This window comes from Schistocerca nitens, chromosome 2 (genome assembly GCF_023898315.1).
Source record: "Schistocerca nitens isolate TAMUIC-IGC-003100 chromosome 2, iqSchNite1.1, whole genome shotgun sequence".
Lineage (NCBI taxonomy): Eukaryota > Metazoa > Arthropoda > Insecta > Orthoptera > Acrididae > Schistocerca > Schistocerca nitens.
In genome coordinates, this window is record NC_064615.1 from 257016143 (window position 1) to 258169575 (window position 1153433).

At 40.4% G+C, this 1153433-nt stretch overlaps 5 protein-coding genes and 1 pseudogene across 11 annotated transcripts; 3 read left to right on the top strand and 3 right to left on the bottom strand.

The window, feature by feature from the left end:
* Positions 1 to 442: 442 nt before the first annotated feature.
* LOC126235980 (uncharacterized) lies at positions 443 to 160067 on the bottom strand. 4 transcript variants are annotated; one of them, XR_007544854.1, is made up of 8 exons: positions 159951 to 160067; positions 150888 to 150981; positions 118764 to 118872; positions 98461 to 98605; positions 64557 to 64620; positions 54172 to 54267; positions 24334 to 24488; positions 443 to 740 (listed from the first exon to the last, which is right to left on the bottom strand). XR_007544854.1 is itself a non-coding variant. In XM_049944959.1 (7 exons), exons 2-7 carry the CDS (start codon positions 150963 to 150965, stop codon positions 611 to 613), a joined length of 681 nt encoding a protein of 226 aa, XP_049800916.1. In that variant the 5' UTR covers positions 150966 to 150981; positions 159951 to 160067; the 3' UTR covers positions 443 to 610. The 4 variants fall into 4 exon arrangements, 1 of the variants encoding a protein (XP_049800916.1); XR_007544855.1 differs by lacking the exon at positions 64557 to 64620; XM_049944959.1 differs by lacking the exon at positions 54172 to 54267.
* Positions 160068 to 161434: 1367 nt separating this feature from the next.
* On the bottom strand, positions 161435 to 162092 carry LOC126234965 (uncharacterized). Its single transcript, XM_049943703.1, has 2 exons — positions 161976 to 162092; positions 161435 to 161929 (listed from the first exon to the last, which is right to left on the bottom strand). The coding sequence occupies exons 1-2, from the start codon at positions 162090 to 162092 to the stop codon at positions 161435 to 161437; spliced, it is 612 nt and encodes a 203-aa protein (XP_049799660.1).
* A 43560-nt stretch (positions 162093 to 205652) lies between these two features.
* Positions 205653 to 298558, top strand: LOC126234966 (ferredoxin-2, mitochondrial). Its single transcript, XM_049943704.1, has 9 exons — positions 205653 to 205719; positions 205839 to 205965; positions 213538 to 213604; positions 213699 to 213812; positions 227936 to 228248; positions 242497 to 242548; positions 246392 to 246498; positions 278578 to 278718; positions 298195 to 298558. The coding sequence occupies exons 1-9, from the start codon at positions 205653 to 205655 to the stop codon at positions 298296 to 298298; spliced, it is 1092 nt and encodes a 363-aa protein (XP_049799661.1). The 3' UTR covers positions 298299 to 298558.
* Positions 298559 to 322709: 24151 nt separating this feature from the next.
* LOC126235981 (integrin beta-PS-like) lies at positions 322710 to 574635 on the top strand. 3 transcript variants are annotated; one of them, XM_049944961.1, is made up of 16 exons: positions 322710 to 322911; positions 343421 to 343616; positions 352967 to 353195; positions 389756 to 389855; positions 412973 to 413143; positions 413621 to 413716; positions 434576 to 434740; positions 476342 to 476509; positions 485075 to 485200; positions 505082 to 505306; positions 516586 to 516861; positions 534469 to 534589; positions 538562 to 538717; positions 551278 to 551417; positions 560842 to 560945; positions 574295 to 574635. In XM_049944961.1, the coding sequence occupies exons 1-15, from the start codon at positions 322756 to 322758 to the stop codon at positions 560905 to 560907; spliced, it is 2391 nt and encodes a 796-aa protein (XP_049800918.1). In that variant the 5' UTR covers positions 322710 to 322755; the 3' UTR covers positions 560908 to 560945; positions 574295 to 574635. The 3 variants fall into 3 exon arrangements, with proteins under 3 accessions (XP_049800918.1, XP_049800917.1, XP_049800920.1); XM_049944960.1 differs by lacking the exon at positions 574295 to 574635 and having other exon boundaries at positions 560842 to 561192; XM_049944963.1 differs by lacking the exon at positions 574295 to 574635 and having other exon boundaries at positions 538565 to 538717; positions 560842 to 561192.
* A 6000-nt stretch (positions 574636 to 580635) lies between these two features.
* On the bottom strand, positions 580636 to 862519 carry LOC126235982 (solute carrier family 23 member 2). Of its 2 annotated transcripts, none has more exons than XM_049944964.1 (14): positions 862380 to 862519; positions 682679 to 682822; positions 676120 to 676277; positions 651892 to 652097; positions 631279 to 631405; positions 627725 to 627845; positions 622461 to 622602; positions 612473 to 612586; positions 608903 to 609042; positions 608668 to 608815; positions 596008 to 596087; positions 595229 to 595370; positions 595017 to 595137; positions 580636 to 580954 (listed from the first exon to the last, which is right to left on the bottom strand). In XM_049944964.1, exons 1-14 carry the CDS (start codon positions 862482 to 862484, stop codon positions 580870 to 580872), a joined length of 1833 nt encoding a protein of 610 aa, XP_049800921.1. In that variant the 5' UTR covers positions 862485 to 862519; the 3' UTR covers positions 580636 to 580869. The 2 variants fall into 2 exon arrangements, with proteins under 2 accessions (XP_049800921.1, XP_049800922.1); XM_049944965.1 differs by lacking the exon at positions 862380 to 862519 and adding an exon at positions 697150 to 697318.
* On the top strand, positions 743132 to 743249 carry LOC126238077 (5S ribosomal RNA; annotated as a pseudogene).
* Positions 862520 to 1153433: the final 290914 nt, after the last annotated feature.

Here is a 1153433-nt window from a genome sequence, read left to right on the forward strand (position 1 = left end):
GGAACCCATTGTGGATGGTTGTCAATGCTCTCAAAACATGCTTGGGATTTTTTAGCCTGTATGGGCATTGACAAGCAGATGTGCTGAAGTCTGCCTTCACAAGAATAGTGGTCATATGGAACAGTTGTTGTAATGTGTTTGTCCTAAAGTGCACATCAGCAGTTTGGATTCTTGGTGATTGTTATAAAGTGTTCACAATCAGTCTTCATACATCACATTGGAGAAACCATTGGTTTCTGGATTTATGTTTATCAGGACTATTTCTTTCTTTCATTGTTCTGTGTTTGCCCTTTCCATTTGTACCTATAATAGTCAAACACCCTGTATAAGAATAGATGGAGGAAAGAATCACAAAACTGGCATTATTCAAATGCTTCTTTTTATTACTTTATATCTGTGACATTTCATTACATTGTTTTCCCAACTAGTAATATTTAATCTCTCTTGTCAAAAATTCTTTAATCATTTCCACATGAAACACTAAAGAGAAAGTTCACCAACTAAAATTAATCAATTTCAAATATTCAGTAGACATGTTTTTATTAATCCTTTGGTGTCATTCCTAAGCAAATACACATGACTCACTTAATATGATCAGAAATCAAAGTTCTTAATTTCTTCTTTGCAAGATTTCAAGTTCTGAGTCTTGTTCTTTTTCTTCTTCCATAAGTTCCCCAAGCTGTTTTTCAAGCCTTTCAGTCTCTGTTTGAATCGCTTGTGTATCCTTGGTTAAGAATGAGCTAAATAAAATTGGAAACAGATTGTTTTACACATAAAACATGAGTTGATATTTATTCAATATGCAAATACCTGACACTTATATTCACTTTTATTACAATACTTCATAAAAATAATGTTCAACCATAAAAACTAAAATGAACTACAATTGAATATCAATATGCTAGAGCATTTATTTTGCACCAGTTTCACTCAGCTGAATTTTGCCCTGTGTTGCTGTGTTCATAACAGAGCATCTCAACACACTTCACCTAAACAATTTACTTTCCAGAGACAGACACTACGTGAACACAGTCGAAGAATACTCACAACTTCTTCACTGTGTCACTGGAGGTCAGACTATGAATGTGATGAATAGGGCCCGGATTTTAATTACCTAAAAAACAGTGAAATATGCAAGCATTTATGACCTAAAACTAACATAAATATGACCTTAAAAAATAAAATATCACTTAATAGAAGTTTATTTAAAGCATTCTTGTTTGTTTATTTAATTTTTTATCCACCATACAGTAATACAAAATTCACTTATCAAAATATTGTAAGTATAGTTCTTTCTTTCTGTAGGGTTTGTGGCTAATTTGCACCTATTTTCTGAATGGCTGAATGTTTTATTTTCTAAACACAAAGTACAGTGAAAAGATCATCTATCGAAACAGTAAAACAATGTTTCTATTTCTACATAGTACTTAAAGCGTTTCACATTATTTAATACCATATGTCAATTTTCAGTATCTGCAAAGTTGCACTGGATCGCAAGGTGCATTTTCAGGTTTTCCATTGTCAAAGATCTATGGTTGTCGCTGAGGATAGTTTTGTACCTGGGAAAGCTCCTCTCCACTTCACAAGACGTCACTGGAGCGTATTTGAAGGCAACCAGGTCACTGTAATTCAGCTTTGTTTCAGTATCTTCAAATGTTGCGGCATTCCCTGCAAGATTGTCACTAATTTTGAACAGTGTAGAATATCCAGGATTCCGTTGGAGAGCACTTTGCAATTTGATTTTCACTTTGTCAGCCACATGACCATGAGCTCGACCCAACTCACTCTGCACATGTTGCACAACACTCAGGGCCTCACATAGCTGAGTGCCAACAGCTTCCAGTCATTTGACGGCTTTTGGTATCACTGAAAAATTGGCGTTGACATATGCCAAGTTTCGAGGCAATGTATCTGTAAAAACTTATTTCACAATTTTGATAGCACTTGATTTGTCGCTACCAAGCTCACAGAAGATTGTCTTTATTTGGGTGTAGTTGGTGCAGTAATACTCAGCAGCATTAAGCCAAGAACCCCATCGTGTAAGAACAGGTTTAGGTGGGAGGGGCGTTGAAGGTGCTTGTTCCTTGAATTTCTGCACCCGTAGCGAAGCCTTCACATAGATTTTCTTGCCACAGGAAATTAATTTGTCCATGTCAGGGTAATTTGATCGCACCTCTTCGGCAACTCTGTGCAACACATGTGCAAGGCAAGTAGCGTACACCATACTGGGGTAGAGAATCTGAAGCCCTTTGGCTACTTTAGCCATATATGAAGCACCATCTGTTACAAGCAGCAAAATGTTGTCTCTTTCCACACCATCTGGCCACAGTAGCTTCAGAGAGTTGTCAAACAAAATAGCAATCGTCAAATTGTTTACTCTGTCGAGAGCTTCACATGTTAGTAGGAACACATCTCCAGGGCCATAAACTTTTAGAACACCAACAACAGCATTTGCAATATATCACCCACTAACATCCGTAGTTTCATCTATTGACAGCCAGATCTTTTGCTCAGCAATAGTAATTTGTATTTTGTTGAGCACATCATTGTAGCATACGGATAAATAGTTCTTTCTCGGTGTAGATTCATCTGGAACTGGATGTGTTGTGTACTTCTCCAAGAACCGTCTGAAGCGTGGATTCTTCAGCTTTTGCTGTCTGTTCAAATAACAGCATTTGCCTGCTGTTATTTTCAGCACTTTGTTTCACACAGCTGCTGTGGTTAGCAGTATTACAGAGTTGTTGCACATTAAAGCGCTTTTCTGCACTAACTTTAACTTCACACAGTTTACAAAATAATATTTTCCCATCAGTACTAAAGAACTTCTCTCCAAATTCTCGAACATATCTTTGCAACTTCACGCTGTCGGAGCACTTTGCCTTAGGCATGTTGAACAAGGCAAAGGCTGTATTCAAACTGGTTACTGGGAACACCTGTGCCACTGCAATGATTATTATGGCAGAAGCTGCCTTTGTTGGCTCTCAAAGTGTACTGTCGGCTCTGCACAACAATGTTTTATGTTCGCGAAACAACTGTTGTGGTACACCGATTTTCTGCTACAGTACTGAGAAATAAAGCTGTGTACTAATTTATCTGTTTATCTTTCATAATAGCATGTTAAATATTGTCTTGTGAGCAACATATTCATTTTCTTATTTGTGTGTCCCATAAGATACGAGAAAAGCAGTATATGCATTTTTGGCAAAGTTGACGGACATATGACCTATTATATTAAAAGCTAGCCACAATATGAACTATTACTAAAATTTGTTGAAATGTGACTTTATATGCACAATCAAAATACATTTTTCGACACTAAAATGCCTAGATTTGCGTATAAATTGTTCTAAAATTTACCCTATAATTCAGAAAAAATATGACTTGTCATTAAAATCCGGGCCCTAGTGATGAAGGATACAGAAATCTTTACAAATAAAAGAAATTCTCTGCAGACTATCCTTAATTAACTGACAGAGCTGTTTACGTAAGCTATAGAAGTTACTTTCAAACTCTATTATTTTAAACATATTTGTATTTCATCACTAAAACTATCCCATTCTGTAAATATGTAAATTAGTCTGAGTCACAGATAGGCACAACAAAAAGACTGTCACAAATAAATGAAGCTTTCGGCCATTAAGGCCTTCGTCAATAGTAGCCTGAGACTATGGTCGTGTGTTTGAGTTGTGTTTGAATGTGTGCGTGTTTGTGTGTGTGTGTGTCTATGTCTATTGTTGACAAAGCCCTTAATGGCCGAAAGCTTCATTTATCTGTGACAGTCTTTTTGTTGCGCCTATCTGTGACTCAGCCTTTTCACTATATGGTGAGTAGCAACTTCCCTTTTCATAATATTGTTACATTCCATCCTAGATTTTCCACTGTTTGATAAAATTAAAAGTCTGCCACTGTGGTTCCTGTCTGTATATGTGGGCTTATCTCAGAAATACTGTAGGGATTTTGATACAGTATTCACTAACCCACAGACTCATTCATGAGGAAAGTTTGTGTACAGTTTAAAAAACTACATACAAATTAGTTGAACTATAATGAATTAAAGTTCCCTGTCGCTATGGGAAAAAAAATGCCATTGGCATCTAGCTGAGAATCATAGAACTTGTTGGAATCATCCACTGCAGCACTAGCCCACGAGCTACTGCTACTGGGAGGTGGGTGCAAGCCACCTCCAACTTCCTAAACAAAATTTTAAGGTGTGTCCATACTGCACACCAGGCAGAATGTGCTGGGCCAGGTTGTGATACACTGGGATACCAAACCCATTATTTTGCATTGCAGTTTTCACACTGACGTATGGGATGCGATGGCATGGCGAGAGCTAGGGCACAATGGTGAATGTTTAATATACCTGGTGTGAACAGGTGGCCAGCATGAGCCAATATAGCTATGCTCCAGCTTCTGCAGTACATGAATCAGACGCCTCCTGCCTGCTTTTATCAGAAGCGTCATTGCACAAGGTTTCTTTCTTTTTTTTTCTTTTTTTTTCTTTTCTTTTTTCCTTCTTAAAGAAGTTCCTTCACATTTCACAATCAGGGAGGAAAAATTACATGTAATGTAATGATGCAAACTTATTAGTCCATACACATTTACTTGGTCCACCTATTTTTATACATCTGCAACAATAGGGAATAAAGAGCCATATGTTGATACCTTTTTAATATTCTTCAAATTAAAATAGTGAAACTAAAATGGAAACAGCTTAAGGATAGTTAAAGAGAGAACTTGAAAATCTGGGTTAAATCCAGTGGGGTGAAACAGGGAAAAGTCCATCCAAATGTAGTTCCACTTGGCCTTTGTTTCACCACAATTTCTTAAAATCCATCTTAATTCCAAGAGCTATGCACAGTTCTTTGTCAGTGTAAGTGGAACCAGTAAGCCAAAAGGCATTATGCAAAGAAGTTTTGCCTATCATTCTGTCTGTGTCACAGAACACAGAATATCATTCTGAGAGGCCATCTCTGGCTCCAATTGGGTAGCCATCACCACTGCCAACTATGACATCATTAACAAATAAGAAAAAAAGACTACTGGGAAAAATACTGAAGAATTTTTGCAATTCCAAACAGACAAAATACCTGTAATAGAGATAGAGCACGATATTACCAAAGATGACGATGCTAATTACATCCTGATGTGTCTCTGGTCTTGAATGTTCTGCAGCACATACTGAAATGTATTATGATTCATTCCTTAATACAAATAAAATTGTTCAGGGAAGTTTTTACTTCTGTATATAAAGTAAAAATTCTCCTAAGTGTCTTTTGCTATCCATGGGATGAGTCCATAACCCCCTAGTTCTTCTGTGCTTAAAAACTCAATGAGTCACAAGACTGTCAGAACAGTATCAATAAAGTAATTAAGTCATTGTTCTATACCACAGCACAGATTGGCTGGCAGTGAAAAACTGATGGCTGCACCTCTGTTATCTATGACTCATATGTAGCTGTTGAAGAATGGGGATTTCCTTGCTGGTGCAGTTCAGCCCACCAAGGAAGGGATGGGCAATGGGGGGAAAGGGGTGGGGATGGGGTAGGAGGGGGCGGGCGATTTTATGCCCGCATTGACTGATAAATTAAACTCTGTCCAATCAGGCCTTGCAAGGCCCAATGGTACCGACCGGCCACCATGTCATCCTCAGACCACAGGCATCACTGGATGCAGATATGGAGGGGCATGTGGTCAGCACACCCCTTTCCCCGCCGTATGTCAGTTTACGAGACCAGAGCCACTACTTTTCAGTCAAGCGGGTCATTTGATTTAGAAATCTTGCAGTGAAAAGTTTTGATAGTGGGTAGCTAAGATATGAGACTGGAGGTGCTACTTTTCAGTCAGGTAGCTCCTCTGTTTGCCTCACAATGGCTGAGTGCACCCTGTTTGCCAACAGCGCTCATCAGACCGGATGGTCACCCATCTAAGTGCTAGCCCAGACCAACAGCACTTACCTTCGATGATCTGAGGGGAATTGGTGTTACCACTGCAGCAAGGTCATTGGTTTGCTTTGATGGATAGTATTTCATTTACCTCCCCTGCACTATTTGAGTGTATGCTGAACCTGCCAATTATTCTTTTTATTAATCATCTCTAATGAACCTGGTATTGACAGGACATTAAATCCTAATCTTTCTTCCTTCAGTTAAAATAGAAAAATCGAAACTCCCTGGGAAAGGAGATGAAAAGTAATTATTTATAACTTGTGGTACTACACTTTCACAGAAATACGAAAGTGAAAATTTCAAAACAGAGCACCTTGTGCATTAGTCAACTTAAGACACAGAAATGTCTAGAAATATAATTCTATTTTTTGGCCTGTGCCATTTTTCATCTCCAACAAGAAGGTAATTAAAAAGAATACTGCACACTTTTATTACAGTCTATCCACAACAAAGTCTCATCTTAGATTAATTTATTCTTCTCTTCTACTTCCATATACAAAATGTACATTCACTAAATGCAAGATGTTGACAAGAAATAATTGATTACCTTTTATAGTGTCAAAGTGGCCTATAGTAAAACCATAACCAGAGTAAGCAGTCATTGCCGAGGGAAAAATTCATATATATTTGGATATTTCTGGACATGGATCACTGAAATAAAATGAGAGATCAACACTAGGCCTGCATTGGTCACTACAATTTGTTTTTCCTGTCCTGCAGTATTTGACAGTACGCTATACCTGCACAAACTCTATAGGTCTGTGATCGTGGCATTAAGACCACTCAATAACTCATGTTTACTTGTGAATGGAGACAGATATCAATGTCCATACCATTTTAAAAACTGTTTTGTACTTTTAGCTACATTTCACTCGCAACAATGTATGGTGTAAAACATATGTAACAGATACCTACCCACTATCAAAACATTTCACTGCAAGATTTTTAAATCAAATGTACCCACTTCAGAAGTAGCGTCATTATAAAAATGACCATTACGGATTATGAAAAGGTATGACTGTTACGAATTATGAAGCTAAGATACTACAAAACAACATGTACAAAAACCAGATTTTTTTAACCACATACTTTCTTCAAAATCAATTGAGAAACATTATGGAACTACAACAACATGCAAAACAAAAAGTTAGCATTTTTTCAATAAAGCTTTTAAAGGAAAAATAAGTTCATAAAACAATGTAGCCTAGTCTTATATAAAGGCAAGAGTTTTTACAATGTGAAAGTTGCAGAAGTAGATTTTCCCCTTTTCCTTGAGCCAGTCTGGCACACAGTGGGAACGCACTGGATGGTGGCTTGTGCACACAGTGTGAACACAATGGATGGCGGCTTGTGCAGCTAGGCTCGGACCAGGCCAGCACATCAAATCTCGGCCCAGCTTGCAATGCAAATGCAGCTTTATGCAGGATGTATCGGGTATTGAGCTGGTAAGTACAGAGTTTTTGAGTCAGTGTTTAAGAGGTGTGAAAGGAAATGCGGGAATAGGTTACATGAAAAATGTTGCTCGTGCTGGACTGACACTGGAGTCAGCCAGCAAGTGGCCATACTGACTCTGTTGTGGTTGGATGGACCATGCTGTGCTGGCAGAATTCCTTGTAAGCACTGACTGCAGCACCAGGCTGGTGCAAGCTCCTGCTTCAAGGAGGCCAGCGCAAACTATGGCAAGCGGTCGTAGCTCGGTCTGAATTGCTGCTGCAGTCAGGTGGAGAGGGCAGTGCTGTAGCTCACAGCTCTCATCCTTGGCATGAGATGTCACTTGAAGTGACAATTAAATATGTAACTGATTATTCATGCTTCCTAAGAACTTTTATAGTACAATGATATTCAGTTACTTAATGTTATTCTGACTTTTAATAATAACTACATTGTGATGTGTTAACAAAATTATTGCTATGCCACACAAATTATCCAGCAGCAGATACTTAGTGATACCCGTGTGAAGCCAGGGTGGGTCACTAGTAAATATTATTTTAATCCTTAGCAGCCCTAACATAACACTCAACCCATTATCTGGTATGAGTTAGAGTCAGAACAAGTACATTAAATTCATAAAAAAAGAACTTGAAGAAACCCTTAAAATTTCAACAAAGTTACTCTAAATACACCTGAAATCAAAATACAACATTAAAAAACACTAGCATATGCCCTAGGGGAAGAGTGAATAGAGCAGAATCAAAAAACATGGGGAATGAGTGAGGTGGTAATGAAAACAATAGAAGATGTGCTGGGACTGGAAACTAGACACAGCTCAATGCTGAGTGTGAGGCAGCAACCAAAGAAAAGATTAATTAATTTTTGAAAATATAATGTAATTGGCAATTTGATGAGTAAATTTCTTTCATCTATCCAATTACATCATATTTTCAAACAAAAGAATAACACATACAATCATACATTACAAAGAAACTTTATGAGTAATGTAAAGCAAGATAACAAATAAAAAGGGAGATTTGTGTAGCTGTTAGGCCAAAGTGCATGCAAAGGTCCAGAGGGAGCCCTCAGACAGCACTGATTTTCAAATGGATGACTATTCAGAATCAGAATTACACTGTCTCTTCACATGGAAATGTACAAGAGACTAGTGAGCTTAAAACTGTAATAGATTATTTCCTTTTTTTTCCCCTCTCTCTCTCTCTCTCTCTCTCTCTCTCTCTCTCTCTGTGTGTGTGTGTGTGTGTGTGTGTGTGTGTGTGTGTGTGTGTGTGTGATTGGGGGGGGAGGGGGGGGGCACATGTGCCTTGTGCACACGCATGCATATGTGAGGAGAGGGAGTTGCATTGGCTAAAATTCACATAGCATATGCAAGGCTGTTTTATTTTATTTTTATGAGCTTGTATTTATGAGCACCTTCATAGATTTGTGCAGCTGCATCCCCAAGAATTTAATATGTTTTGCTTTGTTTGGTTCTTGACTTCCATGCATAATCTGAATACCATTTATTTTAGACTATCTTCTCTTAAACTGCATCAGCTGTGTTTTTCAATACATAATTTTAGGCCACTTAGATGGAACCATACATATAGGTTTTCAAGAGTGTTTAGGATATTTCAGGAATTTCTTCTGCATTTTATTTTCTATCAATACTGATGTGTCATTGGTAAATAAAACTGAATGACAATTCATATTTGAGAGTAAGTCGTTTATATAAAAAAGAAACAGGATTGTGCCTAGGACTCCTTGTGGTAGCCCATGTGAAATAGCACTCCACTTTGAGGAGTACTTTCTTTTGCTTGATGTTAGGACATCCCTTTGCTTTATCTCTGTCAGAAATGACTTTAATCACTGTAAGGAACAACCTATAATTTCAGTTTTCTTCATTTTATATTATAATTAGGGGTAAAAGTGCCCTTATAGTATCAGCAGCTTTCCTTTTGTATGCTGCAGCTGGTAACTGTGGGGTGAATGGCAGAAGTGAACATTATGGATTACAGAAGATGCCATAACCAATGAGAAAATAGTGTTTGATAAACTCAATATCGATGTCGAGTGTATGAATTTACATGGCGGCATAATGGAATATATGATGCAGAATGCTTTCATATAATACAGAATATTAAGTAAAATGTACTCTTAGGTCCATACCTAACCATCACCTTGGAAATCAGGGCATTCTGTAAGCACACCACAAAGTTTTTGAAATGATCACTGTGCTATGCTACAGACCAGTCCATCACCACAGTTTTCCCTCAGTTGCATTTGTTGGCTTTGTGCACTCAGCTCCCAACCAAACTGCAAAATTTCAACCAAACATAGAACTTGGGCTATGCTTCAGAGCAGTGCGTCACCCCCATCAGTTTTCTCACACACAGCCAAACACATATTTCAAACTAACCTAGACCTCACGCTACCTACCTCTACATCTACATCATGCTCCACAAGCCACCTAACAATGTGTGGCAGGGGGTACTTTCAGTACTTCTATCTGATTCCTCCAACCCTCTCCCACTCATGAATAGTGCTTGGCAAGAATGACTGTCGGTAAATCTCTGTATTGGCTCTAATTTCTCCAATTTCCTCCTCATGGTCAATATGCAAGATGTATGTGTGTGTGTGTGTGGGGGGGGGGGGGGGGTAATATGTTTTCCGACAGCTCCTGAAAAGTGGTATCCCAAAATTTCAATAGTAAATCTCTCCTTGGTGCACAACGCCTGTCTTGTAACGTCTGCCAGTGGAGTTTAGCATCTCCGTAACACACTCTCGCCAGCTAAACAATCCCATGACAGAATGTGCCGCTCTTTGTTGGATCTTCTCTATCTCCTCTGTCAGCCCCACCTGATAGGGGTCCCAGACAGATGAACAATATTCAAGAATAAGGCGAACAAGCGCCTTATAAGCCACTTCTGTCATGGATGAATTGCGTTTCCTTAAGATTCTTCTGGTGAATCTAATCTGAGTCTGGTGTCTGCTTTTCTCACTATCTGTTTTATGTGGTCATTCCACTTACAGTCGCTCTGGACAGTTATGCCTGGATATTTTACAGCAGATGCTGTCTCCTGCTGTTTGTCATCAATAGTGTAGCTGTACAGTAGTGGATTTCTTTTCTGTGTGTGCACAATATTACGATTTTATTTACATTCAGGGTCAACTGACAGAGCCTGGACCATTCATCAATTCTCTGCAGGTCGTTCTGCAAATTCTTTCTATCTTCTGGCATTGCTACTTTGGTATAGACAACTACATCATCTGTGAATAGCCTTAAAGAGCATCCGGCACTTTCTACTAGATCATTTATATATATTGTAAACAGCAATGGTTCCATAACACTTCCCTACAGTACTCCAGATACTACCTTTACATCCGTCAATTTTCTTCTGTGAGTGATGTGTTGACTTCTATCTGCAAGAAAGTCTTGAATCCAGTTGCAAGTCTGCTCCGATACTCCGTAAGCTTGTATGTTTATCATTAAATGGCAATGCGGGACGGTGTCAAATGCCTTACTGAAATCAAGGAACAAGGCATCAACCTCAGCACCGTTGTCCACTGCACTGTGGATCTCGTGGAGGAACAGAGTGAGCTGAGTTTCACAGGATCTCTGTTTGCAGAATCCATGTTGATTTTTATAGAGGACATGTTCATTTTCCAAAAACATCATAATTCTTGAGCATAAAACAGGTTCCATAATTCTACACCAGACTGACATCAAAGTATAGGTCTATAATTGTGTGGATCTGTCTTATGGCCTTTCTTAAAAACGGGAATGACCTGCACCTTTTTTCCAGTCGTTGCGTACCTTTTGTTGCTCAAGTGATCTACAACAAATTACTACTAGAAGGGGAGCAAGTTCTTTCACATAATCTCTATAGAATCTTATAGGTATCTCATCTGGCCCTGAAGCCTTTCCACTACTAAGTAATTGTAGCTGCTTTTCAATTCCGCAATCGGTCATCTCAATATCTGCCATGAAGGAGGGACAGTGTTACGATCTTCCTCGGTGAAATAACTTCGGAAGACCGAATTCCGTATTTCGGCCTTCTCTCTGTTATCTTCGTTTTGGGTGCCGGTGTGATCGCTGAGAGAATGAAAAGATGATTTTGATCCACTTACTTTCAAAATCACTGAACGCTTCTCTCACTGCTCTCCTTATGCTCATTTTCGCTTCATTCAGTTTTTGTTCATCATCTAGGTTTTTACTTCTCTTTGTTTACATATCGCTTTTCTAACATGGCTATTAAACCATGGTGGATCCATCCCATCCCTTAAAACCTTACTTGGAACATACTTGTCTACGGCATACTGAACAATGCGTTTGAATTTTTTCCATTTGTACTCCACATCTTCATCCACATCACCGAATATTTGATGCTGAGTGCTTAAGATATTCTCAAATTTGTATCCTGTCACCCTTGCTAAGCAAATATATCTTCCCACCTTTCTTAACATTCCTTGTAGGACCCGTCATCATAGATGCTGTCACAGCCTTATGATCACTGATATGTTAACTAATTTGATAAGTTCAGGTCTGTTTGTTGCCAGGAGGTCTAAGACGATACCCTCAAGAGTTAGTTCTCTAACTATCTGCTCAAGGTAATTTTCGGACAAGACATCCAGAATAATGAAACACCAATCCCTGTCTCTGGCACTAGTTTTGATGGCACAACACTCCCAATCTATACCTAGCAAGTTGAAGTCACCCCCTATTACAACGGGATGATCAGGAAAATTACTAATGATATTCTGCAAGTTCTGTCTGAAGTGCTCTACAACTACAGATCCTAACCCAGATGGTCTACAAAAGCATCTGATCACCATTCTTGACCATTCTATGATACTCAGTTTTACCCAGATTAATTCACATTCGGAATCCGTGATAACCTCGCTAGATTTTATCAAATTTCTTACTGCAATAAACACGCCGCCACCATTGGCGGTTAACCTATCGTTACGATAAACATTCCAGTCTGAACTTAGGATTTTGTTGTCTCTGACGTCTGGTTTCAACCAGCTTTCTGTTCCCAATACTATCTGTGCATTGGATGCTCCTGCAGTTTACTAAAATCATATTAATCTTTTCTATCTCTGATCTGCGAGGATCAAGCAATGCTACAGATCAGTCCTGTAATCATCACAGCCAGTCTCCCTTCAGTCACACTGGTTGGATTCACCATCTCAAAAGCAAATTATGACACTGGAATATGAAACAATATCTCCAAGATATCCTATCACATTCTGAGAAACAAATAATACATGAAATAAATACAAAAACCAGTAAATAACCTTATAATCCATAATAGCCACAGTCAATAATCAACAATCTCATGTTTTCCATGTTAAAAACGAACTACTGACACCATAAGTACACTTTGGCCTAGTAAGGAGTGTTTCACAAAGTTGTTTAATTGAATAAGTCACAAAAGATTCTGTTTCTTTTTGAAGTGGAGCTAACTTTATTCACAAATTGATCATATAAATTGGACTTTTGCATTTTTGGAAGCCAAATTCATTTTTGAAACTATTTCAAATTTTTTACAGAAACTCTGAATTTGAACTGCAATGATCATTTCAAATATTTCAGAAAACACTGAAAGACAGGAAATTGGATGATAATTTCCCCCACCTTACTTTGAGCCTTTTCCAAATACTTGTTTCACTCTGAAAAGTGGCCTTCTTCCAATGATTGATTGGAGAGGGGATGTGGTATTATATTTGAAGCTTCTTTAAGAACTTTAGCCTACACCACAAAATCTGTATTTCTGTAGGTTTAATATAGTTTTTCTATAATTTTTGCTGTTACTTTGTCAAATTTAATTAGGTTCCCTGTCTTGCTCCGACTTGAGCCAAATAAATGTACATTATCTCAATAGGATATAAACTGATTTTGATGCAGATATAAAGAATTACAGTAGTTTCCTGCTATTCCGAAACCTGCTATTCCAAACAGAGTTCAGAAAAAATACCCTTTTGTAAACTTAAAAACAGGGGACATTAAAAATATGTTCGTGGAAAAATGTACATTTGTTATTATGCAAAGAAGTTAAATAAAGACATACATAGGGTCTAAGATTGGTGAAAACACCTGAAACCATGTTATAGTGAACATTGGTTACTTACCATACAGTACATGTCCACTCCATTTATACAATTCTGTAAAATTATTTTTAATCACTGCTAACCACAAAAAAGAACCAATTTACACGTACTTAAGAAGTAAAGTCAGTCACTTTTTTTCTGACAAAGAGCACTGAACTGACTTGAGGATGCAATGTTCTGCCATCGTCGCAAGAACATGACAACATTTGGTGTTGATGAAGCAGACTGTTTCACATGGCGTAATGTGAGGCGAAGAGCATTTCATGTGCCTGTATGCGATATGAGTTCAGTTTGAGCATTCACCTCCTCCTTGCTTTCCTCTGAATCGATCTGAGCTAATGAGCCCTGCACCATTGCTACGATGTCTTCTTCTCCATACCCCTGGTGGCCATTGTCATCAACAGCAGTCCACTCCTCAACAAAGCTTTGTTCTGTGTCTTCACAGCCAGGGATTTTCTTGACTACTGGAGGAAGGTCACAGTCTTTAACTGGTATAAAAGTTGTTTCAACAAATTTTAATGCAAGCCAGAGATTTTTCCATGATTTTTGTAAAGTCTTTAGTGGTGTCATTCCATGCTTCAGCCAACCAGTAAATCACGTCTTTTATAGTAATTTTCTTAAGTTTTTGCAGGATTGTGATATCATTTTCATCCTCTTCAAGTAAGGTGCGAAGCAGCATTTTTCTGTAATTTTGTTTAATGGCCTGCAACACACCCTGGTCCATAGGGTGAAGAATTAAAGTTACATTCTGTGACAGAAAAACTGCTCTGAAGTCTCCACAAACAAGTTTCCTTTCTTCTGGATGGGACAGAGCATTGTCTATTAACAGCAAAGCATGATTAGCTAACCCAGTTTCTCTTCTGAACACAGTCACTTCAGCGACAAATTGGTGCTCGAACCATTCCTTGAACAAGTCACGTTCCATCCAAGCATTTTTTTATTCATATAATACATAGGAAGCGAGTTGATGTTAATGTTTTTGAACGCTCACGGTTTCACCATTTGCCTATTACCATCAACGGAAGTTTGTTTGTTGCCGAGGCGTTACTGCAAGCTAAGACAGTTTGATGTTATTTGTCCATTTTAAACCATGGGGCAGATTTATCTTGTTGCAAAGCAAGACTTTTGGTAGGCAAAGACTTAAAATTCAGTCCAGTTTCACCCGTGTTGCCACCTGTTTACTTGCCATGTTTAATGTTTAACAGTTGACATCAAAAACTACAAACATAAATAAGAAAGGCACAGTGACCTAGTAAAGTAACTCAACACTCACAGAACAAAGCTCAACAATAAATTTTCAATAATGTGTTGTGAATGTGGGAGGGAGAGGGATAGGTAGGGCATCTGCACTATGAGTCGTCGAAGGTCACTAGCAGGTGTCCCCGCACTTAATTTACACCTTAACAAGTCAATACGTTGACACTTCTCATGAAATCTACCTATTCTGAATTCCCACTAAACCGAACAGTGTTCAGTCCCAATTAGTTCGGAATAGAGGAACTCTACTGTAATTAAAATTTTCCGGTGTCTGGACAATTTACAATTATTTTGTTTCATTTATTTATTTTAGAGATTTCTTGGTTGCTAGGTTTGATTCCAAGCAAGGATTTGGCAACTGTCCACATGGCCTAAGATTTATTTATGTGCTTTCTAATGAAATTAGTGTTTGCAATTTCTTCCTCCCACCCTCTAAAAAAAGTGGCCAAGTCAATAAATAATCACAATATAACACACAAAACTGAAATCAATATTTCTTATTAATGAAAGGTTCATTTAACTGTTTCTAAATGTTCCATAGACATCTGGCAACACTGTATCTGTGCCTAAGCCAAAACGTGCGAAGCTGATGTGGTGCAGATGACCAAAGAGTGAGCATTCCAAGTTAAGTGTCACAATCACCAGAATATTATTAAAAGTGTTTTCAGAGAAAAGTCTTATCTGTAACTGTTGAACTGTTACATGTTTCTGAAATGAAGTTCAGTGCTGTGATGTTCGTTAATTAACTGACTTCTTCTAGAGGTGGAAAGTTTGTTTCCATCTAAAAGAAAGAAATCACTAATGTGAATCTACTGATGTTATTTTCACAAACAGAAAGTTCAGAATTTTGGACTTATGGGAGAGAAATTACTGAATGATTGTTTTAATGGACAGATAGTAACAAGTCATGTGGTGGCTCTCAAAGCAGCAGCAGCAACAGTGCATAAAAGTACTTTGACCTGACACAGTTCTCATAAGAAGACATTTATTTTAAAGTTCATCAATGTTCTTTTGCTTCATTTACTACATTTTGTGCATGCTGGTGTATTTATCAGGAACAGTTCTGTGCTCAACTAACAGTGTAGTGCATAGAACCACAGTTTGCTTTGTGCCAGGCATTTGTTTGTTTTTCAAGAATTGCTCGTAATACTCAGATTCCTCAGTCAACTAGTACATTTACATCTACATCTGTAATGCTGATCTGCAAATACACTTAAGTGCCTGGCAGAGGGTTCAATGAACCACATTCACAATAATTCTCTATTATTCCACTCTCGAACAGCACATGGAAAAAAAATGAACACCTATATCTTCCCATATGAGCTCTGATTTCTCTTATTTTATTATGATGATCATATCTCGCTATGTAGTTTGCCGTCAACAAAATATTATCGCATTGAAGGCAAAAGATGATGATTGAAATTTGCAGTCTTTAGACGTGATTGATTTATTGTGTAACCAAAGTTTTAACAGATTCCTTGTAGCACACATGTGAATGACCTCACAATTTTCATTATTTAGGGTCGCACTTTCCATTATTTAGGGTCATCGCCAATTTTCGCACCATATTGATATCTTTTCTAAATCGTTTTGCAATTTCTTTTGATCTTATGATTTTACTAGATGATAAACAACAGCATAATCTGCAAACAACCTAAGACAGCTGCTCAGATTGTCTCCTAAATCGTTTATATAGAAAAGGAACCACATTACCTTTGAAAACATCAGAAATCACTTCTGTTTTATGCCATGACTTTCCACCATTTTCTACGAACTGTCACCTCTCTGACAGAAAATCAAGAATCCAGTAGCATAACTGGAACGATATTCCATAAGCATGCACTTTGATTATAAGACACTTGTGAGGTCCTGTGTCGAAAGTCTTCTGAAAAGCTAGAAATATGGAATCAATTTTAAATCCCTTGTCGACGTTTTTTAAATCCATGTTGAATATGCGTCATTAGACCATTCTGTTTGAGATGATTCATATGTTCGAACACAATATACATTCGAAAATCCTGCTTCATATTGGCATTAATGATATGGGCCTGTAATTTAGTGGATTACTCCTATTGCCCTTCTTGAATATTTAAGTGACCTGTGCAACTTTCGTCTTTGGGTACAGATATTTCATTGAGCAAGTGGTTGTATACACTTGTTAAGTATGGAGCTATTGTACCAGCATACTCTGAAAGGAACCTTATTGGTATACAGTCTGGATCGGAAGACTTGCTTTTATTACAAGATTTACATTACTTCACTACTCCAAGGATATCACTTCTAAGTGTTTGCTAAGTGGCAGCTCTCATAGCAGCAGCAGTGGATTAAGAGTACTGTGAGCTGACACAGTGCTCATAAGAAGAGGCTTATTTTAAATTTTGTCAGTGTTCTTTAGCTCCAGCTCCTATAATTCATGTGAGTTTGTCTATTTATCAGGCTGTCTTTAGTTCGGATAGGAACTGTGATTGCTGCATTCAGATATGAGCTGAGTTGCTGACTCTCTGCTCACAAGCCGTGTTTGGCTTCAGTCACACAGCTTTAGGCTGTTGCCTATGGGCATCACCTTGGGGGGCCAAACAGGGCGACCCGAAGGACATCATCCTTGTCCCCCAATTGGCCCAATTCTGTGGCTACTCCGTGTACTCCATGCACTGAAGTTGACCCCTTCCCGTGGCCGCATGGAAGGTCACTCCAAGGGGTGGCCGTCAGAAAAAGGCTTTCTGGGGGCCAACAGAAGGACCTCCCTGGATCATCTGACAAACATGTTTCAGGCGCTATCTATGGATGACGAAGTTCCTGAGGTAAATGAAGTAGACGCCCTGTTCCAGAGGAAGCATCTAGGCCCACAAGGTCTGGTCACTCACAGAGGCTGGGTTTACTGATGGTTGGAAGCTCCAGCATGAGGCACATAATGAGGTCTCTTGGGGATATGGCTGCAAAGGAGGGGAAGGAATCTAGTGTACACTCTGTGTGCAAACTGGGAGTAGTCATTTCAGAACTGAGTCTGGTCCTTTAGTACAGATCCCGGTGGATGGTCTGAATCAGAGGTACAGATGGTTCTGCAACCATGAAGATTTCAGATTCCTCAACTTCCGCCATAGGATGGTGGGTTTCCTGGTTCTGCTAAATAGGTCAGGGGTCCACTACACACTGGAATCGACAACATGGGTCACTGGGGCTGTGCGGAGGAGTGCGGGCAGTGTTTTTTTTTTTTTTTTTTTTTTTTTTTTTTTTTTTTTTTTTTTTTTTTTTTTTCTTGTAGTGTCTCGGGAAAGTACAGAGAGGGCTTCAGTTTCAAAGTGTGCAGCACAGGAAGAGGGTAGACATAGTAACAATCAATACTGTAGCTGTAAACTATCATAGCTGTAATGGGAAAGAGGCAGAGCTCCAAGCACTAATGAAAAGCACTGAATCTCGAAACTGTTATAGGTACGGAATGCTGGCTAAGCTGGAAATAAGTTCAGTCAAAATTTTTACAAAGGACCTAACAGTGTCCAGAAAGTACAGATTGAATACAGTGGGTGGTGGAGTGTTTATTTCTGTCAGAAGTGCTTTACATTGTAATGAAATTAAGTTCCTGTGAGTTAGTAGAGGTTATACTGGACAACCAGAATAAACTAATAATTGGTTTCTTTTACCGATCCCCTGACTAAGATGATGCAGTTGCTAAACAGTTCAAAGAAAACTTGAGTCTCATTTCAGATAGTTACCCCAATCCTACAATTATAGTTGGTGGTGACTTTAATATACCCTCGATATGATGGTGAAAATACATGTTTAAAGTTGGTAGAACACATAAAATGTCATCTGAAATTGTACTGAATGCTTTCTCACAAAATCATTATGAACAATTAGTTCAGGAGCCCACTCAAAGTGTAAATGGTTGCACAAACATATTTGACTCTTAGCAGCGAATAATCCTGACCAAACAGGGAGCATCATTACAGATGCACGGATTAGCGACCACGAGGTTGTTATAGCTAGAATAAATACTCCAACATCCAAACCCACCAAAAATAAATGCAAATTACATCTAGTTCAAAAAACAGATATAAATTTGCTTGACACCTTCCTAAGAGACAGTTTCCACTGCCTATGTGGTTTGAATTCAAAGGAACAGTATCAACGGCAATTGAGAGATACATACCAACTGAATTAATAAGAGATGGCACTGATCTCTCATGGTACAGAAAACAGGTCAGAACACTATCACATAGGCAACAAAAAAAAAGCATGCATAATTTAAAAGAACGCTAAGTCTGCAAGATCAGCAAAGTTTTACAGACGCTTGAAATTAGCACAAACTTCAATGCGAGATGCATTTAATAGCTTCCACAATGAAACTCCCTCTCAAAACCTGGTTGAAAACCCAATGAGATTCTGGTCATATGTAATGTACACCAGCAGCAAGACGCAATCAATGCCTTCACTGCACAGTAACAACGGTGATGTTACTGGGTGATCTTACTGATGACGGTGTCAATAAAGCAGAGTTACTAAACATGTTCTCCCAAAATTCCTTCACAAAATAAGACAAAGTAAATACTGCAGAAGTTGCATCAAGAACAACTGCCAATACAAATAACTTAGAAGAAATAGATATCCTCAGTGTAGCAAAGCAGTTTCAGATACTTAGTAAAGGGAAGGCCTCTGGTCCAGACTGTATACCAATCAGGTTCCTTTCAGGGTATGCTGATACAATAACTCCATATTTAGCAGTCACATACAACAGCTCGCTCGTACAAAAATCTGTACTCAAAGACTGGAAAGCTACACAAGTCACACCAATAGCCAAGAAAGGAAATTACAGACCCATATCACTAACATTGATTTTGCAGTAGGATTCTGGAACATACACTACGCTTGAACAATATGAATTATCTCAAAGAAAACTATTTACTGACAAACAGCCAACATGGATTCAGAAAATACTGTTCTTGTGAAACACAACTACCTCTTTATTTTCATGAAATAATGAGTGTTACTGACACCAACCACAAAACTGTTTCCATGTTTTAGATTTCCAAAAGGCTTTTGACACAATCCCCCACAAGCAGCTTCTAATCAAATTGCGTGTCCATGGAGTATCGTCATGATTTCCTGTCAAAAAGGTTACAGTCTGAAATAATTGAAGGAAAGTCAGTGAGTAAAACAGAAGTAATATCTGGCATTCCTCAGGGAAGTGTTACAGCCCTCTGCTGTTACTGATCTACATGAACAATTTAGGAGACAATCTAAGCAGTGGATTCCTTTCAGTACACATGTGGATGACTTCACACTTTTCATTATTTGGAGTCAGTTGCCACTTTTTGTCCCGCACTTAACATCTTGTCTAAATCATTTTGCAAGTCATTTCGATCATCTGATGACTTTAAAAGATGGTAAATTACAGCACCATCTGTAAACAATAGATTGTTAGCAGATGATTCTGTCATTTACCATCTCCTTAAGTCGTCAGATGGCGAAAACGATTTGAAAAATGATTTAGACATCTGTATGGTGCAAATGGCAATTGACTCTACATAATGAAAAGTGTGAAGTCTACCACAAGAGTACTAAAAGGAATCCACTAAATTTTCATTACATGATAAATCACACAGATTTGAAGGCTGTAAACTCAACTAAATATTTGTTGTTGTTGTTTGGTCTTCAGTCCTGAGATTGGTTTGATGCAGCTCTCCATGCTATTCTATCCTGTGCAAGCTTCTTCATCTCCCAGTACTTACTGCAACCTACAACCTTCTGAATCTGCTTAGTGTATTCATCTCTTGGTCTCCCTCTACGATTTTTACCCTCCACGCTGCCCTATAATGCTAAATTTGTGAGCCCTTGAGGTCTCAGAACATGTCCTACCAACCGGTCCTCTCTACTTCAACCATCATCAGTTATTTTGCTCCCCAAATAGCAAAACTCATTTACTACTTTCAGTGTCTCATTTCCTAATCTAATTCCCTCAGCATCACCCAACTTAATTCGACTACATTCCATTATCCTTGTTTTGCTTTTGTTGATGTTCATCTTATATCCTCCTTTCAAGACACTGTCCATTCCGTTCAACTGCTCTTCCAAGTCCTTTGCTGTCTCTGACAGAATTACAATGTCATTGGTGAACCTCAAAGTTTTTATTTCTTCTCCATGAATTTTAATGCCAACTCCAAATTTTTCTTTTGTTTCCTTTACTGCTTGCTCAATATACAGATTGAATAACATTGGGGAGAGGCTACAACCCTGTCTCACTCCTTTCCCAACCACTGCTTCCCTTTCATGCCCCTCGACTCTTATAACTGCCATCTGGTTTCTGTACAAATTGTAAATAGACTTTCGCTCCCTGGATTTTACCCCTGCCACCTTTAGAATTTGAAAGACAGTATTCCAGTCAACATTGTCAAAAGCTTTCTCTAAGTCTACAAATGCTAGAAACGTAAGTTTGCCTTTCCTTAATCTTTCTTTTAAGATAAGTCGTAAGGTCAGTATTGCCTCATGTGTTCCAATATTTCTATGGAATCCAAACTGAATTTCCCCGAGGTCGGCTTCTACCAGTTTTTCCATTTGTCTGTAAAGAATTCGTGTTAGTACTTTGCAGCTGTGACTTATTAAACTGATAGTTCAGTAATTTTCACATCTGTCAACACCTGCTTGCTTTGGGATTGGAATTATTATATTCTTCTTGAAGTCTGAGGGTATTCCGCCTGTCTCATACGTCTTGCTCACCAGATGGTAGAGTTTTGTCAGGACTGGCTCTCCCAAAGCCGTCAGTAGTTCTAATGGAATGTTGTCTACTCCCGGGGCCTTGTTTCGACTCAGGTCTTTCAGTGCTCTGTCAAACTCTTCACGCAGTATCAAATCTCCCCTTTCATCTTCAACTACATCCTCTTCCATTTCCATAATATTGTCCTCAAGTGCATCACCCTTGTATAGACCCTCTATATACTCCTTCCACCTTTCTGCTTTCCCTTCTTTGCTTAGAACTGGGCTTCCATCTGAGCTCTTGATATTCAAACAGATGGTTCTCTTTTCTCCAAAGGTCTCTTTAATTTTCCTGTAGGCAGTATCTATCTTACCCCTAGTGAGATAAGCCTCTACATCCTTACATTTGTCCTCTAACCATCCCTGCTTAGCCATTTTGTACTTCCTTTCTATCTCATTTTTGAGACGTTTGTATTCCTTTTTGCCTGCTTCATTTACTGCATTTTTATATTTTCTCCTTTCATCAATTAAATTCAATATTTCTTTTGTTACCCAAGGATTTCTATTAGCCCTCGTCTTTTTACCTACTCGATTCTCTGCTGCCTTCACTACTTCATAGTACTACTAATTACTTAGGAATTACAATTACAAATAACTTAAAGCGGTATGATCACATGGATGATGTTGTGGAGAAATCAAACCAAAGACTGTCTACCAAAAAGACTGCTTACACGATGCTTGTCCTCTCTCATCTGGTGTAATGCTGTGTGGTGAGGGATCCGTATTGAATGGGATTGATGGAGATCATTGAAAAAGTTCAAAGAAGGGCAGCTCATTTTGTAATATCAAGAAATTTGGGAGACAGTATCACAGATATGATACATGATATGGGATGGCTGTCATTTAAAAAAAAGGTGTTTCTCACTGTGGCAGGACCTTCTCTGAAATAGCAATCACCAACTTTCTCCTCGGAGTGAGAAAATATTTTGTTGGCTCCCACCTACATAGGAACAAATGATTGTGATTATAAAATAAGAGAAACCACAGCTCACAGTGAAAGATTTAATGTTCATTTTTTCTGCACACTGTTCAAAAGTAGAATGGTACAGAAGTAGCTTGAGGACGGTTTGATGACCCCTCTACAATGCACTTAAATGTGAATTGCAGAGTAATCAAGCCAATGTAGAGTGAGATTTGTTCAGTTAGAATGTGTAATCAACAAGAACTAGAACCAAAATGTGTAAATAAACTGTCAAATGTGCCATACACTGAACTACCTTCAGTTCAGCACCAGCTTAAGGTATAGTAATCTGGATTATTCTCTTGGATAACATACAAGGTCTGTTCACAGAATTCTAGAACATTAGTAATTTCATGCCAAAGGTGTGTTGGAGCAAAATGCAGTTGGCGTCTCTGCACACGCCTGTATCTCACATATAACTACTGGAAGTTTCATTGTTGTACATCTACTAGTTACTGTTCAGTGCTGTATTGAGTAGAATGTAGTCTCGCATAATTTGCGAATTTCAAGATGACAGAGTTAGAGAAGCAATGCATCTTCATTAAATTTCGTATGAAACTCAAGAAACCTTTACAGAGACACGCCAAATGATGCAGGAAGCCTATGGTGAATAGTGCTTAAGCCATAATTGGTGTTACGAATGGTTCACACAGTTTAAATATAATCAGACAGAAGTTAACGATGACCTTTTTTCACGACACACTTCGACATCTACCAATGAATCTCATGTCAGGAACGTCAACGAAACTATGCATGCCAATGAAAGCCTGACTGTCTGAGAGATTGCAGAAGAATGTAACATTTCAATTGGATCACGTCATGAAACTGTTAGAAGCAAATGATCGGAAATGTGCTGAAACAATTCAAGGCTCCTGCATCATGATACTGCACTCATACATTTGTCCCTGTTGGTGCATGACTACTGCACAAAAAATTAAATCAGTGCTGCCTCATCCTCTGTATTCTCCAGACCTGGCCACTGCGGACTTTTATTTTTTATTTCCAAAGTAGAAAACTCCATTGAAAGGATGTATATTTGCAATGACAGATGAGATAAAATAAAATTCGCAGATGGCTCTTTGTGTGATTCTCCAAAAGATGTACCAAGACGGCTTCTGGAAATGGAAATGGTATCGGGAGTGGTGTATCAATTGTGAAGCAGAGTATTTCGAAGCAGACCATCCACAATAAGTAAAGGTAAGTGTAGAAAAATTTTGTTGACAATGTTCCAGAATTTTTTGAACAGACCCCATACGAGTTCTACAGCTGATATTTTCTCTTAGATATACTTCAAATTCCTTACTAAGATTTGACCACTTCTGTCACAATGTTTTCATCTCAATTGTTTATGGGTATTATTCTGCAAAAAGAAACTTGGTGTAGAAATATTCAAACTCTTTCTTTCCTTACAGACGTTTTCTGAGATATTTTGTATCCATTTAACAGCCCCTCACCACATGCTATGACTCTTCTACAACTTTGTAAAGCCTGATCTTGTTTTAATGGGTTAGAGTATTTATTTATTTTCAATGGTCATCTTCCCACATTCCAATATATCCTATTACCCTTGCATAATTATTTCACCCTTTCTGTTTACTCTGATTAAACCAAATGTTAAGTGTAGACACATTAAGCAGCTGTTAAACAGTTACAAAATATCTCAGAAAAAAGTCTGCAAAGAAAGAAAGATTTTCAATATTTCTACACAGTTTCTTTTCGCAAAATAAAACCCATAAACGATGGAGATGAAAACATTGTGATCATCCTCATGCTCAAGGGTTATTTTTAAGCCTACAACAACCACAGTTTTCCATTGTGCAAATTAAGCAATACTGCAGTGTTACTATTTTCATTGTATCTGTGTAGAAAACAAACCTGACATTTTCTAAAGCAGAAAGGTTTCTGTCACCAGACAAAGCCCAGTTTTCTTTCAAGGCATGTATCTCTCCTAGTATGTTTTGAATTCCATCTTTCAGCTCAGTCTCTCTCATTTCCATAATTTCTACTTCTTTGGAGATAACATCACGGTCCTAAAAATAAAAGAAGAAGGAAGAAACACAGTTGGTTGGAAACTGATTTCTACATCAAAATGCATGGTGGAGGGTACATCATAACAATACTGTCGATTTTTAATTATAAAATTATACGAACAGTTCCTCCTTTGTAGAGGAGGGATTTACATGCTGGTGCCTTTTGTGTCTCAAGAACTGATTTTATAGTGACTTTTTTTTTTATTAATTGTACCATAATTTCCTGTTGAATTGTCCTCATTTTAGACTCTGAATATATTGCTTCCTTTAATGCAGGGTATAACATCATGTGCAGTGTGATCTCTAAGGTTTTTTATCTCACCCACTCCCCCAGTATAATGTTCAAGGGGTGGCATGAAACATGTTCTTACGGGTTCTGATTTATACCATAGGAGTTGCAACAATAAAAACTATGGGGAATGTCTCTGTAACATATTGGCAGTTGTACTATAAGTGGTATGATATCATAGCTACCGTAACTCAAATTTAGAAGTGGGGTTGCTGACACCAAGCAGCAAGACAGACTACAGAGCAAACCAGAAGAAAAGTCTAAGAGACTGGAAGGCGTCAATAGTTGTTGTGCATAGCAGAACCAGACTGCCAGTGAATGGCTGTAGAGAGTAGTAGTGAGGGATATATCCTTGTCTGTAGCTTCTTTTCATGAGGGATACAGTACACTGTGCCAGCAAATTTCGCTCCCACATCCTCAATAGTAAAAGCAACATGGCATACAGGCATTGCAGTTTGAACGGGTGTAAGAGGAAAAATGTGTCCACAATGCATTAAAACTAGCTCAGTCCAACTAAGGTATGGTGTATAGGAAGAGACACCCTGTGAATTTCAGAACAAAATAACTGAAAAGAAAAGAAGATATACAGTTTTTGGTTTACAACTTAAGACGAGGAAAGATGCACATCTGCAATAGGCTTGCCTCTTTCATACACATCGTGAAAATAAAAAAATCCAAGCAAAGTACCAGTAATAAAGCATACACGAATGGGCAAACAGGCAAAAACAGCTGCCCTAAAGTTAAAGAACCAAACAAGAACAAACAAATAATTATGAAACAGTATTTGAGCAGAAACAAGCAAAAACGAAGAAACAGCAACACACTTGGCAAATGTCAAACCTACAAGTACAATAACAAGGCTGTCATTAATGAATAGATACGTAACAAAAATACTGTAATAATGAGAAAGTGCCAAAACTGAGTGACAGTATAATCCTACAAACAACTATGGAGCAGTATGTGAACATGCACTAGAAAGAAGAAAGAAAGAGGAACACTAATGCTGATCTGAATTTAAATTAAATGTATGTGATACTGTAAATATGGCACACTACTGCCAAGCCATGAATGAACCCAATTTAAATATTTATCACCATTATGTCCAATCACTGCATAATAATATTGATGCAGTTAATGTGTTACAACAGACAAGCTAAAGATAGCTTAGTGATATGTATTTCTTAGAAAAGGCTTAACCCTGAATTAATTCAACATAAAAAAACGACATTTATTTTATCTTCCTACAATTTCAGAAATAACAGCAATCAGGATGGCATAGCAATTTATGTAAAGGAAAACATAAATTTTACTACCCTACATGAATTAACTTAAACAAATGTCAGAAAGTACCATGAGTCTGAAGCTACAAAAATTACAAAGTCCAGCAAGGTTACTGCTACAGTTTACCGATCACCATCTGGATATTTGGAGCTTTACTTAAATAAAATGGAATCATTGCTAAAGAAGTAAATGGAATGTGATGTGAAATTTGTCAAAACTTCAACAATAATTTTATCACAGAAAGTAGAAACACGAGAGCCCCTTTCGAGCCTTGCTAAATTCTACAGTTTAAATGATGAAGTAAATGCTTCTACAAGAGTAACAGACACTTTCAGAACAGCTTTAGACCAGAGTCAAGAAGAGTTTTATGGCACTTCACCAAGATTTTTCAATGCAGGCTTTAGTGAACATTGTGCTCAAATATTAAGCTTTAAAGTAAAAGGTAGTACTGGGAACAACATGTCTATGAGAACCACATATAGCTGCTATAAAAGGGTAACACAAAATACTTCAAAGTAAAAGTTAGTATTGGGAACAACATGTCTGTGAGAACCACATGTAGATGCTATAATTAGGATAATATAAAATATTCCAGCAGTTTAATAAACAAAGAAAAACGGCCACAGCTTTATAAAATTAATGACATAAATAAAATTTAATACCGTTATTGATTTATTTATTAACTCATTGCTTTCAGATTGCATTTCCACAGAAAACTGTAACCATAAGGAGCAATTTTAGAGCACAAGGGAAATAAGGGTTTCATGCCAGAAGAGACTACTACATAAAATGTGTAATCTGAATAATTCTTCACTTGAATTACACAAATATTATATAAAAAAATATTCCAAACTACTAAGAAAAGTACAAAGAGGAGCAAAAATAATACATAATGATAACTACATATGTAATTCAAGAAATAAAGCAAGGCCACACAGTGTGTTACATACAATGAAACTGGTGAAAATAGAGCATCATGTAATATTGTATTTTATGGACTACAAGACGCTCCGGACTACAAGTCTTACCTTAATTTTAAAGCATTTATTTTTAGAAAATAACATTTTTATCATCTTTATGATTAGTTTGAAAGTCCAGACTAAAAAAATTCTTACTTTATAAAATCAAATAGACCTCTAAAATCTCTGAAAATCGTCATATGACCTTTCTTCTTCCTTCTTTTATTCATCACTTTGTCCTCTTCGTATGTAAGATGATCTTCACTGCCATCGAGTGTTACTTATGCCGCACTTCTCAAAAGATTTAATAATAATGTCTTCTCTCACTCTAGACCATGACTGTTTTATCCACTGACACACTTATTTCATTGTAGATCGTTTTAAAGCTCCTTTTGACATGAATTCATGTTGGGTTCCATTGATCATCCATTTGTTCCATTCCTCTCTCATATAAACTTTGAATGGTTTATTTATCAAAACATCAAGAGGTCGAAATTGTAAAGTAAGTCCACCCAGAACAACAGCAAGCTCTGAATTTCCTTGTCTCAATTTCTCTTTCATAAGAAGAGAGCTCTTCTTCAATAAAGCACCTTTCCTTCTCTACCACACTCTGTCAGTCAGTAATTTCATTTCCGCCTCGTCCATCCAACCCTTGTCATGTATGTGAACAACACATGGAAGTATTTTAGAAGATTTTGGAATTATTTTACAGTTGAACATGATCATTGGATTTAGTACTTTCAGCACAACATGAAAGAACAACACTGTTGTGTATTTTTTCATGGCCACTTGTTTTTATAATTACATTTTTAGCATCTTTCATGGCAGTAGTTCTATTATTTGCCAGAACAAATGTCAGCAGAGTTTCATCCAAATTCGCAATTTGGCTTAGCTCCACACTTGTTTTCTTTCGTTGCTGAATAATAAAGCAACGAAAAGATAATATTTTCTCTTCATACTCGTTACATTTTCTGAGATATTTTGAATTTGTTGATTGGCGACTCCATGGAGTGTCCTGTGCACCACGACCAGATAATGGATATACTTAGAAGGAGAGACAGCATTGGTCGTATTTTTTTGTCTCTCCTTCTAAGTATTTTGAATTTGGTTCAAAAGCTAAGTCCATGACAGTTCATAAACCTGTAGTGTGATGGTGGCATGGGAAGGAGAAAGTGTTAACAAACTTGTGAATCCCCGCACCTCATGTTCGTCACGTTGGTGCACTGCTGCTGCCAGTTGAATCCAATGTTGCCAAATAGAGATAGGTTTCCTGCAGCACGGAATATACGGCCATTTTTAAGACTGGTGGAAATTTTAAATCAAACACTGGACATTTTTTAATTAATTTCAAATATATAATGCACTTGAATTTTGGAGGCAATTTTCCAAAGAAAAAAGTGCATCTTATAATTCATAAAATATGGTAACACCAGAAGAAAATAAAAAGGTAATGAACCTCTTAGAAGTAGCCAACACATGGCAACTTTTTCACAGGTGTTGCAGATAATAAAATGAAACATAAATAAGACTGTCCAGTCTAACAAGTACAAAATAAGTGCATCTGCTAGGCCAATGAACATCCGCACTATCACACAAGAAGAAGCAATAAAATCAATAACAGAAATTACAAATACAAACTCCGAGGGCATCAATAATATCCCTGAAACAATCTTGAAGAAGAAGAGTGCTGAATTACTTACACACTAATATGACTGCTCAATTCAAGCAGGTACTTCCTCTGATGTATTGAAAACATCTATGATAATTCCATCATATAAAAAAGATAATGTAGATAACTACAAGTCCATCACAACTTCTTCTTGCACTTCAAAAATATTATAAAAAGTTAAATATGACACACTAATGGAATCAACAGGAGTATTTATTGATCTATCAAAAGCTTTTTAAATGGCAAATCATAACATTCTGCTGTCAAAACTGGAAAAGTATGGAATTTAACGTCAGTCCAACAGCTCAATCGGCTCCCTTCTGAGCGATCACAAAAAAGCAATGAGCATCAAACACATTAACGTCGGCCTTAAAACTATTTCTGAACACTTATTAAAATATAATCTAATTAAATTCAGTGTACATCAAGGATCACTGTTTCTTTTGTACTTTGACAATATAAATATAAGCAAGGAACAAGACAGATTGCTTCTCCTCTTTGTGTTGCAGATAGGCACAACAAAAAGATTGTTGCACATCTAGCTTTTGGACACAGCCATCTTCAGAAAGGGAAACACATTCCGGTCCAAGTGTCAGGGACAGTGGTCTTGTGTGCTTGCTTATATGAATGTGTGTGTGTGTGTGTGTGTGTGTGTGTGTGTGTGTGTGTGTGTGTGTGTGTGTGGGTATGGGTATGAGTATGTGGGTGTGTGTGTGTTTTCTTTTCTGAAGAAGGCTTTAGTCAAAAACTGAATGTGTAACAGTCTTTTTGATGTGTCTGTCTGCAACTCAGTGTACCATCTTTATGGTAAGTAGCAATATGTCTTTTTCCTAATATGGTTAATATTCCAATCTGTGGTTTCCAGTGTTTAAATTTAAACATGGATGATTATAAAATTATCATATCTGCAGACATCACGATTCTGTTAAATGGGGAAAGCATGGAAGAATTACAGAAAACAGTATACACTGTCACCAAACAACTTATGAACTGTGCACAGAATAACCATCTTATAATAAATAGTAAAAAAAAAAGACTATTGCAGAAAAATTTCACAATGCTCTGAACAAAGAAACGCACATTCCCTTTCTCTCTAACAATGATGAACCAGTTGGTAATAGAACATACAACAAATTCTTAGAATTATGGCTGCAAAGCAATGTGCAACAGAATAAGCATAAATAGAATATCTTAACGCAAATTTGAGTGAGACCTGCTAATTTCTGTGCTCACTTAAATCTTGCTATAGTGAGGAAACAGTAATGAGTGTATTCGATGTCTACCTCCATTCTCACCTTAAAAATGACATAATAAAAGCAGCTTTCAGGAACACAGACCTAGAGATTCATGTGATGCACTGTTTAAGATCTGTGGTATCTCTCCTTTACCTTGTACCTACATCAAGAAAACTCTTACACTCTTTAAAATAAATGTAATAGGTAAGAACAGCAGATTGTAAAAAACTATGATAATACCACTTTCACTTTACCAGATGAAACAAAAACTTACGTATGACCCCACAAAAAATCCCTATACCAAAACTGTCCTTTCCACTTGGGAGTTAAACTTCATAACAAAGTTCTGAAAAAATAAAAGCAAATACGGAACTCAATACCTTTGGGAAATCTTCAAAGTTGTGTTACAATGGTAACACTGACAGCAGAGCCCTGGGATGTTTGGCTGGTTAACTTTAAAACTAACAACAATGCAGGAAAAGAAAGATTGCTGCTTACCGTAAAGATAGCACGTTAAGTTGCAGACATGCACAAATAAATGACACTTACACAAAGCTTGCAGTCACTGCCTTCATCAGAAAAAGAAAGAGAAGCACTCACCATTCATTCACACTATCAAACACACCTCACACACACATGAGTACCAACTCTCCAGCAGCTCAGACCAGAATTAAAAAACTAACGGTAATTCAGGTGCCACGGGCCTGCAGAATAATAAATAGTTGTGAGAAGGAATAATGAAATAATTAAATAATTTAAGTTTGGTCAATATAATAGCTGACATGGGATTTGTAGGTGAAATTATGTTGTGTCTTTCTGACACAATAAAAGATTGTAAGCAGAAGAATACCATATCTACAGCTGTAGAAAGGATAGACTGCTACAAACCATAAAGATGACATGCTTCGAGTTGCAGACAGGCACAACGTAATAGACCGTTACATATTACGCTTTCAGCCAAAGCCTTCACCAGAAAAGAAAAGCATGCATGCATCCACATAAACAAGCACACCTCACACATACATGGCCAATGTCACTGATCTTTGTGTGTGTGTGTGTGTGTGTGTGTGTGTGTGACAGTGAAACGTGGCCAATGTCACTGATCTTTGTGTGTGTGTGTGTGTGTGTGTGTGTGTGTGTGTGTGTGTGACAGTGAATAGCAATCTACCCTTCCTGTAATTTCAGAAAATCATATCTGACAATGCAACGCAAATATTTGTTCATCACCTGTGTCAAACGTCATGCTCCAACCTAGAATAAGAATGAAAACAAGTCACAAGTAAGGCTGGAATGCTACATAGCACAGACTAATTTTAAGTAGATAGGTAGAGTATTTTAGGACTCTGTGAGGAAACAAATAAATCTGAATTAGTCTCATAGCATTTTCCAATCTTCATGAGAACTGCTCGAAAGTAACGTGCTCCTAAAATAGCGTCAACATCTCAGATTTATTTTATAAGCATAACATGATGTCATAGGAGCAATGATGTACATGACATAATCTACTATTAAAAAATCATCCATAAAATACTTGAAAATGGCCTAAGGCCAAAATTGTACAATAGTACGTGAAATAAAGAGAATGGTAGCTGAAGGCTTCAAGAAATCTTTCAAAAAATTCATCACAGCTGCATGCCCTATCGCATTGAAAATTAAGCACAAAGTAGATGCAAAGGGTCAAATTCCCATTAAGGGATTGAATTATGATGAGGGCTTCTTTGCAGGAAATTTATTTTTGTACCTTGGTTAAGAAGATCTAATCCACTAATATTTTATTACGCTCACAAATGCATGAATCCAAGGAATCTAAGCAGTGGCACAGCATACATGGATTGTTTCTTTTTTTTGTAACACTTTGTAGTCTATAACAAAAAGTGTTATTAGTTTCCTTTTGTTTTAATTAACCTGTTTTATGTGTGGAATAAGCAGTTTAATCAATAAACACCAGTTCTTGTATGAATTTTTAAGTGAAACAGGGTGTATACGTGGACAAGGAAAAAAAAATTCCAACTTTTTCTGTGTTAAGTGACAGTATATGTTCCCTCGAATGGTAAAACTTATCAACTGTTAGAAAGGTTAAGGTTTTATACACAGGCGTAGAACTTCCCAGCACTTTAGAAAATGAAACCCAGAAAAAAAATGTATTTTTGAAAGACCTTTGTTGTGCAGCAATAGGTACACTGCATATTACAAAAGTATATATTCGAATTCTACCAAACACAGAATGTAGTTTCCAAAGCACTGAAATCAAGACTGAAATGCACTTTTGTAAGCCAATCATAGCTTATGTCACGTGATCGCGCCAGCCAATGTTAGCAGATTTTCAGAGCACAGAACACAGGATGTAGTCAGCCTTCACCAACATCACTGTTAAGTAGCACAAACACACAAACAGGAAAAGTTATTGGTTTAAATTAATATACATATTGTACCACAAGAAAAACTAAGCTTTCACATATAAAATTGGCCTTTTTTTGCATGTGTTACACTTTGATACATCACACAAATGTGCCAGTAAAATTTTAAGTAATGACGTAAATGTGTGGTCTTCTGGGCTCAAAATTCTTCTAAGTATCTGGCCTCAAAGCATTAAGCTTTCAATTGGAATCATATGCTCTGCGATTTGAGAAATTCTGAGCACATTCACACACATAACATAATTAATGTTGTGTAAAATGAAATTTACTTTGAAAGTAATGCTTTTCTAACCACCATTTGCAATATTTTCCCATGACCATGAATTCATTTCAGGAGTTGTCAGAGAGCGTGTTACTGTGCCTGCGCAGCTATGATATGCAGGAAACCTGTACATTCGTTTATACGAAGGCTGGAACTTAAATAGTGGCAACTATTTATTCACAACCGATACAAAAGAGCTACATGTTTGCACCTGTTACTGTCCTTCAAAGTAGTCACCAGCGTTGTGCAGAACCCGTTGCCAGCGATGCGGAAGGCGTAGTATACCATTAGCAGAGCCTGTTCTGTTGATGGTGCGAAGTGAGCGGTCTACTGCCAGTCAAATCTCTGGAACAGTTCTGAAGCAAATGCCATGAAGTGGTCCCTACATTTTCAGAATCAAATCAAAGTCACATGGACCTAAGTCCGGGGAGTATGGTGGATGCTACAGTACTTTCCAGTCCCATCGACCGAACAGAGCATCCACAGCTTGCGCTGTATGCGCCTGCACATTGTCGTGCAGAGTGATGGGTGGGTTGCACAGAAAGTGTCGCCACTTCTTTTGCAAAGCTGGTCGCAGGTGATGCTCCAAAAACGAACAGTAATACTGTGCATTGACGGTCTGCCCTGGAGGAACATAATGCTTTAGAATAACACCATCACAGTCATACACGAGAATCACCATAACTTTCACCATACTGGGACTCTGACGCACTTTCACTTTCACGGCGACTCATAATGACGCCATTTGTTGGATTGGCATTTCAGTTTTGGCTCGTATGATGTGGCCCATGCCTGATCCAGTGTTACGATATGGTGTAACAAAGCCTCTCCTTCGCACTCATAGCGCTCCAAGTACGTCAGAGCAGTGTCGTAATGCACCCACTTCTGCATTTCCGTCAACTCATGCTGAACCCATCATGATGAAATTTTTTGCATGCCTGGCATCGATCACCAGTAATGCGGCAACAGCATTCACTTCTTCTACAGAGACGCTAGGGCGACCTGCCCGATGCATGTCTGCCATAGTTTGGCCGACCATGGTTGAGGGCTTTTACCCAAAGTGCCACTGTTCAGTGCAGTAATGCCGATTCCCCGCATGCCTCTTGAAGCCCTCGATGACACTGTTGTGCTGTACAACCTCTGGCACATTCAATCTTGATCCAACTCCATTGTTCCTGTTTCGAAAACATAGTGACACCATTACGTTAGACCACCCGCTCACAAGTGACTGTGTTTCCCTCGATTGTGCACACGCCGGTGATGTGGGATGGGCAAGTCCATTTGCTCGGAGGTAAGGTCGGTATGTCAACAACGTGTGCTATCAACGACAATAGTAGATTCCATTGCACAGTGTGTCCACAGCAGTGTTGCCACTATTTAAGTTCCAATCTACGTATATAGCATTAAGAGATCTTACATTAAGCCGTGTTCACACATGCAATAAAAGCGTCGCCATGTGTAGTGACATACTGCAGTTGCATTGGAGATGCACGCGTGAACTCCCAGTTTTTAGTGGCACAACTTAAGAGATGCAACTTTTGTCACGTCACTAAAAGTTCACCTTGGTTGTACCTTGTTGCACCACTCTGCTATCACCACTGCTTTGTTAGTGGCAGTATTTCAACACTCGAGCATTCTGTCAAGTTACCGTGCTGTAATTGCTGCTTTATGCCATTCAATTTCATGGTTGGCACTTGCACTTCTGCAGCTTCTAGAACTACAAGTACAGCAGCCTATGTTTGATTTTCTGCAGTGTGTGTGTGTGTGTGTGTGTGTGTGTGTGTGTGTGTGTGTGTGTGCACACGCACAAAACAATGACGTATCCCACAGTCTTAAAAGATTGTTGGATGAATAATGAAACTTAATATACTTAATCAATAAAAGTATATCATATAAATTTTGTAATCTGTGAGACCAAAAAATGTATAAATGGTGGATTATACACATGAAATAATTCCAGAGGGTCATGTGGCAGCTGTTAAACTAAAAACAGTTATTTGAAATGCCAGTGTCAATTAATATAGTAAGAGTCTAAAATCTTGGAAGAAGGTGATCTGCCAATGATATTTACATCCAGCTGTTTGTTAGTTTGCCACTGCAGACAGCATTTCGTCTCTGGGTGTTATTGCTTTCATAAACGTGTTTGTTTTGCCTGATTTATCCCTGTGCAAAATCAATTTTTGGATCCAACATTTGTGTTTCATCTTCCTTGTATTTAACTTTTATCACAGCTCTAAATGTGTTTGTTTCCCCTGATTTATCCCTGTGCGCTCTATTTTCGGATCTAACATTTGGGTTTCATCTTCCTTGTATTCAACTTTTGTCACAACTCCAAAGCCATAATTTGCGCTTCATACCCACCATATGTTTTCAATTGATGCCATATTGAAAGCTGTGACATCCTATGTGGACGGTAGCTCACGATACAACTACAGGAAGCCACAAGCTGTGGCGCAACATTAGATGCATCTGTGAACCCGGTGTTATGTCATAAATGAAACAGGACATCATAGCAATGGAATTTTGTAAACCGCACTAAATTCATAATTCGGCTTAAAGGGCACATTTATATCCAGATTCACAAAGAAGTATGCCCCAACCTGATATCAAACTCTTCTCTTTGGTTTTCAGGAAGCAAATTTTCTGGGAGTGGCAGTACTGTATTATCTCATGTTTAGTTCTTTATTATGGCATAATGCCATACATCCCAGAAGATAAAAATGTGCACTTGAAATTCCGGAAACAGTTGGCACTAGCCAATAGTGTTTCAAATAAACTGACTGCCTCTACGGAAAAGATTAACAAACGCCAATTTTTTTAGCAAATTGACAAAAATAACTTTGTTGTTCTGCAGGGCAATTAATGCCTGACTGCCAAAAACCTGGAGATACAATAAAGTCAGAAAACTGAAACTAATAACACATTTTAGCCTGCCATAAATATGTGAACGTATTTTAATTCACTCGATACCTCCGGGCCACAGACATTTGTTTTGTTTTCGTTTGACTTGATGAGAGTTGTAAACGAAGAGGAAACAGCAAAATCACTAAAATGCAACTCAATTGCACATGCTCACCAAGGTACCAACTGCTCAAATGAACCTAATGTAAACCGTTGTGACATCACGCTCATTGGAAGCAGTTTTTTGTTATTAAGTACTGCTTAGTCTTCATTCTAGATCCTTTGTCACATATTGCTATTGGCTGACACTTGTGTGTGCACTGTCTTTTGTTGCTGTAAATGGCGCATTTCATTTGCAACTTAAAATTTTATTTTGGCTTCTTCCTTCGTTTATGTTTTACTGCTGCAGTATTATTTTGTCATAGCAGGCTAAAGTAAAATTCTTTGTCAGAGTAATCAGTTCTTACCAGTCAAAACTACAAAAATTTAACTGAAAATTCCTGGAATTCTAAAAAATCCCAGGTTTTTCCCAGTTTTCTCCCAGATGAAAAAATTCCCAGGTTTTTACCGTTGTCCTGAGGCGTCTGCAACCTGTGAAAGATTATAATTACAAAATATCTGAATTCATCAAATACATTACATGTATGTGACAATCCCACAGGTCAGGAGCTTGCTAAACCCCTCCAGCTAAAATGCCGTTCCAACTGGTTTTGATGTAACAGACCTTCAATGAAAATGGTAGACACTGGTTTAAATGGATGTAAAACATTAGTGTTATCTAGAAGAGTGATGGTTCCCTCACACAGAACCATTAAATACATCAATCTATAAAGCAACATTATACAAAAATCTGGGAGGATACTCAGAAATCTTCAATTGTCAAGAAATTGGACTGCAAGATTTGGATCCAATTTTAAAGATTTTTAGTAAATTATGGTAGTATCCTCACTAGCAGATGTCCTGATGGAGGCCGATGAGCTGGTACGGGTAGAACAGTTCAGAAACCTGCCATGAAGTGCACACACATGTCGTACGCTCAGTTGTTAGCCATCTGTACCAGCTGCGTGCTCAGGATACTTGTATTGTCGTGTGGCTTTGGACACTCTGCTTCCCGTCGTTCAACTCATATAGCAATTTCATTCCACTCAAAAGATACCAGTAGCTTGTGAAGTATCCGCACTGACTGTTTCGAGTGGTGGCATTGCCATGCCTTCTTCACATACTAAAGTGACAAGGGCAACGAAGGATGTTCTTACACATGTGTTGCCTCTATCTTCCCCCCCCCCCCTCATTTTCATATTGTTCACTTTGGCCAACCATGGGCTCAGAGTTTCTACAATGCTGGCAGGACCAATTGCACCTACAGGAGCAGCAGCAGCAACAATAAGAGCAGATGCAGGTGTTGATAACACAGAATGCGGACTTGCTTCACACTTTTGTCTCACTGGTGGAGGGGCCACCCACCCCTGGGGCAGTTTTCTTCTCTGCCCTGCCACCATTTTTCCAAAAATCAGTCTACGGAAAGGTGGTAGAATTATCTGTGCCAGTTCTTGCTGCACTGTCAGGTAAGGCATATTGTCGATCTGGTTGATAAGGCCCCTTGTTTTTGTACATCAGCACGGGTTTATATGAAGTAGACCAAAATTTGAAGCCTTCCACTGAGCCTGAGAAGCTTTCCTTTGATGAGCTTTGTTGATTGCTTACACACTATTTTTGCCATCAAACCCATGTGGTAGCACCACATTTGCAGTTTAACCAGAACTGGGAGGTCGTATGCGGCCTGGATCACTGATTTGCAAGGTCTCTTACATAAGTATCTTATTGAGTGGCCCTATTGCGCTACCTCTTAAGGCAGACTCGCTAATTCAGGATGTTATTGTCCGGTTAGCTCCTGATCCCATGGTTCAAGTAGGTCATTGACTTGTGCAGCCCTCCTTCAGTCGACTTTTCCCAAATTGCAAAATCACATGAGCTTGGGCTGGGGATGTCCTTTCTAACAACTGGCAGCCACCATTGGCATATTGTGCAACAGCATATCACCTAAGTGAAGCTTGACAGGATTGAATCACATGCAGCATTGTAATTTCCGTCCATGGAGATTCTTGGTCCCTCAGCATCGTCCTGGTTGTTGAGCGAGTCAACAGACTGGCTCCAATTGTCATCTGGTGTGTGTTTGCCAAGACTGCCTGCAAGTGGAGGCCACGTGTGGGGTACGTCTTCAGATAGAGCATTCGAAAACTATGTGACAGTCAGCAAGCCCCAAGTGACTCACTGGATGTCGCAGTGTTTTCCCTGGATTCTGAGACTGCCTCTGACACCTCATGTGTGTTTCCCCAGCGTATTTTGCTGACATTGGTTGTGGATGGGTGGCAAGTCGAATTTCAGATAGACCTGGGGGCATCATCAACCTCGTGAATTTGGATACGTACAGGACTCTGACATGCCCAGATTTGCAACAGCCACTCTGTCAGGTTGTCTTATAGTAAACGGAGCATTCCTTTGCGAGGCCAGTTCTATGTCTCTGTGCATTATAAGAATGTGGAATGGCAACTTAACATTGTTAGTGGTCAATTCACTGTTGGAGAAAAATATCTTTTGCCATTACGCCTTTCCTGTTCAGCTTTCAGATTGTGGATGAAGTGCATTTAGTGTCTCAATCCATTCCTTTTCACAATTCGAACTCCTCACTGCAGTCCTACAGCCTGCTGTTTGAGAATACCTCAGGCTGGGGAGAAAATTTCAAGGCACATTCAGGCACATTCAGCAATCCCAAAATTTTGTCACCTCTGCCCCATTCCCTTTGCCATGTGCACCAATGTAAAGGCTGAGTTGCAGCATTGGTAGGAGCAGGGTCTTGTTTATTCTATTTCATCAAGACAGTGGGCAACTTCTTTGATTGAAATTCTGAAGCCCGAGGGCATCATGTGCCTTTGCAGCAATTTAAAACAGACAGTCAACGTACAATGTGTCATGGATTTGTAGCCCATTCTGCTGCAAGCAGAGTTGTTGGCGAAGATCTCAGAGGCGGCATTTTTCCTGCATCAACTTATGTGATGCTTACTTGTAGTTGCCGCTGGATGCAGTTTCTTGGACTACCCTGGTCCTCAGCATGCAGTTTGGCCTTTACCTGTTTAACTGCTTGCCTTCTGAAATCTCATCTCCGTCAGGATTTTACCAATGGTATTTAGAGAAGTTGATTCAAGACATTCCCTGACTGCCAATTACCTCGATGACATCTAGGTCATGGACCCTACTCGGTAAAATTATTTACAGAACTTTCACTCCGTTTTCCAATGCCTCCTGGAGAATGGTCTTGGTTGTAAGCTGGAAAAGTGCAGTTTTTTCTCCCTGAAGGTGTGGTTTTTGAATCATTTGATTAGTAAAGATGGTCTTGTCACCACAGATGAACACATCAAGGCCACTGTCAAACTACTAGTGCTCAAGAGGCTGAAGGAACTCCAGTCTCTTTTGGGTAAGTTTTTGTATTATGCTCAGTTCATTCTCCACTTTGTGCCCCTCTGCCAGCCTTTCAACTGGCTTCGCCAGAAAGGCATTAAGTTTGTCTGGTCTGCAGATTGTCAACAGGTCTTTCAGTCTTCCAAGCAGTGTTTGTGCTCTGCTCCCTCTCTGGCTTCCTCTACACCAGGTAAACCTCTGATCCTCACCTGCGAAGCATCCCAGTATGGCATTGGTGCTCTCTTGTCCCATTGTAACCCGGCTGGCTTCAAACAGTCCATTGCTTACGCATCAAAGACGCTTTCTGCTGCCCAATGGAACTACCCACAGATGTAAAAGAAGATGCTAGCTATTATTTTTGGGATTAAAAAGTTTCACGCCTTTCTGTACGGGGTGAGGTTCCTCTTCATCACTGACTGCAAGCCTTATCTGGCTCTCAATCCAAGCTGCATGATAGTCCTGTCCATTGATTCCAGTGGTGGGCCTTCTTTCTCTGTAACTACCCTTAAGACATTGTTTACTGTTCCTCCACCTAGCTTGCCAATGCTATTGCACTTTTGCTGCTATGGGTGGTGGTCAATCAAGTTTAACTGGCAAAACACTCCAGTTTTCAAGCTGGATGATGCCTTGCAGCAAACCGTGTCGGATTTTCTGTTCACTGCACGAGACATTGTGACCGCCATTGGTGCTGACCCACATTTCTGGAAAACCATTTCAGCAATCCAGATGGGATGGCTGAGGCGTGTCTCTTCAGATGCGGATCCAGCATGGCATATGTCTTTTCTCCTAAGTGCTTGGCTCAATTTTGTCCAAGAGGGTCCTCATTCTTGCCACAGAGGAGCAATGCTGTCGTGCAATTGTTCCTCCTCATTGTTGCCTCCTCTTAATCTTAGTTGGTCCATGCAATGCACTGGGGTATGACTCGGATGAAGGCATAGGCCCGACATCTAATTGACTGGCCGGCGATCGATCGTGATGTCAAACATCTCATACAGGGTTGAGGAGAACATCTGGTACAGACTTGAGGAGCTTGTGCACAGAACGAGGCCATACCGCCACGCCATTTCTCTCCTTGGCCAGTCCTGGAACATCCTTAGAACAGAGTGCACACCAATTTCGCAAGTCAATTTCGTTGCTGGTTGATGCGACGAATTCTTTGCATGTAGCTGCCATCGACTGTCAGCATTAGGGTGTTTCAGTTATTTTTGCCATTGAGGGATGCCCTAGGACCCTCGCATCCAATAGTGGTAGGCAATTTGCATCATAGGAGTATGAAGACTTTTGCATCCACAATGGCATTCAGCATCTGACTACCAACCCGCTTCACCTAGCTTCTCTCTGGGAAATGTAGCATTTTGTGCGCACATTCAAAACTCGGATGAAGTAGTCAATGTCCACCCCTTCCCATGATGATGCATTGTTGAGCTTTCTGGCTACATACCAGGCAAAACGTTTGCGCAGGTGTCAGCCACAGGGTCGCCTGGCACTTTTGCAGCCTGGGTTGCATGCCAAGGACCACCATGGCCAGTCACATTTTCCTCCTGAAGCTGCTGTTTGGGGCCTGTTCTTCAGCTCATGACTGTGGTGGCTCCTGTGTGTTGTGGTCAGCCACAAGGGTTGGCAGTTGTTTGTGGTGATGTCAGTGAGGAGCAGCTGACTCATCTTGCCAATCAGTTTTGCCCATACCTTGTTGGACCATCGCAGCTGTGGCCTTCCAGTCAGCTGAGTGGCAGGGTTGATCACAACACTGTTCTCGGAGAGGGCTCCTACATGAAGCAGCATGTGTCACCGTTGGCATCCCATCCATGCCCTCCACCATCCTTCTGTAGCCTGCAGCCCAGGCCCCTGAGCAGCTTGCACCTCCACCTGCCATCATGGAGCCCATGGATTTTGAACTGCTCCCTTCCCCTTCAGCCCCCTCTCCCACTTTTTCAGTGGACGTGGCCTCGTCCCCACTACCACCAGTGGTATTGTCATCATCATAGCCCTTGTGTCCTTCCACCCTTCTGGTGAGCTGACGGCATTGTTTTTGCCTCCTTCAGTGGTCAGTCTACTGCCAAGTTCTCTAGCACTCTCTCCGGTTCTACGCTGGAGATCATAGTCCAAGCCTGTCCATTTTCAGTCCTATATTGCCTTTTAAAGTGGGCAGGGATTTAGTGCTCCCATCAGCGGACATCCCAATGGAGGCAGATGAGTTGGCATGGGTGGAACAGCAGACTAGTTCAGAAACCTGCCATGAAGCACACACGTCCCATCATGTGGGCAGACCCACTGATGGAAATGTTTACTTGCGAGCAGTAGTAAGTGGATCAGGCAAGTGTTCCCGTGGAGTTAAACCACCAAAGACCTAGTCTTGTACTCACGCTGAGAGCTGTCGCGTGCTCAGTCATTAGCTGCCTGCGACCAACTGTATGCTAGATATATTGGCATGCACGTATCTCTGTGGGTTCGGACACACCACTTCCTGTAGTTCAGTTCACACCGCAAGTTTGTTCCACTCTCGAGCTTCTGGTCCCTGTTTTACCGAGTCACCATCGGATTGTGAAGTACCTGTGTCAACTGGTATGAGTAGCGATATTGTCATGCCTTCTAAGAATACTAAAACAGTCACTGTAAGAAAATTTCTAAGGAAACAGAGGTTACTGCATAAAATGTGTGTAAAACAAAGCATAGGGCTAGAGATAAAGTTGTGATGAATGATACGCATTTTGCTGTCAAATGACCAATGCTTGAAGCCTTAAATGGCTACTGTGGCAGGATAGTGTCAAATGGTCTTTCACCAAACCCAAAGAAATTCTGGTCATATGTAAAGGCTGATATTGGCACTTAAGTGTTCAGTCACTCACAGATGATACAGGAAACAAAACTGAGGATAGCAAAGTGAAAGCTTAGCTAACTCAATTTTCAAATGTTCCTTAACAAAGGAAAACCCATAAGAATTGCCCCCACTGAATCTTTGTGCCTCTGAAAAAATTACTTAAATAGGTATTAATGTCATTGGGTAAAAGAAAGGAAAGGTAACAACTCTACTATTGTGGACTGATGCATGGAGCACAGAAACATGTAACAGAAAACTGCCTTTTTCTCATTAGAAAAAGAGCTATTGCGCGAGAGATAGTGTGAATGCTGTTTCCTGTTACATGTTTCTGTGCTCCATGCATTGCTTCACTGCAGGTGAGTGTTTACCTTCCCTTATTTTATGTATTACTACTTCCAGGAATTTCCATTATTGTTATGCACATCAGTGCCACTTGCACTGATAAAAAGCTGAAATCATTGCCCAATGGAATCCCTATCAGATTCTATACTGAATTTTAGGCTGAGTTAATCTATCACACATCCCTCCAACAAAAAAGTGTGCCCAGTAATTGGAAAAAAGCAAAGGTCACACCTGTCTACAAGAAGGGTAGTATAAGTGGTCTACAGAACTGTCATCCAATATCCTTGACATCCATTTGTTTTAGAATCTTAGAACATAATGTGAACTTGAAGAGGTATCTCGAACAGGATGACCTCCTCCATGTCAACCAGCATGGATTCTGAAAATATATAGACCATGTGAAACCCAACTCACATTTTTCTCATGTGATATACTGAAAGCCTTGGGTTAAGGCGGTCAGGTAGGTGAAGTATTTCGCAATTTCCAAAAAGCATTTGGCTCAATATCACATCTATGCTTATTATCAGAAGTACAGCTGTATGGTATATCAAATGAAATGTGCAACTGAATTGAGGATATTCTGGTAGGAAGGATGCAGCAACTTACATAGGATGGAGAGCTATTGACAGGTGTAGAAGCAACTTTGAGTGTGTCCCAGGAAAGTGTGTTGAGACCCTTGCTGTTCATGTTGTATAATAATAACACTGCAGATAATATCAGTAGCACCCTCAGAATTTTTGAATATGACGCAGCTATCTATAATGAAGTACTGTCTGAAAGAAGCTGCACAAATATTCAGTCATATCTTGATAAAATGTCAAAGTGAAGCAAAGATTGGGAACTTGTTTTAAATGTTCAAAAATAATGTAAAATTCTGAATTTCACATTATGACTAAAATATAAATGAATCACAGTCGGAATCAGTCAGCTCATACAAAAACCTGGGTGTAGCACTTTGTAGGGCCATGAAATGGAATGATCCACACAAGCTCAGTCGTAAGTGAAGCAGGTGACAGACTTTGGGTTATTGGTACAACACTAGGAAAATGTAATCAGACTACAAAAGAGATTGCTTACAAATCACTCAAGTGACCCATCTTAGAATATAACTCAAGTGAGTGGGAGTGGTAAAGGTAGGACTAACAGAGGATACTGAACATACACAGAGGGGGTTGCACGGATGATTACAGGTTTGTCTGAGTCTCAGATGTGCTGAAGAAACTTAACTGACAGCTTCTTTAAGACAGAGGTAAGTGTCAAGACCACCATTAAATGCTGACTCTTGGGATACATAACAACTCTTAAGTACCACTTGCAGAGGAATTGTAAGAACAAGATTAGATAAATTACAGTGTACCTTGAGGCAAGACTGTTTAAGTCTTGCTATCTGCACTCCATATGGAAAGGGAACGGGAAAATTACCTAAAATCTAGTATGATGGCATGTACCCTATGCCACGCACTTCACAGTAGTTTGCAGAGAGTAAATGTAAATATAGAATTAGTGCAGCATTACAACCGCCTGAGCAACTACAAACATTAGCTACAATGCTGTAATGATACCGACTGTTAAAGTGAGAGCACGCAGGTGTTCCATGTGGGCAAGGTAAGCTACTCTGCCATCTCTAGCTCACAATAAGGGTTGTCCAATCAGCAGTACATAGCACTCCAGTTGTGCAAAGTACAACAAGCTATTTGTTTATCTACAAGCTGAACAAGCTCAGCCCCTTCAATGGCTATAGAAGCTGTGATGTGACTTTCAGGATAGTGACAGTAACTAGAAAGTGAAAACGTTCTGATGAATCTAATAAGGAACCCTTGTGTAGTAAAATGTGAGCCCGTATACAGGATTTTGGACCTGTATTGTCATTTAGCTTTGTTCAACTATAATTACTCCTTTCAAATTGTACAATGAACAAATATTCCACACATAAAATAGACACAACTGCATATAGTGAAGTTCAGCATGATCATGGTCTGACACTTCAGTCACCTGTAGCCAAGAGCCAGTGACCCCTGGTATTTTGTTGTGCACTGGTTCTGGCCGACACTTTGTACGCATCAACAAGTCTGTAACCATCACTAGTCTGTAATCATTCTGTATGCTGTCACTCTGAGACCTGATAACTGTTACGTTGTCGCTCGTAACCGTGTGCACCACTACTGAATCATCGTAATTCTACAGCAACAGCAACTTTGTACGACTTCTGACCAACAGTTCTGCCAAATTATTGTCACATTTCAGGTAATGGACTTGGACGCTTGTCCCATTTTGTTTTTGTCATGGCTTCTTCCTCACTTGTTCTAATTATTCTGTTAGTTGGTCTCCTCCTTTTCAATAATGGCCTCCCTCTCTTCATTGTTCTGTTATTTGGCTTCCTGTTTGCGAATGGCCTTCCTCTATTCATGGTTCTGTTAATTGGCCTTCTGTTCAGAACCTGGCCTACCTCTTTTCATTGTTGTGTCCGTTGGCCCCCTCTTTTCATTGTTGTGTCACTTTGCCACCTTTACAGGACCAGCTTCGCTTTCCCTTGCTGTCATGCGTAATGTCAATTAATAAAATGTTTTGAGCAGTTATGCCATTGTTGAATGAATTTCACATTTAAACCTGACATTTCATCACCATCTCTATGACGGACATCCTTATCTGTGGAGGACATATTCAAGGAGGATTGTAACTTCTTTGAGTGTCAAATTCACACCCTAGCTCGCTACTGGTAGTGCAACATTTCTGGTCGTGAAAGTTCACATTTTACAACATGTGTAGTTTGTTGTTTTCTTCACCTCACTTGCACACAATTGTCTTGCCACTCGTGTTGACCTTTTCTAGTGCTTGTATCAGTCTCAATGCCATTGTGTTTCCCAAAACCCCTTTTCACTGTATGCAATCTTCCTGGTTTGGATGTGATCCTCAGGCTAGCACCTGACAAACCTGTTTGTCAGCACATCCTTTATTGTAGAGATCTGTAAAGGACTGCTGGTTTCCACTTTCGCAGGGGGAGAGTGTGGTGGTGGTGGGGACACACAGGAATGTGTTCATGGAACACATCGGTGCATAACAACGAGCCTGCTGGGCACAGAGGAAGCCACTGCAGTCCCAACCAGGAAATCTTGCCACAATGGACGACTCCATCGACAACAACAACAAGGGCATCACACAACATTTCTGTCTTCCTATCCTGCTTCGTGCAACACGTGAGAGCTGCAGGTGGACACCAGAGCAGCTCTTCACTCCTCAACTCGCAACTGTACACATGGCTGAGCTCTCTATCATTGCCTCCCATCAAACACCATCTGGTCAGCTACAATACACACCAATTTCCTGCTCTTTGTTCCACTCTACCTCAGCACAAAATTCTTATTGTCTTTGCCGACCTTTCTTAGGCACTTTTGGTTGTTTGTCATTTGATGCTCTTCATGTTTTCTTATGTTGTTTGTTGTCCATCCGCTGCAGCAGACGCGACTTTCACGGCACTGTAATATGTTTTTTCTGTCAAAGACCTCCCTTGTACAATGATTATTTGGCTCACCTACTTTTATGATTTTTGCTTTCGCAGTGGCATCCACCAGCATCACAGTTTGCTGTGGCAGCATACCGCCTCGGCTGTGTCCACCCACCTTCCCGCTGACTACAAACCCCACAAGGACGACATGGTTCGGCCTCTCGATGCATTCTGGCTGCACATGCACACATCTGATGAAGGACTTTGTCCAATAGCTAAATAATATCTTTTAGTCTTTTTTTCAGTGTCCCTGTCTGCCACTCACACCTCCTCTCTCTGATGAGTGAGCAGTCTATCATTTTCATATTCCTTACTTTAAACAGACATAACTGTATAATATGAAGTTGGGCATAAATAATGTTATTTTCATTATTTATAAAGGAACACTGAAGTCTATTTTGTAACATCAGGATACTAAATTCAAAATGTCCTAACTATTATATCAAACTTCAAATAATCTAATGAAAGATGTCACCATATTTAGCATAGTTTGTCAAACTAAGTTTGTAAAAGCATGAATGTGTAGTAAAGGTTGGAGCAAAACAACAAGAATTAAAAATTATTTGTTATAAAGTGAAAGTATGATTTATTAAGACCCTGTAAATCAACCAATAGTATCAGTTCTGTTTTGGCACTAAGGTTGTTGAGGCACCACAGTTGAGGCATGGATGTCACAGCATGAGGTTGAGCCAGGAAGTTGAATGTTTAATATTTTGGGGATTTTGTGAAACACCTGTACTCTCAGCAGTTGGTTTATCTGAGTAATCATTCATCATGGCATTCAGCTAAGTTTAAGCTATGTTGTTATTGTTAGTTAAGGTACTGAGACGTTTTTCAATTTGTTAGGGTTGGATTTTTATGTCTGAGGTGCTCCTGGGAAGTCTTGCAGCAGTAAAAGACATCCTTTTGATGAGTTTCAATCATCGCAAGTAGTCGCTCATAGTGTGCAGTGCCACGCATCACGCCATGGAGCTCCACCCTGGCAAAGTTACACGGTTTTTGTCAACACAGTCCTAAGAATATAGAACAAAGAAAGGAGAAGAATCTGACGACAGAAATCTGTCAGACAATATGTTCTTGTGAAACAAGTCAGTAGTAATCTGAGTTGAAAACTGTGTTTTAATTGTAGTCTGGTCAATAAACCAGACTGTTTCTAGAGTACATAGCCTGTCCTTCTTCATGGTAAAAGTAGCTTTATACAGAATAACAGCTGAAAGAAGTGGAGGTTCTATCTGGTTTAACGTAAAGATATCAGAAGCCCTCACACGAGGCGACTGTGTTTTTGGAAACTGCAAAATAGTGTATAAAAAAAACTTGAAATTACAGTAACAAAGTTCCATGGCTAATGACATATTGAGACAAAAGCACTGCAATAAGAAAACACAAGAGGATCATGTGGCGGCAGCCCTCCAAGAGGCAATCACATTGGTGAAGAAACTGTACAGGTAATGACAAACGGAAACAAAATTATGAGCAGAAGATATGTACACATGAACAAATATGACATGATCCAGTGATAACTACAGTGCAGTGTTAGTAATTGTGCAACATAAACCCTCAAAATTGAGACGGCTGTATCTAATAAATAGCAGTGTGCTTTATTAACAAAATCAATGAAGTGAAGTCAACCAGCTGAAACTAATTTAACACCTAATAGAAAAATTGAGATTGGCAATGGTAATAACCACTGGGTAGCAACTCCAATAATCAAGTATAAACAAGCTTTCACAATGACATATCAAGGAGATTTCATTAAAAATAACTACCTCAATGAGACCAAGAAGTCTTTCAGAAGGTAATTTATCAATTACAATGTAATTGTTGCAGTCAATATTAAGAGTGACTTCTATTGAGAATATCTGGAGACCATGGGTATGTCCACTCGCCGCCACCATATGCACTTGCCTCAACAACAGTTTCTAACCTAACCTAACCTAACCTAACCTATGAGCCATCCCTCCATAGCGCAGCATTACATTGCAGTGCACCGCTCCAACAACTGGGGTGCGACCATATGCAACAGCAGTGGCAACCACCGATCATTTTTGATTGTGTAAATCATGAAATTCTGCTAGACAAGCTCAAGTATTGTGGCATGAGTGGGACAGTGCACAAATGGTTTAATTCGTACCTAACTGGAAGAGTGCAGAAAGTTGAAATAAGTAGTTCTCGTAACATGCAAAGATCAGCACATTCCTCAAACTGGGGAACTATCAAGAATGGGGTTTCCACAAGGGTCAGTCTTGGGTCCTTTGTTGTTCTTATTATATATTAATGACTTGCCATTCTATATTCATGAAGAGGCAAAGTTAGTTATCTTTGCTGATGATACAAGTATAGTAATCACACCTGACAAACAAGAATTAACTGATGAAATTGTCAATACTGTCTTTCAGAAAATTACTAAGTGGTTCCTTGTAAACGGACTCTCACTGAATTTTGATAAGACACAGTACATACAGTTCCGTACAGTGAATGGTATGACGCCATTAATAAATATAGACCTTAATCAGAAGCATATAGCTAAGGTAGAATATTGCAAATTTTTAGGTGTGTCCATTGATGAGAGATTAAATTGGAAGAAACACATTGATGATCTGCTGAAACGTTTGAGTTCAGCTACTTATGCAATAAGGGTCATTGCAAATTTTGGTGATAAACATCTTAGTAAATTAGCTTACTACGCCTATTTTCACTCATTGCTTTCATATGGCATCATATTTTGGGGTAATTCATCACTGAGGAATAAAGTATTTATTGCACAAAAGCGTGTAATCAGAATAATAGCTGGAGTCCACCCAAGATCATCCTGCAGACATTTATTTAAGGATCTAGGGATATGCACAGTAGCTTCTCAGTATATATACTCTCTTACGAAATTTGTTATTAACAACCAAACCCAATTCAAAAGTAATAGCAGTGTGCATAACTACAATACTAGGAGAAAGGATGATCTTCACTATTCAAGATTAAATCTAACTTTGGCACAGAAAGGGGTGAATTATACTGGCACTAAAGTCTTTGGTCACTTACCAAATAGTATCAAAAGTCTGACAGATAACCAACAAGTATTTAAGAAGAAATTAAAAGAATTTCTGAATGACAACTCCTTCTACTCCATAGAGGAATTTTTAGATATAAATTAAGAAAAAAAAACAAAAAAATATTAAAAAAATAAAAAAAATAAAAAATAAAGAAAAACAAAAAAACACAATAAAATAAAGTTGTTATATTAACTTAAGTATGTTGTTAAATTAACCTAATTATGTCATGTATTGGAAAATTCGACTCGTTCCACATCATTACGAAATATCGTATTCATGATCCATGGAACTAGTATTAATCTAATCTAATCTAATCTAATCTAACTGACTATTCGATAGGTTACACACAGTTATACACTGTAGTGACAAAAGTAATGGGATGCTATTTAATATTGTGTCAGATCTCCTTTTGCCCAGCATAGTGCAGCAACTAGACGTGGCATGGACTCAAAACGTTATTGGAAGCCCCTGCAGAAATACTGAGCCATCTTTCCTCTATAGCCATCAATAACTGTGAAAGTGCTACCATTGCGGAATTTTGTGCATGAACTGGCCTCTCGACTAAGTCAAATAAACGCTCGATGGGATTCATGTCGCATGATCTGGATGGCCAAATCATTCGCGCGAATTGTCCAGAATGTTCTTCAAATCAATCAAAAACAACTGAGACCCGGTAACATGGTGCATTGTCATTCATAAAAATTCCATCATTGTTTGGGAACATGAAGGTCATGAATGACTGTAGAAAACAAAAAGCAACTGAGAGAGAATGATGCTCAGGCTCATAATTAAGTCTTCATTGAGAGACAATCCCATTTCATCATTTACTACAGTACCATTAGCAGCATCTTCAATGTTAAATAGTATGGAACACACAAGTAATCCCCATTAGTAACAGTGCACTATGTGTATACTACACAGGTCATAATGAAACGGATGCACAGGGTCAAGAGTCAACTAAAATCAAATTAAATTACAATTCAAATGATTTTACAGCTACATTTAGCAAAGATATGTCCTCTATATTCACACCATCTGGTGATTTATATCCTCTTTTATTCCTGAAAGCATTTAACAATATGCTAACAGACAACTGGGCTGACTATCATAAAACTACATTTGTAGTAAATCATCTAAGACGAGCAGCAGCACAATAGGTTATGTTCAAAGTGGGTGACTTTAAAATGTACCATTATTCTGAGATCAAATTTAAATCAAAATACTGTTACCAAGGAGCCCAGAAGAAACTTCATTGGCGATATTAGGAGCAAAGCCTTACGACAACAATGATGGATGGGTTACAGGGATTTTGTCGAGTACCAGCTAAATAAAGCTAAGTACTTAGACTTAGACAACCCAATTCGAGAGGAACATATCTAAGATGTAATTATAAGTTGTCCACCATGAAGTGTTTGGGATAAACTAGTAGGAAAGAACAGGGGAAATATACATAACCTATTAGAATACCTTGATCAGACAGATATAATATATTGCCAGTCAGATAGGTGGAATTCCAGCTACAATGTAATGTACAATAACAACATGAATAGAAATAACAATAATGGAAATACAGGACCGAGGAATACCAGAAGTGACAACAGTGAGCAGTGCAGTAATAGGGTAAGACGAAGGTGGAAGAGACCAGTTTAATCAGACTTTGGACAATAATACCAATACTACAGAGAGGGAAAACTAGTAAGCTTCCAGGGAAGGTGTCAGTCCCAGAAGCATATGAAAATGAGTCGCATCATATAGACTCACACCTATTAATGTACAGAAATGGGATTATTATGGCTGATGTCTTGTTAGAGGAAACTGAACAACCAATTAGGGAATATATTCAACCAAAACTAAAGGGCACAATACAAAATGTACCAGTAAACATAATTTTAGATTCACGTAGCGATGTGTGCATAACAAACCCAAACTGTCTAGAATAGAATAACATACTGGAGTATTTTCCAGCATTTCCAGTATGCAGAGTCAAGATAATAGGAGTCACAGGAACTAATGGCAAAAACCAATACAATTAGAAGTGTTAGTGAGACACAGTCTTGATAAATATAGATTTTAATACCCCATGTTACTTATATTTTAGGATTAAACCCTATAATTCTAGGTATGGACTGGAGGATTAAATCCTACAATTCTAGGTATGGACTGGGTGTCTGAGCAAGTAATTGTATTAGATTTCATAAAAGGGTTTACAATATTCACTTATGGAAACAATGTTGAATTAGTGACAATCCCTTTTGAAACAGTTATGTTACAGAAATCTAAAATAACACTGTGTTCATAGTACGTAACTGCAAACGTTTTGTAGAAGACCCACTGTAATTGCTATATGATGATTAAGATGCCACGTATCGTGCCATGCAGACTACTTTTAGCAAATAAAAGCAAATAATCCACGACCCAGAATCAAATGCTCAACCTATTGCCTGCTAATCCAAAATGCTATCCACTGCACCAACTACACAGCACTGCTGCTATATCCTGATAGAGATAGTTACCGTACACGTGATTACAATGTTGCCAGATTGCCAATCTATAACATCTATTTACTGCCCAAAAATATGTAGAGGACAAAATTTTGTGAGAGACATTTTTGTATTGCCAGTATGCGAGGAATCGCACTGCAAAGTCCGAATGTGCAGATTTTTCTCCACCCTGTATGTTGGTTGATATTTCAGGGGCTTTGTGTAACGCATATACCCTTATCAGTTAGTATAATTGGGTAATGATTCATAATTGGCGTTCAGCTAAGTTTAAGCGTGTTATTATTGTTAGTAGAGGTATTGAGATGTTTCTGGGTTATTTAGAGTTGGATTTTGATGTTTTTTTAGGTGCTCCTGGGGAGATGTATAGCAGCGAGACACCCTTTCTGTGAGTTTCAATCATTGCAAGTAGCCATTCAGAGTCTGCAACACCATGTGTCACATCTCGGAGCACCTCCCTGGCGAAGTTTCATGGCTTATGTCAACACAGATCTGAGAATGTAGAACGAAGAAAACAGAAGAATCTGATAACAGAAATGTGTCAGATGATATGATCTTGTGAAGTAACTAAGTCGCAATCTGAGTTTTAAAGTGAGTTTGAGTAGTAGGCTGGTCAATAAACCCCTACTGTGTTCAGAGTACACAGACTCTTTTTAGTTAAAGTAGCTTTACAGGAAGAGATTGCCACTCATCATATAGTGGAGATGTTGATTTACAAGTAGCCACAACAAAAAGGTAGCTGCACATTTTAGCTTTGAGCCAAAAGGCCTTACTCTGAAGTAGAAAAAACACACACATTCATATAAGCACAACTCTCGTACACATGAGCTGTCAGAGACTCAGTCTGGCTACAGCAACCAGAGACAGTATTCATGCATGTGTGAGTTGCGCTTGTGTGAATGTGTGTTTGTTTTCCACTTTAGAAGAAGGTCCTTTGGCCAAAAGCTAAAATGTGTAACAGTCCTTCCATTACACCTGACTGCAACTCAACATCTCTTCTATACGGTAATGAATAAATATAAAATATATCAACTAACATGTCAATCAATGTCAGTGAAAAATATACCCAGTTGAGACCATATGCTATTCTTAAAAACCTAATGACAAGATTCCTTTCAGACTAGCAACATATTAATTCCTAAATGTGCAACCATGGGGACAGAATGACAAGACAGTAGATGGGGGGTTCACCAATTATGTTGTGACAGATTTGAATAAAACACAAGCTTGGAGAAACGAAAACTACGATGGAATCTTATAATTATTATGTTAATCCCGCTAAAAACATGAATCTGAATGTACGGAAGACCCGTGGACCATAAATTACTGTATAATGAACAGGTACAACAATGATTTGACAGCACTGAGAACAAAGGTACGTTACACTCACCAGACACAATTATAGTCCCTCCCAGCCTCACCTGTTGGTTGATTTGGAGTGCTTTAGATGGTGTAGAACTGATACCAGGTATCATGTGAGCTTCCACCAATGACAGTAAGTCATGGTAATGATGTGGTACCCTGTATATATATGCCAGTTGGTTGTATAGAAGTAGCGCAGTAAGATGGTTCGGTTGGCCCTCAGTTTTAAAGAATATAACACCAGATCTAATTTTGTGCTTAGTTTTATGTATGTAATTGTTTTTCTAATTTATTTTGACAACTACCAGTTAGTATATTTTATTATAGGGCGAAATCAGTAATTGTTTCATAACTTAAATTCTACTGTTGACATATAAATTCTGTACTAATTATACGAGGTGTGGCTAGAAAAAAACCGGACTAGTACTGGTGAAACAATAAAACGAATGCAATAAGGCTGAAAGTCACGTGGCCTGTCACATGACTCTCGCTCCGCCTACTGCTCGAGTTTCATCTGCCTCCTGCACTCAGTCTGCCCGTGGCGTCAGTTTTAAGTAGTTGACGTTTTGTCTCTGTGTTGGAAAATGTTGAGTGTACAGAAAGAACAGCGTGTTAACATCAAATTTTGTTGCAAACTAGGAAAATCTGCAAGTGAAACGTTTGTAATGTTACAACAAGTGTACGGCGATGATTGTTTATCGCAAACACAAGTGTTTGAGTGGTTTAAACGATTTAAAGATGGCCACGAAGACACCAGTGATGACACTCGCACTGGCAGACCATTGTCAGCAAAAACTGATGCAAACATTGAAAAAATCGGTAAACTTGTTCGACAAGATCGCCGTTTAACAATCAGAGCAGTGTCTGAGTTAACAGGAGTTGACAAGGAAAGTGTCGAACAAGTTTACCGATTTTTTTCAATGTTTGCATCAGTTTCTGCTGACAATGGTCTGCCAGAGCGAGTGTCATCACTGGTGTCTTCGCGGCCATCTTTAAATTGTTTAAACCACTCAAACACTTGTGTTCGCGATAAACAATCATCGCCGTACACTTGTTGTAACATTACAAACGTTTCACTTGCAGATTTTCCTAGTTTGAAACAAAATTTGATGTTAACACGCTGTTCTTTCTGTACACTCAACATTTTCCGACGCACAGACAAAACGTCAACTACTTAAAACAGACGCCACGGGCAAACTGAGTGCAGGAGGCAGATGAAACTTGAGCAGTAGGCGGAGCGAGAGTCACGTGACAGGCCACGCGACTTTCAGCCTTATTGCATTCGTTTTATTGTTTCACCAGTACTAGTCCGGTTTTTTTCTAGCCATACCTCGTAAACATTTGGAGGAACAACTAATTGTATTCTTAAAGTATCTATTTGGCTCTATTCGAAAACATGTTAGCAAAGCAAGCCCTTGATTAATTTCAAAGTAATTAACAGTTCTGTCAAAAGTATTTTTTGCATAACTATATTTTTTAATTTCACAATTTAAACAAATAATTCAGTCTAGCTCTGGTAGTAGAAGTAACTGTTACAGTTAATTTAATGAGTTCAGCTTTAGTTGTAATTTCTGTAAATTAAACATTGAATAGTGTTACACTAATAGGCCATGTGTTAAAGCAATGACAGTGTCTGTTCCATACATACCTGATTATTCCGAAAGAACCGTGAATTATGTGGTTATGTTTTTACTGCTCATAGATGTTCAACAGTAAACTTTTGTAGCAGTATGTGGATGTTCACCTGCAAAATATTAATGAGGCTTACGGGAAGTTAGAACAATAGTGCACAGGCCATATATAACTGTGTATTATTGGAGGGTAGTGAAAAGTCAAAGTAAAATACTGTGAAATGCAACTGTGCATCTGTTAGCTACATTATTTACAGTATTCAGTGTTGGAATTACAAACCCTATTTTTCAGCCAGCATAGCAATGCAGTACACCAATACCAAGGACAATCAACGAAGAAATAAAGAAGGCAAACCATCACATATTGTGTCCTAATGTGAGGACATTGTATGTGGGCACAATAAACTAGAACTCAAGAAATTTGACAGTGAAGTGTCAACTTGAGCTGTTTACAGGGATTTAAATGGAAGAGATGCTACAGCCAATCAGCACTGGGGTTTCATGGCCACAGCAGCCAATCAGTGATCGGGTTCTATGGAAGCAGCCACTGAGTACAGGAGCAGCCAAGCAGTACAAAGGTGGACATAGCTGACCGAGATAAACAAGACGCCTCACCGAGAGAATTACAACTTGCAGTAGAAAACGAGTCGAGATAACCACAGCAGAGCAGCAGCCGACGAGTGATTAAAAACAAGGTAATTCATTGCAAAAGCTGTTTTATATTAATTGATACATACTGAGTGACCTTAATGAACAAGACAGTGTGATGGGAGACACAGGGCAACAGGAGACGTTCTGTAGAAGATTATAAATCAGACATGAATGTAACTTTGAATGATGGGGACAAAAGTCCTATTGTAGATGAAATGATAAAAGCGTCATCTACATTGTGTGGTGATGTGAGTGAAATGGACGAAAACAGTACTGAAGTGGGTGAGATCGTTAAGGTTAAGGAGGAGGCATCTAGTAGCGAACATCAGCAAGGGCAACAGTTTATGGCAGACGGAAATTTGGAAGTGATGTTAAGGCAAATTATGAGTAGTTTGAGTTGTTTGAGTAATATGAACATGAAAGAAGACATTAGTAGTATGAAAAAAGACATTAGTAGTATGAAAAAAGGCATTAGTAGGGTGGTAAAGAAAACTGATAGCATTAGAACTGACATAGTTAGCTTAAAGGATGAACTGTAGAAAGAAATTAAAAAGAAGATTAAGGTAGTCAGCTCTAATCTTTCAGAATTAAATAAGAAGGTTGAGGCAGTAGTGAAAGATTGTGATGAAAAGATAAAGAAAGTAGAACAGAATACTAATGAGAAATTAACATTAATGAGTAGTAAATGTGTAGGAGAGAGAAAGAAGCTTTGTGATGACTATAGTGGGAGGGTGGAGGAGCCTGAAAAACAGTGTAAAGATGAAGTCAAAGCAGCCAGGAAATTTTATGCCGAAAACAGGGTTTAACTTGAGAACCAAATAGATCAGATTAAAAGTGATTTTGAAACGGAGGTAGAAACCAAGTGTGCAGTAGTGGTAGAGGAAAACTGGAAAAAGTAAACGACAATGTAGATTCAAAATTGACTGAAATAGGGGGAAAAGTGGAAGAGGTACAAAGTCTAAAGCATAGCATAAGTGACAGGGTGTCTGATTCTGACAGTAGTTGTAATGATGATAGCAGTGAAGAATCCAGTAGTGATGAGGACGAAGTATTTGAATTTACTATTGATAATGAGGGCAATGAGTTAAGTAAAGAAAGAATTAATGAGGATTTGTTGTATGAAGAACACATGGTAAACAAAAAGGAAGTGTGGCACCCTGTAATGACAGCGAGGGTACAAGGGATACATGTTTTTGAATCTATTAAGAACACAGAGGGTATAGTAGCGATGCATGTTTGTGGAATAAAAATTATTGGTACTACTGGTAAACTAGCAAAGAGTGTGAAACTGTGGAATTGGCAGGACAGCTGTTGGAATGTAATTTCTTGGTGATTCAAAATATCAGCACTGATGTAATATTTGAGACTAATTTCTTGTGCAAATAGCAAGTAGGGGATTCAGCAGTCTGCATTGGATTCATTACGTGGCAATAATGCTTACCCCTGCTGTCGGTCTCAATTTTCATGTTTCCTGAGACAGTCAAACCCCTCTCCTAGCCTATCTGTAGTTAATAAGTAAATCAGAAACATTCTTTCTTCGACTTTCATGTAATTTTGTACAGTAGGATGCTTTAGTGTAGGAATACTTTCGAAAACGTTTCTCCAGAATTATTTATGTATATTATGTTGTATTAGTTATAAGTAAGGGAATCATAATCGGACGGAATAAAGTAAATTGGTACAGTGGTGAAAGAATTTCTGTCAAACAAATGGCAGGTAAACTGAAAATGAAAGGTGTCAGCATATGTGGAGGATAATGAACATCTGAAGTAATCAGCTCATTGGTGCAGCAGCAGAGGCAATATGCAGTAAAAACCATCTTAAATATGAGATCTTAATGTTCATTGTTGTATAATAGAAGTGTATGTGTTCGATGCAATCAGTATATTATCTACCTATAGAACTGTGTCATGCTACAGCCTTTTCTAACATTAAGGAATTCCAACTTTGTACATAGTTGCCTGGAGTAATGTGTGTGGAAAGAATAAGCAAGATTTGTATGTATATCACCCTTCCAGCTAGAATACAGTGAAATAATAGTTTTTCTGAATGGTAATTTTATGTGATCAGTAATGAGAGTTAAGTTTGTCTTAGCATAAGGATCTGTTATTGTGGAGTGGTTTTCAGTAGAGTTAATTTTGCATTAGATAAGCAGAGCAGGTGTTTATTTATTATATAATGAAGCAATAATGAAATAATAAAATAATGAATAATGTTAGGGTCTTAATGGTTAGGGAGTGTGTCTCTCCAGTAGGGATATTTTTTGAGAATGCTCTCCACTAGCTAACGAGGTAAGAAATGTTAAGTAAAATAATGGAGCTGACAGACATGAATACAAACAAATGTGGTATAACTCTACTGATGATCTATTTCTGAACTATGCAACATTGGGTAGTGTTTTATTGTGCGAGAGCTTAACAAAAAGAACAATATTTTAGCGAGTCACAAGTAATATAATGCTGCATCATTGGATCTATACATTATCTGAAAACTTCTATTTGTGTTCTGAGGAATTATGAGCTTTAAGTGGTAATGCTGGAACAATGAAAATTAATTTTGCTGATTAGCTGATAACTGTGGTGCTAGACTAGTGTATTTCTGACAGGTCAACTATCTGGTAGCATTTTGGGAGGATTTAATTTTCTGTTTGAATGAGAGCAGTACTCGGAGTGGAGAAACAGGGCAATGATTTTATACAACTTCCATCCCCTTAATTCTGATTTGAATATTAATTAAGCTATGTAATGGTGACTCTATTCTTTTTTCATAACGTAATGATTAGTGAATCTATGCTACTGCACATCATGAGTTTTTGCTATTTTGCAATGGGAAAGAAACCAAAATCTTTCAAGTTTAACCAGTTTCAGACAGTTATGACTTAGAGTAAGGTGTTGTAGTGTAACATGCACTTGGTTTTAAAATTTTTTCTAGTCCACACCTTTCATACTATAGTCAAATTTGGTGCTAATTATTGTAATGTTTTCCATGTGCAGGGTGTCCCACTCAAAGACCCAGGAAAAAAAGAAAAGAAAAACAAAACCACACAGTAGATACAACAATGAAAAATGCACCACACTGTAGAGCATCTCAAAGTATTTATTTATCATCAATACACCTCTACATGTGAACCATTTGCAGCATGAAGAATATTGAGTTTATATTCAATTTCTTGCCAAGGTCTTTGTAACATTTCCTCTGTTATTGTTGCAATCGCATTACTGATACAATGTCACAACGTAGGAATATCGTCCACTTTGGTCACATACACAATGGTCCTTCACGAATCTCCACATGAAGAAACCAAGTGGCATAATCTCGGGTGAATGTGGTGGGTAGGCAATGAGACCTCCGCGTCTGATCCAACGACTGGGAAATTTCCTCTCCAGGAACTTGCGAACAACTGTTGACCAATGTGGCAGAGCTCCATCTTGTTGAAAAATGATGTTGGGTTGCAAGTCTTGTATCTGAGGGTACACAAACTGCTCCAACATGTGCAGATACACTAACCTATTCACTGTTTGTTCTGAAAAGAGGAAAGGTCCAACAATCCTGTCATGCATTAGCTCGCACCAGATGTTTAGTTTAGGGCTATCAGGAACATGTTCAATGACAACGTGCGGATTTTGCGAACCCCAAATCCGAACATTATGCCTATTAACCCTTCCTGATAGATGAAAGGTTGCCTAATCTGAGAATAAACATCTTTCCTGGAAGCTGGCATCCTTATCAATACGCTGCAGCATATCCACAGCAAATTGTTGTCGGCATGGTTTGTCGTTCAGCGTCAGATGTTGCAGAATTTGCACTTTGTAAGCACACATATGAAGACGCTGGTGAACTACACAATGCATTGTTGATCGAGGTACATCATGTTGCCTAGACGCTTGACAAATTGACTTACGTGCGTTTCTGGGAAACGTTTGTCTGATGTCCTCCACTGTCTCTTATGAAACTCAGTAACACGCACCACCAGAATGTTTCAGAACACTTCCTGTTGCCAGAAACTCACTACACCATTCCTTAATTGTTTTCACATCAGGTGGATCACATTCATACACACGACGACAATTCTTTGCACAGTAATGGGCGATTTTGTTTCCGAAAACCACACTACTGCTTGCGCGTGCTGCTGTGGAGTCGCCATTTTCACTTCATATGACCATGCTGCACTTGTGCGAGGGTACTTGGCACTTCTGACGTTGGGATATAAATTCTTTGAGATGCTCTACAATGTGGTGCATTTTTCATTGTCGTATCTCCTGTGGTTTTTCTCTCCTGGGTCCTTGAAATCAGGGAGGTTTGAGTGGGACACCCTGTACTGTGGCAGAGGAGAATTACAAACCCCATTTTTCAATCATTGTAACAATGCAGTATGTCGACATCGAGGACAATTAACGAAGAAATAAAGAAGAAAAACTGTCACAAAGTTGCAGTTCTATCAATGGAGAACTTTCCAACATGTCATCAAGAAATGATGTATCACTCGCAACCATATGGCACAGTATAGAAACAGTGGTCGTAAAAAGATCCTAACACATGTCACACCTTGTCAATGACAATCAGTTTCAAATGCGACAGATATTTCTGCAGCCATTTAATACAGGTCCATCTCAACCAGCTGCCAAGGGAACATTGCAAAAGGAACAGTTTGCAATGGCCATTTGCATCTGAATACCTAGTAAAAGGCCATTGCTCACAGCGGCACACAAAGCTGCATATCTCCAATGGACCAAACAACAAAGTTCGCACTGTACTTGACTGAAGACATGTAATATAGTCTGATGACTTTTTGGACCCACTCATTCACTTTCTGTGAATCAGAATATTTCTTTCAAACAATGGAAAATCCAAGTTGGAATACCAATACCGATATCCAGTCTGAGATACTGTGGCTGGCAAGGACAAAGGACAAAGTTTCTCACAGTTCCACAAATGGTGCAAGCCAAGAATATGTGGCGACTAAGGCGGTCATATGGCTGGCAGCCGTGAGCAGCTGACGGAACGCAAGTGTCAACGAGGTTCGTGTGCCGGCCGTGAGGAGCGCTGACATGTACTAACTACTTGCTGCGGCGCACGAGCGTTCCGTGACTTTTAAACGATGTGCTACATTATAATTGTTCCATTGTTGATTTCACAGAACGTTTCTGGGGAGTTCTACCCAAGTTTTCTGTAACGTTCCATTGGTTATTATTGTGTAATCACTGCCTATGTGGTATGTTCTTTCCTCAGTGATCTTCAATATAAAGATGATAAACATAGAAGACATACTTCTTCCATAATAATAACGCAATAGTTAGTCACGAGTCTAACGCACAGTGGAAACGCGACATCCGGTGGCCCCAACATGATTGTGGCTAAGAAGACGATTCATCAGGACCAAGAAAGTGACATTTGTTGGTCGAAACATGACAGATACACTAGAAACTCCCACGATTTCAAGACTGGCAGTACGACTACCACCATTCTGGCCTCACAACCCTGCATTATGGTTTGCACAAGTCGAGGCGAGTTTTCCTTGTGCACGTGTGATGTCAGATTCCACTAAGTTTGCATTGGTAGTGAGCCAATTAGACCATTGATATGCTGCCGAAGTACAGGATATTATAACTTCGCCGCCCAACACGGAGGCCTACACGAAACTCAAGACCGAGTTAATTCGAGATCTAACCGACCAAATTCAAGACGCAATTGTGCCTGTTTCCTATTCCGATCTGTCGACGGTGTGTTCCAATGCTTCAATGGGAACTTAACCAGACTACAATAATCTCGCGAATAAAGCAGAAACACTTAACAAACAGCTGAATGAGAACTTATTAAGAAGGTCAACACCCTCAGTAGACAAATGAATTAATTGCTCACCGACTGGAACGTTAAAGGACAGTTCCGACGGAGATCCCGAAGCCGCTCTTCATCGAACGCACATGCCTCTGCTGACGCGCCACCTACCAATGTATGTTGGTACCAGCAGCGATATGGAGAACAGGCACATAAATGTAATCTGCTTGGGCATATACTAGCAACAAACATCACACAGAAATAAGTGCACCGAGCAGATCTTCTGTACGTCTATTCGTAATGGACCACAAAACAGGTCGAAAGTTTTTGATCGACACTGGATCCGACCTCAGCATTCTACCATGCGATAAGCTACATAAATACCATCCGGCTGCAGCATTTCAACTGTCAGCTGCTATAATTCTGCAATCATGACTTACGGAGTACAGCATTTGGAACTAGACCTCAGACTGAGACGTTCTTTGGTTTGGAACTTCATAGTCACAGACGTGATGGAGCCTATCACCGGCGCAGACCTCTTGGCGCACTGCAACTTAGGACGCCCAGACGATGCAGGCTGCGGACAACAGGTACTCTAAGCTGCTAGCGCAGTTCCCTGTACTCACGAAGCATCCAGGGGCCCCACTAAAGGTACGTCATGATACAGTACACTACACTAATATGACGGCTGGCCTCCCGATTTCATGCAGACCCAGACGATTAGCTCCCGATCGCTAAGGCAGAGTTTGATGCTATTCTGGCCGAGGGCATTATCCACCCGTCTAGTGGGGAGAGGTCGTCACCCTTGCATTTGGTGCCTAAAAAGAACAGCACGTGGCGGCCGTGCGGTGACTACAGAGCCTTAAAGGCAAGCTCAATTCCAGACCGCTATCTAATGCCTCTCCTAAAAGACTACAATCACGCATTGTGGGGCAAACAGGTGTTTAGTGTGTTGGATTGTGCCAAAGCATACACAGAAATTCTGGTTGCTGAGAAAGGTATCCCGATGACAGCCATTCCACCGCCTTTTGGCTTGTTCAAGAGTTTATTTATGACGTTTGGCCTGAGAAACTCCACACAAACATGGCAACAATTCACTGATTCTGTATTACGAAGGTTACCATGTTGTTTTGCCTACCTAGACGACATACTCGTCTTCTCAGAGACGCCAGATGAACATGAACAGCATCTCACTGAAGTTTTTGAGCGCCTTAACAACCAGAGATAATGTTTTTGGGTCACCCAATTTCTTCTGCGGGATCATGCCCTTTGCTAGAGAAAGTTAAAGCAATTTTGAATATTCCTCGTCCAGAGACAGCCAAAGAATTCCTCAGAATCCTCAATTTCTATCGCTGCCATCAGCCACATGCAGCAGAACTTCAAGAACCACTTATAGTGGCCCTGGCTGGCCCAAAAACAAAAGGCAAAGCACCTGTGCAGTGATCACAGACAATGATAGACATTTTCAAAACAGCCAAGAAAAGCATAGCTGAGGCAACACTTCTTGCTCACCCTGCTTTAGACGTACCTCACGTGGTCAATGCTAGCCAGGTGGCCATAGGTGCAGCATTGCAGCAATATGTGGACGAAGCCTGGCAGCCCCTCTCTTTTTTCTCTCGGAAATTATCGCCCGCTCAGCAACAATGGAGCATTCACTACCGGGAATTGTTGGCCATCTAAGCTTCTGTGAAACATTTCCAAACACAGCTGGAGGTGAGAGTATTTACAATTTATATGGACCATAAACCTCTGACATTCGCCTTCCACCAGAATAACAACAAATGCTCATCGAGGTAGTTTAATCAGTTGGAATTTATTGCTCAATTTTCCACCAACATAAAACACATCTCTGGTTTGAACAATGTAGTGGCAGACTGTTTGTCACACGTCAATGCAATCGTGGAGACTATAGACCTTGCACACCTGGCCCAAGCACAAAAATCAGATCAAGAACTTGAAAATTGCCTAAACAATGACACAGCAGGCCTGCAGCTCAAGCTCATTGACGTACCAGGATCAGACACTAAGATATATTTCAAGATCTCCAACAACAAAGCGCGCCCATTCATCCCGGCAGACCTGAATAAGGAAATATTTAATAACCTCCATGATTTGTCATTCAGGGGTAAAGGCGATGACGAAGCTCGTATCTAGTCGTTACGTGTGGCCAGGGATACAAAAAGATTGCCTCAGTGGGCTCGCACATGCGTCAATTGTCAACACAGCAAAATTTCACGTCATTTTCGCGCGCCCGTAGGCAAATTCCCAGACATGACTGAGAGGTTCGCCCACGTCCACTTGGACATTGTGGGACCTTAACGCCCTCAGAGGGTCAACACTATTTGCTAACCATCATTGATAGATTCACTCACTGGACAGAAGCTATTCCGATTAACAACATTTCTGCTGAAACGCTGGCTACAGGATTTATGTCCAACTGGGTCGCTCGTTTCGGCTGACAGAGGACTCCAGTTCGAGTCTGAATTGTTTACTCAGCTGAGCAAGTTTTGCGGTGCGTCACATCATGTAACAACGAGTTATCATCCAGCCAGCAACAGCATGGTTGAACGGTTGCACCAGTCCCTCAAAGCCGCCATAATGTGTCACGAATCGAAGTGGACCATGGCTCTTCCTTTAGTGCAACTTGGCCTCCACAGCATCACTAAGCCAGACCTCGACACATCCCCTGCTGAGTTGGTCTACGGGGAATTCCTGTGGCTACCAAGCAAGTTTATTGATCCAGGTGCCTCACCGGGGAACTTATCGCAGTCGCCCCAGTTAATAATCCAATTGTGGGATCGGATTTCACACATGCAATCACATCCGGCATCGCAACATGGGACACCGCATACATTTGTACATAAAGAAATAAAGCATTGCACTCACATCATGCTACGCAAAGACAGCATTAAAACAGCGCTCACGCCACCTTACACTGGACCACACCACGTAATAACAACACGGGACAAAACGACGGACATTATGGTGAATGGAGAAAGGAACACAGTGTCGGTTGACCGAATTAAACCTGCTTTTGTCTTGGAGGAATCTTTAGATTTAGATGCGTACAGTTCCCTCCACCAACCAGCGTTTTCACCAGCTGATAATCCAGCACCTCACGCAGCTCCTTCGATGCAGACACAACGTACAACGTGGTCCAGACGTCGTGTGTACTTTCCGGCCCGATTAAAGGACAGCGTCTGAGGCAGTTACCAACAACAACGGCACTCCGCTCTCCCATAGGGGGCTGTGTGGCGACTAAGGCAGCCACGATCAGCTGACGGAACGCAAGTGTCAACAAGGTTCGCGTGCCGGCCGCGAGGAGGGCTGACATGTACTTATTCCTTGTCCCTTAAACAATGTGCTACATTATAATTGTTCCGTTGTTGATTTCACAGAACATTTCTGGAGAGTCCCAACCAAGTTTTCAGTAATGTTCCATTGGTTATTACTGTGTAATCACTGCCTATGTTGTGCGTCCTTTCCTGAATGATCTTCAATATAAACATGATAAACATAGAAGATGTACTTCTTCCAAAATAAGAGCAGTTTCCTGTAGTAAGATGTATTTAGAAGGAGTGGGTACAGGTGACTTCACTCTTGTAGTAGGCAATGACAGTAACATTCACATTAATCTCAAGATTTTGCATTTCATTTTGAACTGCTATCAGTTTAATTATGTATATTATTTCACCAAGTCGAAACATTATAACTATGATGTTTTTATACACTCTTTTTGATTATCTCTACCTTATTTATTACTGTTTATATGCAAAAAGTTTTCTTCCATACATTTACTAAATGCACATTTAGACAGAAATTTCCTACAGCAAATGCCAACTTAATCACCATAAAATTTACAAATCTTCCTGATTTAGCTATGTTACATTTTTTTTATGGCAAAGCCAAATCAACTACCCAAAGGCTGTGAAAGACATGTCATCAAAAACGTCAATCCTGAAACAGGGAAACTTACAAAGGTTTCAGGGGCGCCAGTAAGTAAGTTTGACAGATGTGCCATTTTTTTCTCGTAACATTTCCTGAAACAGAAAATATTGAAAATGTACTCGAGAAGGAAATATTAGTTAATGGTAGAAAATGGCAAAAGAGTTATGTGTTACAGTAATTAAAACAAAAACATAAAAAAGCTTTTTTCCATTACTTAAAACCTGGAGTACCTCCCATATATTATTATTATTATTATTATTATTATTATTATTATGTGCAATTAGACTCTGTTGGATCACGCGAACTTCCTGATTCTTTTTCCTTCTTTTCCACACTGCTCTCATTCTTTCTGCATGGGCTCTCTCCTTTTGTCTGTCCATTCTGTTCCTGCTTCATTCAGAGCTTCATTTCTGACTTAGCTTCCCATCTGTCAACTCTCTGCTTTAATACTTTTCTGTCCAGAATATCAGAATAATTTACTTGAGCTTTTTGACGGTCCTGTTTGACCTCTTGTGCACAAGGTATAGTTGTAAATCCTTACAAATTTTGTGTGTAAGTCTTGTTTTGGGAAGCCTAGAGACATGCCCATAAAATTTTAATTTCCTTTTTCTAATGTCTGCTGCAAGGTTGACAATTTCTCAGTTGTTTGACGAGATGGTAGTCTATAGCCCTCTTCTGTTTTCTTTGACACTAATATCTTTATGGTGATTTTATGTTCTTCCTTTAATAAGTTTTCTAGGTCACCTTTTATGTGGACTGTTAAGGTTTCACTGGCATACAGGACTTCAGGTTTTAATACTGTATTACAGTGCCTAATTTTAGTATTTTTGGACAAGAATTTTTTATTGTACACCTTGTAGGTTCTTGCATAGGCATTCTTTAGTTTTTGGAGGTAAATGTTTTGTGCTATTTTCTCTTGCCCTATAGGTTCAAGGACTTCACCTAAGTATTTAAATTGGACTTTATTGATATGACCGTATTATGTAGTCACGTTTTGGGTGTCAGTTTTTGTGATGATGAACTCAGACTTTAGGAAAGATATTTGCAGACCAACTTTCCCTGCACATACACTAGTAAGCAGCAAGTAGTAAGTCGGCAGCAAAACCTAAACATGACATTCTTGCCCCATCTGTATAGGTTTCCAGCAGTTTTTATTCTTCAATTCCTGTTCCCATTTGCAGGTGATCTTGTCCATCAAAAGGTTGAACAGGAGATGAGACAGACCATCACCTTGTTGGACGCCAGTTTTGATCATGAATGGCTCGGATATTTCACACGTGAATTTCACCTTGGAATTAGTACGGGTCAATGTTTCTTTGATGAGGTTAAGGGTTTTTAGATCCAACCCTTGTTCTTCAAGGATATCAAAAAGTCCTTGTCGGTCAACTGAGTCATATGCCTTTTTAAAGTCAAGAAACATACAAATTATTGGTCTGTTTCTGACCGCTTTGGATTTTAGCGCGGTCTTTAGATTGAAAATTTCTTCTGTGCAGTATCTACTGGGGCGAAAGCCACCTTGGTATTCACCAATTTTGTTTTCCAATTGCTCTTGTGCTCTTTGAAGAAGACAGCCTGATAGAACTTTGTATGTGACCTGAAGTAGGGATATGCCTCGATAATTATTTACAACAGATTTGTCTCCTTTTTTTGTGTAATGGATGAATAAGTGCACATTTCCATTCCTGGGGTAATTTTTCTGACTCCCAAATATCTGCAATTATTTGGGTTAACTCTCTGAGAGATCTTGCTCCTAGAGTTTTCAGTAGCTCAGCCATAACCCCATCTTCACCAGATGTTCTATTGTTCTTTAATTTAATAACATGTTTGTGGATTTCTTCTTGTGTTGGTGTGGATGATTCAGGGGACCTCGAAGATGGTTCTGGACAATTAAGGAGTGTTGAAAAATAATGTGACAGTTCCTTACAGTTTTTCTGGTTAGTGGCCGGCCGGTGTGGCCGAGCGGTTCTAGGCGCTTCAGTCTGGAACCGCGCGACCGCTACGGTCGCAGGTTCGAATCCTGCCTCAGGCATGGGTGTGTGTGATGTCCTTAGGTTAGTTAGGTACGTAGTTCTAAGTTCTAGGGGACGGATGACCTTAGATGTTAAGTCCCATAGTGCTCAGAGCCATTTGAACCATTTTTTCTGGTTAGTGAGTGAAAGTTTTCCGTCAGATTTCTTGAAACATAAATTTTGTGGGCTGTATCCGCGAATTTTTTCTGCAAAAGTTCTGTAAAAATCTCATGTATTGTAGTTGCAGTTCTTCAATTAAGCTCAGTTGGTTTTTCAGGTATTTTCTTTTCGTCTGCTTAATGGTTTTCGCTACTTGTTTCCTGACTTCATAACAGTATTGGAGATTTTCCATTGTTTTCTCCCTGTCTTAGTTAAGAAAATAATTATATAAAGTAGCTAAGTTCTTCTATGTACCCTTATAACATTAAAATTTATTATTCACAGGATAGTTGTCACACTAGTAATGATAACAGTACATTTGGCTACGATGGAAATATTTACAATATATACATGAAAGACGAAGCTAAGATTTTCAATAAGCAAATAGTCATTTACTGCCAAATTTGCATGGCTCATTTGAAAGCCACTGCTCTCCTCTTTTCATTAAATGTTTTACTTTATGTTTCAAAACTTATTCATATTCAAAGATTTCATAGTCTAGAAAAGTCCAATCTTAAAAATGGTTATCCATAAAGGTTTGTACCATAGTTTTGTAAACCGATTTTTCTGATTCCAAAGCTATTATCACTAGAATAACTTGTTAGTTTATTAATTAGTAAATTTGGAAAAATCAACTTTCTCAGAACTTTATGGCAGTCTATGGGAATTCCAAGGGCATAGAAAGCATGCTTATAAAATTTTACCATTTTCTAGTTCAAGGTTAACCAGAATTGCTCCTTTGCTTATTGTATCTGTATGGCTTTCAGTTTTCCTAATTTTTACATTAATACTCAAAATGTAAAAGCTCTGCATTTCAGCATTTAGTGATCTATGACAGTACATCATGGGTTGTCAAGAATTCAGCTCGTGAGCCGTTCCCTGCCACAGCACTCAGCCTCACAGTACACTTCCCCCAGCACCATGTCATGCTGTCTGAATGTGAGGTGAGTAAGAGGGGAAACCACGAACACACTGCATTTAAATAGCAGTGCAGTCACACTGATTACGACATGATTTTATATTTCACATTTCTCAACAACACAGATCACAAACAAAACTAATTTTCAGTTTTGTTTAATTATTTTTGGCATGCAGAAGTCATAATATAAATTTTTATCTGGTACAAACAGACAGAGACAGACAGTTTCACTCAGGTTGCCATGTAATTGTGACTTATTTAGTTTCATAATTACAAAAGGTCTTTCACACAAATATGTCAATCGAAATATTGTAGCACTTTTGCAACCTCATTATGGAGGTTTGGAAAATCTACCTGATGAAAGCAATGTAGATGTCCTGAACAGTTTCAATGTGAAAGGATTTGTCATTAAAACAGGAGTTACCTTGCAAGTCAATCCAGTTACAGCTGCACATGCACAGAAGCGGTTTCAACTGAAAAGGCAAATGGTCTGGAAAATAGATGTAAGATTGACAGTGTCCTCAAAACGTTCAGGAAACAATCCTTGTAAGATGACAATGAACTCTTCAAACCTTGTTTTCTTTACTGACAGTGAGCTCAGGAAATTGGACTGTGTTTGTCAGAATGTGTGCCTTCTATAACACGATCCTATTTTTAAATGCGTCCCCATCAGAACAGAAAAAAGTTGTTTCTCATCTTGCAATGTCTTACTGTGGGCAATGTGCTTTCAAGTCCACTTAAAATGCAAGGTCTGCAATCCATTTCAGATGTTCTATTTTTCATTCTTGCACTCCTTTTTCCTTCATAAATTCAACAGCAGCGAGTTTTAAATTGTGAAATGATTCCAGGCATGGCACCTGATTTAACCAATTTGCTTTGCAGTAATACATAAAAAGTCTCCATACTCTTGTGTTTCCGTCTTAACTTGTAGCATGTGACAGTGGAATAATGTGTGCAACTCCAGAAATTTTACTATCCATACCACCAATTTCTTCACATCCTGCAAGCTTGAAAATTTAACACAAAGTACTTCTTGATGTACAGAACCATGAATCTGCTGACTATTGTAATTTTTTGTGCTTTGATTGTCAACTAAATCTTTAAATTATTTCTGCATGGTTTTGCAATATTGCTTAATAGCAAATTTTCAATGCTCATCATTTATGTGACTCCATAATATATGGAGTGGTCCACTTAAAACGTTTCAGCGCAAATATCTCTGGAACAACAATAGATATTGAAGAACAACTTCCACAGGTATGACTGTGGGTCAGTAGGTCATGAAAGTAAATACTGCCAGATATTCTAAAACGTAATCAAATATTATTTTCACCACAAACTTATTTTCTTAAATGGACATGCCATATTATTTCTTAAGCAATTAATAACATGAAAAAATCACAAAAAGAATGGTGTTGACTGCATTGCAATACGTCAATTACATCCCGAGAAATTGCAGAGCAAAGATGACGCTTGAAATAAACTAAATGCGCCTCTATTGCACATCCTGAGATGCAAGCATGAACCCCACATTCCTCGTAATTGTGATGTGATTGGCATACTACTATGCAACAAACGTTGGTGTCTGTATATGTGTGGATGGATATGTGTGTGTGTGCGCGAGTGTATACCCGTCCTTTTTTCCCCCTAAGGTAAGTCTTTCTGCTCCCGGGATTGGAATGACTCCTTACCCTCTCCCCTAAAACCCACATCCTTTCGTCTTTCCCTCTCCTTCCCTCTTTCCTGATGAGGCAACAGTTTGTTGCGAAAGCTTGAATTTTGTGTGTGTGTTTGTGTTAGTTTGTGTGTCTATCGACCTGCCAGCGCTTTCGTTCAGTAAGTCACATCATCTTTGTTTTTAGATATATTTTTCCCATGTGGAATGTTTCCCTCTATTAAACTTTATACTTACTGCTATTAACACTGTCATTAAGTATACTGGAAACAATACAGATGTTCAATAAAGCACAAATGAGTAAACCATTACCTTATTTTTCATTGTGTATGATTGGATATCTGTATTGTTTTCAGTCCACTTAATAACAGTGTAAACTTTTATAAGTACAACATTTGTTGCATCATAGTATATCAATCACATTGCGATTACAAGCAGCGTGGGTTTCATGCTTGCATCTCGGATGTGCTATATTGGCACATTTTGTTACCTCAGGTGTCAACTTCACTCTGCAACTTCTCAGGATGTAACTGACATATTGTGATGCAACAAATGCCATTCTTTTTGTGATTTTTCATGTTATCAATTGCTTAAGAAATAATATGGGGTGTCCATTTAAAAAACATAAGTTTGTGTTGAACATAATATCTGCTTATGTTTAGAATGTCTCATAGTATTTATTTTCATGACCCCTGCCTTATTTTCATATCAGTGAAAGCCATTTTTCAATATCTACTGTTGTTCCAGAGATATTTGAACTGAAACGTTTGAGTGGGTTACCCTGTATACTGAAAATTATCATCCCACTATTCCATCACTCCCGTTCATTTTGAAGGCTTGTGACAATTCATCGCCAGAGTGCCTCTTTTTGTGCAAACAGCCACTGGACTTGTGAACATCCTTCAAACCACTAACAAACAGCGAAGGTTAAGCAGCACTAAGACCACCTTCTGCAGAACTTAAGAGAATTGTGCTGACTGAAAAATGTCACACCACAATACTACATGGTATGTCACACTGTGCTGAAAACTTCTGGGGAGGAATGAGCAACAGAATGATAGGCTGAGTCTTGTTCAGTACATGCCCCAGACACTGGGGCTGCAAGAAATTTGGTACACTGTGGCCAGCCCTGCATTACACTCATCTACAAATAGGAAAGGAGCACAGCGCCACAAGTATTTCATGCTCAGCTATAAAAATGTAAACTTTGTGTGAATCATTCAGAGGATACCTTTCATTATGCGAACATCATATAGCCAGTTAAACTGTTTATCTACTTTGAGACACTCTGTGAACAGAGATCAAAATGTAGAAATACTGTATTATTTGGCAATCAATACAGGACTGTGTAATTTGTGAACCCACTCAGCCTAAAAGAGTTGTGAACATTATTGTGTCAGTTTGTCACCAGAGAACTTTGCGAAATACTGCCAATTAATGTAGTTTGCCTACTTTGAACATTTAGAATACTCATTGTGACAAAGCTGATCATCAGACGAGGGAACACTGATTTTAAATAAACATGAGGAGAATGAACAGTGAACTATGTGTAAACAGTGTGTACTAAGGAAAAGTGGCAGCATACACAAATGATTTTGGGAAACTTCAGTCAATGTAAACAAACTCACCTGGTGGAAGGACATGAAAAAATGGCAACACGACAACAGGGAACTATACAGGAGAGTAAGTAAATGTGTCCAGTGAAAACAAAATTGAGAGCAACTGTGATGAGCAGATGATAGTAGTTGTCGACATATGGCAGGCTAATTCGGAAGTAACAACTGAGTCATGTTCTGATGATAACAATGAAATAATTTCACAAGAGAGCAAATAAATACTGTTGATGTAAAGAATGTGAAGGCAGTTGAGGAAATTGTTAATGATTCGTTAACACGCTTAATAACAATACGACAGAATTCCTGGGTATGCAAGAATGTAAGACTTTTTAAATGTGGTACATGAAATGCAAATAGTTAAGCCTGATGTAAGTATAACTGAGACATAATATATGCAGACATGGAGGGAAAAGAATAGAAAAGCAGACTTTGATAAAGTAAATAAAACTGTCATGTAATCCCCAGTAATACATATATCAAATATTTTCCAAGTTGACTACAAAGCAAATCCTGGGCAGAAGATAGCTTTCAATGTGTATGACATGTTTAAAGAAATTGTATTTGTAAACTATAACATGTTCAACAATTTTTAGGGTTACAGTAATGTACTTCCTACGCTAATCAGTAGTAATTGTGGGATTTCACCCAATGCTTTAAGATCAGGCTGGAAAAGAGGGAGTCAAGAAGAATTTTGAGAAATGTGTAAGAAGGAAGGGGAGGCATGGAGGGTGTTCCTTGGCCGTAAGTGAGCACACTGCTTGGCTACTAGTGCATAACCAGCTGTCTGACTCCCATTAACAGCTGTGTCTCTGGACTATTCCAATGAGGTAGCCATCATAATACTGTGTGGAAAATCAATCCAGGTCACATAACATTTAAATACACCTTGGCCCACAATACATCAAAAAACACATTATACGTACCCAGTTAAAATTTTGCTTCCACGCCCGTCCCTCTGGTAAATTCTTCAATGTTAAAACCATTCATGAGTTCTACAAAGTTTTCTTTGGGTAGACTGTCACCAACTCCATGTTTTGACGAATGTATGTGTTAATGTTTTTGTTTACTTTTTCTGATTTTTTAATGAACCTATATAAGTCACAATTACATGGCATTCTTAGTGATGAAAATAGGCACAACTGTCCGTGTCTGCACATTAGCTGGCAGTCTGTGAATGATATAAATTTTATTATGCCCTAATCAAATCAAAGATAATTCAACAATAGTGAAATTTGACTGATGTGCCATCTATGATGTTGACAAGTGTATCCTTTGCACAGTCAGTACAGTGGTTCTACACAAGATGAAATTTGTTTCTAACTACATGCGAAAGAAACCTTTACTCCATCGCTAAGGGTGTGCTATAGAGAGTATTTCCTTCTGCCTCTCTTACACTTAAATCGTGTAAGAATTTTACACAGAGAAAATGGTGTGTACAACACTGCTGGCATAATGCAGTTGGCCCCCCACCCTCTAGAGTTTTCTCTTGTGCCAACACTCAGTAACAATACAGTATTACTCTTCATGATGAGTTGTAAAAGTTTCAGCCTTTCAAATTTCCTAATAGAACATAACAATCAAACCAAGCTGCACACAAATTGTTAAATGCTCCTAGTGTGACTGTATTGTCATCTAAAATGCGGCTCGTTCACAGTTTCCCCATCTTTCCACACAGACAGCGTGTCATGGTCATATGGGGAGTGTGCACACAAGCAGTGTTCTTGGCCATCCCTGATCCAGATCATCCTTATATTATCATTAACAAAATTGCATAGAACTTTATTCAACTATTTAGACAGGTTGAATATACTATTCAACTACTTAAACAGGTTGAATATACAAGTAAAACTACTCAGGAGAGAGTTATAAATTTAGTTTGTAAGATAATAAACAGTTATTCTACAGCAACAATTACCTCTCATAACAAAGACAGGAAGGCCTACAACATAAATAAAGAGAGCTCTTGCAACCACTGAAAACAGTGTATGATGAATTAAAACTCTGCCTCAGTTAAAGTAATTGTGCCGTGCGCCAGCAATCCTTGCTACTTTTCCTCGAGTATTGATCCTTCTTAGCTTAAGCCCTCTGGCCACTTCTGCTGTAACAAACTTCTCCAATCTTAAGTGGTGGTGACCACTCTGTAACGAGTTTTTAAGGAACAGCACAGGCAGTAAATGAAGAGTTTCCTGGACAAGTAAGTGCAAGTGCGGTATGGGGATCATGTGTGCAGTCCTAAAGCATTGACTGCATACTGACCAGTGCAGCGTCAAAAAATGGCGCGCTGATCTGCATGCCAATTGGAAAGAGCAGGCATCGCCACACCTCCAGGAAGACAGAGTTCAACATCCCCTGTCAATGCAGATTTAACCAGCCACCCATCACAAGTCAGATCCAGTTCAATTACAGACTTCGAGAGCATCAGTACTGAGTAGTAGGAAGACGATATTTAGCTTTTGTTCTGCAAGTAGTAATAGATTGTCCAAATATTTGCAAATAGGAGGTACAACTTTCTAGGAATGAAGTGTTATATTTATGTTAAAGTTTAATGTACTGATCATTTTTGATTCCTGCCACCTACACTTCCAGCTGCTGCTGGCTATGATCAAATGCAGTTTATTCAGTTTCAGAATCAACAAATGTCGCAGTTGATGACAGCAGTCCAGCAGCTCATTCACGCATACGCCGCTGCTGCATCAACTCCGCCACAGCTTCTAGCCACATCTACACCACTGTTTCCATGCATTCCAGAGTTCTGAGCGTTCAGTGAACACCAAGAGGACTGGAACAAGTACTAAGCTCAGTTCAACACTCATTATGCTTCACATCAAGTGCAAGGTACTGTGAAACTTCCCCCCCCCCCCCCCCCCCCAACAGCTGGCACTGGAATTTACTGCCTCACTCAGAAGTTATCCCCAACTAGTAGGCCGGAGTTGCTAGTTTTTGAAGATTTAGTTTCTTCCATCACTAACAAGTATTACGAGAATCACGTACAGGTTTCTGCAACTCATTATAAGTTCTCTGGCTTGCAGAAAAAGCCAGAACTGACATACTGTCTGTGGGTCACTGAACTTCAGGGTTTGACATGACAGTGGCATTATCAATGTAACTGTGACACAATAATTCGTGATGCAATTAAGTACAATGCGCCAGACAGTAGGATTCATGAACAAACTCTCAAACATTCTGATCCTACATTGAAACAAGTGTTACTTATTATTGAACATCAGGACGCATGTGATTGTGTTATGGAAAACTTTGAGGTAGTTCCCATCTGCAGTGTAACATGTAAGGGGTCCGCAGGCCCTTACTATTAAAACTTGCGCTCACACAGGTCGACAGGGCAAATATCGAGTAGTGTGTGCAGGACGCGCGAGCTAGAGGGGATTCCCCGGAGTGCCGAGTGGACGGCTTGGGTAGATTCCCGCGAGGCGGGAATAACTGGGCGGACAGCAGTGCGAAGTTAGTTGGGTGAGTGCCGAGTCAAGGTGTGGTAGGTTCCCGCGAGGCGGGAATAGCTGTGCAAAAGCCAGCAGAAATTAATACAAATTACCGGCAAAGGGAGTGGCCAACGCCGTGGTTTAACCCATTAGTATCAGTATTATGCGGACAAGTGAGAAAGTTTTATTATAAAGTGATTTCAGTGAGATTGAGTGCCGCTGTTATACTTCCGCGTCTACCGCGCCGGCATTAATTGGATTACAGTGATTGGATATTGCATGTGAAGATTAACGATAATTAAAGAGACCTGTGATGAGATTAGCCGTCATTAACAGTGTATTGACGAAGGCAGTGGCTGTCTCCTTATTTTTGTGCTTTACGAAGAATATAGGCTTTGTTTGTGAAACTGTGTTTGCTGTCCTCATTACCACCAAACCATGCTTATTACTATATTTATGAGGACAATACGGAATGTAACACCTCCTGAGCAGTCCAATCCGATTGCTAGCCCATTAGGTACATGGTCACATTAATCAATTATCTAATTTTGGGCTGCTAACCAGATCCGCGAACGAGCGGATAAAAAAAATATATAAAAGGACGTGTTACAAACACAAAGTGACAAACAGGTCCAGCCTTGTGACTAACTGCCACGTGTACGCAGGCCACCATGCCATAGCCAGAGTAAGTGTCAACCTGTATGACTGCTGTGAAATCATGTCCCTGCTCCTTTTCCACACGCAAAAGACAAAACTGCTCTTTTTGGAATGCGACTTGCTTTGCTTGTGGAAAGCCAGGCCATGTAAAGTCTGTATGTTTGCAACAGAAAAAGAATTCTACTCACGTTCACTCTCGTAAGCCAGAAACACCTTCTGACTCAGTGAATGTAGTTTTATCTTAACTGGCTACCAATTCTAGTAATGACCACATTCAGGAAGTGCCTTCACCCCACCCAAGTGCAATACAACGATAGTCAAACAAACTGTTTGCGAAAAGGATAGTTGCTACTCACCATATAGCCGAGATGCTGAGTCGCAAATAGGCACAACAAAAGGACTGTCAGAAACGGAGCTTTTGGCCAACAAGGCCCTTGTAGAAAATAGACAACAAACACAAGCGCGCGCACGCACACACACACACACACACACACACACACACACACACACACACACACACACGCAAATGCAGCTCACACACACATGACCACAGTCTCCGGCGGCTGAAGCCAAAAAGCCCATCCTGGCTTTTCCATTGTTGTATTTAAACTTACTGTGAATTTAGTCATTGCCGGTCACTGTGTGCAACTTCAGTTAGACACTGGCACTTCCATAACATTGCTTAATCGTACACTTATGAAAAGTTGGGCTCATCACAGTTGACAAAATCTCACACACAACTTCCTGCACATAATGGTCAGGACATTTCCGTGCTTGGTACATGTAGTTTGCCTGCCACATTCCAGTCTCAGACCAGAACAGTGACATTTAAAATTTTATGTTCGCAAGACTGAGAAAATATTTTTTGGTTCATTCTTTTGATCTGTTTGGTCTTCATATCCAGGACGATGTGCTTCTGTTTCTTGTTTCAATCCAAAAGACAGCATTACTCGATTGATTGCACAGTTTCCTGATATATTTTCTGAAGGAGTTGTCAGAGCAAATAACTTAGTGGCGCACGTTACAATGAATGACAATGCGCAGCCTAAGTTTTTTCCAATGTGTCCTGTCCCTCATGCACTTAAAGACAAAGTTGCAAGTGAACTTTAAGAATGGCAAGACAATGGTGTTATTGCTCCTATTCACGATAATCAATGGGTTCTCCCTCTTAAAAAAGCCTTCTGGAAGACCTCATCTTTGTGTTGACTTTAAATCCACTGTGAATCCAAAAACAATAATTAATAGTTATCTGTTTCCTCACCCTGAGGAATTAATGAAAAACTTGGTGCAGGTGCTATTTTTCAAAAACTGACTTACACAATGTGTATTTGCAAATTCCACTAGGTGAGAGTCTCAGAAAGTGTCTATGGTCAACACACATTTAGGGTTCTTCAAATTTTTGCACTTACCATTTCGCAGCTCCTCCACGTGCCTGCCATATTCCAACACTACTGTGAACAGCTTACTGCAATAGTTCCCTTCTGCTCATGTTACCTGGCAGACACTGTGGTGTTAGGACATACATCTGAGAACATATCAGTAACCTTCGTATGCTTTTTCAAGTACTTTGAGCTGCAGGTTTGGAGTGTCACCCGGACAAATGTGCCTTTCTTCACATTGAAGTTAATTATTTAGGTCATGTTCTTAATAGCCAGGGTGTTCATCCCCTTCACTCACATTTGCTGGCCATCTGGGACCTCTATACCATGCGCAACATTGCAGAACTGCGGTCAGTTCTCAGGAATGTGAAGTATTATATCTCATATATAACTAATGCTGCCCAGTTCACGGCTCCATTGCATCATCTACACTGGAAGAATGTGCGTTTTGTTTGGTCGAAAGAGTGTCAGTAGGCAATCCAAGCAATTAAAAATGCCTTGTTGAGTGCCAGATGCCTCGTTCATTTTGATCCCACTAAGCCTGTGGTTTTGGCAGTGAATACTTCTTCGTATGGAGTCGGAGCTGTGCTTTTGCACTGATTTGGTTCACAGGACAGGCTGATTGCTTTTGCTTTCAAGTTATTTACCATGACTCAATGTAACTATTTACAAATCGAAAAGGAAGCGCTCACTATTATCTACAGCATACAAAGTTTCACCGTTATCTGTTTGGTCAGAAGTTTTACCTAGTGATCGACCATAAGCCACTTCAGTCTTTGTTTCATCTGTCCAGATCTGCTCCCAAGCACAATTCAGAAGCTGCAACATTGGGCTCTGTTACTGTCATAGTACCATAGTACAAGTACGAAATATTGTACTGGCCCACATCTAAGCACGCAAATGCTGAAGCCCTTACTCACCTTCCTGTTGGCCCTAATTCTGAATTCGATACTACTGCCACATCTCATTGTTAGATCAATACAGAGAACACTGAACTTTTACAGACTTTTTCCCTGCATTATAGAAAATTGCACAGGCCATAGAAGCAGACCCTGACTTGGACCTTTTGTTGCACTACATTCATACTGTTTGGCCTTTTTCAGTGAAAAACATTCCAAATTCTTTAGTGCACCAGTATTTTGCTCTTCAGCATAGCCTCTCCACCCAGCACAGCATGATTTTATTGCAAATTGACTCCACCCAGCACAGCATGATTTTATTGCAAATTGACTCTGGACAATTGTATGTGCTTATTCCCAAAGTGCTGCAAAAAGATGTGTTGTGATTTCTCCACCAAGGACATTGGGGGATTGTATGCACAAAACAGTTAGCACATTGGTACTGTACTTGGTCAGGCATGGATGCCCACATTGAACAGATAACGTCACATGTGTTGCACTTGTGCTGAAAATCTATCAGCCCCACTGCAAACATTTTCAGCTTGGCAAAAGTCATAATCGCCGTGGCAACAAGTGCATATTGACTTTGCTGGTCCCTTTGGAACACTTATTGGCTTGTTGTCGTGGACTCTTTTAGCAAATATCCTTTTGCAGCGCCCATGAATTTCGACTACGTCAGGTATTACCATTCATGCTTTGTCATATATTTTTTGCTTGGAAGGTTTGCCTCAAGTGTTGGTTACAGACAACGGATGACAGTCTACAGCTCAGGACTTTGAACAGTGTCATGCAGCTGCAGGTATCACTAATCCTACCAGTGCTCCATTTCATCCTCAGTCAAACAGAGAAGCTCAACAATTTGTGCATACATTCAAGCAACAGATGAACACACTATATGCCTCCCACACATGGGAAGAAGCACTGCTGTTCTTTCTCACAATGTACCGCTCCAGTGTAATGCACGGCTCTCCCATGCTCTGCAAGTATAGCTTTTCACCTAATGCTTCTATTCTTTTCAGAATTTTTGGTCACACCACGGGCTGGGAGAGGGGCTTGATTCTTTTAAATTTGAGTACTTGCATGTGTTTAATTCAAGGTCCTGCTGGGTTGCTGCACTGCCATCAGAATTAAATTCGTGTGTGTCGATTGTGAGATTTTTCTACAGATTTTCTGTCCTCAAATTTGAATCCTACCAGGACCCTGCGGCCACCACAGTTGTCCACGGGTGCCTCTTTCACACCACCTGTGGAACCGATGGAGCTGGACCAATTGCCTTCACCACCACAGCAGCTTGACTTCCCAGAGCTCATCCTGGCACCCGCCATGGACCTGGTGTTGTCGTACTGTCATCATCACAGTTGTTATCATTGCCGCCCTCTCCGTTTTTTTGTTAGACTACCTCAGGAAGAGAATGGGCATCTTTCTCGGGGTTTTCCAACTGATATTCCCTTCAGTGTGCAGGACAGATGACGGGGCAGGGACGAGGTCTCGGCGTCAGTACCAGTTGTGGCTTCCAGCTCTTTGTGCCACCCAGCTTTCTCCCTTCCCCCTCCCCCCCCCCACCCCCTTGTCTAAGACGGCTCCCTACAAAACAGTGTGGTATTTGGTGAGGGGGGGGGGAGGAGGGGGGAGGAATGTGCAGTCCTAAAGCATCAAAAGCATCAATTGAACAGCAACCAGCACTGCCCCATGAAATGGCATCAAGAAGGTTCTGACCCTTGTGCCAATGGAATGAGCGGCCAGGCAGTGCCACACCTCCAGGAAGACAGATTTCAGCACCCCTGTCAATGCTGATTTAACCAGCTGCCCATCGCTGGTTGGCACAGTTCAGTCAGAGTATCAGTACTGAGTAATAGGAAGATGCTACTCAGCCTGCATTCTGCGAGTAGAGTAGTACTAAACTGCCAAAGTACTTGCACATAGGAGGCACAACAAGTTAAGTAATGGGTCTCTTCTTTGTAGACATAAAGTGTTACATTAATCTCAAAGTTTAATATACTGATCATATTGGATTCCTGCTACCAGCCATAGCAATATCTCTCCTTCCTTGTTTGTGTCAGTGCTGACTCCCACAATAGATGGCACATCATCTTGGCTGTCCACAGCTTTTTGATATTGGCAATGAGCCTGTGACTGTGATGTAAGAAGCAGCTGTCAGCCACCCAGTCTGCCCTGTGGTCTCTGTTCTGTTATATGGTGCTGGACAGACCTTCATAGGAAAGCCAACAATGGAACAACTTCACTGCAGAATAGAGGACTGTAAGGGTGAGCAATTTCTTGGTTCCATTTCACCATTCTGCTTCTGTGTTTTGTAGACTCTGCACATTACGTGATGACTGCTGCACACCCACTCTGTCTCACTCCACCCACTTTCTGTACTGGCAATATGTGCTGATATATGTTTTTTTTTATTATTATTATTATTATTATTGGTAGAATAAATGCAAGTACAGTCAGTCTCGCTGATAGTCAGTTGCAGCTCTGCAAGAGCAATTAGCTTATTTGTATTTTGCTTCCCCTCTCTGTGTTATATGTTGAAACTTATTTGTATTTTGCCTCCCCTCTCTGTGTTATTTCTTGAATAAATGTATTTCTCTCTGTACCTAGTTTTCTAATTGTGTTGTATGGTCTTTAATGGAACCTACTGAGCCACTGCTGACAAATTAGCCTAATGTACTGAGCTCAACAAATACAGCTCATACTAGCATGTAACTGGTCGATGCTCAGAAAGTTGCATGATTGTGGGTTTTGCAACTGCTGCCATATGTCAAACTTAAGCTAGTTAGTTAGTTTTCATGTTCCATGCTTTAACATGGAGATAGGAGTTAGTAGTGTCTAGTTGTTATTAAAATATCAAAAAGATACAAACTACAAATAGTCCAAGTATACACTCCTACAGCAAGCTATTCGGGTGATGAAGTAGAAGCATTTTAAGAAGAAATAAAAAATGCACATAGCGAATCACGAGACTGCCACTTTAAAATGGTTATTGGGGACTTAAATGCCAAGGTTGGTATCAAAAAACAGGGTGATGTCTCAGTAGGCTGCCAAGAAATCTAAGAGATAAACAAAAAGGGGTGAAAGGTTAGTTCAATTTGCGGAGGAAAATAAATCATTCATCATGAACACCTTTTTTTTTTAGAGCCCCAAATCATGAGTCCCACAATGAAATAGATTTTCTCATCTCACATCACACCAAAATAATCAAAGATGTTTCAATTTCAAATCAATTTAATACTGGTAGTGACCACAGACTGGTAAGAGCGAAAATAAACATTAATACTAAACAAGAACAAAGAAAACTAATATCACAGAAAAAAGTAATTATAGGTATGGATAAATTAAATGAAAGGAAAAAGGATTTTCAATATGCCCTTCGAGTGAGATTAGAACAGAAGAAAATCTAACTGAAACAACAATGGAAACTGCAAAACAAGTAGGTGGACTAACAACAATTACTAAACAACCAGGAAAGTTAAGGACGGAAACCAAAGCTTTACTTGTAAAAAGACGAGAAATTAAAATTAAAACTTCTTATGACAAGATAGAATACTCAGAATTGTATAAGTGTATAAGGAGGAATATGAAAGCCAACATACAAAAAGACAATGAAAACACCATGAAATTAGCATCAGAGAATAAAAGGAGCTTCAAGAAAGCTAAACAAAAGCTTATGATTGGTAAAAACGAAATCATAGCAATTAATGGTGATAATGGGAACATAACAGAACAGGAAGAAATTCTACAGCATATAAAGAATTTCTATAGTAAATTATATGAAAGAACACATGAACCACTAGGAAAACCTTACGCAGCTGATGATGAATCCCCAATATCCTCCCTGAAGAAATAAGAAAACCTAAAAGAGATGCAGAATGGCAAAGCAGGGGGTCATGATGGTCTGACAATTGAAATGCTCAAGATTACAGGGGAGGAAACAGAGAATCATCTGGCTAATGTCTTTACTTCATGTATACAGAATGGCAGCATCCCCATTTGCTGGAACAAAGCAAACACACTCTTACAACATACGAAGGGAAGTAGTTACAGTCTTATGTTGAAACCTGAAATTTTTTGTTGAATTAAACTGGGTTGGAGGGTTTACAGAAGGAATGCAACAGTTTCCAAATCTAACATGCCAGTCTACTTAAAGAAGACAGCTTTTGATCAGTGTGTCCTACTGGTTTTAACATACGGGTGTGAAACTTGGACTTTAACTGAACTTTTCAAAAGGGAACTTAGAACTGCTCGGAGAGCTATGGAAAGGTCAATGTTAGGTCCCACTAAGAAAGATTGACAGAAAAGTGAAGACATACAAGCAATAACAGGAGTAAAATATATTATACAATGGGTTAAGACTCTAAAATCAGGTTTAGAGTGGAGTCCAGGAGAAAAACAAAGACCACGAAAAACGAAGATGACCAGGGAGACCACCTGATCACTGAGATAAGGAACTCAGGAAAGTTGCAGGCTTCAACTGGCAGAAGACAACAGCGGACAGAGATGCATAGTAACACCTCTTAAAAATGTATTTAAGAACTTAAAGAGGCTACATCTTGTGTAGGCTGCATTAGCTGAACAATAAATAAATAAAATGCCTACCCACCACCTTTTAAAAATTATAACAACAGAAATTCTTCTACAGAATAGAAAGACTTGTCATGGAGAAACTTTTTCAGTTTGTTTTCAAATTTTACTTTGTTCTCTGTCAAACATTTCATATCAATGGGTAAGTAATCAAAAATTTTAGTTGCACCATTGTGCACTTTTTTTGCTGAAATCAATCTTAACGTAGAGCAATGAATGTCATTTTTCCTTCTGATACTGTAATTATGTACATCATTGTTCATTTTGAACTGTAACGCATTATTTATGACAAACTTCATGAGGGAATACATGTAATGTGAAGCAGTAGTAAGAGTTGTTGTTGTTGTTGTTGTGGTCTTCAGTCCTGACACTGGTTTGATGCAGCTCTCCATGCTACTCTATCCTGTGCAAGCTGCTTCATCGCTTAGTACGTACTGCAGCCTACATCCTTCTGAATCTGCTTAGTGTATTTATCTCTTGGTCTCCCTCTACGATTTTTACCCTCCACGCTGCCCTCCCAAATCCTTAAACAGATATCTACAAGATGACCATGGGTGAGCACTACATATTATTCTCATAGCACATTTTTGAGCAATGAGGACTATCTTCCTTGAAGATTAGTTACCTCAGAACATTATTCCACATGATGTTGTTGAATTAAAATATGCAGAATATTTTGACTTACTGATTTGTTTCTCTCCAAGATTTGCAATTGGTCTAAGTGCAAAACAGGCTGAACTATCTTGTTTTAGCAGTTCCAAAACATGCTTTTTCCAGTTTAAATTCTCATTAATATGGTCACCTAAAAATTTTCAAGCTTTCACCCTATTTATTGTTTCCTTACCGAGTATTACACTTAAAATTGGTGGCACCTTTAGATGTGCAGAACTGAATATGTTTGTCTTTCTAAAATCAAGGGTGATACCATCAGTAAAAAATCAGTTGAAGATAATTTTAAGAACACTTTACATTTATTGTGCTCCTGTATGTATGCCTGTACTGATTACAATACTAGTGTCATCTGCAAAAAGAACTAATTCTGCTTGTTGTGTGTTAGACGGAAGATCGTTTACATATGATCATTTACATATATGAGGAACAATAGAGGACCTAAGATTGAAACTCAGGGAATGCCATAAGGTGATTACTCAGTCAGAATTACATGCCCAGACTAAACTGATTGAATTACTAATTACTACTGTCTGCGTTTTTAACAAGCTTACTATACTGTAAAAAATAACTATTATTATTATTATTATTATTATATTTATGGCACACTAATTAAACTACCAAGTCACTTGAACTGTTTGCTGTATTAAAATCTCTGTCCATGTCATAAATTGCAAGTTAAATTTAGCAAATATTTTCACAACTGTGGAAAGTCTCACCTGTGCCAATTGATCACGTAATTATATATGTCAGTAAAACTGCCTTAGAGTATAGGACTGTGCCTTTTTAATTTTGAGTATGCTACTTTTTAATGTCATACGTAGTTGTGGGCTAACTTGGCTGGTACACCATGATTAAAAATTATTCTGTCCAAAAGATGGTTAACCAAAAGATAGAGAATTTTTAAACTGTTTCTAGAATAATATTTTGGGCCTTTTTTTGTCAGACCAAAACTGTTGCTTTCTTGGAATGAAAATTTGTAATTCTGTATTAATTTAAACAACTAGAATAATTTTTAAAGATTTTTTATAAATTTCCTGTTCTATTCTCTAGTCTTACAGCTGCTCTGGCAGCATTCTACATTTAGTGTCTTGGTAAAAGTCATCAATACTGTTTATTTCGTGTATCCAAAGGAGCTTCATCCGAAATGTAAAGCATCTTGCTTACTACAAAATATTTGGGGCTGTCTGCCGTTAGGAACCATTTGTAGCATTTCGAACATAGACTCTTTTGAAGAATACAAGTAACATAAATTTAAAACTGTTTTCACATCAGCCCCACGCATACAGATATTAAGAGTCATTCAGTGTAATTTCAAGGTAAATATATTTAAATATAGATATTGCTTAATCATGTTTATTGCAGATGTAATCATATTACCATTTAATTGAGTGAGGAACGTGTTTATTAACGTCTGTGTTTTTTTAATTGTATATTTCCTGATTGTGTCCATGTTGCACACTGGCTCTGAAAAAATGTTAAATATTTGTTAATTTAACCATTTTGCTGCTACAAATGTTGACTCTGCAATTCGGGCTGAGGTTGTACTGCTTGCCAAATGCTGGTGCTTGTATTGGGAGATGGCGTTCCAGCCAATATGAAATACTTATCATCCAATTTTTTTCAAAAATACAAAGTGAAAAAATTTGGTTTTTGCCTCTCTTACAGTCTGATATCTTCTTTTGATAAAGGAATGACTTTCTTTCCGTTATATGCCATGGTTACTGGACTGCATCGAATTAAGTAACACATTGTGCAAAATTTTAAAGATTCTGCAAAACTAAAAACCCACTGCATAAATATTGTGTATCATTACTTTTAGCTCATACATTGCAGTGAATGAAATGTAGATAAGATATCAAAATTTTATTTAAAATCAAGAGCAGAATGATGTCTCATTTCATTCCCAAGTTATTGGATTTTACATCCAAAGGACGGTCGCGGATCACATGGTCATAACAATTGTCGTATCTCATAAACAATTCAAGATATCGAAATGAGGTTTTTTTTGCAGATGATAGCCCACACTGAGACACATAAGTTGTATGAAAATACTCAGAACTTTCTTATTCACCAAGACATGAAAGTAACTCACCCGCAGTAGTGGAAGGTCAGCAGCTCTTGACGTGTTATAGGAAAAATCAATCGGCACATATATACAAATTCACAACACCAGGGGAACAGCCTATCAGGAAGTGTATACACACCCACAGCAGCAAAAGGGTACCGAAGGGACAGTTACAATGTGGAGCTTTCAATACATGAGGTGGACGGTGAGGACAGTGTCCCTGAATTGAATCACCGTTTGTGAGACACACTGAACCAATATTATGGCTGAAAGCATCAGCGAGATAAGTGATGCTTTGCTGAGTGTGTAGTTGCCTCATTACATGAGTCCAAGCCAATCTAAAATTCCTGTAGGGTACTGCTCAAACATGTGTCCAGGTCTTAAGAATTCCAAGATAATTAAACCACTTGCTTAACCGTATGCAGCATATAAGCTTAGTTTGATCCAATCCTAAGTTGAAACTAGTAATTGAAGAGTTGCATAATAAAGTTATTCATGTACAACTAGACAGTAATATGATAAGCTAAATTAGCAAGAAGGTTCAGAAAGGGGTGGAAATTCACTGATTACTCAGGGTAGACATCAACAAGACATTGCAGTCTCGGGAAGAGGTTGTCATAGGGTCATGGCAGTTGTTTAGCAAGCCTCAGAATCCACTGTTGTCCGTGGTGCGAAATATTTCAAGTCTATCTACTGACGCCAATGAACAGGTCATGGATTTGTTGTGCTTAATGATCCAGCTGGAAAACCAAACCATGGTGTTACAGGTCAATGCTTCAGTAGTTTTCAATTGATATATCCTTTATCTTGGAGCAAACTGAGAAAAGTTATTACAGAAGCTATTGAGATGAATAAATCCTTAATTGGATTCTGTAAAAGGTTGCTTGAGGCGTACTTGTTAAGGTGGTGTTGGGAGCGACCTAATTAGCTGGTACTTTTATCAAGTGCAGGGGTGCAAAGAAAGACAGCATCCTATACTGAAGATAAATGCCTTTCAATGCTCACCTCATGTATCGAAGTTTCTGGAATCAAAGGTACAAGTAATATCTTGGAAGGGATGTTCACAGTAAACCAATTGTGTATTTCGTTTTCCAAGAAGCCTGAGAGTTTTCACGAACTAGAAGGATTAGTCTATGGAGTTGAAAAGGTGTGATTTGGAGCTCAAGTGCATAAATCTAGACTCAATAACTTTAACTCATGGGTAGACAAATGGACACTTCCAAATAATTGGTCGAATGTCAGAGCTTCAGAGGCATGCTTCCGATGTAATCAGGTTGAATACCTCCTGCGCCCCATGAGAAGGGGAAGCAAAGCTGACAGTCAAGACACCATGAGTGGCTGTGCACTTTAATTGCTAGCTGTAAGAAATTCAAGACCCTGTGATAAGTGAATTTCCTTTAGTTTTGTGGCAGTCTTTTTATGGTGCCTATCTGTGACTCAGAATCTATGCTATATGATGAGTAGCAAGTATCCTTTTCATAATACTGTTACATTGCATCCTGGATTTTCTATTGTTAGAATTTCATTTCATTTGTGCCTTTGTAAATAAGGACCTGGTTTGTGCCATAACTGATTCTGGTAGCAATGTCTCTCTTAAGGACTTGGGATGGTATAAGATTTATTTTTGTATTTCTAAACTGTCTAGGTTGTAAGGTGTCAGATGCACTGTCACAGTGATAATGGAAATGACTTGCCAGTCAAGGTATTAAGATCATGAATTATCCTGGCCTCTGGAGTTTATTATTATAGAGGACTTGTGTAACAGTATGTTGTTGGTAAGCATTTTTTTTTTTAACGCATGGACTATGTGTTGAATTATATATAAAAGGTGGTTACTCGTAAGTTTTGGCCTAAAGTCCACTATCCTTTGCATAAGGTCGCACCTTTTTGCAGCTCCTGAGCAAATATCCTGAGCTGCTGACCAATGAACTGGCAGTAACCAATAAGATTCACTACAAGATTCAACAAATGAATCTATTCCAACAAGTCAGTGTCACTATCGCTTACCACCTCCCAAAATGAAAGAACTGTGTCAGATGTAATATCATTACAAGCTTCTGGCCAATGCGGTTGTAAGACTGTCAATATCCCCTAAGCCTTACTTATGTTTTCTGGTGTCAAAACCTACAGGGGGAATAGTATCGGCTGGTAGTCGATTATTGTGTGCTGAAGCAGAAAGTAGTTTTGGAGTCAGTACCATTGCGAGATCTGCATAAATGTTTCACATGTTCTCCAGGCTCCTTATTTTACTGTATTAGATCTAAATCAGGTTTAAAATCATGTGCCCCTTGATCATTAGTCCAAGTCAGTGACAGCTTTTTACACTGACTGGAATTTATTTTAATGCAATTGTGTACCGTATGGGGTGGCCACTGGAGCTGCCGTATCATTTAGACTGTTGAATACCATGTTGGGAGACCTAAAGTTTAAATTTGCTTACAATTACTTAGCCGACATGGTCATTTATAGTAAAACTTCTCAGCAACATTTAATTTACATCGGGTTAGTTCTCAGCTGTCTGTGGGAAGGGTGACACAGTGAAACTCTCAATGGTCAGTTGGCACGTAGGGAAATTACCTTCATAGGTCACATTGTCTCAGACAGAGGGTGTAAACTGATCATGATCAAACCAAAGACACTCATGCATTTCCTCTGCCAAAAGACATAAAAGGTGTCACCAGCTTTATTGGCATGGTCAATTTCTTTCAGAAGTTTATCTCTAATTTCACTCAATAAGCGATACCCATTAACCTTATGCGTAAGAAAGGTTAATAATTTCAGTGGGGTCCTATGCAACAAGCATCCTTTGGCGCTCTTAAAGCCTCAGTGGCTACTGCTCCAATTCTGGTTGTATCTAACTTTGATGAAGAGTTCATCTTGCAAACCGAAGTATGCAGTTCAGGTATCACTGCTGTACTGCTGTCGTAAAGTCATACAGAGAGAAGACAAGGGGGGTATGTCTCATAATCTTGTCAAGTGCAGAAGTCAAATACTCCATCTATGAGTCAGAAGCATGGGAGATATTATTTGGTTTGGTGAGGTTTAAGTTCTACTTTGAACGTAAACATTTCATCCTGGAAATGGACAACAAAGCATTTGAGCTGGGTGTTGGGGAGACCACTAAAAAACGAGTAGAATAGCTAGGTGGGCTGTCAAATATCGACACTATGCTCTGAGGTAAGAAACATATAGGGCACTGACAACCAAGTAGCCGATGTGGTTAATTGCATGTTTGAGCAAGAGGAGATGTACAACAAATTGGCTTGTGACACTGAAGAACCAATGTCTGAGGGTGCAGTCTTAGGTGAGATACCTGGGCTAATTATTGATTTAGTTCACACAGAGGAAGCCGAGACGTAGATACTACACATTAAGTGTCAGTTGAAGGATGGCCAGGAAGTACCTGGCTATTCCTTGATTGAAGATAGAATATGGTATCGGATGTGCTAAGACAACAAATCTATCTTCTGAAACAATTAGTTCTTGCAGTATTTAACTATGCCCACAATTCCTCGTGTGGAAGACAGTTAAGAATACATAAAACTGTGGAGAAGATAAGGAACATCTTACTTGGCCCAGTCTGCATAAGGATGTCAGAGAATTAGGGAAGCAACGTGAAATATGTATCAAAGCTAAACCTAACCATAACACTCAAGTGGTGAACTTAGGTCAGGTAGGGGGGAACACTCCATCGATAAGATTTACAGGTATGTACGTTACCTACATCCCCTCCCACACACCAAACGGGGGGGAATAAGTATACTGTGGTTGTTGCTGACACTTTCACAAGGTTCCTATGGTTACTACCAAGTAAAGCGAGCACAGCTGATACCACTGTTAAACTTTTAAGTAATATATTTGCCATGTTGGGGGCACTGAAACTGCTGGATATCGATAAAGTGCCAGGGTTCATTTCTTGCAAGTTTAAGAGGCTATATCCTACATCCGGAGGTAAAATAGTCCCCCATTTGGATCTCCAGGCAGGAACTACTTAGGAGGATGTCATTGTCAGGATAAAGAAAACTGGTGTTCTATGCATCGCAGCATGGAATGTCAGATCCTTTAATGGGGTAGGTAGATTGGAAAATTTAAAAAGGGAAATCAATAGGTTAAAGTTAAATATAGGGGGAATCGGTGAAGATCAGTGACAAGAGGAACAAGACTTCCGGTCAGGTGAATACAGAGTTATAAATACAAAATCAAAAAGGGGTAATGCAGGAGTAGGTTTACTAATGAATAAAAAAATAGGAGTGTGGTTAAACTACAACGTACAGCATAGTCGATGCATTATTGTAGCCAAGATAGACACGAAGACGGGATTGGAATGACTCCTTACCCTCTCCCTTAAAACCCACATCCTTTCGTCTTGCCCTCTCCTTCCCTCTTTCCTGATGAAGCAACCGTTGGTTGCGAAAGCTTGAATTTTGTGTGTATGTTTGTGTGTCTATCAACCTGCCAGCGTACCAAATGAAAGTGCTGGCAGGTCGACAGACACACAAACAAACACAAACATACACACAGAATTCAAGCTTTCGCAACAAACTGTTGCCTCATCAGGAAAGAGGGAAGGAGAGGGAAAGACGAAAGGATGTGGGTTTTAGGGGAGAGGGTAAGGAGTCATTCCAATCCCGGGAGCGGAAAGACTTACCTTAGGGGCAAAAAGGACGGGTATACACTCGCACACACACACATATCCATCCACACATATACAGACACAAGCAGACATATTTAAAGACAAAGAGACATATTTAAAGACAAGAGTATGGGCAGAGATGTCAGTCGAGGCAGAAGTGAAGAGGCAAAGATGATGTTGAATGACAGGTGAGATACGAGTGGCGGCAACTTGAAATTAGCGGAGATTGAGGCCTGGTGGGTAACGGGAAGAGAGGATATATTGAAGAGCAAGTTCCCATCTCCGGAGTTCGGATAGGTTGGTGTTGGTGGGAAGTATCCAGATAACCAGGACGGTGTAACACTGTGCCAAGATGTGCTGGCCGTGCACCATGGCATGTTTAGCCACAGGGTGATCCTCATTACCAACAAACACTGTCTGCCTGTGTCCATTCATGCGAATGGACAGTTTGTTGCTGGTCATTCCCACATAGAATGCATCACAGTGTAGGCAGGTCAGTTGGTAAATCACGTGGGTGCTTTTACACGTGGCTCTGCCTTTGATCGTGTACACCTTCCGGGTTACAGGACTGGAGTAGGTGGTGGTGGGAGGGTGCATGGGACAGGTTTTACACCGGGGGCGGTTACAAGGATAGGAGCCAGAGGGTAGGGAAGGTGGTTTGGGGATTTCATAGGGATGAACTAACAGGTTACGAAGGTTAGGTGGACGGCGGAAAGACACTCTTGGTGGAGTGGGGAGGATTTCATGAAGGATGGATCTCATTTCAGGGCAGGATTTGAGGAAGTCGTATCCCTGCTGGAGAGCCACATTCAGAGTCTGGTCCAGTCCCGGAAAGTATCCTGTCACAAGTGGGGCACTTTTGTGGTTCTTCTGTGGGAGGTTCTGGGTTTGAGGGGATGAGGAAGTGGCTCTGGTTATTTGCTTCTGTACCAGGTCGGGAGGGTAGTTACGGGATGCGGAAAGCTGTTGTCAGGTTGTTGGTGTAATGGTTCAGGGATTCCGGACTGGAGCAGATTCATTTGCCACGAAAACCTAGGCTGTAGGGAAGGGACCGTTTGATGTGGAATGGGTGGCAGCTGTCATAATGGAGGTACTGTTGCTTGTTGGTGGGTTTGATGTAGACGGACGTGTGAAGCTGGCCATTGGACAGATTGAGGTCAACGTCAAGGAAAGTGGCGTGGGATTTGGAGTAGGACCAGGTGAATCTGATGGAACCAAAGGAGTTGAGGTTGGAGAGGAAATTCTGGAGTTCTTCTTCACTGTGAGTCCAGATCATGAAGATGTCATCAATAAATCTGTACCAAACTTTGGGTTGGCAGGATTGGGTAACCAAGAAGGCTTCCTCTAGGCGACCCATGAATAGGTTGGCGTACGAGGGGGCCATCCTGGTACCCATGGCTGTTCCCTTTAATTGTTGGTATGTCTGGCCTTCAAAAGTGAAGAAGTTGTGGGTCAGGATGAAGCTGGCTAAGGTAATGAGGAAAGAGGTTTTAGGTAGAGTGGCAGGTGATCGGCGTGAAAGGAAATGCTCCGTCGCAGCGAGGCCCTGGATGTGCGTAATATTTGTGTATAAGGAAGTGGCATCAATGGTTACAAGGATGGTTTCCGGGGGTAACAGATTGGGTAAGGATTCCAGGCGTTCGAGAAAGTGGTTGGTGTCTTTGATGAAGGATGGGAGACTGCATGTAATGGGTTGAAGGTGTTGATCTACATAGGCAGAGATACGTTCTGTGGGGGCTTGCTAACCAGCTACAATGGGGCGGCCGGGATGACTGGGTTTCTGAATTTTAGGAAGAAGGTAGAAGGTACGGGTGCGGGGTGTCGGTGGGGTCAGGAGGTTGATGGAGTCAGGTGAAAGGTTTTGTAGGGGGCCTAAGGTTCTGAGGACTCCTTGAAGCTCCGCTTGGACATCAGGAATGGGATTACCTTGGCAAACTTTGTATGTGGTGTTTTCTGAAAGCTGACGCAGTCCCTCAGCCACATACTTCCGACGATCAAGTACCACGGTCGTGGAACCCTTGTCCGCCGGAAGAATGACGATGGATCGGTCAGCCTTCAGATCACGGACAGCCTGGGCTTCAGCAGTGGTGATGTTGGGAGTAGGATTTAGGTTTTTTAAGAAGGATTGAAATGCAAGGCTGGAAGTCAGAAATTCCTGGAAGGTTTGGAGAGGGTGATTTTGAGGAAGAGGAGGTGGGTCCCGCTGCGACAGAGGACGGAACTGTTCCAGGCAGGGTTCAATTTGGATAGTGTCCTGGGGAGTTGGATCATTAGGAGTACGATTAGGATCATTTTTCTTCGTGGCAAAGTGATATTTCCAGCAGAGAGTACGAGAGTAGGACAGTAAATCTCTGACGAGGGCTGTTTGGTTTAATCTGGGAGTGGGGCTGAAGGTGAGGCCTTTGGATAGGTCAGGGATTTTGGATTGGGAGAGAGGTTTGGAGGAAAGGTTAACTGCTGAATTAGGTTGTTGTGGTTCCAGATTGTGTTGATTGGAATTTTGAGGTTTTGGAGGGAGTGGAGCTGGAAGTGGGAGATTGAGTAGATGGGAGAGACTGGGTTTGTGTGCAATGAGAGGAGGTTGAGGTTTGCTGGAAAGGTTGTGAAGGGTGAGTGAGTTGCCCTTCCGGAGGTGGGAAACCAGGAGATTGGATAGTTTTTTGAGTTGGAGGGTGGCATGCTGTTCTAATTTGCGGTTGGCCTGTAGGAGGATGCTCTGAACAGCCGGTGTGGATGTGGGAGAGAAAAGATTAAGGACTTTTATTAAGGATAGGAGTTGACGGGTGTGTTCATTGGCTAAGTTGATGTGTAGGTGAAGGATTAGGTGGGTGAGGGCAATGGATTGTTCAGTTTGGAACTGGTATAGGGACTGATGGAAAGAAGGGTTGCAGCAAGAGATGGGAACTTTAAGTGTGAGGCCTTTGGGGGTAATGCCAAATGTTAGACAAGCCTTAAATTGTCGGACAAAGCCGTTAGATAGTGCTATTAAAGAAACAGCTGAAGATAAATTATTAGCAAGTAACCTTATAAATGGAGATGGAAGTGTTCGTTTAAATTCTGCGTGAAACCCTGCTCTCCCCCCTGTCAAAAAACAGAGGGACGGAGTTGATGCTATCTCACCTGCTGCTAATTAATTTTCACTATCGATAACTTCTGATGGCGGTCATTTTTGGTTGTGTGATGTTGCTAGTCCTTACAGACAGAGAGTGTGTGTGTGTGTGTGTGTGTGTGTGAGAGAGAGAGAGAGAGAGAGAGAGAGAGAGAGAGAGAGAGAGAGAGAGAAGTATATCTTCCCAGAATTGCTCTGCAAACCGAGGTTTTAAATTCCTTTTCATAGCACTTTCATGCTGCAGTTTTGTCTTGAAAATAACAGGGTGTCCTGTCAAAAGATCGGCAGTTGTCAGTAACGTCATCCAGCTGCATTTCTGTTAAGTTATTTGAACACTGTATAACTCAGGAGAAACTTGAGTCTCATAATGAACTGAATTATCATTATAATTTTCCAGCATCAATTACATATAAAAAAGGAACATTTATTTCATTATTGTTCATAGGTGATTTCATGTAGCCCATTAGCTGTCTCACTTTTTATATATTCTGGTGTAGACGGAAAATAAAATGCTTGCTGTGTTCGGCGTTAATTCACCCTGTTTTTTCACCCTTACAGATGCCACTATTGTAGGAGTATGTATGTGTGTGTCATTAATTATCACTAATTATTATTCTCTGTTTTTATTTGAAAAATTGTCACCATCCCCTAACTAATATAAGCTAGCATAAGACCTGAGACTGAATAATCATCAGTAATTTAATGAATGTTGACTTATTTTTGCATACAACTCCGATTGATTTGAACAGCTGATATAGACTTGATTTTTTTCAGTCGCTCATTTATTAGATAACTTAGTATTTAATGTTTATTCTTCACAAGTGATGATTTCAAAGAAAAACAGAGAATCTAATCATTTACTGATATGTGCATTTGTAAGGACACCAGACAGTATGAATACATCCAGGCTATAATACTTCATCTAAGTTTGGTTCCTAAACTGTAGTAATACCAGTAACAAACATATACAGCCATCTATTACAAACAAGAATTCACTCAAGTATATCCTAGAACTATATATGTGTGTGTTTTATAGACCTTGTATAGGAATTTGACAGTTTGGCTTGGAATAAGCTCACAGCTACAATGAGGGAAAAAAGAGGGGACTGGAAAACTAGATGACATACACTCATTATCACTAAAGCATCAGTGAGAGGAGCAAAGTACCAACTGCGAAAAGGTAAGCAGAAAATATGATTGACCAAAGGCCACCAGGTGACGAGGAGGTAAAACCTAAAGGAAGACGAATATGATGTTTGAGGTTAGCAGACAAATCGGTCCTTCTAGCAAGAAATGAAAAAGAATTACAGCACGTAGTGTATATCACTGAAGCTAAAGGAAAGATTTATGGAATCAACATCAATACAAAGAAACAGAAGTTTCTGAACTACAAGGAAATAAAAGGACAAAGATAATACAGACCAGAGAAATATTAGAATGCGTGCAATGCTTTACTTACCTAGGAAGAGGTATTTTATAAGAATAGGATAATTTTATGCAGCAATATGGACAAAGATTTGAAGAAAAGTAATAAAATATTTTCTGTACAGATTGTCCCGCTGTATGGTGCTGAAACATGGACACTGAGGAAGAAAGATGCAGAAAGAGTGACGGTTTCTGATACGTAGACACAATAAGAGGATGGAAAAAGTATTTTGGATGGACAAAGTGAAAAATGCTGAGGGACTAAGGAGAGTGGGAGAGCAAAGGCAATTACTTAATGTAAATAAAAAGAAGGAAAAGAAACTTGACGGGACGTATATTAAAAAAGAAGAGGGTCTTATAAAAATAGACTTAGATGTATATGCAGAACGGAAGATTGGGTGAGGAAGGAAGACTTTTCAGATCCTGAATGACGCAACAGTTGGCTGCATACACAGGATGTAGTGTAACATATCACTTTGGTGAAGTGATGTGTGCACAATATTTTTCAAACCAACAAATGATGATCAGCACAATAAAGAGTTTATATACATAATGAATTAGATAATCACTGTTTGGATGTATGTATGTTTTTTTATGCGCACGAATCATGAAATGGATGGACACAGTAGATCTGCAAGCCGGGATGGTGAGAAACAATATACCTCATTTGTGGTACCTGCTGACAGGTCAGTTTATTCGGCCCCTTAGGATCCTGTCTTGAGATATGGTGCACGCCTCAGAGGAAGAGTGGTCAACAGAATGCTTGTGGTGTTACAAGGGCAAGAGAAAACTTGTTATACACTCACTCAATTGGAATCCATCAAATAAGACAGATATTCTGTGGACTGAGTTCTTATAGTGTAATTCTGATGTTCCAAATATTGAAACAACTTTGTAAATAATAGTCACTGTACACAATAGTACAATTATGGTACATTGATTATCAGACACATAGTATATATTTCGAGAACAGGGTGTTAGATTTGTACTCTTAACAGAGAAACAAAGTTCAATTGAAGAAGTTGGCAAGTGTCTCAATATGTAACACTGTATCCCATTGCATAGCAAATACAACTACCATAATCAACTGCCTAAGAGATTACTTCGCTAATGTGAGCAAGCCAAATCGCTTGTTCTCCCATAATGGAACTCTTATTTAAAAGGAGTACTTTCAAAGAATTTTTAGCACGGAAAGATGTAATCCATGTCCTACTTCAAAGGACCACCCACAATCCAACGCCTCTGGAAGAATAACGAAAAAAATAGAGAGATCATGTGGTACGTATTGTTCTAACAAACAGACAACCTGGGCATAGATGATTCTGTAGTTTCACGTAATCTGTAGTGAATTACCTTACTTGTCAATGGGACTTTCCCCACTGGAAGTGTTGAATAAGAATTTCATAAGGAGAATAATTGAAAAAAAAAATTCTTGGCCTGGAACAAAAGAGGTAGCAGCCAATGATTTGCAAGAAAAGGTAGAGAGGAATTTAAATAAATACACACAATGTCGAATTCAAGATCATAATTTAAAAGTAAGTGTACCAAATTTTAAACTCCGTGACATGGTAGTAGTGACAGTCTTTCACCACAGTTCACAATTACAGAAGGAAATGAGAAAGTTTTGCCATAATTATGAAGGTGCATACAAAATTATTGACATTCCACATCTGACGACTGTTTTCTTAGTAGAGATTTGAGAAGAAAAAGGTCTCTATAATACAAATATGATAAAAGATATGTTTCATAAGAAAGACCCATTTACAACTAACATAGTTTTATATTAGGGTTGGGCAAACAATAGAAGTTAACAAACTTTAACCAGCAAATTGAATGCAGGACCTAGATGAGGTATTTCTTTTTCTAAGAGAAGCTGGATGTTCGTCCCATCACTTTGGATGGAGGGAATCAAGGAGGATATACCCTTACCTATGAAATGTAAGAATGACAGGCTAACATCCAGGAATGATTGTTGTGCCACACAATAGAGGGGCATTTACTCAAACATACAACAGGAGGGCTTTCAGAGTTACAGTAGTGAGTGAGTATGGAGAGAGGAGTTAAGAAGACAGATTAAAACCCAGATAAGAATATGGGCTGTGGTAGGGGTAGGTTACCCACAAGTCAACTGTAACTGGCCTTTCGTACCTGGACATGCGTGAACATTATCTAACATTTCAATTACAGCAGGATATGGGCACAGAATTTATTTTCCAGAAAGATGGTGCACTACCACATTATCATCATGAAGTTATTGCATATCTCTATGGGATTGTCCCAACTTGAATTGGACTTGGTGGAACCTGGCCATCAGTATCATTTGATTTAACCCCAATGAACTTCTGTGTATGGGTTTACATTTAAGACAGAGTGTTTATCCCTCCACTTCTTGGAAATGTCGACAAGATGCAACAACAGATAACATAAGCAGTTGCAACTATACATCAAGACTTCCTTCATAGGAATTGGCAAGAAAGTGATTACAGATGGGACATTTGTTTTGTTACACAAGGTATCTGCACTGAATATTTTTAAATAAACCTTGAAGATATACTACATTCAGTGCTGTATTAAACATTTCTGTGAATTATGTTACTTTCTCACAATTAAAGGTTCCTTTCACATTACTAAATTATAAACAACCTGTATATGTGAAGGTAGATTTGTAAATGCAATTAACAGGATATTGTACCCTAACCTGTATGTACATACGATGTGATGGAAACAATATGTGGCTCCAGAGAAAAGGGATGACCTATGCTGGTGAAAAAAAGGAGGACACATAAACAGGGACACTATCACTGTGGATAATTAAATGACTGTGTGGAGGTAATCTTTCTGTGGAAAGAGGTGTTGACCATTACTACATAAGTTGGTACCTTTATAGTTTTGAGGTTCCACCAAAATAGCAAAGCAGATGAATTTACCCGAGTTTGTTAATCTGTTCCATATGCTAATTTAAAGACGACATAATAAAGAGACAAGCATCTGAGTCTTGTATGCTACTGGCCAGGTTTGGAAAGATAGGTAACTGATTGCGGAATGTTCCACAACACATACTTGGTCCCTGTTCAAAACATGTAACTCCCCTTGTTTGGTGGCAGTTTATGAATGCTGAAGATGTTTAATGAGGAAACTGGCCTCATAATAATGAATGTGGTGTTCTCTGTAACAACTATATATTTTTTGAGACATTTAGTAATACAGTTGGGTTTATAAAAATTTTCTATGGGACATTTTGGATAATTTAGTACATGAAATTTGTTAAATTTGAATGTGATATAACACATGTCCAGTGAGTTCCAAAAGTTTTGTAAGTATGGCTATAAAAGCCTGAATTCTGGAATAAATATACTCAATTAGATGAAATATGGATGATTAAACTAAATGGCTACTAGACTGTAGGTCCTAGGAATGAGTGGTGCATGAAAGAAAACAAAGATATATAGTAAAACTGCTTAATGATCCATATGGACAATAAATATTTGTTATCGGAGGTCCAATATCCATTGTAACTAAGTGAGTACCTCGTAGAAACCTTAAAAAACTTAATCAAAGTGAAGCTGATGCAGTTCATGTCTTGACTGATAGTCTACAATTCACCGTGGAGCATTCCACATGTAATAAACATGAATAAGTATACTGTATTTATTACAAAACGAGATACAAGCACAGCTGTGATTGTATATCAAATAGTTACAAGATATTAATACTTGTAGTGAAAAGGTTAAAACTAGTTTTGAACTTTGAATATTTATGGTTTGGTTAACGTTTCACATTAGTGACGACATCATTTGCCTAAGATGAGGAATCTATAGTGTAACATATCCCTCTGGTGAAGTGATATGTTCTAGGAGTTTTTTGAATGACAAATGACGTACATTTTTGTAATGAATTAGATAATCTGCTGTTCAGGTGTGTTTCATTTACACGTACATACCATGTCAGGTCCTGCCTTACACATACAACGTGAGCCATAAGAGAAGAGATGCTGGGACAATGCCTATGATACCACGCAGAGAAGAGAAAACTTGTTAAACATTCACTCAATTGGAATCTGTTAAATAAGACAGATCATTTTCAATGTAATTGTGATGTTCCAAATGTTGAAACAACTTCATAATTAATGGTCACTATTCACAAGAGTACAATATATGACACATTATCAGAAGTATGATATTTGTTTTGAGAACTAGAAAGATTTATACTCTTAACTTCCAGCAGTAACTGCAGCACTTCGATAAACAAAGTTCAATCAGAAGATGTCAGTGAGTGTACTGAACTAATCAGGTGAGCAAGATTGAATAATAGGAAGTCTTAGATCCTGATCAGACCATACTTCACCACATGATATCACGGTAAAGAACCATCGCAGCATTGCAAGTAACATACTAAGAAGGAAGCACTGGATCACATGAAATAGAAACATGAAAGATATGCTAACTTAGTAAAAATCTGATAATGATGGCTGACTGGTCATGCAATTATGTGATGATCATAAGGTATTTAGTCATAAACGGAAGTATGTGCTTACAGGAAAATATGTATGACCTTAATGTAGTGCAGTAATGTGTATGATATAAATTAAAAGAAATTGATGCTGTTAGAAATTAAAGCAACACTTAAATGTAATAGTATGAAATCCAATAACATATACTGTCATACAAAAACCAAGTTTATTATGTACTCACAATTTTTCAATTTGTAAAGCCCTCTCAGTTTTCATTCGTACACGCAGTTCCTGTGCTTCAGCTCTAGATTGCTGCAGTGATTTTTCTCCGCTCACTTGTTGTCTTTCAAGTTCAGAAAGACGCATCTGTTGATACTGCAGATCACCTTCACATAAAAACATTCCATATTAATGAAATGTTAGGATGGAGTGCAGAACTATGACAGGATTGTTTGGTCCATACATATTATATCATTTAGTTACAGCTAGAGTGGCTCTTTCAATGAAATCCTGCTCAGAATGATTAAAGAGAAATGTGTGGTCTTCTCCTACAGTTAATCCTTTATATACACCAAGCACTTGCACTGTATGAGAACTGTCTTTTTCCCTGTGAAAGTATGATGCCAGAGCAATGCCATGGAAGAATCAAACTCCTCAGAGTGTTCAGTAGAAAATGTGATTGTTCACAGCTCCTGAGTAAAAGGAAATTTGAATGATTACTTTGGTGACCTTTCAAGAAACTTCATGACATGTCTGTCATGGAATTTGAAGTAAAGTTATAGAATCATTAGCCTAATGGACTGTTGGAAGTCACTGAGTATACATCTCAATATTTGGTAATGGCAGTCTGGAGCATTTGACGTAATAAATTTTTAAAAATGAATATGATAATGGGAAGTCCTATGAGGAATACAAATAAGTAAGGAATAAAGACAGTCAATCATTGTGTAGACAAAGATTTGAGGGGTCAACAAGTGCATAAACAAAATTCAAATTGTTGTTGAGCTTTCAGACAATGTTCCTCAGACCTACCTAACAAAAACACACTACACAGCTATTTTGTCCCAGTGTTGTAGTCTGAAAGGAGTTAAGAAGAAATTAATATGGTGTACTTACATTAACTCCATTTGAACTGTAACAAATTCCATGTTAGAATATATAAGGAAGTATACTACAATTTATGCATTACTATTTATTTGAGTGTGATGACATGACTGCAAATTTACAAGGCTTTCATAAGTACGCAGAATAATTTGAAATTGTATCCTGCAACTTTTGATCTGGTCTACATTATGAGGAGACGGTACAGTATCAATGGTTACGTTCTGGGTATTCATCCAAGGTGTAGTTTCCATTTTATTCACAATATTTCAACGACCAACTCTGTCTTCTTCTCCAAGTGCTGCAAGTTTTGCTGATATGCATACTCATCGCCTGGACTCCAACCAGAATGTGAACTATTGTTGATCTTGTGCCGCAATTTATAGCCGAGTTCAACTCCCAAAGCCTCCACCACCTTTGATACTCCTTGGTTTTCAATGGCCACACTATTATTCTTCGAAACGCAAATTCTCTCAGTGTTTCCCAGCTGTGATGGACATGAAGGCTGATGAGATCTTAACAAACTGAGTACCAGGTCCCAAGCCTTGTTTAAACTAAAACCTCTGCCCCTGTTTATATGTTTCCTGACTTAGTTACTTTGATAAGACTTCATAATTACGCTGTCCTAGAAAAGTGATGCTTGCACCAGGATACCTGTCTCATCATATTTCGTTTCATGATTATATCTGAGGCAATACTCAATGTCACCTGATACGCTTGATTGTTTTAGATGAGTGTGTCACTGATGCTTCTAGCATCTCTCCTCAGCTGTTCTAATAGTACACCCCACATAAGACATGTCTCACCCAACTTTTGGAGGTCTAGATCATCTTTAACACTACAGAGCAAATAATGTGTGTGTCATGGAATTATTGGCGTAAGCTTTGAAAATCAAAAGAGCATCAGAGGTGTAGTGGGTGTTGGGAGTAAAACTCTGCTACAAACAGTGGCACAAGATAAACACTAGTTCACATTCTGGTTAGACTCCAGGATGCGAGCACACTAACCACAAAACTCACAGCACCTGAAGTTGACTGGGTCTGTCCTCGAAATATTGTGCACAAAATGGAAACCATCATTAATCAATCACACCAAGAAAACCTGAGAGATCACTGGTACAGTATTCTTTGGACTTTTAAAGGTTTGATTGCAGATTACATCAGGTATTAAAACTAAATGATGAAAAAAATTAAAAGAAAACACTCATACATACAGGCCTTGGATAAAATACACTGGTTTTGTTGAGATCCTTTCCTTGTGTTACAGGGGTGCGATAACAGCATTGTCAAGAACAAAAACAACAGAATTGTACTCAACAAATGGAAACCACTCAAATATCCAGAATAAAATAACTAATTAACTAACATTAAATAAGAAAGTAATGAGATTTAAAAGTGATTGTACGCTAAAGCTGAATAAGCAGCAGTAACGGGATGCCAGATCGGTTGAAGTATGACAGTACTAAAAAAAAGCAAAATATTGCAGGGTGAGTGTATGCTTTGAACCAGACCTGTTTGTCAAGAGATTCAATTAAAGTCATTTGGAATCTGTGCAGATTATAACAGGGTCAATTGATGAGATGGATTACATGTAGCAGATTGGTGGCCTTTTCTCAAGAATTACAACTACTGACACCAGAAACCAAGGTTTTAACATCAATACCACACAGCACCAACAGTGCACAATAGCAGAGTTACAAGTACTATCAGGTGCACAGACATAACACTAACAGACAGCCATAGCACTAACAAGATACAAGTCAGCACATTTTGTGCAATGTGCTTGGGGTTAGGCATTACACACATGCAAGATATTTTGAGTACTTAGCATCTGGTGTAAGACGAGAAAATAGAGCAGCTGCACAGAGCAATCAAACAGGGGTCAATAATAATGTACAGAGAGTACTAGTTGATGATTAAAAATTATTTAAGAATAAAGGAGATGATTCACCAAAAGGCAAGGAGCTGCATCATTGATAGGTACACAAACAAAAGGTACAGAGCTTGGATAGCTTTTGGGATGAAGTTCCTTTTTCAAGCTTGTAGGAAACACACACACACACACACACACACACACACACACACACACACACACACACACATTCACACACCTGTCTCCCTACATTATGCTCAGTCCACTGCCAGCTCTACACACACACACACACACACACACACACACACACACACACACACACACACACGCGCGCGCGCGCGCGCACTATTTGGCGGTGGGGGGGGGGGGGGGGGGCAGCAAGTTACCCTAGGTTTAGACCAGGAAGGTTACAGGAGCAAAGGATATTCTGTATGGATAGCTCCCATCTGCACAGCTCAGAGAAGCAGGTGGTGGTGGGGAGGACCCAGATATGCATGGGCTGTGAAGCAGCCATTAAAATCTTGCATGCTGTGCTCTGCTGCACGTTGTACCACTGGGTGGTCCAGTTTCTGGCACAGCCATATTGACGGTAGTTGTCATGAAGCATGTGCAGGAACTAATAACAGGGCAGTGTGTGACACCATGCAACAAGTTAATTTCCCAGTGACCAACAGGTAAGGATTACCAAGACTATAGCAGTGTTCCAACAAAGTCTTGGGTCAGTAGAAGAAGACAAAATAAAAGAAAGTCACACCATATGGAGGTAACATTAGAATGACGCATGTCAGTCACACGAGCAAGGTGTCATTCGACAGCTTCACAGAAGAATGGTCAAATGACATTATCATATAAATGGTGCTTGAACTGATTAATTACATGTCAAAATCTACTAAATTATGGTAACCAATTAATTATGTCCATGGTTATGTTTCTTTTTATTTATTTAATTCACAACTGTGGTATGGCTTTTATGTTAATTAATTTCACATAAAATATTACAACATTCTTATGTTGTTAAGATCACTTCTACCCCTGTCAGAAACCACATCTTGGAATAATTGACACTAAATCAAGTCTTCCACTAAAAGTTAAGAATAACTACTTGTAAGTCAGCTTTAATCTTTGGCAATTGTCTTGGTGAGTGAGAAAACACAGAATCCGTGTTGGTTTGTGTTGTGAGTAAAACGTAGACATAAAGATGGATAATTTTCAGTCATTTAAGCTTCTGATACAAAGAAAAATTTCATATGTGAGTTATAGGAACTATAACTTCTCATATGTAATTGGTTTTGGGATTAAGCAATATTTTGGCAGTCAGTATTGGTGACAGCTGAGACTGCTTAAGCGATGGACTCTTAGAAGAGTTTTTCACAGCAAACTTTTGTGTGTGATCTAGAGCTGCACAGTCAATGGATGCTTTACTTTTGAGGGTAGTTTCTATTACTCTCTGTAATAAGAGTGACATCGGAGCAATAAATAGGTTTAAGTAAAAATATATTTCTGAAGCTTCAACTAATTAATTTCATCAAAAAATTCAACCCAGAAGTTTAACTTTATTTGATATGTGTATTTATAATACAATATCATGTGACAAACGGTAACACTCTAGAGACTTAAATTTGTCAAACATCATTGTCAACATTTTAAGAGCAGTTAGAAATTACATTAAATCAAAGCAACATCCTTTTTGTGGTGGAAGGGACAGTTGAAATACTATGATCATTTTTAGGTAGCCTTACTCTCCTTTTCTAACAGCCCATGAAGAGAATCCAGGGTGGAATGTAACAATATTATGAAAATGATAGTTGCTACTCACCACATAGCAGAGATGCTGAGTCAAATATTGTGCCTATCTGCAACTCAGCATCTCCACTATATGGTGAGTAGCAACTATCCTTTTCATAATACTGTAACTGCCCATGAAGAGATGTTGCCCAGCCACAATTAACATAAAATGAAATAGTATACTGCAATCAACAGTTGCAATTGTACGTGGTGAGCAAGCAGACAGAGTGGAAAGGTTTTTTGAAAGGATTAGTTCACAGTTGAACTACTGCTGGACCTGGGATGGTACAGTACTGAATGTCTCTAGATACTGCACCTAATGGCACTCAGTCCGCATTAACAGTTTTCCCACACCAGGTACTTTGGATTAGATTAGTTTTTCGTTCCATAGATCCGTGCTGAGGAGATCTTCGTGGATGTGGAACATGTCAATTTATTTTTTTTTAAGCTGAAATAACAATACTAATAGTATGAATATATACATCATTTGTTTCTATTAAAAAACTCGTCAATGGAGTAGGAGTTGGCCACTAGTAAGTCTTTCAGGCTCCTTTTAAACTGATCTTTATTTGTAACTAAATTTATTATGTTTACTGGCAAATTATTGAAGATGTGTGTTCCTGAGTAGTGGACCCCTTTTTGAACTAAAGTAAGTGCTTTTAAGTCCTTGTGCAGATCATTTTTGTTCCTGGTATTGTATGTATGAACTGAGCTGTTTGTTGGAAAAAGAGATATATTATTTAAGACAAATTTCATTAATGAGTAAATATACTGAGAGGCAGTAGTTAGTATACCCAGTTCTTTGAAGAGGTTTCTACAGGACGTCCGTAAATTTACTCCACAAATAATACGTATTACACGCTTTTGGACTCTGAAAACTTTTGCTTGACTTGAAGAGTTACCCCAAAATATTATACCATATGACATTATGGAATGAAAGTAGGCAAAGTATGCAAGCTTTTTCATTTTTATGTCGCCTATGTCTGCTAACACTCGAATTGCAAGTACAGATTTGTTAAGGCGTTTCTGCAGTTTTGTGGTGTGCTCTTCCCAACTGAATTTATTATCAAGGTACTGCTGACATGAGGTGCTATTACAAAGCGTTGCTGACAGAGGGATGCTTCCTAAGTACCCTCTCTGCCAGCCAATCAGAGGACTTGGGAATGGCCACGCGAGTGATGCAGAGTATGTTGGTGATAGAGCACTGGTACCATTGGGTCACTCTCTTGCCCACCAGCTCTCATCCTGACCCGACATGTTCTACTTCTCTTTCTGGCCAATGAGGACCTCAGTCTGTCTGCAGCAGCCTCCTGCCACACAGCTATTTTTATTTTCCTGTATCCCTTAATAGTAGGAGATAAGAAACAAACTCTAGGAGATAAGAAAAAAACTCAAGTCAGTGACCTAAACACTTCGTATCTTGACTCTTCAACTAATTTACTGATCCTCCCAGATGCCCAAAGCCCGCCATAGTCCTAATCTCAGTATATCCATGTACAACTAGTGCCAGAAGTGGGATTAGAATTCATGTTCAGCCCATATTATTGGCACAGTCCTTTGTAGATAGTTGCTGCACATTAATTCCATGGGAGAGATCTGGCTGCACACTATTAGCCCATAGCTTGGTTACACTGGACTCGGATATGTAACAGCCTGAATTCCTTTGGCATTCAGATGCGCCTACATAACTCCACACCACTTGAGAACACGTCAGTTGTACCACTGTATTCAGCTATGCATGGCCCTTTTCACTGCATGAGCACTTTCTATAGGCCACCTTGCTGCCATGCTGCCTTCACACCAATGTGACTGCCAGATGATGTGTTTCTGATCCTCTTCTTATGTGTTTGGAGCTGAGTCGAAACATTCACATTCGTCACTGTTAATTTTCTTCTTTAGGTTGTGCAAAGCAGTATGTCCGTAGAACCATGCAGAGCCCTGGAAAGACTTGAACTCCTCTCTTTTGGAGGTGTTATTGGTGGAAGAAAAAACAATATCTAATCTAATTACAAAACGATGTTAACATTTCATCATTGACTGACTTGTATTTGTTTCAATGGGTGTACAGTTCACAATTATCTTATAAATTAAAGCGGATACAATTTACTTCAAACAGAACATCAGCTTTGAAGGCTCAATGAAAAGTAGTTTGTAAGTAAGTAATTTCATTTTAGAGTTTCCTTTGTTCGTTGCTGTTTACATTGCTGGAGAGGATGTTTGCTCCTTGAGTCAAGAAACAGCCAAGACATGACTTGAAAGCATAAAAGGCCTTGCCCACAGCAGGTAAAGACGTTTACTCGCTGTCACCCCGTGCTGATTACTCGAACTACACATCTCTCCGTTCAACTCTGGACAAATGTGAAACAAAACGACTGCCAGTTATGTTTCGCAACTTATTCTCTGCCTAATTCTACTTTACTATTTTGTCACAGTCACCTTTCCTTGTAATAAATAGGAAGTAGGAAATGTCATTTGCCTAAACAGCATGTAACACCACAGATTCGCCCCACTTAAAGGAAAGATGTCGGGACAACTCTTTACTCTGCTAGTCAGTAATGAATTCTCATAATATTAAACTATAAAAAACACAATTATTTCATGATAACTGACCTTTTGTTAAGGAGAAAATCCTCCACTTTTTAATAACAGGGCACAAGTCTTGCATAGTCACATCCATTTCCAGTTTTCAACATTATTTTTAATATCATCCTTTCAGTTTTAACTATTTAAGAAAATGATATGTCTTTTATTTGTTTTCAGGCAGACTCTGTTATGCAGTGTTATGAGTATTTGTCTTCCATACTTCCACATTCTGTTTATATAATTCAGTAAACTGTTATGTAATGATCAATATTTCTACAGAGATAGATGTATCATTTTAATATGTGAGTTTGAACATACTTTCCAACACTTTCTTATGTTTTTGCTATGTGATGAGTAGCCCAATAGGTATATTTCCATTACATGATCTCTAGAGCAAATCTCAGTACACGTCAGTACATGCTCTTGTGAACTTCTGTGAAATGTCTCTGCTCCCAATTATCCTTCGCACTGTCTATCCAAACATATTCAAAACCATCCACTGTCTCAGCTATCAAGTAAATCTATTCAACTTTATAACCAATTTGGAGAAAACTTCCATATTGTGACCATCAATCACTATACAACTCCATACTTAATAACTCTACTTACACTCATTCTAGGGACAGACACTGTGTCAAACCTCAATACCACTACAGAAGTGGGTGTCCCTCTTTTCCCCCTCACACACAAAAAAATATGCTACAGGTCATTCCTCCAATGAATTCATCTGATCAAGGTACAGACCATTCCTCCCACAGATTCTCCTGACCAAGGCATAGGCCATTACTCCCAGGGATTCACCTATCCTTTTCTTCTCCTACACCTATTTTGCGATTTTGGGTGTGTATCATCGTAACTTAATCAGTAAACACAGCTAATAACCCTTTTCTACAATCTTTTCTCAATTTAGATGAAAAGTTTCTCCATAATTAGTTTACACTGACCCTACCTGATTACTCTCTACCTCTGCATTTGAACTCTTTGTTTAACATTTCTTTTTCTTTTTTTACTTGTTACTTTTGTTTATAATGAGTATGACACCACATACATGTAGTTCTCACACTTATGTATGTTCTAACTCCCATTCCGCATGACATTCTGCTGAAAATAAGTTAGCACACCATCTTGTTAGACTGTTGACTCTTTAGCATATTATCTCTTGCTCTTTACACATGTTAGCATGTCATCAATTTTTCTAGCCTTCTACATCCTCCATCAACTCTCCTCCACTACATCACACGATGTGCCAAACATGTGTCACTTAATGGCCACTCCAAAAAATTATGTTAGTCTATTGTCATCATCGTATGTGAAATACCCTCCAGTGCAATTCTACAGTTGTAGGTTGTAACATCAATCATGTGGACTAAAAAGAGAAGGGGAACTTTTTCATGTGTTTACAGAGGGAGGACAGATTTGGTACTGCTAAGGGAGAAGTAAGAAAAGGAAACAAAGAGACACGTATGTTAGGATCAAAGAAGAAAAGAAGTACTACCCCTTAGATAAGATTCCCTTACCACGGACCCTATCTGCTAAGTTACTTCATCACGACGTCAGAGGAAGAAGGTGTTTGGCATTTCCTACACATTGGCTTTGCCACGGTTTCGCCATTGCAGAATATCCAAACATTCACTGTAATGAACCCCTACGAAATGCAGTAGTAAGCGAAGTACTTTCAAGTAAGTCATCGTCAAATTCTCACAATAAACATTAAAGTCAGTTTCATCTGTCACACTCTACCATGACTAACCTCCCCTAAGAAAATGAAATATAAACCCAGCCATACTATCCTTCTTCATTCAGTTTTATAACATATGTAAAACAAATAACATTTTACTCATAATTCGTAAATAATCATTTTACTAAATTTGTAATTTAGTGAAAGCACATTGTCATTGCTATTTCACTTTTCTATATATTTTGTAGTACTATATATTCTTCCAACTCCTAATGCTATCATATGAGAATAAAACTAAAATTGTTCTTATACTTAGTTTCTCCTGTATCACATGTACATGGTAACATGTAATTAAATAAAAGACGTGGAAATATTAACTGTCCTATATTCATGATAAATTTAATCTACGTACAGTTAAGTTTACAGATTAATAGATTTCTATTATCTAAATGTAGCGGTTCAATAGTCACAAAAAAGTGCTAGTAAGACACTACATTTCCAGCTGTTGTAGACACAACAGGGGCCTACCTGACAATTCTCAAGTCGAGCATAGTCCCCTTATATTTTTTTACAGTTACTTTTACAGAAAAGGGGTAGTAGAAGATATTACTTTATTGAAGAAGAAAGAAACGGTCTCCAGGAAAACTAAAAAGAGAAATATGGTAAGTAATTTAACTGGGGCAGTCGGTGGTTGTCAAGCCACCAAAGTCACAAAGGATGTACACTACCCCGTGGCCTTGAATCCTGTAAGCATGTCAGTATTGTACCATCCTTTATTTTGTCCTGTATCAGGGTTTACTAACTGATGTGGTATGTCTTCAACTTTGAATGGTCCCTTGCAAGGAGGGAAAAATTTGTCTCCTCCTTTACGTTTAAGCTACGACAAAAATCACACACTAATGCCCGACTGTCTATTTGAAAACTAGGTATAATAGTTTTATCATTAAAGGTCTTGATTCTTTGCTGTGCCTGTATATATAGATTCTTCTGCACCCTCTCTTGCAATTTTACCAAGTCAATCTGGTGGTGATAATGGTCAGGTACACATTTTCAATAAGGGTTGTCCTATAAATGATTTATTCATAATCTCTACCAGAGCTCCTGAAATTCTGAACTACTTGTCCCATTTAGTATGTTTCATTGCCCAGTAGGTACTACACAATCGTCCTAATTCCTTTTGTTGGTGCAACATCTTCCTTAGAATTAGAGCTACTTTCTCTTGTAATGTATGACTTGCAAATTCCAGTACATTTCTCCAAATTAGATAAAGGCTTCAGTGTTATACTTATTTCCCCAAATTCTTTGCATTTTTCTAATGCCAATCACTATCTTTTGTCTCAGAAATTTGATCCTTAACCTGTTTAATTTTGCATAAGTTTTTTCACAATATATGTGTAAATATTATTTGTCCTTTTCATACCTATCCCTCCATGTGAATATAATTAAATGGAAAAATTAATTATTGCTAGAATTCAAGTTCTTCATTTGCCATCTGCCATTCTTTTTGTCATAATGGTGCACTGGCACCCATTATGTGAATTAATCACATGATTTTTTGGGATTCACACAAGAGATAACAAGAAAAAGTACTTTAAACCTTTTTCTATCAGGAAAAGAATATATATAAAAACAAAGATGATGTGACTTACCAAACGAAACTGCTGGCATGCTGATAGATACACAAACATACACACAAAATTCAAGCTTTCGCAACCAACATTTGCTTCATCAGGAAAGAGGGAAGGAGAGGGAAAGACGAAAGGATGTGGGTTTTAAGGGAGAGGGTAAGGAATCACTCCAATCCCGGGAGCGGAAAGACTTACCTTAGGGGGAAAAAAGGACAGGTATACACTCGCGCACACACACACATATCCATCAGCACATACACAGACACAAGCAGACAACCATACGAAAGCGCTGGCAGGTCGACAGACAGACAAACACAAACATACACACCAAATTCAAGCTTTCGCAACCAACGGTCGCTTCATCAGGAAAGAGAGAAGGAGAGGGAAAGACGAAAGGATGTGGGTTTTACCTTAGGGGGAAAAAAGGGCAGGTATACACTCGCACACACACACATATCCATCCGCATATATATATATATATATATATATATATATATATATATATATATATATATATATATATATATATATATATAAAGGCAAAGAGTTTGGGCAGAGATGTCAGTCGAGGTGGAAGTACAGAGGCAAAGATGTTGTTGAAAGACAGGTGAAGTATGAGCGGCGCCAACTTGAAATTAGCGGAGGTTGAGGCCTGGCGGATAACGAGAAGAGAGGATATACTGAAGGGCAAGTTCCCATCTCCGGAGTTCTGACACGTTGGTGTTAGTGGGAAGTAGCCAGATAACCCGGACGGTGTAACACTGTGCCAAGATGTGCCGGCCATGCACCAAGGCATGTTTAGCCACAGGGTGATCCTCATTACCAACAAACACTGTCTGCCTGTGTCCATTCATGCGAAAGGACAGTTTGTTGCTGTCCCATGCACCCTCCCACCACCACCTACTCCAGTCCTGTAACCCGGAAGGTGTACACGATCAAAGGCAGAGCCACGTGTGAAAGCACCCACGTGATTTACCAACTGACCTGCCTACACTGTGAAGCTTTCTATGTGGGAATGACCAGCAACAAACTGTCCATTCGAAAGCGCTGGCAGGTCAATAGACACACAAACAAACACAAATATACACACAAAATTCTAGCTTTCGCAACCAACGGTTGCTTCGTCAGGAAAGAGGGAAGGAGAGGGAAAGACGAAAGGATGTGGGTTTTCATTAAATACACACAACAGACCCAAAGATAATAAATAATAATACGAGGCTCAGGATTGCTTATAAGTAAATTGCTGACTGGTAAAAATCTTTTTTTCACTGCCACAGACAATGTTTAGCAAAGAGTGTACATAACACTGAGAATAGTAGTGCAGCTACATAAGTGATTATATCTTGTCTCTCTCTGCAACAATATTTATTTATTAGGCATTAACTACTATAGTTTTAAACAAGCTGTAGTGCCTCGAGAATTTCAACGCAAATTCTAGAGACCTTCGGCTTTCCACCATCTCGAACACCCAATATTTTACGTACGAGAGAGAGAGACGGGACAGTGTCTACCTCGTGTCGGTTTCCTGTGTGCACAGGGCGGACGTGTATCAAGAGAATGCTACAATGTGGGCGGTTGATCGACGCAGGCAACTGGTTGCTGCACTCGCCACAGAAGCTACATGCCCAGCACAAGGAGCAAGCGCGCCTTACTCCGTGACGGTGCTGCATAAGTCATTATTGTGAAAAGTTGAATTATGTTATAAGAAAAGAAAAAGACCCTTACTTACTTACTGACTCTCTAGAGATGCTGATGGTGGACTTGCGAGAACTCTTGAGAGATTTCTGGAACTGTATTTATTCTAAAAGTACTTAATAGTTTCTGTAGCTTATGAAATATGATTCATTTGAAAACTGTTATGTGGAGTTCTGTTTGTGGAAGAGAAAATACAGTAGGATTGATTTAAAAGTATCTTGAGTGTACGGAATCATTTTAAGAGTAGAGAAAATTCCTCCAAACAGCATCATATCTTCAGAGAAGAAGTTGGGGAGATCGATGCAGCGAGCTACCCTGAAATGATCGGCAAAGCACCTCCAAGTCAATCCAATGATGAACGGGACGTGTGAGTCTTGCACACCAGCACCACACTGCTTCCTCTAGTCGCCAGAAACCGCCAGAAAACCATGTGTATTTTTGAGCTATCCATGTGTGCTGACAATATAAGTAAATCGTCACAACCCAACCTAGTACCTTTAGTCAGAATTATTTGCCTATGTAGCAACACCAAGTGTGCAAAATATACGTGACATCATGACTTATAAATATTTTCATCCACAATTCCAAACATAAGAAACCAATACCTCGTATACATCTACATACGTACACTGCAAGCCACCGTATGGTGCGTGGCAGAGGGTACCTTATACCAAAACTAGTCTTTTCCTTTCCCATTCCACTTGCAGATAGAGCAAGGGAAAAACAACTGTCTATGTGCCTCTGCATGAGCCCTAATTTCTCATATTTTATCTTCATGGTCCCTACACGAAACATATGATGTGGCAATAGGCTTGTTTCGCAGTCAGCTTCAAATGCAGGTTCTCTGAACTTTCTCAGTAGCATTCTTCAAAATGGATGTCTTCTTCTCTCCAGGGATTCCCACTTAGGCTCCCGAAGCATACCCATAACACTTACATGCTGACTGAACCTATTGACAACAAATCTAGCACCTCACCTCTGAATTGCTTCCGTGTTTTCTTTCAATCCAACTTGGTGCAGATCCCAAGCACTTGAGCAGTGCTCAAGAATAGGTCACACTAGTGTCCTATATGCTGTCTCCTTTACAGATGACCTACACTTTCCTACAATTCTCCCAATCTACCAAAGTCGACCATTCGCCTTCCGCAACACAATCCTCACATGATCGTTCCATTTCATATCACTTTGCAACGTTATGCCCAGCTGTTTCAATGATGTGACTGTGTCAAGCAGGTCACTACTAATGCTGTATCCGAACATTATGGCCTTGTTTTTTTCTACTTATCTGTATTAACTTACATTTTACTGCATTAAGAGCCAGCTGCCATTCATTACACCAACTTGAAATTTTGTTTACATCATCTTGTATCAACCTACAGTCACTTATCTTTAGCACCTTCCTGTTCACCACAGCATCAACTGTGAACAACCGCAGATTGCTGCCTACCCTATCTGCCAGATTATTTATGTATACAGAAAACAGCAACAATCCTATCCCTGGGACACTCTCAATGTTACCTCTGTCTCCAATGAACACTCGCCGTCGAGGACAACATACTGGGTTCTATTACTTAAGAAGTCTTCAAGCTAGTCATATACCTAGGAGCCTACTCCATATGCACACACCTTCATTAACAGTCTGCAGGGGGTACCGTGTTGAATGCTTTTCGGAAATCTAGAAATATCAAATCTGCCTACTGCCCTTCATCCATAGCTAGCAGTATATCATGTGAGAAAAACACAAGCTGTGTTTTGCACGATCAATGCTCTCTAAAGCTGTGATGATTCATGGACATGAGCTTCTCGGCCTCTAAGAAATTTATTATATTTTAACTCGGAATATCCTCTAGAATTCTGCAGCAAACTGATGTTAAGGATATTGGTCTGTAATTTTGCAGGTCCAATCTTTTACCCTTCTTATATACAGGAGTCACTTGCGCCTTTTCCAGTTGCTTGGCACTTTGCACTGGTTGAGAGATTTGAGATAAACACAAACTATGTAAGGGGTCAATGACATAAAGTACTCTTTGTAAAACCAAATTGGGATTCCATTCAGACCTGGCAGCTTATTTCTTTTCAATTCTTTCAGTTGTTGCTCTACGCCAGGGATGCTTATTACTATGTCATCCATACAGGACTCTGTGCAATGGTCAAACGATGTACATTTGTACGATTCCCCTCCCCTGTGTGAACGATTCATTAAATGTGGAATTTATAATTTTGGCCTTTCTTTTGCCATCTTCTACTGTTAAACCAGATTGGTCAGCGAGCGACTGGATGGAAGCCTTAGACCTGGTTAGCTATGTTACATAGGACCAGAATTTTTCGTGTTCTCTGCCAGATCTTTAGCCAAGGTATGATGGTGGTAGCTGTTGTATACTTAGCACATAAATTTTTTTACAGACGCATGAATCTCTACTAGGCTTTGCCTGTTGTCAGTTACACTGCCCCTTTTGAACTGAGAGTGCAACAGCCTTTGCTTCCTCAGCATTTTCCAAATTTCAGTATTAAACTATGGTGGGTCTTTTCTGTCCTTAAATCCACTTACTAGTCCAGAGCACGATTTACAATCTGTTTGAACTTGGCCCATATTCCATCATTCTAGAACTAAATGACTGCAGCTCATTGTCTAAGTGAGATGCTAACTGCTTATCTGCTCTTTCTAGCAGAAACACTCTCCTAGCCCTCTTGACTGATTTATTAACTTTTGTAACCATAGTTGCTATGATGACATCATGATCACTAATCCCCATCTCTACACTGACACCATCGGTAAGGTGCAGCCTGTTTGTAGACGCAAGGTTCAAGACACTTCCATTGCATGTGGACTGCTGAACTATCTAACCAAGACAGTTTTCAGTAAACATGTTAAAAAGTACTTTACAAGACTGTCTATCTGTACCCCCTCCAATGAATCCATACACTACCCTATACTCAGCAAGTTAAAGCGACCACCAATTAGTATTGCACAATCTGGGTATTTATGTGCAACTGACCACAGACTTTCTTTGACCGACTCTAGAACAGTCACAGCAGAGTCGGGTGGTCAGTAAAAATAACTTGTTTTCACCTAGACTTGTTACACAACCAGACAATTTCACTATCTCACTCAATTCCAACCTCAATAGAGAATATTTTTGTCGACTGCAGTGAATGCTCCCAAACAAACCACTTTGAATAAAATACTGTTAACAATATTTTGGTTTTTTCTCAAGCAGAGCTATGATTTTAAATAATCATTATGAATAAACATTGTAGCTTTCCAGAAATAGGTAAAAAGTAAATTTTCAATAATATGTAGTGCAACATGACTTCACAGTTCATATCATGAAATTCAAAGTTGGATTATTAACAAACGGTTTACTCCCGTTAGTTGCTAATATAAACTGGGTAGCATATTAATGTGAAATTTAATCTGAGATAGTATACTCATTTGTACTATTTTTTTTTAAGAGAAGTTAACTACTGGAACTTAGTATAGAAATAACACTATAAAGTCCAGAAAGCCAAAAATTCGAGCTAAAATGATCTCTTCAGAGAATGTTGACATGAGGAAGGAATTTCAGATAATGACGAGAACCTAGTCCCATTTCAACATTCACTAAAAATTGTCAACCAAGAAGTGGCCACTACAGCTTCATGAAATCAGCTGATAATTCTTCTAAAGATGTTTATTTAAAATGAGTATATTTCCTTAGAACATCACCGAAACAAAATACATAAACTTACTGACCTGTTATCTACTTAGATTTGCAATAATGTGAATTGTCTGAACTGAGTAAATTAAGAATCTCAACATGTCTTTTTTCCTCTTTCAATTATTGTTAATAATTAAACAGAAAAATTTTGAACATTATGCCTCAGTCTAAAGAAGGCCCCTGGAGTAGACCAGATTCTCTCAAAATTACTGAGATTCTTGGGTGTGACAACCATGACAAAACCATTCCACCTGGTGCGTCGGATATGTGAGACATGCAAAATAACACCAGACTTCAAGAAGAATGTAACAATACCAATGCCGCTTCCATAAGATTGGGAGAACAATCTATGATGCATCTCTTTACATTAAAAAGAGACTAGTTGTATAAAAACAGTTGATAATACCATTGAAGAAATTATTTACTATTCTTCCAAATGGTTCAAATGGCTCTAAGCACTATGGGACTTAACATCTGAGGTCATCAGTCCCCTAGACTTAGAACTAATTAAACCTAACTAACCTAAGGACATCACACACAACCATGCCCGAGGCAGGATTCGACCCTGCTACCGTAGCAGCAGCGCGGTTCCGGACTGAAGTGCCTAGAACTGCTCGGCCAACAATTCTTCTATTATGCTGAATTGATAGCCATTTCATTCACGAAAGAACCTATTCTACTTGTGTATAACATTGAAAGGCTAACACATATGAGTAACAATAGTGGACCCAAGACTGGACTTAAGTGACTTTTTTTCTGATAAGAATCTGGTTATTTACAATGGTTGAATTGCCTATTGTCGTGCAATGTGTCCATTATGTAGAATAACATGTTCCACTTCTAACCACTCAAGCAGATGAAAGATGTTCATGGGAACTGAAAACATTGTTTAGGTAGTTGTTAAGTGTGGAACAGTCCCTTGTGCACATTCTGGTTCGCCACATGTGCAGATGGTGTGTAAAAGACCTGCTTATGCTTTGTCGTCGCAGCCTGGCAAAGCTTTGGAAGACATGGAGCAATAGGCACGAGCGATAATGTCAATGCCAGAACAACTGAAGATTATACGAGATATGTCATTCCATAATGTAATATCAGTAATAAATACATGTTGTGATCTATTTTGGATTAAAGGTTAAGAAAGATTGTTCACCCACAAATGTAAATGAAGTTGTGCATTGGAGAGATTGTGTTCACAATACAGAATAGTTATTGCAACAGGGACCACATAATTTTTTAGTAGCTTGGATATTCAGTGCTCTCTTTAGCATCAGCCCCTGTGAAAGGTGAAGAAGTCCATTGTCATGTGGACATATCATGTTCTAATGGCACTACAAGCAGGTCCACTACAATGAATAACATCGAGAATATTTGTAAGGCAAAACATGGCATACATATCAGCAGGGTGAAAGATCATGCATGGAGTGAAACATTTCATACCAAAACCCCAGTTGTTTCACTCCGATCTCACAACCTACTGTACACTTTTTGCCCTCTACAATCTGAGCTATCACTTAACTACCCCTTTTATTCCGTAAACCACAGATGTTCTCTCTCTCTCTCTCTCTCTCTCTCTCTCTCTCTCTCTCTTTAAAACCAGGCTGTGATTTGCAAAGCATGTATCATTTACATACTGAAAAAAAGAATGGAAAATAGTTCTCCTTTGATATTTAATGCTTGTAAGTGAATGTGTGAATGCTTCTCTCACAAGGAATGTGCTTGACCTTGAACACTCAGAACTCCATAAAAACGTGCTTAAAATATTAATTGCTCATCCCATAAACATTGTTATGAGCTATACACGTGTAAAACTGTGTGTCTTATCATGAGAACTATTTCAAGGAACAGCTACTCTGAGTCTAAGAAAGAAACCTTGGCAACACGAAGAAACAAAACACTGATATAATATAATCAAAAACACACATATCTCAAATGTCGTGACTTATTGCTATTATTTCCCTCTGCTTATAATAATTACACTCTCTGAACAACAAACTTTTTCTACTGTCAATATTAAGTGTTCCATGGTTATTCAGTTATCAAGGTGCAGGCGCATTATTTCAATGAAGTGGTCAAAGCAAAGTGGAACAGAATAACATGCGCATCTGACTAAAGCCTCTTTTTCGCATCCAATATTACTTCTGAATTCATGGATTCCAATGTCAAACACCACATTAATTACATTTTTAAATGGTGATGTTGGACTGCTTGAATGCAGAAGTGATGTTGAATGCGAAAAAGTGGCTTTAGGGAGACATGCATGTTGTTCCACTTTGCTTTGACCACTTAAACACCTTGAAAACTGAATAGCCATGGGACACTTACATCAATAGAAAAAGTTTATTGTTCAGATAGTGTAATTATTTTAATCAGAGGGAAATATAGCAATAAATCACAACACTGAAATATTTGTGTGTCTGGTTCTGTTTTTTCATCTTACCAAGGATAGTCTCTTATTAGACCTTCAATAGGTCATCATTCAAATGACTCTTAGAGTAAGATGTGCAGCTTTGTATGCAAGTGGCTCATACCACTGTTTTTGGGATGAATGATTTACATTACTGTTTGTGAAAATTGTAGCACCACAAAGGGCACAAGGGATTATAATGAAATTTACTTCACTGATTAGGGACATTACAATACACAAATGATTAGAATTATAAAACTGTACATTCACTCTCACAGTGAGAATTCAGTGCTCTGTGGAGCCACCACATGCTGCAATGACATCCTCTAGATATCATAGCATGGAATGAAAGAGGGTCTGGATGTGTTACGGGGAACACACTGCCACATTGTTTGTGGCCACATCCACTAATCATCAACCATGGTTGCAGAAAGATCAGAATGAACAAGATGTCCATTGACCATATCCCAGGCATGTTTGATGGGTAACATGTCACGTGAACATGTGGGCTGGCGAAGCAGTAGTGCTCATTGTTCTTCGAAGAAGGCTTGCACATTCCTCACCACATGCAATTGAACGATGTCCTGCTGAAATATGACACAAGGAGATGCCCGCAGGATGGGCAGTGCCTTGGCCTCTAAAGTCTCCCTGATTAGCAGTTACTGTTCAGACTGCACTCTGTATGTAGGAGGTGAGATTGCACATTATTACCAATGACATCCCAAACCATAACACTCAACATTTATCAGTTGTGCCACTCAACAATGTAGTCTCCACGATTGCTGATGCCATGGTAGTGTTTAACACACACATGGTCATCACTATGAAAAAATGAAATGAAATGATCATATGGCACTGTTGACCAGGAGGTGCCATTTGGGTTCGGCCGCCAAGTGCAAGTCTTATTTCAGTCGGCGCCACTTGCGGTCAATGATGAGGATGAATTGACGATGAGGACAACACAACACCCAGTCCACGAGTGGAGAAAATCTCCAATCTGGCCAGGAATTGAACCTGGGCCCACTGCATGGGAGGCAAGCATGTTACCACCCAGCTAAGCAGGCGGATGGTCATCGCTATAGGACAAGTTGAAACATGATGCCTGGGAACACTAAGTTCTGCCACCCAGCACATCTGTTACAGTTGGTCATATGCTCATTGCAGTCTGAGGCAGTGGTAGTTTCTGGTCAATGGAAGCTGATGCAATGGTATGCGTGTCACCAGTCCAGTTTTCGAAGAAGGCATCGGGTCATCAACACAGGCCTGTCCACACACTTTGCAGCGATCCAACATCAAGGTAACATTGTGGACAAAGCTGTTACATTGGTTATGGTCATGTGGACAATGTGTTGGTTATTCCACACTGTGGTTGCATTGTGTGGTCCAGCACCTACTCGTCACTGTCTACAATCCTCTTCAATTCACTAGTTCCACATAGTAATCCTTGTTGTACCTGCGCGCCCTGTACGAACATCGATGTCACAGAATGACAAACCTATCTCCTGGAGGCCAATCATCCTGCCTCATTTGACTTCACTTACACTTTGATACTGAGCCCTTTGATGTCGACGAGGCACACCAGTACTGCTTGCATGTTTACACTACATTTGCAGGCTTTACAAAGAGTGAGCGTGGTGTAATGAGTAATTCCAACCATTACATCTGGGTGTTTCAATTTCTACAAACAGTAGTGAAAATTTCCATGCAGTTCTAGTGTTCATGGTCACATACCTCCCTTGTCACCTGAGAAACCCTTCTGAAATCAAAGCTGTGATTTGATCAGCAGTATAATTATGCCTCCATAGGGAAGAAGTTGAGATTAAATTAGTTTTTCATACCAAATTCAGAAAATTAGAATAACTGCACTGATCAGAAATTAATAACAGTTTCACTTTTTTATGGCAAAGTTCAAGAAGGGCAAATTCTAATCTTTACGGAAAAATACTCTAAGTTAGAGCAGCAATATATAATTCTAAAAGACTAGCACATACTATGTTGTAACGATTGCATATTATTCAATGAAATAAAATTATGAATCTAGTTAATTCAAACAAATACATTGATAATGGAACAGCTTAATACCAGAAAATGTTTTTTTACCTTCTAATGTCAATTTCATTTGCTTGGTTTTTTGCAGTTCTGCACCCACTTTCTCTAACTCTGCCTGAAGGTTGTTATTCTCATGCCTCAGTTGAATAAGGTTTGTGTGCTTCAGCCACCAAAAAAAGATGAAAAGCGGAAGAGTCAGATAGAATAGAAGTCCAACACTTTATTTAAAAATGATGTGCATTTGCACACATAAGTAAAAGCTATAAAAAAGGTAAATAGTAATTGTATATTTATTGTGTTATGAACAACACTCTTATTACAACATGATTCTGTGATCTGAGTATCCATACAGAATAGTAAAGATGGCCCACACCAATCCTACTCCACACAACATGTTCTGCAGAGCCAGCATTAAGGAGAACCTACAGGAATTTGGTTACAGATAACGAAGGACATTCTCTGAGAGAACTATTTGTTACATATTATTTCTTGTAATTTCCTCTTCCAGGCAGCAACTGCAATGAAGAACAGTATGCAGACACCTTGTATTAATACTGATAGTTCCCATCTCTCTTCTTATTTACTACATCCATTATGATCACATTTAAGTTGGGAGGTGAAGACTTCCATCTACTCATCATTCTTTCAACATGCCTATAAAGCAATATGTAAGGGAAGACTGATGTCTGTAGGATCTCCTCTGCTTATCATCCTACAAGTAGCATCATTTCTCTGTTCTAGTCCTAATATCTTTCTAAAGGTATGCTCCTATAGCTCCCCATTCAGTATGTGGTATTCCTTCTGGCAGTGCCCAATTACATATTTATCCCTGTATTACATCAGCCAGGAAAAGCACTAAGTTACAAAAACAAATAAATTTATTTATGTGACCTTAAAATGTAAGGAAAGTATAAAAATTATAACGTAAACTATTTTACAAACTTGCCATAACTATTTTATCACAAAACTAGATTATACAAGTTTTTAGTTACTTACCGTTCCAGGAGCAAAAATACATAAATTCCTGTGTGAATTATACATGAGAGAAATGTGGTGATCTCAAATTCACTATGCAGAATTTAAAGCCTGCCGCTGTGACTTATCTGTGCCACTGGAAATTGCAATTGTTTAAACTTAATATGGAGATGTTTTGGAATAACTGAAATCGGTGGGATTAAATTTTACTTCCTTTCTCTTTCCTGTTAACACAATCACTTCACTAAACATAGCCTTGTGATATTGAAAAGTTGTTGTTGACTGAGATTGTGTAGAAAAATAATTGCAGAATGTAATCTAACCAAAAGATAGCGTGGTTGTAATTAAGGCTTATGAAATCAGTTTAGGAACTCTGTTGTATATCCGATGACTTTAATGGAATCTACCACAACATCAATAAACATTAATTCAGTGTATGATTTTACGAGCTGTTGTTCGCTATGCAACTGTACTCAAAAAACAGGTGTTGTGTTGAGCGACATGTGGCTGGCAAGTTGCCATGTAGTGGCTGGGCTAGTAGGTGAGCAGACGCTTAGCAGTGTTCAAGAGTTATTGAAGCGAACTGCGAAAGGAACTGGGTAGCTGTGTGGCTGGCCGCAATATGCTCACACTTGAAAATCCTGTGGGAATCGGGGTAAACTGTGCTGCTGCATGCTTATGGATGCAAATGTTCTGACTGGCCATGTTCTGATTGTGCTAAAACTGAGCTTTGAATATTCACTAAAATACACATATACCCCTCCCACACATGCTTCAGAAAAATCTAAAGACAATGTTGAAATCACAATAAAGAGAGAGACTCATTAGAATTATTATCATATAAACAGATCAATAAATGGGGAAATATAATGATAACCCACATTAGCTATGAATGGAGATATTCAATTGGAAAAGTTTAAAAAAATATTTCATACATAAGTTATAAATACTTTATTATTTTTACAACTGGTAGTCACTGTACAACACCTGAAGCACACAAATCAATTGAAATAAATACAAACTTTGAGTTAATAATGTCCAAAGCTCTTATCTTTTCCTAGCTGTGGTGAGCATATTACGTGGCATACAATTGTTTTCCTGCATCAAACACAGAACTGCTGAAAATTCTCACATTTCGTCTGCAGATGCGTATACATACTCATTCTCATTTGTAGATGTCTTCTTATTTTTTACTGCTTTGTAGAATTTGTGATAAATATGTGGTATCCACTTCAGTGCAGATATAGGTCTTGTTTCTTCTTCAAGTCAATTGGAACTGACCCACAATACTTCTTTTGAAGACTGATTCCTTCTGAGGTTGTATGGCGACCTCATTTGTGTAAACTGACTTTCTGTCAGTCTTCCCAACGAAATGTATTTGATACGAACAAGATTCTTGGGTCATCGGCATCGAGGAGGAGCCATACAGCATCTCACAATGACACCTTGTGCCCTTCTACTGAGATATTCTTTTGACTAAATGTAGATTTCATGTCACTGATGCACACAAAATCTTTTGATGACATAACATGGACACAAAATGGTCATTATTGGCCACACTTCTTCAAGAATCCACCCAGTCTTGAGGGGCATAACAAACTGCATATGTCGGAAAACACACTTCTCCACAACAGCAAAATCACGATTGCTTGGCAACATGGAAATGTCCACAAAGTAGGAAGTGGTACTCAATGGTGGAAAATCTTCCTTTGCTACAAGCAGCATCCAAACAACACAATGTTTCAGTTTTTGTTTTGTCTAGAGCAGTTGCCTGAAACTGCAATCAACTTATTCCCTTGTATAATGTGATCTTCAAAATACTTCAGTAAGCAACTGCCTATTTCCTCTGAACCACCTGATGCTACCGTTTCATCCCAAACAAAGAAATTACCTGTGACGAATTACAGGGATGAATGCTGAAATTATATGTCCACCGTTTCCTCTTGTAGAACACTGTACCCGGAGAGAGTTTAGGAGGGGGCAATGCCTGTTGCAAATTGAAAGTTATTACACGAATGTCTTTATCAAAAACTGCCTTCTCTGTTTGCACTTTTATATTATCTTGACCTGCCTGCGCTTTTCTGAGAGGTAACTTCTTCTGTATATTTACTTCTCTTAATTTTTCCAGGTCGGTTTTTGCTTCTATCAGTTGAATTTCATTTGAATCGCATGTTGGGCAAATATCTGATTTTGGCAGTTGGAATGAAATATTGAAATCTTGAATGAAAATGCGATGATACTTATCAAAAAATACAGGCTTCGCTTTGATATCAGGACAGTACTCATCTTTATAATGGTTATAGGAACTTTGTATGGAATATTCCATCGACACATACAATTTTTCACCATTATCTTTTCTACTGTTAACAACTTTTGTATTTTGGAATATCTTCTATATGTTTTTTGACTAATTGCATGTCTTCCTCTGAGTAGCCATGTGGTCTATTGTTGTTTGTTTGATTGACTGATTGATTTCTTTATTAATCCATGTAACAATTTTCATTGTGTGGATTTTGTCAGCAAAATCATATACAACATACCTACAATTTATACACATAAAATTAATATTTACACACATTTTTAAACTATCTTAAATTAGTTTTATATCCTTATGTAATTTTCTTATAGTACTGTACAATTCTGGATTTCATATTATTATTATTTCCTCATGTATTACAATGCAGGCTACTTTATTACACTACATGTTTTAATTCAGATAGTCCGTTACTGCGGAATAACTTTTATTCGATAAAAATTTTTTTAGTTTTGTTTTGAACTGTCCAATTGTGTCAATATCTTTTATATTTTGGGGTAATTTATAATTTAACGACACTGTACAACAAGCTCTGCTGAGTTTTAACATTATTTTTCCTCTCTAGATGCAGATTGTATTGGTTTCTAGTTTCATAGCTGTGTACTAAAGAATTTTTAACATAGCAGTCAATATTTTTTTTACATACATAATACTTTGAAAAATGTATTCACAGGGGACAGTTAGGATTTCCAGCTTTTGGAAATGTTCAAGGCAGTGAGCCCTACTGCCACTCTTGGTTATTATACGAATTGCTCTTTTCTGTAATTTGAAAATTATTTGAATATTTTTACTGTGGACTCCCCAAAATATTATTCCATAGGTAAGAGTGAATATAAGAAAAATTATACAGATCTGACACATGTAGTATCACACCCTGTCCAACTGTTTTTGCCTCTTCTATCTCCCAGTGGAGTAGTAGCCCTGTTCGCATTATGGATTGTATGTTTTCTACTCTACCTCCGTTGTGCTGCAAACCATGAATGCTTAAAAATGCAACTTTACAGACATCAGTGCTTCTGCAATCTTTTATAACACTGTATCGTACAATGTTGTCACGCCCGCTAATTTCATTGCCTGTATATCTTCTTTTTATGGGTTCTAGCTGCACAGAACCAAACAAATAAGCATTTTGTCTATTGAAGTCCACAATGTTTCAGAATGACTTGTTTATACTCTGTATAAGCTTCTCTCCAATCCATTCAAAACACTTTTTAGAACATTTATAAGAAGATCCAACTAAATTTCTCGCCTGGATCACTGTATCTTCTTTTGCAGTAGATTCAAGTCCACTATTCCATGCAAGTTTCTTCTGTTGTTGTTTGTTCACTAGCTTTTTTCTTTTTCTCGTTGTTTTCATTGTGACATCTTTATTCCCAGGGACAGTTCTGTTGCGATCCTCTTCATTCTATTAAAAAAAAATTGTATGGATAGTCTAATATTGAAAAAGTGCTGTTAACCAACAAAATGGTAACCTCATCAATGATAAGATAAATACAATGGTAAGCCACAAATACAAGAATCAGGGTGTATACGTGGACAAGGAAAAAAAATTCCCGAATTTCCCGGTTAAACTTTCTCCCAGATGACAGTATATTTTCCCTTATCAATCCTTTGAATGGTTATGGTTTTATACACGGGCGTACAATTTCCCGGCACTTTAGAAAACGAAACTCAGGGAAAAAGACACGTTTTGGAAATATCTTTGAGGTGAAGCAACATGTACGCTGCGTATTTTCGTATTACGAAAGCATACATTGGAATTCCACCAAACACCGCATGTTACTTTCCAAATCATTGAAATCGTGATTTCGATGTGCTTGTGTAAGCCGTTCGTAGCTCATGTCACGTGATCTCGCCAGCCGATGACAGCGGTATTCGGAGCATAGGACACGTGATGTGAGCCAACAGCAACATCACTGTTAAGTAGCACGAACTCACAAACAGGGAAAGTTAATAGTGTAATATACATAGTTTTGCTACAAGAAACGCAAAGCTTTCGCATATAATATTGGTCTCAAGCTGCAAGAGAAGCTAGGCTTTCGCATATACTGTTGATCTTTTTTACGCGTGTTACACTTTAAGATATATCACACAAATGTGCCAGTAAAATTTTTAATAATGGCATAAATGTCTGATCTTCAGGGTTCGAAAGTCTTCTTGTCATCAAAGAATTGATTTTTAATTGAGAGTCAAACGCTCTGTGATGGTACATTCTTGCACATAACTCAATTTACGTAAAAGGATATTTACTTTGAAAGTAACGCTTTTTAAACCACTATTTGCAATATTTTCGCGCGACCTGTTAGAAATAGGTTTGTTTCAGCAGTTGCCAGGGAGCGCCAGATAATAGATGACGTAGGAGGCCCGTATGCTCGTACGTGTAAAATATTAAAAGATCTTACATCATGTCATAAAAGAAACAAGGCATCAGAGGATGCTGCAAGAGCATCGGAATTCCGTGAACCATATTAAAATGTGCACATTTAAAGTGCATACTTAAAGGGCATTCGTATGTCCAGATACCCAATGAAGTAGACCTCGACCTGATATTAAAGCTTTTCAGTGTGGTTTCGGGATGTAAATTTTCTTGGAGCACCAATACTGTATTATATCATGTTTGGTTCTTTATTATAGCATAATACCGTACGTGCTAGAAAATGAAAACGTGCACTTGAAATACAGCGAACAGTTGAAACTAGCCAGTACTGTGGATTTAAACGTTTCGTTTCAAATACATTGACTGCCTCTGCCGAAAAGGTTAACAAAAGTCAAATTTCTTTAGTCAAACAGACAAAAATAACTTGACTGCCAGAAAGGTGGAAATAAAATAAAATCTGAAACTAATGACATATTTCAGCCTTCCGTAATTATGTTTATGTGTTTTAATTCACTTGATAGCTCGCGGCACAGATATCCGTTTTGTTTTCATTTGACGTGAGCGTAAACGAAGGAGAAACAGTAAAATCACAAAATGTAAACACGGCTCACGTGGAGGCTACCCACTGTAACTCAGACTGTTCTGCGCATCAGCCCCGGATCTACATTTGCGAACCGGGTCAATACTAAAAAAAATCGAATTTTCAAAATATGTTTATCTTGTAGCGCACATATTTCTGAAAAGTCTGAAACATAAAACATGTATATTCGAGGAAATGTAAGACATATTATTTGGTCTTAAGTATGCCAAAGTGCAGTGCCACGCCTCTTCCTAAAGCATTTTTCTACCCCATGTCCAAACTATGTTCAGGAGAGTGGACACTGAAATGTCCTGTGGTGTCTCTCCTGCTCCCAGTCGACCGGTTTGACAGCCTGCCCCTCTTTAAAAAAAAAATCTCGCAATTAATAGCGGATGGGATTATCTGTAATCGAGAGAGCAAGAACTCTTCAGAAAACCTGAACTCTTTCTCTTTATTGCCTATTAGTTAATAACTTGCTGTTTTGTGTGACATAAAATTAAATATAGGATATATAAAACAAATACTGACAAGAGATAAGCAAGAAATTACACATTTCTTCAAACCTTAGCTACTAGCATTTTTTTTCTCTCTAATTTTGCTACAGCTTTACATGGCATGCTTTCCTTTCTGCGAAAGAATCTATTACATCATCAAAGTTCGTCAAACGTTTTGCTACATGAAAAATCGAAATGTCGTTATCTAATACTGAAAAATCTGTTAATACAAATAATACCTAAGACCGGTGTGGTTTCTCGAGCTGATTACGTCTATTTTGTCACTTTCTGCTAGATACAACAAAATAGGCCTTTCTAATACGGCAGCAATTTTGTTTCATAAAACGACAGATAATAATCCAATAATTACCAATATCAAATGCATATTAGGCCTACTACAAGAAAAAAGCTTTATGTTAGGGAATAGTTTCACATTTCATTCATACGCACCAGGTTCTCAAGTATGATATCGAAAAGTAGTATTACGAGATTTTTATATAAATTTGGAATCGTCTTATTCTTCCATAATTTGTGTGATGTCCCCGTTTCTTCTCCTTCCTCATTCTAACAAACAATCTTGTCATCACCAATTCTGTGGCTATTTCTGCCACTGTCAAAATTTGTTCACCGATTAACTTCACTAACCCTGCCAGAATCACAGGTTTAGTTATCCCACGATTATTCTCCCCCCATGAACCATGGACCTTGCCATTGGTGGGGAGGCTTGCGTGCCTCAGCGATACAGATGGCCGTACCGTAGGTGCAACCACAACGGAGGGGTATCTGTTGAGAGGCCAGACAAACATGTGGTTCCTGAAGAGGGGCAGCAGCCTTTTCAGTAGTTGCAGAGGCAACAGTCTGGATGATTGACTGATCTGGCCTTGTAACATTAACCAAAACGGCCTTGCTGTGCTGGTACTGCGAACGGCTGAAAGCAAGGGGAAACTACAGCCGTAATTTTTCCCGAGGACATGCAGCTTTACTGTATGATTAAATGATGATGGCGTCCTCTTGGGTAAAATATTCCGGAGGTAAAATAGTCCCCCATTCGGATCTCCGGGCGGGGACTACTCAAGAGGACGTCGTTATCAGGAGAAAGAAAACTGGCATTCTACGGATCGGAGAGTGGAATGTCAGATCCCTTAATCGGGCAGGTAGGTTAGAAAATTTAAAAAGGGAAATGGATAGGTTAAAGTTAGATTTAGTGGGAATTAGTGAAGTTCGGTGGCAGGAGGAACAAGACTTTTGGTCAGGTGATTACAGGGTTATAAATACAAAATCAAATAGGGGTACTGGAGGAGTAGGTTTAATAATGAATAAAAAAATAGGAGTGCGGGTTAGCTACTACAAACAGCATAGTGAACGCATTATTGTGGCCAAGATAGACACAAAGCCCATGCCTACTACAGTAGTACAAGTTTATATGCCAACTAGCTCTGCAGATGATGAAGAAATAGATGAAATGTATGACGAGATAAAAGAAATTATTCAGGTAGTGAAGGGAGACGAAAAGTTAATAGTCATGGGTGACTGGAATTCGAGAGTAGGAAAAGGGAGAGAAGGAAACATAGTAGGTGAATATGGATTGGGGGGAAGAAATGAAAGAGGAAGCCGCCTTGTAGAATTTTGCACAGAGCATAACTTAATCATAGCTAACACTCGGTTCAAGAATCATAAAAGAAGGTTGTATACCTGGAAGAATCCTGGAGATACTAAAAGGTATCAGATAGATTATATAATGGTAAGACAGAGATTTAGGAACCAGGTTTTAAATTGTAAGACATTTCCAGGGGCAGATGTGGATTCTGACCACCATCTATTGGTTATGAACTGCAGATTGAAACTGAAGAAACTGCAAAAAGGTGGGAATTTAAGGAGATGGGACCTGGATAAACTGAAAGAACCAGAGGTTGCAGAGAGTTTCAGGGAGAGCATAAGGGAACAATTGACAGGAATGGGGGAAAGAAATACAGTAGAAGAAGAATGGGTAGCTCTGAGGGATGAAGTAGTGAAGGCAGCACAGGATCAAGTAGGTAAAAAGACGAGGGCTAATAGAAATCCTTGGGTAACAGAAGAAATATTGAATTTAATTGATGAAAGGAGAAAATTTAAAAATGCAGTAAATGAAGCAGGCAAAAAGGAATACAAACGTCTCAAAAATGAGATCGACAGGAAGTGCAAAATGGCTAAGCAGGGATGGCTAGAGGAAAAATGTAAGGATGTAGAGGCTTGTCTCACTAGGGGCAAGATAGATACTGCCTACAGGAAAATTAAAGAGACCTTTGGAGAGAAGAGAACCACTTGTATGAATATCAAGAGCTCAGATGGCAACCCAGTCCTAAGCAAAGAAGGGAGGCAGAAAGGTGGAAGGAGTATATAGAGGGTTTATACAAGGGCGATTTACTTGAGGACAATATTATGGAAATGGAAGAGGATGTAGATGATGATGAAATGGGAGATATGATACTGCGTGAAGAGTTTGACAGAGCAATGAAAGACCCGAGTCGAAACAAGGCTCCTGGAGTAGACAACATTCCATTAGAACTACTGACAGTCCTGACAAAACTCTACCATCTGGTGAGCAAGATGTATGAGACAGGCGAAATACCCTCAGACTTCAAGAAGAATATAATAATTCCAATCCCAAAGAAAGCAGGTGTTGACAGATGTGAAAATTACCGAACTATCAGTTTAATAAGTCACAGCTACAAAATACTAACGCGAATTCTTTACAGACGAATGGAAAAACTGGTAGAAGTGGACCTCAGGGAAGATCAGTTTGGATTCCGTAGAAATGTTGGAACACGTGAGGCAATACTAACCTTACGACTTATCTTAGAAGAAAGATTGAGAAAAGGCAAACCTACGTTTCTAGCATTTGTAGACTTAGAGAAAGCTTTTGACAACGTTAACTGGAATACTCTCTTTCAAATTCTGAAGGTGGCAGGGGTAAAATACAGGGAGCGAAAGGGTATTTACAATTTGTACAGAAACCAGATGGCGGTTATAAGAGTCGAGGGGCATGAAAGGGAAGCAGTGGTTGGGAAGGGAGTAAGACAGGGTTGTAGCCTCTCCCCGATGTTATTCAATCTGTATATTGAGCAAGCAGTAAAGGAAACAAAAGAAAAATTCGGAGTCAGTATTAAAATCCATGGAGAAGAAATAAAAACTTTGAGGTTCGCCGATGACATTGTAATTCTGTCAGAGACAGCAAAGGACTTGGAAGAGCAGTTGAACGGAATGGACAGTGTCTTGATAGGAGGATATAAGATGAACATCAACAAAAGCAAAACGAGGATAATGGAATGTAGTCAAATTAAATCGGGTGATGCTGAGGGGATTAGATTAGGAAATGATACACTTAAAGTAGTAAAGGAGTTTTGCTATTTAGGGAGCAAAATAACTGATGATGGTCGAAGTAGAGAGGATATAAAATGTAGACTGGCAATGGCAAGGAAATCGTTTCTGAAGAAGAGAAATTTGTTAACATCGAGTATAGATTTAAGTGTCAGGAACTCGTTTCTGAAAGTATTTGTATGGAGTGTAGCCATGTATGGAAGTGAAACGTGGACGATAACCAGTTTGGACAAGAAGAGAATAGAAGCTTTCGAAATGTGGTGCTACAGAAGAATGCTGAAGATAAGGTGGGTAGATCACGTAACTAATGAGGCGGTATTGAATAGGATTGGGGAGAAGAGAAGTTTGTGGCACAACTTGACTAGAAGAAGGGATCGGTTGGTAGGACATGTTTTGAGGCATCAAGGGATCACAAATTTAGCACTGGAGGGCAGCGTGGAGGGTAAAAATCGTAGAGGGAGACCAAGAGATCAATACACTAAGCAGATTCAGAAGGATGTAGGTTGCAGTAGGTACTGGGAGATGAAGAAGCTTGCACAGGATAGAGCAGCACGGAGAGCTGCATCAAACCAGTCTTAGGACTGAAGACCACAACAACAACAACAACAACGATTATTCTCCAGTTAGGCGTTGTTACATGTTGTTCGTACAACACGTTACTTCTAGAACAGAACTTAGCGACTGCTAGCTGGGGACTGTACTACTGGTCCTTACTAGTGTAGTGATCTGGCCAAAAACTTTCTGTCAAAATTTAATTTTCTTGGATACACTGATAAGATAATATGTAATCTTTCTCACCTGTTATTCCTGTCAGTCGCTTATTTCCATTCTGGTAGTCTGAATCCATGGATGCTGATCTTTCGCAAACCCAATCAACCACATAATCAGACAGCGATTGGCATTCATCCGTTCGGCTTTACTCCCTCAGTTCGTATTGCCCCGTCCCCTTTTTTGTCTGCGGAAAGTTTATTTCTAGATGCGACGAGGATTCTCTTGACAGAGGCATCAACGTACATTATGCATGCATTCAAAAGTCAACTTATGATTCATTCAGAAATCAACTTAAAATGTGTTCAAAAATCTTCAAAAACCAACAGGGAAGCGTTTAAAAATCATATGAATAATTGATAGGCAAACTTGCGCTGGATGCTAGGAACTTTGTGAAACAAGTTTTTTTCCTCAAGAATATGAATTTGGCGCCCCCTTTTCCCGGTAGCATCTAGCTGCTTGCTGCGACTGCTTGCACAGCCAACAGCCACATTCCTGTTGCCAGAAGCGAGAGAATCTACTACTCAAACGTGACTCAACTGCGCATGTGCATGAGCCCGCGCATAACTGCTAAAACAAATCGAATGTAAAAAGTTGCGACTTCACGCTCATTGGAGGCAATTTGTTGTTATGAAGCACTGCATAGTACTCCTAAAGCCTTTGACACATTTTAAATTGGCAGACGCTTGCATGAGCAACGTGTGTCATTGTTGTATATGGCGCACTTCCTTTGCAATTTAAGTTATTTTCGTTTTTTTCTCTCGTTTATGTTTTATTGTTGAAGTATTATTCTGCAGTAGCGGCCTACAGTAATATCCTTTGTTAGAGTATCGGTACTTACCAGTCAAAATTACAAAAATTTAACTAAAAACTAACACAACGAAAATTTCCCGGAATTCTAAAAATATCCCGGGTTTTTCCCGGTTTTCTCCCGGATGAAAAAATTCCCGGGTTTTTCCCGAATCTCCCGGCTGTCCCGGGTCGTATACACCCTGAAGAATATTTATTTTTGTAAACATCCCATGATTTACAGAGGACAATGTAGTTGCATTAAAAGATGTGTTGACTCTATCTTCGTATCAAGATCTTGTAAAAAAGTTGAATATGGAAATAAAATACATAGCCTAACTAGCTAGCACAAAGATAGTGGTAACCAGGAAACATGATGTGGAAAATAAAACTTACTTGACTTGCAGTAGAATTAATATAAGTAGAATCTTCGATCTCCTTGTTTAAATTTAAATCTGGATCATTAATGTCATCATCAAAACAGTCAGAATCACTGGAATCACCACACAATTCACTTTAAATTACAAAAATATCACAACTTCCCTCACTGCAATCTGCTGCTGCCTCCATTTTGAATTTGTGGGTTACCATTTTTTCTCACCAGCATATGTGGGTTCCCACAGAAACAAATCAACATTGTGCTGCATCTGTCATCAATAAGATGAACTCGTCACACCCCTTGCGTAGTTCAGGATTACCATTGTCTTACTGTACTTAGTTTAAAAATTCAAATTTGAGGGTTACCATTGTCTTTCCCCATACCCTTCAATTATTAATAAATTATTAACATTTACAACAAAAATTGTTTATAAAATTAATAGCAGATGGTACAGGCACACAAACTGTGATTACAACACACAGTTGGATACGGTTTATGTCAGCTAAAGAATGGTCATGGTTTTATTATTGTTGAACAAATACACAAATTATTATAAATATTTTACTGATTAATCCTCGAAGTGGTGCCAAAGCCAAGATTTTGCCACATATACACTGAATGTTAGCTTCAGCATGGGTCGTTTACTGCATTATCCCAAGTTTTTCATGTTTATTCAATGAGTATTTAGTAAGTTAATGTTTACAATACCAGGAAAAGGATAGATTGCTACTCAACATAAAGATGACCCACTGAGCTGCACACAAGCGCAATAAAAAGCCTGAGGCTGTTACACATTATGGCTTTCAGCCAAAGTCTTCTTCAACAAAGTAAACACATACAGATTCACATAAGCAAACACACCTCATGCACACTAGGTCGTTACCAATGGCGGCTTTGACCAGAATGCGACTGTCACATGAATAGCAATCTGGAGTGGGATGGAAAAGTGGGAGTGATAGCAGGGGAATGAGTTGGGAGGGGGGGGGGGGTGAGCATTGTCTGGCAGGGTGTGTACGGACTAGAGACTGCCAACAAAGCGTTGGGAGGTGGGGTGTGGTAAAAACAATGGGGAGCAGAAAAGGACACATGTCCGGAAAGGAGAGGAGCAAGGAAGGAGAAAGGACAGGCAGGTGCATTGGCAGAGGGCAGCACACAAAGAGGGTTAGGGAATATGAAGAGGGAGGAAGTGACACAATGAAGAAGCAGAAACTGTTGTGTGGAGGTTGTGAAGATAGTAGGTTACAGTGGGTTGAGGCTGGGATAACTTCAGGAGCACAGAATGTGTTGTAAGGGGAACTCCAAGCTGCACAGGTCAGAAAAGCTGGTGATGGAGGGAAGGATCCAGACGGCTCAGGTTGTGAAGCAGCCATTGAAATCAAGCATGCTATGTTCAGTAGTGGCAGGTTCTGCCACAGATTGATCTACTTCGCTCTTGGCCACAGTTTTGAGGTGGCCATTCATACTGGTGGACAGCTAGTTGGTAGTCATACCGATTTAAAAAGCTATGCAGTGGTTGCAGATATGATCCCTGTGAGAAGGGTTTGAGATTGGGAGTTGCATAGGGACAGGCTAGGATGTTGTGGAGGTTGGATGGGCGACGGAACACCACTTTAGGATGCTCCTCTGTGACTAGACAGTGGGACTTTTGGAGGTGATGGTTACTGGAGGGATAAAGCATCGGTGATCTGTTTCTGTATAAGATTCAGAGGGTAATTTCAATCTGTGAAGGCCTCAGATATGACAGCCACACGTTAGCCAGGCTGTGTGGAAGGGACTTCTTGGTGTGGAATGGGTGGCAGCTGTCAAAGTGGAGTGCTGGTGGTTGGTAGGTTTGATATGGAAGGAGGTACTGACATAACCATCTCTGAGGTGGAGGTCAGCATCGAGGAAGGTGGCTTGTTGGGTTGAAGAAGACCAGGTGATGTGAATGGGAGAGAAGATGTTGAGGTTCTGGAGAAGATAAGATGTTGAAGTCCTGGAGGAATATGGAAAGAGTGCCCTCACCTTCAACCAAGATCATGAAGATTTCATCAAAGAATCTGAACCACGAGAGATGTTTAGGATTCTGGTTGGTTCAAAAATGGCTCTGAGCACTATGGGACTCAACTGCTGAGGCTATTAGTCCCCTAGAACTTAGAACTAGTTAAACCTAACTAACCTAAGGACATCACAAACATCCATGCCCGAGGCAGGATTCGAACCTGCGACCGTAGCGGTCTTGCGGTTCCAGACTGCAGCGCCTTTAACCGCACGGCCACTTCGGCCGGCTTAGGATTCTGGGTGCCCACTGCTGTACCACTGACTTGTTTGTAGGTGATGCCTTCAAAAGTGAAAGAACTGCAGGTGAGGATACAGTCAGTCATGGTGACCAGGAAAGTGGTTGTACATTTGGAATCTGACGGGATTGGGTAAGTTAGTGTTCAATAGTGGCAAGGTCATGGCGATTGAGGATGTTAGTATAAGGGACGTGGCATCAACAGTGTGATGAGCAGAGAGGGCACTGTGTGGTAAAGGAACAGGAACTGTGGAGAGTTAGTTGGGGAAATGGTTGGTGTCTTTTACGTAAGAAGGTATGTTGCAGGACGTAGTAGGCTGGAGGTGTTGGTCTGGGGGACCCCAGTAACCGGCCATAATGAGGTGTCTTGCATGATGGCTTTTATGGACTGTAAGGACATCCATTTTGTGGTTTTTTCCTATGTATTTTGGCGTGTTTTTGCATATTTTTCACACATATTTCTATGTTATTTATGTATTTTTATGTGTTTTTATGCTCTACCATGGATCTTTACCCCTTCCGTCTGCACCAATACAGAACAATTCCCTTATCCCTAGCCAGAACCCAGTCCCCTCTGTTCCTGTGTTGTTGCCTGGCTCAAGGAATTCCCCCCCCCCCTCCTCCCCCCAAATGCCCTTCCCATACAATTACTCATCTTCAGCGGCAACCCTTCCTTTCACAATGATTTCCATCTGTGTCCTTAATCTTCACCAATCCAGTCCTGCAAAACCACGTAAATCTGGCCAAAACCTCCTTGCAATACCTCTTATCCATCCATAAAATTCTCATGCTGTGCAGTCCCAAATTCCTGTACCCCATCTCTCACACTGAAACTTTTTCCCTCCAAGAACTAAAGCAGCACATGCAGTGTCACCTCAAAAGCACAACGTCATCCCAAAAGCTCTCCAACCTGTTCACCTTCTACTCCCAGCCTGGACTAACACTATTCACTATCTCTACAACAGCCTCCAAATCTCCTCCACATCCCCTCCTCATACCTAACAAACCCTGCCTCACAGACCTACACATTTACTGCCCCTTCAAAAACTCCCTCCCACCACCATACAGAACCCAGAACCTAAACAGACCTGAAATGCAGTCACGACCCTTTCCTTCAAAAGCCTTAGTCCAACAGAAGTATCAGTTTTCTCCAAAGGTCTTACCTTTTGTCCCAATTCTAAATTCTACCACACTGGACTTGTTAAAAACCTTCTCTCCTTCTCCTGGTACCTACAGTGGAAACACTTTCTCACCACCAATCCTACCAATCAGATTCAATCCCAAACCAATGATGAACCCTACCTGACTCAGTTCACTCCCCCATCCAGCCGTGATCCACCCCCATGCCCGCAAAATCATCTCCTGTTAACTTCCTTGAATTTTTTAACCTCAAACTTTGCCTCACCATCATTCCCCAAACCCCCCAAAATCCAAGCTAACCTTACATCTGCACAAAGAACTGCAGTCCACCACATAAAAAAGAATCCTGACCTTAGAATCCTACCTCCCAACAAAGGCTCCACCACTGTAGTTTTGAATGGCAAGGATTGACCATCAGAAGAACTCTGCCAGCTGTCAGATTCATCCACCTACAAACCAAGCCACAGTGACCCCATTCCAAAAATCCAACAAGATCTCCAGATTCTCCTCAAATCCTTAGGCCCATTCCAGAATCTCTACCCAGAGGTTATATCTCTCCTCACCTGTACCATTCTCCACTTCCCTATCTTCTACATGCTGTCTAAAGTCCACAAACACAACCACCCAGGATGCTCCATTGTGGCTGGTTACTGTGCTTCCACTGAGAGAATCTCTGTTCTTACACACAAACACTTTCATAGGGTTCATAATTACAAAATAAAAATTAAGAACTTTTAAGCACTTTTTCTTTAACGATAACAGCTGCATCCACTCAATCTTGTAGTGACATCAAGAATAAAATAAACATGCAGAAATAGATGAGAACTTCAATGTAGTAGCACTATAATAAAATTCAACATTATTAACTAAACAGAAACAAGGCAAATTCTTTAAAAACTTACCAATAGTATCCTTCACGGTATGTCTGCTTGATCTATGGCAAATGTTTTTCATATTAAAGCAGTTAAAGTACATATGTCACATTTTGTAGCCCTCTCTGCAGTTTCTATGATACAATAATGAATAAAAGTAATTCTAAATATGTGAATTTTAATGAAAATGAGAATACATATGGCACATTGAATTTGAACAATTTGGTCTATAATTCACACTTTTAAGCTGAAATCATCTTACTAAGAGAATTCTACATCTTCATGTTACCTATATGTTGAAAGCGCTCACAAAATTATGAGTCTTGTGATATTATTTGTAGCTGTGGCATGCCATTAAGTGCAGTGCCCAAGTGATTTGCCTTTATCTTTGTTACTTCTATTGTTACTATTTGATTGTACAGGAAATCATCTTTCCAAATTTTCACAATTTCAAGCAATCGTGATTGCACACTAATCTTTTACTGTTTGTTTTATCATTAATCATTTGTTTCATTAATACCTCGGCTTTCCAATAAATTTTAACGCTCACTCCCTCAAATACTAAACGTCAGTTATTATCCAAGTAGGTACAGATGAAGTGTATTACCATTTAAGCAAGTCAAGTTATTCTAATCAAGTTACATATAACATGAAATAACGCTTACCTTTCAAATGGAACTTTAATGCCAATTCTCCCATCGTCGCTGTATCATCTTGTCGCAGACACAGGTGGCTAAACACACATTTTCCGAGCATTTTAATCACAATTTTACTCTGCAGTATTTCTACCAAAGCAGTGTTTCTACCAAACAAGCAGGAATGGGCGATAAGTCGCAGATTGATACTTTGCCCCAGATATTTTCTTGTCACAGGCATACTATTTGGTTAAGGTTTCTGCACCTCTTGCCATTGCTGCCAACATACAGTATCTCCCACTGCCGTCACTGCAGTAATGAGTTTATATGCAGCAAACAGTGTCAGTTGCCAGTAGTGTGTGCAATCATACCACCACCACCCCCACACACCACCCCCGACCACCCATTCTCCATGCCTGAGGCAGGAATAGCTTCACCCATCCCACCCTACACATCATGCAGCTGAGCAAGCCTCATAACTGCTTTGGCCTTCGACATATACACACAGCCTTTTTTTTTTTTCACCTTTTTAGCTTTGACAAGTTAATTAATTTTTAAGTTTGAATTTAACTGCAAAGACAAAAATAAGGACCTGGAAGGATTGCAAGTTTAAAAGCCCTTTTAAGGACTTTTATTGCACAGTATAAAAAGTAAGTAAGTACTTTTAAGCACTTTTAAGAAATGTATGAACCCTGTTTCAGCCTATTACCCACAACCTGTCCTCCTACATCAAAGACACCAACCATTTCCTCCACCAGCTCTCCACAATTCCTGTTCCTTTACCACACAGTGCCCTGCTCGTCACTATTACCTTTACACTAACATCCCAATCACGATGGCTCCGCTGCTACTGATCACTGCCTTTCCCAATGCCAAACAGGGTGTATACGCGGACAAGAAAAAAATACCCAGATTTCCCAGGTAAAAATACACTTTTCTCAGGTGAAAACACACTTCTTCATAGGTGAAAATACAATATACCCTTAGTGATAGCACACTTCTTCCATGACAAGTGACAATATACTTTCTCTTAGGGCTGTAAAACTTGTCAATCATTGATTGCTGAAGGTTTTATACACCGGCGTAGAACATCCCAGCACTTCAGGAAAAGAAACGCAGCTAAAAGCAACACATTTTGAAAACAACTTTGATGGACAGAAACATTTTTATACTGCAAAATTTCATATTACAAAAGTATAAAGACCAATGCCATCAAATACAGCATGGCAGATTCCGAAGCACTGAAATCAAGATCGCGACGCATTTCTGTCAGCCAATCATATCACATGATCTCGCCAGCCAGTGACAACAGATATTCAGAGCACAGGACAAGTGATGTAGTCAGCCAATAGCAGCATCATTGTTAAGCAGCACGAACACACAAATAAGAAAAGTTAATGGTTTAAATTAATATACATCAGTATAGCTTCACGAAAAGCTAAGCTTTCACATATAACATTGACCGTCAAAAATACTTTGCTGTTTCGTTCCAATGGTGCGGTTAGGCAGGATCCTAAGAGCACAGCTTAAATTGCAGCAGCTGGATATTTCTGACAAGCACTATTACAAATTTCAATGCTGTGAACCGAACATTTCTTGGGTTACCTGGCTGTACACAAGTTCCATCCAGCACTTCAACTGTTCCACAGAAAAGCCAATTACATGTGAAATTGCTCAAGAATTCATCTAGCACTTTTCTTTTAAGGATAATTATACTTTCTGCCATCATTACTGCATAATTTGTAATCTATGAAAAGACTAACACAAACATGAAAATCTAACACTGGAACTTGGTCTTTTTAGAGTGTGTTACCCTTTAAGATATGTCAAATGCAAATGTGCCAGTAAAATTTTAAGTAATGGCATAAATGGCTGGTGATCTGGGCCCAATTTTTTTTCAAGTGGCTGGTTCTCAGTGTTAAATTTTGAAGAGTCTAATGCACCATGACTTAAGAAATTCATCGCACATTCTCACACATAACATAATTAATCTTGTGTAAAACAATATTTACTTTGGAAGTAACGCTCCTCAAAACACCATTCGCATTATTTACCCATGACCTGTTACAAATGTAAACAGTTGTATCATCGCTCTCATCAAAACAAGGCCCACGAGAAAAATGCATTGAAAGCATATTGTTGCTGTTACCAAGTATTGTATAGTCTTCGACACATTTAGCTGTCAGCAGATGCTTGTGTGTGCACTGTGTTTTGTTGTTGTAAATGGCGTATTTTCTTTGCAACTACAGTTTTATTTTGGTGTCATTCTCTCGTTTTATGTTTTATTGCTGCAGTATTGTTCAGCATATGGCCTAAAGTAAAATTCTCTGATAGAGTATCAGTTATTAAAAGTCAAATTTCAAACATTTAACCAAAAATAAAACAACGAAAAATTCCTGGAATTCTACAAAATTCCCAAAGTTTTCCTGGATTTCTCCCTGATGAAAAAATTCCCGAGTTTTTCATAGATTTTTCAGCTATCCCAGGATATATACAACCTGTACAACCTCCTTCCTGGTCACCATGACCAACTATATCCTCACCCACAATTACTTCACCTTTGAGGGCATCACCCACAAAAAAAATCCGTGGTATGGCAATGGGTACCTGCATGCACCATCCTACACCAACTCATTCATGGGCCATCTAGGGGAATCCTTCCTCACCACCCAGAATCCCAAACCTCCCACCAGGTTCAGTTTCACTGATGATATCTTCGTGATCTGGATTGAGGGTGAGGATACACTATTCACATTCCTTCAGTATCTTAACATCTTCTCTCCCATTTGCTTCACCTGGTCCTCCTCAACCCAACAAGTAACCTTGCTCCACCACAAAGATGGCTACATCAGAACCTCCATCCATATCAAATTTACCAACCACCAGCAATACCTCCACTTTAACATCTGCCACCCATTCCAGAAGTCTCTTCCATACATCGTACCCACCCGTGGCTGTCACATCTGTAGTGATGGGCAGTCCCTCCTGAAATATACTGAGACCTTAACAGACCAAAATTACCCTCCCAATCTTGTACAGAAAAAGATCTCCCACACCTTATCTCTCCAGTCACCCACCAATGCCCAAAGTCTCATTATCCGGACAATGAGGAGCATTCCCCTTGTGACTCAGTACCACCCAGGACTGTAAAAACTGAATCACATTCTCCACCACAGTTTCAACTACCTCTCATTGTGCCCTGAAATGAGAAACGCCCTGCCCACTATCCTTCCCATCCCTCTCACAGTGGTATTCCACCACCCACCAAACCTACACAATATCCTCTTCTATCCGTATTCCAAGCCTCCCCCCTACCCTTTGTCTCATGGCTCATATCCCTCCAACAGGTCTACATATAAGACCTGTCTGGAACATCCTCCCATTACCACCACAGACTCCAGTCCAGTCGCAAGCATCACCTATCCCATCAGAGGAAGAGCTACCTGTGAAAGCAGTCATGATCTACAAGCCAAGCTGCAAACATTGTGTTGCGTTCTATTTGAGCATGATAACCAACAAGCTGCCTGTTACCACGAATGGCCACCAACAAACTGTGGCCAAGGAACAGCTGGACCACTCAATTGCATGCTGCCCATCAGAACATTCTTCACTTTAATGACTGCTTCACAACCTGTGCATCTGGATCATTCCCATCAACATCAGCTTTTCTGAAGTATGCAGGTGGGAACTCTCCCTGCAATAAATCCTACATTCCCATAACAACCCTGACCTCAACCTTCATCAGTCACTGTCCTTCACCCACCTACCCCCTCTTCCTTTCCCACTCCAGCATTACACAGCCTTCTGTTCCATCAATGCACCCACAATTTTTACTTCTCTCCTCTTCTGTTATCTCTATCTACTCTAGAAGGTGACAGGATAAGGCTGCCAGATGCAGCGTTAGGAAGCTGTGGCAGAGGGAATAGGGGGGGGGGGGGGCTGGGAGGGTGTAACAGGGACCAGAAAACGAGAGGAGCAGAGTAGAAAAAAAGACCAGTGGTTGCATTGGTACAGAATGCGGCACAATGAGGGTGAGGGGATGTGAAACGGGAGAAGGTGACAGGACAGCAGGGGTGGAAGCTGTAGGGTGGAGAGTGTGGGGACAGTATTTTTGTAGTTCATAGCAGAGAACATGTTATAAGGATAACTTCCATCTGAACACATCAGAAAAGCTTTTGGTGGAGGGGAGGATGCAGATAGCTCAGGCTGTGAAGCAGTCATTGAAATCAAGCATTTTATGCCCAGCTGCATGTTGTGCCACAGGGTTGACCACTCTGCTCTTGGCCACAGTTTAGTGGTGGCCATTCATCCTGGTGGACAGCTGGTTGGTAGTAATACCAATATAAAAAGCTGTGTTGTGATTGTAGCAGAGCTGGTATATGACTTAGCTGCTTTTACAGGTTTCTGATGCAGTAGGATAAGCCTTTGACAGGACTGGAATCAGAACTGCTGGATGGTAAGATTAGGTAGGTCTTGCAACTGGGACTTCCATAGGCATATAATATGTTGTAGAGGTTGGGTCGGCGATGAAACACTACTGTAGGAGGGATGGCAAGAATCCTGTGCAGGATGTCCCTCATTTCAGGGCATAATGATGGATAATTAAAGTCCTGACAAAGGATGTGATCAAGTTGTTCTAGACCAGGTAGGAACTGAGCGATGAAGGGGGATTTCCTTCATAGCTGGTTTTTGGAAGTGGTGGGAGGATTGAGAGTGTATAGGGATATGACATGGGAAATTAACAGCCAAAACAAACCCGGAACACTGTTTATAACCTTTCCACCAAAATCTTCAGCCCCAAAGAAGTTTCAGTCCTATCAAAAGCCTCGCCTTCAGCCCTATACTCAAATTTAACCATGTTGGATTTGTCAAAGACCTACTCTCCTGCTCTCGATCCCTCCAATAGAAACACTTCTTTGCCATCAATCCCTCCAACCAAGGCTAACCTTATAGTCATTGAACCATGCCTCTCCCAGTGCACCATCCAACTGTGATCCTCTCCCCTCCCCATATAACCACCCTCTGGACACCTTCCAGGAATTTCTTACCTCCAACGTGGCCTCACCAACCTTCCCCAAGTCCTCTCCTAAGAACACCAACCTTTTGGCAGAAGAAAGAACAGCCATACACAGCCTCCAAACAGATCCTCACCTGATCATCCCACCTGTGGAGAACGGTTCCTCCACTGTCATTATAAATCATACTGACTACCTGGCTGAAGGCCTCTGCCAATTGTTTGACTCCTCCAGCTATAAACTTGGCCACAGTGATCCCATCCCAGACCTCCAACATAACCTCCAGTCCCTGCTTAAAGCCTTATGTCCTTCCCAGTATCTCTCCCCTGAATCAATTTCCCTTCTTACCTCTATGTTGTGTGACTCCTCCAGCTATAAACTTGGCCAGAGTGATCCCATCCCAGACCTCCAACATAACCTCCAGTCCCTGCTTAAAGCCTTATGTCCTTCCCAGTACCTCTCCCATGAATCAATTTCCCTTCTTACCTCTATGACACCCCAAACACCCAACTTCTACATGCTCCCCAAAATCCACAAATAAAACAATCCTGGGTGCCCCCCATAGTTGGTAATTGTGCCCCTAATGAAGGAATTCTGGCCCTCATTGACCGACACCTCCTACCAATTACCCAAAATCTAGCCTCCCACATCAAAGATACCAACCACTTCCTTCACTGACTCTCCACCATCCCCATACCTCCTGGATCCCTACTCATCATTGTTGATGACACTTCCCTACGCACCAACATGCCTCATTCCCACGGTCTTGCCCCTATTGAACACTACCTCTCCCAACATCCTTCAGATTCCAAGCCCACAACCTCATTCCTCATACATCTTGTTAAATTTATCCTAACACACAACTACTTCCCCATTGAAGGGAAAGTATACAAACAAATAAACAGCCATGGACACCTGCATGGCATCCTTCTGTGCCAACCTGTTTATGGGCCATCTAAAGGAAGTCTTCCTAAGCTCTCTAAACCCCAAATTCCTGGTTTCGTTCAGGTTCATATATGATATCTTCATGATCTGGACTCAGGGCAAGGACATCCTATTGTCATTCCTCCAAAACCTCAATACCTTCTCTTCCATTCATGTGCCACCTTCCTGGATGTTGACCTCCTCCTCTCTGATGGCGCCATCAACACATCTGACCACATTAAATCAACCAACAACCAACAGTACCTGCTTTTTGACAGCTGCCACCCCTTCAACATCAAACTATCTATCCCATCTGGGGACAGTGCATCTGCAGTGACAAGAACTCTCTTGTCCAGTACGCTGAAGGTCTCACAAAGGCTTTCACAGACAGCCACTACCCTCCCCCTCCCCCTAAGACCCAGGTTCAGACAGTACAAAAATTATAAAACTTCTGTGAAAAAGATATAACAAAAGTGCTTTTTTTTAATTATACAATAAATATATTGCCCTGTAGTATCACCTTAAAATTAATATGCTATTAGGTACAGTCAACATTAATAAGAAAGCAGCAAATAAGCACTGTCAAATGTATAAAGTTCTCCCTTCAGAGTAGCTACTCAAACTTGAAAAAAAAAAGGGGCAAGGACTTTTTTCTGACCTGACAGAACTTGTTACCACTTCAACAATATGTAAACAAAGACAACATTATATTTGGAGTCTAAAGTTGAACTATGTCACACAAAAAATTTAGTATGAGGAATGTTTTACTTCATCCCTGTTGTCCCCCTTACTTAGATAGCAAAGATCAACTGTTATACATTGTACCCTACATACAGAACAGCCTAAATAATCCTCCAACAGCTCACACAAAAATGGCTGTGGTTGGTGCAGAATGAAGTAGAGGTTGCAGCTTCTGAACCCATAACCAAATTCTCAAGTAACATTATTGGTACTCTGAGATTAGGTGTACCTGTAGAAGTGATGCATAACGCGACATATTCTGGAAGTCAGAAAAACTGAACAAATATCCTCAGATGAATACAAGCTATTATTACACTACGAGGGCAGTTCAATAAGTAATGCAACACATTTTTTTTCTCGGCCAATTTTGGTTGAAAAAACCGGAAATTTCTTGTGGAATATTTTCAAACATTCCCGCTTCGTCTCGTATAGTTTCATTGACTTCCGACAGGTGGCAGCGCTGTACGGAGCTGTTAAAATGGCGTCTGTAACGGATGTGCGTTGCAAACAACGGGCAGTGATCGAGTTTCTTTTGGCGGAAAACCAGGGCATCTCAGATATTCATAGGCGCTTGCAGAATGTCTACGGTGATCTGGCAGTGGACAAAAGCACGGTGAGTCGTTGGGCAAAGCGTGTGTCATCACCGCCGCAAGGTCAAGCAAGACTGTCTGATCTCCCGCGTGCGGGCCAGCCGTGCACAGCTGTGACTCCTGCAATGGCGGAGCGTGCGAACACACTCATTCAAGATGATCGACGGATCACCATCAAACAACTCAATGCTCAACTTGACATCTCTGTTGGTAGTGCTGTCACAATTGTTCACCAGTTGGGATATTCAAAGGTTTGTTCCCGCTGGGTCCCTCGTTGTCTAACCGAACACCATACAGAGCAAAGGAGAACCATCTGTGCGGAATTGCTTGCTCGTCATGTGGCTAAGGGTGACAATTTCTTGTCAAAGATTGTTACAGGCGATGAAACATGGGTTCATCACTTCGAACCTGAAACAAAACGGCAATCAATGGAGTGGCGCCACACCCACTCCCCTACCAAGAAAAAGTTTAAAGCCATACCCTCAGCCTGTAAAGTCATGGTTACAGTCTTCTGGGACGCTGAAGGGGTTATTCTGTTCGATGTCCTTCCCCATGGTCAAACGATCAACTCTGAAGTGTATTGTGCTACTCTTCAGAAATTGAAGAAACGACTTCAGCGTGTTCGTAGGCACAAAAATCAGAACGAACTTCTCCTTCTTCATGACAACGCAAGACCTCACACAAGTCTTCGCACCCGAGAGGAGCTCACAAAACTTCAGTGGACTGTTCTTCCTCATGCACCCTACAGCCCCGATCTCGCACCGTCGGATTTCCATATGTTTGGCCCAATGAAGGACGCAATCCGTGGGATGCACTACGCGGATGATGAAGAAGTTATTGATGCAGTACGACGTTGGCTCCGACATCAACCAGTGGAATGGTACCGTGCAGGCATACAGGCCCTCATTTCAAGGTGGCGTAAGGCCGTAGCATTGAATGGAGATTACATTGAAAAATAGTGTTGTGTAGCTAAAAGATTGGGGAATAACCTGGTGTATTTCAATGCTGAATAAAACAACCCCTGTTTCAGAAAAAAAATGTGTTGCATTACTTATTGAACTGCCCTCGTATTTCGGCATAATACGAAGGGCGTTCAAAAAGATTTGCACAGTTGTCTCTAATTTGTTTTTATTTTTTGCAGGAGGAGAATGAAATTTTTTGTGAACATACTTGGAACATTTAGCTTTAAGTTGGTATATAAAAGTATTTTCTTTTATTTACAGGCGAGCCATAATGAACTGTGAAATAGATGACAGGTTGCAACAGCAGTTGGTAATGGAGTTCCTCTTCAAGACTGGCGATGACTCCCTGTTATGGGGAGAACACAGTGGATCACAGCAGTATCCAGTGGTGGTTGTAGACATTTAAAGAAGGTGATTTCTCTCTACTTGACAATCCACGATGCGGTACACCATCGACGGCAGTGAGTGATGTGAATAAGGAGACCATTGATCAAAACATCCAAAATGACAGATGTGTGATGACACGACAGCTTGCTGAAATGACTCATTTGTCATTGAGTAGTGTGGTGTCACTGGTACAGTCACTATGGTACAGAAAAATCTGTGCACATTGGGTGCCTACATTATTGAGAAGAGAAATGAAAAAGATGAGGAAGAATGCATGCGAGGGTCTCATGAAGACCTTTACTGAAGAGTGGAAACAGTGTTTTGACAGTGTCATTACCCAGGATGAAACATGGTTGCTTTTGTCCAAACCTGAGAGCAAAACCCAATCCATGAAGTGGCCTCATCCGGGTTCCCCTCGGAAGAAGAAACCAAGACTTTCAAGAACAGCAGGCTGAAAGGTGATGGCCTCCTTCTTCTGGGATCAATGTGGTGTCATTTTCATTGACTTTTGGAACCTGGCTCCACAATTAACCGGGACCGTTCCTGTTTGTCACTGGACAAGCTGCGGCATGCTGTCAAGACCCACAGACCCCAACTTCAGGGTCAGCTCATCAGACTACACCATGACGATGCCAAACCCCTTACAGCCCTTAAGATGCAGGAGAAAATCAGGAAAATTGTTCATCCTCCCTACAGTCCGGGCTTGGCTCCGTCTGATATTTACCTCTCTGGTCATCTGAAGGCCCACCTGCGCGGAAAACATTTGATAGTGAGAAAGACCTTATTCCTGTGTCAAGCGATGGTGTAAAAATCAATCCCCATAATTTTACCAAAGTGCATTTACATTATGGAAAGAACGTTGGGCCAGATGCATCACAGCTGATGTAGGCAACATCGAGTAGGCTCAATGTATAGCTAAATGTTCCAAGTATGTTCATAAAAAATTTCATTCTCCTCCTGCAAAAATAAAAAAAATAGAGATGACTGTGCAAAACTTTTTGAACACCTTTTGTATAAAGAAATGGGAGCGACTATATCCACACAAAAATAGAAATAAAATCATAGAGGAAAGATTTATTGTACATATTCTTTGAGGGCTGCACCTCAGTAAGAGATTTAGAAACATATGTGATAGTGATTCTGGCAATATATGCCGCCCCCCCATTTCCACTTCCCTCCCCACAAGAGTGAATGTTTTCAGTTTTGTTAAAGAATAGATTCCATGGTCTACAAGTAGCATCTTTGACTACTAATCTAAATGTCCTGAATTCACTTCCAGTCACTGCTTAAATTTTAAATAAAAATCATCCACCAATGACTTTGTCAAAAATGGAAGAGAAGTAGACAGTGGTTCTGGGCACCTGCTTGCACTTGGCATGGGAATATACACCTAAATGTGAAAGAATCAGCAATGAACAACAGCATGAAGATACAGAATGCAGTGGAATCGAAATCATTCAATTAAAGATATGTAATTTGTATCCAGAGGCCTTGTGGCCTTTAGCTGAAAAAATGTATCATGATGACCTCTCTACTGGCAACAGATTCCACATTAAGACCTCTGGAAGGACCTGTCAAGAGGGAGGTGACAATGACAAACAGCCTGAATAAGAAGTGCAAGGGTAATATTCAATGAGTCAGCCCCAGGAATGTCAGAAGTCTGAATGTCAACAATATTACGAAAGGATAAATTGCTACTCACCTAAAGATGACATGCCGAGTTGCAGATGGGCACAACGCAAAGACTGTTAAACAACGAGCTATTGGCCAAAGTCTTCTTAAGAAAAGAAAGGAAAACACACACACATACACACAAGCAGACATGGGAAAAAATATTCTGCCCATAGTGATGTTTCTGAAGAAGGTTTTGGCTAAAAGCTTTGTGTGTAACAGTCTTTTCCTTGTGCTTGTCTGCAACTCAATGTGTCATCTTTATGGTGGGTAGCAATCTCTACGTTTTGTAATATTCTTGATATTCCAACCTGGACTTTTCCATTTGTAGATGCCTGAATGTGGTAGGGAAGGTAGAAAATCTGAAATGGGAAATGCAAAGGTTCAGTCTTAGATACAATGTGGGGCAACAAAATGAAGTGGAAAGAAAATAAGGATTTCTGGCCACATGAATAAAGGGTAACATTAACAGCAGTGACGAATGGTATGATGATTTTTAATGAATAGGAAGGTATGGCAGTGAGACTTACAAATAACATACGAATAATAAGATTATTCTCTCCAGAATCAACAAAAGAATGATTGCTCAGGCATACATGCCAATGACATGATCAGAAAGTGAAGAGACAGAGAAAGGAAATAAGGACATTCGACACATAACTCAGTATGGGGAGGATTGTAATACTGTAGTAGGGGAAGGAATGGGAGACAAAAGTTATGGGCTCAATAGCAGAAATAAGAGAGGAGAATGATTTCTTAAGTTCTGCATTACATTACAGCGAGTAACAACAAAAACATTGTTCAATAAACATGAGGTAAGAAGATTTACTTGGGAAAATCTTGGAGACATGGGAAGATATCAACTGGATTATATCGTGATGAGACAGCTATTCCAAAATCAGATAATGGATTGTGGGCATACACAGAAGCAGAGAAAGATTCAGATCACAATTTAGTAATAACAAAGGGTAGGCTAGAGCATAAAAGAATTGCCAGGAAGAATCAAAGTGAAAAGAAGTGGAATACTGAAGTACTGAGGGATGCTGAAATGGATTTGACATTCACTGAGGCGGTAGATACTGCAATAATGAGTACTACAGTAGGCAGTTCAGTTAAAGAGGAACTGACAACTCTGGAAAGAGCTGTCGCAGAAGTTTGATGGACAAATACAGGTACAAGGATGGTTAACTGCAAAGAAATGTTGGGCAACAGAACAAACACTTCAACTGATCAACAAAAGAAGGTAGTAAAAAATGTCCAGGAAAGACAGGAATACAGCAACATAAGTCACTTGGGAATAAAATTAACAAGAAGTTCAAGGAAGCTAAAGCAAAATGCCTGCAGGAATAAGTGAAGAAATGGAAAAACAAGTGGTCATCAGAAAAACAGATTCAGCATATAGCAAATTAAAATCAATCTTCAGTGAAATTAAAAAGAAATGCATCCACATTACTGAATGCAAAAGGGATTACACTGTTAAACACAGATTAGAGAGAGTAAACAAGTGGAAACAAGCACACTGACAATCTCTATGAGGGAGAGGAACTGTCTGTTGATGTGATAGATGATGAAACAGGAGTTGATCTGGGAGACATAGTGGGGGTCTGGTATTAGACTCAGAGTTTGACAGAGCCTTAGAAGACTTGCAATCACCTCGCCTGGCTCTTACGGGCAGAAGCAGGGTATGCTTTCAGCCCTCTTCAGATGAACTTAAGAGCCCACATCACCAACCAGCCAACAGAGAGGCATGAGAAAGGAGTCATGTGGTTGCTACTGGTTCTGTTCTGGGGAGCAGAGGACAGTGAAGTCTCTCTCTTTGTTTTCAGTTTTGACACAGAGCAGACACACTCTTGGTGTACATGGTTTACAGCAGCAGAGCAGAGAGCCTTCTGCCTTCTGTCTCTGTTCCTGCCTTCCCCAGCCTGCCATCACTCCAGCAATTTAAATAAATCTGCAGCACAGCCATGGGCACCTACATGGCACCCTCTTATGTCAACCTTTTTATGGGCTGTCTAGAGGAAGTCTATCTAGCCTCCTTAAACCCAAAACTGCTGGTCTGGTTCTGATTCACTGACGAATCTTCATGATCTGGTCTCAGGGCTACAAAGATGGGAGGTGTCCTTACAACACATTCTCTGGTTTCAAAATTATCCCAGCCTGAATCTATGATAACCTACTGCCCCATCCTCCACTCAACACTTTCCGCTCCCTCGGTCCTATAACCTCCTCCCAATTCAAACCCCCTCACCCTCATTGTGTGCCACTTTCTGCCAATGCATTTACCATTCTTTTCTCCTCTCTGCTCCTCTCCTTTTCTACTCCCCCACCTCCACCCTCACAGCTTCACAACACTGCCCCTGGTAGCCTTGTTCTATTGCCTTCTATTCCCTGCAAGTTCTGCCAGACAGGGTGCTTCTATCCCCTCACCCGCACTCTGCTATCCCTCTCCCTTTGCTACCCCACTCTGGATTGCTGCTTTTGTTCAATGCAATAGTTGCAGTCTGGCTAGAGCAGCCAGAGATAGCAGTCATGTCTATGCGATGTGTGCCATCTTGCGTGAATATGTGTGTGTGTGTGTGTGTTTTCCTTTCTTTTCTGAAAAAAGGCTTTGGCCGAAAGCTTAGTGTGTAACAATCTCTCCTGTGTTTCTGTCTGCAACTCAATGTGTCTTCTTTACAGTGAGTAGCAATTTATCCTTCTTCATAATTGCTGATATTCCAACCTGGACTTTCCTTTGTTTAACCATATCTTAGTTTGCAGCACTTCTACTACTTATCATTATGCCCAGAAATGAGAAACATCCTACCCACAACCTTTCACACACACACACCTCCCAATGCAATATTCTCATATGTATACAATCTATGAAATATCCTAGGCCATCCCTACACTATGACTACTCCCAACCCCTTGCCAGATGGGTGATACCCATGGAAGACCCAGAGGCCGACCTCTCGAATGCACCCCTCCAACACCCAGCACCTCCAACTTCAGCCCAGTCAGATGGTAACCTCACCTTTCAGTATCCATAAAGCCCCCCCCCCCCACACACACACACACACACATACACACTACCTTATTCTATCAGCAGCAGAGTAACTTGTGAATGCAATCATGTTGTCTATCATGGCCACTAATCAGCTGTCCACAAGAATGAAACCACCACTAACACTATACCTATGTGAGCAATACGTATGGGATTCTAGTATCGTCCTAGAATCATCATCTAAAGCCAGTTCTTGAAAGTTTTTAAACAGGCTTTCTTGGGACAGTTTACATCTTTTTTCCAGAGTCTGCCCATTCTGTTCCTGCAGCATCTCCGTGCCACTCTACCACAGGTCCAGTAAAACAGTGACCATTTCCCTCCTCTGTATACATTCAATGTCCCCTGCTAGTCCTATCTGTTACGGACACCACACACTGGAGCAGTATTCTAGAATGGGTCGCATGAGTGATTTGTGAACAATCTCCTTTGTAGATTGATTGCATTTCCCCTGTGTTCTATTAATAAACTGAAGACTATCATCTGCTTTACCCATGACTGAGCCTATGTGAGCATACCATTTTGTATTCCTACAAAGTGTTACGCCCTGGTGTTTATGTGAACTGGCCAATTCTAACAGTCACTCATCAATATTACAGTCATAGAATATTACTTTTTTTTTTTTCATTTTGTGAAGCGCATAATTTTACATTTCTGAACATTCAAAGCAAGTTGCTAATCCCTGCACCACACTGATATCTTGTCAATATCTGACTGAATATTTATGCATCTTCTTTCAGACAGCACTTCACTATAGATAACTGCGTCATCTGCAAAAATTCTTTACTATCAATATTGCCACAAGGTCTTTAATATATAACCTGAGCAGAAAGGGCTCCACCACACTTCCCTGGGGCACACACAAAGTTATTTCTACATCTGACGATGACTCTCTATCCAAGATAACATGCTGCATCATCACTACCATAAAATCCTCAGTTCAGTCACAAATTTCACTTCATACCCCATTTGATCGTACTTTTGACAGTAAGTGCAGTCTCCCTCTTTCTGTGATAAATCCCTCCATACCAATTCACTCCTCCAAGTCATTGTGTGCTACACACAGCCCCACCTGCCAGTTCTAGAGCAACCTCTTTGGTGCCATACTCCTATCCAACTCATCTTCTGTCTCTCATTCCCTGTCTGCAGCTACATTTTCCCAACTCTCCCTCCTGCTCCTTGCCTTCTTTCTATCCTCGCCCTTGCTTCCCCACACAAACGCTCACACCAGTTGAGCTACAGAGCTAGCACAATGTAGCTGGATGGGACAATGCAGCCGTGAAAGTTTATGAACATTCTCAGTCTTGTTTATGTGCCTATCAGTAATTCAATGCCTCTGTTATTTGCCTTACTCTTTCCATTAGTTGTATTCCATCAGGACTTTCCATTTCCATGTGAATTACAGTATTGCTGTATGTAACGAAAAACTGAGAAAGAAATTACTTCTGAGTCTGGAGATACAGTTCCACAAGCATTCAGACAGAACAGAAGAATGTTCAATAACTATTAGAAGCTACATGTGTATTCTCCATAGGCACTGTTCCTGAAGTGTTCAGAAATAACAGAATTTAACAATGCAAAAGATTTTCAATCTTGGACACTACCTGTATTCTCAGATATGATCAGTTGCCTCCACGTGGTAAGCTCAAAACAACTGTAGATTCAAAAATGTGCAGAATCCTTAAAATACCAAACAGTCTCAAGGTCAGCATGAGCCTGAAGCAACCAATTCAGTGTGACACTTCACGTAATATATCCATCAAATCTCTAATCTTGCCAATTGAATAAATCAGTGCTACCAAACTTCACAAATTTTCTCCAGTTCGAACACTTATCTTAAAAATTAAATATTTACTATGGATCTAATAATTAGTAATAAATGCTTACTTGTTTTATTGCCTCAGTCTCTATTTCAAGGATACCACATTTTATTGCTGCAACATTGATTTGATTTTCTTTGTCCATCTCAGAAACCAATGACCTGGAAAATTAAAAAAAACATCTTAACACAAAATTGGACACCTAAACACCTGACATTCCTAATCAGAATACAGCATCTACGACATTTATCTGACAGTAAACTGAGTTCCAATAAACATGGTCTGTACTTTCATTCTGAAAGCAAAATATGAAACATTAATAAGAAAATCAGTCAATAAACCATAAACACATTGTTTTATTTGTTAGTTAACTTCAACTCACTGCAAGTGATGTACCTTTCCATTCCACCACTATGTTAATTTGATCATCAAGACAATTATATTTTGTGAAACATTTATGTATTTATTCATTTACTTATTTTTCACCCCTAAGCCAATGTTGAGTGGTTACAATAGAAATTTTGGGTATCAGCTACAAAAACAAAAAAAAAAACTAAACTTATCAAACAAGCTATAAAAATTTAACATTTGCAACAAATCAAAACCACTGCACGGTTTCTTGTTCATACACATAAAGCAGTGCCATAAGCAAAAGCTACTTTTACACATCAGAATAAACCTTGGGGCACAAATGGAAAAGAAGCCTGTAACTTTGGATTTATCAAACACTATCTGCACTGTAAACCACATACTAATTTGACATTCATAAATACACAGCAAACACTGATACTCATGTTATCATTCATTTTCCTTGTAATTGGATAGATAAAAAATCTATTCACCAAGCAGCAGCAGGAAAACACACATTTAAATTTATTAAAGCTTACAAGCTTTTAGAGCCAGTGGCTCCATCTGCTGGCAAAAGGGTTGAAGGGGAAGAAAGAAGGGCAAAGGAAAAGGGTTGTTAAGAATGAGATTTTCACTCTGCAGCAGAGTGTGTGCTGATCTGAAACTTCCTGACAAATTAAAACTGTGTGCCGGACCGAGACTCGAACTCAGGACCTTTGCCTTTCGCAGGCAAGTGCTCTAACCACCTGAGCTACCCATGCATGACTCACGACCCGTCTTCACAGCTTCTATTCTGCCAGGTCCCGAGTTCGAGTCTCGGTCTGGCACACAGTTTTAATCTGTCATGAAGTTTCAAGGGTTGTTAAGGTTTAGGAAAAGGGGTACAGTTCAATAAAGTCACCCAGAACCCCAGGTCAGGGAAGACTTTGTGGACGGCATGATTCATTAATTTTCCTTTTTGCACATTACAAATATATACAAACAGTAGGCAGCAAATAAGAAATACTCAAAATTTGCAGAGTTCTCATATCTTAAATGCATAGGCCTTTAAACAAATGGAAAACCTTGTGAATGTTGTAAATAATCACCACTAATTTGAAGAGATGTCTATGATACATGAGAAAAGGGAAGAAAGGGAGGGAGGGGGTTGGCACAACCTAATGACAGATTATTATTTTGTATGTGTGGTATCTGTTCTTTCAGACATGTCTGAAAAAACAGACACCATGTTGATCCTGCACCCACTATGAATCAAGACACTAAGGAATTGAAGACATCATCTGCCAGTGGTCATTGATTTAAATCCACAGTCGAAGTTGAAAATTTGTACCTGGACTGGATTTGAACCTGGGTGTCCTGCTTACTAGGCAGATGCACTGACCACTATGCCATCTGCACACAATGGTCATTGCAACTGCACGGACTACTCTTGCACACCTCCCTTGAGACCTAAATTCTCAACACACTACTGATGTAGCGCCCTCTGCCAATTATTCTCATTACTCACAGCATCTCGCTGATTAACTTAGGAGTTCAAGCTTGGTGTGCATCTCTACTGGACAGATCACTGGCTCTCCTAACCTTAATTATATACGTGGTGTCTGTTCTTTGAGACATGATATCAGGAGACACGTGTTCAAATTCTGGTCCGGCACAAATTTTCAACTTTTACCACTGAGTCAAATCAACAGCTGCTGGCAACTATTACCTTTAATTCCTTTGTAATCTTGAGAGTATTATTTACTTTCCTTGTACTATAAGCATGTGTGCCTGTGCTGAACAAAACTATGCAATATAGTCTATAACTACAAACATTTTTCAAAGACACATAGTAAGAACACAATTAATGTATTCAGCTGATTTAGTTGCCTTAGGTTTACCTCTGCAGGATTATGTGAGGGAGTAAGTTATATGTGGATAGATTACACACTTTCAGTATTTAAAGATTTAAGAGTGTTTATAGTTTCCTGCTTCTTTTGGCACTAATTCTGCAAGCTCAAGACAAATGTAGTTTGATTCTGCTGATCTGTTCGCATGAGTATTGTCCTGCTTGTATTTACAAACAAATTATTCTTACTCAAATATCTGAGAACCCTTATGCACCTTGATGCGCTTTTATTTCCAGTTCATGTGTTGAGTCTGGACTTATTATGAGTAAAATGATATTTGCATACAATATTACAAAAAGTATGTTGACTTTAAGTTGGCCCATCAACTCCCTAGACCTGAATAACAGACGTCAGAGGGCCTTGGTTTCTGTTTTTGATTATAGTCAAATTTATCTAACAGTACTGAGTGATGTAACTATTGTTGTCTATTGTATTTCTTTTTGTACTTTACTCTATTTCTTCTTGTTTTTCTTCCCTGTGATAAATGTATGTAGTTGTTACATGTAGGATCTTTATTACACACTGTACACAACTATACATAGTGGTTTCCAATGGCAGAGCTTTTCAGCTGGCTTCCTTAATAAATTTAGTAACATTCCACCACTGTACTTGCTGGATCGTTTTCTGAACCTACCTACAAATGAATTTATTGTGGTAATTGGGGTTCAAATTATTTTAGTAAAAAACTGTTGCAGCCATGACTATTCCCTAACAAGGTATCCTCACAGAAATTTCGTATATGAGCAAGTGGGCATTTAACTTTAATCAATTTGTGCTCATTCCAATAACATGTCCTCCATAAATTTTAATACCTCTGACAAGGGCCAACAGACAAAGCAGCCAGCATTTAGCTACTCAGGTAAGACAGCTAATGATAAAACAATTGGCAATTTCACAGAAAATTATCATATTTTTAATATAGATGTCTACCTTGGGTCGAATAATATTCAGAAACACTTTTTACATTTTAAAACTAATGAATAAAAGTTTACGAAATTAATTTACCATTACATCTGTAATAATTACCCCACATCCACAATTTTACATTTCATGAAAGTAAAAACTTTGTGCTCTTAATTAGCAGTGACAGATGAAACTCCAGTGAAAAAATAATCTATAACATAACACCACAGTCAGAAATCTTACTGTAAAACATCTATGAAAAAAATAATTACAGTGTTTATGTTGAAAAATGTTACACTGAAATGTTGCTTACACTATGGGTTGTTCACTTGTTTAGGAGTGAATGCTGTACCAAGACTGCAAAGCTTTTTAGGCTATTGTAAAAAAAAGTTATTATCTGTTTGTTTCTATTCATAGTTCACAATTTTCTTGAGCAACAGCTTATATAAATTATTTTGCTCTTTAACTTACACTGGAAAATTGTCATAACGTATTATTTCAATTTAATATACTGAGGTTACATACAACACTTTCAGGAATCATATAATCCCTTTAGGAATCAGCTCTTCTGTTAAGAATCATGTGTGTAATCGCAGAAAAAATCTCCCAGACAAAATACAGTCTCCAGCTAAGGAAAGAGGTCAGTTCAACTAGAAGGATGCTCATTCAAAAATGAATCTTGAACAGTGGGAAGAAGTATCAAAGAACGTAAGTTAGCAAGTAAAAAGCAGCAGAATTTGTAAAAGGTTTCTGTTTCGAACAAAAATGAGTGTCCAAATGCTGTTTCTCCAAGTAGTAAAGCATACAATTCTTCACAAGGTTTAGGCAAGGAACTCTCAAAAAGTTCTAATAAACAAAAACAGTTCTGACAAAAATTAGTGTAACATTTCAGCTTGAAATAAAAAAAAAAAAAAAAAAAAAAAAAAAAAAGCTGGGCATGTGCAATCGCACCAATGCACTGAGTGAAACACAAACAATATGGTAATAAGTCTGTTTGAAAGTGATGATATATCACACCAGGTCCATGGTAAAGACTCAAGGAGAAATGACAAAAGAATGATCTCTACATGGTAGTTGTGGTATCGTCCAGAGAACATGGTGCCACACCAAAGTCAGCAAAGCAAATCGATACCACAGGCATTAGTGAGGGCTTGCTGCAATCCACAACAATGTATGGGAGATGCTCCTGAAGACCATGCCTCCCTCTCAGCAATAGCAGCACCCTCGCACTGAGGTCAGAATTGAGCCAAGCTTGGAAGAGCTCTGCCCAGTTCATGACCTCATCTGAAGAAATCTGAAGTCATGTTTGCGAGTTCACAATAGTTGTAAATTATCAAGCAATCCAGCTGCCAAGAACTTAAGTCACAGTTAATTTTTGGTACTTATTAATTTGATTTTACTGTCTAATCTGTTAATTTCAGCAAGATGTGCACGTTTATGAATTTTTAAGTTTTCTCGATATATTACAGTAGGCTCTATCATTTATAATATGAAAGTATTTCTGGATTGTTACTTGTTCTGACTCTTGTCAAAATTCCTTTACCCATCATGAAGAGACTCTGGCACTTGTAGAAACCCAATGTTTCTTTAGTGAATTCTCATTATTACATTTGCCTTTTTAAGAAAACTACCCCCATAAACCTTGGGCCTTGTATGCCTCAACGATACAGATGGCCGTGCTGTAGGTGCAAACACAACGGAGAGGTATGTAATTACAGGGCAGGCAAGCACATGGTTCCTAAAGAGAGGCAGCAGCCTTTTCAGCAGTTGCAGGGTCTGCATTCTTAATGACTGATCTGGCCTTGTAACATCAACCAACATGGTCTGGCTGTGCTGGAACTGCAAAAGGCTGACAACAAGGGGAAGCTACAACTGTTATTTTTCCTGACTACATACAGCTCTACTACATAACTAAATGAAGATGCCATTCTTTTGTGTAAAATGTTCCTTAGGTACAATAGTTCCCTATTCAGACCTCTTGGCAAGGACTACTCAGGAGGATGTTTTCATCAGAGGAAACAAAACTGGCAATCTACAGGTCAGAGCAGGGAATGTTTAAGCCCTTAATCAGGCAGATAGGTTAGAAAAGTTTAAAAGGGAAATGGATTGGTTGCAGTTAGATATAGTGGAGATTAATGAAGTTCGGTGGCATGATGAAAGGGTCAGTTGAGTATGGGGTTATAAATACAAAATCAAATAGGGGTAATGCAGGAGTAGGTCTAATAAAGAATAGGGCAATACGAATGTGGGTATGAAACTACGAACAGCATAGTGAACGCATTATCATAGTCAAAACAATCATGAAGTCAATGCCCGTCACAATAGTAAACTTGGTTTATGAATTGTGAAAGAAGGTTGTGTACGTAGAAAAGACCTGGAGACACCAGAAAGAAGGTATCAGATAGTTTACATAATGGTATGCTAGAGATTTGAGAACCACATTTTTAACTGAAAGACATTTCCAGGGGCAGATGTGGACTCTGACCATGATTTATTAGTTATGAACTGTAGATTACAAGTGAAGAAATTGCAAAAAGGAAGGAAGTTAAGAACATGAGACCCAGATACGTTGAAAGCCAGACATCGTTGACAGTTTCAGACGGAACATTAGGCAACAATTAGCTACAACAGGGGAAAGGAATAAAGCAGAAGACGAATGGGTAGCTTTGAGAGAAGAAATAGTGAAGGTGGCAAAGGATAAAATAGGTAAAAAGCCAAGGCGTATTAGAAATCTTTGGATATCACATGAAATATTGGATTTAACAAATGAAAGGATAAAATATAAAAAGGCACCAAATGAATCAGGCAAAAGGGAATACAATCATCTAACAAATTAAACTGACAGGAAACGCAAAATGGATAAGCAGGAATGGCTAGAGGACACATGAATAGGCCTAAGGATACAGAAGAATATATAGCTAGGAGAAAGATGGATACTGCCAACAGGAAAATCAAAGAGACATTTGGAGAAAAGCAGCTGTAGGAATATCAAGAGCTCGGGTGGAAAACCAGTACTAAGCAAAGAAGAGAAAATTGTAAGGTGGGTGGTGTATATAGAACGGTATATCTTGCAGATGTGCTTGAAGGAAATATTAGAACAGGACATAGATGATATAGGAGATACAATACTCCAAACAAAATTTGACAAAGTACTGACAGTCTAAGTTGAAACAAGGCCTCCAGAGTAGACGACATTCCCTCAGAACTACTGATATCCCTGGGAGAGCCATAACAAAACTATTCCACCTGGTACGCAATGTGTATGACAGAGGTGAAGCACCCTCAGATTTCAAGAAGAATGTACTAATTTCAATTCCAAAGAAAGCAGGTGCTGACAGGTGCATATATTACTGATTTTTGAAATTTTTGAAAAAATATTCAGCGATCTTACAGGCAGTTAAAAATAAAATTTAAAACAGTCTTGAACCCAATCTTGTTATAACATTTTTTTATTGGAGTGAGTGACCGGTTTCGACTCCATGAAAGAGTCATCTTCAGACTCCAGAGCGGTAGATGGATGCTGCTATATGAGTCCCATCGACCCTCAACGCTCATGTAACTGCCTACATGACCAGTTGCACGAGCGTCGATGGAACTCATCTAGCAGTATCCACCCACCACTCCAGTGTTTGAATACGACTCTTTCATAGAGTCGAGACCGGTCACTCACTGCAATAAAAAAATATTTCAACAAGATTGCGATCAAGACTGTTTTAAATTTTATATATTTCCGAGATTAACAAATCATAATTTCAAGGTTACAATAACTGTGGGAAGGACAGATTGTTACTCTCCATAAAGATGACACTATGAGTTGCAGGCAGGCACAACGGAAAGATTGTCATGCATTAATCTGTCAGTCAAAGACTTCATCACAAATGAGAAACATACACGTATTCACAAAAGCAAGACATTGCGCCTTAATCAGAAAAGAGAAACACACACACATTCACACAAACAAGTATTCCTAAAACACACCATCTCTGGCTGCTCAGGCCAGACTGAAACTGAAACGAGTCAAACGGTAGCAAGTCCATAGGGGAGTAAGGAAGGGGGAGGGACATCAGGGTACAGGTGGAGGAAGAAAAGGAAACAGTACTGCCTGGTGAAGCTTGCACAAACTAGACATGGCAGACAAGGCTACCCAGTGCAGCACTTCCTATTCCAGCCCTGTCATAGGTTATCCTACCCCATCAGAGGATGGTCCATCCGTTAAAGAAGCCGCACCATGTACCAGCTCTCCTGCAATCATTGCTTAGCATTTTATATTGGTATCACTATCTACCCGGATGAATGGCGACCGACAAACTGTAGCCAAGAGCAAAAGAGGACCATACTGCTTCACAACACACAGCTGAACATAACTTGCTTAATTTCAATGGCTCCTTCCCAACCCAGGCCATCTGAATACCCCCCCCCCCACACCAGATTCTCTGAACTCAGCACATGGGAGTTATCCTTACAGAACATTGCACATTCTTTGCTAACAAAATCATCCCAGCCTCAGCCTATAGTAACCTATGTTTCCAAACCCTCCATCCAACAGTTTCTGCCCCTGCTGTCCTATCACACCCTCCCAACTCACGTCTCCACACTCACTGCACATTGCCACTGCACCTACCAATCTTTTCCCCTTCTCTTCTCCTCTCCTTTCCATTCCCTTTTCTCCCCCCTCCCTCCCCCAAAGCCTCCTGACATTGTACCGTGTAGCCTTGTCTGCCACCTCTGGTCCCCTCATGCTTCACCAGGCAGCACTGTTTCTTCTTTCTTCACCTGTACCCTGCAATCACTCCCCCTTCCTGCTCCATTTGGGCGTGTTTCAGTTCCAGTCTGATCTGAGCACCCAGAGATGGTGTCATGTGCAGGTGAGGTGTGCTTGCTTGTGTGAATGTGTGTGTGTTTTTCTCTTCTCTGGTGAAGGCTTTGGACAAAAGCTTAACGTGTAAGAGCCTTTTGACTATCCCTATCTGCAGGTCAGCATGACATCTGTACAGTGAGTACCTTTATGGTGAGTAACAATATCTATCCTTTCCACAGTTGTTGATATTTCAACCTGGACTTTCCCTTGTTTGACAGTTTTTCAAGATAGTAACATGAACCATTTACATAAGGAATGAGAAAACTGGTATAAGTCAATCTCAAGAATACCACATAAAATACCGAGAAATTATTAATTCCTGGCTTCTGACTGTCAGACAGTACAGTAATCGTTCAAAATTATTCATAATAATTTCCGTTATCCAGTGAAGACCTGAACTCTACAATAATCACAACTCGTGTCCTGTTATCGTGTCAAGGAACACACGGCTGTAACTATGAATCACTACTTGGATTTCTCCTCTTCTATCCCTAGCTAAATGAGAGGCAGAACTTAAATTAGACAATTCGTTCTACATTAAATTTGTCTGTTCCAAAGTGGGACTGCAGTTTACTGAGTTTGTTTCAAAATAATGCAACAACCAGCGACAATTCCATACGAACCACTACGGCACAAACAGAAGGTACAGAATAACGTAATTCGCACCAAATAGGCGCCTGCTTTACGGTGCTCTCAAAAATCCATTTGGGGCGGTAACTAACCATTTTTGCCAGAAGTTTACGGTCAATCACCAGCCCCAGGTTCCTCGAAAACTGACTGGGCCTCCAAATACTGCACATGCCTTGTTCCGTTCGTTGTAATGATACAGATGTAATACGTGCATTTTTCACTACTTTATATGTCGCATCATTCAATCACCCGCTACATAATTATTAGACTATCGTAACAACTGCTTCATTCTACCAGCAATGGTAATGTCGCAGATTCAAAACAGTGAAGTACAGAACTGTGACACAGCAGACAACAATGGCTACCTCGCAAGGTAAATTCTGCTAGGTTGTTTCATTGCTGCATCCCAAAATAAATTATTACCGACCCAACACCTATTCAGATTTCGTATCTCATCAGCCACCTCACAGTCAATATACTAAGCATGCATATGGCCACTTACGTCTTCAGTTTTCCCCGCAACAATCACACTCCTTAAGTCCTTACCGACAAACAAAACAATGCAAGTATGAAACCTACTCATACTGGCGCGTTACTATCCAGAGATATAAGGCTAAAGTTAGTATTGAGATTTGAAAAATTGATGTATCGATAAGCGAGATACTAATGGTCGTTCATATTTATTCGGTGTTCCCTCAAAGAAACAGTGCACATTGGGACTATGTTTAAACACGAATCGAACTGTCCAAACAGAGAGTTATGTTCGATCTTTTCATAGGCCTGCGATCTAGTGACAGTGGATGGAACCAAGAAACTTTATTCACCACAAATCAATTCAAAATGATGCGTTTCGTCAATTTGATACAATATAAAGTATATACAATGAACAATAGTACAATGTGTAGCTTTAAATATTAGTTCCACAAACTTTATGCAGTACATAATAATACAATTAAAAGCAACAGTTTTTAAAAGCTAATATAATAATCTGGTAAATCAAAGTATTCTTTAACATTATAGAAAAGGGTGATCTGTTAACCAGTTGTACCAATTGTGTTTAAAACTAATTATATCCATGGTCCGAGCAAAGACTAGTAACTTATTGGATATTCTGAGTGGATTTACTTTGTGTGAATTTCCAATCATTGCTAACCAGTGTCTAGGTATATCTAACTTCGACTTAGCCCTAGTATTGTGTTCATGAACTTCCCTCCTGACAACAACTTCTGTCATTTTTAATGTGAAGAACTGCAATAATATATATGTATCCAACCTCTAAATGATTGCGCAAAGATTTGTTAAAGTGCCAGAACTTAACGTAAGATCAACAATAGAACAACTATATATATATTTCTTAATACTTCACAGATATCTAATACAAAGAATACATAGACCAAATATTAACTTTATATCAAAGAAACTTGCACATATGTAACAGAAGCAAATATGAACTTGTAATATTATTTACAACCCTTTAACACTCTCCCGCAAGTTCATATATCATCACCAAATCAAGAATTTAGTTTAGTCTTTATTTTCTTTAGTTTCTTCCATCCCAATCAAAGTTTTCATACTTGATAGCTTCTTTGCTGATAAGCCCTTAGTAAGAATGTCAGCTGCCTGATCTTGTGTTGAATTATACGCGACATTGATCTTCTTCTCATTGACTAGCTGTCGTACATACTGATAGAGTGTTTCAGTATACCTAGAGCGTTCATAGAATCCTGCGCGTTTGATATATTTAATAGCACTTTGATTGCCAATGCGTAAAGTAGGAATTGAACTCTTTTCAACAATGTCAATTTCTTGCCTCATTGGCAGCAACAAATTCAGCTCCCATTGATGATTGTGCGACACATTTCTGTAGTTCACTTTTCCACATTACTGGTCCGCCACAAAACTTCATTAAAACTCCACTTGTTGAACGTCTAGTCAATTTTTCACCTGCATAATCAGTGTCGCTATCACCTTCTATAGCAGAAGTGTTCATTTTCCATCATTTATAGTACCCTTCAAATAGCGAATAATTCGTTCAATCAATTTTAGGTGTGCTTCAGTAGGCGAATATTGTGCTCTTGAAGCAATATTTACAGCATAAGCTAGATCTGGACGTGTCCACAATGTTAAATATGCGAGACTGCCTATAATTTCTCGGTAAGTGTCGATATCGGTAGCTGGTGGTGAATTACCAGGTATCCATCCAGGTTCAATTGGTAATGATATTGGCTTTGCATCAGTCATATGATAGCTGGCTAACACTCTTTTCACATATGCAGTCTGATTAATCTTCATACAATCATTAAATCTTTGGACTTGCAAGTCAAGATAACAATCCACTTCACCTACTACCATATCAAAGTCTTCATGTAATGGTTTTGTGTAATTATGAACTGTTTCACCAGGTCCGATGATCAATCCATAATCCACATGAAATAAAGCGATTAAATTTTCATTAAAATACAAACAACGATCATCACTACTCTCCCGCAAATTTGATTTCTTAATGTATAACTTTAACCACTCATACCAACATTTTGCTGCTTGCTTCAATCCATACAAGCTTCGAAGCAATCTGCAACACGGCCTGTGCCATCATCGTAACCTTCTGGTTGTTGCATGTAAATTTCTTCCTCCAATTTACCATTCAAGAATGCTGTTATAATCTCAAATTGTTTGATGTTCCAATTTCTTTGAACAGCAACACACAAGAGGGCTCTCACAGTTTCAAACCTAACCACAGGACTGAAAGTTTCAGAAAAATCAAGCCCCGGCGTTTGGCTAAACCCTTTTGCAACTAGCCATGCTTTGTACTGTACAATGTCATTGTTATGTTCCAATTTAATTGTAAACACCCATCAATTTCCAATAGCCTTCCTTTCAGCTGGTAAATCAACTAATTTCCAAGTACCAACCTGTTTATGTTAGTCCACTTCTTCATCCATTGCAGCTTTCCAATTTTCTACATCTGACGATTTCACTGTTTCATGATAGTTCCTTGGAACTTCTCTCAGCATCATCATCTTGGGTCGCTCAGGTTCATCTAGGTAACGTATCGGCCTTCTAATTGTTTGTCTGTCCGTCAAAAGTCGATGACCATCTGCATTTCCTGTCGCTTCTACATGATATTGATGATCCAGACTTGTAACATTTTCTTTTGATATATCGTCATCATTAGAATCAGATAATTCTGTATAATTCATAGTCGATATATCAACTAATTTGGTAACATCACTCTTCAATGATTGCTTCAATATTTCATCCTTGAATTTTACATCTCGGCTAACAATAACTGAATGCCTATCTGGAAGGTATACACGATAGCCACAGTCATCATAACCAACTATGTTACCTTTCAGAGATTTGGCATCAAACTTTCTATGTTTCTGTGCTGGAATCGAGAAAAAACATTTCGTCGCAAATACTTTTAGATTATTAAACTGACTCTTCCTTCTCAAAAATAACTCTATTGGTGTCTTTCCTTTAACCTTCGTTGGCCCAGCTCGGTTCAGAGTATGAGTAGCTGCAAGTACAGCTTCTCCCCATAAAGCTTTTGGAATGTGCATTGCTGACTGAAGCCGTGAACGTACCATTTCGCAGATAATATTGTTTTGACACTCAGCAACTCCATTTTCCTGTGGTGTGTACGGCACAGTCAAAGAATGTCTCAATCCAATTGACTCAGCATATCTTCTCACATCATTATTGTCAAACTCCTTGCCACCATCAGTCCGCAGTTCTCTAATAGTACATTGAGCTTGTGTTTCCACCAACTCAATAAATTTTGGCAACTTCTCATTTACCTCATCCTTTTTCCGCAAAAGATATATCTCTCTGAAGCTTGAGAAATCATCTTTAAAAACAAGAAAATATTGATGGCCAGCTAAACCATTTTCCTCCATTGGACCACAGACATCAGCGAAGATTAATTCACCTGGGCTACTTGACTTGTCAACTGGTGGACCAAAAACTAGCCTATGATGTTTATCTAGCATACAACCTTCACGTAATTCTTTGTCTAACCTTACATTGATATCATGATCAGTCAAAAATGATCGGACATGTTGTTTGTTCTGGTGCCCAAACCTTTCATGCCACAATTGAAGAGTATCAGAAGCTTCCTTTACTACACAGGACTACCCTTGCTTAATCAGTTTCACTGCCAAGCGATAAAGTTCATTCTTGCTTTTAGACAATGCAATAGCAATTGGAATATTGTCTCTATAAAATGACCATACTTTACCATCGTTTTTAATACTTTGATCAATACCTTTCTCTCTGGCCTTTTTAACAGAAAATAAATCACAAGTAGAATCTGGACAATACCATATATCTTCAAAATATATCGTCAGGTCCACTCACTTCCATTAAAAGTTTCAACATTAATACGGCCACTCCCAAATGCTTCGATATGCACATTATTTTTAGCACTGTACATTTTCTGTGGTACATCAAAAGAAGTGTATAAAACATACCAGTCTTGACGATTTTTAAAGTAATGTGTCGCGCCACTATCAATATACCACTCGTCACATTCTGATACATCTACATTCGTAGGTAAATTACATACTTTCAACAAAGTTTCTTCTGGAATTTCTTGTGACAATGTTTTCACAGTTGATAACATTGCAGAACCACCACCATCACTGGGACAGTTCCTCGAGATATGACCTTTGCTTTTGCATTTAAAACACACTAAACAGTCCTCCAAAGTAGTACATTCAGTCAACGATTTAACAATTGCAAATTTCTGGGAAAGCCTACAGCAGTTAGACTGGGATGAGGTGTACCGTGAACCTGATGCCAATTTAAAATATAATTTAATTCATGACATTTTTGTAAATGCATTTGAAAACTGCTTCCCCAAGAAAATAGTTAAATATACTCGTAAGAAACAGTCTAACAAACCATGGCTTACTAAGGGTATAAAAATATCTTGTAACCGGAAAAGGGAAATGTATCTGACAGCAAGAAAGAGTAGTGACCAGAAACTACCAAACATTATAAAAACTACTGTGTTATATTAAGAAAAGTTATTAAAAATCCAGAAGTATGTGTATCATGTCTGAAATCAGCAACTCTGACAATAAAATTAAAACAATTTGGAATATTATTAAACGAGAAACAGGTCAACCAAGAGCAGAGGAAGACAGTATTACCATCAAATTGAATGAAAACTTTACGAACAAAAAGTCAGAAGTTGAAAATATTATTAATAATCATTTTCTAAATGTTGTGGATATAGTAGGATCCAGGTGTTCATTAGAAGATGCTAGGCTGTTAATGGAAGAGGCCATACCTATGCAATTTGATACAATTGAAATCTCACCCACTTCTCCTTCTGAAATTAGGAAAATAATAAACTTACTTAAAAGCAAAAACTCACATGGAATTGATGGCATTTCCAGCAAAATACTAAAAGCTTGTTTGCAATGGATAGGTAAGATTCTCAGCCACCTGTGTAATAGCTCTCTGGAACAGGGCATTTTCCCTGATAGACTGAAATATGCTATTGTTATACCTTTGCATAAAAAGGGGGATAGATCTGCTGTCAACAATTACCGTCCAATCTCCCTTCTAACAGCTTTATCCAAAATTTTTGGGAAAGTAATGTATTCAAGAGTAGCTTCACATATCTGTAAAAATGAAGTACTAGCAAAATGTCAGTTTGGTTTCCAGAAAGGTTTTTCAACAGAAAATGCCATATATGCTTTCACCAATCAAATTTAGAATGATATGAATAACCGAACACCACCCATTGGGATTTTTTGTGATCTCTCAAAGGCTTTTGATTGTGTAAATCATGAAATTCTGCTAGACAAGCTCAAGTATTGTGGCATGAGTGGGACAGTGCACAAATGGTTTAATTCGTACCTAACTGGAAGAGTGCAGAAAGTTGAAATAAGTAGTTCTCATAACATGCAAAGATCAGCACATTCCTCAAACTGGGGAACTATCAAGAATGGGGTTCCACAAGGATCAGTCTTGGGTCCTTTGTTGTTCTTATTATATATTAATGACTTGCCATTCTATATTCATGAAGAGGCAAAGTTAGTTCTCTTTGCTGATGATACAAGTATAGTAATCACACCTGACAAACAAGAATTAACTGATGAAATTGTCAATACTGTCTTTCAGAAAATTACTAAGTGGTTCCTTGTAAACGGACTCTCACTGAATTTCGATAAGACACAGTACATACAGTTCCGTACAGTGAATGGTATGACGCCATTAATAAATAGAGACCTTAATCAGAAGCATATAGCTAAGGTAGAATATTCCAAATTTTTAGGTGTGTCCATTGATGAGAGATTAAATTGGAAGAAACACATTGATGATGTGCTGAAACGTTTGAGTTCAGCTACTTATGCAATAAGGGTCATTGCAAATTTTGGTGATAAACATCTTAGTAAATTAGCTTACTACGCCTATTTTCACTCATTGCTTTCATATGGCACCATATTTTGGGGTAATTCATGACTGAGGAATAAAGTATTTATTTCACAAAAGCGTGTAATCAGAATAATAGCTGGAGTCCACCCAAGATCATCCTGCAGACATTTATTTAAGGATCTAGGGATATTCACAGTAGCTTCTCAGTATATATACTCTCTTATGAAATTTGTTATTAACAACCAAACCCAATTCAAAGGTAATAGCAGTGTGCATAACTACAATACTAGGAGAAAGGATGATCTTCACTATTCAAGATTAAATCTAACTTTGGCACAGAAAGGGGTGAATTATACTGCCACTAAAGTCTTTGGTCACTTACCAAATAGTATCAAAAGTCTGACAGATAACCAACAAGTATTTAAGAAAAAATTAAAAGAATTTCTGAATGACAACTCCTTCTACTCCATAGAGGAATTTTTAGATATAAATTAAGAAAAAAATATTAAAAAAATAAAAATAAAAAATAAAGAAAAACAAAAAACACAAAAAATAAAGTTGTTATATTAAGTTAAGTATGTTGTTAAATTAACCTAATTATGTCATGTATTGGAAAATTCGACTCGTTCCACATCATTACGAAATATCGTATTCATGATCCATGGAACTTGTATTAATCTAATCTAATCTAATCTACTATGCCTATTTTGCAGTCTTTCGAAATGTGTCCAATCTAACAATATTAAAAACATTTCTTCACATCGTGGTTGCTTGAATTTTGCACCTTTTTCACATTACACAATTTCATTTTGCTTCGTTGCTGTGTAGATACACTTCCCTTGGTTCTTGAAAACTTTGCAGCAGCTACATTTGTTTCTTCTCTGTCTTGAATTCGCAGCTCATAATTCAAACACCTTTCCTGTAGTTTATGCCATGTTTTGTCAGCTTATGGTAGTTCATGCCAAATTACGTAAATGTGATCAAATTCTTTTGGCAGTGCCTGAAGCAAACGTGCACACAAATCAGCTTCCTCTATTGGTTTATTTAGCATAGACGTCTTTACTTGTACTTCTAAAATTTTGCTAAATGACCTTGCACACCGCCCGACCGTTCCCAATCGATATTGTGAAACTTATGTCGCAACAGGTCGATATTTTCAGCGAACTGAAGATCATAAATCTGGTGTAATTTATCCCCAACATCTTTTGCAGTTTCACATGTAGCTACTCGAAGTAGCGGTTTTGTTTCCAGTGACAAAACACGACGTTTCTTCTTTTTTGAATTCGCCTTCGTTCAAGCATTTAATTTCGTTACATAATCTTCAACATTTGTTTCCAGTTTCATAAAAGAACCGCATACAACTTCGTAAAGAGCGTCACATTCCAAGACAGCCTTCATGACAATACGCCAGGTAGCCCAATTTTCTTCGCCATTTAGTTCTTCAACCTGTTGTTTTTCTTCAGTCATGATGTTTTGCTCCTATTTTCTGTTTACGCTTACAAACACGTCGAGTAACTTCGTAAACTGTCTGCAAAAAGGATGATCACGTCACAAGCCGTCTGCTTGAATTAGTCGATTCTGACGCTATTAAACACGTCACAATTATATATCAAATCAATGCTAATCGGAACCACGCTCATCTGCTACCATGTAAGGATATATATATATATATATATATATATATATATATATATATATATATATATATCCAACCTCTAAATGATTGCACAAAGATTTATTATAGTGCCAGAACTTAACATAAGATCAACAACAGAACAACTATATATATTTTTTCATATCAGCACACACTCCGCTGCAGAGTGAAAATCTCATTCTGGAGATAAATTTTTTTAAACTTCACAGATCTCTAATACAAAGAATAAATACATCGAACATTAACTTTGCATAAAAGATACTTGCAGACATATATACATACAACAGGAAATATTTTGAGCCTGGTTAAGAGTGGACAGCCTTGTTCCAAACGACCTGTCCTACAAATTAAACGCAAAACTGTCTTTTGTATATTTACAATGTTACTGACATGGGGAGAATGTACTATCAGAACAGCATGTTTTAGCGTTTTTAATGCACTGTGGCTTTAACAATATACAGAACTGTGAGGCACAGAGTCAAATATCTTCTGGGATGGGATGGCAATTAGTAAATAAATAAAAGACTTCAATCATGCTTCTGTCCAATTCTCGAACTTCCGCTTGTCCCGCGATCTAGTGAGATAAGATGGTACTACCTTCAAGACCAATCTTGCTGCTGTAATTCACTCTCACGACAAAAATTAGGGTCACTTTACTACAATACATTTCGTTAGTTCGGCATTTAATTCTTGATTAATTGTCTTCATTATTTTTATCTTGATGTTACTGTCTTGCGTCCAAACTGGTAAAAATATGGTAAAGCTTTTACCTGCTATTCTAATTTCCAAATAGGACCTGAATTGCTCATTTGCAATTTATCATTACCGTCTCTCATAAACAAATAAAATGTTGTACTGGATTCGGTCAAGTAATATTTTCTGAATGACAATATTTTCGTCTTTCTCTTATACCTTTACTTAAAAATCAGCATAAATGTTTATATAGCCTTAGATACCGGTAGTTTACAGGAACTTGTAAACTAGTTCAAACACAAGAGGAGATTGTGCAGTGGTAGAATATAATTAGATTAGATTAATACTAGTTCCATGGATCATGAATACGATATTTCGTAATGATGTGGAACGAGTCAAATTTTCCAATACATAACATAATTAAGTTAATTTAACAACATAATTAAGATAATATAACAACTTTTTTATTTTTTGTTTTTTTAATTTTTTTATAATTTTTGTTTGTTTTTTCTTATTTTTTTCTTAATTTATATCTAAAAATTCCTCTATGGAATAGAAGGAGTTGTCATTCAGAAATTCTTTTAATTTCTTCTTAAATACTTGTTGGTTATCTGTCAGACTTTTGATACTATTTGGTAAGTGACCAAAGACTTTAGTGGCAGTATAAGTCATTTACAACAGTGTCATGAAATAAATTATCAGGTTCACGGTACACCTCATCCCAGTCTAACTGCTGGAAGCTTTCCCTGAAATTTGCAATTGTTAAATTGTTGACTGAACTTACTATTTTGGAGGACTGTTTAGTACTGCTGAATGGAGCTATGTCATATATTGTAACTGGCTGTGCACCATGATCAGAAAGACCATTCTCAACAGGCTGAGCATTTATCTGGTTAAACTTATCTTGGTCTATGAAGAAGTTATCTGTCAGTGAGATGCTATCCTTTACCACCCGAGTAGGAAAATCAATAACGGGTGTCAAATTGAAAGAACCGAGTAATACTTCAAGGTCATTTTTCCTATTACCCTCTTTCAGAGAATCTACATTGAAGTCCCCACAAATAATAATTTTCTTCCCCCTGTCTGACAGATAAAACTATTTTCTCCAGTGTTTCACGAAATTGTCAATTTTAAAGCAGATCAAAAGCTTATTGTTGTGGCTAGTTCGCAGTTTCTTGCGTATCTCTTGCACTTTGTGTTGCTTCTCAAATGTCACATTATTGTTCGAACTAGCTCGATACTGCATCGAAAACTGTGACGTATAGGGATATCTCGACCCCGCAGAAAAGAGAGTATCATTTGCTGAACACATGCTCTCCCCAACTTCAGCCATTTTCACACATGCAGCTAATGTGGCTTTCTGTAGTGACATCGTGAGCTACCATTCATTCATTGAGCATGCCACAAATTCTTCATAGTCGGACAGCTTTCAATACAGCGTCAATTGAAACCATATGGATGGGTATGAATGTTACGGTGCAGTTTATGGCTTTAGATCTATGGCAAGGGTGAAATACAAGGATGACAAAACCTAAATGTTGGATACGAAAATAGCTTTCGCACAGGGATAAATCGAGGCCCATAAACACATTTATAAAGGAAATAACACTCAGAGACGAAAATGCTGTCTGCAACGGTAAACTAATCAACATGTAGCATGTAAATATCATCTACAGACACACCACTGCTGCAAGATTTTAGATTCTCATTTTATTCGTTCATACAGGTATAGGTTTCGAACAAATAATTATTAGTTTAACAGCTGTCACATCACACTCAGGAACTATTTCCTGCACATAATCCACAATTTATACAATGCTTGGTCTAATAAATCAAGAAGTTTATACGACTCGCGTTTTTGGTTTTATATATATATATATATATATATATATATATATATATATATATATATAAAACTATTTGGGGAGCAAAATAACTGATGATGGTCGAAGTAGAGAGGATATAAAACGTAGACTGGCAATGGCAAGGAAAGCGTTTCTGAAGAAGAGAAATTTGTTAACATCGAGTATAGATTTAAGTGTCAGGAAGTTGTTTCTGAAAGTATTTGTATGGAGTGTAGCCATGTATGGAAGTGAAACATGGACGATAAATAGTTTGGACAAGAAGAGAACAGAAGCTTTCGAAATGTGATGCTACAGAAAAATGCTGAAGATTAGATGAGTAGATCACATAACTAATGAGGAGGTATTGAACAGAATTGGGGAGAAGAGGAGTTTGTGGCACAACTTGACTAGAAGAAGGGATCGATTGGTAGGACATGTTCTGAGGCATCAAGGGCTCACCAATTTAGTACTGGAGGGCAGCGTGGAGGGTAAAAATCGTAGAGGGAGACCAAGAGATGAGTACACTAAGCAGATTCAGAAGGATGTAAGCTGCAGTAGGTATTGGGAGATGAAGAAGCTTGCACAGGATAGAGTAGCATGGAGAGCTGCATCAAACCAGTCTCAGGACTGAAGGCCACAACAACAACATATATCAAACTTATTTGTTTATTCATCCAAATATATTTTAAGATTGTGGTATACGTTATTGATTTGCAAATATTGCCCTTGCCCCCCCCATACACACACACACATTTCTGCAGAAAATCAAATTACGTTGCTGTTCTTGTAGTTACAGAAGCTGCAAAAGAGTACCTGCCGTTGTTTTAACTCACACTGCAATCGAATGGAGTACAGCAGCCATTACTCCATGAAAACTGTGACAGAATACTAGTGTTTCGAAATACTGCCACATGGGAGCTTTGGTGGAAGGAATGTAGTGCAACAAAGTACAACCAAGTTGAACTTTTTGTGATCTGACAAAAGTTGCGTCTCTGAAGTTGCGCCACTAAAAATCGGATGTTCATACATGCAACTGCTTTATAACTGTAATGTGACACTAGCTGCAACGACACTTTTGTTGTGTGTGTGAACCCAGATTTCAGCATAAGTCAGTCAACTGGCCTATTGATACACCCCAAAGGTCTATTGTCATGTCACCTGGCGTGGTAGTCAGACACGTTTCCATAGGTGTAGAAAAGGCCATTTCGGTTTCTGCCCTCATGCACCTCCCCATGGTACCATCCAAGAACTACAGCTGCTGCTCCTAAATGGAGCTGTTCTCATTCTGCATTCGTAGCAAGAAGCAAGTTTTGTACCATGCCACTGTGTAGGTAAGTGAAAGAAGTCTCATTGCCAAAAAATGATTTTTTGCTTCAACTATGAAAAAACATTGTAAAGAACTAACATTTTTTTAAACTTTGTGGTAGTAATCTCAGACTTTAGGAATTTCATTTCAACATTGAATATTACTAAAGTAACAAAGTGTAGTAGTAGTAGTAGTTGGTGCTGTTGTTGTTGCCATTCTTTTATTCATTCACAGATCATTTCTACGAAGATATTGGTCATGTGTTGGTATTTCAATTTATATAACGTATTTCATCCAGACATGCATTTACATACTTACAGGTCTGTTTTGACAGGGATGGGATTAGCAGTCAGCTGTGACCTTTTAGTATGAATTATCCTGGCATTTACCTGAAGGAACTAGGGAAACCATAGAAACCCTAAATCAGGGTGGTTGGATGAAGATTGGAGCCTCTACCATCCTTCCAAATACGAGGTCAGTCTGCTTAAAACAGTTCAGTAACGTTTTTGTTTTACCTTAAAGTAGAATACTGTTTTACACAGAAATTATTTGATACAGTAAAACGGCAGTGCTATACTGCTCATTCATTTCTCACTTCCAGTCAATGCACACATGACACAGTCTATACACACATATTTCATATTGTAGCATTACACCCACTATCAGACAATGTCTGTTTTCATTTTAGGTACCTCAGCTTCTCATTTACTAGTCAGAAAAATTGAGTCATCATCCTCTGTGATGAGTAAGATGTTGAGCTCAGAAAGAAGATACAGTGATAGTATTACACTCTGGTGACATCACTAATCCACTTGACCACAATGACTGAGCAAATTTATTACTGACTGTACAAAAAGTGTCTTTGCTGTAGTCGACATGGTTACATTTGTTTACTCCTATTCTTGTTTTGTTGTTGTGTGAGCAGAAGTGAATGTTATCTGTTAAATAACTGAGCAGTCATTTCATCAGAATAATATATAATACTCGAGATCCCATATTATCTTAGCCTCTCTGAAGAATCACTTTTTGTAATCTGCAACATCAAGACTCTCCAGCATTTACCAAACTCACCAGTGTCACCACAAAATGCACATAAACTACGCAACACCATATCCATTTTTTAACGTTAACCCACTGCCTTCCGTCTGCAGTATCTTCCTCTAGAGAAGCTTCTTGTGGTGCAATTAGAGTTCTTCTGAAAGCAGGTAATGTGATCAGGGGCAGTAGTATGTAGACCTCTCCAATCCATGTGTTTAATTAAAAAGCTAATTTGTGGAAAATTCCGTGATTTCATGCAGTGTATTTATTATTGTGTAATTCTGTGAATGGCTGTTGGTTGGCAGGTAGTTTATGCAAGTGGCGTCGGTAATAGTTCAGCGTGCCTAGGAATCTTCGAAGCCTCTTGTAAGTTCTGAGAAAGGGCATCTATTGTACCGCTTTGACCCAATTGAGGAATGATTACAGGCCTACCATGGACACCATGTATCCCAGGAACGTAACCTAGCGTTGTCCCAATGCACATTTTGTTTCATTTATAATTATGCTATACTTTATAGGCGGTGGAAAAGATGTCTGTTACAGGTGTTCGATATGCTGTTGTACTAAAGTAGAGAATACTAGAATGTCATCAATGTAGCAATGTAAGAATCACAATTCTTGAAGCACTTCGTTAGTGAACAGTTTTCAAGTTTAGGTGGCGTTTCTAAGGCCATATATTATAAAATAGTACTCAAACAAGTCCAATGGTGTGATCACTGCTGTTTCTTTGATGTCAGATGGAGTCATGGCAATTTGAGAAAGCACTTTCGTGCATTATTTCACACTGAATACTTTGGTATTGGTAATGTTGATGTTAAAAATGTCAAGTTGGTTATGGGGTACTGATCTGGAACTCTGAAGGAGGACTTTTATAATCAAGGTGGGTGAGGAGCTGTCCACTATAACAAGAATAGAAGCCAGAGTGCCACAGGGCTCAATACTGGACCTTATTTTGTAACTTGTATACACCTTGGACCTCCCAATTATGGTATGAATCACAAAAGTGATCACTGCGGACGACAAAGCCCTCTTCACTCGCAGCAGCACATAGGCTCCAATGCCAAAAAAGCTAAGGTATGATATTGACAAAAACGTCGCCAGCCAGTGAAAGCACCAGTTATATTTTTGCAGAGCCAACACTGTGATCTCCAAAAGTTTCATATCTTCAAATTACATTCGACAGGAAACAGACGTGTACTCATCACATCAATGAAGTGCCCAAAAAGATTTCACAGAGTCAGGGAGTCCAGCACATGCACATCAGCGACAGCTCTGATCTTCTAGTAGTGTGTGGCCTCAGTTCCTGTTGTTCATTCATGAGACCAGTCATGGACTACTGCTTCACCATTTGGGGCGACACGGCAAATACACATTTCCACAAGCTGCAGTGTTTTCAGAATAAGGTGCTGTGAAGATTCTGTCATGTAATAGCGAGCTCTCCCATTAAGTTCCACTATGAAGTGGCTGAAGACCCCGAAGTGCAGCTACGAGAAGAAACGCACATCCACAACAATTTGGAAGCTGGAACGACTACCAAGGACGCTACAAATGGTCCATAGCTTTACTGAACCATTAGTAAGACGATATGAAAGAGAGACAACCTTTACTTCACAACCTATAAGACACATAAATAAAGCAATATAGCCAGTATTACAAATAGTGCGAACCGCAGTCAGTGCCTTAGGGTAAACAATACCAATTCCCACAACCCGAAGAAGGTAGTAACTGGCTGCCTGAATCCAACTTCTTATCTGTGCATGATGTCAAGAGTCATAAACAGTGGCAATGTTGTGAAGATGGCCTACTAAACTGATACCATTCTATGTTATGTGATGTACAGATTGTATCTGTGAGATCAGCGACGTTTTTTAAACTTTTCCTCCTTTCGTGTAAAGGCAGCCGGTTTGTCTATGAAGGTTCGTTATCTATCTAATTTGTTGTTACAAAAGGAAATTTAAATGTCACTTAACAGACTGAAGTCACATAGTACCCTGCAAAACGTAATATATTGGTAAAGAGTAGTGTATGATCTACAAGAAGTACAGTTTAGTATTAATTAAATGATTTTATCAGATGCCAGACGAGAGCCGTGTTGTAGAATATTGAAGCAGTTATCATTCCAGTTGCGATATAAGCTACACCACACTCTTCCAGTTCTGAACAGATACTGGCATGTACTTTCAGTGGTTGAAAGCAATCCTAAGAAAAAACTCGTTAATTTCACATCGATCCGTGATCTGTGGTAAAGATTTTGAAGAAGACGATATAATAAACTCCGATATGTTGCAACATATTCTATGAAACGAGAAGAAATGTCCAACAGCATGATCAAAATTGAGAGCTGACGCAGTACCAACAGTTTTCGCCAGTCTTCCTAATTATGTAAGCAAACCTCCAAACTCTGACTCTATGAAACACCCAAATGGGAGATGACTGAAGCGAGAGTAAGATCTTCGTAAGACAAATGAAGAGTTGCTTGCAGAAGATGTGAATAAAAGTTTTACAGACATGTGAAAATGTAGGTATCATTGTGAGAAGTAACATGTGGTACTAACCTATAATTAAAGATTCAGTATGCCTATATTGGTCTTAGATAAGAGGCATTCCAAATATTCAAGACAGGAATATTTTTAAAAAATTCAATATATTCAAAAAATTTCAAAATTGAGTTACATGTGATAATACCATAGTGTCAACCTATTACATCAACTCCTAAACCACGTTTTAGCAAAGGTCGACTACTGCTGTGTGTATGAACACTCCAAGGTTATAGCAAAACACGATATAAGCATTCTTACAGTTACAGAAAAAGTCGACAAATGCAATATAATTACTCTGTTATGTCTTGGCAGCAAGCAGTTAACAATAATGGACTATAGTGGTTGCTTTAGGCTGTGTTACTCGTTGTTGCAACAACATTTACTGGCGGGAATAGTGTTGCAACCACACTTCACTGTCGTCGGAACACTTGCAGCTTACTTTTAGACAATCATTCACTTGACACTCAATTTGTACGTCCACAAAGAAGTACTGTAAGTGGAAGCAGTATGGATGATGATTCCTGTGAGTGTGAAAATCACTTACAGGTCAAAGGATATTCTGATGAGAGAAAAACCCAATTCAAAAAGAGCTTACATCGACATGAAACACATCGCAAGAAATGTAGAAAGTGTGGTAGACTGGATTGTTAACATTTGCAAATTATATCTCTGAACTTTGTTTACATTCTTATGTTTTGATTGTTCACTAAACTTATAAATACATCGTTTCTTGTCTTTTATGGTCCTTGTACCATAAACCATAAACCATATTGGTGACCCCGACGTGATAAATAAGAAGTGGAACGCATTTTTGGTTAGTGAAGTGTAAAAATGATTGGCGTCAGCAACAACGCAAATCCAACGCCCGCATCACTACAGAACGACCTGGATATTACTCGTGTTTCAGTGAAGATTCTGCCCGCCTGGAAGAAAAACATAAAAGTTATGGTTTCTTCAAGTTGAAGCACAGTTTACCACGTTGGGTATCATTAAAGAAACCATGAAATTCAGTAATGTTGTTGCGTCACTGGAAGCCGATGTTGTAGAATTAATTTCCGACTTTTTTACTCTACCATTATCTACTACTCCATTCACAGAGCTTAAAACAAGACTAATTCAGGAATTTGAAGAGTCAGAAAATAGAAAAGTAACGAAATTATTAACAGAAGGGGAATTGGGTGATAAAAAGCCAACTCATCTCTTACGTGAGATGCGAACTTTAGTTGGTATGCAAGTCAAGGACAATTTTTTGAAAACCATATTTATGCAGCGGCTTCCTGTTACCGCACGTTCTATACTAGCAACAAGTTAGATCATCCTGACACCATAGCCACTATGGCTGAAAAAATATCCAATTTTCATAAATGGGATCGAATATATGTGTTCAAAGCTTGCAGGCATCATCCACTATTGCAGTCCGTAAAGTAAATGATACCAGTAACGATAGAATCTCAAAACTAGAAACGCAGATTGCTGAATTAACATTGACAATCAATGAGGTGAAATTATTGTCACGTTCAAGAGGCAGCTCACGTTCATCTCACTCCTCGCCAAGTAGGTCTTGAGACAGGTCACGGTCAGCCCAGCGCTTTAATCCTAATGGAGCACTCTGTTGGTATCACTTTAAATATCGCCACAGGGCAAAGAAATGTCAGAGCCCATGCTCGTTTCGACCACCTTCAACCCAAAATTCCAACAAACAGTTGAACTCAAACGCTCCATACTAGCGCGGGAGGTGATCGGAGCCATCTTTTACGCCGCCGATTGTCGGAGCCGACTTCATTCACCATTATAATCTCTTAGTAGATCTCAAGAACAGACACTCATTGACCTGGTAACGTCAGCAGAAGCATCTGGCACATTGATTAAGGTCTTGGGCCTAGAAACAGTTCATGTAATGCCACCACATCAAAAATGTGCTGCCATTCTAAAGAAATTTCCCAATCTGCTCCAAGAAAACATCCATTTTGACATCCCAGATAGCACTGTTTTTCATACGATTGTCACATAATGACATCCTGTAGCAGCAAAGGTAAGACAACTACCACCAGACAAACTTGAAGCAGCTAAAGCAGTGTTCCAACAGATGATTAATATGAAAATCTGCCAGCCATCGACAAGCGCCTGGAAAAACCCCTTCACTTAGTTCTCAAGAAAGACAAATCCTGGAAGCCTTGCGGAGAGAACCGTGCTCTCAACAAAATCACCAAGCCTGACAGGTATCCTACTCCTAACCTTCAAGATTTTAACAGCCAACTGTATGGAAAACAAATATTTTAAAAACAGATCTGGTCAGAGCTTATCATCACATCCCTGCACGTCCAGACGATGTACCTAAGACCACTGTGATAGCTCCATTTGGTTAGTTTCAGTTTTTGCGAATTCCGTTTGGACTCCGAAACGCAGCATAACTTTTTTAAAGGTATATCGACAATATACTGAGAGACCTCGATTTCATGTACTGTTATATAAATGACATTCTAGTGGCATCACAAGATGAAAAAGAGCACAAGAAGCATCTTCAATTGCTTTTCGAATGCCTCAGTAAATTAAATATCAGTATCAATCTGAACAAATGCATTTTCGGTTCAATAGAAGTACCTTTCCTGGGATATGTAGTAACTGCAGAGGGTATTACACCACTACCAGATCGAGTACAAACCATTGTTGACTATCCGTTACCTACAAAAAAGAACTGCGCCGATTTCTTGGTCTCATTAATTTTTACCGAAGAGCACTACCAGATTCAGCCACTAAACAAGCAGAGCTTTCGAACATACTCCATGGGACTAACAGAAATGATAACAGGAAAATTAATTGGACAGAAAATCTTCGACAAGCCTTTAATGACCTCAAAAACAGTTTGGCCAATTCAGCGCTTCAGGCTCATTCATCTTGAAATTTACCTCTAATTTTAAGGGTTGACGCCTCAGATTATGCTGTTGGTGCATCTTTACAATAAATGAAAGATAATATCAGCAACTATTAGCATTCTTCTCCAAGAAACTGACAAAAGCAGAGAGAAATTGCTCAACCTATGACAGAGAGCTCCTCGCTGCCTACTCAGCAGTGAAGCACATTCAGTAAATCCTTGAAGGACGTGATTTCCCAATTTACACTGACCACAAGCCACTCACCTTCATTTTCAAACAACGTTTCCACAAAGCTTCTCCACGTCAGGTCCGACACATTAGTTCCGTCAGACAGTTCACCACAGACATACGTTACACTACGGAAAAGGAGAACCTCGCAACCGACGGTTGTTCACAAATTGCTTCAATCACTATACCTCTAACTGTTACCATGGAACAAATTGCGGAAAGCCAACGATATGACGAAGAGCTTCCGTACACCAAGAATACTACATCCCTTGCATTTCAAACAATAATGCTGCCAAATGGTAAAGAACTTGTTTGTGACATAGCTGGAGATATGATTCGTCCATATGTACCTCAACAACTACGACAAGCAATTTGCAACTCGCTACACAATCTAGCTCACCCTGGTGTTCAAGCATCCATTAATTTGGTAAGAAAGCCCTTCTTTTGGCCATCGCTAAAAAAAGACGTGAAGGCCTGGACTTCAGCATGTATTTCTTGCCAATGAAGTAAAGTCTGGTGACACACCAACAGCGCAGTGGGACATTATCCTCAAACAACAACAAGATTCAGTCACATTAATGTGGACATAGTTGGGCCCCTATCTCCATCACAAGGATATCGCTGTTTACTAACAATTACTGATCGTTTTTCCCAAAGGCCAGAAGCAGTTCCATTAGCTGACATCACAGCAGAAGCAGTTTCATTTGCCATAGTCCCAACATGGATATCTCGTTTTGGCGTGCCTCGTATCATAACTACTGATCGGGAAGGCATATGAACGTTAACTTTTCAAATGTCTCACAAGCACACTGGGCTTGTCCACATTAAAACTACAGCATATCATCCTGCAGCAGATGGAAAAGTTGAACGATGGCATCATCAGTTAAAATCTGCTTTAAAAGCACAGATGTCTGATGATTGGGTTTCGAAGTTTCCTCTAGTCCTATTAGGGCTTTTCTCCTACATAATCCCTCAAGTCAATACCTCGCCAGTGGAAATGACTTACAGTTCAGCAATTAGCTTACCAGGAGCATTTTCAATGAACAGAAATTAGTAACTGACATTCCGACTTTCATCTTCAAATTGAAGTAACAAATGAGGAGCCTTAAGACCAGTTCCAACAGAACGTCACGACCACAAGAAGATCTTTATTCATCCACAACTGATGACAAGCAAGTTCGTCTTTGTTCGACATGATCCTGTCAGAACACCACTCCAGCCAACATATGACAGGCCATATCTAGTCCTGTCTCGCGATGACAAGCACTTCAAAGTGGATATGCCAATAGGAAAACAAACTATTAGCATTGACCAATTGAAACTGGCCTTCCTTCTGACAGACTATTCATCGGGCAACATGGAAGACACAGCACGAGACACCACTGTTGATATTCCATCACATTACAGTCCAAATGCTGTCCACCTTCAGAAGACAACAGATAGCAACCAAGCCATTGCACCTTCACCACAGATCACCAGATCAGGTCGACAGGTCACCTCGAAAATACATGGACCCTTTCACTGCAGAGGGAATGTGTGGGGGACTCGAGTGTTAATATTTGTAAATTGTATCTCTGAACTATGTATACATTCTTATTACATAGAAGCTGTTATCATCTCTGATTTTGTTCACATCTACAATGTTTTGAGCGTTCATTAAACGTATAAACACATCATTTCTAGTATTTTATGGTCCTTCTACCATATGCCATAAACCATAAATGGAACCTATCATTAAATGCAATTACGGACTTGAGGTTTCACTTTCAAAAGCCAAAGGAATGAAAGAATGCAAAGCTGCTGAACACTCCTATGAAGATATTTCCTGCTTTCATCATCACGTGACATAATTCAATAAAATGGATCAAGATGAGTTTCTGTTAAAATTTCTTCACACTTCTTCACCTCAATGCAGAGTAATGGATACACAGAATGCAAAAAGGAAAAAAAACAGTGACAGTGAAGTATTTCATTAGAGAAAGGATTGGCGAAGTTCCTGTTTGCGCAAATACTTTCCAAGGGGCATCTGGCATGTCAAAGGATAGGTTATCCTATCCAGTAAGCAGGTTCCATGAAGGAGGAAGATTGCCAAAGGGAAGGACAGGAAGTGATGGAAGGGGGAAGTCTATGAGAGGGTTTGTGCCTGCAGAACTCACAGTCAATAAAATGTTCAAGATATTCTCTGAAGAAAGAAAATTTAGGTCTGAAGTGATGCTCCTTAAAAAAATACAAGCATATAATGTGATTCCTCAATTTCCTTTGTACACTCACACCAGGCTGTTCACCCGAGATTTATTTTGTTACAAGCATATATTTTACAAAAATTTCAATCTGTCATTCAGGACGCATCATACTGACACATGCTAAACTTCTAAGGTTTGTTTAAGAAAAATAAAAACAGAAACATGTCTGCAGAATGTAGTAGCACATGCTGTTATAAAACATAGCAACACATTTCACTTCCCTTTTACCAGATCAATGAAAAATATGCGAGTGAAAAGAAGACTTTAATTAGCAGTGGCATAATGAGAATCTACTGTGACCAGGTTTGTTGGAATTTATGTGCAGATATGAGAAAAAAAACTGGCACAGCGCAGAAAGCGACGATGGATGCATAATTTGGAATGGGCAGTGAGGGGTCACTTGCACTTTGCAGTGCTGTCGACTCCAAAGAAGAAAGGGTCCTAACAACAATGATCGAGAACTAAAGAAAAATGACTGTTGTTATGTATACTCTACGCCATGCTATCTCGAATTACTGTAAGTAGGAACTTACGGTTTTGGTCAAACATTTAAGCACCATGTGTGAACATGTTGTGTCTTAAGCTTTGTTAATTATCAGTTATTGTGAGATGAGAACTTATTTGAATATAGAAGAATTACAGAAACCTTTTTTTGTGATTTCCGAGTGAGTTGTTTAAATGTACAAGCTCTCTGATAGACATCGCCACTCTACAATCAGAAAAGAAGTTGGCAGTCAAATACACAGCACTGCATAGCAGGGCAATAACATCAAGAAAAAAGAAGATGGCGATAGGAATTTCCGAAAAGAAGATTGCTGTTAGAATAGGGAACGCGTAAAGACTTGGCATTTCGCAATATATGGATCACTTAAAATCAGTCCACAACAAGAAAAACACCTCAATGAGAAGAATGAACTACAAACTATACAAACATTACATAAAATTTGTGCAAAGGGGGTTTATGATGTAATGAAGGAAAATAATCATACTGTTATTAAAGTATGCTTTGACATGCAGGAAAATCAACCTATTCCAAAATTACCAGTTAGTGATGTTTTCTATGCTAGACAAGGATGGTTATACACTCTGAGCATCATGATCCAAACAAATGGCTTGGCTTCTGCTTTCATGCGGTATAATCGGCCCCAATTGAACAGCTCTGTCAGGAGGCTCAATACGGAGCTAAATTAGCTGCTTTGGGTGGCTACCTTGTCATGCATAGGTTTGGTTCCTGTTGATGGTATTGGTATGTGGGACTTCACAAGACATGGCCTGCATTGCACTAGGAAAGGGAAGGGTAAATTGGCTGGGACAGTTGCAAAGTCTTTAAGGTGTGGTTCTCAAACTCATGGGAGTACCTCTTTTATTACCATAAGGACAGTGTCCAACGATTCAGCATTGAATGAAATTATGCTTAATGAGAAGCTCAGACAGGCAGATACTAGAAACGTTAAAATATAGCAAAATTCACATAAAAGTACAGTGGAAATAATGTTAGTATGTCACAAGATTCTCATAAGATTAAAAAACAAAGTAGATGAGCTTCTTGTTTGTTTAGAAGATTTAGAAACCCAGGGTGGAATAGACATACTGTCCCTGTCTGAATATCACATAGTCACATATATGGAAAATGTAAATGTAGGTGGATATAAGCTTTCAGCACATGTAAGTACAGACACTATGAAGATATATTAAAATATATATGTATTAAAATCTGTCATAGAGTGAAAAAATTGAGAAACTAAAAAAAATTGTGTAGGGCAACATATAGAAGCAGGTGTGCATGATCTTAACTCTTTGATGGTCAGGTAAACACCACTAAAATTTACCCTAGTGGGGCAAGAAAAATTATTTGCAAATTTCAAATTTCTTTTACTTCTAACACATTTGTTTTATTGTCTTGACATGTTTTATGCATTGAGTTTGTAAAAATTCACTTAAAAAACAACAGAGTATTAACATTAAATGTGGTCACGACAGGTAACCACCACCTCATTACAGTATACAGATTCGATATTTGGTGGTTGAACTTTGAAATAACTAGTTTTTAATTTTCTTGGTGTCTCTTGAAACAGTTCTTGCCTGCTCTCAGACATAAAGGCACTTTGCACACTGAACACATCCACACTGTTCGCACTGGATTTTTCTTTGAACTGCAAGCTGCGCATTTTCTGGATGATGAATTGGTTATTGTTTACTGCTTTCGTGGCGACTACTTTCGTCTATGTATGGTTTGTGTGATTTGATCTGGTTTGCTATACTACTATGGGATACAGAAGCAAAATTAGCTGCCACTGAAACTATTTTTGGAGCCAACAAGATTTTGTACACCTCTCGACGGAAGTCTTTATTGGAGAACTGCTCCATTTCGATTTCTTTGTGAATAATGAACGCGTTTGTCATACTGCAGTCTAAAAAGTGAAGAAACAATCTCATCCACCATTTCTTGCTTTTTCTGTCAATAGCATAGACTGACTCTAGTCGATCAAAATTATCCACATAGTTCATACTGGAATTGTAGTCTTTCAATACAAATGGACAAGTGGTATATGTTATTGTTCCATCTTTCATTTTTCGAGTTACTGTGGACACATCTGATGGTGAATGACATGTTGAAATCAAGTTGACTGCCCTGTTATCTTTCCACCTATAGATTACTATACCATCATTGCTTCTTTTGTAATCGAATTCCCCTCTTTCCAGTTCCTTTTTCTCCTTGAGTTTTGGTATGTTTTTCCTTCCGGGATTTATTGTTCCACAAGTGTACACATCATTGGATTTTAGGTCCTTGAACAGATCATATGAGGTAAAATAATTGTCAATGAAAATAATATGATTCTTTCCAAGAAGACAACTGGTTAAATTTAGAACCACACGACTGCACACAAGACTAGAACTTGCACAGCTTGTCGTGAATGTGGGGTCATTTCCATCACTCCCATCACTGTCAACACTGCTGTCACTAGAAGATATTTCTTCAAATAAAATTCGTTAACATTCGTCCTCAGTTATTCCCTTTCGGCTAGACATATTCGATGGAGACGAAGAAAATATACTGGGTGGAGCAGAAGGGCGGTGGTTAGCAGCACTAACCACACAGAAATTTGTCTGTAAAACATGGAAAATTCTATTTCAATTTAAAGTTACATTACAAGTAGACTTATATGTGTCGAACACATAAATATAAGCAACTACTTACCAAAAATAGTCGTATAAAGAAGAGCTACACAGAATACTGCACGCCGCTTCCAAGAACAGTGCTAACAATGAAAAAGTATCAACTATTGTTCTGAATATGAGGCAAAAATGCGCGCAGAAGACCTGCACTGCCATCTAGTGGCATTTTAGGCAACAATTACGTGGTTGGCAGAGAGACTACTGGCCCCTGAGCGGTAAAGGGAGAAAATATTATGTGGTTAGCCACAGTGACCACCGCCCATTGAAACCGTCTACGTATGTGATTAATTACAGCTTTGCCTGCCCTTCAAAGAGTTAAACCGAATAATGGTGCTCTTATAATTGTAGCCATATGTAGGTCCCATTGGGAAATTTCACCTATTTTTGAAAAACTTGGATTCTTTGTTATGCTGTCTGTCAACAGAGGGAAGCAAATTATTGGTTGTGTGGATTTCAGTGTAGATTTTCTGAAAGACTCTGTTAGAAAGGTTGACCTTGAAGTATTACTTGGTTCTTTCAATCTGACATCAGTTCTTGATTTTCCTACTCAGGTAGTACAGGAAAGCAGCACACTGATAGATAATCTTTTGTAGATCAAGATAAATTTAATCAAATAAAAAATTTTCCTGTTAAGAATAGTCTGACTGATCAAATGAACAGCTAATTACAGTATTTATGACATTGCTCCATACTGTAATGCAAAACTGTCCTCCAAAATAGTGCAGTCACTTATTGATTTAATAACTTATAATTTTAGGGAAAGCTTGCAACAGTTTGACTGGGATGAGGTGTATAGGGAACCTGATGCTAACTTAAAATTTAACCTAGTTCATGGTACCTTTGTGAGTATATTTGAAAACAATTTCCCTAAGAAAAGAGTGAAAAATGATTTAAGAAACCATCTAAAAAGCCATGGCTTACTAAAGGCATAAAAATATCTTGTAAACAAAAAAGGGAAATGTATCTTATAGCTAGAGAGAATAATGATCCAGAAACAATGAAAAATTATAAACACTTCTGCACTGTATTAAGAAAAGTTGCAAAAAATTCCAGAAATATGTGCATTATGTCTGTGATTAACGCAACTGATAAAAAAAATTAAAACCATTTGCAATATTGCTAAAAGGGAAAGTGTGCAATCGAGTGCTCGGGAAGACTATATTTCTATCAAACTCAATGAAAAGTTTGTTAACAAAAAGTCAGAAGCAGAGAAAATTGGATGTAGCTATTCATTAGAAAATGTGAGGCAGTACATGATAGAGGCAATACCTTCCAACAGTGTACTAAAAGTTGTTCCCAGCAGATAAGTAGGGCATTTTTCCAGAGAGACTGAAATACGCTATTGTTAAACCATTGCTGATGCTAAAAAAACTACCCAATCTCAGTTCTTACAGATTTATCCAAAATTCCAGAAAAAGTAATGTATTCAAGAGTAGTATCACACATTTGTAAAAATGAAGTACTAATAATATGTCAGTTTAGTTGTCAGAAAGGGTTTTCAACAGAAAATACTATATATGCTTTCACTGATCACATATCAAATGCTTTGAATAACTGAACATCATGTACTGGGATATTTTGTGATCTCTCATATGCTTTTGTCTGTGTGAAGCATGAAGTTCTTTTAGATAAGCTTAAGTATTGTGGGACAGTGCACAAATGGTTTCATTCATATTTAACTGAAAGAATGTACAAGGTTGAAATTAACAGTCGGCAAAAATCAACAGAGTCCTTTAACTGGGGAGGAGAATAGCATCAACCAAGTTCAGTCTTGGGTCCTTTATCATTCTTAATATATGTTAATGACTTGCCACTCTGTATTCATGAAGATGCAAAGCTAGTTCTTTTTGCTGATCATAGAGTTATAGTAATCACACCCAACAAACAAGAATTAGCTGAGAAAATTTTAAATAACGCCATTCAGAAAATTATTAAATGGTTCTCTGCATATGGACTCTCACTATATTTTGAGAAAACACCATACATATAAGTCAGTACAGTAAATGGCGTAACACCACTGATAAATACAGACTTTGAACAGAAGTCTGTTGTTAAGGGAGAATATTCAACATTTTTGGCTGTGTGCATTGATGAGAAGTTGAATTGGAAGAAATACATTGATGATCGGCTGAAATGGTTAGGTTCAGCTACTTATACTATTAAGGTTATTGCAAATTTTGGTGATACATATATCAGTAAATTAGCCTGCTATGCCTATTTTCATTCACTGGCATCATATTTTGGGATAAGTCATCATTAAGAGAAAAAGTATTCATTATACAAAAGCGTGTACTGAGAATAATAGCTCGGGGCCACCCAAGATCACCTTGCAAACATTTAATTAAGGAACTCAGGATATTCACAGTACCTTCACAATACATATATTCACTTATGAAATTTGTTATTAATAACCTATCCCAATTCAAAAATAATAACGAAGTGCATAGCCAGAACACTAGAAAAAAGGATGATCTTAACTATTATGTGTTAAAGCTGACTTTAGGACACAAAGGGGTGAATTATGCTGCCACCAAAATCTTTGGTCATCTGCCAAATAGCTTTAAAATTCTGACAGATAGCCAACCAACATTTAAAAACAAATTAAAAGAATTTCTGAATAACAACTCCTACACAATAGATGCATTTTTACGTATGAAGTAGTAACTGTAAGAAAAATAATTATATTGCATAAAGAAAACTTATTTTAAACTGACACATTCCACATCATTATGAAATGTCGTTTTCATCTTCTATGGAACAACATTAATGTAATGTAATGTAATATAATGTAATGATCCATACTAAAGAACAAAGCAGAGAAAGCTTCGTTTTCTACACCTGCTTAGAGACAGAGTTTTCAAGAGGATACAATCAAGTTGCTTCAGATATGCTGATTAGTTGAACTTTCTTTCTGAGTCAGATAAAAAGACAGTCAATTTATGGCACCAATACTGAACATCTGTTGTCATATTCCTGTAGCAGTCAAAATAAAAACGGTTGTATGATGGCGATGCTTATAGCGTTCTTGGAAAAGAGTACAAAACTCAATAATATTCGTCAGTGCTTCCCTGTTCGTGGTCATAGCTACTTGCCTCCAGACCCAGTGTTTGGTGTAACTGAGAAGTCTTACAGAAAAAAAGGAAGCATCTTGTCTCCTAGAGAATATTACCATATTTTAGTAGAGCGTGGTACTCTCAAAGTTCTAAACATAGACTGCTCTGTTAAAAATATAGTACTCAAAAAGTACTAAAACCCAAGGTACCATTCCAAGTAAGCAGCCATCTTGTTAACTTTATAATAAAGCAAAGGAAATTGTTAACATTTCGGTAAGTGATACATACTCTGGAGAGCCAGTATAAGTTGACTTTCTGAGACAAAAGAAACTATGCCATTAAACAGTACTAACATCCACTCTTTTACAAAAACAAAATATCGTAAGCAAAGAAAAGAAGAAAGATGTGCCTGCCTTGATTAGATTAGATTAGATTAGTTGACATTCTGAGACAAAAGAAACCATGCCATTGAACAGTACTAACATCCACTCTTTTACAAAAACAAAATATCATAAGCAAAGAAAAGAAGAAAGATGTGCCTGCCTTGCCAAAGATAACTAAAATTCCAGCTTACACAAAGGATTTTTACACAGATGTCCTACATAAACAATGTATAGATGTAAGAGAGAATACTTGATAACAACAATGTGACTGTAACCTGCAATACTTTTTTGTTATTCATTTCATACTCCATTTAGCATTGATAACAATGATGTATGCTAAATAATTATATTAATAATTGATTCATTCCTTTTGTGTGTATTATGCCACTGTATTTCTCTTATTATTGTTTGTATTCTCAATGAAGACAACAATTATAAATTTAAAAAATGAGATGTTTAAAAATATATGCAAAAATATGCATTTTGTAAGAATGCAGGCATATCATAATTGCGACAGCACATACAAAGTAGTTGTATAGAAAAATACACGGGATTATAGAAGGCAGCACAAGTGATTCCAGCAATAATTATAAGCATTTATCGACTTTTAAAAAGTACTGGAAAAATCACACCTTAATATACTGTTATAAAAATTAAATTTTACTACATTTCATTACAATACTTTATTAATGCCAGTGAGATGTAGTAATTGCATAAAAACTCAAATGCTCAAACATATCTGTCTCGGTGAAAACAGAAAAACCCATTTTATGAAAAACTATGCCTGTTGCAGTTATCGAGTTTTGAAAAAACGCCCTCTGTTAGTGTGTAAATAGATAGTTGTATGTGTAATACTGGAAATGGCCATCACCTGCAATAGATATTGACCATAAGCTGGAATGTAGCTCTGTGGTCACAGGTAGAGAACATTCTGCAGAGAAATGTAACCACTGAAACATGTAGTGAAAGTTGTGAGCATGATTGTATCACAAAACTAAAAAACTGTATTGCAGATTTGGAGCAAAATTTTACTGAAGACAATGGCAACAGTACTCATGTCAATTTCTTGTGTGAGAAAATTATATTATGTAGTATAAATGTATTCTCTCACAATGTTGTTATCCTCTTTCTTATTATATGAACAGCCCAGTGCAACCTACAATGCCCTTTGTTCAATTTTTTTTCTATATTTGCCACATCCAAAGCAAACACAAAAATGTACCTCTTCAATAAATATATGCCACCAAAGAAGTCGAAAGTTGTCATTTGCTTAAGACTTAGCAACCCGGTTACCTGAAGAAAAAAGAATATGTACGAGGTGCGACAATAAAATAATGAGACTAATTTTCTTTGCAACATGTGGCAACACTGCAGGATTGCATAGGCAAAATATCTTTGACCTTGGTCTATAAGCTGATTCTAGTCCAAGCAGCACATCGATGCAACTGTTCAGTCGTGAGTTATTCTGTAATAAGTAATAAGTTAACACGTGTTTGTGTCATCATGGAAATGCGCAACAGTATGCCATTTCTTTTTGCGATAAAGTGGGTGAAAACGCGACGACAACTTATGGTAAGCTTCAGAAGGCTTTTGGAGAGGAGGTTATGTCAATAGCTCAAGTTTTTTTTGCATAAAATGTTTAGCGAAGGCAGAATGATTGTTGAAGATAAAGAACACAGTGGACGACCATCAACCTCACAGACGGATGTCAATTTGGCAAGGGTGCGTGAACTCATTGGATCTGGTCGAAGATTATCCATGAAAATGATTGCAGAAGAACTGAGCATCAATCGAGAAACGGCTCGTCTAATGATAACTGAAGATCTTGGTATCAGAAAGATCTGTGCAAAAATGGTCCCCAAAAATCTCACACGACAACAGCAAGAAACACCTCAAAACAAATTTCATTACTACCACAGTCACCTTATTCACCAGATATTGCTCCATGCTACTTTTTTCTATTTCCAAGGGTCAAAACAGTGGTCAAGAGACACCATTTTCAAACAACACAAGATGTCCAAAAAGCTGTGAGGATATTACAGAAAATGAGTTCCACAAATGTTACCATCAATGGCAGAAGTGCTGGAAAATGTGTATGCAATCAGAAGGGAAGTACTTTGAAGGAGACAATACTAAACTTGAAAAAAAAGGTAAGCAACATTTATTTCGCATCAGTGTCATTACTTTATTGTTGCACCTCGTATTTTATAGTTGGATGATATCCATATTAATCCAAAATTTTCTGTCCACTGGACTGAAGATACAACAGTATTGACTTTTCTAATAGTAAATTGCATTTGCTAGCATGAAGGAAAGTGGTTCATAACATCCAGTGAAAGCATGTCTCAGCAAAAACGTATTCCCACTGTTTGGTCAAAATTTTGATCAAGTTTTAGAAGTGAAGTTTCCTGATGTGGTTAACTTGAGCAGAGGAAAATGTTGGGACACCTCCATTATAAAAGCAGCTCCAAAGCTCAATTAGAAAAGTGTGTTTCCCAGTGGCGTTAAACATCAAATTGTGAACTTGGTTAATTATTATTTTCATGATACAACTGTTGCTGCTTTGCTATTTTATGATGTGCAGAGTGTGTGCACATCCCACTTTGTACAAATCATTACAGATTGGTGGAAGATAGTGAATATGAGAAACCCTGTTCACAGATTTGTTGGTAATGACTCCAGGCTACATTTCCACAAAGTTTCAAATGTTGGTTAAGCATGTGGCAGTCACTAAATACAAAGGGCTCATCACTTTTAATAGAAACACATAAAGCATTGCACAACTCTAACGAATTTCTTCTTTGCATTATTATTCGGTTATGTCTTAATAATTTCAAAATTAGTTATTTTCTGACTGGAAATATTTAGAATAATTTAGAAGCAAGATTTGGATTGAATGGACAACAGTCTTGAGCAAATTATCACATCTCATACATTTTAGAATGTGAAAAAAATTTGTCAAGAGTTTACTTGGTATGTGTTCACCACATTGTGGGTGTATTTCCTGCAACCACTAGATTTTGAATAGTTGCTTTGGAATGGTCCATTCTGACAATGTTGATATGGATGACAGTATTTTTGTAGCAAACGCAAAATTTAAAGAGTCATATGTCAAAGTCATGTTTATTTTTGTAAGTATGTCACACAGAGGGCTGTATCAAAGAGATCCTGTGAAACTTGCGTTGCAGTTCTAAAGTCAACTGAATGCTACAGTCTTTATTTAGATACTCTCAATATGGGTGGCTTAACGTTGCTATCCTCAGTTGCTACAAAACTATAACCTACTTTGAAGTACTGTTCACATGCTAATGTCTGATTCACATGACTCACACATTTTAAATATGTACAACCAAAAGTAGATTTCTAAGTTAATTTGGAAAAAGAATTCTTTCTTCAGGCTCAAGTCTCAACTTCCGACTTCATGATACTTGTTTGTGAAGTAATACTCGAAGTGACATATACGAGGGCCGTTCAGAAAGTAACCTCCGGTTGATTTAAAAAAATACACCAAGTTAAATAAAAATATTTTAATATATACATCTTACAACTACATCTTTGCACTATTTTTCTACATAGTCTCCATAGCGATTGAGGCACTTATCGTATCTCTTCACAAGCTTTGAAATTCCTTCTGCATAAAAATCACCCACTTGTGCCTGGAGCCAGCCTGTGACCGCATCTTTGAGCTCTTCGTCGTCATCAAACCGCTGTGACCCGAGCCATTTCTTCAAATGCATGAAGAGGTGATAATCACTTGGCGCCAGGTCTGGGCTGTAAGGTGGATGGTTGATAACGTCCCACTTGAAGGACTCAAGAAGGGCCGTTGTTCTGCGAGCAGAGTGAGGATGGGCGTAATCGTGCAAAAAAACGATACCGAAAGTCAGCATACCACGGCGTTTGTTCTGTATAGCCTGTCGTAACTTTTTTATTGTTTCACAGTACACGTCTTGATTAATGGTCGTACCACGTTCCATGAATTCAACCAACAACACCCCTTTGGCATCCCAAAACACCGTTGCCATCAGTTTTGTGGCAGAAAAATCTTGCGAGGCTTTTCTTGGTTTGGTAGGCGAATTTGAATGTGCCCACATCTTTGATTGTTCTTTTGTCTCAGGGTTCACGTACTTAATCCAGGTTTCGTCACCGGTCACGATTCTGTTTAACAATGGTTCTCCTTCGTCCTCATAACGTGACAGAAAGTCTAATGCAGAGGCCATTCTTTGAGTTTTGTGGTGGTCGGTAACAATTTTGGGCACCCATCGTGCACAGAACTTACGGTAACCCAATCTTGCTGTCACTATCTCGTACAAGAGAGTCTTAGAAATCTGTGGAAAACCAGTAGACAACTCCGACATTGAGAAACGTAGATTTTCACGAACTTTTGCATCAACTGTCTGAACGAGTTCGTCAGTCACCAATGATGGTCTACCACTCCTCTCTTCATCATGAACGTTTTCTCGTCCACTTTTAAATAAACGTACCCATTCACGGACAACTCCTTCACTCATAACTCTTGGTCCGTACACGGCACAAAGCTCACGATGAATAGCTACTGCAGAATATCCTTTGGCTGTAAAAAACCTTATGACAGCACGCACTTCACATTTGGCGGGGTTTTCTATTGCAGCACACATTTCAAACTGCCACAAAAACTAAACTAGCGCAGGTACGACGTTCACTCGACCACGGCTTGATGCCGACTGACCTGTTGAGTGCGTGAACGCACAGATGGCGTCGCTACTCCCCCCACAACCCGCACTGTGACCAATCGGAGGTTACTTTCTGAACCGCCCTCGTATGAAGAGGTATCCAGAATAGTTTGAAATATAAAAAATGATAGCTTACATTCAAAATGGAGGTAACAAAATTAAGATGAAGGTTGATACATTTCAAAGAAAATAAAAAGCTAATTACACAGTGGTGTGATTTTGTAAACCTGTAACCAAACAATTTTATAATTTGCTTTCACATACCTGATGCTCACGAAATGTGCCGGACTGGTATGTCAACCCGATTTTCCCGCTTACTGCAAGCAGTAATCCTACTATTAGGCTAACCAAACACGTTTCACAGCCAGAGCCACACTTCCATATTTTGTCAACCATGTGTCTACAACCTGCACTTGTACACCCATTATGTATATTCCTGTACAGGTGTGATATTTTTAATTGAAAGTCGTTCGTCTTATGTTGGTGGATAAATACGATATATACATACATATATACATTAATGCTTGGTCCATAGATCATGAATACGACATTTCGTAATGATGTGGAACGTGTCATTTGTTAAAATTCCACTCTTGGCCATTCAGATGGGTAGAGCAATAATGATTTGTTCTTGTGCAAAACTGTTAATCATAGAATTGGGCTAATGAACGTCCATACCACATGTCCTACCAAGCTCTTGACTGCTGTGTATTATAATTTTTGGTACTTGTTAAAATTCCATTCATGGCTATATGAATCGGAAAAATATTAGTGATTCATTCTTGTGTGCATGTTGTAATCATACAATTGTACAAGAAGGAATTAGCAATACAATTCTCATGTAAATGGGCAAGAATGGAAGGTTATCAAAGGACGAAAATTATGATATATGAAAACTAAGCTCTATGCAGCTGTCATTTATAGTGCAGATTGTGAGGGATACATATACATAACATATTAAAAATTGTTTTTTAACATGGCAACAACAGAACAAGATGATGACAAAATGTTATCATGTGTTAAAAACAAGATGCACAAAGTGGTTTGTAATGTTATTATACAATCACTTAAGTGAAAGGAATATCATTATCAGTTTCCTCAGTGTAAACAGTAAAATGTAGTAAGAAGCCTGTTTTGTCAAGCAACATTTACCTAATAGGTGTTTTGGTAGATATATTCCAAATGTATGTATATCCAGAACCAGTTACTTAAAGGGAATGCAGAAACCACGCGTAACATGAATGCAACTTTCCTTTAAGTAACGGTTTTAAACGTTTTATAAGAGAATTAGGTTCTGTGTGGCGTTGGCGTATACTCTGCTTTATGCTGTTTTATCAGGAAAACCAAAAGGTAAAATTAGACTCAGATTTTAAATAACCTCACACAATCAATGACTTTTAACATACAGAAATACTTTATTGTACGAAGCAGAAACTACATATTCCATTAAGAATGTAGATCCAGAAACAAAGACAAAGAGTGTTCAGAGATAACAGACTATTTGAATGGTAACATATATCACAGTCGATTGGTAGATTATTTCTACATAGCCCCATCTAAAGTGTGGAGCGTCAAGGATGTACGGAAATTGGAACCTTATCTGTCAGCCAGCTCTTGTGCATACTGTTGGCTATGGAATCTGTGCAGCAGTGGTCGAGAGTGATGGTGTGGCAAGATGTGGGAAGTGCAGGTGAGGTTTGTGTAAGCAGTCCTGCGATGCTTTGGTGGTATACTGTCTGGTGAAATGGAAACTGGGGTCCACACTAGCTTGATTCAGTTGATGAAGCTTTAATCTCTGCCATTCTGCAGTATGTCCTTGGTATGGGATCTTTATCAGAACGCTGGAAAGAGACTCATGTATGGTGGCTGAAGTGGTCATATGTCTAGATCAGTATGGATCATTATATGGGTGCTGTCGATGAAAGCTTTATGGACGAAAATGGGGTGCTCACTGTGGGACAAAGTGTAGGCCATAGGATCTTTGCAGTGTGACCTTAGAGTTGCTACACCAACTGCAGCAGTTACATCGACGCTAATAGAGGTACAGAAGTGAGGTAGTCTGCCATAATCTGTAATGGTTCTCCAAAAACCATTTAAGTTAACGAAGCTCCAACACCAGGTTTGTATACAGTGTGCAAATCTACGTATAAGGACTTATGGAAGGGCTTCCTTCCACTTCTCACAGTGGCACATGAGAGCTGTCTTTACGGTTCAATGCCACCAATCTAACATGTCATTGCTTCTAGGATGGTAGCTTGCTGTATGATGATGTTGGAAACTGCACGGTCTGAACAATTTTTGAAAGAGATAATAGATTGGAGGGGACAACCGAATTATGCTATCCAGATGGCGATTAACGGTTTTGTAGTCACCTTGGGAGAAGTGTCTGCAGTGGGTACAACTTCTGCCCTTCGATTACATTTTTCTGCTGCTGTGGGCAGGTAAAAAAAATGAGCGTACGGCATCATTGGCCCAGAGGCCGCCAAGTCCAAGTCTTATTTCAGTCGACGCCACACTGGCCGCCTTGCGCGCCGGTAATGAGGATGAAATGATGATGAGGACAACACACACCCAGTACCCTGGCTCACTTGCATGGGAGATGAGCACGTTACCACCCGGCTAAGCAGGAGGACTGTGGGCAGGTATTTGTAACCATCTGAAAGTAGAAGGGATGGCCAGAGAGGTCAACAGATACAAGGGGAAATTTTGATGGAGGTTCTTGAAAATGTACAATACGAAAGTCCACATCATGTAGCAAGGCGGCCCAATTTTCAGCCGTTCTGCGCATCTCCCTCCACTAGCCACTGGCAGCCAATAATATTCATCATGTTTCCGAGCGGCTAGCAGCGAGTTACGGCTAGACAGCGAGAATCTCGCTCCTGCCTGCTGCACTGTTGCCGACCTTCGCGAAAACCAAATTATTCATCCAGTTGTCAGTTATTTTTCCTATTTTCTTTTTTTTTCTTGTAGTAGTATAGCTGTGAATGTATGTATACAAAAATAAGAGTCTGGTGACGGCAATAAATGTCAAGTACTTCATAAGCAGGCGAGAGGGATTATATATCACATTTATAACGTTTTCAAATGTGAATTTGAAAACAGGTATTCTACCATTGACATTTGAAGACACAAGAATGGACTCGACAACCAGAGAACTGTAAAGAGAAATGTAAACGAAACTGTAAGAAAAGTAGGGAGAGCAGAAAAAGTTGGTTTTGTGTCGCCCGGAAAGCATCAAATGGATGGGTTTCACGACAATGTTTTAAAGTGCTCCATATGAATGATGAATGCCCGACAAAACAAAAACGTGTTACAGTTACGCAGGAGAGAATTTTCGATGCTAAGCGCTATGTAAATATAAAGAATTTTAAAAGACAGTGGTTCCAGACATGTTAAGAAGACAGTTTTTATTTCAAAGAATGTCATAGATGCAGCATGAACTATATCCCATACAAAGATTCACGATACAAGAGAAGAAGTTAGGTCAAAATATATTACCTTGATAAAAAATGGACCAATTACAATCATTCCAGGAAGATATGCTGGAAAATGAGTGATGGTACTGATGGTTTTAAAGTTCTTATAGGAACAGGTTCTCAGATAATTATTCTGCATACTGATTCGTCTTCTGCTATTTTTCTGACAATAAACTTGTATTAAATGTAAGAAAAACAGCCATGACTACCAGTCGGTAATGAAGGCTGTCAGTTTCTTGACATGATTCACAATTCTTGTCATATCTTGCTTCGAAGTCGGCCACTGGCAGTTATAATTCAACTGTTGCAGAGGAAACACAAAGCACAAACAGGAGAAAAACGGATATTTTTCCCTGGCTTAAAAATAAAAATATTAAGCACAGTACAAGCCAGACTCGAGCTGATCTCCTGCAGCTCGCTTATTTATGCAAGTCATGTGACAACATACAAACGTGACTTCCATGCATGTGAATGTGGTCTCACAGTTTTACATTTACCCACATGTCACTGTCAGTGTAGCTCCATGGAATTAATTTGGGCAAAGGGTGAAGGCTATGTGGGAGACACAAACAAAACATTTAAGATAATATATCTTACACTGAATCGCTTGTGGATAAAGCTATAGAAAATATCCCACCTGTAGCCTGGGCACAGTCTGTGCGGATTGCTGAAAAGCTAAAGAAATAAGAGTTTGACAGGGAAGCAGTGATGGATATAAGCGTTGAACCTATCATCATAAATTTACAATCAGGTTGTTTGTAAACAGACCCAAATAGATGTGACGATGATATTACGATGTAGACTTTGGAACAAAATAATAACATTTCTTCGTTTTAAAGACTCATGATTTAAAAAATGTGTTTGTCAACATATCAGTGGCATACATCGTAATGAGAACTTCCTAGCCTTTTTGTTTAGGACTTTGTAACCTTTGAATTATGCAGACTATAATGTTCAACATAGTGCCCAAGAAGAAATTAAGAAATTCTCAGAAGTCCAAAGTTTCCATATATAAACTCCTGTCATTTTCAAGGCCCAGACTGGATGAGGCCCTAAAATGACAGTAACTGTTACTTGTCGAGATATTGGTGGTTTTCGATGTTATTGGTCAGCATTTGGTGGAGTTATTTGCAGCTGTTGGTTGATTGTGTCCTCTTTCAATGGATTATAAATGCTTTCTCTCACTGTAATGTCGAACGAGTTAGTTTAGAGTCATAATCATTGATCTCTATACTACCTGGATGTTGAGCTTCAGATAGCTGATCGGGCCAGCCATAGATGCTCATATTTCATTTCTTGCCAAACTACAACATGGCTGCTAGGAAATGTCACTAGAACACGAAAAGAATATACTTTTCAATTCCGCTCCCTCATCAGCCTATTACAACATATGTTGACATAAAGTTCAAAACAAGAAATCAGTCAGCAATTCTTTGTCACATGCAGAACGATGGAAATTTGTTTGTCAAACTACAAGATGGCGGACGATGCAAAGCACGTGTATTTGCAGACAAGCTGCAGTTCTATACTCAAAGAACAGACTTCTTCATCCAGGTTGTATAGAGATCACTGCTCATAATGTCCGTTAACAGCGAAAAATATGACAACTTACTAACCATTATTAGAATACTCTTTTCATTAGTCTTTTCTACCACTAATTCTTGTTTACACTAGTGATTATACTTAATTATAGTCAAACACATCCTCACACACGCAAACACGCACACAGACATACACACACACACACACACACACACACACACACACACACACACACACACACACACACACACACCTTACAGATTTTTAAAAATTGGGTTTTAGCAGAAGAAGTTGACCAAGCAAATATAATGATTTCGATTTGTGCTTGAAGGTATTTTTGTTGTAGTAAATGATAATTATAGCAAGCAATTAAACAACTGGCATTATAAAGCTCTGTCAGCTGTTCTCTCCTCCCGATGTCACGCAGAGTAAATCTGTGGAGCTGTGGACGCAATGTCGTCAAGACGTGAGTTAATATGTCTCTCATGACGATTGATCCAAATTGCTTTTGATATGAAGAAGAGAATTCTTAAATCATGGGTCTGAGAGTGGGTTTTGTGCAGATATAACACTGGGGCATCAAACGAAATAGCATCAGATGAATTAGCACTTGCAAACGAAAAATCCATTTGAACTACTTTCGAATCACAAAAGCAAATTTCAATTACTTATTAAGTGGTATATAGAGCTCTTTTAATAAATTCAATACTTATGTGAGGTAGCTAATACAGTAACTCCGGCACCCAACATTAGTTAAATAAGACTAAATATTAAAAGTGTTTTGTGCCGAATTTTGGATTACACTTTCTCCAAGTGCACTAGAAGACACTGTAATATAGTTGGTGATTGGATTTATGTTCCTTTATTAATAGCTACAGTTAAGCTGAACAGACCAGAGGTTGTAGAAAGTTGCAGGAAGAGCATAATGGAACAATTGACAAGAATGGGGGAAAGAAATACAGTAGAAGAAGAATGGGTAGCTTTGAGGGATGAAGTAGTGAAGGCAGCAGAGGATCAAGTACGTAAAAAGACGAGGGCTAGTAGAATTCCTTGGGTGACAGAAGAAATACTGAATTTAATTGCTGAAAGGAGAAAATATAAAAATACAGTAAATGAAGCAGGCAAAAAGGAATACAAACGTCTCAAAAAAGAGATCGACAAGAAGTGCAAAATGGCTAAGCAGGGATCGCTAGAGGACAAATTTAAGGATGTAGAGGCTTACCTCACTACGGGTAAGATAGATACTGACTACAGGAAAATTAAAGAGACCTTTGGAGAAAAGAGAACCACTTGTATGAATATCAAGAGCTCAGATGGAAACCCAGTTCTAAGCAAAGAAGGGAAGCAGAAAGGTGGAAGGAGTATATAGAAGGGTCTATACAAAGGCGATGTACTTGAGGACAGTATTATAGAAAAGGAAGAGGATGTAGATGAAGATGAAATGGGAGATACGATATTGCGTGAAGAGTTTGACAGAGCACTGAAAGACCTGAGTCGAAACAAGGCCCCGGGAGTAGACAACATTCTATTAGAACTACTGACAGCCTTGGGAGAGCCAGTCCTGACAAAACTCTACCATCTGGTGAGCAAGATGCATGAGACTGGTGAAATACCGTCAGACTTCAAGAAGAATATAATAATTCCAATCCCAAAGAAAGCAGGTGTTGACAGATGTGAAAATTACCGAACTATCAGTTTAATAAGTCACAGCTGCAAAATACTAACGCGAATTCTTTACAGACGAATGGTAAAACTGGTGGAAGCCGACCTCAGGGAAGATCAGTTTGGATTCTGTAGAAATGTTGGAACACGGGAGGCAATACTGACCTTACGACTTATCTTAGAAGAAAGATTAAGGAAAGGCACTTTCAAATTCTAAAGGTGGTAGGTGTAAAGTACAGGGAGCGAAAGTCTATTTACAATTTGTACAGAAACCGGATGGCAGTTATAAGACTCGAGTGGCATGAAAGGGAGGCAGTGGTTGGGAAGGGAGTGAGACAGGGTTGTAGCCGCTCCCCGATGTTATTCAATCTGTATATTGAGCAAACAGTAAAGGAAACAAAAGAAAAATTCGGAGTTTGTATTAAAATCCACGGAGAAGAAGTAAAAACTTTGAGGTTCGCCGATGACAATGTAATTCTATCAGAGACAGCAAAGGACTTGGAAGAGCAGTTGAACGGAATGGGCAGTGTCTTGAAAGGAGGATATAAGATGAACATCAACAAAAGCAAAATGAGGATAATGGAATGTGGTCGAATTAAGTCGGTTGATGCTGAGGGAATTAGATTAGGAAATGAGACGCTGAAAGTAGTAAAGGAGTTTTGCTATTTGGGGAGCAAAATAACTGATGATGGTCGAAGTAGAGAGGATATAAAATGTAGACTGGAAATGGCAAGGAAAGCGTTTCTGAAGAGGAGAAATTTGTTAACATCGAGTATAGATTTAAGTGTCAGGAATTCGTTTCTGAAAGTATTTGTATGGAGTGTAGCCATGCATGGAAGTGAAATATGGACGATAAATAATTTGGACAAGAAGAGAATAGAAGCTTTCGAAATGTGGTGCTACAGAAGAATGCTGAAGATTAGTGGGTAGATCACATAACTAATGATGAAGTATTGAATAGAATTGGGGAGAAGAGGAGTATGTAGCACAACATGACAAAAAGAAGGGACCGATTAGTAGGACATGTTCTGAGGCATCAAGGGATCACAAATTTAGCATTGGAGGGCAGCGTGGAGGGTAAAAATCGTAACGGGAGTCCAAGAGATGGATACACTAAGCAGATTCAGAAGGATGTAGGCTGCAGTAAGTACTGGGAGATGAAGAAGCTTGCACAGGATAGGGTAGCATGGAGAGCTGCATCAAACCAGTCTCAGGACTGAAGAACACAATGACAACAACAAGCTCAAACTATTCTGCTACTGGAAACGTTGTTCCTTCCTTACTTGAATCCATTGAGCAGAGCATTGAAGTTGTCAGAATCTGACTAAAGTAACAGGAATTATTATTCGCCATTTGAAGAATGGAGTGAGGTTCTGTTAAACTACAAATCGCCTGTCTGATTACTCAATAATGCTTGCATACACAAATACAAATCTTATTCTTGCATCAAATAACAGATATATCACACACTTTTAACACATTGTGTGCTGGTAATTTGCATAGCTACCACCTGAATGTGAAAGGTGTTATTATATTCTTGTTAAAGTATACACCATGTTTTTATGGTTCTAGGCACACATCATTTAGAATATAAAATTGACACATTATGTTTTCGGTTCTCAACATATGAATGAAATCTTTCGCCACATCATTTTGTTGTCATTATTGCCAATAACTTACCATATAGCGTAAAATGATTTTTTTGTATTGATGAATTACATTAATAACATTATTTTTGTCCAACTTTCACAAACTATCGTATTTTAAGTGAAGTGCAGGAAATTTTATCTATAACACACATAAATAAACATGTCACTTTTTTGCATAACCAGACAATGTATTTGTTACATATATTCCAAAACTCACTCTTTTTGGGTGCCAGATGGACCAGCAGACTCTTTACTCTAGTACGATTTTAACACAGTGTCGCTAATGAGGGCATTGTGAATGCTTGTTATTGCTTTTGCAGTAAATATATCCCAACTGGTCATGTGATCCCCCATACAATCCACAATTTCAAACAATGCTCAAACTTGTGTATCTGTAGCACTAGATTTTGTTTTTCTATTAAGAAGGTCAACTCGTGTAGTTGAATCATAGCCCACTAATATGCTCTACGAGCCTTGTCACTCCTTATCTGAGCTTGTTATTATGTGAAGTTCAGCTGGTCACCGCAAAGCCCTGACGTCGACTGTTAGTAGCTACTACTGAGTAGAGATTCCATGGTATTAATCTTTTAGATTCAGTGTTAGGAGTTCAAAAATTCCATTTTTTGTATGATTCTATAGCAATGTAAGCTCTTTGCTATAGCACTACTGGAAAAAATTTTTACATGCCACAGCTCTAAGAAATATTGGATGGTTTTACCCACTCTTACAATAAAAACATTCTGTTTTTTCTAGTTCTGGCACTATATCCATTTCCAAATGTTTCCTTACATCGTAAGTTTGCAATTACGGGAGTGAGCTTGCCATAAAATCCGACACTGCCTTTAGCAAATTCATGAAGGGCATTGACATGTTTTCCGTGATGTCATGAGAATATTTCAACACCATAAATGGAGATTGGTTGAAATCATCTGGTTGAAGGTTTAACAGTATATCTCCTTCATCAGTTTCATTACGACTTATCCACTGACATAGGCAAATGATGCCATTATTATCCTGTGTATCCAGAAAATAAATACAAAATTGTTTACAAGCAAGCTGAGTTTAAAATTTACAAATTTAAAATTTATTGTTTCTTAATTATTATTAAAAATTGATTTAGGGAAAGGTTTAAAATTTAATTTTCTAAGAATGTAATCATGACATACACTATAAAAGTCGTGTCATGCTGGCGACAAAAACCAGCACTGATGACAATGCCTCAAATCAAATTACAAGCATGCTGCTGAAATTTAAAATATTGCATAAGGGTGGATGATAGTACACTCATGTTGCTACAGTAGATTACATTGGGTATAGCTGGCTCCACAAACTCCTCCTAGTCTGCAAGATATGTTATACCCTCAGATTTTATGAAGGATGTTATTACTCCAGATCGAAAGGAGGCAAGTGTTGACAGGATTTGACTATTATCTAGCCATAGGCGTAATAAGTCTTGGATGCAAAATACTGACACAAATTAGATTGTTGATGGTGAATGGAAACCAGCCAACAATTTATTTTACACAGATCATAAACGTTTTGCCTCACCTTGGTTTCGAGTGTTCCGGAAACTGTACAAAAAATTGTAATAGAGATAAACATAAATATCATTTCCGCTCTTTTTATTGCTCATGAAAACCACACATTGCATATTGTACCACCATAGAGCGAGACCTTCAGAGGTGGTGGTCCAGACTGCTGTATGCACCAGTACCTGACATACGCAGCAGCACGTCCTCTTGCATTGACGCATGGCTGTATTCATCATGGGATACTATCCACAAGTTCATCAAGGCACTGTTGTTCCAGATTATCCCACTCCTCAATGGCGATTCGGCGTAGATCTCCCAGAGCGGTTGGTGGTCACGTCGCCCATAAAAAGCCTTTTTCAATCTATGCCAGGCATATTCGATAGGGTTCATGTCTGGAGAACATGCTGGGCACTTTAGTCGAGGAATGTTGCTATCCTGAAGGAAGTCATTCATAAGATGTGCACGATGGGAGCGCGAATTGTCGCCTATTATGACAAATGCCTCTCCAATATGCTGCCAATATGATTGCACTATCGGTCAAAGGATGGCATTCACATGTTATACAACCGTTACGGTGCCTTCCATGACCACCAGAATCGTACGTCGGCCCCACATAATGCTACCCCAAAACAGCAGGGAACCTCCACCTTGCTGTACTCGCTGGACAGTGTGTCTAAGGCGTTCAGCGTGGCCGGGTTGCCTCCAAAGACGTCTCTGACAGTTGTCTGGTTGAAGGCATATGCGACACTCATCGATGAAGAGAACGTGATGTGAATCCTGAGCGGTCCATTCGGCATGATTTCGGCCTATCTGTACCGCATTGCATGGTGTCGTGGTTGCAAAGATGGACCTTGCCATGGACGTTGGGAGTGAAGTTGCGCATTATGCAGCCTATTGCGCACAGTTTGAGTCGTAACACGACGTCCTGTGGCTGCATGAAAAGCATTAATCAACATGGTGGCGTTGCTGTCAGAGTTCCTCCGAGCCATAATTCGTAGATAGCAGTCATCCACTGTAGCAGTAGTCCTTGGGCGGCCTGAGCGAGGCGGGTCATCGATAGTTCCTGTCTCTCTGTATCTCCTCCATGTCCGAACAACATCGCTTGAGTTCACTCTGAGACGCCTGGACACTTCCCTTGTTGAGAGTCCTTCCTGATACAAAGCAACAACCGCGGTATTGGTCGTCTAGGCATGGTTGAACTACAGACAACACGAGCCGTGTATCTCCTTCCTGGTGGAATGACTGGAACTGATCGGCTGTTGGACCCCTGCGTCTAATAGGCGCTGCTCGTGCATTGTTGTTCAGGAGTTCTGGGAACTGGGGTAATGCAAAACGTTTTTTGATGTGTGTAGATTGTTTTAATATAGTTGTAGGCGTAAGACAATAACTGTGCGCACAAAGATTTACGAAACTTCCTGGCAGATTAAAACTGTGTGCCAGACTGAAACTCGAATTCCGAACCTTTGCCTTTTTGAGGAAGTACTCTACCGACTGAACTGCCAAGGCACGACTCGCGACCCATTCTCAAATCTTTACTTCCGCAAGTACTTCAGGTCCCACCATCCAAACTTCATATAACTTGCAAGTCTAGTACTCCTGGAAGAAATGATATTGTGGAGACATGGCTTAGCCACAGCCTACAAAGCCTTATGTTGCATTTCTTGTGTAAAGCTAGTATGTTGTTTTAGTTTCTTGTGACCTTATTCTTTTCCAATGATCTTCGTTTGGAACGCACATCTCTTCTTTTTGAACTCCTGCTTGCATAAATGCATTGTATCGAATATTTGTGCGAGTTTCTTCAGTAGGGCTTGCACTTCTTTTACATTTTAGACACAACGGATTATTTGGAGATTGCTTGTCTATTTTCGGTCTAGATATTGCGACAACTGGAAGTGTAACGAGACAACACATTGGAAATATGCTGGGAATGCTTTCAGAATCTTCTGTTGGAGCAAGATTTTTCGGCTGCCTCGGTAAAATGATGACTGCATACCACTGATTAAGTTGACAGCGTGTTTGTTACGAAGTCTTGTTGAGAAACCACTCATAACCATACATTTCTTAGAACATTATCAACTGGAAAGTCAAGGTAAATTATGCCATGGATTTTCCTTTTTCAGTCTTACAGAACAGCATACAGCAATGAGGTACCTATAAGGAATAAAGAGTGTATTTCAGTTATATACTCCAGAAGCGCAGTATCAATGTATCTTCAGTGCAAATATTCAGCACTATCAATAGAATCCACGAATGTTGTATAAATGCAAATACTACAATAATATTTTCATCACAATATGTTTTCTGAATTGTTTACCTTCATGTTAAAAGATGACTGCAGTGAGACGTTAATCTTCAAACACAATAAATCCAGCAAATCACATATTACATATTTGCTGCACACAGCCTACAAAAGCATGTATCATTTTGACACTAACAATTACACAGTCCAAGACTACTGGGGTGTAGCCCACTAGTATGATCATGGGTTATGGCCTGGGGAACTGTCGGTGTGTGGTGTCATTTGTGTGAAAAATTGCAAAATCCATCGCCACGATCACCCAATTCCAGAAAGTGCCACAGCTGTTACAGTAGCTATACTAGCAGCCTATGATTCAATAAACTGTACAGTTGTTGCTAACAAGTACTTTTTTAGACTTTTTAAATACTACAAAAGACAAATGATCAATTTGTTGACACAAAAAGACAAACAATGAGATGGTGTTACAAAATATAGCCATGAGATGGCAGTCAAAAGATGTTAATCGTTGGTGGAGGAAAGAATGTGGCATCGCAAAGTTAAAGTGACTTTAACCTTTATGGCATAGATAAAGGTGGTGACACTCAAATGATGCCAATGGAATTTGGGTGTTTCCACAAACAGCTTTACACTATGGTACAACTTTTCACATCCTATAATCTTATGTACATTTTCACACTCTTCGATAACGCTTTTAATCAAAATTTCTGCAAGCTACTCTTCATTTCTCTTAGAAAAATCTTGCCTTCTTCAGTATTGTTTCATTAGGATCTTTTGACGACTCAGATTTAGTTTGTCTACTTAAATAATGTTGTAGATTGAGAAAAATTCTCCGAGTCACAACTGCATGTAAGTTCAGTTGGGTTTGTGGGAAATTTTGCTCTTTTACTTTCTTATCTTGAAAAGTGTTACTTTTTATTAATGTCCTCTTCTGCAATCTACATCTATTGGATACTCTGCAGATCACATTTAAGGGACTGGCACAGGGTTCATATGTTTTGCATGGACCATGAATCTCTAGCAAATTATTCAGCTTTTCCTCAAGACTGCTACATTATTGTCCCTGTCTGTTGAGAACTGGAATTCCATGGTGCAGTTCATATCGCAACAGCAATGACAAATTTTTGCATATCCAGTAACAATGTATTTGTATGGCATCTGAAAAATGTTATTTAATAATAATAAACAGCTACTATAAAGGCCGATTCACATTAGGTGTCAACTGACCATAATGTCACATCAGTATCAGGCTGTTTTCACAGTGAATGTCATGTTATGTCACTTCTCATAGTGCAGTACGGGATTGTGAACGTGGTGGTAATGAGGTACCATTCATCATTTAAAGTCAGACTACAGTGTCGGAATTGAGGAACTAACGACGAAAAAGTTTGTTAATGGCCAAAGCAAACTTCATAACAAATATTCTTGATCTGTTTTGTATTGTAAATTGCTGAGAAGGGATCAACGTTTCAAAACAGCATTATTTACTTTCTAACGAATATTGTAGAGGTAAATGTAGGTGAGGATTCTCCAAGTAGAATAATGGAGACCGCAAATACCAATAATCTACACTTCATTGCAAGATGGAGACACATCCGCCTACACACATACACAACAGTAGTCAGTAATGAACTGAGTCAAAGATTGTAGCTGCAGCAGAGCCATAGTGCTGGCCCAAAGAGTTTCCTCGCTGGATACCATTATTGCTGCCAGATCGCCGTAGAGACCCCCAGCCCCCTCCTGGGAGTGTAGAGTACCTGGTGTGTGGAGGGGTTGGACGATGTTATGCCACAACTTTCCATACAGGTGCACAACCACCTGTGTAGTGATTGACTGTTCACACACAGAATGGGGTTGCTGAGTGTTAGAGGCTAAGAATGGGAGGTGATTGTATCAAGGCGTCTGTGTTTTGCTCTAGTGGTGGAATCTGGGGCTGAAAGAGATTTCTAGTGATCATGACTGTGAGAAACCTGTCTGCTGAAAATGTGAAAATGATTATATTTGGGTCGTTATCCAACAAAAGTCTGAATTATCAGGAGAATGTTTCTGGAGGGTGCGCTGTCAGGGACTCATAGCTTATCTTGTTGTCCTTTTGTGATGAGAAGATTGTCGGTTAGTTTAACTGAGATTTCCTTTGATAGGAACTGATGCAAGTCCATCACACTATAATTTCGACATCATCCAGCTTAATGTTCAGCATGTCGTCTGTGTGATTACTGATATTTTAAGGAGTACTGGTAGCATCAAGCAGTGTCCAGACCAGTTTAAGTCTGTTGACTGTAACAGTAGTTTAGATAGGATTAGATTAGTACTTGTTCCATAGATAATGAATACGACACTTCGTAATGATGTGGAACGTGCCAGGTTAATAAAAGGTGTCTATAAAGATATTACATTACACAAAATATTACATGACACTTAATATTTTTTTGGGTGGGGGGTGGGGAAATTACCCACTTACTATATCCAAAAACTTATCTAATGAGTAGAAGGAGTTGCCATTAAGAAATTCTTTTAATTTCCTTTTAAATGCTATATGGCTATCTGTCAAACTTTTGATGCTATTAGGTAAGTGACCAATGACTTCTGTGGCAGCATAATTTACCCCCTTCCGAGCCAAAGTTAGATTTAACCTTGAGTAGTGAAGATCATCCTTTCTCCTAGTGTTGTAACCACGTACACTGCTATTACTTTTTAAATCGTTTGGATTGTTAATAACAAATTTCATAAGTGAATATACATATTGTGAGGCTACAATGAAGATCTCTAGCTCTTTAAATAAGTGTCTGCAGGATGATCTTGGATGAGCTCCAGCAATTATTCTGATAACACACTTTTGTGCAATGAACACTCTTTTACTCAATGATGAGTTACCCCAGAATATGATGCCATACGAAAGCAGAGAATGAAAATAGGTGTAGTAAGCTAATTTACTGAGATGTAACCACCGAAATTTGCAATGACCCTAATAGCATAAGTAGCTGAACTCAAAACGTTTCTGCAGATCTTCAGTGTGTTTTTTCCAGTTCAACCCCTCATCAATGTATACACATAGAAATTTTGAATATTCTACCTTAGCTACCGATTTCTGATCGAAGTCTATATTTATTAAAGGTGACATTCCATTTACTGTGTGGAACTGTATATACCGTGTTTTGTCAAAGTTGAATGAGAGCCCACTTAATGATTTTCTGAAAAACATCATTTACAATTTCATCAGTTAATTCTTATCTGTTGGATGTGATAGCTATACTTGTATCATTGGCAAAAAGTACCAGCTTTGCATATTTGTGAATATAGAACGGCAAGCCACTAATATATATTAAGAACAGCGGAGGACCCAAGACCACACCTTGTGGCACCTCATTCTTGATTGTTCCCCAGTTTGAGAAATAAGCAGTTTTTTTGCATATTATGTGAACTGCTTATTTTAACTTTCTGCACTCTACCAGTTAGGTATGATTTAAACCATCTGAGCACTGTCCCATTCATACCATAGTACTTGAGCTTATCTAGAAGTATTCCATGATTTACACAAACAAAAGCCATTGAGAGATCACAAAAAATCCCAAAGGGTGATTTCTGGTTACTCAGAGCATTTAATATTTCATTAGTGAAAGTATATATAGCATTTTCCGTTGAAAAACCTTTCTGGAAATCAAACTGACATTTTGTTAAAACTTTATTTTTACAAAGGTATGAAGCTACTGTACAATACATAACTTTTTCAAGAATTTTGGATAAGGCAGTCAGAAGAGAGACTGGGCAGTAGTTGTTGACATCAGACGTATCCCCTTTTTTATGCAGTGGTTTAACAATGGCATACTTCAGTCTATGTGAGAAAATGCTCTGCTTCAGAGAGCTATTACATATGTGGCTAAGAATCCCACTTATCTCTTGGGAACAATGTTTTATTATCCTGCTGGAAATGCCATCAATTCCATGTGAGCTTTTATTCTTGAGAGAGTTTATTTCTTCCTAATTTCAGAAGGAGAGGTGGGTGGAATTTCAATTGTATCAAATCGTGTGGGTAAGGCCTCTTCCATTAACTGCCTTGCTTCTTCTAATGAACATTTATACACTCCTGGAAATGGAAAAAAGAACACATTGACACCGGTGTGTCAGACCCACCATACTTGCTCCGGACACTGCGAGAGGGCTGTACAAGCAATGATCACACGCACGGCACAGCGGACACACCAGGAACCGCGGTGTTGGCCGTCGAATGGCGCTAGCTGCGCAGCATTTGTGCACCGCCGCCGTCAGTGGCAGCCAGTTTGCCGTGGCATACGGAGCTCCATCGCAGTCTTTAACACTGGTAGCATGCCGCGACAGCGTGGACGTGAACCGTATGTGCAGTTGACGGACTTTGAGTGAGGGCGTATAGTGGGCATGCGGGAGGCCGGGTGGACGTACCGCCTAATTGCTCAACACATGGGGCGTGAGGTCTCCACAGTACATCGATGTTGTCGCCAGTGGTCGGCGGAAGGTGCACGTGCCCGTCGACCTGGGACCGGACCACAGCGACGCACGGATGCACGCCAAGACCGTAGGATCCTACGCAGTGCCGTAGGGGACCGCACCGCCACTTCCCAGCAAATTAGGGACACTGTTGCTCCTGGGGTATCGGCGAGGACCATTCGCAACCGTCTCCATGAAGCTGGGCTACGGTCCTGCACGCCGTTAGGCCGTCTTCCGCTCACGCCCCAACATCGTGCAGCCCGCCTCCAGTGGTGTCACGACAGGCGTGAATGGAGGGACGAATGGAGACGTGTCGTCTTCAGCGATGAGAGTCGCTTCTGCCTTGGTGCCAATGATGGTCGTATGCGTGTTTGGCGCCGTGCAGGTGAGCGCCACAATCAGGACTGCATATGACCGAGGCACACAGGGCCAACACCCGGCATCATGGTGTGGGGAGCGATCTCCTACACTGGCCGTACACCACTGGTGATCGTCGAGGGGACACTGAATAGTGCACGGTACATCCAAACCGTCATCGAACCCATCGTTCTACCATTCCTAGACCGGCAAGGGAACTTGCTGTTCCAACAGGACAATGCACGTCCGCATGTATCCCGTGCCACCCAACGTGCTCTAGAAGGTGTAAGTCAACTACCCTGGCCAGCAAGATCTCCGGATCTGTCCCCCATTGAGCATGTTTGGGACTGGATGAAGCGTCGTCTCACGCGGTCTGCACGTCCAGCACGAACTCTGGTCCAAATGAGGCGCCAGGTGGAAATGGCATGGCAAGCCGTTCCACAGGACAACATCCAGCATCTCTACGATCGTCTCCATGGGAGAATTGCAGCCTGCATTGCTGCGAAAGGTGGATATACACTGTACTAGTGCCGACATTGTGCATGCTCTGTTGCCTGTGTCTATGTGCCTGTGGTTCTGTCAGTGTGATCATGTGATGTATCTGACCCCAGGAATGTGTCAATAAAGTTTCCCCTTCCTGGGACAATGAATTCACGGTGTTCTTATTTCAATTTCCAGGAGTGTATAATATTTTCTATACAACACATAAAAAATGATTATTCAACACATTTTCGACTTCCGGCTTGTTGTTTGTCAAATTTCTATTCGCTTTGCTGCTAATGCTGTCATCCTGTACTCTTGGTTGCCCTGTCTCCCTTGTAATAATATTCCAAATTGTTTTTATTTTGTTATCAGAGGTAGTAATCTCAGACATGATACACATGCTTCTGGACTTTTTAATAACCTTTTTTAATGTAGCACAGTAATTTTTATAATATTTGGCTGTTTCTGGGTCATTACTCTTTCTTGTTGTTAGATACAGTTCCTTTTTGTGGTTATAAGATATTTTTATTCCTTTAGTAAGCCAAGGTTTTTTGCATAGTTTTTTAATAATTAGAATTAACTACTTTCTTAAGGAAACAGTTTTCAAATTCTCTTACAACTGTATCATGAAGCAAGTTATATTTTATATTAGCATTGGGTTCCTTGTACACCTCATCTCAGACTAACTGCTGAAGATTTTTCTCTGAAATTTCTAATTGTTGAGTCATTAATTGAATGCACAACTTTGGAGGGTAGTTTTGAATTATTGATTGGAGCTATGTCATATGCTGTAACTATCTGAGCACCATGATCAGAAAGGCCACTCTCAACAGGACAATAATTTACGTTTTTAAACTTATCTTGGTCTATAAAAGAGTTATCTATCAATGTGCTGCTGTCCTTTGCTACCTGAGTAAAAAATTAATGACGGATGTCAAATTGAAAGAACCGAGCAAGACTTCCAGGTCATTCTTCCTATTACACTATTTCAGTGAATCAACATTGAAGTCCCCACAAATAATCTGACAGATAGTACAACAAGGCATTCAAGTTTTCCAGGAATAAATGAAAGTTTCTTGAAGGGGACCTATATACTGTTACAATTATAAAAGAGCCCTCCTTCAGTTTAAGTTGACAGGCACATGCTTCTATATGTTGCTCTAGACAAAACGTTTTTTGTCTAAGCTTTTTATACAGTGATAACTTTTGACATATATGGCAATTCCTCCTCTCATCTTATTCTCTCTACTCATATGTGCAGCTAGTTTATAACCACTGATATTTACCTTTTCCATATCAGAAAAAATGAGATGCTCAGACAGGCATAGTATATCTATTACATTATCAGATTCAATGTCATCTAAACAAATCAGGAGCTCATCTACTTTATTCTTCAATCCCAGAATATTTTGGTGAAAAATGGTAACATTATTTTTTACTTTTTTAATCCACCAATATTTTGGTTAAATATGGTAACATTATTATTTACTTTACTGTTGTGTTTACTTGCACCTGCCTGCCTGAACTTCTCATTGGACACTGATATTAGTCTACAAAAGAGGTACATCCATGAGTACTAGTGTCCCCCCTTATGGATTTCGCTAACAGCACTGACAGTTTACCCAACCCTTTCCTATTGAGGTGTAGGCCATGCCTTGTGAAATCCCCCCTATCAATAGCCTTGACAGGAACCAATCCAATGTCTCACAAAGCGGCCGCCCTACGCAACTGAACCAACTACTGTCAGAGCGGTTCAACTGGGGCTGATAATGCTGCACAAAAGCAGAAACCAGCCCAACATTGGTATGGGTCGTTGCAGAGGCTCTTTTCACCAGGTCACACTCAATACTATAGCCCTGATCCCTATCAATACTGTTTCCCATTCCACCCACTATCATCACATGATCCTGCTTTGAGAAACCTTGCACAAGGAACTTATATCCTCTACCACCTGAATAAGACATGGACTTGGTTTGAAAAAGTTTGCAAGTTTGCGACCTGGTACCTGTCACCTGATTTTTCCTGCAAAATCTGGCCGACACCTCTTCCATAGCTGCTACCTAACAACAGAACTTTCCTCTTACTTTCTACTTTTTTCAAAACAGTTGGTTTCCTTGTGAAATTCTGTTGCATCTTAACTACATCTACTTCTACTGCAGCCTCTTCCTTATTTAAGTGCGATAGCAAGGCAAATCTATTGGTTGTGCCAGTTGGGGAACTGTCAGGCACTGTTCTCTTTCTGTGGCCCCTGTTCCCAGCTACCACTTCCCAACACTGTTTACCCTCCTCCCCCTTTAACCTCTTCAGTTCCACCCTCGCGCTGTCCAAATCAGCCTGAAGGGCTCTAATTTTCTCCTCCTGTTCAGCTACAATCCTGTCTCTTGAGAAAACCCTGCAAAAGAATGCAAGAGTCTCGTTTGCTTCCCCAATTTCCACACTGCTACAACTTCCAAAATGAAACCACCTGTCACAACAGCTGCATAAAACCCCTGAACTAACTTTCCGACTGCAGCTCACACACTTAGTATCCACGGTAGTTTGGAAATTAGTTAAGAGATTTACTAAGTGATAACGATAATATATTAAATACAGATGTAAAAGGACACTAAATATATTCTGGAAAACAGTATGTAAGTAACCTAGTAGCAAATACTATACTATATACTCCTTCCACCCTTCTGCTTTCCCCTCTTTGCTTAGAACTGGGTTTCCATCTGAGCTCTTGATATTCATACAAGTGGTTCTCTTTTCTCCAAATGTCTCTTTAATTTTCCTGTAGGCAGTATCTATCTTACCCCTAGTGAGATAAGCCTCTACATCCTTACATTTGTCCTCTAGCGATCCCTGCTTAGCCATTTTGCACTTCATGTCTACCTCATTTTTGAGACGTTTGTATTCCTTTTTGCCTGCTTCATTTACTGCATTTTTATATTTTCTCCTTTCATCAATTAAATTCAATATTTCTTCTTTTACCCAAGGATTTCTACTAGCCCTCGTCTTTTTACCTACTTGATCCTCTGCTGCCTTCACTACTTCATCCCTCAAAGCTACCCATTCTTCTTCTACTGTATTCCTTTCCCCCATTCCTGTCAATTGTTCCCTTATGCTCTTCCTGTAACTCTGTACAACCTCTGGTTCTTTCAGTTTATCCAGGTACCATCTCCTTAAATTCCCACCTTTTTGCAGTTTCTTGAGTTTTAATCTACTGTTCATAACCAGTAGAGTGTGGTCAGAGTCCACATCTGCCCCTGGAAATGTGTTGCAATTTAAAACCTGGTTCCTATATCTCTGTCTGACCATTATGTAATCTATCTGAAACCTTCTAGTATCTCCAGGGTTCTTCCATGTATACAAACTTCTTTCATGATTCTTGAACCAAGTGTTAGCTATTATCAAGTTATGCTCTGTGCGGTATTCTACCAGGCAGCTTCCTCTTTCATTTCTTAGCCCCAATCCATATTCACCTACTATGTTTCCTTCTCTTCCTTTTCCTACTATTGAATTCCACTCACCCATGACTATTAAATTTTCGTCTCCCTTCACTACCTGAATAATTTCTGTTATCTTATCATACATTTCATCAATTTCTTAATCTACAGAGCTAGTTGGCATATAAACTTGTACTAATGTAGTAGGCATGGGCTTCGTGTCTATCTTGGACACAATAATGCGTTCACTATGCTGTTTGTAGTAGCTTACTCGCACTCCTATTTTTTTATTCATTATTAAACCTACTCCTTTATTACCCCTATTTGATTTTGTATTTATAACCCTGTATTCACCTGACCAAAAGTCTTGTTCCTCCTGCCACCGAACTTCACTAATTCCCACTATATCTAACTTTAACCTATCCATTTCCCTTTTTAAGTTTTGTAACCTACCTGCCCGAGTAAGGGATCTGACATTCCATGCTCCGAACCATAGAACGCCAGTTTTCTTTCTCCTGATAACGACGTCCTCTTGATTGGTATAACGCTAAATATGCACGTTCAAAAATTAGGCCTAAACAGCCGAGTGTAACCAAAGCGAACTTTTTGCGATTACTGGAAGAATACGCAAATAAAAGAAAAACATTTAATGGCAAGCTTGAAGAGCACACGAATGAACGTATTTAATCAGTTAATCTATAGCAAATGCACTTAAGATTGCGGCATAGCGCTAAGTATGCACACTCGGAAAGTAAGGCAAAGCCGCGAAATGTTAAGAAAACGAGCTTTTCGCGATTACTGGAACAATACGCAAATAAAAGAAAAACCTTTAATGGTGAACTTGAAAAGCACGCTAATGAACGTATTTAATCAGTTAAACTATAGCAAATGCACTTACAATTACGGTATAACGCTAAGTATGCACACTCAAAAAATTAGGCCTAAGGAGCAGTAAGTAAACAAATGAACTTTTCGTTATTACTGGAACACTACGCAAATAAAAGAAAAACTTTTAATGGTGAGCTTGAAGAGTACACTAAAGAACGTATTTAATTAGTTAAAAGTGTTCAACTACAACTAATTACAACCTAAATTACTTATCTTTCACGAGAACTCTGTCTCCTTACGTGCGGCCTTGTGCTGGGCTACTAACACCTGGCGTCCAGCAAACGTCAAAGGTACCGTGTTCCAATCTAATCATTTTATGAGTTTCTGAGTAGGGTGGGTATAATAACGGTTGGACAATCTCATCGTGCAGTATTACCTGACCAGGGTCCTGTAGAGCTTTATGGACGAAAATTTTCTGAGATCTATGTGCGTTCAGGGTGGTGTTTTCTTGTGTGCAATATATTGCTTAACTTTGTGGACAAGCGGCGGCAATTTTTTGTCTGTGTTCAATAGTGATCTTTCTGTGGAGTCGGCCGGAAGAGTGAGGGTTTAAGGAGTTCCACCAGACATTCATGTAGATCTTCTTTATAAGTTGTACATACATGTAAAAGCACCCAAGCCGTGCGTTCATCTATTCCCCTTTCTGACACAAGAGAGCAGTTTTTACTGTTTGTTACCAGCTTTCTACAAGACGATTATTTTGTGGGTGGTAAGCTGTTGTTTGAAGGTGCTGGATACCTCATAAACGACAGAATTCAGTGAAAACTGTTGATTTGAATTTTCTGTCTTAGACTGTTGTTCATGTGTCAGGGAAACCGAAGGGGAAATCCACACGTTGACATATGCTTTTGCAGTGGTTTTGGCGATGATGTTCAGAATTGGTGTAACCTCAATGCAGTGCATTACTCTGTCGATCGCTGAAACAATAGAACCATTACAATTTGAATCAGGGAGGAGCCTAACAAGATCTTAAGTGGATATACTGAAAATGGCCCTTAGGACAGAATAGCCGCCGAGTCAGGGTTGTGTATGCTATCCTAATTTGGGACACTGGCAAGCAGTGCATGCTCGCGTCCAAGAATTGCACTCTTTCTTGACATTTGTGCAGATGAAGCGGTCTGTACAAGCTTCGTTGTTGGATGAATTCTAGGGTGTAAAAGTCCATATAATTAATCGAAAATGGCTCATCTCATGGTGAGTGGTACTAGTGGACGAAGGCAGTATTGGGAGACATTGCCAGGGACGTCACGGCGTTTGGTGTCACGGCGTTTTATGCCTGATCCCACTGCGTTGTCATGTAGGCGTTCACGTAAATGTGCATCCTCTGGCTGCAATATTGCAAGTCTGTCAAAATCAGTATCTATTGAGAGAGTGTTTATCCATGGAAGGAAACCAGCAATGACATTGTCTGCACCATGTAGATGCCAGACATCTGTTTCGAATTGTGAGATGAAGTCCAAATGACAGAAACACCATGGGCAACAGTCTTTTGTGGGGTTTCGAATAGAATCTGCAAAGGGGTGATGTTCCTTATAGACTTTCAAACATCGGCCCTCAGTGTCAACTTTAAAGGATCGTATTGCTTCGTACATTGCCAACAATTTTCTATTATAGGCGGACCACTTATGGGTTGAGTCTGTCACCTTTTGGAAAAGAAACACAGTGGTTGTTGTGTGCCTGCTATTGACTGCTGTACAAAACAAGGCCATTAGAATCATAAATGATTAAACCTAGAAACTCTTGTAAGTGCTTGTTTAAGATTTTAGGTATTCTACCTTTATGGTATATTTCATTATGGTGACTCATTTTTCTTTTTTAAAACTAACATAATGGGCAAGGAATAGCAGTCTATTTAAACAGTAACAGTCATCACCATAACGTTTTTGTTGCGGTTTTTGTTATCTTCTGTCCGAAAACTGTTTTGAAGTAGCTCTCCATACTACTCTATTCCATGCAAACCACTTCATTTCCGAATAACTACTGCAACCTTTGTCATTGTTAACCTGCTGACTTATTAATCTCTTTCATAGCATACACGACATAAAAAATAAGTAAATACCAGCAGCAAATATAAAACAAGAAAAAGCAAGCAAAATGAGAATAAGTAAGCGAAATGGGAGTGGGCAAGCATAGCACATGTATCAACAGTTACTGTCAGAATGGTGGAACACATGTAACCAGGTGTTCTTTGTAGCTGGGTGGGTATCTACATCTACATCTACATACGTGCTCCACAAGCCATCGTAAGGTGCGTGGCGGATGGTACCCTGCGCCACTACTAGTCATCTCTTTTCCTGTTCCGCTCACAAATAGAGCGAGCGAAAAATGACTATCCGTATGCCTCCATATGAGCCCTGATTTCCCGTATCTTACCTTCGTGCTCCTTCCACGCAATGTATGTTGATGGCAGTGGAATCATTTGATAGTCACTTTCAAATGCAGTTCCTCTCAATTTTCTGAAAGGTGTTTATCGAATAGAACGTCACCTTCCCTCCACAGGCTCCCATTTGATAACCTGAAGCATCTCTGTAACACTTGCGTGTTGTTCCGACCTACCAGTAACAAATCTAGCAGATCGCCTCTGAATTGCTTCGATGTCTTCCTTCAATCTGACCTAGTATGGATTTCTAACACTAGAGCAGTTCTCAAGAATAGGTCGCACCAGTATCGTATATATGCTGTCTCCTTTACAGGTGAAGCACTCTTTTCTAAAATTCTCCCAGTAAACTGAAGTCTACCATTTGCCTTCCCCGCCACAGTTCTCACATGATCGTTCCCTTCAATAACGCTTTGCAAAGTTACGTCCAGATATTTAACGACTTGACTGTGTCAAGCAGGACACTAGTAATATTGTATTCGAGCATTACAAGTTGTTCTTCCTACTCATCCGCACGAACTTACAGTTTTCCACATTTAGGCTAGCTGCCATTCATCACACCAACTGGAAATTTTGTCTAAATCGCCTCGTATCTTAGTACAGTCACTCAACTTTGACACTTACTGTACTCTACAGCATCATCGGCAAACAACCGCTGATGTCTGCCCACCCTGTCCGTCAGATCGTTTGTGTAGATAGAGAAAAACTGCAGTTCTATTACGCTTCCCTGGGGCACTCCTGATGATACACTTGTCTCTAATGAACACTCGCCGTCGTGGACAACATATTGGTTTCTATTAGTTAATAAATCCTTGAGCCACTCACATATCTGTGGAATTATTCCATTTGCTACCAAAGGCCTTGCCGCAGTGGTAACACCGGCATTCATCAGATAATCAAAGTTCACCACTGTTGGGCTTGACTAGCACCTCTGCCCCTCCATATCTGCATCTGATGACGACTATTGGCTGAAGATGACACGGCTGCTGGCTAGTACTGCTGGGCCTTCAAGGCCTGTTTGGTTTTTTTTCCATATGCTCGTACCTTCGTTAACAGCCTGCATTGGGGCATCATGCAAATGCTTTTAAGAAATATGGAATCTGCGAGTTGCCCTTCATCTATAGTTCACAGTATCTCATGTGAAAAAGAGGAAGCTGAGTTTCGCAAAAGTGATGTTTTCGTGGATATAAGCTTCTCATTTTCAAGAAACTTTGTTATATTACAACGGAGAATATGTTCAAGGATTCTGCAGTAAACTGAAGTTAGGGATATGGCTTGTAATTTTGTGATTCCGTTCTTTTACCCATGTTATAAACTGGAGTCACCTGCGCTTTTTTCATTCATTCAAATCTTTCAGTTGTTTCTCTATGCAAGGTTTGCTCATTACTATGTTGTCCATATGGGAATCTGTCCGATGGTCAAACTGTGGTATGCTTGTGCGGATGCTCCTGTGTGAATGATTTCCTGAATGTGAAAATTAAAACTTTGTCTTTCGTTTTTCTATCTTCAACTGCTACACCAGATTTGACAACAACGGACTGAATGAAAGCCTTAGCTCTTGTTAATGTTTTATATGGTAACAGAATTTTCTCCGTTTCTCAGCCAGATATTTTGCTGAGGCGTGACGGTGGTAGTTGTTAAAGCACTTGCCCACGAAAGGCAAAGGTCCCGAGTTCGAGTCTCGGTCTGGCACACAGTTTTAATCTGCCAGGAAGTTTCATATCAGCGCACACTCCGCTGCAGAGTGAAAATCTCATTTTGATGGTAGTTGTTGTATGCTTTACAAATGCACAAATCCTTACTAACCTTGGTTTGTCGTTATTTGTGCGTTCTCTTTTGTACCGAGAGTGCAACAGCATCTGCGTCCTCGGCATCTTCAGAATTTCGTTATTAAACCACGGTGGGTCTGATCAATCGTTTGCGCATTTACTAGGCCCTTAACTCTCCAGACCACTATGATCTGCTCAACTTTGCCCATAATTCCTCTACATCCATCTTACTGGACCTAAACGATTTCAGTTAACTGCCTAAGGGAGATGCTAACAACTGCTTATCTGCTCTATCTAGCAGAAACACTCTCCTAAACTTCTCGAATGACATTAACTTTCGTAACTGTAGTTGCTTTAACGACATCATGTTCGCCAATCCCGGTTTCTATAGTGAAATTGTCGATAAGGTCCACCATGTTTGTAGCTGCAGCGTCCAAGATATTGCGTGTGGACCGCCTAGCTAGCTGCTCAAGACAGTTTTCAGAAAACGCTCTGTCTGTTCCCACTGCAGTGAATCCATAGACACCCTAGTCTACACTATATAGGTTAAAGTCGCCTACAACTAGTACAGCATGCTATGAGTATTTGCGCACTGCTGACCGTTAGGCTTTCTTTGAATGACTCTTGAACTATCACAGTGGAATTGGGTGGCAGTAAAAACATCCAACAATTAACTTGGTCTCACATACACCTGTTATACACGAGCAGATAACTTCACTGTCACACTCAACTTCAACCTCAACAGAGACAATATTTTTGTCAACTGCAATAAAAACTCCCCTCTCTGGGGCCTGTAATCTGTATTTCTGATGTAAGTTCCACGACTCGCTAAATACCGTAGAGCTTTCCATTTAGAGTTTCAGCTGGTGTCGGTCCCAAGAATAATTTGAACACAAGAACTTTCCTGGAGGGCAGTAAATTTAGGAACTTTATTACGAATACTTTGACAGTTTACTGATAAAATATTGACAGTCAAAGTGTCTTTATGCTGAATGCCCTCTGCACATCAACTGGCGAGTGTTAATCAGAGCACCTGAAACTACCGTATAGCCTAAAAATCCCTGATGTGCACTCCACTCTGCTACCCGAGTAGCTGCTTTCTTTGTGTAGTGCTCCCCTAACCTATCAAGGGGAGTCCTACAAATCTCCATTAGACAACACAGGTCTAAAAATCTGTTGCCAAGACGGTCAGATAGTTGATGAAGCCTTTGGTTCAGACCCTCCACTTGGCTTCAAACCAAAGGACCCAATAAACACTGGGAACAATGCTGGAAATTACGAGCTCTGCTTGCACCTCGTGGGCGAGGCCAATTGTCTTCACCACCCCGGGAGTCGTCTGTGTGAACTGAAGATGGCCTCAGAACCTACACTGTGTATGATCAAGTGAAGTAAATTTCTGGTCCGAAGGTCAGTGCAGCCGGGCGTCTTATTAGGGTGAGACACTCCCCTGATTGACAGTCTATAAACCTGTTCCCACACACTGATCTGTCTGCGCAAATGCTTGCACACATCACATCTGCGCATACAGATCGTTGCTTGTGGACAGGAGTTTTGTGCAGATACGAGATGTTCGCAAACCTAGAAGTTGGAGTTGAAGGTTTGAGCAAAACTGCTAAAAATCTTTACGTTCATATCGTGTCTGCGCAAAGACGTTGAAGTGTGTGGACAGGAAATCGCCGCAAATCTATCACAAAAAATGTGTTCCAGTCAGCTGTTGGTTCACTCAAAGTGTTTGTCCTCTGTGCTGCAGAGTGAATTTTAAAATAGCAGGTACACATCAGTGTTCTTGATAGTTCATTATTAAACTTATTGCAATAGGAGTCATACATGTTTGTGGAAAAGTAAAACCAGGAAATATAGCGATAGGGATAAGAAGGCAGCTGCCTATAATTTTTTAACACAGAAATTATGAGCAGTTGACCTTATGGCAAACAGTGAAGCGGTACAAAATAAAAGAAAATCGTTGAGGACTGTTTCCCGTAAAGAGCTAAGCAAAGTAACGAAATCTATTCGATATGGTGCTGGGAGATTTCTAGCATACTTGCACTCAATACTGTCCTACGCCATAATCTAATGTGAATTGTGACATTGTAGAAAAGAAAGGGCCCTATTTGTTCTAAAAAAGGGTGCAGTCAGGATATTGTGTGAAGCTGATAATGCAACAGACTGGAACAGTGGCTTCAGGGACATAGTTATTTTACACTTTTTTGACTTCCTTGTATAATTCGTGTTTTAAATGATGGAAGCATTTTAACCACCGTAGGATGCTAGTTTTATTCCTTTAACGCAACATGCATGCAAATGTGACACACACACCACCAATATCAGACATCTGATAATGATCCAAGGCCGAAATTGGCCAGTAATGTGATTTGGATGCATAGTGCATTAAAGGAATGAAACTGACATACTATGGTGGTTAATATGGTTCCATCATTTAGATGATACATTGAGGTTGTGAACCACTACCTTAAGAACAAGTAATTTGTTGTTCATATATAGAATGATTTAGAGGTGAGGTGTAGAATTCACTAGCATAGCACTATGAGTAAAACTTTCGAGATATATTATGAATCCCTGTGCAGAGTTCAGAATAGAATTTTATATTCTAGTGCAAAAGTTACTAGTAGACTTCAGACAGGGAACTGAAAATCCCGACTTACAAGGGAACCTCCCCATCGCAACCCCCTCAGATTTAGTTATAAGTTGGCACATTGGATAGCCCTTGAAAAACTGAAGACAGATCAATCGAGAAAACAGAAAGTAGTTGTGTAGAACTATGAAAAAATTATCAAAATATACAAACTGAGTAGTCCATGTGCAAGATAGGCAACATCAAGGACAGTGTGAGCTCAGGAGCGCCGTGGTCCCGTGGTTAGTGTGAACAGCTGCGGAACGAGCGGTCCTTGGTTCAAGTCTTCCCTCGAGTGATAAGTTTAATTTTTTATTTTCAGACAATTATCAAAGTTCAGGCACTCACACATAATCAACTGCGCTCTCCAAAATTCCAAGACATGTTCAGATTTACTTGGACATATGCAGGATTTGACGGTCTACACACGGAAAAATTTGAAAACGTTAAAAACATATGTTTTGACGGCGCACAAGGAAAACTGTGCAACTGTGAAACTATTGCATTCATTTGTTGCAGTTTATGTGACAAGCTCTTATGTTTTCATCACTTTTTTGGGAGTGATTATCACATCCACAAGAAAACCTAAATCGGGCAAGGTAGAAGAATCTTTTTACCCATTCGTCAAGTGTACAAGTTAGATGGGTCCACAACATATCCCTGTCATGTGATGCACATAGCGTCACCAGTGTCGTATAGAATATATCAGATGTGTTTTCCTGTGGAGGAATCGGTTGACCTATGACCTTGCGATCAAATGTTTTCAGTTCCCATTGGAGAGGCACGTCCTTTCGTCTACTAATCGGACGGTTTTGCGGTGCGGTCGCAAAACACAGACACTAAATTTATTACAGTGAACAGAGACGTCAATGAACGAATGGACAGATCATAACTGCAAAAATAAAGAATGTAAACTTTTCACTTTTTTTATAAAAAGATTTATTAAAAAAACAATGTTACACATTCCAAATACATAAAAGTTCATGTACTAATCATATACACATGTTATACATGAAGTTATTTAAACAAAACGGTTTGATCATTTCAATTACGCTGATGTTAAAGAAAGATAACAGAAGATCGTGTTACTGACCAAATTACCAGAAAGAATTAAGTTAAACATAAAAAAAGTTATTTAAAGACATTCAAACTTCAACCTGAAGAAATAAAATCTGCGCTTTGAATGGCATGAGCTCCAATCTTTACAGAAGCATAATTAGTTCTTTATGATGGATATCAGCAAGTTGGTGGGATAATTTTAAATATAAAACAATTTAATAATAAAATTAGACAATTTCTGAAATACTTGAGAATGGCAGAAAGCAGATATATAATAAAGTTGACTAGCCTTCCAACTACACTTTCTGGACATTAATTGAATGTTAAGTATCTGAAGTGATCAGACCTATATATTCAGTCTTTTACTGCGGAACTGACTTACACACCACAGTGCAAAAATGAACAGGGCAATGTGGCAGTCATTGAATATTACATTTATCAGATAGAATCTTATGGTTTTAACCAATCGATAAGGACATTTCTATAAAAACTGTCTATTTCCAGATTTATAATACAAGCCAATAATGCACATTTAATGTTTTGTGTTTTGACACTATTAGACACAATCTCAATGCCAAGTAAGTTCTGTACAATAGCTTATAAATTTCAAAAACTACTCTCTGAAATAGAAAAAGCACACATCATAAATATACTGTAAAATATTAAATAATATCCTTAAGGTAACTACAATACATCACTGTCAACCCAGTCTTCTATTTCATATTAACCAATGCCCATTCTTTCAAATACAATTTTTAACACATTACCGAACTTTTTCTTGTAATTCGAATACCTTCTAATTTTGTGGAATTCACACAGCATGTGTACCTTGAACTCTATGATGCTATCGGATCCTAATTTGTTAAGGTCGTAATTAACAAAATTTCCCAGCAACCAGTACACAGCATTATTTTTTGCTTCTGGGAAATAGCGTGCTTCAGGCCTGTGTATCATTGACAGCGATATATTGTCAGTGGATGTTTTTGTAATCAGAGCTATTTGCTCCCGGATCCACTTCCAGCTATTCATGTGACCACTGCAAGTATATCTATGAATTATTGTGTCAACTAGATGGCATTGTTGACATAAATTTGTTTCACAGAGTCCGATTGTGTGCAGTCTTTAATTGGTGCTAACTATGTTGTTAACTGTCTTGTACCATGATGTTTTTATAATAGACATGAGCACATTAGAACTAATGTTTTTCCAAATCTCAGTCCACTCAATGTTTGGAAACTGTCGTTCTATTTTGTTCCTTCCTTCGCTCTTCTTTCGTTCCCACATTATGGCTCTCGCTGTTAAGTGTCGTGACAGCCTGAGTTCGACACTGACATAACTAAACTCAACATATAAAATCCTCACATGCTGGAAGCGACTGTTGATATTCTGCACATCAATCAGGGGAAGCAGGCTTGGAGGTTTAATGATCTCGAATAGTTGGCTGGTTATGCTTTCTCACAAGTCTTTTATTAAATTAACTTGCCTTTTGATAAAAAGTGCAGAGGCTTTATCTGTTATATCAGTTAATCCTAGTCCACCATTTTTAGGATCTAAAGTGGCTACTTTAACAGGTACTCTGAACACTTCACCTCTGCACAAAAATTTTGTGATTTTGGACATTATTCTCCTCGATATCATTCTAGGTATTGGAAACAGCTGGGCAGTATAATAAGCTTTAGCAAGGATGCCTGAGTTGATATACTGTGTTCTTTGAACTTGGTTCATATATCGAGTTAAATTCTCTACAATGGCTCCTTGCACTTCATCTGCTGCAACTTTCCAATTTAAAGCCGTCATTTTCATAGGGCATGCTGTAAGGGTGATCCCAAGTGTTTTATGTTGTCAGACTAATTTTGCCCACTCAACGTTGATATTATCAAAACCTCTGAGATTTAACATCTTACTTTTTTTCCGTTTGCATTTGCTCCAGATGCTCTACAGTACGAATCAGTCACTGTTGCTAGCGTGGTTACCTCGTCATTATTCCTTATAATGACCCCTATATCGTCAGCATAGGATCTTATAACTGTTTTATTTCCTGATAATATTAAGCCTTTTAATCTAGCATGGACATGTCGGAGGAAAGGTTCCAGCGAAATGGCGAAGAGCGACATGGACAGAGGACTTCCTTGAAGAACACATCGTTGTATTTGCATCGGCCTGGATTGTTGACAATTCACCGCTATTTTAGCATTTATTCCAGTTGCTATGTTCTTACTCAATTGTATGACCCTATCGTTGAAACCTATTTTCTTCAATGTCTGTATAAGATATTCATGACTTACTGCATCGAACGCTTTATAAAAATCTAAAAACAATAAAGCACACTTTATATTTGTTACAGAAATTATTGCAATGATATCCCTGAATTCTGCAAGCTTTTGAAAAGTGGTTCTGCCTTGCGTGCAGTTCTGATGTTGACTAATAATTTTATTTGCAAGGCATGAAATTCTCTTGTTTACTATTCTAGCTATTAATTTATAATCAGAATTCAGCAGTGAAATTGGACGAAAATTATTTAAATCTTTGTTTCCACTATTTTTTAGCACCAGAACAATTTTACTCTCCTTAAACTCAGCTGGAATCATTTTACCCTGAATAACCTCATTTACAATGTCCGTGATTTTCGCACCTACTATTGGCCAGTAATGGATGTAAAACTCTGCTGGCAGACGATCCGGTCCTGGGGATTTTTTTGGTGGTGAGGCGCACAGAGTCTCATACATGTCTTCTTCACTGACAACCTCGAGAAAATTTTCGTTGTCATCTTCTGTCAGCTGTGGGGTTAGGATGTCGAGCAATTCTTCCAAGGAAGTATCACTACTCTGATGTACAGAATACAGCGTGCAATAATAGCGATAAATCTCGTCCATGATACCCTGCTGGCCTCTGAGAATTGTGCCATGTTTTGTTCGAATTTCATCAATAAAAGTTCTTCTCTCGTTTTTCGTATGCTTCACTAACTGATATAGGGAAGTAGTTTCATCTTCTGACACCGAATTTGCCTTCGATTTTATTTTCAACCCTTCCATTTGACTTCTCTTGATATTAAGTAACTTGGCTTTGACTTTTTTGATGTCTGCTATCCGAAGTGAGGAACCTGCTGAGACTTGATCATACAGATCTCTCAAAACGGAATAGTAATATTCTATAGTGCATTTCAATTCCATTGCGCTCTGACCACTGTATTGAATAACAACCTTCCTCAACTTTGGCTTTGCCATTTTAACCCACCAGTCAATAGCAGTGGCATATCTACTACAGGCATGCAGGCATATTGCCCACGTTTCTTTAATCAGGTCTTCTAAATCATGATTTACTAACAAGGAAGTGTTCAAATTCCACTGATTCTTGAATTGGCGAACCAGCTGTCTTGTTAGATTTATGCAAGCTAAGATACTTGAATGGTCTGAAAAGTATGTAGGAATGGTTTCTACTTTTGTCACAGAAGTTTCAAGATTTTTAGAAATATGTGGTCTATCAATCCTGCTACGTGATGTTGCCGTGACATAAGTGAACTCAACAATGTAGGGGTATTTGATTTCCCATATATCCTTTAATTCTAAATCAGTAACTAGTTGTTTTAGTTCACTTGAGAAATTAAAATTTGGTAACTGATCTTTTCGATTTAAAACACAATTAAAATCACCTCCAAGTAATAACTGTCTTGGAGTTTTCCTTAACAAGTATATCAGGTCATCTTTGAAGAAACGTGCCCTGTCAGTTCGATGAGAACTTCCTGAAGGGGTGTACAAGTTGATGATAGTTACATCATAGATATTTAGTCCTATTCCCCTTCCAGATTCCAGTCGTTCCACCTCGCTTACTGTAATCCCTTCCCTCACCAAAATAGCTGTTCCAACACTTGTTTCGGGTGACACATTTATGTAACTGACAAAACAGGGAATTACCAAATCCGAAATTAGAACTTCTTGTAACAGGGCAATATCAGTCGCGGATTCGTACAAAAATTCCTTGAGGACCGATAATTTCAAACCGGTCGTAATTTAATTTATGTTTATAGTGGTGACAGAATAGTATTGCGTCATTGTGCTGTCACTCTGTAGTTGTTTTGATGAACTAATTTAGTTTCCTGTGGTTCAGGGTTCAGTTAAGCTGTAACAGTTTTCTCGGAAGGCTGAACATAGAGTAACACTTCCATCAGTTTATTAGTTACTGTCCCGTTTTTTTTTTTCTACTTCTGATGTTTTATCTTGAACAGCGAGCAGACTGATTTCCTGGTAAACTTTCTGATTTTTCCTCCAGTGATTCGTGTAGGACCGTTTCGGACCGAACACTCTTTGGGCTTGGGTCGCCCCTACCGGATTTTCCCTTCCCTTGGTTACGAGCTACATTCTCATTTGGTTGCTTAGGCATTTTACTTCGCGGCTTATCTGGAGCAGCAGCAGACGCTTTCGCAATTTCGGTTTCCGGCGCCTGCCCTGAGGTATCGACCGTGATTTCAGTTTGGCCATCACTTCCTCATTCTTTATTAATTTCACTCACTTCCTGAACGAGGGAAACAAATGGAGACTGCAGTTTTGTAACCTCTCCCTAAATTTGTTTACTAACAGATAGCTGCTGATCTTTGCAATCAGCTACTGCACCAGTTGTTTCTTGCAAATTAATGCCGTTTGCACCCCCTTCATTTTCTGGTACCGTATGTGTATTATCTTTCTGTTCATTTGTTTCTATTCGCCTTTTGCCTTCAGGTTCCTCTGCCTCCTCATCACGCTGTTTTTGCTTGCTAAGTGAGGGAGTGGGACAAGACAGCCCGTCCTCTGAACAACTATAAGTTATCTCCAGAGGTCGTTTTTTCGGTTGCATTTCAGTTTCACGAGTAGTGGCAACAGGGTTTTCTTTTGTTGTTAACGGGGGAAATTGACTGTTATCGTGAAGGGAGACATCAGCTTGGCTTGCTGCGTTAACATCCTCAACCAGTTGATCCAGGCTATTCTTTGGTAACAGATCATTTAAGGTAAGTTTTTGAAGCTGTATCAAATTACTTTTAAGAACAACAGTTCGCCGCGGACATTCCTGTCTGAAGTGGCCGGTTTCGTTACATATATGACATGTAGCTTCCTGACCTGCATAAACAATTTGTGCCTTATACCCACAAACAGTTACGTGAGACGGAATATTCGTCTTGACGTCCATCTCTACACAGCGGACTCCGTTAAAACACTGCAGTTTAAAGCGAGGCGACAATCTTTCATTTGCAATTGATTTAACGTCTCGATAGTTTGAAAGAGCTTCCTTAATCTTATCATTTTCAATTTCAATGGGAAGATTCACGACACGAACGGTTTTGTAATGAATGTCCGCTCTATAGATGGAAACCTTACTTTTATAACCATTTCTATCCACAAAATCTACTTCATAGCCCCACTTTCGTAACACTTTATCAACAGTCGAAGCACTGATTAACTTGACAAAAACACAGTATTTTTCCTGATCCAGTTGCCAGGTATGGACGGTTTCAGAATTTAGACCAATTACCTGTGTAATCCAGTCATCTATTTCCAGGGATGTCGGCTGAACAGGACGGGATTCTTTGTCAAAAGCAAATACCAGAGTATTCTTCCTGAGGTTTGTAGCCATGATTAATCCAGCGAAGCAATATCGGTTAAACAAACGAAATTCTAATTAGAAGCAGCAACACCAGAAAGAGCGATCAGATCACAAGGAATAGGAACGAACACGGAGATTAACGGGCGGACGGCACTCGTCGAAGCACAAGTACAGCGATGTAAACACGGAAGTGCAGCGCAACAGTTAACAGTGGCCACTCACGAGCGCGGCTGAAACGGAACTGCGAAAATAAAGAATGTAAACTTTTTACTCGAGGGAAGACTTGAACCAAGGACCTCTCGTTCTGCAGCTGCTCACGCTAACCGCGGGACCACGGCGCTCCTGAGCTCAAATTATCCTTGATGTTGCCTATCGTGCGCATGGACTACTCAGTGTATATTTTGCTTATTTTTTCTTCTTCATAGTTCCACACAACTTCTTCCTGTTTTCTCGATTGATCTGTGTTCAGTTTTTCAAGGCCTATCCACTGTGCCAACTTATAACTAAAACTGATGGGGGTGCGATGGGGAGGTTCCCTTGTTAGAAACAAACTGAACTACAGCTCATTGCCCACATATGTAGCTTCCAAGAACATATTGTCTCTAAAAGTGTAAAAACGTGATCCTTAACTTGTCAGAATTGAGGCACAGTACTTTACTTCACTTCATGAAATCACCCTTCAGGACAGTGTAAATAGCTCAAGATTTTTCTACACGATTTCACTCTATGCTTGTTTAGAAATTGCAGCAACAAATTCTAGATCCTTGTAGTTCCTATTGCAAAGAATCCTAGTCACCGTCAGCCGCTCATGTGGAGAAATTTCTCTCCACATACAAGTTTTTCCCGTCTTATACTAGGAGTTATAAGCGTCAGAAGATATTTGTGCGTTTCGAAATCCATCCTCAGCTACTGTAGTCTTCGAGTTTCCCCCCATAACTCGTGAAGTAAATTTGTATGCGAAAACTACCATGTAGACCATTATGAGCTGTCTTTCTATTTCTGGCTTCCTTGCTTTTTGTTTTCCGCAACACAGACCTTAATAGGATTTCTCCATTTCTGAATAAATGATTGAAACTTTGTGGTTTAGTGTGGGAGAATCTAGTTACTTGCCACTGAAATTTCTTTTCTACACCGACAGATGGCAGGCGAGCTATAGATTGGAACTTTCGTTATGTCAACATCCCATTTTCGCATCTATCTATTGCATGCCCAGCATTTGGCGCAAATATCTGCGCAGATAGATCGTTGCGCGCTAACGTGCCTGAATGCAGTGCAAAATCGTTGTCACATACGAAGTTCTGCTTTGTCTAATGTCTCTGATTCACAGAATCGTGGTGTTAGGTGTAGTACTGTGGCGGCGTCGGATTTGGTTGTTGTATGTGTTGATTTCCTCAAACAATTCGAGTTGTGCGTAATGTCATGTCGTATTGCTAATTTAATGGTCTCGTCATTACTCCGTCTACGTAGAGCAGGGAAATTTGTAACACCAGATCGTTTATCAAAGAGAAAATTTCATATAACCAGCAGTAAGTTTTTGTCTATGTAAACATTATGACTATGGCTAACATTTCCGCTTCAACATTTCTTGAGACACGTGGATAATTTAAAAAAATAAAATAAAATCAAATCATCAATTGCTTCGAAAGGCGTCAGCAAGAGTGATGGCTACGTGACAAAGTAAAATATCAAGTGTAGTTCACTGGAGAGCCGGTTTGTATGAACAGAACTTTTTTCCTCTGTTTAGTGGGTAAATCAAACTGTCTTATTGTATATTTATTGATCCAGCTGTAACATGCAGTACAGATTCGTGTAAGTTTTAATGGACAGTTTCAAATAACGTAACTGCAGTAGACCTATAAACAAGAGGAAAATACGCAAAACGTTCTTACATTCTTAATTTCATCGATATATGTTTTAAGAATTTCAGGTTGCACATATTTATAAGTTCTTGTACAAAATGAAAGCCATGCTTTATCAGGAATGACCGTAGTTTATTAAATAATGGCTCGAAGAATGATTAATTTTTCCGGTGTTATTGTATGTGACGCCACGGTGGGTAATAAGTTTCTGATAGGACTATGGCATGGAAAACATTTTTCTGGTATTTGACTGCCCAGTAAAACAATTATCTTTTATATACTTAACAGCACGCAGCCTACATCCGAAGTACGTTTGTTCTAAGACTATTATTGTCGCAGAAAATTAATCTCTCGCGAAATGGTGGGTGGATGTGCTATATATCCAACACGAAGGATTTCTATTGATACCTGTGTTAAAAATTTGTTAGAGTTCATATCTACATCGTATAAAAGTTCCATGTATATTTTGTTAAGAGATGTTCAGTGCAATATGACTGATGGGATAGTAAGAGGTGTGGTGGTATGTACCACTGTCCATGGCCAGTCGTGAAAGTCATTAGGTACTGGAGTTTGTTCTTAGCGAGATAAATAACATACAGTGCATTTGACGAATAATGTTTCCAGTGTCTTTTTTACACGTAACTCATTTCTTGTCAAAATATGGGGAAAATGTGTGATGACAGTTTTTCGGCACATTAGGAGAATGTGTGTGCCAGTGATCTGCAATAAATGTTGTGCAATGGTAGCAGATTTCTGGATCCTGGCTCTGTTATGCCAGGAACAACAGCATGTCAAACTGCAAGATTCCCCCCCCCCCCCCCCCCCCCCCCGTTTTGAATAAGTGACCTGTGTGCAAACAGCACGTGCACCTACGCAAAGTTATAGACAGAGCTGAAACTAGGCTGAAGTTCATGCAGTTATCTTACGCATATTCTGGAAATTTTTTTAAAAATTGAAGATGGTCAAATTGTGAGCATTTTCTAAATTTGGTCACTTGACATTGCATAACCCATTGAGGTAATTTGCAGGGTTGAAGTATATCCCCTCCCTCCCTCTTGCTTATGGTGTCAGAACTGTAGGATAGAGTTGGTGAAGCCATCAGATGTGAAACCCAAAGGAAGGTTGTGAGTAGTGTTGTAGTGTAGCATAATTTTTATGTCCATGCCATATTTAATGCACTTTCATCATTTGGTACATATTATGTACATAATGAGTGTGATGAAAAATGATAGTTGCTACTCACCAAATACCTGAAAGTGCTGTGTCGCAGATAGGCACAACAGAAAGACTCAGAGAAAATGAAGCTTTTGGCCAACAAGGCCTTTGTTGAAGATAGAACACAACACGCACAGACACAGATTGCACACACATGACTGCTGTCTCTGGCTGCTGAGGCCACTCTGTGAGCCTCATGGCCTCATGTGTCTCAGCATCTCTGCTATATGGTGAGTAGCAACTACCCTTTTTACAATATTGTTACATTCTCCCCTGTGTTTTCCATTATTTACATGTATTGTACATAAAGGATAAGAAATGGAGACTGAACAAGCTCTGCATTATCCATCCATATCAAATGGTACAGCACGGGTTGCTTGACCATCTCAGAAAACTTTTATATTTGCTTGGTGAATTCCCCAATGTTTAGTGGTCACAAAAATATTTTTTTTTTAAAACATTATTGTTTATTATTTTGAAATGGTGGCTATATTTGTTCCAGGCCGCATGTGTTTTTTCGTATTTGCAAGCATCTACATTTTTTACAATTATTCAGTAGTGGATTGTCCTAAGCCTTTCAGATGAAATGCATTTAGTTCAACACCCTCTGGGCTACAAATTAACATCATTATCACTTAATTGAATGTATTCTTTAATATATGGTTAATAGTTCGAAGTTATCAGCCACAAATTAAAACAATTTTTGAACAGCAGTTTTCCAAAGAAAGATAAATTTCTCAGCTTTAATATTTTTTCTAGTAGTACACTGTATAATATAGTTACTTTTTATAGAGTATCAAAGGTGAGCAGCTTACACTTAAAAAATACAACAGGCCTATTTTTAAAAATGTATTTTTTTTTTAATTTTTCCATTTCGTGGCCTACAATCTTTTTGTTGGGGGACCAGATAAATATCTGAAATTTTCACAGTTAATAGACCTTTATGATATCAAACTTCAGTATAAATTTCAACTTTGAGATTCAATTGGAAGTTATGGAAAAAAGATTACAAACAAGAGTCAAAAATATGTTTAACATCTGCGACATCTGGTAGGCTGATCTAATAAAGTATACCAATTGCATAATGTAACACACCAAATTACTCTAGCTAATGATTATATGTCGACACAGTGCTGTGATAATTGTTTCAGCAGGCTAACAATTGCATCTGCAAGTCTAATTGTTGTCTTCCCCTTTACACCAACAATTGTCTACTCACACTTATTTAGCTAGAAGCTCTTGAAGTGTGCAGTTGAAAAATGATGTCTGTGTTCTGTTGATGTTTTTAATAAAGCGTGTCATAAAAGTGTGTATGAAGTGTATCCTAAAGACGTTACTTTAATCCAAGATTACAGTGAAGAAGAAAAAGTGTTGTTTTACTTAAGAGTCGGCCCAGAGGTCAAATCAACATGCAAGTACTATGAAATGAAATACTTAAAAAAATTTCATCACCTTTTTGGTCAGTCTTCCATGGACCCTTTTGAGAAACATAAGAAACATATAACAAAACGTCTGCAAGAAATAACATTTGATCATTATTCTAAAAATAAAAACCCTTTCTTCAATCTCGTACCAGGAAAATCATTGTGTCCAACATGTTATTCTAAGATATTTGTAACTCGCAAGAGAAAGTATAGTGAAACCTCAGATACAGAATTTTGTGACTTATCAGCAACCATTAAAAAAGTAGATACAGCTTGTGAAATCCTGGGTATGTCGCCTGCTAGTAAAATTAGAAAACTAAGTCAAGATAAAAGAACAAGTGCCTTGAACACAAAAATTGAGAAAGTGGCAGCTACAGTCAAAAAGAATTTGGAAGTTTCATTTCAAAATACAATTTGTACTAAAACAGATGGAAGTTCTAAAACTTCACCAACTGAATATGATGATTTGATAGAAAAACTAAACACTTAATTTCAGTACTTCTAACAAAGTGGATAAAATTAAGATTATCAGTTTACTGCTGAATTCTTGGAGTTGAGCAAAAGTTAATGATTAATTTAATGTGTCAGAACATCTTGTTAAGTTAACAAGGCAATTAGTAAAATAACAGGGAATTTTACTAGCATTACAAAAGAAAAGTGCATCTAATTTGGTAGCTGAAAACACAATCAATAAAGTTATTAAGTATTATGACGATGACAATAACAGCCGTTTGATGTCTGGCAAAAAAAACTGTGTTTCTGTGAAAGAAAATGGTTCTAAGAGTCAAAGACAAAAAAGGTTAATAATGTGTAATGTAAATGAAATATTCACTGAATTAAAAAAAAAATTCCTGACATTAAAATTGGAAGATCAAGGCTTTGCGAGTTGAGACCAAAATGGTGTATTGTTGCAGGGTCATCTGGCACCCATAATGTTTGTGTTTGTTTGTATCATCAGAACGTTGATGACAGATTGGGCCAATCTATAAAGACCTTTTGGAAGTTATGATATGCAATATCGACAGTTACAATTGTATGATCAAGGGAAAATGTGAAGATTCTCCAGGCAAAGAACACTTACTTGACATGTTTGAAGAATCCTAAGAAGACGATTTGATGCTTGACAATATAAAATACAAACATTGGGTGACCCCAAGACAGAACTGAAGTGGTGACAGTCATAAAATCAAGAGAAGAGTTTTTTGAAGTGTTGGTGGCTAACCTTTAAAATCTGAAAATGCATCATTTTATTGCAAAAACTCAAAGTAAATTTTTGAAAGACAAAAAGCAAACCTTGGCAGCTGATGAATGCTTAGTTCTTGCTGACTTTTCGGAAAATTATTCCTTTGTTGTTAAAGAGGAAGTACCAGGGCACCACTGGGTAAACAAACAGGCCACAGTTCATCCATTTATATTCTATTATAAAGATGAAGATAAACTAATGAGCCACAGATTTTGTGTCGTAAGTGACTACCTTGAACACAGCACTACAGCAGTGCACATTTTGCAACTAAAATTAACAAACTACATTAAACAACACCATTCCATAAAAAAACTGATTTACTTTTCAGATGGGGTAGCAAGTCAATATAAAAACAAAACAAAAAATTATTAACATCTTTCACAAAGAAGATTTTGGGTTTGATGTAGAATGGCACTTTTTCGCTTCATGCCATGGGAAGAATGCTTGTGATGGTGTTGGGGGTACAACGAAGCGAGCTGTCACAAAAGCATGTCTGCAGTGAACTGATGACAATCATATCATAACACTTAAAGAAATGTTTGAATTCTATAAAAAACATATCAAAGAAATTACCTATGTTTTTGTACAATGTGAGGAAATATAAGAAGTCTATGACAGTGTCTTGAAGGAAAGGTACAACATGTGTCAGAAGATTAAAGGCACTCGATATTTTCATTCCAGAATGAGATTTTCACTCTGCAGCAGAGTGTGCGCTGATATGAAACTTCCTGGCAGATTAAAACTGTGTGCCCGACCGAGACTCGAACTCGGGACCTTTGCCTTTCGCGGGCAAGTGCTCTACCAACTGAGCTACCGAAGCACGACTCACGCCCGGTACTCACAGCTTTACTTCTGCCAGTACCTCGTCTCCTACCTTCCAAACTTTACAGAAGCTCTCCTGCGAACCTTGCAGAACTAGCACTCCTGAAAGAAAGGATATTGTGGAGACATGGCTTAGCCACAGCCTGGGGGATGTTTCCAGAATGAGATTTTCACTCTGCAGCGGAGTGTGCGCTGATATGAAACTTCCTGGCAGATTAAAACTGTGTGCCCGACCGAGACTCGAACTCGGGACCTTTGCCTTTCGCGGGCAAGTGCTGTACCAACTGAGCTACCGAAGCACGACTCACGCCCGGTACTCACAGCTTTACTTCTGCCAGTACCTCGTCTCCTACCTTCCAAACTTTACAGAAGCTCTCCTGCGAACCTTGCAGAATTAGCACTCCTGAAAGAAAGGATATTGCGGAGACATGGCTTAGCCACAGCCTGGGGGATGTTTCCAGAATGAGATTTTCACTCTGCAGCGGAGTGTGCGCTGATATGAAACTTCCTGGCAGATTAAAACTGTGTGCCCGACCGAGACTCGAACTCGGGACCTTTGCCTTTCGCGGGCAAGTGCTCTACCCCATTAACATAACTTACTGAAGTGTAAGATCACATCAACTTTGCCTGATAGTGAACTTCATCACTGTGGAAAACTTGTACATCTGTTTCTTCAAAATAAAGACATGGTGGCTTGTGTTTATGATGAACAGTGGTGGATTGGTGAAGTTGATAATATTGACTGTCAAAACCAAGATGTACATGTTGTATTTTGTGACCCTCCAGTACCAACGACATTTTTTAAGAAAATTGAGAAGGATCAAGTTTGGATGCCACTTAAAAATTTACTAAGGAAGCTATCTTCCATGGAATTTACAACTGTGACTGGGCGAACTTATAATCTAACACCCAAACTGAGTGAACAAATTTCTCAAATGTTCAGTGAGCGATGTACTAAAAACAAATAACAAGAGAACAATATAATTTAATTAGTAGACTTATTTTCAATTAAAAAAGTAAGTAGTCGTAGATATGATTAAATTATATACAGTAACTGATATGTTCTATTCCATAAGCCTAGATACCGCAGAAGTTAAAAAATATATTTTTGACTCATGTTTGTAATTTTTTTCCATAGCTTCCAATTGAATCTCAAAGTTGAAATTTATACTGACGTTCGATATCATGAAGGTCTATTAATTGTGAAATTTTCAGATATTTATCTGGTCCCCCAACAAAGAGATTGCAGGCCATAAAATGGAAAAATTAAAAAAAAATTAATTAGTGTACCGTTAAACAGAGTGATTTTGGACACCGTGGCGAATTTGGACAGTATGGCTTATTTGCTCTTTGCTACCACGTAGAAACAAAGAGTTACTTATTTTAATATCCATGCACCAGTTATTTTAAGTGCAAGATTGCATTTATCGCTTTCCACTACTTTTATTTTGCGTCAATTGTTTCCCTAGGTGAATAATTGACGAACAGTCTTAGTGTTAAAAATCCATGCATTATCGTAAAGTGGAAACTTTCTATTGTTGCGCCGAGTGGGAAGTTATTGTAACCGTAATTGTCGACGCGCTCATTAGCTAACAGCATTGAGACAATTTCTGTACAAGTTTGTCGAGTTTCTCGTGCAAGGTTATATAATAATGATGGTTTTTGTATAACTGTGTACTGTGTGGGGTGATTTCAGACAATGCCAAGAACATATAAGAGCAGGAGAGGTGCTACAGTACGGTGTAATTATGACCGGGAACTTTCAGAGAAAGCTGTTCATGATATTCAGAGTGGTAAATTATCGTACAGAAAAGCATGTGATTTGTGTGGTATACCTAAATCAACCCTACAAAATAAAGTGCAGAAAGCACATCAGAAAAAAATGATAGGAGAGCCAGTGCTGAATAAAGAAGAAGAAAAATGTGAAGCAAGGTATATTGAGGGCTGCACATTGGGGATTTCCCTTCACTAAATTGGATATTAGATATTTAGTTAAAGGCTACCTTGATAAATCGAGCCGAAAAGAAAAGTAGTTACGTAATATCTTCGCAGGAGAAGAATGGGTGCATTTATTCCTCAAACGGCAGTCGGAAGATCTTTCCATTCACTTAAGCGAAAATATTAAATGTGCTCGTGCAGAAGTGAACAAAGAGACTGTTTATTGAAATTCTTGCAAAATAAAAACTTACCTGTAATATATAAAATTCATTAAATATTCCATATCACTTATTCGTAACAAATGTCACCAAAATAAAATAAAAAACATGTAGAATTTAAAAAAAGGCAGTAACTGTCTGAATTTGCCCTCTAAATACAGTAACTTCGGACAGAGATTTAAAAAACACGTGTCCAAAATCACCCTAATCCATGGGGTGACTTCGGACACTTTATTTAACTGCCTCAGATAAATGTACCTACACATACACTTTCTGGTTCTGGGATATTTTATTCGTTACATCTATACCCTACCACTTCCATAACAATCAATTTAATCTAACAATATATACGAAAGTTACGATCGAAATAACGACAAAACCATCTGAAATCACCCCGTTTGAAGGTATTTTTTAAGTGTAAGCTGCTCACCATTGATACTCTATAAAAAGTAACTATACTATACAGTGTAATAGCAGAAAAAAATATTAAAGCTGAGAAATTAATCTTTCTTTGGAAAACTACTGTTAAAAAATTGAGTTTTTTAATTTGCGGCTGATAACTTTGAACTATTAAAAATATATTAAAGAATACATTCATCTAAGTGATAATGATGTTAATTTGTAGCCAGAGTGTGTTGAACTAAATGCATTTTGTCTGAAAGGCTTAGGACAATCCATTACTGAATAACTGTAAAAAATGTAGATGCTTGCAAATATGAAAAAACATATGCGGCTTGAAACAAATATGGCCACTATTTCAAAATAATAAACAATAATGTTTTTAAAAAAATATTTTTGTGACCACTAAACGTTGGGGAATTCACCCAGCAAATATAACATTTTTTTGAGATGGTCAAGCAACAAATTATTTTTTTCTTGGACCACTTGGTATGGATTGACCCATCTACTACATCATTGAGTGATATTTTTTCTGCAGGCTTTCATTTAAATTGTACAACCAAGTGCGGTGGTGCAGTGATTACCATACCGGACTTGCATTTGGGGACTGTTCAAATCTGTGTTGAGCCATCCTGATTTAGGTTTTCCGTGATTTCCCTAAATTACTTCAGACAGATGTCGGGATGGGGCCTTTGAAAGGGCATATCTGATTTCCTTCCCCATTCTTCCCTAATTCAAGCTTGTGCTTGCTCTCTAATGACCTTGTTATCAGCTGGACGTTAAACACTAATCTCCTCCCTCCTATGTTGTACATAATGAGATTCTGCTGTGGGAAGACGTTAAATTTTGCATTTGGTAGGATGATATTTCATTTCACCATTCAGTCATCCAGATTTTGAATTTCCATGGTTTCTCTAAATTTTACAAAGCAAACGTCAGCATAATTTCTTTGAAAAGAGATCAGCTAACTTCCTTCCCCAGCCTGAGCATATGGTGTTTGTTATGTCATTTTCAATGGGACATAAAACTGTGATCTTTCCTTCCTTTCGAATTTATGTCAAAGGTAATACAAGTTCATAGACTGTGTGTTTGCTCATTATTGTTGCTTTCTACCTGTGTGATAAACTGTTCCAAGAATACAGCTTAACTTTGTTAGTTTAACCTTCTTTCATGTACTGCGACAGGTGTTTTTACCCTATATCACAGACTTAACAGTTGTAAAAGACATCTTGGTTATTGTGTGACTGGTTGCAAACTTTATTGGGAGTGTTCTTATTATCTGTATGCACTGAGCATTGTCTCCTGCGAAAAGGCTGGGGTGTGTTCTTATTTATTCTCTCCACCATTTTTTTCATATAGATGATTGTAAAGTGAAATTTTGTATACCACACTCATCCCAACTTCTTTATCCAAAACGTGCCATTACTGATCTACTAAATGAAACGTGGTTCTGTATCCCATCTTATCGCAGTTGGTAAGCTGTGTTTCAAACCCACAAAGGCATTAGACTGACTCGTATGTGGGTAAAACTTTATTGAAATCTTTATATTCCAGATGTATGTTTTACTTACTTTTTCAAAAGTGGAAATCGGCCCTTTCCAGAGTCCAATTTTCTGATCAACCTATGTCATCATTACTAGTACTTTGTCTGCTGTCTTGTCAGGAATGGAAAGCTGAATGCAAATATTCTTTCCTTCTCCCCCCCCCCCCCCCCCCCCCCCCCCCCCGCCCTCCCGCCCCTTAATCCTTTCTTTCATTTCTCTTAAGATTGTGTTGGCTATTGTTGATTAGCCCAAAACTTAGTGACATTTATGCTCCATTTGTCATTCTTCAGTGCATGTTATAGTTTATCGTTTATTGTCTCTGTCCATCTGTACTCATTAGTCCTATTTCTTGCAGTATTCATTCCTGCCTTTTATTTATTAAAATGTAATTACAATTGATTGTGTGAATTAATTCACCTTTGTGTACCTGTAATTTATCATCCATTCTAAAATGCTTTCCTTTTCACTGAATTTACCATGCAAATATTTCCGGATTTTACATAATGTTTCATCTATTTTTGCAATTAAAGTCAGCCATCCTGAACTCATGATTTGCAGTATGTCAAAATTAATCAAAATAGCAATAATCTAAGTCTCATAACAAATATAAAATCCTGGTTGCTCTCTGCAGTAAACACAGTAAATGCCACTTATTACAAACCAACACCAAACAGTTCTGCAATACCTCTCATTAGTAAATTTATGGAATTACAACTGTATTTAGTAATCACTTCTGAAGTATAATAGAAAGTATGGGGACAAACAATTCGAGGAAAAAATCATATCAGTATGTTAAAAAAGCAACTCTCATACAGTTCATTCACACGGATTTATCACTGACTTCTCCTTCTGTTATTAAGATAAACAAAAGCTCATCTGATTTTGACAGTATTTCCACTGGACTACTAAAGATTTGTTCCCATATAGTAAGCCCTGCCTTATCATAAATATGTAATGCTTCACTAACATGAGGCATTTTTCCAGACAGACTCAAATGTATTCTAGAATAGTACCTCACCTGAGCAACAGTAATAGAATTGCTATATTGTGAATGCCATTTACGTGTTCCCCCATCAAATTTTTCTGTGGCCTATCTAAGGCATTTAGCTATGTGAATCACACATAGATGAATTGAATTTTTATGGGATTTATGACGTAGCCAACCAAAGGATAATGTCAAAACTAACAAAAAGAATGCAGAAAATTGTACTTAGTAATTCAACGTATCCATGTCAATGATAAAGTCTGCCACAGTTGTAAAAATTATTTCTGAAAAGGAAGTACTACCGGGTTCAGGGCATATGTCCCATCTGCATATTAAAATGTATCATTAAAATATGTTAAAATAATGCACCCCCTGGTACATGCCATGCAAGAGAATATAGTCTTCAATCGTAGGCCTGCCAGAAAGCCTCCTGCACACGGCAACGGTCCGGGCTTAGACGCGCGCCTCACTTGGATCCGCATGAAGACAGATGGCTGGTCTTTCGAGCACAATGCTTCATAGACATCTATCAGACCAGTATGACATACAATTCAAAGTTGAAATGCTGGTGGGATGTACCCGTAACATTAGAGGGTGAACTGACAGTCAACATTTAGATTATTGTACCCACCAGCAATAGGTCTAAAAACCACCAATTGTCATCCGCCCCTTGGCAACTCTTTCTATTCCACAGAAGAATTTCTATTATTGTAATGTGTAAAAGTTGGCTGGTAGGAATTACCCACCCCTGCAGATTTAAAAAATATAAACACTTGTAAATTTTCAGCATGTTGTTGCATTTACAAATTAAATTGCAGTGTGACTGTAAAATGACTCTTTCCACATCATTACAATTTATTGTGCAAATTATCCACAAAAATAACTACATATATACCAATACTGCTATGGAACAGCCTTAAGACCGTTTATTTAAATAATTGTCAATACAAAGCTGGGGTGCTATTTCGAAATCGGAGAGCCTCAGCAATACTGAATCTTTAAGAAGGGAAAATGGGTTGAAGGTGTGAATTGAAGTTTGTACTTGTGAGGGCATTGGACTAGGGTGGTCTGTGCGGTTGTGGTAGCCTTGATGTTGTGGTGCTGTAGTGGGTAGCACATTTGCTGAGTAAGCAGGAGACACTAGCTCAAGTCCAGGCTGTGCACAAACTTAAATTCATTGCTTCAGCTTCTATCTGTATCAAAGATAAAGTTGAGACTCGTATGTCTTCCAAGAAATGTAATTCCATCTGATCAATTCAGACAGGGATCAATGGAGGCATCCGATCCCACCCGTCGGCTTTGACCCGTGACATAAGGGTGTTGTGTTGTGTGATGTCATGACAGCACAGAGTTTAGTTTATGAGTGTGTTGTGTTCGTAGATGTTGTCTTGTTGCAGTTGGTGGTGTCCTCTGGTGGCGTATTGGGTTCATTTGGGTGTTGGTGCTTGCAGTTTGCATTTATCGGTCATGACTTATAGAACGGAAATTAGTTTCAGTGAGTTAAGAATTAAGTTTCTGTTGTGTTTATGTTATTGCGGTGTCGTTTGATGTTATTGGTATGCTGTTTGTCACACGGTAAGTCATTTAATTCAATTAGTGGCTTCTTTTGTTAGGTATGGATATTACTTCTAAGTTTAGTAGTGCGCGTCTGTGGGCTGAAATGGGGGATGACATGTTGTCTGTCATTAAGTTTCTGCAACTTTATGGGCTTCTTACGGAGATAGTGAACTGCGACGTATGCAAGCAGAATATGCGAGTTGGGGGTTAGTGTGTAGCACCGGAACTTTTTTATGGTAAGTGGTTGTTTTTTTGGGTCTGTTGTTCGTGTGTTATGATGTTCAGTGGGGTTTTTGTGTGTTATTGGGTAGGTGTTATTTACTGCATGTGTTGGTGGTTGATGTTTTGGTATCAGCACTTGTGGTTGATTTATGTATATTAGGGGGAAGTACTCGAGTACAATTTTTTTTGGTATTGTCAGTTGTATTTGAGCTGCATAGGTCATGTGGAGTGTTAGATTCCAAAGTGTCGTCGTAGCTGTGTGTGTTTTGGTATTGTGAGTTGCTGTTGACCTATATAGGTCAAGGGAAGTGTCTGATTCCAATTTTTGTTGTTTTAGGTGTTGGTTTTGTGGTAACGATAGTTGCGGTGTGATTATAATTTTTGGAGTAGTTTGTTTTTATTTTGCGGTATCAACAATTGCGGTTGAGCTATGTAGGTGAAGGGAAGTGACCGATTCCTGTTGATATTGTAAGTGTAGCAGAACTTGTGAATTTTGTGGTGTTTTTATGTTGTCGTTTTGTGTGGTTTGGGATCATTGTGTGTGTGTGTGTGTGTGTGTGTGTGTGTGTGTGTGTGTGTGTGTGTGTGTTAGTTTGTCACCACCCGAAACCCTCAATTTCTCGTGCTGGTCCCATTAGTTTGATTATATTTTTGGAGAGAGATGTGTGTGTTGGTTTTATATGTATTTTCATGTTTGTTGTCGTTTATGTAATGACATCATAGGCGCCATATTGGAAACATTGAGAATGGTCGTTTCCACCATATTGGTGATGTCATGGGTCAAAGCAGATGGGTAGAATCGGACGCTTCTGTATTCCCTCACACAGAACCTTTTATTGCCAACATTTGCTTCATATTTAATGTAATTATAAGTAACTAAAATTGATAATAGTAAGTGATGTAGTACCAGAGAGCAATTTTCACTGAAGTTAAAAGTGGAAGATATCACAGCTGTGTACACCAATGTAGTTCTCACACTTTGAGGTATATGCTAATGTGTGGATGGAGCCGGGAACTAGGGAAAGCAAGGTGGGAGCAGCTATTTATGGTATCCATTACCCTCCAGCATCTGCTGCAGTGTGTGTGTGTGTGTGTGTGTGTGTGTGTGTGTGTGTGTGTGTGTGGACACAGAGGAAAAAATTAGTCACCACAAGGGAAATGACATAGTAGTACCATCTACCAGTACCTGTAGCCATGATAGTAACCTCAATTTGGTGAGGAAGAGAGACTGCAAGTTTATGCAGGTATGCTATATTGAGCTGAAACCACTCATCGATCGAGGTCATGTGGAATTATCAAATTGTGATGATGCTGAGTGATATGCGTCAAATGTAGCTCCAAATATTTTCCATATGATTAGAACCTGGTAATTTAGTAGGTGAGTTGAGGTGTGACTTGGGGCTTCAGACAGAGAACATATAAATGCAGCTGGATGAAGGGTGTGTCCACAGCATACTCATTATGAAGATATAGAAGAAAGGGCAAAACTTTCTCACTTAGACTGTTAAAATAAACATCCTGGGTTATGTTCACAGTAATTGAATGATCAAGCCACTAGTTGTCATGGTGGGGGAGGGGGTGAGACCGATCCCCAAAACAACACAGACCATCTCTGGCCTAAACTGTATGCTCTCCACACTGCAGGTTAAACACCTCATTGGGTCCTTGATACACTATTCATCTTGAAGAGAAGCTAAATCATGACTCTTTGTACCTCAGTACAAACCTTCACTCAACTGCTGTCTGGTTTCTGTGAGTCATGTAGCCCATTGAAGACTTGCAGTTTTATGCACCACTGTGAGCAATGATCATTTGTGAGATATCCAACTCCAAATGCCCATCGCCTGCATTTCCCTTCCCCACGTTCACTTGGAAACTATTTGAGATGGACGTTCATTCACTGACAGCAGCAGTTCCCATTGGCTTTGAAATGATTGTCATAGACAAGACGTAACACGTTGGACAATCCACATTGATATATCAACAAAATGTAGAAGTGCCTATGCAAACATCCAAACACAATATTTCCTTTCTGCGACATCCCTGTGTTGACTCATCTTACTGCAGATTCCGTACACACCATGTATCTACTATGACTAATGTCACTAGTAGAGGATGACATGAATCTCTGTTACCAGTTCTACAACATATGCAGCACCCCATAATAATCAGTGGGCTCATTTAAGGGGTGAATAGTAGGTTCATTGAGTGTAGGTGGAGTTACTGCTTTTGTTGTCTAAAGTTATCCATGTTTTGTCTCGTCTGAAGAAATATGTAAGTATATTAACAAGAAAGTACATATAATCATTTAGATCTGACATGATTTATTAGTTTGTTTGTATTTGCAGGTGTTTCCCATGGAGAATATGAATGGAAAGATCCACAGTCTGAGGAAGAAGTGTATGTATTTTACTTTAAACTTAAGAAATTAAAGTTGTATGTAAAACATTTGATGATCAATATCATAACAAAAATGAAAGATAAAAACATGCATTAATTTGTTTTCAGTGTTGCCTGCATTGATCAAAATACAGTCCTCATAAAGTTTATAAAGCTGGGGAAAATTAGGAACATGAGAAGCTGTACAAACCATAGGACTGATCTTAGAAGGTGGATTGAAGAAATGCAAACCTACAGTCATAGCACTTGTAGAGTGAAAGAAAACTTTTGATGATGTTGACTGGAATATTCTTTTTGAAGTTCTAAAGGTTGCTGAGAGAGAAAGATTATCCACAAACATGTATAGATCAGAGAGTTGTTAGGAGTTGAAGGACATGAAAGATATGCCGTAGTTGAAAAGGGAGTGACACAATTTCACATGGAGCAAGCTGGGAAAGAAACCAAGGAGAAAGCTGGAGAGAGAGAGCTAAATTTCAGTATAAATAAATAAATAAATAAATAAATAAATAAATAAAGTGTTGATGTTTGCTGATGACATAATTCTGCTGGAGACAGCAAAGGATTTGGAAGAGCAGTTGATTGGAGTGTCTTGAAAGGAGGGTACAAGACAAACAACAAAAGTAAAATGTGAGTAATGGAATGTAGTTTAAATAAATTGTGCAGTGCTACAGGAATGAGTTTCAGAAATGACACACTAAAAGTGAGAAATGAATTTTACTGTTAGGGCTTCAAAATAAGTGATGATGGTTAAGTAGAGAGGATATAAAATGTGTATTGGCAATAACAAGAAAAACATTTCTGAAAAATTTAATTTGTTAACATCAATATAAATTTGAATATTAAGAAGTAGGATGTTTGTTTGCATTGTAGCCTTGTACATAAGTGAAATACTGGCAATAAACAGTGCAGGCTCAAAGAATTTGAAATGTGGAGCCATAGGAGAATGTTGGAGATGGGAAGATTGGATAACTACTAAGGTGGTTTTGAATCAGATTGGGAGAAAATACGTGTGTGGCACTATTTGACTGAAAGAAGAGATTAGTTATAAATAGGCTTTCACAGGATAGACTAACATGGAGCCCTGCATCAGAGCAGTTTTCAGACGAAATACAACAGCAGCATTGAAAAAACAAGTGTGGTGGAGCAATTCATAGTTAACTGAATGATCTAAATCTCGTTGCATTACAGAAAGGCAGTGATAATCATGTAGGTAAATAACCTACAATTTTTCATGAATTTAATTTTTTAAGTATTAGAATATTTTTATAGTGATAGTATAGGGTTCTGGTCCCAGATTCATACAGTAATCAGGAACAGCATGCAGGATGTGTGATGGTGAGGTCCTAGTTACATTTGAGAGTGCCAGGGAAACTTCATTTACAATAATGCATTTATTAGGCAATAATACTGGATTGTCTTTCAAAGCATCATGCCACAGTTGGATCAGCGGATTACACCTCATCAGCAGCAGAAAGCCGGCATGTGCAGGATGTGCAGTATGGCCAGTGCAATGAAGCATCGGGTGGTGGCAGCAGTATGTCACAGGATAGCTGTCAACTTGTGACATGTGTCTCTATGTATCAATCTCCAAAGTGGTCTTGTTGCATCAAAGATTTGCACTCAGGAGTTACTTGGGGTTGGCTGTCAGACACACTTCTAGGAAACAGAACCCAGCTGCATTGGTGACTGCCACAGGAACAGGAGGAGCTGCAGCGGCACCCACTCATTCAAATGTGGATGACAAACAGCATCCAGGTCTCATGGATCTGACCTCCAGAAGGCCTACTGGGAAATGATGGCATCTGCACCCCATCAGTTGTGCCTCGGAAGTTGGAAGTGCAGCTGGCAGCAGCAGCAGCAACAACGTCCTTCCAGCTGGACTTGTGGTTCCATAAATGATTGAAGACAGCTAGTCGTGCCAAGGGTCAACATCCATAGCCTCTCCTCTTATTGGACTGCTGCAGCTGACACTATGGCTGAGAGTATGCACTGCGCAGTCATTACTCAACAGCCAGTTATTTGTTAGCAACCAGTCATTTGTTAAGAAGGGTGGGGTATTTATGTTGGCAGTGCGGATAGCTATAATATCATGTTTCCTGGTTTTCTCTCACTGTCAGCTCTCCTAGTGACTTCGGACTTTCGCAACTTTGCCTTTCAAATGCTTTTTTTTATGCTGTTTCAACACCTGAATACTTAATGTTGGCTTGTACCTAGCCTTCCTTACAAAACTCTGCTTTGTCACTGGTATGATGTTATATTTCACCTTCCATGATATCATTATGCTTTACTCGCAGACCTGTGTGCTCAGCCATTCCCCAGTGCTGTGATAACTTCTATGTTTGCCGCAAGTTGCTCGACATTTCCCTATACTGTGGTGTACTGGTCATTGACTCAGGTGGTTTGGCTTTCAGGAGCTGCCAAGGTACAACTTGGATGAATTTTTAGTGTCAGCCGAGGATACTATCTTGGGGAGTAACAGTATTGCAGTATCCCTGTTTCAAGATCTGGTTACAGATTCCAGATGTAGAAACATAGTAATTATCTTTTATTGAATGTTGTTGCTTCGTGTTGAGATGTAACTGATGTAATAGTCTCTTGCAGGAGCCATTAATGTGTCAGCTATATTACTCAAATCATGCCTGCTGACAATTTGAAAAATTTTCCATGAAAGAATCAGACAGTACAGTATACAGTCTCATAACTCATGCCATTTGAATAAAATTTTGAATCAACACTGTCTTTCAGTACTTGAATACATATATGGTTGTGATTTTTTAAATGTATTTTTCTCAGTTTACATGTGTGGGATGTTTTCTTACTGCCTGTTAACACTTTTCTTTTGGTACACAAGAGTCCACAGAATTGTGCAGGCAGCCTAAACTCGTTATCCCATGTGTGAAAGTGCATATTATGATATACAAATACCTTCAAGTGAAGACATCTGCTGCTATACACTTTGATGCTCCTACTGCACACTCACAAAGTGGCTTTGAGAAGAAAGAAGGTAGAATATCACAATTTGGGGCAAAGAACACGTGAATGTTTTGACAGTAAGAAATGAAACCATTTTTTTTGACATTAGAAATAAAGATTATCACAACAGCATTAAACAAAGTATGCAGTACATTAAAAGAATGTAGGTCACAGACAGTCGTGGAAAAAATTAAAAAGAAAATAAAAGCTTTGTTCCCAGTACTACTGAGAAAAATGTCATGGAGACCTGAATGAAAAGTGGTGCTGGCAGTGAGGATGTTTACTTACAAAAAGTATAATTTGATAGACTACGATCCTGTGGCATGGATTCTTATAATTGCCCAAAACTTCTCAGACTAAGTAATTGATGTTCTCATTGCCTTGTCTTGTGTTGTTAATTTCTGTTGCACAAGATATAGTACAAACTGATAATTATACTCACTCATTCTTAATTTTGAAATGATTGTCTGTTGTCATACAGATGTTATTTTCGAAGAAATCTCAAGCTTCCTCACTCTTCCTGTCACCTCATCTGTAATTAATGTTTTATTCTTTTCATGTTTATTACCGCAGCATATAATGAAGTGGCCCCAGAGAACACAAGAACTACTAATTTCCTTTTGGCACTTGATGCCACGATAGCATGCTTTCTGTGCAAGCTGTATTGATGAGCACCTTGTGGCATGTGTGAGCACATGACTTTTCCTTTTCACTATAGTGTGTGCTTTGTTGTGCACTTCAGGGAATGTGTAAATGGGCACTTACTGGGTAGTCTAGTTGCCATACTTATTATTTTTGATGAAGGGTGGTTTGATTGATTATTCCTGTTTTATATTTAACACTATTAATTATTTTTGTTTTGAATTTCAGAGTTAATGTGACATACATAGATAAAGATGGAAAAGAAATAAAAGTACGAGGGAAAGTTGGTGACAATGTCCTGTATTTGGCTCATAGATATGGAATTGAGATGGAAGGCAAGTTTTGTTATTCTTTTTTATTAAATTTATTTCTCTATGCTAATTTTAGTTGGTCTGTGTGGGGCACACACTAAAGTTGATGTTACCAAGATGTAAAAAGATGGAAGAAGCAGTGTAATTAAGCGGTGACTGTTTCAATTTTGTATTAGTAGTAATAAAATGCAGGGACTGTGCTGGATGGATAATGGCTAAAAACTGAATTAAGTGAAAATTAAAATTGGAAATTAATTGAAAAATCATAGAAATGTTTAACAGTAGTAGAAATCGAAAAGGAGAGAAAATCACAGCAAAATGATACAGAAATTGAGGGAAGTGAACATTGGTAGAAGCCTGAGAAGGTAAAAGAAGAGATAATTTGGTTAATCATATAGGAGAAGGAGGATGACGATGAGCTAATTTCAGGTGCAAATAAGACAAAAATTTAATGGAAATGAAGACATAGATTCGCTTGTTAGTTGAATGTTCTTGTATGGCAAAATACTATCAGGCTTGAATCACTTATTACTACAAGACTAATAATTCATAAACAGTGGTTGAGCCCACAGTGGATGGATTGTCTCTGTATGTGCATATCGTTTAGTGATTGTTTTACCTGTGACATCTTAGTATCAGTGTAGGCGCATGTTCTTGATCATTAAGAATTAGTATTGTGTAAATTTATAAATTGGTGTGGTGTGCATACTTGTTATGCTGGGAAATTGATACTGGTGTATTGTGATGAGCTTGTGGATCACTACTGTAACCTAAAGAGAGATAGTACAAATATTCACTGGAATATAAGTGAATATACGTATTTGAAACTATTGCATCTTTCATGACTTCAGCTTCTGTTAAAAACAATTTTCTTTTTCGCTTTGTTTCTTTTAAAATCTTGTACATTAAGTAGTATACATGTGAAAGATGTTCAGCTATTCAAAACCCCCATTTAAACTGTTTCTCTTTTTATACTCATTATTCAAGGTAATGTATTTGATGTGCTGGTTCCAGTTTTACTGGAAAATCAGTTACTGTACTTGCCCTTTCAAACCCACCAGCTACTATTGTGTACATTAATGTTTAATGTATATTAGCTGCAGGAGAAATATTTTTCCTCAGTGGAAATCTCACGTGCACATCTGTGAATGTTCATTTTTTTCTTTATGCACAAGCACTCCCACCTGTTGCAAATCACTGTAAAAATACCTACAAGTGAATGAAGTAGTGTGCAGGAGCCTGTGACCACCAGACTTCATGGAAGTTGTTAGTTGTACTCCACCCCAAAACTTATTATTATTATTATTATTATTATTATTATTGATCTTATTGATATTTTTCATGGTAATTAACTTGTCAGCTTATTTACTACAACTGTTTTAACATCTTCTGTTCTGTGAGAATGAAACTGATCCCATACTGATAGAGCAGGCTTCTTTAGTAGGCGTCCAGGTCACCTCGACTGAATTTTATCTATGAACGATCTCATTCCTCCTCCATTCATCCATCCAGCCTTTATTGTGTACATTGACAAATACTCCTTTTGTTAATTTTTCCTTAGGAAGCGTCTTTCTTTTAAAAGTCAAAAGTGGCAGCAATTTTGTGCCATCAGCACAGCTGAATAAAATGACTATGTACTAAGTCTCTTCGTACCCTGAGTTCTAACAGTAATGCTTTTTGTGCCTTGGGATCCACAATTTTGTTAGAAGGCATATCTAAGATTTGCGGAGTCTCATCTAAATTTCCAGTTTATGAAAGTTCAGACTTTTCTGCTTCCACTAATGACAAATCTGTGAAATTTAACAATTTTTTGTTCACATTTGTCTGGCCCCTCTGTGATATTTATGTCTTGGTCTGCATACAAAGCCAAGACCTCTTCATAAATCTTGAACACCCTGATGTTGATCCATTTAAGTCAAAAATCCCTTCGTTAGAGGATATTGCTTTTGCTTGATGATGATTTAAAAAAAAAAAAAAAAAACTGGAATTCCAGCTTGTCTGCTTTGTTAGTTGATATTGCTTCTGCTTGATGAATGATCATTTTCATAGAAACTGAAATTCCTGCTTGTCTGTTCTCTAAAATCCAAGTAATGAGTTCTGCTTAAAGTATGGGCTACGTAGCAGTTCCAGTTGTCAGCTTATGTTTACTGCAAGGTGCTTTCTTTAAAACATCTAGATTCCAGCAAGTTCTTATCATTTTTTTCAGTTGGAGGTGGCCTGAAATGCCTTTCTGCAGCCCTGTTTCTGTGCTCCTTAGCATATGCAATCAATTGCAGTTTAAATGCAATAGTATAGTGATGCTGTTTTTCAGGAATATTTTGCAAATGAAACCACAGTACAGGTATGACATGAGTGGATCTTCATACTAAACACACACAACAATGACTAGTGCTTGAATGAACAATGTAAAAACTGTATACAATGGCGCAGGTGCATCCACTGAACTCTATACAATTGGAATGGTAAAAATTCACAAGGAATAACAATGAATTGCTTCAAGCCGAAATGTAGAAATTTTGAATAAATGGAGATAATAGGTACCTACCTTAACTTGCTACTGCCATGTAAGAAATCCAGTTTTTGGGCCTACTTTTGAAGGGAAAAAAGGGCATCTTATAACTAAAAGTTATACCTACTTGATGATTCCACATCATTGCGTGATAAGAAAAACCTTGTTATCTGACATGTATTTCTGGTTGTAGTGACACCCCTAATTATAAAGATAGGCAGTTCAACTTGCAGATAACATGTTTAAATTTATGTGAAACTCATTAATTTAAAAGATTTAGTACTGAGTTCCACAAATAGCTCCATTTTGCGTTGGAGATTTTACCTCTATGCTTGCTAAAATCCGACCTTCGCCATTAATTTTTTGTAGGCCTCAATTTTATGCACAACTGAACATACTTCATTGATTAAGTCATTACAAATCTAAACTTTTGTAAATTACTAGATCACCATGTTTTTTATAAACTGAATTTTTATCGATTCTTATAGTCCATCCTCAGCAGCAGAACCTAACCCAGTGATTTTTCAAATGATTGTGTAGTTTCCGAAATAACAGTTTGTTCATATTAAATAATTCAATGTCATTCAGGCAGTCAGTCTGTGCCCAGTCCGGAGCAAGCTATCAGACTTGCAACACCCATGTCAAGTGTGCTCCCAGTGTTCTCATGCAATGCCTATGTTCAATTTGTTCATGAAAATATGTGTATCATCTACAAAAACTTAGTAATTTCAATGTTTAAAAGCTTTTAGTTTAACTCAAGTTAATGAATATTTTGACTGCATTGTGTTGTGGTTGATATGAGGTGGGGACTATCATTGTCGTTAGAATAAGTGATTGTTGAGAGAGGTGACTGTCATTAAGGACGAAGTAGTGCAGTGTGCTCTCCTATCTGGTGGATTCTATAAGACAATACTGTATGTGAACTGATTTTTAGTGTAAATATGAGTTGTGTTCTGTGCCAGACTTACTTTTAGTGACTTGTTAGAGCTACCACTGATTCTTGGACAGAGTCTTATTAGCTTGTGCTTAAGATTTTACAATTTATTCAGTGAAGTCTGCCACTGGACTCTGTTTGTGTGCATCGACCTGATTATGCACTATAAATCTTATGAAGTTGAAAAACTGGTCATCGTCCTAACAGTAGAAATTTGTGGAGAAAAAGATGTGTGGAGAGGTGAAATCAGAATTTTGGTGTACATTACTGAGCAAGCACCATCCAGTACTCAATATTTTCAGCTTCAAGATGACAGACTGACATGCTACCAAAGAGGCGTTGGAGAAGAGACTCTGAAAATCAGCTTGGTCAACATATATCTGTTAAACTGAAAATTACAAAATAGTGAAAGATGTTGTCTCATGTGACTTATAAATATGCTCATAATTATAGAAATCATGAGTTGGAGGAAAGTTCGAGTTGAAAGGTATCAGAAAAGCCTAAAAAGTTCAGTGCCAAGCGAATGTGAGAGCTACGGCAGCATTGAAAAAGGAATGAAATTTGGTGCACAGTCATTGTGTAGCTAGCCCATATCTCTCTCTCTCTCTCTCTCTCTCTCTCTCTCTCTCATCGCTCGTCGAGTGATGTGGCACAGTGGTTAATGCTCTGGACTCGGCACAGTGGTTAATGCTCTGGACTCTCATTTGGGATGACAACAGTTCAAACCCAGATCTGGCCATTCTGATTTAGGTTTTCCACAATTTCCCTGATTCGCTTCAGGCAAATGCCGGGATGGTTCCTTTGAAAGGGCATGGTCGACTTCCTTCCCATCCTTTCCTAATCTGATGGGACCGATGACCTTGCTGTTGATCACTCTCTCAAATCATCCAGCCAACCAATCTCTCTCTCCCCCTCCCCCTCCCCATCCCTCTCCCACCCCCGTCTTACTGTGTAGACTGCTGTTTTTAATAATAAAATATGTAGAACAGTCATACCAAGAGTGTATGTCTTACATAGCAATATGGTAAGTTAGCACAGTTACGATAATAAGTTAGCACGATTACCTTAAATGCTTGTGCTTCTTAGTCGTTTCTGTGTATGTTAAGGCAGTTCACTCAAAAGGTGGTTTGGACACCACAGGGCTTAACTTGGGATGTAATATGGAGGCCTTCAGTTTAACATGGGCTCCGAATCATGGCTAAACTTAGTCCATTTCACATTGTTGAACATTACCAGAGTGAAAAGTGGCAGATAAAAATTGTAGGAACAACTGGGGAATGAACCTCAGACCTTTGTATCTGTGATCTAGCACATAACCACTAAACCATAAAGCCTTACTTTGTGGGTGTATCAAATTGAAAATTTACTTCAGAAAACTATAAAATTGCTGACATCAGATAGCTGGTTGTTATTTATTGTCGGGGAACGAAATTGCAGTACTGCCAGTGGACATGTGTAAAAGTGAAACCCTGTACCTAGCATTTGGAATTATTTGGCCCTCATTTATGGATGAAAGAGGGACAGATTGGAGAAAGTTATAAACGAAGGCTGGATCACTCAGACCTGAGGATGAGAGGGGCATACCTATGGTGAGTATGAGGATAGACAAAGGGGGAGACAGCAGAGGGAGTAGGTGGTGTAAGATGGCATATTGGTAAGCACTGTGGAAACTTAGTAAGCAATGAAGATGAATAGAGGGAGAGGATTGGAACGTGGAATGAATAATGCAATTCATACACACACACACACACACACACACACACACACACACACACACACAGACAGAGAGAGACAGAGAGAGAGAGAGAGAGAGAGGGGGGGGAGCAGTGAGTAGGTGGGAGAAAAGAAAATAATTGGGAAAACAAATAAATAACGTATATATTAATAAAGATCAGGAAGGAAGGTAGATTGGGGTTTAACGTCCTGTCAGAAAATGGAGTAGTGGTGGCGTTGTATGTTAACAGAGATAGTCAAAGACGAGGGCAGGATTTGAGGATACATTGGGTATAGGGGGTTCCTATTTCCAGTTTTCAGGGAAACAAGTTGGTAGCAGGCACTTGGATCCCATCAGTGATGCTGCAGGGCATGCCCAGCAACTGGGTACTGATTGTCCCCAAGGTGGACAATTCCTTATTTTATTGTTTGTATTATTTTTATAAAGATTTAAAAGCTAAAAGATATTACGAATAACATGAAGTGTGGGCATAAGTTGCTACTGTTGGGTAGAATTGTGACTCTTTGGAATTCTTGATGCCATTTTCCTTTAAAACACATTTCATCTATTTACGTAGCATGTGGGGACCATTGTGTGTTCTGCTAGTATTCTTTGCAATCATGACTTATTAGCCTACCCATTTATCTCCCTAATTGCTACTAAAGCCAACTTTTCCTCTCCTCCACAGGAGTTCCTTGTTGTAATTGATCACTTCCCTCTGTAGTGTGTTATTTATTCATATACTGTGATCTTGTGTATTAGTAGTTCTTTGTTTATAAATTTTCTAATCAGCATTCTGTGAACTTTGTGCTGATTAGCTGATTTAATCCAAGCAGTCTTGACTTGCATGATCTCATGGAGCCTGATAATAAGTAAAACAAATAATAAATATTCCTTCTCATTTGCCATTGTTCACCACTCTCAACCAGCAACTTTCCTTTTTCGTCAGGTTGTTTCCTATAATCTCATTTCCCATCAATGTTTTCTATTTATGTTACTATAAGAAGTAGACACAGAGTGTTAATTTCCACCTTCTTAAAATAAGGCTACGTAATTAATTTTTGGTTTGCAGGTACACATTGAAATCTCATGCCACAGTACCGTAGCGTGCCACTGCACTAAGCAAAACCAAATGGCACAGCCTTTCTCTGGTTTAAAAATTGGCAGTATCTTTTTGTTTTGATTACTTTAGCATAATGCTATGGTATTGTGTTGTGGGATTTCAGTGTGTACCAGGACTGTGGACATACCTGCAAACAAATAATTCATTATGTAAATTTATTTTTTCAAGGTGAAAACTGAAACTACACCTTGTAGAATACCTTGCCATTTCACTCTAAATCTTGTAGCATTTATATCTTGTTTGAACCTTACCCCAGTACTTGCCCTCATAAGTGTGTAGCTTGTTCCAGAATTTTAGTTAATTCAGATCCACTTTGCTCTTGTCATTTGGTACATGCCTTTGCTTATTGGTATAGTAATTGCTACCAACTTTATCTTACATTTATTCTATTTCCCATTGATCAATCTCCTTTCTCTCCTTCATACTAATAGGCATCAGATGGGGAGAGAGAAACTGAAGTACAATTCGACATTGCTGCCTCAGTGGCATATTGTTGTTCATGCCCAGCTTGCCACATCAAATTTGTCTTCTCTTGACCAAGTTGTCCTTATTACATTCATTCCATATTCATTCCTATTATTTTCATCACATAGTTAAGTTCATAGACATACTTCCTCTTGTCTGCACAAGAAAGAATGAAAGACACTCTCCGTGGCCACACATTCACCAGCCGTGCTGCTACTGCCTCAGCGATTTTCCAGTGGTCAAAACAGACTCCTGAAGAAGCCTTCACCGCTGCCATGGAATCATGGCGTCAGCGTTGTGAAAAATGTGTACGTCTGCAGGGCGATTACGTCGAGAAGTAACGCCAGTTTCATCGATTTCGGGTGAGTTTGATTACTCCCAAGAAAGATAATAAATCCTTCCATTTTATCACTTTGTGCAGCTTAGCAACTGCCTCGTATACACAGATAACTGAATTTATGATCCTGAAATCATAATACTTGTTTCCAGCTGGTTACTGTAATTTTGCACTTTACTAGTCCCCATTTCCAGAGTGATTTCAAACAACTCATTTGATGATTGAAAAATCTATGGGTGTAGTGCTCTTTCATAGTATCCAGTGGGCACAGTATTTTGGTGATCAGACATGTTGCCATCGACAGGTGTGCTGACGAACTGACTTCAGGTGCAAGAGTAATTTATATCCCCTCCTCCTCTGAGCTGTTCTGTATGCTGCTCACACCTAAGGGAGTGCATTGTTGTCTGAGGCAGCAACTGCATTGCCGTCTGGTCAGCGATGCCTGGCAAGGTGGCCCGGTGGTGGTAGCTTGGGTATAGTTACTCTGTCCGTCCTAGCTGCCAGAGTGTTGTGTTTGCTCAGTGTCGTCTTCATTACACCCAGTACTGATTCTCAGGCCTTGCTGAGATTATAGCTGTAGTCCCAGTTTGAGATTTTCCCTGATACATATTTTCAGTGTCTGTCTAGTGATGCTGTCCCAATATTCTAAAGTTTGTGCTAATCCAGGCAGGGTTCGTGTTCCATCGCATAAGTCATGGACAGACAGAGCTTTGTGACTGCCAACTTGTTGGGATACATAACTTGAGTGTGCTGCTGATGTTCTTGGCATCGATGTTCAGCGGTGCACACTGTTTGTCAATCTACATGTTGCCACATTGGCACAGGATCTGTTATACCCCTGCCTTACATAAACTGAGGTCATCTTTGACTCACCCCAATAACACCAAATGACATGTTCCACATCCACGAGGATCTCCTCAGCATGAATCTATGGAACGGAAAAAAAAAGAACCCTTGTTTTATTGGGTGGAAAAAATACAGTTCGTACTGGGTGCCTTTTCATTGTGGGTCTGATTTTTCCTAGAAGCACGCTGTTGTGTGATAAAAAGCCAGTGTAACTACTCACCCGAAATCGATGAAACTGGCGTTACTGCTCGACGTAATCGCCCTGCAGACGTACACATTTTTCACAACACTGACGCCATGATTCCATGGCAACGGCGAAGGCTTCTTTAGGAGTCTGTTTTGACCACTGGAAAATCGCTGAGGCAGTAGCAGCACGGCTGGTGAATGTGTAGCCACGGAGAGTGTCTTTCATTGTTGGAAATAGCCAAAAGTCACTAGGAGCCAGGTCAGGTGGGTAGGGAGCATGAGGAATCACTTCAAAGTTGTTATCAGGAAGAAACTGTTGCGTAACGTTAGCTCGATGTGCGGGTGCGTTGTCTTGATGAAACAGCACATGCACAGTCCTTCCCGGATGTTTTTGTTGCAGTGCAGGAAGGAATTTGTTCTTCAAAACATTTTCGTAGGGTGCACCTGTTACCATAGTGCCCTTTGGAACGCAATGGGTAAGGATTACGCCCTCGCTGTCCCAGAACATGGACACCATCATTTTTTCAGCACTTGCAGTTACCCGAAATTTTTTTGGTGGCGGTGAATCTGTGTGCTTCCATTGAGCTGACTGGTGCTTTGTTTCTGGATTGAAAAATGGCATCCACGTCTCATCCATTGTCACAACCGACGAAAAGAAAGTCCCATTCATGCTGTCGTTGCGCGTCAACATTGCTTGGCAACATGCCACACGGGCAGCCATGTGGCTGTCTTGTCAGCATTCGTGGCGCCCACCTGGATGACACTTTTCGCATTTTCAGGTCGGCATGCAGGATTGTGTGCACAGAATCCACAGAAATGCCAACTTTGGAGGCGATCTGTTCAACAGTCATTCGGCGATCCCCCAAAACAATTGTCTCCACTTTCTCGATCATGTTGTCAGACCGGCTTGTGCGAGCCCGAGGTTGTTTCGGTTTGTTGTCACACGATGTTCTGCCTTCATTAAACTGTCGCACCCACGAACACACTTTCGACACATCAATAACTCCATCACCACATGTCTCCTTCAACTGTTGATGAATTTCAATTGGTTTCACACCACGCAAATTCAGAAAACGAATGATTGCACGCTGTTCAAGTAAGGAAAACGCCGCCATTTTAAGTATTTAAAACAGTTCTCATTCTCGCCGCTGGTGGTAAAATTCCATCTGCCATACAGTGCTGCCATCTCTGGGACGTATTGACAATGAACACGGCCTCATTTTAAAACAATGCGCATGTTTCTATCTCTTTCCAGTCCGGAGAAAAAAAGATCGGAGGCCTTAGAACTTGAATGCACCTCGTATCCTTCCCATGTCCCTGTTTAGATTTCAAGACAATTGAATCATCAGTCAAACAATGGAAACTCCAGGTAGGAACCTCAAAAAATGAAGGAAGAGAGAGATTGGTACTTACCGTAAAGAAGACACGTCAAGTTGCAGACAGGCACTATTAAGACACTCACATGTAGCTTTTTGGCCGCACCCTTCGTCAGTAGAGATTATATATAGACACACACACACACACACACACACATAGTATCTAAAATGCCAGTCACAAAATTTACAGAAATGTGTTAAAGTTATTAATTTAAAGTAGAAACAGAATAAAATTTTCACTCTGCAGCGGAGACATGGCTTAGCCACAGCCGGGGGGATGTTTCCAGAATGAAATTTTCACTCTGCAGTGGAGTGTGCGCTGATTTCCTGGCAGATTAAAACTCTGCAGTATCTTTTCTTCCAGTGGTGCCGGTCCTGCAAGGATTGCAGGAGAACTTCTGTGAAATTTGGAAGGTAGGAGACGTGGTACTGGCAGAAGTAAAATTGTGTGGATGGGCTGTGAGTTGTGCTTGGGTAGCTCAGTTGGAAGCGCACTTGCCCTCGAAAGGCAGAGGTCCCGAGCCAGAGTCTCAGTCTGGCACACAGTTTTAATCTGCCAGGAAGTTTCTAAAGTAGAAATTTATCACTAAGATGAAAAAAAAAAAAATACTTCAAAATCATGTTTTCATGTTACAGAGCACTGAATTCTTTGTTGTGCAACAGAATGGGTGAAGGCTTGCAGGCAGTGAATTCAAACCGCCATTTCAAGGAATGAATAAAAATCTTCATGCCACAGCATTTTTCTTTGGAATCTTGTGCACATAGATTATGCAGCAACATGGCCATGTCTGTAGGCAAAATAATTACTTATGTTGTATATTCTTTGCTGTCATAATATTTCATTTGTATGTTGGCAACAGCAGTCCTTCGCCCAAATTTTTGTATTCACAGGCTTCATACTATAATTGGCACAAAAACAATCCTGTTTCCTGAGTGCTTGTATTTTGTTGTTATTGTGGAGTGTAATGTGTATATTCCATCAGTGGTCCATGTGAAATGCCTGATATTGTAAACTAAATGAGAGCCAGTTGAACTAAAATAACAATGTTACTCAGTATGAATGAACAGTGTCTATCATAATAAGGGTTCTGTTAACATGTTTGATTATTTGCCTATCATTTTCTTCTTATTGTGTTAAAGAGCTAAGTGAAATACAAACTTTCAGTGAGAGAAGTCCTATTTTGTATATGCCTCAAGTTTTCTAATGTTGTTCTTTCTGTGTTATCCAGTTTGTCAAAATGCTTTTGTATTGCTATAAAGGAAAATTATTGCAGTGTCACTTTATTTTCATTTAATTGCTTTTTAACAAAATTTTGGAATTTAAAAAGATTACAGTTTCATTAAAAAGAGTAAAATTGTATAAAATAGTGACAAAAAGGGCAAAGTCAAAACCTAAAATAACAAAAAAAGGGGGTTCATCATGAATAAATTTTCACAAAACAAGAGGGAATTTGTGACCATTGTTTTGACTGAGAGTTTGCATCCTTATTGAAAAAATAGTCTGTCTTTGACTTGGCTGCTTTTGATGCTAGATGAAATGGAATGAAATCTTTGTAGCTCATCTCTGTAGTGGGCACTGCCCTTCAACCCATGGCTTCATACTTTGTCGTGATGAGCCTACAGAATGTGAGGCATCATCATAACAGAATGCCATATTTTAACTTAATATTGTTTGTGTACTAATAAGAGGGCATTAAATGGTTTGACTGGAGCTGTGCCTTTTATTTGAAATGATGATTGAGCACTAGTGCAGCCCAGTTTACTGCTTTTGATGTGTTAGCATGTCCCACTCAACTTCTTCAGTGCTATTGACGAGTAACATGGATATCATTGTTGACAACTGAGTGCTACTGATGAGTGTAGATATGCCATCGTTCAGGTACCTGGATGCTGTTGATGAGTTTAATCATAGTACAGAATTTCCACCCCATAACTCAGTAGCTTTTGACAGCTTTGGCTGCTTAGTTATGTTCAGATACCCTTGTCTTTTGTGATCTCATTTTACTGCATTCAACTTTACTTTAAATCTTACTATTCACCAGGACTGATATCAGTGTTTTTCGTACCATCTGTTCAATAAAAGAAATGACAAGTGTTTAGTTGTGAGACCATGAAGGTGTGATTGGCAGTACTGGGAGTGAATTATTCAGTGTCCTCCAGATTGTGAAAGCAACAGCCCCAGCTGTCTGTCAACAGGTGTGACACTGTATACAGTCTTGTTTAACAAGTGGTGTAATTCAAATCCGAAGAATCTGAAAGTGATAGTAACTTTTGGGATGGGTTACCAAAAAAAGACCAGCTTTAGGTCTGTGCAGATTTGTAACAACTGTAAATTTACAGCAAAGCTTCAGGTCAGAAACAAATTTTGCACCTACACTATTGTTTGTCTTGGCTGTGACAAATCTTAATGTGGCAGGAGGAGACTTTGGAGATAGTACCCCAGAAATATTCAGCACAGGGTGAGGCAGGCCATACGGGTAGCCCCAGACCGGATAGAAACCCAAACACACAGTCCGTAGCACAGGAAGATGCATTAGGCAATAATGATGCAGCATTCAGCTCGGCAAGTAGCAGGGACGTCTATAGCAGTGAAAAGGTTAAAATTTTGGGGGTAATCATGACTCCCTCCCAGTAGTAGTAGTAGTAGTAGTAGTAGTAGTAGTAGTTGTTGTTGTTGTTGTTGTGATATTCTGTCCTGAGACTGGTTTGATGCAGCTCTCCATGCTACTCTATCCTGTGCAAGCTTCTTCATCTCCCAGTACCTACTGCAGCCTACATCCTTCTGAATCTGCTTAGTGTATTCATCTCTTGGTCTCCCTCTACAATTTTTACCATCCATACTGCCCTCCAATAATAAATTGGTGATCCCTTGATGCCTCAGAACATGTCCTACCAACCTATCCCTTCTTCTAGTCAAGTTGTGCCACAAACTCTTCTTCTTCCCAATCCTATTCAATACCTCCTCATTAGTTATGTGATCTACCCATCTAATCTTCAGCATTCTTCTGTAGCACCACATTTCGAAAGCTTCTATTCTCTTCTTGTCCAAACCATTTATCGTCCATGTTTCACTTCCATACATGGCTACACTCCATACAAATACTTTCAGAAACGACTTCCTGACACTTAAATCTATACTCGATGTTAACAAATTTTTCTTCTTCAGAAACGCTTTCCTTGCCATTTCCAGTCTACATTTTATATCCTCTCTACTTCGACCATCATCAGTTATTTTGCTCCCCAAATAGCAAAACTCCTTTACTACTTTCAGCGTCTCATTTCCTAATCTAATTCCCTCAGCATCACCCGACCTAATTCGACCATTCGATTATCCTCATTTTGCTTTTGTTGATATTCATCTTATATCCTCCTTTCAAGACACTGTCCATTCCGTTCAACTGCTCTTCCAAGTCCTTTGCTGTCTCTGACAGAATTACAATGTCATCGGCGAACCTCAAAGTTTTTATTTCTTCTCCATGGATTTTAATACCTACTCCGAATTTTTCTTTTGTTTCCTTCACTGCTTGCTCAATATACAGATTGAAGAACATTTGGGAGAGAGAGTTGTTAAGGAGCACACTTGAATGATGAGTGGCTGGCTCTTTCTTTTTTGGTCAAATGTTTGAGTGTAACAAAAACATGACTCCTATAAATTAAACAATAGATTCTTGTCTGATTTTTCACTGCCAAATGAGGAGTGGGTAATGGAGGAAAGGTTTTTGTGTTTTCATAATCGAAAGAGTGGGAAATGGACAAAACGCGGGAACAAAATGACCAGCGTGAGAGGAATAGTTTGGCAAAAATATAGATTAAATTGCTTGTGAAAACTGGATGATTAAGAAAAACATAGTGATTTGAGGGGAAATTGAAGTGTTTTGTGAAAAAATCCTGCTACCTCTGTAAAAAATAAAGAAAAACTAACTCTTCAGGGCCTAGACTTTTGCATATGTAAAGCCTTGACAATACTGAGACATTGCCTTAGAGATGTTTACAAAATCACTTTCCTGGCATCTTCTGTTGTGGAAATGTCTTGAATTTGGTATTTAGTTCAAAGGCAGCCATTTTGACCATTAAATGTCACACCAATGCAACTATTTGTGTGTGGAACAGCTAAGCCTTGAAGAGATGAACTTTGAGACTTCAATTTAAATTTTCCCTCAAATCACTTAGTTTTTCTTAATTACCATGTTTTCAAGCAATTAAATCTTCTTCTTCTTCTTCTTCTTCTTCTCTCTCTCTCTCTCACTCTCTCTCTCTCTCTCTCTCTCTCTCTCTCTCTCTCACTCTCTCTTACTCTCTCTCTCTTTTTTTTTTCTCTCCAAAACTACATCTCGCTTTCCACTCTGGCTACAAAATTCAGACCAAAAACCTGTGTGTAATTTATAGGAGTCATGTTTTTGTTACACTCAAACCTTTGACAAAAAACACTCATGCATTCAAACAGAAACTTGCATTGTCAACACCACAATGCCTATCAAATGTCTGTCTGACTGCTGAAGAGCATGCTCTCCTTAGATATGGTACACTCGAGTTTCCATACATCATCTGAGTGTTTTATTTATAGATGGTCCTTCACAAACCCAGAATATTGACAGATTTCAGCAATTCTACAGGGTGCACAATTTCAAGTGGATCAACCTTATGAAATTTGTGCCATTAATTACACATCTGCTGCCAGTGGGCTTAGTTTCAAAAGCATTTATCTACTCTGTTACTCATTTAAGACAAATTGGACTCTTTCTTTGGATAAATTTTCCATTCTGCCTTCAGCACCTTGACATTCAGTAGTGACGTTTGTCCTCGTAAGCCCTTACATTCAGCAATACATTGGCTCTGTACTCAAACCAACTGTTTCTGGATTGTAGTGTTCTCCTTGGCACACTCCTTACCCATTTACATGACACAGTTTCAGATAGTATTATTTTGGAAAAAACCCATAAAAACTTTTTTCAAACCAAATTATATTTTTACAAGAAAGAGCAATTCTTAAACAATTTTTCTACATAATTGCCTCCGTTGTTCAGACACTTTTCATAGTGGGAAACCAACTTTTCTATTCTCTCTGTGTAGAAAGATGCTGCAGTGAAGACAGCCACTGCTGATGACTTTTAGTCATCATCGCTCTCCTCCAAAAATAATGCTTGCTTACGAACAAGTGGTAGTCAGAAGGTGCGAGATTGTGGCTCTGTGGTATATGGTTAAACTGGTCCCATCCAAATTGTTGAAAAAGGTTTTGTCAAGAAGTAAGCCTGTGTGTTGACTGAGCATTCAACACCTTTTGTTTTGAATTGCAAGCCAAAATGTTCTCAGTGTTTCACAGTATTGTACTCCATTGACGGTTTCACATCTGGGAGGGAACTCAGCAAAGAGAATGCCCTGTCTGTCTCGGAACACAGTACACATGATTTTTTTTTTCTTTTTTTGTGCTGATTAGATAGTTTCAAATTTTTATTTTTTTGGGAATCATGAGTGCTTCCAATACATCGCTGGTCACAATTCTGTTTATGAAGTCCTCTCCTTCATCACTGTGCTGGGTGAAAAATGTCAAAGCACTGCCAAATCACTTCATTTTTTGGACATCTGTAAGCATTTTGGGAACCAAGTGAGAAAATAATTTGTGAAAATTTCAGTGATTTGTGACCATCTCATGCAAAAGAGTTTTTGAAATTTGTGGAAACTCTTCACAAAGAATTCTTATTGTGAACTGTCAGTCTTCATGAATTTTCTTGTTAACTTGCTCCACCAAATCAGCATTGATGACAGGAGCCCACCCACTCTATGCTTTGTCATGAACATTGACTTGACAAGAACGTTGACCTGTCATGAACATTGGTTTGTCCATCATTGAATTATCTGACCCCCCTTTCTCACTGTTCCATGAGCCATTACGTTTTACTGTAAATCTGTACAAGTTGGCAATGAATTTCAGCTGGCTTAACATTCTTTGCATTCAAAAACCATATTATGGAACATGCTACAGTCTGTGGGTTTGAAGATTGCCTTAAACATTTTGATCGATCACTAAGAAAAAGTAAACACATCACAATCTGGCTGTAATGACATCATTGGGAAAGCAGTTAACCAGAGAGGTGATTGTGAATGTGCATAACCAAGACATTGTTCCTGCAGTGACTGTAGGATGAAACGGTACTTACTTTCCGGATGTACCTCAAAACTCCCTACTACAACAAACTGTCCATTTTGCCAATTGTACATTACAGTTGCTCCTGCCTAGTTTTATTACAATACTCATATCTCCTTTAGCTTCTTTGTATCCTTCTGCATTACCTCTACATATCTAAACCTGTCATTTGTCCATCTGGTCCAGCTGATCTACACTTTGGCCAAGCTCGGCCCGAGTGCTTATGCACAGGTTGACAAATAGAAAATTCATAACTCTGCTGTTGCAAATTACTTTTAATGCTAGAAATGTCATTGATTAACTGTAATAGGGGTGTATTCGTTGCAACATATGCTCCGTCTTACTAAGGACATTTACATGTAATTTGCTAAAGTAATTTTGTTTGTCCACCTGTCCTCTCCACAATGCAAAATGAGGCTTTCGTTTCCATTAATTTGGCGTGCCCCTATTCTGTTGTTTCTGTTTTTGTTCTAACAAAAGGTACAATTAATATGTGATGCTTAGAAAGATCAGTAGTTTCATTGCTCATCTGTATTAACTGCTGTTTTATTTTGTTGGCAGCTCTTGCTCCATTCTGTATTTTGTGTGGATAGCTAATTTGATTATTATATTATCTTCGTTTGTCATCCGTTCCCTAATTTGAACAGCCATTTGTGCTGCCAGTGACTCTGCTTTGCCTGTAGAACACTCCTAAGTGCAGTAACTAGTATTCTGTCCAAGGAATACACACATTACCAGTAGTCCACTGATTTATAGTATTTCCGTGTGTTATAAAGATGCATATATCATCAAAATAATTGAAGTGGTTAGATAAAAAAATCTACTCACCAAGCGGCAGCAGAACACACACACATAAAAAGACAGTTGTAATTGGAAAGTTTTTGGAGCCAGTGGCTCCTCCTTCAGGCAGAAGAGTTGAAGGGGAAGAAAGATGGGTAAAGGGAAAGGACTGGAGAGGTCCAGGAAGAGTGGTAGATTTTGGGAAAGTTACTCAGAACCGTGGGTCTGTGGAGACTTACCTTACAGGATGGTAAGGAAACACTGATTGTTGGGGACTCAACAGTCAGTCTTTCTCTTCTCATCCCGTGCGGTAAATCTCCCCTGACCCACGGTTCTGGGTGACTTTCCTGAAATCTACCACTTTCCCTAGACCTCTCCAGTCCTTTTCCTTTGCCCCTCTTCCTTCCTCTTCAACACTTCTGCCTGAAGGAGGAGCCACTGGCTCCAAAAGCTTGCCAATTAGAACCATCTTTTATGTGTGTGTTCCAACACCGCGTGGTGAGTAGATTTTTTATCTATCCAGTTAAATTATTTTGTCAATAATTGTTTTCATTGCATATATCATCAGTTTTTCAATGCAATTAGTGTGAAGAATATCTCTTACTATAGAAATAATATAACAGCGTCACTTTTAAACATCAATGGACATACGGTCTTTGAACAGCAACTACAAACATTTTGCCAAGTACATCAACTTGACAAGCTTGTAATAGACACCAGTAAAGCAAAAATCAAGCAGTTATTGGTATCAAATTTTTATTACATCAGCTGATAACATGTACATGAAAAGGGGTGGAAGGTGTGTCTGGTGATTTTACGTGGAATGTTTTGGAGAAGTTCTGAAAATGTGCTCAATTATGTTTTTTGGGATGCTGATTATGAATTTCAACATGACTTCCTCAAACCCACCTAAAAACTGTAAAAAAATTTAAATAAGGAAAAGAAATGCAGAAAGTTTTTTTTCCTCTCATAACTTGAAAAGACCCATTTTTCAAGTAATGCCATTTTTTTTATCATATTAGAACTTTTCCCCTGCAGTCTTGAGTCTAATGACTTTTCTGGACTGTTGCATCATTTAACAGTATTTGCTTCTGTAAATTACAGTAGCAGTTAATTTGTTGCTTATCATTATTGTAATGTCATTATTATGTATGGGAAAAGTATAAAATTACAGAAAGTTAATGTTGAAATTCAGGTATCCTCTGTCCTTTTATTGTAGAAGATTTAAGCAGTGTGGGATCCTTTCCCTCAAAACATTGCTCACCTGCAAAGGACATGAAAGATGCTGAGCAGATCCTTCAGGATACTCTCTTTACAAAGCTTATAACTCCCATTAAGGACATTAGGTGATGGAATCCACCAGGTCTTATGACAACATTTGAAAATTTGGGGCTCAATGTTGACACGCTGGGTACAGTCGCTGATAGTATGTACAAGATTCCTGATGCAATTCTTCAATATTTTCCACAAAACTGTCCTAGTATTTCTGAATAGGTGTCGGCCTGCAAAGGTTATTTCACAAGAAAGATCTTCGGTGACTTGCTCTGGGAGTTTGTTCCAGCGTTTAATACCTGGCAGGTCTTTGCTTTCACTACAAAGTCGTACTGTGAAGGAATAAGAGTGAATGACTATTACAAAGACCTTGAATCTCAATTCCTGCCTCGTTAGTCAAGATCGCTGATGTACTTTTCTGCAGTGTGCTCTTCTTGGAGGTAAGCCGCTTTGAATCTTTGTGGTGGAAAATTTTCAGTGCCAGTATTTGGCTGGCAAAGGGAGGAGAGGTTGTGGTGTAAAGTTCCTGATCACTAGTCTTTGCGCCAATGTGCTGTTTAAATTCCAGATCTCACCACAGTGTGTTGTGAAGTGAGGGCATGTGACCAGTAGGATGCAGACTTTACACTAGGCAGCTGCCTTGGTGCTATGTACTAGCACCTGGGTTCACACTCTCCATTTCTTTCATCCAACCTGACACAATGCTGTACAAGCACTCGTCGGTCATCAGCACTATTAGGATACACAGCTGGCACTCCGTAACTGACTGGAGAAAGGCAACAGCAAGCCACCTCCACTAGGACCTTTCCTAGCTTGGTGATGCAGGATTGCTGCATCTGCTCCCCAGCACTCACTCCTCGAGTGTTGGACTTTGTTACGTATTTTAATTACAGTTAGCCCAACATCATTATTCTGCTGAAAAGCTGTTAGTGAATAGTTCTGTAACTTTACAGGAATTGTTGGGGGCTATATCTTGATCTTAATACAACTTTGCGGGTGTGTAGATGAGTAAAAATAATCTAATAAATATTTTTGTGATTTTACCCAATTTCACTTCTAAGAGGTAAAACAAAGCATACAAGATAATTTGACATAATAGGTTTGAAGGGAATACCTTCAAAACTGTAAAATGTAAAAAATGTGTGTCATATAAAAGTTATAATGTAGTCAACAGTCTTGAACACTGAATAATCAACTTTTTTTATTAATTTGAAATTTTTCAAAACACCCCACCACCATTAATTACTTTTGAAATATGACAACTTTTGATATGGCATGAATTAAAGAAGCTTTCACACCATATTCATCCATGTGTGATAAAGCTGGTTTCTGAAATACCCTTTTTGGTAAATAAAAAGCTGCATGTGCTTTCCAGAGCATTTTCAACATACCTTATTGAAATATCCACACATTCATTTTTATGTTTTAAATTGTTATTTTTCATTTAAAATTTTTTTTTCCCCCGTTTCACATCAGCATATTGTTGTTGTTGTTGTGGTCTTCAGTCCTGAGACTGGTTTGATGCAGCTCTCCATGCTACTCTATCCTGTGCAAGCTTCTTCATCTCCCAGTACCTACTGGAACCTACATCCTTCTGAATCTGCTTAGTGTATTGATCTCTTGGTCTCCGTCTACGATTTTTACCCTCCACGCTGCCCTCCAATGCTAAATTTGTGATCCCTTGATGCCTCAAAACATGTCCTACCAACCGATCCCTTCTTCTAGTCAAGTTGTGCCACAAACTTCTCTTCTCTCCAATCCTATTCAATACCTCCTCATTAGTTACGTGATCTACCCACCTTATCTTCAGCATTCTTCTGTAGCACCACATTTCGAAAGCTTCTATTCTCTTCTTGTCCAAACTAGTTATCGTCCATGTCTCACTTCCATACATGGCTACACTCCATACAAATACTTTCAGAAACGACTTCCTGACACCTAAATCTATACTCGATGTTAACAAATTTCTCTTCTTGAGAAACGCTTTCCTTGCCATTGCCAGTCTACATTTTATATCCTCTCTACTTCGACCATCATCGGTTATTTTACTCCCTAAATAGCAAAACTCCTTTACTACTTTAAGTGTCTCATTTCCTAATCTAATTCCCTCAGCATCACCCGACTTAATTTGACAACATTCCATTATCCTCGTTTTGCTTTTGTTGATGTTCATCTTATATCCTCCTTTCAAGACACTGTCCATTCCGTTCAACTGCTCTTCCAAGTCCTTTGCTGTCTCTGACAGAATTACAATGTCATCGGCGAACCTCAAAGTTTTTACTTCTTCTCCATGAATTTTAATACCTACTCCGAATTTTTCTTTTGTTTCCTTTACTGCTTGCTCAATATACAGATTGAATAACATCGGGGAGAGGCTACAACCCTGTCTCACTCCTTTCCCAACCACTGCTTCCCTTTCATGCCCCTCGACTCTTATAACTGCCATCTGGTTTCTGTACAAATTGTAAATAGCCTTTCGCTCCCTGTATTTTACCCCTAACACCTTCAGAATTTGAAAGAGAGTATTCCAGTCAACATTGTCAAAAGCTTTCTCTAAGTCTACAAATGCTAGAAATGTAGGTTTGCCTTTTCTTAATCTTTCTTCCAAGATAAGTCGTAAGGTCAGTATTGCCTCACGTGTTCCAACATTCCTACGGAATCCAAACTGATCTTCCCCGAGGTCAGCTTCTACCAGTTTTTCCATTCGTCTGTAAAGAATTCGCGTTAGTATTTTGCAGCTGTGACTTATTAAACTGATAGTTCGGTAATTTTCACATCTGTCAACACCTGCTTTCTTTGGGATTGGAATTATTATATTCTTCTTGAAGTCTGAGGGTATTTCGCCTCTCTCATACATCGTGCTCACCAGATGGTAGAGTTTTGTCATGACTGGCTCTCCCGAGGCCATCAGTAGTTCTAGTGGAATGTTGTCTACTCCCGGGGCCTTGTTTCGACTCAGGTCTTTCAGTGCTCTGTCAAACTCTTCACGCAGTATCTTATCTCCCATTTCGTCTTCATCTACATCCTCTTCCATTTCCATAATATTGTCCTCAAGTACATCTCCCTTGTATAAACCCTCTATATACTCCTTCCACCTTTCTACCTTCCCTTCTTTGCTTAGAACTGGGTTTCCATCTGAGCTCTTGATATTCATACAAGTGGTTCTCTTCTCTCCAAAGGTCTCTTTAATTTTCCTGTAGGCAGTATCTATCTTACCCCTAGTGAGACAAGCCTCTACATCCTTACATTTGTCCTCTAGCCATCCCTGCTTAGCCATTTTGCACTTCCTGTCGATCTCAAATTTGAGACGTTTGTATTCCTTTTTGCCTGCTTCATTTACTGCATTTTTATATTTTCTCCTTTCATCAATTAAATTCAATATTTCTTCTGTTACCCAAGGATTTCTATTAGCCCTCGTCTTTTTACCTACTTGATCGTCTGCTGCCTTCACTACTTCATCCCTCAGAGCTACCCATTCTTCTTCTACTGTATTTCTTTCCCCCATTCCTGTCAATTGTTCCCTTATGCTCTCCCTGAAACTCTCTACAACCTCTGGTTCTTTCAGTTTATCCAGGTCCCATCTCCTTAAATTCCCACCTTTTTGCAGTTTCTTCAGTTTCAATCTGCAGTTCATAACCAATAGATTGTGGTCAGAATCCACATCTGCCCCAGGAAATGTCTTACAATTTAAAACCTGGTTCCTAAATCTCTGTCTTACCATTATATAATCTATCTGAAACCTGTCAGTATCTCCTGGCTTCTTCCATGTATACAGCCTCCTTTCATGATTCTTGAACCAAGTGTTAGCTATGATTAAGTTATGCTCTGTGCAAAATTCTACAAGGCGGCTTCCTCTTTCATTCCTTCCCCCCAATCCATATTCACCTACTATGTTTCCTTCTCTCCCTTTTCCTACTGACGAATTCCAGTCACCCATGACTATTAAATTTTCGTCTCCCTTCACTACCTGAATAGTTTCTTTTATCTCGTCATACATTTCATCTATTTCTTCATCATCTGCAGAGCTAGTTGGCATATAAACTTGTACTACTGTAGTAGGCATGGGCTTTGTGTCTATCTTGGCCACAATAATGCGTTCACTATGCTGTTTGTAGTAGCTAACCCGCACTCCTATTTTTTTATTCATTATTAAACCTACTCCTGCATTACCCCTATTTGATTTTGTATTTATAACCCTGTAATCACCTGACCAAAAGTCTTGTTCCTCCTGCCACCGAACTTCACTAATTCCCACTATATCTAACTTTAACCTATCCATTTCCCTTTTTAAATTTTCTAACCTACCTGCCCGATTAAGTGATCTGACATTCCACGCTCCGATCCGTAGAACGCCAATTTTCTTTCTCCTGATAACGACGTCCTCTTGAGTAGTCCCCGCCCGGAGATCCGAATGGGGGACTATTTTACCTCCGGAATATTTTACCCAAGAGGACGCCATCATCATTTAATCATACAGTAGAGCTGCATGTCCTCGGGAAAAATTACGGCTGTAGTTTCCCCTTGCTTTCAGCCGTTCGCAGTACCAGCACAGCAAGGCCGTTTTGGTTAATGTTACAAGGCCAGATCAGTCAATCATCCAGACTGTTGCCCCTGCAACTACTGAAAAGGCTGCTGCCCCTCTTCAGGAACCACATGTTTGTCTGGCCTCTCAACAGATACCCCTCCGTTGTGGTTGCACCTACGTACGGCCATCTGTATCGCTGAGGCACGCAAGCCTCCCCACCAACGGCAAGGTCCATGGTTCATGGGGGGATCAGCATATTATGTTAATTGAAAATAATATGTAACTCATTATCATTATACAAAGGCATTACAATAATGATAATATCTGATATATATATTATGTCTGCTTGTGTCTGTATATATGTGTGTGTGTGTGTGTGTGTGTGTGTGTGTGTGTGTGTGTGTGTGTGTGTGTGTGTGTGTGTGTGTGTATACCCGTCCTTTTTTCCCCCTAAGGTAAGTCTTTCCACTCCCGGGATTGGAATGACTCCTTACCCTCTCCCTTAAAACCCACTTCCTTTCGTCTTTCCCTCTCCTTCCCTCTTTCCTGATGAGGCAACAGTTTGTTGCGAAAGCTTGAATTTTGTGTGTATGTATGTGTCTGTGTTTCTATTGACCTGCCAGCGCTTTCGTATGGTAAGTCACATCATCTTTGTTTTTAAATATATTTTTCCCGCGTGGAATGTTTCCCTCTATCTATATATAATACGAGGGTTGTAACTTTAATAGTGGCAACTATTTATTTATATTTTGAATGCATTACGGGAACAGCAGTGATCAATGTCTTATAAATAATTACTGTTAAAAACAGTCTTGATCACGATTTATTTAACAAGGTGACCGGTTTCGACCACTACTGTGGTCATCTTCAGACCATTGAGTAGGAACCTCTTTCTGTTGGAGAATCACTACTGTAGTGATTCTCCAACAGAAAGAGGTTCCTACTCAATGGTCTGAAGATGACCACAGTAGTGGTCGAAACCGGTCACCTTGTTAAATAAATCGTGATCAAGACTGTTTTTAATAGTAATTATTTATTTACAGCTCGTACAAAAGAGATATGTGTTTCAAAGTTTTACTGACCTTCAAAGTAGTCGCCAGTATTATGTATAACCCGTTGCCAATGATGTGGAAGTAGTGGGATCCTCTTAGCAGTGCCAGTTGTGCTGACAGCTCGAGCGGCGCAGTCTGTTGCCCGACAAATTTGTAGCAGTTCTGAAGCGAATGCCGTGAATTGTTTCCTTCAGTTTAGAAATAGAGTTGAACATAGGAGGGCTTAAGTCAGGGGAGTACAGTAGGTGGTATAGCACTTAGCAGCCCCATCAGCCAAAGAAATCGGTAACAGCTTGTACTGTACGCGCTTGAGCATTGTCCTGCAAAATGATGGTCAGGTCCTGCAGAAAGTGTCATCACTTTGGTCTGTAAGCTGGTTGTAGGTTGTTTTTCAAAAATGAACAGCATAGAGACAGAAGTGATGACACTTTCGCAGGACTGACCATCATTTTGCAGGACAGTGCTTAAGGGGCTCCGGAAAGGCTCAAAATCATGAAAAGTTCAATTTTTACTTTTTTGCGTTTTCTGAATCTGCAGACTATTACCTTTTAATAGATATATAATTTATTCAATTCCGAAGACTACAACTATTTTTAAATTTTTTTTGAAATGTGTTCTACATGGGCGTGACCCACTGTGGCGCTGTTAAACTGCTGTCAAATGGTGTTATTATTAACGTCCGTGTTCATCAGGTACATTTTAGTGATGTGAGATAAAGTATGTGTTGTGGCTAACCTGTGATGGTTCAATATATATCACTGGTGTGATTGTCGATTGTTTCATGTTTATTTACTCTGTCGTTATCTCGAAAATATTCGTAATTAATTCTGTTTCTTGAGTCTCTGTTTTGTTGAAGTATAATAATGAGTAAAAGTAAAGTTATTAGAAATCCTCTGAAGGCTTTTAAGAAAAGGATAAATGTTGGAAAGCCAAAGGTATGTGTTATTACTGTAAACAATAAAGACGATAACCAAGTGAGTGAACCTAACCTCTCAAGTACACCTGCCCATAGCAGTCAAAGTGGGAAAGAAAATACTTCACAGAAGAAGCTTGGTTCAATGAGTGAAAACTATGAATGTTTTATGGGCGAATGGGATGTGAATGAAATATTTGATATGTCGGTTCTCAAAGGAATTTTTTCAAACTGTGTAAGATGTATTCATTGTAGTGAAGTTGGTCTGGAACTCTCCATAATAAAGCACGTAGGACTTGCTAGTGAAATACAACTGAAATGTGATAAGTGTTCATACATGACCACCTTTTGGAACAGTGTTGCAGTAACTGCAACTGAAGAAAATGGTAGCAAAATCTATGAACACAACATTAGATTTGTTTATTCCTTGCGTTCAGTTGGTAAGGGTGCTACTGCAGGTGCAATTTTCTGTGGCATCATGAATCTTCCAAATCCCCCAACCAAGTTTACGACCTATAATAAATTAATAGGGTCTAAAGTAGAAGATGTCTGTATAGAATCTATGAAGAACGCTGTGGAAGAGGCAGTAATGGAAAATAATGGTAAGAGAGATTTGACTGCAGCGTTCGATGGTACCTGGCATAAACGGGGACACACATCTCTTCATGGTGTAGTATATGCCACCAGTATGTATACAGGGAAAGTTTTAGATGTAGCAGTAATGTCAAAGTATTGTAGATGTCCACAAAAATATAAAGGTACACATGAAAATAATTGCAAAGCTAACTATAGTGGCAGTAGTGGAGGAATGGAAGTGGCTGGTGTTGCCAGTATATTCCAGCATTCTGAGGCGTGTGATAAAGTGCGATATGTTAATTACCTTGGTGACGGTGATTCTAAAAGTTTCAAACATGTTCAAGGACTGAAGCCCTATGGTGATGTTGTAGTGCTGAAATTTGAGTGTATTGGACACGTACAGAAGCGAATGGGAACAAGACTTCGGCGACTGAAAGCTTCGTACAAAAAACAAAAACTCAGTGATGGTAAAGGGTTGGATGGGAAGGGAAGGTTAACAGGTTAACTGACAGTGTAATTGACAAAATACAGAACTATTATGGAATGGCTATTAGGCAAAATACACAAAGTGTCGACGAAATGAAGAAGGCTGTTTGGGCTCTTTTTTTTCATACTTCTTCAACCGATGAAAATCCCCAACATAGCTTGTGTCCCAAAGAAGAAGACAGTTGGTGTAAATATAACAAAGGATTGCTAACTGGTGAAGTGTACACTCATAAGCATAGTCTGCCTCATGCAATAATGGAGGTGATGAAACCTATTTTCAGAGACTTAGCAGCACCTGAACTGTTGAAAAAGTGTATTCACGGAAAAACTCAAAACCCCAATGAAAGTGTAAATAGTGTTATATGGTCGAGAATCCCCAAGACTGTATTTGTTGGAATAGAAACACTTCACTTTGGTGTGTATGATGCTGTTGCGACTTTCAATGATGGCAACATTGTAAGGTGCAAGGTATTTAGAAATGTGGGAATGAAGATAGGTTCTAACATGGTACAAGCGATGCTTGCTTTAGACAAGGAACGCCTTCGGGCTGCAGACAGGGCTGTAAAGAGTCTAGAAATACAAGCAAGAGTAAACAGGAGGAGGAACAAGAGGAAGCTGGAGGAGGAGTTTGCAGAGGATGAAGATAATCCATCCTATGGACCTGGAATGCACTAAAAAGTTAATCCAATCTTTGTCGCTCGATTCCCAAAACTTTTATTTTCTCATACTCATTACATGTTTTCTAAGGATCTTCCAAACATATTTGTTTCAAACTTTCAGTAAATGTTACACAGTACCCTCTGCATAATTTAACACAGCCTTTTTCCAAAAAACTGTATATTTTTGAATATATAAATAAAAAATTGCAAAAAAATGTTGTGAATTTTCATTACAATTGAAAAAAAAAATCATCTTTAATAACTGTACTAAAATTTTGTAAAATCCCTGTGTTAAGTTGTAGCCCGTATTCCAATAAATAATCTGTAAAAAGTTCAACTTCCTACCTCAAATACTTTGTGAGGAAAGATTGTAATTTATAAGCGTTATTTTAACATTGCAAGTATAGGGTGTTCCGGAGCCCCTTAAGCACGTACAGTGCAAGCTGTTACTGATTTCTTTGACTGATGGGGCTGCTAAGTGCTATACCACCTACTGCACTCCCCTGACTTAGCCATCATGAGTTTCTCGATTTCTAAACTGAAGGAAACACTTCATGGCATTTGCTTCAGAACTGCTACAAATTTGTCGGGCAATAGACCGCACCACTCGAACTGTCAACACAACTGGCACTGCTAAGAATATCTTAAGACTTCCACATTGTTGACAACGGGCTATACACAATACTGGTGACTACTTTGAAGGTCAGTAAAACTTTGAAACACGTATCTATTGTGTATGAGCTGTAAATAAATAGTTGCCAATATTAAAGTTAAAACCCTCGTATGTAGGAAAGGCTGTGGATTGGAGTGAGGCTAACATTTTACATCCAGGAGTTTGGAGGAATGTAAGAAAGACATGAACACCCTAGAAGAGAAAGAAGAAAATTTAAAGAACACACAAATAATAATGAAATGGAAGAAATGGGAAGAGTAATGATGAAATGTAGGACAGATAGTATGATAACATAAAACAAAACAAAAAAGTGCATTACAAAGGTTTCATTGTTAGTGTGAGCAGGAGGAAACTATGAAGAAGGGAGGGGAAGGGGATAAGGTGGAGAAAGTTTTAAGAAAATATAATGAAGTCCATTAAGATTGCAAGAACCAAGTATATGCTTGGAAATCCATTAATTTACAGATCTTGGAAAGGCCAATAGTCAATGAAATTACTTTTGAGGTGGATAATGCCCCAAAACCCCTGTTATATGCAATATCGCAATGTTATTTACAAGTAACCATTCATGTTTATTTCTCCTCCTGTACTCTTCATCTCTAATATCTTTTTACTAGTTGTGGAACCCATCCACAGACCCTGTTCACTAGAATACTATCACAGAAGTGACTTTATTTGTGGTTATGTTTCAACTGCAACTGCAGATTGAAACTGAAGAAACTGCAAAAAGGTGGGAATTTAAGGAGATGGGACCTGGATAAACTGAAAGAACCAGAGGTTGTAGAGAGTTTCAGGGAGAGCATAAGGGAACAATTGACAGGAATGGGGGAAAGAAATACAGTAGAAGAAGAATGGGTAGCTCTGAGGGATGAAGTAGTGAAGGCAGCAGAGGATCATGTAGGTAAAAAGACGAGGGCTAATAGAAATCCTTGGGTAACAGAAGAAATATTGAATTTAATTGATGAAAGGAGAAAATTTAAAAATGCAGTAAATGAAGCAGGCAAAAGGGAATACAAACGTCTCAAAAATGAGATCGACAGGAAGTGCAAAATGGCTAAGCAGGGATGGCTAGAGGACAAATGTAAGGATGTAGAGTCTTGTCTCACTAGGGGTAAGATAGATACTGCCTACAGGAAAATTAAAGAGACCTTTGGAGAGAAGAGAACCATTTGTATGAATATCAAGAGCTCAGATGGCAACCCAGTTCTAAGCAAAGAAGGGAAGGCAGAAAGGTGGAAGGAGTATATAGAGGGTTTATACAAGGGCGATGTACTTGAGGACAGTATTATGGAAATGGAAGAGGATGTAGATGAAGATGAAATGGGAGATAAGATACTGCGTGAAGAGTTTGACAGAGCACTGAAAGACCTGAGTCGAAACAAGGCCCCGGGAGTAGACAACATTCCATTAGAACTACTGATGGCCTTGGGAGAGCCAGTCATGACAAAACTCTACCATCTGGTGAGCAAGATGTATGAGACAGGCGAAATACCCACAGACTTCAAGAAGAATATAATAATTCCAATACCAAAGAAAGCAGGTGTTGACAGATGTGAAAATTACCGAACTATCAGTTTAATAAGTCACAGCTGCAAAATACTAACGCGAATTCTTTACAGACGAATGGAAAAACTGGTAGAAGCGGACCTCGGGGAAGATCAGTTTGGATTCCATAGAAATGTTGGAACACGTGAGGCAATACTAACCTTACGACTTATCTTAGAAGAAAGATTAAGAAAAGGCAAACCTACGTTTCTAGCATTTGTAGACTTAGAGAAAGCTTTTGACAACGTTAACTGGAATACTCTCTTTCAAATTCTGAAGGTGGCAGGGGTAAAATACAGGGAGCGAAAGGCTATTTACAATTTGTACAGAAACCAGATGGCAGTTATAAGAGTCGAGGGGCATGAAAGGGAAGCAGTGGTTGGGAAAGGAGTGAGACAGGGTTGTAGCCTCTCCCCGATGTTATTCAATCTGTATATTGAGCAAGCAGTAAAGGAAACAAAAGAAAAATTCGGAGTAGGTATTAAAATTCATGGAAAAGAAGTAAAAACTTTGAGGTTCGCCGATGACATTGTAATTCTGTCAGAGACAGCAAAGGACTTGGAAGAGCAGTTGAACGGAATGGACAGTGTCTTGAAAGGAGGATATAAGATGAACATCAACAAAAGCAAAACGAGGATAATGGAATGTAGTCAGATTAAATCGGGTGATGTTGAGGGGATTAGATTAGGAAATGAGACACTTAAAGTAGTAAAGGAGTTTTGCTATTTAGGGAGTAAAATAACTGATGATGGTCGAAGTAGAGAGGATATAAAATGTAGACTGGCAATGGCAAGGAAATCGTTTCTGAAGAAGAGAAATTTAACATCGAGTATAGATTTAAGTGTCAGGAAGTCGTTTCTGAAAGTATTTGTATGGAGTGTAGCCATGTATGGAAGTGAAACATGGACGATAACCAGTTTGGACATGAAGAGAATAGAAGCTTTCGAAATGTGGTGCTACAGAAGAATGCTGAAGATAAGGTGGGTAGATCACGTAACTAATGAGGAGGTATTGAATAGGATTGGGGAGAAGAGAAGTTTGTGGCACAACTTGACTAGAAGAAGGGATCGGTTGGTAGGACATGTTTTGAGGCATCAAGGGATCACAAATTTAGCATTGGAGGGCAGCGTGGAGGGTAAAAATCGTAGAGGGAGACCAAGAGATGAATACACTAAGCAGATTCAGAAGGATGTAGGTTGCAGTAGGTACTGGGAGATGAAGAAGCTTGCACAGGATAGAGTAGCATGGAGAGCTGCATCAAACCAGTCTCAGGACTGAAGACCACAACAACAACATGTTTCAACTGCTTGTGCTTGGAGTTGAATTTTCTATTTTAATATGCTTTCCACAGCTGTAATAATAAATTCTTCGTCTAGACCCCTTTGCTACACAGTGTAGGCTATTTTCCTGTGTTAAAAAAATAGGGCTCAAATTGTTGTTGTTCTGAATGATTAGAACATTCAGATAGCATTTTTGGTTAATATACATATATCTGAAATAACTTCGTTTCGTAATTTGGTCATATGAGTGAAAACACTTGGTTATTCCCTGAAGCTCAATGACGTCACAAGTTAGGAGTAAGACATAGTGATATGTGTGTTATAGGAGTGTTAGTCAAAGTTAGTAGTATTTTTTCATACTTTTTCTGCAAACAGTTTAGTTATTTAGTGATGGAAAATGTGTTTACAACTTTTAGGTAACAATGGAAAGGTTTTTTGTGAAGACTGGTAGTGGAAACCCTCCAAAATTTGATGTGTTTATGGTCTCTTTGTTCATCAAGAACAATCTAGATTTTTATTTTACTGAAATAAGAAACTGTCGTTGCATGGTGACTTGGATGACGTACTGTGATGCAGCAACAAATTGCTGAATTGTCTTAAAACTGAGGGAATCTGGAACTAGGATATTTCCTCAGACCTGCTGAACTTCCAGGGCAACTTGTGAAAGCCTGCACAGTGAAACACAGCAGAAACTTTTTCATTCAGAAGATAACTCTGTTAATTGCTATGGTTGTTGCCAGAACTCCTACTGTTTTCCAGGTACCTCTTTTCTCAAGTTTCAGATTTTCAAACAGCATAAAAACTCTTTAAGGTTAACTGCAGAGCATCATCATGTTTGCTTTAAATAGCTTTATGCACTGCAGCTTTTTTCTTCCTCCTGGTCATTACTTTAAACCACTGGAGAATTATGTTCATAAAAAAAATGCAGTTGACACACCATAACCTTAAAAGTATCTGTTGTTCTACTGATTACATAACTGCTGCTGAAACACAATGATTTAAAAATGCTTAAGAGCAGGACCAACTTTCATTTTATCATAATGCCCTGTCTTGTTTGTTTTCCATTTAGGTTCCAAGCAGTGATGTATTTCTCTCTCTATCAACATCATACAGCTTTACAACTAGCCCAATGGAGACTAGTGGAGTGAGAAATTATTGTCTTCAGCAACTTTTGTAGGAAGAATAATGTGGGTGGAAATTGATAAATGGTTTCTCACATTGTTCAGAATAAGAAATATGTCGGGCATGAAATACAGTTTCGTTACACCATCTTTGTGATTCATCTCAAATTGATTCACTGTAAAGTGAAGGTATTAAATAAAAATCGATATTAAAATGTAATATGATATAGAATTTAAAGCTCTTACATAACTATATTATGACTAAAATAAATTTAAGGAGACAGTAGTATTAAGCAAAGAGGACTGGGAGGGACAAAACCTTGCTCTGAATGAGAATCAGTCTTGCGAACATTGCATTAGGATTCCAGCATGCTGCCTAGTATGCTACAAGCAACAATATGTTCATATGGAGTGTTTACATATATCAAAATGATCCTCACAGAAATAAACACATGCAGTGTCCATTATCTCATTTGGATCACCACGAGCAAGTTGCAACCCCATTTTACATATCTTCTCATTTTTTTAAACAATCAAAAACCATTTTTCAAGAGGTTTTTTATGATGTATTTGTACTATTTGTACTTTATGATATATTTGTACCATAAGGAACTACACACCATTTGTAACCCATTTTCTGAAATGTAATTTCCAAAACAAGATATCACTGTGAATGAGCTTTATAACATGAGCAGTGTGCTACCCAGTGACATCGTGGTGTAGTGTTTCCTTTCCTCGGGGTTCTGCCGTGAAAATACAAAATAGAAAATCTTATTGGGTTTTGAATTTTGATGGAATAAGTTACGGATAAGGCGGACTTTGTATTACTGATTGAGATAGTGCTGTAATTTGACCGTGCATGGAAGACTGGGTCGGCAACACTACAAAAAGCGACTGTAAGGAAATAGCATCAGAAATAAGTTGAAATTTACCTTATAATTCTGTTAGAAACGTAGTATTTATTATAATATAGTCTTCGTGGCTGCGTCTGGAATACTTCTTAATTTTCTTGTAGGATGTCCTTTTTCTCATTATTTGCTGGTCCTCTTGTTCTCCATCTGATGAAAATTTCTTTAAGTTGTCACTGTCAGGATTAATTTATAAATTTGGCGATAACCATTTCGAATCACTACTGAAATAACTTTGTTTCGTAATATAGTTTTAATTTCCACTTAAAAGCATATTTAATACAGCGCAGAAAAACACCTACGCAAAAGAAAAAAAAAATCAAAATTATTCATAAAAATCGGTCGCTGGCGCAGCGCTCTTCTGCATGCGCGATCATATCTTTGTATTGGCGGAGGCGCGGTAGTCAAAGTACCGTTACAGTGGGCATCACATGTCTCAAATGAAGCTTTCTAGTTGGCTTTTATTATTATTATTATTATTATTATTATTATTGTTGGTGTTGGTGTTATTATTTATATGAATGCTGAAATTCATGAGGAAAAAAGAATGTTTTGAGCATAAAATAACATAATTAATCTTTTAAGACAATTTCCAGAAAACAGTCAAATACCCTATTGCTGTTACTATTTGTCTCAGCTGATATTGTCACCTGTAATATCATTGATATGTTTTATTGGCAGGTGCTTGTGAAGCATCGTTAGCTTGCACAACTTGCCATATTTATGTGCTTGGAGATTATTTGGACAAACTTCCTCCAGCTGAAGAACAAGAAGAGGACCTGCTTGATCTTGCTCCCTTTCTTAAGGAAAATTCAAGACTAGGTAAGAAAACATCATTATTTTGATTATCAAGTTGCATAGAGCAGCAGATTGTGACAGATACGTACAAAAGATGCTAAATTCAGTAGTTTTTGAAAGTTTGAATGCTTCTGTGGGCAAGGCTAAGGAAATAAATGGAGGAATAGGCAGTTTGTAAGAATCGAACTCGATCCATATCAATAAAAGTGAAACAGGATAGAATTTGAGGGAAACAACAATAAATGCTAACAACATACAAGATCTAAAAACAAGTTACAAGGGGACAAGCAACATGTTAGAGATATACCAAAAATAAAAGACAACAACAGAAGCCAAAGCCACACAAAATCAAAAATAAAAATGGGGAATAAATATATCGTTTACTCTTTGGTTGTTTGGGCAGAAATGTTGTTGTTGTTGTTGTATTCAGTCCTGAGACTGGTTTGATGAAGCTCTCCATGCTACTCTATCCTGTGCACGCTTCTTCATCTCCCAGTACCTACTGCAGCCTACATCCTTCTGAATCTGCTTAGTGTATTCATCTCTTGGTCTCCCTGTACGATTTTTACCCTCCACGCTGCCCTCCAATACTAAATTGGTGATCCCTCGATGTCTCACAACATGTCCTACCAACCGATCCCTTCTCCTAGTCAAGTTGTGCCACAAGCTCCTCTTCTCCCCAATTCTATTCAATTCCTCCTCATTAGTTATGTGATCTCTAGCGTTAAAAGGCTATTTTTGCTTTTCGTATTTAACCAAATATAACATTGATGATGATAATTTATGGCAATGTTTGCCGACAAGATAAAGAATGCAACCTTTTAACACTAGATTGCGTACTCACGGCAGTTCTCCTTGGCCGTTTTTTGGTACGACTTGGAAAGAGAGAAAAATTAATGAATGATCGACGATGCGCCGGTTCTCGATTGTGTTCAGGAGACGTACAGATTGATTGCGTGAAAATAGTTTCTCAAATGACCTCTTAACCCGGATTCCTTTCACGCAATCAGACTCTTCAATGAAATTACCTAAGGGACCTATTTGAATAATAAAAAAAAAAAAAATGCAAAACAGTGAAATTTTGTAAAAAAGTTGTCAGATCGGAAACTGAACACATTAATGGTCTCCCAAATACAATCGAGACACCGCGATAAAGAGCGAACCTGTAACAAAGTTCATTTAAACATAAACATTATTTGTGATTAATTTAAAGAAAAGAATAAGCATAGATTTTCTGTACAGTGAAGCATCAATATATTCTCAAAGAACAAAGGCGTTAAACTATAAACATTAACAAATTTACAATGAATACAAAACTTATATTTTTATGTTTTTCTCATACATGGAGCAGTCCAACAATCGCTGCTTTTGTATGTGTGATATTTTGTAAAAATTAAATGTCCTGGCGTGCGCGTAAGTATTTTTTATCGTCACAAGGTTTACAAAAGCGTTTCTTTTTTCTTGGTGATAGCGTGGTTTTTCACACTAAATGAAATATAACTTGTAGCGGTGCTACACAACACGTCTTAACAAGTCGGTGACCAAACATCAAAGGTAATGAAGTACATGTTAACATATCGGCGACCAGAAGTACAACCAACTATAAAGACTCTAGAATTTTCCTAACAAATGATAAATTGTTCTTTCTTCTGTTTCGCAGCTTCTCGCTATCAAGCGCTGCGGCAATGATTTTAAATATCAGCGCCCAGCGAGTCATAGTGTTTAAAAGTACCTTTTAAACGCTGGTCGCGCGTCTTGGTATAGGCGCACATTATAAACAGATTTTGTTTCTTTACTCTCGCGTTGTCATGCTTAGTATCATTACAAACTACAGCTCGATGGCTGTCCTTTTCTCATATGCAAAAATGTCCTTAATCCAATAATATCATAGATCTACCCATCTAATCTTCAGCATTCTTCTGTAGCACCACATTTCGAAAGCTTCTATTCTCTTCTTGTCTAAGCTATTTATCGTCCATGTTTCACTTCCATACATGGCTACACTCCCTACAAATACGTTCAGAAACGACTTCCTGACATTTAAATCTATACTCGATGTTAACAAATTTTTCTTCTTCAGAAACGCTTTCTGTGCCATTGCCAATCTACATTTTATATCCTCTCTACTTCGACCATCATCAGTTATTTTGCTCCCCAAATAGCAAAACTCCTTTACTATTTTAAGTGTCTCATTTCCTAATCTATTTCCCTCAGCATCACCTGACTTAATTCGACTACATTCCATTATCCTCGTTTTGTTTTTGTTGATATTCATCTTATACCTTCCTTTCAAGACACTGTCCATTCCGTTCAACTGCTCTTCCGAGTCCTTTGCTGTCTCTGACAGAATTACGATGTCATCGGCGAACCTCAAAGTTTTTACTTCTTCTCCATGGATTTTAATACCTATTCCGAACTTTTCTTTTGTTTTCTTTATTGCTGGCTCAATATACAGATTGAATAGCATCGGGGAAAGGCTACAACCCTGTCTCACTCCCTTCCCAACCACTGCTTCCCTTTCATGCCCCTTGACTCTTATAACTGCCATCTGGTTTCTGTACAAATTGTAAATAGCCTTTCGCTTCCTGTATTTTACCCCTGCCACCTTCAGAATTTGAAAGAGAGTATTCCAATCACCCTTGTCAAAAGCTTTCTCTAAGTCTACAAATGCTAGAAATGTAGGTTTGCCTTTCCTTAATCTTTCTTCTAAGACAAGTCGTAGGGTCAGTATTGCCTCACGTGTTCCAACATTTCTACGGAATCCAAACTGATATTCCCCGAGGTCGGCTTCTATCAGCTTTTCCATTCGTCAGTAAAGAATACGCGTCAGTATTTTGCAGCTGTGACTTATTAAACTGATAGTTTGGTAATTTTCACATCTGTCAACACCTGTCAAATTATTAGAGACCAGTTACTGCTTAGGTACCATATCATAAACAAATAATTCAAAAGTAATACAGCTGACTGAATTTTAGTTGCTTGCTTATCACCAGTAATAAAACACACACACACACACACACACACACACACACACACACACACACACACATATTTTCCCCGTCTGTTTGTAAGCAAAGGTTAAAAGAAGATCTAAGCAGTAACATAGTAATTTCAAAAGCTGTCGATTAATATCATCCCAAGAGATGAAAATAGCCTTTCACAATAAATGAGGGCAGCTCTTGGGAGGGGGGGGGGTGCAGGGGAATGGGATGGGGAGACTGTTTGGCACATTTGATCACGTCAATCATCCATTAAATTATTATTCATCTTGTTGCTCTTCAAACGATGCACGTATACTGCAAGCTGTATGTCATATTGGATTGTCCCACTGTTGGATGACATTGTATGGAGGAAAATCAAACTGCATGTAGATGTAGGGGTGGACATGGTTCTAAATGATATATGTATACTTGCGTTGATCCATTGTATCCTTCAGAATGACGAGATCATCCAGGGAATACCACAAATACAATCCCCACACCATAACGCTCCCTCATCCTGCCTGGACCCTTCCAAAAATAGGTACAGGATGTTTCCTTTCAGATGGGGGAGCATAAAACATGATACATCTGAAAAGACCACTTGCCGCCATCCAGTGGACGTCCAGTTGCGGGACTGCTGTGCAAATTCCAGCTTTCCTTGCTGATGAACAGCAGTCAGCATGGATGCATGAACCAACCAACCAACCTGCTGCAGAGGCCCATACATAGCATTGTTCACTGAATGGTCATTGAGGAGACGCTGTTTGTAGGCCCTTGGTTCATCTGGGCGGTCAGTTGCTCAACAATTGAATATCTGTTTACATGCTCACATTTCTGCAACAGTCATTCACCCCTGTCTTCTAAGGCCTGTAGTGGACCACAGTTATCTCGTCACTGGTTTTGAATAGTGCCATTTTGCCTTGCACAGTATACTTTAATCATGGTCGCATACAAAAAGTTTACAGACGTAGTCGTTTTGGAGATGCTTCCATCCTTGGCCCAAAAGCCAGTGATCATACCCTTTTGAACATCTGATAAATCTCTCCGTTTCCACAATACAATGAGGACTGCAGTGTTTTCCGTGTGTCCCCGACACACTTTACATGCTGTCTGGTGCTAGTGCTGCCACCTGCATTCTGTGAGTGGTTATTACACATTGATGTTGAACATAGGTATTGGTCACTTTAATGTGATTGGACCATGTATAAACTAAGAGTAATTACAAATCATGTTCTTCAGTTTAACTTAAATTGTAATTACTTTTCTGTTGAGAAACTATCCAGTGATGATTTGTAGCTTTCTGTGTGGCTTCATAACTGAGTTGTCAGTATGGCAAAACACTATGCAAGGGGCCCAGGTTCGAAAACCAGCTGGACCAGAGATTTTCTCCTCTCTGAGACTGGGTGTTGTGTTGTCTCCCTCATCATATCATCCTCATCAACATGCAAGTCACCTATGTGGCATCAACTAAAAGGACTTGCACCAGGTGACCTGTCTACCCGACGGGAGGCCCTAACCACATGACATTTCATTTAATTTCGTTTCATTTCTATCTTTCCCCATATCCAAAGAAAGGGAAAAATAGAAAATGAGGAACAGGACAGAGAACACCTTTCTCAATACATCTACATCTACACACATACCCCTCAAGGCACTGTATGGCGTATGACTGAGGGTGCTTTGTACCACTACTAGTGATTTCCTTTCCTGTTCCACTTGCTGAAGGAGTGATGGTATAACAACTGTCTATGTGTGTCCATATGAACCCTAATTTCCCTTAACTTCAAGGGTCGTATGTGAAATGTACTTTGGTGGCAGTAGAATGGTTCTGCAGTTATGCTTCAAATGCTGGTTCTCTAAATTTTCTCAATAGTGTTTCATGAAAAGAACTGCACTTTCCCTCCAGGGATTCCCATTTGAGTCCATGGAGAATCTTTGTAATACTTGCATGTTGATCAAAGCTACCGATGCCAAATATAGCAGCATGCCTCTGAATTGCTTCAACATCATCCTTTAATCCAAACTGATGGGGATTCCAAAACTTTCATTACAACTAGGAAGTCATTACCCCAAAGGACTTCCTAATTGTTACGAGAGAGTTTTGGAATCCTCCACCAGGTTGGATTAAAGGAAGACGTTGAAGCAATTTAGAGGCATGCCTCCCAGAATAACTTTCTCCATGCATAATCCATTCATAATCCATGCGACATGACAAACCACGCCCCCTTACAGAATGGAAAATAACTGTATGAATGGCTTCTTGTGTAAAACCTGTACTACACGGTGTGCCATTATCATATACTCCAATAAACCACTGGTGAAGCAATACATTATTAAGATAGAATAGCTTGTCAAAGCATATGTGATGTATCAACTCTGTGACGAGTTGTCCAGCACTTTATATTTGTGTTCTTCATTTTGGGGCACACAAGAACAATAAATAGACTAAAAGAAACAACTTTTTCCCACTGAGATTGTCAGATTGTCTATTCATTCAAACAAAAGTTTTATATTTTACTTATTGTTCACTTCTAGCCATTATGTCATTTTCAAGTGAGTATGTACATACAGGGTGATCCATTGATCGTGACCGGGCCAAATATCTCACGAAATAAACATCAAATGAAAAAACTACAAAGAACGAAACTTGTCTAGCTTGAAGGGGGAAACCAGATGGCACTATGGTTGGCCCACTAAATGGCGCTGCCATAGGTGAAACGGATATCAACTTCGTTTTTTTAAAGTAGGAACCCCCATTTTTTATTACAGGGTGTATACGACCCGGGACAACCGGGAGATCCGGGAAAAACCCGGGAATTTTTTCATCCGGTAGAAAACCTGGAAAAACCCGGGAATTGTTTAGAATTCTGGGAATTTTTCATTGTTTTGGTTTCCAGTTAAATTTTTGTGATTTTGACTGGTAAGAACCAATACTCTAACAAAGGATATTACTGTATCCCGCTACTGCAGAATAATACTGCAGCAACAAAACATGAACAGGAGGAAAAAAAAAAAAAAAAAAAAAATAAAGAAAATAAAACTTAAGTTGCAAAGGAAATGTGCCGTACACAACAGCAAAACAGTGCTCATACAAGAGTCTGCCAACAGCAAAGTGTGTCAAAGGCTTTAGGAAGACTATGCAATGCTTTGTAACAACAAATTGCCTCCGATGAGCGTGGCGTGACAACTGTTTAAATTAGATTCGTTTGAGCAGTTGCGGGCGGGCTCTTGTGCATGCGCAGTTAAGTTGTGTATGAGTAGTATCTTCTCCCGCTTCTCGTTACAGATGTGTGGTTGGGCGCCACTACTTAATATTGCCCCGGTTCAGAAATTAGTAAATCTGGGGTTGATGCACAGAGCAGTCTGAGTTGTGGTGGGGAGGTGGGTCGTCTCCACGTGACCTGTGTTTATGTTTAGTGATTTTGTTGTTTCCTCTTTGTTTATTGCTCTCGCGTTAAATGATAACAAAACGGATTTTTGTGGCCAGGAGCTATCAAATGAATTAAAATACGCTCACGTAATTACGGAAGGCTAAAGTATGTTATTAGTTTTAGATTTTCTTTCCACCTTTCTGACAGTCAAACATTAATCGCCTTACAGAACAATGAAGTTATTTTGGCCGGTTTGCTAAAGAGATTTGGCTTTTATTAATCTTTTCTGTTGAGGCAATCAATTTATTTGAAACGAAGTGTTTAATTTCACACTATTGCCTAGTTTCAAATGTTCGCTGCATATCAAGTGCACGTATGGCATTATGCCATAATAAAGAACCAAACATGAGATAATACAGTACTGGTACTCCAAGAAAATTTGCATACGAATGTGCATTTTAAGCCAAATTATGTGTTTTAGTATGGCTCATGAAATTCCGACGCTCTTGAAGTATCCTCTGATGTCTTGTTTCTTTTATGACATAATGTAAGATCTTTTAATGTTTTATGAATATAAAAGAGGGAAACATTCCATGTGGGAAAAATATATCTAAAAACAAAGATGATGTAACTTATCAAACGAAAGCGTTGGTATGTTGATAGACACACAAACAAACATAAAAACACACACAAAATTCAAGCTTTTGCAACCAACGGTTGCTTCATCAGGAAAGAGGAAAGGAGAGGGAAAGACGAAAGGATGTGGGTTTTAAGGGAGAGGGTAAGGAGTCATTCCAATCCCGGGAGCTGAAAGACTTACCTTAGTGGGAATCCAATGAGACCGATGACCTCGCTGTCTGGTCTCCTTCCCCAAACAACCCAACACAACCCAACCCAACCCAACCCAACCTAACCCAACCCTATAAACAAGAAGCACAGATCAGTTTCATGTTACTGAAGTTTATTAGTGCTCTGGTGGACATCAACACTGCGAGCTACAACACTTTCCATTTGTTAGCAAATACAGCAAATTTCCTTAAAAACATATGCTTTGGTACAGTTCTTCTCAGTACTCGAATCACATTGCAGCAAAGCATTAGTAGAAGTATTGCCAATTTCCGCATAAAGTGATTTAATTACAGTATGTCTATTTCTACGTGCTTATGCCATGCCCAACACACACTGACTGCCTCGTGTTGTGCTGGCGACAATGACCAGCTCTGCTGACAATGCCTCAAATCAAATTACAAGCACGCTGCTGAAATTTCAAATATTGCATAAGGGTGGATGATAGTACACTCGTGTTGCTATAGTAGATTACACTGGGTATGGCTGGCCCCACAAACTACTCCTAGTCTGCAAGATACATTATACCCTCAGATTTTAAGAAGAATGTTATAAATCCAGATTGAAAGGAGACAAGTGTTGACAGGATTTGACTATTACCCAGCCATAGGCGTAGTAAGTCATGGATGCAAAATACTGACACGTCATGGATGTAAAATACTGACACAAATTAGATTGTTGATGGTGAATAGCAACCAGCCAACAATTTATTTTGCACACATCAAAAAAAGTTTTTCATCACCACGTTTCCGAGAGTTCCGGAACCTGTACAGAAAATTGGAATAGAGATCAACATAAACATCATTTGCGCCTTTTTATTGCTCTTGAAAACCACACATTGCATGTTGTACCACCATACAGTGACACCTTCAGAGGTGGTGGTGCAGATTGCTGTACACACCGGTGCCTCAAATACCCAGTAGCATGTCCTCTTGCGTTGATGCATTTCTGTATACGTAGTGGCATACTGTCCACAAATTCATCAAGGCACTGTTGGTCCAGATTGTCCCACTCCTCAACGGCGATTCGGTGTAGATCCCTCATAGTGGTTGGTGGGTCACGTCGTCCATAAAGAGCCCTTTTCAATCTATCCCAGGTGTATTCGATAGGGTTCATGTCTGGAGAACATACTGGCCACTCTAGTTGAGTGGTGTCGTTATCCTGAAGGAAGTCATTCACAAGATGTGCATGATGGGGGCACGAATTGTTGTCCATGAAGACAAATGCCTCGCCAATATGCTACCGATATGGTTGCACTATCAGTCGGAGGATGGCATTAACATATTTTACAGCTGTTATGGCGCCTTCCATGACCACCAGCAGTGTACGTTGGCCCCACATAATGCCACCCCAAAACAGCAGGGAACCACCTCCTTGCTGCACTCGCTGGACAGTGTGCCTAAGGTGTTCAGTGTGACTGGGTTGCCTCCAAACACGTCTTCGACGTTTTTCTGGTTGAAGGCATATGCGACACTCATCGATGAAGAGAACATGATGCCAGTGCTGAGCGGTCTGTTTGGCATGTTGTTGGGCCTATCTGAACCCATGCTGCATGGTGTCGTGGTTGCAAAGATGGAACTCGCCATGGACGTTGGGAGTGAGGTTGCGCATCATGCAGCCTGTCGCGCACAGTTTGAGTCATAACACGACATCCTGTGGCTGCACAAAAAGCATTATTCAACATGGTGGCATTGCTGTCAGGGTTCCTGCTAGTGATAATCCGTAGGTAGCAGTCATCCACTGCAGTAGTAGCCCTTGTGCAGCCTGAGCGAGGCGTGTCATTGACAGTTCATGTCTCTTTGTATCTCCTCCATGTTTGAAGAACATCACTTTGGTTCACTCCGAGATGCCTGAACACTTCCCTTGTTGAGAGTTGTTCCTCACACAAAGTAACAATGAGGACATGATCGAACTGCGGTACTGACCGTCTGGGCGTGGTTGAACTGCAGGCAACACGAGCTGTGTACCTCCTTCCTGTTGGAATGACTGGAACTGATCGGCTGTCGGACTCCCTCCGTCTAATAAGGCGTTGCTCATGCATGGTTGTTTACATCTTTGGGCAGGTTTAGTGACATCTCTGAACAGTCAAAGGGACTATGTCTGTGATACAGTATCCAGTCAGCGTCTATCTTCAGGGGTTCTGGGAACCTGGGTGACACAAAACGTTTTTTAATATGTGTGTATGTAAGAGCCATGGCCTCCAACCATGTCTGTCTATGACAAAATTGTGCTGACACAAATTGTTTACAAACAACCTTGGAGAACATCAGTTAGGGTTCTGATGAAATTTAGAAACAAGTGAGGCGATACTCATTTAATATCTTACTTTTGAACAATATTATGAGAAGGAAAGTTGATACTCACCATATAACGGAGATGCTGAGTCCCAGATAGGCACAACAAAAAGATTTACACACTTGAAGCTTTTGTCCAATGGCCTTTGTCAACAATAGACACACACATGCACGCCCGCCGACACACATGCACGCCCGCCGACACACATGCACACACACACGCGCGCGCGCGCACACACACACACACACACACACACACACACACACACACACACAAGCAAACACAGCTCAAACACACGACTGCAGTTGTGTGTGTGAGTTGCATTTGCGTGTGTGTGTGTGTGTGTGTGTGTGTGTGTGTGTGTGTGTGTGTGTGTGTGTGTGTGTGAATTATTGACAAAGGCCATTGGCCGAAAGGCTTAAGTGTGAAAATCTTTTTGTTGTGCTTATGTGTGTCATAGTATCTGTGCAATATGGTGAGTAGCAACTTTCCCTCTCATAATATTATTACATTCCATCCTGGATTTTCCATTGTTTGATCAGGGTATATACAACCCGGGACAACCAGGAGATCCGGGAAAAACCCGGGAATTTCTTCATCCGGGAGAAAACCGGGAAAAAGCCCGGGAATTTTTCGTTGTTTTAGTTTTCAGTTAAATTTTTTTTTGTAAGAATCGATACTCTAACAAAGGATCTTACTGTATCCTGCTACTGCAGAATAATACTGCAACAATAGAATGAGAACGAGAAAAGATATGAAAATAAAACATAAATTGCATAGGAAATGTGCCATATACAACAACAAAACATAGTGCTCGTACAAGCTGTCTGCCAACAGCAAAATGTGTCAAAGGCTTTAGGAAGACTATGCAATGCTTCATAACAACAAATTGCCTCCGATGAGTATAACGTCACATTTCTTTACATCAGATTCATCGTAGCAGTTACGAGCAGTCTCATGCGCATGCAGAGTTGAGTGGCATATGAGTTGTACCTTCTCCCCCTTCTGGCTACAGAAATGCGGCTGTTAGCTGTATAAGTGTAAGCAGTCGCAGCAAGCAGCTAGATGCAACCAGGAAATATTTTACCGTCGCACTGAAGCTGCCAGATTCACGCATACGCAGCAGGCGCAGATCTATGATGGAGAGTTGGAAGGGGGGAGGGGGGGGGGTGCGCAAACCGACGTATCTGACCCGCGAGACAATTGGGGGGGGGGGCGGGGGGGTCGCCAAATTCATTTTCTTAAGGAGAAAATACCTTGTTTCACAAAGCTCCTAGTATCCAGCACACGTTGGTCTATCGATTACTCATATGATTTTGAAATGCATACCTGTTGGTTTTTGAACACACTGTAAGTTGATTTCTGAATGAATCATAAGTTGATTTTTTTTATGCGTGCATAGTGTATGTGATGTCTGTCAGGGGAATCCTTGTCACATCTAGAAATAAAATTTCCAGCAGGCAGAAGGGGACCGGGCTATACGTGCTGAGCGGAGTGAAGCCGAACGAGTTAACGCCAATCGCTGTCTGATTATGTTGTTGATTGGGTTTGCGAATAATCAGCGTTTTTATAATTACTAGGGAAATCAATAGTCAGACTACCAGAGTGGAAATAAACGGCTAACAGAAATAACAGGTAAGAAAGTTTACCTATTATCTTCTCGGTGTATCAAGAAAATGAAATTTTGTCAGAAAATTTTTGGCCAGATCGCTACTGTAGTAAGGGCCAGTTGTACAGTCCCCGTCTAGCAGCCGCTTAAGTTCTATTCTGGAAGTAGGGCGGAAAATGGTTTGTACAAAAATACCAACACCTAACCGGAGAATAATCAGGGATAACTAAACCGGTGATTCTGGCGGGGTTAGTGAAGTTAATGGGCGTATCAGTTTTGACAAAGGCAGGAATAGTTCCAGAATTAGGATAAAAATCTCGTACTACTACTTTTCGATCTCATGCTCGAGAAACTGGATGTTATAAAAATGACCATTTGTACCAAACCAGTCTCGTTCATTTGGTGTGTGTTACAATTTCTACAGTGTTAGAAAGGCCTATTTTGTTTTATCAAGCAGACAGTGACAAAATAGACGTAATCAGATCGAGAAACCACAGAAGTCTTGGGTACTATTTGTATTAACAGCTTACGCAGTATTAGACAACGATATTTCGATTTTTCAAGTAGCAAAACGTTTGACGAACTTTGATGAGGTAATAGTTTCTTTTGCCAAAAGGAAAGCACGCAATGTAAAGCTGTAGCAAGATTAGAGAGAAACCAATGTTAGGAGCTAAGGGTTGAAGAATTGTGTACTGTCTTGCTTGTCTCTTGTCTTTATTGGTTTTATGTATCCTATATTTAATTTTATGTCACCCAAAACAGAAATTTTTAGCTAACAAACAATAAAGAGTGCAAATTTTCTGAAGAGTTCTTGTTTTACCGATAACAAATAATCCCACCCAGTATTAATTGATAGTTTTTTTTAAAGAGGGGCAGGATGTCAAACTGGGCGATTAGGAGCAAGAAAGGCACAACAGGACATTTTAATTTACACTGTCCTGCTTATAGGCTGATGGTATCCAGTACAAAATATACACGTTTCAATTCCATGGAGCGAAATACAGTGACGTGCGATAGAAGAATGTTGTATGAAGAGGGCTGGCACTGCACTCTGGCACACTTAAGACCAAATAAAGTGTCTTACATTTCCTTGAACATATATGTTTTGTGTATCATTCTCTTCAGAAAGATGTGCGCTACAAAATGAACACTTTTTTGAAAATTCGATTTTTTTGAATTTTTGACGTCGTATCTCAAATGCCTGAGGGTGGGTGGGGGGCACTATCTTAGTATTGCCCCGGTTCGGAAATATTGTAGATCCGGGGTTGATGTGCAGAGCAGTCTGAGTTATAGTGGGGAAGTGGGTAGTCTCCATGTGACCCGTGTTTACATTTAGTGATTTTGCTGTTTCCTCTTCGTTTACTGCTCTTACGTCAAATGAAAACGAAACGGATTTCTGTGGCCGGGAGCTATCAAGTGAATTAAAATACATTCACATAATTACGGAAGGCTAATATATGTTATTAGTTTCAGATTTTATTTTATTTCCACTTTTCTGACAGTCAAGCATTAATTGCCTTGTAGAACAACGCATTCAATGTGTTTGAAACGAAGTGTTTAGTTCCATACTATTGGCTAATTTCAACTGCTTGCTGCATTTCAAGTACACGTTTTCATCTTGTAGCACATATGGCATTATGCCATAATAAAGAATCAAAAATGAGTTAATACAGTACTGGTACTCCAAGAAAATTTACATCCCGAAACCCACACTGAAAAGCTTAATATCAGGTCGAGGCCTACTTCATTGGGAATCTGGACACACGAATGTGCTCTTTAAGTGTGCACTTTAAATGTACTATTTTAATATGGTTCACAAAATTCCGATGCTCTTGGAGTATCCTCTGATGTCTTGTTTCTTTTATGACACAACGTAAGATCTTTTAATATTTTACACGTACGAACATACGGGCTTCCTGCGTCATAGTAGCTGCCAAAGCGCGATGGCACCTGTTATCTGGCGCTCTCTGACAACTGCTGAAACGAACTTATTTCTAACAGGGCGCGGGAAAATATTGGGAATGGTGATTTTAAAAACGTTACTTTCAAAGTAAATTTCCTTTTACCCAAGTTGAACTATGTGCGAGAATGCACGATGACTTTCTTAAATCACAGATCGTTTGATGAAGAGCCATTTAGAAGTAATTCGAGCCCAGAAGATCAGACATTCATGTCGTTATTATGAGCAAATTGATGAGGTGCTACGGGAAGTTCTCTCTCCACTGTGGTAGCTAATTAACTGCGGAAAACTTTGAGGACAAGTCACTGGACTCGGCCAAAAATTTTCCTGCCACATTTGTGTGATCTATCTTAAAGTGTAAGACGCGCAAAAAATATCAACATTATATGTGAAATCTTAGCTTCTCTTGCAGCTTATTAACCTTAGAGACCAATATTATATGTGAAAGCTTTGCTTTTCCTGTAGCAACACTATTTATTTTAATTTAAAACATTAACTTTTCCTGTTTGTGTATCCGCGCTACTTAACAGTGATGTTGCTATTAGCTGACTATATCACGTGTCTTGGGGTCTGAATATCCGCTGTCATCACGTGATCTGAGCTATATTACTGGTTTACAAAAGCGCATCGCAATCTCGATTACAATGGTTCGGAAAGTAACATGTGGTGTTTGGTGGAATTCCAGTTTATGCTTCCGTAATATGTTCATGTTGCTGCACATCAAAAATCTTTCCAAAAAAGTGTGTTTTCAACCGGGATTAAGTGTATTTTTAACCAGTAAATCCGGGAATTTTTTTTTTTTTTTCTTGTCCACGTATACACCCTGTTGATGTTACTTCTGAAGATAGACAGAAGTAAGTCAAACTTACTATTACTGCATTTGTAACTTATTTGAAAATGTTGACAGGAGTAAACTGTTTGAAATTCTCATGGCAGATGGGATGAAATACAGGGCGTGAAAGGTTATGTACAGTTTGTATGAGTTGAAGGGCCTGAAAGGGAAGTGGCAGATGAGAAGGGAGTGAGACACAGTTAATAGTCTATCTCCCATGTTGTTCAATCTGTACACTGAGAAAACAGCAAAGGAAACCAATTAGAAATTTGGAAATGGAATTTAATTTCAGGGAGAACAAATAAAAACTTTGAGGTTTACTGACCACATTCCTGTTCTGTCAGTGATTGAAAAGGACTGGGAAGATGAGTTTTACTTTTTATACTGTAACATAACTGAGGATGGCTGAAGTAGAGAGGACATAAAATGCAGACTGGTAATAGTAAGAAAATGTTTCTCTGAGAAAGAGGAATTTGTTATCACTGAATGTAAATTTGAGTATTAGGAAGTCTTTTCTGCAGGTATTTGTCTAGAGGTAGCCTTGTATGTAAGTCAAATGTAGACAATAAGCAGTTCAGAAAAGAAGAGAGGAGAATCATTTCAGATATGGTGTACCAGAAGAATACTGCAGGTTAGATGAGTGGGACAGATTTTACTGAAGAAGTACTGAGTCAAATTGATGAGGGAAGGAAGTATGACAAGGTTTGCTTAAAAGAAGGGATCAGATATTAGGGCACATCCTGAAGCATCAAGGAATCATTAATTTGTTAATGGAGAGTAGCGATGGGGTATAAAAATTGTAGAGGTAGACCAGAGCCTGACTACAATAAGCAGGCTAAAGTGCATGTAGGTTGCAGTAGCTCTTAAAAGGTGATGAGGCTTATGCAGGATGGACTAGCCTAGATAGCTGCATCAAATGTGTCTTTGATATGGAGACAACAACAACAATGAAAAAGGCTGTATTGTGCAATGTTGGTGTGTGATTAGAAACCAAAATTCATTTGTTCTCTATCCATAGATTGCTTCTCGTTTTGGTATACATATATAATCCCTCTTAGAAAGACTGTAGTTTACACTTTTTCCTTGTAATCAGTTTGTAGAGTAAGTTTTTACATAGTAACTTGTGTTGACACAATTCAACTATAAATAATTCTGCGGTTATCTAACCATAGTAAAGCATTATGTTTTTTAAAAAAAGCTGGTATACTGTTGTGTGGAATCATTAATTTGTTAGTGGAGAGGGGCTATATGGTGTAAAAATTGTAGAGGGAGACCAGAGCCCGGCTACAATAAGCAGGCTAAAATGCATATAGGTTGCAGTAGTTCATACAAGGTGATGAGGCTTATGCAAGATGGACTAGTTTAAATAGCTGCATCAAATGTGTCTTCGATGTAGAGACAACAACAACAACAACAACAACAATATAAACAGGCTGTATTGTGCAATGCTAGTGTGTGATTAGAAACCAAAATTCATTTGTCCTCTATCCATTGACTGCTTCTCTTTTTAGTACACTGACTGTGGTTTACACTGTTTCCTCACAATCAGTTTGTAGACATTTCAATTTGTAGAGTAAATTTTTACATATTAACTTGTATTGACACAATTCAACTATAGATAATTCTGCAGTTATCTAAGCATAGTAAAGCATTATTTGTTTTTTTTATAAAAAAGCTAGTATACTGTTGTATTTCTTAGTATTTGAAAAGATTTGGGTGAATGATGATGTAGCAAATTAAAAACAATGTTGTTAAATACAATGTTGTTGGTAGAGCACTTGCCCGCGAAAGGCAAAGGTCCCGAGTTCGAGTCTCGGCCCGGCACACAGTTTTAATCTGGCAGGAAGTTTCATATCAGCGCACACTCCGCTGCAAAGTGAAAATTTCATTCTACAATGTTGTCTGCTACTTCAGCTGGGGTGGCTGCAGAGAGTACTTTCAAAGTACAGGGTATGGCAATGAAACCTGCCAATTTGAATGGGGCACTGTAAAGGGACTTGTAGTTGGTCAGTGGTGGGGATGGTCTCATTTGATATGGAGGATCAGGAAATGTGTTCACCACCTGCCTCAGAGGGATGAAATAGTGAAGGCAGCAGAACATCAAGTAGGTAAAAAGATGAGGGCTAGCAGAAATCCTTGGGTAACAAAAGAAATATTGAATTTAATTGATGAAAGGAGAAATATAAAAATGCAGTAAATGAAGCAGGCAAAAAGGAATACAAACGTCTCAAAAAAGAGATCGACAGGAAGTGCAAAATGGCTAAGCAGGGATGGCTAGAGGACAAGTGTACGGATGTAGAGGCTTATCTCACTAGGGGTAAGATAGATACTGCCTACAGGAAAACTAAAGAGACCTTTGGAGAAAGGAGAACCACTTGCATGAATATCAAGAGCTTTGATGGAAACCCAATTCTAAGCAAAGAAGGGAAAGCAGAAAGGTGGAAGGAGTATATAGAGGGTCTATACAAAGGCGATATACTTGAGGACAGTATTATAGAAATGGAAGAGGATGTAGATGAAGATGAAATGGGAGATATGATACTGCGTGAAGAGTTTGACAGAGCACTGAAAGACCTAAGCTGAAACGAGGCCTCGAGAGTAGACAACATTCCATTAGAATTACTGATGGCATTGGGAGAGCCAGTCCTGACAAAACTCTACCATCTGGTGAGCAAGATGTATGAGGGAGGCGAAAAATCCTCAGACTTCAAGAAGAATATAATAATTTCAAACGCGAATTCTTTACTGACGAATGGAAAAACTGGTAGAAGCCAACCTCGGGGAATATCAGTTTGGATTCCATAGAAATGTAGGAACATGTGAGGCAATACTGACCTTACGACTTATCTTAGAAGAAAGATTAAGGAAAGGCAAACCTACGTTTCTAGCATTTGTAGACTTAGAGAAAGCTTTTGACAATGTTGACTGGAATACTCTCTTTCAAAAACTAAAGATGGCAGGGGTAAAATACAGGGAGCTAAAGGCTATTTACAATTTGTACATAAACCAGATGGCAGTTATAAGAATCGAGGGGCATGAAAGGGAAGCAGTGGTTGGGAAGGGAGTGAGACAGGGTTGTAGCCTCTCCCCAATGTTATTCAATCTGTATATTGAGCAAGCAGTAAAGGAAACAAAAGAAAAATTCGGAGTAGGTATTAAAATCCATGGAGAAGAAATAAAAACTTTGAGGTTCGCCGATGACATTGTAATTCTGTCAGAGACAGCTAAGGACATGGAAGAGCAGTTGAACGGAATGGACAGTGTCTTGAAAGGAGGATATAAGATGAACATCAACAAAAACAAAATGAGGATAATGGAATGTAGTCGAATTAAGATGGGTGATGCTGAGGGAATTAGATTAGGAAATGAGACACTTAAAGTAGTAAAGGAGTTTTGTTATTTGTGGAGCAAAATAACTGATGGGCGAAGTAGAGAGGATATAAAATGTAGACTGGCAATGGCAAGGGAAGTGTTTCTGAAGAAGAGAAATTTGTTAACATCGAGTATAGATTTAAGTGTCAGGAAGTCGTTTCTGAACGTATTTTAATGGAGTGTAGCCATGTATGGCAGTGAAACATGGACGATAAATAGTTTGGACAAGAAGAGAATAGAAGCTTTCGAAATGTGGTGCTACAGAAGAATGCTGAAGATTAGATGGGTAGATCATATAACTAATGAGGAGGTATTGAATAGAATTGGGGAGAAGAGGAGTTTGTGGCACAACTTGACACGAAGAAGGGACTGGTTGGTAGGACATGTTCTGAGGCATCAAGGGATCACAAATTTAGCATTGGAGGGCAGGAGGGGGGGGGGGTTAAAGTCGTAGAGGGATACCAAGAGATGAATTCACTAATCAGATTCAGAAGTATGTAGGTTGCAGTTAGTACAGGGAGATGAAGAAGCTTACGCAGGATAGAATAGCATGGAGAGCTGCATCAAACCAGTCTCAGGACTGAAGACCACAACAACAACAACAACAACAACACCACCTGCCTCAGTAGCGACAATTCATTGCACAAAGAAGCATCATACATTTTCCTTAGAGGCCAACTTGTGTAATGGTCGGTTGATCGTTGTTGACAAGTATACATTTCGTGTACATCTGAATTTGTCTGCTTGAAATTCTGTTCCTAACTGGCAGTCAATTGTTGTGTGGGTTGACACCTTAGGGCAACTGGAAATGTACGAAGAAGAGCAATAGATTTACCACCGTCTTTGAGGTGACAATACGATGGACAAGGGGGATGACAAAGCAATGAGATAGTCATTTTTGTGATCTCCTCAGTGCTAGACATACAAGCATACAGCTGCCCATTGGCTCTGATTGTTCTGTGAGCTGGATTCTTCATGATGATCCCAGTTTCCATCCATACAGGTTGGCTGTGCTCAACAGGATTTGGTTGCATGGCAAAATTCATGTGAAGAATGGCTAGAAGAGTTGCCTCAAAATGTGTCCTTTCATCTGTCTGGAACTGTGAATAAACAAAACATCTGCTATTAAAGTGATAACATTCCCAGTAAACTTCAGGAGGGGCCCGTTCATTCAGAGTGCTTAATAATTTGGTGTGCATTGTTGGATGGTGGAGATCATTGGTCTCTCTCTCTCTCTCTCTGAAAAAACTCCATTTAGTAATTGTGAATGCTATGATTTGTGAACAAGATAACAACTTTCTTGCCTTGTATTTAACAGATTTGTGACTGTGGCACACCATTCTGTACTGTAATGCATATTTTGCAGTGAAGTTCCCTTGTTGCCTGATCTACTTGATGGTTGATCTTCTGTGGCCTGTGTGGTCCTCTGATGTAGCCACTTGTGACCTTTATGGAGATATCTATAACTCGTTGTTTATACCAATCATTTGAGGACTCTTGTACCTTTGAAGGAGAACATTTGCTCAAAAGTAGCCTGTTTGTAATTGACCGGCAACTTCAGAATTTGATTAAAACAATGGTGTAATTTGCTCAATATAATTTTTATAAAAGTGTAATTTTAAATTTCCAGTTATTAATAATGCAAAGCAGATATCAGAATGTAAATACAATATTTTTTGTTTCATTGACCTTCTAAATTAGCAAGTTTTGTTGCTTCATCCTGCACACACAAAGCTAAAAAATATTGTTCACATGTTGAAACAAACTGTCTCTTTCATAAACTGTAGCAAAAACACTTAAATCCAGTAGCAACATTTTGAAAGAGCTTTAAATCCTGATGTATGGTACATAAGTTTGTATTTTGGATATCACAAGTAAAATATGTGTAGTCTTTGAGAGCAAATAAGATAGTTACCATTTTAAAGGTCTCTGAATTTAACACGTTGTGTTTACAGAAATATGATTACTATTTCACATGGGCAATTACTGGACCCTTTGTTTCAGATACAAATTTTTATGTAGTGACAATGAATAGGAAAAGCAACACCTGAAACTGAAATGAGCTTGGTCTCTGTCAACAGCTCTTTTATTTCCAGCAATGTTACGTAGTTAATTAGTTAAGGCTTTGCAGGCACTTCTGCTATCTAGTCCAAGCACATCTAAATGTTAGTTTTATGTACTATTGTATGATTATGTATTTTACTAGTTTGATTTACGCATTTCTTTATCATCAGGTTGCCAGATAATTTTGAAAAAGGAGTATGATGGCATGGTTCTTCAGCTTCCAAAAGCAACCCGAAACTTTTATGTTGATGGACACAAACCAAAACCTCACTAAAGTGTTCTCTTAACTGTATGAACATATTAGTGCCTGTGTAGATATTTTGTGTGTGTGTTTTTTTAATGTACTCTATGGCTACAGTTTTGTATAAATATGTTGTTCTCCAGCATAATGGGAATCTCACACAGAAAGCAAGTATAGACATAAATGTTGTAAATATATTGTAATGAAGAGTAATTGTAAAGTAATTTGCAACAGTATTTCATGAAAAGAAAATATTTTGTAAGAGATGTAAATATATGTATATTGCAAATGAACTGCATTGTTTGTGAACTTTATTTAAGAAATGATCTAACCTTCCATTCTGTCAAGTTTTAAATCTGAATTATCTTATGCATTGTACCAGTGATCAGTGTTTACAAGACACTTAACTCTGGCCAAGTCATAGAAATTAGAACTATTAACATATAAAGCATTTAGAATATGTGACACAATAATAAACCAATTCTTGTGCCCAAGTAAGAGAATCACACCTCCATCTGTGTATCATGCAAGGGGTACTCTAATTTTGACATTAATATAATTCACATGAGAGTCAATGACTTCTCACAAAATAGAGTTGGCAATGAGAGTGGGCAGCCGCATAAAAAGACTGAAAAATGCACCCCGTCCCTCACAAAAGCTCGCATGCATGCACACGCGCACGTACCCACCCGCCTGCCCGCCCCCAGCTCCCCCCTACACACGCATGGGGTGGGAGGTGTATCTTCCAAGCTTCTACCTCATGACAACATAATTTACTTGTTTGGATCCTGGGTGGTTCCACAGCATGACATACTCCTTCCCAAGATCTTGTTGAATTAAAATCTACTTATCCTAAATGTGCATTATATCCTTTTACACCACATGAATATACAGAGCCATGTTTGATTTGGGCTCATTTTTCACTCCAGGACTGCTTGATGTTTCTTCTTCATCATCATCATGCCTGCTCAACAAAAATTTTTGTATTTAGTTGTTGCTCTCTCATTCATGGTTGGTCTGTTTAACTTGTATGTCCATTTGGTTACTCAGAGCACTCCTCATGCTTCGTATTTTCTGTGTTATCGTGTACTGTTTTTCTGTGACCAATGGGAGGGATAGATAGCTGCTCACCATATAGAGGTGGCTAAGCATAGACAGGCACAGTGAAAAAGAATGCTAGAAATGTTCAGCTTTTGGACTAAGTTCTTCATCATCAGAAGTAGAAAACACACACACACAAAACAACTTGCGTACACACGACCTCTGTCATCTTTGTGTGTGTGAAGACAGTTGCTCTCTCTCTCTCTCTCTCTCTCTCTCTCTCTCTCTGTGTGTGTGTGTGTGTGTGTGTGTGTGTGTGTGTGTGTGTGTGTGTGTGTGTGTATTCCATCCTGGACTTCCCATTGTCTTGATAATTAAAGTTATTTTACATACTGATGTTTGAGCACCGTGAAGAAGATAAGTATTGTACACCAGATCCAACAGTGGAAAATCCAGGCTGGAATAATGACAATATTATGAAATGGAGAGATTGCTACTCACCATATAGTGGTGGTGCTGAGTTGCAGATAGACAGAACAAAAAGATTGTTAAACAAATAAGCTTTCGGCCAAAAAGGCAGATACTTTATTTTTGGCAGTGATTGAGTTTATGCACTTAAGTGTAAGAAATTTTTGTTTAATTAAAACAGAGTGAATTAGAAATTCCAACATTTATGAATTTTCGTTGATAAGTTATTATAAATATTGTAAATGTATTTGCTTGAATTGACTGGTGCTGTCCAAGTTCGTTACAAGTACATTATTTTATGCCTTGTTGCCCACTAAAAATGTCCTCACATGAATGAGAAACTATGTCAGTGGATGCTGTGTGATGAATTCAGATCTAAAAGGACATCACTGTAAGTACAGTTTATTTGTTCCATATCCAAGGGTTCAATCATGTTTTTCATCAAAACCAATGAAAATGTGTCTCAATTGTAACATACAGCAATTAAATTTTTTTTTACCTTCAACACTATTCACTGAAAATCTTTTGACTTTGCATATTAAACAATGGAAACTCCAGGTATGAATATCTACAATGTAGGAAGAGACAGATTGCTACTTACCATAAAGAAGACATGTCAAGTTGCAGATAGGCACAATTAAAAGACACTTACATAAAGCTTTTGGCCACAGCCTTCATCAGTAAAAGAGACTCAACAAGCAAGCACACCTCATGCACACATGACCGCCAACTCCAGCATCTCGCGCTGGAGTGCAACTATCACATGGGAAGCAAGCAGCAATCTGGAGAGACTGGGGAAGGGGAAAGGATGGTAGTATACGGGTGAGGGAAGAGATGAACGCTGTCTGGTGGAGTGTGGAGGGACCAGACTGCCAACATATGCAGTGTTAGGTGGTTGGGGGGCAGGGAGGTCGGGAAAAGGAGCGGGGAAAGGTGGGCAGACATGTTAGATTTGATTAGATTTACTTTCATCCCAATTGATCTGTAGTGAGGTCCCAAGTGAAAAATTTTTTTGAACGCTATGTGAAAGGATCATTTAACAACACTCATTTACTAAGATCATACTGGTGCATTGAATTTAAAATTTAAAAAAAAGAAAATGTTTTTTTATTTGTAAGGTAATCAATATATAATAGAACTACTACAATACTTACTTACAATGGACATGTTACTGCACTGAAATGGTGCAGAAGTTAAATTGTACTTTACACACACACACACACACACACACACACACACACACACACACACACACACACACAAAAAATCAGTTGGTTCTACTGAAAAATTCATCAATGGAGTAGAAGGAGTTGGTCACTAATAAATCCTTTAGGCTTCTCTTAAACTGATTTTATTCATTGATTCTAAAGCTTTTTATGGCAGCTGGCAAGTTATTGAAAATGTGTGTTCCTGAATAATGCACACATTTTTGTACAAGAGTAAGTGACTTTAAATCCTTGTGAAGAGGGCTGCAAATAAACAGTGTGGGAGAAGAGAATAGGGAGGAGATGATAGGACAAATGGGATGAAAACTGTTGGGTGGAAGGTATGGGGATAATATATTACCATCGGTTGAAGCCGAGATGATTATGGGAATGGAGAATGTATTTTTAAGGATAACTCCAGTCTGCGCAGTTCAGAAAAACTGGCAGTGGAGGGAAGGATCCAGATGGCATGGGTAGTGAAGCAGCCATTGAAATCAAGAGTGTCATGTTCAGCTGCATGTTGTGCCACAGGACGGTCTACTTTGCTCCTGGCCACAGTTTGACGGTGGCTGTTCATCCTGGTTGACAGCTGGTTGGTAGTTATACCAATATAAAAAGCTGTGCAATGATTGCAGCAGAGCTGGTAAATGAAATGGCTGCTTTCACGGGTGGCCCGGCCCCTGATGGCGTAGGATTAAACTGTGACAGGACTGGAATAGGAAATGCTGGGTGGGTGAATTGGGCAGGTTTTGCACCTGTCTGTTCCCCTGCAATATGGTCCTTGTGGCATGGGGTTGGGATTGGGAGTAGCATAGAGACATGACTAGATTGTTGTGGAGGTTGGGTGGGTGATGGAGCACCACTTTAGGAGGTGTGGGAAGTCTCTCAGGTAGGATGTGCCATATTTTGGGGCATGAAGATAGGTAATCAAAGCCCTGCTGAAGGATGTGGTTCAGTTGTTTCAGTCCAGGGTTTTACTGGGTGATGAAGGGGACACTTCTTTATGGCTGGTTCTTCGGGGGTGGTGGGAGGATTGGGGGTGTGACAGGAAATGCCGCAGCAGATCTGTTTGTGGACTAGGTCAGGGGGACAGTGCCTGTCTGTTAAGGCCTTGTTGAGACCCTCAGCATCCTGAGCAAGGGAGTTTTTGTCACTGCAGATACGCCGTCCTGGGTGGCCAGATTGTATGGCAAAGAGTTTTTGGTGTGAAAGGGATGACAGCGATCAAAATGCAGGTTCTGTTGGTGGTTGCTGGGTTTAATGTGGACAGAGGTATGGATGGAGCCATCAGAGAGGAAGAGGTCAACATCTAGGAAGGGGGTACAGTGGGTTGAGAAGGACCACATGTAGTGGATGGAAGAGATGTTGTGATTGGGAAGGAATGAAGATAAGGTGTTGTGGCCCTGAGTCCAGATCATGAAGATATCATCAATGTACCTGAACCAGACTAGGGGTTTGCTGTTTAGTGAGGCTAGGAAAGTCTCCTCTAGATGGCCCATAAAACGGTTGGCATGGAATGGTGCTATGGAAGTGCCCATGGCTGTGCCGTGGATTTTTTATGTACCTTCCCTTCAAATGAGTAGTAGTTCTGGGTTGGGATAAAATTAGTAAGTTGTGCGAGGAATGAGGTAGTGGGTTTGGAGTCTGAAGGACGTTGGGAAACGTAGTATTCAATAGCAGTAACAACACTATGGGCATGAGGGATGTTGGAGTATATGGAGGTGGCGTCAGCAGTGACGAATAGGGATCCAGGAGGTAAAGGGGTTAGGATGGTGGAGAGTTGGTGAAGGAAGGGATTGGTGTCTTTGACATGGAGGCTAGACTGTGGGCCAGTTGGTCAGAGGTGCTGGTCAGTGAAGGCTGAAATTCTTTCGGTGGGGGCACAGTAATCAGCCACAATGGGGTGTCCACAAAAGGCCAGCTACATACTTCCGTCCACATTAAACCTACTAACAAACAACAGTACTTACATTTTGACGGTTGCCATCCTTTCCATGTCAAACGTCCCCTCCCATACAGCATTGGCATTTGAGGCAAACATATTTGCCCAGATACATCAACACTCTTGCCTCAGACATCACTAGACTTAATTATCACAAAGGCCTAGTTCGAAAGAAGATTTCCCGAGCCATCACATTCAATCCTGGTACTGCTAATCAGGTAGGTAAAAAGATGAGGGCTAGTAGAAATCCTTGGGTAACAGAAGAAATATTGAACTTAATTGATGAAAGGAGAAAATATAAAAATACAGTAAATGAAGCAGGCAAAAAGGAATGCAAACGTCTCAAAAATGAGATTGACAGGAAGTTCAAAACGGCTAAGCAGGGATGGCTAGAGGACAAATGTAAGGATGTAGAGGTGCATATCACTAGGGGTAAGATAGATACTGCCTACAGGAAAATTAAAGAAACCTTTGGAGGAAAGAGAACCAATTGCATGAATGTCAAGAGCTCAGATGGAAACCCAGTTCTAAGCAAAGAAGGGAAAGCAGAAAGGTGGAAGGAGTATATAGAGGGTCTATACAAGGGCGATGTAGTTGAGGACAATATTATGGAAATGGAAGAAGATGTAAATGAAGATGAAATGGGAGATATGATACTGCAAGAAGAGTTTGACAGAGCACTGAAAGATGTGAGTGAAAACAAGGCCCCGGGAGTAGACAACATTCCATTGGAACTACTGACGGCCCTGGGAGAGCCAGTCCTGACAAAACTCTACCATCTGGTGAGCAAGATGCGAAATACCCTCAGACTTCAAGAAGAATATAATAATTCCAATCCCAAAGAAAGCAGGTGTTGACAGATGTGAAAATTACCGAACTATTAGTGTAATAAGTCACAGCTGCAAAATACTAACGCGAATTCTTTACTGACGAATGGAAAAACTGGTAGAAGCCGACCTCGGGGAATATCAGTTTGGATTTCGTAGAAATGTTGGAACACGTGAGGCAATACTGACCCTACGACTTATCTTAGAAAATAGATTAAGGAAAGGCAAACATATGTTTCTAGCATTTGTAGACTTAGAGAAAGCTTTTGACAATGTTGACTGGAATACTCTCTTTCAAATTCTGAAGGTGGCAGGGGTAAAATACAGGGAGCGAAAGGCTATTTACAATTTGTACAGAAACCAGATGGCGGTTATAAGAGTCGAGGGGCATGAAAGGAAAGCAATGGTTGGGAAGGGAGTGAGACAGAGTTGTAGCCAAAACCGATGTTATTCAATCTGTATATTGAGCAAGCAGTAAAGGAAACAAATGAAAAATTCGGAGTAGGTATTAAAATCCATGGAGAAGAAATAAAAACTTTGAGGTTCGCCGAGACATTGTAATTCTGTCAGAGACAGCAAAGGACTTGGAAGAGCAGTTGAACGGAATGGACAGTATCTTGAAAGGAGGATATAAGATGAACATCAACAAAAGTAATATGAGGATAATGGATTGTAGTCGAATTAAATCAGGTGATGCTGCACGAATTAGATTAGGAAATGAGATGCTTAGAGTAATGAGTTAGTTTTATTATTTAGGGAGCAAAATAACTGATGATGATCGAAGTAGAGAGGATATAAAATGTAGACTGGCAATGGCAAGGAAAGCGTTTATGAAGAAGAAAAATTTGTTAACATCGAGTTTAGATTTAAGTGTCAGGAAGTCGTTTCTGAAAGTATTTATATGGAGTGTAGCCATGTATGGAAGTGAAACATGGACGATAAATAGTTTGGACAAGAAGAGAATAGAAGCTTTCGAACTGTGGTGCTACAGAACAATGCTAAAGATTAGATGGGTAGATCACATAACTAATGAGGATGTATTGAATGGAATTGGAGAGAAGAGAAATTTGTGACACAATTTGACTAGAAGAAGGGACTGGTTGGTAGGGCATATTCTGAGGCATCAAGGGATCACCAGTTTAGTATTGGAGGGCAGCGAGGTGGGTAAAAATTGTAGAGGGAGACCAAGAGATGAATACACTAAACAGATTCAGAAGGATGTAGGTTGCGGTAAGTACTGGGAGATGAAGAAGCTTGCACGGATTAGAGTAGCATGGAGAGTTGCATCAGACAAGTCTCTGGACTGAAGACCACAACAACAACAACAACGTCAGATTAAGAGGAGCCTAAAGAATTTGTTGATGGCCAAATAATTCTATTACCCTGACAAATTTTTTAGTAGACCCAACTGATTACATATTGCGGCGTGCTGTAATGGCGCTGATTGCAATAACCTGCTGTCAGAGAATTTTGCCATCATGTCCGGCCTCTGTATGTCTTTACAACAACTTCATCTACAACCAGTGGTGTTAATGAACTTCAGTATTACAGCAGGGTAGGTTGTGACACCTGGTGCATGTAAGTACTGGCTGCCCAGTTGGCAAGAGGCGTTGAATCAGTGACCAGTATGGAGTGGACCACTGCCGTATGGCCAAGAGAAGCGCTGTTGCTCTACCACTGTCTGCTGATGTAGTCATTATTGTCAATAAAGCTACAGAGCCTGCTATATGGGCCAGCTTCAGCTCTGATGGGCTGAGAGTTGAACTAGGACTGTTCTAGCCACTGACCCACTTGCTATCTACTGTCGCCTGTTGCAGTCAGCCAGATACTGAGGTGTGTCGTTCTCTCCCATGATGACACCATCCTTGCTGCTAGCCACCATCGGCAGAGCAGCAACGTAATACGGCTACCATTAGGCTGTGTAAGGCAAGACTGCACGGCCTATAGTGACTCAGTGTCAGCTACTCCAAATGCCTACCTAACAGGCACTGCTCTGAACCACACTGCACTGTATACAAGCTGTGGCTGGGTTCTTGACAGTACACACATGCTAGGGGCTGTGGATTCAAAGCCCGTCCCTCACCTGCTGTACATGGGCATTGGATCTCTGATGGATGCTTAACCTAGTCCCAGCCTGAGTATGGCTGAATTTGCACCTGCTCCCCCTAACCTGCATGTTTGTGGTGAATGCATCGACCAGCCTGATAAGTTTACTTCTTAGCATAGCATTACTTGTAGATTTGTAAACTACTTTTTACATCTCATATGCTAGGGAATGTGTTTAAAGAACAGAAAAAACAACTCTTATTCTAAAATATGGAAAAATAAAACATAATTCTTAATGCCATAATGTAGAAATAAATGAAATGGAATAGAAAAAATGGTAACACTTAGTATTATGAACAGTTTCTGACTTGACTATGACTTTTTGAAATTATATTTCACTCAGCCATGTGAAGTGACTCTCCTGTGTACCTTCCTGTTGATAGCATATTTCGCAAGCTAGAACTCTTGCCTTGTTGTTGCACTTTGTTATTTTTGGGCCTTGAGAGGACTCAGACGTACCATAATGTTTCCGTGTCGTGTTTCTGTTGAATGCTACTGTTTCTCTATGGCAGGGAAACCTTGACTGTCTATGAAACGTGTTTCACACAAGACGGATATAGACGTTCTAGAACGACTCAGTGAATTCTCAGATGAAGACGACAATAATGACCTCCTTTCAAGATATTTAGTGACTGCAATATTAATTTGGAGGAGAAAACTGAAAGTGATGAATGTGTGACAGCTGATAACAAAGGAGAAGCTTACTTCTTTGGTTGAGAAAACAACAACTGCTAATTCATTGTAAATACATCATCACCGCCTTGCAGTTGCTACAGATGGCAAAAAATCTTGGAGGACACCTTGCTGTTTGTAGGTATGGAATCCACTCTTTGCCCAAAATATTGTTGATAGAATCATTCTAAGCGTACAAGGAGAGGTCCCCAGTGGTGGGGTCAACTTTTTGAAATCACCTATGTGGTTAAGATCCCAGGTATCTCACACTGCAACCGTTCACCCTGGTGAGCCCTCATTTGTGAGTAATTGATGAAAAAAATTCAGAATTCTAAATGACCCTCAGTAGATTAAAAAAGTTGAATTGCAGTGAGTAGTTGCATGTTGTAAGGGGTAGGGTAAGGGCTTCACATGCAGGAGGTTATAAATCCGAATCTCATCGTGTGCATTAATTTTTTTTTTTTTTTAATTTTGAAATCTTTATCAAAATGACTTTGATTATCATTTTTATTCAGTTAATTGATTTAAGTGTAATTTTTGTTTCAGTTCCTTTGCCACATAATTTTAGTCAAAATATCAACTTCTTCATTTGTTATCATTTTTCTTTCTAGCATTCTTTTTCCCATTGAAATCTTTGTTTATGTGTTTTTAATTAATTTTTTGTATTAATTTTGATATAATTTCTTTCGTTTTTACCATCATATGTTTTTTCCAGATTATTGCATTCATTATATCTATTTCTCATTTTGCTTTACTTTCATTTTACTTATAAACCTTTCTTTTGTTTAAATCTTCATCTGTTTTTTTTCCCATAGTGCATTAGGAATTTAGGATAAGTTTTAAATGTTTCTACGAAAGTTACTATGCAAAAAGAAATTGAACATTTTGTAACGAAAAATACTTTTTTCCCACTGTTGCACAGTCAGTAGAAATAGATTATTTCACATTTTGTTTTTTAGCCAATAGATCATAATTTTCAAATAATTGAATGTTATAATAGAAATTCACACTACGAAAATTCTGAGTTGAAAAAGAAAGATATAAAAAAAAAAATGAAACAAATGAAAAAATTCATATGCTGATTAAAATGATGTGACAAAGGAACAGATATAAAAAATTACTTTTAAACCAATTAACTGAATAAAAATAATGATCAAAGTCATTTTGATAAAGATTTAAAAATAAAAATAAAAAATAAAAATTAGTGCAACTGACAAGATTTGAACCCACAACCTGCTGCATGTGAAGCCCTTACCCTATCCATTACACCATGCAGTCAGTCTATGTAATATGAATTTTTTAATGCTATTGAGCATCACACAAAATGCAGAATGTTTTTCATCAATTACTCGCAAGCAAGGGCCCACCACAGTGAGTAGCTGCAGGGTATGATACCTGGCATCTTAACCTATTTCACCATATATTTGGTTTCAAAAGTTGATTCCATCATTGAGGACCTCTCCTTGTTAGAGAACAGTATGCTAATGATCGCTTATCATATCTATAAAATACTGATGTCATTGAATTTAAGGCAGTAATAGGGCTATTAGTGGATGCAGCCATTTTCAAATCGGAACAGTTCGGTTTATAGTTTATTTGTAACTCATGGAACAGGTGTAGGTGTTTACAGATGCGTTGTTAATAAAGAAAGATTTTTTTTTGTTTTTCTATCTGAATTAAAATTAGACAAAGCAGATGATCAGGAGGAAAGAATGAAAGTAGACAAATCAGCAGAAATTCACAACTCTTTCATGTTTCATTGAAAATACTCAACTTCGCTACTATGTGGGAGCAACAGTGAGTGTAGGTGAAAAGCTTGTACATTTCCAGGGTAGATCTGTTTTTACAATGTGTATGCCAAACATACTATCAAAATATGGCTTCAAAAATTAGTGTTTGACTGACATGTGCAAATTAGTTGTAAAATGTGTACATTTATTTCAGAAAAGGTATCAGTGGTCACACTCTTACAAACCATGAAAAAGGTAACAGAGTTTCCACACAAGCTGTTCTGTTGTTGGTGAAACCTACTGAAAACATGGAGAAATATCACTGGTTACAATTCGTGCTCACTAGTAGAATTAGTCAATGAACATTCAAAACAAAAGAAGGAACAAACCTCACATGTCGCTATGCTGAAAAGAAAGAAAAAGGAGATTCCATAGAAATTTTTAACCAATAAGAATTAACGCATAAAGCCAACTGTCTGTGGTTTTACTGAAGATATAACATCTGTTTCTTTTGTGTTCAAAAAGCAAAAGCTGTGATACTAGTCTATCCTATGCTGTGATACTAGTCTCTTCTATGCACCATTCAATAAGTAATTACCTAGACTCAGGAAAAACTGAGAGCATCATGTTTTATAACATGACTAAAGCTGGTGGGGACTGCCTCAACCAAATGTGCTCAAGTTATTGATCATGTCACTGAACAAGAAGATGGCCTTTGGCCATTTTCTTCACGTTAGTGGATGTTGCTTGTGGTGTGCATTCTTATGTGTTGTATCAAGCTTATCCAAAGTCACAAGTAATGATGAAATTGGTCTTCATAAAGACTAGTAAGAGACCTCGTTGAGTCTCTCATGATGCTCACCACAAGAGTTGCGACATACCATCAAAAGAGTACTACACATACAAGATAAGCTTCAAACACAGAAAGAATTGTTTGAAAAATGAAAAACCTGTGCCTTTCGCTGTCCCCATTTGAAAATGAAAACAAGATATTCATGTAAACAGTACAATGTTCGCATTACTTTAGAATGTTCTAGGAAGGCCTGCATGAAATGCATGTGGGCTGAAGTTGCTTAAGAAATGATTCAGGGCTTCATAAGAATGCATAATTACTTTCTGCTACATGTTTTAAAACTTTCATAGAACAGTGCAGTGCAGTAGTTGCTCCATGTTGAAATGATTAGCTGTAAACTCAAAGTTGATTTCTCCTACAATTTCTCATAATCGAAATTAGTGTTTTCATATGGTTACATTGCAAATTTATAAGATTGTCAGCCCATTGATAAACCATGAGTGGGTAGGGTCTTAACTATCTACTGTTATTGTAGTAATACGTAAAATAGCTGAGGTTTAGTTGTCAATGCCTTTTAAGTACTGCATTGGTTTTAAAAATTCAGATTTCCATAAAGTCTCCTTCCAAGAAGTGTAATGAAAAACATGAAGTCATGAAACACACATATTCATCAAAACAGTGTTGTTATGTATAAGTCTGGCTTTGGCAGCGATATGCTATGTTCAGGTATGTGTAAGTTGCATTTGCGTGTGTGTGTGTGTGTGTGTGTGTGTGTGTGTGTGTGTGTGTTGTCTATTGTGATGAAGGCGTGGTTGGCCGAAAGTTTTGTTTGTCAGTCATTTTGTTGTGCCTATCTGCTACTCATTATCTCCACTATACAGTCAGTAGCAACTGTGCTTTTGATATTCTCAGTGCCAACCAGTATGGATCCTGAAAACATTGATCAAGTGAAAACCAACTTGCACTTTTCTCACATGACATTTTGAAAGCATTGGATCAAGGCAGTCAGCTAGGTGAGGTATTTCTTCATTTCTGAAAAGCGTTTGATTCAGTACTGCACCTACACTTACTGTCAAAAGTACGATCATAAGGGATATCAGGTGAAAATTGTGACTAGATTGAAGACTTTTTGGTAGAGGGGACGCAGCATTTATCTTAGATAGAGAGTCATCATTAGATGCAGAAGTAAATTCAGGTGTGCCCCAGGGAAGTGTGTTGCGATCCTTGCTGTTGATGTAGTATATTAATGGCCTTCCAGACAATATTAATAGTAACCTCAGACTGTTTGCAGATGATGCAGTTATCTATAATGAAGTACTGTCTGAAAGAAGCTGCATAAGTATTCAGTCAGATTTTGATAAGATTTCAAAGTGGCACAAAAATTGGCAACTTGATTTAAATGTTCAGAAATGTAAAATTTTGCACTTCACAAAATGAAAAAAAAAAAAAACATCGTATCCTGTGACTATAAAGCAGTGAACCACTGTTGGAATCAGCCAACTCAAACAAATACCTGGGTGTAACACTTTCCAGTGGTAGACTTTGGTTTATTGGTAGAACACTGGGGAAGTGCAGTCAGTCTACAAAGAAGATTACTTACAAATCACTCATGTGACTGGTTCTAGAAAATTGCTTAAGTGTGTGGGACGCATACCAAATAGGACTAACAGGGGATAATGAATGTGTGCAAAGAAGGGCAGCATGAATGGTCACAGGTTTGTTTGACCCGTGGGAGTGTGTCACAGAGGTACTCAAGGAACAGAACTGGAAGACCCTTTTAGATAGGTGTTACGCCTTGTGCACCACTTGTTAGCAGCAGACACAGTGGCTGTGCCAAAGACTGAGACGGCATGGAGTTTTACAATTATTTATTGAACTTGCTTTACAATTTCTCCCTTGTTGTTGCTGCCCAGCCCTGCGGATCCCTCCACCTGGCTGCTGCTGTGTAGATTCTCCAACAATGTGCACAACACGTGCCGCTGATCGCACTCGGGAGCCTCAGGCCACTAGTGCTCCGCTGAAGCCAGGATGCCCTGTGGTTGAGATGAACTCATCGCCGCTCGGTGCCCCAGTATGGGCACACCCATGGAGCCGCGTCGCCGTGAGGTCAGCTGCCAACACCTGCTGCACTGATGGCTGGGAAGCCGTCAGTAGCGATGTCCGCTAGGTCCCGTCATGGACGGACCACGTGCCGTGGGGCTGGGTTGCCATGAAGTCCGGGCACCAGTCCCCGGCGGCGCCTGTTACCAAGACCGCGCTGCGGCCGGTCCTGCTGGAAGTTCTCGCTGTAGTTCATCAGCCATGGTGCCAACTGAACTCAGGCCGACCTCCAGAGCTGAAGTTGACTTCTGGCGGCGAACGGATGACTCCTGCGAGCTGGAACAGACTTCCGGAATTGTCACCTACGAAAATTGAACATTCGGACACGGTCCATGTCCGTCCTCAGATCCGAACTGCTTCCTAATGGCTTCTCGCTGTTGCTGCCTGCGCTCCACTATTTATATCCAGCAGCAGGACATTTTTTTACCCTTGGTGGTAGGTTCTTGTTATTACTCCCGCAGTACATTGCAGTATAACTTAGCATGCTGGCCTCACTTCCCCTTACTCAGCACTCTCCAGGCATCGCTCGGCACTTGGTCTGTGTGCGTCCTTGCGTCAGTCTGTTGGTAGACTGCTGCTGTCAGCAAGGCTATCTGTGCCTGCCTACTTTGCAATGCCTCGGTCGCCGGCGTGCCTCTGTTTTGCCATTCTCCACTGAGTGAAGCAACGCTTACTACATGTGGCCGCAACATAGGTGTAAACTATCCCAAGAAAGTCTCTTAATGAGGTTTCAAGGACCAGCTTTAAATGATTACTATACCACAAACCCCTACATTCTGCTCACATAGGGATTGTGAGGATAAGATTAGAATAATTACTGCAACAAACACACACACACACACACACACACACACACACACACACACACACAGGCATTCAAACAGTCATTCTTATTGTGCTCAACACATGAGTGAAATGGGAAGACACCCTAATAACTGGTACAATGGAACGTACCCTCTGCAGAGTATAGATGTAGATGTAAATGTAGAAATATGCCCTAGAGCGTGCCTTAGTGTCTATAAAACAAAAATCATCGAGGATGTGAATACTGGCCATGAGAACCTGCATTGAATGACAGAACTCCTGTTTCCCCTCCACAGCTTCCTCATTTTGACACAGTAGCCATGGACACCTGCTGCTTGTGGCCCTGGATGGAGATATCTGTGGTGAAGAGTGCCACTGAATGGAGCCATGAAACAAACAATTCTGTGTCTTAATGTCTACATCATATTGGTTCTAACAGGGAGATCACCTTTCAGTCCCAAACATTCCACTCAAAACTAGTGACATAATTGGTACAATTGCTGCAGATAATTATTCTTTAATGTTTCCTTACACTAAAAATTGTATCAACATCTCCATTTGTTGACAACAACGACAACAACAACAACAACAATAATAATCACGTATCTTCATTTCGTCATTCTATTTGTGCTTCCTCACTGTTCCTGACTGCTGCCTGAGGAGTGGTTGTGACATGCTATTTCCTTGTCCAAGCTCATTCCTGAGCATAAACTTACATAATCTCTTAAGTTGAGGAAAAGAATAACTTGTGGTAGAACATATCATAAATATATGATTTAAGGATTTTCTAATTTATTGTTGCAATATAAATCTAAATCTGATGTTTCATTCAAGAGCTATGTGAGTTTTAATTGAGTAGTGCATTAGAATTTGAGGTGGTGAGTAGCAACCATGTTAAACCACTGTCATGTAGTGTGGCAAGGTGCACTCATAGGAGACCACAAGTCTGCTAAGTGGGCGTAAGAGAGTCCTAGAGAGGGCATAAAAGTGAAGCATCTCAAATGTTGTTGAAGTTTGATGTAGGAATACTTCTGTCAAAACTAAGAAGTAAGATGCATTTAACTGGGAAGACACCCGTCAACTTATCCTTGGCCCTGAAGGGTGGAGGAGGAAAATAGCCCTTCCATAAAAATGTTTTGTAATAGGCGGACCAGTAGTACAATTATTACAAGATGTGCTGTGGGTGAAATTTTTTGATGTCTGCTGTTCTGCAGTCTAGTAGACATAAGCATTAATCTTCCCATTCTTCATAGATATTAAAAAGGTGGCTATTTGAACGTCTAATAGAAAATAGAAAACTACACACGTTTGGCAAGAAGTTCAAATTACATTTTAAATGAACAAACAGAACTTAGAAATTCGAGGGCATGTGGAAAGTAATGCCTGTGAGTTCTCTTAAACCCTTTCAAGTAAAACAAATGTTATTACATTCTTCATCTTTACTCTTCATATCAACATATTTATTTCTACATCTTCATGATTACTCTGCAATTCACAATTAAGTGCCTGACGGGGGTTCATCAAGCCGTCTTTAAGCTATTTCTTTGCCTTTTCTCTCTCAAACAGCCTGCAGGAAAACAAGCACTTAAATCTTTCAGTGTGAGCTGTGATGCGGCTTTTTTTTTGTGGTAATGGTCATTTCTTTGTAGGTGGAAGACAGCAAAATATTTTCATATTCTTAGGAGAAATTTGGTGAGTGAAATTTCATGAGAAGATCCTGCCACATTGAAAAAAGCCTTTGTTTCAATGATTGATAACCCAATTTGTCTATCATATCTGTGGTACTCTCTCCCCTATTTCGCAATAAAACAAAACAAGCTGCACTTCTTTGAAGTTTTTCGGTGTCCTCCGTCAATTCTATACAATGGAAATATTACACTGCACAGCAATACTCCAGAAGAGAGCAGACAAATGTAGTGTAAGCAGTTTCTTTAGTAGCCCTGTTGCATTTTTCAAGTGTTATGCCAATAAATCACAGTCTTTAGTTTGGTTTCCCTGCAACATTATCCATGTAATCATTCTAGTTTAAGTTATTCTTAATTGTAACCTCCAAGTATTTAGTTGAGTTTACAGCCTTTAAATTTGTGTAGTTTGTTGTGTAGTTTTGGAATCATACAGATATCTTGTCTAAATCATATTGCAGTTGGCAATTTGATTTCTGTACGTAGTCACCCTGGCAACAAACACTCCCAACGAGACATTTGTTTGTTGACACAGTCACTTTATATAGGTACCACTTGAGAATGCCACATTGCTCGAAACTGGTAGCGGCAAATAAAATATTGAAAATGCAGCTTTTTTGGCCTACTATTCGACAGTATGAATTTTGTGCTCTAAGTGAGTTAATCGTGAGTTACAGGTGTGGCTCATAAAAATAACCAAAACTTGAAAAAATGACTCCACAGTCTGCCAAAGAGTTACAAACAGCAAACTGTAGTGTCCTCTTGTTCACAGCAAATCAGGATAGGTGTTTTATGATGTCAGGCCATGTATCTGGTGGTGGCTCAGCCTCAGCAGCACTATAAGCCCTGTTGTTAGATAATCTGATGTCTGCAAAGTATTTGTAGTAGGAAGTTACTCTGATTGTTGCTTAGAAGTTTTAACTGTGACAATGACTATAGATTCAGACATGGTTAGCTCAGATGAACAAAGCTTATGTCTTGCTATCATGCCATGTCTCCCACTGATACTCAGCATTGTGTTAGATAATCACAGATGCCTTGTTGTCATGATAGCATGTGGAAATTTACTCTTAATATTGATCAAGATGGTAAACAGTATGAGAACTGCCCTAGTGTTTTTGTTGTAAATTCCTGTGTGGCAGTGTATGTTGTTTAATATCCCACTAGGTCCAAACTTCATTTAAGTTACATTTGGAAGACAATTACTTTGAATTGGTGGCTTCTAGGAAGGCTCTGTGAATTGTGACATGAAGACATGAAGCACATTTGTTTTTGATTGGCAATTGTTGTGGTGATCCACATCATCTTAATTGGACAATGGGCCTAGAAAGTGTAGTTTTTTTTTAACAGGTTCTTTGGTTCTTTGTATACTTACTTGTGGCCAGTCAACCTCTTCCCAGACTCATCATTTTATACAAGGACTGTGTATGAGCTAGCAGTTGGAGCACAGTGACTGAACGAGTACAGACCAGGTAAGCCAGGTGAGATTCAACAGGCTGCAGTGTCCCTGATCTGGATCGAGTTGCAGAAATCATCTTGTGGCTCCACAATAGCACTTGACTGTGGGTGCCTGTTGTTCCTCTAGTTAAGACTACTGAAAGTTGTGTTCCAAAGAGACAATGTATTTTTGTGGCTTTTTCACTGATCTGTTAAAAATCGATGTGTAAGTTAAATGGGCAAGATGAAAGAGGCTACACACAGATTTCTCCATTATACAGGATGTTTCAAAAATATTCATCTGATTTCACAAACTCTGTTTTCTGCATGAGTTAAGGTAGAAGAGTGGAGCAAATTTTAACTCTCAGTTCGAAACTAGAAGTTACACTGCCAACGGTTGCTATCTGCCAGTTCAATCGGTTCTCAGGTGCAGTCATCCGTTTGTTAACCATTGTGTGTTGAGTTGAGATGGTGTCAACCAACCCACATAAGCATTTATTTGTTCTCCATTTCAACAGGTCCAATTCAGTTAGAACTATGTGGCATGGTTATATGTGAGAGTAGTCCACTGCACCACCTAAATTCTCAAAGCATTTGACTACAATTCTAATTTCTTTTGGATGACTCGAGACAGTGTAGAACTGGGGTGCAAAACTCACACGTCTCTTGCAGTTACTTATGTATTGTGTGCAGCTGATTCTCTTCTCTGGGTAATCAGCTACGTTGATCTCTAAAAGCTTCTTCTCACAAGACAATACCTGGTTAAAGGAATTTATTAAGCTACTTCTCTATTCTTGAAATAATTTGTGTACTCATGGAACACTTTCAATTCATTCATGGTATATTTTCAACTCTCAACACAAAGAAACAGTTACTAAAGCCAACTGGTGTCTTTAAATGTCAGACTTGATAAAACAAGTACAATGACATAGGTTGTAACAATCCAATAATTTATGGACATCACATGCATCCTGCCTCATGCAGAGATATGAAGTAAGATAAAAGTCTTTAGTCTCAAGCGAGCCCAATACATGAATGTGCATAGAAATCTGTATTCAATTGTTCATTAGTCTTTCTACAATCAACACAGACACTAACACATCAAAGAATACTACATAATTATTCCTTGAGTTTTCATCACGTCTTCAGTGGTGCTGGCGGCAAATACTTGTTGTCGTCAGTGACTCACCCCACTTACAGTCTTCTAATAACAAGCTTCCGACCTGCACATAGAAACAGGTGGATCGGTGGAAATGTTCTCACTCTCCTGCACTCTTACCTAAAATATCGGGTGTTCGAGATGATGGAAGGCCGAGTGTTTCTAGAATTTACACCAAAATTCTTGAGGCACTACACAATGCCGACAGTTTCAATACTCTGATTCTTACTGTAAGGGAAAATCTTTCATGAACTGCACATGGAAACTGTAACTACCACATATCCTTTGTTCCCAAACTCCCCTGACCTCAGCCTGTCCTCCTCTCTTCTCTGCTATCCCTCTTCCCCCTTCCCACCGCCTTCCTCACTACAGCTACCCAATGCTGCACCTAGCAGCCTTATCCGTCTCTACCATGCCTCTGCATGCTCCCATAGGCAGCACTAGCATCTGCCCTTACTCCCCTCCCTGCTCCATGCCTCTTCCTTACCCCCAATATCCACCACATGGCTGCTCACCACGTCAGATGCTATTGAATTCGGGCCTCGGTGCCCAGAACAACAGTTGTGTGTGTATGTGTGTGTGTGTGTGCAGTCAATGTGTTAAATATAAAATATACCAATTTACAGATGATACCAGCAGTTTAATCCAGTTACATAAAATGACAAGCCGCAGTCTCATGCAGTTGCTATGGCATTTAAATACTATGGCGAGCCCAGCTCGCATATGTTTGCTTCACTATATAAATGCATGGGATTCAGTGACTCTTAAATGTATTCTGAAATGAAGCACTAGCCATGCATGTCACTTGGTAGCTGCTCTTTGTAAACAGCCTCCATGGTGAAGAGATAAGTTTTTTGTGATGGGGAAGAGAGTTTACTACAACTGCTAGAATGTGCACAGCTACCCGAGTACTCTGTTTGCAACTGTCCAGCAATGAATACCACCACTATGAGACTATTTCCAATATACATACTCCCACTTGAAAAGAAAAAGAATGTCACAAAAGGCGTGTTATGTGCTGCTCAGGTGGGAAAAGAAGGAAAGTGCATCACAGTGTTAAAAATGTGGTATTGCTTACATTTAGAAGGCTGTTTGTCACCTGCTCTACCCAACGGTCATACTAGTTGATATGTATTAAATCTCATTTCACAGAAACGTGAAGTATTTAAAAATGATGCCATTTGGCTGATAACAGTAAATACGAATGAAGTATTTGAAGATGACAAAGCTGTCCCGAAGAATACTGTAGATTGCTTTGATACTAACAACTTATTTTTAGACTGGAAAAGAAACTGTTGCAATGGACATATTTACTACACACAATAGGAGACCAGCTAATCCTCACATTGAACCTGTTTCCCTACATTGTGTTCAGTCAACTGCGAACCCTCTACTGGCCCATGGTGAATGTACAGGGGTGAGCCGGGGGTGTGAGGTGGGGTGGGATGAGGGATGGAGAGAGGTGAGAGGCAGAGAGGGGATTGGAGGGAAGTGTCTACTGGCTTGTGTGAGAGTTGAGAGCCATCTGTCGGCTAGCTGGAGGTGTAGGTAGAAGGAGTAGGTGGCAGACAGAAGGCAGATGATTTCACAGACTAGGGCGTGAGGTAACAGCACACAAGTAGCTGATGTAGGGACACAAATTGGGCAGGGGTGCTGGGGCAGGACACACACACACACACACACACACACAATTGGGTGATGGGTGGGCAGTGAGTTACCTTAGATTTAGCAGGAAGATTATGGGAGTGAAGAATGTGCTGTAAGCATAGCTCCCATCTGCACAACTCAGAATAGCTGATGGTGGTGGAGAGGATCCAGATGGCATCAGTTGTGAAGCAGTCATTGAAATCTCGCATGTTGTGCCATTGGGTAGTCCATCTTGTTTTTGACAACAGTTTGGTAGGTGACATTAGATCTAGTTGACAGCTGGTTGGTTGTCAAACCAATGTGAAATGCTGTGCAGTGGTTGTAGCAGAGATGGTATGTAACATGGCTGCTTTCACTGGTGGCCCAACCTCTGATGGGGCAGGAGAAGCCTGTGATGGGTGGATCAAGCAGGTCTCGCAGCTGGGTTTTCCATCCCTATGGCATGGGATTGGGTGTGGGACTGGCACAGGGATGGACTAGGATGTTGTGGAGGGTGGATGGGTGGCAGAACACCACTTTCGGAGGGGTTAGAAGTATCTTGGATAGGATGTCCATCATTTCAGGGCTTGATGATAGGCAATTGAAGCCCTGAAGAAGGACATGGTTCAGTCATACCAGTTTGGAGTGGTACTGGGTGACAAGTTGGGGCTCCTCTTTGTTGTTGGTTCTTGGGATGGATGTGAGGATCAGGTGTGTGTGAGGATATGGCACAAGAAATCCATTTGTGAATTAGATCTGGAGGGTACTCCCTGTCTGTGAAGGCTTTGTGAGGCCTTCAGCATACTGGGCAAGAGAGTTCTCATCACTGCAGATGCATCTACTACAGGTGGTCAGGCTGTATAGCAGGGATTTTTTGGTGTGGAAAGGGTGGCAGCTGTCAAAGTGCAGGTACTGTTGACGATTGGTGGGTTTGATGTGGATCGAAGCGTGGATGAAGCCATCTGAGAGAAAGAGATCGACAATTAGGAAGGTGGCACGATAGTTGGAAGAAGACCAAGTGAGGGGATGGGAGAGAAGGTGTTGAAGTTGTGGAGGAATGAGTATAAGATGTCAGCCTTGGATCCAGATTATAAAGATGTCATCAATAAACCTGAACCAGACAAGGGATTTGGGGTTTTGGGAAGCTAGAAACGTTTTCTGTAGGTGGCTCATGAAGAGGGGGGGGGGGGGGGGGGGGTGCCATGTGGTGGACGCCTGTGACTTGCCACGAGTGTGTTTGTATGCCTTCCCTTTAAAGGTGAAGTAATTATGGGTTAGGATGTAGTTGGTTAGGTGTATAAGGAATGAAGTGATGGGACTGGAATCTGCAGGGAGTTAGAGAGTAATGGTCAATCATGGGAAGGCGATGGGGTGTGAGGGATGTTGGTGTAAAGGGAGGCTGCATCAACAGTGATGAGTAGGGATCTGGGAGGTAGGAATGTAGGGGATGGTGGAGAGCTGGTGCAGGAAATGGTTGGTATCGTTAATGTGGGAGGCTAGGTTTTTGACAATTGGTTGGAGATTTTTATCAACAAAGGGCCGTGATTCTTCCCGTGAGGGCACTGTAAGCAGCCACAAAGGGGTGCCCAGGTTTGTTAAATTTGTGGATTTTGGGGAGCATGTTGAAGGTGGGTGTGCAGGCTGTTGTTGCAATGAGTGCGGAGATAGATTCAGGGGAGAGGTTCTGGGAAGGGCCTAAGTATTTCAGCAGGGGTTGGAGGCATCTGACACCCTAGTCTATGAAACTGCATGCCCAGCCGTCTGCCACCTGCCTCCTCTACGTGCAGCCCTAGCTAGCCCACAGATGGCTTCTTACTCTCCCATGAGCCACAAGACGCTGCCTGCTGCCTCTCTCCATCTTTCACAGAGCATTTCTCCAGTTTGTAACTCACACTATAGGTGCACAATACAGGCTTTGTTTGTGTTGTGGCAAGTGTCAATTTTTGTGTGCAAGTCGTTGATGCGATTCATTGGGGGAGGCACGAAGCAGCCCACTTTGCTAACCTTGTAACTGGGTTGCCCATCTGCAGATGCAAACTAATTCGATGTGACAATATGGTGACATGGTTTAATGGTAAAACTTGAGGATGTCTCAGCTTACATGTCCAATCTATATAAGTACTATAACTGCTGTACCATCTGTGTAATGCATATGCTCCACAATTTGATAATTTGTCTTGAACACCCTCTACTTTCTGCTTTGAAACAGAAATGTAGTTCCTTTCAGGTTGATGTAGAGAAGGCTTTTCTTTTCAACACAGAGAGTAAACAAAACAGAAATATGGAAGCACTGATATGGGGTGTAGCATAGGGCGGAGGTACGAAAGAAAATTTAAAGAAGAGACAGTGTTTATGGAAGAAGAGAGTGAGACACTGGTCAGAAGAAAGAAGGGAAAAGAATGATGATGGTAGAGGGAATTTAAGGGTAAAAAAGGGAATGAACAAGAGATTTGAAGGTAACTACCTAGAATAATTGATATCGAGATATTATAAACAAAATAGATATACAAGGAAAACTCATAGCCAATTTTGAGCAAGACAGTTTATTATTTTGATGGAAATGTGAGTAGGGTCAGTTTGTAAAATACAGAATTATTTTTAGTTGCATAGATTGTAAACAAACAATAGAAAGGATGATATAATGTTGAGAGAAAAATGAACTTGTTAATAGTGGGTACCAGTATATAGGAAATGGTATTTAGATCTCTAAAAACATGAATAGCTCATAAATACAGTGTACAGAAGAAAAAGTTGGCAAGTTGGTTTCGAGGAAACCACCTGTATAGTAGTCACAAAAGAGTTATAGATGGAGAGGGGAGGGGTGGTTAGTGAGTGTAGATGCGCCTTATTAGTGGAAAATGGACTGGGTTTTATAAATGTTCATCTGGTGGAACAGAAACTCAGGGAATAGAGTATTTAATAAATGTGCAACTGTGAGCTGGAATAATATGGAATAGAAAGGAATTTCCAATGACAATATACCTCTGAAATAAGTAACTTTGGCTGAGGTTTAACAATACTTTTAAAATTTATACATGCAGTTAGGAAGAGATGTTTGATGTTTCAAAGCCAATGCAACAGTTTGAGTTTAGGAGAACTAAGGAAACTTTGTTATCTTGAATGATGCTTAACAGGAATGCATTCTGTAATGTGAGTCTGTGCTGGTATTGTAGTTCATTTTCTTAGCGAATACAATGAAAGTCCTGTCTGTAGGAAAAAGAGAGAGTCTAAACAATTGAATATGTAAATCAAACTATGGAAAATCCAGGATGGAATGTAACAATATTATGTAAAGGGAAGTAGCTACTCACCATTTAGCATAGGTACTGAGTCACAGATAGGCACAACAGAACAAAGCAGTGTTTTTGACAGTCTTTCTGTTGTGCCTATCTGCAACTCAGCATCTCTGCTGTATGGTTAGTAGCAACTTTTCTTTTCGCAATATTGTATATGTAAATCAAAACATGGAAGGAAAAAATCTCAGTAATACTGTAATAATGATAATGATGGTACCGTAATACTGAAGTTTGGTTTAAGAGAAAGTAACGGTAGCAGTGCATAACTTACAGCTGATTGAAATCACCATGCAACCCTAAAATCAAGAATAAAGTGGAAAGCAGAATGCAGATCATATGTAAGAGTGGAAGATTAGCAAAAGAGTAGTGGTAAATGAAGAGTGCAGAATAATGGAAAAGTAAACTAAAGAGAACATTATGAAAAGAAGCAGCAAATAATGTAATTTCTGAAAACTGATCTTTTCTGATGCTGGGCTGCCTCCTTATGAAACTGAGCCCACAGCTTCCCCGAATGCCAGGAAGAATAGATTGATAAAGGTGACATTATGGTTTATGAAAATTTACTTTTGATACTGGAAATAATTAAACAAATTATCCAAAGTATTCACTGTATTAATTCAAAAATTAATATTTTCAGCTGTCATCTTTTCTGCACTTCAGTAATTTTATGCAGAAGGCTTTCACAATATAATAATAGATGTATTCTCACTAATATAGTGAAACAAAACTGAAGATCAAAAATTATTTATTTAAGAAAATTTGAGAAATTTAGCTCACCATGCAAAAGCTGCCAATGAGCATTCTTGTCAAAAAAGCAGGTTACTAGAAAGTAACACCTGTAACTGCTTTTCTGTTTGGCCAAGTTTTATTGCCATTTTTATTGATGAGGGTACTGATTTTTCTGCTACTTCATTATATAAATACTCTTTAGTTTATTGATTTCTGCTCTTGATGTTTGCACTCATGTAAATAAATTTCCAGTTACACAACTGTACTCATTTGCATATTCAAGAGCATTTGTTGACATGGATATATTAGCATTTTACGTAACATTCTACACAATGTCAGGTACATTTTGATACAAGGTACATTTTGATACAAGGGGTTTCATGTCAATAATTTAGCATTTTATCATGTATATGCCACAAGAACAATTAATATAAGGAGTCTGTTAGTGTTGTGATAGTATGTGACACATTTAATATTGCATAGTTTTAATTTTGTAAAAATTACATATTGTAACACATAAAGGTGCTGTATAATTAAATTAAATTAAAAATAAATTATGCAGCAGCTTCACATGTTACAATATGTAATTTCTAAGATCTGTCAAGTCTGTGGAAATCAGTCAACACAAGGAATTTAATTTTCTAATTCATCTCAGAATTGGTCATGTTGAGAAAATATGCTTTTATGCCTGTCCATGCGTGTAGCAAGTAGCATACCCTACTGTATCATATAATGTTACTGTTGGTGCAGAGTCATTTCCTACATTTCTTATTTCCATGAACAGGAAGTGGTCTGGCCATATCCTCAGGATGTTGCAATGTTCTTTGAGCCTAGTGTCCTTGTCTTTGCTAGTAACAGTGCCACTGTGTAAAAATGAAGCTGTCTTGTAATACAATCATTCTCATTTTCATATTCATTTTGAATTTTCTGGAAAAAAATGTTGCAGCAAATGACAGAAATAAATGTAGGTCACAAGAAGACTGCAGAAGCTGTATAAGGATGCCTCATTGCATTTGGTGTGCTGTGCCTGTAAGTTACACAAATCTTCATGAATATTGCATCACTTCTGATATGACTGACATATTATGGAAAAATACTTTACAGTGCAATGCTTTTTCACCTAGTGAACTCATGAAAATGTTATTTTCAAATCCTTTCACATGACATGCATAATATATTTGCATTCATTTTAATTTGAACTATGTAGGTATCTTGTAAGATGTAGCTAGAAAATAAATGATATGTTTATTAATATAGGGTTAAAGTGATGTTTGAAGCAGTAGTGGGGAGGAATATTTGACTTATTTTAACACAATAATAATATTATTTTTTTCATATTTCTAATTTACCATTTCAATTTAACAGTTTTCCCCTTTGAATGTATTTACATTTTTATATAACATTGCTATTTTTTTATAGCTTCTTCCTTGTTATTAAAGTAATTTGCTTTTTACCTGCCTAATAAAAAAGTAATTAAAAATAAAAAAAAAATTAGAGTGAGTGTTTGAAAGTAAATACATTGCTGCAGAAGACAAGCTAATCAGACTTTAAATAGAACTTGTGAGGAATGATGATAAGCTTCTGGAATCAATGTTATGTTCTGAAAGGAAGAAACTGGTATGAATTTAGAGTGCTAGCCGTGATCAAGAACTGCAACCATTACTGTACAATCTCAAAAATGCTAATCATGAAGTAAATCCCCAGTATAAAAATAAAAGGAATCAGAAGCAATAATAGACATTGAATTAGCTATGTAACACAATTAAAGTTCAACCTTGGAGAATAGCTATGAAACAAATGAAAATTGCTTGAAATTATTGATTACCTTATTTAAAGATTTTTATATTTTCTCCATGAATGTAGACTGTGTTAATAGATATGCATTTTTACACAATTTCCTAACCACTGACCTCTCAGGTTTTCATCTGTAAATGCTATTTATCAGTGAAAGCCATTTTTGATGTATCTGCTGAACACTGTCATTGTTTTTTAAATATTCATGCTTTTAAGTTGAAAATTCCACCAAATTAGCATTATCAGTGATCAGCTGGTTTATATAAGATTAAGAATGATGAATATGAAATTTCAGGTCTTCATGAAAAGAGGCCTCCTTTAATCTTCACACAAAATATGTGCTAAAATGAAAATACATATTGTTGCTAATCAGTACCTACATATCCTAAGAAAATCATGGGATATACTAATGAGAAAAAGCGTGGTGTTGTGTCCACACTATGAAGTGCCCACTTTTTAAAGGGTGTTCTTTCCTAATATGCAGTTGGCAGATGTTAGTTTTAATGTATTTGATAAAAAGAATAAAGTATCTATAAAATAACACATCTTATGTTGGATGAAAAGATGGGCGGGGGGTGGGGGGTGGGGGGTGGGGGGAGATTTGGTGAGACATGACTCCTAGGTTTATTAAATATCTACTTCATCATTTATACTCTAGAGGCCACGTTATAGTGTGTGTCAGAGAATACTTCTTGTACCACTGTCATTTTCCTCCCTTTCCTCTTCCATTTGTGAATAGAGCATGGGAGAACAAGTGTTGATAAACCTTTGTATGGGCTACAATTTCTCTGATTTTTACCTAATGGCCATTTTGTTTAACATATGGATGGAAGTAATACAGTATCAAAGACTTCTTGAAACACATGCTTCTCAGAATTTTAGTGTTAAACCTCTCCATCATGCACAACACCTCTCTTGTAATGTCTGCCACTGGAGTTTGTTGAGCATCTCCATAATGCTCTTGGTGTGACTAAACTATCCTGTAAAAAACATGCTACTCTTCACTGAACCTTCTCTCTCTCTCTCTCTCTCTCTCTCTCTCTCTTTCTCCTTCTCTTCTGTTAATCCAATCTGGCAAGGGCTTAGAATGATGAGCACTACACAAGAATCAATCCTTTGAATATTTTATAAGTCTCTTATTTCATGGATGAATAACATTTCCTTAATCCTCTTCCATCAGATGTGAGCTTGGCATTTGCAATGAGATTTATGTGTAATACAGCATGTTTCCTCCGAAAATTATTTCGAGCAGTTAGTCCACGAACCCACGCGAATTGTAAATGGTTGCGAAAACACACTTGTCCTCTTAGCCACAAACAATCCAGAGCTGATAGAGAGCATCATGACTGATACAGGGATTAGTGATCACAAGGTCGTTGTAGTTAGGCTCAATACAGTTTCTTCCAAATCCACCAGAAACAAACGCAAAATAATTTTATTTAAAAAAGCAGATAAAGTTTCACTAGAAGCCTTCCTAAGAGACAATCTCCTTTCCTTCCGAACTGACTATACAAATGTAGACGAGATGTGTCTCAAATTCAAAGATATAGTAGCAACAGCAATTGAGAGATTCATACCTCATAAATTGGTAAGAGATGTAACTGATCCCCCATGGTACACAAAACAGGTCCGAACACTGTTGCAGAGGCAACGGAAAAAGCATGCCAAGTTCAGAAGAATGCAAAATCCCGAAGATTGGCTAAAATTTACAGATGCGTGAAATTTGGCTAGGTCTTCAATGTGAGATGCCTTTAATAGGTTCCACAACGAAACATTGTCTTGGAATTTGGTAGAAAATCTGAAGAATTTCTGGTTGTATGTAAAGTACACAAGTGGCAAGACGCAGTCAATACCTTCGCTGCGCAGTGCCAATGGTACTGTTACCGACGACTGTGCCGCTAAAGTGGAGTTATTGAACACAGTTTTCCAAAATTCTTTCACCAGGGAAGATGAATGGAATATTCCAGAATTTGAAACACGAACAGCTGCTAGCATGAGTTTCTTAGAAGTAGATACCTTAGGGGTTGCGAAGCAACTCAAATAGCTTGATACAGGCAAGTCTTCAGGTCCAGATTGCATACCGATTAGGTTCCTTTCTGATTACGCTGATGCAATAGCTCCCTACTTAGCAATCATATACAACTGCTCGCTCACCGATAGATCTGTACCTACAGATTGGAAAATTGCGCAGGTCACACCAGTGTTTAAGAAGGGTAGTAGGAGTAATCCATCGGACTACAGACCTATATCATTGACATCGGTTTGCAGTAGGGTTTTGGAGCATATACTGTATTCAAACATTATGAATCACCTTGAAGGGAATGATCTATTGATACGTAATCAGCATGGTTTCAGAAAACATCGTTCTTGTGCAACACAGCTAGCTCTTTATTCGCATGAAGTAATGGCCGCTATCAACAGGGGATCTCAAGTTGATTCCATATTTCTAGATTTCGGGAAAGCTTTTGACACTGTTCCTCACAAGCGACTTCTAATGAAGCTGCAGGCCTATGGGGTATCGTCTCAGTTGTGCGACTGGATTCGTGATTTCCAGTCAGGAAGGTCTCAGTTCGTAGTAATAGATGGCAAATCATCGAGTAAAACTGAAGTGATATCAGGTGTTCCCCAGGGAAGCGTCCTGGGACCTCTGCTGTTCCTGATCTATATAAATGACCTGGGTGAAAACCTGAGCAGCTCTCTTAGGTTGTTCACAGATGATGCTGTAATTTACCGTCTAGTAAGGTCATCCGAAGATCAGTATCAGTTGCAAAGCGATTTAGAAAAGATTGCTGTATGGTGTGGCAGGTGGCAGTTGACGCTAAACAACGAAAAGTGTGAGGTGATCCACATGAGTTCCAAAAGAAATCCGTTGGAATTCGATTACTCGATAAATACTACAATTCTCAAGGCTGTCAATTCAACTAAGTACCTGGGTGTTAATATTACGAACAACTTCAGTTGGAAAGACCACATAGACAATATTGTGGGGAAGGCGAGCCAAAGGTTGCGTTTCATTGGCAGGACACTTAGGAGATTCAACAAGTCTACTAAAGCGACAGCTTACACTACACTCGTTCGTCCTCTGTTAGAATATTGCTGCGCGGTGTGGGATCCTTACCAGGTGGGATTGACGGAGGACATCGAAAGGGTGCAAAAAAGGACAGCTCATTTTGTATTATCACGTAATGTGGGGGAGAGTGTGGCAGACATGATACGCGAGTTGGGATGGAAGTCATTAAAGCAAAGACGTTTTTCGTCGCGGCGAGATCTATTTACGAAATTCCAGTCACCAACTTTCTCTTCCGAATGTGAAAATATTTTGTTGAGCCCAACCTACATAGGTAGGAATGATCATCAAAATAAAATAAGAGAAATCAGAGCTCAACAGAAATGTTTAGGTGTTCGTTTTTCCCGCGTGCTGTTCGGGAGTGGAATGGTAGAGAGATAGTATGATTGTGGTTTGATGAACCCTCTGCCAAGCACTTAAATGTGAATTGCAGAGTAATCATGTAGATGTAGATGTAGATGTAGATATGTGGTTGTTCCAGTCACTCCAGACAGCTACTCCTAGGTATCTTATGGCTGTTTCTTTTTGCAGCTGTTAGTCACTGATACCACAATCAAACAGCAATGAGTCTCTTCACCTATTTAAGTACAACACATTTCATTGTTTACATTCAGTGTCAACTGCCAGATCTGGCACCACTCATAAATCTTCCACAGGTCTTCCTGCATTTCACTATAGTCTTCTGATTTGCAACATGCCTATAGAAACAGCATCATCCGTGAACAGCCTCATGCGGCTTCCAATGCTATCTACTAGATCATTTATATTTAAAGTAAATAATAACAGCACTACACAGTTTCTTGAGATAAATTAAAAATACCTTTCTATCTGTACCTTTCTGCTCATTAAGAACAACATGTTGAGTTCTGTCTGCTAGGAAATTCTGAATCCAATCATAAATATGGTCTGATATTTAGTAAGCTTGTATTTTATTCACTAAATGATAGTGCAAAATTGTGTTGAGTGCCTTCTGAAAGTCCAGTAACAAGGCATCAGCATGGTTATCTTTGTCTATGTCACTCTTATTTTGGAAAATCCAGGATGGAAAGTAACAAGATTATGAAAAGCAGAGATGCTGAGTCGCAGATAGGTACAACAAAAAGACTGTCACAAATAAATAAAGCTTTCAACCATGAAGGCCTTCATCAACAACACACACACACACACACACACACACACACACACACACACACACACACACACACACACACACACAAAAATGCAAACGTAACTCACACAGACGACCGCATTCTCAGGCAACTGGAACCACAATTTTAGTGAGGCAATGTGGTTTCAGTTGCCCAACACTGCGGTCGTATGTGTGAGTTGTGCCTGTCTGCGACTCAGCATCTCCACTATATGATGAGTAGCAACTTTCCTTTTCATAATAGTGTCACTCTTGTTTTCATAGAAAAACAGACCAGGCCATGTTTTGCAAGATCCCTGCTTACAGAACCCATATAGATTTTTCTAGGCATGATTTCTTTTCCCTGTGTTATGTTTGAGCTTTCAACATGTTCCATAATTCTGCTACAGGTTGATATTAGTGATGGAGGTCTATAACTATGTGATATTATCTGTCAACTCTCCTTCAACAAGAGTGAGCTGCACTTTCTCCAATCTCTTGGCTAGTGGGAAAAAATAATCACATAAGAATTGCCATAAAATTGTAGTGAGGAGGTAGATCTTTTATACAAGTGACTGTGTGTGTTTATGTTTTATTAAATTGCTTAGGCAGGAGTTTAATATAAGTAATAAGTTTAATTTAAGTAATAAAATCAGTTAAATTGTAATCTAATTCAAAGAAGAGAATCAATTGATTCTTATCTCATCCAAAGTAGATCATCAGTGACTTGAAAACAATTTTGTGTCTTCGAATGACTGACCTAAAAACAGTCTCTACTGCAGTGCCAGATAAATCATGTATGGGAAACCACTTCTTTCATCGAAAAATATTTACTATCCCGACATTCAGATAACCCACTAACATTTGTGTATCACACAAGCATGTTTCTTCCATAAATAAACTCATAAACCAGTCTCTTTGATTAAATAAAGCAGCAAAATGTCAAGTAATCACAATATCTCATTGTGGAAACTGTCACAGAGTTGTGAGAAGATATTTGCAGTATGAAGACTGCCTATGTATTTTTCATGTTGCAACCTGTGAAGTAATGACCCTGAATGCAAATATGACTGACATTTGGCACTAAGTAGTAGTGCTTATCACAAAAGTGTTTTGACAAACCAAAAAGAGCAGGAACATTCTGACAAAATAGGGGAAAAAATGCAAGCTATGGCTATCAGAGTGTTAAAAGGACCCAGAAGGTCCTTCAGTTAGGGATTAGTCACGGGAAGGGAATGTACGAGTCTGTACAGAACTCCCTGGGTAGGGAATACTAGGTAACTAGTACTTTGAAGCCAAGTGCCAAGTGTAGAGCTCAGTGATGACACATGCAGTTTAGGCTCTCTGGAGAAAGATCTTGGTGAAGAACCGCATACAGTGACTATTTGGGATGGGGCATCTTTTCCACATTACTATAATGGAAGTTTTCTGTGGAGTAAAAGGAGTTGTCAAGGAGAAACTTTCTCAGTTTGTTTTCAAGTTCAACTTTGACATCTGTCAGACATTTTATGTCATTGGGTAAGTGGCCAAAAATTTTAGTTAGAACATTATGGACATCCTTTTGTGCTAGAGATAACCTTAATGTGGAGTAATGAATGTCATTTTTTCCTGTTATTGTACGAGGGTGGTTTGAAAAGTTCTTGGAATAACCATGAGAGGTCAGCGCTAGTGCTACGAGTTGTTCATGTGATATTCATTGGACTGTCGCCTGTAAACACGTGCCATGTCAGTGCTCTTGGAAGATAGCTGTAGCAGTGACATGGCTCTGTTGTTGTTCCCGCATAGTGATTTGCGAAGATGAAAAAAATCGAGATTCGAGCAGTGATTAAGTACTTCGTAAGGAAAGGTATGAAAGTAAAGGACATTCATGCTGATTTCCAGAATACACTGGGGGATTCTGCTCCTTCATATTCAACTGTTGCCAAGTGGACAAATGAATTTAAATTGGCTCAAGATTGCTTGGATGATGATCTGGGCAGTGATCGGCCAAGATATGTCACTACTCCAGAAATCAGTGCAAAAGTGCACAAAATGGTCATGGAGGACTGCCGATTGAAAGTGCGTGAAATTGCTCATGCTTGAGATGTGAACTGCAAAGGTATAGCACATTTTAATTGAAGAATTAGAATTGAAATAATTATCTGCAAGACGCGTGCCACAACTCTCGATGTGCCCGCACACATATGCTGTCGCCATGGCAAAATTACACCAACTGAGGTATGAATTGTTGCTACATTGACCTTATTCATCTGATGTGACTCTGTAAGACTTCCATCTCTTCCCAAAACTGAAAATTTTTCTTGGTGGATGAAGATTCCCTTCAAACGAAGAATTGATAGCCAGAGTTGACAACTATTTCGCAACCTGGAGGAAACTCATTTTGAGATGGGATCAAGGCACTGGAACATCATTGGACCAAGTGCATTAATCTGCAAGGAGACTACATTGAAAAATAAAACAAAAGTTTCATTGATGTAAATACTTTATTTCTATTCCATTCTGAGAACTTTTCAAACCACCCTCGTAATTATGTAAATCATTGTTCTAAACCAATGGATTATTTACAACAAATTCCATGACTCCTTAAACAGATGTCTACATGATGAACATGGATAAACACCATGTATTATTTTATATGTGGTGTCTGTTCTTTTAGACATGTCTGAAAGACAATAAGCGGGACCACAAATTAGTAGTGTGTGGTATAAGTTGAGGATCTGGGTCTGACAGGAGACGTGCTAGGGTAATCCATGCAGTTGCAGTGGCCACTCTGTCTGAATGACGTAGTGGTCAGCAGATCTGCCTTGTAGGCAGGAGGTCTGGTTTCAAATTTTGGTCTGGCACAAATTTCCATTCTTGCACCATTGATATAAATCAATACCCACTGACAACTAATGTCTTTAATTTCTTTGTGTCTTGACATATTATTTTTACAGCATGGTTTTGAGCAATGAAAACTTTCTTTCTTAAAGATAAGTTATCCTGGAACATTATTCCATATGACATTATTGAATGAAAATATGCAAAATGTGTCAGCTTACTGATTTGTTTCTTCTCAAGATCTGAAATGATTCTAAGTGCAAATGTGCCTGAACTAAGTTGTTTTAGGAGTTCCAAAATGTGATTTTTCCAGTTTAAATTCTGATAGATATGGACACCTAGGAATTTTGAAGTTTCAACCCTATTTATTATTTCTTCACCATGTGTTATACTTGTCATTGGTGTAGTACACCTAGATGTACAGAACTGAATATGCTGTGTCACTTTAAAATTGAGAATGAGACCATTTGCAGAAAACCAGTCAATGGTGCTGATAATAACATTGTTTACTGTTTCTTCTGTTGCTGTATGTATGCTTGCATTGATTACAAAACTAGTGCTAGTTCTGCTTGTTGTTTAATAGATGGAAAATCATTTACATATTTGAGGAACAATAGTGGACTTATGATTGAGGAACTCCATTCATGATTTCTCCCCAGCAGAATAATCTTCCCTGATTACATTGCTTCAATGACTAGATGCAACTTTCTTCATTCTTTTCAGATTTATATATATAACATTATCCATTGGTTGGCTATACCATCAACCCACAAAACCCCAGTTTATCTAGGAGAATGTTGTAATTCACACAATCAGACACCTTAGATAGGTCACAGATGATACCAACTGCTGCTATTTAATGTGTATAAAGTTTGCTGAGTAAAGGTGTAAATGGTACTCTTTATGAAGCAACTCTTCTGAAATCCAATCTGTGGTTTACTGAAGAAATTATTGTTGCTCAAGTGGGATTCTGTTCAATAATGTGTCACCTCCTCAAAAATTTTTGAAAAAGATGTCGTCAGTGAAACAGGTTGGTAGTTATAGACATCTATCCTATCACCTTTCTTATAGAGGTGTTTAACAATGGTGTATTTCAGTCTCTCTGGAAAAATTCCTTTTGTTAGTGATACATATTTCATGTGAAACATGGCATATTACATAGGAACAAATCTTTAGTCCTCTGTAGGAGACACCATCAAATCCAGATGAGCTCTTATTTTTGAGTGACTGTATAATTTTTTAAATTTTACAATGAGAAGTTGGTGATACACTCATATGAGTGAATTTTATGAGAGTTGCTGTGATTTTTCTCTTGAACTGTTTGTCCCTATATTTTCTACTATTTTTAACAAATGACTGTTAAACATATTTGCTTCCTGTGACTAATCATTTGTAGCTTTCCATTGAATTTAATTGTGATGTTATCCTGTTGTATGGCTGATTTCTGTCTCTTATTTCAGTACATTCCATATAACATGAAGTCTGTTGCTAGAAATACATATTTCTGACAAAATGTGTATGTTCCTTGAATTTTTAATAACTCACACTGATGTGAAGGTGTGCCACTCTTTACGCCCCAAATTTATTTACTTGAATCAGGAGCATACTCATAGGATTCTATAAATTAATGATTTCAGGTAAGGAAATAAAAGGAATTTATGCATACACAAATACGAAATTAAAATCAAACAGTCATTGCTCATAAAAAGCAACTGTTACAGCATTTTCTTATGCTGTGAATAACTCCTCCTTGTTGCTAGGATCAGGGAAACATATCTGCTGATACAGATGTTTTGTTGTCTGTATTTCTCCACATGCACACAGTATTGGCCCTTGTAAGTATCCCCGTTTCATTAGGTTGTCCTTAGATTTGCCATTGCCTGTAGGTAATCTGTTCATTGATCTCCATGTTGTCCAGTCCAAGTTGTGTCCCACTGTTAAGAATTCTGCTGGCATTATCAGTGCATGGAGATAACCTACACTGTCTACCCACTGTTTTTCTCTGGCTTTCTTGGCTGATGTGTCTTAGTGCTGATGTTGACAATAAAAAGCTCTTCCCAGACTTCAACATTGCATGGTCTACCTCTGAATGCTCCCTGTGAGATTAAACTTGCGCAAATAATTTATACAAGCATTCAGGGTAACCAGAGCAGTTTCTGTCCAATTCCTGTGATTTCCATTATTTTCTATAGGCATTTTTGGGGTATTTTTTTCTGAAAGACATAGCTGCTGAACAACTATAGATACAGTTGTGCCAGTCAGTGGAGAAACCAAAAATAGCAGCTCTGATAACACAAGGAGTAACGTTCATAGTATATTTGGACTATTCTATTAGAACATAAAAACTTTAAGGAAGAATGTTGTGCACATCTGTCACTACAGAAAACTGAAAAGTGTAAAATATTTCGGCAGATGTGCAGTGCATAACAGAACATCAATTGGAAGTCACAGAAATTGGACAGGTGCACCTAGGTGGATATAAGTTAGGATGCCAGTAATTAGTTATAATGAGAGTAAAAGGGACTGGTTATGTATGCAAAAAGTGGAATAAAATTCTTTGGCTGTAAACTTAAATTGGTAGTACATTGAATAGCTCTTTGAATGCAGTACTTAAATTACAGACTTGGAAGCATACAAGCTATCAATGCTGACAGTGTATGGGCCTCCAACAAGAAATGTTTTAAGTTTGATTGAGTAATTAGAGTGAATGCTAATAAGAGTTACTATAAATATTTGGTAAATAACTGTACTATCGATCAGTTTCTCTTTTGCCAGCTTTTTCAAAAATATTAGAAAAGGTTGTGTTTAAGTGTCTTCTTAAGCATCTAACTGCAAACAATATATTGTCCCAGTCACAGTTTGGTTTCCCCAAAGGTGATATAGAGAAGGCTTTCCACATGCACAGTGAGGGTGTACTTCATTTATTAGACAACAAATCAGAGGCTACTGGCATTTTCTGTGAATGGTCAAAAGCCTTTGACTATGTGGATCACAGCATTCTCTTAAGTAAATTAGGGTATAATGGTGCGGGTCATACCTAACTAACAGGAGACAAAGAGTGTTGTCGCAAAATATCTGTGGAGTGAGCAATCACTCTTCATCTGACTGGAAATTAATTACATATGGTGTTCCTCAAAGTTCCATCATGAGTCCATTGCTTTTTCTTGTATACTTTAATGACCTCTTGTCTGTTACATTGCCAGTTGCTAAGGTTGTTTTGTTTGCAGATGATACAAACATTGCAATAAATAGCAAGTCAAGTACAGATTTATAAATGGATGCTAATCAAATGGTTTAAAGCTAATTCACAGTCATTAAACTTTGAAAAGATGTGTTAGTCTGTTGGTCGTTTTTGGAATAACCATGCTGGGAGGGAGCGCAACAGCTAACACAAAGAGTATGAATTGGCATGAAATTTATATAATGAGAGATAACTACTACTTGCAGTACTGGAATTAAAGCATGGATTGTTGTTGAAACTAAATTGGTGCTATGAACAGTTTTCGTTGTAGCAGAAGAAAAATACAATGCAATGTACAAATACTGAAGTCACAAAAATGAATAATATATACGGGAGAATTTTTCTTACTCTGCCCACGGAGATTTTTAGAATGTCTGATTTTGTAGCAAACTTGGTGCTTAACAAAAAATCAATTGTTAGATTATTCACATATATATTTAATAGAAGTCACTATTAGGTTTCACTGATATCATTAATTTACCTCTAATTTTCTGTGGTTGCTGATCATACAGTCCATCCACCAAATCTTGATAATTAGCACATATATACACTCCTGGAAATGGAAAAAAGAACACATTGACACCGGTGTGTCAGACCCACCATACTTGCTCCGGACACTGCGAGAGGGCTGTACAAGCAATGATCACACCCACGGCACAGCGGACACACCAGGACCTGCGGTGTTGGCCGTCGAATGGCGCTAGCTGCGCAGCATTTGTGCACCGCCGCCATCAGTGTCAGCCAGTTTGCCGTGGCATACGGAGCTCCATCGCAGTCTTTAACACTGGTAGCATGCCGCGACAGTGTGGACGTGAACTGTATGTGCAGTTGACGGACTTTGAGCGAGTGCGTATAGTGGGCATGCGGGAGGCCGGGTGGACGTACCTCCGAATTGCTCAACACGTGGGGCGTGAGGTCTCCACAGTACATCGATGTTGTCGCCAGTGGTCGGCGGAAGGTGCACGTGCCCGTCGACCTGGGACCGAACCGCAGCGACGCACGGATGCACGCCAAGACCGTAGGATCCTACGCAGTGCCGTAGGGGACCGCACCGCCACTTCCCAGCAAATTAGGGACACTGTTGCTCCTGGGGTATCGGCGAGGACCATTCGCAACCGTCTCCATGAAGCTGGGCTACGGTCCCGCACACCATTAGGCCGTCTTCCGCTCACGCCCCAACATCGTGCAGCCCGCCTCCAGTGGTGTCGCGACAGGCGTGAATGGAGGGACGAATGGAGATGTGTCGTCTTCAGCGATGAGAGTCGCTTCTGCCTTGGTGCCAATGATGGTCGTATGCGTGTTTGGCACTGTGCAGGTGAGCGCCACAATCAGGACTGCATACGACCAAGGCACACAGGGCCAACACCCGGCATCATGGTGTGGGGAGCGATCTCCTACACTGGCCGTACACCACTGGTGATCGTCGAGGGGACACTGAATAGTGCACGGTACATCCAAACTGTCATCGAACCCATCGTTCTACCATTCCTAGACCGGCAAGGGAACTTGCTGTTCCAACAGGACAATGCACGTCCGCATGTATCCCGTGCCACCCAACATGCTCTAGAAGGTGTAAGTCAACTACCCTGGCCAGCAAGATCTCCGGATCTGTCCGCCATTGAGCATGTTTGGGACTGGATGAAGCGTCGTCTCACGCGGTCTGCACGTCCAGCACGAACGCTGGTCCAACTGAGGCGCCAGGTGGAAATGGCATGGCAAGCCGTTCCACAGGACTACATCCAGCATCTCTACGATCGTCTCCATGGGAGAATAGCAGCCTGCATTGCTGCGAAAGGTGGATATACACTGTACTAGTGCCGACATTGTGCATGCTCTGTTGCCTGTGTCTATGTGCCTGTGGTTCTGTCAGTGTGATCATGTGATGTATCTGACCCCAGGAATGTGTCAATAAAGTTTCCCCTTCCTGGGACAATGAATTCACGGTGTTCTTATTTCAATTTCCAGGAGTGTATTTTAAGATGTCTTGCAGGATAGAAGAAATTACTGCCTCTTCTGACTGCAGGCAAAAGTCATGCTCATGAACAATCTTGGTGTAATAGATAATAATATTCTTGTGGCTGTGATAACTTTTAATATATAATTTTGCTTGCATTTGTATACACACATATCATTCACTAAACACATCGTTGACACATGAGTAAAAATTAAATTTCCTTTTTATGTGAGATCTTAAACATAAGTACTCTCCAGTGAGACTGAAACAAAAGTTCTTAAAAAAAATTGACTATTCTCTTGACATTGCTCTTCTGTTACAAAAATAATTTTAAAAGGCTATCTTTGCCATCTTCTGTGCCAATGTACAAATTTCTTATTACTAATGAGTAAAAGAAAACATTCATACAAATTAATAATCAGAAAAAAATAAAAAGGTGTGATATTGGGAAGTTGTTGTTTAGCTATTACACAAACACCCACTGTATGCAGTTCAGAACTTGTAAGAGATTTGCTTCTGGCATTTGTATAACATAGAAGACAAGTGGATCAAAGAGGTTGACACTGTCAAAATTATGGGATTACAACTCGATAGTAAATTTACTTGGGAAGAGCATACCACAGAATTACTGAAGCACCTAATCAAGTCTGTATTTGCAGTGAGAATCATGTCAGATCTGGGAGATATAAATATAGAAAAAACTTGCATACTTTGCTTACTTTCTTTGTATTGTGTCATATGGGATCATGTTCTGCAATAAGTTGTCAATCTGAGGAAAAGTTTTTAAGAGTGCAAAAGCATGTAATAAGATTCATTTGTGGTGTAAATTCAAGGACATCATGTAGAAACCTGTTCAAAGAACTGGTTGTTCTAACCACTGCCTCTCAGTGTATTTATTCCTTAATGAAATTTGTAGCAAGTACTATTTTCAGCCAGTAGCTCAATACATACAAGGGGCAGCATGTAAAACCAACCCGCAAAGTCAACGAACTCTGTCACTGCTCTTCTGTCAAGTTTGAATAAAACTCCTCTAGGATACCCAAATACATGCTACTGTCCACTGTTGTCTCAAAGAATATGGGGCCCATAACGCTTGTGGTGGAAACAGCACACTGGACACCAATCCTCTCATTATGCAAGGGTATCTGGTGGATCTCATGTTGATTTTCTGCTGACCAATACCTATTGTTTTGGGAATTTATGGACCCAGACAGGTGGAACCACACCTTGTCACTCATTATGAGCCTTAAGGGGGCCCAAGACACCACTGGCAACATTTACCAACAGCCATGAACAGAAGTGCACTCTCTTCTGCAGGTAAGGCTTTGTCAGTTATGCAAAACACTTACCCAGTATAGTTTTAACTTCAGTCCCCTTAACACATGTGTGCAACTTCTCTCACTCGCATGAACCTGTTGACTCAATGTCCTGGTTGACTTATGACGACTTCTTTTCATTATCTCCTACACCTGCCTCTTTTATTAAGATGAGCAGACAGTTGGTGGACTGTTCCTGGGAGCATTTTGAACTGATCCTGTACACCGCTACTTTTCAGTCAATTCCTGTATGGCTTTTTGTTCGCACAGAGCATCCTGGAAATTTCTCCTGAAACAAATTCTTTGTTTTCACAAAAGATCCAGTGTAAATGAACACTTCAACAATGGCAACATGCTCAGTTAACGAATACAGCTTAATCACACACTCTTACTAGCCTGGCTTCACACAAAAAGGCTTACAATCTCCTGACAAATGAACAGAGAAGTGAGTATTATATTCAAATGTTTTATGTTATACTTGTTCCTTGCCCATGAGAATCATCTCATTTTTGGGTCTATGGAATAAAAACTGAATCTAATCTAATCTAAACTACTCTAAGCTAATGGTAGTAGTAGTTTCTGGAGAAACTTGAGGAACTCTTAATGTACATATGTATACCGAAATGGAAAAAATACAATGTTGTCATTGGAGGGGATATCAATTCAAGTTTTGATGTCCTGCAGGACAGAAAAACTGTGATAGAGCTCAAAAATTTGCTTCGACAATTTAATCTGTACTATGTTAACTGCAAACCTACCAGAGGCTCATCCTGTCTAGACAATATATTTACAAATATTAAGAGAAATTGTATGTCTACTGATGTAATTAATTTCCCTTTCTCAGACCATGATGCAGTATATCTTAGTCTTAATAATGTAACTTCAGACTGCACCAAACCAGAATCTAAAACTGTGATTACTAGACCAGTGAGCAGAGAGAGGATGGATAGGTTTAGACATGCCCTCACTTATTTCAGTTGGGACACATGTTTTATTAGGCTTCAACACTGTTCAGCTGATATTGTATTCACAAAGTTTTTCTCCATCTTTTTAAATGTATTTGAAAATAACATCCCTCTGAAAAAATGTACAGTGAATATTAGTAGTAATTACAAGAAAAGGAAAACGAAGGAATGGTATACTCCACAGTTGGGGCAACTGAAAAATACTGTTATACTGTATTCTAGTCTGTACAAAACCAGTAAATCAGAACTGTATAAAGACCTGTATGCTAAAGCTAAATGCAAGTATTGGAAGGCAATAAATGAAGCAAAGAAACTGCATAACATAGTAAACATTGAAAAATCTAACAATAAATGCAAGAAGGCCTGGAGTGTAATAAACTCCATTGCACACACTAAACACAAAGAGGAAATTGCCATTACCCCAGAAGAATTTAATAAATATTGCATTCAGTCCATTGAAGAAATTAGTAGTTCAATAATCAAACCACCTGAAAATGCACTTAGTATTATGGACAGCTGCTTTGAAAAGCTTCCCCCAAGCACCTTCACTTTCACAGAAGTGAGCCCAAATAATATCCTAAAAATAGTGAAAAATTTCAAACCTTCAGTTAGTGTTGATTACTATGATATGTCATGTAATTTGTTGAAAGATGTTATTGATTGTGTGATTTATCCTTTAACCTCTTGTGTTAACAAATGCCTAGTTGAAAGTAAGTTCCCTGACATACTAAAAATTTCTAGAGTTGTGCCCATATACAAAAAAGGGGAAAAGAACTGTCCTGCTAGATACAGACCTATATCCATAACCCCAGTTTTTTCAAAAATTTTAGAAACGATTATGTATGAGCAAGTTAGTGCCTACTTGGGTAAACTAAATATAATTAGAGATAAACAGTTTGGATTTAGGAAAGGTAAATCCACAACGGATGCAATGGACTCCCTCCTAAAATTAGTCCTAGATGTGTTCGAGGCTAGGGACTATGCCCAGGTTACATTTTGTGACCTGAGCAGAGCCTTTGACTGTGTAGAGCATGACACTGCGCTGAATAAGCTAGTTTACTATGGTTTTGATGACAACAGTATAAATATGTTCAGGTCTTTTCTAGAGAACCGTCAACAAGTTGTGTGCATTGGTAGGGAGAAATCAAATTTGGTTGATGTTAGGTACGGAGTGCCTCAAGGGTCGGTGCTTGGACCTTTACTGTTTATACTAATGATTAATGACCTGCCCTTATTCATAAATTCTCATACAATATTGTATGCTGATGACACAACTTTTCTACATAAAAGCTCTGATCTAGGTACACTGAAAACACTGACCGAAAATACCCTTGCTCAGTCCTCATTATGGTTCAAAGCTAATGGCTTCTTGCTAAATGAAAACAAAACCCAGACACTTTACTTTAGACTCAAAGAGATTCCTAACTACCAGGAATTACAAACTGTTAAATTTTTAGGTGTTACTATTGACAATAAATTGATGTGGGAACCACACATTAAAAATATATTGGCTAGGCTTTCAAGAGTTATTTTTCTAATTAGAAATTTAAAAAGACATGTTCCCAATGACTATGTGAGATCAGCATATTTTGCCTTCTTCCAAAGCATCATCTCTTATGGAATTTTACTGTGGGGTAGTAGCTGTCATGTAAATGACATTTTACTTTTACAGAAGAAAGTAATAAGAATAATAACGGATTCTGATTAAACAGAACATTGTAAACCTCTGTTTATTAAATTGCAGTGTCTTACAGTAGTAAACTTATTCATCTACAATGTTTTAATGTACATTAGAAACAATGTGTCTAATTTTGTGTTGAGAAGTGATATTCATAGCCATAATACTAGAAACAGAACATCTGTAGACGTACCATATCATATATTATCAAAATCGCATAACTCTTACCTAGTTCTTGGACTAAGGATGTTTAATAGATTAAGTGGTGACTTTAAAGAACTGTCTGTAAATATCTTTAAAGCTAAATTATACAAGCTACTAGTGAACAATCCATTTTACACCATTGATTAATTCTTTGGAGATGAAAATACTGTATTCTAACGTGTACCTGTTTATGTAAACCAATTTACATCGACATATTAGTTTATGTAGAAATATATGCTCTTGACTTTGTCTATTGCTGTAATCAGCTGAACAACAATAAAATTATTATTATTATTATTATTATTATTATTATTATTATTATTATTATTATTATTAATCTATCCATAGTTATTTCAGAAATGATTTCATCTGAGTTAGTTCTGATCGAGGAATCAGACATTGAAAATTTCCATCTATGGCTTGATCCCCACAGTAATATTTCCAACAAGAATAGAGGGAGTGTATGAATCTGGCAAAGCCCAGTATAAAGTACGTGCAAATCTTCTTAACCTTCTGGTGAAAAATAATAAAGTAAAATGAATGCAAATGAAAGTAGTACTTGCAAAAAGACACTGCTCAGTGAATAAAAGAAGCATTGTGCAGAAGATGGATATAATCATTTTCTGCATGCCATCTTTTATATGAATAGCAATGTATCCCTATATACACATTTATATTGCTTCCTGGATTATAAAATAGCAAGCTGGAACTACACCATCTGTCATGATTTTTTTCCTGTAAAAACTTAAATTGTTCTCTTTCTTAAATGTCATCTAAATAATGCCTATTCACATCTTATACATTCTGTTTATGCCCAAATCCTATGGTAATTTTTGATCCACTGACTGGAGTAGTGTATTTTTACTGGAAATGTTAAAGGTAATGAATAATTGAACCTATGGTAAATATGTGTAAGAGTAGATATGAGTTGAGCTAATAGGTAGCCTTAGAAATATTAACACTATCTACTAGAAAGATCAACATCCAGACTTTATGGTAGCATGTTTCAGTTTTTCTGAAACTCATTAACTTACTAAACAATTAATATTGAAGATCATACACATCCAAAATTTCTATTGTATTAGCCATATGATTGGTAGATTTCAGCTTTTACCACTATACTGTTGTTGCCCTAATTTTCCTTGGCTGAATGGGACCCTCCATTAATTAATTAAGAAGTTGCTGAAATTAACATAAATCATTATAAATCTAAATATTGCTGTCATACTTATAATCAGCGAATTCTCAGTGTAGACACACAAAATTTTCTGTCATTTTTTCTTTGTTAATTAACTGTTTATTTTGTAAACTAAATTATTATTTGAGAATACAGTTCAGTCCAGCAAGTAAAATATAACCTGGCAGTTTTTCAAACTGTTATGTAGTTTCCAAAATATTGAAATGTCCGTATGTCACTCTCTATAAGGCAAACCCCACCCCAAAATCTTCAATCCTGCATGAGCTAGCATATGAACTAAAACTATGTAACAAATCTGCTGTCAGCATTCATACACACAACATTAGTATATTGATGTAGGAGTAATTTCATATGTCTTATCACTGTGATCCACCTTGATCAAAGTGCAGTTCACACATATCAATCAACTGTAAAATAATGTTTCAAGGCTGTTGCCCTATTAATATTATGGTGATAATTACACAGTGTTAGCTGTATACATTACTGTGCATTATTATTAGGCAACTGTGTCCACTATCTGTTTTATTTGATAACAGCCTCGTAATGTCCATCTGTTAGGCTTAATGCACAAAAAGTGTGCTGCATCTGCCACTGTTAGTCTGATTAGTAAGACACTGAAAGTGGTTGCCTGTGAAAAACATCTTATGTGAGAGCTGAAACTGGTCGTCACATTGCTAATAGTGAAAATAAATGAGGAACAAGTCACATTAATTAAAAACTGTGAGGTGTATGTTATTGGAATATTTCCCATAATGCCAATTTTACAGTAATCCAACAAACTTTCTTCGATTAGGCACCATGAGGAGATAGAATTCGCAGTATCTTCTTTTCATTAGAAAGAAGCAACATATTTTTGTCCTAAAAGAATCTGACAAGCTGAAACCACAAGCCAAATTTTAACTTATCACATTCCATTGCCACACCATATTCTCTGCAAGGAGTAAAATGATCCCATCTGATGTTTATCCTTTAAAAATGGTAAAAGTAGTTTCTGATTTAACCATTGAAAAGGGATAACTATACTCAATAAAGATTTAATGGGCATGAAGGCTAGCATAAAAATTAATTTCTACTTGAAGAGTAAATGTCAGTGTTCACTTTTAGATGTGTTCCCTATACTAAATGTGTAATTACTGATTATGAGTAGAGAGGGATTAACAATTTAGGGGAATTTACAGATGAGTCCAAGGAAAGCAGAGCAGCAATGTAAGAATTGCTACATGTAATACAAAGTTTGTTTCAAAAGTTAGATTACATCCCTGGAGAAACCAGAAACTCTCTAGAGATTTTCAGTTGAAAGTGAAATAAAGACTTATAGAGTGACATTAATAATTCATCTTTCCCTTCCTCTCCTTTCTGTATCAAGATGTCTCATCTTGCGTAAAAAAGTATGCTATGATGCTGAACTTCCAAAATCAGAGTGTCTTGCTTTTGAAGGTGCAGAGAAAAAGCAAAGTATCTTAAAACAGTTTTTCTAAAAGAAGGAACAAAATACTATGAATTTAATTTTATTTGCATAATGCATTTATCTTCACAGGTAGTTGGCAGTGATTTATCATCACACTTTCTAGTCTTCATTGTATTTGAATGAACCTGTGGCTGTGGAGGCTGGAGATCCAGGATTTTAATTTCTCATTTCTAGTTTCAGCACTTATTACATGATGAAAGTTGATACCTTGTGCACTTATCTGAATTAGCTCTATCCTTTTCAAAATTTCCTTATTCATAGAATAATGTTGACAATTTCAAATTGTAATTTTGTGTGGACATTATTATTTTTATGGCTGAAGAAATACTGTGCAACTCTTTCCACAAAAAGAGTTTTCTGTGAAAGCTTTCATATGATATGCAACTAGGAAAGTGATGGTCAGTGGACATGTGGAGCAAAATCGGAATTTTTTTTATTTTAACACTCAAAAATTTAGGAAGTATAAAAAGTTTAAAATGTTAAGAACATTATGAGTTTTCAGTTTTTGTTAAATTTGTGAAGAAGTACACATAATGAGTGTTATAAATTTTTTTCCACATGGTAGTGCCTGCGTGTATTCACCCACCCACTCACCCCCCTCCCCTCCCCCTCCGCCCCTCTCCCACTCTCTACAGAGAGAGAGAGAGAGAGAGAGAGAGAGAGAGAGAGAGAGAGTGTACATACTTTCACTGTTTTGATTTTTTTAGGTTACCTCAGAAAATTTACCAAGCTATCGTTGTGAAGATCTAAATGAAGCAACAGATGACTGGTGTAATCAGAAATATGTAAAAAATCCATTAAATGAACAAGCCATTCCTGTTGAACACCAAAAACCACTCGGAAAAATCAATGGTTCTGCAGTACAAATTACTCCGCAGAGAGTGGAACTGAAAATGAGAATCGGTATGCACATATTTATGGTAGTAATAGCAGTAGCAGTATGGCAAAAGCAGCAGTAGCAGTAGCAGTAGCAGCAGTAGTAGGACTATTCATAGTAGTAGTAGTAGTAGTAGTAGAAGTTATAGTTGTAATATTGATAGTATCAAATGTACTCAGACTATAATCAACAAAAAAATGCACAATAGTTCAAGATTATCAGTCTTGAGCTATGAGACCATCATTAAGATGTCAAGCTAGAAGTAGATGATTAACAGCTATGTAACTGAATGAAGAAGAATGCTTAAAAAAGACAATAAAATAGTAGTTTACTGTTAAAAAATTAATATGTTAAATTTAACCCAACTAACAAGTAATAAAAATGACATTTTATACCACTTTAACAATTTTAATTCATTAATTCAATTTTTAACATTTGCTTCTCTTTCTTAATTTGTAAGTTGATTGTTTACGCATCCCTGAAAGTTATCCACTATGGTGATATGACACACGTTTTCTGGTGATTGTTGTAGAAAGTGATACTGGGTGCCTATTTCTTGTAAATTAAATTAATAATAAAGTTTTGTTTTACATATGTTCTTATTTATTATTTATTAATATTCATTTTTGTTTATGTATCAAGACATTTTATTTGTGGTCTTAAATAGCTTTAGCCTTATTAGGTAGTAGTGACTTATTAGTTAATATCAATGTAATAGAGGGAAACATTCCACGTGGGAAAAATATATCTAAAAACAAAGATGATGTGACTTACCGAATGAAAGCGCTGGCAGGTCGATAGACACACAAACAAACACAAACACACACACAAAATTCAAGCTTCCGCAACAAACTGTTGCCTCATCAGGAAAGAGGGAAGGAGAGGGAAAGACGAGAGGATGTGGGTTTTAAGGGAGAGGGTAAGGAGTCATTCCAATCCCGGGAGCGGAAAGACTAACCTTAGGGGGAAAAAAGGACAGGTATACACTCACACACACACACATATCCATCCACACATATACAGACACAAGCAGACATGTTTAAAGACAAAGAGTTTGGGCAAAGATGTCAGTCGAGGCGGAAGTGAAGAGGCAAAGATGATGTTGAATGACAGGTGAGGTATGAGTGGCGGCAACTTTAAATTAGCGGAGATTGAGGCCTGGTGGGTAATGGGAAGAGAGGATATATTGAAGAGCAAGTTCCCATCTCCGGAGTTCGGATAGGTTGGTGTTGGTGGAAAGTATCCAGATAACCCGGACGGTGTAACACTGTGCCAACATGTGCTGGCCGTGCACCAAGGCATGTTTAGCCACAGGGTGATCCTCATTACCAACAAACACTGTCTGCCTGTGTCCATTCATGCGAATGGACAGTTTGTTGCTGGTCATTCCCACATAAAATGCATCACAGTGTAGGCAGGTCAGTTGGTAAATCACGTGGGTGCTTTCACATGTGGCTCTGCCTTTGATCGTGTACACCTTCCGGGTTACAGGACTGGAGTAGGTGTTGGTGGGAGGGTGCATGGGACAGGTTTTACACCGGGGGTGGTTACAAGGATAGGAGCCAGAGGGTAGGGAAGGTAGTTTGGGGATTTCATAGGGATGAACTAACAGGTTACGAAGGTTAGGTGGATGGCGGAAAGACACTCTTGGTGGAGTGGGGAGGATTTCATGAAGGATGGATCTCATTTCAGGGCAGGATTTGAGGAAGTCGTATCCCTGCTGGAGAGCCACATTCAGAGTCTGGTCCAGTCCCAGAAAGTATCCTGTCACAAGTGGGGCACTTTTGTGGTTCTTCTGTGGGGGATTCTGGGTTCGAGGGGATGAGGAAGTGGCTCTGGTTATTTGCTTCTGTACCAGGTCGGGAGGGTAGTTGCGAGATGCGAAAGCTGTTGTCAGGTTGTTGGTGTAATGGTTCAGGGATTCCGGACTGGAGCAGATTCGTTTGCCATGAAGACCTAGGCTGTAGGGAAGGGACCGTTTGATGTGGAATGGGTGGCAGCTGTCATAATGGAGGTACTGTTGCTTGTTGGTGGGTTTGATGTGGATGGACGTGTGAAGCTGGCCATTGGACAGGTGGAGGGCAACGTCAAGGAAAGTGGCATGGGATTTGGAGTAGGACCAGGTGAATCTGATGGAACCAAAGGAGTTGAGGTTGGAGAGGAAATTCTGGAGTTCTTCTTCACTGTGAGTCCAGATGATGAAGATGTCATCAATAAATCTGTACCAAACTTTGGGTTGGCAGGCCTGGGCAACCAAGAAGGCTTCCTCTAAGCAACCCATGAATAGGTTGGCATACGAGAGGGCCATCCTGGTACCCATGGCTGTTCCCTTTAATTGTTGGTATGTCTGGCCTTCAAAAGTGAAGAAGTTGTGGGTCAGGATGAAGCTGGCTAAGGTGATGAGGAAAGAGGTTTTAGGTAGGGTTGCAGGTGATCGCCGTGAAAGGAAATGCTCCATCGCAGCGAGGCCGTGGACGTGTGGAATATTTGTGTGTAAGGATGGCCCCCTCGTACACCAACCTATTCATGGGTCACTTAGAGGAAGCCTTCTTGGTTACCCAGGCCTGCCAACCCAAAGTTTGGTACAGATTTATTGATGACATCTTCATGATCTGGACTCACAGTGAAGAAGAACTCCAGAATTTCCTCTCCAACCTCAATTCCTTTGGTTCCATCAGATTCACCTGGTCCTACTCCAAATCCCATGCCACTTACCTTGACGTTGACCTCCACCTGTCCAATGGCCAGCTTCACACGTCCGTCCACATCAAACCCACCAACAAGCAACAGTACCTCCATTATGACAGCTGCCACCCATTCCACATCAAACGGTCCCTTCCCTACAGCCTAGGTCTTCGTGGCAAACGAATCTGCTCCAGTCCGGAATCCCTGAACCATTACACCAACAACCTGACAACAGCTTTCGCATCCCGTAACTACCTACCCGACCTGGTACAGAAGCAAATAACCAGAGCCACTTCCTCATCCCCTTGAACCCAGAATCCCCCACAGAAGAACCACAAAAGTGCCCCACTTGTGACAGGATAGTTTCCGGGACTGGACCAGACTCTGAATGTGGCTCTCCAGCAGGGATACGACTTCCTCAAATCCTGCCCTGAAATGAGATCCATCCTTCATGAAATCCTCCCCACTCCACCAAGAGTGTCTTTCCGCCGTCCACCTAACCTTCGTAACCTGTTAGTTCATCCCTATGAAATCCCCAAACCACCTTCCCTACCCTCTGGCTCCTATCCTTGTAACCGCCCCCGGTGTAAAACCTGTCCCATGCACCCTCCCACCAACACCTACTCCAGTCCTGTAACCCGGAAGGTGTACACGATCAAAGGCAGAGCCACATGTGAAAGCACCCACGTGATTTACCAACTGACCTGCCTACACTGTGATGCATTCTATGTGGGAATGGCCAGCAACAAACTGTCCATTCGCATGAATGGACACAGGCAGGCAGTGTTTGTTGGTAATGAGGATCACCCTGTGGCTAAACATGCCTTGGTGCACGGCCAGCACATCTTGGCACAGTGTTACACCGTCCGGGTTATCTGGATACTTTCCACCAACACCAACCTATCCGAACTCCAGAGATGGGAACTTGCTCTTCAGTATATCCTCTCTTCCCGTTACCCACCAGGCCTCAATCTCCGCTAATTTAAAGTTGCCGCCACTCATACCTCACCTGTCGTTCAACATCATCTTTGCCTCTTCACTTCCACCTCGACTGACATCTTTGCCCAAACTCTTTGTCTTTAAATATGTCTGCTTGTGTCTGTATATGTGTGGATGGATATGTGTGTGTGTGTGCGAGTGTATACCCGTCTTTTTTTCCCCCTAAGGTAAGTCTTTCCGCTCCCGGGATTGGAATGACTCCTTACTGTCTCCCTTAAAACCCACATCCTCTCGTCTTTCCCTCTCCTTCCCTCTTTCCTGATGAGGCAACAGTTTGTTACGAAAGCTTGAATTTTGTGTGTGTGTTTGTGTTTGTTTGTGTGTCTATCGACCTGCCAGCGCTTTCGTTCGGTAAGTCACATCATCTTTGTTTTTTGACTTATTAGTTAGTTATTTAATTGGATAGATAAAAAATCTACTCACCAAGTGGCATCAGAACACACACATAAGGAGGGAGGGGCAGAGGGGAGAAGGGGGAGGTGCACAATCTGGATGGAGAAGGAGTGGTGTAGACAGAAGCTAGAAGGCAAAAGCTAAGGAGAGGCAGTGAGAACAGGTTAGTGCGGGTTTAGACCAGGGGAGTGCTGGTTACATTGGAGAGACAATTCCTATTTTGTAGTTCAGACAAACTTATGATGGCAAGTAATCTACTGTCTGCTCAAATGAATGGCCACTGCCAAACTGTGGCAAAACGTGAACTTGCCCATTCATTTGCCGAACATGCTGCACACCATGACAATAATGAGTACAATAGCTGCTTCAATATGCAGGCCATTTGGATACTCCCTTCCCGCACTGTTTTTCTGAACTACGCATTGGTAATTGGGTCTCCAACATGTCCAGTACTATCGCAGCTGCCTGGTCTAAACCTCCACTGACCTGTTCCCCCTGACTCATCTTATCTTTTCCTTTTTTCTCTTCTGTCAATGTCTGTCCTTCTCCATGCAGATAGTGCAACACCCTTCTCCACCACCCTTCCTTTCCCTCCCCCTCCCCTTTCTGCAGGTGCTCTCTCTCTCTCTCCTCTCTCACTCTCTCTCTCTCTCTCTCTCTCTTTCTCTCTCTCTCTCTCTTCCTCCCTCCATTTATTCTTCCCCCTTTTCACTTTCCAACCCTCTCCCTTCTCATTTTACTCCGTTTCTCCCTCTTGAGCTTCATCTTTCTCTCTTTCTCCCTCCTTCATTTTTCCCTTCCCTTTCCGCATCTCACTATTCCTGCATCTGTATCTGCTCTACCCTCTGTACTCTTCTTGTCTTGTTGTGCAACTGCAGAGTTATCTGTGCAAAGACCTTCCTCTTTCCTGCTACCTCCAGCTTGCATCCTCCTCTACCCCCACCCTATCTTCATCAGCTCAAGCAACTGCTTTCAGTAATAGAGCATCAATAATCAGTCGTACCATGGCCATGGGAGTGTATGTTTGGGTGTCTGTGTGGATGCATGAGTTAATCTGTATCCTTTAGCTAGACAAAGACCTAGTGCTCAAAAACTAGTGTGAACATTGTTTCCTGTTATGTGTTTCTGTGATCCATGCATCAATCTGTTATAGGTGAGTGGTTGTCTTCCCTATATTTTACACGTGATTGTAGTTTTCTGTGTCTGGCAACTTCAGATATACATGTAAGGTACCTAAGCCGAAAAACTCATTTATCATGTTAGTTAAGACAGCTTGAACCCTGTGTACTTATTACTTCTATACCTAAACTGAATCACCAAGACATGGCAACATACATAAATGAATGATTTTCGTATACGGCAGCTGTAAAGTCATCAACAGAATAGAAGTAATTTTAGGAGTATCGCAGGGTATTGGAACCCTTGCTATTCATGTTATCTATTAATGATCTGACAGACAACATTGATGGTAATCTCAGACTTTTTGCAGATGATGCTCTCATGTATAATGAAGTATTACTCGGATCTTGATAAGACTTCAAAGTGGTGCAAAGATTATCTACCTGCATTACCTCGAACCCCAGTCATGTGTTACATTCTGTACAACAGCCAGGCACATACTGATTGAACTGTTTGTATGCCCATAACATAGGGGTGATGAGGGGCTGCGGCAAGAAGGGTGCTATTGTGACAAATAGCTGCCGAGAAGCTGACTGGAAATGGTGGGAGTTAAAATAAGCCAGATGTATACAAAATACTATGGTATGACTGGTGGAGGGTTAAAGGGCACAGAAACATAAAATTATGGCTTCTGTCAACTCACACATATAGCTGGCTGTATCATTTTTATTGATGTGAAGCAGAGAATGGCAGGCTTTGTGTCCATTGACAGGATACTGGGAAAATGCAATAAGTCTTCATATAAGATTATTTCCAAAATTCTTGTGCAACCAGTCAGAGAATACTGTTCAAATGTTTGTCACCAATACCAAATAGGACTAACAAGGAATGTTGACTGATAAGTGAGCATCATAGAAATGCTGAAAACTTGAACTGGGAAATGTTAGAAGATGGACTCCAGTTAGCCTACAAAAGCCTGCCTACAAAGTACCAAGACCCAGAGTTAAGTGAGAATCTAGGATTATACTGCTACACGCTATGTGCCGTTCCCATAGATCAAACTCATTACGGGGCTCAAGAGGTTTTTAAGCAGTTATTCTTTCACTTCATTAAAATGCACTTCAGGCAACCATATTTAAAAACAATTATCGTGTACACTCTACCCTGAAAATTAAGCATGGAAATGGCAGGTTGCTACTATCAACATGGAGGAGGTGTTGAGTCACAGATAGGTCGAATGAAAAAGATTGCTGAAATTTTAAGCTTTGGACAAAGTCATACTTCTGAAACAGAAAACACACACACACACACACACACACACACACACACACACACACACACACACACACACACACACGTCCACTGCCTCTGAGTCTTGGACCTCAACTGTGACACTGTCTGACGTGAGCAACAGCCTGCTGGGGTGCTGGGGTGGGTAGTTCAGATAATGAGGAGGCATGGAGTGGAGGGGGGGGGGGGGAGAAGTAGAGAAGAGGAAAAGACTAGTATGAGCATTGACGGGTACAAGACAAGACTGAAGTGGGAGGTGGGAAGAGGACAAGTAGGTGGAGGATGAGGCACAGACTATGAAACAGTCATTAAAGTGAAGCAAATCATGTTGGTCTGCAAGTTCAACAATGGAGTGGTCCAGCTGTTTCATGGCCACATTTTGGTGGTGGCCATTCATGTGGAGAGACAGCATTAGTTGAATGAAATTTTCACTCTACAGCAGAGTGTGCGCTGATATGAAACTTCCTGGCAGATTAAAACTGTGTGCCCGACCGAGACTCGAACTCGGGACCTTTGCCTTTCGTGGGCAAGTGCTCTACCAACTGAGCTACCGAAGCATGACTCACGCCCGGTACTCACAGCTTTACTTCTGCCAGTACCTCGTCTCCTACCTTCCAAACTTTACAGAAGCTCTCCTGTGAACCTTGCAGAACTAGCACTCCTGAAAGAAAGGATATTGCGGAGACATGGCTTAGCCACAGCCTGGGGGATGTTTCCAGAATGAGATTTTCACTCTGCAGCGGAGTGTGCGCTGATATGAAACTTCCTGGCAGATTAAAACTGTGTGCCGGACCGAGACTCGAACTCGGGACCTTTGCCTTTCGCGGGCAAGTGCTCTACCAACTGAGTTACCCAAGCACGACTCACACCTCGTCCCACAGGCAAAGGTCCTGAGTTCGAGTCTAGGTCCGGCCTACAGTTTTAACCTGCCAGGAAGTTTCATATCAGCGCACACTCCGCTGTAGAGTGAAAATTTCATTCTAGAAACATCCCCCAGGCTGTGGCTAAGCCATGTCTCCGCAATATCCTTTCTTTCAGGAGTACTAGTTCTGCAAGGTTTGCAGGAGAACTTCTGAAAAGTTTGGAAGGTAGGAGACGAGGTACTGGCAGAAGTAAGGCTGTGAGGATGGGGCGTGAGTCGTGCTTGGGTAGCTCAGTTGGTAGAGCACTTGCCCGCAAAAGGCAAAGGTCCCGAGTTTGAGTCTCGGTCCGACACACTGTTTTAATCTGCCAGGAAGTTTCAGCTTGTTAGTTGTAGTTGTCATGCCTGTGTAGAAAGCAGCATAGTGGTTGCAGCTTTGTTTGTAGATCACATGGCTGCTTTCAGAGGTAGCTCTGTGTTTTATGGGAGGAGATGCCTGTGACAGGACTTGCATAGGCATAGTGGGAGGATGTATGAGAAAAGTTCTGCATCTAAGTCTGTTGCAGAGATATTAGCTGTGAGGCAAGGATTTGAGAGCAGGGGTGAGTAGGGATGGACAAGAACATTGCATAGGTTTGGTGGGTGGCAGAATACCACTGAGGGAGGTGTGGGATTGATTGTAGGGAGGATATGTCTCATTTCAGGGCATGACAAGAGGTACTTGAAACCCGGGCAAAGGGTATGATTCAGTTGCTCCAGTCCTGGCTGGTACTGAGTCATGAGAGGAGCACACCTTTGTGACCGAACAGGGGCTATATGAGAGGTGGTAGATGGCTGGAGAGATTAGGCATGGGAAATATGTTTCTCTACAAGTTTGGGAGGGTAGGTGGTCTGTGGAGGTTTCAGTGAGAACCTTAGCATATTCGGAGTGAAACTGCTCATCACTACAGATTTAACAACCATAGTTGTCTAGGCTATATGGAAAGGACTTCTTGGTGTCAAATGGGTGGCAGCTATCAGATTGCAGGCATTGTTAGTGGTTAGTAGGTTTGATATGAATGGAGTTACTTATATAGCCATCCTTGAGGTGGAGGCCAAATTCAAGGAAGATGGCTGTTGGGTTGAGGAAGGCCAGGTGAAGTGAATGAAGGAGATGGTGCTGAGGTTCTGGAGGAATGCGGATAGGGTAGGAGATTGTAAGCTTGGAGTCAGTCAGGCATTGGGAAAGGTAATGTTCAATAGCGGCAAGGACATAGACTTTTGAGATGTTAGTGTAGAGGCAGGTCGCATTGACAGTAATGAGCAGGGCTCTTTGTGGTAAAGCAGGGCTGACCAACAATTCGGTTCGAAGGCTGTGCCATGGCTTGAGGACCATCACACTCAGCCTGACTGGCATGTTTCCACCACTGCCATACCATGCTGTCTGGGCATGAGGGAGGAAGGGGGAAAAAACAAATGTGCCACAAGCAAGTGCACCTCACGCAGACACAGCTACCAACTCTTGGACCTTGGGCCAACCCGAAATGCTGGAGTCGACAGTCATGTGTGTGTGTGTGTGTGTGTGTGTGTGTGTGTGTGTGTGTGTGTGTGTCTTTTACTTATGAAGGCTGTGGCTGAAAGTTTTTATGCGAATGTATTTTAATTGTGCCTGACTGCAGCTTGACATGTCTTCTTTATGGCAAGTATAATCAGTCTAAACCTACATTGTTAAAACTTTCATTATTTTATTTGCTGATTTTAAAAATACTTATTTGTGATTTGCTCTTCTGCTGGTTTCTTCATAATTTCTGTTCATCATTACATGTAACAATGTCTGTTATAACAATAAAGAACTGCGAATTCTGCAATTTTCATAAATTATGTATATCTTTCTAGAAACTTAGCTGTAACAAATTTGTTACGAGTTGTAATTTTTATGCTCTCACTGCATAATTTTGCCTTCATTACATGAATTAGTACTGCAGCTATTAAGGATTTAATTTTTCAAATGAAGTACTGTGATTTCTGATTGTTTGTACCTTTCTTTAGGTGAGACACATACAGTTGAATTTCATTATGGTGTTGTGGAAGATTATCCAGTTGATCTGTATTATGTTATGGATCTCTCCATGTCTATGTATAATCATAAGAAGCGGCTGTCTGAATTAGGAGGTGCTCTGGCAGCAACTATGCAAAGTATCACTGAAAACTTCCGAATGGGCTTTGGTAGTTTTGTAGACAAAGTGGAATTACCATTTACAAGCACTGTTGAATCAAGGTATGGCTCGAAAGACTCAAACGTGAATGTAATACCTGTACATATTTGAATTCATTTTATGACCTCTTATTCTTTGAGTAGTATTCATTTAATTGTTTATCAGTATTTTTTATTTTTTTATAAATGTGTGCAATAAGTGAAGAAGGTGGTATTGAGAGCATATTTGAGGTGATATGTTGGGTACATTTGTATTGTAATACATATTTCCAATAGATTGTTCATGGAAAATCAACCAATGCTTTACTGCAAAAGTATATGTTTTATTCTAGAGTCACAATTTGTTTATTTTGCTGAATGGCTACTGGTTTCGACAGACAGTACCGTCTTCAGGACATCCTTTGCCATGCAATTGTCACACTGGCTTCCCAAGTAGCTATGTCAAATATCATTTTACAGTTAATAGTATTCCGAGCAGTGTAAATTGTATGCTGGGGCTCTCATTGAGGTTATATCATACCTTCTCCACGTGGTGTCACAGCTCATCGACCAACCATGGCCGTGGTAATCACCCCACATAGGTAATGTGCAATTGTGAAAGGCTGCATTCATAGGCTTTAATATTAGGTGACCGCAAAGGACAACAAATAAACTTGCTGTCATGTGTACGTTATCATACTGCGTGGCACTGTAATCCAATTATTATATTCTGAACCCAATGATGCTGTATGTCTGTAAGTGATGAGACAATATTATGGAAAGGGTAGTTGCTAATTACCATACAGCGGAGATTCTGAGTCGCAGATAGGCACAACAAAAAAGACTGTCACAAAATAAGCTTTTGGCCAACAAGGCCTTTGTCAACAACAGATGACAGACACATGCACACGCGCGCATGTGCCCACACACCCACCCACCCACACACACACACACACACACCCACACACACACACACACACACACACGTGGCTGTAGCTTCTGGTAGCTCCACCCACCCACCCACCCACCCACCCACCCACACACACACACACACACACACACACACACACACACACATGTGACCGTAGCTTCTGGTAGCTCTTTGTGATAGTCTTTTCATTGTGCCTATCTGAACTCAGCATCTACACCATATGGTGAGTAGCAACTATCCTTTTCATAATAATGTTACACTCCATCCTGGATTTTCCATTATAAGTGATGAGACAATTTGGACTCCATAGTTACTTTGTGCATCCACAAATTAAAAAAAAAATAAGTCAAGTGCATTTACATATCATGGTGCTAGGGTCCCTATCATCTTAAAATCAATTATATATCAACCATTTAAAACTTAGTAAACAGTAGAAAAAATATATCTAAAAAGAAAGATGATGAGACTTACCAAACAAAAGCGCTGGCAGGTCGATAGACACACAAACAAAATATACACACAAAATTCAAGCTTTCGCAACAAACTGTTGCCTCATCAGGAAAGAGGGAAGGAGAGGGAAAGACGAAAGGATGTGGGTTTTAAGGGAGAGGGTAAGGAGTCATTCCAATCCCGGGAGCGGAAAGACTTACCTTAGGGGGAAAAAAGGACAGGTATACACTCGCACACGCACACATATCCATCCACACATACAGCACAAGCATTGATGTCTGCTTGTGTCTGTATGTGTGGATGGATATGTGTGTGTGTGCGAGTGTATACCTGTCCTTTTTTCCCCCTAAGGTAAGTCTTTCCGCTCCCGGGATTGGAATGACTCCTTACCCTCTCCCTTAAAACCCACATCCTTTCGTCTTTCCCTCTCCTTCCCTCTTTCCTGATGAGGCAACAGTTTGTTGCGAAAGCTTGAATTTTGTGTGTATATTTTGTTTGTGTGTCTATCGACCTGCCAGCGCTTTTGTTTGGTAAGTCTCATCATCTTTCTTTTTAGATATATTTTTTCCACGTGGAATGATTCCCTCTGTTATATTCATATTAGTAAACAGTAGGATATATTAAATTAACTACCATAATTTTGCACACAGCCATATTGTATAGGTTATATCATAGGAAGGGGGGAGAAGAGAAGCAGACAAGGGGAGACAAAAAAGAGGAGTGATATATTGAGATTAGTAACAAAGTCAGTAAGTAAATTGTGTATTGAAGGTGTATCCAGTAAGTAACACGATGTGGCATTCTTGTATCCATTTTGTGAAAATTTCTAGAATTGCTTTTCCCTCAGCTCATTTTTATCATTGAGTACCTTATCTGCTCTTCTCTTGATGTGACTGTAAATTTCCACTTCCTCCAAGATGTTCATAGTGGGCCTTTAGAGCAATATGCAAAATTTCAAGATTATTCCATATGTCTTGTATTACATGCTTATTTTGGATGAGATGTTTACCAAAAGTAGATTTTTCCTTAGTTGTCTCTATAGAATGCTCCTTGAACCTTGTCAGAAAGTAGTGTCCTGTTTGTCCAATGTAAAAACTATTACACTCTTTACAGGGAATTTGACACACCTACTTGGGAAGCCAGTGTGACAATTACATACCAGAGGATGGCCTGAAGATGATACGTGTGCCAAAACCAGTAGCCAGTCAGCAAAATAAATATATTTCAATTATAGACTGAAGTATATACTCTTTTGATATTGTAATACAAATATAATTAAATTAATTTTTATAATATGTTGGGTTAACTTGACTGAATCCTCATGAACACATAATACAACAAAATAACTAAGCTGTCTTGGATCTGAGAATCTGTTATGTTTCATTAGCAGAGAAGTATTGTTTGACAAAGATTAGTATTTGTCAATTTGTGATCTGATTATCTACCAGACAGCTGTTGTCTTATTTTTTGAGCGTGAAATGTAGGTATTATTATGATGACTTTTAAGTTGCTGATTATTTGGTTGCATTTTTTCCCAAAATGTCTAAATTGTGATATAGCATTATTGTATTTTAATGAATGATTGGAGTATTGCTTTCTGTCTACTGGAAGTTATAATGACTTTTGCTATCCAACATTTATTTTTGTCTATATTACTCTTGTATTCTGTTGGAAACACTATATGAAAATAATGCTGCTAGACATTGTAGAAGCTGTCTCATATGCTATTTACTTCATTTTTTTTGAAGACATCCTCCTACATTTCCATTGATTGCTGAAAATTTAATTCTCTGGGTTTGTCGTCACTACACTCTTTCTGTTCAGTTATTTTAGTTGTTGGCCTCCACTTTTTGTCAACGTTTTTAGTAATGGACACAGGCTGAGCTTTGTGGCCATTGTAACTCATATTTATTTTGTTACTGTTGTATTGAGGTCACACAATCTTCTAAATATTTTGTCAACTGCAGATTTACTTTCAGCTGTTATTCTAAATGGAGAGTTAACTGCTGATGTCTGCATTTAAATCTCTACAGATAACCAGTTAATATCTCATTACATATTATTAAGCAGCCTTTTAAAATATGCAGTGAATATTTTCAAGTCTCCAAACATTAAAATCTACCAAATCAACTATAAACAGTTCAAAATCTTTGGCCCTAGCTAAGATTTGATGTTTTCTATTGCTGTAAATTCCAAGTATTCTTCCACAAAAGTAGCTTTTCCAGCCCTACTTATTTTTGCTTCTACAATAAGAATTGGTGAGTTTATATCCAGAAATCACAGTTCACATAATCTGTTTTTGTTTATGCAGTGTTTGGTTACACATATTTAGTTCACAATTCACTAATTCAAATTGTACTTATTTTGCAGAGACTGAACATTGTGATGTAGTATTTAAACACATTGGAACATTTATTTGTAGATGACATATTATCATTAATACTAGTTGTTTCTGATGGACCACTCAGTCTAAAAATGTTTTCTCCTATTTATTTTGGTGCTACAAGTTACCAGAAGATTTTGTAGTTGGTTATATTACATTTTCTTGTCACTGCTACAACTATATTGACATCTATACTCTGAAAACCACTGTAAGTGCATGGCAAAGAAAATATTCCATTGCACCAGTTATTAGGTTTTCTTTCCATTCCAGTCGCATATGGAGCAAGAGAAGAGTGATTGTTTAAATGCCTCTGTGCATGCTGTAATTATTCTAAACTTGTCCTCACAATCCCCATGTATTCTACATCTACATACAGACTCTGCAAGCTACCATACTGTGTGTGGTGGAGGGTACCCAGTACCAATACTGATGATTTCCTTTCCTGTAACATTCGCAAATAGAGCAAAGGAAAAAGACTGTCTTTATGCCTCCTTATGAGCCTTAATTTCTCTCATCTTCATAGTCCATACACAAAAAGCATGTTGATGACAGTAGAATTGTTCTGTAGTTAGCTAATGCCAGTTCTCTAAATTTTCTGAATAGCATTTCTTGAAAAGAACGTTACTTTCCCTCAAGGGTCTCCCATTTGAGTTCCCGAAGCATTCCATAACACGTGCATGTTGTTTAAACTTACTGGTAACTAATATAGCAGTCTGCTTCTGAATTACTTTGATGCCTTCCTTTAATCTGTCCTGGTATGGATCCCAAACACACAAGCAGTACACAAGAATAGATCACACTAGTGTCCTATATACAGTTTCCTTTTCAGATTAACCACACTTTCCCAAAATTCTCTCAATAAATCAAAGTCGACCATTCAACTTCCCTACCACAATCCTCACATGCTCATTCTATTTCATATTACTTTGCAGCATTATGCCCAGATATTTAAATGCTGTGACTGTGTCAAGCGGGACACTACTAATGCTGTGTCCAAACTTTATGCATATGTTTCTCCTACTCGTCTTCATTAACTTATGTTTTTATATATTTAGAGCTAGCTCCCATTCATCACACCAACTACAAATTTTGTCTAAGTCATCTTGTATCCTCCTACAGTCACTCAACTTCGACATCTTCCCATACACCTCAACATCATTGGTAAACAACTGCTGATTGCTGCATACCTTGTCCACAAGATCATTTATGTGTATAGAAAATAATGACAGTCCTATCACACTCCCCTGGAGCATTCCTGTTGACATCTTGGTCTCTGATGAATGCTTACCTACAAGGACAACATACTGGGTTCTATTACTTAAGAAACCTTCAAGCTACTCACATATCTGGGAACCTATTCCATATGCTCGTACCTTCATCAACAGCCTGCAGTGTCACACCATGTCAAATGCTTTCCAGAAATCCATAAATGTGGAATATACCTATTGTTTCATTCATATTCGCAGTATATCATGTGAGGAAAAGGCAAGCTGAGTTTCACACTAATATCACTTTCTAAAACAAATCTGATTTGTGGGCATATGCTTTCTTGACCTCATGGAAATTTATTATATTCGAACTGAGAATATGTTCAAGAATGCTGTACATAACCGATTTTATGGATATTGGTCTGTAATTTTGCAGGTCCATTCATTTAGCCTTCTTATACACAGTAGTGCATTTCTTTCCAGTCACTTGGGACATTGTACTGGGTGAGAGATTCATGATAAATGAAAGTTAAGTAAAGAGCCAGTGCTGTAGAGTAATCTTTATAAAACCAAATTGGGATTCCATCCAGACCTGATGACTTATTTGTTTTCAACTTGTTTCTCTATGCCTGTGATGCTTATTACTATGTCATCCATATGTGAGTCTGTTCAGTGGTCAAACAATGGTATGTTTGTACAATTTTACTTCATGAATGATTTTTTTAAGGTGAAATTTAAAACTCTGGCTTTTGTTTTGCTATCTCCTACTGCTACACCATATTGGTCAACAGGTTACTGAATTGAAGCCTTAGACCAACTTAGTGATTTTACATGGGACCGAAATTATTTTGGGTTCTTGGACAGATCTATTGCTAAGGCATGATGGTGTTAGATGCTGTATGCTTCACTTATAGATCTTTTCACAGACAGATGTATCTCTACTAACAATTGCCTGTCCTCCTTTGTGTGTTCTCTTTTGAACTGAAAGTGCAACAACCTTTGTTTCCTCATCATTTTCTGAATTTCATTGTTAAACCATGAGGGGTCTTTTCAGTCCTTTAGGCACATACATCTTCACACCACACTTTATGATCTATTTAAACTTTGCTCATAATTCCTCTGCATCTATCTTATTGGAACTAAGTGATGTCAATTCACTGTCTAGGTGAGACACTAACAACTGCTTACCTGCTCTTTCTAGCAGAAACACCCTCCCAGCTTTCTTGAATGACTTATTAACTTTCACAACCATGGTTGCTAAAATGACATCATGATCACTAATCCACATCTCTGTACTGAAGCTGTCAATAAGTTCTGGCCTGTTTGTAGCTACTAAATCTTAGATATTTCCATTGCTTGTGGTCTGCCATACTAGCTGCTCAAGACAATTTTCAGAAACGTGTTCACAAGTACTTTGCAAGACTGTCTGTCAATAGCCTCCACAATGAATCCGTGGATGTCCTACTCTGTACTCAGTAGGTTAAAGTTGCCTCTAACTGTACTGCATTATTTGGGTATTTACTCACTACTGACCATAGACTATCTTCGAATGACTCTAGAGCTGTCACAATGGATTTGGATGGCTAATGAAAACATCCAAAAACTAACTTGTTTTAAACTATACCTGTTGTTCACAACAAATAACTTCACTGTCACACTCATCTTTGACCTCAGTAGAGACAGTATTTGTGTCAACTGCAACAAACACTCACTATTCTGTGGCATCTACTCTGTGTTTGCAATAAATGTTGTATGACTCACTAAATATCTCAGAGTTTCCTGCTTCAGTTTTCAGCCAGCTCTCGGTCCCAAGAATAATTTGTAGAGTCATCATTTAAAGCCAGTTCTTGAAACTTTGCCAGTAGGCTTTCTTTGGATAGTTTATGTCTATCTGCCAACTCAGTTTCTTCAGTATCTCTGTGACACTCTTCCTTGGGTCAGACAAATGTGTGACCATTTGTGGTGCCATTCTATGTATACATTCAATATCCCCTGTAAGTCCTATCTGGTATAGGACCCACACACTTGAACAATATTATAGAATGAGTTATATGAGTTTTTTTTAAGCAATCACCTTTGTAGACTGATTAACAGTAAAATCAGGCTTTTTCCAGATGATGCAGTTATCTGTATTACAGAACTATCTAAAAGAAGCTGCAAAAGTATTCAATTAGATCACAATAAGATTTCAAAGTGGTATAGAGATTGACAATTTGTTTTAAATGTTCAGAAATGCAAAATAGTGCACTTCACAAAACAAAAAACGTATATCCTGTGACTATAATTTCAACGAGCCACTGTTGGAATTGTCCAACTCGTACAAATACCTGGGTGTAACACTTTGTAGGTATATGAAATGGAATGATCACATAGTTTCAGTTGTGGCCAAAGCAGGTGGTAGACTTTGATTTATTGGTAGAATACTGAGGAAGTGCAATCAATCTACAAAGGAGACTGCTTACAAATTGCTTGTGTTACCATTTCTAGAATATTGTTCAAATGTGTGGGACCCATACCAGATATGAAGAACAGGGGATATTGAACATATACAGAGAAGGGTAGCATGAATGGTCAAGGGTTGTTTAAGGCATGGGAGTGTGTCACAGAGATACTGAAGGCACTGAAGTGGAAGACTCCTGAAGATAGATGTAAATTATCCTGAGAAAGCCTATTAACAAAGTTTCAAGAGCCTCCGTTAAATGATTACTCTAGAAATATACTAAAACCCCCTATGTATCACTCACTTAGGGATCTTGAGGATAAGATTAGAATAATTACTGCACACACAGAAGTCTACCACCTGCTTTACCCACAACTGAGGCTATGTGATCTTCCATTTTATATCCCTTCAAAGTGTTACACCCAGGTATTTATGTGAGTTGGCCAATTCTAACTGTGACACATTGATATAGCATAGGTTACTACATTTTTTCATTTTGTGAAGTGCGCAATTTTACACTTCTGAACATTTAAAGTAAGTCACCAAAATTTGCAACACTTTAAAATATTGATCAGGTCCGTCTGAATATCTATGTAGCTTCTTTCAGACAGTACTTTGTAATAGATAACTGAATCATCTGCAAAAAGTCTGGGGTTACTATTAATATTGTCTGTGAAGTCATTAATACACAACATAAACAGGTGGGATCCCAACACACTTCCTTGGGGCACACAAAAATTTACTTCTATGTTGTTGTGGTCTTCAGTCCAGAAACTGGTTTGATGCAACTCTCCATGCTACTCTATCCTGTGCAAGCTTCTTCATCTCTCATTACCTACTGCGACCTACATCCTTCTGAATCTGTTTAGTGTATTCATCTCTTGGTCTCCCTCTACGATTTTTACCCTCCACGCTGCCCTCCAATGTTAAATTTGTAATCCCTTGATGCCTTTCCTTGAGGAAAGAGCATCAAGATAAGAAACATAAATAACAAAAATCGAGCAGTGGAAACTCCAGGTAAGAAAATCAACAGTGTAAGGAAAGACAGATTGCTACTTACTGTAAAGAATACACATTAAGTTGCAGACAGGCACAATTGAAAGACACTTGCATAAAGCTTTCAGCCACAGCCTTCATCAGTAAAAGAGCGACAGCCCCCCCCCCCCCCCCACACACACACACCCCTCATGCAAACATGACCACCAACTCCAGCATCTCGGGCCAGAATGCAGCATCATGTGGGATGCAAGCAAATATCTGGAGGGGATGGAGAAGCTGAAGGGGTAGTAGTGCACAGGTGCGGAGAAAGACGATCACTGTCTGGTAGAGTGTGCAGGGAGTAGACTGCCAACAGTCGCAGCATCAGGAGGTCATGGGGCAGGGAGGTGAGGAAAAAAAGGAGCAAAAGAGGAGAGGAGCAGGGAAAGATGTGTGGATGCATTGGCAGAGGGCCGCAAATAAACTGGGTGGGAGATGAGAATCATCTCCTCCTCTTTCTCAGCTCCCCTAAATTGAATATTTTTTTGTGGCACATCCTGGTGAAAAGTTTCATCCCCTCCCAATTCTCATCTCCAATCCTATTGATTTGCAGCCCCCTGCGAACACATCCACCCATCTTTCCTTGCTCGTCTCCTTTTTTGCTCTTTTTTTACTCCATCTCCTTGCTCCACAACCTCCTGATGCTGTGCCTGTTCACAGTTTGGTCTCTGCATACTCCACCAAACAGTATTCATCTCTCTCACCACCCATAAATTACTATGCCTTCCCTTCCCTGCCCCCTCCAGATTGCTTCTTGTATCCCATGTGATGTTGCATTTCAGCCCAAGATGCTGGAGTTGGCAGTCATGTGTTCATGAGGTGTGCTTGCTTGTTGTGTGTGAATGGTGTTTGTCTCTCTCTTTTACTGATGAAGGCTATGGATGAAAGCTTTACGTGAGGGTCCTTTAATTACGATTGCCTACTACTTGATGTGCCTTCTATATGGGAAGTAGATTAGATTAGATTAGATTTACTTTCATTCCGATTGATCCGTAGTGAGGAGGTCCTCCAGGATGTGGAACATGTCAGAAAAACAACAATACATGACAAATATTTACAATTAAAACAAATAAGCTAATGTACCATTCCACAGGTCCCAAGTGGAATGATCGTCATTTTTTAATGAACACTAAGAGTAATTTTACAAATACTAATGCACTGAATTTAAAATAAAAAAGTTTATTTATTTATAAGGTAATACAACTACTGTAATACTTATTTACAATGAACACATTACTGCACTGAAATGGTGCAGAAGTTAGATTATACTAACACACACACACACACACACACACACACACAAATTTTCAATGAACACATTACTGCACTGAAATTGTGCAGAAGTTATGTTGTACTTATATACAAATCAGTTGGTTTTACTAAGAAATTCATCAATGGAGTAGAAGGAGTTGGCCACCAATAAATCCTTTAGGCTTCTCTTAAACTGAATTTCATTGGTTGTTAAGATTTTTATGGCTGCTGGCAAGTTATTGAAAATGTGTGTTCCTGAATAATGCACACCTTTTTGTACAAGACTAAGTGACTTTAAATCCTTGTGAAGATTATTCTTATTTCTAGTATTGATTCCATGAATTGAGCTGTTGGTTTGAAAAAGTGATATATTTTTAATGACAAATTTCATTAAGGAATAAATATATTGGGAAGCAGTAGTTAGTATCCCTAGTTCCCTAAACAGGCTTCTGCAGGATGTTCTTGAGTTCACACCACATATAACTCTCACTGCACGTTTTTGTGCCCGGAAAACTTTAGCTTGGCTTGATGAATTACCCCAAAAAATAATCCCATATGACATTATGGAATGAAAGTAAGCATAGTATGCCAGCTTTTTCATTTTTATATCCCCTATGTCTGACAAAATTCGCATTGCAAACAGAGATTTGTTAAGACGCTTCAGCAGTTCTGTGGTGTGCTCCTCCCAGTTGAATTTATTATCAAGCTGTAATCCCAAGAATTTAACACTGTCCACTTCTTCTATCTTCTTGTCATCGTATGTTAGACATATACTCTTGGGACACCCCTTACAAGTTCTGAACTGCATGTAGTGTGTCTTTTTCCTACATTGTTGAAACAACAGTTATAGTCGCTTCGCTGAAAAAAAAAAGGCCTGAAAAGTTTTCACCAGGACTTGGCGCAAAAAACATTCAATTTTCAGGATTCTCGTTGCAGATGTACCATCTCATGGGGATTTGCTGATGCCCAGATGTGCACATTATGTGTGTTCACATTTCTACTTCCCTGGATGTTTGTGATGTCCTTAGGTTAGTTAGGTTTAAGTAGTTCTAAGTTCTAGGTGACGGGATGACCTCAGATGTTAAGTCCCATAGTGCTCAGAACCATTAGAACCATTTGAATTTTTGAAACACTCACTATCTGTGATTAATAAGAAGAGTGAATTTAGGATGACGTGTTCAATTCACAACCATGTTACTAAAAATAAAAATAACCTCACTATAGACTGCCCACCCTTATGTAATTTTTATAATACTGTCAGTCATGGTTAAAGCAAGTTCTAGAATTTGGTTTGTTGGTAGAGTACTGGGGAAACACAATCAGTCCACGAAGGAGATTGCTTACAAATAAATTGTGTGACCTAGTCTAGAATATTGCTCAAGTGTGTGGTACCCATACCAAATAGGACGAACAGGGGATATTGATCGTATACAGAGAAGGGGAGCATGAATGGTCACAGGTTTTTTTGATGCATGGGAGAGTGTCACAGTGATGCTGAAGAAACTGAACTGGCAGACTCTTGAAGATAGAAACTACCCCGAGAAAGTCTACTAACAATGTTTAAAGAACCAGCTTTAAGTGATGGTTCTAGGAATATACTAGAACCCCCTATGTATTGCTCATATACGAATCATGAGGACAAGATTAGAATAACTGCACTGTGCATAGAGACATTGAAAAATCACATATCATATGTTAATGGAACAGAAAGAAACCCTATTAACTGGTACAATGGGGCATACACTCTGCCATGCACTTCACAGTGTTTTGCAGTAAATAGCTGTATATGCAGATATAGATATGAAACAGGCCTTGAATTTTTCAGTGTTTAGACAGCCAACAGTGGTCTCTGTTAAGTTATGTAAATGTTTTGTTTGAAGTAACAGATAATAATAGAAACTGAGCATTATAAGAAGATGAGCATTGGTTTCTTCAGTGTGGATGTTTTACTCCTAACATGCTTAAATATATAGGAAGAAATTTGTAAGTAATTTCCATAATTCTCAATATGATTAGATTGGTACTACTTTTAATTTGTTACTAGTACATGTTACAGAAGTAGTGTGCAGTGTTTGCTTTGGCCTATTAGTTTATATTTTCAGTCATTCCACATACCTGAAGGTTCTTGCAAGTTCTCCTTCATGAAGGAATTTACAAAGCATGAGATGTGAATGAGTGACAAATTTAAATTAATGGTTAAACCATCCCTTTTAGATAGTTCTTTCCATACTCAGTGAATTTACCTCAAATAGTGAAACTAGACAAAAGGAATTTCATATGTTAATAGTTAAACATTTTAGTAATTCTAAAAATGTGTACTTTTGTAATTATGATAAGATCCAAAGAAAAGCCCCCTCCCCATCCACAGGCAAGAGAATTAAAAGTCAAGTGTTAACAAATGAAGTATTTGCAACAAAGTGCCAGAATCTGAAGCACTCCTAAAATATAGTTAAGCTCACATAATACAGAAAGCTGGTCTGAACTTGAAGTTGATAGCAGTGAGATTTTGGAAGAAATTTAAGCATATATGGAAAGAATGGACTAATGAGAAATCGAGGTAGTGTATTTGTTACAGAAGACAAGAAACTCAAATTTACTGAGGTACAAATTGAAGCTACATGTGGGATTGTTAGGGTAAGGCTTAGTATCAGGGGTGAGCATAAAAATGTAATTGCATTCTTCCATCAAGACCAAACTCACCCCCTGATGTCACCAAAAACTGTAGAGAAATTCTCAGTTCAACTGTGCATAAATTCCCCATTTGTACTTCAGTCACTGGAGAAGACTTTAATCACCCAACAGTTAATTTGATGGTTACAGTTTTGTTAATTGTGGGCCTTACAAGACACCCCAAACTACAAAGAACATATGGTTTGGAATTTCTACCAACTTTTGTCTGTCTTTATTTGTGCATTCTCTTTTGAACTGAGAGTGCAACAGCCTTTGCTTCCTCAGCATTTTTTGAATTTTGTAGTTAAACGATGGTTGGTCTTTCCCGTCCTTAACCCACTTACTCCATACATACTTCTCCAGAGCATGATTTACAACCCTTTTAAAACTTTTCCCATAATTCCTCTATGTACATCATACTGGAACTAAATGAAGTCTATTCATTGTGTAAATAGAATGCTAGCATCTGCTTACCTGGTCTTCCTAGCAGAAATACTTGCCTAGCTTTCTTGATTGAGTTATTAACTTTAGTAACCATAGTCATTATGATGACATCATGGCCACCAATACCTCCACTGATGCTGTCAGTAAGTTCAGGCCTGTTTGTACAAGGTTTGGAACTTAAATAGTGGTAACTATTTATTCACAACCAATACAAAAGAGTTACATGTATGCACCTTTTACTGTCCTTCAAAGTAGTCACCAGCGTTGTGTAGAACCTGTTGCCAGCAATGTGGAAGGCGTAGTATACCACTAGCATAGCCTGTTCTGTTGATGATGTGAATGGAGCGGTGTACTGCCTGTCGAATCTCTGGAACAGTTCTGAAGCGAATGCCACGAAATGGTTCCTTCATCTTCAGAATCAAATCGAAGTCACCATCACTTGCGACCAGCTTTGCAAAAGAAGCGGCAACACTTTCTGCATAACTCACCCGTCATTTTACATGACAATGCTCGGCCGCATACAGCGCAAGCTGTGACTGCTCTGTTTGGTTGCTGGAACTGGGGAGTACTCTACCATCCACCATATTTCCTGGACCTAAGTCCTTGTGTCTGTTACAGAGATTCGATAGGCAGTAGACCACCCCATTCACACTATCAACTGAACAGGCTCTGCTAACAGTATACTACACCTTCCACATTGCTGGCAATGGGTTCTATATGACACTGGTGACTACTTTGAATTACAGTAACAGGTGCAAACATGTAACTATTTTGTATTGGTTGTGAATAAATAGTTGCCACTATTTAAGTTCCAACCCTCATAGCTACAAGGTCTAAAATATTTCCATTGTGTGTGGTCTGTCGAACTAGTTACTCAAGACAATTTCCAGAAAGCAGTTCAGAACTACTTTGCAAAACTGTTTGTCTGTACCCATTGCAGTGAATACATATACATCCCATTCTGTACTTAGTAAGTTAAAGCTGCCTCCAATAAATTGCATGATCTGGGTACTTCCTCACTAATGACAACAGACTTTCTTTGAATGACTCCAAAACTGTCACAGCAGAGGGAGGTGTCCAGTAAAAATATCCAAATAATTCACCTAAACCTGTTATATGCAACTTTACACACAAATTCAACCTCAATAGAGACAATATTTTTGTCAATTTCAATGAAAACTCCCCCTCCTATGGTGCCTAATCTGTCTTTTTCACGTATTTTCCATTTATCGCTGAATATCTCAGTGCTTTCTACTTTGGATTTTGATTGGTTCTCAGTTCCAAGACTTTGAGTGCAAGAAATTTCCTGGGGTGCAGTAAATTTGGGGAATTTGTTACAAATTCTTTGACAATTTACAGATCAAATTTTAACAGTCAAAGTGTCCTTACTCTGCATACAGTCTCATTTTGCTATCTGCGTTTCATTTTGTGAGTGTTCATCAGAGTACCTCAACTTACTGCCTGGCCCAAAAAGCACCCATGTGCACTCCACAAGTACTCTACTACTCAAGTATCTGCTTCCTTTGTGTAGTGCACCACTGACCTATCAGGGGGAGTTCTACAGTTCCCCACTGAATAACACAGGTTCAGAAATATGCAGCCAAGACAGTCACAGTGTCGACAAAACCTTTGGCTGAGATCCTCCATTTGGTTCCAAACCAAAGGACCCCAATCAACTCTGGGAACAAAGCTGCAAATTGCAAGCTCTGCCGGCACCTCACACGCAAGGCCATCAGCCTTCACCACTTCCACTGGCCCCTGTGTGAATTGAGGATGGCCTCAGAACCCAAGCAAAAGATGTCACTGGTGTCAACATGAGCCATAACTTGCAGATGACTACATCCTGCATATTCGATAGCTTTCGGCAAGGACTCGTCCATACCTTGGTTGATGTTCTCGCCCACAGAATGCTGTTTTCCTAAAGATCTCCATTACATGCAGCAAATCCCTGCTCCTGTGTTCCTACTTGGACTCTACTGAAGGAATGGCCACCTGTCCACTCACAGGGAGAATAGGCGAAGCCAGTTGACGTCTCCACAGTAGCCCTCCACCTCGACTGATGCAAATACATTACCTCCCACCACTCACCATGCTATGAGGGCAGATCCACCATGTTGGGTACACTAGGATGTGCCTTAGTAGCAGAGTCAACAGGTGAAACCAGTGACACCTCAGGTTTCCCTTACTAAACACCCGATTCTCTGCCACCTCTACTGTTTGTGGCAGCAGCCTGAAGACAGCTGACTGTAGCCAAAAATGTTCATGATCTGTAGCCAGCTCCTTCTGTGTCTGTACACAGCATGCACAAATCCTGCCTACTCTAACACAGCCAATTGATGAAGTAATCTACAAAAGCACAGACAGAAACTTCAATATGCAACTTGCTAACCTCCTGATGTGGCATCAAAGGAGGCTGTGTATCTAGCGGTTCAGAAGAAATGACAACCGTGCTACAGACTGCCTGACTCTGTGCTTTACAGTTTCAAAAAATGTGAGCTTACAACTTTTGAATAGAAAAACAAGAATGGACTGAAAGAAATGTACTACCAACAAAATAACAAAACAGAGAGAAAGTTAAATATGTAACTTCAAACAATGGAAAATCCACGAGCGAATGTGAGTCTGTGCATGTGTGTATCTTGTCTTGTTGGCTGAAAGCTTTTCTGACAGTCTTTTTGTTGTGCATTTCTATGATTCAGTATCTCTACTGTATGGTGAGTAACAACTATCGGACTGATGACCATGCAGATTGGTCCCTTCCCCCCATCTTTTAAACAAACCAACCAACCAACAACTATTATTTTCATTATATTGTTAAATACGTAACTTGCCACTCTGCAGGTGTGTAACAGCCAACAGTTGGAGACTGACTGGCTTACTAATCTAAAACAAATGGCACCTGGCTCTTCAAAGCAAACAAATGAATACGCAGTTGTTGAGTTGTTGATAGGCAAACATGAAAAAAGAAAACTTGCTAGCTTTCAGAGTTATCCTTTTGATCTCTCTCTCTCTCTCTCTCTCTCTCTGTCACACACACACACACACACACACACACACACACACACACACACACACACAGTCTTTACCCCTATATGGTGCCAGTTGAACTAACAGTGTGTAATCTTACCCTCCCACACATCACCAGTAGTTTTACACTCTCTTCAAAAGGATTAATTGCTTCAAGAGGAGTGAGATGTACAAATAATTTTGTTACTTATTTTCATTTTCTTGTTGTTGGCTGCAGGTCTTCACATCGAGAGGTAGATTCTTCAGACTGAAATTTTTTAACTTTATGGGTTCCAGTTGACTTAATAACTGATGAAGTTCTGTTTCTATAACTTTTTTTGTTTTATCCCATTCTTTTATATCACACTGACTTTACAATCTCTACTTTAGAACACAATTTCACATTGTTATTGCCAAAATTGAAAACATGTCTGATTCCATCAGAGGCACGCCCCCTACTACTACATTCTGCGGTACTAACATTATTCCAAAGAGTTTGCAATGCAAAGAGGTTACAAACTTTTTTGACAAAAGAAGAATCTTCACCAAGTTATATCATTATTTTGTAAATGAAGCCAAAAATATATTTAATAATTATCATTAGACTGTGCAATTGATTATATGAATTTTAAGTGTGTCAGATATTTCGTGATTTCAAATATTTCTAAAAGAAGAATAATTTTAGCTGTACATACAGAGTTAGTACATATTGATTATAACAAATTTTAGCCTGAAACATAATACATTGTATACAATATAAAATGAAATTCATTTAGTCAAATAGCTGAGATAATGTTAACTTATGCAAGATTCGAAAATATTCCTGGTATCGGCTATTTCTATGAGGAAAGGTAATGTTAGAGGAGGGTGTCCCATTACAATAACTCCCTCACAAAATTTGAAAACAACATGTTTACAATATTTTGTGACAGATTATATGACTTGTCAATCTGTGAATAAAATGTTGCCAAAAGATAGATTACACATGTATAGAAGTATCTGATACATAACATATTACAGAAAACATAAGAAAAATATCTACTGTACATGTCATAATCTATACATATATCAGGATGTGGTATTCATATTTTCAGATCTGTGGAACAAGTCACAAGACAAATAATGCAATGTCAAAACTACAACAATACACCACTCTAAACTATAGAAATAATAATAAAAAAAAACAATGTAAATTATTAGAACCGCAAATTGTAAGTTAATTTCCATACAATCATACCTTCAAAATCCTCAAAAGAGAAGAGAAAAATTTCAGATCGTAAATGTACAACTAGTGAGCCAATTCAAAGTACTCACAACAATGGGTACAGACCAGAAGTATATACTCAACCATGAGTAGGCATATAGTACAAAATCAATCAGCCACACAAACCAGAGTATTTAAGGATATGTTGATTCATAAAAGGACAAAATAATGGAAAAATATTAGGGTAAAAACCAGCAAAAAATGTTTTGACACAAGAAAGTGAATAAAGCTTATAATCGTATCAATAAATTCGATCATATGCAAAGAGTAATTTAATAAGAAGCATCTAGCCTCAATCAATGGTTGTATGCTCTCCTTGAGTGCACCCACCCTCCCACCCACCCACCCACACACACACACACACACACACACACACACACACATACACAGTGGCGATGACCACAGTTACCCAAAACAGAGTTAAGTATGAGTCTGTCCACAACTCAAGTTCCAATTAGATACAATACTGCAATACTCAGGATAAATACAGGTAAACAGAGTCATAAATAGCTTTGAATGATGACATAATCGAGTAGCTTGATGACCAAAATCAGTGTATGAAAGCAAACATGTATACATCTTGTTATATTGTCTATACTAGTAAATGTCTTCCACACTATTTGCTAACTGTCCATACAAGCCAATCTGCATACATAGAAGCCTAGAAGATGCATTTGCAATTGATTAAAAAAATACATACTGATTTAAAGTTACATGATATATTGAGAAGTTGATCCCCCTACTTGAAGAAACATGCATTTATGCAGAATACCACTCTTTTTAGCAGTCTTAGCTAACAATTCACAACTATCAGTCACAACATTAATGTAGTTGAAAGATGCTCTGGTACAGCACCTATGATCTCTTGTAAGTCAACTGGTCCAGCAGGGTACAACCATACAGTAGTGTGGGGAGTGGATCCACCCACATCTTTCAGTTTCCTTTTTAGAGTTCCCATCACATGCTCCATCGGATAAGTAACTTTCTGTCTAGCATTAACATCAAATCCTGAAACATTGTTTTGTGTACTAAATATGCTGTTCCATACCTTCTTCACATCACACAAGATATGCTGTCCCTATTCATTTTTCAAAATCAATTATATGATATTTATGCCAGGTGTGATTAAAAAGTGTTCACATATCAAACATTAATAATCAGAGTAAAATGCAATGAAAAAAAAAAAGAACTAACAAGGTGATACACACAGAGATACTAAATTACTATTCCTAATTTTTACGTTACAAATTAGCAACACTGTCCCATCTCAAAATTGTACAAGATGTGCAACTTTGCTTCCACCGTTTGCTTACCGACAACGGTAAGTAGCGTTCGAAAGAAACAGATCGCAGATGACAGGCAGATAGCTTGGACCTCAGTCAACATAACCTCATTCAATCATTAGTTGATTTGTGTCTGCGTCATAAAGCTGTTCTTGATTGGAAATGTCATTTTACGAGCCTAATTCTTATCATTTGCAGGAGGTGTTACTGTTTTGTTTCAGTATGAAGAAAACAGCAGCTGAGTCTCATCGAATGCTCTCAAATATGTATGGTAAGGACACTATTAGTGAAAGAACATGTCGTGAGTGGTTTCAATGCTTCAAGAATCGTGATTTTAACGTCTTAGATCAGCATAGTGGTGGAAGAGAGAATGTTTTCGAAGATGCAGAATTGGAGACATTGCTGAGTGAAGACTCGCGTCAAACTCAAGAAGAATTGGCACAATTAGTGGGAGTGACATAGCAAGCCATTTCAAAATGTCTCAAGGGTATGGGCATGATTCAGAAAGGAGGAACTTGGGCCCCGTGTGAGCTGAAACCAAGAGACGTTGAATGACATTTGTGTGTTTGTGAATTGTTGCTTCAGAGGTAAAAACGGAAGGGATTTCTGCATCACATTGTGACCAGGGACAAAAAAATGGGTTCATTATGATAACCCTAAATGCAAAAAATCATGGGGATATCCCGGCCATGCTTCCACTTCAACAGCCATACCGAATATTCACGGCTCCAAGATCATGCTCTGCATTTGATGGGACCAGCTCAGTGTCGTGAACTATGAGGTGTTAAAACCAAGTGAAACAGTCACAGGTGCTCATTATTGAATGCAATTAATATGTTTGAGCAGAGCATTAAAAGACAAATAGCCACAATACAGCCAGAGGCATGATAAAGTGATTTTGCAGCACGACAATGCTCAACTCCATGTTGCAAAAGAGGTCAAAACATACTGGAAATGTTAAAATGGGAAGTCCTACCCCCACCATATTCTCCAGACATTGATTCCTCTGACTATCACCTGTTTAGATCAATGGCGCATGGCCTGGCTGACCAACACTTCCGATCTCATGAAGAAGTCACAAATTGGATTGTTTTGTGGATCGCTTCTAAAAATGAACAATTTTTATGACGCGGGATTTGTCCACTGCCCAAAAGATGGGAGAAAGTAGTGGCCAGTGATGGAAAATACCTTGAATGATACATGTGTAACCAATTTGTTTCATTAAAACCTCAAATGTTGGGGAAAAAAACAACGGAAGCAAAGTTGTACGCCTTGTAAAAGGATCTACTTATTTAGTCTCATGGGATATATGTATCAAATTCTAAAGCACAAATATATTAACAGAACATAATTATATAGTGTATCACAGATTTTAACTCAGTCAATAGATAAGACAGATCTTTAAAAATAACATCATCTTACATACTAAATTCATGACAAACAAAACACAATTATATAGTTTTATGAATCTACAAATAGATTTAAACTCATTCGATGGATAAGATAGAACTCTAGAAATCACATCATCTTACACACTAAATTCCAGACAATCAAAACACAATTGTATAATCTTATAAATCTACAGACATAGTGTATATTTTCTCCTAGACTGGGGATCACTAAGCATCCATTTTCAAAGGTTTTGCTTTTATACTAAACGTTAAAAGTACCTGAGATTTTTCCAGTTTGCTTTGTTTGCCTGTAGCTCCTCTTACCTTTACATCTACAATGGGCCTTTCCACAAAATTCTTACTATACTTTATCTTGTCTCTCAATTGTTCAGACATACCACAAATTGGGCTACAATCAAACAGTTCCCTTCCCACTGATCAGTCTTCATCTTAATGTAAAGACATCAAAAATCTGAATCATCATCTCTGTTATTAGACACTTCATGTAAAAGATCACTTTCAATTTCATCAAATGCTACATCCACACTGTTTTTGCAGGGTTTTATCAACTATTGAACACACTTAATTGGTTAAATAGCACAACTAATATCAGCTATTACAGAAGGAACACAAAATATATTACTGTCAAAATTACACTTCCTGCTTAGATCTTCTTTCACTTTATTCCACCAATTTGGATACAAATTTTGACTAAACACAGCTAACTTTTTCCATAATGCATATTTATCCATGTTATTGTCAATCTGGTCCCAAACAAACTTCAAAAAGTTTTCACCTCTATTCTCTAGGCTCACAGATAACTCACCTTTACTGTTTGGATCATTACTCTGCATGCATTAATGAAAAACTGCTTTGACTGTACTGGTATCCCATGATTCTCACTTACATCATCACATACATTAACTTACCTTACCTGTATCCACAAATAACTCTGAAACTTCAATAATCTTAAAATCTACCAATAACTGATATTCATCATCATCATCATCATCATTGTCATCATCATCATCATGTTCTTCCAAAATAGCTTCATCAACAATATCATTAACAACACAAGTCTCATCTCCATCAAGGTCACACACCTCACCTACATTCATTTGCAATAAGCTACCAGTCTCAGAGTTATCAGCCTCAGTCATTTCACAGCTCTCATTCACATCTACATCAAAAATACCACCTAATTCAAATCCAGTACAGGCATTATCCATTTTACATACATCAATAACACTGTTTTCTGAATAAGAGAAAAAATCATTATTACACACTACATCAAAATTCTCATTACTATCACATTGTGGTTCGTGATTAACAGCTACATCATTATAATCAAACATAGTATCCCAAAACTTTTGATCAAAACATAAATAAGAAATCTGGTGTTCCTTCTGTTCAACTTCAGATATATGTGCCACATTATTAATACTGTTATTATTGTCTAATTACAAGTGTAAGTTGGGAGTCCTGTACTTCTTGTGTTTTCTCGCCACAAAACTGTGGAGCTTCTTTGAGGTAGACTGTCATTTCCTGAATAGTTACCTCTATGATTGTTTCTCCTATTAAATTGCCCATGGCTATCCCTGTAATTCCTGTTCTGCTGATGTTCAAAATATCTGTGTTATTTTTTATTTTATTTATTTATTTCATGTCCCATATATCCATATGGGAACATATCCCTGGATATAGAACAAGTCAAGGTTTTTACAGATTATTGATTTGTGCACAGATACATTGATCTTATCATTAGATTAAAGAAACTGTGAAGTTTAGCATATACCCTTACATATTAGTTAAGATACAGGACATCTGAAAGAATATACAGTCATACATAAATTTGGGTATTGTTCTTAAGTTATACAGGCGTCATATACAGACATACATAAATTTGGGCATTGTATTAAGTTACACTGTACTTTAATCAATTGTAGAGGTCACACGGTAAGGTTTAAGCCCAAACAAGAGATTCTATGCGTTTTTGCTAAGAAATTCATCAATACCATAACAAGATTCATCTAAAAGGAACTGCTTCAGATTTTCTTTAAACTTTGGCATGTTTCCAACCAGTTCTTTAATGTGCGGTGGGAGGGCATTAAAAATCTTGGTGCCACTGTATAAAACTCCCTTCTGGACCATGCTTTTCGTTTTTAGCTCATAATGGATATCCTGTTTCCTTCGGGTGTTATAACTGTGGTATGAGCTATTGATTTTGAATAAGTTGCTGTTTTTTTAAACAAAGCACATCAGGGAAAAGATATATTGGGCAGGTGTTGTAAGGATTTGTAGACCTCTAAACAGATCCCTGCATGAGTGCCTAGGATGTACTCCACACATAATTCTTATTGCTCGCTTCTGTGCATGGAACACTTTTTCTGCTATTGATTGATTTCCCCAAAATATTATATAGGCCGTAAGTTGGTGCAAATAGCCATTACCATTTTGACCCTGATAAAAATTATCATTATCTCTGTTTCTGTAGTTATTACCATTGTGATATCTATCATTCCGGTTGTTATGGTGCATACTTTGTTCTACTGCTCCATCCACCCTGTCAACATATCATAAAAATATTTCAAGACAATCGTCAGGTTCATGTACTAACTCCCATTGAACCTTTATGGTAATCTCCTTTTGAGTGCATCAGTCAATGTCATTTCATCAAATGGTTTCTCAAGGTGTGTTAATTTCTTAAGTTGATTCTTACAAAACTCTTTCAGAGTACTGTACCTATTCCTCTAATTAGGACCATTGAAAAACTCACTTTTAATTCTCCCTTGTTCAGATTCTGACCAAAATTTATTTAAAAAAACGTTTTTCATAACTTTGATATGTCTCCCATTGACTTAAATTTAAATGTATGCAAGACAGAGCTTCACCTTCAAGACATCTTTTAACAACTTTAATTTTTTGTTCGTCACTCATGCCTGAGACAAAACTATCTCTACAGTGGTGCAGAAAATCCACTGGATGTAAATTGTCTGATGGAGAACTTTTGATTGGAATGTTGGACCTCACAATACCATTGTTTGAACACAGATTTCTGTGAATACAATTTTCCTGAACTGCTGAAATTTTTTGATTGAAACCATTTACATTAGTTTGCTTATTGTTTTCGACATTTAAAATTTTTTTATCTGAACTACTAAAGTTCTGTTCCATTTTTTCCACAATGGCCTTCTGTTCAACTCTAATGTCATTAACATTCTTCACCTGTCATGCAAATTCACTTACTAGCTCATTTTCCAAAACAATAAATTTATTTTCTAAGACATCAACTTTTTCATTCACACCTCTGACAATCCATTTTTTAGCTTCGGAATCTGATTACTAACTTGGTCTATTTGGTATTGTACCCTGTCCATTTTACTATTGCTTTCAGTTTTCAGATTATATAATTGTTCTTGTAGTGACGTATTTTTTTTTTCACTGGCTGTTGTGGCTGAGCGGTTCTAGGCGCTTCAGTTCAGAACTGCGCTGCTGCTACAGTCGCAGGTTCAAATCCTGCCTCGGTCATGGATGTGTGTGATGTCCTTAGGTTAGTTAGGTTTAAGTAGTTTCTAAGTCTAGGGGACTGATGACCTCATATGTTAAGTCCCATAGTGCTTAGAGCCATTTGAACCATTTTGAACGTAAATTTTTCTGTTAACTGATCATTAACTGCCCTATATTTGCTATTATTCATCTTCATTTCCACAAATTTTGCCAAAATCAACTGCAAAATATCAGTTTTAACTGTTTCTTTGCTGACTACACTTTCACTTGGTTTAAACATGTCCTCAGCTGTCACTACATCACTGCTGCCCTAATCTTTATTCATTTTCCTAGCAATCACATGAGTCAAAATTAAAAAAAAAAAAAATACTTTCACAAGTAGTTTGTACTTACCTTTTCTTTTTGATGTCTCTCATTGTAGATGTAAATTTCTCTTTCAATTCATGTGGTCCATTATTATCTGGTGGTTTCCGGCGACTAGAAGAAGCAATGAGGTGCTGATATGCAAGACTCACATGTCCCCTTCATCATTGGACGTACTTGGAGGTTCTTTGCCGATCTTCTCCTCAGGATAGCCAGCTGCGCCAATCTGCCCAACTTTTTCTCCGAAGATATGATGCTGTTTGGAGGAATTTTCTCTACTCTTAAAATGATTGCATACACTCAGGATACTTTTAAATCAACCCTACTATATTTCACTTCCACATACAGAACACCACATAACAGTTTCACATCGGTGAATCATATTTTGTAAATCCAATGATTCCCGGTCCATCAGAAACTATTGATTACTTTTACAATAAATACAGTTCCAAAAATCTCTCAAGGTTTTCACAAATCCACCATCCACAAATCTAGAGAGTCAGTAAGTTGTTTGTTGTTGTTTTGGTCTTCAGTCCTGAGACTGGTTTGATGCAGCTCTCCATGTTACTCTATCCTGTGCAAGCTTCTTCATCTCCCAGTACCTACTGCAACCTACATCCTTCTGAATCTGCTTAGTGTATTGATCTCTTGGTCTCCCTCTATGATTTTTACCCTCCACGCTGCCCTCCAATGCTAAATTTGTGATCCCTTGATGCCTCAAAACATGTCCTACCAACCGATAAGTAAGTAAGTAAAAGTAAGTGTCTTTTCTTTTCTTTTACACAATTCAACTGTTCACAATAATGACTGATGTAGCACCATCACGGAGTAAGGCGAGCTTGCTACTAGTGCTGGTCATGTAACTTCTGTGACGAGTGAGGCAACTACTTGCCCACATGGGTCAACCATTCACCTTGTGGCATTCTCTTGACACACGTCCATCCTGCGCATACAAAAAACCCACGTGAGGTAGACACTCTCCCGTTTCTCATGCTTGTACATAAAATATCGGGTGTTTGAGACGGTGGAAAGTGGAGGGTCTCTAGAATTTGTGCCAAAATTCACGAGTCACTACAATTGTTGATACTATCTCGTCACTGTTGATATGACTTTATTGGGCAGTTCTTGGGTCTTCTTTCTTCACATGCTCGGGACTTCATTCATATATAAACTGCAAATGACACAAATCACTGACCTTTCTTCTTCTGCAACAGACAAAACTTCGTTATCAGTCAACTGATCCCAGATGACACCCACAATTGTAATCTTACCCTCCCACACATAACCAGTAGTTTTTCAGTCTCTTGAAAAGGATTAATTCCTTTGTTTCAAACACTTTGAGAGGAGTAAGATGTACAAATAATTTTGTGACTTATCTTCATTTTCTCGTAGTTGGCTGCAGTTCTACTTGTTTAGGGGTAGATTTTTCAGGCTGAAATTCTTTAACTGTGTGGGTTCCAATTGACATAATAACTGATGAAGTAATTTCTGTTTCTGCAAATTTTTTCAATTTCATCCCATTCCTCTATGTCACACTGACTTCACAATCTCCACTTTAGAATACAAATTCACATTTTTACTGCCAAAATTAAAACTACGTATGATTCCAGACAGAAGAAGGATCTTCACCAACTTATATCATTATTTTTTAAATGAATCCAGAAATAAATTTAATAATTATCATTAGACTGTGGAATTGATTATATGAATTTTAAGTGTGTCAGATGTTTCGTGATTTCAAATATTTCTAAAAGAAGAAGAATTTTAACTGTACATACAGAGTTAGTACGTATCAATAGTAACAAATTAATTTCTTTTTATGCATTTTAGCCTGAAAAATAATACATTGTATACAAAATCAAATGAAATTCATTTAGTTAAACAGCTGAGATAATGTTCACCTAAGCGAGATTCGAAAATATTCCTGGTATCAGCAATTTATATAAAGAAAGGTAATGTTAGAGGAGGGTATCCCATTACAAATGACATTGTTATTTCTTGGCAGGTTGTCTGGCTGTGGTGGAGACAGTGTCAGGTGGGGTGGGTAGAAGGAGAGGGAGGTAGGGAAGGGCTTGGAGTGAGGTATCTAGTTTGCCGGCTAGGAGTGATGGAGGAGGGGTGGCAGATATATGTGCTGGCATGATTTTAGTGGCTGGTGGGAAAACACTGAAGGCAACATGGGGACCTGAATTGGAGAGGGTGACAGGAGAGAGGAAGGGGAAACTGAGATTGAGACTGGGATGATTACAGGAGTGGAGGATGTGTTGCTAGGATAACTTCCATCTATATAGCTCAGAGAAGATAGTGATAGAGGGAAGGATCCAGATGGCCAAGATTGTGAAACAGCCATTGAAACTGAGCATGTTGTGCTCAGCTTCATGTCATGCCAATGGCTGGTCAATTTTGTTTTTGGTAACAGTTTGGTGGTGACCATTCATAATGATGAACAGCTGGTTGGTAGTCATACGAACATAAAAAGCTGTGCAGTGTTTGCAGCAGAGTAGGTATAAGACACAATTGGTTTCATAGGTGGCCTGGCCCCTGATGGTGTGAGATAAGACTGTGAAAGGACTGAAGTATGGGGTGCTGGGTGGGTGGATTGGGCACATCTTGCATTTTTGTCTGCCACAGGGATCATATCCCTGGGAGTGGCAGTGACACATAGATGGACTACAATGTTGTGTAGGTGGAGTGGGTCATGCAACACCACTTTAGGAGGAGTGGGTAGGTCCTTGGATAGGATGTCCCTCATTTCAGGGTAGGATGAGAGGTAATCAAAGCCCTGGCTAAGCATATGGATCATTTGTTCCAGTCCAGGTTGATATTGGGTGACAAGAGGGCATTCTTTTGTAGTTGATTCTTGTCACTGGTGGGAGGCCTGGGGTTGTATGATGATATGGCACAGGAAATCTGTTAGTGGTCTAGGTTTGGGGAGGGGGCATTACCTTTTTGTGAAGGCCTTTGTGAAACCTTCAGCATACTAGGCAAGGGATTATTGCCACTGCAAATATCTTGTCCATGGGTGTCTAGGCTATGTGGAAGGTATTTTGTGGTTTGGAAGGGCTGGCATGTGTTGGAATGCTTGTACTGTTTGTGGTTAGTGGACTTAATGTTGACAGAGATGTTGAGGGAGCCATCACAGAGGTGGAGGTCAACACTAGGAAGCACGGTGGAGAAGGACCATGTGAAGTGTATGGGAGAAAAGTTGTTAAGGTTGTGAAGGAATGTGGATAGGACTGGAATAAGGCTAGGTGAGTGGATTAGACAGGTCTAGGACCTGGACCTTACACAAGGTTATGATCTCTGTGGCAAAGGGTTGGGATTGGGAATGGCCTGGAGATGGACTAGGATGTTGTGGAGGTTTGGTGGGCGACTTGCCCAATCCACCCAACCAGCACTCCCTATTCCAGTCCCATAATGGGCTTATACTACCCCATCATCAGAGGCCATCTGTGAAAGCAGCCATGTTATATACCATATCTGTTGCAATCATTGTTTAGCTTTTTGTATTTATGTGACTGCCAACTAGCTGTCCAAGAGGATGAATGGACACTGCCAAACTGAGACCAAGAGCAAAGTGGACCACTCTGTGACACAACATGCAGCTGAACATAACATACTCGATTTCAATGGCTGCTTCACAATCCGGGCCATCTGGATCCTATGCTGGACCATCAGCTTTTCTGAACTTTGCCATTGCGACCTATGCTCCTGAAATCAACCCAACCCAAGCCTTCCAAAACCTACTGTCTCTACACCTTCCACTCATCTGTTTCCATCCTCTCTGTCCTGTCACCTCTTCACAATAAGCCTCCACTCACCCTCGTGTGCACTGCTCTCTGCCAGCACATCCACCAATCTTTTCTTCTTATCTGCTCCTCTACTTTCCACTCCCTGGTTAACCCCCTCCTCTTCCTCCCCCACAGCCTCCCATTGCTGCATCTGTTAGCCCTATCATGCCCATCTAGTTCCTGCATGCTCTGCCAGGTAGTACTGATTCCTCTTCCCCCATCCTTACCCTGCTATCTCTCCCCATTTCCAACATGCTCCATATTGCTGCTCCCATACAACATGTTTCTCTTCCAGTATGGCCAGAGTTAGTGGTCATGTGTGTGTGACGTGTGCTTACTTGTGTGAATTTGTGTACATTTCTCTTTTCTGAAGAAGGCATTTTGCGAAAAGCTTATATGAATAGTCTTTTCATTGTGCCCGTCTGCAGCTCAACATGTCATCTTTATGGTGAGTACCAGTATTTCTGAGATACTCTTTTATTGTATCTGCCAGTAGTGTTTTTGCCCATGAGAACCCTTGTGAATGGTGCCTGAATGGTAGCTACATGAGGGAAATGATGTAACTTGTGAAAGTCCTATGGTAGTGGCAGTTGGCATGTAAGATTGGTTCACTGTGGTGTAGGGTAAGTGCCAGCTTCGTGGATCATTAGTCTGCAAAAGATGACTTCAAGCTGCTGAAATTGGCATTTGTCATCACTGATCACTATGCTATTGGCGACGAGTGCCTCAGGAAATTGTTTAAGATGCAGTTCACAGAGTTTGGGTAGGTGAGAAGATCAGAATATCATCCAGGTAGATATAGCAAAAAGGGAGTTTTAACAGAATGCTGTCAATTAACCACTGCTAAGTCTGAGCTGCATTCTTAAGACCATGTTGGATATATAGAATTCATATAAACCAAAAGGTGTCCTCTGCACTCACTGGTATCTGAAGATATGCCTTCAGGCAGGCTAAGATACTGGAACCTGAGGTGTAGGCAGTGCAGTGAGTGAAGTCTTGCATATCTGGTACAGAATATCTGTCACTGATTGTGTGGATGTTTTCGCACAGTCTCATTGTCCCATGTTTCTTGGGTGCCATATTAATGGTAGAAGCCCACAAACTACCAAAAGGTCTCACAGTCCCAGGCTGTAAAAGTTCATCATCTTTCGCTTTGGTGGTGCAAAGCTTGTTTTGTAGTAACCCGTGCAACCTGTGGCAAACAGGAGGGCTTCAGGTGGTTGTAATCTTGTGTTGAAAGTTCAGTTGCAAGTACCATGTTTCATAAATAATACCTGTGATTGTGCAGGGGGTGTAGGAATACTCAAAGTTACAGTGAAGGACACAAGAGCAGGAAGTATTTTTAGCCATGTGTGGAGGCTGGGTGGACTTGGATGTTACCGGAGAGGATGCCATTGTCCTGCTGAGATCAAATGGGGATGGTGTAGGGGATTCATCCTGAACAGGGGTGAGTGAATGTAACATCTGAGAACAATACAGGTAGTGTTGTAGGGTGTTGAGTTCCTCCAACACCTGGCAGATTGCACAATGTATAGCATCACTTTTTCCCTTAAATATAATGATTCCAGTTTCTTGCCAAAATAATGCAGTTGAAATTGTTGCATTTTGATGAGGGGTTTGATGCATTCTTGTAGATATCATCCAATCAAGACATGGCAGAGATGTGCTGAGCATTGGTGGGCATAACTGAGGATACCAGTAACAGAGTGGCCACTCACCTGATGGGTCAGAGTGCCATGTGTCAGGTCCAATAACAGCCAAAAATGATGAAGTAAGCCAGCACCAAGCACCAGATCTCTTATATCTGCATTAAGGAAGTTCCATTAAACATTTCCCCATTATTGAGATCGAGGATGGGAGACTCAGCTGTATACGTGGAGTTGTGTAGCAAGAAAGGTACTTGTCACTGAAGGTAGACCTTGAGGTGAGGTACTCACGTCAGAACCAGTGTCAGTGAGTAAATACTGTTGATTCATGTCACATACAGACTACTATGCAATGGTGGTGTGGAAGGTGTTTTGTTAACATGATGGGAAGTAAGGTTCTTGCATGGCCTTCATGATCCGGTGCACCTACTGACAACTTTGCATCACTTTTGGGTAGTTGCATGGTGAGCAGCACTTCCACATGGCTTCAACAAACTGGATGTGGAACCAGCAGAACTGTCTCAGAATCAACATGTCAGCATGCAGGGCATGGTTGCCACTTGTGGGGATTTTCTTGTGGTCACATGAAGGTCAACATCCCCTGTGGTGGAGCTGATATCAAATTTGATGGTGGTCAAGTGAGCTCAGTCTGGCTTGGCTGCAGTGAGGCAATGGGTGCAATTTGACTCCTATGGGCTATGTTCAGAGGCAATGTTATCAGCCTGTAGTATTGTAAAGACTCTGTATGCCAATTTTAACTTGTGATCCAGCAATTCATGTTGATGCAAAATCATCCCAAGTTGAAATTGAGGAGTGAGGATCCAGAGCATGTGATCCAGCATCAGTCTGAAATCCACTAGCATGTGTAACTGGCAACAAAGCTTTGAAGGTGTCCTGTCCCCCATTTTTTCTTCATGAATAAATGTTGTACTTGTTGCTCCTGTGACTGTGAGTTGCTTTGAAGAAGAGCAAATTTCACAGATTTGTTGTGTGTGGTGGGGGGGAGGGGGAGGAAGGGATAATGTCACTGATCACATCAGCGAGTTCACTGATGTGATTGAGTAATGTGACAAATTTGGCACTGTCACTCAGTGTATCATATGTACCGAGGCTGCTCTCAACAATTGTGAACCAGAAAGTGGGTTGATGTGGGCGAAATGATGGTAGTTTAGAGTGAGCATCGAAATGGGCATGGTGTCATCAGTGAATGATTGTGCTGATGACCAAGATGAAATCTGATGTGGTACAATGGACAAGTGCCCAGCACCTGTATGCAGCACCGTAGTAGGTCCAGTGGGAATGTCCAGAAATTGTCTAGCAGGCTGGACCACAAGATGCAGCATGAATGGGTTGAATGAGTTTGGACATGGCATGGCCGACACATCAGCGGCGGTGAACACTTGTGAATGTGGCTGTTTGAGCAGCTGATTCACAGTATATGTCTAACATGTGTGCAGAGTAGAGTCCAGAATGAAAATGCCTAATAAATTGTCTGTAGGATTCCATTGTTCAATACCATTGCTACATTTGTAGTGTTGCACTGATGGAAGTCATGTTCATTTTTGACAAAAACAAGTTGCCTTGGAGTCAACTGCAAGACACGAACACTTTCATATGGAAACACAGTCTATGGTAAATGCAGAATGGTTTCACATTGGTGCAGATAGTTGAGAAGAGGGAGGAAAAATCAGTACATTGAAGAAGCAATACAGAGGACATTTAATGAAATAAAAATTAATATCACATCCCCATCTGAAATAAGGAAGCTCATCATGCCTCTAAAAAGCAGAAGGTCAATAGGGTGTGCACAAAATTTCCAATAAAGCAATAAGAAGTTGTGGCTGTATAATATGCAATGTACTTAGTCACATGTGTAAAGCATTGTTAACTCATGGTGTTTCCCCAGGAAAATTGAAATGTGCCACTTTCAGGTCTCTCTATAAGAAGAGTGACTCCACAGATGCCAATAACTACTGTTCATTGTCACTTCTTACATTGTTTTCCAAAATTTTGAGAAAGTAATGTACTCCAGAGCTGTAACACACCAATGGGATACTTAGCCAATCACAGTTTAGATTTCAGGAGGACCATTCCTATGAATCAGGTATTTATACATTTACCGAGCATATAATAAAATCTTCAAAAGATGAAATATCATCAACTGGGATCTACTGTGACTTTTCAAAGACATTTGTTTGTGTTGATTGTAATGTTCTATTAGAGAAATTATGTTTATGTAGAATATGTTGTTCAGCAAATGCCTACTTTATACATATTTAAGGAAAAGAATGCAGAAAGTTACCATTGGCTGTTTGAGTAAAACAGAGATTGATGCTACACCATCTCCATTGGGAGAAATCACAATAGGAGTCCCACAGGGATCATTGGTTCCCTACTTTTCTTGTTTTATGTTATTGATCTGACATTTTATTTGAATCAGGAGGCACAATTTGTCTTGTTTGCAGCTGATACAAGCATTATTTGAAGCTGATCAAAGAAGTAGCAACAGAGAAAATAGTAAATGATGTTTTCTGCCAGTTACTAAATGGTTTTACATGAATGGGCTAGCTTGAAACTTAGAAAGAATGTAGTTTATCCCATTTTCTACTGTCAAAAGTACCCCCACCCCCCTCCACCTATCCTGGTTCACCAACAAGAAATAATAAACAAGGTAGAAAATTCTAAGTTATTAGGTGTGCCTGTGAATGAGAATTTAAACTGGAAAAACCATATAACAGACTTGCTAAATCATTTAGTATCAGCTACCTTTTCCATATGAATAATTGTCAACTTTGGGATACAGATGTCAGTAAGCTGACATATTTTGCATATTTTAATTTGTTGATGCCTTATGACACAATATTCTGGGCTAACATCTCGCTTAGGCAAATAGTATTCATTGCACAGAAGACAAAATAATCTGGATTATGTGTTGTAATGGGACACCCTTTCCTAAAATAACCTTTGATTTTGTATACAATGTATTATATTTCAGGCTAAAATGTATAAAAATTACAATCCAGGACAGCCTCAAATGGGACATGCATATTGATTCCTTAGCATGTAAGCTGTCGAAGAATGTGTTTGCTATAAATATGATTAGCAAATATTGTAAGGACATGGGTGTACTAAAAACTGCTTATCATGCCCTATTCTCATCAAACTTAAACTATGCTGTAGAAATATGGGGTGCAACAACTCAAGCCAACCTAAGTACATCATTAACACTACAGAAAAAAGTTATCAGAATTATTTGTGGTGCCAAACCTCGAGAATCATGTTGGAATCTGTTCCCAAAATTAGGTGTGCTTACTATTATAGGCGTGTACATATTGAAAGTTATATTGCTTCTGAAAACAATAAATCCAAATTTCAATTGTGACCTGCACCAATATGATACAAGGCAAAAGTTCAGATACCATGTAAATAGCCACAGAACAGCTTTATATGAAAAAAATGCACTTCATGCTGGGCTGAAGCTAGCCAATGCCCTACCAAAAAGTCTCACAACCCTTCCAACTAACAAATTAAAAGATCAGCTAAAAAGAATTCTAAGTGAAAACCCTTTTTATTCCCTAGATGAGTATTATATCTGTATGAAAAGTGTTTCATAAGTATGTCAAGCTCATAGTTTTAAGTAACCTACAACTAATATAATGTTGATAAAAACAATATTTGTAATATCGTGATTGTATAATACCAGACATAAAATCAATCAAAATGTAAAATTTATTAATACAAACAAATCTTTAGTTTGTAATTTATAAACTGACATATTCAGAAGAATAATCTGTATGATGTCCTGAAACTGTATTATTTCTAGGGATTGTATTTGATTATTCGATGTTGAATAAATATTATTATTATTATTATTATTAAAAATAAATTTATTTGTAACGGTTGATATGTACTAATGGTTAAAATTATTCTTGTTTTAGAAATATTTGAAATTAGAAATTCTGGCATACTTAAAATTCATATTATTAATTCCACTATCTAGCACTAATTATTAAATTTATTTCTGGGTTCATTTATAAAATAATGACATGGCTTAGTAAAGATTTTTCTTTTGTCAAGGAAGTATGTAAACTCTATTTCTGTGTAAACTCTTTGGAAAATTGTGGGTAGTGCAGAATGTAGTAGTAGTGGACATGCCTCAAATGGAGACAGACATATTTATATGACCAACACTAACAATGTAATTTGGAATATTAAATGGAAATTGTAAAAACAACGTGATATTTAATAATGTGACAAAGAAAAAAATTCAAGAAATAAACAGGCAAATTTTCATCAGTATTTAGTCATCAGGAACCCACAATGTTAAATAAAAAATTCAGCCGCAAGCATGTACCCCTAAGACATGAAACTTGGAGCCAACATCAAGAAGGGAAAATGAAGATAAGTAAAAAGTTTTTTTTTGTATATCTAAAACTAATGAAGATGCTAAGAAAAATTTAATAGTGATGTGTGGGAGGGTGAAGATTATAGTGTGAAATTCACACACATTCATCTCACAAGTATTCCATCAAGCAGCTGGGAATATGAATCATAACATCACAGTACACTTATTCACTTACGAATCTTGTTGTCAACAATTCCCCTAAATTTGAGAACAACAGGGACATTCAGAAGTAAGACACTAGAAGAAAAAAATGATGTGCATTAACCCTTGAACAAATCTAACTTTTGCATAGAAAGGGGTGAAATATGCAGCTATAAAACTCTTCGACAATTTACCCATGGAAATAAAATACCTGACTTATAACAGAAGTGCTTTCAAATGAAGATTAAAGACATTTTCTTTTGACAACTCTTTCTATACCATAGAGAATTCTTGAGTTGAATAATTAACTGATACAAGAACAAAACAGAAAAAAACCCTGAAAACCTGTAGGTGATCATCATATAGCTGTATAAATATTATTTATGATTTTTTTTAGTTATCTTTAAATGTTCTGTGTTTGTTCTGTTGACGCATCCCACATCATAACATACAATATGAAATTCATCTATGGAACAAATAACTAACTAATTAAATTGTGCATCAAGTACATACAATGTAAAACCATCAAAGAAATGTACAGTAGAGCCCTGGTAATCCGAACAAATTGGGACCAGACCTTGTTCAGATTACCTATTTGTTCAGATTAGCTGGAATTACGGTGATGAGTTTCTAGAATGAAGTATACCAAGCCGATGAGTAGGTACACCATGGTAACAAATGGGAACAAGTGTGGGAACAATGCCTCACTTCTCACTCCCTGCCATTCTTGTTTTGCATTGTTGAGACCTTTGTACTGTCTGAGGTCAGTGCACTGCCAGTGGGCTCACAAAGCACTTGGTTATGTTAGTTATTGATCACTGGCGTGCATAACAGTTGTATTGTATTTGTTCAGGTGTAGTGGTGTATTTATTTTCATCATGAGTAAATGGAAACATACAACGTTAACTCTCAAAGAAAATCTAAATGCTTTGAAGCAGATAGACAATGGTGAGAATGTATCTAAACTGGCAATGGAACTGGGTGTTGTTAAAGCAACCATTTGTGATTGGAAGAAGAACTGAGTGAAGCGTGAATAGTGCTGTGCGATATCTTCGGGAAAAACACTCGAAATTCGGCATACTTTGAAACAGACCAAGTACAATAAAGTGGATGTAGCTCTTTACCTTTGGTTTATGCAGGAAAGAGAAAGGGGAACTCCTTTGAGTGGAGCACTGGTTCAGGAGAAGGCTGTTTACCTGAACAAGTTAATGAATGGTGATGAGTCTTTTAGTGTGAGTACAGGTTGGTTGGATAGGTTCAAAAAACATCATGAAATCCGACAGCTAACAATTACTGGAGAGAAGCTTTCTTCTGACCAGGATGCAGTGAAGGAATACTTGGGTGAGTTTGAAAAAATGATAAGAGAGGGAAAGTATTCTCCCCAACAAATTTATAACGCTGACAAGACTGTCCTTAATATTAGGGCATTGCCAACAAAAAGCCTGGCATCAAAAGCAGAAGACCATGCTCCTTGTTTTAAAATGTGCAAAGATTGTGCGACTTTATTAATGTGCAGCAATGCTGCTAATCACAAGCTGCCTTTAATACTGATTGGCAAATCTTCTAGGTGCAGAGCTTTTAAAAACTGCAACATGAAGTACCTGCCCACATATTATTGCAACCAGAAAAAAGCACGGATGGATGGCAAGCTGTTCAAAGAACGGTTTCATGGCCAGTTTGTTCCCTCTCTTTGACGGTTTTCTAAGGAAAATCATTTGTCTCCACATGCAATCCTTTTGATTGATAATGTGCCATCTCACCCCAGCACTGAGGAATTATGTGATGGAGAAATTGTGGCAAACTTTTTGCTGCTGAATGTTTCACCACTTCTACAGCCGATGGACCAGGGCATACTGCAACCATTTGTTTTACAGAAAACAATTTTTAAGAATCTGATCCAATATGATAGCATTCCTTTAGTGGGACAAAATAAAAAAGACCAATGTGAAGAATGTTGTTCATTGGGCCGCTGAGGCATGGCAGAATATTTCAGAAAATACTCCAAGAAAATCGTGGAGAGAACTGTTGACATCCCTTGAATTTCAGGACAACCTAGTTGAAAATGGAGAGGAAAATCTATTCCAAATGATACAGACAATCCCTGGATGTGAAGAAGCTAGTGAAGGACACGTGGATGAGTGGGTGGCAGTGGATGGGGCATGTGTGGAGTACCATACTGACACTGATTTAGTTGCTGCTGTGACTCAAGACCAGGAAGAAGTGGACTGCTATGATGGAAGTGACAATGAGCCTGAAAGCAACAAAGGAGAGGTGGTGCCACACAGTGATGCAGCAGAAGCTCTTGACCTCATACTATGTTATTTGGAGCAACAGTCCACTGCTACACCTGCTGATCTGATGTTTATGAGACGATGGCACAACTATGCATCATATAACAGACTGTCTTCTTTACGCCAAAAAACAATGACTGAGTTTTTGTCATCTAAAAACTAGGGATAAAATGTCCACTGTATTTTAGTAAGTTTTGCAGCTTTTCTTTCATTGTTATGCATTGTTCAAACCTAATGTTTTCTTGCCAAGTTTTCTAATACATGTTTACTGTATTGTGTAAATTAAAACAGTGTATATGTACAGCAGTTTACCGCACAGTTTCCCATACTTAGACTAACATTTTTCATGTTCACATTAATCGAACGTTTGGATTACCAGAATTTGGATTAGTGCGACTCTGCTGTAGTTTGGGGCTGATCAACAATTGTACATTGTAAGCTGATAACATTTATCTAAACAAATAAAAATGTTATCCTTATGAACAGTAATTTAAAATCATCACATATTGGTACTCATTTATAAGCACATTCCAGTTTTTAATTCCAAAAAGAATAAAGTCATTCAATAATGTTGTCTCTGCCTTTATGACACGTCATTCTGTACTTGTAAATTAGAAATACATAGCTGAAACTCTTCTCCCTGTAACACCCCACACATAAAGTGCACAATCATCCAAAATTAAAAATTTACATTTGATTTTAACATGTGTAGTTCTGTGAAAAATATTTTCTCTTTTCCAGTTTAAAAGTACCATGTAGTCTAGCTGATGGTACTAAATGTGCTCCGCCATACAGCTTCAAGAACCACATGTCTCTCAGTAATGACACAGAACAGTTTTCTGTAAGTATAATCTTGCCTCTGCTCAGCTCTTTTGCTAGAAAATATTGCCTTGCCAGTTCTGTTTATCATCTAAAATAACGAAAAATGTATTCAGTTAAGTTTGCTTATAATAGTATGGTTCCATGTTGACTCCTGTCATTTTTAGCATATTAACTAATGTAATCCAAGAAAAAATAGGAGTGTTAGTCAATAGTGAAAAAGATAAGTAAGCTTTAATCATCAGTTACTAAAGCAATGGGAAAAATAATAATAAATATCAAGGACATTATGAGTAAAATTTGAAACAACGTGACCTGTTGTGACAAGTGACAATTCTGGCTTTTCCTCAATGTGTTGTTTGCAGCCATCAGTATAAATAACTGCTCAACTTCTTCAAAAATGTTTAATGATTTAGATTCAGTATTCACAAATTACTTACAGAGATTCTATAATTTCCTTAATAATCTTTGCAATTTAGTTTGCTTCAAATGTTGTGTGGGGAAAGAGAGAGAGAGAGAGAGAGAGAGAGAGAGAGAGGGGGGGGGGGCATAGAGGGCGGGATTGACAGGGTATGGGGAAAGGGGGGGGGGGGGGGAGAAGTATTGAGTTACTGTATTGCCAGCAGGTTTAGGTACTTTAATTTGCCACTAATATGTCTTGCTTGGATCCCTACGCACCAATGAAGTTATTTCATGAGGTAATGTATTGTTCCATTCAGCATATCCTGTCTGCTTATTTATATCCACAAAATTATGTTCTTGATATGGGGTACAAGTTATAGCAATTGTTGAAGAAGCACATGCTTTTTTGTAACAATATTTTTTTAATATGCATGCACTGTAAAATACAGAGTATACATATCTTTTTGCTACAGTAGTTTTTAAGTAGATGTGTACGGTAGAGGACAAAGAATAATATCAACATAAGAATTAATTGCAAGTTAACTGCTATAACATTCAAGATTATTAAATTGTGGTCAAAATTAAAGTTACATTTGATATAAATCAATTTATATAATTTTGGCAGCAGCATTATTCGGTAATGTTCTTCCTGAAGCAGTCCTTATTATTTTTGACTGAGCAAGGTAATTCAATATGGAGTATGAGTCCTATATGCCCTACACTGTCATATCATTTACTCACATGGTAATATTCTCAAATGTAAACAAACAATCTTGATGGAACTTGGTGGGTTTGTAGAAGTGGCAAAATTATCCAACACGTATTTTTTTTGTTTTTGTCCAGTTTCACTTTTTAGCATTAAAACATGCCTTGAAAGGTAATTTCACATTTTTGAGTTTAGAGGGAATCTGTTTGAAATTGTGAAACATTAGATCCCCGGTAATTCGATCCCTGATATTTTGAGATTCCTTCTAATTCACACTGGTCATAAGAAAATCAAAACTTTACATAAAACTAGAGTAAAAACCTGTTTTTATACTTTTTCCACATGTATGTTTTATGCATTTTTGAACATTTTGAATTTTCTTTCAATTTTCCATGTATTGGCCTCAGACTGCTGATGCATTTCTATTATAGATGGACAGGTACCATTAGTTTCTGAGGAGTGTGCTTGCTCTTTCTTTGTAAATACTTTCCGAACTGGGACTACCTGACAATCAGTTGTACAGTGCATACCATCCTTACTGTTACCCGTGTTGTTGTGCCTACTTAGAAACAGTGCTCATTACAACACAGTGCCTAAGTAACAATACATTACACATTTTACAACATTGGCTGACCATTGTTGTATGTATTGTAGTTGGTTGTGTAGTAATATTTATACTGTAGTGGGCCCACCTGAGTCACGTTAATTTTAAAGTGTTGTGTGTGTGTACAGTGTGCTATACATATGTAACTGTGTGTTTCTTAATGAATTAATTCATGCATTGCAATGAGTGGTAAAAGTAATAGAAAATTTGTGCCATTGAAGTGGAAACTGGAAGCTTTGAAAAGCCTAGACAAAGGAGAACATTAAGAAAACTTGCTGCTGAGTATGGAGTTAGTGAAGTGACGTTTGGAGATTGGTGTAGAAACAGAGACAAAATTGAGAAATTTTCATCAAACAATTGTTCTATTTTTACTCACCAAGTGGCGGCAGAACGCACACATAAAAGGTGGTTGTAATTGGCAAGTTTTCTGAGACAGTGGCTCCTTCTTTTGGCTGAAGGGTTGAAGGATAAGGAAGAGGGGTGAAGGAAAAGGAATGGAGAGGTCTAGGAAAAGTGGTAGATCTTGGGAAAGTCACCCAGAACTGTGGGTCAGGGGAGACTTACTGTACAGGATGAGAAGGAAATACTGATTGTAGGGAACTGCATTGGACTGCTTAAACATCATGAATGAGTTAATAAAAGTGAAAAGCTAAGTGCACTGTATGTAACATGGGAGGGGGTAGTGAAAAATAGATGGGAAAGGCAATGAAAGATGTAGAAAACTAAAACGGAGGAAGCAAAGAGTAGTTATGGTAAAGAAATGCTGAGATGGAAGAAAGTCCAGGTGGGTGGCAAGAAACAAGGACATGTTGTAGTGCTAGTTCCACCTGTGGAGTTCCGAGAGACTGGTGTCTGGGGAAAGAATCCAGGTGGTGTATGTGGTGAAACAGGTGCCGAGGCCATCAATGTCATGTTGTAAAGCATGCTCTGCAACAGGATATTGTGAGTTGCCATTATACACCCTCTGCCTATGCCCATTCATCCTAATTGATGACTTGGTGGTAGTGAAGCCAATGTAGAAGGGTGAACAGTGTTTACATAACAGCTGGTATATGACGTGTAATTTTGCAGGTGGCTCTCCCTTTGATCATATACATTTTGCAGTTACAGGGCTATTATAGGTGGGTGGTAGGAGGCTGCATAGGGCAAGTCTCGCACCAGGGATGTTCACAGGGGTAGGAGCCATAGGGTAGGGAGATGGGTGCAGAAGCAGCATAGGGTCTGACAAAAATATTGCGGAGATTGGGAGGGCGACAGACAGAATGGATCTCATTTCAGGGCATGATTTTAGGAAGTCATTACCCTATCGAAGTAGCTGATTAACATATTCCAGATGAGGATAATACTAAGTCACCAATGGTGTGCTCCGAAGCTGTTTTTTGGAGGAATCATCAGTACCAGGACTGGATGTGATGGCCTGGGAAATCTGCTTTTTAACTAGGCTGGTGATGTAATTACATGCAGTGGAGGCCGAAGTGAGAATAGTGGTGTATTGCAATTTTGCTCACCACACATAGAATAGCTAGAATAGCTTTCCATCACCCTCCCAATCTCCACAATATTCTTGTCAGTCCATATGCTCCTTTTGCACCCGTCTCCCTACCCTATGGCTCCTACCCTTGTGACCATTCCCACTGCAAGACTTGCCCTATGCACCCTCCTATGATTCACCTAAAATAGCCCTGTAACTGGCAAAATGTATATTATCAAGGGGAGAGCCACCTGCGAAACTACACATCATATACCAGGTGTTATGTAAACACTGTTCAGCCTTCTACATTGGCATGACTACCACTAAATTATCGATTAGGATGAATGGGCATAGGCAGAGAGTTTGTACCGGCAATACACAATATCCTGTTACAGAGCATGCTCTGCAGCATGACATTCTTAACCTTGGTGCCTGTTTTACCACACATGCCATCTGGATTCTTCCCCCAGGCACCAGTTTCTCAGAACTCCACAGGTGGGAACTAGCACTACAACATGTACTTGGTTCTCACCACCCACCTGGACTTAATTTATGTTAATTTCTTCCATCTCAGAATTTCTTTACTGTAACTACTATTTGCATCACTCCATTTTAGTTTTATACAGCTTTCATTGTCTTTCCCATCTATTTTTCACCGCTCCTCTCCCTCCGCTGTTACATACAATGCACTTTTCACTCTTATTAACTCTCTCTGTGTATTACCCTGTCTTCCACCTGTATGCTCTCAGGTTTTCAAATCTCATCCGATGCAGTCCCCAACAATCAGTATTTCCTTCTCATCCTGTATAGTAAGTCTTCCCTGACCCGTAGTTCTGGGTGACTTTCCCGAGAACTACCCCTTTTCCTAGACCTCTCCAGTCCTTTTCCTTTACCTCTCTTCCTTCCCCTTCAACCTTTCTGCCTGAAGAAGGAGCCACTGGCTCCAAAAGCTTGCCAATTACATTCGTCTTTTATCTGTGTATTCTGCTGCCACTTAGTGAGTAAATTTCTTATCGATCCAATTAAATAATTTTGTCAATAATTGATTGTTTCCATTGTTATAAGTGTTTTGTTTCATCATTTAAATGGAAGTCAGTTGAGAAATCTGAGTATGAAAAAATGAGTGAAACTTTGTTCATTTGGTTTCCTCAACAAAGACAAAAAGGAAATTCAATTTCAGGCCCTACTCTACTAGAAAAAGCTGCATTTTCTGAGTTAAAGGAAGGTGAGAATGATTTTACTGCAAGTTCAGGATGGTTGGATAGGTGGAAGAAGTGGTACAGTGTAAGGCAGCTTGAAATTTGTGGTGGAAAACTTTCTGCAGATTCTCAAACTGTTACACAATTTTGTGAGAAATTAAGAAAAAATATACATGAAGATAATCCTGATCAATTGTAGAACTGTGATGAAACAGGGCTGAATTGGAAATGCTTCCATCTAAAACTCCAGCCTCAAAAGAACAAAAGGTTGACCTGGGCTACAAAAAATATAAAGAGAGGTTAACAGTTATTGCTGCATCGAATCCAAGTGGGGACTACAAGTTGAAGCTACAGGTAATAGGAAAGTCTGCTAAGCCTAGAGCTTTAGAAAATATAGCTGGCTGGGGTGGCCTAGCTGTTCTAGGTGCTTCAGTCTGGAAAAGTCCCATAGTGCTCAGAGCCATTTGAACCACTTTGTTTTTAGAAAATATTGATACTTCTGCACTGCCTGCTACATATGTCCATCAAAAATCTGCTTGGATGGACAAAAATATTTTTAAGACATGGTTTTTTGAAGATTTTGTTCTAGAGAACAAAAGATACCTAAAGAAGTAGTGCTTCCCTTCCAAAGCAATCTTAACACTTGACATCACTGCTTCACACCCTGATGAAGAAGAAGTACAATGTGACAGTATTTGTGCAATGTTCTTACCCCCTAAAATTTATAATTCTCAAAAAAAAAATTATGTTGAAAGATATAGTTTACTGGATAGCTGATTCATAGTCTGACATAAAGGCACATACACTAAAAAAGTCATGGAACATGGCTTTATGGGCTGAAATGGATACTTACAGTAAAGACAAAGATGACCTACCATTCGCAGAACTGATGAAAAAGCTTGCAGGATGTAAAATGTGAATATAAGTGATGTTTCAGAATTTATGAACAGTGATGAACAGTTTGAAGTGAGTTATTTTGCAACTGTTGAAATGATTAGTGAACCTGCTGAAGACAGTTATGATGAGAAATTACATGAAGAAAATATACCAGTGATCACTCACACTGAGGATTTGGCAAGGCTAGATGTGGCATTGCATTATATCGGGCAGCAGGTGGAAACTACTCCAGCTGATGACATGCTACTTAGAAGATGGCATGACATTGCTGCTAAAAAACAAGGTTCTATTTTAAAACAAAGGACTGTGGACAATTTTTTTAAAAATTTAACTTATATTCTGGCAACTTGCCAATGTGTGCCTATATACCTACACATAACACAGGTACCGGTATGTATTATATTGTTTTTTTAAATTTATTTTTCAACCATTATTGTCCTCATTAAACAGTGATTTATTATTTGCCCATTAATTTAGCAATGTTTCCATAGTATCCAAGTTTTTTGTAATTTGATGTAGCCTCAGCCTGAATTACCACAAATTACCGGGACTCAACTGTATATAAAAAATGTTTTTCTTATAAAACAACAGAAAATCCAGGATAAAATGTTACAATATTATGTAAAGGATAGTAACTACTGACCATATAGCAGAGATGGTGAATCGGAGATAGGCATAACCAAAAGACTGTCAGAAATTGAGTTTTCGGGCAACAAGGCCTTCATCAGAAACAGACAACACACACACACACACACACACACACACACACACACAAGCAAAGTCTCTGGTTGCTGAGGCCAGACTTTGAGCAGCAGCACATGATGGAAGAAGCAACTGGGTGGTGGGAGTAAGGAAAGAGGCTGGGGCAGGGAGGGTGAGGGTTAGCAGGGCAGGGATGGGGGACAGAAAAGCACTGCTTTTTTTGGAAGCATATAGGGATGAGGTGGAGAGGGGGCAGGGCAGTTAGTGGCTGTTGTGAGGTTAGACAGGAGGGGGGGGGGGGAGGGATAGCAAGAAAGGAGAGAAGTCAAAAGACTGTGGGTATGTTGGTGGAATAGAGGGCTGTGTAGTTCTGGAAAGGGAAAGGAAGGGGATAGGTAGGTGAAGGACCATGACTGATGAAGGTTGAGGCCAGGGTGTTATGGGAATGTATGATATATTGCAGGGGGAGTTCCCATCTGTGCAGTTCAGAATATCTGGTGTTGTTGGGAAAGACCAGATGACTTTGGCTGTGAAGCAGTCACTGAAGTGAAGAACATCTTGTTGGGCAGGATGCTCAGCAGTTGTGTGGTCCAGCTGTTTCTTGGTCACAGTTTTTTGGTGTCCATTCATATGGACAGACAGCTTGTTGGTTTTCATGTTTATGTAGAATGCAGCACAGTGGCTGCAGCTTAGCTTGTAGATCACATGACTGGTTTCACAGGTAGCCCTGACTTTGGTGGGATGAATTATGCTTGTGACCAGACTGGAGTAGTTGGTGGTGGGAGGATGTATGGGACAACTCTTGTATCTAGGTCTATTACAGGGATATGAGCCATGAGGCAAGGGGCTGGGAGTAAGGGTTTTTGTAGGGATGGCGTAGAATGTTGTGTAGGCTCGGTGGGTGGTGGAATACCACTGTGTGTGTGTGTGTGGGGGGGGGGGGGAGGGGAGGGGGTGGAGGATACTGGGCAGAACTTTCCTCATTTCAGGGCATGACAAGAAGTAGTTGAAAAGCAAATGGAGACTGTGATATAATTGCTCCAGTCCTGGGCAATACTGAGTCCTGAGGGGAATGGTCCTCTGTGGCTGGAGTGTGGGACTTGGAGAGTTGGTAGTGACTGGAGATATAAGACATGGGAGATCTGTGTTTGTACGAGGTTGGAAGGGTTCATCAAGGCACTGTTGGTCCAAATTGTCCCACTCCTCAATGGTGATTCGGCATAGATCCTTCAGAGTGGTTGGTGGGTCATGTCGTCCATAAACAGCCCTTTTCAATCTATCCCAGACATGTTCCATAGGGTTAATGTCTGGAGAACATTGTGCCCACTCTAGTCGAGTGATGTCATTATCCTCAAGGAAGTCATTCACAAGATGTGCACACTGGGGGTGTGAATTGTTGTCCATGAAGACGAATGCCTCGCCAATATGCTGCCAATATGGTTGCACTGTTGGTTGAAGGATTCACTTATGGTATAGCCATTACAGTGCCTTCCATGACCACAGTGGTGTATGTTGGCCCCACATAATGCCACCCCAACACAGCAGGACACAAGTACCTGGTAATGGCTGCAAGATCTGCGGGAATTTGTCTAAGAGTGAGACGTCTGTCCTTTTCACCACTAGGGCTATGTATCAATCCTCTTGTGGTTTGGAGGTTCTTCTATGACCACTGTCATGCTTTTATGTAGCTTTTACACCTTCAGTGGCCTATTTTTTAACATTCCGATGACACTTTTTGATACAATCACTATTGTGAGCACAGCAATGACTCTTTGACTGTCTTTGATCTGTCCATATGCTCGCCCACGTTGATAGGCATGCAAATGATGTCTTGCAGACATATTGCCTTACCGCACAGAATGTCAGACTAATTGGTTCCACAAAAACCTACATGAAAACATATTTCATGAAGTGCCAAGTGCATACAGAACATTCATGCACAGGCTTCTCTGTAGTTAACACATCCTGCCCTCTATACATTTCCTGTCATTGGTCAGATGTTATATAGCAATTGTCAGTTGTTCTGTAGCAATTGGCAGTTGTTCCTTAACAAGTGTTAGTTGTTTCTTAACAGTTGACAAGCAGTATATAATTTTTGCAGATGCAGCTGGTAGGAGGGGTGTGGGTTGATAAATGTTGAGCTCATGTTTGTCACCTGTCTTGTCTAATGAAAGTATCTTGGCGGTTTTTAGTGGTTGGCAGAAAAAAATGTTCAAATTTGTGTGAAATCTTATGGGACTTAACTGCTAAGGTCATCAGTCCCTTAGCTTACACACTACTTAACCTAAATTATCCTAAGGATAAACACACACACCCATGCCCGAGGCGAGAGAGGACTCGAACCTCCGCCGGGGCCGGTTGGCAGAAAATGCCAGTACTCATAGAGCATTTGATTATCATTACAGCTTGGAAGCACTGTAAGAAATATGCATGAAAAGACTATGTGCAGAATGGCAGTTTTTTTTTTTTGGGGGGGGGGGGGTTAGGACTTGTTGCTCAGCTCCTATTTGGGCTAGGGACATGGGGTGAAAAATTTTTGTCTTAGCCCAAACCAGTGGTCATTTGTATAGCCATTTGAACATCTGTCTTACTGTAAGTTTGTTACAATATATGAAGCAAGTTTTGAATGATGAATGAGAGGCAGTGCCCATGCAGATTGTGCAAATCGATTAATTCATTTTGCAACATATTTTAATTGAGTCGCAGTTAATGCTCAACTAATTGCATGATTTGTACGTGCAGTATTCAGATTTTATGTGCAAAAACAGCACCCTTAAATAACTCCAGCTGGAGTGAAACTAATGGTTCAAGTTTGGCCTAGCAATGTGTTGTATGTTGATCTAAGATAAGTTTTAACCATTTGAAAAAATCTTGCTTCTTTTTGACTTAACATGCAAAAAATAGGGTTTTCTGGGAGGTTTTGAAGTGTTCCACTTCCATATTTTAAAGCATTATACAGTTCAAACTATGTATGAAGGCAGGTAAATGAATAAAGTCAAAATAAAATGGTTTTAGTCTAATAATCTTTATTCATTGTCAAGATGGTTTGAAGTTGAGCTAAATGTAGCAAGTAAAATTTGTTCTTACATAAATTGAGTGTGCAGAAGCAGTTTAAAGTGAATAGTTAAATAAAAAAATGTACTGTTACAATAAAATTGAAAACTTGTGTGGCAGAACTGCCAGAAAATATTAATATCTTTGCTTTTTTGTACTTCGTTTTTACTTTCTTTGGTTGTTGACTTGTTGGTGTGAGACATTCGTCATGACTGTTACTGTGATTGTCAAAATCTATTTCTTTGTGTTTTGATTTATCGTGTACCAATAAAATATTACGTAGTGAAAGTAAATGGTGTTTTCTGTGTTAAAAGTATAACACTCGACATACTGGTGACCTCCGACGCGTAACATACGTCCGATTCGACAATGTGGCCGTTTACTTCGACATCTCCACATCGCTCACCTTCCGCTCCTTTCGGACTACAACATGATACTAATGGTGCCTCTACACTGCCAGTCCACGGTTTGCTACGCACAATGCCACTAACAACTTGGATAAAATTGGAAGATAAGTACAACGCCGTGGAGTTTTCTCCGTCATCAACAATGCCGTTGTGGACTTGTTCAACATCGTCAGTGATGTCACCTGCTATGAAATCTTTTTCTACATTCATCTATAACAAACCAATCATGAGTGCTGTGCCTAAATTTGTGACTCACAGTGCATCGTAAACCTCCTGTGACATGTAGTGTGCAACAGTGCCCCAACACTATGAACATCACAGACTTTTCGAGGCCACAGATCACTTGGAGCTCCCCATATATTGCTGATAAATCGGTTTTGGACAAATTCTCACTACAAAAAACAGGTGGGTACAAATTTCAGTGACAACAATCATTGGTTGGACAGTCGTCGCACCCCGATTGTTTCCGCAGCCCTGGCTGCGCCTGCCGCACCTCCCGCGCCAGCTGTGTTTAAACCAGCCGCTGCGAGTGACAGCGTCATGAACACTCCGCCACTCCCGTCTGCTGTGCTATCAAATCTGTTACATCCACAACACAAGAGTGAGAAAATTCCTAAATTACCAAGATTCACAATGGAAAATCCGCATATGTGGTTTTTTTCGGCAGAGACTATATTCACCGCCTTAAACATTGATTCAGACGGTGCTAAATTTATTGCGCTTATTAATGTCCTAGAGGACCATGTTGACTGGGTACAGGACTTAGTGCTGTCGGCGGCCCCCGCAAATCGTTACGCACTGGTAAAACAACAGATCTGCGAACATCTACCTAAGACTACGCAAGAGTCTGTTTTATACATACTGCGAGACGTACATCTCAAAGACTCGACTCCTTCACAACTGTGGCGACGTATCAGAGCAGTCTTTGATAGCAAAACTATGCCAGATGAAGCTTTACTTTCTTTCTGGGTTGCAAAGCTGCCGCAAGCTATCCAACTGCAGCTCCTATCACACGACCAGGAACCTCTACAAGTGAAATTATTGCTGGCCGACGCCGCATATAAGATAATCAACAGAAGAAAATTATCTACGTGTCCCCCCCTCGATATTATGTCTCCCCCTTGTGGCAGAGGCCGATCTTTCCAAAACAACAGACAGAGTACACTGGCTGAGCACCAGATTCCACACCGTCCTTCACCATCCCATACCACAGCTTCAAGTGACGTCCTTCACCCGGTAACAACACAGGATCAGCAAGTTTATTCTCTCTGCTGGTATTACTCCATTTACGGTAATACAGCCAGGAATTGCTGCTCACCTTGTGCAATGCGCCCAACATGCACGGCGGACCGCTATAGGCGCACCGGTCCGCACTGTGACATCAAGTCGCCTAACAAATCACAGGCTAGTACTTCCCAATTTTTCTCTCGGACGTTTGTATATCCAGAATATAGCTTCTCAGAAATGGTTTTTAGTGGACACTGGTGCCGATGTGAGTGTCATTCCACGTTCAATGGTCACTTCTACAATCAAGCATTCGCCTCACCAAATCAGAGCAGCCAACAATTCCTCATTAAAGGTTTATGGTGTAACGCAACTTCGCATTTACTTCGATGATACACATAATGATGAATGGACATTTTTGGTAGTAGAAATTGACGAGCCAGTGTTAGGATTGGACTTCTTAACTGCTCATAACTTTTCTTTGGACTTAATTACACCTGCCCTCTGCTCAGTGGATTTTAAACAAAAATTTTTGACGAGATTTTCCCCATCCACTCCGACATAATGCAGCTCGAATACGTCCTGTCAACAAGACAAAGAGACAGTTTGTATTCTATCTGAGGAAGTGAAAGCTGCCGTAGTGAACTTAGTTATGCAATGCCTCGAAATCGACCAACTGTCTGAAGACAATGCAATGCTACTTCAACATTGTGATGCCCTGACTGATGAATTGCGCGAGTTTAGAGAGGAGATCAAGATTAAAAGTAATAACACGCACGAAACTACACGGGACCTGCATACCGCACTGCTGTTTATACGCAGCCACAGCAGCGCCTGCCATGACCCGGACAGCGAAGACGGCAACCCACCAAGCAACCCCCCACCCTGCGCTTCACCGTCCGCCTCTCATCAAAACACAGAGGCGACAGCTGTTACAGGCGACGCTGCACATGCGTGCACAACGATTCCTTCGTGCAGTGACACCATAGTCAATGGAACCCCGCCGGCTGTTGCACAGCGCAGCTCCGTGGACAACAGTGCAGCTTTCACTGAACTACCGTTCAATGATAACGTGTTTCAGGTTAATTCCCTTTCATACTTACCGCGCACCGACGATAACGTCGCGCCTTCCTGCGTCTCTCCACGTATTTCGGCCACACCTATTCACAAAATCAAGGCCATTACTACGGGCGTCTGTCACTGGCTTAACACAACTGAGGGACCGCTTGTCCGTTCTCGCCCCCGTCGCCTCAATGCAAAAAAACTTACCGCTGCCAAAGAATGTATTAATGAACTTTTACCCTCGGACAGTGCGTGGTCTTCCCCAATACATGTCGTTCCCAAAAAGGACAATCCCTTTCGACTCTGTGGAGACTATAGGCGGTTGAACGCCAGAACAATACCCTGTCCCACACCTCCACGACTTTTCACAATCCATGTTCGGTGCCAATTTTTTCTCTGTGTTAGACTGCAAAAAGGCACACCATCAGATTCCAATGCACCCAGAAGATATCCCCAAAACCGCTATCATCACCCCATTTGGACTATATGAATATTTGTTTATGCCTTATGGATTGAAGAATGCCGCTCAAACCTGGCAAAGATTCATTGACACCATTCTACGTGGCCTTAATTTTTGCTATGCCTACCTAGACGACATTATTATTTTCTCCACGACTGCAGAGGAACACAAACAACACCTCCAACAGATTTTTGATAGAGTGGCATGACACGGAGTTGAGATTAATCATGACAAATCCCAACTGGAGAAGCCAGAGGTTATTTTCCTGGGGCATTTGGTCAGTAATGAGGGCATTCGTCTCTCCTCAGATAGAGTACAACAAATACTTGACCTTCCCCTCCCTCAAACCTATAAAGAGTTACATAGATACCTCGGAATGGTAAATTTTTTTAGACTCCACATTCCACATGCGGCATCTCTTCAAGCCCCTCTCACTGAGGCCTTAAAGGGAAAGAATACCACAGGCGACAGACACATAGAATGGGATCAGACCATGCAGCTAGCCTTCGACTCGCTTAAGTATGCCTTAGTGAATGCTATTACCCTGTCTCACCCTCACCCTGATGCCCCCATGACAATAACCACAGATGCTAGCGATAATGCCATTGGTGCAGTTTTGCAACAGACCCTACCAACAGGTACTACACCCCTGCGTTTCTTTTCAAAAAAGCTCACCGAAACGCAAAGAAAGTGGTCCACATTTGATCGTGAACTTTACGCCATTTATGAGGCCGTAAAGTACTTTCGTACAGATATTGAAGCCCGACTTGTGACAGTTTACACAGATCACAAGCCCCTTGTCAAGGCTCTCCGCAAACCAGCATTAGATGTACTACCCAGAAGGTTCCGCCATATGGATTTAGTATTACAATATGTTTCAGATTTGCAGTATATCAGGGGTAATGACAATGTTGCAGCAGACTACCTGTCACGCCTGTCCTCCCTGATGAGAGCTATTGATCCTCACCGCTTACACGAGCTCCAGCTATCCGACCCAGAGATAAAGCACCTTCTCTCTGACTCTGATACTTCGTTACAAATTGCTCTACTTCCCTTCCCTAATGATGATTGCTCTTTGTTTTGTGACATTAAAACAGGTCATCCTTGTCCTATAGTCCCTAAAGCTCTTAGGAAAGATGTTTTCGACACAATCCACAATCTCGCTCACCCGAGCATTCGCGCGACTACGCACCTCATTACGGAGAGATACGTTTGGCCTAATGTAAAAAGAGATTGTACTCGGTGGGTGAGAGCATGCATACCTTGCCAGAGAGCCAAAATACACAAGCATACTAAACCCCCATTAGGCAAATTTACTGTGCCCTCAGGTAGATTCCGTCATGTCCACTTGGACATTGTCGGTCCGTTACCGATATCTAAAAATTTCCGTTACTTACTGACCATGATAGATCGTACCACACGTTGGGCCGAGGCTATCCCCATCGCGGACATTACGGCCGACACTGTAGCTAACGCTTTTGTCCACCACTGGCTTTCTCGTTTTGGTTGCCCTACTTCACTTACCACAGACCAGGGGAGACAATTTGAATCTAATCTGTTTAATCGCCTCTGTCAACTGTGTGGCATCAACAAATTCAGAACTACAGCCTATCACCCGCAATCTAACGGCCTAATAGAACAATGGCACCGTACCCTGAAGGTCGCTCTCGTGTGTCATTCTTCCTCTTGGACTGAGGCACTCCCCTGGGTCCTTTTAGGGTTGAAGACGGTTTTCAAAGAAGACCTTAAAGTGTCAGTTGCTGAGATGGTATACGGAGAAAACCTCGCACTTCTGGCGGATTTTCTTGATGATCCTCCTCTACTTCCCGAGGATCAACTTCCCGAGTTGGTACGACAGGTTCAACAGCATATCACCAAGTTACATTTTCCGCAACCTCGATCGCATGCTACCCCTCCAGTTTTCATTCACCCACACCTCAGTTCTTGTAACTATGTGATGCTTAGAGAAGACGCCGTGCGTCCACCCCTTGCTCCACCCTACACTGGCCCATACCGGGTCCTGTCACGCTCTGAAAATACTTATACGATCCTCTTTAAGAACAAACCATCTGTCGTGTCCATTGAGCGATTGAAACCAGCATGGATCCTTAACCACACCGACATACACAATAATGAATCTGTTTTGCAAGAAACTTCAGAGGCCTGTCCTAACCCTTCTCCACAAGCTAAGCAAACACTCTCTGCAAGTCAAGGCCCCCCCCCCTCTTCTGTACTTCATGCCTCCGAGTGCCAGCAGTAATGAACTAGTGTTTCAAGTGAACTTGAGTGACTATGATGTGGACTCTATAAAAATACAACTTGTGGACACTTTTCTTTTTTTTATTTGAAATTCAAAACAATTCTGTGCCATCTGACCAGAAAGACATTAAGCTATTACAGTGCTTCAATGTGGCTCCTGGTACTTCACAAAATGACATTTCAGCCTATGTAGACTCCAATAATGTTTTATTTATAAGAGTAACCCCACCTTCTCCTTCATCTTCCCTGTATCCTCCTACCCCTATTGCCATCACCCGTGCTGGCTGCATCGTACGGCCACCTCTTAGACTTCAAGATTACGTCATGCCTTAAATGTTTACCTTCCCTTTATCACTTACTCCTCATCACTCCTCCTATGCGCTCCGCGCTCCTCGGGAGGGGGGGGGGGGGGGCTCTGTGGCAGAACTGCCAGAAAATATTAATATCTTTGCTTTTTTGTACTTCGTTTTTACTTACTTTGGTTGTTGACTAGTTGATGTGAGACATTCGTCATGACTGTTACCGTGATTGTCGAAATCTATTTCTTTGTTTTTTGATTTATCGTGTGCCAATAAAATATTACGTGGTGAAAGTAAATGGTGTTTTCTGTGTTATAAGTATAACACTCACCATACTTGCTTTCAAAAATCTAGCTTCATTCAGATTTTACATTTTAAAAAAGCTGTCATTCAAAAGCTATTAACAGAAATTCCATTTACTTCAAAACCATCAGACACACAACTACCACATCATCAAACCATCACATCATTAGCAAACCAACTACTGCAAATAACAGCACAAAATTAGTTTACATTCTGCTCAAAACATAAACCAAGATGACACAATGAACATAAAATATTACAATTCAGAACACATAAAATCCCTAACTGTCATCAGTCTAAAATAGTCAACAACATCAACATTACTATTACTTCCTGACATCATCAGTACAACGCCTTGCTTCAAAACTCATCATCATTAACTCAGACTGCTTCCATTATCATAAACTATAACCCCATAATCTCCACAATTCCTAAGTTACCAAAGTGCTCTGATAACAGCTTCCATATCACATTCATAACACCATAGCACATATTCCAAACAAATGACCTCTCTCAACATTCTGCAACAACATTTCTCCACATTATTCTCTTAAGTACCAATATAACACGTAGCCTCTTGTCATTCTTTGTAGATGTAGTCTGATAATTTATTTTTTATAATCAAGAGTCATCTCAAAATGAACCAGGGATGAAAGACATTGTTGACACAATTTGCAAAAATACTGCAGGTAGATTATCATACTTCACAAGATTTCTTACTAATAAGAGGTGCTAACTAAAGTTCCCAGAATATATCGATAAATAAAATTACACTTAACAGCTTGATCTTATTTATCACCACCACCTTTAGAGTAGTCCTCTTGGGGGTGTATGCACTGCTCCCTAGGGTTTTCCATGAACTGATAGTTCCTTGGAATACATTTTTCATAAGCCTCTTTAGTAACAATTGCAGTTGTGTATGAATCTCCTTAAACACATGAAATCTTTGGCTTTTTAACTTGAATTTCATTGTGGGGAATAAAAAAAGTCACTTGGTTCTAAGTTGGTTGAATTTCACAGATGAGGAACAATTGTCATTTTCTGATACTGCTGATATTTGATTTGTGGGCATAAGGCCATGGCCCAAGGCATAATTCTGTGCTTAACCTTTCATCTTCCACTGCTGGAAATTTTATCAGAGGCTTTAATGACACAGAAAGTTCTTACAGACTCAAATAAGCTCAGCAGGTGCTGATATTATAGTCACAGGATACTACCTTTCACCTTTTGTGAATTGCTCAATTTTACATTTCTGATCATTTAAAGCAAATTGCCAATCTTTGCACCAATTTGAAATCTTATCCATATCTGACTGAATATATATGTAGCACCTTTCAGACAGTACTTCACTATATATAAATGTGTCATCTGCAAATAGTCTGAGTTTTGTATTGATATTGTCCGTATGGTCCTTAATGTACAACACACTTCACTGGGACATACTCGAAGTTACTTCTACACTTGACAGTGGCTTTCCATCCAAGATAACATGCCGTATCCTTCCTACCAAAACATCCTCAATGCAGTCACAAATTTCACATGATTCTTCATATGATTGTATCTCTGACAGTAAGCATACATGTGGTGCTGAATCAAAAGTTTTGTGGAAATCGAGACATACTGTACCTACGTACCTGACTGGCTGGATCCAAAGTTTCCATTATGTTATGTGAGAAAAGTGTGAGTTGGGTTTTGCATGGCTAAAACTGTACAATTGAATGCCATTTTGTTTTTCACCAGGAACTCCTGGGTGATCAGTGCAGTGTGTGACCTTCCATTGTCATGAGAGAGGAACCAATTGTCTGTACACCACTTTTGTTGGACAAAATCCTCTGACACATCCCGTAAGACAGACCCACATCTTTCCATGCATCCTGAATGATATGCCTACCATCTTCCAGCACCATGTTCTGAACAACAGTTACATTTTAAGGGCTAATTCTTGTTGACAGCTGTCATGAATGGCAATCATTCTCAAACAATGTTCTGCCCTCTTGCAAACATTTAAAACAGTTGTAAGTTTAAATGAATTTTATCCATAATGGATGCTTTCGAACTCTGTGACTGTTCCTTTATCAGGTGTAGAAAAATATCCGCTACCAGTCACAATAAAAGGTTATTTATTTGTCACACGACCGGTGTTGGGCTAGCACCCATCCACAGGTGTTTATACATTCATTTACATGTTTATACGTTGGAGATCAATTAAGATGAAGCACCATTATTACAGCTACACTGTGGTGACAGTTTTGCCACTTAGTTACACACTAACTTTCAAACTATGTATGAGGTACCACCTGGCGGCATTTCATCATAGTAGCTAGATTCACCAGCTACATATACATTCTGGGACCTTTTTAGTAGCAGTTCATATTTCAGGTGTTTTCATAATATCCACACTCTCATATGATGATACACAGAATGTTACAGTAAATTTCCAAACAGTCTTACAAGCTGTCTTTTATGAAAAAATTCAGAGAGGCACCAAATCTCATGAAAATTTACAATGGTTCACCAAATCTACACATTAAATCAGACAGGACAAAATATAGAATCATCTAGTAGTAAGTTTCCAACAAAATAAGTAAAATGCATGGATTCCTTCAACACACTCCACTTCAGTGTATATTATAAGTGTCTGATCATTAAAAAATTAAGTTTTTCTTCTAAAAACTACAAATCAGTTCATCATCATTTTCTGTGTGCCTTACATACTTCCTTGTCCTCATTTTAGCATTGTGATGATTGTTTCTTTCATTTGTGTTTGTCGTCACATTCAAATTTTACCTCATCTCATCTCACCTTACTTTCACTTAGTTTTTATGTCCATGGTAGTAGTTCATAACAGTACTTACAGTAAGTTTGTTTTTCTCCTATTTTTAATTGGTATTTTCAGTCCTTCTTGCATCAGTAAAACATCAGCTAAAGAAACATCATTAAATTACTTTCTGGTAACATTACTAGTCTATTAAAGTATAACATACAATGTGTAGTTTAAAGATTGAAGTACATTTTAAACAAATATTCTCTCAAAATTATTAAAATAAGTCAACACATGATCTTATGCAGAAGAAAATTCCTGATATCTAGGCACTTGTAAAAACACACAATGGGAATTCAGTTTGAAGAGCTCAGAAAATGGTCAAAATATATACACAAGAAATTAAAAATTACACATTATTATGATTCGGTTTTGCTAAGACAGAATAGTCAGAATAGTAAAAATTGTAGAGTGCATGGGGCATCCATCATAAGTCATTCTCACCTTGATACATGCTGTATTGTTTCACATTCTTTATCAGTTTGTGGCAACATAGTGACTATACATCACCTCTGACTGACAAATGAAACATCACTGTCCTGTGTAGTAGAGTGAACAATAAAATCTGTGATGGTTTAGTATGTGTCAAACCTCTTATTGGTGTAGACCATGATGTAATTCTGTCCAGCAAATAAAGTAAGGATTTGTCTACCACAGTCCATGTACTATTTATTATGTGTGAACTTGTGCTGGTATTGCATTTCTTATAGTGGTGACCCCATCTACTGAACCATGTCATGATTTTGTGCAAATCTGCTGCACCATTTGGGTACTTGATAATACTGCCATTGTTTGCTGCATTTCCTCTCCATGTCGACAATGGCACCAAGGATATTTCACAAACAGTGTCACATGTGATACAAACATTTCATGTGACAGTTTACAAAGTAACATTTGACATGGACTAGAGGAACTTTACTGCAGTGATTTAGAGGAACACAGTTCACTGCCAAACAGTTCAAAGAATTTCAGGTATGGGTCAGAAAGCTATAAGCAAATTGTATCCATTGTGTGAGGGACCATTTCTAGTAACTAAAATGCCACACCCAAATGCAATAGTATTGACTGATGCAGGGATGGGTAAAGATAAAAGGATGTATAAACATTCAAGATTTGAGGCCATTTGTAACTGAATGAAGGGATAATAAATAATAGGAATCACATTCTTCAAAATTTGTGGTATAAGAAATATATTGCAAAGCTTCTAATAACTTACTGGGCCCTTGGGGAAAGTGTTACAGTCTGTCTCATAAAAAGGTTATCTTTACTTAAATGTGATTCTGTATCAAGGAACAGAGGCACAGTTCATGATAATGAAGAGATAATCTGAGGTTGCTACCCCAATGGTTGAATAGTGAGGAAGTATTTTGTTAGAGTATGCCTCAGCAAAGGGCCAGTATTTAATGTATACTTATTGGATTGTGTACATTGATGCCGAGGTTCATAAGAAAGCTTAATGTACAATATTAGGTTAGGCGGTGAACCAGTTGATTTTATTGTAAATTTTTCTGAAAGGGTTTTTACCCAAGTGGTGAGAAGTAGCATGTGTTTTAAGTGTGGATTTGAGTAACAGCTCTGGGACAAGGGACATTTTCCATAGTGTTGAAGGTTTTGTTCTTGTTATCCATGCATGAGGGGTTTCTAAGGTCTCGCTTACTCTGTAAAATGTCTGTTTTAATATTACAGGCTTGATAGTGTGAATTACCAGAAGTGTTATTACTATGGTTAGCAATAAGACTGAATGAAGCCTAAACCTTTCCTTGGTCTCTATAGATGCCTTATCCAGTAGCCACAATATCTGGTCCAATGATACTGAAATGATAAATACTGTACCTAACCTACCAATGATTTGAAAAGTATAAATTTTTCTTTGGATTATAGGGGAAAGAAAGTAAATTTATGTAATTTTTTTGAGTTTTGTGCAGCAAGATGTTGAGTTTTGTAGAGGAATTTTTTCCCTGTCCTTTCCTAACCACACCTGGGGAGGGTTTCTATCTTCTTGTGGAGTAGATAGCTGTGCTTGAATGAGTTTTGTAGGGAAAAACTTTTTTTTTAAATAGATGCCACTGATTGTGTGAATATCTTTTAGGGTTGTACTTAATGTTAAGTAGAAACCATTCTCATGCTATGGAAAGGAGCAGTTATCTCTTAATCTTTTGATTAATCGGCTGTATGATCTTGTTAGCCTTAAGTTTCCTTTTTTTTCTGTTCCTCTTCAGACATCAAACTAGGTAACTGCACTACACTTTCCATTGGCATTCCATAGTATGGGGTAGGGATCATTTTTCAGAGTATGAAATGGTGAAACTGGTGATGTCTGTTTTGTAGACTTGATGAACAGCACTATTCTTTGTCCCATCAATGAAGAAACTCCCCCAGGAGGGTAGATTATGGTGGAGTGGAGTGGGAAGAGTACCAGTCTTTGGGGCCTATCTTATATAATGATAAGCACCTCTTTTTCAAGCTTTCTATAACTACAGTGCACTGTGTTAAGAGTTTACAAGACAAAAGGAATGGACCATTTAGAAGAATCAACTCTATGGGAGAGCAGAGCTCCAATCCCATAAGAAGATACATCCACAGCTAATGCAACTGGCTTATCTGGATGAAAATGTATCAAATACTGACTTAATAACGTCTTTTAAGTGCCTAAATGTGTCCTGACATTCTTGGGACCACAAAAAAGGAATGTTTTCCCAGCACAGCCAGTTCAGCATGGCAGCAACTTGTGCAGCATTTTTAAATGACTTTGGTATATTGGTTAAGCTTCCCCATGACATCTTGTATCTCCTTAATATTACAGGGTGCCGGCAGGTCTCTGATTGAAGACAAATATGAAATAACAGGATGAATTCCCTGTGCATTTATTACATGTCCTAAATAGTCAAGTTGTTCTTGGAAGAAGGAGCACTTTTCTTTGTTTAAGCTAGCTGCAGGAAGAACCTGAAACAGTCAGTCTACATTTGCTGAATGTTTGGCTTTTTTATGACCCATGTCAACAATATTGTACAAATAGTTTGTACAGGAAGCAACTTTTCGTGTTAATTATTCCAGGAGCTGTTGAAAAATAGTAGGTGCTGAAGCACTTCTGAGCAGTAGTCATTGAAACTGCAGTGAACGTAGGTGAGTGTTGATCACAAAATGTTGCTTGGACTGTTCATCCAATGGTAACTGAAAGAAGGCCTCATGTAAAACAGTCTTGGAAAAAAAATTTTCCTGTTCCAGTCTATCAATTAATTCCTCTTGCCATGAGAGAGGAAAAGTATCATGATGGTTTATGCATTTACTGTTTTCTTCAAAGTGAGCACACAGATGTAAACCTCCTGATGGCTTTTTGAGAATTACCAAGGGCACTGCCCATTGACGCAGAAATGGGTTATTTAACACCACTGTCTTTCCATTTTTGCAGTTGCTGGGCAACCTGCTCACTTTTCACATGAGGGACACACTTTGCATGAAAAAATAATGGTTGTGCATTGCCTTAACAGTAAAATGCACTTCAAAACCTTTAGCCCTTCCTGTATCTGTTTCTAGAACTGAGAACATGAAATGATAAACATTTTGCAACTCCGTGAAAAATAACTGGCAAAATGCACATACCAGGTACTGGAATTTTGTGTTTGTTGTATGCATACAAACTAGAAATAGGCTCCTGAAGCTGTGGACTACCAATCCTGTCATACACACAGATGGACCAGTATCTAATTGCAATTTATTTGGTCTTTGAGCCCCTCCTAATTGAAAAAAAAGTTTGTTCACCTGTCTGTGTACTACAGCAGAAGAGTACTGTGATGCGAAAGTACAAGCCTTTGTTTGTGCTGGCTTTAATGGCCTCACCAATACAAAATGCACTTTTTGATAGCTATGCTGTGGTTGTGCACCCTCGTGGACTCAATTGTTGCTCAAGTCTGGCATTCCTTGTAAATACATTGTTTGAATATGAATTTGCTTTCCACAATGGAAAATTTTGCATCTTGACAAGGGCAGCCTTGAAAAGCACTAAGGACTAGTCTTCCTCACAGTATTCTGTAGTATATGTCTATGTACCACAAGTCTGAAAGTTTCCACCTCTACGTTTACTGTTTGTCTGAGCTCTGAACTCTAGCACTAATTTTAGACTGAGTGTCTTGTGCTCTCTGAACAACAGAGATACATGGAGTCTCAAAATTGTTGCTACAATTGTGGGTTCTTTACTATTCTTTGGGAGGAGACCAACTGGATGCTATAACACATAAAATATTATATCAGTTAATTACAACATAGATAAGATTAATTACTTAACTTTGTTCAATCCACTTTCACAGCAACATCATGAGTATTCTTAACTGTCTCTGAACATTAACATATGACTTATACAGACAAAATACATGTCTCTCACTATGTTTAACAATAACTTTATATAGTGTTCTGCATAATGCATAGATCACACAGCTAGCCTGCTAGAAGATGATGCTGCTGTCTTATTCGGAATCACAAACTGGGGCTGAGTGGTATTGTACTAGGCTGTAAGTAGAAGATGCGTTGTGACAGTGTAGTGTAATTTGTGGGTGTAGTTTATTGATCAATATGGCTTGCAGCAACTATCTTTTCTTAGGGTTTTATCATGAGGTACCATCCTTGCTTTGGCACTTCACTCTTTGGATGATACCACATTTTCTATCTTAATGCTTCTGCAGTAGGATGTAAATAACGCATTTAAGATTTGATTACTGATAAAAGAAAAGAAGCAACTATTTTTATAACTTGGGAAAAATATCTGTGTATCAAGTGATCTAGTTCTCCAAGTACATCAGGTATCCTGAGTATTTGTGTGTATCAAGTTCTCCGGTTGCTTGTGTGTATTGACAAATGCAAAATATAATGCAAGTAAGTCACTGATCAATTCTATTACAAACTGTATTGTTTATGTGAGAGGCAATTTTGACTTGCTTGCTATATTTGAGATTCATCTTTTGTAATGTTTCTTGCCTAATTAGATAACATATCTATAACACAACAGCTGTCCAAAGCAATGGCATAAGGAAACATAACCATTTACCATACAGATAAAACATTCTCTCTCTCTCTCTCTCTCTCTCTCTCTCTCTCCCCAACTGAGTAGAAGTAGAAGCATTTGTGGGTTTTGCAATTAAACTGTGTGTTTATGCACTATTCAATACCTCTGCCATAGATAAATTATTGTTTTTCTTTCATTAATTGGTAAATTTTCCATTACTGCATTAGTACAACCATATAAACACTGTTCTGTATTCAATACTGAATTATTTAGATAGAAGTGGGAAATGCAAAAGTCTCAGGGAACTTGGACAGCCCAGAAGGAGGATTTGATGCCATTATGCAGGCCATGGTGTGTACAAAGGAAATTGGATGGCGTGAGAAAGCCCGACATCTTCTTGTATATTCTTCTGATGCTCCTTTCCATTTTGCTGGTGATGGAAAGGTAAGCAGTGCCACCTTCTGAAGCATTAATCATACTGAAAGATACTTAGTTCATGTGAAAATAGTTATAATATATCCACTCAATAATAATGCAGTATCACTCTATAAAGAAAAAATTGAAAACTTAGTACATATTTTTACAGTTTGTGTGTGTGTGTGTGTGTGTGTGTGTGTGTGTGTGTGTGTGTGTGTGTGTGCGTGTGCGTGTGCGTGTGCATGTGCGTGTGCGTGTGCGTGTGCGTGCAAGCGTGTGCGTGCATGTGCATGTTTATCTATTTACCACACAGTCAGAGTATCTTTTCATAACCTGTATATTGCCTTCTTAAGGAGAATTCTTTTCAGGGAAAATATCATACTACCTGGAAATTAATTGCATTCTAAACAGAACATTTTAATATGAAACTCCACATTCTTCCATTCCTTTATCAAGTCCTTAAATTAGGATGGTTGGTTGATAAATCAAATTAATTTATTTCAGTTAGCTGGCATTGTGGAGCCACATGATGGTCGCTGCTATATGGAGAATGGAGAATACACACATAGTCTGGTCTTCGACTATCCATCTGTCGGCCAGGTAGAGTTTGCATCATAAACATCTTTTAATGTAAATATACAGCTAATTTATATGCAAAAGTGGCTTTAATGAAGAAATAAAGATTACAAATTTAACTACATGTGGATTAATAGTGAAAGATATCTTCTTTATCAGTACCATGATCACAACTGTGCATCAGCAAATAATAAAACACACACACACACATACACACACTATTATAGATACAAATAAAATTGGCAAGTAAATGGCAATGAAACAAACAAATAATTCTAATAAGCACAGATCCAGGAACCAAACAGACACTAACAGTGTTGTAACATTGACATGACTATACTTGTGCATATGTTGTACCAGGGAAATCATTGGTTTCTGGACCAGTGTTTAGTGAGATTATTTGCTTGTTTCATTCTCCCTTGCTTGTTCCTTTCATTTCTACCTACGATGGTCAAATACACTCTAACTAAAACATTTGAACACTGAAGTCTACATTTTTTCAGTTTCTTATCAACTAATTGGATTACGATGTGTGTGTGCGTGTGTGTGTGTGTTTGAAATGTTCCCTTGTGTGAAGTATGAATGTACTTAGATAAAATGGCATGCTCACTGTTAATTATTAAATTTGACCATCAATCTCTTTATTTTGATTATTGGAATAATCATGCATATTTCTTCATTGTTGCAGACTTCTATACCTCTGCATCTTCTTCTACACTGATAACTGAAATGTTTTCTCAGTTCTAGAGCACTACTCAGTGATCTTGACCTCCCTCAGACCTCATATATTCACTTTTGCTAACAACCAGGAAACACTTTGTAACAATTCATGCTAATACATGTGCATGACATGAATGACAGAGCTCTGAAATCTTAATGGCAGTTCAACTTCTTCTCTGGTTCCCATGACATCATGCCTATTTGCAAGGTACTCATTGCTCTATGGCACATAATGCATCTCCAAACTGGAATGAAACTGCATGAAATGAACTGCCCAAATCAGCAGGTACCACAGCTATGGTTGTCTTGCCTTGCAGAAATGCTGTGTAATTCTGCACCAGATTCCATGTTCAAACAGTGAGACAACACTCCCAAACAGCATACAAGTCTGAAGTTACTATCCAAACTAATATATATTTTTATGATTCGTCAGTACTATAGATATTGTGCAACATACCATTCACTGGAGTGACTTTACACCCCAGAGAGAGAGAGAGAGAGAGAGAGAGAGAGAGAGAGAGAGAGAGAGAGTATGTTGAAAAGGCATTTCACCATTTCACCATTAATGACCATTATTAGGTAGTGTCCCAGCAAGTCCCTAAAGTTAATGTGTTTTTCTCAATGTTAGGAAGTTATGTTTCCTCCAAGCCTTTGCCCATCAAGTGTCACTCTCATTGGTCAGTTTTCTGGCCTTTTCTTCTTTCATATATTTAACCTTTATTTGGTTTAGAAAATAACTTTTATTTCATATGTACAATTACAGATTAGGCTCTACCTTTACCTTCTTTCTGTCAGTATTAAATTTAACGTTATAAGTACTCCATAGGTACTTTAGAATGTGCTGTTTGAAACTCTCTTGATATCTCTCCACCAGTGACAGACTGCTTACAAGTTGCTGGAGCTGCCCATCCCTGCCTTGGTTCATGATACCCCACCAACTAAGGCATGCGTGTTCCCTTGATGATTTATTGCACAATATTACTAAAATTTTCAGAAAAATTCTTTTGACCTGAAAACATAACCATTACAGTAGTCTCCTCTAAGACCAAAGATTTTGCTGATTTTGAACAATTTTACCCTGGAAGTTAGCTGCACAACTCATCTAAAGATAAATTTTGACTAATTATTATTTTACTACAGTTTAAATGTGAGGTGCTTTTAGTACACTATAAGAGCAGTGTCATGTTTGACAAATGTGTATGTTGTCGCAACATGTCAGGATTGTGGGTTGGTGTTTCACTGGGGAGCATGCAGTAGGGAAATAAAAAAACTGTGAGATGAGGCTGTTGCATGGAGTTGAAGATTATGTAGTCGAGACTGCACTTCAGGCAGAATTAGAAATAACGTATTATGAATTAGATAAGTTGACATGTGAAAGAGACAATGTGAACTGGAAGACACAGGCATAACAAGAAAGCATCAACAGTCGCATTTCAGATTCCAGGTAGCAGTCAGTTTGACGTGTTACCTGAAGTAGGAGAAGAGCCTCAACCACATGTTGAGCAAAGCATAGTGCTACAGACTCATAGGAATGACTTTAAAAATCCTGTAAAAAGAAAAGAGTCTTACTGCTAGGATACAGTCATGTGAGAACAGCAGACCAATTGCTACAAGAAAAACTAGCTGTAGAATACCAGCTCACAAGTATCATGAGACCTAGCACGAAGCTCAGCCTGGTGACAGAGAATGTAGGGGCCTTTTGCAGAGATTGTAATGGAGAGGATCAGGTACTTATAGTAGGAGGAGCAGTAAACAGCATGGCTAGCAGCTTATAATACATTTTTAAAGGTGTCCTGGAAGAAATAGGAGTAGCAACAGCACACACTCGAGTGGGGTTTGTGCAGTTTTTGCAGTGACGTGAGCAGTCCTGGGTTAACATGGCCATTAGCTAAGTTAACAAAGAGCTAAGCAAATTGGTTTTCTCTGAAACAAAGTCTCATACCTCTACCATGCCTGTTGCTGGAATTGAGAGATGGGGATATACAAATAATGGCCTCCACCTGAACAGGAGGGGGAAGGAAATATTAGCCAAACATTTTGCAGAAAAAACACAAGACAAAATGTCTGTGATTCCTGGAGTCAAGGGGACACATTTTTTAGGTTAGAGTCAGCTTACAGACAGACAAAATTGAAGGAAATTAGAGCAAAACAGGGCCATCATATATGCAACAGTTTCCAGAAAAGTAAGATTAATTTGTTTCATTATAGCACAGAGGGTTAAATACCAAGATAGATGAGCTTCTTGTATGCCTAGATGATGTTGAAAATTCTGAAGTGATAGATGTTGTGTGTCTCTCTGAACACAATGTAATCAGAAGGATGGAGAAGTTAAATATCAAAGATTATAGACTTGCTTCATTTTTGTGTTGAGGTAACATGGAAAAATGAGGAGTTGTAATAAATGTAAAAGTTGGGCACAAAGTAAAAAAATATTGAAATAAATATTTTTTGTGTTGTCCAGAATATATAATCATGTGCTTCTGAGTTGTTACTGCAGTGTACTTCTCTTATAATTGTAACAGTCTACAGATCTTCTATAGGAAACTTTCAGATGTTTATGAGAAATCTAAATGCTTTATTGAGCTACCTGTCAGACCAGAAGAAACAGTTAGTAATTTGTGGACATTTCAATACAGATTTCTTAAGATATGGGAAGGAAAAATGAACTAGAATTATTATTTGTGTTTCAATCTAATTTCAGTTGTCAATTTTCCAACTTGTGTGCAGCAAAGTAGTAGGTCGTTGATTGATAACATTTTTATAGACAGTGCTCAAGCTGAAGCAATTAATGCATACCCATTGTTAATGGACTATCTGATCATGATGCACAAGTAATGGAAATGAACAATATGGCACCTTACAACACTGCGTCAGGTTCATACAAAGCAGTGAGGCGTATTAATGAGAACAGGATACAGTGTTTTAAGAGTAAGTTAAAAGGGGTGGTATGGTATGAGGTACATACAGAAAGAGATGATACCATCAAATTCGATTTATTCCATAGCAAATTGATGCCAATATTTGAAAGTCACTTTTCCAGAAAATGAACCAGAATATCTATTAAAAAAATAAGTAAGCTGTGGATGATCAAGGGAATTAAACCCCAGATCACATAAGAAACAGATTGACCGTCCTTACGGAGGAACAGGCAACCATAAAAATAGTTTTCCCGTTGGTCAACAGATGTCGCAGGCGATGCTATAATGCTAACTGACCTGTCCATGTCGCGGAATTGGCAACGCTGTATCTTTGGTGACGTGAATGACGCTGATTTGTGTTCGGCTAGAGCTCTGCGCGCGAATTGCATTCGTCACACAGCTGACTGTAGACCATGATCGGCTATGGTTTTTCCTGAGTTTTCAATCGAAGAATGTATATTAGCTCCTGTAATTCTACAAACCAAGTTTATTTCTACTGTAGAGATACTTCTCACAATCATATGTGAAATGAAATAAATGGAAAGTAACACACAAATATTTCTCGTGAGCTACTGTTTAAATGCAGACTGTATTGCAGTCGCATAGGTTTTACACACGCCTTCCATGCCGTCTATTTCCTCTTTGTTATACAGTTCTTCTGATACGAATTATGGTGGTAAAAAAGATCTCCACATCCAGGTTAGCACTAGAAAATTTTCAAAATCTTCTCAACATCTTTGAAATATAATCCGTTAATTTACTGACAAATATTGCACTGAGCAGTGGGTTTCGCGTCCTGACATTACCGACATGATTATTTTCCTACGCCACTTTGTTTGCTTTGTCAAAACCAGCGGGCAAAATAATCTTATCTCAATATCAAAGATTTACATCGTAGCTGTAACTAGAAGTCTGTGTGGACAGGAAAAATTCCGCCGTCCGTATGTGCACCGCATCCACAAGATCATTATCCACGTCTGCCGAGTTGCTTATCCGCATTCTGAGATAGTAACGTTTTGTAAAGCAGTTTAACCCACCACTGCTCTGAAAAGAGACTTGTGCCTGGCCTGAATTTTTGTCTGCTGATGTCCGCACTCGGTTGTGATGCGAATTAAGGCTTGACATATTTCAGTGACAGTCATTTCAAATTTAAATTCTTTTACTTTGCATGTAACTTATCATAAATGATATAAGAGTGGCACAAAACGATGAATTTTGGATTGTTGTTGAAAGGGGGCTGCAAACGCTGTAATATACAAATGAAAGCGTGTTTTTCAAGCATACAGGGTGATTCAAAAAGAATACCACAACTTTAAAAATGTGTATTTAATGAAAGAAACATAATATAACCTTCTGTTATACATCATTACAAAGAGTATTCAAAAAGGTTTTTTTTTTCACTCAAAAACAAGTTCAGAGATGTTCAATATGGCCCCCTCCAGACACTCGAGCAATATCAACCCGATACTCCAACTCGTTCCACACTCTCTGTAGCATATCAGGCGTAACAGTTTGGATAGCTGCTGTTATTTCTTGTTTCAAATCATCAATGGTGGCTGGGAGAGGTGGCCGAAACACCATATCCTTAACATACCCCCATAAGCAGGGGGTAAAATCAGGGCTTCTTGGAGAGCAGTGATGAAGTGCTCTGTCACGGGCTGCCTGGCGGCCGATCCATTGCCTCGGGTAGTTGACGTTCAGGTAGTTACGGACAGATAAGTGCCAATGTGGTGGCGCTCCATCCTGCTGAAATATGAATTGTTGTGCTTCTTGTTCGAGCTGAGGGAACAGCCAATTCTCTAACATCCCCAGATACTGTAGTCCAGTTATAGTAGCACCTTCGAAGAAAAAGGGACCAAAAACTTTATTGGCTGAAATGGCACAGAAAACGTTCACCTTAGGCGAGTCACGTTCATACTGAGTTGTTTCCCGCGGATTCTCAGTGCCCCATATACAGACATTGTGACGGTTGACTTTCCCGTTAGTGTGGAAAGTTGCTTCATCACTAAACAAAATCTTTGAAATGAAAGATTCATCTGTTTCCATTTGAGCAAGGATAAAATCACAGAAATCGATTCTTTTAATCTTATCAGCTGCAGACAGTGCTTGAACCAATTTCAGACAATAAGGTTTCATAACTAACCTTTTTCGTAGGACTCTCCATACAGTTGATTGTGGAATTTGCAGCTCTCTGCTAGCTCTGCGAGTCGATTTTCCTGGGCTGCGAACAAATGCTTGCTGGATGCGTGCTACATTTTCATCACTCGTTCTCGGCCGTCCAGAACTTTTCCCTTTGCACAAACACCCATTCTCTGTAAACTGTTTATACCAACGTTTAATACACCACCTATCAGGAGGTTTAACACCATACTTCGTTCGAAATGCACGCTGAACAACTGTCGTCGATTCACTTCTGCTGTACTCAATAACACAAAAAGCTTTCTGTTGAGCGGTCGCCATCTTAGCATCAACTGATGCTGACGCCTAGTCAACAGCGCCTCAAGCGAACAAATGTACAACTAAATGAAACTTTATAGCTCCCTTAATTCGCCGACAGATAGTGCTTAGCTCTGCCTTTTGTCGTTGCAGAGTTTTAAATTCCTAAAGTTGTGGTATTCTTTTTGAATCACCCAGTATTTTGGCGGTGTCAACTTTGAAGAGCCACAGACGGCAAACCATAATTATGTTAAAAATTTACTTTGTACAGTTTAAAGATAACCCGCAAATATTCGCAACAGATGTACGCTTTTATCTGCAACACAGTTACTACTAAGGATATCCGCACTCGCACAGACCTGTTACTATAAGTAGTGTTGTTTTCGAATGAAAGCTGTGTGAGGATTATTAGTGCACAGATAAAAAAATTAAAATAGGCAGCGTCTATAGTTTCCATGCTATGCTCGTTCTCTTCTATTCTCTTCCCTTCATTCCAGTATAAACGCTTGTTCACACGTATAAACGAATGGCAGTTAACATTGGCGAATTATCTACGAATACTCATTTGCAGCAGTGTAAATGAGGTTTTACTCTTGTTCACTTCGTTTGCTCTAGTATATACCAGGATTTAGAGGGACCGATGACCTAGCAGTTAGATGATGGCTATTATTCATTTATTTCACTGTTGGGATTTCAGCTCTAGAGCCAAAGTACCAAGGGAAAGGCCTTGTAAGGTAATGCTTCTTAAATTGTTTACCAAATGTTACCACACTATGCTTTGCATTTTGTTATCCACATCTTATATTGGTTTCAGTTTTCACATTGCACACAAAAATGCCTCTACAGCCAAAATTACGATAGTGAAGTGAATAAACAGTTTAAAAAAGTCCAAATCGCAGCAAAGATTTCATTTAAAAACTATATGATATGATTCTTGTACAGGAAGGGCTGCCACGTTATATCAGAATATAAGATCGACAAAATTTAGATAGGATCGAATGCTTAGGGCTCTTTATTAGTTCTTACTCATAACTAATTTACTGATTTACCTGAATTTAAAATCCACTCCACTTTCTTTATCTTTGACAGGAAATCTGAACATTTTTAGTTCAGGATTTGTCCGTCTACTCCTTCCACAGTTGATATACTCACAGGCCCTCGGCATGACGACTCGATCCACTACCACCGGTATGTCAGAAACAGCTGTACTTCACATACGCCAAATAGTGGAAAGCTGCACGTGTTCAGCCAATGTTGTCACATATTTCACAGAACGGAGTGCCATCTAGTGGTTGATTCCTCAAGTAAGGGTGTGATGCTGCTGCCGCCTGGTGGCCGTTCCCTGACAAGGGTTGCCTGCTAGACCATGCGATCGGGCAATCTGTTTCTTACGTGATCTGGGATTAAACTCTCATTTTAGATAAAGAGGGAAATTTGTGTCAAGGTACTTGACGTACTGAAAGCTTTGGATCAAGGCAGTCAGGTAAATTGATTTCCTAAAAGCATTTGACTCATTGCCACATTGTCAAAAGTGCAATTGTATGGGGTATCAGACAAAATTTGTGAAGGATTGAGGATTTTTTGGTAGGAAAGATACAGTGCATTATCTTGGATAGAGAGTCATCATCAGACATAGAAGTAACTTTGGGTACACCCCAGGGAAGTGTGTTGGTAAGATTGCTGTTCATTTTGCATGTTAATGACCTTGCAGACAATATTAATAGTAACCTCAGACTTTCTGTGGATGATGCACTTATCTATAATGAGTTACTTTCTGAAAGAAGCTGCATAATGTTCAATCAGACCTTGATAAGATTTCAAACTAACCTAAGAAAGCTTACTTACAAAGCTTCAGGAACCAGCTTTAAATGATAATTTGATGATATTGCTCCTGTAGGAATCATGACAACAAGATTTGATTACAGCATGCACAGAGGCATTTAAACAATTATTCTTCCTGTACTGAGCATGTGAAGGGAACAGGAAGAAACCCTAATAACTGGTAAAATGTGATATGTCCTCTGCAATACACTTCACAGTGATTTGAAGAGTAAAGATGTAGATGTAGACAAGACAAAGTTAAACAATTATTGTACAGTTTTCTTACTGACATCCTTTTCCTAATATTATAAAAAAAAAAATAATGTTGTCTCAGACTTAAGTGGAAACAATGAGCTTAGCATATCACAGTTTGTATTCCAGAAGGGTTCTTTGACTATTTATACATTCTCTCATTTTATAGTATAAGCCTTAAATAATAAAACATCACCAGTTGGTATTTTTTGTGATCCTTCCAAGGCATTTGATTGTGTACTCCCATAGAAAAACCTCAGGTTTTATGGAATTGATAGCTTTACACACAGCTGGTCTGAATCATACGAAACAAGCAGAGTGCAAAAGGTTGTCCTGAGGAATCCACCAAATGTGGAAGGGTACATAATTTTAGTGTCTGGAGAGAAATCTCTAATAGGGCCCTACAGTGTTCAGTTCTGGGTCCACTGCTATTCCTTATATATGTGAATGACCATCTACTTAACATTCAACAAGCAGATTGATAGTTTTTGCAGACAGTACTAGTGTTGTAAAAAAAGAAAATTTAAGATGGAATACGGACTGTATTATGAAAAGAACAGGTTGCTACTCACTATGTACATGGTGTTCATTTTAACTGAAGACATTGAAATATCTCAAAATCCTCATGTCAGATAAAAAAAAGTTATAATTCCAACATGTTTGTCTCAGAGGGGGACGTCCAACTATAGCATACTCAGCCTGCCATTCCACCCTGTATGTGGGTGGCAGGGGACAACTTTGAAATCTTCAATGGGAACCCCTATTTTTTTAATTGCAGATTATGATTCTAAGGCAAAATCTACATAAGTTTTGCCTGAAGCATTTTCTTCATTTTATCACAAGTGGTGCTGTAATCAGAAGAGTAGAAATGGGTACACAATCATAATTTACGACATGCTACTCGGTGGCCATTGAATATCCAATGGCAAATGGAACACCATCTCCATGCTTCCAGGGTAGGACAGGCCAGTATTTCATAACTTATAATCCAAAACCCCATTTGCAACATTATATTCCTCTTACATATCGAACAAGGGACTACGCAACGTGCCACCATTGCCATGTAGTGAACTATGACGTATCGTAACGGGCAGTACAGTGTGACCGGAGCTCACATATCATGCAGTTATAGAACAGATAGCGGCTCTAAACATTACAATACTTACACAGTGTTTATTGCCAGGACATCTGCCTATCATTTGGAGAACATACATGCAACTGATGATGAATGTTGTGACCACAGAAGAAAAAATTGAAATGATTCTGATTTGTGGAGAATGTGGGAGAAATGTTGAGGCTGCTGTTGCCTTGTATGCCAAGTGTTTTCCAGAGAAAGCTCACTGTCATTCATTCTTTTACAAGGTTTTTAACGCCTTTATGTCTGATGGCAGCCAACATACAGACCAGCAAAAGGAAAGAAAGTTAACATGTTAAAGGAGGAGTTAATGAAATAGCTATACTAGTGACAATGCACCACAGCCCATGGATAAGCACTCAGCAATTATGCCATGATTCCGGTATGTCTATAGGTAGTATTGTCACAATATTGCATTGTCATAAGCATCATTTATACCACATGTCACTGCATCAAGGTCTTCATGACACCAATTTCCCTAACTGGATATTGTTTAGTGAATGAGCACATTATCAAACATTTTTGGAATAGGAACTACTGGTACTACTGCAGGATGCTGGCCTGGATGTTCGACAACATATGTGGTTTCAGCCTGACGGTTGCATGGCTCATTACACAACTGAAGCATGGGAAGTATTAGAAAGTGGATCAACAGAGGTGGCCCTATTAATTGGCCCACTAGGTTGCCGGATTTGACATCGCTGGATTTCTTTATGTGGGGATATTTGAAAGATAATGTGTACCAACAAATGCCAACAGGCTGTGAAGACACGGTTGACCACATCAGAAACATCTATGCTGACATTCCCACATATATGCTTCTGTCCTGTGTATGGTCATTTGAAAAGCGGATTACTGAGTGTATTGAAGTTGACAGTACTATGTTTGAACATTTACTCTAATTGGTAAAGTAGAGCAGTGTTCGCCTCAAGTCACGGTCATAGTGGCATGTCAAGTAGTCCCCTGTTCACTATATTGGAGGAATACAAGGTTGCAAATGGGGTTTCCAATTAGAAGTTATGAAATACTGGCCTGTCCTACCATTTCCACCATGGAGGTGGGGTCCCATGTGCCATTGGATGTTTAAGGGCGATTGAGCATCATGTTGTAAATTACTGTTGTGTACCCATTTCTATTCCTCCGATTAATGGCCATATGTGGTGAAATGAGGAACATGCTTCAGACAAAATGTAATCTGTGATAAAAAAAATGGGGTTCCCATTGAAGATTTCAGAGTTGCCCTCTGCTACCCATGCAGATCTGATTTATAATTTTTGAGGTACTTCAACGTCTTCTGTTAAAATGAACAATGTGTAGAGTCAGCCTTTCATGTAATAGGTGATGCTTGTGACTGGCCTGGAGTAGGTGGTGGTGGGAGGATGTGTGGGACAGGTCTTGCATCTAAGTGTGTCACAGAGATATGAGCCATGAGGCAAGAGGTTGGGAGTAGGGGTGGAGTAGGGATGGACAAGGATATTCCACAGGTTTGGTGGATGTTGGAATACCCCTATGGGAGGGGTGGGAAGGGTAGTGGGTAGCATATTCCTCATTTCAGGGAACAATGAGAGGTAGATGAAACGCTGTCATAAAATGAGATTCTGCTTCTCCAGTCCTGGGTGGTACTGAGTCATGAGAGGAACACTACTTTGTGGCCAGATTATGGGAATGTAGGGGAAAGTAGGTGACTGGAGAGACAAGGCATGGAAGATCTGTTTTTGAACAAGGCTGGGATAGTAATTTTGGTCTGTGAAGGGCTCAGTGAGGCCCCTGGTATATTTGGAGAGGGACTACTGGTCACTACAGATGTGATGGGCACAGGTAGCCAGGCTGTATGGAATGGAATTCTTTGTATGGAATGGGTGGCAGCTGTCAAAGTGGAGGTATTGGTGGTGGTTGGTAGGTTTGATAGGAATGGGCATACTTATGTAGCTAGCTTTGAGGTGGAAGTCAACACTGAGAAAGGTGTTTGTTGGGACGAGGAGGACCATGTGAATTGCATGAGGGAGAATGTGTTGAGGTTTTGGAGAAATGTGGATATTGTGTCCTCACCCTTGGTCCAGACCACAAAGATATCACTGAATCTGAACCAGGTGAGAGGTTTGGGAATGTGTGTGAGGGGCACTCCCCTCATGCCTTAGTATCACCAGAACTGGTGCAGCTGAATCACATTCTCCATCAAGGTTTTGACTACCTCTCACAGTTTCCTGAGATGAGGAACATCCTACCTACTATCCTTCCCACCCCTCCCATAGTCATATTTTGCTGCCCACTGAACCGATGCCATTGCCCCCAACCTCTTGCATCATAGATCACATTCCTGTAATAGAATGTCCCATACATCCTCCCATCACCATCTACTCCAGTCCTGTCACAAGTATCACCTATCCCATCACAGACAGGGCTACCTGTGAAAGCAATCATGTGATCAAAAAACAAAGATGCAACCACTACACTGTGTTCTGTATGGGCATGACAACCCACAAGCTGTTTGTCCACATGAATGGCCACCAACAAACTGTGGCTGAGAGACGTCTGGACCACACAGTTACTGAACATGCTGCCTAATGCATTGTACTTCACTTCAATGATTGCTTCACAGTCTGTGCCACTGGACTCCTCCTACCAACACCAGCTTCTCTCCTTTTTGACCCCCTCCTGACAGCACCTAGCTGCCCCTCCCTGCCCCACCATGTTTCTGCATACTCGCACAAGCAGCTCTACACCGTCCTCAATCCCTACCCTGCTATCCCTTCCCTTCCCCACACCAGCCTCCTTCTTACCCCCACCACCCAGATTGCTTCTTCCATCAGGTGCAGTGCTCACAGTCTGGCTTCAGTGGCCATTGACAGTGATCATGTGTATATGAGTTGTGTTGGTGTGAATGTGTGTGTGTTTTCCATATTAGAAGAAGGCTTTTTGTCTGAATGCTCATGTGTATAGCAGTCTTTTTGTTGTTCTTGTCTCCAACTCAAAATCCTCTACAACACAAGAGAAGGAGTCAGTAAATAGGATAAAATGCTCCAAGTTTTTGGATGTACATGTTGTTGAAAACTTTAACTGGAAGAAGAATGTTACTGAACTTCTCAAATAATTAAGTTCACCTTTTTTCTGTGGTAACTCATCACTTAACAAGGAAAGTACTGATTGCAGAAAAGTGAGCAGTAAGAACAATATGTGCTGTTCCCACATGAACTACTTGTAGGTACCTCTTCATGGAGCTAGGCATTTTAACTGCTCCATCACAATACATACAGTATATTCAGTTATGAAATTTGTGATAAATAATAAATTGAGAAGAAGAGTGGCGTCCATACCTACAACACTAGAGGGAAAAATGATATTTACAGCCTATTATTGAATCTGTTAGTGGCTCAGAAAGGAGTTCAGTATGCAGCAATAAAAATTTTTGATCATTTACTCAATAACGTTAAATGCCTGTTAGGTAGGCTGAATCTGACTTAAAGTAATCTCTGTTCCATTGACGAATTTTAACTTAAAAACCTGGTAGGAAGAAGAAACCACTTATTTTAAGTGTTGTTGCATGAGTAGGACTAAAAAATTATGTGTTCATTAATGTTAACACTAATCATGTATACATGTTGTTGTTGTTGTGGTCTTCAGTCCTGAGACTGGTTTGATGCAGCTCTCCATGCTATCCTATCCTTTGCAAGCTTCTTCATCTCCCAGTACCTACTGCAACCTACATCCTTCTGAATCTGCTTGGTGTATTCATCTCTTGGTCTCCCTGTATGATTTTTACCCTCCACACTGCCCTCCAATGCTAAATTGGTGATCCCTTGATGCCTTAGAACATGTCCTACCAATCAATCCCTTCTTCTAGTCAAGTTGTGCCACAAACTTCTCTTCTCCCCAATCCTATTCAATATCTCCTCATTAGTTATGTGATCTACCCATCCATGTGTACATATGCTGACTCATTCCACATCATTTCAATAAAAGAAAAGAGAATCATTCAAATGATCTCCAGAACATGTAACTAACCGACTTACTTAGCAATACTGTAAATGCTGATGACTATGTCACTCATCTTGGCTGCACTATGGAGGCAACATTACATGATTTGACTTGGAAGGAAAATTCAACAATATGGGTACTAATTTTTGTCTCAGTTAAAGTGATAATGTGTGAACGACATATTTTAAGATTTTAGTAAAGGCTCCCCCTCCCATGAACCATGGACTTTGCTGTTGATGAGAGAGCTTGCGTGCCTCAGCGATACAGATAGCCATACCATAGGTGCAACCACAACAGAGGGGTATCTGTTGAGAGGCCAGACAAACATGTGGTTCCTGAAGAGGAGCAGCAGCCTTTTCCACAACAGAGGGGTATCTGTTGAGAGGCCAGACAAACATGTGGTTCCTGAAGAGGAGCAGCAGCCTTTTCAGAAGTTATAGGGGCAAAATCTGGATGATTGACTGAGCTGGCCTTGTAGCATCAACCAAAACGGCTTTGCTGTGCTGTACTGTGAATGGCTGAAAGCAAGGAGAAACTACATCCATAATTTTTCTTGACAGTATTTAGCTCTACTACACCTGCATCTACATCTATGTCTACACGGATACTCTGCAAATCACATTTAAGTGCCTAGCAGAGGGTTCATTGAATAACTCTCTGTTATTCCAATCTTATGCAGTGTGCGGAAAAAATGAACACCTGTATCTTTCTGTGTGAGCTCTGATTTCCCTTACTTTATTATGATGATCATTTCTCCCTAAGTAGGTCAGCATCTACAAAATATTTTTGCATTTGGAGGAGAAAGTTGGTGATTGAAATTTTGTGAGAAGATTCTTCCACATCTTCAAAATATTTTTGCATTTGGAGGAGAAAATCGGTAATTGAAATTTTATGAGAAGATTCTGCCACAACAAAAAATGCCTTTGTTTTAGTGATGTCCACCTCGAATGGTGTATCATTGCAGTGACATTCTCTCTCCTATTTCACGATGACACAAAACATGCTGCCCTCCTTTGAACTTTCTTGATGTACTCTGTTAGTCCTATCTAGTAAGGATCCCACACCATGCAGGATGGACAAGCATAGTATAGGTAGTCTCTTTAGTAGATCTGTTACATTTTCTGAGCATTCTGCCATTAAACACAGTCTTTGGTTAGCCTTCCCCACAACATTTCCTATGTGTTCCTTTCAATTTAAGTTATTCATAATTGTAATTCCTAGGTATTTAGTTGAATTTACGGCTTTTAGATTTGACTGATTAATCATGTAATTGAAGTTTACTGCATTCCTTTTAGCACTCATGTTATGACCTCACATTTTTCATTATTTAGGGTCAATTGTCAATTTTTGCACCATACAGATATCTTTTCTAAATTGCTTTGGAATTTGTTTTGATCTTCTGATGACTTTACTAGTTGATAAATGACAGCATCATATGTAAGCAGCCTGAGATGGCCCCCCAGATAAATCATTTATATTCATAAGTAACAGCAAATGGCCTATAACACTGCCTTGGGGAACACCAGAAATGATTTTTGTTTTACTCGATGACTTTCTGTCAGTTACTACTGACTGTGACCTCTCTGACAGGAAATCACGAATCCAGTCACATAAGCATCATGATATTCCATAAGCATGCAATTTCACTACAAGCTGCCTGTGTGTCACAGTGTCAAGAGCCTTTTGGAAATCTAGAAATATGGAATCAATTTGAAATCCCTTGTCAATAACACTCAACACTTTGTGTGAGTAAAGAGATAGTTGTGTTTGTTTCACAAGAACAATGTTTTCTAAGTCTTTATTGAGTGTCTGTCAATAGACCACTCTCTTTGGGGTAATGCATCATGTTGAATACTATATATATGTTCCAAAATCCTGCTGCATATTGATGTTAATGATATGGGCCTGTAATTTAGTGAATTACTCCTACTATCTTTCTTGAATATTGGTGCGACGTGAGAAACTTTCCAGTCTTTGGGTATGGATTTTTTTGTCAAGTGAATGGTTGTATATGTTTGTTAAGTATGGAGCTATTGTGTCAGCATACTCTAAAAGGAACCTAACTTATATACAGTCTGGACTGAAAGACATGATTTTGTTACATGATTTAAGTTGCTTCACTACTCCAAGGATATCTATTTCCACATTACTTGTGTTTGCAGGATGTTCTTGATTCAAATTCTGGAATATTTTCTTTATCTTCTTTGCTGAAGGAAATTCAGAAGACTGTATGTAGTAACTCTACTTTGGCAGCACTGTCGTTGATAGTATTTCTATTGCTGTAATGCAGAGAAGGCATTGATTGTGTCATGCCACTAGTATACTTCATGTACAACCACAATCTCTTTGGATTTTCTGCAAAGTTTTGAGACAAAGTTTCATTGTGGAAGTTATTGTAAGCATTGAAGTCTGTGTTAAATTTTGAGCTTCTGTAAAAGATTGTCAATCTTGGAGATTTTCATCCATTTTGTTTCTCTGTTGTTTCTGCAGGAGTGTTCTGACCTATTTTGTGTTCCAAGGAAAATAAGCTCTGAAGTTTGTTAATTTATTTGGTATAAAACTCTCAATTGCTGCCAATACTGTTTCTTTGAATTCAAGCCACTTCTGGTCTACACTTACATTGTTAATTCGGAAGGAGTGGAGATTGTCTCACAGGAAGGCATCAAGTGAAATTTAATCAGCTTTTTTGAATAGGTATAGTTTTCATTTATTTTTGGAGGATTTGGGGGTTACAATATTCAGCCTTACTATGACAACCCTCTGTTCACTAATCCCTGTATCTGTCTTGATGCTTGTCATTAGCTCAGGATTACTTGTTGCTAAGAGTTCAAGTGGGTTTTCACAGCCATTTACTATTCGTGTGGGCTTATGAACTAACTACTCAAAATAATTTTCAGAGAATGCATTTAGCACAATTTTGGAAGATGTTTTATGCGTACTTCTGGATTAAAACATGTATTTTTGCCAACATATGGAGGGTGAATTAAAGTCAACACCAACAATAATAGTATGAGTTGAGTACTTGTTTGAGATTAAACTCAAGTTTTCTTTGAACCTTCGAGCAACTACATCATCTAAATTGGGAGGTCAGTAAAATGATTCAGTTCACTGTGCTGCATTCTATGTAGGCATGACTACCAACAAGCTGTCTGTCCACTTGAATGGTCACTGACAAACTGTGGCCAAGAAACAAGTGGACCACCCTGTCCTTCATTTCAATGACTGCTTCACTGCCTGTGCCGTAAGGATCCTCCCCAACAACACCAGCTTTTCTGAACTGTGCAGATGGGAACTTTCCCTGCAATACATCCTACTTTCCTGTAACCCTCCTGGCCTCAACCTTCATTAGTCACTGTCCTCACCCATCCAGCCCATTCCCTTTTCCCATTCCAGCACTACACAGCTATTATTCTACCACCACTCCCAGTCTTTTTATTTCTTCCCTTTTCCACTACTCCCCCCCCCCCTCCCCCTCCTGCTCGCCTGTCCCCTGCCCTCCGTCTGACTTGAAGCACTTCACTATCTGCCACCCCAACTATACTATCCCGTGTGTGTGTGTGTGTGTGTGTGTGTGTGTGTGTGTGTGTGTGTGTGTGTGTGTCTCTAATGTTGATGAAGCCTTAGTGGCCAAAAGCTTTAATTGCGAGTCATTTTGTTGTGCCTATCTGTAACTCAGCATCTCCACTATATGGTGAGTAGCAACTTTCCTTCTCATAATTGTTACTTTCCAGCCTGGATTTTCCATTGATTGATTTTTGCCTGACAGCTGTTCTTCGATCCTAGCTCAGAGCTGTTTTCATTTGTTATTATTTTCTTTTGCATCACTATACTTAATGTCCATCCTTCTTTCTCTTCTTTTGTGTGTTTCCATTTTTGGCTTACAAACTGCATTGCACGCTCTACTTACAAGCCACATTTTATCAACCATCTCAGCCATGCACAACAGATGGCTACAAGACCACACTGATTGTTGGTGCAGCATCTTATGTCCCACATTACTCCCGCCAATATAATTAATCCTATACTTTCAAACTGATCACTGTCCCTGCGTCATTTCCTGTATTTTTGTGTGTTAACTCCCGCACTTTTCCAGTTCCACACAACCTTGTATCTCATCCTATGAACTCCCTCCCACCCCCTTACTTTCTCCATTCTGTCCCAGTTTGCACCTACAATTCCACCATCCAGTCACATCTGCTGTCCCCCTTCTTCATATTTATTCACCCTCAGACCTGCAACCTACAGTAATATATATATTTTTATTAGTTATTCTTCCTTGTAACTTCTTGCCAGTTTTAGTGAGTTTTTGCCTTTTGCTGTTGTTGACTACCTCATATTTCATCTTTTCATCTTGTTTTCGCCTTTCGCATCCATTTAATCCTTTTTGTGAATTTTTGTGTGTATTTGAATGTGTTTTTGCAAAATTTTTTGGCCGTAATTCTACATTATTTACGTAATTTTTCGCATTTTTCCACCAACATGGATCCTTGCTCCTTCCATCTGCATCAATACAGAAATGTTTCCTTATCCATGATCAGATCCCAGTCCCACATACTGTTCCTTCATTGTTACTTGGCACATGGAATCCCCCCTAATACCCTTACCATCAAATTACCCATCTCTGGTTGCCAACCCTCTTTCCAAAATGACCTCCATCTGTTCAGATTCTGCAAATCCTTAGCCCTCACCAACACAGTCCTGCAAAACCATATCAACCAAGCCCAAACCTCCTTGCAGTACTTTCTCTCCATCCACAAAATTCCCCTGCTATGCAATTCCAAATTCCTGGAACCCATAACACACACTGAAACTCTTGCCCTGCAGGAACTTGAGCAACATGCATAATGCCACCTCAAAAAGCTCTCCATCCTGCTCACTTCCTACTCCCACCTTGGAGTACCACCTTCCACCACCTCTACAACAACCTCCAAACCTCCCCCACGTCCCCTCATAGCTGACAAACTCTGTCTCAAAGACCTTCTTCACTTACCCCACCCTCCAAAACTACCTCCCAACACTGCACAGAATCCAGAATCGAAACAGACACACAACACAGTCATGAACCTTTCCTCCAGAAGCCTTAGCCCCACAGAAATATCAGTCCTCCTCAAAGGCGTCACCTTTTGCCCCATTCCCAAATTCAATCATGCTGGACTTGTTAAAGATTTTATCTCCTTCTCCTGGTCCCTACAGTGGAAATACTTCTGTGCTGAATCAGACTCAACCAGAGATAAATATTGAACCTTGCCTAACTCAATTGCTGGCCGCGGTGGTCTAGTGGTTCTAGGCGCTCAGTCCGGAGCCGCGCGACTGCTACGGTCGCAGGTTCGAATCCTGCCTCGGGCATGGATGTGTGTGATGTCCTTAGGTTAGTTAGTTCTAAGTTCTTGGGGACTGATGACCATAGATGTTAAGTCCCATAGTGCTCAGAGCCATTTGCACCATTTGAACCTAACTCAATTCACTCCTCCATCCAACCGTGATCCACCCCCACTGCCCCAAAACCACCCTCTGTTAACTTTCCAGAATTTCTTAACCTCAAACCTTGCCTCATCATCATTCTCCAAATATGTCAACATGCACAGAAAGAGCTGCAGCCCACCATCTACAATCTGATCCTGATTTTATAATCCTACCTACAGACAAAGGCTACACCTCCATTGTTTTGAACCCCCAAGGATTACCTGGCAGAAGGAGTCTGCCAGCTGTCAGATACTTCCAACTACAAAAACTTCCACAGTGACCCGATTCCAATAATCCAGCAGGATCTCCATTCACTACTCCAATCCTTAGGTCCATCCCAGAACCTCTCCCTGGAGCCCATCTCTCTACTCACTGCTACGTTCCTACCTTCTACATGCTTCCTAAAGTCCATAAACCTAACGACCCAGGATACCCCATTGTGACTGGTTACTGTGCCCCCACCAAGAGAAACTCTGTTCTCATAGACCAACAACTTCAACTTATTTTCCAGAACCTACCCTCCTATATAAAAGATACCAAACATTTCCTCTACCAACTCACCACAGTTCGTCCCTTTACCACACGGTGCCCTGCTTATCACTATTGATGCCACCTCCCTCTACACTAACATTCCTAATGCACATGGCCTTACCACTGTTGAACACTACCTTTCCCAGTACCCAATGGATTCCAAACCAAACAACCTTCTTCCTAGTCGCCACGACCAACTATATACTCACTTACAATTTTTTCTCGTTTGAAGGGATTACCTACAAACAAATCTGGGGTACAGCTGTGGGCACCAAGCCAACCTATTCATGGGCCATCTAGAGGAATCCTTCCAAAAAATCAGATTCCTAAATCCCTCATATGGTTCAGATTCATTGATGACATCTTAGCTGTCTGAATCCCTATCCACATTCCCCCAGAACCTCAACTTCTCCCCCATTTGCTTCACCTGGTCCTACTCAACCCAACAAGCCACCTTTCTAGATGTTGACCTCCACCTCAAAGATGGCTACATCAGTGCCTCTGCCCATATCAAACCTACTAACCACCAACAGTACCTCCACATTAATGGGTGCCACCCGTTCCATACCAAGAAGTCCTTTCTGTACAGCCTAGCCCCCTGTGGTCATCACATTTGTAGTGATGACCAGTTCCTCTCAAACTATACCAAGGGTCCCACTGAAGCCTTCACTGACCGTAATTATCCTCCCAACCTTGTACAAAAACAGATCTCCTGTGCCTTATCTTTCCAGTCTTCCACCACCTCCCAAAGTCTCATTGTCCAGCCATAGAGGAGCATTCCCCTCGTAACTCAGTACCACCCAGGACTTGAGCAACTGAATTACATTCTCCGCCAGGGTTTTGTTTACCTCTCGTTGTGCCCTGAAATGAGAAATGTTCTGTCCACCATCCTGCCCACCCCTCCCATAGTGGTATTCCGCCGTCTACTGAACCTACACAATATACTCATCCATCCTTACACAATCCCTACTGCCAATCCCTTACCTCATGGATCATACCCCTGTAATAGACCTAGATGCAAGACCTGTCCCATACATCCTCCCACCACCATCTACTCCAGTCCGGTCACTAACATCACCTATCCCATCAAAGACAGTGCTACCTGTGAAACCAGTCATGTGGTCTGCAAACACTGTGCTGTACTCTACATAGGCATGACAACTAACAAGCTAACTGTCCACATGAATGGCCACCAACAAACTGTGGCCAAGAAACAAGTGGACTACCCTGTTGCTGAACACACTGCCAAACAGGACATCCTCCATTTCAATGACTGCTTCACAGCCTGTGCCGTATGGATCCTTCCCACCAACACCAGCTTCTCTGAATTGCGCAGGTGGGATCTTTCACTGCAGTACATCCTATGTTCCTGTAACCCTCCTGGCCTCAATCTTCATTAGTCACCGTCCTCACCCATCCAGCCCCTTCCCTGTTCCGAATCCTTCGAGTCTCGGTCTGGCACACAGTTTTAATCTGCCAGGAAATTTAATACGAACCTTGCCTAGTATGTTGTGTATGTCTCAGATTTGTATGATGTCCTTACTTTTATAGTCTTTTTTTCCTATCATGTTATTAATATATTGAAGTAAATGTTTCATCATGTAATTTTATGTGTCACTCCTGTGATTACAGATAAATGAAAAAGCAAAGGAAAACAATATAAACATAATATTTGCAGTAACAGAGCTACAGAAAATGGTCTATGGAAATTTGTCACAAAGAATACAAGGATCTTCTTACGGAATATTAGATGACAATTCTAACAGTGTGATAAAACTTGTGCGAGATCAATATGATGTAAGTGGATAATCTCATGAAATTGCACTGCATGTGTAACCCTTGTTTCAGGTATATTTGAAAGTTTATATAGATATTTACTTTTTATCTGCTGATCACTTTTTTAATGATATCAAATATGCCAGGGTATGCATACATCAGATACAAAACATTTAAGATTTATATAAACATAAGTTATTATATTGTGAAGCTGTAGCCACAATCAAGCCCAAATCTGGAAGCAAGTTCATCACTGAAGTACAGGATGTCTAACATTTTTGACACTGATTTAAAGTGTGAAGTAGACATTCTTTTATATGAGGTGACTTACTTGAGATTCACAGCTGATCTTCTTGGCTGGCTAGCTGCCTGCTGGAAAACTTTCTTGACTTATTCTCTGTAGAATGATGCTAGGTAATGGAATATTTAAGCCTCTCTCTCTACTTGTGAAATAAGTAGATATGTGAACTTTATTTTTCGTCAACTAACGGTATATTTGAACTCCATACAGAATAAAATTCTCACTTTCCACATACATATATCACTTCCAGTGAGTCACTCTCTCTGCCCAATGTCAGAAACAAATTTAATTACATTTATAAAAGAGTTGGCTTAATAACCATGACTCTACTTCAAATGAATCATAAAATAGGTCTTGCCTCTAAGAAGGCTGGATTAAGAGCTTACAAGATTACTTTTTCAACTGTTCTTCTTTCACATAACAATAGTCAATGACACAATAGGCACAGAGGTGCATAAAAACTCTATGGTTCTTCCTCTAAAATATCTACAGGTTGCCTGACCAGTACTTGTCAATGCCGTTCGACCGCCGCATCTGCTTTCTTCCTGTACTGATTTTAAACCTGCACACACAAACATGTGACGTGCAGTAGGTAGGATTTTACCATCCCACACTATATCTAGAATATCGTGTGTTCGAGATGGTAGAAGGCTGAGTGGTTCTAGAATTTACACAGAAATTCTTGAATCAGTACATATCCCCCTCCCCCCACACACTCACACCCAACCACTCCCCTCAGATCAAACACATGATATTTTATACATAATCATTATGCATGTAATATCATTCATAATAACATTTCATATCTTAACAATATACATTTTTTACATGGGTTTATCTACGCATCTCTCCTTTCTATAACAACAATGGTTTTTATTTTACTTTGACATTAAGCTATGAGCATTTACTCATGGTTTTAGTCAGCTTCTCTAATATTTAGGAATTGTGAGGACTTTTTCTCTTTTCTTTATTTTCTTTTCCAATGAAAAACTTCAGGTGTTTATGACACATGAGTAATCTATTTTCTGTTCTTATCTTTTTGTACTACCTTTTTCCTAATATGTAATATTTTCAATTTTTTTTGTAGTTTGTTGTTTGGAGGAACTCTGGGTGAACTGAAAGTGTTCTTTTGGACACTCATTTATTTCTACAAAACATAATAATGCTATTCATTCATAAAATTTATACTTTCCAGAATTATTCCTATAAAATTTGTGACTTTTGTCATGATACTGTCCCCTGCTCCTAGGATCAGCACCTATTCCTTGCTTGTGGGTTGACCTTATGAGAGCACTTCCTCTTTCCCCTTATAAAACATCCCTATTTTTTAGGCCACAGGTTGTCCTATCTCCATATAGGTATGCCTGCCCCTTATACTTAGTGAATGCTGGGTATGCCCCCCTTATCCTTTCTGAGTAGGCCTCACAGTTCATTATCCTAGTATACATTTCTATGTATAGCATAATCAAGTATTTTCTGGTAAAGATATAAATCCATCTTAAGTGTCACATTTATTCTTTAATACATCATTTTCTCCCAAGAGTCCTCCTGTACTTATCAACTTCTATACTTTTAATAGATACTGTGTCAACATGTACTATTCATGTCCCACTATCCTTCAGTTCATTAGAGTGTTTATTATATTGACATTACTTATTGATCATCATGATTAATGTTCTCTTCTGCTTTTGTTTTTTCTCATGCCTCTTTCTTAGTTTATATACACCTTTTCTTATGTATATTTGATGTTGAACCATCATAGCTTCCTATGTATGTGTTTATATTTCTAGATATACCCACATTTTCCTCTACAACACTTGGCAGTTCTCACATCATGACAGGCTTTCTAGTTTGTAATTTTATGTTTGTGTCTAAGTGTATACTTGTGTATAAGTGTATGTGTGTTCATGTTGTCTGATTCTTCGGCCTTCTTATAGAAAGATAAGATGTAGGTTATTAGAACCACGGAAATAAGGAAAGACTTTAGCGATAGAAGTTTACGAATATGGAAAGAGGGAAAAAATAGACAGGTCCTCAAATGAGAAGTGAAAAAGGAAAAAATAGATGTGGATGCAAGGATCAAAGAGGACAAAGAAGATAGCCCCAAAGACAGGAAACCCTTCCCAACCTCCTTCCCCAGGATCCCTACTTCTCAGGTACTTGTATGAGATGCCGGAGGAGGTTTGGTATTAAATCAGCTCCTACAGAATGGACTTGTCCCACCTTCACTGTCAAAGTCCTTGAAGGAAATCCTAGCAACCCTATGGTAACAGCAAATGATGAAGAATCAGGCACACTTGTTTGTAAGGGTTGTTTGAAATGTGTGCTGCGTATTTTGTGTTAGTCATGATTTATCTGTTCATGTAAATCATGCTCTCATCTATAATACCCACCTCTTTCAGAATTTTATACAAACCCTCCCATTTATATAACATCTCATAAAAGGTATAAAATACTGTATACAAAATAGAAAATCTCTATACTATGGTATAACTGTTGTATTTTGTTGAGAAAAAAACCTTATTTATTCTCAATAAAGTTCGGATGCTGACAAAAAGTGGTGAGTATGGTTTTCATATACTTAGATTTATTTCTGAATCTGGAGGCACTGTTTACACAAGAAGTCACTCGACCAAGGATCTTCTAAAAACACCTAAGATTAAAAGTACAAGTGTTATGACTCTAAATAAAAAACAGAGATAAACAAAACATTATGCCCATGTATGATGTTGATTAATAATTTAACACAAAACTTCTTTTTAAATACGTTAATCAAAAGAATTAACTTGAACACATTCCCTTGTTAAATAGAAATCAACAAATAGGCAAACCCACAAAACAAACAAAACTGAGTTTTACAACAGTCCCATTTGATTACACAATATCTTCATATGTGTCTTTTGTAGAGATTTGGTCATGATGCCCACTACCTGCTCATTAGATGGGAATTGATGAACTCTAATTCTTCCTTCATAAAGTCTGTCACAAATAAAGAAATGCTTGATGGCTATAAAAGTTTGGTTTGGTGATGAAATTCTGGATTCTCTGCCAACTTCACTAATGCTGAATTGTCAATTTGGAGAACTGGAATATCAAATAATCTTGTTGTTTCTCCGAATAGATGAGTTAACCAAGTAATCTCATTGACAGCTTCATTTGTGGCAACTAGTTCAGCTTCAGTTGTAGATGTTGCTACCATGGTTTGTTGCTGACTTAGCCATGATATCGCCCCTCCTGCATAGTTGATGACTACTCCAGATGTTGATCTGCCTGCTTTTGAGCAGCCTCCAAAATCTGCATCATTGTAGCATTCCAGAATTGTGCTCTTTCCCCTTGATTTGTATGTGATTCCATATTCAGTCATTCCTGATACACAACAAAAACCCCTTTTTACTCTTAATATGTCTTCTTTGGTGGGATTCTCGTGAGATCACGACAGAACACTTACACTGAAGGCTAGGTCTGGTCTTGTGCCAAGCATCAGATACATTAATACTCCAACTGCTTCTTTATATGGAAAAGACTGTTCTACCGTGTCATCTTTACCTGACTGTGAAACATCTGTAATTTTCAACATTGGAGTAGAAACTCTGAAAAATTAAAACATTTTAAAATTCATCGTGCATAAGCCTTCTGGTGAATCTTGATACAGCAACCCTTTCCATGTTCAATTTGCAGACCTAAATAATAGTTTGCAGGTGCCATTGTGATCTTGAACTCCTTTTGCAGTTGTTGATAGAAAATGCTCAAATCATATGAGTCAGTGGCAGCTACCAACCTGTCATCAACATACAAAATTACCAGAACTTCTTTGCCATTTTTATTTTGAATGTACAAGCATGGATCTGCTTGGCTTATTCTGAAATCTAAACTGACTAAAAATTCTCCGAATAGCTTGTTCCAGCATCTTGGCATTTGTTTTAAACCATACAGGCTTTTCTTCAACATGCAAACTCTGTTGGTACCATTTTCATAGCCTATTGGTTTTGCCGTATAAATTGTTTCCTCAAGTTTTCCATACAGGAAGGCTGTTGACACATCAAACTGTCTGAGATACATTCTTTTAGTCGCAGCAACACTCAGAATAGACCAAATCATTGTCATTCTTGCAACTGGACTAAAAGTTTGACTGTAATCTACACCTTCTCACTGACTGAAACCCTTGGCAACCAGCTGAGCCTTAAATTTTTCGATCTGACCCTCTTTATTTGTTTTCATTCGAAACACCCACTTACATTGTATTGCCTTGGCACCCTTCAGTAAGTCTTCAAGCTCCCCGGTTTCATTTTTGATAAGAGATTCCATTTCTCTGTCCATTGCTTCTTTCCATTTGATGCTGTCTTCATGTCTAAGTGCATCCTCATAGGTTTCAGGAACCTCAGTTATGAGGAAGAAATCTTCTGTTGTCATTGCATAATCATTGAGGTATTTTGGTCTCTTTAATCATGAACAATCTCTTAACTTCACTCCTATTTCCTCTTTGCAAGTTTCCAGAATGTCATCACCAGAGTCTGTGTCTGAACTAGTTTCATGCTCCAAACTATCTTCTGAGTGTGTATTTTCCTCACTCTCTGATTGATTTTTAATATAATCTGGTCCTGCAATGGGCTTTTCAACATCTTGAAGTGGTAGTTTAACTTGTTCAGTACAGCATCCTGGTTTTTCTTCAAATTGCACATCTCTGGACAGCACAATTGAATTACTTTCCAAATCCTGAAGCATTCATCACAATCATAGCCAATGAGATGTCCTTTCACAGCTTTCTTGTCCATTTTCCTTCGCTTTTCATTTCGAATGTGTGCACAACATGTTAAGCCAATAATCCTAAGATGTTTAGTTCGAGGCTTTATCCGTTCCCATAACTTGTAAAGACTGACACCTTCTACAGATGACTCCCCTGTCCTATTCAAAATGTAAATTGCTGTGTTAACCAGTTTAGCCTATATCTGTTCTGGATAAGTGACATCTGTATTTAATACTTAAGTGTCCTGGCCATCTCAACAACTGTCCTATTATCCCACTCACAAATACCGTTTTGCTCAGGAGTATAGGTAGCAGTCAATGGCTGTATTATACCATTTGAACTTAAGATGGATATAACCTCTTTGTTATCAAACTCCTTGCCATTGTCACTCAGCATCTGTTTAACAGAGTACCCCAATGCCTTTGTATATGAGAGAAAATCTTTGAGAATTTTACTCAACTCTGATTTTTTTGCAGCAAAATAACCATAGCGAAACTTGGTGTAATTGTCTTTGAACAAAACGAGGTAACATTTCTTCTGGAATGACTCATGTAAAGGTCCACACAGATCAAATGATATCAACTCAGCAGGCCTTGTTGACTTTTCTCTAATTACAAATGGTAGATGATGCGCTTTCTCAAATTTGCATGGTTCACAGATCTCTGCCCCTTCCTTAACATCAATGTTAAATTCCTTTTTTAGTTTTGTTTTAACATGATGCTTGTCTTGATGACCCCATCTCTCATGATACAGTTGAAGTACATCAATTCTATCTTCCACTGAAAGATTCACAGTTGCACCCTTCTCTGGCACTAAGGGCTTAATTTCTGCTTTGTATAAAGTGCCACCAACTTTACAATTTCCACACAGTCTCACTCTACCACCAATTGTCAAAGAGCAATACGTAGAACTGAAATATGCTATTTTTGTTATGAATTTTGGCAGCTAAAACAGAAATAAGGTTTTTGGAAATTTTTGGTATATACCAGACATCAATCAGGGTCAGGTCTTCACATCTGCTGCCAACTTTTGACAGAAACCGATTTTACCCTTTTCCTGTTGCTTCTAGAGACTCCTGTCCAGCGGCCTTTATAGAGCAGCCTTTATAGATTGTTGAATGCTTCAAAGCTGACAAAGTAATCAGGATTATTTGTCATATGTTTCATTGTGCCATTGTCAATCCACCAATTGTATACATCCACTTCTAGTTAACAAGCCTCGCCACAAATAGTAAACAATGCTACATTCATTTCTACAGTTTTGTCCATGTTTTTCTGTACAGTTGTATTTTTAGCTGGTCTTCCATCAGCAATCCACTTCTTAAAATATTTGATGCAGTGGCCTGGTTCTTTGCAATAGTTACATTTTCCTTTAACTTTGAATTTTTATTTTGTTTTGTATACCTTATTTGACTACTAATGCCTCTTGTTCAATTTTGTCACTACTCTTTGTGAAATTTCTCTCAAACACGCATGATTGTTCCTTTAATTCATAAAATGTTTTCTTATCATCTTTTGTTAATAACATCCAACTCCGATTTAAAGGACTATGTAGGTAGACTATGTAAAACTTAACATACCAATATCAGATCAGGTAGCACAGTTTCTCCCTTTGCTCTAAGCCCATTTTTCAGTTCATTCCACAGACTTGTTAACTTTGCTATGTGTGTGGAGATGTCTTCTCCCTGAGTCCAATTAAATGCAAAGAAATCTGAACAAATCTTGAACAGCTGGTCCTTTGATGATGCTTCAAAATTCTGCTTCAGTGCCTCCCATTCTTCATGAACTGTTTCTTTGTCCATGATCTTCTGACACACAGTATCTGTAACAGCACTTGTAATCATTGACTTGGCATGACTGTTCGCTTCACAATAAAAATCTGACTTGGATTTATGATCCTTTATTGCTGCATCATTAGCACTTTCAGACAGTGGACCAGGTTTTACTGACTTGCCATCAATTATGTCTAAAGCTCCTTCACGATAGTCAATTAGATCTCATATTTTTCTCTTCCACATTGGCCAGTCAGTTTCACTATTCAGTGGCCTGATATGTTTTACCAGATACATTTCAACTCTAAAACCAAAAACACACTCTCAAATACAAGTAAAAGAAAACTGTATCTGTCACTTTTTGCACTCCATTTTACACATGTAACTGGGACCCATAACCTGTTGTATTTTGTTGAGGAAAAAAGCTTATTTATTCTCAATAAAGATCAGGTGCTGACAAAAAGTGGTGAGTTTGGTTTTCAAGTACTTAGATTTATTTCTGAATCTGTAGGCACTGTTTACACAAGAAGTCACTTGACCAAGGAGCTTCTAAAAACACCAAAGAGTAAAAGTGCGAGTGTTGTGACTTTTTTTAAAAAAAAAAAAAAAAAAAAAAAAAAAAAAAAAAAAAAAAAAAACCAGATATAAACAAAACATTATGCCCATATATGATGTTGATTAATAATTTAACACAAAACTTCTTTTTAAATACATTAATAAAAAGAATTTACTTTAACAATAACAGTTGTTCAGCTAGTCACATCTTATTATATTGTCCATCATAAATATAATAATCTATTCAGTTTATTTTGTTAGATATCACTTCTTTTTGGTGATTTTCTTAAGTTGTTCTCTATTTTATAGTCATATTCAGTTTTCTAAGCAATAAGACTCCAGGATAGTTCTAGATTTTGAAGGATAGATGACAGAATAGTTTAACATTTTAAAGGAATTAGGTGCAGGAAGACTATTTTAGAAGAAACACCAAAAACAACTAGGGATCCAACAGTGGTCACTCCGCCCGTTAACTCAGAATATTAACATCCCTGGGGGATACACAATTTTACATATTTTATGTTGTACTTCCCCTTCTCTGATCCAGTTGTGGGATCTACTAAAAATAATGTCTTAGGATGGATCACCGTTTGTACTCGGTGTGGTCCCTCATAATTTTGGAAAAACTTCTGGGTCTCTTTCTTCAGAGTTGAGCTTTGAAGATGTTGTTTTATAAGGACCAAGTCATCAACTTGCTACTGAGGTTCTACAGCTTTTTTGTTATGCTTACTCTTTGTTGCACTTTCTCAACTAAATTCTTAGAAACTACTCCCTGATTTACTTCATAATTGATACTCAGTTGTTTAGGTCAATTAAAGCATTTAATTAGAGGTCCTCCTATAAAAGGTTTGGCTATAACTTCTAAAGGTGTCAACCCAGTCAATAAATGGGGTAAATCATTTAGGATAAGTCCAAAGTCTATAATTTTTGTTGCTCCTGAAGTATGTTTTTCGTGGCAGTAAGTATGACATAATTTTACAATTTCCTTCATTACTCGTTCACATGGGTTTGATGATGGGTTATAATAGGATATTAACACTTGTCGAATACCTTCCCATGCTAGGAATTCTCTAAATTTGTTACTTACAAATTGTGGTCCATTATCCGTAAGAAACCGTTTTAGTTTACCTACTTCTAGGAAGTATTGTTGTGAACAGTGTATAACCGTTTGTGTATTTGCTTTTTTAATAGGATATAGTTTAACATATTTTGACCAGCATTCTATGATAACCAAAATATATGATACCCTCCCTTTCCTTGTGGAATTGGTCCAAAAAAGTCTGCCGCTGCAAGGTCATGTAATGACTTAGGAATAATATGATACATTTTGTATTTCACATGAGTATTATTCTCTTTTACTTTCTGGCAAGTTTCACAGGTTCTAATCAAAGATGCTATTCTATGCCCTAGCTTCTTAAAACAATAAAACTTATTCATATGGGTTATGCACTTTTTGATTCCGAAGTGTCCATATCCTGAATGAACATACCACACAAGTTCATCTTCTATTACCTTCGGGATGCATAAGCGCCAAAGCTGTGAGGTTACACTTTTGGATTAGATTAGTTTTTGTTCCATAGATCTGTGCTGAGGAGATCTTTGTGGGTGTGTAACATGCCTTTTTTAAAAAAAAAAAAAAAAAAAAAAAGCTGAAATAACAATACTAATACTATGAATATATACAATACATCATTGGTTCCTATTAAAAAATTCGTGAATGGAGTAGGAGTTGGCCACTAGTAAGTCTTTCAGGCTCCTTTTAAACTGATCTTTATTTGTAACTAAATCTTTTATGTTTGCTGGCAAATTATTAAAGATGAGTGTTCCTGAGTAGTGGACCCATTTTTGAACTAAAGTAAGTGCTTTTAAGTCCTTGTGCAGATCATTTTTGTTCCTGGTATTGTATGTATGAACTGAGCTGTTTGTTGGAAAAAGAGATATATTATTTAGGACAAATTTCATTAAGGAGTAAATATACTGAGAGGCATTAGTTAGTATACCCAGTTCTTTGAAGAGGTTTCTACAGGACGTCTGTGAATTTACTCCACAAATAATACGTATTACACACTTTTGGACTCTGAAAACTTTTGCTTGAGTTGAAGAGTTACCCCAAAATACTATACCATATGACATGATGGAATGAAAGTGGGCAAGGTATGCAAGCTTTTTGATTTTTATGTCGCCTATGTCTGCTAACACTCGAATTGCAAATACAGATTTGTTAAGGTGTTTCTGCAGTTCTGTGGTGTGCTCCTCCCAACTGGATTTATTATCAAGTTGTAATCCCGGGAATTTAAGACTGTCAACCTCTTCTATCTGTTCTTCTTCATACTTTATGCATATGCTATGTGGAAACCTCTTACAGGTTCTGAATTGCATACAGTGAGTCTTTTCGAAGTTTTAATGTCAGTGAGTTGGCTTTAAACCATTTATTAATATCCATGAAAATATTATTAGCAGATCTTTCTAGAACTACACTTGACATACTATTTATTGCAATACTTGTGTCATCTGCAAACAAAACGAACTCTGCTTCTGGCAGTGTAACTGATGAGAGATCATTAATGTACACAAGAAAAAACAATGGCCCTAAGATGGATCCTTGTGGGACACCACATGTAATTTCTTCTCATTCTGATGATGACTGATGACTTAATTCACTAGTCCCTTGCACTGACACCCTTTGTTTCCTGTTAGCGAGGTATGACTTGAACCATTTTGCAGCACTGCCCGTGACACCATAGAATTCTAATTTATTAAAAAGGATTTTGTGGTTCACACAATCGAATGCCTTTGACAAATCACAGAAAATACCTGCTGCTTGTAACTTGTTATTTAATTAATTAAGTACATTTTCACTGTAGGTGTAAATAGCCTTCTCGATATCAGAACCCTTCAGAAATCCAAACTGTGTTCTTGATAATATATTATTTGCGGTCAGATGGTTGAGAAGCTGCCTGTACATTACTTTTTCTAAAATTTTTGAGAATGCTGGCAAAAGTGAAATCGGTCTGTAGTTTGATGGTATCTCTTTATCCCCTTTCTTGAATAGAGGCTTAACATCTGCATATTTTAGCCAGTCAGGAAATGTCCCAGTTATAATTGACTGGTGTTACAAGTAACTTAGAATTGTACTAAACTCACAAGAACATGCCTTAATTAACTATGTTGATATTTCATTGTAACCACTAGAATGCTTTGTTTTTAAAGATTTTATGATGGAAGTTATTTCTTTTGGTGAAGTGAGTGACATATTCATGTACCTGAAGCTATTTGTAAAGGCTAGTTTCAGATATTCAAGGGCATTATTTACTGATCCTGACAGTCCCATTCTATCAGTAATGGATATAAAGTATTTGTTAAATAGATTTGCCACACTATGCCCATCGGTTACTAATGTGTCATCTACCCTTAGTGCTATTTGCTCCTGTTCCTTTCTGGTTCTACCAGCCTCCTCTTTCACTATATCCCATATTGTTTTTGTTTTGTTCCCTGACATTGCTATCTTCTTCTCGTAGTGCATTTGTTTAGATGTCTGAATTTAGCTATCTTCCCAAAACAAGTTGTGATCTATAACTTCCCATTTTCCTAAATGATTAGGAGGTAACGAGTTCTGGATACACCTATAAAATATTTCTCTGAAATAGGGATCATGATGGATATATTCTCTTATTCTTTGAGCCATTTCCTGTACTCTAAGGTTCGGATATTCTGCTGTCCTTCCATACATTTCAGTTCTTCTATTCCTATGGGTAGCCTCAATAATGCATCACGTACTATATTTTCGGAACCTTTTACATTTTGTATCTTGATATCGTACTCCTGCAGCAAAAGCATCCATCGCATTAACCTACTATGTAGTAATCGATCACTTATCAGAAATGATAAAGCTTGATGATCTGTATAAATTTGTATTTCTGATCCCCATACCAGTGTTTGAAATTTTTGAATACTCCATACAATCGCCAATCGTTCCTTTTTGGTAGCTGTGTAATTTAGTTCATGTTTATTTAGACTATGGCTAGCAAAAGCTATGGTTTTGTGTTCTACATTATTTGGATTCCATTCTCCTTGGAACTGTTTGGCAGCAACACCATAACCAGATGCATCTGTCAACAATTTAAATGGTTTGCCCATAAGTAGATGATGTAATATGGGTGATTCAACAAGCACTCTTTTAATATTTTCAAATGCATCATTTGCACCTTGATCCCAAGTCCATGGTACTCCCTTGTTTAACAAACGTAAAATTCTTGGGTCATTTAGCTCTTGCCCTCATATGTACCATCGATAGTATCTGACCATACCTATAAATCCTTTTAATTGTCTTACATCCCTGGGGTGTGGACATTATTTGATAGCTCTGATGTGTTCTGGGTCTGGTCTAATTCCCTGTATCCCCATAATATGACCTAAGAACTTCATTTCTTGGTGTGCAAAAAATGATTTAGACCACTTCACCGTAATACCTTTCTCTTTAAAATTTTTCAGAGTCTTGCACAAGGTAGACAATGTTCCTCCCAAGTAGCTGATATTATTAGGATATCATCTATGTATATTATCAAATCCTTCAATAAATCTCTCCCTAGTGCTTCATCTAACACACGTATAAATACAGCCACAGAGATATTAAGTCTGAATGGCAATACATTGAAATGATATGATTTCCCATCAAACAAAAATGCTGTATACTTTTTGGATTCTGGATGTAATTTTATTTGCCAATATCCCACAGTCAAATCCATTGTGCTAACGAACATTGCATTTTCAAATTTGGGTAACAATTCATCAATATTAATCAGTCGCTCTCTCTGTCTCTATATGTCGATTCAATGTACGAGCATCTAAAACTAATTGTACCCAACCTGTAGCTTTCTTTACCACAACTAGAGGATTATTCATTATGCTGGAACTTCGTTCTATAATATTATTATCAATCATTTTGTTGATTTCATTCTTAACTGCTTCCTTCAAACTCACTGGTATTGGATATGGTTTACAAAATAATGGAGTGTCATCCTTGATTTTGAACTTACAGATATAGGCACTGATGTTACCCGGACAGTTGGAAAATACTACTTCATACTCCATTAAAAGTTTATATACATCTTGCCTTTGTTGATCAGTTAATATTAAGGATTCATTAATTTTGTCTTGTATATCAGTTCTATGTGAACAACGTTTTCCTCATTACTACTAATTACGTGTTGGTTAATGTAACGAGGTGCTACATTCCCATTTTGTGTTCTTTGATTACTTGGTACAAATTCTTGGGAATTTACTGGATCTAAATTTGAGTGTGCATGCTTCTTTTGATAATTACCATTACAACTTTTCTTATTGCACTGGTGTACTTCTGCTAAGTTTGACTCATGCCTTTTAAAATTATTTCTGCTATTCTTTTTATAGTTAAAACTTTCACTTTGGTGTAAAGTTTCATTAGGTCCTTATTTATTGGGTCAAGTGCATCAACAAAAGACAACTCTTCTACCATTTTCCAACCACTACATAAGATGTCTTTTCTCGCATAGATGGGCAATCGTCTAATTAAAATATGTATCAATCTCTCTTCTTCCATTGGCTTATCTAAATACTTTGCTCATGCTAAATGCCAATCAAAATATTTCTTCATAGTACCCCAAGTATTACTGTTATGTTTTGGGTACCATAGATCTGATATCAACTTTTCTTGGGCACTGGCAGACCAGTATTTCTCTTTAAATTTCTTTTAAAGTCCTCCCAAGAGGAAAAATTCTCAATATTTACCATTCCCCATTCTGAGGCTGCACCTAGAAGGTACCCCACAGCAAATTCGATTTTCTTAGAATCTTTCCATTTTTTGGTAATGCTTGGTTAAACCTTTTTAAGAAATGGATCGGATGTACATCCCCGTACAGCTTAAATTTAGGGAATTGTCTAAATAACCCTGAATTAGCCCCCTATTGTAAATCGGTCACAGCTTCACTAGTTAACAGCACATTAGGTGACGTTCCCCTTTTTTCTACTTTATCCTGGACAAGCCTGAATTCTCTCCACAAGTCGTCTATACCCTTCCTGGTATCACTAAGTTCGGAAGATAGAATAGGCGATACATTTCCGGAGGTTATCCTCTTGGTAACTTTTCAATCTATAATTTCTTCAAGTTGTTCCTCCAAACTACTTACATTTATGATATCAGAGTTCATTATTTTCTCTTTGAAATTTCTTTCCACATTATCTACTCGTGTACTGACACCTGCGATTGAATAACCGGTATTAATTCATTATTCTTATCTACAATGTCTTTCAAACTATTCAATCCCTGCATTACAACATTAAACTTAGCATAGCACACATTTTCAACAGATCCTAATTTCGGATTCCACGTTATTCCATCTGTCCTCAATGTTAAATTCTAACCTTTTTGATAAATCTTGGAAATTGTCATTCTGTTTCTGACTAAGGTCAGTAAACATTTGATTTACATGAATGGTCAAGGAATTAGTCAATTCATCCTTTAAATCTATTTTTAAATTCTCTACTCTACTGTTATAATAGTCAAATTCAGTCTTAAGAGCACCCATGCCTTCGCATAGATTACTAAATTCTTTGCCTTGTGAGTCGACTTTGGCATTTTGCAAATCTAGATTCATCGCTTGATTATCTAGAGTTTCACTCTGGGCATTCAAAAGTTCACTATGGCTATTTAATTGTGAATTTAATGAGTTTAACTTAAGACTCTGAGCATTTAAAGCTTCACTCTGGGTACTTAATTGAGAATTTACCAAGCCTTATTCTTTCCTTAGAGTCTCATTCTGAGTATTTGATTGCAGATTCTGAGCTTTAATTAAATTTATCAACTCAGCCCAGTCAGGTGTTTCTTTGCTAGCTCTCATAGCCATAGCTGGTTCTTGAGTGTCCTCAATTTGTTGTATATTGTCCATGCTTTTATATGCTTTAGCCCTAGTAAGCATTTAAAACTAACTTTAAATACTATAATTACACAATAATAGTTCACTCAACAGTATGTACCACTTCTTACCAAAGTAATGAAGTTTTGTTTCATGCTCACCCAACGTAGAAGTCTTGTGTAGGTGAGCGGATGTAGAGGCAGGTAAACACTGGTGAACAGCAGCTGGTGCCGGCAGTGTTGGATGTAGGTTGGTTTCCACGTCTGTGTCCCCACAATGTGTGTGAGAGCTGTATACTCAATGCACTAGATTTTCTTCGTTGAAGTGTTCTACGCATATTTCTGTGAATTTTCCATGTCTTCACCATTTTTCATTCAAATTTTGCTTCATTGGATACTTGAACATATTCCAATGTCTCAGAGTAAATCCCTTGTCGTGTTATGTTTGGTTGCTAGGGCAACACATAACAAAATCTTCTCTAATTTTTGACTTAAAATTCCCATTTTCTCGGGTCCTTTCCCACAGGTCACCACGTTCTAATGTTTTTGATGCTGATTTAAAGCATGAAGTAGACGTACAAAGTTCCCACTTCTTTTATATTACGAGGTGACTTACTTGAGATTCATAGCTGATCTTCTTGGCTGGCTAGCTGCCTGCTGGAAACCTCTCTTGACTTCTTCTCTGTAGAATGGTGCTAGGTACGGGAATATTTAAGCCTCTCTCACTACTTGTGAAATAAATAGATACGTGAACTTTACTTTTCATCAACCAAAGGTATATTTGAATAAAACTCTCACTTTCCTCATACATACATGACTTCCAGTAAGTCACTCTCTCTGTCCAATGTCAGAAACAAATTTAATCACATTTATAAAAGAGTTGGCTTAATAACCATGGCTCTACTTCAGATGAATCATAAAATAGGTCTTGGCTCTAACAAGGCTGGATTAAGAGCTTACAAGATCACTTTTTCAACTGTTCTTCTTTCACATAACAATAGCCAATGACACAATAGGCACAGAGCTGCATAAAAACTCCATGGTTCTTCCTCTAAAACATCTATGGATTGCCCGACAAGTACTTGTCGGTGCTGTTTGACCGCCGCTTCTACTTTCTTCCTGCAACTGATTTTAAACCTGTACACACAAACATGTGACGTGCAGTAGGTAGGATTTTACCATGCCACACTTGTATCTAGAATACCGAGTGTTCAAGACTGTAGAAGGCTGAGTTGTTCTAGAATTTACACAGAAATTCTTGAATCACTACAGATGGAGCAGGGGAAACACTTGTTTTCCCCTACTGATTAACTTCCATTGTTTTATCTATAGAAAAAAGTGTTACAGTAAATAATAAAATTTTTAATGCAATTTTGAATTGCACAGATGCTACTTTGAATCAGAAACTAACAGCAATAAGATAACACCCTTCTTGTCAGTTGCAAATTTGGGCCCTGCACAGTTTTCTTCAGCATTTCATTTAACACAGCTTCAGTTTCTTGATGAATGGAAAGTTTCATCAGTTGAGCAGGGCTTGTGCACATAATTCCTTAATTTAGGTTGCCTCACAAAAAGGAATCACAAATCTATAGACTGGGAGAGCATGTGGACCAAGACACATTATCGAACTGTGAAATGACATGTCCAAGAACCATTTGTTGAACCACTTCCCTGGATGTTCTCACTGTGGGAGCTGTGGCACCATCCAGTTGAAACCACATTTCTCTCACCTTCACCTGGTGCCTTACCAGTTCTGGATGGAGGAAGTTGTTTAACATTTTGATGCAGGGTGCTGATGTCACAATAACTGTGATTCCCCTCCTCCAAATAAGTGAGGATCAACAATCCCTGTCTTGTAAACATGGCAGTACACTGTTGCTTCTGAGCTGTGGAGAGGTTTCTTGTATAGTTCACATGGGTCATGCAACATCAAGTACTGACAGTTCTATACATTAGCAGAGCCATCCAGATGGAATTGGGCTTCATCACTTGTCATTATTAAGACATCTGCATCTTCCATAAAAATGGCATCCATTACACCACAGGATTCTTTGCATTGAACAAAATCCCTTTCACTTAGCTATTGGAGAAATATTATTTTGCATGTGTGACATTTGAGAGCCTCATGTAAGATACAGTGAAGCAAATGATATCACATACCCAGCGCATCAACCTGATGCCTAGTGGAGTGTTTCATACTAGCAAAAATTGCCCGTCTCACTCTGTCCACTTTTTCTGGAGTTTCAACGGAATGGTGAAGACCAGTTGGTTTTTTTTTTTTTTCTGACTGCACTTCAACTATCAGCCTTCAAATTTTGATGAAGAATACATTGAAATTTGGCTAAAGAATTATTGTTTCTAAAAGAAACTGCCTTACACTGAACACTATGCTTCAACCCTCCATTCTGATTGAAAGTGTGTTGTCTGAGTTGTCTGCTAGAGGACATCAAAGGTCAGAAGCCCTCTCCCCCCCCCCCTCCCCCTTTACTCCTGCACCACACCAAGTTTCTTTTATAATTATTATTTTTTTGCAAAAGTCATCAGACTTATGGCTGGTTTGATGTGGTCCCCATAAATTCCTCTCCTGTGCCATCCTCTTCATCTCAGAGTGGCACTTACAACCTACATCCTTAATTATTTGCTGGATGTATTCCAATCTCTGTCTTCCCCTACAGTTTCTGCCCTCTACAGCTCCCTCTAGTACCATGGAAGTCATTCCCTGGTGTCTTAACAGATGTCCTATCATCCTGTTCCTTCTCCTTGTCAGTCTTTTCCACATATTCTTTCCTCTCTGATTCTGCTCAGAACCTCCTCATTCCTTACCTTATCTGTTCATCTAATTTTCAACTTTTGTCTGGAGCATCACATCTCAAATGCTTCAATTCTCTTCTGTTCCAGTTTTCCCACAGTCCATTTTTCACTACCATACAATGCTGTGCATCAAACGTACATTCTCAGAAATTTCTTCCTCAAATTAAAGCCTATGTTTGATACTACTAGATGTCTTTTGTCCAGGAATGCCCTATGTTTGCCAGTGCTAACCTGCTTTTGATGTCCTCCTTGCTCTGTCTGTCATTGGTTATTTTGCCGCCTAGGTAGCAGAATTGGTTATCTTCATCTACTTTGTAACCATCAATCCTGATATTAAGTTTCTCACTGTTCTCATTTCTATTAATTCTCATTACTTTCACCTTTATTTGATTTATTCTCTATCCATACTCTGCACTCATTAGACTGTTCATTCCATTCAGCAGATCATGTAATTCTTCTTCACTTTCACTCAAGATAGTAATGCCATCAGGAAATAGTATCATTGATATCCTTTCACCTTTAATTTTAATTCCACTCTTGAACCTTTCTTTTATTTCTGTCATTGCTTCTTTGATGTACAGATTGAACAGTAGAGGTGAAAGACTGCTTCCCTGCCGTACACCCTTTTTAATCTGAGTACTTTGTTCTTGATTGTCCACTCTTATTATCCCCTCTTGGCTCTTGTACATATTGCATGTTGCCTGTCTCTCCCTATAGTTTATCCGTACCTTTCTCAGAATTTCAAACATCTTGCACCATTTCACTTTGTCGAACACTTTTTCCAGGTCAACAAATCCTATGAATGTGTCTTGATTTTTCTTTTGCCTTCCTCCCATTATGAGCTGCAACATCAGAATCGCCTTTTTGGTGCCTTTACCTTTCTTGAAGCCGAACTGATCATCATTTAACATGTTCTCAATTTTCTTTTCCATTCTTTTGTGTATTATTGTTGTCAGCAAGTTGGATGCATGAGCTGGTAAGCTGATTGTGTTATTACACTTGCACATGTCAGCTCTTGCTGTCTCTGGAATTGTGTGGATGATATTTTTCCGAAAGTCAGACGGCATGTCTTCCGACTCCTACATTCTACACACCCATGTGAATAGTCATTTTGTTGCCACTTTCCGCAACAATTTTAGAAATGCTGATGGAATGCTACCTATCCCTTCTGCAGTATTTCACCTTAAGTCCTCTGAAGCTCTCTTAAATCCTGATTCTAATACTGGATCCCCTATCTCTTCTAAATCGACTCCTGTTTCTTCTTCTATCTCATCTGACAGATTTTCTGCCGCACAGAGGCACTCAGTGTACTATTTACACCTATCTGGTCTCTCCTGCGCATTTAACAGTGAGATTCCCATTGCACTCTTAATGTTACCAGCCTCGCTTTTAATTTCACCAAAGTTTATTTTCCTTCCAAAAATCATTTCTTTTTTCATTTCTTCACATTATTCATGCAGCCATTTCATCTTAGCCTCCCTGCACTTCCTGTTGTATTTCTATAGTCCTGAATTTTTCTGAACATTTTTGTACTTCCTTCTTTCATCAATCAACTGAAGTATTTCCTCTGTTACCCATGGTTCCTTTGCAGTTACATTCCTTGTACCTTTGTTTTTCTTTCCAACTTCCATGAGTGTCCTTCTAGAAAGATCTATTCCTCTTCAACTGTACTGCCTACTGAGGTATTCTTTATTGCTTTATCTATATCCTTAGAGAACTTCAATGGTATCCCATCATTCCTTAGTACTTCCGTATCCCACTTCTTTGTGTATTGATTCTTCCTGAATATTCTCTTAAAAGTCAGCCTATTCTTCATCACTACTACATTGTGATCTGAGTCTATATCTGCTCCTGGATATGTCTTACAATCCAGTAGCTGAATTCGGAATCTATGTCTGATCATGATGTAATCTAACTGAATCTTCCTGTATCACCTGGCCTTTTCCAAGTATACCTCCTCCTCCTCCTCCTCTTGTCATTCTTGAACAGAGTAGTACTGGCTGAAATTTATTGCAGAACTCAATTAGTCTTTCTCCTCTCTCACTCCCTGTCTCAAGCCCACATTATTCTATAATCTTTTCTTCTACTCCTTCCTGTACAGTTGCATTCCAGTTCCCAATGACTATTAGATTTTCACCTCCCTTTATGTAATGTAGTAATTTTTCAATATCCTCATATATTTTCTCTATCTCTTCATCTTCAGTTTGCGACGTCGACATGTATACCTGAACTATCATTGTCAGTGTTGGTTTGCTGTTGATTCTGATAAGAGTAACTCTGTCACTAAACTGTTCACAGTAACTCACTCTCTGTCATACCTTCCTATTCATAATGAATCCTACTCCTGTTATATCATTTGCTACTGCTGTTGACATTACCCTATACTCATCTGACCAGAAATCCTTGTCTTCTTTCTGATTAACTTCACTGACTCATACTGTATCTACATTGAGCCTTTGAATTTCCTTTTTCAGATTTTCTAGCTTCCCTACCATGTTCAAGCTTCTGACTTTCCATGCTCTAACTGATAGAACATTATCTTTCGTTGTAACATATTATGAAAAGGAAAAATGGTGCTCACCATATAGGGGAGATGCTGAGTAGAGCAGCCATGGAGTGTCCTTGAACAAGATCTGTGCCTCAGGCATTTAGAAGGCTCCATTTGGAGGACACTGGTAATGCCTTAGTGCTTCTGTCTTCTTGATGAAGGCTCATAATCCTTGACTTAATTTGTGATGTCTGACAGGTGATGAAGTGTATGATATGGCACAAAATAACTTTTTGAATAATCTCACGTTCCATTCTGGAATACAAATCCTTACTGACTCCTGGGCTGTATCTCACTGGCCAGTGCTTGTTGTTATGGCAATATCTCCTCCTGGGCATCCAGGGACCTTACGCAACCATGTCTTGCTTCTTTGGTCCTGTTGATGAAGTGTTTTGTGTGGTCATCCTGTGTATCATCCAGTTTAAACTGGAGCGGTGTATCCATAGTCATTTTGGCCTCACAATTATGGAGCAGAAAGAGCAGTTTTGAAACTGGTAGTGACTTGTTTTCGTGTGTTGTATACAAACATCACGAAAGGCAGAATTTTCTGCCAGTCTCTCTGCCTAACATCAACATATGTTGAGAGCATATCTGCCAACGCTTTATTGAAGTGTTATGTGAGACCATTTGTCTGTGGGCAGTAAGCAGTTTTCATCTTAGGGTGGTGTCACAATGTGAATTTACCTCTGATACTAGTCATGACTGATGTAATATAACCATATTTAAGTGAACAAATGGGCCATTAGTTGCTGTGCCTCCGTTGAATCTGGATGAAAAGTGGTTGTTTAACGTCTGCTGTCCAGTTACTTTAACTGCACTTTGTTGTTAGATAACTTCTAGTTTATGACCAGACACCTAGCCTCATCTATATAAATTATGTACAGTTAACTGGCCAGCCATATACTGTGATTGACTGATGTCGTATATTCTGATTTTTTGAGGGTAGTTACCTAACACCAAAGTGACACAAAACTTCAAATGTGGCAAGTAAATCATTAAAATATTGACTAATTACACTGTATTCCTTACTGGATAGTCATATAAAAATGAACATGCTATGCACGGTAAATATAATGTGGAAATAATGCAGTTCACAGCCCATTAATATCATCACAGTTTGCAGAATGCATTATTGAAGATTGAAACAGTTCAGGATATTGTCTGCAAGTTCAGTTCAATCATTAGAAACAATCACTGAAGAAGAATAATCTCTTGGATGTGGACTTTACATGAAAATTGGCAAATTGTACAAGTTGCAGTTTGTGCTAACTTTTCTGTGGTACATTTCCCCTTATTGGTGAACATGGATCTTGCACATTTCATAATCTCCCACAGCCTGACTAAAATGGCTTCTAATGAACCTCTTTTATAAGATTAGAATAATTAAAGCTGATTTTAGCTATTGCTGTTTTGCTGGATTTTCCTGATACAATTAAAAATTTATATTTCTGAGCAAATAAATAGTAAAGGGAGATTCTACTAAATGTGGACTTTTAGATACAGCAATAATCTCTGTTGAATTACTGCGTCTAGTTTGCCAAAATATGGTATTCTATTTCAGTAAAAAATATTGTAGTTAAGAATACCAATTACTCTGAAGCTAAATGAGGGCAGAAGTTGCTAACATTCTCAGCTGCATTATCAGGAAGTTAGCAATCAGGTACATGGTTACACATAAAAGTGAAGCTTTATATTACTGGTATGTGTAATTAACACAGTTTTTAGGTAAACCATTTAAACTTATGAGTTCCAATTAACCAAAAAAATGTAATGGATAATAAAGTTAAGTTTACTAAGCCTTAAGTTAATATTCAAGTTTTTTGGTACTGTGCTCGTGTCATATAGACAACACCATGAAAGGTATCTGGGAAAAATTGTGGGGAAAGAAACATAACGGGAGGAAAGAATCCCCCTGCATTGTTGCCCTGGAAACAGGTATTCCATTCTTCAAAATGATATCTTCTACCACGAACCTTGCTATTTCCAGGGCTTCAGCAGTTAACACAGCTTCGGTGACAACATAGTGGGTGATATTGTCACTGCAGACTGATTCCCATCTGTCAACTTCAGGAATCATCCCTAGAGGTCAATTCCAATCTGGTGGAATGCCTTTGCTGTGGGTGTAATTGGAAGCTGATGCTCCGGAAGTAATTGTGACATGTGCTTCCATCACTGGCATACCTTACATTGGTTCATGTGGTGTCTAATGGATTGGTAGATTCTTCACAAATTGTAGGTGACCAGATGTTGGAGCATTGTGGAAATACTTCAGCACAGCTGGTTGTAGATGTCCTGGGATTACAAGCAACTATTGCTGTCTCGTTGGATTGTAGTTCCCCACATACAGTGTTCCATTTATTAACTGGAATTCTCCTTTGGTTGGCTCTTCATCCTTCAAGGCTTCTACAGTTTTAAGCAGTGCTGATTGTTCCTTCTGTTCAGCTGAAATATCATTTACTTTAGTAATAACTGAGCTTCATCTGCACTGCTGTATTTCACCAAATGGTTTTTTGAAAGACAGTTTACATCTTTTTGTTTGTGTCTGCTTTTGTAAACCACTGACACTGTAATGCTGAAGTCTCAGTGTCTCATGCCCACCATGTCAGTTGACCTCAGGCTAGGCAGCTGGCATAGAGAATGATCACCCGTCACAATGATGTATGGTTTGCCAATATGGCAGGAATTTGTTGATGACCCAGACAACTGCAAGAGACTCTTCCTCAGTTGTAGAGTAGTTCCTCTTGGAGTTGGAGTGTATTCTGGAGGCGTACACTATCACCTTCTTGGCACTTCAAGAATTCATCGTAGGTCTGCACCTACCCTGCAACCACTAATGTCAGTGTGAAGGTCTGTCTTGGCAATCTTATCATACAATGCTAGAACAGAAGAAGGCAATTGTGCATCCTTAAGGACTACGAAAGATCTTCCACTTTGTTTCAGGAAAATTTGACATCTATGCAATACTTCTTGTAAGAGACATTCTGAGAGTTACCAGTTGAAAATTAACAAAATAAGAAATGTCATAATCATTGAAAATAAACAAACTTTGAGATACTATAGGTAATTTTATTGGAATAATTGCTAGTATATGAGGTTTGTTCAAAAAATTCTGGAACACTTGTATTTTCATGCAAATTATGTGTTGGAATGAAATGCATTTGGCCTCCTTGCACAATCCTGTGTTTAATGTTACATTGTTGTTTGCCTGTTAGTTACTGTTCAGTGCTGTATCGATTAGAACATTGTGTCACACAGATTATGAATTTTGAGACGGCAGAGTTAGAGGAGCAATGTGTCTGCATTAAATTTTTGTTTGAAACTCAAGAAAAACCTTACAGAAACATACCAAATGATGCAGGAAGGCTATGGTGATGAGTGCTTACACTCTACTCAGTGTTACAAATGGCTGACATGGTTTAAAGATCACCCTTTGATGACTACCAACAACACTCATGTCAAGAATGTCAATGAAATTGTGCATGCCAATCGAAGACTGACTCTCCAAGAGGCAGCAGAAGTAATATACAACAATCACCATTTTACATATAACTGCTTAAGTTTGCATATAATTTAATTTATAATTAAAAATTATGAATCTCCCTAAGTCTAATTCCAGAATTTGGTTTAATAAACTGTAGTAAAAGTTTACATAATCCAAAACTTGGTAAAAATATGTTTTCACATAGACCTAAAGAAGATCCTCACAGACGAAAGAAAAATTATCAGGAAAATTATTGGACCAAAACTCACAGATGAAGGATACAGGCTTCGTTCCAGAGACCCCACAGAGAAGTTGTCCGACATCGCAGCGGACATCAGAAAAAGACAATAAAATTTAATGGCCACATGAGCAGACTCTCACAGACCAGACTCACCAATGGAATACTCAGATACATACAGAGGCCCAATACCACTACAACTAGGATGACACAAGTCAAAATTGATCTGGGAAAAGCACAGGTAGAGTCAGTGGTCATCGCAGACAAAAGCGTCTGTAGGCACAAAATACACAAGTGGGAAGTAATGTCAGAGAAGACAGCACCTAAAGACCAAATACCAAAGTGGACCAAAGAAAGGACAGGGGCCTTTAGCAAACAAATGAAAGTGTACTCGAAGAACAGGAAGAACAAGTACTCATAAATGCTTCACATGGTCTGATAAAGACCTGTAACATTTGTAATAAACTAATAATAATAATGTGGTATCATCTAGCCTATGCTGTAAGTCTGATTTACATCCTGGTACAACATCATAATTTGAAGATGACAACAGTGTACAGTAAATACAAATGTGTAAATAATTTTAATCTTTGTTTTGGGTTCTTCATCAAAATTAGGGGATCAGATTCTACACCAGTCTGTACCATTATAAAGTGCCATTGTACAGAACTCCTTCATGGATCACAGACTGTACAAACACTGAGAAACTTTCTGACATCACAAATGTGCTGAGGAGGCAGAAAATCTGTGACTGCTCTTATTTTCTCTGGACAGGGACAGACTCATTTGCCATTAACTAGATGCCCTAAGATTTTTATTTTTCAGGCAACAAAAAGTCGCTTTCTCTGATGCATGTGGAGACATGCAGTTTGAGCTTACTTTAACACAGTTGTCAGTCAGCTTAGAAGTCATTCAGTTAGCTTCAAAAGAGCAAGCTCATCATCCAGGTAGCAAAGACACATTGTTGATTTAAAATATGAAAGCAGCTTGTACATCATACACTTAAAGGTGGCTGGAGCATTACATAGCCAAAACAGAATAACTTTGAATTTATGAGGCCATTGAGTGTCATGAAGACAGCCTTTTCTTGTTCAGTTTCATCAGCCATGATCTGCCAATAGTTTATCTCCATGTCCATAGTTGAGAAATACTTTGCTCCTTTCAAGCAGTCTAGGGTGTCATGAATGAACAGCAGTGGGTATACATATTTCTTTGTGATTTAGCTCACTCATGGATAGCTGATGCAGAAATACCATGTGCCATCCTTCTTCTTCACAGACACTGCTAAATCTACAGAGCAAGAACCAATTTGTTTTGCCAACTTATTTATTATGGAAACTACAATAAACCATCAGCAGTGACACACTCTTCAAAACAAACAAAACGATAAAGACCTCTTCTGCAGATCAAGCAAATAACTACTACATCCCACAATCAGAATGCCCTTTGACTCTGTACCCATATAACTGTTCCATGTTGAAGTTGGCTGTTAGCAGCTGGTAGATAGCATACTATGATGGAAGTGACGTAGCACAATCATTGTGAAAGAGAGAATGCTCAAGGTGGCACACTGCTGGACTGGCCAATCTTCTCTGCACTCGGCAAGTCGAGAACTGCCTGCTGAATGGCCAGGCACTGGCTTATCTAGCCCAAGGCAGAAGGATATTTCTGGGACTATTTGCACATACATGATCACCAGAAAATAGTTTGTTGGTCATCATGCACCCTTCCTCTGCTGCTGGTTGATGCCCTCTGATGGACATAGGCCACACCTACATGTTTGTTTTCAAATGTGGTACTTGATTGTAAACACTCTTGTGTTGGCCAGACTTCGCAGCAGAGTCAGCATCCTGCGTTGCTGGTCTGTCTGCTGCGTTGACGCTGCAATGGACATCTGTGGTGACTGTAGCAGACACCACCAGAGATGACCAAGGACTCTCTGAAGGTTCAATGACATCATCTTTTAGCATCATCTCTTATTCCTCCAAGATTATCTATTGTTCAGCTGATGACACTATATATGAACATTGGCTAATTTGTGGGTGATCTCCAGTGTTGGTATGCTGTTTTATTTGTGGGACATTTTGTCTGTCTCTCCTCACTCCATATTTGAAAGCTTCCAAAAATGAGGTGCATTGCTAACCATCCTGTAAAACTTTATCCATGAAGCAAACACAGCATTTTATGCAGGAAAGTACTAGAAACAGTTGGTTGCCAGTGTACCAGTCCCAAAAACTGTATTGGAAGAGAGTCGAGGATGACTGAAGTTAGGTTGTATGTCACAAGAAAGACTCACTTGTTTATCTTTATTGACATCTTTCAATGTGTAACAAAGTGCAGCCCACAGATTGCAAAAAATGTATATCCAAATTTTAGAAAATGTTATTGCAACCCCTATGGTACATGCTGGGGGAGGCACAATATAAGCCACATATGTGATCAAATCTTGTGAAATGGATCCCCCCCCCCCCCCCCCCCCCCCCCTTGCTTGAAGATAAGGCATGCAGCAATGTCGCTCTCTTTTGAAAGAAAGTCATATATAAGTGCAATGTGGTCCAATTTAAAATTGATTGCTTCCTTTATTACACCAACAGCAAACTCCTCAAAATATTTCTCCCTTGCAGTTATTTAAAAAGAGTAGTAGGCTGGAGTCAGGATAGCAAAAAAATAACTCCTCTCATTATATGCCATATTGTGGTCTAGAACAAATCATAACAGAGGTTAATACAGTATCTAACAACTTTTTTTAATGCTCCTACATCATCATTTCCTTCTTATCTACCATTATCACAGAAACACTAGAAAACATTCTTACATATCTAAATCAGAGATTATTATTTTTTATAATTACACAGATTTTGTTGATTTAAAATGGCGTCTGATTCCTTTTTACATTCATCACTCACTCACAGATGTCACACACATCACCTGCCACCGATTTTTGTAGTAGTTATAACCTTTCACCGCCGGGTGGCATTCACTTCATCTGTTGTGGAGCATCCATTCTCCAGAGTGTATAAAAAACTTATTTTGTCATGAGAAAAACAATAATTACTTCCGCTCCCTCTTTTTCTACAGAATTAAAAAAATAAAAAATAAAACATTTAACTTAAATTATGATTTAATTTGGTTGCTGAGAAATTCTGTGCATTTCTTACTAGCAAAATCACACACAGCTTGTGAACAAAACTTGCTAATCCTACTATTGAAGTTCTACACATGAAGTGTTACCTTACAAGCTCTCAGAAATATTAGGCACATAATTATTTTTGCTCTTTGTCTAACTGCTAGCCTTGGAAACAAACAAGTCAACTTCATGACATATTTTTGCATATTTCTGTTTAATAGTGTTATATGGATTAATTTTCTGGGTCAACACATCACCCAGGAAGAAAGTATTAATTACACAAAAGCAGACAGTAAAAATAATATGTGCTATTCATGCATTGTCATCATGTAATTAGTCTTCAAGGAGTTAGGTAGTTTAAATCCACCACCACAGTACATATATTCACTAATGAAACTCATCATAACCCATCACAATTTGAGAAGAATAGTGATGTCCATACCTAAAACAATGGAGAAAAAAAAATGATCTTCATTGCCCACTATTAAACCTGTCAGTGGCTCAGAAAGGAGTTCAGTATGCAGTAACAATTTTTTTAAAGTGTAACTGCATAAACAGGACTAAAAGTGATGGAGGTATTAATGTTAACAACAATCATGTATACATACTCTGTAAACTGACTTGTTCTATATCATTACAATAAAAGAATTGTTCAAGTGATCTGTGGAACATGATAACTAACTAACCAAGAACAAAGCCCATTGAAGACATCTGATATCACTAGAATTTAAAAAATGTTGGTTTTATGGAGAAATCTTACAGTGAATATGATTTTGAACAGTCTTTTGAATGGTATGTTGCAAAAAGGTTCTATTTATTTTTATTTTAATAACAGATAAAAATAAAATGTTTATGAATCCAAAAAAAGTCAAGCCATATATTTAAGTAAACACAATCAACTACACAAAAAGAATCAGCTTAATTTTTCAAGGAACTCCTCGACAGAATAGAAGGAGTGACCCATGAAGAGCCCACATCTCGTGGTCGTGCGGTAGCGTTCTCGCTTCCCACGCCCGGGTTCCCGGGTTCGATTCCCAGCAGGGTCAGGGATTTTCTCTGCCTTGTGATGGCTGGGTGTTGTGTACTGTCCTTAGGTTAGTTAGGTTTAAGTAGTTCTAAGTTCTAGGGGACTTATGACCACAGCAGTTGAGTCCCATAGTGCTCAGAGCCATTTGAACCATTTTTTTGACCCATGAAGAAACTCTTCAGTTTTGATTTGAAAGCGCATGGATTACTGCTAAGATTTTTGAATTCTAGTGGTAGCTTATTGAAAACTGATGCAGCAGTATACTGCACACCTTTCAGTACAGGACTTAATCGAAGTCCAATCCAAATGTAGGTTTGATTTCTGCCGAGTATTAACTGAGTGAAAGCTGCTTATTTTTAGGAATAAGCTAATATTGTTAACAAGAAATGACAGTAAGGAATATATATATATTTAGAGGCCAATGTCAAAATATCCAAACTTGTGAAAAAGGATTCACAAGAGGTTTGTGAGCTTACACCACTTATAGCTCGAACCACCTGTTTCTGATCCAAAACTATCCTTTTAGAATGGGAAGAGTTACCCCAAAATATAATACCTTATGACATAAGTGAATGAAAATAAGCAAAGTAGACTAATTTTCATGTCGAACGATCACTCACTTCAGAGACCTTACGAATAGTAAAAACTGGCAGCATTAAGTCTTTGAACAAGATCCTGAACATGGGCTTTCCATGATAGATTACTATCTATCTGATCACTTAGAAATTTGAATTGTTCAGTTTCACTAATCATACCCATTCTGTGAAATTAAAATGTCAGGTTTTGTTGAATTGTGTGTCAGAAACTGTGAAAACTGAGTCTTACTATGATTTAGCATTAGTTTATTTTCTACAAGCCATGAACTTATGTCACGAACTACACTATTTGAAACCAAGCCAATGTTGCACACAACATCCTTTACTACCAAGCTAGTGCCATCAGCAAACAGAAATATTTTTGAGTTATCCGTAATACTAGAGGCCATATCATTTATATAAATAAGGAGCAGGACTGGCCCCAACACTTATCCCTGGAACACCCGCCACTTGACCGTACTCCATTCAGATTCCACATCACAGCCATTCTCAACACTGTGAATAAGGACCTTTTGCTGTGTTGCTAAAGTAAGAGTGAACCAATTGTGAGCTACTTCCTGTATTCCATAATGGTCCAACTTCTGAAGCAATATTTTGTGATCAACACAATCAAAAGCCTTAGTTAAATCAAAAAATATGCCTAGCATTCGAAACATTTTGTTTAACCCATCCAGTACCTCACAGAGAAGAGAGAATATAGCATTTTCAGTTGTTAAACAACTTCTAAAGCTGAACTGTGCATTTGATAGTAAATTGTGTGATATAAAGTGATCAATTATCCTTACGTACACATATCCTTATAGACACATGAGCTAGCAGTACTGAAAGCATGCAGGCTACCAGTGGAAAATCTTGTCAGCAGAGAGAGTAATAACAAGGTTATGTTTACATAACAGGAAACTAATTGTTAGTGAATTCTTTAATGTTGATGATATGCCAGGTGGCACTGGCCATAAAGATCTTGATACCCAATGTTGGATTATTGACCCTTATAATATTTTCAATAAGAGGTAAAGGACCTAACACTAAAGACAATGACATGTTATGTTAGACCTTAATGCTGTTAAGTGATTTAGATGCAACAATAATAATGTAAGAACTGAGAACTTTGTGCACCATCTTAGATGATATGAACTGAAGCTATAGAACTTACTTTAAAATGTTAAATTACGCTACTGGCTATTAAAATTGCTACACCAAGAAGAAATGCAGATGATAAATGGGTATTCATGGGACAAATATATTATACTAGAACTGACATGTGACTACATTTCCAAGCAACTTGGGTGCATAGATCCTGAGAAATCAGTACCTAGAACAACCACCTCTGGCCATAATAACGGCCTTGATACACCTGGGCATTGAGTCAAACAGAGCTTGGATGGTGTGTACAGGTACAGCTGCCCATGCAGCTTCAACACGATGCCACAGTTCATCAAGAGTAGTGACTGGCGTATTGTGACAAGCCAGTTGCTCAGCCACCATTCACCAGACGTTATCAATTGGTGAGAGATCTGGAGAATGTGCTGGCCAGGGCAGCAGTCTAACATTTTCTGTATCCAGAAAGGCCTGTACAGGACCTGCAACATGCGGTCGTGCATTATCCTGCTGAAATGTAGGGTTTCGCAGGGATCGAATGAAGGGTAGAGCCACGGATCGTAACACATCTGAAATGTAATGTCCACTGTTCAAAGTGCTATCAATGTGAACAAGAGGTGACCGAGACGTGTAACCAGTGGCACCCCATACCATCACACCAGGTGATACGTCAGTATGGCAATGACGGATACACGCTTCCAATGTGCATTCACCATGATGTCGCCAAACACGGATGCGACCATCATGATGCTGTAAACAGAACTTGGATTCATCTGAAAAAATGACGTTTTGCCATTTGTGCACCCAGGTTCGTCGTTGAGTACACCATCGCAGGCACTCCTGTCTGTGATGCAGTGTCAAGGGTAACCGCAGCCATGGTCTCTGAGTTGATAGTCCTTGCTGCTGCAAATGTCATCAAACTCTTCGTGCAGATGGTTGTTGTCTTGCAAACATCCCCATCTGTTGACTCAGGTATCGAGACGTGGCTGCACGATCAATTACAGCCATACAGATTAGATGCCTGTCATCTCGACTGCTAGTGATATGAGGCTGTTGGGATCCACATTGGTGTTCCACATTACCCTCCTGAATCCACCAATTCCATATTCTGCTAAAAGTCATTGGATCTCGACCAATGCGAGCAGCAATGTCGCGATACGATAAACCGCAATCACGATAGGTTACAATCCGACCTTTATCAAAGTCGGAAACATGATGGGACACATTTCTCCTCCTTTCATGAGGCATCACAACAATGTTTCACCAAGCAACGCCGGTCAACTGCAGTTTGTGTATGAGAAATCAGTTGGAAACTTTCCTCATGTCAGCACGTTGTAGGTGTCGCCACCGGCACCAACCTTGTGTGAATGCTCTGAAAAGCTAATCATTTGCATATCACAGCATCTTCTTCCTGTTGGTTAAATTTCATGTCTGTAGCACGTCATCTTTGTGGTGTAGCAATTTTAATGGCCATTAGTGTATCTGATCAAACAGTGGGAGGTTAGGGATGGAATAACAACAATATTTTGGAAAGGATAAATTGCTACTTGCCATATGGAGAAAAAGATGAGTTGCAGGCATGCACGGTGAAAAGGCTGCTGTACATTTAAACTTTTGGCCAAAAGGCCTTCTCCAAAATAGAAAATACACACACATTTACACAACTCTCTCAGTGTGCAGCTGCTGTTGCCATCTGCAGCTACCAGAGACAGTGAAATTGCGTAATCATCATGCAGTGCTATTTGAGCATCAACGTAACTCATACTGGTCAAAATAAAGTGGATATCAAATGCAGACTGACAACAGCAAGAAAAGAATTTTTAGAACAGAACAACTTGTTACACACTTGGTGAATTTGTGTGTTTGCCCATAAAAGTAAAATCATTAAGTACGTGAATATTGGCCATAAAAATCTGCACTGTAGTAATTCATTGCAGTAAAATACCAATGTAAGTCTTAGAAAGTATTTTATAAAGATGTTTGTCTAGATTGTAGCCTTGTACAAAAGTGAAAGGTGGATGATTAATAGTTCAGATCCAAAGAGAATATAAGTTTTAGAAATGTGGTGCTTTATAAGAGTGTTAAAGATTAGATGGTAGATCGTGTAACTAATGAGTAGGTACCAAACAGAAGTGAGGAAACAAGAAAAGAAAAGAACACACCTTTAGGCATCAAGGAATGGCCATTGTGATAATGGAGGCAAATGGTGGTGGTGGTGGATAAGGAGCAGAGGGGGGGGGGGGGGGGGGGTAAAAATTGCAGAGGAAGGACAAAACTTTTACTGTGCTAAGTGGCTTCAAATTGATGCAGGTCACAACATCAACAGTCATAAAGTCCAAATAGAATTCTCCTTCAGATGCAAGATATATGAGACAGACGAAATACTGTCAGACTTAAAGAAGAATGTAATAATACCAGTTCCAAATTAGACAAGTACAGAAAGGTGTTAACATTACCTAATCTTCAGTTTAGTATTTCATGGTTGCAGAATACTAACACATATTATTTATAGAAGAATAGAAAGACCGGCAGAAGCTGACTTTGAGGAAGATCTTTAAAAGTTCTGGTGTTCATATACTTGCCAAATAAATGTTGTGGATATCTCAACATGCATGATATGAATTACCAATTCCAGGATGCTTTATCGATGTTGAAATGCAGCTAGTTGGTGTGTAGCATCCAGTTAATTATGTGAAGCATTCATTTCTGTAGGCTTCACTGAGGTAATGCACTTTTTACAAGCTGGATACGGATGGAAATAGTCGCTACTGTTTCCTGCTCCATTTTACTTACAATGAGGAGAAATAGTGTAAACAAACTTTCAGTGTTTATACTTTGCCAGTTTGGATAGTTTTATGTGCTGTGAGGTAATTTTTGTGCTGATTTATCTATTTGTAATGAATGGGCAGTCAACAGGCTAATGAAGATACTAACATTAATAGTTTTTGAGCCTGGTAGATTTTCTGGTTACAGAATATGATTGCCCTTCCATGAAATTTATTTCTTGAATTTTCTTTCATTTGGCAAATATTGGGTAGCCTAATTCTCAAAGGGCATGAACTGGAGAATAGTTTTCACACTTTTATAGTGCATGACTGCTGCATGTGTAGCTTTGCCTCATTTCCACAAACTGGTTGGTAATTATATAATCTGCTAATGTGTGCACTGTCCTGACACTTGCAGTACCACATTGAGTTGGGATGTAAGTTCTCATTTTAAGATGGAGGATCCAGCAGGAATGTGCTTGGTAAGATCCTGGCATTTATCTTACCTGTTAGCAATATCAATACCCTCATAATACTAGGAAGAGAAAGCCTCACCTGTTGACATTAATGATTGATTGATTGCTTTATTAATCTGTGAAACAGTTTACAATGTATGGATTTGTCATATAAAACATTGAAATTTTTGTGGCTTAAAATTTATTTCTTATACAGAAGTTGTCAATGAATTTTTTAAAAATCTAATTGCATTTGTTTTTATAATCTTAGCTAATTATTACTTGTATATACACATCATAAACAGTACTTTTTATGATAGGTAACCTGTTTTAGTTTAGGTACTCCATTACTATGCAAAAACTTTTATTTTTTAAATAATCTTTTAGTTTTGTTTCGAAAGAGTAGATAGTATCTGTGTCTTTTACATGCTTTATAATTTGTTATATATTATAATGGCGTTGTACAATATGTTCTGCTGAGTTTTAACATTATTTTTTCTGTCCAGATGCACATTGTAGCAGTTTCTGGTTTATAATCATGTAGTAAGCAATTTTTAATATAGTAGTTAATATTTTTTAACATAGATAACACTCTAAAAATATATTCACAAGGTACAGTTAGTATTTCCAGCTTTTTAAAAAGTTTGAGGCAGTCTGTATTTCCATTCTTGGTCATTAGATGTATTACTCTTTTTTTCAATCTGAATATGGTTCAATTTTTTTTCTTATTCACTCCCCAAAAAATTATGCTGTAGTTCATAACAGAATGAATATAAGTAAAATACATTGATCTGATACATGAAACATCACATATTGATGTACAAATTCGGAGAGCATAGCATGTTGTAGAGATTGTACTGCAAGGTATTGTTGCATGTTCTTCCCACCTTAATTGGCGTGCAACAGCATTATCAGAAATTTTATGCTTTCTGCACATTGTAAAACTTCATTATTTATTTTCAGGTTTTTGTAATCTGGCTTTTTGTTTATGTAGGACTTCCTAGTGCTTGTTTTCTTTATATTAAAAGTGTCTTTATTGTTTATTGCCCATTCATATATGCTGGTAAGTGTTTTTTCAGCTTTCTCTCTTAGTGCTAGTGACTTGTCAGTGATCAGTACATTAGAGTCATCTGCAAACAGTATTATTTGTCCATGCTTGATTTGTTGTGGGAAATCATTTACGAACATTAGGAACAGTACTGGAGCTAGCACACCATCCTGTGGTATCCCTATATTTATATATTTAGGGTCAGAAGTATATTTTTCAGTATATTTGGATCTACTTGATATATGTGTAATTTCAGTCAACTGCGCTCTTATTTTCCAGATATGAGTGAAATCACTTTTTAAACCCCCCCCCCCCCCAATCCCCCCATTCCCATTTCATCTAGCTTATTTCACAGTATTTTGTGGTCAACTACGTCAAAAGCTTTGGTTGGATTGAGGAATGTACCTGTTGTATTATTCCCTTCATCCAATGCAGCTATGCATGTCTTATTAGATATGCTATTGCCTATTCAGTTTCTTTCTCTGATTGGAAACCAAACTGGTCATTGAAAAGAAGGATGTATTTATTTAAATAGTTCATAAGTCTATTTTTACCACGGTTACTATGTTTGCAAATTCCTTTGCTGTATGTACATAAAATGTAATGTATGCTTCACATTATAAATATTATTTATAAATATATAATCTGAAATAAGTCTGAAGAGTGAAGGTCATATGTAGCATGTAATATGGTGTATAAATATACTACAATTTTTTTGTATCTCAGCATTGGATATTGCTACAGCATTAAATGATTGCCAGAGCTACAGTAAATTGCTACTGGTCTGTCACCCAGTAGAGTTTGGAGTGGAATACATGAAAAAGTACACGTTTAAACATGAGTTCCCATGTAAACCAGTCTCTATGTAACACCTTCTAGATACAATTGTGTCACTAGCCAGAAATCTGAATTTCAAACCTAGTCAAGCAGTATTCCATCAGGAAAGCACATATTAGAGATTATCTCATTGCTTCATTTGTTAGTGATATGTTGGACTTCAGTTTTCAGAGAATAAGAGCAACCAGTGAGTTCATAGCAACAGGAACCAGACTAGTGGAACAGTACTTCCAAACATCATATGATACACATTAACTGGCTGTCAAAATTTTATTTGTGTTCCACCTTTACAAGAAGAGTGAATTCTGTAATATTTTAATATCCACTCAGAATCTTGTAATTTCAAATGTATCATTCTGCTTTGTTAGCCAAGATATTTGTAAATTCATGATGGGTATGCTGTCCGTATTTACTTTTGATTTTGTATTCTCTCTTTCCAAGCATTTATCCCAACTTGCGGGGTCTGCTGTTATGGTTAACCAGATTTGGTGTGTTAATTTTAAGGGGTGGCTGGATGCCCGTCCTTTTTTCCACTTTTGATTTAGTATTATCTAGTTTAATTGTTAATTAATTAATAAAATCATTCCAAAAGAATCATTAGACATTCCTAAGAAAGTAAAACGTCTTGTTTATTTTTTTTAAAAAATTGTGGCTTTGATAGGTCACATCAACCACGTAAAGTATGATCTTTGAACTCTAACTGCTCTGACGAGCCGCCATGTTAATGTTCTAGTCATCATTTGTACCTTGTACGGTGTACATGTGTATCTTTCTTTGTGCTGAAATATATGTATGTATAGACATTTATGGGAACAGTTTGTTGCATATACAGTTATCTGTATTCCCATTTCCAATATTGGTAACCCCGATGTTTCTACATCTTTCGAGATTTCCACGCCGGCTGTGTGGAATCAACAGGTTTTACATTTGTTGACATGGCTGCCTCACTCAACATTTTATACGAGGATTTGGAGGCTCAGCTACTACTATCAGGCCACGCCAATCCCCTGCCATCAGTTGTTACGCCGCTAATGGACAGTGATTCGTGATCTCCAATGACGTTAACCTCAAACCTAGCAGCTCTACAACAGCTGAGTGTTACACTGTTACCTCAAACAATGGACTCAGGTTTCATGTTGCTGGGCTGTGCACGCCAACATGTGAAAGGTGAAGTGGACGATTTCCAGAATTGTGTAACGATCGATTGCTCGTGTAGTGTTCAAAGGGACCCAAATTCGCACACGTGCTTTGATCCTCTACGTGGGCAATCTCAGTTACAGTAGTGCCAAGTGCAATGCCACCATTCGTGCAAAACGCACACGTGGTCAACTGCTATAAAGTTATGCCAGTTTTGCCATCCTCACAATTTAACAACGCACAGTTTTATACATCAAGTTCGCCAGGCTCAACCACCAGATCTGTCGCCCAGTTTCTTGACCATGTGGGTTGAAGCACACCCAATGGCACTTCGCCATCCAGGAGCATTGTACCACGACAATGTGACCACAAGCAGGTTTCACCAGTGATTTATGGTCCTACCACACAGGGTGCGTATCCGACGTGCCGTTATGTGCCTGCCATGCCGGCCTTCTGCGTCATTTCTGAGGTGGACAATTTAAGAACTGTGCCTTTAACCTCCGGTCCAGTTTATGGGCCTACCTCATATGTTGCTCACCCGTTTGTTTCAACTGTGCCTGCCATGTCATGCTTCCATGATTCATCAGGGACATTGCAACCAGCCATTGTTCGGGATCTGTTTGCTAGTAACATGCCCACGCCAGTAGTGTCAGGTTACAGGACAGCCTATCATACCACGGGACGGCAGGCCTTCCAAGACAATGCTGGAGCCACCCTCGTCATCCCCCCCTCCCTGGCCGTCTGCTGAAGCTACCTCCTTTAAATGAGTAAAACTCCATTTCATGGTTCGTGCTTGTGGAGCACCTTTTCGGTTTACATCTATGTCTCGTCACGCACCTCCATGACCACTCAGATTTAATTTGTGACCTCCTCCTTTCGCCACCGTTGCCACCAAAATACAAGTTTGCCAAGAGGGCAATATTGAACTGACTCACCTGCTCGCCGCAGGAATTAATAATCAAGAGCCTGTACGAGGAACACCTGGGGGCCTGCACTCTGTCACAACTATGGCGCCGCCTTTGGCTTCTTGTGAGTGAGCACATGATGCCGGACGTTACCCTGTCAGCAGTGTGGTCTGCCAAGTTACCTACTGACCTGCAGATACACCTGCTACTGCACTCCTTCGAGTCTATTGGCTCTTGCCTTCGCATCGCAGATCAGCTGTACACACTACTGCGACAAAAACAACCAGCACACCTCTCACCGCTGGTTGGCACTACACCGCCTGTTTACTGGCTGTCTGCAGGCAGAGACAGGGCTCATTCTGCCTCCTCACCATCTACACCACTGGGCAGTACTCATTCACTCTCTCCTCTTTCCAAGCACTCAAGAATTGCACATGCACCATACATCCTGGCTTACATTCCAGAACAGATCAACAAGGACAAACCTCCTCTGCTGTCACAACCACCGATACTGCCACATCTGGCTCATCCATACTGTTGGTACCACAAGATTTTTGGGGATGAGGCCAAGAATTGCAGATTACCTTGACAGCAGCCAAACACTGACCGCAGGATCTAAAAGACGCCGGATCCTGCGGCGAACTTCACAGGCATCCTCAAATATTGCACTCTGTCCACGTGTCCTCTCGGCCCAGCGGTTGTTTATACATGACCGACATTTTTTTGCAGCTTGTTTTCCTAGTCGGCACAGGTGCTGATGTGCCCATCATACCTACATTGTTGGCTCCTCCCATTTTTTCACCGAAGAAGTCACTTCTATGCATTGTCAACGAATCAACATTACAAACTGTCGGCTCTGCTAAAGTTATGGTGCATCTATCTCCTCCTCTATGTTTCCCGTGGACTTTTTACATCACCAATGTTGACAAACCAATTCTTGGTATGGATTTTTTGTCCCATTACAAACTTTCCTCGAACACAGTTCAAGGTTCAGTGCTACACTGCCCTTCTGACAACACTCAGATACCGTGCTCAGGCACTTATGCTCATTGTTCCATTTCCATAGTGACATGTGATTTGGTTCACGAGTGCTCCAGCCTCATGGACAAAATTGTGACCTGCATCGCTAATCTACTGTCAGAGTACGACACAGCAGCACAACTCCGTCGGCAAAACGATGAGTTGAAACAATGCATTGCTCATATTTTCGACGAGCTCACCATGGCTTGTACCTCGCTGCAGCAACTGCAATCCACAGTTCCTTCACCTGATCGACCTTCATCAGCAGACACCACCATGGACACTCATCAGGTTAGTTCAAAAACCTTCATTGCATGTGACGATTCGCGTTCAATGATCTCTGTACCCACCACCCGCAACGTGCAGGGCCATGTGTTTCAAACAGTGCTTCTAATGACTGTTGTGCATGCGCAGCGAACACACCTACCGCACAGGCAGCCACCCCACATGTTGGTAAACATTCCCCCTCTCTTGCACGCCAACCACGTAATTTGACAGCCATTGCCATTCCCCGCGCAACGCCAGCGCCTCTCGTCTGTGCCGGTTACTCAAGGCAAAGCTGACAACAGACAGTTGCTGCATGCTCCAATCTGCTCCGTAATGCGCTTGCAGCTGACCCCTCCAAACAAGCACATGCCGCGCTCACATAATACGCATGAGACTTTCGTGCTGCCTTTTCCCACTCGCTCTAATGGCTACACCTCATCGTGCCTGACTCACCCCAAAACTTCACGTCAGATGTTACTCAGCCTCATGTGCAGTTGTCAGTCTCTTCCATCACTGATGGAATGACACACAAAGTAATTACCACTGCCGGCCCTCCTATTAGGCACAAGGTTAGATGCCTCAACCCCATTAAGTTGCGTGCAGCCTGGCAGCAAATTAACGAACTTCTGGAGGCAGGCATTCTACAGCCATCAGACAGCAATTGGTCTTTACCAATTTACCTCATCACCAAACATGACAGTTCTTTTCGAAAGTGTGGTGATTACAGATGCTTAAATGCTCATACCGTTATGGAAAATTTCCCAGTGCTGAACATAAATGATTTCACCCATATGTTATCAGGTGCCACAGTCTTCAGTGTGATTGATTGTAAACATGCCTATCACCAGATTCCCGTAGCACTGGAAGACATTCCAGAGACTGCTAGCATCACGCCACTTGGTTTGTTCTAATACAACTTCATGCCATTCGGCTTACAGAATGCATCACAAATGTGGCAACGTTTCATTGACTCAGTCTTACAACAGTGCGGGTTCTGCTTTGCATACCTGGATGACATCCTCATTTTCAGCAAGTCGACTGAGGACCACGAAGATAATTTATCCCAGGTCCTCCAGACTTTGAACTCCAACAGTGTCGAGGTCAACAAAGATAAATTCCAATTGCGCCAGTCTTCTGTGACATTTTCAGGTTACACCGTCTCCGCAGACAGAATACAGCCTCCCAAATCCCGCATGCAGGCTATCTCGTCATTGCCATCCCTGGCTATGTACAAATAACTGAGATGTTTTCCTGGGTACTATGAATTACTACCACTGACATCTACCTTCTGCCACCGCTGTGCAGGCCCCTCTGACAGACTCGCTGTCTGGCAAACAGTCTTCAAGCCTTAAGGCAGTCTGTTAGACTGAACCTATGCTAGAGGCCTTCAGTGCTCTAAACACAGCGTTAGCTCACGCCGTCGTACTCACCCACCCTGGTCCATCTGCTGAGTTGTTCATCACTACGGATGCCAGCAACATTGGGGTCGGGGTAGTATTACAGCAACGCAAAGGTAACACGGTTTCACTCCATTTCTTCTCTAAAATGCTATCTACAACACAGAAGAAATATTCTGCTTTTGATAGAGAACTTCTGGCGGTCTATGAAGCCGTCAAACACTTCTGCCCTGACATCGAGGGCCATTCTTTCTTCATCCTTACTGACCCCAAACCACTGGCGTACACCTTCTGCAACCCTCCTGAGGACAACCCCCCCCCCCCCTCCCCCGGCGTTTCCACCACTTTGACCTGGTGTCTCAATTTACTATGGATGTATGCTACATCAGAGGCATGGAAAACATCCCTGCTGACTTCTTTTTGCGTATCAATACTGTCTCACACATCGTCGATTTAACTCCAGGGCTCTGATGAGGAATCTCAAGCTCTCCTCACAGATCCTCAGACATCGCTTGTGTTTACCAAAGCCAAGTTTCCCATAATTCCGGATGAAGTGTGGTGCGACTCTTCTGCTGGCACTCTGTGGCTGTTGCTCCGTCCCACGTTGCGCCGAAAAGCCTTCGATACTTTGCGTAACCTTGCCCCCCTGGCGTCTGCACCACCATGTGCCTCGTCACCAAACATTTTGTTTGGAAAAATGTTAAGCAGAACTGTCAAACCTGGGCACACAGTTGCATTTCCTGCTAATGCAACAAAATTGGATGCCACACTTCTCCTCCCCTTGGCAAGTTTGTGATTCCGCATGGACATTTTCATCATGTACATACTGACCTTATCGGCCCTCTGCCACCATCAGAGGGCCACAGATATATCCTCTCCACAATCAACCACATGTCTCGTTGGGTGGAAGCTGTTCCTTTACCCAACATCACAGAGGAAACTGTGGCCAAGGGATTCGTCTCATCGTGGATCACTAGGTTCAGTTGCCTGTCCACCATCACCACGGACCAGGGTCGACAGTTCGAGTCTGCACTTTTCACGATTCTATGTAACCTTCGCAGTATTAAAAAAATTCATACAACAGTCTACCACCCTCAAAGCAACGGTTTAGTGGAACGATGGCATCACACCCTTAAAACAGCACTCAGGTGCCATGACTGCCTCTGGTCTGAGGTGCTTCCTTGGGTGTTACTCAGTCTCCGTTCGACCTTCAAACCTGACTTACAGGGAACCATCTCAAGATTCGTTTTCTGTGAGAACCTGGTTCTACCTGGGGATCTTATCCTGCTTCAAGCACCCAAGGATTTCCCCACCTCCCCAGACTTAATTTGTAGAATGCTCACCCACTTTTGACAGCACGGCTGCACCCCCTGTCAGTCATTCCCTGCCGGACACTTATGTGCCAGCTGCACTCAACACATGCACCCACATTATGCTCAGGGACAATTCCTTTAGACAACCCCAGCAAGCCCCTTTGAAGTACTCCAGAGGGATGAGACGACGTTTGAAATTATGGTTAAAGATCGCCCGCAGACCGTTTTGCTGCACAGGCTCAAGCCTGCTTTTGTGGACTCCGATGCCCCTCTGCCATCACAGTTGTATCATCCGGACGAATTTTCCATTGCTGAGCCCAATAATGAGTTAGCTCATCCCATGGTAGGGTCTTCTCCTTCTGATGATTCATTACCGCAGTTCACGGGTTTCCCAAGCATGTCATCATCAACCCCATATACAGGTTTTGATGACGGTTCATCTACTGGAGAGACTTGCTCCCCAAATTTCAACTTGCACTGCAATGTACCACCTAACCGCGTCAATGATGTGTCGATTGTCACTTTCGAAGACCGTGTGCTCGTGCTCCTTACAGACATTGGAGATTCGACACTCAATGATGAACTAGATGTCAGGATAGTGCATAGACTATCGCTCCCCCAAGAGTGCAATCCATCAAGAGTTCATGCATTTATCTCCTTGGATGGCTCGATCTGCATTAGGTGCAGGCATGCTCGCACACCGCACCCTTCCCCACACCTCTATTCCCGGGCCGACTGACGCATCGTCCGCCCCCGCTGGCTGTCTGATTACGATGGGACCTGCAGCCTGTCACTGCACCTTCACATGCCACCCTGACTGAGATGGAGCTTCCAGTTGTGCGCCTCCACCTCACACTACTCACTCCGATACCGACGACGCCCATACGACCTTCCCTCAGGCCTCACAGGTCGTACTCTGTACTGCGGGGGGAGGGTGGGGGGACTGTGTGGTGTCGATAGGTCACATCGACCACGTAAAGCATGATCTTTGACCTCTAACTGCTCTGACGAATCACCATGTTAATGTTCTAGTCAGCCTTTTTACCTTGTACAGCGTACACATGTATCTTTCTTTGTGCTGAAATATATGTATGTATAGACATTTATGGGAACAGTTTGTTGCGTATACAGTATCTGTATTCCTGTTTCCCATAAATTCTTGTTTTATAATTTAAAGAAAAAGTAAATTTCATTGTCAAGTAAGCTCCTTGCACAGGTAAGAAAACAAAATGTGTTCAATTAGTTGAAATACTACCTGTTAATTAAGTTCCTTTGTTATGTCTTATTTTCAGAAACTACTTGAAACTGTGGAAATAATTGACAATTCCACCCAGTATATTTCAGTGAAATACTTAACAAATTGCCTGGAGAAGAACAAGAATGTTTCAGAAAGAAATACATGTGGAGGACTGAAATATGAACCGGGTAGATCAAATGTAACATTTCTGGCCAACATCACTGTAAGAAATTAACATTAAATTTTGTTGTGAAAATAATCATTTGAAAAGTACACAAAATAAAGTTATCATATGACTGTAATTAAGTAGCTACTTTTACAGTAATCAGTGTAGTATGATGATATTTTTCTTCTAAATCATCTTATAGAACAGGTGCCATTAATATGAAAACAAGTATAAACAAACTATTGAAGAAAATATTTATTAAAGATGGCTCTAACAAACATGTAATGATAAATATTGATATAGTGGTTCATATTTAGTAAATGTAAACTGGAAAACTTATTTTACACAGATTAAATTGTATCTCCAAAGAAGTTTCAGGCTTACAGTGGGTCATCATTGACTGCACTCCACAATATTTCATCTAGACACTTGCTACTCATCCTCAGGTGAGCCATCGAAGACTGATAAAGACTTCTCTCATCTTGCAGTTTATTAGTGCACTTTGCGTGTTCTCTGCATGTATGAAGACTGTGGTGGCAGGCTGAACACACTGTCCAACAAGCAGTGCTGTCACTTGCGGAGTGAAGTGGTATAAAACATCCATCAATTTATCCTCTACATGAAGCCACACTATGAAAGTATCATCCATATACCTCCAAAACAGAGTTAGTTTAAGGACTGCTGATTCCAGTGCTCTCTCCTTAAAGTCCTCCATGAAAAGGTTGTCCACCAGGGGAGACAGATGATTACTCTTGGAAACACTATGGGTCTTCTCAAAATGTTCATATTTGAACATAAAACAGGTTGAAGAAAGGGCATGCCAAAACAAAGCAGTGATCTCCACCTGAAACTTATTACCAATTAGCACCAAAGACTCTGTGAGAGGGGCCTTTGTAAAAATTGCTACTATGTCAGTGCTAAGTAAATGGCTCAAACAGCATACGTGGAGAGCACCAGGCACAGCATTCAACTAAGCAAGCTGGTAATGTGGTAGCTAAGAGCATACTTTTAAAATTTTGTGCCCTGTATTCGAATCCAATTCCATGTCTTTTTTTCCATTGTGTGGTAGTTTGCATCATCAATAGTGATAAAAGAAATAAGCCTTTCAAACCTTAAAAAAAACAGAGCTTATATTACGAATCTTTTATAATTAACAGTAACTGAAAATGAAAACTATGTAAATTCGAAAATTTCAATTTCCATTTTACTTTTTTTCCTTAGGAGAACCAGTGCACTCCCCAGAGTGACAGGTGTCATAAAAACATACAAATCATAATAATTTGGAGCACCATTTTTTAGTGTGACATCATTAGGACAAGGAAGCTCATTAACATTGCTAAATATCTCATGAATTGGCAATAATTCCATAGTAAAAGACACATATCATAACACTTTCTGAAATCTGGAGCTTGCAGCTGATAATGGATCAAAGCAGATATTTTAATTTTGTAATACTTCTACTTGTGATTTCCCTTTGCTGTGTGATGAGAAAAGGAAACTTCTGTAATTGACGACTATAGTTCTTAACCTTTTGGTAAAAACATGTGTTGGAGGGTTGACGGAATGGCATACATTTTGGGGGAATTGCTTTTAATGAACACCTTGGTATTCCAGTTGCATCAACATACAGCCCATCATATAAGGAGGGATCACTTCATGCACCCCAGTGGGCAAATAATTAACAGAAATCGTTCCATTTTTATAGAAGGGTACAAAACTTTGTCCAAAAACTGATGGTAGGTATCATTTGAGAGATTTCTAGGATTTGTGGCTGTTGTGTACTCATTCTGATGCCAGTCCATTAATTGGTTTATACAGGGTGTCCCATTTATCTTGACCACTGTAAATAACTGTCTGTCCAGATGCAAATTACAAAATGTTTCAAGCAAATGTTCTTTAGCTGTCAGGGGGACATCAGTCACCTTGATCGCCTTCATTGTAGCTTTGTTTTTTACAATGATATGAACAGCGGTATGACGTTTTTAAATGGCACCCTGTATTTTTTATTTGGTATTTAATTTCCTCTCCTAAAGACCTATTCAAAAATGTATCACAGAGTACCATTCACTGAAACACAATGTTATTAATTACAAAACACAACATTGACATTGATGCTCCCAGCGCTTATTGCAGGAACTTGGGGTAATGGAACATATCCACATGCTGATGTTGACAGAGGACAAATGTAAACATAAGTTGAAATCACACCTGTCATTCTGTCAACCACCGTCAGTTGAAGAGTTGTGTGAGTAGAATGTACATCAACGAAGAGAAGGTAGAAATGCTACTCACCTATGGGGAATATAAGTTAGCAGAACGGTAATTGCAATACTGTTTTCTTATTTATGGGTACATTTAGTACAGTAGTCTAGTCCTTTTAAAAACTGTTGTGTAGAGTAGGCATACAGTAAAGGCTGTCCTTCCGACAAACTGCATCAATGTAACGTTTCTTTTATTGTTGTTGGTGAAGGTAGCCGAAGTGCTATTCAGTGGGACTGTACAAAGAGCAATATCCTGATAAGAACCCACCTTCCTGATGGATGTTCTCTCATCTTGTTGTGACGCTTCAGGAAATGGAAGTTTCAACCCCCGACAACGCAATCATCATAGCACTCACACATATGAAGCTGCCGAAGTTACTGTTCTCGCTTCTGTTGCTATGTATCCACATGTGAGCACATGACAGCTTGAACATGAGATTGGCATTCCTAAAACCAGTGTACATTATATTCTTACTTGTCACTGGTTCCATCCTTACCATGTGCACCTACATCAAGAACTGCATGGGAATGATTTCCAGAATCATGTACAGTTCTGTCAGTGGGCACGGCTGCAAATCATCACCAACGTGAACTTCTTCTTCAATGTTCTATTTACTGATGAATGTTCCTTCACAAACAAAGGACAAGTAAATACAGGGAACAAACATTATTGGTCCAGCGACAACCCATGATGGCTTAGACAGGTGGAACATCAGCATCAATGGAGAATTAATGTCTGGTGTGGGATGCTTGATACTACAATTATTGGCCATTATTTCATCAATGGTAGTCTAAACAGCATAGCATAAGCCAACTTCCTCAGACAAATTCTTCCTCCTCTTCTGGATGAAGTGCCACTAGGAACCAGAATGCTTATGTGGTATCGACATGCTGGATGTCCAGCACATAATGCCTTGCATGCATGTCATGTTCTGAACTGAAGGTATCCTGCCAGATGGATTGGTTGAGGAGGAGCAGATACTTGGCCTGCTAGGTCTGCTGATTGAAATCCTCTGGACTTTTTTCTTTGGGGATGCATTAAAGACATTGTCTATTGCGATTTTCCAACATCTTCAGAGGACATGCAGGAACGTATCATGCTTGCTTGTAATTCTCTTCAGCAGGCGACACTGGAAGCAGTAAATAATTCTTTCATTAAAAGAGTGCACCAGTGTATCAGTGTCCAGGGTCACCACTCTGAGCACCTTTGAATGTTTTACTCCCAGGCAATGGTACAGGAGAGTGAAAGTCAGTTTTGTGTGTTGTTTTTACTTGCTTTTCATTTGTTTCTGACAACTCCAGCAAGTGTATGAGTTTGTGATTCTGGGCTCATAGTCAATATTGTGTTGTATAATTAATAACACTGTGTTTCAGTGAATGGTACACTGTGATACATTTTTGAATAGGTCTTTAGGAGAGGAAATGAATTACCGAATAAAAAATACAGGGTGCCATTTAAAAAAAGTCATACTACTGTTCATATATTTGTAAAAAAACATAGCTACAATGAAGGCAGTCATGCTGATTGATGTCCCCCTGAGAGCTAAAGAACATTTGCTTGAAACATTTTGTAATTTGCATCTGGACAAACAGTTATTTAGGGTGGTCAAGATAAATGTGCCACCCTGTATATTGTTGGATCTGAGGACCAAATCTGTCACTGACGTTTTGGAGACAAACAAAATCTGCCAGTAACAGTTTTCTAAAAAGTGTTAGTCCCATAATGGGCAGTGTGTGAGGGTGCAAGGTTACTCATACGAAACAGCTATTTTGAAAGAGGAACCAAGGGATTAGTGGTGGATCGACTCAAGACAAATACAAAATGATTAACTGATAGTTGTTCAGTCATTTTACAGAGGCTAGAAACAGGGGACATTCGGCTATTTCATGGGCACTGTGACAGTGAGCAATGGCTGAAGCAGCCTTGTTGCAGTCATAAAGTTGTAAATTTAGCCTCAAACACCTGATGCAATTCTTTCAAGGAGAAAAACAGGATCTGGTAGTGTCGTGTCACCAAAAATGTCAGCACTAAAGATGTTTTCTCTGAAAACTGCCTCAGCAGCTAGTTTGGCAGTCCACACCCAATGGAAATACTTTAGATGTTGCTACAGACATACCTTGTCAATATAGAGACAGGTATTAGTGATCATGATATCATAGTGACTATGGTTACAAAAGTTAATAAACCAGTTAAGTAGGGTAGGAGGGTGTTTCTGCTAGAAAGGCAGATAAGCAGTTGTTAGCAACTAACTTACACAATGAATGCAATCATTTAGTCCATGTATTATAGATGCAAAAGAATTATGCCCAAAATTTAAAAAGATTGTACATTGTGCTCTGGACAAGTGTGCGCGTATTAAGTGGATTAAGGATGGAAAGGACCCACCATGGTTTAGCAATGAAATTCGGGAAATACTGTAGAAGCTAAGGCTGTTGCTCTCTCAGTTCAAAAGAGAACACACAAACGATGACAGGCAAAGAACAGTAGAGATTCATGTATCTGTGAAAATATCTATGTTTGAAGCATGCAACAACTACCACCATCATACCTTGGCAAAATATCTGGCCAAGAATAAAAAAAAAATTCTGGTCCTATGTAAAATAGCTAAGCAGGCTAGTCTTGTGTGACAGTTAAAGATAGCAAAATGAAAGCTGAAGTTTTAAATTCTGCATTCAGGAAATAGTTCACACAAGAGAATTATACAAACATACCATCATTTGACCATCACACAAAGTCCTGTATGGACCCTGGTGTAGAGAAACTACCTGAAAGAGTTCAAAACAAATAAGTCTCCAGGTCCAGATGAAATTCCAAATGAGTTCTCTATGGCTTTGGTCCCTTAATTAGGTTGCATTTATCACAATTCCCTCACCCAGTGCAGAGTTCCAAGCAACTGGATAAAAGCACAGTTGACTGCCGTATATAAGAAGGGTGAAAGAACAGATCCACAAAATTACAGATCAATATCCTTAACATTTGTTTACTGCAGAATTCTAGAACTTATTCTGAGTTTGAATATAATAAACTTCATAGAGACCAAATAGGGGGTCATGTCCAAAAATCAACACTGTTTCAAAAACTATTGCTTGTTTGAAACTCATCTTGCCCTTTTCACACATAATATACTGAGAACTGTGGATGAAGGGCAACAGGTGAATTCCGTATTGCTATAATTCTGAAAACGATTTGTCACAGTACCCAACTGCAGATTGTTAATAAAGGTTTGAGCATGCAGAATATAGACATCTTAAGCAATAGAATCCAGTATGCTTCACCGAGCGAGGTGGCAAAGTGGCAAGCACACTGGACTCGCATTTGGGAGGACGACGGTTCAGTCCCGCATCCAGCCATCCTGATTTAGGTTTTCCGTGATTTCCCTAAATTGCTTCAGGCAAATGCCGGGATGATTCCTTTGAAAGGGCACGGCCTACTTTCTTCCCGTCGCTAATCCGATGAGACCGATGACCTCGCTGTCTGGTCTCCTCCCCCAAACAACCCAACCCATCCAGTACACTTCATTGATGGTGAGTGTTCATTAGAGACAAGGGTATTATCAGGAGTGCCAGAGGGAAGTGTGGTAGGACTGCTGTTATTTTCTGTATACATAAATGATCTGGTAGACAGGGTGGCAGCAATCTGCAGTTGTTTGCTGACGAAGCTGTGGCATACAGGAAGATGTTGAATATGAGTGACTATAGTATGCTACAGATGACTTAGACAAAATTTCCACTTGGTTAGATGAATGTATGAAAATGTAAGTTAATGCAGATGAGTAGAAAAAACAAACCCATAATGTTCAGATACAGCATTAGTAGCATCCTGCTTGACACAGTCACGTTGTTTAAGTTCCTGGGCATAATGTTGCAAGGTGATATGAAATCAAACTAGCAAGTGAGGATTGTGGTAGGGAAGTTAAATGGTCAACTTTGGTTTATTGGAAAAATTTTATGTAAGTGTGGTTCATCTGTAAAGGAGATTGCATATAGGATGCTAGGCAACCTATTCTTGAGCACTGCTTGAGTGTATAGGATCTATACCAGGTTGGTTTAAAGGAAGACACTGAAGAAATTCAGAGATGTGCTGCTAGATTTGTTACTGATAGATTCGAACAACATGCAAATGTTACAGAGATGCTTTGGGAACTTAAATGGGAATCCCTGGGGGGAAGGCAATGTTCTTTTCGAAGAACACTTGTGAGAAAATTTAGAGATCTTACATTTAAAGCTGACTGCAGAACGATCCTACTGCTGCCAGCATACATTCTGCATAAGGACCATGTAGATAAGATAAAAGATATTAGGCCTCATACAGAGGCATATTGACACTTGTTTTTCCCCTGCTATATCTGTGCATTGAAGAGGAAGGGAAACACTTAGTAGTGGCATGGGGTACCCTCTCCCATGCACCTGATGGCGGCTTGCAGAGTATGAAAGATGTAAATGTAGAAGCATCTGTCTGGTGAATAATTGGAAAAAGCAAGACTGTTTCAATCTCAAACTTCCTTTACAATTTCAGAATTCAATCCTTATTTTGTTATAAGCATAGATAAAAAAGAATGTGAGTATCACACCTCTAATAAGAGAATGCTATTGTTTCAAGATGAGAAAAATCATGAAAATAGCTGTTAGCCATTTGGATCATGTGACACCCTTACACACTGCCCAGTATGGATTGACAATTTCAGGAAAACTGTCAGCAACAGTTTTTGTTTGTCTTCAAATTTGGTTCTTGAGTCTGTCAAGATGTTTATCAGTTACTGGAAGAGCAAAGTATGAGTACACAATAGTCACAAAATCTAGAGAACTCACAAAAGAAATCTAGCATCAGTTTTTGGACAAAGTTTTGTGAACTTATGCAGAAATGGATCCATTTCTGTACATTATTGGCCCATGGAGTGGGCAAAGCAATCTATTCTTATACAATGGGCAGTATGTCAATGAAATTGGAATAAAAGAGTTTTCACTAAAAGTAATTCCACTGAAGTGTGCACTTTTCTGTCAACCCTGTGACATATACTTTCATCAACAGATGAAGAATTGCATTCACCAATTACAGAAGTGCCCTATTCTCATCGGCCAGCAAAGGAAAATCACAAGTAGAAGTGGTACAGTTAAAATACATACTTTGACCCATAATCAATTTCAGGCTCCAGTTTTTAGAAAATGCTTCTATATGTGTCATTTGTCGTGAAATTATTGCCAGTTCATGAAGTATTTAGAAATGTCAGTGAAGTTGCTTTTCATAATGATATCACACTAGAAAATATGAGGGTGGCGTTTGTGCCTTTGCATGGTTTTGGTGGCACTCCGAATTACCATGCGTTGAATGTTTTTATGACAGATATCAGCCTGAGGAATGCAATGGTTCTCCTGAACAATAGAAGTATAAATGAAATAAAAATTTTAGAATTTATAGTTTTTCGTTTTCAATTACTGCTATTTATATAAGATTTGCAATGATAAAATCTATTCTTAATAAGATATGAAATGCTTGTTTCCTCTGTTAATATTGTCATGTACTTCCACTCAATGATACGAAAAAAAGCAATGTGAGATTGTATTTGAAGACATGGCACAAAAATTTGAAAGTATGCTCTTAACGAGTATGCTAACAGCTCACTAAGTATGACAAAACATGTGATACTGTTGAAGTGGTGTCAAAATTTTGAATGTCATTTCTCAGAAACTGTTGAGTGTTGGCATCTAAACCAAACTAGGTGACCCTATATTTTTACCCTTCAAAATTTCAGCTGTGTCAGGGAGCAGCCAATGGCAGCTTCCCTTTGTGAGTTACTTATGTGATGTGAGTATTTCCCTACCAGTGGTCTCAACGGAAGCAAAAGATTTGGCTACATCTTATGCAGGAACACCTGTGTTGCTTTCTACTGGCCATAAAGGTAGACCCCCTTCTCCATAAATTTTCAGAAGGCCCTGCAGTCTGGTTGGTATGCAACTGTATGTTCTTAATTTCTTGGTTGCCTATTGCAGTAATAAATTGTGGCAAGAGAGAAGTCTTCACTGGTCTTCAGTGGATCACTTGAAAATTACTGGTAGGTGCGCAGTTGAAATGTCAGTGATTATAGTTAATGACAACTGCTAGCAAACCTGGAATTAATCTGAATATTCAATATGCCAGGAAATATTTAAAATTTACAGTTTAAATTGTTTGTTATTTGTTACTGTTACAACTTTTCCCCAGTCATTTAATACCATGGGTATTTGAAATACAAGTGAGGTTTCCTGTTGTCTTTGTTATAATAAATTGTAAGTGTATGCCCCTTTTCTGTATGAAATAGTGTTAGATTTCTTTTTTACTTGAACTGGATTTGATAGTCATTTATTCATTAAAATGTCATTTCAGGTCAAGAAATGCCCTGAAAACAAAGCAAACTGGACCCAATTCATTGAAATAAAGCCAACAGGGGTGAATGAGAGTCTTATTCTTAAAATTGACTTACTATGTGACTGTGACTGTGAAGACACACAGGTAAATATCTAGCATTTCATTGACTGAAGAATTTATTTTATGAAATACGTAAAACTGATTGCATCTTATTGTATTATATTTTTAGCTGAAATCATTTTATTTTTGAGGGACATAAATAGTACAGATGATTAAAAATTCAATATATACTCTTTTATAAAAATAGAATTTCAGGATGAACCACTCACCTGTAGATGATTAAATTGACATACATAGATACAAATAACAACTCTCCAAATTTTTATATGCTTTAAGTTCTCTCTCTCTCTCTCTCTCTCTCTCTCTCTCTCTCTCACACACACACACACACACACACACAACAGATACCCAAGTGGAAAAAGTGGAAATAATGCAACTTTGCTTCCAGTGTGTGTGTGTGTGTGTGTGTGTGTGTGTGTTCTTCTTAAAGGACAAATCTGTGAATAAATTCTCAGAAAAGCCATGGCACCTTCATATGCCCACAAGTTCATGCACTACTTGGAGGAAACCCCCCCCCCCCCCCCATGCACCCAACACCTTAAAGCCCATATGTGATTTAAATTAAAGAAAACGTCTTCATAATCTGTATCCATGGCTAGGACAATTAAGCTCAATGAGCTGCAGTCCTCTATGTTCACTGTTTCCTCACAAATGGCAACATAAAACCCTCTGTTAATATGAAATTCAACAGTTACCAGCAATACCATACCAAAGTGATGACAGCTATAATCTTTCTGCATCAATGTCTACATATTCTGCAAATCACTATGAAGTGCATGGCAGAGGATACTTAGCATGCTACCACAAGTCAGGGTTTCTTCCTTGTTCCAGTTACATAGGGAGTGTGAGGATAACGCCGCCGTGCGTGCTGTAATTAGTCTAATCTTGTCTTAATGGTCATTATGGGAGTGATATGTGGCTTGGGTCATGAAGAATTTCTGTAGATGTTTCCCTTAATACTGGTTCTCAAAACTTTTTAAGGAGGGCTTCATCGAAGAAATGATGTCTATTGTCAAGCATCTGCCAATTCAGACATCTCTGCCCAAACTCTTTACCTTTACATATCTCTGCTTGTGTCTGTATATGTGTGGCTGCATATGTGTGTGTGTGTGTGAGTGTATACATGTCCCTTTTTCCCCCTAATGTAAGTCTTTCCACTCCCGGGATTGGAATGACTCCTTACCCTCTCCCTTAAAACCCACATTCTTTCGTCTTTCCCTCTCCTTCCCTCTTTCCTGATGAAGCAACCATGGGTTGCAAAAGCTTGAAATTTGTGTGTGTGTTTGTGTGTTTTTTTTTTTTTTTTGTGTCTATCTACTAGTGCTTTCTCCTTTGGTAAGTCACCGCATCTTTGTTTTTTAATATATTTTTCCCATGTGGAATGTGTGTGTGTGTGTGTGTGTGTGTCTTCTTTTCTGAAAAGGCTTTGACCAAAAGCAAATGTTTAAGTGTCTTTTCATTATGTCTGTCTGTACTAATGCAATTTTTATGGTGAGTAGCAATCTATCTTCCATGTATGTCAATTTTATGTTTCTTAATATTTAAAGCAAATTTCCAGTCTCTGCTTTACTTTGAAATTGTGTCAGGTTCTGGCTGGACATTTGTGCAGCTTTATTCAGATAGTACGTCATTACAAATAACTGCAACATCTTCAAAAAAGTTAAGGTTACTGTCACTATTGTCTGACAGCTCATTAATATACAATATTAACATCTAAGGTCCCAAAACATTTCCCTGGTCCCTACTTGAAATAACTTATAATTCTGGTGATGGCTCTCCACCCAAGATAAAAAGCTGTATCCTGACTCCCAAGAAGTCCTAAATTGAGCCACAAATTTTGTTTGATACTCCATTGCAATGGGTGTGGTGTTCTCTGATGGAGGATGTGGGTCAGAGTGAGTAAAAATCTGCTTGATGGCAGCAGCCTCCCTTTACTACTTTCCAACAATTTGTCCCTGCATTTGGTGGGCGCTAGGTGTGGGCATCAAACCCACAGATGTTGTTGGTGAGCATTATCATGCAGACTCAGTAGCTGCTATACCTGGCACGGCCCATTAGAAGGTGTCCTTGCATGATCATCATACCTTGGCAGTGTCATATCAGGTGCTGACACAGTGATTGGGAGTTGTTTTGCTGCAAGCACTGCAGCTGGGACATGCCCAGCCATGGTGAATGACAGAGACATAGGCATCCAGTCAAGCATCTTGCTGACATCATCTGGCACTGGCAGAGCCCCGTGTCTCAGTGGCTGTGAGGGCCTCAGTTAGACCCTTAGCCCATTAGTTCAGCGCCTGGTTGCCCTAATAAGCATTGGTGTAAGGGTGATCGTGGACCAATAGTGCCCTCACAGTGGAAGCCAAAACTACAGCTTACACTGACTCAATAATTCACCATTTTGATGACTTAACAGGATGGAAAGCTTGTATTTGTACATGCCAATGTGAGTTTGTTTTGGTGTGGCTGCTGCAATTTCATGTTCACCCTGTGTCAGAATGTCCTTGTTTTTGGTAACATGTTGGTCACCGACCAAAAGGTGTGCAGCAGCATCTAGATGGATGCCATGGCATATTGTCATGCCAGCATGCCTGTGGAAAATGGGTTTTCTGGCATTAGGCTCATGCAGTATCACCCTTTTCCTCTTGGAAGAATGCAACTCTGTGCTTTCTTCCTGCTGCTGTACCTGGAACTTTCACACTTCATCTCAGGCACCATTCTGTTAGTCTTTGGCATCTGCAACACTTTAACAGCTAGTGTTCCTATTGACGGGTGCTGCCATTATTAGTGTAAGCATGCAGGCAGGAGGTTTGTAGGGATGGGAGTCATGTATTTCACACCTGAGACACTAATAGACAGTGCCTTTTATTAGCAAACTTATGAGTGTAATGGATGTGGAGGTTCCACACACAATTAGTCTTTGATGTTGTCATATATGCTCAAACAGTTTCTCCATCAAACTCCAGCCATTCTGGGCAGCAAGCACTCAGTCTATGGAAGTGAGCTGGGTAAAGTCTAAGGTAATGTTCAGGTAGATCTTTTTTTTTTTTTCATTTTTTTCTTTAGGGAGAATTTTGAAGGGGAGCTCAGGTAGGTGGAGTAAGAAACAGGAAGTGTTTAAGAATGTGGTGCTGGTTACGTTACTGGGTAGCCAGAAATAAGAACCCATGATGTCACAACAGGTGCTACTATTTATCAGGCTTTGCCCTCGATGTTCTAATTGTTGTGTGTTGTTTAACCAGCTCTGATTATATCTTGTGTAGATGACAACTACTGGGTCTGCCACTGAAAAGTGCCAATGTGAGTCTGCCCTTTGGAACTATTTGTTTCTATGTATAATCACTTCTCAGGGACACTCATAACTGGGTTTCTTGGCACAGAATAGTTTCAACTTGCATGACCCGGGAACTGTAGGCACTAGCTTTGTAGGGCATAACATAAGTCACTCAGCTTGACACTGCAACAGTTCTGAAGTGGAGAGTATTGCGTTGAACTTCCTTTGGGTAGTAAACCGCACACTTTCCTTCACATCAACATCCTAACTAATATTTCTTGTTAAATAAGATTGGAAAGGTAACATTATTAACTACTATTCCTGAGTTCAGCACACTCCTGTAGCCATTACCAAGCCTGAAATCATTGATGCTAAGTCTCTTCATACCATTAACAACATTACACATTCTTCGTAAATAGAAGTCTGACCTTTTAATATATTACCTTAACACATACTTTAACTACAATAAAATCTGCCCTTTATGCTGATTTGTAAGCCTCTAGCAGAAATGCAACATCTTCTAAGATTTGAATTTCAGTACTTTGTAATCCATACAAACTTAAACATAACCATTACACATATGCACACATTTCACCAACAACTAACAAGAAAAACACAGATAAAGTTCACATATGTATTGTGTCTCCCTCAAGGAAGAGGAAATCCTTGCTTAGCTCACTAGGCTACCCCATGGTCTTATGACATATTGATAAACTGGAGCATTGTAGGGGTAATTCATTCATTTTACCAGATCTTAACTTCACCCCCCCCCCTCCCTCCTCCATCACCCTCAATCTCTTCCCTTCCTCCTTTGGATGAAGCTACCAGTAACTGAGACAGGGCTTCCAGGACACCCTTCAACAGTCACACTCACCCCACAAGTATCAATCATCACAGTGGTTTGAGTCAGGGGTTGTAACTTCACATTGACCAGAAAGGTATTTCATTACATGGTAAGGCCTTCGGTATGGTGTAATGAATTTCTTTGTCTGCCTTACAGAATATAGGGATTGGTCAACGTTACCAATTGCCCTGCAGGGTACTTGGGCAGATTGGCCTTCTCCTTCCTGCCAATCCAGGGCTTTTGTATTTTCTTTCTTAACCCAGTTTCAGATACCACTAATCCTCTTAACAAAATTATGAACAATTGATACATCATCCCCAGGATAAGGTTTACACAGTTCAAAAGGGGAGAGCATCTTCTGACCATAAGTGACCTCATATGGTGATAATCCTGTACTTTGGTGTGCCTTTGAGTTACAAGTTGCTACCACATATAGTAGTAGAGCAGTCCAGTCACTACAGTGACTATTCACTTAATAACTCAACATTTTCCTGCTCTTCTCTGTACGCTTTCTATTCTTTCATTTTCTTGTGGGTATAATGCTCTTGTCCATAACTTCTGAATTCATAAAAGTCTGCACACCTTTTTCATTTACTTTGAAATGAAACTGGTACCCTAATCAGTTACCACAGTTTCCAATGTCCCTAATTTTAAAATTTGTTGCTTTTGCCTGAGATGCAGTTTCTGTCTGCTAGTTTTTCAAAGCAATCATAACCAAATAATGGGAAAAGTGATTGATTGCAGATAAGCCATTTTGTGTCCCTCTCCAGCACCTGTGCTAACTGGCAGAGGGCATCCATACCAATCATCTGGAAAGGTCCATTGGTGTCTGGCAACCTTTGTAATGCACTTTGCTGTTAACTGAACTAAAACCTTTGTGCACACAGTACACTGTTTTTCACATACTGCTCCAAGTCATACTTCCATGTTCCCCACCAATAATGTTCCATAACACATCACTCAGTAGCACAGCAACCTACATTCCCTGCTAAGACAGTACCTTGCCATATAAATTTGCTGGCATGACCTTATGCTGCCAATACTTTGTTCTTTTGTAAAGCACTCCATAATCAACACAGAACTAGGTTTGTATAGCAACTGCTGACAGTTATAGTCAGCAGCCAGAGCCTTATACCACTCATCTGCAGAAATACCAACACATTCCAAAATACGTATCTTGTGAAACAATCAGCTAGTGTTGCCGTTTAATTTCTCAAGGCAGTGTACTACCTCAAAATCAAACTCACTAAGCCATAAAGCCCATCAAGTTAGGTGTCTAGTTTGTTCTTTGAGACCCATCAGTGTGATATGTCATGACTAAAACATCTACCATAAAGATAGCAATGGAAATATGTGATACCATAAATGAGGCTGAACATCTCCTTCTCTATAGTTAAGTAATTATTTTCTGCCTTATTTATCTGCCTTGATGCATAGGTTGCCAGGTGCTCTGCCTTGTCTGTTTGTTGGTATAATGCACACCCTAAGGCATGGTTCCTGGCATCACATGTTAGTATGAACCACTTTTGATATCCATGAAGTGATGTTTGCAAACTTTGACACCTGTAATAAAAATCCAAGCCTAAAAAGGAGTGGTGGTGTTTTATCTAATGAAATTGTGAGGTTCCAGAGACTTTTCAAGTATCAAACATCTATGATGCGTATATGCAGACTGAAGCAATGAATGAAAATTTGTAGCAAGGACAGGATTTGAGTCCAGCTGTACTGCTGGGTGCTAACCAGTAAGACACCCTGACACAGTGGCTTTGCTCAGTTGCATGGACTGCCCTGTCACACCTCCTTCCTTGATCCAATTTCCTGCTCATGCCCCAGTCCACTTGGTATTCCCCTTAAACTTGAACAAGCTTGCAGAGTGTCTCCAATTGTGTTGGAATAGCACCTCAGTGTCAAATGAAACAGGGGATTCTGCCTGAAAGCCAGGCATAGGTGCTTTATTCTAATGAAACTATATGGTTCCAGAGACCTTGTCAAGTCTCAGACATCTGGGGTAGTCCATGCAGTTGTGCAAAGTCACTGTGGCAGGGAGGCATAGTAGTTAGCACATGTGCCTAGTGAGCATGAGACCTGGGTTTCATTCATTGCTTCAGTCTTTGTACATACATCATTGATGCTCTTTTTCCATAGTAGGAGTAGAGAATTCCTGCATGGCTTTTATGAGCTGTGGGTCTGTTTGCCCATGATCCTGACTGATAACATGGCCAAAATAACATATTTCTTTTGATAAAAAATAATGCTTTTATAAACTAAAAGTAGTGCTGCTCACAAATGACTAAAGATGTCCCACAAATGTACCATGTGTTCTCATATGTCTAGAAGATACTGTAATATTATCTAAGTATACCATGTGTCATTGCAGTTTCAGGCCTCATAATTCCCCAGACAATAGGCTTTGGAATGTCACAGGGGCATTTGTCAACCCAAATGGCATTCAGTGGAGCAGTTAATGACCAGAACTGTAAATGTGGAATTATATTCATTCTCTGGCACTACCGCCGATGGATGGTACCCACTTCATCGATCCATAGTTGCAAAATAATGGCATTGCCTCAGCTTATTCAAAGTTTTTGTATTGTGTGATACTGGGTGTCCAGTGTTACGATATGCTGATTCATTATTGATAGTCACAACTGAATCTGTATGCCCTACTGCCTTCTGAGCTATTGTTTTGGTACAATAATGACTGGTGCTCCCTTCCCCCCCCCCCCCCCCCCCCCTCCTCTCCTCACCCCTCATCAGCCCCATTGGCTGGTACTCTCTTCTGTTATTCCATCACAGAGATGTTGGTTTACAAATTCCTCCATCACTGGTTTCAGGTAATGTGGAATCTGTCATGGCTTCCTATACACTGGCAGTTCCCAGTGGGAATTCTCTGCTGCATAAGTGGCCTAGTTGGAAATGGTCTTGGAAGGTTGAATAATTCTGCATATTCCACTAACAATTTTTCCATTACCTCCCTATCACTTCCGTGCAAATGTGACACTTTCCCTCACAGTGCAGCAAAATTGACAGACTGTTCAGGCTTAGTATACTTAATACTGATTTCTCTATACAACTCTTCTTCCACCGACTTTTCCAAATTGGTTATCAGTGCATGTCATGCTAGCTTTACTGCCGCTGATCCAAAATTATCTACACTGATGGCACTACATGGCTTTGATCAACTTCTCCTATGTATGACAAATTATGGCATACAAAGCACTGTGCTTTATCCAACTCCTTGTTTTCTGCCTAGGGTTCAACTATGCATAACATATTAATTGGAAAATCTGCTTCTTCATCTACTTAGACTAGCATCCCTGCAAATATTGGTGTTTTATCCTCCAAGTCGAGTGAAAGGGAGTGTGCATACAATATAGTTGGCTTCCCCTGACCTAGGAGATTTTCTCAGGTTCAGTTTAGCACCTGCAGATTCGAATTTCTGAAAAACTTTCTTTAAGATTGCCATATGTTCATTCCATGTATTGCTTGCAATCAGAATGTTATCTACATACAAGGTGATGTGCTTCAGTAGATCGTGACCAAAAAACTCTGCCAGTGTTAGAATAAATGCTGACATGGTCTTTTTTAGTGCAAAGGGAAGCATTTGATACTGATAGCACTGCCCTTCATAAAGGAATGTGGTATACAGTCTGCATTCAGGGGCCAACAATGCCTAGTGATATCTGAAGTCAGAGCCAGATTTATAAGTACTTTAGCACCACTAAACTTCTGTAATAATTATTCAGTGTTTTCTGGTTTTTCTCTTTCCCACATGTCTCCTCCTTCTTATCTACACTGAACAATGGGCTGTTGTATTGGCTAGACTCACATTCTATGATTCCTGCACCCAACATCTTTTGCAGCTCCTTTTCATCTGCTGCTTGCAGAATGTGGTATGGGGGCATGAAGTACAGTGTATGAGGCTTTGTTTTTATTTTGTAAGTGGTCCTTTACTTAATTTGTACTTTGCAAAAAAGCATGTTCATAATTTAGCAATAGATTAATAAGCTGCAAAACTGTGATTGCTGGCAATTCTTCAATGAGTTCTGTTAAAAAAATCCTGGAACTTTGTCCAAAAAATTTTTCACATTTAACTTTTACTTATTGCGTATGGACTCCTTCAAACTATGCCCCTCCACAATTGATACACCACTCCCAATGATTTTTTCACTTGTGGAAGCAGTCTTGGTATGCCTCTTGCTGGATCATGCAAACCACCATCTGTGAATTTTCTTGTATCTCATCTGTCATAGCAGATCTTCATCCTTTCAATGGGGTTTTCAAATCTGGAAATAAAAAAAAAATAAAAAAAAAAAAAATGCTGGGGCCAGGTCTGGAGAGTATGGAGGATGAGGCAGAACAGTGATTTCATTTTTTGTGCGATAGTTATTCACCAACAGGGAGCAACGTGTGGGTGTGTTCTTGTGATACAAGAGCCATGAACAGTCTCGCCACATTTCAGGCCATCTCCTTCTCACATTTTCTCGCAGGCATCACAACGCATCCTGATAGTACATCAATTACCATTTTGTCTCTGTAGCATGAATTCATGATGAACTAATCCTTTCCTGACCCATTGTGAAGACTGGACCTTGGTCTCAATGTCACAACCCTTGACTCACGAGCTGTGGGATGAACTTGGTGGCGACATGATGCATTCCAAGATGCTATGTCAGGATTTCATGAGATGATGCAACTGAAATATTACATTCTTCTCAATCTCTCGGACAGTCAGTCTTTGATTGGTACATACAATTTCATTGACGTTCCTGGCATGAGCAACATCAGTAGACATTGAAGGGTGTCCTGAACGACGGTCATCTTTAACTTCCGTCTGGCCATTTGTGAACCATGTGAACCATTCGTAGTACTGAGTACAGCTTAACCACTCATCACTTGCATCATTTGGTGTGCCTCTGTAAAGGTTTTCTTGAGTTTCATTTAAAATGTAATGCAGACACATTGCTTCTCTAACTCTGCCATCTCGGAATTCACAAACTGTGTGACACAAAGTTTTATTCAATGCAGCACTGAACAATAACTAACTGATGTACAATGATGAAACTTCTGGCAGTTACACATTAAACACAGGTGTGTGCAGGGATGCCAAATGTGTTTTGCTCAAACATACCATTGCTGTGAAATTTTTTATTCTGCTCTTCCTCTTGTTTCTCTACCATTGCATAATAGATATATATGAACCCTCTTTCATTACCACTGGCTGCATTCATATTCTCTCTCTATCTCCATGCCACATTGTTGTTTCATTTCTCTGATAATCTATTTATACCTTACATCCTGTTAATCAGTCTGATCCCATTATCAACTCATCCGGCAAGTTAGGTGCTACTACAGCATCCATTCTAAACCTGTCCTCTTTGATCTTCACTTCCAAATATGCTTTGCATATTATTCAAATGCTCCCTTTACCTTAAAACCACTAACACACTAAGTAATTCCAAGTCCATCTTCAACAGCTCTTCCTATTAGTTCTTAGCAGTTCCACAGATCTGAGACCCAGAGTCCACCACCACTTTTTCTTTCTATATACTTCTGCAATGATTAATCAGAGTCACTGCTTTGCCTTCAACCATCCCTTCTCCTTTGTCTATCAGATCTTGTGGTTCATCTCTAATATAGCTGTTCATATTGCATATGTCCCTCGCATTTTGTTTATTTCCATTGGCCCTACATCATTTGTTCCAGTGTGGTGTTCAACCAGAACTAATGCGAGTTTCCCACAACATTATTTCTTGGCATATTTATTCATATGTCTCTTGCTGCCATTCTACATAATCTCTTGTATGAAAGCACACCCCTTCACCTGTGGTTGTTATGTTTTGTGGTTGTGCGTTTGTGTATGGCTCTCCTGAGTCATTTTCTCTTTCTTCCCATCTCCCTCCTCTTTACTGCCCACAATTAAGTGAGCCATAATTGTTTTGCACACAATCATGGCGGTAATTCTTCCATATTCCACTTACTCCACTGGTCCTCTCTTTTGCTTCTGCTGTTTCTTTCCTCTTTCAGTCTGGACAAATGTTTGTCACACCTGCTGTACAATTTCAGCTGTCATGCCAATCAGATGACAGCGAACTTCATGCACAGCCATTGCAACACCCAGTGTTGATTGTGTCATTCCAAGTACTGTTTTCTCTCTAATTTTGAAAGCTGCCATCCCTTCCATACCAAAAAACCCTCCCATACTGCCTGACCACCCAGAGATGGCGTATGTGCAGGGACAAGAACTCCCTTGCTCTGTAAGCTGAAGGTCACACAAAGGCTTTCAAGGACAGGTGCTATCCCTCAGACCTAGTCTAGAAACAGATTTCTTGTGCTGTATCCCCATACATGGCCAATCCACCAACCACCCCCAAGAACCAACTACAAAGGAGCACTCCTTTATCATCCAATAACACACTGGTCTGGAACAACAGAACCACATCCTTCATCAGGGATTTGATTATCTATATTGCATCCTGGAATGAGGGTCATTCTATTTGAGGTTAATCCCACCCCTGCTAAAGTGATGTTCCATCACCCACCTAACATCTTAGTTCATCCCTACATCACTCTGAATCCCAACTTCTTGCCATGGGGATCATATCCTTCAGGAAGACCCAGGTGTGAAACCTACCCAATCCACCCATCCAGCACTTGCTATTCCATTCGTATCAAAGCCTTATCCTATCCAATCAAATGTCAGACGACTTTTCAAAACTAGCCATGTCATATACCAGCTCTGCTACAATCATTGCACAACTTTTTATATTGGTATGATTACCAACTGGTCACTAGGATGAACAGCCACTGCCAAACTGTGGCGAAGAGCAAAGTGGACCACCTTGTGGCACAACACACAGCTGAACATAACATGCTTGATTTCAGTTGCTGCTTCACAACCGAGGCCATCTGGATCTTCCCATCTCCCACTAGCTTTTCTGAATTGCACAAATGGGAGTTATCCTTGTAACACAGTCTTCAGTCCCAAAATTTTTCCAGGCCTCAATGTACCATAACATACAGTGCCCACGTCCTCCATCGAGCAGTTTCTGCCCCCCGTGTCCTATCATCACCTCTCACTTCACGTCCACTCAACTTCATTGTGCACCACTGCCAAGCTTTTCCTCTCTCTGCTCCTCTTATTTCCAAGGTTGGGAGGATAATTACAGTCAGTGAAGGCTTCAGTGAGACCCTTGGTATATTTTGAGAGGAACTGGTCGTCATTGCAGATGCGACGAGCATGGATGGCTAGGCTGTATAGAAGGGACTTCTTGGTATGGAATGGGTGAAAGCTCTCGAAGTGGAGGTATCACTGGTGATTAGTAGGTTTGATATGGACGGAGGTACTGATGTAGCCATCTTTGAGGTGGAGGTCAACAGCTAGGAAGGTGGCTTGCTGGGTTGAGTAGGACCAGGTGAAGCAAATGGGGGAGAAGTTGTTGAGGTTCTGGAGGAATGCAGACAGGGTGTCCTCACCTACAATCCAGGTAGCTAAGATGTCATCAATGATTGTGAACCAGGTGAAGGGTCTAGGATTCTGGGCTTTTAGGAAGAATTCCTCTAGATGTCCCATGAATAGGTTGGCAAAGTATGGTGCTATGCAGGTGCCCGTAGCCATACCGAGATTTGTAAGGAGAAGGAATTGCGGATGAGGATATAGTTGGTAATGGCATCAAGGAAGGAGGTTGTTGGTTTGGAATCCATGAGCACTGGGAAAGGTAGTGTTCAATAGCAATAATGCCATGGTCATTAGGAATGTTAGAGTACAGGGAGTTGGCATCAATAGTGATGATCAGGGCACTGTGTGGTCAGGAACTGTGGAGACTCGGTGGAGGAAATGGTTGGTATCTTTTGTATATGAGGGTAGGTTGCAGGTAATAGGTTGAAGGTGTTGGTCAACAAGAGCAGAGCAGAGCCGAGCAGAGCAATTGCATAAATATTCATTCAGATCTTGATAAGATTTCAAAGCAGTCCAAAGATTGGCAAATTGCCTATGTCTCCGCAATATCCTTTCTTTCAGGAGCGCTAGTCCTGCAAGGTTCACAGGAGAGCTTCTGTAAAGTTTGAAAGGTAAGAGACAAGGTACTGGCAGAAGTAAAGCTGTGAGGATGGGGCGTGATTCATGCTTGGGTAGCTCAGATGGTAGAGCACTTGCCCGCGAAAGGCAAAGGTCCCAGCACACAGTTTTAATCTGCCAGGAAGTTTCATGTCAGCGCACACTCCGCTGCAGAGTGAAAATCTCATTCTGGGAATATTCACACCTATCAGCATCTCATTTATTTGGAATTCTTGAAATGTGAGGAGAACTTGCACAACAGATGCATTAGTTTTGTGGTGGTTAGTCTACACAAGGATCATAGGGAATGTCATCTACTCCAAGTGTCTTGTTTCAGCTTAAGTCTTTTAGTGCTTCATCAAATTCTTCTCACAGTATCACACCTCAGTCTCATAACATCCAATTCTTCTCCCTTTTTCACAATATTGCCTTCATATTTCTATCCTTTGTATGTCTCTTCTATAGATTTATTCTACCTTGCAGTACCATCAAAGAAAAGCACAGACAGTAGCTATCACTTCAATATGTGTTCAACACTCTAAGTTAAAGAAGAAACAATTCTTTCTTTTGCAATGAATTACCAGTATAATAGGGTGTACCTCAGGACACAATTCGAGGACCTCTACTCTTGTTGGTTTATGTAGACAATTCTCTTGAATATTTGAGTACCAAAAAACCATCCTATTTCCCAATGACACCAGCATATTGTTCACTGGATCCAGCCCAGAAACACTACACTCAGTAGTAGGAAGTTCTATAAAAAGACGTTCAGTGTAGTTCACCAGAAACAAACTCATTGTAAATACTAGAAAAACCATATGTGTCAACTTTCATTTATTTCAACCATCAAGGCAAATGTTCCTTCAAGAAACACTAAAAAATGGTCCTCTAGGAAATACAACTACTTCATAAATTTTTGGGATTATGGGTTGCAACGTACCGGTGGAAAGAGGAATAGAATGAGTTAAGCAAAGATCGCATTTTACTATCCCAGATGAGACAAACCACATGTGACCTACTGGGAAAGAATATGATGAAGACTAGTATTGGGAAATGTATGGCTCAGATTAGATATTTGACTTAGTATTGTCATAGAGGTTGAGCAACAGACATCAGCTTTAACAGCCTGCAGCAGTTTGTCTGCATAATATACATCAATTGCCGTTGATCTTACAGCCTAAATTACCAGACATTGGCAAGTCATTGTGAATAATAAATAATAATATATAGTGCAACTTGTGTTAAATAAAATAAATGATATCAGGTGACGTCGCAATTAAATAACGTTGTCAATCAAGAAGATTTTAACTGAAATGATTGGTTTAGTCATTCAGCAGCACTTTGAAATAATTAAAGCTGTGTGATGAAGCAAGCTGGGATATTTTTAATTCCCCTCTTGTTTTGCCATTTGCCTCCTTAAATTCATTTTTTCACTTTCTACAATATACCATTAACGAACGTGAATATAGTCTGTATTTTCAAAAAAGAGATAGGTTGGTCCTCAGTTCTAAAGGATTTAACACCAGATCTCATTTTGTGCTTAGTTTTATGTATCTAATTGATTTTCTAATTTATTTTGACTATTCCTAGTCAGTATTGTTTGTTACAGGGTGAAATCAGTAATTGTTTCGTAACTTAAATTCTATTGTTGACATATAAACAAATATAAGTTCTGTAATAATTGTAAACATTTGGAAGACGAAATGCTAGTAATCTTAAAGTATCTGTTTGGCTCTATTCAGAAACATGTTAGCAAAACCACCCCTTAGTTAATTCCAAAGTAATTAACAGTTTTGTCCAAAGTATTGTTTGCATAACTACACTCCTGGAAATGGAAAAAAGAACACATTGACACCGGTGTGTCAGACCCACCATACTTGCTCCGGACACTGCGAGAGTGCTGTACAAGCAATGATCACACGCACGGCACAGCGGACACACCAGGAACCGCGGTGTTGGCTGTCGAATGGCGCTAGCTGCGCAGCATTTGTGCACCGCCGCCGTCAGTGTCAGCCAGTTTGCCGTGGCATACAGAGCTCCATCGCAGTCTTTAACACTGGTAGCATGCCGCGACAGCGTGGACGTGAACCGTATGTGCAGTTGACGGACTTTGAGCGAGGGCGTATAGTGGGCATGCGGGAGGCCGGGTGGACGTACCACCGAATTGCTCAACACGTGGGGCGTGAGGTCTCCACAGTACATCGATGTTGTCGCCAGTGGTCGGCGGAAGGTGCACGTGCCCGTCGACCTGGGACCAGACCGCAGCGATGCACGGATGCACGCCAAGACCGTAGGATCCTACGCAGTGCCGTAGGGGACCGCACCGCCACTTCCCAGCAAATTAGGGACACTGTTGCTCCTGGGGTATCGGCGAGGACCATTCGCAACCGTCTCCATGAAGCTGGGCTACGGTCCCGCACACCGTTAGGCCATCTTCCGCTCATGCCCCAACATCGTGCAGCCCGCCTCCAGTGGTGTCGCGACAGGCGTGAATGGAGGGACGAATGGAGACGTGTCGTCTTCAGCGATGAGAGTCGCTTCTGCCTTGGTGCCAATGATGGTCGTATGCGTGTTTGGCGCCGTGCAGGTGAGCGCCACAATCAGGACTGCATACGACCGAGGCACACAGGGCCAACACCCGGCATCATGGTGTGGGGAGCGATCTCCTACACTGGCCGTACACCACTGGTGATCGTCGAGGGGACACTGAATAGTGCACGGTACATCCAAACCGTCATCGAACCCATCGTTCTACCATTCCTAGACCGGCAAGGGAACTTGCTGTTCCAACAGGACAATGCACGTCCGCATGTATCCCGTGCCACCCAACGTGCTCTAGAAGGTGTAAGTCAACTACCCTGGCCAGCAAGATCTCCGGATCTGTCCCCCATTGAGCATGTTTGGGACTGGATGAAGCGTCGTCTCACGCGGTCTGCACGTCCAGCACGAACACTGGTCCAACTGAGGCGCCAGGTGGAAATGGCATGGCAAGCCGTTCCACAGGACTACATCCAGCATCTCTACGATCGTCTCCATGGGAGAATAGCAGCCTGCATTGCTGCGAAAGGTGGATATACACTGTACTAGTGCCGACATTGTGCATGCTCTGTTGCCTGTGTCTATGTGCCTGTGGTTCTGTCAGTGTGATCATGTGATGTATCTGACCCCAGGAATGTGTCAATAAAGTTTCCCCTTCCTGGGACAATGAATTTACGGTGTTCTTATTTCAATTTCCAGGAGTGTATATTTGTTAATTTCATGATTTAAACAAGTAATTCAACCTAAACCTCATAGTAGAAGAAACTGCTAAAAAGAACCAATTTTTTGTAGTCAGTTAATTTAATAAAGTAAGTTTTAGTTGTAATTTCTGTAAATTAAACTTTGAACAATGTGTAGCTTCAGCACCTACTATTGTGATGATATATAAGGACCCGATTTTTGGTCATGAGACAGTCAGTCCACGGCCAAGTTTCAGACAAGAAACCTGTACTGGTTATTACAACAACAATGCTTCAGATTAACCGTGGAATAAGTGTTAAACAATTAGGCTGTATGTAAAAACAGTGAAAATGTCTGCTCCATATGTACCTGATTATTCTTCAAGAACTGTGAACTTGGTGGTTAGTTTTTACTGCTTGTAGATGTTCAACAAGAAACTATTGTAGCAGTATGTGGAGTTTCACCTGAAAACTATTAATGAGGCTAATGGAAAGTTTAAACAATAGTGCACTGGCCATACACAGTTAACTGTGTATTATTAGGGGGCTGTGCAAAGTGAAAATTAAAGTACTGTAAAATGTATCTGTGTATCTACCAGTTGCATCATTTAAAGTAGTCAGTGTCTGAATCCACAACCCATTTTTCAGCCAGTGTAGCAATGCAGTACGTCAATACTGAGGACAACAATCAGCAACTGAATAAAATTAAAGCAGGTGAAACCACCACAGGTGGTGGTCCTACATAATCATTTAAATAATTCATAATAAGATAAATTCCATAATAAAGCTTACCATTGTGTATTAATGTGAAAATGTATGAAGTCTCCCAATACCCCATCATAGACCTCAACTCGACAGCATGTCTCAATTCCTGAATGTTGACTAAGTCTCACATCATATGAATATTTTCAGAGTTCCATCATTTGTTATGGTATCTAGTGTGATCACATGTTACACAAGTGAAACCATCACTTTAAAATGCTCTTATGACTTCCAAAACATAGCTGTTTTTTTTCCTGCCAATAGGATGTGCAACCACATACAGGTCCATGACAATGGGCTACAGTCTGTCTCCCTTCCAACTTACAGTCTTTCTTAAATCTAATGCTTAATAAAATGGAATGCTTAGTAAAAGGGATTGCTTAATAATGGACCACCACACTTTCCCTTATACTATTACAGTAAAAGTATTAACATTGTGTAAAAGTTCAGTTCTTTCTGGTTTGAACAGTACCAGATAACATATGTTACATTCAATAATTCCATATAAATAATTAATTGTTTACTTCCACACAGAACAGTATTAAAGAAATAATCAACAGCTAGATTGCATGGATGATTGATGATGAAAATATAAAGCTGAACTCAGTGTTCATGTGGTAGACATGATGATCTGACACTGGTATGCACTACATCTATGTTTTAACTTAACACTAGGTTGATTCTACTCTGTAGCATTCATGACTGATAACTAGAATGCAGTGTTACAGTTCAATACAATGTCTGTCAAGATCATGTGTAGTGCTTACTCGTGATTAACTTTAGATAGTTCTCAATTGGTTTGCTTGCATTCAAAAGCTAATTTCTGTATTATTAGAGATATCACAGATATCAGTATTTCGATGAAAGCATTGTAACTGCTTGGTGACCTTGGTGTACTCAGATTAGTTCTACAGAGAGTGGTTGCATTACTATTGTATGTTTAATATTTGGATATTCCTTCACTTTTAAAAATAACAGAAGTTAGCTCTGGCCAAGCATCTTGTCCTTCAGTGCCTCCTTAATGGGCAAGGAATTGCCTGTCTGCTACCTACACAGGCCAGTTGTTTGTATCAAATTGCTAACCACCACTGGATTAGAAATTTTCCAGTGCCACTCAAGCTGGTGGCCAGACCATCACTGTCACAGCTGAACAGTACATTTGTGCTCTCAAGAGTGTAGCATCTTAACTTAGCTGGCTGGGCCTTCTACAGCATATGTGTTATGTTACTGGGTTCGACAGGGCTTTAAATAGGAAACACATGTAAATAACTTATCATAGAAGCTCTCATCCATGTGATACAGTCTAAGAATATTGTATTTTACAGCAAGCAGAACACCTGCACACAGTTCTGCTCCCTGTTCTGATATGGGATCATTTTTTGAGCACACAGTGAATGACAGTATAAATGTTTTTAGAATTCAAAAATGAGCTCTAATAATAAGTTGTGGCCTTAGAAAAATTGAGCCCTGTAAATTTTTCTTTGCTGAAAGTGGTGTTCTGAATGTTACAAGCCAATTCGTTTATGAAAATATTTTGTTATCTGGGGACTATATCTTGATCAATAATGTACAAAACTGTTATATGAGAATATCAGATATACACTAAACGCATTACAGAAAAACATTCTATCAGGGGAGCATTCTTAACATTGGTGTCATATTACACGAAAGATACTAGAGGAAGTAAAAATCGCTAGATATTCAATATTTAAAATGAAATCAAAGGCATGTCTCATAAAGTGCTGTTTCTATTCTGCAAAAGAATTTCTGAATATGTAAAAATAAATGTTACCTGAACAGTTACTGATAGACAGTAAGAATGGTTATCTATTTTTAATATGCTTACTTATTTTGCTGGTATATATATTACTATATCTTTATTTTGGCTTGTCCTTAAGCAGTTACTGATACACTGATAAACTAATCTGGGCTGCCAGAGTTGGTGGTCAACTATGCATGAGTCATGCTTGTTTGTGTGTATAAGTTATGTTCATGTTCGTTTCTCTTTTGCTGATGAAGGATATGGCCGAAAGCTATTTGTCTTTTTTAATTGCACCCATCTGCAACTTAATGTGTCTTCTTTACAGTAAGTAGCAATCTGTCTTTTCCTCCATTGTTGATAAACTATAAGAATATATACCTACTCACTATCACATCTTTTTTTCTAATACTAAACACAGTGCATTTCAAAGTTTTTACATCAAAAATCTAAGGCTGATATATCAAATCATGGTGAACAACTTTTCTTAGAGACAAAATGTTTGCTGATGCTTCCCAGTAACACAGGGTGTCCTTTTTAGCCATTACACCCATGAGAACCAGCAGAGTGTAGGCATTATATGACTCCCATATGCCTTGTGTGTTGCCTACAATCCAGTCACCAGCTTGGTGTGAAGACAATAGGGCCAGCATAAGTGAAGTTCCTGATTCACTTCTAAAATGTCTTTCTTCACTTAGAGGCAGCTATTTCTAAGGTTTTCTTGTTGAAAATCACTCAATCTATTTACTGGATTAGGTGGTACACAGCACACATGGTTAACAGATCTTTCTAATTCAGTGCAGTCTCATTTTCCCAGGGTGGATGAATGATAAAGAATGCCTATAATTGCCAGTAAGCATCGGCGAACATTTGGTCTACAACAAATATGTTCCTTATGACATGATCTTTTACTCCTAGACAGTTGATGCGAAGTCCTTGAAACACTTTGTGTAACTGCGTCCTTATTCTGATGTGTCTAATGTCATTTGTACAGTTTGTGTTGCATGATGAAACTGGACAAATAAAACATCAATAAAAAAGCTTTCCCTTCCTTGCATTTTATTTGTTTGTCATCTGAACTCTTGCAAATGTCTGATCCCATTTTATCCAATGTTCTTTATTTTTCCTATATGCTGCATCTATATTTCATGTAGTCACACATGCTTCTACACACAGCTTAGCATTTCTCTTCTAGCCACTTCTGCTTTTCAATTTTACAGTTTTTGTCAATCTGATGTTTGAGATGTCTGTATTCCTGCAGTGTTTTCATATATTTTCTGTTCATAAATTAAATTTAATACCTGATATGTTAGTCAAGGTTTCCTATAGGGTTTCATCTCTTTTCCTAGGTTTTTATTTGGTGCCTTTGCTGTTTCACATCTCAAAGCAACCCTTTTATCTTCTGCTGTATGTCTTTCAAAAATTTCAGTCACTTTTTGCAACATCATTGTGTATTCAATAGAGGATAGATAATGATATGCATAGATATTCCATTGCTGTGAGGAGAACCGCTGTTAGTAATCTGATGGTTCATTCATTAAAAATTACTTAAAAATTTACATGTGCTCAAAGCAGCCAAACTCTGTGTTATATTTGACAGTGAGTAAATGAATGCATAAATAAAAGATACCATTCATACATAAAGATAATTTTACACAAGATAAGGAAGAGCAAGAGCTTGAAAGCTAATGTTAACTGTGTTCTAGTGCATTTTTCTGTACTTCATGCACTAGTAATTTGTAGGAAAGTAGTTGCTTTTCTCTTATTTTATGTATCTTTACATCTAGGAATTTCCATTATTGTTATAATAATCTAAAATCATCAATTTTTATTTATCTATAATGCATTTGGAAATATATGTAAAATTTTTTCTGCATTCTTATCATCAATGCTTACAGTTCATAACACATGCCATCTACCTTACATTTGCTTCTGGGAGCTGTATTACAGAGGTGGATGCAAATGTTCAATATGCATTTCCTCTCATATTTTTTCCAGCCAAAAGGATCCCCTGATGCCTGTAATAATGGTGGAAGACTAGAATGTGGAATATGTGTATGTGAGTCTTCTCGATCTGGGAAACGCTGTGAATGTCAAAGGAACAGTACCGCAGCAGTAGATCAAAGTGACTGCTACTCAAATGTAACAGGTCTTTTGTGCTCAGGTGCTGGCATATGTAAATGTGGAATTTGTGAATGCAAGACCAGGAAAGATCCATCTGAGGTAAGACTTAAATTTCACAGTGCCTGAAATCTATCACGACAAGTAAATTTTGTAATGAAGATTTTGAATACCATGTCACCTTCATGGCTCATATGACCACATCTCAGTTACTAAATAGTTTTCAGACCATGATAAGAACAGATATTTTCTTTATTAACTTAAATAATTTTTACAATTAAAAAAGACTAATATTGAATGGCAGTTATGTCTTTTTTTAATGCATGTACTTAGGTGACAAATGTCATGGGATAGTGATATGCACATATACAAATTGTGGTAGTGTCAATACACAAGGTTTTAAAGGACAGTGCATTTACAGAACTGTAATTTGTACTCAGGTGATCCATGTGAAAAGGTTTCTGATGCGATTGTGGCTGTACAATGGGAATTAACTGACTTTAAATGTGGAATGGTAGTTGGAGCTAGATTTATTGGGCATTCAATTTTGAAATTGTTTTGGGTATTCAATATTCTGAGAGTGTACCAACAATACCAGATTTCTAGCATTACCTCTCACAATGGACAATGCAGTTGCCGATGACCTTCACTTAATGTCTGAGAGCAGCGGTGTTTGTGTATAGTTGTGAGTGCTAACAAACAAGTAACACTTTGTGAAATAACTGCAGAAACCAGTGTGGGATGTACAGTGAATGAATCTGTTAGGACAGTGCAGCAGAATTAGATGTTAAAAGACTATGGAAGCATGTGACTGACACGAGCACCTTTGCTAACAGCACTACATTGCCTGCAGTGCCTCTCCTGGGCTCATGACGATATCAGTTGGACCCTGGGTGACTGTAAAACTGTGGCCTGGCCAGATGAGTCCTTATTTCAGTTGGTAAGAGCTAATGGTTGGGTTCAAGTGTGGTGCAACCCCACAAAATCATGGACCCAAGTTGTCAGCAAGGCATCATGCAAGCTGGTGATGGGTCCACAATTATGTGGGCTGTGTTTACATGGAATGGACTGAATCCTCTGGTCCAACTGAACTGATCACTGACTGGAAATGGTTATGTTCGGCTACTTGGAGACCATTTGCAGCCATTTGTGGGCTTCATATTCCCAAACAATGATGGAATTTTCATGGGTGACAATGTACCACATCAGCCCACCACAATTGTTCATGATTGATTTGAAGAACATACTGGACAATTTGAGCAAATCATTTGGCCATCTAGGTCTCCCGACATGGATCCCTTCAAATATTTATGGGAGATAACTGAGAGGTCAGTTCATGCACAAAACCCTGCACTGGTAAAACTTCTTCAGTTATGGATGGCTATAGAGGTTATAAAGCTCAATATTTATACAGGAGTCTTCCAAGAGTTGTTGTGTCCAAGTCATGTTGAGTTGCTGCACTATGCCAGGCAAAAGAAATTTGACACAATATTTGGAGGTATCCCATGATTCTTGGCACCTCAGTGTGATTGAAAATTGACTGTCTGAGGAAGATTGCCAACTTTGTGATTATGTTGATGCAGTCAATGATAGAGACTGTAGAAGCTTCTGTCCATATGTTTGATAATAATTCTGTCATTAGCTGCTCACTTTACATATGCAAGAAACAAATATAAGCAACTGGCTGTAATTATACAGTTTGTATTTTTGTATAATGTGTTTAAGGGTCTGACTAGCTTACTTGACTAATCTGTTGTTTAAGATTCTGTAATTTAACACTGGTTAGTGACACTGACTTATACCAGTGGCATATTAAATAAATGCTTAAGGTTTATATTTACATTAAATTAATGCCACTTTACATTTGCTCATTTACATGTTGTATACTTTCTGTTACCATCATGAGGTGTTGAGAAGTCAACAGGAACATTGCTAGCTTTTGGACAAATTCTTCTTCAGAGCTAAAGAGATCACATATGGAAATGTGCACCTGCTCAACTACATTGTCCTGGCGTTGCACTAGGCTGGGGTGAGGGGTCATGTCGTGTCAGTTGGAGTGGGAAAGATGGAGAGAGGAGACAGCCAGCTGGAGGGAGGGCTGGGCAACAGTGGCTGATGGCTGCCAGGGAGGGGTAGCAGTTATATGGGTCACAGTTGTGTCACTGGTGAGTTCATTCCTGCCACAGATTTGTGCACAGTGTACAATGACATTGAGGATTGGTCAGAGAGGGTAAGAGAGAACAGAGGAAGAGGGACACTGTGGAGAGGAATATGTGAGGGCAGGATGAGTGAAGTTAGGTTCATAGGGTAAGGGTTGAGATGTGTCTGAGGCAGGGGCAAGACTGGGCCCAGAAGGACTGCAGGATCCAAGGATTTGTTGCAAAGGCAAAGCCTAAGAGGGTGGGCTGAAAGATAATGCACACATGCTTGTAGAACACAAACAAATACAATTAGGATGATTGGGCGAAAATGACATTAAAGTATAATTCTTAAGATTCAAAAGCATAAATTTATTTTTCAACATAGTCACCATTAAAACTAACACGTTTCTCCCAATGTGTGTTTTTTTCATTGAATCACTGAAAAATTCTTTCAAATTTTCTCAAAACCGGGACTTGACAGCTGCCCTCACCTCATTGTCTGAGGTGTAATGTCTTTCTTGAGTAGAGGAAAACAATAAAAATCACAAGGTGCAAGATCAGGGGAGTAAGGAGAGTGTGGAATTGGTTCAATCTTCAGGTTTCACATAACCTCTTCAGTTACGCATAAGATGTGTTGACAAGTGCTGTCATTCTGCAAGATTATTGGCACAAGCCCCTAACACAGCAAACACAATGTTGGAGATGTTTTTGAGTCTCTAGATACTAAGAAGAATTTGCCATTCCCCCTCCCATGCCAGATAATGAGTTACATAAATTTGTTAAGCATCCCAAAAAACATTCAAAAGCATTTTTTGGAGGTGACTGTGCTTTGAACTTCTTCATATAAGCAGAAAATAGATGATATTCAGTGCTCTGTCTTTTATCTTCTGGATCATAATGATGGATCCTTGACTTGTTTGCCATTGCAGTATTTAAAAGGAAGTCATCTCCTTTGTCATTATATCACTACAAATGTTACTCACAGCATTCCAATCATTGCCATTTGTTCTCATCTTTTAGATGGCATGGCATGGCATGGCACAGATTTTATGGTATCCTAATTGTTCAGTAACATTTCTGACACATTCCTTGGATGTTTGGATGTTCCAATATGGCACGTGATATGCTTTTGAGTGATTTGACGGCTATATTGAATCAAGCCGTCCATGAGTTTTTGATGTTTACTCTCTATGGTAGTGATCAAATGTCCACTGCATATTTCACCAACAGTTATGGCTTTTCCAGGCTCACAACCATGAAATTTTGTTACTGATTGAGTCACAGTAGACCTGGCAATAGCATCATCAACTAACAGCCTTTAAATGATGATGAGTCTCGGTCAGAGTCATGTTTTCATCAATTAAAGATTTGATAACACCACACTGTTAAACATGCATTAATGCAAAAAACTAGAAAATGTCTCCATAGTTCCTCTACTCAAAATATGCAGGATGATTGCAACACATTCAAACTGACACATGCAACCTGGCACATTCCTCAAAGTTATTTAGGTCATGTTATACAAGCATTTGTGCATTACTTTTCAGCCTACCCTCATATCTACATAATTCAGAGAAGTTGTTGGAGGGAAGGATCCAGAAGGCATGGATTGTGTACCAGTCATTCAGTCAGGCATGTTGTTTTCAGCAGCATGTTTCACCACTGAGTGGTCAACTCTACTACTGGTCACAGTTTGGCAGTGGTTATTCATTTTGGTGGACAGCTGGTTGGTGGCCATACTCACATAAAATACTGTGGAGAAGTTACAGCAGAGCTGGTATATTATAGGACTGTTTTCACTGATGGCCCTAATTGTGAAAGGATAGGTTATGCCTGCTACAGGCCTGGAGTAAGGTGTGCTGGGTGACCATATTGGACAGTATACACAGGTTTTCCACATGGGTTTCCACTGTGGTTATGACCCATGTGCAATGCACTGGGAGTAGGTGTGTCGTAAGGATGGATTAGGATATAATGCAGAATTGGTGAGCTGCAGAACACCACTTTCAGAGGGATGAGATAGGTTGTAAGTGGGATGGTGCTCATTTCCAGGCTTGAGAGTAGATATTCGAAATCCTGATGTAGGATATAGTTAAGTTTTTCAGGGCTGGGTTGATGCTGGGTGCTGAGTGGGGAACTGTTTTGCAACTTTTTGTATCTCCGTCCTTGTGATTAGAGGTCTGAGGGACTTCAGCAGTTCACTTATGTAATAAAATGGAACACCTACAGCCATCATTACAATGTTATTTATTATATGGCTACCAGTTTTGGTGCTTCAGTGCACCGTCTTCAGGGCTTAACTGATGCTGATGGGGTTAACACCATCTGTATACATGAGTCATCAGAGGCAAACATCTGTAACTAGTTTTCGCAGACTACCTGTAACAATGATGTTGTCTCTCCAACCATTGACTATGACGATAGTAATACTGGAAGTAATTTTCATCACTGGACTTTGGCTGACAACTTCAGAACAAGTAATGGTATAAAGTTGTTGATCACAAAACAATGTGCCAATATTTTAAATCTTGAATGTGTCTACAGTATCTCATCAAGTGAGGCACTGAGTTTCAGCTTCTCTCATTCTCATTAACAACAAACCAAACATCACCATGTGCTCCCCATCCATGCACTCATCACAGATTTGTATACTAAACACTAATATTGTCATTTTTTATGTTTTCGTTGTTTCTTAGTTGCTTTGATGTTATTGGAGATGTGGTCCATCTGTGAAAACAAACAAAAGACTGCTTGATTTGTGATAAATGCATTTCACTCCTCTTTATTTATGAAGCATCTTCTGTGGCAATTTGTGATCATATTAATCAACATGTGCTGCCCTGGAGTTGTACTTAGTTGGTTTGTGTACACCAGGATGTTCAATTTTCAGCATTTTTCAAATACATTTCAACTGAACGTCTCACTTCCAATGTTCACCGTATGTTGGTTATGTGTTTACTGTATCTTGTGTTGCCAGCTAGTGATTAATAACATTTCTGAAAAGGAATGGTTTGTGCTGGTGTGCTGCATACCTTGTAAATTCATCTGTATAAGTCATAACATAACAATGAATGTTCATTAGGATTCACTGGATGACAAGTATGGCATCCATACTGAATGATGAAATTTAGTTACTGGAAGTTATGCAGGTCTTTAATTAGTGAAGGTTGTTACATAATATGAGTGTCATTTGATGCAGAAACTTCAGGTTAACAAAAGTATGTAACTAAATCCCTGCATGTTATGGTACTTTGGTGATAATATGTTCAGAAAGTTTGGGCTAGTTGAAATTTTTAATTAAATATCTGAAAAACTAATTAAGTTTGGGCAAATATAATTACATTACTGAAATCAGGGAAAATTACTCTTTGTAGTGAATGGTGTCTTTCCTTTAGATTTAATGTATTAGCTCACAGTGTTTTTATGGATAGCTGGCTGTATGAAATTTTATAATTACAGTAATTTTTGAACTATTGCATTTCTAGTGAAACTAGTTATTACAATACCATCAGAAAAGTAAATAGTATGAACTGAATAATAAGGTTTCGAAGGGGATTTCTGTTTATTTAAACTTGACATTTTGTGTAACATATGCACACTATTGTAATATTACCATTAATATTTGAATAAGAGTATTAGGAAAAAAAAGTGTTTTAACTTATACATGAGGAATGCAGATAAAATAGGATGATGTTGGCCAATCCTTTTTGGCAGCAGGTGTGTCCATGCTGGTAATGGAGCCCCTTACTTAGTTGAAATGTTTTCTGCAGCCCATCCACATGGGCTAACCCTCCAGTATGTAGATATGGTGAGTGATAGATGACAGAGTGGTAACAAGTATGCAACACACTTTATTTTATACAAACTCAATACATACAAGAATACGCAACGTAACCCACTCAAGTCATGAACTGAAGTAAACTGCGACTGTCATCAGAGAGAAGACTGAAAGGTATTTTATCTACCCAATGATGCTAATGTTCCCACAGAGTCCCCTCCACCTCTCCTCCAACTCCCCCCCAGTCCCACAGTAGTGTGGAGAATGGCGTGGAGGTGACAACCGAGACAACTGGGCAACTGGGAGGTTGGGGTAGGGGGGAGTGAAAACATTGGCAAGGGTGGCCTTGTGCAGGATTTAGAGATGATAATCACAGAAATGGGCGCATGGATGGTGTGAACTGTATGGGTGAGCATGGAAGGGGGAGGTGAGTAAGATGTATCTCCTGGTATGTGTGCACTGGGTGGGTCCTTGAGGAATTTGCTGACCAGAGGGGATGGGTGAGCAGTGGAGATGGCCAGCTATCATTGGTGAAATGTACGTGCTGTTGCAGCCATTCAAGAGGGGACAGATATTGTGCAGACAGATTTTTGTGTGTAACAAGTTGCCCATTAGATGTCAGTGGAACTATGGTATGCTGCTGGAACATTTTGTTCAGTGCAGTAACATTGCTCTCCAGGTAGCACAAATACTGCAGTATGATGTTGATGAGGGTGTTGTTGCATCTGGTAGGTGGTCGCCTTGGGTACCATCTGAGATTCGGCATGCACGGTGTGGGTCACGCGACATGGTGGTGATGTGTGCATGGCCATTGGCGCTTGGCTGCGGAAGAGCCAAAATGCTGGTGGAGCCAGCATATATGTGTGTCACTTGGCAGGAGATTGATGTCTGCTGCACAAGTTGTTTTGCTGTCCAGCCGACCTGTTGGGAAGTGTTGTCCCCTCGCGAGGTAGTGATCGGGCTGAATCATGCTGTATCAGTGTCATTTGGGTGGACGCATGATGCATCAGTTGACTGCCATGGCGAGGAAGGGACACTAATGATGGTTGAGCAAAGTTGTGATACCTCAGCCTGCTGGGATTGCTTGGTGATGAGGGTGTTGTGCTTGGTGACAGTCAGTTGAATTCATGAGAGTTTGGGTTCCTGCTGTCACGAGGTGAGTGGAGGTTGCAGTGAGGCAATGTGGCTGCCATTGTTGTTGGCGTCAGTTACAAATTGTCAGTTAAACAAAATACTGTAGTAGGGTGGAAAATAATGTCTGAGCACTATTCAACTGGTTAAAAGACATAATCATAAAACATTTGCTATTCAGACACTGTGCAAAACATTAGCATTGATAAGAGCATGCTGTCTAACTAGTTGGATAGCATGTCTCTGTCCGGCATTGTAATGACACTTTGTATCTGAATTTAAATCCCTTGGAGGATATTGAATGTGAAATTGTGGAGTACCAAACATCCATGTCCAACAAGTCATCTCTTGCAGAGGAGGAGAGCAGAACACTGAAAAAGCTCTGGGGCGTCAGTACAATACACAGTTGTCAGTTTTTCAAGTACAAACACACTTTGATGCATTGAACATATGGTAATTGTTATATGTCATAGAGTGGCATGTAAAACAATAATGCAGGAAAATTATTGCCACTTCACATGAAATGCATAGTGGCGTAGTGCGATAATGACTGCATTGTCATTGCATGGTAACCACCTTGGTAGTAAAGCACGAAAATACTGTGTGATGCAGTAATCGGGGGACATCAGTGTAGAGCTCCAGTACATAGTGATAGTGAATGAAAGACAATGCAGTACTAGTGAGTATGAACTGTCTTCATTTTATAGAAACTCAATACATACAAGAATGCATGACATAACACACTCAAGTCACAGATCAAACTAAAGTGCAACCGTCAACTGTCAGAGATAAGACTGTAAGTTATTTTCTGTGGCCGGTGATGCTAATGTTCCCACATGTGTGTATAATTTTGTGGGTGTCCATGGTCAGGGTCAATAAACATAAAAGGTTTCCAGTTATGGCACTGTGTCATATTGTAAGTAACTGTCACTGATGAAACTAATGTTTCTGGCAAGCTTACAGTGCCATTTTGCTTGGTAGACCACGAAGAATGCTACTGCAACCATGGCAGAGATTTAAGAAAAAGAAGACACTTTCTTCAGTTTGTTAACTTAGAAAAAGTGTTCTAAAATATAAAATGGTGCAAGATGTCTGAAATGCTCAGAAAAGGTATGGGAAAATGGGTAACACATAATAAGTATTACTAATGCAGCCAGAAGCAATAAAATGGAAAACCAAGTGAGAAGTGCATAATGTGGGGCTACAGAGTTTCTCCCCTTTTGTTCAATGTATACATTGAAGAAGAAATAATGGAAATAAAACAAAGGTTCAGGAGTGGAATTAAAATTCAGGGTGAAAGGATATCAGTGAATGGAGAAGAAATAAAAACTTTGAGGTTCGCCGATGACATTGTAATTCTGTCAGAGACAGCAAAGGACTTGGAAGAGCAGTTGAACGGAATGGACAGTGTCTTGAAAGGAGGATATAAGATGAACATCAACAAAAGCAAAATGAGGATAATGGAATGTAGTCGAATTAAGTCGGGTGATGCTGAGGGAATTAGATTAAGAAAAGAGACACTTACAGTAGTAAAGGAGTTTTGCTATTTGGGGGGCAAAATAACTGATGATGGTTGAAGTAGAGAGGATATAAAATGTAGACTGGCAATGGCAAGGAAAGCATTTCTGAAGAAGAGAAATTTGTTAACATCGAGTATAGATTTAAGTGTCAGGAAGTCAATTCTGAAAGTTTTTGTATGGAGTGTAGCCATGTATGGAAGTGAAACATGGATGATAAATAGTTTGGACAAGAAGAGAATAGACGGTTTTGAAATGTAGTGCTACAGAAGAATGCCGAAGATTAAATGGGTAGATCACATAACTAAAGAGGAGGTGTTGAATAAAATTGGGGAAAAGAGGAGTTTGTGGCACAACTTGACTAGAAGAAGGGATTGGTTGGTAGACCATGTTCTGAGGCATCAAGGGATCACCAATTTAGTGTTGGAGGGCAGCGTGGAGGGTAAAAATCATAGAGAGAGATCAAGAGATGAATGCACTAAGCAGATTCAGAAGGATTACAGCTGCACTATGTACTGGGAGATGAAGAAGCTTGCACAGGATAGAGTATCATGGAGAGCTACATCAGACCAGTCTCAGGACTGAAGACCACAACAACAACAACAACAACATGTCTGCTGCACAGGAAGTGCATCCTGGGTTGTTGGAAAACCACAAAAGAAGAGAACTGAAGCATTTGAAATGTGGTGTTAAAAAGAAAAAAAAATGCTGAAAGTTTTATGAACTAATGAAAAATGAAGAGTTTTCTGTAGGATAGATGTGGAAAAGAATATATAGTAAATGATGACTAGAAGGAGGGGCAGAATGATAGGACATGTTTTAGGTCATCATGGTGTAGTCTCTATGGTATTAGAAGACACAGTACAGGGCAAAAATTGTAGGGAAGACAAAAAGTTGAATATATAGCAACTGTTGGCTGTAAGTGCTACTCAGAAATGGTACAGGAGAGAAAGTACTGCTGGCTTCATTAAATCTGTCAGCAGACTGAATGTTTCAGTTGAAAAAAGGAAAAAAAAATCTTCTGGTCTGTCATAGGCCCTCAGATCCCCTCTGCCCCCTGGTCTGGGCCTAGCCTAAACAGACAGTTTTTTTTGTGATAATTCATATTTACGGATAGCCTGGTGGTTGTGACACCAGCATCATAAAATTGTAGACATGAATTTCCAGTCAGCTGGCCGACAGAACGTCCACAAATGATGGGAAAGGTGATAAGTAAGTTGATCTGTCAGCTGACTTGTGAATCTTTCTCCTCATTTAGTATCACTGCAAGCTATTATTCAAGGAATTAGTCAGAACCAAACTTCCAGTCCCAGAAAAATAAAATGTCCTGTGATACAACGTGGTAGGGGGCTAAAATACATACATTTATTTAGTTACTTCTCTGCTAAATTTGACTTTGGTACCTTCTGCCAAACACCATTGCTCCCAGATTATGAAATATGACAACTGACTCTTAAACATGTTTGTGTCTATTACTGTACTCTTATTCCTACTACTCTCTTCCTGCTTCACCCAGTATTCTTGTTGATATTTTTTACATATTTTACTCTTTATCTGTCTGTAGCATTTTAATCTCTGTTGCTTCTTTCAGTGTGAACTGAACTATTTATAAATGTTTTAACTCCTGTTGTCATAATCTCTCTAGTCTTCTGATAAAGCAGTTGTAGTCTCTTTGCCTCACAAAATCTTTAGAAGAATGTCTTCATACTGTACTTTACCTTTTTATTTAATTTCATAGTAGTATAGATACTTAAATAATAAATGTATGTGATAATATAAATTGTCATGTGTGCAAGCCCAGAAATTTTCAGCTGTATTTCAGAAAAATTTCAGTAAAATAAATGTCCCTTTGATCATGTATAGTCACCTAAAGAAGCAAAATAATTGCAAAAAGCTTGATTTTGAAAATTTTTTCCACAATGTTAAATTAATTATATTTGCCTTAGGGAATAATTATAGCATTGACAAATAATCTGAGGTATCTCCTATGATATAATGCTCAGAATTGACAGTGTCTTGAAAAGAGGGTAGATGAACATTAACAAAAGTAAACCAAGAGCATTGGAATTTACATAGTCAAATTAAATCAGGCAAAGCTGAGGGAATTAGGTTAGGAAACAATACACTAAAAGCAATAGATGAGTTTTGCTGTTTGGGCAGTGAAAAAATTTATGATGGCAAAAATAGAGAGGATATAAAATGTAGAAAGGCAAAGGCAAGGAAAGCGTTTCTGATGAAGAGACGTTTGTTAACAGCAAATATAAATTTAAGATTAGGAAGTCTTTTCTGAAAACATTTGTCTGGAGTGTAGCCTTGTATTGAAGTGAAACATGGACAATGAGTTAAGACAAGAAGAGACTTGAAACTTTTGAAATGTGGTGCTACAGAAGAATGCTGAATATTAAATAACTATATCATGTAACTAATGAGAAGTTACTGAAACAGGAGGATATTTCAATGTGTTCAACAACAATAAAGCATTTTAATCAAATTTTATACACTATTGAAGTAACTTCTTTTTCACATAGCATAATATATACTATTTCTGTGACATTACAGCAGACATAGGGGTTCGTTATGTAAAACTTGAGATCATTCATGTTTATTTAAGATGCCTGTCACTCTTATTCAGTTTTGTCTGTGATTATTTGTCTCCTTATCTTCAGTACTCTGGGAAATACTATCATAATTTCATTTGGTACTTATAGTATCAACATCATGTACCTCTTGCCCACCCTTATTTGGAGGTGTTTGCGATTTTCTTCTGAATTCCAATTTTTTAGAATGTATGATTTGTTATAAATTACTTTCCAGGTCATTTATGGGAAATACTGTGAGTGTGACAATTATTCCTGCAAAAGAGGAGCAAACAGACAGCTATGTTCAGGGGAGAATCAAGGATTATGTGTCTGCGGTTCTTGCACTTGTCTTGCTGGTTGGTCAGGTGAAAAATGTGATTGCAGTGAAAGACTGGATAACTGCATTCCAAAAGGAGGAGGACCTATCTGCTCAGACAGAGGAAAATGTGTCTGTGGAAAATGTGTTTGTGACTCCACAAGTTATGAGGGCCAATATTGTGAACTTTGTCCTGTAAGTATAGTGAAGCATCATCTCTCTCAGTGTCTGCTTAATTTATTTCTGTGAGCAAACTTGAGCATTGCAGGTAATGTATGATGTGCAGAAGTAAATATTTTTCAAGTTATGATAAAACTGATCATGTGTTTTTGAAAACTTTCCCAACATTTTGTGGCTCTTAGACTTTGTGCAAGTGCTGTCACTGAATATTTGCAATATGTCAACTGAGGATTTGCTCACCATCCTTATGCCAAATGTAGAGGCAATTACGAAAGTGAAATATAGTAGGAATGTTATGGTAGAATGTAAATAATTTAAGGAAAACAGCAGAAGCATTGAGTCATAAATAGGCACGCACATGCGTGCACGGGTGCCCACATGCACACACACACACACACACACACACACACACACACACACACACACACCTGTGTCCCTTCATGGCATAGGCATATGTGTGTGTGTGTGTGCATGTCTCTGTGTGCTCCAGAAAGGGTTTATTCGTATTCAGAGAACTAGCGAGTTGTCTTTCTCTTTTTTGTGTGCCTGTCGATGACTCAATGTTTCTGCTATTCAGTGAATGGTCTCCTTTACTCCTAAATTATTTGAATTAAGAAGGTTACTGTTTCAGGCCTCGCAGTTTGAAGCTAATGTCAAGGCCTAATTTTGTAACCCTTCAACAGAGTTGACTGATTGATGTGCCAGCGATTCATCAACATTATCTGCCTTGTAATTATCTTTCAAGTGATCTTTTGCTTAATCACTGAAGATATTTTGGTCTGAAGACAAATTGTCAGTTGCCATTGTACTATTACCTTAATTCCTTGATACCTTGGGTGTTGTAACAATCCACTGCAAGTGGTGATACATTCATAATCAATAAACTTAATAACTGTGTGCTGTGCTTTTTACAGGTAGAAGCCATAGTTGTAAGGGAGAGTCACATTCTTAATATTTAACTGGTGATTGATGCACTGAGGGTTATCTGATCACTATGTTTACAAAACTATATCACTGAGAAATAATGCTATAAGACCTCCTCCTGGACACTCTTTTGAATAAAAATTGTGATATCTCATTTTCAACAGCTCATTTAACTGGCCTAACTTTCTTCATGATATAAATCAACAACTCTGCCTCAAAACTGGCTCAGACTGCACCTAACTGGAGCAATATCAATTAACATTACCAAAGTGTGGGAATGTCACTCCACAATACAATGATGCTAATGAATGAGCTAGATTTAAGAAAAACACATTAATACAGGGCGTGCCACATTGGTAAGTTAGTAGAGCAGACATATGTAAATAGAATTAAACATAAAGTTACCTAATCATAGGTATTTATTATTGCTGTCAGTGACTGTGTATCACAATCAAAATAGTCTTGCTGCTACACAACACCCTCTGCCCTCACCCCACCCCCCACCCCCTGACCCCCGGCCCCTCCCACTGTGGAGCTCGGGGAACATTCCTGAATATGTTGTGAACTTGATGAGCAGATCTGATGCAGCCAGTAGCAATGCTTTGATGAACATGATGTGAGTCCTGATTAGGCAGCTGTTGTGTAGGTAATGCTGCTATCGGTGGGTCAATGGCATCATTCATTGTGTGCAGTGGGGAATCGGTGCCAAGTTTCTATGGATTTTTCACTCTTTTGCTTGAAACTGTTTTGGTTTCTGCTTCGTATCCGAGTTTGGATCCACCACATTTTTTAATTTTGAAACCTCACTTGTACTTGTACAAGAACACCCCATCCAGAAGTAGTGGACATGGGAGCAGATGACTGCACATGAATCACAGGCTGTTTCAGTTGCTGCTGCTGTTTCTGCAGCTGTGGATGCCTATGCTGCAGAGGTTGTGTTGTGGAACCTGTGCAGTAACTGTGATGTTCTGTAAACTTGGTAACAGATAAGGCTGTAGTTATTGCTGACATTGCAGTTGTGGGGTAGTAATGGATGAGCTTAGAAACACTGCCTAACTGCCTTTTAACTGTTTCAGTTCCCATTCAGAGTTGTGCAGAGTGCAATTTTATTTTGATACCTTGATGATGTAAGAAATTGGCCTGATGTAAGAAATTGGCCCCCAACATGCATTCAGTAACATCTCCAAACACAAAAGTCTACTTACATGGCCAGGGAAACCAAAATCAGCAGTTACTTTCCTACTCTCTATAAGTAGAAATAATTGAGCTATTGACAGGTGCAGACTGTGTACTGGTCTTTGTTTGGTTGTGCTGCATATTCAGAAACATGCTGATATCCAAACCACAATCAGCTAGGAATATATGTGACATACATAAGACCTTGACAAACAAATGGTCTGAACCATATGTTGTGTTACGTGTAGGAGTGTCATGAGGGCTTACAGTGCCAATAATTTGGGTGGTGAGGTTGTAGTGGAAGGAATTGGAACTGTCATTTTGCTGCAGGCTTTTTGTGATGGCTTTGGTGATAGTAGCCTTGGATTTGTGTTTGTGTTTGTTGTCACTACTGGTGTGATGGACATAGATTAGCAGACACTTGTTAGTCACTTTGGCTCAGAAGGGGGTAAATTATGCTGCCAGAAAAGCCTTTGGTCACTTACCTAATAGCATGAAAAGTCTGATAGGTAGCCATATAGCACATCCACAGCATTCTGTAGCGTGTGTACTCACTTAGAAAGTGGTAGGTGCTGTGTATGCATGTCATGACATCATTGAGTGATTACGTCACATGACACATTGATCATTAGAAAGTGGTCTTGACTAGTAGCGGCAGTTGGCTATGCCACACATCCTGCTGTGTGAACCATTACCTGTTTGGAGGAGTTATGGGAGTACTTTATTGTTGATTTATTCAAATTAAAATTATTTTTCTTCTGCATTCAGAACTACCATCCATAAATGGTACTCTTTCACAAGGCATCTGTCGTTCAGGCAGAAGCAGTTCATTCAGGTAAGGAATATCAACAATGTAGGAAAAGATAGATTGCTTCTTACCATAAAGATGGCACATTAAGTTGCAGGCAGGCACTATTAAAAGACACTTACACATAAGCTTTCAGCCACAACCTTTGTCATTCACACACGCAAGCACACTTCATGCAAACATGACTGAACTGGCTGAGGGCAGCAAACAAAGAAGGTGCGGAACAAGAATAAACACACACACACACACACACACAGTGTACACACTGCACAGCTTTTTATATTTGTATGACTACCAACCAGCTGTCCGCCGTCACCCTGTGGCACAACATGCAGCTGAACATAACATGCTTGATTTCAATGGCTGCTTCACTACCCAAGCCATCTGGATCCCCCCTCCACCACCAGCTTTTCTGAACTGTGCATAAATTATCATTATAACTCATTCTCCACTCCCGTAATTATCCTGGCCTCAACCTACAGTAACATACTGTTCCCGCCCCCTCCAACAATTTCCACCCCCTCATCCTATCACCTTCTCTCCATTTTTGTCTCCTACCTTGGTCGTTTGCTGTCCTCTGCCAGTGCACCACCAATATTTTCCTGCTTCTCTCCTTTTTTAACCCATTTTCCCCACCTTTCGGCCCCACAACCTCCTGATGCTGCACCTGTTGGCAATCTAGTATCTCCACACTCTGCCAACAAGTGCTCCTCTCTTCCCCCACCCGTATACTCCTGTCCCTTCCCTTTTCCCACCCCCTCCAGATTGCTGCTTCCATTCCACATGACAGCTGCATTTTGGTCTGAGCTGCTGGAATTGGCAGTCATGTGTACATGAGGTGTGCTTGCTTGTATAAATGAGTGGTGTGTGTCTTTCTCTTTCTTTTTCTGATGAAGGCTGTGGCCAAAACCTCATGTGAAAGTGTCTTTTAATTGTGTCTGCCTGCAACATAATGCGTCATGTTTATGGTAAATAGCAATCTACTTTTTCCTACATTTCATTCGGGTATGGATTGCATACAGGCTATGCTTTACTTCAGCTTAAGCACTTAAATGGCACCAAAACTGTGAAAATGATTTATCACTGATGCCTTAGGCAACCAGTGGAAAATGTGGTTACAATATCATCAGAGACATGTCCAGAGTAGTTAAAAGAAGGCACTCAGTTCCTGTGTATCCATTACAGAGACATGCTTTTTCATGTTTATCTTGCAGATCTCCTGTTCTTATTACAACCTTATTGGTTACCTATTTCCTTCTGATGCCCATCCTCATTCATCTTGACAAGGCTCCACTTTGACACCTTTACACCACAAAGTTCTATCTGTTACTTTATCTTCCATAACAAAAGCACTTAAATGGCACAAAAAAAAGAAAGTGATTCATTGCTGATCACTTCACCGTGCAGTACTTGTTGGATACGTTGATCTAGAGATTAGTGCACTCTTTGCAAAACATGTCCTTCAGATTTTGATGTTTACATTCTTGAGGTGTGTTATGAATAATGTCTGACACCAAAATTAAGGCATGGACAGTGAAAACATTGACAGTAAGTATGAATTACATTTTGTCACTGTCCATGCCATAAGCAGTGAAGGAAAGTTCCAACATTTTAAACCCCAATTCCAGTTGCTGTGGCAAATATGGTGGCAACCCCACTTTGAGGGGAGTGTGGTTGAGGTGAGGATAATAGCAGGCAAAATGTTCATAACTGAATAAGTGACCCAAAACCCGGTAGACAGTAAATACTCCACCGTCTGGAGCCGAGTGAGTGCAGAGGTCACTATTTGCACTGACCATAGCACCATTTGGTTGCCCCTCTAGAACGTCATCTATTGCAGCTGGCTTTGTTACTTGGCACTTACTTGTCTATTCAGTGTTCATCTTCTTCACTGGGCTACCACTTGGGTGAATGTCAGACCACAGTAAGAGATATGCATCTAATGATGCTAATGAATGAGCTAAATTTATTTAACACTCAAGTCTTACACATTAATGCAGGAGATGCCACATAAGCAATTTAGTGGAGCAGATATGTGCAAAGAGAATTAAACATAAGTTAGAAACTAAAACAAATTTCCAGAATGAGATTTTCACTCTGCAGCAGAGTGTGCACTGACTCTGTCAGTGACTATGTATCAAAACTGAAATAATCTTGCTGCCATGACAGACTAACTGCTTTGGGCTCAGGTACCCAACTGCAGGGTGGGGTGGGGCAAATAAAATGACCCAAAGAACAGAGTTACAGGGTACAAAGAAACACAACAGAGGAAAGGAAATACAGTACTAACCTGACTATAGCAGGTGTTGAAAGTGAACACCATTCATGTCTTGACAGTTTTGGGTCCTGCTCAGCAAGTTCCTGAAGGCAGACCAAAGTTGGACTGCTGGAACTGCTGCTGTCTCATCGGAATTGTTCTGCTGCAATTCTTTTTGTGATACACCTTAGACTTGAGGGCACTCCACTCAAAGTAATTGCACACTGACAGATCAAGTGACCTGGGTGGCCAGCTAAGGCCACAACCAGATTGACCCCTGCTAACAACTAGTAATTAACATATATGAATACACAAATCCATGAGTTTGAATATTTTATGTAACGAGATAAAATGTGGATAGGTTCTTTAGTACAAGTGGTATTGGTTACTTCTGTATAGTGTCTCTTGGTCTGCTACTTTACACACCATTTCACTGTTCATGTATTCTGTTAAGTATATGCTTTTCTAAGGCTCTGCCATTCTTGTTGCCTGAAAGAAGTTATTTTATCCCTGTCTGAAATGAGGGAATCTCCTCCTTATGTAATGTGCTGAACATGCAAAAAGGAAAGAATAAAGGAACACTTGGGATCAGTAAACTGTAGAAAATAAGATTGTTAGAGGCAAAATACATGCTTGGGTAACTGTTCCTTTAGGAACAGCATTACACCTATCTTAGCCAATTTAGGGGAACTACGAGGAGCTACATCTGGATCGCCAGATGAGAATTTGAACCTCATTTTTTTCTAAATGCAAGTCCGATAGTTTAACCAATATGCCAGATTGATCAATGCTGAAAGAATCAGTTACAACACTGTGAAAGAGGATACACTGCTACTCACCATACAGAAGAGGTGTTGAGTGGCAGACTGTCACATGTAAAGTACATTTTAAAGTAGACTTAGCTATCACCCAAAGTCATTATCCATCTACAGATACACACACGCACACACACACACACACACACACACACACACACACACACACACACAAACACACACACACACACACACACACACACAGACACACACACACACACACACACTCACTCACTCACTCACTCACAGAGCTCTACCATTAGACAAGAATATGTGGCCACCTAGAGTGGCAAAGGCCAGAGAAAATTAATTTCAAATCAAACAGCAAAAAAACTGAGCAAATGAGGAGCAAAAACAAAAAAAAAAGATAATAAGCAATTGAATAAGTGGTTGGCTGGAATCTGATGCAGCTGCTCTGTTTAAGCTTATCATAATGGGTACCGGTAACATCTGTCTGTGGCAACAGAGTGATATAATGAAAGTTTATTTCATTATCATTTAATTAAAGAGTGCTTTAGCTCATATTAAGTAAGTTTTTTTTTGTTTAATTAAACTGAGATTAAAGTGTGATTTTGCTCATATATGTTTACCTTGGTAACCTAAAGACAGCTATTCTTTGCAAGTGTACATAGCATGCCCTGCATCCATTCACATTATGAAAAACTGCATGTCTGCTCAAGGGTTAATATATCTTTATTTACTCTCACGAAAGTAAGAGCATTGGCCCTACCTACCTCAAAAGTAAAGCAGTCACTACTGAGTATGAAACTAAAACAAACATGACCTCGATTCATCTATGTCAAGCACTGACCAGATCCCAACAATGTGGACTATTGCATGATTGTTTTTGATAGTAAAAGTTGTAGAATTCTCAATATGAAATGTAAATGAGGCATCATTTATTTATTTCATTTTAAGAAAGTGGATGCTGAAAAAGATGAAATTCATTCATCATTCTAGAAATATTTAAGTTAAAACGGAAATGAAACAACACCATGATTATCCAGATGATCTAGTTTGATGATTCAGCATGTCTCCCACCAGTATAGCTTAATTTCTAAATTCAAGGAATAATTCATGAACACCAGAAAATAGTCCCACATCTTTATTAGTCCTGTTTCTTGCAGTAAGTGATCCCAGATTTGATTGCACTGGTACATTCAGTTGAGTTCTAGTTTAAAAATATTCCTATTTCGTTTATTTTGGGAAATTTCAAAAACTGAGGACAAAACAAGAAACCGAGGACATTTGCTGTCTCAGTGTGTTTTAAAGGAATTGAGGAGAAATTTTGAAAACTGAGAACTGTCCCCAGAAAATGAAGAGATGATTTCTGGTTTTCTTAGTGTAATGATTAAAAGTATAATAGGAAATTTGCGTTGTTGAGCCATTGGATGTTGGTAGCTGAGGAGTGGGGAGGGTGGGGGGGTGGGTGGGGGGGGGGGGGGGAGGGAGGGAGGAAGGAGGGTACTGGGGAGATTTCAATTCTCACCGATGGCAGCAAAATACACACACAGCTATCTTTAGCTCCAGGCACTAAGGTCTGACTGTGACAGTTGGGACTCAAACTCTTGAGATGACAATGGCCATGTATTTGTGAGCTGTGCCTGTATGCTTTTTTCCTTTGAAGAAGGCCTTTGTCTATTAGTGTAGTCTACTTTTAAATACCGTTAAATGTGCCACTCTGCCACTCAACGCCTCTTCTGTGTGATGAACAGCAATCTATCCTATTTCATGCAGTCCTGCATTATTCATTGTTTGATTTAATTGGCTATTTCCAGGTTCCAGGAATCATAATCATGAGCTCCTCCTATGATGTGGAATGAGTCACTTTTACAGCTATAGAACACTTTCTCAGTAAAAAATATGCTACATGTTCACTGTTTACATGATTGTCTTAAGTTGTGTTTTTCTGAAAATATCAGTGATTTATACTTAGCTATGATATCTCTCTCTCTCTCTCTGTGTGTGTGTGTGTTTGTGTGTTCTTTATATCACTGGGTAAGTGGTCAAAGACTTTTATGGCTGAATACCTCATTCCTTTCTGCAGTACACTATGGTTGATTATTGGATAATGTGAACTGTTTCTCATTGTTACATTATATTTGATTGTTACTGTTGGTTTAAAACTGTAATTGGTTGTTGACAACAAACTTCATACTATAAGGTTGTTGGCAGTATGCCCAACTGTCTACAAGTGGTTCTGGAAAGGATGCTACATATTATCCTGATTACATACTTCTGTGCAACAATCACTATTTTCCTCAGTAATGAGTTACCCCAGAATATGATGTCATCATTTGTCGGTGAACAAAAATACTCTTTTACCTTTTTGACATTTTCCTCTCCAAAATCAGATGTTATCTCCAAGGCAAAAATTACAGAACTTAGACATTTAAAAAGAGCTGTAATGTTTGACTTTCAGTTCTGGTTCTTATGAATATAAACATACAATATTTTACATAATTCTGTTTCATTTATTGGTTTACTCTCCCATGTTATTTCTAATGATTTAGTCAGGCCATGTGCAGTACTGTGTTTTATCTGAATTCAGTGACAATCCACTTGAACATAAACTTAACATTTTTAAAATATTGAAGTTCATCCATTAGGCTTAATTATAATACTTGCATTGATAGCAAAGAAATAAAGAGAGTATAGCTTGTTTGGTTTGTTTTTCTAGCCACTCTAATCTTGTGGTTACAGTATCTGTATTAAGGATACAGGGTACTTTTCCAGCTCAATATTATGTAAAAATCAACACCTATTTATTCCAGGAACTGTTTATAATGTATATGTTTTACAGATTTTTTGTTGATGTCAGGTAATGCAGCACACTTTCTAAACATATTGAACATGTTTAGGGTTATTAAAAAAATTACAAAGAAATTGATGCATTTTTTTTTCCAAAATGCTTCCTCAAATTGAGGTACCATTTAATCCAATGTTATATTGTACATTTGAAGGAGATCAAATTTTTATCAGATATGCATGACATGATGGCTGCAGTACTAGACCTATTTAATTTGACATATTATGTATATTACAAGGTGTTAGAACTTCTAGTTTAACAAGTTTATTTAGAAATGACACAACACATATATGTCACAGAGTAAGTTGACATGTGAACACGTTAGCGTTCAGATAAGCACTGAGTCTCAGTCTAGCGGCCACTGCTCGGCTGGCTGCTTAGGTGGCGCCGCTGCTGCATGGCTGGCAGGCAGACAGCGCCGCACGTAGAGGACGTGCGTAATTGCGCGGCGGCACTTTAAATGATCGGCGAGTCACAACACTTTTCCCCCCTTTGAAATTGTTGCACTGGTCTTGATGGATGTGTCCTGGAGATGGCTGACGTCCATAGGCGTTGTGTGACTCGACGTAAAGTCTCGAGGAGGAGGCTTCCCGTACGGACGGAAGTGTCCCCGATGATAACGGGTCGAGATGACTGGAGACGTAGGTGTCGAATCTGCTGGGGCCCCATGCACCAATCTGCCTATTGCGGCAAGTCCAGTTGATATGACAGGAGACATGGGCGATGCGTCAGCGTCTGTTGGAGGAGGAGGCGAGGAGATGTACTCTGCCACTGGTTGGTCCTCCGGTTCCCGCATGGGCACGTCGTCTGGTGGCATCCGTTCTGGTGCTGGCATCGCGATGACGGGTAGAGGGCGGCATTGTGAGTACGGAGATGTGCCAAGATCCCGAGCATCAGGGAGAGTCAAGGGTGGTGTGGCGGCATTCGGAACAGGTGTTGCTGGCACCCGAGGCCGAAGCTGGTCCGAATGACGCACTGCAACACCTGTGTCCATCTGGATTTCATACAGGCGTCTGCCACGGTGTCTTAAGATGCGGCCCGGGCTCCATTTTGGCCACCTGCCATATCCCCGCACCCAGCCGAGGTCGTCGGCGGTGAACCGGCCAAGTGACGGCACCCGCGGCCGGGAGGTGGGAGGCCGCAGAAGATGAAGTAGAGTGCGGGGCTGTCGGCCATGTAAGAGCTCAGCCGGGCTGTGATCGCCCATGGGGGTGAAACGGTAAGACGCCAGGAACTGGAGAAGCGCCTCATCAGCAGCAGAAGAAGTCAGAAGTTTCCGCGTTTGAGCCTTAAACGTGCGGACCAGTCGTTCAGCCTCACCGTTGGATTGTGGATGGAACGGCGGGGCCGTGACATGCGTAACACCGTGACGAGCACAAAAATCCGCAAAGTCAGAAGAGGCAAATTGCGGACCATTATCAGTAACAAGTGTAGAGGGGAGGCCTTCCAAAGAAAAAATGCGGGCAAGAGCACTGGTGGTGGCCGTGGTGGTGGGTGACGTGCAACGGACAATGAAAGGAAAGTTAGAGTAGGCGTCAATTACGAGGAGCCAATAAGTACCTAAAAAAGGTCCCGCAAAATCAGCATGAATGCGCTCCCAGGGCTTCTCAGGCGAAGGCCACGGTGACAAAGATGACTTCGGGGCAGCGGCCTGTGACGCACAAGGGCTGCAGGCAGCGACCATGTGTACAATTTCAGAGTCGATGTCAGGCCAGTACACATGACGGCGCGCCAGAGATTTGGTGCGCGACACACCCCAGTGCCCCTGGTGAAGGAGGCGCAAGACCGAAGCACGCAAAGATGCGGGAACCACAACACGCGGCGAAACATTGTCAGTGGAGAGGAGGATAACACCGTCCCTAGCCGTGAGGCGGTAGCGCAAAGGGTAGTAGTTTCGCAACGGATCAGAAGTCTTAGTGGACGGGCGATCAGGCCAACCCATCTGAATACAGCGTAAAACCCGGGAGAGGGTAGGATCAGAACCCGTAGCAGCCGCCAGCCTGTCCCTAGTGATGGGGAACCCGTCCACAACCCGCTGCTCGGCAACATCCAGGTGGAAACACAAAAGTTCGTCCCTATCGAATGCCTGATCAGGGCCCATGGGGAGGCGAGACAAAGCATCAGCATTCGCATGTTGAGCCGTTGGCCGGAAATGAATCTCATAGTTGAAACGGGACAAGTAAAGAGCCCAACGCTGGAGGCGGTGTGCAGCCCTGTCGGGAAGTGACATTGATGGGTGAAACAAGGAAACAAGTGGTTTGTGATCCGTAACAAGATGAAATTTTGTGCCATAGAGAAAAACACCAAACTTATGAAGAGCATAAATGATGGCCAAAGCTTCTTTCTCAATCTGAGAATACTTTTGTTAGGCATCCGTGAGCGTTTTGGAGGCATAAGCAATGGGTTGTTCCGAACCGTCAGAAAAACGGTGCGCAAGGACTGCCCCAACCCCGTATTGAGAGGCGTCTGTAGCAAGGACAAGATGTTGGCCAGGTCGATAAGTAGCTAGGCACGGGGCCTGTATCAGCATAGTCTTCAATTTCTGGAAAGCCGCATCGCATGACGCGGACCAGTGAAAAGGCACGTTTTTATGCAACAGGCGATGCAACGGCTGAGCCACCGACGCTGCAGATGGTAAAAACTTGTGATAGTAGGCGATTTTCCCCAAGAAGGCCTGCAGTTCCTTAACAGACGTAGGGCGAGGAAGGGCATCGATCGCAGCGACAGTTTGTTGAAGCGGACGAATACCATCCCTAGAGAGTTGAAACCCCAAGTACGTGTTAGATGCCTGAAAAAATTGTGATTTCTGAAGATTACACTTAAGACCTGCAGTCTGTAAGACATTAAAAAGTGTGTGGAGATTTTGAAGATGTTCGTCAGTGGTGGAGCCCGTGACAACAATGTCGTCCATGTAATTGATACACCCAGGAACAGGGAGCAATAATTGTTCCAAGAATCGCTGAAAGAGAGCAGGGGCGCTAGCAACCCCGAATGGCAAGCGTTGGTATTGATAGAGGCCGAAAGGCGTGTTAAGAACCAGAAACTGCCGGGAAGCAGCGTCGAGAGGAAGTTGATGATAAGCTTCTGACAGGTCAATTTTAGAAAAATACTGCCCTCCAGCGAGTTTAGTGAACAGTTCTTCAGGACGGGGCATAGGGTAAGTGTCGATGAGGCATTGAGCATTTACCGTGGCTTTGAAATCGCCACAGAGACGAATAGAACCGTTGGGCTTGGCAACTACAACGACAGGAGAGGACCACTCACTAGAGGTGACAGGAAGCAAGACCCCTGAAGTAGTGAGACGATCCAACTCCTGTTTGACCCGATCACGAAGGGCCACAGGAATGGGCCGAGCCCGAAAAAACTTAGGCCGAGCAGTGGGTTTGAGCGTGATATGAGCTTCAAAGTCGTGTGCACGGCCTAACCCAGGAGAAAAAATGGACGAAAAGGTCGTCGACAAAGAATCCAGTTGAGCATAGGGAATAGCGTCAGAGACAATATTGACAGAGTCATCTATGGAGAACCCAAAAACGCGGAAGGCATCGAAACCAAAAAGATTTTCTGCGTTGCCCTGGTCGACCACAAAGATGGGAACAGTGCGAACGACGGATTTGTAAGATACCTCCGCATTAAACTGTCCCAAGAGAGAAATCTTCTGTTTATTGTACGTCCGTAATTGCCGAGTGACAGGAGACAGGAGTGGAGAACCCAGCTGAAGATACGTCTGAGAATTAATTATAGTGGCGGCAGAACCGGTATCCACTTGCATGCGAACATCTCGACCAAGGATTTGGACAGTGAGGAATAACTTCCCTGAAAGGGAAGAAGTGCAATTGACAGACAACACAGAATCAGAATCAGCGTCATGTTCCTGAACATCATGTATGCGGTCGGACTTGCAAACGGAAGACACATGACCTTTCTTTTTGCAGTTGTGACACACAGCCCAACGTTGTGGACAATCCTCGCGTGAATGTTTCGTAAAACACCTTGGACATGAAGGAAGTTGCCGGGGATTTTGCTGCAGTTTCTTAGGGGTTTGTTTACGGCTTGGCCGAGGCTGCGCGTGGGAGCGCACTGCGGCCACGTTGGCCGGCGGGGACGCGCCGCGCGCGTCGTCAACAGTGCACAGAGGTTGTATTTCCCCGACGTCACCCCACGCATCTATTTGTGCCCCAGCGGCGCGAGAAATTTCAAAAGACTGCGCAATGGAGAGAACTTCATCTAAAGTTGGATTCGCCAACTGAAGGGCACGTTGCCGAACTTCTTTGTCGGGCGCCGACCGGATAATAGCATCCCGTACCATGGAATCGGCATAGGATTCTTTGTGAACATCAGTAACAAAGTGACACTTTCGAATGAGGCCGTGAAGTTCAGCAGCCCAAGTGCGATAGGATTGATTGGGTTGTTTGTGACAACGATAAAAGGCAACACGAGAGGCTACCACATGCGTCTGCTTTTGAAAATAGACCGACAGAAGGGAACACATTTCGGCAAAGGACAAAGACGCAGGATCCTTCAAAGGGGCCAATTGCGACAACAACCGATACATTTGAGGCGAAATCCAGGAAAGGAACAGAGACTTACATGCTTGTTCGTCCGAGACATAAAATGCCAAGAAGTGCTGTCGAAGACGTTTTTCATAATCCGACCAGTCTTCTGCCGTCTCGTCGTAAGGAGGAAAAGGCGGTACAGCCAACGACGAGAAACGGCCCGCATTTGACGCCGCGACGAAATCGCGAATCGCCGCCGTTAGAAGTGTTTGCTGTTCAAGGAGATTTTGCAAGAGTTGCTCGACACTAGCCATGGAACCCTGTGAGTCAACGGTGAAAAGGAAAAATCCACTACCTCGTCGCCAATTGTTAGAACTTCTAGTTTAACAAGTTTATTTAGAAACGACACAACACATATATGTCACAGAGTAAGTTGACATGTGAACACGTTAGCATTCAGATAAGCACTGAGTCTCAGTCTAGCGGCCGCTGCTCGGCTGGTCGCTTAGGTGGCGCCGCTGCTGCATGGCTGGCAGGCAGACAGCGCCGCACGTAGAGGACGTGCGTAATTGCGCGGCGGCACTTTAAATGATCGGCGAGTCACAACACAAGGATAAAAAAATATCCTATCTTACATTTTAATTTTTATAATTTTTACCTGATAAAAATGTTATTTTTTCTATAATTTAGTTGATTCAGCAATAACCCTTAGGTGTACTACATAAGTATGGACTATTGAAAGTTACAGAAAAAAATAGAGCAATGCTTTATAAATTTTAGGAAATATTTGTACCTGAATTCTGAAAAATACAACTTGCAGGAAATTGTGAATGGAGATATGAGTCCAATTAAACTGTACCTCAGAACATTCCTGAAGCATAGTCTTCATCGTGCAACATTTCTTCATCTTCAAGATTTCTCTTGGCATTCCTTTTAGCACTTTTTGCTTCTTTGGTAACTTGAAGAGCAAATCTTTCAGCTTCATTCACCCATTGTCTGTCACACGCAAGCAATTGATCTTCCATATTAGAGAAACATTTTGTGCCTAAATTTCTCAGGACTTCCAACCCTCCTATCACTCCATCATTAAAATATATCACTATATCTAGTACACCAACTTTTAATGTATTTAGTCCTACAAAAACATTCTTGGGTAATCTTTCCCATATGCAATGGTTGAAACTTTCATCCCCATGAAGACGTATACTAAGCAAAACAGGGTCACTCAGGTCTCTAAAAATTGGTTTTATTTCACTCATAAAAGTATCAGGAAGAGAATGCTTATGATGGTATATTTGACCACTTTCTTTTGGTTTTTGGTAGCCGGACCAAGAATCTGCTCCTTTAGAGCAAAGTCCGTGTTCACTTATGAAAGTAGGTGGCCCATACAGCTTTACTCATTGCTGTAACATCATTCAGAGGTACAATTCATCCAATGGCCACTCCATAATAACTCTGAAGAAGGTCTATTTCAGTTTCTGTCAATCTGTCTTGGCCAGACAGAGATTTTCCATCACATAGCAACTTTCCTTTCATTTCTCTTTGTAGCTTCCTCAATATAGCACCCATCCTCTTTTGCACATGTCCACAACACTCCAGTTTTGTTGCCAAGGTATTACCATAAACATGGAACTCATTAATTTCATTGAAAGCCTTAGAGCTCCCATTGCCTAGGTACATCGTATATCTGATGTTATAAACGGGCACTGACCTCTGAAATATTTTTAGAGTTCCATCGCTTTCCATACTTCCACTGTAACCATCATAATCCTTAGATCACTGATGTTCAATATGTCCTTCAGTGTTACCACGGCAGGTGTGGCAGTAAGTGGTAAGCACTCAACATCAACAACTTTTCCATTCTCAGAGAAGTAGCACTTACAACACCATTCAAGGAACAATGTCCTCAACATTGCCGTGCCCCATCAAGTGCAACAGCAATTTCCCTGGTTCCATGAATATTTACAGTTTCTTTTACTGCACATTTCATAGATGCTTTAGACACAACCATGAAGGCACTTAAAAGTATTTTTATGTACTTGCTGGACCTACTGGGTGGAGGAGGAAGGTCTATCAAACCACAAAACATTTGAGCAGTCTTTTTTCCTTTTCCTATTGCACACATTGCATTCACTAACTTCAAATTCACATCATATGAATTATGCACAATGTTTGAAGTCATTTTTGAGGTAGATTTATTGCAGGATCTACACAGAACAACTAATTTTCACACTAAGCCCTTCTTGCTACTTTATTGTTCAGTTATTTCCAGACAGTGTACACCATCACATTGTTTACATTTCACCACTTCCTTTATCAAAGAAGATAAGATGCCCACATTATCAACAACAACAAATCCACTACAAACAGCGTCATTGTTAACACAAAAATTTGAATCACGGGGAGGTATGCCATGTGGGAGTTTCTTTCCTGAAGAACTGATACATAGGTTACTTTCAACAGTGTGGCTTGCTTTGACTGTGAAGTGATTACCATGGAATTTCCTTTTATTGAATTTCTTGACGCGTGGCATAGTTCGTATTTATTGCACACTAAAGGCTATGTACTTCGACAAATATATGTAGCATTTGGGCAACAAACTTTCAGTAACACGTGAACAAACTGCTTCAGTGAAACAAAAGTAGAAACTAGCAAAGATAATCATTTACATACACTAGAAACCTGCACTGTTACCAACATGTACAATGTATCATACGTAGGAAACAGAAAGTTCACAGTTCTTCTTGAAATAATACTGGTTTCTGTAACAGAAATAAAGGGGGTGTGGTGGCATACATGACTGTAACTTTAAAATTTGGTATGTATATAGGTCATTTTTCATTTGAAACCCTACAATGTATAAATCAATGTAATCAGGAAAGACTATAGAATTTAATAAAGTCATTAAAAAAAATTTGATTTTTCCACCATTTTTAAGTACCCTGTATCCTTAATGATTCCATGATCCACATGAATGCCTTAAAAGTAGTTAAATCTGTGTATCACCAACAAATCTTAAAATAATTGTATATCTACATCTTGCAGTGGAATCTTTTAGAACAGTTTTACAGGAAATTTTATATTGTCCATCACTTATGGGAGAACAGCTCTTTGAATCTGTTGCGATGCAGTTACAATCTTCCATCATGATGTCATGACTGGAAACATAAATGCTAGTGAACAGAGTTATGGTCTGAAATTTTCAGTTACTTAAGGAATAAATGGGTATGAAAATCATAAGAGTGTACTGGATTAGTGAAAATGTTAGAATTCCTTATCTTTAGGATATTTGAAATCTGTACCTCTGTATAACAGTCTCCTTGAAATATCAAACAGCAGAAACTCCATGTGGGAATATCAACTATATTAGGAAAAGTGTTGATTGCTACTCACCATAAAGATGACCCATTGAGTTGCAGACAGTTACAATAAAACAACTGTTACACATTATAGCTTTCAGTCAAAGCCTTCTTCAGCAAAGAAAATACAACATGTCCTCACAAGCAAGCACACCTCATGCACACATGACTGCTACCACTGGCAGCTCTGATTGCTTATGTTCCATTGGCTTGATTTTTGGTTATGTAGTCAAAGCATTTACCCTACATTTGAATTTCTGCGCTGTATGATTTTGTGGTAGGTTAGAATTAATAGCATCAGGTCCTGTCGTCCATAATGATTTTTTCTGGAAAAGAATGATCCATGTTTTGCATTTCAGTCAAGTCATAGCAGACATCCACACAGCACTGTTTCAGGAGTTGAGGAATTGAGAACAAATTATGCACACATTTTTCTCTTCTTCAAAACATTCTGGAGAGTGTTTTGAATACTTGATTTAAAGACATTGCTCCATTATGATTTGTTACACAATGCCATTGACAAACCAGTGCCAAACATTCACTACTTAAAACTGCCTGCTCACAGCTGACTGATTGATGAACATGTGTTTTTAGTTCAATATACTGCCATATTACTGCACTGATGCACTTATCTGCCAGAAATGAAATCAGTTTTGGAACTTTTTGGATGGATGGTGTAGACCACTTAAGTAAACGTTATGTAATAGTTTATTAATTTCAGAGTTGCACTAGATGTGTTACTTTGTTAGTAACAGACTAATTGTGTTCCTGTCACTGTAAAAGAGATGCTTCAAATTTCATGTTCGTTCTCTGAAATTACATTTGTGTGTGTGTGTGTGTGTGTGTGTGTGTGTGTGTGTGTGTGTGTGTGCATGCGCGCGCGCACAAACATGCATGCAGAAATTGTGAAGTGTTCGAAAAATAGAGGCATAATTGAGTTGGGTACAGGATACAATCATGAAATTTATGTTGAATTTACAGATATGTCCAGGAGGAGCCTGCAATGAACTTAAGGAATGTGTAGAGTGTGAAGCTTATACCAAAAAAGATTGTCAGAATTGCACTATTGGACTTACTGTCATTCTTCAGGACACAGTGACAGGTCTGTATTTAAAATACTGAACATTTAAATCTTCTAAGGCACATGATGAATATAAATACAGATTTTTAATCTGAAAACAAAATATTTTGTTAATGATCACTTGCATTTCTATGACAACTGCTGTTTTTCCATGAAAACTGATGTAACAAAAGGTGTGAATTTTCAAAAACAATATTTTCTAATTTTCCCACTGTATAGTAATATATGTTGAGTTCCTTCAGTTGCAACTGGTAATGTTTAATCAGCAATGGCATACATATGAACTGATTACTGTGGAGCTCTAATTCTGCAAATCTGTAGTGTACAGTGCACTCCTAAATTACCTCAGCTGTAACATCATAAAAATTGTGTTCTGCTGTACAGTGTCTGCAAGCCTGCAGTAGTACCAGTCATGACCATTGTATAAAGCTGTTACAGCATCCAGTGTTTGGTCCCTATGTAGCATACTGAGTCACCATTAATTCCTCCGAACACAACAAATAATTGAAGTATTTTAGTCATTGTATCTTATTGCACACATAACTGCAAAAATAAGTATTCCATCAAATTCATGTGCATGTCCTTGTAAAGAGTTTCCCATAGAATATTATGACAAAATACAATAAACGTAAATATAATTTACTTCTCACAAAACATACAATGTTCAGATAGTCAGATTTGTCATATACAAGACACCAAAAATTGAAAAAAGGAACATAAATACCTTTTTAAATAAAAAATTAAATAAACAAAAATAAAATGAAAAAGAATAAGTTTGATACTAGTTTGTGAGCATTAGTGTAGTACCATTTGTGGGAATAATTTGTTATACTGGAGAAAGTCCTTTTTTGTGTACACTGCGAAGTTCTACATGTTTATGAAGTTCATTTTACTGCAACAAATGCAATACCATTTTTAAATGCTAATCTAAAAAAATTTTTTTGTTCAAATTGTCTCCCATAAATTCTTCTGTGGAATAGGAGCAACTACCTACTAAAAAATTGTACGGCCATGATTTCAGTGAGCTAAGTTTCATGTTAATTATATTCCTTGCCTTTAGCTTATTATAAATCTTTAGTTTTGTAGTAAACAAGGTGTTTCATTGTTTCTATTTTGAGATTCTAGGTATTTTAAATGGGACTTAGTAAATTAAATATTGATAAGGATTTCATCTCCACAAATGTACTGTTTGGACATAAAACAAGTGTGAAGATCAGATCACTTTCAAATCTTCCACTTTGTGATACATACACAACTGTGTAGAGGGTACTGTCACAGTCTCTGTTGTAATTATGACATCACATACCACTTTTGTCCAGCTACAACAATGACTGTGAGAAACTGGTATGTTTTCAACTAGAAGGGTTAACTGTGGTGCTCCATGGATGCACCACTCGCTCAACTTTGAGAACATCCTTTGTCATGTAGGAGACAACCCAAAGACAACTACTAGAGACACTGTCCATTGGGCTCCTGTAGGACACACAGGTCAGAGCGCATTGTCTCCGCTGTGTGCATACCAACAAGTGGGAGATTTGAGAATAATACAATCTTCAAATTTATTTTGCATCAAAATGGTACATTTCTGGATGGCAGTTTCTTATCAAAACTTTTTGGACTAAGTGTCCTCTACAACCCATAGATCCCTATATTAGAATTTGTGAAACACTCAGTGTAGTGTTTGTTGTGTTGGAAGTTTGAAATTCTTTAATGACAAGTGCTATAATTAGACTTTAAATTGTAATTTGAAAGTATTTAGTGGTTGTTTTAGATGAAAATCAAAATCTCTCTGTAATTCTTCAGGCTTTCTCAGCAAGGTGTTGGCATGTTGAAACATGTTGAACAATCAGGTTTCTGCCAGCTATTCATGTCTTTCTTGCATGATATTTCAGCTGTGCAACTCGCAGTCTTCTTCAGGTGCTGTATAATAGCAATGACAAATGTTTTTTTCTAGCCATGGCTGTTCCGAAGCTGTGTGTGTACTTTGTGGTTATGATCCAATCTCAAATTGCTCTATGGAGTTCAGAATGACATCCAAGTCATGCTAGATGTTTTATCTTCTGATTGTCATCATTTAAGCCCTCCTGTGATCTGGGACTTTTTGCTACCATGATGCGCCATGTCAGGCATTCTATCCAAGGTTTATGCCTGCCAGGAGGGGCTGCAGTGTCATTTTCAGGCTGCTGGTGTTCGCGTTCCACTTGAGACTCGGTAGAATATCCTCAGGTATTGGGCCTGTTGTTCGAGATACCATTTCACTTGTGTCCTTCGTTGCATGTACTAGGCTGTTTTCTCTGACTCCATCTTCATAGTTGTGTTTTCTGGGGTCTTGATATTGCCTGTATTGCATCTTTAAAATATCAAGAGCTGGGTTTCATATGGAACTGGAAACCAGTGCAAGTTGCAAAGGCAATCTATTTGATCCAAGAAAAATGGGCGTTCCATTTTGTGTCAGCACCCTTTCAAATATGTGGATAAAATGGCTAAAAATGTTATCATAAATAAGGGGTCACATTGCTGCAGATGCCAATGTCTCTCCGTCTGTCATCCAAAGCTTGTGGTCATGATACAGGCCAGCTACTGCCAGACCACTGCAAGACAATCTCAGAAGGGCCACTGGAGCTACTGTGTCTGGTCAGATGTCCTGTTGTTACTCTGCATGATACAACAAGATCTCGCAGCCCTGCTTCAGCTCTTCCATTCTCATTTCAACTGACAACTTCATCAGTGACTTCCTCTGATGCAAGATGATGGCCATGTCCATGTGTGGCAAAGCTGCGATGAGTGATACCTGCCAAATTGACAGATTCAGCCTAGGTTCTGTGATGGTAAGGGTAGACATCAGTGTTGACAGCTGCGTGGATCTTGTAGTTGTCCATGTTCACCTTAGTGCTAGGCAGTACTTTGAACAGGTGCTGCTGAACCAGATGGTGGCTGCTACATATGCTGATAGCCCTTAATTCTTTCTTATACACAATACTGCCAGAGTGCATGTGGCGGGCATTGCCAGGGATGTGTCGCGAAGCCTGGATATTGAAGTAATGGAATTGCAGCACTGAGTCCTGACCTAAAACCCATCAAGCATGGGTGGGATGTGCTTGACAGATGTTTTTGTTGTTGTCCTGTTCCACCACAGGCTCTCCAAGAAATCTCAAGGGCTCTCACTGAAGAATGAGAACTAATGCCACTGGGTAACCTCTGTGCACTTATACGGTGCGTGCTATGTGGGTGTCAGGTGGTGATAAATGCTCACAGAGGGTATACACATTATTGAATCTCTCAAAGTCCAGTGCAAAGCACCCAGGCTGATGGGATGAATGATTCTTTCCACTTTGTTTTTGACACGTGTCTGATATTTCAGTTGTTTTTATGTAAATGAAAGAGGATGTAATGATGTTTTGTTGTGTACATAATTTCTGAAAGATAAAGATATAATTTGCTAACATAGACAGTCCTCAATTATTGCCCAAAGTCACATTGAGCAGCATATGTTTTGTTTGAAAAATACCATCATACATCAAGTAAATACATAGTTTCCAGTAGCATCTAAACAACAGGTAGAAAATGTAACTGAGGAGATAATCACTTTTTCCCAAAGTAGCAGCTTTCTTACTAATTTACTCAATAAAATTTAGATGGTATAAGCATGAACAATGTTAAGGAATATTGTGATAGTTTGCTGTTAGTGACGCATACAGATTAAGTTTCTATCATATTCTTGACTGTTGTTAATGTATAGCCAGACTCATTCCACATCCCTGAAGGCTGTCCTCCTCGATGAGATCTACAGAAAATGATAAATGAATAAATATTGGTTTTTATATTCTAGTGATCATAGTAAAACATTTACACATTTATTAAGACCAAAAATATTTCACATTTGCAGCAACATATAAAAATGATGGTACCAATGTACTTTTCAATATTTTATACATGTAAAAAAGTTTTATGTTCAGCTGGAATTTCATCAATGACTGATCATTCCACTTTCAGAAGACTCTGTTCAAAATGAAGAAAACACTGGATTTTGCCGCTTCCCTGATGAAAATGACTGTACCTTTTCTTTCATATACAGAAAAGTAAAAGGTGCAAATATGTATGATGTGATCGCAGAAAAGGAGAAACGATGCAGCAATGTAAACATTTTAGGTTTGTATTGAACTTTATGCAGCATCTCATTTATAGCAGTATGTATTTTCTGCAGAGGTATTATAATTCCTGTAATGGTTAAGCTAATTCTACACACTTCTTTTATCTGTATATATCTTCTAATTCTGATTTACTCGAGATATTGAGCTATCTTTTATTGTATTAACCATCGAGCAGGTTCACAGTTTTTTATAACACAAGCAGCCATATGGCTTAATCTGTACACATCCAAAGGACAGCTGTCTTTATTATTACCAAGGTGAAAATGTATAAGTAGAATCACAGTTTAATTAACAATGATAAAATAAACTTACATTATATGAGCTGAATCACTGTTTCATTAAACAATAATAAAATAAACATTCATTATATCACTCTGTTGCTGAATACAAGTGTTTGTTGTTGTTGTTGTTGTTGTTGTTGTTGTGGAGATGGTGTTCAGTCTGCAGACTGGTTTGATGCAGCTCTCCAAGCTTCTCTATTCCATTCAAGCCTCTTCATCTCCGAACAACCACTGCAACTTACATTCTTCAGAATCTGCTTTCTGTTTTCATTTCTTGGACTCTCTCTATGATTTTTACCCTTCACACTTTTCTCCAGTAATAATTTGGTGATTCCTTCCTATCAACTAATCCCTTCTACTAGTCAGTTGTGCCAACAATTTTTTTTCCCCAATTCTATTCAATATCTCCTCATTAGTTATGTGATATAACCATCTAATCTTCAGAATTCTTCTGTAACACCATATTTCAAAAGCTTCTATTCCCTTCTTGTTTAAACTGTTTACCACCCATGTTTCACTTCCGTACATGCCTAAAATACTTTCAGAAAATACTTCCTAATACTTAAATATACAGGATGTACGTAAAGTCCGGGAACACTTTCAATTATTTATTGCACAAGAACTAAACAATGTACAGATGTCATACATATAGCATTTTGAAGAGAAACTCTGAAAGCTTTTTTTTACAAACATTCAATATGCGAACCATGAGTGACCTGGCTCGATTTCTTGCCATACCCATTCCAGGATGGCATCATCAACTGTGGCAGTCACTTCCCGTATCCTCTCCCAAAGCTCTGCTACATCATGTGGTAGAGGCAGTATATAAACCAGAACTTTACCGTCTCCTTGTTGGTGGCTTCTTACCATACTTGGTTCTAAACATCCGATGAACAGATGTAGCACACTTGGTTTTGTTGAACTCCAACACACAGAAAGCTCGCTCCGCACCTGAACTTGCCATAGTCCATTAAATTTTGAGCATGGAGCCATGCAAATAAAACTTCCTCCACTGATATTTCAGCTGTGTATCATCAGGCCATCCTCAGAGTGAGTCACAAGACTGACGACAAGATGCCAAGTGCGGTCTTATATGCTCCATCACGGCGGTACTGCGCATGCAGGTCACATATGCTGGTCAACGGCAAAGGAATATGCTTACACATGCGCCACCTGTGGCAAAGACATACAGACATTCGATTCACTTATCGATGTATGATTGTCAGCGGTGATACCATGATGACTTCTCTGCAGTTTAATTACCCCAAGAGCTGGATTCCATGCTTTGTCCAAATTAAAACCATTATCTCTATTTATTAAATTAGTAGCTAATCTAATTTCTATAGCTTCCTTGAAGACAGATTCCCAAAAGGAAGAAGTGTATGTTAAAATCTTCTCATCACTATAATTCATGGAATGCCCTGTATCAATACAGTGTTCGGCCACAGCTGACTTGTCTGGCTGTAATAAGCATGTGTATCTTTGATGCTCCACACTTCTCTCATGGACAGTGCATGTTGTTTGACCTATGTACAACTTCTCACAATTTCCGCAAGGAATCTGACACACACCCACTTTACGAAGCTGTAAATCATCCTTCACAGAGCTGAGTAAAGCTGCAATCTTTGTGGGGGACCGGAAGGTCACCTTAACACAGTGTTTCTCAAGAATACGGCCTATCTTTGAGGAGAGAGCACCCACATAGGGCAAAAATGCGCTGCATCTGAAGGAATTACTATCTTCTTCTCCATCACATACCTGCATTCTAGGTTTTGCATGGAATGCTCTACGAATTTGTTGTGGAGAAAATCCATTCAATTTAAAAATGCTCTTGAGATATGCAAGCTCTTCTTGCAGATTATCTTTATTGGATATACAGTGTGTCCTATGCACTAAAGTCTTAAGGACACCTATGGTCTGTGAATGGTGATGGCAGCTACTGGCATGTAGATATAGATTTGTGTGTTTTGGTTTCCGATATATGGCATGTCCTAATGTGCCATCAACTTTATGGTGAACAACAACATCCAAAAAGGGGAGGCAGCCATCTTTTTCTATTTTTGTAGTAAATTTGATACTAGTATGGAGAGAGTTCAAATTCTCAAGAAATCGATGTAATTCATCCATCCTGTGCGGCCATACCACAAATGTGTTGTCCACGTACCTCCAGAAGACCGTTGGTTTAAAACTTGCTGAATCCAGTGGCTTGTCCTTGAAGTCTTCCATGAATAAATTAGCTACCAGAGGGGAGAGGGGACTTCCCACAGCAAATTTTATTTGCATGGTTGCATTCCCAAAATTTAATGAACTGTTCATTATGCTATGAGAAGTTGAAAATGCACATGAACTCGCCATGTTTGTGACTATTGGCAAATTAGCAAACTACACTGTGGTGATATACATGAAAAAAAAAAGCTTTCAGGGTTTCTCTTCAAAATGACATATGTGTGATATCTGTACAATGTTTGGCTCTTGTGCAATAAATAAATGAAAGTGTTCCCAGACTTTATGTACACCCTGTATATTCACTGTTAACAGATTTTTCTTCTTCAAAAATGGGTTTCTTGCCAATGCCAGCCTACACTTTATATCCTCTCTACCCTGTCCAAATAGCAAAAATCGTCTGCTATGAGGATGGTTTGAAAAATTATCGAAATCACCACGAGAGGTCAGTGCTAGGGCAATGACTTGTTCACGTGATATTCATTGGACTGTTGCTGTAAACACATGCCATGTCAGTGCTCTTGGAAGAGAGGTGTGGCAGTGACGTGGCTCTATTGTTGTTCCTGCATAGTGATTTGTGAAGATGGGAAAAATCGAGATTCGAGCTGTGATTAAATACTTCTTAAAGAAAGGTATGAAAGCAAAGGACATTCACCCCAATTTCCAGAATACACTAGGGGACTCTGCTCCTTCATATTAAACTGTTGCCAAGTGGACAAATGAGTTTAAATTTGTTCAGGAGAGCTTAGATGATGATCCACACAGTGGTCGGCCAAGATGTGTCACTACTCCAGAAATCATTGCAAAAGTGCACAAAATGGTCATGGAGGATTGCCGATTGAAAGTGTGTGAAATTGTTCACACTTTCCAGATGTCATCTGAAAAGGTATATCATATTTTAACTGAAGAATTAGAAATGAAAAAATTATCTGTAAGATGGGTGCCACAACTCTTGACGCGCGCCTGCACAAGTGCTGTCGTCATGGCAAAATTACACGAAGGTATGAATTGTTGCCCCACACACCTTATTCACCTGATATGGCTCTGTCAGACTTTCCATATCTTCCCAAAACTGAAAATTTTTCTTTGTGGATGAAGATTCACTTCAAATGAAGAACTGATAGCTGGAGTTGACAATTAATTTGCAGGCCTGGAGGAAACTCATTTTCGAGATGGGATCAAGGCACTGGAACATCATTGGACCAAGTGCATTAATCTACAAGGAGGAAAAAGTTTCAGTGATATAAGCACTTTTTTTCTATTTTGTTCTGAGAACTTTTCAAACCACCTTCATACTTTAAGTGTCTTGTTTCCTAATCTAATTCTCTTAGCATCACCTGATTTAAGTCGATTACATTCCATAATCCTTGTTTTGCTTTTAGTTGATGTTCATCTTATAACCATTTTTCAAGACAATGTCCATTCTGTTAACTACTCTTCCAAGTCATTTGCTTTCTGTGACAGAATTACAATGTCACTGGCAAACCTCAAAGTTTTTATATCTTCTCCCTGAACTTTAATTCCTTCTTGAAATTTTTGGTTTTCTTTATTGCTTGCTCAATGTACAGAATGAATAAACATTGGGGATAAGCTATAACCCTGTCTCACTCCCTTCTCAATCACTGCTCCTTTTTCGTGCCCCTCAACTTTTATAACTGCTGTCTGGTTTCTCTACAAGTTGGAAATAACCTTTTGTTTCCTGTTTTTTACCCCTGCTACCTTCAGAATTCAAAAGAGAGCATTCCATTCAACTGAGTCAAAAGCTTTCTGTAAATCTACAAATGCTATAAATGTAGGTTTGCCTTTCCTCAACTTATCTTCTAAGATAAGTCATAGGGTCAGTATAACCTCATGTGTGCCCACATTTCTCCAGAATCCAAACTGTTCTTCCATGAGGTTGGCTTCTACAAGTTTTTCCATTCTTCTCTAAAGAATTTGTTTAAGTATTTTGCAATCATAACTTATTAAACTGATAATTCAATAATATTCACACCTTTCAGCACCTGTTGTCTTTGGAACAGGAATTACTACATCCTCCTTGAAGTCTGAGGGTGTTTTGCCTGTCTCATATGTCTTACACACCAGATGGAAGAGTTTTGTCATGGCTGGCTCATCCAAGGCTATCAAAAATTGTGATGGAATGTTGTTTACTCCCAGGGTCTTGTTTCGGCATAGATTTTTCAGTGCTCTGTCAGATTCTTCTTGCAGTATCGTGTCTCCTCTTCATCTACATCCTCTTCATTTCTGTAATATTGCCTGCAAGTTCATCTCCCTTGTATAGACCCTCTATATATTCCTTCCACCTTCAGCTTTCCTTTCTTTGCTTAGGATTGGCTTTCCATCTGAACTCTTGATATTCATGGAACGGCTTCTCTTTGCACTGAAGGCCTCTTTAATTTTCCTATAAACAGTATCTATCTTTCCCCTAGTGATATATGCTTCCATATCCTTACATTTGTCCTCTAGCTATTCCTGCTTAGCCATTTTGCATTTTCTGTCAGTCTCATTTCTTAGATTTTTGTGCTCACTTCCACCTCTCCTTCATTTTCTGCATTTTTATATTTTCTTCTTTCGTCATTTAAATTCAATATCTCCTGTGTTATCCAAGGTTTCTTCTAGGCCTCTTTTTTATCTATTTGATCCTCAGCTGCCTTCACTATTTCATATCTTAAAGCTATCCATTTGTCTTCTACTGCATTCCTTTCTCCTGTTCTAGTCAGTCATTGTCCAATGCTCCCTCTGAAAGTAACAACAACCTATGGTTCTTTCAGCTTATCCAGATCCCATCTCCTTAATTCCTTGCCTTTTTGCAATACCTTTTGCTTTGATCTACAGTTCATAACCAGTAAATTGTCATTAGAGTGCACATCTACCCCTGGAAACGTCTTACAATTTAAAATCTGGTTCCAAAGGTTCTGTCTTAAAATTACATAATCAGTCCGAAACCTTCTGGTGTCTCCAGGTCTCTTTCATGTATACGACCTTCCTTCATGATTATTAAACCACGTATTAGTGATTAAATTATGGTCTGTGTAAAATTCCACCAGAAGGTTTCCTCTTTCATTCCTTTAATCCAGTTCATATCCACCTACAATTTTTCCTTACCTTCCTTTTCCTACTATCAAATTTTGGTCCCCTGTCACAATTAAATTTTCATATTCCTTAACTATCTGCATAATTTCTTTTATCTCATCATACATTTCTTCAATCTCTTCATCACCTGTAGAGTTAGTTGGCATATAAACTTGTACTACTGTGGAGCATGTGGGCTCTGTGTTTATCTTGGCTATGCTGTTCATAGTAGCTATGTTGTTCATAGTAGTTCACCCGCATTCCTATTTTCTTATTCACTATTAAACCTACTCCTGCATTATCCTTATTTGATTTTGTATTTATAACCCTGAATTCAGCTGACCAGAAGTCCTGTTCTGCTGCCATTCACCTTCACTAATTCCCACAATATCTAACTTCAGCCTATCCATTTCTCTTTTTAAATTTTCTAACTTACCTGCCCGATTAAGGGCCCACAATCCATGATCCACTATGTAGGATGCCAGTTTCTATTTCCTGATGATGATGATGATGATGATGATGTCCTCACGAGTAGTCCTCACCTGGAGATTCAAGTGGGGGACTATCTCACCTCCAGAATATTTTACCCAAGAGGATGCCATAATCTTTTAACCATACAGTGGAGCTGCATTCCCTTGGGGAAAGTTACAGATGTAGTGCCCCTTTGCTTTCAGCTGTTTGCAGTACCAATAACAAGTGATATCCCACAGTAATTACTCATTGGAAGCACTAAGCAGTGAAGTTGCAGCAGATCCAAGCCAGCCAATTATTCGACCAGTAATTATCTTGTAGATAACTGCCTCATTATGGGACTGCACTGCTAGCTCAGAATCTGTGTTGTTTTCTTGCATGGATCATAAATTTCTTCTTTCCTGTCTCACTGCTCACTTGGATGTATGACAGCACAACTTACCACAGTGTTTGCATGGATCATAAATTTCTTCTTTCCTGTCTCACTGCTCACTTGGATGTATGACAGCACAACTTACCACAGTGTTAGCTGAAGCAGTAATGAAGGAATTGCTGTGGACTCACAATTGTAAAACAATGGAATAGTACAATTCAATGTTATTTGTCGGTGGCACACTTTATTTTTATAGGTATTCCTGCTTGAGAGTTTGTCTGATTAGATTATTAAATTAAGTGAAATTGAAGGTTTCACTTAAAAATCAGAACTGATTTTAGGTTAGAGTAGGGAATGAAAATATCATTTAATCTGTTTTAGAATATTTAGTGAGACTGTATCTAAGCAGATGTAATAAATAACAAAAATTTGGATGTAGAGAATATACAAAACAAATAGATTCCAGACTACCAGCCTTGCAGACTCAAAAATATCCTCTTCCCATGTCTGGATGTGAATTTTGGGAAAAAATTTGGAATTGTAAAGAACATATCATCCAAGATCAGAAGAAACAAATGGACATGAAATGAAAATACTTACATACCACTAGAAAACAATGATATGGGCACCACTAGTTTGGTAGTGACATGCTTCGGTAATAAAAATAAAATGTTTGCAAAATAAGTGTACTGTCAGTGTAAAAATAATGAATATTACAACAAAAAGTTTCTTCACAATAGAGGTAATTAGAGATGGAACACAAAGGGACAAAATTACATGTAGCATTGAAGGACTTACTCTGTCATTTTCCGGAAGTCATTTATGGAACAACAGGAACATAATTGATTTAAATAAATAAACACTGCACCAATTGTCTATTTTTCATGCTTCATATGACATGTTTCAACAATTTATTCTCGAAGTCAAGTACAAATATTTAGGTAAGTATTTTATGTGATGTTTCCATGTGTGTTGTTCTGCCTCACTTACACTGTAGTCATAGAGAGGCAGAACAACAGACATGAAAACACTATCCAAAATACTTATGTAAGTATTTGTATTTGACAATGAGATTGAATTCTCAATGTGTCATACTAAGCATAAAAAATATGTAATTTGTGTAGTGCTCCATGATTTAAACCATGAATGACACAGTTGCAGGCATTCCAAAAACATTGATTATGAGAATGAAATTTATGAACCTAACTGTCAATGGTTGCAGGCATTCCAAAAACATTGATTATGATGAATGAAATTAATGAACCTAACTATCAATGGCTGCAGCAGAATTTGAAACTAGATCCTCTCAAATATTAGCTCACAGTCTGTACCAATACACACCTCACTTAACCATTGCCACAATACTTAATCCATCTTCATGGTCACCTTGCATATCTCACTTGGTTAAATCACAAAAACACAATATATCTCAATAACTTATAAAAAATGTGGTGGAGTAGAAGACAATCTACTCTCTTCAGAGAAATTCTTTAATACAATAAGAGGACTTATTAGTAACATATTCCTCTGAAACCACCTTAGAACAGCCTCCATTTAAACTCCTCATATACTTTGGTAATTCGTTAAAATGTATCCCTGTTTGATAGTGACTGTTGCCTGTGCCTTTCCTCTTGTGCCTTTCTGGGTGTTAACCACCACCTCTCCTACTACTATAAATATTTACGTCTTTGCTCAAACTGCTGTATTGCTCGTATCTTAAAATTAGCTGTATAGTTGTAGAAATGGATAGTGAAGGGCATGTAAATAGTTTCTTACTCTTGAACATGACTTTACATGACTCATTATACCAGAAATTGCACATTCCCAATTGCATTTATTTGTAGGTTAATTGCACTCTTAATATGATTGGATGCAGCACGCCCCCATACTTGGGTTCCAGATGAGTTGTATGGGTACACTGCTCTCTCTCTCTCTCTCTCTCTCTCTCTCTCTCTCTCTCTCTCTCTATCTATCTATCTATCTATCTTTCTCATTTGCTCATAATACAGAAATGGTTACATTATTATCATTGCACAAACTGGCATAAAAGATCCATTTAATGTTCCCAACCCTGTTTAACATTGTATGAAGAAAGACTGTTTCATCATCAAATTCTGTTTCTGTACAATCATCAGGTCCAACATTCCACTGCAGTTTATGATTTAGTGGAAAATATATTTGACTTGTTTTGCTATAATTTAAGTTTAAGAAATTACTTTTCAAATAATATCTCAAGCCATTTAAGTCACTAGAACAATCCAGCAACAGATCATTTTCATTTTGTCCCAGGCTAACAGCTGTTGTGGCATGTTCATAGTTAAATATCTTGCTACTGTGCAGTGTGAGTAGATCATTAATATATAATATTAACAACAATGTCCCAAAACCAAGCTTTTAAGGCACAACCCACTTCACTGTAGCTAGACTGCTTAATAATACTAGCTTTTCTGTGTTGTGTATGTGTCACCTGATACCTGTCTTGTAAGTATGGTTGTAGAAGACATTTAGCTATTCATCTGAGACCATAAGTTTCCATCTTATTAAGTAGCATCGCATGAGAGAGTGCATTAAATCCATCTGATAAATAGGAATAAACATGTCACCCTTTGAAACTTCCCTTTCTTTGTCATCTAATTTCATTATTGTTGTATGTGATAGATCACATATGGCAGATAAAGTTGAGCAACATTTTCTAAAACCATGCCATTTTTCTTGTAACATGGTTTCTTTGACAAGCTCAGTGTAATAATTTTTAAAATATAGTACTTAGATTGAAATTAAACTAATTGGTTGGTAGTTTTCAATTTTGTCAGTGTGCACTGGCTTGACTGCTTTATTTAAACTTTTATTGAATGGAAGAACTAGAATAGGCACATGTGAACATATACATCTATTTAAAATGACTGAGGAAATTTTATTTTGCATTTTATTTGTTTTTGTCTCTATTTTGGGTGTTTCTGTTTCATGCATATACAATGAGTTTTGTATCTGATTGGGAGTTCTGTAATTATCAGGATGAGGGTTCATACCAAAGCCTCCTGAATTAATGAAATAAAAATCAATCCCAGAGGGCCATGAGATGTCAAATGGCTGCTGTGTCATCCATTGCCACTGATATCATCTGGATGCAGTATAGGGGGGATGTCACATGGGGTCAGCACACTGATTACCCAACTATTACTTGGCATCACAAGGCTGACTGGGAATTAATAAAATGGTTATTAAATGTGTTAATGGTTATACAAGTATCTTTAACATTAATACTCTCATTCTTTGTTGGATGTTGTTAATGCTAGTCTTTGAGTGGTAGACAGACATGTTGAAAAAAGACTGCTTCGCATTATCAGCCTTCAGACTAAGTCTTTCATCAAATACACACACACACGCACACACACACACAGAGCCACTGTCACATTCCTGAACTAAGGCCTGACTGTGACTGCAACTGAGTTGGTTAGCGATGTTTCCTGGGGTGGGCAGCAGGGGTGCTGAGGAAATGTGAGCTGAGGAAGGGGGGGAATAGTGGAGATATGCTTAGTGCTGCCAATGGGAGCATGTAGGAATGTTGGAGAGACAGGACAGCTGGCTGATAGGGGATAGGTGCAACATTAAGAGGGGGGGGAGGGGGGGGAGGGAGGGCTGGATAAGGGAGGAACCGAGAAAGGAAAAGCACTGTGGGGGAACAGGGAAGGGGATAGGCAGGTGAAGAAGGTTAAGGCCAATGAGGTATGGGAATGTAAGGAGAGTTCCCATCTGCACAATTCAGAAAAATTGGTGTTGGTGGGATGAATTCAGATGGCACAGGGTGTGAAGCAGTCATTGTGTTGGGCAGCATGATCAGCAACTGGGTGGTCCAATTGCCTCTTGGCCAGTGGCCATTCACGCAGACTGATTTGATAGTGGTCACACTCGTGCAGAATGCAGCACAGTGGTAGACACCATGGTCACTTTCACAGGTGGCCCTCCTTTGATGGGGTAGGAGATGCCTGTGATAGGACAGGAGGGGAAGGGGGGAGGCTGGATAAGAGAGAAACAGAGAAAGGTAAAGCACTGTGCAGGTATGCTGGTGGGATAGGAGACGTGTATGACTGGAGGGGGAACAAGGAAGGGGACAGGCAGGTGAAGTGGTCTAGCAAAGGTTAAGGCCAAGGAGGTATGGGAATGTAAGGAGAATTCCCATCTGCACAGTTCAGAAAAACTGGTGTTGGTCGGATGAATTCAGATGGCACAGGGTGTGAAGCAGTCATTGTGTTGGGCAGTACGCTCAGCAACTGGGTGGTCCAGTTGTCTCTTGGCCTCAGCCTGACAGTGGCCATTCATGCAGACTGATTTGTTAGTGGTCACACTCATGCAGAATGCAGCACAGTGGTTTGCAGCTAAGTAGGTAGACACCATGGTCACTTTCACATGCATTGACAGGGTAGGGGATGCCTGCAACAGGACTGAAGCAGTTGGTAGCAGGATGGTGTATGGGACAAGTCTTGTATCCACAGTAGGTCTGTTGAAGGGATATGAGTGATGGGGCAAGGGGTAGAGAGAAGGAACTGAAAAGGTATCGACAAGGATAATGCATATGTTAGGTTAGTGACAGAATACCACAGTGGGAGGGGTGAGGAGAATGGTGGGAAGTGTTTTTGCAATTTCAGGGCACAGAATCAGAAATCTCCTTCCCTCTATAGAAAAAAAGAAAGGAATGAAATGGAACTGAATAGTTGTAGAAGGATAGAGAGAAATGGGGAGGCTTATGTGCAAAAAAAGACCCAGACAGTGGCTGTAAACTGTTCTTGATGATAATGCTGATAATGATAATGATGCTTAATGTCTGTGTAAATTAAATTTTTCAAGATACTGAACTTGTTGCCTAATTTAATCAATTGCATCTTCTTAAATCCTCATAATCTACATTTCTACCTTCTTGCTTGATGAGTCTGCTGTTTTTTAGCCCTGTATCGTGTTTTTACTCATTGTCTTAAAATTTTATGACAACTTCAAATTGGAAGATACATTATTACATACCATTCTATATTTTTCTAATTCAGTATTTATTTATCTACTCTAAAAGTAACACTGTACATCAGGAGCATGTAAACATGAGAGTGACCCTAACTATACACAAAACAGACACCAACAAATCTTTCTCAATCTATGCTAGAATATACAGTACACAACCAACATTGTTGGTAAAAAGGAGCTCACATTTTAGTAGAGACTTCTGTTTTTGCTGGAACACTGCATTTCTGGAATATTTAAACTGTTCAACATTAACAAGCATACAGCAATAATTAAATTAAACAAATAAACAGAACAATAAATATATACTATCATGAACATAGTTTGCTCAGTAGTTCATTATAAACAGTATTGTTTCTGTAAAGAATATGACTGCCTAAAATGGAACTACAACTAAATGAATATAGGGAGAAAAAGTACACTTGCTTGCAGGAGATGCACACATAAACTGACAGAATTAGTGGCTTTTGGTGTATTCAATTTGTTCATGTCACAAAACCAAGAAATCAGGAGCTATGGGAAAACGATGTACCAAGAACAAAATAAGAAAGTCATACACAAGTCAATCTTTGTTTTTTTTTCACTTCTTCTGTCCTGGCGTGTCTCACATAACCCACAGTGACATACTCAAATGTAATACATTTGTGAAATGTGAAACATTTCACAACTTGTATCCTTTAAAGTGTGTATTTCAAGACTATATGAAACCATGGATTTCTTCTTCAGTGAGCATGATTAAAACTGTAAAATGTGTTTTAAGCTACACCTGGGTGCAGGTTTAAAATAGAACAGAACTGTTAAGATTGTCTTTTTACTTGTGTTTGATTGAGAGAAGTTAGATTTGATACAATCAATAGAAAAACAAATGTAATTTAATTTGTTTTCTGCTTTAGTTCAATTACTGTCAGAAAGACTTATAATTAATCCTGAGATCTTATATATATTTAGTTATTGTACTGAAATAAGAATTACTTACAAAATGAATACAGTTATTGTGGTAAATTATGCTTTACTGAATTTTCTTTAAAATTTTTCTCTCTCTTTGGCAGAAGTAACTGGGTGATAGAATGACATGTGGTGTTCAACAAGAAACTATATATGAGGTGACTAAATGTTATTTATTTTTAGGTGTCATTCTTGGTGTTATTGGAAGCATAGTGTTCATTGGACTGCTGACTCTTATCATATGGAAAATAGTAACCTCTATACATGATGAACGAGAGTATTCAAAATTTGAAAAAGAAAGAGCACAAGCTAAATTCAGTCGTGTAAGTAAGAGTTCAAAATATAACATCTCTAGAGAGTGGATTTTTGTGATGCTATGGTCACTAACAATTGCAAATAGCATTATTTTATGATGAATGCAGGCAATGTACATCCCAGCAGAAAGGGAAAAACTAAATATAAAAAATATGTTGCTTATATTATCTGCTACACTAACATAAAACACAAATGCCAATTTACTAATAAATATGTTTTGCAGATAACTTGTAACTTCCAATAATTTACAAAAATATATAAGATATGCACTGAAATTGGGGATCAATGATATTTTTTTCATACTACCGCTAATATTATATAAAATACAGATGTTAATTATAACTGATACTAAAGCACAAAATACATTTTTTGTGCCACTCAGTGTACAGAAATATGGAATTTATAATGAGTCACCTATGACTTCCAGTACACTTAACATTGGAAGCATGTCTAAATTTTATGTGAATTTCAAACAATGGAAACTCCAGGTAGGAATATCAACAATGTAGGAAAAGATAGATAGCTACTTACTGTAAAGGAGACATGCCAAGTTGTAGACAGGCACAATGAAAAGACACTTACATGTAGCTTTCAGCCACAGCCTTCGTCAGTAAGAGAGACACACACATAACATTCACGACTGCCAACTGCAGCATCTCACACCGGAATGCAACATCACGTGGGATGCAAGCAGCAATCTGGAGGGGATGGGGAAGGGGATGGGGGAAGGGATAGTAGTGCACAGGTGGGGAGAGAGACGAACACTGCCTTATGGAGTATGCAGGGACTACAATCCAACAGGTGCAGTGTCAGAAGGTTGTGGGGCAGGAAGGTGGGGAGAAAAGAAACAAAACCTATGGTAACCTATGCTTATATATTGTCCCCACACCCTCCACCCAACAGCTTCCAACCCTGTGTCCTATCATTTCCTCCACATTCTTGCCTCCAACCCTGTTTATTTGCAGCCCTCTGCCAATGCAACAATCTGTCTTTCCCCGCTCCTCTCATTTTTTGTTCCTGTTTTCCCTGCCTCCCTGCCCCACAACCTCCTGACACTGTGCCTTTTTGGAGTCTAGTCACTGCATACTCCACCAGACAGTGTTCGTCTCTCTCCCCACCTGTATGCTACTATCTCTTCCCCTTCCCCTTCCCCTTCCACTTCCCCTTCCCCTTCCCCTTCCCCTTCCCCTTCCCCTTCCCCTTCCCCTTCACTGTCCTCACCCACTATAGATTGCTGCTTGCATCCTGCGTGATGTTGCATTCCAGGCTGAGATGCTAGATTTGGTGGTAATGGGTGCATTAGGTATGCTTGCTTGTGTATGTGTGTGTGTGTGTGTGGGGGGGGGGGTTATGTGTGGGTGTGTTTTACTGACAAAGGCTGTAGCTGAAAGCTGCATGTAAGTGTCTTTTAATTGTGCATGTCCGCAACTTGATGTGTCCTCTTTATGGGAAGTAGCAATCTATCTTTTCCTACATTTTTTTTTACACACACACACACACACACACACACACACACGCAGAAAGTGTGGAGCACAATGAAGCATGTCTTTCACTAAGGGCTGCTAAGAATGATGCTTGTGGATGAGTCTCATACTCTACACAGAATAAAGTACACAGAACTGAAGTGTGCAGATTTACTTTTTACACTCCTGGAAATGGAAAAAAGAACACATTGACACCGGTGTGTCAGACCCACCATACTTGCTCTGGACACTGCGAGAGGGCTGTACAAGCAATGATCACATGCACGGCACAGCGGACACACCAGGAACCGCGGTGTTGGCCGTCGAATGGCGCTAGCTGCGCAGCATTTGTGCACCGCCGCCGTCAGTGTCAGCCAGTTTGCCGTGGCATACGGAGCTCCATCGCAGTCTTTAACACTGGTAGCATGCCGCGACAGCGTGGACGTGAACCGTATGTGCAGTTGACGGACTTTGAGCGAGGGCGTATAGTGGGCATGCGGGAGGCCGGGTGGACGTACCACCGAATTGCTCAACACGTGGGGCGTGAGGTCTCCACAGTACATCGATGTTGTCGCCAGTGGTCGGCGGAAGGTGCACGTGCCCGCCGACCTGGGACCGGACCGCAGCGATGCACGGATGCACGCCAAGACCGTAGGATCCTACGCAGTGCCGTAGGGGACCGCACCGCCACTTCCCAGCAAATTAGGGACACTGTTGCTCCTGGGGTATCGGCGAGGACCATTCGCAACCTTCTCCATGAAGCTGGGCTACGGTCCCGCACACCGTTAGGCCGTCTTCCGCTCACGCCCCAACATCGTGCAGCCCGCCTCCAGTGGTGTCGCGACAGGCGTGAATGGAGGGACGAATGGAGACGTGTCGTCTTCAGCGATGAGAGTCGCTTCTGCCTTGGTGCCAATGATGGTCGTATGCGTGTTTGGCGCCGTGCACGTGAGCGCCACAATCAGGACTGCATACAACCGAGGCACACAGGGCCAACACCCGGCATCATGGTGTGGGGAGCGATCTCCTCCACTGGCCATACACCACTGGTGATCGTCGAGGGGACACTGAATAGTGCACGGTACATCCAAACCGTCATCGAACCCATCGTTCTACCATTCCTAGACCGGCAAGGGAACTTGCTGTTCCAACAGGACAATGCACGTCCGCATTTATCCCGTGCCACCCAACGTGCTCTAGAAGGTGTAAGTCAACTACCCTGGCCAGCAAGATCTCCGGATCTGTCCCCCATTGAGCATGTTTGGGACTGGCTGAAGCGTCGTCTCACGCGGTCTGCATGTCCAGCACGAACGCTGGTCCAACTGAGGCGCCAGGTGGAATTGGCATGGCAAGCCATTCCACAGGACTACATCCAGCATCTCTACGATCGTCTCCATGGGAGAATAGCAGCCTGCATTGCTGCGCAAGGTGGATATACACTGTACTAGTGCCGACATTGTGCATGCTCTGTTGCCTGTGTCTATGTGCCTGTGGTTCTGTCAGTGTGATCATGTGATGTATCTGACCCCAGGAATGTGTCAATAAAGTTTCCCCTTCCTGGGACAATGAATTCACGGTGTTCTTATTTCAATTTCCAGGAGTGTATTTCGAGCAACACACATACAGATTACCAAGCATGACATACACCACAGTCAGTTGATTGATTGATTATCCTCTCCCCTCCCTCTACACCAGGGCTTCACAACACACGTGCTCGCAGAGCAAGCTATGAGCAGCAAGGTGCAAGCACGAAGCAGCGCGAGCACGCTACCCCCACTACCGAACCAGAGCGAAGACTGGGGAGAGTCACGTGGGGTACACAACAGCTGCCACCAGTTGATGTAAATCTGTGGCCACCTGCAGGGATTTCACTCACGAATTATTACTGCGACAAATGAAACAAATAAAGGAGAATGTACACATGCCACATAATTTTATTACCTTAGTGTATGCCTCTACCATCTGTAGACAATGAAACTAAAGAATTCCACGACAATCCTATATTTTCAACACTTTCTTCAACACTACTTAAAATATCACCTCCGGTTGTAGTGTTCTTCATGGCTACTACATCGAGGAGCTCCTCCCTCACCTGAAGATCTCTATTAACACCTATAATAAATATGGCAAGCTGCGCTGTTCCAGTGATATCAACACTTTCGTCCAGAGCTAGAGAATACGCCATAAAATCTTTACAGATATTTGTAAGCTGGCTCTGGACGTCGTCTGCCATGTCCTGTATGCGACGCATAATGATCATGTTCGATAATGGCACAATCCGAAACTGTTCAACTTGAGATGGACACAATTGTTCCGCTGCAACTACCAAACATTCTTTTATTAAATCGTCATCAGTTAAGGGGCGCAGGGATTTTGCTAAAAGCAAAGCATTTTTGTAACCCACTCTGACAGCTGCCTCAGTTGATTTTTCTTCGTTGTCCAGATCTTCTTTGGATAGCTTCCTTTTAAGTTTAATAACTTCCTGTGCACGATCTGGTCAATCACATTTTCCACGTCCATAGTCTTTCACGTGATACGACATATAATGTCGCTGCAAATTAAATTTTGTAAAAGAATTCAGCGTTTTGTGACATACTAAACATTTTGCAACACCATCTTTTTCTGTAAACAGATACAATTCCTCCCAATGGGGGTTGAACTGCAAAAGCATGGTTGGGGTTACACAACGGCGACTTCACATGATTCTTAACCAGCAAAGTGACTGTTAAGAGCTGATCGTAGTACTTTAAATGTTACACAGTCGGCGCGAATTCAATAGGCACGCTGCGGCCCTATTCAAACGTGTGGGCGCATTTCCCCTCCCTCCCTACTGCGCGACCTTGCAGCTGCTCGCGAGCACGTGCCTGAGCAGACATGAGTACTCGTGCTCAAAACCGGCCAGTTGTTAAGCCCTGCTCTAGACTCTCCCATAATGCGAAGCACTTGGAATGTAAGGAAATGAATTTTATTTGCCATCCAGCTGTTGTGCTCACTGTAGGCCAAGCATCTGTGCAGCTTGAAGCTGCAATGGTACAATTGCTGACTGATGGAGGGGGATGGGGGGTAGCTGCATGTGAAGTCTGCACGAGTGTCTTGAGTGTGGTGAGGCTTGTGGCATCAGCATGGTGCCTTGTGGGGGTGAATATAGGACCAATGCTGGCTTAACTCGCTCATTGCAAACCTTTATGGTTTTGCAGTTTTGTGTCATCTCTGTGGTGTTGTCTCTTCATCACAACTCTGGAAAGTGACCAGTGTACAATGCTTAGAGGAGCAATTTGATGAGCCCTGTGTGGAGCAAGAATTGTTCAAAGCTTTGTGAACAACAGTAGGGTGTATGCCATGGTGCAAAGCAGGTGGGAGTTGGATCTCGGCTGTGTAGTCTTGGAGGTGTTGCATTAACTGTGGCAGTTCCACTGCAGATGGTACCAGTGCAGTTGTCAGATAGGCTGCCAGAATGCGTAACAGCTCCCCCTGCACAATTTCTGCTAACAGTGTTCCAGTATGTGGCAGATTCCAGTTGCCAGCCTGATCTCTAGTGATATGGAGGGGGCGACCGAATCATGCTATCCAGGTGTTGACAAAGGTCTTGCTGTTGTCTGGGCAGATATGTCTGTGACAGGTGTAGCTTCTGCCCAATGAGTACATCTGCCCACCCCTATGAAACAAAATCTGTAAGCATTCACAGGTAGAAGCGGGCCTATGAGATTGATGTGGAAATGGCTGAATCTTGCTGGAAAGCACTGAAACTGCTGGATGTCAACATGTACATGTTGTCCCTCTTTGCATTGCTGGAACTGAAAACAAGGATGTGCCAATACACAGGCATCTTTTTAATCAGTGCCTATACAAAAAAGATGATTCATAACTTGATGATCAGGTTTTCTGCTGGATGTGACAGATTGTGAAACACTGTTGAAAGATGGTTTGTGGCAACTTGAGACAATGTAGGTCCTTGGCTTCTGCCAAGAGACATCACACCATAATGTCTGACATTGGTGAGTCACAATGCTGTCAGGGGGTTTGTCCTGTAAATGCTATAGTTTGTACTCTACAGTGCAGTCTTTGTCGTCCATGGGGTTTGCCAAACCAAACCTCAGATGCACAAAAAATAACTGATCATCATGTTTTCTGCTCTTTTTATGTGGCACACATCAGTTGTAATTTGGCTGACGAACTATGTCTGAACTACCATGGGGGAGCACTTCTCACCATTGTTTGGGAAAGTAGAGACTGTTGCTTTGTGGTCAGTATAAACTACCCCGGGACAAGCTTCAAACTGTGGTCAGAAATCAGTAACAGAAAGTAGTTCTCTCTCTCTTGTTGTGCCACTGCTGTTGTACTGGTTGCAACTTTTTTGGGAGAAAAAAAAGTAGTGGATGCCAATGATGGTTGATCTGTTGGTGAACTGGTCTATAGCTGCTCCTATTGCATTTTGGATAGTATGTACAATGATTGACAGTGCAGATAGGACTGAGGAGCAAGGAACACTGCACCAGTTAGGCTCAGCTAAGGGTTACAGAAAATTTTTTTTCCATCTTCAGAGTCCACTCAAGAGATCATCAGCCTGTGATTAAGCAGCAGTTGTATAGCCGTTGTGGCTGGAAGGTAGTGGAAATAAAAGATCATTCTTAGGAAACATCGTAGCTGCTGGTAGTCGGTCTGCTTCAAAAGGGCTTTCAGAGCTGCTGTCTTCTCCTATAACGGAAATCTGCAATCTGCTGGAACTACATATTCAGGAAGGGCACTTCTGCTTTGCTGATGCATTTAGAATCATTTAAATAGTGTGCTGTACTTATGCATCCATTGATGCACTGTCTGCACATCTCATTTACATAGCTGCATGTTTAGTGAGAACACTAGGATGTCGTTAGGGTATGTGAAGGAAAACACAAGTCCCTTTAACACTCCATCCTCAAGATTTTGCTGTGCATGTGCCACATTTTTCAGACCAAATGGCACAAATAAAAACTTAAATAGGCTGTAGAGTGTAATTGCTGCTATCTCCAGAGTGCCACAGGGCACCACAGTTGCACTGTGCAACACATTTAAAGGATCAGTTTTTTGAAAACCTATAACTGCCTTCCATTTTGATGCAGAAGTTTGAAATTTAGCTCAAAGATGCCTAAAACCATTTTTTCATCACCCTTGAACTCACTGACACTGCAGACAGCAAGTGTTGACACTTGGGGGAAAAAAATTAAAAAAAAATAAAGAACCTGAGTTTAGAAGCTCACATGAGGTATAAAAAATTGACACCAAATTTCACCACAATTCTACCCAGCACTTTTGTGGATGTGTCACACAATGTGGAAGTCATCACACCCCCTCTTACTTACGTATCACCCCTTCTTTTGATGCCTGTGCAATGGAAGTGAGAACCACAATGCTCAGTGTTGAATTTCGTATGGGTGGCTGAATAACACTTCAGAAACACTGCCACTCAGAACCAACACAAGAAGGCATCAGAAGGCAGCATAAAGGATGTTGATGAAGCCACCCTTCCTTTGGGGCATTGATTCTCACATTTTTGTTGTCAAAAACTACAATTCACAGTGCAGTGAGCAACAGGATGACACCCTTGACAAAGTTTAATGTTGCTTACATCTTCCCCTATGATTCAGCCTTCTCTAAGGGCATTGTGAGGCTGCAGTGCAATTGATTGTGATCCAACCCCTTTGGATTGTAGTGAAACTGCAATTTTTGCTCTGGTATTATTAAAAAAGAAAAAAAAGAACAAATGTGATTCAAAGCTGCAAAGGATTTTTATGCTTTTTCAGCCCTCCTGTTCTGTGCGCTCATGTGGTGTAATCACAGTGGGAGGGGAAGGATGCAACATTGACACATGCGTGAATAAAATGCAAAGGGCCTCTCTAATACCCCACCAGTGCAATAACACACTCAGTGCCACCAACATGACATTATTAAGCACTTTAACTGTACAGAGATTTTGACACCTATTCAGCTGACTGTGCTCTGCTGTTGTATTACTGCTTGAGAATAGGCAACCCTTTCAATACCCCTTACATTCTGAATGCAGACTGTTGGTTTCGACTGCAAAGTGTGTGAAAATCAAAGACCAAAGGGAAGGGGACGTTACATTCACACCCTTTATGCCACCTCCTAAGGTCTTTTTCTATCAGTTCTGAGGGCCAGTGTGTATGAAATGTTTTCCTTAGCCATCCATAAGAAAATTGTGTGATTTCAATGTTGGGCATCGCAGTTCTGACATCCATCACAGAAGCATCAAAACAAAGAGTGAACTGTGCATAAGAGGGGGTGTGACACCCTTTCCATCATGTGACATATCCACAGTGGCATTGGACAAAATTGGGGTGAAATGTTTGCCAGTGTGATATCATTAACCCACACTGCATCTCACATGAAGTTCTGAACTCTGTCCTTTTCTTCAGATGTGTCAACATCTTGCACTTTGAAGTGTGAACATCTTGGACTTTGAAGTGTAACATGGTGCATGAAAAGATTTTCCATCTATGTGAACTAAAATTGCAGTTGGTTAGACTTGTAACTGCAAATATGGCATGAAAAAACTACTAGAGCCAATGGACATGCAGTTCATTTCTCCTGAGTGTGGTTGCAATGCTGAAGAATTCATCAAAAAGTCAACATTTTCAAAACTGACTTAACATCACCTCCTGGTGCAGCTGCAAGATAAAATACATAGCAGTGTGTAGTTGACATTGTTTGTGTTCACTGAACTGATGTGGGACTGTGCACTGTTTTTACATTCAGAAAGGGAGAACTCCAAAATGCATCCCATTATGAATTTGTTGAATCTTATCATTGATGGCTTGTGAGTTTCTCCCATTGTTGTGGCACCATATTAAACTGTCCACAAAATAAACTCTTAACCCATTCTAATTGTTTCTTCATTGTCATGGTCACTAATTATATAAGGGAGTTTTGTACCTCATGTAAAATACAGCACACAAAGTTAAAGTGTGCAGAATTAGTTTTTATTTCAAGCAACATACTCATTAATAAGCAAAAACAGGTAATTTGACTAATCAGAGTAACTTTAAAGGTAATGATTTTATCTAAAGTAATACACCCTACAGTTGGTTGCCAAATCAATTATTTTCACATACTTATCATATATTCTGCAGAAATCGTAACTTGCAGACACTGATTTACCATGAAATATGTTACGTACATCACGCATAAGTGCCAATCACTACTGATGCCATAATATGAAATACATTGCTTTGTGGCACTCAAGGACCAAAAATATATAATGTATCACAAAATAAACACAAGTTTTGATACATCAATGTCACTATTGATGCCATAATATGAAATACATTGCTTGTGGCACTCAAGGACCAAAAATATATAATGTATCACAAAACAAACACAAGTTTTGATACATCAATGTGAAAAGGATCTAGGTTTTCAAAGCAATTTTATCTGAAGTGTGGTTTTACTTAGACATAAACAAAGTACTGGTAGTCAGTTTGTGTCTGTAAATAAAGGATGAAAAATGTGTACCAAAAACAAAATTGTAGAATCAATTTGTAGGACTAAAAAAAAAAAAAAAATCATGGATCACAACAAAGCAGATCTTCCACATGAGTCAGTTAACAGTGCACTGTAGTCTGCACAGTTCCATTTGTTTACAGGTACTAAATTCAAATATTATTTGTGTACTCATGTAGATTAAGAATCTGGAAAGTCATGTAACATTTTCATACTGTTTATTGAAGTTCATTGCGAAACTGCACTATTCTTATGTTGGACCTTCATATTATTTTTCCCAGCTTTTTATACAATGTGAGATGTATCATTTGTCAGAAAATTGGCTATTCAATAGTGTTCATGTTATTATTTGCATAGTAACTGATATATCAATTTTTTCCTGGCAATATTTTTATTGTAGTGTAGGAACACTAAATAAAAGCAATAGCTGTTTTTGCCCTCATGGTGATTCATATGTTTTTTTCTTTTTTTGCAGGATGACAACCCACTTTATGTAAAGGCAACAACAACTCATGTGAATCCTACATTTCATCCAAATTAACCGTAGTGGTTGTGAAATGGTTGTGACAGGTAGAAAATGTAAGCTGTGTAAATACTGATGCCTAGCTTTATAGTGTAGCAGCTTCTTTGTACTAAGAACACAAAATATGAAGAAAAGTACTGCACAGTCAAATGTTTATACATAGAATACAGTGTAGATCAATTATTTTTTCAATTTCATTCATTGGATGAAAAATTAAAGTTTAAGGTAGATATGAGTAATTAGCTTATAGTTCTCAGCAGTTCCAAATGACATTGAAAATAAAATAATTTGTTACTTCAGTGACTTGAAGTGTATTTTTTACTCCTCCTGGCATCAGGCATGAATTTCATCTTTTACCCCTTCTAGAATAAATTTCATTTAATGATAACAGTGTTGTGTAAAAATTAAATAATCTTTACAGTACTTCTGACCTTTCCAAGTTTTATGACTCATAATGACATCACAGAATAGCTTCTATAGTACTAGAGGGAGCTGCACAGGATAAAAACTCTAGAGGAAGACAGAGATATGGATACATCCACCAAATAATTGAGGAGGTAGGTCGCAAGTGCTACTTCAAGATGAAAAGGTTGGCTCAGGAAAGGAATTTGTAGTGGACTGCATCAAACCAATCAGAAGACTGATGAATCAAGAGTGTATCACATTTTTTTCAAACTGATAAGCTGCAGTTACCCACATGAAAACTTCTTTGTTATGTAGGATGTGTTTTGTTGAAATCAAATTACATGTTTTTGCTTCAACAGATGTTCTTGCAGCAATTTTTAAATTCTTACTCCCTCTCTAACTATTTTTCCCCTTTTTCTATTTGGTGGAAATGTTACACCCTGTAATTTTCTATTATTACTGGTCTGATTAACTGATAAGAAGTATTTAAGGATCTTAAGTTTTCCAAGAAGGAGCTTGGTTAGAGTCACAAGTGCGATGATCCAAAAATGTAAATCTCTAATTTGCACATGAACTACAACAAAGGTACTAGAAAATCTTACAAATAAGGTTAGTAAACTGTCCAGGATGCATTTGATGCAACCAAGTTGTTTGAAATGGTATCCAAGAAGTATTGAAATTTGTATTTTGTGCAGAAATTGTTGTTGGTTGTTGGTGAGCATGCATCCATTGTAGGATTTCAAAGAGCAGTATTTGAAACTTAAGGGAAACATTGCAGAAAGTTTTTGGTAAGATAGTTTTAGGTCAGGACAGGCTGGTACAAGCATTTCAGAAACAGGCGACCGTTTACTGCTGATAATGACTTTTTGAGTTGGCTGTCAACTGGCATTAACACCAGAAAATGTTCAGAAAGTGAGTGGCCTAATTCCCAAGGATCACTGACAGGCGTCTGCAACATCTTGAGAATAAGCTATGGTAAATGTGAAAGTAATCTGTATTGTGTCAGAAGAATTGAACACAAGAAGCATTATGCAAATTTTGTGCTACAACTGCTTCAAGGCAAGCAAAAACAATGTGTGGAAGTTTACAAGGAACATAAATAAGTGCTTCAAGTACATCCAAACATTCTTTTAAAGATTTTCACTAGTGATGAAAGTAGCATTTATGGCTTTGACTCCAAAAATAACCAGCACTCATTACAAAGGAAGAGTCCTTGGCCTCAGTGGTAGCACTGCTGCTTCCTGGAGTTTGACTCCTTGCTGTAATTTGTTTTAATGAGAAGTTTGAACTGATTGACACAAAACTGCATTAATTAGGTTGGTGCTCTTCAAGATTTTTTGACATTCATAATAACATAATGATGAGTTTGACTATGGTAATTAATTATGAAAAAATGGAAAATCTAGGATGGAATGTAACAGTATTATGAGACGGAAAGTTGCTACTCACCATATAGCACACACACACACACACACACACACACACACACACACACAAAACTGCAGTCTCAGGCAACTGAAATCACACTGCAAGCAGCAGCACCAGTGCATGATGGGAGTGGCAACTGAGTGGGGGAAAGCAGGAGGCTGGGGTGGGAAGGGGGAGGCATAGTATGGTGGGGATGGTGCTGCAGGTTGGGCAGCGGGCAGTGGAGTGGTGGGCAGGGGGGAGGGGAGTAGTGGAAAAGGAGAGGAATAGAGAGAAATAAAAAATTAATAACGTATATTCAGCATAGGCCATCACTTCTATTACACTACACAGGACTTGATAGTGGCAACATAAATTCAATACAATTCTCGCTCTCCAATTCTGACTGACACTTAATATCAAGTTGGGTTTGTTTACATACTCACTGCATATAAAACCTGTTCAATTTTCATTATTAATTGAGCATATAATATTAACAAAATGAGTTATTTGCTCACCAGAAATCTCAATGTCATGTGTACTATAGAGACAGAAAATTCTGTATAAGCTTTTAAATAAATTATTTTCAGCTAATCTAATTATTCCTTTGTCATTAGAAATTGGGAAATTACTCTGTGAACAATAAAGTTATGTAACTGAGCAGTATAATTGTAGCAAATGCAGGTACCCTACCATGCCATGTCTAATTAATCCTCTTGGATCATACAGATAAATGCTACCAATACTACCTGGATAATCCCATGGCGGGAGGGGCGGGGGGGAATTATACATGTTGTCATTTGCTGATTGCATTTATGAGAATTATGTAACTATGTAATTTACCTTCATTTCTATGTTCTTATTCATTCTTAGACCTACTCCTACCTTATCCCTATTTTATTTTGTATTAATAAACCTGTACTCACCTCACTAGAAGTCCTGTTCTCCCTGTCACCACACTTCACTAATTCTTTCTATATCTAACTTCTACATATTCATTTCGCTTTTTAAATTTTGTAACCATCTCCTATCCAATTAAGGTATCTAGCTTTCCACACTCCTACCCACAGCATATTGGTCTTGTGTTTCCTGATGACAACATGCTCCCGAGTAGTACTTACATGGAGATCAGAATGAGGGACTATTTTGCTTCCAGAATATTTTGATCAAGATTATGTGATCATCATTAAGCACTACAGTAGAGCTGCATGTTTTTGGGAAATACAACAGCTGTAATTTCCCCATTCTTTTAGATGTTCACAGTACCAACATGACTATGTCATGTTGATTAATGTGACACAGCCAGATAAGTTAATAATCCAGACTGTTGCACCTGCAACTACTGAAGAGGCTGATACCCCTCTTCAGGAACCATATCTTAATAAGGTATCTCCACAGATACACTTCCATTGTGTTGGACCTACTGTATGGCTATACATAAATGAACCAAAACGTTATGACCACCTGTTTAGTAACAAGTTTTTTCACATTCCAGACACAGTACAACAGAGAGTCTACTTAGCATGAATTCTACAAGTACTTGGCACGATTTATTTGGCACTAGATGTCTATGCACAGGTCAAGCAATTCCCACACATTACGGGATCGTGGTTTACAGGCATGCAGCTGGCACCTGATATATGTCCCTATGAGTACAGGCACATTTTCTGGCCAAGACATCAATTTGAGTTCACTATTATGCCCCTCAAACTGATGTAGCATGATTCTGATTGTTGCAGCATGGACAGCCATCCTGTTGGGAGATGTCATCACCATTGGGGGACATTTCAAGTGTGAAGCAATGCAGGTGGTACACAATAATGTTCACTTAATTCACTGGTGTCATGAAGCATCCAGTTATGACCACAGATCCTATGGTAGGCCAACTCAATCTACCCCATAGCATAATTCTGTTCTACCAACTTGCATCTTTCATGCAACCATTCGCCCATGCAGCCATTCACCCATTCAAAACCCGCGTCTCGCCATCCTACTGTAGGTTTTCTGTGATTACCTTAAATAGCTTCAGGCAAGTGTCAGGATGGTTCCTTTGAAAGGGCATGGCCAACTTCCTTCTGTAATCCGATGGGATCAATGAACCCACTGTTTGAGTCTGTTCTCCCCAAATTGACCAACAGTTACTGTTTTCTATTTGTCAAGTATGATGATAGCCAACTAAAAGATTTTCCTTGAAAACCATAGCTCGTCAGTTTTTGAGGAAGCTGGTCATGATTTACTGTGCAAAAGGCTTTGATAAGATCACAAAAGATGCCTGATACACACATTCTATTATCAAGATAACTGCTAACTTTTGTGACCAATTCATTTATTGCATGGGTTGTTCTGCATCCTTTCCTGAAACCACACTGATTGCATAAAATAATATTATGGGATTAATTATAATTTTGTATCTGGTAACTTTGCAGCTCCTTCAAATATTTTGAAAAAAAAAAAATTAGTAACAATGATATAGGCGTATAGTTTACTATTTCATTTTGTTTGCCCTTTTTATAAATTGCAGACCTTCAACATATTTTAACCAATCTGGAAAACATCCCTCTTCAAAAGACTGTTTGATTATGAGGGAGAGTGGATGCTCAAGACTATGATGTACTGATTTTATTATTCTATTGGGAATCTCACCCCAACACACTGAGTTTAAATTTTTAGGGGCCTTATGGTTTTAATGACATCAGAGCTTGAAACAGGTGAAAACTTGAAACCTGGGTAATTTCTCTCTGCCATACTAGGAATTTATTTGGTGGTGAGCAGTACCCAATTTTGTTACAGCAAATGAAGAAATTATTGAAGGATTCACATAAGGCACTGGGATCTGTAAACTGTCCTACACACTTATCATTAATTTAGACGGACATTGTCTCTCCATTTCACTGTCAACTTCACTTCTTATAGTAGACCAGATGGCTTTGGACTTGTTTTTTGCATTTAAAATGAATGTATTGTTTGCATTACACTTTGCTGGTTTATCTACTTTGTCAAATTTTTTTTGTATGTCCTTTCACATTTAAGCAATTCAGGTTTTCAATTAACTTTTGCCTCCATATGCTGGAACCCTAATTCCTTTTGTTACCCATATCAACTTTTATGAGAGTCAGTCTGTCCTGTTACAAAAGGGAAGCATTCATTGAATATGCTTGTGAATTTGGTTGAAAAATTATTAAAGTTGTCATTTGTTGAAATGTGTTTGCTGACTGGCCATATAGTGAGGCTTAGTTTTTTAATAAACTTTTCCACATTTTCTTGGTGAAGTTCCTACATCTATTTGTTGTGCAGCCTGAACTTAATTTTGATAATGGTACAAATAGTGCTGCGTGGACTGATGTTCCTAATTCTAAAATTCATTTTTCTTTGACATTGTAATTATAACTACTTACAAATTTATCAATACATGTTGATGTGGCCCATTTGTGACTATTAGATTCCTTAAATGCAAAGCAAATTTGTTGTCAGTTCATACATCTTTGTTGAAGTCAGTACATATAACTAGTTTTTTATGCAGTTTTTCAGTTTTTAGTTTATGTAACAGAGTTCCAAATTTATATAAGAACACAGAGCTTACATGATACCAGGGATGTGATATATACAGAGGATTAATGTGTTATATTCTTTAAGTTCTATACAACAGCTTTCAAAAAAAGTTTGTCATTTAGATGGCTAAAATTCTGTCTGATTTCATCATTTTTGTGAGAAATTAAGTAATATGCAAGTGCCTTCATACACATTTGTTCTACAAAAGCTGGTGGTCAATTTGTAGCTTGGAAGTTTGTTGAGAAGACTGATATTTTCAGTTATAAGCTAATGTTCATTTAGACATATTATCTTTACTGACTGTTTCATACTTTCTAACAGAAATTGCATATCATAAAAGCTTGCTGATCATTCCTTTAGACGGACCTCCAATGTTCAAATGCATAATGAATTTACTATTGCATGCATTCCCAGGTAAAGCATCTTTAAAACTAATTTGTTTACATAGTAATGTAAATTCCACATGTGTATTGAGTTCTTATGTATTGTTAGAGTTGGACCAAATCCAGTTGGAATTTATTGGACCAAATCCAGTTGGAATTGGCCCCTTTCACCAGTTTCCTAGCTTTTTCATAATTGTTAACATTGAAAAGTCTTATGTTTTAAAACTCTGAACAAAATTGCTTTAATTTTTCATTCATTTGTCAAATTTCACTATTTGCACAAGATGAGTCTGTCAGATCAAACCTCATAGGTAGATTCATCACTATAACATATGTAGTTGACAGCAGCTGTAAGATAACAACCAGTTTTTTAGATACCCATTGGCCTCATTGCAGTAAACATTGTTTGATCCTGCTATGAGAACAATACTGTCACTTTTAGTAGAAGTGGCACAGTCTTGTTCGACACGGCAAATTGCATTGTTGAACTTTGCTTCTGGCTTAACAAAAGCTGAGACACTCACATCTTTGTAATGTTCCCTTAAGGTTAGGGTCAACAGCTATAAAGTATTTTATAAAATGCATTTTTACCGTCAGCTGTTTATTTGTCCCACTAATCATCAGTTTCAGTTATTTACCATCATCCAGGATGTAGGGTGCAACAGATTACTTAAAAGCATGCCATGTTTCTGTGAAGTTGAGCAATATTGAAATTATCCAGTTTAGTTGTACAAACACCTTACATAATTTTTATTGGAATACTGACAGTTGTATCTCATGTCAAATACACTCCTGGAAATAGAAAAAAGAACACATTGACACCGGTGTGTCAGACCCACCATACTTGCTCCGGACACTGCGAGAGGGCTGTACAAGCAATGATCACACGCACGGCACAGCGGACACACCAGGAACCGCGGTGTTGGCCGTCGAATGGCGCTAGCTGCGCAGCATTTGTGCACCGCCACCGTCAGTGTCAGCCAGTTTGCCGTGGCATACGGAGCTCCATCGCAGTCTTTAACACTGGTAGCATGCCGCGACAGCGTGGATGTGAACCGTATGTGCAGTTGACGGACTTTGAGCGAGGGCATATAGTGGGCATGCGGGAGGCCGGGTGGACGTACCGCCGAATTGCTCAACACGTGGGGCGTGAGGTCTCCACAGTACATCGATGTTGTCGCCAGTGGTCGACGGAAGGTGCATGTGCCCGTCGACCTGGGACCGGACCGCAGCGACGCACGGATGCACGCCAAGACCGTAGGATCCACGCAGTGCCGTAGGGGACCGCACCGCCACTTCCCAGCAAATTAGGGACACTGTTGCTCCTGGGGTATCGGCGAGGACCATTCGCAACCGTCTCCATGAAGCTGGGCTACGGTCCCGCACACCGTTAGGCCGTCTTCCGCTCACGCCCCAACATCGTGCAGCCCGCCTCCAGTGGTGTCGCGACAGGCGTGAATGGAGGGACGAATGGAGACGTGTCGTCTTCAGCAATGAGAGTCGCTTCTGCCTTGGTGCCAATGATGGTCGTATGCGTGTTTGGCGCCGTGCAGGTGAGCGCCACAATCAGGACTGCATACGACTGAGGCACACAGGGCCAACACCCGGCATCATGGTGTGGGGAGCGATCTCCTACACTGGCCGTACACCACTGGTGATCGTCGAGGGGACACTGAATAGTGCACGGTACATCCAAACCGTCATCGAACCCATCGTTCTACCATTCCTAGACCGGCAAGGGAACTTGCTGTTCCAACAGGACAATGCACGTCCGCATGTATCCCGTGCCACCCAACGTGCTCTAGAAGGTGTAAGTCAACTACCCTGGCCAGCAAGATCTCCGGATCTGTCCCCCATTGAGCATGTTTGGGACTGGCTGAAGCGTCGTCTCACGCGGTCTGCATGTCCAGCACGAACGCTGGTCCAACTGAGGCGCCAGGTGGAATTGGCATGGCAAGCCGTTCCACAGGACTACATCCAGCATCTCTACGATCGTCTCCATGGGAGAATAGCAGCCTGCATTGCTGCGAAAGGTGGATATACACTGTACTAGTGCCGACATTGTGCATGCTCTGTTGCCTGTGTCTATGTGCCTGTGGTTCTGTCAGTGTGATCATGTGATGTATCTGACCCCAGGAATGTGTCAATAAAGTTTCCCCTTCCTGGGACAATGAATTCATGGTGTTCTTATTTCAATTTCCAGGAGTGTAGATAAACATAACAGGAAAACAAGATGAACAACCACTGGAAAATCAGTAATTGAGATAGTCTCTCTTAGAACTATAATCTATTGTAGATTCCTCGAACAAGAAACTGTGCCCAGTTCTTGGAAAAAAGCGCAAGTTATCTCCATCTACAAGAAGGGTAGTAGTAGAAGTGATCCACAAAACTACCATCCAATATCCTTGACACTGACTGTTGTAGAATGTTATAACATATTCTGAGCTCAAACATAATGAGGTATCTTGAACAGAATACCTCCTCAATGCCAACCAGCATGGATTTCAAAAACATTGATCACGTCAAACCCAACTCACACTTTTCTCACATGACATACTGAAAGTTTTATATCAAGGCAATCAGGTAGATGCTGTATTTCTTGATTTGCAAAAAGAATTTGACTCAGTACCACACCTATGCTTATTGCCAAAAGTACGATCATATGTGGTATCAAGTGAAATTTGTGAAAATTGAGTACTTTTTGGTAGGGAGAACACATGTTACCTTGAATGGAGAGTCATCATCAGAAGTAAAAGTAACTTCACGTGTGTCTCAGGGAAGTGTGTTGGGACCCTCGCTGTTCATGTTTTATGTTAATGACCTGGCAGACAATATTAATAGCAAAATGAGGCTTTTTGCAGATGATGAAATTATCTATAATGAAGTAATATCTGACAGAAGCTGCATAAATATTCAGTCAGATCTCAATAAGATTTCAAAGTGGTAGAGAGAATGGCATCTTGCTTCAAATGTTCAGAAATGTACAAAATTTGCACATCACAAAATGAAAAACTGAAGTATCCTATGACTATAATGTCAATGAGTCACTTTTGGAATAACTTGTACAAATACATGGGTGTAACACTTTGTAGGGATATGAAATGGAATGATCACATAGGTTCAGTTGTCTGTGAATCAGGTGGTAGACTTTGGTTTATTGGTAGAATACTGGGGAAGTGCAATCAATCTACAAAGAAGATTGCTTACAAATCACTAGTGCAACCAGTTCTAGAATATTGCTCAAGTGTGTAGGACCCATACTAGGTAGGACTACCATGAGATATTGAACATATACAAAGAAGGGCAGCAGGAATGGTCACAGGTTTATTTAATCTGTGGGGAGTGTTACAGATCTACTGAAGGAACTGAACTGGAAGACTCTTGAAGGTAGATGTAAACTAACTCAATAAAGTCTATTAACAAGATTTCAAGAACTGGCTTTAAATTATTACTCTAGGTATATATTACAACTCAATACATATCACTCACAAAGGGATCATGAAGATAAGATTAGAGTTATTACTACACACACAGAGGCATTCAAAAAGTCATTCTTTCTGTGCTCCATATGTGAATGGAACACAGAGAACCCTAAATAACTGGTACAATGGGACGTACCCTCTGACATGTACCTCATGGTGGTTTGCAGAGTATATAGATGCAGATGTAGATATCACGACCTGTCTATGTATGTTGTTCACTTGCTGATAGCTCCTCAAATTTCTTTTTCAGTTGACTGATGACCAAATCTTTCTCCATACAGGGATGCTTGTGAGTTATTTTGTCATTCTTATTCTCAATTACTTGCTGGTAACTTTGGTGACAACAATAAATGCTTGCTCTACTGTTGCAATTTGTTGTTGTATCCTGATCAATTTCAGGTGACATGGTGATCTTGGCACCTTTTTAGGAACATCAGAACTTTCAGCAGTTTCACTGTACACTCCCTCAGTAATTCCAGCTTCTGTATGTGATGGTAGATTTCCTGCCCACATGGGTCACTGCCATAACTACATAGGCTTCCACAGCTGGTCTTCTATGTGTTACACCATGTCATTGCATAAAACACTTCAATTGCCAACTATAAAACCAAAGTTTTGATGGTATTAGAATGACCTTCTTCAGGGCAAGACTAGGTTTTGCAGGAGGAGAGGTGCCTCCATTTATTATGGACAATGGTGTCAGTACACATATTTGTGAAATTTTATTGGCCTCCTAACGTAAGAGGCTAATCATAACCAAAGAGAGAGGCTAGGACTATTCATGGACTATCCAGCTTGTCAATGATTGGCAACAGTCTGAAAATCAACACCTGCCTTCTTTTGGGCATGTCTTCTCTCTGGTGTGTGTGACATTTTCTCTATAGCTGTTTGCTTAGGCTGTCGCATCCATGCCCGGCATGACCATTCCTTCTGCCATTCTCTGTAGATGTTCAATACCCCCTATTAGTCCTACTTGGTACAGGTCCCACACATTTGAGCAGTATTCTAGGATGGATTGCATGAGTGATTTGTCCATTTATTGTTGCAACCGTATTTATAGTTACTCAGCAGCTCTGTCACTTGGAACATTTACCTTAAATGAGGCATAGTATTATAAATAACAGGGATTGGGCAAACAGTGTTCTGGTTATACTGAAGGCTTCTGGAAATAAGTCACAGCAGACAACTTCTTACCGGAAACATTCAGATGTAGACCATGTTGTGTTCAGTGCAACGCACCAACCACATTCATATGTAATCACTCCTGTTAGTTGTGTGGCTCATGAATCTCTATATTTACATGCTCAGTTGAAGCTTTTTTTTCTCTTTGCACCATATATCTTACTTCCACTCAGTAGCCATAGACCTTTCCTGTTGAAAAAATAAATGGACATGGAAAAAAATAAACTGTTCCTCTTTTGCCCCACTCCTATCATCCTAAACAATTACTGCTAAAATAAAAAGTGTTTGTAACATTACAAGTATGTGGATGAGTTATTCATCCACCTTGGCCTGGTATTGAGGAGAGATGAAGTTGTTGCACAACTGAATGCTAGCAGGCCCAGGGGACATGGCACGCCGCAGTCAACCTGGCTAGTTAACAGTTTCCGGCCAGCCATGTAAAGAGATGAGCAGTGTCAGTGGAAAGAGGTAAAGAATCTGAGTACATCTGTGATCTCAGAAAAATGAGGCACATCCAATGACACAACAGCATTTCAGTATCTTTAAACTAACAGAATTTAATATTTCACTTATATAAACATGTAATAAATGAATCTTTGAATTAACAACTTTTAATCATTTCATGCGATTTCAACAAACTATATCTCAGATGAGAGCATTGCACTGTAACTATCAACCCTGAAAACAATGTTTCTGTCTCTATTTTATTTACTGATTTACAATATTTTTTATCTATGTATTATAATCTTCAGTCCGAAGACTAATTTGATGCAGCTCTCCATGCTACTCTGTCCGGTGCAAACCTTTTCATATCCGAGGAACTACTGCACCCTACATTGATCTGAATCTGCTTACTGCATTCTTTTTTCACATGATATCTTGCGAACCATGGATGAAGGGTATCAGACGGATGCCATTTTCCTTGATTTCTGGAAAGCATTTGACTCGGTGCCCCACTGCAGTCCCCTAACTAAGGTACGAGCATATGGGATTGGTTCCGAAATATGTGAGTGGCTCGAAGACTTCTTAAGTAATAGAACCCAGTACGTTGTCCTCGATGGTGAGTGTTCATCGGAGGTGAGGGTATCATCTGGAGTGCCCCAGGGAAGTGTGGTAGGTCCGCTGTTGTTTTCTATCTACATAAATGATCTTTTGCATAGGGTGGATAGCAATGTGCGGCTGTTTGCTGATGATGCTGTGGTGCACGAGAAGGTGTCGTCATTGAGTGACTGTAGGAGGATACAAGATGACTTGGACAGGATTTGTGATTGGTGTAAAGAATGGCAGCTAACTCTAAATAGAGATAAATGTACATTAATACAGATGAATAGGAAAAAGAATCCCATAATGTTTGAATACTCCATTAGTAGTGTAGCGCTTGACACAGTCACGTCGTTTAAATATTTGGGCGTAACATTGCAGAGCGATATGAAGTGGGACAAGCATGTAATGGCAGTTGTGGGGAAAGTGGATAGTCGTCTTTGGTTCATTGGTAGAATTTTGGGAAGATGTGGTTCATCTGTAAAGGAGACTGCTTATAAAACACTAACACGACCTATTCTTGAGTACTGCTCGAGCGTTTGGGATCCCTATCAGGTTGGATTGAGAGAGGACATAGAATCAATTCAGAGGCGGGCTGCTAGATTTGTTACTGGTAGGTTTGATCATCACATGAGTGTTACGTAAATGCTTCAGGAACTTGGGTGTGAGTCTCTGGAGGAAAAGAGGCGTTCTTTTCGTGAATCGCTACTGAGGAAATTTAGACATTTGAGGCTGACTGCAGTACACTTTTACTGCTGCCAACTTATATTTCACGGAAAGACCACAAAGATAAGAGAGATTAGAGCTTGTACAGAGGCATATAGGCAGTCATTTTTCCCTCGTTCTGTTTGGGAGTGGAACAGGGAGAGAAGATGCTAGTTGTGGTATGCGGTACCCTCCGCCACGCACTGTATGGTGGATTGCGGAGTATGTATGTAGATGTAGATGTAGATCTCCTCCTATGATTTTTACCCTTCCCCCCATGTTTCCCTCCAGTACTAAGTTAGTGATACCTTGATGCCTCAGAATGTGTCCTACCAACCAATCCCTTCTTTTAGTCAGGTTGTACGACCAAGTTCTCTTCTTCCCAATTCTATCCAGTAACTCCTTATTAGTTACATGATCTACCCATCTAATCTTCAACATCCTTCTGTAGCACCACATTTCAAAAGCTTCTATCCTCTTCTTGACTAAACTGTTTATCATCCATGTTTCACTTCCACACATAGCTACACTCCATACAAATAGTTTCAGAAAGTATTTTCTGACACTGAAATCTATACTTGATGTTAACAAATTTCTCTTCTTTAGCAACACTTTCCTTGCCGTTGCCAGTCTACATTTTATGTCCTCACTGCTTCTACCATCATCAGTTACTTTGCTTCCCAAATAGCAAAACGCATTTACTACTGTAAGTGTCTCATTTCCTAATCTAATTTGCTCAGCATCACCTAATTTAATTTGACTAAATTCCATGATCCTCATTTTGCTTTTCTTGATGTTCATCTTATATCCCCCTTTCAAGACAGTGACCATTCTGTATATCTTTTGCAATATGCAAATATTTGTCAGAACATCATATCCACCACATACACACAGCAAATGAACATAGCATCAGTATGTCATAGTTTGTCATACTTGTGTTTTTGTTTAATAAACAAATGAAAAGACAACCAAAAGACACTTCTGCAAGATGGCATAATTGATTTTTTAAATAATATTTAATGACAATTCATTGTCTTTTAATGTGAGTACACTTGCACAAGAATACTACCTTGTTTATTTGTAATTATTATGAGTGTTCCGAGTGTGACCAATACTACCTTGTTTATTTGTAATTATTGTGAATGTTCAGAGTGTGACCAAATATTTATAACATTTCTTTTATTTAAATTTTGTTGTAATATGAAGTTTAGTGTGCAAAACTGATCAAGACAAATCAAATTATGTCTGCAGCACATAAGAAAAATATATCTTCAATGGGGATAGCCTTCAGCCAATGGAGAAGGAGACAGTAATGGAACACTATGGGAGTCAAGTGGACTGGGACTTTTCAAGTGAAGACTCAAGTGTGCGATTCTGGACACTTTGTGTCAAGTGCTGGAAGAAGACAGACCTCACTATGGCAGCGGGCATGATTGACTAATATAGGTGATTAATTCTGGGGAGTGAATGGCTGCTACAGTACTCTGACTTTTGAGGGTATTTTATATTTTGAGAGATCCAAATGTGTTCCAGAGTAGGACTCTAACTTATTCCACTTGTATTACAGAACTGAAGATAGGTTATGAGTTACTATTCATTGTATTGTGTGTTTCAATTTGCGAATCATCATGCTGAACTCTGAAATGTTTTGAGCTGATGTATATTTTGTGTATTATGAGCATGAAATGGAATTAAGTTTTGCATATCTTTGATGACTGTTTAGATTGGGGATGTTGCTACCATTTTCATAACACTCTCAACACAACTTTACTGCAATGATAAGGGTATTTTCTGTCTATATTTTGATTGACTATCATGGACACTTCCCATTTATTTGGGATGACCTTTCTTGAATAAAACTTATTCAATATAATTCTATATTGTCTACATCAATTACAGATGTTAGAATAGAGCCTCTGTTAAATTATTCATTTAACTTTTATTTTGTATTTATGTGTATTTTATTTACTCACAATTCTAGCCAGTGCATATGCAGTTTGACTGCAGGATCATAGCTACAAGTTATAATTTGCAGTGAATTAGCTGTGGGACATGAAAGCAGATGCGCACAGCTCAACCCCATGACTACATCAACACATTCATTTTAAACAGCTGTGCATCACCCAAGTACCTAAACTATGAGTAACAACAAGTAAAAAAGCAATTTGTGTGCTCGTATGGGATGCTGCTTGGAATGTGTTTGGGTGGCTGTTTTGTTGTGGCACAGTATGTGTACTTACACAATAATATGAGCATTGACTCAAAAGCTAGTTAAGTCGCTAGGCTGGTTTTTATATATATATATATATATATATATATATAAATATAACAGAGGGAAACATTCCACGTGGAAAAAATATATCTAAAAAGAAAGATGATGAGACTTACCAAACAAAAGCGCTGGCAGGTCGATAGACACACAAACAAACACAAATATACACACAAAATTCAAGCTTTCGCAACAAACTGTTGCCTCATCAGGAAAGAGGGAAGGAGAGGGAAAGACGAAAGGATGTGGGTTTTAAGGGAGAGGGTAAGGAGTCATTCCAATCCCGGGAGCGGAAAGACTTACCTTAGGGGGAAAAAAGGACAGGTATACACTCGCACACACACACATATCCATCCACACATACAGACACAAGCAGACATATATGTCTGCTTGTGTCTGTATGTGTGGATGGATATGTGTGTGTGTGCGAGTGTATACCTGTCCTTTTTTCCCCCTAAGGTAAGTCTTTCCGCTCCCGGGATTGGAATGACTCCTTACCCTCTCCCTTAAAACCCACATCCTTTCGTCTTTCCCTCTCCTTCCCTCTTTCCTGATGAGGCAACAGTTTGTTGCGAAAGCTTGAATTTTGTGTGTATATTTGTGTTTGTTTGTGTGTCTATCGACCTGCCAGCGCTTTTGTTTGGTAAGTCTCATCATCTTTCTTTTTAGATATATATATATATATATATATATATATATATATATATATATATATATATATATATATATATATATATATATTGTTGCTAATTGTTGCACTTTTTCATTTGTATTAAATATCAGGTTTCAATTATGTTTCTGTTGTGCTACAATGATGTCTGCTTGTCTCTATAACTGCAGGTGACCTACTTGTGTCTACAGAGTATACTACCTAATGGCTCATCCAGTATACAGCAGAGGGGGGGGGGGGGGGGGCTAACTTCAGACAGTCCTCAGGTACATGCTACATATATTCTGCTACCTGAGTAGCTTCTTCAGCTACATGTATGAACTAATGCGGGGGACTCTAGATTTCTTCACTCAGTAGCACAGGTGAAGAAACATGCACCGAAAACACTTCAGCCTTCCACCCAGCTTCAAATTTGAGGGCCACACACAGACCTGGGATTGAAACTAAAAATCATGTGCTGTTGTTACATCCCATGAACAATCAAAAAGAATGAAGAATGGTCTGGAGACTGGTATCCTCACTGGGTCTACTTCCTGAACTAGTTACTCTTTCTGGAGCAGTTTAATCATCTGCCTAATAATGAAGCTCCTGTAACAAGTAACTCCTTCATTTGTTCAATTTTGGTATTAGAAGGAACTAATTAAGTACTTGAAAGTATTCCAAAACTTTAGCTTATCTGACCTCATAGTCTAAATAACTGATGTGAGACACAATATGAGGGTGGTTTGAAAAGTTCTCAGAACGGAATAGAAAAAAAAGTACTTACATCAGTAAAACTTTTTTTATTTTTCAATGTGGTCTCCTTGTAGATTAATGCACTTGATCCAACAATGTTCTAGTGCCTTGATCCCATCTTGAAAATGAGTTTCCTCCAGGCCTGTAAAATAGTTGTCAACTCTGGCTATCAATTCTTCATTTGAAGTGAATCTTTGTCCACCAAGAAAAATTTTCAGTTTTGGGAAGAGTTGGAAGTCTGACAAAGCCGTATCAGGTGAATAAGGTGGGTGTGGTAACAATTCATACCTTAGTTTGTGTAATTTTGCCATGGCTATGGTACATGTGTGCGGGCATGCATTGTCTTGTTGGAAGATGGCTTTCTTCCTGCCTAAACCTGGCTTTTTTCATGTATCTTTTGTTGCAATTTGTCCAGGAGGTTAGCATAGTATTCTCCAGTAACTGGGACAAAAAGTCTTGTTCATTTCTACTAAATTAGGCCAAACAATGTTCCAATTTGTCTATTCTCATGCGTTTTTGATCCAGCGTCAAGAGTCATGGCACCTGTATTGCAGATAATTTTTTCATTTCTAATTCTTCAGTTAAAATATGATATACCCTTTCAGATGACATCTGGCAAGCATGAGCAATTTCACACGCTTTCAATCGGTGATCCTCCATGGCCATTTTTTGCACTTTTGCAATGATTTCTGGAGTAGTGACACATCTTGGCTGACTACTGTGCGGATCATCATCTACCTTCTCCTGAGCAAATTTAAATTAATTTGTCCACTTGGCAACAATTGAATATGAAGGAGCAGAGTCCCCCCACCCCCCACCCCAGTGTATTCTGGAAATTGACGTGAATGTCCTTTGCTTTCATACCTTTCTTTAAGAAGTATTTAATCACAGCTCGAATCTCGATTTTTTCCATCTTCACAAATCACTACGCGGGAACAACAATAGAGCCACGTCACCGCCACACCTATCATCCAAGAGCACTGACATGGTATGTGTTTACAGGCAACAGTCCATTGAATATCATGTGAACAGCTCATTGCACTAGTGCTGACCTCTCGTGGTGATATCAAGAACTTTTCAAACTGCTCTCGTAAATATGGCTTAAGATTGCTAAGCTACTGTGCACTGCTACGACCTAATGTGTGAACCTAATGCTTGCAAAAATCAACAAACTCATAAATAAAAAAATACTTCTGAATGTAGACAACAAAGAAAGAGTTACTGCTAAATTCTATATATAAGCAGATAGTACTGCTCCTATGGCTGCTGCTCACTGCTCAACATCTGTTGCATTACAAGCAACTTGCAAATGCTGATCATTTGCACATATGATCAATTTGGAATGCTGATATAAAGAACTGCTTTCAGAATTTATGTATTTCAAAAAGATATTTTACATAATGGGGTTCATGATTAGCACTAGTTGTCTGGTCCTACAAGTCTTCAACCTACCTTCAAATTTAGTTATTATAAATGAATTAAATATGACAGTCATTGTGAAGCAGATATATTCCTATGAAAACTTACTTTCAAAGTTTAGAGAAACAGTATTAAGTGAGGAACCTAGGAATGTACTACAAGTCCGTAAATACTGTTCCTGAAAGGACCATTCAAACATGATTAGATAATCACAGCACATACAGAGGCAATACTCTTCCTTGCAATTCACACTGGTCTGAGTAGAGATGTGCATGTACATGTTCTTGGGTATTGTTGAATCATCTGTATTTGATATAAGGAAATTATTAAATAGTTATTGAAGAACAAAAATTCAATAACTTTTTTCCTAATGATTTCAGAGTTATTTGTCACCTAGGGTACTAAATAAGTCAGAAATTTCCATGTTAAATGTAGAAGCTGCTAGTTGATTTCTGTTTCATAGCTCAAGGGTTCTAAATTGTGTTTAATTTGTCACCTTTCATGGTTTTTAGATAGTAGAGGAAGACTACATAACTGGGCAGCTTGCAACAAAAAGTATCTACATACATATATGTTCTCCATAAGCCACCACATAGTTCATTGTGGAGGGTACCTTTTACACTGCTAGTCATTCCCTTTTCTGTTCTACTCACAAGCAAAGTGACAGAAAAACAAATTTCTCTATGCTTCTGTACATCTTGTCCTTGTGGTCCTTAACACTAGACGTACACTGATTAGCCAGAACATTATGACCACCAACATACTATTGATATAAACCCATCAAGATGATAACAGCATCACCTGGTGAGGAATTACTGCTAGTCATACACATACAGAGTGAATGTAGTATCATTTAGCAAGTTGTCCGTGTGTAGAACGAGAAGGCACACAATCTGTCTGAGTTTGACAGAGGGCAAATTGTGATGGCCCAGAAGTTTGCACAAGAATTTTGGAAATGGCACAACTTGTTGGGTGTTTGAGGAGTGCTGTGGTGAGCGTCTTCAACACATGGCAAAACTAAGGTGAAACCATATCCAGATGTCATGAGGTTCAGTAGCCAACCCTCATTGCAAATGTTGTATGTTATGGGCTGAGCAGACTGGTAAAACAAGACAGGCATTGAACTGTTTGGAATTAAAGTCAGACTTTTTTGGTGGGTAGAGTATAAGGTGTCTGAACACACAGTGCACCAATCTCTTCTAACAAAGGGCCTTTGCAGCCGATAACCCATGCATGTGTCAATGTTAACACAACGACATCAGTAACTACAACTGAAATGGGCACGTGACCATCGGCACTGGTGATTGACACAGTGCCAAAATGTTACTGTTACCGTCTCCATCATGCCAATGTGAAGACGCAAATCTGTCTTGTTCCAGGTGAACAGCTCTATAACACCTGTATGTTGGGATGGAGTCTAGCTGTCGGTGGCTCCATTATGCTCTGGAGAACATTCACATGGTCATCCATGAATCTAGTGGAGCTCATGCAAGGCACCATGATGGCCAAGAAGTATCATACAGTGGTTGCAGACCATGTATGCCCCTTCATGACAATAATGTTCCTGACAGCATTCGCATCTTTCAACAAGACAATGCGCCATCTCACAAGACCAGGACTGTGATGGAGTGGTTTGAGGAACACAGTGGCAAAAGTCCACTTTATGTGCTGGTCAAACACATCTGGGATTGTGACTAAACGTGGCGTCAGAGCCCATTGTACCCCTCCACAGAATTTACAGGAATTGGGTGACTTGTGTGTACAGATGTGGTGCCAACTCCCTCCAGTGACCTACCAAGGCCTCACTGCTTCCATGCCACGATGCATCGCTGCTGTTATCTGTGCCAAAGGTGGATGTATCAGATATTAGGTAGATGGTCGTAATGTTCTGGCCAATCATTGTATGTTAATGGCTGTAGGATCATTCTGTATGGTACAATAAGTGGTGATATGAAATGTATGTCCTTGTTGGAACCATGAGCTATACTAAAAGTTGTGATGTAAATTAAAAAAACAGCAGTGTACACACATATCATTGCACTGATTACAAGTGTAATCATGTAAACATAGATATGTTGCTATTTCATGTATTGCAAGTTTTGGATATAATTATATGTGCTGCTATGTTAGCTGCTGTATCCTAGTATTTTCCATCCCATCTTTTGCAGATCTGAAGATGGCTACAGAGAATTGCCAGAACTGGTCATCTGTATGAATAAGTGATTTTAGTGAGCCTGGCAGTTGAAAATTTATTCAGTGTTCATAATAATGCAGATCTCTCCCATGCTGCTGATATCAGAAGAGTATATTGTAGGATTGTTTTTCCTACTTATCTGCATTACTTGCGCACTCATTTGAACATTGTTTTTGTAGGAGAAAAGAAATGAAAAATTTATCTACGTGAAACTTAAGTCCGTTCACTGTTTATTATGATACAAGAAAAACTACTTAATAACTTGTACTCTTATTTATTTTTGAAATCAAGGTTTCATACTATCTTAGGTAACAAAGTTATTCCTCCATAAGTGAGTACTTAGTTGTCGAACATAATAAATCATGAACCACAAATTCGTCTGTATTATAAATTAGTGGCTTGTCGTCATGTTCAATTGAGCATTGTCTTAGTGGAGAGTTTTACTTAACAATATATTTAAATGCAAGAAAATGGAAATGGAAATGGTAAAAAAATATTTCAGTCTGTTTGAAGCATCAGAGATGAACTTCAGGGTGCCATTAGTAGATTTTATTCCTGCTGCACATTTTAGAGGTTCTTGGTTTGTATGTGGGCGAAAATGGCAAATAGGATGTCCAAGTCCACCTGTAAAAGAAATATAATAATTACACACTTTGTCTGGAATCAAGATTTCGTTGTTTAAGCAATTTCATTTTATTCATTTTGTGATGCCTGTTAATGCCGTTAACATTTAAGCACTTCAGGAGTACTTGTTTGATTGTGATAACATAATTTTTCTAGGTAAATTCCAGAAAGAAAAAAGGAGAGAGAAAGAGTGATTTTAATAAGGTACTTGTGAAGCATTTCCAGGAAAATACACTATATTTATCTCAATTTCTGATTTTTACGAATCTAATGAGAAACTTGTTATTCATTTTCAGAATTCATTGTCATCTTTCTATAGTCTAACAGTAAGCAAATATGCTTCTTACCCACTAAATTTTATTTTTACATGATTCATTATCTATTCCAACTGTATTGTCTTGCATGAATGGATACTATGTAAGATTGTCAATTAAATGTCAGTGACATGGTAGCTAGTTACAGATTATCAGTTGAGAATGGACAAATATAAAAAAGAAATTACTTGTGGTTTTTTTAATGGAACCATTCCAACATTTGGTTTAACTGATTTTGAGACACAATGGGAAACCTAAATTTGTATGGCCAGTTGGGTATCTGACCCCTACTCCTCCCAACTATGACCAACGTGTTAATTACTGAATCAACTCACTCTTTTTGTTTTTCTTTAAAGTAGCTGAATTTATTTCAGTTTATTTTTTATTTCATCTGCATTTTTATTCTTCCATTCAGGATGCTCTTCATGATATTTAAGTCATATTATTTCTATATACACTACAGAAATTAAAAAAAAAATATTTTTGGAAGTGTAGCTGACAGCAGCTTTCTAAGTTTTAAGAATCCTAATGAGCTGGGGCTACTATTTCCATTTTAATATTTTTTTTTAAAAAAAGCATAAAACATATTTTTAAAACTGTAGAACAAAAGGGGATATATGTCTCAGAAGCTACAATAGCGAGATATGTACAAGGAGCAGGTAGGAGGGAAAATAAGTTGCATGTTGACTTAGGAATTTGGAATTAGATCTTAACAAACAGAAACAATAATTATAGGAGAACAGGATCAGAAAAGGGAGGTAATGACAGTGGCATGTAAAGTACCCTCCGCCACACACCGTTGGGTGGCTTGCGGAGTATAAATGTGTATGTAGATGTCGATGTAGAGAAAATGAGGAGGAGAGGGGGAGGAGAAGAGGAAGAAACAATAATTGCAAAATGAAGGAGAAAAACAATAATTATTCATACTTTCATGGGAAAAGGTGGGGAGGGGGGATTGGGGGAAGAACACTGAAGAGTTTAGAGAAAAGTTGCTGATGCAAGAGTTCAGTTAAAGTTAAATCTGGCAAAATATTAAGAGAAAATTATTTAATTGGATAGATAAAAAAATCTTCCCCCATGAACCAAGGACCTTGCCGTTGGTGGGGAGGCTCGCGTGCCTCAGCGATACAGATGGCCGTACAGTAGGTGCAACCACAACGGAGGGGTATCTGTTGAGAGGCCAGACAAACATGTGGTTCCTGAAGAGGGGCAGCAGCCTTTTCAGTAGTTGCAGGGGCAACAGTCTGGATGATTCACTGATCTGGCCTTGTAACATTAACCAAAACAGCCTTGCTGTGCTGGTACTGCGAACGGCTGAAAGCAAGGGGAAACTACAGCCGTAATTTTTCCCGAGGGCATGCAGCTTTACTGTATGATTAAATGATGATGGCGTCCTCTTGGGTAAAATATTCCGGAGGTAAAATAGTCCCCCATTCGGATCTCCGGGCGGGGACTACTCAAGAGGACGTCGTTATCAGGAGAAAGAAAACTGGCATTCTACGGATCGGAGCGTGGAATGTCAGACCCCCTTAATCGGGCAGGTAGGTTAGAAAATTTAAAAAGGGAAATGGATAGGTTAAAGTTAGATATAGTGGGAATTAGTGAAGTTCGGTGGCAGGAGGAACAAGACTTTTGGTCAGGTGATTACAGGGTTATAAATACAAAATCAAATAGGGGTAATGCAGGAGTACGTTTGATAATGAATAAAAAAATAGGAGTGCGGGTTAGCTACTACAAACAGCATAGTGAACGCATTATTGTGGCCAAGATAGACACAAAGCCCATGCCTACTACAGTAGTACAAGTTTATATGCCAACTAGCTCTGCAGATGATGAAGAAATTGATGAAATGTATGACGAGATAAAAGAAATTATTCCGGTAGTGAAGGGAGACGAAAATTTAATAGTCATGGGTGACTGGAATTCGTCAGTAGGAAAAGGGAGAGAAGGAAACATAGTAGGTGAATATGGATTGGGGGGAAGAAATGAAAGAGGAAGCCGCCTTGTAGAATCTTGCACAGAGCATAACTTAATCATAGCTAACACTTGGTTCAAGAATCATAAAAAAAGGTTGTATACCTGGAAGAATCCTGGAGATACTAAAAGGTATCAGATAGATTATATAATGGTAAGACAGAGATTTAGGAACCAGGTTTTAAATTGTAAGACATTTCCAGGGGCAGATGTGGATTCTGACCACAATCTATTGGTTATGAACTTCAGATTGAAACCGAAGAAACTGCAAAAAGGTAGGAATTTAAGGAGATGGGACCTGGATAAACTGAAAGAACCAGAGGTTGTAGAGAGTTTCAGGGAGAGCATAAGAGAACAATTGACAAGAATGGGGGAAAGAAATAGAGTAGAAGAAGAATGGGTAGCTCTGAGGGATGAAGTAGTGAAGGCAGCAGAGGATCAAGTAGGTAAAAAGACGAGGGCTAATAGAAATCCTTGGGTAACAGAAGAAATATTGAATTTAATTGATGAAAGGAGAAAATATAAAAATGCAGTAAATGAAGCAAGCAAAAAGGAATACAAACGTCTCAAAAATGAGATCGACAGGAAGTGCAAAATGGCTAAGCAGGGATGGCTAGAGGACAAATGTAAGGATGTAGAGGTTTGTCTCACTAGGGGTAAGATAGATACTGCCTACAGGAAAATTAAAGAGACCTTTGGAGAGATGAGAACCACTTGTATGAATATCAAGAGCTCAGATGGAAACCCAGTTCTAAGCAAAGAAGGGAAGGCAGAAAGGTGGAAGGAGTATATAGAGGGTTTATACAAGGGCGATGTACTTGAGGACAATATTATGGAAATGGAAGAGGATGTAGATGAAGATGAAATGGGAGATAAGATACTGCGTGAAGAGTTTGACAGAGCACTGAAAGACCTGAGACAAAACAAGGCCCCGGGAGTAGACAACATTCCATTAGAACTACTGATGGCCTTTGGAGAGCCAGTCATGACAAAACTCTATCATCTGGTGAGCAAGATGTATGAGACAGGCGAAATACCCACAGACTTCAAGAAGAATATAATAATTCCAATCCCAAAGAAAGCAGGTGTTGACAGATGTGAAAATTACCAAACTATCAGTTTAATAAGTCACAGCTGCAAAATAATAACACGAATTCTTTACAGATGAATGGAAAAACTGGTAGAAGCGGACCTTGGGGAAGATCAGTTTGGATTCCGTAGAAATGTTGGAACACGTGAGGCAATACTAACCTTACGACTTATCTTAGAAGAAAGATTAAGAAAAGGCAAACCTACGTTTCTAGCATTTGTAGACGTAGAGAAAGCTTTTGACAACGTTAACTGGAATACCCTCTTTCAAATTCTGAAGGTGGCAGGGGTAAAATACAAGGAGCGAAAGGCTATTTACAATTTGTACAGAAACCAGATGGCAGTTATAAGAGTCGAGGGGTATGAAAGGGAAGCAGTGGTTGGGAAAGGAGTGAGACAGGGTTGTAGCCTCTCCCCAATGTTATTCAATCTGTATATTGAGCAAGCAGTAAAGGAAACAAAAGAAAAATTTGGAGTAGGTATTAAAATTCATGGAGAAGAAGTAAAAACTTTGAGGTTCGCCGATGACATTGTAATTCTGTCAGAGACAGCAAAGGACTTGGAAGAGCAGTTGAATGGAATGGACAGTGTCTTGAAAGGAGGATATAAGATGAACATCAACAAAAGCAAAACGGGGATAATGGAATGTAGTCAAATTAAACCGGGTAATGCTGAGAGGATTAGATTAGGAAATGAGACACTTAAAGTAGTAAAGGAGTTTTGCTATTTATGGAGTAAAATAACTGATGATGGTCGAAGTAGAGAGGATATAAAATGTAGACTGGCAATGGCAAGGAAATCGTTTCTGAAGAAGAGAAATTTGTTAACATCTAGTATAGATTTAAGTGTCAGGAACTCGTTTCTGAAAGTATTTGTATGGAATGTAGCCATGTATGGAAGTGAAACATGGACGATAACCAGTTTGGACAAGAAGAGAATAGAAGCTTTCGAAATGTGGTGCTACAGAAGAATGCTGAAGATAAGGTGGGTAGATAACGTAACTAATGAGGAGGTATTGAATAGCATTGGGGAGAAGAGAAGTTTGTGGCACAACTTGACTAGAAGAAGGGATCGGTTGGTAGGACATGTTTTGAGGCATCAAGGGATCACAAATTTAGCATTGGAGGGCAGCGTGGAGGGTAAAAATTGTAGAGGGAGACCAAGAGATGAATACACTAAGCAGATTGAGAAGGATGTAGGTTGCAGTAGGTACTGGGAGATGAAGAAGCTTGCACAGGATAGATTAGCATGGAGAGCTGCATCAAACCAGTCTCAGGACTGAAGACCACAACAACAACAACAACAACAGATAAAAAAATCTACTCACCAAGCAGTAGCAGAACACACACATAAAATATGATTGTAATTCGCAAGGGACCAATGGCCTTTGTAGTGTGGGCCCTTCAACCCCCACAAACCAACCAACCATAATTGGCAAGATTAGGAGCCAGTGGCTCCTTCTTCAGGCAGAAGGGTTAAAGGGGAAGGAAGAGTGGTAAAGGAAAAGGACTGGAGAGGTCTAGGAAAGGGGGTAGATTTCGGGGAAGTCATCCAGAACTGCAAGTCAGAGGAGACTTACTGTACGGGATGAGAAGGAAGGACTGATTGTTGGGGACTGCATCAGATGAGATTTGAAAACCTGAGAGCTTAAAGGTGGGAGAAAGGATAATATGCAGACAGAGATTACTGCTTAAACATCATGCATGAGTTAATAAGAGTGAAAAGTGCATTGTATGTAACAGAGGTGGGAGAAGAGCAGACATACAAACAGATCAGGGGTATGGTCATGGCCTTCTTTTGCCAACCTTTTCATGGGTTGCTTGGAAGGGGCTTTCCTAGGATCCATAAGTCTTCAGCCCCTGGTTTGGTTTAGATACACTGATGACATCTTTACCATAGGGACTCATGGTGAGGCTGACCTGTTAAAATTCCTGGAATCTCTGAATACCTTCTCCTAGATAAATTTCACACTTCTGTCCACATTAAACCTACCAACAAAAAACAGTACTTATATTTTGACAGTTGCCATCCTTTCCATGTCAAACGTTCCCTCCCATACAGCCTTGGCATCTGAGGTAAACATTTTTGTTTGGCTGCAAACTCTTTACTGCAATGCACCACCATTTTCACCTCAGCCTTTACTGCACATAATTATCCCAGCAGTCTAGTTAAATGCAGATTTCCTGGGCCATCACATCCAATCCTGGTACTGCTGATCCCTCCAAAAAACAACTTCGGAGCACATCCTTGGTAACTTAGTATTATCCTGGTCTGAAATGTGTTAACCAGCTTTGCCAGGGCCTTGACTTCCTAAAATCATCCCCTTTTTGAGATCCATTCTGTCTGAAATTTTTCCCACCACACCTAGAATAGTTTTCCATCACCCTCCCAATCTCCACAATATCCTTGCCAGACCCTATGCTCCTTCTGCATCTATCTCCCTACCCTATGGTTCTTACCCCTGTGATCGTCCCCACTACAAGATTTGCCCTATGCACTCTCCTTCCACCAACTATAACAGCTCTCTGTAACTGACAAAACATACACTATCAAAGGAAGAGCCACCTGCAGAATGACACACGTCATATACCAGCTGTTACGTAAACACTGTTCAGCCTTCTACATCGGCATGACTGCCACCAAATTATCAATTAGGATTAATGAGCATATGCAGAGGGTGTATAGTGGCAACTCGCAATATCCTGTTGCAGAGCATGCTCTGCAACACGACATTCTTGACCTTGGCACCTGTGTCATCACATGTGCCATCTGGATTCTTCCCCCAGACACAAGGTTTCTCAGAGCTCTGCAGGTGGGAACTAGCACTACAATGTGTCCTTGGCTCCTGCCACCCACCTGGCCTCAATTTACGTTAATTTCTTCCATCTCAGCATTTCTTAACTTTAACTACTCTTTGCTTCACTCCGTTTTAGTTTTCTACATCTTTCATTGTCTTTCCCATCTATTTTTTTCACCTCCCCCCTCTGTTATGCACAATGCTTTTAGCTTTTCACTCGTGTTAACTCATGCATGATGTTTAAGCAGTAATCTCTGTCTGCATATTACCCTGTCTTCCATCTTTAAGCTGCTGGGTTGTCAAATCTCATCCAATGCAGTCCCCAACAATCAGTCTTTCTTTCTCATCCCATACGGTAAGTCTCCCCTGACTCATGGTTCTGGATGACTTTCCCAAAATCTACTCCTCCTCCTAGACCTTTCTTCACTCCTCTTCCTTCCTCTTCACCCCTTATGCTAGAAGAAGGAGCCACTGGCTCTGAAAGCTTGCCAATTACAACCATCTTTTTTGTGTGTGTTCTGCTGCCATTTGGTGAGTAGACTTTTTTATCTATCCAATTAAATAATTTTGTCAATAATTGAGAGTATTACCGTATTTACTCGAATCTAAGCTGCACTTTCTTTCCAGTTTTTGTAATCCAAAAAACCGCCTGCGTCTTAGAATCGAGTGCAAAGCAAGCGGAAGTTCTGAAAAATGTTCGTAGGTGCCGCCACAACTAACTTCTGCCGTCATACTGGCACCAAACCCTCTGCGTCAGTTTTTAAAAAAACAGCTTTTTTTCTCTGCCTCGAGTTTTCAATACTGCATTTTCATACATTATCCGATGTAGTAAATACAAATTCCGTATTGTCCATCTTCGAATGTAGCAGCATTTCAATGTACTACGAAAATCTTCGACCATAGACGAAAATCCGACTGGCAAGACTGTTTGGGATGTTTGTCAATATGGCCAACTGTAAGTTCTGAATTTTTTCCTACCTGTGAGAAGAGATGGTTCCTTAAGCCCGGTCCACACGCAACGATCTGTCTGCGTAGACATCGGCGCAGATGTCTGTACATGCAAAAAGATCGCTACAAATGTGGTGTGTTCACACGACACAAACACCAATCTACTACTCGCCTGCCATCTGTCGGTGTAGAAATGAAATATCAGTGGCAAGCGACTACGCTCCCCGTAAACGTCAAAAATTTAAATCAGTTATTTTGAAATATAGAAATGGAGGAAGTACTGTTATGGTCTGTGTTCACAACTTGTGTTGCAAAAAACATTCAGACCAACCGCAGGAAACAGGAAGCGGTCAAAATAGTGTAGACAGTGGCTGCTAAAGCTAAAGCTGTTTTCTCATGTAAATTTACTTTGAGAGTTTCAGGGCGAACCTGTTTTGTTTTACATTACCTCGTGTTCCATTTCCTCGCACATTGACACTTCAATTGTACTCCAAGCAGATCAAATTACCATAACGTTGGCTGGTATACTTGATCTACTCCTACACCAGTCCACCTAGATTCCTGAACTTTGGATAACTCTTTTCGGTAAACAGTTCGCTGACAGACTTAATTTACTTGACTTGCCTCCATGAACTCATCCTTCAGGACAGCGTAAATAGCTTCACATGTGTTGGGTATTATTTCACTCAACGCTTGTTTCGATATTGCAGTTGAAAATTCCAAATCCTTGTAGCTCCTTCCTGTTGCTAGGAATCTTAATGTTACCGCCAGCCGTTCATGAGGAGAAATTGCCCTTCTCATACAAGATTTTTTCTCATAATATGAGGGGTTACAAGCTTTAAGAGATAATTATAAGTTTCGACATCCATCTGTAAATAATTTCGCCAGTTCGCAACGAAATTATTTTTTTATTACAGTTTCTCTGTTTGCCGAGTCATCAACTGCCCGCAATTTTTCAATTAGAGCATTGTATGCTGCTGTCTTTTTGCCTTGGTCACTATATTGTTTACTGTTAATCTTCCACAAACATGGGTGGTTTCTATATATTTCAATGAATTCACTTACAAACTCTCGAAAACACTGACGAGTATCCGCCATTTTAATGCCCTGTGCGCACATATACAAACACTAGACTGAGCAAACAGCTGTTTCGCGCCAGTTTTGTAGCGACCTCCTGTCCACACGCTCCAACTTGTCTGCGCAGATGTGGTTTGAACCAACAGATTTGAGAGGTTTCGCTCAAACCTCCAACTCCAACTTCCAGGTTTGCACACACCTTATGTTTGTGCTAATCTTCTGTCCACACGCTACAATCTGTCTGCGCAGATGTGATGTGCGCAGACAGATTGTTGCGTGTGGATGGGCCTTTATAGGAACTTTTATGAATTGTGAATCACACGCAGTATTCTCTTCACCATAAGAATAATACGAATATAAACATTTTGCTGTGTATTCTTTCGCGTTTGCTGCTAACTCATTAAAATCCTGTCTGCCTAAAAACTACGAAACTAGAGTGAGACAACAGCAAACGCGGAAGAATATACATATCGTGTCATGTTTATATTCCTATTATTCTTATGCCTAATAGTGATACAGTCAGAAATGAAGTACGACAATTGACTAGATTATTAAATCTAAGATGACTCTAATTTTGGCGCAGAATGTAATGTAATAAATAGGCGCCTGCAAAGGTTTTCAAACGGAGAAAAATTTTCGCTTAACTCTCGTTTAGAACATCTTCTATCATATGCTGTATATTATTTGGTTCTTGTTGATCTCTCTCTCTCTCTCTCTCTCTCTCTCTCTCTCTCTCTCTCTCTCTCTCTTTTTTTTTTTTTTTTTTTTTTTTAAAGCGGTGGTAGCGTGCACAAAAGCAAGCCATGCCACGTGCGGCGACAGGTCGTAAACACTCATTATCAGAATGCGACAAATAATGCATGACTCAGTACAGTAACGCATTTTCAGCTTAGAGTGACGTAAACACCTATAACAAAGAGAACGGCACTTATCAGATCAAAGAAAAATAAGCAATCAATGCAAACCAGACAAAGTACGCGAAAACGGGAGGGTACCCATATAAATACGGACGGAGCACTTGACACTTAGCAATGGCGGTCTGGTAAAGCTTAACTGCTAAGCTCACCACTCGAACCAGTATCATCAATCATTCGACCTAAATTGTGTCTCATATTACAATGGACCAACTTTGTTTCGATTTGGAGGTGGGGCCTAAAACTTTTCTCTCCCCTTGAATTTCGAGTCTCAAATTTCAGGTGCGACATAGATTCGGGAAAGTTTTTTCCCTTCATTTCGAGTCTCATTTTTCAGGTGCGGCTGAGATTCGAGTGTGGCTTAGATTCGAGTAAATACGGTAAGAGAGTAATAATGATATGTTGTGAAACTTCCTGGCAGATTAAAACTGTGTGCTGGACCGAGACAAACTCGGGACCTTTGCCTTTCGCGGGGGAGGGGGGGGGGGGGTGGAAAAAAAACCATCTGCTGGACAAGATCAAATTCCATGCTTCCTCCTTCATAATTGCAGTAACTTTATCAGTAAACCCCTAGCCCACATAATAAACTTCTCATTCCTGAATGTTGCATTTCCTGGTATGCTCAAAATTGCAAAAATTATACCTGTCCACAAAAAAGGAAGCAAGGAGGATCCCAGTAATTATCAACCCATTGCACTGCTTTCAACTTTTAGTAAAGTATTTGAATATATAATGGCCACCAGAATCATATCCTTTCTAGACAAAGAAAATATCCTGTCACCTGCTCAGTTCGGCTTCCAAAGTAAGAAAGCTACAACTGAGCTTGTGGACAAAAAACTCCCAGCCATAGGTATCTTCCTAGATCTAACAAAGGCCTTTGACATGGTTAATCATAGTATACTTTTGCAAAAGATGCGTTCCTATGGAATAAGAGGAAATGCCTATGACTGGTTCAAAAGCTATCTGGAAGATCATCAGCAGTATGTCGAGTTAAATGAAACTAAGCTCTCAGGTACAGCTAGCACTCTACATTCCTCCATACATACCATAAAGCAAGGCGTTCCCCAAGGCTCCGTCCTGGGCCCCTTGCTGTTCTTACTTTACATAAATGACCTTCCTCGCAGCCTACCAGACACAAAAACCCTTTTGTTTTCTAATGACACCTCTGTACTCATATCTGCGCCCGAACAAATTCTCCAATCTAATATAGATAGGACCACAGATCAAATAAGTTGATGGCTTCAAAGTAACAGGCTGCTTCTTAATGCAAAAAAGACAATTGGAATAAACTTCCACACTGCCCAAAACAGAAATCCATTACTACCAACTATATCACTAGAAAAAAAAAATGTTAAACTTGAAAATGAAATAAAATTTTTTGGGTCACTATTACTGATACATTCACATGGAAAAGGCACATTGACGTTACCAGCACAAAACTTAGTAAAGTATGCTTCATGATTAGATCAATAAGGAACGTCACTAACACAAGTACCCTAACTACAATGTACCATGCACTCTTTCACTCTGTATTTAACTACGGAATCATCTTCTGGGGCCAAAATTATGAATCAATTAAGATATTCAAACTGCAAAAGAAGATAGTCAGAACAATTATGTTCAAAAAACAAAGAGACACTTGTAAACCATTATTTAAGAAACTAAATATTTTGCCCCTCCCATGCCAATACATACTAGAATTATTATTCTTTACCAAAAAAGTAGCAACAAAATTAGCAAAAATATGGATTACCACGATTATGACACAAGATCAAAAACCTCTCTAAGAATACTTCCCCACTCAACAAAACTGTACAGTGATGGTGTCAAGTGCATGGGAATAAAATTATACAACCATCTTCCAACTTTTATACAAGAAATCCAAGAAATAAATAAATTCAAACAGACGGTGAAATCTCTTTTAATAAAAGACTGCTTTTATACCATCCAGGAATATTTGGTATCAAAATTGTCTTAGCGCATGATAATGTATCAAAGCTGAATGTTATTAAGTCAATTTTGTCACATCATGTAACTATTCTCTGTAAAGCTGTAACTTTAAGTAACATAATTTGTAGGTAATGTAAAATAATCATTCTTCTGTGTTCTTGTTTACTGTTTTAGACTCCTGTAAACTGTATATTTGTATTGACTTATCCCATATCAGTTGTACAAGCCATTGTACTGATTTGATCTACAGGACAAATAAATAATAAATAAATAAAATAAAGTGCCCTACCAACTGAGCTACCCAAGCACGATTCACGCCCCGTCCTCACAGCTTTACTTCTGCCAGTACCTCATCTCCTACCTTCCAAACTTAACAGAAGCTCTCCTGCAAACCTTGCGGAACTAGCACTCCTGAAAGAAAGGATATTGCGGAGACGGCTTAGCCACAGTCTGCGGGATGTTTCCAGAATGAGATTTTCACCGTGCAGGAGAGCTTCTGTTAAGTTTGGAAGGTAGGAGACGAGGTACTGGCAGAAGTAAAGCTGTGAGGACGGGGCGTGAGTCGTGCTTGGGTAGCTCAGTTGGTAGAGCACTTGCCCGCGAAAGGCAAAGGTCCCGAGTTCGAGTCTCGGTCCGGCACACAGTTTTAATCTGCCACGAAGTTTCATATCAGTGCACACTCCGCTGCAGAGTGAGCATCTCATTCTGGAATGATATGATGTTCTTGCATTGAATGAGTGTGTCAAAATGTAAAGTGCCCTATTTTTCTGCTATTGTTTGGCATAGTGTAAAGTGCAGTAGTTAATTGTTATTTCTGAAGTATATCATTTGCAGGACACCATTTATTCTTCTGGAAACATTTGTGATATCTGTGCCAACAATGGATGCTAAAACAGTATGGCTATGAAATGGTGTGCAACAAACTTTTGTTTCTTACTAAATTCTCCTGATTAGTCCTGCTTGAATACAAGGTATATATTCCCTTTGATGTCCTTAAGCTTTTCCACAATAGCTGCTTTCTTTTAAAAAAAGTCAAATTTTAGTTTATTCTTGCCAATTTTGTGCATAGTATTTCTCCAAGATCTTTTTTCCATTTGTTTTCTTCTCTTCCATCCTAGAGGTATATTATTATTGGCATATACTATGTATCTTACTGAGAGCTAATTTCCATTTTATTAGTACATATTTATTACATTAGAGGGTTTTACAGTATCATAGCAAATGAATTGTTTTACTGATACTTTACCTCTTTTGGAATGCATATTAATTCATTTCCTTAAAGCTCAGGTGTCCACATGACCTCAAATATGTTTATCTGGAACTGTAATCTTTTATTCTGTCAACATCTTTGTGGTAGCAGGAAGGATATCTAGCCACCAACTATCACTAATATTGCTGAGACCCATACAGAAATGCTGACCATGTAGGGACATGGGAAGAGGCAATGAAGAAGAAGAAGAAGAAGAAGAGGAGGAGGAGGAGGAGGAGGAGGAGGAGGAGTCTCTCAAGCTCATCCTTCCATCATACCTAATGTTTGACTGCTGCATCAGACCCTTAAGTACTAAACCAACAGCCTTGCTCACATTTGTGTGATGCGTAGATTTGAGAACAGAGCTAAACTACACAAAATTTGTCTGTACTTTTCATGCATAAAGAACTATTCACATGTGGGTTAGTGGAATGAAGTTAAGAAAATAAGAGAAAGATAGGGAATAATAACATATGCAAAGGAGATTTAGATGAAAATTACAGTGTACAACAGAAAACAATAATAAAAATATGAAAGAGGAAAGGTAGAAAGCAACTGGATGAACTCAAAATTTTACTTGAAAAGTATATACAACATGATAACAAGAGTGCCTCACTTGTTCCGGAAATTACAGAAATGCCTATGCTCTACTTGCTCCTACCAATTGTCCATGTGAATCACTTCATAATATTCTTCCCAAAAGAAAGTAAGTAAATAAGGAAAGCAGATTAGGATTTATTGTTACATAAAAAATTAAGTTGTCAGAGATTGAGTACAATCTCAGACTAGAGAAGGATGAAAAATGAAATCAGCCGTATTATTTTCAAAGGAACTAACCTATTATTTGCCTTAAGTTCTTTAGTAAAATCACAGGAAATCTAAATCTAGATGGCTGGATGGGTTTCGAATCCACTGCACCATGTAGCTCACTTCTGAAAGACATTTGGACGGGTACAGTACTGTCTCTGTATGTAACACTAATAATAATGTTATTTTATTTTATGTAGATCCACTCATTGTTGTCTGTTATCATATTATTACAGTGGAAGTAAAGAAAACATGTTTTACAAAAATGAGCAGTTAAGATAATGAGATTTCCTGGAAGAATAAAACTGTGTGCCTGACTGTGACTCAGTGCTGGGGCCTTTACCTTTTGTAGACAAGTGCTCTACCAACTAAGCTATCCAAGCATGATTCATGAACCACCCCCCAGATTTACTTTGTGGAAGTTTAGAAGATAAGAGTGAGGTACTGGTGAAAGGTCATGAGTTGTGTTTGGATACCTCAGTTGGTAGAGTACTTGCCCGTAAGAGAAAAAGGTCCTATGTTTGAATTCCAGTCTGGCATACAGTTTTAATCTGCTAGGAAGTTCCTACCAGTGTACACTCTACTGCACAGTGAAAATTAATTCTGGAATGAAAGTAATACATGAAAACACATACTGTGGTGAGGCTTCCTCAAGGTTCTCGAAGAACAGATTGAAACACATACTGGCATTTCTGTCTATCTGCACTAGTGAAAAAAATCTGTAGATGTGCTTCCAAGCAAAGACTGTGAATCAAATTGTAAACACTACAGAAATATGAACCAGATTGTGAGATATCAACTATTGTTACCGAGAAACTATTCAATCATTTGTAAGCTGATAAGACATATATGAAGTCTGGAAGTGCAAACTCTGAACTTCAAGGAATGTTATATTTACCACATTAGCAGTCTCATAAAATGTTTAAGAAAACTGGTAAATTACCTCCTCAGGACACTCATACCAATTGGGAAATCGTATGTACTGGGTGCATCACTGTCACTGCCTTCTCCTGAAAGATTCATTTCAGCCTGCCAAGCAATCAGTCCCCTTTCTTCTGGTGTACCTGCCATTTAACATCAAATATTAATCAATTAGTTCCATGAATGAATGGATTAAAGCCAGGCAATATAAACAGTTCCCAGTTGTTGCTTTACCTGGAATTGTGTTGTCAAGAAAGCAGCCTACAAAACCACCAACCAAAATACTTGTGCTACATAACACTGTAAATATGCTGTCAGCAACTTCACTTCCTGTCTGAATAGCATTTGTCTGCTTTACCATCCATTTTGAAAGCACCTGTAACATGTAACACATACAAAATACAGTGTTCTTTAGAAACATATTAGTAACTGAAAATTACTGGCAGATTAAAACTGTGTGCCGGACTGAGACTCGAACTCGGAACCTTTGACTTTTGCGGGCAAGTGCTCTACCATCTGAGCTACCCAGGCACAACTCAAGCCCTGTCCTCACAGCCTCACTTCTGCCAGTACCTCATCCCTACCTTCCAAACTTTACAGAAGCTCTCCTGCAAACCTTGCAGAACTAGCACTCCTGGAAGAAAGGATACTGTGGAGACATGGCTTAGCCACAGCCTGGGGGATGTTTCCAGAATGAACTTTTCACTCTGCAGTGAAGTGTGTGCTGATATGAAACTTGCTGGCAGATTAAAATTGTGTACCACACTGAGACTCAAACTCAGAACCTTTGCCTATCGCGGGCAAGTGCTCTACCATCTCAGCTACCCAAGCACGACTCACTCCCTGTCCTCACAGCCTCACTTCTGCCAGTACCTCGTCTCCTGTCTTCCAAATCATCATATCAGCGCACACTCCTCTGCAGAGTGAAAATTTCATTCTATATTAATAACTGTTAACTTCACTAAATGAAACTTAACATTTTAAAAATGTAATTCTGCATTCTGTACACGTACCAATGGGAAAAAGATAGAAAATCCCAGAATATATAGATTTCTTGATGAATTTAGATCTACATACTGAAGTGCAGACAACCCTGAAACAATGTGGTATTTTAGTTGAAGTCATAAGCTTTATTACATGGAACACACTTAAAAAATACTTTTAGAGCTAATTACTCTATGATAATCTCTATATTAAAAGTTTTGGATGATGCTACCCAATTTTATTACAATCTCATAAGTTGATTCACTTTCTGCTCATGTGCAGTGAACCAGTTTCAGTGACACTCTAAGTGAAATAGCTTTCAATTGTGGTTGTAAGAAGTTTGGTAGTGCAAATTCATGTCTTAAAAACAGGGCTCATTTTTTTATTTATTGTTTTAATTCTTTGTAGCTCATAGTTCTTGTGGTGAGGCTTAATGCCATCTTCAGCAGTTTTGAATATAGTACTGTAATACATATACTTGTGCTTCATTGTCTGTCAGCATGCAGTGAACTAGTGTTCGTTATGTACTGGAACTGTGACAGTGAGCTTCCATAGCTTAAGTATTAAGTTATGAGTCATGGACCAGGCTAAGGTGAGGTGGCCTGAGTTCTTGAATTATACTGATAGATGTAGCACTAGTACAACAACAATAACAGAAGGGAGTATCTGTGAAGAGACCAGACAAACATGTGGTCCCTGAAGAGAGGCAGCAGCCTTTTCGGTAGGTGCAGGTTCAATTGTTACAGTCTGATGTGCAGTCTGACAGCAAAGCAATGGGTTGCTGACTCATGAGCCTGCCAGTGCCACATCAATGAGAAATGGGCACAACAATTCTGGGTGGTCACATCACAAAGCAGGGCAGGACAACAACAACAACAACAATGGGTTATTATCAGCAGAATATCAGAATGCCATCACTGCAGGTGCTCCCCTCACCAATAGGTGGCTTTTATTTTAATGACAGGAGACTCAGACAGTGCGGAACTATTTACCCCAATGAAGATCACGTGCCTGAAAATAGTCCACACTGCGTACAGCCACCAAGGCAATAATTCAGCCAGTGCTCATAGGGCTACACTCCAGGCTTTACGCCAACTGCTCCAAAGTTCCTCATTTGTGGTACACTTGTGCTTATCACCAATACGGTAAGCAACTTTCATCTTGGTAGACACAGACACCAGACTTGTGGTTAAACTAGCTAGACTTTATTCCTTGTGCTTAATGGATAACCATCTCAGTCCAGAATTAGGCCTTGTGCTACACCTCACTGAGTTACTGCTTCACAACGAATCTTCAATGGGACTAGCCATGATAGTCTACTGTCAAACAGCAGTCCTCATGCTACCTTTAAGAGTCTTCCTATGCTTCTGTAACTAATTCACCACAGTTGGGTGACTTAGTGAGATGCGTATAAGTAATGTCATTCCAGAATAAACAAGTTACAATTTTCCGTCCGCTTGGTTGCTATTTTGTCTGTATATCTGTATGGTCATAACAGCAATAGTCTGGATGACTGATCTCGCCTTGAAACAACAGACAACATGGCCTTGTTATGTTATGAATGGCTGAAGCCAAGAGGAAACTACAGCTGTTGTTTTTCCCGAGGGCATACAGCTCTTCTACATGGTTAAATGATGATGGCATCCTTTTTGGTAAAATATTCTGGAGATAAAATAAGCCTCATTCAGATCTCTGGGAGGGGACTACTCAAGAGGATATACTCATCATGAAAAACAAAACTAGCATTCTACAGGTCACAATATGGAGTGCTAGATTCCTTAATCAGGAAAGGACAGATAATTAAAAAGAAAATGTATAGGCTTAAACTAAATGTAGTGACATGAAGAACAGGACTTCTGGCCAGATGACTAAATAAAATTAATTAGGAGTAAGGGGCCATTGACACAATTCACACATTTTCATGATTGTTTTGGAGCTCTCACCCCCACCCCCCATCCCTCTGCTGCCACCCCTCTCTCTCCTTGCCATAGACAGTCACATTTGAGTGACCCCCTCCCTGGTATGACATAACATACTTTTCAGTTTTAAATTTAAAAATTATTAAATAAAAATAACACTTCCAAAATTATTTATGTATTTCTGCATATAATCTTATTTCATAAAATCAAGCTTTAATCAAACATTTTACAAGATTCACAAAACATTACAAAACCACTGAATGATACAAAATTTAATCATCATGTGTCCAGGGTCTTTGTACCCATTCCTTTATATTATTTATGATTGGCATACCAGTCACTTACTTCTTGATTTGGATAGTATTGGGAACATTCAATGTGTCCTCACTGTCTTCATGCAGCCATATAGAACAGTCATTGTTCATCAAACGAAGGACTTCCCTGGCCCATCTAGCTGCAATTCTTTGATGATGAATCTTCATGATGGGCAAAACCTCTTATTTGCTCTTATGTGATTCCATGTGTCGGTTAGTGTTTTTGTCTGATGAAAAATTTAGGCCACAGATGCCACACAATCATTTAGATAAGTGCGCCTGGACACTGGGGCAATAGCCCACAATCAGAATTTGGTTCAAATGTGATGACTCTTTGAGATCCAAAGATAGCTGCAGTAATAGTGCAGCAAATTTACCTTTAGAGTCATCATTTCCTGTGGCTACGTATCTGTCTGAAGTCTTCTTAATCAAAACAGGTTGTTGTAAAAAATCCCTCTCATAATAATCATCACGGGCTAGATAGTTGCACACTGCAACATGTGACAACCTCACATTTCACACTTTGTAAAAAATATTGTAATTCACATACATGATTTGCATACCAAGTAGCATCATTTTTCAGTGTCCTAGCTTATACGATATCCAGTCTGATATCCGTTGGCACAATGAATTTCGCAACCACAGGATAGTAGCCAATGACCAGTTGGCTCCAAATAATAGCCATCATGATGCCTGCACTCTCAAAGTTCTGTATTTCTAGCTTCAAGTCAGTAGTTAAATTACTGGAATCAAGGTGTGAACTGAAGCTGTCTTGTTTTAAAACAACACCACTAATTTTGCAACTATGAGATGCCATCAGTTGATCCACTCTATTAAATGCACTTCTTCCTGGAACATTTGTTTCAATGTAAATAGCATCCAAGTCAAAATCTTTAAAATGTTGTACAGCTGAAACTATAACTCACTCATCCCAGACTGGCACACAGATTCCTACATCTACATACACATACATACTCCACATGCCACCGTACAGTACATGGCAAAGCATACCCTGTACCACCAGTAGTCATTTCTTTTGCTGTTTCACTCACAAATAGAGCTAGGGAAAAATGAGTGTCTATATGCCTCCACATGAACTCTGATTTCTTGTATATTCCTTCATGTTCCTTACACACAACATATTTTGGTGGCAGTAGAGTCGTTCAGCTGTCGGCTTCAAACGCCAGTTCACTAAATTTTCTCAACAGTGTTTCTCAAAAAGGATGTCACTTCCCCCCAGGCATTCCCATTTGAGTTCCTGAAGCATCTCGGTAACATTTACATGTTGTTCAAACCTACTGGTAACAAATCTACTAGCTCACCTCCGAATTGCTTCAATCTGATCTGGTACAGATCCCAAACATTCAAGCAGTACTCAAGAATAGGTTGCACTAGTGTGCTATACAGGTATGTGGTCTCCTTCAAAGGTGAATCAATCTTTCCTAAAATTCTTTCAATAAACAGAAGTCAACCATTTGCCTTCCCTACCAGGTTTCTCACATGCTCATTCCATCTCATATTGTTTTGCAGTATTACACCCAGATTTTTAAATGACTCAGCTGTGTCAAACAGGACACTAGTAATACTGTATCTGAACATTACAGGTTTCTTCTTCCTTATCATTCCCATTAACTTACATTTTTCCACATTTATGGCTAGCTGCCATTCAAAACACAAAATGGAAATTCTGTCTAATTTGCCTTTTACCTTCCTTCAGTCATTCAACTTACCAGTCAAAGCTGTAATTCAGAAAGTCTTTGTATTTCAGTGGCATGAGTCTCTGCATTAGAGGAAGAACATTTTCCACTATGAATCACTAAGAATGTAGGCCCACAGTCTGTCCCAGCTTCAGGTTTTCCTTCACCATCTTTCTTTATTACAATACCTGCATAAACAGAGGGAATAAGTTTAAGTTCTTCAGCGACCTTGAAATCATGATCTCGTAATTTCACACAGTAGTCAAGGTGCATTAATATTGATGTATGAGCATTTTCTGCTGTAGTATCACACATGCTTTATCATCCATAGATAAAAAGAATATTTGGTTGGAGCCCAAAATTGAAGCTCAAGATTCAAGGTTTCTTATAGCAATTATACAGAATTTCCCATATTTATGATTTACGTGAAATGTAGATTCTGGTTTGCACAATTTAACAGGAACAGTTACCACATTTTTTTCCCCTCTGTATTGACACATTTGGGAAGGAGTCTTAAACATAACCCTGATCGACTGATAGTATAGCCTTGCATACATATTTAGCTTGTAAGTCGTCCATTGTTTCGCAGTACCTTATAATTTCAGTGTGACATTGATCATCAGTTGCACCACCAAAAACTGCAATTTTCTTTGCGACTTCACATAAACCAAATTGAATTTCTTCTACTCTAGGTCTACCAACTGTATTTCAAATTTTAAGAGCTGCTGCTAAATTGGAATTACTTTCACAAATTTTAGAATCACAACTTTTTTCTGTCACTTTGCTGCACTGATCCTTGTTTTCAGTACGTTTCTTTCCTGTTGAATGTCTTTATTTAATGCTGCCATTCTTTTTGCTGCTACATCCATCATCATGTCCACATTGCATGCTAACAGCATGCTATTAATCCCAGAGTCTAATATTACAATTTTATTCCTGTAGTGTCCTGACTAGGCACTGATTTAGGTACTGATTGATGTAACTGGCTTCCACTCAGTTGCATACTAACATCTTTAGCGTATTCCTGTATGTCCCATTTGGTTTCTTCATGCGATTTAAAGTAAGCATGTAAAATATTGAACATGGGCAGCCTCAATGGCAGTATTGACTTTTGTCATATGTCGGAGGCAGCCAATATGCAACACCTTAAGTACAGCAAGGGTGAACAACAATCACACTGTGTAGTTGCCACATGCCAAAAAGTGATGCAAACAAATTTAAACCTTAGTAAATAATAGTGATAGAATTGGCAAAGTTTTAAAGTTTTTTGTTAGAGTTGAAGTTTAGAGTTATAATACAAAACAAATATTTATAGAGTTAATGTCACAAAGCTTATGACTAGTCCCCCCCTCCCCCCTTCCCCAAATCACACAATGTCACACTTTGTTGACTCCCACCTCCCTCTTAATGTGTGACATAATTTATGGATGGCCTCTAATCTCCAATGCAGGAATAGATCTAATAATGAAGAAGAAAATAAGAATGTAGGTAAACTAATATGAACACAATAACAAAAGCTTCATTGTAGCTAAGATACTCATGAAGCCAATATGCACCACACTAGTACAATTTTATATGACCCTTAGCCCTACAGTTGGTGAAGGGATTGGAAGAATGCATTATGAGAGAAAAGAAATTATTCGGTTAGTAAAGAAAGAGGAAAATTTTAATTAGGATGGGGGACAGGAAATGAATAATAGGAAAAGGAAGGAAAAGAAAAATAGTAGGATAATCTGGACTGGGGGAAAGGAATGAAAGAGGAACCTGTCTGGTAGATTTTTGCACAGAATGTAATTTAATCATGGGTAACACTTGGTTTGATTGTGAATTCTGATTTATTCATCTCATGATGCACTTTTGGAATTCATTTGGTTTGGTACAGGAGAAAGGACCAGAGGCTATTGAGAGTTTTGTAAGCAGCATTAGGCAATGTTTGACTGAAATAAGTGAAGTGAATACAGTAGAGTATGAATGTGTAGCTTTGAGAGATGAAATACTGAAAGGCAGCAGAGAATCAAATGGGCAAAAAGACCACACATAGTCAAAATTGTTGGACAGCACAGAAGATATCGCATCTAATTGATGAAAGGAGAAAATATGAAAATTAACCAAATGAAGCAGGTGAAAGAGACCATAAATGCATAAAAAATGAGACTGATAGGAAATGCAAACTGGCTAAGCAGAAATTGCCAGAGGACAAAAGCAAGGTTATGGGAGATGTATAATTAGAGGAAAGAAAGTAACTGAATATGAGACTGAAGATTTAGTGCTGCAAGAACAATTTGGTGGAGTAATGAAAGATCTAAGTTGAAACAAGGCCCCTGGAGTAGATGATATTCCCTCTGAGATCCTTACAAAAAGCATCCATGACAAAACTATTCCACCTGGTGTGCAAGATATATAATACAGGTGAAATATTCTCAGATTTTAAGAATAAAGTAATCATTCCAATCCCAAAGAAAGCAGATGATGACAGAAGTGAATGTTACCAACTCATCAGTTTATTAAGTCATATTTTCAAAGTACTGCCCCAGATTATTTACAGAAGAATGGAAAAATGCTAGAAACCAATCTTGGAGAAGATCAGTTTGGGTTATGGAGACCTGCGGGAACTTGTAAGACAATACACCCAACAACTCCCCTTAGAACGCAGGTTAAAGAAGTGCAAACCTATGTTTATACATTCATAGACTTAGAGAAAGCTTATGACAAGGTTGACTCGGAAACATACTTTGAAATTCTGAGGGAAACAGGGATCAAATCCTGAAAGAAAGGTAATACACAGCTTGTGCAGAAACCAGACTGCAATTACAGTAGTCAAAGGACATAAAAGGGAAGTAGCAATTGATGAGGTAGTAATGCATAGTAGTAGTCTATCCCTAATGTTATCTAATCCATACATTGTGCAAACAGTAAAAGAAACTGAAGAAAAATTGAGAGACGGATTTCCTGATGACATCAGAGACAGCAAAGGGCTTGTAAGTGCAGTTAAGTGGAATGGATAGTGTCTTGGGAAGAGGTTACAAGATGACAATCAGTAAAGTAAAACAAGGATAATGGAATGTAGTCAAATTACATCAGGCAATGCTGAGGGAGTTAGATAAGGAACTGAGACACAAAAAGTTTTCTATTTGGTCAGTAAAATAACTGATGATGGATGGTGTAGAGAGGATGTAAAATGCAGACTGGCTGTAGCAAGGAAAGTATTTTTTAAAAATTAGGACTTTATTAACACTGAATATAAATATAAATGTTAGGAAGTCATTTCTGAAGATATTTGCCAGGAATGTAGCCTTGTCAAAAAAGGAAAAGTGGATGACAAACATTTCAGGCAAGGACAGAATTGAGAATAAGGTTTTGAAATGTGGCTCTGTAGAAGAATGCTGAAGATTAGAGGGGTAGATCGTGTAACTAATGAGGAGGTACTGAACAGAATTGGGCAGAAAATAAATAATTTATGGTACAACATTGAGCAGGAACAAGTTACATATATGAGGAGCTGTAGCAATACGCATACAGAACTAAGGCCAAGCAAATCTTGGATAGCCTTAAATAGACTGGGGCCCATGGTGGGCTCTGATGGCAATCTCACATAAAGAAGTCTGAGGCATCCTCTGTGGATGACATAGCACTATTGCACATGTGGTCTCTTTAAAGTAAGTGGGTGTGTCACAGCATTACTCATCTCTTAGGGAGATCATGGATTCTTGAGAGGTCCTGCTGTCCTACTTATTCACTGGGCTCTGGCAAAAATGGCATGCTGCAATGGGAGCATACGGTCTGAAGTGCTTCAGGCAGGGAAACATTCTGTGCGCACCTTCCCATGACAAACCATACGACAAAAATGGCAACACCGGGGCAGTTTCTGTGTCAGCCTCTGGCATTGGCTCCGGTGACTGTGTTCGCAGTGCTGATGATACTGATCTCAGCAGTTGCTCAGGAACAGGTGACAGAATTTCTGACAATAGTGTCAGAAGCAATAGAGGAACTGCTGGTTTGGCAACCAAGAATGGATGACCCTGCCTGTGCAGGAGTCGAGAACCAGCAGCAGTAGGTGATGTGGTGCCTGACATGGGTAGGCTCAGAGGGAACGGTGTGACATCACAGGGTGCCCAGCTGTCCATTTGAAGCAATGCTGATCATGGTGCACTGAGAAGATTTCGTCTGTGCAGATGTCACAGAGATGCCCCCCCCCCCCCCCAAAAAAAAAAAAAATCTGGTGATGACAGCTGGTATCCATTTGGGGCACCATTCAAAAGTGACTTGCTCAGGCAGCCACACCCAACCTAAAGAGATGTGGCAGCTGCATGATCTGATGTAGAGGTGTGGTAGTGTCCTCCCCTGGCACCTGTGGAGTAGCTCTGCTGGGCTCTTCTCACTGAACAGCCTGAAATGGTATGAGGGGAGAAACCGATCTAAGAAAATGTCAGATGAAGAGTTGGCAACATACTTTTTCATCTGAGTTTTGAACATTCACACTAGGCATTCCACCTCACCATTCAATTGTGAATGGAATGGTGGGGCGAGGATGTGATGGATACCATGGGAATCACAAAATTTCATGAACTCTTGTGATGAAAATTGTGGACCATTATCAGACACTAATGTTGCCAGCAAGGCTTCGAGTGAAAAATTTTTGGAGAAGGCTGCAACAGGGGCAGTTGTTGATGTGGAAACACAACAAACAACACACAGATAATAAGAATATGTGCCAATGACCAATAGTCAATAAGTGTTGAGAATGGAGCCAGCAAAATCCAATTGTATACAGTCCCATGCATGCAAAAGCATTGGTCAAGGAGACAGCAATGCCCAGAGAGCTACTTGGTGTCTTTTACACTGTGAACAGGAGGCAACCCAATGGGTAAAGTCACCACCCAAGTTGGGCCAAAACACGTGTTGATGGACCAACACTTTTGTGCGTGATACACCCCAATGATCTGCATGTAATAAATGGAGAACCCCCAAATGAAGCACTGACGGGATCACTACCCGAGGTGTCACTGATCCATGTCTAGAAGCGGAACACCATCCACAACAGAGAAACAATGTCAAAAGATGTAATAAAAAGGAGGGGGTTGGACGTACAAGAAGGTGGTGAATCTGGCCAAGCATATTGTACGCATTTTACAGCCTTCTGCAAAGTGGGATCCAAACTACAGCCTTTGCAATCAATGTGCTAATTATAGGAAAGCCATCAACTGTCTGCTGTGTGGTGGCATCAATGTGGAAACTCAACAGTTCCTCCTGATCAAATCGTGGGTCCAGACTGGCCAGCAGGTGGGACAAAGTATCAGCATTTTTGAGTTGATTCATAGGGTGAAAATGAATCTTGGAGTTGTAATGCAAAAGGAAAAGAGCCCAATGTTGGGTGTGATGTGCTACTTTATCTGGTAATGATGCAAAAGGACTGAATAAGGAAACCAATGGTTTGTGATCAGTGACCTGGTGGAATTTGGTACCACAGAGGAAAATGTGGAATTTCTGCACAGCGTATACAATGGCCAGTGCTTCCTTTTCTATCTGAGAGTACCTAGTTTGAGCAGGATTCAGTGTGTTTGAGGCAAAAGCAATAGGCTGCTTGGAGCTTTTGGGATATCTGTGAGCCTGTACCACCCTCAACCTGTACTGTGAAGTGTCCATCACAAGGACCAAGTGGAGGCCTGATTGATATATCACTAAGCAGGGTACAGACTGCAACATGGTCTTAAGGGTTGAAAGTGTGGTTTCACAGGCCAGCAAACAGCGAAACTGAGTCCCTTTGCATAGTAACACATGTAATGGCTGTGTGATTGTTGTTGCCCATTTTCTAAATACACTTCAACCCGGCTGCTTGCAGGACAGAAAGAAGACTACAGAGATTGTGTAAATGCTCCTCAGTGGAGGCACTGCAAACTGTAATGTATTCAAAATAGTTTTACAACCTGGTGCAGATGCTATAAATTGATGCTATAAATTGTTCCAAAAAATGTTGAAAAATAGTGGGAGCACTGGTGACTCCAAAAGGCAAGTGCAAGTATTGGTACAGTCCAAATGGGGTAATGTCAACTAACATATGTTGTGACTCTGCATCTAAAGGGAGTTGTAAACAGGCATCTGAAAAGTCAATTTTTGAGAAATGCTGACCACATTATAACTATGCAAAGAGTTCATCTGGGTGCGGTATCAGGTATGTGTCCATTATAGATTGTGTGTTCACAGAAACCTTAAAATTGCTGCAGACATATAACCAGCCCAACAGTTTATTTACTGTAACTAAGGGGGTAGACCATTCACTTGATACAATAGGTCAAACAATGCCACATTCTGTGAGGTGATCTAATTCATCTTTGACTTGTTCCCTGAGTGCCACTGAAACCAGACCAGCCTGGAAAAAATGAGGCTGAGTAGAAGGTTTCTTGGTAATGTGCACTTGAAAATTGTTGGCATGCCCCGAGCCACAGGGGAACAAAGTGGAAAACTTTGAACATAATGCTTGTAACTGTGTGTACGGCACTTGTTCAGGCACTAAATCCACTTCATCTGAAAAGGTAAAACCAAACAGCTCAAATGCATCCAATCCAAAAAGATTCTCCATACATGTGTTATCTACAACAAGAAATGTACTGGCCAAGAATAGGAATAATTGGTTTATCATGATTTATTAACTTTTGTGACACAGTAAGAAGAGGCGAGCCCAAGTCCATACAAGTTTGTGAGTTTAACAAGGTTACCACAGCTCCTGTATCCACTTGCACATGCAGAACTTTATGAAAAACCATAACATAAATGAAAAGCTTGTTTGGCAGCACAACAGATACAACATTTACATCTATATCCGCAACAGGATTGTTGTGCTGAATTTTTGCATTACGAACAGAAGCAATGTGATCTTTTTTGTTGCAATTATGAGAGGGGGAGCATGGAATTTTTCCTGTTTACTGGCCTGTTTACTTTGATGGTGCGGCTGCTGGGAGTGAGGGTGGCCACCTTGATCCTAAGATCATGTGCAGAGCACCACAACGATGTCTACCCCTACAAACTACCTGAAGAATGCTGTGGAGGAGAGGGTTGGATTGCTGATGAGTCAGTTTGGTTACCTGCAGCTGATGACACCTCAAATGACTGTGAAATAGCTAAAACCTCAGAGAGGGATGGATTTTCACACTGTAGGGCACGCTCTCACACCTCACTGTCTGAAGCTAAATGAATGATAATGTCTCTCACCATCCTATCAGTGTTCAGCTCTTTATTCACATCAGACACAAAATGACAATGACAAATTAACCCATGTAGTTCAGCTGCCCATGCTCGATAGGATTAATGTGGTTGTTCCCTACAGCGGGAGAACTCAAGCTGGGATGCAATAACATGGGTGCACTTACAGCAGTATTTTGAAAGAAGTTCCCACATATGGTCAAACATTAAAGAACATGGACTCTGCAAAGGGGCGAGATGACATAGGACTTGATACATTCTTGGTGATATCCATGAAAGGAACAAGGCATGGCATAAAATAGCATCAGTAATCTTAAAAACTTAAAGTGTTGTCACAAACATTTCCCTTATGTGCCCAATTCTTCAATGAACTCATCATTTGTAGAAAAGGGAGGTGGATGAACCATGAGGGCAAAACAGCGGGTGACACGGATGGAGGAGCATGCCGACTACTCTCTCTCTCTCTCTCTCTCTCTCTCTCACTCTCTCTCTCTCTTCACACACACACACACACACAAGTCTGAGAGGTACCCTCTGTGGGTGACAGGCACTCCTGCAGGTGCAGGCTTTTGAAAGTACGCGCACACGTCACTGCTAAGATTAATACAGTAAGAAGGTTCAAGTGAATGTAGGTTGCAGTAGTTATTCAGAGATGAAGGGAACAGACAAGTATGGAGAGTTGCATCAAACCAGAGCACAAACTCAAGACAACAACAACAATGAAAGCATCATGAATTACACTGAATTAAATTCTGTAGAGAACAACTGCCATGTCAAATACTAAGGTAGGTTGTCTCAACTGACATCGCACTCAACACAAATTTTTTATCATGAAACTAAAAACTTCAGCTTTCTTCATGCTTTCCTGTATTGTCACACTAGATTGATTAATGAGTGATTGAATAGAAACCTTTAAATTGCTTAGTGATTTTACGCTGGACCAGAATTTTGTACGATTCTTGGCAAGATCTATAGCTAATGTATAATGTATATGTGCTTCAGTGCTTCATGCATCAATCTTTTTTATAGACATACAAATTTTTACTAACTCCTATCTGTCAGCATTACCGCATGTTGGCTTGGATTCTTTGTTTAGTAGCAAGGGTTCACTAGTTATGTATATCTATGCAAATGAATTGCCAAGTTTGTTCCACACATTTTCCTTCAGTAGGTTACAAATAAACAGCTTTCCATTTGTGCACTCATACAACCTACATTTATGTCTGCTTTATGAACACATTAAAGCAGTCTACATCACTCATAACAGATCTTAAGTCATAAACCAACAAATCGTGAGAGAAGACTGTACTGTATGGCAAAGAGATTAATATGTACAGCATACACTTTAAAGTAAATTAATAACAAATATGATGACAATGAGGTTATATGATTTTATGATTTTATTTTGCCATTAACTAGGTACCAGGCATGTAAATAAGATTAAGTATGTGCTGTGTCATTTACCTGACAAGAATTTTTTTTGCTCGGAGAAACAATGTCTCTAATCATCATCAGAATTTTTTCGTGCTCAAATAAAAAATAAACTTTATTATGAAACTTACCAAAAGCTGCAATCATTCCAAACATAACACAAAATATACCACCAACAACGGGCTCTGGGATGATGATAAAAACTGCTCCAAATTTACTAATGATGCCTTGCAGTAACATTAATACACAGGCATACTGTATAACCCTTCGGCTGCCAATCTGAAAGTAAATAACATTCAAAGTACAGTTAAAAGTGCCACTTAATTTGCGACATGTAACACATGTACATATAAATTCTACACCTACCTTAGTAACGCCAATTGCTCCTACATTTTCACCAAATGTATTGGTCCCATTACCACTACCCCAGAGACCTGCTAGCACTGTTCCCAGTCCTTCTGTGCCTATTCCTCTATTCACTGCATGTACAGGTGGAGGTGGAGCAGCTGAAACATACCCATATGTGTGTGTTTGAGATGGTTTCATGTTCATAGGTTGAGGGTGCTCCAGTATGATGTGAAACAAGTCAGTAAGTTACCACCCTCTCTATGAACAAATAAGTATGGCTATATGTAAACCATTACAGGAACAGACTTCATTTATATCTGTCTATCACTATCTTTAATTCATTAATGTGATGACTGCATATCTTTAATACTGAAGGTGGTACAATAGTTGTATATATTAAGTAAACTAGGTAAAGATGCTGAAGCTGTAGTGTCATATCTCAATTAGGAACTTGAAACTTTTAGCTCAGGACAGGAGGAAGCAGAGAAGGTAGACACAGTATTTTTTAATTTCTGAAAAGCATTTGACTCAGTACCACACCTATGCTTATTGTCAAAAGTTTGATCATATAGGGTATCAAGTGAAATTTGTGACTGGATTGCGGACTTTATGGTAGAGAGGATGTGGTAAGTTACCGTTTCTTGGATGGAGATTCATTGACAAAGGTATAAGTAACTTCAGGTGTGCCCCAGAGAAATGTGCTGGGACCCTAGCTGTTTATATTGTATATAAATGACCTTGCAGATTTCTCACAGATGATGCGGTTATCTATAATGCAAGAAGTTGCACAAATACTTAGTCAGATCTTGATAAGGTTTTGAAGTGGTGCCAAGTTTGACAACTTTCTTTAAATGTTCATGAATATGAAATTTTGCACTTCATATGACTACAGTATCAAATTGGGCAACTCATACAAAGATCTGTGTCAACAATTTGTAGAGAGATGAAATGGAACAATTACATAGGCTCAGTCATAGGCAATGCAGATGGCAGACTGTAGTTCATTGGTAGAATACTAGTAAAATGCAATCAAGCTACAAAGAAAACTGCATATGAAGCACTCATGGAACCCATCCTAGAATACTACTGAAATGTGTGTGACCCACACCAGAGAGGACCAGCAGTGGATGTTGAAACGATACAATGAAGGGTAGCACTAAAGGTCACAGATTCATTTGAGCCATGGGAGAGTGTTTTGAAGATGCTGAAGGAACTGAATTGGCATATGCTTGAAGATAAACATAACCCATCCCACAAAAATCTACTTAGGAAGTTTCTAGAACCAACTTAAAGTAATGAATGTAGAAATATATCACAACCTACTATGTATTGCTCCCATAGGGCTCATGAAGATGAGATTATACTAATTACAGAATGCACAGGGATATTGAAGCACTCATTCTTCCTGCACTCCACACATAAATGGAAAGATAAAAAGCCCTAATAACTAATGGGTCATACCCTCCACCATTCACTTCACAATGGTTTGCAAAGTATATATGTAGATGTAAATGTTGTAAAAACACTATATTTCCATTCATTCGGGTTCAGATCCTAATCAGGACATCCAGATTTTCTGTAGTTCCCCTAAACTGCTTAAATATGATACTGGGATGATTTCTGTGAAAATGATCCAAGTGATTTAATTTGCTACTTTTTTTGGAATCTGAGTTTGTGCTCTGCCTCTAATAACCTATTTACAATGAGATGTTAAACACTAACTTCCCTTCTTTCTTACTGAATATCTACGTCACAGAGTATGACAACTTATACAGTAATGAAAAAGCAGAAAGTGTCATATTACATGGTGATAAATGTAGAAAGTGTTAATACAGTGATAAAGTAGTCTATGTGTATAGCGGAAGTCAGTTTTATTCCTAGTTTACATTTATCAATACCAATGTTGTTATCATATTTTAACAGTTGGTATGCAAATTATCATAAATGACTAGTGCTCATAAGAGGCTCATTTCTCTCACGTTGGAGTCTAAAGGACCTGTCCTTCCTTTCTGACTTCCCACAACCTGTACTTCTTCCCACAGTGAGGAAGGAATTAATAATTCTGATAGATGGGAATAGCATTTTTTCACTTTTAAATGTGTCTATTGGCTGTACTGGAATTTGCCATCTGAAGGTACATCTACATCTATAATCTGCAAACCACTATGAAGTGCATAGCAGAGGGTATGTCCCATTCTATCAGTTATTAGGATTTCTACTTCATGTTCCATTCACATATGGAGCATGAGAAGAATGACTATTTCAATGCTTATGTGCTTCCTGTAATTCATCTGATTGTATCCTCACAATTCCTTTGGAAGTGACATGTAGGTACTGGACAGCAGTTCCAGTTATTTGTAATTTTGAGTGTATTAAATGTATTAATGTAATTATTAATGTATTAGATGTATTGAAGTATTATGATGTACATTAATGTAATTAATTGAATGTATTAAAAGACAGTCATTGGTACACCTAAGTGCATAAGAGTGTGTGTAAACCACATTTATTCCTTACTGTCCACTCCTGTGCATGAGTATTAAATGACTATGAGCAGATGCATTATTTCTCTAAATTAATACAGGGCGGGGCAAATTAAAGTGGCTGGATGACTGGATACCATTGGATGTGAATATATGCGTATAACCATACCCCGTGACATGCACACCAAATGTACTTTCACTATGTGATCCACACCAGTTCAGAGCATGGTGTGGGCTGTGTCAGTGTCAATAGAGCAGTGTGAAGGGGATTATGGTACTCACAGTGGAGCAGCAGGTGTTCATTGTGGAAAGTTACCTGACCTATCAGTGTGCAATTACTTTGTGTGGGGAGCCCTCAAGTCTAAGATGTACTGCAACAACCCTCATAGTCTTTAATAACTGCAACAGAACATTCTGGATGAGACTGCAGAAATTCCAGCAGTCCAGCTTCAATCCACCTTCAGCAACTTGCTGACCAGGCCCCAAAAGTGCAAAGAGATGAATGGGGTCGCTTTCAACTTCTGCTATAGGCAGGTTAGTACTGTATTTCCTTTCCTCTGCTATGTTTCTTTGTACCCTGGAGCTCAGTTTCCCGGGCCACTTTTATTTGCCCCACCCTGTAAATGAAAGTTAAACTTCTAAATTTTTATCACTAAAATCAGTACTCACCTGCAGATAAAAAGTTACTAATCTTGGCATGTAAGAATTTCTTAACAATCTAATTTATACTGCTAGGCAAAGAGCAAGAGAACCATTAATCTAAACAATAAATACCTTAGGGAAGACAAGGACATTACCAATGTATGTTCTGTGTAATTTTCAATAATTCATTTTACACAATCTTTTTCAACTTGCATTTGCACAAAATATATTTTATTTATTTTTCTGTTGCCCTTGTCTTATCTTTTAACACAATCAAAACTGAAATTCTGCACAATATGCTAACACTTTTGATTATATGCCAGTGCAATGGAAGAGACTTAAAACCAGTGAAAGACATTGTTATAAATAAGTTATCAACATAATAGGTTCATTTAAGTTATGTTTCATGTATAGTAAGAAATGTTATATATGAAGTTTCCTTTTGTTTGTGAAAATGACTTACCACACATTCTAGCTGTTGTAGGGTAGTAACTAATTGATTCAACTGTACAGGCTAACACACCAGCAAGCATTCCTAACACGCCAGCTGCACTGACTGTTGGAATTCCCCACTGACCTGAAGAAATGAGGAGGGTTGGTTTTCATTAATGAACCTGATTATAAACTGTTAGTAGTGGTAGCAGCAGCAGCAGCAGCAGCAGCAGTAGTAATAGTAGCAGTAGTAGTAGTAGTAGTAGTATTAGTTTTATTCACCCATAGATCTCTCTTACAAGGATATTGGACATGTCTTGGTATTACAACTGAAGAACAACAAAAATAATTCTGTATGAAAGTTCAGGTAGATGCCTCTTTCATTCCAAGCCCCTTGCCACAGAGGTCATATCCCTATGACAGACCTGCCTAATCTGCCTAATCCCCCCACCCGGCTCTTGCTACTCTAGTCCTGTCACAGGATTATCTTTCTTACCCACCAAAGCATTATGTGTCCAGTCAGAGAGAGAGAGAGAGAGAGAGAGAGAGAGAGAGAGTATTTGTATTCTAGCCCAAAAGAGGATTACTCCGAAACTTGGCAAGTTTTTTTTTTTTTTTTTTTCTTTTTGTGTGTGCCTATGGACAATTCATCTCTGCTTTCAGTTAGTGGTCTCCTTACAAAATTAAAGCAATTCACATATAACAGTTATTTACATACTTAACCCTTGAGCGGGCATGTTGATTTTTGTAACGTGAGTGGGCCCATGGCATACTTTGTACACATGTAATGAATAGCTATTTTTATGTTACCACAGTAAACATATATGAACAAAATCACAGTTTAATCTTAGTTTAATTGAACAACAATAAAATAAACTTATATCATGTAAGTTAAATCATTGTTTAATTAAACAATAATAAAATAAACTTTCATTATGTCACTCTGTTGCTGCACAGAAGTGTTACCCCACAGTAATGAACCAATCAAAGCATTAAATGCTGCAGTAGCATCAGATCCCAGAAATATGCTTACTCAATTATTAATTATCTCATAGACAACTACCTCATTGTGGGATGGTGGTCTAGTTCGGAATATGGGACATTTTCTTGCATGGATCATAAATTTTTTCTATTGAGTTTGCTGTTTTTTTTTATACTACTGCTGTTTACTTGGATGTATGACAACACAACTTGTCAGTGTGTGAGATGAAGCACAAAGGAAGGAATAGGTATGGGCTCAAAACTGTAAAACAAGAACGGAATGGTAAAAGACAATGTTATTTGTTGTTCGGCACTTTATGCTCAGGCGCACCCGCCTGTGGGGGTACAGGTCTAGTTTGACAAGAATGGAACATGTGGTCAGCTGTGCTCTTAGTGGGAACCATCCTGGTACTTGCCTGAAGTAATTTAGTGAGACAACAGAAAACATAAATCAGGATGCCTGGATTAAGATTGGAGCCCCTACTGTGAAGGCCACTCTGTTAGAAACAGTATTGTCTCATTTGGTTTACTCCTAGTGTTCATTGCTGTTTTACAATTAAGTTACTTAACAATATAAAAGACTTATGCAACACTCACTCACTTCTCACTTTTACTCACTTCATTCACTCCACATACTGTATACACATTGCTTCACAACACTACACACACTATTAGCTGACACCAGGACCATTTCGTACGCCACAACTTCCCATTTGTTAGCCTGAGAAAGTGAGTCTGCATCCCTCTGTAACAACTGAGATGTTGAGCTCAGATAGAGGATAAGGTGTTTGTCTTATACACTGCATAGCTTTGGAAGTAAGTTTTTCCAGAAAAGGAAAAAAAAGGCAAAATATAGCAAGAAAGCATTATGCTGAATAATAGAGGTTTTATTATTGTTATTATTATTTATTTGTGTTACATTTTTTACAAACCTCTACTTAATACTTCAAGGTATAGGATGTATTTCTTGATAAGTAGTTTTTAACTGCCATTTTAAATAAGTTTGTTTTAGCAATTTCACAATTTGGACTCTTGGTGCAGACAATTTCATAGCTGATTTCCTTTCACGGATCAATGCTCTCTCAGTAGACACTGATTTTGACAATCTTGCAAAAGTGGTTTCAGGATGCACAATTATTCCTAAACACTATGATTTTCCTGGCTCTTCAACCAAGCCCGCATCTCGTGGTCGTGTGGTAGCGTTCTCGCTTCCCACGCCCGGGTTCCCGGGTTTGATTCCCGGCGAGGTCAGGGATTTTCTCTGCCTCGTGATGGCTGGGTGTTGTCTGCTGTCCTTAGGTTAGTTAGGTTTAAGTAGTTCTAAGTTCTAGGGGACTTATGACCACAGCAGTTGAGTCCCATAGTGCTCAGAGCCATTTTCTTCAACCAAGTACTATGCAATGTTCCACAAAACCACCTTTGTTCACTAGTTTGTTCATCAGGTGAGCCATACATGACACAAACTGTCACACCCTGGGATCCAATCTACAATGAAGCTTGTCACAGACCACTTCATCAAGAAAGACTGTAAATACTGGACACAAGCAGGTAGTGTCTGCCAATACACTAAAATAGAATGGCATGTACAACCACAACATGACCATTTCCAGCACATCCACTTAGACCTCGTTAAACACCTCCCCAATTCAAATGTTTATCAATATAGTTTTTCAGTACTTACAGGCTAACATGCTGGGTCTAGGCTACATCAGTTCTGGACATAACTGCTGAGACCATCGCAAAAGCATTTGTCACTCTATGGATTTCGTGTTTTGGATGCTCACCGCAATAAAGACAGGTCAAGGTAGATATTTTGAGTCAGCATTTTTTTACTGAACTATGTCACTTATGCTGTGTTTAGCCATTCTGAACAACAACCTAGCATCCACAAAGAAATGGACTAGTTTAGTGCGGGCACCGCACATGTAACACTTTGAAGACAAAGCCTGAACAATGCATGGACCACAGCTTTGTGTTAAGAAGAGTGCAGCTGAGTATAGATTGGCTGCAATTTTCTCTATGCATGAACCACTGATTGCTTGAAGATTGCACTCATTTCTTATGACAACAATGAACAGATGTCTGGCTATCTGACTGAGTGAGGTGGCACAGTGGTTAGGCACTGGACTCGCATTTGGGAGGATGATGGTTCAATCCCGCATCCGGCCATCCTGGTTTAGGTTTTCTGTGATTTCCCTAAATTGCTCCAGGCAAATGCCGGGATAGTTCCTTTGAAAGGGCATGGCCGACTTTGTTCCCAATCCTTCCCTAATCTGATGAGACCGATGACCTCGCTGTTTGATCTCTTCCCCCAAACAACCCAACCTCTCGCTACCTGTCCCTTGATTGGTACTGCCTTCTGTTGTCAATCTCAAGAATTATTTTAAAAGAAACATTAGCAAATATAACAGCTGCTGATGCGAATGGATGAGCCAATATAATCACACCAATGTAATTTTGTGTGTGTACTTATTAGGTTTCACAGATTTCTGTAGTTCTGCTACAAATAAGTCACACTTGCTGAGGTGGGCCAGAAATTTCGGAAGCTCAATAAATCACATCCCACTTTTTTCTTGGAGGGTAGTTATACTTCCTGTCATCATTATTTTAAAATTTGTGGTCTGTGAAAGAACTACACTAAATATAGAAAATAAATCTTGAAGCTTGGTCCTTTTTTAGTATTATTACACTTGAAGATATATAAATTACATGTGTGCCAGTTATGGCATAAATGGTCACTTTCCTAGGCTTGATATTCTTCTAAGTGACTGGTCTCCAAAAGTGTTAAATCAGCTCTCAAGCTTCATGGAACAGAATGAAACGATGCCCTACTGTGGGTTCTTTTGGGTGTACATTTCATTTATAAAGAAGATCTCTGCCTGTCTCTGGTGGAACTCCTTGATGTAGAACCACTCACTCTTCCAGCAGACTTCACAGAGCTGTCCCAAATGCCTACAGACAAATAACTGCCATAGCTCATTCACAAAATCAAGCAATACATTGCACACCATAACCTTACAGTAGTCATGCCTTTTTTCACATCATTAAGAGTTGCTGCAGACTGTTGGTCTGCATCTAGATAAACATAGATTTACAAACAAAAATCAACAAAGTACCTGTGAACATATTAATTTACTATGTTTAAATTTTAATGGCAGCTTGGACATGCAAGCATTCTGAAAGAAGCAGAAAAGACAACATGTGCAGCAAATCTCTTCATTGAGTACAGCTGTCTGGGTTGTTAGCAGCATGAATTACTTAAGAACTGATACCTCTGACAGTCAGAGGGGTATAAAATATGACCATAGGCCATCAGAAAGTGCGTCTTGCACAACTGGAAACAGCACACAACTTGTCACACATGTCTACATTTCATTTCATCTTGTTGTACATACCTATATAGATAAACACTCACAATCATGCATTTATAAAATACAGGATGTCCACAAGGTCTCTCCACAGCAGCAAGCTTCACATGTCTTGCCTTGAAGGGTGCATAAGGTTGGCAGTACATTTAAGTCTTGCCTGCATGTGTTCCATGGACTTGCAGGGATAGGTTGGGGGTAGCAGTGTTACGTGTGCATCGCAGTTGTTGGTTGTGTTGTTGTCTTGTTCTTGTGTAATCTGAGTGCAGTGAGAATGCTTACTATTGCAGATATGCATTTTTAGTGGAAGAGGTTTTCCGTGTGGGAAAAAACTTTACAGAGCAGGTGAGGTGTCAGCTTAGATTGCGTTTTCCTGCTTCAAGGTGTCCATATTGTGAAACTATATGTGATTTAATCCACAAATTCCAGACAACAGTTTCAGTTCATGATGCACCACAACTGGTAAGCTTGCTATTTTAATGGACCAGAAGCTTGGGCACCATGTTAAGAAGTCCAACAAAATCAGTGAGGGGATTATCACAAGTAGCTATAGTCTCTTCTATGACAGCAAATAAGGCCATAACCAAAGAACTGGAGCTGTATCCATGTAAAATTATTGCTGTTCAACATGTGAAATGAATAGTGTATTGTGAATGGTTTCAGCAATTTGTTAACCAGTTGGAGTTGGTGTTTTAGATTGAACCTTTTTCGCTGACGAGGCGAGGTTTCCCTATCTGGCTCCATTAATTCACAAAATTAACTAAATTTGGTCAACAGAAAATCCACAAGCCTGAAGAGAAATGTCATTGCATATAGAGAGAATTGGAGTCCAGGTTGCCCTAACACAAGTTCGAATTATAGGGAAGATGTTTTCGATATGTCTGTCACTCTTAATCTCTGTTGTTACTGGATAATTTATCCATTTATTGCCCTGCTCAAAGAAACTGAAATCAATCATTAATTTTTCCAACAAGACAAAGCTACTGCTCATACAGTACATCAGTCCCTATAGCTTTTATATGAAATCTTTGTAGACGAAGTAATTATGTACGGTCTTTGTCCCCCACACTCACCAGATCTGTCCTTACCCGACTAGTTCCTTTGGGGTGTGGATAAAACATTTGTGTATCAAAAAACCCAAAGGCAATAGATGAAGTGAAGACTGCAATAATTGAATATCTGCATTTGTTTGTATGTGGAACATTGGTAAAAGTGTTCATAAATGAATGTAAATGTGTTGAAGTATGCCTTCAAGAATGAGGAAAACATTTCCAGCACCTACCATGATATTGGTGTGTACTGTGTATTTAACTCTAATTAATATAGTTAATTAATTTAAGGGTTTCAATTGTAACAGTGTTGAATCCAATCTCCCAACATAATTGCAACCACTAACAGTGAAATGTGGCCCCAACCTTATACAGCGACAGACTGTGCTTCCAACATTACATGTCCTGCAAGGTGAGACACACAATGCTTGGCACTGTGGAGAGACTTCATGGATGCACAGTAGCTTGTAGTACTGTAAAGCCCTCTATGTAGGCCAAACAGGGCAAGACTTCCATAAAAAGACACAACAAAATATATAAATACCTAACACATTAACAACTATAACAAATCAGTAATAGCCACCCACATAAGAAACACATGTCACCCATTCCATGATATTGCGTGTGGTATTCATATATTACATAAAAAGGACAGGGGACACCAAAAGGACTTACATGAAGAATTGGGAATATCCATTCATGACACAGTACATGGAGCTATGTTATTAAATGGTAAATCTGTAAGTAATAACGTTAACTTCTTCAGAAACTTTCCAGTGCTGAAGGACAGTTTCACTGAGTGAGAAAAAAATCGTCTTTACCAACTACTCATCTAATATTTGCCATGAAATAAACACATCTAGATATAAATACTCCATCTTCTCTGTGTACTACTGTTTTAGTACTATAAACTAGTTTATCTTTTACGACTCTTTGGATTGATGCAAACAAATTATTGTGAAAGTGTTAAGTTGTGATGTTCTTGTTACTGTGCTCTGTATGCCACACAATGAAATTACCAACAAAAATATAAGTAAATGCACTGACAAAATGACTAATTATGCTTATCACATAACGTACATACAATCAAACAATGGAAAATCCAGGATGGAATATGACAATATAATGATAAGGGTAGTTGCTACTCACCATATAGTGAAGATGCTGAGTTGCAGAGAGGCACAACAAAAATACTGTCAGAAAGGATGCTCTTGGTCAACAAGCTCTTCGTTGGTAATAGACAATGTACACATAAACATTCACACAAATGCAACTCACATACGCATGACCATAGCCTCTGGCTGCTGAGGCCAGACTGCGAGCAGTAGAGCAGTAGCAAATGATGGGAAATGCAACTGGGATGGGGGTGGGGGGGGGGGGCAAGGTGGAGGCTGGGATGGGGAGGGAGAGGGATAGCAGGGTAGGGGTGGGGGACAGTGAAGTTGAAGTGCTGCTGGGGAGCGTGTAGGGACGAGGTAGAGAGAGGGTAGGGCAGCTAGGTGCAGTCTGGAGGTTATACGGAGAACGGTGGAGAGGTGGAAAGGGGGGGGGGGGTAGCAGGAAAGGAGAGAAGGTGCATTGGTGGAATAGAGGGCTCTGTAGTATTGGAATGAGAACAGAGAAGGGGCTGATGTGTTAGCACAACAACTAACTAAGGTTGAGGCCAAGAGGTTGGTTGGTTGGTTGGTTTGGGGAAGGAGACCAGACAGCGAGGTCATCGGTCTCATCGGATGAGGGAAGGATGGGGAAGGAAGTCGGCCGTGCCCTTTGAAAGGAACCATCCCGGCATTTGCCTGGAGCGATTTAGGGAAATCACGGAAAACCTAAATCAGGATGGCCGGACGCGGGATTGAACCGTCGTCCTCCCGAATGCGAGTCCAGTGTCTAACCACTGCGCCACCTCGCTCGGTGGCCAAGAGGGTAAATGTAGGATAAATTGCAGTTAGAGTTCCGACCAGCGCAATTTGCAAAAGATCTGTTGGTGGAAAGGATCCAGATGACATAGTTCTAGTAAAAATTCAGGAAGATGCTGAAAAGGTAATAGTTTCTGCTTCCAGAATGCTCTCCAAGTCTGAGATCAAATAGCCTATAACCAAGAAACAGTGCCTTGCAGTTGGCTGGGCCATTAACAAGTTTGGCAAATCAATCACTAAAGTGATGTATCGTCACCTGAATGCTGGCTGAGTGGCCTGAAGGATGTGTTCAGATGGGCACTGATGCTTCATGAGTGCATCATCAAACAGATGCAAACACAAGGATGCTGAATGACTTTCAAGGACTCCTTTGGCAGAACACAGCAGCAATGACAAAAACCATAAAAGCCTTGACAAATGAGGAACTGACCAAAGGACAATTCCAATTAATAAATGGAACATTGTATAACAGTAACTGTTGTATGATGGAGTGGAAATGGCTGCTTACCAACACAGCTCATCAGAAGTCAATGATCTGTCAAGTAGTTCCATGATGCAATGACTTGGTGACCTGGAATTCATGAAGATGTTAGAGAGAATCAGGCACAGGTCTTGCTGGCTGGGTCTCTAGCAAACCATTAGACACTATGCAAGCCACCATAAGGAATGACATTGATGTAAGAGCATGCTGCATTTATCTCTGGGGCATGTGATACCAGTACTATCTTTAGCAGTACCATTCTACTGGATTGGTAATAACTTCTTAAGGAGCTTTCCCAAGTCGACAAATGGAAATTGATGGATAGTGGTAATGCACTGACTACCTCACTCACTATGTGGTCACCAAAGCTGTGCAGAATGCTGAAGCTCCAGAAACTGTAAAATTCCTTGTGGAATACATCATTTTGACGTATGGAGCACATCAAGCAATTATCTTTGATCACGGAAAAGTCTTCCTATCAAGACTTAGCATAAGAGAGAATTTTCACATTGTGACATCCCCCAGGATGACAATTGCCTGCCACCCACAGACAAATGGCCTCACAGAATGCTTTAAAAAGACAATGGTAGATATACTACAGATGTATGTTGATGTCAAACAGATTAGGATAAAATACTGTCTATCATGATGTTCACGTACAACATGGAAAAGTAAGATAAGGAAGATTTTACAGGTTTCCCATCATTATTTCTGCTCCATAGTTGTGAGGTGAAAATGACACTGGATACACATTTCCAATTTCAAGCAGATGATACTCAGGATGCCTACATGAAACATGTCATCACCAGAACCAAAGAAGCAAGGCAGATGGCTCGCATATAGATCCTATCCACTCAGGAGACAGACCAAGGGCACTATACCATCAAGCACTGACCAGTGAGATGTGGTTCATGAGACACAGTATGGATTTTTATGCCTGTGGGGGAAGTGGGACTACCAGAAAAGCTACTAAAGCACTTCTTTCAGCCATAGTGCTAACCTTTTTCACTTGTCAGAGATCACATATGAAGGCAAAAGAGCAGAGATGTCATTCATGTCTTCCATATAAAGCTCTGCTATAGCCCAGAGTTGCAGATCAGTGATGGTGAGGTTCAAGGAAACTGAAGATTCATTTGACAGTCGTAAAGATACAATGGGAGGGTCTACCTTTGATGCTCATCATAGTGAAGAGGATGCAACAACATGATGTTTCCATGAACAATTGCTCTCCTCTTCAGGGGGTGAGCTTTGTTCTGGTGGCATGTTGGTGTTCGTAATAAATGTGCTTTCAATGCTAAGCACTGTATTTCATTAACGAGCCTGCCTTTGGGTTTGGACTTGATTCTGGTTATGGCGTACCTACATGTGGGCGTTGTCAGTGTTGTTAAAGAATCTGAAATCAAGTATTTCAATAATATTGATCATCAAGGGAAAGAAATTTACAGGGTGAAGCTATTTCTGTCAAAAATTCAACTTAGTCGAAGTGCCGAAGGGTTTGTTAATAATAGTTATCGATTTCTGTCACTAAACTGAGTCTGACCTTGGCAGCCGGAGGCCATGATCATGTGTCTGTGAGTTGCATTTGTGTGAGTGTGTGTGGGTATGCTGTCTAATTCTTATGAAGACCTGTTTGGCTAAAAACTTTTTTTGAAAGTTTTTTTGTTGTGCCTACATGCGATCAACATCTGTGCTATATGGTGAGTAACAACTATCCTTTTCATTATACTGTCATTGTTCCATCCTGGATTTCCTATTACAAATTACATTTGTGTGTGTGTTGCTGTAACAAACTATTACCACCTTTGTTTACTTTGGTTATTTGAGTTCCAAATTAAATGTATTTGCCATTTTAAAGAATGTTTCATTCACACCACCAATAAAAATGATGAATAGTAAAATTAATGTAAAATATCTGTAAGAAGAGTTTTGAATTACCTTAGTTCAACAATAGAAAAGTCTAAAGAACATAAGGGACCATATGGAGCCTGTCACTAAAACCCTCAGCATGTTGCTATCATACAGTTCTTTGCAGTTAAACAAGAAACATCCATTATAAGACTGAATGACATTCAATGTGTTATTTTTCTTTCAAAATGTGATAACAACATCCTATCTTCTTAACTAAGTAATATAATTTTTCCCTTTCACTTCTAAAAGAGAAATAAATGAAGGCAGCTGATGTAAGAATATAGATAATCATAAAACAGTGGCTACTAGTCTAATACAATACCTGGATAAGGGAACCGAAACCAAGGTGAATCCATTAGAATTTGTATCTTTGTGTCAGTTCTGGCAGGATGGCCCATTTCAAGTACGTTAAATAAGGTCAGCAAGCCACAGATACCCCACATTATTAAGATTGTAAGAAGAACCTGCAATAATGAAGAATGAAAAGCAGCCTAGCAATATATAAAAATTTTGCACATTAGACACCTACTTAGCATTCATTAATACTTGTTTCAGCGAAAAGTTAAAATTTTCACAAGCTATTGAGAGCAAATAATAAGTTCATAGAGATGGAAACCAGTTGATCATTTTTATAGATAGAATGAAGCTATCACATATTGTTTCTTAATCATGTGTGAGCAGGAATGTAATGTTGAATCCTTAACCATTTCTCTAGAACTAAGGTGAAAAAGGAGATAACATAAAATGAGGAAAAGAGTTGGATAAGTTAGTTCAAACAATAGATCAAGGGTAAAAAGTACAGAACACTAAAAAAGTGTTATGGTAAATGAATTCAATAGCCAAAGAGATTCACTATTTTTATGGGTATGAATGAGCTTAGCTAGTTGACAGTGAACATAGGTAGAAACAAATTCCAGTTGTACATAAAACTGAAGCAAGATACATGGGAAGAAAGATAAGTATGTGTTTAGAAATTTATTAAATAAAACAGCTACATAAAGTAACAAGAGGAGATGAGGCAAACAGCATAAATACTGAAATACTTCTATGTAATACAGTATCATGTAACAACATAGCAACATGTGTGCCACACAGAACTGATGATGCTTTCAGAAGAGCTGACAATACTGAATCTTCGTGCTGACACTTGTGATATTTCCAAATACAAAGACAAACTGTAAAGTTTATGTTTGCTTCAGATATTTGTTATGCTAATGTTCCTGATATTCAAAAACTTAGCTGTTAATTTGGCCATACAAGTTTCTGTTTATAAGGGTTCTGGCCACTATAAATGGATCTGTTTTATATATGTGAAATGAACAAAAGAAGATACCATATTTACTTTAGGTCATAATGTTTTACTTTTTAATCAGAAATATTATAGGAAGGATAGATTGCTATTCACCACATAGAGGAGGCATTGCATCGCAGACTGGCACAATGAAAATGCTACTAACCATTTGAGCTTTCAGCCAAAAGGCCTTCTTTGGGAATTGGGTGAGTAGAAATCTATCCTTGTCATAATATCGTTTCTATTCCATCTTCAACTTTTCACTGTTTCTTTTAATTTTTAATCAAATGGACATTAAAATTCCCCCCCCCCCCCTCCCTTTTTTTTTTTGTTTGGTCATCAAGTCTTCTGACTGGTTTGATGCAGCCTGCCACGAATTCCTCTCCTCTGCTAACCTCTTCATCTCAGAGTAGCACTTGCAACCTACATCCTCAATTATTTGCTGGATGTATTTAAATCTCTGTCTTCCTCTACAGTTTTTGCCCTCTACAGCTCCCTCTAGTATCATGGAAGTCATTCCCTCATGTCTTAACAGATGCCCTATCATCCTGTCCCTTCTCCTTATCTGTGTTTTCCACATGTTCCTTTCCTCTCCAATTCTGCACAGAACCTCCTCACTCCTTACCTTATCAGTCCACCTAATCTTCAACATTTGTCCATAGCATCACGTCTCAAATGCTTCAATTCTCTTCTGTTCTGGTTTTCCCACAGTCCTTGTTTCACTACCATACAGTGTCGTACTCCAGATGTACATTCTCAGAACTTTCTTCCTCAAATTAAGGCCGTTATTTGATATTAGTAGAGTTCTCTTGGCCAGGAATGCCCTTTTTGCCATTGATAATCTGCTTTTGAATACCTCTGTGTTCCATCCATCATTGGTTATTTTTCTGCCTAGGTAGCAGAATTCCTTAACTTCATCTACTTCATGACCATCAATCCCGATGTTAAGTTTCTTGCTGTTCTCATTTCTACTACTTCTCATTACCATCATCTTTCTTCAATTTACTCTCAATCCATACTCTGTACTCATTAGACTGTTCATTCTGTTTGGTAGATCATGTAATTCTACTTCACTTTCACTCAAGACAGCAATGTCATCAGCGAATCGTATCATCGATATCTTTTCACCTTGAATTTTAGTTATGTTCCTGCACCTTTCTTTTATTTCCATCATTGCTTCCTCAATTTACAGATTGAACAGTAGGGGCAAAAGGCTACATCCTAGTCTTACACCCTTTTTAATATGATCACTTCATTGTTGGTTGTCCACTCTTATTATTCCCTCTTGGCTGTTGTACATATGTATATGACCCATCTCTCCCTGTAACTTACCCCTACATTTTTCAGAATTTCGAACTCCTGCACCATTTTACATTGTCGAAAGCTTTTTCCAGGTTAACAAATCCTATGAACCTGTCTTGATTTTTCTTTAATCTTTCTTCCATTATTAACTACAAAGTCAGAATTGCCTCTCTCTCGTGCCTTTACCTTTCCTAAACCCAAACTGATCATTGTCTAGCACATCCTCAAGTTTCTTTTCCATTCTTCTGTATATTATTCTTGTAAGCAACTTGGATGCATGAGATGTTAAGCTGATTGTTCGATAATTCACGGACTTGCCAGCTCTTGCTGTCTTTGGAATTGTGTGGATGATGCTTCTCAGAAAGTCAGGTGGTATGTCACCAGACTTATACATTCTACATTCAACATGAATAATTGTTTTATTGCCACTTCCCTCAGTGATTTTAGAAATTCTGATGGCGTGTTATCTATCCCTTCTGCCTTATTTGATCTTAAGTCCTCCAAAGTCCTTTTAAATTCTGATTCTAATACTGGATCCCCTATCTCTTCTAAATTGACTCTTTTTTTTCGTCTTCTATCACATCAGACAAATCTTCCCCTTCATAGAGGCTTTCAGTGTATTCTTTCCACCTATCCACTCTCTCCTCTGCATTTGACAGTGGAATTACTGTTGCACTCTTAATGTTATACCCTTGCTTTTAATGTCAATGAAGGTTGGTTTGACTTTCCTGTATGCTGAGTCTGTCCTTCCGACAATCATTTCTTTTTCGATATCTTCGTATTTTTCCTGCAGTGATTTCATCTTAGCTTTCCTGAACTTCCTGTTTATTTCATTCCTGAGTGACTTGTATTTCTGTATTCCTGAGTTTCCTGAAACATTTTTGTACTTCCTCCTTTCATTGATCAATTGAAGCATTTCTTCTGTTACTCATGGTTTCTTCACGGTTACCTTCTTTGTACCTATGTTTTCCTTCCCAAATTCTGTGATGGCCCTTTTTAGAGATGTCCATTCCTCTTCAACTGTACTGCCTACTGAGCTATTCTGTATTGCTGTATCTATAACCTTAGAGAATTTCAACTGTATCTCGTCATTCCTTAGTACTTCCGTATCCCACTTCTTTGCATATTGATTTTTCCTTACTAATGTCTTACATTTCAGCCTACTCTTCATCACTACTATATTGTGAACTGAGTCTATATCTACTCCTGAGTACACCTTACAATCCTGTATCTAATTTCAGAATCTCTGTCTGACTATGATGTAATCTATCTAAAATCTTTCCGTATCACCCAGTCGTTTCCAAGCATACCTCCTCCTCTTGTGATTCTTGAACAGAGTATTCACTATTACTAGCTGAAACTTGTCACAGAACTCAATTAGTCTTTCTACTTATTGTACAAATAATTCTATAACAGAAAATTGAGAATATGAGCTCCTCTCATAAATTCTGACATCATTTGTCGTGAAGTTATCATTTTCTGCATGTAGCATTCAACCAAGAACATATGTCATTTATTTTTAATTAATTATGTAGAAGGAGATAAATAGAATAGAAAAAAACAAAGCATCTGGGATCTGTTGGTGACTTATTTACTGAATGCATAACAATTAACTGCAACAGTCCTTCACCATAAAATGTATGATGTTTAACACATACAGAAACTAAGTGGAATGCTGAGTCCTGAATTCATGTAAAAGTTGTATTCAGGATTTTAGAATATTATTGCTGTAGGAAGAAATTGGGTGAAGGTCAAAAGAGATTGAGGAGCTGGTGTAAACAATTCCACAGTAATTAAAACAAGACTGAATATGATGAATTCATGTACCAAATGATTACTGTGGTGAATAAGTTGACTTGTTAGTAGTTTCCAGTGCTAATATCACAAAATGTCTCTGCTCTCTCTTGTACTACATAAACTCTCAAGTTTATGTAATTGTCACTATACTGTATAAAAAAGAGAACTATTCTGCATTATATAACAATTGTCTGTCAATGCTCAGCTGGCTCTATTTCTTCAAGAATCCATTCACCTTAATTTTTTGAGAGATTGAGCAACTACTTGTACATTGAAATGTTCTGGTAACTTTTTGAGATAATTTTTGCTTGGTACTGTTTAATACAGGACACTTTGTCCTATGACTACCTGGAATCAAATAACATTGTTTTCTACACAATATATTTTAATAATGTGCAGTGAACCTTTCTTGAGTAAATATTTTGTTTTTAGCTCAACTACATTTGCTGCCTAAGTTCATTATGAACTTTATTTAGAATGCTCATGTCATTGAAAAACATTGTCATGAACTTTGTTTAGGATGCTCATGTCATTGAAAAACATTGTCATCTTCCTGAGAAAGATGAGGTAATTGCTGAAGTAAATAAAGGAATTCTGCAGAGTGGGTATTTACTCACAGGGAATACTTATAAACAATTTTGCGTATCCAATAAAAAAACATTTAATAATGGTTCTTAACAATGACTTATGGGAGAGTGCACTAGTAAGATCAAGGAATGGTTAAAGAAGATTAATGATACACATGCTTCTAACAGTTTGTGATGTCAGCACTGTCCAAACACCATGAAGAACATGCACAATGCTTTAATGTCAATAATACTAGTGTATCATCAAGGCAAACCAGGCTATTTTAGAAAAATATCTAGATCAAAGATACCACTAGGCCACTAAATGATAGTTGCCACTGCAGAAAAAGTAAGATATTCTCATTTTGTAAGATGACAACAAAGGTGTCATGTCAGTATGAAAAGTATAATAAAATTAAGGATACCCCATAAAGCAAGAGCTTTGAAACATTTGAAAGAGTAACTGAAGATGACATAGTATTAGAGACCTAAAAATTCTTATGATACAAGAATAATATGTAAGATCCCTTAAATTTAATTTATGGCCATTAACTTTTCTTTTGTTTTTTATTAAAGTATTATATTCAAGACTATCACAAACTGCTTCCAGCGATAAATACATTGACTTACTGGGAAAAGCTTGAACAATGGGAACCAGACCAAAGATAGTCCTTGACCTCTTTTATAACTGATTCCAGGAACACTGACTGATCGCATGCACTGAGAGAATACAGTCAGCATGATGATAGTCCTGTAATAACAATAAAAAGATATCACCAAAATTAAGAAAGTTTTACTTTTTGGGGCTTGTTTTTCATTAGGAGTCTGTAGTGAAAATTGAATATTTTTTATATACAGGTTGATTCTGTGATGATGTTACACACTTTCAGGAATGATGGCAAAGGATAACTGCATCAATTTCAGATAAGGAACACTTGTTCAAAAATGGCTCAATTGAAAGTTTTAAGTGAAAATTGTTCAGATAACTCTCACAGTGGATCTCTTCTACTGCAAGCATTTTGTTGCTTTCCATATTTTGGGAGGAGGTAGTATGAACCAAAACAAGAAAAAAATGTCCAGAAAACATGGTCTTTAACACTTCAAGAGCTATGAGTGCTTCATCATCTTCATTACTGTGAAACACATCTCTTCTACTGAATAAAGGCTAGCGCTTAAGGTATACACTTTACAGCCCATGCTTATGGGATTTCTTTTTGTTTTTGGTCTGTACCACCTCCTCCAAAATATGGCAGGAAAAAGGCTTTCAGTAGAAGAGATGTGCTGTTAGAGGTGTCAGAGTGGTTTTCACTTACAACTTTTGACTTGGTTGTTTCTGGACCAAGTCCTTTACCACAAACTGCTACATTTACCCTTCTGCATCACTCCTGAAATTTGGAACATCATCATGGAATCACCCTGTATAAATGTCTTACCTTTTTTAAAAAGCATGACACAAATGAAATAAACTGAAATGATATAAGGAATAGATCATAATTTGGCAAAAGAGATATGATTACAGAAAACTATAATCACTGCAGCTTCTTGGTAGAAAGGTAAGTACACAGACTTGTCTTTTTAATGAACATTGTTAATATATTAGGAAGAAATTCAGTAAAATATAACAACAATCTTCATCATCTGTGTATATTTACATAAAAAATTGTAAAAGTTTTAAGTGTAGAAATCTATTTTTGTCTTAAATGTAATGCTGTAGAAGTTTGAGGAGATTCAGTTCAGTAAAGAGGATGAATTATTGTAATATTTGGATATAAGACAGACAAAGATCATAACTGAGAGCTGTTTTTCTCATCACTGCTGTTGATTTGTAATATCAGACAATGTTATATTCCATTTCTGTGCAGTAATCATAGTCAGAAAAGGAAGTTAGTTGCATATTTGATATATCCACTGCACAGTTTTCATCATGAAATGATGTTGCGTCGATCCTTTTAATTGGCTCAGGTTTGGCCTTACCTCTGTTTTTGTAGCATTCTACTATTGTTTTGTCAACCAAGTGGGTGCCATTCTTTTAATGTGCTCATAATATTTAAGCCTTCATTTTCTCATGTCACCATGTATGTCTGTGTATTCTTCTATTTCCTTATTACTTCTCAGCCTATAAGTCTCTCCATCAGTAATTTTGGGGCCTAATAATCCTTATTTCTTTCTTTTGAATTTTTTAAATATCCATCTTTCTATTTAAAAGTTTCTGCTCCTGCTCTATAAAAACATTCATGTTTGATTACAGTGCTATAATGCCTAAGTTAGAAAGCAATTTTTTTATTGTAAATATTTTGTGTTAAGTTGAATGCAATTGCCATTTTTTGACAGTGAACTTTGTTTGCAGCTTTTTCCAGACCGTTCTCTTGTATAATTTTCCCCCCGCATTTAAACTGAGAAATACTTTTTATTTTGCTATATTTCATGTTCAAGAACTTTGGTGTTTGTTTGTTGCATCTTATATATTCCCTTTTTTCGAGTGATATTTGTAGTCCTACTTTTTCTGCAACTTCTTTAAGAATTTAAATTTGTTTTTGAGTTGTGCTAATATCCCTAGTTCAAACTGCCAGATCATCTGCAAAGGTGAGGCAACCTGCTCTAATATTACTTCTATTTAAATTGATTGATTGTTCTGTATTTTGACTCGAGTTCTGCTCTGGCCATTCCATAATTACCTTTTCCAAAACACAGTTAGACAGTAATGGGGAGAGCTCTTTATATCAAATTGTTCAGAAATTTGTACCATGAATTTAATGTTACCTTAATCAGTGTTAGAGTTTTTTTTATCTAGCCACAGTTCCTTTCAAATTTGGAAAAGAAATTCACAATCAACTGAGCTGTTGACCTTTTTAAAATCCACAAATGTATATACAATATTGTTACTAGAAATCTTTTGGTGCCTACGGATTAGTTTTAAATTAAGAATTTTTTCTGGACAGGATCCGTTTGGTCTAAAGCCTGCTTGGCATTCACCAATTTTTTTGACAATACAGTATGTAACTTTCTGAATTTTCATGATGTAATAGAAATTTCAACTCCTTTGTCAAATACTGTTGTTCTCGTAATTTCAGTGGTACCTGCACTGCAATTTGCTCTGGCCAACAATCACTACCTCAAAGCTGGACATTGTAATGTAACTTTTTGGTCATATTTGCAGTGCTACTGCTGTTACTCAGCTTATCAGTTACATACTATTTGTTACCTGTGACAAGAGTTTTCATTTATGTTGTGTTGACCTGGTCTTACTAATGAAGAGATTTTTCAGATTCTGGAGAATGCAAATCTTGAATCAGGAAGTGACTTATTGGATACAGATGAGGATTTTCTGCCAAAGACAACAGATGATGAAGATAGGTAAACTGAGGTGGAATTACTGTTAGTAGACATCTCCCCATCTCAATGGCTGCCACAACATCTGAAGTCCGGAACATTGATTTATAGCAATTTACATTAAGCACATTAACGTTGGTAAGTTTCATGTAATTAATATAATTTCACAATGTACAGAGCTTTGTGCTTGTTTGATGTTATTGTATTCCTACAGTAAAAAGGCTTGGTTCTGATGATGACATGTCTACATGTCAGAGGATTTTATATTTTGACATGTTCTGAAGTAACATGTAAGTGATGTGTTATTTTCACCATTTTCATAATGTACTTTGTTTTTCATATTTTTTAGCTTTTGCAGTACCACTTGATAATGGCCCTACGGCCAAAACTGAAATTGTGAAATAAATCATTTCTACAGTCAACAGCAAATATGATGTCCTTTTCTCTCAGCATACTTGTTGAAAATGAACGGGTTGTTTTTCTGAAGTTCGTTTACTGTGTAAAATAGTAGAAATCATTATACTGTTTTAAATGCCATTAAGATATGAAAAAATGCTACTGAAACACTGAAAAGCATTCTAATTTCAATGGAAAAATTGTTTGTGCTAATGAGAAAACTATCTGACAATAATTTTAAAATTCCTTTACGGTGCTAGGTTCACAGTTCTGTAACATTTTTGAAAGATAACATTCTCATCTGTGAGTGTTAGCTTTCTATCCCAAAGTTAAAATGTTATCCCTAAAAAAATTAAGGAGAGATTCCAAGATCTTGAACTGACTAATGACAAGAAGAAACCAAGAGCAAGACTATTCAGAGCTCTGTATAGAAAAAAAAGTGCTGGTTAATGTCTTACCCCATAGATATTCCCCAGTGTTGTGATGCTGCATCAGCAGCATTCTCAAAGAGGGACAAACCAACTAATGAGACTGTTGGTACAATGGTGAGAGGTGTAACATATTTGAGGATAACACCAATTATGCCTGAAATAGTTAAGACTCAAATTAATTGATAAGCAGAACACCACACTTAAAATTTTAAAAATTAAAAATCACGTTATGCAAAGCATAATTAGTGAACAGTATTAGCACAAAATTATTGCCTTAGTTGACCAAAGATCTGATGGGTCCTATCTTTTTCTTCCTAAAAGTAAATTACATACCATGTTCTGCAAAATGGAGGAAACCATTCACAGATTTATAGTAAGCCTAGTAATGTATAAATATTGAGAATCAAATTTTATGAACTGTTTCCATTTCATGCATTAACAATGAATTATCAATAGTAATCATAAATTATCAATAATATTGATCCAATGAGTCAGTGATATTTGATTTAACTGATTTGTTTCACACTATTGGAAAACACAACTTGATAAGAACATGAGTACTCAAGGAACTGTAAAACGTAAAGGCAAAGAGAAAATATGAGAATAAGCTACACGTGCATTCCAAAAAATGATAAAATAATCTTTGGATCTTAATCTGAAGCCCACTGCGGAACATTGGAGCCTCTGGAAGGTGATGGTATTCATAATGCACTTGTCGGCCTGCTCAGGTGTAGACTGCTGGCATCTCCAGGATTTCTTGCAGGTTTGTTATCTGCAGTGAGGATGAGACTTCAGATTGTATGCCCAGTCTTACCACCAGTCTGACTTGAAGTTGCCGATGCAGAGTCCTTGGTTTCCTGTTGTTCTACTGGAGTGCCCAGTGTTAGCAAATATGCCAGATTTGTGTGGCACCATCAGCAGCTTGTCTTTACACATTATCATGCTATAAAATTCTGGACAGCCCACAGTATGGTGGAACAGGGCATCATTTCTTAACATTATGTGAAAGGGTGTTTTATGGTCTTGGTGCTCCCCATGGCAGGATGCTGATGAAGGTCATACTTAGATATTTTGACTTTGATGTGCTACAGTAAATATGGCAGTTCTGTCTTGACTGGTAGCTAAAGAAACTCTGATGGTAGCTGTAATGTTTCTCCATAAACTATAACTGCTGTCAGTGCTCTGAGATCTGGCTTACATGTTGTGCACTGGCCCAGTAAAACCAGTGGCAATACAGTGTCCGCCTGTTTCCATGTCTTGTAAGTGCAGTTTTTAATGTTCTGCACCAGTGCTCCACCATCCAATTGCTTGCTGGGTGGTATCTGGTTGCTAGTTGGCATTGGAAATTGCAGTAGCCACCAGAAAGATCGCGGGAGGCGCACATCGGCACGGCGCGTCATGGACGGTAGTTGCCGCAAATAGAGTCCCATCCACCAGAGGCGAGAATTTGGCCACGACCTCTGCCAGCGGAACAACAACAACAACAACAACTCAGGCAGCACGGGCCATGCCCAGTCAGTTCACATCGGGCATGCCTATGAGACTGTTCTTGGTCTACTCTGAAGTGCGACGGAAAATGTGAACCGTGTTACTACACAATTGGCGACGAGTAGGGTCATTCTTTCATGTGTTGCGTCGTTGTTCCGGTTTCACGGCTTATCCGCGGCATGGAGGATTTAGTGCAGGTTTTGGTTGAGCAGCAGACGGAGCTCATGGCCACCATGAAACAAGTGCTTCCGGCGTTGCTCTCCACGCCATCTGCTCCGGTGCCGTTTCCTCCTCCCTTTCCCCCGTATGACGAGACAGCGGAGGATTGGGATGCGTATGAACATCGCCTTTGGCAGCATTTCCAGGCGTTTCATGTTGCCTATGCGGAGGTATGTCATGCTCTTTTCTTCTCTTGGATATCTCCCTCACTGTATCAAGTTTTGCGGCAGCTAGCGCTGTTGCAGGAACCCTCGTCCTTGCCTTTTGACGCATTGTGTTCCATACTGTCTTCATATTATCGCCGCCACACGCATGTTGTGGCAGCTAGGGTCGAGTTCTATCAATGCAAGAAACAGCCCAATCAGTCTTACCGGGCGTGGGGCGCTACCCTGCACGGTCTTAGTCGCAAGTGTCATTTTGTCACGGAGCAGTCGTGAGAGTCGTATGCCCATGTTATGGTGCGCGACGTCATTGTTCGTTCAGCCCCTGACAGGGAGGTCCGGCAACGGGCCCTGCAGTTAGAAGACCCTTCCCTCGAGGAAGTTCTGTCCATTGCTCAATCGTATGAAGTCTCTCCCGCCGCCGGTCAACAGCTGGAAGCGTGGTGCGACATCGCGGCAGTTCAGGGTGGCGCGGCCGCGTCCACTGTGTCTGGGGTGAATAACGTGCTAGCGGTACAATCCGGCCATTACGGCCGCTCCCGCACGGCGCGTAAACAGAGTTCCGGCCGCCGGCCCCTGTTACCGTCCTGTGCGTCGTGCTATATACATCACGATCGGTCGGAGTGCCCCCAGCGTTGGGCCATTTGTCGCAAATGTAATAAAAAAGGACACATTGCTAAAGTTTGCCGCTCAGCCTCGAAAGACTCAAAGGAAGCAGTTAAAGAGGACATGGATGTTGACGTTGACTTTCAGGAAGTTTCATCGGGCCAGGCTCCCGACGCATCGGCCCACAAACTCTTTATCAAGGTGTCGGTCCAGTCGTGCCGATTACAACTGCAAGTAGATACGGGCGCGGCGGTTTCTTTGTTGAATGCACAAACTTACTCCGACCTTGGGTCGCCCCCGTTGGCGCGAGTTTACCGGCGTCTACGCAGTTATGGTAAACAGTTAATTCCCCTACTGGGTCAATTCACTACCGACGTGACTTACAAATCAGTCACTTAGCCTATTACTTTTATTGTTGTCAGTGATGCGAGCTCCGCTAACCTTTTTGGCTTGGATGCCTTTCAAGCTTTCGGGTTTTCTATCACTGACACCGTACAGTTGGTCCCCGAAGATGTTCTCTATCAATCATTAGAATCTTTGATCTCTGACTTTCCGGATATCTTTGAGGAGGGCCTGGGGCGTGTTTCAGACTTTGAAGCTCACTTAATGTTGAAGGCGTCGGCTCGCCCGCATTTTCTACGCGCGAGGCAGATCCCCTTGGCTCTCCGCCCTCAGGTAAAAGAAGAGCTAGACCAGCTGACAGCCCTAGGGGTCATTCTTCCCATTTCTTCTAGTGAGTGGGCTTCGCCCCTCGTTATTGTCAGGAAACCCTCGGGAAAATTACGTCTTTGTGGCGATTTCAAGGCCACCATTAATTCCCAATTGGTGGTGGACACCTATTCTTTGCCTAGTGCTGATTAATTGTTCTCCGCCGTAGCGGGAGGCCAATATTTTTCGAAAATCGATCTTTTCGAGGCTTATCATCAGATACCTCTTGATGAGGACTCCAAATGGCTGGTGGTTGTCAACACCCCGTTTGTCCTTTACCAATACCAGCGGTTGGCCTTCGGAATATCCAGTGCCCCGGCGATATTCCAGCGTTATCTTGAGCATGTCACATCGCCAATCCCTCATTGTATTAATTACCTGGACGACATAATTGTCACGGGCCGCAGCACTAAGGAACACTTGCACAACCTTTGCACCCTCTTTCTCAAATTCAGATCCGTGGACTTGCGTTGCAACCTGCGTAAGTCAAACTTCTTCCAACTGTCCATTGAGTATGTGGGCTACACAATCTCTCGGCACGGCGTCCATCCGCTAGGAAGTTTGGTCCAAGGTATCGTCGACCTTCCGCGGCCTGCTTCACTGAAGGAGTTACAAGCTTTTTTAGGCAAGATTGCCTATTACCACCAGTTCATTCCCAGGGCTTCCACCATCGCCCGCCCCCTGTACTGCCTTCTGCGCAAGGGTGTTCCTTTTGATTGGTCGCCTGCATGCGAGCGAGCATTCACCTCGTTGAAAGGCCTCCTCACGTCAGTGCTGTGTTTGGCTACTTTTGACCCCCATAAGCCGTTGGTCCTGGCTACAGATGCTTCACAGTATGGGGTAGGGGCGGTCTTGGCCCATCGCAGCTCAGATGGTTCCGAGCAGCCACTGGCGTTTGCGTCTAAAACTCTTAGTCCCACACAGGCCCATTACTCCCAGGTGGAAAAAGAGGCTTTGGCCATTGTCTATGCTGTTACCAAGTTTCACCCTTTCTTGTATGGCACAAAGTTTCAGTTAATCACTGACAATAAGCCATTAATATCGTTATTTGGCCCCGCCTCTCAGATTCCGGATAGGGCGGCCCACAGACTACAGCGCTGGGCCTTGTTCCTCTCTAAGTACCATTATGACATTCATTTTCGCCTTACCGGACAACATGCCAACGCAGACGCTCTTTCCCATCTTCCGGTGGGCCCAGATCCTAAGTTCGATGGAGAGGAGATTATGTGTTTTCATTTGGATGTGGCGTCCCGCGAAGCGGTTGATGGCTTCCCGATCACTAGTTCTAGAGTCGCCAGGGAAACGGCAGCTGACCCAGTTCTCCAGCAAGTGGTTCGCCTCATTCAGCAGGGGTGGTCATCCTGACCTCCAGGCCGGGCCTCGGACCCTCTTCGTAATTATTTTGTTCTACGAGACCACCTCTCCATCTTGGAAGGAGTTCTCCTTCTGGCTACCGATGATACAGCTCCTCGCGTGGTTGTTCCTGCAAGTTTGTGAAGGTAAGTCCTCAGGTTATTACATGAGGGGCACTGGGATGTTTCCCGTACTAAAACTTTGGCTCGCAGACATGTGTACTGGCCCGGTATTGACAGAGAAATTGAGCACTTGGTGGCCGCCTGTTCCCAGTGTGCGAGCCAACAGGCATCTCCCAGTTCAGCGTTCTCTTCATGGCCGCCTGCAACCCAGGCATGGGAATGTGTTCACATTGATTTTGCGGGCCCGTTTCTCAATGGCTTTTGGCTCTTTGTCATTGATGCTTATTCCCGATTTTCATATGTGGTTCACTGCTCCTCAACCACTTCAGAGGTTGTAATCCAGGCACTAGCAAAAATCTTTTCTGTGGAAGGTCTGCCAGTCACCCTGGTCTCAGACAATGGACCTCAGTTTATGTCGCAGACCTTCCAGGATTTTTGTAGGCGCTTCGGTATTCGGCATATTTGCTCTCCCCCCTTTCATTCACAATCAAATGGGGAAGCCGAGCACATGGTGGGCACGTTTAAGACACAGATGAACAAGTATGTGCACGAATTTCCTGTGGAGGAGACGTTGACGTTTTTCCTGACTGCATACCGGACCACACCTATGGGAGAACGCAGCCCTGGAGAGCTCCTCCACAGGCGCCAACCTAGGACTCTGCTGCACCTCCTTCGGCCCAGTCCTCGCCAGTCTTCGCAAAACGGAGTACCCGGCTTTCCACTGGGTATGTCGGTCTGGGCACGTGGGTTTGGTCGCAATCCACGTTGGATACCGGCAGTGGTCCTGCACCAAAATGGCTGCCGGCTCTATACCTTGCAGACGGGGGACCGGGAGGTTCGTCGTCACCAAAATCAGCTTCGTCCACGTTTGGGCCCCCACCCTTCGACCCCTCGGGCACCGACTTCCCCATTGCCGGCACCTGTGTTGGTTTCTCAGGGGATGCTACCACCCCTCCCCCCTGTGATTCCGCCGCACTGTGATGGCTCTCAGCCTTGGCAGCCTCCAGTCACTCCAGCACCGGCATCGCCATCATTAGCAATGCCCCAGCGAGAGCCGGCCCCCCTCGCAGGCCCGGTTTCTCAGCAGGCTGGTTCACCTGTGGTCGTCCCTTCCCCATTGTCCCCGCCACTGGGTCTTGACCCTCCTGGGGTGGACCAGGACCCAGAGTGCGACGGCCTGTCTCCCGTTCTGTCCCGGGTTCCGGTGGTGGGACGACGGGGGCCTCTTCGTGTGGGTCACTTCCAGCCGTATTCGAAGGTTCCAGCTCGAGGGTTGGTGGATCCCCTCGACTCCTGCCTTCCGATGGACGTGGAGGTTGGCACTCCTGCACGACGCTCCACCTTCCGATGCAGTGGATCACAGTGGCTTCACCCCCCGAAGGAGGAGGAGTGCAGTAGCCACCAGAAAGATCGCGGGAGGCACACATCGGCACGGCACATCATGGATGGTAGTTGCCGCAAATAGAGTCCCATCCACCAGAGGGCACGCAAGAATTCGGCCGCGACCTCTGCCAGCGGAACAACAACAACAACTCAGGCAGCACGGGCCGTGCCCAGTCAGTTCACATCGGGCATGCCTATGAGACAGTTCTCGGTCTACTCTGAAGTGCGACGGAAAACGTGAACCGTGTTACTACAGAAACTGCATTACTTGGAAAGCTTAAGGGACAGTATCAACTTGAATTGACATCCCTGATCCATTATGGCCTCAGCTGGACAGCCAAAATGGGATACCCATGCTGTTACAAAGTCTCTTGCTGTTGTCTCTGCTGAGATATCACTAATTGGAATTGCCTCTGCCCACCAAATGTGTCTATTGGCCATAGTAAATATATAGCAATACCCTTCTGGTGGCACTAGTGGACCAATGTTATCTATAGGGATGTGGGAGAAATGCCTTGTCATCTCTGGGAATTCTCCCAGTGACTTATGTACTCGTCTGAGCATTTTATAAGGTTGTCACACTACGCATGTTCTCGCCATTGACAACAGTTTTCTTTATACCAGGCCAAACTAACCTCTCTGTCATCAGCTTGATGATTGCTTTTGTGCTAGGGTGAGTGAGGTTATGGATACTGTCGAAAACTGTTTTTCATAGTGTTCCAGGCACAAAGGGTATTGGGGTAGGTCTGGGAACATCACATCAAATAATGTCCTCAGTACTGACAACTGCACTAATTGCTACACAAACTTGAGGCGAAAGAAAAATCTGAGAATACCAGGTGTGGAGAGGAAGATGGTGTCAAGAAGCTCCTGATAAATCAATGGTCAGTTGGAGGGGGGTTTCTTTCCTCTACAGTGAGATATACTACTCATAAATAGTAGTTTAATTGCAGTAATTAAATACTGGTAATTTATGTGGAATAATAACAAACTTTGAAATATTAAGCATTCAGAAATTTGTGATTTATAAAACTCAATAAAACCAAATTTCTATGCATGGTTCAAAACACAGAATTCCTGAGATTTTATGAAATTCATGAAAACCCCTGAGATTTCCCTGATTTTTTCCAGGTAAAATGTAATTCCCTGAGAATTTCAGGTTTTCCAGAAGAATCACCACCCTGTTGCTTAGCAGAAGAGCAGTTGATCTGTTCTGTATACATTGTTGCAGCTGCTTACCCATAGCCTGCACTGCACTGAGTCCCCTACAATTAACAGTACACAAGATAGCACCAGTTCTTGAAAAAGAATCAGCTTGCACAATTTATGCCCCTTTTATGTGCCACATGTCTGTTGTAAACTGGCTGCTAAATTATTCTACTGAGAAAATTGTCATAGAAAACACCCATACTTGAATTTGCTAAAAGAAAATGTGACTGATTTGTGATCTGTATATATTACGAATGGTCTGACCTCCATGTAAGGGCAGATATACTGCACAGCTTTATGTATGGGTAACAGGTCTTCATTGTATGCACTCCATTTGGTCTGAGCTTCCATGAGATTACAGGAGAGAAAACCCAAGTGTTTCCAATTCCTTTTTGACATAGCCTGTTGGCTACTGTCTACCACTATTGCTTATGGCACATCTCAGACTGAGTGTTGATATCATCTGACAGTCCTGCTGTCAGCAGTGCTTCAATCTCTGCTGGTTCTGTAGGTGTTGCTGACACAAATTAATGATTTCAAGGCATCTTCTTAATTTCTGGGAATCTAATTGGCATGGAATATCCTTAATGACTCTGATCTTCTCTCTGCCAAAACTGTATGCTTGAGGAATACTACCTGCTTCTGGTGCAAAACACAGTTTTATTCATTTATTAGTACACCATACTTGTGTGTCCTGCTGAACAGTGCTCTGAGGTGTACCTCCTGCAATACTGCCATTTGCAAAAATATCTAGATATAATCCAGTGAAATATATATTTGGTTATCTAATATCATTTTTTATATCAAGTATACAGCAGTCTAACATCATGTATAAAGTTATAAATTTTTGCTAAGCTGTACGACAATTCCAGAGACACAATGTTCATTACAATAGCATCAGTTTAACGCTATTTCAATCTTCTTTCTGTAATTAGATTGTTGAAAATGAAATCACATGGCCAACTTTGTCTTGCCTTTTCTTCTAGAATATGAAGCTGAATGATGTTAGTTATAATTGCACATGCTAGGACAATTGTCTGACTTATTGTGCAATTAAGTGTGTGCTGAATAATAATATGATTATTCCATATTCTAGCATTCATCATTTGTAATACTTTGTTTCCTTTTGCCATCAGCAGTATTTCAAAAGAAGTTAAATCCAATGAGTCACCATTAACAAACTGCCCAGTATTTTAGCTGCTGACAAAATTATCAAGATCTAGTCACTTTACCATAATCATTTTATCATTACAGTTGAACTGGCATCATTTGGTAACATTGTCCATTTTACATTTAACAGGAATAAATGGCGTTACTTGTACATTGAACTTCCAAATTGTTGACATCATCAGATAGGTTACATAGACAAGATTGGTAGAGTAGCAAATAATGAGATACAATTGCACTGGTCACTGTTAATGTGACCAAAAATTACATACATTATGATTTACGCAAGCAGAGGTTAAATAGAAGATGGTGCCAGATTGCAATTGATTTCAAATTTCTAAGTGGCTGTGTTTCTCAATTCATTCATAATGTAGCTAAAACAAACTTTATCTTTTTTTTAGAGAGAGATAGTTCATCAGATAAAAGAAACAGAAACTATCTCCTTGTCTACAAAGCTCTATCATGTCTATGTGGCATTTTCTTAAACCAAATGTCATACATAGATATTTTAAAACAACAAACAGTGTTATTATTGCAGTCTTGGGTATGTTATCTTCTGCTGTTGGTATCTGATTGTAAGCCTTTCTACAACTGACCATGCTGAAGATCATAGCTCCAGCTAGTATATTGTGTAACCCCTTATGTTAGGGGTCTGACAACAGTCTTGCAGCAATGGTAACACCGGTTCCCAGCAGATCACTGAAGTTCAGCGCTGTTGGGCTGGGCTAGCACTTGGATGGGTGACCATCTGCTCTGCCGAGTGCTGTTGGCAAGTAGGGTGCACTGAGCCCTTGTAAGGCAAACTGAGGAGCTACTTGATTGAGAAGTAGCGGCTCCAGTCTCGTAAACTGACAAACGGCTGGGAGAGCGGTGTGCTGACCACACGCCCCTCCATATCTGCATCCAGTGATGCCTGTGGGTTGAGGATGACATGGCAGCTGGTCGGTACAGTTGGATCTTCATGGCCTGTTCGGACAGAGTTTAGTTTAGTTTTTATGTTAAATGTCTGGGATGGTACATGCATTTTATCTTCACAGGGCCTCCAAGTGCTGTCTTTCTTTTTTACCAAATGCTATGTTGGTGCCCAAGGACTGTCCAGTCTGTGTATAGTGCCAGCTTGCATCATCTGTTCAAACTCTGCTTTTGCTGGAGTGAAATGGTAAGATACCAATCTTCTTGGCCATTGAGAAACTAGTTGGCCAGTTGCTTTTTTAATATGATGCACTGTGATTTTTTGCACTTTACCTGGTTGGCTATCAGCTTCCTGTCTGGTCTCCTGTACAAGTTATAGGGCGAGAAGGTAGTATTTGTAGAACCTCTGCCTATAGTACCTGTAATGATTTCACTGTCCACTGTAAACTGCATTGCACTGAGGTTTATGTACAGCCTTTACTAACTAAAAAGTTCACTCCTAATATTAGTTCAAATACATTTGAGAACAAGAACTTCCACTGCTGAAACCCAGGTCAACTTCCACTTTGCAATCACCATACACTGTTATGGGCGAATTATTGGCTGCCGCTATATGGATAGGCATGGCTACAATTGTGTTTGTATCCTGTCTGTCTGGTAGCATGCTTACATCAGATCACAAGTCAATCAGATAGCAATGTTTTGCTTTTGTTCCTCAGATACAACCAGCTTGATAATGTAAGAGCATGACTGATTCTCTGCACATATGGCCAAGCTGGCATTAATTATTTGCTCAATCTTGAATGCTGTGCATTGATTAAATTCTCTTATGTGCTTGATATTGCTTTCAGGACCCATGTTGTTTCCTTTACTTAGAACTTGGTGCTCTTGTGGAATTTTGTTGCTTGTTGCACCTACTACAGGCCACTGAGCCCATTTGAATATGCGCATGAAGACATGAATCTTGTGGCTCAGTCACAAAATTGCCTGTGATATCAGCACACCAGGTTGCATTGCTTCTCTTGTGCCATTTGTCAGTCTGCTTCCTTCTTCTGAAATGATGGAGTCCTATCTTTTTCATTTTGTCTGGTATAGGTCCACTCATCAACTGTCAGTGCTGAGTCTGCTTGGAATTTTAAACTCCTAAGCTGATCCCTAACATTTATTTGCTACTTCTTCTGAATAACTGCTGATTCCCCCAGCTGACAATCACTGGCTGCTTGCGTCATTACAGACAGGCTGTCTTATCTATATTCACATACACCTTGTCCATTACTGCAAGTACCGAGTTGATGTCACTTCTCCCACAAGCTGCCACTGCTGTTTTTTCCAGTAAAGGCAGCTGCATCAACCATACATGATGTGGTGTCACATTAAATATTGCCTCTTCTCCAACAATGCTCTTTGAGTGATACCAGAACTCCCACAGCATTGTGTCACCAACATGCTCACTCTGTAATAGCTGCTGCAGTTTTATGTAACAATTTGCATATTCGGCTAACTAGCATTTTCCTCAAATGGGGGTATTGTTGCTCTGAAGGTAGTTTCAATATAATACCTGAGATCATTGCCACTGCCTGGGCATCTACATTGTTGACTGCTACAGCAAAATTCATGCAGGCATTCATAATGTTATTTTGCATAAATGTCAAGTCAAACACTGTGAACCACAACTATGGCTTTTCCAGCAGAAACTTTGGAATCTGCATTTTCGTTTGTGGGTAACAAACTGTGTTAGACTCATTGAGCAAGTAGCTTGTCTTATTTTCAGCTTGTCCCATCATTTGCTAAGATAATTTTGTGTCCTTTCATGACCTGTTTTGAGCTGGAAGGTAATCTATTTTGTTTTGTAGATCTTCTTGCAGCTGTAACAGCTGCATCTTTATCTGAACCCATTTGGCATTTTGACACAAAGTCACAATTTGGCTTTGCACCTTTCCTAGGGTGTCTATGCTTTTCAGTTTTCCATGGTTCACTATTTTATAGTAATCATCCATTATTCAATAATACTGATACAATGAGCAAGCAATATTTGGATTACTTGATTTATTCCACACACTGTTAAGAAAAAATTGAAATGAGCGTGTGGCATTGTTGGCTGGGAGGCCCCATCAGGGGAAGTTCGGCCGCCCAGTGCAAGTCTTATTTCAGTCGATGCCACATTGGGTGACTTGCGTACCAGTGATGAGGATGAAATGATGATGAGGACAACACAACACCCAGTCCACAAGGGGAGAAAATCTCCAACCCAGCTGGTAATCAAACCTGGGCTCGCTGCATGGGATACAAGCACGTTACCACTCAGCCAAGCAGGCGGACACAGTTAGGAAAATGTATATTGACAAGAATGTGAGTAAACAAGGAACTGTAAAACTTAAAGGAAAAGACAAAAAGTTACCACAGTAAGATGTGCCTACAGTCTAAAGAACAATAAAATACACTCTGCTTCTAAAACCAAAGCCATTCCTTCTTGCATATATATAACGTTTTGTAGTACATAATAACCTATCCTTTAACAGTAACCATAATTCTCATGTAAATGTTAAATATGAGGTACTATAGGAAAAAATCTGAAAAATATAATTAAATAAACAGTAGGTTTCTGTGAAGCCATAGCTTTTTCATTAACTTTGTGACAGACTAAACTGAAGGCTTTTCGAGCACAAATTACATTATGTTACATGAATTTTATTTCATGGGCTCCTTACAGAGACATTTCGGGGATGCAGAAAGAAGTCAGTGGTGTATATTTTATTTAAGTACAGCACAATAAAATGAATTAACTTTACAAGTCTTTGTAGTATTGTAATACTAATATTAATTATACTATAGCCTAACACATTAATTTTAAGAGTTTCTGTGAAAATACTCTTCAGCAGTGTAGAAGGAACTGCCCAACAGAGCTTACTTTCATTCAATCTTAAATACCAGTGCATTATGCAGAAGACATTTAAAATGCTGTGATACGTTGATGAATACCAAGAATCTCACTCCTTTCATTAGTAATCCTAAATCCTGGAAGTCTTAGTAGAGGTTGCTTTTGGTCTACTATTGTGTTCATATTTTACTGTAGTTTGAGAAGAGGGAGATACTATTAACAAAGGACATCAAGAAATGTATGTATCAGAAAACAGGTTCTAAAATTCCAAGTTTTTAAAGAGGTCTCTGCAAGATAATAATTATTGCGCCATACTATTATTTTGCGAAAATATTATCCCTGCACATAGAGTTTCTCAAAAGAGACTGATTGTATAACTCATTAGTGAATGCTGACTGAACTAGTTTCTTCATTAATTTTTTTTTTTTGTTACATGTAAAAGGTGTGGCAGTGAAACAGGCAATTTGGCAACCCTAGAAATAGCACATCAGAAAATGTGAGTGGTGCCATCTAGACAATAAACCTTTGCCATTGACCTTAATTTCAACATGGATCAGTGAATAATGTGCTGTTGCCATGAAAGCATTTAACAAAAACTATGGCAATTATGTGGCTGCCCAGAGTGTATTTTGTGCTCATTACAATCTTGCAGGCTATGCCCTAGTCCTGTCAGCACATGTTATCAAACTGTGGGTACACAGGAAATGCGTGATACAGTGTGAAATATGGGTGGAAGGGCATAATGTGTGTGCTCACCAGTGAATGTTGTAAGAGTGACAGAAGCCTTCAGCTGAAGTCCATGGAAAACATTGCACAAGGAACTGCTCAACCACCCATAGGAAATTCAGAAAGCATGGACAACCTCCCAAAGAGACTACGCTTTTGCCAACAATTGTTGAAACTAATGAACGACAACCCAAGCCACTGCAACACTGTGATCATGAGCAACAAGGCAAATTTTTGTATGTCAGACTTTGTAAACAAGCAGAACTTTAGATATCTGTCACTTGAAAATCCTGAAATGCTTGATGAAATGCCACTTCAAAGTCAGAAAATAGTCATGTGCTACAGTGTATCATCATTTGGAATCACAGGGTCTTCTGTTTTTGAAGACAATTGTAACAATATTGTTACTCTTATGTTCACATATTAAACCACTTCCTAGTGAGGCAGACTGCTGATCTTCTGCAACTGCAATCATATTCTTCCATCAAGATGGGGCTACATGCCATACCTTGTGGCATTCCATTAACATGCTACAGCTTTCCCAGTCATCTCATCTCCAAGAACTGGGATGTTTTCTAGCCTCGCAAGATTCCCTGACCTTTCAGTGAGTGATTTCTTCATTCAAGTTCGTTAAAAACCTCAGATCTTCTGGTGAGAACAAACCACACACCATCCAGCAATTGCAGGATCAAACATGAGAGGAAATTAATCAAATTACAGTTTGTGAAGCAAAATGGTGGCCACCAATGTGGTCTCATTTTCAAGTGATAGGCATTTCAAATTGCAAACATTGTAAATTCATATGTATTTCTTTTATATCACTACAAATAAATTTGAATTGCTGGTAGAGGTTTAAAATAACCCATTTCACTGCCACATATTTTAGTTGTCATTACATCAGCCGATCATATCAGCCGAAAAATGAAAACAATGTGGGACACAGTGAAGGGGGAGACTGGGAGATCCAGGAAAGGTGAGGGGTGGAGAGCTTTAAGATTAGTTAGTTAGCTAGTTAGTTACATGTTCCATGAATCATTTTACATGATAGATTGTAATGATGTGGAATGAGACATTTTGCATTCATGTTGTAAATTAATTTGTACATGTAGTTACATTCTGAACATTTCTAAGTTTTTTTATTTTCATATTTTTATTACAAGATGAAAAAAGATATAGAGATGTGAATTAGTAATTCCTACCTGCCACCTTTTAGGCATCACAGTAACAGAAATGTTCTATTGAATACAAGAGTTGTCAAGGAGAAGTTACTCAGTTTGTTTTCCAATTTTTCTTTGCTGTCTGTCAGACATTTTATATCATATCATTGTATTTCATTTCATCACTGGCTAAGTGATCAAAAATTTTTGTTGCAGCATTGTGCACCTTATTTTGTGCTAAAGATGACCTTATGTGGAGTAATGAATGTCATTTTTTCTTCTGACATTGTAATTATGTACATCATTGTCCTTTTTGAACTGTAGTGGATTATTTACTACAAACTTCATGTGGGAGTAAATATACTGTGAAGAAGTAATCAGAATGCTCAATTCCTTAAACAGATATCTACAAGACAATCATGAGTGAGCATCACATATTATTCTTACAACACCTTTTTGTGCAATGAGGAGCTTCTTTTTTCAGGATGAGTTACCCCAGAACATTATTCCATATGACATTATCAAATGAAAACATGCAAAATATATAACTTACCAATTTGTCTCCATCCAAGGTTTGAAATGATTCTAAGCACAAATGTGCCTGAACTAAGTTGTTTTAGGAGTTCAAAAATGTGTTTGTCCGATTTAAATTCTCACCTCTCTGTACCCCTAGGAATTCTAAAGTTTCCACCCTATTTCTTATTTCTTCATCATGTGTTACACTTATCATTGGTGTAGTACCCCAAGATATGCAGAACTGAATATGTTGTGTCTTTTTGAAATTGAGGGTGAGACCATTCACAGAAAATAAGTCACTGATACTTTTAAGAATTTTGTTTACCATTTCATCTATTTCCGTACATACACTTGGATTGATTACAATGCTAGTGTCACCTGCAAAAGTACTAATTGTTGTATATTAGACAGAAGATTGTTTACATATATGAGGACCAGTAGTGGAACTAAGATTGAACCTTGGGGAATCCCATACGTGATTTCTTCTCAGTCAGAATTATGTCCCTGGACTATATAGCTTGAACTACTAAGTACAACTTTCTGCATTCTTTTGGTTAGATATGACATTATCTGTTGGTTGGCTATGCCATCAATCCCAAAAAATATCTATATATTTAGGAGAATACTGTGATTCACATAGTCAAATGCTTTAGAGATGTCACAGAAAATACCAACCAGTGCCATTTTATTATATAATGCTTGTGAAATCTGGGGAGTGAACATGTAAATGGCGTTCTCAGCAAGCAACACTTCTGAAACCCAAACTGTGATTTTCTAAGGTTACTATTGTTGCTAAGGTGAGATACTATTCTAGAATACATCACCCTGTCAAAATTTTGGAGACTGGTGTCAGGAGCGAAAGAGATCAGTAATTATTGACATCTTTCTTCTCGCCATACTTAAAGAGGGATTTTCTGGAAAAATGCCTTGATTTAGATATAACTTACACATTGCACATAAGAGTGAGATAATTACATGGGAACCAATCTTTAGTACTCTATTGGAAACACCATCAAAACCTGATGAGGTTTTATTTTTGAGAGATTATTTTCTTAATTTCAGAAGGAAAAGTTGGTGACACATTAATATGACTGAATTGCTTGAGAATTACATTTTCAACATACTGCTGTGATTTTGCTCTTGAACTTTTTGTCCCTATGCTTCCTACTATATTTGAGAAATGATTATTAATCCATCTGCTATCTGTGACACATCATTTACAGCACTTGCATTCAGTTCAGTAGAGATGTTGTCTTCTTCTGTGGCTGATTGTTCTGTCTCTCATTTCACTACATTCCATACAGCCTTAAGTCTGTTTCCAGAAGTACTGATTTCTGACATTATGTTCACATTCCTTGATTTTTTAATAGCCTTTCTTAGTAATATTGAGTAGTATTTGTAGTGTGCAACTACTGTAGGGCCCCTACTTGTTCTTGCCAAAAGATACATTTCCCTTTTCCTTTCACAAGATACTTAATTCATCTAGTGACCCATTATTTTTTAATGGCCTTTTAGTGTCCTTTCTCATTAGCTTATGCGAAAAGCTATTTTCAAATAATGGTGTAAATTTATTATGTAATAGATGAAATTTTATGTTAGAATTTGGTTCACTATTAATTACATCCCAAGTCATCTCCTGTAAACTGTTCTTAAAAACATTTGAAGTAATTAATTATTCTAACCGATTACCAATGATTAGTAGCCATGCTGTAAGGCACTATGTTATTTATCCTAATTAAATGTGCATCATGATAAGAGAGGACATCTGTTCCTGGGTAAACAGTTATTTTCTTTCCTTGAGCTTCATCAAATAAAACATTATCTATTAGGCTCCTATTGTCTTTATCCATCCTTGTTGGAAATTTAATTACTGCCAACAAATTGTAGGAGCCAAATAAGGTTTCCAGATCATTTTGCTTATCAGAATTCTTTCAAAAATCTACACTGAAGTCACCACAGACCACTCACCGCTTGCTGCTGACAGGTAGCACAGTAAGGAATCCAGATTCCTCATAATAGTTCAAAATTTCCCAGTGACGATCTGTGTATAGTTACAATTAAAAGTGAACTGTTTTTTAGTAGTAATTCACAAGTGCACACTTATATGTGTCGATCACAACAAAATCTTCTTGTCTCAAATTTTTTTGAACTTCTGTTCTGTCTTAATATATGTAACAATTCCTCCTTTTGCTATGTTAGTTCTGTATGAGTAATCTGCAATAGTGTAATCTTTCATATGTAACTTTTTCTATACATGTGATTATGTGGTGCTCAGACAGGCACATGAAGTCTATCTTTTCAGAGCTCTCTAAATTTTCCAAATAGACAGAAAGCTCTTCTACCTTATTACTGAATCCTCTAATATTTTGACGAAATATGAGACCTGTTCAGAAAATTCTGAAACTCTGTCCATAAAATTTTTCTATACTTAGCATTTGGAACTGTGTATCAATAACTAAAAGGTATTTTGACTTCTGGAAGCAGTCTTGGTACGCCTCTCGCTGGATCATCCAAAGTGCCATCTGCAAGTTTTCTTTTATCTTGGCTTTCACTGCAAATCTTTGTCCTTTCAATGGGGTTTTCACCCTTGAAAATAAAAGTCTGCAGGGGTCAGGTCTGGAGAGTACGGAGGATGAGGCAGCACAGTGATTTAGTTTTTTATGCAATAGTCACGCATCAACAGGGATAAATGTGTGGGAGCATTATTGTGATGCAAGAGCCATGAATTGTCTCACCACATTTCAGGTCATTTCTTTCTCACAGGTGCCACAACAAGTCCTAATAATACCATTGATTAACAGTTTGTTCTTTTGGCACACATTCATGATGAACTTATCTTTCAAAGTCAAAGGAAACTATCAGCATGGCTTTGACATTTGACCTAACCCAGTGTGCTTTTCTCGGTCTTGGAGAACCTTTCCTGACCTATTGTGAGGATTGAACCTTGGTCTCAACATCATAACTATAAATCCACATCTCATCATCAGTTATGATTCTCTTAAGGAACATCTCATTCTCATTTGTGTGATCTAAGAGCTCTTCACAGATTGAGAGGTGAAGGTCTTTTTGGTCTTGATTCATGAACTGTGGTATGAATTTGGTGGCAGCACAATTCACTCCAAGATACTGAATCAGGATTTCATGACATGATCCAGCTGAAATATTATATTCTTCTGCAATCTCTCAGACAGTCAGTCTGTGACTGGCATGCACAATTTCATTGAATTTCTTGACATGAGCATCATCGGTAGACGTCAAAGGGCATCCTGAACAAGTGTCATCTTTGACTTCTGTCTGGCCATTTTTAAACTGTGTGATCCATTTGTAACACCAAGTATGGCTTAAGCACTCATCACCATAGGCTTCCTGCATCATTTGGTGTGTCTCTGTAAAGCACTTCTTGAGCTCCACACAAAATGTAATACTGACGCATTGCTTGTCTAACTCTGCCATCTTGAAATTCGTAAACAGTGAGAGACAACATTCTACTCAAAATAGCACTGAGCAATAACTAACAGGCTTACAAAAATGAAACTTTCTGCAGTTACAAATTAAACACTGGCATGCGCAGGGATGACAACTGCATTTTGCTCCAACACACCATTGGTACAAAATTTTGAACGTACTGGAATTTTTTGAGCAGACCTCGTAAGCTAACCATACTTTCTGTGCATTCTTAAGCATTCTGTGGGACCATTCTGCTATTTTTGCTTCTTTCAAGACCAGGTGCCTGAATGCTGATTCTAATCTAAAAAAAACTGTCCGTTTAACACTAGTAACAACAAGGATGATCTGTTCAAGGGGTTCCATTGCCTGGAATAAACTCAGTTTGTTCATCTGATATTTGTGAAAGTAAGATGATCTTCAGCCTCTCATTCAATATAGTGAGCTCGATTTCACTGGTATGGAAGATAAGGACTATCATTTGATAGTTCTCACAGTCAGTCTGTTACCTTGACATTGGTTGCAATATTCAGCGAACAGCTTGCCACAGTAATCTCTCCATACTTTGGCAATGCCTTTTGTGTCTGTGACGATATTCCCTTGGTCATCTTTAATAATCTGAGTCCTGGCTGAAAGCTCCCTCACCAAGTATTTCAACTTGTTGTATAGCTGTGAACTGCCATTCTCCATTGCATGTGCCTCTAGCTCTAGGCAAATTTCCTTAATATTGTTATTCTTGTCTTTCCTGCAAGCATGTTTAATTTCATTATTCATGTTTTTCACAAGTTGTTCTTGTTGTTCTTGATCTGTGAGTTGGATGTTAAGTTATCTTCCATTCAGAGCCAAAGCTTAGTTCGACATCTAGTGTTGTTGCTTCACTGTGATATTAATCTTTGCATATTTTTGATCTTGTTTACTGCATCTGTGACCCATTTTCTGGCCCTCATCCCAGTTATGTCACAATTTCCATCTAGGTCAGGTGGTCCAGTGCTTCAAAGTACTTCTTGGAAGATTATTGGATCAGGGGTTTTCAGCCTTTTTGACTTTATTTTAGTCAGTGGTTTACTCAACTTAATTTTCAGGTAGGGCCACAGTAGACAGTGATCATATCTGCATTCAGCACTAGGTTTTGTTTTGACTCTGTGGAAAGAGGTTTCCATCTCTTTTCAACAAGGATTAGTCAATTTGGTTCTTGTAATGTCCATTTGGGGAGGTCTGCATAAAAAAATGATGTTCGTTATGTTTAAACAAGGTGTTCATTATGGAAAAGTTGTTGTCAGTTGCAAACAGTAGCAATCAGTTGCGTCATTTATTGTGTAATCTGAGGCCATATTGTCTCCCAATCTCTCACAAGTGGTTTTCCATTTAAATGGTTCTCATGGTCAAATTGAAATATCTCAAAATAATCATAATTCCCCTTTATTGTAGTGCTGTAATGGTGTCTTCTTTGTTTGCATAGAAGTCTTCAATTTCTTGGTCATCTACAACAATGGTGGGTAGATTTACCTGGATAAGACATAATTTATAAGGTTTGGTGTTGAGGGTGAACATCAATATTCTCTTGTTGATGGATCTGTATGTCTCAACACAATGGGCCATATGCTGGCTGACAAGGAATATGATTCTATTCTGACCAGTAACATCTGCCCTGGCAAAGTATAAGACATGATTCTCCATTTCAAAATGTCCACAGCCTTTCCAGTGAGTTTCTGACAAGCCAAAGCTGTCACTTTGATACTTATGTAATTCTTGTTCCACAGTGTGAACTTTCCCTTTCTGAAGTAACCCTCTGACATTCCATGTAGCTATTGCTTTACATTTGTAAAATTAGTCTGTCTTCAGTTGATCAGTAGTAAATTGACCATGCAGAGCCTGATAATTCACTTCTGTGCTTCAGGTCACACATTTCACATTGTTTGGCCTGGACTTAAACTGATGCTGATAATTACTCGGATTGCGCAGCATGACATTTTTCACTTCTTGCCTTTTCACGTTGCAAACATTGGATTTTAATCAGGTGGTCTCCACTTGCCTTCTTGATCGTTACGCCACTGGACACCTAGTGGCTGCTCCTCCTTTAGAGGCAGTTTTCCACTCCAATAGAAAGAGGGTACCCTATGCCCTATGCACTCATCCACCATCTGAGGAGGCCTTTGGCACTTGATAGTGGGGGTGGGGGTGGGGGTGGGGGTAGGGGGGGGGGGTTGTCCACTTATACTGAAGGTCACTCTGTGTGTGTGGTCACAGTTTAACATCATGCCCATCATAGAACTTCTTTCTTAATCTTTGTGTTAGTCTATTGCAACCTATTAAGTATTTATTCTACCCATATATGGCTGCAAGTTCATCTCAGACAATGTTTCCCAACAGAATGAGCATTTAGTATAGAACATATTACTTTTAAGTCAGGTTCATTCATCCATTGAATGTTAGACTGGGAGCAGCTACTGTATTAAAGTGTTACTGTTGGTAATAAGTTAGGTCTGGGAATGAAACTAGTTATTATTTTAAATTTAAATCTTTCAATATACAACACCCACAGACAAAAATATAACAAAAATATTTTTTCATTTATAAAAAACATAACTTACCAAAATAACCAATAAAAACTTGTACCAAGGCAGATACTGCTATTGCACCAGAAAGCTCTCTCATTCGAACTTGCCAAAGTTCTTGCCGTTCATCAGGACTTAAAGAAGTAATGAATTCTTCTGACGGACACTTCCATGTTGGAAGGCTCAAAATAGCAAGTGTAGGAACCAAGAATGATATAGTTCCACCCTGCACTATTGGTAGCCTGAAATTTAATAATAGTAATAATAATAATCAACAATAATAATAATTATTATATACAACTACAGAAATCTGTTATTGATGTTGTTGTTGTTGTTGTTGTTGTTGTGGTCTTCAGTCCTGAGAATGGTTTGATGCAGCTCTCCAAGCAACTCTATCCTGTGCAAGCTTCTTCATCTCCCAGTACATACTGCAGCCTACATCCCTCTTAATCTGCTTAGTGTATTCATCTCTTGGTCTCCCTCTATGATTTTTACCCTCCATGCTGCCCTCCAATACTAAATTGGTGATCCCTTGATGCCTCACAACATGTCCTACCAACCGATCCCTTCTTCTAGTCAAGTTGTGCCACAAACTCCTCCTTCCCCAATCCTATTCAACACATCCTCATTAGTTATGTGATCTACCCATCTAATCTTCAGCATTCTTCTGTAGCACCACATTTCGAAAGCTTCTATTCTCTTCTTGTCCAAACTAGTTATCATCCAGAAACGACTTCCTGGCACTCAAATCTATACTCTATGTTAACAAATTTCTATTCTTCAGAAATGCTTTCCTTGCCATTGCCAGTCTACATTTTATATCCTCTCTACTTCAACCATCATCAGTTATTTTGCTCCCCAAATAGCAGAACTCCTTTACTACTTTAAGTGTCTCATTTTCTAACCTAATTCCCTCAGCATCATCTGACTTAATTCAACTACATTCCATTATCCTCATTTTGCTTTTGTTGATGTTCATCTTATATCCTCTTTTCAAGACACAGTCCATTCCGTTCAACTGCTCTTCCAAGTCCTTTGCTGTCTATGACAGAATTACAATGTCATCGGCGAACCTCAAAGTTTTTATTTCTTCTCCATGGATTTTAATACCTACTCCGAATTTTTCTTTTGTTTCCTTTAATGCTTGCTCAATATACAGATTGAACAACATCGGGGATAGGCTAAAACCGTATCTCACTCCCTTCCCAACCACTGCTTCCCTTTCATGTCCCTCGACTCTTATAACTGCCATCTGGTTTCTGTACAAATTTTAAATAGCCTTCTGCTCCCAGTATTTTACCCCTGCCACCGTCAGAATTTGAAATAGAGTATTCCATTCAACATTGTCAAAAGCTTTCTCTAAGTCTATAAATGCTAGAGACGTAGGTTTGCTTTTTCTTAATCTAGCTTCCAAGATAAGTCGTAAGGCCAGTATTGCCTCACATGTTCCCATATTTCTACGGAATCCAAACTGATCTTCCCCAAGGTCGGCTTCTACCAATTTTTCCATTTGTCTGTAAAGAATTTGCGTTAGTATTTTGCAGCTGTGACTTATTAAACTGATAGTTCGGTAATTTTCACATCTGTCAACACCTGCTTTCTTTGGGATTGGAATTATTATATTCTTCTTGAAGTCTGAGGGTATTTTGCCTGTCTCATACATTTTGCTCATCAGATGATTGAGTTTTACCAGGATTGGCTCTCCCAAGGCTGTCAGTAGTTCTGATGGAATGTTGTCTACTCCCAGGGCCTTGTTTTGACTTAGGTCTTTCAGTGCTCTATCGAACTCTTCACGCAGTATCATATCTCCCATTTCATCTTCATCTATATCCTCTTCCATTTCTATAACATTGCCCTCAAGTACATCGCCCTTGTATAGACCCTCTATATACTCCTTCCACCTTTCTGCTTTCCCTTCTTTGCTTAGAACTGGGTTCCCATCTGAGCTCTTGATATTCATACAAATGGTTCTCTTTTCTCCAAAGGTCTCTCTAATTTTCCTGTAGGCAGTATTTATCTTACCCCTAGTGAGATAAGCCTCTACATCCTTACATTTGTACTCTAGCCATGCCTGTTTAGCCATTTTGCACTTCCTGTCAATCTCATTTTTGAGACGTTTGTATTCCTTTTGCCTGCTTCATTTACTGCATTTTTATATTTTCTCCTTTCGTCAATTAAATTCAATATTTCTTCTGTCACCCAAGGATTTCTACTAGCCCTCGTCTTTTTACCTACTTGAACCTCTGCTGCCTTCACTACTTCATCCCTCAAAGCTACCCATTCTTCTTCTACTGTATTTCTTTCCCCCATTCCTGTCAATTGTTCCCTTATGCTCTCCCTGAAACTCTGTACAACTTCTGGTTTAGTCAGTTTATCCAGGTCCCATCTCCTTAAATTCCCACCTTTTTGCAGTTTCTTCAGTTTTAATCTACAGTTCATAACCAATAGATTGTGGTCAGAGTCCACATCTGCCCCTGGAAATGTCTTACAGTTTAAAACCTGGTTCCTAAATCTCTGTCTTACCATTATATAATCTATCTGATAACTTTTAGTATCTCCAGGATTCTTCCATGTATACAACCTTCTTTTATGATTCTTAAACCAAGTGTTAGCTATGACTAAGTTGTGCTCTGTGCAAAATTCCACCAGGCGGCTTTCTCTTTCACTTCTTACCCCCAATCCATATTCACCTACCACGTTTCCTTCTCTCCCTTTTCCTACTACCGAATTCCAGTCACCCATGACTATTAAATTTTCATCTCCTTTCACTATCTGAATAATTTCTTTTATTTCATCATACATTTCTTCAATTTCTTCGTCATCTGCGGAGCTAGTTGGCATATAGACTTGTACTACTGTCGTAGGCATGGGCTTCATGTCTATCTTGGCCACAACAATGCGTTCGCTGTGCTGTTTGTAGTAGCTTACCCGCATTCCTATTGTTTTATTCATTATTAAACCTACTCCTGCGTTACCCCTATTTGATTTTGTATTTATAACCCTGTATTCACCTGACCAAAAGTCTTGTTCCTCCTGCCACCGAACTTCACTAATTCCCACTATATCTAACTTTAACCTATCCATTTCCCTTTTTAAATTTTCTAACCTACCTGCCCGATTAAGGGATCTGACATTCCACGCTCCGATCCATAGAACGCCAGTTTTCTTTCTCCTGATAACGACATCCTCCTGAGTAGTCCCCGCCCGGAGATCCGAATGGGGGACTATTTTACCTCCGGAATATTTTACCCAAGAGGACGCCATCATCATTTATCCATACAGTAAAGCTGCATGCCCTCAGGAAAAATTACCGTAGTTTCCCCTTGCTTTCATCCGTTCGCAGTGCCAGCACAGCAAATCTGTTTTGGTTAATGTTACAAGGCTAGATCAGTCAATCATCCAGACTGTTAATTATTGATACATGTTCAATTACCCGAAAGTTCCTAAATGCAAAGTAACATATACCGTACAGTTAAAAGGAAGTCACGTTTGATCATGATCCGCGTTGCTTTCCATTTTTAACCAGACATAACATATGAGAAACGAAAGAAATAATAATAATAATAATAATAATAATAATAATAATAAACCCCGTGGAGGCCCGGGAAAAGAATAGGCCTCTGGTATGTTCTGCCAGTCATAAAAGGTGACGAAAAGAACAAACCACTAATAGGGCTAACCCCCCTTTTAGTGTGATTAGTTGGTTCAGGACAGAACTAATGAAGCCTCGGACAAGTGCTGTCATGGTCGGGGACGACGCTTGAACCCTATGCCTGTCCACAATGGTAACGACACTGCTAGCCACACGGAAAATGATTTAAATCCAAATACAGGTGTTTTGCAGGATATGCTTCCTGTAACCACTCTAGAAGGATAACAAAGACAGAGGATGAGATGGTCAGATGAAGTTAACCAACACCTCATGTTCTGTTATTACCAAGGAACAAACTTAGGAACCAACACAACTGGATACAGATCACAAGTATACACAACATTTATTACCAGATACCCAGAATTAAAATTTTTAACAGAACAATGACTAGCTGGTCAGATCCGTGTAATAATCAAAAATAACAGGATACCCCAGTCAGAGTTAGAAAACATCAAACAACAAGTACAACAAATACTGCAACAAAATAATGTGCAATCAGAAGAAGAAGAAAATACAGTAATGGTCTCAAACATCCCAGAGCAAACAAACAAAGAACAACACGCATCAGTTAAACAATCAGAGGAAAACGAAATCTTAAGACAGCCACCAGAACAAGCACAAATAGAACACAAAGTGACACACATGTTGGATATAGAAGAAAAATTTCAGCTGGCATACATAGAATACAAAGACACAAATACAGACATTAGACCATTCTTGCATAGACCCCCAAATAAACCACAAGTCGAAACAACAATAACAACTATCAACACAATCATACACAACAAAATAAATGAAAATACAACTATGAAAGAGTTACAACTACTGGTTTATATAGGAGCACTCACTACACTAAATATACACACTAGGCAGAGATCAGAACCAACCAACACACAGAAGAAACCCACAAAACCAGCATGGCAACACAGGCTACAGATCAGAATAGAAAAACTGAGAAAAGACATGGGACAGCTAACACTATTTATAAGAAATGAAATATCAGACAAAAAATGAAATAGGTTAGGTAAAATCTCACAACAAGAAGCAATAGAGCAATTACATGAAAAGAAGCAGAAATTACAAGCATTGGCCAAATGACTTAGAAGATACAAAAAAAGTGAAAATAGAAGGAAACAAAACCAAACATTCAACACAAACCAAAAGAAATTTTATCAGACAATAGATAACACACACATTAAAATAGACAATCCACCAAACATAACAGACATGGAACACTTCTGGAGCAACATATGGTCAAACCTGGTACAACCTAACAGACATGCACGGTGGATACAAGCAGATACAAGATGATACCACAAATGCCTGAAGTGATAATTTTGCAACATGAAGTCACCCGAGCAATTAATTCTACGTACAATTGGAAAGCCCCTGGAAAAGATAAAATAGCAAATTTCTGGCTAAAGAAGTTCACCTCAACACATTCACATCTAACTAAATAATTTAAAAGTTACATCGCAGACCCATACAGAGTCCCTGATCTACTTTCTCAAGGAATAACTTATCTGAAACCTAAAGATCAAGCAGACACAGCAAACCCAGCAAAATATCACCCCATAACATGCCTACCAACAATATACAAAATATTAACTTCAGTCATTACACAGAAATTAATGACACATACAACACAGAATAAAATTATAAATGAAGAACAAAAAGGCTGCTGCAAAGGAGCACGAGGATGTAAAGAGCAACTGATGATAGATGCAGAGGTGACATATCAAGCTAAAACTAAACAAAGGTTGCTACACTATGCATTCATTGATTACCAAAAAGCTTTTGATAGTGTACCACACTAATGGTTACTACAGATATTGGAAATATAAAAAGTAGATCCTAAATTGATACAGTTCCTAAACATAGTAATGAAAAATTGGAAAACCACACTTAACATCCAAATAAATTCAAATAATATCACATCACAGCCAATACAGATTAAGCGTGGAATATACCAAGGAGACTCATTAAGTCCTTTCTGGTTCTGCCTTGCTCTGAACCCACTATCCAACATGCTAAATAATACAAATTATGGATATAATATTACTGGAACATACCAACATAAAATCACACATTTGCTATACATGGATGATCTAAAACTAGTGGCAGCAACAAATCAACAACTCAGCCAATTACTAAAGATAACAGAAGTATTCAGCAAAGATATAAATATGGCTTTCATAACAGACAAATGTAAGAAAAATAGCATAGTCAAGGGAAAACACACTAAACAAGAAGATTACTTATTAGATAACCACAGCAACTGCATAGAAGTGATGGAAAAAACAGATGCCTATAAATATCTAGGATACAGACAAAAAATAGGAATAGATAATACAAATATTAAAGAAGAACTGAAAGAAAAGTATAGACAAAGACTAACAAAAATACTCAAAACAGAATTGACAGCAAGAAACAAGACAAAAGCTATAAATACTTATGCCATACCAATATTGACCTACTCATTTGGAGTAGTGAAATGGAGTAACACAGACCTAGAAGCACTCAATACACTTACACGATCACAATGCCACAAATATAGAATACATCACATACATTCAGCAACAGAAAGATTCACATTAAGCAGAAAGGAAGGAGGAAGGGGATTTATCGACATAAAAAACCTACATTATGGACAGGTAGACAATTTAAGAAAATTCTTTCTAGAATGAGCAGAAACTAGCAAAATACACAAGGCAATCACTCATATAAATACATCGGCTACACCACTGCAATTTCATAACCACCTCTACAACCCTTTAGATCACATAACATCAACAGATATGAAGAAAGTAAATCGGAAAAAGACAACACTACACGGCAAGCACCCGTATCATCTAACACACCCACACGTCGATCACGATGCATCCAACACATGGCTAAGAAATGGCAATATATACAGTGAGACGGAGGGATTCATGATTGCAATACAGGATCAAACAATAAACACCAGATATTACAGCAAGCATATTATTAAAGCTCCCAATACCACAAGAGATAAATGCAGACTTTGCAAACAACAAATAGAAACAGTAGATCACATCACAAGCGGATGTACAATACTAGCAAATACAAAATACACCAGAAGACATGACAATGTAGCAAAAATAATACATCAACAACTTGCCATACTGCATAAACTAATGAAACAACACATTCCCACATACAAGTATGCACCACAAAATGTACTGGGAATGATGAATACAAATTATACTGGATCAAAACCATTATAACAGATAAAACAACTCCACATAACAAACCTGACATCATACTCACCAATAAAAAGAAGAAATTAACACAACTAATCGAAATATCCATACCCAAAACAACAAATATACAGAAGAAAACAGGAGAAAAAATTGAAAAATACATCCAACTGGCTGAGGAAGTCAAGGACATGTGGCATCAGGATAAAGTTGACATTATACCAATTATACTATCAACTACAGGAGTCATACCACACAATATCCACCAGTACATCAACGCAATACAGCTACATCCAAACGTCTATATACAACTATAGAAATCTGTAATTATTGATACATGTTCAATTACCCGAAAGTTTATAAATGCAATGTAACATATACCATACAGTAAAAGGAAGTCAAGCTTGATCAAGGTCCGCATCACTTTCCATTTTTAACCAGACATAACGTCTGAGAAAGGAAAGAAATAACAATAATAATAAAGGAAATAATCTAGCATTTGACTGCAAAAAATTGATAGAATTCATGTGCCTATTTCATTTATTTATGTATGTCTGTGGACAATTCTGCACATTGGTATTGAACTGGTTTACAGATGATTTACAGCAAGTTTGAAGAATTGCAAATTTTAAAAATTTGTAACTACATGCATACATCAGTAAAATGACTGATTTCTTCTAAAAGAGTGTCTAAAATACAAACATCCAAAAAAATGTTGATATACATACATAATTACAAAAGTCACTTTATCCTGTCTGAAAGTTTTTTACATATTTGCACAGTTACATAATAACCATTACATTAATTTTTTGCTTCAAGGTATGCTTTTACACTGTATGGACAAATTTGAATGAAATGACATTTTAATTTGGAAATCTGGTGTATAGAGGGCATCCTGTTTTTATAGGCTCTTTGTCAGTTAATTTGAACTGATTTACTTCAATATCATTATCAGTTTTATTTCTTGTGTTATAGTTATGGGTATCTCTGTTTATGAATGCAGCATAGTTACTTTTTACACAAATAATTGTTTCCTATATGTGTAGTGACACTACTGTTATTATGTTTAGCTCCCTGAATTTACTTCTGCAGGAATCTCTTGGAGGTAATTTTGTTATGCATCTTGCAGCCTTTTTTTGTAGCTTTAGTACTCTTTTTATGTGCATATTTCCAGAATTTCACAAGAGTGGGATACCATATGAAATTTGTGAATGAGCTAGTCCATTAGTACATTGTTAGCAGCATTTGTGTGTTTATTGTCTGTAACATTTTTCTCATTAGAAATGTACTTGAACTCACTTTATAAGACAAATATTATTTATATGCTTCCCCCATGTCAAATAGTTATCCACTGCCACACCCAGGACTTTACAATTTTCTGTCTCTTTTAGTTCCAAGTCTCCAAGTTTGACAGTAATGTGGCTCACATCAGGTGTTTTGTCTACATGTATTTGCATATATGTGCTTTTATTTACATTTATAAAAAGATTGTTTCCTCTGAAATAATTTTTTTTCCAGATTTAGAGAAGCTTTCGTTTGTAGCAAATCGGCATTTGTGATTTAGTTGCTGTATTAGATTTTCTAACTAAGATATTACATTACATTTAGTTTTCCCCTAAAGAGGAGTAACCCTATATATTATCTGCATTAATCATAAACTAACTCTGTTTTTGAGTTTGCTGACAACTATAATTAACATCAATATGTTTTAAGAAACCAGTAAGATTTACCACAGGTTTTTGTGTTGCCCTGATAGAAATCTCGTGTTGTGTATTTACTACAATTCTTATAGGGAATTAGCAAATATTTAGCTCAACAGATTAAAAATCAGCGAGCTTAATTTAAAGTTATTTGTTCACTGCCTTGTAATGCACTGCACGAGCCATAATCCAGCCCCATTGTGAATGCTGTTCTCGAACATGGGATGAGTTGGTTGATGTCCATAAGCAGATGGAAATCGCTATGACTACTGTCAAATGATTGGCAGCTGCTACAAACTGATGTGTTGGAAGAGCTCCGGAGAGTCGTGTATCTGTGATGCCTATATAAGTGGTACCTCAAGTACTATTCTCTCCTGTAAATCCTGTCCCCTCCGCAGAAAGCACAGGATCTGTCATTACTCATCCACTTGACTGAAACTGGCATGTCAATAGTAGACCTAGGTGTCCTGTAGAGGGTGGACAGGGACGAGGCAGGACTCAGGGTGTTGTACTGACCCCCTAACCAACAAGTTTGAGGTGCTGCCTTTCACTGAAACTGAAACTTAGCCAGTGGGACTGATTCACCCATTTTGGGGAAATTGGTTTTGTTTGGAGTCAGAAGGAGGAAAATGTAAAAGGGTAGGGGTCTATTAATCATCAGCAGTTTTAACATACTAGGGAAATGGCAGCAAGGGACAGGACACTAGGTGCACTCAGTGTGTATGTCTGGGGGCCTCATTCAACATGTTTGAAGAGGCTACTCTAGCAACCACTGACAGAACAGGGTGAAACTGCAGACTGTGGTGCATGCTGGAACAAATGGTGCCAGCTGGCTGGGCTCTGAGGCCATTCTTGGGTCATTCCAGTGACTGCCAGAACAGGCTGAGAAGACCAGCCTTGCACGTGAAGGTTCAATGAAGTTCACATCTTGCCACATTGTTCCCTTTGGTTCTGAGGCAAGTGCAAGGACTGAACCAAAGACTTCAAAAGTTCTATGACAACCTAAACTGCTACTTCCTGGTATTGCACCATGGAGCTGAGAACTGCAGAGTCTCCCTAAATGGGTAAGGTGTGTACTACACATTAGAGGCTGCTACTCAGGTAGCTGACTATGTGTGGGGTTTTGGATTACTTGACTATCCATGCAGTCCAGATAATGATAGCTGTAGGAAACTCTGAAATATCAGGGTAAGATTGAAAGAAATGCCTCACACAGGTCAGAGTATTAAAATCCTGATGGTAAACTGCCAAAGCAAACAACAACAAAGTGCCAGAGTTTGAATCATTCATGAAAAGCAGTGAAGCTCACATAATACTAGGTACAGAAAGCTGGCTGAAACTTGAAATTGGTAGTTGTGAGATTTTTGGGGAAAATTTAAGTGTATATGGTAAAAATAGGCAAATGGGAAATGTTAGTGGTGTATTTGTCACAGTAGACAAGAAAATCAAATCCACTGAGCTAAAAATTGAAGCTGCATGTGAGACTCAGTATCGGGGATGGGCATAAAATGATAATTGGATCCTTCTGTCGCCCACCAGACTCATCTCCCAATGTAACCAAAAACTTTAGAGAAAACCTCATATCAAGTTCCCCAATCATACTATAATTGTTAGTGGAGACTTTAATCATCCACCAATTAATTGGGAAAATTACAGTTTTGTTAGTAGCGGGTGTGGCAAGACATCCTGTGAACCTTTACTAAATGCCTTCTCTGAAAACTACCTGTAACAGATAGTTAGGAACCCCACTCATGATAGAAATATGTTGGATTTAATGGCAACATATAGATCTGATATCTTTGAGGATGTCCACATCAAAACTGGTATCAGTGACCATGAAGTGGTTGTGATAATTTTGCGCCAATGGAGTGTTGGAATGAATTGGAGTTGGCATCCCTGCACCTGCCTGTGTTTAATGTGTATCTGCTGGAAGTTTCATTATTGCATGTCTAATAGTTATTGTTCAGTGCTGTATTGAGTGTAACATTGTGTATATGAGTAGAATATTGTGTCAACAGTTTGCAAACTTCAAGATGACAGAGTTAGAGGAGCAATGTGCCTGCATTAAATTTTATGTGAAACTCAAGAAACCCTTACAGAGACACACCAATTGATGCAGGGAGTCTACGGTGATGAAAGTTAAGGTTTTCCTTTGATGTCTACTGACAATGCTCATGTCAGGATATCAATGAAATTGTGTGTGCCAATCAAAATTGACTTCCAAGAGATTGCAGAAGAATGTAACATTTCAGTTGGATCATGTTATGAAGTCCTGACACAGCATCTTGGAATGCATCATGTTGCCCCTACGTTCGTCGCATGGCTCACGAGTCAAGACCGAAAAACCTTTGCCTCGCAACCTGTGGAGAGCCTTTGGATCACGTAAATGAGAACAAGATATTTTTTAAGAGAATCATAACTGATGAAGAGATGTGGATCTATGGTTATGATGTTGAGATCAAGGTTCAGTCTTCACAATGGGTCAGAGAAAGTTCTCCAAGACCAAAAAATCTCATCAGGTCAGCTCAAGTTTTCTTTGACTTTGAAGAATTAGTTCATCATGAATTCATGCCATAGGGACAGACTGTCAATTGATGCTACTACTAGGATGTGTTGCAATGCCTGCAGGAAAATGTGAGAAGGAAATGCCTGAAATGTGGCGAGACAATTCATGGCTCTTGAATCACAATAACCCACCCACATGTTCATCCCTTTTGGTGCGCTACTACTGCACAATAAACGCAAACACTGTGCTGCCTCATCCTCTGCATTCTTCAGACCTGGCTGAAAGCTGGAACCACTGTTGAAAAGGTGAAGATTTGCAATGATGGACGAGATGGAAAGAAAATTCTCAGATGGCACTTTGTGCTATCCAGAAAGATGCATACCAATTTTGTGGAGAAAGTTCTGGAATTTTTTGAACAGACCTCGTACAGTAAACTACATAAAAAATAGTGTCTTATATCAATGTGGAACTTGAAACTCTCAGCACAGTGCAGGAGCACATAGAGGAACTCTGGATCACATTTAAAAGAATAGTTGACCATGCACTGGACAGATATGTACCCAGTAGAACAGTTCATAATGGAACGGAACCTCCAAGGTACACAGTCACTGTAAAGAAACTTCGAAAGAAACAGAGATTCCTGCATAATAGTGTAAAATAAAACATAGGCTACAGACAGAGAGATTCTGAATGAAACACATTTGGTTGTCATGAGAGCAATGCATGATTCCTTCAATGACTACTGTAGCAGAATATTGTCAAGTGATCTATCACAGAACCAAAAGAAATTCTGGTCATATGTATAAGGCTGTTAGTGGAACCAAGTTAGCGTCCAGTCCCTAGTGAATGAGACAGGAACTGAAATTGAGGGTTTCAAAGAAAAAGCTGAAATGCTGAACACTCTTTTCAAATGTTCTTTTACATAGGAAAACCCAGGAGAATTACCCCAATTTAATCCTTGTACCACTGAAACGATGAATGAAGTAAGTATTATTATCAGTGGTGTTGAGAAATAGCTCAAATTGTTAAAATTGAACAAAGCTCCAGGGTCTGATTGAATCCCCATACTGAATTTTCAGCTGAGTTAGCCCTCTTCTAACTATGATCTATATTGTAGATCTATCAAACAAAAATCCGTGACCAGTTCTTGAGAAAAGGCACAAATCACACCTGTCCACAAGAAGGATAATAGAAGTGTTCTGCAAAACTACCATCCAATATCCTTGACATTGATTTGTTATAGAATGTCAGGAGATATTCTGAGTTCAAACATAATGAGGTATCTTGAACAGAATGATCTACTCAATGCCAACCAGCTGGATTTCAAAAACATCGATCATGTGAAACACAACTTGCACTTTTCACACATGACATACTGAAATCTTAGGATCAAGGCAATCAGAAAGATGCTGTATTTTTTGATTTCCAAAAAGCATTTCACTCAGTACCACACCTACACTTATTGCCAAATGTATGAATATATGGCAATCAAGTGAAATTTGTGACTAGACTGAGGACTTTTTGGTAAGGACACAGCACGTTATCTTGGATGGAGAGTCATCATTAGATCTAGAAGAACTTCAGATGTGCCCCGGGGAATTGTGTTGAGATCCTTGCTGTTTACGTTGTATATTAATGACCTTGCAGACAATATTAACACAAAAAAAACCTGGGTTCGCAGGAGAGCTTCTGTAAAGTTTGGAAGGTAGGAGACGAGATACTGGCAGAAGCAAAGCTGTGAGGACAGGGCGTGAGCCGTGCTTGGGTAGCTCAGTTGGTAGAGCACTTGCCCGCGAAAGGCAAAGGTCCTGAGTTCGAGCCTTGGTCCGGCATACAGTTTTTATCTGCCAGGAAGTTTCATATCAGCGCACACTCCGCTGCAGAGTGAAAATCTCATTCTGGGTGTTATACTTGGTAGGGATATGAAATGGAATAGTCACATAAGTTCAGTCGTTGGTAAAGCAGGTGTTAGACTTTGGTTTATTGGTAGAATACTGGGAAAGTGCAATCAGTCTACAAAGGAGATTGCTTACAAATCACTCACACGGCCAGTTCTAGAATGTTGCTGAAGTATGTGGGACCTGTTCCAGATAGGACCAACAGGAGATATTGAATGTATACAGAGAAGGGCAGCACAAGTAGTCAAAGGTTGTTTAATCTGTGGAAGGGCTGAACTGAAAGACTCTTAAAGACATATGTAAACTATCCCGAGAAAGACTATTAACAAAGTTTCGAGAACCAGCTTTAAATGATTACTCTAGGAATATACTACAACCCTCTACGTGTCACTCACATAGGGATCATGAGGATAAGACTAGAATAATTACTGCATGCACAGCAGCATCAAACAAATCATACTTCCCATGCTCCATACGTGAACAAAGAAGGAAGAAATCCTAATGGGACATACCCTCTGCCATGCACCTCATGGTGGTTTGACCTGCTTTCAAGGCAGCATTTAGAGGAGCATCCTTTTGTAAGTCGTCCACTGAAATACTACTTATAACAAATGAAGTGTCACCTGCATATATGACAACATTTCCACCCACTATTTTAAGCATGTCATTTACATTTATCATAAAAAGTAGTGGTCCCAGCACTAATCCTTGAGCCAATCCATATTTGTTGTTGCTGTGGTCTTCAGTCCTGAGACTGATTTGATGCAGCTCTCAATGCTACTCCATCCTGTGCACGCTTCATCATCTCCAACTAACTACTGCAACCTACATCCTTCTGAATCTGCTTAGTGCATTCATCTCTTGGTCTCCCCTACAATTTTTACCCTCCACACTGACCTCCAATACTAAATTAGTGATCCCTTGAGGCCTAAGAACATGTCCTACCAACGGATCCCTTATTCTGGTCAAGTTGTGCCACAAACTCCTCTTCTCCCCAATTCTATTCAATACCTCCTCATTTGTTATGTGATCTACCCATCTAATCTTCAGCATTCTTCTGTAGCACCACATTTCAAAAGCTTCTATTCTCTTCTTGTCCAAACTGTTTATCATCCATGTTTCACTTCCATACATGGCTACACTCCATACAAATACTTTCAGAAATGACTTCCTGACACTTAAATCTATACTCAATGTTAACAAATTTCTCTTCTTCGGAAACGCTTTCCTTGCCATTGCCAGTCTACATTTTATATCTCCTCTACTTTGACCATCACCAGATATTTTGCTCCCCAAATAGCAAAACTCCTTTACTACTTTAAGTGTCTCATTTCCTAATCTAATTCCCTCATTATCACCTGACTTAATTTGACTATATTCCTTTATCCTCATTTTGCTTTTGTTGATGTTCATCTTATATCCTCCTTTCAAGACACAGTCCATTCTGTTCAACTGCTCTTCCAAGTCCTTTGCTGTCTCTGACAGAATTACAATGTCATCGGCAAACCTCAAAGTTTTTATTTCTTCTCCATGGATTTTAATACCTACTCTGAATTTTTATTTTGTTTCCTTTATTGCTGGCTCAAAATACAGATTGAATAACATCGGGGAGAGGCTAAAACCCTGTCTCACTCCCTTCTCAGCCACTGCTTCCCTTTCATGCCCCTCAACTCTTATAACTGCCATCTGGTTTCTGTACAAATTGTAAATAGCCTTTCGCTCCCTGTATTTTACCCCTGCCACCTTCAGAATGTGGAAGAGAGTCTTCCAGTCAACATTGTCAAAAGCTTTCTCTACGTCTACAAATGCTAGAAACGTAGGTTTGCCTTTCCTTAATCTATTTTCTAAGATAAGTTGCAGGGTCAGTACTGCCTCACATGTTCCAATATTTCTATGGAATCCAAACTGATCTTCCCCAAGGTCGGCTTCTATCAGTTTTTCCATTCGTCTGTAAAGAATTTGTGTTAGTATTTTGCAGCTGTGACTTATTAAACTGATAATTCAGTAATTTTCACATCTGTCAACACCTGCTTTCTTTGGGATTGGAATTATTATATTCTTCTTGAAGTCTGAGGGTATTTTGCCTGTCTCATACATCTTGTTCACCAGATGGTAGAGTTTTGTCATGACTGGCTCTCCCAAGGCCATCAGTAGTTCTAATGGAATGTTGTCTACTCCCGGGGCCTTGTTTCGACTCAGGTCTTTCAGTGCTCTGTCAAACTCTTCATGCAGTATCGTATCTCCCATTTCATCTTCATCTACATCCTCTTCCATTTCCATAATATTGTCCTCAAGTACACCGCCCTTGTATAGACCCTCTATATACTCCTTCCACCTTTCTGCTTTCCCTTCTTTGCTTAGAACTGGGTTTCCATCTGAGCTATTAATATACAGAGAAGTTGTTCTCGTTTCTCCAAAGGTCTCTTTAATTTTCCTGTAGGCTGTATCTATCTTAGCCCTAGTGAGATAAGCCTCTACATCCTTACATTTGTCCTCTAGCCATCCCTGCTTAGCCGTTTTGCACTTCCTGTCGATCTCATTTTTGAGACGTTTGTATTCCTTTTTGCCTGCTTCATTTACTGCATTTTTATATTTTCTCCTATCATCAATTAAATTCAATATTTCTTCTGCTACCCAAAGATTTCTACTAGCCCTCATCTTTTTACTTACTTGATCCTCTGCTGCCTTCACTATTTCATCCCTCAAAGCAACCCATTCTTCTTCTACTGTATTTCTTTCCCCCATTCCTGTCAATTGTTCCCTTATGCTCTCCCTGAAACTCTGTACAACCTCTGGTTTAGTCAGTTTATCCAGGTCCTATCTCCTTAAATTCCCACCTTTCTGCAGTTTCTTCAGTTTTAATCTACAGTTCATAACCAATAGATTGTGGTCAGAGTCCACATCTGCCCCTGAAAATGTCTTACAATTTAAAACCTGGTTCCTAAATCTCTGTCTTACCATTATATAATCTATCTGATACCTTCTAGTATCTCCAGGCTCTTTCCATATGTACAACATATTTAACAAAGCCAAATTTGAGCAACCATTTGTAATAGTGTTGTTCACATTTTGTTTTATTTTTACACACTGCTCTCTATTTTCCATGAATGATTTTATGTTATCTGCCACTTTCCCCCTTATACCAGAACATTTTGTAATAATATTTTGTGGTATACACAGTCAAAAGCTTTTGAAAGACTTTCCTGACTTTAGCTGCATAGCTCCAGAAGATGATCCCACAAGGCAGAAAGAACATAGGTGAAAGATATGCAAAATAAGCCAACACTCATATTTTCAGCTTCATATAATGGGTGGTATTTCTGAGAGTAAAACATGCAGAACTGAGCTTTTTGGTTAGTTTATCTATGTGATCACTCTGATGTAACATGTTATCCAGATGGTTGACAAGGAATTTCGCACATTTGCTACATCTAGTTATGTTCAATAATGTCTACTTCTGTGCTGGCACATCATTAATGTATCTCTGAAATAGCATAATATGAGTCTTTCTGAGTATTAAGACAATCATCTTGCTGTGAACCACTTGAAGACCAGTTCAGTTATTATCTCAGCTGTTTCTGCTAAGTCTGTGTTTAAATCTTTGACTAGTATCTTTATGTGACTTAATAAGCTTTCCCAGCAAAATATCTTGTGACACTCTTCTTGGGTTTGCAGCTGGATCTTCAAGTCAAGCTGACACAATATTTCAACTGTCCAATGTCATCAGGTTGTAAAGCATAAAAGGAGTGGCTAAATTCTGAATATGAAATGTATGATACCAAGCACTAATTGTATCTTATCTGCAACTTCGCATCTCCACTATATGGTGAGTAGCAACTATCCTTTCCATAATATTGTTACATTCTATCCTGGATTTTCCATTTTTTGATTTTACATTTTTAGTTTAGTAATTCAGGAGAAAGTTAGTTCAAATGTTGTGTAAGAATGTTTTATTCCACAGAAGTTCATCATTTCATTATTATTAATAATAATTCAGTTTGAAACTGAAAAAAGTAAAAGTATGTGTTATTGATGCAAACAATCATTTGTTTTTCTTTTCTGATGGACACTTAATGAGAAACATCTCTAAAATTATGAAGACGTTATTTAGAAGTTTCTGAAATGAGCTTATTGTTCAGTACTTAATTACATATCTTCTGAATCTAACATGTTTAATTTTAAAGAAAAATCATCAAAATCAGTTTGTAAATAAAGAAACAAAAGTTTTGTTTTCTGGAATAAATAAAGAAACAAAAGTTTTGTTTTCTGGAATTTTCCACAATAAATTACAATGAAAGTTACAGAATACATAATACCATTTCATAACAATAAAATAGTAGACTCCAAAAATAGATAATTTTGTAAAAGTTTACTTTTCAATTAGAAAACTATAAATTTCTAGAACTTTCACATGTGAAATAGAATCTATGGACAAAAGTGTGCCAAATGCAGGTGGTGGTGAGTGACAGTTCCTTTTAGACATGTCAACTTCATCTATTTGTCTCTCTCATGTATACATTTTTTGAGTCTTTAATTTCAGCTCAGCATCTGTATTGCAAAGTCAGTATTCCGTTTTCAATATGGGCAATGTTTTGAATATACAGGAAGTCCTGTCATCTACAATCATTATTGATGTCCTTTTGGAAGAATATAAAACAACAAATAAATACACAAAAGTTGTGTTTTGGTATAGATGCTGATGCCAATAGTAAACAATTATTATTCACACCAGGAGAAAAGGTAAGCAGTACTACTAAAATTTTGTAAGAGTTGCTTCCCAATAATAATCTCAATGTGCAATATTGGTTTTTAATATGCAACAAGTGCACCAATTATGACTCATACTTCAAGTGGGCAAGTATAAAGTCGGATGCTGCTGTTGTTGAGCATTCACCATTAATAACACTCCTCATATCCTTTGCAGTAGGGATAGCACTCACTCCACTTGGTGTATATGTTGATTACTCTCAACTAGCCTATAACAGAGTGACAGATCTAGCTTGAGAAGAGTATTACAGTATACTTACGTCATCAGCAACATCAAAGTTTTTAACCACCCTTTAGAAACATTGGAAGAGTACTTGTAGAATTAAGTGAACCCATCACTGATCAGTGTGGGACCCAAAATGTTATGTTCCTCCAGTCTCAGAATGGTTTTATTACTGTGACACAGTCTGTCAATGTGACATTCTGCTTTCTGTTGTGAAGGTAAGACTCCATTCATGCTGCAGAGATGTCAATAATGCAATAAAAGTTTAATCTGATGAGTAGAGTTTAGTGATCAAAGACTTTGAAAAGGTCACAGTTTAATTTTTCTTGTTTAGTCCTACCATGAGTCCATTTGTGAGGTGTTATATGGCTTTCTCTGTGGAGAATCCTACACAAGAGTTGAACTGAGAAGCAGTTAACAATTTCTATTCATATAAGTGAAACATGGATGATAAATAGTTTAGACAAGAAGAGAATAGAAGCTTTTGAAATGTGGTGCTACAGAAGAATGCTGAAGATTAGATGGGTAGATCACATAACTAATGAGGAGGTGTTTGAATAGGGTTGGGGAGAAGAGAAGTTTGTGGAACAACTTGACTAGAAGAAGGGATCGGTTGGTAGGACATGTTCTGAGGCATCAAGGGATCACCAGTTTAGTATTGGAGGGCAGCGTGGAGGGTAAAAATTGTAGAGGGGGACCAAGACATGAATACACCAAGCAGATTCAGAAGGATGTAGGTTGCAGTAAGTACTGGGAGATGAAGAAGCTTGCACAGGATAGAGTAGCATGGAGAGCTGCATCAAACCAGTCTCAGGACTGAAGACCACAACAACAACAACATTCATATAAATCAGTCAGTAAATTAATGTAGGCCACTTTCTCAAAGATTTATGAAATGACTCCAAGGAGAGAAATGAGTCTGTAATTACAAGTGGTATTCTTATTGCCAGTTCCATAGACAAGCATTGCTACATTTTGTCAGTAAAACATGCTGAGCTCTGGTGTGGGCCATTCAAAAAACAGTTTTTAATAATCTGTTAGAAACATCATCAGAGCCAGCTGAATAACAGCTGATTAGTGAAGAAGTGGATTTCATTCTTGTTTCTTCATCTAATGAATACCACAGTTATTTTTAAACAAGGCTGTACTATTAACCACACATCTCATGGGCAATTATATATTGTATTTCAGAGCTCATGTTAAACACTTCTAGAGGTTGTACAGGGGACATATAAAGTTTTACATAGGAATCCATGTCTGGAAATGGTTCATTTTCATGTTACAAGGAAACGAAGATGTACAGATTTCACTTCTATTTATTGAAATTTTACAACAGCTGTTCAATATGACGATCATAAAATTGGGGTACACAATGTATCTGTGCAGTAAAATTGCATAAACTCTGTCCAATATGCATGGTGTATGGCTAATCATATCTGCAACAGCCATGATCAGTGCAAGCAGATCTTCCTCCAAATGGACATGGGTCTCATTAACAAGACTCTTCATGTGGCCCCACAAGAAGAAGTCTAAAGGGATTAAATTTGGTGATCTTGGTGGCTTAGCATATCATCCACCTGAATCGACCCACCTGTCCCCATAGACTATGTTCAGGTGATTCTGAAAGCAAATTGCAAAATATATTGCTGCACCATTATGCTGTCCAAGGGCACATCTTCCAAAAACTCCACTAGCATTTGTTGCAGAAATATCAAGTACCTGGCACTTGTTAGGTGGGAAGGAAGGCTGTACAGCCCAATCACATGACCATTTCAGATACCTGTCCAGACACAGATGCTAAAGGTGTGCTGAAATCTTTGTGCTCATGTGGCTTTGGGGTTGTCTCAGTGCCAAATGTGGCTATTCTGAGCATTCAAAACACCTTCCCTTTTGAAAAGTGCTTCATCAGGGAACAAAATTCTCCTTGGAAACTGAGAAAAAGCCACACAATGGTGTAAAAGCCAAGTACAGAAATTGACACATGGGACAAAATACACTGAGAACATGGCGTGTACTTTCTGAGGGTGATATCGGTGGAGTTGCTGTTCATATGGAACACACCAAACAGATCAGTGAGACACATGCAAGTCATGTGCAATGGCTTGAGTACTCATCAATGGGCTCTCCTCAACTTGATGAAGCAGTTCCTGTTCCAATATGACAGTGCATTGTCTTATTCAGCCACTACAGTTTGCTCCATCGCTTGTGAATTCCCGACTTCCCTGCAGCTGTTGTTCTACTCTGACAAACATGGGACGAGATAGAGACACACGATTTGGAAAGTACTTGTGGTACAGATGTTGAGCTTCTCTTCCATTACAATGAGCTTCACTGTAAATTAACAACACATGGGTTTACTCTGCGAACATTTACTTGGGCATCTTTTTACCGCAATACTGCTCACCATAACGTCAACTTATGTATCACCAGGAAGCATGGAAACAAGGCAGATGGAAACAAGAGTTCATCACACAACATCACATCATCATACCATTCATGAATGGCAGGTAGCACACCATAATAGGTGAACTGTGTAAGCAACATCTACTGTGTGACTGAGTAGCTCTTATTTTCCTTGGAATGTGAAAATTAAAGGTTTCTGGACACGGGTTCTCATGTGACACTTCATCTACTAAGTTCCCTCTACAGCCTCTAGGAGTGTGTAACATGAATTGTGAAACACCCTGTATATAAAGAGACATCAGAGTTCAAATTAAGACATTGAGGGGATCCTATATCCTTACACATCATAGTTTTTTACAGTTTTTGGCACCTTTTTTTTTGCTTGTTTTCTGTGGCTGCATCTTGAGTTGTGACAAAGCAGGCTGGGATCTCTCTACTTCCTGTCTTGTTTTGCCATCTGCCTCCTTAAATTCATTTATTTTCCATTTTTGCCTAATTACCATTAACATGCATGAGTATAATCTGAATTTCTATAAAAGAGAAAGATTGGTCCCCAGTCTTAAGGAATACACCATCAGGTCTAATTTTGTGCTTAGTTCTGTGTATGTAATTAATTTTGTAATTTATTTTGACCATTCTAATTAATACCTTTTGTTATAGGGTGAAATCAGTAATTGTTTTGACTCTGATTCTAATATTGACTTATAAACAAATATAAATTCTGTACTTTTCAAACAAATTTCGGGCTTGCAGCCGGTCGTCGTTCAATACTTCGCATGATACTTCAACTGGGCAACTGCCAGTCATCTTCAGGTGAGCCGTCGCACATAAATTCTGTACTTATAAACATTTGGAAGAGGAGCTATGAGGATTCTTAAGGTATTTATTTGTCTCTATTCGTAAACATATTAGCAGTCAGCCCTTAATTAATTCCAAAATAATCAGCAGGTTTGTCAAAAGTATTGTTTGTATAACTAAATCTGTTAATTTCATTATTTAAACAAATAATTCAGCCTAATCTTTGTAATAGAAGAAAATATCAAAAAGAAGGAAATCTTTGATGTATTCAGTTAATTGAATGAGTTTTGTTTTAAGTGTGATTTCTGTAACTTAAACATCAAACAATGTATAGTTTCAGTGCCCATTATCGTGAAGATAATAAAGAACTGATTTTTGGGCCCAAGACAGTCAGTCGATGGCCGATTTATAGACGGGAATTGTGTACTGGTTAAATTAACAACACTGCATCAACTTAACAGTGGAATAAGTGTAACACAAATAGACCATGTGTTAAAACAATTAATGGCAATGTCTGTTCAATTTATTTGAGAAATAGTGTCACACGTACCATATTATTCTGCAAGAACTGTTAACTGTGTGGTTATGTTTTTTACTGCTCGTAGATGTTCAACAGCAAACTATTGTAGCAGTATGCTGATGTTTGCCTGAAATCTGTTAATGAGGCTTATCAACATTTACCAATAGTGAACTGGTGCAATGGGGGAGCAGGGGGGGGGGGGTTGTGAGCTGTAGAAGTAAAGAACTGTGAAACAAAATTGTGTAACTGTCAGCTACATGATTTAATAAGTAGTCAATACTGAACTTCCGTCCCCCCATTTTTCAGCCAGTATAACAATGCAGTGTGTCGACACTGAGGACAATTAATGAAGAAATAAAGCAGATGAATGTCACAGAGTCATGAAATACCAACAGTTATGCATCTGGTTAAACTGTTTCCAGCTGTAACTTGAGTCTTTACCTGCCTACACAGTTTTATGAACTATTGTTGCATCTGCGTTGGGCGCAATATATGAAATACACATCTACATTTAGTAGGAAATACTCATGAGGTGTAGACATGCTGAAGTGTGTGTTTAGAGATAACAGGAACAAAATTATGTTCAGTTTAACCATGGGCATTGCAAGTTTATTTAACTTTAGCATGATTCAATTTGTTATGTATTGTAGAATAAGGGACTTCTCTACCAAAGCATAGCTCAATTTTTTTGCAGATAGAACAATTGTAACAATAACATTACATTGTCAATTTTAGCCTATACTGTCTGCACCAAAACCTGCTTCCTAAGGAAATCATAAAATATAGCAATGTTACTAATATTGCGGGAGGAGGGCTGGGTGGTTGCTGGTTCCATGACAAGAACTTTGCAAGAAATCTTTGGGCACATTGGCTGAATTGTCGGAGAGGAATATCACATATTTCTGGGTTACATCTTTATCTAGTCTGACTGGTTGCACACTTTGTGACGCCAATTTTATGGGGAAAGATATGGGACTTCTGATTGCAAACTATATAAAAACATAAAATGAGCTTTTGACCAACAAGGCCTTTGTTGAAAATAGACAACACACACACACACACACACACACACACACACACACACATACATGCGTGCAACTCACGCACACATGACCACAGCCTCTGGCAGCTGGAATGCATCATGATAGCCCAGTGTTGTATGGATTTTTCACTGGATGGCTCATATTCTGTTGTTTATGGACTTTGCTGTGTTTACAAAATGGTTGTCCCATAACTTCTTCAGTGAAGTCACTAGTTCCCATTTTCTGGCAGGTACGAACACTGAATATAACCTTTACATTTTCTAACTACTTAATTGACATTTAGTGGTTTTGGACTTGAACCTAAGCACTGCTTTGAGCAGCTCATGTTCTACTGAATGTGAGTGTGAACCTGAGCACTGTTCAACGAGAATCTCATTCAGTGTAGGTTGCAGAAAAGGGTTTTCAGTAGTTAACGTAAACCTGTCAAGGCCATATGAAATATTCTTTTCTGGCGGAGTTTAGAATTAGTATGGGTCACATAAAGGTTTATATGTAATCTCATGTTATGTTTCTGAACTTGTGACATTAATGATTTAGAGCCAAGAGTAATCTACAAAATATTAACTAACAATTCTTTGTGCAACTGTTGCTGATGAATCATATCATTTCAGGCCTTGGGGAAATTGTTTACCTGGGAACTGGACTGTAGTCTAAGTTGTATATTTGTACCTGCGATGTAGTCTCCTACCACAGTAAGAGATGAAATGTGAGGCACAAAAATGTGCTTTAGCCCACATTCAGAAAAACACCTGATGCTATCAAGGACATAAAAACTGGAAATTAAAGCCTGCATTTTATGATCAAACACCTATCTTCTTGTGGTATTCCATTAATGACATGGCTCCCAAGATTATAGTGACTGTTTCCTCACAGATTTCTTTTTCTATACATATCATTACATTTCATGGTTCGCTGTTAGCACTTGCTTAGTTCACTCCAGCAAGCCTACATGGTTTTCATCAGTCTCTTAGTTATGATATGTTCCATGTGAGAGATAATTATGTGGTGCAAAAGGCCACCAAGTGACCTTCTTTCTGTGAGTTCTTCACTCTGCTTATTTAATACTGTTTAAAGAAAATATGCTACAGTGTGTCATACTTTATTACTTACAAATAATCTATGTTTAAGGCCACACATAACAACCTCCGATTATGAGCTGGACATGATAACTAATAATTCATGTATAGCTCATGCAGACAGACTCTCTCCACTTTTGCAATCTTCTGAACAATTGTCACTCTGTTGTGATGATTTGTCCCATTTTAATGAATCTGAAGAACTGTACTGTACTTAAATGTATGAAAATCAGTAACAGTAAAGACTCATGTTTCTACTCCCATGCATTGTGACTTCTTCATTACCTTACCCAAAACCCTGCCAAATCAATAACTGTCGAAATATGACAAGAATAATTTCATTAAATTGCAGTTGTTAGCACCCCATATCACATTTCAGTCCAATGGAAGATACTAACACAAATTTCTTTACATTACACTCAATGTAATTAGAGAGCTGAAGCTATCAGATTCTTACCGACAGCCAAATGATGTCTGCAGGAATGTTACTATTCCAGTAACAAATATCATTGTGGATATTATGTGTCCCCTTGCAGGATCGTCTTCTTTCATGCAGAGTGCAGGACATAGAATAAAAGGAATTGATACTATAGCTCCAATCATTGTTAAGTAATGCTGAAAATGAGAAGGATTCAATTCAAGAAAATAATCCTTTTTGGAAGACATTATGTTAGTTACACTTTGCTTGAAATTTCATTTGCTGCTATCCATATTATTACAAATATGAAATACATTTCAGTTATTGCTTCAGAACTGTGACTGATAGATCTAACAGCTGATATTAGAGTTTCACAAATAATTTGTCACTTAAACTGACACTATGCCATATAGAAAAGGAGCACCAACATATGAACTGTGTAAAGGGGAAAAGTGGAGCACACTATCACACACACAAGTGTAAAAATGGATACAGATTTTTTTTAACTATAAAATTTCTTTGTTAAGAAAAAAGTATATAGTAAACAAGAAAAATGAAAAACTGTAGAGTTACTGGAGTGAAGAGAGACTCACTGTAAACCACATATCAAAACACAGTGAACAAGAGAGCACCAGTAATAATGAGGTATGACAGTGCTATCCCAATTGTTCTAATATTTTAATGAACTAAGTTACTGTGTAACACTTTGTATCCCACAGAATTAATCATGAAAAAATAATTATCAGATTAAATCATTTGTAAAAAGTCATACCACACATACATATAGTCTTCTGCAACAACTGTACTGTCTTTTAAGGGGAGCCGGAATTATCCATCTCCTCCATGTTAATTTTAGCAAATACACTCCTGGAAATGGAAAAAAGAACACATTGACACCGGTGTGTCAGACCCACCATACTTGCTCCGGACACTGCGAGAGGGCTGTACAAGCAATGATCACACGCACGGCACAGCGGACACACCAGGAACCGCGGTGTTGGCCGTCGAATGGCGCTAGCTGCGCAGCATTTGTGCACCGCCGCCGTCAGTGTCAGCCAGTTTGCCGTGGCATACGGAGCTCCATCGCAGTCTTTAACACTGGTAGCATGCCGCGACAGCGTGGACGTGAACCATATGTGCAGTTGACGGACTTTGAGCGAGGGCATATAGTGGGCATGCGGGAGGCCGGGTGGACGTACCGCCGAATTGCTCAACACGTGGGGCGTGAGGTCTCCACAGTACATCGATGTTGTTGCCAGTGGTCGGCGGAAGGTGCACATGCCCGTCGACCTGGGACCGGACCGCAGCGACGCACGGATGCACGCCAAGACCGTAGGATCCTACGCAGTGCCGTAGGGGACCGCACCGCCACTTCCCAGCAAATTTGGGACACTGTCGCTTCTGCCTTGGTGCCAATGATGGTCGTATGCGTGTTTGGCGCCGTGCAGGTGAGCGCCACAATCAGGACTGCATACGACCAAGGCACACAGGGCCAACACCCGGCATCATGGTGTGGGGAGCGATCTCCTACACTGGCCGTACACCACTGGTGATCGTCGAGGGGACACTGAATAGTGCACGGTACATACAAACCGTCATCGAACCCATCGTTCTACCATTCCTAGACCGGCAAGGGAACTTGCTGTTCCAACAGGACAATGCACGTCCGCATGTATCCCGTGCCACCCAACGTGCTCTAGAAGGTGTAAGTCAACTACCCTGGCCAACAAGATCTCCGGATCTGTCCCCCATTGAGCATGTTTGGGACTGGATGAAGCGTCATCTCACGCGGTCTGCACGTCCAGCACGAACGCTGGTCCAACTGAGGCGCCAGGTGGAAATGGCATGGCAAGCCATTCCACAGGACTACATCCAGCATCTCTACGATCGTCTCCATGGGAGAATAGCAGCCTGCATTGCTGCGAAAGGTGGATATACACTGTACTAGTGCCGACATTGTGCATGCTCTGTTGCCTGTGTCTATGTGCCTGTGGTTCTGTCAGTGTGATCATGTGATGTATCTGACCCCAGGAATGTGTCAATAAAGTTTCCCCTTCCTGGGACAATGAATTCACGGTGTTCTTATTTCAATTTCCAGGAGTGTAGAACGAACATTTTTTCTAAAGCCATTAAACATATTGCTCTGAAATTTGGACTACATGTTCAGTGAATATTTTTCTACAAAGTTATAATGCCATGTTAAGAAATATTTATTGGTTTTTGTTTTACAATTTTTTAAAACAGATGCTTATTTTTTTCTCTAAAATTTTGCACTTTTTCTTCTATAACTCTTGAATTATACAATATTTTTTTACAATTTGTTATAAAAATGAAGGAAAAGAAGTTTGTGGCACCGATGAGGTCCACACCAGCATCGATCTGAGTATCATCTTTGAACTAAGCTAAGATTATCTTTGGGCAGTTCCGCCATGTTAGTTCTTTGTAAGTCTTTGATGTGTTCAGATGAATAAACGAACTAGTGCAAAATGGGAGTGTAAACAACATTGTGTCTAAATTTCATTGATATACTGTTAGCAGTTTTTGAGAAAATGTTCCACAAAGATGAAAATTTTAAAGTTACAGGAAATGGCTTCCAAAGCTTTTTAATACATTCCTGCCCCATATGATGGACTATCAGCATCCTCTTCTTTTCCCAGTGTTAGTTTCCTTTTCACTGGTCTTTTCTTCACTTTTGCTGCATGTTGTAGGCTTTTGTCTCTTCTTCCTGCACCTCTTAGCCTTTCTTCATCAATTAGGCGCATTGTGAAAATGGTGTTGTGTCCTGGTTGGAAACCTAAATGTTTCAGCACATCACATTTGATAATGTTTCCTTAATTGTATGTTGCCACTGCATCATACACTCCGAAATGCAATGTTTTTATCTATACAAACATGCTCGTGGGAATCCTAATCCAAATTAAATTATTTGCACTTTCATTTGGATTTTGTGTTTTCCCATGTAAACATTTTCCCAATAAACTTGCCTGTGATAAATCTCTGAATATGGGCTTAATTACAGCATTTGGTAAACTGTTTTTATGGGCAAATTCCTTTCCTGACTGGTACTTACACCTGTGGGGCACAGTGCATGTTGTGGGTGCTCATTTGTTGATGCACTATAGAAAAAATGATGCCCATACTGCTCTCCTCATATGCTCAATGCTTCTTGTATTTTACCTAATTGCACTCCCATAATACCTCTACAATCTATCAATTGCTTCATCTGTCAATCTTCCTCTTCCTCCAAGGGTCTTACCATCACTAAGCTTCTGGGATCCTAATGTCTGCTTTAGTTTGTGCAAGCGATCCCCCATGCACTTCTGCACATGTCCAATGCACTCCTGTTTTTTAATGTGAGTTTCATTGCCATAAGGTTTGAGTTCCTCTACAGCTTTATATCCCATAGAATCACCATCTCCTAGATAGTTAGTGTATCGTTTAAATTAGATTAGATTTACTTTCAATCCAATTGATCCATAGTGAGGAGGCCCTCCAAGCTGTAGAACATGTCAGAAAAACAATACAACATGACAAATATTTACAACTGAAACAAATAAGCTAATGTACCTTCCACAGGTCCCAAATGGAATGATCGTCATTTTTTTTAATGAACATGATGTGAAAGAAACACACACACACACACACACACACACACAAAATCAGTTGGTTCTACTGAGAAATTCATCAATGGAGTAGAAGGAGTTGTCCACCAATAAATTCTTTTGGCTTCTCTTAAACTGAATTTCATTAGTTGTTAAGCTTTTTATGGCTGCTGGCAACTTATTGAAAATGTGCGTTCCTGAATAACGCACACCTTTTTGTACAAGAGTAAGTGACTTTACATCCTTGTGAAGATTATTCTTATTTCTAGTATTGATTCTATGAATTGTACTGTTGATTTGAAAAAGTGATATATTTGAATGACAAATTTCATCAAGGAATAAATATATTGGGAAGCAGTAGTTAGTATCCCTAATTCCTTAAACAGGATGTTCTTGAGTTCACACCACATATAACTCTTAATGCACGATTTTGTGCCCAGAAAACTTTAGCTTGGCTTGATGAATTACCCCAAAAAATAATCCCATATGACATTATGGAATGAAAGTAAGCATAGTATGCCAGCTTTTTCATTTTTATATCCCCTATGTCTGACACAATTCACATTGCAAATAGAGATTTGTTAAGACGCTTCAGTAGTTCTGTGGTGTGCTCCTCCCTCCTGTGATCTGGAAAAAAGTGCTTTCACACCCTCTACTTCAATCACTCCACTCATGCAGTGAAAATTTGCTTCAAAGCTTTCACTATGTTTGTCTTTGGTATTGCCCTTACATCTACCATGTTTTGAGAGAATAGCAACATCAATTACTTTGCAACAGTCTCCACTGGCAGCTGTCACAACTCCATTTAGAGATTTATGACTTCTATGTTGCCATGATCCATATAAAGCAACTGTTAAATCTCTACAATTCCCATTATCTGTCACAGCTTCTTCAACTGCTTTCTTCACTGTTGCTTGAGCAATATCTTCAGCAGAAGGTCCACCCATTCATTATAAAATCCAAACTTGGTTGGTGGTTTTGGCAAGTTCATAATTCCTCATAACACTGTCCCTGCAGCACTGCCCTTGCCATTGCAACGCAAGCCATACACTAGCCTAACATTTATATCATACACCTTCTTTCCACTATTACCACTACAAGGAATAATGTTAAAATTAGAAAACGAAACTTCTGCAGTGCATTTGTTACACTTCAATAACATTTTACATGCCAAACCAATTTGTGAAGTTATTTCCAAATCCAGTCCTCTTTCTTTACAAATATGGTACAATACATTATGTTTCAAAATATTAGAGAGCAAGAAAATGTTAATTATTTCATTCACATCATTACTGTCACTTTCATAGTTTTCAAATTTTTCTTTGCTGTCACAAAGTTTCTTGCTCGAAGTAGTTCTATCACATTCATTTGAGTAGTCGGTGAAGCAGTTTGAGCAGACTCTCCCACTGAAACAACAAAAGATTTCTTCTTCCAATCATTGTGCCTTTTCTTAAACACTCAATTGCTGAAACGGGGCATATTGATATCCACAAACCAAATACGTAAAACAGGTACGAGCAAAATTCATCAAATACGCACAATTGAACAGCTAAACAACACAAAGCAAACTCCACAAGTCAACACACATGGTATAGCATTTATGTTTACCGATATGAACAGTCACTTGTCACAGAGATAAACGTTGGAAAACAAAACACTGTCAAATTCTGCAAAGATACCCTGCTTGCAGCCAGCGAGCGGCGCCGTCAGAGGTGACACACCAAGTCGCTACAAGTGTTTATGCTGCGTGTCAACTTTGTAGCAATAAAAAACACACTTAGATTTCACTTAGAAGGGTGAAACTTGATTTGTTTTATTCAGAAAACTCCAAATAATTTTACAATGAAAAAAACCAAAAACATTAATTTTGTCATTTTCATCATTCTGGCTCCCCTTAATATGAGAATGGTAATCATGCAGCTAATCACCAATGTGAATGCGAGCAACTGAAGTGTGGCTAATGCCAAACTGTTGCAAGAGCATGTTGTTTGTCAAATTGTGACCAAAATTCAACAGTTGCTTCACAAAATGTGCAATCCATCTTTCCTCCATCACCAACAACACCATCACCAGTTTCTGGGAGAACTTGCTCGCTTTCAGTCCTGCAGTTCCCTCTGTCTTATTTTTTTTTATCAATCCCTGTTCTACACCATTCTTAGTCCTCTCTTTTACATCGCCTTCCTCTGTTACCACCCATTTTCTTTACCCTTTTGCCTACCTGCAGACTCCTCTCTGGCCTTCACATAAGTTATATTTGCAAACCTATGTATTATTCTCCTTGGACCACTTCTTTAAGGTATGTTTTCTTAGCAGTCTCTCTGGATGTGCCCCTCTAAACCTTGTGCATCTCCATCTTTCCCCCCCCCCCCCCCCCTCTCCATCCTCCCATTTTCTATGCACACTTGTATACAACTACCCACCACTACATGAATAACCTGGATTTGCTCTTTAATTGTGACTTTCTGTGCATGCGTCTCACCTCTTCTATATACATGCCAACTTTCTATCCAGTATGATCACTGACTCCTGATGGAATGCACTATTGTGATAATTACTTCCCTTAAGACACTTTTTAACAACTAAAAACATAATTCCTTCTACAATATATCCTTTGTCCATATAGCTAGAAAGACTTAATGCCAGTTAAAGAATATTTGCAAGTAAAACCCAGCATATATATTAGCAAGAATGTAAATGAAATTTTGTCGTAAAATAAATCATTTTTCATCAGAAAACTATTTGTAAAAACCCATTCATAAGACGGCTATATGTTTTTAAAATTTGGAATGCGTTCATTAAACATGAACAACATGACATTAATTGTTATTATGTACTTAGTGTTTTGGGTTCAGCTAATTTTTTGCACAATTCCTGAGTAGAGAGTGAAAAGACAGTAGAGACTAAATATCAATCCAGCAGATACAAAGAGAAAAGTAAGTGATGCATTTAGGGCACTTACATACAAATTATCAAAGAATTACATTAAGTGAAAATACCTGCAATGCCATAAATATACATAAGTACCAGGGTGGAACATCATCAATTCCATAAGATATGCCACTTTTCTCTTTCTTGCTTGCTTCATTTGTACCAACTTCCCCATTGGCTTGTTCACGAACATCTGCATCCACACCTACAATCTGCAAGATGTCAGAAACTGTTAGAGTCTAAAAATGAAGACATAGCCAATGAAGGTTGTATGTCAATTAATACTAATGTTATCACATTTTTTTGGCAAATGGCTAAGTTATTTGTTTTTACTCAAGTATCCAAATGCATTTTATCACAAAGAGTATTCACTACTTTTGCTAGTATGACATCCATATTTAACAGTTTGATATAAAATATATGCATGAATTTCAAAAGTGAAAAACTAATAAAACATCTAACACTTCAAGAATAAAAGGATTAAAATCAATCAATGAGAGTTGCATGAATTTTTTTCACTTATCTGTCACTGGGCATAATTTTCAGACTGAGCATACATTGTATGTCATTGGTGACTTTAACTTCAATTCTCTCACCATACAGATACCCTCTCCCAACATTTCCCACGAGTAAGTGATATTACCATTCAATTACATGCAGTTTACCTACATTTTCCTTGCTTTCACCCTCTCATTTCAGGCAGATTTTTGCCATTTTGAGAAGACACTACTTTACACTTTTAATCATCCCTCTTTTTCTGTGACCAGTTAAATATGCTCTGTTTGTGTTCTTTGAGGCTAAACATCTGCAATCTGATAAATTCGTTTTGTATTTTGTTTCACTATCTTACTATTGTAACAAAACTTCAAATTATTTAATCTCAAATGAACACTCAGAACTGCAGCATCTGCTTGTCAAAATACACTGTTCAGTCAGTTAATGTGATCACCTGTCAAATGCCTGAATAACCACCTTTTGCAATGCACATTTGCAGTGCAGAGGCATATCAACAACACCTGGTGGCAGCTGAGGGTTTTGATTAATTACCTTTCTTTCTAGAGAAGCTGCATAGTCATCACTGGTATCTGTTCTTTCAGAACAGTTACTTTCTTCATATAGTTAAAGGCTACCCGGCCATTGACCTTCTTCTGTGTGAATGGGCACACTTTGTCCGAATTCTTACGGGAATTGTCACGTTAGTTGGTGTGAGCAATGAGTGAATGGGCAAATATCCTTTAGGAACATTACGAATGTAGGTTGTGGACAGTTGGGAATGTGGGTCTCACGGGAAGCGTGCAAGGAATAAGTCCCTGCAGTTGCACTATCCTCTGTGCCCTCAGTGGCTCAGATGGATAGAACGTCTGCCACATAAGCAGGCGATCCCGGGTTCGAGTCCCGGTCGGGGCACGCATATATCAACAACACCTTTTCGCAGCTGAGTGTTTCGATTAATAATCATTTCCTTCTAGAGAGGCTGCATGGTCATCATTGGTATCTGTTCTTTCAGAACAGTTACTTTCTTCACTTGTTGCTGTTATTGTCATATTCACTCTAAATACAGATTTGATGAAGCTCACAGCACTCACCTATTCTGCAAAAGTTTCATTATCACTATAAAACAGTTGCAATTTACATTATTTTGAACTTCCTTACTTTATTCAACCTTTAGAGTCCCTCTGCTAGTTTTACCCCTCCCTGAACATCCCTTCCCCTCCCACACACACACATACTTGCTTCCTTTACCAAGTTAATTGTTTTCAGTTGCTGCAGGATATGGTCTTTTAGCAAAGTTCTGCCATAAAGCATTCTTCTGCTGGTTCAATTCAATAGCTCTTGGTTTCAGCAACATGATTATTTTGAATCAATCACTTTTCAAATACTTCTGTTCTCTTGTTGTATGTGCTGTTTAATGCCCGTGTTTCATGTCTGTACAAGGCTACACCCCAAATGAATACTTTTATGGGAACAAGATATGAACAGCAGTATACAGAATAAACTGTCCTCACTAATATCTGCACATACATATATTTCGACAATTATCATACACATGTACACAGTACAAGGTATAAGAACAGACTGAATTAACATGGTGGCTCGGATGAGCAACCTGAGTCTCAAAGATTAATGTTATCTATGGTCGATATGACCTATCAACACCATACTTTCATAAGAGATTGCCAAAAATGTCAATTTTTATTCAGTATTAATATATTTCTCTTCTTCTTTTCTTGCTATTACCTGTCTGCATTTTATACCCTCTTCATTGCTCCTATTGTCAGTTGTTTTGCTGTACAAACAATATATTTCATTTACAACTTTGAGTTTATGATGTCCTAATCTAATATGCTTCAATTCAACTACCGGTACATTCCATTATCCTTGTTTTACTTTTATCTGTGTGCATAAGAAAAAAATCTTTTTAAGAAACTATACATTCCATTCAAATGATCTTCCAAGTCACATGAAATCTCTGATTAAAGTGTCATCAGAATCCTTGAAGTCACCATTTCTTCTTCCTGTCTGTAACTATATTTCAAAATTTCTCCTTAGTTTCCTTTACTGCTTGTTCTATACACAAGAAGAATAAGAGGGAGGATAAGTTGCAGCCATATCTCCCTCCCTTTTCAATTACTGCCTCCCTTTCTCATCCTTTCACTCTTAGAACTTCAACTGTAGATTACTTTTGCTCCCTGTGTTTTCTACCAAACAATTTCGAAAGTACAGAGTGTTTTCAGTCAACTTTGTTCAAAATTACACTAAATACATGAATATGATAAGTTTAGATTTATCTTTACTGAAGCTAGCTTCTAAGATAAGTCAACAGATCAGTATTGCTTGCATGTTCCTAGATTTTTCTGAAACCTGAACTGATATATTCTTCAGGTTAGATTGTTGCAGCTATGTCTTCCTTCCTTAGATAATACATGTTGGTATTTTACTACCCTGACTGGTCAAACTTGATGTTATGGTCTTCAGTTCGAAGACTGGTTTGATGCAACTTTTCATGCTGATCTATCCTGTGCAAGGCTCTTCATATCAAAATAACTACTACAATCTACATCTGCTACTGTGTTCATCTCTTAGTCTCCCTCTATAATGTTTACCCCCCACACTTCCCTTCCACACTAAATTGATGTTCCCTTGATGTGTCAGAATGTGTCCTATCAAGCAATCCCTCCTTTTAGTGAAACTGTGGCACAAATTTCTTATCTCCCCAGTTTTATTCAGCATCTCCTCATTTGTTACACTATCTTACCATCTAATCTTTTGCATTCTTCTGTAGTATCACATTTCAAAAGCTACAACTCCCTTCTTGTCTGAACTGTTTATAGTCCATGTTTAACTTCCATACATGACCACACTCCAGATGAATACCTTCAGAAAACATTTTTTAGCTCTTAAATCTACATCTGATGATAATAAATTTCTCCTCTTCAGAAACGCTTTTCTTGCCATTGTCAGTCTACATTTTTTACCTTTGGTGCAGGCTCCATGGAAGCTGAATGCCCTCTGGAGGAAATGGACCTCAATTGGCAATAGAGGGCAATGTCCCGCAATGCTGCACTCACCCAGTTAGTGCACCACCATCACACTGTGTGAATCCTCTGGCCAATAACATCCCTTGCAGCTGGCATAAATACCACCACTGCATGGCCAGTCATGTATTTTGTCGGATAGCATTTGTTACTATCTCCACCATACTGCCGACTACTTGTCAACAGCTTTGCTTTCATATTGGTTTTCCTCTTTGGTCTCAATTTGGACTGTGGTTTGCACCTGAGATGTTGACAGTGCTGTGTCAAAAGTTCATTGCACTTTCATTGTTGCATAGTTTGCTATTGACTTGCTCTTGTGTCAGACTCACCGTTCAGTCAGTTCTGTTGCTCAACTCCAGTGTACGTGGTCTTCCCACCTCGCATCATTATCATTTCTCTCCTTCTTTTTTCTTACATGTGCACCAATATCTGGCTACTTGTGGATATATCAATATCCTCTCTACTTCAGCAATCATCAGTTATTTTGCTACCAAAAAATAGCAAAACTTGTCTACTACTTTTAGCGTCTTGTTTCCTGATGCAATTCCATCAACATCATCTGATTTAATTTAACTACATTCCATTATCCTTGTTTCTCTGTTGTTGATATTCATCTTATATCCTCCTTTCAAGATGCTGTCCATTCGTTCAACTGCTCTTCCAAGTCCTTTGCTGTTTCTGACTGAATAACATTGTCATCAGCAAACCTCACAGAATTACACTGTCATCAGGAAAACCTCAAAGATCTTTTTCCTTCTACCTGAACTTTAATTCCCACTCCAAATTTTTCTTTGATTTCCTTTATTGCTTGCTCAGTACAGAGATTGAATAACATTGACAATAGGCTACAACCCTGTCTTACTCCTTTCTCAATCACTGCTTCCTTTTCATGCCCATTGATTTTAATAACTGCTGAATGGTTTCTGTACAAGTTGTAAACAGCCTTTTGCTACCTGTATTTTACCCCTACTACCTTCAGAACTTCGAAGAAAGTATTCCAGTCAAGTCTATAAATGCTACCAACATAGGTTTGCCTTTCCTTAACCTATCTTTGAAGAGAAGTCTTAGGGTCAGTACTGCCTTGCATGTTCCTACATTTCTCTGGAATCCAAACTGCTATTCTGAGAGGTTGGCTTCTACCGGTTTTTCCATTCTTCCGTAAAGTATTTTGCATCCATGACTTATTAAACTGATAGTTCAGTAATATTCATACCTGTTGGCACATGAATTCTTTGAAATTGGAATTATTACATACTTCTTAAAGTCTAAGGGTATTTCACCTGTCTCATACCTCTTGCACACCAGATGGAATAGTTTTGTCACGGCTGGCTCTCCCAAGGCTAGGTACGTCTGTCGGAATGTCATCTACTTTTGGGGCCTTGTTTCAACTTAGGTCTTTCAATGGTCTGTCAAATTCTTCTCACAGTATCATATCTCCCATCTCATCTTCATCTGCGTCCTCATCCGTATCTATAAAACTGCCTTCAAGTTTATCTCCCTTATGTAGACCCTCTATACACCCCTTCCACTTTTTCCCTTCTTCACTTAGGACTGGTCTTCCATCTGAGCTGTTCATATTCATACATGTAAAACAATAAACTGGTAACTAAGACTGCAGGAATTCTTTTTATTCCATGATTACTGGTTTCGGTGAAACTAAAGCCACCATCATTGGGTCTAGGGAGGACAGAAAAAACTATAAAAGTGGACTTGGATTCCACTTATATAACATGTATACAAATAAATTTAGTTACATTCCTTAGGACACATACAGGCTACAACATCAAGGCCAACAATGGGGATATTAATAGTTGCCTATAGCACGTAGGCCTTACAAAATTGTCCTAAGTAACACACAGGCATCCAAGAGAGATGACATGATAAATATTAAGTGTCTGCATCACATACAAGTGCAAGCTAGGTACTACAACAACTCTGGCTCTGTTCTTACACTACAGGCCACATCGTAAGATGGCGCTAGCAGAAGAGGCGCCAATGAATGTCACAGCTCGCGTCATAACAGGCTCTGAGTGTGTGGTAACACTACATCATTAGGGCTTGTACATAATTCTAGAGATTAATGTATTGGATGCCTATGTGCTACTTACGACAATTTTGTAAGGCCCACATGTTGTAGGCAACTATTAATATCACCATTGTTGGACTTGATGTTGTAACCTATGTATGTCCTAAGGTATGTAACTAAATTTATATGTATACATGTTATATAAGTGAAATCCAAGCCCATTTTTATAGTGTTTTCTGTCCTCCCTAGATCTGATGATGGCGGCTTTAGTTTCAAAGAAACCGGTAATCATGGAATAAAAAGAATTCCTGCAATCTTGGCTACCAGTTTATTGTTTTACAAGCATCTAGATCGCTCCCACACGAGCACAATGTGCTCCCTACAAGATATTCATACAGTTGCTTTTTTCCAGAGGCCTCTTTAATTTTCCTGTAAGCAGTATCTGTCTTTCCCCTGGTTAAATATGCTTCTAAATCCTTACACTTGTTCTCTAGCCACTCATGCTTAACCATTTTGCACTTCATGTCGATCTCATATTTTAGAAGTTTTTATTCCATTTCACCCACTTCATTTTTACATTTTCTCCTTCTGTCAGTTAAATTCAATATCTCCTGTGATATTCAAGGATTTCTGTTAGGCCTTTTTTTTACCTACTTGATCCTCTGCTGCCTTTACTATTTCTTCTCTCAGAGCTACCATTTTGTCTTCTACTGTATCAAATTCACAGGTCAATAATATTCATGTGTTAGCAGGTATCATATCGGGAGTGGGATAATTAAATTCAAGAAAAGTCTGAGGGAATTTAAGCTGTCTCGCATATCCTGCATACCAGCTGGAACAGTTCATGCTCCCAAGAGACTGAGGGAATGTAGTCTACTCCACATGGCTTGTTTCAGCTTAGGTCTTTTAGTGCTCTAGTCTACTCTTCTTACAGCATTACATCGCCCAACTTATCTGCATTCACTTTCTCATTCCTTACCAAAATATTGTCTTCAACTTTATTTCCTTTACATAGCCCTTCTACATATTTTTTCCATCTTTCAGCCTTCTCTTCTCCGCTTAGTTCTGACTTACCGTCTGTGCTTATTTTCATAAAACTGCTTTTCTACCAAGATTCATTCATTTTGCCATCTTTTTTCTAGTCATTCATTCTTCTGCAGCTCTGAATTTCTCCTCTAGCCATTCCTACTTTGCCACTTTGTATTTTTGACCAATGTCATTTTTTAGACATGTATATCTCCTTTCACTTGCTTCGTTTGCTAAATCTATGTATTTTCTGCTCTCGCCAGTTTCATTTGATATGTATCATTTTATCTAAGGATTTTTTGCTGTGCCTTGTCTTGTTGCCCAGTTTTTCCTCAGTGCCTTCACTATCACATACCTCACAGTCTCCAATTCATCATCTACAGTATTTCATTCTCCTGTTCCAGTTTGTTGCTGCCTAGTGCCCCCTCCGAAACTCTTCACTATCTCTAGTTGTTCCAATTTATCCCAATACCATTTTCTTAATTCTCAATATTTCTTGCCAATTTCTTCAGCTTCAAACTACATTTCACAACTAATAAACTATAGCCAAAGTCCACATCTGGTCCAGGAAATGTTCAACAACTCAAAATCTGGTTTCAAAATGTCTGTCTCACTATAAACCAGGCTGAATGGTTGCAGAGTGGGATACCTCAGACCGTCTGAAACCTTCCAGTGTCTTACATGCATTCAGTTGGCTTTCATGGTTCATAACGCATGTGTTAGCACTGATTAAATTGTGCTCTGTGCAAAATTATGCCAGCAGTTTCCCCCCATTCATTTCTTCTCTCCAACCCATCCTTACAGTGCATTTTCCCTTTTCTTCTTTCCCAACTATCAAAATCCAGTCCCATATCACAAATAAATTGTGTATCCCTTAATACTCAACATGCTGAATAACTTGTTTTAGATAATCATACATTTTTTCAGTCTCTTAATAATCTGCAGAGCAGAAAAAATACTGACCTTTGAAGGCATTGGTGTGAGGGTGCATGTGCAAGATTTGGTTGCCTGTGGGAATGTGGGTGAAGGCATAGATAACTTTCCTTTTGAATTTCAAAAATCATTCAGGGGAAGGGGCAACCAAATGATTATTCAAGTTAATGTATAAAATTTATGAGCTTTTTGAGACATACCAGCAGATTTTTGGAAGAATATCATCCTTAAAATCCCTTAGATAATAAAGGCAGATAAATGTGAAAACTAGTGCATAGTCAGATTAATATCTGTGCATCCAAATATTTGATAATAATAATAATAATAGTAATATACAGAAGAATTGAATACATAGTTTAGGACCTGATACATGATGATCAGTTCACTTTAGGAAAGGTAAACTCACCATCAGTGTTTTTAAACAGGTAATACACAACATCGATTCCTATTATAAAGTTCCCTGCCATAGTTTCTGTCTGTATCTTAAGGATAATCTGAGGAACTACAGTAAGGATCTTGATATGGTTTTCACCAACAGATAGACCGATTCACAAGGAAGTTTTGTGTGTATAATCTGTTGCTGCTACACCACACAGGTTTTCTAGCAATGGATACTTTGTACTATCCAAGCGAAGCCAGAGTATGTTGTTAGTTTGTGCTATGAATGCATAATAAAAGATCATTTTTCTCCTGGCAACATAATGCTGCCTTTCTTTAAGGGGCTCTGGAAAGGCTCAAAATCATGAAAAGTTCAATTTTTACTTTTTTGCGTTTTCTGAACCTGCAGACTATTACCTTTTAATAGATATATAATTTATTCAATTCCGAAGACTACAACTATTTTTAAATTTTTTTTTGAAATGTGTTCTACATGGGCGTGACCCACTGTGGCGCTGTTAAACTGCTGTCAAATGGTGTTATTATTAACGTCCGTGTTCATCAGGTACCTTTTAGTGATGTGAGATAAAGTATGTGTTGTGGCTAACCTGTGATGGTTCAATATATATATCGCTGGTGTGATTGTCGATTGTTTCATGTTTATTTACTCTGTCGTTATCTCGAAAATATTCGTAATTAATTCTGTTTCTTGAGTCTCTGTTTTGTTGAAGTATAATAATGAGTAAAAGTAAAGTTATTAGAAATCCTCTGAAGGCTTTTAAGAAAAGGAGACATGTCGAAAAGCCAACGGTATGTGTTATTACTGTAAACAATAAAGACGATAACCAAGTGAGTGAACCTAACCTCTCAAGTACACCTGCCCATAGCAGTCAAAGTGGGAAAGAAAATACTTCACAGAAGAAGCTTGGTTCAATGAGTGAAAACTATGAATGTTTTATGGGCGAATCGGATGTGAATGAAATATTTGATATGTCGGTTCTCAAAGGAATTTTTTAAAACTGTGTAAGATGTATTCATTGTAGTGAAGTTGGTCTGGAACTCTCCATAATAAAGCACGTAGGACTTGCTAGTGAAATACAACTGAAATGTGATAAGTGTTCATACATGACCACCTTTTGGAACAGTGTTGCAGTAACTGCAACTGAAGAAAATGGTAGCAAAATCTACGAACACAACATTAGATTTGTTTATTCCTTGCGTTCAGTTGGTAAGGGTGCTACTGCAGGTGCAATTTTCTGTGGCATCATGAATCTTCCAAATCCCCCAACCAAGTTTACGACCTATAATAAATTAATAGGGTCTAAAGTAGAAGATGTCTGTATAGAATCTATGAAGAACGCTGTGGAAGAGGCAGTAATGGAAAATAATGGTAACAGAGATTTGACTGCCGCGTTCGATGGTACCTGACATAAACGGGGACACACATCTCTTCATGGTGTAGTATCTGCCACCAGTATGTATACAGGGAAAGTTTTAGATGTAGCATTAATATCAAAGTATTGTAGATGTCCACGAAAATATAAAGGTACACATGAAAATAATTGCAAAGCTAACTATAGTGGCAGTAGTGGAGGAATGGAAGTGGCTGGTGTTGCCAGTATATTCCAGCGTTCTGAGGCGTGTGATAAAGTGCGATATGTTAATTACCTTGGTGACGGTGATTCTAAAAGTTTCAAACATGTTCAAGGACTGAAGCCCTATGGTGATGATGTTGTAGTGCAGAAATTTGAGTGTATTGGACATGTACAGAAGCGAATGGGAACAAGACTTCGGCGACTGAAAGCTGTAAATGGTCCGCCTAAGTCGTTGATATCTTGCTAATTGCTGTAATCGCACTATTTCACTCCAATTTACGGAGCTTGTTAGCACTTGATGTTAGGTTGGCGCCATTAACATGCATTGTATTGTAGTAATCGCTGCTGCTTGCTGGATCGCTGCTGTGTCTCGATGCTGATGCTGGCTCTAAATCTGGTTGTCTAGGGTAAACACATGAGGCCCCGTGTTTTTCATGTGCTTTTGATGATAAAGAACGAGCGAAACCAACACATATGTAAACATCAAATATTTATTACTTTAGTGGCCATATTAATTCCACTGTCCACCAAAGACCATAACACAACACAAAGTAGTACTTCCTTTACATGTTCTTTGCATTGTTTTGCCAAACAATAACACGGAAACACACTTCACCAAAGTGACATTCCGACTGCCCCCCTGACTGCCTCCGACTGATTTTTCGACCCTTCTCGCTGCTTGTATTTATAACATTGTCAAAGAACTACTAAAAAGAGATATAGTTTATAAGTCACATGTACATCTGTTGTTATAATTTGTGCAGAAAAGTTATTAATTTCCATCGAGTGACATAATTTAACATGTTATTAAAATGACAGACAGATTTGTTGACTTGACAGAATAATTCTTTGTTACAAAAAGGTCGTTTTTTTAGAAGTTTGTCAATTGACTTCTCTAATTTGCATAAATAAGTAAGTAACGTGAATTATGAAGAATTACATTGGTTTTCGTCTAAAATAGGATTGATTACGTGAATACTGAGTGAAAACGCTCCTAGTGAACAAATAGGTTTCACTGGGTGATTTTTATTTAAGGAGATCCAAAATACCTAAGTTGGCCACTATTTTTCGTACTTCATATTAATTATTTAAGATAAACTTAGTGTTTTTCATGATGGCATTTGCTGTATCAATGATCAAGTGATATTAACTTTTGTGTGGGTCAGTTATTCAGTATAATTTAATGGGTTGACTGTTTATGGAGACATGTTGTGCAATCATTGTTAACATACACAATAACTTTTCTATAATCATAAATACTCATTAAACTGGTTGAATTTGGAAGGGATCGCATACTTCATTAAAGTAAAGCCTTTAATATGTTCCGTTACAATACCCCCCTCGGGTAATATCATTTACAGAATGTTAATGATATTAGCCGACTAGGACAAATGTGTCAATTACTATGCATAATGTGTATGTATACAACGACCGTTACACCGTTTCAAAATGACTTTTTCCTGCAAATATTTTAGTTGTGTTGTTTCAAATGCACTTTGTGTATGGCTCTCAGTATGACAGCATCATAAAAATATTTAGTAATATATGAAAGTAAAAAATATATATGTTAATCTTTGCTCCCAGTGAGCCACATGGAAAATGATCAAAAACAGACACAAATATATCACATGCGATCTTAAGATATAAAAAAAAATATATGTAAATTATTTCAAAGTCAGCTCTCATTGAGTCACAGAATAATCAAGATAATAGAAGGAACATAAATATATTACATAGATGGACAGGTCAGATGTCCATAGGAAAAACAATGCAACTGTCTGCTCGTTTTGAGCCACATAAAGGAAATGAAAACAAAGAACATAATTATAAGTATGGACATGATATATATATATATAAACACAAACACTAGAGAAGTCACATGTATGAATATAACATGCATTTAAAAAAAGGAAATATTTAAAAAACTTGTCTCCCATTGAGACACATAGTCAAGATAGTACAAGAACATATTAATACCAAAATTGCACACTTAATTTGGTCACAACATAACACAAACATCAAACTTGGTAAACATCTGATTGGCTGTAGAAAATTGTACACAAATCTTATGCCTAAGAAAAGAATAGTAACAAAATGATGGGTCTTGCACAACAATTTTTACATTGTCTTTTATATATGGTGCAAGTATGTCCCATATTCAACAATACAAAAAGAAAGTAATAAATGTTTGTCACCTTCTTGCCCGTTGCAAGTAAAGAAGATGTCTCAAAATTTAATATTCAATAGTGACAATAAAAATATAAAAACATTGTCTCAGACATCTGGAACTTTTCCAGGGTCTGTAGTGGTAGTTGCTATTTGACACACCCAGTGAAAATCTTTCGCTGATAACATGCTTTACGGAAAATGGGTAAGTAACTGTATTCAAACAGGGAAATGTGCTTAATCATGTTTATATGGTTTCAATTCAGTGATGTTTCTTAATCCAAATAACCTTCTTGATCTGGGAAAGATTAGTCTATACGCATTAGGATGTGGGCTTTTTTTTTTTTTTTTCAAATGGACAACCTAGCTCAACATCTTTGTCTATTTCAGTATTCTCAAACAATAGATCATTTTCAATTTCTTTAGTTCCTAAGTCTAATGTCTTTTTCCTACGCTTAGCCACATCCCTCTCTGTTTGCAAAGCATTGACATTTAAATATAAACCTTTGTTTTTATCTGTTCCTCTTAACACTGTGTTGCCACTCAACAAATTATTGTTTTCACCCCATTTTTTATAAAGTCCACTATGGATTCTTGTCCACCATGTAGGATACAAGGTTGCACTTACCTTTGCTAATTCTTTCCAAAAGGCATCTTTGTTTATACAGTTTCCATAGTTGTTCCACAAAACTTCTAAAAACTTTTCCCCTTTTTCTTGAAAACACACATTTACATTCCATCCGTTTATATTTTCTTTAATATTATTAGTATTACCATTCTCATAGATTAGCGTTTCATAGTTCCCAATAGGCAATAGCTTGTCCTCAGATACACATTCCCTAGTCTGCATTTCACTTAAATTAACCTCATTATTATCCATGTTTGTCACATCACTTACCTTTATCTCATCATCACTTTTCAATTCTACAAATACTTTTATTTCTTCCTCTACACTCTCATCAATAACATCACTTGATTTAGGATCATTATTTAAATGTCCCTCTATTACTTCTTCCTCCTCCTCCACAACAACCTCATCTTCAGTTTCCCCCCTATGTATCTGAATCTCAGCAATTGAGTCTTTGGCTCCATTAAACACTTCGTCATCCCCCTTCTTATCAAATAAACCCCCCAAAATAGATTCTATTTGTGGTGTGTCTGACTTGTTATTAACACCAGTATCCTTTTCAGCCCAACTATGGAACTCTGCAATACCTTCAACTTCTGCACTTTCACTAACTACCTGTGCTTGAACACAGTTTTTATTAACTGTATCACTTTTACTCATAGTATCCCAAAACCTTTTATTAAATTCTAATTTATTCATTCTAACAACATCAGTATTTTTATGGTATTTACTCTTTACATTGTATCCTCTCCTTTTCCAGTTTCGGTTATGTGTTGTCCTGTCATAATATTGTCTAGCCCCAAAACTACGGACATCTAGTGGGACTGTCCACCGTTTCCCGGCTGGTTCCCTCGGTCTGTCTGCTTGTAGTTACCATTTTGTTCACTAGTTTCAAGAAACCCCCTTCTCTCTTGTTCTCTTCCCCAATACCTATTTCTATCATTCCTGTTATCTCTCCACCATCCTCCCTCCTGTGTATTGTTTCTGAAATCATTTTCATATCTCCTATCTCCCCTATTTGGAGCATTATTTCCAGAATTTTCAAAGTCTCTCCTCCCATAATAATCTCTATTTACATTCCTGTTCCACCCCCCATACTGGTTGTTGCCAGAGCCAAAACTTTGGTTACTTTCTCTTTCCAAGGCCCTATCTAATCTATCTACAAATTTCAGGAACTCTTCCATTGAATCGTCTGGTCCATGGACCAATTCCCACTGCAGTCTCTCTGGTAATCTTCTTTTTAAAACATCAATTTGTGTCATAATATCAAAAGAGTTATTTAAATGAGCAAGTTTTTTCAGTTGATCTCTGCAAAATTTTTGCATTCCCCCTACTTTCCCTCTATACACTGGTCCATTTAGAAATTCTGACTTTAATCTGGCTTGTATGGATTGTGACCAAAATTTGCAAATAAATTTAGCTTCAAACTCTTCAAAAGTATTCCAAGAATCATTATTCTCATTTGCCCAGGATAGGGCCTCCCCTTCTAGAACCCGTTTTACTAACTTAATTTTTAGGTTATCTGACATTCCTACAACAAACATATCCTTACATTGGTGAATAAAGTCAATAGGGTGCAGATTTTCACCAGGAAAGCATTTCACTTGGATGTGCCCATACATTGTATTTTGATTGTAAATCGTTTGTTTGGACATCAATGCATCTTCCAATTGTGAATATTTAGTGTGCATATTTTCTACTTTTGTATCTACATTAGTGGTGTACAGGTTGTATTCTTGTTTAAGGTCTTCTGATGTTTTGTCTATTCTTTGATCTAATCTTTTAGCTTCAGCATCTACTCTGTTGTAGATGACAGCAATGCTGTCTGTGTTAGCTTGTATGTTTTCATTTAAACTTTCAACTTTAACTTGAAATTCTTTTCTGAAGTGTATCAACTGTTCTCTAGTGTCCCTACTGAGGGTAGTTTTAATTTCCTCACACTTCTTATTGAGATGAGTACTTAATAGATCAAAATCCAAACTTAACTTATCCAGTCTATCTGTGTGTTCTTTACTTGATTGTTTAAAATCAAAACGTACTTGTTCACTTGATTGTTTAAGTTCCAAACGTACTTGTTCACTTGATTGTTTAAGTTGCGAGTTTATTTGAGTTGCAAACTGTGCTAGCCACTCTGTTAAGTTTAATTGTTCACCATCCCCTGGTTCAATTTTTACATTTCCTACGATCTCATCACTCTCAGGTAGAGACATGTTCACTATTAATTTTGTAAATGACAACAACAACAAAATACCTTGCTTTATGGTTATGCTATGATGTCGTGATCGGTGTTCTTGTTGGCTTTCTTCACTTATATTCGGTTTTATCGAAGCTGAAGTCTTGATTGATGAACTCCATTGACATAATCCAGACGTTAATCTCCCGAGCGGTGTGATGATAGTTCTTCGTAGTCGCACAAACACACTTTATTTATTTATTTATTTTTGACATATTTTTACTGTTGCCACACTGCACAAATAAACTTTTTTGGAGTGCTAAGCACTTACGAAATTTATTGCTGCACTATTATCATCGATGCACTTAAAGATCCCGGACGAGCCCCCACTTTTGTAAATGGTCCGCCTAAGTCGTTGATATCTTGCTAATTGCTGTAATCGCACTATTTCACTCCAATTTACGGAGCTTGTTAGCACTTGATGTTAGGTTGGCGCCATTAACATGCATTGTATTGTAGTAATCGCTGCTGCTTGCTGGATCGCTGCTGTGTCTCGATGCTGATGCTGGCTCTAAATCTGGTTGTCTAGGGTAAACACATGAGGTCCCGTGTTTTTCATGTGCTTTTGATGATAAAGAATGAGCGAAACCAACACATATGTAAACATCAAATATTTATTACTTTAGTGGCCATATTAATTCCACTGTCCACCAAAGACCATAACACAACACAAAGTAGTACTTCCTTTACATGTTCTTTGCATTGTTTTGCCAAACAATAACACGGAAACACACTTCACCAAAGTGACATTCCGACTGCCCCCCTGACTGCCTCCGACTGATTTTTCGACCCTTCTCGCTGCTTGTATTTATAACATTGTCAAAGAACTACTAAAAAGAGATATAGTTTATAAGTCACATGTACATCTGTTGTTATAATTTGTGCAGAAAAGTTATTAATTTCCATCGAGTGACATAATTTAACATGTTATTAAAATGACAGACAGATTTGTTGACTTGACAGAATAATTCTTTGTTACAAAAAGGTCGTTTTTTTAGAAGTTTGTCAATTGACTTCTCTAATTTGCATAAATAAGTAAGTAACGTGAATTATGAAGAATTACATTGGTTTTCGTCTAAAATAGGATTGATTACGTGAATACTGAGTGAAAACGCTCCTAGTGAACAAATAGGTTTCACTGGGTGATTTTTATTTAAGGAGATCCAAAATACCTAAGTTGGCCACTATTTTTCGTACTTCATATTAATTATTTAAGATAAACTTAGTGTTTTTCATGATGGCATTTGCTGTATCAATGATCAAGTGATATTAACTTTTGTGTGGGTCAGTTATTCAGTATAATTTAATGGGTTGACTGTTTATGGAGACATGTTGTGCAATCATTGTTAACATACACAATAACTTTTCTATAATCATAAATACTCATTAAACTGGTTGAATTTGGAAGGGATCGCATACTTCATTAAAGTAAAGCCTTTAATATGTTCCGTTACAAAGCTTCGTACAAAAAACAAAAACTCAGTGATGGTAAAGGGTTGGATGGGAAGGGAAGGTTAACTGACAGTGTAATTGACAAAATACAGAACTATTATGGAATGGCTATTAGGCAAAATACACAAAGTGTCGACGAAATGAAGAAGGCTGTTTGGGCTCTTTTTTTTTCATACTTCTTCAACCGATGAAAATCCCCAACATAGCTTGTGTCCCAAAGAAGAAGACAGTTGGTGTAAATATAACAAAGGATTGCTAACTGGTGAAGTGTACACTCATAAGCATAGTCTGCCTCATGCAATAATGGAGGTGGTAAAACCTATTTTCAGAGACTTAGCAGCACCTGAACTGTTGAAAAAGTGTATTCACAGAAAAACTCAAAACCCCAATGAAAGTGTAAATAGTGTTATATGGTCGAGAATCCCCAAGACTGTATTTGTTGGAATAGAAACACTTCACTTTGGTGTGTATGATGCTGTTGCGACTTTCAATGATGGCAACATTGTAAGGTGCAAGGTATTTAGAAATATGGGAATGAAGATAGGTTCTAACATGGTACGAGCGATGCTTGCTTTAGACAAGGAACGCCTTCGGGCTGCAGACAGGGCTGTAAAGAGTCTAGAAATACAAGCAAGAGTAAACAGGAGGAGGAACAAGAGGAAGCTGGAGGAGGAGTTTGCAGAGGATGAAGATAATCCATCCTATGGACCTGGAATGCACTAAAAAGTTAATCCAATCTTTGTCGCTCGATTCCCAAAACTTTTATTTTCTCATACTAATTACATGTTTTCTAAGGATCTTCCAAACATATTTGTTTCAAACTTTCAGTAAATGTTACACAGTACCTTCTGCATAATTTAACACAGCCTTTTTCCAAAAAACTGTATATTTTTGAATATATAAATAAAAAATTGCAAAAAAAGTTGTGAATTTTCATTACAATTGAAAAAAAATCATCTTTAATAACTGAACTAAAATTTTGTAAAATCCCTGTGTTAAGTTGTAGCCCATATTCCAATAAATAATCTGTAAAAAGTTCAACTTCCTACCTCAAATACTTTGTGAGGAAAGATGTAATTTATAAGCGTTATTTTAACATTGCAAGTATAGGGCGTTCCGGAGCCCCTTAAGCAAAAGATTATTTCTGTTGCTTTGGAAAATTCACCTACTACAAATACTGTGGTATGTATATCTGCTGTGGTCCACACAGCTAACTCCTTGTGAAGCATTGTGACACAGATGAAGTAACAGAACACAACACTTTGACACAAAGGGAAATGAATTCTACCAAAAGTATGAAATTATCTATATTGTGACTCCAAAGGACACTCAAAATATTTTCTTCACTACTATGCTACTTATGAATGATTGCTTTCTAAGTGCAGTCGAGTTTAGTCACTAGAGGAGGTCCCCAGGGGTGGAAACGAATTTTTTAATGCTTTCAGACCCTCTGGCTACAATTATGTACATTTCCTAAAGGAAACCTGAGGTACACATTTTTGAATAATCAATCTTTCCATCATGCACAAGGGTTGCGAACTGTTGGGCATCACTTTGAAAACATCTGCAAGTCAATGTAGCGGTGTGGAGGAAATCGTGACCACCAGAATACATGCATGTGGTTTGTACAATACATTCCTCTGTATAACTGAATACAATAATATTTTATAATGAGTTATTTTAGTCACTAAAATGAAGTCAAGTGTACAAAGTATGTTTGGAAATGGGTTCCATATTTTTGTTTTATTTATTTATTTTATTTATTTATTTCAAATCCTGTAGATCAATATGAGAATATATATCTGGATATCGAACGAGTCAGATTTTTACAAATTACTTGTATAAATCTTGTATCTAAGTTCATAAAAAAGTTGTATATGAGCATTACCACTCAAAGAAAAATTTTCCTTCCTCCAGACAAAATTCAGGTCTGCAAGGGTTAAATCACCTATATCATGGTGTAGGTTAGGGTTAAAGGCATGACACTCTGTAACCACTCACCCTGCTGGACCCTAAGTATTTCCAAGGCATCACACCCTGAATGGTGTTATACCTTGGACCATAACCTATACCACAGTATAGATGGTTTAACAAAGTTCATCCCACCCCTGGGGACTTCTCCTTGTCAGTTTCATTGAGTTATTTAATAAAACAGCTCCACACATAAACAACATCATTGTTTGATTATCATCTCCATCCCATTTAGAATATTTTGTAAATACTGTATTATTTGACTTGAAGATAGAAGGTCGTCAGTGCTGAACATATATCCTTGAAAAATTTGAACCAACCACATGTGAAATTTGAATCTATCTGATACAGTGCTCAGGTGGTCTAATTGACACAATCTCTCGGAAAGTAGGAGATTTGGTTTCAAATCCGACGTCAGAATAAAGTTATAAATGCTCAAATATTGTAATCATCTTGATAATATTCAGCACTGTAATCATCAAAATACTGATGCAGCTGAGCTGTGTCTGCAGGAAAGCTGGATCCCTTCCGACAAATACGCCACTCTTGTTGTGCAATGGCTTAGGTGATGTGGATTATGTGTGTAACTTACTTTCTGAAGTCCCTATGTACATGGATAAACTGCCTCTGTTTAGTATATTCAGGATGAGATGCCTAACTTTTTCACCACCTACTTCTGTCTCATTAAAGTAATTTTTAACAAAATTTCACTTCAACGACTAGTGATCAATGGCTCATGAAACAAACAGCAAAGTATTCTCGCAACTTCATTAATAACCTAGATACAGGCATCAACTTTATTTTCTTATGGAACTGTGCAACTTCTTGCCATCAGAATAGCAGATCTCAATGAGACAGATTCAGTGATATATATCTCTTGTTAATGTAACAAGAAATCACGAAGTAAGCATACACTGAATGCAGAGAATTCACAAATATTACAGCTTGAGGACTAACAGAAGCTGTGCACCTTGATTTTTGAACCATTATTCGAACAATGTAATCAATGTAATTTAATACACTGAAACTGTCATTCACAGTTGACTGTTATTAGTTCCAGTCACATAGCCTGGGAAAATTCAGTGTTCATGACTAAGTCTCTCCACTATAAAACTAAAATAAAATTGCTGGATCACTACCTGCTGACATCATATTTACAATGATCAAGTGACCAAGGCACTCTTATTCTGTAATTTTCACTAAGTAGAAAGAGGAAGGTTACTCCTGTTCTAGGTTTTTACCACAGATCGAATCACCAGGAAGCGGAAGTGACATTATAGTACGCTAGTATGCCTTTCAAGGGCGCTCATACCTGGGGGCAAGAGGGGCTTGCAGTCCCCCACCTCCCTCCAGTCTCTATGGGAAAGAAAAAAATACTGTGTAGTCAGGCGATTTTCTCTCAAGAACATGATTTCAAATTAGTTATTACACAGGTAATAAAAACTTTGAGGTTCGCCGATGACATTGTAATTCTGTCAGAGACAGGACTTGGAAGAGCAGTTGAATGGAATGGACAGTGTCTTGAAAGGAGGATATAAGATGAACATCAACAAAAGCAAAACGAGGATAATGGAATGTAGTCAAATTAAATCAGGTGATGCTGAGGGGATTAGATTAGGAAATGAGACACTTAAAGTAGTAAATGAGTTTTGCTATTTGGGGAGCAAAATAACTGATGATGGTCGAAATAGAGAGGATATAAAATGTAGACTGGCAATGGCAAGGAAAGCGTTTCTGAAGAAGAGAAATTTGTTAACATCGAGTATAGATTTAAGTGTCAGGAAGTCGTTTCTGAAAGTATTTGTATGGAGTGTAGCCATGTATGGAAGTGAAACATGGACAATAACTAGTTTGGACAAGGAGAGAATAGAAGCTTTCGAAATGTGGTGCTACAGAAGAATGTTGAAGATTAGGTGGGTAGATCATGTAACTGATGAGGAGGTATTGAATAGGATTCGGGAGAAGAGAAGTTTGTGGCACAACTTGGCTAGAAGTAGGGATCGGTTGGTAGGACATGTCCTGAGGCATCAAGGGATCACAAATTTAGCATTGGAGGGCAGCGTGGAGGGTAAAAATCATAGAGGGAGACCAAGAGATGAATACACTAATCAGATTCAGAAGGATGTAGATTGCAGTAGGTACTGGGAGATGAAGGAGCTTGCACAGGATAGATTAGCATGGAGAGCTGCATCAAACCAGTCTCAGGACTGAAGACCACAACAAGAACAACATTACACAGGTTTTTACCAGGGTCAAAACTTGAACTTTTTATGGCTACTTGTTGTTGTTGTTGTGGTCTTCAGTCCTGAGACTGGTTTGATGCAGCTCTCCATGCTACTCTATCCTGTGCAAGCTTCTTCATCTCCCAGTACCTACTGCAACCTACATCCTTCTGAATCTGCTTAGTGTACTCATCTCTTGGTCTCCCTCTACGATTTTTACCCTCCACGCTGCCCTCCAATGCTAAATTTGTGATCCCTTGATGCCTCAGGAGATGTCCTACCAACCGATCCCTTCTTCTAGTCAAGTTGGGCCACAATCTTCTCTTCTCCCCAATCCTATTCAATACCTCCTCATTAGTTACGTGATCTACCCACCTTATCTTCAGCATTCTTCTGTAGCACCACATTACGAAAGCTACTATTCTCTTCTTGTCCAAACTGGTTATCGTCCATGTTTTACTTCCATACATGGCTACACTCCATACAAATACTTTCAGAAACGACTTCCAGACACTCAAATCTATACTCGATGTTAACAAATTTCTCTTCTTCAGAAACGATTTCCTTGCCATTGCCAGTCTACATTTTATATCCTCTCTACTTCGACCATCATCAGTTATTTTACTCCCTAAATAGCAAAACTCCTTTACTACTTTAAGTGTCTCATTTCCTAATCTAATCCCCTCAGCATCACCTGATTTAATTTGACTACATTCCATTATACTCGTTTTGCTTTTGTTGATGTTCATCTTATATCCTCCTTTCAAGACACTGTCCATTCCGTTCAACTGCTCTTCCAAGTCCTTTGCTGTGTCTGACAGAATTACAATGTCATCGGCGAACCTCAAAGTTTTTATTTCTTTTCCATGGATTTTAATACCTACTCCGAATTTTTCTTTTGTTTCCTTTACTGCTTGCTCAATATACAGATTGAATAACATCGGGGAGAGGCTACAACCCTGTCTCACTCCTTTCTCAACCACTGCTTCCCTTTCATGCCCCTCGACTGTATTTTACCCCTGCCACCTTCAGAATTTGAAAGAGAGTATTCCAGTTAACGTTGTCAAAAGTTTTCTCTAAGTCTACAAATGCTAGAAATGTAGGTTTGCCTTTTCTTAATCTTTCTTCTAACATAAGTCGTAAGGTTAGTATTGCCTCACGTGTTCCAACATTTCTACGGAATCCAAACTGATCTTCCCCAAGGTCCGCTTCTACCAGTTTTTCCATTCGTCGGTAAAGAATTCACGGTAGTATTTTGCAGCTGTGGCTTATTAAACTGATAGTTTGGTAATTTTCAAATCTGTCAACACCTGCTTTCTTTGGGATTGGAATTATTATATTCTTCTTGAAGTCTGTGGGTATTTCGCCTGTCTCATACATCTTGCTCACCAGATGGTAGAGTTTTGTCAGGACTGGCTCTCCCAAGGCCATCAGTAGTTCTAATGGAATGTTGTCTACTCCCGGGGCCTTGTTTCAACTCAGGTCTTTCAGTGCTCTGTCAAACTCTTCACGCAGTATCATATCTCCCATTTCATCTTCATCTACATCCTCTTCCATTTCCATAATATTGTCCTCAAGTACATCGCCCTTGTATAAACCCTCTATATATACTCCTTCCACATTTCTGCCTTCCCTTCTTTGCTTAGAACTGGGTGGCCATCTGAGCTCTTGATATTCATACAAGTGGTTCTCTTCTCTCCAAAGGTCTCTTTAATTTTCCTGTAGGCAGTATCTATCTTACCCCTAGTGAGACAAGCCTCTAGATCCTTACATTTGTCATCTAGCCATCCCTGCTTAGCCATTTTGCACTTCCTGTTGATCTCATTTTTGAGACGTTTGTATTCCTTTTTGCCTGCTTCATTTACTGCATTTTTATATTTTCTCCTTTCATCAATTAAATTCAATATTTCTACTGTTACCCAAGGATTTCTATTAGCCCTCATCTTTTTACCTACTTGATCCTCTGCTGCCTTCACTACTTCATCCCTCAGAGCTACCCATTCTTCTTCTACTGTATTTCTTTCCCCCATTCTTGTCAATTGTTCCCTTATGCTCTCCCTGAAACTCTCTGCAACCTCTGGTTCTTTCAGTTTATCCAGGTCCCATCTCCTTAAATTCCTACCTTTTTGCAGTTTCTTCAGTTTCAATCTGCAGTTCATAACCAATAGATTGTGGTCAGAATCCACATCTGCCCCTGGAAATGTCTTACAATTTAAAACCTGGTTCCTAAATCTCTGTCTTACCATTATATAATCTATCTGATACCTTTTAGTATCTCCAGGATTCTTCCAGGTATACAACCTTCTTTTATGATTCTTGAACCAAGTGTTAGCTATGATTAAGTTATTCTCTGTGCAAGATTCTACAAGGCGGCTTCCTCTTTCATTTCTTCCCCCTAATCCATATTCACCTACTATGTTTCCTTCTCTCCCTTTTCCTACTGACGAATTCCAGTCACCCATGACTATTAAATTTTCGTCTCCCTTCACTACCTGAATAATTTCTTTTATCTCGTCATACATTTCATCAATTTCTTCGTCATCTGCAGAGCTAGTTGGCATATAAACTTGTACTACTATAGTAGGCATGGGCTTTGTGTCTATCTTGGCCACAATAATGCGTTCACTATGCTGTTTGTAGTAGCTAACCCGCACTCCTATTTTTTTATTCATTATTAAACCTACTCCTGCATTACCCCTATTTGATTTTGTATTTATAACCCTGTAATCACCTGACCAAAAGTCTTGTTCCTCCTGCCACCGAACTTCACTAATTCCCACTATATCTAACTTTAACCTATCCATTTCCCTTTTTAAAATTTCTAACCTACCTGCCCGATTAAGGGATCTGACATTCCACGCTCCGATCCGTAGAATGCCAGTTTTCTTTCTCCTGATAACGACGTCCTCTTGAGTAGTCCCCGCCCGGAGATCCAAATGGGGAACTATTTTACCACCGGAATATTTTACCCAAGAGGGCGCCATCATCATTTAATCATACAGTACAGCTGCATGTCCTCGGGAAACATTACGGCTGTAGTTTCCCCTTGCTTTCAGCCGTTCGCAGTACCAGCACAGCAAGACCGTTTTGGTTAATGTTACAAGGCCAGATCAGTCAATCATCCAGACTGTTGCCCCTGCAACTACTGAAAAGGCTGCTGCCCCTCTTCAGGAACCACATGTTTGTCTGGTCTCTCAACAGATAACCCTCCGTTGTGGTTGCACCTACGGTACGGCCATCTGTATCGCTGAGGCATGCAAGCCTCCCCACCAACGGCAAGGTCCATGGTTCATGGGGGAAGTATGGCTACTTAAAAGTCACCATTTGTCTTCCAAAATATTAAATATACTCCATACCCCCCAGGTCTAGAACCCCCCCCCCCTTCCTCCTTCACACTGCTACAAACTATCGTATGGGAGCCCCTGCCGCTGTTGCAAGCACTGACTTGTGCAGGCTGTCTTCAAACGGATTATACATTATTGCAGATATGTTTCATATTTTACATCCTATAAAGTTTGTGGGAGTATCCACGGCGACACATATCGCTGGCGAGTGAGGAGAGGAATATCTGTGGATGAGCTGAAGGCTTCTGTGTGTTCCTAGTTGTGATACATTGTGCACATGTTATGTATCACACTTCTTGAATAAAATAATAAAATAAATGTGCAGTTAATCACTTCCCCCACCACCTAGTAGGGAATAATTCTGTACTGGTGATCCCATGTCAACCGCAAAATGTGTTGTGCAAGTTTTCGTAAGAATGGTCTTAATGTGCCTTAACAATGTGACCATCCTTTATTGTGAACAGAGCTCTGAGGAACACTACATCTGGAATTAAACCAAGCGAAATGTACCAACAGTACAATCATTGTGCAGGTCATTGACCTGTTATAAAACATGGGTGTACATGAGTGCGAGTGATATGTTATTGAACAACAGAACTTCTACTACACCATGATAGTGACAGGCAACAGACAATTTGTTGCTGAACTTTGAACAGTAAACTATTGCCAACTCAATATTGCACACACAGTCAGCAAATGGTACTTATTTCAAACTGGACTATGCTATATGACTCAACCACGACACCAATGGTGTGTAATGTGACCTGGCATCCATACATTTTACACATTCCTACACAGCCCGTAAGACATGGCAGTGTACTGGGAACCATATTCCTTACCACACTGCCATTTCAGCACATTCTCTCATTGTCTCATTGTCGATACCAGCTTGGCCAACTGTAACTGTGCTTTAGCACAGCCAGTATCTACCTCACAGACTCAGCTCCCAACCTAAACTGCCACCATTCCAAACTGAACAACCCACCATCATAGTTTACCACCAGGCAGTGTATATTTGAGTCATTAAACATTTTAGATAACATCTGATTCACACCTAGATTTGACATCTGGCAGAATACGCCGAAATAACCAGTGATGACACTGCAGTGCCGCCTACCTACAACAGATGTGACACAGCTAAATCTGCACTGCTAAAACAGCTTTCTTGGACACCCAGGCAACAATGATACACGCTATCTATGACGAACATGTTGACGACAGAACACCATCCCAGTTTTGATTATGACACCGATCTACACTGGACATTAATCTCATGCCACATACCGCCTTTTTGAAGCTCTGGAACGCCAAATTTCAGTCATAATTACAACTGGCAAAGATAACACATGAAACTGAACAGCTGGAGAAACAGAATGTTGACATTCTACAACACAGACACCATATAAAGTGAAAGGACACAGTACCATCGCAGCATGCTACCACTCGGCTGCTTGCCTCCTGCTTTGGATTCCTCCAAGCAGAGCCTTGGATGGCCGGCAGTGATTTCACCAGCTCAAGCCTGTAAATTCAAGGAAGAAGGAAGGAAGATAGGGTTTAATGCTCCCATCGACATCGAGGTCATTAGAGATGGAGCACAAGCTTGAATGGTGTTAAGGATGGAGAAGGAAATCGATCATGCCCTTTCAAAGGAACTACCCCAGCATTTGCCTAAATCTGGATGGTCAGACACAAGTTTGATCTGTCATCCTCCCGAAAACAAGTCCAATAAGCTAACACTGTGTCACCTCACTCGGTCAAACCCAGGAACTGACTGGCAGGCTTTATGTGAGGAAGCATTCCCACAATGGACAACACAACACTGACTGCTGTCATTGTCTCAAGGTCACAAACCGCTGGTTCCATGCACGGTTTGTCAATGGTGAATGCAGCTGTCGTTCTGTGTGCACGTCACCAAACTTAAGACATATGCTCTCATAGGTGCATCAGCTTGTGCACAGATGTCAAGTCACTGACAGTCATTACGGGTGACTCAAGCACATGCCCCCTTGACTGCACACCCACACACCCAGCACCTGCACAGTCACTTTTTGCTGGACATCAAATCCGTCACCGAGCGAGGTGGCGCAGTGGTTAGCACACTGGACTCGCATTCGGGAGGACGACGGTTCAATCCCGTCTCCAGCCATCCCGATTTAGGTTTTCCGTGATTTCCCTAAATCTTTTCAGGCAAATGCCGGGATGGTTCCTTTGAAAGGGCACGGCCAAATTCCTTCCCCATCCTTCCCTAACTCGAGCTTGTGCTCCATCTCTAATGACCTCGTTGTCGACAGGACGTTAAAAAACACTAACCTAAATCAAATCCGTCAGCTCAGCACCACTGTAGAGCATATCGACTTTCGACAAAACATCAGTGCTACAATTTCTCATGGCTAGTAATTCAAAGATAATGGTGCACAGATCTACCACAAGCACCTTATAACTGTCATCATCAACTCACATGGACATTTTATGTCACAGACATAAGGGAATCGGTAGTGGGAACTGACCTCTTGCATCACTTTCATCTCTCTCTGGAAATACAACATGCTTTGTTGCTACACCATGTTACAGGCTGCTTATCCCAGGGCTATTTGCACTGACAACCCCATTCCTACACGACACAATACGCTGCCCATCTGGGCATCAGAACAATAATTTTTCACGCATTAACACACATAGGGAGTGTGTCATGACAGCAGAAAAACTGCTGTTAGCACATCAGCATTATTAAAATTGTTGTGCAGCTGCCAACACACTCCACACTGAGAGTGATATCTCCTACAATGCATCAAGGGCTCATCCGCTGCACTCACACTAGCGCACGAGCATCTTAAGGTCATCTCACACTCCTGCTGCTCTGATGAGTGTAAGGAAGTGCACACGGCCTCACCCTCGCCGACCGACCATGTCCCTCCACCCACACACCCAACACCAGCATGGCCAAAGACCCTGGGCACACAGTGCAACTCAAAATTTAGTACAGCACTCTCTATCTTGATGCACAGTGCCTTGGATGTAGGCCTCACTGCCCTCTCTCCTCACTCTTGTACAAAAGCACAAACTTGTGCACTAAATAATGGCACAGTGCATCACTTCTTAACAACCACCAGGCTGCCAGTACATCACAAGCCACACCAACAGGCCTAGCTAGCTCACGCATCACTAAGGCGATGGCTTACAAACTACTACAGGCAGGCGTGGTTCGTCCACCCAATGGTCTGATGGCGTCACTGATCAAATCAGTATAAAAATAAGTTGGAACTTTGAGACCCTGTGGTGACTACACAGTTCTCAACACCCATACAGTGTACAGCAGCTACAGGGGTACCCAACATACAAGATTTCTCAGAGTCACGAGCAAGCACTACTATATTCAGTGTGGGTGACTGTAAAAAAGTTTACCTTCAGTTCCCCATGCCCAAAGACGATATTGCAAAAACTGCAATTATCACACCATTCAGTCTCTTTGAATATCTTTTTAAGCCACACAGGTTGAGAAACGCAAATCAGACTTGTCAGGATACTTTTTCATTTCATTTTTTGCTGCACCTATTTACATGACATACTCACTTTTTCAGCTATGCCTGATGATCATAAATGATACCTTGAACAAGTTCTCACTGCCGTGAATGACGGAAGTATGGTGGGAAACAAGAAAAAATCTTAGTTATGGAAACCAGAAGTTATCTTCCTTGGGGAGGGATCAGACCTACCCCAGACTGAGCCGACACTATCAGACAACTTCTATGCCCAAAGGCCACAAGTTCTCACTACCCTAAATAATGGAAGTGTGGTGAACAATAAGGACAAATCGCAGTTACAAAAACCAGAATTTATCTTCCTCGGATATATAGTTAGCCACAGGGGTCAGATCAACCCTGGACTGAGCCACACTGTCAAACAACTTCTCCTTCCCCTGAAATATCACAAGTGCCATTACTTCTTAGGAAATCTGAGTCATTACCAACAGCACTTGCCACAAACCATGGCTTTACAAGCACCACTCGCAATGCAGTAGCATGGTCTAACAAGCAAGGGAAATTGAAGACTGAATGGACTGCAAAGATGAAGGATGCTTTCGACCTCGCTAAGGACTGTCTTGCACACACAATCGCGTTGACCCACCCAATGCCAGAAAAGCAGCTCACAGTTACCGCAGACAACACTGCGACTGGCACAGTTCTGCAACAAGTAGTGGCTCGGGAGGTACAAGCCCTCCAATTCCTCTCCCAGAAACCTAAATCCCCTCAAGGCAAATGGTCGACCTTAGACTGAGAACTCCTTGCCATTTACAAGGTTGTGAGGTACTTTGAAGATATCACAGGGCGCCAAGTTACAGCGTTTACAGACCACAGTCGATGCCACACGGCAGGCATCGAAGGATGTCAGCTCCCGATGCTACCGACACCTAAGGATATACGACACCTGCATGGAGCTCACAACCTCATTGTTGTCCACTCGAATAAGAGAAACTAGCCACCAACCAGCACAACGAAACTAGTATTGCAGAGTTAATGTGCAACCATAATACTGGCCTATGAACTAGGTGACACACTGTCACAGAGACTGATATGCCAATCCTCTGCAATCTTTCACTTTACAGGATTCCGCTGTTAGTGTTAGAAATAATGCACCATCTGATTTTCAACCAAATCCACAGCCTGTCCCACCCAGATATCAAAACCGTAGTCTGTCTCATCACAGAACGCTTCGTAAGGCCCAACATAAAGTGGGACTGCCGCACCTAGACACAGGCATTCATACTGTGCCAACGCAGTTAAGTCGGAAGAAATGAACAACCACAATTGAGTCGATTTGAAATTCCAAAAGCCTGCCACCGCCATGTAAACATCAATCTTGTTGCCGCTCTACCAAAGTCAGAGAGATTCAAAGATTTACTGCCAATGATAGACAGAGCTTCGTAGAACGAATAGCACATTTTGGGCCGGCCGCGGTGGTCATGCGGTTCTAGGCGCTCCAGTTCGGAGCCGCGCTGCTGCTACGGTCGCAGGTTCGAATCCTGCCTCAGGCATGGATGTGTGTGATGTCCTTAGGTTAGTTAGGTTTAATTAGTTCTAAGTTCTAGGGGACTGATGACCACAGCAGTTGAGTTCCATAGTGCTCAGAGCCGTTTGAACCATTTAGCACATTTTGGCGCGCCACACACGGTAACCAGCGATCAAGATGCTAGTTCAAGTAGGCACTCTTTGGTACCCTGTGTAATCCCTGCGGAATCAAACTTAACAACACTACAGCCTATCGCCCAGTGTAACAGGTTAATTGAATGGTAGCAGAGGATTCTCAAAGCCATCCTTATGAGCCACGGCAGATTGTGGACTGAAGATTTCAGTATTACCTCCTCCGGGACCTGCCGCACAGTCCGTGACTACAGCGCCTGAGACCGCTCGGCTAATCCCACGCGTCAAGCCTTCAGACAGAGCAACAACAACAGCTCACAATGGTAATACAACCATCTGGAACTCATTGCCCAGTTAAGCGCTGACATTGTCACATTTCTGGTCTTTACAATGTGGTCCTCTCCTTTGTGTCACAGATAACTGTTACAGTTTTCGTCCAGTTTGCAGTCCGCCCCAATAGCTGAGTGGTCAGCGTGACGGATTACCGTCCTACGAGCCCGGGCTCGATTCCCGGCTGGGTTGACGATTTTTCTCCGCTTAGGGACTGGGTGTTGTGTTGTCTTCATCATCATTTCATCCCCATCCGGCGCGCAGGTCGCCCAATGTGGCGTCGTATGTATTAAGTTCTGCTCCAAGGCGGCCGGACCTGCCCCACCAGGGGGCCCCCGGCCAATGACGCCAAATGCTCATTTCCATTTTTCCAGTTTTCAAAGGCACAAGAATCTGACCACGAACTACAGATCATCAGTTACAACTGCCGACGTTCCTGGTTGAAGTGTGAAGCTGTGTGTGTGCCAGTTGGATATTTTCCAGACATAACAACACTCTTCACGCCTGTGCGTATCGATGTAGCAGGTCCACTTCGACTGTTCAAATGTCAACACTGTCTACTGACAGCAATTAATTGTTTCACCTCTTGGTCAGAAGCTATAACGGTCTATAACATATTGGGGGAACGCTAGCGTTTGCCTTTTGTGCCACATTGGGTTTCATGCTTCAGCTGTCCACTGCAGCCGATAACTGAGTTTGGCTTATTTTACTCAACTCATTGAGTTCTGCGATGCTCTCTCTCATAAGGCAACCAGTTACCGCCCAGCGAGCAACGGCATGATCGAACGTTGTACCGTACGAAATAACACTCGTCAGTACTGTAGTGGGTTCTTAGTTTTACTCCTGGAGGGTGTAATGGTTCTTTATTTGCGAAACCATTACCACCCGCCAACCCTATTTTTCGATACCGTAGATTAATGAATAGTTTTCTACGTAATGTCTCATATTTTTCACTCTATTCAAATTTGGTTTCATTGTTATATGTATGTACGTCGATATTTTGAGATGTTGAAATCGATATAATATCTAGTGTGAATATCTTTGTACTTATTGTTATCTATGATGCTGACTTTTGGCTTTTGGCGCGGAAGCGTACAGGGTAGTCAAGTTTTTGTGTTGAATATGAACAGTCTTGACTTTGTGTTGGAAATGAAAAGATGAGCTGAGTTGTGGACAATGAAAAATGTTGTGAGTTTTATTAAGAGCAGTAACGGCTGCGAAATTGTGTGATAAAGTAATGTTTTGAACATGTGAAAGTATAAAAAGTTTAATAAATGTGAATTTTTGTGAAAAGTGAGTGTCAAGAATTATTTTCAAGTAACCATTGTTTAAAAAAGTATGAAGCACATTACAATGAAAAACATAAATCATCAAATTAATCATGAAAGATTGTCTTCGTGAGTTATTCAAGTCGACGTAATCAACATCCGAGTGCCTTTCGCACCAACAGCGATAGTCATGCTACCTAGACAACATTTTTAATTTCAAGCCAAAGCCAGAGCGAGATCGTCGTTGGATTACAAATACAAGATAAATGATATTATTGTTAATTTTCTTCAATGACTGTAATCAATTGATGTAGCAATACCTGTCACATTAAAAACCTTTTAGTTGCGCAATAAAAAGATCATACTTTGTGTGCGCGACGTGATAAATTTTGAACTAATTAACTGTTAGTGGAGGTATTGTTATAAGGAGCCGATGGTGTACTGCAGACATAAAATATCAGATCGCTTTATTACAGCTTGAACAAGATAAAATACTTAACTTTGTTACAATCCATGACCATAGGAATGTCATGAGCATTTATTACAGTTACTGAATATCTAGGTATAGGTTGATATAGAAGATGATACTAGCCTCTTCTTACAGAGTAGAGCAGACAATAAAAATTTTTGCAGCGTTCCGTCTCATACAATTGTTGCACAGCTGGTTCGGTAGAGAGACAATGCTCATCTTTCATTCATTGTTGCTTCTGGCAGCGACTTACTTGTGATTCCGTTGCGAGCTACCAACCTTGTCTTGGCACTTCACTCTTTGGACTACACCACAGGCACTATTCTTTAAAGGCTGCGCTGATGTGTCATGACACTAAACTCGCACCGCAAAACCAATCTCAGCCTCGGGCTGACTCGTTACCTGAACGAAGAACAGATTCCAGGCGTCGAGCGGACTTTCCTGGAAGATTTTTGGACGACACTTCGCTTCTGCCTAGAGGGCTGATGTAGCAGCCAAGATCGTCGACTACTGTGTTGCCACGCGGAATGGCCGCGCGGTTTGATGCACCATGTTACGGACTGTGCGGCCACTCCCGCCGAAGGTTCGAGTCCTCCCTGAGGCATGGGTGTGTGTGTGTGTTGTTCTTAGTATAAGTTCGTTTAAGTAGTGTGTAAGTCTAGGGACAGATGGCCTCAGCAGTTTGGTCCCTTAGGAATTCAAACATATTTGAACGTTTTGATTACTGTGTCCACGTTTCGCAGCTGTCAAAAGGTTTGCGCACCAGTCGCCAGAGGCGCTTCTGTTCAGCCTCAGTGGTTGACTTGTTCTCTTTGTTTCTTGCAACTTTTCCATGAAAGTGACAGTGAGAGAACTTCTTTATGAGTGGAGACAAATCTCGACAATATCTTCTTCTGTGTTCTGTACGTGTTAATAAATGTTTAATGTTTGTGGTTACTGCCTTTGCCGCACTGCCATCGAACAGGAGTCTATCGCAATAAATACCGTTATAAACAAAAAATCTATTGTAGCCTACCTCCTCTTAATTATAAGTTGCACTTTTACCTGAAAATTGTATAGTTATAAATCAAGAGAATTATAACTCTAAAAAGACTCTCTGATAACGGAGATGTACAAAGAAACAAATCAAGTCGGAAAAACTAATAAATAGGGATGGAGATTTCAATTCAAATAACGCTTGGGGTCCAGCACTCCATTTACTAATAGGGTGCTACGCCTGCACGTCATCACTGATTTCATCCAAATTTGTGGTACGTGTAGAACTCGGCCAGGCATGAAAGTGACAGAAGCTCCAGACGGCTGAACGTTTAGAAAAAAGTAACATTTTTGGCGTGGGGTCGGGTGAGGCATGAGTCATGTATGTTACCGCAGTTTCCAGGCAGCTGTAAGAGTAGAAAACGGTATTCCCAGGGTCGTTGGTTCAAGTTTCTCAGGGGAAACAACTTTTTTTTCTTTTTAACGTTACTTACACTACAGAGAAACCGAAGTAATACTCAATACATGTGATTTATTAAATGTTTTCATAAAATTTATGAAAAGGAAAGACATAAGGAAATGTGGCATTGTCCGCAGCTCGTGGTCGTGCGGTAGCGTTCGCGCTTCCCACGCCCGGGTTCCCGGGTTCGATTCCCGGCGGGGTCAGGGATTTTCTCTGCCTCGTGATGACTGGGTGTTGTGTGATGTCCTTAGGTTAGTTAGGTTTAAGTTGTTCTAAGTTCTAGGGGACTGATGACCTTAGATGTTAAGTCCCATAGTGCTCAGAGCCATTTGAACCAATTTGAAATGTGGCATTGCAAATAAATTACCAGAAAGGGATTGTTTGGCGTTCACAAGAACTTTGTATATAAATTTACTTTTATGATTTTACAGTTGATTTACACGTTCCAGGCGTGATTTTCGTAATAAAAACAGGGGAAGCAGTAATTTTCTCGTCATCTTGCACACTTAAGCTGGCGGAGTGGCCGAGCGGTTCTAGGCGCTACAGTCTGGAACCGCGCGACCGTTACGGTCGCAGGTTCGAATCTTACCTCGGGCATGGATGTGTGTGGTGTCCTTAGGTTAGTTAGGTTTAAGAAGTTCTAGGGGACTGATGACCTCAGAAATTAAGTCCCATAGTGGTCAGAGTCATTTGAACCATTTGTACACTTTATAAACAACGCATTTTTACAACTATCTGGTTTTTAAAGTATCTACAGAAAACCAGACTTGGTTTACATTCATAATAGGTTCTCCCTCATCGCACAATTTGGCAGTAAATTACTCCGAATATTGGCGATGATAGCTGGTGAAGTACAACAGAATGTAGTTTGATGCGATCTTCTCTGGATGTGATTCTTCATCTTCGAGATGGAATAAACGCAATTTTGAATCTTTTTGGTCAAACTGTCAATATGACCATAAAAGTAAACATCGGAATGGGTTTTGGAAGAATCACTTGAGTACTGCACAATGGCAGTCCTTCAACATCTCGATATATTTCGTCGTATACTTGTGGATTTGTTTATCCTCCCCATGAGACCATTAGCAGAGGAAATTTGTTCTTCTGCACGTAGGGATTCATCACATTAGTCAAAAATTTTGACTATAAGGCTGTCGTGAATTACCCAGATTTGATGAAGTAATAGCGGCATTCCTATATTTTCCCGGGTACTCATCCATCGTTTTTTGAATCCTTGTTCCAAAAATCAATGCTCTCTTGCAAGCATACGTAGACTGTTTTTGCAGGAAGGGTTATAGCATAATGTGCTTTACACGAATGGGTTATTTTACTCATATTTCGATATATTTGCAATGTTAAAAAGAAAGTAAAAAAGAAAGATTGGTTTTCCCAGCCAAACTAGACTCTATGACCATCAAATTACCGTTCTCTACTCTTTCCACTGCTCCGAACTCTGCCTGGATACTACGCTGTCATACCGTGACTACGGAATAGCAACATGTACCTTAGGTGTACAATGACATTTTCTGAGAGGTAAAAACCAAACGATTCGATTCTGTTTCAATAACGAAACTAAATTTTTATCAAGAGATCGTTACTATCCCAGTTTTGCGAGACTTCTAAGATTGCTTACATAGGGACCAATAATTACTTTTTCTCATTTAGTAGCATTAATGTGATGGAGGTTACATGTTCCTCACGCAGTCCACCCACTAGACACATCTGTTGTTCTTTGACGCGTACATCGCTGATGATAAAAATGAGTCACATACGTAACAAATGCTAAATATCTCAAGAAAATGTCTTCTCCAGGTTGTAGATAGTACCTGCAATGGTCCAGAAATTGCTTCACTACTCGCTTCGTAACAGATAAATCAGTTAATTGAGGGCACGACGTAGCAGTAACTACATAAGTGTTACTATTGTACTGTTATCTTTCTTATTATTACTATTATTATTATTATTATTATTGTTGTTACTACTACTATTACCACTACTAATAGTGGCTGTGATGAGACACAAAGCATTAACAGCCTGAAGTATTCCAATTTCTGCCAGTTCAGAAGTAAGGACTGCAGCAATCAAGTAATTTACGAACAGTAAACATAGTGCCCACGTATTAACTTTGTTGACTTTAAATGGGATTGCAATGTGCAGGTCAAGCAAGTGCCACAACGGAGATTGTTCAAATGGCTCTGAGCACTATGGGACTCAACTGCTGTGCTCATCAGTCCCCTAGAACTTAGAACTACTTAAACTTAACTAACCTAAGGACATCACACACACCCATGCCCGAGGCAGGATTCGAACCTGCGACCGTAGCAGTAGCGCGGCTCCGGACTGGAGCGCCTAGAACCGCACGGCCAACACGGCCGGCCACAACGGAGAGCAGTAATACAGGGCAAGTATGTTCTGTAACTAGTGTCTATCCCCACTGAGGATAGTTAGTGTTCTTATCCGATAACGAGTTGTGGATAGCGCACTTGCTATACACCACGGATTCCTTCGTTATTTATTCTACCGCTCCCCCCCCCCCCCCCCCCCTACACAAACAGACAGACACACAAATAAAATATCATTAATCTTTCATAATTTTAAAAATAAAAGTGTTCCAAGAAAAGTAGATCATTCTACAGTTAGGTGCTACATTTGGTGACAATGTGGGGAAGGGGGGGGGGGCTATAGCTAATGCTTGACTGCAGTCAGGAGTAATGGTCACGGTCTAAGAAAGGTTGGGAAGCACCAGTATAGTCCCATGGGAAATTCTATTAGGGCATTCAATATTCGTAGACCCACAGTGTCAACATTGTGCCGACAATACCAAATTTTAGTCTTTACCATTCACCAGTGACAACACAGTGGCTGACAGCCTTCACTTAACGACCGAGACCAGCGACATTTGCGTAGAGTTGTCAGTGTTAACAAACAAGCAACACTGCCTGATATAACCGAAATCAATGTAGGACGTACGCCGAACGTATCCGTTAGGACAGTGTGGCGAAATTTGCGTTAATGGGCTATGGCAGAAGACGACAGACGCGACACGCCTCCAAGCCTGCCCTGGGCTCATGACCATTTGGACTCTAGACGACTGGAAAATCGTAGCCTCGCCAGATGAGTCTTGATTTCAGTTGTTAAGAGCTGTTTGTAGGGTTAGTGTGTGACGCAAACCCCACGAAGTCATTTACCCAGGTTGTCAACAAGGCACTGTGCAAGCTGGTGGTGGCTCCATAAAACTATGGGTAGTGTTTTCATGGAATGAACCGATCATCGTTTGGAAATGGTTATATTCGGCTACTTGAAGAGCATTTGCAGCCGTTTATGGACTTCATGTTTCAAACAACAATGGAATTTTTATGGATGACAACGCGTGATGTCATTGGGTCGCAATTGTTCGTGATTGGTTTGAAAAAACATGCTGCACAGTTCGAGCGAATAGTTTGGCCACCCGGATCGCCCGACATGCATCCCATCGAACATTCATGGGACGTAGTCGAGAGGTCAGTTCGTGCACAAAATCCTGTACCAGCAATAATTTCACAATTATGGACGGTTATAGAGGCAGCATGGCCCAATATTTCTGCACGGGACTTCCAATGCTTTGCCGAGTCCACGCCACGTCGAGTTGCTGCACTACGCCGGGCAAAACGAGGTCCGACACGATATTAGGAGTTAAATGGCTCAAGTCTCTACTGGCGCGCACCAAAATTGATGTTTTTCTCTAAACGGTCGGCAGTCTGGAGCTTCTACTTATGTCGCTTTCATTTCTGGCCAACACCTGGACATACCAGCAATTTGGACGAAATCCAAAACGAGGAATAGGCGTGGTTCCCTTGTAAGACCTCGCCGGCCATCACATCCACCACAGTTGGGAAATGCTGAGAGAATTTGCATTCCACTCTGAAGAATGAAAGAGTTAAACAACGTAGCGGACGTCGGGAATGGAACTCACAGTCAAGCATAAATAGAGATCAACAATAGTTCACAATTTGGTTGGAGTACAGGCTCGTCGAAATATTGTACACAAAATGGAAACAACAGCTCGGCAGTACAGCCGGAAGTACCCCATTAACCAATCATGCCGAGAAAACTTGGCCGGCCGCGGTGGTCTCGCGGTTCTAGGCGCGCAGTCCGTAACCGCGCGACTGCTACGGTCGCAGGTTCGAATCCTGCCTCGGGCATGGATGTGTGTGGTGTCCTTAGGTTAGATAGGTTTAAGTAGTTCTAAGTTATAGGGGACTGATGACCACAGCTGTTATGTCGCATAGTGCTCAGAGCCATTGCTTTCGAGAAAACTTGAAAGATCAAATAACAGTTATATTCATACTGTAAGGAAGGAGTGCGTTATAGAATCAACTTTCTTCTTTGAAACTTACTGTTAGATTTAAACTAACTTGCCATAAGTTTGCTGCAGAATTGTGGAGGATATTTAAAGTTCGAATGTCATACATTTGCCTGAGACAGAAAAGCTTTTGTCCATAAATCAACAACAATTTAGAAAGTTTCGCTTATGCAAAACTCAGCCTTTCCTTTTCTCGCCGGATATCCTGTGAACCGTGAGTGACGGGCAACAGGCTGATTCCATGTTCCTACATTTCAGTAAAGTATTTGACGCAGTGCCCCGCTGCTGACCGTTAATGAATGTCCGAGCGTACAGAGTTGGTTCACAGATATATGCGGTAGCTAGCAGGCTCGGATGTTGGGGGAGCAAAGCGGGATATCTGCCCAAGAGGCAATTTCAGGGGGCGCCAAAATCATATTCTTGAAGAAAAATACCTTGTTTCATTAAGCGCGTAACATCCAGCGCACATTGGTATATCGATTATTTATGTGATTTTGAAAATAATCCCTGTTGATCCTTGAACATTTTGGATACATTCTAAGTTGATGTCTGAACGAATCGTAAATTGATTTTTGAATGCGTGCATAATGTACGTGATATTTCTGCCAGGGGGATCCCGTCGCATCTAGAAATAAAAGACTTCAAAAATGGTTCAAATGGCTCTGAGCACTATGGGACTTAACATCTGAGGTCATCAGTCCCCTAGACTTAGAACTACTTAAACTAAATAACCTAAGGACACCACACACATCATTGCCCGAGGCAGGATTCGAACCTGCGACCGTAGCAGCCGCATGGTTCCGAACTGAAGCGCCTAGAACCGCTCGACCACAGTGGCCGGCGATATAAAAGACTTTCCCGTAAACAAAAGGGAAGGGGCTATACGGGGGCTGAACCGAATAAACTCGAACGGGTGAGTGCCAATCGCTAATTGTTTATGTGGTTGATTGGGTGTGCGAATGATCAGCGTTGTTCTAATAATTAGCGGAAGCCATAGGTTTCGACTACCAGAGTGGAAATAAATCGCTAACAGGAATAACAGGTAAGAGAGATTACATATTATCTTCTCAGTGTATCCAGTAAAATGAAATTTTGGCAGAAAATTTTTTGCAGAGTTAGTGAAGTTAATCGGAGAATAAGTTTTGACAATGGACCAAGTAGCTATAGAATTAATGATGACGAGATTGTTTGTTAGTATGAGGAAGGAGAAGAAACGGGGACATCACACAAATTATATGGAAGAACATAACGATTCCAGATTTATGCAAAAATTTCGTACTCTTATTTGTGATCTCATGCATGAGAAACTGAAGCGTATGAATGAAATGTGAAACTATTTTATAACATAAAACTTTTTGCCTGTAGTGGGCATAATACGCATTTGATACTTGTACTCTGTGAATTATATTCTGTTGCATTATTTATGATAATGAGGTGCATAAAAATGACAATTTGTGCCAAAACAGTCTCACTTATTTGGCGTGTGTTACAACTGCTGCAATATTAGAAAGGCCTGTTTCGTTTTATTTTACAAACAGTGACAAATTAGACGTAATCAAATCGAGAATCCACACCAGTCTTGGTTACTACTCGTATTAACAAGTTTTCCAGTATTAAACGACGAATTTTTGATTTTTCGTGTAGCAAAACGTTTGACGAACTTCGATTAGGTGTTAGATTCTTTCGCAGAAAGGAAAGCACGCCGTGTAAAGCTGTAGCAACATAATAGAGAAAAAAATGTTGGGAACTAAGGACAGAAGAAATGTGTACTGTCTTGTTTGCCTCTTGTCTTTACTGGTTTTATGTTCCCTACATTTAATTTTATGTCACACAAAATAGGCAACAAAGAGTTCTTATTCTCCCCGTTACAAATAATCCCACCCAGTATTAATTGTGAGTTATTTTAATGCGGGTTGGATGTCAAACTGGCCGACTGGAAGCAGGAGAGGCACCACAGAGTGTTTTAATTCCGACTGTCCTGAATATACGTTTCATGGCTTCCATTACAAAATATACGCGTTTGAATTCCACATAGCAAAACACAGTGACGTGCTATAGAAGAATGCTGTGTGAAGAACTATTGCACTGCACTTTGGCACACTTAAGACCAAATAACATGACTATCATTTCCTCGAACATACATGTTTTATATATCAACTCTTCAGAAAGGTGTGTGCTACAAAATGAACATGTTTTTGAAAAATCGATTTCTTTTTTAAAAAAATTGTCCTATAACAAACGCACAAGTGGGCAAGGGGGGAGGTCACTATCAAGTTTAGGGCTGGTAATTAGAAGACTTTTTAAGTAATAGAACCCACTTGGAGCAGGATATTGGGGCAAATGGATACCACGTAAGTAAATGTGTGGGATCATCTCGTTGAAGTTGGCAATACTGTTCATGTGAGTCGGATGGCTGCAGTGTTTTGCATACCAGAGACTAATACTTAACGTGGAGGCAATGATTTTGTTCAGAATATTGTTTGGGAGATAAGGACTGTTTGTATTTCAATGAATTAATGGAGTTTCTACTTTGGCGTGTAGAATGCTCCCACTTCCCTCTACGTGCCAATATGACGAAATGCTTTGGTGTTTCCATCTGTTGGATTTTTACGAACACTAACTGAAATAGTGCTGGGTGGGGGGGGGGTGGGGGGAGGCAGATGGACACTTGTTCGTCGGGGGGGGGGGGGGGCAATGGATACTTTATATTTTTCTGAACAAAGCTATTACGGTGGGCTCGCAAATATCTTTAACAGACAACTAATTTTAATAAATGTCAGTAGTTATGATTGAACTAGAAACCAGCTTGCCTGGTGTCTTTGCATAAATACGATTGTCAGTGCCTGTGTTATTCCGAATTACGAGGTAAAGTTTCTTCAGACATGCATACACACCTAAAGGAACAGGCACTGCGGCGACTACAGCCATTATGAAATACATTAAATGTATTCGCTGTTAGGAATATGGACAACCATCAGCCGTATAGTGGAATGACGACAGTGAAAATTTGTGCCGGACCGGAACTCGGCCTTGGATTTCCCGCTTATCGCGAGCGGTCGCCTTACCATTTGGCTACCCGAGCACGCATCACAGCCAGACCCAAACCTCCCTAATTATGTCATCAACCTTCTGTTTACAACCTGCAAGGGATACGATACAAGAACAGTTACCAACTAGATATACCTCCTCGTACAAAAGTAGTGCTGTCAGAGAGCCGCTACATGAAATGTGGATAGTTCCCTCAGTGCTCAAACCATTTTATTAATGTGAAGCCTATTGGACCTGTCGTTCCCATTTTGGATGGCCACGGCACGCATAGTTCAGATCCGCCAACCCTTGAGAAGGCTTCTGTGTGCATCTGTTGTGTTTGCCATCACACAGTACTCACGGGCTAAAGCCCCCTGACGTCTCTTTCTTCGCACCGCTAGACATTTTACAATGATGGCTGCAGAGTGTACGTCAAAAGAAATCCGGGGAAAGGAATTAATAAAGTGACATTTGGAGCTATTTTTGCTGAAGCACAGAACAGAACAACTACAATCGGGAAAGCTGTAAATGTCTTCAATGCATGTGGCATTCATCCCATCAAGGTGAATCGCTTGACTGAGCAAGAGTTTGCAACCGCAACTGTGCATGAAGACCCCACTGATTCCACTGTACCAAATCCTGAGAATCAGACGGCAGATCCATAGCCAACAACAGAGGTCACCAAAGACACTGCGAATGGGAGAAGACGTTTCAAAGACTTCACTCCTGTACCATCAGCTTCATGATGTGTCAACAACAAACAGAAGATGGGAACATCATTCATTTTGACAGATTCTTCTTTTATTACTGATCTAAAAGAGAAAAATGCCAGGGCGGCAACAAGAAGATAGAGAAAAATATAAAATGTGATACCAGTAAGAATGATAAGTGCAATGTGTGTAAAAACTATACAAACACGGTGAAAATTGGGTGCAGCGGTCAGATAGTTATTTCTGGTTTCATGTTGTGTGTGTTTCAGACGGAAATGATCACTATTTTGTCTGACAGAATTGTTCAAATGATGAGTGTGATTAGAAAGTCAGGTGTCCGTTTCTCACTATAGTTTGGCTCAAATGGACATCAGTCCACTACCCACTTATTACAGTTTTTTTGGGCTGAAAGCAAAATTTAGTTAAATAATTAAACTTGTATTGTTTTGACCTAAGGTATAAGTTTGATAGAGATGTAAAATAAAATTTGAAATTCAATTTTTTTAATAGTTATTTCAAAAAATTCTGTTAAGGTGTCTGTTTGCCCCAACTTCACCCTACATTGTTCTGGAGGGAGTTATCGACAGACTCAAAGGTATCATCAGGAGGGCCCCAAGGAAGAGTGATACGACGGCTGTTGTTCTCCATAGACACAAACGACCTGTCGGATTGGGTAGGTAGCGATCTGCGGCTGTTTGCTGACGACGCTATAGTTGTGGAAAGAGTCTCCGTCGAGTGACTGTTCGAGGATACAGGTTGAATTTCTTGGCAGCTTGCTCTAAATGCGGAAAAATGTAAACTAATGCAGGTAAGAAGGAAACACAATGATATGATGATCAAATACCGTGCTAGTAGTTTGCCGCTTGACACAGTCGCGTTGACTGAATATCCGGCGTAACGTTGCGAAGCAATGTGAAATGTAGCGAGCACGTAAGGTCGCTAGTAAGGGAGGCGAACGGTCGACTATTCTAGGAAAGTGTAGCTCATCTGTAAAGAAAACTGCGTATAAAGCACTAGTGTGGCCCATTTTTGATTGATGCAGGACAGTTTCGGATCCACACCAGGTCGGATTAAAATAAACTTTGAGGTTCGCCGATGACATTGTAATTCTGTCTGAGACAGCGAAGGACTTGGAAGAGCAGTTGAACGGCATGGACAGTGTCTTGAAAGGAGGATATAAGATGAACATCAACAAAAGTAAAATGAGGATAATGGAATGTAGTCAAATTAGATCGGGTGATCCTGAGGGGATTAGATTAGGAAATGAGACACTTAAAGTAGTAAAGGAGTATTGCTATTTGGGGAGCAAAATAACTGATGATGGTCGAAGTAGAGAGGATATAAAATGTAGACTGGCAATGACATGGAAAGCGTTTCTGAAGAAGAGAAATTTGTTAACATCGAGTATAGATTTAAGTGTCAGGAAGTCGTTTCTGAAAGTATCTGGATGGAGTGTAGCCATGTATGGAAGTGAAACATGGACAATAAATACTTTGGACAAGAAGAGAACAGAAACTTTCGAAATGTGGTGCTACAGAAGAATGTTGAAGATTAGGTGGATAGATCACGTAACTAATGAGGAGGTATTGAATAGGATTGGAGAGAAGAGAAGTTTGTAGCACAACTTGACTAGAAGAAGGGATCGGTTGGTAGGACATGTCCTGAGGCATCAAGGGATCACAAATTTAGCATTGGAGGGCAGCGTGGAGGGCAAAAATCGTAGAGGGAGACCAAGAGATGAATACACTAAGCAGATTCAGAAGGATGTAGGTTGCAGTAGGTACTGGGAGATGAAGGAGCTTGCACAGGATAGATTAGCATGGAGAGCTGCATCAAACCAGTCTCAGGACTGAAGACCACAACAACAACAACACCGAAGCAATTTAAATGCGTGCTGCTAGATTTGTTACCAGTAGGCTCGATCTACAAGCAGGTATTACGGAACTGCTCCGTGAAGTCAAGCGTAAATCCCTGGACTGAAGACGACGTTCTCTTTGCGACACATAACGGAGAAAATTTAGTGAACCGGCATTTGCAGCAGATTGCAGAACGATTCTGTGGTGTCACCGCCAGACACCACACTTGCTAGGTGGTAGCCTTTAAATCGGCCGCGGTCCATTAGTATACGTCGGACCCGCGTGTCGCCACTGTCAGTGATCGCAGACCGAGCGCCGCCACACGGCAGGTCTAGAGAGACTTACTAGCACTCGCCCAGTTGTACAGCCGACGTTCATAGCAGTGGTTCACTGACAATTACGCTCTCATTTGCCGCGATGATAGTTAGCATAGCCTTCAGCTAAGTCAACTGCTACGACCTAGCAAGGCGCCATTACCAGTTATATTGAGCGTATTATAAAACCTGTACCGTCAAGACCGATGTACACCAATTATGGATTAAAGTTAAGTATTACATCATCTACGTACTTTATTTGCAATTCTCAAGACATTGTCCTGTTCCAGACCTCATGCCAGTCTGCGTGTAATTAAACGCGTGCATTTCGGCTTCCTCTCATAGTGACTTGGCTGTCTTGCCAAGTCACAACATTTTTGGCGACGAGTCTCAAAAGAAGATTTAGCGTTCGTATTGCCCTAATTTACTTGTGTCATGGCTTCGCCACAATCTCCAGATGTACTGTCCGAATTTTATCGCTTGCAGAATTAGCAGACGCAGGCCTTATTGGATGCCCTTGGACAGCTCGTCCAGGGTCAACGTGCAATGCACAACGATGCGGCAGCCGCCGCTCCACCGCTACCGCAGCCACAACACGCAGTTGCACCACCTTTTCGTCCTTTTGATGCGGCACTGGAAAGCTGGACGGAGTGGTCACGCCAATTTGTATTCCATCTCGCCGCCTACAGAATTCAAGGTAACGAGCGGCAGCCTTTTTTGTTGGCATGTGTAGGTGTGTCCACCTACTGTGTGATAGTGAAATTGTTTCCCCGATGCGACGTAGCGACTCTGTCCTACGAAGAAATTTTGTCTGCATTAGATGCATATTTCAAAGAATCAGTCAATGTCGTTGCAAAACGTACGGCCGGTCAAACTAATCGGGAGTGGGTTGCAACCTTGCAAGGCCTTACTAGGGATTGTGCTTTTGAGTGTGAATGTGGACTCCCTTATTCAGATACTATGGTGTGTGATGCAATTGCACAGAACGTTTCTGATGTTCGTATAAGGGAACAGATTTTGAAACTAGTCACTCCCTCCCTTCAACATATGATAGACATATTGGATAGGCAAGACACACTTGACTTTGCTCAGGAATCATTTGCAACTTCGCCAGCCGTGTGTCACATTAACCGGCCCGCCGGGCGCGCTGCACGGAACAGTAAACAGCCCTCGCGCCCGTCCGCGCAGCTGCCGCCTAACTCTCCGCTACGTGTGCCGCGCAAGCACGCAAATGCAGTGCTAAAATCATGCCCGTGGTGTGCACCTAGACATTCGCGTGAGAATTGCCCGTCACGCCAAGCTATTTGCTTTTTCTGTAATAAAAAAGGACATGTTCAAAGTGTTTGCCAGAAAAAGCTCAGATCGGACACTCACAACCATTCCAGGCCCTTTGCTTCACGCCGGAATCGAACCAAGAATACTCAGGCTCGTGAACCTTCGCCCATGGAGATTCATGTAGTTCAATCCACTCCGCCACAGCCACTCTCTCTAACAGTGACTGTGTTCGTCCCACAAATAGTGTGCATAGACGTCGACGGAAATCCCGTCCAGTCGCAAGTGCTTCTGTACCAGTGTCTGTTCACGTTGCACGAGACAGTCGCTCTTGTCGTCAGCAGGACAATAAACTTTTTGTAGACTTGGACATAAATGGCAACGTGATACCATTCCAGCTCGATACCGGAGCTAGGGTTTCATTGATCAATAAAGACACGTACAAACAACTGGGCACACCTCCCTTGCATGCCGCAACTGTTAAGTTAACTAGCTATTCCGGTCAGACTATCCCTGTGTTAGGACAGTGCAGCCTTCTTGCAACATACAAGGGACAAACAAAACTTGTGTCATTTTACGTCCTTCGTTCTTCTTCTGCAGTGAACTTGTTTGGTTTAGATTTATTTCAGTTGTTTAACTTGTCTATAGTAAATCAGGTCCTGTCAGTGAACCAGACTGTGCCTTCCGCCAGTGTTTCTCGTCTATGTGAAGAATTTGCAGACATTTTTGCACCGGGCCTTGGTTGCGCTAAGAACTATAAAGCACATTTCGAACTGAAAGTAAACGCGCAACCGAAATTTTTCAGAGCGCGCAATGTTCACCACGCACTGCGTGATGAGGTCGCATGAACGTTACACGATTTGGAATCACAAGGTGTGATTGAACGTGTGCAGGCTTCTCTCTGGGCATCACCCTTAGTAATTTTGCCAAAACCTTCCGGAAAATTGAGACTTTGTGTGGACTTCAAGGCTACGGTGTATCCACAACTAGAGATTGCAACTTTTCCTTTACCCCGCCCGGAAGATCTTTTTGACAAACTGTGCCCGGGTAAATATTTTTCGAAGTTGGACCTAGCAGATGCGTACTTGCAAATACCAGTGGACGACGAATCCCAGCGCGTCTTGGTGGTTAACACGAATCTTGGTTTGTATCGATTCAAAAGACTGCCATTCAGGTGTGCATCCGCCCCTGCATTGTTTCAGCAATATCTGCAAACTGTTTGTGCGTCGGTCCCTACTGCAGCAAACTATCTGGACGATATTGTGATCTCCGGAAAGACAGAAGAAGAACATTTAGCCAATCTCAGAACATTATTTCAGGTCTTGCGACAACATGGTCTTCGCTTGCGGAAGGGCAAATGTGTATTTTTTGCTCGTGATTTACCATATCTGGGACATGTAATCAATGCCCAAGGCATACATCCCAGTCCAGAACACAACCGTACGCCGATTTGCGGGGGAGGAATGTGGTGTCACCGCCAGACACCACACTTGCTAGGTGGTAGCCTTTAAATCGGCCGCGGTCCATTAGTATACGTCGGACCCGCGTGTCGCCACTGTCAGTGATCGCAGACCGAGCGCCGCCACGCGGCAGGTCTAGAGAGACTTACTAGCACTCGCCCAGTTGTACAGCCGACGTTCATAGCAGTGGTTCACTGACAATTACGCTCTCATTTGCCGCGATGATAGTTAGCATAGCCTTCAGCTAAGTCAATTGCTACGACCTAGCAAGGCGCCATTACCAGTTATATTGAGCTTATTATAAAACCTGTACCGTCAAGAGCGATGTACACCAATTATGGATTAAAGTTAAGTATTACATCATCTACGTACTTTATTTGCAATTCTCAAGACATTGTCCTGTTCCAGACCTCACGCCAGTCTGCGTGTAATTAAACGCGTGCATTTCGGCTTCCTCTCATAGTGACTTGGCTGTCTTGCCAAGTCACAACAGATTCCAACGCCGCCAACGTATGTTTCGTTTCAGGACCACGGAGACAAGATAACAGAAATTTGGGATTGTGCGGAGGCTTATAGATAGTGGTTTTTCTCTCGTTCCATTTGCAAGTGGAACGGGAAAGGGAATGACTATTAATCGTACGAGGCACATTCCGCCATGGGGCGAATGGTAGCTCGCCGAGTATGTACAGTACTGGCCATTAAAATTGCTACACCAAGAAGAAATGCAGATAATAAACAGGTATGCATTGGACAAATATATTATTCTAGAACTGACATGTGATTACATTTTCACGCAATTTGAATGCTTAGATCCTGAGAAATCAGTACCCAGAACAACCACCTCTGGCCGTAATAACGGCCTTGATACGCCAGGGCATTGAGTCAAACAGAGTTTGGATGGCGTGTACAGGTACTGCTGCCCATGCATCTTCAACACGATACCACAGTTCACCAAGAGTAGTGACTGGCGTATTGTGACGAGCCAGTTGCTCGGCCACCATTGACCAGACGTTTTCAATTAGTAAGAGATATGGAGATTGTGCTGGACAGGGCAGCAGCCGAACATTTTCTGTATCCAGAAAGGCCTGTACATGACCTGCAACATGCGGTCTTGCATTATCCTGCTGAAATGTAGGGTTTTGCAGGGATCGAATGGAGGGTAGAGCCAGGGGTTGTAACACATCTGAAATGTAACGTCCACTGTTCAAAGTGCCGTCAGTGCGAACAAGAGGTGACCGAGACGAGTAACCAATGGCACCCCATGCCATCACGCCGGGTGATCGCCAGTATCCAATGTACGTTCACCGCGATGTCGCCAAACACGGATGCGACCATCATGATGCTGTAAACAGAACCTGGATTCATCAGAAAAAATTACGTTTTGCCATTCGCGCAGCCAGGATCGTCGTCGAGTACACCATCGCAGCGTCAAGGGTAACCGCAGCCATGGTCTGCGAGCTGATAGTCCATACTGCTGCAAACGTCGTCGAACTGTTCGTGCAGATGGTTGTTGTCTTGCAAACGTCCCCATCTGTTGACTCAGGGATCGAGACGTGGCTGCACGATCCGTTACAGCCATGCGGATAAGATGCCTGCCATCTCGACTGCTAGTGATACGAGGCCGTTGGGATCCAGCACGGCGTTCCGTATTACTCTCTTGAACCCACCGATTCCATATTCTTCTAACGGTCATTGGATCTCGACCAACGCGAGCAGCATTGTCGCGATACGATAAACCGCAATCGCGATAGGCTACAATCCGACCTTTATCAAAGTCGGAAACGTGATGGTACGCATTTCTCCTCTTCGCACGAGGCATCACAACAACGTTTCACCAGGCAACGCCGGTCAACTGCTGTTTGTGTATGAGAAATCGGTTGGAAACCTTCCTCATGTCAGCACGTTGTAGGTGTCGCCACCGGCGCCAAGCTTGTGTGAATGCTCTGCAAAGCTAATCATTTGCATATCACAGCATCTTCTTCATGTCGGTTAAATTTCGCGTCTGTAGCACGTCATCTTCGTGGTGTAGCAATTTTAATGGCCAGTAATGTATGTAGATGTACAGTGCCATATCAGAAATCGTAGCCCTAGCCTTGCTCCTCGTGGAACTATTCAAGTACGACTCACGACTCCCCTACACAGCTTTAGTTCCGCCAGCAATTTCTAAAAACCGTTTTAATGTGCCGCTAGGACGAAGACAGCAGGCAATCCGCTGTAGAGTGAAAGAAACGCTCATGATCATTTTTGTCATTATAATAGCAGGTTCCCGAGCTCTGGAATGTCGGTAATCAAGTAAGGTTTAGAGCAAATGGCTAAGTTTATTATTTTTCATTTGAATTCGTAAGGATTCTACCTATCTCACTGTTAAAGTGCTTTCCAGCAGAGTATAAAAGTCAGCCTAGTTCCTAGACATGGAGGTAAAGTCTACGCAGTAATTAGTTAGTTAGTTCGTTTCATATCCCGTGGATCATTTTGCGCAATAATTATGAGAAACGAGTCACTTTACAGTCACATGGAAATGTAATAATTAATATGTAAATATGGCTATATGATGAATATTTCTAAATTTGTTGTTTTTAAATATACAGATGAGAGTAATTCCTGCTCACCAAACTTACAATTTACAATAATAGAAATTCTTCTACGGAATAGAAGGAGTTGTCAAGGAGAAACTTTCTCAGTTTGCTTTTAAATATTACTCTGCTGTTTGTTAGACATTTGATATGACTCGATAAGTGATCAAAAATTATTTTTGCAGCATTGTGCACTCCTTTTTGTGCTAAAGACAACCTTGATGTGGGGTAATGAATGCCATTTTTCCTTCTAGTATTATAATATACATCATTCTTCCTTTTGAACTGTAGTGGATTATTCACAACAAACTTCATGAGGGAGTGAATATATTGTGAAGAAGAAGTCAGAGTGCTCAACTCCTTAAACAGTAGAAACAGTCTGCAAGAAGATCGTGGGTGAGCACCACATGTTATTCTTAAAGCACGTTTTTGGGCAACAAAGACTTCCTCCCTTAAGGATGAGTTACCCCAGAACATTATTCCATATGACGTTATTGAACTAAAATATGCAAAACTTACTGATTTATCTCTCCCCATGATTTGCAAACTTGGCTGAACTGAGTTGTTTTAGCAGTTCCAAAATGTGCTTTTTCCAGTTTATAAATTCTCATCAATATGAACACCTAAATACTTTAAAGTTCCCAGTCTACTTATTATTTCCTCACCATGTATTACACTTACCATAGGTGCATTACCCCTAGATGTGCAGAACTGAGCATTTTGTGTCTTTTTAAAACTGAGGGTGAGACCAGCCACAGAAAACCAGTCAATGATACTTTTAAGAATATTGTTTACCATTTCTTCTGTTTCTGTATCTATACCCGGACTGACTACAATACTAGTGTCGTATGCAAAAAGAACTAACTCTGCTTGTTGTGTTTTAGACGGAAGATCGTTTGCATATACGAGGAACAATATCGGGCCTAGGATTGAGTCTTGGGGAACCCCATAAATGATCTCTCCCCAGTCAGAATTACGTCCCGAAACTATATTTGTTGAATTATTAAGTACAACTTTCTGCAGTCTTATGGTTAGCTATGACATTATCCATTGATTGGCTGAACCATCAATTCCATATAACTTCAATTTACCTAGAATACTGTGATACTTACAGTCAAATACCTCAGCTAGATTATCATGTAATTGTGCTGAACGCAATTCATCTCTAACTTCTGTTCATTACAGGGCACACTGACGAGTGAGTGTCCTGGCGCGAGAGTCTGCATCTGTAAAGAGACATCTGAACTCTTTACTTGGTGCTTAATACGCTGTCCGCAACTGCAGCGGTTCGGTTCACGTTGAGCTTGGGCAAACCGACTTAGTGTTGCCGACATACGTGGTAGCCTTGACGGCTCCATTCAGAGCTTAGCACAAGCGTCTCGAGAACAACGCTAAACCTCTGCTCAGGGACGAGGTCGCTGACCCGACAGCATTTGTTAGCAGCCGCAAAACAATTGGCAATAAAACTGACTGAGGAGCGTTTCGCGAGTGGAGTAGCCTAACCAGAGCCGGTTTAATCCCGAATCATCAGGGAGGGAAGGACGGGTGTACTTCATGCCCACCTTTTGAAAATTACGCCGCGTCATAGTAACTTCGCTGACTATGGACTGTGGTATCGCGCAGGCGATCTTTGGACCTGTGAGGGTGCTTCAGTTCGTTCTAAGGTTATGTATCGTACAAACAGGGTCTTGTAACGTAGAGAATACTGTCTCATTTCGGGACGCGTTATCTGTCAACCTGATCTTATGCTGGGGTAGGGCTTTAAGTATTTCTCGTTTTTAATGAAGTCTTCCATCAGATTCCACACACGTTTTTTTCAGGTAAACATAACCGACCATTGTCATATTTAATATTTTCAGTTTCAGGACTATACTAACATATCAATGTCACTTTAAAACTTTTTTGTTTTTCTGCGGTTGTCATGAAGTACCTTCCCCCCACCCTCTTTGGTAGTACATTTTACTGAAAGTTGGTATTGCTAAGAGTGTTCTAAAAGACGTTTTCAGTTTCTAGACCGATTTACACATCAGTACCTCTTTAAAAACTGTGTTGTAAATACCATATACACTCTAGGGAGGAAAAAAACGATGCTCCACAAAGGACTTATCCGAATGGCGTGGAAATCCCTAGATGCTTCTCGGGTCCTGCACATAATGCTCCAAACGTCCTTAGTTGGGGAGAGACCCAGCGACGTTGCTGGTCAAGCTGGAGTTCTGCAAACAATAAGATAAGCAGTAGAAATTCTCGCAGTGTGCAAGCGGGCATTATCTAGCCCAAATGTAAGCTCCAGGATAGCTTGCCTTGAAAGGCAACAAAACGGGGCGCAGAATATTGTCGACGTTCTGCTGTGCTGTGAGGGCGTCGCGAATGGTAAATATGTTCCACTACGGCCGATGTACTAACGGAACTTGTTTAATAAGAGGGTGATCATGAAATAAAATTCAGTGACACGAACGTCATACCTAAACAATCGTATTATCATGCGCGCATGTATGGGGAGACTATTGAGATTTTTAAACATCGAAATAATTTTAACATAAAAGAGGAGGGTGCTAAATTAGATAAAATGTGGATGTCAACGTTGCACCGTGAGAATGACGATCGGTTACTTTCACTCGAGAATGTTCGCAGTACCAGAAATAATCTCGCAGCTGACGTCATGTGATGTACTGTGGTGCCCTCTATACTATTCGGCGCTCCCGCGAGTTCTGGTTTCAGTTCACCGTTTTACTTCTGGAGGTACCTACCGTAGTCGGAGATGAAACGTTAGGGAAATTTTATGCATCGACCGCGGCCTATTAGTCCGGAAGTTGTAAGTGAAATCAGTACCGGTCGTGAATGCATGCATTGTATGAACCTGACTGTTGCTCGTCATGCTGCCAGACAACCAGGAGTTTGGGATGCCACTTCATTTTCTAGCATGACCCGTTTGGTTGTCATCTGCTGCACTCTTACAACATAGTGGTAGGTCGATATTCTACACCTCGTTTTGTTGCCCTCCATGCGAAGCCATCCTGGGCATACATTTCGGCAAGACTGCGCCCTCCCGCACGCGGCGAAGATTTCTATTGCTTGTATTCATGCTTGCTAAACCCCTTGGCCGGCAAGGTCGCCAGATTTCTCCCCAGTTGAGAACGTTTGGACCTTTGTGGACAGAGCCTCCAACCAGCTCAGGATTTTTGACGATCTAACGCGCCAGTTGATCAGAATTTGGCACGATAGCCCTCAGGCGGAGATCTAATAACACTATCAATCAGCGCCAACCCGAATAGCTGCTTGCGTAAGAGCCAGAGGTGGACTAACGCATTATTGACTTTCTCAATTTGTGAAGCTCTTTCTCTTGAATAAATCATACAATTTTTTCTGGACTGTAATCATTTCTTTGTCTGCATGTGCATGTCACATCTATCGATCTCGCTTCAATTCGGGTAATTCCCTCAAGTTGCCTCGTTTTTTGGTCTTTGAGTAAATAAGTCAACAATAAATGAACTATCACATTGGAGTTTTGAGCTCAGTTCCGGTTCTTGCGGAAAAATACGAGGGTGAGTCAAATGAAAACCTTAAATTTGTAATAACAAATCGAAATTTCGCGCCGTTATCTTGTAAGTTTGTAAGCGTGCTACAAACAGCGTGCAGAATGGCCTGTAGGTGGAAGCATAGTGCAGATGCACACATACCGTAGCAGTATCAGTATAAAGATGGCCGCCCCACTTGCGACTTGCACCGGGGAAGAACAGCGTTCTGTTATTCGGGTTTTGCGCAGTAAAGGTGTGAAACCTATTGAAATTCATCGACGAATGAAGGTTCAGTACGGTGATGCATGTTTGTCACAGCAACAAGTCTACGAATGGAGTAGAAAGTTTGCAAATGGTGTGACTTCAGTGGAAGATGCTCCTCGTCCAGGTTAGGCACGAGTTGTGACTCCACAGAACACTGCAGCAGTTGAAGCCATAGTGAAGGAAAACCTCCGAGTGACACTCAATGACATTGCAGCATTTTTACAGATTAGTCATGGGTCAGCACACCACACTGTGCATGATGTGCTCCAGTTTCACAAAGTGTCTGCAAGATGGGTGCCATGGCAGCTGACTCCTGAAATGAGAGAACGACGTGTTGCTACTTGTGAAGAACTTCTTCGGCGCTTTGAACGAGAAGGTGATGGCTCCCTTGCAAGAATCGTTACTGAGGGTGAAACCCGGGTTCACTTCCACCATCCGGAAATGAAGAGAGCGAGCAAGGAATAGCGCCATTCCTCATCGCCAAAACCAAAGAAGTTTCGAACAGAACCATCAGCAGGGAAGGCTATGCTGACTCTCTTTTGGGACGAAAAAGGGTCATTTTCGAGCATTACATGCCTAGAGGGACCACTGTCGCCAGTGCATCATACACAGATCTCCTAAAAAATCATCAGCGGCCTGCAATCAAATCAAAGCAACGTGGATTGCTGTCACCAGGTGTCCTTTTGCAACATGGCAATGAAAGGCCCCACACTGCCCCTACAACAGTTGCAACAATCACAGACCTGCATTTTGAGTGTCTTCCTCATCCACCATACTCACCAGACCTTGCCCCAAGTGATTTCCATATGTTTGGACCACTCAAAGACGCAATGGGAGGAAAGAAGTACCGTTCTGATGAAGAGGTTGCGTGGACTACCAAAAGAATTTTTTTCTAAAGGAATTTATGCACTTTTTAAGCGCTGGAGGACTTGCATTGAGCGTGGGGGAGATTATGTTGAAAAGTGATACAGCTTTGTACCACTTGTGCACAATAAATAATATTTTAAAAAATATTTAAGGTTTTCATTTGACTCACTTTCATGGTAATTAATTAAGTATAGGTCCGCCTTTTCGCAAGTACACAAGTTATTGTTTTGTTTTATCGCCCAAACATGTTTCACAAAGTTGTCGCATCGTTGTTTTTTAGGATAAGAAATATGATACACCAGATAATGTAGTCAATTAAATCGTGTGTGCACTTTACCTTTTATTTTACATTGTATGTGTCCTGTGGCTGCCAATCAAAATCATTCACACCCTTAAATTGGTACATCATGTCTTCTGCAAATATGAAGGATGTTAGAAAAATGCATGCATTGAACTTTTTGTCTATTATCCAATTTTTCAAATTATACCACGAATTTTATCAGAAAATTCACTTTTAAGTTTGTATACTAAACAAACATACAATGTAGACGATTTTTTAACATCCTTAATGTTTGTAGTCGACATGGTGTACTAATTTAGACGTGGGGTTGATTTTGATTGGGGCCCACAGGACACACACAATATAAAATAAAACATAAAGTGAACATACAATTTAAAATACAACAAAATCTGATGTGTCATATTCTTCAATCTAACAATGACCTGTATCTATGTATTTCAGGAAAATAATAAAAAAAAAAAAACGCTGAAGAAGCAATAACTGTGATGAAACATTTTTGAATGACCAAACGAAACAATAATTTGCGTTCTTGTGAAAAATCGGATCCATCATTAAATCATTAGTAACAGTAAACGAATCTTCTTTAATTTTTTGAGGGTTGGCGTAAAATACCCCCCGCCCGTCCCCCTTGGTATACGGCTTCAAGCTGGGCGGGACGCCAGACGCCAAATTTATATTCAGGGTGTATGAAAATGAGTGGTAAAAACTGACACTGGTGAAAATATACGATAATATAAGAAAAACATGTCAGGAAACATGGGTCCGCAAACGAACTGGTTCGTATAATTGTATTTGAAATGTAGCCTTTTCGTGTAAGTTTCCAGGTAATTGGAGTTAAATTATACCCAAGGCATTTAACAAGAATTGCGTTGCTACTTCAACACGTTACATGTTATAGTTTATTGTACACTCGCATCCGTTAAAAGAACGTGTTCAAGGTGATACCATTGCATTGTATCGTATTGTATTGAACTGGGGATCTAGAAATGACGGAGAGGCTTCGTCCCCGCCGTAGCCCTCAGTGGTTCACAACCCCACAACAGGTTACAGCAGTCCACTCACCCCACCGCCGACCCACACCGAACCCAGGGTTATTGTGCGGTTCGGCCTCCAGTGGACCCTCGGGAACCTCTCATACCAGACGAGTGTAACCCCAGATGTTTGCGTGGTAGAGTAATTATGGTGCACGCGTAAGTGGAGACAGTGTTTGCGCAGCAATCGCCGACATAGTGTAACTGAAGCGGAATAAGGGGAACCAGCCCGCATTCGCCAAGGCAGATGGAAAACCGCCTTAAAAACCATCCACAGACTGATCGGTACACCGGACCTCGACACTAATTCGCTGGGCGGATTCGTGCCGGGGATCGGCACGCCTTCCCGCCCGGAAAGCGGAGCGTTAGATCGCACGGCTAACCGGGCGGGCCAGGTGATACCACGCTCGTCCCCCCAGTGAGTTAGTAATTCGTTCAAACACTCCCGTACATCTTGTAAACTCGACAAGCCTGTACAGTTTGCTATTCCAGGTCTTTACCTGCGTTAACGGGAATGTTCTACACTTCACCTTTTACGTGATCCCAGACAGAAAATTGAGGGAACTGAGATCAGGTGACCTTGTATTCTGGAACAATATATCTTGGGCAACACTGGCGCATTAGATGCGGTCTCACATCAGAAACGGAGTGTGCCGGTGCCCCATCATGCTTGTTCCATTTACCGATCGTGTCTGGCACAATGAGTTGTGCAGACAGTCTCCGAGAAACGCTGTAGGTGGTGGGTCACTTACAGCATATAGGCTTACGTCAAATTTGAGCACAGTTACATGGGTACTTAATTGAAAAATTAACTTTCCAAATACATTTCTGCTAATTAGGACAATATTTCATACTGAAGTCGTAGGAGGCATTTAACCAAGATTTATAGTTATCTTGCAAACGGATTCTGTGTGTATCCCTGTTCACTGGAAAGTTTTTGATTCCTTATGGTATATTTTCATCTGTATCATAACTGTTAACTGTGATTCACCTTGTATAATATACCAAAATTTTGTTGTAATATTTATAGGTAAATAAATGAGTATATAGGGGACACTCAAAAAGTTTCCGTTTAAGGGCGCTGCAGCAGCGTATGTAGGCGACTCCGATGCGGGTATGAAAGCACCGACATGAAGTATGGGATCAGTGGGGCATTCATGTCTTGTAGAATGCCGAAACGAACTATGGTGACATTATTGTCAAATGCATCCAAATAGGACCAATGTGCTGTTACCCTTTTCTTGACTGACGGAAGACAAACATCGGTGACATGAAGAACGTGTGCTAGGCGCGGCATGTCTATTGGAAACCACCACTGGGGAATGATGAGCCAAGTTGATTGTCGGTCACGACGCGACACAAAACGCAGGTCGATCTGGGATGTCAGCGTCATCCATCTCAAGCGGGAGACACACGAGCATGCTCCCTGTAGTTCTGTTCTTTCTCCACGCGATTACCACGCCTTTGGTCTCTTAAAAAAGGGCTCGAAGGATCGATGATTCCTGTTGGATGAAGCCTTGCAGTAGGCAGTTACAGACTTCTTCACACAGCAGGACACAGTGTTTTACCAAACACTCATCGGTGGAATGATCACCTCAGTGCTCATGGCGATTTTGCCTGATTAACATTCAATACTGGACTGTGCAGCCTTCGAAAGGAAACTTTTTGATCGCGCCTTGTATACTGGGTGTTACAAAACAATACTGACAAGCTTCGAGAGGTGAGGATAGGAAACCGTGTCCAGAAACGTCATCCAACGATGCTGTAGAACGTCAAAATTATAGACGCCGGCGCCTACCGCTAGACCACCCCTACGGCAGCAAATGTGACTTTGTTCACTGACGGACTGCAGGCGGAACGTCTCGGAATGTTTCTGACTGCATTCAGGACAGTAGATGGCGCTAAATGCATCCATGCATATCACAAAAAAAAAAAAAAAAAAAAAAAAAAAAACTGTAGGGACAGCTAACACCAGTGGCGGCAGAGAGATTTATATTTCCTCCTCTTTTCTTTGCGTTCATAGTTCATTTCCTTTAAATTAAATAAACGCGCCGAATTGTCGAAATCTCTGCCATTATTCATTCAAAGCAACTGATTACTGGAAATACCAGGCAAGTAGACGGCAACAGCTATTACATAGGCAGACGTTATGCCCTGTAGTGTGGACGCTGTCGGCATCCTTCTGTTACATCATGTATACCGAAAAACACTGGAGATTTTAGAGGGTGCCAGGAGAGAAATACACTATGGATGAAAACCGATGACTGAAACCATTATCAACGAGCAACAGAGCAAGGCCTGTCTACACAGCAGCATCCTCCAGTTTGTCCACTGGTGACCGTTGTAACCAGTAGCGATCACTGAATAACAAACAACACAGGTCTACTGCGAGACATTCCGCCTGCGTTAAAAAGTCACGTGTTGCTGCCGCAGGGGTGGCGTAATGGCAGGCGCCGGCGCCTATAACTTTGACGCTCTGTAGCGTCGTTGGACGACGTTTCTGGACATGGGTTCCTATCCTCAATTTGTTCAAGATATCCTTTAAACGCATCGAAGTTTGTTGGTGTCTCTTGTAACACCCCGTATAATAAAAGTAAACGTGGATTTTCTGTGCGTGCCGCTATAACTCCACAATCGACTCCCACAGCTCTATGGGGGTTATATGGTATGGTAGAAGATTACGTTTTGGATCTGCAGGGATTGGGTTCTAAGATATGTGTGTCAAAAGTGAACACGCCGATGGACTTTTCATGGGAAGACGGTGAAACACGTGGGTTCAAAATGGCTCTGAGCACTATGGGACTTAACATCTGAGGTCATCAGTCCCCTAGAATTTAGAACTAGTTAAACCTAACTAACCTAAGGGCATCACACACATCCATGCCCGAGGCAGGATTCGAACCTGCGACCGTAGCGGTCGCGCGGTTCCAAATTGAAGCGTCTAGAACCGCTCGGCCACACCGGCCGCCAAACAAATGGGAATCGACTGCTAAATCCTTGTAGAATATTCGAAAATGTTGAAGAATTGCAGAATGTTACTGAACCTTCCAGGAAGTTTTAGAGTGTTCTAGAACGTTCCAGAATGTCTTACAGTGTTCTAAAATGTTCCATTATGCTGTTATGGGTTGGGATACGCCCTAGCTCAGAATGATATTTAAAGGCGATGGCGAGAGACATCCGTCAGTATACTTTCGGAAACAGATTAAAGTGGATAAAGGAAAAGTGAAAGTGATAGAAAGTTAGAGAAAATTAAGTGAAAGTGAATTGATTAAGGTAGTGAACAGTGTATTAAGTGGAATTTAAGCGTGTTAAGTAATATTAACGTTTAACATTAAGCCTTTATAAAAGAGGGGGAACACTTGTCAGTGATGAAGCGAAAAGAAGGAAACAGAAAGAACAACGAACAAATGAAACAGATAAGAATGAAGAAGCACCTTTAGCTCCACCACAGAAGAGAATGAATAGATTAAAACAGGTTAACCACGAGAAGAAGATCGAGTGAGACACTCAGAAACCATAGAGAAACTGATGAAGAAACAAGATTACAAAATGAACTAACTAGAGTTTAGGTTTTTTTTACTACAGTAAGTGACATTCGTGAAAGATAACGATCACAAATGCATGAACAAAACATAAAGGTATGAGAAGTGGCTCTGAGCACTATGGGACTTAACTTCTGAGGTCATCAGTCCCCTAGAACTTGGAACTACTTAAACCTAACTAACCTAAGGACATCACACACATCCATGCCCGAGGCAGGATTCGAACCTGCGACCGTAGCGGTCGCGCGGTTCCAGACTGAAGCGCCTAGAACCACTCGGCCACTCCGGCCGGCAGGTATGAGAAGTACAAAGCAGAAGAAGCAGAGATTGAAGTTTGCAGATGAAGCATTTCGTTGTGATCCTATTAAAGACTAAACACAACAGACTAAAACACGTTGTCACTCGCAAAATGGATCAAGTCTGTCAGTTCTGCGGCGGCAAGAAATTCAGATGATGATGATGATGATTATTAGTGTTTTAGGGCGCACAACAGCGAGGTTATCAGCGCCCGAAGAAATTCAGTAGCGAGAAAACAGGAAAGTGTTACTTCTAGAGAGTTCCATAATTTTCTTTAATATTTTCGGATATTTATGCTTTTGAATTTTGGAATGTTCTTGGTGTTCTACACAGAAATGAATAAGTGAGTGACAGAGTACTTTCTTTTAGATTAAGGTATTGTTGCATAGCTTAAGTGGATTTAAAAGTACTTAATAGTATTTTTCGGCATTAGAGAGCATTTTTGAGCGTGAAATACTAACATTTATACGATTTTGAATGTTCATTTTTACTATTTTCGGAGTTATCTTCAGTTTTCTTAGAAAGCAAATGAAAATAAAGACTAAGCGAAGTGGTTCTTTTTCAGCTGATAATAATTAAGTAATAAATCCGAAGAGGCCGACAGGTCGTTGCAAATATTCTCATCTGACGCCATTTTAGTGACGACCATGTCAGTTGACACTGGTGCTGTCCCCAGTAATTAAATACAGGTCCACCATATCAAAAATGTAAAAACTACCATTCAGCTTTGGAAGGGATTGTTAGAGTGCCCCAGGGAAAAGTGATAGAACTGCTTTTATTTTCTATATACGTAAATGATCTGGCGGACATTTCACACTGTTTCCAACTCTTCGCAGAGTTTACATCCCGGGAGTGAAACATGGCGAAGGTTCGGTGATGATTTGGGCAGCCATGCTGTGGTATTCCATTGGCCCTATGGCTACTCAGCAATGCAGTATTACTACCAAAGTATGTACGCGAGAAAATCAGGTTCATACGCAAAACCACTTTAAGCGCGTAGAAGGCTTCTATCCAGTCACTCGTGACCAATCTGAGGTGGCAATAGAAGACAGCAAAAGGAAAGCTGAAGTTTTAAATTCCACGTTTAAGAATTCATTCGGGCAGATAGATTGTACAAACAGACCATCGTTTAACTGCTCCACAGCCACACGCATAGAGGACATAGAAATAGGAATCCACTGCGTAAGGAAGCAATTGAAAGAGTTGAAAACAAATAAGCCGCTAGGTCCAGATGGAACCCCTATTCGGTTTTACAGAGAGTACTCTGCCGCATTGGCCACTTACTTAGCCTGCACTGATCGCGAATCTCTTGCCCAGAGAAAAGCTCCAACGACTGGAAAAAAGCGAAAGTTACTCCTGTATATAAAAGAACACATTCGCAAAATTATTGACCAATACCTTGACATCGGTTTGATGCAGAGTTCTTGAACACATTCTGGGACCGTATATAATAAATTTTCTTGTGCACTGATTTAGAAAGCATCGCTCGAGCGAAACTCAGTTTGTCATTTTCTTACATGTTACCCTACAAACCATGGATGGAGGGCAACAGGCGTATTCTATATCCATAGGTTTCCGGAACGCGTTTGACACGGTGCCCCACTGCAGACTCTTGGCGAAGATCTCAGCATACGGTTTAGGTTCACTGTTCTGTGAGAGGCTCGAAGACTTTTTAAGTAACAGAACCCAGTATGCTGTCCTCGACGACGAGTGTTCATCAGACATATGGATATGGTCAGGAAGGCCCCAGAAACGTGTGATGAGACTTTTTATTCTCTATACACATAAAAGACCTGACGGACAGGCTGGGCACCAATCTACGGCTATTTGCTGATGACGCTGTGCTGTGTGGGAAGGTGTCGTCATTGAGTGAGTATAGGAGTGTACAATATGACTTAGACAAAATTCTAGTTGGTGTGATGAACGGCAGCTTGCTCTAAATGTAGAAAAACGTAAGTTAATGCACATGAGTAGGAAAATGAGCCTGTAACGTTCGAATAAAGCATTAGCGGTGTGCAACGTGACACAGTCTAGGCATACTGTGGCAAAGTGATATGAAACGCAATGAGCACGTCAGCTTGGTAATAAGGAAGGCGAATGCACGACTTAGTTTTATCGGGAGAATTTTGGGAAAGTGAAGGTCATCCATATAGGAGACGGCGTATAGAAGCTAGTGCGACCCGTTCGTGAGTACTATTCTAGTATTTGGGACCCCTACCAGGTCGGATTGAAGGAAAACATCGAAGCAATTCAGAGGCATGCTGCTAGGTTTTTACCGATAGGTTCGAACAGTACGCAAGTATTATGAAGATGCTTCGGAAAACAAATGAAAATGCCTGGAGGAAAATGATGCTCTTTTCGCAAGGTACTATTGCGAAAATGTAGAGAACCGGCGTTTGAGGCCGACTGTAGAACGATTCTATTGCCACCAACGTCATTTTGCGTAAGGACCACGAAGATAAGATACGAGAAATTAGGGCTCATACGGAGGCTTTTAGACGGTCGCTTTTGCCTCGCTCTGTTTGGTAGTGGAACAGCAAAAGGAAGTGACTTGTGATGGTGCAAGGAACCTCCGCCCTTCAGTATACGGTGGTTTTCGGTGTATGTATTAGAATGTAGAAGTGAGCAATTTGGCCAATCAGGTCCATCCCATGATACAATATTTGTTCACCAGTGGTGATGCTGTGTTCCAAGGCGACTGGGTCCTTGTGCACACAGCTTGCCTCGTCCAGGACTGGTTTTGTGAGCATGAGGATGAACTGTCACATCTCCCTCGGTGACAAGAGTCACCAGATCTCTGCTTTGTGGTACACTTTGGAGAGTAGTGTGCGTGATTGCTGTTCATCTCCATCATCGTTACCTAACTTGACACTATTCTACAGGAAGAGTGGTATAAAATTCACCTGGAAACCGTAAAGAATCTGTATTTATGCATTTCGAGACAAGTGGAAGTGTTTTGAATACCAACAGTTTTCCTACACTGTATTAGTAATGGTGGGCAACGGCCTTGCCGCAGTGGACACACTGGTTCCCGTTAGATCACTGAAGTTAAGCGCTATCGGGCGTGATTGGCACTTGGATGGGTGACCATCCAGGCCGCCATGCGCTGTTGCCATTTGTCGGGGTGCACTCAGCCTCATGATGCCAACTGAAGAGCTACTCGATCGAAAAGTAGCGGCTTCAGTCAAGAATACCATCATAACGACCGGGAGAGCGGTGTGCTGACCCCACGCCCCTCCTATCCGCATCCTCCACGGAGGATGACACGGCGGTCGGATGGTCCTAGTAGGCCACTCGTGGCCTGAAGACGTAGTGCTTTTTTATTAGTCATCGTAATGATTGTGTTTTTGGTGTTCCATATTTGTGTTTACCCCCTGTACGAGTCGGTTGCCTAACCGTTCAACTCAATTTTCGGATAAGACATCTAGGACATTCTCACTGGCATTTCTCCCCCTGCCACCTGTCTTGTCGCGTGAGACACCTAGTGGATAATAGGAAACCGTAAATCACCCACCAAAAACATAGCAAATGAGGAAATTTAGCACTGTATTTTTATGCCCCTACAGCTCCCAAGGCCGGTAGTCAAAAGAGCATCTGATTACACGTTTGTCTCATCTTTGACGCTCACCAAAATTGCATCCCATTTGGAATCTGTAATAATATTTCGGCAATAAAGACGGCGGCACCATCGACGCCCAAATTGATCGTGGCATTAAACACTGAGGTGGAAAAAGTCATGGGATAGCCCAGTGCACATACACGGATGGCGGTAGTATCGCGTACACTAGGTATAAAAGGGCAGTGCATTGGCGGAGCTGTCATTTGTACTCAGGAGATTCATGCGAAAAGATTCCCGACGTGATTATGGCTGCACGGCGGGAATTAACAGACTTTGAACCCGGAATAAGAGGTGAAGCTAAACCCGTGGGACATTCCATTCGGAAATCGTTAGGGAATTCGATATTCCGAGATCCACAGTGTCAAGAGTGTGCCGAGAATACTAAATTTCAGGCATTACCTCTTACCACTGACAACAAGTGGCCGAAGGCTTTCACTTAACGACCGAGATCAGCAGTGTTTCTGTAGAGTTGTCAGTGCTAGCAGACAAGCAACACTGCGTGAAATAACCGCAGAGATCAATGTTGGACGTACGACGAATGTACCCGTTAGGACACTGCGGCGAAATCTGGCTTTTGGCAGCAGACGACCGAAGCGAGTGCCTTTGCTAACAGCACGACATCGTCTACTGCACCTTGCCTGGGCTTGTCACCATATCAGTTGGACTATAAAACGACTGGAAAACCGTGGTCTGGACAGATGAGTCCCGATTTCAATTGGTGTGAGCTGACAGTAAGGTTCGAATGTAGTGCAGACCCCATGAAGCCATGGAGCCAAGATGTGAACAACGTACTGTGTAAGCTGATGGTAGCTCCATAATGATGTGGGCTGCTTTTGTATAGAATGGACTGGGTTCTCTGATCCAACTGAACCTATCATTGACTGGAAATGGTTATGTTCAGCTACGTGGAGAGTATTTGTAGCCGTTCATGGACTTCAGGTTCCGAAAGAACGACAGAATTTATATGGGCATAATTATTCGCGATTGGATTGAAAAACATTCTGGACAATCCGAGCGAATGATTTGGTCACCGGGAATCGCCAGACATGAATCCCATCGAATATTTATGGGACATAATAGAAAGGTCAGTTCGTGCAGAACACGTACACCGGCAACATTTTCGCAATTATGGATGGTTATAGAGTAGCACAGCTCAATACTTCTGCAGGGGTCTTCCAACCACTTGTTAACTCCATGCTATGGCGAGTTCAACACGATATTAGCGTGTCGGTATGACTTTTGTGACCTCAGTGCAATATATTCGAATCGGAACTTAAGATTTCGCTGTTATTCATTTAAGTTTTCAGCAATATTTCTGTACTTAGTACTATGTGGAATATTATTACTCTTGATAAGTGCGATTAATTCTGAGACACTATCATGGATGTTTCAGCAGTTACTAGTATATTATCATTTTCTCTTACCTTGTAACCAGCATGAATGTATATGAACGTACTTAATGTAACTGTTGTATTGATCTACGGCTACTACTCCCTATATGGCACATACCTTATTACAATGTATATGGGGGAGTACTTCTAACGTTAAAAAAAGGAAGAATTGGACGAGTGTGAATAGGAATCGCGCTCTGACAGTTCCGTACAAAGTTGTACATACAGGTAACGATTTTTTCGTTTTGCTGTATTGGACGCCACTTCGGCGACTTGCCTGTCCCTGACCCACTCCAGTTATCCAGTTGGGGGAAGGGGACCTACAGTTTAACGCGGAATCCGAACCACGTGTTGTTTCTGGGGACGCCTCACATCGTTGAGAGGTGAAGGCTAGGTTAAAACGAAGACTGAAAGAACCATGGTCCAACCGAAATACGATTCTGTGACCTCTGCGTTTTCAGGCATGCGTCTTGCCGCTTTTTTGTTTGTACCATAACTGAAAAAAAAAAAGAATTTGGGCGTGAATGCGGTTCGAATACCCTCCTGTCCGCATGTCCATTCCCCGCGGCATTGCCTTGACTCACTGAGCTACTTTTTTAATTTTTTTTTTGTCGCGAAAGTGAAGAAAAATGATTAGATACAACAGGAGTCGAACCCTATAGCGACCTAATCTCTGCACTATAACATGATGCCTCTACACTCTACGCTTTTTTTTGTCCTTGTAGCGGCAGGAAAGAACGGACACAGACCGCTGGACCACCAGGCCTGACATGTATACATGCAGTTCATCTATAGGTTTTAATGAGTGAGTTTGCGAGTATCAAAATGAGATATATGGCCGTATCTTTTGTTAGCGCTGACTTACAATCTTAAATTATTTGCACCTCCAAGAGGCCGTATACTTTAGCATTTGACATAAATTTCAACTTGATACGTTCACCCGTTCCTCAGGAAAAATTCTGCTGCATAACCCAGTTACCGTCGGTGACATCGTAGAACGATAGAGGTCGGGAGAACTCACAAGCCATTAACACGGTCTCTGCCGTCTCTTAACAGTCGGTCAGTCAGACGGACGAAGAGACAGACAACAGTGTGATCATATAAGGGTTCCATATTTACCGACTAAGGTAAGGAATCCACAGAACACACACGTATGTACGTGGCGTAGTTACTGATCTATTTCACTAGCAGCTTACTGTGAAGAATTGTTAAAATTCATAATGAAACCTACAGCTGTCGTTTATTTTGCACAGTTCGCTACTAATTTCTGTCAATGTCAGCTTAACTGACATAAAGGGCAGGAAAGTTATACCATAATATGAACAGAAGTAATTTGCTCTTTTAAGCCCACCGAAGGACGTAAAAATTTTCTCACAATAATAACTGTGTACGATAAACTTTCGTCTAGAAAAAAATTGTTCAAATGGCTCTGAGCACTATGGGACTTAACTTATGAGGTCATCAGTCCCCTAGAACTTAGAACTACTTAAACCTAACTAACCTAAGGACATCACACACATCCATGCCCGAGGCAGGATTCGAATCTGCGTCCGTAGCGGTCGCGCGGTTCCAGACTGTAACGCCTAGAACCGCTCGGCCACCCTGGCCGGCTTCGTCAAGAAGCAAGTCCACATCGACAGCTAGTAATGTGTTTCTAGCCGTCGATGCGGACTTGCTTCTTGACGAAAGTTTATCGTACACAGTTATTATTGTGAGAAACTTTTTGCGTGCTATGGTGGGCTTAAAAAATCAAATTACTTTTGTTCAAATTATGGTAGAACTTTTCTGCCGTTTATGCCAGCTAAGCTTGATAATGGTGATTGACCGAAACTAGTAGCGAATTCTGCAAAATAAATGACAGATGAAGGTTTCACCATGAATTTTAACAATTATTTGGCGGCTGAATATCCTCAACTGCAAAGAAATATAAATACTGTGGAGAAGCCTGATCTATTTATGGAGTTCTACAATAATTTTCTACGCGATAACGCAGGTAAGAAAATCTAGAGCCGGAATCTTTGCATCGTCATCTTCATTTATAGGTTAAGCTTTCCATTAGGCTTCAAACCAGAGAATAGTTCTGGTAACGATGCTACAAATTCGTGTTTCTACGCTGAATTAGACGCCAGATATCGTCGCCACGGAAGCTCATGGGTAATAAGAGTACTGACGCTGACCACTACATCGCTCTGAGATGCAATTTTTGCACTTCACTCATTTGACTGTCGCTAGTGAATTACCTCGGCATATAATTTAAATCTCCAATAGTATTCGCTATACCTGCAGTTGGCCACCACTCTCAGGATAGAACAGTTGCACAATAGACTAGTAAGTAATGGCAGGAACAGTAAGTATGGGCATTGGCGGCCGGGAGTCCCCACCTGGGAAAATCCGGCCGTCGAGTTGCAAATCTTTTCAGGTGACGCCACGCTGGGTGACGTGCGTGGCGATGATGATGAGGACAACATAACGCCCAGTCTCTGAGCAGAGAAAATCTCCGTCCCTGCCGGGAATCAAGCCCGGCACCACTGCATGCAGTCAGACGCGCAGACGAAGCATAGGGATAAAATTTTGTTAAGAACCGACGGAGACGGCAAAGTGGGGTACGTCCGCCGGTTACACAATAGAGTCGTAACTGAATGTGAAAACGCGTGGCCCGAAGTACAAACAAGCTGTGAGCTCATTTCATTAGACTATGAGAGACGGAATCCGAAAACAACTCATACAGCACTTCAACAACAGTGCGGAAAAGAAAGAGCGTGCTACTGCAACAAGGCTAAATGCAGTAACTTCATTTAGAGATGTCACAAGAACGTCTTTCAAGATGCAAACATTGCATAAAGGAACGCTTTGAAATCCTGAAGTTAAACACTGGAGCAACTGAGAGCGCTGTCAGGCTCAGAAAATGGGAGTACATTCGGTCGCCATTGTGGGGGGGGGGGGGGGGGAGGTTCATATTACTGCCTGCTATAAAAACCCCCGCCCTCCTCAAGCTCGTTTTCAGAGTTAGGTCATTCCATCTGTATTACGGATACCGATGGAAGGCCAACTCTATTACTGGATGCTCTGGTACAGTCAGTAAGTGTCTATAAGCTGTCGCCAACTTGGAGTCCATTGCTGCAGACGTTCAGTTGCGGAAGTGCGGAAGGGAACTTCTGATCGGCAAGCCGCCTTTCTCCCCGTCACAAGGTGACTGAGGATGGGAGCCGGTCAGATCTTCTGTGGACGACAGACCGATCTACCCTTCTGAAAGCTGTTCAACTTCGGTGCTGAACACTCTGTTGTCGCCACCTCTGGGGCAGTCCAGGCACCGCCTTACTGGCTTTATGCTGGGCTGTCCTCCATGTTTCTGCTGGGTCTTCCACCCACACGCCATCTCGACAACCGACCACAGAGGCATGCAGATTTCTGGGGCGGAGTCTAAGCGCAGCTTCACTCATCGAGAGCTCTGAGGATCTGGCAGACGTCCCAGGGCTAGCCAGGCTGCGGGGACGCACGACCGCCGCATCCTCCAGCGACTGGGCCGTAGCACTGACCACAGGCAACGCTAGACCTGCCACGTACACCTTTCGAGCAGAGTGGACTCTGCACGGTTGCCGGTAGACAGCTCCGGAAAGAAGATGGAGTGATTGCAAAACTCTCGCCAATAAACGAAGAGCCGGCCGAGGTGGCCGAGCGGTTCTAGGCGCTTTGGTCTGGAACTGCGAGACCGCTACGATCGCAGGTTCGAATCTTGCCCCGGGCATGGATGTGTGTGATGTCCTTAGGTTAGTTAGGTTTAAGTAGTTCTAAGTTCTAGGGGACTGATGACCTCAGAAGTTAAGTCCCATAGTGCTCAGAGCCATTTGAACCAATAAACGATTGTTAATTCAATAAAGTTTCATTACCGTCCCGGCGCTCTAAAGGATCACTCACCTCCGCTCACCGTTCGAAAACCTGATGACACCAAACCGCCAGCTCGGGTCGTAACATTGGTGTCTGAAACTGGTCTTCTAACACCATGACACATAAGAGAACACTGATTTATTCCACAGATTTATCTACATTTCACTATCATTATTATCGCATTCGATGTATCTGCCGACAAAGCGTCGTCTACGAAATGTTACCAGAAGGGTGCCAAATTATTTTTTGTCACGGAACCTTGTTACTGAAACTGACATGAGTGAGCACAGCTCGTCGGTCCATAGCGTTTGCTACCCTCCACTTTTCAATCGGAAGTATCACATCTACGTCTACGTAAATACTCTGCAAAAACCACTGTGAGTCGCAAGTGCATCGCAGAGGGTACTTCCCATTGTGCGACTTATTAGAGCTCGTCCCCCTCCATTCGCGTATTCAGTATGGGAAGAATGCGCAGGCGCCCCTGTGCGAGCTGTAATTATACTACTGGTCATTAAAATTGCTACACCACGAAGATGACGTGCTACAGACGCGAAATTTAACCGACAGGAAGAAGATGCTGTGATATGCAAATGATAAGCTTTTCAGAGCATTCACACAAGGTTGGCGCCTGTGGCGAAACCTACAACGTGCTGCCATGAGGAAAGTTTCCAACCGATTTTTCATACACAAACAGCAGATGACCGGCGTTGCCTGGTGAAACGTTGTTGTGATGCCTCGTGTAAGGAGGAGAAATGTGTACCATCACGTTTCCGACTTTGATAAAGGTCGGATTGTAGCCCATCACGATTGCGGTTCATCGTATCGCGACATTGCTGTTCACGTTGGTCGAGGTCCAATGACTGTTAGCAGAATATGGAATCGGTGGGTTCAGGAGGGTAATACGGAACGCCGTGCTGGATCTCAACGGCCTCGTATCACTAGCAGTCGAGATGACAGGCATCTAATCCGCATGGCTGTAACGGATCGTGCAGTCACGTCGCGATCCCTGAGTCAACAGATGGGGACGTTTGCAAGACAACAACCATCTGCACGAACAGTTCGACGACGTTTGCAGCAGCAGGGACTATCAGCTCGGAGACCATGGCTGCGGTTACCCTAGACGCTGCATCACAAACGGAGCGCCTGCGATGGTGTACTCAATGACGAACCTGGATGCACGAATGGCCAAACGTCATTTTTTCTGATGAATCCAGGTTCTGTTTACAGCATCATGATGGTCGCATCCGTGTTTGGCGACATCGCGGTGAACGCATATTGGAAGCGTGTATTCGTCATCGCCATACTGGCGTATCACCCGGCGTCATGGTATGGGGTGCCATTGGTTACACGTCTCGGTCACCCCTTGTTCGCACTTACGGCACTTTGAACAGTGGACGTTACATTTCAGATGTGTTACGACCCGTGGCTCTACCCTTCATTCGATACCTGTGAAACCCTACATTCCAGCAGGATAATGCACGACCGCATGTTGCAGGTTCTGTACGGGCCTTTGCGGATACAGAAAATGTTCGACTGCTGCCCTGGCCAGCACACTCTCCAGATCTCTCACCAATTGAAAACGACTGGTCAATGGTGGCAGAGCAACTGACTCGTCACAATACGCCAGTCACTACTCTTGATGAACTGTGGTATCGTGTTGAAGCTGCATGGGCAGGTGTACCTGTACACGCCATCCAAGCTTTGTTTGACTCAATGCCCTGGCGTATCAAGGCCGTTATTACGGCCAGAGGTGGTTGTTCTGGGTACTGATTTCTCAGGATCTATGCACCCAAATTGCGTGGAAATTTAATCACATGTCAGTTCTTGTATAATATATTTGTCCAATGAATACCCGTTTATCATCTACATTTCTTCTTGGTGTAGCAATTTTAATGGCCAGTAGTGTAGTCTGATATAGTCTTCGTGGTACCAACGGGTGTGATACGAAGGGAATTGTAGTATGTTTCTGGATTCCTCGATTAAAGCTCGTTCCTGGAAACTTTGCAACTAAGCTATCACGGGATAAGTAGGCTATCATGGGATAGTTTAAACCTGTCTTGAAGTACCTGGCAGTTCAGTTTTTCCAGAATATCCTTGAGTTTCTCCTGAGTGTCAAATAAACCTGTGAACATTCGTGTTGGCTTTCTTCACGTTCACTGTCCTCAGTTAGTCTTATTTTGCATGACTCTTTAGCAGTATTCTAGGATGGGACGCACAAATGTGTTTTGTAAGCATTCTCATTGTAGACTGATTGCACTTTCCCAGTATGCTACCAACGAACCAAAGTCTGCCACCTGCTTTACCTATTATTAAGCCTGTGACCATTCCATTTCATATCCTTACAGACTGCCACAACACAGGTTTTTGTAGGCGCTGATTGAGTCCAACTGTAGATCGTTGGTATTATAGTCACAGGTTACTATGTTTTCTCATTTTGTGGAGAGCACAGTATTACATTTCTAAACACGAAAAGCAAGTTGTCAGTCTTTGCACCACTTCGAAAGTTTAACAAGATCTGAATAGATACCTATACAGATTTTTTTGGATAGCATTTCATTAAAGATGGCTGTACCACCTGCATCAATTAGTAGGTTATTATTAAAATTGTCTCGCAGGTCTTTAATATACAACGTGGACGGCACGGATTACTTCCTGGGGCACACCTCAAATTACTTCTACGTCTGTCGACGATTCTATAGCCGACATAACATGCTGCGTCCTCTCTGCTAACAATTACCCAATCCAGTTACAAGTTTCATTTTGTTAATGAACATTTGAATACTACTGAGAAAAGCTTTTCGGAAGGCAAAAAAATACACATCTACTTGTATGCCTTGATCTATGGCTTTCAGTAAATTGAGTTACGCATGATCGACGTTTACGGAATCTACTCTATTCGACGTGGAGAAGATCATATTGTTCCAAGTATCTCTTTACGTTTGTCCCGACAATATTTTTTAGGATTCTACAGCTGCAGATGTCAAAGATACTGGACGCAATTTTTGTGCTACTCTACGCTTTATTCTAACTACTAGGTACACATCTTGTTCGAGGGTTCGATGGTACATTACGATTAAAATAGAGGCTAACCTAGCCAAAAATTCTGCACTGAGTCTGACAGGGATTACATCGAGTCCCGGAACTTTGTTCAATTTTGGCCATTTCAGATGTTTCTCAGCGCCTCTGACACTAATATGTAAATCACTCATCTTTGAAATGTTGCGAGAATTGAACCGAGGCAGTACTCCTAGAAGGAACATTTGATAACAGAGTTCAGGATTTCTGTTTTACTAGCCTCAATTTCAGTTCTTTTCTCTTCCATGAATGTCTGTTGGCTAACTTTGGAGCCACTGACAGTCTTCACATATACCAAGGTTTTATTTGGGTTTTGTTGGAGGTCTTTCGATAAGATTCTACGACGGTAGTGACTGAAGCTACATATGTTTCATTTGCCGTTTCTTTATCTATAGTGCCACGGTGTGTTTTACACCGAAAGTGCATAATTCGTTGTACCTTCAGCCTTTTTTTTTCCACGGGGACTGAATACCGTAGCAAGTTCTGTCTCCCAATAAATTTGTAGTTAGTTCCCTGTCTCATGAGAATGCCAGGTCATACTGCTTTGGTTTCACACAAAGACACCAAACATCCAGACCGATAGCAGTAGTGTTTTGTGCTGAAAAACCCCTGACTAAAGGTTATACTGTTGTGCCGCAAGATGCTAACACATTAGCTGCGCCGTCGCTCTTTAAGAGCTTAAGTTCGTATCCGTAATGCGTATGCTAATCCCAGTCGCGTGATAAGATGCGAAACGACAAGTCTTCATAATTTACACCCGCACTTAGCTTTGTTGTCATTCTCTTTAACTGGCAGCGTTTTGACACTAGCTGTAAGAAAATAAATTTGTGCCAAATATGCTCCGATAGACTATTAAACTGAAAGCCACTTCCGTGGTTAGGAAGTGAGCGTTACGAACAATCCTCGCATGCATTTCAAGAACAAATTCCTTGTGAAGGTGATTTTCTGTTGCTTTCTTGGGGCTATTACGATATATGACATGTCAAATATATGGTCACGGAAAAAAACAGCCTCTAGTGTCCGAAACACAAATGACGAGAATCTATAATATTTAAATCTGGTGACAGTAGACAGCGAGGAAGACGTTTTATTTCGTGATTGTTATACTCTCGTTGAACCTATCTTGGATATTTCTAGTCGTGTGAGTGTGTGCATTGTTGGCTTGAAAGATGCAATGAACAACCGGAAACAATGCGTGACTTATTCGATCATGGTCATGTAAATCAGTTTAGGAGGAAACTTATGTGTTCGAAACTGCGCCTATAGTCGCATCTGACAATCGACGAGTTCACTTCTTGAGAGAGCGGAGAGTGCAGAAATAACCCGCAACTGTCCATAGATCATTCGAATATCGTGATGGAGAATTAGAGCTGCTGTGAGACTTCGGGTTTACCAGACGTTATCCGAATGCTTTTTTGACTGTTCGAAGCAGGAGGAGCGCTATCCGTAACTTTGGTTCTGTTGTTTTCTGCTACTGTTTACACAGATCGAATCATCAAGTCATCTTTTCTCATTCTAAAAGACACTGTGGAAATGTAGAAGCACGCTAGACACTACTGCCCGTACGACTTACCTTAGGAGACTGAAGACAGGCGAACAACGTACGTTCATAGCATTTGCAGGTTTAGAGGAAGCATAAAATGAGGCGGGTGTGGGGGAAATAGATTACGAAATGAGAAACTAAAAGCAGTAGATGGGCTTCGCTATCTGTGCAGCAAAATGTGGGTGGCCGAAATAAACTGTCAGTAGTAAGAACAACGTTTCGAAAAAAAGAGATATTTGTTAGCATCAAACGTAGATTTCTTAGCCAGGAAATCTTTTTCTGAATGTTTCCATGACAACGCGCAGACGCTGTTTTTTTCCACAATATTTTTTTTTCTGGATTGGAGGAAGTAGCTATTAAGAGAAAGAGTAAGCCATGCTACTCAGCTCTGTTGAGGAAAATGTAATACAGATTTTACTAAAATATGCTCTAAAGAAACGACGAACCACGAAGCAATTATTTGAATGGGGCGGAAAGAGGTAGATGTGATGTACATGTATAGACAATCAGATGATTACAATTTCAGGAAAACTGGATGAAATGGAAATGGGCGTTTGGTGTCATTGGCCGGGAGGCCCCTTGCGGGGCAGGTCCGGTCGCCTGCGTGCAGGTCTTATTACATTCGTCGCACATTGGGCGACCTGCGCGCCAGATTGGGATGAAATGATGATGAAGACAGCACAACACCCAGAAAACTGGATGATTTATTCAAGAGAAAGAGCTTCACAAACTGAGCAAGTCAATAACGCGTTGGTCCACCTCTGGCCTTTAGGCAAGCAGCTATTCGGCTTGGGATTCACTGATAGATTTGTTGACTGTCTTCCTGAGGGACAGCGTGCCAAATTCTGTCCCACTGGTGCGTTATATTATCAAACTCTCGAGATGGTTGGAGGGCGCTGCCCATAATGCTCCAAACGCTCTGAATTGGGAAGAGATCCGGCGACCTTGCTGCCAAGGTAGGGTTGTCAAGCACGAAGACAAGCGGTAGAGTGGTGGCGTTCGAGGTCGACTGTCGCCCAACGTACGGCTCGACAACGAGGAGTCGTGGACTGGGGTGCCATACCTTTCCGTACCAGGACCCGGGCACCCTAACAGCACAGCCATATGTGGACGATATTCTATGCAAGTTCTATTGCCCTTCGTGGCAAGCCATCCTGGGTGCACATTTCGGTAGATAATGCCCTCCCGCACACGGCGAGGGTTTCTACTGCTCGTCTTCGTTCATGCCAAACACTGGCTAGGCCGGCAAGGTCATCGGATCTCTCCCGAACTGAGAACGTTCGAAACTTTATGGGCAGGGCACTGCAATCATCTCGGGTTTTTGATGAACTCAGGCGCCAGTTGGGCGGAATTTGCCACGATATCCCTCAGAAGGACACACAACAACTGTATCAATGAATGCCAAGCTGAAAAACTCCTTCCATTAGGGACGGAGTTGAACCGGCGCGTTATTAACTTGACCAACTTGTGAAGCTCTCCCTCGTGAATAATTGATCCAATTTTTCTACTGTAATCGATTATTTATCTGTACATAGTACGCCCCATTAGCTGAATGGTCAGCGCGTTGGAAAGCCACACACGGGGGCCCCGAGTTCGATTCCCGGCTGGGGTGAGGGATTTTCTCCGCTCAGGGACTGGGTGTTGTGCTGTCTTCATCATCATTTCATCCCCAATGTCGACGCGCAAGTCGCCCAATGTGGCGTCGCACTCAATAAGACGTGCACTTGGCGGCCGAACTTCCCGTCTGGGAACTCCAGGCAACTGACGCTATACGATCATTTCCAATTCTCTGTACATGTAGATCACATTTACTGATTTCCGTCACATTCTGACAATTCCTTCGAGGGGCATCGTTTTCTTTTTTTTTCTTTTTGTCTTAGAGTGTATATTATATTTTAGCAGAAATAACGATAAACAATACAGACAGTGGGCCGGCCAGAGTGGCCGAGCGGTTCTAGGCGCTACAGTCTGGTACCGCGCGACCGCTACGGTCGCAGGTTCAAATCGTGTCTCGGGAATGGATGTGTGTGATGTCCTTAGGTTAGTTAGGTTTAAGTAGTTCTAAGTTCTAGGAGACTGATGACTTCAGAAGTTAAGTCCCATAGTGCTCAGAGCCATTTGAACCATTTTTGAATCCAGAAAGTGACGTAACAGAAGCTTTTGAAATGCAGTGCCACAGAAGAATGCTTAAGATTTTATCGGTACACTGAGTAACTATTGAGGAGGTGCTAAACCGAACTGAGGAAACAGGAAATTCAGGTCACAATCTGATTATAAGAAGATATCGGTTGATGGGACGCATCTTGCTTCATCGAGGAGTAGTCAGTTGGGTTATGGTAGAAAATTTGGGGCTATAAATTGTATGACACCAAGGCTAAACTACAGCAAATTGATGGAAGTTGATGTGGGTTCCAGTAGATATTCAGAGACGAAGAAGCTTGTGCAGGTTATATTTATGAAGCGATCGTATGGCGTCAGACGAGCGCTCTGACTGAAAACTAGTGTCGCGTAAACAGCGAAATAAATTGCAGGTTTTGTGAAATTTCAAGTTGTCTTTCTCAGAATTCGTAAAGACCGATGTGCACGCCTTGCAAGAAATTCTTATACAGGTACGTGCAATTTAATATCATATCATGACGGTTTTTCCTCGTCACTTTGCCCGCTGATAAATATCATCTTTTTAGCACTGCCAAGTCTTAAGGACAATATTATAGAAATGGAAGAGAATGTAGATGAAGATGAAATGGGAGGTATGATACTGCATGAAAAGTTTAACAGAGCACTGAAACACCTAAGTCGAAATAAGGCCCCGAGAGTAGACAACATTCCATTTGAACTACTGACAGCCTTGGGAGAGCCAGCCCCGACGAAACTCTACCATCTGGTGAACAACATGTGTGAGACAGTTGAAATATCCTCAGACTTCAAGACAAAATGGTTCAAATGGCTCTGAGCACTATGCGACTTAACTTCTGAGGTCATCAGTCGCTTAGAACTTAGAACTAATTAAACCTAACTAACCTAAGGACATCACACACATCCATGCCCGAGGCAGGATTCGAACCTGCGACAGTAGCGGGCGCTCGGTTCCATAGATTTAAGTGTCGGGAAGTCGTTTCTGAAAGTATTTGTATGGAGTGTAGCCGTGTATGGAAGTGAAACATGGATGATAAATAGTTTAGACAAGATGAGAATAGAAGCTTTCGAAATGTGGTGCTACAGAAGAATGCTGAAAAATAGATGGGTAGATCAAATAACTAATGAGGAGGTATTGAGTAGAATTGGAGAGAAGAGAAATTTGCGGCACAACTTGAGTTGAAGAAGGGATCGGTTGGTAGGGCATATTCTGAGGCATCAAGGGATCACCAATTTAGTATTGGAGGGCAGTGTGGAGGGTAAAGATCGCAGAGGGAGACCAAGAGATAAACACACTAAACAGATTCAGAAGGATGTTGGTTGCAGTAGGTACTGGGAGATGAAGAAGCTTGCACTGGATAGAGTAGCATGGAGAGCTGCATCAAACCAGTCTCTGGACTGAAGACCACAACAACAACAGCACTGCCAGATTGTAGCTTTACATTTCTGAAACCCTCTAGAAAGTGTACGTTCACAAACTTCCTCCTCTTCGTTAGCCGTGGACCGGAGAGCAGACGAGTGGAGTTCGTGTGCGGTGTGACGTAGGCGTGCGCTGGCTACGTACCGCCTCGGTGCTGCCCTGGAGTACCATCGCTGCCGCCTCGCCTCTCCGCCACGACTGAATGAACGCCGCCCTGGTTGCTCCCGCTGTCGCACTGCAGCAAGGTCCCCCGGCTCTAATTCCCCAGCAAACATACCGCCGGCGCTTGCGCGTCGCGCGCCATTAGCTGCCAAACTCGCTGACGAGCAATACAGTACCTCCCGCACGTCGCTAGCCTCTGATAAACATTGAGACTAATTTCCGTGCAGCCGGGCTGTCACCTGAGAAACTGCTCTAGAGAGGGTGGTCACGCGTACAGATACTGGTGTCACTGCAAGGGGATTCACAATCGAGTCGATAACCGAAACTATTGCGATACGGTACACAGCCGAGTCCTCGACTCATGCCATTGTGACGTAGCGATATACACCAGTCGAGGCAATATTTTACGAGTGTGATTCAAACGAAAACCTTAAGGGGACTGCTCCGTGAATTCCAGGGGAAACCTTGAAAAACTGCCACTTTTCTAAACAGTGTACCTCAATAAGATTTGTAAGCCTATATAATCATCTTTTGGGAATATTTTTAGGTATGAACCACAGCTTTAGCTCTCACACTTTTTTTAAATTGTACCTTTTTGTTGCAAGTGAAATAAACCACACTAATTATTTATGTATATCGTAGGTACACATTACTCAAATTAGAAACAAAGTAGAAGGTTTATTTGTTTTCCTGTCAGGTCTTTACACTATTATCTTTAAAGCAGACTATTGAAAAGATAGCGCTCTCACGAATTATGGTACAAAAAACTTTGAAGTATGATCATAAAAGAATTTGGAAGTGAATTCAGATTTTTTTTAAAAAAAGCAATTTATTTTCAAAGTTAAGTCACAAGAGCAGTCTACTTTATACAGGGTGTTACAAAAAGGTACGGCCAAGCTTTCAGGAAACATGCCTCACACACAAATAAAGAAAAGATGTTATGTGGACATGTGTCCGGAAACGCTTAATATCCATGTTAGAGTTCATTTTAGTTTCGGCGTCTTAGGGAGCACGGAACATTCCAGCCTATGACTCGCGACTGGGGAAGACCTAGAACGACGAGGACACCTGCAATGGACGAGGCAATTCTTCGTGCAGTTGACGATAACCCTAATGTCAGCGTCAGAGAAGTTGCTGCTGTACAAGGTAACGTTGACCACGTCACTGTATGGAGAGTGCTACGGGAGAACCAGTTGTTTCCGTACCATGTACAGCGTGTGCAGGCACTAACAGCAGCTGATTGGCCTCCACGGGTACACTTCTGCGAATGGTTCATCCAACAATGAGTCAATTCTCATTTCAGTGCAAATGTTCTCTTTACGGATGAGGCTTCATTCCAACGTGATCAAATTGTAAATTTTCACAATCAACATGTGTGGGCTGACGAGAATCCGCACGCAATTGTGCAATCACGTCATCAACACAGATTTTCTGTGAACGTTTGGGCAGGCATTGTCGGTGATGTCTTGATTGGGCCCCATGTTCTTCCACCTACGCTCAATGGGGCACGTTATCATGATTTCATACGGGATACTCTACCTGTGCTGCTAGAACGTGTGCCTTTACAAGTACGACACAACGTGTGGTTCATGCACGATGGAGCTCCTGCACATTTCAATCGAAGTGCTCGTACGCTTCACAACAACAGATTCGGTGACCGATGGATTGGTAGAGGCGGACCAATTCCATGGCCTCCACGCTCTCCTGACCTCAACCCTCTTGACTTTCATTTATGGGGGCATTTGAAAGCTCTTGTCTACGCAACCCCGGTACCAAATGTAGAGACTCTTCGTGCTCGTATTGTGGACGGCTGTGATACAATACGCCATTCTCCAGGGCTGCATCAGCGCATCAGGGATTCCATGCGACGGAGGGTGGATGCATGTATCCTCGCTAACGGAGGACATTTTGAACATTTCCTGTAACAAAGTGTTTGAAGTCACGCTGGTATGTTCTGTTGCTGTGTGTTTCCATTCCATGATTAATGTGATTTGAAGAGAAGTAATAAAATGAGGTCTAACATGGAAAGTAAGCGTTTCCGGACACATGTCCACATAACATATTTTCTTTCTTTGTGTGTGAGGAATGTTTCCTAAAAGTTGGGCCGTACCTTTTTGTAACACCCTGTATAATGCTTATCATCTTTTAAGACATCTTTTGGGAACTTTTTATGTATGAACCACAGCTTTAGCTCTCACACTTTTTTTAATTGTATCTTTTTGTTGCAAGTGAAATAAACCACGCTAATTATTTGTGTATTCATAGGTACACATTACTCAAATTAGAAACAAAGTAGGTTTATTTTTTCCTGTAAGGTCTTTACACTATTATCTTTAAAGCAGACTACTGAAAAGATAGCACTGTCACGAATTGTGGTACAAAAAACGTTTAACTATGATCATAAAAAATTTTTGGAAATGAATTCAGTTTTTTTTTCAAAAAAGCATTTATTTTCAAAGTTAAGTCACAAGAGTAATCTACTTTGTAGTTAAGCGTGTTTTGTGACAGTCAACAAAATTTCAGCTCTCTATCTTTAGTAGTTTTTAGCCAAAGTGTACCAGAACATGAAATAATTTAACTTTCGAGAAATTCAAGTTAAAGTTGAAACTTGCTTTTTTTGTATTAAACTGGCACGGCACTAATGCATCCCCGATCCATACTCATCTTGTTGCCTTTGTTGTTCTTCCGGCCTTCTCTTTTTCACACTTCTACTTATTCTTCCTTCTTTGGTGGCTTCCAACACTGATTTTTCTGCTTCGAAGAATCTCTTTTGGTCAGTGGCTATTAGAGCTCTATGCATATTTAGTCCACCAGGCACGCCCATCAGTTCTGTAACATTAAGCCTTGACACTTCACAGTCAGTGAAACACAGAACAGCATCTAGTATACCTATTTTCAAAGTATTTAGTCATACTAGAACTCTTTCTGTTCCCGTATACAATTGTTGAAACTTTCATTTGGATTTTGAGTCTCCAGCCGTTGTGGCCGAGCGGTTCTAGGCACTTTAGTCCCAGGTTCGAATCCTGCCTCAGGCATGGTTGTGTGTGATGTCCTCAGGTTAGTTAGGTTTAAGTAGTTCTAAGTCTAGGGGACTGATGACCTCAGCTGTTAAGTCCCAGCCGGCCGGTGTGGCCGTGCGGTTCTAGGCGCTTCAGTCTGGAACCGCGTGACCGCTACGGTAGCAGGTTCAAATTCTGCCTCGGGCATGGATGTGTGTGGTGTCCTTAGGTTAGTTAGGTTTAAGTAGTTCTAAGTTCTAGGGGATTGACGACCACAGATGTTAAGTCCCATAGTACTCAGAGCCACATATGTTAAGTCCCATAGTGCCCAGAGCCATTTGAACATTTGACTTTGATTTTGAGTCCTACCATGTAAACATTTCTCTAATAATCTTGTGTCACCAAGAGCCCTATATATGTAAGTTTCATAATTTCCATGATAGCAAAAGGCAAAGAATGCTTATGGTTGTAGGTCTCACCTCGAGTAACAGCCCTTTGACAGCCACATCATCAGTCACTGCCAGGTGGGGAGAGTGCATGACATGGGTTGTCATGTGTGGAGGATTTATAAAGAAGGTAGTCCCTACTGCCTTTTTCATCCCCTCAAGGTCATTTTTATTTTGTCTTATAGCTTGTCCATAATAATACTGCAACCTATTTCTTCGTGTGTAAGCCGATAACATCTGCTAATGCACTTATATCACCTAATTTCTTTCCCGTCAAACTCCTCTACAAGTTCCTTAATCTTGTCCATAACCTTTTCTGGACATGTCTAACACATTCCATTTTTTCAATTTTTGTGTCAACATATGATCTGGATTCACAAACTTTTTGGTACACTTTTCAGTCTTCATTTCCTATGTAAAATGTATGTGTCACACCATATTTCTCCACTACCAGTGAAATATCTTCACAACACTTTCAGATTCCATCCCTCCACAATAACCACAACAATTAATCAAACGGTTATGATTTACAGTTCCACTAGTACAGCGATGACAGTACTTGGTCATACATTCCACATCAATGACTTTACCATTGTCCAAGGAGGTATCTGTCACTACACCGTTTAGAGTACTATGGGCTCTTTGTTGCCAGGATGCATCCAGGACTGCAGATATACATATATTGCTGTTTCATGTCTACACTTCCCCGAACAACATTTTTCATACTATCGTTTGCTACTTCTTCTACAGTCTGTAGAATAATTTTATTGTACCTGTCAAAACCGGTAAGGGGAGGTTAGTCCATAACTGCATAGAAAATTTGTGCACTTCTGTACCCTTTGCCTTTACACCTTATAGCATAAGCAAGTTTAATATTTGTGTTATACATTCTCTGTTTAGTTACGCCACAAGTATAACCACATTCGCCTAAATCACAAAAATTACAAACAATTCCTGATTTTCATGCACAACCTCTTCTAGCACATATCTCTTCAACTACTTTAACACCACTATTGCCACATTCCTTACAGAGCAAATCTTTACTAATTAGGTCAGATAGAACAGAGAGTTCAACAATAACACAACCTGAATCAATAATTGGCGTCTCTATATTATCAGCCTTAATACTGTCAAGAGCATTGTCCAAACACTTCAGTTTTAGCTTCGAAACACTTGGAGTAGTTAAAGCTGATTCAAGTGTTGTATCACGCTGTATTTCAGTATTAGCAGAGTTAATCCGATTGGTTGACCGATTTCCTTAAAATTTACATTGCTTAACACCGAACTTCTTAAATCTTCCCATTGCTTTCAAGTGGAATAAGAAACTCACGCACACAACTACTTCCCTGTAAACAAAATATTTCCGCCAAAACAGCAGCAAAAAATGACTAAACCCTCTTTTTAAACAAAAGAAAGCTACTGTAAAGCTTTCACAGGTTAACCAGCTCAAGGGACTGCAAAGTCATAAAAACGAAACAAATGAGAGGAAAACTATATTTTTAACAGAGCTGATTGTGAGCCAAGGGGACGTCGTGGTGCGTGGAGTCACTTTCAAATTCCTCTAATTTTGGTACTTTCTGTGGTCCATTTTCCTGGAAGTAAACTTTTTCTCGTTCAGAAAACTGCAGAGAATTTTTTAAGACAAAAATTAAAAAAAAAATAGATTTTTTGACCGTTATTCACGTACAAGTCCTCTTAAAAGTGCTACAGTATTTTTAATAGTAACAATGAACAAAAAACTTAAATGTCATTTTTCGACGTAGTCTCCCTGACGTTGAATGCACGTATTCCTCCACTCTGGAAGTGCATAGATACCATGATGAAAGAATTGATTTGGTAGTGTGTGTGTAACCAGTGGTGCACCGCAGTTTTCACCTCTTCATCACTTCTAAGGTGGCCGAGTGGTTCTAGGCGGTACAGTCTGGAACCAAGCGACCGCTACGGTCGCAGGTTCGAATCCTGCCTAGGGCATGGATGTGTGTGATGTCCTTAGGTTAGTTAGGTTTAAGTAGTTCTAAGTTCTAGGGGACTGATGACCTCAGATGTTAAGTCCCATAGCGCTCAGAGCCATTTGAGCCTTTTGAACCATCACTTCTAACATGCCTGCCTCCCATTGTTTCTTTGAGGCCACCGAATAGATTAAAGTCACTAGGAGCGAGGTCTGGTAAATAAGGAGGACATACCAACCACTCAAATTTAATTTCCTGAATGGTCTCAATCATCTTATGGGCTGTATGCCGTCGGACGTTGTCATGCTGTAGCAATACTCCTGGAGTCAGAATTCTTATTGTTTACTCATGATTTCAGGGCGAATTTGGGTTTTTAACACGTCTGAATAAAAAGTACTAGTTGCTGTCACTCTGCTATCCGTGTAATGCCCCAAAATTACTCAATTTGCATTCCAGAAGAGAATGAGCACGACTTCACCAGCAAACGGTTGAGTGCGGAATTTTTTGAGTTTTGGCGATGAGCTGTGGCGCCGTTCCCTGCTTGACTTTTTCTTTCTGGTTGTTGATAGTGCATCAAAGTCTCACCAGCTGTAACAGTTATTCCCCGAAATGCATCACCTTCAACGTGGAATTGATGCAAATTTTCTTCACAGGCAGCGACGCGGCGGTTTCTCATTTCGGCAGGCAACTGACGTGGCACCCATCTTGCATACACCTTAGTTAAGTGCAATACATTGTGAACAATATTCTGCGTGGAACCAATACTAATCTTCAAATTTGAGGCTACTTCGTTCAGAGTTACATATCTGTTCTCCTTTACAAGCTCCTCCATTAACGCGACGTACTCGTCTGCCACTATGCGGTGAGCCTGCCCTTATCTTGGAGCATCTTCCACAGAACTAAACCGCTTTTGAACTTCCTACAACAGTTGTACAGTTGCTGCAACGACAAACACGAATCCCCATACGCCGCTGTCATTCTGCGATGAATCTCGATTGTTTTGACAGCTTCACTACACAAAAAGCACATCACAGATCGCTGCTCAATCGCAGTTCATGTTGACTGTGGAGTGGCCATCTAGTCGTGGATGCTGCTGCCTTCTCCTGCGTTGTAGCATCACTCTGCCACCTATTGGTCACTTTCTGAACCTCAAGGGACGCAGTTGCCACCTACCAACTCCATCACGCAACTTTTCGAAATTTTATGGAACTTCTAAGGTTTTCATTTGAATCAACCTCGTATGTGCTGTTTCAGAATAAGAGTAGTCAACCGTTTATCTCTTTCCGTTCCACGGTACAAATACACTGCGTGACAAATACATCAAACAAAAGGGAGGAGGAAACGAAATGAAACTTTTTGCGAGGTGAAAGGGTATGTGATGTGAATACAGTATCGGGTCATATTTACAAACAACTTCGTAGTGTGATTCCATTTATCGGTACGACGTTGCACCCCCTCTGGCCGGAATGCCTGTATTGATTCAGCTGGGAAATGTGTCATTCATCAGCTGTATCCTCCCCTGAGACAAGACGACCAACAGATGTAACTGGTCGTTGATGTGCTGGATACTGGCACTGGGATGTCATGTTAGATGGTCCCAGATGCGTTCCATCAGGGACAGATCTGGGGATCCTGTTGACTATGGTAGTACCTCGACATCAGGCAGGCAGTTCATAGAGACACGTGCAATGTTGGGACGACCATCGTCTTGATGAAAAATGGCACCACGATACTGTCAGATGAGAGGTTAACACATTAGTACAGAGGATGTTCATGACATACCGTTGTGCCGTCAGAGTTCCGTCAGTCACTACCAGCCGTGACCTGAAGTTATACCCGACGGCTTCCCACAGCATGACATCAGGAGTGATATCGCTCTCCCCCTCCAAAATATTGTATCAACAGGACCTTCCTGCAGGTCGCTGACGATGGTCATCCAGGATAAACTGCGATTCATCGCTGACCACAGTGCAACACCATTCATCAACAGTCCATGATTCCTGGCCACGGCACCACTCAAAAAGCGGCCGTTTGTGTCGTGGTGGAAAGGCAGCCTACACCTGGGACGGTAATTCCCTAGTCCGTTTGCCGCTAGTCTCCCACTAATAGTACAGAACGACACCGAGTATTGCAGGGAATCCATTACTTGCTCTCCGTGCATAGTCCACAATACGGTGATCTTCTCCTGTGGTGGTCAGACGTGATTGACCGGAACCTTGACAACAGGTATGCCTGCCCTCACATTCTCATGCCACTGTCATATTCGAATCCTCCACATATCTGGATATTACACGATTCGACTAGCCGGCCTATGCTAACTCACAATGAAGCCGGTCTCAAACTCTGTCAGGTACTGGTAACGATGTCTCGCTCGAGTATGTGGCATCTCCTTCATAGCGATCACTCAACATCTGACGCTGTTCACGCCCCTTTTATACCCTATCAGGCCTGGTAACAAAACTAAACAAGAACGACACTAATTTACTCTGGTGGTTGTTCACAGAGAATCCCAACTATGATCAGTTACATACATGCCGATGATATGCATGTTTACGAAGTTAGACTGATATCCGAAAATTTCTTCTGGGTGCTTCAATTTTTTTATTGGGCAGTGTAATTCCGCAAATACTCATCTGAAATAAACACTTCGTTGCTACATGTCAGTCGACCGCAGTATTATTGAAAGTGGGAATAGGGCGCTCCAGTCGGCTTATCGTGAGTCTGCGTGTAATCGGGTTTAGTAGTACACTACGTGATCAAAAGTACCCGGACACCTCGCTGAAAATTACTTACAAGTTCGTGGCGCCCTCCACTGGTAATGCTGGAATTGGATATGGTGTTGGCCCACCCTTAGCCTTGATGACAGTTTCCACTCTCGCAGGCATACGTTCAATCAGGTGCTGGAAGGTTTCTTGGGGAATGGCAGCCCATTCTTCACGGAGTGCTGCACTGAGAAGAGATATCGATGTCGGTCGGTGAGGCCTGGCACAAAGTCGGCATTCCGAAAAATCCCAAAGGTGTTCTGTAGGGTTCAGGTCAGTGCCCTGTGCAAGCCAGTCCATTATAGGAATGTTATTGACGTGTAACCACTCCGCCACAGGCCGTGCGTTATCAACAGGTGCTCGATCATGTTGAAAGATGCAATCGCCATCCCCGAATTGCTCTTCAACATTCGGAAGCAATAAGATGCTTAAAACATCAATGTAGACCTGTGCTGTGATAGTGCCACGCAAAACAACAAGGGGTGCAAGCCCCCTCCATGAAAAACACGACCACACCATAACACCACCGCCTCCGAACTTTACTCTTGCACTACACACGCTGGCAGATGACGTTCACCGGCCATTCGCCATACCCACATCGGATCGCCACATTGTGTACTGTGATTCGTCAGTCCACACAACGTTTTTGCACTGTTCAATCGTCCAATGTTTACTCTTCTTTCACCAAGCGAGGCGTCGTTTGGCATTTACCGGCGTGATTTGTGGCTGATGAGCAGCCGCTCGACCATGAAATCCAAGTTTTCTCACCTCCCACCTTATTGTCATAGTACTTGCAGTGGATCCTGATGCAGTTTGGAATTCCTGTGTGGTGGTGTGGATAGATATCTGCTTATTACACATTACGGTCCTCTTCAACTGTCGGCGATCAGTCAACAGACGAGGTCGGCCTGTACGCTTTTGTGCTGTACCTGTCCCGTCACGTTTCCACTTCAATATCACACCGGAAACAGTGGACTTAGGGATGTTTAGGAGTGTGGAAATCTCGCGTACAGACGTGTGACGCAAGTGACACCCAATCACCTGACCAAATTCGATGTCCATGAGTTCCACGGAGCACCCCTTCTGCTTTTTCACGATGTGTAATGACTACTGAGGTCGCTGACACGGAGTACCTGGCAGTAGGTGGCAGCACAATCCACCTACTATGAAAAGCGTTTGTTTATGGGGGTGTTCAAATGGTTCAAATGGCTCTGAGCACTATGGGACTTAACATCCGAGGTCATCAGTCCCCTAGAACTTAGAACTAATTAAACCTAACTAACCTAAGGACAAGACACATATCCATGCCCGAGGCAGGATTCGAACCTGCGACCGTAGCGGTCTCTCGGCTCCAGACTGTAGCGCCTAGAACCGCACGGCCACTCCGGCCGGCTTTCGATAACGACCAAGTGCAATAATAAAGTGGTTGAGTTATAGTTAATTAGACTGTATTTTGTTTGTAACAGTGAAAGCTGCGTAAGGTCTCACTTCTGAAGTAGTAACTACTACATTCAGTTGTTATTATTTTAATTTTTTATCCTGTTAGAGTAAGTGGGGGGTGAGAATGGAGCATCTATCGGGCGTATGAATCTTGAACTTCGTTAATAATTAACGAATGAACCTGTGAATCATGTTATGTAACTGAGGAGGAGGAGGAAGAGAAGGACGAGACTAGTGTTTAAGGTCCAGTCGACAACGAGGTCATTAGAGACGGAGCACAAGCTCGGATTAGGGAAGAACGGAGAAGGTAATGGGCCATGGCCTTTCAATGGAACCATCCCGCCATTTCCCTTAAGTGATTTAGGGATAGCAAGGACAACCAAAATTTGGATGGCCAAATGTGGGTTTGAAGCGTCGTCCTCCCGAATGCGAGTCGAAGTGTAGTCGAGCAGTGAATCAAATACATGGCATGGCATGGTTAATGCACTGCAGCCAGTTTAACGATTCTGGAAGCAAAATCTTTACTTCTGTCGTGAAGACTAGTAAAGACGGGATTATTTTTTTGGAACGTACGAAGTTGGCCAAGGAGGGAAATTTCTGTGCTGTCAGCGAAGAGCTGTGAAGCTGATTGGCTGCAGTATGTTCCAGCCTATCAGAATTGAGAATGGCACGTTCAGGAACGGGGAAAGACTTGTGCACGTTCGTCACGATGAGTTATAATTCAACTTCAATACCATGGGGACTTAGTTTTGTATTTTGGAAAAAAATGTTGTAAATTACTGCTGGTAAGGAGGAGAGTATTCAGAAAAATGACGGTATCTGGCGTAAACAATGTTTTGAGGATTGTAGAGAATTTTGTGAATTTCTTTCGTTGAGATGAAAAAATTCTGCATGCCGTGATACGCTCTCGAAGTTCTGAAATTTCATATTATTCAATATTATTGAACTGTTCGGTATTGAGCGGATGTGCCGACACTGATAACCGTCGTCTGAACTTTCAAACTGTTCGTTGACTGGTAAAATCTGCGATTCTTGGGACAGCAGGTGGCAAGTTCTGTATGTACACAGGCTATTACTGAGAGAATGTGCTACGTGAGTGAACATGATAGCACAAATAATAATGAGTATAAGTATTTAAGTCAAGGTCTGCGTATTAGGGCGAATTTGATACCCGTTAGCATGAATATCGCTAAAATGAGAATATAGCACAGACATTTTAGGCCGGAGCTTGTTTCATTCAATAGCTTCAGTCAGGCCCGTTATAATGAACTCTGTTTACAGCAGAAAAAAAGAACGTTTTATGCACCCTGCCAACACGTATAAAATGTGTGTGAATTCCTAAGGGAGAGATCAACGGTCTCTATACTTACATACTACTAAAATTAACTTATGCTAAGAACAACATACACACCCATGTCCGAGGGAGGACTCAAACTTCCGGTGGGAGGGGCCGCGCAGTCCGTGACATCAAGCCTCAAACCGCGCGTCCCAACACGTGCTCTTTTAAAGAGCTTTTGCAGGCTGAATGACATTATACGTCGCTTCGGGGCAGGCCATGGTTCCTAGAAGGTGGTGTGGAGGGTTGGCGAAAGTATGGAAAAACCAAAAACGCAACACATTACCAAGCCTAATAAAGTGAAGGAAACCCATTTGCTTGGAAAACAGCTTCCAGTGGTCTCGGAATGGATGAATACAGGTCCTGCATGGTTTTAAAGGGTATACCATTCTTTCTGCAACATAGTGACAAGTTCAGGTTAACTATGATGGAGGTGGATAGCGATCATGCACCCTTCTTTGCCAAATAGGCAACAAAGATTCAACAATAGTTAGATCTGGTGACTTTGGTGGCCAGGGAGATGCAACAATTCATCCTCGTCCTCCCAAAACCAGTCCTGGACGATGTGAGCTGTGAGAATAGGGGACCTGTCGTCTTGGAACACAACGCCTCCTTTGGGGATCAAACGTTGTAGGTCACATAAAACTTGGTGGTCACGTGACTTTGCAAAGTAATGATGTGGCCCATGGAGTATAACGATATGGCTGCCCAAATTATCACCGAACCCCCGCCAAATTTCACTGTTGGGCCGTAAATTCGGCCAGAAGTTAGAAACAGTGCCAAACAAGATTCATGCGACCAAATGACATTCTTCCACTGCTCTGTAATCCACATTATATGCCTTCAGCACCACGTTTCCCTGTTAGGTGCATTACCATCAGTGACGAGTGGTTTTGGAATTCCAATTCGCCCTGCAATTCCTTGCTTATAAAGCTCCATTCGACTTGTTTTCGTGCTGACGGGATTCGCGAGTGTGACATTAAGTTTTGCAGTGACTTTTGCAGCTGTCGTCCTCCTATTTTTCGTCACAATCCTCTCCAATGACCGTTCGTCACGATCACTCGACACACACGTTCGTCCGCATTGTGATTTAGCAGATGGTGTATTTTTCCTTTCCCTGTATGCGGTATAAATCTTCGATTCGGTGCCTCTTGAAACAACAAGTACTTCGCTGCCTTGGTTACAGAGGAACCAACCACACGATCACCAACAGTTCGAATTCACTTAGCTCCGACGTAATACACTCGCAGCTACACAAAATACTGTTCTGCCCACGAGTGACACGTGCGCCGTATTGAGAATACTATGTTGCATATTTCAAAAATGAAAGGACTGAAAGGCAACAGAACAGCAGCAACGTACAAGTTTTCTAGACATACCTCAGAGTACAAAGGAGACGCCACAGGAAGGACGTTGGTATGGGTGTTGGCCGGAAATGTTACATAGCCTCACAAGGCACCACCTGAGCTCACTTTTAGAGCCGCGAAGTGTTGGAGAGCGTTGGTGGTGACCACATATTGTCACACAGGAGACCCTGCAGGACGGTGCCCAGAAGGGCCAAAGTGGACGGGACGGCGTGGCCTGTCGCAGAGTATAAAGGCGGAAGCGGCGTAGCCCGTATGAGAGAGAGTGACCACTCCACATAATCAAAACTCTGGCATTCTTTTTAGATAACAGTAAGTTTTTTGTTAGTTTAGAAAAGAGTAAAAGCAATGTAAACCTGTAGAAGCGGAGGTTCCCCAGGGATCTGCCCTGGACCCTTTACTATACACACACGTCAAAGGAAGTTTTGCATCACCTCGGTTCCAAGAGTTCCGGAACTCGTACAGAAAATTGGAATAGACACCAACATAATCATCATTTCCGCCCTTTTTATTGCTCATGAAAACCACACATTGCATGTTGTACCACCATACAGCGAGACCTTCAGAGGTGGTGGTCCAGATTGCTGTACACACCGGTACCTCTAATACCCAGTAGCACTGATACATGCCTGTATTCGTCGTGGCATACTATCCACTGTTGGTCCAGATTGCGCCGGCCGCGGTGGTCTCGCGGTTCTAGGCGCGCAGTCCGGAACCGTGCGACTGCTACGGTCGCAGGTTCGAATCCTGCCTCGGGCATGGATGTGTGTGATGTCCTTAGGTTAGTTAGGTTTAAGTAGTTCTAAGTTCTAGGGGACTGATAACCACAGCAGTTGAGTCCCATAGTGCTCAGAGCCATTTGGTCCAGATTGCCCCACTCCTCAACGGCGATTCAGCGTAGATCCCTCAGAGTGGTTAGTGGGTCACGTCGTCCATAAACAGCCCTTTTCAATCTATCCCAGGCATGTTCGATAGGTTTCATGTCTGGAGAACATCTGACCACTCTGGTCGAGCGATGTCGTTATCCTGAAAGAAGTCATTCACAGGATGTATACGATGGGGGTGCGAACTGTCGTTCATGAAAACGAATGCCTCGCCAATATGCTGCCGATATAGTTACACTATCGGTCGGAGGGAGGCATTCACGTATCATACAGCCGTTACAGCGCCTTCCATGATCACCAGCGCCGTACGTCGACCCCACATAATGCCACCACAAAACATCTGGGAACCTCCACCTTGCTGCACTCGCTGGACTGTGTGTCTAAGGCGTTCAGCCTGATCGGGTTGCCTCCAAACACGTTACCGACGATTGTCCGGTTGAAGGCATATGACACACCCATCAGTGAATAGAACGTGATGAGCGGTCCATTCAGCATCTGGTTTGAGCCATTTGTACCGCACTGCATGGTGTCGTGGTTGCAAAGATGGACCTCGCCATGGAAGTCAGGAGTTAAGTTCCGCATCATGCAGCGTTTTGCGCAAAGTGAGTCGTAATACGACGTCCTGTGGCTGCGCGAAAAGCATTATTGAACATGGTGGCGTTGCTGTCAGGGTTCCTCCGAGCCATAATCCGTAGGTAGCGGTCATCCACTCCAGTAGTAGCCCTTGGGCCGCCTGAGCGAGGTATGTCATCGAGAGTTCCTGTCTGTCTGTATCTCCTTCATGTCCGAACAACATCGCTTTGGTTCACTCCGAGACTCCTGGACACTTCCCATGTTGAGAGACTCCGTGGCACAAAGTAATAATGCGGACACGATTGAACCGCGGATTGACCGTCTAGGCATGGTTGAACTACAGACAACACGAGCTGTGTACCTCATTTCTGATGGAATGACTGGAACTGATCGGCTGTCGGACCCCCTCCTTCTAATAGTCGCTCCTCGTGCATGGTTGTTTACATCTTTGGGCGGTTTTAGTGACATCTCTGAACAGTCAAAGAGACTGTGTTTGTGATACAATACCCACAGTCAACGTACATCTTCAGGAGTTCTGGGGACTGGGGTGATGCAAAACTTTTTTTTTGTGTTTGTAGCATATATGCAAACGATATCCCTAAGCTAGACAGCACTCATCTCGCACTCTTTGCGAATGATACAGATGTCTATGCCAGTCACTGAAACCCCAATTACATCGTCATGCGCCTGCAACGACACCTTGAGGAAATTACTCAATGATGCGACCTTTGGAAGACCAAAACAAATGCCGAAAAATGCAACGCCATCATGTACACTACCAGGAGGAGACCACCAACCCGTCAGCTCTCTCTAGATGGGAGGGATCTCCCCTGGTGCGAATCGGTAAAATATTTAGGCCGCTATATTGATGACAAACTCCTTTGGAGTCCACACATTACCGATGCATATAATCAGGGTTTGGGTAGACTACAGCAGTTATACCCACTGCTCAAGGGCAACAGGCTGACAACCGAAGCCAGACTACTAATTTGGAAGGCGATAGTCTTTCCTGTTATATTATCTGGCTGTGAGGTCTGACACTCACCGCCACAAACTGCAAGTGCTCCAAAATAAAGCACTTACGGTTATAACAGATACACCCTGGTTCGTTCCCAACACACACATACCCCAAGACACAAACATGCCATCCATCACGCCAGCCACACAAAAGCACACACAATCACTAGACAACAAAACGGTCACATATCCATTTCATCTCGTCTCATCACTGCGTACAGACGCAAATCATATCAACTACAAGCATCCTAGAAGTATTATTACTCGCCAATTCCGATCATAACATGCACTTCATAGTAGGACGACACACAAAAACATACCAAACACAAAATAAAAAAAGAAAGAAAAACAACAAAAGAACGCATTTAAGGAAACCCTCATGTTCAAACCTTATCTTAGACAGAAGGCGTTAGGCACAGTCTTCTAGAAATGGCTCTGAGCACTATGGGACTTAACTGCTGTGGTCATCAGTCCCCTAGAACTTAGAACTACTTAAACCTAACTAACCTAAGGACATCACACACATTCATGCCCGAGGCAGGATTCGAACCTGCGACCGTAGCGGTCGCGCGGTTCCAGACTGAAGCGCCTAGAACCGCGAGACCACACCGGCCGGCTATGAAGATTTTCTGTGAGGTAACTGACTTATAAAATAATATGGGGTTCGTGATTGAAATGAATTTAGCAATTAACAAAATTGGCGGTAGTTTCATGTTTCTTTAATTTCATATTTTTTTGGATTTTTATTATTGTTAGGATTTCTTGCAACCCAGGGCCATTCTTTTGCGTTAATTATTGGAAGCTATGTTGGCTCTGTAGCAGTCAGATTTCGTTGGGCCTGTATATTGCGGGTAACAAATAAATAGGTTAAACTTGCGTTGTCTTTTTCAGGGAAAATTCTGTAGGTCAGTGTTTAAATGATAAAAATAAGTAAAGGCCCGGGACCTGGACTTGCAGTACGGACCTGGACTTGCAGTACTCGCTCTGGCTCTGCTCGTGCTTATACTTAGCCGCATACCTCCCTCCATGGCATTTTGGAATCAGAAGTATGTACTTCCATTGAAGTCGTTTTGTATTCTTGCTCAGATGAGCAATTAAATATTGTAATTATTCAAATCTTGTCTTTGCTAGATTATTTTCCGATCGAGTTCCATAATTCAAACATCCAGTTAGCCGTCTCTCTGTTAGCTGACTGGACGGACTTCTCCAGTATCCAGTGTCATTGAGAGCGTAGACCGCTCGCTGGACGCGACAATTGCACAGGGACCGTTCGTCGTCAAATACAACTGTGCAAGCTGCAGGTTTGTCTAACATCTGCGTTTACGTTCAACCATGCGTTTCTCACGGTATTTTCATTTTATTGTCCAGCCATTGTAAGCGAGTAAACTTCCTGGAGGCAGAATGATGCTGTCCACCGCACCATGATGAACTCATACACAACAACTGCACGGCGTCATAACGCAGCTTCCTCGAGCATGACTGACAGCGCCGTCTTAGCTTGGACTCTGAAACACCTGTATCGTAAACTAACGTGCAACCTTCACGTACAAAAATCCTACAGCTTTAACATGCTGACCACATCGTGTGTAGTTTATGTGAATCTGATGTATGTTAATGTGGTACGGTGACAAGACCAGCATAATGGTTGCATTTATCTCATTTTGCATACGAACTTCACCTGTGTGACAGTTGTGTCCATTACAGCATGCTCATAAGAAAGCTTCCTCTACACAAATGAGTGAAAGATAAAATATAATGTGACTAAAGTTTTACACTGTGACACAAATAACACAGCTGTGTAAAAATATTTATGCCTATTTTTTATTTGATTTTTTCTGTTCCTGAAGCTGCTGTGACTTTTGACATTGTTGTATTACTAAGCACACAGAAAACGCCCAAGAGAACGAAATTAGGGATTTCAAATGAATTCCGTATTTCTAGATTTCCAGAAGGCTTTCGACACCGTACCTCACAAGCAGCTTGTAATCAAATTCCGTGCTTATGGGATAACGTCTCAGCTAGATGACTGTATTCGTAATTTCCTGTCAGAGAGGTTACAGTTCGTAGTAGCTGACGCACGGTCATTGGGAAAAACAGAAATGATTTCTGGCGTTCCCCAAGGTAGTGTTATAGACCCTCTGCTGTTCCTTATCTATATAAACTATTTAGGAGACATTCTGAGCAGCAGTCTTAGGTTGTTTGCAGATGATGCTGTCGTTTATCGTCTTGTAAAGTCAGCAGAAGATCAAACAAATTGCAAAACAATTTAGAAAAGATTTCTGTATGGTGTGAAAATTGGGAGTTGAACCTAAATAATGAAAAGCGTGAGGTCATCCACATGAGTGCTGAAAAGAATTTATTAAACGTCGGTTGGACGTCAAATCTAAAGGCGGTAAATTCAACTAAATACATAGAAATTACAATTAAGAACAACTGAAATTGCGAAGAACACATAGAAAATGTTGTGGGGAAGGCGATCTAATCATTGCATTTTACTGCATAAAGTTAGAAGATGCAACAGACCCACTAGAGAGACTTCCTACACAACGTTTGTCCGTCCTCTTTTTGGAGTACTGCTGCGAGGTGTGAGATCCTTACCAGACAGGACTTACAGAGTACGTCCAGAAAGTTCAGAGAAGGGCAGCATGTTCTGTATTATCGAGAAATAGGAGGCAGAATGTCACGGACATGATACAGAATTTGGAGTTGACACAAAGGCGTTTCTCATTGCGACGGGATCTTCTCATGAAGTTTCAACCACCACGTTTCCCCTGCGAGTTCGGAAATATTTTTCTGACGCCGACCTACACAAGGAGAAATGGTCATCACAATAAAATAAGCGAAATCAGAACACCAACGGGAAGATACAGGTGTTCGTTTTTTTACGGGCACTGTTCGAGACTGGAATGACAGAGAATTATTGCGAACGTGGTTCGGTGAACCCTTTGCCAGGCACTGAAGCGCAATTTGCAGAATATCTATGTAGATGTAGATGTAGACGTAGAGGAAGCGTCTATCTGAGTATCACAGAATGTGTGACGTGCAGAGATTAGAGGTGTAGAAATTCTCCTGCCAGCCTCCCTCCCCTATCTCCGCCACAACCATTACAGCAGCTCAACCTGCCCCAAGGGAGACACAAGAGTACTGAAACACAGTGGCTGAAGCGAAGCAGGCCAACTTTAAGGTACGCAAAACCGGCAAGCTTCATGGGACGCATTCAGCCTGCCACATCTGACAAACAGGTTGCACTATCAATCCAACGAGACTAGCCAGGTATATGATTGTGTAGGTAGTTTCACTGTAGTTCATTTATCTTAAAGGCGGAGCAGCAAAATGAACAAACCAACTGAAAGGAGACTCAGGACAGATTAAGTAGAAGAGGATATATACTAGTTTCGGAACAGAGCCCAGGTACGGGTGGGCGAAAAGTTTTCGTGTGCTTAGTAGGTGTCTCGCAACGCCAATAGTGTAAAAGTTACTAAACACTCGTTCGGGAACCTCGAGTATGTTACGACATATTTGTAACTTCGACGAGTAGTTTCCTCACTACATAAATATTTTGAAAGACACAAAGATTAGTGGCTGACAAGTGTGTGTGAAAAAGTGTGCTAAGGACTTGAGGCCATTTAGCACTACATAGACTGAAAAAAGAAAAAAAAAATATGGCTCAGTGGATATTAAAAATCACATTCTTGTGGTATGCAACGTAGTGTAAGGAAAGTTTAGTATAAAAGAGAAGTTCCTTATTTCAGACAAGTACTTTTTAGATTAACATAATATCAAAAACAAACTTCATGTTCGCTAAAATGAATGAACTATTTTGGCCACTTAATATGAATTCTGCGAATTCGCAATATGTAAGCTGCAAAAAGTAATTAAAAGTTATATAACTGGGATCAGATTTGGCTGAACACACTATGGTTACAGAAACTAGACTTCCAAAACCTTACTTTAGTTGGTTTTCCAGAATAATAAACATTTTCAGGTTCTTAGGTGCAAAGGATCTAGAGTTTCATAGATGCTTCTCGTCACTACGGAAAACATGTATGAGGGGTGACCTGATGATGGCTTGAATTGATTATTATTTCTCGTTCGATCTGCCTGATACATTTTACAAAGAACAGATAAGATTAATATAAATCACAATAAACGTTGGAACTTACAATGTGGAAACAAATTATATCAGTTATTACATTATAATTATGTCAGGGAAACTACATTATTACATTAAATGGAACAAAAATCACTGTCCTTTAACTTGTGAAGCGACATCAGAGAGCCATCTCTGAAACTATGAATGTTACAAACCAGGAGATGGTCCATTGTTTGTACCTCGCCACAGTCACAACACGAATCGTCGGTATAGCCCCATTTGGTTGTTTGCTGTTTGCATCGTCCAACTCCCGTGCGAAACCTGTTTAGAGCCGACCAGTGTTTCCTGTTGAGATTGAAGCTTTTAACCCTTTTGGTTGGGTCGTGGATTAGGTGATGGTTTTCCACGACGCCTCTTCTCAGACCCTGCCATGCATTCTTCCATTCAGCATCGAGACCCTCTGTGCCCAATGTTCTGCTCCAGGCGATAAGTTTCCTGGACTTAAGTCTCGTGGGTCCTCCCATGTCGGCATGTATGGGTAGCCTTGGGTTTGCTTCAATTTTTTCTACTATGTCCTGGGTTGCTTTCTCTCTACGTATGGAAGCAGGAGCGATGTTTACCAGCACCGGAAGCCACTCGACGGGGGTTGGCCTGAGAGTGCCGCTGACGGTTCTCAGAGTGGCATTTAGTTGTACATTCACTTTTTTGGCATGCGGGCTTCTGCTCCAGACTGGGGCACAGTATTCTGCAGTGCTATGCACCAGTACCAGTGCAGCAGTTCGTAGAATGGCAGCATCACAACCCCAAGTCTGCCAGTCTGTTGAGCAGGTTATTTCTCGTCTTTAGCTTTTGGACAGTATCAGTTAGGTGTTGTCTGAAAGTCATGCTGCGATCTAGCTTAATACCGAGATATTTTGGGAAATTCTCGTGGCTGTCAGCTTTACCATTTATAACCAGGCGCAGTTCCCTTCTCGCTTCCTTGTTGTTTGGATGCATGACTGTGCTTACTGTTTTCGTCACATTGATTTTTAGATGCCATGTGTCATAGTATTTTTTCAGTGTAGCTATATCTTCATTTACTGTTGATTCCAGGTTTTCAAACGAGTTACTTTGCGCTGTAATAGCTAAATCATCTGCGTAGGCAAATTTACGAGAGTGCAGATCAGGCAAATCTGCTATATAGATGTTGAAGAGCCTGGGAGCTAAGACTGATCCTTGTGGAAGACCATTTTTTAGGGTATGGCACTTGCTGGTTTCACCATTTAATTTGACCCTGAACTTCCTTTCTCTCAGCATGTTGTTCATGTGGCTCGAATTGAGAATAGCTAGTACTAGTCGAAAGAGTGTGAAGGAACAGAAGAAAATGTTAATATCGAAATAAATAAGTCCAAAATACGCCGAAAAGGAATAAATTGACAATTATTCTGTCCTACAGTGGCCCAAAAGGAACATATACTTCGTTGAGATTCGTCTTGTGATACTTTTCATCAACTTTCGAACCCTACTCACAACATTGTATAATGAAAGCGTACAGAATAAACTGTCACGTGTCGTAGCAAGCAAGCAAGATCCCTTCAGTGTGTTTGGGCTGGATACAGCTTGGCTTGGATGAGAGAAAAACAGCCAAATTCAAATGGTTCAAATGGCTCTGAACACTATGGGACTTAACATCTGTAGTCATCAGTCCCCTAGAACTTAGAACTACTTAAACCTAACTAACCTAATGACATCACACACATCCATGCCCGAGGCAGGATTCGAACCTGCGACCGTAGCAGTCGCGCGGTTCCGGCCTGAGCGCCTAGAACCGCTAGACCACCGAGGCCGGCGAAAAACAGCCAGCCGTTCCGCTGATAACGAGCGCCACCTTGCCCGCCTAGCTAAAAGGCATGCTTAGGCAGGTTAAAAGCGGAATGTGTACACCTCTGGTACAGAGACTGGTGATCCTCACATCGTCGTTATTTAATTACTTGCCGTAACCGGAGAAAGATTAGCCACCACGTTACTCGCGGAGGAGAACTTTCGTTCTTGCACATCACAACGAGGAAATATTATCTTGGCATTTGTGAACTGCCGCAGTATCAATAGTAAAGTACCAAACTAAGCTCGATTTTTAATTGTGGTAAAATCCATGTTGCACTCTATTAGGAACAGACACCTGGCGGAAACCGAAAGTAAACGGCAGTGATATCCTGAATTAAGGTTGGAATACAAAGGTCGGTGATATATGTTAACCAGGTGCTTTTGAAGCGTATTTGCCGCAGGAGCTGTTCTGACAGAGCGGTTCAGAGAGGACTTGGAGAATAGCGCGTGTACGTTTTCTAACTGCAGTTTGCTAGTTTCCAGAATGGGTGAATCACACAATTAAAACTGGTGCCGGAGACAGGGATTAATGTGAGTCGTTATAAATGTACTATCTGAAAATTACTTCTAGCAGACAGAGAGCTGCAACGCGAGGTGAACGTCTTAGACGTCCCAGAAACGAACTTTTTAAAACAGTTAATGTACACTACCGGCCATTAAAATTGCTGCACCAAGAAGAAATGCAGATGATAAACGGGTATTCATTGGACAAATATATTATACCAGAACTGACATGTGATTACAGTTTCACGCAATTTGGGTGCATAGATCCTGAGAAATCCGTACACAGAACAACCACCTCTGGCCGTAATAACGGCCTTGATACGCCAGGGCATTGAGTCAAACAGAGCTTGGATGGCGTGTACAGGTACACCTGCCCATGCATCTTCAACACGATACCACAGTTCATCAAGAGTAGTGACTAGCGTATTGTGACGAGCCAGTTGCTCGGCCACCATTCACCAGACTTTTTCAATTGGTGAGAGATCTGGAGAATGTGATGGCCAGGGCAGCAGTCGAACATTTTCTGCATCCAGAAAGGCCCGTACAGCATCTGTAACATGAGGTCGTGCATTATCCTGCTGAAATGTAGGGTTTCGCATGGATCGAATGAAGGGTAGAGCCACGGGTCGTAATACATCTGAAATGTAACGTCCACTGTTCAAAGTGCCGTCAATGCGAACAAGAGGTGACCGAGACGTGTAACCAATGGCACCCCATACCATCACGCCGGGTGATACGCCAGTATGGCGATGACGAATACACGCTTCCAATGTGCGTTCACCGTGATGTCGCCAAACACGGATACGACCATCATGATGCTGTAAACAGAACCTGGATTCATCCGAAAAAATTACGTTTGGCCATTCGTGCACCCAGGTTCGTCGTTGAGTACACCATCGCAGGCGCTCCGTTTGTGATGCAGCGTCAAGGGTAACCGCAGCCATGGTCTCCGTGCTGATAGTCCATGCTGCTGCATATGTCGTCGAACTGTTCGTGCAGATGGTTGTTGCCTTGCAAACGTCCCCATCTGTTGACTCAGGGATCGAGACGTAGCTGCACATTCCGTTACATCCATGCGGATAAGATGCCTGTCATCTGGACTGCTAGTGATACGAGGCCGTTGGGATCCAGCACGGCGTTCCGTATTACCCTCCTGAACCCACGGATTCCATATTCTGCTTACAGTCATTGGATCTCGACCAACGCGAGCGGCAATGTCGCGATACGATAAACCTCAATCGCGATAGGCTACAATCCGACCTTTATCAAAGTCGGAAACGTGATGGTACGCATTTCTGCTCCTTACACGAGGCATCACAACAACGTTTCACCAGGCAACGCCGGTCAACCGCTGTTTGTATATGAGAAATCGGTTGGAAACTGTGCTCATATAAGCACGTTGTAGGTGTCGCCACCGGCGCCATCACAGCATCATCTTCCTGTCGGTTAAATTTCGCGTCTGTAGCACGTCATCTTCGTGGTGTAGCAATTTTAATGGCCAGTCGTGTAGATACAGGTATCACTTATCATGAGGCTATTATAGGGTCAGTGACTAAGGACATTACAAAGAAACTGAAGAAAGGCAGAAAAATACGGGGAGCGTTCAAGAAGCAATGAAAAACAAAAACAAAAAAAACAGGTTAGTTTTATTCAGAATTCCAATACACAGTGTCGCTTCCCACTCTTTTGGTTAAAAACCTCCATTTTACTGCACAATCTCCGCTCAGCGCGATGGCCTTACACCACCTTACTGCTGGCCGTGGTGGCCGAGCGGTTCTAGGCGCTTCAGTCCGGAACCGCGTGACTGCTACAGTCGCAGGTTCGAATCCTGCCTCGGGCACGAATGTGTGTGATGTCCTTAGGTTAGTTAGGTTTAAGTAGTTCCAAGTTCTAGGGGACTGGTGATCTCAAATGTTAAGTGCCATAGTGCTCAGAGCCATGTGAACCGTTTGAACCACCTTACTGGGATGGCTTGATTGCCCGAATTGTACCACTCTACTTTTCGACGTCGGAGCCAACGTCTTGCTACATCAATAACCTTCCATTCATCCATGTGCTGCTTCCCGCGGAGTGCATCCTTCATTGGGCCAAAGAAATGGAAGTCGGAAGGTGCGATATCCGGGCTATAGGGTGGATGAGGAAGAACAGTGAAATGAAATTTTCTGAGATCCTCTCGGTTGCGCAGACTTGTTTGAGGCCTGGCGTTTTTGTGGAGAAGGAAAAGTTAGTTTGCATTTTTGTGGCGGCGAATACGTTGAAGTCGTGTCTTCGTTTTCGTGAGGACTGCACAACACACTTCAGAGTAGATCGTTGCATCATGACGGAAGTCATCAAACAGAATCACCCCTTCAGAGTCCCAGAAGACCCTCGCCATGACTACCGGCTGTGAGTGCGGCTTTGAACTTTTTATTCGGAGCAGAGCTGGTGAGGTGTCACTCCATGGATTGCCGTTTTGTTTCCGGTGAATCCATGCTTCATCAAATGTCGCGTTGTTCGACGGAAACTTGTAACCATCAGCCTCGTAAAACGCAAGCAATTCCGCACAGATGGTCCTTCTTTGCTCTTTACGATCTTCTGATTTGGCGGCGAGGATCCCAGCGGGCACACACCTTTGAGTACCCCAACTGATGGAAAAGTGTGTCAGCACGACCAACAGAGTTGTCCACTTGTGCAGAGAGGTCTTTGATAGTGATACGTCGATCACCTCGAGTGAGGGTGTCCGCACGTTCCAACAGTGTAGGAGTCACAGTTGCGTGTGGCCAGGTGGCACGCAGGAGATGGGACAGGTTTGTGCAATCCCGATCCGGTGATGACAGACGCCTCGCCCAACGACTCGCCGTGTTTTTGTTCGCCGCTAAGTTAAAAAAAATGGCTCTAAGCACTATGGGACTTAACATCTGAGGTCATCAGTCCCCTAGACTTAGAACTACTTAAACATAACTAATTTAAGGGCATCACACACATCCATGCCCGAGGCAGGATTCGAACCTGCAACCGTAGCAGCAGCGTGGTTCCCGACTGAATAGCCTAGAACCGCTCGGCCACATCGCTGCTAAATCTCCGTAGACATGCTGAAAGCGCTGCCTTTCCTCCAAAAGAAACTCAGTGATAGCTCCATGCTCCAAACGCACCTCCGTTACATACGCCATTTTGAAGGCTACATATAGCACCACCTCCTATCAGAACTACATGAAACTGTTGGGTCTGAAGCAGGAATATTTCACGATGTCCCACTACAAATTCCGCCTTTTTTCGACCTAAATTCGCAGAGAAAAAATGTGTAGCATTACTTATTGAATGCCCCTCGTATTTTAGCTTAGCGAGACCGACAGGATTCAAACTACAGAATATCTGGGTAGTCAGCATCAAATATTAATTTCTGAGGACGAAGAAAGGCATTGTTCAATATGCATTAGACAAATCTCTGCTGAGCAAGGTTTTAAGCCTTTAAGGGATGGGAAATACTCTCCGAGGTTCAATAGCCGCATTATAAAGTTGCAACTACATCAAAGATCAAATAATGTCAAAGTATCGCTGTGAAACAAAAGCTGAACGTAGTCAAAATGGGCCCACGCTGAGTCAAGCGAGAAGCGTCACTGTGTAAGTAGTCTGTTTAGGGTTTTATGTTGGTAACGCCACTTAGTGCTGTGTATGAAAATCGCTGACTGCGCAGTGTGCAGTCTGTGGCTCGTTGGAATATTCGCTTGTGTAGTATTGGGCTGTTGGATGTGGACAGCGCGTAGCGTTGGGCAGTTGGAGGTGAGCCGCCAGCAGTGGTGGATGTGGGGAGATGCCAGAGTTTTGAGAGGTTACTATGCGATCTGGACATGTGTCCGTCAGAAAAAGGAAATTTGTTCGACATATGAAATTTCCCCTTTGCATGTAAAGAATGACTGTGCTGGTAAACTTCTACGTTATTTGATACTGAAACAGCAAAGTAAAACTGAATGTACTGTTTTCTCTTTACTTATTCTGATCATCACTAAAGGACACAATATTTTAGCGCAACATTATCTGACTTTCCATAAACCCCACAAAAGAATGGCCCTGACTAACAATAACTTATACCTTTCATGAATCACTTACCTCACAAAAATCTTTGTGACTCGAACTACTGTAATACAGCGAGCGCCAATACTGCCAGCTAAATAAAAGTTTCTAACTACTGAAGGCGCTAACTACTGATAGGCATAGTTACCAAATGATAGATTTTGATGGTGAACGAACAATGTATTTACCTTAATAGCGTTCAAAAGTCTTAATATATATATATATAATTTTGTGACATCCAATTAAACAAATTTCCTTTTTCTGACGGACACACGTCCAGATCGTCCACGAATAGTAACCTCTCAAAACTCTCCCCACATCCACCACTGCTGGCGGCTCACCTCCACCTGCCCAACGCTAAGCTCTGTTCACATCCAAGAGCCCAACACTACACAAGCGAATATTCAAACAATGAGTCCAACCAGCCACTGACTGCACACGCGCAGTCAGCGATTTTCATACAGAGCATAACGTGGCGTTCACAACATAAAAACCTAAACAGCCTACTTACAACTGAACTTATAAGTAAAATTTTTCCAGCCGATCTGACTACAAAGCTTAACTTTTTGTTTTTCGTAATATCAGTAAGTGGGCCGAAATCATCTCTTCAGTCGTTCAGTGATAAAACTGGCAGCGGAACGAAACACGACAGAGAGAAGGCTGAAGTACTGAATTCGATTCCTTCTTTCAATCGCGGAACAGAAAATCAACTAAACTTGCTCAACAGAGAAAAGATATCAGCACCGGATAACTATGAGATTCTACAGAGAACATAGGCCGCTGGAGCGGCCGAGAGTGCAAGGGGACTGAGAAAGCTGCACATCATTCCCGTTTTAAAGACGGGTCGTCTGACATGCATAATTAGTCCTGTATTGCTGACGTGTGTTTTAGAATATTGGAACATGTTTTATGCTCTCCTCTATAAAAATCAACATGGATTCCGCAAACACAGGTTTTAGGAAATTTACACGCTCGGTAAGAGTGCAGTAGGAGGAAATGGCGCTAGGTGGATGCCGTGTTCCCTGGCTTCCGGGAGACAGCAGAAACGTTTCGTCGCTGTATTTAGCATACGAGTTTACCTAGTAGGATGCCAGATATGTGACTGATCAACTGAAGACATAAAGTCTGTAAATGAGTCGGCGATCATGTTATGTCACTTTATTTGTAAACATTAGTCTTGATCACATAAATTCTACAATTCACAATTACCAGTTTTGGCCATTGCCATCTTCAAATCCGAAAAAAAACAGTGCTGTAACCAACCAAATTCAGTTACCTGAAACAGAAACTACAACAAGCCTAATTATACACACACCAAGAAAAGTGTTGCATCACCTCGGTTCCAAGAGTTCCGGAATCTGTAAAGAAAACTGGAATAGAGACAAACAAAAACATGGATTCCACCCTTTTTATTCCTCACGAAAACCACACATTGCATGTTGTACCACCATACAGCGAGATCTTCAGAGGTGGTTGTACAGTTTGCTGTACACACCGGTACCTCTAATACCCAGTAGTACGTCCTCTTGCATTGACGCATACCTGTCTGTATTCGTCGTGACATACTATCCACAAGTTCATCAACGCACTGTTGGTCCAGACTGTCCCACTCCTCAACGGCGATTCGGCGTAGATCCCTCAGAGTGGTTAGTGGGTCACGTCGTCCATAAACAACCCTTTTCAATCTATCCCAGGCATGTTCGATAGGGTTCATGTCTGGAGAACATGCTGGCCACTCTAGTTGAGCGATTTCGTTATCCTGAACGAAGTCGTACGCAAGATGTGCACGATGGGGGCGCGAATTGTCGTCCATGAAAACGAATGCCTCGCCAATATGCTGCCGATATGGTTGCACTATCGGTCGGAAGATGGCATTCACTTATCGTACAGCCGTTACGGCGCCTTCCATGACCACCAGCGGCGTACGTCGGCCCCACATAATGCCATCCACAAAGCACCAGGGAACCTCCACCTTGTTGCACTCGCTGGTCAGTGTGTCTAAGGCGTTGCCTCCAAATACATCTCCGACGATTGCCTGGTTAAGGCATATGCGACACTCATCAGTGAAGAGAACATAATACGCGATCCATTCGGCATGTTGTTGAGTCCATCTGTACCGCGCTACATGGTGTCGTGGTTGCAAAGATGGACCTCACCATGGACGTCGGGAGTGAAGCTGCGCATCATGCAGCCTATTGCGCACCGTTTGAGTCGTAACACGACGTCCTGTGGCTGCACTAAAAGCATTATTCAACATGGTGGCGTTGCTGTCAGGGTCCCTCCGAGCCATAAACGGTAGGTAGCGGCCATCCACTGCAATAGTAGCCCTTGGGCGGCCTGAGCGAGGTGTGTCATCGACAGTTCCTGTCTCTCTGTATCGCCTTCATGTCTGAACAACATAACGGTTTGGTTCACTCCGAGACTCCTGGACACTTCAATTGTTGAAAGCCTCCCCGGCACAAAGTAACAATGCGGACGCGATCGAACCGCGGTACTGACCGTCTAAGCATGGTTGAACTACAGACAACACGAGCCGTGTACCTCCTTCTTGGTGGAATGACTGGGACTGATCGGCTGTCGGACCCCCTCGGTCTAATAGGCGCTGCTCATGCATGGTTGTTTACATCTTTGGGCGGGTTTAGTGACATCTCTGAACAGTCAAAGGGACTGTGTCTGTGATATAATATCCACAGTCAACGTCCATCTTAAGGAGTTCTGGGAACCGGGGTGATGCCAAACTTTTTTTGATGTGTGTAGCATCTATGGAATGTGATTACGGGAATACATTTGTCTAAGTAACATATTTAAGTGATTAACATTGTAAGACCACAAGTTAATGTAACAGCGAGATAAGCCACTGTAAATGTGAAATCCTGGTACATTAATAACTGCTTCGACCACAAGAATGTTGTATGCAAGCATGCAATCGTGCGCGCATTGTTTCCTACGGGTACAAGATGTCAGTTTCTGGGCTGGAGTTCGTTGCTTGTTGCACTTGGTCGGTCAATACAAAGATGGTCAATTCTGTTCGCAGATGACGCTGGAGTTGTTGTCCCATGATGTCCCATATTTGCTCGATTGGAGACAGACCTGATGATGGAGCAGGACAAAGCAACATGTCGAAACTATGTAGAGCATGTTGGATTACAACAGTGGTATTTGTGCGAGCTTTGTCCTGTTGGAAAACACTCACTGTGTAAACTCCCCCTCACTTATCGACCTTAATGACAGTGAAAAATTAAACCGCGTGTACCTAACGGAAATTTGGGAAAAGCAATCGTCACCGAAGTTAATCTGTCGGTAAAGAGGGAGGAAAGTGTTACATCTAAATGAAAGGAAAAATGCAAATGAAGCTGGTGGAAATTAATTTTGAAAAGCGGTAAAGTTAATAAAGAAAGTAAATGTGCGGCCGTTACGTCAACAATTAACTAGCGGTAATTAGATATTTGAGATTTGGGGGAAATTACGGTCGCCAGTCCTAAGGACAATTACTATAGTAACTGAAAAAAGAAAGGTTATTACACATATAATTAGCACTAGAAGTGTGGCAACTGAAGGTTGACACGTGTAGTGTGAAAACTGAAAGTTTGTCAGAAGTAATAAATTTCGCTACACTCTGACTTAATTTAGCAAAAGAATTATTAAAACCGGAAAATCGAAAGTTAATAGTGAGCTTTCTTTCTGAAGCACATCGAAATTCAGTAAAATACGGTTAGTCTTGGACTACCTCAACTATCATTTCAAAAGCTACTTGAATCTACGCAATTTAGAAATAAGAGATATAACTTTGAACTTGAATTAAATCATTCTGAACAATTAACAATAGTAAAATTTAGTACGTACCAAGCTGAGCTGCAGTCACAGGTAACTAAAATACGGTAACAAAACTCGCACTCTTAATTTGTGCTTGTGCAATCTAAATATTGTAGCCAGCTATGAATACCTTAACTGAACTTTGAAATTAAAGCAGTGAAATCGAATGATGCTGGCGTTTGAATTTCAACGACACTCGGGCTCATTTCGGAAAAGGAAGGGACCCTGCTTGGCAGTGCAATTGGGACAATGAGCAACAAAGGTTCATGCTAAGTTGCTGTAATTTTGTGATGCAACAATTTTAAAAGCTGAGGTCTGCCATACAGTTCTGAAACTTTACGTGCTTTTAGTCTTCCTTGTTGGTTGATTGAAGGTTTGAAGTCGTCGATCGAGGAGGTGGCGACAGTCACTCATTGTCGGCCGTCGCTGTTGCAGAAGCTGGATGCTGGCGCGCCTTCTCTTCGACACGGTCACCAGGCGAAACGGGCTCTTGATGTGCGCCAGCTAATGCTTCCCGTCCGCGACACCGTGCTAGGAACTATTATAGCCAGTCGAGCGCAATTACATGCTGCCAAACCCCGAACGCGCGGCAACTCGCGGGAGCGTCACACAATACACCTGCTCAACCGCACTACTCCAGCCACTCTCTCTCTGCCCGCGCTCCACGCGGCAGAGTTAACACTACCAAAGATCCTAAACACTTTCGTTCTTCACACGACCTATCGATGTATTCGTTTGATAGCATAGTTTTCCCTAGGCAAGACCCAGCGTAAAATACAAATAATAAAATACAAATAATATTTACAAAACAAACCAATTATACATCGACATAAATGCATAAATATATAAATATATAAAATATATATAAATATATATATATATAAATATATATATATATAAATATATAAAAATAGTAAAACAATTACAATATATAAAGAGACAGAAATGTCATATCTTCAGGTGACAAAATAAGGAAAAAATTTATAGTACAATAGATGGAAATAGGAGGATATGCATTTCCGGCTTTACAACTGGTTTGCAGTTCTTGAATGGCAACACAACAGCCCGAATCACCAGAATGACGTGCAACTCTTTAGTCTCATGGGATAACCACGAGAGTGCTCCTGCTGCCATGCGAAATCGTACCCCAGACCATAGCTCCAGATATAGGTCCAGTGTGTCTAGCACACAGACTGGCTGGTTGCATGCCCTCAACCGGCCTCCTTCTAACTAGCAAAAATGGTTCAAATGGCTCTGAGCACTATGGGACTTAAGATCTGTGGTCATCAGTCCTCTAGAACTTAGAACTACTTAAACCTAACTAACCTAAGGACACCACACACGTCCATGCCCGAGGCAGGATTCGAACCTGCGACCGCAGCAGTCGCGCGGTTCCGGACTGAGCGCCTAGAACCGCGAGACCACGGCGGCCGGCTTCTAACTAGCACACGGCCATAACTAGCTCCAAGGTAGAACCAGCTTACATCAGAAAACACAACAGACTTCCACTCTGCCCTCCAATGACATCTGGCATGACACCACTGAAGTCGCAAATGGCGATGGTTTGAGGTCGGTGGAATGCACGCTATTGGACGGATGGGTAGGAGCTGTCCTTGAAGTAACCGATTTGTAACGGTTCATTGTGTCACTGTGGTGCCAACTGCTGCTTATATTTCTGCTGCAGATGCAGTATGATGCACCAGAGCCGTTCGCCAAACACGACGGTCTTCCCTCACGGCAGTGCCACGTGTCCGTCCGGAGCCCGCCTTCTTGAGGCCGTACATTCACGTGACCACAATTGCCAGCAATCATGTACAGTGGCGCTTTCTTGCCAAGTCTTTCTGCAATATCACAGGAGGAACATCCAGCTTCTCGTAGCCCTATTACACGACATCGTTCAAACTCAGTGAAATGTTGATAATGATGTCTTTGTCGTTTTAAAGGAATTCTTGACTAACATCAACTTGCGACGTCCAATCTCAAAGGTAAATAGCTCACGAGCGTTACAGCGTGTAATTTAAAGCAAACCTGATTTGCATCTTCACTGTGGCGCTACTAGCGCCAATCTTACGCGAATGGCACAAAATTTGAACAGACATCATCTTTCAGACGTAGAAATGCGCCTTCCAACTTACGTTTATGTCGCACAACTCTTTGTTAGTATTGAAGGTTTTTTTTCCGTCAGCGTATATGTAAATTTGTATACATCCAAATATTACGGTGAACCTGGTAAGGGAACCATCACTAATTTTTTCTAAAAGAGTGTATTAATGTTATTTATTTATAATATGTTTAACTGACTTTCGTTAATGAATGTTTCATTAACGTACAGTCGTTGCTGTGGAGCCAATGTTTGGCAAAGAAACAGACTCATCTGTTCAAATTCAGTTTACAGTAAGATAATTCTTGTAGTCAAGTGTTTTGTGCTTGTTTAGGTAGTTCGTGAAGTGTAGCAGTTATTTTTTCTTTCTTGTATTTGGGAAATGTCAGTTTTCGCAACTAATATGCGAAGTCTCTTATTCGTTTGAGCACTCTGATTGAGAAGGCTATAACTTCACAAAGTCGGTAGGGGGTGGGGCGTGGGAGTGGCGGGTGGCGAGATGTAACAAGGCTGGCATTTCAGACTTCAGACGTTGCGCTGCTTCCTACAGTATATTTATTGTTTTTTTTCTTCATTTTATCCTTAATTGAGCAGCAACAGCTCTTTGCTATAGCGTTTGTGGCAGAATTTCGGTATTTCGATTCAGTTTGCCATTCTGGTAAAGATATTAGCTGTTCATACTTGTATAACAAAAATGGCTCTGAGCACTATGGGACTTAACATCTGAGGTCATTAGTCCCCTACAACTTAGAACTACGCAAACCTAACTAACCTAAGGACATCACACACATCCATGCCCGAGGCAAGATTCGAACCTGCGACCGTAGCGGTCGCTCGGTTCCAGACTGAAGCGCCTAGAACCGCTCGGCCACCCCGGCCGGCACTTGTATAACAATATCTGTGACTACAGTATTTTGTTAATTCTATGGTTATTGTAATGTGAAGATAGTTTTGTTGTTGTGTTCTTCAAATTAATAACGCTAGGAGCAGCTAAACTGAAGTTAATTTATTTTCGTTGCATCCCGATTGAGGAAGAGAAGTGAAAACGCAGATTTTCGGTTGCAATATTAGTTCGTTTTAACTGCGATTAATTTGAAATCGTTGTCTTTTGGTAAAGCACAATCACACCTCAGAAATAATGTGTCTGTGGTAAAACTGCAGAATTACAGGCAGGTGAGTTTTCAACCCCTCAACCGATAGCAGTTGTCAACATTTGTGGTAAGAATTTTTCATTATTTTCTTTTTACATCACTGTGGTAGTGAACAAATATGTACTACCGTTAATGGAGATTTAAACCTCAGTGTCACCATCACTATCTGAACAAGGTATGTATACTAGATACGAATCCTTTTTCCTCCAAATCTTAATATTGCATAAAAGATGCAAATTAAAAGAAAGGTAAAAGACATCAAATCTATTCAGACCTTCTGGTCGCGTATGCGCTCTAGGTTTGCGGAAATTGGCAAAATAACCACATTTTTACTAAGGTAACTGTCGGTACTATTCAAGTTGCCACAAAGTACATAAATGTAATATATCTGGTCCATTATTATGCGAACCGATAAAGAACTAGAAAAAAGAGTGGCTTAAATCAGCCGATGTTTTTTGCTCACACAGCAGCTGTCAATTTTAACAAATTCCCGGGAAATATAAGCAGAACCTCACACCCATGCACAATGGGTTAAGTCAAGGAAGTGGTGACTCTTACCTTTACTCTCAATCCGTCGTTCCGCACCATTGTGCTGTCAGTCGGCTCTTGTTCCTCACGTTTTATGTGTATTTTAATCACTCGCCCAATTAGCGTAGAAATTATCACTTGTTGTCAGGTTGTGACTTATGTATTACTAGTGACCCGCCCAAGCTTTGTGCAGGTGGCACTAAGTATCCATGGCCGGACGACTTGTTTATTACTTATAGTGAGGAGCGAGATAATGCACGACGCTCCATGTCAGAGTTACTTCATGTCTCACTTTTGGAAGGAGTTTCCAAAGAGAGAGCTAAAGCCTGATGTTCTCAAGACACTTCAAGTCTCACCTCACAGTCTTGATTGGATTCTAGAGACCACACAGTCCTCAGTGCATCATCCATTCTAGTGTAATGAGAAACACGTTTTTCTTGGAATTTCTATTTGTAAACAGAATTAAATCAAAGTATAATAATTAGGTGCCTAAATCATAAAGAAAACTCAATAAATTCGTTTTTCCTGGCCAATAACACAAATATAAATAAAACGTATCGAAAGACTCAACGCAATATCGATACCTTTTCAATACACAAAGTGAAATCAGTAAATTCGTGTATCCTAGCGAAATAAGTTCGATGTTATTTTGAATTTGTAAAGATAAGATTGCAGCATTTAATTCTGTCACTGGTCCGCAGCTCGTGGTCTTGCGGTAGCGTTCTCGCTTCCTGCGCACGGGGTTCCGGGTTCGATTCCCGGCGGGGTCAGAGATTTTCTCTACCTCGTGATGACTGGGTGTTGTGTGTTCATCATCATCATTGACGTGCAAGTCGCCGAAGTGGCGTCAACTAAAAAGGACTTGCGATACGGCGGCCGAACTTCCCCGCAAGGGGCCTCCCGGCCAACAATGCCGTACGATCCTTTCATTTTTTCATTCTGTCACTCATGTATACTTTTGAAAATACTTCTGCTAAAAACAGTGTTATTGTATTGTGTTAGACTCCCAAAATCACCTGAAATCAGTTTTTGCCAAACATGATCAGTATACAGACACAACGGTGTTACAGTATTATTATCTATATAAATAAAAATGTAAATATTTATGTGTTCAGAATCGTTCTCTTCGAAAGTTATCGACCAATCGCTTTGAAATTTTGACACAACGTTGCATTCTAATATAGGCGTGTATTTAGCTACTGTAATATCACATTTTATTAGGGAAATAACTGTGTCAGATACTGTGCTATGTGTAGGAAGCAAAGAAGTTACTCCTTGAATAAGAAAAGCGGACATTATCGTTGCATTATCTCTGATTTTTGTTATCTGTGACGTTGATTTTGTTCTTGCTCCTATAAAGGTGAAGGGAATTTATAATTGTGAGTATAACATATTACAATTCGATAGTAAGAATAAAAGTTGTATTCAAGGAAGAAATAAACGAGTTCTCATCTCTGATAAATAATTAGGTGAGACTGAACGTAAATATTTCTCTTCCTAGTCATTCCAATTACTATAGAAAGTTTCAGCTACACTACGTCGACGTGGTGTTGGAGAGACGTTGGGGAGCTCGGCGAACGAACCTGCAAATAAACACGGCGACTTTCAACGGACTCAAGAGTACGCAACAAGAAATCACACGACGGAACACACAGGCACATATACACAAGGCGAGTTTAGTTTCAATAAACATTTCAGTGCATGCTGATCTTGTCTATAAAACACTGAAGTACAATAAAAATAACAATACAGAACTTATTTCTTTAATAAGTTCCGGAACATTCGTAATTACTCGCCATTGGTGTTTTGAAGCGAAATGCTGTTGGCATCCCTGCACACGCCTGTGTTTAATGTATAACTGCAGCAGGTTTCATCGTTGTATGTCTGTTAGACATTGATCGGTGCTGTAGTAGAACCTTGTGTCGCACAATTTGCAAATTTAGAGATGGCAGAATTATAAGAGCAACGCGTCTGCATTAAATTTTGCGTGAAGCTCAACAAAATCTTTATAGAGACACGCCAAATGATGCAGAAAGGCTACGATGATGAGTGCTTAAGATGCACTCGGTGTTACGAATGATTCACACAGTTTAGGAAGTTTAGGAGTTTTGCTATTTAGGGAGTAAAATAACTGATGATGGTCGAAGTAGAGAGGATATAAAATGTAGACTGGCAATGGCAAGGAAATCGTTTCTGAAGAAGAGAAATTTGTTAACATCGGGTATAGATTTAAGTGTCAGGAAGTCGTTTCTGAAAGTATTTGTATGGAGTTTAGCCATGTATGGAAGTGAAACATGGACGATAAATAGTTTGGGCAAGAAGAGAATAGAAGCTTTCGAAATGTGGTGCTACAGAAGAATGCTGAAGATAAGGTGGGTAGATCACGTAACTAATTAAACTAATTAGGAGGTATTGAATAGGATTGGGGAGAAGAGAAGTTTGTGGCACGACTAGAAGAAGGGATCGGTTGGTAGGACATGTTTTGAGGCATCAAGGGATCACAAATTTAGCATTGGAAGGCAGCGTGGAGGGTAAAAATCGTAGAGGGAGACCAAGAGATGAATACACTAAGCAGATTCAGAAGGATGTAGGTTGCAGTAGGTACTGGGAGATGAAGAGGCTTGCACAGGATAGAGTGGCATGGAGAGCTGCACCAAACCAGTCTCAGGACTGAAGACCACAACAACAACAACAGGAAGTTAAAGGTGACCCTCAGTCAGAAGGCCCTTGGACGTCTACCGACGACGCTCATTTCAGGAACGTCAACGAAACTGTGCATGCCAATTGAATACTGGCTGTCCGAGAGGCTGCAGAAGAATGTAGAATTTCAATTGGATCATGCCATGAAATCCGGTCACAGCATCTTGGAATGCATTGTGTTACCACCAAGTTCGTCCAACGGCTCATGAGTCAAGACGAGAAAAACCTTCGCCTCACAATCTGTGAAGAACTTTTGGATCACGCAAATGCGGACAAAGAGAATCATAACTGGCAATGATGAGACGGTGGTCTACGGTTACGATGTTGAGACCAAGGTTCAATCTTCACAGTGGATCTGGCAAGGTTCTCCAAGACAAAAAAGCTCGTCAGGTCAATGTCAAAGCCATGCTAATAGTTTCTTTGACTTTGAAGGATTAGTTCATCATGAATTCTTGCCACAGGAACAAACTGTTGATTGATGGTACTATCGGGACGTGTTGAGACGCCTTCACGGCTCTTACATCACGATAAGACACCCGCACATTCATCTCTGTTAGTGCCTGACTATTGCACAAAAAACGAAATCACTGTGGTACCTCATCGTCCATACTCTCCAGACATGGTCCCTGCGGACATTTTTTTTATTTCCGAAGTAGAAAACTCCGTTGAGAGGACGAAGATTTGCAACGATAGACGAAATAAAAGAAAATTCGCAGATGGCGCTTCGCGCGATCCAGCAACAGACGTACGAAGACTGTTTCTGTAAGAGGAAACGGCGTTGGGAGCTATATGTCAGTTGTGGAGGAGAGTATTTCGAAGGAGACCATGCACAATAAGTGAACGGTAAGCGTAGAAAAATTTTGTGGACGAAGTTCCGGAAGTTTCTGAACAGACCTCGTATGACACAATATGTATATATGTAACTTTCTGAAATTTTAGTAACAACGTTTCCCTATTATTAAATTTATAAAAAATTATATATCACATATATTAATCAGTAGGCATATAAAACCACATGCGTGTTCAAATGCAACGTTGTGTCAAAATTTCAAAATAGTCGGTCAAGAACTTTCGGAGACTGGCGACTGGGAACATCTACGTTTTCTGTATAAGTACAAACGTAAATATTCGTTTCTTCAAAATCTCAAACCTCAGAAAGTTCTTCATGGATTTCTTCGAAATTATGACACAAAGTTGCATTCGAATACTCATGTCTTTCTGCCTACCTACTGGAATGACGTCTAGTATATACGTAATACAAACGCAGTAAAAGGGGAAACGTTACAAAAATGTGAATGTTGGTTTGTTCAAAATCGTTAACGTCCGGAAGTTTTTGACCTATTGCTTTGAAATTCTGAGACAACCTTCCAGCGGTATACGCGCTTGTTTTTATTTACCTGTTTTTAAACACGCATGTGTAATACATAGATTTAATGATAGGGATGGTTCAAATGGCCCTTAGCACTATGCGACTTAACTTCGGAGGTCATCAGTCGCCTAGAACTCAGAACTAATTAAACCTAACTAACCTAAGGACATCACACACATCCATGCCCGAGGCAGGATTCGAACCTGCGACCGTAGCGGTCGCTCGGCTCCAGACTGTAGCGCCTAGTACCGCACGGCCACTCCGACCGGCAATGATAGGGAACCGTTATAAAGTGTGCAATAGTGAAACGTTGTTAGCAAACAAGAAAGTTGTATTTAACGCTTATTGGCTTATGATTAGAATACTACCACGTAGAATCTGAATTTGCAATAACAATAAACAGGGCTCAAGGTCAGAGAGAGGGGGGAAGAGGAGATGGACAGATGGTTGGGAGGAAAAGGACATAGAAAACTGAAAGGAGGAGATGGGGAGGAGAAGATGGATAGAGAAAGGGAGGGGTAGGTGATGAACAGAGTGAGCAGGAGGAGATGGAGAGACGGGGTGGAGGAGAAGATGGACAGAGAGAGTGGGAGGAGGTGATGGACACAGAGAGGGGGAAGAAAGAGGAGACGGACGAAGGAAGGGGGACGGGAAAATGGACAGAGACAGGAGAGAAAAATGAGATTAGGACGTATATCCAATTCCCATATTTTTGAGAAATGTGTGCTTTCTCATCTCTTTCTTTTCCGTTTAAGCATACTGAACCACTGCAAATCGTGGCCAGCTATAGCTAGTTAGTATAATAATAAATATTTCAGAAAGTAAACATACTTCCCATTACAAGGAGCAGACTCGTACTACACATGCATGTATGATAAGTATCGTCTACGAAAATCATACCAAAGAGATAAGCATAAAAAATTTTTTGACGAAAAATTGACGAATTTAAGCAAAAATATTCGTTGATTTTTGACTCAGCAGCTCACAGATGGACCACTGTTGTAAATTGTATTTGTAACAAAACCCTTAATTTATGTAAATGCGGTATTACTTTCAAACGTGATTGTGAAACGTCAAAGAAAATGCCGGTTGCTGAGCAAAGGTTTATAAACTCACTAAGAATTCGGAACAGGGAGAACTGGAGGAGTAGACTTGTCAGAAAAAAAACACGTAATAAAACATTAAAAAGATAAGCACTTAACAGCCACTTGACATTGAATGATGTTTCGAAACCGTCTTGCTCACATTCTGATGTGAATGTTGTTGAAATTGAAGAGAAACAGCCTTCTGCTGAAGATAGCAATAGCGACAAATTTTAAAGTGGCAAATTAAGTTTCCTCTAACTGGCAGATGAGAGTGCAGCTCAAACTCACTGCATTAGAAATTGGTTGTTGTGGACTCTTAGATCGCGCTACTACTGCAGTTACATCCACCGTTTAGCACGACTTTGGATTAATTACTGATTCTGATTAATTGCGTGTTATTGATAAGGGGGGAAAAAACAACATTTTACAGCTGGACAACGCAGTGGACCTGACGAACTACCGCTGCAAGGTATAATTTGGATACGTGAAGAGGCAACAAGTTGATGATAGATCTAGCTCACTCGAAAATATATCATAGAGTTAAAAAAGAAGAGCATTACTGCCTAATTCAAAAACCTGCGTCAGTATAAATCAGCCATGCTACTCCTTTTGGAAGTACTGAAAACATCGTCACTTCTATTATTTCTTCTCTGACCGGTTGGGCACTGCAGTTAATACAGGTTAGAAAAACGGTCTGATTTTCCGTATCGAAATACTGTACATTGGGGAAAATCATTACAATAGGTGGTTTGCTTTCTTCATTTTAATGACCTGCCATCCCGTCATCTATTTCGTTACCTGAATGGCGGACCAGTATGTAGAGGTCAGAAAACTTTGAGAACGCCTGTGGGTGAAACTTGAGTGACTGCGAAAAATGTCCAGTTACTGGCTTCAAGAGTACCGATTGCCAGATCTCCAAAACAGACAGAAATATATTATGTAAGGACTGACAATATCTACTCGCTGTTTCCATGGCAATTAAACCAGGAAGCTGCAGAGAAGATCTGGCTGTGCGTGAGTATAGTTCTTTGTCACACTCCAGGTGATTGCCAGCAGCAGATAGAACTCTTAGATTGCACTTGCGCGTAGAAAGTCTCACATCCCAACTTCAAGAACGAGTTGTATTTATTTGGTGTAATATTAAAACAAGTAAATACTTTACAGACGACCGAAAATCTTTGTATCAGTGAGTACAGGTTTCACGATACCTTAGAGAAGATTGACTTATTATTGACCCGTAGTCGATCGCAATAATCTTTTTTGCCCAGCCAGAGCATTTCAGTGTTCGTTATGGCCATGACACAAGGTAAAACAAATCAGAGACGTCGGTCTTTCACGAATTTAGAGGCGATACAGTTAAATAGAGAGAGGAAAACTGTCAGAACATTCATGCCACCAAAACTCAATTTCCAGGGTCAAGACTCCACAGAAATGATTAATTGGATGGACTGTGATTTATATTTTCCCCCATTATTGAGAGAAATCAGTGACGGTGAGATTAAATGACATACTCAACGTGCCTCTGTCCTACTTAAGATACGATGATTAAAAAATTCCCAGTTCACACACAGGCGTTCGAAAGATGTGCGAAACTCTTGACGAAAGCACCGGGAATGGTTTGCGGAGCTGAGTCTAGGGACAGTTTCATTAGAACGACGCTACTGTCAAGATTGGCGAAGTCCAGTTTCAGCAAGGAAGCACGTTTACCAAGTACCTTCGGCTTGGAATAAATAATAAAGCGAAGAGGTTCATCGTTATTTTGCTGGACTTTTCTCTGGTAAAAAAACCATAGTTCTTTCTATATTTAAAATAAAAACAATTGTTGCCTAACAATGCTACTGAGTTTCTAAGATAAGTTATTTTGAAAGGAGAAAAACTCCTGTTATTTGTTAACAATTTTATCCCTTAATTGTGATGTATCTTCTTTTAGTTTAACCTTTTTCCGTTTTACTACGAACTTTGAAGGGCGATCGAAAGATGTTGACGAATTCAAATAATGTGAGGATTGGGGCAAAAGTCACTGCAACTTTTTTTTCTTCTTACACATACCATACCGGTTAAAAAAGGCGACAAAGACAGATGGAAGGACAAGGTGGAGACTACATGGGTGGACATTGAAGAACACGCGAATATTGAGTGTCACATATTTACGAGGGTTGAAACTTAAATAGTGGCAACTATTTATTCACAACCGATACAAAAGAGTTACATGTTTGCACGTGTTACTGTTACGCACCATCAAAAGGACAGGCTCTGCTAACCGCGCGACTGCTACGGTCGCAGGTCCGAGTCCTACCTCGGGCATGGATGTGTGTGATGTCCTTAGGTTAGTTAGGTTTAAGTAGTTCTAAGTTCTAGGGGACTGATGACCGCAGCTGTTAAGTCCCATAGTGCTCAGAGCCATTTGAACTATTTTTTATGCTCTGCACATCGCTGGCAACGGGTTCTACACAGCCCTGGTGACTACTTTGAAGGACAGTAACAGGTGCAAACGCGTAACTCTTTTGTATCGGTCGTGAAAAAATAGTTGCCACTATTTTAAGTTCCAAACCTCGTATTACGTTAGTGCACAGGTCATGGAGCGAAATGTTTACGCTTCGTAGACTGATGTTTGAATTACGGTTCGTATGCCCTGGCCTAAAACTCATCGATGGTAATGATTCGTTACAGGAATTGGTCGTCGTGCTCTTGCCAGCATGGCTAGGTGGTCTGCGCGTATTACTTATCACGTCTACCGTCGACCTGCAGTCAGTTCGTGCGGTACCCACCGCGCTATAATTTTGCACAGTTGCAGTTGCTATTGTATGTCGTGTTCACTGTCGAACTTCCGTCCGTAATATCCGATGACACTTGCCCTCTCCAACTGCAGTGGCGTCCATCGTCTGTTTTCCTTCAGGAGTTGCTCGATGATAGCACGTGCCACGTTGGTCCGCACACTCCTGGTCGTCACCAGCACATACTTTTTTTTTTTTTGGGGGGGGGGGGAGCGGATATGACTCAATAGATAGGTTATAGCTCGCAATGGGGTCTAAACGGGAGATCATCTTGAAAAAAGTTGAAACAAAGCCTAAAACCACTTTTTGGAACATTCTGAATGCCTCAGACCACGTATTTCAATGGCACTTAAAACTAAAGAGTGCCAATTTGAGCGTGTGGCTTTCGACTCTTAGCCGTCTACCTCTTGGCCATCCCTCCTACAGACTTACAGCTAAAAACCAAGCAGACTCATCATCGTAGTCGTGCCAGCAAAATTCATTAATATTGTCTTTTTTTTGATAAGTGGATGTGATTTACCGTATAAATTCTGAACGCCATTAATTCTTACTGCACAAGAGCTTTTAATATGTGTAATTAATGAAGCTTGGATATATTCGTTCAGTGGTCTCAATTTTCCTCAACCAAGACTCAAAAAATTGGCCAGATTTTCAAATATTATTGAAGGGACACTTCCCCCTCCCCCCCCCCCCCCCCTAGGTCTTCCCGAGCGTTGCTGATCACGGGTTGCCTCACGTCCTTCCTGAAACTTTCCTACCCAACATGCTACTGTACGGTATGGGAGCAAATTAACCACAGGGGCGTCCACCAGTTCGCTGTTACACTCTTGCATTTCTTTCTCGAAGAGCAATTATTTTGATGTATGCGGGCTGCTCGACATGGGTTTCTTCCATTCCCTTCACCACAAAACAGATTTCACGCCATACTCTGTGCTCCTACCAGAAATCACAGAGCCATCTGTTGTGAATACACAATATGCCTGCAACACTTACACGCGACAAATAGAAGTTTGTCATCCGCTCAAGCATCTGCAAGAAATGAAATAGTTAAGATGACTTTTGCCCAACACTTGTATTTTAACAACATTTTGTGTGGTTCTAATAAATAGCAATTTGAGTTATTACATTCAGATGGTGGGAAGTTGAAAAAATTAAAAATTATCGTAAAAGTTTGAATTTTTGCAATTTTTCGAAAATTTTAAATTTCATACGCAACCGGAAGAAATTAATCGATTTGATTTCTTTTTTCTGTTTAGTTCATCTCTCTAGTTCGTCTTTCCCACACTATTACGCTTTGGAAAAAGGAATTTGATTTTTTTTTTGGCCCATCCTAAAATAAACTAGCCGTGAAAGTCAACGAGATCATATCAAGATATTTTTTCGCCACACCTATTTTTAAATGTATTTGCAGTCAGTTTATCTTATTTGTTGCAAGAAAAGTAAGTAAATCATTCATTAAATTTATTCATTTAACATATTATGGCCTTATCACTTTAGGACATGGTGTAAAAAAGATCTGAGGATGGTCATTACGGACTGAAACCGGTCATCGTCTAAAGAATTGATATTGTGATCAGAGACTGGAATAAAAAACATTTAACATAGTTTTTGTTTTTTATGAGTTTGCCAACAGCACATTTATGCGTAATGTGTTATTATTCTCGTAATATTATCTCTTCCACTTATTTCTTCCATATATTTCGTTGAAGCTATTATTTGATTCACGGCCCTCGTGAGGAGAGTGCTCATAGAAGTCTTTCATTTCCGCTTAATTTGCTATATTTTCTCATTCGTGGTGAATGACCCAAATGAACAGTAAAAAGCACTGTCTAATGTAGGTCGTTCCTAAATAAAGTAGTGGAAATCAGTATAAAGGTAAATTGTAGGAAAATTAACATCATCGGCTGAAATAGTTGTACACGGTGTATATGCAATAGTATGAGTTCTCCATAGTATATTGTCCAATGTAGTCAAATGGTATCGCATTTGATGCCAGTTTCAAAGCATATAACAAGATATCGATTTAGAGAGTAGACGGTGGGACACAGTATAAAGTCAGTTGGCTCTTTGTGGTGTTACTGTGTGCTTATGTCCCTCTACTGCCGAAACAACTAGCGACACTCCGTGTTGCGTAAATAAACAATGATTGTGACAAAGCCACGCGGAAAATAGCTATAATGAGATGAAAAAATCAACGGTGGTTAAATGGAAATGGGACTCTCTAATCGTCAAATAGCCAAGAAGTTGAAATGCTCGAGCACAGTGATAGATAATTTCGTTAGGTCGGGCAGACGATAAGGGCTAAGCAGAAATTTTTTTTCAAGTGACAGACTGTTGCATTCAAGAAACGACTGCAGAAAGGTGCTCTAACACATGAACATAAACAGAACGGATTGGAGTGTGCTGAAAAAAATGTCATAGACTTAGAAAAGGATAAGTGATCTTAAGTGACGACAAGAAGTTTAATTTGTATGGGGCGGATGGATTTCAGTACTATTGGCATGATCTGAGAACAGATCAGCAGGTAAGAATGAGCAGAAATTTTGGTGGTGGAAATGTTATTATTTAGGTAGCCTTCTGCAGTAATAAAGGTAAATCACGCATTGGTTGGCTGAATCCTACGATGAACTCACTGGGATGCTAGAGACTGAACTGATTATAATATATGAGAGCCGAGGGAGCGAAAGCCTAATGTTTCTACAAAATAATGCATCTGTGCTACGAGCAAAAAGTGGTTCGCCCTGACCTGCAAGTAGCCCGGATATGAACACCTTAGAAACCTTTGGGGAATACTTGCAAGGCGTGTTTATCGCAATGGTAGGCAGTCTGAGGCTGAATGTGAGCTGATAAATGCTATACGAGAAGAGTGGGCCACAATTTTGCTGCAAGAACTACAAACCCTAACAAAATAAATGGTGAAGAGAATTTTTGAGGTAATTAGGAAGAATGAAAAAAATGCAATAACACAGCAAGACAGTGAGTTCTTTATACCACTTTCCACCCAGGAAAGAAACGACGTAATTCCATCATGATTGCTTATGTCTTATATGTATCTACTACTTTCATAATTAATTCGATACAATATGCTACGAACATTGCACTGTAACTGTCATAGGAACCCTGCCTTTGTACTGACTTCCGCTACTGTAAACATTACATATACTGAGGGTTGTAGTTGGGCCGCAGTACAGTGTGTGCACTTTTCTTGGGTTCCTAGTTCCCCCAGTTGTGAAATGACGTAAGCCATACATTTGCAGGCCATTATTTTCTTTTCTTGTGTCGGTCTCAATCCTAGAGGTCAAACATCAGTTTGTGAAGGATCATTGTAGGAGCCATTCTTAAATGTAGCGAGGCTAATGCTTGTTATGACCCACAAAACACACGTGTAGTGGCTACATTGCCGGAGGTAAGGCTTGATCTCTTGCCCACTCCCACAAGGGCATCTCGTTCGCCAAATATTTATTGCGCGAAAGTGCGAGGCCAAGAACGGCACAGCATTACTGCGCAATATTTATGCTCGGGACGCATCAGTTAGAACTCTGCCTTCGTACATGTCGGTTGTCGATATAGAACTCGCATGCAGGCGCTACGTGCTGTGAAAAGCTAGAGGAAGCAGCGATGGGCGAAAAACTGGCTTGGAAGGCGTTTTACTCACGCCATACTACCACGCCAAGAAAACAGCAGAACCAGATGACTATCGGAATATTTTATGTATCAACGAAGAATCTTTCAACGATTTGGTGAACTTAGTTACACCTCAATTACACAGGAAACATACTGTTTTCTTCTCGTCGGATTTCATTTTCCACAATGCTGGGAGCAATCTATAACCTGAAAAGAGTGAGATACGTTACTGTGGAGAATCGGTAGGTAGTATCGTTATGTATTTCTAGAATAAATAATCCAGTCTTTTGAAACGAATAAATAAGCAGTTGCAGTGTTGTTTCCCTGCATTCAAACACTTTTATCGAACGTTTCGACACTGAATTACTGAATAAGTCTTAAATTTGTAATAGAATTACTCCCCTGAATGCACTTCATTAGATGAGTCTTTTTTCATCACTTTTCCCTGATGTATTCATTCGTATTGCGTCGCTGTATTAGTTATCTGTGTGTGCGCAAATCACGAAGTCTCGGCAGGAACTGCCGTGTATTGCACAATATCGCCCTTACACGGTACAGTATACTGAGCGAGCGTCAGTATTTTTAAAGCGCTGTGGTCTTCTTTAATATAATACACAAACGATCAGTATTATTGTGCAATAGCCAGTATAAAGAAAATTAATGCCAACTGTAGACACAATTTCGAACATAAATTTATTTCTGGATGAATGCAATAGATGTGCTGGCTAAAGCAATAAAAAATGAAATAATGTCATCCACTTTCTACCATTTACTACGCGAAAGTGCTACGATAATTTAGAGCTACTCTGATCATTACTATATAAATTATGTTTCCAACCAGCTAAGTTGGTAAGTGCTGTTGTAGTAGTAGAGCAGGTTACGCATCAGCAATGGAAGAAACATCGAATACTGAATGCTGCGTGTGAGTACAGTATGCTTTGTTTCTTTCTTTATCATTGGACTTTACTGCAACATTAATTATATTACATAAGAATTAATGACCAGATACGTAAAAATTTACTCTCGCACTTTAACTTGCAAACTTTGAAAAGTAGAATACGATATTTTTCACGTTTTTCCTTTTATTTGAAACGTCTTCAGAAATACCATTTTTTACTGTTACAACGATCTGAAAATGGGTCTCGGCCCGAAACTAGTCATCAAGTGAATAAAAATAGTGAAATTTGCAACTTTGGACTGATTTTTCGTCGTACTGACCACTACTTAATCTAACTTAAACTAACTTAAGCTAAGGACAACACACACACCCATGTCCGAGGGAGGACTCGAACCTCCGACGGGAGGAGCCGCGAAAACCGTGGTAATGCGCCCTTGACCACTCGGCTACCCCGCGCGGCTGCTCGCATTAGCTACGGCATTAACAGCAGGGCGCTCACAATGCTACTGAATGCTCATTGGCTTACGGAAAATGCGTGACATAGGTGTGCAGTACAAGCCTAAACTCGATCGCCATCGTTCCTGACCCCAACTATTGTTACCTTACCAATTCACAAAAATGAGCGATAAACGCAATATCGCAACAATGGTTTTTCGAAAAATTTAGTGTATGAAGTGATCTGATTGTGCGCTGGACCGATAACTGCTTAGGCAGAGGCACTCATTGCTAATACAGTATACGTTTAAATGTCAAAGTTATGCACTATTGAAATAACTCTGTATCTACCCTCAGTCGTATATCTTAGTCACTCCTACAATGAAGACACAACATAAATTGCTGTAGTTTTCATAATGTAAGTATTCTAAGTAGTTATATTAGCTTATATTTTCGTATAGCGGCGAGTGAATATTAAATGAGGGCTTAACATTACGGTGTAAATAATGATGATGCTGTGTGACTTGCACTCACACTCATCATACGACAGTAGTCAATGTAATAAACTGAAAGAGATAATAGAGAATCAGAGTACATGTAACTGTACTACACACAAATAAAACCGATAACACTATCAATGTTGATGTCTCTCCGACTCTGGCTGTAAAGCTGATCAGATTCTTGTACTGTCTTTGGTGTCATCCTTTGTGTAAGTGATTAATTTTATTGAAATAATAATGGATTTTTTAAAATATGTGTCGTGTTACTGATTTAAAGTTGACCTCCCTTTTTTGAATAAATGAAAATGTGGTCGTCTTTCGCAAAACGTATCGATTCGTAAATTTTAACGAAGACATTGTTGAGCGTCATTTTGGTCCATTTTCAGTTTCTTAGTATTAACGAAATAGAACATGCCATATTTTGTAAAAGAAGTCCGACTGCTTTTCAGATCAATTTCTTTTCCACAGGTTATCATTTAGTAACGGCGTGTGTATGCAATTTCAAAACGAATCGATACCAGACAACGACGAACCTAGCTATGAATATGAATATACACTGGAAAGAATTTCAAGAAAATAAAATCTTTATTAAAATAATTAAAAGCATGTACAAGCCATTGCACATCCGATTGTAGCAAATGCAGCGGGGAACATTATTTTTTAAATCTTTTGTTGGCTATCCACCTTAACGTGAATTTCAATCAGTAAAGAGGTGGGAACTACAGATCTTGCAGCATACGAGCCAAACAGTAGAGTGACCACTGTGGCGGGACCTATTACTTTTTATTTAAAAGGTAATTTTATGTCTTTTATTACTGTATACTTAAAATTTGTGTTTTGTTTTCTATGTGCAACAATCGCGTGAGAGAGAATGCAACAACAGATAAAGAACGAAAAAGGAGATAAAACGCAGAAAACAACTAAAAGAAAAGAATTCTTTCAAAAGTTTCGAAAGGTATAAATCCCGTACTGCTGGGCTGCTGTAAGCAACGAAAGGTAAGGAAATCACTGTTTTCACTTATCTCTGTCTGCATCGTTCGCATATGGAGTATACACTGAAGAATCGTGTTCCACATTAGCGTCGATTAATTTTCAAGCTTTTTGAACCCATGATAGATAGGAATTTTCTGCCAAAATCGAAGTCGGCAACTTGGCCGAACTGTAGCACAAATGACGAAGCGCTGCTAGATTGTCTGATAATACACTGCCCGCTAATAAATATTAAATCAAGACATAATAAATATTACTTTAGCAGGACCGTTAAGGCATCAGTAGATATTCGATTTCAATAAAACCTGTTTGTTTAACTGAAAATGCGAAAAATAGGAAAACCAAAAGAAACAATTACCACGGACAATATCGGAGGTTGATGCAGAAGAAATAATGGGCACGTCAATCGAAAATTTGAATTCTGTCGTAACTGGAAAAGAAATGCTGGCAAAATCCAAGCGAAACGCTCAAACGGTACCCGGGTCGTTTGCTAATTTTCGTAAATTTTTTAAGACATCACTTTTAACCAAACAAAGCATCTGTACGCAAACTTTGAACGTATGGCATCTGAATTGTATACAAAACTAACTGCACAGTAAAATTCAAATATGAATACGAAGTTTGAACCTGTAACATCTGAATTAGGTACAAGAATCAATTTTCACTTAAAACAAAACTTTCAGAGTATTAGAACGGAATTTACCGAACTAAAGAAAGCATAAAACGATTTGCTGGCGACTGTGCATAATTTGTCTCGGCAGGTCGAAAAAATCAGAACCGCGCAGGGAACAATGGAAGACACTGGCTGTTGATATACTTTCCGGGATGTGAGGTCGTGGTCCAAGAACTTTTCTGCTCCTTACGTTTCGTCCAGAACTGCGCTGGACTTCCTCAGAGGCGCTGCTCCGCTGAGTCAAGTTCTTGGACCACGACCTCACATCCCGGAAAGTATATCAACAGCCATGTCACCCGGTCGTGAAAGCCTTCATTCTACACTCCTGGAAATTGAAATAAGAACACCGTGAATTCATTGTCCCAGGAAGGGGAAACTTTATTGACACATTCCTGGGGTCACATACATCACATGATCACACTGACAGAACCACAGGCACATAGACACAGGCAACAGAGCATGCACAATGTCGGCACTAGTACAGTGTATATCCACCTTTCGCAGCAATGCAGGCTGCTATTCTCCCATGGAGACGATCGTAGAGATGCTGGATGTAGTCCTGTGGAACGGCTTGCCATGCCATTTCCACCTGGCGCCTCAGTTGGACCAGCGTTCGTGCTGGACGTGCAGACCGCGTGAGACGACGCTTCATCCAGTCCCAAACATGCTCAATGGGGGACAGATCCGGAGATCTTGCTGGCCAGGGTAGTTGACTTACACCTTCTAGAGCACGTTGAGTGGCACGGGATACATGCGGACGTGCATTGTCCTGTTGGAACAGCAAGTTCCCTTGCCGGTCTAGGAATGGTAGAACGATGGGTTCGATGACGGTTTGGATGTACCGTGCACTATTCAGTGTCCCCTCGACGATCACCAGTGGTGTACGGCCAGTGTAGGAGATCGCTCTCCACACCATGATGCCGGGCGTTGGCCCTGTGTGCCTCGGTCGTATGCAGTCCTGATTGTGGCGCTCACCTGCACGGCGCCAAACACGCATACGACCATCATTGGCACCAAGGCAGAAGCGACTCTCATCGCTGAAGACGACACGTCTCCATTCGTCCCTCCATTCACGCCTGTCGCGACACCACTGGAGGCGGGCTGCACGATGTTGGGGCGTGAGCGGAAGACGGCCTAACGGTGTGCGGGACTGTAGCCCAGCTTCATGGAGACGGTTGCGAATGGACCTCGCCGATACCCCAGGAGCAACAGTGTCCCTAATTTGCTGGGAAGTGGCGGTGCGGTCCCCTACGGCACTGCGTAGGATCCTACGGTCTTGGCGTGCATCCGTGCGTCGCTGCGGTCCGGTCCCAGGTCGACGGGCACGTGCACCTTCCGCCGACCACTGGCGACAACATCGATGTACTGTGGAGACCTCACGCCCCACGTGTTGAGCAATTCGGCGGTACGTCCACCCGGCCTCCCGCATGCCCACTATACGCCCTCGCTCAAAGTCCGTCAACTGGACATACGGTTCACGTCCACGCTGTCGCGGCATGCTACCAGTGTTAAAGACTGCAATGGAGCTCCGTATGCCACGGCAAACTGGCTGACACTGACGGCGGCGGTGCACAAATGCTGCGCAGCTAGCGCCATTCGACGGCCAACACCGCGGTTCCTGGTGTGTCCGCTGTGCCGTGCGTGTGATCATTGCTTGTACAGCCCTCTCGCAGTGTCCGGAGCAAGTATGGTGGGTCTGACACACCGGTGTCAATGTGTTCTTTTTTCCATTTCCAGGAGTGTACAATGGAAGACACTGTTCAGCAGACTGCTGGACAAGTGCAAAACCTTGATTTAGAGAAAGACAACCAGATTCAAGGAAAATTTGAAGACAAAAGTAAAACGATTATCCTTGCCTTTGTCCGCTGCTCGAACCAGAAGGATGATCGGGTGAGGGAGTGTTTGTAAAAGGAGCTACCGCTGCTAGTACAGCAAACTACAAACGAAGGTTTGTTAGAATGTAAAGGAACTAACGAAGTAGATAACACAAAGTCGCAATAATATGATAAGGTAATTGAAGAAGTGGAGAAAACCGAATGGGAACTTTCAGCAGTAAAGAATATGGTTAAAGTTACCAAGCTTGTTACGTACAACACTGTTGAAACACATACTGTTTCGTTGCGTGCAGCGAAGGTAAGCAGCTGTGAAGTAGCATAGCTCGTGACGTGGGGGCGGCAAACACTCTATCGTCCATACTTGCTGAGAAGAGTGCAGACAATCTCAGACATTCACTCCAGACAAAAATGGCCCACACCGAGTGATTTTTATAGAAAGTTTTCCGGGTGTAATGCAAAAAAGTCAATTCGAGTCCACATGTATCTTTAAGGGGATGGTGTATTGTGGGCAAATGACATAGTAGATTTCTGTCAAACATATACACATTTCGAAAAAGCGTTTATGATTAAATATTGGACAAATAGAGATTAAGAACGACTGCGACGAGAGGGTGAACAACCCTGAACCACACAATAGCAAAAATTGACCCACCGGAAATATTTTGAAAAATATATTAATAAAACCCGGTATTGGGATGAGCCCATGTCGCAACAAGAAGTAATGTGGCTCTTAAAATCCAAATTGCCAACACATATTAAAGAGAAATTAATACATGTACATGGCTCTGCTGTAAATCCTTTTGTGTCAACTCTTGACTCAGTTGATGTACTACATGAAGAAACGAAATCGAGTAATGGTTACAGAAGTGGTGGACATGTTACGAACAGTAACAATCACATAATAATTACAAACTTAATGGTAATTGAAAGAACAATAAAGTCTCGACACAGCATCATAATGGTGAAAATAACAGATGGCGGAAATTCGTCATCTTTTAGTAAACGCAGGTAGCGAGATACTAGATACGATCCTGGTCATTTCCAGTACGGAAATAATCATCAGAATCAATGGCAAAATAGTCAGCGAAGTGACTGGCAACAAGACGTGGGGAACTCTGTACGCTCACGTCAGCTGGTAATGCGAATGCGCGGCAGAACGCGCCTGCACCCAACTATACGAGGGAACAGAAATGGCGACAACACGCGCCTGTCAGACTGATCGAAGTGGTGGAGGGTAACATACCCAGCGCCTCAGGTGCGACAACTCCGACCACATTGTGCCCTCGAATGACGGTCACGGAAGGAGTAGGGGGCAAGCTCGGTGACACAGAAAACGGAATGGATACCGGAGAAGAGTTATGTAACGAATCTGAATAATGTGTAAGTCCGAATACTGATAGTACAGTGGGAGGCATACCAAAACTACTGTCATTACAGACATCTGGAGCCGCCACAAATGCCATGTCCTTTGAACTACGTAAAAAGATTTGAGAAACATACACACCATTTACCCTTCCTGTCTAAATCTGTAAAACATTAGGGGCTGTGGGCAACAAGTCTAAAATTTTCCGTGTGCAGGCTCAAGTTTTAGTCGCGACAGGTACTGGAGCTATATCAAGCAAGTTCCTGGTCAGTGAGAATTTATTAGTGAGCTGCATATGGGGGACCGGTTTTCTGCAGGAGACAAATGCACAGTGAATATCACACGTACGTAGGAAAGAAATAATCTTACCACTTAACAAAGAGTAAAGCAGGGCACGGTAGATAATGTTATGGAGTTAGGATTAGATTCGTAGGTGCTGAGGTGATATCTAAAGACACCAAGTTTCCTTGCTTTTCAGAGGACATGAGTTCAGATAAGAAAAGATAGTGATTTGCGGGCATGGAAGGATCAAATTAAAGAAAAAACTGCAGAGTCGACATTTTGAGCAACAAACTGAATTAACGGATCTGTTCTATAGGTATACTAAAGTATTCAACGAAAAACTTGGTGTTATAAAAGGCCATATCCATAAAATGGAGCCGGCCGAAGTGGCCGTGCGGTTAAAGGCGCTGCAGTCTGGAACCGCAAGACCGCTACGGTCGCAGGTTCGAGTCCTGTTTGTGATGTCCTTAGTTAGCTTTAACTAGTTCTAAGTTCTAGGGGACTAATGACCTCAGAAATTGAGTACCATAGTGCTCAGAGCCATTTGAACCATTTGAACCATAAAATGGAAGTTAGAGCACGCGCGGCATACTGCCACTCTATTTATTCCGTGGGCCCGGCGTGAGGAAGTTATCAAAGAAATAAGGTGAATCGTAGAATGGGAGATTGTAGAACCCCCTTTCACACCATATAGTACTCTCTGCTAGCGGTTTCAAAACCAGGGCGTAGTGTGAGATTAATGTTGGAAGCACGGGATACAAATAAAATCATTATTAAAGTTTAGAGGAACAATTTCAGATATTCTATGGAGTTAAATGTCTCATCGCAGTCTGTTTAAAATGTTAATTTTGGCAAGTCGAGCTCGCAGACTGTTCACGTGAATATACAGTATTTATATTTGAAGGGAGAAGCTGTCAGTTTCTAGTACTATCATTCGGACTGAATGCCAGTGCAGGAGTATTTATCGCTGCGCTAGGCACCGTTCGTCAAAATTTGGCAAGAAAGAGTCAAGTTCTTAGGACACATTGTGTCTCCACAAAGAACAGTACCTGATTCGAAAAATTGGAAGCACTCAGGAGCATACCATAACTACACAACAAAACACGGTTTTTTTTCTCGATTGCGCCTGGTTGTTTAAGAGATTCCTGTGAAACAGCTGCTGAATAATGGCGTTTTACTTAATTTGCTGACAAGGGAAGCTCCCCATCGCACCCCCCTCAGATTTGGTTATAAGTTGGCACAGTGGATAGGCCTTGAAAAACTGAACACAGATCAATCGAGAAAACAGGAAGAAGTTGTGTGGAACTACGAAAAAATAAGCAAAATATACAAACTTAGTAGTCAACGCGTAAGATAAGCAACATCAAGGATAGTATGAGCTCAGGAGCGCCGTGGTCCTGTGGTTAGCGTGAGCAGTTGCAAACAAGAGGTCCTTGGTTCAAATCTTCCCTCTAGTAAAAACTTTACTTTTTTATTTTCGCAAAGTTATGATCTGGCCGTTCGTTCATTGACGTCTCTGTTCACTGTAATAAGTTTAGTGTCTGTGTTTTGCGACCGCACCGGTAACCATGCGATTAGTAGACGAAAAGGACGTGCCTCTCTAATGGGAACCGAAAACATTTGATCGCAAGGTCATAGGTCAACCGATTCCTCCACAGGAAAACGCGTCTGATATATTCTATACGACACTTGTGACGGCATGTGCGTCACATGACATGAATATGTTGTCTACCTACCTAACTTGTACACTTGGCGAATGGGTAAAAAGATTCTTCTACCTTACCCGATTTCGGTTTTCTTGTGGATGTGATAATCACTCCCAAAAAAGTGAGGAAAACATAAGAGTTTGTTACATGAACTGAAAATAAAAAATAAAACTTTTCACTGGAGGGAAGACTTGAACCACGGACCTCTAGCTCCGCACCCGCTCACGCTAACCACGGGACCACGGCGCTCTTCAGCTCACATCAGCCTTGTGTTGCCTATCTTGCGCATGGACTACTCAGTCTATTTATTTTGCTTATTTTTTCGTAGTTCCACACAACTTCTTCCTGTTTTCTCGATTGATCTGTGTTCAGTTTTTCAAGGCCTATCCACTGTGCCAACTTATAACCAAATCTGAGGGGGGTGCGATGGGGAGGTTCCCTTGTAAGAAAAAATACTCTGTGAATTTGGTCAAGCGAATGTCAGAAGGCTTTTGAAAATATCAACTTTTGCACCAACCAGACATGTCCAAAGAATTCTGCACAGCCACTGCTGCATCTTCCCGTGGCCTAGGAGCGTGTCTCTTTCAAATATAAACGGTAGATCAGAAGCCCGAAATGAGAATCATCGGCTTTCCAGTCAGACTCTTTCGGAATGCGAGAGAGTTTAGTTTGCAACGGAAGTCTAAGCACTGGCAGTTGTTTGGGCAACAAGAAGTTAAATTATTATATTTATGGGCATCATGTAAAAGTGTTCTGAGACCACGAAGCACCAAGTTTTTTCTGAAGATGTAAGCACGTGCACGAACTTTAGCTGTGCAAGAATATTCCTTTGAAATCATTCACATAAGTGGAAAATGTAACATTATTACAGACGCTTTATCTCGCTTACCAGATAGTCTCCCAGAATTTTCCGAACTTACTGGACAAACATCTGATTTTAAAGTCTTGTTGACTGAAGATTTCACTTCAGACAGTATTGCCTTGGCATGCGCAAAAATATGGGGCCTCTAGGTAGGATGCTGTCGTCCAGTGGTGGGAAGTCAGACAAGCATTACCGCAAAATCATTCGAATAAAATAGCTCAGCATTACAAGTTGCATAACAATGTTTTGTTCTATCGTCGACATTCTCAATCGGTTTTATGGTGCGTCTGTATCCCTTCTGCCTGTTTATCACAATTAAACTGGTACACTCCATATGCCCGGGGGCATTTCGGTATTAACAAGTGCGTACAGCAAATAGGCAAGTACTGCTGCTTCCCGAATTTGCTTCGTCATATACAAAGATTACTGAGAACGTGCACGGTTTTTTCAAGGGCAAAACCAATCAACAGATATTGTCGCCAGCCGCTACATTCAGTTCTTCCAAAGAGACCCCTGTAAATTGGATCAACTGGGGCCGCTGGACCTACCCAAAAGCTCGTGGAGGTGTAAAATATCTGGCAGTTCTTTTGGATGTTTCCTCAGAACGAGTGAAATATTGTGAAATCAGTTACTTCTGGTCCCATAATAAAAGAATTTTAAACGGCTACATTCCTCAAATAAGCAAACCTGAAACAATGCTTCGAATTTTACCAGGTATAAATGGAAGTCTTTCCTTAGAGAAAACAACATTCAGCAGATTCCGATATTCTGATATCTCGGTTTCACCCATAATCAAGTTCAGTTGAACAAATGTTTAGAGAATTCAACGGATTGACTTATACATATGCATCTAATCAGCACAGTAAATGGGTTGAGTTTGTTGGTGCACTGAAACAAATAATAAATAATCTTCCTCATCTTTCTATTTCTTAGACTCGCGCTGAAAACATTTTTAATCAGAAGGAACAAAATAAATGGTTTACACCCATATACAGAATTCCACGGGAAGAACTCTCTTGGGAGGTAAAAATAAGACAAATTATTTTATCAGTCATACATCATACCCAGCTGGGAAAGAACCATTATGACAAAAAAATTGCGTAAGGCGCTAAGTTACAAGGTGGCAAAACGGTTCTATTTTGAACGCACCCAATCCTTCCTTGTTGAAAAAGAAAAATTGTAAATGGCAGATTCTGTTTACAGGACTCTACAAGAATATAAGAATTCCTTATGAATGTAGATATATACGTGCATACCCTGAGTCGAACCACACTAAAGGTTTATAATCTCTTCAGGATATGACGAAATACACTGAAGAGCCAAAGAAACTGGTACACCTGCATAACATCGTGCAGGACCCCCGCTAGCACGAAGAGGTGCCGCAACACGACATGGCATGGACTCGACTAGTATCTGAAGTAGTGCTGGAGGGAATTCACACTATGAATCCTGCAAGGCTGTCCTTACATCCGTAAGACTACATGGGGATGGAGTTCTCTTCTGAACAGCACGTTGCAAGGCATCCCAGATATGCTTAATAATGTTCATGTTTGGAGGCCAGCGTAAGTGTTTAAAATCAGAAGAGCGTTCCTGGAGCCACTCTGTAGCAATTCTGGACGTGTGGGGTGTCGCATTGTCCTGCTGAAATTAGCCACGTCCGTCGGTATGTACAATGGACATGAATGGATGCAGGTGAACAGTCAAGATGCTTACGTGTCACCTGTCACACTCGTATCTAGACGTATCAAGTTTCCCGTATCACTCCAACTGCAAACGACCCACACCACTACACAGGCTCCACCAGCTTGGAGAGTCCCCTGCTGAGGCCGGCCGGGGTGGCCGAGCTGTTCTACGCGCTACAGTCTGGAACCACGCAACCGCTACGATCGCAGGTTCGAATCCTGCCTAGGGCATGGATGTGTGTGGTGTCCTTAGGTTAGTTAGGTTTAAGTAGTTCTAAGTTCTAGGGGACTGATGACCTTAGAAGTTAAGTCCCATAGTGCTCAGAGTCATTTGCATCATTTTCCCTTGCTGACATGCAAGGTCCACGGATTCATGAGGTTGTCTCCATACCCGTAGTCGTCCATTTGCTAAATACAATTTGAAACTAGACTCGTCCGACCAGACAACATGTTTCCAGTCATCAACAATCCACTGTCGGTGCTCATGCGCCCAGGCGAGGCGTAAAGCTTTGTGTCGTGCAGTCATCAAGGGTACACGAGTGGGCCTTCGGCTCCGAAAGCCCATATCGATGATGTTTCGTTGCTTGGTTCGCACGCTGGCACTTGTTGACGGCACAGCATTGAAACGTGCAGCAATTTGCGGAAGAGTTGCAGTTCGTCACGGTGAACAATTCTCTTTAGTCGTCGTTGATTCCATTCTTGCAGGGTCTTTTTCCGGCCGTAACGCTGTCGGAGATTTGATATTTTACCTGATTCCTGATATCCACGGTACACTCGTGAAACGGTCGTACGGAAAATCCGCACTTAATCGCTACCTCGGAGATGCTGTGTCCCATCGCTCGTGCGCCAGCTATAACATCACGTTCAAACTCACTTAAATCTTGATAACCTGCCGTTATAGCAGCAGTAACCGATCTAACAGCTGGGCCAGACACTTGTTGCCTTATACAGGTGTTACTGACCGCAGCGCCGTATTCTGCCTGTTTACATACACTCCTGGAAATGGAAAAAAGAACACATTGACACCGGTGTGTCAGACCCACCATACTTGCTCCGGACACTGCGAGAGGGCTGTACAAGCAATGATCACACGCACGGCACCGCGGACACACCAGGAACCGCGGTGTTGGCCGTCGAATGGCGCTAGCTGCGCAGCATTTGTGCACCGCCGCCGTCAGTGTCAGCCAGTTTGCCGTGGCATACGGAGCTCCATCGCAGTCTTTTACATTGGTAGCATGCCGCGACAGCGTGGACGTGAACCGTATGTGCAGTTGACGGACTTTGAGCGAGGGCGTATAGTGGGCATGCGGGAGGCCGGGTGGACGTACCGCCGAATTGCTCAACACGTGGGGCGTGAGGACTCCACAGTACATCGATGTTGTCGCCAGTGGTCGGCGGAAGGTGCACGTGCCCGTCGACCTGGGACCGGACCGCAGCGACGCACGGATGCACGCCAAGACCGTAGGATCCTACGCAGTGCCGTAGGGGACCGCACCGCCACTTCCCAGCAAATTAGGGACACTGTTGCTCCTGGGGTATCGGCGAGGACCATTCGCAACCGTCTCCATGAAGCTGGGCTACGGTCCCGCACACCGTTAGGCCGTCCTCCGCTCACGCCCCAACATCGTGCAGCCCGCCTCCAGTGGTGTCGCGACAGGCGTGAATGGAGGGACGAATGGAGACGTGTCGTCTTCAGCGATGAGAGTCGCTTCTGCCTTGGTGCCAATGATGGTCGTATGCGTGTTTGGCGCCGTGCAGGTGAGCGCCACAATCAGGACTGCATACGACCGAGGCACACAGAGCCAACACCCGGCATCATGGTGTGGGGAGCGATCTCCTACACTGGCCGTACACCACTGGTGATCGTCGAGGGGACACTGAATAGTGCACGGTACATCCAAACCGTCATCGAACCCATCGTTCTACCATTCCTAGACCGGCAAGGGAACTTGCTGTTCCAACAGGACAATGCACGTCCGCATGTATCCCGTGCCACCCAACGTGCTCTAGAAGGTGTAAGTCAACTACCCTGGCCAGCAAGATCTCCGGATCTGTCCCCCATTGAGCATGTTTGGGACTGGATGAAGCGTCGTCTCACGCGGTCTGCACGTCCAGCACGAACGCTGGTCCAACTGAGGCGCCAGGTGGAAATGGCATGGCAAGCCGTTCCACAGGACTACATCCAGCATCTCTACGATCGTCTCCATGGGAGAATAGCAGCCTGCATTGCTGCGAAAGGTGGATACACACTGTACTAATGCCGACATTGTGCATGCTCTGTTGCCTGTGTCTATGTGCCTGTGGTTCTGTCAGTGTGATCATGTGATGTATCTGACCCCAGGAATGTGTCAATAAAGTTTCCCCTTCCTGGGACAATGAATTCACGGTGTTCTTATTTCAATTTCCAGGAGTGTATCTCTGTATTTGAATAAGCATGCCTATACTACTTTCTTTGGCGCTTCAAACATTTTTATTTGTTTGTTTAGCATATGCGTATATTCACGTCTATGTGTGCTGTTACTAAGGTGATATCGAAGTGAAAGCTTTTTGAGAAAATGCCCTACATCGTTTAGTTACAGACTGACGTTGAAAGAAATTAACTTCCATTAATAAACATTAAAACATAGGTGGTTTACCAAGTCAGTATTGCAAAGAAGTTTTTCTGAGTACAGCACTTCGTTATTGTAACGTAAAGTAATTGGAAGAATTTATGTAAGTTAATACTTGACTAAGAATAAATATTAAAGTAATAATGTTCATTTAGAGCAATGACTAATGTCATGAACTATGCTCTAGTATAGAAGTAATAATAAGTCAGTTTTCATACCAGTAAATTTATAAGCCCTTACTTAGAAGAAGAAGTGCTAAAGCGGGTAACGTTCTTTCATTAAAGTGATACAACGAATTAGTTCGGTGCTAGACACGGCAAATTTGTGCCTCCTGTAGATTTTGCTTTCTGCATATCGTTTCCTATTTCGCGATTAGTCTGAAAACACGCAAGCATTTTTATTAGTTACAAAGAAGCGGTAATTTCCTTAGCTTTGATGTAAATTACAAAGCATAACTTAGATACTCGCCATCTTACAACATGACCATATGACCATTCCGATAGCGAAAGGAATAACCTTGAAAATAAAAATGTTTAGCAACTATTACGTAAAATGCATCACTTGTAAGCAACAATATAAAACACAAGCTGTGGGTTAAAGTAAAATGTTGAATAGGAATGACACCCATAATAAATAAAAAAAATTGTGTTATTCACAGTGACTGTATGGAACAGAGCAAAGCGGCTACATGTTATCTAGAACTCTTTGCGAGTGATAATGAAAAATCTCGTGATGCGAAGTGTAAAAACATGAAACTAATGGGTCGAAACGGACGGCAAATCTAATGTGAAATGTGGAAATGACAGTCCTGTTAACTTACCTATCTGTAGTGATGAAACGATGTATCTGGCTACTAAGTTATAAGAAGGACATTCAGTACAGACGAACCGTGTCTCCTGCATATAACTGTACTGTCTGCCACGAGCAGTGATTTTTGAAGAACACTGTGCCAGCGGAATGTGGCAATGCTGTACGCTCATGAAAGACAATTACACATTGCGCTTCTAGGCACTAATCGATACCGGGGAAACATTATGTGAGCAATAACGACAAATTAAGATACAGTGCAATAATACGCAATTCGTGTTCAAGATAGCTGATGAAACAACAACTCAAACAGAAACCAATAACCCACAGCCAAATGAGCAATAAACAGTTGTAATGTATAATATCTGTGTATATATGTATGTGAACTAATGTAATTCTCTCCAGGTCCAACTTAATAAAAAACCGAATATTCTGTAGTACTGACACAAATGTACAAATATTTCATGTCAGTCCCCGTATGGTAACTTGCTTGGCCTACTGCAAGGGAAGTTCATGTATCCTGAGACCTGCTGTCACCTGAAAACGCCTCGGCCTGCACACAGATATCCTTGTCCACATCCGAGAGTTCTGCCTTCATCCCAAGACAACACCAGAAGCCAACTACCAGCACATCGGCTATCAACAAGCAGCAGTACAGCCCGTTTTATGAATGTTATTGTATATGTATTCACTGATTTCAATGAAGAAACTGAAAACAGTACTAAAATGACGTATGTGACGTTTCCATATAGCTATACTCTAACTTGGCGTCTTGAGTGAATAAATGAGAAGAAAAGGACTCTTGTGTATAATAAAAAAAGGAACCAAGAAAAATTTTCAAAATATATGTAGAACTATAAAGAAAACATTTATTTACAATGAAAATTACAGTGGTAAATACAATTATAGAAGATGCTGAAAGTGATTCCCTCCAATATTAACACACAGCTGTGAACGTCTAAACATATTCAGCGATGGCGTAAACTTCACGGCTGATGTCTTTCAGTTCCTGTATTGTGTGTGGATTTGCTCTTCATGTGTCCCCTCAGGAGAAAACCACATGTTGTCAGATCCGGCGAACGTGATGGCCATAAATGTTTGCTGTCAGTTCGCTCCTCAGGGAAGATGTCATGGACTCGCACCAGGGATACCTTAAAAAGCGAGTATTTCACGACGATCCGCCGCAAACGGTACTGGTCTAGCACGACAGCCATCTAGCGGTAGAATGGGTGAAACTACGAAAATAAGCCGACACATTATCCACGCGCCAGGAGAGGGAGCATGGATGGTGTAATAGGTTGGAAGTGAATCAGTCTGTAGTTGCAGGTATGCACGTTAGGGGCGCTGGTGCATAGGTGTACGGTTTAGGCGCATCGTGTAATACGAGCCTTACACGTGTGGCATGTTGACCCATCTTGCTGGAAGAAGCAGTAGTGTCTTTCATATTCAGTGAGTTGAGCACAAAATGTATCATAAATTTCCATATATGCATCTACGTTGAGGTAGTGACAAAAAATATCGGTCCAATGATGCACGTTCTTGTTACACCGCACCAAACGCCGATTTTTTACATCATTTAGTGGTTGCTGATACACAATTTTAGGTTTCTCCGTTGCCTAGTATCTCGTATTCTGTGAATTCACATAAGCGGAAAGATGGAACTATGCTCCATAATTCATGATTTAATGGAAAGACCGTAACAGATCATCGTTCAAGTTGTTCAAAAGCCATGTGCAGTAATCTACATGTTTCTATCATCCTCCCGTAATTTCCACACAAGCGTCACATGACAAACCTTCAAAGTAAGACTTTTCAATATCCGCTGGCAACACATGCGCCTGTTGGGCTGGTTTAAGTGTAGACTTCTTTGGCCCGTCAATAATTCGCAAATGTTTGCAATAACTTCTGCTGTGCACACTGAAGAAAATCTTTGTCGTTTTACAGATCGCAAAGATCCGTAGGCGCGCCAATTTTTGTACAGATTCTATATTGCTCTCTTTCCTGGTAGTTCTCTGTCCGGATACTTGACCCTGAAAATTACTCGAGTTTCCTTTATCGAACTTGTGTTAACATATGCTTGCATAATTTCAATTCTTTCTTCTATCGAGAAAGTTAATTTGGAGACGGCAATGTGAAACGTACTTCATTGACGAAATAAACTGAAATGCTGACAGAGGAATGCTAAATATCGATGACTGTGTAAAACTGTCCATTGTTGTAGCTATTTACTTCAGACGTCGAAATATTGCATTCGCAGTCAAAGGGGAGGTGGGCTAGCTTTAAATGCGCCACCCTGTATATCCTAGCAAATAAATGACCAGCAGAAGAGTTAATATTTTTGTTGAAACTTAAGTATTTTTATGAATTGCAGAAGTCATTAATACAGAATAAAGCTAAATGTCTGAAACCTTTCCTGCAGTTTTTGCTCAGTTTCCCGTGGCCCTCGCTGGGAAAGGAAGGTAACAAAGAGATCTGAGCACAAGTTAAATTTCAGACTTTAGCCAAACTCCAGCACCGTAACTGTTATGTATAAAGGTACAATGAAATTTCCACGTAATGGCAATAACAGGATAACTAAAAGCGTCAAGCATTTGAAAACTAAAATAAACTGATAACCTATGAAGACCTGAAGAACGGTGTAATTTCACCAACGTCATGGAACTGCAGAAAAATGTTGTCGCTGTGGTTGAATTTTATGAAAGAAAACTAAGCACGTATATTTACAAAATTCAAAGGGGCTTTGTAGCGACCATTTTTTAGTATATAACATGTGTTTTGTTACATAAATGTCATACGACAGTGATCAATCTAATAACCCCAAAGAGATAATAGAAAAGCAAAGCACATGTAACTAAGCCACGACAAATGGAATGTCAGTTACGACGATACGAACGCAAGGACAACGCAAACACAGTCCCTGAGCGGGGGAAACCTCCTAACCTGGAGTCTAACCCGAGCCCTTTCGCTTTACAATCCGTTCCACTGACAGCGCGGCTACCGAGGCGGACCATAGTTTGTTGGAAGTCGTGAAGTGCTCTCATTATGAAATACTGGATGAATATAGTCTGGGCAATTTTGCGCTCAATTTTAAGCAATAGTATGCATGTAAATGTTTGACGTCATATCTTGTGAGATAGAACTAGACATTTACTGTCTGCAAAATGTGCTGCGAAAAGTTTTGATTGTAAAGAAGTAAAAAATTAAAACGTCATGCATGATGTTGAAGTTTTACAGCGCGCCATTTAGGAAAAAGCTAGTTATTCACACATATCATCTACAGTCAACAGTGTTTATGAAGTACGTGTCGTACTATGACAGTGTAGCGGGTACGTTCAGTTGTTATATGTGGATCCTGTCTGCAAACTGTATTGCAGATAGCGTCGGCAGTAAGGAAATAATAAATTAAAACGTCATACATGATTCCGAAGTTTGATTGCATGAACAGGGAAAATGTAGTTAAGTGATAAACGTTTTTTCTTTCATCATTTTGGTGGTGGGGATATCAGCGAAAAAGTTTCTTTAAGGTCTGTAATTATGTCTAAAGTTTGCTGAAAGTTGCTAAGAGCTCTTTCTCAAACACTGGATGGATATAGTTCGGTTATTTGCGGGCCGTCAGTTACGCTGACTCACGAGGTCAGTTTTTAATTGTAATACTTGACTTACTGTGATAAAAATTTAACATAAGACTATAGCTCTTAACGAGTAGGTCATTACAACATTTTAAACTTTAAATCTGGCCAACAACTAAGCGAGGTACTGAAAATAAATTTTTTGTTGCCAGTGGAAGTCTTTGGATAGGCAACAAGCAATTGCGACTGGGTTCCGGTACAGCAGTCTTAGTAATAGAGATTACTCAAATTCATTATAAACAACTAAATTATTCAGGCAGTGTAAATACTAATTTCCGTGAAAGATCTGTACCAACCTTCATCCATTTATTAATTAATAATTCATGTAAAAATGTAGTTGACTGAGATGTCATTGCTAATCTCGGCAGAGAATTGTTTCTGTGTACGCATTTGGAATCGGCAGTATTCGAAACCGATACCCTCGATTACTAAGTCCGTAGGCACGTGATCTCACGGGCAAGTGGTTTAACCGGTTGGACAGTGGAGGACGTTATGTGGTCTTTTGGCGGAGTTTACCAACGAGGTTTAGCGTCACGCATCTCCATAGGCCATCTCCATAACCAGGTGAGCGCGGCCGAGAAGGTGGTCACATTGAAGTTCTTGTATTGTATTGTACTGTATGGAACTGGGAACCTAGAAACGACGGAGAGTCTTTGTTCCCGCCGTAACCCTCAGTGGTTCACAACCCCACAACAGGCTGCAGCAGTCCACTCACCCCACCGCTGCCTCACACCGAACCCAGGGTTATTGTGCTGTTCAGCCCCCAGTGGACCCCTCGGGAATGTCTCATACCAGACGAGTGTAACCCCAACGTTTGCGTGGTAGAGTAATTATGGTGTACGCGTGCGTGGAGACAGTGTTTGCACAGCAATCGCCGACATAGTGTAACTGAGGCCGAATAAGGGGAACTAGACCGCAATCGCCGAGGCAGATGGAAAACCGCCTTATAAACCATCCACAGACTGGCCAGCTCACCGGACCTGGACGCTAATCCGCCGGGCTGATTCGTGCCGGGGACCGGCACGCCTTCCGGCCCAGAAAGCAGTGCGTTAGATCGCACGGCTAACCGGGCGCGCTTGAAGTTCTTAGTTATATGTCCTGATAACTCGAAGAAGTTGCATTTCAGCTCCGACTTTTCGCTGGAATCCAGTCGTACTTTTCCGTCTGCGGCCAGTGATTCTTCAGTCTTCCTTTGAATGATCCTTTCGTATATTTTTCCCAAGGTGCGAAGTTGGCTGATAGGTCGTTAACTGTAGGCACGTGTTCGATCGTTCTACATCTACATCTACATCCATACTCCGCAAGCCACCTGACGGTGTGTGGCGGACGGTACCCTGAGCACCTCTATCGGTTCTCCCTTCTATTCCAGTCTCATATCGTTCGTGGAAAGAAGGATTGTCGGTATGCTTCTGTGTGGGCTCTAATCTCTCTGATTTTATCCTCATGGTCTCTTCGCGAGATATACGTAGGAGGGAGCAATATACTGCTTGACTCTTCGGTGAAGGTATGTTCTCGAAACTTTAACAAAAGCCCGTACCGAGCTACTGAGCGTCTCTCCCGCAGAGTCTTCCACTGGAGTTTATCTATCATCTCCGTAACGCTTTCGCGATTACTAAATGATCCTGTAACGAAGCGCGCTGCTCTCCGTTGGATCTTCTCTATCTCTTCTATCAACCCTATCTGGTACGGATCCCACACTGCTGAGCAGTATTCAAGCAGTGAGCGAACAAGCGTACTGTAACCTACTTCCTTTGTTTTCGGATTGCATTTCCTTAGGATTCTTCCAATGAATCTCAGTCTGGCATCTGCTTTACCGACGATCAACTTTATATGATCATTCCATTTTAAATCACTCCTAATGCGTACTCCCAGATAATTTATGGAATTAACTGCTTCCAGTTGCTGACCTGCTATTTTGTAGCTAAGTGATAAGGGATCTATCTTTCTATGTATTCGCAGCACATTACACTTGTCTACATTGAGATTCAATTGCCATTCCTTGCACCATGCGTCAATTCGCTGCAGATCCTCCTGCATTTCAGTACAATTTTCCATTGTTACAGCCTCTCGATACACCACAGCATCATCTGCAAAAATCCTCAGTGAACTTCCGATGTCATCCACAAGGTCATTTATGTATATTGTGAATAGCAACGGTCCTATGACACTACCCTGAGGCACACCTAAAATCACTCTTACTTCGGAAGACTTCTCTCCATTGAGAATGACATGCTGCGTTCTGTTATCTAGGAACTCTTCAATCCAATCACACAACTGGTCTGATAGTCCATATGCTCTTACTTTGTTCATTAAACGACTGTGGGGAACTGTATCGAACGCCTTGCGGAAGTCAAGAAACGCAGCATCTACCTGTGAACCCGTGTCAATGGCCTCTGAGTCTCGTGGACGAATAGCGCGAGCTGGGTTTCGCACGACCGTCTTTTTCGAAACCCATGCTGATTCCTACAGAGTAGATTTCTAGTCCCCAGAAAAGTCATTATACTCGAACATAATACGTGTTCCAAAATTCTACAACTGATCGACGTTAGAGATATAGGTCTATAGTTCTGCACATCTGTTCGACGTCCCTTCTTGAAAACGGGGATGACCTGTGCCCTTTTCCAATCCTTTGGAACGCTACGCTCTTCTAGAGACCTACGGTACACCGCTGCAAGAAGGGGGGCAAGTTCCTTCGCGTACTCTGTGTAAAATCGAACTGGTATCCCATCAGGTCCAGCGGCCTTTCCTCTTTTGAGCGATTTTAATTGTTTCTCTATCCCTCTGTCGTCTATTTCGATATCTATCATTTTGTCATCTGTGCGACGATCTAGAGAAGGAACTACAGTGCACTCTTCCTCTGTGAAACAGCTTTGGAAAAAGACATTTAGTATTTCGGCCTTTAGTCTGTCATCCTCTGTTTCAGTACCATTTTGGTCACAGAATCTCTGGACATTTTGTTTTGGTCCACCTACCGCTTTGACATAAGACCAAAATTTCTTAGGATTTTCTGCCAAGTCAGTACATAGAACTTTACTTTCGAAGTCATTGAACGCCTCTCGCATAGCCCTCCTCACACTACATTTCGCTTCGCGTAAGTTTTGTTTGTCTGCAAGGCTTAGGTTATGTTTATGTTTGCTGTGAAGTTCCCTTTGCTTCCGCAGCAGTTTTCTAACTCGGTTGTTGTACCACGGTGGCTCTTTTCCATCTCTTACGATCTTGCTTGGCACATACTCATCTAACGCATATTGTACGATGGTTTTGAACTTTGTCCACTGATCCTCAACACTATCTATACTTGAGACAAAACTTTTGTGTTTGTTCGGTTTTGGAATCCATATAATTTGTGCGCTTTGAAAAGTATGCGTTCTGTAAGCAGTTGTTATATAGGGTGAATTAACTAAAACTTGCACCGCAAATACTGCTAAAATGGGAAGTGCTATTGATGTGCGGTTTTCACGCAACGGATTGGTAATCAGGGGCTCGTATTGTTAGCCGATAAACAGATAGTATTAATAATTATAAAGTGAATTTTTTGTGCAAATATACACTTTTTTAACTGGAACAATACCTACTGACATTAACAAAGTAAAAGTAAGGTAAATTAGAATGTCAGTGTTGTTTGTTGCAGGATTCTAGTGAGAGCCGTTTACGAGGTTTCGTATTTTGAAAAGTTCTCACACCGACAAGTGTGAAATACCTGTGGTAGCACACACTAAGGAGCAGCACAAGTGCATACACTAGTTACATGGATTCTGACCAGTGACGTGACGATTGACCATCACAGGTTGTGTTCAAAATGACCATCGGCAGCGGCAATATACGCTTCCAGTCTGATGTGGAATGACTGCTGCGCACGTGCTAGCATTTCAGCGGAGATATCCGAGCGGAATGAAGTAATACGTCGTTGCATATCATCGGGTGTAGTTGATCTGTCCTTGTAAACAGCGTCTTTCAGCTTTCCCCAAAGAAAAAAGTCTACAGGCCTCAAATCGGGGAACGGGATGACCGAAATACAGGTCCTCTGCGTCCGATCTAATGATTTTGAAACAATTCGTGATGACATGCTGTTGTACTTCGTGCACTATGGGCTGGACAGCCAACATGTTGGTGCCACAGGATCTTCCTAGTCTGCAGAGGAACGTCTTCTAGGATCCTTGGAAGATAGTCTGTTAGGAGGCTGCGATACTTGTGCGCATTCAATGTTTCGTCTATGAAAGACGGGCCTATGAGCTAATGGTTCACTATTGCACACTGTAATGCTTCTAGCTTAGTCAGCCATCATATTAGGCTCCAAGAAGCTATTCCCAGAGCAGTGGAGATGGAAGAAGTATATACACTCCTGGAAATGGAAAAAAGAACACATTGACACCGGTGTGTCAGACCCACCATACTTGCTCCGGTCACTGCGAGAGGGCTCTACAAGCAATGATCACACGCACGGCACAGCGGACACACCAGGAACCGCGGTGTTGGCCGTCGAATGGCGCTAGCTGCGCAGCATTTGTGCACCGCCGCCGTCAGTGTCAGCCAGTTTGCCGTGGCATACGGAGCTCCATCGCAGTCTTTAACACTGGTAGCATGCCGCGACAGCGTGGACGTGAACCGTATGTGCAGTTGACGGACTTTGAGCGAGGGCGTATAGTGGGCATGCGGGAGGCCGGGTGGACGTACCGCCGAATTGCTCAACACGTGGGGCGTGAGGTCTCCACAGTACATCGATGTTGTCGCCAGTGGTCGGCGGAAGGTGCACGTGCCCGTCGACCTGGGACCGGACCGCAGCGACGCACGGATGCACGCCAAGACCGTAGGATCCTACGCAGTGCCGTAGGGGACCGCACCGCCACTTCCCAGCAAATTAGGGACACTGTTGCTCCTGGGGTATCGGCGAGGACCATTCGCAACCGTCTCCATGAAGCTGGGCTACGGTCCCGCACACCGTTAGGCCGTCTTCCGCTCACGCCCCAACATCGTGCAGCCCGCCTCCAGTGGTGTCGCGACAGGCGTGAATGGAGGGACGAATGGAGACGTGTCGTCTTCAGCGATGAGAGTCGCTTCTGCCTTGGTGCCAATGATGGTCGTATGCGTGTTTGGCGCCGTGCAGGTGAGCGCCACAATCAGGACTGCATACGACCGAGGCACACAGGGCCAACACCCGGCATCATGGTGTGGGGAGCGATCTCCTACACTGGCCGTACACCACTGGTGATCGTCGAGGGGGCACTGAATAGTGCACGGTACATCCAAACCGTCATCGAACCCATCGTTCTACCATTCCTAGACCGGCAAGGGAACTTGCTGTTCCAACAGGACAATGCACGTCCGCATGTATCCCGTGCCACCCAACGTGCTCTAGAAGGTGTAAGTCAACTACCCTGGCCAGCAAGATCTCCGGATCTGTCCCCCATTGAGCATGTTTGGGACTGGATGAAGCGTCGCCTCACGCGGTCTGCACGTCCAGCACGAACGCTGGTCCAACTGAGGCGCCAGGTGGAAATGGCATGGCAAGCCGTTCCACAGGACTACATCCAGCATCTCTACGATCGTCTCCATGGGAGAATAGCAGCCTGCATTGCTGCGAAAGGTGGATATACACTGTACTAGTGCCGACATTGTGCATGCTCTGTTGCCTGTGTCTATGTGCCTGTGGTTCTGTCAGTGTGATCATGTGATGTATCTGACCCCAGGAATGTGTCAATAAAGTTTCCCCTTCCTGGGACAATGAATTCACGGTGTTCTTATTTCAATTTCCAGGAGTGTAGATGACGAAATGTGGTGTGAGGTACCTGTGACAGATGTTAGATTCGGTACCATTCCCGTGAGAAAGACCACCTGCATAATGCTACTGCTCCGTGATTGGCTGCTGTGTTCGGAGCAAGGGCGCCAAAACGTTAAAGTATAGTTATTATTATTAGTTAAACTACTCATTGGAATGACTTTACTTTTCAATATAAATATCTCTCAACAGCTGACTATCGATCAGCCATTTTAGAATTATTAAAACAATTTAAATCAAAAACAAAAGGCTGACGAAATTGCAGACGAAGCACTACGGAAGCGTTCGGGCCAGGTCCTTTCTGGTATGGCGCGCAAAGTGTTTCGGGCTGTTCTTCACTCTAGATTAGGCAGTCGAGAAGAACAGACATGTTGTCTGTCGTAGGATGTGTTTCCAATTTTTATTTAAGTTCCTGTTCGTCACTCTGGATTAGGCAGTCGAGATGTACAGTCATGCTGTCTGTGGCAGGATGTGTTTGCCAGTATTCAGTATTAAAAGATTCACACCGGTAGTCATGAGGCACAGACACGTGCCACAAATAGTGTAAAGACACATTTCCGTAAACATTGTGTTTGATCATTTACTTTGCTGTATCAGAAGCTGTTGTATTAAGATCATGTAATCTTCTCGTGTGGCTATATTAAAATACGCGAGTGGCATCCCAAAGAAGTGATACATTATTTCAGAACAGAACCTCGCTAAAAGTTAGTTTCAGCCTCAAGATACAGACCCTACGACCTGCGTGCTGTTTTCTGCGCTGGGGACATTAACTTGAAGACAGCAGGTTAGTGAGCTATAACAGAACCTTCGTGTTCCACACAGTGCAGTGGAAATAACTAGGCGCCTCACGTGTACTGCATGCACTGAACAAATGTGCTCAGTGGCACGTCATCTGCAGTAATGCAGAGGAGGTAAAGGAGGATGATCGTTAACACCAACAATCAATTCATTCTTCCTTTCTTGCCGTAACACTACAGGTTTACACTCCATGGACGCTGATGTTACACCTGACGAAACCATTGGTGATTGTCAGGAGACTAGTACTGAATGTTTCGTCGGTTCTCCTGGTCATGATTGGTAAATGTGGCGTAATCACTAAACAAGATGCATAATACATCTGCAGTATACTTTCTACATATGGAGTATTGTCTTAATGCCCATGTACAGAACTTAACGCGATTCTAATAATCGTTTCCATGCAGCTCTTGATGGAAAGAGATGTGATAGGGATGGAACATATCGATGGAGAATGCCAAGGGCACGTGCCTGACTCGCGCCACTTCCTCGTGCGATTGCGAGGGAGCTAACGTATGGATCAACAGCAACAACAACAAGAACTTTAATTTCCCCGTCTTCTGTCGTCACTTGTTTCCTTCTGTTACGTTGTCTAGCTGTTAAACTACCACTTTCATGTAACTGGTTGAAGAGGTTGATAAATAATTGACAAGATGGTTGACGTCTGTTGGGATACACCGTACAAGAGGGAACTACAGTCTTCCTGCATTCTCCTTATATCAGGAGCATGTCGGCTTTTTCTGCCTTGGTAAATCCCGTCGTCCATTCACGACCTACTGCTTGGACTGTCAAGCGCTAACTGACCAGCATGTCACAGTGCACTAAAGGACACACAAGCACAATGTTAGCAAATATAACAACATCGTACATAGCAACTACGCAGGTTGAATGGCACAATCAGTAGTTGGTGTGGTAACTTTTCAAAATACGATATCTCGTAAACGACTAGCCCTAGAATTCTGAAAAAAGAAACACCACTGACATTTTCATTTATCCTACTTTTACTATGTTAATCTCAATAGGCATTGTTCCATTTAAAAAAGTGTAATTCAAAAAGTACTATCTATTACTAAATATGCTGCTACTACTGGCGCTAATAACTAAACTCTCTTCGTGAGCTTCCACAATGTTACCCATGTCCCACATTGATCTTTCAGTTTTTTGAACGTGCCGCACACATTTCTGCCACACATAAGGCTTTACTTCAGTGACTGCTTCAACCAGTTTGAAGGTTCTGTTCCTTGCCGCGACATAATTCTTCATCTGTGCCTGGCCTGTTCAATGGCGTTCAGTCCACAGTGGCATAGTGGCATTCTTAAAACTGGTTTTTTTTCCCCTCAACTTTCCATAGCGTCTACAACATACGCATTATAAGCTCGTTTATTTTCCTCGGCAATAGCCAGCAGTTCTAGCTTCAACATGTTTTCAATCTGAATTTTTTGGACGAAAGCCAGTCTATAATATTCAGTTTAGCGACGCCTGTATTAGGATTTTTTTTCAATTTTGCGAGAGTGATATTGTAACATACCCCCACCCCCAGCATTACTATAATATTCGATACCCGAAATTTGTAGCCGGGTATCGGTACTTTCTGTTACACAAAGAATAAAAATCATGCCACTATGGCATCTTTTCCTGTTATGTAATTGTACTATACAATACTATGAATGATATTTAAACAAAATTTACGAATAATTAAATAATATGTAAATATGTAACATAATAATCACTATGAACCATCAACATTTACTCAGAACTATAATAAGCAGTGTGTAATTCATTTGATTAGAATAGTTATAAATGTTAGCATCGTTACTACTTTGGTTAATTAACTGCAATTAGATTTCGAAAGTTCAGTTTGGTAAACGTTATTGTAAATCGATCAAAAAGCAAGAACCAAATTTTAATTCACGTAATTTCAAGTGATATGTAATTTCTAACCCAAATTTGTAAACCAGAATTAATACCATTACTAAAATAATTAATTGATCATTGTTAGCACATGTAATTAACTCCATTACTTACGTTTGGATGCATATTTCAGTTATGAGCCATTAAAGACGTTAAACAACTTCTGCATATATTACGTAAATGTTAGCAATATATTACGATCGATAATTGATTTGTATTTATTAAATTAATGAAACGCATTATTGTAAAAAAGTCATATTTAATTTTAAATCTTAAATTGTACAATTTCTAACCTAAAACTCATCATCTGTAATGAACTAATATTTTATGCTGTAAGTAATCTGACTGTCAACCTTTTGTATATTTATAACTTTTAATTGTAACTATTAATTTCACGATGGTGTAATAATTGAAGTAATGAACACTCATTGTTTGGAATATATATAAACAAACGCGGCAATGCAGCATCAGTTCGCCTAGGGGTTTACTTTGTAGTCAAGTCTTTTCGGTTAGTAAGTCAGTCTGTCAGCAGTTGGATTGTCAAAGAAACTAAATGTGAAATTTGATGTATTCTGCAATGACGTTGGAAAAATGTTATCATAAACAAATAAACCTCCGCAAATTGTATCACCTAGAGTTTTAATTAGAAGGAGTCACCAGCTACCCGACTCAGGCAAATTAGCAGATAAGTACAACAAAAATACTTTGTTATGCATCGCCCTTACTTACGTCCACTCCAGCTGCAAATATATAAGTAATTATATTAACGCACCGGTAAATAAATTACATGCATTCTTAAAGTAAGGGAAATGTCATAAAATGTTGCAGTATCATATATAATAATGATCCTCAAGACGAAGAAGACCTTTGAGAAACCAAGTTTCGAAAGATTTGGTGTACATTTCTTCGTGATAGTCACCTGTCTTTTTCGGCTCTGAAGTCCACAAACACGCGTCGACAAAACCTGCCCCGCTCCCAATATGCGTTATCAGTCGCTTTACTTCCCCAGATGGTGCTTTGTTTCCTGAAGACAACCCAGACAGATAGGTTTCCTTAGCTGATGATACTGAATCAAGTATCCAAATTTTATTACGCGTATGGCCAGCATTTTGCCGGGTCTAGTCCAAGTTATAAATTTTCCTACCTTTCTGGCGTGCTGACCTTATTGTCCTTAAATAACGCCTTCTCCATAGAATGATCTCTTCTCTGTCGCTTAGCATGCTTTTACGTCAACGATTAATGTACCTGAAATTTATCTCCTTCAATAAAGAGTGAAAAGTTGTTCTTTTGAAGTACATCAGATAACGATCTTCGTTAATGGAAGCAAGGACTTTATCAATGGTAGGCAGCTCATTGCGAAGGAAAGACGGGTGCACCTTCCTTCTCAAGGCATTTCTGTCGAAGTCAACATATTGAGTTTTTTTGTTTGGGGGGGGGGGGGAGTCTGTCTTTCTTTGGTGATTTCAAGGTCAAATTAACTTTATGTTCGCGAAGAAGTTATACGGACTAGCCACTGACCCCAGTGGAATATGGAGTTTTAGCAACAATTCCTGGCGTTATTATTGTTGGATGTAAATCACATTCTGTCTTCTACACATTCCGGATCATTTTCTTCTCCGAAGCGGAAAGTTTTGTCAGAACCTTCAAGCAGCAGATGGCCCACACATCAGGGATCAAGCATTGCAACTGTTTCTCGCCTCCTATCGTTCACACCCATGAGATGGACCATCGCCGGAGAAATTGCTTGACGGCCGCCGCCATCGGACACGGCTCCATCTGCTCCACCCTCCTCAGCATCCGGCGTCAGATAATATTGTGTTTTACAGGGTTTTTAGCGGCAGCAAACGGTGGGCGAGTTCGTTCGTCGACTTGGCGCATGCATGTATCTCATTTCAGGCCCCGACGGATTGCAGCGCCGACATCACAATCAAACTCGTCACTGTCAGGTGCACGGTGATCCTTCTGTGTGTCTCCCCCTAAATTCACGGACCCCGAGGGCAGTGCAGCCACAGTAGCTGCCAGAGGGTGTCATCACGATACCGCGGGACGACCCTGTGGAGACAGAACCTTCGCCGCCTCCACTTCCTCTCGTCCTACCGATGGAGCTGGACGCCTCCACGCCGCAACAGCCGACGCCTTCGACATCTTGCATGGGCCTCAGGAGGTGGACGCGTACCCTTCTGGTCGTTTTCCGGGGGACTTTTTTGCCTGAGCTTCTAGTCCAGCGCAGCATCCACACTCCTGCCTCCCCCGCTTTTGGGGGGGGGGGGGTGAGGAATGTTCTGGCGTAAAATCAAGCGCCGACACGACGGGCAAGAATGTTAGAGGAGAGAGGGCTATGAGACGACGTCAACCAATAGTACGCTGACCGAACTCTCTCTAGGACGACAACGAGACAGTAGCGCCATCTACACGAAGAGAGGACGTAAGCGCTGCGCCACCTGGCCACGACCCAGAGAAAGACAAGCCGTTCTGCGAACGCTCAGCAGTGACTTATGACTCGTATTGTTTCACTTGTATTGCGAATTTTATATACTGAAGAAACTTCTTATTTGTCTGTCGCCTATTGCTTGCGAGACGTCTGTATTTCACAATAGTTAACGTATTGTCAATTATCACGTCTAGAATTGCTGCAGAGTGGCTCCAGACACACTGCCCTGAGTTTAAACACTTCCGCAGACCACCAAACTCCCCAGACATGAACATTATTGAGCATAGCTGGGATGCCTTGCAACGTGCTGTTCATAAGAAATTTCCACACCCTCGTACTCTTACTGATTTACGGACAGCCCTGCAGGATTCATGGTGTCATTTCCCGCCAGCACTGATTCAGACATTAGTCGAGCCCATGCCACGTCGTGTTTCGGCAGTTGTGCGTGCTCGCGGGGGCCCTACACATTATTAGGCAGGTGTACCAGCTTCTTTGGCTCTTCAGTGTATTTAAGTTTTTTTTTTTTTTTTTTTTGATTATTCACCATCCTTGTCGACCATTCATTAAGTACCTGTGGGTGAAACATTTCTGTCTTTTTTGTTTTTTTGTAAATATGTATTGTGCATTCTTGTTTGCTGATATGTCCTACATCCTCGAGGACCTCCTCCTGCGGATTACACATCCAGTGTAATCTAAAACGGTGCGGATAAGCAAGTCGCTCTTCACACATGGTTAGGGGTGTGCAAAGGCAAACCCGTATGACTTGCCAAAACTTCCATGTGATCCTCGCGAACCACACTCAGAATTCAGCTTTGACTGACTAAGGATGTGAAGATGAGGTAATCATTTCTCACGTATACAATGCTCGGGAGACACTGTGCGTCTACCTTATGTCGTTTAACGATTTACAGTGCCATCCTCACAGTTCAATGCACGCAACAGTTTTCTTCGTGCGCTTTTTTCTTTTGCACTCAAGATAAGGAAGGAGATGCTAGTCTGCTGTGAGAACACGAAAAAAAAAGAGTAACAAAATTTAGTATCGCAGGAAGGGCAAACTGTATGTAAATTTGTACCAAGTGAGGTTCTGAAAATTAGTTCTACTCCCTCGCTTATTACTGCTTAGCTGTAAGTGTTAATTTACGCCGGAGCTTTTAATTTTACTTTAAGATAATTATTTATTGTTCCGTCTCAGTTGTAAATTTTTAATTAGATTACATGTTTCGATCATTGTGGATCATTTTCAGATGTAAAACGAAGTAAAACTAATTGTGCACCATCTAATATTTTACAATAACTAGAAAAGACAACTCCCCTTCGCAACTTTTTACCATTTCACTATTTTATGCCGTTTACATTTTAATTTTACATACCCATGCTCTACACAGTCAGTCTTTCAACGAGAATTTTTACATAATTACACGTTTACAATTTTAGCACGACCTCTCTAGTTAAATTCATGACATCCTCACCACCCATTCCTCCCTCCCAATCAACCTCACTCCATTTCCCCTTCTTCCATCCCCTCCTTCCACGCTCCCCCTAACTCCAGCATATACCTATTTAAAATTATTGCAGTTACAAAACATAATACGCCGATATGTGGCTCTGAGTAGACAAGACTGGTTGCTGCCGTAACTACTTAGATAAATTCTGCGTTTATGCATAATTCTTGACTTTTCTACTTATTGTAAAATATTAGGTGATACATATTTAGTTTTGTTTTGTTTTGGATCTGAAGATAATCAAGAGTGATCGAAACATGTAACTTAATTAAAAATGTGCAGCTGATACGGAACGATAAATGACAATTATCTTAATTATCAGCCGCTGAATCTCTGAAGACGATTATGTCGACTGTAGTGAATTTTTACTTTAAATTAATAAAGTCCCCTTTTGAACAATATACACGACTGTCCTTAACCTGACACACAATATTTATAGCGCAACGCAATCTGACTTTCCACACACAATATTTTGTTAACGCAACGCAATCTGACTTTCAAAATTCTCTACAAGAGAATGGCCCTGACTAACATTAACCTGTACTTTTCAGAAATCACTTACCTCACAAAAATCTTGGTTACTCCCACTACTGCAATACAGCAAGCGCCACTACTGCCAGCTAAATAAAAGATTCAAACTATGGAAGGCACTAACTACTGATAGGGATAGTTAGCAAATGAAAGATATTAATAGAGAACAAACAATGTATTTACCTTGATATCATGACAAATTACAAAACTCCGCCATCTCTCTCCCCACATCCACCACTGCTGGCGGCTCACCTCCAACTGCCCAGCGCTACGCGCTGTTCACAGCCAGCTGCCTAACACTACAATGGTTGAGTATTACAACAATGCAAAGCAGCCACAGACTGCACACAGCACAGCCAGTGATTTTCATACAGAGGTGGCGTTACCAATAAAAAAACCTAAACAGCCTACTTACATAGCCCCCATGCTCCCCACAAAAAATTTTACAAATTGTGTTGGACAGTGGCCAATACAGATTTGAAGAAATTTTTCATAATTACAATAACAAAGATATCAAATGCACACACTTATTGATACAATGTTGGTCAAAAGCAAAAATTTTCTCGCAGTCCATAAAGACAGTCCTGATCGTTGAATTGCAGTGTTTTTCTCAAAGACTGAGCAGTAAAAGAAAATGTACACAGACGTAGTGGATTTCCATGCAGTCTTGAAGAAGTAGTGTTGTCCTTCCAACGGAAAGACAGTGCTGACTCTTGACATGCTGACAGGTAATGGGCCACAACAGAGCAAACCCACAACAGAGTCAGTCGAAGTTTTGAAGAGTATTGGTGTGTAGGTCATCACATAGCAGACCCACTGTAGTCCTGGTACAGATTACGGTATTGGTGGGCCACCAGAGGTGCAGACCCACTGTAGTCCTTGTAGAGATGGCTAGCAGCCATCTGTTATGACTGTGCAGGTACACAATCACCATTGAAGAGTCTTGCGGATAATATAGCACGTCCACAACCACCACTTGTGCACTCACAAAGTGTTTGGAATTGTCCTTAGAACCAGCAATGCTGTTATCCAGTCCCTTGCTGAATTATTAACACACGTGTAAACACTAACAGTCCCTACTTCTCACGTATTGTCCATATGCTATGACCAACAGATATGTGTGCAGTGAAATGGAACTTACAAGTTACTTAATCTGATGAACTGGTGTCAAGTACAATTTTATAACATAAGAACACAATAACAAAGGTACAAAACACATCATTAAAAACATAATAATACAGATAACATTTGTAGGAATAGGGGCTTTACAAAAGAATAGAAATAAACAAATACATCAGTGTTACAAAAATAATGACATAAGTACATACATAAAGATCAGAATAACTTTTGGAATATCAACTTCCACATGAGCATTAAAACAAAACAGAACAAATACTGTTTAAACATGTTTACAAAGTAAATAACATGGTATTAGAAAAATTCTACAACATAGGTCTTATCAGATAAACAACTAAAGACAGGAAGTACACAAATACACAAGGGAACACAAACACATAGTGGGATAACACAAGGAAAGGACAGGGTTTCTTTTACTGCAGTATCTTGTGAACAAAACTTTTTTTGTTCTTGGAGATCTCCCTTCGTTCCTCATTATTTCCAAAAGTCCTATCTGTACCTCTTTTCTGTATTCCAACCATAATTCTTTCAAAATAAATATGGCTCATTGTACAATACTCATTTTGGCCCTATCTGTTTCTTGCGGCTTCTCAATGCATTTCTTCCAATTCATCATAGTTAGTTTCTTATATAGTCTACCCCCTCTTAAGCTAACTTAAATCTACTGAGCTCAGATATATATACCAAGGGACGAGGCAATGCAGCATCACATAAAACAATAAACATCAATGACAAATATTTCAAACTGGCAAAGCAAGCTACAGTAAATCTAAATTACCAAGCAATTCAACATTACAACTAATATGAGGCAATGCGCAGCAAACAATAAAATAATCATTAGTAAAACTGGCTTAACAGCGTAATACAAAATCAAATTCAGTAACATTATGCCTGGCAAACAGCAGAAGCAAAAGCAATAAATTATATCTGAACATGACAACGCTCAAGCAGAAAAATATTACAGTAAAGACAACAATGCAGATAAGGGAAATGTATAATCACATCTTAATGTCTATGTAATTAAAGTGATGCACCACAACAACTTATTGTAAAAAAAATATTACCATGTACTTGAAAAGAAAATTATGTGTGCAGTAACTGTTACTAGTCCCTTCTTATTGTTCTTTCCATTCCAAGAGCTCCTTTTTCGAAGAATGTGGGTCATAAAGTAATTATTTAATAGATCTGTTGACAGAAAGTGTTCACATTAGCAAATGAATTTTTTTTTTTTTTTTATGAAACCAATGCTGCAACACAGCTGGAAACTAGATATCAAATGAAATAAGCAACTATGTACAAAGTAAAGCATAAAATAATCATTCAGTAGTCATGTGACATTTCATAAGTTAGAAATTCTCTCAACTCTCGTAGAAAGACGCTTGTCGTAATCAGGTGTGCAGATGTAAAAATATTTCTCGTCATTTCATTAGGCATTTCTGTCGCCATATGGCATTTCTCTCAACTAGCACGACAATAGCCGTGAAATGTTGCGATGCTTTCTACAAAGGAACGTCAAGCGAGGATAATGGCCCCCCCACTTTTTTTTTTTTTTCACCTAATGGCTGTTTCTCCAGGTGGCTGGCACAGGTGGCCGCTCACAACGAATTACGTCTCGGTCACTTACCTCTCATCCCGGAATATTTACGACAGCAGTTTTCGCTACAGTGACTCATATAAAAATATTTCACAGGTCAAGAATTTGGATTACAAATCTGTAAAAACAAAATCCTATGAATATAACAGTGTCCAAAAAATTTTCGTCGGCATTGTGATACATTCACGCATTTACACACATTTCATAATTCTAAAAGTACGATTCTCGGTTTCCAACATACGTCTTCACAAGGCAGAGTTCCTAACCGCTACTCATTACTCCTTACCTTATTACACATATACAAATTCGTCGACGCTTCTTCAATACTTCATCATTAGATACATAGCATAATAAAATTCTTCATATAACATTAGCTTATTAATCATAAACATACCTCAACAGCATAATACACATCGTCGTTGTAAAAATAACATCATAATACCTCAGTCAACTCTCAAAATCGTCGTAGCTTCCTCCAACAGTTTCAAAACCTAAAAAAATTCTCTGCTCATGTCAAAAGTGTCATCTACCTCAAACGTACCTTAAAAATCATGATCTCATACCAAATACATCATTCAACGCTCTCATAGTATCACAATGGTTCTGAAAAAGTATGAACAGTTGACAAAGTACAGACAAAATACAATTTCGTAAGTGTGAAGTTATCCAACGGTGTAATTACGTAAACATCTGTCACTAATGTTGTAAAATAAATGTTTGTCTCTCTCAGGTAAATAATCAGATAGCTGTGTAATTCTGTGTTAGAGAAATATGGTACCGATGTGTAAAGTTGTATAAGCAAATACCATATTAGCTAGGGCTCCTTGTGCGTGCTAAACACATGATACACAAAGTAAGCGTGTACCCCCCTGAGGATTAATGTAATTATACCCTTAGGTGTTACAGATTACAGCAATGGAGTGAAATATATCTCAGAAAACTTTCTTTGTAATTCAAAAATCTTTAAAAATAAATGTTTTAAGTACAAAATTAATCACTCAAATATGTGTCCTGTAGCGCTAAACTGTGCGTCATGTTGTAAGATAATCTCTGTGGAAGTCTCGTAGTTATCGTCCTCCGAAAGCTAAGTTCTGCAGAAGTCAATGTACTTACCTGATGATACACAAAAGTGAAATGCTTTGCGTATAGATATCTTAGTTATTACGCTTATTGTTGTGATGAAGAAAGTACTGTGCTGTAACGTATTGTTGTGCCACGTAAAAGGCTGCCTCATTATTGCTATACCACAAAAGTTACTACTAAAACATGTTTTACTTTCCAGAAGAATTCAGAAGAACTGTGCAGATATAAAACAGATACACCGCAAAAACAATATTGTAAACTGTCACTCATTAGTAGCGTCGTGATAACATCGTGTAGCTGTCACATAAACTAACCACTGTATCATCTGGTATCTCTCAGAAAGCACCTTGAATCCATAATGTATTTGCAAGTAAACCAAAATGTTGCATTAAAATCTCAAGTTAAAATAAGCACATTATCTCTCAATAAACAGTTTTACGTGTGAAATGTGGTGTAAACCTTTGCTCTTCCTAGTATGCAGAGTTTGAACAATGCAATAATCGTGCGGTATACGTCGTTAAAGAATACTGGAATTTTTCTCAAGGCTAGCGTCTATGTTATCCTTCTCGGAGCCAGCCGGCGCAGGTGTCCGCCTGCGGTGCGGGTCATTGTTTCTTTATTGGCGCGCGTCGTTAATGGGATTCGGAGACCGAACTTCCACAAATTCGTCTCGCCGAGAGGGCCCTGCCGTGTTTAAATCCCGCCAGTTCTGATGCAATTCAGGTCTGTCGTTACGAATATATCGTCTGTCGTAATGTCGATAGATTCCATAGTTTCTTGTTTGTCGGTCATGTGGTGGAGAATTTCTCCCTGAATCGTAACTGCGCGCTGAACTGTTGCGTCTGAAAGTATTCTGTCTCCCTTGATAATAATAGTTCTGGTTACCATATTGTCTGTTTCTCTGATTGTCTCTGTGATAATCATTACCGCGGGGAGGTGATCTTTCCCTGTAATTATTACTACTCTGCCAACGGTTGTTATACGGGTGGTGTCTGTTTCGGTCACGATTTGTGTTGTGAGAATAGCCTTGTCGCGTCCAGTTATTATTTCTTTCATCGCGTAATTGCGACGGATGTAATCTGTAATTGTTGTGCTCCTGCGTTCCGCGATTGTCAGTGTCAATTTCCAGTTCTTGTAACAGTCCCTGAAAAGCTTCAATGTCGTCTTTGCAACGTCCTGCCAAAATAATATGTCTTAAATGTTCAGGTAATTTGATTAAGCAAATGCGGATGAGTTCTGAGGGGCTGTATGGGTTTGACAGGTACTGATTTTTGTGCAACATGTCTTCAAAATATTTCACAAGACTGGAGAATTCAGATTGTTCGAAATGTTTCATCATTATGATGCCATGTTTTACTCGGTCTTGTGTGGCTTGAGACCAGTATGCGGAGAGGAAGGCATGGTAAAATTCTCCTTCACTGTGGCAATCGTGAATGACCGATCGCATTCTTACAGCTGGTTCATTCTCTAAGTAGCCACACATAAATTCTAATCTGTGTTCTAACGACCAGTTGGGAGGAAAACAATGAGAGAATTGATGGAGCCATGCTTGTGGATGAATGTCGTTGGCAGAATTCTTAAATGTTTTAAATTTACGTGTAGTAATGAACAGCTTATAGTCAAAGTCATCACGTCGGCGAGTAGCATACCGGTCATTGTTACGTCGTGTCGGCGGTTCCATCTCAAAATTCGGTGTGCCTTGCCAATTTCTTTCATAATTTCCGAAGTGTCTTGTGTTATTATTTTGTGGTTGTTCCGTATTTCTATGTCCCTCTTCCCGTGTTGGGGCGCGAGTGTCCTCTGAAATACGTAATTCTTGTATTACCTGTGTCAGCTGATCTTGTACTTCGCGGATTTCTCTTTGGTGTTGCGTATTAATTTGATTTTGATTTTGTTTGAATTTTCTAATTTGTTCATACTCTTCTGTGTCAGTGAAGGCTACAGGTGTTGTGTCATTCAGATCATCATCTACCCTCGTAGATAAGTTAGTGAACTGATCTGAAAGTTCGGCTACTTTATCCGATAATGTACTTATTTCCTCAGTGTGTTTTTCTGCTGTGTCTTTTAAGTTTTCCTGGGTTTTTGCAAGTTGCGTAACCGAATCGGTAGATGCAACTGAGTCAAATTTAGCTTGCAAGGTCTCATGATTTTCATGAACAGTAGTTTGCAGTTCTTTTATGGCTGCTTCGTGATTCTGTAGTGCATTTTCATGCCGCGAAAAAATAGGTTGGAAATGTTCACAAATTTGTGTTTTTACGTCATTACAGACTTTTTGACATTTCGATTCAATGTGATGTAACTCATTAGTTAAATCCTCACGTGTTTGTTCAAGTGTGGTATCTAACTTTTTAAGATTTTGTTCCACTGTGTCTAACTTTTGAAGATTTTGTTCCATTGTGTCTAACTTTTGAAGATTTTGTCCCATTTGTTTCATTTCTCTCTGATTTTGTTCCATTTGTTGCATTAATTGCAATAATAATGTATTAGTGTCTGGAATCTGTTTCTCTATGCTTTTTGGCAGTGCATTTTCACCGGCAACATTCACATTTTGACAAGCAGAAAATGTGTCTTGACTTATTTGAGAAAACGGTGAGGATCCAAAACCTGAATCTACAGTATTTGTGAGATCGTCTCGTGTCATTTCGGATTCCTGAGCCGAGCTATTGCCGACCGATCGATCGATAATGCTTCCCTGTTCTCTAATTGTTTCGCTGTCTACACCATTGTTTGCAACCCGCTCCATCTCCCTATGCGCAATTACCAAATTACTACTTTTAACATTAGTTAATTCATTACTCTGCGGCGCTAACATACTGCTTTCGTCTTCGCTGTCGTTTCTCAATTTACTTTGGAGCCTAGTGTTACGCTTTTCACACGCCATTATTGTCACAGTATTTCACAAGACAACACAGAAAAAACACAATTTGAAGAGCAAAAATAAGAGAACACATTAACATAACACTGAAAATAATATCTAGTTAATTGCAGCTGCGAAATACTTGGTGCAAATCTACATGCATGCCACAACTATTTTACTATACAACACTGAAAAACTACAACTACAATGGAGATTCTCTCTACAATTACGCGCTAGCAATAAACAAAATCTACACTAATTATACAAACTACAAGAAAAAATCAGAAGATTCCAGTGAGGTATCCTAGCAGGGTCGCCATATGAAACGTCCCCTTTTGAACAATATACACGACTGTCCTTAACCTGACACACAATATTTATAGCGCAACGCAATCTGACTTTCCACACACAATATTTTGTTAACGCAACGCAATCTGACTTTCAAAATTCTCTACAAGAGAATGGCCCTGACTAACATTAACCTGTACTTTTCAGAAATCACTTACCTCACAAAAATCTTGGTTACTCCCACTACTGCAATACAGCAAGCGCCACTACTGCCAGCTAAATAAAAGATTCAAACTATGGAAGGCACTAACTACTGATAGGGATAGTTAGCAAATGAAAGATATTAATAGAGAACAAACAATGTATTTACCTTGATATCATGACAAATTACAAAACTCCGCCATCTCTCTCCCCACATCCACCACTGCTGGCGGTTCACCTCCAACTGCCCAGCGCTACGCGCTGTTCACAGCCAGCTGCCTAACACTACAATGGTTGAGTATTACAACAATGCAAAGCAGCCACAGACTGCACACAGCACAGCCAGTGATTTTCATACAGAGGTGGCGTTACCAATAAAAAAAACCTAAACAGCCTACTTACAATCTGTTGGAAAATTGGAATAATTTGACATAATGTTGGCAATAGTCAAACACAAAATAAATTTGATTACTGCGAAGGTGTTACATTTATATTTATTTGCCACTTTCTTCGGAACTCATTCAAAGGCGAAGTAGATGTTTCTATGGCAGCGTCATTAAGCAACTGTCTCGTATTTTAATGGCGTGTTAAGAGCGCTATGTACTCAAGATTAAATAAGAAGTAATTTCAGTTTACGTTATTGGAGTCTTGGTACATACTGCAGGGTCGTTTTACTGGCAACACAGTTGCTCAGCTAGATTCAAAAACTATTGTTTCTGTAACATTTTCAGGTACGTACGGAAGAGGTGAAAGCTTTTTCATAATTCTGCGACTTTACTGAGCTGCTGTAGTAACCATAGTTCGGCCAAGTGATTCTATGAAGAGCCGTGACTTTTGAGATGTCATAAAATGAAAACATAGCTCCCAATTGCTTCGTCCTTGAGCAGTTGCACGAGTTGCGTGTCTGGCTGTGCCGCTAGCGATGCCTTGGCGAGTGTAACAAGCAACGACGGGACGGCTGGAGCTTGAAGATATCAGCCTGTGGAAGCTGCTGCTTGAGAAAGCAAGCACATTGGGGAAAATATCGTGAGATGTGGCGTAAACTTGTCCTGAGAAATGAACAGCTGCCACCACAGGTTACATCTTCTTTATATCTATTCAAATTTCGTTCTCTGAGATGTATCGAATGATATTTCATTTAGACAAGAATCGTTACTCGGGGCGAACAGTCTGCTTATCTTGAAGGAATTAATTATTTATCTTGTGTCATTTCAATCGACTCTGACTACTTCAGAAATGAACGAAAATCAAGCTCCACTTACCCTGAAGTTTCAGGTACCTTCAAATGTAGTCTATGTTTAAGGGGCAGTTAAACGAAAACCCCGAGACACAGAAAAAAGTAATAAAACTGTTTTTATTTCAAAAGTTATCGCCATAACAGTTAATACATTTATCCCACTGTGAGACGAGATGGTGAACGCCTTCATGGAAAACTGTTTGCGGCCGCCTGCTGAAACATAATTGTATCCAGGGTGCACCTCTTCGTCCGAAGCAAATCAACGGCCACGAACGTTTTTGTTCACGGCTCCATAAACATGGAAATCGCATGGAGAGAGATCGTGGCTGTATGGAGGATGTGTAACGGCTTCCCAACGGAACTTTTGTAGTGTAATCGAAACAACCGGCACACAAGCTCCATGAAAGTCATGATGACCTTTTTCATGGAGACAAAAATCTGAGCACTAAGAAGAAAGTTCATCAAGCCGTGTAGCTAGACAGCTTTTAGATGTACACCTATACTCCGTCTAATGGCAAAGGCAGTAAGATAATTGTTTAACATCCCATTGATAATGACCTCATTAGACACACATCGCAAGCTTACTAAGGAACAACTGCCAACTGCCAAAGGACAACTGCCAGTTGCTACGGAACAACCGACCAGTGATCGGGAAGGTAGAGGGCGGAACGTGTTAACAGCAGCGAACGATCTGTATGCAGTCGACAGTTCCTGCAGTGCGTTGTGTGACGAAGGTGGTTGTGGAACCGTTAATGTGACGTTCCGTATGGTACGGCAACATCATCTGAATGCTTACGATCGTGGACGAGCAGTTGGACGGCTCAAAGCTTGTCAAAGTGTCACTACTGTGGCCACTGTGATGGGTGTGTCCAAAAATGTCACCTTGCGATTAAAAAAGCCTTGCGAAAGCATGCCGGCAGCAATAGACAGACCACCACCACCGCAAGAGCCTAAGTGAGTATTAAGCAGATCTCTGCAGACCTTGCAGTCGCTACCGTTACACGTGTCTCTGCCTGAACCATTTCGCGGCGATTAAATCAGTCTGGTTGTATGGTTGGAAGCCCGTTAAATGCATCCCACATCAACCACGCCATCGTCGAGAACGAGTTCGATGGTGCTGGGAGCACGTTGGTTGGGATCAGTAACGGTGGTAGAGAGTGATGTTCTTTGACGAACCTCGCTTCGCTGTGGCAAACGATTCTGGCATCCACTTAGTGTGGAGAGGGAGGGGAACATGTTACACACCACAGAATGCTCATGAATATCGTCGGTATGGCGTTATGGTGTGGTCAGGAATTATACACAATGGCCGAATATCGCTGCATGTGTTGGCGCGAGGTACCATTACAGCACAGCAGTATTACAGGGTGATTATTCTGGATCATGCGATAGTTTTGTTTTATGCTCCAGTTCACCCTCAAAAAATAACTAAGAGACAACATTAAGCTAAGTCATAGTTTTTGAGTAGTTTAAGGAAAGCCAAATTTATACATAAAATATACCCATTTGTAGTAGATTAAGTATCTGTAATTTTAATGATAGAAAATTTTGGTTGCAGCACATGATAAAACCTACTGAATAATATAACTATACCAAATTTTACAACCGTAATAGTAATAACATCCAACACAAGTTCTATTAAAGGCATAGGTCAGAGGTAACGATCTACCGTTAGTTCCACTATAAAAATTCTAGAAGGCAAAGTTTTTAATCAAGCGAGCTGAACTTTTTCTGTGCTTTCAACCAACTTACCAGAATACACATAAAAATTAAGAAGATGCTAAATTAATTCATAACTTTGTTATTAAGGATTATGTGTCCGAGAAAGCGGTCGTTCAGAGGCTGCTGCCGTGTGCAGAAGGCAGATAACAACAGATGTTCCCTCGGCCGTCCGCTGCTGCAAATATACAAATACAGCCCTAGAGGCTGGAAAAAGGTTCTCTTCGCATTCAGACACTGGTAGATCCACGTCTGTTAAACGTCGGATCGTGCTCTGCATCGGATGACGTCAGAGATGGGCTGTGACAAAACGCGTATTTTCTGTAATAACTGATAGTGAATTCGCGAGAACTGTACACCGTCCTGGATCGCTTAGATTTTGCTAAAGTAATTATAAGTGTGTTGTCCGTGACAATTACAATTCCGCGTGGCAAGTGGTGACTATTATTTACATTTTTGTGGCGAACATTTATTTTGAACATTTATTTGAGTATTAGTAGTCAGGGCAAAGGACTATTTCGTAGGAACGCCTCTGAACTGATAAAAGTGATGGTTAGAATAGAGAGATTTACTGTCAATTGAACATGGTGACAATCAAAGTGTTGTAAGTGAGATACTTTACTCAATATAGGTTCGAACTAGAAATTTATATCTTCATTTATAATCACAGTCCTGATCCCGCTAAGTAGAAAGAGAATAGAAAGATTTTTTTCAGAGATAGACCGGAATGTGGCCATGCAGACTGGAAACTAAGGTCAGTATGTTCTCCAGCGCTTTCTGGCTGACCATAAAATTAGTTGCCATGTTCGTGTGAGAAAGGCTGCGAACAACAAGCACCATCACCATAATTAATAATAATTTCAACCCGCCGCTCCACAAGTGGACAAAATACAGATGAGGAATATAGGACAGTGATCGCGTTTTTCGATGACTGGTAAGGATTGATAAAATTTAAGAGGAATAGAAATCCAAGGAAAGTTACCTAAGATAATGATTGATTAGATAAGAATTTGGAAGGTGCAAAGGGCAGTGGAAAGGTATAATATCCATTTTGGGAGCATTAGTACTTTTAGTCCAGTGTGGGCTCTTTTCTGGATTATTCGAAAATGGGATTTCCCGCTAACGCAGTTGATCGTTAGCCCCATCTGTTTTATTGTTTTGGTAACTTGGATGAGATAATTGCGTACGATTAGTTGCGTGTCAGGAACGCGGAATTGGTTTATCAAATTATTATTGCCTCGTTTTTGGCGGGATCGACTGTTAGGTACCATAGGTTTTTCTTATATAGAAAAATGGGATCTTTGGAAGTAGGACTACTGGTGAGGAGGTGTGTTTTAGGCATGCCGACTGCGTGCAGGGTATATACAGGATGACAATTATTGAACTATATGAAATAAAATCGCCATAACTTCTGAACGGTTTGAGTTAGGACGTTCAAACTGCAAGGTTGGCCGCGGGGCATGATTGGAATTAGTATGGGGCGCTGTTTGGTATGGTTTAGCGACAAAGCCCACTTACATTTGGATGGGTTCATCAATAAACAAAATTGGCACATTTGGGGGACTGAGAATCTGCATTTTTCAGTCGAGAAGTCTCTTCACCCTCAGTGGATGACGGTGTGGTATGCAGTGTCCAACTACGGAATAATCGGTGTGATATTCCTTGATGCCACGATGACTGCCGAACGGTACGTGAAGATTTTGGAACATGATTTCAACCCGGTTCCCAAAGTGACCCTGATTTGAGAAGATGCAAGACGGAGCTCGACCTCATTGAAGCGGGAAAGTGTTTGATGTCCTGGAGGAGCACTTTGGGGACCGCATTCTGGCTCTGGGGTACCCAAAGGCCACTGGCTTGGGCCTCGATTGTCCGCCTTATTCTCCTGATATGAACACACGCGACTCCTTTTCGTGGGGGCTATATTAAAGACAAAGTGTAGAGTAATAACCACAAAACCATTGCTGAGCTGAAAACAATCATTCAGGAGGTCATCGACAGCATCGATGTTCCGACACTTCAGCTGGTCATGCAGAACTTCACTGTTCGTCTGCGCCACATCGCCAAGGATGGCAGACATACTGAACATGTCATAGCATGTCATAGCCTAAATGCAAATACCTGTGGTGACTTTCACATGTTTAATAAAGTTTGTGCACGCCGTAGTTTCTAACTAATTTGCGTTTCTTATCCATATAGTTCAATAACTGTCATCCTGTACCACTGGGGATAGGACTGGTCCTTGGAGCACTCATGCAGCTGGGTGGAAAATGTATGGAATGCCAGTTCGGTTTTGCAGAGAGTACTCTAAGGTGTTGGCCCCTTCCTTACTTTGCATTTATCGCGAATCTCACGCTCAGCACAAAGTCCCAAGCGATTGGAAAAAGAAACATGTGACTCTAGTATATAAGAAGTGTAAAAGGACGGAGCACCTAAATTACAGACCAATGTCCTTGTCATTGGTTTGAAGCAGAATTCTTGATCATATTCTCAGTTAAAATATAATAACTTTCCTTGAGACAGAAAACTTTTGTTCACAAATCAGCGAGGATTCAGGAAGCATCGCTCGTGCGAAATTCAGCATATGATCCTCTTCTCACATGATAATCTAGGAACCACGGATGAAGCCTTATTCCATATTTCTAGATTTCCGGAAGGTATTTGACACGATTCCCCACTGCCGAGTGTTAACGAAGGTACGAGGTTCCCGGATATGTGAGAGGACCGACTTCTTTAGCAACAAAACCCAGTACGTCGTTCTCGACGGCGATTGTTCATCACGAACAAGGGTGTCGTCGGGAATGCCCCAGGGAAGTGTGACAGGACCACTCTTACCCTCTTTGTACCGGCTCTCTCTCCCAAGAGTCGTCAGACGCATTTTGTCTGGTGTTTCGTCCGGTATTTGAAGTTTCGATTTTGTGACGTCTGGCTGGGGTCAGCCCAAATAAAAATTGATCATCACATCTTTGTTACGACGCCCAGCGTCGACGGAAAGCGTCGGTTTGTTTGTCATTACAAATAAAATGACTTCTAGTGCGATATTTTACGTGTACATTCGACAGAGTGGTCTCAGAATAGTACGATATTCGCTTTATCGGTATGTATCAAGGGGGACAGTAAAACACGGAAAATAATCAGTACTCCAGCAGCAACTGAGCAGCGCGCACCTGCGTGGCGGTAACAGGTACCTTCTCACCATGAGGAGGCAGGACTATGGTGCTCCACGGCAACACCTCACGTCCGAATTTGAAGAAGACGTACTGCATCTTGTTGAAGAAAACCCTTCAACGAGTACTCGAACAGCTGCACATGCAGTGGATGTTTGTCACAGTATCGTCTGGGACGATAGAATTACATCTGTACCTCTTACAAAGGGTACACGTTATGGGTCGAGACGATTTTCCTCAACGCGTTGCCTACTGCACGTCGTTCCTGCACCGCTGCATCGACACGCCCCCTGTTTCCACGTAGTGTTTGTCCCTCAATTCGCGAAAGAGCCATGTCTGGATAGACGAAGTAAGAGCTTAGTGAGCAGGCGCACCGTCTTGCTGCAACCATGTGCGTTATATGAGACCCCTTTCCTCAAGCTATTAACCATGTTTGTAACATTTGTAAATAAAGTGCGCCATTCACAGCACCTTCAAAAAAGTACTGTCCAGGCAGATGTTACGAAGTCATCGCTGCCTACATCATTACGTGAGGTGGATTTCTCCCTGACTCGACTGTGTAATGAAGTTTTGTTTTTGGCACAAACGACAATAATTCTAGCATATGAACTATTTTCATCTGAAAATATAAAATTGACACGATCGATTACATTTAGAAATTGAGTTAACAAAGCACAGCATGCTAAAACGCGCGCATTCCGGTCTGTATCCGATAACCCGTATACGAAAGTAGGTCGAAAAGGTCTGAGGTTAAGGTCTTTTTTTCTTTGATCTCGGCTTCACGAGCGACTGCCACCTGCCCGCGGCTTGTTGTCCACTGTGCGGCAGCTACGCGTCTCATTGTTTTTGTTCACCTGAAGCCGGTAGTTATTGAAACAATAAAACTATTTACAACTTATGCGAATTATTATATGATCCCACGATGTTGAGTTGTGGATGTCCTGTTAACGAAATCTTACCAACAAGTGTCTGGCGCAGTTGTTAAATCGATTACTGCTGCTACAATGGCAGGCTATCAAGATTTAAGAGAGTTTGAATGTGATGTTATAGTCCGCCCACGAGCGGTGGGACACAGCACCTTCGAGGTAGCGATGAAGTGCGGACTTTCCCGTACGACCATTTCACGAGTGTGCCCTGAATATCAGGAATCGGTAAAACATCAAATGTCCGACTTCGCTGCGGCCGGAAAAAGATCCTGCAAGAACGGGACGAACGACGACTGAAGGGAATCGTTCAGTGCGACGGAAGTGCTACTCTTCCGCAAATGTCTGCAGATTTCAATTCTGGGTCAATAGCAAGTGTCATTCAACGAAAAATCATCGAAGGCCCACTCTTATACCCTTGATGACTGCACGACACAAAGCTTAACGCCTAGCCGACATTCGACTGTTATTGACTGGAAACATGTTGCCTGGTTGGACGAGTCTCTTTTCAAATTCTATCGAGCGGGTGGACGTGTACGGGTATGGGGACAACCTCATGAATCCATGCACCCTGCATGTTAGCAAGGGACTCTTCAAGCTGGTGGAGGCTCTGTAATGGTGTGGGGCGTGTGCAGTTTGATATGGGACCCCTGGTACATCTAGATACGACTCTGACACGTGACACGTTCGTAAGCATCCCGTCTGATCACCTGCATCCCTTCATAGCCATTGTATACTCCGACGGACTTGGGCAATTCCAGCAGGATATTGCGACACCCCACACGTCCAGAAACGCTACAGAGCTGCTCCAGGAACACTGTTCTGAGTTTAAACACTTCCGCTGGCCACCAAACTCCCCAGACATGAATATTATTGAGCGTATCTGGGATGCCTTGCAACGTGCTGTTCAGAAGATATCTCCATCCCCTCGTATTCTTACGGATTTATGGACAGCCCTTCAGGATTCATGGTATGAATTCCTTCCAACACTACTTCAGACATTATTCGAGTCCATAGCATGTCGTGTTGTTGCACTTCGCCGTGCTCGCGTGTGCCCTACACGATTTAGGCAGAGATACTAGTTTCCTTGGCTCTTCAGTGTATAAATCGTCTTGCTGTGGTCACCTCAGAACGGAGACACGTATTTAGGAAGATAAGGGAGTGTTACATGCTATTTCTCCTTCAAGTCCTTCGATTTACAAATGCTGCCTCGTTTCTATATGAGTTGTAAGTAACCTTTCGATCTGTGTATTTTATTCCCACCACGTCGAGAATTTTAAAGAGCTGGCGTCAACTCAGCGTTGTACTGTCAAAAGCTTTCTCTAAATCTACAAATTCAATAGACGTGGGTTTGCGTTTCTTAAACTTGTCACCGGCCGCTGTGACCGAGCGGTTCTAGGCGCTTCAGTCCGGAACCGCGCTGCTGCTACGGTCGCAGGTGCGAATCCTGCCTCGGGATGGATGTGTGTGATGTCCTTAGGGTAGTTAGATTTAAGAAGTTCTAAGTCTAGGGGACTGATGACCTCAGATGTTAAGTCCCATAGTGCTTAGAGCCATTTTTTAAACCTGTCCTCTAAAAAAAATGGTTCAAATGGCTCTGAGCACTATGGGACTCAACTGCTGAGGTCATTAGTCCCCTAGAACTTAGAACTAGTTAAACCTAACTAACCTAAGGACATCACAAACATCCATGCCCGAGGCAGGATTCGAACCTGCGACCGTAGCGGTCTTGCGGTTCCAGACTGCAGCGCCTTTAACCGCACGGCCACTTCGGCCGGCCCTGTCCTCTAAGGTAAGTTTTAGCATCAGTATTGTCTTGCGTGCTGCTATATTTCTTCGGAATAGAAACTCATTTTCTTCGAGGTCAGAGACGAGTTTTTCCTTTCTTTTATAAATATTTCTTGCTAGTGTTTTGCGACCATGATTTGCTAAACTGGTGGTTCGGTAGTAATCACACCTGCCTTCTTTGGAACTGGTCTTATTACAATTTTCATGAAGTCTGCTCCCATATCACCTAAGAATTTATCACAAAGTCTTCCTACTATATTTTACATGCTAAACAGAGTAAAATTTTATTCTTGGTTGTTCATCCTGGCGATGCAATTTCAAGTTCATATCAGATTGCTGATCGTCGCAACATTACTTGCGTGACGCAGAACAACAACGACTGCTAAGATATGCTTGACTGGAAGGCTGGCTTGTCTTGTGAGAGAGCAACGGCCGCTAGCTGAGCTGGGGAGGTGTTCGCATGCCATCTCCCACGCCGCGTCAGCAGCTGACCGCGGCGTCCGGCGGACCAGCGACGTCAGCAACACCACATGGCGTTACGATACGTGCTCCTTCGTCACAGTCTGATGTACAGAGCTGTCCTGTTAGAGCTGTCGGATTTGAAAGTGCCATATTTTGTAACTCATTACTCATCCAGTACTAACTGATACAGTAAAAGAACCGAAGACTTTCCAAGCTTTTCCCATACACTATAGGTTTGAAGGCCATGGAACCATGGCCTTTTCTGAACGTAATTTTCACCAAAAAGTGAGTCTGGTAGCTGGAGTCAGAAGCTTTTGTTAGCCCTGCCTTTTGAGTTATTCTGGTGATATTTCCACAGAAACTTCCACATTTCTTTATTTCTAACCGAGCAACGAAACATTTTCATAAAAACTTTCATTCATATTTCGCTCCTTAGGGTTGAATCCCCAAAAACACTGAAGCACGAGTTTTCTATTTGTAACCGAGACGTAAAATACAATTTGTCATAGATTATCATTAAAATTCCTGCAGTAGTTCTTTAATAATGTGCTTTCGAAAAAAGTGTCACCTTCTGTTTCACCTCCTTAGGGGTTGGTGAAACATGTATTTTTTTGTCCATTGTAATTATCCGGGCTGTTATGCCGTGGTCGGTTGATGAATTCTGTGTCAATTCCCAACGTTTCGTCCCCGTCTGCGGAGGACATCTTCAAGGGGGTCTGTAGCTCGATGGAAGGTCCAACACACAACAGTAGCGAGCCAGTGGGTGTGCTGGACCTTCCGTCGAGCTACAGACCCCCTTGAAGATGTCCTCCGCAGACGGGGACGAAATGTTGGGAACTGACACAGAATTCATCAACCGACCACGGCATAACAGCCCGGATAATTATAATAGACAGGTAGGGAGTCAGTGGGTGTATTGGACCTTCCATCGAGCTACAGACCCCCTTGAATATGTCCTCCGCAGACGGGGACGAAAAGTTGGGCATTGACACAGAATTCATCAGCCGACCACGGCATAACAGCCCGGGTAATTATAATGGACATGACATTTCCGGCAGTGAAAGTCTACATTTTAGTATGCATTTTTTTATTTCTGACCGAGAACCCAAATACCAATTTCCGTAGTTCTAGCTTCGAAATTGCCTTAATAGCGACACACCCTATCCAAGACTAAGTTTTTATCCTTAGTGGTTTAGACTGGGCTATGATGAGTCAGTCAGTCACGGGCCATTTCCTTTTATACCCAGAGGTATCAGAATACACGCTGTGTTTATCAGTCAAGAAAGGTACTCAAGTTCGAGCTGTGGCACTGTGCGAAATTTTACAGTCACGTACAGTGAACTTCATTATGTTTAGCGCTTGGCACGACGTTGCAGTCTTTGTGATGCAATGCCGATCTCGCCATCATATCTTCGCAGACGCTAACCAAGAAACTTTGGAGCTCTATCAGACGACGAGAGAGTGCGTGGGCAACGACTACGCCTCGGCTGATTAACACAGGGAGGACCAGAGTTTGTGGGCCTATTGGACAGACTGCTGGCCAGTTCACACACGACGATGGCGTACCCAGCAGTCATTGGTGAGATTTATACTGCAAATTAAAAAGGAAGATGGCCATTGGTAGCATGAAATAAGTTTTGAAAGCTATTCAGCTCATCAAAAAGGAGCACTGCCTTTGAAAAAGAAGTGACCGATTCAAGACCCAAAGCAACACTTAGTTTTAACCTGTAAATTGTTCAGTAGTTATTAGACAGCTTCGAAGTAAGAGGTTATCTTGGCAGAGCTACTCGGCGAGAGTTAGATGACGGAGGGGACTGTCTCTTATTGTAACACCGTATCCTTGTCCGCCCCCGGTAGCTGAGTGATGCCGGCACGGTAGCTCAGCGTGTTCAGTCAGAGGGTTAGCTACCTTCTGTAATTAGAAAACTGAGTGAACGGATCAACGTACTACCTGAACGGGTGTCATCGGACCTCCGCCCCGAACAAATTCAACAGACAATATAGAACAAATTGAGATCAACCAAAAAAGAAAAAAGAAAAAAAAAGTGGTCAGCGCGACAGAATTTCAAACCTAAGTGCCAGGGTTCCATTCCAGGCTGGGTCTGAGATTTTCTCCGCTCAGGGACTGGGTGTTGTGTTGTCCTCACGATCATCATTTCATCCCCATCGACGCGCAAGTCGCCGAAGTGGCGTCAAATCGAAAGACTTGCACCCAGCGGACGGTCTACCCGGCGGGAGACCCCAGTCACACGAAATTTACATTTTTACCGTATCCTTGATGCCGCAGCCCCCGCAAACACTATCGGAATTGAAACATTCCGACGTAGTATTTACCTTATCTATCTCCGCCATCTGTTCGGTAGAAATTTTCAACATTTCTGTAAATTATCCGCAAGACTACCTTTCCTTTCCTCTAGTGGAAGATATGTCTCGTACATGTCATAACCTCTATTACTCTTTTACACAGCCCACGAGAAAACCAATATAATAATCAGAATTATTTCACAATCAGTATCGAGCATTATTATACTTTCATTGCACGTATTTCACTGGAAAAATAATAAATGGTGTACAGGTTTTGAACCTCCATCTCCTGGATTAAATCGTCATCCGTCACTGAGTCAGGAATGGAACATTGTTAATGGGGAAACGTCCGTCGTATGAAGACGTGAAGCTGTGCAGACACTTCGACATTCACTCTGAAATACAAGAGGGACTACACTATCTCAGTTGTTCCCGCGAACATTCAGGAAAATAAGTCTCTACGTTCGAAAGGAAGAAGAAAGGAATGTTAGTGTTTAACAGCTCGCCGGCGACGTGACCGTTGTTCTCTACATAGAAACTGATCTAACGGACGTGGTGAGGAGCAGTCTGCGACTGTTTGCTGATGACTCTGTGGTGCACGGGAAATTGTCATCGTTGAGTGATTGTAAAAGGAATTTCTGTTTGCTGTCATGGATGGCAACTTAACCTAAATGCAGCAATATGTCATTTAATGCAGATTACGTAAAAAAACTATCTTCTAATGTTCTAAAACAGTATTAGTGTTGTGCTGCTGACACGGTCATCTCGACTAACTATCTAAGCGTAACGTTACAAAGCGGTATGAAATGGAACGAGCACGTAAGGTAGTGGGAAGGCAATTGGCTGACCACGGTTTATTGGTAGAATTGAAGGTAAGTGTAGCTCATCCATAAAGGAGACCGTGCTTGGGAGACTAGTGCGACTCTTTCTTGAGTACTGGTCGAGTGTTTGGAATCCGCTAGAGTCAAAGAAAGATACCGAAGCAATTTAAAGGTTCGATCGACACGTGGGTGGTACAGAGAAGCTTCGTGAACTCAAATGGGAACCCTGGAGCGAAGACTACGTTCTTTACGCGAAATACTACTGAGAATATTTAGAGAGCGACCGGCCTTCGCGGCTGAATGCAGAACCATTGTACTGCCCAAAACGTACATTTAATGTAAGGACCACGAGACTAGTTAAGAGAAATAAGGGCTCTTATGGAGGAACATAGGCAGTCTGTTTCCCCTCGCTCTACTTGCGAGTGGTACACCGTGTGGTGGGTTGCGGAGTCTCTATGTAGATGCAGATGTGGGAAAGAGATCTACGCCGTCCTTGGGGAAACTATAACTACGTTCGAGATCGAAGTAATGACTAGGTGTTAGCAATTGCTGAAACAAATGTCGTAGACGAATTTATCTGTGATGTTTTACAAAATACATTTACTTCCACTAAAGATTGTTCAAGTACTTCAACTACATGGGGCGGTTCACTTCTTCAGACAATAGTTTTGTGATGTCAGGTCAATTATAATGGCTGAATTGTTGCTTCGTCGCCAAATGTCATACTGAATTTAAGGTCCAGAGCTCTGTAGCTGCTAACGCACGACATTGTTTTGTCTTTAGCTACAAAGGTGGACTGCTACCGACGCGACGTTAGCAAACCAGCGCGGTTTGCTGGAATTCGTAGTACGTGCTTTTCTATGTTTTTGCGCTATTGAGTCCCCCCCTCCCCCCCCCCTCTCTCTCTCTCTCTCGCTCTCCCCCCTCCCCCCCGTCTCGTCAGAAAGATTTTGTCGCCACAAGGTTTTCCGTTTGTGCTCCGTGACTGGCGATAATTCCACAGTACTCTCATTCGTCGCAGAAAGATGCTGCTCTATCTTCTGAACGCTTAACTGGAAAACAGGTCAACATCATTACGACAGGAAACAAGCCTTTTCAGTAACGCCACCGCAGCCGAGTTAACTTTTGTTGTGCCTTACGTGAAATGCAGAACGTCCCCAGTTCGTTTTTATGTTCAGGTATCAACGCGTGTATCGCTTTCGACAATTTTAAAATGCAATGAGTCATTGTAGCTGCGCTGTATTTATTTATTATTCGTACGTGTTGATGTTCTCTCAATGCGCGGAGAGTAGAGAAAGACGTATAGTATGCCAGGATCGTGAAGGGGTGGTGGGAGGGATAGAGGGTTGCTTTTGCGTCTTCTTGTGTGGTTTAAGGAAGCTCAACGACGAGGCCAAATGGAAATAATAAAAAGCTGTAGCTTTGGAACATATTTCTAAGGAAAAACACAAAAATGGTTTTTACTTTTAATGAAAATTAACAAGGAAGAACCAATGTTTGGTAGACGGCTTAGCTTTTGGAGACAACATGGCGATTTGGTATCAGAACATTTAAACAGCATAAAAATAAATAGAAATTCTCAGAGAAATAGCAGAAAGAGTAGGTCTCCAAAAATCAATTGACGAAACAAAGTACATGTCGCTCAACAACCTGACACACAAAATTCTAAGAGCTTAAATACGGAAAAATTGAGAGCATTTCTCAGTTCAAATATTTCGGTGAAATCCTTCAGGAGATTGGCCTGGAAAAGATTAGCTAAGAAATTCGTTGCCACATAATGCAAAGAGACTTACAGAAGATGTCTATAACAAAAAATTGTACGCAGAACTGAGACGCTGAAAACAGTCATCAAACAACAACGTCTATATGGGGCTGAAACACTCGTTTTAAACAAGAAAGAGGACACTAAAGAAATCCAAAAACAGAGAACGAAAAGCCATTAGAAAAAGTTTAGGTCCAAGCTATACTGAAGATAGAACGTGCAGACTGACTTGAAAAGAATAGCAACATGTTCAGACATGAATATGTGTAGGTTAAAATTTTATAACCATATTATAATAATGAAGCAAACCTGAAAAACTGGTGAGGTTGTGGAATTCTACGATTAACGCAGTAAAGCTATAACTGAAACAATAAAATGAATCGGTGTACTTAAGCGAAGACATGAGGGAAACAGGCACTACACAACGTGATATAACAAACAGAACAGTTTGTAGGCAGGAAATAACGACTGGCCACTTGGCCTAGCAGGAAAACACTAGACGACCAGACCGGCTTGGTCTGACGAGCGAAAAAGAGGCCATTGTGGGATAGCGAAAGTAATATGGAGACTAACGAAAGCCAAAAAAAGAACTCTGGAACTGCCACTTGTGGTCGATAGTGTGGACCATTAGGATACAAACAAGAGTAATAATAGCAGTAATGAAAACTAACAAACACCATAGCAAATGACAACGGACTCTCATCCGTCACTCGTTTTTATTGCCGTTGCTGTTGAAGTACATTGAATTTCCGACCAATGGACAGAACGTTTAGTGCTTGTGGAAAGGACACCGCGTACAAGACTCTTATGTGACCTTTCCTTCGGAAAGCTTGAGCGTTTGGTAGCCTCACTGGGGTGTATTAAATGATGAAATCTAAGGAGTACAGAGCCTTATTGCTCCATTTGTAAGTAGCCCATTGCCAGTACCAGGGTATTCAGAGGTCTTAAACGGAATTTTTTAGGGGAGGGAATGTTCGTGAAATGCAGCTGGCAACATGAAAGAGAGATTCAATGGCTCTGAGCACTATGGGACTTAACATCTGAGGTCATCAGACACCTAGAACTACTTAAACCTAACTAACCTAAAGACAACACACACGTAAATGCCCGCGGCTGGATTCGAACCTGCGACCTAAGCAGTAGCGCAGTTCCGGACTGAAGTGCCTAGAACCGCTGGGCCACCGCGGCCGGCTGAAAGAGAGAGATTATCAAATTGAACTACTGCCTTCATCACACGATGGTCATTTGAAAAATTCTTCAGACCGTAAAATTATGGTTCAAAAAAGTTTTTGTCACAGGACGACCTCACAGGCTTCAGTTTAATCTCCATTCTTCTCAGTAACAGTGGCCCGTCATTTCGGCAGGTCTTGTATTCTCGTCAGGAGGCCATCTTTGTTGATCTGTCTGGTTATTTGGCCACTGTGTCAGAAGCATCCTAAATGATGTGAAAACGTTTCCCTTGGAGTGGTTCCTTGGGCTCAAGTCTGGACTGTAGGGTGGATCGGGAAAGAATTTCCCATCAAAAATCTCCAAAACTCTGTAGGGGTCAGGCAGTATGCAGTCACGTGTTATTATGCAGAATATGCAGAATGAGCACTCTAGCTGCTTAAGTGTCGGACCTTCTTTGGCGAATCTTTGGCCGCAAATCATTTCGCAGAAAGTCGATGTAGTATCGCTCTGTTGTAGTGATTCCCTAGAGCACTGTTGTCATTACTTCATTCTTGTCATAAGCCATAAAGTCATCAGTTTGACTTTGGACTATTGGCGACGGCATTCTTCTCTCTATTTTTGACTCGGGAGAGTTAAATGTTTGCACTGGGAGAACTGTGATTTCACTTCTGGCTCGAAATCTCGAATCCGTTGTTCAACTATAGCAATAATCCTCTGTAAAAACTGATCTTCTTCTGTCTCGTACCGATGAAGCAATTTCTGTATTCTCTTGCGATATGTTCTTCGATCGCCGGCCGGAGTGGCCGTGCGGTTCTAGGCGCTACAGTCTGGAACCGAGCGACCGCTACGGTCGCAGGTTCGAATCCTGCCTCGGGCATGGATGTGTGTAATGTCCTTAGGTTAGTTGGGTTTAATTGGTTCTAAGTTCTAGGCGACTGATGACCTCAGAAGTTAAGTCGCATAGTGCTCAGAGCCATATTAACCATTTTGTTCTTCGATCAGATAACGAGGAATCCATTATGCAGTGACTTTTCTTTTTGGTAGTTTCTCGGTTACGATTCTGAATAGACAGCTATGTTTGCTTCATTTGCAGTATCTTCACATATATTGCGTCAATATTCTTGCAAAATGTTGTCAATAACGATAGCGAACCTTTAGTCTGTAGCAGTTACCAAGTTGATCGTGACACTAAGCTTCGCAACTAGAGAGTTGCGAATTTTATTTTTGGTTTAAGACCATGATATCTCCGTTTCAGATCAGAATATCGCACTTAAAACACAAATTATCATGACTGAGACAGTCGGAAGTTTGGTTCACAATCTACGCTTAGCGCGAGGGAATCGTTCCACTGCTGACGGAGCCGCATGCGCTCGGGCCACAGAGTGTGAAATGAGCCTCGTATGTCCACGTAAGGATCATAAAGGCAAAGTAGCAGATAAGGACACTTGCCGGCCGAATACACACACACATTTCCAGCGCTCCGTTCGCAGTTACAAATACCTTTCTGAATTACTGTAGATAGAGGTGTGTGCGGGTAAGAGAAGTGAGATCCGCATTCACAAATACATCCGCGGGTACTAAAATACTGCAATCCGTTTCAACTCGTTGGTCACGCCGGAGTGTAGGCTACAGGATCACCCGTAGCTTAAATTTTCGTCTGCTGCAGTCGTACCTCTTAAATTATATTCCACTGATTAACAATGTCATTCCCACATTCTAATACAACATAGCCCACCATTCTACATACGTTCCCAAATTACAACTTCATGTCGTAATCAACGAATCGGATTTGTGAATTTTTCTGTGGAATAGATCCGCTGCACTGGGAACTCAAAGTCTTGTTGCAGGTTGTCACACATTGCTTACTGTTTAACGTTAGTTATACTGTTTGTTTATCGAACTTAACGTTAATTCACGGCAATGTCAAATCTTGTTAATGTGCTGGACTTGTCAGTGCAACAAGCCTTGCATTGTCTACTTTCCAATACACTGATGCGCCAAAGAAACTGGTGTAGGCACGCACGGATACTGAGATACGTAAAAAGGCAGAACAGGGCGCTGCGGTCGGCAACGTCTATATAAGACAATAAGTGTGCGGCGCAGTTGTTGGATCGGTTACTGCTGCTACAATGGCAGAAGGAACTTTGATACTTTTATACTTAAAATTGTTTTTGACGTATGTGATACACAAACTGGAATTAGATCGTTAAGCGAAGAGTCCAGACGATGACGCACCCGACAAGAGCGTTCAAACGGCTGTGTTTCAGATTTGGATAACTGCATAAGTGAGATCTGTCTGCAAACGAAACAGGAATGACTCTGACAAAAGGCGGCGGTGTCCTAGAAACATATCTATTAACATTAATTTATCCACAATAGATCGTGTGTGGCTGTGGATTGAATTACTTCAAGAAATACAACAACCAGACCCCTTTTGAACACGTTAGTTGACAACAGGGTGAATTCTGCGCTGCATTACTGCCGTATATCAATGAAGTTGAATTTGTGTGGGTATTATGTATATAAATGCGAAACAAAACAGTAAAAGTTACGGAGAAAGTGCATATAAATAAGACCAACAACTCGAGAAACGTGGTGGCTATAGAAATTATTGTTCAAAATGCAGCCGACAACACATGGTACTCACGTAGATGTAATTTTGTTATACCAAGTGAAGAAGGCTGACAAGCAGAAATCCTTTTGCCACAAAAATAGTCTGTGAACAGTTGCTGTATGTAGTTCAAGTTAAGACCTAGCAATTAATTTCCGATAACTGTGAAGCATTTCACGAAGGCCTAACAATCACAAACTGTGATACGCGATACAAAGAATATAGTGGGTGATCAGGAGGAAAGATATACGGCTTGAGGGTTGACAGTGTTACTGATTGTGAAGAAAAATTTACATATGAGACATATGCCATATTCCGAATGGTTTTCGATATAGAACACATTTAATATCACTTTTGTACGTTTCTCTTGAATAACTCTCAAACCGCACCCTCCAACGAAAGATACACTAAATTTCCTACAGGAAAAGTCCTATTCATCTTTTCTCTAGGACCAATAGTTTGCACGAAGAGAACGCGACAATACTGAAAATCTCGAGCGACGCGCAAGCGATGTAGCTTCGATAGTTTTGCAGGCCACTTTGAGGTACAGTCAGTTCCATAAGAAAGTGTACGCCGCTATCTGTATAAAATAAAACACTTTTATAAATATATGTTTACATAAAAATACATGTTTTGTTAATTGGACGGTTACGTAATAGTTAATCCGATCGCCGCCATTATCTGTTATACACTCCTGGAAATTGAAATAAGAACACCGTGAATTCATTGTCCCAGGAAGGGGAAACTTTATTGACACATTCCTGGGGTCAGATACATCACATGATCACACTGACAGCACCACAGGCACATAGACACAGGCAACAGAGCATGCACAATGTCGGCACTAGTACAGTGTATATCCACCTTTCGCAGCATTGCAGGCTGCTATTCTCCCATGGAGACGATCGTAGAGATGCTGGATGTAGTCCTGTGGAACGGCTTGCCATGCCATTTCCACCTGGCGCCTCAGTTGGACCAGCGTTCGTGCTGGACGTGCAGACCGCGTGAGACGACGCTTCATCCAGTCCCAAACATGCTCAATGGGGGACAGATCCGGAGATCTTGCTGGCCAGGGTAGTTGACTTACACCTTCTAGAGCACGTTGGGTGGCACGGGATACATGCGGACGTGCATTGTCCTGTTGGAACAGCAAGTTCCCTTGCCGGTCTAGGAATGGTAGAACGATGGGTTCGATGACGGTTTGGATGTACCGTGCACTATTCAGTGTCCCCTCGACGATCACCAGTGGTGTACGGCCAGTGTAGGAGATCGCTCCCCACACCATGATGCCGGGTGTTGGCCCTGTGTGCCTCGGTCGTATGCAGTCCTGATTGTGGCGCTCACCTGCACGGCGCCAAACACGCATACGACCATCATTGGCACCAAGGCAGGAGCAACTCTCATCGCTGAAGACGACACGTCTCCATTCGTCCCTCCATTCACGCCTGTCGCAACACCACTGGAGGCGGGCTGCACGATGTTGGGGCGTGAGCGGAAGACGGCCTAACGGTGTGCGGGACCGTAGCCCAGCTTCATGGAGACGGTTGCGAATGGTCCTCGCCGATACCCCAGGAGCAACAGTGTCCCTAATTTGCTGGGAAGTGGCGGTGCGGTCCCCTACGGCACTGCGTAGGATCCTACGGTCTTGGCGTGCATCCGTGCGTCGCTGCGGTCCGGTCCCAGGTCGTCGGGCACGTGCACCTTCCGCCGACCACTGGCGACAACATCGATGTACTGTGGAGACCTCAAGCCCCACGTGTTGAGCAATTCGGCGGTACGTCCACCCGGCCTCCCGCATACCCACTATACGCCCTCGCTCAAAGTCCGTCAACTGCACATACGGTTCACGTCCACGCTGTCGCGGCATGCTACCAATGTTAAAGACTGCGATGGAGCTCCGTATGCCACGGCAAACTGGCTGACACTGACGGCGGCGGTGCACAAATGCTGCGCAGCTAGCGCCATTCGACGGCCAACACCGCGGTTCCTGGTGTGTCCGCTGTGCCGTGCGTGTGATCATTGCTTGTACAGCCCTCTCGCAGTGTCCGGAGCAAGTATGGTGGGTCTGACACACCGGTGTCAATGTGTTCTTTTTTCCATTTCCAGGAGTGTATCTTGGCAACTTAGCCATCTCTCCGGTGAATCATCCACCTCTAAATATCGTTTGACCCACTTGGCAACGAATGTCTTTGACTTCCTAAGAATTTTAGCAGCAGCTCGATATGACAGCTTTGGTCCCTTTGGATGATTTACAAGGAACACTGACTTTAACTCTCACACTGCTTGTCTATACATTCTGCAAAAGCTCAATGATTACAGACTCGAGACTAACAGACATGTCGCTGCGGACGTTAGCTTTACAATTACGTCGTTCGCTTTCTTGTGGAAATGAGTGTAGTTTCCCAACTTGATAGACCACAAGCGTACTGTATCAAATCATTCGTCTCAACTTCCTCTACACTACTGTGGTATGTTGTAAACAATTACAATGTTTGAATAATACAGAAAATAAATAAAAATGTACATTAAATGTGTTCTATCTCGGAAACCAATGGGAAAAGGGCAAATGTGAGTATGAAGTTTTTTGTTGAGAATCATTAATACTATCATTACTCAAAAGCATCAACCTTTCCTACTGACTCATCCAGTATACAGTCCTCTAAGTGTGATACTATGTCGGATTCCCTGACTACTTTTGCGGCGCTAACGGCACTCTAGCCAGTTTCAAAATACACAGTGCCTTCTTCTCAATTAACCTTCCTACCACAATGCGGTATCGGATCCGACACGTCTTGCTTGTTTTGGTTTGCACCGGAAATAACGTTAGTGCGTGCTGCGTGTGTAAACACAATGAACATGATTTATAAGGGAAAAAACAGTTTTTTTAGCTAAGTGTCGTGCAAGACACATCCTTGTGACATGTGCCCCGCTATTCCATCCTGTAGCAGGAACGTTAAAACTGCACAGAAACTTATCACACTGCACATAAATCTTGCTCTTGTACAGATCCAAAGACGATGAAGAATGTGCATTTAATTTCCAGTAAGACATAAGCGATCGAACTCGGCACTGTAAAAATTACGGACTTGGAGCTCCAACGCAGACTATGAGTACATCTCGGATGCCGGCCGGAGTGGCCGAGCGGTTCTAGGCGCTTCAGTCTGGAAACGCACGATCGTTACGGTCGCAGGTTCGAATCCTGCCTCGGGTATGGATGTATGTGATGTCCTTAGGTTAGTTAGGTTTAAGTAGTTCTAAGTTCTAGGGGACTGATGACCTCAGATGTTAAGTCCCATAGTGCTCAGAGCCATTTGAACCATTTGAACATCTCGGACACCACTCATGATGCATGTGAATGCAGGCTTTCTCGGCGAATTTCATACATGAAGTCTTCACGGGTTTTCAGCCGAGTAGCGTCGTCCTCTCGTAGCAACGTTTCGATGGAATGCGTCTCCATCAATTCGCCTGAAGATGGTGGAGACGCATTCCATTGAAACGTTGCTACGAGACGAAGACGCTACCCATGAAGACTGCATATATACACCACTCATGATGCCACTAATAAAATTACATAAGCAGAGCGTTTTGACTTAGAATGAATACAAATGAAGAGGAGACATGACTTTTGGCACAGATACACGCAAGTGGATACACATACATGATAATCAAGCCCACAGAAACATATATGGAAATTGATTTAAGCAAGACAGTCTCGAAACGTCGTATGGTGGTTACGCTTGATATCCGTGTGCACAAATAAACAGATACAGTGGGTGTATGGCACAGGAATAACTTATTTTAAGAAATAAGCAGACCACAGATGTCAAAACCCTGGAAATGAGTCTCGGACATGAGAAGCACAACAGAAGTATGTACCCACGAATGGTTCATCAGGAGACACACAATCGGAAGTTCTTTTGTACGTGTAGCTCTTGCTCTGGAAGGCAGTCAGTTTCTCCTAATTTCCTGACAAATATTTTTGATTATTTTAGTCAGTTTTGGCGGTAATATATCCATCTTCCCCCGATAAATCTTGAGCGCCTTCATTCGTATTATGCTGGCAAAGAGCTACAGTGTAGCGAATGTCGAGTGTTACTGAGGAAAACAGTGACTTTCACAACGAATTTCTGTAGTACGGAGCACTGGATCCAGAATAAGTCGTACAGCCGAGCCAGAGCCGAACGAAACGTGTGTAGGCTGCTGTCCTGCTCCTGAGATCCTGTTGCACTCCAATGACTAAGCGTTCGGCCATACCTGCGCGTGTGTGTGTCGGTGAGCGGCGAGGAGTGGGCTGCGGACCGCCGGGTCGGCGTCCACGCCGGTGCCGGTCTGGCTGGAACGCGATGCTGATGTTGCCATACCGGTCGCCGGGCCGCACTGAATGGCGAGCCAGCGGTGGCTGCCGAGACCGGCTGGCTGCTACGTCATTGGCCGCACGGGACAAAGAGGGGCGCCAGCCTGGAGAACTTCGACGGGTCAAGGGCGACCGTGACCTCGACGCAATTTCGCGTGCTACGATCTACAGTTTCGTAGGGAGCTTCGTACCTTGGCGCAGCCGATTTCTCTCATGTGGATAGCACAAGCTGTGTCTCATCGATCTTGACCACCATAAATAACTTTTTTGTCCAGAAGCAAAATAAAAAAAGTATCGAAGGAATTTAGTTTGTATTACTAATATCTGCAGCCATTTCTCCTCAGCTGTTAAAAAAAAAGAAAGCGGATTCTCACACTACAGGAAGAATATTTCACACAGAAGGCCTCACATTTCGTCACTTACCTGTAGGAGCATCCGCACTCGGTAGTTGCGGACACACACGTTGGTTCACCATGAGGAAACTTACGTGAAAAGTCAAACGATTGGATTATAGTTTAAGGCTGAAAGTTCTTCCTACTTTTATGAATGTCACTGATTTCCTATAGATGTCTCATACAGTCTGAATCTCACAGGTGAGGGAAACGGACATTTGAGAATCACGCGAAAGAACATTAAATGTCATGTTGTCTGCTAGTCTTTACAAAAGTTACTATTACAAATTCTTACTAACAGTCGCAATAGCAGCTCATTAACAACCATCTGAGCAGTTCTGAAGTATCTTACAAGCAAATGAAGTATTAAATAATCTTCCGACAATATACAGTGGCAATAACTATACATATACTCAAGAGTTTTACTCGCATTCTAAATGATACTGCTCACTACCTGCAGATGAGTTCACAAACTATTGATTATGCAATATTCTATTGTAATTTAACTGTTCCAGAGGCTGATGTAAATGAACCCGAATACAAACCGTAATGCATGCTTTTCTCTAACGGAATCGTGGTGCCGAAGGAACAACAAACGTAAACCAATGGCGTGATCGATGCAATGCTAAGATTTGTGAAAGCAAAGCTGAGACTCAACGCATACTGACCGAAATAAGTCAAAGCCAAAAGTGAACGTTTACTAACGTGTACTCAAAGTAGACTTCACTCAAATGGCGCCAGCTTCGGCCTTTAAGACTCGCGCTAGAATATTGAGCAAATTGGTTATTCAGTGATGGTTTGAAACTCCCTTCATTCCTAATTGGTAGGTGAAACTATAATCAAATTTGGTTTAACGAATTTTGGATACGAGCAGAAGCTATTAGAATGTACAGAACCAAATTTGTATACGCACTGCGCCTCACTGGATTACACATAGAGTGATGCAATGTAGTTACTGAAAATTACTTAATTCTTTATTGGTGAAGGTTGTCACATAATATTGGCGTCACTGGATGCAGAAACTTCAGATTAACGGAAGTATATGGCCAGATCCTGGAATGCTACAGTACTTTGGTCATAATCTGTTTTGAAAGTTTGGGCTAGTTGAAATATTTAATTAACAACACCTGATAAACTAATTAAGTTTGGGGAAACATAATTAGATAACTGATATCAGTGGAAATAACTCTTTGTAGTGAATGAGGTCTTTTCATTAGATTTAACGCATTAGCTCACAATGTTTTTATGGATAGCTGTCTGTATGAACCATCATAACTGCTATAACTTTTGAACTACTGTATTTCTACTGAAATTAATTATTGCAACAAATTCAGAACAGTAAATAGCTTGACCTGACTAATAAGGTTTTGAAGGGAATATTTTGTGTAACATGTGCTCACATACATACATACTTGTACATTAATACTTGTTCCATAGATCATGAATACAACATTTCGTAATGATGTGGAAGGTGTTACTTTAACATAAGTTTTCTTTACACAAAATAATTAATTAATATTTTTAACTATATTAGTACCAACATTAAAGTGTGAATAAGAGTAATAGCAAATATATATATATATATATATATATATATATATATATGTGTGTGTGTGTGTGTGTGTGTGTGTGTGTGTGTGTGTGTGTGTGTGTGTGTGTGTGTGTGTGTGTGCTTTAACTTACAAATTATGTTTTTTTAGATAAAGTAGGGTGGTGTGGCCCAATCTTGCTTTGTCACAAAGGCTGTAAATAAATATGAAAATATGCTCAATGACCAAAACAGCAATAACGGAAAAAGAACAACAATATTAATATTCGAATCAATTCACAGTCTACCATAAAAATAACAACAAACAAAAATTTCACACACACACACAAACAGCGCCACATCGTCCACCCTCCCTCCAACCCTGGTCCCAACCTCAACAACCCGCTCTAATCTCAGCCTCTACAGCTCCCGTGCTCTTTCAATCAGCCTTAAAGCATGTGAACAATAACTTGTGCAAAGTATTACAGTATAGATTATATGCAGTGAAATGTTTAAATGTGACCTATCAATTGGAAGAAACCTGTAAACAGAGGAACAGATGGATATATGAAAAGGACATTTCCATATTTTCCAATGTTTTCACCCAGACTGTTATAGGTTTGTGGTGTGTTTATTCCTTTAAGTAGAATCATTCCTGTGCCCTGCATTACTGTTGTTTCTTGTTTGTGCATGTGGACATGAAGTGTTGCCAACAAAAGAAGTTTCGAGGCTCTCTTGACTCAACGAATTTCCATACATTGTATTGTGTGCTTGCTTATCACGTATGTTTATAATCAGTCAGTTCTAAATTACAATAAACACAAATATAGATTACAACCCAAATTAAATTTGTATCCAGCGACGATAACAGCAATGTATAAGGTATCCCCATATGCATAAAATGGTCGCGTGCCTCTTACGTCACTATATGTCACACCTCAAAAAAGAACTGGATGCTGTTGAGCTCCCAGGGGCACATTAACGAGCATTATTATCTATCATGTGACCTTTTTCCTCACAAAGATATGAATATCTGAACGTCTCTTTAAGTAACATCCTGTATTTTTTAATCGATAATCCACTTCTTCTTCTCGAGAACTGTTCAGGCAGGGATGACAGTGCACCACTCACGCAAACACAACGTTACTAAAACAGCAACAAAAAACTAACTTTGATTTTCCTGTTCTAGGACACAACAGTCTTAGCTTGAATAGCTACATGATGTACACCAGCTAAGAGGATGTAGAAATGCTACTCATTCATGGAGAATGCAAGTTATCCGAAGAGTAGCCACAACCGCTGTGGGCTCCTCTGTTTATCATTTCGCCTACCTTCAACCCCAATGAAAGAAAAGTAATAATGATGCAGTTTTTAATAAATCTACTGTCCACTATACACCGAGGTGACAAAAGTCAAGGGACAGCGATACGCACAAATACAGATGGCTATGGTATCGCGTGCACTGCATTGACAAAGCTGTCATTTGTACTCAGGTCATTCATGTGAAAAGGTTTCGAGCGTGATTATGGCCGCACGGCGAGAATTAACAAGCTTTGAACGCGGAATGGTTGTTGAAGCCAGACGAATGGGACATTCCATTTCGGAAATCGCTAGGGAATTCAAAATTCCGAGATCCACAGTGTCAAGAGCGTGCCGGGAATACAAAATTTCAGGCATTACCTCTCACCATAGACAACGCAGTGGCTGACGGCCTCCACTTAACGACAGAGAGCAGCGGCGTTTGCGTAGAGTTGTCAGTGCTAACAGACAAGCAACAGTGCGTCGAATAACCGCAGAGATCGATATTGGACGTACGACGAATGTATCCATTAGGACAGTACAGCGAAATTTGTCGTTAATGGGCTACGACAGCAAACGATTGGTGCGAGTGCCTTTGCTAACAGCACAACATCGCCTGCTTATTAGTTCGTGATCATATCGGTTGGACCCTAGACGACTGGAGAAAATTTACATGGTTTGATAAGTTCCGATCGAGAGGTGAGATTGTGCGCAAAATCCTGCACCAGCAATACTTTCAAAATTATGGACGGCTATACAGGCAGCATGGTTCAACATTTCTGCAGGGGTCTTCGAGCGACGTGTTGAGTCCATGCCACGTCAGGTTCGTGCACTACAGCAGGCAAAAGAAGATCCGATTCGACATTAGGAGGTATCACGTGACTTTTGTCACCTCAGTGCATATCTCTTAAACGTTTTACATTACTGTACTACATGTACCCACCTTGTGATTAAAACACATTATTGTAATGTAATTAAAACACATTATTGTAATTATTGTTTTGCTAAGAAGACGGTTATCTTAGTGACTTGTGACATTTTCCTTGTGTTCCCATTTGGTTTCTGTCACTAGGTCTTGAGGTGAGTATGTGGGCTGCCGAATAAAATATAGGATGCTATTTAAAAAGGACGCTCTGCTGTTCATATCTTCGTAAGTAATGTTAATGAACAGGGTTATTGTTCTTTAGAGTAGATGCTGGGAATGACCCCAGTTGACGTCGTTGCAGCACTGCCTACGGTTCGTGAAACTGTGAGGCTCCTAGCACATCTCCCTTGGGGATGGTAGCAGAAGTGGTTGCAGTGTGCTGCTGAAGCTCTTCGAGTGTGTGGGGATTATTTGAGCACACCCGGCCCTTAAACTTATCTCACAGGTAAAAATCACGGGGAGAGAGGACAGTCGACCGTAGAGGCCGGGAAACGTTACTGCCTTCGCCATCTGCCCTGTTCTCACTGACTACCTCATGAGTTCGTGTGGTACGAACTGTTACTCCATATTCTGTCTGATGCAATCGAATGGTCTCTTTGTTGCTTAGATTACTTCACGAAGTGCCATAAACACATTGCGCACCAATTTTTATATGGTCGCCCTGAATTGTGTTGACTGTGCAGCACCATGTTTCATGGTTCTTGATTATTCACTCCAGGAAGCGCTCAACGATAACGCATTTAAAAGTCTAGTTTTATGCGTTTTTCGCAATTACTAGCAGTTTTTCGTGTTCTTTCTGTCGTAAAGTTGGACTCTCATATCCTGACACCGTCACTAGCACAATTACTTAGTGACAGAGGCAAGTTTTGAAATTTGTAGGGTTAAGTGTTGTACTTTCACAGAGTGCGAGCAGCTGTAAATGGCCACTTCAGTGATTGCTATGTTCGGTTTATACCATTTAATCCATACTGAATAAAAAGGCTCTTGGTTGTTTCAAACATTTGCCTATTGTGAATATGACGCAATTTATGATCATGTGTGTTTGATCTGTTCACTAATCAGAAGATATTGTGATTTTTTTTCTCGTTCAAATGCAGATCAGTTTGAGGAAATTGTTAAATGCTGTACTTCAGGAAACAGAAACGGCACATCTTTGCATAAAAAAAGACAGGGACAGAGCCTAAATCGATGCCACGTTTCTTGACTTTTAAAAAATCCGTTGTTAACTTACGCATTGCTCCCTAGTACACAAAACAAGTTCTTATGGAAAATGTGACTCTGGGACTCAGCAAACAGTAGTTCCTCAGTAACATCTGCATAAAAAAAATGGTTCAAATGGCTCTGAGCACTATGGGACTTAACATCTGAGGTCATCAGTCCCCCAGACTGAAGCGCCTAGAACCGCTCGACCCCACTGGCCGGCATCTGCATCAAATGAAACAATTTTATAACTGAAATACAATATTATAATTGTATTAAGATACGTATCATCGTATTATGTAGTATGAAGACGTTCCAGTAAGCTTTCAAGAAGTTTTTACAGTTTCGAAAAAGCTTACGTGTCCGATATTACCCGATATTTCCTGACCTCATTACGAATCATACTTATGTTAAGCGACAGTTATGAGTAAGACTTTAGAATCCATAGTGAAGGAAACTCTACGAGATGTCCTTGAATCACAAACGTTAATGGAAACAAATGTGTGTACACGTCAATGCAAGAGATGTGTGAGTAAAGCAGCACACTAATGTACTCGCAAAAAGTATCCTTTCAGCTGCACATACAAATATCTTTAAAATAATTCTTAAATTGACATAAAAATTCTGGTGGCTCCAGAATAATTTCGTAACGTTGGACAGAAATGATCGAAAAATATTATAAGAGTATGGTATGGGCGTAAGCAGCACTTTTAATTGATACACAGTGTTCGATATGCAACATTGTGTATTAGTGAAAAAAAAAAGTGAGGGGAGCCCGATTTTATCTACCAGAGACGGGTACGGTAGTAACCATGTCGCCATCAGTAAGTTTATTATCTTCCTGTTTTCGAGGAAGAAAGCAAAAGACAGAAACCTCTGTGAGAAATTTTCATTGCGTTTAAATGATGTTATTACGCGTGACGTAACACGTCAAACTGTCCAACGATTTTCCTCACCGAAGCTAGTTCCCTGAACTGTGAGACGCGAAGAATTGAAATCGGCGCCTCACTAAGGAAGCAGTTACTGAAAATTAGCCCTCACTTGGGAAAAAAAGGTTCGTTTCTCACCTTTCGCCATGCAGCCGCTAGCAACGATTTGCGTCGCAACCCGAAGAACAAATCATAGCCCACAAAGTGATCGCAAAAGAACTCTGTATCTTGTATTATGTCACTTCACCTAGAATTTTATGTCATTATCATTTTTTTTCCATGAGACGGAGGAGTAATTTGTAAGATAATAGTTTCTGAACGTTTACATCGGCGGACAGAGCTGTACAAGTAACAGATAGCAACTAAAATTGTCTGTTGCAGTGCTGTTTCTTTGTCAGAATGTCTCAATCAAAATTACTGTATATGAAAGAGCAGACTCCAGAAACAAGTTTTTAGGCGCAATTACGTCAGGTCGTTATGGAGGAGACAGGAGTTTAGACACAAATGATTATTAGCAGATGGTGTACAGGAAGTTGAGACATGGTGAAACTGAGGAAGACAGAACAATAACAAATGTTACAAATACACCTTCAGTATTTTTAGATGTTTCTTTTCTGTAAATCACACATCTCCAGGAATATATTTCCTTTTGATGTCTCATTAAAAATCTGTTATTACTATTATTTCACAAGATTCGAGGTCAAGTGTAAAGCTTCCTAGTTGAGATTTCGGCAACTTCTGTGCTAGTCACCGCAAGCAAGAATGTTTGGGGCGGTTGATTACGTAGGGTGCGTTTGTAGTGCAATGCTGTGTCCCAGTTAGTGATCAGAGAGAGGAGAGAGGGTGAAACCCAGTATCCGGCACATAGCCTTGTCCTCCCAATCAGTTCTGGTGCAGCGCCAAAGCTTGGTAGATCCGCCCGATTACACTGCGCGCAATCTGGTGGTCGATACGTTACTGTGCTACCTCTCCTCTCCTTTACGGACAAGCATTGACAATTCAAATTATTTCTACAAATAGCGTTCGAACAGTCTGTCCCTTAGCGAGCGACACACCCCAAGAGCGTTACCTTGACGTCGCCTACCTAGGCAGTATATAGAAAGTTTTGGTTGTCTTGCATCGAAAAAAAGGTTACTGTTGCAGTTGCGGGAGATCATAAGAGCAGTTATTATTACTGTCAAACCAAAGACCCGTCTGTTTACCTTTCCACGATAACAGGAGACCGAAATAATATTGAAAATATCATCTTACAAGAAGAAATACGACGCAAGAAACCAAGTGGAAGAACAGCGAGCTAAGTCGATCAGATGAGCAGGATCAAGAGCAAGGAACCTCAATGTCTGCACATACAGGGTGTTTCAAAAATGACCGGTATATTTGAAACGGCAATAAAAACTAAACGAGCAGCGATAGAAATACACCGTTTGTTGCAATATGCTTGGGACAACAGTACATTTTCAGGCAGACAAACTTTCGAAATTACAGTAGTTACAATTTTCAACAACAGATGGCGCTGCAAGTGATGTGAAAGATATAGAAGACAACGCAGTCTGTGGGTGCGCCATTCTGTACGTCGTCTTTCTGCTGTAAGCGTGTGCTGTTCACAACGTGCAAGTGTGCTGTAGACAACATGGTTTATTCCTTAGAACAGAGGATTTTTCTGGTGTTGGGATTCCACCGCCTAGAACACAGTGTTGTTGCAACAAGACGAAGTTTTCAACGGAGGTTTAATGTAACCAAAGGACCGAAAAGCGATACAATAAAGGATCTGTTTGAAAAATTTCAACGGACTGGGAACGTGACGGATAAACGTGCTGGAAAGGTAGGGCGACCGCGTACGGCAACCACAGAGGGCAACGCGCAGCTAGTGCAGCAGGTGATCCAACAGCGGCCTCGGGTTTCCGTTCGCCGTGTTGCAGCTGCGGTCCAAATGACGCCAACGTCCACGTATCGTCTCATGCGCCAGAGTTTACATCTCTATCCATACAAAATTCAAACGCGGCAACCCCTCAGCGCCGCTACCATTGCTGCACGAGAGACATTCGCTAACGATATAGTGCACAGGATTGATGACGGCGATATGCATGTTGACAGCATTTGGTTTACTGACGAAGCTTGTTTTTACCTGGACGGCTTCGTCAATGAACAGAACTGGCGCATATGGGGAACCGAAAAGCCCCATGTTGCAGTCCCATCGTCCCTGCATCCTCCAAAAGTACTGGTCTGGGCCACCATTTCGTCCAAAGGAATCATTGGCCCATTTTTCAGATCCGAAACGATTACTGCATCACGCTATCTGGACATTCTTCGTGAATTTGTGGCGCTACAAACTGCCTTAGACGACACTGCGAACACCTCGTGGTTTATGCAAGATGGTGCCCGGCCACATCGCACGCCCAACGTCTTTAATTTCCTGAATGAATATTTCGATGATCGTGTGATTGCTTTGGGCTATTCGAAACATACAGGAGGCGGCGTGGATTGGCCTCCCTATTCGCCAGACATGAACCCCTGTGACTTCTTTCTGTGGGGACACTTGAAAGACCAGGTGTACCGCCAGAATCCAGAAACAATTGAACAGCTGAAGCAGTACATCTCATCTGCATGTGAAGCCATTCCGCCAGACACGTTGTCAAAGGTTTCGGGTAATTTCATTCAGAGACTACGCCATATTATTGCTACGCATGGTGGATATGTGGAAAATATCGTACTATAGAGTTTCCCAGACCGCAGCGCCATCTGTTGTTGAAAATTGCAACTACTGTAATTTCGAAAGTTTGTCTGCCTGAAAATGTACTGTTGTCCCAAGCATATTGCAACAAACGGTGTATTTCTATCGCTGCTCGTTTAGTTTTTTTTGCCGTTTCAAATATACCGGTCATTTTTGAAACACCCTGTAGCTACTGAAGAAGGTTCGCGAACATACAATTTGAGTGAGAATGTAAGGCAAAATGAGTTTCACTGCAACTGTAAAAGCTTTTATCAACGATTTCTGAAATCATGTTAGCTGTCACTGCCGTACAAATTTAATATTGAACGTCTGTACTAGAGCACACAGGTTTCTCCGCATTTGTCTGTAACGATGGGTAGGATATTGCGTTCGCTTTATGCTAAACGAAGGTTTACGTATTTAAGTTCGTCCTGACATGTTTTGCTGCAGCTATTGTGACATCGTCAATAAGCTGTTTTATTTCTTCACACTGGAACTCAGTGTTATAGATTATTAATTATTCAGATCTAGCTTTGACCGTGTGAGAGTAGGCTTAAGAGATGAAAAAATAAGGCAACGATTCTGAAATTAAGAAGCCTAATCGGAGTGGAATGCATAAAACGTTTCCTCTCTTTAACACACTATTCAAATGAAATGCAGTAACCCAGCGCAATCGCAATGAGGTGGGGCTCTGATAGAAAAAAAATTGGGCAATGCGAGTAGGACACACGCACTGAGGGTTCCATTTATCTTGACCACCCTAAATAACTGTTTGTCCAGATGAAAATTGCAAAATGTTTCAAGCAAATGTTCTTTAGCCGTCAGGGGACATCAATCAGCATGATTGTCTTTGTTGTAGCCTTGTTTCTTTTTTTGCAAAGACATATCTTTGTAAAATTTTTGTAAAATCTTTGTAAAAAAACAGCGAAATGATTTATTTAAATGGTACCCTGCATTTTTTTATTCGGTAATTCATTTCCTCTCCTAAAGATCTATTCAAAAATGTATCACTGTGTACCATTCACTGGAACACAATGTTATTAATTACATAACACAATATTGACTTTGAGCCCGGGATCACAAACTCGTCCACTTGCTGGAGTTGTCAGAAAACAAGTGAAAACTAAGTAAAAACATAACACAAAATTGACTTTGACTCTCCTGTACCATTGCCCAGGAGTAGAACATTCAAAGGTGCTCAAAGTGGTGACCCTAGACACCGATACACTGGTGCACTCGTTGAATGAAAGAATTATTTACTGCTTCCAATGTTGCCTGCTAAAGAGAATTAAGAGCAAGCACGATATGTTCCTGTATGTCCTCTGGAGTTGTTGGAATATCGCGATAGACAACGTCTTTAATGCATCCCCAAAGAAGAAAGTCCAGAGGATTTAAATCGGAGACCTATCAGGCCAAGTAACTGTTCCTACTCGACCAATCCATCAGGCAGGATACCTTCGGTTCAGAACACGACGTGCACGCAAGGCATTATGTGCTGAACATCCATCGTGTTGATACCACGTAAGCATTCTGGTTCGTAGCGGCACTTCATCCAGAAGAGGAGGAAGAATTCGCCTGAGGAAGCTGGCATACACTGTCGCATTTAGACTACCATTGATGAACTAAGGGCCAATAATTGTAGTACCAAGCATCCCACACCAGACGTTAACTCTCCACTGACGCTGATGTTCCACCTGTCTAAGCCATCGTGGGCTGTCGCTGGACCAATAATGCATTTCCTTGCATTTACCTGTCCTTTGTTTGAGAAGGAACATTCATCAGTAAAAAGAATATTGGAGAAGACGTTCGGATTGGCGAGGATTTGCTGCTGTGCTCACTGACAGAACTGTACATGATTCTGGAAATCATTCCCATGCAATTCTTGATGTAGGTGTACATGGTAAGGATGGAACCGGCGACGTGTAAGAATACGATGTACACTGGTATTAGGAATGCCCAATCTCGTGTTCAAGCCGTCGTGTGCTTACATGTGGATTCATAGCAACGGAAGCGAGAACAGTAACTTCGGCAGCTTCGTCTATGCGAGTGCTACGACGACTGCGTTGTCGTGGGTTGAAACTTCCCGTTCCCTGAAGCGTCGCAACAAGACGAGAAAATTAACTTTTATACCTGGGATTCACAGTCATGAAGAACTTTATAAACGACATCATATTTACGCCAGTGACCGTAACACTTCCTTTATTTCACGATTGCAGTTTCGGCCTTAGGCCATTATCAAGTGCAGATTTTTGTGGTTTTAAGCCATGTCAACTTAAAATGAGCTGACACATTTATATATCGTTGTCATTACTATTAAATACATTCGCGACGCTGCTTGCTATATGTAACAGCATCACGAATGTATTTAATAGTAATGACAACGACGTATAAATGTGTCAGCTCATTTTAAGTTGACATGGCTTAAAGCCACAAAAATCTACACTTGATAATTGCCTAAGGCCGAAATTGCAATCGTGAAATAAAGAAATTGTTACAGTCATTGGCGTAAATAAGATGTCTTTTATTAAGACGAGAAAACATCCGTCGGGAAGGTGGGTTCTTGTCAGCTTATCGCTCTCTGTACAGTTCTGCTGCCTGCGTAGCATTTCGTCTACCTTCAACAACAACAATAAATAAAACTATGAAACGTCCCCTTAGAAAACTTAATGAAGTACTGTGCTCGTAAACCTCTTACATTATTTGATTTTCAAACAGCTGAGCAGAACTGAACGTACTCAGACATTTCGCTCTTTACCTATTCTGATCAACACTAAACTGACACAATATTTTTAGCGCAACGCAATCTGACTTTCAATAATCCCTACAAAAGAATGGCCCTGACCAACATTAACCTATACCTTTCACAAATCACTTACCTCACAAAAATCCTCGTTACTCGAACTACTGCAATACAGCGAGCGCCAATACTGCCAGCTAAATAAAAGATTCTAACTACTGAAGACTTTAACTACTGATGGGCATAGTTAGCAAATGAAAGATTTTGATAGAGAACCAACAATGTATTTACCTTAATAGTGTTCAAAAGCCATAATATATATAGCAGTTCATGACATCCAGTCTTACAAATTTACTGTCTCTGATGGACACACGTCCAGATCATCCGCTCTCAAAACACCGCCTTTTTTCTCCCCACATCCACCACTGCTGGCGGCTCACCTCCAACTGCGCAACTAGTGGTGGGCAGGAAATCGCGTATCTGTTAGAAATCACAGTGACTGAGACGTCACAGATATCACAGTAGCAACTTTACAGAATCTAACTGCGATTTCAGTCACAGTTAGCAGTCGCAATAAGTATTTCACATTCAAAGACGTGAGCCATCTATTGGTCGAATTTAGCACTGCTTTCTGCGATTTCAGTGACAAGTCGCAACTAAGAGTCGCAAGTAGCAACTAGAAAGCGCGGTTAACAGTGGCATCTGTTGGCCAAAGTTCGTACTACGCCCATCTCTGCGATACACTATAGAGTCCAACTGCGATTTCCGTGACAAATCGCAACTAAGAGTCGCAAGTAGCAACTAAAAAGCGCAGTTAGCACTCCCATCTGTTGAGCAAAGTTCATACTACGCTATTCGCTACCGAGTCAAACTGCGATTTCTGTGACAAATCGCAACTAAGAGTCGCAAGTAGCAACTAAAAAGCGCAGTTAACATACTTTTCCTAGTGTCATCTGTTGACCGACGTACGTACTTCGTTATGAGAGCCTTGTGCCTCACGAGATCGATGTGCTGTGTGTGCATATGAAGGGCTTATTGCAATAGTGGTACAAGTCCATTTTTGTTCATTTTGAGATATAGAGTCGTAAAGTTAAATGAGCGCTCAAAAATCTGCAGTTGAGATACCAGAAATATTCAAGCATATGGCTTCTTGTTAGAGATGAACCTTTATTTATGTTTGTTTGGATCACTAATTTCAGAAGCATTATAGACAGAAAAGTGGAGTTAATGGACTTGTACCACTATTGAAATAAGCCTTTCATATTATATGACGACATGCACATTCAGCATCAGTTATGGTTGGTCAAATACTGCTGTGACTCTGAATGTATTATATTAATAAGAAGCAACATTGCCCTTTTCTCCTGAAAATATCAAGTAACGTAACAAATGTGTTTGATTCTGCTTCCAATATGACAGTTTTGGTTAATACTCCACATGCCTACAGGACTTTGCAATGTTAACACAGCAGAACTGAGACATCTGTTTAAGTGTAGAGAAATGAAAACAGTCATATGAATGTCTCACTTTTGTTCCGACACAGCTCAAGACTCGGGAGAAAAGTTTTACACCTGGTGTTCTACATGGCAACTTCACACACAAGAACTTTTTGCCGACACTACTACCACCTACATAAGTAAGCTTTTCCTGTGTTACTTTCAAGTAATGCACATGAGCTATTCCTGATTTAACTGGAAGATCTGTACTTCCTACTTTCATATCAACAGCCTCAAAATGCATATTGTAGACTTCGGGATATGTTACAGGTCAGTGTCACACCAAGATTGTGGAGAAAAGGGGGGGGGGCGGCATGTCGCTCTCCAACAAGTGGTGTTTACCAATAAGTAAGTGGCGGAAAATTATGGGTATAGGACGGCTTAAACATGTGGAAAATGAGATTTTTATTATTCACTCACTGTATTTGACATTTATTATTCCTTTAAAATCGCACAACAACTTCAATAAAACACAGTTTAATCATTCACACACTTATTTCACTTTTAAACTGCAAATCCTCTAAGAGCTGTCTTGAATCTTCACGAGTCTCTCCCAACAGCCTTGATGTGGATAGATACGTACAGCAACCAGTAATCAGAGTCAGAACTGTGTCTGCAAAAACACAAGGATTATTAAACAATTTTTGCTGTCATTAATTACTAGCAATATAATTGACAGAGTTGATTGCTAATATTTGCTATAATGAATATCACATTTGCAAGAACGATCTCACTGAAGTAATTAAGTCCATCGAAACGCTTAGAAACTAACCTCTCGTCTGACGAAAAAGGTCTAGGCAATTTCTTCAGATCTGTTGACAATGATATTTTGAGTTATCACTTTACTGAGTGACTGAAATGTAGTTCAGGTACCTGTGAACATAACAATATGTTAGAATTCATTTTCTAAATACGAACTATTACGGTACTGTACGGCTACTTACATATTAATTACACTATTAATATTTTCACAGTTGTTTCTTTAATACAAAATTAAAGCCAACGGAAGAAAAAACGTAAAACATACTTGCCAATGACAGGTTTGTTGCGATGCAATTTTCTGTGTTGACAGATGTAACTTTTTCATACAGTGGTAAGTCGCAGAAATCGCAGGAGTCACAGAAATCGCAGAAGTAGCAGAAGTCGCAGAAATCTCAGAAGTAGCAGAAGTCACAGAAGTAGCAGAAATCGCAGAAGTCACAGAAGTAGCAGAAGTCGCAGAAATCGCGGAAGTAGCAGAAATCGCAGAAATAGCAGTGGCGGAGGGATACACGACCTATGTTCCTTAACTGCGACTCTTAACTGCGACAAATCGCAGTTAAGAATAACAGATACTGAAAAGTAGCATTCACAGAAATCACTGATATCGGAAAATCGCAGTTTAGCCCATCACTATGCGCAACGCTATACGCGCTGTTAACAGCCAACTGCCCAACACTACAACGGCGAATATTAGTCCAACAATGCAAACCAACCACAGCCTTCACACAGCACAGTCAGTGATTTTCATATAGAGCGCTACATGGCTTTACCAACATAAAAACCTAAACAGCCTACTTACAAAACTTTATGTCGATGTAGTTTGTAGGAAGGACAGCCTTTACTGTATGCCTACTCCACTGGGGACCGAACCGCATAATAGCCCTGGGTTGGGTGTGGGGGCGGCGGTGGGGTGAGTGGACTGCTGTAGCCTGTTGTGGGGTTGTGTACCACTGCGTGCTACGGCGGGGACAAAGTTTTCGAGTATCAAAATATGTGACATAAATGGCCGCGTCTTTTGCTTAAACTGACTTAGAAACTTAAAATTTTTACTCCACCAAGGGACCAGAGACCTTAATATGTGTCATAAATTTGAAATCGATACGCCGGTTGGTTTCTGAGAAACAGGGTTCTTAACTGTCGGACACCCGGACAGACAGACAAATGGACAACAAAGCGATTCCATAAGGCGTTTACACAGACTGAGGCAAAGAACCCAAAAACAGGGAATATTTTGATAATCACAGGTAAGTTGGAAATATTTCAATAGAAATACGATCGGCAGATCAATAGGGCAACAATTTTGGTTAACCAGACGTATATTCTTACAATGATTACTAGCCGACCTGAATGAAACAAGTGCAATGCACAGTTAGCATTATTTACATCCCAGACTACTTAGACGACGACTAACAATTCTGAAATAGCGTGAATACTGAAAGCGCTAAAACATAGAGATTTAGTGCCTTCTACGCTAATTGTGGAAAAGTACTGTGCGTGAAGATCAAGTGTGTTCGGCGTTTATGTCTGGAGAACGGTTAGCCTGGGCCGGAATCGAACAGCTGTAACTACTCCAATTGACACTAATCGTGCGTCTGACCCACAGACAACACCCTCCAGTCATCGCAGCACGCAGTACGGCAGCGCCTCAGATGAAATCCGAGACAAAGTTCTACTAGGATGATTTTAAAAGTAAAAGAAAAAACGATCTAATGCACGGCGCAGTCTCCCCTTCCCCAACCGCCGTGTCACAGAGCTTTTTAATCGCTGGCGCAAGAAAGAGTATATGTGTGTGGTGTCACCGCCAGACACCACACTTGCTAGGTGGTAGCTTAAATCGGCCGCGGTCCATTAGTACATGTCGGACCCGCGTGTCGCCACTGTCAGGATCGCAGACCGAGCGCCACCACAAGGCAGGTCTCCAGAGACGTACTAGACTCGCTCCAGTTGTACGACGACTTTGCTAGCGACTACACTGACGAAGCCTTTCTCTCATTTGCCGAGAGACAGTTACAATAGCCTTCAGCTAAGTTAATGGCTACGACCTAGCAAGGCGCCATTTGTACCATTGCATGTATCTCAAGATAGTCTCACTTGTATCATCAAGAATGCTGTATACCAAAGGACGATATAAAAGTTAAGTGTTCTAGTAGCTACGTTCTTTTCTTTATCACATTCATTACGAATCCTGTTCCAGACTTCGCGCCAGTCGGCGTGTGTGTACGTGTGCCCTCTCGGCTACCCGTCTCTGTGGACTGGCTGCCTTATCAGTCCACTACAATGTGTATTAGAGAAGATAAACTTCTTTGCCAAGATCGCTTATAATATCCTGTATTATCGATAGCCGGTTTCGATACTCGATGTTACCGTCTGCAGATCTCGATGGACAAGTTATTCTATATTTCGTAAAATAGATCCCATTGCATCAGTCTTTTAGTCTTTTCACGTACGCTAATTCACGAGAAACAGATCTTTTAGTGCTGTTTCAAGAAATATGCAATTACCTGACCGTCGAGATCTAAAGATGGTAACACTGACTACCGAAACTATTTGTCGAGAATACGGGTTATTATTAGCGATCTTGGCAAAGAAGTGTATCTTCCCTATGCATAATCACACATCGAACCTTGCGGCTCAAAATTAGTAAATTAAAACAAAAGAGCATGTACTGTAGAAATTTACATACAGATAACCGACGTTTATGGAAATGTGATGAATGTAGCTTCAGTTATAAAATGGTGCATCAAGATTAATCGCGGAAGAATGTATATCCGAACAATCACGCCGCCTGTCAGTTGTAACTGACGAACTCAAATCAAGGATTCAGGTAAACGGAATAGAGTTTGTGTTTTCCTCATATTATACGATTACTTCATTAACATATTGTTAATGGTGATGTGGACTGAGGATAAGCGTGTACCAGGTGGGTTTCTCGACGTTTGATAGGTGAACAAAGAAAAAAAACTACGAATGGGAGCTGCACCAACTTATCTCACTCGAAACGACAAGGTTGCCGAGGAGTTTTTGAACTGCATATAGCAAGAACAGACACACCAGATTTATTTATACAATCCTGGAAATTGAAATAAGAACACCGTGAATTCACTGTCCCAGGAAGGGGAAACTTTATTGACACATTCCTGGGGTCAGATACATCACATGATCACACTGACAGAACCACAGGCACATAGACACAGGCAACAGAGCATGCACAATGTCGGCACTAGTACAGTGTATATCCACCTTTCGCAGCAATGCAGGCTGCTATTCTCCCATGGAGACGATCGTAGAGATGCTGGATGTAGTCCTGTGGAACGGCTTGCCATGCCATTTCCACCTGACGCCTCAGTTGGACCAGCGTTCGTGCTGGACGTGCAGACCGCGTGAGACGACGCTTCATCCAGTCCCAAACATGCTCAATGGGGGACAGATCCGGAGATCTTGCTGGCCAGGGTAGTTGACTTACACCTTCTAGAGCACGTTGGGTGGCACGGGATACATGCGGACGTGCATTGTCCTGTTGGAACAGCAAGTTCCCTTGCCGGTCTAGGAATGGTAGAACGATGGGTTCGATGACGATTTGGATGTACCGTGCACTATTCAGTGTCCCCTCGACGATCACCAGTGGTGTACGGCCAGTGTAGGAGATCGCTCCCCACACCATGATGCCGGGTGTTGGCCCTGTGTGCCTCGGTCGTATGCAGTCCTGATTGTGGCGCTCACCTGCATGGCGCCAAACACGCATACGACCATCATTGGCACCAAGGCAGAAGCGACTCTCATCGCTGAAGACGACACGTCTCCATTCGTCCCTCCATTCACGCCTGTCGCGACACCACTGGAGGCGGGCTGCACGATGTTGGGGCGTGAGCGGAAGACGGCCTAACGGTGTGCGGGACCGTAGCTCAGCTTCATGGAGACGGTTGCGAATGGTCCTCGCCGATACCCCAGGAGCAACAGTGTCCCTAATTTGCTGGGAAGTGGCGGTGCGGTCCCCTACGGCACTGCGTAGGATCCTACGGTCTTGGCGTGCATCCGTGCGTCGCTGCGGTCCGGTCCCAGGTCGACGGGCACGTGCACCTTCCGCCGACCACTGGCGACAACATCGATGTACTGTGGAGACCTCACGCCCCACGTGTTGAGCAATTCGGCGGTACGTCCACCATGCCTCCCGCATGCCCACTATACGCCCTCGCTCAAAGTCCGTCAACTGCACATACGGTTCACGTCCACGCTGTCGCGGCATGCTACCAGTGTTAAAGACTGCGATGGAGCTCCGTATGCCACGGCAAACTGGCTGACACTGACGGCGGCGGTGCACAAATGCTGCGCAGCTAGCGCCATTCGACGGCCAACACCGCGGTTCCTGGTGTGTCCGCTGTGCCGTGCGTGTGATCATTGCGTGTACAGCCCTCTCGCAGTGTCCGGAGCAAGTATGGTGGGTCTGACACACCAGTGTCAATGTGTTCTTTTTTCCATTTCCAGGAGTGTATGTCAGAACAAAGTTCACATAAGTTGAGAACTAAAGATAGGCTACACATACATGAAATACATAAAGATATAATCTCCTCTGGCCATAGTTAGTTACTATGTAAATGTAAAACATCTATGGCGTGAACTGTCAAGAAATTACAGTAAATATTTACAATTTGACATCAAAATCTTACACCACACTATATAAAACAGCACAAATCGACAAAGGGCTAACCTTCAAATGTAAATCTTAGAGAGACGTGTTGTCATCTGTTGCCGCGTACGGGAACTATCAAAATTGACATTGGCGTCACCACTAAATATCCGATGTCAATTTTGATAGTCCCCCTACCCAGCAACAGATGACAACACTTATCTTTGAGCTTTTTCATTTGAGGGTTAGCCCGTTTTTCTGCGCATGTCTTTAATTTCACGTGAATTATAACGAGGACAGTCAACAGTTACAGACACACCTCTTACTTACATAATTTAGAAATATAAAAATTAATTACGACATAGTTGTTTGTGTAATTCATGATAGTGAAAATTATGACTGCAGTTTATTATGCTTCAGTGCTTCAGTAATTCACGAAATTCTTCACTTATAAAAAATTAAGTCTCAAATTCCTATAGAACAATTGCACATTGTAGTTCTTGAACTTTGTGTACACCCGGGCTTGAAATGGAAATCTTCCGAAACAGCTGTCGTAATGATCAATACATGTGTTAAGCAGTGATACTGGACCCTTACTTACTTATCAGTTGTTAATGGTGACGAGACTGGATTTCACATAAAAGTCAGGAAACAGTGCGCCAATCAATGGAATGGGAATGGCATCATTCAAGATAGCCCCCCTCCCCCCCCCCCCCCCGTACCGAAAAAAATCCAAGCTCCAAAAAGGATATGGCCTCAGTGTTTTGGGATCTAAAGGGCGGCCTACTCATCGACTTTATGTGCAGAAGAGAGGTCATAAATGCTGCGTCCTATTGCCCACCCAGAGCTTTCACCGACTACACCGTACCATTCAAAACCAACGACGTGGATTGTTGTCAAGCAGTATTGTGTTATTTCGGTATTCTGCTGCGTAGACAAAGAATTTGCTTCGGTAGTCTATGTGGGGAGTTTTTGAACATCCAGCTTATAGCTCTGACTTGACTTCGATGATTATTAGCTTTCTCCACAGACTGATAGATGAAAGGGGCTGAATGCATTACGGAAATGACAACGAACTGAAAGAGAACGTTAGTTACTGGTTCAATAATTCGGCGGCAGAGTATTCTGAAGGCTTGAGGAGTGCTACGACGTAGAAAAACAGCCAAAATGTCAAAATACGTTGTAAAATAAGTTTTGTTTCTGAGGAACAACAGTTCCTCACATTTAGAATGACCCTCCCGTTTTTAGAGACTGCTGGTAATGCCTAAGTGGTAAATGCAGCATTCCCAGTTCGTAACACAACTTTGAGTATAAGTTCTTGTATTAAGGGAGGTATGTGGTATAAGGCTCAGTTCCAGAAGTTGTGATCAGGTATATTGTGCATCTGATTCTAATACTTCACGGACAACGACGTTGGGTTTCCTCTTCGAGGAAAGCTGCATACTCTCACTTTTACGAATGGTTCGTGAAAGCTCCACACTCCGTATAGCAGTCAGTCGGTGCTAAAACCGATCTGAATAACTGCAGCTGTTAATGGGAATGTCGGAGCAAAGTAAAGTGGAACTACATTGACCAAGGCCAAGCCTGAGCGAACCGTGGCTGAACATTGGAGAAACGCCGCAGCACGGTAATACGTCTGGCAATAAAAGCGCTCCGACCGAAACCGTTACAACTGCACGAGCCCACGTCACGGTCTGTCGCTCCTCTGTGGCCTTCCTCCTCTCCCGTATGGCTGCAGCGTCGGGGCAGCGTGCATTTGTAGTTACACAGTTTTGCCAGTTATATCTCACATGAGGAATGTTTCAGATTCGAGGGAGATCCAGCGAAGATAAAACTGTTCCACCTGGTATTTAAGATATCTGAGGCACGCGAAAAGCTTTCAGACTTCAGGAAGAATGCAATAATACCAATCCTAAAGAGGGCAGGTTTCATAAATCACGCTTGCAAAGCGTTGTCACGAATTGTTTGGAGAAGAATCAAAAGACGTAAAAGGTGACGTCATGGAAGAACAATCTAGGTTCCATAGAAATGCTGAAAGACGAGGGGCAACACCGACCCAATGACTTATCGTAAGAGAGGCAAACCTATTTATTATGACATTTGTAGATTTAAAAAGCGCTTATGACCTTGTTGATTAAAATATTGTACTGAAAGTCTGACGTAACATCGATAAATTACTGGTAGCGGAAGGTTATGCACAGCTTGTACAGAAACCAGGCTGCAGTTATGACTCTAAGGACATGAAAGGGTAAAATGGTTCAAATGGCTCTGAGCACTATGGGACTTAACTGCCGAGGTCATCAGTCCCCTAGAACTTAGAACTACTTAAACCTAACTAACCTAAGGACATCACACACGTCCATGCCCGAGGCAGGATTCGAACCTGCGACCGTAGCGGTCGCGCGGTTCCAGACTGTAGCGCCTAGAACCGCTCGGCCACCCCGGCCGGCGACATGAAAGGGAAGTAGTTTGAGAAACGAGACAGAGCTGCAGCCTACACTGAAGTGATGGGATATCTCCCAATATTGTGTCTGACCTCCTTTTGCCCGGCGTAGCGCAGCTAACTCGACCTGGCCTGGACTCCACAAGTCATTGGAAGTCCCCTGCACAAATGTTAAGCCATATTGCCTCTACAGTCGCCCGCAATATAACAATGTTACCCGTGCAGGATTTTGTGCACGAACTGACCTCTCGATTATGTCCCACGTAGGGCGATCTGGGTGGCCAAATAGTTCGCTCGATTTGTCCGGAATTTTTGCCAACAACTCGCAAACGATTGTGGGTTGACGACATGGCGCATTGTCATCCATAAAATGTTTCGGAACATGAATTCCATGAATAGCTGCAAGTGGTCTCCAAGTAGTCAGACGTAACCATTTGCAGTCAATGATCGGTTTATTGGGCTGAAGGGCCCAGTTCATTCCATGTAAACAAAGCCCACCAAAATGGAGCAGGACCAGCATGCACAGCGCCTTGTGGACAACTTGGCTCCATGACTTCGTGGGGTCTGTGTCACATTCGAACCCTACCATCAGCTCTTACAAACTGAAATCGGGACTTATCTCACTCGCGTTGGTCGTCTGCTGCCACAGACCCTTTACGCCACATTTCGCGGATACGTTCGTCGTACGCCCTACATTGATTTATGTGGTTATTTCACGCAGTGTTATTTGTGTCTTAGCACTGACAACTCCACGCAAGCGCTACCGCTCTGTGTCGTTAAGTGATGGCGATCGGCCACTGCGTTGTCCACGGTGAGAAGTAATGCCTTAAATTTGGTGTTCTCGGCAGACTTTTGACACTGGGGAACACGAAATATTTAATGCTCAAACAGTTTTCGAAATGGAATGACCGAAGCGTCTAGCTCCAACTATCATTCAGCCTTCTAAGTCTGTTATTTCCCGTCGTGCGACCATAACTACGTTCAACACCTTTTCACATGAATCACCTGAGCACAAATGACAGCTCCGGCAGTACAGTGCCCTTTCATACGTAGTGTACGCGATACTACGGCCACCTGTATATGTGCATACCGTTATCTCATGACATTAGTCACTCCAGTCTATATCAGATTGTATGAGCTTTTCAGAGCATTCACACAAGGTTGGCGCCGGTGGCGACATCTACAACGTGCTGACATGAGGAAAGTTTTCAACCGATTTCTCATACACAAACAGCAGCTGACCAGAGTTACCTTGTGAAAGGTTGTTGTGATGCCACGTGTAAGGAGGAGAAATGCGTACCATCACGTTTCCGACTTTGACAAAGGTCGGATTGTAGCCCATCGCGATTGCGGTTTATCGTGTCGCGACATTGCTGCTCGCGTTGGTCGAGATCCAATGACTATTAGCAGAATATGGAATCGGTGGGTTCGGGATGGTAATACGGAACTCCATGCTGGATTCCAACGGCCTCGTATCACTAGCAGTCGAGATGACAGGCATCTGATGCGCACGGCTGTAACGGATCGTGCAGCCACTTCTCGATCCCTGAGTCAACGGATGGGGACGTTTGCAAGACAACAACCATCTGCACGAACAGTTCGACGACGTTTGCAGCAGTATGGACTATCAGCTCGGGGACCCTGGCTGCGGTTATCCTTGACGCTGCATCACAGACAGGAGCGCCTGCGATGGTATACTCAACGACGAACCTGGGTGCACGAATAGCAAAACGTCATTTTTTCGGATGAATCCAGGTTCTGTTTACAGCATCATGATGGTCGCATCCGTGTTTGACGACATCGCGGTGAACGCATATTGGAAGCGTGTATTCGTCATCGCCATATTGACGTATCACCCGGTGTGATGGTATGGGGTGCCATTTGGGTACACGTCTCGGTCACGTCTTGTTCGCATTGACGGCACTTTGAACAGTGGACGTTACATTTCAGATGTGTTACGACCCGTGGCTCTACCCTTCATTCGATCCCTGCGAAACCCTACATTTCAGCAGGATAATGCACGACCGCATGTTGCAGGTTCTGTACGAGCCTTTCTGGATACAGAAAATGTTCGACTGCTGCCCTGGCCAGCACATTCTCCAGATCTCTAATTAATTGAAAACGTCTGGTCGATGGTGGCCGATAACTGGCTCGTCAGAATACATCAGTCACTACTCTTGATGAACTGTGGTATCGTGTAGAAGCTGCATGGGCAGGTGTACCTGTACACGCCATCCAAGCTCTGTTTGACTCAATGCCCAGGCGAATCGAGGCCGTTATTACGGCCAGAGGTGGTTGTTCTGGGTACTGATTTCTCAGGATCTATGCACCCAAATTGCGTGAAAATGTAATCACATGTCAGTTCTAGTATAATATATTTGTCCAATTAATACCCGTTTATCATCTGGATTTATTCTTGGTGTAGTAATTTTAATGGCCAGTAGCGTGTAAACAAACACCACGCTTCAGTACCGTAGCATGGCACTAGAGCAGCCGAAACGGAATGGTGAAGGGCACTGATAAACTGGAGCTTCTTGCGGTGATTGAAGTTGATCAACGCTGTTCACCCCATTCTGCGTAGTGGAAATGTACCGCAACAGTTAAACTTTATATAACGCAATGGCGTGGTAGCGCAGGTGCTTACAATGTGGTCAAACAAGTCTGAAACACGCAGAACGATGTGGCAGTCCATCTTTCTCTGAAGAACCGGGAATCGAAGGAGAAGTCAAGGCCAACGTGTTCGAAGAGCGGTGAATCACAATCGAGGCGACATTAAGAAAAAAGTCAGTTGTCAACAATTTGCACGACATTTTGCACACGACAAACGTCACCGCTCTCGGGGTTCGGTGACTGCTTACACCCACTCAAAAAGCTGACCGAATCGAGGCAACAGCGGAAATGTAGACATTAGTGCAGTGTTTGTATCTGCAATGTTCGTTGCAAAGGATATGCTTGCATGTCAGAAGGAACAGACACTGCGAACCCTTGTAGCCGTATTAAATCATGAAATGTATTCGCAGATTGCAAATACGGTAACACTACAGATGAAACAAATGAAAATTTGTACTGGCCCAGGACTCAGATCTGAATATCCCGCGTTACATGAGCGGTCGCCTCAACTGCTCTGGCTATCTGAGCACCCCTCACTGGTAGACCCAAACTTCCATATGTCTCAGTGCCTGCTACCGATTGCGCTCGCACAATTAAGTGAATCCCGCACAGGGAGAGACTTATTTAGTTTTATCATTAATGGCGACAGCGTCTGCTTTTATGCAGTAACTACATTTATTACCATACGTATACCATGTACTTCAGCCGTGTATGCATGTTCGAATGAAGTTACATCGAATTATACAGACACTGTCAAATACAGACACTGCACTAGTATATATCATGCCAAAGCCAATGCAAAATGGCGAGAAACCTAAATAAGTCCTATCCTGTGCGGGAATCACATAACTGTGCGAGCACTGGGGTTGAAGACGTGTGACATATGCAAGTTTGGGTCTGTCTGTCAAGCGTGCTTGGGTAGCCGAAGCAGGCAGTTTGGCTCGAGGAGCCGCGCATCACGGACATGTTGTTTACGTCTCTGCCGCGGAGTGCGGCTTTGGTGTTTGCCTACTTGCTTCGGCCGTTTCGAACGTCCTAGTGTTTTCATCGATGAGAATGGCCAGCTCCCACAGAAAATTGATGCTGAAATTCAATTTCAGGAGTGAATTTGCTCAACCAAAAGCTCTGGAAGAAGAACATCTCCAAGACGAAGTAAAGATCCCAAATGAAAAACTTGTCGGTATACACCTTTCCAGCCGGCCGTGGTGGCCAAGCGGTTAAAGGCGCTACAGTCTGGAACCGCGCGGCCGCTACGGTCGCAGGTTCGAATCCTGCCTGGGGCATGGATGTGTGTGATGTCCTTAGGTTAGTTAGGTTTAATTAGTTCTAAGTTCTAGGCGACTCATGACCGCAGAAGTTAAGTCGCATAGTGCTCAGAGCCATTTTACACCTTTCCATAGCCAGTAGTGTGGCGTATGACAAGCTCCTCAACGACGCAGTCTGCGACAGGGTCCTTCGACAGGCAAAATGCCGGCTCAAATTCTGTAATGTGGATGCTATGGATCGACCATGCTGCACTGGGATTGTGGACGATCCGGATCTTCAGACCTTTTAAACTACCAGCAGGCAAGGTGGTGTCTACTATTCACCCATACAGGACATTGCATGCACAGCTTGTGAAAAAATGGGTTCATTTCAGCACACAGCCTGTGTCAGGTCCCATCCTATTTATGCATTGGGAGATGTAGAGCCTTCGTCATTTAAAATGGCCAGCCAAAGACGTGCTCAAGGTGTGGAAAAGAAGGCCACATCTGGTCCGAATGTCTGCTGAGGGGGATACCAAAACTGCCACCTGCAGACCTGATGCCTCCCAAGTTGCCAGCATCCTATCCATGACAAATGTGGTAGAGGTCAAGAACGAAATCAGCACGTTGCCGCTTCTGACGGCCCATAGCGACACTCTGCAGATGACTGAGACACTACGGAGGAAAGAGGTGACTCCCACACCCATCACAACCTCTGCTGCTGATACTATAGCCCCTGCTCCTGCCTCAACAGCTATGTCGACAGATGATCAAAATGCCGCTGGAGGCATAAATGTTGACACCATGATAGTGTCTGCGGCAGTGTCTTTGCTAGACTGTCGGAATTCTCTGCCATCGTCCAACACGAAAGCCCATTCACGTAACAACAATCTGCGAATAAGTGCAAGAGGAGATGGAGGACACAATCTGGTGACTGTACAGCACAGTCTCAGGCAGGTGATGCTTCACCTCGTTTAGACCAAAAATGGCACAATATGACGATGATCGCCGGGGTGAACAACGCTCTCCTTTCACTGCAGCGCCGACGCCAAAGTCGAGCACCCCCCCCCCCCCCCGCCCCCACCCCTGCTGCTCCCTGCCCATCTCTATAGGTGGATAATGATGACGAAGATCCTGGGACTGGAGTTGCGCCGGCGCCCATGGCCTTGGTGGCCCATATTAATAAATTTCTGGTGAAATGGAGGAGCCGACCGGTGTGGCCGTGCGGTTCTAGGCGCTTCAGTCAGGAACCGCGTGACGGCTACGGTCGCAGGTTCGAATCCTGACTCAGGCATGTATGTGTGTGATGTCCTTAGGTTAGTTAGGTTTAAGTAGTTCTAAGTTCTAGGGGACTGATGACCTAAGATGCTAAGTCCCATAGTGCTCAGAGCCTGAAATGGAGGAAGACACGTTTGGTAACACTGAAGGAGACGTCGATCCACCGCATCCATCTGTTGCAAAGACTGTGCCTGTGCCTCAAATCTTCGGCAGACCTACCAGATTGGTTTCATCAATCTCAACACATCACTTCGAAAGTGAAGCTTCGATTGGTGTGCGATATGCTGCGAAAATCGGATGTGGACATTGCGATCACGTAAGAAGTTCGTTTGGAGACCATTCCAGACTTCTGCGGTTATGCTTCGTACATTACCTCTGCTAACGATGCCGGCAGCGGTACGGTCCTACTGGTGCGAGATGGTTTAAAGATTGACCAGGTGATAAATTTTCCATTGTCCAGAGTGTTGACGGTAACCACATAAGGTGCACGGATTGTAAACACGAATGCCCGCTCTGGTACAGAGTATTGGGTATTGGTGTGACTGGAACAATTTTCCAGTTTTTAGGTGCGGAGCTATCTGTGAGCGAACGGTTGAATATAATTGCTAAATATGGAGCTATTGTATCGGCATACTCTAAAAGCAACCTGACTGGTATATAATCTGGACCGGAGGCCTTGTCTTTCTTAAGTGATTTAAGCTGGTTTGCTACACCGAGGATATCTACTTGTATGTTTCTGATCTTGGCAGTTGCTCTTGATTGGAATTCATAAATATTTACTTCGTCTTCTTTGGTGAAGGAGTTTCGGAAAGCCGTGTTTAATAACTCTGCTTTTGTGTCACTGCCATCAGTGACTTCACCGTTGTTATAGCGCAGTGAAGGTATTGATTGCGTCTTGCCACTGGCGTGCTTTATGTATGACCAGAATCTCTTTGGGTTTTCTGCCACATTCCAAGACAGAATTTCGTTGTGGAAATTATTATAAGCATCTCGCATTGAAATACGCGCTACCTTTCGAACTTCTGCAAAACTGTGCCAACCTTGGGGATTTCGCGTTCTTTTAAATTTGACATGCTTTTTTCGTTGCTTCTGCACAGCGATCTGACACGTTTTGTGTACCATGGGGGATCAGTACCATCATTTATTAATTTATGTGGTATATATCTCTCAATTGCTGTCGATACTATCTCTCTGAAATCATTCCACATCTGTTCTTCGCGTACATGATCGGAACAGGGGTGGAGACTGTCTCTAAAAAATGTGTTAAGAGCATTTTTATCAGCTTTTTTAAATAGATGTACTTTGCGTTTCTTTTTTATGGTTGAGGGCGGTACGGTATTCAGCCTAGCAGCAACTGCCTTGTGGTCGCTAATCCCCGTAACCGTCATGATACTCCCTATTTGTCCAGGATTATTTGTCGCTAAGAGGTCATGTATGCTTTCGAAACCATTTAAGCTTCGAGTGGGCTCATGTACCAATTGTACAAAATAATTTTCTGGGAAAGCATTCAGTACAATTTCGGATGACATTTTATGCCTGCCGCCGGCTTTAAACGTATGATTTTTCCAGCATATCGAGGGTAGATTGAAGTCACCACCGACTACAATTGTGTGATTGAGGTACCAATTTGAAATGAGACTCAAGTTTTCTTTGAACTGTTCAGCAACTATATCTCCTGAGCCGGGGGATCGGCAAAACGATCCAATTGATAGTTTAGTCCGATTGTCAAGTATAACCTCTACCCACACTGTTTCGCAGGAGTTATCTACTTCAATTTCGCTGCAAGATAAACTACTTCTGACAGCAATAAATACACCTCCGCCAGCTATATTTAATCGATCCTTTCTGAACACAGTAAGGTCGTTTGAAAAAATTTCGGCTGAACTTATTTCCGGCTTTAGCCAGTTTTCCGTACCTATAATTATTTGAGCTTCAGCGATTTCTATTAGGGCTTGGCGCTCTGGTTCTTTCCCACCATAGCTACGACGATTTACAACTGCAATACCGATCGTTTCTTCAAGTATCTTACTGTGTTTTACCTGTCCCCTTTTTGACCGACGCCCTTTCTGTGGTTCCCTTCGACCCTCTAACCTAAAAAAGCGTCCAGTGCCTCCTACAGAGTCCCCGCTATCAGTGTAGCCGCTTCCTGTGTGTAGTGGACTCCTGGTCTATTAAGCGGAACCCGGAAACCCACCACCCGATGGCGCAAGTCAAGAAATCTGCAGCCTACACGCTCACAGAACCGCCTGAGAGTCTAATTCAGACCCTCCACACGGCTCTGCACAAAAGGACCGCAGTCGGTTCTATCGATGATGCTACAGATGGTGAGCTCCGGCTTAATCTCGCAAGCGAAACTGGCAGTCTTTACCATTTTCGCTAGCCGCCCGAAATCAGAGAGAATCTCCTCCATTCCAAAGCGACACACATCACTGGTACTGACATGAGCCACTACCTGAAGCTGGCAGCACCCTGTACTCTTCATGGCATCCGGAAGCACCCTTTCCACATCCGGAATGACTCCCCCCAATATGCACACAGAGTGCACATTGGCTTTCTTCCCCTCCTCGGCAGGCATGTTCCTAAGGGGCTCCATTACACGCCTAACGTTGGAACGTTGGAGCTCTCAACTTCCAGCAAACCCACTCTCTGTGAATGCCCAGATCTTGCAGGCGGAGAAGCTTCCTCTGGAACAGGGTGGACGACTGCATCTAGCTCAGAGACTTTGTCAGCCACAGATAATGCCGAAACCTGTTCGTCAAATGAACCGGGAGGCCCTACGATCAGCCCCTTGGTAAGTCGTTCGCTGCCTGTCAGACTTTGGAATCATCTCCCACTTGACCACAGGTGAGAGGTGACCCTCAGTGGAGGCAGTACCCAGGGCAGCCACAGCAGTGGACGATTGGGGGACACATGGGATGTGCTCAACGTCCCTTGCATCCCCGTGTCCGACCTCCACAGTGATGCCCCTTGGCAACAGCCTCAAGCTGTGTGACAGAAGCCAACACCGCCTGGAGCTGTGAGCGAAGGGTCACCAACTCAGCTCACATCTGCACACGGCAATCACAGTTCCTGTCCATTACTGGAGGTCCTGTTTGAGGCTTGTAGAAATATGCAGCAAACGAATGGTGTACTCGGCTTATTAGCAGCAGGAACTCGAGATGCTCTCTCACTGATGGTCTAACCGACGCTGAGATGTTCTAACTGAACCAAACAGAAGCCTGTACGACATGAGGATCGATACAAGGGTCGATAACAACGGCGGTACTGTACGCTACACTGTTATTAAAATAAAAGTTTGTGCCTAGTAACTACTCAAACGCCAAGAAATTACAAAAATAAACTAGTAACTACACAGATAACTGAAAATAAGTCGCTCCTGTTTGAAGCTCATAAAATATGAAACAAGCGAATGGTGTACCCACCTTATTATCAGCACGAATTCGAGGTGCTCTGTCACTGACTGTCTAACTCACTCTCTAACTGACATGTCCAGAAAGTGTTTAGTCCATATGTGGATCAACTCACAGAAGATGACTGTATGGACATTTTCAACATGATGGGACAACAGCAGACAACGCCTTATCAGCCTTGTCACTAGTGGGTGCAGTGAGAAAACGATAATCAGCAGAGGCTGTGCAATCTCCTGGTCACCTCGATCGCCTGATCTCTCCCAGTACTTAACATTCACTTGCATAAAGACATTCTGGTTTTACTACTGTGTTATAGTGCTGTATCTTCAAATTTTTAGACAGGCACCTTTTGTTGTAGACGTTCCTAGTTATTCCATAAGCTCTCTCCATTTTATGTACCCTTTATTCTATAGCGAATTTTTCTAAGCCATTTTGTTGGATAATTTCTCCCAAATATTTAAATTTATTTATCCTCTTTATCTGGTCAAATCTGTTGCAGGGATTCCGGAGCGCTTTTTATATTTGTCATAAATTTTATTTTTTCTACAGATCTTTTTAAACCTGTTTTGTTGGTTATTTCTTCTAAGAGATTGATTTGTATTCTAGCATTTGTTAGGTTTTCAGAAAAAATGGCAAAATCATCCACAAATGCTAAACAGTGAATTTCAATACCTTTGTTTTTATATCCCAGTCTGATTGGTGATAGCTTCACTTCTTTTAGTTTTTGTTTCCATTCTCTTACTGTTTTCTCTAGTATGCAGTTAATGAGGAGTGGAGACAGGCCATCACCTTACCTTACAACTGTTTTTATGTTGAATGCCTTCGGTATTTCACCCTGAACCTTTACTTTTGATTTGGTGTCTGTGAACGTTTTACGAATAAAGTTTACTAATTCAGATTTGATGCAAAATTCTCTGATCACTTTATCTAGTGTTTCCCTATCAACTGAGTCAAATGCCTTTTTAAAATCTATAAATGTTACAACTATATCTTTGGAGTTTGTAAGTCTATGACGAATTATGGACTTTAGGTTGAAAATCTATTCTGAGCAAGATCTGCCTTTTCTAAATCCACTCTGAAACTCTCCCAACTGACTATCAAGTGTTGCTTCTACCTTGTTTAGTAGTATTGCTGAAAATATTTTATAACGCACTGGAAACAAAGAAATACCTCTGTAGTTATCTACATTTTGCTTATCACCTTTCTTGTGCAAGGGATGGATGAGAGCCACTTTCCAGTCTTCTGGTATCTTTTAAGTTTCCTATATTTTTTCAAACATGAGCTGAAGGTTAGTTATAATTTTTGGTTGAGACCATTTAATACGTTCAGCTGTAATTGAGTCTTCTCCACTGGCTTTGTTGTTTTTCAGGGTACTTACTGCTTTTTCAATTTCTTCAGCTGTAGGTGGTGGATCTGCTTCTGTATTTTCATGGAGATCTGGAAATTCTAGCTTACTATTTGGTACTTCACAGTTAAATAATTTTTCAAGGTACTTTCTTAGTATTTCACAATTCTGGCTGTTGCTTAGGCCTACTTTACCATTTTCATCTGTGAAGAAAATACTTGGAGCTTGGTAGCCCTTTAGATGACTTTTAAACATCTGATAGAAATTCTGGGAGTTATTTTTTACAAAGTTGTTTTGTATGTCAAGAAGTTGTGATTTCTCAAAAGATCTTCTAGCACTCTGTTATTCTTGCTGTTTCTTTCAAGGCGTTCAGGCTTCCAAGAACATTTCCATTTCTTTCACTGCTTTGTTCTTTTTGCAACTGCTTCTTCACAGATTTCGTTCCGCCAGACTTTCTTCTTCATTTTTGTTGCTCCAAATACATTTTTCGCTGCCTTGATTTCTTTCGATATTTCTTCCCATTTCCATGATTTAGTTCCTTTAGTTTCTTCCTGAAAATTTTTCTTACCTGATTGTATTATATTTAATTAATTTTTGCTGTCTCTTTTGGTTTTTATTGGGGAGAAGTTTCAGTTTAATCTTAGTCAGGTAATGATCAGAATCAAATTCCCTGTTTCTTACTACTTTTACATTCATGATTTCTTTAAAATTTCATTTAGATATAGCCACGTGATCTAACTGGAACTCCCCTAGTACTGGATTCGGAGAGAACCATATTTTGGCCTTTTTTGAAGAAGGTTGACATTACCTTCAACTGAAATGTTCTGCAAAGACTGATTAGTCTTGAGCTGAATAATAACCTACTATTTTTTGGAACGATTTTTCCCTCCCTATTCATGCATTAAAATCTCCCATTAGTATAACAACATTTGATTTTGGGGTTTTTGATATTTCTTCTTCTAGAACTTCCCAGAATGCTTCTGCTTTACTTGGATTTTTCTTATTGTCATCATTGATTGGAGCATGACAATTAACAAAGATATACTGTTTATTTTTGGATTTAACTGTGAGAAGAGATGGTCTTTCTGAACTGGATTTGAATTCTGTAATGTTATCTACTAAATTTTTATGAACACAGAAAGTGGAACCAAGTATTGGCATGCCTTTCATGATTTTTATTGGTGGTTTACCCTTAAAAATTCTATGGTTTTTGGTTTCTGTAACTTATCCAAAAATCTCTTTTCTTGAACTGCTAAAATTTGTATTTCATGCTTATCTAAGAAAATTTCAAGTTCTTTTTGTTTACCAATTTTTGGTAATGAGTTTACGTTCAAGGTGCCTGCAAAGAATTTCCTTTTGAACTTGAGTTTGGAAGGATACCAAGGATGCTCCGACTCATCTTTAATGCAGATGCTGGGACTCCCCAGAACCCTGGGTCCTGATGCATTGCATAAGGCAATGGTAGATTCCTCTTTCAAGTTACCACCTAGGGTAGTGCTTCCTTCTAGCGGACTTTCCATTCTTCAATTGAAATTGTACATTGTACATGGTAGGAAATAAATTCCAAGGTAAGACCAGATTGTTAGTCCGAAATGATTATTTTTCATGGTTTTCTCTATTAGGTTTGTAAGTAGGCTGTTTAGGTTTTTATATTGGTAACACCATGTAGCGCTCTGTATGAAAATCACTGGTTGTGCTGTGTGCAGTCTGTGGCTGGTTGGCATTGTTGTAAAACTCGCCATTGTAACGTTGGGCATTTGGCTGCTAACAGCGCGTAGCGTTGCGCAGTTGGAGGTGAGCCGCCAGCAGTGGTGGATGTGGGGAGAGAGATGGCAGAGTTTTGAGAGCGGATGATCTGGACGTGTGTCCATCAGAGACAGTAAATTTGTAAGACTGGATGTCACGAACTGATATATATAATGACTTTTGAACACTATTAAGGTAAATACATTGTTTGTTCTTTATCAAAATCTTTCATTTGCTAACTACGCCTATCAGTAGTTAAAGCCTTCAGTAGTTAGAATCTTTTATTTAGCTGGCAGTATTGGCGCTCGCTGTATTGCAATAGTTCGAGTAACGAAGATTTTTGTGAGGTAAGAGTTCATGAAAGGTATAGGTTATTGTTAGTCAGGGACATTCTTTTGTAGGGATTACTGAAAGTCAGATTGCGTTGCGCTAAAAATATTGTGTGTCAGTTTAAGCACAGTCATTTATAATTTTTCTGAGGGGACGTTTCAGGTTCTTCCGCTCTCTCTGCCGTTGGGAGTTACGATTCCTCTTCCGCCTTTGAGACCGTTGACTGGGCTTCACCTGTAACCCTAGGCAGGGGCCCTCACAGGGTGCTACCATCCGGAGCCAGATGGAGCCAGGTTTTTTTTTTACCAGGTGTTACTCTTCCCCCTCCTCCTTCCTCATCGCTTGCGAGATGAGGCCCCGGGCTTGGGACCGACAGTGGCGGAGTTAATTTTTTACGAATTAATGATTGTATTTCATGTGTTTGGTGGTCCATTGGTCTCTAAACCTCTTCATTTGGTCTACTCACTCATCTAGTAATAGTTCATCACTAATTTAGGAATTTTATCATCTCACAATGATTATTTAAATGCCCATATACTTCTTGACCCGAGCACTAATAGCTGTAATCCCCGATTCCATCCTAATAACTACATTCCACCCTTCGTGCAATATTATGAACCTCTCTTTAAGTTCGTAATTTCTGTGGTTCGAATACTGCCTTCGTTTATACATCTACATCTTCATACGTATTCCGCAAGCCACTGTCCGGTGCTTCGTAGAGGGTAGCATGTACCACTACTAGTCATTCCCTCCTCTGTTTCACTCGCAAAGAGAGCGAGGGAAACGGCTGCTTATATGCCTCCGTATGAGTCCTGATTTCACGTATCTTATGTTATCGGTCCTCACGCGCAATATATGTTGGCGGCTGTAGAATCGTTCGGTTTTCAGCTTCTAATGCCGGTTCTCTACATTTTCTCAATAGTGTTCTACGGAAAGAACGTCGCCTTCCCTCCAGGGATTCCGATTTGCCTCCCGAAGCTTTTCCGTAACACTTACGTGTTGTTCAAACCTACCGGTAACAAATCTAGCAGCCCGGCTCTGAGCTACCTCGATGCCCTCCTTCAATCCGATCTGGTTCGGATCCCAAACACTCGAGCAGAATTCAAGAAAAGGTACGCGCCAGCGTCCTGTATCGGTCTCCTTTACAGGTGAACCACTCTTCACTAAAATTCTCCCAATAAACCGAAGTCGACCATTCGCCTTCCCTAGCACAGTTCTCACATGCTCGTTGCATTTCATATCGCTTTTGCAACGTTACACCCAGATATTTAAACGACTAGAGAGTGTCAAGCAGGATACTAATAATACTGTATCCGAACATTACAGATTTGACAGATTTGCTCTGCCCACCCATCCCCATTAACTTACATTTTTCTACATTTAGAGCTAGCTGCAATTCATCATATCAAAGTAGAAACTTTGTCTACGTTATCTTGTATCTTCCTACAGTCACTAAACTTCGAAATCTAACCAGCCACCACGGCATCTTCAGCAAGCAGCCACAGATTACTGCCCAGCCCAGAGAGAGAGAGAGAGAGAGAGAGAGAGAACACAACAGCGGTCATACCGTAATTCCCTGGGGCACTTCTGGTGATACACTTGTGTCTGATGAACGCTCTTCGTCGAGGACAACGTACTGGGTTCTATTGCTTAGTCTCCGAGCCACTCACTAATCTGTGAACTTACTCCATATGCTCGTACCTTCTTTAACAGCCTCCATTAGGGCACCCTGTCGAATGCTTTCCGAAAATCTAGAAATGTAGAGTCAATCTGTTGCAGTACGTCTTGTGAGAAAAGGCCAAGCTGAGTGATTCTGCAGCAAACCGAAATTAGGGATAGTGGTCTGTAATTCTGCGGGCCCATTCTTTAACCTATCTTATATACAGGAGTCACCTGAGCTTTTTTTCAGTCATCGGAACTCTGTGTTGGGCGAGATATTCACGATAAATGCAAGGTAGGTAAGGGGCCATTGCCGTAGAGTACTCTTTGTAAAACCGAATTGGAATAACTTCCGGACCTGGTGGTTTATTTGCTTTCAAATCTTTGAGTTGTTTCTCTACGCCAGGGATGCTTTACTATGTCGTCCATACGGGAGTCGGTCCGATGGTTAAATGGCGGTACGTTTGTACTGTTCTGCTGCGTGAACGTTTTCTTGAACGTGAAATTTGAAACTTCGGCTTTCGTTTTGATATCTTCAACTGCCACGTCAGATTGGTCAACAAGGGACTGAATGGAAGCCTTAGACTCGCTTAGAGATTTTCATACGACCAGAATTTTCTCGGGTTCTCTGCCAGATCTTTTGCTAAGGTATGATGGCGGTAGTTGTTTGCATCGAGCATATGATTTCGACCAATGTTTGCTTGTCGTCATTTGCGCGTTCTGTTTTGAAGCGAGAGTGCAACAGCTTTTGCTACCTCAGCATTTTCGGAATTTCGTTGCTAAGCCGCGGTGGGGTTTTCCGTTCTTAAGCCACTTTCTTGGCTCATACTTTTCCAAGGTACGATTTACAATCTGTTTAAAATTTGCCCATAATTTCTCTATGTGCATAATACTGGAACTAAATTATTGCTATTCATTGTCTAAGCGAGATGCTAACAACTCCTTACCTGCTTTTTCTAGCAGAAACGCTCCCCTAAGCTTCTTCTCTGATTTATTAACCTTCGTAACCATAGTTGCCATGACGACATCATGGTCACTAATCTGTCTCTATACTGACGCCATCGATAAGGTCTGGTCTATTTGTAGCTACAAGATCTATGAATTTCCTTTGCGTGTGAGCTGCCGAACTGGCTGCTCAAGATAGTTATCGGAAAACATGTTCAAAACTACTTCACAAGATTGTTCTGTCTGTACCCCCTGAAAAGAATCCATAGCCCGTGGTAGGTTAAAGTCCAGCTAGTATTGCATGATATGGGTATTTACGCTCTACTGACCGCACACTTTCTGTGAATGACTCTAGTACTGTAGCAGCACACTGTACTTGCATTAGGGAGGACGACTGCTCTAACACGCGTCCGGCCGTCCAGATTTAAGTTTTCCTTGATTTCCCTAAATCGCTTACGGCAAATGCCGGGATGGTTCCTTCTTAAGAGCATGGCCAACTTCCTTCTCCCCATCCTTCCCTAATTCGAGCTTGTGCTCTGTCTCTAATGGCCTCGTTGTCGACAGGACCTTAACGATGATCTCCTCCTCCTCCTGCCGTTGAGAAAGCTCTGTTGTATTGTTCCTTGGAGTTAATTACGGTGACACTTTTATTGGAAAGAAATGTTTTTAATAATTTATGTATTTTCCTGTATGCTGTATGCATGGCGCGTAGATCTTTGCATAGAGGTACGAGGCTCTTCCAACTTTTGCTTGTCGTTATATGTGCGTTCTCTTTTGAATCGTGAATGCAACAGCCTCTGCTTTCTCAGCATCTTCCGAATTTCGTTATTAAACCATGGAGAGTATTTTCCATCTTTTATTCATTTACTGTTCTTACGTGAATGTACCTACTGCCCCTGCGTTATTAAATTTTGCCTAGTGATTCGACGCAGTGCTTAATACACTGAACTGATAATCATGAAGCAACGTTTATCAAACCCCTGTCTAACCATGGTGATATAAATTTTCAAGGGTTTCCATTAGTAAGATGAGACGCATTTAGAAGGTGCAGACGCTTCCAATTCAGTCAAACAAGTCTGAATGACAAAGAACTAAGTGGCAGACCAGTCCACAGTGAAAAATCGGAAACCACAAAAGAAGTGGAGGCGTCGGAGATCGAATATCGACGTATCGCAACGGAGGAAAAGTGAAAATCACGCATGCATCAGTTTTCAACATCTTGCACGACATTGAAAAATCGGAAATCACAAAAGAAGTGGAGGCGTCGGAGCTCGAATATCGACGTATCGCAACGGAGGAAAAGTGAAAATCACGCATGCATCAGTTTTCAACATCTTGCACGACATTTTTAAAGTGACAAAGGTCTCCGCTCCGCTGGTCCCGCAACCACTCGCACCCATCGAAAAAGACCGCTGAATCCAGCTAGCAGTGGAAACGTTGACAGCTGCGTCGGGGCAGTCAAGGTAATTTCTTTAGCAGCCTAATGACCGAATACGAGTGCTGAGTGTATCCCTATGCAACCGAGAGAACAGAAGAAAGCAGACAATGGAAACGTGAGAGTTCAGCACTGCCAAAAAAGGTGAACACGCAACAGTCATCGAACAAGTTTTTGGTACTGCTACGGTGTGATGCTGACAGATTATTCTCGTGAAGGCGGAACCTCGTAGGATCTCATTATTGTCCACTGCCTGGATCTGAGCTATAGACTACGTTATCCAGTTCTCGCTCATTTCTATCAAATATTGTCTACGATCGTCCAAATCGCAGATTTAGCACTACCGAGCGTGATTGGAAATACTGTTTTTCTTTGAAGTTTATTTCTTTTTCTCCACTCTGAGGAGCATTTATTTGGAATTTTTCCTGATTATTTTTGCTGTTATCCAACAAAAATTTCTCAGTCGTTACCATTTTTGTTTCTTTTTCGGAGTTTTTGTTTTAAGTGAACATCTACCATTACTGATATGTGAATTTTTTTGTGAGTAACTTGTTGAATACACTGGATTCAGTTATAAGAAGGGTGTAATTCAAAACTGTTGAATCAAAATGGTAGCATTAATGTTCATATTAATAACATCGAAATGTTTATTTCTCGTATAGTAATGAAGTACGTTCATCGTTTCAGTATCAAAGTAATCCACCTAACAAAAACCATTGAATGGGTGCCCATCAATCACTTAAAAGATGCAATAACTTTTGAGTAGCCAGAATGAGATTTTCACTCTGCAGCGGAGTGTGCACTGATATGAAACTTCCTGGCGGATTAAAACTCTGTGCCAGACCGAGACTCGAACTCAGGACCTTTGCCTTTCAAGGGCAAGTACTCTACCATCTGAGCTACCCAAGCACGACTCAGGCCCCCTCCTCACAGCTCTACTTCTGCCAGTATCTCGTCTCCTACCTTCCAAACTGTACAGAAGCTCTCCTGCTCTTTCTAACTATGTCTAAATGCAGATGAGTAATGATGGTAAGTTCATGAACGTGGATATGGGCGGCTGTAGAAGAGCTTCTGTACAGTTTGGAAGGTAGGAGACGAGTTACTGGCAGATGTAAAGCTGTGAGGACGGGGCGTGAGTCGTGCTTGGGTAGCTCAGATGGCACACCTCTTCCCAGTTCCTTTTTTATGAGACTGAACAAACAACGGAAACAACACAGCAACGAGACGACAGTCATCGAAAAAGTCGCAGCGGGCTATAGTATGGAGCATCCTTTGTCGTAACGGGACGATTTCCTAGTATTCTGTTTATGTAGCCTAAGAGGAACGCCTTTCCTTCTAACCATTTGTATAAAATAAAATAAAAAAAGCAGAAAAACAAACCTTCCAAAATCCTTTTTCCTTTTTTTCAATAATAATGATAATAATAATAATACATAAAGTAGGCATTGAAAAAACAAAGATGGTAGATCACTTGCCCGCGAAAGGCAAAGGTCCTGAGGTCGAGTCTCGGTCCTGCACACAGTTTTAAAATGCACAGGAAGTTTCAACTTTTGAGTAATTCTTTTCAAATTGCTTGTGACTCTACATGGCATCAAACTCTCTGAATCAGTTACATTAAAATACACAATTTTATTGTCCTCATCCATCTCTCTTGGACTAATTACTGCAGCCGCCCATATTCACGTTCCCCTTGTGTATCACGAACTTATCATCATTACTCATCTGCATTTAGACATAGCTAGAAAGAGAAAAATGACAAAGTTTCACTGGGGTTCAAGAACCGCGACGTACTTAAATGTATTCTAAGAGTATTTAATACGACCCTTCCTGTTGCGCGTTTTCACCTTGAACCAAAAGTAGCCAAGTGTTCACGTAATTTACGAATAATATCGTTCACATTAAGTTATTACATATCCGCTTGGGTACACTCTGTTGCGTAAGACTACATTCATTGTATTGCAGAGAATGCTTGTGTAACGGCTTTGTACTTGCATAAGCGTTACGGTCCCTTATGTGAGCGGAAACCGTCATCCAAGAGAGAATCTCCAACTGCTCGGTAAGAATCCGTGCAATGCCGCCACTCGTCAGTGGATTAGCCATCCGTAAATCCAAGAATTTTCTTTCAATGTTAAATCTGAAATAACTTTTTCAGAAACCATTGCAGATCTGTTTTCAAACTTCAATGTAGCATTTGAATTTCAGCATGAAACATTGGGTTCAAATGTTTCAAAATCAATGGGTTAAGGGAGTGGCTTTTAGGAGGATGGGCGTGGAGGGGGGGGGGGGTGGAGTAGAGATGAACGAATGAAACGGGTGGTAGGAGGAAGCGGAAGGGGGGGGGGGTCGGAGGTGACCTCAGGGAGGTTTTTACTTGCACCTTCTGAAAGTTAGGGCACAGACTTTTTAATCATTACAAAATTCTGAGGTACTACCAACACTAATAGGCTGCGATGTTACGAACCCGCAGATTTGTAACTGCCGAGAGCAGCTGGTAAACAGTAGCTCTACCAGTATTACGAAGGTCACTGCAAATAAAAAAACAAACGTTGGTTTCTCTAGACATTTTTATTCAAGGCGGAGAAAGAAAATTTGCACTTATAAATAAATTATCCTCTGGCTGTAGGGATGGTTTTTAATTTCTTTATTGCATAATCGATTCCGGGCTCCCCGCCACATCTTCATATATATATTTGGCGCACCAGTAGGTATTTAAAGAGAAGCTCGTATTCGAATGCAACGTTCTGTGAAAATTTCCTAGCAATCGGCGAAGACCTTCCGGAGATACACGGTTTTGAAAGAACGAATATTTACATTTTTATTCATACAGATTTACCACACAACACCGTCCACTACTATGGAAAATCAACAAGAAAGCTTATTTTGCAACATACTTTGACATCATAACTATTTTATTTCATAGTCAAATGTAAACATTTTTCATAGCTCTCCCCATGCTTCCCAATACCTTTTGCATACTTAGTTGCCCCGAAGTTGTTGAACCAGTCACTAACGTCGTCTTTCAGTTCGTCGTTATTTCCATAGTGCTTTGATGCCGAAGCAGAATGTGGACGAGCGTTATCGTAAAGAGGCACTATGGTGATGGATGACATTCTACGCCGTTGGTTTTGAACGGCGTGGTGGAGTCGGTGAAGAGCCTGACTGTAGGATATTGCATCTGCACCTACATCTGCTCTAGGCACAGCGTCCATGAGCAGCATTCTCTTTCGATCCTAAAACGCTTTGGCCATAAGCATTTTTGTGCTCAGAATTTGTTTGGCACTGACTGGCGCTTTGTTCCTGGACTTAAAGGCGAAACAAATGTCTAGTCTCCGCCACTAACAATGTGCTTCAGAAACTCGCTATCTTTGCCATATCGAGTTAGAAAAGTACGTGCAGCTCTCATTCATTGTTTGTTGTATTCATCTGTCAAAAGTCGGAGGAGCCCACCTGTCACACACTTTTCTATAGCCGACATTACTAACAATTTGATAAAGAACTGATGGTGAAATTTGAGGAAAGCACCAGCTCAGTCAACAGTGAAACGTCTATCCTGTTGAAATTTATCTTAATCATTGATTTGTGTTCGTCAGTAAGAAATGAAGGTCGATGTCACTGATCTTCTCTGTAAATATTCTTCGTTCACCATTAAACATGATCAATAATTTTCTAACTGAAGCTTCATTCATCACATTTCAATAAACTTAGGTTATCTGTCTGCAAATTCCGTAGTGCATACTCTTCTTTTGCATTCAGAAATCGTGTTACACTACGAACATCATATTTGGCTGGATAGTTCATTGTGTCACTAATTTTAAAATTGCGCAAATAGACAGTGAACGACGGTTCACGTTCGCTATTAGCGTCATACTGACGACAACAATTACGAAGTTCCGTGACACAGCAGCGCTGGCGGAGGGAGAATTACAGGGCTCGTTTGATCAAATCGTTCTCTGCTTTTAGAATGACTCTCGTGTACGACCAGGGTTTGGTTGTTAGCTGTTCACGGGATATAACGCATTCTCCTTGGTTTGGTGGCGGTTTCGACACTGTCCTGCCGTGACGATGGATCCGATACTTTACACAGAATAGTGCCGAAATAAAATCGCCAACCCTTTCCCTGTCGCCCTCTAGTGCATCCCTTATCGAGGTACATCCACATGCAAGTCACATCATAAACGTGGCTGCAGTGTACCTTCTCGACATCCATCCCCAAACCCCTCAAGGAGGCCACTTCTTGCAAATAGCTGATCATTTCTCTGTGGTCAGGGTGACGGGCTGCTGATGCTACCTTCAGTCCCACCATAGCCGTTGCAATAGACTCTGAAGAACACGTCCATAATATACTGTAGGTATGTTCATCAATGGCCGCAAATGCTTCAGTCAAAAAAAAAAGAGAAATTTCAAGGTCGACAAGATGTTCCCTTCGGGTATGCGGATGTTCTCATACGTTATGCAGTGTAGCACAGTGCAACATGTAGTCGGAGAGTTAAGTATCCTACAGTCCATTTGGCATGGTTGTACAATAATGTGGCAAATTGTAGAGACGGAGACTGCCTTGTTTCAATCCTAGGCTGTTAAAAGTCGATTCTACCGACAAATCTGATCTAAAGTAGGGAGGTATCACAAATCCATTTAGTCGAATGCCTGCTCTGAGCTACACCTGACCCAAACAACACAAGCAATGTAGCTTTCAAAACACATTTCGTTCAACTTTAAGTACGTTAGTCAACGGAGAATGTATGAAAGTAATATCACAGTGTAACATAATATACAGTCACGATACTCACTTCTGTGAAAATTGCTACCGCCTGACAGTCGGCGCCCCAAGTGGCGAGAAAACAGCTGTAAAATTAAAGTGTTTTTAATTTTTTTAGTTAATTAGCGAAATAATTATTACATTCCAAGCGTTAGGAAATTATCAGGAGACATGAATGATCATGAAATACATGTAAAGACAGCCGAATCTCTCTGATTCTGTGACACAGCTATAACTTAATTATGAAGTACTTTCGAATATGTGTATAATTGCAGCTTACTCCGCTGAAAACAGGAGAATACACTGTTTTTGTTGTATGTTCTTACTGCGACAGGCACGCTCCTTGACACGTAAAAACTTTGCAGGGAGCCTAAGGTTTCGCACAGTCTTACACTTCACTCCGCTTTCTAATGCATAAGTATTTTTATAAATGTAATTACTTTTGCTTTAAACGCGAATGTGTCGAAGATCGTTGCTATTTGTGGCACAGATGCAGCAACAAATGTGGAACTTGTTTCTTCCGTGTTGCGAAACAGTATACCGTATTGCTTTTGTTCCTTCATTTTATCACTTCCGTGTGGTTTTTCCTTCAGCAACAGTTGTGGTAGTTTATATGCTACGTTAAATAATGTAGGTATTCTTTCCATGCATGTTTCCAATATTCCATATTCACTGATTTGATTGGAAGAAAACTTTCACGTTTTTTAGTAGATAAGCGACACTTTTCTACAAAAGATCGGGTCTGCTATTTACTAACAATTTTTTTTTCTTCTTGAAGAACACAACATGTTCTTGTAAATATCTGCAGGTTACAAGAAAATAATAAACTTCTGTAATGTAGCGGAACACACTTCCTAGGGTCCGTTAGGAAACGTAAAAACGACAAATTAGATTTCTTCTTGTTGTTGTTTCTGTAATTTATTGCACTACAGACGCTCCTGTTTGTAAAAACCATTCTACAGATCATTATACATACAACTACGATTCACTTTTGCTTGCACAAGATCTCGCCAAACTCAAGAATATAAATATTCCTGACCGCTTGGCGCGCTACAGTCGCATGGGTAACAAAGACGAGACGGAGTGTCGTAACTGTTACGTTAGACTGTGGTAATACGATAAATAAAATAACATTATTGGCCCAGTGTATGAGTAGAACATTTCTTGTGAATAATTCTTTGGATGCCTTAGATGTACCAACTGGATGGCATTTAATATAAAATTATGTTTTAAAGTATCTTAAAAATTTTAGTGAATATCTGTCAATCGTCAGAGAGTTTTGTGAAGTTCCTGTCAAATATAGTTCTCGGTGACACGACACGTTCTCAGATGTAACGAATCAGTTATATCAAAACTGGCAACTTTTAGAACGTTGCCCCCTCTTGGACAAACTTGTGTGAGTGGCCATTGCATTGTAAAGAACATGCGCTAGTCCTTGACCTACATACAAGTCTTTCTGAAGACTATTCAGCAACCGTAATGTTTGCTCGTGACACGGTCCTTGGTTAAAAATGGCCCAAAATAAACATGGCTAACACTGAAACTGTGTATAACTTTTTCACTTCGATTAGATGACTACTCAGTCTTAACACATATTGTATTATTTGAAAGAAATAATAAGCATCTACTGCTACCAGAAGTTGACGCATGTAAGTTGTGCCCAAATGAAAAGGAGACTACAATTACATGTAAAGAAAATTTAGTAACATTGTTATAGAGTTCATGTGGAACAATACAACTATACATAATTGCGATAGCCATCCAGACGGATCCAGTTTTCCACGGTGTCCTGCACTTGAAACTCTGACCTTTCAGCGACTGTTTTAAGACGCCGAAGCTATGCGAGTCACATGCGACGAGGCTGAAAGGAGGATGTTCCAGGATCTCCCATCGATATTTTTTTATGAGCTCGAGAGTCGTCTTGGCCACACATTATAACGCTGACACCACCGAAATATTGTGCACCATGCGAGACACTGCTCTCCGTGCACTTCTTCCATCTCACGATAAATTTGCGAATCATACTCCCCTTCTGCGCGAAGAAACTGTATAATAGCTCTTTGTGCTGATCGTGAGGTATCCATCATGTAACGAACTGCGGAAACATAAATGAGGAAATCGCTGCAAAGCCGTTACCTCCGCTGTGCAACCGGAAATACCACCACATCATGTCTTCGTAAAAATATTCACGTACTGGGACTACATACAACGCCGCTACAGCGTTCTCTTTTCAATAGGGCATGCCTTATACTAGACGAAACAGAACGTCGTAGTTGTTTAGGTGAATTACCTAAAAGGAAACTCACACCGAAAAACTGATGAAATAGTTCTTTTCGATCAGTTTCACATTTTGTTGAGTTGCAGACCAAATTTCTAGTTCATTTTGAATTTCACATAATATCAATTTATATGAGGCGATGTAGGTAAACTCAATAACCAATCAGAAGCAAGCATGTAAAAATCGACATGTCTACATTTTGGAAGGGGTTTCTAAAATATATTCAAATTATTGTAGTTACTTCCCAGAGATAAAGTGCTATCCAATTTAAAGGCTTGTAGTGCCACAAAGTTGTATCGCGTTCATGTCAAGACACGCAGATAAATCAACGAAATTCCAATAACTGCATAGCTAAGTACACCATTCCCAGGAAACAACGTAAAATGGCGTTATGCAGTGTAGAATACTGGTGAATTCTGGCGGAGACGCCTGGTCGTAACTTTAGAATAAAAAAACTAGGAAACTCCGTCCGAACAGGCCTTGGAAGGCCCGTTGGTACCGACCGGCCGCCGTGTCATCCTCAGCCCATAGGCGTCACTGGATGCGGATGTGGAGGGGCATGTGGTCAGCATACCGCTCTCCCCTCCGTATGTCAGTACGAGACCGGAGCCGCTACTTCTCAATCAAGTGGCTCCTCAGTTTGCCTCACAAGGACTGAGTGTACGCCGCTTGCCAACAGCGCTCGGTAGAGCGGTTGGTCACCCACCCAAGTGCTAGCCCAGCCCGACAGCGCTTAACTTCGGTGATCTGACAGGAACCGATGTTACCACTGTGGCAAAGCCGTTGGTGTAACTTTAGAATAATCCATCAAAATATAATACGCGGGGCGCTCAGTAAGTTAAAAAAAAAGTGTGTGAAATCTTATGGGACTTAACTGCTAAGGTCATCAGTCCCTAAGCTTACACACTACTTAACCTAAAGTATCCTAACGACAAACACACACACCCATGCCCGAGGGTGGACTCGAACATCCGCCGGGACCAGCCGCACAGTCCATGACTGCAGCGCCCTAGATAACTCGGCTAATCCTGCGCGGCACTCAGTAAGTAATACAACATATTTAAGCAGGTTGGTGTTATACAGGATTCGAGTACATCACATTATTCCCCACTCTTGTGGATACGATACCCTATTTTTGCGTCAGTTCGACAGTCTTATGCCACCTTACAGAGAGGGTCTGTGTGTCCACATGGTACCACTCCCCTGGTCGACGTTGGATCCAATGTCTTTGCTGTATCAAGAATTTCCCCATCATCTGTGTACTGCTTCCTGAAGACTGCATCCTTCATTGGGCCAAATAGATGGAAATCGGAAGGTGCAAGACCCTTCCTGGATGAGGAAGAACAGTCCAATGAAGTTTTGTGAGCTCCTCTCGGATGCGCAGACTTGTCATGGCGAAGGAGAAGTTCGTAGGCATTTTTGTGTCGTCGAACACTGTACAGTCGTTTCTTCAATTTCCTGAGGTTATCACAATACACTTTAGAGTTGGGGTGTTGCATCATGAAGGAGAACATCAAACAGAATTATCCATTCAGAGTCACAGAAGACCATCGCCAAGACTTTATCAGCTGAGGGTGCGGCGTTGAACTTTTTATTCAGAGGAGAGGTAGCGTGGCGGCACTCCATGGATTGCCGTTTAGTTTCCGGTTCGAAATGATGAACCCATGTTTCATCGTCTGCTACGATGTTCGACGTAAAATTGTCTCGATCAGCCTCGTAACGCGCAAGCAGCTCCGCTTTACTGTTGGTCACACAGCTTTGAGTTCCTCAACTGTTGGAGGAATGTGTCAGCGCTATTAACAGAGATGTCCAATTGTGCAGCGATACGTTTGAGTGCTGCCTGTAGATAATCTCGAATGAGAGTGTCCGCACGTTCCAACATTGCACGAATCACAGCTGTGTGCGACCGACCAGCATGCGGGAGATTGGACAGGTTTGCGCGACCTTGCTGCGAAGGTGACAGACACCTCGTCCAATGACTCGCTATGCTTTTATTCACTGCCAAATCTCCGTAGGCACTCTGCAAATGTCTACGAATATCTACGATGCTCTGGTCTTCCACCAAAAGAAACTCAATGACAGCTCTTTGCTTGGAACAAGCCGCCACCTACCGAAACTTCATGAAACTATAGGGGTTGAAGCGGGAATCTTCCACGATGTCCCACAATGCGTTGCATTTCTTATTGACCACGCTTCGTAAATTCACTCCTTAAAATTTGTGACGGTACTCGTGAAGGGGCTGAGTTAATCAGTTAGCACTCAGTCTTCTGGTTCTACAGCTTTCAAACCTACTTAGGGAGCCCAGTACAACAATGTGACAACTAAAGACGCTATAAGCAGCGTAAAAAATGAAATGACCCTACTTCATTGTTGGCCTGTTGACCCCGTCTGGTACTGAGCTGTGTGGTGCGAATCTTTCTGTTTTATACCACTTCGGCGACTTCCGCGTCTTTGTGATGAAAGTGAAATGAAATGATTAGGACAATATAAACACTCGCTCCCCGAGCGAAGAAAATCTCCAGTAAGGCCGAGAATCGAAACGGCGACCTAGATGCGGCGACGCTAATCACTTTTTTTTTTTTTTGCTGTCTGTCTACATTGGGGTGCAAAACGTAAAGAAGAATGTAAATTTCGCATTTTGCACGATGAAACTGGACAATACATAGAAAGAAATGCTACAATAATATAGGACAGAAAATACGCAATGATGCGGACAAAAACGACACTTTTATTCAAAGACAATAAAGTGTGTGAAATCTTATGGGACTTAACTGCTAAGGGCATCAGTCCCTAAGGTTACACACTACTTAACCTAAATTATCCTAATGACAAACACACACACCCATGCCCGAGGGAGGACTCGAACCTCCGCCGGGACCAGCCGCACAGTCCATGACTGCAGCGCCCCAGACAGTAATTACACTTAAGCCATCGCGATTGATGAGTCCCCTACACATTACAAAAGACGGCACCTGGTTCTTACTGAGGTAGACGATCACTACGGACGACAATGCATGCTCTGCAAAGTGCTCCCATGCTGGCTACAAAGTTGGTAAGGAATTGTTGTGGTAGGGCGTTCCATTTCTCTACCAGCACGATTGACAAGTGTTCAAAAAATGGTTCAAATGGCTCTGAGCACTATGGGACTTAACATCTGTGGTCATCAGTCCCCTAGAACTTAGAACTACTTAAACCTAACTAACCTAAGGACATTACACACATCCATGCCCGAGGCAGGATTCGAACCTGCGACCGTTGCGGGCGATTGGCAAGTGTAGGATGATCGTTTGTGCATGCGGACTTGCTCTAATATATTTCACCAATGTGCTCGATGGGATTTACGTCAGTGGAACAGGCGGGCCAATCCTTTCGCCGAATGTCCACTCGTTACAAGAGCTCCTCGACCTGCTCTGTTCGACGCGGTCGCAGTGTCATCCATAAACATGAAGTCGGTGTCGAATGCACACCTGATATGACGCACATAGGTAATGAATACAGTGTCACAGTATCATTGACTTGTGAGTGCACCGTGTTCAAAGATTTAGAGATCAGAAACGCCCTTGCAACATTATGCTTCCTGACACTAAAATTCGGACCACAAAAACGATCTTTGTTTGACAGTGTTTGTGGGTACATTACGCCCACCCACCTCTTGCCATTATTGTAAGTCCAGCGTTGTTGAACATGATGTAAGCTAATAGCCTATTATCCCAGCGTCAGTTAGTTAGTTAGTTACATCATCCGTAGGCCATTTTAACGAGTATATTTTATCGAAATGACGCCGAATGAGTCAGTTTATAGGGTATGTATACATGATTAGTGTTAACATTAATGAACAAATTATTTGTTTAGCCCTGCTCAAGCAATTACTCTAAAAAAAGTATTTTTCTGGCTAACAGTTTTTGAATATAGATTCGTCAAAGGAATTGAATGAGTTATCCAGGAGAAATGATTTTAAGTTAGAGTTAAAACTTGCTTTGCTGTCTGTCCGACTTTTCAAATTATTCGGCAAGTGATAAAAATTTTTGTTGCTGCATATTGAACTCTTTTCTGAACCACTGATAGCTTTGAATATGGGTAACGGAGGTCGTTTTTCCCTCACCTGTTGTACGTCTGGACACAACTGTTCTTCTCAAATTGTGACACAATATTTATGACGAATTTCATTAGCAAATATATGTATTGTGACAGTGTAGTTAAACATCTTAGCTCCTTGAAGATGTAACTATTTCACGTTCGTGGGTGAACACATATTATTCTCAGTGCTCACTTTTGTGCAGTTAATACTTTCTGTAACTGGTCATTTACCTCAGAAAATTACTCCATGAAACATTATTGAGTGGAATGTGCAAATATCAGGAGGTTAATTCGTTTTTTATTCAAAACTAGCAGTTACACGAAGAGGAAAAGTAATTGAACTTAATTGTTTGAGAACCTCAGTAATGAGCTCCTTCCAGTTAGTTTTAATCAATCTGTACATCCAAAAATTTGGAGCACTCTACCCTTTTTAATGATTTCTGTTTATGCGCTGCATCAGTTGTTGCTATGACTGTATTTTTTGTACAGAGCATGAAAATAGAGTCGTTTTGCAAAATTTAGGGAGCGACCGTTTTCCGAGAACCAATTATTAATTCCTCTCAGAGAAACACTTAATAATTCACTAATTTCAGGGAACCACTTAATAATTAACGATGTCTTCTGTTGCTTTCTCTCTAATGCGATTTATTATAACACTAGTAATGGCTGCAAAAAGCAGCAATTCCGCTTGTTGAATGTTAAATGAAAGCTCATTCGCATATAATACGAATATAAGTGGAACCAAAATTGAACCCTGTGGGGTCACTTTCATGATTTCTCGGCAGGCACTAGAATTTTCTACCGATGTGACATTGTCTGAAATATTAAACACAACTTTTTACATGTTGTTTGTTAAGTATGATTTACAGCAGCTGTGTGTAAAGCCATCAGTTCCATAAAGCATGGTTTTTCTATGAGCATGTGATGATGTAGGCACTCTAACGTCTTGGAAACGCCGCAGAAAGTACCAAATGGTGATACTATATTATTAATAGCTTGTAATATTTAATTAATGAATGTATCAATAACATTCTCTAAGTAGAAATCCTTCTAAATAAATAGTTTGCTATTTAAACGTGAGGCTACTTTTGAGTACATTACTTTCTCAAATACTTTGGAAAAAAATGTCAGTTAGGAAATTAAATGATAATTATTTTAGAATTTCATGTCATCTTTCTTCTGAAGATGTTTATGCTGAAAATCTACGTGCTGAAGGTCAGTACTCAAAATGATTTTTTCATTACTCTGAAGACAATTATTTACGATGCTATTAAGCGCACTAATAGGAAACAGCCTGCAGAAGTTATGTGCCCATACGGTCTGTTTACTTCCGCAGTTACTTTAGTCGTGGCTAACTATGTTAATAGTACTAATAGCACGTACAAAGGCAACAAGCCCTGAATGACACACCACCGGAAAGCCCTGCTAATCAATAGTTAAGTGTGAATGAACCCACGTGTCTCGTTGTGCTTAATCAGTGCATCACTATGGTAACGGACGGAGATTGAAATGAAAATACTTGTACATACGAGTCCATTCTAAATTTTTAACCGGAGTCGGATAGCAAAGTATTAACCGAAGTAATGAACAAAGTCATGGCCCAGCAAACGGTACTATTTTAGTAGATGTGAAGAAACAATCTTGCTATAATGTTTTTATAGCCACTGAGGAAAAGTGTTATTACTCAGGTCAGTTTTTAATTGTATTACGGAAATCACCACTCTGAGTCAGAAGAAGGAAGGAATGTTGCAGTTAAAGGTCTTACCAGCGCCTGATACTGAGAGTTGGGAGGGGACAGGGAATGAAGTCGGTAGAGCCCTTTACAGAGAAACCCCACAGCCTGATGTGATTTAGGTGAACCAGGAAGAAACTAAATCAGGATAGCTGGAGTTGAAGCTCGATGGTCCTGAAAGCCATTTCGGTGTGTTCAACTAGAATGGTAGCTTTCTGAGACCGGACGCTGGTCATCTGTGTCTCTCTACAAGGTGCGTGTCAGTTATGAGTTCCTCATTCACTTGTACACCGACACAAACATTTCATTCTACAGTTGGTGGCACTCTGTAATCGAACTTTTTGACATTAAAACTGTGTCTCGACTCAGATCCAGACGGGTTTGTTCCTTGCTTTTTTTTTACTTAATTAGACACACGAATATTTCTCGCAGCGTGACATAAGGCTTCAGGAAATTGTGTATTTACACTGAACGATTCTTGTCAATGTTACTGTCTCGTTTACAGGAATTTTCGTTGAAATTGGAAACGAAACTATAGAGCAATGACTGTGTGAGTGCCATTTGCTTGTGAGTTTTAAAATTTTTCCAGCTAACTGAATGTTCAAACAAATTTTGAACTTGCAGCGGTCGTCGTTCAACACATTCTCGAAATTTCAACTGGGCACCTGGCCGTCATCCTCTAATGAGCTATCAGCTTTCAGTGGCTAACCGGAGGATGAACGGCAGGTGCCCAGTTGGAATATCATAGGGTATATCGAATGGCGACTGGCTGCAAGCACGAAATTTCTTTGACCTGCCATTTGCTTTTGCAGCACGGCACAAATAAGTTTCTCCAGCAATGTGGTAGACCAGTAGCGCTTTCCAGGTCTGGACCAACTACCTACTCAACATGTCCACTCAGCGGGACACTTAATGGTGCTACTCGAGCTGCCTCGGCTCCTTTTATGCAGAAAGCTTCCATCATCAACTGTCGCCGGTTGTCTGAGCTTGTATGGTGAACGTCTATAGTTTTTCTCGCCAACGTTCGTAGGATCTAACTAGAACGAGGTGTGACTTCTCGTCTATGAGGCACAGGTATCTGTGGGCTTGGCAGGAGGCGTCGTGGTGACTCAACTGCTACTCTCGTGGGGGGAAGCCACACAGGTTGCCTTCAACCTATGCGTCAAAGTGGTAGGTTTTCCTGGTGTAAGCATGGCAACAACTGCAGGGAGTTGCGCGACCTCCTGCATTCGGAGACGATTTCTGGATTGCCGATTCGCCAGAACGCTGCGACAGAAAAACTGACTGCTGTCGACAGTCCGAAAACTTGGCAGTACGTCCCGATGGCAGAAGTGCAGGCAATTTAGATGTCGTTCCACACTGAGTAATAATATCATCTGAGCAATGTACCGTTCTTTCCATTCTAGGAAACAACGGTACGAGATGCCGAACCGAGACTTTAGGTGTCAGCGCACGACGTGTGAACAATGTAAACACGTGGCAAAATTGCAACTCCAAGAAGGAGAGAAAGTAACGAAATTTTACTTGCTGTGCGTGTACGGTATAGTAAGAAGAATAAACCATAAAATATTTAGATGATTTGCGGGTCGCCTACATAGAATATGAAATTTAACATTTCCCGACGTCTGTGGTTCTAACGTATCTGGACACAAAGTCGAAGTGAGCTTGGATGACATACACGGATAGGGTCCTAAGTCACTCCATGATGATGCAATTCTATGCCAGAGCTCATCTTTCGTGGTGGCTGGTGCCAGTCTCTCGGCAACCACAGTCAGATCGTTTTAGTAGGTGAGAGATTTGAAGGACGCGTTAGCCAGGACAACAGTTAAACAACTCTTGCGTCGGATTAGCTTAAGACACTACAGATAACTTGTGGTCTTGTTTTACCTTATTAAATGATAACGTTCCAGAGGCCTTGAAGATAGGACACAGTCATCCTTCCTATTTTTATCATCACTCTTCTGACTGGTTTGATGTTGCCCGCCACGAATTCTTCCCCTGCCGCAACCTCTTCATTTCAGAGTAGTAATAGAAACGTTCGTCCTCAATTGTTTGCTGGATGTATTTCAATCTCTGTCTTCCTCTATAATTTTTACCCTCTACAGCTGCCTCCAGTATCGTGGAAGGTGTTCCACTTCTTCACAAATGTCTTATCATCCTGTCCCTTATTCTTGTCATTGTTTTCCATATGTTCCTTTCCTCGCCGGTTCTGCGGGAAACCTCCCCATTGCACACCTTACCAGCCCACTAATTTTCATCATTCTTCTATAGCACCGCAACTCAACTGCTTCGATTCTCTCCTGTTGTGGTTTTGCCACATACGTTTCACTGTCATACAATGCTGTGCTCGAAACGTAAATTTTCAGAAATTTCTTCCTCAAATTAAGATCTTTGTTTGATTCTAGCAAGCCGCGCGGAGTGGCCGCGAGGTTTGAGGTGCCATGTCACAGACTGCGCGGCCCCTCCCGCCGGAGGTTCGAGTTCTACCTCGGGCATGGATGTACGTGTTGTTCTTAGCATAAGTTAGTTTAAGTAGAGTGTAAGTCTAGGGACCGGTGACCTCAGCAGTTTCGTCCCTTAGGAATTCACATACATTTGAACATTTTTTGATGCTAGCAGATTTCTCTTGGACAGGAATGCCCTTGTGGCCAGTGCTAGTCTTCTTTTTATGTCCTCCTTGCTCCGTCCGTCGTGGATTGTTTTGTTACCTAAGTGGCAGATTTCCTTAGCTTTATCTACTTCATGATCACCGCTTATGGTGTTAAGTTTCTCGCTGTTCACATTCCCGCTACTTCTCATTACTTTCGTCTTCCTTCGATGTACTCTCAGTTCATATTCTGTACTCATTACACATTCGTTCCATTCAGCATCTCCTGTAATTCTTTTTCACTTTCAAAAAGGATAACAGTGTCATCAGCGAATCTTAATCATTGCTATCCTTTCACTCTGAATTTTAATCCCACAGTTGAACCTTTCATTTTTTTCCGTCATTGCTTCTTCGACGTAGAGATTCAAAGCAGGGTGGAAAGTCTACAATCCCTGTGTTACATCCTTTTTAATCCGTGCACTTCGTTCTTATTCCCAACCGTTCACACACACACACACACACACACACACACTCACACACACATACATACAAACATACACACACACACACACGCCTTCGCAACGCAAAAAGTTGTCCAATTGACGACAAAACCAGCAGACCATTGACACACTCACACTCAAAATGGTTCAAATGGCTCTGAGCACTATGGGACTCAACTGCTGTGGTCATAAGTCCCCTAGAACTTAGAACTACTTAAACCTAACTAACCTAAGGACAGCACACAACACCCAGCCATCACGAGGCAGAGAAAATCCCTGACCCCGCCGGGAATCGAACCCGGGAACCCGGGCGTGGGAAGCGAGAACGCTACCGCACGACCACGAGATGCGGGCCACTCACACTCCCAAAAGCGAAGTCTCACCGACACCAACCAGTGAAATAAGTAAGATTGATTTTTGTTGCTTTTTATGAATAATCTAGACATGCTCGGAAACGAGGCCAAAGGAGGAGAGTTGAAAACTAGGAAAAGAAGTTATCTGTGATAATTAAAAAAATGGCTGTGAGCACTATAGGACTTCACATCTGAGGTCATCAGTTCCCTAGAACTTAGAACTACTTAAACCTAACTAACCTAATGACATCACACACAACCATGCCCGACGCAGGATTCGAACCTGCGACCGTAACGGTCGCGCGGTTCCAGACTGAAGCGCATAGAACCGCTCGGCTACAACGACCAGGTCTGTGATAATATTAAGATCGTCAATCAGAGACGAAATTTTGAACATCCTAATCGGAAGATAAAGGACCTGAATCAATGGAACAGAGTGGGGAAATATTTAAGAAGAAAGAATGGGTTAACCAAAGGAGATCACGAGAGTTTGAACACTAGCGAAAGAATTGAAACTGGGGTTCATAAAGTAATTAACTCAAATGTGTACACTGGAGACAAGGAACATTAGTATCAGTTTCAACCTCTTCATCGGTAAGCGACTCATGGGGATTCAAAACGAAATCAAGCCTAATGGTAAGGGAATGCAATCCTTATGATCTGTCGAGCACTTGTCCACGGTACTCTCGTCTGAGGATTGAAATACTATGAGTGCGATCTCACCATGTGGAAGGAAGGTCTAAATGTAATCGGTTTGCCAGCCGCTGTGGCCGAGCGGTTCTAGGCACTTCAGTCCGAAACCGCGGTGCTGCTGCGGTCGCAGGTTAGAATCCTGCCTCGGGCATGGATGTGTGTGATGTCCTTAGGTTAGTTAGGTTTAAGTAGTTCCAAGTCTAGGGGACTGATGAACTCAGATGTTAAGTCCCTTAGTGCTTAGAACCATTTGAACCATTTTTTTTGTAATCGGTTTAATCGATACGAATGAGAAAAACTAATGACATGTACATATATTAATTATGTAATAATTTTAAGTCAGAGTTGGAAGTAATTGCAGATGTGTACCGTGTCAAGAAAAGGCGCTCGCTAACTGAGGCGGCCACTATGTGAGGAAGAAGGCGGCCACGGGAGAAAGAAAAATGTAATTTCCAATTATTGTGTTGAGTATCTGTTAATATAAGATGTTTTACTATGGAAGTGAACGTGGAGCCTGAGCAAGCTCGATTGTTTTATTCATATTTTGCCCGTTATCGGACTTTAAAAATGTACGTGAGTTGACTCAACAAAATGCATGAAACAATAGAAACAATATGTAGAATCGCAGTAGGCATATTTGCCGAAAGCAATATCTGGACAGTCCTCGGAATCACATTCTTGAGCTGCAAAATCAAATGCCACTTGAAACATATTCTTGAATTCAGCAACATGTGCGGGAGTATTGTACTCAGCCGCTTGCCAGGAATGTTGATGCACAGGCTGATACTCTGGTGCAGACAGCTGGTTATGAATAATTTTCGTTATGAAATTTCTACTACCTTATTTACTGTTGAAGTCACTGAAGAGAGTCTTTACAGAGTATATTATGCTTCTTGCATATATTTAAAAAAAAAATGGTTCAAATGGCTCTGAGCACTATGGGACATAACATCCGAGGTCATCAGTCCCCTAGAACTTAGAACTACTTAAACCTAACTAACCTAAGGAGATCACACACATCCATGCCCGAGGCAGGATTCGAAGCTGCGACCGTAGCAGTCGCGCGGTTCCGGACTGCGCGCCTAGAACCGCTAGACCACCGCGGCCGGCTATATTTTAAAACTGTTGGAAGAAATACACATCTGTAGGCTGTACGTATTTTGTTGTTTTTGGTCGAATGATCATGCATTTAATTAGTTTACCTATAAAGAAGTCATTTGCTGTTGTTGTCTCCTTGTGAGCACTTCAAGAATCATAAAGTAGTATAAGGTTCTGGTTGATTGCGACATTGTCATTACCAACATTCACAAAAAAGGATTTTAAATGTTCTTTTGACATTTTCCCACTTTCGCTAGCCTCCAAATGTTTGTTTAACGAAAGACTGTCTTCAACAGCCTTTTTAACTTTAGGCCCAAAAGTTTTTTTCCTGAAGGCAAATATACAGTTTTTTTGTTGGGTGTCCACTCACTGAAAATCCAACGTCTATTGTATAACTATGAGCAAGGCAACTGTTGGTTTTTCCCCTTTTCTAGGTAGCGCCGCACGACAGGTTAGATCATAATTAAATCCATTTCGATCAGTGTTCCGAATACAGTGTGGCTGTATCTGGAAACTTGCAGTTTTCCAGAGTACTTCGACAAAGTCTCAGACTGGCGAATGCAGTGGTCTTCCTGTATGTCTCTGGCTGCCATGAAAGCCGTGATGTCTCTTCGGCACATTCTGTATTCTTTCTTGAGACGCGCTATCAAAGCTGCAGCACATTTAAGGGGCTCCGGAAAGGCTCAAAATCATGAAAAATTCAATTTTTACTTTTTTGCGTTTTCTGAATCTGCAGACTATACCTTTTAATATATATATACACTCCTGGAAATGGAAAAAAGAACACATTGACACCGGTGTGTCAGACCCACCATACTTGCTCCGGACACTGCGAGAGGGCTGTACAAGCAATGATCACACGCACGGCACAGCGGACACACCAGGAACCGCGGTGTTGGCCGTCGAATGGCGCTAGCTGCGCAGCATTTGTGCACCGCCGCCGTCAGTGTCAGCCAGTTTGCCGTGGCATACGGAGCTCCATCGCAGTCTTTAACACTGGTAGCATGCCGCGACAGCGTGGACGTGAACCGTATGTGCAGTTGACGGACTTTGAGCGACGGCGTATAGTGGGCATGCGGGAGGCCGGGTGGACGTACCGCCGAATTGCTCAACACGTGGGGCGTGAGGTCTCCACAGTACATCGATGTTGTCGCCAGTGGTCGGCGGAAGGTGCACGTGCCCGTCGACCTGGGACCGGACCGCAGCGACGCACGGATGCACGCCAAGACCGTAGGATCCTACGCAGTGCCGTAGGGGACCGCACCGCCACTTTCCGGCAAATCAGGGACACTGTTGCTCCTGGGGTATCGGCGAGGACCATTCGCAACCGTCTCCATGAAGCTGGGCTACGGTCCCGCACACCGTTAGGCCGTCTTCCGCTCACGCCCCAACATCGTGCAGCCCGCCTCCAGTGGTGTCGCGACAGGCGTGAATGGAGGGACGAATGGAGACGTGTCGTCTTCAGCGATGAGAGTCGCTTCTGCCTTGGTGCCAATGATGGTCGTATGCGTGTTTGGCGCCGTGCAGGTGAGCGCCACAATCAGGACTGCATACGACCGAGGCACACAGGGCCAACACCCGGCATCATAGTGTGGGGAGCGATCTCCTACACTGGCCGTACACCACTGGTGATCGTCGAGGGGACACTGAATAGTGCACGGTACATCCAAACCGTCATCGAACCCATCGTTCTACCATTCCTAGACCGGCAAGGGAACTTGCTGTTCCAACAGGACAATGCACGTCCGCATGTATCCCGTGCCACCAAACGTGCTCTAGAAGGTGTAAGTCAACTACCCTGGCCAGCAAGATCTCCGGATCTGTCCCCCATTGAGCATGTTTGGGACTGGATGAAGCGTCGTCTCACGCGGTCTGCACGTCCAGCACGAACGCTGGTCCAACTGAGGCGCCAGGTGGAAATGGCATGGCAAGCCGTTCCACAGGACTACATCCAGCATCTCTACGATCGTCTCCATGGGAGAATAGCAGCCTGCATTGCTGCGAAAGGTGGATATACACTGTACTAGTGCCGACATTGTGCATGCTCTGTTGCCTGTGTCTATGTGCCTGTGGTTCTGTCAGTGTGATCATGTGATGTATCTGACCCCAGGAATGTGTCAATAAAGTTTCCCCTTCCTGGGACAATGAATTCACGGTGTTCTTATTTCAATTTCCAGGAGTGTAATTTATTCAATTCCGAAGACTACAACTATTTTTAAATTTTTTTTGAAATGTGTTCTACATGGGCGTGACCCACTGTGGCGCTGTTAAACTGGTGTCAAATGGTGTTATTATTAACGTCCGTGTTCATCAGGTACATTTTAGTGATGTGAGATAAAGTATGTGTTGTGGCTAACCTGTGATGGTTCAATATATATCGCTGGGGTGATTGTCGATTGTTTCATGTTTATTTACTCTGTCGTTATCTCGAAAATATTCGTAATTAATTCTGTTTCTTGAGTCTCTGTTTTGTTGAAGTATAATAATGAGTAAAAGTAAAGTTATTAGAAATCCTCTGAAGGCTTTTAAGAAAAGGAGAAATGTTGGAAAGCCAAAGGTATGTGTTATTACTGTAAACAATAAAGACAATGAAAATCCCCAACATAGCTTGTGTCCCAAAGAAGAAGACAGTTGGTGTAAATATAACAAAGGATTGCTAACTGGTGAAGTGTACACTCGTAAGCATAGTCTGCCTCATGCAATAATGGAGGTGATAAAACCTATTTTCAGAGACTTAGCAGCACCTGAACTGTTGAAAAAGTGTATTCACGGAAAAACTCAAAACCCCAATGAAAGTGTAAATTGTGTTATATGGTCGAGAATCCCCAAGACTGTATTTGTTGGAATAGAAACACTTCACTTTGGTGTGTATGATGGTGTTGCGACTTTCAATGTTGGCAACATTGAAAGGTGCAAGGTATTTAGAAATATGGGAATGAAGATAGGTTCTAACATGGTACGAGCGATGCTTGCTTTAGACAAGGAACGCCTTCGGGCTGCAGACAGGGCTGTAAAGAGTCTAGAAATACAAGCAAGGGTAAACAGGAGGAGGAACAAGAGGAAGCTGGAGGAGGAGTTGCAGAGGATGAAGATAATCCATCCTATGGACCTGGAATGCACTGAAAAGTTAATCCAATCTTTGTCGCTCGATTCCCAAAACTTTTATTTTCTCATACTAATTACATGTTTTCTATGGATCTTCCAAACATATTTGTTTCAAACTTTCAGTAAATGTTACACAGTACCTTCTGCATAATTTAACACAGCCTTTTTCCAAAAAAACTGTATATTTTTAAATATATAAATAAAAAATTGCAAAAAATCTTGTGAATTTTCATTACAATTGAAAAAAAATCATCTTTAATAACTGAACTAAAATTTTGTAAAATCCCTGTGTTAAGTTGTAGCCCATATTACAATAAATAATCTGTAAAAAGTTCAACTTCCTACCTCCAATACTTTGTGAGGAAAGATGTAATTTATAAGCGTTATTTTAACATTGTAAGTATAGGGCGTTCCGGAGCCCCTTAAACTTTATGTGCATAATTTCTCTTGGTTTTTGCTTTGCCGAAAATTTCAGATGGCAGTGCTGGTCACATTTTACTTTATTTCTTGTCAAATAGGGACAGAACATGTTGTTTTTACTCCAGTTCTTTGAGTGTGTTGTTTCCTCGAAATGGATGCTCATTTCTATACATAATCAAATACTGTTTTGATATTCGATGTGTTTTTTATAGATGCATGTCTCCTAATTAACGATCTGTAGGTCGCACCTTTTTGTGAGGGTGTCCAATAACCATTATAAATCATCACAAATACGTTCAAAACGATCTTTCGAAAATTTTGTTAAAATACTCACAGTAAGGAAAAGAGGGGTAAAGTGGTCACTTTAAGTGAAATTGAATTTTCATGAAACCATGGCTATTAACTGAGGCTTGTGGCATATACATCTCGAATCTATATACTGTAAGGAATCACACCAGATATTTATAGCCAAGGTAAGAGCATATTTTATAGAATATACAAATGTTTTTCTGAATGCATACATAGTGGCCACTTTTCCCTAACTATTGGGATGAAGTAGCCAGTCCTTTTCACCATTCCCAAATAGATCGTTTGGTTTTATTATTTTAGTTTTATAATAATATAATAATAATATAATAATGTAAATGAGAAAGAAACGTGTTGCAGTACATTATTGGCACAAAAAGATCAACAATTCCTATCGATATACATGGGCAAATAAACGATTAATTGCGGGTTTCTATTTCAATCTAATTTATTTACAATTTATCGGTTCAGAAACAATATTAAGCCATGTACAAAATTCATAGTCCTCATCCCATCCAGCGTTTACAGTTCCGACATCTCATCCACCCAGTCTTTGCCCGCCATTTCAGACTCTTTGTTGAAATGATGTGGTATTTTGTTGTGCTAATCGCCGCAGGTCATTCACTGTAATTCCATGAAATTGCTTTTCTATTTCAAAAATGTAATTTAGGATTTCTTGGTCTTGTTCTTCACTTAACACTGCCCTAAAGCTGCCCATAAAGTTTTTGCTGTCAACTGCACCTCTATTTTTTCCTAGAACTCTTCGTTTTAACGTATTACCTGAAATAACGCATTGTTTTGCTGCTGCTCAAAAAGAGATGACATCAAATGGCTCTGAGCACTATGGGACTTAACTTCTAAGGTCATCAGTCCCCTAGAGCTTAGAACTACTTAAACGTAACTAACCTAAGGACACCACACACATCCATGCCCGAGGCAGGATTCGAGATATCGTTCCTTACTGCTTCAATTGCCTTTTGCATCGCAACAGGGTCCTATGTATGTTGCTCTGTTTTCTGGATGTATTTTCTTGGCATCTTCAAGCTCTTGCAAACCCTTGCAGAAGAGCAGTATAATGGATATTAGTTTTGTGTACAAAACCATTTCTATTGTTTTAATTTCAAATGTTATACTACGCATAAAATATGGAATTACGTAATTCTCATTGGGACAAACAGATTGAAAATGGATTGTCGGGAACAGTGGCCATTATTGTGGCCAGTTTTCCTGCTCGAGCGCTGTGTGTGTATCAGTGGCTCACTCACCAAAAACACAACCGAAGGAAACGACAGAGACTTGTATTTGTAAGCCAAAAACCATTGAGTGGCCTGTTACCGAAAAAACATATTCCTCTACATAAAAGTGAAGCAGCTAAAGTATTATATGTAACTTACCTTATGTCAAACGATCGAAAAATCTAAATGTTTTTACAGAAAGATAACAGAGAAGGCTTCCTTTGTCAACGTCACTAACAACACTAATGGTGTCGATTACAGCTAATTTGGCCACTTCTCAGTAGAAAACAGCCCTGTTGAAGACATAAAATAAACAATGGCCACTTCTCCCAACCTGACCACTTTACCGTTATTTCCCCTAGCGGATTTCTGTGCTTTTGAAGGTTCATAGTCATCAAAACTGTTCCCACCACTGCCGCTAGCACTACAATCGTGAACATTATTAATCGCGTTATCGTCTGTAAAGTCGTTTTCTTCATTCACTATCCCATCCAAGATAACTTTAGTTGAGCGGTCAAATTAATGTTCATGTTTCTGGATAATTAGATCTACTAAAGCATTGCGAAAGTGTCAACTTGCTGTCCTACACCGTCTTCCGTTTGATTAAGCCTTCTTAACTTTTATTCCACAGTATAAACTGAATAGCAAAAGAAATTGGTGCACCTGCCTAATATTGTATAGGGCCACCGCGAGCACGCTGAAGTGCCGCAACACAACGTGGCATGGATTCTACTAATGGCTGAAGTAGTGCTGGAGGTAATTGACACCATAAATCCTGCAGGGCTGTTCATAAATACGTAAGAGTACGTGGGGGTGAAGATCTCTTCTCAACAGCAAATTCCAAGACATCCCAGATATCCTCAATAATGTTCATATCTGGGGAGTTTGGTGGACAGCGGAATTGTTTAAACTCAGAAGCGTGTTCCTGGAGACACACTGGCGCAATTTTGGGAGTGTGGGATGTAGCATTCTCCTGCAGGAATTGCCCAAGTTCGTCGGAATGCACAATGGACATAAATGGATGCAGGTGATCAGACAGGACGCTTATCTACGTATCACCTGTCAGAGCCGTATCTAGACGTATCAGGGGTCCCATATCACTCCAACTGCACACGTCCCACACCATTACAGAGTCTCCACCAGCTTGAACAGTCCCCTGCTGACATGCAGGGTCCATTGATTCTTGATACAGTTTGAAACGAGACTCGTCCGATCAGCTAACATGTTTCCAGTCCTCAACAGTCCAGTGTCGGTGTTGACAGGCCTAGGCGATGTGTAAAGCTTTGTGTTGCGCAGTCGTGAAGGGTACGTGATCGGGCCTTCGGCTCTGAAAGCTCATGTCGATGATGTTTCGTTGAATGGTTTGCACGCTGACACGCTGACGGCCCAGCATTGAAATCTGCAGCAATTTGCGGAAGGGTTGCACTTCTGTCACCTCGAACGATTCTCTTCAGTCGTCGGTGGTCCCGTTCTTGCATGATCTTTCTTTGGTCGCCGCAGCGATGTCGGAGATTTCATGTTCAACTGGATTCCTGATATTCACGGTACACTAGTGAAATTATCGCACGGGAAAATCCCCACTTCATCGTTGCCTCAGAGATGCTGTGTCCCATCGCTCGTGCGCCGACTATAACACCACGTTCAAATTCACTTAAATCTTGATAACCTGCCATTGTAGTAGCAGTAATCGATCTGACTCTTGTCTTATATAGGCGTTACCGACCGCAGCGCCGTATTCTGCCTGTTTACATACCTCTGTACTTGATTACGCATACCTATACCAGTTTCTTTGGAGCTTGAACGTGTAGACGCACCAAACATTAACGGTTTCGTTCATTTATGCTGTATATACATGACGATATGGACACATGTATACTCAATACATTAACTTATTGCTGAGGTAACTGATCGACTGGCGTATTAACTCGCACTCTTCAAAGACTGCCATCTCTGTTGTATACAAGCCAAGAGTAACACAATCACAAGCTGTCGCAGCCGTGGTTAGGAGAGTGAGAGTCGCTTGTGTATAAATGTTTAAATACAAATTCATGTTCGAGCTGAGAGATGTCGCTTGTGAGCGTCGCAGTCGTCTGCAAGTAGCTAAAGTCATCTGAAGGACTCAGACGGTGACAAGAACTGGTTAGTTCGGATGACAACAGTGGAAGGTGAGCGGTGACCTTTCAAAGCCCGAGGGCAAGTACGAACAGACCGCTGAGGCACGAAAGGGCTGTGTTGCGTTTCCCTGCCGTAGAGGCAATGACCCCTAGCGTGACGTTAAGTAAGCGTCGCCCGCAGGAATCAGCTGACACCGTCCTGCCAGCTACTGGAAGCTCGGTGCCGCTTCCTATCCTGCGTGGATTGGGCTGCGCAGAACACCTGCAGACACCCCTCCCGACCACCGCGGAGGCCGTATAGCCACCTGTTTCACGACGGACAGGCCGCGTATTTACCCGAGAATAGTGTTGTGAGTAAACAGTGCCCCATTTCTTAAAAGCCCGTCAAACCAGTGACGATGTCAACACATCTGGAGCAGCGCAGACTCAGGACTATGAAAAGCCTCCTGGGTTTGAAAAGTTACGTGTTTAGTATATTTGATTTAATAATTTTATTTAGTTATCAGTTTCCGTGCCTCATTGGCACCATCTTCACGCCACTATACAAGGTGGTCCATTGATCGTGGCCGGGCCAAATACCTCACGAAATAAGCGTCAAACGAAAAAAACTACAAAGAACGAAACTTGTCTAGCTTGAAGGGGAAAACCAGATAGCGCTATGGTTGGCCCGCTAGATGGCGTTGCCATTGGTCAAACGGGTATCAACTGCGTTTTTTTGTAAAAATAGGAACCCCCATTTTCATTACATGTTCGTGTAGTACGTAAAGAAATATGAATGTTTTAGTTGGACCACTTTTTTCGCATTGTGATAGATGGCGCTGTAATAGTCACAAACATATGGCTCACAATTTTAGACGAACAGTTGCTAACAGGTAGGTTTTTTAAGTTAAAATACAGAAGGTAGATACGTTTGAACATTTTATTTCGTTTGTTCCAATGTGATACATGTTCCTTTGTGTACGTATCATTTCTGAGAACGCATGCTGTTACAGCGTGATTACCTGTAAATACCACATTAATGCAATGAATGCTCAAAATGATGTCCGTCAACCTCAATGCATTTGGCAATACGTGTAACGACATGCCTCTCAACAGCGAGTAATTTGCCCTCCGTAATGTTCGCACATGCATTGACGATGCGCTGACGCATGAAGTCAGGCGTTGTCGATGGATCACGATGGCAAATATCCTTCAAATTTCCCCACAGAAACAAATACGGGGACGTCAGATCCGGTGAACGTGCGGGCCATGGTATGGTGGTTCGACGACCAATCCACCTGTCATGAAATGTCCTATTCAATACCGCTTCAACCGCACGCGAGCTATGTGCGGACATCCATCATGTTGGAAGTACATCCCCATTCTGTCATGCAGTGAAACATCTTGTAGTAACATCGGTAGAACATTAAGTAGGAAATCAGCATACATTGCACCATTTAGATTGCCATCGATAAAATGGGGGCCAATTATCCTTCCTCCCGTAATTCCGCACCATACATTAACCCGCCAAGGTCGCTGAAGTTCCACTTGTCGCAGCCGTCGTGGATTTTCCGCTGCCCAATAGTACATATTAGGCCGGTTTACGTTACCGCTGTTGGCGAATGACGCTTCATCGCTAAATAGAACGCGTGCAAAAAATCTGTCATCGTCCCGTAATTTCTCTTGTGCCCAGTGGCAGAACTGTACACGGCATTCAAAGTCGTCGTCATGCAATTCCTGGTGCATAGAAACATGGTACGGGTGCAATCGATGTTGATGTAGCATTCTCAACATCGACGTTTTTGAGATTCCCGATTCTCGCGCAATTTGTCTGCTACTGATGTGCGCATTAGCCGCGACAGCAGTTAAAACACCTACTTGGGCATCATCATTAGTTGCAGGTCGTGGTTGACGTTTCACATGTGATTGAACACTTCCTGCTTCCTTAAATAACGTAACTATCCGGCGAATGGTCCGGACACTTGGACGATGTCGTACAGGATACCGAGCAGCATGCATAGCACACGCCCCGTTGGGCATTTTGATCACAATAGCCATAAATCCTCCCACCCCCCATGAACCGTGGACCTTGCCGCTGGTGGGGAGGCTTGCATGTCTCAGCGATACAAATAGCCGTGCTGTAGGTGCAACCACAACGGAGGGGTATCTGTTGAGAGGCAAGACAAACGTGTGGTTCCTGAAGAGGGGCAGCAGCCTTTTCAGTAGTTGCAGGGGCTACAGTCTGGATGATTGTCTGATCTGGACTTGTAACACTAACCAAACCGGCCTTGCTGTGCTGGTACTGCGAACGGCTGAAAGCAAGGGGAAACTACAGCCGTAATTTTTCCCGAGGGCATGCAGCTTTACTGTATTGTTAAATGATGATGGCGTCCTCTTGGGTAAAATATTCCGGAGGTAAAATAGTCCCTCATTCGGATCTCCGGGCGAGGAGTACTTAGGAGGACGTTGTTATCATGAGAAAAAAAAACTGGCGTTCTACGGGTCGAAGCGTGAAATGTCAGATCCCTTAATCGGGCAGGTAGGTTAGAAAATTTAAAAAGGGAAATGTATTAGGTTAAAGTTAGATATAGTGGGAATTAGTGAAGTTCCGTGGCAGGATGAACAAGACTTCTGGTCAGGTGAATACAGGGTCACATATTCAAAATCAAATAGGGGTAATGCAGGAGTAGGTTTAATAATGAATAAAAAGGTAGGAATGCGGGTAAGCTACTACAAATAGCATAGTGAACACATTATTGTGGCCAAGATAGACACAAAGCTCATGCCTACTACAGTAGTACACGTTTATATGCCAACTAGCTCCGCAGATGACGAAGAGATTGATGAAATGTATGATGACATAAAAGAGATTATTCAGTTTGTGAAGGGAGACGAAAATGTAATAGTCATGGATGACTGGAATTCGACAGTAGGAAAAGGAAGAAAAGGAAACGTAGTAGGTGAATATGGAATGGGGTTAAGGAATGAAAGGGGAAGCCGCCTGGTAGAATTTTGCACAGAGCATAACTTGATCATAGCTAACACTTGGTTCAAGAATCATAAAAGAAGGTTGTATACATGGAAGATGCCTGGAGATACTGGAAGGTGTCAGATAGATTGTATAATGGTAAGACAGAGATTTAGCAACCAGGTTTTAAATTGTAAGACATTTCCAGGGGCAGATGTGGACTCTGACCACAATCTATTGGTTATGAACTGTGGATTGAAACTGAAGAAACTGCAAAAAGGTGGGAATTTAAGGAGATGGGATCTGGATAAATTGAAAGAACCAGAGGTTGTAGGGAGTTTCAGGGAGAGCATTAGGGAACGATTGGCAAGAATGGAGGAAAAGAAATACAGTAGAAAAAGAATGGGTAGCTTTGAGAGATGAAATAGTGAAAGGAACAGAGGATCAAGTAGGTGAAAAGACGAGGGCTAGTAGAAATCCTTGGATAACAGAAGAGATATTGAATTTAATTGATGAAAGGAGAAAATACAAAAATGCAGTAAATGAAGCAGGCAAAGAGAAATTCAAATGTCTCAAAGATGAGATCGACAGGAGGTGCAAAATGGCTAAGCAGGGTTGGCTAGAGGACAAATGTAAGGATGTAGAGGCTTCTCTCACTAGGGGTAAGATAGATACTGCCCACATGAAAATTAAAGAGATCTTTGGAGAAAAAAGAACCACTTGTATGAATATCAAGAGCTCAGATGGAAACCCAGTGCTGAGCAAGGGAGGGAAAGAAGAAAGGTGGAAGGAGTCTATAGAGGGTCTATACAAAAGCGATGTTCTTGAGGACAATATTATCGAAATGGAAGAGGAGGTAGAAGAAGATGAAATGGGGGATATGATACAGTGTGAAGAGTTTGACAGAGCATTGAAAGATGTAAGTCGAAACAAGGCCCCGGGAGTAGACAACATTCCATTAAACTACTGATAGCCTTCGGAGAGCCAGTCCTGACAAAACTCTGCCATCTGGTGAGAAAGATGTATGAGGCAGGCAAAATACCCTCAGACTTCAAGAAGAATATAATAATTCCAATCCCAAAGAAAGCAGGTGCTGACAGATGTGAAAATTACCAAACTATCAGTTTAATAAGCCACGGCTGCAAAATACTAACACGAATTCTTTACAGACGAATGGAAAAACTGGTAGAACCGACCTCGAGGAAGATCAGTTTGGATTCGGTAGAAATGTTGGATACGTGAGGCAATATTGACCTTACGACTTAACTTAGAAAATAGATTAAGGTAAGGCAAACCTACGTTTCTAGCATTTGTATACATAGAGAAAGCTTTTGACAATGTTGACACGAATACTCTCTTTCAAATTCTGAAGGTGGCAGGGGTAAAATACAGGGAGCGAAAGGCTATTTACAATTTGTACAGAAACCAGATGGCAGTTATAAGAGTCGAGGGACATGAAAGGGAAGCAGTGGTCAGGAAGGGAGTGAGACAGGGTTGTAGCCTATCCCCGATGTTGTTCAATCTGTATACTGAGCAAGCAGTAAAGGAAACAAAAGAATAATTCGGAGTAGGAATTAAAATCCATGGAGAAGAAATAAAAACTTTGAGGTTCGCCGATGACATTGTAATTCTGTCAGAGACAGCAAAGGGCCTGGGAGAGCAGTTGAACGGAATGGAGAGTGTCCTGAAGGGAGGATATAACACGAACATCAGTAAAAGCAAAACGAGGATAGTGGAATGTTCTGCAAGGTTCGCAGGAGAGCTTCTGTATAGTTTGGAAGGTAGGAGACGAGGTATTGGCAGAAGTAAATCTGGGAGGACGGGGCGTGAGTCGTGTTTGGGTAGCTCACTTGCCCGCGAAAGGCAAAGGTCCCGAGTTCGAGTCTCGGTCCGGCACACAGTTTTAATCTGCCAGGAAGTTTCATAATGGAATGTAGTCGAATTAAATCGGGTGATGCTGCGGGAAGTAGATTAGGAAATGAGACACTTAAAGTAGTAAATGAGTTTTGCTATTTGGGAAGCAAAATAACTGATGATGGTCGAAGTAGAGAGGATATAAAATGTAGACTGGCAATGGCGAGGAAAGCGTTTCTGAAGAAGAGAAATTTGTTAACATCGAGTATAGATTTAAGTGTCAGGAAGTCTTTTCTGAATGTATTTGTATGGAGTGTAGCCATTTATGGAAGTGAAACGTGGACGATAATTAGTTTAGACAAGAAGAGAATAGAAGCTTTCGAAATGTGGTGCTACAGAAGAATGCTGAAGATTAGATGGGTAGATCGCATAACTAATGAGGATGTATTGAACAGAGTTGGGGAGAAGAGACATTTGTGGCTAACTTAACTAGAAGAAGGGATCGATTTATAGGACATGTTCTGAGGCATCAAGGGGTCACCAATTTAGTGTTCGAGGGCAGCGTGGGGGGTAAGAATGGTAGAGGGAGTCCAAGAGGTGAATACACTACGCAGATTCAGAAGGACGTAGGTTGCAGTAGGTACTTGGAGCTGAAGAAGCTTGCACAGGATAGACCAGCATGGAGAGCTGCATCAAACCAGTGTCTGGACTGAAAACCATAATAACCAATATTCCCGGTAAGAACCTACGACTACATAGTCGTTAAATATGTTACAGCTACATACTGTATTTACACATGTAATTAAATGAAATATGACGTTCGCGATACGCAACCATATTGTCACATAATAGTGAGGCGTGTCACAACAAGAATTTAAGAACTTTATTTATTTTACTTTATTTATTTATTGATCCGTGGTCCCAAATTAAGGAGAAGTCTCCAAGGTCATGGAACGAATCAATACATAACATTACAACACGATAGTAGAAACAGATAAAATAAAATATAAGAAACATATTCAGGAGACAAGTGGTAAGTTTAAATAAAGAAAATCAACAATTTAACACTAATTTGCTTAATTTTTCAGCTCTTCCAGGAGCTCCTCGACATAAGGAAACTCTTCAGTTTAGACTTAAAAGTGTTTGGGCTACTGCTAAGATTTTTGAGTTCTTGTGGTTGCTTACTGAAAATGGATGCAGCAGAATACTGCAATCCTTTTTGCACAAGAGTCAAGTATGTGCATTCCACATGCAGATTTGATTTCTGCGTAGTATTAACTGAGTGAAAGCTGCTAACTCTTGGGAATAAGCTAGTATTGCCAACAAGAAACGCCATTAAAGAAAATATATACTGTGAGGGCAATGTCAGAATTCCCAGACTATTGAATAGCGGTCGACAAGAGGTTCTCGAACTTACACCACATATAGCTCGAACAGCCCGTTTTTGACCCAAAAATAGCCTTTTTGAATCAGAAGAATTACCCCAAAAAATAAAACCATACGACATAAGCTATGAAAATATGTGAAGTAGACTACTTTTCGTGTTGAACTGTCACTTATTTCAGAAACTGTTCTAATGGTAAATAAAGCAGCATTTAGTTTCTGAACAAGATCCTGAACATGGGCTTTCCACAACAGCTTACTGTCTATCTGAACGCCTAGGAACTTGCATTGTTCCGTCTCGCTTATAATATGCCCATTCTGTCTGATCAAAATATCGGTTCTTGTTGAATTGTGAGTTAGAAACTGTAAAAACTGAGTCTTACTGTGATTTAGCATCAAATTATTTTCCACAAGCCACGAACTTACTTCATGAACTACATTATTTGATACTGTTGCAGTTTTACACAGAAGATCCTTCACTACCAAGCCGGTGTAATCAGCAAACAGAAATACTTTTGAATCACATTTAATACTAGAAGGCATATCATTTATATAAATAAGAAACAGCAGTGGCCCCAACACTGACCCTTGGAGAACGCCCCACTTAACAGTGCCCCATTGGGACTGAACATCACTACCACTCTCAATATTGCGGAGAATTACTTTCTGCTTTCTGTTCGTAAAGTAAGAGGCGAACCAATTGTAAGCTACTCCCCTTACTCCATAATGGTCCAACTTCTGCAGTAATATTTTGTGGTCAAAACAGTCAAAAGCCTTCGTTAAATCAAAGAAAACACCTAGTGTTCGTAACCTTTTATTTAATCCATGCAAAACCTCACAGAGAAAAGAGAATATAGCATTTTCAGTTGTTAAACCATTTGTAAAAGCAAATTGTACATTTGACAGCAAATTATGTGAATTTAAACGCCCCAGTAACCTTGTATATACAACCTTCTCGATAACTTTAGCAAACACCGATGGCATAGAAATAGGTCTAAAGTTGTCAACATTATCCCTGTCTCCCTTTTTATAAAGTGGCTTCACTACAGAGTACTTTAATCGGTCAGGAAACCGACCACTCCTAAAGGAAAAGTTACAGATATGGCTAAGTACTGGGCTAACATACACAGAACAATACTTCAGTATTCTGCTAGATACCCCGTCATATCCATGAGAGTTCTTGGTCTTTAGTGATTTAATTATTAGCTCAATCTCCCTCTTGTCAGTATCATGGAGGACCGTTTCAGGTACCAGTCTCGGAACACTTTTTTCTAAGAGTGCTATATGATTCCCTGTTGGGATTAGGTTCCTATTTAGTTCACCTGCTATATTCAGAAAGTGGTTATTAAATACTGTACATATATGCGACTTATCAGTAACACGGACATTCCCACTACGCACTGATTCTATATCCTCGACCTGTCTCTGCAGACCAGTCACTTCCTTTACGACTGACCATATGGTTTTAATTTTATCCTGAGACTTAGCTATTCTATCTGCTTACCACATACTTTTTGCCTCCCTAATAACATTTTTAAACACCTTACAATACTGTTTGTAACGGGCTGCTGCATTCAGATTTTGACTGTTTCTAACGTTTTGATATAATTGCCACTTTGTTCTACAAGATATTCTTATCCCTCTAGTCAGCCACCCAGGCTGCCTGTTTGTGCTAGTACTCAGTTCTGAACGTTCTAACGGACAGCATCTTTCAAAGAGCGCGAGAAAAGTCTTGAGGAAAGCATTATATTTATCGTCTACTGTATCAGCACTATAAACATCTTGCCACTCTTGTTCCTTGATAAGGTTTACAAAGGTCTCTACAGCAACTAATTCAGCTTTCCTACAAAGTTGATAACTATATTTAACATGTGTTGCAGCACAAAAATCTTTTAGAGTTAAAATTTGTGCAACATGATCTGAAAGGCCATTCACCTTTTTGCTAACAGAATGCCCTTCTAGTAATGAGGAATGAACAAAAATGTTGTCTATGGTTGTTCTACTGTTCCCTTGCACTCTCGTTGGAAAGAATACGGTTTGCATAAGATTCTATGAATTAAGGAGGTCTGCCAGCATCCTTTTCCTTGCACAATCACTTATAAAATTAATATTGAAGTCACCACATATAACTAACTTTTTGTATTTCCTATAAAGTGAACCAAGAACCTCCTCTAGCTTTAGCAAAGATGTTGTGAAATCGGAGTCTGGGGATCTAAAAATAACAACAGTTAGAAGTTTAGCTCCACTAAATTTAACCACACCTGCACAACATTCAAACACCTTTTCAGTGCAGTACTTTGAGACATCAGTTGACTCAAATGGGATGCCGTTTTTCACATACATGGCTCCCCCACCCCCCCACACACACACACCGCAAAGAGCTCCTAGAAAAGCTGCCAGCCAACCTGTATCCTGGTAAAGGAAGCCTCTGAATTAACTCCTTATTCAAGAAGTGTTCAGATATACCAATAATTTCAGAGTCAACATCTATAAGCAGTTCACTAACTTTATCTCTAATATCTTGTATATTTTGATGAAATATACTAATTCCCTCATTACTTGGATACTTAAGCTTGGTCGAAAGTGGCTCCTTTGTTAGAGAGACTTCCCTTAAGCAGGAATACCTATGAGCTGACTTCAATCTAAAAAAGGTGCAGCTCTAACACCCACTACTACAGGAATTTTCCCATGAGTGATCCCACCACCCCCACCTATGCTGTCACCTATAAGCTTTGCAGACCTCCTCTTCCCATACCTGTTGTGGTGCAGGCCATGTCTAGTGAAACGCGTCCTGCCGATAAGACTCCACCGACACCACTGAAATGTGACCCATGCCTTCTGTCATCAGCGCACCCCCAAGTCTCATGTTATTACGCCTGACGGCTGTATTAAGATGAGGCCGAAGAGTTCCACGAATGCACATTCGTGTTGCCAGTCTGAGTGGCTATCTTTTCCAGGTCACCATCTATGTCATATTCCCCATCCCTATCAATACTATTACCAGCCCCACCCACAATCACTACTTGACCCTCTTTAGTAAAATCCCTACATAACCCCACATGTCAACAGTCACCTGAGCCAATCCTGCATTAGGCTTCACAATGATGGTGACCTGGTACTCATTCCCCAACACTTCCTGCAACTGCTGGCCTACACCTCTGCCATGAGAACTACCTAACAGCAGAACCTTCTTCTTTCTCTTCGACTTTGCAACTGTCCTAGCCAACGTAACTGCTGAGGTCTGCTGCATACTTCCTACATCTACAGCTACTAGAGATTCCTCTCCACTAGACTCTGGCAGTTGGTCATATCTATTGCAAACACCAATAGTAAAACTATCTGAAAATCTCCTTCTCCTAGCAGATCTCTTGCCAACAGCCAGCTCCCATTCCCCAACCCTCTTCTCCCTCCTCATCCTATCTAGCTCCTCCTGTGCGTTTTTCAACTGCACCTGAAGGGCACAGACCTTACGCTCCTCCTCCTCTGTCAACTTATTCTTGCTACATAACCTGCAGTTCCAGGAGAGGGTTTCACCAGAATGCCCACTGGCTTCCCCACTGCATTCCCCACAGTGAAAATACTTCGAACAAGTCATTACTTACATTGCAGCCTTCAGTAGAATTTTGCTGAGTAAGTCTTCATATACAATGTAAGCGGATTATTTGGCAATACGATCATGTCCATTTAAAGAATCTTACGAGACAGGATTCAGACAATCTGAAGCAAGGTCGTATGAAAGACAAAAAGGATAGAATCGCATTTTATAATTTGAACGGATAAATTCAAATTCAGAGTTCATGCGGCAAAAATATTACTATATTTTGCATATTCTGTGGCAATGGAAAAAATAAGCTATTCTTACCTGCTAATGACAAATCTTTTCGCTTGATAGAAGACGCAGAAATAGTTATAATTCTTCGGCATCAAAAGCAGTCGGGTCAAGAGGTCTTTGGAAAGTCAGCAATTTTTATTTAAAGTATTCTACATAGTAACATCAGCCGAGAATCAGGACTTGCAGCTTGTGGCGACAGTAATTCCGATAACTGCACAAGGCCACCTGTAAGTAACACAAATATCATTAAAATATTCGAAAATGAAAAAAATCAAATAATGAAGGCAAAAGATTTAATTAGCGTTCAGATGGGATGTCAAGCGAGATTTGTGACTGGACTGAGGATTTCTTGGTACAGAAGACACAGCATGTTATCTTGGGTGGAGAATCTTCTGCAGATGTTAAAGTAACTCCAGATGTGCCCCATGGAAGTGTATTGGAATTCTTGCTCTTCATGTGGTGTATTAATTACCTTTCAGGAAATATTAATATTAACCTCAGACTTTCGACAGTTGTCTTTAATGAAGTACTGTCTACGAATAGATGCACAAATATTCAATCAGATCTTGGCAAGATTTCAAAGTGGTGCCAAGACTGGCAACTTGGTTTAGATGTTCAGAACTGTAAAACTGCGCTCTACATTAAAGGGAAAAAAAGTAGTATCCCGTGACTACAACATCAATGAGCACTGTTGGAATTGGTCAAGTCATAAAAATACCTGGGTGTTACAATTTGTAGAGATATGAAATGCAACGATCACATCTTAGTCGTAGGTAAAGCAGGATGCATACAACGGTTCATTGGTAGAATAGAAGGAAATGTAATCAGTCTACAAAGGAGCTTGCATACAAAACGCTCGTGAGACCCAGCCTAGAATGTTGCTCAACTGTTTAGAAGCTATACCATACAGGAGTACCATGGGATACTGAACGTATGCAGAGAAGGACAGCAGAAATCGTCATAAGTTTGTTTCGCCCATAGGAGAGGATCACGAAGATGTTGAAAGAACTGAATTGGTAGACTCTTGGAGATGGACGGAAACTACCTCGACCGTAATCAGTCCTATAGGTATCGCTTTCTTATAGATAGCGAAGACAAAATTACATTAATTACAGCACGCACAAAGGCGTTTAACGGATCTACAGACGTGAATGAAACTGGAAAAAATCGTAACAACTGGTAAAGTGGGACGTACCCTGTACCATGCGATTCACAGTGGTTTGCACAGTACAGATGTAGATACAGATTCCAGCGCGAAAACAGACAGATTTTAGGGGGATTAGCTACAGTGCGATAAAAATCTCGTAATTTTCCGACACTTTAGATGGACGGTTTATTCACCCGTCTTGTGCTGACAATGCTTGACGCTCGAAATAATCTCTGTAAACAGGATGAGCTGCGAAACCCAACTTGTGTGAGTCGGTACTGTTAACTGAATCAGACATAGTCACAATCGTGGCACAAACCGTTGGTGAAAATGTGCGCAACGTACTTAGAAAAGCAAAGAAAGACGCGGTCCTGTTATTGAAACTTAAGGTCGAGAATCATAATTTTACTACTAAACACATTGCAAGTGATGAGGGAGTGACTCATTACTTAAATAAGTATCAAATACAAATAACTTGTTGGTTTACTGTAAAAAAATCTACAGATCATCGATCTATCAAATGTACTTGACTTTCGAAGTGTAGTAAACATAAAAATCTTTTCAGAAGCTGCTTAATGGTAAAGTTAAAAGAGGAGTTTGGAATTTAGCTGCTCGCTTGTCCCTGAACTATATCGAATATTTGTCCCACTTACACGTCGGTTACAGTGGCTGACTGTCTGCTAGAAGAAATTATAAGAGGAAACCATGGATCTTAGCGTGCACTGATAGAATGAAAACTCGCACCCTAACTGCTGATGTAACTCTGATAACCAAACTTCCCCAACAGTCTTTATTCACGCTCCCCAAAATATTCGCCGCCATGTGAATGGAGCGGTGTCGAGATGACTGGGAATGAACCAGTACAGCAGTTGCGATGATCTGCTGGCGTAGTCTGCCGTTGGTAGTAGGCCTAGCACTGTACATGATGAAGTGTCACAGGAACGCTATTATTGTACATAACTGACCTGGCGGACATGGTGGGCACCAATCTGGTTGTTTGCTTTTGATGCTGTGGTGTACGGGAGTTTAATGACTGTAGGATGATACAACATAACTTAAACAATATTTCTCGCTAGTGGGTCTCTACAGGTAGAAAAATACAAATCCATGTGGATAGAAGGAAAAAGAAAATTACTAGTGTCCTGTGGTAGGGAAGCCGAATTGTCGACTTCGGTTTATTGGGAGAAATTTAGTAAAGTGTGGTTCTTCGCACGTAGGACGCTAGTGCTGTCTGCTCTTGAGTACTGCTCGAGGGTTTGGGATTCGCACCAGATCGCATTGAAGGAAGACATCGAAGCAATCCAGAGGCAGGTTGCTAGATTTGTTACTTACTAGTTCGAGTAAGACGCAAGTGTTAAGGAGATGCTTCGGGAACTCAAATGCGAAACCCCGGAGCGAAGGCGACGTTCTTTTCGAGGAATACCGTTGAGAAAATTTAGAGAACTGACATTTGAAGCTAACTGAACTACCGCTGTCAACACACATTTCGCACAAAGACCATGAAAATAAATACCAGAAATTAAGCTCATACAGAGGCATATAGACTGTCGATTTTCCCTCGCTCTGTCTGCGAGTGGGGAAAGGAAATGAGTATCAGTGATACAGGGTGGTCTCCACCTGCGGAGTATTTGTGTAGATGTAGTGGTAGGTGTAGAACAGTTCTGTTTCACTCCTCACGAAGATCTGTACAGTATGGCGTCCTGTAATCAAGTGTTCTTTCTAGATTGTTCTAAAACTACCTTCCAGTTACCTCCAACCAAGGATTACGAGAGTCAATCGTATATTAAATAAATCTACTCCGAATCGTGACTTCTGGATTTTAGCTGCCACACTACGGTCCTTTAAAGCAGTGATCAGTGCACTCAGAACTTTCTTATGATCTTACCATTTTCTTTCTGCTACCAAAATATTGTCAACATAACTGTTAATTCTTCACCATAGTGAAGGTACAGAGACGACATGAAAGCATTTAAGAGTGTCCAATGATGCCGTTTGTCAATGATGCCGTTTCGTGCGTGAATAAAAGCAGGTTGGATGGCAGATGACGGGGCTGGTAGACAGATGCAGTTCAGTCTGCCAGAAACTCGAGCACATCTCTATTGATGAGAAAACACTGATTCTGTAGAATCTGTGTAACAACTCCTCGAGTTTCTCTGGCCTGTGTATTTCTGGGCAAAATTGGTACTTGTGAGAATCGAGTACAAGTCGAACAGATTCATTGTTTTTCTCAATAACTTGTAATAGGCTATTGTAAACTTATATAGTATGTTCGATCATACCATCCTATAACATTTTGTGGATCTCTTGTGACACTTGTGTGTATTTGTGAGTGGGACTGCATACGGGAGGATGAAGAATTTGGTATGATCCCTTAATATGAAAGCATATTGGAAGTTATTTATAGTTATACGATCCAGTGAGAACTCGTCTCTATTGTCATGTAGAATGTTTCTAATTTGTTCCTTTTTTGTGCTCTGATGTTATCCAGTCGATTCACGTGTTCATTTATGTTATTGTTTACTTCACACCTGGTCTCCTCGTCATCTTCTTGATGTTGTCACGCTAGATAATAGTAGTAGCCTTGTCTATTATTGCTGGACTTTCGTCTTCAAAGCACAGCTTCAAACAGTTCACTGATATCTGGGCATGAATAGCTTACACATCGAAATGTATCTGAATCTTCTTGTACTTCTGCAAGATGACCTCCCCTCTGCTAAGATCTGATACAGCTTGGTTTTCCTGTAGGAAGTCCCTCCCAATTATCTGGTCAATGGCTAACTTCGGAACCACGAAGACATTCGCTGACACGGTACGTCGCTAACACAAAAATTCCAGTCTTTTTACACACTTAGCTTCTGTCACCTTTCCATAATGGTTCCTTTAATCCACGTCTATTTCGTTGACAGCACAGGCCAATTACACTCATGAGCGCATCTCTCGAATACAGTGTCTGCTATTGCCGAGATTTCGCTTCCACTGTCCAGTATTCCTCTGAGTTGTACACTTCCTAATGCAACTATGATCAACGGGTGCAGATTCTGTGTATGTCCAGATCTTTTTCTTCTAATAAAATCTCTGACAGATCCTCATATGTCAGCATGTTAATTTGCCTTGTTCTGAATTGTTCTGAGGGCATCATGGTGGACTCTCCTGGAGATATATTAAGTCATTGTAGAGTTCCATCATCTACATGATGATCTTTCGTGGATTAGAAGTTTTTATCTCTATAATCTGAGCTTGTGACTGGCGCTGATCTGGAACAAAGACATTCTACACGAGTCCAGTCTGTTATTGTTTAGCCTGTAATTATTCTGAGGTTGTCATTTGCGATAGTAGCCTCTGCCTCCAGATGACCCGTTTCTGTTGAATTACAGTCATTATTGTTGTTATTGCTTCATCGTGGAATGCTGAAATTATTTTCTTGATCATATCTCCATTCTCTCACATTCTGTTCATCAAACGCAAACAGAGGACACTCTTAAATGCTTTCATGTCGTCTTTGTACCTTCCTGCTAACACTTGCTAGTAGTTCAGTGACAATTTCACATAACAGAAGCGTATTCTCTCCCCAGGGCTGCAAGGTGCATATAGGAATTGGTTCTTCTTCATCACAACATCAGAGAATTTGAGCACATTCTTGAAACCACGCGCTGCCAAATCTTTACATAACATAATCTCCTGCTTGATCCTCTTCTGTGTTCCCCTTGGCCAATAGCTCACTAAAATGCCTCACTGAATTCCTTGTATGAAGTGCACGTCACTGTGATGCCACGCATCTTCTCTGCCATACTTCCTTCACGATGTGCAGAGACAAACTCTAATTTATATGCTAATGGTCAAGGTAGTGGCAATGGAAGGTCAAATTGGGCTATCCAAGTCTTGTGACGGACCGTATTTCCTTTATCTTTATAATAAAATGCCTCAAAGCAAACTATGGTCTCTTGGGCATAATCTGATTCCTACTTGTGAACGTCACGACAGGTCTTCGCTTCTTACTCCTGTATGTACGTCATCTTGATCACTGTGTATCAGACTCATCACTGTTCCTAGGTGATCCTCAGACCTACGCAATAGCACACAGTTATTTGTTCCACGCATGGCTGCTTCTCCTCCCAACATTTTCTCTGCTAAGTTCTTTGTCTATTGCAATCTCTGTCAGCCTCTGCGTATCTTCTCTGGAGCTGTTCCGTTAAGTTTTCCCGCATCCTCTCATACGCCAACAGTGACTGTACGCCTGGTGTTTCACCTATTGCTACATCTTTCTTTATGAGCTTACAGTTTTGGTTCATTAATCACTCTGTGGCATCTCCTATCTGCTGCTTGATACTTGGTTCAGTTATCGACATGTTTATGTAATTCCGTCAGATTTTGCTGTAGACCCTCTACCTGTACTGTATGTTATTTAACGTCCTTATTTATTTTCTCCATTTCCTTATGAGATTCCTGCATCATTCTTTTCTTGGGCTGGTTTAGTGACATCTCTGAACAGTCAAAGGGACTGTGTGTCATATAGTATCCACAGTCAACGTCTATCTTCAGTAATTCTAGTAACTGGGTTGATGCAAAGCTTTTTTTGATGTGTGTAGTTTATTGCTAGTCTCATTTTAAGTTTTTTAATTCCAGGCTTTTCTTCTCTATATAACATGGTGAGAGATACGATATTAAAGATCGTATTAGTACGAAAAAGCACAAAAAAGTAAAGGAGCCCTTGGCAGACTATTAGCAAATAAATTAACTGCACAAGTGTGGAAAATGATGTGGCCTGTTTGAGATACAGAAATGATCTTCTGGATGACAGTGAATTATTTGACAAAGTAAATCGCCTAAAAGTATTTCTAAGCGAACAGTTCAAATCGGAAACCAGATCAACATTTTTAGAGAAAACTGTATTTGATAGGTAGCGTGATTTCATGAACAGTCGTTCTGGAGATAAATGGTCAGAACTTTTGAAAACTGTGCAATATTGTTTTGCAATACCTGCCCACAGTGCAGCTTTGGAAAGGAAATTTGCCTTATTAATTATTCGTTGGACTGATGAACAAAATAGACTTTCTGTACAATGTGTACAGAATTTGTTGCTCGTTAGAGATAACTAAAGAGATCTCACTTGATCTCAATACTATTTTAACATCAGACACAAAAAGAGTTACTTTAGAAGGTTCGAGGACGAGAGAAATATGATTTTGTAAAAACATCAGCCATTATGGTTCACAAAAAGATTTTTTGTAATCCCCGCCGGTTTTTTTCATTTGGAAATATCGTAACCCTAACAGCACTGGACTCGTTTCCGCGAGGGGGGATTCAACTTTATCCTTTACGTGATTGCTCTAAATCGATTAAGGCAAATACCGAGGCACTCGGGTCCTTTTAAATGGATATACGCTATTTCGTTTTGACACCCTAGCCTTATTCGAGTTAGTGCTCGGCATCCATATTTTTCTAAAATTTATTTAATTGGCTGTTGGCGTTAGCCGTTATCCACGCAAAGGAAACGATACGAAACGTTATTGTATGACATGTAATGAACATAAGCATATTAACTTAAACTAATAAAATTTAAACATGATGATGTTAAAATGAGAGAAGTCGAACCATAACTAGCCTCTTGCAGATGATAGCAGTATTGCCATCAATTCAAGCATACACACAGCAACAGAAGAAAGGTTAGATAAGTTTCTTAAAAGTCTTATTGAATGCTTTCCTGCAAATGATGCAACTCTCAGTTTAAAAAAAAAAAAAACGCAACGTATTCAATTCTGCACATCTGGAGGTACTACACCAACGACAAATGTAAGTTATGTCGGGAAAACTTCAAAATTTTTGGAGCCTATATTGTTGACACTTTGAACTGGGAAGAAACACGTTTTTGAACAGATAAAGCAGCTCTGATCAGCCATATTCGCATTTCGAACCGTTGCAGTCCTTGGGGAAAAGCAAATAAGGAAGTTGAAATGTTTCGCATATTTTCATTCAATAATATCATATGGAACAATGCTCTGAGAAACTCATCTTTAAGAAAGAAATCTTTCATTGTTCAAAAACGTGTAGTAAGCATAATCTGCGATTCACACCGACGATGATCTAGTAGATATGTATTTCAAGAGTTGGGCATTTTAACTGCTGCTTCGAAATATATTTATTCCCTCATGAAGCTTCTGGTAAATAACCAACTACAATTATAAAAATAGAATGATGCACATAATTACAGTACTACAAGAAAAATTACATTCAGTATTCCACATTAATGTTGCCTTTAACACAAAAAGGTGTTCACAGTGTTGGCACACTTACCCAGTGATATAAGATTTCCGACAAACCGCAGAGTTAAGTTTGAAAACATCCGTAAAAAGTTTCTCCTTGACAATTCCTCCTACTCAGTGGCACAATTTCTACTTATGTAATTTGTAAAAGAATGGTCACAGGGATGATTAATCACCTCTGTATATTAAAAAAAAAACAGTAAAATGTTAGAACGTAAAATGCCTCGTTCCATATCATTACGATTAATGGAGCAAATTAGCTATGGAATATAGAACAAACTAACTCATTCATTGTTTACAATATCACAATAACGTAAAGATAAACACCACTCACGGAGTAGGCGTTAGGTCTGTCCCGACTGCTCCCTACGAGACGGTACGAGGGGCGATCTACGATCGTGAGACAAGCGATCATGGGCATGTAACTTATCCTTCCAGCCGTTATTGCCAGTAGATGAACACTGATGATATAACTGTTTCTCTATTCAAGCACCTGCTCATCTGGCCTCACACGGGCTCAATGGACCCTGTCACAATAACAATGAGCAATAATTGATAGCAGGTGCCGTATCGTGCTCATACGAAACCGAATGGAAGTTGCCCGACGACGCCAAGAGAGTGCGTCGACGGTGTCCCTCTTCCTCACCACCTGTTCAATCCTGTACATGTGTCATAACTAGGAACCGGATTTTTTAGGTTTTTATTAAATGGATTTTAGCCCCTTATCTTCTTGGAACACCCTTTTTAAAATCAAATGAATTATTTTAGCGTTTTTGGAGTGTTTCAGTGAAAAATACAATGAACGATAGTATTAACATCGACAATTTTATAATAAAGTTGACACAATTATTCTAGTTTTTCGTGGAAAATAAACATCTAACTATTCCTTATATTGTGACTCGACAAAAATGCACAGACAATTGCCATAATTTTTTTCTCTTTGTATTGCATTTTAATGAAAAGCCTTTTACTGAAAAATTGTTTTCCTGTATCTCGCATAATAACACAAACTTGACGTATGTCCTATAATATGCATGACCACAATCCTTGGCCTAGCGCTACAACTAAAAAGAAGTTTTATATAAATTTTGGTATTGCAGTACACTATTAACCATATTTCTAATTTTTGTACATCAAACTTTTTCTATTGTCTCTCGATAGATTTTTGTAGGCTGAGAGAGATCTCTCTAGCCAACAGCCTTGCTGCAGTGGTAACACCGGTTCTCGTCAGATCACCAAAGTTAAGCGCTGTCAGGCTTGGCTAGCATTTTTATGGATCACCGTCCATGCCTGCCAAGTGCTGTTGGCAAGTGGGGTGCACTCAGCCCAGGTGAGAAGCTACATGATCGTGAAGTAGTGGCACCGACTATGAAAGCTGACAATGGCTGGGAGAGCAGTGTGCTGACAACATGGCCCTCTCTATCCACATCTGGTGGTGCCAAAGAGCTGAGGATGACACAGCGGGTGGTCGGTACCATGGGGCCTTCAAGGCCTGTTTGGGCAGAGAAAGATCTCTCTAGAGCATAAGAGGTCTGTGGTGCATTTCTCATCGACTCAGTTTGTCGTGATCCCCAATACAATCCATCTTCGAACTTCTTTCCCTTAACACTTTCTTAGAGAATATTCCTTTATTTAGTCATGCATCTTGTATCCCGTGACCATGTACTTCCTGCTGATACATCTGCACCTTGGAAGTAACGACTTCAATATCTTTCAGTGGTAGAGATGTAGATTCTGGTGCTGAACTGCAGTTCGTAGATGTTGGAAGTGTTCTCTTAAAAATGCCAAGAATGCAACATTGTAAGAGGTCCATGATTAAAGAATTTGTTGCTAGCGCACTCGAGCAGATGTAATTTCGATGGATTGCTCACGCGCTGCCTGCGATATGTAAGCTATAAGAGAATCTGAGACCAAAGAGCAGTGTTGACTGCAGTAGGAACTGTGTAGCAGTAGGAGTAAGTAGTTGCTAGCGAGCAGTCTGGTGTATCGTGTTGGCTGGGCCGGTCGTGGTGGAGCGATGGCGGAGCCTGAGCGATGTGGTGTAGGGTAAAGGCAGCCTCGCGCATATGTAGTATTGTTATATCAAGTACCATGTAAATGTGTCTAAAGAAATCTCTTAATAATAGTCTTTCTCATAAAAGGTAACTTTTGGCAATCATTCATTTGAATTTGGAGAATTTACTAATTTCTCCAGTCCTTGGTCATCCCGATTATTGAAAAGAAAAATCGGTTGCGCGGGGCTGTGCCAGAATAATTTCTTATAGGAGCAGATATATATGCGTTATCCGGCGACCTTATTGAGGTAAGAATTTTTCAATTTTTTTCAGAATGATCTTTCAGGGCCATGACGCAGCACTGCTGACGTCCAAAATTTACCAGTTTAAATTCACAGTCATTATTGAAAGGTTATACGTGAGCGACAATTTTTTTATTAAGAGATTAGTCACATTGTATTATTGGTAGGTTACGGAATTTTTCTGTTGGGAGGTTAAGGAATTGTATTTTGTGGGGAGGTTAAACGTGAATATTATTCATATTATTTTTTATTTTGTGGTGAGGTTACAACATTCTTATAATTCTTAAGGACCGCTGTGACTTTTTCAATAAAAGCTGTTTCAGTAGAGTCGAATGTGTCTACTACCTCTTTGACTTTTTGATAGCGTTTGGCATAAGGTATAAAGCTGCCAAGAGCCAGGAGCACTAATGTGTAAGTATGGGTTAAAGTGGGAGGGTAATGTTTGGAGCTATTTCCTTGTAGAACTGAAGGCAGGTAGGAGCTTTTTTACAAAATATTTTCTAAACAGGGGAAATGATACTGCAAACCAACGTATGGGCAACAGAGTCTGTCACCACCAACAACAATTCCTCATCTAAAAATGGTTCAAATGGCTCTGAGCACTATGGGGCTTAACATCTGAGGTCATCAGTCCGCTAGAACTTAGAACTACTTAAACCCAACAAACCTAAGAACATCACACACATCCATGCCCGAGGCAGGATTCGAACCTGCGACCGTAGCGGTCGCGTGATTCCAGACTGACGCGCCTAGAACCGCTCGGCCACAGCGGCCGGCATTCCTCACCTTGCGGATTTATTGGCTATTATTCTTTGAATGCTGTTAAACGTAACGTAGATGCGATAACCTGAAATGCAAGACACAAAATCTACCGTGCTGCGCTGCACTGCTGCTCCTCTTGACTTCACGAATCTTGGCATCAGGTTCGGGAGCACACCTTCAGTTGTGCACGTTTTAAGAAGCTTCTGCACATGTGCAACTGGAGTGATGTAATTGTCTTGCCGTCCAAATACATATGGATTTGATAAACAATGTGGAGGCTCATGGCTTGCACTCAACTACAAGTTTACATTCATGCCACCAGGTGCAGCAGACTTCTATCCCGGTACACTTGTCACAAATCCCACTAGACAGTAGCACACTCCTCAGATATGCCGGTTCATTCGCTATGTAGTAAAATTAGATCTGACATCAAATGGTTCTGAGCACTATGGGACTCAACTGCTGAGGTCATTAGTCCCCTAGAACTTAGAACTAGTTAAACCTAACTAACCTAAGGACATCACAAACATCCATGCCCTAGGCAGGATTCGAACCTGCGACCGTAGCGAGATCTGACATCAATGTGTGTTACACTGACATAAAAACTTATTTTATGGGATTCTGAATGGGATGTAGTAGATTAAAATTTGGATTTTATGATGTAGTCATCCTTTTGAGGCGCTGAGAATCATAAAGTACATCATCCTCGAATGTGAGACTGTGGTATTCATTCATGTTCTTATATCTTTTGATCTTATAGTTGGTCATATTTATCAGTGCAGTAGGCCCACATTGTATATATGAAAATCCACGAAAGGCTGTCTCACTTGTTTCTGTGATATTCACTTAAATGTGGGATCGATGACTGTTTGATTTTGGCCCTTATGGTTCAAGAACGGTTCAAATGGCTCTGAGCACTATGAGACTTAACTTCTGAGGTCATCAGTCCCCTAGAACTTAGAACTACTTAAACCTAACTAACCTAAGGACATCACACACATCCATGCCCGAGGCAGGATTCCAACCTGCGACCGTAGCGTTCGCGCGGTTCGATTCTGAAGCGCCTAGAACCGCTCCGCCACTTCGGCCGGCGCCCTTATGGTTCTCAGCGGCTCATAGCTATTCTAGTCAAGTGATAATGGTGGTAGACTATTACTTAAAATTTAATTATTTCCGCAAACGGCAGTTCGTGTTTGGAGTTGGTTATTTACCGTGCAGGAATCTGTTTTCATGTGTAGAGTCAACATGAACTCTGTTGAATCTGTCTTAAGTGCTAACAGAAAAGAAAATTACCAGGAGTAGTTAGCCTGCAAGGGAATGAGGGCCTCCCAGACCAGATCCGTTGACTGAGAAAGTGACGAAATCAAATAAGCTTTGACTACAAGTGAACAAAGAAGTGTATAACAAACGTAGGTTGGTGTGTGGGTGCATTTTAAGAATATCTGACTTTCAGTCCGCAAGTTAATTCGTTATCTAATACCTGTGTTGCGGATGTTGTACACTTGCGCGAAAAAAATACAAAAAGCAAGAAAACTCCCACTGACATAAAAATGCGAAACGGAGACTAACGAAAGCTTAAACGTTATTTCGTTCTTGCCCTAAACTGTACTTCGTTATGTACAAAACAACAAAATTCCTCAAATACAATTCTTTCTTTTTTCAGACAAGTTATACGTTTTATTATTACTATTATTATTACTATTGTTATTGTTGTTGGCAGTAGCTGTAGTGCTATCAGTATGTTGATAGGCGTAAGTGTTATACAGCAGAGGCTATTAATTTTACGCTCATACTAGTCTGAGTAAAAATTTATGAACACCAGGAATGTATACTCATGAGCCACCACTGTTCCTGACATTGTGGGTAAAGTACTGTGATTCTTTTTCTGCAATTCATTGCACAGGTGTAAGTGGGCTTTTCCTGGTGCCGTGGAATCTAACTTCCCCACCACGATTTTAGCTATAAATCTGGCACAACTGACAGTGGTCTCGTAGACCGAAAGCCAAATATAATGGTCACCAGTGTCTCTTTTAATATCAGCAACGATCTTTTCATATACCTTTTTCAAATAATTTTCGCGGCATACTGATTCATTCAGCACACTGAGGCCGATGGTACTGTCCAGAAAGCCGTTAAAAGTAGGGTTCTTTGGCAGGTTCCACGGAACATTAGCCTTCACTAAGGCCTCACACAAACCTACATTATAGCTGTCCATTACACCACGCGTCAAGGAGAAGATTAATGGTTGAATCTGTTGTTTGTGCTGCTTCCTAGTCATACTCTTAATGTGAGCTGCGAAATCTTTGTGTTGTAAGAAATATGACATTTTATGATGGATTACCTAAAACTAAAACAAACGAACACTAAGAAGATGGCAAGTAACTGAAAAATAAAAGCGTGATCTAGTAAAATGTCAACTGCAGTTGAATTACATATGCATGTTTGTGAACTAATTTTAAATTTCGATTTGCAAATACTAGGGAAGTAGGCTAGCAGAAGTCTGGTAAACAGAATGAATAATAAAAATAACCTGGGGTTTACTTTCTTGTTTTTGACAGGCATCGCAAACAGTTACTCGGCCGTCAGTTGTGAAATTGGAGTCTTTGCCGAGTCACCGCTGGAGCAATTTTTGATGATTTCTGTTTAGGTATGACAAAAATTACGTTTAAAGCGCATGCGTGGATGAGATCTGCGCATGCATTCAATCAGAGAGCAGGCAAACGAAGTCCACGTTGCCGGCCACTGTTGCTGAGACAACAAACAGGTTCATTTGCCTACGGCATATCGTCTTATACGTTCAAATATATGAGGGGCTTAATAAATTTTAAAACAGATTTAGATCATTAGGTGTCATACCTTGACAACGTTCCGTCCACTGTTCCACTGATTTAGTCCGCGTGACGCCGGAAGTTGAGGACAGGTGACACAGCTTTGTGAAGGCGTGAAGTACAGTTTTCTTCAAATGAAAATTCTCTAACAACAAGGTCATTGAAAAAGCTTTGTGAAGGCGTAAAGTACAGTTTTCTTCAAATGAAAATTCTCTAACAACAAGGTCATTGAAACTGTCTGCAATAAACGACATTTATTGCGATTTGGACTGTATTATAATCACTTATAATAATACACTACAAAATAATATACAATAATACACAACAAAATAAAGTTCAAGCACAAACCGAAATCATTATACGAATATTTGCTTGGCAACCGTTTCTACTCCATAGAATTTTTAAAAAATTGTATAAGGCGTATCTGTTGGTGTGTTTGACTACGGTTACGTGTATTTACTGTACGTAAAAATAATCACCGATAGGAAAGACTAATGTAAAAGGCTATCATAAAAATGGTCAGTATGTTGTCATATTTTTCTCTGTCAACGGACATTACGGGTGTAAACTAATTCGTTCGTCATTACAGTGAGAGGACGCATTTATAATGCATTGAATAAGTAAACAATTAACCAACCATCTTTAGCGAATAATTTGGGGGCAAATTCGAGGACACGTCGACCGATAACATAGAAAACCGTCTCTGGCGTGTTAAGGCATTCTCCAACCCGTGCCTTGAAAATGACAGGAATTTACCTGTGGAAATCTGGAGTTTTGACGAATTTATCCGGTCGCTTTTTCGCGAGTTATTAGAGCATACAACACACTGGAAAAAGCTTTACTTCTCCTTGGGCAATATGTTAAACATTATAGTCAGCATATTTCATAAGATACAAATTCCTAATCAATAGAGGCTAAGAAGTTGTCATATACTATGCATGCAACTGATTTGTTGAAAAACACATTTTTTAAACCACGAGTCTTTAAAATTAAGAAATATTATTACTTTACTTTGTTCCAAAGTCTACATCATAATACTATCGTCACTGTATCTGAGTATATCCGAACCACTTGATAGTAAATTTACGACTATAGGTTCAAGGCTTATCTCGATCTTCACTTCCCTATCAAAGTCTTCTTCCTGAAGCTCTTCAGCATGCCGCACAGCCTGTTCCCACGCTGAAGGGGGACGTTATCTATTACTTCATTCACATGCGATTCAGCGTCTGTTATCGCGATTTTTTTTTCTCCCACATGACTTTTAACCTTTGGCCAAATTAATTCCATGGGATTATACTGACAGTGGCATGTGGGTATATGCAAAACTTTGTAATCACATTTACATGCAAGAAAGTCAAGTTTGCTCTGTCGCATGACTTACAGGATATAAATCAACGAGCTGGAGAGGTTCGGCATGAATCTAGTTTATACTGTGCGAAATATTATTATTTTTAAGACAGGAAAAATATTCGCTTTCTTGGTGTTTGTACTTGGTGTTTTCTCTGTAACAGCTGTATGATAATTGGCGCGGTGTATTACAATGACCGACTTCAAAGTAAGTTATGTTTGGTGAAGCACTTCACGAAACTGACAGCGTTCATTTCCGAATGAATGGTAGTCCCTGCTGTTTTTCTTAGACATTAATACAAGTTCAGGAACAAAACCAGAAGAAGAGCCAGTCATTCAGCAGGTCTTTTGGAATAATTCTGATTCACTTGTGTTTCTTCAAGATACTGGTGCACTACCTCCTTCTCTTGTATCGAGAATCTTTATAAGGGATGTGGTTCGTGCTGCACCTATGCCACTCCTTGCAACTAAAAACTCCCTTCGTACCATATATGAAACCAATGTCTTTTGCAATGTATTTTAAAATTATTTACATTGGCGAAGCACCACCTTTGAATCGAGTTTCTCATGGCTAATTGTAACAAGTTTTTGTGATGTTAGGTATTCACCGAGCACTTGCAGCGCCTTAAAGTTTCTCTGTCAAAACCATCCATTGTGTTACATGTTTCCTGCTTTCCAGGCGACACGAAAGCAGTTTAGGCTGTGGTACCTACATCTCTGACACTTTCGTTTACAATTCTCTTTACAGTTCTCTTGCCGACACCACATGCTTAAGCAGTCCGTTATTGTGTCTTCAAATGTTAAAAGAGCCCGCTTTCAACTTCATGTTCGAAAAAGTTAAAGATGTGCTAAATAATCCCCCTCTCCTGCTTGTGAAACAGTTCATGTTTATTGCCGGTAACGCACATTCTTTTTAATCGCACTAAAATGTTACAGATAAACATTTACAGCTATATTGCTACAAGAAAAAAAATCACCGACGGTCGAATGAATAATTTGGTTGTCGCGAAGTACGGCAACAGTGCAGCACGCAGGAGAGCGTTCTCGCCATCTAGCTGTTAAATCGCTGCTAGCCCCTCGGATAGAGAATGAATCTTATTGCCTACCAACGGTTAATGGAGGGGGATGCGCAGAATGGCAAAAAACTGGGCCGCATTCCTACATGATGCGGACTTCACTCAGTGCAAGTCAACACAACATTTAACTTCGCAATTACAAAAATAAATAGACTTAAGGGTCAAGTGACATTGGGGCAATAATGCCTCATACACAGCGTTTATTTCAGTGTGGGCTTTTTTTTATATACCTCGCGAACAACAAAAACAAGTAGACTCAATTGTCACCTATGCAGCAACGTTCTATCACGTTGTCGAGTTACAAAGACAAGCGACATTGCGCCAACACACTCTTAGTTTCAGTGGTGTGTGTGGAGATTTATTTATTACCTCTTTTTTAAAGTGTGTAATTCCCTTAGAATTCGGAAAATCTATTTAAAGACCTTTGTGGTGACGTAGCATCTCTGGCTCTACCCCTCAATAATATCGCTGCTCTACTGCAGCAAGAACAACTGTATCTTTTCCAGATCAGTTCTGTGTAGTAAGCGTTCTATGATACAGCCATTGGAGTGATTATTTATCGTCATAATTAGCGCGTCTGCTCCCCACTACCTAAACCTTGTTTTTCTGCTAAAGCCTTCTTTAGCTCCTAATTTTCCCGTGGAAGTACTGCTTAGCCCCTTTTAGGCTTTGAAGAACGATTTTAGGTTCTATAAGGTTAAAACCTTCAAATCCGTGCCTTAGTCATAACTATTGTCGGAACAACAATTTATCAGACGGCTTGTTGAGTACGCCCACGTCTCCGGTGTGAACTTTTCTTCACCTTTGCATCTACATTGTATCTGGATATCTGCTTTTTTCAGAACCTGGGCAAAGCAGGCATAATCCGCCAAGTGCTGCCGCCAAATCCTGTTACACAAGTGGCTTGGGGAACCCCTGCTCTTATCAGGTCCTTGAAGTTACGCCACTGTTTCATATCACGAACACCCTTGTACCACATCGTTGATGTTTGCGATTTCATTTGGATATTCTTTGCAGTACGGGATGCTTGGACTTTTATCTCATGTGCGTCTGAAGGATAACAATTGTGACACAACCTGCCGTGCATTATAGTTATGGTGTGTCGTCTAGACGTTTTACCTGCTGAGATAGCCATATTTTCGACTGAATGGATGATCGTGTTGATGAGTACTGACTTTCTTTCAACTGCTGAGAGATATGTCATACCTGTGTCCAGTTCTGAAAGGTTTGCCTCCTTGAGGTAGCTATAAAATCAACATGCGGTAAACCAACGCAGTAAACTCTGCCATCAATCACACTACGTTTTGCCACGGAGTGACCCCCAATCACACTACGTTTTGCCACGGAGTGACCCTTGATCAACAATAACTGAATACGTTTACGTTGGCGTTCACACTCACGGTTTAATTTGAGTACAACAGGCACATGGCGGGTGGTTTCGGATACCCATTCCTGTTTTTCTAGGTTGTCAAGAACGTTCCGAGGATCCATGATACTAAGGATGTCGTGGAACTAATTTCCTGCGTATCTATAGGTTTCCTTCATTACGAGAAGTTCGCAGTGAAAACGTCGTCTTCCGCAGGGACCTCAAACATAACCGAAGATAGTGGATCCCCGTAGAAGAAATCGATGCTAGTGCCATCTCTTCTTTTTGAGCCGTCTGTGAATATTCTGATCAATGTCGGCGACGCTGATACAATAAGATTTGAGTGAGAATGGGGTAAAAGGACAATAAATCCAACCATCTGAAGGTGGTAGAAAGTCTTGGGCTGTATAGTGTATCCTTTGTAAAAGTATACGAAGGTGGCAGAGAGTCTTTCGTTTTGGGAGGTATAAGGAATCTTTGCTGTTCGTAACTTTGTACTCCTAGAATTCTGTCGACATACCGGTTGTCCTCAGCGAAGCAGTTTGGTTTCTAGAAAAGAGAATGAGCTATGCCGGCCGCGGTGGCCGTGCGGTTCTAGGCGCTGCAGTCCGGAACCGCGGGACTGCTACGGTCGCAGGTTCGAATCCTGCCTCGGGCATGGATGTGTGTGATGTCCTTAGGTTAGTTAGGTTTAAGTAGTTCTAAGTTCTAGGGGACTGATGACCTAAGATGTTAAGTCCCATAGTGCTCAGAGCCATTTGAACCATTTTTAGAATGAGCTATGTTTTCTGCTCTTCTGAGAACTTATTTCTGAGTCAAGTGTTTCCTCCTCAGTTCTGGGGCATCTCTCTTGCCTCCACAAATGAAAATCCGAGAGTAAAGAGAAAATTTTTCCCAGGCACGTTCGTGTAGCGGCGTATTGTAGGTTATAGATTTTGTTTAGTACATTAATCGGGTTATTACCATATAACGTGCACCTATAATGCAATACGGAGCGAATCATGCCGCAGTAACGAGTGAGTGAGATTGTAACATCGGCTCCCTATCATACGCAGGATAGCGCTCGTATTACGTTAAGTGATAACCAATTTTGGAAATTAAATAATTCACAAGGCACACTCATGTCAGTCTGCATCAGAGCAAAGTTCGAGCCATTTGACCGTGTCCTTGATGGGAATGACAAGAAAGCCCTAATTGTAGCTCTGCTGCTGTTATTGTCCGTTTTCGCTGTGAACGAGAACAGCTGAAGACTTGGTGTCTGCAAGTTGGTCTAGTTCTGTATGCGCAGTAAAAGAGCGTATCTTCCGCAGGGTGTAACAACATTGTCATCCTCAAGCGACGAAAACGTGCATATGTAGGTGTCGTCGGCGCACATTAGGACTTTCTCTGAAGGGTCAAAGAGTGTGTCACATTGTGACGAATACATTACATAGATAACAAGGGAGAGATGGAGTAAAGGAGCCATGTAATGAGACCTGGGATGCATATCGACTGGATCTTCTGTAAAAGTATGTTCAAGTCCTTCATGTCATGAGCACCAGAGATATCGAATAACTCACGCAGGATACGGTGGCCGATGCTCAATGACCATTTTTCGTCAAAAGCACTGGGCGAGTTCATTCGTTTGTTCGGAAGGGGAGGCCGGTAAGTGTTTACGACCTTCTGGCCGGTCAGTGATGGCAGAACCGAGGTGTGCACCCAACAATCTTTCTCAAACGGTTTTACAGAAGCTATTCAATAAAAAAAATCATTTTTGCTTCACTTACAGCTTTATATGTCAGGTTCATGACGATGTGCCCATCATTTCGTTAATGGTCATAGTTAATGTGATACGTGAAACTAAGATACTGCGCGATATCCAGAAAAGTGTGCAATGAAAATTAGAGTTTGCTACGATTTTGCGTTTGGTGCATATCACATAATGTTGTTGCGTATGAAATTTAGCTAACATACTGAATTTGTCTTTAGACTTGGATAGAAGTATCTATCTGTCACCAATGTCGAGAAAAATGGTTTGATGTAGCACAGTTATTTGCGATCGCGACGTGCCAGCGATAAAGCCAGAGTGAAATATCCTTAACATTCCTCATGTTTCATAAACGGTTTGAGATATCGGCATGAGATTTTGGCAAATGATAGCACGCAAAGAGGAGAGTGTTTTACCACATCGTTATTATGTAAAACTTTATTATCTACAGATTTTTTCAGTGAAAGAACGTAATTTTTAAGGGCCATCGATACCTGGTGAAACGAGAAAGGCTATGGGTCTTGGAATTACAAATATGAAGACATTACACTTTTTTGTAGCGAGGATGTGCTTTTCCATAAGCTACTGACTTTACTTTTCCTCAATTAATAAATCACTGTTTTAGAACTGTCTCGCAAATGTGTCTGCGCAACATGTTAGTGAGATGAGACAGTGTAATCTCTGCTGTGTTTTGGCAAAAGACGCAAATTTTGACATGACAGCTAGAGAAATGTGTTGGTTTTACTCAAAATTCAGTATTCATGACGCTTCTCCGAAAGTTATAAATGGTTAACAAGCCAGGCGAAAGTAAATAGCTGCATTTTCGGCGGAGTTCTTTTTAGATACTAACGAAAGCAGAGATGACGACTGGTCTTTCTGAGTGGTCAGCATACAGGTGTGGGCGTGGAGGAGCCCCACTTAATATTTACAAAAAATGTGAACGCAGGCTTCAGTTTAGAACGGCACTTCCCCTCCAACGCTCTGCGTTTCCCCACAGCGTTCATAACGCCCCCCCCCCCCCCCCCCCCCGTCCCCACTGCCTCGTCCCTTCACGCTTCCCCAGCCGCTGCGCATCTAGCAGCCACAGCATTTTGCGCTTTAAGTGCATTCCGTTTCTGTAGTTATAAAACTCAAGATATTGGTGGTGTGTCTTCCTTTTCTGACAGAAGGGAGCATGACTGATGTACATTTTCCTTGTGTTTCCATTTGTTGACTGTAAACTCCAGCAAGTGGATGAGTTACATTACTCCAGGTACCCTCGTGTTTACGTGAGTAGAACACTATGGTATGTTTTTGAATAGGTATTGAAAAGAGAGAGTGAATTGCAGCATAAAGTACGAGGGAAGATCTGGAACTAACGAACAATAATTTTACTACAAAATGTTTAACAGGTAACAAAACAAAACAAAAAAATCATAAATGACCTTACATCTTTTATCTACTTTTCTACATAGTCATCAATGTTCTCAATACATTTGTCCCATCAAAGTAACGGAATCAGTATGTTCTATTCATAGAATTCCGTTTTCTCGGAGTGTAGCCATCTGCAGACTGGCGATTTCACTTCTGTGTCCGTCGCAAAGCATTAGCCGGCCACTTCATGAGACAGAAAAGATGAAAGTCTGATGGTGCAAAGTCCGGACTGTATGGTGGATGCTGGAGCACTTCCCGCCCAAATCTGACGATTTTCTCGCGATTTTAACAGCGACATGGGGCGGGCATTGTCATGAAGAAGTCTGACACCATCAGCATTAATCTTTGGCGTTTGTCATGAAGGGCACGATGCAACTTGATCAAAGTTTTAATGTAGGTCAGAGCATTCACAATGGTCCTGTATTCAGAAAAGTCATCAATAACAAACCAAGCATATCCTAGAACACTGTCACAAGTACTTTCCTAGCAGATTGAGTCACTCTGAAATTTTTTCATAGTGGGGAACCAGCATGTTTCTACTCCATACAGGCCTGTTTGACTTCAGGCATGTAGCAGTACACTCAAGACTCATCCCCAGTGAGGACTTCTTTCAGAAAGTCATGCCCTTGTTCGGTATAACGCGTTAACTGATCCAAGCTTGTCATTTGCTGGCCCTTGTGGTTGTATGTCCGGTTCTTAGGCACCCAGCGGGAACTAACTTTACGACATTTCAACGTGCCATGAACAATATCGTACACTGCACCATAGGGAATGTTGAACTGCTGCGATAAAATTCGCAGTTGCACCCGCAGGTCATTCTAAATTGCTGCTTCAATGGCTCCGATATAATATGGGGTGACAGCTGTTAGCAGCCGCCCGGAGCGTGGCGAATAACTTAAGGTTCACGTGGCCGTCTCGGAAGAATACACACCATTTGGAGACATTGCAACAGTCCACACAGTCGTCCCCATACACGCCACGCATGTCCCTGAGAATTTTACTCAGTTTGTGCCCTTTGTCCCAGAAATATCGAACTACACTTTCCTGCTCATCACAAGCTGACGACAGGAACATGCGCCATGTTTGTGTCGTAGTTCAGGCTTCTGTCACTAGAGCTGCACATGAAAACAAATACCTTTAGTTGCGCAAACTTCAAACAATACGTTACCTTCCCATCCTCCCTCGTACGTAGGGTGCAATTACGAAAAAGTGCACTGCTGTTTATACATTCATAACAAAACAAAAATACAAGAAAAGCATTCATACTACTTAACGGCCCACTGGTAACTAAACAAGATTTGCTTGATACGGATTATATGCTTCTTCTGGACAAATTTATTTGGCATGGTTAAGATAAATGGGATACCCTGTATACTGAAGGAGCTAATGTATTTGCCCATATATCAGTTATTTTTATTGATGGAGTTTTCTGATGGACCAGAGGTCATTAGATGGTACAACACTAATAGCAATAAGTAGCAGGGAGATGGGGGCATCAGGACACTTTTGATATCAAATTGATATGAAAATTAATTAAATTGATCAATTAATCACCCCCGTCCCTGCCCACCCACGCCTCTGGCCATGCCCACCCCCTGCCCCCCAGATGACATCACGTGTTTTTTTCAGCCTGCACATGTGCCCCAGCCCCCTCCTCCCCCTCCCCCCCTCCCCACCCTCCCTCTCCCCACAACCTACAACATTGGTGGGAATTTTGAATTTTGGCCAGAATTTCGAATTTTGGTGGAATTTCGAATTTTGACAGGAATTTCTTTATCCAAAAGCTGTGCTGACTACCCCCCCCCCCACCCCCCACCCCAACCACCATCCAGGAATTGACGAGAAATTAAGATTGGTAGTACCCTTTCCGGGACTCAAACCCTGGTCCTCCCAAGCGGAAAGGCCAAATGTACCCCCCTGACACAATTAAACCACCAGGGGCACCTGGAATTGATGGGAAATTAAAAATGGCTGTGCCATTTCCAGGACTTGAACCCTGAATCTACTGGATGGAAATCCTAAGTGCACCCCTTAATATATGGAAACTGTCCAGATGTGGGAGAGGGAGGTTAGATTAGAATACTTTATTTCTTTTGGTCGCAAAACTGACGCAAATATCGATCCTAATTACGTAATTAATCACAAAGATTGGGCCTAATTACACAGCTATATGTGTAGCACCACACAAGGACGGCATAAAAGCGCAATACATCTCAAAAACTGACGATACCATACAACTGGTGTTATCCTGCTGGAAAAAAAAATCTCGCAATACCTCTCAAAACTAGAGACAGACACATTCAAGCTTTACCCCACACTTACAAGCTGGCGGGAAAGAGACAGGGGTGTAAGGTACTATCTTTATTCTTTTTGGTGGGAAAAATGTTCAACCGACAAGATGCTGGTGTTGGACAGAGGAGTTTAAAAAGTATATTACCTGTAAGCATTCACTATCTATCGCTGTTTGACATGAGAGTTCGCTACAGATGCCTGCTCAAAAACCATCCCGCAGCCCAGGTAATCGAAACCAGTACACGCTACCACAACAATGGAAAAAAATGCGCCACAGTTCTAATTACACTTCGAAATTGTCGTGAAAAAACCAGCACTCGTAATGAATGGGTCATAATGCAGCACATGTACTGGGGGAAAATCGTCATCCTAAAAGAGTGCAGAGTGCAGATGGGGTGATAGTTGACATGTGTTCTCCACGATGTACAATGACAAACTGCCGAAAACCAAAGCCTTCTCGCTTCCCCTCACGCCTCCCGCTCCCCCTGCCATCACTATGATGCTCTGCTGAGTGTCTCGCACCCCTACTGCTATCCTCTAAGGCCGCTGCCCGCACTTGGCTTTCCAAAATCCGGCCACCGCCTTAAGGCGACGTTCCTACACCTGTACAATAGCGTGCATAGTCAACTAAGCAATAGGAGATAAAAGATTGGCTGCCTCAAGTGCAACTTGTTCGTCTAAAATATAGCGATAGAGCCCCCATACGCTGCCCCCCCCCCCCCCCAGACAGAGAACGCCTGTGTCCGACGACCACCACAGCAGACACGCCCCCCACCAATCTCCCTCTCGCCCCCAGGTTCCCGCCATTCAGCGATGCAAATCAATTGTATTTGATGTCAACGCCTCTATAATTAAGCATCTATTAAAATAAGCAAAACACATTTGCGACCATAATAAATGTCCTCTCTCCACGAAAATAGGTAAAGTCCATTTTCTTTTAGTTTTATGAGCAAAATCAGTATAGTTTTTACATTCGACTGCAGTCGCATCTCATTATTTTGTGACGTCCAGCAAAGTGTACCGCCACCGATCGCAAATGATCAGCAGACATGCCCACTCTGTGTAGAATGAGGAAAAAAATTCGACTATTTTAATGCGAGTACTACCGATCACCGCAGAATGCCCTCGTTATTTCGAAACCGTTATCAGAATAAAGAAAAAGCGAGAATTTAAACGCCAAAGAAAAAAAGATCTAAATTAATCAATTTCTTCCAGCTTACTGAACAAATTACACGACCCTCTGAGAGCGTCTCTTGCGTTCAGTGTCTGCAAATAAACTCTCATGCACGTGTGTATTACATACATTTCAGACAATCTTTCACGCCATTGGCACACATGTCGGAAAAAACACATTCATTTAACGTTTGACAACAAGAAGCTATAATTCAAGAGAACATAGCAGTTTTGTACACTATGACAGGCCCCCTTTTACCAGTGCGATGCTATATCATACTAACGTTTTCGAAACAAATCGTGAGAGCCTACCTCTCCCTGTGTAGGTGGAAGATTCAAATTTCGCTAAAAGATATCGCTGCAACGAAAGAAAAAGAAAAAAAAGAAACGCTTGTCAAGGATCATTCCATGGTGTCCTAGCCATCTCTTCCACCCGCCAGGCGGCACGTCATTGATATCAATTTCATAGGCTAATTAATTAAATTGACCATGAGAGTCACTTTGTATGGCGAGTAATTTTTTTTCAGCAGTCGGGTTACACTCGCCAAGTAGGACAACAGGGAATCCTTTGAAGGAACACGATGTTCTTTTCGAGGACCACTATTGAGAAATGACATCTGAAGCTGACCACACAGCGATTCTACAACCCACAACATACATTTCGCCTAAGGGCCGCTATTAAAAAACACGATCATAGCCCTGCTTAAAATGCGGTCTTCAGTCTACAGGGACACACGGTCACTGATAGTGTTCTGCTTTCAGGCAGAATGCTGTCCGAAATGCTGCCCGCATTTTGGAATCAAGTCTATGAGTTGATCCACATATTTACGTTGGATCCTGTAGAGACGTCTCTTAATTATTATAGGCACTGGTGAATCATATTCGTGCCACTCTCGTACCTGGAAATGAGTCACCTTTTTTTTCTTTTGAAGCTATCTGCTATGGATCCCATGCACCAAGAACTTCAGCGCTATTTTTGGACAGTTCCTCTGCATCTTGTAAGTGCTCTTAAGTCTTTGCCCTGCCCTGCAGCTTAGTCCATGTGATCGTCCCAATTTAAGACTGACCTGTACGGTAGTCAGAGAGCACTACAGGGTGTTACAAAAAGGTATGGCCAAACTTTCAGGAAACTCACACACAAATAAAGAAAAGATGTTATGTGGACATGTGTCCGGAAACGCTTAATTTCCATGTTAGAGCTCATTTAAGTTTGTTCTTCCACCTACGCTCAATGGAGCACGTTATCATGATTTCATACGGGATACTCTACCTGTGCTGCTAGAACATGTGCCTTTACAAGTACGACACAACATGTAGTTCACGCACGATGGAGCTCCTGCACATTTCAGTCGAAGTGTCCGTATGCTTCTCAACAACAGATTCGGTGACCGATGAATTGGTAGAGGCGGACCAATTCCATGGCCTCCACGCTCTCCTGACCTCAACCCTCTTGACTTTCATTTATGGGGGCAACTTAAATCTCTTGTCTACGCAACCCCGGTACCAAATGTAGAGACTCTTCGTGCTCGTATTGTGGACGGCTGTGATACAATACGCCATTCTCCAGGGCTGCATCAGCGCATCAGGGATTCCATGCGACGGAGGGTGGATGCATGTATCCTCGCTAACGGAGGACATTTAGAACATTTCCTGTAACAAAGTGTTTGAAGTCACGCTGGTACGTTCTGTTGCTGTGTGTTTCCATTCCATGATTAATGTGATTTGAAGAGAAGTAATAAAATGAGCTCTAACATGGAAAGTAAGCGTTTCCGGACACATGTCCACATAACACATTTTCTTTCTTTGTGTGTGGGGAATGTTTCCTGAAAGTTTGGCCGTACCTTTTTGTAACACCCTGTATATCTATGTTTGGGGAGGGGGGGAGGGTGAAGAGGGGGTAGGGTAGGAGGGAGCTGGGGGACACGTGCAGGCTGAGAAAAACATGTGATGTCATCTGGGGGCGGGAGTGGGCGGGGTCGGGCGGGGTTGGCGGGGGGCGGCGGTGATTAATTGATCAATTTAATTAATTTTCATTTCAATTTGATACCAAAAGTGTCCTGATGCACCCATCTCCCTACTACTGCAGTCGCCCCTTGTGCTTTTAGGAATGGGTCTATTGTGCATTGAGGGATGGGTGTATGGGTGCAGGGCTCTCTGATTCCACAGCTTTAGGTGTGCACTGCTGCGGAAAACTTGCTACACCACCAGGTTGACTGTTGTTCTGCGCTGCTGCGTTTGCTGGTTGTCTGTCGCTCTTGTTCTTTTTCTTCCTCCAAGGTCCGCTTCTGAACGGCACCGGAAACATCGCTGCCGGATAAGGTGCCGTCGTCGCAGCCTCCCCTGTACAGCCCAATTTCCATTTTAAGGAAAAATTTGTTTGACTCGTGGGCCAGCAACTGCAACGCAGCAATCGCATAGTGGCAACACGATTTTAGTTCGTCCTTACACAGCTAACACTAGCACAAGTGATGTAGTGACACGAGACATATCGACAGCGCTCCGCCACTACAATGACATTACAGGTGCGTTTACACCTGTGCGCCTTGCGGCTCGTCGCAGTGTGATTGTGCCTGCCCCACATGCAAGGAAAGGCGCGGATGTTGGTTGCATGCTCTTACTCAACATGTGCGTGCGAGTGACTCCGTTCACATAATTGCTCATACTGGCCGCCTCGAATTCCGTGAGAGGGAAGCTACAGCCGCACAGTGCACAGTGCCACAAGGCACTAAGGTGTAAACGCACCTTAACGCTTCGGAGGCTCAACGATAGTTAAGCGTGATGTCAGCAGTCTCTCATTACACCCACTCTCTTACCCAACTTGTTTTAAAATATCAATCACAGTTCTGAAACAACAGTAACAACTTTAAAAACCGTGTCTTTCCGTGATAACCATATAAAGTGTCAGAGAGGATGGAGGAGGGAAAATACACCGACTGAAAAAATCGCGACAGCAAAAATAGTTAGAGCAGAGTAATGAAATTTCAGGAATACATTTATCTGGGTAACACACGTAAGTGATTAATATTTCAAGATCAAAGTTTAATGTAAGCGCGAGATAAGCCACTGCAGTTGTGAAATAGTGCTAATTTATTAAGCGGTTATCCGCCACAATTTTGAGTGCAAGCATCCATAAGTGCATGCATGCATTGTGTTATACAGGTGCTGGAAGTTAATTTGTGGCATGGAGCTACACATCTGTTCCACTTGCTTAGTAAAAGGACGATTAATGCAGTTTGTGGAGGGCGCTGGAGTTGTCATCCGATGATGTCCCATATGTGCTCGACTGGAGGCAGATCTAGTGATCGAGAAGCCCGAGGCAACATGTCGACACTCTGTAGAGGATGATGGGCTACAACAACACTATGTGGGTGAACGTTATCCTGTTGGAAAACAGACGGACGATGTGGCCGAGCGGTTCTAGGCGCTTTAGTCTGGAACCGCGCGACCGCTACGGTCGCAGGTTCGAATCCTGCCACGGGCATGGATGTGTCTGATGTCCTTAGGTTAGTTAGGTTTAAGTAGTTCTAAGTTCTAGGGGACTGATGACCTCAGATGTTAAGTCCCATAGTGCTCAGAGCCATTTGAACAATTTTTTTTACTGGAAAACAGCCCCTCAAGAGCTGTTCATGAGTGGCGCCACAAAAGGTCGGATCATCATATTGACGTATAAATTTGCAGTCAGGGTGCATGGGATAACCATGAGAGCGCTCCTGCTGTCATACTAAATAGCTCTCCAAGCCGTAATTCCATGTTTAGGTCCAGTGCGTCTACAACACAAACATTTTGGTTGCAGGCTCTCAACTGGCCTCCTCCTAACCAACTCACAAACCACCACTGGGACGGAAGCAGAATCAGCTTTCATCCGAAAACACAACAATCTCCACGTTGCCCTCCACGAGATCTCACTTGACTCCACTGAAATCGCAGATGGCGGTGGTTTGGGGTCAGTAGAACGCACGCTATAGGGCTTCTCGCTCTGAGCTGTCCTTGAAATAACCGATTGACACTGTGGTGCCAACTGCTGCTCAGAGTGCTGCTGCAGATGTAGTGCGATGCGCCAGAGCCTAAGCCAAACACGATGGTCTTCCCTCTTGGTAGTACTACGTGGACATCCGGAGGCTGATGTGCTTGTTACATACCTTCCTGTGACCGCCGCTGCCAGCGACCATGTAAAGTGACTATATTCCTACCGAGTTTTCCTACAGCATCGCAGAAGGAACATCCAGCTTCTCGTCGCCCTATTACACGACCTTGTTCAAACTCAGTGAGGTGTTGATAATGGAGTCTTTGTCGCCTTAAAGGTATTAATGACTAACATGAACTCACCACGTCCAGTCTCAAATATAATTTTCGCTCATGACCATTACAGCGTGTATTTAAAGCAAACCTCGTTTGCAGCCTCGTAGCGGCGTTCCTAGCGCAACTCTTATGCGACTGCCGCGAAATATGAGTAGACATGATCTTTAAGATATGGAAACACACCTGCCAAATTTCGTTTATGTCGCACAACTTCTTCTTGGTGTTGCGATATCAGTGTATATCAACTTGATATCGGAGTCTCTGGTCCGGGCCGGCCGCGGTGGCCGAGCGGTTCTAGGCGCTTCAGTCCGGAACCGCGCGACTGCTACAGTCGCAGGTTCGAATCCTGCCTCGAGCATGGATGTGTGTGATGTCCTTAGGTTAGTTAGGTTTAAGTAGTTCTCACCGGGTGCTGTGTGGGATGAGCGGCAGGCAGTTCGGCTTCAGGTCGGGGCGGTCGGCATCTGATGCTATCGCTCTGGCGGCTGAGGTTTGTGGCTCCACCCCGCATAAGTAAGTAGTTGGCATCATGGTGGATATCAGTGGCGCCTTCGACAACCTGTGGTGACCTTCGCTCTTCTCCTGTCTGCGGGAGAAAGAGTGTCCAGGGCCGCTATATGGGTGTCTGAGGAGCTACTGTAAGGATCGAGAGGTATGGCTATCATCCCCTAGCGGGAGAATTGGGAAAGCAATCATCAAAGGGTGTCCCCAAGGCTCCGTTTTGGGACCCCTTTTCTGGGACATCCATATGGAACCGTAATTAGACAGCCTACAGCAAAGTCAAGAAGTGCTAGAGGTGATAGCCTACGCAGATGACCTCCTCCTGCTGGTCGGCGGTCGCAGACGAGAAGACATAGAACCAAAGATCGAAAGGGCCATAGAGAAACTGCACCAATGGTGCCAAACTACAAAAATGACAATATCTCCGAGTAAGTCTACATACCTGCTTCTAAAAGGTCAGCTAATCGGGAATCCTACTGTTAGAATCGATGGCTCAACAGTTCTTCGGCGACGGGAGGCGCGATACTTGGGAGTCGTAATTGACGAGAGATGGAACTTCGGGAAACACATAGAGACCGTAACCCAGAGAGCTCTCCAACTACTAAACAACCTCATCTCCATTGGACATCTCCCTCCTTATCTCATAAAACTTTATCACAATAGTATTCTAACTTCAGTAGTGGGTTACGGCTCGGGAGTCTGGGCGCACAGGCTCACGAGGGTCGTGCCCGCCATGACAGTGAGAAGGGTCCAGAGAAGCATGATTTTGAGATCTGTGGGGGCCTACAGAACATCTCCGGGGGCAGCTCTGTTTGTCATAATGGGGCTCTGCCCTTAGACATCAAGATACGTGAACAAGCGGCGTGGTACTGGGCCAAAAAGGGGAACATGGAGAAAATAATAGAGATCATGGGTGTGAGGGTGGAGGATAAGAAGGAAATACGAAACAGAGGGGAGGAACTTTGGCAGAGGGCTTGGGAGGAAGAAGAAACTGGGAGAAGAACCTTCCAGTTTTTACCTGACGTAAAAGAGCTTGGGTGTATGAAATATTTCGAACCTACACGAGGACTCATTCACTTTCTCACTGGTCATGGACCCTATCCGACATATTTATGTCGGTTTGGGAAAAGGGCAACCCCCGAGTGTGACTGTGGCGCTGCAGAGGGAACTCCCGACCATGTGGTTTTCGAGTGCCCTCTCTTTAATGATGTCGCGACAACACTCCGAGACAGACTTCCGAACAACGACACATACCAACTAATCACACAAGAAGACACTTTTCACACTTTGAACGCACTGGCAGATGGGGTATCACGAAAAGTGTTAGTAGAATACCTGAGGGACCTAGATTAGGTATCAACTCGTAGATCAAACCAATTGAGACCAGATCCCATTCCCATACCGCCTGTGCGTGGGCTGGCCGACTTCCATCATAGTTGGAATCCGCCACGTACAGGACTAGGGGGTGGGGGTGGGGGGGTAGCAAGACAAGCACCGAATGCGACGTAGGTTAAGTTAGTTTTGTAGGACTTAGATTAGGACATTAATTTAGGGAACTGCAGCGATTACTTACCTCGGCCAGCCCAGTACCAGGAGCATGCTCCTCGGGTTTAGCTCGTTGAGCCTGGCTATCCTAAGTAGGTTTATATACAACTGGCACACCTGTGACGCTGCACCCGTTTCTCCGGAATGGCAGATCAGACGCGCTCTCCACCCCACCTCTACAGTACAGCGTGTCACGGAGGAAGAGATAGCCACCGCCTATATATCGTATACTGGCGCACTATCGGGGAAAATGGGACGAATATTGAGGAAACACCGAGTAGGAAATGTCTTTTGCCCGCTCAATAAAACACGAGCATTATTGGAAAGTGTTAAAGACGATCTCGGTTCGCGGAAGGTCGGCATATACCAAATTCCCTGTGAGTGTGGGAAGACTTACATTGGACGGACAGTGCGCACCATCGAAGATCGTTGCCGAGAACATCAGAGGCACACTCGACTTATGTACCCCAACAAGTCGGCAGTCGCAGAGCACTGTTTGTTCGAAAATCACGAAATGGACTGCCAACATACCAGGGTCTCGGCACAGACATCTAAATATTGGGACAGCGTCGTTAGAGGGGCTATCGAAAATCGTACCAGGGACGGACTCATCAACAGAGATTGCGGCTATAACCTCAGCAAGGCATGGGAACCAGCACTGAGTAATTAAAAAGAGGCTCAGCAAAGAAATCGAAAGGGCGTCCAGGGCGGACGAGGCAGTTACACCGACGCCACCACAGACGCCGACGCCAGCCTCTCAGCGACCGCCGACGCGCGGCCGCGGCCGCGGACCGCGGAGAGAACGCCTCACGGGGGAAGGGATTTAGGACGGCCGCCCGCCCTCAGGAGTTCAGTTCGTCAGCGCACCTGACGATGGCGACATGTCTGATCGCCGATATTGTGCCCGTTGGACACTATAGACCGGTAGTACACCCGTGGACTGTTGGAGGAAGAAATACGCCGGGAGAAGTTGAAGAATCACAATATTTTTGGTTTTTCCGTCTGGTGCGAACACGAGTAAGTTAGACTGTTTGTCGCAGCATGAGCAAGCCGGATACAGTTGTCCAGGTGCGAAACATGGATTTTCCTAATTTCTTCCACGCACTTGTATGGATTGTCCCTGTGCTTTATTGTTGGTCACTGCAAATGCGATTCTCACCGGAATCTCCAAGCATTTGAAATCGAAAGGCGTACCTGGGATACGTGGTAATAGCGCATATTCTGTTTTAAGATTTCCTTTAATATTGTAGTTTAGATGATATTGTACATCATCTTCTTCACTGAAAGTCTGGTACCATTACAAAACCGTGGTGAACTATTTCTAAGAAAAATTAGTGGCACGCCAATTTTCAATATCCACAAGTGCCGCGGCATGCCCGCCAAATAAAGAGAAGTCAAGAATTCAGTCGGATAATTTACAACTTCGCCTTGATTCATTACAGTATCGATGGGCTTATATCTCGTCGTCTTACCTGGTATTTTCTTTTGAATGCCGTAATTGATGGTATTGACATCCTTGTTTTTAGCTGCCAATATAGTACGTTCACTGAGTAACTGGTCACTTTTGCAGTTCTGTGCGATACTTGGGAAAACTTCATGAATCAATTCGTCTCTGGTTGCTGTGATTTTATAAAAGTTTGGTGACAATGTGACATCTTGAGTGGATTATTAGATTGCTATTTTCCCGTTTCTAGTTTCCAAGAATTGTTTCGTGAAACACTGAGCGGATGTACACTACTGGCCACTAAAATTGCTACACCACGAAGTTGACATGCTACAAACGCGAAATTTAACCGACAGGAAGAAGATGCTGTGATGTGCAAATGATAAGCTTTTCAGAGCATTCACACAAGGTTGGCGCCGGTGGCGACACCTACAACGTGCTGACACGAGGAAAGTTTCCAACCGATTTCTCATACACAAACAGCAGTTGACCGGCGTTGCCTGGTGAAACGTTGTTGTGATGCCTCGTGTAAGGAGGAGAAATGCGTACCATCACGTTTCCGACTTTGATAAAGGTCGGATTGTAGCCTATCGCGATTGCGGTTTATCGTATCGCGACATTGCTGCTCGCGTTGGTCGAGATCCAATGACTGTTAGCAGAATATGGAATCGGTGGGTTCAGGAGGGTAATACGGAACGCCGTGCTGGATCCCAACGGCCTCGTATCACTGCAGTCCAGATAACAGGCATCTTATCCGCATGGCTGTAACGGATCGTGTAGCCACGTCTCGGTCCCTGAGTCAACAGATGGGGACGTTTGCAAGACAACAACCATCTGCACGAACAGTTCGACGACGTTCGCAGCAGCATGGACTATCAGCTCGGAGACCATGGCTGCGGTTACCCCTGACGCTGCATCACAGACAGGAGAACTTGCGATGGTGTACTCAACGACGAACCTGGGTGCACGAATGGCAAAACGTCATTTTTTCGGATGAATCCAGGATCTGTTTACAGCATCATGATGGTCGCACCGGTGTTTGGCGACAACGCGGTGAACGCACATTGGAAGCGTGTATTCGTCATCGCCATTCTGGCGTATCACCCGGCGTGATGGTATGGGGTGCCATTGGTTACACGTCTCGGTCACCTCTTGTTTGCATTGACGGCATTTTGAACAGTGGACGTTACATTTCAGATGTGATACGACCCGTGGCCCTACCCTTCATTCGATCCCTGCGAAACCCTACATTTCAGCAGGATAATGCACGACCGCATGTTGCAGGTCCTGCATGGGCCTTTCTGGATACAGAAAATGTTCGACTGCTGCCCTGGCCAGCACATTCTCCAGATCTCTCACGAATTGAAAACGTCTGGTCAATGGTGGCTGAGCAACTGGCTCGTCACAATACGCCAGTCACTACTCTTGATGAACTGTGGTATCGTGTTGAAGCTGCATGGGCAGGTGTACCTGTACACGCCATCCAAACTCTGTGTGACTCAATGACCAGGCGTATCAAGGTCGTTATTACGGCCGGAAGTGGTTGGTTCAAATGGCTCTGAGCACTATGGGACTTAACATCTGTGGTCATCAGTCCCCTAGAACTTAGAACTACCTAAACCTAACTAACCTAAGGACATCACACACATCCATGCCCGAGGCAGGATTCGAACCTGCGACCGTAGCAGTCGCGCGGTTCCGGACTGCGCGCCTAGAACCGCTAGACCACCGCGGCCGGCCCGGAAGTGGTTGTTCTGGGTACTGATTTCTCAGGATCTATGCACTCAAATTGCATGAAAATGTAATCACATGTCAGTTCTAGTATAATATATTTGTCCAATGAATACCCGTTTATCATCTGCTTTTCTTATTGGTGTAGCAATTTTAATGGCCAGTAGTGTATTATTTTGAACTTGTATACGGATTTTGATTCTTAAACTCAATTTCTGTATCTGTCGCTATAAGAGTGACGATTTGAGACCTGTATTAAGTTCATCAGCTGGTGTGGGGCTTGATTTAGCTTCAGCAGTAAAGAAGTAGGAAAACAAAACGTCATGCCTGACGCGGCAGTTTTCTTGCTTCTCAATGTTTACGACAACATATCTTCTGAATTGTGTGTGGTACAGTGATATAAATTTGCCGGCACACTTAGTGACATATGTAGATACAGTACGCGAAGTATGTAGTGAATAGAGTTAGCAGTAACAATGTAATACATTAAAACGTCATAACTGATGTAGCAGTTTTATTGCATGTACAGCGAAAATGTAGTAAGCGTCAATCTCTATTCGTTTAATCATTTTGTGGGAGGCGTCAGCGGGAACAACTTTTGTGAAGCCTTGAAATCATAAATTATGCGAAGTTTGTTGCGCACTCACTTAGTGATCTCATTTTCAAATAGTGGATGCAGAAATCTGGATATTTTCGTGCAGCCGTAGCTCATTGTTTATAACGTATATCTCGTGAACTATGTGTTGTCGTTTTCTTTTTCTTTTTTTGGCTAGGAACAACTCAACAAAGTTCCATCACAATCGGGGGAACGCATAGAGGACAAATATTAAAAGAAACATTCATTTTTATTTATACAGATTTTCGCCTATGACAGGTGATTCTCAAGGAATTAAACCAGAAAGGAATTTAGTAGTAAACTACAAAAACCAATGTATCGCTTCCGTAGGCATCGTGGAGGCATGTTAGACTGATCACAGCGCTCTCAGCCGCGCGGAATAGCCGTGCGCTCTAGGGCACGTTCACACCGTTCGCGCGGCTATCCCCGTCGGAGGTTCGAATCCTCTCTCGGGCATGGGTGTGTGTGTTGTCCTTAGCCTAAGTCAGTTTAAGTTAGATTAAGTAGTGTGTAAGTCTAGGGACCGATGACCTTAGCAGTTTGGTCCCACTGGAACCTACCACAAATTTCCAAAAAATTACAACGCTCACAGAAGTGTTTAAGCAATAATCCTTCCTATGTTCCATCCGTGAACGGGAGAAAGCCCTAATAAGTGATTCAGTTGGAAGTAAGCTCTTCCCAGCGCTCCACAATGGTTTGAAAAGTACAGACGCAGATGAAGAGGAGACGCTGAAAGTAGTAAACGAAATCTGTTATTTGGCAGCAAATAACCGACACCTGGAAAACTTGACGAGACAAAAGTTAGACTGTGAATAACAAGAAAGCTACACACATCAAAAAAAAGTTTTCCATCACCTCGGTTACGACAGTTCAGAACGTGTACAGAAAATTTGAATAGATATCAACATAAACATCTTTTCCGCCCTTTTTATTGCTCAAGACAACCACCCATTGCAATTTGTAACCTTCAGAGGTGGTGGTCCAGATTGCTGTACACACCGGTACCTCTAATAACGTAGCACGTCCTCTTGCACTGATGCATGCCTGTATTCGTCGTGCCAACTCTTTGAATAGGTTTCGACATGATGTTCTTGGATTTACACTACAATTTTTTTTCTCTGTTTGTGGAGTTACACCAAAATATGATACCATATGACGTAATGGAGTGAAAATATGCAAAATATTCCAGTTTTATTACATTTATATCTCCTATGTCTGACATCATTCGCATTACAAACAGACTTGTTTAGGCGCTTTAGCAGGTCGTTAGTATGTCGCTCCCAACTGAATTTTTTATCAATTTGTAAACCTAAGAATTTTACACTCTCAACTTCTCCTATTTCCATGTCATCATGTTTTATATACGCACTAGCAGGAAATCTCTTGGAAGTTCTGAACTGCATATAGTGGGTCTTTTCAAAGTTTAATGACAGTGAATTGGCTATGAACACTTATTAAAGTCAGTAAAAATTTGATTAGCTGCCCTTTCTAAATTTATATTTGATTTACTATTTATTGCAATGTTTGTATCATCTGCAAATAAGACTAACTTGGCATCTAGTAATGTAACAGATGACAGGTCATTAATATACACAAGAAAAAGTAGTGGACGTAGTATGGAACCTTGGGGAACACCACATGTAATTTCTCCCCAGTCAGATGATGTCTGATTGCCTACTGCTGAAGTGTTATGTAGTGACACCCATTGTTTTCTATTAGTAAGATATGACTGAAACCACTTTGCAGCACTACCAGTGACGCTATAATAATTTAAATTTGCTTGAAAGAATGCTGTGATTCACACAGTCAGAAGCCTTTGACAGGTCACAGAATATGCCAGTTTCCTTTAATTTTTTGTCTAATGAATTAAGGACATTTTCATTGTAAGTGGAAATAGCCTTCTCAATATCAGAACCCTTAAGAAACCCAAACTGTGACTTTGACAGTATGTTATTTTCACTAAGGTGTTTAAGTAGACGCTTGAACACAACCTTTTCAAAGATTTTTGAAAAATCTGGTAAAAGTGCGATCGGTCGGTAATTTGCCAGCATTTCTTTGTCCCCTTTCTTGTGGAGAGGTATAACTTCATCATATTTGAGCCAGTCCGGGAATGTTCCTGTGGTAAGTGATTGATTATACAAATAACTTAAGATATGACTAAGCTCACATGAACACTCTTTTATTAACTTTGTTGACATGTTATCATGACCACTAGAATTCTTTGATATCAAGGACTTTGTGATGGATTCTATTTCTTTGGGTGAAGTAAGTGCCAATTCCATTTCACTGAGATTGCTTGTGTGCACTGGTCTCAGATATTCCATTGCATTATTTACTGAACCTGACAACCCCATGCTATCAGTAACAGTGACAAAATACTTGTTTAAATGGTTTGCAACACAACATGCGTTTGTTGCCAGGGTTTCATTTATTTTTAGAGCTATTTGTTCCTCCTCATTTCTGGTCCTACCTGTCTCTGACTTAACTGTATCCCATACCGTTTTTATTTTACTGCTGGATGTATTTATGTTCTTCTCTTAATGCAGGTGTTTAGATTTTTGGATAACCTTCTTCAATATTTTGCAGTAATTTCTGTAATGAGCTATAATGCTAGTATCAAAGATGTCCCTACATATCAGATAGAGTTTCCTTTTTGTCCCACATGATATCTTTATTCCTTGTGTGATTCATGGTTTCTTATTAGACGTCGGGTGTGAAGTTGTGCATCATGCAGCCTACTGCGTACTGTTTGAGTCGTAACACGTCGTCCTGTGGCTACACGAAAAGCATTATTCACCATGGTGGCGTTGCTGTCAAGGTTCCTCCGAGTCATAATCCGTAGGTAGCGGTCATCCACTGCAGTAGTAGCCCTTGGGCGACCTGAGCGAGGCATGTCATCGACAGTTCCTGTCTCTCTGTATCTCCTCCATGCCCGAAGAATATCGCTTTGGTTCACTCCGAGATGCCTGGACACTTCTCTTGTTGAGAGCCCTTCCTGGCTCAAAGTAAAAATGTGGACGCGATCGAAACACGATATTGACTATCTAGGCATGGTTGAATACAGACAACATGAGCTGTGTACCTCCTTCCTGGTAGAATGACTGGAACTGATCGGCTGTCGGACCCCCTCCGTATAATAGGCGCTGCTCATGCATGGCTGTTTACATCTTTGTGCGGGTTTAGTGACACCTCCGAACAGTCAAAGGTACTGTGTCTGTGGTACAGTATCCACAGTCAACGTTTATCTTCAGGAGTTGTGGGAACCGGGGAGATGCAAAACCTTTTTTGATGTGTATATATTCAAAAAGAGAAGTTCGTTATAATCCAATATAAATGTGGGTGTTATAAAGCTTTTCCTTGAGGTACTTCCCTGCAGAGTACCATTACCGGGTCTACATCTACATGGATACTCTGCAAATCACATTTAAGTGCCTAGCAGAAAGTTCATTGAACCACCTTCACAATTCTCTATTATTCCAATATTGTATAGCGCACGGAAAGAATGAACACCTATATCTATCCGTACCAGCTCTGATTTCCCTTATTTTATCGAGGTGATCGTTTCTCCCTTTGTAGGTCGATGTCAAGAAAATAATTTCTCATTCGGAGGAGAAAGATTGTGATTGGTATTTCGTGAGAAGATTCCGTCGGAACGAAAAACGCCTTTCTTTTAATGATGTCCAGCCCAAATCCTGTATCATTTCACTGACACTCTCTCCCATATTTCGCGATAATACAAAAGGTGCTGCCCTTCTTTGATCTTTTTCGATGTACTCTGTCAGTCCTATCTGGTAAAGATCCCACACCGCGCAGCAGTATTCTAAAAGAGTACGGACAAGTGTAGTGTAGTCTCCTTGGTAGATATGTTGCATTTTCTAAGTGTCCTGCCAATAAAGTACAATCTTTAGTTAGCCTTCCCCACAACATTTTCTATGTGTTTCTTCCAATTTAAGTTGTTCGTAATAGTAATTCCTAGGTGTTTAGTTGAATTTACGGCCTTTAGATTTGACAGATTTATCGTGTAACCGAAGTTTAACGAATTCCCTTTTTAGCACTCATGTGGATGACCTCACACTTTTCGTTATTTAGGGTCAACTGCCATTTTTCGCACCATTCAGATAGCTTTTCTAAATCGTTTTGCAATTTGTTTTGATTTTATCATGACTTTATTAGTCGACAAACAACAGCGTCATCTGCAAAAAACCTGAGACAGCTGCTCAGATTGTCTCCGAAATCGTTTATATAGATAAGGAACAGCAAATGGCCTATAACATTGTCTTGGGGAATGCCGGAAATCACTTCTGTTTTACTCGATGACTTTCCGTCAGTTACTACGAACTGTGATCTCTCTGACAGGACATCACAGATCCACTCACATAACTGAGACGATATTCCGTAAGCACGCAATTTCACTAGAAGCCGCTTGTGTGTTACAGTGTCAAAAGCCTTCCGGAAATCCATAAATACAGAATCGATCTGAAATCCCTTGTCAATAGCGCTCAACAATTCATGCGAATAAAGAGCTAGTTGTGTTTCACAAGAACGATCTTTTCTAAACCCATGTTGACTGTGTGTCAATAGAAAGTTTTCTTCGTGGTAATTCATAATGTTCAAACACAATGTATGTTCCAGAATACTGCTGCATATCGACGGTAATGATATGGGCCTGTAATTAAGTGGATTACTCCTACTACCTTTCTTGAATATTGATGTGACCTGTGCAGCTTTCCAGTCTTTGGGTACGGATCTTTCGTCGAGTTAACGGTTGTATATGATTGTTAAGTATGGTGCTAATGTTTCAGCTTACTCTGAAAGGAACCTAATTGGTATACAGTCTGGATCAGAAGGCTTGCTTTTATTAAGTGATTTAAGCTGCTTCACTACTTCGAGGATATTTACTGCTGCGTTACTCATGTTGGCAGCTGTTCTTGATTCGAATTCTGGAATATTTACTTCGTCTTCTTTTGTGAAGGCATTTCGGAAGGCTGTGTTTAGTAACTCTGCTTTGGCAGCGCTGTCATAGAGAGTACCTCCAAAGCTGATGTGCAGAGAAGATTGATTGTTTCTTGCCGCTAACATACTTCACATAGATCAGAATCTCTTTGGATGTTCTGCCAGGTTTCTAGACAAAGTATCATTGTGAAAAGTGTTATAAGCATCTCGCATTGAAGTCTGCGATAAATTTCGAGCTTCTGTAAATGATCGCCAATCTTGGAGATTTGGCGTCTGTTTAAATTTGGCATGTTTGTTTCGTTGTTTCTGCAACAGTGTTCGGACCCGTTTTGTGTACCACGGAGGATCAGCTCCGTCGTTTGTTAATTTATTTGGTATAAATCTCTCTTTGAATTCTAGCCACATCTGGTCTACACTTATATAATTAATTTGGAAGGAGTGGAGATTGTCTCTCAGGGAAGTGTCAAGTGAATTTTTATTTGCTTTTTTGAAAAGGTAATTTTCGTTCATTTTTGGAGGTTTTGGGGGTTACAATATTCAAACTCGCTACGACAACCCTGTGTTCACTAATCCCTGTATCCGGTTTGATGGTCGTTATTAACTCAGGATTATTTGTTGCTAAGAGGTGAAGTGTGTTTCACAACCGTTTACTATTCGCGTGGGCCCATGAACTAACTACTTTTCACAGAATGCGCTTAGCACAATTTCGGATGATGGTTTACGCATACCTCCGGAATTGAACATGTATTTTCGCCAACATATCGAGGATAAATTAAAGTCACCACCAACTATAATCGCATGAGTCGGGTACGTGTTTGAAATCAAACTCAAGTTTTCTTTGAACCTTTCAGAAACTGTGTCATCTGAATTGGGAGGTCGGTAAAAGGATCCACTTATTATTTTATTCCGGTTGCCAACAATGACGTCTGCCCATATTAACTCACAGGAACTATCTACTTCAATTTCGCGACAAGATAAACTACTTCTAACGGCAACAAACACACCACCACCAACCGTGTTTAGCCTATCCTTTCGGAATACCGTTAGGTTGCCCGCAAAAATTTCGTCTGAGCTTATCTCCGACTTTAGACAGTTTTCAGTGCCTATAACGATTTGAGCATCAATGCTTTCCATTAGCGCTTGGAGCTCTGGTACTTTCCCAACACAGCTACTACAATTTACAATTGTTATACCGATGGTTCCCGTATCTACGTTCTTCCTGTGTTCGGCCTGCACCCTTTGCGACTGAAGCCATTTTTGTGTTTTACCGAGACCCTCTAAACTAAAAAAACCGTCCAGGCCACGCCACACAGCCCCTGCTACCCGTGTAGCTGCCTCCTGCGTTGGACACCTGACCTACTCAGATGAACCTCAGAACCCCAACCACCCTTTGGCGCAAGTTGAGGAATCTGCAGCCTACACGGTCGCAGAACCGTCTGAGCCTCTGATTCAGACCCTCCATTTGGCTCTGTACCAGAGGTCTGCAATCGGTTCTGTCGACTATACTGCAAATGGTCAGCTCTGATTTCATTTCGAAAGCAAGACTGGCAGCCTTTACCACTTCTGTTATCCGCTCGAAACCAGAGAGAATCTCTTCTGACACAAAGTGGCGCACATCATTGGTACCGACGTGAGCAACTATCTGCAGTTGGCTGCACCCTGTGCTCTTCATGGCATCTGGGAGGACCCGATCCACATCTGGAATGACTCCACGCGGTAATCACCCGGAGTGCACATTGGTTTTCTTTCCCTTCTTGACAGCCATGTCCCTAAGGGGCCCCGTGACGCACCTAACGCTGGAGTTTCCAACTATCAGTAATCCCACCCTCTGTGATTATCCGGATCTTGCAGGCTGAGAGGTTTCCTCTGAAACAGGACAGATAACAGCATCTGGCTCAGCGACAGTGTCAGCCACAGACAGCACCTGGAACCTGTTTGTCAGAGAAACTGGGGAGGCCTTACGTGCGGCCACCTGGGAAGTCTTTCGTGGCCTGCTATGCCCCGGGGCGACCTCCCACTCGACTACAGGTGAGGGGTCAACCTCAGTGCGAGCAGTAACTGGGCTGGGCACCTGTGAGGACCGAGTGGCCAAGCGGTTCTAGGCGCTTCAGTCCGGAACCGCGCTGCTGCTACGGTCGCAGGTTCGAATCCTGCCTCGGGCATGGATGTGTGTGGTGTCCTTAGGTTAGTTCGGTTTAAGTAGTTCTGAGTCTAGGGGACTGATGACCTCAGATGTTAAGTCCCATAGTGCTCAGAGCCATCTGAACCATTTTTTTTTGAGGACCGATCCGAGGACTCGGAAGTGCTGGAAGTCCGTTGGATCCCCACGGCCGGCCCACAACAGTGGTGCCCATCCACTGCAGCCTCAAGCTGTGTAACCGGAGCCATCACAGTCTGAAGTTGAGAGCGAGGTGTCACCAACTCGGCTCACATCCGCACACGACAATCGCAGTCCCTGTCCTTACTAAAGATCGTGGAAAACCAACTATGCAGATAAACGGAATGTCGGCACGTGCTGCGGAACTCTACTGTAGACCCTGACGAAAACGCAGGAACTGTGTCTAACAAATTAATTAATACCCTAAGATTCAAAAACCTAACTAACGATGCACTCAGGTGAAACTAAGTAATTCGCTCCTGATTAGGAACGTGTAATATGTCACAAAATCGGTTTACTTTCCGACGCAAACGATAACGCGAGAACCGTGGCTATTAGATATTAAATATACACGCAGAAACTCAAGAAACTAAACTATTAAAGCATAGAGATGATATTATAAAATTCGCTCCCGGTTAGGAACTCGTAATAGTCACAAAATCGGTTACTTCCCTGTTGCTGCTTGTGTCTCGGCCGGTTACTGCTGCCTGACAGAATGTAATTAAACTGAAGGTGTTCAGAGTGTTGGAGTTGTGCTGCATACACCACAGGCCGCTGAACCATCGGTGCGCTCAGGAGTACGCCGAAAAAATTCCACTTTCCGCCCCCAGGCTTGGTTGAGAGGCTGCATACCCAGTGTAAGCATAGCGATATGTCCTCGTATGCTGTCCTTCAGATCAGCAGGAGCCCGGATGCATCCCTAACAGACACGACCTTTCAGACTTCCCCACAACAAGCAGTATCAGGCATTTGCTAGGTCGGGGGATCTGATAGGTCACACATCTTGAAATTGCCTGGAGATGATGCGGTAGTTACCGAAGGTTTCTAGAAGTAAATTTCTTACCTAGCAAGCGACAAATGGTGTCGCCCCATCTTGCATGACAATAGTGACGTGGACACAGCTGTGTTCTTATAAAGCTGGAATCACTTGTTGCACAAGATGATCCTTATAATGTGCATATGTCACTGTACATGTGATAGGCCCGCGAGGTGTCATCTCCTCGAAGAAAAACACACAGAGAATGAAGGAGCTTGTGAAACCAGACAGCAAAGTCACATAAGCTGAGTGCAGTGCATGTTCCCGCACAGCAAGAGGCGGAGCACATGGAGTACAACCCCATATGCGACAGTTCTGTGTATTCACGGCGCCGAGCAGAGAAAATGTGCTTCGTCCGCCCAAAAAATATTCCTGGCCACATGTCATCCATTTTTATGCATGCCAAGAAACGAAGGGCAAATTCACGGCACTGTGGCCTGTCTCTGGGCTTCATTTGGTGCACATTCTGAATCTTCTAGGGATACGACTGTAAAATGCGCCATAAAATCTTTTTAACTGTTGACCAGGGGAGAGGTAATTCCCATCACGCAGATCGAGCACCGGCTGCAGAACTTGATGCATGTGCTGCATGGTCGGCTGTAGCTTCATCAACAACAGCCATGGGAATGGGCGGCCTGTCTCTCCCTGCTACATCACCTAATTCACGTGTTTCTTCAAATTTCTTGATCATATTCTTTAGCGTATTTATTGACATGGGGCCTCTTCGCAACTCTTTCTGTCGACAATATTTTCTCATTGCAGCACTGTTATTGGTTGTGGTAAAACAACTTTACCAGCAGTCCACAGTCTTTCCTCTCAACAACCATTGCGTTTCGTATGGAAAACTTCAACATTCTTGGCCCTTTACACCAACAGCCACTTCACAAAAGAGTTCAACTCGCTGTGCCTAGGGACAAACGGCATACTGACGTCAGAACAGAAAACATTTCAGGTTCTGGCTGTTTACACCACAATATTGTCACCTGGTGGAAAACAATGGAACTACACTACTGGCCATTAAAACTGCTAAACCAAGAAGAAATGCAGATGATAAATGGGCATACATTGGACAGATATATTATAATAGAACTGACATGTGATTACATTTTCAAGCAATTTGCGTCCATGGATCCTGAGAAATCAGTACCCAGAACAACCACCTCTGGCCGTAATAAAGGTCTTGATACGCCTGGGCATTGAGTCAAACAGAGCTTGGATGGCGTGTACAGGTACACCTGCCCATGCAGCTTCAACATGATACCACAGTTCATCAGGAGTAGTGACTGGCACACTGTGACGAGCCAGTTGCTCGGCCGCCATTGACCAGACGTTCTCAATTGGTGAGAGATCTGGAGAATGTGCTGGCCAAGGCAGCAGTCGAATATTTTCTGTATCCAGAAAGGCCCGAACAGGACCTGCAACATGCGGTCGTGAATTATCCTGCTGAAATGTAGGGTTTCGCAGGGATCGAATGAAGGGTAGAGCCACGGGTCGTAACACATCTGAAATGTAACGTCCACTGTTCAAAGTGCCGTCAATGCGAACAAGAGACGACCGAGACGTGTAACCAATGGCACCCCATACAATCACGCCGGGTGATACGCCAGTATGGCGATGACGAATACACGCTTCCAATGTGCGTTCACCGCGATGTAGCCAAACACGGATGCGATCATCATGATGCTGTAAACAGAACCTGAATTCGTCGGAAAAAATGACGTTTTGCCATTCGTGCACCCAGGTTCGTCGTTGAGTACACCATCGCAGTCTCTCCTGTCTGTGATGCAGCGTCAAGGGTAACCGCAGCCATGGTCTCCGAGCTGATAGTCCATGCTGCTGCGAACGTCGTCGAACTGTTCGTGCAGATGGTTGTTGTCTTGCAAACGTCCCCATCTGTTGACTCAGGGATCGAGACGTGGCTACACGATCCGTTACAGCCATGCGGATAAGATGCCTGTCATCTCGACTGCAGTGATACGAGGCCGTTGTGATCCAGCACGGCGTTCCGTATTACCCTCCTGAACCCACCGATTCCATATTCTGCTAACAGTCATTGGATCTCGACCAATGCGAGCAGCAATGTCGCGATACGATAAACCGCAATCGCGATAGGCTACAATCCGACCTTTATCAAAGTCGGAAACATGATGATCCGCATTTCTCCTCCTTACACGAGGCATCACAACAACGTTTCACCAGGCAACGCCGGTCAACTGCTGTTTGTGTATGAGAAATCGGTTGGAAACTTTCCTCATGTCAGCAAGTTGTAGGTGTCGCCACCGGCGCCAACCTTGTGTGAATGCTCTGAAAAACTAATCATTTGCATATCACAGCATCTTCTTCCTGTCGGTTAAATTACGCGTGTGTAGCACGTCATCTTCGTGGTGTATCAATTTTAATGGCTAGTAGTGTATTATGTTTCAGCATACTCCGTGAGCGCAAGTGTTAATGAACATACCTATGATGTTTCAGCGTACTAGCCGGCCGAAGTGGCCGTGCGGTTGAAGGCGCTGCAGTCTGGAACCGCAAGACCGCTACGGTCGCAGGTTCGAATCCTGCCTCGGGCATGGATGTTTGTGATGTCCTTAGGTTAGTTAGGTTTAACTAGTTCTAAGTTCTAGGGGACTAATGACCTCAGCAGTTGAGTCCCATAGTGCTCAGAGCCATTTGAACCAAGCCATTTTCAGCGTACTGCGATGTATACAACCCGTATTGCAGCACTCAGAACACGATCAGTTTAGTTATAACCACCCAGTACGTGGTAGTGAAATACTGACGATAAAAAACACGGACAATTAGAGAGAACACTTCTACAGAGCTGGCTGGTGCTACAGCAGAGCGCTCAAGGTTAAATGGGTAGATCGAATAGCTAATGAATCGGTTGTTGTTGTTGTGGTCTTCAGTCCTGAGACTGGTTTGATGCAGATCTCCATGCTACTCTATCCTGTGCAAGCTTCTTCATCTCCCAGTACCTACTGCAACCTACATCCTTCTGAATCTGCTTAGTGTATTGATCTCTTGGTCTCCCTCTACGATTTTTACCCTCCACGCTGCCCTCCAATGCTAAATTTGTGATCCCTTGATGCCTCAAAACATGTCCTACCAACCGATCCCTTCTTCTAGTCAAGTTGTGCCACAAACTTCTCTTCTCCCCAATCCTATTCAATACCTCCTCATTAGTTGTGTGATCTACCCACCTTATCTTCAGCATTCTTCTGTAGCACCACATTTTGAAAGCTTCTATTCTCTTCTTGTCCAAACTGGTTATCGTCCACGTTTCACTTCCATACATGGCTACACTCCATACAAATACTTTCAGAAACGATTTCCTGACACTTAAATCTATACTCGATGTTAACAAATTTCTCTTCTTCAGAAACGATTTCCTTGCCATTGCCAGTCTACATTTTATATCCTCTCTACTTCGACCATCATCAGTTATTTTACTCCCTAAATAGCAAAACTCCTTTACTACTTTAAGTGTCTCATTTCCTAATCTAATCCCCTCAGCATCACCCGATTTAATTTGACTACATTCCATTATCCTCGTTTTGCTTTTGTTGATGTTCATCTTATATCCTCCTTTCAAGACACTGTCCATTCCGTTCAACTGCTCTTCCAAGTCCTTTGCTGTCTCTGACAGAATTACAATGTCATCGGGGAACCTCAAAGTTTTTACTTCTTCTCCATGAATTTTAATACCTACTCCGAATTTTTCTTTTGTTTCCTTTACTGCTTGCTCAATATACAGATTGAATAACATCGGGGAGAGGCTACAACCCTGTCTCACTCCTTTCCCAACCACTGCTTCCCTTTCATGCCCCTCGACTCTTATAACTGCCATCTGGTTTCTGTACAAATTGTAAATAGCCTTTCGCTCCCTGTATTTTACCCCTGCCACCTTCAGAATTTGAAAGAGAGTATTCCAGTCAACATTGTCAAAAGCTTTCTCTAAGTCTACAAATGCTAGAAACGTAGGTTTGCCTTTTCTTAATCTTTCTTCTAAGATAAGTCGTAAGGTTAGTATTGCCTCACGTGTTCCAACATTTCTACGGAATCCAAACTGATCTTCCCCGAGGTCCGCTTCTACCAGTTTTTCCATTCGTCTGTAAAGAATTCGCGTTAGTATTTTGCAGCTGTGACTTATTAAACTGATAGTTCGGTAATTTTCACATCTGTCAACACCTGCTTTCTTTGGTATTGGAATTATTATATTCTTCTTGAAGTCTGAGGGTATTTCGCCTGTCTCATACATCTTGCTCACCAGATGGTAGAGTTTTGTCATGACTGGCTCTCCCAAGGCCATCAGTAGTTCTAATGGAATGTTGTCTACTCCCGGGGCCTTGTTTCGACTCAGGTCTTTCAGTGCTCTGTCAAACTTTCACGCAGTATCTTATCTCCCATTTCATCTTCATCTACATCCTCTTGCATTTCCATATTACTGTCCTCAAGTACATCTCCCTTGTATAAAGCCTCTATATACTCCTTCCACCTTTCTGCCTTCCCTTCTTTGCTTAGAACTGGGTTGCCATCTGAGCTCTTGATATTCATACAAGTTGTTCTCTTCTCTCCAAAGGTCTCTTTAATTTTCCTGTAGGCAGTATCTATCTTACCCCTAGTGAGACAAGCCTGTACATCCTTACATTTGTCCTCTAGCCATCCCTGCTTAGCCATTTTGCACTTTTTGTCGATCTCATTTTTGAGACGTTTGTATTCCCTTTTGCCTGCTTCATTTACTGCATTTTTATATTTTCTCCTTTCATCAATTAAATTCAATATTTCTTCTGTTACCCAAGGATTTCTATTAGCCCTCGTCTTTTTACCTACTTGATCCTCTGCTGCCTTCACTACTTCATCCCTCAGAGCTACCCATTGTTCTTCTACTGTATTTCTTTCCCCCATTCTTGTCAATTGTTCCCTTATGCTCTCCCTGAAACTCTCTACAACCTCTGGTTCTTTCAGTTTATCCAGGTCCCATCTCCTTAAATTCCCACCTTTTTGCAGTTTCTTCAGTTTCAATCTGCAGTTCATAACCAATAGATTGTGGTCAGAATCCACATCTGCCCCTGGAAATGTCTTACAATTTAAAACCTGGTTCCTAAATCTCTGTCTTACCATTATATAATCTGATACCTATTAGTATCTCCAGGATTCTTCCAGGTATACAACCTTCTTTTATGATTCTTGAACCAAGTGTTAGCTATGATTAAGTTATGCTCTGTGCAAAATTCTACAAGGCGGCTTCCTCTTTCATTTCTTCCCCCCAATCCATATTCACCTACTATGTTTCCTTCTCTCCCTTTTCCTACTGACGAATTCCAGTAACCCATGACTATTAAATTTTCGTCTCCCTTCACTACCTGAATAATTTCTTTTATCTCGTCATACATTTCATCAATTTCTTCATCATCTGCAGAGCTAGTTGGCATATAAACTTGTACTACTGTAGTAGGCATGGGCTTTGTGTCTATCTTGGCCACAATAATGCGTTCACTATGCTGTTTGTAGTAGCTAACCCGCACTCCTATTCTTTTATTCATTATTAAACCTACTCCTGCATTACCCCTATTTGATTTTGTATTTATAACCCTGTAATCACCTGACCAAAAGTCTTGTTCCTCCTGCCACCGAACTTCACTAATTCCCACTATATCTAACATTAACCTATCCATTTCCCTTTTTAAATTTTCTAACCTACCTGCCCGATTAAGGGATCTGACATTCCACGCTCCGATCCGTAGAATGCCAGTTTTCTTTCTCCTGATAACGACGTCCTCTTGAGTAGTCCCCGCCCGGAGATCCGAATGGGGGACTATTTTACCTCCGGAATATTTTACCCAAGAGGACGCCATCATCATTTAATCATACAGTAAAGCTGCATGTCCTCGGGAAAAATTACGGCTGTAGTTTCCCCTTGCTTTCAGCCGTTCGCAGTACCAGCACAGCAAGGCCGTTTTGGTTAATGTTACAAGGCCAGATCAGTCAATCATCCAGACTGTTGCCCCTGCAACTACTGAAAAGGCTGCTGCCCCTCTTCAGGAACCACATGTTTGTCTGGCCTCTCAACAGATACCCCTCCGTTGTGGTTGCACCTACGGTACGGCCATCTGTATCGCTGAGGCACGCAAGCCTCCCCACCAACGGCAAGGTCCATGGTTCATGGGGGAAGAAAATCGGTACTAAATCGAATCTGGGGTAAAGGAGCTTTATGGATAGCTTAATGAGATACCTTCTGAGGCACAGAGGAACAATTTGGTAATGAAGGGAAATATGTGTGTGTGTGTGTGTGTGTGTGTGTGTGTGTGTGTGTGTGTGTGTGTGGGCGCGCGCATGGGTAGGTGGGTGGGGTTAAAATTGTAGAGGGAGACCATTTTTTGAATACAGCAAGAAGGTTGAAACATATGTAGGGAGCTGTAGATATGCTGATACGAAAAGACTTGCACAAGACAGGCTAGCAAGGAGAGGTGTTTGAAACCAGTCTTTGGGCTTATGACAATAACAATGACATCTTGACGTGTGCAGAAGTTACTGTCAACAGGAAGTGACATGCAGTACTTCCTGTTTTTAAAACAGAAAGTATATGATACCTTTACCACTTGTTTCAGCATTTGCCGGCGTCTGTGATCGAGCTGTTCTAGGCGCTTCAGTTCGGAACCACGCGGCTGCTACGGTCACAGGTTCGAATCGTGCCTCGGGCATGGATGTGTGTGATGTCCTTAGGTTAGTTAGGTTTAAGTAGTTCTAAGTCTAGGGGACTGATGACCTCAGATGTTAAGTCCGATAGTGCTTAGAGCCATTTGCCATTTTTTAGCATTTGTAAATATGTTTATAAAGTTTGCAGACTCTTCGTCTCCACTTATAAATGTCTGGGCGCTAATAATCGCATGGATGGGTGCCACAACAAAACTAAAAAGTCCCTTCACCTTCATTTCATTATTACCGAATTAAAAATAAATGTTGATAGCATTTTACCAAACTGTTTCGGAGACGTTCTGAAATGACTAGTTTTAAGGCTGGAACTACTGAAAACATATTTACAGGAGATTAGAGAATTTCCCAAAGCCGAAGGAGAAGGGAACGAAATACCTTATTACGAGATTAAACTTTATTCGATTGAAAACAAAATGTTGCTTGGAAGCAAATAACATAGTTTACATCATCTTCGTTTGGTTTTTAAGCTCCAAGAGCAACTATGTTTTCAGACTAAATAATAGAAATTCAGGTCGTTATGCAAAAGTCTATTTTTTTAAATCGCCTGATATGTTTCAGCGGGCTTTATTAGTAGCAGCAGTTGTAGTATTATTCATCCGTAGACCATTTTTACACAGCTATTGAATGTGCCTTGATATAACAATTTAAGAACAACAAAAATAACCTTATTCGTACATAAAGCCATCCACATACTTACAGGTCTAATTGGAAGTGATGGGACTGATAGTCGGCTGTGGCCTTATGCTAGGAACCATACCAGCGTTTGCCTGAAATAATTTACGGAAACCACGAAAAACGCAAATCAGGATGGTTGGATGAAGACCGGAGCCTCCACCCTCCCGAATACCAGGCAGATCTGTTTAAAACAGTGATGTTTCTTTCGGTTTATTCCTACGGCATAATGCTGTTTTACAATGCAGTTATTTAATAATGTAGAAAACTACTGCGACACCGTTAATTTATTTCTCACTCCCAGTCGCTGCACATACTATACACAGATTGTTTCACAACGCAACGCTACTACACAATCGGCTGATGTCAGAATCGTAACTTCAGTGTTAGTTTCCATGTTGATTACTGCAACTTATCATTAGCATACCTTTTGGAGGAAGTTTCTCAAGGAAAGAAAAAAAAAAGAAAAAAGTAAGTGTGAAAGCGTTATGTGACATGATATATGTCTTATTATAGTTATTATTATTTTCAATAAGTGTCACATTATTTTATGAAATCCCTACTATGTGTGATCTAAGTAATCACTAAATATACAGACTGTATTGCTTAACAGGCACTTTGAGGGGTGCAAATGATTGGTAAATGTACTTACATGGTATAATTAAAATCACCAGTGTTTCCGACACATCCTTACAATGAGCTCGACTACTATGTTTGTGTATTATTCTTAGGGCACTTTTCTATAGTTTAAAAACCGTGTTCATTATCTTAGAGAAACTGCAAACATGATTAAATTAATAATTATTAGAACGAAAATTCGGCCTAACGCATTTTGTTACCTTATTTTCTAGCATGTTAGGTTGTGCAGGACGACGAGTTAACTAACCACTACAACTACAAACGTAATTTTTTATGCCAAAATATTTCGGGACTACTTACAGCTGTTTTCGTGCTATCTGCCGTCACCTGCAGGCTAACCTGTTTTAGAAGCACACTAAGCAACACGGTACATGTTTTTAATAAACCACACTCGCATGCTGCAGCTCGGAACTTTGTGAAGGACAGTGTTTTATGTTGATGATGTATGCTGAAACATTCAAAAGAATAGCTGTTTGCATTATAGACGGATGTGAATTCCCATACAACTATTTACGTCTGTATCAAACACTCACGAGATGTAACTAATAGGGAGCTTCTCGTTTATCAAACAAAGCTAGATTTTGCTGCGTGCTTCATTACGAATTGTAATTCGAATTTAGTGTGCCTAATTTTTCCGAGTGTGAAGCTGATTTCTCGCATGCTGGGATAGCAAGCGTGAACCAGACGAGAACAGTTGACAGCAAGCGTCTACAAAATAATAATTTCACTGCCTGTAAGCGCAAAGGATGAATAATACTTCACTATAAAACACTAACTGCAGGAATATCAGATCGTAGATACTGATGAATGAAACACAAAGGGAAATGCTGTGGAATCGAGCAAAGAAGGCGGACGTCTTTGTTTAGACACATTTACCACCACGAAAGTTTTTGTGCTTGGCCGGGAATACAAGACTTTTCTGTTGAAAGCAGTGTTGCGACATCCGGAAGAGCACCCCATTAGCGTACTCTGTAATTTAAATAATGGCTGGCTGAATGACCTTGGAGATCGATGACGTAACGTCTGGCGGCAGGAAGGAGCCACTGCTTGAGGTGGCCGGGCTGACCCCTCGGGATTTGACACACTACACGGATTCATTGTAGATGAATAATTACACTAAGAAGAAGGTAGGATGGAAAATTTCGGGTGATGTAATGTTTATTATATAGAAGGGGTGCAGAAGCTTAAGAACAAACATACAGCGCTGCAAATGGAGAAAATTAGGCAATATGGAAGTAAATATTGTTCTAATGCAAAAAAGAATATACAACCATGTAAGATTTTTCCTTTTTAAGAGTTTCTGAGGAGAAATTATGGCAAAATAAACTGCTGGGCAAAGTTGCAACTATAGGACGGTAGGATGCAACGAACGTCAAATTGGCATGAAGTTTACATTGTTGAGTATGCAAATAATTAGCATTTCAGTGCAACTTCACCAGGTACGTAGTCGTAATGTCATACGTATTCTGTATGCAAGAAAAGACTATGCAGCGAGTTTCTCATTCATAAATACCATTCAAATGTTGCTTGTTTGTGAGCAGGTCTTGTAATGCCTAGTGCAAATAACAGGCGTCAACCTGCACTTAACGGAATTCGACCTTAACGAAACTGTATCATTCCTCTATACTCCTGCTTACTTTGATCGGGATCATGCGACTGTCTTACGAATAGGTGTTCTGGAGCACCATACTCAACGCCATGCAGGATCTCAGTCACCCCACGCGACTAGCACCCAAGAGGACAGAACCACACACTCAGCTAAACAAACCAAGACGTGGGCGAGGATTTGCATTTGCATATGTACTCGGGGAATCATTGTGAGTGAATGGCAGAGGGTAGTATCTGTTGTTCTGTATGTGTGACATATAAAAATGAAGCACGCAGAACACATTATCGGATTTCAATGTCACTTCAAACTGGTACTTTCTAACGGACGTTGGTATGTAAACAATTAGAATTGCAATTCTCAATGACAGAACGGTCACCAGAGTACATTAGTGTTGTTACCAGGCTTGGTAAGGTAATAGGCATGAACAGTGTCAGATGCAGAGTGATCACTGTGTAGGATACGGAGATGCCACCAACTCGTATGAGGCAGCATTATCAGCACCTGACAGAGTTTGAAAGCAGCGGCATTGTAGCTCTCCATTTGGCCGCTAATGCCACAATATCCTGATTTGGGAGGTATTCATATGTGACAGGAGCCTGATGATGGACTGCAAGGGAATGTGAGGACAGGCGCATTCGTCGTTAAAGTTCCAGACGGCAGGATCGCTGTATTGTGTGTCGTTGTGGCGCAAATAATTGATTGGTCATAGCTGAGTAAAATTAAGAGATCTGCCACTGGCACTTCAAAAGTTCACATACGTAGGACAGAGCAGAGATGAACAAACGTTAATGCATAGAGGGCTGCTGGCTGATATAACAGGAGTTGTCATTATGACACTGGGCAGCTACCACATCGCCAGGCGCAGGCGAGAGTCCAGAGGTGAAATAACAGCAACTCAACAAGAAGGCAGAGCCACTACACTATTGGTGGTCCGGTTACTTCACATCTGAGCCACAGACGTGTGGCTTACATGATCGAAACCGATGCTGTAGCAAAACAAGGACAGGGCAAGACCACATAAATCGTCATTTTTAGTCAAAGGTATCGAAGTCTGCCGGACATCTGTCCCAAGGAGTAACCTAGGTTGGTCCACGAGTCTACGAGTCTACATGGCTCAACCAGTCGCCCTCTCTGCTGTCCTGCTGCTGGTGGCAAGTCTGATTCTGTGGACTCTGGACCCTCCAACCAGCGGGCGACGTAAGGGCCTACTTCAGCTGCTGCCAGTCTCCTACTCTGGAAGTCTCCAATTCGAACCAGAGCCATGGAGCTACTGAACTGCCACCACCCGAGCAAACAAACTCCTTGCTGCCAGCCTCTGCTTGTGTGTGCAGCCACTACTGTTGGGAGCTGCCTCTTCTGTAATGAGTCCACGGCGTTGCTTGGCATGGCATGGCACGCCTAGTCCATGGTATGGTTTGGCATGACATGGTGCGCCTCTTCCACGACTGATTGGCTGCCAGTATGGGACTCCATCTTGTTGTGTCAGTGACGACACTGCCAGATGCCTGTGACCTTGAGCCACTTGCTGACCACAGAATCTTCCTCGCCGGCTGTGTACAGCGTACGTCCTGTCGGCATTTGCCTCTCTGGACAAAAGAATGGTTTAACAGTGCTGTATCCTTTACGACACATCGGATGACTATCAGGCATCCACTCACTGCTTCACTGCTACCCCACACAGGTGGTGGACTCTCGGTATCCTGACCTCCAACTATCGCATTCCACCATAGAGGGCTACCACTGTCGCCTCCAAAGTACCAAGCACATTGTAACCTCTTCACATCTGTGCCTGCTGCACGAGAACGAGTAATGGATTGTTTCCAACATTCTGTGTCATCCTGCACCATTGGATGGAATCTAACAGCAGCCAGACTAGGAAATTACAGTCCTATACATGGACTGCCAACCACACCACAACACAAACGGCTGTGTTTGGAGTGGTTGCATGAAGTGATCGCATGACTGGGAAGCATGGATGGTTGATAAATGGCGCCGTGTGGTGTTCAGTGATGAATCACAGTTCTGCACAACCCTGGACGACTATCATCAGTTAGTATGACGGCTGCTTGAAAAGAGAATCCATTTTTACAATGTTTTGGAGAGGCACCCCGGTTTTATTCCTGCTGCTATGGTGTGGGGAGCCATCGGGTCATGATTTCAGTTCATGGCTGTCAGTGACTGAGGGAACTCTGACGATCAGTTGTGCGTCACAAAAATCCTGCGGCGTCATGCATTACCCCTCATGTTACACATAATACGTATCTCTATGAGTTGTCAGCATGATATTGGCGTACTATTGCATACGACAACAGGAGCGATATAGCGATTTGGTAACTGTTCTCGCATGCTCGTCAGTATGTGACAAGAATGTTAAATCATGTTGTCATGATTTTCATAACCAGAGTACCATGTGACGTATTCCAGCACGATAATGCAACACCGACACTGCAATTAACACCACAAACGCCTTCAGAAATGTACGGATGCTTGATTGGCGTGTCCAGTCCTCTAATTTGTCCTCCTTAGTGTATTTATGGGATGCAATGGGAAGACATTTTCATAAGCTGATACACTATGTGTTTGAGGTGTAGTAATACAATAAATTCCTCAAGATGACATTCGGAAGCTCTTTGCTTTCATGCTACAATGGATACAGGAAAGTATTCGTGTCTGTGGAGGTCACACTTCATACCGATGTAGCTGGAGGGCATTAGTTCCGAATGGAATGGAAGTTTGGTTATTTAATACGGGCTACGTGATGAACATCCCAAAAAAGATTAAAAAATATCGGCCATGGTGTAACACATTTTTTTTCATCAGTTTACTACGTCCTTTTTGTGGTTCAGATAGGCTGAGAGACCCAGTCTGATGTACGATACGACCTCGGCTATGGGGACTCTTTTGCACCAAATAACATATAAAAACTTTGCGTCATTTTGGAGTCACATTCTTGCTGAAGAAGCCTGTGGAGTAACATTTCAAACATTTAATTGATGAAGATATACCGATAGCTGTGTGCTTTATTATAATGCGATTCAGAATTAAACAACTGCGTAACTGAAAAAAATGTGGAGAATAACTTATGTACCGGTACTAATTTAAGAAGCTGACTGAATGAGAAGTAAGTACGTGGAAATATTATTTTGTGAGAGTATGATATCCGGAAAACATCTACGAAAACTTGCACTTCGTTGTTATACAACAATTCTTAAGAAAATCCCTATACCTTGACTGTATCACAGTGTGCTGAGTCTCTGTGGAACTGACCAACAATGCCACCCGACGAGCTGGGGGAACGAACATTTTTCTATTTGTAAGTACAATCGAGCACATAAGGGATATCATTGGACGACATCTCCAGCGTCATTCACAACCACCATTAACCTCCCTCTATTGACCAACCAAGTGCAACAGGCATGTAACTCTAGCTCATAAACTGGCATCCGGCAGCTGTATAACACAACGCATGCGCATTTACATGCTTGCATTCAACATTCTGATGGCTACACAGGTTATTAATGTACCGACACTTCACATTTTCAATAGTTTGTCTCGCGCATACATTAACCTGTGAAGTTGCAATGTTAATCACTTAAAAATGTTACCTAGACAAATGAATCCTTGAAATTTCATTACTCACATCAATTTTTTGGCGTTGTGATTTTTTCCATCAATGTATTTGCCATGATTATCTGATTGTAACAAATATTCATCCAGCCCTAAAAGCAACCTGAGAGTGTAGGACCTCCTATACTCTTAACCTTTAAATCTAACAGACAATTAATTTATTGACATATAACTTACATGAAGTTTGATTGATTAGAATGTGTGAAATGCTTCTACTGATCCAAACCTTCTGCTCTTCCTATCGCTTCTCACAATCTTCACACACAAATCCGTCGCGTCAGTGTTCTAATCCTCACACAGTATCTGCAACTCAACCAAATTTTCACGTTTCCAATAACAGCTCATGACCTCCATGCGCTGGCAGGAATGCAGGGTTACCTGATTGAACCACTGTGATGTTGTATACCGCTCCAGTAAAGTGATATGTAACCCAAAGTCTACCTAGCCGACGAATGATAGTCGCGATCGTTAAACCGTGTAATAGTTCACTGCTTAAGAATATGACGCAGTTTGGAGGTTCTGTTATCTGTTGTTGTCTGTAACTAGCATACGGAAGGCTGCTGCGCGTCTTCAACGATGACAGGATCACCACGAGATGTGGTACCTGACAGGGCTTTGTGCATGCTTCTTCGGTCGCCATTCCAGGTTGGATCAAAGCTGCGCGTCACCGCAGTGTAACAATACGACGTGACGTCTGTGCAAGACAGAAGAGGAATGTTGAAATGCCATTAATGCCATTCTATTGTCAAAACTGGAAATTAATATTCCGTAATGTTTCATATCTTGCAAAGTTCGGAATTTATTTATTTATTTATCCTATGGTACAACAACATAAGAAGTTTGTTACAGAAGAAACGCTTCGTATTCATGTCCAAAAGTCAATATTTGTTGAAGTATTTAGACTGCAAGATAACCAAGACTGTGACATATTCTACGAAGTTCGATCATCTAGCACTGGTACAGTCGAATTAAGAGTTAGCATATTAGCGCTTGCGTAGACTGTATGCTTTGCACAGACCTTTTTTTCTTTTATCGAATTTTTATGTTGTTCACAAACTGCAACACCATCTAAAAATTTCACGCTAATTAAGACCATAGTAGCATGGTCTTTTCCGAATCTACTTATGACCAAAAAGCGATTCTGGTAGCTAGAGTCCAAGGTTTTTGTTAATAATGCCTTTTGCGTTGTTGTGGTGAAATTTCCAACACATATTTCTTTATATCTAATCGAGAATTTACCTCTAAAAATTTTTTAATATAAAGAAATATTTTCTTGAAAGTTTTCATTCCTTACTTCACTTCCTTAGGGGCTGAATTTCCAAAAATAGTTAAAGACGTACTTTTTTACTTTTAAACAAGTGACGAAATAAATATTTTTATAGCTTTATCTTTGAAATTTCTTTCATAATGAAATAATTTCATAAAACTTTTCATCCCCTATTCACTCCCTTAGAGTGTTGAATTTCAACAAACACTGAAACAGGTATTTGTTTTTTGTTTGAAACAGAGAAATCAAATACCAGTTTTCATAGATATAGCTTTAAAAATGCTTTATTAGTACATTAATAATGATTTATTTTCTAAAGAACTTTCACTCACTATTTTATCCCCGTGGTGTCTGAATTTCCAAAAATGCTGAAGAACCTGTTTCTTCATTTCTGACCGATAAAACAAATACCAATTTCCGTAGTTCTAGCTTCAAAACTGCTTTAATAGCGACATTTTTCAGAAAGATTTGCATTACTTTTTTTGCCCCTTGGGAGTGAAATTTCGAACAACACCTTCTTAAATGATGCTCTGAGTATAAGATCCACACCTTCTCCAAATTTCAAGGTACTATCCTGAGCGGCTTGGGCTGGACGACTGTAGTCAGTGTCTGTCAGGCTCTATTTCACCCCCTTAGGGGTTAAATTTCCAAATACAGTGAAACACGTATTTTTTTATTACCAGCCGAGAAGCTTTTCGGAGGTATATCTTTAAAAACATTTCAGTAGTACTTTAATAAAGATTTATTTTCAAAAAAGCTTTCACTCACTGTTTTATCCTCTTAGTCGAATTTACAAAATGCTGAAGCACGTGTTTATTTCTGACCGAGAAACCAAATATCAATGTTCGTGGGTCTTTGTTCAAAATTTCCTTAATAGTGACTATTTTTAGAAAATTTTTAATTCCATATTTCATCCTCTCAGGACTGTAATTTCGAAACAACCATTCTTAAACGACGTCTACAGTATTATAGCAACGCCCTCTCCAAATTTCAGGTTTCTGTTCTCACTGGCTTGGGCTGGGCGATGATTTAAGACAGCCGATATATGTACCGATTTCGGGTGCAGAAAGTTTAAAGCTACGATGAACTGAGCAAACGCAGGTCTGAGATCACGCAGTTATTTAATAGGGAACATTTCATCATTAAGATACGCAATTTATTTACCCCTTTTTTCTTTGAGTGGAATGCTTTTTGTGTAGATTATGAGGACGATCCAAATGACAAACCTCAGAAGCGCTGTGAAATTTCTAAAATTTTTACTATCGAGTTGGCAGTTTGCAGGAGTTATGCTTGTGTTTCTACAAATGAGAAACAGTTGACGGCTTGCTGGAAGACCACACAAAAGCAGGAGAAGCTTATGTCACATGAGGCTTACTGGGAAGAGACGGCAGAATGACGTGTCTTCCATAAAACTCTATGCGACCCCGAAACTCAATAGCAGTCCACAAATGAAGAACTTTGGAGATGCAGTATCGGACATAGTCGTTTTCACTTATATGTTTTGTTATTTTCATGTTATACGAGGCGTGTTTTTTAAGTAAGGTCCGTTTTGTTGTAGACACTAGTAGTTCGCGCGCATACCGCAACGAGCGCGTGCATCGTGTACCGGCATGCCTCTGGAACAACTGTGCTCAGTTTCAGCTCTGTAGCTAACCTGTATGGTTCTGTTCTGTGCTTTCAAAATATTTGACTATCAACTCGCCCGCTGCGTGTGAGGTTCGTTCAGTGATACGGTTTTTGTCAGCAAGGAACCTGTCTGCTGCAGAAATTCATCGACAGATTTGCGAATTATACGGTGGTACTGTTACGAGTGAAAGCAAAGTGCGTAAGTGGGTACGAGAATTCAAAGATGGCCGTGACAACGTCCACGATGAGGACCACTCCGCTCACCCTTCTTTGATTACAGACGGTTTGGTGGCTTCATTTGAAGTGAGGATTCGTGAGAACAGGCGCTTCACAATAACAGGTCCCTCAAACGAATTTCCTGACGTGTCGAGAACAGTGCTTTACAACATTGTTTCTGAACACCTAAAGTTTGGGAAACTGTGCTCCCGTTGGGTCCCGAAACTCCTAACACAGGACCACAAAAACCAAAGATTTGAGTGTGCGATGAAGTTCTTGACTCGTTATCATGAAGAAGGTGACGGCTTCTTGAGTCAGATCGTAACTGGAGACGAAACATGGGTTTCGGATATCACGCCCGAATCGAAGCAACAGAGCATTGAATGGAGACACACACACTCGCTTGTAGGCCGGCCCCGGTGGCCGAGCGGTTCTAGGCGATCCAGTCCGGAACCGCGCTGCTGCTACGGTCGCAGGTTCGAATCCTGCCTCGGGCATGGATGTGTGTGATGTCCTTAGGTTTAAGTAGTTCTAAATCTGGGGGACTGATGACCACAGTTGTTGAGTTCCATTGTGCTTTGGCTCTGAGCACTATGGGACTTAACATCTATGGTCATCAGTCCCCTAGAACTTAGAACTACTTAAACCTAACTAACCTAAGGACAACACACAACACCCAGCCATCACGAGGCAGAGAAATCCCTGACCCCGCCGGGAATCGAACCCGGGAACCCGGGCGTGGGAAGCGAGAACGCTACCGCACGACCACGAGCTGCGGACGTTCCATTGTGCTCAGAGCCATTTGAACCACTCGCTTGTAAAGGTGAAGGCCAAACAAACGCTGTCCCAGTGCAAAATCATGGCGTCGGTGTTTTTGGGACAGGCATGGTGTTTCGTTGGTCGACTTCATGCAACGAGGAACCACCATCAAAGCATACTGCCAAACCCTGAGAGAGCTACGCAGAGTGGTTCAAAACAAAAACGCGGCATGCTGACATAGGGAATTGTCCTTCTCCATTACAATGCAAGACCTCACACTGTAGGTCAGACCCGCGATTTATTGGACAATTTTGGCTGGGAAGTTTTAGACCACCCCCACCCTACACTCCTGATCTTGCACGGAGCAATTACCATCTGGTCCTCCATCTCAAACAACAACTCAGTAGCAACCGTTACAATGATGACAACGACGTGAAAACGGCAGTGAACTTTTGGTTATCGGAGCAGGCGGCATGTTTTTATGAAGAGGGTGTTTTAAAATTGGTTGAGAGGTATGATACGTGTTTGAACAAACTTGCCAACTATGTCGAAAAATAGAGTGAAGTATGTACTTTCTGAAAACAAATTTACTCTTTTGAAATAACCTTTCGTTGCGTACTTATGTTCAAACGGACCTCACTTAAAAAACACGCCTGTAACTTGCGTTTTATGACAGTATACCGTTTCAAGGTAACGATACACTGAAGATTTATTACAAACACGCCACTCTTTGTACGATTTGTTATTATTAAATGCCAGACAACGGCACATTAGCGTTAAACGATATCAAGAGATCCTAAGATGAAAGACACTGTTGGTGGAAATTGTAAATGTTCACCATAGTGTAATGATTAGACACGAGGAGTTTTGGAAGTCAAAAGGAGGGCTAGTAAGTTCGCGTCCTGGTATATTCTTCCTCTTTTTCTTCTTCTTCACTTCACGTATTAGGCAAATTACCTATTACGGTCCTCCATCTCTTCTACATTTCTTCTTTCAATGCATTTATACGAGGGGAGTTCGTAAAATAAGGTTCCCAATTTTTTTTCACAGTGTAAAACATGTTTATTTCATGAATGTGTATATTTTTGGAAAGTTCAGACTTTAACCTATTTTTCTACATAGTCGCCACTGAGGTCAATACAATTTTGCATGTGATGTACGAGCCATCGAATGCCCGAGTCAAAAAAATCTGCCGCCAAGCCGCGCAGTTACCTGAGAACCGCTTCTTCCAGCTCTTCTCTGTCGCCGAAATGCGTTCCACCCAGGTGTTTCTTCATGTCAGGGAAGAGATGGTAGTCACTTAGGGCTACGTACGGGATTTAGGGTGGGCGTTTGACAATACCCCAACCAAATTTTGCGATGAGCTCGTTGGTGGCTTTACCGGTGTGCGGTCCAGCGTTATCCTGATGCAAACGCATCCCCTTGGACAGCATACCCCTCCTCTTATTTTGAATTGCACGGCGCAATTTTTGCAGTGTCTCGCAGAACCCGGCAGCGTTGATTGTTGTACCGGTGGGCAAGAACTCGCACAACAATACCCTCTTCCTGTGCCAAAACACTGTTGCCATCACTTTGCCGACACTGCGTTTGTTTGAATGTTCGTGATCTCAGCGACTCTGGGTGCTTCAATTGTTTGGACTGCTCTTTGGTTTCGGGTGTGCAGTAGTGCCCCCAAGTCTCGTCTCCAGTGACGGTGCAGTCAAGGTATTCCTCGCCATGAGTTCCGTCATCTTGAAGAAGTTCTTGGGTCGCTTCAACGCGTTGACGTTTGTGGTCTTCGGTCAACATTCTTGGCACCCACCTCGCGCAAACCTTAGCATACCCTAGATGCTCCGTCAAAATCTTGTAAATAGAGGTTTTGCTGACATCAGGGATAATTTCGGAGAGGTCACGAACCGTCACACTTCGATCTGAGAGCACCGCTGCCTCCATTTTTGGGATTGTTTCGTCAGAAACATATGGCCATCCGGAACGCTCCTCATCGTGGACGTCAGTACGCCCGTTCTTGAACTCTCTGCACCATTTGCGAACGTGTTGTACGCTCATACACTTGTCTCCATAGATTTCGCATAGCTGGTAATGGATTTCTGCCAGCACAACGTTTTTTGCAGACAGGAAATGGATCACCGAGCACAGCTCACACCTGGCGGGCGAAGCGAGGGGGGAAATCCATCACATAGACTGCCAAGCCAAGACAGCTCCGCAGGCAGCTCGCTAGGGAGGGGATTTGGAGTGGGGAAACCAAGGTACAGAATCGCGGGATCCGCCGTAACAGTGCTTTTCAGGACTGTAGCGCCATGGGAACCCTCGTAATTAGGAGTTTTTGCCGGGACTCTTTTTTCCACCTATACGGTGTACATGCTCCTTCCATTTTCTCATATTTTCCTTTATTTTTTCGTTAGGTTATATATCTCTAAAACCTTCCTTTCATCTTGATTTCTTTTTCGATTTACCGTTGTACATCCTTCCACTCTTTTTAGAAATCTCGTTTCTTGAGGGTGTATCTGCTTTCTTGAGGTCTTGTTGTTGCCCACGCTTCGCTTCCATAAGTAATGGTTAGCACATTATTGTTTTACGAAACTTCAGCTGGGCTTCGTTTGTGGCCTTATTCTGCAAGCTTTTTACGACGGTTCCACATATGGAAGTAAATTTATTTACACCAACCGCTGGAATGGAAGCCGTGCTGGAGACGCCTCCACTTCACCTCTGGGTTAAGATGGAGGCAGCAGGTGGGGCATACAGACTTAAAACTGGCCAAAACTGGGTCTCATTCGGATATCCAGAATCACACACTAACATAGTGAGTGAGGTAAATATAGGTATGGCTGGGGAAATGCCCGCCGAGTATATAATAACTCCCAACTGCTTCGACAAGCCTTACAACATAATAATTGGAAGTAGTGAGCAGTGGGAGAATACAGTTCGACACCGTATGGGGGACATCGTTTGGTTCACCAGAGTCGAAAAGAGATCAAGGCATTGGGGCAGAGTTGTACGGGGTTCAGCCAAGACTGGAGAGCAGCACCTCTCTAGGGAAACTGGCCTCTTTATTCCAAGCCCCAAATTACTGCAATCAGGGCGTGTGTGGAGGAGAATATTCAGACAGCCAGGTAGCCCTGAAATCATTGGCAGCTCCTGCAACAAGATCTAAGATTGTTGCAGATTGCCACAGGGCTCTGGGGCTCTGGTGTAGCAAGGGGGAAGCAATAGGGTGTACCTAGTGTGGGTCCCTGGCCACTGAGAGATCTGTGGCAATGAACAAGCCGATAGATTGGCTAGGATGAGAGCAACAACTCCATTTATTGGACCGGAACCTGTTTTGACGATCACCAAGGCTATGATCACATTAGAACTACGGAACTGGCTTAGGAAACAGCACATGGACCAAGGTCCATAAACAAAAACATGGTAAGGTAATGATGCCCAAGCCATGTTTTAAAAGAAGATCTGTAATCCTGGGATTGAACACGAAAGAGATCAAACTCATGACTGGACTGATGACTGGCCATGGGAACTTCAAAAAACAGCTACACACAATGGGTAAAATGGAAGAGCACCCTAAATGTAGCTGTCGACGGGACGTTCAACACTAATCTCCTCCTCCTCCCTTCTCCTAAATGTAGGATCTGTGACGAGGGTGAAGAAACTGCATCACACCTAATCTTTGAATGCATGGCATTGGAGAGTGAAAGATACAGAATCTTCGGGACAACTAGACCTGAAGAAATTGTGACTAACAAAAAACTAGTAGAGGGACTCATTGCACTATTTAAGGGCACTGGTTGGCCTTACCGCACAATAAACCTAGTTTCGGTGTGGGCAGTGGCGGGTTAGATCTAAGCTGTTTTAGCTCTCCTCTTAAAATCAAACAATCAAATCAATCAAATTTATTTAATTTTCGGTTCACGTCTTGGTTATATTCGTGAGTGATTCCGCATCCTAGATATTTAATGTTTCACTTACTCCAAGATTTTATTACTCAAACCTATTTTAGATATTACTGGTAGTCCACCCCGAAAAGCCATCACTTTTGTTTTACCTACCGACGATGTTAGGTTACAACCTGAGGTAATCTGCTGCAACTTGTGAAGGTCATATTCATTCTCTGTAATCACAGTTAGGTTATCTGCATACAAAATTACATTTACTCTAATGACACGATTTAAAAGAGCACCATTTATGTTCAACAATTTCCACTTGCTGATAACTTGATATATATGTATATTGAGGAACGTTGGAGAAATTCAGCATCCTTGTCGTATCCCTTTGTTTGTGTTAATTGACTTTGTTGTTATATTTCCTATATCTATAACAATTTCGGTGTTTGTGTGCAGACTGTTAATGGTGTTTGAGGTGATATGAATAACCTCATTGAGCCATGATATTTCATAACATTTCCTTATACACATTATCAAATGTCTCTGAGCACTATGGGACTTAACTTCTGAGGTCATCAGTCCCCTAGAACTTAGAACTACTTAAACCTAACTAACCTAAGGACATCACACACACCCATGCCCGAGGCAGGATTCTAACCTGCGACCGCAGCGGTCGCGCGTTCCAGACTGTAGCGCCTAGAACCTCTCGGCCACTCCGGCCGGCTATACATTATCGAATGATTTCTCAGAATCCACAAAAGCAAGATTGGAATCTCGTATCTTTTCTGTAACTTGTTGCAGCGAAAAAACATTGTGAATAGTTGATTGTCTTTTCCTAAAACCTGATTGTTCTTCAGATATTAGCTTTTTCCATGATATTTTTAAGTCTTGCATTCAGGATTTTGACATGTAATTTATAGGCTGAATCCAGGAGGCTTTTATCCGTTGTGTATTAGTCGTCTGGGTAAAACGCTCGCACACGTCATATTAGGTTTAGATGTTTCTGGGTTGACGGAGGAACTGTGACAATGCAAACAAATTAGTGACACGCAAATATACACTTACTGCGCTGCGTAATTTAACTAAAGCTGACAGCCAGATACAACAAAGCAGTGACCTGTCAAGGCGTGCGTTACTGAATGCAATGTCAACAGATCTATGTCCGTACTGCGCGCCACACTGTCAATCACTGTAGCAGACACTAGTCATTATGCGAAGGCTCTAGGCGACTCCACTTGTAGACTATGTCTCTCAAGCTGAACTCCTCTACCAACTGTCGTATGCCAACATCGAACTCGAACCCGTTGCTGCCTGTGGCCGCCGCTTAACTCAATCGGAAGTCCATCTCATTGCAGGAGGCGCGGAGATAGCTGATGGGGTCGCGCTTGTGTTTTCAGCGAACCTAGAGCGTCGCCCGTGGGCCAGTTGGAAATTGTCTGAGTGCCAGCTCTGGTCGAGCCCACTAGCGGAGACACAATAAGACCTGGACAGTTTCTACGTTCGTTTTTATCGCCCTTTTTAAAGATAGACACTACTTCGGCTCTTAGCCAGACTTTTGGTACCTTCTTATTCCTCCAACATTGATTAAATGTGTGAGAATAAGAGAATTCAGAGCTCGAACGGAAACATTTAGGTGTTCCTTTTTCCTCGCGTTACTCGAGAGTGGAACGGTAGAGAAGTAGTATGAAAATGGTTCGATGAACCCTCTGCCACGCACTTAAGTGTGAATTGCAGAGTAACCATGTAGATGTAGATGATGAGTAGATGTAGAAGAAGTCTCAAATGTAGGAATAGCCCTCCATGTTTGCACAGTTCCATATTAGTACCATCTAAATCAATGGCTTTTCAAAATTGTAGCTTTTAGAAGCTTCAGTCACTTCTCTCATAACAGTATTGTCCAGGCTTTTTGCGTCATTCAGTTCAGGTAACGTCTGAATTAAAGTATCATAGTACCACAGTTTTTTATAATGAGTTATCCATTACTTCTCTACTATAATATTAAAACGTATACGACCATTGTCTTGTCTGTTGAGTGATTTCGTCAATTTATAAGCGATAGTTTCCTTGCCATGCAAATCATGCTCTATATTGCCAATAAAGCATTCCCGTGATAGCCGGCCGAAGTGGCCGTGCGGTTAAAGGCGCTGCAGTCTGTAACCGCAAGACCGCTACGGTCGCAGGTTCGAATCCTGCCTCGGGCATGGATGTTTGTGATGTCCTTAGGTTAGTTAGGTTTAACTAGTTCTAAGTTCTAGGGGACTAATGACCTCAGCAGTTGAGTCCCTTAGTGCTCAGAGCCATTTGAACCATTCCCGTGATACTGCATGCGTTTTCCGAGTTATTTATTTCGGTTTATTTCTCTTCTCTTTACATTCATTATACTTCTCATTAGTGGGATTACTTATATACCGTAGGTCTTGAAAGCTCCTTCTTTAACTGCTGTTTCCATCTGTGACGTCCAAAACCTTATTCCTCTACGTTTCCCATATTGTCTTTTCTTCCCCAAAAACCTCATTAACTATGTTCGATACGGTTGATTTTAAGTTATCTGTTCTGCTTGCAAGGCTTCTACAGTTCCTAAATTTCCTAATTTTTTGTCGTCCATTTTTAGTAGAGATGTATGATGCTGCTATCCTCTAAAGGTAAACTTTAACAAATTTTTGTCGTCCTTTATTAGTAGAGATCTCTGATGCTGCTAACCTCTAAAGGTAAACTTTAACAAACTTGCTCTTCCTTTTTGATCCTTAACTGGTTTCTTCGGTTTTCTCCATTTTGTATAGGTGTCAGTTATTGACACCAATAAGAAGTGAACTGGCCCGGTGTCCACATCTAACCTGGCCAGCAAATCCATCACTTGTTATTCCATAATCTACAATAGATCTGTTTTCCTTGTCCTGACCAGGTAAATTTGTGTATGTCTTTCTTCCTAAAGGGACTATTGGTAATTTTTAAAAGATTAGGGGTAGCAAAATCTCTGAGTGTTTTTTCCGTTTTCATTACATACGTTTCTCCAAATGCGCCTACTATTTTTTGGAGCTCGTGTATTTCTAATTCTAGCATTGAGATCTCCCTTAAACAGAATCTGATTTTAATTGTATCTGTTTAAGATCACACTTAATTGTTTGTAAAAGGCCTCGAACTCGTCAGTTTTTCATTCTACTGGAGCATAAGTTGCTATTAGTCTTATGACTCCTCTTGGACCTTTAATTCCTACCAGTACTATTCGTTAATTTACATAGTCATTGACCTACATGGCAAGACCTTTACTTGCTTTTTTCCCTGCTTTACTCCTCTGTAGCTCATAATATAGTCGTCTACATATTTAATTCCAGATGTTTTCTTCTTTGCTTTTGTAACTGATGCAAAATCTGCTCCCTTTCTTTCATATGTTTAGCTCATTCTATTTCCTTAAGAGCTATTTCCATAACGTTACAAGTGGTAACTTTCTAAGCTCCATAAAACCATTTCCTATTTCCTGCCCATGTCGTATCCAAGTAATCCTTCCTGTTCAAAAGGCTCTGAGCACTATGGGACTTAACATCTGAGTTCATCAGTCCCCTAAAACTTAGAACTACTTAAACCTAACTAACCTAAGGACATGACACACATCCATGCACGAGGCAGGATTCAAACCTGCGACTGTAGCAGTGGCGCGGTTCTGGACTGAAGCGCCTAGAACCGCTCGGCCACCGCTGCCGGCAATCCTTCCTGTTTCCAAGGCTAGTCTGAGTACTGCAAGTGCGTTTATTGAGTCCCTGAATGGGGTGCTGAATGGGGTACTGGTACAGGTAAGACTAGTGATGAGCCTGCCAGCTCTGAGCTTTACCAGATGCAGCCCGTACCTCACATAAGTGAGAATGATATACGAAGTGTGATTGGAAAGTTTTAAGAATGGATCCGCTACTCTTTACTGGTTTAGCGGGCAGGTAGTCGGAGGGTGGAGAGTGAGTCATTTCCTTGTCCTTGAACGCCCTCTGACAGGAAACTGCGTTTCCTTTACTCAGTTTTTTTGTGGTAGCTGGTTGAGTGTGGGTCCGTTAGGGCTTGTTGCCGAATTCTGTCTGCGTGAAAATGGACATAAAAACGGAGCAACGAGCTTGTGTGAAATTTTGTTTTAAAACCGGGAAATCAGCTTCTGAGACTTAAGAACTATTAAAAACAGCTTTTGGAGATAACTATGAGCCAGTCAAATGTTTTTGTCTGGTTCAACAAATTTAAAAATGGCCGCAAATCATTCGAAGATTAACTACGGTCCGGCTGTCCTTCCACCTCAAAAACAAATGAAAATGTGAAAGTTCCCGACTTAGTGAGCTCTGATCGTAGATTTACAGTTAAGGAGACGGATTATGTAGATAATTTAAGTTCCCATGCAGTTCAATTTTAACTGAAGATCTGAAATGCGTCGAGTGTCCGCAAAATTCATTGCAAAAGTATTGTCAAGTGACCAGAGACAATACTGACTTGAAGTGTGCCAAGAACTGATTAATAGGACTAAAAATGACCCAGATTTGTGAAATTGGGTAATTACAGGTGCGAATCGTGGATATATGGATATGATCCTGAATCCAAAGTGCAGTCTTTGAAGTAAAAGACTCCAGGTTCACCACGACCGAAAAAAGCACGTCAAAGTCAGCCGAAGTTGATGACAATGTTAGTGATTTTTTTCGATTCTACCGGTACTGTCCATCACGAATTTACCCCTGGAGGACAGACAATTAACCAGGAATTCTACAAATGTGTCCTTGAGTGTTTGCACGAAAAGGTGCGGAAGAAAAGGCCTGCATTGTGGAAAGAAACGAGTTGGGTGCTACATCATGACAATGCTCTGGCTCATCGTGCCTTCTCCATCGTTGAATTTTTGACCAAATTCAAAATTCCTGTGCCTCCACAACCGCCATATTCCCCTGATTTGGCCCCTGCGGACTTCTACCTGTTTCCTAAACTGAAATTTTCACTGAAAGGGAAGCGTTTGGACTCGACTGAAGACATCCGGGCAAATACGGAGAGCGTCCTTAACACACTTCAGGAATAAAATTTCCAGGAATGTGTCCAAAAGTGGTAACACCATTCGAGTCGGTGTGTTCAGTCAGAAGGGGTCTATTTTGAAGGACATGCATCACAGTAGCATGTAAGTACAATTACAAAACTTTCCAATCACATCTCGTATTCAAATATCTTTTTATACCTCTTAGTGTCTGTAAAATATCTGGGACTTTCTAACTAATTTAATAGCTGTATGTTCTGCAGTGTGAACGGCCTCGCCGCAGTGGTAACACCGATTCGCGTCAGATCACTGAAATTAAGCGCTGTTGGTCTTGGTTAGCACTTGGATAGGTGACCATTAGGATCTGCTGAGCACTGTTGGCAAGCAGGGTCCACTCAGCCCTTGTGAGGCGAATTTAGGAGCTACTTGAATGAGAAGTAGCGGGTCCGGTCACGAAAACTGACAACAGGCGGGGCAGCGGTGTGCTGACCACATGCCCCTCCACATCCGCGTCCAGTGACGCCTACCTTGCTGAGGATGTTCTGGTCGTCGGTCGGTACCGTTGGGCATTCCAAGTCCTGTCTGGACGGAGTTATGTTCTGTAGTATTCAGTTTTATATACATATAAGAGCCCTCTCTCACCGGAGTGAGCTTGATTTTGTGAACATCCCAGGGAATACTGATGAAAAAAGCGCAAGGATGTTTGTCTGAACCACATCCACATTAACTGCGAAAATTAAGGAGATAATGTGATAACTAATGTTAAAAATGACGTGCTGATATAATTATTTTCATATATTCACTAGCATATGTAGATAAAGTATTAGAGTTGTGTGACCACTTCCCTTTTTTAATCAAACAAATCAACAGTGTACATTTTGCGTCAAATTGCTTTGTTTCGTTTTCAGCCAAAGCAATAACATGCGTTTTTCGGTTCTACATGAACTGTTTGTGGATTACGGGCACGTAATATTCTGTAAATATACCTGGAAAGCATGTGTAGAATTGATATTGTGTCACGAATGAATCAACACAGCATAATTATCTTACGTTCTGTTGCTCCTACAGTATAGTACACGTTCGTATACGACAGTATAGAAATGAATGCTCCAAACCATTTGCAATAAGGTAATAAGTTTTTTAATATTTTGCACGACAGGCCTGTTTCGGTTTATTGTCATTATCAGGCGACCTGCGAAATAACATTAGTAAGATTATCTGTACATGAACTGTGGCAGTTTTACGTTTACATTTGCGCTGGTACTTAAGCCTAGTTGGAAGTGAAGACCATATTGTATCTATAGTAAAGTCTTTTTGCTATGCTCGGTAAGTATAATAGTTCCTGTAGTTACGAAACGTAAAACTACATTTATGTCAGATATTTTGACGGTTCAGTTTTGGCAGTTCTTTATTATGATGCTATATGTTTAGAAAGTATATACAGCTTACCAGAGGTGATGTTATCTATCGTCGTTCTTATTTTCCTTAAATTTTATGTATGTTTTGTTTACCATTTCACTATGTCTTTTAGTGTTCTATTATGTCAATAACGTTTTCTAGATAGCACGTTGAAAGGCATCCCATATATGCCCAATAATGTTCATGTCAGGGGTGTTCCGTGGCCAGCGGTAGCGTTTAAACTCAGAGGAGTGTTCCTGGAGCCACTCTGTAACAGTTCTGGACGTGTAGGGTATCGCATTGTCCTGCTTGGATTGCCCAAATCCGTCGGAATGCAAAATGGACATGAATGGATGCAGGTGATCAGACAGGAAGCTACGTAACATGTCACTTGTCAGAGTCGTATCTAGACTTATGAGGAGTCCCATATCACTCCAACTGCACACGCCCCACCACATTACAGAGCCTCCATCAACTTGAACAGTCCCCTGCTGACATGCAGGGTCCATGGAGTAATGAGGTTGTCTCCATATCCGTACACGTCCATCTGCTCGATTCTATTTGAAACGTGACTCATCCCACCAGGCAACGTGTCCAATGTGACGGGTCCAGGCAAGGCGTAAAGCTTTGTGTCGCGCAGTATCAAGGGTACACGAATGGACCTTCGACTCCGAAAGCCCATATCGATGATGTTTCGATGAATGGTTCTCATGCTGACACTTCCTGATGGCCCAGCATTAAAATCTACAGCAATTTGCGGAAGGGTTGCACTTCTGTCACGTTGAACGATTCTCTTCAGTCGTCGTTGGTCCCGTTCTTGCAGGATCTTTTTCCGGCATCAGCGATGTCGGAAGTATGATGTTTTACCGGATTCCTGATATTACGGTACGTCATGAAATGGTCGTACGGGAAAATTCCTACTTCATCGCTACCTCGGAGATGCTGTGTCCCATCGATCGAGCGCCAGTTATAACACCACGTTCAAACTCTCTTAAATCTTCATAATCTGTTACTGTAGCAGCAGTAACCGATCTAACAACTGTGCCAGACACCTGTTGTCTTATATAGGCGTTGCCGACCGCAGCGCCATATTCTGCTTGTTTACATATATCTGATTTGAATACGCAGGCCTATACTAGTTTCTTTGGCGCTTCCTTCTAATGTATTGAGAAAATATCTGCAACTGTGCCAGCTACGCAATTTCCCATAGCTACTCCAAATGCTGGGCTGTAGATCATTCCATTGAATTCAAAATAATTTTGTGATAAAGTCCTTTTCAGTAGGTCTAAGGTTTTGTAAGTTTCTGCAATAGAAGTTTTCCTATGCTGTAGTATATTTTGTAATGGAAACAATACAGACATCAATAATATGACATCCTAAAACACAAAACAAACCTTCTTCCACTCCATGATTATTAGAATAATCTGTTTACCTTCAGAACAACTAGCTATACAAAAAGAACTGAAAACACTGTGTTACATAGGCTACAAAAATGATTTCGATCCAAATATCTTTCTCCCTACTTGATCCTCTGCTGTCTTCACTATTTCATCTCTTAAAGCTACCCATTCTTCTTCTACTGTATTACTTTCCCCTCTTTTTGTCAGTCGTTTCCTAATGCTCCCTCTGAAACTCTCTACAACCTCTAGTTCTCTCAGTTTATCCAGGTCCCATTTCCTTAAATTCCTACCTTTCTGCAGTTTCTTCCGTTTTAATCTACAGTTCATAACAATAAATTGTGGTCAGAGTCCACATCTGCCCCTGTAAATGTCTTACAATTTAAAACCTGGTTCCTAAAATTCTATCTTACCATTATGTAAACAATCTGAAACCTTCTGGTGTCTCCAGGTCTCTTCCACGTATACAATCTACTTTCATGATTCTTAAACCAATGATTAAGTTGTGTTCTGTGCAAAATTCCGCCAGGTGGCTTCCTCTTTCATTCTTTACCCCAGTCTATATTCACCTACTACTTTTCATTCTCTTCCTTTTCCTACTATCGAATTTCAGTCCCCCATGACTATTAAATTTTCGTCTTCCTATTTGAATAATTTCTTTTATTTCATCACACATTTATTCAATCTCATCATCATCTGCTAGTTGGCATATAAACTTCTACTACTGTGGTAGACGTGGGCTTCGTGTCTGTCTTGGTTACAATAATACGTTCACTATACTGTTCGTAGTAGCGTATCCGCGTTCCTATCTTTTTTTTTTTATTCCGATTTTGGCCGTCTAGGGACCGCGTTAAACAACTATTTTTCAATGTACATTTCTCGTATTGCGCTCCTCCTCTTTTCTCTTCTGCTAATATGTCTTCATCCTCTCTCTGTGCTGCTCCCTTCGGTCTTCTGTCCACACTGTTCCTCCAGTTCTTCTCTTCTGCACTTCAAATCCTTCAAAATGTTGAATTTTGTCTCTCATTAAGTCTCTGTTGGTTATATCATCTTCTCCTATACCCATCTCCTCCAAGTCTGCTTTGACTTCTTTGAACCAGGTAATTTGGGTGAATATTTTCTTTGTCAGCCTTTCATCATTCATTCTTTTCAAATGGGCGTAAAAGCTTACTCTTCTCTTCCTCATAGTATCTCCCACTTTCTCAATTTTGTCATACACTTCTCTATTACTTCTAAGTTTCCAAGTCCCATTCTCAAACCACGGCCCAAGTACTCTTCTAATGATTTTTCGCTCCTTTTTTGCTATAGCTTCCATTTCCTTGCTAGTGTTCATTGCTAAACATTCAGATGCATACAGACACTCTGGCTTAATCACAGTGTTGTAGTGCCTTATTTTTGCGTTAATTGATACTGACTTCTTGTTGTACACATTCTTTGTTAGCTGGAATGCCATTTCCATTTTTCTTGTTCTTGTTTTATTTCCTTCTTTATCTGAAGCATTGGGCTGGATGATTTCCCCTAAATATTTGAAATTAGAAACCTTCTTTATCTGGCCATACTTTGTAATCATATTGTTCGGTGCCTCTTTTACATTGGTTAGGTACTCTGTCTTTTCAAAGGAGATTTTCAGTCCTGCTTTTTCTGCTGTTTCATTCAGAATATTGATCTGTTTGACTGCTTCTTCCAAACTTCCTGCCAGAATCGCTAAGTCATCAGCAAAAGCGAGGCAATCTACTTCTAATCCATCCTTTATTCTTCCTAATCTGATTTTTTGTATTCCTTCTTCAGTCGTTTTCTTCCTCCACTCTCTAATAACTTTTTCTAACACACAGTTGAATAGGGTAGGTGACAACCCATCTCCTTGTCTTAATCCTGTTCTGATTTTGAATGGTCTGGATACCTCACCATGGAACTTTACTTTTGCATAGGTATCCGTAAGTGTTTCTTTGACGATTGCGACTGTGTTCTTGTCTGCTCCAAACTCCCTAAGGATGTTAACCAAGGTTGTTCTGTCAACGGAGTCGTACGCCTTCTTGAAGTCAACAAACGTGATAAAGATGTCTTTTCCTCTTAATCGTCTATATTTAATAATTAACTTCAAGTTTAAAATTTGCTCCACACAAGATCTTCCCTTCCTAAAGCCTGCTTGGTATTCACCAATTTCTTGATCAAGTTGTTTCTCCAATCTGTTTTGTAGGGCCTTAGATAGAATTTTATACGTTACCGGAAGTAAAGATATCCCTCTGTAGTTATTTGCATCGGTTTTATCCCCTTTCTTGAAGATGGGGTGGATTAATGCAGTTTTCCATTCTTCCGGTATATGTTCCGTTCTCCAAATCTCATTGATTATTCCCAGTAGTTTTTCTTGAGTTGTATTATCCACACTTTTCCACATTTCTGCAATTATCATGTCTTCCCCTGGTGCTTTATTGTTCTTAAGGTTTTTAATGATTTCTCTGATTTCTATGAGGCATGGGGGTTCAGAATTATTGTTTACTGTGTTTCGGGTGTTGGCTGGTAATTTTTCAATAGGTTCCTGACAGTTGAGGAGTTGTTCAAAATATTTTGCTAATATTTCACAATTTTCTTCATTATTCATTGCCAGTTTTCCACTGGTATCTTTAAAACACAGATTTGGTGCTACATATTTTTGTAGTTTCTGTCTGAATGTGCTGTAAAAGGATCTGTTATTGTTTCTCTTAAAATCTTTATCCATTTGTATAAGTTGGTTCTTTTCAAATAGTCTTTTTACTGATCTAATGAGTTTTGCTGTAGAAGATCTTTGCTGTTTGAACTCCAGGTAGTCCTTATCACTTTTGGTTGAGTGCCATTTCTTCCATGCCTTCATCCTTTGTTCTATTGCTTCCTTACATATCTCATCCCACCATCGTGTTTCTTTCTCTTTTTCATTTTTGCGACTTCTTGAGCAGATCTTATCATTCCTTCTTTTATATCTTCCCATTTATCCGAACATATAACTATGTTTTGACAGAATTCTTCTCTTTTCTCTTTCAAGATGTTTGCGTCTATCTTTTGAGTTTTCCTGTTTTGTATTTGTTTCTTTCTTTGTGGTATGACATTTAATTTGATTGTCGATAAGTAGTGGTCTGTTACAATGTTTGCCCCTTTCCGAACTCTCACATTCATTATTTCTTTTTGATTATAGTGTGTGATGGCTATGTGATCTATCTGGAACTCTCCAATACTTGTGTTTGGTGATTTCCATGTTTTCTGTTTCTTAGGAGGTTTTTTGAAATTTGTAGACATTAATTTTAAGTTATGACCCTTGCATAGTTCTATTAACCTTTCTCCATTTCTGTTTGTCCTTTTGTGAGCCGGGTAGTTTCCTACTGTTTTTTTTTGTATTTTTTTTCTTGGCCTATTTGTGCATTGAAGTCCCCAAACAGTATTTTCACATTTGATGTTGGGATTTTAGAAAGTTCGTGGTCTAGAGATTCCCAATATGTATCTACTTTCTGAGGGTTTTTCTTATTGTCATTGTTGATGGGTGCGTGGCAATTAATAAGTGTATAGGTTTTATTTAGGGCGCGGAATGTGAGAAAAGACAAGCGTTCATTAGGTGACTGGAAGTCGGTTATTGAGTTTACCCAGTTAGATTTCACGATGAAGCCTGTTCCAAGGTGGGGAAGGCCTCTTCCACATTGGTTCCAGCCTTTCTTTCCTTTAAATATCCTGTATCCTTCATAATCCATTAAATCTTCATCTGTAAATCTGGTTTCCTGCAGCGCACATATTTGGATTTTATATACCTTCAAGACTTTGGTGAGCTGCTTCAGTTTTCCCGGCTTCAAGAGCGAGTTAATATTTAGGGTTCCAAAGAAATGTACGTTGTTTTTCTTCAGTTTAGAGGATTTTGAATTTCTTGAACGACATGGTGCTTCAGGCTCTCCAGAATCCTTAGGCCTGATTGCGCTGCTGTTGGCGGCGGAGGATTGTTTACCTCCTGGAGTAGTTCTATCTAGAGAAATTGACATCATGCATAGTTGTTTGAAATTCAGGGGGGAGATGGCTTTTTGGGCCATTCCGAGGTTAAAACTGGGATTGTAAGTTCCAGAGTGTGTGTTCAGCCGCTCCTAACATGGAGAACAGACGCTGTTTGTAGCCGCTCCTCTAGGAGTTCAGACGCTACATTTCGTTAGTTTTTGGTCCGCCCTGGGTATTTGATTTCCCCAGTACCACCTATATCTAGTAGGCATTCCCCTATCCGCCACCTGGGGAGGCGCCCGATGGGGGTACTAACAACCCCACACTATCTTTTTTATTCATTATTAAACCTCCTCCTGCATTACCCCTATTTGATTTTGTATTTATAACCCTTTATTCCCCTGACCGGAAATCATGTTCCTCTGCCACCGAACTTCACTAATTCCCACTATACCTAACTTTAACCTACTCATTTCCCTTTTTAAATTTACGAACCTATCTGCCCGATTAAAGGATCTGACATTCCACACTCCGACCCGTAGAACGCCAGTTTTGTTTCTCCTGATAAAGACGTCCTCCTGAGTAGTCCCCTCTCGGAAATACCTCCGGAATATTTTACACAAGAGGACGCCATCATCATTTAACCACACAGTAAAGCTGCATGTCCTTGGGAAAAATTACGGCTGTGGTTTCTCCTTGCTTTCAGCCGTTCTCTGTACCAGCACAGGAGTCCTGTTTTGGTTGATGTTACAAGGCCAGTCTAGTCCACCATCCCAGCTGTTGCCCCTGCACTTACTGAAAGCGCTGCTGCCCTCTTCAGGAACCACACGTTGCTGCACGCGTTTCCACCGCACATAGCGATATCCATGTAGCTTCGAAGACAGTCGCATCCGACCACGTTCTCTGTTATTAACCTTATAATCGTTATTCTCGAATAATACTCCTTATTTAACAGATTGTTGGAAGAAAATATTTGCCGGTCGCTGTGGCCGAGCGGTGCTAGGCGCTACCGTCGGGAACCGCGCGACCGCTACAGTCGCAGGTTCGAATCCTGCCTCGGGCATGGGTGTGTGTGATGTCCTTAGGTTAGTTAGGTTTAAGTAGTTCTAAGTTCTAGGGGACTTATGACCTCAGATGTTAAGTCCCATAGTGCTCAGAGCTATTTGGACCATTGGAAGAAAATATTTACTACTGACTTTTTTTACGGTTCGTGTTCTCACTGACTTAAATAGCAACTTCCACAGCTTACCAGCAAACTGGATGAAAGCGGTACTTCTGGAATACTCGTGTAACGCTCTTACTCTTTTATTCTGGCGGGACAGAATCTTTACGAAGATTGTGGTAATAGCCTCTGCAAGGGCAGTGCCTTAAGAGTGAGCTGTTGAACACACACGGAATGTTTACAAGTGATAAACATCACGGACTTGCATCGCCTTTGGAGGTTCAGTTTCGATCGCAGATCTATTCGTCACAGCGACTCCATCCAAAAGTCACAGCACTCACTCAAGCTAAAACTATTCTGTAGTTCATGCTGTAACAAAATTCTATAAAGATTTCATATTCATGGCAAATATCGCGACTGGGTTGCGGATACCTGCAGTTCCCACGAACAATTTTATAATGTGTTTATGTGACCTGAGCTTTTTTTCTTTTTGGGTCATCAGTCTTCTGACTAGTTTGATGCAGCTCGCCACGCATTCCTCGCCAGTGCCAACCTCTTCATCTCAGAGTACATAACTTTTAAACTGTGTCGAATTACTACAGCTACAACGAAGTAAGTGCTTAGTGAAAGTCCTCACTTTTATCACCTTCGTAAGATAGCGCTGAAGGTCTAACTGTTTGTCGCTGACGTCGTTAGAGGTGGCCTTTTCTTCAACTATTGCAACTGTAGCGATTATGATGTATTTACTGTTCAAGTTTCGTATTATTTATGCTTCTCGTGTTAATGTGCAGTGTAAATCAATAGTAACTAAAGATATCTGGAATCTTTTGTGTGTCACAACTTAAATATGGGCTATAGGCCCTACGTTTGAAACGCACATCAACGAATTGCAGACAATGCAATAGAGTATAGTTTTTTCTTTCTTTCTGGTATAAACTAATATTTCTACATGAAAATTAGGATGGCATAAAAGAACGTTTATATGTTGTATCCTGAAAGGATGAGTATTCGAATCAACACTTACGTGAACTGCACGGTCGTTTCACTAATCAAATACCTGACAGTAAGCAGATATACAAATTATTGTAAGGTATTGTAGTTACAAACGGAACAGTGCTGGCCCACATAGCACGACGCATGTAATTGTTGTTCACTTAAGAGTCTTGTGAGCCTGACACAGACAGTGTAAACAAAGTCGCATTATTTACGTGGCATCATTCGTTTACAAGAACTAATGTGTTCAAGCACATTCAGATTCTCCGACAATTTTTCTACACTCTACGGGACACTGGACAAGGAAGCAATTTGCAAAAACTCAATTATTCCAATAATTAGTTGATATTAACGCATCATCACTAAATTCGGCGTTCTTCCAACACGCAAACACATGCAAGTAATTGACTAAATATCGGCACCGAAAAATTTAAAAGAGCTGTAATTCTTCCTCGGGAAAGTATATTACTACCGCCACCTTATTCTCAAAGCTACTCTAATTTTACATCCGATCAACACACTTGGGGTAAAGTAAGAGAAATTTCTATGGTCTCCAGAATGTGAGTTAGCATTTCCTCAATTACAACAATCACTTTTGGGAGTATCTTGACTGGTCTCTCACACATCTAGTATGCAGTTAATAGTAGATATCAGAGCATCGCAGTACTGAGTTGGGGCAGTGGATATAAGCAAAGACGATGAAGGGACTGAACATCCCATATCCTATATCTCAAAAACTCTTAATTTTCCAGCGAAACTGCTGCCACATCAAGTAGGAGGTTCATTTTATAGTCTAGACAGCGAGGAAATTCCGCATATACTTGTACAGCTACATGCAATTTCAGCTGGTAATGGTTGACAAACTGTTGCTAATTTTGTTCGGTCCCCGATTACCATTGTTAGATGGGATGGTAAAACGGCTGCAGGGGTACGCATTAATCGTGTTGGTGTATAATTATCGGATCTCGTGCAAGACAACCAAGCTTGGAGAAAACGCAGACGCCCTTTTCAGGCTCCCAACAACTTCCAATTTCAACTGAGAAAAGGTTGCACGTTGCGCACTAAACTCAAAAGTTTGTCACATTCTCAATGAATTGCAACCTTGACAGTCGACGCTGATTCTCGTAGATTTTTAAACGGAGAGAAATGGGTTGCCAACCCACCTACCATCGTGGGCAGACCCAGTGTCGCCACAGCTGCCAGAGAGACACACAACCTTCACACGTTGACTGTCACTGGTGCTGGGTTTTTCTGGCATAAGTACCAAAACCGTCTAACTCCGTACCAAAAAACACCTAACGCCCCAACGGCATACCATCTTTGGCCGGGTCCACAGTGTATGTGATGGCCACCCTGCGCCATTTTGTTGATATCATTGGTGACCTCTCCGTCCTATCAGCCCTCCACTGAAAGAGCAACACTTGGCACCGTTCCCTTTGGAAGACTAGTTGGACCCACCAGCGGGACCCTCAACTAATACTGACGCCACTGTAGCAGAATCTCCCGCTTCATTTCCTCGAAGAAGCAGTCACAGGGGCGTCACTGACAGCGACAGTCTGCCACGTCATGTCACGTGACATCAATGTGTATGTTCTTCAGGGATATACATGAGCGATGCACTTATCCCCTCACCTACAGAACTGTTCCTTCCGCCAATATTATGTCAATCGTTCCAAGTCCTTGAATGCCACAGACAACTCCATGCTTTCCAAACAAGCTTACCGTCCCCTGCAAGAATCTTTTACCAACTCATGTCCGTTCCCCACCTCCTCGCCCATGATGAACGCGTTGTTATATCCTATACTTCCTGTAAAATCGATTACAGCCGTCTCATGTCCCTTCCCTCCTCCGCCCCCCCCCCCCCCAAATTACCAATTCGGATGAGGTGCTGCGTCTTTATCAACAGATCCCACCAACCCTACACTTGCACACTCTCCATATCCTCACCCAGCTCTGTTTCAAAACTTCCATCCTCTGACAACGCAGCCAGCCCTGACATCTATCCCTCCTATCAGATTTAACCCACTTCGCTCCTCCACCCCCCCCCCCCCAAAATCCTATTAGATTTCGTGGCTCCTCTCCCTCCCTAAACAGCCCTCCCTTTCTCCCTCCTCTTGACCTTGTCCTGGCCTTCTATATACCCCCAGTCCCGTGTTTTCCTACCCATTATCCTCCCACTTTATGCCTGCCTCCACAAACAAATCCACCTGAACCAAGAATCTCCATAAAAGTTATCTGCAGCAATGGACCAATCCATTTTCCATCTCCTCATTACCTCTACCATAAGGAGGTCGCTCCTAACCAGTGGTAGTGAACTGCAATGCGGTACAGTTTGTTTAAATATCTTCCAACTCATGATCACACATTTTAAATGTCAGACAACGCTTCCCTGTGTGTCATTTTAAGTTTCGTTAATGAAAAGCATCACGTAATGTTTTTAGAAACATTTATATGTAATTCATCCTTATAACCAGTGCTTTTTTTCTAAAAAAAGTTTGAGGGTACTCCGACATTGGATATATTGCAGCGAAAATTACTTATAACTGAAGCATGCGATACCACCCGTCAGCTCTTAGCCATGACGTCATCAACATGTCGAATTAAAAAAAAAGTATCGGCCGCAGCTTCGAAATGCTTGAACAGTCAATAACATCGCTTTTCCCACCAAAAACTGCACTGATATCGTTCGCATTGCAATTACTAACACTAAAACATGAAATAAAATATTTACGTCCGTGAAATAAATCTTTGGCACTCTTCAAAGTTCTCAACATTGTAAAAAAATTACTTTGTCGACGAAAAAGTATAGGGGTACGCATCCCCCAGCGTTCCGCCGGCCGAAGTGGCCGTGCGGTTAAAGGCGCTGCAGTCTGGAACCGCAAGACCGCTACGGTCGCAGGTTCGAATCCTGCCTCGGGCATGGATGTTTGTGATGTCCTTAGGTTAGTTAGGTTTAACTAGTTCTAAGTTCTAGGGGACTAATGACCTCAGCAGTTGAGTCCCATAGTGCTCAGAGCCATTTGAACCAGCCAGCCCAGCGTTCCCCCAGAAAAACAGCACTACTTATAATCGTGTTCACTCCACATTTGTATCTTTTGAATTCCTTTTGGCTAAACAGCAGAACAACTCTAGCCCCTCTGCGATGAGGAAATGGAACAACAACAAAGAAAAAACACGGCGATGACCAGGTTACATGTCTGTGGGCGCTAAATGACTTGTTTTCTGCTGGTGATTCTTATAGTGACAAACTTCGCAGCGGATTCGGTTTATTTGTGTGCTGTACTCTGGCTAGTTTTCATGCTACTCAATTTTGGGACGAACATTGTTATCATTTCAGAATTTTAACTTTGTGGATGACAATACACCATGTCACCATGCCACAATTGTTCGCGATTGGTTTGAAGAACATTCTGGAAAATTCGTGCGTCCGACATGAATCCCACCAAACATTTATGGGACATAATTGAGAGGCCAGATCGTGCACAAAATCATGCTCCAGCAACACTTGCGCAATTATGGACAGCTGTAGAGGCAGCATGACTCCACATTTCTGCAGGGGACTTCCAGCGACTTGTTAAGTCCATGCCATGTCAATTTGCTGCACTACGCTGGGCAAAAGGAGACCCAGCACGATATTAGGATTAGCTTATCGTTCAGCGTTATTACTACTCACTTCGACTGTTATGTGAATATGGAATCGATAAGTTTGGGAGGGCCATACTCGACGCCATGCGGTCTCGGATGCTGCACGCAACTAGCGCCCAAGAGGACAGGCATATTGCTCACTCTGCTGTGCAGATTTGTACAACCATACCATGTGGCTTGAGTAAAGAAATGGGCTCATTTGCAGAAAGACAGGAATCTACATGGACAGAGGAGCACCTCCATCATTGTTGCAGTTTCCCTTGCTGTGGCAGCAGGGAGAGGCTCGCAGTGATGTACCATATGGCAACACTGGGAACAAGAGTGGCACCATGTCGTCTTTTCAAACCAGTCCCTATTCTGCACACAGCATCAGGATGGATGTATAAGAGTGTGGAGGCTTCCAAGGAGAATGAACATTGCCAGAATGCATCTGCCATCGTCAAGCTTGTCCAGCACTTGGCTTGGTGGTTGCAGTGCCATGGCCTTTACAGCACGTTCGCCTCAGGTTCATGTAGCTGGTACCTTGGACAGCAGTTTCAGCCTTTCTGGCCTGTTAAGGCCATTGACTGTGCCCTACCTTAGAGGTCTCTGTGATGTTGACTTTCAACAAGATGACATCAATCTCGCATGTCGCCCTTGCTAAGGGTGTTTGACTACTGCCCTTATCAGGCCGTTCAGCAGACCTCTCTGGGCCAGTTTTACAAATTCTGCTGAGCTACTAGTTAACTTCTAGTCTCAGGATAGGGTGACGAACGTGTGGTACCAGCACGAAATAACGCATAGATTCGACGCAGAATACGGTGGTCAGTAGATGTGCAGACGGCAGGGCACACTGGAGAGTGCGGCTGTGGTGGGAACCACAGGCAGCGCTGCAGGGGAAATGCCGAGTGCTTGAGGGGAAATGCCGTTCTCAGCTGAAGCCTACACCCACATTTTTTTTAAATGTTAAACAGGGCCGCTCTATGCCCACACTTGCATAGTGACCATTCAAAAAGATCAGTCACCACTGTTTTGATTAGTATCTAAAATGAATTCCGCCGAAAATGCAGCGATTTATTTTCACAAGTCTTATTAACCATTTGTACGTTTCAGAGAAGTGTCATGAGTGGTGAACTTCGAGTAAAGGCTACACATTTCTCTTGTTGCTTTGTTAAAATCTGCTTATTTTGCCAAAAAAACAGCGGAGTTTACTCAGTTGCAGGAGCGTTCTGAAAATTCTGAAACAGTGGTTTATAAAGTTTATTAAGTGTGAAATTGAGGAAAAGTAAGGTCAGTATCTTATGAAAAAACACACACTCAGTACAAAATAAATGTGTAATTTCTTCGCTTACTTTGTTCCAAAACCAACAGCATTTCTCCTTTCACTAGCCATTGATCGCCCTTAAGTGAGTTGGAACACTCTGTCCCAACAATGTTAAAATTAGTTACTTGGCTTCCCTATATGTCATGAACCACTGTAGCCATTGACCTGAAACTTTTACAGGACATTAAACTGTATGTTCTGCATCTACTGAACTACAATAATTGCATTTCAACCACTGCTGTCGGAAATACAATTTTTTAATTGTACAGTTAAAATTTTGTGTGCTTTTTTGTGCATTATTCTAAATAATTTTAATTGTACATAGCATTATGTTCTTCTTTTAGTTCGGAAGACTCAGGATATGTATGTTCTTACTTCCTGAATATTTGAATACTCTCCTTGAAGTGGTTTATGAGAGTTAGTGAAAAATGCAACAGAAAATGGAAATTTTCAGGAACGGCTTCTAAAGTTTCAAAAGATAATATATACTCAATTTTTTATTTTTAGTCACTCAGAGGCATCCTGCACCATACTGTATATCATCCTCTTGATCTTTTTCCACGTTTTCTGGACTCCTTAGTGGCCAACTGTGCTGCATACTCTGCTTCATCAATGCGAACCTTCTCCATCTGTTCAAGTTCTCTGATACAATTTGCTCCAGGATTAATTTCCATATGCTGTAGCACTTTCACCCTACCAATGATGCCATCATTAAAAGCAATAACAGCATCACTGCATCACTGACACCCCACTTTGGTGTCTTCATTCCAACAAAAACATTTTTTTGGTAAGCGAGTCCATATAAGATTATTGAACGACTCATTGGAGTTTTGAAACTGACCGTGCAGACACTTCTTCAGTAATTCAGGATTTACCAGGTCTCTGTAAATAGGTTTTATGATATCCATGACTGCAGCTGGGATGAAATATTTATAGCTGTATGAACTGTTTGAGTACTGGGAATTGTGGTAATTGCACCAAGAATCAGGTCCAGGACGGCAAAGGTGGTGTACTGCTTTTTTGTCAGTTGAGAGTCTGTGGAAGAAGTTAGCCCATACTGCCTGCTGCATTTTCAACAAATCCTCAGTATTATTTCTAATGACCATCCCATAATACCGCTGTAGTTCATCACTCATTTTGTCTGTTAGCCTGCCTCTTATGGTTTTACCATCAGAAAGTTTCTTATCTCTCAATTTTTGTTTCAACTTCCTCAGACTGGTGCCCATCCTCTTCTGGACATGACCAACACATTCCAGCAAATTATCAATTTTACTAGATCTTGAAGTAATGCACGTAAAAATTTTAACATTTTCAACTGGTGTAGATTATATTTAAAAAATAAAATAAAATACTTCCGATGTGAGTTTATAAGTGATATATACAGGGTGTCCCAGCTATCTTGTCCACCCAAAATATCTCTGGAACAATAACAGCTATTGGAAAACGACTTTCACCGGTATCAATGTAGGGCTGGGGCCCATGAATGTACATATTTGGAAACATTCTAAAACGAAAGCATATGTGTTTTTAACACAAACTTATGTTTTTTAAATGGGCTTCCTATATTTTTTTCTTCAGCAATCCATAGCATGACAAAGCACATACACAATGGCGTTGATTGCATCGCAATATTCCCATTACATCCCGAGATATTGAGACGCGAAGTTGACGCTTGAAACACCCGACATGCGCTGCTAGCGCACGTCCTGAGGCTCAGGCGTGAACCCCATGCTGCCCGTAATCGCGATGTGATTGACATGTGTAATCACACCTCCATACTTATCAAGAGGCCCGAAACGAATAATACGGTCTGCTGCCATCAACTCTCATAAGCACATAATGGTTTCCCTCTTGCACGTTTTACGTATCTACGTACACAATATGAACCAGTACCGATCGGTGTACACCCGTCAGGTTGTCTTATTTATCCTGCACACCCAAAATAAGGTTTATCTAATGCGTTATATGACCCATTGTGCCTGTCGCGCAGGGCCTGGCTCTACCTAGTCAAGTGTCCAACGTAGTTTCCACTACTGCCACAGTTACCACTTCGCCTTGTTTATGATTTGCGACCCATGCAAACTCCTGTACTCCACCACCCTCCGAGCATCCCATTTGTTGTTGCTTTGGCGTGCAGTACACCGCTTGCCAGTGTAGTCGTGCATCAGAGTAATCTAGTAACGGCACGGAGGTAGTACACATTGTGAATAAACGTTGTGTTGTGGAACTTATACTGTACAGTATAGTGTACACACATGAAGATATGGTAGAAATGCTGCTGATCTATGGAGAATGTACGTTGACGGTAAATACGTTATGAGATTGCTTGTTTGTTGATAGTACTGTTAGCGAACATTATGATTATTAAGTTAATATGTCTGTTTTCTACCCTACTCTACATACCTGTACTGTACCCTGTTGTAGATGGACGCAATGCTGTTCAGGCAGAACGACTGTACAGAAGACGATTCCCTCACAACCCATCGCCTTCGCGCCGGATGTTTGGTCGTCTCACATCTCGTCTACGTGAAACGGGAAGCTTAAATCCAAGACCTCGACATCGTCCTAGAACACGCACAGATGAACGTGCTGAAGTTGCTGTGCTCGCTACCATAGCTGTGAATCCACAGATCAGCACACGTCAAATTGAACGTGAAGTTGGTGTGTCGAAATCAAGTGCACAGCGTATTCTTAAACCTCATAAATTTCATCCTTACCATGTTCATTTACACCAGGATCTTCATGGAAATGACTTCCGCAATAGGGTAACATTTTGTCGGTGGGCTCAGCAAAAACTTCTGACTAATCCAAATTTTTTTGCAGATGTTCTCTTTACCGACGAGGCATCATTCTCCAACAAAGGAATTGTCAATATGAGGAATATGCATTATTGGTCCGCAGACAATCCAAAATGGCTCCGTCAGGTAGAGCATCAACGTCAGTGGAAAGTTAATGTTTGGTGTGGAATTATTGGAGATACCATTATCGGACCTTTCTTTATAAAAGGCATCCAAAATGGCAGACAATACTCCAGATTTATACGACACGATCTTCCTGTTCTCTTGGACACCGTAACTCTGAACCGGAGAATGGTCATGTGGTATCAGCATGACGGATGCCCTGCACATAACGCCTTACGAGCACGACGACTTCTGAACCGTAAGTTCCCCGGTAGGTGGATTGGACGAGGTGGCCCAGTTAGGTGGCCTGCCCGATCTCCGGACCTTACACCGCTGGATTATTTTCTTTGGGGAGCAGTGAAGGATGTTGTTTACCAACATGAACCAACAACACCAGAGGACATGAAGCAACGCATTATTGATGCTCGTATAGCCATCAAAGAGGAAACAGTAGCACGAAGTAGGGCATCCTTCATCCGCAGAGTGACCCTATGTATACAAGCCAATGGGCATCACTTTGAGCATGAGATGTGAACGCTATGTTTAGTATGTACTGCTGGTATCACAGTGGAAGTTTCTACAAAGGGCCATTTTACCAAGTGATGTTAAGAAAAATTTGTTTGCAACAATTTGTCATTTAACGCATTAGATAAACATAACATTGATAATTATGTGATAATAAAACTAATTGGTTAAACATGTTTACATTTATCTTCTATGTTCTCCTTAACTTCCCAAATCAAAACATTTGTAACTAAACAACGGTAAAACTTTCAGTCCACTTGCTAGTTTCACTAAAACCATCAACATGAATTTTACTATTACGAGTGAATGATTAATTGTCACTTGCGCTAGATCTACAGTAAAGTAAAGTTTTAACGTTGAACGGCATTACCTTTTTAGTAACGGATTAACGATAAGCGAAGTTAACTTTGTGACTAACGTTGCGGTACACAGATATGTTACAGAACCGCATCACCCCTAGCCTATAGGATAAATACCTAGGACGTGCGCTAGCAGCGCATGTCGGGTGTTTCAAGCGTCAACTTCGCGTCTCAATATCTCGGGATGTAATGGGAATATTGCGATGCAATCAACGCCATTGTGTATGTGCTTTGTCATGCTATGGATTGCTGAAGAAAAAATATAGGAGGTCCATTTAAAAAAACATAAGTTTGTGTTAAAAACACATATGCTTTCGTTTTAGAATGTTTCCAAATATGTACATTCATGGGCCTCAGCCCTACATTGATACTGGTGAAAGTCGTTTTCCAATAGCTGTTATTGTTCCAGAGATATTTTGGGTGGACAAGTTAGCTGGGACACCCTATATATATATATATATATATATATATATATATATATATATATATACTCCTGGAAATTGAAATAAGAACACCGTGAATTCATTGTCCCAGGAAGGGGAAACTTTATTGACACATTCCTGGGGTCAGATACATCACATGATCACACTGACAGAACCAGAGGCACATAGACACAGGCAACAGAGCATGCACAATGTCGGCACTAGTACAGTGTATATCCACCTTTCGCAGCAATGCAGGCTGCTATTCTCCCATGGAGACGATCGTAGAGATGCTGGATGTAGTCCTGTGGAACGGCTTGCCATGCCATTTCCACCTGGCGCCTCAGTTGGACCAGCGTTCGTGCTGGACGTGCAGACCGCGTGAGACGACGCTTCATCCAGTCCCAAACATGCTCAATGGGGGACAGATCCGGAGATCTTGCTGGCCAGGGTAGTTGACTTACACCTTCTAGAGCACGTTGGGTGGCACGGGATACATGCGGACGTGCATTGTCCTGTTGGAACAGCAAGTTCCCTTGCCTGTCTAGGAATGGTAGAACGATGGGTTCGATGACGGTTTGGATGTACCGTGCACTATTCAGTGTCCCCTCGACGATCACCAGTGGTGTACGGCCAGTGTAGGAGATCGCTCCCCACACCATGATGCCGGGTGTTGGCCCTGTGTGCCTCGGTCGTATACAGTCCTGATTGTGGCGCTCACCTGCACGGCGCCAAACACGCATACGACCATCATTGGCACCAAGGCAGAAGCGACTCTCATCGCTGAAGACGACACGTCTCCATTCGTCCCTCCATTCACGCCTGTCGCGACACCACTGGAGGCGGGCTGCACGATGTTGGGGCGTGAGTGGAAGACGGCCTAACGGTGTGCGGGACCGTAGCCCAGCTTCATGGAGACGGTTGGGAATGGTCCTCGCCGATATCCCAGGAGCAACAGTGTCCCTAATTTGCTGGGAAGTGGCGGTGCGGTCCCCTACGGCACTGCGTAGGATCCTACGGTCTTGGCGTGCATCCGTGCGTCGCTGCGGTCCGGTCCTAGGTCGACGGGCACGTGCACCTTCCGCCGACCACTGGCGACAACATCGATGTACTGTGGAGACCTCACGCCCCACGTGTTGAGCAATTCGGCGGTACGTCCACCCGGCCTCCCGCATGCCCACTATACGCCCTCGCTCAAAGTCCGTCAACTGCACATACGGTTCACGTCCACGCTGTCGCGGCATGCTACCAGTGTTAAAGACTGCGATGGAGCTCCGTATGCCACGGCAAACTGGCTGACACTGACGGCGGCGGTGCACAAATGCTGCGCAGCTAGCGCCATTCGACGGCCAACACCGCGGTTCCTGGTGTGTCCGCTGTGCCGTGCGTATGATCATTGCTTGTACAGCCCTCTCGCAGTGTCCGGAGCAAGTATGGTGGGTCTGACACACCGGTGTCAATGTGTTCTTTTTTCCATTTCCAGGAGTGTATATATATATACACTGCTGGCCACCGTAAATGCAACACCCTGAAGGAAGCATCCGAATCAAGTGAAACTTGCACCATGGGTTTGCAGCGATGAGATATGCAACCGATTAGAATTTCAGCGCAGACGCACATCACGCGCCCTTGTGGCGCCACCTCATAGTGCCATTTAAGGCTTGGCGATTTCGACGAGTGTACGTTCGGCACGTGTGTTTACCTTGTGGTTGTTTCACAAGACGATCAGTTATGCCTCGTAGACAACAGCGAACATCTTTTGATCAAGTATCCGAGTTCGACAGAGGAAGGATAGTGGCTTACCGAGATTGTGGATTATCATACAGAGAAATCGCTAGTCGTGTTGGACGAAACCAAACAACTGTAATGCGGATATGTGACCGTTGGATGCAGGAGGGTACGACAGACCGACGTGGTCGATCGCATTCACCTCGGTGCACCACTGCACGTGCTGATAGGCAAATTGTGCGCATGGCAGTGACTGATCGCTCAGTGACATCCCGAACCGTAGCACAGCACATTGCGTCTGTAACGCATCATCCAGTGTCTGCGCGTACCATTCGACGCCGTTTACAGCAGAGTGGTCTGTCCGCAAGACGTCCATTGCTTCGTCTACCATTGACGCAGAACCACAGACGTCTCCGTCGCCAATGGTGTGATGACAGACGGATGTGGACGGCAGAATGGAATGACGTTGTCTTTACTGACGAGGCACGCTTCTGTCTACAGCACCACGATGGTCGGATTCGAGTGTGGTGACACCATGGAGAGAGGATGCTGGACAGCTGCATTATGCACCGCCACACTGGTCTTGTACCGGGTATTATGGTATGGGGCGGTATTGGATATTACTCTCGCACGCCTCTAGTACGCATTTCCGGTACTTTAAATAGCCGGCGCTACATATCCGAGGTGCTGGAGCCAGTTGTCCTTCCTTACCTTCAGGGCTCGACCACAGCCATATTTCAACAGGATAATGAGCGACCACACGTAGCACGCATTGTCCAAAGGTTCTTCGTCAATAACCAGATTGAATTGCTTCCCTGGCCGGCTCGCTCTCCGGATCTTTCGCCGATAGAAAACATGTGGTCCATGGTTGCTCAACGAGTGACCCAGATTACATCCCCAGCTGCCACACCAGATGATCTTTGGCAACGTGTGGAAGCTGCTTGGGCGGCTGTACCCCAGGAACACATCCAACGTCCCTTTGACTCAATGCCGAGACGTGTGGCAGCGGTGATCTCCAACAATGGCGGCTGCTCTGGCTACTGATTCTGGCAGGAACCACATGTCACAGACGTCTGTAAACGTAATCATTTGATACTTGGTCAACATGTTATCTATAAAATAAATCTTGTTGTGCTACCTCTTGTCTTTCTTGGTGTTGCATTTACGGTGGCCAGCAGTATATATATATATATATATATATATATATATATATATATATATATATATATATATATATATATATACGGACATTTGCAAGTTTTATAATGAGACAAAGATCAGAAAATGTGAAAAAAAATTTCCGTTCTAACTCCCCTTAAAAATTACGTTCTTTCATCGAAAAAGTCTGTAGATAGTGGACTAACACAGTAGATAATGAAGTTTTGCATAAAAATCGTATGGCAAAATGCTCTGTTCTTTACAAACTATCATTTGCCAAAGTCTCATTTCGATAACTCACACCATTTATGAAATATGAGGAATGTTGTGAATATTTCAATTTGGTTTATCACTGGCGTGGCGCGATCGCAAATGAGTGCGCTATGACAGATCAATATTCTAGAGATTGGTGATAGATATAGACCTCCACCTTTAAAGGAAAAAAAGTTACATAAATCTCGTATGCAACAACATGTTATGTAATATGCACCAAATGCAAAATCATAGTCACCCCTTTTTCATTGCAAACATTTTTGAATTTCGCGCAGTGTCTTACTTCCACATAAATATCACAGTAAATATTACCATTAATGAAATGACGGGCACATCGTAATTAACCTGGCATATAAAGCTGCAAGTAAATCAAAAATGAATTTTCTTTACCGAATAGTTTCTGTGAAATCGTCTGAGAAGGATTGCAGGGCGTGCGCCTCGATTCTGTCATCGCCGACTGGCCGAAAGGTAGAAGACAGTGTTCGGCCTCCCATTTGGAACAAACTGATGAACGCGGCCAGAGCTTTGGTCGAAAAGTGGTCGCTATGCATCGACCACCCTAACTTGTGCAGACTCTAACCGCAATATAAACTCGGAGTAAGATAACTTGCCATTTGTGGTAGGATTAGCGAAGTTATCCGGAGAATAAGTTTAATCAAATGTCAGAAGTAATTATAGAATTGGATAGTAATGGTGAGATTTTGCAAATTGTTCCTCAGAATGAAAAGGCGTAAGAAAGTGATATGTTAGCATAATTATTACGAAGAATACATCGACTTGGAAATTATAGCTATATTCCGTTTATGAAAGGAAACTCTAGCCATACTTTTCGATCTTGGGAATGAGATATTTGATAATGTGACTAGTAGTGAATCTGCGCCTTGTCGCGTTCACCTGATGTATTTCTTCATTGATTGTCCTCGGTCTCAACGTAATGCGTTGCTACACTGGCTGAAAAGTGAGGGGTGGAAGTTCATCTTACTACTTTAAACGATGTAGCCAACAAGTGCACATTTGCGTTTCACAGTTCTTTACTTCCACTGTTCACAACCATCCAGTAACACACAGTTATATGTCCAGTGAACTATTGTTTAACTTTCGATAAGTCTCATTAACAGGTTGCAGGCAAACACAACACACTGCTACAATAGTTTACTGTTGAACATCTATGTTTAGTAAAACCTAACCACACAGTTCACAGTCTTTCAAATATATTTAACAGACACTGTCATTGTTTTAACACACGGCCTATTTCTGTTACACTTATTTCACGGTTAAGTTGATGCATTGTTGTTGTTCTAACCAACACAGGTTATTTGTATGAAACTCGGCCGTGGGCTGTCTCGAGCTCAAAATTCAGGCCTTTTTATATCCTCAGAATAATAAGTACTGAAACTATATATTGTTCGATGTTAAAGTTACAGAAATTTCAATTAACACTTAACTCATTCAATTAACTGAAGACATGGAAAAATTCTTTCTTTCTTACAGCTTCTTCTACTGCCAGGGTTAAGCCGAATTATTTGTTTAAATGATGAAATTAACAGATATAGATACGCAAACAATGCTTTTGACAAAACTGGTAATTACTCTCGAATTAATTAAGGGCTGGCTTTGCTAACATATTTTCGAGTAGAGCCAAATAAATCCTTTAAGAATACTATTAGTTGTTCCTCAAAATGTTTATCATCATTACAGAATTTACATTTGGTTATAATCAACAATAGAATTTAAGTTACGAAACAATCACTGATTTCACCCTATAATGGAAGTATAAACTAGGAATAGTCAAAATAAATTAGAAAAGCAATTACATACATAAAACTAAGCACAAATTTAGAACTGGTGTTATATTCTTTAGAACTGATTGCCAACTTTTCTCTTTTATGAAAATGCAGATTATACTGATGTAAGTTAATCGTAATTAGTTAAAAGTGAAAAAATGAATTTGGAAGAGGCAGATGGCGAAGCAAGAGGGGAAGTAAAGTTATCCCAGCTCACATGCTGTTCCCTTTCATCGAAATGTCTTGAATCAAACTCGTCTCGGGGTTGAACCGCACGTGTCGCATTACACGCCCTAAATTAGACACTTGTGACCCTTTGGTTAAACTGTCTGGCTGATGGCTAGTCTGCGAAATAAAAAGTTAACACAACATATAATAACAGTGATAATAATAGCGAGAACTAAATTAACGACCCATAAATCATGGTAGGCCACACAGTTGCGATTTGGTTAGAATAATGTTTGTTTAGAAAGCAAACTAATAGCGAAAGTGGTCGTATTTAGAGTTACTGTTACATTCGAGCGCATATCCATTTGACACAGTTCGATCATTCACAATGTCATCGCGAAATACAAGTTATCTACTCGAAAAGTTAAGAGTTCACACCAGGCACGCGGCTGCTCACCGCTCAGAGACTAAGTGCCGTGATACCACGCAGCACGAAATTTCCTAAGTCGTTTCACTTCCTAGCTGCCTAAGGACTGACCGTCCGCTTTCGCGTCTGTATCCAAACCGTACCCTTTGGTGTCTCCAGTCGAACTGTCCGCTTTCTCGTCTGCACCAGCACTATCCCTCTGCCCGTCCCCGGCGGCGTTTCCCGCTCGTCTAATATCCTCACTCAACTGACTCACTCCCTTTCCTGAAACCGTCCATCTCATTGCCTACGGCTTATTCTACATTATTTTACATTTTAACATATTTAAATAATCAAAGCTTGACCACTTTCACGTTCTAAATAAGGTAACAATAATAACCATTACATAATAAACGTTAAATTCTTTTACAAAAAACCGATACAATTTCCTTCTTAACTCTGAATGTCACGGCCAGTAGCCATGCACCAATGTGCTTTCTGATAAATAAATAAAGAACAAGAGTAACTATTATGCAGTAAACTGTACAACAAATATTCTATTACCTAACGATTCAATGAGGTGTCACGCTGTCATTGTTCAATGTGTTTTATGTGGAGGAAATCATGATCTGATGCGTAACTGAAAACGCTGATAATTTCAATTTACCATATCTTTTAAACAAGTAAAGTTACAGAGTTGATATTTACAACATTTGTCATTTTAATGGTGCGCTTCTATAAGAAATGTCTATCATTAAGATCGACCAAAGCATTCAGATTTTAGTATTCAGGTCTTTGTTACAAAACTTGTTAATTTCACTTTAACAGTAAATCCTGAACTATTATAGATATGATTAACTTTCAAGTTTTATTGCGATCACCATGAAAATTTATGGGGGATGGCAGATTAAAATTACTTTGGCTTGATTCCCTGCATTACTACAGAATTAAATAGTTTTCATAAATGTTTCCCTTTATGGCCGATCTTAGGTCCGCCCTATTTAACACTGCTACGTCTTCTCGGCCACAAACGGCTTCTCCTGGGTTTCCCTATGACATAGGTTCTCGTCTGTCTCACTCGCATTCTACATCTCTTAGGCCTCAATAGACAATAGACGTTTGTGAGTTTCCCCATCTCGTGGTAAATCTGCGCCCTTTGTGGCACGCGGTCCTGGCCGACAGGGTTCGTTTCACAATTCCTGTAGGCTGACTCATTCGGCCATAACTTAAATGAAAGGGCAATGCTCATTAACTCACAGGATGTTTATGGATGGCTGTGCTTCGTGGCAAAGCTTTGAGAAAGCATTTTTAGATGAACATTGGTCCAAAGAGAAGCTACAGAGAATTTTGAGTGAATTTTGAGGAGGAGAGAGATTTGACTATAGGAAGGGCACTGTGAAAGGTTTCTATCTGCTTTTGATAAACAAAGTGAAATATTTGGACAAAGAGCTACGTAGTGAATCAATAACTATGGGTTTAGAAATTAAGTTGCATCAGAAAGTTAGAGAATTCCTTGTACCTGCCCCTAGGGGTAATAATAGTAATTTCTTGAATTCTGTTGATAAAGTGGAGAGTGTGAAGCCCTCAGTGGGACATTGTAGGAGGAATTTTGATGACAATAATCAATCAGGGAGAGAATTTCAGGTAAATAAGATGAACAGGACTAATTACGGTAGAAATTCAAGGAATGGTTGGGTGGAGGATAGCCAGAATGGGCACAGAAATGGTAGGAGAAATTCAAGTAAAAGAAATGGAGGAGACGATTTTAATTCTGTATCAAACCATTTAAACTAGATAATGCTCCAGATTTGGCTCGCACCAGAGCAGGTAGTTATGTAGAGCTACACGTATATAAATGTACTGTAATCACAGGTAAGGGTAATGTAAATGATAGTAGTAAGATGAATGTAATTTCTTATTCTAGTGAGATGTTGAATGATGGTATGGGTAGCAGTGTTTATCCCATAAGAGGAGAGGAGGAACTTACTACAATGTGCATTGAACCAGAAATACGACCCATAAGCAAGTACGGGGTTCAACATTCTGTGCCGGATTCATTAAGTGGCTATAATGCTTACCCCAGCTGTTCGTCTCATTTTTCGTGTTTCCTGAGGCGGTAAAACTCTTCTCCTATCCTATCTGTAGTTTTTAAGTCAATCAGAAGCATTCTATCTTCGACTTTAATGTGATTTTGTACAGCAGCGTACTTTAGCATAGGAATATGTTAGAGAAGGTTTCTCCAGTGTTGTGTATATAGTTATAAGTAACAGCATCATAAGAGGATGGAAGAAAGATGGTTAAAGAATTTCTGTCAAACAAAGAGGTAAAGTAAACAGAAAATGAAAGGTGAGCATTATGTGGAGGAGATGGTGCAGATTATCTGAAAACTATCATTAACATCTGAAGTAATCAGTTCATTGGTGCAGCAGCAGAGGCAATATGCAATATAAACCATCTTGAATACTATGTATTAATATTAACTGTGGTATAATAGAAGTATTTGTGTTTAGTACAGTCAGTATATTGAGTTAACTATCAACCCATAGAAGTGTCATGGTACAGCCTTTTCTAACATTATTTTTTAACTTTAAACATCGATGCCTGGAGTAATGAAATATGTGGAAAGATTAAGCAAGGGTTGTATGTACGTTTATCGCCCTTCAGGCTAGGATCTAAAGCAATGTGATGGAATACAGGGAAATAATAGTTTTTCTAAGTGATAATTTTGTCTGATCAGTAAGTCTGCCTTATCATAAGGATCTGTTAGTGAGGAGTGTTTTCAGTAGAATCAATTTTGCATTAGATAAGCAGAGCAGGTGCTTATTTATTAGATAATGAAACAATAATGAAATAAAAAATAATGAATAATGTTAGGGCCTTAATGGGTAGGGAGCCTGTCTCTGCAGTAGCGAAATTTTTTGAGAATGCGCTCCACTAACTAGCAAGGTAAGAAAGGTAAGTAAAATAATGGAGCTGACAGACAAGATTGAGTAATGAAAAGGATAACTGTATAGAAAAAAAAATGTGGTGTAACCGTATTGAGGATCTAAATTTTGAACTGGACAGCATTGGGTACCGTGTATATTGTGTAATTCGTGACACTGCAGCTGAGAATGAGAGCTTAACATAAAGAGCAATAATTTTAGTGAACTGAACAAGTCATATAATGCTGCATCATTGCATCCATACGTTATCTGCAAACTTCTATTGGTTTTCTGAGGAATTATGAGCTTAAATTGGTAATTCTGGAACGAAGAAAAGTAATTTAGCTGATTAACTGATGGCTGTGGTGCTAGACTGGTGTGAATAGACTGACAAGTCAACTACTTGGTAACATTTTGAGATTTCGTGAGCATTTGATTTTCTGGTTGAATGAGAGTAGTGCTCACAGTTGAGTAGAGAAGTGAGGCAATGATTTGGTACAACTTCCATCCCCTTAATTTTGATTTGAGTAGTAATTAATCTATGTGCTGGTGACTCTATTTTTTTCATAACGTAATGATTAGTAAATCTATGCTACTGCACATCTTGAGTTTTTTCTATTTTGCAAATGGAAAAGAAACCCAAATCTTTAAATTTTAACCATTTTCAGACATTTATGACTTAGAGTAATGTATTTTAATGTAATGTGCACTTGATTTTAAATTTCTACTAGGCAACATCTTTCGTACTATAATCAGTTTTAGTGCTAATTATTGTGATGTTATGCCAACTGTGTAATGTATTTATTTATGAAGTAATGACCATTATGGGCCGTTAGAATTAAAAAATTTTTTTCTTATATTTAGAAGTTAAATTGAGTGTCCTAAAGTAGGGTATTTTGTTTAATTTTTTCATGTACTGTGGTGGAGGAGAACCACCTCCAAAGGAGCTGATGAACTGATAGCAGTGCATTTTCTTACTAACTGCCACTTGGACCTATTGATTTTCTGGTTGAATGAGAGTAGTGCTCACAGTTGAGTAGAGAAGTGAGGCAATGATTTGGTACAACTTCCATCCCCCCCTGTGCCATTGTACAACACACTGTATGTAAATATTTTGTATTGGATTTTTCGTATGGCCAGTTCAATAGGTAAAAATGTGTAAAATCTCATTAAAAACGTGAAAGTGCTTGTGAAAAGTACTAAACATTGAGCAAGTGAAATTTTCTGTCTAAAAAGTGAACTGGATTCGCACTGTAATTTAACTTTTTGCAACCCATAAGGATTTAATTTTTTGGCAAGACAGGACATGTTCAAAGCGATAGGTATCTTAAAATGTAATTTTTGTTTACCCAAAAAGGACATCAATTAACCTGAAGATGCCTAAATTTTATTGTTGTTGTTGTGGTCTTCAGTCCTGAAACTGGTTTGATGCAGCTCTCCATGCTACTCTATCCTGTGCAAGCTTCTTCATCTCCCAGTACTTACTGCAAACTACATCCTTCTGAATTTGCTTAGTGTATTCATCTCATGGTCTCCCTCTACGATTTTTACCCTCCACGCTGCCCTCCAATGCTAAATTTGTGATCCCTTGATGCCTCAGAACATGTCCTACCAACCAGTCCCTTCTTCTTATCAAGTTGTGCTACAAACTCCTCTTCTCCCCAATTCTATTCAATACCTCCTCATTAGTTATGTGATCTACCCATCTAATCTTCAGCATTCTTCTGTAGCACCACATTTCGAAAGCTTCTATTCTGTTCCTGTCCAAACTATTTATCGTCCATGTTTCACTTCCACACATGCCTACACTCCATACAAATACTTTCAGAAACGACTTCCTGACACTTAAAAATCTATACTCGATATTAACAAATTTCTCTTCTTCAGAAACGCTTTCCTTGCCATTGCCAGTCTACATTTTATATCCTCTCTACTTCGACTATTATCAGTTATTTTGCTCCCCAAATAGCAAAACTCCTTTACTACTTTAAGTGTCTCATTTCCTAGTATAATTTCCTCAGAATCACCCGACTTAATTCGACTACATTCCGTTATCCTCGTTTTGCTTTTGTTGATGTTCATCTTATACCCTCCTTTCAAGACACTGCCCATTCCGGTCAACTGCTCTTCTAGGTCCTTTGTTGTCTCTGACCGAATTACAATGTCATCGGCGATCCTCAAAGTTTTTATTTCTTCTCCATGGATTTTAATACCTACTCCGAATTTTTCTTTTGTTTCCTTTACTGCTTGCTCAATATACAGATTGAATAACATTTTATTACAAGTATAATTTGTGGATATACTGTGCCATTGTACAACACACTGTATGTAAATATTTTGTATTGGATTTTTCGTATGGCCAGTTCAATAGGTAAAATTTGAAAAATATATGTACTATAGTTTGGATAAGATTTCTTATGTAGAATATTTTTGTGTGTAGGTTTTTAACCTGCTGTCTGGGGTCACTACTGGTCATTGAATTGCCCAGTTAGCTATTTGCAATATCTATCTGGTCAATCCAAGGAGGGGGTGATGATATGAAGCAAGCTAGGATATTTTAACTTCCCCTCTTGTTTTGCCATCTGCCTTTTTAAAATTCATTTTATCATTTTTCTTTGGCAATCCCCTTTCAAAAAACCTCACAAAAATAACATATTATCTTTGTCATTCCATGTTTCAGGCAAATCATTAAATTCTCCAATGAAATCCACTGAATGCACTTCCCAATATGGTTCAAAAATTAAATTTCTTACAACTAACAAATGAAGGCTGTTTGGGACACTACATTCTCTATGCTTTAGATTTTATACCTCTTCCATCTTTTTCTCCATTTTAGCCAAGTTTGCATCTACTTTTTTAATTTACTTTTACCAGTTTTTCCTCTACCACTACTGCACACTTGGTTTCTACCCCCACTTATAAATCATTTTGAATCTGATGAATTTTGTTCTCAAGTTTAACCCTATTTTTAGCATAAAGTCCTGTCTGCTTTGACTTCCTCTTTACACTGTTTTTCGGAAGCCTCCACCCTCCTACTATAGTTATCACAAAGTTTCTTCCTCTCTTCTACTCATTTACTACTCACTAATGTTAATTTCTTATTGGCATTCTGTTCTACTTTATTTAACTTTGAATCACAATTTTTAACTACCGCCTCAACCCTCTTATTTGATTCTGAAAGATTAGAGCTGACTACCTTAATGTCCTTTTTAATTTCTTTCTTCAGTTCGTCCTTTAAGCTAACCATGTCAGATCTAATTCTATTAGTTTTCTTTTCCATCCTGCTAATGTCTTTTTTCATACTACTACTGTCTTCGTTCATACACATACTACTCATACTTTGCCTTAACATTGTTTCCAATTTTCCATCTTCCATAAACGGTTGCCCTTGCTGACTTTCACTACTAGCTTCCTCCCCCTTAACCTTAACGATTTCATCCACCTCAGTATTGTTTTCGTCCATTTCGCTCACATCACCATACAATGTAGAAGACGCTTTTACCATTCCATCTACAATGGGACATTGGTCCCCATCATTCAGAGTTACAATAATGTCTGATTTAAAACCATTATCGTTTACAAAACCAGTCCCACTTAGGTCTTGCTGTTTATTTAAAACCTTGACCTCTACAGCTTTGTTCTCAGCCACAGTCTTCTTCTTTAAGACCACTCGTTATGCATCACTTTTGCTATGAAATTACCTATTACTCTTCTTCTCCTGCTGCTGCTGTGGTTGTCATCTCATTTCATAGTCTGCACCGCGGCTGCAAGTTGTACTTCTCTCGGCGAGGCGCCTTGTTTGACCCAGTCGTCTGTTCTGTTTGGCTGCTCCTGTACTAAATGGCTGCTTCTATAGAACCTGCTCGCTGATTGGCTGCTGTCCTACTGCAGCCACGAAACCCATACGCTGATTGCCTGTTGCGTCTCCTTCGTTAAAACAGCACTGTAAACCACTCTTGGGTTCACTGTTCTAAGTTCGCGAGTCCTAGTTTATTGTACCCAATTACAATATTCCTCACCCGAGGTATCATACGTGACGATTGCCTGCTTTATTTCCTCGTTGATTGTTCTCGTTGTCGACGTAATGCATTGTTACACTGCCTGAAAAATGGGGGGGGGGGGGTGATAGTTCAACATTAACTACTTTAAATGATGTAGCCAACAGGTGCACATTTGCTTTTCACAGTTCTTTACTTCCACTGTTCACAACCATCCAGTAACACATAGTTGTATAACTAGTGCACTATTGTTTAACTTTTCGATAAATCTCATTAATAGGCTACAAGCAAACATCAAAATACTGCTACACTTGTTTAATGTTGAACATCTATGAGCAGTAAAACCTAACCACACAGTTCACAGTCTTTCAAATAAATTTAACAGACACTGTCATTGTTTTAACACATAGCCTATTTTTGTTACACTTACTTCACGTTTAATTTGATGCATTGTTGTTGTTCTAACCAACACAGGTTACTTTTCTGAAACTCGGCCGTGGTCTGACTGTCTCGAGCCCAAAATTTAGGCCTTTCTACATCCTCACGCTAACAGATACTGAAACTATACATTGTTCGGTGTTAAAGTTACAGAAATTACAATTACAACTTAAATCATTCAATTAATTGAATACATGGAAAAATTCTTTCTTTATAACAGTTTCTTCTACATCTACATCTACATCTACATACATCTACATCTACATGACTACTCTGCAATTCACATTTAAGTGCTTGGCAGAGGGTTCATCGTACAACAATTATACTATCTCTCTACCATTCCACTCCCGAACAGCGCGAGGGAAAAACGAACACCTAAACCTTTCTGTTCGAGCTCTGATTTCTCTTACTTTTGTTTGATGATTATTCCTACCTATGTAGGTTGGGCTCAACAAAATATTTTCGCATTCGGAAGAGAAAGTTGGCGACTGAAATTTCGTAAATAGATCTCGCCGCGACGAAAAACGTCTTTGCTTTAATGACTTCCATCCCAATTCGCGTATCATATCTGCCACACTCTCTCCCCTATTACGTGATAATACAAAACGAGCTGCCCTTTTTTCCACCCTTTCGATGTCCTCCGTCAATCCCACCTGATAAGGTGGGATCCCACACCACGCAGCAATATTCTAACAGAGGACGAACGAGTGTAGTGTAAGCTGTCTCTTTAGTGGACTTGTTGCATCTTCTAAGTGTCCTGCCAATGAAACGCAACCTTTGGCTCGCCTTCCCCACAATATTATCTATTTGGTCTTTCCAACTGAAGTTGCTCGTAATTTTAACACCCAGGTACTTAGTTGAATTGACAGCCTTGAATATTGTACTATTTATCGAGTAATCGAATTCCAACGGATTTCTTTTGGAACTCATGTGGATCACCTCACACTTTTCGTTATTTAGCGTCAACTGCCACCTACCACACCATACAGCAATCTTTTCTAAATCGCTTTGCAACTGATACTGGTCTTCGGATGACCTTACTAGACGGTAAATTACAGCATCATCTGCGAACAACCTAAGAGAACTGCTCAGATTGTCACCCAGGTCATTTATATAGATCAGGAACAGCAGAGGTCCCAGGACGCTTCCCTGGGGAACAACTGATATCACTTCAGTTTTACTCGATGATTTGCCGTCTATTACTACGAACTGCGACCTTCCTGACAGGAAATCACGAATCCAGTCGCACAACTGAGACGATACCCCATAGGCCCGCAGCTTGATTAGAAGTCGCTTGTGAGGAACGGTGTCAAAAGCTTTCCGGAAATCTAGAAATACGGAATCAACTTGAGATCCCCTGTCGATAGCAGTCATTACTTCGTGCGAATAAAGAGCTAGCTGCGTTGCACAAGAACGATGTTTTCTGAAACCATGCTGCCATGCTGATTACGTATCAATAGATCGTTCCCTTCGAGGTGATTCATAATGTTTGAATACAGTATATGCTCCAAAACCCTACTGCAAACCGCCGTCAATGATATAGGTCTGTAGTTCGATGGATTACTCCTACTACCCTTCTTAAACACTGGTGCGACCTGCGCAATTTTCCAATCTGTAGGTACAGATCTATCGGTGAGCGAGCGGTTGTATATGATTGCTAAGTAGGGAGCTATTTTATCAGCGTAATCTGAAAGGAACCTAATCGGTATACAATCTGGACCTGAAGACTTGCCCGTATCAAGCGATTTGAGTTGCTTCGCAACCCCTAACGTATGTACTTCTAAGAAACTCATGCTAGCAGCTGTTCGTGTTTCAAATTCTGGAATATTCCATTCGTCTTCCCTGGTGAAGGAATTTCGGAAAACTGCGTTCAATAACTCCGCTTTAGCGGCACAGTCGTCGGTAACAGTACCATCGGCACTGCGCAGCGAAGGTATTGACTGCGCCTTGCCGCTTGTGTATTTTACATACGACCACAATTTCTTCGGATTTTCTACCAAATTTCGAGACAATGTTTCGTTGTGGAACCTATTAAAGGCATGTCGTATTGAAGTTCGTGCCAAATTTCGCGCGTCTGTAAATTTCAGCCAATCTTCGGGATTTCGCGTTCTTCTGAGCTTCGCATGCTTTTTCCGTCGTTGCCTCTGCAACAGCGTTCGGACCTGTTTTGTGTACCATGGGGGATCAGTTCCATCTCTTACCAATTTATGAGGTATGAGTCTCTCAATTGCTGTTGCTACTATATCTTTGTATTTGAGCCACATCTCGTCTACACTTGCATAGTCAGTTCGGAAGGAATGGAGATTGTCTCTTAGGAAGGCTTCTAGTGACACTTTATCCGCTTTTTTAAATAAAATTATTTTGCGTTTGTTTCTGGTGGATTTGGAAGAAACGGTATTGAGCCTAGCTACAACGACCTTGTGATCACTAATCCCTGTATCAGTCATGATGCTCTCTATTAGCTCTGGATTGTTTGTGGCTAAGAGGTCAAGTGTGTTTTCGCAACCATTTACAATTCGCGTGGGTTCGTGGACTAACTGCTCGAAATAATTTTCGGAGAAAGCATTTAGGACAATCTCGGAAGATGTTTTCTGCCTATCACCGGTTTTGAACAAGTATTTTTGCCAACATATCGAGGGAAGGTTGAAGTCCCCACCACCTATAACCGTATGAGTGGGGTATTTATTTGTTACGAGACTCAAATGTTCTCTGAACTGTTCAGCAACTATATCACCGGAGTCTGGGTGTCGGTAGAAGGAGCCAATTATTAACTTAGTTCGGCTGTTAAGTATAACCTCCACCCATACCAATTCGCACGGAGTATCTACTTCGACTTCACTACAAGATAAACCACTACTGACAGACACAAACACTCCACCACCAATTCTGCCTAATCTGTCTTTCCTGAACACCGTCTGAGACTTGGTAAAAATTTCTGCAGAACTTATTTCAGGCTTTAGCTAGCTTTCTGTACCTATAACGATTTCAGCTTCTGTGCTTTCTATTAGCGCTTGTAGCTCAGGGACTTTCCCGGCACAACTACAACAATTTACAACTACAATTCCAACTGTTCCTTGATCCAAGCACGTCCTGTATTTGCCATGCATCCTTTGAGATTGCAGCCCACCCCGTACTTTCCCGAGGCCTTCTAACCTAAAAAACCGCCCAGTCCACGCCACACAGCCTCCGCTACCCATGTAGCCGCCAGCTGAGTGTAGTGAACTCCTGACCTATTCAGCGGAACCCGAAACCCCACCACCCTATGGTGCAAGTCGAGGAATCTGCAGCCAACACGGTCGCAAAACCATCCGAGCCTCTGGTTCAGACCCTCCACCCGGCTCTGCACCAAAGGTCCGCAGTCGGTTCTGTCAACGATGCTGCAGATGGTGAGCTCTGCCTTCATCTCGTAAGCAAGACCGACAGCCTTCACCAAATCAGACAGCCGCTGGAATCTAGAGAGAATTTCCTCAGATCCAAAGCGACACACGTCATTAGTGCCGACATGTGCCACCACCTGCAGCTGGCTGCACCCTGTGCTCTTCATGGCATCCGGAAGGATCCTTTCCACATCAGGAATGACTGCACCCGGAATGCACACGGAGTGCACACTGGATTTCTTCCCCTCCTTAGCCGCCATATCCCTAAGGGGCCCCATTACGCGCCTAACATTGGAGCTCCCAACTACCAATAAGCCCACCCTCTGCGATTGCCCGGACCTTGAAGGGTGAGAATCATCCTCTGAAACAGGGCAGGCAGCTGCATCTGGCTCAGCCAGAGACAGTGCCTGAAACCTGTTTGTCAGACGCACCGGGGAGGCTTTCTGATCAGCTTCCGGGGACGTCTTTCGCTGCCTGCCACGCCTTGGAACGACCTCCCAATCAACCACAGGCGAGGGCTCAGCCCCACTGCGGGCAGCAACCGGGGCAACCACAGCGGCAGACCGATCTGGGGACAGACGGGACGAGGTTGACATCCCCGTGATACCCAAGTCCGGCTCCCCACAGTGGTGCCCATTGGCAACAGCCTCAAGCTGCGCGACCGATGTCAGCGCCGCTTGCAGCTGTGAGCGAAGGGATGCCAACTCAGCCCTCATCCGAACACAGCAATCACAGTCCCTGTCCATTCTAATCGATGTTGAACAACAGTTACTGAAACACGAGTCCGTGCCTAGAATACGCAAGGGAAACACGCAAATAATGTATGAACTAACGTGTACAAATGCCTAACGACTGCGCTACAATCTGCCTGAATTTACGATTACAGTAACTAAAACTCGAAATTACACCTCCTATACGAAACTCACGCTCAATTTAAGTAAGAATCTACGAAGTAAACACTAAAGCGCGATGCTACAACTCTCAAATACTATAATACGCCCGAAATTTATGAATTAAACAATGCAAGTACTCAAAAACACGCAAAGAAATTAAGAATTAAACTATGTAGCAAATAAGTAAGCTAGGGGTATACGACTTGCTGCTGCCAGCTGCTTATCCAACGGCGACAGGGAGCAGACAAGGTTTAAGCCAAATTACATGTTTGACTCATCAAATTAACAGATATAATTATGCAAACAATACTTTTGACAAAACTGGTACTTACTATGGAATTATTTAAGTGCTGGCTTTCCTAACGTATTTTCGAATAGAGCCAAATAAATCCTTTAAGAGTACTATTAGTTGTTCCTCCAAATATTTATCATTATTGCAGAATTTACATTTGTTTATGCATCAACAATAGAATTTAAGTTACGAAACAATCACTGATTTCGCCCTACAATGAAAGTATTAATAAGCAATAGTCAAAATAAATTAGAAAATCAATTACATACATAAAACTAAGCACAAAATTAGATCTGGTGTTATATTCTTTAAGGGTCAACTTTTCTCTTTTATGAAAATGCAGATTATACTGACATAAGTTAATGGTAATTCGTTAAAAGTGAAAAAAATGAATTTTAAAGAGGCAGATGGCAAAACAAGAGGGGAAGTAAAAATATCCCAGCTTGCTTCATCATTGCAAAATTCTATTGTTTACTGTATTTGTAATTCGTGGCATTAACTCATGCACTCTCAAGCCTCGGCTACTTTACTTTTCAGGGCAATAACTTACTTTCATTCATATTATTGCTGTATGAAATGACAACAATGGACTCGGTTCACCATTGTTTATCATTCCATTGTAAGAATCAGTCTTTCAAAGGTGTTGTGAGCTGAAGATTGCAATGAAACAGAAACAGTATTTACGAGATGAAGAAATTCTTGCAGAGTTACGAAGAGTTATGGAGTGTGATTCAGAAGGTGGCGAACTTTTTTGTGATGATTCAGAGGTTGAGTTTTACTGTAGACATTGACAGAATATGAATCATCTAATACTAATGATTCTGATTCTTCAGAGAAAGATAGTCGCAGTTTACAGTCTAGTATGTATATTATTATTATTATTGCTGCTAATTTATAATCATCATATTCTTATCTACATATGTTACTGTACTTAATTTAGATTTTATGGTGACTTTCTTACATTTGTTCTGTTATCCATGCTCTATATATCGAGAAGAATCATGTAACAGAGGAGGAGATAATTCTGTTCCTCAGAGTGTAGAAAAAGTGATTGCTCCTTCATCGTCTGTTGAAAGACATGAAGAATTTGCTTGTGATGAAACAGTATGGGTAGAAGCAGTGCCTAATTCACAAGGTGGAAGTCTTCCTAACTACAATATTTTGAGAGAATCTCCTGGACCTACACCACATGCATAAAGAAATGTAAGTGTTGAACTTGTATCAAGTGCTTGACAGTTGTTCATAGAAAATTATGTATACAAACATATCTTGACATGTACTATAACAGAGGCACACAGAGTACTAGGAAATAACAACTGGTCAATGACACAGAAGAACTGGAAGCATTTATTGCAATTATTTATGCTCGTGTTGTGAGTGGTTCTCGAAGCTTATGGTCAGATTCCTGGGGTCTACCATTTTACTTGGAAAACATGAGTAGAAATAGATTCTGTGAGATTATGAGATTCCTGAGGTCTGAGAGTCTATACACTCTGTACAATTACAGAATGATAAGTTTGCATTTGTTTCTGCCGTCTGGAACAAGTTCATAGAAAACTGTACAATGGTTACAAGCCTGGAAGTTACATAACAACAGACGAGCAGCTCTTCCCAAGTAAAACAAGGTGCCTGTTCACACAATTCATGGCTTCAAAGCCTGACAGGTATGGGCAAAAATACTGGTTAGCTGTAGATGTTGAAAGCAATTCTATACTGAGTGGTTTCCCTTACCTTGGTAAGGATACTGCACAATCCAAAGACGAAAAGGTTTCAGATTATGTACTGATGCGTCTTATGGAACCATTTCTCGGCAAAGGCAGAAATGTCACTACAGAAAATTACTTCACTTCACCCACACCCGCCAAAAAGTTGAAAGAAACATCAACACTCATTGTAGTAACAGTAAATAGAGCAAGAAGAGGAATACCACATGTTATGAGATCCTTGACGGGTTCCCTGTATTACACAAAAGTTTTAATACATGATGATATTTCCCTGACAGTCTATCAAGGAAAGAAAGCAAAAAATGTGCTAGTAATGTCTTCCCTTCATCCTAGTGTTACCATAAATACAAATTGAAAAAAAAACTCCACGAACTGTATATTATTACAACAAAACAAAATTTGGGGTTGACATAGTAGACAAAATGGCGAGGCAGTATTTAATCAAGGCTTCCTCGAAACGATGGCCAGTGCTCTCCTTCTACAATATCCTTGACCTAGCAGGAATAAATGCATATGTATTATTTAGGGCTGTTACTGGGAAGAAGATCAAAAGACGACATTTTACTCAGCAGCTTGCAGATGAACTACCCTCTGAGTATGTGAAGAGTCGTTTTCCGTGTATGACCAGAGACAAGTATGAAAAGAATGAAAATGAAGATGAAGACGAAATGCCACAGAAGCGCCGTAAATGTCAAGTTCTCAAATTCTGCAAATGTAATAAAACTGTTTCCAAGTGCAGTGTTTGTAAGAAAATGGTTTGTGGAAAATGTACAAAGGGAACTGAATACAAATGTGTCAATTGCGTCAAACAATCAAATAGGTTGGTTGGTTGGTTTGGGGAAGGAGACCAGACAGCGAGGTCATCGGTCTCATCGGATTAGGGAAGGATGGGAAAGGAAGTCGGCCGTGCCCTTTGAAAGGAACCATCCCGGCATTTGCCTGGAGCGATTTAGGGAAATCACGGAAAACCTAAATCAGAATGGCCGGACGCGGGATTGAACCGTCGTCCTCCCGAATGCGAGTCCAGCGTCTAACCACTGCGCCACCTCGCTCGGTAACAATGAAATAGATGGACTTTCTGTACACATGAAAAGTTCAATATTTTGTGAGTTTAGAACAAAGAAAAGCCTGTCATTTGCTTACACTTGTTTGGGTGTTACCAGGTTCAGTGAAATTTGTTTATATGTCAATAAATAATATAATTTGTGTCTGTTCTTTTTATTCACAACTCTGTATCTGAAATGACTATAAATCTTGTAAACATTAAAATATAATAAATGCTTAAAATTTCGAAATAATAGTTCAGAAAACTTGTTTTAAATTGTAGGGGTCAAAATGACCACTCTGGGCGCTCGAGGGGCAGGCAACGTCTGGGCGTCCGAGTGTTAAATGCATGAAGTCCTACAGTGTACTGGATTGAAATATTTATGAAGAATCTTACCTGTGGATTATATGGTAACAATCACCGGAAACCTGACTGACAAACATGGCGGTAGTATGTTGAATGGCACAACATTAAGGACACAAAAGCTTTAAAGAAAGTCAGGAGATACATGGCTGAAGCACCTACTTCATAGTCGGCTGCTAGAAATGATTACAGAAACCAAAGTTATCCATGTAACAGTTGCTGTTCCTTCAACACCCAGAGGAGACAAAACAAAAACAGACATTAACATCCCTGGCTGTTTATTGAAAATACCGGAACTATTATTCTTCTCTATATATGTTCCAATATAAATATCAGTACCCAGCACACAATAAAAATTGGATCTACATGTGTGTAAAACTTGCTGAACAATTGACATACGATCAGAGGCTAAGGATTTTAAAAAAAATTCTTTCGTTAGGCCACCCATTGCTACTTCCATTAACCAGTCATACAATTATACAAATACAACAAGCTAGAAGATTAGTATAAACCTCAAAATTTTGGACTCATGATCTCTGTCTTGTCAGAGAATGCAGGATACTCAGCAGATAGCACTTGACATATTATTAACTTTCTTCACAAAAAAATTACTATTTCCAAATCACAGCTGCAATACTTAAAATAATAATAGTAACGTTGTTAGATTGTCATGTGACACATAAGTTTTTTTCACGACATGTTAGCTTGTCTTGAAATGCGTCTTAACTTCATGATATCACATACTGTGCTGTACACTATAAAATATGCATACTCTATGTACGCAATACCGTTAGTTTGCATCTTTGTTGTCTTTGTCAGTCACAATATTTCCTTGTTTCCTTATTAGATCGACGTATTTCTGCCTCAACTGTTCCCCAATCAGCACGCAAACATTCTGGAATTGAAAATATGGCATTCTCTTTCCCTGGTTTTATTCTGAACTCTCGAAACACATAGCATTTACTGGTCTATCAGCATATATTGATTCATTATTTAACTGTGTTATATTATTTAACTGTGTTACATGAAGGCCTACACAATGTTTTCAAGCGTGGTAAAATATTTCTCATTAATGTTTTCGTTAGATGTGGTGATATTAGTTTCTTTTTTATCCAAAAGTTTCTTGCGCCTGTAATGATGATCGGTAGTGTCAGTATCTCGAAGAGCGTAATTTTAGCATTTCAAGCTCTTCTCACTCATGTTCATAACTGACGTTTTCACAGACGACAGCGAAATCAACTGAATATCGTAAGATTTAAATTAAAGGTGGAGGGGGAGAAAGGAAAGGAAAGGGAAGGGACTATAGATGTCAGCTGCATCAGAACTTTGTGTGGAGTCAGCAGCATGGAGTGAAAATGTTTGGTGGATCGGAAGTCGAACCCGGGATTTCCAATTTATTAGGCAGTTGTGCTTACCACTGAGCTAGCCAAACACAGTATTTAGCGCCATTGCGCGGACTACATCCACACGCCTCTCTGCCGACCCATGTCCTACCTAGCGCTACCGACTGCGATCCCTGTTCATGTCCTCCATAGTAGTTACTCTGAGATTCAACCAGGAAGTTGGACGTAATTGTGTATCCGCACAGAAGGTCGTGTATTCATTGCCTATCGAGGTGAATCAGTTATAATGAATGCGTGGTGTCTGTTCTTTCGGATGTGGAGGACATCCTGGGTTCGAAACTTAGTCCGGCACACCTTTTTACTCGTCGACGCTGATTCCACATTGAGTCCCGATGCAGCCAGCATGAATATTCCTTCCCTTTCCTCACCTTTCTCCCCCCTTCACCTTCAATATACATAATACGTGTCACAGCGACCACGCATTCATGTAAACTAGTACCGTTTGTGGTCGAAATTCGAGCAGTTGTGTCAGTGAACCTGGTCTACATCTACATCTACATTTATACTCCGCAAGCCACCCAACGGTGTGTGGCGGAGGGCGCTTTACGTGCCACTGTCATTACCTCCCTTTCCTGTTCCAGTCGCGTATGGTTCGCGGGAAGAACGACTGCCGGAAAGCCTCCGTGCGCGCTCGAATCTCTCTAATTTTACATTCATGATCCCCTCGGGAGGTATAAGTAGCGGGAAGCAATATATTCGATCCCTCATCCAGAAACGCACCCTCTCGAAACCTGGACAGCAAGCTACACCGCGATGCAGAGCGCCTCTCTTGCAGAGTCTGCCACTTGAGTTTGCTAAACATCTCCTAACACTATCACGCTTACCAAATAACCATGTGACGAAACGCGCCGCTCTTCTTTTCATCTTCTCTATCTCCTCCGTCAACCCGACCTGGTACGGATCCCACACTGATGAGCAATACTCAAGTATAGGTCGAACGAGTATTTTGTAAGCCACCTCCTTTTGATGGACTACATTTTCTAAGGACTCTCCCAATGAATCTCAACCTAGCACCAGCCTTACCAACAATTAATTTTATATAATCATTCCACTTCAAATCGTTCCGCACGCATACTCCCAGATATTTTACAGAAGTAACTGCTACCAGTGTTTGCTCCGCGATCATATAATCATACAATAAATTTTTAGCCGCAGAACTGATCTGTGGCAAATTCTGCTTTGTAGCTACGTGTATTTTTGAACTAATTCTTTGATTTCTCTTTAACTGTTCGATCATTTGAAAGGAGTCTTTCATGCACTGACTTCAAAAATGAATTTTGTGTTAGTGGCGGCAAGTTAACTTTTCCCTCATGACAACCAATGTGAAGACCGTTGTACCGCGTAAAGTTACCTCTGGCGCGAAATAATTTGAATTGCACTGTAAATTCATCAAACCTCATTTATAGTTCTCAAAATTATTGGGAATAATGTTTGGTGCACATTTAAATGCATCTTTCAGAACGACAATAGAATTATCGCTACCAACATATGCATTATTCCTATTACTTTATCGACACAAAATACGTCTCCCTCTAGCTCTTTGTCTTTCAGTCCGACCCGTTAATGTACTTCTTTTAGACAAAGTCGAAAACGAATATAGGTTCCTTATAATAAGGGACGTTATAGTTACTAAAAATGAAGATGCTGAAAATGAGGAACACTAAATTTTGTGGTGACGGCGGCAAACTAACACGGTCAGTTCCGGTCAAAAAAATGGCTCTGAGCACTATGGGACTTAACAGCTATGGTCATCAGTCCCCTAGAACTTAGAACTACTTAAACCTAACTAACCTAAGGACATCACACAACACCCAGCCATCACGAGGCAGAGAAAATCCCTGACACCGCCGGGAATCGAACCCGGGAACCCGGGCGTGGGAAGCGAGAATGCTACCGCACGACCACGAGATGCGGGCATTTCCGGTCACTCTTAGACCAAATTCAGTGAAAAATGACGCCAATAAACAGCGTTTGTTGTCCTGAAGGGTTCCTTACTACGTTTCGTTTTCCCCTGTTGACAACATCAACGATGTAGCAGTTGCGACACTGGAGCTGTCCGGTATGCGTGTGTTACTGCAGATGAACTATCTGCAACATTTAAACATGAACGTCCCTAGAACGCAACTTCACGAAACGTTACTTTCGTCTGTCGTTCCTACCATAGTAGCCGATCGTTACGCGTCGTAAAAGTTGGTAGCAATGTCAGAACAAACGAAAACTTTTCTCATGTGTGTGTCTACTTCGTTCCACCTCCTCTAATGGCTATGTATATACGCGATTTTTTATTTTCTGCACACCTACGCCAAAATTCCTTTCGAATAGACAAGTTTTATTAAGCTCCTATGCAACTGATTTAAAAAATCGCTACTTCAATTTTCGAGTTCACTTATAAATAGTATGATGAATATCGTAATATTCGCGCCCAAAAATACTCCGCAAGTTTAATTTTGCGTCACCACCCTAAGTGAATGGGAACGCTGTTCCGAGAATAACTCGCAGTAATACCGTGATCAACTGATTCCACGGCTAATTGTTCATAGATTTATCACGCGATCGTAAAACTGGGCCTCAGCCATTGTAAAGATCTGGTTGTCAGTTACCTAGAGTCTGGCAAGCCATCATCGCTCGTCAGCCATTTCGATTGGCGAACTATGGCATAGAGTAGATGTACCTTGGAATGATGTACCAGTATCTGTCATCCAAGCTCAGTTCGACTCGATGCGCAACCATGTTAGGACCTCTGACTGTGCCAGAGGTGGTAGCTATACGAGCGAAATTTCGCACACTATATTCCCACAAATCACCTACAAATTTAATCAAGTATTCTTCCTACAGTACTGTAAACACAGAATAAGCAAAACCTCGTTATTTGCTTTTTAATGGGCAGTTATGTACTCCTCTACTCAAAAAAATTCCAAGACAAGTTTTTTGTTTCGAGTTTGCGCTACTAAAAGGAGCCAAATGTTTTTTATATTTTCTGGCATCTGTGCGTCCTTGAAATGACCTTGGCCAGGTCTCCGCGCAAACTCACTAAGTGGCAGGGCAGTGCTTAGCAACACACTGTTTGGATTCTTGGTGCATTAGTTATGATGACACAATGGATGCTGATTGTGAGCAAAGAGTGAACATTAAGTTCCGCGTTAAGCTCGAGAAAACCCTTAGTGAAACCAGGACAATGATTAAGCAAGCATATGCTGGCGAGGCACTTTCAAGAAGTCTTGTTTTCGAGAGGAGCAAAAGGTTTCGTGAAGGCAGAGATTCAGTGCAAGCCTGTAAAGCAATTATTACAAGAAGATCGTCATGTAACTGTGCGTGCGATGTGAGAAGAACTTAATTTGAATCGTGATGTGTGCCGGCCGGTGTGGCCGTGCGGTTAAAGGCGCTTCAGTCTGGAACCGCGTGACCGCTACGGTCGCAGGTTCGAATCCTGCCTCGGGCATGGATGTGTGTGATGTCCTTAGGTTAGTTAGGTTTAATTAGTTCTAAGTTCTAGGCGACTGATGACCTCAGAAGTTAAGTCGCATAGTGCTCAGAGCCATTTGAATCGTGATGTGTATCACGAGATTTTACCCGAAGATTTAGGGAAGCGGAAAGTTAATGCAAAACTCGTTCCTCTCACACTAACAGACGAATAGAAAGAGGAAAGATGAAGATTTTCTGCTGCACTGCTGGATAGAGGCTGACGTGACTTCACATTTCGGTCAAAGATAAAAGTTAGTGCTACCAGTACAACCCTCACACAAAGGGTCAAAGTGCTGAGTGGCTCAGTGCTGGATTACCACCCTGGAAGAAGGCGAACGACATCCTTCGAGGACAGAGACAGTGTTGATCGCATTCTTTGATAATAAAGGATTAATTCACCACGAGTATGTTCTTCCAGGTCAAACGGTGAAACAAAAAACTCTTGTACATCGAAGCACTGAAACGTTTGCGACTAGCAATTCGACGTCACCGCCATGATTTGAGGCAGCCACAGGACCGATTCTTACTGCATGACAATGCAAGTCCCCATACTGCTTTATCTGTCACCGACTCCCTGGCCAGATATTCTATTATTGCCATCCCATATCCACCATATTCACCCGAACTCTCCCCTTGCGATTTTTTCTTGTTTCTGCGAGTGAAAAGGCAACTGAAAGGAAAGTTTCATCAAGAGAACAGGCTGTGACAAATGAGCTTCCAAGCATTTGCAGTTGAAAATTTCCATGCTTGCTTCCAAGACCTACAGAAAGGCTGGCAATTGTATATAAGTAGCCACGGGGTTGCTTCGATAGGAGCTAAGAATTTACTTGGTAATAGCAATCTTCCATTTTGGAAAAACAACTTGTCCTGGAACTTTTTGACAAAGGGTGTGTTACTGAATACAGGTAGGGAAACGGCAGACGTTTGGCATTGGGCGTAGCGAGTTCAGGAACAGTTGTCGCAGACTCGCAGTACAGTTCCTCTTCGTGATAAACCGCTTTATCAGTGGGCCGTAATCCTGTGGAGTCCGCCACCCGCTGAGGAGCGGAGACCTTTGCCGGCACGAGGTCGATGTGCTGAGCTGAGGAAGTGTGTCAACATCTCGGGCACGACCGAGGCCGTGGTCGGTTGGTCGTGCCTGCCACGACTCGGCCACGCTGCCACCTGTTGTGCACTCAAATTAGCGCCCATCTGCCAGTAAAACCTCCTGACGTCGAATCCGCCCGTACTACGGCGCGTACAAACATGGCTCAGCAAACTTCTCTAAAGCTACAAACAAGCAGTTCGCCGCACTAAGGAGACGTCGCGCTAACACTGTGTAACACCGCCTTGTATCCCGATAATGCCTTCAGTTCGGCGAGGAAGAGCTCAACAATTATCTCTAGGTTATGCCAGTTCCAGCTGTAGCAACACTTTGATGACAAGATCTACCAAACTACTGGTGTTTTGTTTGCCGTATTTCGCTCTCTGTTACAAATAGTTCCAGCAGTTTTCTACGGAATTAAAATGGTGTGATTTCGCAATGTTCGCCTGGAAACTGGCTGAGGTATACCTACGGTCACTGACAGCAACGATTCCTGTCGGGTTTGTAACCGATTCTCATTGACAGGGGGTGAAAAGGGTCTCTAGCTGGCAATGCTTGGGATTTTTTTACGACCACTGAACCTTTCGCCATGTCTGATATCAGCGTGTATGGGACCATTCATTGTAGACAAGCTGGAGAACATGCATTTTTAATGAGTACTTCGTTGTGGCTCAGTCCGCTTAAATGGAAAACAAAGAAAAGAGAAAGCACACGTCTGTAATATGCATAGGAATTGGATATATATCCTAATCTCCTTCTCTTCCCTGTCTCTGTCCATCACCTTCGGACGAAGCAAGCTGGGATATTTTTACTTCCCCTCTTGTTTTGCCAACCGCCTCCTTAGAATTCATTTGTCAACTTTTAACTAATTACCATTAACATACGTGAGCATAATCTGCATTTTCATAAAAGAGAAAGATTGACCCTCAGTTTTAAAGAATATAGCACCAGATCTAATTTTATCCTTAGTTTTATGTATGTATTTGATTTTCTAATTTATTGTGACTATTCCTAGTTAGTATCTCTTCTTATAGGGTGAAATCAGTAATTGTTACGTAATTTAAATTTTATTGTTGATTTATAAACAAATATAAATTCTGTACTAATTATAAACATTTGGAGACACAACTAATAGTATTTTTAAAGGATCTATTTGACTCTATTCTAAAACTTGTTAGCAAAGCCAGCTCTTAATTATTTCCAAAGTAATTAATAATTTTGTCCAAAGTATTGTTTGCATACTTATATTTGTTAATTTCATTATTTAAACCAATAATTTGGCCTAACGCTTATAGTAGGAGAAACTGTTAAAAAGACAGAATTTTTCGATGCATTCAGTAAATGTAATGAGTTAGGTTTTAATTGTAATTTCTGTAAATTAAACATTGAACACTGTGAAGTTTCAGTACCTGTAATTGAGAGGATATATAAGGACTCAATTTTTGGTCCCAAGACAGTCAGTCCACGGCTGAGTTCCAGACAAGGAACCTTTATTGGCTAGATCAACAAGAAAGCATCTGTGAAATAAGTGTAACACAATTAGGCCGTATGTTAAAACAATGACAGTGTCTGCTCCATACATACCTTTCTATTCTTCAAGAACTGTAAATTTTGTGGTTAGGTTTTTACTGCTTGTAGATGTTCAATAGTAAACTATTGTAGCAGCATGTGGAGGTACTGAATGTAGTGTACTGGCCATATATAACTGTGTATTATTGGGGGGGTTGCGAACAGTGAAAGTAAACTACTGTGAAATGCTACTGTGCACCTGTCGGCTACATTATTTAAAATAGTTAGTGTTGTACTTCTGTACTCAATTTTTCAGCCAATGTCACAATGCAGTACGTCAACACTGAGTACAAGAAACGAAAAAAAGAAGGCAACCGTTAGATTTGTTGTCCCGATGTGAAGACTATTGTATGTTGGCACAATAAACTGGAACTCACGAACTTTGACAGTGAAGTATGAAGTCGGGTGGTTTACAGTACAGTTTCAAATGAAAGAGATGCAACAGCCAATCAGCACTGGAGTTTCATGGCCATGGTAGGACAGCAGCCAATCAGCGAGCGGGTATTATAGAGGCAGCCATTGAGTACAGAAGCAGCTAAGCAGCATGCAGGTGGACAGAACTGACCGAGATAAACAAGACGCCTCGCTGAGAGAATTACAACTTGCAGCAGGTGAAGAGTCAAGATGATAACCACAGCAGAGCCGCAGCAGATGAGTAATTAAAAACAAGGTAATTTATTGCAAAAGTCGGTTGAAGGGGATGAAAGTCCTACTGTAGATGTGAAGTGGTGGTGATGTGAGCAAAATGGACAAAAACAGTGCTGAGTGGGTGAGATCGTTAAGGTTAAGGAGGAGGAATCTAGTAGCGAAAATCAGCAAGGGCGAAAGTCTATGGCAAACGGAAATGTGGAAACGATGTTAAGGCAAATTATGAGTATTTTGAGTAATATAGATACGAAAGAAAACACTAATAGTTCGAAATAAGACATAACACTAATGAGAAATTAACAGTAATAAGTAGTAAATGCGTAGAAGAGATAGGAACTTTGTGATTACTATAGTAGGAGGGTGCAGGCTTCTGAGAAATTTTGTGCTGAAATCAGGGTTAAACTTGAGACCAAATCGATCAGATTAAAAATGATTTTGAAATGGAGGTAGAAACCAAGTGTGCAGTAATTGTAGAGGAAAAACTTGTAAAAGTAAATGAAAATGTAGATTCAAAATTCACTGAAATGAAGATGAACGTGGAAGATGTACAAAATCTAAATCACAGAGAAAGTGACAGTGGGTCTGATTCTCACAGTACTTGAATTTATTTTTGATAATGATGGCAATGTGGTAAGTGAAAAAGAAGTGTGGCACCCTGTAATAACAGCAAGTGTACAAGATATACATATTAAGTGGTTACTGGACAGTAGTAGTGATTTGAATGGCATGGCACAGGCATTTTTTGACTCTACTAAGAACACAGAGGGTATAGTAGTGATACATGTTTCTGGAATAAAAATGGTTAGTGTTACTGGTAAACTATCAAAGAGTGTGTAACAAGAGATACAATTAACTGTGCAATTGGTAGGACAGCTGCTGGAGTGCGATTTGTTGGTGATTCAAAATCTCAGCATTGCTGTAATATTTGAAACTAATTTCTTGTGCAAATAACAAGTAGGGGGTCCAACATTCTGTGTTGGATTCATTATGTGGCGAAAATGGGTACCCCAGCTATCTGTTTCATTTTTGATGTTTCCTGAGGCAGTCAAACTCTTCTACTATCCTATCTGTAGCTGTAGTTTATAAGTGAATCAGAAACATTCTGTCTTCGACTTTCATGTAATTTTGTACAGCATGATATTTAATTATAGAAATATTTTAAAAATGTTTCCCTGATGTTTTGTATATATATATATATATATATATATATATATATATATATATATATATATATATATATATATATAATGTGGCGTTAGTTATAAGTAATGGAGTCATATGTGGATGCAAGAAAATAAATTGGTACCATGGTTAAAGAATTTCTGTCAAACACAGAGATAAGGTAAATGGAAAATAAAAGGTGTCAGCACATGTGGAGGATAATTAACATCTGAAGTAAGCAGCTCATGTGTGAAATTAATAGAATTTGATGCAGCAGTAGAGGCAATATGCAGTAAAAGCCATCTTAGACACTAAATTATTAACATTAATTGTGGTACAATAGAAGTGTTGGTGTTTGATGCAGTAGCTTATGGAGATAACTATCTACCTATAGAAGTGTGTCATGGTCCAGCCTCTTCAAACATTACGGAATTACAATTTTAAACATAGTTGCCTGGAATAATATGTGTGGAAGGAATAAGCAAGATTTCTACGTATACCGCCCTTCAAGGCTAGAATATCAAGCAATTTGTTGGAATACAGTAAAATAATAGTTTTTCCGAGTGATAATATTGTCTGATCACTATTGAGACTTAAGTTTGTCTTTGTGTAAGGATTTGTTACTGTGCAGTGTTTTTTGGTAGAATCAATTTTGCATAAGATAAGCAGAGCAAGTGTTTATTTATTAGATAAAGAAACAATAATAAAATAATGAATAATGTTAGGGTCTTAATGTTTAAGGAGCCTATCTCTGCAGTAGGGACATTTTGTGAGAATGCATTCCTCTACCTAACAAGGTAAGTAAAATAATGGAGCTGACAGATATGATTAACACAAAATATAACTATATACAAACAAATATGGTGTAACTGTATTGATGATCTAATTCTGGCAACATTGGGCACTGTGAATATTGTGCAATTCATGATACTTCACAGAAAGAGTAATATTTTAGTGAGGTACAAGTAATATAAAGCTGCATCGTTGGATCTATATGTTATCTGAAAATTTCTATTTGTGTTCTGAGGAATTATAAGCTTACAGTGATAATACTGGAATGAAGAACAGTAGGTTTGCTGATTAACTGATAACTGTGGTGCTAAACTGATGTGAATAATCTGCCAGGTCAAATATTTGGTAACATTTAGTGATTTTGTGAGGATTTTATTTTCTGGTTGAATGAGAGTAGTGCTCAAGTTGAATGGAGATATAAAGCAATATATGGTACAACTTCCATCCTGTTTTGATTTGAGTATAATTAAGTTTTTTAATGGTGACTATTCTTCTTTCATATTGTAATGACCAGCAAATCGATGCTACTGCACACCCTGAGTTTTTGCTAGAAGTAATGTACATATTTTAGACACTAAGTTGGTATTTTACAAGTGAGAAAGAAACAGAAGTCTTTCAAATTTAACCAGTTTCAGACATTTATAACTTAGAATAATGTATCGTAGTGTAATGTGCACTTGATTTTAAATTTTTACAAGTCCACACATTTCGTACTATAGTCAATTGTAGTGCTAATTACTGTGATGTTATGTGAACTGTGTAATTTATTTATTTATGAAGTAATGACCATTATGGGCCATTAGTGTTAACAAACTTTTCCTTATATTTAGAAGTAAAAGTGAATGTACTAAAGTAGGGTATTTTGTCTAATTTTTTCATGTACTGTGGCAGAGCAGGACCACCTCCAAGGGAACTTATTAGCAGTGCATTTCTTTGCTAACTGCCACTTGGACCTGTTGAAGGCGTGGGCAGCTTGGTGAGAAAGTGTGTTAAAGCTCATTAAAAGTGTGAAAAATACTAAATATTGAGCAAGTGAAATTTTCTGTCTAAACAGTGAACTGCAATGCGCAGTGTAATTTAGCTTTTTGCAACCCATGAGGATTTATTATCTGAATCAAAACAGCACTTGTATAAAATAATATGTATCTTTAAATGTAATCTTTGCTTACCCAAAAAAGAAAAGAGTTATGATAAAGATGCCTAATTTTTATTAAAAGTATAACTTGTGAATTTTCTGATCAAATGTACAATGCACTGTATGTAACTGTTTTGTATAGGAATTTTCATATGGCCAGTTCATATAAGTATAAATCTGAAAAAATCATATTTACTGTAGTTTTGATAAGATTTCGTGTGTAATATTTTTTCTGTGTAGATTGCTAAACTCAATTTCTGGGGACTGAATTTTTTGTTTTTAACTAATTACCATTATATGAGCATAATCTGCATTTTCGTAAAAGAGGAAGATTGACCCCATGTATGTAACTGATTTTCTAATTTATTGTGACTATTCCTAGTTAGTATCTTTTCTTATAGGGTGAAATCAATAATTGTTTCATAACTTAAATTCTATTGTTGACATATAAACAAATATATATTCTGTACTAATTATAAACATTTGAAGAAACAACTAATAGTATTCTTAAAGGATCTGTTTGGCTCTATTGAAAAACTTGTTAGCAAAGCCAGTTCTTAATTATTTCCACAGTAATTAGCAGTTTTGTCCAAAGTATTGTTTGCATACTTATATTTGTTAGTTTTATGACTTAAACAAATAATTGAGCCTAACTCTTGTAGTAGCAGAAAATGTTAGAAAGACGGAATTTTTCGATGTATTCAGTAAATTTAATGAGTTAAGTTTTAATTGTGATTTCTGTAAATTAAACATCCTCCCTATTATTGGGAGGATATACACTCCTGGAAATTGAAATAAGAACACCGTGAATTCATGGTCCCAGGAAGGGGAAACTTTATTGACACATTCCTGGGGTCAGATACATCACATGATCACACTGACAGAACCACAGGCACATAGACACAGGCAACAGAGCATGCACAATGTCGGCACTAGTACAGTGTATATCCACCTTTCGCAGCAATGCAGGCTGCTATTCTCCCATGGAGACGATCGTAGAGATGCTGGATGTAGTCCTGTGGAACGGCTTGCCATGCCATTTCCACCTGGCGCCTCAGTTGGACCAGCGTTCGTGCTGGACGTGCAGACTGCGTGAGACGACGCTTCATCCAGTCCCAAACATGCTCAATGGGGGACAGATCCGGAGATCTTGCTGGCCAGGGTAATTCACTTACACCTTCTAGAGCACGTTGGGTGGCACGGGATACATGCGGACGTGCATTGTCCTGTTGGTGCGCAGCTAGCGCCATTCGACGGCCAACACCGCGGTTCCTGGTGTGTCCGCTGTGCCGTGCGTGTGATCATTTCTTGTACAGCCCTCTCGCAGTGTCCGGAGCAAGTATGGTGGGTCTGACACACCGGTGTCAATGTGTTCTTTTTTCCATTTCCAGGAGTGTATAAGGGCCCAGTTTTTGGATCCGAGACAGTCAGTCCATGGCTGAGTTTCAGACGAGGAACCCGTATTGTTTGGATCAACAACAATGCATCTGTGAAATAAGTGTAACACAATTAGGCCATGTGTTAATGACAGTGTCTGCTCAATATGTTCCTTTCTATTCTTCAAGAACTGTGAACTTTGTGGCTAGGTTTTTATTGCTCATAGATGTTCAATAGTAAACTGTTATAGCAGTATGTGGAGGTTTGCCTGCAAGCTATTAATGAGGCTTATGGAAAGTTGAAACAATAGTGCACTGGCCATATATAACTGTGTATTATTGGGGTTTGCGAACAGTGAAAGTAACTTACTGTGAAATGCAACTTTGCATCTGTTTGCTACATTATTTAAGTAGTCAGTGTTGTACTTCCACACCCCATTTATCGGACAGTACCACAACGCAGTACATTGACACTGAGGACAACAAACGAAGAAATAAAGTAGGCGAACAGTCACAACCTCCTCTCCCTTTCTCTCTTCATCTCCTCCTGACCCCTCTCTCTGTCCATCTCATCCTTGCCGTTTTCTATGTCCATTTCCTCCACCCCTCTATCCATCTGGTCTCCCCTGCCCCAACCCTGTGGCCCTGAGCCTTGTTTATTGTTACTGCAGTTTCAAATTCTGTACTTGTATTCTAATCAAAAACCAGTAAGCCATAACTACTACTTCCCTGTTTGCTGACAGTGTTGCACTATTACTTATTTTGTAATGTAATTATATATTATGAAGAGTAAAAGGTGAGTTATCTAAAATGTGCAGCGCAAATATTGCGGAAATGGAAAGTGCTATAGATGCACGGCTGTCACAGAATGAATTGATAGCCAGGGACTAGAATTGTTTGGCAGTAAACAGATTTGCAATAATACTTAGAAAGTGTACAGTAACAAACTAAAATTAGGGTAAATTCGAGTATCAGTGGTTTTTGTTGCAGGATTCTAGTGCCAGTCGTTTACGAGATATTGTATTTTGAAAAGTTTCCACACTGACACTTGCTTGCGGCACTCAGTCTGCGTAGTTGCTAGGTGCTATGTCGTTATGTTTGCTCACAGTGTGCTTGTGTGTTCATTAAGTCTATTGCGACTTGCTGGTTATTTAGTGTCTGTCAGCGCAAGCTGTTGGTCGCGATTGGCCGATAGGATTTACCAATGCAGGAAAAGCCGACATACTCATGGTATATGGAGAGTGCAGGAAGAATGCAGTTCGTTCTTTTATATGTACACGGCGAGATAATCCAGTAGACGTCTACCATCTCGCAGTTATTTATCAATCTCTTAACCTAGTTACGTGAAAGTGATGGTGTAACACCTATACAACATATCAGAAGGAAACAAGTGAGAACAGGGAAAAATTAGTGTTCTTGCTGCTGCTGCAGTTGATCCACACAATAGCTCCCCCGCAATCACGCGAGGAAGTGGCATGAGTCAGGCAAGTGCCCTACGTATTCTCTATCGACGTCGGTTCCATCCCTAACATATCTCTGTCAACAGCTACATGTTAACGATCACGAGAATTGTGTTACCTTCTGTACGTGGGCATTAAGATGGGATTCTCCAGATGTATGATGTATCTTGTTTAGCGATGAAGCCACATTTACCAAGCTAGGTGGCTAGTGGTTATCACAATGGACTTGCATTAGGGAGGACGACGGTTCAATCCCACATTCGGCCATCCTGATTTAGGTTTTCCATGATTTCCTTAAATTGCTCCAGGAAAATGCCGGAATGGTTCGCTTGAAGGGGCATGGCCTACTTCCTTCTCCATCCTTCCCTAATCCAATGAGACCGATGACCCCACTGTCTGATCTCCTACCCCAAACAACCCAACCCAACCCCAAGCCACATTTATCAATCACAGCCAGCTAATCCACCGAAACATGCAGTACTGGTCTGTAGACAATCCCCATTGACTTCGTCACATGAGACATCAGTGTCCATGGAGTATAAAGCTGTGGTGAGGGATAGTGAACCATCACATCACAGGCCCTTTTTCATAGACAGAACACTGAATGTACACAAGTATCAATGCTTCGCAACAGACCATCTTCCACAGATGGTAGAAGACGTTCCTCTACAGACTAGGAGGAATCTGTGGTATCAACGTGATGGCTGTCCAGCCCATAGTGGGCGAAGTACTACAGCATATCTGCACAAACTGTTCCAAACCACTGGGCTGGATGCAGAGGACCTGCACCTTGGCTGGCTCGTTCCCTGGATTTGATGTGTGCAGACTTTTTCTGAGGGGAAAGCTGAAGCACGCTGCCTGCAACGACATACCAACCACCTGCTTATATGCAACAATGTATTACTGCCGCCTGCTCAGACATCTCTGGTGCAATGCTAGCATGTGTGCAGCTGTCGTTTCTTACCACACTGGGAGCATGTATTGCCGCTGCCAGTGGTAATTTTGAACATAACCTGTGATGGTCAATTATCCCATTACTGGTCGGAATCCACATAACTAGTGAATATTCTTGTATTGTTCTTTAATATGTACTGCCACAATTATAGTACAACGGTCTATGTGAGGGCTTTTCAAAATACAATATCTTGTAAACGAACTGCACTAGAATCCTGCAACAATCACCAGTGGCATTCTAATTTACCCCATTCTTAGTTTATGAATGTCGACAGGTTTTCACAAAAAATACACTTTCTAAGTATTATTACAATCTGCTGATTGGTTAACAATATAAGCACTGTCAGGCTGGGCTAGCACTTGGATGGGTGACCATCCAGTGTGCCGAGCTCTGCTGGAAAGCGGGTTGCACTCAGAAATTGTGAGGCAAACTGAGGAGCTACTTGATTAAGAAGGATTGGCTGCGGTCTTAGAACATCCTTTGATATATATATATATATATATAATTTAAATATCATACATAGGATGCAGTATTTCAAGAAAATCATTAGAATTTTCCTTTATCGTCTTCTTCGCACCTGTACAGTATTTCCCAAACAAAGCTTTTTGACGTGCAATAAATTCCATGCATATCTCCCTCAAGCCAATGGATGCCTCACAGTACTCTGGTTTTTCATGTGCACATTTAATCCCTTTCTCGGTTCAGTGTTCGTGTGCAAACAAAGGTACTGCTCAAATCATCAACATGGACACTATGCACACGTAGGAAGTTTATATCATTGTATGTAGAGTCTATGTTCAGCAACCAACGGTGCAATTTCTCCAAAGCAAAACGTGGTGCAGTATCCAAATCATATAACTTCATAACTGATGTGTGCCTTAGATAAACACAGTTGTCACACCAATTTCACACATAGTGCACAGTCATCATACACTGTTGTAATAGATAGTGTCACACCAGTAAGGCAAATGTCTGGGGGAGAACGAGTTGGATAATACTCCGTAGTCATCTTCTGATTGATGTAGCTCTCTGCACGACATATTTCATCCCAGTCCAACTCAGGAATTGGCACTTTAACATCCTTTGATGCATTTTCAATTTCTATTCAGGCATGCAAGCCCCAGGCAAGATGTGCTTCTATGCCAATGTTTACACATTTCCTTCCACTGGGAGTTAAACTGTATGTGGAACTGAAAAGCATGGGTACACTCGATGCATTCTTATCCACAGCATCTGCACTATGCTGCTGCAGTAGCACAGCGATGCTCTGCTGGGATGGGTCATATGTTGGTGACCAGTAATGTCCTACATCTTGCTGTTGTTTCGGACCACCAGCAGCGTTTGATGTGCAGGGAACATATTGCGTGTCCTCATCACACAAATTGATGAGTGGGACAGACAACAGCAGCTCCTTGTCCTGCTCCGGCAAGTGGGCTATGTGCACTACAGGATCCCACGTGGTCGCTACAGGTTCAGACATGCTGGAGGTTGTTGCTGCCACAGGTCCAGAGGTCGGTTCAGGTCTCGACAAGATGGTAGCTGAGGTTGCTACAGGTCCGTATGTGGCAGAGGTTGGCATGTTGGCACTTGACTTTGTGGGCTTGGATGTGTCAAGGGCGACTGCTGAACAAAGACCAGGAAGCATTACATATGGACCAAGATGCGAAAACAACTAATAATAATAATAATAATATTAATAATAATAATAATAATATTGTTAACCACAGAGAAAGATGTGATATGGGATACTTACTTTTACATTTCTTCCTGTTCTGCACAGCTGTGTTGCATTGCGACTGCTGTTGACACTTCATGGTTCTTCTTCTTCTGCTGCTGGCTGACTGAGCCAGACTGAGGTCCCAAAGCTGCTGAGCCTGCCCTATATACCGTCCAATGACGTTACCAGATACTGCCGTCCTACTGGCTGAAGTCTAACATGTGACTGGATTAAGGGTTCATATTGGTTCCCGCCATTTTCCTCCCACCCCAGACCACCATCTTGGATTATGTCACTAGAGGATGACAGCGCCCTCTGGTGGCAGTAGTGCGTACTAGGTCAGTTGGACTCCGGACCCAATGGTGAACACACGGGATGGAGGTACTGCCTCAAATTGTTTAAATAAAAACTGCCTGCCAAAAAAAGACTTACATCCATCCTATTCCACGCAGGCTGAGTTCTCTTCCCACCAGTTCCCAGGAAGAGGTGGTGGTCAGATGACTTACGTTAGTGGAGGTTGCCCAAGTGACCTATTTTCCCACCATTTTCTTAGGTTAGTGGAGGTAGCTGTGGTGTGTTGCTGGAATTTCAACTTCCCACCATTTTCTGGGGGAGGGAACGGGAAGGGAGGGGAGGGGATGGGGAGGGGAGATGATTAGGTTAGTGGAGGTAGCCCAACTGACCTATTTTCCTGCCAACATTTGAACTCCCCACCATGATGTTTTGTGACATTGTCATATCTATCGCCGCCATCTTGGGTCCACCATCTTGAATACATTTGGCAACAATGGAGAGTGGGGCTGTACAAACTTGGTTCTACTACTGCCAATGCCAAACGCTGGCGAGATACAGAATGGAAGAGGTGGTGGTCAGATGACTTACGTTAGTGGAGGTTGCCCAAGTGACCTATTTTCCCACCATTTTCTTAGGTTAGTGGAGGTAGCTGTGGTGTGTTGCTGGAATTTCAAAATGCGGCGCCTGGTTGGCTTTGTGGATTCTCTTGTTGATCGACTGTTTATCAATGTAGCAGATGAAAGTTCCTGAACTGAAACGTATTTATCGGATTCGGGTAAGGAAGGAGCTAAGCGATTACCTGACAACTGACTTTAATTAACAGCTACATTGGCTACAGTATTCAACAGTACGGTGAAATCGCTGCATCACGCTTTTGCATCACACATAGCTCGCTCACAAAAACTAACCTGTGTTTACGTTAGAATTTTCATTTCTCTTGTTTGTAATCAGAATACTATGCAAGGTGAGGAGGAGAGAATTTTATGCTCTCCATCTGGTCACGTAAGAAGTGCGCGGTAGTGCTGGAGTTTTGCCGAATAATATTACATTCTTTTCAAAAATTAAATGACATTCTAAACTATATATTGTTTCTTTGCTCGTCTCTTTTTACTTCTGAAATGTAACTGTTCACATCACTGCAGGTTAGTTGGACCACTGGCTGGTCAGTGCTATGAAAGTTTAATGCGCCGGTAAAGTTGTTGCCCCGCGTTATCGCTCAGTCTATGTACGTGTAATACGGCATAAAACGTATCCTTACGATCATACTTGACTGTACTGGTCACAGCTTGGCTTCTGCTCCACGTGAAACGAAATCCTATGAGATTCAAGCAAACGCGACAGAATTCATGGCGTAATGTTTACATCCGGTTTATTCTTATGATGAACAGAGTATAGAGTTGTTGTTTTAGACAGTATTAGTGGTACGCTGTTTATATGAAATGAGTGGTAAAACTGTTCCTTTATGGTATCAGTTAGTACAGCTTGGCTTCTGCTCCACGTGAAACGAAATCCTATGAGATTCAAGCAAACGCGACAGAATTCATGGCGTAAAGTTTACATCCGGTTTATTCTTATGATGAACAGAGTATAGAGTTGTTGTTTTAGACAGTATTAGTGGTACGCTGTTTATATGAAATGAGTGGTAAAACTGTTCCTTTATGGTATCAGTTAAGATAGATTGCTCAGTTTGGTGTCAAATATTGAATTCAAACTCTGCAATGCGTTAAATGTAAACATCGGACACATAAACAGGTCGTCTCCATTCCTATGTTAGGCTAAGCAGTCTGGCTAGAGATTCCTTGGTTCTCATGGGTCCTCCTTTTGTACAGTATCCCTTAAATGCTCGAAGAAATGTCGTTCATGTGGACTGCACTCTGGTCTTTCTATTCCCGTTGTGTTCAAAATTCGCTTGTTTTGTTAGTGTGTGTGTGTGTGTGTGGTTTGAGGTTTTCGGGCGCTAAACCGCTTGTTTTGTTAGACTTTAACCTCTTTTTCTTTCTTCCTCTCAAATTCAGACTGAAGATTTTATCCTGCAATGAGTTTCTCCACTGCCGTTTAGACTACAGACAATAACCTGCAGTCTTATATGTCTTTATGTAATTTATTTAATTCCAAATATGATCCGTACAACGAAATACAATATTCAGAGAGATGAGACAAAAAGTAAATAGTAGTTTCTTCACGTATGTCTATGATAGTAACATACTTACTTTTTTGAAATTAATATTTGTATTCTTTGTTATCAAAAATATAAAGATATTGCAGTTGCGTCATTGTATGTTGTGCTTTCCATGAACTAACTGAATTAACGTGAGAAACATGTAAAAGGTTGCTACTTTATTGTACAAGCTTTCAATATTAAATAAGGTTGTGGGGTGATAGCTGCTGCTACCGGTAGCTCGCGAACTTAGCGGGAATTTGCTCACTTAAAGGATTCCAGCTGCAGCCTGAATAATCGTGGCTCTGGTTTGGTAGCTAAGACTGTACATTTAAGAATGCAAGATCCAACCTATCTAATCTTGCAGTGATTTAAATAATTATTGCGCGAGGAAGTGTTGCAGGATGCGCTCTGGATCAGAGGTCGATGGGGCGTGGGATGAAATTGAACCTGAACACAGTTACGGGTAAAATGAAGATTTACTGACTTGGATATATTACTTAAAACACTTCTAAACATAATAAAATATGACGATTGGTGCTGCCTGATATAAATGTAAACATAACAAAATGTGACGATTGCTGCTGCCTGATATAAATTAAGTTCCATACTTGGTAAAACCTTAAACCGTATTCTGAGCCCGCCTCTAAATTCGTAGTTTACGGGAGGGGAATAATCAAACGATAGGATAACCATACACACCCTTATCACTCACATGCAGGTGTTGAGGTTCATACAGAGGAGAAAAGAAAGGAAGAAGAGACCTCTACTATGACGACACGTGGCTAGCAAAGAGATAGGTGCTCCCTCGACTTTAACACGCGGACTGTGTACGTAATACACAGTTGAAATACAGAAACTAAGATCGAAACCATGAGCTAAGAAACGCATTTAATTTAAATGCACACTGTAACAGGAAGATTACGAAAGCTGCAGCACAAAGAGTCCATAAACCAAACCACGAGCACGTGGTGGTAACGAAACGAAAGTAAGAACCAAACAAATAGGAATTTAAGGATAAAGGAATTTGAATTGTACTGAAGTTATCGCAAATGTAACAAGATGTGCGTGCTGAAGGTTCTTTAAACGTGAACGCTAACACGTGGAGTTAATGAACAAAGGCAAGCGCGGAACAATGGAAGCTACAGAATTAAAGCGGATTGCAGAATCAGTGGCAGAACCACACTGCTATCATATAATGCACACCCACCCGCGGTTAGAAAAGTGAGAAGCTGTTTTATCTGAATCGTCACCCATTCAACACGCCTGCACGTGTTCGGGGACTAGTTGCATCAAACACCAGTATACGAAAGCACCTAAATTTCAAAGTATGCAACACTCGCCGTGTTAACATAAAATTCGTCGCACTAACTGATAGATTATAATGCTTTCGAAGAAAAGCGTTAGGGCTCTAGCTAGAGTGAAAACTTAGACAAATACAGATATTAACTAACTATCGAGGAGAAGTTCTTACGAGCAACCAATCCTACCAAACTCCCAGCGGACAGTAAAGAGGTCCACTAACGAAACTGGGGTCTACCCCTCGAAAGGAAGTGACCAGACAGCAGGACAACTGAATTGTGCCAACCTGCACAAACGATTCTACAAAGCCAATGAGACACCTCTTTCGTACCCCATACTGCCACAGTAGCAGTCTACTCCAACTCCCATGGTTATACAGATAAAATTCGTAACTGCACACACATTCATTTCTTTTCTTATTCCAAGAGCGAAAAGTAAACACAGGTACAGGCTAATATGGCATTAAGACATTCTAAACATGAGAGTGAAACTCAGAGAAGAAGCAAAATATAACGGACTTCGCACAAGTGTGTCTGAATTAGACAATCAGCAGACAAGTTTAGTATAAAATATGAAAAATATGTAAATTATGGCTGATATGAGCACACTGAGGTGCTCACGCTTTTTATGTCGGAGGAAACTGACTAACTGCACCGTAAATTGAAGTGCCAGAGATACTAAGATGAGGTTACTTTAAACAAAATCTCATGAACAGATCCATCACAGGTAGCACTTGCGGGGGTGAATCAAATGAAATCCTTAAACATTTTTTAAATATTATTTATTGTGCAGAAGTGGTACAAAGCTGTATCACTTTGCAACATAATCTCCCCCACCCTCAACGCAAGTCCTCCAGCGCTTACAAAGTGCATAAACTTGGAAGTCCGCGCAACCACTCATGCACCACGTGGCGTACCTCTTCATGAGAAACGGAACTTCTTTCCTCCCATTGCGTCTTTGACTGGCCCAAACATATGGGAATCACTTAGTGATGAGGAATGGCGCCATTACTTGCTCGCTCTCTACGTTTCCAGTTGGTGGAAGTGATCCCAGGTTTCGCCCCCAGTAATGATTCTTGCAAGGAAGGCATCACCTTCTCGTTCAAAGCGCAGAAGTTCTTCACAAGCATCAACACGTCATTCTCTCATTTCAGGAGTCAGCTGCCGTGGCACCCATCTTGCAGACACTTTGTGAAACTGGAGCACATCATACACAATGTGGTGTTCTGACCCATGACTAACCTGTAAACATGCTGCAATGTCATTCAGTGCCGCTCGCCGGTTTTCCTTTACTATGGCTTCAACTGCTGCAATGTTCTGTGGAGTCACAACTCGTTGTGCATGATCTGGACGAGGAGCATCTTCCACAGAAGTCACACCATTTGCGAACTTCCTACTCCATTCGTAGACTTGCTGCTGTGACAAACATGTATTATCGTACTGAACATTCGTCGATGAATTTCAGTAGGTTTCACAGCTTCACTACACAAAAACCGAATAACAGAACGCTGTTCTTCCGTGGTGCAAGTCATAAGTGGGGGGGGCCATCTTTATACTGATACTGGGACGGTATGTATGCATCTGTACTATGCTGCCACCTACAGGCCAACAGGCCATTCTGCACGCTGCTTGTAGCATGCTTACCAACTTACAGGATAACGGCGCGAAATTTCGATTTCTTATTACAAATTTAAGGTTTTCATTTGATTCACTCTCGTACAAACTGAAATTATCTTTGAAGACTCATTTAACAAAGTCTAATAAACTTAATAATAAATTTAATTGTTTCATAGTTCAAATAACTTGGATCTAATCGAAGTGAGAAGTGATTAACAGATTTGAGTTCTTTGTATAGTGTTTTCGCTCATTTATTTTTTTATCTTCTACACGGTACAAGAAAAGTGGAGGGTATCATCTTCAACTGTACAGTGATCGCAAGTCAGAGAGATTATTAACTTTAACAGCTGTTTAGTTTTGTTGGTAGTCATCTGGCTTCGTAATCTGTTAATGAAAATGTCCTTTTGCATACGACCATAATTATGAACCACGCGGTACGACGTATCTGCTGTTGGAGAGCTCATTGCCAAGGTCCTTTGAAGTTGATGTCCTCATTAAACAGCATTAACCATTCTGCTACTTGAGGACTTAGGACAGGGTACGATAAAAAAAAATTAATTTGGCGAGCTCTCTTTGCAAGTATCCAGTTAACAAATACACTGAGGTGACAAAAGTCATGAGCCAGCGATATGCACATTACAGATGGCAGTAGTATCGCGTAGGCAAGGTATAAAAGAGCAGTGCATTGGCGCAGCTGTCATCTGTGCTCAGGTGATCCATGTGAAAAGGCTTCGGACGTTATTATAGCCGCACGACAGGATTGAACAAACTTCGAATGCGTAATGGTAGTTGGAGCTAAAGGTATAGGACATTCCATTTCGGAAATCGTTAGGGAATTCATTGTTCCGAGATCCGCAGCGTGAAGACTGTGACGAGAATACAGTGTGTAAACTTTTAGATGGCAGACCTCTCCCTAGTCCTGAATCGGTAGAAGTCGGTAAACGTCGGGAGGCTTCGGTAGGCACGCAGTTTCGACTGCTGCCAACATTACGTAGCTGACTGTGTTGTACAAGGTAGCCATTGTCGTCTGCTTCGTTATTGTTTTGCACTGTACTGTTCTGCGTATTTTTATTGTGCAGTTGTGCTAAACATTATCAAAATGAGTGAAGAGGCAGTTGCTGGCCCATCTCGGGAGTCGCAAACAACCCCTACCGGTAGGCCTACGGCGAGAAGGAAACCAGTATTACGTAGCGATGCTCGCAAAATTATAATGCGTGTGACTGAATGCTGCGAAAGGGAAAGGGAGCAGAAAAAATTGCTTCATCCCATTTACAAATATTTTTTTTTCGGCTAGCAACCTTCGTGGGCGTACGGAGAACAAATCACCAACATTTCATCACAGTGGGATGAATGGTTTGGGAACACACAGAGGGGAGACATACATACATTCATTTTTATATATAGAGATTGACAGTTGCGTTATACTATATGACGTGTTTAATTATATTTAAATTTTATAATTAATAAAATTAAAAAAAATTGTTAGCATTGGGAAACGAATCGGGTCCGCTGCATGAAACGCTTTTACCTAATCAATTGCGCTACACATGTAGCAATGACCTAAGTGTTGGAACATTGTCCACGCCCCTCCCCCCCCCCCCCCCCCATCCCCAACGGCTCCTCTCCCGTCGCCAGCTAATGCTTGCTTCCTCCTCTCCCCACAGCCCCCACACAACTCTGCCGTCTTACAGTTAACACACTGTACCAAATTTCAGGTATTACCTCTCACCACGGATAACGCAGTGCCCGACGGACTTCACTTAACGACCGAGACCAGCGGCGTTTAGGTAGCTGCCAGACAAGCAGCTTTGTGCAATAACAGAACAAATCAATGAAAGACGTGCGGCGAACGTATCTATTAGGACAGTCCGGCGAAATGTGGCGTTAATGGGCTACGGCAGCAGGCCGACACGAGCACCTTTCCTAACAGCACGACATGGCGTGCAGCGCCTCTCCTGTGCTCATGACCATGCTAGTTGGACCCTAGAGACTGGAAAACCGTGATCTGGCCAGATGAGCCCCGAGCTGATAGTAGGGTTCAAGTGTAGCGCGCACCACACGAAACCATGGACCCAAGTTATCAACAAGGCACTATGCAAGCTGGTGGGGGCTCCATAATGGTGTAGGTTATGTCTACATGGGATGGACTGGGTCCTCTGATCCAGCTGAGCCGATCATTGGCTGGAAAATGGTTATTTGTGGATATTTGGAGACCATTTGCAGCCATTCAAAGACTTCATATTACCAGACATGTCACTGGGCTACAATTGTTCGCAATCAGTTTGACGAACATTCTGGACAATTCGAGCGAATGATTTGGCCACCCACAATGCCCGAGCTCAATCCCATCGAACCTGTGTGGGATATAATCGAGACGTTAGTTCGGGCGCGACATCCTGCATCGGCAAGGCTTTCGCAATTATGGACGGCTGTACAGGCAGCATGGCTAAAGCAGCAGCAACGTTTTCGCAATTATGACATCTATAGAGGCAGCATGGCTGAATGTTTCTGCAGAGGACTTCTAGCAACTTGCTGAACCCATGCCACGTCGAGTTTCTGCACTACGCCGGCTAAAAGAAGGTCCAACATGATATTAGGAGGTACCCCGTGACTTTCGTCACTTCAGTGTAAATTACATCAGACAAGCTATTCACTCTGGGACACCTGCGATCACAAGTTTTGCGATGTTATTTGTGCAATATATCCCAAGTACCAACTAATTAACCTCCAGACTACACAGATGTACTGGTTGCTTATGTAGTCTTCAGCCCAAAGTTTGGTGTGATGCAGCTCTGCAGGCTTGTGCATGCTGTGCAACTCTCTTCATCTCTCCATAATTAGCTGGCCAGTATGGCCGTGCGGTTCTAGGCGCTTCAGTCTGGAACCACGCGACCGCTACGGTCGCAGGTTCGAATCCTGCCTCGGGCATGGGTGTGTGTGATGTCCTTAGGTTAGTTAGGTTTAAATATTCTAAGTTCTAGGGGACTGATGACCTCAGATGTTAAGTCCCATAGTGCTCAGAGCCATTTGAGCCTCCATAATTACCGCAGCCTTCATCCCCCTGAATCTGCTTGCAGCAGTCGGAGCTAGGACTTGTTCTGCTGTTATAATTCTCCTGATTTCCCTCCGTTATTAAATTAACTATTGTTTGATGCCCGATATTAAGTCATACCAAATTATCCGTTCTTTTATGCAAGTTTTGTCATAAATTTCTTTTATATAATGAAAAAAGTGACCCAGACTGGGTCTTTCTTCGTTACACGAGGCCGTGCTGAAAAGTAATGCCTCAGAGTTTTTTGTTCTGTTCTCAATATAGGCCGAGGTATTACATATTGCTCGATCGACTTTCCCCGCTTCGCTGACACAAATTGCAACATTGTGCCGATAGAGGGCTCCGAATTGTAGCGTGCAACGTGGCGTTGTGTAACATAACTTTGTCAAAGGTTGAGAAACAGCGTGCTGTAATCGAGTTTCTTGCGCAGGAAACTTCATCCCCACATGCAACATCCTCTCCTTCAGACCACACGCAAGCGCTGCGACATCTGCAACACTCGGACGCCTTGTATTCACTGTTATTGATCGTCCTCCATACAGTCCCAACTTTGTCCCATCCGATTGCCATCTAGTTTCAAAACTTAAAAGAACGGGCTTCACTTTGATAGTGATAAAGTGGTGCAATCAGAGGTGAGGTTGTGGCACCGTCAACAAAGAAAACATTCAACAATGACAGTATCAACAAACGGCTCCCTTTGGAGAAATGTGTTCGTCGTCACGGTTCCTATACTGTGAAATAAGTATGCAGACATGAAGAATAAAGATGCAGAATGTGTCAAAAGGTTTTTTAAATTTAAAAAGTTTTAAGAGTTTTCACATAAAAATTCTGAGGCATTACTTTTCAGTATGTGCCCTCGCAGTTTGTCTTCGCGCTTCCCTGAGACATCCAAAATTTATTTTCTACTCAATTCGGGTCATTATACCTTCGTTAGTTATCCTATCTAACCCTTTAATCTTCGACATTCGTCTGCAGCACTTCATTTCAAAAGCTTCTATTCTGTTCTTGTGTATACTATTTATCGGCCATTTTTCAATTCCTTATAAGATTTACTAACACTTAAATTTATATCAGTTGTTAACAGATACAAGTTTTTCAGAAATGTTTCTCTTCCTATTGCATATCCGCAGGTTTATACCCTCATCTGTCTCTGTCAATTATTTCGCTCCGAAATATCAAAACTCGTCTCCTACTTTCGGTGTATCGTTTCCTAATTTAATTCCCTCAACGTCACCTGATTTAATTCGATTGCATCGCATTACCAATGATTTACTTTTACTGATGCTCATCTTATATCCTGTTTCAAAGACAGTATTTACTCCGTTGAACTGATTTACTAAGTCCTTTGCTGCCTCTGAAAGAATTACAATGTCATAGGCAAACGTCAAAGCTTTAATATCTTCTCCTTGAACTTTAATTGCTGTTCCAATTTTTCTTCGTCTCCTGTACAACTTTCACAGAGTACAGATTGAATACCATCGAGGATTGACTATACCTTTGGCTCACTCCATTCTGGGCAACATCCCTGTCCCATTCTCTTCTCAACTACTGCTACCCTTTCACGTTCTTCGACTTTTACGACTGCTATCTGCTTTGTGTACAAGTTGTAGATAAACTTGGGCTCCCTGTATTTCGCCTCTGCTGCCTTTAGAATATCATAGCTTGGTACTGTCAGTAGGGTCTCACGTATTCGTACATTTCTCTAGAACTAAAAAGTGACATTCTCTGAGGTCGGTTTCTACCGATTTAACCATTCTTCTGAAAATAATTCGGTCATTTTTAACCATGTCATATTCAACTAATGGTTCGGTAATTCTCTCACCTGTCTTCTTCGGAAATGGGCTCGTTATATTCTTCTTGAAGTCAAAGCATATTTCGCCTGAACAAGAGAGACAAATATAAAAGTGTTTCAACCTACCCTACGACATACACTATGTGATCAAAGTATCCGGACACGTTGTAAGTAGGCTGTTTAGGTTTTTTTATTGGTAACGCCACGTAGCGCTCTGTATGAAAATCACTGGCTGTGCTGTGTACAGTCTGTGGCTGGTTTGCATTGTTGTTTGCTATTGTAGTGTTGGGCAGCTGGATGTTAACAGCGAGTACGCGTAGCGTTGCGCAGTTGGAGGTGAGCCGCCAGCAGTGGTGGATGTGGGGAGAGAGAAGGCGGAGTTTTGAGAGCGGATGATCTGGACGTGTGTCCATTTGTGTAAATTTGTAAGACTGGATGTCATGAACTGATATATATATATATATATATATATATATATATATATATATATATATATATATATATATATATATATAATGACTTTTGAACACTATTAAGATAAAAACATTGTTTGTTCTTTATCAAAATCTTTCATTTGCTAACTATGCCTATCAGTAGTTAGTGACTTCAGTAGTCAGAATCTTTTATTTAGCTGGCAGTATTGGCGCTCGCTGTATTGCAGTAGTTTGACTAACGAAGATTTTTGTGCGGTAAGTGATTCATGAAAGGTATAGGTTATTGTTCGTCAGGGCCATTCTTTTGTAGGGATTTTTGAAAGTCAGATTGCGTTGCGCTAAAAATATTGTGTGTCAGTTTAGTGTTGATCAGAATAAGTAAAGAGAGTAATGTCTGAGTACGTTCAGTTTTGCTCAGCTGTTTGAAAAGCAAATAATGTAAGAGGTTTATCAGCACAATCATTCATAAATTTTTCTAAGGGGACGTTTCAACGTGGATGAAAATGACTTACAAGCTACTTACAAGTTCGTGGCGCCCTCCATCGGTAATGCTGGAATTCAACATGGTGTTAGCCCACTCTTAGCCTTGATGACACTTTCCACTTTCGCAGGCATACGTTCAATCAGGAACTGAAAGGTTTCTTGGGGAATGGCAGCCCATTCTTCACGAAGTGCTGCACTGAGGAGAGGTATCGATGTCTGTCGGTGAGGCCTGGCACAATTCGGCGTTCCAAAACATCCCGAATGTGTGCTATAGGATTCAGGTTAGGACTCTGTGCAGGGCAGTCCATTACAGGGATGTTTTGTCATGTAACCAATCCTCCACAGGCCGTGCATTATGAACAGGTGCTCGATCATGTTGTAAGTAGGAATCGCTCTTCAACAGTGGGAAGCAAGAAGGTGCTTAAAAGATCCATGTAGGCCTGTGCTGTGATGGTTCAAAAAAATGGCTCTGAGCACTATGCGACTTAACTTCTGAGGTCATCAGTCGCCTAGAACTTAGAACTAACTAAACCTAACTAACCTAAGGACATCATATACATCCATGCCCGAGGCAGGATTCGAACCTGCGACCGTAGCGGTCGCTAGGTTCCAGACTGTAGCGCCTAGAACCGCACGGCCACTCCGGCCGGCTGTGCTGTGATAGAGCCACGCAAAACAACAAGGGGTGCAAGCCCCCTCAATGAAAAACACGACCATCCCATTACACCACCGCCTCCGAATTTTACTGTTGCCACTACACACACTGGCAGATGCGTTCAACGCGCATTCGTCATACCCAACCCTGCCATCGGATCGCCATATTGTGTACCGTGATTTGTCACTCCACAAACGTTTTTCCACTGTTCTGTTGACCAATGTTTAAGCTCCTTACACCAAGCAAGGCATCGTTTTGCATTTACTGGCGTAATGGGTGGCTTATGAGCAGCCGCTCGACCATGAAATCCAAGTTTTCTCACCTCCCGCGTAAGTGTCATAGTACTTGCAGTGGATCCTGATGCAGTTTCGAATTCATGCGTGATGGTCTGGATAGACGGCTGCCTATTACACATTACGACCCTCTTCATCTGTCGGCGGTCTCTGTCAGTCAACAGACGAGATCGGCCGGTAGGCTTTTGTGCTGTACATGTCTCTTCACGTTTCCACTTCACTATCACTTCGGAAACAGTGGACCTAGGAATGTTTAGGGGTGTGGAAATCTCGCGTACAGACGTATGACACAAGTGACACCCAATCACCTGACCAGGTTCGAAGTCCGTGAGTTCCGCGGAGCACACCATTCTGCTCTCTCACGATGTCTAATGACTACTGAGGTCGCTGATATGGTGTACCTGGCAGTAGGTGGCAGTAAAATGCACCTAATATGAAAAACGTATGCTTTTGAGGGTGTCCGGATACTTTTGGATCACATAGTGGAAATGACAAACCACCGTTATTCAGATGAGTATCACACATCACAACCCAACAGCCTAACGGTGTCCTTACAAGTTGATTCGTTGGCACAGCAATTCTGCGTCGTTGTCTATACTTACATTTTTCTAGCATTATAAATGTTCACCAAGTAAGTCTGTTGAGGAAAATGCTTATTCGCATGTAGTGAATTTTTGAGAGGGCACATATTCACATTCACTTGTTTCGTTTTAAAGCAGTCTCACTCAATAGATGAGGTGAAGTGATGCCTATTCTCTCTAACATAGGTAATACAGAAGGACGACTTCCTCGTGTGCCTTACAGAACTTGCAAGTACATTTAGGCTCTTTGGGAGAAGACTTAATTTGGAGTAATATCTTTAAAAGATCTCCGTTTCGCGAAAAAAATACATAAGCAATAAAATAAAGGCTTATGCCTGAATCCAAAGTGATGGTCTGTGACGTCCGCTACACCAGACGTCAGTGCAGTTCATTGTTTACTTTTCCGTCGTAAAAAAAATGGTTCAAATGGCTCTGAGCACTATGGGACTCAACATCTGAGGTCACCAGTCCCCTAGAACTTAGAACTACTTAAGCCTAAGTAACCTAAGGACATCACACACATCCATCCATGCCCGAGGCGGGATTCGAACCTGCGACCGTAGCGGTCGCACGGTTCCAGACTGAAGCGCCTAGAACCACTCTGCCACACTGGCCGGCTTTTCCGTCGTAGTAACATGATTTTTTTCTCTTATGCTTTGATTACGTTTCTCCAATATGAACCGCTACATAAACAGTTATAGAATCCTTAATATAATCTTTTGAGTGATTCTCAAATGTTTTGGAATTTTCATAGGTATTTGTTCTTTGAAAAAAAATTGTTGAAAGTATCTGAGAATCAAGATACAAAGAAATTAAAGGGATTAGCTACTGGTGTGCCTTGATTTAAATCAATGGTGAAAGTTGAAAATTTGTGCTGGAGAGGGAATCGAACCCTGATCACCTGTTTACCAGGTAGGAGCACTGACCACTACGCCATCCAGACACAGTGATCAGCACAACTGCACGAACAACCGTGGCTGGCTTCCAGCCAGACCCAAATTCTCAACTTGTCCACACACTACTGGCGCAACGTGCCTTGCCCTTTATTGTCATACACGCGTCATTTCGCCGATTCCCGTAAGAGATCGAGCTTGGTGTGCATTCGCGAAGGCAGCCAATGATTCCTTCATTGCGGATGCACACCAAGCTACTCGTAGAACTCTTACGGGAATCGGCGAAGTGGCGCGAGTAATGGGGCTAATGGTTAAACGCACTAAGCTAGTAGTATGTGGATAAATTGGGAATTTGAGCCTGACGGGAGTCGTGCTAGGGTTATCTGCGCAGTTGCAATCACCAGTGTGTGTGATGCCACAGTGATCTGTGCATATGCCTCGTAAGCAGGAGATCCGCTTTCGAAGCTTCATCCAGGACAAATTTTCAACTTCCCTCATTGATTTAAATCAGTGCACTCCGGCAGCTAATGTCTTTAATTCTTTTGGGTCTTGATTCACAGTGGCTGCAGGATAAAAACTGTTGTTTGTTCTTTCGGACGTGGTAACGCACATCTTTTCAGAGCGCATTTCTTTTCAGAATGAAAGGGAAAAAAGCTGTCACATCATGAGGTATCAGTCTCAGCCAAGGTGAGGGAAAGGAAATTAAGCTCTTTCTTTCCTCCCGAATAATATACTACTCCAGTGAAATGATAAAATAACAATTATCTTTTTTTATCCAGTACGATCAAAAAATAGCAAAGCCTTTATTGCTCATGAAAGTAGACATAATTCTTGTACAATACGGAACGTGCACTGCGGCTTCACAGAGTGAATTAATTGCTGTTATTTCTTTCCTTGCTCCTTTGGTATTATTTTCTTACATCTTGTCATAGCAACAATAATTACACGAATAAACAGCCGTACATATGTAGAACGCTATTCACTCCTCATCCACAAGAAGAAGTAAATGAAAATTTTATCCACCTACAAACCAGTAACTCTTTCACTAAACAGCCTTCATAAGCCACACAGATATGGTTGTAAATTTGTGTTTGTCTGATGCTGTCTTATGTTGTTGGTGTGATACAGTAATAGCAGCGTTTGTCTCACACGTGGCGGAGGTTTAGATTTTATTTATCTTTACAGACATCAGTCACTACCCACATACAGCCCACTACACATGAAATTGAAGCGTTCTCCTAAATGAAGTAAAAACTTTAGCGTGGCATACACAGCACATTGAGGCCACGCAGCAGTGTTGCCAAAATAATTTACTTCCCGGACGATAGTCGAATAAAAAGTCAGAATTATGCCGTGTGAGTATGAAGTGCTGTGATAGCTATTTATAGACACTGTTAGGGACACAAGGTTTGTTTTCCTGCTCATATGTTCACTTGATTTATTAAAGATGGTTATTTTCAAAAACGTTTCAATGTAAATATCTTTGACAAAGTTCAGTGCCTTAGGAAATGGTCTACTTTCTGGTGTAAGTTAAAAATACGTCTGCGTAAATTCTGCAACATAAATTCGACTTCTGCTTTGCTATGTGCGTGCATCTAATTTATTGTAATTCAAATAATTCAAGGTAATCGGTAGCTTTGGTTATGCTTTTGTGGCTGTTTCCACGGCAACGCTGCGAAAAATTCAAAACATGCCTTTCGATAGTCGTATTTTTTGGACAGAGTGATCATGTTGGATGGAGAAGACACAGAAAAATGTACCTTCAGGTCGCATACTAATTCGACTGAGAAATTTGGCGAGACGTCCAGTGTAAGAGAAACAACAAATGTAAGTGAAGTATAAACAGACTTAAATGTTACTTCTCTGCCACAAACGCTGAATCGTATTTAATACGAAAGGTTAGATAAAACGAGCAACTTTGCGATTTTGTTGAAACAACTTTCTTAAACAACAACGGAAGTTACATCAAGGCAGCATTACCATCTTAACAATCCGATTTCCTAATTCACATGACATTTAACTAACTCACATGACATTTTAACTTTATAATCCTATATGCTTCACCGACCAGCAGGGATATACTGACAAATAATTATTTCAGTATAATGTGAAGGAACATGCGACTGTTAACAGCGTTGCAAGAGTTCGTAAGTTTTAAAGAGTCGCGTAAAAGTCGACATTCTTTTCAAAGATGAAACCTCAGACTAAACTATATATTGTTCAGTAGAAATTACAAGCAATAAACCACAGTCCACAAGTAGCCTACATATTGATTCTATGGGCGTTACCGCGTTTAAGGGAAACAGTAAGAAGCTGCATAACAGTAATGGCAGGATATAGAAAGTAAGAGTTTTAAATGATATACCAACAGATATGCTATGATTGACATAACATCACTTACAATCAACATACCTCGAGCATCTACAACCGTGGGCTACAAGCTATTATCATATGATACACAGAAGAGAGAGAAACTAGTTCCAGAAGCTGGTTCTAAATGGGTACACAATTTTGAATGCTGCACTGTATCAGTAGAGACAGGAACATAATCTAATAATGTTATCTGTGTACAGTACACAAATCACTTCGTTGGAAAGTACTAATAAGTTTATTCTTTTAGAAATAATTGGAGAGTCTTTGTATGTAAGAAGTTTAACATTAATTTTATTTAAAGCAGTGCTGACCGTGTCCCCCCCCCCCCCCCTTCCTCCAAACCAAAGATCGACTTTCGTAATGGAACTGACCTTGACAACGTACTTTAAGATCCAATGGCCTTTTGCATATTAGACTTTAAAGTCTAACCCACATTATATGGCCTGGCTGATCAAACATCTCAAACGACTTCCTTAAATGCATTTAGGAAACAAAGAATATAAATATTTAGGGAAATCATAAATAATGACTCAGTGTAGATACAAATTATATCCATTTTTATATGTATTACTATTGGTAAAATGAATCTAATTTTCTGTTAAGGCAGACCTACGGAATGGACAGTTAACATCTGGAAAGACTATCTCAGTCCCAGAAAAACACCTTCTATTTAGTTTGAGTACTATTGCAATAACGGAGTGACGCTGTATTTCAAGAAGTAGTATAAAGTAGTTGTAGTAGTGATAACAGTTATTTGTTCATGGATCATTTTACAAAATGTCGTATGTATGAAGATAGACAGATACATGTAAATGTAACCAAAAGTAGTTACACTACAGTTAATATTACAATATCACTGGATATTATTCATAAAATACATTAATGATTATTTGCACGTCATATATCATTCACACACTACACCTTGAACTATCTTTGCAAGCAGCTGACAAGTCAACAATTATTTCCTGAAATTTGAAATATATGGTAGTAGTTTACATTTATAAAAATGAAGGTACCTGTAATTACAGGCCACTTTTTCTATTTCCCAAAAACCTGCGAGAAAGTAATGTGTGATAGAATACAGATACACTTTCTTAATAATTAATTAACGCTCTTCCACTTTTGCTCACGCAAAGAGTTCTAAAAAAGAAACAAATATTTGATGAGTTGCTGTAAAGACATAAACAGAGTTCTGTCCTGCACCCACTAAGTAATACCTGTATCATTGTGAGCTACTTTCACACTTGGCTTTTCGGTTTTTGTTTCCTGTAGAATGAAACGAAATGTTTATCGTGTAGTAACGAATAGTATAGAGTCGATAGTCGAACCTCTTAGGAGGTTCCTTCAAGTTACAGTTTCAACAATTCCGTTTTCTATTAAATGTAATTACAGATTAATAATAAAAAATAATAAAAATCTCTTTAATTGAAATAAGACAAGATGTAAAATAATTTGCTTATGAAACAACACCATTAGCTAAGGAACGGTAAAACATGTGCCTCGATATTGTAGAGTAGCGGAACTGAACCCCGGTCAGACCACGGAAATATTCGTCTGACTTCAACCCAGCTTTCGCTTCTCAACGACAAGAGGAGTCGTCAGGAATGAGACGTGATTAGGATTCTACGTTAAACTATAGGCCCTCCTTTCCAAGTCAGATAACTAGGGTACAACAGGAACACATAAGTCGCCCAAGTGGCTTACAGCTGAAAGACTTGCGCCGGACCATTGAGCCACACGAAATAAGTATTATCTAAGGAATAAAGGGGAGTTTTTTTTATTATTTTGCAAATATTTTAAGAAATGTTCTACGTACATGAGTCAGGAAAACTGGATTCAACTGAAAGTGAAAACTAAGCATATCGTTCGGAATGGATTTTCACTCTGCAATGCAGTGTGCACTGATTTGAAACGTCCAGCTAGTTTAAAGCCGTATGTCGGGGCGGGACTCGAACTCGGAACGTTTACCATTCGCGGGCTACTACTCTACTGACTTAGACATCCAAGCACGTCTCGCGGCCCGCCCTTGGAACATAGGTGAGTAGATACTGACAGAAGTAAAGTTGTGACTGCGAGTCGTGGGTCATGCTCGGATAGCTCACTCAGTGCTGGCACGGTACCTCAGCTTGTTGGTTCAGGGGACTGGTTATAACAATAAAAAAGTGTTAAGTTCTCCTCGACTGAATTTGAAAGGTATCATTCGACACCTGCAGAGAACCTCTGACGAAAAAACAGATCTAAAGAAAGATTCGAAGTACCTTCCCCTGAAAGGTAAAGATCTCTGTCCGAGGCAAACTTTGGGTATGAGAGGGCGTTTTAAGCATTTCCTATTCGTCACCTCTTTAGCGAATTGTCTCCACTTTTGGAGTCTTAATTTGCAAAATGATCTTATCATTTATGATTAACATGGGCCACAGTCTGTCAAAAACATATTTTTGTGTTTGTGTGGCTAATGTTCACAAAGAGCGAGCCACGAGCTGCGAATGTGGAAGAGCGAAGATTTTGGAAATCCTCATGTAGATCGGATGCAGCCAGAGCTGTGAACTAGATAACTTCTAATTTGCGGAATGTACGAGTATTTCACAGTGTGTGACAACGGAATTTACAATTACGACTGTCACAAACCTTGATCACTTCTTTCGGGATAAGTCACAGCCTGTGGGATAATAGCTAGGTTGGAATCAAAGTAGCGAAGCTTAAATTGATGTTAGTGAAAGAAGCAACAATGATCCCAGAATTAATTTTTCGCTTTGCAGCGGAATGTGTGCTGATATGAAACTTCCTGGCAGATTAAAACTGTGTGCCAGGCCGGGACACGAACCTGGGACCTCTGCGTTTCGAGGATAGGTCTCTACCACAACAGCTATCCGAACACGACTAACGACCCCTCGAGATGCAGTATTTTCGGAAGTAAAGCAGTGAGGACGGGTCGTGAGTCGTGCTCGTGCAGCTCTGCTGGTAGAGCACTTATCCACGAAAGGCAAAGGACCCAGGTTGGGGTGCCGGTCTGGCACACATTGTTGGTTTACCAGGAAGTCTCACATCAGCGCAGACTCCGCTGCAGAGTGAAAAATACGTTCTGGAAACAACCCTCAGTGTGCAGCTAAGCCATTTCACCGCAGTACCTTTTCTCCCGGGAGTGCTAGTTTCACAGGAAAACTTGTGTGAAGTTTGGAAGGTAAGAGATGAGGTACTCGCGGAAGTTCAGATGTGGGACGGGTGTCGTCAGTAGTGCTCGGGTAGCTCAGTTGGAGATTATATTAGATTAGATTCAGTTTTCGTTCCATAGATACAAAAATGATATGATTCTCGTGAGTGTGGAACAAGTCAGGGAGTAGAACGTGAAAAACAGGAAACATTTGAATATAATACGCACTACCCCGATCGCTTGTCGGAAGATAGGTGAATACATTACAGTAAACTGCAACTTCTAGTATTTACAGAATTAGTACACTGTGAGAATGAAACATAGTTATGCACTTTTAATAAATTTATCATACACAAAATGCCTGATCTTTTCTATTATGACCAAGTGCTGTCAAAACTGAAATCAATTGACATATTTACTTAAGCTGGCGTAACAGTCCCTGTTAAGGCACTCATCTACAGAGCACCTAGTAGTTTCCTATGAAAAAGTCTTTCGAACGTCGTTTAAATAGTACTTTATTTGAAACCAAGTTTTTAATGGTAGCCGGCAATTTATTGTAAATGAGTGTTCCTTAATATTGGACCCGTTTTTGGGCCAAGGTAAGTGACTTTAGGCCTTTATGTAGATTGGTCTTATTCGTAGTATTGATACTATGTAGTGAACTATTGGTTGAAAACAGAGGTATATTACTTGTAACATATTTCATTAAGGAATAAATAGACGGAGAAGCATTGGTTAGACTACAAAGTTCCTTGAACAGGTTTCTACAAGATGTTCTTGAATTTACACCACAAATGATTCTTATTACACTCTTTTGCACGCTAAAAGCTTTTGCTGGGTTTGACGAGTTGGTCCAGAATGTGGTCCCGTATGATATAATAAAATGAAAGTAAGCAAAGTGTGCAAGTTTTTTTTTTTTTTTAATATTTATATCTCCTATGTCTGTGATCAATCTCACTGCAAATGCAGACTTGCTTAGGCACTTCAGCAATTCTGTGGTGTGCTCTTCCCAACTGAATTAATTATCCCAGAATTTAACATTGTCAACCTCTTCTATCTCATGTCTCCATATGTTCCACACATGCTGGAATGCAAATCTCTTACAGGTTCTGAATTGCATGTAGTGGGTCTTTTCAAAGTTTAATGACAGTGAATTAGCTTTAAACCATTTATGAATGTCAGTGAAAATTTGAGTAGCAACAATTCCTAAATCTGTGCTTGACTTGCTACCTATTGCAATGTGTGTATCATCTGCTTCTGTAGAGCAATTGCCCGCAAAAGGCAAAGTCCCGGATTCGAGACCCGGTCTGGCACACAGTTTTAATCAGCCAGGAAGTTTCAACTAGGAATAATTTGGTATTATTTGGTAAACAGCGCGTTTAATGATTTCAAAGGATAAATGTGCTTCTTGTATAAGTTAACTTCCTCGTGTACAGTTTAGAGTTATATGTTTCGTCTTTCTGACAATGTTTTACGCAAAGTAATAGCTGATTTTCCTACAGTCGAAAGGATAATATCTTCTAATTATGTCACTGGTCACTGAAAAACAGTTGCTGCTCCGCTATCTTAACTCCCATCATCGCTCTTAGTGACCAAAATGAAGTGCCTCAGCGTCCCAACGAAAATGTTTATAGTTTGTTTTTACGCATATACATTTCATCACAATTGTGGAGTCGTCCGTGGATGCTGGTTCCACTACTGTGGCGGAACATGTTTGCGATAAAACTTGTATTATCCAGCAAAGTGAACTGAAAACTTAGTGCGGCAACACCGTCGTGTTTGCACCCTCCGAACAGGGCAGAGGCGTGCTAGGCAGCTTTCGCGGGGGCGCCCGGAGCGAAAGCATTCGCAATGCTCTATCGTTACGGAACTCCGTGTTGTTTCTTTTCTAAGATTGGGAACGAGCGGAATAATCCTTACCCTACGGAAGTAATCCCACTTCTACAGATTCCTCGCCGTAGCTATGAACGTGCCTGTAATGCAGCACAAGTTTAATAGATGAGAGCCTCATTTTGTAAGTCGAATTTTCGAGTGAAATTGTAATATTCACACCTGGTTGATGTTACATTGTCAGATCACGTCAACATTAAGGGAACTATTTCAGTTTTTTTGACCATTTGACTACTTGTCACCAACATACGGCCATCAATGGCATCGAGGCACAACCATCTTTCATCATAAAATACAACAGACCGCCACCCAGCTCTCCCATAAACTCTCGCTTGGCACCACCGAAATCGCAAATGGCGGTGGTTTGGGGTCAGTAGAATGCACGCTACAGGGCATCTGGCTCCTTGAAGTAACCGGTTTGTAACAGTTTGTTGTGTCACTGTGGTGCCAACTGCTGCTGAGATTGCTGCTGTAGGCACAGAACGACGCGCCAGAGCGATACGCCTGATAGATGATCTTCCCTCTCGGTGGTGCCATGTGGCAGTCCGAAGCCCGCTCTTCTTGCGACCGCACATTCTTGTGACCACCGCTGCCAGCAATCATACAGAGGCTACGATATCGCAGAAGGGACATCCAGCTTCTCGTAGCCCTATCACACGACTTCGGTCAAACTCGTGTATTTAAAGTGAAGCTGATTTACATCTTCATAGTGACGCACTAGCGTCATTCTTATTGCGACTGGCACGAAATTTGAGAAGACACCATCTTTGAGATGTAGAAACACGCCTATCAACTTTCACTTATGTCGCACAACTCCTTCTTGGTGTTGCGATTTTCTTCCTTCAGTGTAGTCTTCAGACTGAAGACAACAACCAGTACAACAACAACTGGCGAGCATACAGATTACATTCAAAAGTTACCATAATAAGATTTTCACTCTGCAGCGGAGTGCGCGCTGACATGAAACTTCCTGGCAGATTAAAACTGTGTGCTGGACCGAGACTCGAACTCAGGACCTTTGCCTTTCGCGGGCAAGTGCTCTACCATCTGAGCTACCCAGGGATGACCCACGCCCCGTCCTCACAGCTTTACTTCTGCCAGTGTCTCGTCTCCTACATTCCAAACTTTACAGACGCTCTCCTGCGAACCTTGCAGAACTCCTTTCTTTCAAGAGTGCTAGTTCTGCAAGGTTTGCAGGAGAGCTTCTGTAAATCGAGAGGTCATCTCGTGTACAAAATCCTGCACCGGGAATACTTTCGCAATTATGGACGGCTACAGAGGCAGCAGGGCTCAATATTTCTGCTGACGATTTCCAAGGATTTGCTGAGTCCGTGCCATGTCCAGTTGCTGCACGACACCGGAAAAAAGAAGGTCCGACACGATACTAGGAGGTATCCCGTGACTTTTGTCACCTCAGTGTATTAATGATGTGAACATAAATGGTGGTTACTTGGTGCGTCCTAACATCACTCAAATTCTTCCAGTGGAAATCGCGACACAGGATGCCCAGAGGATGATCACGTCCTCCTTTCCGCCATCTTTCAGACTTTGAGAAAAAGCCGCATCTCTGGCATGATGGATATGGGAGCTTCACACCGACAGGCCGGCCGCTGTGGCCGAACCGTTATAGGCGCTTCAGTCTGGAACCGCGTTACTGCTACGGTCGCAGGTTCGAATCCTACCTCGGGCATGGATGTGTGTGATTAGGATAGTTAGTGTGATTAGGATAGTTAGGTTTAAGTAGTTCTAAGTTCTAGGGGACTCAGACCTCAGATGTTAAGCCCCATAGTGCTTAGAGCCATTTGAACCATTTTTGCCGGGATCTGGGTGGCCAAATCGTTCCCTCGAATTGTCCAGAATGTTCTTCAAACAAATTGCAAACAATTGAGGCCAGGTGACATGGTCGGGAACATGAAGTATATGAATGGCTACACATGGTTTCCAAGTAGCCGAATGTAACCATTTACAGTCAACGATCGGTTCAGCTGGACCAGAGACCGACCCACTCCACGTAAACACAGCCCACAACATGAAGGGGACCACACCGTGATTCAGGTCGAAAAAAATCGATTTTCGGTTTTCATCATACACTCCTGGAAATGGAAAAAAGAACACATTGACACCGGTGTGTCAGACCCACCATACTTGCTCAGGACACTGCGAGAGGGCTGTACAAGCAATGATCACACACACGACACAGCGGACACACCAGGAACCGCGGTGTTGGCCGTCGAATGGCGCTAGCTGCGCAGCATTTGTGCACCGCCGCCGTCAGTGTCAGCCAGTTTGCCGTGGCATACGGAGCTCCATCGCAGTCTTTAACACTGGTAGCATGCCGCGACAGCGTGGACGTGAACCGTATGTGCAGTTGACGGACTTTGAGCGAGGGCGTATAGTGGGCATGCGGGAGGCCGGGTGGACGTACCGCCGAATTGCTCAACACGTGGGGCGTGAGGTCTCCACAGTACATCGATGTTGTCGCCAGTGGTCGGCGGAAGGTGCACGTGCCCGTCGACCTGGGACCGGACCGCAGCGACGCACGGATGCACGCCAAGACCGTAGGATCCTACGCAGTGCCGTAGGGGACCGCACCGCCACTTCCCAGCAAATTAGGGACACTGTTGCTCCTGGGGTATCGGCGAGGACCATTCGCAACCGTCTCCATGAAGCTGGGCTACGGTCCCGCACACCGTTAGGCCGTCTTCCGCTCACGCCCCAACATCGTGCAGCCCGCCTCCAGTGGTGTCGCGACAGGCGTGAATGGAGGGACGAATGGAGACGTGTCGTCTTCAGCGATGAGAGTCGCTTCTGCCTTGGTACCAATGATGGTCGTATGCGTGTTTGGCGCCGTGCAGGTGAGCGCCACAATCAGGACTGCATACGACCGAGGCACACAGGGCCAACACCCGGCATCATGGTGTGGGGAGCGATCTCCTACACTGGCCGTACACCACTGGTGATCGTCGAGGGGACACTGAATAGTACACGGTACATCCAAACCGTCATCGAACCCATCGTTCTACCATTCCTAGACCGGCAAGGGAACGTGCTGTTCCAACAGGACAATGCACGTCCGCATGTATCCCGTGCCACCCAACGTGCTCTAGAAGGTGTAAGTCAACTACCCTGGCCAGCAAGATCTCCGGATCTGTCCCCCATTGAGCATGTTTGGGACTGGATGAAGCGTCGTCTCACGCGGTCTGCACGTCCAGCACGAACGCTGGTCCAACTGAGGCGCCAGGTGGAAATGGCATGGCAAGCCGTTCCACAGGACTACATCCAGCATCTCTACGATCGTCTCCATGGGAGAACAGCAGCCTGCATTGCTGCGAAAGGTGTATATACACTGTACTAGTGCCGACATTGTGCATGCTCTGTTGCCTGTGTCTATGTGCCTGTGGTTCTGTCAGTGTGATCATGTGATGTATCTGACCCCAGGAATGTGTCAATAAAGTTTCCCCTTCCTGGGACAATGAATTCACGGTGTTCTTATTTCAATTTCCAGGAGTGTATTTCGATAGATTAAGGTTCTATTTAAGTTCTCTGAAAAGGATTTTGCTGGAAAAAGTTTTTTTCGTGCATTTAAAGAGCATTTTCCTACCACATGTGTTTATGTGCCACGCCCACTTTTCTGTCACCCACTGTCAACTCTAAGCAATATGGAGATACCATTATTAGCAAAACAGAATGTGTAGGCCATGTTCAAAAACGTTTGGAACAAGGCTGAGAAAACTAACTGTTGATATGAGAGGAAAAAAATTAGAAGGTGGAAAATTGTTGACCAGACAGTGTCGGTTAGCTAAAACTGAGATAGAAACCTTGCAGGTATACTATGGGCAGGCAATTAGGAGAAATAAAGAAAATCTGGAGGCAATGAAGAGAGATGTTTGGGCCATATTCTTCCATAAGTCCTCTACTGATGATAAGCCATGTCATGGATTGTGTCAACCAGGAGAAAATTCGTGGTGCAAATACAGTAAGGCTCAGGCAACTGGAGAATCTTATTCTCACCATCATTCTCTTCCTGCTGCTGTTATTACAGCAATTAAATCTATTTTCAGAGACTTGGCTCAATCATTAATATTCCCCCATTAGGAAGTTCACAAAAAATATTTTCTGCAGAAAAAACTTAATATTTTTTGTTAATAAATTTAAAAAAGTACTTCTTAAAAACTGTAAAATGGGTAAAGTAGATTTTAGTAAAGTTGACTCTATTAGTATCATATAACATACAGTAAAAATATTAAGTTCCTGCATCAAATAGTTTTTTCAGAAATGGGTCAGATAAATGCCTAAATTAACATGGGTTAGATAGGCAGGGTGTGGTTCCCTTAAGGAGCCACCACCAGCTTGCACAGTGCCTTGTTAATAATATAGGTCCATGGCCTCGTGCGGTCTGCGCCAGACTCGAACCCTACCATCAACTACTACCAACTGAAACTGGGACTCATCTGGCCAGGCCACAGTGTTCCGGTCGTTTAGGCGCCAACCGATATGGCCAGGAGTCCAGGAGAAGCGCTGCAGGCCATGTCGTGCTGTTAGCAAAGGCACTCGCGTCGTTCGTCTGCTGCCATAGCCCATTAACGTCACATTTCGCCGCACTGACCTAACTGGTACATTCTTCGTACGTCCCACATTGATTTACTTGTCTTTTAACACTGACAACTCTACGCAGATGCCGCTGCTCTCGGTCGTTAAGTGAAGAGCGCCGGCCCCTGCATTATCCGTGGTGAGAGGTAACGTCTGAAATTTGGTATTATCGGCACATTCATGACACTGTAGGTCTCGGAGTACTGAAATGCCTAACGATTTAAGAAGTGGAACGTCCCATGTGTCTAGCTCCAACTACCACTCACCCTCCAAACTTGTTAATTCCCTTCGTGCGGCCATAATCACGTCGGAAACCTTTTCACGTGACACACGTGACTAGTAATGACAGCTCCGCCAGTGCACTGCCCTTTTATACCTTGTGCACGTGATACTGCCGTCATCTGTATAGGTGCATATCGTTATCCCATGACTTTTTGTCATCTCGGTGTATTGTCCACTGGCGAGTACAACCGAGTTGTTGTTTCTTTTCTTCTCCATCTGTAGGAATAGCTTCTTTTATTCTGAATGCACGCACTCAGAAGCATGAAATTTTTATTAACATATCCCAAAGGCACGGTAATGCTGTAGTATCACTTTGGTAGCGCTCGTTCAGGGCATTCGAGGTGTAGCACCTTCCATTTCCGTCAGCGTGTAAGTCTGTATGCGATATGTCAATGAACACCATGTCTACTGTTGGACGATCCCTGCGTTCGGCAGTCGTTGTGTTACTATCACATAACATATTTCGTGATATTATAAGCTCACGCCCTTGGTCAATGTAATCGATGACTTACGCTGCATCATAGCTGCAGACAGTATTTAGTACTACCAATGACTGTCCGGCTAATTGCTTCCTTATTTCCCTTCTTTTATTATGGCGAGGGCTTGCTGTGTTTATCCAGACTTGAAAGCTTCCAGGCCATCAGGGTAGTCACACTGAATGTGTATGGTAAGAATGGGCTGGCACTGCGATCACCGATTCTATAGGGATGCCAGTTGTATAAAAATGGTTCATATGGCTCTGAGCACTATGGGACTTAACATCGGAGGTCATCAGTCCCCTAGAACTTAGAACTACTTAAACCTAATTAACCTAAGGACATCACACACATCCATGCCTGAGGCAGGATTCGAACGTGAGACCGTAGCGGTCGCGCGGTACCAGACTGAAGCGCCTAGAACCGCTCGGCCACGTCGGCCGGCGCCAGTTGTATAGTTTTAACGTAGCCATTTGGTTGCTTCCATCATCCAGTTTGGCGATCTTACTGATGTTTGTACTTATTTTTCGTGTTCTTTCTCAAACCCACTTATCGTTCATGCAGTCATTGGTCTTATCCACGATTTATTCTCGTGATTATGCTTTTATCATGTTCGCTCACCTGTGCCAAGGTTAGGTTTCGCAACTATAATTCCTTGTCCATTTATTAAATATCCATCTGTTTATTTCAGTGGGTAATTCGTATTTTGATGTCTTATGATAATAAACCTGATTGTTACAGCGGACACTTGTTTCTCTTATAGATAGAAGATCCCCTCTCTCATTAATATATCTACCAGAGGAGGTCGAAAAGTTTCTGGCCTAACAAATAAAGAATGACAGAAATTTCATAATACCAATTTATTTTTCAATATAATACCCGTGTACACTAACACACTTGGGGGCACGCTCAGATAACTTCTGCAAACCATTCAAATAAAAGGTTTTCGATTTCGAGTCCAACCAAGCGTTCACAGCATGAATCACTGCATCATCATTGTCAGGTCGTCGTGATTTGAGATCTTTTTCTGGATTTGGGAAAAGAAAAAAGTCTGAAGAAGAATATGGCGGTTGGCGTATCAGTTCGAACTCGCAGTTAACGCAGTTCCGTGTTGCGAGGGCTTTGCGCGCCGGTGCGTTGCCCCGATGTAAAAGAACTCCGCGCGCTAATTTTCCGACTTTTTTTTTCTTTATCTCTTCTCTCAAACGGCACAGGTGGGTGCAATAGCATAATGCATTGATAGTTACGCCCTTTTGCAAGTAATCCACCGTAATTACCCCTTCTGCATCCCAGAAGACCGATTCCATCACCTTACCAGCTGATTTTTGCACCCGGAATTTTTTTTGAGTAGGGGATGAAGGATGTTTGCAATGTTTAGAGTGTTGTTTTGTCTCAGGATCAAAGTGGCGAACCCACGTTTCGTCCATTGTCACATACCTTGCAAGAAAGCCATCTTCACCCCCTTCAAATTGGAGGACGATTTCTTCACAACACTGCACACACTCCCGTTTCTGATTTGCATTCAAGTCTTTCGGGATCCACCGAGATGAAACTTTCCGCATTTCCAAAATATCCACAACAATATCACGAGCACATCCATGGGAGATTCCAAATGTGGTTTCAATGTGTTGCAAAGTTGTTCGACTATCCTGTAAAATCATATCGTGACTTTCAGTCACTGTTTCGTCAGTACCAAAGGTGACGGGCCTTCCGCTCTTTGGCGCATCTTCCTCTCGTTCTTCCACGTTTGAAGTCGGACACTCAGTTTTTCACTGTTGCATAAGACGGAGCACTGTCCTTAAGCGTATTCCGCAATTTCCTTGAGCGTCATTCCCTTCAAATGAAGATATTCAATCACAGCACGGTTCTTGATTCTCTCGATATTCGCCATTTTTCTTACACTGAGGGATACAACGTATCCTAGCGGCAAAACTAACGAAAGTGAAGCCGCGAATTTTGACTTGCATACCCACAAAGGGTCACTATAAAAGTAAAGTAGATGGTGTTGTTTGTGCGAGACAATACGGTAACTATCTCAGGCTAGAAATTTTTCTACCGCCCCTCGTATTTGCGGCGTAATACATGTATTCTCATGTTTGACTGGACCACCCCTATTAATTACCATTCCAATAAGACATTTCCCATGTGCGATATTTTCATTTCCATGACGTGCTTCCCTTCTCGTTAGGTCACGGGAGATCGGAGGTACAGCACCTTAGGGCTACGCTAAACAGCATAACTGACACCCCATAATTGCACTACAGCAAAATTTAGATGCATGTGCCAACAGGGTCTATTTACAAAAGCCATGTGAAGCAGAAAATACGTTGTTTCAAGGTGCAAATCCATTTTACTGTGGTGTAGAAATATCAGAATCAGATCCGAAGAAGGATGACACCAGTCAGTTGGAATTAATGTTTGTTCCATAGTGGTTTGGATGGCATTAAGTTGTAAAATAAGAACTCTACATTTTGGGTCACGAGACTTGTTGTATTAATTCGATAATCACCTAGTGCCCCATAAAAATTCGCAGTAAAGCTCAGCAGACTGTCACCTCGTGGTACTATTAAGACTTTTCACACTGAAATTCAGGATCGCGTGTCTTTCCAGGGTGGATGCGTGAACTTATTTTTCAATGCGGTAATTAGTCTCTCATGTATTGTTTAAATATAAACCGAATCATCAAGCCTGTAAGCTAGCACAACTTTGTTCCGGAACTTCGCAACACAGTGCCTACAACGAAGTAGTACGAATGTGGGCAGTTCTGACACTGCTTCTCTGTGGCGTATTGTTGCCCGTCGGTGAAATGCTTTTATTATTATTATTATTATTATTATTATTTCGACAGGTGGATGTTGTTAGAACTGCTATATCATACCTACTATCAAAAACTGTTTGAAGGAATAACTAATAAACAAAATACAAAAGTAAATATTGCATAGACGTATTGCGTGGAAGGCTTCATGGTACTTCTTGAAGGCATTGTTTCCAGATCATGCACCGTTTCAAATTACAGATGCTCTCTGAATATCAGAAAGAGTTCAAGCAGCTTTAGCGCTTCTTTACTATATGCATCTGTCCAATACATATCAATAGAACGTGAAGTGTTATTCGGGGAGATACTGCCCTGTAATCGTGCTCATATTCTGTTGTATGGGTAGGGAAGGTTATCGAAAACTGTTTTATGTAAGACAGGAACTTAGATAGTGGATGGGTTCCACCTCAGAACAGCATTAACTGTAACACTATGTCAGTATAGTCGTTCAGCAACGGAAGAGAGCTCATTCATTTTTTTGCTGACGTGTGTCACTTCGTAAGGCGACGGCGCCTTTGAAGTCAAACGCTGAGGTAATCCTTATAGCCCGATGCCTGGGAAATGTGTCGCGTTCCTAACAGAAGAATAGTCTCGATTCTTTAAGACTATCACCATCTTACTTGGTGGTAATTCTTTACTTGTAACTTCAAGATATTTTCGTATTTTCACCATTTGCTTCGATTTACTTTTCAGGCACTTTCTAATACACACATTACGTTATTCCAGAATAAGCAGTCATTTGACGAAATCACCATTTCCCATTCTATCGTATTGGTAATCACGATATAGAAAAAGATGCTGAGGAAACCAGAGAAGAAAAAAAAACAATAAATGCTAGAATAAATCCTAGTACCATTGAAGGATGTAAGCCCAGAACTCTCGATTAGTTGTCTGACACCCAGTTGTGAATTGCACCAGAATAGAAATCCATAAGGATGAAAGTTCTGAAAGTAGATTATCTCAGTCAATTTTGTTTTGTTTCGTATTAACCACAACACCCATTTAACTTTCTTTTTGTTAAATGATTCCTTGTTCTTTCTCGATACTTACTCTTAAATTACTTCATGAAATTTCTATTTTAGTATTGCATTATTAGATTTTCTTGTGTGACCATCCGATTGAGTCGAAATTCAAATTTTACAAGCAGTTAAAAGTTTTTATTTTGTGGTGATCTGATCCGAACCATCCCAAGTACAAAAAGAGAGTTAATAGAATTTTGTGGTAACGCTCAATTATAAATGATTCTTTAATGAAATTTATCTTCGGGGATTGAAATTACCTGTCGCTTGGGTACGTTTTTCATTATTAATAACTAGGGCCCGGATTTTAATGACAAGTCATATTTCTTTCCGTACTATAGGGTGAATGTTAGAGCAATTTATACACAAATCTAGGCATTTTAGTGTCGAAAAATGTATTTTGATTGTGCATATAAAGTCATATTTCAACAAATTTCAGTAATAGGTCATATTGCGGCTAACTTTTAATATAATAGGTCATATTTCCGTCAACTTTTGCCAAAAATGCATATACCGGTTTTCTCGTATCTTACGGGACACACGAATCTTACGGGACACACGAATAAGAAAATGAATATGCTGCTCACGAGACAATATTTAACGTGCTATTATGAAAGATAAACAGATAAAGTAGTACACAGCTTTATTTCTCAGGACTGTAGCAGAAAATCGGTGTACCACAACGGTCGTTTCGCGAACATAAAACATTGTTGCGCAGAGTCGACAATACGCTCTCTGAGCCAACAAAGGCGGCTTCTGCCGTAATAATCATCGCAGTCGCACAGGTGTTCCCAGTAACCAGTTTGAATACAGCCTTTGCATTGTTCAACATGCCTAAAGCCAAGTGCTCCGACAGCGTGAAGTTGCGAGGATATGTTCGAGAATTTGGAGAGAAGTTCTTTAGAACAGATGGGAAAATATTATTTTGTAAACTGTGTGAAGTTAGAGTTAGTGTAAAAAAGCGCTTTAATTTGCAACACTGTAATACCGCTAAACACAGCAGCTGTGTGAAACGAAGTGCTGAAAATAACAGCAGGCAAACGCTGTTATTTGAACAGACACGGCAATCGTCAACCGTGTAATCATTCTGCAAGGATTTGTGTGAGATGATGGTGTCATGCAACATCCCATTGGAAAACCTGAAGAACCCACGCTTCAGACGGTTCTTGGACAACTACACAACACATCCAGTTCCAGATGAATCTACACTGAGAAAGAACTATTTATCCGAATGCTACAATGATGTGTTCAACAAAATACGAATTACTATTGCTGAGCAAAAGATCTGGCTGTTGGTAGATGAAACTACGAATATTTGTGGGTGATGTATTGCAAATGATGTTGTTGGCGTTCTAAAAGTTGATGGCCCTGGACATATGTTCCTACTAACGTGTGAAGCTCTCGATAGAGTAAACAATTCGACGATTGCTATTTTGTTTGACAACTCTCTGAAGCTACTGTGGCCGAATGGTGTGAAAAGAGACAACGTTTTGCTGCTTGTAACAGATGGTGCTTCATATATGGCTAAAGCAGCCAAAGGGCTTCAAATTCTCTACCCCAGTATGGTGTACGCCACTTGCCTTGCACATACGTTACACATAGTTGCCAAAGAGGTGTGATCAAATTACCCTGATGTGGACAAATTAATTTCCTGTGGCAAGAAAATCTATGTGAAGGCTCCGCTACGGGTGCAGAAATTCAGGGAACAAGCACCTTCAACGCCCTTCCCACCTATACCTGTTCTTACATGATGGGGTTCTTGGCTTAATGCTGCTGAGTATTACTGCACCAACTACACCCAAATAAAGAAAATCTTCTGTGAGCTTGACAGCGATGAATCAAGTGCTATCCAAATAGTGAAAGAAGTTTTTACAGATACATTGTCTCGAAACTTGGCATACATCAACGCCAATTTTTCAGTGATATCAAAAGCCATCAAACGACTGGAAGCAGTTGGCACTGAGCTATGTGAGGCCCTGAGTATTGTGCAACATGTGCAGAGTGAGTTGGGTCGAGCTCGTGGTCATGTGGCTGACAAAGTGAAAACCAAATTGCAAAGTGTCCTCCAAAGGAATCCTGGATATTCTACACTGTGAAAAATTAGTGACAGCGTTTCAGGGAATGCCGCAACATTTGAAGATACTGAAACAAAGCTGAACTCCAGTGACCTGGCTGCCTTCAAATACGCTCCAGTGACGTCTTGTGAAGTGGAGAGGAACTTTTCCAGGTACAAAACTATCCTCAGCGACAACCGTAGATCTTTGACAATGGAAAACCTGAAAATGCACCTTGTGATCCAGTGCAACTTTGCAGATACTGAAGGTTGACATACGGTAGTAAATAATGTGAAACGCTTTAAATACTATGTAGAAATAAAAACATTGTTTAATGTTTCGATAGATGATCTTTTCACTGTACTTTGAGTTTAGAAAATAAAACATTCAGACATTCAAAAAATAGGTGAAAATTAGCCACAAACCCTACAGAAAGAAAGAACTATATTTACAATATTTTGAGAAGTGAATTTTGTATTACTTTATGGTGAATAAAAAATTAAATAAACAAACAAAAATGCTTTAAATAAAATTCTATTAAGTCATATTTTATTTTTTAAGGTCATATTTATGTAAGTTTTAGGTCATAAATGCTTGCATATTTCAGTGTTTCTTAGGTAATTAAAATCTGGGCCTTACTAATAACCTAGCTCCAGATTCCATTTAAGTTTATGTTTATTGCTTCACAAAAGTTTCAACTCTCTATAAAAATCTTCAGTTAGAAGTACCTTAGTCTTCACTGAGCCACCGTTACCAGTATGTATTTCAAGTTACAAGCACGATTTTTCATACTGCACAAAACCTAAGTAATGTTACCAATGAAATATTTCCGTACAAAAACTGCCTCTATACTGAACCGGTGGTCCTTGCAACGCAAACATTTATAACGTATTAGCACCCAAATTTTACAAAGTATTAGTAGATCAGTTACATAAAGGAAGTCAGAATTGAAAATTAATGTTTCATAAAAAGTATGCTACAGAGTAATTTTTTTTACTGACATTTACCCAATGTCTCTGTGTGCTACGCTGTATTGAGATAAATAAATAATATTGCCCGATTACAGGAACTGATGATGACGCGATCTTTCTAGGATGGTCCAAAGAAAGTAAATCTGCATCAAAATTAATGATTCGAGGGTTGAAATCACGTTCACATACCACAAAAGTAGATAATTATAAGGTTCGTATCCAAGAGGAAACAATGGAGGACAAAACAGCAGTTACTTAAGTGTTAGCGTACGTAAAAGATGCGTTACTATTGGATCGTGTTGATCATTAGTCCCTGTATCGGTTATTGCTTAATGTCTCCCAGTCTACCGCATTACGCGTTGACACTAATATAACAGCAAGTTGCTTATTTATTACAAGCGACGTACTGCACCTTCAACTTTTGAAACAGAATAAAAATGACTTCAGAATTCATAGATGTATCTGTTCTACCATCCATCAAGTTTACTTATCCGTGCATTACCATTGGTACGTTAGCGAAGAGAGACTTGATGTCAAAGCTGATGATTATATCATTTTTCTGTACATGTTGTTTCTATACAGGTCGGACGAAGTGAGGCTAACCCTTCAAGTACGACTCTGTGTGTCCCATAAAGCGATGCAGCAATCCGGGTAAGATACTTAGCCAGATTGTAGGTGGGTGAGTCAATCCCATAAAGTAAAGCCTTCTTGATTAAGTGTAGGTTCTTATTTACAATTTTTACGGTATATGATTACGCAAGAAATCGATCGTTTTCAATTCATATTCCTCAGTGTCCAGTGCAACTGTACCATTTCATTTATCCAGCTGTAGATTTACTATGCGTTCACTCCTAAGATCATCTGTGGTGGCTGTTTCTTTCCCTTGTGTGGGCGGTTTCGCTCTTTGTAGGATTCTGAATGTTTCCTGCCTTGTCTTCTCTGTTCCCATGTGTTGGACCCGTTGGAGTGTCGGAATTTGTAGGGATCCTTGTAGGCGTCAGTGCAAAATGTAGCCTCTTGGACAGTGCTGTCATCACCACCTCGATTATATTCTGTGACGACAATCTTACAGCAGTTCACGACGCACCCAGTGCTGTCCACGTACCTTGCGCCTACATTGTTAGTTCCTTGGATTTCTTTTTTTGATGGCTACAGAACAATTTTTTTCCGTACAGGCTTGCCTGTGCGTTACTCGGTCGATTGTGTTCCAATACGTCATCGATGGTTTGGACGATAGCTGCATATGCTTCTGGAGCAGCATTCTATAATGGATATCCAGGTTCCTACGAAATTGTTTCACTCACCAAAGAGTGGCTGGCCCGAACGTAGGTAGTCCTCTCTTTCGAGGTATACAGCTACGGCCAAATCCTGGGAAATTTGGAGACGGCTTCGTAATCCCAGCACCTCCTCAGAAACTCCGAATAATTCCCTTCCTCCACCTTAGTAACTCCATCTGTCGTAAATAATATTAAACTTCATGCCCATACAGGTCACGGTTACAGATATGTAGGCTTCTGTGACCGGTATCAAGCTCATTAAAATCTATTCGATATTGCAGATCCTGTGTTACTCAGATTACGATGAAAAGTTCCTTTGGACGTGCATGCATGCATGGGACAGGCACTGCGGCGATTACGGCCGTTATGGAATACATGAAATGAATTCGCAATTGCGAATAAGGACAACCATCGGCTGTAGAATGGAATGACGACAATGAAAATCTGTGCCTGACAGGGACACGAACCCGGATTTCTCGCTTATCGCGAGCAGTTGCATTACCATTTGGCTATCCGCGCATGACTCACAGTCAGATCGAAACTTCCATATGTCGTCAACTGTGCGTCTACGACCTGTATTCGTACATCCATCATGCATGCATGCATGCATGTCCAAAGGAACTTTGCATCGTAATCAGAATAATACAGACACGGCAATATTCTATTTATCTGCCGATACCGGGCAAGCGCCTTTCAAATACAGCGTCTGACCTGTACGGGAATATACTTATTGAAGGTACGAGAACAGATCGTAGACGCATGGTTGACGACATATGGAAGTTTGGATGTAGCTCTGAGTCATGTGTGGATAGCCAAATGGTAATGGAACCGTTCGCGATAAGCGAGAAATTCGCTTTCGAGCCCCTGTCTGGAACAGATTTTCATTGTCGTTATTCCATTCTACAGCTGCTGGTTGTCCTTATTCGCAATTGCGAAATCATTTCACGTATTTCATTAAAATCATTGTGAGTGTACTGCCGGGTCATTTATTTGTTCTTTTTTTCTCTATTTTTATTTCACCCACATTGTCTCTCACGGCCAGGTGATGGGTTGTCAGAGGTTACAACTCACAGCTATTCAGCCAAACGATTTTGAAAATTTAAAACATGATATTTTTAAACGATATTAGAAACTGGACGTTTTTATGAAAATGAAACACAAATGCTAAGCTGGATTAGTTGAAAGATAAATGCTCTTCTCTTGGATGCCTAAAATATTTACATGGAGTGATGAGTTGATGTAGGCTGCCAGGAGTAATGGTATTATGGGATTTGCATGTTTTGGGCCGGTGTGCACTATAGATTTTATGTAGGTGGATGCTTGGTTGGGGATTTTAGAAGGTTGATAAGGGAAAAGTTCCGAACTAAGCCTTAGGATGAGGGTGGAGGGGATGATGAGGACAGGAGCCATGACAAGGAGAAGAACACAGGTTCTCACAGATCTGGTAGAATGGGTATATTTCTGGGGAAATTCCTTGGTCAGGTGAGGGGTGGAAATTGAAGTTTCATTGGAAGAGGATATAGGTACTTTTGAAAGTATAGTGTTGGCAGATGCGTTAGTGTAAATAAAGCTGAGTACTAGGTCTGAAGATTGGAAGAAGGGCGAATGGGGATGGGAGGGCTAGGGGTAGGGTGAGGGAGGGGGGAAGGAGGGGGGTAGTAGGGGACGGCGGAAAGGGGCTCTGTACGGTGGATGGTGGTAAAAATGGTTCAAATGGCTCTGAGCCCTATGGGACTTAACATCTGAGGTCATCCGTCCCCTAGAACTGAGAACTACTGAAACCTAACTAACCTAAGGACATCACACACATCCATGCCCGAGGCAGAATTCGAACCTGCGACCGTAGCGGTCACGCGGTTCCAGACTGACGTGCCTAGAACCGATCGGCTACCCCGGCCGGCTCGGAAGTCTTTCTTGACGCCATAACGGCTCGGAAGTCTTTCTTGACGCCATAATTGTCAATGTGAGCTAAGGAAGGGATGTCGTGTACAACGATGACTCTTACGCTTCCAGTACTCTAATTGTAAATGTTTTGAGCATTTGTTGTTCCCATGAAGGACTAAATGTACAGTGCATGTAAACTGGGTGTGCGACAGTGACACCTGGCGAACCTTACAGCGGATGTGTCAGGTGTCAAATGGTTCAAATGGCTCTGAGCACTATGGGACTCAACTGCTGAGGTCATTAGTCCCCTAGAACTTAGAACTAGTTAAACCTAACTAACCTAGGGACATCACAAACATCCATGCCCGAGGCAGGATTCGAACCTGCGACCGTAACGGTCTTGCGGCTCCAGACTGCAGCGCCTTTAACCGCACGGCCACTTCGGCCGGCTGTGTCAGGTGTCGCTGCACCTCAGTCTGGTAAGATGTTATGTAGTGTACATGCCTGTCCGATTAGTTTGTGTATGGCACTTAGATTTTTAAATAAAGCGACGAAACTGTTTGGCTTATTATTTTCTGACTGTACCATATTCACATACATTTTCTCGATGTGATGGAAAAATTGTTTGTAGTGAAGTATGTCAGTGTGTCATCGTTGACAGTAAATTGATTTCTGTCTTATTTTGTAAGTTTCGTGCCGTTTACGCAGCAAGATGACTCCTGATATAAAATATAGTGGTTCGTAAATGGAATATACAATCTAAGGGGGGCGGGGGGAAAATCCACCACGAAGGAATAATCCGACTGGGACGGCAATCGGTAGATGTGACATACGTTTACAGGCAAGGAAAAAATTACAGTTTCAGACAGACTGGATGATTTATTCAAGAGAAAGAGCTTCACAAATTGAGCAAGTCAGTACCACGCTGGTCCACCTCTGGACCGTATGCGGCAGTTATTCGGCGCGACAATTTGACAGAGTTGTTTGATAACCTTCTGAGGGATATCGTGCTGAATTCTGTCCAAGTGGAGCGTCAGATAGTCAAAATACCGCGAAAAAATCTGTCCAATTGACACATTAGGTGGTCAAAATCCCGCTGGTTGGAGGGCCCTGCCTATAATGCTCCAAACGTTCTCAGCTGGGAAAGGATCTGGCGAGCTTGCTGGCTGAGGTAGGGTGTGACAAGCATGAAGGTAAGTGGTAGAAACTTTCGCCGTGTACAGGTAGACTTTACCTTGCTGACATGTAAGCCGAAGATGGCTTGCCATGAAGGGCAACAAAACGGGGCATAGAGTAATGTCAATGGACCGCCGTGATGTAAAAGGATGCCACAGACGACAACCAAATCGATCGTGCCCTGAAATGAAACTGCTCTCCAGACGATCACACCCAGTGGTCAAGCCGTATGGCGGGTGACAGTCACGTTGGTATCTCACCATTGTATGGGCGTCTCCAGCACCTGTGTGCTTGTCAACGGGACTCAATTCGAAGTGGGACTGATTTACTGAAGACAGTTTCATTGGGGTTAAGATTCCAGGCCTAACACGCATCTTGAGACGCCCCAGACAGTGGCGAGATACCAACCAGACTGTCGCCCGCCATATGGCCTGACAAGGAGGAGTGATGATCTGGAGTGCCATTTCCTTTCACAGCAGGACCCCTTTGGTTGTCATATGCGGCACCCTTACATCACAGCAGTATGTCGACGATATTCTGTGCCTTGTTTCTTTGCCTTCATGGCGAGCTATCCTGAGCTTACATTTTAGTAAAATAATGCTCGCTCGCATATGTCGAGAGTTTCTACTGCTTCTCTTCGTGCTTGCCAAATCCTGCTTTAACCAGCAAGACGCCAAACCTCTCCCCAATTGAGAAAGTTTGAAACATTATGGGAAGGAGCCTCCAACTAGCTCAGGATTTTGACGAATTAATGCGCCAATTGGAAAGGATTTGGCACGATATTTCTCAGAAGGACATCCAACAACACTATCAATCAATGCCAAGGTGAGTAATGTGTATATGAATAAACCTTTCTTGGATCACTGTGAATTTTGCTGCGATTATATCACAACTAGTGTAGTGAGTAAATTAGCTCAGGCTAGTAACACAGATTTCAGCTTTAACCCCTACGCCGTCACATGGTTGTAGGAGGACGGCTTCAGCAACGTGCAGCTCGTAGCAGCGTCGGTGCTGGCGGATGCAGACACGGCGAAGTCACGGTGTGGCGAGGACGATGGGAGGAGGAAGGTGGCAGAAGTGGAGGAGATGGGAAAAGTGTCCAGCGGTGACTGCGGGACGGCCGTGCCTGAGGAAGAACCGGCGGGGAGAGAGGTGAAGGCGGGGGCGGAGCAGCGGGCGTCGGCGGCGAGGGCGCTGCTGTCGCTGGTGGCCAAGGGCGCGCTGGTGCTCGTCGCCGCAGACGTGTTGGTGGGCCGGCCGCTGCAGTACGTCGCCAGCATCACCGTCAGGTCTGGACGCTTTGCCTCACACTGCTCACTCGCCTAGTCTGTGTGACTGTCTTGTCTCACAAGGGGACCGCGCCTACTCATCGTCACCGATTCCGTCCAGATTTGTGGAATATTCAGGGCTTTCCCAAGTGACAACTGGAAGGTCCAGATGGCTAAGCGTTTGGGAAAAATTGTATTTTTGCTGCAAGTCAGGCTAGGCACGAACAATTTATGTTAGCGATGTTACTAGGCAGCAGTTGGCTCAGTGGCGAGAGTAGAGAGCAGTAATCCGAGGATCTTGGGGTCTGTGCCCTACTACACACTATTGACGAAGAGTTCGATCATATAGAATTGGTGCTATATATTTGACTGGCTCTAACACGTTTTAAGTAACAGGACCTAGTACGTTGTTCTCGACAGCGAATTTTCATCAAAGACAGGGGTATCATCAGGCATGCTCCAGGGAAGTGTGATAAAAACGCTTTTATTCTCAGTATACATAAATGACCTGACGAACAGGGTGAGCAGCAATTTTCGGCTGTCTGTCTGTTGACGACGCTGTGGTGTACGGGAAGGTGTCGTCGTTGAGTGACTATAAGAGGATACAAGATCACTTAGACAAAACTTCTAGCTGGTGCGATGAATAGCAGCTTGCTCTAAATGTAGAAAAATGTAAGTTTATGTGGATGAATCGGAAAATCAATCATGTAATGTTCGTATGCAGCATTAGTTGGGTCCACCTCGACATAATGACATCGATTAAATATCTAGGCGAAACGTTTCAAAGTGACAGAAATGGTGTGAGCACGTCAGGTTGGTAGTGGCGAAGGCGAATTCTCAAATTCCTTTTATTGGCAGACTTTTGGGAAACCGTGGTTTATCCATAAAGGAGACAGCTTATAGAACGCTACTATGGCCTAATTCTTGAGTGCTGCTCGAGTGTTTTGGATCCCCGCCAGGTTGGATTAAAAGAAAACAGCGAAGCAATTCAGAAGTATGCTGCTAGATCTGTTACTGGCAGGTTCGATCAGCATGCAAGTATTACAGAAATGTTTCATGAACTCAAATGGGAATACCTGGATGGAAACGCAATACAGAAAAAGGAAAGGTAAAGCAAAATTTGGGATTGCAAATAAAATTCCAGGGACGGATCATAAGGTGTACGCAACAAATTTGTGTACAGGGTGAGGAAAAAATACCACACTTCCTCATCTCGGTTCATAAGAAAAGTTTATCTAGAAAAAACAGATAGGATGAAAACACACATAAGAAAACGAGGAACTGACAACACTGTCACATAATGCAGTGCATCAAAATGTACAGAGGAACACTTATAACCCCACATTACCATTCCAGCTATAAGAGGTCAGTGGGTAGACTGCTGGAACTTCAAATCTATATCCCCAGTGGAAATATGGTTAGAATCCTAGTCAGGTTCCTTTTTTTTATTTTTTAGGTAAATGTTCCCCTGTTCTCGTCATTTAAAAGCAGGACATCACTTTATCGCATGAAAATAGCCCATCATATGACAGTGGGATTCATTAAATTGCATGCAGGTATTTACTAACTGCGTAGTGTGTAACCGTAATTGGTTCTGTCAGTTTCACATAGGGCTTCCGAAAGAAGTATGCAAATGATGAATAAGTTGACATGCTTTTGGTGCTGCTGCTCATGTGTATGCTGCGTTTGATTCTCAAATCTGACATCCTGATGAAGTTCTGTCACTTGGAGCTGTGCCTTTGGGAAACTAGTAATCTTCATTCCCAAGTAATGTACAGAGGTCATCCGAGGACTAGATGTACTCCATAAACAGAGGACATGATTCTTGAAACCCCCCAACCTCAGGGGTAGTAATGAGCCAGGATGACTGATACCTATGGTTAGGAGAGAGGGGTGAATGAGGCCGGGGCAAACACATACATGGGACAAGTTCGGTATTGACTTTTATTGCGCCGAAGGATGTGTATGTGTGCCTACACAAACACCAGCGCCGGAATCTACTGCTACGGCACCTGGCCGCTCCATCCTCATGTCTTGATAGCTCCTGTCATGGCTGGCAGTGTGTGTTAGCCGAGTAGGGAGCCCCATGCATGCCCTCTGGAGGGCATCTGGATATCCCCTTATGCAGTTTTTATGGTCAGCATGTAGAGTGGTGATGAGTAACAGCCAGCAGATGTCATTGTAATAGAGCCTCAGCAGCTCCAGTCGCCTGCCCAGGGCGGCACAGTTGGTGATTGAGGACAGCCTTGGACCCAAGAGACCACGAATTGCGTCCCAGCTACACCCTTACAGACGGCAGCTTGCAGCCTGCCAGACAACGGCACTCAGAAAGTTGATGCTGGCTGGCCCCCTGCTTCCCACACCCATGAAGCGCGGAGTTTCGGACCTGTCTCACCACGACTGCTTCAACCCTCATCTACATGTTACTAGGCCCTGCTTTAGCTGTAACATACAGGTTTTTCGTAGCACCTCAGTATACTGAGTTGCGCCTGATTTGTCCACATCCATCTCCACATTTGTTTATAGTGCCTCGCCTGTAAGTGATGTCAAATGTGCCTCGCTGAACAATTTGCTTATAACAAAAATGTCATTGCTCGCTACCCAATGTGTCCATCGTCCCTTAATTTCTGCCTCTGGCCATTGCTGCACAAAACTTTCAAGAATTTCCCAAATTCGTGCCTATACTTATTTGTGGCGCAGTAATTGCAAGGCAGATCCAGATATCTCAAAGACTGGTTGTTGATGTGTTGCATGATGCAGAACTGCCCCATGTCACTACATGTTAACATCAGTGGTCAGAAGGCAGTATTCGGTGAGTACCGTTTGGTGAACGGCTTTTGCACAAGTGGAAGAAACGAACGTTTTATAAATAATGTGACGTTGGCTGACCAATCTAGCTCCCCTTTTGAAGGTATGGTCAACATCCACAACAGCGGCTATTGGTTGGATCACAACCCACGCATCACCTGTGAATGTGGGTTTCAGGTATGCTTTGGCATATACCTGTGGGCTGCAGCCGGCCGCGGTGGTCTAGCGGTTCTAGGCGCGCAGTCCGGAACCGCGCGACTGCTACGGTCGCAGGTTCGAATCCTGCCTCGGGCATGGATGTGTGTGATGTCCTTAGGTTAGTTAGGTTTAAGTAGTTCTAAGTTCTAGGGGACTGATGACCTTAGATGTTAAGTCCCATAGTGCTCAGAACCATTTGAACCATTTGTGGGCTGCAATCGTGGGAGGAGTGCTTTTGGACCCTTACCTATTGTTGCACAAATTGAATGCTCTCCTGTATCATATGTTTCTTTGCAATTCTCCGCCTGACACATTAGAAAACGTTCCATTTGTTGTTCAGTGTTAGCTATAGTGTCAACATGATGCTGGACCGCCACCCTTTGGAATGAGTGTGCATAACTATTTGAATGAAGCGTTTCTAGGGAAATGCATCGGTCATAGAGGTCGAATATTCTGGCCTCGATTTTCGCTGGACCTTAGTCCACTAGAGAATGTCATATCAAACACCTTTCACCCGTCGATTTTCTAAACTTATTTTATTTGGCTACCAGTTTCGGCGAGTTACTAAGCCATCTTCAGGCCCCTGACCGACGTGTAGGAGGATTACAACTTCGTTTCCAGTCAATACTGGTATCTGTAGATTTCCACTTGATAAAGCGATCACTTCAAAACTCGGCAGATGATGGTTGAAATGTTCGCTGTGTCAAGCAGAAATCTGCAGATACCAGTATTTGAATGCCGACTCCTATTTTGAGAAGATAAGCTTGGGCGACAAACATTCAGGATGGAGTTATTGTGGGTAGCGTAATGTGTATTCTAGTGTAGAACACCTATTGTGTTTTTTGTACCTCATTGGACACAGCACTGAGTTCATGCTACCTGTTCTTGGCCACTCTACACTCTACACCGTTGCCAGAGCCTCGTTTTTAAAACCGCATTTCTACGAAGGCTATTGGCGCGACTACCTTTTGCTACACACACTTCTGTGTTGAATTTGGATGATGAATCGCGTGCCGACCACCAACTGCGTAATTTTTTCTTCACGCTGTATAAAATTAGATACTTTTATTATTTTATAGTTGATTTACACGTGCTGGAATGATATCGTAGAACAGGGAAGCAGTAATTTTATCCGCGTCTTGCACACATTCCAAAAGCCGCATTTCTGTAATTTTATGGTTTTTTAAAGTTCCTATAGAGAAGCATTCATAACAGGTTTTCTCTCATCGCAAATTTGGCAGCAATCCATACGTAAGGCACCATTTCGGCAAATATTGGTGAGAATAACAGGTGACGTAAAATAGTCTATGTTTTGATCCAGTCTTCTCGTGGCGTAATTCTTTATCTCACCCTATGGGCCGAATTTACTTGCTGCTCGAAGGTCAACATGAAATTAACGTAATACAAAATCCTGTATGCCTTAATTACAATCCTGTCCTGCAAAGTTATTTGCAAAGTCCTCGTGGGCATCATATGTACAATTTTTACTTTGAAATCCAAAATTTTCCTTTGCCTTTCTTTGTCATGCATTTTACAAAAATATTAATAAACGCAATGTGGCGAGCATTATTGCTGTTTATCTGCAGTGCAAATAACGTAACAACTAAAAACAAAAAACAAAAAATTTAAAAATATTTCGCTTAGGGACCCCACAACCCTTGGATTACCGTTGTGTACTCACTCGTCTGTGCCAACTGCTGCTCCGCTACTACGCTAATACAAATTGCTCATGTCTCGCTCGATTTCGCGACAAAAATACTATATTTCATAAACGCTTGACCCTCTGGAAATCCCACTTGTGTTACTTTCATTTCAGTTCAAACCCAGCATATACCATACATTTGGAAGCAATCGGTCATGACGGGTAGGTGTGGTAGTAGTAGTAGCTTTATTCATCCATAGATCTCTTTTTACAAGGACGTAGGGCATGTCAAAATATTTACAAGTTTAGACCAATTTAAAACAAGCTAATTCGTATTCACATATATTTACAGACTTCTAGTTAGAGACAATCATCAGATTTACTCCTGGTATACAATACTTTTTTTTTTTACAAATAACTTATTAAATAATGTAATGCCACACTGTTCACGCATATCTCACTATCAGTCACTGCACACGCTATACACACATTGTTTCATAACACTTCACTCACTACACACACAAACACACACACACTGGTGATCTCTGAGCCATTTTCAGTGCTTCAACTTCCTCTTTGCTATCCTGCAAAACTGAGTCAGCATCCCTCTACAATGAGTGAAATGTTGAGCTCATAAAGAGGTGTTAGTATTATGCTGTGTATAGCTTGGGGGTAAAAACTTCTAGAAAAGGAAAAAAGAAGGGAAAAACATAGTGTGAAGGTGTTATGTGGAATGTTGGATGTTGGATGTTTTATAATCGTTATTATTATTTATTTGTATAACATTTTTTTACTACATCCCTACTCTGTTTTATCTAAGTAATCCTTCAATGTATAAAATGTATTGCATAACAGGTACTTTTTAGCTGCCTTTTTAAATAAGTGTATGTTTGCAATTTCTTTAATCTCTTTTGGTAATTTATTGTACAGTTTTATTCCTTGGTAGAAAATACTGTTTTGAGTTTTATATTTATTTTTTCTTCGTAAATGTAAGTTGAGTCTAGCTCTTGTTCTATGGTCATAGACATAGCTGTTTGTGCAGTGATTACCAATGTTATTTTTGATGTGTACAACTGACTGGTAAATGTATTCACATGGAGCAGTTAACATTCCCAGTGTTTTGAACAGATCTTAACAATGAGCTCTACTACTATTTTTGGTTATTATTCTTGTGGCTCTTTTCTGGAGCCTGGAAACTGTGTTCATATTTTGTGCATTTGTTCCCTGAAAAAGAATGCGATACCAAAGAATTGAGTATACATATGAATAGTATGTAACTAAAAGAGACTACATATCACACACTGATGATAGGATGCTAAGGCCATAACATGCCGATGACATTCTGTTTGCAAGTACCTTTGTGTGTTCACACCACTTTAACTGAGAATCAATATTCATTCCCAGAAATTTTTCATTTGTTACACAGTCTATAGAGGTGACATCTACATTTGATTTAACATTGTCATTTTCCCTCTTCAAACTGAAATTCTTGGCATTAGTTTTCTTTATGTTCAATGTCACTTTATTGCTTACTGACCAATAATAACTTCCTTGAGAGCTTTATTTGCTTTCTCTGCAAGGAGTTGTCTTGTTTTCTCAGTGACTATGGTATTTCTGTTGTCAGCGAAGAGAATTTTTTCACCATAGGTAACACTACTGGGAAAGCCATTGATGTATATCACGAATAGTATTGGTCCTAATATGCTACCTTGTGGAAGCCGTATATTAATGTATTTGGGTTCTGGTAAGTGTTTTACTAAATGTTTAGCTCTGTTTGAAATGCGTGTTCTCTCTACTCTTTGTACCCTATCTGCTAGATGTGATCGAAACCAGTCATTAGCTGCCCCTCGTATTCCTAATGCTTCTAATTTATTTAATAGAATCTTGTGGTCGACTGTATCAAAGTCCTTAGAAACATCCAAAAATATGCCTGTGACACACTCATCTTTATTAAGAGAATCAAGTACAACTTTTGTGAATTCTTCTGTTGCTGACTCCACATTTTTGCCACTTTGGAAACCAAACTGTGATGCTTAAAATATTGTATTTATTCAAGTAATTCATTAATCTGTATTTCATAATTGCTTCTGTTATTTTAGGTAATGGTGACAGCAGGGAAATGGGCCGATAATTTTCTATGTCTTCTGCATTACCTTTCTTAAGCAAAGGTACAACTCTTGCCTGTTTAACTGCTCTGGAAATGTCCCTGATATGAAGGATTCATTTATTATATTTGTTAAGGCGCCTTGCATAATCCCTATGCATTGTTTTAGTACACACATTGGTACTTCATCTAAGCCTATTGATTTTTTATTTTTTAGTTTTTGAACAGTTTTGTTGACTTCATTCTCTGTGGATGGAAGAAATATCATTGTAGTTAGTGCAACATTATTTGCAGATGTTGTATTTGTTTTGGAGGATTTTTGCTGTAACTTCTCTGTGATACTTGAAAAATGCTCGTGTACATACACTCCTGGAAATGGAAAAAAGAACACATTGACACCGGTGTGTCAGACCCACCATACTTGCTCCGGACACTGCGAGAGGGCTGTACAAGCAATGATCACACGCACGGCACAGCGGACACACCAGGAACCGCGGTGTTGGCCGTCGAATGGCGCTAGCTGCGCAGCATTTGTGCACCGCCGCCGTCAGTGTCAGCCAGTTTGCCGTGGCATACGGAGCTCCATCGCAGTCTTTAACACTGGTAGCATGCCGCGACAGCGTGGACGTGAACCGTATGTGCAGTTGACGGACTTTGAGCGAGGGCGTATAGTGGGCATGCGGGAGGCCGGGTGGACGTACCGCCGAATTGCTCAACACGTGGGGCGTGAGGTCTCCACAGTACATCGATGTTGTCGCCAGTGGTCGGCGGAAGGTGCACGTGCCCGTCGACCTGGGACCGGACCGCAGCGACGCACGGATGCACGCCAAGACCGTAGGATCCTACGCAGTGCCGTAGGGGACCGCACCGCCACTTCCCAGCAAATTAGGGACACTGTTGCTCCTGGGGTATCGGCGAGGACCATTCGCAACCGTCTCCATGAAGCTGGGCTACGGTCCCGCACACCGTTAGGCCGTCTTCCGCTCACGCCCCAACATCGTGCAGCCCGCCTCCAGTGGTGTCGCGACAGGCGTGAATGGAGGGACGAATGGAGACGTGTCGTCTTCAGCGATGAGAGTCGCTTCTGCCTTGGTGCCAATGATGGTCGTATGCGTGTTTGGCGCCGTGCAGGTGAGCGCCACAATCAGGACTGCATACGACCGAGGCACACAGGGCCAACACCCGGCATCATGGTGTGGGGAGCGATCTCCTACACTGGCCGTACACCACTGGTGATCGTCGAGGGGACACTGAATAGTGCACGGTACATCCAAACCGTCATCGAACCCATCGTTCTACCATTCCTAGACCGGCAAGGGAACTTGCTGTTCCAACAGGACAATGCACGTCCGCATGTATCCCGTGCCACCCAACGTGCTCTAGAAGGTGTAAGTCAACTACCCTGGCCAGCAAGATCTCCGGATCTGTCCCCCATGGAGCATGTTTGGGACTGGATGAAGCGTCGTCTCACGCGGTCTGCACGTCCAGCACGAACGCTGGTCCAACTGAGGCGCCAGGTGGAAATGGCATGGCAAGCCGTTCCACAGGACTACATCCAGCATCTCTACGATCGTCTCCATGGGAGAATAGCAGCCTGCATTGCTGCGAAAGGTGGATATACACTGTACTAGTGCCGACATTGTGCATGCTCTGTTGCCTGTGTCTATGTGCCTGTGGTTCTGTCAGTGTGATCATGTGATGTATCTGACCCCAGGAATGTGTCAATAAAGTTTCCCCTTCCTGGGACAATGAATTCACGGTGTTCTTATTTCAATTTCCAGGAGTGTAGTTTGCTAAGTGTTGTGGATCATTTATTACCTTATCCCCTTCCTTAGCAGTATGTTATTCTGCGTTTGTTTGCCTCTCCCTGGTTCGTTTTTTATAACATCCCAGACTGCTTTGCTTTTATTCTCTGCATTATATATTATTTTGTCACTAAGTGACTTTTTTGGCAGCAATCAGCACCTTCCTATAGATCTTTTTGTATCTATGATAGAAATGTAAGAATTCTGGTTCATTGCGACTCGTTTTCATAGAACTGAGGTATTTAAGCGTTTCGGAGGACTTCTTAATACCAGCTGTTATCCACCTGTTTTTGTGAGATGCATCCTTTTAGAAATGCCTTTTCAGAATTCAGTTTAAACAATGTGGTGAATTTAGAGAATTTCATATTCACATTGGTTTCCTTATACACTTCATCCCAGCTTTGTTTTGATAGTTCTTTAGAAAAATATTTTATTCTGACTTCTGATAGATGTCTTTCGTAGGCTTGTAGTTTAGAGAATGATTCGATGCCTGATTTTACTGTTGTTATTTTACAGAGATGGTCTGATAGTCCGAGATTTTTTATAGCTACATCACATTTTTCCCTGTCCACATTTGTGGCCACATGGTCAATTACTGATGCAGTCATTGTAGTAACCCTTGTTTCCCTATGTAACCCTTGTTACCCTATTGACCAATAGGGACAGGCCGTAACTTTGAAGGATTTCTATGAGGGTGCTGCTAGATTCATTTATGATATTAGTGTTGATGTTAATGTCCCCACAAAGAATTATGTTGACCTTTGTACTTGAGACTTTATCTATAACTTCTGTTAATTTATTGAAAAGAGGTCCACACTACCACTGGGAGATCTATACACACACAAAATGATTAATTTCTTGGTGATATCAAGCCATGTTAATTCAATAGCTGATATTTTAAAGTGTTCCTTTTCTGATATAAATGCATGATCCTCCACCCCTTGAAGCAGTTGTGCAGTAAGAGTTTGCCCTTTCATACAATGATAATACTACATGTTGGATTTCTGTGTCTCTACACCAGTGCTCAGTAACACAAACTACTGTGCAGTTCAAAGATTGGAGTTCAACTTCTAATAGTTGGACTTTATTTTTTATTGACTGCATGTTTTGATGGAAGATTGTTAAGTCTGTGAAATGTCCCATGTTACTCTTTCCAATTGTTTGTTTTTCTTCGTGACATCTGGTATTGGTGATATTTGAAGTGTTAAAATCTGTCTTGTGAGTGATTGTTTCAGTATTTTTTAAACTGCTGGAGGTACTCTTTAGGTATGGGAACCTGTTGTCTGGATTTATCCTAAAAAGACCTACTTTTCCTACCCATGACAACAGGTATTTGACCATGTGTGGCCCAAGATCCACCCCCTATACTTTCATGAATCAGATGTACCAATCTTCCCTTCCAAGTCCTGCTTAGGTGTAGGCCATGCCTAGTGAAACCCCATCTGTTGATAGTCCCGACGGGCACCATGCGGTGTAACCTCCATTGCTTACAGTCACTGTAAAGAAACTTCTAAACCTCTGCATAATGGGTATAAACAAAGAGTAGGGTTATAGATAGAGAGATGAAACACTTTTGGCTGTAATGAGAGCAATGCGAAATGTCTTCAGTGACCAACGTAGCAGAATATGACATTTCACAAAATCCAAAGTAATTCTGGTTGTATGTAAAGGCTGCTAGTGGTACCAAAGTTAGCGTCCAATCCCTAGCGAATGAGACAGGAACCGAAATAGAGGGTAGCAAAGCAAAAGCTGAAATGCTTAACTCCGTTTTCAAATGTTACTTTACAAAGAAAAGTTCAGGAGCATTCCCCCAATTTAATCCTCGTACCACAGAAAAGATGAATGAAATAAGTGTTAGTGTCACTGGTGTTGAGAGACAGCTGAAATCGTTAAAATTAAACAAAGCTCCAGGCCCCAAGGGAATCCCTCTCAAATTCTATACTGAATCTGCGACTGAGTTAGCCCCTCTTCTAACTATAATATATCGTAGATCCCTCAAACAAAAGCCGTGCCCAGTTCTTGTATAAAAAGGGTAGTAGGAGTGATCCACAAAACTACCGTCCTCTATCCTTGACGTTGGTTTGTCGTAGAATCTTAGAACATATTATGAGCTCAAACATCGTAAGATGTCTTGAACAGAACGATCTCCTCAATGCCAGCCAGCATAGATTTCAAAAACATCAATCATGTGAAACTCAACTAGCACTTTTCTCACATGACATACTGAAAGCTTTGGATCAAGGCAACCAGGTAGATGCAGTGTTTCTTGATTTCCGAAAAGCAATTTACCCAGTACCGCATCTACACTTATTGTCAAAAGTACGATCTTCTATGGGGTATCAAGACTGGATTGATGACTTTTTGATAGAGAGGACACAGCAATTGCTCTTGGATGGAGATTCATCGACAGACACAGAAATAACTTCGGGTGGGCCCCAGGGAAGTTTGTTGGGATCCATGCTGCTCATGTTGTACGTATATTAACGACCTTGTGGACAGTATTAATAGTAACCTCTGACTTTTTGCAGATGATGCAGTTATCTTTAAAGAAGTACTGTTTGAAAGAAGCTGCGCAAATATTCAGTCTGATCTTGATAAGATTCCAGCGTGATACAAATATTGGAAACTTGCTTTATCTATCTAGGTCTTTTTCCATCCATCTTTAGTTCCTCCATAATTTTGGAGAGTCTCTGCTCACATATCCTCTTAACATGCCCGTACCATCCTAATCTCTTTTTTTCAATTTCTTCTCTCATACTTTTTTGTTTAAGGTCGTTTCTAATATCTACGTTTCTTACTCTGTCCATTCTTGTTTTTCCCTTAACTGGTCTGAGAAATTTCATTTCCCCTGCTTGCAGTCTGTTCCAGTTCCTTTCTGTCATTGTCCATGTTTCTCCTCCATAGGTGACAATAGGGAAGTAATAACTCTTATACATAAGGAGTTTTGCTTTTTCTGAAACTTCCTTATTCCAAATCAGGTGTTTTATTGTTTGATAGAAACTGCCTCCCTTCTGTAATCTCGTCTTAATTTCGCTGGTTATTGTTCCATCACTAGATATTTCACTCTCCAAGTAAATGAAACTGTTTACCACTTTGAGGGGTTCTCCATTCAAAATAATATCTCCGTTGATCCCTTTGTCTCTTCCAAATACCATTACTTCACTCTTATCTTTATTTATTTTTAATCCATCCATTTTCATTATTTCCTTCCACGCATCTAGTTGTAACTGTACATCTACCTCTTTATCACCCCATATTACCATATCATCAGCAAAAATCATCTTTTTGTCTCTTTCTTTTGCTACATTTTTAACTGCCCTATTCACTCCATCACAACATTAAAAAGTGCAGGAGATAGAATACTTCCTTGTTCAAGTCTTTGTCCTATTCTGAAGTATTCAGAGTTCCCCAATGGTGTTCTAATTCTACAATTGTGTCCTCTGTACATTGTCTTTATTACATTAATGTATCCATCTTCTATATCTGTCTTCTTCATTTCTTCCCTGTTAACTGAATCATTGCTTTAAATATTTAGAAATGTGAAATTCTGCACTTCAGAAAACGAAAAAGACGTAATGCCCTATGACTATAATATCAACCGTCTCTTACAAGTACCTGGGTGTAACACACTGAGGTGTTGCAAAATAGAATGATCACATAGGCTCAGCTATGGGTAAAGCAGGTGATATACTTCTGTTTATTGGCAGAATACTGGGCAAGTGTAATCAGTCTGTAAAAGAGGTTGCTTAAAAATCACTTGTACGGCCAATCCTAGAATATTGGTCAAATGTGTGGGACCCCTACGAGACCCCTATTGAACATATACAGAGAAGGGTAGCACGAATGGTCACGGGTTCATTTAATAGAGGGGAGAGTGTCACAAAGATACTGAAGGAACTGAAATGAGAGACTCTTGAAGACAGACGTAAAGTATCCCGAGAAAGTCTATTAACAAACATTCAAGCACTGGTTTTAAATGATTACTCTAGGAATATACTACAACCCCTTACGTATCGCTCACATAGGTATCGTGAGGATAAGATTAGAATAATTACAGGATGCACAGAGGCATTCAAACACGCATTCTTCCCGCGCTCTATACGTGAATGGAACAGGAAGAAGCTCTAATAACTGTTACAGTGAGACGCACCCTCTGCCATGCACTTCACATTGGTGTGCAGAGTATAGGTGAGGAAGTAGGTTAAATATAAACTGACGTTAAAAAGCGCATGGGCGCTACCGGTACTTCTCAGTCTAAAACTATATACATTTTTACGGGACGCGTTCAATAACTAAGGCAGCTTCGGTTGAAAACATGAAAGATCTGGTATGAGACATCGTGGAATATTCTTGTTTTATTCCCTATAGTTTCATGAAGTTCCGATAGGTGGCAGCGCTATACGTATCCTTCAGAATGGTGCCTTTAGCGGATGTGCATTCCAAGCAAAGAGCTATCATTTTCTTTTGGTGGAGAACCAGAGTGTCCCAGATATTCATAGGCGCTTCAAATGCACGGTGAGTCGTTGGGCGAGCCGTCTGTTATCATCGCAGCAAGGATGTGCAACCTATCCGGTATCACGAGTGCCAGCTGGCCGCACACATCTGCGACTCCTGCAATGTTGGAATGTGCGGATACTCTCGTTCAAGGTGATCGACAGATCACAATCAAACACCTCACTGCACAACTAGACGTCTCTGTTGGTAGTGTTGACATACTGGCCCACAAGTTTGTGTACTCAAAGGTTGTGCCTCTGGGTTCCTCGCTGCCTAACAGAAGACCATAAATAGTAATAAGGGACCAATGAAGGTTGCACTCTGCGGGAAGCAGTACATGGATGACGGGGAGGTTATTGATGCAGCAAACCTTGGTTCCGACGTCGACCAGTAGTGGTATCATGCAGCATACAGGGTCTTCCAGTAAGGTAGCGTAAGGCGATCACATTGAATGGAGATTGTGTTGAAAGAATTGGTTTTATAGTTAGAAGAGTGGAGAATAATACGGTGTATTGGAATACTGAATAAACCCAAGATGCTTTCAGGCCGGCCGAAGTGGCCGTGCGGTTAAAGGCGCTGCAGTCTGGAACCGCAAGACCGCTACGGTCGCAGGTTCGAATCCTGCCTCGGGCATGGATGTTTGTGATGTCCTTAGGTTAGTTAGGTTTAATTAGTTCTAAGTTCTAGGGGACTAATGACCTCAGCAGTTGAGTCCCATAGTGCTCAGAGCCATTTTGAACCAAGATGCTTTCAGAAAAAATATATGTTGCATTTCTTATTGAACACCCCTCGTACGTACTTAGTACCTGAATTGAAGCATTTAATACGGTACCAGTGTTTATGTTGCCAGTCACGTCAGTCACAGAGGGATGCAGTGCATAACGTCATATATTTCAAGCAATAGTTTATCATTGGCGTGCTTAGTAGTTAAAATAACAAGTTTTCTGCTCTTCCTAATGCTACATTCGTATGCTTTGATAACAGAGATGCATGAAACAAGGTCAATATTTTCGCAGAATACGCCCAGTAAACATACAAATCACACGAAATATTTCCGGCGTTCCCGTGTTACCAACATATTAAGATTTCTTCCCGTTGTAATCGCATATGCAGCGGGGAAAGAATAATTACTTAAATGCCTCTGTGTGCACCGTAATTAGTATAGTCTTTTCTTTGCAGTCCGTACGGAAGCTATAAGCAGGGGTTGTAGTATAGTCCTAGATTCTTTACGTATGCTTTGATGAAAGCTTGTAAGCAGCCTTCTTTGTATATGATCAGTTATCTGTGATAATCCTATTTGATGCTAGTCCCACACACTTAAGCAATAATCTAGGACGGGTCACATGAGTGTTTCGTAATCAATCTAATTTGTACACTGATACATCTTCGAGGTATCCTAGCAATGAATCGAAGTCTCTCATCTGCTTTACATACGACTATGCTATTATATCAAATCATTGTAGCTCATATCCCAAATGATTGTTATACCCAGTTCTTTGTATAAGTTGACTGATTCGAGTTGTGATTCACTGATATAGTCCTAGCATACTACCTGTTTTTCGTTTTATGAAGTGCATAATTTTAAATTTCTGAGCGTCTGAAGCAAGTTGCTAGTCTTTGCACCACTTCGGAATTTTATCAATATATCCAGTATTTTTGGAGCTTTTAATGACAGTGATTCATTGCTGATAGCTGCATCGTCTGGAAGAAGTATGAGGTTGCTGTTAATGTTTACTTCCAGGACATTAATATACAACATGAAAGTAAGGGCCCTAGCACATTTCCCTGGAACACACCTGAAGGTTCTTCTACATCTATCAGTAACTCTCCACGCCAAATGTCACGGTTCAGTTGAGTGACAGCTTCCCTCACCTCAGCAGCACATCCAAGCACGCAGTTTGATTTGCAAGTTGATATGACTCCTCGTAAGAAGCGTCTTGTTTTGAATTTCCTCTGTGCTCATCAGTAAAAAACTTTAAAAATTTCCCGCGTGTTTTTTTATTTATCAGGCAAAATTCTGCATTTTACTGTCTTCAGTGTATTTCCGCCGTCTTTAGTGTGGGTAGGGAATGCGATTGCTGTGTTCAGATACGATCTGAGTTGATCACCCTCCACTCACAGTTCCAGACAGTGCTCGCTTTGGTCACAGAGCTTGATGCTGTTGCAAGTGGGCATCACTGTGGGAGGCCAGATGTGCAGATACAAGAGATGTCTAGCGTATCCCATATGTCTCCAAACAGGTCCACTACTGTGGCTGCCCTGGATACTGCCCACTAAAGTTGACCCCTCAACCGTGGTCGAGTGGGAGATCGTTCCATGTGTGGCAGGCAGTGAAAGACTTTTTGGGATGCTGATCAATAGGCCTCTCCGGTTTGTCTGACGAACAGGTTTTAGGTGCTCTCTGTGCCTGATAAATATGCTGAACAGGATGCAGTCGCTTACCCTGTCCCAAGGGAGGCGTCTCGGCCTACTAGATTGGGGTGGTAACAGAGGGTGGGATTACTGGTACTTGTGAATGCCAATGTCAGGCACGTAATGGGGCACCTTATGTATATGGCTGCCAAGAAGGGGAATGAATCCAGTGTGCACTGTTATGTGCATACTGGGTGGAGTTGTCACAGATGTGGAACAGATACTTTGAGATGCCATGAAGGATACGGTGCAGGCATCTGCAGGTTGCGGTTTATGTTGGTACTACTGATGTGTGTCACTTTGGATCGGAAGCTAGCTCAAGTTGTACAGACTGTCAGTCTTGTTTGCGATATGACGGCGGAGCCTACAACATGTAACATTGGCGATAGCGCTGACTACAGAACCTCGGGTACAACTCCAAGTGGACGGTCTGCGAGTTCTTTGACTTGTAAAAAAAAAAAAAAAATAGGGTTGGTGGGTTTCCAGGTTCCGCTTAGTATGTCAGGGTCCACTATACACAGGAAGCGGCTACATGGACAGAGCGAGGGGGTGCAGTGGTTAGCACACTGGACTCTCATGCAGGGGCACCATGGTTCAAACCTGAGCCTGGCCATCCAGATTTAGGTTTCCTGTGATTTCTCTAAATCGCTCAAGGCAGATACCAGGATGGTTCCTTTGAAAGGACAGGGCCGATTTCTTTGCCCATCCCTGAGACAATACGAGCTTATGCTCTGTCTCTAATGATCTTGATGTCGATGGGACGTTAAAGCCAATCTTCCTTCCATCCTTCCTTCCTTCCTGCAGCTGCATGGGTAGTGGGGACTGTGTGTATGGAACTGGGTGGTTTTTTAAGTTGGGTGGTCTCGGGAAACTACAGGAAGGGCGTCAGTCTAAAAGGATGTAGGGCAAACACGAGGGTAGACCCAGCAGCAATCGACATTGTAGTTGTAAATTGTCATAGCTGTGCTGGGAAAGAACCAGAGCTTCAACCGCTAATAGAAACCACTGAATCTCAAATCGTTACAGGTATGGAAAGCTGGCTGAAGCGGGAAATAAGTTTGGCTGAAATTTTTACAAAGGACCTAACTGTGTTCAGAAAGGATAGATTAAATACAGTTGGTGGTGGAATGTTTATTGCTGTCAGAAGTAGTTAATCTTGTAGGGAAATTGAAGCAGACAGTTCCTGTGAGTTATTATGGAAAGAGTTTATACTTGACAACCGGAATAAATTAATGATTTCTTCCTTTTAGCGACCCCCACCCCACCAACTCATATGATACAGTTGCTGAACAGTTCAAACTAAACTTGAGTGTCATATCAAATAAGTACCCCACTCACAAAATTATAGTTGGTGATGGCCTCAATCTACCCTCGACATGTTGGCGAAAATGCATGTTTAAAGTCGTAGGCATAAAACACTGCGTAGGTGTAGACCAGATGTGGTTCAAACTCAAAGAAATAGTATCGACGGCAATTAGGAGAGATATATACCAAATAAATTAATAAGGGATGGTACTGATCCCCCACGGTACACAGAACAATCAGAACACTCTTGAAGAACTAGCGAAAAATGCATGCCAATTTAAAAGAACGCAGAATCCCCAAGACTCTATAGTTTTTCAGAAGCTCGAAATTTGGCGTGAACTTCAATGGGTGATGCTTTTAATAGTTTCCACAACGAAACAATTTGTCTCTAAATCTGGCGGAAAATCCAAAGAGATTCTGATCGTATGTTCGTGCAGTCCCTGAAGATAGTGGCCCTAAAGCAGAGTTGCTAAATGTGATTTTCCGAAATTGCTTAAACCAGAGAAGATTTAGTAAATATTCCAAAATTCGAATCAAGAACAACAGGTAACATGAGTAACTTAGAAGTAGAAATCCTCGGTTTAGTGAAGCAGCTTAAATAACTTTATTAAGGCAAGTCTTCCACTCCAGATAGTATATCAGTTACGTACCTTTCACAGCTACGTACTTAACAATCACTTACAGCCGCTTGCTTGTTAAGAGATCCATATCTGAAAACAGAGAAGTGGCACAGGTCAAACCAATACTCGAGAAACGAAATAGGAATAATCCGCCGAATTATAGACCTAGATCACTAACGCTAATTTGCAGTAGGATTTTGGAACATTTACTGTGTTCATCATATTGCGTGCCTATAGAGTATCGCCTCAGTTGAGTGATTGTATTCGTGACTTCCTGTCAAAAAGGTCGCAATTTCTAGTAACTGGCGGAAAATCGTTGAGTAAAATAGAAGTAATATCTGACTTTCCCCAAGGAACTGTTATGGCCTTCTGCTGTTCTTGATCTATACAAATGATTTAGGAGACAAACTGTGCAGTCCTCTTAGATTATTTGTTGATGATGCTGTCATTTAATATCTTGTAAAGCCACAAGATGATCAAAACCAATTGCAAAATGATTTAAACAAGATAGGTATCTGATTGGTGTAAAACGTGGCAATTAACTCTAAATAACTAAAGGTACGGAGTCACCCACATGAGTACTAAAAGCAATCCGCTAAATTTCGGTTGACTGATATATCACACAAATCTAAAGACTATGAATTTAACTAAATACTTAGGAATTACAGTTACAAATAACTTAACTTGGAACGCTCATATAGATAACAATGTGGGGAAAATGAACGAAAGACTGCGATTTATTGCCAAAACACTTTTAAAATAGAACAGGTCCACTAAAGGCCAATTCACACCACCCGTCACATCATGTCACATCACGTCATGTCCCGTCGCATCAAAACATTCTGCACAGCATTCACACTGGCTGTCCTGTTCTGTCACAGCACAATCAAGGTTTCTTGGCCACTAGGTTTTGACAGCTGACGTCATCCGTCTATTGTTGATCACAAGAGACCCAAGCTCATTTCCTTCCGATATAAAACATGTGCATATCACCATATTTCGTTTAGTTACGGTTTTTGCTGTTAATACTGGTAGCTTTTTGTTTGTAATATGTAACAAAATTGTTTCACTTCGTTATTTCTTTTGTTAAAACTTATAATAAGTGACGAAAGATTAATTGAAGCATTGAGGCAGCAGTCTGAATTGTATGACATAAGCAAACTAAGTTACTTGTCCCCTACTACATTTTTAAAATGGATTTTTACACATACCGGTATGACATTTAATATTTACAATGAAATGCCTGCAGTATGGCTGCAACTTGAAGTGAAAAAGAGTGCTTTGAATGGAATCTGATTGATTAGAAGCTGGAATTTATTTATGTATTGTCTGGCATTGGTAGCGATTAGTAAAGAAATGGTCTGAGACTTTTAGACACTGAAAGTTGTTTATTTAAATATGAGTTTGTGGCAGACTCATTTATTGTCAAGTAGCTCTCTCGATTGTGTGTGAAACAGTTTTGCAGGCATCAGTGGTCAATAGTTATATGGTTTCACTAGCTAACCCCAGTACAAATAAGGCACTTGAATTATTAAAAACCAAATACAAGAGTAACGAAAACCTACTATAAATCTTGAACGGGTGTGAACTAGTCTTAAAGAGACTGCCTACACCACGTCTGTCTGTCCTCTTCCGGATTATTGCTGCGCAGTGAGTGGTTCGCATAACACAGGATTGATGGAGGACATCGAAAACATTCAAAGAAGATCATATTGTGTTATCACAAAATAGGGGAGAGAGTGGCATGGATATGAACACGAATTGGGATGACAATCTTTAAAACAAAGGCACTTTTTGTTGCAGCAGGATCTTCTCATGAAATTTCAATCACCAGCTTTCTCTACCAAATGCAAAAATATTTTATTGGTGCCTGCCTATGTAGGAGAAATGATAATCATAATGAAATAAATCAGAGATCGCACAGAAAGATTTACGTGTTTAGATTCGCTTCACTTAGAGCTACCACTTTGTGAACAGAAACAGAATAACCCATGAAAGTGCACTGAGAATGGAGTTATTCCATGTCAAATCAACACACCTATTTTACCTCACCCCCTTAGATTTTGCCGAAAGTTGGTATACTTATAGTGGGGACTGAGACTAAGAAAAATACCAAATTTCAATTTTTTATCTCAAACCATTTCTGAAATATGGCTATGTAAACTTTTCAAAAACCACCCAAAAATGTGTGAACAGACTTTTTTGAAATTGTCCTAGGAGCTGCCCTAATTGAGCTAGAGAACTGGGAAAGGTGTCATTTTGCATGCTCTTTCCAGGGATATACAACAAAACACAGCTTCTAATTAATAACCTTGTTCAAAATACTACTTAATATTTTGATTTAATTTTAATTTTTTTACAAAAAGTACATAATTGAAAATTTTCAAAATATTTCCATAACTCCTTCATACTATTGTAAATCACATGGCAAAATATAAATCTGGGATGATGATGGGTTCATTGTTAAAAAAAATTATTCCGGACTCTTGTTTTTCACTAACGGTCCTAGTTTGACCAAATTGACCTTTAACAAACAGGAATTTCTTTAAAATATACTGAAAGGTAAGTAAAAAAAGTATTAGAAATATCAAAACATCACCTTATTAAACCAAAACTTATCAGCATATTTTATAATTAAGTTGATTGCTTATTTTAATTTCATACAACTTCACTAACAGTATATTAACCGATGTAGCAAAAACAAGAAATTGAGCATTTAACTACAAACTGAAATAAAGTATGAATAAGTGCAAGTATTTACATAATAGTTCTGGTCCATGATGTTTGAAATGGAGCTATTAAACAAATTAAAAACGTAATGCTTGATTTTGAGTAACAGGCATCTGTACATAGCTAAATTTAACACAATAGGTACTAACAATAATTTTGAAACAACTTTCTATAAAATATACATTAACACTAACCTGAGACACATATTAAGTTTTGAGTTGAAAGCAGTTTCCCAGTAAATTGTCTTGGAACTTCATATATTACATTTTAATAAAGCTGACTGGGTTTGGTTTACATCACTTTCATTAAGAATGTATGTTCTCCCTGTCGGAGTAAATGGATTCACTTTTGTGAGAACATCCACAACTGACACCCACAGGACATCTGCATGTGCAGGATAAGAGAATGACTTAGCTGGCGCACATGGATGAAGAAAAGTTATTTTCACTTCATCAAGTTCTTCGTTTTTTTCTAAAATGTACCCAAGCCACCAGTTTCTGCCATATACAGTGGTGACATAGCCTGATACATCTTGTAACTTCAGTTTGTCTGGTGATGTTACTTCCCTCTCCCAACTCTGCATATCACCTGAGAAGTATTTGTCTATTAATTTTGATGTAGTGTTGGGAATGAAAGTGTGGAATTGCTGTGTTCCTTTGATTGTCAATGCCTCTTCAAGTCGGCTTTTTAAGAATATTTCTGAAGCAGCATAGTCCTCTTGAGTGGAATACGCAAAATCAACATTTGTGATATTATCTACTGCCCACTCAAATAGATCTCGTGCGGTTTGGATCTGATTTTGGTATGGCCTTTCCAAACTTGCACGAGCTGCCAGTCTCTTTACTGAACCCCCTACTCCATCACAAGGCCCTTTCCCATGTGCTGTGGCTGAAAAGTGGCACTCAGCTTTTATGTTGAAGTCTTCCTCATGAAGGCAAAGGTTCAGGAAGTTTTTCTTATTTTTATACTGAGCAGCAGAACCGTCAGAATAATAGTATATCTTTTTTGGAATCTTTTGAAATTTATTTGTTAGATATGAAATTAGCTTCTTTTGAAAGGTGTAAACTGCAGTTGTATTGTGCTCCAGGCAATCAGAAACAATGACAAAGCTCATATGCTCAATTTTGTCTTCCTGTTTGTAATATATAACAAAAGGATGAATGGTAATCTGTTGTCTTGTCCAGTGGAAACTCTGAGCTTCATCCTGTAGAACTATACTATAATTTTCTGAAAAATCACATATGACAACAAATTCAGATTCCATAAGGTTTTCTCTTGTGGAGTTAAGGGATGTTCATTGTTGCTTGGCAATGAAGTCATGCTGAATCAAAGTCGACATCTTACTACAAAATAAATCTATGAATTCTTCAGAAGTTTTCTGAACAATTTCCAGATTACATCGATCAACTAACATCCACTGTCGGAACTGAACTTGTTCAATTAAGTTTTCATGAAAAGAGTCTTTTAAAATTTTACGTATGACAGTTTCGCCTGGGTAGTATTCACAGTTTCCCATGTTGCAATCAACTGATGATGGGTTGCAAAGCATTTTTGCAATGCACTGCTTATAATTGTTTAAGCTGCTTTTTGTTACTGTATTTAGTTTAGCATTTTCTGTCATTAATTTTATGTTTTGGCGAGTTGTGCACACGCAGACAGTGTGTGTGCCACTCCGGCCAGCTAATACACAATGTTGTGGTCTCAACTCAGCAAATTTAGAGAAACCTATTTTTATGTTAGGAAACTTGTCTTTAAAATGTTTGTAAGCTTCTTTAAGGTTACACAAAATAAGTCTTTTTGATATTTTTGTTTTATTTCCACTTGTTTCTGTAATTGTCACACAATCTTTAATACCTGGCATTGCCCTGCTAACTTCATCATTTTCATAAAATGAATGTACAGTTTTGACAGTTTCTGTTGGTAAACACTTCCCTAGTTTTGGGTTTGGACCTTCCATGAATCCTCTCTCTTTCAAAATTTTTTTGCACTGCCGAACAATGTAATTAGGAGCATTAAATTCCCTCATTATTTTCCTGACACTCCGCTTTTCAGGTAAACTTGTAAGAATCATTAGTTTTTTTGCTCTACTTAAAGAATTTTTAAAGTTTCTTTTAAGATTTTCAAGAACGGAGTCATCAGTATCAGTATCTGATGAAGAAGTTTCAGGAGCAACAAAACGTTTACGTGTCATTGATGAGATTTTCTTCACTTTTGATTTGGCGTAATGCCTAGATGTTAGTTTTCTCTTGTCAGTTGGGGACTCACCTAGTTCTTGAAGTGTTGTGTTAAATGTTTTAACAGCTACTGAAGTTGGAGTCAAGTCAGGGTCTTGGTCTTGGATGATTATCTCTGATCCAGAAGATTCTTCTTCAACACTTTCACCACTGATGGGCTCTGGTGTATCTTTCAATTTGGTTACATCTTTCCTACATTTATCACAAATCTTGGCACCACTTGGTATTTGAGGAAATAATCTGGGCATCCATGTTGTGACATTTCTCAGTTTGTTTCTGTCTCTAATAAAATGATTTGACTTCTTCGATGGATTACAACACTGCACTCTTACAGAACTGCACTTTTTACTTGGTTCCATATTTACACAAAAACCACTTAAAAACTGTCCTTCAATGTATAGATTTACTTGAAAATGAACTATTAAATATAATACATCTACATCCATACTCCGCAAGCCACCTGATGGTGTGTGGCGGAGGGTACCCTGAGTACCTCTATCGGTTCTCCCTTCTATTCCAGTCTCGTATTGTTCGTAGAGAGAAGGATTGTCGGTATGCTTCTGTGTGGGCTCTAATCTCTCTGATTTTATCCTCATGGTCTCTTTGCGAGATATACGTAGGAGGGAGCAATATACTGCTTGACTCTTTGGTGAAGGTATGTTCTCGAAACTTTAACAAAAGCCCATACTGAGCTACTGAGCGTCTCTCCTGCAGAGTCTTCCACTGGAGTTTATCTATCATCTCCGTAACGCTTTCGCGATTACTAAATGATCCTGTAACGAAGTGCGCTGCTTTCCGTTGGATCTTCTCTATCTCTTCTATCAACCCTATCTGGTACGGATCCCACACTGCTGAGCAGTATTCAAGCAGTGGGCGAACAAGCGTACTGTAACCTACTTCCTTTGTTTTCAGATTGCATTTCCTTAGGATTCTTCCAATGAATCTCAGTCTGGCATCTGCTTTACCGACGATCAACTTTATATGATCATTCCATTTTAAATCACTCCTAATGCGTACTCCCAGGTAATTTATGGAATTAACTGCTTCCAGTTGCTGACCTGCTATATTGTAGCTAAATGACAGGGGATCTATCTTTCTATGTATTTGCAGCACATTACACTTGTCTACATTGAGATTCAATTGCCATTCCCTGCACCATGCGTCAATTCACTGCAGATCCTCCTGCATTTCAGTACAATTTTCCATTGTTACAACCTCTCAATACACCACAGCATCATCTGCAAAAAGCCTCAGTGAACTTCTGATGTCATCCACCAGGTCATTTATGTATATTGTGAATAGCAACGGTCCTATGACACTCCCCTGTGGCACCCCTGAAATCACTCTTACTTCGGAAGACTTCTCTCCGTTGAGAATGACATGCTGCGTTCTGTTATCTAGGAACTCTTCAATTCAATCACACAATTGGTCTGATAGTCCATATGCTCTTACTTTGTTCATTAAACAACTGTAGGGAACTGTATCGAACGCCTTGCAGAAGTCAAGAAACACGGCATCTACCTGGGAACCCGTGTCTATGGCCCTCTGAGTTTTGTGGACGAATAGCGTGAGCTGGGTTTCACATGACCGTCTTTTTCGAAACCCATGCTGATTCCTACAGAGTAGATTTCTAGTCTCCAGAAAAGTCATTATACTCAAACATAATACGTGTTCCAGAATTCTACAACTGATCGACGTTAGAGATATAGGTCTATAGTTCTGCACATCTGTTCGACGTCCCTTCTTGAAAACGGGGATGACGCTACACTCTTCAAGAGACCTACGGTACACCGCTGCAAGAAGGGGGGCAAGTTCCTTCGTGTACTCTGTGTAAAATCGAACTGGTATCCCATCAGGTCCAGCGGCCTTTCCTCTTTTGAGTGATTTTAATTGTTTCTCTATCCCTCTGTCGTCTATTTCGATATCTACCATTTTGTTATCTGTGCGACAATCTAGAGAAGGAACTACAGTGCAGTCTTCCTCTGTGAAACAGCTTTGGAAAAAGACATTTAGTATTTCGGCCTTTCGGCCTCTGTTTCAGTACCATTTTGGTCACAGAGTGTCTGGACATTTTGTTTTGATCCACCTACCACTTTGACATAAGACCAAAGTTTCTTAGGATTTTCTGCCAAGTCAGTGCATAGAACTTTACTTTCGAATTCATTGAACGCCTCTCGCATAGCCCTCCTCACACTACATTTTGCTTCGTGTAATTTTTGTTTGTCTGCAAGGCTTTGGCTATGTTTATGTTTGCTGTGAAGTTCCCTTTGCTTCCGCAGCAGTTTTCTAACTCGGTTGTTGTACCACGGTGGCTCTTTTCCATCTCTTACGATCTTGCTTGGCACATACTCATCTAACGCATATTGTACGATGGTTTTGAACTTTGTCCACTGATCCTCAACACTATCTGTACTTGAGACAAAACTTTTGTGTTGAGCTGTCAGGTACTCTGTAATCTGCTTTTTGTCACTTTTGCTAAACAGAAAAATCTTCCTACCTTTTTTAATATTTCTATTTACGGCTGAAATCATCGATGCCGTAACCGCTTTATGATCGCTGATACCCTGTTCTACGTTAACTGTTTCAAATAGTTCGGGTCTGTTTGTCACCAGAAGGTCTAATATGTTATCGTCACGAGTCGGTTCTCTGTTTAACTGCTCAAGGCAGTTTTCAGATAAAGCACTTAAAAAAATTTCACTGGATTCTTTGTCCCTGCCACCAGTTATGAACGTTTGAGTCTCCCAGTCTATATCCAGAAAATTAAAATCTCCACTCAGGACTATAACATGATGGGGAAATCTACTCGAAATATTTTCCAAATTATCCTTCAGGTGCTCAGCCACAATAGCTGCTGAGCCAGGGGGCCTATAGAGACATCCAATTACCATGTCTGAGCCTGCTTTAACCGTGACCTTCACCCAAATCATTTCACATTTTAGATCTCCGTCAATTTCCTTTGATACTATTGCACTTCTTATCACTATAAACACGCCTCCCCCTTCACTGTCCAGCCTGTCTCTGTGGTATACATTCCAATCTGAGTTTAGGATTTCATTACTGTTTATGTCTGGTTTCAGCCAACTTTCTGTCCCTAGTACTATATGGGCGTTGTGACCGTTTATTAATGAGAGCAGTTCTGGGACCTTTCTATAGACGCTCCTGCAGTTTACTATTAGCACATTAATATTGTTATTCCCTGTTGCATTTTGCCTACTCCTACCTTACCGCGTCTCAGGAGGCGTCTTGTCGGGCCTAGATAAAGACTGGTCAACACAGAGGTAACAATTGATTTGCACTAAAACCACAGTGCACAATAATGCTGTAGGCACACAAAGCCGTAGAAGGTAACAATGCAGACTACATCATCTCAACAATGACTCCAGTCTCTGAATTATTGTCCTCTACTGACGTACTACCTTAAAGGTCAGTTTGGTCAAACTGGAGCCATTAGTGAAAAACAAGAGTCCGGAATAATTTTTTTTTAACAATGAACCCATCATCATCCCACATTTATATTTTGCCATGTAATTTACAACAGTATGAAGTAGTTATGGAAATATTTTGAAAATTTTCAATTATGTACTTTTTGTAAAAAAATTAAATCAAATTATTAATTACCATTTTGAAAAAGGTTATTAATTAGAAGCTATGTTTTGTTGTATATCCCTGGAAAGAGCATGCAAAATGCTGCAAAATGACACCTTTCCCAGTTCTCTTGCTCAATTAGGGCAGCTCCTAGGGCAATTTAAAAAAAGTCTGTTCACACATTTTTGGCCAGTTTTTTGAAAAGTTTACATGACCATATTTCAGGAATGGTTTGAGGTAAAAAATTGAAATTTGGTACTTTTCTTAGTTTCAGCACCCACTGTAAGTATACCAACTTTCAGCAAAATCTAAGAGGGTGAGGTAAAATTTTTATTTAAAGTGTGTTGATTTGACATGGAATGACTCAATGGTGGAAGTAGTCATATGATTGTATATATCACAATAGTATTTTGACAACAGTTGTAGTTATATAGAGCATGTTAGCAGTTTTTTTACAATGAGTCATTTACTGTAGATGCAAGTTTAGATTGTCACAGTCCTACAATGTTGGAAAGGTAGCATTTTGTTTATTAATAAATCAACAAATAATAAAATGTAAAAAAAAATCACTAGCTGATTCTTTATTCTTACTTAGTCCCAGACATCTGCTAAAAATTAGCTGGTTAACTGTGCATCCTACTTGAAATTAACGCGTGTTTCGATGAGAATCAGAAATGTTAGAAGCATAATCTTCTTTCTTTTTAGGAAGTTCTACGATGGAAAACCATTTGCAATGTTGTACACCCAAGCGCTCATTAAACCAGTTACAGACCTAGTTCAGGAAATGGGATTCGAACCTCACTTTTTGCATAGGTGGTAGATGGAAGATTCTAATTCCATTAAGGAAAATTAGTCACATAATTCCCATATGTTACTCAAGCATATTATGAGCATGTGTTAGGCACATAGTGTAGAGTAGATGTGTTTGTTAGGTGCAGCATTTGAAAGGAGTGAAAAACAACAAAATAGGTGTAGGCCCTAACTGTCGTTGCCTATCAATTCAGTTTTTTTCCATAAGATTCATGCATACTATGCTATACCATGTATTGTAAATGGTTAACACTGATTAGCAGCTTAATTTAGAATAGCACTCATGTTGAATGACAGGGCCCTCATACCGCCGATACATGCACCTGAACATTGCCAATTGATACTCCAAGCATAAAAAAGTATCCATGATATTTGTTAGTACGAATTGATAATCCCCTCAGGCAATGATTCCAACTTGTCAGCATGGTGAGCTTAAGACCTGCTATGGTTTCCTTGTTCTCAAAGTATTAATCTGGAGCATTAGTCTAGGTTCCTTAAACTGCGGAGTTTAGAGATCCTCACGCAGCATGTCTGTATATATTTAGTGACACTCAGCCCTGTACTGTTATGGTCAATGAACAACTGGCCAGGGATAGCAAAGTATATCTCCTGATTACTTTTATCCTTTCCATAATTTTGAATCAACACAGAATACTGATAACAGCATTTTGAATTGTTATCTTTGTTGCAGGTTCTGGGCTGTAGGCTTCATCATGTTTGCTGTGCTGTTTCTGACAGCTGCTAGTATTGGCATCCAGTGGAGGAGGCAGAGCAACATTCAGCCAGCAGAGGTGGTCGCTGGAAGTTCTCTGCAAGAGGAGCAGTTAGTAGGACTTCAGATACCCACTGAAGACCAACAAACAGCTGAAGCTCCCTTCCTACTGAAGAGTTCACACAAAGTGAAACAGTCCGTCTGTGAAGACATTGTCCCTCACAAGTCTTCAGATAAAAGCTCTGAATTTCACTTAGTTAGAAGTCTTAATGATAATGCAATTGTAGTGTGATGTAAGTATAAATTTGGTAAACATGGGTCAAGTAAAAATGACACAATGCACCATTCTTCCCATTCTTTGAAGATGAATTCAGTAAATGAACTCCTTCTGTCACTAGCTTGCTTACTAAAGCTAATGGAGTTGAGACAACGAGGTATTTAGCTTCTTCTCCAGCAGCTTGCTAAGCTGTGGAGTTTCTGACAGGTACAGCTTCTCTGATATCAAAGCCAGTAGTTAACAATTTGACTGTCAGATAACTATTTTCTTTATTGTTCATTATCTTTCTCACAATTTCCATCAGCTTTCAGTCTTTCTTTATGCCAGATTACAAAAACTTTAAAAAACCAGTAGGCCTATACATTTAAAAAAATACTTTTATGTACTGTACAGTCACATTGATTTGGCCACATGTCAAAAGCCTCAACAACTATTTTGTGCAGCATGGCCTGCTATGAGATGTGCAGGACAAGAGCCAATGAGTTTCTGGAAGGCTCTGACAGGGATGTGAAGCCATGCCAGCTCCAGGGCCATGGGCAGCTATGCAAGGCTTCTCAGTCGACGTGGTCTCACAGAATCTCAATTGGGTTTAAATCTGGGGATTTTTTGTGCCCAGGAGTGTATGGTAAACTCAGCCTGCTGCTCTTTGAAGCATGCATGTACACCACACGATGTGTGACATGTTGCAGTGTTGTACTGGTAGATGCCAGCGTGCTGAGGAAAAACAAACTGCATGTTGGGGTGGACATGGTCTTGAAGGATAGATGCATGCTCCTGTTGATCCACCGTACCTTCCAGAATAATGAAATCACCCAGAGAATACCCTCCAACCTTGGCCTTTCCAATGATTGTTGCAGGATGTTTGCTTTCAGACATTTCTCGCCATACACGCCAACACCCATCTGTCTGATGGAGCATCAAAAATGATTCATTTGAAAAGGCCACCTGTCATCACTCGGTGGTTGTCCGGTTGCGATACTGGTGTGCAAATTCCAGCCTTCATCACCAGTGAACAGCAGTCAGCGTAGATGCATGAACCAGGTGCTTCCTGCAGATGTCCATACACACCAACTTTAACTAAACAGTCATCGAGCAGACATTGTTGATATCCCCTTGGTTCATCTGGGCAGTGAGTTGCTTAACAATTGCACATCTATTTGCCTGTACACATATCTAAAGCATCTGTTCACCCTTTTCATCTATGGCCTGTGGTGTGCCACAGTTGCCTCAATGCCGGTTTTGGATAGCACCATTTTGCCATGAACAATTTACTTTAACCATGGCAGCAGCTTGTGACCAGTTTACAGACTTGACCATTTCATAAATTCTTACACCCTTGGCCTGAAAGCCAATGATCATGCTCTTTTGGGCAACAGATAGATCGCTTCATTTCCACAAGAGAATGACTGCACTATTTTCCACATCCCTTATATACCCTCCACTGATAGTGCTGCCACCTGCAGTCTGTGATTGGCTATTGCATGTTGCTGTTGAATGCAAGCAATGGTCACATTAATGTGAGTTGACAGTTTATGTGTTCTTAACAGCAAGAATTGATTGACTAGATAGTGACATCTCTGGCATTTGCTGAGTTTGTACGTACCAAGAGTAGTAGATGTAATACTGTTCTGATAATAAATGGCCACCCACCATGACATCTGTCACTGTCAATGGTTGTGGTGAGGGAGCCCATATGTGGGGCAAGGGCAGGGCCACCCCTGCCCCCAGCTCCCAGGGAGAGCAAAAGAAATATGGTGCAATCAGGCGTGTTTCTTTCAAGAAAATAATTAGGTGTCAGTACTGCACACGTTTTCAAAAGGGTCAGAAAAGGAATTATTGTACGGCTACTTACAAGCTGCCATTCGTCTTCAAACATATTAAAAATACCACAAACCCCAAGGTCTAGCCTCCCCCCCGCCCTCCCTACAAACTATCATATGGGTGCCCTTCGTTATGGTACTAATGCTCTGCTCAGGACAAAGTTTGTGATAACCACTTCACATGTGCTCATGTTTGTCAAGATTGCATTCATGGCTGTACGTTCCATGCTAAAAACAACAAAAAAAGCTTTGTAACCAGCCACAAAAATTTATAGTGGTGACCAATTTTTTTTTGTTTATTTTCAGATGACACTTAAATTCTAGCTCATCAGCATAGCACTCCATAGCATCGTGCCATTAGCAGTTCAAGACATTTGTTCTGTCTGTGTTATGTATTGCCTTGTTGAATTCCAGATCTGAACTTTGCTTTTTATAACTAACAATGCTTTCATTTCCAGAAGTCTTTGTACTGAGCATTGTGAGACATTGGTCTTTACTGAGTTGTGGCTGATGAAGAAGTGGCACTCTATTGGAAATGAATGAAAGAATAAATGTGCCATGAATTGCTGTGATACCTGACATAATCTAACTTGTATGCTGGTGTGTCAAGCCACTTGTGATGTTTGCCTGCTTTACTTCTTTATTGATGGTCCTCAGTGTTGACATATTGCAATGTTATACTGGCTGAAAAATGGAGGAGTGGAAGTTCAACATTGACTGCTGTAAATGATATAGCTGACAGTTGCACAGTTGTGTTTCACAGTTCTTTACTTTCAGTTCACAATCCCCAATATTACACAGTTATATGGCCAGTTCACTATTGGTTAACTTTTGATAAGCCTCATTAATAGTTTGCAGGCAAACATCAGCATACTGCAACAATAGTTTGCTGTTGAACATCTCTGAGAAGTAAATACCTAACTACACAGCTCACTATTTCTCAAATAAATTGGACACTGTCATTGTTTCAGCACACACTCATTCCACTGTTCAGTTGACACATTACTCTAATTGATATAGACTTCCGACCTGAAAATCGGCCATGAACTGACTGCCTCGGGACCAAAAATCGGGCATTTATATATCCTCACAATAATAGGCACTGAAACTATACATTGTTCAATGTTTAATATACAAAAATTACAATTAAAACATAACTCATTCAATTAACTGAATATATAGAAAAACTCCCTCTTTTTACAGTTTCTTCTGTGGCGTTGATAAGTCATGTCGACCACGATTAACACCATCTTTGGACTTTTTTGCTATGCCGAGCCTCCATGGTAGTTTTTAGTTCTGTTCTGTATCTCAAGCTTTGTACACATTTATGACTAATTACGAAATACATCTCCATGTGGAATTTAATGGGGATAGTTATTGCATTCAACAGATAATCATATCTCGTTCCCATAGTTCTATCACAAAGGCTAGGCCGAATTATTTGTTCAAATAATGAAATTAACAGATATAGTTATGTAAACAATGCTTTTGACAAACTGGTACTTATTTTGGAATTAATTAAGGGCTGGCTTTGCTAACATGTTTTTGAATAGAGTCAAATAAATACTTTAAGAATCCTAGTAGGTCTTCTTCCAAATGTTTATAATTAGTACAGAATTTATATTTGTTTATAAGTCAACAATAGCGTTCAAGTCACTAAACAATTGCTGATTTCACACTGTAACAAAAGTGTTAGCTAGGAATGGTCAAAATGAATTAGGAAATTAATTACATACAGAAAACCGTGTACAAAATTAGACCTGGTGCTATATTCCTTATGACTGAGGGCCAACCTTTCTCTTTTATGGAAATGCAGATTATACTCATGTATGTTAATGGTAATTAGGCAAAAATGAAAATAAAATGAATTTGAGGAGACAGATGGCAAAATAAGAAAGGAAGTGATCCCAGCTTGCTTCATGACACACTCTTGTTCAGAAAAATTTTCTGCGTCAAGATCATGGCACCATTGCCACATTTTCTTGGTCAACACAGTGTCTATAGGGATTTCAGAGTTGTGTGCTTGGTGCAAAATACAAACCATTTGGAAAGATCATGTTATAAGCATGAAATCCTAGGATGGATTGTTGGAGCATACTCATGCAGAAGGGAAATACATGAATGTCTTGTGGGAAGGTCTTCATTTTGGGAGTGCGATAACCTTACCCATCTTCTGTCTAAAATGCTGTACCAAAGGGAAATAAGAATCAGCAATGCAGGGCATGACTGGAGTGTATCTCAGTGAACAAGGAGAGAGAGAGAATGACAATGTTTACATCACCTTATTGAATATAGTTGGTATTGGCTGAGCTGTGGTGGAGGTCAATATGGGCAACCATAGCGGGAATGATCTGTGACAGTTAGGTCTGGAGCAGAGTCAGTTTGTGGGTGCAGTGAGGTGGAGAGAGCAGTTTATATTAGCATCCATAAGAATGGTAGTAGACGATCGTGATGCTCTTAGGGCCATAAAGGAAAGAAACCTCTCAGTCAAAAAACTGGATGTAATTGCAGCTGAATCTACATTACTGGGGAGTTTGTACCTGCCAGTGAAATGTCTGGTGATAAAGTTGTTCTTGAATTTGCATTCCTCATGCTTCCCTTCAACTATGAGGAAGCTATCTACCAGCTTGATTTGGATGTCATCTGGCAGAAATTGCTGTACATTGAGTTTTACCATGAACATGTTGTCATTGTTTGGAGTGGCCAATGTGCCATCGGGTTTTGAAATGACTTGCGTGCTGCCGTCACTCTATGTGGCCTCCATGTCATCGTATGAGCTATGTTGCACAAGATCCATGTTGGTTTAAGGTGATTAACAAGCACAGTAGTATACTTTCCATGGAGGAACATACTGGAAATATTGTTACCCCATTTGATGACTTTGTGTGGGCCAGAGTAAGACAACTAAAGTGTGAGTTGGACAGCGTCATCCTGAGACATGCTGTAGTCACAGTCTGCCAGTGTGTTATGAAAAAAAATTTTCACCGGACTGTGCATCTGTGGTGATGATATTCTAAGCCCTGCAGCGTGCTGTTTAACTTATTTTACACTACCAGGAGTTCAACGGTCTCTTGTGGTTTTATGGGCATGTGGGACAAGCAAGCAGCTTGCCAAACAGAACCTCTGCTAGGGTGGTGCGGAGATCTTCTTTGTAACTGGAGCGTACGCCTAGCAGTACCCAAGGTAATGACAGTCCAGTGGCCACAGTTACATATAAGCGCAGCCTAAAGTTTACAGCACCAACACTACATTAATCCATTGTGCGATCATGCTGTATGCTGCAAATGTTAGACACTTCATTAAATGGTGTTGATCTGAACTGACACCCTTGGTCAGTGGTAATAGAGATCAGGCAGCCAAACTGGGATATCCATATATCAACAAATGCTCTTGCCATCATTTCCACCTTGTAACCTTCAGGGGCACAGCTTCCACTCAGTGCATCATACAGATAATTATGGGCATTATGTAACAAAAGCCCTCAGACTCTTGGAGGGGCTCTACCACATTGAGATGGATGTGCTGAAATCAACATTTCAGAATACTACAGCTACAAAGTGGCACCTTTACATGTTGGTGAACATTGATGCGCTGATGAGTCATACACATTTGCATCCACACTTGGCAGTCTTATTTGATGTTGGACCATACGTCATGTTGATGGGCAAATGCTGGAATAAGACAGGTTGTGTAATTGGTCAAATACGATTTTTCTCATGGATGTAGGCACAAGAGGTCAGATCTGACTATATGGAAGATTGTAAAATACTTGCACAGTGGATACAGAGGTTGAACATTGTTCTATACATGAACTAGTTGTAGTGTCACAAAGAAAATCTGTGATTTGTGTGTCATACAGCTGCACCTCCGCTAATTTGTCATAGTCGATACGCACAGAAAGGGTGTTTATTCTTGACACTTAGCTAGTCCGCGTAAGGCATTGTCCATTCCTTGTGAATTACGCTATGTAGTCCACATAGCAGGATTGTTGGGGGGCAAGGGGGGGGGGCAGAGGACTTTTGATGGGTTGCATATAGTGTCTGCCAAAGGCCGATGATCTGTGTAAATGAAGAGAGGCCTGCCCTCAGTGTTATCTTTAAACTGGCAGACTGCCTCATACTGTTCTTTCCTGCTATATTCAGTGGAACCAGAATGACAGCTGTGTTAGGATGGTGTTGACAGTAGATGTTAATCATACTGACAAAATGGTGGAATTCATGGAAGTCCTGAGGCCAAGGTAGTTGTGTAAGGAACTCGGTTCATTGTGCCATAGGTTTAGTGCCAGTGGTATGGACGAAATGGCTGAGGAAGACAACTTCAAGTTACTGTCGTTGAAAATGACACCACAGCCCTTAAGAAATGAGAACTTGTTTGAGATGTGCTACATTATCTTCCCCTGAGCCAGAGAAAATTAGAAAGTCATCCAAATATGCACATAGCAGAAGGGAACTTTGAACAGAATACTATGCCACATCTGGCTTGCAATTTTCAGGCTGTAAGATGTACAGAAATTCATATAGTCCAAAGGGTGTGATAATGGCTGTCATTTGAATGTTCTTCTGACTTATTGCGATCTGCTGAAATTCCTTTTTGCAATCCAGTGTGCTGAACACTGAGGCATCTGCTAAACTGCGGGTAAAATCTTGCATTTTTGGGATCATGTGGGAAATCAAGACCTGGAAGTCACTGCATAGCCTAACTGTGCTGTCTTCCTTGAGCATCAGTTTCATAGGTGAAGGCTATGGATTATTGGAAGGTCTCATGATTTTGGTCCGTAATAGCACTTCATCAGCTGCTTTATCTGTGTGAAGTTTGTCCAGTGCTACTCTCCACATGTGGTGTTGGACTGTGGGTAATTTTATGGACAGTATTGTTTTGTATAGCCAATGGCCTTGCCACAGTGGTAACATCGGTTCCTGTCAGATCACCTAAGTTAAGCACTGTAGGGCTGAGCTAACACTTGGATACGTCTGCCGAGCGTGGAAGGCAAGCAGGATGCACTCGGCCCTTGTGTGGCAAACTGAGGAGCTACTTGATTGAGAGGTAGTGGCTCTGGTCTCATAAACTGACATATGGGCGGGAGAAGAGTGTGCCTTGCCTCTCGATATTCACATCCAGTGACACCTGTGGACTGAGGATGACACAGCGGCTGGTCGGTACCATTGTCCTTCATGGCCTGTTTGGGCGGCGTTTAGTTTTTTATCATTTTATATAGCACTTAGAGTAAATTTCACTCACAGATGCACAGTGGGAGGGGCAATATGCTCAGTCAGTGCTGAAGGAACATGAACACGGAGGACCATGCTAACCTAGGCTGCATGTGGTGCAGCTGTTGAAATGGGTACTCCCATCACAGATGTCCCTGCCACATGGCACTCTGCATGCACTGCTTCATTGAAGTAGGTGGAAACAATATCCAAGTGGGAATTTTTAATAGTGAGTTCATCCATCACTGCACGTATACTTTGTTGTATATTGTCATTTTCCTCACATAGGTATTGTTGTATTTACACATAACTTTCCGTAGGACCAATTTGAGGAGCGAATCTCCAAGGTCATGGAATGTGTCAGTACATGAAATTACAACATAAAAGTAATAACAAATAAAAATAATATGTTTGTGAACCCCAAAAAAGTCAAGCCGTAGGTTTAAGTAATCAACAATACAACAAGAATCAGCTTAATTTTTCAAGGAACTCCTCAACAGAATAGAAAGAGTGACCCATGAGGAAACTCTTCAGTTTCAATTTGAAAGTGTGTGGATTACTGCTAAGATTTTTGAATTCAAGTGGTAGCTTATTGAAAATGGATGCAGCAGTATAATGCACACCTTTCTGCACAAGAGTTAAGGAAGTCCGATCCAAATTCAGGTTTGATTTCTGCCAAGTATTAACTGAGTGGAAGCTACCTATTCTTGGGCTCAACCTAATATTGTATATATTGAGAGGCCAATGTCAAAATACCCAGACTTGTGAACGGGGGTTCACAAAAGGTTCGTGAACTTACACCACTTTTTTATTTATTTATTTATTTATTCATCCGTGGAACAATAAATATTGTATGGATGTTATTGTCCAAACCGCTGAGCCAAAAATATCCTTTTAGAATGGGAAGAGTTACGCTAAAATATAATACCATAGGACATAAGCGAATCAAAATAAGCAAAGTAGACTAATTTTCTAATTTCACTCACTTCAGATACTGTTCGAATAGTTAAAATGGCAGCAGTGAACGTGGGTTTTCCACATTTTACTATCTATCTGAACACCTAGAAATTTGAACTGTTCAGTTTCACTAATCATATGCCCATTCTATGAAATTAAAACAGCAGGTTTTGTTGAATTGTGTGTTAGAAGCTATAAAAACCGAACCTTACTGTGATTTAGTGTTAGTTTATTTTCTACAAGCCATGAACTAATGTCATGAACTACACTATTTGAAAGTGAACCAATGTTACACATCACATCCTTTACTACCAAGCTAGTATCATCAGCAAACAGAAATATTTTAGAGTTACCCGTAATACTAGAGAGCATATCATTTTTATATAAATAAGGAACAGGAGTGGTCCCAACACGGATCCCTGGGGCACCCTGCACTTGACCATACCCCACTCGGGCCCCACATCAGAGCCATTCTCAACACTGTGAATAATGATCTTTTGTTGTCTGTTGCTAAAATAAGAGGTGAACCAATTGTGAGCAATTCCTCGTATTCCATAATGGTCCAACTTCTGGAGCAATATTTTGTGATCAACACAATCAGACACCTTAGTTAAATCAAAAAAATATGCCTTGCATTCAAAACCTTCTGTTTAACCCATCCAATACCTCATAGAGATAGGAGAATGTAGCATTTTCAGTTGTTAAACGACTTCTAAAGCTGAACTGTGCATTTGATGGTAAATCGTGTGACATACACAGCCTTTTCAATAACCTTATCAAACACTTATGACACAGAAATAGGTCTAAAATTGTCTACATTATGCCTTTCTCCATTTTTATAAAGTGGCTTTACTACTGAGTATTTTAATCGTTCAGGAAACTGACCATTCCTAAAGGAAAAATTACAAATATGGCTAAATACAGGGCTAACATGTGCGGCACAGTACTTCAACCCAGATAGTCCTGAATTATTTGTTTTTCAAAATTGATTTATATCTTATCTACATTCATTCACAAGGTTATAAGGACGAAAGTAAAAACTATTTTGAGTATTTATTTTTATTTAGTATTTCCAAAAATGGGCGTCCTTCCAGAAGGACGTCAGGACAATAAGGGAACATGTTTTTAAAGTATATGACATTGCACAGTTAACTTGTTTTTGTTTTTATACTTTCAAATAAACATAAATAAATTTGAATTATGGGCTAAAACAGCTAATAAATTCAAAAAACAAAGAAAATAACCTATACACATATTATATGCACTAGTATGATAAGACAAAAAGCAACAAACATGAAGTGGTTCGTCACCTTTTACGCACATAGTAGTAGTTTTTTTGTGGCAACTTCGACATTTCACCTGCTTCTTCTTTTTTGTTATCTTGTCCGTTGGTAATTCAGCAACATAATGTTCTCTTCCATCAAATCTAGAATCTAGTTTTGCTCTCTTACTAGGACATCCTCTGCTGGTAGTGACTCTTTTGTTACTTTCAAGAATTGCAGTGACAATTCGACGCCGAAATGTCAGATGATCTATGGGTTATTCGTTGTGCATTTTGCTCTGCAATGTCTACAAAATGTGCAATGATCGGGAAATACCATTTTTCCCTCTTATAGAGCATCTATATAGGGATTCATTTTGGTCAGTTCGATCTATGCCTCCCATATGAGTATTGTAGGAGTGTAATAAGTTAGGTTGAAGCACGCTAATTCTTTTCTTTTGTTCCCTGGAAAATCTTGCTACAGAGCGTAGTGGTTGCACTCTGTCAAAGTACAGTAACAAAATTGTTGTCATTCCAACGTACAGTGGAAATCCCGGATGCTGAGTCAGAACAAATTTCATATGATCCTCTATTTTGTTTTATCATTTTATCTACAAATGATAGAGTATAATTCTTAATGCTGTTTCCTCTTATTGTTCCAGTTGCTTCCACGCCCCTCTTTTTTAGGTCATGTAGCGCAGGTACATTGAGCTGACTTGCTGGTAATTTATCTACACTTGGATTTTCTTCAGCACCCGAATCTTCATCTGTTAACGTCATCAGTTGAATTTAGAGGAGGGTGTAATGTTACATTCACACCAGTATTAGGTATTTCCTCATCTTTTGATTCTAACATGTCCAAAAGTTCCATAAGTGTACATCGTTTTCTGTGAATACAAAATGACAACACATTACCCTGAAGTCCTTCTGGAAGGACGGTTGAAAACATTATTGAATTACAACTGACGAAAACTTTCAATCATAATATGAGCCCATAAATAATATAGGTTAACTCTTTAAGATATTATATGACAAGTTTCAGAATTATTGACGCAATATGAAAGAAAATATACATACCCATCGATGACAAGGTCAGTCAGTTCATCTATGGTAAAATCGGCCCTATTTTCAAGACACAGTTTCTCACTCACTATGAACGACAGCGTCAAACTGACTGTCGCAGTGCGCAACTGACTATGCCTAATTCATATAACAATGCGTCACAGTCCGCTGCAACAATGCGTTATTCGCAAAAATAAATAATTTCAACAGTGAGTTACGTCGTCCTTCCAGAAGGACGTCAGGGTTATCTGGGTTAATATTCTGCTAGGCTCTCCATCATATCCATGAGAGTCCTTGGTCTTCAGTGATTTAATTATTGACTGAATATCCCCCTTGTCCGTATCACAGAGGAGTATTTCAGACATCAGTCTCGGAAAGATTTTGCCAAGAGAGTTATATGATTCCCTGCAGAAACAAAATTTTTATTTAATTCACCATCAATGCTCAGAAAATGATTGTAAATACTGTACATATGTCTGATTTATCAGTAACAGAAATATTTTTACAACAAACTGACTTTATATCTTCAACCTTGTGCTGCTGACCAGACACTTCCTTCACAACCTGTGGGGCGGCGAGTTTGAATTGAAAATTAATCGTTGCTGTATAAAATGTTTGTTTGTTGAATCAGTTTCTGGCTATTAAAATGTTGTTAATGCTGTCTTTCGCCGTTCTCAACACTGGCTCTCTATTTACTTTTTAGGCACCCAGAAAGTGATTTAACAAAACGTGAAGCCTGTAATTAGAGTTCCTAGTGCCCACTTCATCTGAGAATCCCATTATAGCTGCAGCTTATAGCTCTGAGGAATTAGGAGATTGTCTGGGATTTCTAATCAAAAACGATTTTCCAAAATAGTTGAGTATATTCTCAAAGTCACAAATAAAAACACACAAGTATCCCTACAACCTAACTAACAGAGCAGTTCAGAGTCTAATGCACTGATGCAACTATAAATGTCCGAATTAAATGTTAAAAAGAATGCTCGCCATAATTTGATGAGAGTATTTCATCAAACGCCACGCTAAATAATTGGTAGAATGTCTGTCCCGCGACGGCACGTGAAAATACGACAATACGCAAACTGAAGCTAGATAATGAAAGTCAACCCAGAATTAACACTTCACTTGAAATGATTTCATGGTTACGCGCATCTCGAGTAACTGAATACGGCATCCGAGGCTGTTAGTAGCAGTGATACCGACGCGACGCAACTGCCGACACAGATGGCGTGTCATTCAGGTCTGGAGAGAACTGGGGCCTTGCTTCCTCGCGCAGCGTTCTTATATATAAAGCCGCGGTGCGGACGGCTAAGGGAACGCCTGATCAAATCGGCTCTCCCGACTAGCCGCTGGGCTAGTAACGCACCACTTCAAGTTACATAATAAATTATAGCTTCTCTTGCTGATGGCCGAATAAGCTCTTAATTTAAATGTGCATTCAGCATGCAGGTAAGTATTGATAATAAAATTTTGACGTGGCTAAGTTAAATATTTTGGGCGAGAGAATTAATTTAATTGCACTGCACGCAGCAGATGAGCTCTGAACTGTCCCTTTTGAGATCCGCTATCGCTATAATTTTATAGGTATTCAAAAGAAACTTTTCACATCTTCATAGTCATAGCGGACCTCCAACCTATTTAAATCTAAACATCCTAGCCTTAGTTAATAGCATACTTAATCTATCTTGCTTCCTTCAGTTTTGAGACGAAAACCAGAAAATCATGAATTTCCACTAAAATCTTAATTTGTGAAATTCAAAGTACTATTTTTATTAAATCATTATGAAAGATGAATCTAAATATAAATTTTGAAGTCTCTAGCTCTTTTCTGTTGCGCCAATGATTTTTACAGAAAAACGTCCAAATTTCGGAAATGGCTGAAGTTATCGAACTGATATTTAACACATATTAATTTATTATTACTTCTGACATGATAGAAAAGTTTTAGGTCATTTGCTTGATTTTTAAAGTATTGCGCAACATTTATGACTTTATTTATTTATTTATTGTATTTTTTTTGCATGGAGACACCAACTGGTGTCTTTTGCAAACGTCATAGCATTTTTTTTACAAGTTTAGTACAAAATATATATATATATATATATATATATATATATATATATATATATATATATATATATATATATATATATATATATATATATATATACACAATAACTTATTTTAGTTTAATATTAATACTCACTTAAAGAGTATAAACATTTGTCAATCAAGAAATGTTTCAGTTTCACTTTGAATAAGTTCCCTTTGTGGCACCTTATAGAGCTCGGTAATCTGTTGTACCATATTTGACCACTAATGCATGGACTATGGTCTGTTGTTTTTAATTTTGTTCTTTGTCTGTAGTAGCAGTCTTTATTTCTTGTATTATAGGCATGCATATCAGAGCACTTTGTTTCTTTGTTTTGATGTGTCACAAAAAATATAATTAATTTGTAAAGATACAGTGAGTAGACTGTGAGGTATTTATGATGAACAAAGATTTCCCTGCATGAATCTCTATACCCTAATCCATGGATAATTCTGATTGCTCTTTTCTGTAGGGTTAATATTCTGTTCATATGTATGTCGGCAGCACAACCCCATATCTCTATCCCGTAATTAATCTGTGGAAAAATGGTTCCATAATAAATTGTTTTGAATGTCTGATGTGGAACTACCTTTGATAACTGGCTGATTAGATGTAATGAACTGCTGATTTTATTGCATAAAAATTTGATATGGTTTACCCATCTTAGATTTTCATCTAGGTGAATACCTAGAAATCTGCAGCCTTCTGTGTCCACTACTTCAATTCCACCTATGTTACTGACAGAGGTTTGGTGTGAGTTTGTAAGTTTAAATGGCAATAACTGAGATTTACTGATATTAACTTTCAAACCTTGATCTTGGAAATAAGTAGTTATTTGCTGTAGTCCCTCAGTGGCTACCAACTAACTCATCATTTTGTTTACCAAGAAATAACAGTGAGGTATCGTCTGCATAGGTTACCAATTGGGAGTTGAAAGGTTGCTCTATATCATTTATGTACACTAGGAAAAGGAAAGGGCCCAAAATTGAGCCCTGGGGTACACCTTGTGTGACTGTCTCATATTTGGACTGGAAATTAATGATCTGATTATTGATTTTGTAAGTCAGCATTGTACAGTGCATGCAGTTAAATAAATATGTAGCCAGCAATTGCATGGATGCAGCATTTACATTGTATGACTCAAGTTTACTTAAAAGTAACTCATGGTTTACCGAGTCAAAGGCTTTAGTAAGGTCTAGAAATATGCCAGCTGTTTGCATTCCTTGATCAAGGGCACCATACGTTTTGTGAAGAAATTCCGTAATTGCTGTCATAGTACTATGATCTTTTCGGAATCCGTGTTGTGTCTCTGTTAGGAACTTATTTTTCAAGAAATAGTCACTAAGTTGTGTCAGCAGCACAACTTCAAATACTTTGCTGAAGACAGGTATTAATGATATGGGCCTGAAATTTGAAACCTCTTCCTTGGATCCTTTTTTATGCACTGGTTTAACTGTGCTCCATTTCAATACATTTGGAAATGTATGTTCTCTGATACTGCAGTTTACCAGGTGGGTGATTATTTTAACTAATTCCTTATTACATTTTTTAATCACGATGCTACTCAAACCATCCCATCCAGTTGAGAACTTATTCTTTAGGTTATTTATTATCCTGCCTATTTCTTTTTCACTTACTTGTTTGAATTCAATTTGTACTTCCTTTTAAATATTATTGTGGGACCATTTCCAGTAAAACAACACTTAGTACTTACTATATTACCAGGGTTCTATACATAATTGTTACTCAAATACATTTTTTCTTAATTACATCATACTTCTCTATTGTTTGTCACTATTAGGTTTGTCACATTAGGTATTTTTCTTCACTTATCAGTGGATAGAATAGTTACAGAACACATGGCTGGATAGCCATGACAGAAAATTTTCATGTGTTGGGAAGAAGAAGTCAAAATTTTTGTAGACAGGAAAGATGAAGAATGAGTGAGACCTGAAATGGAAAGAAGATCTCACACAGCTGGGACTGCATAGCTGCCACACTGTGTAGAGGTTACAGAACAACCTCCTCCCTACAGCATTCATTAGTTGAATGCTGGCTTGATATTTATACCGGAAAATTTTGTTTGTTGGAAAGAAGAGGTCGAAATTTTTGTGGATAGGAAAGATGAAGGATGAGTGAGACCTGAAAGGGAAAGAAGATCTCACACAGCTGGGACTGCACAGCTGCCACACTGTGTAGAGGTTACAGAACAACCTCCTCCCTACAGCATTCATTAGTTGAATGCTGGCTTAATAGTCATACCGGAAAATTTAATTTGTTGGAAAGAAGAGGTCGAAATTTTTGGGGACAGGAAAGATGAAGAATGAGTGAGACCTGAAAGGGAAAGAAGATCTCACACAGCTGGGACTGCACAGCTCCCACACTGTGTAGAGGTTACAGAACAACCTCCTCCCTACAGCATTCATTAGCTTAATGCTGTTTTGATAACCATACCGGAAAATTATGTTTGTTGGAAAGAAGAGGTCGAAATTTTTGTGGACAGGAAAGATGAAGAGTGAGTGAGACCTGAAATGGGAAAGAAGATCTCACACAGCTGGGACTGCACAGCTGCCACACTGTGTGGAGGTTACAGAACAACCTCCTCCCTACAGCATTCATTCATAACCTTGGACCACGCCACGTCGATCTGAAAATACTTTATGATGCCTTTTTAGAACCTGTCTCAGTTCTTCCTTCTGATTGGCTGAAATCTTATCGATTTCCTGCAATTTAGCTTCTATCTTGTCTAAAATAATTGCTTCTTCTTCTTCTGTGTTTAGCTTACTGGTACTAAGATTAACACCTTCGTCCCAATACCTCCTATTTTTCAGAACTCGTATAGGCAGCTCCCAAGTTACATCGTCAGTTACTACATGTTTATCACTAAAAGGTACTGTAATTACTCCGGTTATTGGCAAGACCATTTTTAACTGGCTTCTTTCAAAGTCAACAACACTCTGATATTTTGACAAGAAATCTATGCCAATTAAAACCTCAATACTAAGATTGTTTACAATTAAACATGGATGATCAATTAAATTACCATTAATGTTAAAGGGCAGCAAAGCTTCTTGCTTTACTGTTTTTGACACCTTGCCAGTAGCACCAATTATTCTTAGTCCTGATACCCTCATTACTGTAAGCTTGTCTTTACCCGGTAATGCATTAAAGAAGGACTGAGATATTGCACTCACCTCACTTCCACTGTCTAAGAGACAACGTACATTGATACCCAACATATTCACTATTATTATAGGGTGGCTTATTCTAGGTTGTACAGGTGGTTCCTCAAGTTCATCTAATAGTTCCTTTTTGATTTGTCTCCAACTAAAGTGATCAACATCTGTCTTCATTACATTTAGGTCACAGTGTGTAGGGGTTTCCTGAATTACATTTTCAGCTGCCTTTTCCAGTCGGTCTATTAATTTTAAATCGAAACACCGCACGACTTCATTACATTTAGTTTGCTGAACATAACCCAAATTACTGTAGTCTGAGCGATTCTGCGCCTTCAGACCGGGCATAACATTAGTTACAGCTAAACCACTTTCACCATTATCGTCGGTTTCCTTCTCAAGTGACAACTGGTCACAGCTACCGGGTTCATCGACCCCCAACAACCTACCCTCTACATTCTCACTTACCTCCTGTCCTAAATCTATTAGTACATTATCAACATCCTGCACAGGCACTTTAGATACGAGCACATCATCCTCATCGTAAATATAAGCATGAATTTCTTCTGCTTCTTCACCTGACAATTCAGTATTTTGTAGCTCTTCCCTATCGTTACACTGCTGCGCCTTCTCTTGCTCTTCCCACTTAGAAAGCGTCTCTAACACGGTATCTATCAAATACTGTGAGTGATCTAATATTTCTGTTGTATCCTTAGGTGCTATCGCCTCTTCATCCACATGTTCAGTTTGAGTATTCTGATCTGTCTTACCAATTCCCTTAACTACTGGCTTAGGAAAAGTAACCACCTGGTGAGCACCAGTGTCCTCATAGACGGGAACTAGTTTTCCTGTCTCGGCCTACTGCTGTTTCCTTTAGTTTCATTATAGTTAGCTGGCATAGCATTGCTTTCTGCGCTGTTGTTTACCTGCATAATTCTGTTTGGAACAACATTACTGTCATTTAGATGCCATTGTTGGTTCTGATAATTATTTCCCCAATTCCTACCTCTCCTAGGATGGCGAACACCTACTGTTCTGATGTTTACATTGCCATTTTGCTCGTTCCTAAAATTACTGCTATTGTTATTAGCATTTCGGTTATTACGCGCTTGCTCCTCATTGGCAGCAACCCGTTCTACACGTTCCAAATACTCAATGAAACGATCCAGATTGTCTCTAGGGGCAGATATAATTCTAGTTTGCCAATACCATGGCAGTTTGGCTTCAAGACCTAGTATAATCATTTCAGGTTTCAGCTTTTCGGCCAAATGTGACAAATGTGAAATCCATGACCTAGCAAATTCTTTAATGGATTCCTTGCCTGCATTGAAGCGTTTTCCACTCCAAAATTCTCTCAACACTTCATTTTGCTTATTGCTAGACCAATACTCATTAATGAAAGCGGTTTTAAATTCTGCTAATGTTTTACACTTCAACATAACATCAGCTGACCAACGCATGGCGTCACCTGCTAAATGGCTTCTAATAAATGAGATTTTCTCTCGTTCAGACCAAGTTGGTGGAATCACATCTTCAAAATGGTTCCAGAAATCTAGCGGGTGGATATTTTTATCTGGATCGAACCACAAGAACTGCCGACACCCGATAAAAGCGGCGTTTGCAGCTACAACTTGTTGTATACTACCATTACCAGAAGTTACTGAAGCTACTTTACTCTCAAGGTTAGCCATGTTAGTATTAATATTTTCTACTTTCATCTCAACATTATCTACTCTTTGTACAATATGAGTAGTATCAGTTTTGATTGCCTCTACGTCTGCTTGACATATGTTTATTTTTATATTTACATCTTTAAATCTATCTGAGCACAGTTCAGATTCTGCCTCGATCTTTCCTGTTAACTTGTGCTCCAGCTTCGCATCTTCCATTTGGAAGTCCTTGCGAACCTCAGCAACTTCGGATTTAACTGTTTTATACATTTCAGAAAACTGTTGAGCAACCTTTTTCTTAATATCCTCATGATTGTAATCAATTTTACAATTCAAACTGTCTAGGTCCTCTTTCAACTTATTGCAACTAGCCTGGAAAGAATTTTCTAATTCAGCTTTATTGGATTCTAATTTATTGTCCATTGCCTCAAACCGTTTATTAAAATTAGTTTGGCTGGCCACAATCTCATACTTTAATTCAGCATTCATTCTAGCATTACTGGCTGACATTTCAGCATTACTGCTTTTGACCTGTTCACTTATTTCAGACTTTAATTCAGCTGTCATTTTAGCATTACTGGCAGCTATTGCTTGTAATATAACATTTAAATCAACAGCCCCAGCATCTTTGGGTTGCTCACTAGCTGGCTTTTTATCACACTCAGGTGACGAAAAACTAGCTCCAATACCAGAATCATTAAAACTACATGAAACTGCAGATTGATCAGTTATATCTAACTTCTCCTTCTTAAACTCTACCATCTCTGATGACTGTTTCATTATTAATTCATCAGAGAAACTATCATCCAATAAATTTACAATTTCTGCTTTCTGCTTTACTACAGGGGTCTCTATTATTGAATCATTGCCCCTTCCCACACTACTGTCAGGAGACAATATTTCATATTTCACCTTAACATTACTACTTCCATGCATATTTCCACTTGAACCGTTGTCTGAATTTACAGTTCCCTCAACAGACATGGGTTCTAATTTAAGTTTAAACTCGGTTTCTTTTGGCGGTTCCATCGCCGACAGTCTTTTAGTGCAGGTTAGTAAAATTTTTAACAGCTTTTCACTTAACTTAGTTCCTTCTGCACGACGTTGTCGGCATGGCGTACCAGGATTACTGATGCGGCGTGGCACGTTGAACTGCAGACGGCACTCCGACGGCTATTGTGTGTTTGCGTGGCCCGTAACCACAGGCGCGGCTCCGGCTGCTGCGGCTGACGACTGCGGTCCGGCGAAACTGGCTACTCGCGATGCCGGCAGCACCGCTAGACTCGGTGCCAGCTCCGTCAATCCAGATGCGTCGTCCACATGCACACGTGACATTTTCACTGTTCTATTACTCAGCTGCGTGTCGCATTCCACCCGCGAATCCGAATAGTTAAAAATCACTTTCACTTAGTTGATTTCCCAGCCGATGCACCATATGTGGGGCGGCGTATTTGGAGAAAAATTAATCGTTGCTGTATAAAATGTTTGTTTGTTGAATCAGTTTCTGGCTATTAAAATGTTGTTAATGCTGTCTTTCGCCGTTCTCAACACTGGCTCTCTATTTACTTTTTAGGCACCCAGAAAGTGATTTAACAAAACGTGAAGCCTGTAATTAGAGTTCCTAGTGCCCACTTCATCTGAGAATCCCATTATAGCTGCAGCTTATAGCTCTGAGGAATTAGGAGATTGTCCGGGATTTCTAATCAAAAACGATTTTCCAAAATAGTTGAGTATATTCTCAAAGTCACAAATAAAAACACACAAGTATCCCTACAACCTAACTAACAGAGCAGTTCAGAGTCTAATGCGCTGTTGCAACTATAAATGTCCGAATTAAATGTTAAAAAGAATGCTCGCCATAATTTGATGAGAGTATTTCATCAAACGCCACGCTAAATAATTGGTAGAATGTCTGTCCCGCGACGGCACGTGAAAATACGACAATACGCAAACTGAAGCTAGATAATGAAAGTCAACCCAGAATTAACACTTCACTTGAAATGATTTCATGGTTACGCGCATCTCGAGTAACTGAATACGGCATCCGAGGCTGTTAGTAGCAGTGATACCAACGCGACGCACCTACCGACACATACGGCGTGTCATTCAGGTCTGGAGAGAACTGGGGCCTTGCTTCCTCGCGCAGCGTTCTTATATATAAAGCCGCGGTGCGGACGGCTAAGGGAACGCCTGATCAAATCGGCTCTCCCGACTAGCCGCTGGGCTAGTAACGCACCACTTCAAGTTACATAATAAATTATAGCTTCTCTTGCTGATGGCCGAATAAGCTCTTAATTTAAATGTGCATTCAGCACGCAGGTAAGTATTGATAATAAAATTTTGACATGGCTAAGTTAAATATTTTGGGCGAGAGAATTAATTTAATTGCACAGCACGCAGCAGATGAGCTCTGAACTGTCCCTTTTGAGATCCGCTATCGCTATAATTTTATAGGTATTCAAAAGAAACTTTTCACATCTTCATAGTCATAGCGGACCTCCAACCTATTTAAATCTAAACATCCTAGCCTTAGTTAATAGCATACTTAATCTATCTTGCTTCCTTCAGTTTTGAGATGAAAACCAGAAAATCATGAATTTCCACTAAAATCTTAATTTGTGAAATTCAAAGTACTATTTTTATTAAATCATTATGAAAGATGAATCTAAATATAAATTTTGAAGTCTCTAGCTCTTTTCTGTTGCGCCAATGATTTTTACAGAAAAACGTCCAAATTTCGGAAATGGCTGAAGTTATCGAACTGATATTTAACACATATTAATTTATTATTACTTCTGACATGATAGAAAAGTTTTAGGTCATTTGCTTGATTTTTAAAGTATTGCGCAACATTTATGACTTCAGAGCTAGTTACAGCAGACTGGCTGGCACACAATGGAAACTGATGTGAATTTACTACAGTGTGAGTAGGCTGCTTCCCTACAAACTGATCATATAGTTTTAATTTTATCCTGTGAATTAGCAGTTCTACTTGCATACCACATACTCTTTGCCTTCCCAATAACATTTTAAGCACCTTACAGTACTGTTGTAGTGGGCTACTGTAGCTAATTTTCAACATTCTTCCATAGCACCACATTTTGAAAGCTTCTAATCTCTTTTTGTCTAAACTGTTTATTGTCCATGTTTCACTTCCATACATGGCTACACTCCTGACAAATACCTTCAGAAAATGCTTCATAACACTTAACTCTATACTCAATGTTAAAAACTTTCTCTTCTACATAAATGCTTTGTTTGCTGCTGCCATTTACATTTTAAATCCTCTCTACTTTGCCTATCATCAGTTATTTTGCTGCCCAAATATCGAAATTCATCTAGTACTTTAGTGTCTTGTTTTATAATCTAATTCCCATAACATTGCCTGATTTCATTCGACTATGTGCCATTATCCTTGTTTTGCTTTTGTTGATGTTCATATTATATCCTCCTTTCAAGACAGTGCCCATTCCATTCAACTGCTCTTGCAAGTCCTTTGCTGTCTCTCACAGAATTAAATGTTATCAGCAAGCCACAAAGTTTTTATTTCTTCTCCCTGAACTCTAATTCCTATTCAAAATTTTTCTTTGGTTTCTTTTACTGATCAGTGCACAGACTTAATCAGGGATAGGCTACAACACTGCCTCACTCCCTTCTCAATCACTGCTGCACCCTTCTCAGTCTCATGCCCCTTAACTCTTATAACTGCCGTCTGCTTTTTGTATAAGTTGTAAATAGCTGTTTGCCGCCTGTATTTCATCCCTGCTACCTTCAGAATTTCAAAGAGAGTATCCCAGTCACCACTATCAAAAACTTTCCCTAAGTCTACAAATGCTATGAATTTAGGTTTATCTTTCCTTAACCTATCTTCTAAGAACTCATAGGGGTCAGTATTGTCTCACGTGTTCTACATTTCTCCAGAATCAAAACTGATCTTCCCCGAGATCAGATTTTTCCATTCTTCCATAAAAAAATTTTGTTAATATTTTGCAACCATAACCTATTAAAGTGATAGTGTGGTAATTTCCACACCTGTCAACAACTGCTTTCTTTGGAATTGGAATTACTACATTTTTCTTGAAGTCTGAAGGTATTTCACCTGTCTCATACATCTTGCACACAAGATGGAAGAGTTTTGTCATGGCTGGTTCTCCCAGACAGATCAGTAGTTCTGACAGAATGTCACCTACCCCTGGGGATTTGTTTTGATTTAGATCTTTCAGGGCTCTGCCAGAGCAGTATGATATTTCCCCTCTCATCTTCATAGATGTCCACTTCCTTTCTACAATACTGCTTCATGTTCATCTACCTTGCACAGGCCACCGAGCGAGGTGGCGCAGTGGTTAGCACACTGGACTCGCATTCTGGAGGACGACGGTTCAATCCCACGTCCGGCCATCCTGATTTAGGTTTTCCATGATTTCCCTAAATCACTTCAAGGAAATGCCAGGGTGCTTCCTTTGACAGGGCATGGCATACTTCCTTCCCTAACCCAATGAGACCGATGACCTCACTGTTTGGTCTCTTCCCCCCCAAATCAATTCAATCCCTGTACAGACCCTCTATATAATCCTACCACCTTCCCCTTCTTTGATTAGGATTGGCTTTCCATCTGAGCTCTTGACACTCACACAGCTGCTCCCCTTTTCCCCAAAGGCCTTTTTAATTTTCGTGTATGTGGCCAAAATTCTTAACTACATTATACTTCTTTCTGTTTATTCCTGTCCGCTAGTGTCCTCTAGCAGATGAAAATTAGAACTACATACTCAACTGAACCTACTTCAGACCATTGTCACTGTGCACTCATGAGTCATTCTCCTGATAGACAGGCTCTAGACAGGAGCAATATAATGAGCCACATCTCACACCCTCTATGATTATAATGTTTTTTCCAGAAATTTTAGGACTATACAGATTATCCATCCTGGCTTCAAATTTTAAATTTTTCAAAAATTTCTCATTCTTGTAAACTAAAATTGCACATTTCTCACTCTAGACTTGTCAATCTACAACTAACCTAGCCTAATCTTTTAATTTCTTTCAGAAAAATCATTTCTTACTTGACTAAATTGATGCAAATTTTCAAATCAAAATTTTCAACATTTTTAAATTCATGTTTCATGAAAGTCTTTTGAAGTTAACTGCTTGTTTACTTTTTTGTTTAAAGGCAATGCAGTTTTGGTCCTTCCATTTAATAATGGTATTTTGTAGTACCCTAGCACCAGCACATCACTATCGTATTTTTGTCACATACATTTCCCTGGTTTTTGATTAAATGTGAAAAACACATTTCACACAAAGCAATTATTTACAAAAATTTTATAATAAATTGTTACCACTTTAATGTAGTGCCTCTTTGCATCACTTCTTCTTCATATTTTGTACCACTATTGAACAGAAATCAAATATTTTATTTACTATATATATATATATATATATATATATATATATATATATATATATATATATATAACAGAGGGAAACATTCCACGTGGAAAAAATATATCTAAAAAGAAAGATGATGAGACTTACCAAACAAAAGCGCTGGCAGGTCGATAGACACATAAACAAACACAAATATACACACAAAATTCAAGCTTTCGCAACAAACTGTTGCCTCATCAGGAAAGAGGGAAGGAGAGGGAAAGACGAAAGGATGTGGGTTTTAAGGGAGAGGTTAAGGAGTCATTCCAATCCCGGGAGCGGAAAGACTTACCTTAGGGGGAAAAAAGGACAGGTATACACTCGCACACACACACATATCCATCCACACATACAGACACAAGCAGACATATTTAAAGAGTCTTTAAATATGTCTGCTTGTGTCTGTATGTGTGGATGGATATGTGTGTGTGTGCGAGTGTATACCTGTCCTTTTTTCCCCCTAAGGTAAGTCTTTCCGCTCCCGGGATTGGAATGACTCCTTACCCTCTCCCTTAAAACCCACATCCTTTCGTCTTTCCCTCTCCTTCCCTCTTTCCTGATGAGGCAACAGTTTGTTGCGAAAGCTTGAATTTTGTGTGTATATTTGTGTTTGTTTGTGTGTCTATCGACCTGCCAGCGCTTTTGTTTGGTAAGTCTCATCATCTTTCTTTTTATATATATATATATATATATATATATATATATATATATATATATAGACACACACACGTGAAAGCACCCACGTGATCTACCAACTGACCTGCCTACACTGTGACGCATTCTATGTGGGAATGACCAGCAACAAACTGTCCATTCGCATGAATGGACACAGGCAGACAGTGTTTGTTGGTAATGAGGATCACCCTGTGGCTAAACATGACTTGTTGCACGGCCAGCACATCTTGGCACAGTGTTACACCGTCCGGGTTATCTGGATACTTCCCACTAACACCAACCTATCCGAACTCCGGAGATGGGAACTTGCTCTTCAATATATCCTCTCCTCCCGTTATCCACCAGGCCTCAATCTCCGCTAATTTCAAGTTGCCGCCACTCACACCTCACCTGTCATTCAACAACATCTTTGCCTCTGCACTTCTGCCTCGACTGACATCTCTGCCCAAACTCTTTGTCTCTAAATATGTCTGCTTGTGTCTGTATATGTGTGGATGGATATGTGTGTGTGTGCGAGTGTATACCCGTCCTTTTTTCCCCCTAAGGTAAGTCTTTCCGCTCCCGGGATTGGAATGACTCCTTACCCTCTCCCTTAAAACCCACATCCTTTCGTCTTTCCCTCTCCTTCCCTCTTTCCTGATGAGGCAACAGTTTGTTGCGAAAGCTTGAATTTTGTGTGTATGTTTGTGTTTGTTTGTGTGTCTGTCGACCTGCCAGCACTTTCATTTGGTAAGTCACATCATCTTTGTTTAGAGGGAAACATTCCACATAGGAAAAATATATCTAAAAACAAAGATGATGTGACTTACCAAATGAAAGTGCTGGCAGGTCGACAGACACACAAACAAACACAAACAAAAACATACACACAAAATTCAAGCTTTCGCAACAAACTGTTGCCTCATCAGGAAAGAGGGAAGGAGAGGGAAAGATGAAAGGATGTGGGTTTTAAGGGAGAGGGTAAGGAGTCATTCCAATCCCGGGAGCGGAAAGACTTACCTTATGGGGAAAAAAGGACGGGTATACACTCGCACACACACACATATCCATCCACACATATACAGACACAAGCAGACATATTTAAAGACAAAGAGTTTGGGCAGAGATGTCAGTCGAGGCAGAAGTGCAGAGGCAAAGATGTTGTTGAATGACAGGTGAGGTGTGAGTGGCGGCAACTTGAAATTAGCGGAGATTGAGGCCGGGTGGATAACGGGAAGAGAGGATATGTAGAAGAGCAAGTTCCCATCTCTGGAGTTCGGATAGGTTGGTGTTAGTGGGAAGTATCCAGATAACCCGGACGGTGTAACACTGTGCCAAGATGTGCTGGCCGTGCACCAAGGCATGTTTAGCCACAGGGTGATCCTCATTACCAACAAACACTGTCTGCCTGTGTCCATTCATGCGAATGGACAGTTTGTTGCTGGTCATTCCCACATAGAATGCGTCACAGTGTAGGCAGGTCAGTTGGTAGATCACGTGGGTGCTTTCACACGTGGCTCTGCCTTTGATCATGTACACCTTCCGGGTTACAGGACTGGAGTAGGTGGTGGTGGGAGGGTGCATGGGACAGGTTTTACACCGGGGGCGGTTACAAGGGTAGGAGCCAGAGGGTAGGGAAGGTGGTTTGGGGATTTCATAGGGATGAACTAAGAGGTTACGAAGGTTAGGTGGACGGCGGAAAGACACTCTTGGTGGAGTGGGGAGGATTTCATGAAGGATGGATCTCATTTCAGGGCAGGATTTGAGGAAGTCATATCCCTGCTGGAGAGCCACATTCAGAATCTGATCCAGTCCCGGAAAGTATCCTGTCACAAGTGGGGCACTTTTATGGTTCTTCTGTGGGAGGTTCTGGGTTTGAGAGGATGAGGAAGTGGCTCTGGTTATTTGCTTCTGTACCAGGTCGGGAGGGTAGTTGCGGGATGCAAAAACTGTTGTCAGGTTGTTGGTGTAATGCTTCAGGGATTCCGGACTGGAGCAGATTCGTTTGCCACGAAGACCTAGGCTGTAGGGAAGGGACCGTTTGATGTGGAATGGGTGGCAGCTGTCGTAATGGAGGTACTGTTGCTTGTTGGTGGGTTTGATGTGGACGGACGTGTGAAGCTGGCCATTGGACAGGTGGAGGTCAACATCAAGGAAAGTGGCATGGGATTTGGAGTAGGACCAGGTGAATCTGATGGAACCAAACGAGTCGAGGTTGGAGAGGAAATTCTGGAGTTCTTCTTCACTGTGAGTCCAGATCATGAAGATGTCATCAATAAATCTGTACCAAACTTTGGGTTGGCAGGCCTGGGTAACCAAGAAGGCTTCCTCTAAGCGACCCATGAATAGGTTGGCGTACGAAGGGGCCATCCTGGTACCCATGGCTGTTCCCTTTAATTGTTGGTATGTCTGGTCTTCAAAAGTGAAGAAGTTGTGGGTCAGGATGAAGCTGGCTAAGGTAATGAGGAAAGAGGTTTTAGGTAGGGTGGCAGGTGATCCGCGTGAAAGGAAGTGCTCCATCGCAGCGAGGCCCTGGACGTGCGGGATATTTGTGTATAAGGAAGTGGCATCAATGGTTACAAGGATGGTTTCTGGGGGTAACGGATTGGGTAAGGATTCCAGGCGTTCGAGAAAGTGGTTGGTGTCTTTGATGAAGGATGGGAGACTGCATGTAATGGGTTGAAGGTGTTGATCTACGTAGGCAGAGATACGTTCTGTGGGGGCTTGGTAACCAGCTACAATGGGGCGGCCCCCTACCTTCTACCTTCTTCCTAAAATTCACAAACCCAATCATCCGGTTACCAAGCCCCCACAGAACGTATCTCTGCCTACGTAGATCAACACCTTCAACCCATTACATGCAGTCTCCCATCCTTCATCAAAAACACCAACCACTTTCTCGAACGCCTGGAATCTTTACCCAATCCGTTACCCCCAGAAACCATCCTTGTAACCATTGATGCCACTTCCTTATACACAAATATCCCGCACGTCCAGGGCCTCGCTGCAATGGAGCACTTCCTTTCACGCGGATCACCTGCCACCCTACCTAAAACCTCTTTCCTCATTACCTTAGCCAGCTTCATCCTGACCCACAACTTCTTCACTTTTGAAGACCAGACATACCAACAATTAAAGGGAACAGCCATGGGTACCAGGATGGCCCCTTCGTACGCCAACCTATTCATGGGTCGCTTAGAGGAAGCCTTCTTGGTTACCCAGGCCTGCCAACCCAAAGTTTGGTACAGATTTATTGATGACATCTTCATGATCTGGACTCACAGTGAAGAAGAACTCCAGAATTTCCTCTCCAACCTCGACTCGTTTGGTTCCATCAGATTCACCTGGTCCTACTCCAAATCCCATGCCACTTTCCTTGATGTTAACCTCCACCTGTCCAATGGCCAGCTTCACACGTCCGTCCACATCAAACCCACCAACAAGCAACAGTACCTCCATTACGACAGCTGCCACCCATTCCACATCAAACGGTCCCTTCCCTACAGCCTAGGTCTTCGTGGCAAACGAATCTGCTCCAGTCCGGAATCCCTGAAGCATTACACCAACAACCTGACAACAGTTTTTGCATCCCGCAACTACCCTCCCGACCTGGTACAGAAGCAAATAACCAGAGCCACTTCCTCATCCTCTCAAACCCAGAACCTCCCACAGAAGAACCACAAAAGTGCCCCACTTGTGACAGGATACTTTCCGGGACTGGATCAGATTCTGAATGTGGCTCTCCAGCAGGGACACAACTTCCTCAAATCCTGCCCTGAAATGAGATCCATCCTTCATGAAATCCTCCCCACTCCACCAAGAGTGTCTTTCCGCCATCCACCTAACCTTCGTAACCTCTTAGTTCATCCTTATGAAATCCCCAAACCACCTTCCCTACCCTCTGGCTCCTACCCTTGTAACCGCCCCCGGTGTAAAACCTGTCCCATGCACCCTCCCACCACCACCTACTCCAGTCCTGTAACCCGGAAGGTGTACACGATCAAAGGCAGAGCCACGTGTGAAAGCACCCACGTGATCTACCAACTGACCTGCCTACACTGTGATGCATTCTATGTGCGAATGACCAGCAACAAACTGTCCATTCGCATGAATGGACACAGGCAGACAGTGTTTGTTGGTAATGAGGATCACCCTGTGGCTAAACATGCCTTGGTGCATGGCCAGCACATCTTGGCACAGTGTTACACCGTCCGGGTTATCTGGATACTTCCCACTAACACCTACCTATCCGAACTCCGGAGATGGGAACTTGCCCTTCAATATATCCTCTCTTCCCGTTATCCACCAGGCCTCAATTTTCGCTAATTTCAAGTTGCCGCCACTCACACCTCACCTGTCATTCAACAACATCTTTGCCTCTGCACTTCTGCCTCGACTGACATCTCTGCCCAAACTCTTTGTCTTTAAATATGTCTGCTTGTGTCTGTATATGTGTGGATGGATATGTGTGTGTGTGTGCGAGTGTATACCCGTCCTTTTTTCCCCCTAAGGTAAGTCTTTCCGCTCCCGGGATTGGAATGACTCCTTACCCTCTCCCTTAAAACCCACATCCTTTCGTCTTTCCCTCTCCTTCCCTCTTTCCTGATGAGGCAACAGTTTGTTGCGAAAGCTTGAATTTTGTGTGTATGTTTGTGTGTCTATCGACCTGCCAGCAAGGAAACATTCCACGTGGGAAAAAATATATCTAAAAACAAAGATGATGTGACTTACCAAACGAAAGTGCTGGCACGTCGATGGACACACAAACAAACACAAACATACACACAAAATTCAAGCTTTTGCAACAAACTGTTGCCTCATCAGGAAAGAGGGAAGGAGAGGGAAAGACGAAAGGATGTGGGTTTTAAGGGAGAGGGTAAGGAGTCATTCCAATCCCGGGAGCGGAAAGACTTACCTTAGGGGGATAAAAGGACGGGTATACACTCGCACACATATCCTTCCCTCTTTCCTGATGAGGCAACAGTTTGTTGCGAAAGCTTGAATTTTGTGTGTATGTTTGTGTGTCTATCGACGTGCCAGCACTTTCGTTTGGTAAGTCACATCATCTTTGTTTTTATATATATATATATACATCGTCCCCGACAGTCCTTGGAGTATGGGACCTCATCATCATCATATATACAATCTCCATATTCATTCATATTCTTTTCATAATAGATGTTCTTCAGCTTCATCCAGATATATTTTTCATCATATTTGTTAAACTTCTTTTAACTATACAGCCACTGTATATCCCATTTTATCATTACAACACACCTTTTCCTGACCACTACACATTAGTGTTTATCATCGAAATCTCCTTTATTAACTGCATGTCAAATCTGGTTAATTTCATTTCCCTACATTTCACTCAGCCTCCAATTTATTGCAATGTATTCCAGCAGGATATTCCTTCCTATCTGCCATTATTTTAACTGATAC

Bases quoted from the DNA above. Each gene is read 5' to 3' on its own strand.
- LOC126235980 (XM_049944959.1), bottom strand. From the start codon at position 150,965: ATGGACAAAGAAAATCAAATCAATGTTGCAGCAATAAAATGTGGTATC. The intron at 64,621-98,460 runs GTGAGTACATAA...TTTCTGTTTCAG, and splicing joins GCTTTACAAATTGAAAAATT to GAAATGTTACGAGAAAAAAA. The intron at 741-24,333 runs GTTTGTTTTCTA...AATTTTATTTAG, and splicing joins TCTGCTTTAGAAAATGTCAG to CTCATTCTTAACCAAGGATA.
- LOC126234965 (XM_049943703.1), bottom strand. From the start codon at position 162,092: ATGGTAAATTGGAGGAAGAAATTTACATGCAACAACCAGAAGGTTACG. The intron at 161,930-161,975 runs GTATGAGTGGTT...AATTTGCGGGAG, and splicing joins AAGCAAGCAGCAAAATGTTG to AGTAGTGATGATCGTTGTTT.
- LOC126234966 (XM_049943704.1), top strand. From the start codon at position 205,653: ATGACTGTGAGAAACCTGTCTGCTGAAAATGTGAAAATGATTATATTT. The intron at 246,499-278,577 runs GCAAGTTTTGTT...TTTTATTGGCAG, and splicing joins ATATGGAATTGAGATGGAAG to GTGCTTGTGAAGCATCGTTA. The intron at 278,719-298,194 runs GTAAGAAAACAT...CTTTATCATCAG, and splicing joins TAAGGAAAATTCAAGACTAG to GTTGCCAGATAATTTTGAAA.
- LOC126235981 (XM_049944961.1), top strand. From the start codon at position 322,756: ATGAAGCTGTCTTGTAATACAATCATTCTCATTTTCATATTCATTTTG. The intron at 353,196-389,755 runs GTATGGCTCGAA...TCTCTTTTCCAG, and splicing joins ACAAGCACTGTTGAATCAAG to TTTAAAAGTACCATGTAGTC. The intron at 551,418-560,841 runs GTAAGTAAGAGT...CTTTTTTTGCAG, and splicing joins CACAAGCTAAATTCAGTCGT to GATGACAACCCACTTTATGT.
- LOC126235982 (XM_049944964.1), bottom strand. From the start codon at position 862,484: ATGGCAACATCAGCATCGCGTTCCAGCCAGACCGGCACCGGCGTGGAC. The intron at 608,816-608,902 runs GTAGGTGTAGAA...ATTTACTTTCAG, and splicing joins GAGCAATTGGCGTTACTAAG to ATTGGCAGCCGAAGGGTTAT. The intron at 580,955-595,016 runs GTAATTTACCAG...TTTCTTTTACAG, and splicing joins GGTATGAGTGTCCTGAGGAG to GTGGACTTGGACATCCTATT.